This window comes from Hippopotamus amphibius, chromosome 12 (assembly GCF_030028045.1).
Source record: "Hippopotamus amphibius kiboko isolate mHipAmp2 chromosome 12, mHipAmp2.hap2, whole genome shotgun sequence".
Lineage (NCBI taxonomy): Eukaryota > Metazoa > Chordata > Mammalia > Artiodactyla > Hippopotamidae > Hippopotamus > Hippopotamus amphibius.
The window spans coordinates 1,557,767-2,703,552 of record NC_080197.1 but is presented as its reverse complement, the minus strand read 5'-3'; the positions used below and the strand labels follow the sequence as shown (position 1 = coordinate 2,703,552).

Below are 1,145,786 nucleotides of genomic sequence, written 5' to 3'. Positions count from 1 at the left end.
AAAAGTGAGACACAGGTGATGGATGAACACGTGGGCTCAGAGCCCGGCTGCCTCTGCTCCACACGCTCGGAAAGCCAGGCTTGGACCCCTCGGTTTCCCCATCTCTGAAACAGGGATGTGATGGAAGTGCCCTGAAGCTGGTACAGGGACAGGATGAGAAACGCAGGCAGAACAGGGAGAGACAGAGGGGCCACCAGTCGGCATCTGCTGTTTTAATTTTCTCACCGGTGGCTCTGAAACGCTTGGATGAACCAGAAAGGCAGGGGACCGGGGGGCAGTGAGGTCACAGGGCGTTTCCTCATCCGAGCGTGTGGGAGGTAAGGGCAGCCTCCTTCCCGGGCGAGTGTCTGAAGGATGGGGCTGAGGCGGCTGGTGATGGCTTGGTGGCGGCGTGACCCTCAGGGTGGACAGCCCAGCCCCCAACCCCAACGGCTGCCCGTGGGGAGGCCCTGGTGGGGAGCCCAGGGGAGGACCCGTTCGCCCAGAGCTGAGGGCAGTGCCTTCACTGGGCTGTCAGGGGCCTGCCACTCCTACTCCTGGGCAAACGTGGGCGCCTGCAGGACCTCCCCGCGAGGCCTGTTTAGGGGCCCATGGGCGCCCTGCCCTTTGCCTCCCCAGCGCACCCTCCTCCCTAGCAGGACACTCAAGGCACATTACTGTGTTGTTGTAAGTTATCACATGGCCTGGCTTCCCTGCCGCCGTGGGTCCCAAGAGACCAAGGCCCCTGCGTCCACACCCATCCCAGGGTTGAGCCCAGGCCTGGTCAGACCCTCAGGACTGCGGGAGACTCCGACAGAGACAGGCAGGCCCCTCCGCCAGCCCCCAGCCCAGGCATTTGACAGCAGCTCCCTTATAAAATCTGAACAAAGTCTCAATGGGCACCTAAGCCCTGCGGGACAGGCTGTGCCTAGTGAGTAACAGCCACTCAGGATGATGTCAGGGTCTCACGGAAGAGAGTCACAGGTGTGTCCTGGCCCCAGGGGCAGCTCTGTGAGCCCTGGGTGAGCTGGTCTGCATGTGAACAGTCATGGACTTGGCAGGTACAGTCAGATCCCGTCCTCTCCAATGTCTTTTCACTCCTGCCCAACCAACCAGCACCAAGCCATCCCATTCTTGTTTCAGTCTTGAAAATAAGAGAAGGAACACCCACATTTCCTTTCTTCAAAATGAAGACTTGGCCTAATTCAAGGAGTAGACCCTGATTGTGGGGAAAAAAAATCCATACATTTTCTTAAAAAATAAGCTAAAGAAGCAATTGTCAGAGATGCGCCGTCCTCCTCACCCCACAAAGAGGAGCAACAGGGGGAAACTCTTTTCCAAACTCTCCATTGGAAAGGCCATCTGACTATTTGTACGTATAAGCAGGAAGCGACATGACTTTAAAATACACCAGAAATACTTGGAAAATGCTAGATGTTTGTATCTGACCAAGTGGTGATGACCTTATTGACAGGGAGACACGGAGCTGTCAGTTGCAGGTTGGATGATGCTAAATCTGCAGAGAAACACAGAAAAACCTGAGCCGAAGGGATTCCGATATCAGGATGCCATCAGCTGATGCTTCCCAGCCTTCCTGCTGGAAATGTCTAACACAGCATTTTGCCAAGTCTCGTGGGCTGTTCTGTGAAAGCAGGGGGCTGTGGTTAAAAGCATCCGCAGAAAGCAGACACCTGAGTGCCCCTCCCCTCTCAGAGGTTCACGGCACATGGTGAGAGAGTAAAGGCCCTGACAAGTCCTGCAGGAGAGACACGTGCGTTGCTTCATTTAACTCACTTTTCCTGGACTTTTTAGGCCAAGGTGCTTCTTTGGTAAAGACACCTTACAACAACCCCTTGTCACACCAGCCTCATCCTACAGCAGAGGGATGCTCCACTGTGTGCGGAAACCATAAAGGAGGAAACTTTGTCAGCTTTTAAACAATTGGAAAGAAAGACAGAGCATGTGAGCTGAATTTCCGAGATGCAAAAATGTCTAAGACACTGGCAGCCAGATGGCCCGGTTCCGTCCTTCCTTCCCATCCTTCCCTCGGGGGGTGCGGGGCGTGGAGTCTTCCATCAGCCTCGCTGCCGTCTCCGTGGCCCTCAGGGTCTCGGGCTCTGCGCCTTCTGCTCGCCGCTGCCTGTAACAAGCTTGTCTGTGTTCAATGGCGCCCCTTGAACCCCACTTCTGCCAAACTGAGGGCCACATCCACCAAGTGCGTGCATCTCAGATGCAGACTGTCACCCTTTGTTTGAAGACCCTGTCAGAGAACCCTGCCCCTCAGCCTTTGGGATTTTAACAGTAGGGCCTCAGCAGGCCTATTGCAGGAAGCGCTACCATGTGGTCGGGGACAGAGAGCACTCACCTCTCCACCTCCAGTCTTTCCCCAGAGAGGAATCCTCCCCAACCCGACCTATAAAAGGCGTATCCCCAGCGCATCTGCCAGACTCCGCGGCCGTGCTGCTGTCTGATCTTGCATCCACCTCCGAGACCACGGTGTCATTAGGGAGGAGTGCCTCCCCCAGGACACAGACCAGGCCACGCGCTGCCCCAGAGAGAGCCATGGCGGGCGGTGCCATTCCCTCCCTGCCTTGTCTCTGCTCCTTGACCCGAAGGCCCAGGGTAGAAGGCCCAGGCCCGGCTGCCACCCGTTGGTGCGTTCTCGGAGTCTTCCCATTGGCTAGGAAGAAGGATGCCTTGGGGCATACAAGGCAGGCTTTGATGTTCCCACACACAAAGGTCAAACCCCATTAGGATTCTCCCATGGGCACTGGGCTCTCCGAGGCAGGGAGGCTGCAGTTAGAGGGTGTTCTTTCCATAAAGGGATTTGACCCCTCTCAGGGCCTGCTTCTGTGAACACGTATGACCCCTGGAAAGTCATCCCTGAGAAGCACAGCCTCCTGGAATCCCCGGACACCTCACTCCACACCACCCCATCTCCAATGGGATTAACCGGACCAAACAGCGGATACAAATCACCAGGGTTTCCCACTGGGCAGAGAAAGAAGCAGCTTTGTTAGCAAAGCCAGTGCAGAATCGAGGAAGCGTAGACAGTCTCCTGGGGCGCCTGCTTTGTGCCAGGTTCTGCGTCGGGTGGCAGGGGCCATAAGACGTCGTCTCAGGCTCACGGAGCTCCGAGTGTGACTGCGGGGCTGACATGTGCGCACAGCAGCACAGAGTAACCGGAGGTGACGTGTCTTAGGTTCTCCTGTATTTGGGTGTCCTGTTTGCTCGCGGAGGTCGAGGAGCTGGACCCTCAGTTACGCAGCCGCAGGAGCGGAACGCCCTGGGAGGAGGAGGCCAGCTCCACAGGAGCACGTGGGTGGCAGCCTTGGAAAACCCTGTGCAGAGGATGCAGAAAGGCCCTGCTCGGACCCTGACACCCAGAAACTATGCCGTAATAAATGTGTTTTGTTTCAAAGCACTGTGTTTGTGGTCATCGGCAAAGTGACAGTAGGAAACTAATACAGAGCAAGAAGGATCTGATGCGGGCAGGAGGGAGGAATCCTCTGTGATCCTAAAGTAAACTGTCTTCCTGTGCGAGTCAAACCTGAGGCCAAGGGCTGGGAGACGCGCAGGGAACCCTCGCCCCAGGGTAGCCCTCTCGCGGGAAAGCGCCTGCACCCCGTCTACGTTTGCTGATCTAATTGCTGCCCCGAGCACCACCGGGCCCTTCCCACACGGGCTGCTCAGCCCATCTCCAACTCGAATCCATGAAACATTTCCCATCTGCTCCCTTTGTCCCTGACCTCTGCTCCTGCCTGCATTCCCCCTGGGCTCTCGGGGACCCTCCGCCTGGTGCTACCACGAGGCCTCGACGCTCTCCAGAAGAGAGTCATTAAATAGAGTGGACGCGCCCTACTCAATCCTGTACTCAATTATGTTGAATTATGCATTCCCACAAAATCTCTCCCCTTGCTGCATTATTTAAGGAGAAAGAGCTAAAGAAAGAAGACCTCTATTTTTCATTCCTAATTCTCAGATAATTATAAATATACTGACTCTTTTTTCCTTAATCATGGATTAACTTTTATGGAGATGGTGGACTTCCTTTTCACAGAGACTTGATTTTGACTGAAGCCCTCAACTTGTAGGAAAGCTCATGCCTGGTACACCTCCCCGTGTGCGCACAGGAGCATCTCCCCTGGGTATTTCTATGGCAACTATCACAGCCGAGCTCCAGGCCGAGGTGAGCTCGCCGAGAAGCCCGTCGCTATTCCTGAACCATGTGACCCCGAGAAGGCTTCTGAATCCGGGTGGAGCCCCCGTGGGAGACACCCGCATCGTTTTACTCAGAGATTCGCCAGTGCTCGCAGACGGAATGTTTGAAGATTGAGCAACGGTTTTCCCACACACTTACATTTTGTGTCCCCAAATGAGGTTCCACGGGGAGCTGAAAGAGTGTTTGACTTTTCCTTGCTCTGCTTCCTGCCCTAATTGTGATAAACCAACACGAGGAGTGCTCACTCTTCAGAAATCCCCATCAATCAGTGTTTGCATAGAACGAAGACTCTTTTAAGTAATACAAATAATCAGACAATCTAGGGAAAATACAGTAAACTGCCTGAGAGAACAAACTCCAAAGACAGATGCCCAGCACTGCCACAGACTAGCTTTGTGACCTCAGACAAGGGACTCAACCTCTCTGTGCCTCAATTTTCCCATCTTCAAAATGGGATCATAGTAGTACTTGACTTATAGGGTTATTATGAGGATTAAATGAGCTAATATGTTTAAAGCACTTAGAATGGCGCTTGGCTGTGATAAATGTGATATTTAGTATTTTTATTGTCATTTTCTTTATTTTTATAAGATGGATTTCTTTGAATGCCACAGGCAATTTTCTCATTAATTCACTCACCCATTCAGTCACTTATTCACGCCGCGAGTATGACTTCTGTGCTCCCAGGACGGAGCCGGCCACTGTTGTGACTTAGCGATTCATCTTCTGCAGCATTTTCTCATCAGCAGGGAGAAGCTGAGACTCACTCCTCCAGGTTGAGCTGACTTACGTCTGCCAACACTGAGCCTTCTCCAGCGTGTTCCCGCGACCAGAGACTGTGATTGTCTTTCATGGGCTCTGGATGCATCTGCAGAGAAAATGTCACCAAATGAGGTTAGTGGAGAAGACACGCCGGACACACTGGTATGGGTGTGCTGTGGAAGGACTCGTGCCTTCCCTCCCAGCCATCAGCTTTCTTGGGGCTTCGGAATCCTAGCAGTGCCTGGGTTTTGTGAAATACATGAGCAACAGCTTCAGGATGCTTTCATTTCCTTCCAAAGCCTGATTTCAGCACTTTCTGAGCCCACGTGAGATTTCAGTGGCCAATAGCCTGCATGTAGAGGGAACGCCTGCATCTCCATCTCATCCGTGGTGTTAAATCCATTCTGTGGGGCAGAGGTGAACACGCCCAGCTGCTGGGGCCGTGCAGGTCAGCCCAGGCGCGTGCCGAAGACAACAGTCAAGCAGGAAAAAGGTGTAACCAGCCGCCGACTCGGGCAGCATCATTAGTTTCTGTCCCAGCACACGGCCTTCAGCCAGACATCACTGTTGCTTCCTACTCGTGGCAACAGCTCTTCCACGGGAGAGAATGAGATAACCTGCACTACAGCCACTGCCTGCAGATAACCACATCGCGTGTTTTATTTCTTCTTCAAATTCAATCAGGGGCAACATCTGTCTACCCGAGAGGAGGCAGACTTGCCTGACACCACCCTCGAAGCAAAGCTGTCCCCAGCAGCTCACCAAGGGTTTGAGGACCTCAATTAGCTACCCCACCCAGCCTGACCCAACGCCCGTAAACATCAGAGGAATCACACTCAGAGGAAGCACATTGAATGAGAGGAAGGCGAAAGTTTTTAAGAAGTCATTTTTAGACTTTTTTTTAAAGTATATTTATTTATTTATTGATTGGCTGTGTTGGGTCTTTGTTGCTGCACACGGGCTTTTCTCTAGTTGTGGTGAGCAGGGGCTGCTCTTCTTTGTGTTGCGTGGGCTTCTCATTGCGGTGGCTTCTCTTGGCTCAGAGCACGGGCTCCTAGGAGTGCGGGCTTCAGTAGTTGTGGCACGTAGGCTCAATCGTTGTGGCTCGTGGGCTCTAGAGCACAGGCTCAGTAGTTGTGGCACACAGGCTTAGTTGCTCCGCGGCATGTGGGATCTTCCTGGTCCACAGATCAAACCCGTGTCCCCTGCATTGGCAGGTGGATTCTTAAACACTGCCCACCAGGGAAGCGCCATTTTTAGACATTTTGATAACATCTCTTTGTTGGGAAAAGTTATTTAATTAAAAACTAAAAAAAAAAAAAACCCACCCAAATCTCTCATAGCATTTAGAGTTCACTCCTAAATTTGCGATAATTGATACAAGACAGTGGTTCTCCGTCAGGGTCAATTTACCCTGCTGGGGGACGTCTGGCTGTGTTTGGAGATATTTTCGGTTGCTGCTATTGGCATTTAGTGGATGGAGGCCAGGAACACTGCCCTGCCCAAGTGAGCCCCTCACAACAGAGACTTGTCTGCCTGCCAATAGTACTGAGGTCTAGAAACCCTGATACCAGGACAGATGCTCGGATACAACAAGTTTATTTTTATAGACAGAAAAGCATCACTTGCTAGGCTAACTCGTGATGTAGAGATAACTTGAAGAGGAGCGTTTAACAAAGTGACTGGTGAGTACTTGAGTTATCACCTGTCTGACTAGAAATCATTCAACACTTTTCTCCAGACAACACAGCTGCCCTAAATCCTCATTTCATGTCATAAAAATAATCATTATTATAAATATCAAAGCAAATATTTATGGAGCAGTTGTTGCTCTCCATAAAATGGGGACGTCTGCCTCGTTGCCGCGGGGACTGAGGATGGAATGCGTGTGAGGTGCTTGGTACGGGGACCGTCCAGGCAGCAATGCTGCAGGCAAGCGGCAAGTCCCTGAGCAACGCGGGGTGGTCCCAGGCGCTTGTATTGCAATCAAAACCGCTCATCTCCAGCTGCCAGGCTTCCGGGACCCATGAGGTCATCCAGCAGGACGGTGGTGAATGAAGCTGAGGCTCTGGCATGCGTCTTCCCTCCTCATCTCCAATCCACAAAGAGACACTGGGTCAGATCAGCAGTCAGCACAGCCCCCAGAGGAATCCAGGCGGAAGGCGGGAGCGGGCCCGCGGCGGAGCCGGTTAAGTCAACCTGTCTGGGGGGATGCTCGAGTCCACACGGTGGCTGTGCTACTTGCTCACCCCTGGGGGGGTGCAGACCACGCCCACCTGGAGGCAAGCTCCCCTCCGGCCCCAAGGCCCCACAGGCTGTGGACAGGTGCGCAGGTTCGGCCACGTTGAGACGCGTGGTCCTATTTCACTTCCTGGGTCTTCCTGGGAAGATCTGGAGGACTCTGTGCGTCCTTTTGGCCCAGGCTTTGTGCAGGGAGATGGGAGTCAGGTGCAGAGGCAGAGCCGGGCTCACCCCACGGCCAGCCTCAGGGTCCTCCTTCACTGGCTTAGGCTTTTCTGAGTCTCCGAATCCTGCCCCTTTGAGCAAGCCGATCCCACGGCGCCACGTCCCTGCTTCCTCCTCATCTCCTGAAGGGGCCGCGAGACTCAGGGAGGAGAGGATGCAGGGGAAGAGAAGGAACAGGTAGAGTTAGCGACGTCACACCCCCTGTTGCTCTGGACGGCACCCCTGTGACGTCAGGGTGGTTCTCCCCCCGCAGGCAGGAAAGTTGAGGTGCAGAGAGGTTACACAGGTGTCCAGAGTCCTCCCAGACTGTCTGACGGCAGAGCCCAGGCCCTGAGTCACTGGCCAGTGCTGCTCGGAAGCTTCCTAGACTTGTGGCATCAGCATGGCCGCCTGTGCCTATGAGCCTCCGCTTTCAAGTCTGTGGTTCGCAGATGACAATAGTCTGTGCGGATCCCCGGGGCATCACAGGGACAGGGCTCAGCACAGGAAGGACACCCCCCCCCCACAATACTGGTCCAGGCCTCTGAAGACGTGGGCCATACAGAGCCTTGGCACGCAGAGCACAAAAGCCCGGTCCCCAGCCCTGCCTGGAAATGGGCAGAATGGAGCACAGATTGACAGTACAGGCGACACGGCCAGCACTCCCTAGCGAACCTGTTCAGACTGTCTCCTCCGAAAATGTCACCGCACTTCCAGGAGGTTGTACAAACATGCCCCAAATTGCCTGCCCTAATGCATTTATGTAGTTTCCCCCTAGATGGTGTTAAACAAGGCAACCTCTATTTCACACCTGAAGTACGATTCCTCAGCCTTTTAGCTCGACTACAGTTGTGAAAATTGGGGCATGTTATCTGGCCGCCAATAGAATGAGCCAAAGCATCCCTTTTCCACGCGTGGTGAATTCCTATCTAATGTAATAGCAGGGTGACCTGAAGCAGCCTAATTCCTTTAATCATTGTAATTAGCACATAGGGTTTTATCTAAATACCCCAGAAAAAATGTAGTAATGACAGATAGTAGGCAATTAACAACACCAAGGTCTCAGAAAGCTGCAAGTGCTTTTGTTACTTCTTCTTTCTTAAAATAGACTCTGGCCAAATAAAGGGAAGAAAGAAATGTAAACCCGGGTCAAGGCCGACCATCACTGTCAGCCTTTCACCCTGAGATTTATGACCCTCACGCCCATGGATTGGATGCCGTCTTCAGGTTCAGTACAAGGTATCGCCCAGGCCATGACTTTACCCCCCCCAGCTCCAGTCACAAAGAGAATGGTTACAATTAAAGCCAAGCAGGCGTCTGCACCTTGATGGCTGAGGGAGGACGCACCAAACCCCCATTCACTCTGCTATGAGCCACAGCCTCGAGGCCGCTTCCTACACGTGCCAGGCACGGCCTCAGCTCGGAACGCGTGTGGCCTTCTGGTCACATCCGCATAAGAGGATCCTAGGGGGTCACACCCACTTTCCAATCCCAAGTCTCCCAAATTCCACTTTTCTCCTCTAAGAAACATATAGTGATTTTCTTTTCTTTTTCACATTTTTTATGCAAGTTTTTATCATATGGCAATTTTCTTGAAACAAGGGAAAGGAGAGAAGGAGACCAAGTGCCGATTGCACTCATTTCCTTGCTGGGTTTCAGGGGCTGGTGAGTGGGGTGTTTCCTGGGCCAGGCACACTCCACAGTTGGGTCTCACGTGGGCCTTGGCAGTGGCGGGTTCTGCGATTCTGGACACTGAGCCAGGATGCTGAGAGGTGAGAGCAGGAGGGGGCTTCGGAGGCCACCGCCGGGCTCCGTCCACACGGCCTGGGGTCCTCCGTGAGGCAGCCCTTGAGACGTCTCTCTGGAAGCCAGGAGATGCCAGGAGCTTACAGATCCAGGGTCCAGGCGCCCGGGTCTGACAACTGCTCTAAATCCAGTGGCCCCAGCCCTCGCTCAGGCAGAAAGGAGAGACCTGGACCTCCCTGCGTTTGTTCTGAGAGTGGGACGTGGGGATGCGTGTCCAGGGCTTGGCACGTGATGAGCATCCATCGTTAATAATCAAAACCACCCTCAGGACTTTCTCTGGGAAACGTGTTGTCAAAGGGAGAGTCAGACCCTAAAACTATGGACAAAAGTGAAGCCAAACTTAAATAGTCTAAAAATGCGATGTTTGGGGAGAATTGGCAACTTCACAAAGGTCTCAGAACAATAAAACCAAGGTCTGTTGTAGCATCACTCCTGATCATTTAATGGATAAAACATGGAGTAAATAAAAAAGCGTTTCAAGCTGAAAAACCATGCGGCACGTCATTTCCATAATGGTGTGTGCTGTGGGCACCTAAACCCGCTGGTGCCCGGCGCAAAGGCCGCCACGCGGTTGAAGCGTCCTGGGTCAGAGAGTTGGGTGCGCGTGGGTTCTGGCCTCATCAGCCGCTCAGGTGTGTGGGACTGGAGCAGGACACTTCACCTGTCTAAACCTTGTCTTCCCGTCTGTGAGGTGGGGACAATGCGCCCTTGTGAGAATTACTCAGTGAATGACCCCAAAACGGCCCCACACTTACCTGCTAAATACATGCTTCTTCCCCTCTTTGTTGCCAGGAAGTGTCCCTTTGCTGTGCTGGGGTGGGGGAGGGGAGGCAGGGGCGCTGGAGAAGAAACCCTAATAGTTTAACTCAGGGGCTGGTTCTCCTCGCTGCCTGGTTTCCGTTTCTGGGTGAGGCTTTAGAGAAGAATGTCCCCCTTTAGAGGCAAATGTCCATTCTCATCTTGCTCCATCCTTTTTTCCCTCTTTACCATTGAAAATATTAATTCTAGCTTTTAGTTCCCAAGAAGAAAGACTGTGCTATTGCAGTTTCCATGATTTAAGTGGGACTCTCTCCTCTAACTTCGCGTGCTTCTCTGATCGCGCCGCGTGCTTTCCTGGCTTTGATGTGAGTGATGGGACCATTCACAGGGTTTGATTACAGCCGTGGGTGGGTTGGTGAGTGATTCTTCTTTGCTCAGATTTCAATTGCTTTGCAGTAGCAGCAGGTGAATTGGGGGAATGGATAAGGAAAAACAAATATGGGTAAATAAAGGCAGGATAAAAGTACCCAGGAGAGAATATAGGTTATTTATACAGTGACTTTTTTATTTTAGTGCGCCATAAGAAAAAAAAAGCTGCACTTGAGAAAATGGGCTTGAAGGCTTAAACCTCTATGACTAAATAGGAAGGGTATGAAATATGATAAAATGAAGTCACGCCTTGAACGTGTTTGCCGTGTCCAGTGCGCACAGTGCTCTCGCGCTGTGGTCTCCTTCCTCCTAAAAATGGTTTCTGTCTGGTTAACTCTTTCACAGGTGACAGATCTAAAGCTTAAAGAGATGGAAGAATTTTCTCCACAGCCAGGGAGCCGTGCTGGCTGGAAACCAGACATTTTCACCTAAATCCAGTGCCCTTTTTAAGACCCATGGCTGCCCTCCAAATGCCAGACCCATCATTCTCACTCTGCAAGGTTTTAAGACATACCTTAGGTTGGGGGCCTGTCTTGGAAGTACGTGCAGATTGAAAAGGCATAGACCCTCCCTTGGAGGAAGGAGAATATGGCTTCTCTAGAATTATACTTTTTGGCATCTCTGAAAACCTAGTCAGATCAGCTCTTCCCCATTCTCTGTTCCTCGACCTTGGCACTGTTCATCACTGTCTGACGTGGGCCCGGATGACTCTTGGTTGTGCACTGTGGAATGCCTAGCAGCGTGCCTGGTCTCTGTACATGCGATGACAGTACTACCCTGCCCTGTTGTCACCATCGAAAATGTCCCCAGACCTCACCAGATGTCCCCTCTGGGGCAACACGGCCCCTGGTTGGAAACCTTCACCTGATCTCTATTCAGAATACAACTTGTGATTACACATTACTTCTTTTACTATTTAATTATTTGGTTTATTTTATTTTACGAAAAATTGAGAACTTCCTTGCAATCTCTTGAGTCTTCACTCCAAATTCAAAGGAAAAGGAAAACACAAAACTTTTGCAAAATTGGCATGCCAAAAGCAAATAACCATGATGCCATATGGGTTTATGTCTGGGTACAGAATTTTTACAAACATATTTCAGATTCAAATGTCCAAAAATATCTGCCTAATGATATGTAGTTTCAGAGTAAACACTTCATTTTTCTTCTAAATGAGCATTCAGTTTACAGAAATGGAAAACTAATGTATTTTTCTGCTGCCAGAAACCATCTCCATGGTATTCGGAGACCTTTGCTGATTACTTTTTAGCTACATGATGTTTACATTATTCAAACCAAAAATACCAAAATGATGGGTAGAAGGATTATCTTGGATTTGATTCCTGTCTGGCTTCAAAACCCAGTTTCATATCTAATCATAAAATAAAAGAGAGGCATCTTGATAAAGTGGAGAACTGATTGTAGGTATCTTGTGCCACTAACCAAATCCCTATTGAAAGGGACAAAGGGAAACCTATAACAGCACTGAAAAGGGGAATCTCTCTACAGGCCACACAGGTGAGGACTTTCTGCTGGACATAGTGCTCGTGGAAAAACATGAGACCAAGGGCTGGACCACAGCCCAGTATCTAGAGACGGCGGCACAGAGCCCTGGGCAGCGGAAAGAGGTGAGCCTGCTGAGATTATGTGAGATGCAGCAGTTTATTGGTGCCTGAGCTGAAGCACAATATTGCCTGAGAAAGACAGGCCTTTCTAAGAGGAGGGCCCGTGGGGGTTGCAGATGTTCTGCGGGGGATGAGCTGCCTGGATGGTTGGAGGTCAGTCTCCACACTGGAAGAAGGGGAGAGCTGAGTCCTTTCCTGACTCCATAGCGGTCTCCAAGGAGTCTGCATACGTGCTTATGGACCGGGAGTGAAGACCTAACAGACAGAAAATGGCGCACGAAAAGCTGTCTCTGAAAGAACATCGTCAGTAAAACCAGAGAAGCAACAGCGCCCAGAAAGTTTTCTCGTTGAGCTGCCTCTCAGCTTTCTGGATATTTTAGCATGAGCTCAGGAAGCAGAGCCCCAATGGAATCCAGGATGAGAGTGAAAAAATGTGGAGAAATTCACCTATCAGCACTGTTTAGGGGAAAATACCCCAGGCGTGCAAAGAGCACCCCTTACTTACGATGTCTTGACACATAAAGTGAATGTCCTGCTTCTGAATTTCTAGCACTATTCTCTTAGCGTTGTGATGGACACTCCAATCCCTGCAATATTTGATCGACTGACTGGTAGATTGATTTCTGAGATGCCAAGAAAGGCAACTGAAAACAGAGAGAAATAAGAAAGATCCGTGAGATGGGGCCATTCACAATAATATTTACAATGCAACAAGAACCGTTTAAACTTACACGCAAAGCACTGTGCTAAATATTTCACGTACCTCTTTGAATTGAATTCTACTTCTTGCTAGCTGTGAAAACCTATACAAATTTATTTAGACTCTCTGGGTTTGCACATTGTTGATTCCTTGGTACCTGTGAAGACTTGCTTTGCGTCTTAGAAACACACTGGGCGCTTGAAAAGAATGTGCTTACTGGTTGGGTTCACGGATCTCGTTGCCACTAATCGTGATCGACACGTGTCCGCATCCTTCCTGCGTCCGTCCACTGTCTTATCCATCATGCGGTGAAACCTGTGTTGCGTTTACCATAATCACTGCCAATGTGGCATCCTCCTGGTTTGCTGTCAATCTATATTTATTTAAATTCATTTTGAAGCCCTGCTGTCCGGTGCACACACGTTCCGGACTGTGTGTGTGTGTGTGTGTGTGTAGTGTTTCTGGTGAATCATCTCATTTCTCACAATATCATAACCCCTTTATCCCTAATAATCTCTTTTAGTCCAAAGCCCATTGTGTCAGCTTCAGGCATCTACCTGAATTTCTCCTTTTGGTTCGTGTTTGTATGATGTATGTTTTAAACCCTTTTACTTTGAATCTGTGGGGACCTTACATTTTAAATTTATCTTTGGTAAATAGCATATGGTTGGGTTTTTTTTTTAATGCAGTCTGAAAATTTCTTACTTTTAACTAAATAGTAGAATCTATTTTTACTTATTGTGGTTTTTTTTTTTTGGGGGGGGGGTACACCAGGTTCAATCAACTGTTTTTATACACATATCCCCGTATTCCCTCCCTTCCTTGATGCCCCCCCCTCAAGTCCCCCCCACCCCCCCTGCACCAGTCCTCTAAGGCATCTTCCATCCTCGAGTTGGACTCCCTTTGTTATACAACAACTTCCCACTGACTATTTTACAGTTGGTAGTATATATATGTCTGTGCTACTCTCTCGCTTCTTCTCAGTTTCCCCTTCACCCCCCGCCCCCTCCCATACCTCGAGTTCTCCAGTCCATTCTCTGTATCTGCTTCCTTGTTCTTGTCACTGAGTTCATCAGTACCATTTTTAGATTCCATATATGTGAGTTAGCATACAATATTTGTCCTTCTCTTTCTGACTTCCTTCACTATGTATGACAGATTGTAGTTCTATCCACCTCATTATGTATAGCTCCATCTCATCCCTTTTTATAGCTGAGTAATATTCCATTGCATATATATGCCACATCTTCTGTATCCATTCATTTGTTGATGGGCATTTAGGTTGCTTCCATGTCCTGGCTATTGTAAAGAGTGCTGCAATAAACATTATGGTACAAGTTTCTTTTGGGATTATGGTTTTCTTTGGGTATATGCCCAGGAGTGGGATTACTGGATCATATGGTAGCTCTATTTGTAGTTTTTTAAGGACCTCCAAATTGTTTTCCATAGTGGCTGTACCAACTTACAGTCCCACCAACAGTGCAGGAGAGTTCCCTTTTCTCCACACCCTCTCCAACATTTGTGGTTTCCAGACTTTGTGATGATGGCCATTCTGATTGGTGTGAGGTGATACCTCATTGTGGCTTTGACTTGCATTTCTCTGATGATGAGTGATGTTGAGCATCTTTTCATGTGTTTGTTGGCCATCTGTATGTCTTCTTTGGAGAAATGTCTATTTAGGTCTTCTGCCCATTTGTGGATTGGGTTATTTGCTTTTTTGGTATGAAGCTGCATGAGCTGCTTGTATATTTTGGAGGTTAATCCTTTGTCTGTTGTTTCATTGGCAATTATTTTTTCCCATTCTGAGGGTTGCCTTTTAGTCTTGTTTATGGTTTCTTTCGCTGTGCAAAAGCTTTTAAGTTTCATGAGGTCCCATTCGTTTATTCTTGATTTTATTTCCATGATTCTAGGAGGTGGGTCAAAAAGGATGTTGCTTTGATGGATGTCAAAGAGTGTTCTGCCTATGTTTTCCTCTAGGAGTTTTATCGTGTCTGGCCTTACATGGAGGTCTTTAATCCATTTGGAGTTTATTTTTGTGTATGGTGTTAGGAAGTGTTCTAATTTCATTCTTTTACATGTTGCTGTCCAATTTTCCCAGCACCACTTATTGAAGAGGCTGTCTTTTTTCCATTGTATACTCGTGCCTCCTTTGTCAAAGATAAGGTGCTCATATGTGTTTGGGCTTACTTCTGAGTTCTCTATTCTATTCCATTGATCATCCTTTCTATTTTTGTGCCAGTACCATACTGTCTTGATCACTATGGCCTTGTAGTATAGTTTGAAGTCAGGAAGCCTGATTCCACCAACTCCATTTTTCCTTCTCAAGATTGCTTTGGCTATTTGGGGTCTTTTGCGTTTCCATACAAATCGTAAGATTTCTTGCTCTAGTTCTGTGAAAAATGCCATTGGTAATTTGATCGGGATTGCATTGAATCTGTAAATTGCTTTGGGTAGTACAGTCATTTTCACGATGTTGATTCTTCCAATCCAGGAACATGGTATGTCCCTCCATCTGTTTGTGTTGTCTTTGATTTCTTTCATCAATGTCTTAAAGTTTTCTGCATACAGATCTTTTGCCTCCTTAGGCAGGTTTATTCCTAGGTATTTTATTCTTTTTGTTGCAATGGTGAATGGGAGAGTTTCCTTAATTTCTCTTTCTGCTCTTCCGTTGTTAGTGTATAGGAATGCAAGAGATTTCTTTGCATTAATTTTGTATCCTGCTACTTTACTAAACTCATCAATGAGTGCTAGCAGTTTTCTGGTAGAGTCTTTAGGGTTTTCTATATATAATATCATGTCATCTGCAAAGAGTGACAATTTTACTTCTTCTTTTCCAATTTGGATTCCTTTGATTTCTTTTTCTTCTCTGATTGCTGTGGCTAAAACTTCCAAAACTATGTTGAATAACAGTGGTGAGAGTGGACACCCTTGTCTTGTTCCTGTTCTTAGAGGGAATTCTTCCAGCTTTTCTCCATTGAGAACAATGTTGGCTTTTGGTTTGTCATATATGGCTTTTATTATGTTGAGGTAATTTCCTTCTATGCCCATTTTCTGGAGAGCTTTTATCATAAATGGATGTTGAACTTTGTCAAAAGCTTTTTCTGCATCTATTGAGATGATCATATGGTTTTTATCCTTCAATTTGTTGATATGATGTATCACATTGATTGATTTGCATATATTGAAGAATCCTTGTATCCCAGGGATAAACCCCACTTGATCATGGTGTATGATTTTTTTAATGTGCTGTTGCAGTCTGTTAGCTAGTATTTTGTTGAGGATTTTTGCATCTATATTCAACAGTGATATTGGTCTGTAGTTTTCTTTTTTTTGTGACATCTTTGCCTGGTTTTGGTATCAGGGTGATGGTAGCCTCGTAGAATGAGTTTGGGAGTGCTCCGCCTTCTGCAATATTTTGGAAGAGTTTGAGAAGGATAGGTGTTCACTCTTCTCGAAATGTTTGATAGAATTCGCCTGTGAATCCATCTGGTCCTGGGCTTTTGTGTGTTGGGAGATTTTTAATCACAGTCTCAATTTCTGTACTTGTGATTGGTCTGTTCATGGTTTCTATTTCTTCCTGGTTCAGTCTTGGAAGATTGTATTTTTCTAAGAATGTATCCATTTCTTCCAGGTTATCCAATTGATTGGCATATAGTTGCTTGTAGTAGTCTCTCATGATGTTTTGTATTTCTGAGGTGTCCGTTGTGACTTCTCCTTTTTCATTTCTAATTCTGTTGATTTGCATCTTCTCCCTTTTTTTCTTGATGAGTCTGGCTAATGGTTTATCAATTTTGTTAATCTTCTCAAAGAACCAGCTTTTAGTTTTATTTATTTTTCTTATGGTTTCTTTCCTTTCTTTTTCATTTATTTCTGCTCTGATCTTTGTGATTTCTTTCCTTCTGCTCACTTTGGGGTTTCTTTGTTCTTCTTTCTCTAGTTGTTTTAGGTGTAAGGTTAGGTTGTTTATTCGATAATTTTCTTGTTTCTTAAGGTAGGACTGTATTGCTATAAACTTCCCTCTTAGAACTGCTTTTGCTGCATCCCATAGGTTTTGGGTTGTTGTGTTTTCGTTGTCATTTGTTTCTAGATATTTTTTGATTTCCTCTTTGATTTCTGTAGTGATTCCTTGGTTGTTTAAGAGTGAATTGTTTAGCCTCCATGTGTTTGTCTTTTTTGCAGTTTTTTTCCTGTAATTGATATCTAGTCTCATGGCGTTGTGGTCTGAGAAGATGCTTGATATGATTTCAATTTTCTTGAATTTGCTGAGGTTTGATTTGTGACCCAAGATGTGATCTATCCTGGAAAATGTTCCGTGTGCACTTGAGAAGAAAGTGTAGTCTGTCATTTTTGGATGGAATGTCCTATAAATATCAATTAAGTCGCGATGGTCTAATGTGTCATTTAAAGCTTGTGTGTCTTTATTTATTTTCTGTTTGGATGATCTGTCCATTGATGTAAGTGGGGTGTTCAAGTCTCCCACTATAATTGTGTTACTGTCGATGTCCCCTTTTATAGCTGTTAGCATTTGCCTTATGTATTGAGGTGCTCCTATATTGGGGGCATAGATATTTACCATTGTGATATGTTCTTCTTGGATGGATCCCTTGATCATTATGTAGTGCCCTTCCTTGTCTCTTTTAATAGTCTTTACTTTGAAGTCTAATTTGTCTGATATGGGTATTGCTACTCCAGCTTTCTTTTGACTTACATTTGCATAGAATATCCTTTTCCATCCCTTCACTTCCAGTCTATATGTATCCCTTGGTCTGAAGTGGGTTTCTTGTAGGCAGCATATAGAAGGGTCTTGTGTTTGTATCCATTCAGCCAGTCTGTGTCTTTTGGTTGGAGCATTTAATCCATTTACATTTAAAGTGATTATTGACATGTGTGTTCCAATGACCAATTTCTTAATTGTTTTGGGTTTGTATTTGTAGGTGTTTTCCTTTTCTTGTGTTTCCTACTTAGAGAAGTTCCTTTAGCACTTGTTGTAAGGCTGGTTTCGTGGTGCTGAATTCTCTTAACTTTTGCTTGTCTGGAAAGCTTTTGATTTCTCCCTCAAATCTGAATGAGATTCTTGCTGGGTAGAGTATTCTTGGCTGTAGGTTTCTCTCTTTCAGGACTTTCAGTATATCCTGCCATTCCCTTCTGGCCTGCAGAGTTTCTGTAGAAAGGTCAGCTGTTATCCTGATGGGTTTTCCCTTATATGTTGTTTGTTGCTTTTCTCTTGCTGCTTTTAATATTTTTTCTATGTGTTTAATTGTCGTTAGTTTGATTAATATGTGTCTTGGTGTATTTCTCCTTGGGTTTATTCTGTATGGGACTCTCTGTGCTTCTTGGACTTGGTGAATTATTTCCTTTTCCATGTTGGGGAAGTTTTCCACTAGAACCTCTTCAAATATTTTCTCAGACCCTTTCTTGTTTTCTTCTTCTTCTGGGATGCCTATAATTCGAATGTTGGTACGTTTAAGGTTATCACTGAGGTCTCTGAGGCTGTCTTCTAGTCTTTTTATTTTTTTTTCTTTTTCCTGCTCTATGGCATTTATTTCCCCCATTCTATCTTCCAACTCACTTATTCGTTCTTCTGCCTCAGTCATTCTGCTGGTTATAGCATCTAGAGTATTTTTAATTTCAGTTATTTTGTTATCCATTGCTGTTTGTTTTTCTGAGTTCTTATGAACTGTTTCCTGAACTTTCTCTATTTTGTTATCGAGATTTTGTATCATTTTTACTATCATTACTCTAAATTCTTTTTCAGGCATTTTTCCTATTTCCTCCTCATTTATTTGGTCTTGTGGGTTTTTTTCCTGCTCCTTTGCCTGCATGGGGTTTCTTTGTTTCCTCATGGTTGTCCAAGCTTTTGGGGTTGCTTGTCCTGGTGATAGAGGTGTTTATAGAAGACTGTCCAAGCCTCAGACTAATGTCCAAGTATTGGATTAAATGAATATTCAGTCTTGGGTTTTTTTTTTTGCGTTATTCTGTGACCAGCAGAGGTTCCTTTATTGTTCGTCTGTAAGCCTCGGTGTGTGGGGAGGGAGAGGGTACAATAGTGGCTCCTTCTCCTGGGAGTGAGTGAGCAGTGGCGCACTGTTGTTTCAGTCAGGCTTGGAGATGCCTGTTGCAGAGGGCGCTGGTGGCTCAGGCGTACACAGAAAGTCTTAGAGTTGGGCCTCTCTCGGGGTTTTTTCTTTTTGATGCTGGTTTTTTTTTTCTCTCGGCAGCCTCCCTGCTGCTGGCGTTGCAAGGAGTTTTAATCCAGCCCTGCCCGAGTGCCTGAGAGTGCTTGTTATCCCTGAGCGCCTTAGGTGGCCCGCAGGGCGTCTCTCCACTGCCTGTTGCAGAGGCACCGAAAGAGAGGGAGAGGCTATGCACGCGGCTCCTCCCCCCCGCCCGGGAGCCTGCAGCCTCCAGCCGCCATCATGGCCGGGCAGCTCTCAGGGACGGGCACTCCTCTCCGCGGACCTCCTCCCTCCTCTCCTCTCGGTCCGTCACCCTACTGGCAACAATGTTTCTCCCCCTGAACCAGCTCTCCGGTTCCCACGCTCCCGCTCCTGGACCCTCCGTTCAGCCGCGGATCGATGTCTCGGTCCGGGAACGCTGAGCTGCGCTGCGGACCCTCCGTATGTTTCTCACTCCCTCGCATCTGCCATAGCTCCGCCGCTTCACCCTCTTTGAGCCCTCGTAGATGCCTCCCTACCAGCTATGTCGGACTCCCCGCATCCCTTTCTGGTGTCCGAGGCCGTCTGCTGGTGTTCAGCTGGTTCTCTGTGGGAATGACTGCGTCCTTCCGTGCATTCCCAATGCATCTGTGGAGAGGGATGCACTCCACGTCTCTCTACTTCGCCGCCATCTTTTCTCTCTCCTTATTGTGGTTTTTAAAGTATTTGGATGAGTTTATATGATCATAATGTATTAATGACTTTTCTCCTTCCTGTGGTGTGTTTGATGGACTAGCCTTCATTTTCCTTTCTTTTTTTTTTTTTTTTTAACCTTTCAACAGATTTGGAAGTTTCCTTTATTAGTAACCCTTAAGAATTTAACATTAGGTATTTAACTTTCAAAGTTGAAAATTAATCAATGTGTATATTATCCTTTCAAAGAACATGCAGACCTCAGAACTCCTTCACTCTGATCACCCCCTCCTAAAATCTCCCACGTTCTTTTTATTGGCATTTAATTTCCACCTTCTTTATAAGCCACCCAAATTAGACAATTTCCCAGAATGCACTACAGGGATTTATAGAGATGAAAAATAAGAGGCAGACGTTATGAGACCAGGAGGGTAAAATGAGTAGGTTCAAAAATACATCCAGTAGGATTTTCAGCTCTGACATTAAAGAGAATGCAGGAGAAGCAATAAGCAGAAAGAGAATGCTTCAGAAATTTCCAGTTGAAGAACAAGAATCTATACACTGAACAGACTCAGTGAGCTCTGAACAGCATAAATAATATAAATCTCAATTAATCTAATTGTGCGAAGACAGCAGGACACCAAAGAAACTGAGGAAATCTCAAAGGCAATCGTAGGGAAAAACATTTTAAAGGAAATAACAGTTACTACATTTTTTTTCATCAAACACAAGATAAGCTAGAAGAAAAGACAATGAAAGCTTCTGCTTGCTAAATGATAAGTCTCTAGCAAGCTATACTATTATTCAAGAATGATGGTGGATAAAGAAGTTTTCAGAGGTAAAGAAACTATGCGCTTTACACTTGCAGATTCTCACTGAAGGAATGATTGAGGGATTAGATCCTTCAGCATAAGCTCCGTGTTGTTATGGTTACAAATTACCTCTGACATCATAACGCTTTAAAAAATGTTTCTTTTCCTTGCCCCCATTGCACTGGCAAGTGTAAAACCAAAAATACTCATTTTTCTGCTCACATGACTTCTACTGCAGGTGGGGCTGCTCTCACATTCACAGAAGTGAAATTCAAACAAGTTATCTCCAGGTCTATACCCTCCACCTTTTAACACTTGTGCAAGGAGACAGTATACACATAGTCTAGTGTTGCATTTTTTGTAATATAAGATATTGAGCGCGATTTTTAAAAATCAACAAGGAAATGTATACAAATTATGGTCTACAATGGAATACTACAGAGTAGACATCAGCAAACTACCTGTGGCCTGGAAAACCTAAAATTCCTACATTCAATCCCTTTAACGGAAAGTTTGCCAACCCCTGCTTTAGAGCACTAAAGTGAATTGGTGTAAATACATCTGAAAAATATCAAAATTAAAATGAGAGAAAAAGCAAGGTTCAAAAGAATATATACAATCAGATCCACTTTATTTTAGTTACATGTAAAACCTACAGAATAATAATAATACTGTGTGTTGTGGATACGTACACATTTAAAAATAGAAAAAAAGAGTGTAAGGAGGAGAGTGTCTATAAATGTCAGAACTCTTGTTACTTCCGGATAGAGAAGGGAAAGAAACAAGTGCGTGAAGGCAGAGATGTTAGTGACATACATGTCTTGTCCTCCCAGGTCTAAATGTGAGCAGAGGTTAAAACCCTAGGTCTTCGTACATTTGAGCTACTCCACAATTTAGAACTGAAAAATTACAAAATACAGCAGTCATTCAAGAGGAAATGCCCCAGTGGGAAAGCAGGCTGAGGATGTCAGTAAAATCACAGAAATGTGAGAGAAAACCACGTCCTGAATAATAATCAACAACAAATTAATTTTTAAGAGAAGTGTCGTTTTCCTGGGTGAATGACTGCTTAAGATAATACCTCTAAGTGTCAAGGATGTGGGCATATGATGGCCACGACATTCTGTGTGTTGTGTTGTGTTGTAATGTTTCCTTTGGGATCCCCAACCCCCGTTACCACCCATTCAGACTATAAACTCTTTGTGGGCAAGATCTGCATCTTTTGCTATCTTTGTATCTCCAGCACGTGTCACTGTGTCCATGCAGATTGGCTATGTATCATACCTGTGTTGAAATAAAGGCAAGATTCTGTGTTCTCTGTGTTGGGATGAAAATATTGATTTTGAAAAATGTCAGCTGTGCAGAAAAAAAAAATATGCCAACCATCTGGTGCTTTTCATTCCCAAAGTTTAGAACTCCAGTGAACTCTCAAAGGAGGCAGACTTGAGTAGAAGAATAGAAATTAGATCTTCATTTCCCAATATGGGAGCAAGTTTTAGGAGACATTTGAATGGCAAACAGGTCAATCAGGGTATAATTGCCTCTGATAGACTCTCTAGAAATCAGAAACATTCTTTACCTAGAGCTGAGTGCCACTCGAAAAGATGACAGTCTTTCCTGCCTTTGAAAACATCAAAGACAATCAAAGCATCAACTCCCAACCTGATCCTCAAGATCGAACGCCCAGCGGACGAGGCGGGGATGGAGACAGCAGACTCGCCAGGAGAAAAACGACGTACAGGCTGAAGTGCAAGCCACAGAGGAAACAAGTCCCGCTGCACCTCAGCAAGACCGTTGTAGAGACAACTGGCTGGTCCAGCCTTGAGTGGTTGCCTGCAACTCTGGGTTCAGACAGGACAGCGTCGGACAAGGGTGGGTCGGTAGCCAAGGTGGTCTTCTCTATGGGGCATCAAAGAAACGCTTCCCCTTGCTTGTGCTACCACTAAAACTCTCCTTTGAGTTAAGTTTAAACTTTCCAATGAAATGCAAAGAGGAGCTGGGAGAGGTAACCCTTGTCTTCAGATCAAATACTAACACCTAATTTGAATTAATGTTAGTGGTTACTTGGCCCAGAGCAGATTTGAGAAGAAGCAGAACTAACAAGAAAGAATTTTATGTCTCGGTTAGAACTTGTCATCACTTTTAGGGGCGGGTTTTGGAAGGCTCTTCCATGGATGAATGCATATTCGATTCCTGAAAACTAAGCTGATGACTTTGTCTTAACAGTTTGGCTTATCAGTTGTTGTCTGGTAGGAAAATTAGCCATTTCCTTTTAGAAAACAAGTTGCTGATGTATTTGTAATTGACCTTTATTTTGAGATAATTGGGGATCCACCTGCAGTTGTAAGAAGTAATACAGAGAGATCCGGCATACCCTTTGTCCAGCATTCCCTAATGGCAACAAGGAGAAAAACATTTTTTCTCTATCCATCTTGGGTTCATTGGCTGGGACCCTGCAAATTAGAATCATAAAAGATAGATGAACAGACAGAAGCTTATTAACCATGTGCTTGGTGCATACACAGGGGAGTAATTGGTGGTGAGTAACTCAAAAGCGTGCTTAGAACTTGGCTTCTAGAGCACCTTAGCAAAAGGACAATACACTTTGTAAAGAAGTGTCAAGACAAAGGAAAAACGAATTTGAGTTTCTAGGGCAGACAGTTATAGGAAGATAAATACACAGGGTGACGAGGAAGAAAAGGTCTGTGTGGTACCGTTGGTCACACACGTGCCTCTGCGCCATCGCTGGGCCGATAGGGCTCCAGCGCTGTCCCTGCTCACTGCCTTCTGTCCTCCCTGATGGGCGAGGGGCAGCTGTGCAAATTTATGTCCTGCTCTTAGGCAAATAGGAAGAGGACAGACAGCTTCTATTGTATCCACTTCTTGTCAATTGCCTTCAGTTCAAAATAATCCTTATGCCAAAGTGGCTTATTTTGGGGCATCATATTCTGCCGCCCTTCAGTAACATCTGGCAAAACTCTAGTAAAATCTCACCGTCAGAATGTAGGCATTGATACAGTCAAGATACAAGATACCTTTCCATCAGCACAAAAATCTCTCCTTTGTCCTTTCAAACCTCCTCCCCTGCTCCCATCCCCAGAAACCACTAATCCCTTCTCCATTTCTAAATGCTGTGATTTCAAGATCATTATATAAATGGAACTATGGAGTCTATTATCTTTTGGCATTGGCTTTTTTCACGCAACGTGACTCCCTCAAGCCTCCTCTTAATTCTTACGCGCTTCAGCATTCCGAAATGTGCAGGGACCACATTCGTTTAATCAGTCATCCACTGAAAGACATCTCAATTGTTTCCCGTCTTGGCTACTACACATAAAGCTGTTATGAACATTCACGCACAGGACTTTGTGTGAGCATACATTTTCCTTTTTCTGGAGAAAATGTCCAAGAGTGCAGTTGCTGGAGTGTATCGTAGTTGCATGGGCAGTTTTCTAAGAAATTACCAAATAGTTTCCAGAGTGGATGTACCATTTTACATTCCCACAAACAATATTTGTGTGTCAATGTATTTTAAAGGATTGTAAGTCTTCACACTCATTCACCCAGGGAATCTATCCTCGGGTGACAGCTCAAAATATGGAAAAGCAAAAAAATAAATTAATATACTCTACTGTTTTGACTCTGGAAATGCATCGGGCAAGTTAGGTGGTTATTTTGTATTTAAGCCTAGGAGAAATCCAAGTTAAAATTATATTTATGGAAAAGTATAACTGAGTGGAAAAACACATTGGCCTGTGTTTCTCAGGCAACAATGCTTCTAATAAGCTATTTGTTTTGAACATATGGCCGTATTGTTAGCACCACTGTGCCTACATGCTCTCCAGGGAGAAAAGTAAATCTGGAATATCAGGCAAGAAAACTTTAAGCAATAAAAGATTAATTGGCTGGTGAGAAGTAGCAAACTGTTAAGGCCTGGAAAGTTCCTTAGACTGATAGACTGAGGTTAAGGGTCATCGAGAGTTCCTGTGTGTCTGTCAGGGGAAGGGCAGCCGGCGTGGGTGGGAAGGGGGGACCGAGGTAGGAGGACGGCAGGGGGTGGGGGAACCCTTATCCTCTGCAGGCCTAGCACCTCTATGTCCCTCAAGGCAAACACTAAACCAAAACAAAAACCTTTCTCAGAAATCTCATTTTTCAAAAACAGTTTGAAATAATGAGTTGTGTTTTTTTAAAGAGAAAACAGTAACCTAACTAGCTAGCGTCAAGGGGGAAAGAATTTAATAACATTTCCTGTATCTTCAGGGTCTTTGGAGTGTGTTGCTGGGAAACATTCCAGAAACCCAATATACAAAGAGATCAGAGGCAGTAAACACCTGGTCCTGTGTGATGGATCTGGGAACCGTATCGCAGAAATGTCAGTCCCATCAGATCTTAACAGAATTCAGTCCACTGTTTAAAAAAATCACAAATATGAAAGGATGCCTCTGTTAAATCCATTTCCTATGGAAACCGCACCTCCAGTGGAGTCTGGTGTTCATCGGGGGCTGCCGTTTCAGATGCTGGTGGAGGGAGTCAGGGAGATCCCAGAACCTGTAGGACACCCGGAACCTGTGGCCTTTGTACAGGGAGGGAGGGAGACACAAAAGCAGCCAGGTCCTTGGAAACCATTCTAGACATCATGGGAACCTGTTAGACCTGCTGAAATCTTCCCTCCCTAGGTGCAGAAAGGAAAGCTACGAGCTCCTATTTTGGAATTAAATAGACCTGGAAGGAAATCTCGTTACTGCTACAGCCTGCAACTGCAGGGTCTTGGGGAGGTCCCGAGCGAGTTGCGTCACCTTCATGAGCTTTGATTTGCTCACCTGGAAACAAGGACACATACCTGCTCATGTGGCCATCCTGCAGACCAGGTACCGTGGCGACCGTGAACTGTGTCTTACGCTACTTGCTGCTGCTGCATTGGTGGTGTTGATGAGCTGTCTACTTCTCTCTTGTTGCTGGGATTTGTATGTCATTCATGGGCTGACAGTCACATTTTCTTTAGAATTAATTTATTGGCCCAACAGGTGTTTGCTGAAAGCCTACTGGGCACCAGGCAGGGTTCTTAGAGCTCTGGACACAGCACCCAGGTGCGAGGAGGCCAGGTGCTCAGGGAGCTTACATTCTGGGAGAGGTAAACAATGAACCATGCAGGCCAGGCGCGATGGATGCTAAGAATTAAAATAAAGTGGGGCGAAGGGATAGAGCGTGAACGTGTGCGTGGAGAGGATGCTGTGTGTGTTCAAGGTTGGTCAAGAAACACCTCCATGACAAGGTGGTGTTGAAGCAGAGACCTGGAACCAGTGAGGTTCCGCGGGGAATAGTTGTGGCTCTGATGTGATTGGCCAAACACACTTTATTGAAACACTTCCTGGCATGAGTTCTTGATTCTTCCTGTCGATGCAGTGGCATCCACGACTGGTCTGGAAAGACTTTCTGTTCCTTTTTGGGAGTGCCGCGTGGTCTCCTTGTTTGTTTAGAGGGCATCTGCCTGTGTCTCCAGGACCTTTGGGTCCGGCTTCTCCCCGGGGATCACTCATGTGGCCAGGCGTCTCCATCTCCTCTGCCCCCGCTGGCTCACACCTGAGTGAGCGCTGCCGAGGTTCCTCGTCCACCCCTCCGTCTCCACCGAGAAGACCACAGACTGCAGGGTGCGGACTTTTCCATCTTTTTTCCTCCAGTGTCTAGCGTAGCATTGATTTCAGAGCAGAACCGTTTTCAGCCAAAGTTAGGAGAATCACCAAGGAAATAGGAAAACTAAATGTGTTTGACTTTAAAAATGCATATACTGAATTTTTATTCAGCACATCCGCAATAACAGAATTTTTTCTGTTTGTTGATCTAGTTAAGACAGAAATTCACCCTAACTAGTTCAGGAAAAAGGAAGGAAGGTGGTCGAAAGATCAGGAAGTGTCTCCTGCCAGGCCCAGGGACTGTGGAACATCAGGAAGTTTGCCCCTCACCCCCACCCCCCACCGCGCTCTCCCCATGGCCCCAGGTCCCTCCTCTCTGCTTCCATCCCGAAGCCCCCCTCTGCCAATAACCTCCCGCATGTGTGACCTTGCCTGGCCAGGGAAGTGGCTCGAGCCATGCAGCTCTATGACCAGCCTCTTCAAGCCTCTGTGGTCTCTACCTTCCCAGTTTTCCATCCAGGAGGGAGACTTGGCTGGTGCAGGGTCTGGGATCCACCTGGGGCCACTCAGCTGTGGGCATGGCTTGGAGTCTGCAGCCCCAAGGTTTGCCCTTATTCACATTGGGTGATTTTTTTATGTGCTTCTTCTGCTAGTGAGTTCCATGCTGGCAGGGCTTAACGCAGAGGTACCCACCTTGCCTCTCAAAGGATCTAGGGTGAAGTAAAGTCTCAATCTACATTTGTTAAGTGTTGATTTAATGTTGTATGTGGGAGAAAGGCCATGATTAGCATGTCTTCTTTACCATGCATTTTTCTGAGAAATTTAAAGAATGCTTTTGTTTCCTTAACAATTGCCCATTCTGCACATAACTACCTCCACTGGCATGACCCTTCTTTATCCTCTGGATTTCTCCAAGATAACTAACCCCGATTTGGTGCCCCCACATCCGAAACAGCAGAATATTACATTTAGGACTAAAAAGTAATAACTTTTTAAACATGCTCGGTGAAGGGCAGCATTTGTGATTTCCGCATCCTGAGGTGGAATACATTGTGTGTGTGTGTGTCCCTTCACTGAGCCTACTTTTCTTAACTATTCAGTGGAAGTATTATTACTACTACTAATAATAGCAATAATTGGAGCATATACTTCATATGGCTCTTGTGAGGAGTAAAGGAAGTATGTCAACAGAGTGACCAGCATGGCACCTAGAAAAACATTCAGCCCTGAATATTCAGGCGCCTCAAGTTTTATCCACACTGTCAGCATCGGCATCATTGTCATCATCCTCACACACTTCACCATCGTCACCACCATCATTCTCACCCTAACCCTCACCATCACCACCACCATCACCACCACCATTACCACCACCATCACCACCACCATCATCACCACCATCATCACCATCACCATCACCACCACTACCACCATCACCACCACCATCACCACCACCATTACCGCCACCATCACCACCATCACCATCACCATCATCACCATCACCACCATCACCACCACCATCACCACCACTACCATCACCACCACTACCATCATCATCACCACCACCATCACCATCACCACCACTACCATCACCACCACCATCACCACCACTACCATCACCATCACCACCACCACCACCATCACCACCACCATCACCACCACCCCCCTCACCATCACCATCACCACCATCACCACCACCACCGCCACCATCACCACTCTCACCATCACCACCATTACCACCACCACCGCCACCATCACCACCATCACCATCACCATCATCATCGTCACTGTTGAACTTCAGCATCAACATCACCATCAGCAGCAACAGCAGCCGTGACATCAGCATGACCATCATCCCCATCATCACTCCTGCCAAGTAGGTCATGATGATGGACTGGTGCAGGGCCACCATTTGTGGTTTTCTGATACAGACGAGAAGACTCAGCAAGCTCTATTCCTATTTTTTGAGAGGCAATATGAGGAAAGAACAAGCAGAACACAAATCATTTGGAAAAAAGTTTGATTTATGCCTGCAGTGACATACAGTCACTTTTCAACTATGTTCATTAGCTTGTGGAATCTCTTGTAGCCTCAGCTCTTAAGACACGGTCCTGAACCCGGTGAAGGCTTCAGCTCACCTTGGAAATGAAATGTGAAGCATGATCAAGATGAAAGACAGTTTGCGAGATGCCTGGGCATGGACATTGTCTGCAATTTAGCCGTTCTTCATTCTGTGCGATTGGAAGTGCTGGCCCACTTATAAATGACAATCGAATAACGAGTTTTAAACAAGCATTTTCTAGAATGTTGATTTACCGGGGGAGGAAAAAAAAAAAAACTGTTGTATCCTGCCAATTGATTGCAGCACCTATAAAATGTAAGGTCATTTTTTTCTGCAGAAATGTCACAGTGAGAGTTTTAAAATAGATTCCTGGTGCAGTTTTAATAATGTCGAGGTTAGAGATAAGGGGGGAAGTAGTTAACAATGAAAGGGAAGCAAAAATATTGATATTTAGAGTGGATTTTTGGAGTAGCCTTATATTGTGTCTGTGTAAAATGTTACCTTGTCTCCTGTGGATGTTTTTATAATTGTTTTATTCGTAATTAGTAACTATCAGCTCCACAGCTCTGAGCTGATATCCCTGCTCTGACTCTCCTGTCGAGTGTCATGGAATAAGTTGCCGGAGACGTTGGAAGGAGGGAAAGGAAGTGGGGAGTGTATAGAGCCTTCAAAGTACTCAGAATTAAAATCTCAGGATCAGGTCCTCAGCGGACGTTTCTTGGAGTACCCATCCAAACCCTCCTCTCTTGAACTCACACCCATGATTCAAAGCCTCTGGGGGTCAGGATTGTGCTAAGTGACCTGGACCCATCTGTTCCTTAGTCCCTAGACTCTGTGCTGGGAAAAGAGCCAGAGAGATGGACACAGAACATATTCTAAGTACAGGGCCCGATATTTGCTCCTCAATGGAGGTCTCCAGTTGTTCAATGTTACTTGGATTCCATAGATATCCTGGTAACTTTCTAACAAATTATCTTTACCTAAAGAAAACGTATTATTAGTTAGGATGGCTTATCATAAAGAAAACAATCAGTAGAGAGTTTTAGTTCTCCTACTGAAGATGGAAGGAAGGAGAGCGCCCCAGGGTTAGTTGAGGAACTCACTGCAGTCTCTCTAATTCTTTTGGCCTTCCCTTCAGTGTCACAGAATGGCTGCTGAAGCTCCAAAATCACATCCAGAGTTTAGACAAGGATGCAGGAGAAGTACTTCCTCCCTGCCTCCTGCCTCTCTCCTAGGTGTGCCCAGCAGCTTTCCTCCTTGGCCGTTTCTGAATCCTCAAGCGATCTCTAGTTGCACAGAAGGCTGGGAAAGCTTGTGTGTGTGTGTGTGTGTGTGTTTCTCTAATGGAAGGTGTGCAAGAAGGGGGTTGAGAATAGCTGTTGGGTTAGCAGTCAAGAGTGGGGGGCCCTCTGCCTTGAGTAGCTTTGTGTTAGCAACCAAAGAGCCCAAATATGATGCTGTGAGCTGAGGGATGAAGGGGCCTTCAGACTCTAGGTTCACGTCCCAATATTCACTCTACCTAAGCCTACAGGAAGGAGGGATGTGGGGTCTGGCCTCAACCAAACCTTCCCTCTCAGACCCCGTGGGCAGCTCCACATGCTGAGATCCCACACAACTGTACGCATTCGCCCAGGACCCCGGATCTTTACTTCATTTCCCCATTTAGAACCACTATCCCATCCTCCCTCCCCTCAGCCATAAAAAGAAATGAAATTGAGTTATTTGTAGCGAAGTGGATGGACCTAGAGTCTGTCATACACAGCGAAGTAAGCCAGAAAGACAAAAACAAATACTGTATGCTAACTCACATATATATGGAATCTAAAAAAATGGTACTGATGAACCCAGTGACAGGGCAGGGCAAGAATAAAGATGCAGGTGTAGAGAACAGACTTGAGGACACGGGGTGCGGGTGGGGGGGCGAAGGGGAAGCTGGGACAAAGTGAGAGAGTAGCATTGACATATATACACTACCAAATGTAAAATAGCTGATGGGCAGCTGCTGCATAACACAGGGAGATCAACGCGATGATGGGTGATGCCTTAGAGGGGTGGGATAGGGAGGGTGGGAAGGATTCACAGGAGGGAGGGGATACAGGGATCTATGTATGAATACAGCTGATTCACTCTGGTGCACAGCAGAAACCGGCACAACAGTGTAAAGCAATTATATTCCAATAAAGAGCTTAATATATATATATATATATATATATATATATATACACACACACATATATTTGCCATAAACATGTGTTCATAGCAATATACATCTCATTTTATATGATTCTAAAATATTACACAAATGTTATCACATTGCTTATTCGGTCCAGCAGTTTTCTCTTGTTTTTGCTCAGCACTAAGTTCCTGAGATTCATCCACGTCGGCACATGGAGCTCCAGTTCACATTAGCTACTATGTTCTCTTCCAGCGTGTGAATAAATCGTCGTATCTCTCTACTCGTGGACTATTAAATTGTTTCCATTTGATCGTCATTACAAGCAAAGCCTGAAGGTGCATATGTCTCCTTGAGTTCAGGAACAAGCACTGTTCTAGCTCTATGCATCAGAGTTGAAGTTATGAAATACATACATTGATGTACGAGCATCTTGTACCAGATTTCACCAGATTGTTCTCCGCCTCCAGCCACACCCTCACCAGGAGTGGACAGAAGTTCCACTTCTGATAGGTGAGTGAGAAAGGGCATCTCTGTGGTTTTAATTTGCACTTTCTTAATGACTGGTGAGTCTGAGCATCTTGTTCTATGTCTACTGCTCACCTGGGTTTACCCTGCTATGAATTGTCTATTTTTCCATCTGTTGTTTGTTTTGTTCATCTTATGACTCCGTAGGACCTCACTCTGCATACCCGGCTATTCCTCTCTCATCAGTTCCGTGCACTGTCAGCACGTAATCCCAGAGTGCGGCTGTCTTTGTTTTGTTTCAGGCATCTTGTGTTTTACAGATACTCTAAACTTAAATGTGATTAAATGTGGTATCACTTGCTTTGATTGTGGTCTGTGCCTTTGTAGTCCAAATTAAGAAATTTGTCGCCATTCAAAATCATAAAGTAGTCTGTTATAATTTACATTAAGGGCTTTGTTTTGCTTTGTTTGAGATGATTTCAATTTTTCACATTTAAGTTTGTAGTCAACTTTGAGTTTATGTTTGGGTGGGATGAAAAGTAAGGATGAATGGTCCATACATCAGCCAGGCAGGCGAAGATGCGGCCGCCACTTCTCCCCGACTTAGAGGGCACCTGTCTCACGCCAGTGCCCCGCAGGCCCGGGCTCTCTCTGGGCTCTGTATTTTGTTCCAGTGTCCAGTTTGTTTGACCCTGAACTAATCCTTCATGGGTTTTTATTTTTACATAATAAATAATAAGCAGGGAATTTTTCCTTGACATTGACTGTAATCATTTCAAAACAGCCTGACAGATGCTTGTGGTTTTATCATGTTAAGGATATTCCCTTTTATTCCTAATTTGCTTGTTTTTTAAAAGATCATCTTCGGACATTGAATTATGTTACCTAATTGTGTGTATCTATTGATATGCCTGTTCTTTAAAAATGTGTTAGTAAGTGGAATTGCATTCATAGGTTTCTTTATATTAAAATAACAAATGGTACATCAACACCTGTCTTATGATTTAATAGTATGTAGCTGTGTGTGCGTAAGTGTGTGTGTCCATGCACATATGTACAGGCTTTCCGTTTGCTGGTATTTGATCTAGGAATACGTATCTGTGCTCAAGAGGAGGGGAACATATTTCTTGTCAGTGCTATGAATAATTTCATCCTTTCCTTTCAATTCTTCTGTGTTGAGAAGTTGATTGTGGCAGGGGGGTTGTTGCTCCAATCTGAAAATTTCTGTCTTTTCAAAAAGGTTGTGATGTTTTGGTAGGAATATGATGAGGTTTCCTGGGACTTATTTCTACTCTTATTTTTGCTGTTGGTTTTCCTTTTCCAGGCACGACCAGCACCCAGTTTGTGGGGGAGCTGGGGTGTATCCCTTGGGGTGGTGTCCCCTGAAGTCCACTGGGCTCACAGGGGCGAGTCTGTGCCCAGGGCCGCTTCTGCTAAGAACCTTCACATGTGTTTCTGCAAATGTCCGTCAAACAATAGAACTGACCAGCAGCTTAAAGGGAGGCAGGTGTCCTCCTGAAGCTCAAGATGAAATTTACACACTCCAAACTGAGCAGATGGTACATACATTGTAGACTCAGATTTTCAGGCAGGATTTTCAAACACCATACAAAGGAAGAAAATAAATCACCAACGAAGCCTATTAAAATATCCTTAGAAAACACAGCTAAAGTCAAGTCAAAAGATCTAAAAGAAAAGATGGTCTCAGCAACTCTTGTCTCCAGACTGGATAGCCTTCCGGCGATCGTAAAAGTTCTCAGCGATTCCTTAGCCTTGATCATTTGGTAGCGGGAGGCTTATCACGGCAATATTTTGCAAACAGTGCATTAATTTTATTTAAAGTCCAATTCTAGGAGATACATAAGAGACATAGCGAAGTTAGGTATGCAGAAAGAAGCTGAGTCTGGACACTTTGAATAAAAGATGTGCTCTAAAATAATAACACTGATTTGTCTAATGTAATTTATAAAATGGTTCTAAGGATAAAAATGACCTGAAATAGTTGGAAAACATTCCAAGCTAACATTTTTTAAGCCAGCATTACTCATTTTTGTGTGCATTTTGGCAGGATCTTTTTCTAAAAATATATTATTCCATTTCTTTATAATCACATCCTATGACTACAGGCCAACTGAGAAAGTGATCAAAGGGGAATTAAGACATTTCCAGGAAGAATAAAATCTCATTGAAATCTTAGCGCCTATCAGCGTGTACTCTGATGAAAATGCCGATCTGGTTCTGGGAATTATAGATGGTTGAATGATGACCCCAGAAAGATATACCAAAAAGATATATCCACCATGTAATCCCTGGGACCTGTGAATGTTGCCTTATTTGGAAAAGAGATCTTTGCAGATGTAGTTCAGTTTATGCTCTTGAGGTGAGATCACCCTGCATTATCGGAGTGGGCCCCCCATCCAGTGACAAGGCGTCCTTAGAGAAGACAAAATATGAGAAGACGTGGACACAGAGGGAAGAAGAGGAGGAGGAGGAGGCCGCGTGAAGACAGAAGCAGAGCCTGGAGTGATGCGGCCACAAATCGAGGAAACCTGGAGCCCCCGGCAGCTGGGAGTGGTGAGGATGAATTCTCTGGGTCCTTCAGAAGGAGCACAGCCCTGCTGATAGAGGCACTTTGAGCCTCTCCCTCCAGAACAGTGTGAGCGTACGTTCTTGTTTCCATTGTTTGAAGCCATCATGTTCTGGTAATTTGTCACAGCAGCTGCAGGGCACGAACCCAATTCCCACCGTGTTCCGTAGTGTTACCCATCGTTGACCTGAAGCCTAGAAGAGCAGTGAGGACTTTCATGGATAGATCATAAGCTAAAGAAGAAAAAAAAAAAAAAACCCAAACCCAAGCCTGCAGTCTGAATGGTTGGGATGGAGGCTTGGTAAGGGCATGTAGAATTATAACCCAAAGCCCGCATGACAAAGCCACATTTGCACAGGACGAGCAACCCTGAACACCTTTGAGGGTACCTTTGAAGCAAAAGTGATGTGACAGGGTCCACACGAAGGCCAGCATGACCCCCAGGGACTTTGATAGGAGTCTGGCTTCCAGGACCAGGGACACCTGCCCCGCTCTGGCCTCACATGCAGTGCCCCGTCCCCTGATGCTCATGGCCATTCTTCAGGATGGAAACGTGGACACGAGCAGAAAAGGCACCAGGATGGGAAGACGGCTTAAATCCTGCTAAAACAGGGTGTTAACAGATACAAGCAATTCCTCCCGCGTTCCACAAGCCACAGAACGTGTTCACCTCGCCTGGGAGCCGCCAGAGGGAGGTTCAGAGACCCACGAGCCACAACCACCGGGTATCAGGTCAAGGTCCAGATGCCCACCTGTCTCAGCACTGGGCATCCTGGTGGAGACAGAGGGTTCTCCCTGCTGCTGGCGTTTCAGAGGGGGTAGGAAACCATCTGGGGGGGCTGAGGGGTACCCCAGGATAGGAATAACTCAGGGAGGAAAGTGTGGCTTTCCACAGTAAAGGAGAGGGTGTGTGGGGGAGGGGCAGGGAAAGGGGGCGGGGCACCTTAGCATCAGACTCCCGAGGGGCTCCTGAAAACAGAAACCCCGTCTGTCTCCTCACTTTCCTCCACAACAAAGCACTTGGATACTCACTTCATGTTTGTCAAACTGAATCCTGTTAGTACTTGATGTTAGTTTTCTGTACCTGATTATCCTGTAAGGATGCCAGTAAGAAAGGAATATTTTTCACCCCCAGGGAGTAGAAATGTCAGAGCTTCAACTGGGAAATTTTGTGTAATTGGCATGATTCAGGGAAGGATTTTTAAAAATCATTTGACCCGTGTTTCACGTGGAATAGCGCTCCACAGGGATACCATTCACTCATTTATCCACATGTAACAGGTACCCACTGCACACCTGACACAGCGCAGAAACACTCACCTCCACTCGCTGTTGCCGGCGTGGGGGTGGGGTGGTGATCTAAGCGATTGCTATCTGTTTACTGACTTAGCACTCATAACAAGCCTAGGAGGTAGGTCCTTACTTCCATTCTGCAGGTGAGAAGACTGAAACCTGGACATAATGAAATAGTTTGACATAATTAGAACTTATTTGAAATAATGAAATAATTTGAAATAACATGAAACAGTGAAAATTGGAATAATTTGCCCTGAGTATGTGGTGGTGGTGGTGATGGGTGTGGACCAACCCGAGCAGTCTGGCTGCAGCCAGATCCTGGGCTCCTAACCCGGTGTCCACGCTCCTGGGCGTGTGACCATCAGCAGCACGGTCCCCAGGCCGTCCTTGTGTCACTCACTGCCCCCATGGGAGAGAGACCTTACCAAACAACGCAGAAGCAAATATACAATCACACTGGCAATTAGCCCTCGAGAGTGAAGTTCACGGTGCCATGAGAGGTATGAAGAGGAATTTGCTACAGTGGAGTCTGCACAGGCTTTCGGGAAGAACGTGGCACTTAAGCCGACACCCAAGGGATGATTGTAAGCTTGGTCAAGGGGGTCAGGGCTGTTTCAGGCCAAGGGGAGCCATGTGCGCAGACATTAACCTGAGTGTTGTACAAGCTCCAGGCACATCTTGCAGGTCTAGGGGCTTCAGTGTGGACCCTGAGTCAGAAGCTCCAGCACCTCCTGGAAGCTTGTTAGAAAGGTGAGGTTCTGGGCTCCACTGCACAGCTTCTGAGGGAGAAATTCTGGACGTGGGGCCCAGCACACTGTTCTCAGAAGCCCTCCAGGAGATTCTGATGCACACTGGAGTCTGGAAACAGCTGTCCTAGAAGACGCACTGGGGGCGCCCCTCAGAGCCCCTTCCCCAGCGATGTACCCATTCGGTAGCTGCCGTGAGTGTGGGCCACCGACAGCTCACTGCCACTGACTCAGGAATTTCCCTCGGCCTCCTGGGAGCTCCAGTCCACGCGAAGTGCCCCCTGCAGTCAGGTCACGGTCCACTCCCAGCCTTCGTCACGCCGGTGCATCCTTGGCTCTCACCCACAGCCCTTGGGAAGGTACCGTCTCCGTTTCCGATCTCGCCCAGTATGTCTCTCCTAAGTATGCTTGTGCCTCGGTTTCCCGCACTCCCTGCACTTCTCTCTCTCCGTCGCCAGTCACTGAATTTCCAAACATCCTCAGGGCCCAAACCAAATACCTGTTTTCCATAAACTTTCCCCAGATGTCACCCTCCAGCCTCATCAAGAAGCATTAGTTTTCCATGCTCTTTGGCCTCGTGGCACTGACTAAAGGAATGAATTAGTGAAGAATACGTGAATGTATAGAGTGAAGTAAGTCAGAAAGAGAACAACAAATACTGTATGCTAACTCATATATACGGAATCTAAAAAACAAACAAAAAAAATGGTACTGATGAACCCAGTGACAGAGCAAGAATAAGGATGCAGATGCAGAGGATGGACTGGAGGACATGGGGTTGAGGGGGCGGGGGGCGAAGGGAAAGCTGGGACGAAGTGAGAGAGTAGCATAGACATATTTACACTACCAACTGTAACACAGATAGCTAGTGGGAAGTTGCCGTATAACAAAGGGAGATCAACTTGATGATGGGTGATGCCTTAGAGGGCCAGGACAGGGAGGGTGGGAGGGTGTTGCGGGAGGGAGGGCATATGGGGATATATGTATAAACACAGCGGATTCACTTTGGTGTACCTCAAAAGCTGGTGCAAGAGTGTCAAGCAATTATATTCCAATAAAGAACTTTAAAAAAAAAAGAATACGTGAATGGAGTGATCTACTCGTGTGATACGGAGGCTCTTCCTGACCGTGCTTCATCCCCGAAGTTACGTTGAAGTTGTCAATACAAGTTGTCGACTGTGGAATTTACACGTGTTTTAAAATATCGAAGATGTGCCAATTCAAGCAATCTTCCTCTGAAGCAAAATATATTGACAAGTAGCTCTCACTTTAAAATCCTCAGAAACAACATCCGCTTGTCTGTAGCAGCAAGTGGAGAGGACGACGGTGTGGGGTCTGGGCAATTGTCTTTGCATCTCCGAGGGCTTAGCCTCAACCATCGGAATTGTGGGGGACACCTACACGTTCGCCCCACACGGATGCCCCTCCTTCATTCAGAATGAACTTAAGGAAGATTTCATAGCTCAGGAACTGGCGCAAGGGATATTCCTCTCACAAACAACATTACCTCCTAGATAAACGGCATCGGCAGAACAAGGGCACATGTGGGACTGCTTTTTCTAAATGCGTGCGGATTTTTCTGGCCAACAGGAAGTAGAGGCTGGGAGAAATGCAAATCTCAGAACAGAAAACGATGACACCTGTCTTCATGGTTGGATGTGGCGTCCTGAGCCTGCTTAGACCCTGCACCTCTGCCGGCACGGAAGCTGGTGCCTTGAGCTCTGCTTGGCAACGGCACTGTTTCTTTCCCACCCTCTTCTCCTGGAAGCTGAAGGTGCCGAATGGCTGGTGGAAGTAACCAAAGAGCGAGCCTTTCCGATCTGAGCGTCCCTCGAGCTGACCCTGTCAGCCCAGGACTGCACAATGGAGGGTATTGATGGATACGTTTAGGACTCATTTGGGCAGATCCATGAAGCCAATTACTTCATAAGGTGGCATTTCATCACGGCTGTCTTCCACCCACTGCGGCTGGATCATTGATTAGCGTCTGCCAAGGAAAGCGAGTAGAACAGTCTGGGACTCAAAAGTGCTGACAGTTGTGGCCGGATTTTGCGAAGGGCATTTCCAGCAATGTGCCTGTGATTCCCTTGGGCTCGCTGAATTATCCTGCCATTTGATAAGGTCTAGCAATCTGATAGAAAGAGGGGGGAAATCCACGGTAATATTAGGCAGAATCTGTAATTCTTCGCTTCGGTAGGACTCGTCTGGAACGGCCTCCCCATGCCCCCTCCCTTTCTGTTGAAGAATTTGAACATTGAATCTACACACATTCATGCATCGTTTGCTTGGCTTAGAGAAGTCAATTAAATGAAACTTCCAGCTGAAAAAAAAAAGATACATACATTAGCTCTTCCTTTTGACTTTTTTAGCTTAAATACAATGATGTTTTGGTGCGGTTTCATTGCTGTACTGTAGGACTAGGAACAAGAGGAACAATTTGCAAGTGGCAAATGCTGTGTGATTCCAAGCACATGCATAATTGGAAAATTAGGTGCAAATAAAATATTTTTGCAAATGACGTATTTTTGCACAGTTTGCTCTCTTTCATTCTCGTGCAGATGCATAATTGATAGGGTTTTGCGTTCACTCAGCTACCGACTTTTGGAGACTGCCTGCGGGTGTCTTTTCCATCTCAGAGACCCAATGCAGTGTGACACCCAGTGACATTTCCACCACCGGAATGCAGAGTAGTTAATGCTGAGGGAGAAGCTTCTTTTCCGGGAAAAGGAGTCCAACCAGGCGGGAGGCAGTTTCCTCCAGTGCAGGGCTCTGGAAACGTCCTACGGTCACTGCCATGTGGGTGGAAGGCAGGAGACAACCCCAGAGCAGGGAATCAGAGCTGCTGTGACTAGTTTCTTGAAATAAATGTTTTTCTTTTATGCTAAGAGTTCTAGAATTACAGAAAAAAATGGGAAGATGATACACAGTTTCCCCGTGTCCCGCACCCAGTTTCCTCTATTATTTTTAAACATTTTATTGAGACGTAATTCACATGCCACACAACTCACCCATACGTAACACACAGCTCAGTGGTTTTAGTGTATTCAGAGCTGCACAGCCATCCCCACAATCGATAGCAGACATTTTCATCACCGCAGAAAGAAACCCTGTTCCTAATATCAGTCATTCTCTCTTGCCCCCAAGTCCCCCAGCCCTAGGCAACCACCGATCTACTTTCTGTCACTATAGATTTGCCTACTGGGGACATTTTATATAAATGGGGTCATACAACATATGGTTATTGTAACTGTCTTCTTTCACTCAGCATAATGTTTTCAAGGTTCAGCTATGTTTCTTCTTGGAGAATTGATCGCTTTATCATCATATAATGGCTCTATTTATCCCTAACAACCCTCCTACTCTGAACTCTGCTTTGTCTGACATTAATATAGCTGCTCCAGATGTCTTTTATCTGTGTTATCAGGCGCGTCTTTCTCCATCTCTTCATTTTGAATGGACCTGAATATTTACCTCTAAAGTAGGTATCTTATAGACAATGTGTAGTCAGGTCTTGGTTTTTATTTTTTTAATACCCTCTAATAATCTTTTCCTTTTAATTAGTGTATTTAGACCATTTGTATTTGAAATGACTGATCAAGTTGGATTCATATCTACCATATTTGAACGTGTTTTCTTTTTGTTACCATTGTTCCTCATTTCTTTACATCGCCTCTGTTTTTCTTTCTTCTCTGGCTGAATTGAGAATGTTATAGGATTATATTTTATCTTATCTCCTAGAATACCAGTTATACTTCTTTTCAAATTTTTTTCAAAGATATTTAAAGGATTTACAATACGCATGTTTAACTCATCTATGCCTGCCTTCAAATAACACAGTCCTATGTACGGGTGTCTTCTAACACGGGACACCCAGTTTCTCCCTCACATCACTCATGACACTGTTGTCTATTTTGCTATCTATATGCTGTAATCACCCAATATTTTTGTTACTAGTATTAATTTAACATTTAATTTAAGCACAGTTGTCTGTTAGATCAATTTAGAATAAGAAACGTAGTATTTCACTTTCACTGGTATTTTCTCTGAAGCGCTCCACTCTGTATGTGGTCTGAGTTTTGAATCTGCCTCGTTGTCTTCTTCTCGGAGAATTTCTTTTACCATTTCAAGCAGGGAAGGCCTGTTGGCAGTGAATTCCCATAGTTTTTGTTTTTCTGAGAAAGTATCTCTCCTTCACTTATAAAGGATAATTTTGCTGGGTATAGAATTCTCGGTGGGTAGGTATTTTCTGTTAACCTTTAAAATATTTCCCTATGTTCTTATTTCTTGCACGGTTTGTGGGGAGAAATCCACTGTAAAGCCTATCCTTCTTCCTCTAGGGCAGGGGTCCCCAGCCCCCGGGCTGCAGACCAGGACCAGTACCAGTCCGCAGCATGTTAGCAACCGGGCTGCACAGCAGGAGGTGAGCGGTGGGCCAGTGAGCGAAGCTTCATCTGCCCTCCACATCACTCGTGTTACTGCCTGAACCATCCGCCCTCTCCCCACACCCCGTCCATGGAAAACTTGTCTTCCATGAAGCTGGTCCCTGGTGCTAAAAAGGTTGGAGACTGCTGCTCTAGGGAGTAAAACCATTTTCCTCCTTTTGATTTTCCCTTTGCCTTTGGTTTGCTCGCGTTTAAATATGTTATGCACAGCATGGACTTGTTGATAATTATCGTGCTTGGTGTCATCTGAGCTTTCTGGAGCTGCGTTTTGGTGTCTGTCCTTAATTTTGGAAACCTCTCAGTTACTAGTACTTCAAAATTTCTTCTGCTCAGTTCTCTTTCTTCTCCTTCTGGTTTTCCAAATATTCACATTTTACACCTTTTGAAATCATCACAGCGATCTTAGATGTTCCATTCTTGGCCTTGTTCCTATGGTTTCTGTTTCTCTCATTTCAGTCTAGCCTGGGAAGTTTTCTTCTGACATGCCTTCAAGCTCACTGACTCTTCCCTCCACTTCCGCAGGCTGCTTCTGAGCCCATCAAAGGCATTCTTTATTTCTATTTTGGTATTTCTGAGCTCTATCATTTTCTTTAGAGGTTTTCTCAGAGGTTGCCTCTTTCTGCGTACATCACCCATCTATTCGTGCATGCGGTCTATTTTGTCCAACAGATCCCTTGACAGATTAGCTTTAGTTATTTTAAATTCCCAGTTGGATAACTGCAACATTTATGTCATAAGCCGAGTCAGGTTAGCTGTCTGCCACTTCATCAGCATGTCTGGACCCTGTGCTCCAGCTTGGTTAACATTTCCTAAAGTGAACCGAATGGAACGTCAGTCCTAGAAAATGATTTCCCTGGAAAAATAACACATTTGGAAATGACACAAACTACCCATTCTCTTATTAGAGGTTCACACTAAGTATTAGTCTCTTGAAGGACTCATTGAATGCTGAGTTCATTTTAAAGTTCTGCAGTAAAGAAACTAGTGCGAATCTATCCAACAAAAAGATTCCTAAACTTATTTGTGTTAAGCCATTTGTGGACACCTATTAACACTATCTGAATCTTGCTTTCCCTGGGATATGCTTTGGTAAATAATACCATAATCTAAAATGTGTTTCTCTACTTATTTCCATGATGCTCTTCTAGATTTTGTTAGGCCAATATATATATATATATATATATATTTTTTTTTTTTTCAACATCATAGGTTAAAAAAGTTTTCTTGCTAGTCACTATGAAATTCCCTATGTAATCTTCCAGGAGATCTTAGATTATTTAGTGCAAGGAGCCCTTTTGTATCTTGAGCAAAGAAACAAGGCCTGGGGCTTGGGGTGGGGCGAAGGGGTGGGAGCCAGTACTGAGTGCCTGCAGCATCTGCTTCAGGCAGTCTTCACTATTCAGAACTTGTAACTAAAATATTTAAAGACACTGATTTTAAATGCAAGTTATGCAAATTAAAGGGCAAATATTTGCAGATAGTAGGAAAAACCTCTTATTAGTATATTTTTAGTTATTATTTTTTAAAACTTAGGTGGTAAAATAAAAGGTAGGGTATCTTTACCTCGTCAGCACATAGAAAGGCTCTAGTTCCCAAAGAAAACAAATGCCCGACAAATGCGCCTTCGTTCTTCCACACACGAAACGTCCTCAGGTGCCCAAGGTGCCAAACAGAGTGGAGGTCTCTGTTCCAGCAGAGGCAACAAAAGTTCCTGTCTCTGATGAAGCTTACCTTCCAAGTACATGCCTGTGGGGCATGAGCTCTTTCCTGGCAGACACGCAGATAATGACTTTTGCTGTTCCCTTATTTTAAGGCCCATGAGTCATAATTAAGATGTCATGAGAAGGCTCGACAATTCTAATCTTTGTTTAGAACAAGTTCTATTTAAATTAGGAAAAACCAAGTATAAACCTTGGAACGCTAATCCCATAGGCCGTTGACATGTGTAATGCAAACGCATTCCAAGATCAAGCATTCCATAGTGCTTCGTATTTAGGGACACTAAACATCCTTCCTTACTGAAGGCACTTTTATCTCCTTTCATTTGCTGTTGTGTCCGGTGAATGTGTGTGTGTGTGGCTGGTGAGATAGTCACAGACTTTCCCAAACTTGTTTTTCAGGAAGCATCTCATGAATGTGCTTTTTTACAATTCACGTTTGGGAAAATACTTTTCTATTCCCTAAGTACATAAGAAGTACCAGTGGACCCAGATAAGACATTTGTAAATATGCCAATTTTAGACATCGAAAAACTAAGGAAGAAGAAAGGAATCTCAGTGGGAAAAATGTCAAAATAAGAATTCTGAGTGATTTGAAGCTTGCAGATGCTTTGCAGAGTCAAAAAAAAAAGTAAATCAAGAAGGGAAAAAAGAAAAAAACCAACCCCCAAGCTGAAAACAAGCTGAAACAAATGAACCTAATTTTATATCAAAGTGGTGACACAATAGCACAGAGAAAAATTATTCCATGTAATCTCTGAAAACAGCAACCTGAATCTAAATCCTTGGTGATTATAATTCTAAGGATAAAAAGAACTACAGAGAAATCGTAAAATTCACTCTGCTTTTAATAATAATTTTGATATCATAATTTTGACATCATTTAATGTACATTTTAGAATAAATGTTATTATTAGTCAAATGTATACAAATATATATATAAATACATATAAAATTAACAAAGACAAGAAAATTCTGTCATGCTAAATTGGAATAGAAAATGGTAGTAAAAACTCATGATTTAACACACACACAGACATCCTAGCTCTCTCCATTGGGAGGGTTTAGACACAGTAATACCTTGGGGCAATAGCGCACAAGCTCAGATCTTGTTTTATAAACACCATTTCCATTAGAAGGAAGTAGGGTCCAAAGACATATTACCATGTGTCAAAGGCAAGTCCAATGGTTAAATGTGGGATTTTTTGAGCATCCCCCAAAACACATTTTTATTGTAAAATATAGACTATAAAATACATAAGTCCATCATGTTACTAAAATACAAAACAAAGCAGAGCAAACTCAAAATAAAAAACCTAAACAGAGGAGTTGGTGGATGAGGAAGGAGAGGTTATCACCAGATTCTTTTTCAGAAAAGGGGTAGAGACCCCACTGCAGGGACTGACGTCAGCAGAAGGCACCCAGGCGTCAGCTCCCCCAGGACCGCCTGGAGTTCAGGGAGCCACCTGGCTCCTGGTTGTGCTCTGTGGGTGGCAGGAGGGCTGAGTGAGGCAGGGGTATGAAGGTCCAGCCATTTCAACCCAGCTGGGGCGCTGGGGCAGTTCCCGATTCTGAAGGGCCAGGCTGGCGCCAGTCCCTGCATGTCCGCCAAGGCTTCGTCAGCCTGTGCTGTGGTTGAAAGCCTTCCTCTGCCCAGTCCCGCCCCCCTTCCCTTCTCTAATGAGCACCCTGCACCCCAAAGTCCGTCTCAGCATTGGATTGTGGGAAACCCAAATTGTGACGTGACAAAGAAAAAAAAAAACATACCACTATTGAAAGTGAAAATCGCAACCACGTCTTACCCTGAAAATTGGTGCCTAATGGGAAAGAATTAAGCACTTACCCAGAACCAGATTATCCTCAGTTAGTGAGAAGAATGCCTCTTTACGGAACAGGGGCAGGAGATAGATGTGGAGGAATGGTAGAATTAGGAAGTGGCACCTTTGTGGTCCCCGTCACATCATCCCCCCAGCAGTGTCAGGACGGCTGTGATCATTAGGAAGAAGCTTATCGGGGAAATATGGCTCAATTCCAAAGGACCTGCCGAAACTCCCCTTGTTATTTGTGGAAAAGAAATGTACATTCACATGGATAAATCTTGAGGTTACAAGCTTACCCAGGTGGTAAAACTTACCATGACTGTGGGTAGGACGGGCCTCTATCCTACACTTCCTAATGAAAATCAGTAAGAAGTAAACAGCATCACCCGTGAAGTGTTCTTGTTGAAAAAAACATTTAATCTAAAGTTAATCAATACTTTACAGCTGTTAACTTACAGGGAATCCAGGGATAAAGGATTAAGTGTCTCAACAAGAATGAGATCAAATATTCCCCAATGGGGGACGTTCTGTAAGCTGTCTGACACAGTATGAGAAAAGTCATTATGTAAACTTACAGTGAAGGGTTGGGGGAGGGGGCTTTAGAATAAAGGAGACAAATTAAACACAACAGCCTCCAAAACAATGTGTAAACGCTGACTGGTTCCTGGAAACCGGAAAGCCAGCCTAGAACACCAAGTCCCCCTTAAGCTGTAGGCATAACACACCAGAGTTCAACACAGACACCTGCCAAAGGTATGTTTTTCATCCTTATGCCTTGTGCCCAGGGAAGCTGCTGGGACTGGAGATTTCTTAACAACCGTTTCACCACGGTGGCCTGCCCACTGCACCCCTTTCCCTCTTGAGGGTAAGGGGACCTCTGTGTTCCTTTGCTGAACCAACCATCACCCACTCACCAGCCTTAGCTTTGGAAGGAGGGAGACCCAAGTCCAACCCCCAGGATGGTGCTGACTCAGACCTGGCCATGCCAGACTCGTAGTGACTGGACAAGGGTGGTCACAGGACCTAGGGAGCCCGGAACTCTCATTTTTTTTTTTCTTTTGAACTACTGGGGAAAAGTTTTGCTCTTTACCAAACGTTTAGTAAATGAGCAGGCTCTCAACCTGGAGCTGCTCTGCCCAGCCACACCACAACAAGAGGGGGTCCTGCCAGAGAACGATGCAGGCAGAGCCAGAGAAGGAGGAAGACATGAGAACAACATCATTTGGGCCGCTAGATCCAACCATGCCTGAAGGCGACCCCCAGGACTTTCCAGAAATAGGAGCCAGTAAATTCCTTATTTGGCTACAGCTTATTGGATTGTGTTTCTTGCTCTTGAGACTCTGAGGGTGCTGAATAAAACAGATGTAACAGCTAAAAATATGCACAAATTTAGGTGTATGCGTGTGGGGATCTTTTTAAAAAACTTCGTAGGCAAAAGATGTGATATTTTATTTTTAAGTTTTAATTGTGAAACATTTCGAATAAGCATGAAAGTACAGAAGATAATAGAACAGATCATCCACGCACCCACCTCTGAGCAGATATTAACATTTTGTCATATTTGCTTCAGATGTCTCTACTGAAGCATCAGCATGGTTCAAATGCAAGAGAGGAACGAGGAACGTGGCATCCTAGTCCTTTCTATCCCGTCTCCCAGGCACCACGTCCTTTTCCCTAGGGACAGCCAGGACTAACAGTTTTCAGCGTTTGCTCTCAGAAACATTCAAATGCAGACACCGGGAGTGCATTTAATCACAAACATCGACTTATCTTTGCCTTTTCCCACAGAATATGCAATGGAGGTTGTTTCATATCAGCACGTATAAGGCCACCTCATTCCCCGTAAGAGCTGTGAAAGGTTCTGTGGAAGCAGACCTATTGATTTATGTTTAGATTGTGTTCAATATTTTGCGGTGGTGCAGGACGCTGCCACGGATGACCTTGTGTGGAGGTCATTTCACATAGATGTGGCTCTATTTTAGCACACGTTTCTAGGAGTGAGAAGTCTAAGTCAAAGGTTTTGTATAATTGTAATGTTGATAGATTTGCCAAATGTCCAATGTAGAGGTCATATCAATTTGCGCTCCCACTGGTGATTTATGAAAGAATCTAATCCACAAATTCTGGTCGAGTTTGGGTGATCACATTTTTGCCAAAGTGGTCACTAAAAAAAAGTCATTTCAAGGTTGTTTGACGTTGTATTTCATGTTGAGTATCATTTTATACATTTAAGAGCCACTTGTATTTCGTTTTCTGTGAACTCCATGTATTTTGTGTCCATTTTTCCACTGGACTTTTTTTTTAACAGGCCAAAACTATCTATTAGTCTGTCTCTCCCTCTCTCTCTCTGTCACTTTTTTTTTTTTTTTGCACACGGGCTTAGTTGCTCCGCAGCACGTGGGATCTTCCTGGAGCTGGGATCGAACCCGTGACCTCTACATTGGCAGGCGGATTCTTAACCACTGCGCCACCTAGGAAGCCCTTTCTTTCACTTTTTTAAAATGGTCCTTTGTGACTTAAATAGTGTGTTCCACGTTTTCTCATTTGTCTTTTTACTGTTCGTAATGGTGATTTTTATCATGTAGAATTTTTAAAAATTTATTTTCATGTAGTCAAATTTATCAACCTATTTTAGGGTTTGTGCCATTTTAGAAAAGTATTATGGGATGAATTGTATCCTCTTCAGCTTCATATGATGAAGTCTTAACCCCCAGTGCCTCTGAATGCGACTACTTTGAGATAGGGTCTTCAAAGATGTAATTAACGTAAAATGGGGCAGAGGGTTCTTATTCAATATGATGGCTGTCCTTATAAGAAGAGATTAGGACCCAGAAAGACCCAGAGGGAAGACCACGTGGAGACAGAGAGAGAAGACAGCCATCTGCAAGCCAAGGAGAGAGCCTGGGGCAGAACCTACCCTCATGGTCCTCAGAAGAAACCAACACTGCTGACACATTGATCTTGGACGTCCAGCTTCCAGAATGAGAGGAAAGAAATGCCTGCTGTTTAAGCCACCCAATCTGTGGTTTTGCCTTATGGCAGCCTGAGCTGATAAATACAAAAGATTTCTCACAATAGGGAGTTTTTTAAAAAGCAAAGTGTCTCATCTATCTTCTAAACATGTAGGTTATTTTATTGTTAATTTTTCAAATGTATTTCTCCCCTTCCAAATCTTAAAGTTGGTCTCAGAGGGATGTTCCTTTTTCTCAAAGAAGGGCCAGGAGAGGAGGGGCCCGCACTCCCTGAGTGGCTGAATCTCCCTGAGCGCACAGCTCCTGGCCCGTCTGAGCCCCCCGCGTGGAGCGCACTGACCCCTGACAAAGGGCACGGGCAGCATCTACATGAGCACATCGTTTAGCCCAAGAGAAAATAAAGTGGGTGGAGATCTGGCCATTCAGTTGCACATCATAAAAATATGTCCAGTAACCACCATCTCCCAGACATGGCAAAAGAACGCTTTTTCAAACTCTGTTCGGCAGCACATCGGCCGCATCCCAGGGCCGCGGGCCCTCCACCAGACCCCTCCCCGCTGGCCGAGGAGCAGGGGACACTTAGTGGCTTCTCACCACACCGTGCACAGGGTCCCCAGGGAGCAAGCACATTAGAAAAACTCAGCTTGAAGAGAATTGTGTGGACAGCTCCGGCTAGTGTAGCACTGACTTTGTTTTCTAACCAAGCTCCTGGGCTGAATATTTATTCACTTTGCCCTGCTCATAAACTCATCATGTAGCTTTTAAGCGGAGGGAAATGTCCCCGTTCATTGTGAGCTGATACTGAAAGTGTTTGATGAAAGAGCCAATTTGTCCTTTTCCCCATTGGATACAGATTTGAGCTAACAAAAAGTCACCACTGAAGTAGCTGGTCGTACATCAAAGAGTTCAGATCTAATGGGCCTTTGAAGAGATAATGTAAACATGTGGGAATAGCGTTCTAAGGGAGCAATGTTGCTTTAGAATGCCACGGGCCTTTTATGACTATCAACAGTGTTTACATTTTAAATAGTTCTTCAATAAGTTCTTTCAGCTTCTCCCTTTCTCCCCTCTCCCCGCAATTAGACCATAAGTAGGACCAGTCGGGATTGGACAAAGCATGGTTATCATGCTTGGTGTGTGGCACTGCTGGAGGAGGGGGCGAGAACACCTACGTCACTCTCCATGCCAAACCCTGGAGGTCAGATGGACAGGACTCGCCTCTGTGCATTGGCCACAAGGTCCCCCAGCACCCCTCCACGTCTCCGCTCGTGGGGACAGATCGGTGGGGCACGATGATATTTTCTGGATTCATTTCAAATCTGCCCTTAGAAGGTGCTCTGAAACAAAGGTTAGTAGTTAACCCCGGACCCTGGAAGGCTAAGTTCACATGGCAGGACTTCCCTTTCCCTCTCTGGCTCACCTCTCACCAGCCAGCATCTGATGTAGTGCCTGGCCCATAGCAGAACTCAACAGATACTTATTTAACGAATAAAGGAACATTTTTTAAATGGTAGATTAGGTAAAGGCCAACCCTCACAATGAGGACAGCTAGTAAAAGCATACAGCATATAAAAAATTCTCCAAGCGGACAGCAGAAAGCTAACAAGACAGTGAAGAATTAGTGGGATAAGATGAAGGAAAATCAGCTAAAATTAAGAGATGCTTTTCATCTAAGTTCACTGAAGTAAACTAGAAACCAACAGACCGTTACAGCCTCTGCAGATCTGTTTGTCTCAGTCATTGAAATTGGATTGAGGTGATCCCAAACGTAAACTGAATCAAATACGACCTGAGTCATTTACAAACAGTTGCAAATGTACAATGACGGGCACACTGTATAAAATCACCAGGCACCTTGAGATGGCAAGGCAACATGTAGAGAGAGCAGTAGAAAACACAGGTAATAGAAACAAATTCATGTGGGATTCAGGAATGAGAACTGTTGGACGTTAAAAAAAACTGTGATTATCATGTTCAAGGGGTAGAAGCCATTGAAAGTTTCTACAAACAATCTGCAAATTATTAAAAAGAGAATCAGTTGGAAATTATAGAAAAATGCATAAAATTTTAGAACAAGTCAATGAATTTAGCATAGATTGGATGCAGAAAGAATTAGTGGAGTAGGAGATCAGATATCAATATCAATAGTTACTCATCGACTAACAAATTACGGGAAGAACAGAATAGGGTGGAAGAGACCCTGAGGATGCTGAGAGGATGACCACACATGTAACTGGAATCCCAGAAGAGTGAAGAGAGAAAGCTGGACCAAAGCAATATTGCATTTTCAAAACTAATAGAACACTAAACCGACAGATCCAAGAAGTTTTACTAACCCAAATATACTAAATTTTTAAAATTTATGCACTAAGGTATACTATAGTACGACATCTGAAAACTAAGAATGAAGGGAATTTTTTAAATTCTTTAAAAAAGTCAGAAAAAAGAGGCAAGCTTCCTTCAAAAAAAAAAAAAAAACCCAAGTTAACTGAAACTGACAACTTTCTTCTCAATAGTAGAAACAGAAGTCAGGAGACAGTGAGATAAAAAATGTGAAAGGACTAACAGAAAATAACTGCCAAACTAGAATTCTATACCCAGGAAAATAATCACCTTTAGTGATACAGACATGATAAAGGCATCTTCAGGCAAACATAACCTGCACCATTCCATCATCACCAAGCCAGCATTAAAGGAAATTCTGAAGTTGTTCATCAAGCAAAAGAAGCCAGACTCAGAAGATTACAAACTATGCTCCTGCTTGTATCTAAAAACGAAACTGTAATAGATACAGTTGTAGCCTTGTGTGCTCAAACTATAAAGACAAGGAAGAAAGAGATTAGCATAAAGTTGGGAAAGCCAGTTATTTCCTGGGAGTGGGGAGAAACCGATTTGGTGGGGCAGGAGAGGGCTTCTGCAGCAAAGCAATATTCCATTTTTTGGTCTGGATGGTGGTGTCCTGGGTGCACATTTTGTGACCAATCATTAAGATGTATATTTTAAAATGTTACTCTTTTCTGTATGTGTCATATTCATAGCAGCAAAAATGTTTTAAAAATGGAAGAAGTGAAAAAACAAAATATTTGAGTTAAATATCCTTTTAGGCAAATAGCTCCATCAAGAACAGTACTTAGATAAAGACCAAGTGGGTCAAGTATGCATCACCAGAAGGCAGAGCAGAGCACAAGCATCTTAGGACAGTTTCCATCATGCTTCCATGGACAAATTCAAGTTGTGGAATGTTCTGGAAGATGGTGATGTGGAATCCTATTAGATCCTCTTGTAAAGAGAGAGACAGAGATACAGAGAGAGAGAAGGTGATTTTAAATGTATTTGAAAAGCAATATATTTCTGTTTAAAAAAATTTTAAAGGGAATACAGTTTATCAAATGAAAGAGATAAACACTTATAATCCCACTGTTTAGATAGACACCTAACGACATGCTATGCATTTTACATCGCTATATTATGTCAGGATCCTTTATCTAAATCAACATAACGCAAGGCATATAACAGGTGTTCAATAAATGCTATTTCCCTCCTTACCTTCATCACAGGAAGTTACCTTTATTACTCAGTTTGAAACCTACGATTCTGACCCAATGCTATAATACAAAGAAAGAACAAGTCTTCTTTGTATTCTGAAACTTCGACATTGCGGAACTGAATAGCTGCCGCTATCACAGCAGTGCTATTTCCGCGACGTACACAGTTATCGACCACCATCAGCACCCACTGAGGAATGGATGCCACGCTGGATACAGAATGAACAATACTTAAAAGACAGAGACAACCACAGCCACCTGCAGGAGAGGAAGTATTGATATAAAAAGTAACTCGACTTTGCTTGGGAAATGTTTAATTACACGTGGACATATTTGTATATTTTCTTTGTGACATGCTTATTTCAAAAGCAAGGAAAGATATATTAAAGTATTAAAGGCTGGAGGGAAAGTAAGAAATCTAGTTGTTTCCAGTTTAGGGAAAAGAGCAGATACTATTCTCTTCTCTTCCTACCCATCTCTCTCTGCGTCGTCTCCTCTAATCTGGCAGCGATGATAGAAACCTCTGTACTGTTGGTTCCCACATTTCTATCTGCAGGATATCAGTGTTTTGAACTACTAACACTTCTCTCTAACCAGCCACTGGTCATACCTGTCTGGGTGTCCCACAGGAAGTTCAACAGCCTGTGTGGAAACCCAAACCCGTCATCCTCCCCTCCCCCTCCAAAGACAGGATGACAGCACCACCAGCCTTTCCAGCTTGAGTCCTCGGAGAAAACTTTGACTTTCCCCCTTCTCAGCCCACATTGTATGAGTCATCAAGCCTCTTAGCTTACGACCCTGAAGTATATTGATTCCATGTTACCTCCCCCCTTCTTCACCCCTTGACTCAGCCTCTTCCTAAAGGCTTTCATGTTCATTTACTCTTTCCTCTGCAATAGCCATGGCATTACTTTTTTTTTAACACACTGATCGCATCATGTCATATCCAAGATTAAAGTCATTTACAATCCCCCAGTGCCCCCAGGACAATGTCGGATTCCCTAAGCAAGACAGCCACGCCATCTCCTTACCTGCCCCACTCCAGGCTAAACACCAACTGCTCCCTTGTTTGTTGCAAATGTCTCTAACCAGGGGTCCTTATAACCCCCTTTCACACTGTTTAATTTCATGTCTTCCTGTCTTTATTTATGGTGTCCTCATTTGCCTGAAATATACCCCTTTTTCATTTCAGTTATAGCAAACTTCTGTCTGTTCTCTAAGGTCTAACACAAAGTTGATCCGTGGTTTCTGTCCATCCCTGCACAATTAATCACACATTTTCCTGTTACAGTCCTGAGTAGAACCTAGTCTACTTAGTCACCTTCATTTATCATTCTCCCTGCACAATGCTAGTTCATTCTTTCGGTAAGTCACTGAGCGTTGATCGTGTTTGCTATGTCAGGCACTAGGGATAAAAGCTAAAAGATCAGCTGAGTCTGGTCCCTTCAGCGCTTACATTCTATTGGTGGGAAGCAGAACTGAAATAAATATGCAGGATTATTGCAGAAAGTTGTCGTTAGGAAGAAGGTGAAACAAAGTAGTGGGATAGAAATGACCAGAGGGGTCTATTTAGATGGTGTTGCTTGGGACGTCCTCTCTAATGAAATGGCACGTGATAGCGTACCTGAATTACGAGAAGTAACCAGGCATGTGAAGAGAACATAAAGTTTGCTCCAGGGAAAGGAACAGAATTTGGAAACACCTGAGTTAGGAGTTACTTAATGGTGGTATTCACAGGAATTCTTTCTGGAAGACCAGTTCACCTGGGGTTGAACAGCAAAGATACCCGGGCTGTATCACATAGTCTTTATGTTATAACTCTTTTTACTGAAGTCCTACTGGCTGCAATATACACCTTGGATTAGTCACAGTCTACCTTGTAAGAATATTGAATTGCTTCACACATCGTGTAAGAACCTTACAGCTACATAACTTTTGTCATATTTTACTTGTACATATGCTCTAAACCCATGAGAGACTGAGATTCTTTTTACTTTTGGTAATAATAGTCTTTCATACTTACGTTCGCTTTAATGATTTCTGGAGGTTTTCACTCCTTTCTGTACAGCCAAGCATCTGTGCCACATTCCTTTCATGAGAAGAACTTCCTGTAACACATACTTTACTGCAAAATAGCTGGTAATAAACTTTCTAGGTTTTGTTTGTTTGGAAGAAAAATATTTTTTTTCCTTTCATTATGAAAAGATATCTATAATTGGTATGGAACTCTGGTTGACAGTTTTTTCCAGTGCTTTAAAGATTTCATTCTATTATTTTCTGGCTTGCATAGGTTCTTAAGCGAAGTCTTCTGAATTCTCTTTTTTCCCCCCTGTCTATATAATGTGCTTTTTCTTTGGATTTGGTCAAAATTTTCTGTTTCTTCGGGTTTCAGCAGTTTGTGCATGATGTATCCGGGTTCGTTTTTTTGTGATGTTTTCTGGTATTTATCATATTTGGGGTTCTCTGAGCTTCTTGAATCTGTACTTATAGGTATTTCATTATTTTTCTGAAAACCACAGGCATCATCTCTTCAGGTACTTCTTTGATTTTGCCCTTCAGCTCTGAGGTGTTCTGTACTTTTCTTTCCTACTCTTTTTTTCTCTTTGTGTTTCAGTTTACACAATTTCTCTTGATCTGTTTTCAAACTTACTCATTTTCTCCCTCTTGTTTTGAACCTATGGATAAATTTAGCTGAGTTCCTCTCTTTTACCATGATTTTTATTTACCTTTTTATCCTGCCTGCTGAAATTCCCCATCTGTCCCCACATGTTGTCCTTCTTTCCCCTTAAAGCCTTCCACATGTTAGTCACGGTCATCTTAAGTCTCCTGTATGATATTTACAGCATTCCAGGCATCCCTGAGCCTATTTGAGTTGATTGTTCTGTCTCTTGACAGTCTTCTAATCTCATAACTTTTGGCTTATGCCTGAATGCTGCTTACCTGGACTGTCATGCTTAGATGATAGAGATGGAGGTAAGTAGCCCCCACGTGTGCATGTGGCGAGGCCCTCTTCCGCTCGGCTGTTAATGTCGGGGTGCTGAGCCAGTCCGGCCAGGAGCCGAGCTTGTCTGGGGCTTTGTTATTGCTGTGGTCACTGGATTCACGTTCTTTGGGCATCACCTTGTGCTTCAGGTGGGGACTGGCTTGCCAGAGGGCTTTCCTTAGTGCCGCTGCTCTACCTGCAGCTTTAGGACCCCTGGGGTCCTCAGGAAGGGCCCCTCCGTGTGTCTCCCCCGCCTCTGTCTTGCATTGCTGTTGCTTATGTCTCTGTGCTAGCTGGCCTGGGGGCGGAGGGTATTTCTCTGCTGTTCTGATTCAGCAACAGTCTTAGAAAGGCACAGACCTGGCTTTGGGAGCTGGGACTTTCTCAGAAACACTGCCGCTCTTCTAGGATCAGGAGACCTGCCATGTATGGTCTGCACCTGGGATGGAGTCCGGAGGCTTCCCCAGGGCCAAAGTCTGCTTTTTCTCCCTTCCAGCCACAAGTCTCCTCCTGCACTCAGGAGGCACCAGGGTCTGCTTCCCCTCCCTCCGTACCTTAAGATCTTAATTCTTCAGGGGAGGAGAGTTCAGACAGGACTTTGTGCCACCCCGTGTTGTCACATCCACTTCTACAGACCTGCACCACCGAGGAAGGACCCCACCCTCAACTTTCTGCTGAGCTCCTGGTGGAGGTCAGTGGAAAAGAGTCTGCGAGTGGGAGTCCACCCCGTGTCCGCAGCCACGGCTGGCTGTGAGCCCTCAGCCTCTCCCACACTCGGTCTTTAGCAATTCGCCAGACATTGTGGGCTCAGTTCCACATACCTGCTTGTGTGGCAGCCCCTCTGACTCCCGGGCTCCACCGCAGATAAGCCAGCGCTCCTGTTCCACTTCCCTTGGAATTGCTTTCCATGCCCTGGAATTCAGGCTACTCGGTACCCTGCAATTTCAGTTCTCAGAGGGTCTTAAGAGGAGTTTGTGAAGAGTCGTGTCTTTGTAGACAATGGGCAAACGGACAGGTATGGCTGTGTGCCAATAAAACTTTACTCACAAAACTGTCCCTCCTGATCTGGCCCCCAGGCTGTGGAGGTCAGGCCCCTGCCCTGTAGGATTCCTGCCCACCTGCCTCCTTTAGGTTCTGCCTCAGAGGCCCCCATATTTTCCTTTTTCTATCTCGTGGCTTCTGTTTTAGCCCAGACATTCCTAACAGCCCTCTGAAACTTTGTGAAAATGAGTTGAGTCATGTTGGCGCGGCACACCGTCAGATGGACAGAAACCGAATTCCGCTATTAGAGTGCCGTTTGCCGCATTCTGACTCCAGGCCAGGCCCTGCGTGGCCCGGTTTCTGTGTATCCTCTCACCCGATCTCCTGGGGGCCTTGCGTGTGAGCATCACATCCCCCTTGGCAGTGAGAACCGGTCTCAGTGTCACTGCGCTGAGTCACGCTGCGGAGCGGAGCGGCCGTGGGAGAGCACAGTTCGTTCCTTACAGTTCTGTCCGCCACAGCTTGCTTGTTCCTCGGCTCGAGCTAAATGAGTGTCTCCTGAATCCAAGTGAGGTGAACACGTGTGTGTTGACATAAATGACACGGTGCTCTGTCATTCAAAACCAGTCTGTCTCTGGACCTGCCAACCCTGGGGCCAGCGCCCTTGCAGCCCTGCTGCTCCGTCAGACTAGGGACCACACAGCAGAGTGCATTCCTGGGAAGGAAAGCACAGCGCTCTGTGAGGACCTCGGCCAAGGAGTCCATCCACGGACAGGCTCTTATTTTCATACAGAAGATAATTAAGTGGAACACACAAGCCCAACCAGCTTTGAGGTTGAGCCAAATAGTTATAAAATCTCCCGCTGATCCAGTTGCCAATGGTAGAGCCGATCCTATCATGTAGATAAGAAATTAGAGAAATAGTCTTATTTGTCTCTGAAAGGAGATGCACAAACTGTCATCAAATTTCTGAATGGTGTCATGTGGAAATGAGTGAATTTATTCCACGTAATTGCTGGACTGGAGAAGTGTGCCGGTGAGGAGACGTCATTGTTAAGTCACCTTTCCATTCGAAGTCACTCATTTCAAGTTAATAGGGCAAACTGAACATAGGCTGGCCGTGCGGTGGAGTTACGGTTGCCAATATTCTAGGAGATGCAGGTCGACTGCTTGTATTAGTCAGGGGTCTCTAGAGGAACAGAACTGAGAGGGGATGGGTGGATGGATGGATGGATGGATGGATAGATGGATGGATAGATAGATATAGATAGATGACAGATGACAGATGATAGATAATAGATAATGAGGGTATTTATTATTATAGAAATGGCTCACATGATCACGTGGGCTGAGAAGTCCCACCGTTTGCCATCTGCCAGCTGGGGAACCGGGAAAGCTGATGGCGTAACTCAGTCCAAGTCCAAAGGCCCAGGAGTTAGGGTGGGGGATGGGGGGAGAGGCAGGCAGTGATGTAAGTATTGGTCCAAGTCCAAACGTCTGAGAACCAGGGGTTCTGACTTTCAAGGGCAGGAGAAGCGGATATCCCAGCTCAAGCCAAGAGAGCAAACTTGACCTTTGCCTTTTTGTTCTGTTCAGGCCCCCACAGGACTGCATAGCGCCCGCCGCATTGGTGAGTGCCAGCCTCCTTAACTGGCCCACTGATTCCAGGGCTCCTCTCCTCTGGCGACACCCTCACAAACGTGCCTGGAATCAGTGGGTTACCAGCCCTCTGGGCATCCCTCCGCCCGGTCAAGCTGACACAAAATTAACCATCTCGCCGCCCATCCAGGACATTCTAGACACACTCCTGAGGTGCCCGGAGAACACGTCTAGGTTCCTCTAAGTTGCCCTCCTGATATAAGGCTGTAGTATTCTCTTAGCACTGGGATTTCATGCAGAGAAACAGCCTCCATCGGAAAATGCCAGTCGAGGAGGACAGCTGGCAGAGAGAGCCACCTGCCCAATCCTTAGCAGCCCAGCTGTTCCTGCCCCTGGTACCCGGCTCCCTCCGGTGACCTCCGGAACATTTATTTACATCTATACAGTGTTTCTTACTGTTTGTACAAAGCCAGCGTGTCCCGAGAGACGGCTGAGACACGCAGTTCCACCTGTACAAACAGCACGTTTGCTCTCCAAGTCCACTGTGGCATGGTCCTGGCCCTGGCTGGAAGCACCCTGTTTGAAGACACTGGGTTTGTGAACACAGAACCATCCTCACTTTGGCGAGACGGGAGTCTGAGTTCTTAGCAGCAATTGAAGTTGCCTCGTCTAGAGATTGGAAGAGAAGCTGGATGAGAGCCTCTAACTTGTGCAAGGCTTGATTTGCTGACCAGACATTGGATGGGAAAGAATCTTGCGGGAGGAGACAGGCTGGCTCAGGGTGGATGGCAGGGCAAGAGCTCATGGTTCACTTTCATGCCTCTAAGACGGGTATTATCCCATCTACGCTGCTCAGAAAACCAGGGGGAGTTGGGAGGAGAAAATGGCTTTCCTCCCACTGAAGCTCTTGAGAAATCGATTTCTGTGCTACATGTAGGCCCCTGGGGATCTTGTTCCATCCTCCCCACCCAGCCAGTCTTCACAAACGCTTCTCCCACCTCTGGAACAGCAGCAAAACCTTAACCTGCTTTTGGACCCTACTTGGAAGGCAGGCTGATGCACGGTTCTATTGAATAAGGAGTGCTCCACAGAAGAAGGGCGTATGTCTGGGAAGCCTGGAAGCCACTCTTCCTTCTTCTAAATTAGATCTGTGTGATCACTAGCTTTCTGCTGGGCTGGAATTGGTCCCTAAGCAGCTCTGTCCTAAATTGGAAGCAGGATTTGAAAAGGCATATTAATCAGAAGAGTAAAAACATTCTCAAACAGCTGTGATGTGAGGGGTGAATTCATACAGTTTTTAGGGCCGTTGAATAAATATTTATTACGCATGGACCTGTGTTGCTCTTGGGACTTTTCGGAACAGTTTTCATTTCAAACATTCTGTCTCATTGGCCATGTAAGTAAATGCATATATACAAGGGTGACTTTTCTGATGCTGATTTCCGAAATATAATCCCTGCCCATCAAAGGGATACGGAGACTTGAATCCAAGTTCTTGTCCTCAGAAGTGTGCTGTCTGGTTGGAGAAGAGCATGTGAAACACCAACACGAGGGCGTTTACCAGGGCCACGGGAGTGGCCCAGGAGGTGGACCCCGGCAGAGCCCTCAGCGGCTTGTTTGTGATGCTGGGCCTGCGTTGGGGGGCACCTCATCGCATGGAGCAAGAGCACACAGCTAGGCTGGTGACAGCTTGTTGAAGGCCAGTGGGGCGTTGCCCACAGAGCATCCCCATTGTGGACCGGCTTGGATTTCTCTCATTTTACTGGTGCCGTATGGGCATATTACCCTCTTCTTTTATATTCAGTGACCAAGCAAGGTGGGAGTTTGTCCCAAACACTGTAGCTGGAAGACAGATCTGCCTCCTGGAGGACAGCAGTAAAATAGATCCGCGCCCCCTGTCTCCAGCCAGTCTAATTTGGGTAGTGTGAGTGGTGCCTGCATGTGGGGAAGACACGTATGTTAATCCTTTTATCCACTTTCACCGAGAGCTGTGTTCCTGCTTGAATCACATGTCCCTGCCCTACTGCTTACCAAGGACCGTGCCATCTCATTCTGTGGCCTGGGAGGGTTGTCTAAATCCACCTCCGCTGGGGTGGTGTCACCCGCTCCCAGACACCCTGCAGTGTAGGTCCCTCCAAATCGTCCCCTCTCCAGCCTCAGCTGTGCGCCATTCTGCCGCGCCTCGATGCCAGTCACTGAAATGCACAAACCAGCCCGGTGCCTCACCTGCACAGCGCAGCCAGCCCCTCCTCCGCCCACAACAACAACAAGAGATTCTCAAAGTCCTGGGACCACAACCTTCCCTATAATTTCAGGCCGATGTTACTCACCGTTGGTGAAGTGGTCTTCCCTGTTGGCTATGCAGACTTTTTCTACTTAAGCCTCTGTGACTGTGGAGAACGCTGTCCAGAATTGCAAGCTCCTGGAGAGCAAAGACAGCTTCTAAATGAAAACCATCACGGCTTCCATTCACTGTACAGATGCCGGGAACTGCCCCATGCCTTCGCTTCCTCTTACAGGCTTCGTTGTAGCCTGATGGGGGGCGGGGTTTATCTTTACACTCAGCCTGAAGATCAGAGAACGGAACCTCGAGGGCTTGAATCATGCACTTGTGCCGCTCAGGCAGTAGAGACGGAGCTGAGATCGAAGCCCAGGGCTATCCGACTTACACCCCATCCTTCTTACCACCATACAAAACAGTGTCCCATAAGTTTCTCCAGGATAACCTCGGGCCTGATGCGCAAATGCTCTTTATGATACTCCTGTCACAGGCTCGTCACTCCCCTGCTGAAACAATTGTGAAGACGGGAAATTCGTTATCTCCCGAAGCACCAATTGCTTCGTTGGTGAAGTTTTCATCACTCTCCCATTGTGCTTCTTGGACCACTATAGATGCTGTGGGATATTAATATAGGTTCCTATAAAAACATCTGTTAAGTACTCACATATATTTGAACAACACCAAATTAAAGAAAGTTAGATGAATATCCCCATGCAGGACTTCTCAGAGCCTTTAAAATGCTAATGTGGGTTGTAAATCTTCAAGAAGGAGATACGTTGTTCAGAATTTGTCAAGAGCGTTTTAGTTGGACTGTGTGTTTCTGAGGCATCTTGTAGAACTAGAGGAGGTTACACTTTGAAAAAATGCTGCTGCAAGATAAACAAAAGAATATGTAGTTGGCTATTATTATTATTATTATTAGCTGCATTGGTTCATTGTTGCTGCACGTGGGCTTCCTCTAGTTGCGGTGAGCAGGGGCTACTCTTCATTGCAGTACATGGGCTTCTCAGTGTGGTGGCTTCTCTTGTTGCGGAACACGGGCTCCAGGCACTCGGGCTTCAGTAGTTGCAGCATGCATGCTCAGCAGTTGTGCCATGCAGGCTCAGTATTTGTGGTGCACGGGCTTAATTGCTCTGCGACATGTGGGTTCTTCCCGAACCAGGGCTTGAACCCGTGTCCCCTGCACTGGTAGGCGGATTCTTGACCACCGTGCCACCAGGGAAGTCTGGCTTTCATTATTAATAGTGGTAAGTTTCTATAAATTCCCTGCAAACACTGAAGTAGTGAATACTGAACAATTGCTACTACGCAATTATATATAGATAGAATATTCTAGCTCTCTATATTATGTTATCATCTTAAATCTTAAAAACAACTCATCCTGGTACATTCTATTGTCTTTTTTTTGTAAAAGAGGAACAATTTCAGAAGTGTTAAGTGAGTTCCCCACTCACAGGTGTCAGAGGCGGGATTTGAACTTGGACCTCCTGGTCCCTTCTCACTCTCATCCACTCCTCACCCCCCGGTCTCCATCCTCTGGTCAGTGCTCTGAGGGTCTCCTTTCGCTCCACCTCAGCTGTGAACATGCCCTCGAGTGAGTCACATTTTTCTCTGCACACGCCTGTGGATGACTGTCGAGATGCCACAAGTGTTGATTTGGCAGATCACAAATTAAACATAACGAGGAGGCCAGTTCACAAACCCAGAACGTGTGAGTAATGAGGACCAGCTGTAACTCACTGCCCTTCTTCAAGCAACTTCGTTATCGGGCAAAACATCATATATGCATGCGTACCAGTCTCCAAATTAATTTGCTCCAGTTAAGAGAGAAAACATATCAAACAAAGAAATCGGTTCCATTCATTTCAGGGAGAAATATTTTGTTTCAAGGCTTCCAAAAGTCACACTCATTTTTCACATAGATTTTTTTAAGTATGTAAAAGAAACACATGTTATGACTAAAGAAAACATTAGAGTGCATATCTTATTAAAACAGCAATTATTTATGAAAAGCAATTATAGTTACTTGATTTGGTGAAAATAAAAGTTTATGCAACCCAAAATCATTCAGAGGAAAATGACTGGATTTGTCTCTCTCTTCCTCGCCTCTTGAAGAGTTGACTGTGAGAGCCTTCTGACTGTGGAGGTCCACTGACCTCTTGCTGTTTGGGGGCCCCCTCACTGGCCCCCACAAGGGCGAGGACCACCTGCGAGATTCTGCTGTGGCCTGGCCGAGCCTTCTCACATGCCCTTTGCTCAAAGCAGTGCCTTGATCCACACACTTTTCCCAGGAAAGTCTGGGGAGTGAAAGGTGAGTCCACGTTGCTAAGAAAGAAAGGGAGAAGGAAAGAAGTGAAGCTGGACACTCCTCTGATGACTTTGCCTGGCACCTGAGTTCCACGCCAGCTAGCAGTGGCTAGCACGGTGATGGTTTAGAGACGGGGCGAGGGATTAACTGTGCTAGAGGCTGTGGACTGGGGCTAGGCTACCTGAAGCGCTTCCTTAGTGCAGGGCTCTTCAATCCCAGATTAGAAGGAAGTGCCCTACTCAACGTGTGGTCCGAGGAAACCTGCGTCAGCCTCACCTGCCAGCTTGTGATAAACGTACAATCCCAGGCTGCATCCAGGCGGCTGGCTCGGAGTCCATGTTGTACCAGGGCCCCTGTGTGGTTTCCTGGAATAATAAGGACCAGGAAGCACCTGCTGGGGGTGATGCTGAGGGGAAAGCGCTGTCTCCCAGGGGAGCTGTTCAGTGCGCAGTGCAGACCAGGGTTTTGGCTTCTTCTGCATCAGTACAAAAAGCCAATTGTTAAGAACAAAAATCAACATTAATTCTCCTAAGGTGGTATTATACTACCCTATGGAAAAAACCACCACCACCTTATAGGAAAAAAACTGCATTAATGAAGCTGTTCCCTTATCAAGTGACTTCCGTAGGTGTCAGCGCACAGGCATTCCATCTCCTTTCCTCCTGCGGTGGCCACTGCTGGCGGTGCACGTGGGCTCACTCTCAAACACCAGTGCTCAGCAGAGCTTTGAAAAATGCAGATGTCTGGTCCCTACCCAAGAGCAATGCAGTCGGAATCTTCTCGAGTGAGGCCCAAGCACTGGTGTGTTTTTAAAATTCCCCCAAGCGATGCTCAGTTACACGTAGAACTGAGAAGCCCTGGTCAGGATTTGGATTCAGAAGAAAGAGGCTGACTTTCCTAAAACCCTCAAATGGACCACGGTCTTTTCAATTGTGTGGCTTTCATCAGAGTCCTGGACATAATCAGCGATTAGAAGCCACCTAGCCTTTAGAAGTCTCTGTCCTTTATACATATATAAATATATATATACATATACATATAAAACAATCTCAATCTCCACCCCAGCCCTTAACCTATGTTCAATTTAAGGACACAGTACAATTATAGAAGTTGCCTGAACTGGGCCACCCCCAAATTACAATATTCATGACTGATTGCCTGACTGATTCCATTAAAGCATTTTTCTCGAACTCTGTTATGCATGCTTAATTTTAAAACACATGCATATTTAATGTCCTCTTCACTGGGAATGTATTTATAAAAATAATAATAATCAACAGCCTCTGAGGACAGAGAAAAGAAGACAGATGGGCAGGGAAACATCAAATCTATCAGAAGGGAACCCCCTGTTGTGTCTTTATAACCCCCAATCGTGTTTCTCCACCAGAATACAGATGAGACCGTATATCCTCACCAGGAATTTATCAACACTCCAGAATGGTACCTAGCATTTCCAGAATTAGGTGTTTCCCCAGCACACCAGCAGCACCAGTAAACTTCTATAAAATACCAGTGGGGACCCAAGCACAGGGTAATACTGAGTCTGTTGCCATCCGGACAGTGTGTATATATGTATGAGGTGACATGAGGGACAGCAATGGTATAAGAGACAGAAGGAAGGAATTAGGATTATTTTGTTACGATAAGGTACTCACACCACCTGTGAAGCGGTGTAGTGTTATTTGAGAATGAAATCACATAAACCCCTCAATGAAAACCACGAAAGGCAGAAAAAGAGTGAAAGACAAAAATAGGAGCAAACAACCAGGGCAACAGACAGAAAATAGCAAAGATCATGGTACACGTTAACCCCGCTATGTCACGAGTCTCTTTGAATCAGTCCAAACGCACCAGTTCAAAGACAGAGATTGTCAGAGTGGACCAAACACCAACCCAGCTCTACGTTGTCTACAAGAAACCACTTTAAATATAAAGACACATGTAGATTAAAAATTAAGGATTGGAGAAAAAAATACCACGCCAACACAAATCAAGAGAAAGCAGGTGTAGCTACATTAACATCAGACAGAGCAGCCTTCAGAGCAAGGAGAGTTATCAGGGATAAAGAGGGTCCTTACACAATGATAAAGGGGTGGATTCTTACAGGAGGCATAACCGTCCTCAACATGTACTTACCAAGTGACAGGGCATCCATCTACCTGCAGCAAAAACTGATAGAACCGCAAGGAGAAACAGGTGAGTCCACTGTTATAACTGGAGACCTCAACACCCCCCTATTGCAAATGGACAGGTCTAGCTGGCAGAAAATCAGTCAGGACAGCGTTGAACTCAACAGCCCCACAATCAACTGGATGTAATTGACATCTATAGACAACTTCATCCAACAAGGGCAGAATACACATCTTCTCAAGCTCACAAAGACAGACCGCATGCTGGCCATGAAACACACCTTAGCAAATCTAAAAGAATAGAAATCATACCATGTCTGCTGTCAGGCCACAATGAAATTTAAGTAGAAATCACTAACAGAAAGATAACAAGCAAAAAAAATTCCAACATATGTGGAGAAAAAACAACACACTTCTAAAAACAAACAAACAAAAATGACACGGCCCAAAGGAAAAAAAATCAAAAATCTCAAGGGAAATTTTAAAATATTTTGAACTAAATGAAAACAGAAACACAACTTATCAAAAATTTGGGGATGCAGGGAAGGCAGTGCTTAGAGGGAAATTTATAGCATTAAATGCATATATTAGAAAAGAAAAAAGAGCTAAAGTCAACAATCTAAGGTTCACCTTAGCAAACGAGAAAAAGAAGAGCACATTAAATCCAAAGTAAGCAGAAGAAAAGGAATAAGAAGAATTAGAACAGAAATCAATAAAACTGAAAACAGGAAATCAATAGAGAAAACCAACAAAGCCAAAAGCTGGTTCTTGGAAGAGCTCAATGAAATTGATAAACCTCTAGTCCGGCTAGCTAAGCAAAAAGCAGACAAGGAGGGTGGGTGGTTGTTAATTTAGAAACTGCACATTGAGCAAGTCATTTGTGCCAAGGACGGTGCCAGGATGCCCTTGTAAGCAGAGCAGATGCCACTGCTCTGATGGAGCGTGCATTTCAGTGGGGAACATAGATAATTTGAGTAAAACTCGAAATGAGATCATTTCAGGTCAACTGAGTGCAGAAAGGGCAATAAGTCGGGGTGTTATAGAGAATGACAGGGCAAGTGGGGAGCTTCTTTAACTGGAATGGTCAAGGAGGGCTTCTCAGAGGAGGTGATATTTGAGCAGAGCCTGAGTGAACAGGAGGCACCTGGGCAAAAAGCGGACGGCAGCATCTCTGTTAATGGCAGCCAGGGAGCCTAGACGCCCGGGCAGGGACACGTTTAGTGTGTCTGAGACCTGAACTGAGACCCGGCACGGCCGGAGGGTAGTAGGTAGAAGCCCAATCAGGGAGGCGTGGTGGGTGGGCCAGGCTGAGGGGGCTGGGTTTTGTTCCCAGTGCTAAGTGGAGCCATTGGAGGGTTTTAAAGGGGGGTTATGTTTTAAAGGGTCTCCCCAGAAACACCCTAAGGATGGGATTGTAGAACAAGTGGCAGTCAGGGACACCCGTAAGGAGGCTGTCAGAGTTGTCCTGGAGGAGGTGACAGCAGCCCTGACCAGGATGGCAACTTGGAACTGAGGCAAGTGGACAGATGTGCGGGAACGTGTCCCCACTCTTGGTGTAGCCGCCAGGACGCGCCGATGGCTCGGATGTGGGCAGCGAGTGATGGAGAGGGACAGAGGTGCTGCCGAGGCTTTTGGCCCAAGTGAGGGTGGCGGTGGCATCTCCAAATGTGCTGGGGAGGTGCTGGGTGACTTTGCACGTGGGCTGCTCCAGGAGGGAGGGGTCACTAGAAGGGAACCCGGGAGCCACTCCAGGAGAGGCAGGACTGGGAGGTAGGAACTAGATGCAGCCTGTCAACAGTTCCATAGTTGACCACCAATGGTGACACATTCTGTGTGCTAAAGGACCATTTTAATCCTGCCTCACTGCTTGAGGGGCTCAGATCTCCTTGGGCATCTTTTCTGGACGCGGGCCAGCTCTCGCCCTGATTAAAACCCGTGGCCCGGCCCTCCTGGGCTTGGTCCAGCACCCTGCCTCAGCTTTGGGAGCAAGGCCTGCAGGATGTGCATTGGACCCGTGAAAACTAACCTGCTCTTGGAACAGAAATGGGACTCAGACCCGAAGGGAGCACATCTAGAGCTTCCCGAAAGGCCCGGGCAGGACGCTGAGCTCAATTCTAAGGCACATCTGCACCCCCAGACAGTCGGTCTATTGGCAGAGGGAAAGATATTTCGGAAAAAGATAAAGGACGTGTCCTCAAAGTAGTTGAACGAAAGGAAGGTTTATTGGAAAGATACAGGATTGTGTCACTGAAGCCACGGGCTGGATGTGCAGTAGGTGAGGAATAGGAAGGAGCTGGACATCGAGGGCTTTGCTGCCAGGAGGTCTCCTCTGGGCTGCAGGTCTGCACCAGCTTTGGTCCAGGGCTCTGCCTCTGTCTCCCGGCGTCCGTGTACTTCTCTCCCTCTGTTGCTCTGTCTGGGCTCGTGTGTGGGTGTGCAGGCCGCCTCCACATCTCTGCGCAAGCCTGAAAGTCTCTCCCTGTTCTCTGTCTCCATGCACATCTCTGGTCACCTCTTCCACTAGCTGCGTCTGTGTTCTCCCACGTGGCTGAGATGGCCAGCCTACCCGCAGCCTCCCTTCCAGGCTAAGCGTCTGCAGTCTGGAACGGGGAGGGGTTCTCCGTTGATGGGAGGGTTGTGGGCGGGGCAGAAGCTGGGTCCTGCTGGGATGGCACCACAGGATGCAGAGTGACCAGCATGGATGCATGAAGCCCTGCATTCGGTTCTTGGCCACGTGGTTCTCTCTGAGCTGCTGTGTTTGGATGTTGACCCAGCATCTGTGCCAAAGGAGATTTCCCCAAAGGGAAAATCACAGTGGTGGCAGATGCATTAGAATCCTTTCCACTTGCAAATGCTCAGACACATTCTTTCTCCTGTTCCCAAACCACAGGGGACAAAGAGAAAGAAAACAGACAGCCTCGCAGAAGCAGCTCCATCATGAGCCTGCAGGGCCCTGATCACAGCTTCTTCAGACACCAGGGGGAGGGGCGAGGGGGGGGGCGAGGGGGAGGGGGGGCAATGCTCCATGGGGACGCACGCCCGCTCCCACGCGTCCCCCACCACCTTCCCCACCTGACACCCAGGGCTGGGCCGCCGTTGTGTCTCCGGGCTGGTGCTTGCTTGCACGAGCAGATGGCTGGTTCGTGTAAGTGGAAGAAAATATTTTAAAATAATATTTAACAGACGGGGAGAAGGAGGCCTCACTGCCGTCAAGCACCCATCCCATCACTTGAACTCCTCCCTTAGCTTAAAGGCCACCCCCATCCTCTCGTGATGAGCGTGGGGTTCCGTGTGTTCTGCTAACTTGGCAGCGACGAAAGCCTTGGGAGCATCTTGAGAACTCTGGCTCCTGCCGCCCTGGGCCCCTGCCCCACACTCCAACAGGTGACAGGCGCCTTTTCTCCAGAGCCCCCTTCCTCATCCACACACCCCGCTCCCAGCCCTTTTCCTTTCATTTTCACATGTTTTGTCATTCTGCTCTTTGGGCCATTTTCACCTTTGCCTTGCGGTTCTATTTTAAGTAGCTCGTTCTATAGCTGTTTAATTCCTTTGTGTGAGGAATTGTGTAGATCTCATTTATTGCTTAATATGTGCCAAAACGCCTCCTTTCCCTTGTTGAGAATCAGTCCCCCGGTGTCACGAGCTCCCTGCCAGCCCAGCCTCCAGGCCAAGGGAAAAGGCTCAATGGTCAAAGGAATTGTTCCCATGAAAATAAAAGTGGGAGCTCCCAGTGTGTGTCCCGTTCTGCTCACCTTTTCTGAAACAGAAGAAAAAGAAAGTAAAAACTCCCACATAGCACTTGCCCATAATCGGCTACTTATTTCATATTGTTTTTCTTGAAACAAATCACCTTCCTATTCTTGAGAAAAAATTATGTGGACAAGGGACTTTCTGTCATCACCATAAGCGGCAAAGCAGTACCCTTTGCCACGCGGAGAAAACCAGCCCGAAACTCCACCCGATGGACGTGAAGAATTCTACTGACCTCGTTCACGCCCAGCCTGTAAAGAGGCTGGAAAGTCGCCTCCTGCCCCTGGGGCCTCCAGGCTAAAGGACCATTGAGGCCACACACACAGACTGGAAGCTTCTTTCCCAGGAAATCAGCGGTTTCTCCGCTGTGACAGGGCTGATATTTCACGCCATGTCCGTGTACCTCCGAGACCTTCTCTGACCTGCCCTGTCCCTCCGAGACCAGCCCGGAACGGACCCGAATCGTGGATGTTTATTTCTGGAAAGGGCTTCAGCCACCCCCTAATCCCTTCATTTCACGCCTGAAGCAGTGAAGGTGCAGAGAGGTTAAGTGCCTTTTTGAAAGTGTCACAGCTCGTTGGTGGCTGACCTGCACGAGGCCCAGGTTCCTTGACCCTGACATCGTCCTGCGCGAATGGCAGTCAGCCATGCTTTCAGTACAGGGGCTTCCTGAAGCGGCATGTTAGGGTCGAATTTTCAAGGGACGGGGCTTTCAGTACGGCCTGTCAGTCTCGCCCAGGAGGCTGAGTCTGAATTTAAACCCAGGTGAGCTGGACGATGCCTCCCTGGGGAGGTTCAGGTGGCCCCAGGGCTGGGATTTCCTGAGCACGTCCCTCCAGCTTCTCTTCCCTCTTGCAGAGCAGGAAGGCACAGTCGCAGGCTTTGCCTTGGATTCCTGAGTCTTGCCAGCAGCCCTAGGATACTGAAAATGAAAAGTCCGGGAGTCTGTAAACTGTGCAGCTTAACACGGGATCACTGCTTTCGTGAGATCGCGTGGGCTTGAGCAGCAGGAGAAGAAAAGCTGATGGAGGCCAGGGAGGCAGTGAAGACCAGCACTCGTGGGCCCGGCTCCCGGGGCCTGACGTCTGCTTAGTGAGTGGGAAAGCACCGCAGCTGGTCCCAACAGGACAGGACCGGTCAGGATCGCAGCTCACGGAGGCGATGCCCAGCCACGGAATCGGCCGATGTGACAGTGTGGCCGCGAGGACCAATTCGAGGTTTGCTGGCCCGTGAGAGGGCACAGTGTGTCCCTTCGCACCCGCACCCATGGCCCCCACCCGCTCCCCTTTGCTCTCTGTTTCCTCCCCCGAAGCTCCCTTGGCCTGGGTCTGCTTGTGGTAGGGGCGGAGTCAGCACTGTGAGGATGCTCCGTGCAGGGCGCTGAGGAGCCCTGAGCTCCACGGAAGCAGGAGGAGGAGCCAACCCGACTGGCCGGGGCTGCTATTCAAGGCCCTCGGCCTTGAGCACCTTATGTTCCTCTCACGAAGTCCGTTTAGGAGCACACAGTGTCTGCCCAGCACGGGGACGGGGACTCCTACAACCACAGCGCATTTAGTTGAATATATAAGGTAAGTATATACGGAAGATGCAAGAAGAATTGATGCAGGGATGAAGGGATGAATGAACACATTAAATGAAAGAGGGCCTTGTAAGAACTTGGACCAGATGATAATCAGGCACCTTCTGGTCTCTTTGCTGCAGGATTTTGAGGATAGCAGGAAAAGAAATATTTTCAAATCAGCCAGAGGGCCAAGGGGAGAGAGCATCTCACTGTATGAAAGCTCCGTGGGCGGAACTGTCTTCAGTATCTCCCACAAAGCAAACCCCCTCGGGCACCGGGAGGACAAGACTCTCTACCTCAGTCCCAACCCTAATGGCTGGTGGTCCCAGCGTCTAACAATTACTTTTGTTATCTTTTTCTTTTTTCTTTTATTTTTACAGTGATACTTGGAAATTAACCTTTATTGTAGAGAGATTTTTTATGGTGTGTGTGGGTTTGAACAAGGATTAAACGTTGCATCCGTGCTGTACCCTTTTGTCACGTTATAAAACTGCTTCTCCGTTCCCTGATGGCTCAGCAGTCTGAGCCATGTGCTTGGCTTTGCCGTCACCCCAGTGTCATCCTCTCCTGATGAGCACGCGGCCAGGAGCCTCACAGCCCCGGCCCAGGTGGCCTCATCCTGCTAGGTCCCCCCAGGGAGCTGGCATCTTCAGCCCCAAATGGCTGCAGAGGCTGTGGCGTCCCAGCCTGCCCTCTCCTTGGCTGCACTGCATAGCCATGGAATCCCTGCCGCGAGCACACTGAATACTCATGTTTTAGGTAGGGCAGGCTAAAAACTCGTTGACCAAAAGTCTATTCATCATCTCTAAATCTCGTCTTGGTGACTCTGATCACCAAGCGTCTCTCCAATTTCAACATCTCGATAAAAGATCAGTGAATAAAGCAGTTATTCTCAAAGGTAAGGTCAGTTTTTCCAGCTTTTTCCCCACCCCCCAAATTCTAAAAAATAATATATTTGTCTGTGTGTGTGTGTGTGTGTGTGTGTGTAGAAAACGGGTCAATAAATGCTAATCCTGGGGAAAGAAAATGCATGCTACATAATTCATGAAGCCCCACAGGCTTTCTGCAGTCCTGCCATTCTGATACGTGTTAACACACAGAGCAAACGATTTTCAGTGTCATTAAGGGAATGAACTGTGGCAACGGCAGGATTCTGGTCACCAGGCTTCTCTCCAGACTTCTCTTCTCTTGGTGCTGTTTTTATCCTCAGACATAACGCTGGAGGTGGCACGGAGGGGAAGGGAGAAGACAGCCTGGCAGACCCTCAAAGAGTCCAGTGCTTTGAGAAGCTAGATGCATCTCTTCCCTTTTTCTAAAATTTTTATTTCATATTGGCAAATTGTTGATTTATTAGCACACAATGTTGTAGGTGAATCTCTTCTACCTCTAGAAGGAGTGTTCACTGGTTTTTCTTTCTTTCTTTTTGGATGCTTTGTTTGGGTTTCTGGTCATTCGTCATGAAGTCAACAAACCAGCTTCCAGGAAATGGAAAAGCCAATGCATAAGATCTCAGGAGCTTCCATTTTTGACTGGTTCCTTGCTTTGCACATTGGCCATCGTGATATGAAGGTGCATCGGTGGTTTCAGTGCTAATATCGGATGCTGCTGTGGTCTGAATGTTTGTCCCCCCCCCCCCCCGAAATTCACATTAAACTCCTAACTCCCAGACGTGATGGGACGAGCAGGTAGGATCTGGGGAGGTTATTCGGTCATGAGAGTGCAGCCCTCGTGAATAGGGTCAAGTGTCCCACCAAAGAACCCTCGCCCCTTCTGCCAGGTGAGGACACAGGAAGTTTGGGAACCCGGAAGAGGGCGCTCCCCAGCCCATGCGGGCACCCTGACCTTGGACTTCCAGCCGCCAGAACTGTGAGAAAAACTTCTGTTCTTGAGAAGCCTCCTGGTCTGTGGCATTCTCTTAGAGCAGCCCAAGCCACAAAGGCAGATAGGAACTTAGCCGAACGTCGATGCACATTTAGGGGTCTGAGTGCTGCTATAGAAAGAGAGTGCCTCTCTTTTTGAAAATAAGAAACACAGAGAAAGATTCCCACGTGGCATGGTCAGTGCAGCATTTTGGGGAGAGATAAAAATTAGAAATATTTTAGTGGTAATATGAATATATATGTGTATATATATATGAATATATATAGTACATCACTGTTGGTGGATTAATATACTGCAGCTAAAATTAATAAACTAGAGCTGCCAATCTAATTGATAAGTATCAAAAACTTAGTGAGGAGTGAAAGAGACAAGTTTTGAAAGGCTGCATAGGGTAAGACACAACTTACAATTTTTTCTTAAACATAAGATAATTTTACATATATATAATTATATTCATATATAGTTACTGGTCAAATACATATATATGTGTGTGCATGTGTATATACATGTATTATATTCATATACAGTTACTGGTCAAATACATATATATGTGTGTGTATATGCATATATTATATTCATATATAGTTACTAGTCAAATAAATTTTGAGACTATGGTCTAAAGGGTACCACCAAATTTGGGAGATGGAAAGCAGGAGGAACACTTTTTCTGAGATATCTTCAAAAACAATTCTTTTGTTTCTGCACTATTCTATCTCCTTTAAAATATCTGAAGCAAAATGGAAAATGTAATATTTGCTAACTTTTGGTCTCAGGCCCATGGGTCTTTTACCACTATTCTCTGTGCTTTTCTGTGTACTAATCTTTCATGTAAACAATGGGGCAAATTTTTGCCTAAGAAGGGCTCTATGGCCTTCACCTAACTCTCTGGAATAAAAATACAAAGCTAGGCCAGTCTCAAAGAACGTGAACCAGTTCCCATCAATTTCCATCTCAGGTGCCTCATTGCTAAGGTCTAAAGATGATAGGAACGGGGGAAATTTTACACAGAAGGACAGGTTTTGTACATTTAATGCAGTTCTTTTTTGATAATTCACAGGAACTAGGAGCGCAAGTAAATTCTTCTTGGTACTTGCCATTCACTGACCCCTTTACTCACGAGCCCCTCACTCGAACCCTCTCCTGACATGCTGTCGAGCACTGTGGCAAGTCCTCCAGGTGCTGTGGAGTTGATTAGAAAAAATTAGAACAGGTTCTCACCTTCAAAAAACTTTCTGTTGGTGTTAATGCACTTTGATAAAAGGGTAAACCCATTGTGGAAAAAGCAGATTTGTTTGCTCTTAATGTCTAGATTCCTTAGGTAGTTCGTTCAGCGCACATGGGTCCTGCCTTGGTCGTCCTGCCTTAGTCGCGTATGGCTCTGTACCAATTATCCCAAAATGTAGCAGCTTTAAAACAATAAGCATGTATCGTCTTCTAGTCTCTGTGGGCTGGGAATTATAAAGTAGATGAGTTGGCATTTCAGGCCTGGGAGTTGTCAAGATGTGGGTGAGAGCTGCCGTCCTCAGGAGGCTGGACCAGGGCTGGAGACCCTGCCTCCAGGCCACACTCATGGCTGTTGGGCCACAACCACGGGCCTAAGGTTGGACAACACAAGTTTCCCCAGAACCCCCCCACCTCCCAGCATAATTGAAAGAGGCTGGTGTTTGCCAAGAGCACTTCACGGTACTAACACACTTGTAGGGTGATGGTTACAGAAAATTCAGCACTTCTGAAGCCTGGACCAACTGAGGACTCCCACACTGACCAGTCTCTACCCCACAGGAGGCGGGGAGGCAACCCAGCCCACCCCCTCCCTTGTCGAGTCCCCGCCGCCTTGGGAAGAAGCCAACATGTTCCCGACTGGCCATCCAGATCATGAAGGGAACTCAGACCCATCCATTCCGGTGTTGTCTGCGTGGTGGCCACTTGGTCCATGGCAACGTGAGAGACCTTGGCCTCCCTGCAAATAGTGATCCAGGGCTTTGCCTATCAGTGTTGGGGAGAGAGCCGCTCACTTGAGAACCACGGGTCCCTCCCCACAGGTTTTCAGTTCTCATCACCGTGACTTCTGGGGATGGAGGAATCCCGCAGCCCACACGCGGGCGGCCAGTGAAGGCCGAAGGGCCCCAGGCTGTGGATGCCGACCTGCACCTTAGCCATAGGTGGAGCTCCAGCCCGACCCTCGCGGCCTGGGGTCTGTGGTTGTGTCTGGTAGGAAGTAGGCAGAAAGAGGCATCAAACAGGCCACACGTGTGAGAAGAGGCAGCCCTGGGGAGCTGGGGCCTCGGGCCGGGTGGGAGCTTGGATGAGCTCAGGTGCTGAATCGGGTGACATGGAGGGCACTGCGCTCTGAATATATGTGATAGAGACAAGTCAGTGAACGCAGCAAAGGGCTGGCAGTGGTCCTGCAGCATCACATGGGCACTTATGACCCATCAGCCCCTTCCCACTGCTTTAAGAGGACAAAGCTCCCCCTCCGTGTGGCTTGTTCGAGCCCAATGACCTCCTGCCCTCCTCCCATCACACTCCTGCCTCACGCCCGCGTGCCAGACCCCTGACCTGCTCTCAGGGACGTGGTCTCCAGCCACAGGGTGTCCGCACCTGCCGTTCCCTTTGCCTGGGGTGTCTTCCCACTTCCCCACATCCCCAGGTTAGCAGCAAGGGAACCTTTAGACCCGTGGTTCTCTGTCAGGGCATTACCTGCCCTAGGAGACAGCTGGCAGTGTCTGGAGAGGTTTCTGGTCATCAAGGCCAAGCAGCAGGTGCCACCGGTGTCCAGTGGGGAGAAGCAGGGGTGCTGCACAGCGTCCTGCACGCACAGGACAGCCCCGCAGCAAACAACGACCTCCCCCCCAATGCCAGCAATCAGGAAGACGGGAAACCCGGATTCAGATCTCAGCTCCAGTGTCCCTTCCTCCAAGAAGCTGTTTCTGACCTTTCTGACCAATACACCCTTTTACAGTTTCCCAAACTGCTCACGTGTGGCAACTGCTGCCATTGTAATTGTATGTGAAGATGTGATTAGCATCTCTCTCCCCAGCACGGTTCCACAAAGGCAGAGGCTGTGGTTTCCTCCCCACGGTGTGCGGTGCCCGGCCCCACTGCCCAGGCTCAGTACGTATTTGCTGAGAGCAGGAATGAATAAACAGGACTCTAGGTTCTATGGACTTCCATGGGAGCCAATATAAGCTCCCGGCGTTGGGGATGACGGGACGTGTTTTCGATCGAAGGGTGCTTTGTGGCTGCCCAGACTGTGAGCGGAGCCTGGACCTTGTCCAGATGGTGCACTGGGAGGCTCTAGGGCGAGTTAGGATAGGAAGGTGTCCCAGGAGAGGAGAGTGTCACACAGAACACAGGATGAGGGATCCCTGAACGGATGGCAGAGAGGGGCCTGGGGAAGCCCCCTGGATTTAGGCACTTGTGAGACCAGAATGAGTCCTTGCCCCAAAGTCTCACTGACAGTGAGGGAAAGCAGCTCCCCCCCCGTGGGGCTGCCCCGCCGAGCACAGGTGTGCAGGAAGCCTGGACAGTGTCGTCAAGGTCCTCCGTGTCTTTAGAGCCTAACAAAAGCTGTTATCTTTTCCAAGGAGCGTTATTAGAGGGAGTAGCCAGAGATGAGAGAACCAGTAATCAATTGCAGCGACTACCGTGTCATCGTGACATACTGGGGGGTGGATGGAAGGATGCCGCTCTGTCCGCGGGAGACTCCCTGAAGGGTTATCAGTCTTGGTCCTTCCCTGTTTCTTCATGTGACCCACCTCCGCTCAGTACCCGAGAACAGACTTCACCCACAATCTGGTCTAGAATTAAAACATAAAATGCCAAGTACCTCACCCAATTATCAATATCAATTGGAAACATGTTTAGCTATGAGTTAAAGAAATAATAATGAATGGTGGCTAAAATAATCAGGAGTTTGTTGTCTCGCATTATAAGTTGTCAAGAGGTAGTTGGCTGTCAGTTTAAGTCACTGGCTTACTGATGCCACCAAATCCCCAGGCTCATTCTACCTTACGACCCTGTTATTACCCTCCTTGTGGACTGACTTTTGTAACATCTGTTGAACGTTGTCACAAGATGGCTGCCATCACACCACCCATCAAATCCATGTTTAGTGGGAAAGAGGGCAGCATCAACTTTTCTGGAAACCCCCTAACCTACGTTTGCCTTTGTATTTGTCAGAACTTTGTCTTCTGGTCCTCTCTTGTTGTAGCAGCGTGAGAAAATAAATATTTAATATTCAAGTCTTTATGGCATCAAGGGAGAAAGGAGATGGAGATGAATGTTTTATCCGCCAAAGAACATTTTATATGATCCTAGCTGACTTGTTAATTCATACACATGACCACTATTGCCATTTTTTGGCAAATTTTTATTCCCTGAGGGCATGGTAATACCATCCATGCATGCATGCGAGTATCCCTTTATTCATATTACAGACTTTTATTGGTGGCCTTCTACATGTCAAGCCCTGTCCTGGGCAATGAGGACACTACAGCAAACAAGACGCAAGGCCTCCTGCTTGAACTTGGCAGCTGGCCACCTGCAAAGAGTCTGTGGTCAGCCATTTACCAAGGTGATGCGGTCTATGGAGGAGAAAGACAGGTGCTGTGGGCTCCTGGGGGAGCAGGCATGTTAGATTTTCTCAGCACCTCAACACCGCTCAAGGTTAGGCTCAGACCTGTGAAGCAGGAGGTCAGACAGGATGACGTGGAGAGTTCCCTCTGCCCCAGGCCATGGGAAGGACACGTGGATACAAGAAAGCAGGATAATTTCCCAGGACTTGCAGTCCAGCATGGCCCGAGCCCAGGGCCTGAGAGCAGAAGTTGGTGCAGGATGAGGCAGAGGGAAGCTGCTGCAGGAAGCCTTCCCTGTGCCTCCTCCCTCCCTCCCGACATCCCTGCCAAGATGCAGCTAAGGGACTGGCTTCTTAGAGCACTCGAGTCCCCACCACACCCTGTGGGGGAGGCAGGTAGTCAAGCATCCTGAGCTGACTCTTTTCATCCCCAGCTTCTCCTGCAGGAGAGAGAGATCTGTGAGCACCCAGGCTGCCCCCCGGCTTCACCACGTTCCTCTCCTGTGTCCCGCAGAGGATAGATGCCCATGAGTATTTGTGAGCCTGGTTCGAACTGCATGCAACTCCCTTAGAACAGGGTCCCTGGCTTGTTTTCTTACTGATCTCTTATCCTCATGCCTTCGGTTCAGAGCCTTGAGGATGTGGGTGCTGCAAGTGCACTGGGCGGGGACGCATGAATGAAACAGCCCTCCCTCCCCCGCTGGGCAGCCGCCAGAGGCCCAGGAGGGCCATGCAGCCCGTCTCCCCTGAAGCCCATGCTTGTCTGCAGCCGCGTTGTGCTACAGACCCCCCTGAAGGGCCCATTCATTCATCCTGATTAACGAATTCTGTACCACAGGGGGAACCATCCCCCGTGAATGTCAGATTCCGCACCGAAACCCGGCCACACCCGCCAAACTCCAGACTGCAGTTAATGAAAAGGCTATTTCAGGGGCTGCGTTTCTGGCAGCAATATGTTCAGAAGCAAATGACACGTGTACCGGCGCCTCCGCGGTGGTATTTCACACACCCTTATCTCAGACCTGCCGGGGAAGATTTTGGACCTGCGGCAGACTTGCGGCAATCGTGAAGGGTATGCTAGAGGCCTGGGGGAGGGATACAGGGCTGTTGCTCTGCCCCAGTGAGAAGGGAGGGGGCAAGGTCAGCCTGTCTCCTGTCCATCTCCTCTCCCGGCCTCCCTCCCCTGTCCTCCCTCTGACAGGTAGGGAAGTGGATGATAATTTACAATGAGAAATAGATCACAAGAAAACTACTGGAGGCTTTGCAGTCCGGGCCCTTTCTTCTAAGATTCCTCCAGAAGCATGGTGATTCCTGCCTGCCCCCTGGTTCCCACCCCCTACCCCCGGCCAGAACCGTCTGTATCTCCTGCAACTGTCAGCCTCACGGGGGCCCCTGGAAGGACAGGGGACACCTCAGCTCATTGGTTTCAGGCTAATCCTGCTCTGCCGGTCCCTCCCTGGAAGCTGCTCTCCATCATAGGCGATCGTCCTCAGACAGCATCCGGCATCCAGTGACACAGGCAGAGGTCCAGGGCACTCTGCAGGGAGCCTTCAGCCCTCCCTGACCATGTACCACACACACACACACCCCCACGCACCACACACACACACCACACACACCCCCACGCACCACACACACACCACACACCCCCACGTACCACACACACACACCACACGCACCCCCACGCACCACACACACACCACACACACCCCCATGTACCACACACACACACCACACACCCCCACGCACCACACACACACCACACACCCCCACATACCACACACACACCACACACCCCATCCCCATGCACCACACACACCCCCATGTACCACACACACACACCACACACCCCCACATACCACACACACACCACACACACCCCCACGCACCACACACACACCACACACACCCCCATGCACCACACACACACCACACACCCCCATGCACCACACACACACCACACACACCCCCATGCACCACACACACACACCACACACCCCATCCCCATGCACCACACACACACCACACACACCCCCATGTACCACACACACACACCACACACACCCAATGTACCACACACACACCACACACCCCCACGCACCACACACACACACCACACACCCCCACATACCACACACACACACCACACACCCCATCCCCATGCACCACACACACACCACACACCCCCATGCACCACACACACACACCACACAGACACAAGCACACCACACAGACACATACGTACAAAACACAGATCAACACACACACACATCACATACAAGCACACACACAAACACACACCCACACACCACAGACACACCAATACCACACATATATGCACATACACAGACCCCATACACACAGAGACACACCACACACAAACACACACCCATCAGGATGCAATCAAGCCTCCAGATCTAATTTTCAGTTCACAAGTTGGCAGAAAATACAGGGGATGGAGAAACTCTGTTAAATGACACCAAGGGGATTTGATCCACAAAGGAGTGCAGGCAGGGAATTCTACAGAACAAAGACCATTTTCCTCAACAAATAAACGTCAGGAGTGGGGGGCGGGGCACAAGTGAGGAAAAGGGGCTGAGAGAAGGCGTGAGGGAACGCAGCGTGGACAGCATTTGGATCTTGACTGGAACAGATTAGGTGTGAATATACATTTATGAATGTCCAGGAAAGCTGATCACTCGATAAATATTTGATAGTGTTAGGGAGTGGTTAATAGTTTCAGGTGTGATGTTATTACCAGGCTATGTTTAAAAGAGCTGTTATCTTTTAGAAGTACTGACGGAAGGACTGAAGGGTGGAAACACGGTGATGTGTGGATTTAGAGGGTGACCCATCGGGAGGTAGAGGGAGGAAGTGAGGGGACACAGGGCTGCACGTGGGACAAGAGTCATCCCTGCAACGTTGACCCTGGTAGTGGACAGGAGGGTTCCTTGAGTCACTCTCCCTTTGTACCTGCTTGAAAACTTCCATAGCAAAATAAATAAAACCAAGTGAGAGCTGCGGCCTCAGGTCCCCAGAAGCAGATGCTGAGACAAAGGCTCGCCCTCCAGGAACGTGGCCCCAGCAAGCAGGGCTGAGGGACCAGGGAGGGAGTCAGGGACATAGCGCAAGTTGGCTGCCCTGCTGCGGCCTGTGCTCCCTCCTGGGGGGCCTCTTGGGAGCTTAATTACATGTGTCTCACACCTGTTTGCCCAGGAGTCAAAAAGGGGGCATCTGTAGTTCAGCTATAGCCCCATTGGTCAAGGGTGATCCTGGATGGTGACTCCTGGTACTTCTGTCACCGCCGGGTGAGTGCCCGGGGGACCACGGCATCCCACACTGTCGAGGGAGCTCAGAGCAGGAAGCAAGCAGGACGGGTATGGAACCCGGGACGCGTAGGCCACATCTGCATGGAGCTGGGACAGCAGCAGGGTTGGAGGACGACACGGTACAGGGGGACACGGGTGTGCAAAAATGCAGAAGAGGCGTCTGACATGGGGAGGGGGCGGGAAAGTGGCTCCGGAATCAGGGTGTTGATAGTTTTGAACAAGGGATCTGTGGGCACTCTTGGTTTTGTTTTTTATTTTTTTAATTTATGAACTGTTACAGGCTGAACGTTTGTATCATCCCCAAATTCACTTGTTGAAGCCCTAACCCCTGATATGATGGTGTTTGAAGATGAGGCTTTGGGGAGGTAATTAGGTTTAGAGGACCTCATGATGGGATTCGCATCTTTATAAGAAGGGGAGATAAAGAGCTCTTTCCACATCTCTCCACACACTTGCACCAAGGAAAAGCCACGTGAGGACACAGCAAGAAGGTGGTTGTCTACAAGCTGAGAAGCAGGCCCTCCCTAAGAACCAAATCTGCCAGCACCTTGACCCTGGACTTCCCAGATTTCAGAACTATGAGAAATTAATGTCTGTTGCTTTAAGCCACTCAGTCTATTGAATTTGTCATAGCAGCCCAAGCAGGTGACATTCTCCATCTGAGACTATTCAGAAAGCAGTGTCATAGAGAGTTAGATAGTCACCACCAAGGTTAAAAGAGATAAATACTTTTATTTTACCATGTAAGCAAGTATTTAAACAATACAGACTATTGAGCTAAAACCCAGTGTCTGATTCCTTTCCCCCACCTTCTTCCCTGGAAATGACACTCTCCCCCATCCGTGTTCATCCTTGCTTAAATCATGAGGCTGAAGGCACATGGATCCAGCCATTCAAGACACCAACATTGTTTTTTGTGGTTTTTATTATTTTACCTAAGTACAATCATATTCTCCCTTCTGCAAGACACTTGTTTGCACTCAACAGTCTATTTGCTGCTTATTATTGGTGCCTGTTGATATTACTTATTTTCACTGATGGACAGCATTCTACTCTGAATACACCCTAGTTTATTTATACATTCCTTTTCTGAAAGTCAATTTGTTTCTTTACCTTTTTTTGCTACTTCAAATGGTACCTCCATGAACATTCTTGTGCGTTTCTGTGTCTGTGTGTCTCTGAGAGCAGAAGTGGAATTGTGGGTGATCGGGGATGCACACTTTTAATGCTACTCGGTGTTATGGGGTGTTGACAAATTACTCTCAAAGTGACCCCCCTGATGTACAATTCACAGCATCTTCTCATGACCCGAATCCTCTCCAAGCTTGCGTGGTAGTCTGGCTAATGCCCCTACCTCCGAACATCCTGTAAATGTGGACTTTGTGCATGTGACCTGCGTGGCAAAAGGAACTTTGCAGACGTGATTGTTACAGATCTTGAGATCAGGAGGTGACCCTGGGTGATGGATCATCACGAGGGTCCTTGTGAGATGGAGGCAGGAGGTCAGAGAGACGGAGGTGAGATGATGAGGGAGCAGAGGCTGGCTGTGAGAAGGAGGGAGGCCCAGAAACTCAGGCATGTGAGAATGCTGCTCTAACTGCTGGAAAAGCAGGGACCAGGAAGCCTCCCTGGAGCCTCCAGGAGGGCCCAGCCCTACTGACACCTTGACTGTGACCCAGCCAGAGTGATTTCAGACTTCTTGCCCTCCAGGGTTGTAAAATCTTAAAGTGGTGTTGTTTCAAGCTCCTAAGTGTATGGTAATTTGTTACTGCGGCTATAGGAAACTAATACAGCCGGGGATTAACGTTATTCCTTGTGACCAGTCTGGTGGGAAACGTTATGCTAATGTTGTTTTATTTTCCATTTACCTCCTTACTCAAGGCCAAGCATTTTTGTGTTGTATGTTTATTGGACATTTAGGTTTTCTCGCCTATGGATTTCTTATTTAAAACATTTTGGCAGACCTTTTTTCCCCCAGTCACGTTTTTAAAACTATTATTTTCTTATTCCAAATATTCTGTGTATCAAACATGGTCCCTGGTGCACATTACAAATACTTTCTCCCAATTTGCGAAATTGGCTTTCATCATTCAAACATTTAAAATTTTGTTGTCATCAAATTTATCAACCTTTTTTCATCAGAAATTTTTTTTTTACTATTTCGGTGAGATAAAGATATTATCCTATATTTTCTCTTTAAACATTTGCGTTTCACATGTAGGCCTTTAATCCATCTGGAATATATTTTTGTGTAGGGTGTTGTGGAGGGATCTAAATATATCTTTTTCCATATGTCCAGCCAATTGTCTCTGCATCGGTTATTGAAGCGTCCATCTTTCCCCATTGATTCGAGATGCCACTTCTCTTACACACAAACCTCCTACAGCTCTTGTGATTTCTACTGAGGTTAACCCTGCTCAAGTCATTCTCACAATTGTCTTATCCACCTTTGGCCCTTTACCCTGTTATACAGCTTTTAGACTCAGTTGTTAAGCTCCGTTAACTCCTGAGATTTTGTTTGGGATTGTATTGAATCTGTGCACCTGTCTGCGGAGAATTTCCAACTTCCTCGTATCGCCTCACTAGTTTTCCTTTTCCATCTCCTTGGCTAGTTCTTTCTTCTCTCCCTGCGCTGCCCTCTGAGCCTCAGCAGGATCCAAGCCTCTGTGCCCAGAACAGGCATCTCTCCATCCAGGCAGAATCCTGAGAGCAGTGACTCCAGCACCCTTCTGAACCACCCAGAGGCCTCTTAAATGCAGATCACAGGGCCCCACCCATGGAGTTTCTGATTCAGTAGCTCTTAGAAGTCCCCAGATGTCTGGGGTTGGGCCCAAGAATTTGCAATCTAACAAGTTTCCAAGTCCTGCGGGTCCTGGGGCCACTCTTTTAGAATCTAATCTCAGGGAGTCTTTTAAAATACCACCATACATTGAATCCTCAACTTTTATTTTCAGCCTCAACTTCTGTCACTTCCTTCTCAACTGCAGAAGTTCACAAACAACTAACAGTGTGTAATCCAGTTATCACCTGAAACTTGCCAGAATCCAAACCAAACCCCTGGTGCCCTTCCCCCACACCAAGCTTCCATGGTCTTGTCCATTTCAGGCAATGGAGACACTCTCCTTCCAGTGTTTCAGGGCAAAGCCTGGAGTCATCCCTTCCTCTCATACTCCATGTACAATTCATTACCAAATCCCACTGGTTCCACCTTCAACACGTATCCAGAATTTGACCAGTTCTGGCCACCTCCATCACAACGCCCTGGATGCCTGTCACTTGGATTATAGCAGCAGCCCCAAACCTCGATGCAGGTGTCCACCATCACTCCCTTTCAGCTTATTGATGCAAGAAGCTGGAGGAGCCAATGAAACTTTAAGTTAGATCATGACACCTCTTTGTGTGAACATTACCCAATGGATGCCTGTCTCACAGGGGATAAACAAAACCCTTACAATAGCCAACAGGGCCCTGGCCACACTGCACCTGCCTTGAATCGCAGCATTTCCCCCACTACACACCCACATACTCACCACACCTGCTTGTTTTCTTCAATGCGCTGAGCATGCACCTTCATGGGCCTTTAGCACCATTTTATCTTCTGCCTGGAGTAGGTTTCCTCAGATGTCTTCCTGGCACACTCTCTCACGTCCTTCTGAGCTCTGCTCAAATGTTGCCTTATCAGGATTCTTTATCAGAATGTCCTTCCAAGAGCAAATGTTCTCTGTAATAGAGCAACCCCCTCCGTCCCTCCATTCCCAATCTCCTTTACTTTAGCTCCATTTTTCCCTCCATGTGATTTACTGGCATCTGATATACTGTACCTTACATAATAAGCTCCATTTGGTAGGACATTTGTTTGCAATATAGCACCTACCCCTGGAAGTTGTTTGATACATATTTGTTGAATGAATTAAAATACCAAGTCATTTGTCCATGGATATAGTATACCTGACAGTACACCTGAAAGTACACTTGGATTTTCTTTTATTTCTTTCTTAAAATTTTAGTATATTCTCTATCAAGGACCTGTTTGCTTTTGGATAGTTTTATTCTTTTTTTAACCATTTTTAACTGAAGTAGAGTTCATTTACAACATTGTTTTAGTTTCAAGTGTACAGCAAAGTGACTCAGTTATATATATATATAGCTATTCTTTTTCGTATTCGATAGCTTTATTCTTAAATACCTTTTAGGGGTTTTGGTGCTATGAATACATTTTAAAATATGACTATGGTGTAACGTTCTTTTCTTTTTTTTTTTTTATTTATTTTTTATTTTTGGGGGGGTACACCAGGTTCAATCATCTTGTAACGTTATTTTCTACTGTTTAAGAATACGATTTATTTTTCTTAATTGTTCTTGTATCTGCTTCTCTTGTCTAACTTTTTTATTCATTCCCATCGTTTTATGTTTATTCTTTTGGCTTGCTATGTAGACAATCATACCATCTGCCTTTAATGACTTTCTTTCCAATTCCTTTCATTTTTATTTCTTTTCCTCATCTGGCTATGCTGGCTGGGGCATCCACTGTGGTGCTGGGTAGTGCAGTGGTAATCAGCATCCTCGTTCGCTTCTGACTTGCATGTGGGAATTAAAACCCAGATCAACCTGCTGCATGTTAGAATCACCCGGGAGAACTTATTTATGAAGGCTGATGGCTGAGCCCTCTCCATACAGATATTTAATTAACAGGTTTGGAGTAAGACTGGGCACTAATGTGGTTTAAAGTCTCCCCAGATGATTCTAATTTGGAGCTGGCATTATAAGAACCCCCGCCCACAATTACTGGGACCGTCACCCTCCCTCCATCCAACACACAAAGTGCAGGAATGTAGCTTGCTCTTCAGTTCTCTGTCTTTACTGCACCTAGGGATCTTATTTTCTTTCTTGCAAGAGCAGCTGTATATTTAAAAGCATGTTTGTCATATTTTATTTTCTACTTCTCCATTTTGTAGCAGAAGGGTGTGAGATCACCTACGCCATCAGATGTCCCAATCAAAACTCTCTTCAAGAACCGCTTTGCACACTCAGCACCATGGCAGGTAATGCGCTGGGCTGCTGCCCTCTTAAGTGATTTAAAAACTCTCTGGGACACTGTTTAAACCCACAGCAGTGTTTCTCAAACTTCTCTGCGTGTTAGCATCACTCAGAAAATTAAAAAAAAAAAAAAATCCCTTATGCTCAGTTCATACCCCATATCGATTTTATTAGAATCCTTAGATTCTTAGGGCTTAGATATCAGTGTTTTAAAAACTCTCCAGGTGATGCCAATATGTGGCCAAGTTTGAGACCAAAGGTCGCATCCAAGACTCAAACAGAGTCTCCTGGGGAGGGCGCAGAAAATCATTATGTCTTACAAGCATATGGGAAAATAAGTAAAGCTTGGGGCAGCCTCTGCCCTTCCCTGGGTGGCTGTCTCCTTAGCAGTTAGCTGGGAACTAGAATCAGCGTTGCAGAAACAACACACTCTCCTGACAGCTTAAACATGCTGGGTCCTCCTTGGTCGTTTGATCAAACCACCAGAAATCCAGAAATTCATGATTGTAGAGGACCACTTGTTTTTCCTGGGCATCCGCTAGTTCAGCCATTTTTTTTTTAAGCTCTTTATTGGAATATAATTGCTTTACACTGTTGTGCCAGTTTTTGCTATACAGCAAAGTGAATCAGCTATATTTATACATATATCCCCATATCCCCTCCCTCCTGTAACTCCCTCCCACCCTCCCTATCCCACCTAAGTCCTCACCCATCCTTGAGTTGATCTCCTGTGTTATACAGCAGCTTCCCACTAGCTATCTATTTTACGGTTGGTAGTGTATGTATGTCTATGCTACTCTCTCACTTCATCCCAGCTTCCCCTTCACCCCTTACCCCGTGTCCTCAAGTCCGTTCTCTACATCTGCATCTTTATTCTTGCCCTGTCACTGGGTTCATCAGTATCGATTTTTTTAGATTCCATATATATGAGTTAGCATATGGTATTGGTTTTTCTCTTTCTGGCTTACTTTGCTCTGTACAACAGACTCTAGGTCCACCCACCTCACTACAAATAACTCAATTTCATTCCTTTTTATGGCTGAGTAATATGCCATTGTATATATGTGCCACATCCTCTTTATCCAGTCATCTGTTGATGGGCATTTAGGTTGCTTTCATGTCCTGGCTATTGTAAATAGTGCTGCAATGAACATTATGGTACATGTTTCTTTTTGGAGTATGGTTTTCTCTGGGCATATGCCCAGGAGTGGGATTGCTGGATCATACGGTAGTTTTATTTTTAGTTTTTTAAGGAACCTCCATACTGTTCTCCATAGTGGCTGTACCAGCTTACATTCCCACCAGCAGTGCAGAAGGTTCCCTTTTCTCCACACCCATCTCAGCATTTACTGTTTCTAGATGTTCTGATGATGGCCATTCTGCCCAGTGTGAGGTGCCACCTCACTGTGTCAGCCGTCCTTTTCTTCACTGAGCTTTTATGGCGCGCCTCCCATGGGCCGTAATCTGCCCCCTTATTTTGTTGGCAGAGAATTTCGCTCGCTAAGAATGGTCGCATTATTAATGTGTGACTCTCCCCATTTGAAGCCTCCACATCCACCGCAGGAAAAAAAATTGTTCAATTTCAAGTCAAATTGGGAATTTTCAAATATATATAGTAAAAAATAACGTCAGGAACCCATTCCCCTGTTTTCCATGGCGGTGCCTTCTGAGTTTTAATCCAACAAATAAGGCTGTCCTTTCTGCATCTCACTGCCGGCACACAGGGGCAAGATAAAAGATAAGTGGTTCTCATCAGCAGAGTAACAGCCCCCCAGGCAACAGCACGGAGGCTGCTCTGGTATGCAACACCTCATCCTGCACACAACTGTTCTAAGCACTCCGTTTGCAGTGATTGCTCTGCTGGAATCTGACGTTCCCAAAGGGGAACTAAAGCATTCATTTCACCCTTGCAAGTTCCAGTGGATGTGCAGAAATCCACACCCACTGCCCCCTTATCAGAGCCCCACAGAATTATAGAAATTCATAGCCGGTAGGAACCCCGGTGATCATCTCATCCGTCCTCTTCCACTGTGGGGAAAAAGCAGCTGAATCTCAGAGACAGGAAGAAATGTGCTTCACAGCTGAGCCTGGAGCGAGACAGCCTGGTCTCTCTCTCCCCCACCATGAAATATTGAGGAGAGTATCATGCTACCAAGGAGATGATTCATGCAGTTCCTGCCACACCAGCCACTTCAGGTGGACATGGTGAAACTGCAAATACAAGCTGTTTGAGCTCAGCCAGAAAACTTGGCTTGCGAGCAGTGAGAACGCACACCACACGGAGAGGATCATCGCATGATGGGTAGCTTTCAGTACGCGATCCAGTGGAGCTGTTCACAGAGCACTCAAGGCCAACATGCCTATCTCAAGACAGATCACTCGTCACCCACTTTTATTTTTCTCCATTTCCCAAATGTGTATGACAGTATTCCAAAATATATTTAAAAGTGGGGAAATATTGGTTATCCATTTTATTTCCCTACTTTTGTGTTATATTTTGGGAAAAGAATTTGAAAAAGAATAGATACATGTATATGGATAACTGAATCACTTTGTTGTACCTCCTGAAACTAACACATGGTTAACCAACTATACTCCAATATAAGATAAAAAGTTTAAAAAATATAAATAAAATGTGTTGTTGAAAATGAAACAAAAAAACAAAAAGGGTAGGGAAATATTTATATCAGAGAAGGGTGCATCTACCTGTCTGAAATGTCAAAGGATTTACATAAGATATAGGACGGGGAAGACCGATGTGCTAGGTGAATCACCAAAAGCGAAGGAGATGCCTTTTCATGGATGGAGAAGTAGGAGCTGGAACCCCGTGCAGGAAATGGTAGCACAGGTGCTCAGGAAGGCGGGAGGCCCTGGAGGCGGGTCCGGGTGTGAGGAAGTGAAGTCAGCACGAATCCGCAGCTGGCAGGGGTCCCTGTGACCATCTCCTCTGCCCTCTTCAGCTTACAGCTCTCTAGGAGTAGAGTCTCCACTGCCAGGACCATTTCCCCCAGAGTCATCCTCCTCCAAGCAGTGTGCTCACAAGGCTTCTCCCAAGCCTGGCCCGCACCGAGGCTTGATGACGGAACCACAGCTCCTCAGCTCAGCGAACACTCAGCGCGATCCCACCCCGCTTCCAGGGAGGGAGAAAGAGAATAGTCAGCCACAGGCTCTGCTCTCAACATGCTCGTGGCTGGTCAATAAGATGGAGAAACCATGAGGACTATCGTGCCCCACGAGTACCGCCACGATGGGGCAATGTTGGTGTTCACCAGATGGAGGGTCCGCTGTCAGAGGAAGCGGAGTTGGAGGCTGAGAGACCACCCAGCGGAAACGGTCAGCCCTGACACTCCCGCTGCCCTGGGAGTGTGGGAAAGACAGAAAAGTGTTCCCATGCCCTGGGGAGTCACCCACAGAAACTGCTACCCACATCCTAAGATTCTGCGTGTTGTGTCACCCTCACTCCATTCTTTACTGAGCTCGCTTTATCACTAGAAAATCCGATGAGGACGTTTATGGAGACACACACATAATTAATAGGGATAACATTAATTTCCAAGCCAGCTAATCAATAATCAGGTTAATCTACTTAGGCATCTGAAGAACCACGGTGTATCTCTGTTTACATTGCTCTTCACTCTTGTTCCACATCATCAGTTTTTGGGTGGCTATTAAGCTGACAGTGTTGGTCACCACGTAGAAGGCTGATAGATTAATTTCTGCTAACACGATATTCTCCTAGGATACGAACGGCATGTTAATAGCTCACAATCAGATGATGGCATGTCCCATCAGGAGAAAAGATGTATTTCTCTCTATTTCAAAAGCTCTAGTCAATCTTTTTTTTCTCTCTACCTAATTTTCTTGCTTGCTTTATGTTTTTCAAATGTAAGGGGGAAATTACTTGTTTTTTAAATAATTTATTATTATTAAAATAATGTATTATATTATTCTGAGAGTACTAAGAAAAAATCAACAAAGCACAGAGAGAGGTGGCCGGGTATCTCGAGCTTCTGGTGACCGTTGTGTTAGGGACCCTGTGGTTTTAGGGCAGATGCAGCTCCAGTGCCGATGGAAACCACACAAGTAAAGAAATGAGTGAACTGGGCCAGGTGGTCATGGGGCTGATTGGCCAGCACTTGCCTCTTCTCACTGAGGCCACCTCCTTGTGGCTCCGTTGGCCACTGCTTCTAAAGATTTTGAAAGGTTTCCAAGAGAAGCCAAACCTCTATCAGACAGCGTCCCTAGCTGTGGGCGACAGAATGCAATGTAGCCAGTGTGACTGGAAACGAATTTACTAGCAGACCCGAGGTGGCGGACAGCATTTCCCACAAAACCAGGGCGTCAAGCTTGAGTCTGCACAGCCAGGGCAACACCGTGAGCGACTCACCCTCCGAGGGGCTGTGCTAACACGTGCCTCGCTGTCCAGTGACACTAGGGGCTAGATACGGCACATCCCCCACACCCACAACTGTGCTCTCCTCCGTCCTCCAGGACTTGGAGATTGTCTGCTCCCAGCATCTAGGTCACCTGCAGCACCAGCTACAGAAGAATCTGGAAAATGTACGCTTCAGCTGTCCGGGCTCTGCAGTAGGTTGGGAAGCGGTTGAAGTTGCCTGAGTGAACCAACTTCCAGACCAAAAAAAAAAAATTAGGCTGTGATGCTGAAACGACACAGCCCTGTGGACCACAGTTGGCCGCAGATGTGCTGTTCCGTAAATGATTTGCAAGCAGGGATCTTATTTCGCGCATCCCCCTGTCCTTCGCAGCACCCAGCCGGGGGTTGGCGCTCGGAAGGCGCACAGGAGCTCCGAGCAATGCAAAGGTGGCCTGGGTGAAGCAGGTGCTCCCCTGTCCCATCTCCCGCAGACCCTCAGCCCGCCCTCCCCCCAGGCGGTCTGGGCTGCCGGAGGTTCTTGCCCACAGCTGTACCTTGGCACAGACATCGCCTCAAAGCACACAACGCTCTCCACGATCTTTTTTTATCCTACATGAACAAGCTTAAACTGAGCTGACTCATTTTAGTAGCTACTTAGGAAATACTTTTGTTGTTCTTAATGATATGTTTTGCAGCAACTAGAAGCAGGGGTGACCGACATTGTGGGGTATTTGGTCAGGAGAGAGAGTGTCCCAATCATCCAGAGTTTTCCTGTGACCCCCAACCCGGCCTGGATTTTGTTCATCTTTGTAACCCCAGGAAGGATCCCAGGGTCTTGGAAATTCTAGGTGCTCAGGAAATGCTGACAGGTGGATGAAGGAATGAATGAAGAATGACTACAGGGACTCATGGGTGACCCTCAGCCTCCCTCTCATCATCCCACAGCTTCCCCAAGAGGGTCCCTTGGTTTCTCTTCTTCTCAGGTTTAATGAAATAAGAATGCTGCAGGTTGAATTCCTGTCCACAAAAGTCAGGTGTACAAGAAAAGCACCTTGCCTTATTTCTAACTCAATTTCTGTGCCGATCCCTCATTTCTGCAGGAGGCAGAGAGTAAATTCCAGTTGGTTCAGGGTCCCACTCCATCTCCTGACCCACATCTGGTCTGGGTCTTACATGGAACCTCTGAACTCCAAGGCTCAGCTCCCTCTGCACCTCTCAGGGGCGCTGCCACGGCACATTGAGACCCCGATGTTGAGGCCAGCTGGAGTACGATACCCCCAGAAGTGGAGGTAAATGGTCTGCTGCTTCCCACAGCACAGTGGGGACACAGGCATCTAAGGGGCTGCCCGGAGCCCACTGGCCTCAGTCCTGCCCAAGGCCACGTCTGAGCCACCCGGTCAGTGGGAGGTCCTGTGGGGTCATGGCAGTGTCCTAGGGCCCACCCAAAGTTGGTGCAGGTCCTCTGCATTTCATTCCTAAATCTGTTCTGTGATTTCTTTCATCCTCAGCCCAGGGTCATGGTCCAGGGCTTCCTGCCCTTGGGAAAACTCAGTCTCTCCTCTTTCCCAGCTTCCTCTCCATCTCTCCCCCGATCCCAAATGGGTCTCCTGATTATCTGGAGGCAGGAAAGTCTGGTTCCGGCTAATGGTGTATCCTATGTGTCGTTGATTCATTCAACCGCTACATGTAGAAGGGCCACCCTAGATGTGCCCGGTGCCCAGGACACGGAGATTATTATGGTGATGAAATGGGCCAGGGGCCCAGGCTCGTGAGGCCGCAGTCAAATGGAGCTGCAGACACAACATACAGAAAAGACCCGGGAGACACGCCAGACACCTATTGGTTCTGGGCAGAGCGTTTAAATCAGGCCATAGGGTGGTGAAGGCAGGTGGCTGCGTTAGTCTGAGTGTCAAGGGAAGAACTGTCTGCGGAGGAGAAGGATGAGCGAGGAGGGCCCCAGAGCCTGGGTCAGGAGGGGTGGGCCCTGGTAGAAGACGGAGGCGCAGAGCTCTGAGGGGCCCTGCGGATTTCATTTTCAGTGTGAAAAGAGGCCGTTGTAGAGTTTGAGGACCGAGCGTGATGTGGTTTGAATTTCGTAAGAGCGACTTTACTGAGATGTCTTCACATAAGATGAAAGGCGTGGCTCTTAAGAGTGGAGTTTAGTGAGTTCCGGCAAATGTGTGGGCCAGTGTGACTGCGCCTCCCATCACGACAAAGGGAAGCCCATCACTCCAGAATGTCCCCTCACGCCCCTCGGCCGTCAGTATCTGCCCCACAACCTTGGCAACCTTGCTCTGCTTTTATCGCCCGAGATTAGTCTTGCCTGTTCTAGAACTTTCTAGGACTGGAATGATACCGTACGGGTTTTCCTGAGCCCAGCTTCTTCCACCCACCGTCTCTGGTTTTCGTCAAGTCCTCGCACAGTTCAGTGGCCCGTGCTTTTCACAGCTGCCGAGACTCCACAATTGGTTTATCAAACACCTGCTCTTGGCACTTTTCTTCCAGTTTTTTACTATCACCTAAAGCTGTAAATATTTGGGTACAAGTCACGGTGAGGTTACATGTTCTTACGTTTCTTGGTAAATATGAGATTGAATTGCTGAGGCCAAGCATATGTTTAAGTTAAGAAGCTGCCAATCAGCTTTCCCAAGTGGTTGCACCACCTTGGACCTCCACCTGCAAGAGTGAGCCGCTGGGGACCCACCCGCCGGCCCGATTCTGGGTGCTCGGACCCTGGGCCCCATGGCTGTTGGACAGAGCCCCGCCATTCAGGTCCGAGATGACCGCAGAGGATGTTACACTGACCTCGTCCATCAATCCCTCTGAGTCCTCCTCGACCAGTGTCTCCCAAAGTATGGGCCGAGCACTGTCTGCCGACATGATCTTATCTGGTACCGAAAGGGCATGGATGTGAAGGAATCACACCGTGAGGAAGTAACCCCCTTGGAGTTCTTTGTGAGGCTGTGCTGCTCCCTGTAACCCTTGCTAATCTCCTTAAAAATTAAGCTTTTTAGTGAGGTAGGTGTAGATTCACGTGCAGTTGTAAGAACTAACACAAAGAAACCTCATGTACTCTTTACCTGGTTTCCCCCAAAGTGAGCATCTTGCAAAACCATGACACACTCAGAACTGATTTCCTTTTATGAAAAGAGAAAGCGCCAGCCGCAAGCTCAGAGCCTTCACTAGACAGCTAGGATGTAATACGTGGTTTATCTTATTACATTTATTTTAAAGGGTTGCGTTCTACTTACAACAGATGATACTAGCTTTCCATTTACAATAAGGACAAAAGTTTTGTTACTAAGTAAATTGATTTAGGTTTAAAATTGATTTATTTTAAAGAATATGCTACATAAACGATCATGCTAATGGCATGCAGATATGGAAAATCACGAGACTGAATGATATGACTGAAGTTAGGGAAACACTGAAACTGTGCTGGCAAACAGAATTGTCTCGGGAGCCCAGGTGCCCTGCAGTGAGCAAGTCCTGTGACCTAGCACATCCGGAGGAAACCCACCCGTTCATTCACTCGGGTCATACATGCAGCAAAGAGGTGCTCTCCCTTAGAACGTAACTCCCCAGTAGACTGAGGCGACTCGAGAGCAGACATGGGTCTGTCCATCACCATGTCCTCAAGTGATGCTTCATGACAGGTGTGTCCCTGGTGCCTCCAGAACCCACATGTTGGAGCTCTAACCCCGCTGGGGTGGCACTAGGAGGTGGGACCTTTGGGGGGTGAATAGGTTTAGATGAGGTCACCAGGCTGGCACCCCGTGATGGGATTAGTGCCCTTCTAAGAAAAGAAAAGGACACCAGCTTCCCTTCTTCATCATGTGAGGACACAGTGCGGAGGCCAGGAAGTGGGCCCTCACCCAGAATGGAATCTGGAGACTTCCACCCTCCAGAACTATGAAAAGTGAATGTCTGTTCATTCTTCTGTGGCATCTTGTTAGAGCAGCCCGAGCTGATGAAGACAGGAGCTAGTTAATGGGCTGCTGGGTGGCAGGTCCGGGACCCTGTGCCCCTGTACACAGGCGGAACCGGAAACCAGCTGCAAACAGCGAGGACAGGTAGCAAGTCTGCTGGACCCATCGGTATCTCTTACGTCACAAAGCCATGACCTTCTACCACCCCTGATTCCTGGACGTTTCACCAGGCCCAGGCTGGATTGCCAGTGAGTGTTAACAGAGCTTCTGGAAGCAGATGATTTCTTGGTTCATGAGAATGTAAACTATACCATCACATCCCAGTTAATTTTACAAGGATAGGACAACCTTGAAATGCAAACAGGATTAAAATGCAGCAAGAAAAGGAAGATTTAGCTAAATCTCACTTATGAATGAAGATGCAAAATGTATTAATAAAATACCCGTCATTCCATTAAGTATTAAAATGGGTAAAACACACAGCGACCAATAGAATTCATCCCAGAAATGAAATCATACCTACAAGATCTCTACAAGAATCCTGTTAATAGGCTAGAAGAGGGCAGAGCTGATGCCAAAAAAGGACGTGATGAAATTAGACATCCACTCCTGTTGAAGGCATTTAGTAAAACAGCAACAAAAGTAAACTTTTTTTAATGTGTCTAAGACAACTACCTCAAAACATCATCTAGATAGAGTCAGAGTGATTAATGCCAGGAAGTCACAGAGTCCCTAAGTCAACATGTATCACCTTTTCCCAGCGATGTTAATGCCGTAAACTAGAAAAATGTCAGGTGTGTAAATATTGTAGATATGGAGATAAGTTGACTTCATTAGAAAATCAACTTTAATGTAATCATTAAGTACAATTTAGGAAGGTGAGCATGTATAAACATGTGTGTGTGTGTGTGTGTGTGTGCGTGTGTGTGTGTGCACGCATGCCTGGCTGTCCTGGGTGTGCCTGGACAGTCCAAGCCCTGATGGCCTGGCTACCTGGGTAAGTGCTGGTATGACCCCAGCTGCACCTGTGGGAGGAGGGCCCCTGGTCCTCCCTCTGGGACAGCTCCAACTCTGGACACAGGCAGGTCCCAGGTACTGCTCTTACCCACTGGGACCCCCAGACCAAAGAGCCCTGTCTTCTCTGGAAAGATGGGAAAGGGCTCTGTGCCGTGTTCCTGCCTGCCTTTATTTACTTGTTCATTTTTGGCTGTTGTGAGAAGCTGAAATGCTTGTCTCCCTCTAGCCCTGGGAGCTCTCTTTTCCTCCCCCAGGGTCTTGGAGAGAGGAGGAAATGTCAAATTCTGAGTCCGTTCTACACAGATGCTAGGCATCTGTGCCACCTTGTAAAGAGAAGAGGACTTAGTCCAACTCAACTCATGTCCTGGGATCTCACGTCGCCCGGGAATGTGCCAGGGTCCAGCCTGGGTGGTGGACCCTGAGCAGGTGCAATCATATAGGCTACAGCACGGAGCTTGCATCGGTATTACCCATGGGACAGGAAGAGGGAGAGCCGGGGGTGTGGATTCTATCATTAATTCACCATTTTTTTTGTTTCTGTCTCTCTTTACCTCTCATTCTCACCCACATACATGCAACATACAAACACACCGACACCCCACACTTGCTGTCCCCTGGCCTGGAACCCACTTCCCCAAATCTTTAGATGAAGGTCTCCTTTTTAATCACTGAGATTTCAGCTTTAATGCTTCCCCTCAAATAATGTTTCCTAGCCATCTTTCTAGCAGTTTCCCTGACACCACCACAAGCCTCTATCCCAACTCTCCTGCTTCGTGTCTTTTGTAAACCATACCCTCTCTGATGTAGCAGCATCTATTACATCTTCCCTTCTTTCCTGACGGCTTCTTTGCCGCCTGGGCCACAGGCTCTGTCACATCTGCAGAGACACAACTTGTACCTTCAGCACCTAGGACAACGTCGGCGAGGGTGGGTGGTCTGTAAGTACCGGTTGAGTGAATGGACCAGTGAATAAATAGAATAGAACAGACAAATTTATAGATGTATCAATTCTACTCAGCTTGTGCTGGGAAATTTAAAGAACATATAGAACAAATTAGAAGGTTCTTCAGAAAATGTTATTAGAAATCCATACAGCCATTAAAGCAAAAATGCGACCTTACACTGAAGTCCAAATCTTGATTACAAAGCTTCCATTCTCCACCCGGAAGACTGCTTGATGCCCCTCTGTGTGATGGGAAAAGCATGTAGGCGTATATTCATATTTATGGGTAGTATAATTTCCTCCCAAACACATATGAAACTTCGTTTCAAATTTTGCTAAGACATCATACAGTGTGATTCTTGGGAGAAAAGAGCTGAAAATATGATCAAATATAATCATTTGACAAAAGGCAAGGTGACAAATTTTCTTAGGTCACCGGACCGCAGGCCTGTAGGAATAAAATCAAAGCCTAAAATGAAAGCTCCACATTCTAAAGATTACAGCAACAATAATAAAAAGCTGTCATGTACTGAGTACTTACTGTGTCGCACATAGTCTAACTAATACTTCTAGGTATTGATTCATTTAATTTTAATAACAACCAAATAGGTCAATTCTGTTAATAACTGTGCTTTACAGATGAGGAAACTAAAGCACTGAAATGTTCCGTGACTCTTCCCAGGCCCCAAAATTAGCAAGACCTGGACCTGAAATTCAACCCCAGACAGCCTGGCTCCAGAGCTGTCTCAGCTGTAATGCAATAAGGTCCACCAGAGGCTCTGAGGATGGAGCAGGCAAAGGAAGTCATAAGGAATATCTTGAGAGCAGAAAAGTTGTTTGCGCATAGCAAGACAGCTAGTTTTTCTTGCCAAAACTCCTGGATGAAAGGGAAAAGGGAAAGGGGATCCTACCAACCGGACACGACATCGATGTTTATCCTAACACCTATATTTCACGCAGACATGCGTGGCTCTCAGGGGCCATGGAGACAGAGCTCCCAAGGAGAGAGATTCATGAGCCCCACTTTCCTCACCTAGATCTAAAGACAGCCCCCAGAATTAAAGCACGCCGCGCCTGCCATCCCAAGAACATCATCAGGAACGTTAGGGAGTGCCCTTAGGAATCATTTGTAATGTTTAAGGTGTTAGCTTTCTAAATGGAAAATGAATTAAGATTTCTCAGTTTTACAGACATTTTAAAAATTTTGAAAAGCCAGGTGCGGGGGTTGAAATTTGACATGAAAGAAAGAAAACTTGCATGTATAGGAGTTCGATGAGAAATCAATTATTTAACCAGGGAGATGTGCTGCTTCACATGCCTGAGTATCAGTGATGGTCGTGGGACATTTTTACAGACGTCGAGTCTAAAAGCTGGAAGGAATTTGAACATCAAACTGTTCGCCTGGGAGGATCAAACCGATTTCTTCTGACTTTTCACCAAGGTGCCACGGAAATATGATCTATCAGGCTGTCAGTTTTGTGATTTCTGGAAGGCGTTTCAAAACATCCTACAAGGATCCGAATTAATTTTGTAATAATGAGATCATATCAGAATATATTTCTGATATTTTAGATAACACTGCCCAGTGCTTTTGGTTATGCAGTCAGTTTTGGCTGGATATTAGCATACATTAGTAAGATCATAATGTCAGTACATTTCACAGAAACACACATTCTCAGCCCAGCTCCTCCAGCTTGGAATAATTTTCATCTCAGTGGGATACTGGCTATGACTTTAATTCCAAAACAAGTAGTAAAATTGAAACCTATTTCTCTCCCCACCCCCTCCCCCATTATTTATTTCTTTTTTCTTTGCTAAAAAACTGCTTAAATCTTTTCTTTGGAAACACTTTTCCCAAGAGGTCTCATTTACTACTAAGAAAATTTAACTTAGTTTTAGAGCTGAAGGAACTGTCAACACAAGCAAGATTTTAATGACCATCTAGTTGCATTTAACATTCACAAAACGTCTTTTGTTTGAGAAACTCACAATAATTGAAAATATATAGTTTTTAAATTATGCATGTGCTTCCGATGCCGATGCTGCTGGATAAAAGGCATCCACTGAAACGTTCTTCTTCCTGCATTGAAGCTGGAAACATTTGAACTTCTAGACAATCACAGACTGTTGTGCAGAAGCAGGTGTGCTCCAACTGATGGGGCTGGTTCCTCCGTGTGGTGAAAAAGCTCACACATGCTGAGCGTGACCTCCAGAGGGAGGAAGCGTCTCGGGCTCCATTCTGTTAGAAACAGCATCCGAGAAAGTTCCATCCTCTGCCTTAACATCAAACACATGTGCTCATCCTTCCAGCAGGACCAGAGAGGTCAGTGAAAATAAGAAAGTCATTCAAAGTCATCTCAAGCAATGCCTGTGAGACGGGACCACACCAAAATTTCAAAGTAGACTTGTGATCCTAAATCCTGGCTCCAAGGGCCATCCCCAGTCCGCGTTCATGTTCCCATTCTCCGTGAGCCTGCGACTCTTACCTGTAACATGGATGTGACCGCTATTTCACTGAGCTCCGGTGATTGGTGAGATTGCACACGCTTAACCAATTGCCAAGCGTTCTATAATAATAATAAAATAGTAACAATATGGTTATTATAACTACTGACAATAATAAATAATATTTATTATTATTTTATTCACACTTATTGTGTGCCAGCATCTTAGCTCAGGCTGCTAAATCAAAATACCATCAGCTTGGTGGCTTTTAAACCACAGGCATTTATTCCTCACAGCGCTAGGGGCTGGCGGTCTGAGGTCAGTGGGCCAGGGTGGCCAGCTTCAGATGAGGTCTCCTTTCTGGGTTGCAGACTGCTGCCTTCTCCTTTTACCCCCAACTCGTGGAACGAGAAAGTGCTAGCTCTCTGGCCTCTTCCTACAAGGGCATTAATCCCAATCCTGGGGGCTCCACCCTCATGACCTCCCAAGGGCGCCACGTCCAGAAACCATCCCATTGGAGATCAGGTCTCAACACATGGCTCCCAAGGAGACACAAACCTTCCACCCGTAACAGCCCCTGTGCTAAGTGCTTTAACTAGAGTCTCCCGTTCAACCCCACGGGGCCCCAAAGAGGCAGAAACATCCCTTCGGTCTTACAGAAGTGGCAGCTAAGCTAATCTGGATGCGGGAGGGGTCAGCCGTCCAGACCACCCTTCCCAGTAGCTGCTGGAGTGCTGTGGGCAGTGGACCGTCAGCCACCAGCCAGTTCAGGGACCGCCACAGATTCCTCGGTCAAGCACCCCTCCCCACGCAGTGCCATCTGATGACGGATGGATGCAGAGGAATAAAGGCCCAGCCCTCTCAGCGGCATGAGGGGAACTTTAATGGGCTGATTTAGCTCCGGAGCCTTGAGCCGTGGGGCTGTGACCCCACCATAGCAGGGCTCCTTAAATTGCTTAAGTCTTCCTCTCCCCCTCCCTCCTCCTCCCCCTCCTGCACAGGATGGCACCTAAGGGCTCACCCTAATTAGCATCCTGCTGCACCCCAAAATCCATCTCAGCATCCCCTCCTCCAGAACTTGGTCCACGGTTAGGAAACTGGATTAGTGATGGGGCAGGGCTCCGCCCCCGCTCTTCTGGCCCCCATGACACCACTGGCCAACTTCATGACTTTTCCTTTCTCTCCCACCCCTTCTTCCCTAAAACTTCCAGAGAAACAGAAATTCACCTTCACCTCCATTAAACTCACGACTAGTATAATTTTTCTCCAGAATCGCACTGCCACTACACATCTAAATAAATGTTTAGAATTCTTTGAAGAAAAGTATCCATGCAATAAAATTCCACTAAATTAAAAGATCAGTGTTAATTAGTGAAAAACCCCAGATGTAAAATGTTTTTGGACGTGTGTTGTTTTATTCTTCTCGAGTAAATATGTCAAGAAATCGCAACTAAGGAGAGGAACTCAAAATAGAATTCTTATTTGTTCTCTTCAGATTCGTCTGTTTGTGACCGTAACCTTGAAAGCAATTTGCTCTACTACGGAAGCCAACATATACCTTCTATAATCATCCCGGATTCACAATTCATTTGCTAAACAATTTTTAACAAGGAAAAAGGAAACTTCCTTCTGACCCATGTCTGAATGTTCACACATTTCAGGTTAGCAGACTCAGAATTAATGAGCTTTCACCGACTCTCCTTCATTTGCCGTTTTTCTCTTACGTTCTCTTACTTTTCAGCTTCTTCTTTCCTCCACGTTAAAAGAAATAATAATACACCTTTGGTGATATGTCTAGTCGTCATTTCCGCTCAAAGCCCTGGGGATCTGCAGTCGTCCTGGGACAGGAAGGAACCCTGCACCAACCTGCGCTGTGTCAGAGACAGCACGCTGCAGTGTCTTAGGATCGACACCATCAGATCCAACAGAACGGCACCGGTTCTTCACGTTCCAACACTTCCTCTTCAGAATATCATCCAGGTGCCTTAGGGAAAAGCCCACGTGTTCCTAGGGACACGGATAGTCCCCCTGGGAGGTGGCTAAGGAAGAGGCTCAGATCCTCCAGCAAGCTTTTCAGACCTCCTGGACCCTCTCTCACGAGGCAGCTTTGTCCAGAACTCCAGCTCCTCTGTGTTAATCTTATTGATCTCTTTGTATATTAGTTTTAATGGGATGAGTAGAAATTGTAATTCATTATAACGGTGTGTGCTTTCTTTAATGCATATGGAATCCATCTGTGTACCAGTTTGGGTCCGTGGGGAAACAGAAAAGGGCAAGTGATTCAGCATCTCTGGCCCGGGGAGCTCAGAGCGAAGGAGAGTGACGTTTACTGGGCACCTACCCTGTGCCAGTGCAAGTCCACGCGTCCTCTATCTGCTGCCTCAGCACAGCACACACCAATCCTGGGAGAAGGTACCAGATGATGCCCGCTTTACAGATCCGGACACGCGTCACGCATGCGTCACAGATACCGCCAGTGCAAGAACGTAGTAGCTGCTCAGCGGATGGTTGACGAGTGGATGGATGAGGGCGTGAACTTGGGAGACAGTTTTCACAATGGAAAGAGCACAGTTGGAAAGGACGGTCCCGTGTCTGCTGAGCTGCTGTTATGCTCAGCAGCTCATCAAACTCTCTGAGCGTCTGGTAACCTTCCCATGCGTAGTGGGGATCGTGTCCCTCAAAGGTGTACAAAACAGACGCGATGGATGGGAGGAGTTTCCTGGGAGTCATACCTTCACTCAGCAGGTATTTGTTGAGTGCTGACTAGGACCCAAGGTTGAAGGAGGAGCTGGGAACACCGAGGTCCCGCCCTCACAGGGCTTACAGATTTGGCAGTTCAGTGGAACATAGTAGGTGCTCAATAAATGAGCCTCATCCAAGGCCAACTCAGGTGTACTGGGAGGAAGTCCCCTTGGGACTGGGGAATGTGAAGGAGGTAACAGCTGAACTTGACCTTCAAACTGGGCAGCATTTTGACCGAGGGAAATTGGTGTTGAGAGCTTGACAGGAAGAAAACAATGTGAAAGGTGATGTGAGTAGAAACTGTAAGAGCCTGCCTGTATCTAAGGAGTGATGGAAGTGAAGGAGGGAAGGCAGCTTCTGGTCGGCGATGGGGCCCTGGTTCCCCCCAGGGAGTAATTGTATCCCCCGTGTGCACACTGAGGACCCTGAGGGCCTTTCAGTAGTAAAGACATAACTAAAGCTACTTGAGTGCGGAAACTCATCTCTTTTCATCTTTCAGCTCTGCCTTCCCCAGCTTTGCAGCGCTTCTAGGTGTCCTCAGGTGGTAGCCTCAGCAGTTCCAGGTGTATCTCCCAGGAGCTCAGCAAGCTCAGGTGGGGAAGGTACCTTAAACAACTGCTCCAGCAGAAACGTCAGACAAGCTTACAGGGTCCCTGCTTGACCAAGCCCGGTGGCCAAGAGGAGGCAGTGGTCTGGCTGGTCAGGCCTGAGTCATGGGTACACACTCTGAGCGTGGGGAGGGTCAAACTCCCCCTGACCTCATGGACTGAGTCGGGAAGGGTGTCACCGAGAGTAGGGAAAGGTGTCACCAAGAGGGGTGTTACTGGAAGGAAGAGCTGTTGTCAGGACAGGGAGGGTGGTTTCTAAGGAGTGAAGGGTATTGGCCAAAATAACGCAAATAGAAGCCTCCCTGTCCTCCTCTGTGCCAGGCCAGTGCCCTCTCACCTCTCTGACCTACAGGAGCACCAACCTCCACCTCTGATTTTTATTTCGGGCGGGATCCTCTTGCTGATCCTTAAACGCTACGCTGGGGAAGAGGACATGAGCTGTGAGGAGGATCTCAGCGGCCTCTCCCCACACACGACCCAGGCAGGCAGGGAGAGCATCTCCCCGGGGGGCGTCGGAGCCAAGAGGACGAGCCTGCACGCTCTGGGAGGGCAACCAGCCTCGGTTCTCGCCGGCCTCGGGTTGGGCCTCTCCTCTCCACCAGCGCCCAGTCTGCAGTGGGATGCACACACGGGAGGGGGTCGGTCAGAGTCCTGGCCTGTGAGACCTGATCCAGCTTGACCAGAAGTCAGCCCTGCTCACCCTCCCCCAATTGGATACCCTTTCCTTTCGGCCTGTTTATCACCGGAAGTGTCCTGGCTGGAGACGTCTGTGGTTGTGAAACGCCAAGACACTCCTGTCAACCTCACTGTTCTGAGCAGCGGAACCCGCGCATCAGCCAGCGAAGGTCAACGCCGACTGGTCTGCGGAGCGGGGACTGAAAGTCTTCATCCTGTGCAGACGGCCCTAGGTCGCTTCGCGATACCTGGGGGGTGCTCCGTGATGCTTTAGTGACAGGCTCTGGAGTGCAGCGAGGCCCCCGACACCCGCACTGGCCGCCAAGGCCTCCGCCCTCCCCAAGGCTCTGACGATCGCCATCGGGAAACGAACAGCTGTGCTACTCACGCCACGCTTAAACATGGTTGCTTTGGTGAAGCCCTTCCCTAGTCATTTTTTTTTAAACTTCGCTTAACTTTTCCTGAGAGGCCTCCTTTCCTCTGCATGGAGCTTAGACAGGACTCACCTGACACGACGCGGCCCCCCCCAGTGCAGGAGGCTCTACGGACACTGACTATGTGGGTTATTAGGAAAGTGCTAACTGTATTTAATTTTGTCAAGTGCATCTCCCTCCACGCACTGTCCCACTGTTGGTCTTGCCAATAACCTATGGTCATCTACGTTTTAGCTGAGAGGAAAGCGGTGCGTCAGGCACCCTTGGCAGGTAGAACGGGGGCTCAAAACTAAGTCTTTGCTGCGTGCGGCGTGCAGCGTGCAGCAGCAACCAGCAAGCTGAAGAGACGCTTCCGTATCTCAGCAAGTTTATGCGTTAATCCATCCACTTCACACATGCATGAAATAAGTAGGTGTATTAGTTTCTGACTGCTGCTATAACAAATTACTACACGCTCAGTGGCTTTAAACAATACAAATCCATAATCTTACAGTTCTGGAGGCCAGACGTCTGAAATGGGTCTCGTTGGGGTAAAATCAGGGTGTCGGCAGGGGTGCTTTGCTCCTGGAGTGTTTGGGCTTGACTGGGCTGAGGGATGCCCAGTAGCTGGAGGAACCTTCATTCTAGGCGTGTCTGTAGCTAGGTGCGGTCTCCAGAAGAGATGAGCATGTGAATCAGCAGACTGAGTACCCAGAAGGTCCTCCCCAGTGCCGTTGGTGGGACCAATCCACTGAGGGCCTGAGTAGAATAAAAGATGGAGGAAGGGCAAATTGCCTCTCTCTTCTTGAGCTGGGACATCTATCTGCTCTGTCCTCAGACATCAGAGTTCTTGGTTCTCAGGCTTTGGACTCAGACCAGGACTTATGTCATCAGGACCCTGATTCTTGGGGCCTTTGGACTCAGGCTGAGTTGTACCACTGCCTCCCCTGCTTCTCCAGCTCGCAGAGGGCAGATGGTGGGGCTTCTCAGCCTCTGTAGATATATGAGCCAATTCTCTAATAAATCTCTCCTTACATCTATCTATCATCTACCTATCTATCATCTATCATCTACCTATCTACATCTATCTATCATCTATCTATCTATCTATCTATCATCCATCTGTATCTGTGTCTACACACCCTATCAGTTCCATTTCTCTGGGGACCCTTGACTGAACCGCAGTGGTTCTAGGAAGAATCCTGTTCCTTGCCATTTCCAGCGTCTAGAGGCTGCCCACATTTCCCGGACCATGGCTCCCTTCCATCCCAAAGCCAGCAATGGCCTCTCAAGTCTCTTTCACGCTGCGTCACTCTGCCTCTGCACCTTTTGCCTCCCTGTTCTACCCACCTGGGCCCACGTGGATGATCTGGGATAAACCACCCCCCCATCACACCTGAAATTTCCCTTTTCCATGTAAGGTGACATATGCACAGGTTCTGGGGATCAGGGTGTGGACATCTTTCAGGGGCCATTATTCTGCCTACCTCAGTGGCCTTTGGCCCACTAGAAGGGAACTGACCGTCCTGCCATTGCATTGGAATAGAAGACAGTGCCGTGCTGGTGTGGCATCGTCCTGCACACGTGATGAGGGTGATGGAACAAAACCCATCTTGGGAAAGAACCCTGGCCATCCTTGCCGCGTTGCTCAAAGGTTGCCAAGGGTTACAGGTGGAACCATCCCCAGGGCTCTTGCCAGTCCCTGGACAGCCTCCCTCCCACACTGCAGCCCTCGCCCCGACATTAGCCAGTGACTCGCTGGAGCAGGAGGGATAGCTGGTCCACATGAGGGACCCAGCCTCCTCCCACCTTCAGCATCTCACACATCTTGAGCACATTATAAGCACCTCTTGACTCCTTGGAACTTACTTTCTTTATCAATCCTCATGATAAAGAGCATTGCTAAAGGGTAAGAACATTCTGGTTTAATTTTTCATGAGGGCAAACATAAAATATTCAAGCCAATACAACCCGAAGTGAGCACTCAGGACGCCAGCAAGCCCTGACACCTGCCTCTCCAAACAAGCTCCGGTGTTTCCTGAGTCCACCCCCAAAAGCTGCCTTGGCTCTAATTGGAGCCCAGCTGCTTCCGGCCAGCGACCCGGGGGACACGGGGGCGAGGCACACACGTCTCTGCACGAGGGCTGGCAGGTCCGGGCGTTTGTTTGTCAGAAGGCCACTCCTGACAGTTTTAATTTAATGTTTTTTGTTTTCCTTCATGAAAATTTTAAGAACCTCATGTTAAGGGTCAGGTCATGTTAAAGGAGCTCAGACTGAAGAACCACCTGGAACTGCCTTGAGGACCCAGGCACTGTCTGCGGCACTCGTCTCTGCAGGACGGCGGGGGACAGGAGACCCACCGACCCATTTCACCTGCCGAGGGTCCTGCCGATGTCCGGCCACCACCCCCCACACCCCTCCGGCTGCCGAGCCGCTCTGAGCAGGGAGGGTGCCCTGCTCTGCGTGTTTCCATCACAGATCTTGCCAAACGCAGCACTTTCTGATTTCCCTTCCCAGAAAGCCCCTGCCCTTAGGAGCTGCCGCTGCCGCAGCCCCTGAGTGGCGGGGCGGGGCAGTCCCCCTCGGCACACGCAAGTCTTGCTGGGACCCTCACGTGGGAGCCGGCGCCGGCGTGTGTCACGAGGCCGGCCAGCGTGTTGGTTCCACGTGATGAGGCTGAACTGACACCAGACCCATGGGGCTTCAGCCGGACGGTGTTCGAGACGCGCTGGTGGAGGACGGGACAGAGCACCCCGGTGTCTGGAAACCAGAACTCCAGGAGGGGCCTCCCAGGTGACAGCAATAGGTCAGGGGAGACAGCGGCAGAGCGGGGCCAAGGTTGTAGGTGTCAGCGGCTCACCTCCCGCTGATGGGCTCCGAGACGCTGCCTCGTGGCCGTGGTCCCTTCACTGAACTAGGACCGTTCCAGGGGGCCCTGCGCTGGGTGGGGCTCTAGGGACGCAGCCCGGGGAGGACACAGCCCTGACCATCGGGCAGCGCGTCGGAACCCTGCGCTCCGAGCACCAGCGGGATCCTGCTGCGGCACCGCCGCGTGAGGACTCGGGGCCCAGGTGAGGGGCAGCCTCCCGAGGAGGTGACATCCAAGCACAAACCCAGGGGCAGAGGGGCGGCGGCCAGACACAGGGAGCGGGGAGACCGCTCCCGGCAGAGGGAAAGCCGGGCAGAGGCAAGGCGAGTGTCAGCACGGGGGCCTGCAAGGTGGGTACCAGGACAGGGAGCAGGCCACGGGCTGTGCAGACCTGTTAGAGCATCTGCGTCTCTTCTACGAGGAGCTGGGAGCCCTGGAGGAGTTTTGTTTGTTTTTCTTTTCCTTTTTTCTTTTTAAATTGTTTTCACATATGATATAAAGCATCCATTTTAACTGTTCACCTCCCTCAATTTTTAGAAATGTACACACTCACATAACCAGCACCACAATCAATACACAAGGCATTTCCATGGCCCCCAAAGCTCCCCTGTGGCCCATGCATCCATCGCCCCTTCCCCCGCCCCAGGCAATAGCCTCTGCCTCGGTCTCTATAAATTAGATGTGTTTTCTCAAGGACGTCACACGTGGGATACGTCCACCCTCCTGTGACAGGCAGCGTTCCCTCCGCATAAATGTCCAGAGTCATCACACAACTGTGCGTGTTCATTTCTTGGACGTGTGGAAGCCTTCTTCTCCGTCCCCAGGCTTGTGGAGTCTTTCTATTGATGCTATAGTTAGTATGGCTGCTAGGAACACGCGTGTACAAGTCTCTGCGTGGACGTAGGTTTGTCTTTGTGTGGAAGCAGGTCTGTGCTTCTGTTGGGTAAGTACCAGGAGTGGAATGGCTGCTGGAGATGTTGTTCCACTTTGCAAGAAATTAACATCCTGCCTAAGGGCAGCGGAACTGGAGCCTGAGATTGTGCTTCAGAAGTTTTCTGGCTGCAGTGCAGAGGGACGGTGGGTGAGGCGAGAATGCGGAATCAGACAGTGAGGTTGGAGATTGCAGCGTGCTGGCAGGAGGCGTGGTGGGGACCTGGGAGGGGAGGGATGACAGATGGCAGAGACGGGCCAGTGGAGGGGCCCAGAGGAGCTGGAGTTTCAGGGCTGTGCCGCTGGGAGGCAGGGGAGAGAACAACTTAGGGAGCAAGGGTGACTGTGCTGGGGAAAGTGTGGTACACCTGACACCGCCGTGGGAAATCCAGCAATGAGGGGATGTAGCCATGGGAGGCTCTGGGGAGAGCTCCGGACGGGAAGGGCACATTTCCGAGCCACCGGTGCTCAGCAGGCACCGAAGTTGCTGGCACTGGAGTCGCACCCAGTGTACCCCACGTGGAAACACTGCGAGAGCTCTGGGAGAGACAAGAGGCTGATGTGGCAAACCTGCGATGAGGTTGATTCTCTGGAGACCTGACGGGAACGCGGTTAGAATTTGAGAATGACCCTCAGAAGCAAGTTAATTGGCGCACAATTATCAATTAGGAAAGAGAGGCCACTTGCATATATCGATGTGTGATGGAATTAATTTAAAAATCAGACAAAATCCAAACGTGTTCCAATTTTCCTCATTACCACCTCCTGACAGTTGCTGGGGGTGGGTGACACTCATGCACAGCTGGGTATAAAGAAAAGTGTGCCCGGCATCCCAGGAATGTAGAGCACACGGGGCTTTCTTCCCTCTGCTCAGTCAGTTTCTTGGTAACGAGAGGTTTGCTTTTCTCTTGACATCGTTGTTCAGCTCAGAGAATGACCGTCTTATTCCACGGTACTTATCCAAGTCCCCGAGGGAGGAAAAAATCTGTCCGAAGGCTAAGAATGACCCCCCACAAAACAATGGACCTGCACAGCTTCCTAGCAAGCCTGAGGGCAAGTGAGTACCCTAGGTGGGCCAACCCTCTGTTCAGAGAAAGGGGTGAACATGATTTATTCAGTTTAAGGTGTGTGAGAAGGCACATGGCCGAGGTGAAGAAAGGTAAGACTCGCAGGCCTTCGCAGAGGAAACCTGCCAGGGCCAGGGATGCCAACAGCGCATCCATAAGGGCAGAGACCACATGTGTGTCCCCGAGAGGGCTTCCTCTAGGGGCTAGACAATCCCACAGTGAGACCGGGCGTGAAGAGTGAATTAGAGCCGCACACAGGAAAATGCACTTGTGAACAGATTATATCTAAGACCTAACGGACGAGAAAGAGGAGTGACGTAGGAAGTACCTGGGTGCCCACAGCCGACCTACACCCTCACGCACAGCATTTGAAGATACCCGCTGTGTCTGTGACATTTAATAATTCTCGTGAGTATTGAGTAAATGGCAACTTTGGAATTTGCTCTCAGCTTTGCCCCCTTCTGCTGGGTTTTTCTTTCCAGCGCTCACCCCCTCCTCCTCCTCCAGACCCCAGCCAGATCGGAGGTGTGCTGCCCGTGCATTCACACAGGGACCCGTACCAGGTGGGCCCGGTGTATCACTCAGTGCTTTGCTGGCACCATCTTGAAGTTCTTAATGAGTTTTAGACAAGGGCCCCATGCTTTCATCCTGCAGGGAGCCCCCTAAGTTATGTCCTGTCTAGATCCAGGCTCAAATGCCTCCCCCAGCCAACTGAGTCCTCTCTGGCCAAGGATGCCGTCGGTTACGGGTTGAATCGTGTCCCCTTGGAAGAGTTGTGATGCTGGTGCGCGTGGACCCTGGAGGGAAATAACTAAGGAAGCAGGCGGTGGAGGGGAAGCTGGGGATCTCTGGCAGGGAGGGGCTCGAATGACCCACATGGTAAAGGATCAGGGCTGGAGGCATCAGTGTGGACTCACGTCTAGGGTAATGTAAATAAAGATGCCCACGCATAACAGTGTTTATAGATAGGCATGTATACAAGGTTTGTGTACATGCATATATTTCCCTGCTCTGCCAGGTGAGAAGGCCGGTAACAAGGAGCAAGCCCAGGACGTGGTCTTTGTTCCTGCTACCTTTCTCCAATAGAAAGATGGATTGATTGGATGAATGAATGAATGAAACAGACGAGTCTCTCCTGCAGAAGAGTCCCAGGTAGTTTATGGATTCACTCTGCTCTTGAAGTGGATCCTACTTTCTTCTGAAGTGTGGGCTCCACGTAATTATTTCCTTCCAAAGGGCACAGATTATCAGGAGGAAAAAAATAATAAGTTTACAGCACAGAAGCCAAACAGACAAGACCTCAGCCAGAAGATCAGTGTCAACATCAATAATAAGGATGTCATGTTGATAGGATGTACCCTTGATAAGATTTGAGGAAAGTGGTCTTCCTCCCAAAAACCCATGACCCCAGTTGAATCATAAGAAAAACATCAGACAAATCCCAGTTGAGGGACATTCTACAAAAAACCTGACCAGTCCTTCTCAAAATGGTCACTGTCACCAAAAACAAGGAAAGTCATTCTCACGGCCTAGAAGAGCCCAGGGAGAAATGGCATCTGCATATGTTGAGATCCTGACTCCCTGGGTGGCTGTATTTGGAGATGAGGCCTTTATGGAAGTAATTAAGGTTACACGAGGTCAGGAAGGTGGGGCCCTGATCTGATACAATTAGTGTCCTTATAAGAAGAGACAGTAGAGCATGCTCCCTCCCCTGTGAGGACACATCTGCAATCTGGGAAGAAAACCTTCACTAGAAACCAGCCCTGCAGGACCTTGATTTGGGACTTCCAGTCTCCAGAACTGTGAGAAATAAATCCCCAGCCTATAGTATTTTGTTACGGCAGCCCGAGCTGACAGATAGAACATCTGAATGTCATGCGAATACTGCATGGTTTGCTGGGACAGAAAATAGAACATTAAGTAAGAACTAAGGAAATCTGAGACAGTATGGACTTCAGTTAATAATAAGTTCTCAGCAGTGATTATCAATTGTGATAAATGTACCATATTTAATATAGGATATTAAGAACATGGGAGACTGCTTGGAGTGTGTGGGAACCCTCTGTATTAGCTTCATGATTTTTCTGCAAATTTAAAACTGTCTTAAGTTTAAAAAGTTCATTACAGCATAGATTTGTTGTTGAGATATCACTGAAGATGTATAAAATGTCATATTTTGCCAGGGGGGTTAAATAGAGCTAAAATAAAATGTATGGATAGATAACTCCATTTAAAGCCCCAAGCCCTTCTACCATTTGGTGAATCTATATGCTCACTTCTTTAAAGAGATGAGTGAGTGACTTGAAAGCCCTCATCTCTGGAAGTCTTGGAGCCCCCATAGCAGGGCTCAGGGAAACAGCCCCCAAATAAGCATCTGCCCCTCCTCACAGGCCCCCTGCATCCTTGATGCTGCACTTGGCAGACATCACTTCAAGGCTTCCATTTTCACTGTGCACGTCTGAAGCAAAGGTTCTGACCCTCCCCACTTCTTGCTAAGATTCCCAGTTGTCATCTTGATGGTGCCACCTCCGGCTCTCTGAGAGCATTCGCTATGCCTGGAGGGATCTCGTCAAATATTAGAATCTCAGACTGGAATTTTCTGGAACACACCATCTATTTCTTTTGTGTCCCCCCTTCATTCTTTATTTCAGGGCTCCTAAGCCTTCTTGACACTCAGTAAGAATATGCATTTTATCTGATAGGAGCAGGCACTCTGCTGGGTTAGAAACACGAGATCGAGGAGGAAGCGTGTTCCCCTTAAGGACCTCGAGACCCAGTTGGGAAAACAAATGGACATAATTAGCCATCACGCAATAGGATGTGTGCAAAATTCAGGATTTCACGGAGCGCTGCAGGATTGTGGAGAGGTTGGCCTTGAAGCGTGGGAACTCAGCGGCTGTGTGCCGACCTCTACTTGTTGAGCTGGGGGAATGTCTTGTGTTGGATTCATGTGATTCCTCTGAGGCCCTGCTTCTTCCACCATCAGGGTCATCACACCCACCATACCAGCCAATCAGAACATCCTCAGCCCTTGGATTCAGTGACTTGTCCAGGGCTGGACACATGATAAACACGGTCGATCCTGTCCAAACAGGTCAAGTCCTGTTGGGGGATTGATACAGGTCCTGGAAGAGAGATGTTGCTGCTTCTAGAATTGTTAGTGCTCAGCTGCACGGAAGCCCAGAGCGGCCAGGGCCCATCTTTGCTTCTTTTTGGAAACAATCTATGAGACAAGGAAGGAGGACCAAAGGAGAGAGAAACGAATGCCCTGTAGCGGTTGAGCTCCTGGATCCAACCACACCTGAAGTGGGGAATCATTGCTTAAGCTTTCCCAATTAGATGAGTCAATAAACTACATTCTTTGCTTAAGCAACTGCAAGGAAGCAAACGTGTGGGCCAGCCGTCCTAGTCTGTAGAACGGGCTTTCAGCTGACCAATACCTTCCTAGCCCACTTTACTACAGTAAGCTACTAAAGAATTACATAATTATTCAAAATTGTAAAAATGCTCTATAACTCTAAGGAATTGTTAACATACTTGTTTCAAGATTATTGAAAATAATTATATTATTAATTAACCTAAAGAAACATTTAGATTATTGTCACACAAAAAAAGTCAGAGAAATTTTAAGTCTACTGCCTCTAAGAGCTAACTTAACCTTCCCCTTTCACATGCCTTATGATCCCACAGAAATGGAAATACTCATCATTTACCAGAACATGGCCCATTCTTCCTTACCCAGCAGCCTTTGCTCCCTACATTCAAATAGGCTCTCCCACCTGCCTCTGTGTAGCCCACACCACCCTGACTCCCAGGTGAAGTGTGCCCCCCATCCCCACTGTGGACCTTTCCTCTGCATTTCTCCCCTCACGGTGCTACCACCCTTGTGCTGTGTTCGTGCATCCTCTTCTCCACGGAGCTGTGATCATCTCAAGAGCAGGGTTTCAATGCAATCCTGAGTCCTCTTTGCAGTCTTGGAAAACTCTAGAATACTGCCTTGTATTCTGTAGAACTTCAATAAATGACCAATGGATGGAGACGTGAGTAAATGAACAAAAGAATGATTATTTTTGCTGCAGATCAATGACATCCATTGGCCTGATAAGGAAACAGCTTACACCTGTTCCCACCCTCCCTCGTCCCCGTAACCATAGGGAGCGTGAGGACTTCCTTCGCCTCCTTTTTTTTGGAACTAAAGTTGTTACAAGTGTTAAAATTTTCAGCCCAGGCTGCCAGGGGAACGGCGATGTAATCTTTTCAGTGTGGCTGAAGACAGCAGTTGGCTGGTCCTATAGTTTACACCAAACCCGGATGTTTCTGTGATGCGTGGTGGTGATTTGTGTTTTGGACGTGAACGGTGCTTAGCGATGTTGGAGCGTGGCGTGGGGAGGGGTGCAGTCGGGTGTTTCCAGGTCCAGGGTGAGATCCGGGCCTCTGTCAGGAAAGGTTCAGTGGGTTATAACCGGCCGTCTCTGCTCAGCGTCTTCAGGCTCACTCCTGTTTCCTGCGTGTCTCTGGCCCCCCCGTTTCCTCATCTGTAAAATGGGGACAGTCGTCGTGACCCCCACGTAGGGCCTCTTGAGGACTGAGTTAATACCTATAAAGACTTAGCGCAGTGGCTGCACCCAGCACGTGCACGGAAACGGCTGGGCTGATGCTAAGTGCCCAAGTGAGAACCCAGGGCGTCCCACCCGTAGGCGCCCGCTAGCTATTGGCTGAAGGAGAGGGTGTTTGCTGGATAAAAGGAGTGGGGTCTACAGTGGGTGAGGGCCGCGCGGTGGTGGAGGGGCAGTGCCAGGCTGGCTGGGGAGGCCGGTGGACACGCGGCTCCTGGGTCACATCTCCGTCTGTTTGAGGCGGGGCCTGGCTGCAGCCTCCTGGCAGCCCTGCATCCGGCCAGGGCCAGGCTGGCGGGGCCCGCCAAAGGCTGAAAGGGCCCCAGGGACCCTCCTGGCCTCCAAGACCCCTGAGCCCACCGTGGGCTGCTGCGCTTTCAGGGGCCCCTGCTCTTCGTGGCAACAGCCATGAACTTACTATTCAGGCTCGACGACCTTTCTAACTCAGGCTGTGGGCTTGGTGGTCGCCGACTCCACGCCCCCAAACAGAGAAGGCGGCTTTACGAGGTGCAGTAGGGAGGGTCTTGGGGAACAGAGCAGATCGGAGACCACATAAGGGGGGCGTGGTTATTATGAGGACTCGGCACATCTCAGGGGCCCCAACGCCTGGACATGGCTGGGCAGAGCCAGGCCTCTGACAAGGGCCCGACCAGCTCCCGGAAGACCTTGCCCGTCCCTGCCTCTCTCTACACGGTGGCTTCTTTCCTCCCCTGGACACTGGTTCCGGCCAGTATGTCACCTCCTCCCGGGCTCAGACCCGCTCCACGCCTCCCGCTCCACGTTCCCGGTTCCTAGAGGGCCAGACTGTGATTTGTGATTCTGGGTCTTCTAAGCTCCGTTTGTCCCTACGCTTCATCTGCGTCTCCAGCCACCAGGGCTGGGGTTTCACTTCTCAGCAGCATCGTGGAGTCATGAGGCAGAGAGAACTTCACCCCCACCCAAGTCAGGACAAGCTGCTGGAGGCAAACGGTTCCTAAGGAGCAGAGTGTTTCCGCTGGCTGATTTCTATGCCACCTGGAGGGAAACAGGCTCGGAGAAGGCAGAGTCCAAGCCGGCCGTTCCCTTCCGCTGAGCTGATTGGAACAGACAGTACTATCTGATAGAATTTATTGTTTTGCACCCTTGCACCTAAAACTTGGTTTTGTACTTGCACATCTGGACCCCACCATCACATGGCAAAATCCTCCCCCGAAACCTTAAATGGCAACAGGATTAATGAAAAACGACAGTAGCTCACCCCGCTTTGCATTCCCAGCCCACTCAGCGGAGAATGTCAGATTTACAAGCAGGTTCACGCAGATTGGGCCACAGTCTCCTTTGGGCATCACGGTTGGTCCTGCAGTGTGAGCTGGATGGTCAGGGTCGAGCCCGAAGCCCTAAAATTAATTAATTTTCACTGCACGCGACCTACACATTTGGCACTGGTGTTTCTTCAACGCTAGGAAATCTGGTATCGTGAGGGGGGTGTTACAGGTGCACAGATGTAAGTAATGACAGTTTGGAGCTCTGTGTGACTCTGCGATGAGTCGTCATTTATTTCAGAAGATAAGAAACGTGTCTGTTCTCTCTACGAAGTGCCGCCCGGATCCCTTGACTGTGCTGGCTGCAGCCCACACCTCACAGCTGGGTGGTGCTGGCTCAGAGCTCCGTGCTGGGGCGCAGATGCGTGAAGTAAGAGGCTGGTCTGGATGGCTTCTATTTCTTTTGTGGTTTTCTGGGGGTAAAACAAATGACATTGCCATAGAGACTTCATCTTCTATCTATTTTTCAAGAAGTTTCTCAGCAGATTTAGAAACTGGACCGAGATAGAATCAGACACAGGAGCACAATTTAAACCGAGTTCAACAGAGTCTGATTTATAAGCCTGATCCCAAGACTAGAGTGGGTATGAACACACTGCCTCAGGGCCCCTCAGTTCACATCCCCAAGCTTATCCCACGCTGAATCGCCCAACATACATCATGGGACATTAACATTCCCCACGGCTCTCAGGGCTGCAGATTTGCTTTGCAGAGTCGGATAATATCAAGTCGGCTGGCTCATTTCTCAGTGGGCGAAGCCGCAGACACCACACAATGTCTCCGGGCTGAGAAAAACAGCAAGACGTACTGCTGGTTCCCAGGCTGCTACTGGCTCAAGAAACGGCAGGAGTTATCTCGCCTCTTCCCTGCGGCAGCTGCCACCAGCAGCAGTGGCCGTGAGTGGTCGTCTCTGATGTTGCACGTGCGGTTCTCGCGGGGAAGATCGCATCACTTGATGACCTTGTACACAGTAACTTCTGCAATTGCCCAGTGCTATCATTTAGTCTATTTTTTAACAGCTCAGTAAGACAGACAGAAAGGACAATGTTCAATTCCACACAGTCATACAAATGGTCTCAACACGCCCTGTAATGTATCCATTGCCCCACACATCGTTCCTGCTCATGGTGAAGGGGCTGAGATGCGCGTCACAGTGAAGGTGAGAGTCTGCTTGAAGAGGAGGAAACCTTCTATTTCCTCTTTAAATGATTCACTCTTCATTACAGAGATGATTCTGTTAATTGAAATGATCTCGGGGCCAACAGTGCAAGGAGAATCCATTCCTGGTTTCTCACGTAGCACGAGGGTGGCCTTGACTTTCCCGAGCCTCAGTCTTGTCACATGTCGGGTACAGATCATAATAATAAAAACTTTCAAGGGAGGAAGCCTGCCAAGAAGTAGCCTTGACCGTCATGAAAAGTCATCCTCCCAGCTCTCCCTCCTCCGAAAAATGGGCGTGATCTCAAAATAAAAGGCAGTTATTTCACTTGAATATATTTCTGTTAGGATAATCTCACGACATCCTCCAAAACTTTTCATGTTGTGTTTTTTAAAAAAGTTTTTTTGTTTTAGAATAGTTTTAGGTCTGTAGAAATATTGCAAAGATAATACAGAGAATTCCCACACACCACACACCCAGTTTCCTCTGTTCTTAACACCTCACATTAGGATGGAGCTGTGGTCAGTGAGCCAAGGCTGACCCGTTATCATTAGCTGAAGCCCGTGCGGTGTTCGGATCCCCTGAGTGTTCATCGAATGCCTTTCTTCCGTTCTGGGAGCAGATCCAGGACACTGCATCTCCTTTAGCGGTCACATCTTCCTAGGCACCTCTTGGCTGTGGAAGCTTTCCTTGTTTTTGACAGCTTTGAGGAGTACCGGTTAGACATTTTGGGGAATGTCCCTCAAGTGGGGTTTGTCTGATGTTTTTGTCATAGTTGAGCTAACCATGTTTTTGGCTCTGAGGACCCCAGAGGTAAAGTGTTCTTCTCGTCACATCACATCAAGGGTCCAAGCTCTCAACATGACTCATCTCTGATGACCTTGACCTTGATCACCTGGCTTGATGCCATGTTGGTCAAGCTTTCCCCTTTCCATGTTGTACTCTTTGTCCACATGTAGAGTCAGGAGTTATGTTCCATCTCCTTGAGAGTGGATTATCCAGATAAATTATTTGGAATTTTTCTGCATGAGAGATATGTCTGTCCTCTCCCATTTAGTTATTCAACATCTATTTATATGAAGGTGAGTCAAAAATTATCCGCACTTTGGCTGTAAAATTTATTTTAATTAAATTTTAGAAAAGACAAATACACCATTTTTCAAGATAATCTCCTTGCTTTTCAGTACACTTCGTCCATCTGTCAACAAGCTTTCATATTCTCTCATTAAAAATGTTTTTTAGGCTGAGCTGCAAGCCACGAGTGCACCACTGTCTTCACTTCTTCATCAGAAATGAATCTTAGTCCTCGTAGGGCTGCTTTCAGGGGATCAAACAGGTGAAAGTCCAATGGAGCAAGATCAGGACTATAGGGAGGATGCTTTAACAACTCAAAACAAAGTTTTTGCAGAGTGTCGACAGTGTGGCAGAAGTGTGCAGACAGGCATACCCTCAGACCACAGAAAACCACTGCACGTTGCTCTTTCATGCAAAGCACAAGTGGGGCATCCATTTTGGCTCACACCGCAGTTACAAATGAACTGATGTAACACGTTCCCACCTGCACAGTAGTGACTGGGGAGAGAGTAGCCTTGAACAGAATACGATGATAAGACAGTGTAGTCGACAGGAGTTTTAATATAACTGGAGTATGGATAATTTTTGACGCACCCTCGTATCAGTATAGACTCATGGATATTTATTTATATTTTGGGTGTAGTCCCATACTACCATTCTGCTTTATGTATTTACTGTGCCAGCTTTGGCCACTGCTTCGGCCCCTGTGTCTCTTGACACGTCATCACTGAAGGATTATTATTTTATTTGGTTGGTTTGGGGATTTTTAAAAGCGCTTTCTCACTGCCTGAACTTACAAGGCGCTCCAGGCACATCTCGTATACATCTTGCCCCAGCCCCAGGATCAGCCACTTCTCCAAGGAGCCCAGAAATGATTGGAGAGTGGTGTTCGAGTCCAAGTTCTGCCTTACTCTGGGGGAAACCTCACACTTCCCAGCCTTTAGCCCACCCAGCATTTTGGAGGAGAAAGGCACTTTCATTACCCTTGGGCTACAGAAAAGCCTGCGGAGTGGGCTGGTTCAGATCCGACGGAGGCAGGAATGAGACCCAGGTGTGTCACGCTCCCAAACCCATGTTGCTCATCACCCACCCCCCATGACATCCAGATGCCCTCCCTGTGGGGTCCCCTTTGTCACGTCACGTGCTGTCCTCTGTGGATCAGACATTGGGACTAGGAGTTGGACAGTTGTGCGGCTCGGCTGCTGGGCAGTGAAACAGGAAGGACCACTTACAGTCTGACCGGGATCAGAACTCTGAGCCTCTGAGCCCAGACCTTGCTCCTTACTGAAGAGTAAGACTGCATCGACCCTAAACATGTAGCAAAGAAAAACTCCACCTAAAAAATCCTCAGTTAAAGCGTTTCTCCCACTGTATCCCTCAGGCAGGGAAATTCTGGTAACTCAGAGGTCAGACACGAAGAGCTTCAACCAGCGTTTCTAAATCAGTGGCAGAAACTGGCTCCCACCGTGGAGGGTCCCATATCAACTAAAGTCGATGAAATAGAAACTCAGTATCTTACAATCACCTACAAGGGTAAGGACTCTAAAAAAGATTAGATACATATGTACATGTATAACTGAATCACTGTGCTGTACACCTGAACCTAACACAACATTGTGAATCAACCATATTTCAATAAAAAATTTTGAAATGAAGTAATTGTTAATAGAAAAAGAAACTCACGTGTGGGGGCTGCACCTGCTGTTGTTAGGTGCCGCCCTTCAACCCTCGGAGGAAGAGAGGCACCCGTCTATGTTACTATGTTTCAGTTTTTTACATTTTATTAGCACAAGTCGTCTGCCTTTATCTGAGATAAAGTAGAATATACATATATATATATATGTACAGGCAAAAAGAAAGCCACCTACAATCTCAATGTTCAGATATAACCACAGTTAAATATATGGGTCTCTCCCTTCAAGGACTTTTTCTCTGTTTATGTGTGTGTGTGTTTGTGTGTTTTCATAATAACAAGATAACAAGTTACACATTGTTTTGTAATCTGTTATTTTTTTATTCCACCAGGAACTTTTCAGAGCTCTGTCCTGTGTTTCCAGGACAAACTATTGCTATTGCTGGCATACAGCTATTCCTCAGTAACATCTGTGGACTAAACTTGTCTCTGTTAATAAACATAAAGTTCCAGCATCCTCTCCATGACTGTGAAGTGACACGTTGGCTGTTGTCTGATTCAGTAATTCCCAGTGTGTGATATTTTCCTACTGCTGATTTCCAAGGGGATCTTAGGTAGTACGTGGATAAAGATGTGTTTGTCTTAATCATTGTGTATTTTAATTTGTACTTGAAAAAATTATATATTGAGCCAGTGAGTTCATAAAATTTTATTTTTTTAGGATTAGACCTAAGCGCTATTTAAGTTAAAATAAAAAGATTGAAAAAAAATCCTAAGTATATAATAACTCAGGAAGTTCTCAGATTCCACAAAAATGATTTTAAAAATGGTGCCCCAAGCGATGGCATTTTATAATGCAGAGATATAATTAATTTAACCAGCTACATCTTCGTCTACCTTATAGACTCTTGATCATTTGCTTTTTGTTTTTTCTGTTATAAAAACACTGTGAGGAATATCTTCCTACAGATATCTTTATATACCTGCTTGATTATTTCCCAAGGGAAAAAGTGCTAGGAACGGAAATACTGTGTCACGAGGTTTGGAAGTTGTAAAAGCTGTTGGTTTATAACACCAGAAATTGTCCCTGGAATCCAAGCTTTATCCGAGCTTGTATCCGTGCGCTTGCCCTCAGATCTATGCCAGAGGACAAAGTTGTTGTGTATTTTTAGAAGGCTCCGTACCAGGGGAGGGGGAAGGCTTGACAGGTGTGCCCAGGGAGGAGCGGGCAGCGCATGGAGTCTGTGCGCCCCCAGACCCCATCTCTCTCTCCCTCTTGATTTTTCCTCCCTTCCTTTCTACCCCTAGAGAGAGCTGTGCATAAATTTTAAATGTAGAAAACAATGAACTGGTTGATATTTTAATATTTATCATTCAAATTAAAAGACATGTGGGCTGATATTTATATTACTAGTGAGGCTTTTCAAAAAAGGTTTGCCTTTTAGTTTAGAAACCGCCCCTAAGAAGAGGGACCTAAGTGAACCCTCCCCAGGAAACCCCACAGCCGTCCCCTGACAACCAGCATTCACCCTCCCACATCTCCTCCTGGCCCCTCTTCCCTTGTGGATGGCGTCTCCCTGTCCACCTGGGCCGCAACCAGGGGCCTTGTCTCTCACCTTGAGCCCTGGGACCTCTCTGGGGTGAGGACTGAACCCACACTGGGACCGATGGGCTGGTGGCCCCCATGGGAGGTGCTTGCCTTCTGTATCTACAAACCATGTCGTCACTTACTGAACTCTTTCTGACTGAATCTCCTTATCACTTACAACATTTGTTTGAAAAGAAAAACGCATCTATCTAAGTTAAAATTACTATCGCTTGTAGTAAGAAGGTAACCACACAATAAAAAACAATGAAAATAATGTTCTCATGGTCTTGCTTGATGCCAAAGCTGCGGGAGGCCCAAGCCTGCAGCCCTTCTGTCCCAAAGGGGATTAGCAGGGAGGCATGGGGCCTGGTAAAGACACGTTGGTGACCAGGGGTGGCCCCTGCACCCAGCCTGGCACTCCCGGGGCCTCGGTCCCATCACATCTGCTCATCCCGTGACATACCAAGTTGTAGCAACACCTCCCTGACATCCTTTTCCCTCCTCACTCCGCCGCCTGAGTTCAGGTTTCTCTCGCCTAATTTCTATTTAAAGTTGGAGGTTTGACCATAGCCCGTCCCAGGCCTTCTCCCAGCACCAGGATCAGGGCAGATGCTTGGCACAAATACGCTAAAAAATGAGTAAATGAATAAAGTCACATCCATCAGTCTGGGTACGGGCAAGTACTCACAGACCTTGCAGCCACGAGAAATACTAACATCAGTGATCTTTCTGGTTTTTCTTTCTGGAGCTGAATATAAGACCAAGAGGCGGAAATGACCAGGCTTAAGCTAGCTCCTTGATACTCATACATGAATTGCTGATTTTGGCTACACGCAGCCTCATGTGAAGCCCTGGGCTGCCCAGTCCAATTTCTGGGGAACAATTCCAACTCTCCCAGGGTCCCCTTGGATCCTCTGACATCAGGCCCGCCAGGATCTCATCAAGTGATTCATGGGAGCTCCCGGCAGGCAGTCACTGCTTCCCGTGCAAGAGAACCAGCAGACACAGCTTGGAGAGAAAGACATTTGAATATTTCTGTCCATGTATCACGGCTCGAACAGGATGAAGATAAACTCATTTTAATCTACCTCAGGGCAGGCAATAAAGTACCGAAGCATCCGGGTTCATCCTTCAGGGCATGATTAAAAAAAATCAAATTCTGACTCATCCATGTCATTTTTCCATAAAGTGTGCTGCGGAGAAGCCGGGGGGCCCCCGGTGAGCAGATTCCCTGATCTCATGTTCTTGGTCTGGACTGAAATGCTTTCTCCCATCAGCTCATTTTGCCTTGGGAGCAGCCTAAGTGAGAGAGAAGAGCTTCGAAAACAAAGAAACCCACCGCAGGTGGAAAGGGGGAGTTTTCGGTTTTAAGAAGACATGTATTTGTCCTAAACACACATGTGTATGTGTGTGTGTGTGTCACTTAACATGTGTTCTTTGCCTCTCTGTGTAAAGCCATTAAATACTACGTGGGGAGAGGTGAGATGGAAAATGAAAAATAGTAAAGTGACTTCCACTTTATTTTTGTCCTCATGAATATGAAATCCTCCTCTTGATCAAGAGAAAAATAATTAGACGAGGTCTCAGGAGGCCGGGATCCTCAGCCTGGCTCTCTCTTTAAATCGCTGCGTGGCCTGAAGCCAGTCACTCAATTGTTCTGAATTTGCATTACATTGTACAGAACAACTCAACTTATGGACCAAGATAGACTTGTTACTGTTTAACTTAGAATCAAGACACATTTATTGATTCATGTGAAAACCTTATTTTTAGGTTCAGTAGTAAAGAATTTTAGCCAGAAAATCAGTACTGCTCTCTGCACCCTGCAAGGTTAATGTCATCAACACGAAGCTTTCTAACACCTTTTCCTAAAAATGGACTTGGAGCCTCCGTGTCCCTTGGGGGCCACCCATGCCCTGTGTCCTAAGAACGGGATGATCTTCATACCCCTCCCGTTTTAATTCCGCGTCTCTGATTTATCTGTCGGGTGTGGGTCTGTTTGGAAATGTGATGATCGTGTTCCACTTTCAAGTTTTAGAAACATTCTCTGGCTGTCAATAATGCTTCCTTAACTTCAATTTAATGGCACTTAAATTCTCAGCCTGATTCTGGATAACAATGGGTCTGAAACTGAAAGCGGAGAAGTCAAAATATTATTAGTGTGTAGTCATTGCCACACACGCACACGCGCACACGCGCGTGCACACACTCTAAAGGGCAGGTAAAGGATTCAAACCCTCTTCAATATTCCAAACAGAAACCACTGCTTATTCCTCTGTGACCCCGAGACTTTCACTTATTCATCATCTAACATCAGGTAAGGGAGCCTCTCTTCCCAACAACTGCTTGTTTCCAAGAGTTGCAGTAGCCCTGATGCAGACCACTGGGTGTTTGCTTTCTGGGGCCATGAGTCGAAATGAAAGCAAGAGAAAGGGAGAGGCTGATCTCGTGGAATATTTATGTTGCTGGAGATAAACCTCAAGACTCTTGAAAACCCCAGGAAGTGACCCACATTCCGTCCCCGCTTCTGCAAGAAGCAGCAAGAAGATGAGCTGGGGAGGAGAGGAGGCGTGACTAGTGCAGCAAGAAGATGAGCTGGGGAGGAGAGGAGGCGTGACTAGTGCCTCCTGCTTGGAATCAAGGCTACAAAGGAGCTTTATTTCCACACCTCTACTTAAGGCCATGCATCCCTCCTCTCTTCCCTTCTGCCTCCCTCCTGGTTGAAGCCTTGACATTGAAAATTCTGTTTCGTGTTTGATTCCAGGAGAACAGAGTCAAACCTGCAGTCTCACACCAGCTTCCCCCATGTTCTTTACAATTTTATAAGATACAAAATACTGCATGCAAAGTCCCAGGAACTATAATTTCCTTCTGTGAGAGAAAAAAACAACAGAAAAATAAAACAAACTACAAAATCGCACACCAGTCCATCTCGATTTTTTTTATAAGTACGTTTATAGAAAAACATTTGCTGTCTATCTGCGTGTTCATCTGAAAAGAAGTCACTTTTCTAATATCCCCCTGGAATACCAACCTTCTATTTATTATTTTTAGAGCAAAGTCGTGAGCGGCTCCCATATGTTTCCAGGAATCGTTGCTTCCCAAGGGAAGGTATGCGGCAGAAGCAGGTGGTCACCTCGGGGGCTGCTGAAGTTCTTCCCACGTGCGGAGGTGGCTCTGGCCCAGGGAACGTGCGGTGGGGAAGAGCAGGGGTCACGGCTGTGCTGCACGATCTAAACAGGGCTTGTTGGGCAGGTGTGTTACGTGGGCGCCCCTGCTCAGACAGGCATGCAGGCACCTTGAGTTCACCCAGAAGGCATCTCCTGCCCAAACTGGGGCTTTCACGCCTGTTCCTTCATATGGTATTTATTCCCTAATCATCTTTGGAGTGTCTCCCATGTGCTAGGCATTGAGCTAGGCACTGGGCACACAATGGGAGGTCACACGGGGGGATTGGTGCCCAGAAACTCACAGATGGTACAGGGACGGAGGAGGAAAAGGACTGAGAATGGACAGCCTTGGAGTCCCACGATGAGGGGACCTTACAGCAGCAGCCAGCCTGCCTGCACCTCCTCCACGCCTGGCCTGGTCCTGAGGACTTTACCTCTGTTACCTCCCCTGGGACCCACCACCACCCCACGGGCAGGACTGCGTCTGCCCGCGGTAAAGAGGAGGATGCCAAGGACAGGGAGGTTGCAAGGTTTCCCAGATCCACCGAAATCCAGCCAGTTCCTGACACCTGACCTGCCTACTTCACAGAGAAGACGCTTACCCCTGGGCCTTCTTCCCCAGACTTCATGCCGCATTGGGAGGAGAGCAAGGAAGCAGGGGTTGTAACCCTTGTGTTTTTATCTCTGTTAGCAACGTATGCTCATTCTTTTTTTCCTAAAAAAAACATTAATGAAGAGCCTACCAAGAGATAGGTTGTTATGGGCACATGGATATAAAAGTACTCATACTTAAATATACGTGTGATGACTCTAGAGGGAAGAAGACCCCAATGGTGTCCATGAACACTGCAGCTACCAAATAAAAGTTGGGGAGACAGTCACTATTTCACTCTTTTATAGATGTATCTTGAGAAATGGACAGAGTCCAGGCACGTGTGGACGAAGCACAACTCTGTGGTCTAGACCAGTGGTTCTCAATCAGTGGGGGCAGCTTTGTCTTCCAGGAGACATTGCACGTCTGCAGACATTTTTAGTTGTCATGACCGGGGGTGGGGAGAGACCAGAGATGTGGCTAAACGTCCCACAGTGCCCAGAACAGCCCGCACACGACAGGGAACCATTGCATCCAAAATGTCGATGCTGTGTCTTTGGATCTAGGTCATCGAACACAACAGAGCCAAGCTGCAAGCCCACCCCTATGCCGTGTGTGAGGACAGGTTAACCAGACTGACCTGCTCTCTCCAGTTTTGTATTAGATTTTTTTTTCCTTCATCAAACTTGAGATCAAACGAGCAAGTACGCCACTTGTTCCCTCACATTTTAAAGTTTAGAAATCCAACGGACGATTCTTCCAGTGCCCTTAGAAAAGACCTCCTTCCTTCTAAGCCCTAAGCTCCAGGTCCCTGTCCATCGATCCACCGTGAAACAGACACATTCTCCAAAGCACAATTAAAGAGATTGACTGCCTGTTAGTGCAAGTCACCCCGGTATCGGCTAATCTGAAATTAAGTGGGAGATAGCTTGTTAGGGCTGCGTTTTGTTAAGCAAGCAAAATGTAAAAGCTTCCCACCCTTCATGATTGATTAATGACCTTTTAAAGGACCCTGCTAAATGGAACAATTGAAGAATATGGGAGTAATTAAGCAGCTTTTGCACGGCAGTTCACTTATCAAAATGACTTAGACAAGATTTCAGCTGGATCACTGCCCCTTGCACCTTCACCACTGTCAAATCACATCCAACAACCCCAAGAAGACTATTTGAGGCACATCAGCGAAATGCCACCCTGAACTTTTAGCAGCAATTATAGGCGTAACAGATATTGGCCACAGAGAGAGTTGGACTGAACTTCTCCGTGAGCTTCGATCCGCGTGCCCGGTGCCTGGAGAGCCCTTGCCTCCCTCTCGTTACAGGTATTTGCCGGTCCCATTAGCATTTCCCAGATAAGAGGCACTCTCTGGAAAGGGTAAAAGCTTGGCTAGCTCAAACGATGAGACACTTTGTTCCAGGAAGTTTTCCTCTGAAATAGCAATTACTAACCTGCACCAGGTAATTCAGGAAAGCGGAGCTAAAACCATCAGAATGCTTTGAACAGAAATCCCACCCCAAGTATTCTATTACCCTTCCTTTCTCTTCCTCCAGCTTTTCTGTTTGATGCAAACGCACTCTTCAGAGGCCGCCTGGTCCTTTGCTTATGGAGAAGGCCTCTTCTAAGTGCAAAACATCAAGGATGTTTGCTGGGTGTCGGTCCAGGCAGAGCAGGTGTCCCAGGCTCCGGGCTCTCCTTGGACAGAAATATCCTTTTCCTTTCTGGACCTGACCCTGCTCCCTGGCCCACAGCAAAAGAAAGAGACGATTAAACATTCATTCAGACACATTTGCCTTAGAGGTTTGTTTTTAAAAGCACCACATGCCAAGGACATCACGGAATTTGATCTTTCCCCTCGGTATGATAAAAGTGAGTGAACGGACTTCTGATTGCTTGTGATGGCAGGATTTTCATTTTTTAAATTCATGGACAGCTTGGGAGGACTGAGAATTGGGCTGTATTCCAATATTTATCTTCACTGATGGCCTCTGAGTCTGTATCGGTCAGACAGGAACAGTAAACGCCAATCTCCCTTCTTTTGCCCCCAATCCGGGGCTGTCCTTTGCTCCAGATTAAGCAGACGGAGTCCTTCATTGATGTACTGACTTTCTTTCCCAGGAACTTTTCAAGAGCAAAGGCAAACGGTGGGACTCAGAGCCCCCACAGTGCCCGTAGATTGTTTTGACTATTCCTCTTCTCTCATCCACAACTTGCTGGTTCCCCGTGACCCCTTCCCTACATTTTGCGGTTTCCCAAGTCCACTGGATAACTGGTATCTTTAAGAAGTGAGGGGAAGAGCTTCATGACGTTGGTCTTGGCAATGATTTCATGGGCTTGACACCAAAAGCATAGGCAACGAAAGCAAAAATAGATGTGTGACTACATCAGACATGCTTCTGCACAGCAAAAGAAATCATTAACAGAGTGAAAAATTGACATATAGAGTGGGAGAACATATTTGTAAATTACATATCAGATAAGGGATTAATTTATAAAATATATATACAACTCAAAAGCAAGGGTAATAATAGTAATAATTATAACAGGCTAAAGTTTTGAATAGAGATTTCTCCAAAGAAGACATCCAAACAGCCAACAGGTGCATGAAAAGATGCTCAGCGTCATTCACCATCAGGGAAATGCAACTCAAAGTCACTGTGAGATACCTTACACCTATCAGGATGGCTATTATCAAAAAAACCAAGAAAGCAACAAGTATTGGGGAGGATGTGAAGAAATTGGAACCCTGTCCATTGTTGGTGGAAATACAAAATGGTGCCACCACTATGGAAAACAGTATGGAGGTTCTAGAATGCTAAAAATGGAACTACCGTAGGATCCAGCCATTCCATCTCTGGGTATTTATCCAAAAGAGTTGGAATCAGGACCTCAAAGAGATATTAGCACTCCAGTGTTGGTTGCAGTCATATTCACAAAAGCCAACATGTGGTAACAAACTTAATGTCCATCAACAGATAAATGGTACATGCAGGCAATGGAATATTTTCCAGTCTTAAAAGAGAAGGAAATTCTGCCATTTGGATGAACCTGGAGGACATTATGCCGAGTGCAATAAGGCAGACACAGAAGGATAAATACCGTGTGATTCCACTTACATGAGGGATCTAAAATAGCCAAACTTGTAGAGTCAGAGAGTAGAAAGGTGGTTGCCAGGGGCTGAGTGAGAAATGGGAAATAAAGTAACCAACGGGCATAAAGTTTCAGTTGCACAAAATGAATACATTCTAGAGATCTGCTATATAATATTGTGCCTATAGTTGAAGATATTTTAAAATACACTCAAAAATGCGGCAAGAGAGTAACTCTCACGTGAAGTGTTCTCACCACAATATTTTTTTTTAATTTAAATTGGCCTTGGCTTCCTCATTTGTATAATAGTGATAATACTGTTTTCCTCATGCAGTTGTGAGAGTTAAGTAAGATAAAACTGCAGAGGTCTTACCAATAGCTCTGGAATTTCAATGCAGGAATTTGGGGTCAGGAGTCTGGGTGGAGGAAGACAGAGAGGGTGTGAAAGAGAAATTGCTCGAAAGTGGCAACTGCAGAGCAAGTATCTTATTTTATAAGTTTTAAGCTAAACATCTATTAGAATGTCATTGTGTTCTAACGATGCTTTTATTGTACGTACATAAGATTGGAAAACATCACTGTACACATCATAGACTATTACTGTTATTATTATTTGATTCTTTGTAGTAACCAGGAAATAAAGTACGAAAATTATGAGACACCCAGCACCCCCATGTCCCACCCATCACTCTCTGGTGTTGCCTCTGAAAAAGACTTTCTTTTGTTCTCGTTTCAGCTTTGTAGTTCGAAATCATTTCAGATTTACACAAGCATTGCAAACAAAGTACAGAATATACCTTTAGCACACCCCCTCAGACCAGCTCCCCCGAAGGGGCACATCTTCCATAAACCTGGTACATTGCTCAGAACCAAGGAGTCGACATTGATACACACTATTAACTAAGCCACAGACATCATTCAGTTTCCCCAGTTTTTCCATTAATTTCCTCTTTCTGTTCCAGAATCCCTTCCAAGAAAAGTCTTTATGTTTAGTCACCATGTATCCTTAAGTCGTCTCTGGTCTGTGACAGCTTCTCAGTCTTTCCTTATTTATTTATTTTTTGAATCTCAAAATAGGTTTATCTGATGTTTTCTCATGATGAGACCAGGGCTCTATATTTGGCTTTTGCATTTTAATCTAATCTCATGTCCTGTGACCTTTCCAAACTCCATTACTAGTTCCAGGGTTTTGTGGGGGAGGGAGGCGGGGGGTGTCCATTTTTAAGGATTGTCCACAAGGACCATCATGGCACCCATGAGCAGGAACAGTGTTATATCTTCGTTCACAATTTGTACCTACTGTTTCCTTTCCTCCTCTCTCTGCAGGGGCCAGGATTTCCAACACAAGGTTGGATCCTTGTGGTGAGAGTAGGTACCCCTGCCTTACAGGGAAAGTTTCTAGTTTCTAACCATTAAGTATGACATACAGGGAGACAATTCCTTTATTTACGGGTTTGAAGGACGGCTTCTGGCCACCATGATTTCTGATGAAAAATCCCTGTCCTCAAGCTGTTTTCTGGATTTTTTTCTGTGTCTTTATTTTTCAGTACTTTGATAAAGGTGTGTCTGTAAGGTTTGGGGGTTTTGTTTTGTTTTTGTTTGTTTGTTTATATTGTTTGGGTCTTTTTAGTTTCTTTAATCTATAAATTTATGTCTTTCACCAAATTTAAGATATCGTCAGCTATTATTTATTTAATTTTTTTCTGCATCAATCTCTTTCTCCTCTCCTTCTGATACAGGCAAAAAAAAGTTAGAACTTTTGATATCACAGAATAAATGCTGTTCATTTTCATTAAATTTTTTTCTGGGTTCTTCAGATTGGATTTTTTTTCCTGGTCTAGCTTCAAATCCAATAATTCTTTTGGTGTCTGCACTTTAAAATCTCACTCATCCAGTGAGTTTAATTTCAGATGTTAAATATTCACTTCTAAAATTTCCATTTGATTCTTTTTATACCATTTGTTTCCCTCCTGAGAAATTCTGTGTTTCTATTCATTTCAGGTGTGTTTACCTTCACTTTATGGAACATGGTTCGAATAATCGCTGTAATGTCTTTATCTGATCATTTCAGAATTTGACTCCTCTTGGGGCTGGAATCTTGCTCATTAGCTTTTCCTTGACAACTGGTCACATTTCGCTTGGCTTTGTATGTTGGGCCATTTGCGACTGTATTCTGAACATTTTGAATTTTATGCTGTGACTCCTGTCCTCTTGGTAAGCTTTATTGTGGTTTCTGTTGTTTTGCCAGGCAATCAACCCAGTTAGGTTCAGACCACAAGTTCTGCCACATTCTGTAAGTTCTGTAAGAGGTGGTTGCAATGTGAGTTTCGTTTTTGAAGCCTCGCTGTGAGATTTTGGTTCCGCTTCTTGCATGCACCACCTGGGGCTATTCCGGACTTGGGATGACGTGTGTCACCGTTATGCTCTTTGCTGTGCTGCTTCGGGTGTTTGCTGCGGTGTGTTGTTTGAGGGGAAGCCAGAGACTGTGTTGGCTTATCCAGAATCTGGGGAGACCCTTCTCCAGGCCTCTTCTCTGCAAGATGCCCCCTGCACCCTCCAGCCTCGCAGGGATCCTTTTCCCAGCTCTCTGTTGAGGACAACAAAGTTCGTCCAGCGTTTTAACTTCCCGTGTTCCCAACACACAGTTCCACAGCTGTGGCAGGGCTTGAGGCAGTGCTGGGAGAGAAAGAAGAGAAGAAGATAAAAGAGGAATTCACCTATCGCTCCCTGGCCCACTGGGGCCCCTTTTCCTGGTCGTCTGATCAGAACTCTGGGGATTCTTTTCCAGCTTTGGGCGCTCATGTGTGCTGTGCAGTGTATCAGCTGGGCCATCCTGGAATCAACGTGGGGAAGCAAAACAGGAAAAAAGAACAGCAGAAACTCACCTCTGCCTGGGACCCTTTCCACGTTTTCACTCCCCCACCCCCGCAACGTGCCTGTTATTGGCTACTCTTCAGAATCCTCGGATAGCTGTTATTTGTACTTTTTCTAGAGCTTTAAGTTTAAGCGGTGGGAGAGTGGCTGTACTGTGGGCTTACTCTGTGAAACTCTTTCCTTCCTCACTTGGGTCTTTTAAAATATAACACAGAGTTATTTACATACCCCAAGATCTACACCATTAATAGGCTAGTAATCTGCTTCCAGGGTTCAACGTAGTAAAGAAAATTTTATAAATGCAATTGGGTGAGAGCTGAATTTTTAATGCAAACAGAGTAAAAGGGCCATTAGCTGGCTCTGTCTTCTCAAGACGTTCCCACACCCAGATCATGTGCACTTAGGAGACCAGAGGGGAAGATTCATCCCTAAATGTGTCTTCAGGGAAGACTTCTTGGTCACTAGGCATTCCTCCTAGATCTCAATATGACACGTATTAAAGCGAGGATACATACTTAACATGTAAGACGTTGCCCGAGTACTGCCAAAACATCACTCAATTTAAGATATCTTTTCAAAGTGACAAAATTGCCCAGAGGACACGTAAAAGCTAATGTTATAATAAAACATAGTAAACCTGGAAGGGTAAAGAAGGTCGTTGGGCTTTTAACTAGAACAATGGATGTCTCCAATCCCTGATTTGGGGATGTTTAATCGTGGGCAGTGGACCAATTCCTGCTAGAAAAAGCTATGCACATGCATGCACTCACGCACACACGTGCACACATGCACACACAGGCACACACACATTTACACACGCACATGCAAGCACACGCACACACGCCCGCATGCACACGCACACACGAGTCACTCACAAAACCTATGCAGCACAGAACATTTCTAAATAAAATGTTAATAAAAAGCAGAATTCGGCGGATTGCGCACAGAATCATCCCATTCCACAGATAATAAAAAGCAATTAACCGGCAGGGACGACCCACCAATAGCGAACAGAGGATGCTGCCTGGCGTCTCCCATTTCACAGCCAAGGCTGGGACGGGGGACCAGAAAACAGGGCAGACCCCGGCACGTCTGGAACCGGACGACGCAAGCGTCCCTGCCCTGTGGATTCTCCCTGCCCCACTCAGCTTAGACCCCCGAGCCCCACAGAAAGCCCCGGAAATGGCCATGCTCTGGAGACCAAGTGACGAGCCAACCGAAATATTTTCTTGGGATGCTGGAAAAATACAAACGCAACACACATATACCACCCACCATGTAGATCATCATTCCACAGCCAATGTTTAAAAGCTGCCAGTTAAGAAGAAATAAACATCTCCTTTTCTTCTTTCTGAGATTTTAAGGCTTAATTTACCAAATTGTTTTCAAGAAGGTATATGGTCAAACATAGTGGATGCGTTTTGAGAAAATAGGCCCTGAGATCTGAAAGTGAGGCTTGCTGCCCTCTTCGTCTTGATGTCGGGAACCTTTGGGGGAGAAAAGTGTTCTCCTGTGTTAACGCGGGACCCCACTAACAAGCTGCCCCTTGAACAAGCTGATGAAAGTCAAGGGCTGGGCTGAGACCTGAAATCTGTGCAGAGGCAGGTGAGCACAGCAGCTTCAACTCTCTGCCCTTTGAAAGCCTTTCACTGAGGCTGCTCGAAAGAAGAAAAATTACCTAAATTCCCTTTATTCAAACAGCTCATTATTCCAGCAATAAAATTTATACATTACTTAGTAGGCGTCTGGTCCAAGGAATTCAGCAACATCAGAACGAATCCCTGGGCTTGGGGAATCTAACAGGAGAGACGGTTATGAAAAAATAATCGGACAACAATGATCTAGTCATAGTCGTGAGAGGTCACCAGCAAAGAACGCCACCGAATGGGAAGAAAAAGATACTTAACAGGGTTCTGACCCTATTTCAGAGGTCAGGAAGACCTCCTTGAAGAAGCGACAGTTAAGTCAAGAACTAAGGATGTGGTGACGTGATCCAGTGCAGGAGGTGGGAGAAGGCGAGAACGTCCCAGGTACGGAGTGTGGCTCGTGGCAGGGAAGCCAGCACACATGCACGTGAGAGGCCCAAAGGCGGGACATGTTTGGAAGACCATACTGGAGCTTTAAGGAACACCCATGAGAAAAATATTTGCTTTTTGTCATTTATATTAATTAGTTTTTACACCGTTGACCGAGTAACTTCTACTTTCCAGGCATTACTGTGGATCCTACAGTACCCCCCAGCCAGCCATGGTCCTGCTATTTGGGCGTTTGCATTCTAGTTTCAAGTTTTCAAGTGACAAAAGTCCTAGATGAGTAGCTTCCTTGGACAAGTAGAATCTTAAAAGTCAAAGAAAACTCACCAAATTCTTTGTGTGAAGATACCATGAGTCAGAGCTGGTGCATTGCTGTCAGTACAAACCTTCTGCCGTCCTCGCGCCCCACACATGGCTCCCCCAGGCAGGTAACGCCTCCTGCATTTCACGTGTGTCTTTTTGCCCGAGTGTATTCTTGGAGAACGTACGGTGGTATCTTGTCACGTCTCCCTTTCTCGCGTTACCTACTCAGCTCCATGTTAACAGCAAGACAGGCGTGTCCTCTTTAACGGTGGGTGGTGTGCATCCGCCACGTTTCCCTGCCCACTCCTAGAGGTGTCCTGTAGGGAACCTGTGTGTTGTGTGGGAAACACAACCACGAAAGGCATGGCTGGTTGAGAGCATTTTCGTGCCATCTGCTTGAGGAGGTAATGCCTGGCCAGGATCTTTGCCTCAGTAGTTCCTGGTGATGTCAGCCGTTTCCACATCCTTGTCAACACGTGGCATTACCAGATTTAAAAACTCTCCCCCAGCTCGTTCCGTGTGACCTCATTTTATTTTTCATGTATCTAATTACTAACTAATGTGATGTCCTCGTATGCTTGGATGATAGAGACTCATCTTTTGTAAACATCACAAGTCCGTGCTTCTAATGGAGCTCCTTTTTATTTCATGCTCCTTTTAGGAGCTGGTTTTTATTCTACAGAGGAAAAGCCAAGACCCCCCAGTGTCCCACGAGGTTCTGTAGTGTCTGACCACATACCCACCCTCCCTCTGACTCACCCCCAACCACTTTCCCCGCCGGCCCACTTCCTCCCAGTCACCTGTGTGTCTCCCTAAGATGTGAGTCCCAGGAGGATGGAGACCAGCCTCTCCAGGCCGTCAGCAGCACCCACCACGGGACTCTCAGCCCGTCTTTGCGAAGTGAATGCATGGGTGGAAAGCACTGATATATGCCTGGCACGTGGTCAGCACCCAATCAATGTATCCCACATACTTGTTTTCATTTTTCCCATCATCATTGATAAAAAGGAGATTTGGAAAGAGAAAGGAAAGGGTACCATTGGCTCTGTAGGGGGCTGCCTCCCTCCCTTCCTACCCCCCACACACCGTGAAAATATGATATTAATAACCATTGTGCTTTTTCCACAAAGTCGATGCAGGTGGGCGATGCTAAAAGAAAATCTTGAACTAAAGCCTCCATGGGTGTCAAGCCACAGTTCCTTAGCAGGCTACTGACTAAATAATATGTTGGCCCTTAGGCAAATATTCAAACTAAAAATCCTTCAGCAGGAGCCCGTTGTGTTCTCAATCTCATCTTATCTCCAAAGAAGGAATGTTACAATTAGCAATTCAGAAACTCTTTTACATCTTAGTAACCATGCACAGAAATTAATTCAAGCAAAACCTAATTTAGAATAATAATAACATGGCATCCTAATGTTTCCTACATTAATCATGGTTAAGACAGTTACTATAGCAGCACTGTTGGAACTTATTGAAAATAACGTAATTCGCTGCAGCGCAAATTCTCTTCTGAGAATGCTACTGTTTGTTTAAGCAAGAGAGAAAGAAATAGGAAAGCTCCCTGTTTCCTTTGAACTAATTTAAGGTTCAGTAGCCGACACAGACAAAAGTAATAAAGTGCTGTTTGCTCTGAGGGGAGGTGGTGGTGACCTCTGATTTTTATGGTTAGATTAGCTTTAAATGTGTTCTCTCGGTCTCATCATAATTTCCCCCTCGGTCTCATCTTTTTGCTCAAACTCAGGGGAAAAGATATGGGATGGAGGGGTTGAGCTGATGGGGAAGAGACAAAACACATGCTGTGGGGAAGCTACTCCCATGGAGGGGCCGAAATGAAGTCGATTTCACTTCTGTCCCTTGAGATCTTCCAGAGCCCAAACCAGACTTAAAGATGCGTGGTCAGTGGCCAGCAGAAGTCAAGGTCAGAAGTTGGGGAGAAGTCTGTAAAAACGTAAACAGCAAGGGATTATGCAGGAACTGCCCCAGGTATTCAGCTCAAAACTCTTGGATTCTGGTCCCCACGGTGACGACAGCTGGACCCCGCCCCTCTGATATCAGGTGCTTCTGGGAAGCCAACTGTGCAAGATTTTCACCCAGTTGCTGCTGTCGTGGGTCCCACGTGGTGGAACACAGTGAGACAGAGCAGCCCTGCAGACCTGGGCTCGGCTCTCTGCCGTGCTGCAGGCTGGCTGGTCCCCTCTGGCAATGAGCTTGACTTCTCAGCAGCCGTTTCCTCTGCTGTAACAGGTGTCCCAGCGGCAGCACAATTGGCATCAGGGGCTGGATCATTGCCTGTTGTGGGGCCGTCCTGTGCGTGGGGTGGGGGAGGGGAGGGGCTAGAGGCACCCCTGGTCTCTCCCCGTACTAGACGCCAGTAGCACCTCTGTAGTCGTCAGGACAACTGTGTCCAGACATGGCAACGTGTCCCCAGGGGGACAGAATCACCCCCAGTTGAGAACCACTGAACTGGAAAATAAAAATAGAGTAGCTCCTTACTATGAAGATGCAGTGAGGCAAGCTGCCCTGTGGACCGTGAGCCCCACGAGGGCAGACTAGGCGCCGAGGAGCGAGTGAGCCCTGGAAGAGCCCTCGGGCATAGACTCGATCCTCCGTATGGTTATTACAAAAGTTCCTCCTTGACCGATAGAGAAAATTGACTTTTTCCCCAAAATACTTAAACATAAAGATGTCTTAGTTCATAAAATAGAGAAGCTTTGTCTCAGAACACACACCATCATTTTCACGATAAATGAGAGAACTTTGGTCCAGATGATATGAAGGACTATGCTTTAAGTCAAACTCTCTCAATACAAGCAAGACAGTTTATATTTACTCATTTCTGTCAGATTCACCTGGGTCAACACATTGCAAAAGGACTCTTTCCATGAGATATGTTTTCCTTGACTTTATACTCATTTTGGTAGATAGCTTTTTCCACTTTCTTGAACTTCCTTTTTCTTTTTTTTCTCTTTGTAAATCCCAGAACAATTTCAAAAACAGAATTTGCATTCTCCAGTTCACTGAAGACATATTTATTTTAGACCAGCCAGTTGTGCAGATTCTAAATATTGATTGGTCACATGTGAAAACCAAATTAGCTTTCTTCTTGGATTCTGTTACTGAAAACCCTCTGCCTAGTCCAAGTGAGGTTGGGGTTCAAAAATGCTTTCATATCAGCTGTTTAAAATTCCTTATGTCAGTGAATTTTTTTATAATTGAAGTATTGTTAATTTACAATGTTTTAGTTTCAGGTGTTATCAGTGAATTTTAAAGAATTAAATGTCTTATTTTGACATGATTGTAGAGTCTCATGCAGTTTTAAGAAAACACAGAGAGATTCCCTGTTCTTTTTGCCCAGTTTCCCACAATGGTAACATCTTGCAAATCTGTAGTATAATCTCCTGGCAGGACTCTGACATTCTTATCGTCAAGATACAGAGCATTTCCATGACCACAAGAACACCTCGTGTTGTCCTTTTATATCCACACCATCTTCCTGTCTACATCTAACCCCTTCTCAATGCCTGGCAACCACTAATCTGTCCTCCATTTCCATAAACCTTTTGTCATTTCAGGAAGATTCTATACATGGAATCATTTAGAAGATAAACTTTTGAGATTTTTTTTCATTTGTCATAGTTCTCTGGAACTTCGTCTATGTCATTATGTTCAGTAGTTCGATTTTTTTTTTTTTTTGGCAAATAATATTCCATGGTATGGATGCGTTATTCACTCATTAAAACACATGCAGTTTTCCCCAGTTTTTAGCTATTATGACTAAAGCTGTTTTGAGCATTCACATACAGGATTTGTGTGAATGTAAGTTTTTATTTCTTGGGCATAAATGTAACAGCTACAGTATTTATAGTTTTTCAGCATACAAGTCATGTATATGTATTGTTACATTTACACCTATTTATTTCAACAGTTGCGAGTAGTGTTGCAGTTTAATTTGATGTCTATGTGTGCATTGCTAGTCTTGTTTTCTGTTTTTTTTCTTATGGAAATAAAATTATTTTTTTATGTTTATCACATATCCTGCAACCACAATGAACTTATTAGTTTTAGGAGATTTTTTTGAAGATTCCTTTGGGAATTTTTTAAGTAAGCAATCATGTCCTCTGCAAATAGAGGCAATTTAATTTCTTTGTTTCACATATGTATGTGCTCTATTTTCTTTTTTGCCTTATTGTATTGGGGACAACTTCCAGCAATATGTTGAATAAGAGTGGTGAAAGCACAAAGAAATGGAAAGATATGCTGTGTTCATGGGTTGGAAGAATTAACATTGTTAAAATGTCCTAAATGTACATAAAGCAATCTACAGATTAAATGCAATGACTAGCAAAATCCCAAATACATTTCACAGAAATAGAACCAAAAATAATAAATTTTATAATTGAATCACAAAAACCCTGAATAGTCAAAGCAATCCTGAGAAAAAAGAACAAAGCTGAAGGTATCACATCCCTGATTTCAAATTATATTGCAAAGCTATAGTAATCAAAACAGCATGGTATTGGCAGAAAACCAGACACACAGATCAATGGAACAGAACTGAGAGCCCAGAAATAAATCTACACAGATATGGTCAATTTATGATAAAGGAGCAAAGAACATAAAATGGAGAAAGGATAGTCTCTTTCATAAATGGTGCTGGGAAAACTGAATGACCACATGCAAAAGAGTAAAACTAGACCACTATCTTACACAATAATCACACACAAATCAGCTCAAAATGGAGTAAAGACTTGAATGTAAGACCTGAAGCCATGAAACTCCTAGGAGAAAATACAGGCGGTACATTCTTTGACATCTGTCTCAGCAATGTCTTTCTAGATATGTCTCTCCAGGCAAAGGAAGCAAAAGCAAAAATAAACAAATTGGACTACATCGAACTAGAAAGCTTCTGCATGGTGAAGGAAAGCATCAACAAAATGAAAAGAGAGTGTACCAAATTGGAGAAGATGCTTTCAAATCATATCTGATAAGGGGTTACTGTCCAAAACATATAAAGAACTCATACAACTCAACGACAGCAACAACAAAACCCAATTAAAATATGGGCAAAAGAGCTGAATAGACATTTTCCCAAAGGAGACACACAGATGGTCATCAGGCACATGAAAAGATGCTCCACATCATTAATTATTAGAGAAATGCAAATTAAAACCACAAGGAGATATCACTTCACACGTGTTAGAATGGCTACTATCAAAAAGATAAGAATAACCAGTGTTGGTAAGGACGTGGAGGAAAGGGAACACTCCTACACCGTTGGTGGGTTTTTACTCAACTTAGCAGAAGGAATGGGAGCAGTAAATCTACTCCATCTTCCCAGAAGCAGAAGCCTGACTATGTTTCCTCACGTTTACTGAGACAACACAACAAAGATACCCAATCTAAAGACTAGCTCAGCCACGAGCTTGCAAGATAACTATTCTGAGCCTCAGTTTCCACATCTGTGAAAGGAGATACTCACAGAGCCTCCCTCCTGGAATCGGTCATAGGAACAATGCACCTGGTACCCAAATTTGCTCCATTTTGTTGGCCCTGATTCATCACAACCAACATCCTTCCAAATACAGGAAGCATCTTCTCTCTGCTGGGTAAGGTGTTGCTTCCCAGGGGGTTTCTGGGTAGGAAAGGAACTCCTACGGGGTGGGGAGGCTCTCCGTTGGGAGGCACGTTGTGCTCTTACTTGGTTCCAGCACAGTCAAGCTGGTGGACTCAAAGCACAGGTGAGGACAGTGTTCTCGGCATCCCTAGCAAGAAATGCAGAATCTTGGGGTTGGGGGAGGTGCCCACACTGGCCACATCAAAATCTGCATTTTGACAACATCTCCAGCTTTTCTTTTCACCCTGCAATGTGAAAAGGGCTGGTCTAGGGTTCCTAAGAGACTTCATTGAGAGGAGCAGGATTGGCGCTTCCAAGGCTTTCTGGAGACCACAGTCCTCCCCGGAGAGCAGATAGCAGCTCAAGGGTGCGCTTTTGTTTTTGAACACTGGGAAGGTGAAACAGCAAAGGCAGAGGCCCAGAAAGCAGGCAGTGGGAGCAGGGGAGAGATACATGCCAAAACTCAGAGTTCTCTGTGAGTCGGGAAAGGCGGGCGAAGGCCAACGGAGAAACACACAACCTCCCTGCAATCCCCATCCTCGTCTGGTCCCCTGGATCCCTGCTCCTCAGGTTCAAGGACACCCTTGCTCACTGTTTTCTATATGCTGCCTAACGTGGCTTTGTTTGGTAATTAGTGCAGATCCTTTTCCTGCAGCCAAAGCTCATGAGTCACCTTAAGACTTGCCCCATGTCTGCTCTCAGCTTTGATATGAATGTGAAATCAGGGCGTACGAAGAGGTGCCGGGGAAGCAGGAACATCGCTGGGACCCGTGCAGCCAGAGGCCATGTCATTTGCAAACCCCAAGGACCCAGGAGGGGTTGCCCATCAGGTCTGGCTAACCTTGAAAAGAGAGACGGGGAAACAGTCAAAGAGGCTGAGAATCCTCTCTGGCAAAGCATCATAAATAAGTAAAACAGAACACAGTGCCCTCTGACCCACCAGGCGCAGACTTCGCTCCTTCCAAGAGGGAGGTGTTCCTATTCTTTGCACAGAGAAGCCTGCTGGGACCCACCCAGGGAGAGAGGAAATATTCCTTCTTTGTGTGAGGAGGTGTCAGGAAAGCTTAGGAACCTGGAGAACAGCAAGCATCAGTGTTGCTGGCAGCTGGCCCATCCCTGGGCCCGTCCTGATAGACTGTACCCCGAGCCGATGGTGGTGGTGGTGGCAGAGGGCAAAGCGTCTGCAGTGAACTTGTGCTTTCTTACCTGGCTTAAAGCAGCCATCTGTGCAGGGAACAGGATGGAGTTTCCGGACAGGTGCTATCTGAAGCATGGGAATGGCCACTTTCTTTTTTTACAAGGAACATCGATGCCTTGGTTATAAAAGGTAAAAACAAGACATAAAAGAAAAAGCATGGGTAGAAGGGAGGGCTTATAGCTAATTACATGTTTAAATCTGGGAGCCTCCCCACCCCACCCTGTGCCGAATCTTCCCCTCCAGTTATTCAGCAGGGTATTGCAGCCCACAGTTCTGTGCAGCCAAACAAGCACCAGCAATTGACAGCGTCCGAGGAAGCCCTAGAATCCAGGGCAAAATGCTCTGTGTTGCTGAGCTTCCAAGAATCAGGTGCCCAGGGAGGCTCCTTCTGCTTTGCAGACTCAACCTGCTCGATGAGGTTGCCACTGGCTAGAACCATTTGGGAATTTGAGCTACAACTAAAATTGTCAATTAATCATTGAGAACACAGAAAGTTAATATTCAGAGAAAAATAAATCAGCACAGAGTATGGTTCGGAAAAAGATTCCCCTGCATTGGCGTGGACCAGAATTCTGTTCCCTGCTGAGTCCTTTCCAAGGCCCTAAATGCAAAAAGAAATGACAAACAACACAGAAAAGAAATGGGAACCGGGGAGAAAATCTAGGAGGAAAAGAAGGAAATACGCCTCAATGATATCCCTTTCCTTGGCCCGTGTCTCGATTTTATTTTCCTGGTGTCTCCAATTCTTAATATGTGTTTCTAAATAAATGATTAAACAGGGAAATGACGCATATTTTTCCCATTATTTTCCATGTTTTGCTTTATGAGGAGAAGCAGCAAATTGTGGCCGAGTTCTGTTCACAGCTCCTCTTTTTTCTGACTTTGGAAGACGGGTCAGGAATCACTCTTACTGCATCCAGAATGTGAGTTGCTGTGTTTGTGAACTGCAGAGCAATGTATGTAGCATCTCGAGAAACGGCTTCACTCCTTCAGGTGGCTTGGCGATCCATCTGTCCACTTTTTCCCTCTCTGATCTTATAATCCCTGTGTCATTCATTAAAGCAATATCACAACAGCATCGCAGTAATGATTTTCTGTGGCAAAAATGTACATATTGGGTATTTAGCCAGGAGAAAAGAAAACTTACAGGAATAGCCCTGGTCCCAAAGGAAAAAGTGACAGCCTCCACAGAGAGACCGGGGAGGGCGGAGCGGTCAGCTCACACGCTGGCGAGGCCGACAGGCCAGCCGCTGTCCCTGCCGATCGTCAGCAGTGCCAGGGATGCAGCCGGGGCCTTGATCCAAAGGCAGAGCTTTCATCTGTGTCCTCTCCCCAGGACGCCGCACACGTGATTAGAAGCTGACGTTTCCTCGGAGGCTCCAGCTGTGCAGGGAATAGCCGCGTCCACGCACCTCAGCCTTATCTGAGTCATGAGCAAACGAAGTAAACAAGCACCCCCTCAAGAAGTAGACTGCACCCCTCACACCCACGAGGGACGGCCACCATCCCCAGACAGAAAATGAGTGTGGGGAGGAGGCAGAGAGCGGAATTGTGTGCACTGTGGGCGGTGATGGAAAATGGTGCAGCCATCATGGAAAACAGCATGCGGCGTCCTCAAAAAATTAGAAATAAAATAACTGTATGATCCCGCGACCCTGCTTCTGGGTCTATATCCAAAGGAAACGGCAGCTGGGATTCGGGCAGGTATATACACGCCCATGTTCACAGAAGCATAATTCCTAGCAACCAAGAGGTCGAAACAACCCAAATGTCCACTGACAGATGAACGGATAAAGAAATCATGTCATAATCTAAATATTATATAGATTTTAGAAAGGGGGAAATCCTGTCACATCCTGTCACATCGTGCTCAGAAAAATAAAACACTGAAAGTCAAATACTATACAATTCCACTCTGCGGAAGGATCTAAAACTCACCAAAATCATAGAAACCAGAAGTAGAATGGTGGTTGCCCAGGGCTGAGAGGAGGGGAAGGGGGGCCATGTTTAATGGGGACAGAGTCACTTACCGCCCCCTTGGCGGGTGACGAGACCCCCCACTACCTGTGCCCAGAAGCCATGCTGCTCCCTAGCCAGGTTCTGGGATCACGTGACACACCTTTCACGGTGCTAGCAAATGTTCTGTGAAAGGTGACACCTGTGTTATCACACCTTTATTTGCATACTAAAGAAATATTTTGCTGCTCCTTAGTCTTTAAAATAACTGCCTTTCAGATGTTTGCTGAAAAGGTGAACAGTCTGAGATTTACTTAGAGCGTGATACACTACAATTTGAAGTCTGATCTACCAAATCGCCTCTTTCTATTGACAAACTATAATCAGCCTGCAAAATAAATAAGGGCCCACCTGGAACAATGGCATGAGATGCAAAGCCTTCATTTCCCACCACTCGCGGAGAACACAACCTCCCCCAGATATGAATCGTAAAACAGCAGGGCCATTTGAATCTATATTTTTAACTAGGGGGAACGTAGATGAATTTCCATGCAGGAGAGACAACTTCTCCTCTGTTTGCGGGTCCCTTTTCCATTCATGGTGAAAAAAACATTAATAAACAACAGTTTCTGCACTGTGTACACCGAGTTTTGAAGTCTTCCAGAGTCACCTCCCGGGCACACTCTCAGAGGAACGTGGCTGTGAACGGTAGAGGAGCCACACCCACGCTGTCAGGGGGAAGCACGGAGCAGGTGCTGGTCTCTGAGGCCGGAGTGCAGGGGTGGTCCGAGGAGACGAGGAGGTGGGAGGACGCCGCTGCCCTGCTCCATCCGCTGGGAGCTAAAAGGCAGGTGGGGCCTGATCGCCATCCTTCCCTTCCTCTGGACCATTCCCTTTGAGACAAAATGTGAAGAAGCTCATCCTCCAGGACCTGCTATTCCCGCAGGAATTAATCAGGGAATGAGACTGCTCTGCAAATAATCGTGCAAAGAAACTAAGGGCCAATCAGAGAGCCCTGCGGTCAGAGACGGGGCACCCCTTCCCTCCTCCGCACAGCCTGGTAGGGGAAGCGGGGGGTGTGATGTAACCTCGCTGGAAAGTTCGAGACCATATTCAACTTGGTGGTGGTATCGCTGCCGGGGTGAATTAGCACCGGAAAGCCCCTCAGCCCTGATCTTGGTGCGCAGTGGCTGCCCTGTGTCAGCCTCACACGCAGTTCCTTCTGCCACTTCACCCTGGACGAGAACCCATGGGATTCGGGAGGATCTATTTCTCAGGGAAACACTGCCTTCCACTCCAAAGTGGGCCTTCAAAACAAGATACACGGCGTCCACGGCCGCCCATGTGAGCATCAGAGCCCTTTCATGCATTTGCTCTGTAACGTACCCAAATGTTGCTTCCAGTAAGGAAAGGTCACTTGCACATAAACAGTTTATGTACAGCCTGAAATGAAATGAAGGATACGGCCCAGACCGAGATGGACTTTCTGCCGCCGCTTCCCTGCAAGGTAAGGAGAAACATTAAAAATGCATTTGGCCCTGATAGGTTGAATTCATTTTAACTGGCATAAATAGGACAGATGAGCTATTCAGATGTCTGCAGAGCACCATATAATGAAATACTGGTCATTTTCTCATGGCTCCGCCGGCGGGGGGACAGTCATTTGTTTTCTCTAGGCATCAGGATTTGGTGGTGCCAATGGTGGATTCCATATTGTGAGCTCATATCCTGCACCCACTTTTGTTTATACAGCCCAAAGTCTCATGGATCAAAATTTAAAGGGAGAAAAGACACAGTGTTAAATGTGTGATCTTTAATGAACCCTGAATCGATAACACGTACCTGCTTGGGCATAGGCAGTGAAGAAGTCGTTTTTTAAAAGTCTCCTAGGACTACCAGTTGTAACAAATGCTTATTAATAGTCCTTTTTGTTTAATCAGAGGTCTAAGGAAACCAGCTTCTCTTACCATCTGCCTTTCAAATATGAGGTGGAGAGTTTATCCCAGCCTTTGCTGGGGTGACTTTGTAGGTGAATCCTGGTCGGACTAAACTTCAGCAGCTCTTTCTATGGAGGAGACATTGTTGGTGTGGATTTTATTTCATGAAGTTCCTTCAAAAACCCCAATTCAATGGGTTTTTCTTTTACTTTAAAACCAAAGAAAACTCAACCTCAGATGATAGATACTCCAGATCTCTAAGATATAATATGTGGATGTGCTTGGATTTTGTTATTTTCCTCTCCAGACAACTTCGAGGCTCTTCCTCTGTCACTCTGGATTTCCAGTTCATGTCAAAGGGAATTCTCTAATAAAAGGATTGAAATCCCACCCAATGCACCATAATCTCCTCTCCTCTGCAGGCTCCTCTCAGCAGACACCCCTCCCTTGATTCTCCGGGCACGCTCAGAGGGTCCCTCATCCACGTGCATGTCACGCTGGGGTCCCGCGTGAACAGTGGGTCTTAGGTGACATGTGTGTGTGTGGTTCTGGGACTTGCCTCCCACACCAAGCAGGAGAAGACTTCGATCTTGTTTCTCTGATTCTTTTCAAGCGCACAGGTATTCGTCAGAACCCCTGGTTCAATACTGCAAACAGGATCGTCTCAACCTCCAAGGCAGCCCTGTCGGAGATAATCCAGGGAAGGAAAGTGCCAGCTTCATGCCATGTTGTAAGTGTTTCCCTACAAACACAGCACTCCCCACCCAGGACCCACCAGCTACTGACAACCTCAGATTGTTTTCCTCTTAAGAGGCTTTGAGCACGTCCTCGTTCTCTGCATCCTGCTGCTGTCGCAATACCGCCACCAGGCTCCCTCACTCCCACCTTCAACGCCGCACAGAGCCTGAGACCCTGCCCCATCCTTGGTCCTCCAACCTATTCCTTATTCTAACCGGCATCATCTTTTATAAGCATCATCTGATAAAGATAATACCCTATAAATCCTCTCAATGATTTCCCAAAGCTCAAAATTCTTACTGTGACCTGCAGGCTGCCTGTCCGCTTGTCTGTCTGGGCTCCTGTGACACCCTCCTTCAGGGATGGCCTCCCTTCTTCCGGTTCCTCCAACGAGCTATTGGTGTGGTCCCATGGGCCAGGTACCCTATTCTCTGCATCTCCTATCATTCCTGCAACACCCTCACCTCCTCAGTGAGGCAGGGCTTTCCCAAAGCACTTAGCATCCCCTGTCCTAAGCTCCTATAGGTCCCGGAACGCTCCTAAGGACATTTTTACACCCCTGATCAATATTGATTCTTCCCTTTGCATTGGCAATTCCCTGAGGTCAGGTGAACTGTGTGTCTTCTTCAAAGGCGAGTGGTCCACCCACTGCAATGCCAGGCGTGTGCTCAGAGCATTTTTGCCAAAGATAATAAATATACTCACTTTACACTGACCTCTGCCTATTCCAGCTCTAGGGAAACATCCTCGAAAGAACCTAATTGAACATAAATATGTTTTTAGACTTCTGCTCAAATTCTATTGTTGGCCCAAATACATGGTCAAAAATGACTTAAAATCCACAAGAATAATTTTCTTCAAAGAGCTCTATAAACAATAGGTCATCAACTGAAGAGAGAGAGGGTACATAAAAAAGAGAAAATAAAAGATGTTTTCTCACCCAAAGATAACCTACAGATATTTAGAGAAATAGTCTAGTTTGCTAACCGGACACACCGGAGGGCGGTTGAAACTACAGCTGAGGCCCCAGATGTCTGCTTTCAGCTGTCACATGAGGCTCCCTCCAAAGTCCTCGCATGAAACCATCTTGAACACTTTTCGTTCAACTCCCTGAGACTACGTCTTCAGCCAGCACGTGCTCCCAAGCCCCTCGTTCACCCAGGAGGGTAGGTGTTGTCCTGTGACGTGTAGCTCACTGTCTCCCTGGGAGCTTTCTCCTTGGACAGAAAGTGCCACAGGGACCTCGTCATCTGTCCTCTCCAGGTCGGCACTCGCCCCCCGTGGCATCTGATGCTCAGGGCAGCCCTCCAGGACCCCCAACACGACAGATTCCAGAGGAACCAGTGCCAGGGGGAAGGGACAGGTCACAGCAAAAGGAATACTTCAGGCTGGTGGTTTGATGTGTAAGGAAGGGAAGCCCTTTGGAGGAACAGGAGAGGAGAGACTGGGGAGTTTCCACTGGGAGAGGCACCCGGAGGTGCACACAGAACCAAACCTGCAGGGCCCCAAGGCCGTAGAAAGATGTTGAGGTTTTATCCTGGTGTCAATGGGCTTATTGTGACTGTGAGAGAAAAGAGTAGATTTGTTTCAAAAAAGTTGTTTTGAGGGGACTTCCCTGGTGGCGCAGTGGTTGGGAATCTGCCTGCCAGTGCAATGGACGCGGGTTTGAGCCCTGGTCCAGGAAGATCCCACATGCTTCAGAGCAACTAAGCCCTTTTCACCACAACTACTGAGGCCTTGTGCCACAACTACTGAAGCCAGGCATCTAGAGCTGGTGCTCCTCAAGAAAAGAAGCCACCAAAATGAGAAGCCCTCGCACCTCAACAAAGAGTAGCCCCTGCTCTCCACAACTAGAGAAAGTCCACTCGCAGCAACAAAGACCCAATGCAGCCAAAAATAAATAAATAAGTAAATTAAAAAAAAAAAAAAAAGATGATTTGGGTGAAAAGATGAAGAAAGGACTTTGAGAAATGAGGACACATTCCTGGAAACCAGTGCAGAAACCTTTGGAATCACTCATGTGACATCAGGATGCCGGGATGTTAGGCTGGAGAGGTGGTGATGCTGCAAGTGTGGGAAAGGGGCTCCTTCCAGAGACTCCTGAGCAGAGGTGACCAGGGTGGGCGGCTTGTTGATAAAAAGGGCAAGTTTGGTGTTTTACTCTATTTGTTGAACCAAATCCAACGGGTGTTTCTTTCCATGATGACCGGTTTCTACCCACAAGGTGCTTGTGCAGAACAGACGTGATCCTACGGCTGTCCGGGTCCACGTGCACCCCTGTGGGTGGAGACACCTTTTGTCAGGTGTCCACAGTTTTCAGTCCAGAAACAGCCAGCCCTGCTCTTTGTCCTGCAGATGACGTGTTCTGGGGCTCGGCCAGCCTTGCTTCAAGACCGGCTTGGGAGGAAGAGAGTTTGGGCTCTTCTCCCTTCCTCCTGGGAATAGTGGGATGACCACAGTCATGCCCGGGTCAGAAAGGCTGGTGCCTGTGTTTCCCTAACATGACTCACTATTAAGACCATGGGAACCTCCCATGTTCGTAATTACGTGTTTTCTGTTTTCTGTTTAACATTTTACTTGGGCATCGTGAGAGACGATGGAAGTTGGTGAAAGGCTGTCTGAAATTTTAATAGATGGATGAAGCACACGTCACATCCTCCACGTTGTTTTGGTCTTGTTTATGTGAACAAAGGCAGCAGCCATTAATAAAGCATGCAGCCGAGGAGTGACTCAGAAAGGTGATAGTTTGTTTGTTGTAAGGCAAGAGGCAAGCTCCTCCTCTCACGGAAGAATCTCACATCTTTTATTCTTTCTTTATAAAGAGGTTTTCACCAGGTGGGGGACGTGTGTCGGATGTTCCCTGAAAAAAAGGAAAGTTTGCTTATTAAAAAAACATGTGTGCCGCCCAGTTCTTTGACTTGCAATTGAGAACTGGGTCTCTGAGGTGGGGAGCTTGGGGACAGCCCTGCTCTTCCCCACTGCCCTCTGACACATCCTCCCCTGTCACCTGGGGATGTCACCTGTCCCCTAAGTGACCTTTCCATCTCGTGAGAGGGCAAGCTTGGACTGGTATTCAGCCAGAGTCCCAGCAGGTGGCACTGTTCCCTCTGACTTGGTACCAGCCCGGAAGAGGGGTACCGGGGTGGGAGGGAAGCTTAGTGCTGCAGGTCCACCTGCGGTTTTGGGGTCCTGGGCTCCGGCAGCAAAAGGAAAAGGCGTGCAGACTGCAGCAGAGCAGAGAGCTGGAAGCATGACGCACTCACGGCTGTGATTCTTGAAGCCTGGATGACTTTACAGTATCCTCCTTGTGCTGCCAACAAATAAGAGGGGAAACGTTGCCCAAGGGCAAAAAGGGAAGTTTCAACAACTTCTTTGTTTACATCCATGATTTTCTGGAAGGTCATCCTGATTAGAAATTACAGTTACTGTAAAGATTAAAAGAGAGAGCTTCCAGGAAAACGCACATGGTACCCGCCTGACGACAGCACTCGCGTGGCTCTTGTCCTAGTTGTGATTGTACATCCTTCATGCAAACGCCCATCGGTTTGCTACGGGTCAGGCTCTGTGATGGGCACTGGGATCGCAGACACTTCCGACATGGCCTCTAACCTCAGGAAATACACCGATGACTCTTTCGGAAAAGGCAAGTCAACCTAACAAAAAAACATCAAAACGGCACAGAGAAGGTATGAAGGACACAAAGAAAAGACACAGGCACGATTCCCAGAGGGGCTGGGCGGGGAGGGGGTGAGGACCATGAGGAGGACAAGCCGGAGAACTGACCTGAGGCTTGTGGAGAAGTGATAGCTGGGCAGTGACAAAGGCGGGGGTGGGGGGGCAAACCAAAGGAGTGCGGCCAGCGCAGCCCCTCAGACCGGTCAAGGGGGCATTGAGCCAGACCAAGCCTGTGGCTTTTGGGGGACAGGACACTCCCACGGACTTTGGCATCCCCAGCACCCACCTATGTGGGCTTGAGAGCAATAGCACCACCTTCACCCAGGTAGCTCCTCCCTTCTGGACGTTCACCAGGGAAAGCCAACGTCCACCGTTTCACCCAGTCCTGTTGGAGAGGGAGGGGCAGGGGCGGAGGGTCCCATTCCACCGGTAGGTCCCTTTCCACTGCCTGCCGCCTCTCCTGGTGAACCAGCTTCAACTTCTCACGGGTCCAGGGATGGGGAGAAGGGCAGACAGGCAGGAGGAGTGGGAAGCAGGAGACTCCAGAGGCAGGGAGACCCACCGGAGGCCTCCCAGAGATGGGGACTGCCGGAGGGGGAAGAAGAAAGACCCTGGGAAGCGACAAAGCACGAGCGGATACTTGTCCACCGAGGGGCTGAGTCTAAGGCGCAAAGGTCAAGGATGATTCAGAGCGTTTCAACCTGGACCTTCTCAGGAGCATCTGCTTGTGGAGACCTACGCATCCCTTAGATTTCACTACTAAACAATGGCCTCCGACAGCAGTGAGGGCAGGGCCAAAGACACACAGGGTGGCGGGGGGGAGACACTGCCTGCCGTGATGGCATCAGAGCTCCGCGAGACAGTCTCCCCAAGCTGCACCACCCAACATCGTCCTCCTGCCACCACACCAGACAGATGCTTAGCAACGGAAAAATGTTCTGCACATCAACCTTGACTGCACTGACTATGTTTTAAATATTCAATATTTAAAGGTATTTTTTAAATAGCCTTATCTTAATAAACAACATATATAAAATAGTGGATTTGGTAATCATATCCAAAACTGCTTTGCTCACACACAGTGGGTACTGTTTTCTCACGTGCCACCTCTCCTCTCACCAAAAGAAAAGAAAAAGAAAGAAAAAGGACCACTCGTCATCCATACCACAGATACCAGATCCTGGGAGTCCACCTCACACAGACAGGAGCTGGGCTCCATCTCTGCTTTCATTGTTCATCAGGATGAAAGGTCGGGATGTTTACATCGTCACAGAGAATGTAAAGCCTCACTTGTGGTGTCAGCACTTCCAGAGATGCTGCGTACTGTTGTGTTTCGAGGCGAGGACAGCCTGGACTGTCGCAGCTTTGTTTTTCTCCTTGACTTCATCATTCCCAGACATCCCAGGTGCGGAATCCAGGTGACGCAGGATTGCTTTGTCTGGAGCTCCAGAGGGTGGTCCAAGCACCACAGGGGGCATTGTCCGTGGGAAGGGAAACAAGCATCCTTGAGTCCTTGCCTGGAGTACCATCCCCGCCTGGGCCAACACCCACTCTCTCCCACTAACCCCAGAGGAAGTGCCTCCCCTCAAACTAGAAATTGTTTTAAAATAACTTTGGCAGGTAGAATCTCTAGGTGGTGAGAACACAGTTCATCTCAAACAAGCCTTCATTTTACGTTTGAGAGACCTGAGCCCAGGGTGAGCTGCACAGTGAGAGTATTTGATCCCAGCCTCAGTATGGAAGTCACTCTAATTCTGAACAACTAAATTTAAAGCCTATTGTTTTTAAACAGCTCATATTAAAAAAAATAAAATGGTAACTCCCTAATGCTATTAAGGTTGCAGTGAAATGAGTTTACTCCTTCAAGGTAAACACAGAACAAGCCCTTTGGAAAGAAATGGACACTCAAACCAAGGACTCTGAAGATTATCAAGCCCTTGACCCAGAAATCCCAGCCCTCACCAATTATGCTCCATACATAATTCAACAGAACAACAAAAGAGATCTTTACACAAAATAATGAACTGCAGCATTGTCTTTAAAAGTAAAAATTGTAACCAACAGAAATGATTAGGGGTATACCTTCAGAAATTATATCCGTCAAAATGAAAGAATATTACCTAACCATGACCATGCTGATTATGCAAATTATAAAAAAGCAAAATTGCAAGGTGGCCTGTCTATATCGACCGCAGCTCTGGAAACCATGACTCACCGTTTGCAACAGGGTCAGAATTGGAAGCAAAGAGGCTCCAAGAGCAGAGGCTGGGCTCAGTGAGCTCTGATCCACCAGCTGGGTGGGCAAGTAGGCGACCTGGAAGAATGGAAGAGTAATATTGATTGGGCAGTAGTTTTACCACGGATCACTAGTGAGATAAAACAGGGTACAAAACAGTATGTACACCCATGCTCTAAGAAAATGTGTGCACGCGCGCACACACACACACACACACACACACACACACACACACATACACAGATCCAGACTCACAGAGACAGGATCTGCTAACCTGGGTACTTTTTTTCTCATGTGTGCATGTGTGTGTGTGTGTGTGTGTGTCCGTTCCTGCATTCAGTTATCCCTGAATCAAGCCTATGTTGATACAAATGTTATAAAAATCAACTGCCATGAGAAAATTTTGATAGCTGTTTATCTTTTAAAATAAGTATGCACAGAGATCTCCCGTTGGAAATGAAAATATTTGTGCTACTCTAATTTTTTAAATTGGGAAGAGGAGATTTAATATTGCTTCTTAACGTGAATTTGCAATTAAAAATTAAAAATGGATAATATGCATTTTCCCTTCTTGAAAAAAAGCCATACTAGGAGTTCAGATTATGCATAAAGAGTGTATGGGTGTACATGTGAAGTGCAGATCATTTTATTTGAATTAATGTCACTAGGAAGCTTCTTTCACAAGCAGCTATCACACCACAGTGAAAACATTTAGAGCATAAACAGCATAAATAAGCAAAATGAAAAAAACATTATTCAACTGTTTACCAACAGATCCATAATTACAACATAAATTAACCGTGAAATGAAACACTTTGGGTTTTCTGCAATATTGTTATGAGAGATCGGGTGGGTTGTTGTTTTTTTTTTCCAAGTTAATTCTGGGAAAGCTTGAAACTGAAATATTGCAAAGGGCATTATGGTTTCTTTAACCTATCAGCACACATCAGTGCTGTTCAGAGATGCCCGTTTTCATTTCCAAAGTCAAAGCTGCACACGGGGCGGACACTCTGAAGAGGCTGGGCGTGCACTAAGGGGAAGATTTCCAGGAGTGGAAAGTCCCAGCTGTCTGCAGGTGACAGATCAAGGTTTGAAGAGCGACGCTTCCTTTATTCTCCTGTGAAGCCAAGAAGCCTGAGATCTCAGCTCGATTCCATGGAAACAAGAGGAAGAAAGACTGACCTGCCCTCCTTTCAAACAGAGAATCCCAGCGTCCGCCAGGGAGAGCAAGTCCCTCTTAGAAGGGGAGGTGCCCCGGGGGATGTACGACGCAGAGGGAAGGCCCCAGGGCTCTCCGTGTGGGACAGTCTGCACCCCCGGCCCTCCCGTCCCTGTGGCCGTGACATTCTGTCCCAGCAGGAAACTCAGAGTGATTAGGACAGACCTGTCCCCATGGAGAAATGTGGCTCCTTCTCCTTCACGTCTCAGAAGAAAGAACACAAAACACGGTACATGGAGGGGAAATCCAATCTCCTCTCTGAAAACTCACAGTGTGTGCTACACAGTTTTAAGTGTGTGCCACACAGGTTATCATTTGATTCTATTCAGCCATTGGCCCCTTTCTTCTCTTTTCCTCTTAGGTTTCACTTTCCATTTGGTGTTAAGCTTTGGCCTTTACTATGCAGATACTTTTTTTGTAAGCGGATTGTGCAGGACACCCAACTGTACACACTGTTAGGAAGAAAATCAATCCCTGGGTGATGCTCTTATTTACCAAGAGGGCAGGAACCCCACACCTGGAGCCCTCCAGGGAAGCCTCATCCCTTTCAGAAAGGAACTCGCCAGAAGCACAGGAGTCCGTGGAAAACAGCCTGGTGGTCACCACCACTCTTTTCTAAGTGCGTCTCTCTGCCAGGCATTCGGCTAAGTGCCCCCGGAACATCATCTGATTTAACTCTCCAGAAGGCTCAGCCAAGAGGTATCATCTTGCCCTTGCCCTCTCATCAACTCTGCAAGGCACCCTTGCAAGGAGGTTAATCGGAAAATTCAGTTAAAACAGGAACTCACTAAAAATTACATAATCTTTTAAAATGTTTAAGTTGACACACGCAGATGTACATTTACTAGCCAGTCTTCTGAAAAGTCTTCCTTAAGTGTGGTGCCACCGATGACACTTCTTATGTGTTTTTCTTCCATAATCTCTCTGCCTTCGTAATGTGTGGTAATGCTGTCCAACTCCAGTTTCTTTAGAGTAGAAAGATGACTGAAAAGCACTCGCGTGAACAATCCTTCTTTTTAATATATCTCCCCCCACAAATCTTTGACAAGTTCTGCTTCCGTGCTTCATATGACAGCACTTTCTCTTTGGCAGCTCACTTTCTGAAACATTTCCCTTCATTTTCGTAAAAACAACCCTCTTTTTGGACTCTCATTGCGTTGGCTCCTGCAGTATTTAGTCAAATTACATAATTACGATAAGATGTACAATTCCGTAAATTGATTTGGGAACACAAACGAATCTCGTTCAGCAGATGGTTTTGCTGGAGGACCCAGAAGCGCCTGAGTACCTGGGGGGTGGGCTCCAGGCTGTGCGCGTTGAGGGGGAGGGGAAGGTGCTCTGTCCATATGTTTATAGAGAGGAGGAGAGTGGCGGTCACCAAACAAATCATTTCAGTGAAGAGCAGTTTCCCTATTTACAATCAGCATCACTGGGGATGAAATTTTAAGGACCCAGAGCCCGCTGGTACCCCCTGCACCAGGCTCGCTGCACGTGCACCATCGTGCATCACATGTATTCCAGGTCGCCCGAACGCACCATCGGTTCTGAGGTCCCCTTGCTCTTATCACCACAGCACCAAGTGTAGCTTCCAGGGTAGCAAGAGATTTTGAATAACAAGTTGCCTCCCCTGCCAGACCCTTTTCCATGGGCTAAATGGAGTCCCCCCCAAGCCACATGTTGAAGCCCTGCCCCCAGGACCTCAGAATATGACTGTATGTGGAAACGGGACCTACTCAGAGGTAATTAAGTTAAAATGAAGCCATCAGGGTGGGTCCTAATCCAACCTGACTGGTGTGCACATAAGAAGAAGAGAATAGGACACACAGACACCAGGGATGGGAAGGGCCACGTGAGGACACAGCAAGAAGGCGGCCATCTGTAAGTCAAGGAGAGAGACCCCGGCAGAAACCAGACCTGCCGACACCTTGATCTTGGACGTCCAGCCTCCAGAGCTGTGAGGAAGTAAACTTCTGCCGTTGAAGGTGCCCAGACTGTGGCATTTGGTACAGCATCCCCAGCAAGTTCAGACAACCTTCATCACACGCCCCACGTCTAACCACTGTCCTCAGAGGCTGTCACCTTGGTGACAGAGCCCCACCCCTCAGCCGAAAGGTTGCTGACAGCATAGTCCCCAGGACCTCCTGAGTGAGAATAACCCCGGGTGGTGGTTTAAAAATGCACATTCCTGGGCTCCACCTTGACTTCCGGAAATAGAGCTCTAGGACTGAAGCTGGGGAACCTCACTGTTAGCAGCGCCCTGGGGGACTGCTGTAAACATCAAAGAGTGAGAACTGAGGCACATCCTCCGTGCAGGTCACCCCACCTCCAGTCTTACCCCTGGAGTCAGAGCCCGTCACCGCATGGAGCTCACTCACCTTTTGTAAGGAGCCACTGGGACCGGAATGTGAATGGTGGCATCCACCCGCGTAGGGAAGTTAAAGCTGCACAATAAAACACCGTTCAAACCTAAAGCATCCCACTAATTCCAGCTACGGATGACGGTGATTGAAGAGCAGATGTGCTGGTGACAGTCTGCAGGCTGGGGTCCGTCCCAGCTCAGATTCCATTTCTGTAACTTACCAGTCAGGTGACTTTAGTGAGCTTTCTAAGGTCATGCCTCTATTTAAAAAAAAAAAGGATACTCTCAATGTGATGTGAAGATTGGAACTGTAATACATGAGAAGCACCTAGCAGAATGCCTGGCACTTAATAGGTACCTGATAAATAATAGATATGATTAGATTACATGTTATACAAATGCAACCATTACGACCGTTGATACTGGCATAAAGAAAATAGGGTAAGATATAAATAGCTTATAAACCCTAATGTACATGAAAAAGATCTTATTTGATAAAAGTAACTACAAGTCTGTACAGAAAAGAATGGTCTGGAACAAAAGGCTAATTATAGGGGACAAAATGTGACACGTATTCATTTTCACCAAAGGTATTGCAGGTGGAGCCGACAGTAAAGACAGAAAACCATTAGAGAATTTTAGAAATTATGAGGAGTGAAAATATGTTTGGGCCAAAAGAGAATGCCTTGGAGCAGATGAATCCTCTCACTGGGGGCAACTGTAAGTGCTGGATGATAATTTTAAGAGGGAAGGAAGAAAGGAAGGAAGGAAGGAAGGAAGGAAGGAAGGAAGGAAGGAAGGGAGGGAGGGAGGGAGGAAGGAAGGAAGGAAGGAAGGAAGGAAGGAAGGAAGGGAGGAAGGAAGGGAGGAAGGAAGGGAGGGAGGGAGGGGGGAAAGAAAACTCTGGAGGTCACAGTTACAATCAGGACAATCAAGGCTCAAAACACCAAAGTGCCTGGAAGAGCCCGAGGCGGGGTGGCAGGGTGCCCAACACTGGCCTCTTTTGTTTGGAGCATTTGCTGCTGTGGTTTGGGGAACCATGGCCAAGTAGAAGGCAGTGACCTGGGACCTCAGCCTCACACGACTGGGAAGCAGAGGCTGACCTTTAATGTTCCCAAGGCGGCTGAAACTCAAGGGGCCAACATTCTGGAGAAGAAGGAAGTAGAGGAGGGAGCCTAGAGAACTCTGCACACAATTTTCCCTCAAGCCACTTACCAATTCCTTCTAGAAACAGGAGCTGACATACCTGGAAGACAAGCAGAAAGCAGTTCAGAGGCTAAAGAGCTGGGCAGAGTGTGTGATGATCTCACAGCTCTGGGAAGGTGGAAGTACAAGGTCCCCCTGGTTTGGAGATCCTGCTAAACATAGGTAAGACATGTGTGTGATATGTCTATAGATGTATATATGATAAGTGCATGTGTGTGTACACACACAGGCAGATGAAAGCCTGACTAATTCATCTGGTCAAGAAACAGTGAGTCACTTGTAGGTTTAGACAATTCATTACTTAAATAGACAGCAAAGGGAATGTTAGCTGATAGTTTCAGCCCCTGGGGTCTCTATCCCATATTCTAAAACAGATGCCACCAAGAGAAAAGGGGCCAGAAGACTGAGTGTGGGTATCCCAACGTTGATGAAGACTAAGCTAAAAGTCAATAACAAGGAGATAACTAGAAAATGACCAAATATTTGAAAACAATTTTCTAAATAATTTCAATAAGTCATGAGTTCAAGAAGATAACCCAATGGAAGTTATAAAATATTCTGTCCTGAATAATAATGAGAATAGAGCACACCACATCTAAAATGCAACTAAAGCCACACATAAAGGAACATTTATAGCCTTAGATATATGTACTAGAAAAGATAAAAGGCTGAAAATTAAGAATTTAAGTTTCTATCTGAAGACTCTAGGAAAAAAAGGTCAATTTAACGTAAAATAGAAATAGAAAAAGTGAAAATAGGAGTCACTACCAATGAAATAGAAAGCAAAAGTTAGAGAAAATCACTAGAGCCAAAAGTTGGTTATTTGAAAAGAATAATAAAACTGATATATCATTACCAGTTCAAGAAAAAAAATAGAATAATCAGAATTGAAAGATGGGACATCGTTAGAGCATCAATAGACATTAATAAAAATGGCAAGAAGGTTTGAACACTTCTAGATAATAAACTTGAAAACATATACAACAAAAAAATTCTTCGAAAACACATCAAAATTGATGCAAGAAGAAATTCAAAATCCAAATAGTCCTTCATATATTAAATACGTACATCTATCATTTGAAACCCTCCTTAAAAGAATACTGCCTCCAGAACCAAATGTCTCCAGCATTAATTCTTCCAAATAGTTAAGGGAGAAATAGCACAGCCACATATAAATTCTTGATAATTCATCGTGAACCAGGATAAACTTGATACAAAACCTGACAAGAGCATTACAACAAAGGAAAATTACAGACAAAGGAAAACTAGTTAATTTCATGAACATAAAGGCAGCATTGTAAATAATTCATCAGCTCACTGAATCCAGAATTTATCTGACAAATAAAAATGTTGGTTTAACATTCAAAAGTCAATTATTGGGGGGACTTCCCTGGTAGCGCAGTGGTTAAGAATCTGCCTGCCAACACAGGGGACACAGGTTTGATCCCTGGGCGGGGAAGATCCCACATGCCACAGAGCAGCTAAGCCCGTGCGCCACAAATATTGAGCCCATGTGCCACAACTACTGAAGCCCATGAGCCAGGAGCCCATGCTTTGCAACAAGAGAAGCCACGGCAATGAGGAGCCCACGCGTCACAACGAAAAGTAGCCCCCACTCGCCTCAACTTGACAAAGCCTGTGTGCAGCAAAGAAGACCCCAACAGCCAATAAATAAACAAATAAATTTATTTTAAAAAAGTCAATTATTGGAAGAATAAGGGAATACGGGGAGTATGTTTTCATCTCAATAGATGCCAAAAAAGCATTCAAGAAAATGTATTACCCATGCATAACGGAATAGAAGTGAAATTCCTTAGTCCAGTAAATGGTGCCTTTAAAATATACATAAGAATCATATTTGGTGGTGAAACAGCAAAATCAGGAATAAGATAAGAGTATCCGCTAATGTCATCATTACTCACATTGCACTGAAGTTTCTAGCAGTGCAAGAAGGTAAGAGTATAAATTACTACAACCCCATAGAAAACTGAAGTATCTTCAAAAGCTGAACAATGGCCTGCCATTATGGGCTCCTACCCAATGTGACTCAGCGTTTCAACAACAATAAGGATGTATACGAATGTTCAGGGCAGTACTGGTACCATCTACAGAGCTGTCATCAGTGGGAAAGTTCACACAGTGCAGTATATTCATAGATCGTGCAGGGCCAACAAGTTTTTTCTGTAAATGGCCAGAAAATAAATTGTATGTGTGTGTGAACCAAGGTTTTCTGAACCAAGAGGCAAAACCAAGGATGATATAGGTATCAAAATAAGCATTTCATAATACAAAAACCACTCTTTGTTCGTGGGCTGTATGGAAATAGGTGGTGGGCCAGATTTGGCTCCGGGACTTAGTTGGCCAAACCCTGCTACAGAGTAAGGGAAAGGTAGGCTTCCGGGCAACGGTAACATACTTGAGCTGAGTGGTAGTCACACAGGTGTATTCATCGGTACACATTCATCAAAGGGTAAATATAAAGTCTGTGCATATTACTGCATGTGTGTCTTTAACTTCAATTAAGAGGTTCACCAAAGAAATTCTAGGTGAATATTTTTAGCTTGTATATTAGAGGTAGACTTCATAAGCACAGAAGAAAAGAAAGAAGCTATGAAGGGAAAGACCCTCTGTTCTGTTACCAAGTGACCACCAGGGGATATTATCAAAGGTTCTCAGCAGGCTTTACATAAACCGATAATTATTTCAACATCAAATAAAATGCCAAAAATTGGAAGCAACTTAATGTCCCCAAACTTAAGTATTATTAATTTAATGATGGAATGTTAGGCTTCTATTAGAAACAACATTATGAAAATTTAACCAAGTGGGAAAATTCCTACATGTAATGTTAAGTTAAAAAGCAGTATATTAATAAACAAACATGTGCACTTTCACACACACACACACAGACACACACACAGGAGTTGGAAAAACACCGAACTGTCAACCATGTTTATCTCTGAGTTGTAGACTTAGTGATAAGGTAATCTGTCTCTGTTTTCTTCTTTTTAAATTCTCTTGTGTTTTTGCCTAGTTTCTACTATAATATTGCATCTATAATCAGGAAAAAATATATATTTTAAAGAAAAGAGATTAAAGAACACTCAAATAATTACTACAATTCATAGGCTTTACGTTGGGAAAGAAAATGTCTTCATAACCTGAAAGAAAAAAGCAACCATCACAACTTCCTTTCAGAGGAATGAATTTTAAAAATACACTTTAAGCAGCTTTGTAGAGAGAACAACACCTTCTTATCGCCACCCCGCTGTTGGCCAAGAAATGCGCGTCTGCAGAATATCAACAGAGACGTTTAGGGTGAGTAAGATAATTCCGCTGATAATGACTTTTTATAATAGAAATTTTTCTTCAACAAATATTTGCTTAGCACCTATTCTGTGCCTGACACTTGCTGGCAGCGGGTAAATAGGGGACTAAAAACACACAGTCATGTGCCCTGGAGGATGGGACAGACTAGCGGGGAATACGAACATCGTCAGATAATCACACGAATAAAAACACAGCCCCTGCTCTGATACAGGCGGCAAATGAGAAGATCATTCTGGGAGAAGACGCAACAGGCTTGCAGCCATTTACCTAAACCCACAAAGCCGTCTTTGAAGTGGCACGTACACCTGCCGCCTTTCCAGTGAATCGGACACACGTTTCACACCTGGCCAATTCCTGCGTCTGTAGCTCTGCGGGGTCGGGGAAGGGATTTAATCGCTTAGGTCTTAGAACTACTGGAATCCAGACCAGGGCTCTGCCCCTGCCAGGGGCTCACGCGGGATGGACGCTTCCTTTGTTAGAGGAAAACGAGGGCCCGGGGCCAGAATTCAAGAGACTGTCTCCTTCCGTCTGGGAGGCGGGAGGGGTGACCAGGGCTAGAGTGCTGGCCCGAGGGAGGTGATCAGGTGAGAGAACAGCCAGGCCAACCGAGGTTACTGACATCGACTCTGGACCCAGGAAGAAAACGGCTGTATACGTTTGATTTGATACATTTATTAGTTAAAATCTGCCGGACTTAGTGCTGAAATGCAGTTTGCGCACTTCTGGACCTCACCTAGAGGGAAAGGACCCAAGAACCACGGGGTGGTGTGACGTGCAGGTGGGGTGTGCATCTGAGTTGTAGGCACGGGACAAGGCTCCTACGGGGATGTCAGAGTCGGGACAAGGGGTGGGGGGTGGCCTGGAAGAGCAGATGAGGGCCGCCACCACCCACGACTGGACCTGTGCCCGGGAGCCGTGAAAGCAGGCGCGACCAGAGCCCTCTGGGTTTGGGGGGAAGCACAGCTCATCGTGCTCTGTTGTAAGAAGTTTGTGGCCCGGCTTCAAGGAGAAAGGAGGCTGAGTAGCAGGGCGCGTCCCAGGACCCAAGGGAGGGGGAGGCCGTGAGAGGATCAGGGACAGCGTGGGGAGAGAAGCGGGCGGACACCCCCCCTCAGAGGCCGGGCCGGGCCCAGGTCCACCCACTCACACCAAGGTGAAGGTTGCAGTGAGAGACACCCCCCCAGGCGCCTCTTCCCGACTCCCCCCATTTGTAAGAGAACATCCATCTCCCTCCCCCTGCAGGGTCCCAGTCAGGTCCTCTTTTGTGACTTCACGTGGACCGCGCGAGCCACCCACCCACCCTTCCAACTCAAGGGGCCGGAGACTGCCCCTCCCACGCAGCGGGGCCGAGAAGACACCAGAACCAGTGCCCGGGTTTCAGGACTTCCGTGCCAGCAGCTCTGGGCCTGTGTGCACCGCAGAGGGCGCCGCCAGGGCCACGCTCCCAGAATCACCTCCTCTGGTGACGGAGAACACAGGTGACAAAATTGGAGGTAAATTATTCAGTGTCTTCTCTCGGCCTCTGAGAGGGCGTCTGTGCCGCGTGGGAGCGCAGCGCACTTGTCCTGAGTCACTCGCCCCAGGCTGTCACCTCAGCCTGAGTGACAGCCGAGGGACAGCGCCCTGATCTGCGGGAACGGTGGCCCTGAGCCCCGTGTCGACAAGCAGGCTTTGATTCCAATGCAACTCGTGTATTCTGAGCCGCTGCCAAGCACCCGGCCGGGAGGCTTCCCAGGGGGCCAGGGATGCTCCCCGCAGTGCTGCGGAGTTGGGAGCACAGCCCGGCCGGGGGGAAGGCAGTGTGTCTGCAGGGGCATCGCCGGTGGTCCAGCGCTGGGCAACGGCACAGACGAGGACGAGTGCCCTGCGGCCCGAGGACTCCCCAGGCTCCGGCAGCAGCCGAGGCCGAGGGCGGGGGCTCGAGGGAGACCCGGGAACTCTTTGGCTGTTTCTGGTCTGTCGGGGTTCAAGACAACTGCAGAGCACAGCGCCGCCCAAAGCCGCATGGACCAGAACGCCTGAGCCTCTGCACGTTCAGTGCTGAAACCACCTGGCCCGCATCTTCCCTCCCCTCCATCACCCAGGTGAGCTCATCTCAGCCCGGAAACAGGAAGACACCTTCAGTGAAGACAGCACCTCTGAGAGTGAGACGCGACACAGCCCTCGACCCATTTCCTAATAACTGTAACGCTCTCTGCGGCCGGCCACGGCGACACACACGCCTCTGCCCTTGACCGAGGTGCCTCGTGGGAGCAGCAGGTGCCCACGTTCAGGAAAGCAGGTGTGGACACCTGTCAAAGCTGCCAAGATCTTCACTTCAGAGATTGTGTTGTGTAAAAGCTGATGAACTAAAGGGTGGGTGGAAACGACGCGGGACCCTAAATGATGCCCTACGGTACGCGAGAACAACTTGCACGTCACTTTCACCTGGACAAGCAGAAGAAACCCAGAGCCCACCGCCTCGGAGTGGCAGTGGCAACACTGTGTTTTCCTGTACATGCCAGCGACCGGCTCCAGGGAGGCTGGAGGGCTCGTGAGAAGCACAGGTGGCAGGTTGCTGCTACCGGAGCCTGGTTTTTTTCAAATATTCCATTTTTTCCCATAGGATCTCTGCATAAAAACACAAAGGTCCTTGTGGTTAACCTGCCTTCCTGTCTGCCAATCCCTGCTTTGTGTTCTGCCCACTCCAGCCACGGTCAGGGGCTCATTTTCTCTGGAGAGATTGCTATAGAAACCTCAGGGGAAAGTAACTTGGAAGGATTTTCACAGCAAGGAAAGTCACTTTATTTCCCCCCATCAGCTGGGCTCTTGAATTTTCAGAATAGCCCTTGGGCGAAAGCCCAGATGTGTTTGCTTAGGAAGAATAGGTTCTAGAGACAAAAGCGGGATGAGGAGACTGGTGGAGAGGATGACAAGCCTCCAGGTGGCTCCACCTGCCTAAAAGGTGTCCCCTGGGGTCTGTTAGAGCATCTTAATAGTCCCTCTCTGCCTTGCTCATCCTTACCACCCTACCCGCAGCTGATCAATCAGGACCAAACGCAGTTCCAGGCAAAGTACCTCTGAGTTTATTACCTTCTGAATAGAAAGCAGGACTCCTAAAGGACAGGTGAGCTTGTCAGGAGCAGTTTCAGAAGACAGGGGTACCCAGAGGGCAGCCACACTGAACATGAGTCTTATAAAGTCACCGGACCCTCAGTGGAAGAGAACTCTCTGGAAAGCCAGCAAAACAAGCATCCATGGGATCCATGCTCCCCATGTGTGGACGACTTTGGTGGGGCTTGGCATCTGTCACCTCATCTAATCTGCACATGTGTCTACATGTCAGGACCGTTACTGTCTGCACCGTCTAGATAAGGAAACTGACGCTTAGAGAGGTCCAGACCTTGCCCAAGGTCATAGCCAGGAAATGCACGGGACGTCAAAGCCCAGGGTCACACGGCATCACCGTGCCTCTGGAAGCAAGCCGGGCACACCCCCTGGGGAGCACTTAAGATAAATTTCATCAGCCTTGAGTTTATGCAGCCTGGCTGTGAGCTGTAGATGGTTCAGGGCAGCTCTGACCTAGAATGCTCCCCGGCGTTGTCCAACCGGGTGTTCTAATGTTCGGTCTGAAAACCATAAGCAGCGTCAAGCTGTGCCCTGGACCAGTGACTCTTCAACCCAGGAGCTCAGTGCCAACGGAGGGAGCAGAAGGGCCCCGTGTCATCCGAGGTCCCAGACACTCCTTTCCGGAAATGTTATCCTGTGTGCTTTCCACGCCATCATGACAGCTTTATCCTTCTGAGCCTTGAAGACTCTCTGGTATTAAAATCTACCCCATAAAACTGCAGATGTCCCAGAGAAGGGCCACAGCGTGTGCCACGTTGGTTAATACGATCAGTTAAACCTCTTAGGGAGTGACAAAGCCAGGCTCTCCGAAGCCACCGATGTGCCTGCAGTGGATACGGCCACTGACGTGTTATGCTCTGCAGGCCCCGTGTGAGGGCTGCTGCCACTTGACTACCTCCTTCCTTGCGGTATGTGTTAGTTTCCTATGCCTGCTGTCCCTAATTCCCACAGACGTAGTGGCTTAAGCAGCACAAGTTCATGGTCTTACAGTACTGGAGGCCACAAGCCTGCAATGGGTCTCTCTGGCGTACAAGCGAGCGGTTGGCAGGTTTGTTCTCTTCTGGAGGCCCCAGGGAGAATCTGTTTCTTGCCTTTCCAGCTTCTAGAGGTCCCTCACCTGCCTTGCGCCAGGGTCCCCTCGTCCATCTTCAAAGCCAGCAAAGGCAGTTGAGTCCCTCTCACAGCATGTCTTTTGACCTTTTCTTCCACCTGTAAGGACCCTTGTGATGGCCTTGGACCCACCCAGGTCATCCAGGATAATTTTCTTTCTCAAGGTCATTAACTTAACTCTCGAGGTCATCTGCAAAGTCCTTGTTGCCATGTAGGGTAACACACTCACGGGCTCTGGGGATCAGGGTGTGGACACTGGGAGTCTGTTATCTTGCTGCCGGAGAATATTTTGTAGTTTTGTGTGTGTGTGATTGAGGCAGCTAGAGACGACATTCTTTACCTCCTTCTTATTAAAATTTATACAACCTTGGGTTTAGTTGATCTCCTTGTTCTGGACATTAAGGAAAAGCCTTGTGTTCTGAATTACAAGCTTTGGGCCAACAAGTGGGGAGACGCTGGCCCAGAAGGGGACCCTCAGCCCCTGTCAGCCTGTGCTGACATGTCTCCGTAGCAGAGGCCGTGGGTATTAATTGATGCACAAGCTGTGAATTCCACTTGAGGTCTGCAAGTGTGGACTTGAATCTGCAGTTAAGACCCCTCTCTTGCTTATCCTTACCTCTTACTTAACTTGGAGGGGAGAGCTGAGAACTTTCCCAACACTTGTTTAGGAGACGGGTCTGAGATATCGCGTTAATAAGCTCTGTGTCGTGTGTACCCTGGCTGAGGTCACAGCAGATCCTAGATCCTTAAGCAAACGCGGTGGACTCCTATCCCGATGAAGCCATCTGGGAGAATCCAGCCAGGCTGCTAGAAGCCGTCTGGTTCTCCTGAAAAAATATCCTGACGTTTAGCAGGAACCAACAGGGAGAAAACGTAGAATTGGTCCAGGGGGCTGAAAGGAGGGAGGCAGAGGACAGTGGAAGAGGAGAGGGGAGGAAGGTATTTGCACGGGGGAGACCCAAGCAATAATTACATCAGGACTTCACCCTCACAAATCTACCAGCAACTGCTGCCCAAATGCAGTCTTTTATCTGGGGAGTAGGTGGCAGATAAGATGCAGTGACACACTTCTTCCCAGCTCTTCGCCCTTCAACAACCCGACCTCTGGGACTGGGCTCTGCATTGTTTGGGGAAGGTGCTTGGGAAGCATCTGCACACTTCGCCCAGCCAGCCAGCCACTTATTCAGTCAACAACAAACTCTTCCTGAATAACATCTAGGGACAGAAACCGCGCTTGTTGCCCTGGAAATAAACACACAACATAGTCCCTGCTCTCGAGTCACCTGCCAAAATTTTCACTCCTCATCTCACTAAGCATCTCTTTTGGTGTATTTTTATGACACTTATTGTGAGTTAAGGAGTTTCTTTCATGCTCATTTCCCACCATTGTTTTGGGTGTTTTATTGCTTTCATTCTTAAGTGTATTCTTTAAGGTTTCTAGATAGATTGATTATTTAGATCACTGGGGGCTGAGGCGAACAGTAATAAAATAGTTTCTGGCCCTTAAAAGTGTTCTTTTCAAACATTCTCCTTTCTTTATCACGATGAAATGCCGTAGCTTCATAAGGATTAAACACAGACCATCTTGGATGTTGTTAAAAAATTCACATTGAAATCATTAAAATGCAGTTTTTCAATATCAGCCAGCCTTTGAGGATTCCATAATTTGGCTGTTTTTTTTAATTTTTATTGAAGTATAGTTGATTTACAATATTGTGTTAGAAATTTGGCTGTTTAATTCCAAGACCATGAAGAGGAGAGAGGAAGATCTTGCTTTCTCCAGAATAACCACCCCACCCATGTTAGCAGTCCGGGGACTCCTACAAGTCTCGAAATGAAATATTGCTTAAAATATCGCTGATTCAATACACATCCCAACCAACAGGATGCACAATTTCATTCAAATATTCATTTAAAATAACACTTCAGCAAAAGGAAGGCTGATCGGCCATTGGCGTCCAGCTGGCCCTGTCTGAACTTAACAGCAGTCGGACGTGAGGGGCTGGGGCTGGGTGTGAGCCCCGCAGACGCCGGCGTGTGAAGTGGTCTCGAATCCACTCTCCACGACGTCTCTCGAGGGTTCTCTGCGTTATGGGACACCAGCCAGCCTGGCCGGAGGCTGCACGATCGCTGTCTACCTCCCCAGCTAATTTTTAGAAGTGGGTTCTGTGCCTAAGGGGTGCCACCCCTCATCCTCACAATCCCTTTTGTGAAACTGACAGTGTTCTCCACTTCCATCGTCTACGCGTGTTTCACTGTTCCGAAAACGCGTCTCCAGATCCCAGCAATGCGTTTAAAAAGCCAGTTTAAATATTTCAGCAACGACAGTGAGCAGAACGGTGAGCAGGGGCCCAGAGCAAGAACCTCCGTGCTGAGCTTCATTCTAGAAGGAACGCGGGGCTTCTTCCCAGGCCAGGGCTTTCCGCCTGCACGGTCCGCCCCGCCTGTAAAGCAGCGCCCCCCAGCCCCGCCCCGTGCCTGCCCCGGGTGAGGGCTCGCCCTTCAGGCTGCGGCTCCACCGCAGACACGCGGCCCTAATTCGGCGCGGCTCCAGCCCCCGTGTCACCCTTTCAGCCAAGGCCCATGAGCAGCTCCCCCCACCAATTCCAAGGCACCCTTGTGTTCCCTCACGGGGGCTCCTCTTCCTTAGGCCTAGGCAAACCCCACCTTCCTGGTGCCAGGTGGTCTGACATTTCTGGAGAAAGCGATGGAACAGAGCCAGTTGCCTTAACTGTGCGCCCACGCCGCTCAGAGCCCTGTCGGTGTTCTCAGACGCTCTTGCAAACACCTCCGTTTCCATTCCCGGAAGTCACCTCCAGCCTGGGCGTCCGCTGGGTCGGCCCGTGCTGAGTGGCCGAAGAACCACTAAAAAGCTCCTGAAGGATTCCTGGGCCCGAGATTCCCTAAGATCCGGAGATGCTGCTTTGCTCGGTGGGGAGGGAACGGGGGATGCTGGCGGTGCGGCGGCCGGCCCAGCCCACCCCATGGTGGCCGGAGAGTGGTCCTGTGCTGCTCCTCTACCTTCAGTGCAGAAGAGCCGCCTGGGAACCTTGTAAAATGCAGAGTCTGGTTCTGAAAGTCGGGGTGAGCACGAGAGCCTGCATTTGTACCCTTGTCCCAGCTGCTGCTTCTAAGACCTCACTTTGGATACCAGGAGAGTGGATCACTTGGACCTCCTGGTAAACCCCTTTCCTTTCCTCGCCTCCATTTCCACATTTCAATCTACTTACACTGACCCTCGTCAGCCTCTTCCCAAACCTGCTTCTATGGTGGTATTGACTTAACACAGCAGGCTGGTGGTAAAACAGGAGAGGCACCTTTGCCCTCCCACATCCGCACAGGGCACTGCTAACCCCTGGCAGCGCTGTTTCGTGCTGAGCCCAGACAGAGACACGGTCCTCCTGAATGCTCCAGCAGCCCCTCTGATCTCACCAGCCTGCCTCGTGCCTTCCCTTGAGGTGGCATGTGGGCTGTTTTGATCTCTCCGTGACTTTATTCTGCCTTGCGGGTCACCAGTGCCCGTGAAGCTGGACAGTGGGCTGCAACTGCCTCCCCATCCACCCAGCTTTTACCAGCCATGATGGTCAGAACCCTGGCCAGTACTCCAACTCTTCCCCATCTGCCGTTTTTCCTCTGTGTTGGGATGTGCTTTGTGTATACAGCGTCTAAATGAGTCGCGTTGTGTTACAGTGTGTGTGTACATCCGCGGGCTGATATTACAGCATCGTATTTACTCCGATAAGTAAACTTGATGTCAGCCACACTGCCCAGATCCCCCTTCTGTGCCCACTAGCACCCAGGACAGCGCCTGGAATGCAGCCCGCGGAGGGCATGTCCCCATCACAAGCAGCGTCTCTGGCCTGGTCTCGGGATGAGAAAAAACGTAGGTCAGAGCGGCAGCCGCATCACGGCCCTCGCTGATGTGCACCTTCATGGTGTTTGTGGTTATTGTTTCAGGACTGTCTGTTACTGTAGCAAATTAGCTAGTACAACCTTATCCTCCTTAGCACTCAAGAAAAGAGCCAAATCTTTCCACTGCCCAGAAGGAGGTCACAGATTGTTGGGGAAGCCACTTGAGCCAAAGGAGCTGGCAGCTTGCACCTGGAGGCTGCACAGCAAGTAGCCAGAGGGCCTCATACAATGGGACAGAGGGACAGAGGCCAGAGGACAGCGAGCATTGTGATGGGGTGAGTCACATTTGGAACCGGAAGTGGCGTAGGGCAGACGCAGAACAAGCCCAGAAAGCCACAGGGGATCCACCGGGGACCCCGTCCATATCCTCAGGTGTAGAAATTAACCCTAGAAGTGAGGAAGAGAGAAACACCTAAAGGGGCAGTTTATAACCTTGAATGTGACTGCATTTTAAACCTGAATTAACTGAGACATTACATGATCGGAGAGAACCCCTTACAAGCGAATGCATCAATTTTCTGTTATTAGAGGAACATGTGGGCTTATGATAGACTCAAATTGAGTTATGGAAAATGTAATAAAGCTACCATTTTTCACACCCACGTTTTATAAAGTTTTTTTTTTTTTTGGACTGTGAGTAAAACTCATCCCCATGACACACACACACACTGGCGTATTTTCACAAGCCCTTGGTATGAGGTATTTGAAAATTCAAGGGCTACAGAGAAGTGAAGACTCCCCCCGGGAAATTGACACAACAGAGTAGAGATAAAAATCAAAGTGATTCTTCTTTTAGACCGAGCCTCCCCATGAAATAGGTGTGAGCGCTTCCCCTCGGAGGCGCTGGCTACCAGGCAGCTGAAGGTGCTGAAACTCCTGTTCTAGGAGTTACACTGATGCTGACAAATGCTCTTTTCAAATGATTGATTCCCCAACATGTGAGAATCCGAGTTAAGTCTGAACCTCAGAGCACAAGTTCAGAGCTGAGATAAAAAGCTTGCAAGCTCGCCCCGCTTGGCCTTCTGCCCGGCTGGAGAGGCTTCCAGTCTCCGGAGTTGCCTTTGTGGACACAGGGAAGCGGAGGATGGTCTTTCTGGCAGCTCTCACAGTGGCAACGGCCCTGTACCCATCAAGATAAATGATGTTTACAGGCTCTTTTAGCCTCAAGCGCCAGTTTCCAACATGGCAACCCATCCATTCGCGAACAACTCGCTTGGAGGTAGAGTCTGGCCAACAGCTGTAACCAAATGCAGCATCTCACCTGAAGTAAAGGAAGCCCTCAGCGAAGGCTCCAAAGAACCACTTGATTGGCTTAGATCCAAATATTTGCAATGCAAATTTATGATTTAAATGTTTTATTATTTCAGTGATGGCCAACCTTTCCAAGCTCCATTTTTGAAGGAAATCATTCTTTTTTCTTTTAATTGTAGTTAGTTGATTTACAATGTTGTGTTAGTTTCAGATGTACAGCCAAGTGATTCAGTTATACATATGCAAATATTTATTCCTTTTCAGATTCTTTTCCCTTCTAGGTTATTACAAACTATTGAGTGTAGTTTCCTGTGCTCTACAGTAGGTCCTTGTTGTTTATCTATATTATGTGTATTAGTGTGTATGTGTGAATTCTAACCCTGATTGTGTGAAGGAGCTGGAGGGCTCCCTTAAGCACACGCATGTGGTGAGTTTGCTACGATTGCCATAACTCAGAACTGAAAAGATCTGGCCAAGTTCTCCATCTCCCCACCTGTCTTTACTCCTTTTGGATTCTCTGTTTTATAAACCGAGCACAAAAAGCATTAGCAAAAGCAGTGGAAATATTAAATGGAGATTTCAGAGACAGAGAAAAAGAGACAGTTATTCCAGGACTGGTGAAATGACTCGAAGACACCATTGTGAAGTTTTGTTAACATTGATACATCGTAAGGGGACAGAACTGGAAGGGCTTTCTTTAAAGTCTTGGAGAGAGTTGTCACCACCTCAGAATAACCCCCCGGGCTCACCTGAGCTCTATAGACAGACATAGGATCAGCCAAGATAAGTTTGGGGTTATGCCCCATGAGTGTCACGTGGTGCTTCCTGCCGTCTCTTGGGAATTTCTCAGGGAATGAGCAGGTTCCTGGCGAAAACGCCACCTATGGAAGAATACTATAAATGCTATCTCAATACCAGATCATCAGTGAGCCAGCTGGTGTCTTCGACCACAAGGGATAATTTAGGTTGATCCCTCTGCATCCGTGGCTAATATTCCCCACATGCACCTTCAAACATTTTTAGGGTTAGAGAACCTGTAGCCCATAACCTTGAGACAGCGTAGATTCACCCAGAAATCGGGACTCAGCAGCCCCCTGCTCTGACCAGCTCAGATGACCTCACTGAGGACGCACCTGTTCTAGGTGCGTACAGCTGGGAACCAGACTGAGCCGGCCCTGCTGGGGGCTGGAGGGGAGGAGAGAAGGCAGGGACCTGCGTCCTCAGGAGCCTCTACACTTTCGCAGCGAAGAGCACTCCCCGCACCTGGGCTGTGGCTTCCCGGGGCTGCACGGAAGCAGGGGCTCCAGCACAGAGTTGTTACCGAGTCCAAGCTTGTTCTGTTCACCGCACGACAGGCCAATGAATCGGAGACGAGGTGTTGAGGCAAGGAATACGACTTTATTCAGAAAGCCAGCAGACCAAGAAGATGGCAGACTAACGTCTCCTAAAAAAACCATCCTATTGGGCTCTGGATGCCAGTTTGTTTTATAGAATCAGAGAGGGAGGGGCTGTGAGGAAGTGAGGTGAAAGGGCCACCCGTCTTACAAAAGATCTCCGGGAATGAGCAGTCTTGGTGAGGGGATATGTCAGTTTCAGCCATTCACACAGGTGGGCAGGGCAGAGTGTCTGCTGGTGGGCTGAACAGGGGCACTTTAGTTCAACATTCAGGCAGAGGGGCAGGGCTCCCGGAGGCAGGCCGTTGCGTATGATTACAATAACAAAAGCAACAAAAAGCAAAGGTTAAAGTCAAAGAAACAGATCGAACATGGAGTCCAATTTAGCTCTACACAGTGATGGAGTGAGGCTCCAGGTTACTTCAGTGAATGGACCCAAGTCAGAATAAAAGGCAAGGACGGGTCTGCGTCACTGTGATAACCACGTAATAATCCTGCTTCTTGGACAATGGTTGCCGTAATGCAGGCTGGGTGTTACCTCTTAGCTCGGGTCCATCAGCAGGGCCCTTGAGGACCTGGACGTGTCTCACCTGCTCAGGTAGGTGCCCAGGAAGAACAGAGCGAGCAGATGGATGTACCCGTGCCTGCCAGAGAAAGCCCTCCTTCTCAGTAAGACAAATGCTCAGCCTCTCTCAACAGTTCCCACCATCATTAAACAGCATGAGTGTTAGAAAATCCTTCTCTATATCAAACATAAATATAAACCCACAAGAGGCAAAGGATGAACCAATTTCATTTTGTTGACAGAAACTAAGAATTAAGTACTAATGGTAGTGCCGAGTCACAAGTCCTATTCCCGCCAGCCTGCTGCATTTCTCCACTTGGAGGTCCCAAAGGAAAAGGATTATGGGAGAGACTAAAAAAAAAATATCCCCCAGGTCCTATGTGTGCCAGCCACAAGATGGTATATGTTTTTTCCTACTAATGGTAAGAAATATGCAAAAATGCATGTACACCTTTTTGGTTTCCAAGCAAAGTTTGCCAAAGTCACTGCCTTCTTTGGAAGTGAAGCCGTACTTGCGTGGAAGAAAAAACATAACATATAGAAGCCCCTTGCTTTTGTTGGGGAATCTTCCCAGTGCAGCCTAGAGGTCATATGTATTTAAGGAGAGGACTGTGACTTTGTCTGGGGCTAATAGGATCAGCCTAAGATGTTGGCAGGTTGAAATCTAATGTGGGGGCTTCCAAGCCCTGTTGCCTGTTAAAATCACCTAGCACGTCTCAGCTCCAGCGCCAAGGGCTCTTTCCTGCCAGGGTCTGGGCATCTGTGTGCTTCATAGTTTCTCAGGTGATAGGGCAGGGCGGGGGGGCGGCGGTCAGGGCTGAGAGCACCGGTGACGCTGTGAGTTAATCTCGTTTCCAGCATGGCCCTGGGACGTTGTGGGGGGGATGAAGGGCTGGGAACTCACTCAGCAGGAGAACGAGGGTCTCACCCCCTTGTTGATTACCTTGTTCCCGTGAGTGACCCCACTTGGGCTCAGGACCACCTGCAGAGCTAGAGTTCCCACCTTGGCACAGAGGGTGGAGGGCGCGTGGGTAGAATCTGACTCTTATCAGAGGTCCACTTAGAAGGGGTTCAGAGAGGATAGGAAGTCCTTTGTGGTCTTGATGCCCTGACATTTATTGTTGTTAAAGAATTAGAGGGGGGTCTATAGAACAGGGCGGGGGTCATCCCTGATGTGGGTAGAGCCCCAAACTCAAATGAAAACCGAAATGTCTACCCACGTGCTTCCTAGGGTCCGGTAGCACCTGGCTCTCCTCTGGAATTCTCTAGCTCAGCAGCTGGCCCCATGACGCTCCTCCCTGTCCTAGAAGCCAAAGCTAGTGAAGGTAAAGTTAGCTGCTGCCCCATCCTCAACCCACATCCCCTTCTGCATCCCTCCCACCGTGTCCATCAGCCTCCTCCTTGCCTCCTTGCTCCCTGTACTGCCCCGGAGACCATGCCACACAGTAGCTAAAAGTATCTCAGCTGCATCCCTGCCCCCTGAAAATGGTTCCAAACTTTCTAGGTAATGGAAATCCCCCCGGACACTCACTAACAGTCCAAAATCCCCCCGGACACTCACTAACAGTCCAGATCCTTCGGTCTCGACAAAGAAAGGGTGAATCGGAGTCTCCAGGGAAGGTGTCTGGACATCTGATGCATTTTACCCTGCCCCAGGTAATTCTCACATCCACGCGTGGTGTGCAGCTACATGTGAATTACGGGCTGGAGGCGGCTACCCAAGGCCCTCCAGCCCCAAGCCCCCGCCTCCTTCCCTGTGTGACTTCTCACTCTCCCTGGGGTCCCCACACATAACAGGTGTCCAGGTAGACACTTGCTGAATGAAGCGGTTAACGAATCACAATGACTGGTCCAGCAACCCTGACCTATTTATACTTCTCCACATGCATCGTGCTGGTTTTCACCTCCACACTTGTTGTTTCTCACCTGTCATCCACACACTCCTACCAACCATCCGGGATGATTCCTCCTCTGTGCTCTGACGAGACACTGGTGCATGGAGGGGCCTCTGTTCTGACCAGATATACGTTTCTATTTACATGATGTTTCCCATTAAAAAGAGCTTCCTTGGGACGGGAACCTTCTTCCCCACCTCCTCAGCGACTGCACCGTACCCAGCACACAATAGCACGCAAGAATACGGAAACATTTATTCATCGATGTGTGGGTATCCATGGCTCTCCAGAAGAAACTGCCATCCAAACCGCTTAAGTGACTTGCAAAGGTGACACAGCAAAAGAAAAGTATAACCAGTATTCAAAAAAGGTGTGATATTCTGTGCTTTCAAGAATACCCTCAGAATTTTTAGCAGGAAAAAATGCAGAGACAAGTGTGAATATGCTACGATGAAAGGCAGAGGGCCTGCGATGCTGCCAGGGCCCAGAACCAAGGCCAGGCAGGCACGGAGGGGCTCTCTCTCCCTGCAGGTGAGAGATGTCCCAGAAAGCCTTGTCCACCCCAAGCCTGCCCTTGTTACCATGGTCACATCGCCTCTGCTGGAGGCCGGCCCTCCAGAGCCACCGAGCCAGTGCCCACGGACAAGGAGCTCCCACGGCCGGCCCTGCCTGGAAATCAATCAGGCGAGGGGGAGCCCACGAGAAAGGAAAAGGAGACCTTGACTTTCAAAATGTCGCCACAGCATCAATAGTAAAAGAGGCTTAAAATGACAATGCTTGCAATCAAAGCATGGCAGGAAAAGCTGATTAGAACACGCACACACACACAAGTTTAAACGTGCGTATATATACAGAAGCGCAATAAGTAATAAATACCATACATACATATATGCACACATATTAATATCATATATATCAGTATAATATTAAGATCAGTATATATTATCATATTACTTTATATATTAATATATCGATAACATTTATTAAGCACTGACTATGTACCTGGTATCGTAATCAGCACATAGGATCCCTGTTTAATTGGATCATTATAACAATCCCCTCTTGGGGTGGTGTTATATGCCATTTTGATGGAAAAACTGGGGGTCAGAGAGATCAGATGACTTGCCTAAGATCTCACAACTAGTATGTATGAACCTGAGGTTTAAACCTCAATCTGTCAGAGTTCAAAGCCCAAACTCTAAACCAGTGTGATGGTCATGACAGTCATGACAGTGATGATACTGATGGTGGTGATGCTGATGGTGGTGGCGGTGGCAGTGGTGGTGATGGTGATGGTGGTGATGGTGGTGGTGATGGTGACTGGTGGTGGTGGTGGTGATGGCGGTGGTGGTGGTGATGGTGGGGATGGTGGGGATGGTGGTGGGGATGGTGGTGGTGGTGGTCATGGTGGTGGTCATGGTGATGGTGGCAGTGACGGTGGTGATGGTGATGATGGTGGTGGTGATGGTGGGGATGGTGGGGATGATGGTGGTGGTGGTGATGGTGGTGGTGGTGGTGACGGTGGTGGTGGTGGTGACAGTGGTAATGGTGGCAATGGTGGTGGTGGTGGTGGTGATGGTGGTGGTGATGGTGGTGATGGTGGTGGTGGTGGTGGTGGCGGTCATGGTGGTGGTGGGGATGGTGGTGGTGGTGATGGTGGGGATGGTGGTGATGGTGGTGATGACAATATTCATGATGATAATTCTATCTATTAAGCCCTCACTATATACTGGGCACTGTTCTAAGCATTTTAAAAGTAATAGCTCATTCAGTAAGCATAGTGACCTACTTTTGCTCCTATACTAGAGACGAGGAACCTGAGGCACACAGCATATACACCTTGTCGAGTTTACACAGCAGGTGAGTGGCAGAGCAGACACTAAAACCTAGGCTGCCAGCTCCAATGCCTGGTTCAAATATTGAATATGGATTCCTATTACGTAATATCATGTATATAGAGTGGAATATTACACAGCCATGAGAAAGAAGGAAATTCTGCCATCTGTGGCAACATGAACTGACCTTGAAGGCACAACGCTGAGTGAGGTAAGTCAGAAAGAGAAAGACAAGTACTGTGTGTCATCACTCACATGTGGAAACTACAAGAGCTGGACTTGTCGTAACAGAGCCGAGTGGTAGTTACCAGGGCTGAGGGCGGGGGAGGTGGGGAGATGTTGTTTACGGGTCCAAACGCAGAGTGAGAAGATAAGTCCTAGAGATCTAATGCACCATGTAGTCACTATAGCCAGCAAGACTGTATTATAAACTGCACACTTGCCAAGAGACTAGATCTTAATTGTTCTCACCACAGAAAAATGATAATTATGTGACCTGACAGAGGTGTCAGCTAACACCACCAGGGTGGTCATTATATTGCAACATATAAATGCATCAAATCAATACATGGTATGCCTTAAACGTACACGACGCCATTTGTCTATTATATCTCAGTTTTTAAAAACGCTGACAAAACATGAAGGGATGAAACAATGGCTCATTATGAGAGGCAGTTTTCCAAAAACTGAAGGGAGGGTCCGGACTTGGAGAGCACACATCTGGGGGTAGGCACCTTCTGGGAGAGGTTGGAGTCTTCGATGACTGCCTGTGGAAGGACACCCTCAGCTACACGTGGGAGAACTTGGAAAAGCTGTACAGAAGCAAACGGTCTTTCCGCTGCTCCTTCAAAAGTGGCTTTGGAGATAAAGCCCAAGCTGAGGCATCTTCCCCACAGGGCCCCACGCCCGGCCAGCACGTGCTCTGCGGTGACCACGCCCACCCTGTGCTACCAGAGGCGGCGGATGCCCTGGAGCTGCCAGGCTAGCGGCTGGTGCTCCCTGCACCCGCAGAGCCCCAGTCCTCTCGCCCGCTCCAGCCCAAGAGGAGGGGGGAAGGTGAAGCCCCAGGGGACCAGGAGAGAAGAAGGCGGAGAGCGACCGTCGCTGCAGCAGCCATCCTGCCCAGTCACAGTGCTGACGGGGCACCTGCCACATAATTCTCCAGGTGGCAACATGGTGCCTGCGTGGCTTGAACTAGAGGGAGCACTGGTGTGTGCACACGTGTTTGCGTGTGACACGCCTGTGCAACATGCCCTGGCACACACATGAGCAGCTTCCCACAGGGCTTGGTGCAGGGAGCTCTTACGTGGCCTCCAGCCGTGCATAGGTCCACAGAACTCCTTTTATATCCCTGACTAACCTGGGGTTTGAGGGATGGGATGTGAATTTTCTGATTAAAGAATTCCCTTAAGAAATATTTTACATACTCTTGAAAGTTTTCCAGGCTTTTATGGCATTTTAAACAAAGTAAAGTAATAAGTGGTTAATAAACACATTTCAGAAGGACGAAAGAGGCAGAAAAACAATGAAAAGAGAAACTCGTCACCAGCAGCAGAGACCGTGAGAAGGGTGTCAGGTGTTTGGCATTTTCCCTTCCTGTCTATTTTCTGTTCATTTTGGTTTAACAATGGTTGTGATCAGAACGGAGACACGACTTTGCAACAGGCTTCTTTCATTAGCATATTGCAAGCACTTTCTCCGTGTTGTATTCTCCATAAACGTTATTTAAATATATTCTATTATTATGCCCATAATTGCATATTAACTCTAGAGAAAGTAGAAAAATGTTAAGCAAAAGGAAAAAATAAAATTGAATTATAATCCCAACACTTAAAAATAAGCGCTATCATTTTTGCATGTGTTCATTCAGCAGGCAGGGAAGAAGGGCTGACACACAGATGTGGACACATGTCCACAGATGCAGCTGTGGCTCACTTCACCCACCGTGCATATTTGGAAAATAGGCAAAATGGAATCATAACTCATACACCGTATTTACCCTATTAAAATGCCATTAAATGTTGATTTTTGTTTAATGGCTAAGTTCACTTCCATTTGTATCAGGGAAAGACAAAAAAAATGAGTAATTAGGAAGGGGCTCATTTGCTCCATCTCCCCCTTCTATCATCTGTCTATGTATCTATCTATCATCTCTCTATCCATCCACCCACCCACCTATCTATCTGCCTATCTAGCTATCTAAATTCTTTCAGGTTCCAGGGCTTATTTTAAATATCAGCTCTCTTTCTCCTGCTGTGTAGACGCTCCCCTTCAGTGTCTCTGACATATGGGTCCTCCACTTGCACGTTCCCCAGCCCACACCCTGTGAGACAGATGTGAAAACTCAGGTCATAGTTCAGGACCCTGCCCTGGGCCCTGTGATGGGGCAGTGGCCAAACTGGAATTGATTTGGTATAAAAAGGCCCGTTTGGCTTCCAAACCTTGCTTTCCCCCTGAATCCACTCTGCTTCTCCATTTATTCTGCCACTCATCCCCTTTGCTCACTGGGTGAGAGACACACTGAGTGTGTGTTCTGTGTTGCACACGCAGAAGATGTCATACAAGGTACCCGAGCTTCAGCCTCGCCTGTAAGTTATTTGTATCTTTTGGTGAATGAATACTTGATGTTGAAGTTTACAGTACAAGTAACTAACAAAGTATTAATATGGAGACTACAGAGGAAACACTAGTGTATCAGCAAGACAAAGGAAAGAAGACACCTTAGGAAGGGACGAACGCTGGGAACAGCTGGTAAGGATTGGAGAACTGCTCAGACGCACCACTGAGAAAACGGATCTTGAGACGCACAAGGCACCATTTACACCCAATTGTCAGAAATGAAATGTCACACGATGATCGGGGCTACGGAGGAAACTCAGCTGCTGGTGGGAGTGAGCACTGTGGCCCAAGTTTTGGAAAAGAACTGGGAAGTTTCTGGTGACAAAGAGAACATTCCGTCGTCGGACCTAAAATTTCTCTCCTGTAGTTGCTTTCATGGAGAAAGAGAAACTTTCACAGAGACGTAAACAGAAAATAAACTCAAGCATGTCAACCGCAGCATGACTTTGATAGCAGAGATAATCTAAGTGACCACTGGGAGGGGAGTGAATAAATTAAGTGTGGGTGAGCCCGGTAGTGGTATGGATGTGCCCCATCAGTTAAAAGGAAGGACCACGAAGTGCGAGTCCCCACAGCACATCCCCAGGACAGCGGGGGTAAAGACAGGAGGAACTGCATGGAATATACTGCAAAATACGCTTGATGGTGTTTAATACAGGTGATGAAGGAAGAAGGCTGAGATTGCGCACAGAGGATAAAGATATAAAAGCAAATAAAAGCTCATCCTTGGCTGATGGCAGTGTTTTGTCCAGACTGATGAGCATAGTCAATCCAGCTCCGCGTATCTAAGCATCCAGGGGAGGGGACCGATATTTGATCCAAATTTGTTGCATCTTTCCTCGCCTTTAGCCATGAAAGCCCCCGGGGCTTGCACGAGGAGCCTGGTGTCCTAGTCACCACCGGGCTGGGGGGTGAATTCTGCTCAGTTGACATATTTTTCCGCCTCTCTCAACAATCATATTTGAAGTCCCAATCTGACCTATTATGTTTCCGAAAGAACAAAAAAGAAGAAACATGGCAGACGAAATCCCCAGTCGCTCCCCCAACCGATGGTGCCGGGGCGGTCAACGAGAAGACCCTGAGGCATCCACCTGAGAAAAGAGCCGGGCGCTAATGACGATGATTTGATCCTGCCTTTCGCGGGGCCTGCTTATTGGAAGGATTCATCATGCATAGAAATTATTTGTGCTTTAGCTGCAGGCCAAATGCTGTACACTCTGTATCCAGCAAGGAGCCCAGCCGCCATCTCTGCGCATTTACCCAGGACGTACATGACAGCGTTACCGGGACGGATGCAGTCTGTTTGCTGGTTTCCATCTGGTTTTTAAATCACTCAAAGAAAGCTCCAAAGACATGTTTTTATGCTGCATGAAATACACAGTGGAGGAAAAGGGCTTGGGCTTTCGCACATTTGTTATTTCATTATTTGTGTTGCCTCCACAGAAGAAAAATCACAAAGTCGTTTCCCCAATTCTTCTGACCTCCGAACACTCATTGTAACCTCTTAAATTTGATGTCTTCTTCCTAAATGTCCTCTCCGAAATTGCCCGATAATTCACTCTTCAGGCAGCTCTGACAGGGAACGGGAACATTTCTGCTCCCAGCAGCTCAGGGCGGCTGAGGACGGAACTTGTGAAAACATGCATTGAATCAGTTTCGAGAAGGAAATGCAGGGTCCGGGCCCGCACTGCCCGGTCCACTTGGCTCTCTCCTCCGACCAACAGCAGTGACAGCTGCCTCCTTCGCTCTTGCCTCACGTGCCAAATGGCTCCAAGATCCTCGTGCAAGCTCTTCCCCTGAACCCCCTCCTGCTGACTGCCCAGCCCCTCACTGGCCACCCCCGGGGTCACGACCATGAGCCCGTCAACAGGCTTACCAAGTTCTTGCTCGGCATGGAGCCAACATACGGGGGCACGTCTCCAGCTCTGAGCAGAGCAGCCTTCCAGGGCTCTGCTCTCACGTGTTTACCTTTTATAGGGGTGAGAGGCAGAGAAGAACCAAGCAAGTGAATGAACAAGACCGTCAGGAGCAGCAGTACATGCTGTGAAGAGAGTAAAGGAGGCTCTGGGACTCGCTGGCAGAAAAGAACTAAGAACTAGGTGAGGACATTTTTGATCAGTGGTCAGGCAGGAGATATTTAAACTGGAGCTTCAGAGATGAAAGGAAGCCAGACTTGCAAAAACTGTGGGGGAAAGTGGATTCGGGCAGAAGGCACGGCAAGTGCAAAGGCCCTGAGGTGGAGCCAGCTTGGCAGTTTCAAGAAACAAGAAGGCTGAACTGGCAGAAGTGTCCCAAGTCCAGCAGCCCATTTCTGGTCCCCTCTGTGTCCTCCGATGCTCCCATGGCCTGGTTCGCTGAGGAAAATAAAGGCCAGCAGCAGGTGTCGAGCCGCCACCACGTGCCAGACCCCGTGCCCCCAGCACCACCTTCTGATCTAATTCTCACCTTTGCCACCCTGTCCAAGAGGAGCCAACGCCGGGAGATGGACGCCTTCAGCCCACGGGCTTGCCCGGCTAGAAGGGGCTGGAGTCTGGGCGGGAACCCGAGTTTCCCTGACCCCTGAGCCCCTGTGCTTACCTCCTGGGCCGGGTGATGGAAAACCTCCTGAGGGCCCAGGATGAGGAAGGGGCCAGGCGGTTGGGTGGGAGCCCCCAGGGCTGGCGGGGGGCTGGGAAGAACCCATCCACTTGCTGCTCGGCCTGTGTATCTAGGTCACTTGACATCACCTCCTGGTCCAAAGAGTTCATGGCCCATGTGAGGTCAACACTGAGAAACCCTGGGTCCCTGGGCCCTTTGGCTGAACTGGGTGCACATCCTCCAGGGACAAGCCTGCCGCCTTTCATTGGGACCACGGCCAAGCATGTGGCAAAGGCCCCCATGGAAGACTCCATGGGGGCCATTGGTTTCATTTTTCTTTAAAGGGCTGAGTAGTAAACACTTTAGACTTTGCAGGCCACTCAGTGGTCTCCGCTCTGCTCTGGTTTCAGGAAAGCAGCCAGAGACCCTATAAATGAGGGTGTGACAGGGTTCCAGTAACATGTGGTTTGACCCTACAGGCTGCGGGCTGTATTTGGCCCTCAGACCACAGAGTTCCAACCCTGGACCCACAAGAGGCGCTGCCTTGACACAGAAGGACGCTGGACCCCTGAGTTACCCCACCTTCCAAACACCTGCACTGGGAGAAGCCACTTTGCTCAGGATAAGACACTGAGATTCTCTATAGGACATCGTCTGCCCCGACTAGAATTGCTTATTCTTTGATGCCTCTTTTACTGTTTCGTAGCTTATATTTTCCAACACGCGTATATTTTTATGTTATCCCTTGGACCTGGTTGTTTGCTAACCAGTGATTTCCATTTTGAATGGTCACCTTATTAGAAAACCATCAGTTACTGGAACTTTTGAAACAAGAAATGAGCCTCTGCCCTCTCCCGGCCTTAGCTCTTCCACCCCATCAGCTCTCGCCTCTGAAGCTCACCGCATGTTTTCCAGTGTGATTGTGTGAGGCAAATTATTATAATTAGGACCAAAGAGTAAAAAACATTGCTCCAACTTTAATTGAATTCGAATTAAGTGAGTTTGGTTTTTGCTGAGCTGTTCATTTCTGCCAAGGGTTGGGGCGTTTCTGATCCACCAGTCTAATGAGTGCCCGGGGACTCCGCAGGGAAGATCCTTTGACCACGTGGGACCATTTCAACCCCCCGTAAATACGTCTCCTGGCTCAAGAAGTAACTGATAATCCTCAGGGGACTCTCAGAGTGCCTCTGGTAGGAAATGTGCTTCCATAAGCAAACGTCCACCAAACTTCAGAAGATCTATCATATTTCTCATCCTCCAACTCAGCCCCCAGAAGACAGCTGTGCAATTTACACCCGCTCAAATGCCGGGGCGTGGAGGGACCCAAGGAGAAAATGAGAAGCTGGGTGCAGCAAAGCAACGGCGGGCCTTGCAGGAAATCATTCGTGTGTCCTGCCTTCACACTTGGGCTACATGTGGCCTCTGAGCCAGAGCCTTCCAGGTTTACGCTTTTTTCAGCCCCTCCCAACCCATCTCTGCAGAACTGGTGCAGGTACAGCGGGAACCCTACTCCAGCATCCGTACATCAAAGACCTGCAGCTTCTTGTTTTGAGTTATTTTAAGTCTTTTGCAAAGCATACGGCTTTGTCACTGCCACCTACAGTGCACTGAATGATTGCTCCTCCAAAAAGATACATCCACGTCCTAATCTCTGCAACCTGGGAACATCGACTTCTATGGCAAAAGATGTCAGTAAGCCAAAGAGGCTGCCACAAGGATATTATCTCGGTCACATGGGCGGGCCCTAAATGCAGTCATGTGGATCCTTACCAGATAGATGCGTGGAGGAGAAGACAAAGTAAAGAGATAGGCCGAGATCAGAAATGATGCCTCCCCAAACCAGGAACATTGGCAGGCCTGGGAGCTGGAGAAGGCAGGAAGGATCCTCTGCTGGGGCCTCCAGAGGGAGCCCGGCTGTGCTGACACCTTGATGTTGGACGTCTGGCCTCCAGAGCTGGGAGAGAATAAAGCTTTGTTTTGTTTTTTAACATTTATTTATTTATTTATTTATTGGCTGCGTTGGGTCTTCGTTGCTGTGCGTGGGCTTTCTCTAGTTGTGGTGATCTGCGGCTGTTCTTCCTTGCCTTGTGTGGGCTTCTCGTTGTGGTGGCTTCTCTTCTTGCAGAGCACAGGCTCTAGGCAAGCGGGCTCAGTAGTTGTGGCACATGGGCTCGGTAGATGCAGCTTGAAGGCTCTAGAGTGCAGGCTCAGTCTTTGTGGCACACGGGCTTTGTTGCTCCACGGCATGTGGGATCTTCCTGGCCCAGGGCTCGAACCCGTGTCCCCTGCATTGGCAGGCAGATTCCCAACCACTGTGCCACCAGGGAAGCCCCAAGTTTTGTTGTTTTAAGCCCCCAGTTTGTGATAATTTGCTGCCCCAGCCCCAGGAAATGAATGTACTCCTCCAAAAAATGATTAAAAAATCATCATTCAGTCCATAAATGTGTTGACGCCTTCTTTTTAACAAGGCTTCACCCTTCGCCGAGCACTGCCCCATGTCCTGCCACACATGATAGCATTTAGCCCATTCAGTAGAACCACTCCCAACACCCGCACTTCACAGTCAAGGAAACTGAAGCTCAGAAAGTTGGAAGACCCAGCCAGTGGCCGAGTCAGAGCTTGGATTCAGGTTGGCCTGTCTCCAAACCCCCATCTTAACCACATCCCTGGAGCTCTATGTCCCTGCTGGGCTCTAGCGGGTCCCCAGCATGGGGTCAGGAGACCCTGTACCCCACCTGGAGCCGCATCCAGGTCTCTCCTGGGCCCTGTCCCCTCATCCTAGTGTGCACCCTGCTTGGCTCCAAGAGAAATCTGGAGCTGAATGAGACAAGAACACTCTAGAAAGGCCTGCTGTGGATGTGGGAGAGGAGGCTGGAGGAGGCGGTCCACGTCAGTCCACGTCTCCTCCTCCTCTTCCCATGTGTCTTCTGTCTCTTGGGTTTCCTCTTGCCTGGCCAGGAGTCACATTACAGAAAAAGACTCAGCAACTGCTCAGCAACATTGTGGGTGTCTGGAAATTCTGTCAAGGTAGACTTTCAAGGGGGTTCTAGAGCCGCTGGCCCACAGCCCCTTCCTGTGAGCAGGGGTCCCCTGGGGCGTGGTGAGGAAAGGAAGCCGGCACAGACAGGGAGAAGGCAGAGCGGGGCGCCTCCCAGCCCCACCCTCTACTTGGCTATGCAAACTGCTTGACTTTTGTCAGCCTCAACAAAGCGGGAAGAATAATAACATGTGTCATGTGCACCAAGCTACAGTGTACATTTCATGAGAAGACGTGTGAAAATACAAGTGACCCTTGAACAGTACAGTTTGAACTGCATAGATCCACATGTAGGTGGATTTTTTTCACTAAATGCTAATTTCCCTGGAGTCGTACTGCAGTACTATACCGTCTGTGATTTGTTGAATCCAGGAATGTGAAACTGTGCCTACAGAGGCCCAACTGTAAAGTTATACACAAAGTCTTGACCATGAGGAGGTTGGCACCCTGAGCCCTGCGTTGTTCAAGGGTCAACTGGTCTCCACTCAACTGCAGGCACCGTGGGTAGTTAAGAAACATCCGTTTCTTTTCTCTTCTGGGCTTCCAGAGAATCTAAGTAATGTCATTTACCTTTTTATTGAATTTTAAGGGACCTGTATTCATTAAAAAGTAACTAACTCGAATTCCCAAAATAGTGTGTGGGTGATGGGGGAAATCTCAAGGAAACAAACATCCAGTAGTCCCCAGATCACTGATTTTCATCCAGTTGTCATGGCAACCTAGAGCACCGCAGCCCCTTCCAAGGGTGCACTAGCAAACTTGGTGCATATGTAAAATTCTGCAGATGCACTTTTTAGAGCAGTATCTGTTGGGCTAGCACTGAGTTGAGGGTCAGGCTGTATCTGCATAATGATATCCTAATTGCTGTGAGTAAGAGTAATCACAAGAGAACAGTTAAGTTGGTGCCACAGGAAGATCGGACGTGGAAAACTTTGCCTGGTGAGCATATAAAAGAGCACAGTCGGGGCAGTTCGTAACTCTATTAGAAGAGTGATACTGCTGAAGGGCAGGCAGTCTGATACTCAGTGCTGTATAGACAAGGTGAGAGCCCATGATGTTGTGCTTCAGATCCCATGTAATGCTCGCTGACTTCTTCGGTGATGCTTTGAGATTTTAACTTCTTCAACTAAAGGTACCAAAGCTTTCTAGCCCTTAAAAATTGTTCCTGAGAAGAAACCTTTTGAAAATCTCTAGACTGGATTTTGTGTCACCTGAGCTTAGGGAGGTTTTACTCCAGTGATGTGCTGGCAATGGAGATGGAGACACTCAGATCTGCTGTCTGAGGTGGGAACAGAGGTAGCTGATCCACCTAGCAATACTGAGTGTGCTACTTGAATTAAACTTTCATTTTTTCATCCAAAAATAAGGACAGAGTAACTCCTGGCATGGGACGGGGGCCAAAGATGGAGGTTATAAACAAGAGACAAGACAATCACGCTCGGGAAGCCCCTCCAAACCACCCAATTAGAAGGAACTTGACATGCAGGTTGGGAGCATACTTCACATAATGACACAAAGATGAATTCCTTACGAGTTTTGTGTTAGACCAATCTATGTTTTCTAGTTCAGATCACATCTTGAAGAGGATCTTGTCACCTACTCAGAGGGGCTGATGAGGATTAGCAATGAAGGCAAACAATTTAAGTACTATAGAGAGGAAGGCGGAAGTACGCCCAAGGAGCTAGAGCAGTGTCCCATGCGAGAAGAGTAGCAGTGAGTTCTAGAGCACACTAAGTCCATTCACCGCAGTGACTGTTATTGGATGCAGTGATGGTAATTGTGGATGATTATGATGGTGGTCATGGTGATGTAATGATGATGATAGTGATGGTGATGGTGGTGGTGATGGTGATGATGGTGGTGATGGTGGTGATGATGGTGGTGATGGTGGTGGTGGTGGTGGTGGTGATGATGGTGGTGATGGTGGTGATGATGGTGGTGATGGTGGTGATGATGGTGGTGGTGATGGTGGTGATGATGGTGGTGATGGTGGTGATGGTAATGATGGTGGTGATGATGGTGGCGATGGTGGTGGTGATGATGGTGGTGATGGTGGTGATGGTGGTGATGATGGTGGTGATGGTGGTGGTGGTGGTGGTGATGATGGTGGTGATGGTGGTGATGATGGTGGTGATGGTGGTGATGATGATGGTGGTGATGGTGGTGATGGTGGTGATGATGGTGGTGATGGTGGTGATGATGATGGTGGTGATGGTGGTGATGATGATGGTGGTGATGATGGTGGTGATGGTGGTGATGGTAATAATGGTGGTGATGATGGTGGTGATGGTGGTGGTGATGATGGTGATGGTGGTGGTGATGATGGTGGCGATGGTGGTGGTGATGATGGTGGTGATGGTGGTGATGGTGGTGATGATGGTGGTGATGGTGGTGATGATGATGGTGGTGATGGTGGTGATGATGATGGTGGTGATGGTGGTGGTGATGGTGATGATGGTGGTGATGGTGGTAATGATGGTGGTGATGATGGTGGTGATGGTGGTGATGATGGTGGTAATGGTGGTGGTGATGGTGGTGATGATGGTGGTGATGGTGGTGGTGGTGGTGGTGATGATGGTGGTGATGGTGGTGGTGATGATGATGGTGGTGATGGTGGTGATGATGGTGGTGATGGTGGTGGTGATGGTGATGATGGTGGTGATGGTGGTGATGATGGTGGTGATGGTAATGATGGTGGTGATGATGGTGGTGATGGTGGTGGTGATGATGGTGGTGATGGTGGTGATGGTGGTGGTGATGGTGGTGATGATGGTGGTGATGGTGGTGGTGGTGGTGGTGATGATGGTGGTGATGGTGGTGATGATGGTGGTGCTGATGGTGATGATGATGAGGTGATGGTAATAGTGTTATGAAGACGATTATGATGATGATGATGTAAAGAAAGGATGGTGATTATGATGGTATGAAGCTAAAGTCCATGGGAGCTGCCTATAGAGCAGGGGTTGGCAAACTATGGCCCATAGGCCAAATCTGACCCACTTCCTGTCTTTGTAGATAAAGTTTTATTAGCACACAGTCATGCCCATTTGTTTACATATTGTCTTTCGTTGCCTTCACCCTACATATGGCTCACGAAGCCTAAAATATTTACTATTTGGCCCTTTACAGAAGAAGAATGACAACTCCTGCTATAGAAGGAAAGGAGGTTAGACTCCATGGGTTCACCAGCTGTTTACCCCAAGCATTTGTGCACGTAAGAGCCACTTAGGGGCTTCTTATGATTTTACTCGTGGGCAGGTGATTTGTGGACAGTTCATTGATAAACACTTCACAGGGTGCACATTCAGGTCTTTCAAAACCAGGCAGGTGGTTTTAAGACAGCTTAAGTGCCTCTAATCCTCTAGTCTATTAAGGGAGGATTATATTTTATCTGGAGGTGTTGGGAAACTAAACTGATGAAAAGTAGAAGAGCTCTACATTACATAAATTTCAGCAGAACTAAGCCAGTTCAATCCTCCTTAACAAATAAACATCTTCAAGCTTCTCACACAGACCAGTATATAGTTTTTTAAGTTTGTCAGTCGTTAACCAGACCCATTGGAGAAAATTTTACTGTGCCTTTCAGTGATTTATTGCCGTGATTTTGAGGGGCGCTTGAGTACTTACTATTGTCTCAGGGCAGTTAATGCCCCAATTTTGAAATGCATTTTCTCCAAGAATCACTATTTTCAGTTTGCAATTTTTTTCCTGGGATTTTTCTAAGAAGATAGAGCTAAATTAAATTCTTCTCCATAGCATCCAACATGAGTTATGGCCTCAGTCTCATTTAGCAACATTCTCAATTTATCACCATTAAAAATGGTCTAAAAGGGCTTAATTTAGATAACAGATTCCTTTGCTTCAGAATCTGCTCCCCCATGATTTGAACTTCTTCTTCCGGTGCCACAGAAAGAGGTAGGTTCTCCCTGAGACGGATATTACTGATTCCCAAATAATGTTCCAGAAGCGTGAGCCGATTTTCACGAAATGAGACAGATGTGTGGAGACAGTGCTAGCACCTGCGATGGCTTCGGATCAACGTTTTATACAAGAGAAAGCCGTTCCACAGAAATCCTCGGGCATTCTCTGGGAAAGAGGAATTTTGGCCAAGAGGGCTCTACCAATTCCATATTTTTAGGCTCTGTTAGCACCTAATCCACAGGTAAAGGGGAGATACCATTCTTGGATTCGTTGGCTGTAAATGCGGAGATAATGAGACATGCATGAGACCAGAAAAGGCTGGTTTCGATACTTATATCAGAGTTGACAGGTGCTGAAAAACGGCAGACATGCTTGGGAAAAACAGCCCTCGATTTGATAAAGAGCTTTATGGAAAACAACTTCAGTATTTGATAAGGGAGGCACAAGGCAACCTGCAGGAAACAGAATTCCCAGACGGTGCCCTCGCTCTGTTTCCTGATAAAATGCCCACCCGAGTGTCTTGTTGCCTCCGCCCTTTCTAATGGTATTTGGAGATTTATTTTCATTTAAAAGATGTGCCATTTCTGTGTATAAAAATAATGTGTCTTTATTGCAGTGTGTGTGTGTCTGTGTGTGTGTGCGTGTGTTTATTTAGAGAATACAGAAAGTTACAAAAAAGAAAATAGATTCCCCAACTGTGAAACACAGATATAACCACGTGAACATTTCACCTTTTCTATCCATTTTGGCTACTTCCTATGTATGAATAAATATCTAGATGAAGATATACATGAATCATAAAATTAGATCTTCTGCTTCTTAGCAACTAACTTTTATCTGAAAAATGTTTCATGAAAACACGTTCTAATCACCAAGTTTGGATTTTCATGATCATTTTTGAACGTTGACATGATGTCCAATTGTATAAACAAACCCTGATGTATATAATCAATTGCTTACTTGGGACATTTAGGGTGGTCCCTTCACGCATAAAGCTCTGATGGGCCCCCTGATGTGCACCACTCAGACCCTCTGAACCGGTCCTTTTTTTGTTATAAACACACATTGGAGTGAGCTCACTGCTATCTCCACACCTTCCTCCTTCCATCCCACCACTGTGGATGAAGGGTTAAGGTCACACCTTTAACAGGTACAACTGGAATCCAGGGTGTACCAGCTCCTTGCTTGGTTCCCAAACGCCTGCCAAGGTGTGCCTCCTACCGTCTCCATGAAGGAGAGAAGGCCATGTCTGGTGTCAGCCAGGAACCCAAGGCAGCCAGGCAGCCGGGACTCTCCTCCCAGACCACCAGCCTCCGTCCCCTTCCGCACACTCGCTGGTCTCCAAGGCGATGTCATTCTTGATGCTCCAGGAGAGCGATGTGCCCTGATTTTTCGCTTTAGAGACGAACAAGGGAATCATGGCTGGTGATCTAGGCTTTCCACCATGGCAGGAACTCGCATTTAGGGAAAACCCAGAGGCCTCTGGGCAATGCTCTTTGACCTGATTTCAGAAGGCAAATTGAGAACTTTAAAATTAAGTACTTAAAAACCGATTCAAATACAATGACAGGAGCTGGGTAATGGGAACATAGGGATCAGTAAACTCTTCTCTCTACTTTCTGTATATTTGACATTTTCCATAGTAAAAAGTTTACCAAAAAGTAATTCAAATAAACCTAGCTGTGAGAATTCAAGTGTTCTAATGGAGTTAAGCACTATCCTACTAAAAAAAAAAAAAAAAAAACCATACACATTGGATTTCAAATTGCATCTTACAGCATGTGTACCTTAATTTCTGTTCCCTGTTCCATCACAAATTATTTAAACATGTGCTTTGTAAGTTCCATTTTCCTTTTCCTGCTGGAGAACGTCACTCCGTGGGGAAAAGCCCCAAACATCAGTCCAGGGAACTGAGAATTCCCCAGGCAGTCATGTTTCTTGGAGAGGAGGAGAGGAAATACATCTCAGACAAAGCCAGGGAGAGGAGAGAAAGAAAGAAGGGCCAGAAACACAGGTGTCCCCTCCTCGGGATGCCCCAGCAGACTCGCCCACACATCTCTCTTCCCCTGCAAAAGTTGCTCAGGTCATTAAAATGCTCCTGATTTACAGCAAGTTCATGGCAACTTCACTGAGGACCTCACAAGAGTTATTATTGTGATGGTTACAGCAGAGCGAGGGCAGGGGAACCACACAGCCAGGCCTCCCGCAAGCTGTTGCCTCTACCCCAGCTCTCTGCTTCCTGGAAGATGGATCACAGCAGGGCTGCTGTGGTCTCCCAGCACAGTCAGGAGCCGTCCAGGGCGAAGGCGGCCGTGTTCCAGAGCCACGTTGTGAGATAACGCATCAGGCAACTCTCATCATGATTCAGCTGGAAACCAAGAAGGCGGAAGCACAGGGGGTGGCTGGTGGCCCCCAGCCTCTCTCCCTCCTCTGTGCTGATCAACGGCTGAACACAGTCGGCCTCCAACTTTCCCGGGCTGCGTGGTCTGTTCCACTCTCCCCACAGAGGGTCCCTTCCCAGGTTTCACGCTGGACAGATATCGCTGAGCCTGTTTTCCAAAGGTGGGCTTCAATTGCACACCTGCACTGTTGGGGGGAAGGGGGAGGGAGGTGTGCGGGGGGCGGGGGCAGCCCTCCCCCGTGCGCGTGTGAGGCGGCATTTCCATCCAAAAGAAAGATGGATTGTCAACCAGGCACCAGCATCTGACATACAATTATGTCTGTGCACCTGCAGCTCGCCCCATATGCAAAACCCATAGGTGCAAACCTTGAGTCCAAAGACAGCCCTTTAAATCATCCGGCTCCATATACGCCCGTGGTTCCTGCCGGAACAGGAAGGCTGCAGAGAAGAGAAACCGCGGGAGAAGTTCCTTCAGCACTTCTTTCTCACGCTGGGTTGTGCTTTCTTCATCGAGGGAGACCGTGCAGCCTGGAGAAATTACAAGTCCTCCTCTGATCATTTCTGCGGCTCGTGTCCTGTTCTCCTGCCCAGCATGAGTGAGGGGAGGGATGTTTGTTCCGTGGGTGTGGCTTTGAACAGCTAACTCCATGCTGGTTCATCCGTCTTCTCCTGGCATGTCACTTCGACATTCGACCTCCCCTTGTTCCAGCATCCGTCTGCGTCTCCTTTCAGGCACATCACCAAACCATGCCGTTACAAACACAGACATCCCCACCGGAAGCTTCCACCCCTCCAGCACCTGCACTGTCATCATTCTCTCTGTTTTCCAGGGATGAGCTCACATGCGACCCCGCCCTGGAGGGCTACGCCCTCTCTGCCCACCCCCCATCTCTTCTCTCTCCCCTCTTTAAGCCCAGTTGTGCTTTGTTTTCCTTTGTCAGTTTGATCATTTTACACGTGTGACGGAGAGTTGCGTGCTCTCCTCACCCACGTTGATAATGAACAGTGGGTTGAACCGTCAGAGGGGGTGGCTGCGCTCACAGTCCTGCCTGCCTTGCCTAATTCAATTCTCATGAAAACCCAAGTTCTAAGTGCTGTCATGAATCCCATTTTACAGATGAGGAAACCGAGGCTCGGAAAGATTCATTCATTTTAACAAACACTTCTTGACTTCCCACGATAAGCCAGATTCTGTCTCTGGCACTGGAGACACAAAACGTGAACAAAACAGACAGAAACGCCAGCCTCATGGAGCACGTGGCCTGGTTGGAGGAGAAAAGCTGTCAACAAGGAACAAATGACTAAGATACTTTCAGGTGACGGTAAGTGCTATAAAGGAAATAAAAGGCACACACGCAATAGGCGATCCCTGGGTGGAGGCGGCAGGGTCGGGGAAAGGCGGCATTTGAGCTGAGATCTGAAGAGGGGAGGCGTCCTTCAAAGATCTTTAGGAAGAACCTCCAGGAGGAGGGGGGCAGAAGACGAGAAGGGTCTGAGGGTCAGAGAACATGGACGTCCAGGGCGAGGGGAGCAGAGAAAGCCCGAGAGAGGCTGGCCACGGCGGGAGGAGGAGGGGAGCAGGGACCAGATCCCGCAGACCCTTGGGTGGCCCCCGTGCTCACACACGTGACCAGTCCTCACACTCCAGCCCTGTCTGCCTGCCGCCGCAGCGTGGGTGCATCCCCTCATTGTCTCCTAATGGAGCCCAGCGGGATGCGGGCTGACTCCCTGAGCTCCACCCACACTGACACCCGAGTCCTGACAACCCCACATGTTAGTCACCTGCATTTTGTGGGCAGGAACCCAGGGCACAGCAAGGTCACCAGGTGGTCATGGGGACTTGAACACACACGGCCCCGCACCTGACCACGCCTCTGTGGGGTCAGAGCTTGGGTGCACAGGTAACCCTGCCTTGAGTGACCTGTAACCAAGGCCTGTGGGGTGTTCGGGGGCATGTCTTCCACTCTCCACAGCCGGTGACTGCCCTGGAGCAGCGCTTCTGGAAACTCTCTTCTGCAGGGGATGCTGTTTTGGGAACTGAGCACAAGTGGCCCAAGGGTGGGCAGCCCTGACCAAGTGCATGATTTCCTCCCAGAACTCAACCCCTGTGCTCTGGGGCTGAGCGGAGGGGAGCCTCAGCCTCTGCTGGGACCCTGGCGACCTCACCCTGGCCACGTGCTTAGCTCTTGTGAATTGCATAGCGACTCCGTGTCACCCCTGCATTGGCATCACCCGTCCCCAGACAGCCCCAGCTGTCATCGGCCAGAGGTAGCACGGTGTCAGGAGGGGCAAGGGGTGAGACCTCCCAATGTTTTCTACAGATTTTGTTTTCCTGACGCTCTTTGCAAATGAGATGCCCCCGTCACTCCCAACAACAGGAAGATGGAGTGTCACACCATCACTAGATTTTATTCATGAGAGAAGCATCTGAGTTTGCTAGAGCTGTCACTGCGCGGGTGTAAACTGACAGAGGCATCTCCCCATGTCCACTCTGGAGAAGCTGGGCTGGAAAATTAAAGCAACAATGCTTCCATCAGGAATTTAAAAATCGTAATAAAGTGATGGACAGAGAGGACGCTTCCAGCCTCTAACTCCTAGGATCTGTTTTAAATGCTTGAGAAAATACAATCTTATGCATAAAAAAAGAGCCAGGAGGATACACACACACACACACACACACACACACACAACCATGTTAATATTAGCAGCAAGGGATTTTAGGTGGCTATTGCTTTTTTCCTTTTTAAAAAACTAATCTATGCATACTAAAATTCGACATGGTACTTTCCAAAGAATTCATGGTAGGAGCATAAACAGGTACACGTAACACAGACATCCTTGGAGCACATCCGATGGTGTGAAATCCCCTCTATTCCTCCTCCAGGCCATCCTCAGGCCCAGGAAGGGTTGCGGCACACAGGCATTGCCCTGCCTGGAGGCACAGTCATTCCACTGGTGACTGTTCCAGAGGATGTAAAGGGCTGGGTGCTTATTCGGCTGCCTGTCAAGTTTTGGTGACAATGTGCCAAGCCCTCTGAAGCCTCCTGAGTTCACCCGAGTGGGACCATTCTCCAGCTATCCTGCTGTCTTCGGCCGCTGGTCCAGCAAGAGGTCTGAGCTGGGCCAATCACGTGCGCCTGGCCTAGAATCTGAGTTACGAGCAGAGAAACAACGTGACAGCAGAGGTCGGAGCACCTCCATTCCCGCGGGATCTCCTGGACGAGGCAGTGATTGCTTCTGCCAGCAGGACCCTCTGGAAAAGAAGGTCGTGTTCCTCTCCATGTCCTTTCTGAATTCTCGTTTGCTCTTGGAAGTTCCTCTACATCTTCCCAAAGATTTCCTTCCATGCTGATTTGACCTGAATGAGGCGTGTAATGTACAAGCAAAGATCCCTACATGGTACGTTGCCCATGGGTGTGATTTCAGGCTCACAGGGTGTTCCAGAAATAGTACCCTGAGTCCCTTGGACCCCTCCCCCAGTGGAGGCATCGTATATAATTGTAGAACAACATCAGAACCAGGAAACGGACCTTAGTAGAGTATGTTAGCTATATTACAGGCCTTGTCTATTCAACGGTCACCAGTTGTCACGTGAACTCTGATTGGTGTCTTAGTCCTTGCCGTGATCCTGAAGTGAAGGCAGACTCCATTCTATGAACCTCGCTTAGGCACGAAGAATCCCATGCCCCGAAAGCCCAACAAGCAGAGCCAATGATCGGTTTCCTCTGACGGAGGTAAAGATTGCATGTGTCTACGCAGACACCACTGTAGAGAGCGGGAGTCAGGTGGGGGGCCTGCACCACCAAGGGACCTGGCTGGAGAAGACCCCTCCACTGGGCGAGGGGCCTGCAAGAAGCTCCTTCCCAACTCCAGTTCTAGAGACAATGTTCACCTTCCAGCCCTCCGTGCTGATCTGGAGACACTGGCTACAAGCTCTTTGCTTTACAAATGCAAATAATTGATAACATCCCTCGCAATACATTCTGCATATCACCTAGGAGATTGAGACAACGGAAAGTCAGTCTGACAGGTGTCCCAACCCCTGTGGGACCAAGTCACACGCCTGTTTCAGACCCTTGTCTGCACAAGAACAAAGTGGTGTGGATTTGTGCAGCGTCTCTCAGACTTCAGTGCGCTTTCAAATCACCTGGGAGTCTTGTTAAAATGCACACTCTGATCCTGTACGTCTGGGCCGGGGCCTGAGATTCAGCGTTTACACTAAGACGGTGCTGATGCTGCTGGTTCAGGGACCATTCTTTGAGTCACAAAAGCCAGGATCCTATTGTTATAGCTGGCCTCTCTATGAAGGCTTAGTCCGAATGAGCTGAGGATGTTCCAAGTAAGTCGTGAACTAAACAAAGAATCCCTTATCCAATGGGTTTAAAGCAATAAGAATCAAGAAGCTAAGATCCTCATATAACCTTGAACGCGTTACGTCACCTTTCTGGACCTCCTTTTGCTTCCTCATCTACAAACTGGGGATGGTGATAGCATTTTACCTGGTACCGTAATTGTGAGGTTTAAATGGCATCACACACATAACCTCTGCGCAGAAGGTCACACCCAGAACAAGCATGTGGTACCTGCCAGCTGCTCGGGTGACTGTTGATGAGAAAGGTGATGGGGCTGAGGATGAGGATGGTGCTGACGGGTGGTTGATTGGTTGGATGTGATTTCAGCGAGGTCTGTGGTCGGGGTCCCCGCTGCAGCCACCATGACAATGACCCTGCTGCCAGAGCTTCAGAGGCAGAAGGGGATGAGGCTGAGATTTCTCTCCAGAGCTGTTAAGCTTGATTTATTGGTTTGGCTCTTTGAGTACATTTCTTGGAGTTGATTTATTGAAGGTTATTTGTTCTCTTTTGTCATAGAAGTCACCTCCCAGCAAGTCTTCCTTCCAAGTCAGATGGGACATTCCAGGCTTCCCTGCCACATATGACCCTGCAGAAATGATCTTCTTAGAAATCAAGGCATTAAATAACAATAGCAGAGCTGTTTGGGGAGTTCAGCTTCTTTTTGTTCCAACCAAGTACCATTTTGAATTGAAAAATAAATGCATCTCTTTCATGGAAGTGAAAATTAAAGAAATTGCACAAAAATTACAAGAAGACCAAAAACAAACAAACTCTTACCTGCGGGTGACAGCAAAGTGACGTCCATACATATTAAAACTGTTTAATCGCATTGATGGCTAAATACTCCTTGAAACATACACAGCATTGTTTGGAGACAGGAAAAGATGGGAGCACGTCTGTCAGTAGGAAAACGACTGAATTAAAACTCGTCTATTTTTTAATGGAAGACCACAGGCAATTCAAAATGAAAAAAAATCCATCTATTAACGTGGCTAGATCTCTGAACATCACATAGGGTAAAAGGGGGGTGGGGTGCAAGTTGATTCAGATTGATTGAAGTATGTACTTTTCTATAGGAATGTATAGATGTATATAAAGGCATTTTTTAAAGCTTAGAAAAATATACAGAGAGACTTCAGTTTTATTAAGAAGGTTTTCTTTACTTCTTTTTTACAAGAGAATTCCTTCACCTCTTATTCATGTAATTAATTGTTTTAAGTATCCAACTTGAAGCTAAGAGAAATAACCCTTTCAATACCTTGGTTCCTCTTTACGAGTAGTAAGGAGGCACCTTGCCAACTCAAGCACGTGACACGGCTTAGTCACGAGGGTACTTCTGTGAGCTGATCAGACACATTTAGGAGAGAAGTCAGCATCCAGCAAAGAGAAGAACCTAAGAAGCTAGACTTGAGTCAGTTAGAGAAAATGGGAAAACATCTCATGTCTCCACCCCAGCAGAGCCCGCTGGTCCCTGAATCTCTCCTCTCAACTCTCCTCTTGCCCCACCCCCATCCTTCCTGAAGGAACCTTTCCAGTTTTCAATTCTCCGAGAGCTTTGTAGGTGAAATCACAAGCTAAAATATCACTGCCTAATCCAGGAACCTCTTCAGACATGTAATTACATGTTGGTGAAGGATGTATGTTAAGAACTGAACCGTGTATCCCCTCCAAGATTCATATGTTGAAGTCCTATCCTTCGATGTGATTATATATGGAGACATGGCCTTTAAGAAGGTAATTAAAGTTAAATGAGGTCATAGGATGAGGTTCTGATCCAATAGCATTGATGTTCTTATAAGAAAAGAGAGAGACACCAGGGATGCATATTCTTTCTTTCTTCCTGGCTGCATCCGGCCTTAGTTGCAGCATGCAGGACTTCTCTCTAGTTGCGGCATGTGGGTTTTTTTTCTTCTCTAGTTGTGGCGCCCAGGCTCCAGGGCACGTGGGCTCTGTAGCTGTGGCACGTGGGTTCCAGAGCGTGTGGGCTCTGTAGTTTGCAGTATACAGGCTCTCTAGTTGAGGCGCACAAGCTCTGCAGTTGTGGCACTTATGCTTAGTTGCCCTGCAGCATGTGGGATCTTAGTTTCCTGACCAGGGATGGAACCCTCATCCCCTGCATTGGAAGGCGAATTCTTTACCACTGAACCACAAGGGAAATCCCTATGGCAAAGGTTTTGCTGATGGAAAGAATTTTGGAGATGTATGGAGGTAATGGTTTTTACAACAATGTGAATTCACTTAAAGCCACTTAACTGTACATTTTGAAATGGTTAAGATGGTACATTCTATGTTGTATATATTTTATAACAACAAAAACAAAATCGTGTCAAAGGTATCAAGATATATACAGGTCAATAGAACAAGAATCTATTTCAGCATATTAGAATTTAGTTTAACACTTGTGTTAACATAGGAGGCCTCATTGTATTAATGGTGAGGGGATTAACCAAGCATTTAAGAAAAAAGAAAATAATTTGAAAATCTCATCCAAATGTACTAAGATTTTAATGTAAAAAAAAAAGAATGATCAAGGTGAAGACAATTTAGTTGTATGGTATGTAATCTTGGTGAAAGGGGACATTTTCCTGAGCATGATATTAGAAATCCCAAATACGAAATATTGATAGATTTGACAAAGTAAAAGCATTGTATCAACACATACGCGTGCAAAATTGTAAAAGCTAAAAGACAAATTTGTAACACATTTGCATTGTACGTAACAAAGCGTTAATGTCCTTTGAATAGAAAAATGCTAAACGTGTTATCCAATAGAAAAATGGGCAATGAACCCAAACGTTTGTTTTACAAAAGAGGAGATACATTTAAACTATCAATCAAGATTAATCAGGGGAATGTAACTTCAAACAAAATAAGGAAACACTTTTCGTTGTATCAGATTGGACAAACTAAAAATGAATGAAAATAACAAGCTGGCATGCTTCCTCGGACGTGATCTTGTAATATGTTATCAACGTTTTAAAGCATGTGTGTAGGGAAATAATTACACTGTCTGCAGTCATGGAAGTTACAGAAAGAGGTGGAGACTGAGAGACAAATGGAAATGATCAGAAAGAACCTATGGCATTTTTTTAAAATTTTATTTATTTATTTATTATTTTTGTAAGTTTCTCAAGTTCCCGAAGAATTTTGCCGAGAGAAAATTCCTTTTGCTCCGTGTGCTTGTTCTCTCCACACGTGCGTGAGAAGAAACAGAAGAATAAACCTTTCGTGCTGGTTTTGTGGTTTTCCTTTGAGGAATGTAGAATCTCTGGAAGGTTCCCTGTGTACGCACATTCCCAAAGACTGATGTCCATGAAACTAACCCAAGGTACATATTGCAGCAACACTACAGGATTGTCAGAGTAATCTTTCCGTTTCTCTTTCGTTGAGTCTCTCTATCATTTCTCTCTTCTCTACTTCATTTATTTCCACTCTAATCTCTATTATGTCCTTCTGTTTGCTTTGGGGTTCGTTTGCTCTCTTTTTTCTAGTTTCTTAAGGTGAAAGGTGGGGTTATTGACTGAAGATCTTTCTCATACAAAACATACCTGTTTACAAATTGAATTTCCTCCTAAGAACTGCTTTGGCTGTATCCTCTAGCTTTAGCATATTGTGATTTTGTTTTCATTCATTTCAAAGTACTTGATATTCCACTCTTGTAACTTCTTCCTTGACCTATTGATCAAAGAAGTATGTTGTTTAATTCTAACAACATATTTGTGAATTTCCCAAATTTCCCTTTCATTATTAATTTCGTTATTAATGGTCAGAGAACCTATTTTGATACTAATCCTTTAAAATGTATTCAGTCTGCTCTATGACCTGCCAGAAAATTTATCCTGCAGAGGGTTCCATGGGAGCTTGGAAAGAATGTATATTCTGCTTCTGTCCGGTGGGTGCTCTGGAGCTTCATGTGAGGGCTAGTTGGTTTACAGTGTTGAAAAGTCTATTTCCTTACTGATCTTCTGCCTATTTGCTCTACCTGTTATTGAAAGTGGGGTATTGAAGTCTCCAACTATTGTTGGATTGTCTGTTTCTCATTTCAATTCTGTACTTTATGTATTTTGCGGCTCTATTGTTAAATGGATATATGTTCATAATCATTATGTCTTTCAGATAGATTGACCCTTTCAGCTTTAGAAAATAAACCTCTTTGTTTCTAGTAACAATTGTTTGCATTAAAGTGAATTTTGTCTGGTGTTAGTATCACCACTCCAGCTCTCTTTAGATTGTTGTTTGTGTGTTATATAATTTGTCATTCTTTTCTCAATTTTTTCATGTCTTTGGATCTAAAGTATTTCTTGTAGACAGCATATATTAGATCATATTTTTAATAGATTTTATCTGTTCAGCTTTTTAATTTGCATTGGAGTGTTTAATCCATTTAAATTTAATCTAATTACTGATAAAGTAGGATTTACATCTGCCATTTTTTGTTTTCTGTATGTCATGTCTTTTTATTCGGTGTTCTATCATTACTGCCTTCTTCAGTACTAAATACATGTTTTCTAACGTAGTATTTTAATTCCTTTATGATTTCTTCTGGTACATTTTTGAGTTGTTTTCTTAGTGGTTTCCCAGGGGATTACAATGAGCATGTTGGCGTTTGGATTAACATCAAGTTAATTTTAGCAGCACACAGAAACTTTGCTGTGGTATTGTTTCAATCTCTCCGCTTCCTTGTGCTGTTATTGTCACACAAGTTACATTTTTATGCACTATCCCCAGCAACATAGTTTTATAATTTAAACTAGATGGGAGAAGAAAACAGTTACAAAAATGCACATACGTGTTTCATATCCACTTAGTTAACTTTGTAGTGTTTTTTATTTCTTCACATGCATTCAAATTACTGTTGTGTTCTTTCCTTTCAGCCTGAAGGATTCCGTTAGTATTACTTGAACAGCTAATAATAGATTATCTACATTTTTATTCATCTGGGAATGTCTCAATTTATCCTCCACTTTTGAAGGACAATTTTATTAGGTGTAGGATTCTTGGCCGGTAATCCTTCTCTTTCACCAGTGTGATATGCCATCTCACTGCAGTCTGCCCTCCGTGGTTTCTGATGAGAAATCAGCTGTAATAATCTTATCGAGGCTATCTTTTTTTCAATTTTTTTATTGTGGTAAAATGCATAAAACATAAAATTTACCATCTTAGCCATTTTAAGTGTAGAGTTCAGTGGTATTAAATACATAATTTTGTATAACTATCACCAACATCCATCTTAGTAACTTCTTCCATTTGTAAAACTGAAACTCTATACCCATCAGTTGATAACTCCCTAGACCCCTCCACCAAGCCACTGGAAACCCCCATTCTACTTTCTGTCTCTATGCCATTGATTACGCTAAGTATCTCATCTAAATAGAATCTCACTGTGTGCCCTTTTGTGACTAGCTTATTTCACTTAGCATACTGTCTTCAAAGTGTATCCATGTTGTAGCCTGTGTCAGAATTCTCTTCCTTTTTAAGGCTAAATAACACTCTATTGTTTGCATAAATCAAGTTTTCCTTATCCACTCATCCTTCAGTAGTCACCAGTGTTGCTTCTACCTTTTGGCTATTGTGAATAAAGCTGCTATAAACACGGGTGTGCAAATATCTCTTCAAAATCCTGCTTTCAGTTCTTTAGTGTACATATCCAGACTTGGAATTAAAGGATCATAGTAATCCTATTTTTAATTTTTTGAGGAACAGCCATACTGTTTTCCAATCCATTTTACATCCTCACCATAGTGCACAAGGGCTCTACTTTCACTGCATCCTTGCTAACACTTATTATTTTCTGGGTTTTTTAGTAGTGGCCACCCTAGTGGGTGTGAGTGGTATCTTGTTGTAGTTTTGAATTTCATTCTCCTGATAATTAGTGATGCTGAACATCTTTTCATACATTTATTGTCTATTTGTATATCTTCTTTGGAGGAATGTCTATTCAAGTCCTTTGACGATTACTGATAGAGTTGTTGTTCTTGAGCTTTAGGAGTTCTCTGTATATTCTGAATGTTAATCCTCTATCAGGTATATGATTTGTAAGTATTTTCTCCTGTTCTTTGGGTTGATTTTTACTCAGTAGATAGTGTCTTTTGAAGAACATTGTTTTTTCAATTTTCATGAAGCCCAGTTTGCCTATTTTTTCTGTTGTTATCTATTCTTTTGGTGTTGTATCCAAGAAATAATTGCCAACTGTAATGTCATGAAGCTTTAGTCCTGTTTTCTCCTAAGAGTTTTATAGTTTTAGGTCCTACACTTAAGTCTTTGGTCCATTCTGATTTAATTTTTGTATACGGTGTTAGGTAAGGGTCCAGCTTTACTTGTTTGCAAGTGGCTACCCAGTTTTCCTAGCACATTTGTTGAAAAGACTGTCCTTTCCCCATTAAATGGTCTCAGCACCCTTTTCAAAATCCATTTGACCATATATCTGAATGTTTATTTCCGGGCTCTCTATTCTATTCCACTGTCTATTTATCTATCTTTATGCCAATACCACACAGTTTTAATTACTGTGACTTTGTAGTAAGTTTTGAAATCAGGATGTGTGAGTCTTCCAGGATTCTTTTTCAGGATTGTTTTGGCTATTTGGAGTCCTTTGAGATTCCATATGAATTTTAGGATAAGTTTTGCTGTTTCTGCAAAAAAAAAAAAAGTCATTGGAATTTTTATAAGGATTTCATTGAATCTATAGATTTCTTTGGGTAGTATTGACATCTTAAGTCCTCCAATTCGTAAATATGAGATGTATTTCCATTTATGGATGCAATGTTTTGTAGTTTTCACTGTGCAAGCCTTTCATTTCCTTTATTGTGTTAATTCCCAAGTATTTTATTCTTTTTGATGATCTTGTAAGTGAAGTTGTTTTTGTAATTTCCTTTTCAGATTGTTCATTGTTAATGTAGAGAAATGTAACCGATTTTTGAGTGTTGATTTTGTATCCAACTACTTTGTTGAGTTCATGTGTTAGTTCTAACTGTGCGTGTGTGTGTAATCATTAGGGTTTCCTACATATAAGATAGTATTATCTGTGAACAGAGATAATTTTAATTCTTTTCCAATTTGGATGACTTTTATTTCTTTTTCTTGCCTAATTGCTCTGGCTAGAACTTCAAATACTATGTTGAATAGAAGTGGTAAAAGTGGGCCTCTTGGCCTTGTCCCTGACCTTAGAGGAAAATCTTTCAGTCTTTCACCATTAAATATGATGTTTGCTGTGGGTTTCTTCATATATGGCTTGTGTTATGTTGAGGCAGTTTCCTTCTAATCCTAGTTTGTTGGGGGTTTTTAATCACAAAAAGGTGTTAAATTTTTGTCACATTCCTTTTCTGCATCAATATTGATGACCATGTGGGTTTTTTTCAATCATTCTTTTATTGTGTTGTGTTACATCTGTTGATTTTTATATGTTGAACCATCCTTGTATTCTAGGAAAAAATCCCATTTGGTCATGGTGTATAATGTTCTTGATATGCTGCTGAACTAGGTCTCACAGTGTTTTGTTGAGTTTTTTTGCATTGATATCCATGAGGGCATTGATCTGTAGCTTTATTTTCTTGTAGTGTCCTTGCCTGACTTTGATATTAGGGTAATTCTGGTTTTATCGAATGAGTTAAAATGTATTCCCTCATCTTTAATTTTTTTGAGAAGTTTAGATAGTAATTCTTTAAATTTTTGGTACAATTTCATCAGTGAAGCTGTCAGGTTCAGGGCTTTGTTTGTTGAGAGATTTTTGAATACTGATTCAATCTCCTACCTAGTTATAGGTCTATTCAGATTTTCTATTTCTTTGTGGTTCAGTCTTGGTAGGTCTTGTTTTTCTAAAAATTTGTCCATTTCATGTAGGGTATCCAATCTGTTGGCATACCATTGTTCAGTACTCTCTTATAATACTTTTTATTTTGTACAATCAATAGTTATGTCTCCACTTTTATTTATGATTTTAGTAAATTGAGTCTTCTTCTTCTTATGTTAGTCCATCTAGCCAAAGGTTTGTCAATCTTGTTGATTTTTTTTGAAAGAAACAACTTTGGGTTTCATCAACTTTATCATTTTTTATTCTCTATTTTATTTATCTCTTGTCTAATGTTTATAACTTCCTTTCTTCTGCTAGCTTTGGGTTTAGTTTGTTCTTCTTTTTCCACATCCTTAATTTATAAGTTTGTTTTTTTTAATTTGAGATTTCTTGGTTTTTTTTAATGTAAGCATTTACGGCTATAAATAATCCCCCTTAATACTACTTTGCTGCATTTCATAAGTTTCAGTATGTTGTGTTTATATTTCATTTGTTTCTAGGTATTTTATAATTCATCTTGTGATTTTTTTCTTTGGTCAATTGGTTGTTTAAGAGTATGCTGTTTAATTTCCACAAGTTTGTCAGATTTCCACTTTTGCTTCTGTTGTTGACTTCTGACTTGATCCCATTGTGGTCAGAGAAGTATGAAACCTATCTTTGTATGAGACCCATCTTTTCAAGTATATTTAAATTCGATCTGTGGACTAACATACTATCTATCCTGGAGAATGTACTATGTGCACTTGAGAAGAATGTGTATTCTGTTGTTTCTGGGTAGACTGCTCTGTATATGTCTGTTAGATCTAGTTGGTATTGTGTTAAGTCCTCTAGTTATTCATTTATCTTCATCTGGTTGTTTTATCCATTATTGAAAGTACAGTATTGACATCTCCAACTATTACTGTAGAACTGAATATTTCCCCCTTCAATTCTATTAGGTTTTGAGTCATATATTTTGCTGGTCAGTTAGTAGGTGTGCAAGTGTTTATAATTATTATATTTTCTTGATGTATCGAGATGCATTTCACCTGGGTCCCACTGAGACTTGACTTCCCATAGCTGTGCTCTTTCAGACAGGTTACCTGGCTCAGAAAAGTCAGCAATCCAAAAAAATATTACAACCACCACGCAGGACCTGCTCTTTTGGATTTTAAGGGATGAGTCCAGGTCTAGTGCTCTATAGGAAATAGAGACAAAAGTTCAAGAATCTGTCAGAAGCAGTGGGATTGTTTCCACCAACAAAGCATCAGCATACAGCTATTAAAAATGGCTTGTTCACAAGGCACTACAAAATAGCTCTTCATCTACAAAGTCGCCATGGCAAATATCACCCCAGTGAATTAGGTGTTTGTGTGTTTTGCTGAAAACGACATCTTTTCTAAAAGATTGCTACCTAAATAAGAATGCTCTGGAGATCCTAATATGGAAATAAAAGGATGGTTCTGTCAACCTTGGTGTCTCTTTTAAGGAAGAGAAATGTGATGCTCTGTGCTGCCTGCTTCCCCATACATCTCTCTCCCTAGTCCTTTTCTCTCCCTCTCCCTCTCCTCCTCTTTCCCTCTCTCTCACTCATCCTCATTGTTTCCAGTGCTCAAACTGTCAGAAAGTCCTCAAATCTAAGCAATCATCCCAGAGAGCTCCAGGCTGTGCATTCTGCACAGAGACTATGGCATATTTACATATTTTAAGGGGAATGAGCCACAAGTGTTCTCAATGGGGACATGGTAGGGCTTTTAGATTTCTAAGGCAACATCACCTATTCCTGGAAACAATTAGAGTACTTCACAAAAGCCCCCATGCAAACCCAACAGTGACAGGAAAGTGAAAGGAAGCACAACAGTGGCTCTGTAGAAGGCAGCTGCTTGCTCACTGCTGACAGCAAGGGATGGTGGAAAAACCACCACAGTGAACACCTCCAAGGCACTCACCTCAGGGAAGCTGCCAGCCTCTGCTTTTACAAAGAGGGACAGGGCCCTAGGATGGCAATGTTGTGTGATGGGCTTTGTATATTAATTACATGGTGTTGATGAGGCAAGCCAGCTTGACCTGCTACTTCCTGCATAGGCGCTGCACTGAATTCAATGCAGTAGGTTAGGAAACAATGGGGGTTTTGTTTTTGTGTTTGGAGGTAGACACATTGTGTGGGCACTGCCTATGCAATAAAATAAAACTAATATTTCCCTTTTGTGCAGTGCCCAGAGAATGTGACGTATGCTGTGCCTTCAGCAAGATGGTCCGGAGGATTTTGAAGCTGATAACGCCTCCCCAGTTTTCATACTCACCTATGTATGGGGTAGCATCTGTGTGCCAAGCACTGTGCTGGATCCTTTGTGAGCATCATTTTTTGTCCTTTCCACAATCCAACAGTTTAGATGAATGACAGATTTTAAATTGGGACATTAATTGTTAACTGTCTGTTTTTATTACTTTTCCTTTTATTTTTATCTCAAAGCCATACAGCTTGTGAGTGGCAGAGCTGAGACATGAGCCTAGGTCCCCCTGGCTCCAGAGGCTCCTTCCACAATTAAGTGATGTGTCAAGCAGGGGAACCCACCTGCACCCCCATCCCACCACAGACACAGACATCCCGTGGAACCCTGCATCACGCAAGAGCACCCCTTGCCCCATGGATAAACTATGTTACCTCTGTCGGAAACCAAGAACTCAGAGTGGGCTGGAGATCATTGTGCCTTGAGTTTGCATTTTATCTCAGGAGTGAATGCCACTCCTTTGGAAATAGAGAGAAGTTGTCCTTGCACAGCGGTCCAGGCTCTTGGCTCCCTAGGAGTTGTCCAAGGTGCTAAGTGGATGCTGGTGTTAGGAGTGTCCTTTCCATGGAGGTAAAAGAACGTCCCTCTTGCTGAGCTTCTGCTTGCCCTGAATGTAGCCCTTCTGGCTTCACCACCACAAATCCATCCACTCGTGCCCACCTCTGCTCTGCCTGATCTTGACTAATTTTATAAAGTACAGTCTGGGTCCAGCTATCTGCTCCTGCTTTCATTCCAGCTGAGACCCACTCTCCAAACATCATTTTCCTGGCCCTAACTCAGCACCTTATTCAGGCTTTTTTTTTTTTTTTTTCCAAAGAAAGTACAAACCCCACAGGATTCAATGCAAATAATTATTCACACAATGTTCTAATGTATCTGGAAAAGCCTCAACGCTGCAGCCACAAGTGCACTCAACTCAGTGCTGGGTGGATGGCAGTGTGACCAGAAACCTGGATTTCTCCCAGCAAAGAGAAGTCAATACCTACATGGAGATCATCAGAGCAGCCTTTACCAAAGAGGCAACATTTAACCCAACACCAAAAGAATAAAAAGGGAACACGGTGGGTCAGATCCCAGTGGGCAGGTGGAAGAGTGGATGGAGATGAAGCTACAGGTAACGGGGGTGGGGTGGGGGGCGTAAAATGACCATCCCGGGAAGGGAATATACACAGAGAGAGAAGTCCTTATTTTAGCTGAAGACACTAAGTTACTGGTCAGAGAAAGATGTCTAATATTACTATTAAGATATAGAATAATGTCTAGATATTCATTTGCCTATTTGTTTGTTCTCTACCTTTCCCAGGAGACTGCAAGTTCCATGAAGGCAAAGACAGTCTCCTCGTGTACCCACGACACCTAGAGCAGAACTGGAATATGGTCCACCTCGATAAACACTTGTCAAATGGGAAACAAAAAGAGTGAACTATAATGAACATGTACTGAAGACAAAATTACTTCCGGTAAGCAGGTGCATCACAGAAGTAAGCCCTGGGGGCTGATTAGTGGGGGAAATTGCAGGTGGAAGTTTCGGGGAATCACAGTGGGGTAAAATGTCCTATTCAGTTGCGGTCCCTCTTGACTAGGAGGAACAGAATAACCTAATACATAGGATTTCCCTCCTCTTCCCTGCCTCTATGAGATCCTCAATAATTTAGTGCAGTCTTTCTTCTTATCAGTGCAAGTTTTCCATAGCAAAGTCATTATGCTAATAATTTACTGTATTTGGGGGTATAGCACATACTGAATGCCTAATTCTCCTTCCACGGAAACTGTCTGCATACCTATCACTACCACAGGCACTTGGCACAAACCCACACTTGTTCTTTGTCACTCTTTGTGGTCATCCTGTTTACCCATGGGTTGCTTTCACACGTAACGTGCTCTCCCACAGGAAGAATTTGGGGCTATCTTCAACATCTTCTGGTCCCGAGTTCCGGCCTTAGGATATGGTGCCCAACAGAGAATGGATGTTTAATAAACTTTTGATAAATAAAAGAAGGAATGTGTTACTTACATGTTTTTTGCAGGCACTTCGGTAAGCATTGGGACTTTGAAGCCCTCCAAACGGGTAATGATCAGTAGGAGAGGGTAAAACAAATTCCTGCACAAATAAAACACCAGGCAGAATAAGAGAAGTGTCACAAAAAGTCTACAGAGCAGGGCAGTGGCACAGGGCAGTGTCATGACAACCGTGTCTCCTTGTTCTTTGTTCTGCTCTCAGAGCTGGGAAAGCGCGTGGCATGTTTGTAGGCCTACGACAAATGCTAGCTGTGCGAATAATAATGAAAATCATCATTTGTCTGAAAATACTACCTGGCATTAGAGCAGTGTCGATCTTGACTATTTCAAATAGAGAAAAAATTCTTTTTGCATAACAGACTCAGATTTAGGGAAAAACTGAGAGGATGGTACGGAGATTCCCACAAGCCCCATCGCCAGTCTTCTCTGTTATTAACGTCTTATATTACATGCTACACTTGTCACATTTAACGAACCGATATTGATACACCATTAAAGTTCGTGATTTACTCAGATTTCCTGAGATTTTCCCAAATATCTCTTTCTCCCTGGTCCAGGATCCCAGCCAGGGCACCCACTGCACGTACTCCTCACGTCTCCTGATGCTTTTATTGGTTGCGGCGACGTCTCCAGCCTTCCTTGTTTTTGATAGTCTTGGCAGTTTTGAGGAGTATTGGTCAGGTACGTTGTAAGATGTCCCTCAATTGGAATTTGTCTGATGTTTTTCCCTCGTTTATACTGGGTGACGGGTTTTTGGAAGATCACACAGGCCAAGTGCCCTTCTCATTACATCTCGCGAAGGGCACATAAAATCAACAGGACATCTCTATCTATGTTGACCTGGATCACTTGGCTGAGGTCACGTTTGACAGGTTCCTCTGCTGAAAAGTTACTCTTTTCTCCCCATTTCCATCCTGTGCTCTTTGGAAGGAAGTCGCTGTGTGTAGCTGACACCTAAGGAGAGGCGGAGCTATGCTCCTACCCATGAAGGCAGAGTATCTACATAAATTATCTGGAATTCTTCTGCACATATCTGTCTCATTTACTTACTTACTTATTCAATCATGAACTTATATCAGTCTGGGCTGACGGATATTCGTGGTGTAGCTGGTGTTACAACCCAGCATTCCCGTACATGTTGTGTTGCTTACATAGTTGCCACTTTAGCCCCTGTGAGCTTTTCAGTTGGCTCCTGTGCTATTTGACTCACGACCATCAGTGTGATTTTTTTTTTGAGAACTCCCTTTCTATCTGCCACTATGAGATCCTCCAGGCACACCTTGTATGTTACCGACTCCATTCCCAGAAGAAGCCACTTTCCTAAGGAGAACAGTATGGAAACTGAGATCTAGGCACTATGAATGCTCATTTCCACTGGGGCCATTGTTTCCACCCCTTCTCAGCTGACCAACAAGGAAGCGGGAGTATACATACTAACTCGCGTGTAGGGGTGTATCTCTAAATATTTCTAAAAGTATTGCTCTGTATCTATATTAAGTGAAACATGAGTTTTCACTGGTGTGTCTAACTCTAAGCCATGACCATGTGGACCGGTCCAACCTTGCTCATCTGCAATCTCCCACCTTCTCCCAAGCAACCTGGTTCCCATCATCTGATACCCATTTAGGTACATTGTCACATGTTAGTACAGAACTATTTTCTCACACCCCCGTGGGAACCAACTTAATCCACTAGAGTACAGGCTCTTTCAGCCCCACCCCCTTCAGTGAAATTGTTCCCTGCAGCTGTAATAGAGTTACAGTCTCCTGTGACAGTCTGTATTCCTTCCTGGGGTCCTTTAAAATGATTTTTTAAACATTTGCATATTAAGGTTTACTCTTTAAGTTCTACGTCTTTGGACAAATTCAAAATGTCATGTATCCAACATTACAGCATCACACGGCATAGTTTATTCCCCTAAAACACCCTGACTTCATCTCTTCCTTCCTCCTCCTCCTGAACCCCTGGCAACCACTGATGAATATTCTGTCAATATGGTTTTACCTTTTTAAAAAAAATGTCGTGTCATGGGAGCCATGCAGTCTGTAGTCTTTGCAGACTGGTTTCTTCCACTCGGCACTGGCGTTTAAGTTTCCTCCAAGCCTTTTCATGCCTTGATGGCTCATTTCTTTTGATCACTGAATAGCATCCCACTGAATGCCACAGACTATAGTTTATCCATTCATGCATCGAGGGGCATCTTGGCTGCTTCCAGTTTTCAGTGACATAAAAGCTGCTGTAAACATTCATGCACGGGTTTTTCCACTAAAGTGTTTCTCAACATTGGGTAAATAGGAGTGTGGTTGCTGGGTTGCATGGCAAGACTTTCTTTGGCTACCAGACTGTTTTCCAAAGTGGCTGAAGCATTTTGCACCCCCACCAAGAATGAATGAGGGGTTAAGCTAGTCTACATCCTTGACACGTTTGTCACTGTCTGTTAGTTTAGAATTCAGTCATTTTAATAGGCGTGTGGTGGCATCTCACTGTTTTAACGTGTAATTCCCTGATGAAAAATGACGTTGCACATGTCATTTTTATATGCTTATTTGCCATCCATATATCTTTACATGTGAAGTGTCTGTTACAATCCTTTACCCACTTTTAAAAATTGTTATTTTCTTATTGTTGCAAGAGTTTTTATATATTTGGGGTACAAGTTCTTTATCAGATATGTGGTTTGCAGGTGTTTCTCCCAACACGTGGCTTGTCTTCTTATTATCTTAACAATCATTTTCACAGAGCACATGGTTTTAATTTTAAGAAAGTTGTTTCTATGTCAAAAAACTCATTGCCAAATCCAAGGTCACCTAGGTTTTCTCCAATATTTTCTTCCATTTTTTTACATTTTATAACAATCTGTTTTATTTTTATTTTTAACTCACTTTATTTTTAGATCTATGATCCATCTTCAGTTAATTTTTGTGAAGGATATAAGGTCTGCATCGAGATTTATTTATTTATTTATTTAATTTTCACATACAGACACCCAATTGTTCCAGCACCATTTGTTGGATAGACAATCCTTTCTCCATTAATTGCCTTTGCTTCTTTGCGAAAGATCAGTTGACCATACTTCTGTGGGTCTATTTCTGGCCTCTCCTATTCTATTCCATTGACCCCTGCACCTATGCTTTCATCAGTACTACTCTGTCTTGATTACTGTGGCTTTATGGAAAACCTTGAAGTTGGCTACATCAGGTCTCAGCTCTGTTCCTCCTCAGCACTGTGTTGGCTGTTCCAGGTCTTCTGCCTTCTACATAAACTTTAAAATTAGTTTGCCAATTTTTACAAAATATAGAAGTATACATTAATGGTTGAATAAGAAAAGAAAGAAAGAAGGGAAAGAGGAAGAGAGAAGGGAAAGATAAATGTCCAGTGCAGAAGAATTAGGATAGCGGTAGATAGGTAGGTAGATAGATGATTGATAGATAGATATGGATATGGAGACAGGGATATTTCACCCTCAAGTATGTGGAGCCTAACCGCCCTGCCCCCGCCACCCTTTAGGTAAGAGCCATGCTTAGTGACTCTCTTCCAGAGACTATGAAAAGTTGGAGGAAAAGTAATTTTATGATGGAGATACCCAACAAACACTACCTCAGCCAGGTGATCAAGGTTAACATAGATAGTAATATGTCAGGTTGATAGCAGGTACACTTGATAAGATGTGATGAGAATGACAGTTTACCTGTGTGGGCTTCTTTCCCGAAATCCATAAACTCACTCTAACCCTGTGAAAACAAAAGCAACAGACAGACACAAATCTAATGACATTTTGTAAAATACCCGACCAGCACTTCTCACACTGTCAAGTTAATAGACAATGAGTCTGAGAAACCATCTGTCTAGAGGAACTTAAGAAGATATTATGACTAAATGTAATGTGATGTCTTGGATGGGATCCTGAGACAGAAGGAAGGACATTGGGTCAAAACAAAGGAAGTCTAGATAAAACACTGGCTTTCGTTAATAACAAGGCATAACTGCTGGTCCACTAGCTGGGACAAAGAACACCGACTAATATAAGAGGTTAACCAGCTATGGGATGTATGGGAACTTTCTACCACCTTTGTCACTTTTTTGTAAATATAAATGTATCCTAAAATCCCACTACTGGACGTATACCCCAAGAAAACCACAATCCAAAAAGAAACATGTACCACAACGTTCACTGCAGCACTATTTACAATAGCCAGGACATGGAAGCAATGTAAATGCCCATCAACAGATGAATGGATAAAGAAGATGTGGCACATATATACAATGGAATATTAGCCATAAAAAGGAATGAAATTGGGTCATTTGTAGAGATGTGGATGGACCTAGAGTCTGTCATATAGAGCGAAGTAAGCCAGGAAGAGAAAAACCAATACCGTATGCTAACACATATATACAGAATTTTTAAAAAATGGTACTAGTGAACCCAGTGACAGGGCAAGAATAAAGATGCAGATGTAGAGAACGGACTTGAGGAGACGAGGCAGGGGGGTGTGGGGGGCATCAAAGGGGAAGCCTGGACCAAGTGAGAGAGTAGCATTGACATATACACACTACCAAATGTAAAATAGATAGCTCATGGGAAGCTGCTGCATAACACAGGGGATCAACTCGATGATAGGTGATGCCTTAGAGGGGTGAGGTAGAGAGGGTGGGAAGGAGTCGCGGGAGGGAAGGGTACAGGGATCTGTGTATAAATACAGCTGATTCACTTTGCTGTACATCAGAAACTGGCGCAACAGTGTAAAGAGCTTAAAAAAAGACTCTATGGAATAATAAATATGGGAGCAGCCAGGACTCAGTTCTGCTGGGAATTCTAGGAGGCCGTAGAGAACACACCTCAGAATGACATCACCTGAGGGATGAGGAAGCTATGGCATTCATCCTCCAATTCACACCTGTCGTTGGCTGGGGGCTGCCCCAGCACCTCCATTCTGCCCCACTCGGGCTGAGAAGAAACCCCACACGTATGGGAGCTGAGTGTCAGGGGGACGTGGGCAGGGGGTCAACATCTCAGCACACACCTGCCAGGAGAGGGCCTGTGTTCTCTTTCCTATCAAGGGGCAGCTCTGCTATTTCTGAAATCTCTGCAGGGAAGAACTTCCTGAAGATAAAAAAACAAAACAAAAACAAAAAACAAGCAACAGCAACAACAACAACAAAAATTTAAAAACAAAACAAAAAACCCCAGCACATCCACTGAGAAAAGGTGACCCAAATTGCATCTAGGTTTATACCTTGTAGAAACCTTATTGTCACATTAATTTCAAGCCCACATTGCTCAGCTTTCTCCTAGGCATTTAAAATAACTCTGTGCCCCCTTAGGGCCCAACTGATCCTCCCACCCAGCTAAGAGCTTGGAAAGGGACAGCCTTCCAGCACCCTGGCGCTTCCCTGAGAGGGGCTGGGTCCCCCGCCCCTGCGACCACCTGACATATTTACCTGCTCAAGCAAGAGAATCACAGGCTTCCCAGAGCAATTATCACCTGATTCCCAGCAGGCACATAACAACGTGTAGAGCAGCTGAAGTGTCATCCTGCTTTGTTTTACAGGGATAGCACTGACGGGCCTGTTTCAGAGCAAATCTTAGCAAGGCTGTGGTTAAAAGGGCACCTCTCGACTCTTTAGGGAACATCTTTGTGGAGGGAAGAACAGCCTCACTCTCAGGGAAATGTCAAGTGACTATTCTGAAAGCAAAATGGAAGCAAACTTTAATTCTCAGGAAAATGAGAAATTGGGCTTGGAAATGCCATATTCTTCAAAGCAGGTGAGCCTTTCCCTCTGGAATGCCTACGTGATCCACGGGCTGCAGCCACGTGACAGCACACCTGGGCCTCCAGCCACCCGGAGGAGCTGCCTCTCAAACCGTCAATTTCTGACCCCTTTAAAAATTTCTAACTTTATCCCTCTTCTCACATTTGCTTAGAATTTATGCTCCAAGATCCCCAAATCTCTGCTCATGTAGCCCCTCCCACCATCTACCAACCTGCTCTCAAAACTGCATCTTCTTGCTCAAAAAGTTTCAGCTTTGAAACGTTGAACTTTTGGTTGGTGCCTGCGTCCCACTGACACGTCCCATCTGTGTAGGTTTGGTTGTTTGGTCATTTCCTTAATTTCCAGCACTCCAAGAAGCTCCAGGCTCATCTTGAATATTCCCTGTCCTAGTCCTAGAATAACCATTTCTCCCAAGGAATCCTGGTCCCTCTATTGGAGACTAGATTAGAAACCAATCATGGGCCCTGGAGGTGCTCACTGTCACTGAGGTGTCATTGCTTCCAGGCCCCCCGACTCCACCCCGGCTGACTGAGCAAGGAGATTTCTGTGTGTATATGAAACTGTATATATTCACATATCTATAATTATCTCTAAGTGTGACCACCTGCATCTATACCTATACATCCAAACATGAGTTCATACTGATGTCTCCAGCTCTGATCCTTTGCCATGTGGGTCATTCTAGGCCCTCCCCTTGCTCACCTGCAATCTCCCTCCCCAACAGCCAGCCACCTGGCTCCCACCACCTGCCATCCCGCTAGGAAAGCACTCAGTCCCAATGCACAGTGGATTCATGACTGCAAACCGGGACCCACACGCCTGGTTGACGCCTTCCTTCCCTTTCTTACTCATGCTTCCTGGGGTCACCACCATCGCCTCCCAAGTAGCCTGCTCTCTCTCACCCCCTCCTCCTGGGTCTGCTTCTAGAGGGGCCCATCCTAAGACAGCACATCTGCAGACCGGGGATGAATTCTGGGCCGTCGGTTCTCAAGGATGATCGGAAGGGCTCTGTCTGGACCCTCCTCATGATCCTGCCGTTGGTCTCTGCCAGGCAGGCTGGTTGGGGCAGGGCTTCAGGAAGCTTGTTGCTAGATTCCCCGGGGTTCTGACTTGGAAGCTGTCTCTGCTTCCCCCTTGGTGATGCTGCAGGCTCAGGGCAGCATCCTTCAAAGACGCACTTTCTTCCCTTGGACGTGAGCCCTCCAGAATCCCCCAGCGTCACCGCAGCACCACACTCAATCACCCTAACCTGAAGGCTCCTGACTTCCTCACGGTGTTGATTCTTCTCTGAGCTCCCAAGTTATCCCTTATCAGGTCCAGCGTCTCACTGGATTACCTGATCCGTGACACATCCAAACACATCTTCTCCCTCCCTTGGCGACTCTGCTCGCATTAGTCTTCCCCACAGAAAACCCACCATCCCCGCCATCCACAGGCACCTGCCCTTCCTCCAGGTTCAGCTCCATCCTTCCCCAACCAGCCCTCCTCCTCACAGTGACTCAGCCTCCAAGCTTCTGCTGAACTGACCTGGCACCAAAAGTCTTAGTACCCAATGACCTCTAACGTATCCATGTAACCGTGATCCCATGGAGGTACATGCAGGGAGAAGAATCCTGAGATCGCCTTTGAGCTGACTGGTACCAATCAGGTGTCTGCTATTCGTGAGCGGTGGCCCGAGGGCAGGTGTCATTGGTGTCTCTGTTGAAATTGCTTCATATGCCTTTTAATCTTGAGTCTCATTCAGTTATGAACTCCTTAACTTGGTCATTCTGTGATATATATTTTTCTCCTCCTTCAACCTAAACATAGATTCATTAATCTGAACTTAAAGCTGAATTGTGAGGTTCAAATTCACACGTATTTGGGGAGCCCGTGAACCAGGACGGCTGCACACACGTGATCAGCTGAGCACGTGCCTGTCCAGGCTGGCGGCTTGCCGATGGCGGCGAGGGCAACTGGGGACACAGGACTCAAGCCACCTTCCGTTCTGGTCTCTGAACCCTGCTCTCTGGCCCTTCCTCTCCTGCCACATCACATTTTATTATCAACCCTCGAGCCAATTTTCTTTAGAATCACAAAATAAATCAAGAGGGAATGAGTATGTGCACTTGACCCTTTGGGCATATAATTGGAGCTGTTCTGGTAATAGATGAAGTGAACTTATCCTTTGTGCCTTGGACTACATCCAGCAACATCAGTGGTCAATGAGGTTTTATTTTTTGTAATATAGGAGCATAAAATGCAACTGACTCTGTTCTTTATCGAAAGGAAGATTTTTGTGCAAGAAAAATCATTACCGTCACCATCATCTAGCAGATTCTTAAAGCTCCCGTGGCTTATGAAAATGTGATTCATGATGATGTATTAAATATTAAGACCAGTGTATGACTTAATCCAAATTTATAGGGCAGCTTTGCTTAATTTACTGTCTATCGCACAATTTCCTTTACAGATCACTTTATGCGTGCTGCATCAATTATAAAACAGTGTCCACATCTTTCAGTTGTTTGCACCTAGACCAGGATTGAAATTGAACTTGGCAACACTTAATTCTCTCTAGAACCACGTCGCCTTCTCTTCTTTCTTTCTCTGTCCCTTCGACAGGGCTACCTTGTAATTCTGTCATGACTTTATGGATTCCTGTTTGGAAGCTGGAGGCATTTTTCCAGGGTCAGCAGAGTGTTTAACTTGATATTTGACTTGACCTTGAACACTTTCTTGGTGGAAAAAGTGTAAGTACTCATCCAAGGGCACGTTCCGAAAAAGACTCATGGGGAAGATGTCAGGGAAATGAGAATCTGGTCCTTTTCTGAGTCTTTAAGACTCTTGCCTCTATTAATGAATCGAATTGCTACTAAATTCAGTTCCATTTCAAATTTCCGCTGCCCCAGGTCCATCCATCAGGCTCCCAGGTGGGTGAAAGAGAGGAACAGCTCACAGTTGTCTCTGTTGGGGAATTCACTGGCGATGCTCACTTGAAATTGTCCTCTTATTTGGAAGGTTGTGAGAGGCTGGGAGCCAGGGAGTCTCCTTGGCTTGGGTTTTCCAGTAGGATTTTCTCATCAGCCTGGATGACGTGACACGGCTGCTGGGAGACGGTTGCTGGGCGTTGCTGACAGGACTGAGGATTGTGGAACTGTGCCTCCCTGGAAAGGCCTGGGTCCACACGTTGCTGGAGAGTTTCTGGGTAAAAGGGGACATTTCCAGCCGAGGAGGGGCTGCTGGAGTGTGAGGCTGAGGATGGCCTCTGTCTGGTGCGTCTCTGTGTCCTGGGTGCTCAGCAGCCTCCCTGGCAACTGCTAGCCACTGAGTGATGGTTGTCGAGTGGATAAACAGAGGACCAAAGGGGACACAGGAGAGAGACATTCCCTCCTCCTCCCTTGGGTCCCGGAAGGATTGGTACCAAGACAGGGAGAAGGGGAGGAGACTGCAGAAGTCAGAGGCCCCAGCTCGGCCCGCAGCTCCCAGAAAACCTCCTTGGCCTTGCCTGTGACCATCACACCTGGGTCCACCCCAGGCAAGAGAAGTCAGAATCCTCAGAAAAGCTGAGAAAACAAAGCTGGATGGGTAGACTCAGGGCCGTCTCAATGCCAAGAGGCCCCAGGGAGAATAAGGAAGCAGAGTGGAGGCCTCATTCCAGGACTGGAACAGCCCAGGACAGACCAGGAGTCGCCATCCCCTCTGGGCCTGTGCTGGGCCCCCAGGCTGTCCCCAGATCCCAAAGGCAGGGCAGAGGCTGGAAGGTCACCATTGCCCAGTGGACCCCAGGGGAGCCTGGGCTGTCCTGACTGGCATTCATCCCCAAGCTCTCTCCGGTCTGCTCCTTCTCTCATTCACACTGGGAAGCATTTATTGAGCACCTACTGTGTCCTGGCACTGGGATGGATCTGGGACAGGGAAGCAGATACCAAAGATAACAGATAAGTAATGACAATTGATGAGTGTTTCTGGAAAGTGAGCTATAACCGGGCTCAGCCTCCCTATAAACAGCCAGACACCGAAGGGAAGAGAGGGTCACAGGGCCAGGGAGAGGGTTCCAGAAAGAGGGTCCCAGAGAGATGGAGTGGCACCGGGACGGCTTGAGTAGAGCGAGAGGAGATGAGGCGAGGCCCAGAGGGGGCTGAGGGCTCCACAAGGCTGCGGCGGTTGGGGGGTGGGAGTGATGGGGAGGGGGAGAGGGGGGAGAGGGGGGAGGGTCCCAGCCCAGCCTGGGCTCACCTGCGGGTTGCGCGTGGGAGAGGCTGGGTCAGGTGGCTCTGGTGACTCGAGAAAGAGCAGGAACTGGGTGAGGGCGGCCACAGGAAGGAGAAGGGGTGGGGTGGGGGGTGGGAGTTGAGCGCCTCCTCAAGCATCAGGCAGGAGTGAAGCTCAGTCTGGCCCAGAAGCCCCCCACCCCAGCCCGCCCCCAGGGTGGCCTCTGCAGGGGCCAGCACCCAGCACCCCCAGGCCCCTCAGCTCCCGGTCCCTCCTCTGCGTGCTCATCCCCGTCTGCGCTGACCCTGACCATGGCTCAGATGCTCTCAGCATCCCTCCTGAAGCAGGGGCACCCCGGGCCCAGGGTGCTGAGCACAGCCTCGGAGGCTGAAGCAATGGGCCTCCTTCCAGGAACTGAAGATACCACTTGGTTTTGTGTTCGTTTGTTTTGATTCTTGTTTTTGTCCCTCTTACAAAACTGGAGCTGTTCTAGGAACTCGTCTCTTCTTTTTTTTTTTTTTTTTTTGGTATCCTAATCTCCCAATTCATTCCCCCCCAACCCTCCCTGCTTTCCCCACTTGGTGTCCATGTGTTTGTTCTCTACATCTGTGTCTCTATTTCTGCCTTGCATTTCCTCTTTCATTGTTGTTAGCATTTGCCTTATGTAATGAGGTGCCCCTATATTGGGTGCATATATATTTATAACTGTTATCGCCTCTTCTTGGATGGATCCCTTGATCTTTACGTAATGTCCTTTCTTGTCTATTGTAACATTTTTTATTTTAAAGTCTATTTTATCTGATATGAGTATTGCTACTCCAGCTTTCTTTTGATTTTCATTTGTATGGAATATCTTTTTCCATCCCCTCACTTTCCATCTGTATGTGTCCCTAGGTCTGAAGTGGGTCTCTTGTAGACAGCATATATATGGGTCTTGTTTCTGTATCCATTCAGCCAGTCTGTGTCTTTCGGTTGGTGCATTTAGTCCATTTACATTCAAGGTAATTATAGAGATGTATGCTCCTATTACCATTTTCTTAATTGTTTTGTTTTTGTTTTTGTAGGTCCTTTTCTTCTCTTCTGTTTCCCACTTAGAGAAGTTCCTTTAGCATTTTTTGTAGGGCTGGTTTGGTGGTGCTGAATTCTCTTAGCTGTTGCTTGTCTGTAAAGCTTTTGATTTCTCCATCGAATCTGAATGAGATTCTTGCTAGGTAGAGTATTCTTGGTTGTAGGCTCTTCCCTTTCATCACTTTAAATATATCATGCCACTCCCTTCTGGCTTGCAGAGTTTCTGCTGAGAAATTAGTTGTTAACCTGATGGGAGTTCCCTTGTATGTTATTTGTCGTTTTTCCCTTGTTGCTTTTAATAACTTTTCTCTGCCTTTAATTTTTGTCTATTTGACTACTATATGTCTTGGCGTGTTTCTCCTTGGGTTTATCCTGCCTGGGACTCTCTGCGCTTCCCGGACTTGGGTAGCTATTTCCTTTCCCATGTTAGGGACGTTTTCAACTATAATCTCTTCCAGCATTTTCTCAGGTCCTTTCTCTCTCTCTTCTCCTTCTGGGACCCCAGTAATGTGAATGTTGGTGCGTTTAACATTGTCCCAGAGGTCTCTTAGGCTGTCTTCAGTTCTTTTCATTCTTTTTTCTTTATTCTTTTCCACATCAGTGATTATCACCATTCTGTCTTCCAGGTCACTTACTCGCCCTTCTGCCTCAGTTAATCTGCTATTGGTTCCTTCTAGTGTATTTTTCATTTCAGTTATTGTGTTGCATACCTCTGTCTGTTTGCTCTTTAATTCTTCTAGCTCTTTGGTAAACTTTTCGATCTTTGCATCCAGTCTTTTTTCAAAGTCCTGGATCATCTTCACTATCATTATTCCGAATTCTTTTTCTGTGAGGGTGCCTATCTCCTCTTCATTTGGTTGTTTTTCTGGGGCTTTATCCTGTCCCTTCATCTGGTACAAAGTCCTCTGCTTTTTCATTTTCTCTGTCTTTCTGTGGCTGTGGTTTTCAGTTCCACAAGACGAAATACTGCTGATACTGCTTGATACTGCTGTCTGCCCTTTTAGGAACCCTTCTCTTTTTTTCCATCGACAGTGAAGGCCAATGATTGCAGGCACAGCCTCCGGGCCAACCGTCTGGGTCCTAATTCAGCTCTGTGGCTGACCAGCTGTGACCTGGGCGGTGACTCATCTTAAGTCTCCTCCTCCACACCGTGCAATTCCTACTTGAGAAGGGTTTCATGAGAGTTAAAAGCGTGAACCTAAATACACTTGAAAAGCGCCTGATATAAAACCAGCAGGACAGGGGTGTCTGCAGTGGCGGTTTCCATGAGCCCAGCAGACCCAGCTCTGAGGTTTCCACGTCAGTAACTCTGCCTCCAGCTTTGTGCACGCCTGTGTAATGCACGGAGCAGCATGTGTGTGCAAGATGGAGCAGGGCCGAGAGGATGAGACCGCCGTCCCCCAGTATGACTCTCCTGTTAGAGGCAAGGAGGCCGCAGGTGTCTGGACTGGCGGACGCCCCACCGCGCCAGCTTCAGGTCCGGCGGAGGACCCCGTAGAAGCGAACCGGGCACACACAAGTCTCCTTCACAAAGCAAACCACGCTCAGACCCCTTCCGTTTCCCTCCCCTGATCTGCTTTACCACAAACCCCCTTTCCTTCTTCTTAGGACTCATAAGTCTTTCTGCAGCGATGAGATACGCAAGGACGTGGGGGGGCAGTGCTGGGCGGCCGTCTCCGCGCATCCGCACACACAGTATCTGGACCACCTGTAAGCCAACTGCTCGACAAGCTGTTGCTTCGGTTTTGTCTCTAATCAGATTCTACTGCTCGCCTCTGTTCCCCAGAGGACTATGAATCACGAGCTTTCTGGTGGAACAGGGTAATCCTTCTGTGTTGATCCAAATCAGGAAACCAGAGAATAGAGGACTTCTCATGCCCAAGCCAAGATGTCAGGGAAAGAGGAAGCAGTAGGTGCTAGGAGGACGCTGTTAATTGTTGGTACACAGTCCCGGTTGCATGCAGCTCCCACCAGCACCCCGACGGGAGGCTCCACTCCAGTTTCACTACCCTTCCATCCACTCACAGGAATAATAATCTATCCTATCCCTGGAGCCCAGAGCACCTAAGTCCTCAGCATATGTGTGGCTGACCAGACTTTAGGCCCTTCAGGATAGGGACAGATATTTCTTTTCTATGGTCATAAGCATATTCAACATATGGATTTTCAGGGAGATGGCCCTTCCAAGGCCTCTCCCTAATTCTGTACTCATAATTTTGTATTATTTTTCTTAAGTGGTGTCCGCAAACTTGGGGACGACTTGAGTTTCACATCTTCCCCTGTGCATCTCACAGGCGTTCCCACGTCTGGTCGGGGTCATCCAAGGAGCTGTTGAGAACTAAAGATTCACGGTCCCACATCCCCTCCGCCGCCCCAGAGACTCTGACCCCCTAGGTCTGAGCAGAATCGTTTACACCTTGTCCACTGGCTCTGGTGTTGACGGTCACACCGAGTGCCGAGCAAGGAACCCTCGGGGAGCGTGCTTTTGCCGGCATCACGTAAGGGCCTGACAGGTAACAACGCCCACAAACATTCCTGGCATCAGTTTGAAAAGCTGATTGCGCAGCACTGGGGAGGGGACGAGGCAGATCTCTGGAGCAGCTTTTAGGCCTTATCCATCTAAGAGATGCCCACCACGACCCAGGCCCAGTGCAGGGGACCGGGTAGACGGTGGGGGAAGGAGACGCCACCCCCCTTCCCTGACACTTACCCCTCCTGCTGTTCGCCCTGCTACAGAGATTCCACCTGCCTGTGTCTGCGCTCGTGTGGCCGTCACGCTCTGGTTACCGCCTGGGCTGCCACCTCTCCCTCACTGGCTTCTCTCTTTCTTTGGTGGCAGTGCAGCCTGGGGGTCAGAAGCCAGCTGGGGACCCCAGTAGCCCAGACGACACCCAGCCGTGTGGTCACCGGAAGCCAAATAACATCCCTGAGTCTGTGAAACAGAAGCAGTGGAAGCTCTCACCTGGTGGGGAGGTGGTGAACGTCAGGTGACCCCGAAGAGCAGCGGAGCCTAGAAAGAGGCGGGGGTGAGAGGTCCGCCTTGGGCATCACTGCCACCCCGGCCCCTCTCGCTGGGTCCTCAGGCCTCCAGCATTGGACCGTAGTCCTGGGGTCTGAAGGGGCAGATGAACAGGCTGGCATCCCCTCAGTACGGTGTGAGGCCACAAGGAAACAGTGCGAGTCCCTCTGTGGGGCAGGAACGGGTGGTCCTGAACGAGGAGCTGAGCCTGGGGCACGGGCGAGCCTGGCTGAGGACAGCGGGAGGGGCTTCACGGGCCGGTGCGGGGGGCTTGTGCAAAGGCAAAGGAAGGACAAGGACGGGACACATTTGGGGACCTCAGCTACCCACGATGGCTTGGGCACAGGGTGCAAATGGGGGGTGTCAAGAGGGAAGGCCTGAGAGAGTCACCTGGAGAAGCAGGCGGGGTGGAAACCATGGAGACGGCTGTGGTGGGGCAGAGGAGCTCCTCCATGTATTATGCCTAATTTCGTCTCCTCCAAAGCTCACCCCCAATGGGACCATACATGGAGATGGGACCTTTAAGAAGGTAACTCAGGGTAAGTGAGGTCACAAGGGTGGGGCCCTGATCCAATAGCACGGTGTCCTTGTCATCAGAGGAAGTGACGGCAAGGCTGCTCACGCAGAGGAAAGGCCACGTGAGGACACAGCGAGAAGCTGACCGTCTATGCCCCGGAGAGAGAGGCCTCCGAGAAACCAACTTTGTTCACCTTGATTTGGACTTCCAGCCTCTAGAACCGTGAGAGATAACTGTCTGGAGTTTAAGCCTAGTCTGTGGTGTTTTGCTAGGATGGGCGGAGCTGACGGACCGATAAGGGGACCCTTGGAGGACTGTATGCAGAGCAGTGACAGCGTGACACACACTGTGCTACCCTGCACACGGTGATCTTAAGGAGGGGGGTTCTGTGCAGGGAGGACACGGCTGAGGGGCCAGTGAGGAGGCACGCCTGGCGACTCAGGTGAGAACCTCAGAGACATCAGGCCGTGGCAGGTAAGTTAGAAAGACTCCATCCGGGAGATGATCAGACAGGCTGAAGGGTGGACTCTGCCTCACCTTGCTCATCCGTGCAATGGGGTGGCAGTGAGAGCTGCACAGAGTCCGTGCGTGTCCATGTGCTCATCACATGTGGGCTCCTTGACTGCCCACCGGGGGGGACGTGGACCCAGAGAATCCGCGGACCCGTGGCCACAGGGATGAAGGGCAAGAAGCAGAGGGTGAGCAGGCTGGCTGGGATCGAGCCAGCGGTGGCCTCCCCAGAGAGAGACCAGCAGGGCACAGGGTCGCGGAGACTTGTAAGGAGTAGTGAAGGGCGTGGAAGAGGCCAAATGTGGTTCCACTCTCTGCTCCGCAGCATGTGGGATCTTCCCGGACCAGGGATCAAACCCATGTCCCCTGCATTGGCAGGCGGATTCTTAACCACTGCGCCACCAGGGAAGCCCTGGCCGGGTTTCTAGCACTGAGTAGCTCTGCGATCTGGGGCAGATGTCTCAAATCAGAAAGATATTCTTATTTCACACTTGCATAATATTTATAGTCTTCAAGCTGCCTGCACACATCCCAGGTCCCTGGTCATCACTATGACCCTGGGGGTGAACAGAGCGGGAATCACAGCCTCCAGGTACAGGGCAGTCACGTGACCTCGGGCTGGCCGTCTGCGGAGCCGGGGGTCGACCTCCGTCCTCCAACTGCATGTCCAGGGAGCCCACCCTCCCGCGCCTCCTGCTGCTGGCGTGGTCGTGAGGGTCGTGGACAGCCACCCTCAGTACACGAGGGTGCAATTCGTATAAAATTTTGAATATGCCAACAAGAGCAGAGGCAACACCGCAAACCGTGAGGACAAAGCTTTAAAGAAAGGATTCAACCTGAAGACGGGAATGGGGCGCAGGAGCCTCTGCCTCCCTGCCTCCCCCCACAAAGTGCCTCTGCCCTCTCCTGAAAGGCTTCTCCCACTCGCTCTCCTGGACAGAAGCTGCTGGAAATTATATAAACGATCAGCTTGGTGATGACAGAAACGTCTTTGGCATTTGCTTCCCTCCTGAGCTCCCTAAAAGAAATACCTTGAAGCAAGGAGATCCAAATTTGGGTAATTACCCAAGAAGCCAAAGGGGATCCTCCGGCACGTCCACCCCCACTTTCCAAAGAGGCCGAGGAGGAGCCAATCAGGGCCTCTCTATCCCCTTGGAAATGCACCGCTCTGGGCGCCTCTGCATTTCTTGTTGTTTCCAGGACTGGTCCTAATTCAGTTCATTGAGAGCGTAACTCTGAAGGGGCCACAGACAGACAGATGTCTCGATCCTGCGCACAGAGGTTGCTTGGAAGCAAGTCACAACCTCATCGGTCCTGTCCCTCCCCTTTTCTCCTCCCTCCCCCTCCTCCTATGGCATCACCATTCTCCTCAGCAGCCCTTTCGCCATCATCCCCTGTTACTATATTTTTCCTAAGGGCCGTATATGGTCATTCCAATCACCCTTTCTTGTTGATTTAATTGCATCTATTGTTCAGAAGATTGATCTGCTGTTTGGGTCACACAACCACCAAGTAGACGAGTCCAAAGTCACACTTGGTCCCCACACCTACCCAGGTGCCTGATTTTGCAGCTGCTGGGATCCACCCATCGTGACGGGAGAACGTGGCCCTGGGCTGGTCCAAGGAAAGAGAAACAGCTCACAGCACGGCCTGCTGGAGACAGGCATGGTGACACCATCAAGCAGCTTGAACACCATCCCTTTCCAGCTCTTCTGCAATGACTTTGCCAGAGCCCAGCTTCTGTCTCTGTTAGAAACTCCCCAGCCTGCGCCCCAGGCCCAGGAGGCCCAGCACACGCCCTGCCCGGCGCCTTTCCCATGCTAATCCGCGCAAATCCTCTGCTCCAACCAGCCCCTCGCAAGGAGTCTGTCTTAGCAACAGTCCACCAGGGAAGTTCAGACAGCATCCTTACAGCAACGAGACACAGAATAATCCCTCGGAGCTTGTCAGTAACGGATTGGAGACGCAAGCGCTGATGTGAGCACGGACACTCCACGCAGCCCTTAAAAATGAAATGAGGTATCGACATGGGAAGCTCTCCAGGCAAGGTTTAGAAAAAAAAAGAAAAAATAATATATATACGTGCATTTCTAGAAGGCACCACTAAAACAAAGAAAGACACGGTCTTAATGAGAGTCTTACTTAGGGAGAAGCATTTTAGGCAAGAAGGGGGCATGAGCTTTGCGTTTTGTGCCTTATGTGCATTTAGTTTTCCAGCCAAGCATTTCCTTTACTGTGTTGCAGTTGTGACTAGTGGGGCAACGGGATTACGAACTATTTCTCACGTGTTTTCTTCTGTCACAATAAAACAAGAGTAAAATGGCCTAATAAAGTGATTCTCTTCGTTTTGATCTTTAACCAACGCTCATTCTCATTCATAGGCAGTTGGTTTCATCCCAGAGCTGCAGGATTCAGTGGACTGGGCCCCATCTCCCCTAGGCTCTCCCTTCTGTGTATCTGTCTCTCGCTCCAGCCCCTTCCCCACCCCCCAGGCCCTCTGCACGTGCTGACCCTCCCTCCAGGGATGCTCTCTACCTCACGGCCTCCTCTAAACCCTCAGGGGAACCCCGGTGACTTCAGGCAGACTTTCCCTGCCACCCTAACCCCACAGCTGGTCCCTTCCTGGCCATCCCCATCTTCTCCAAGAGGTACCCGCTCCCTTCACAATTTTGACCAGGTGTGTCACTTTGTAGGCACCTGTTTGCTCACCTCTAGTGACTGTTTCCTCCACTACATCGGTGCTGCACCAGGGCTGAGACCATTTTTGTTTCCTTCAGTATCACTTAACCAGCCCCTGGTGCCTGGCACCCAGGAGGTGAACCACGGGTATTCCTTAAATCGATGAGGTAAGGGACAAAAGGAGGAATTCCGAGCACAGATCTGGGGGCTTCTTAAGCTCTGTAGCCTCTCACCGTTCTTGGTCTTCTGACTTCTCATTGCCTTGACTTTGAATTCTAGCAAAGGCACAGACAGGCTGCAAAGCTTTTGTCTAACACCAGAGGCCCCAGGGCTTAGTAGAAAGAGGGCTTGGGTTTCATCACGTGGCAAGCCTGTGTTCAAATGCTGGTGCCACCGCCACTCGTGTGTGTGTGTGTGTGTGTGTGTGTGTGTGTGTGTGTATCACTCCCCGCCCATCACTAGACCCTGAGGTCCGGTTGCTCTCTGTCAGAGGGGTCAGGGTGCATTTTCCTGGCTTGTTATGAACGTAACCTAAGCAGAGCTCCAAGCACTTGCAGGAGAAGAGGGGCAAGACAGACAATACGTTCCTACACTCGAGTCCATAGTACTTCACAAGTAAGCCTGAACTCTCTGATGGGGGACATCTCACACTGTAAAGGAAGAACATGAAAACTAGATTGTCAGCTTAACATTCACGGGGAAGGAAAAGAGGAGGTAAATTTCTAGGTTTGCATAGTCGTGGTCACACGTGTGTGTGCAGAACACTTGAAAGCACCTAGGCAAGCCTGGGGGTCTACAAGGTTCCCACCCAGAGAGGCGTCAGGGGCAAAAGCGTCTAGGACCTCACAGCCCTCACATGGTGACCGGGTGGCGGTGGCGGGGACACAGGTGTGGGCAGAACCGCACAGGCCAGGCGAGTCCGCGAGGTCACCCCCCAGGGACACACGGGAAGCTTGGGAAGACGGGGCTGGGGGCCCTGCCCACTTCTCCTTGGGACTCAGTTCCCAAACACCCCAAGGTCAGAGCCCTCAGGGGCGGCCCTCCCCCCCCACGGAGCAAACACTGGTGAGCGAGTGCGCCACCCCTCCCCCTTCCTGAGACGCCAGAGTCCCCGCGGGACTGAGCTCCGTGGGCCACAGAGGCATCCTGCACGCACGCAGTTAGCTGACGTCCTTCCCTCCCGGCCTCATTTTCCAAGGCCCTTCTGCTCCCTGGGGTCACCCCCCACATCATCACACTGCCCTCAAATTGCCATCCCAGAGTCGGCTTCAGGAAGAGCCCAACCAACAGCTCTTGAGACCTGCTTGTCGACCTAGGAAGCCACTGGGGCCAAGACTCCAGAGTCTCATACCCTGTCCTGGCCTTAATCGACTTATCCGCCTTGCAGGGAGAAGATCGTGGACCGGCCCCCACGTGAGGCAGCCTGGAGGGAGCTGGAAAGGGATGTACTGCCCGCCTGGTGGACGCAGTCCCCACCCCTCCTCCTGCCAGGGCGATGTCATCCACCCAGAGAGGGAGGGGGGAGGTCAGGGGGAGCATCAGGAGCCCCCACGTTGATGTTAAAGTCCGTTATGAGCTCCCTGGCAGCAGGCGGGCAGGCGGGGCGGCCTCCGTGGCCAGCGTCCCTGATCCCAACTCAACAACCGTGTGTGCTGTGGAGAGGTGAGAGCAAGTTGCTGGCATTTTAAAACCTATCAATAGATACTTACTGTGTCACTTTGTGAAACTCACATTTCAAAATGATTCACATTTTAACCATGTCCAGAAGTTTGAGCTAAACCCATTTTCACATTTGTCTTAATGGTCAAGATAATTTTTCAGACAATCTCAGTGTCAATTGCAACATGGACATCTCTGCGAAAGTGAAATGAGGGGAAAAAGTCTTTAACGGAAAAGAACGTTTCAGAGGTGAGCAAAAGAAGGCGGATTACTCAGGAAAGGAAGGTTCACTAATTCCCATTTATCACATCCTCAGAGCTCACCTTCCACAGAGCTTCTCTGCACTTGCCTTGGAAGACGTCTTAGAAATGCACAGTAATTGCTGTCGCTTTGTGTGGGTCCCGCCGAGAGCGGCTGGGATTCTCGAAGGACCGGGAGCGCTCCTTTGTGCTAAGGGCTTGTGCCGCCTCAAAGGCCCTCTCATCATTTAATTGACAGATTAAAACACAGACCCTAAATTAAGTATGCGTTGCAGGCTGGAGACATTAAGAGACTTTTCATAATTGAAAACTGGCCGGATGGCGTGACGTCCAGCGAGGCTTCACTAAACTATTCCAGGGGCTTCTGCTCCAGCGCTGACCTCAAATCAAGGAGAAAGGTTTTCTCCCCTCAGATAAAGCTTGCACATCCCAGTCACACTTGTCAATTCTGAACAGCTTGGTGTGACAAGACGGGGATTTTTGTGCTCAAATTCAAAAAGACGACAGCACAGGTGGATAAGGTACCGGGGTCTGATTTTGCAGGTTTGAAGAGTTTGGATATTTTGGAAAAATACATATAGCTGCAGATGTGTTTCTACTCTGAAGGTGAGCTGACGCCCTGAAGAACCGTCCCCACGACTTGTCTGCTGAAGGCCCAGCCAGAGCGTGATGGGAAAACGGTCTGGACCACGGGATGCTAAGCATCTGATTTCCCAGTAGCCTGTAAGCTCCATGAAGTCAGGAACCTCCCCAACCTGCACATGGGGATCGCCCGTGCGGGGCACACAGGTGCTGCATTATAAATAGGCAGGTAGAGATAGGGATGTGGACTTGATATAGATTCAGATACTGATAAGGGTACAAATACTGACACAGATACAGGTATCGAATATAGATCCAGATGTGGACACGGATGTGAATACAGAGAAGATGCACACAGATATGAAGGAATGAAGGAGACAATGAGTGAGAGTGAGGGAGGGAGTGGGTGGCACTCTTTAGGTCGCAGCTGCTTCCACGCTTCCTCTCAGGTCCGTCCCAGCAGCGGCACCTTGCATGAGAGGCCCACAAGGAAGCCCCCACCTCCTCCTCTCTGAAATGGGGGTGCCGCACCTCTTCAGAGGGCAGATGGCCTGATGAACGAGGTCAGCAGGAAATATGCCAGCTGCTATTACCATTCCCTTGTGGACAAATTCCGTGTTCCCCACACCTGCCAAATCGTGAGAATTCCCAGAAATGTCAAATAAAATGCAGGCTCGAGAGTCCCCCCACCCCCAGACCCACGGAGTCAGACTCTCCAGGGAGGGACCCATGGGTGTGCACGGTTCACCTGCATCCTAAACGGTTCTCATAATAAGGCAAGTTTGGGATACACTGGCCTGGCTCTTCATAGCCCCAAGCCCCTGGGAGGACGGGTTCTGGACCAAGAAACTGCGCGTGATCAGAGTGGTCCGAGAGTCTTCCTGATGCACCCGCCTCAGTGGGCCAGAGGAAAGGAAATAAACAAAAATGAGGACTGCCTGCGGGACAGAAATGACTTGCTCCAAACCTCCTCTTTCTTTCCAATTAAGGCTCTCCACGTGGAGGCTGCCGGATCACCGGCCACTAGAAGGAGACAGAGCAGAAGCAGGCTGCCCGGCAAATTGCTGCCTTCACCGTGGTGATCATACATCCCCTCCAGCCCTAGCTGGCTTAACTGCAAAAATCATTAAATTCAAAATCACTGCACACACACACACGTACACTGTACCTACCGATAGCCACCAGCAGAGCTAATCACATGCACTGCACATTTCATGCAATTTCACACAATCATGAATCCCACAAAGATGCAAATAAAGAGAAAGCCAGGACCCTAGGGGGTGAGTTATGGGGGAGGCATGAGAGGGCAAGGAGGTCTCTGGTTCTCCCTAAGCTCCTTTAAACCACAAGAAGCCTCCCAAAGGCCCTCAGCCATCACCTACCAAGGTGACGTGCGCAACAGAAGAAATCTTTGGGGGGCATTTACAACCGAGTGATCCGGGTTCAGGAAGCATCTTGGAGACAAGGTGGAGCAAAACCCCACCTGGTCCTCAGAGCTTCCAGCAAGGGCCTGCCAGCCCTTCCCCCACCCCACGGGGAGCGTGCACGGAGCTCCTGAGGGGGAGCTAGGTGCTGACTGCTGTCTGAAGCACAGTCAGCAAGTTGCTTCTGCAAAGGGCCAGAGAGTAAATATTTTAGGCTTTGCAGCCAGATGTTTCTGTTTAAAGAACTCCTGCAGGAATGGGCTTGGCCATGTTCCAGTAGAACTTTGTCTGCAAAACAGGTGTCTGGTGGCTTTGATCTGAGGGTCATTGTTTGCTAACCCCTGGCCTAAGGGAGCATTGGATGGTGTTCTAGAAACATGCGAGCACGTTGCTTAGGGGACGTGGGGTCAAGCAGAAAAAACATGGGGTCCCAAAGATGACCTCAGGGGGATCAATGGGGCCAGTTAAAGGAGTCAGACCTGTGTGTGAGGCAAAGGTCACCACATCAGGCTGGACATGGGACAGCCACCAGCCAGCACGGAAACACCCACTTCACAAACGTGGAAGGCCGCACGGAAGGTGCCACATCAGGTAAAGGGCTGGTCCCCAGGAGTGTAGATGTTAGGGGCTCCCCTGGAGGTGAGTTTCAAGAGCCCCAGAAACTGCAGCTCTGCAGTGCTCAGTTGCCATGAGCCTACCATATGTCTGTTTGGTTCACTTCTGTGACCCAGAGTAATTATTCAACTACAGGGCCATAAGCTGGCGTCCAGAGCCGCGAGGTCTGTCTCTGCCTTTCGCGTCTATGGGTCTTAGGAAGCAAAACTTTTGAGGTAACATCAGAGTGGGTGCATGGAGGCCAGGAGCCCAGGGAGCCCAAGGAAGGCAGATACCGTGACTGCAGCACCATAACACCCAAGGGATCCCGTGAACCACGGGACAGGGGAATGGGGTTCCAGCCGTTTTACCAGTGGACCTTAGAGTGAGGGCCAATGTTTTGCTTCATTTAGTGCCCTGCTGTTATATGCTTCTCAGTGGTGCAGCCCAGGTGACCAGCTGGCTTTGAGGGATGCAAACTCAGCCATAGACCAGCCCACACCATCCCACACACAGAGGCTCCCGGGGGACTTGGCCATTGGCTAGACCACGGATTGAGTCTTGACAAATAGATTCTGTTTCCACACCCCGCTTGAAAGCAGCTCTGTTTCTGTTGCAACTAATCAATGCACATATGGATTGCTTGTTCAATAAGAGAAACTAAGTAGGAGATATTTAAGGAACTAGAGAAGTGGCCAAAAATATAAAGGAAAAATGATTTAACTGCGACACATTGGAATGAACTTCTTGAAGCATGCAGTGTAAGGAAAAATTCTACAGTAATTATATCAATGAAAGAGAGTTTCCTGTTAAAGCCTTTTTACTGGCTAAGCCTAGAAAATTGTTCTTCTTTTCTTGGCCAACATCACAAAATTCTTGGTTTGAGCTGATTTCTCTGATGAAATGTTAGACATTTCCTGTTGGAGTGATGCCTGCCTGTTACTAGAAGTCTGACAGGCGGGCACTTCATCCAGCAGGGGTATGTGCTGGGATGAGCCCTGTGACCTCAGCCAGTCATCAGAGAAATGGGCACAGGACTTGGAGAGCGTGGACCTGATCAAACCGAGACCAGTTTCCTGCTTCACGAGACAGCCCCCCCCATCACCTGGCCTCCCCCTTCCTCCCACCAGCAACCCCCCCACCCCCCGACACATGCAGCTTTTGGTGTGAGCCTTCCGCTTGGTCCAGCCTGGTTTCCCCCACCCTGTCTCTCCAACGTGCCTGGCTCACACCTGCCCTCCCCAGCCTGGATTCTCTTTCACCGTCTTCTCTGCCAACCTCCTGTCTACACCCAACTCAAACTCCACCTCCCCGCAGTAGACCCTCATAACCTCTGTAAACCCCCATCTCCTATAGAACTTCTCGCGCGTGCCCACTCTCCATAGTCAGGGTCACAGATTCTGTTTTTAATTCTTTTTCTGAATATACAGCACTTGGCTTTCCAAACCCAACACAGGACCTAGAGGGCAGGAACAGAGTTTTACTCCTATTCAACAAGTGTTGTTTAAGCAACGAACATGAGATTTTCACTGGTAACCTAAATAATACAAAATCAGTTGGTATGATTAAAGCTCTGTCATCTTGTGCACTAATAGCAAGGATCAGATACTCTAAATACCATGCAGAGAATGGAGTTGACAGCGGCCACCATCAGGGTCTTTGTCTGGGGGCTGCCTGCCCCACCTTTCCCATTATCCTGGCAGGAACTGGCTACAGACCTTAATCCAGAATTTCGGAAAAAGTACCAAACGCAGCATTGGGAGGTCACCTTTCTACGTGTCCTCCATCTGTTTCATCAGGATGCGTAATTTTTCTTGTACTCTTTTTCACCATCATAAAATCTTTGGAGACACTTCAATACAGAAGACAAATAGAAGCCAGCAAAACAAAAGTTTAAATGGAAACTCACCTGAGAATATCTACAAAGAGAAAGTAAGCACCCGCGAGACCATCATCATTAGTCACCAGGGAAATGCAAATTAAAAGCACAAGGATACACCACATCCTACTGGAAGGGTCAAGTTATTAAAAGCTGGCAATACTAGATGCTGACGAGAACGTGGAGCAACGGGAACTCTCGTTTTTTGCCAGCGGGATGAAAAAATGGTACAGCCACACTGGACAACAGGTGGGAGCTTCTTATAAACGTGAACTTACCATGCAAACTGCAACCCCAGCCCTAGAAACTTACTAGAGTGAAAATGAAGATGTTTGTTCGGGCAAAATCTGCTTGCAAATATGGATGGAAGTTTTATGTAAAAATCACCCCAAATTGGTAACAACCTAAATGTCCCTTAACTGGGCAATTGATAGACAAACTGATGGAATACTTGTCAGCACTAAAAAGAAAGAATTCCTGATACACTCAACCACACAGACAAATCTCAAATGCATGGTGCTCCCTGGAAGAATCCAGCTTCAAAACACTACAAATGGTGTGATGCAGTTTACATGACCTTCTGGAAGAGGTAAAACAATAGGGACAGAAAATAGATCGGTGGTGGCCAGGGGCTGGGGGAGAGGGTGGAATGTTCTGTATCTTGACTGTGCTGCTTATGTGACTGTAGGCGTTTGTTAAAACTCACAGAACTGCAGACTGAAAAGGGTGCATTTTACTGTATCTAAGTTGTATCTTAAGAAAAAAAATCTTTAAGCCGGCAGCTCTGACGACAGGCCTGAGCTCGTCCTGCCCAGGCGGCCCTGAGCTGCTCCAGGCAGTTTCCAGCAGCCACCAGGGATGTTCGGAGCCCTCAGAACACAGCTGGGGGGCCCCAGGCTGGACCCTCACTGGGCTCTTCCTCACTCTCCAATTCTCTGCCATCTTGTGGGCTCTCAAAGCAGGCGGATGGAGCTGATTCTGGGACATCTTGCTCACAAATATCATTACTTCATCAGCAAAACCGTTTCTAACTGCTTCTGCATCCATCAGCTAACTCCCCACCTGGGGCCGGGCATCCTCCAGGGTGAGATCCCGCTCCAGCTGACCCGCTGGACGGCTGTCCACTGCCAGTCTGAAAGGAAGGGCGTGCACGGTCTTGTCTGCCTCTCGTCCAGGAGGCCACAGCTCCACACACTTCCCAGCCATCACTCTGGTACTGCACTTTCCCTGCAAGTCAGAGCTCAGACATCTTACTCCATTTGGAGTTGCCCTGAAATTAAAAGGAACCCTAGACACACCAATGTTCATTGCAACGCGCTTTACAAGACATGGAAGCTACCTAAATGTTCATCGACAGATGCGTGGATAAAGAAGATGTGGAATATTACTCAGCCATAAAAAGAATGAAATAATGCCATTTGCAGCAACATGGATGGACCTAGAGATGATCATACTAGTAAAGTAAGTCAGACAGAGAAAGATAAATATCATATGATAACACATATGTAGAATCTAAAAAAATCATGCAGGTGAACTTGTTTGTAGACAGAAACAGACTCACAGAGTTAGAGGGTGGGCTTGTTGTAGCCAAGGGGGAAAGGTGCAGGGGAGGGATGAGTTGGGAGGCCGGGACTGGAATACGCACACTACTATATGTAAAATAGATAAACAACAAGGCCCTACTGCAGAGCACAGGGAACTCCAATCACTACTCTGTAATAACCTATATGGGAAAAGAATCTGAAAAAGAATAGATATATGAGCATGTATAACCAACTCACTTTGCTGTACCCCTGAAACTAACACAACATTGTGAATCAACTCTACTCTAATATAAAATAAAAATTTTTTTAAAATGAACCTTAGGCACAAAGCAAAAAGTCCAATGAGTATGACTGCTCGGAATTTGTTTTTTAAAAGATTTTCTTTTCTCTCTAGTAAAGGATGGCTTCGTCATTAAAATCATCAGCTGATACAGCTGAATCACTGCTTTCCAGGCAGCACGCAGAAACACTCCTACCTGAGGAGGGAAGTGGTATCTATGGTAACAGGATGCAGAGGCCTTCAGCAGCCGATGGGCGGATGAGAACCCATGGCTGTAGCTTGCTCCTAAGAGCTTGTGCCTGACTCCAGGGTCCTGGAAGCAGCATTCGCTGGGACCTCGCTCATTCTTGGGAGGAATACAGCACACGGCGATGACCCAGGGACCCAGGGTCTCCGAGGAGACTGTCTGGATTTGACTTCTGACACCTAACCCCATTGAGATGTTCTCTGCAAAGTGTGGATTGCAACACCTACCCCTTCCGTGTGTGGAGATGTTTCCACAAGATGTGAGCTCTGCACTCGGTACCTGCCTGCGTGGCAAGAACCTGGTCAGTGATTGCTATGGTTATCTTGCCTCAGAGCCCACTGGGTCCACCCAAATCCCTGCCCTCTCTGGCCCAGGTGGACTGCAAGCTTCCCTGCCTTTCCCCAACCGCTGTACATGAAGGCACAATTCCTATCAGAGCATTGGGATAAAATTACCTTGCAGGAAAGGGCTAGGCTAGAGGGGCCCATGGTGGGGTCCCAAAGAGCAGCCTAACCCCAGGGAGAGGGAAAGACCCAGGGGGGAAAGAGCAGGCAGGCCCCAGCCCCAGGAATCACCCAGTATAGGTTTACTGAATGAATGAATGAGCTTAAGGGTGCCCATAGCTCTCACCATCAGCTGACTGGTCGACAGCAAATCTAGAAAGTTCAGACACAGAATGTAAGTGGGCAGGTGTCTAGCAGGTAGGGCCAGGCATAGGGCCCTGCACTGCACAACCTTCGGGGCACCATTCATGTAAATACCTCGGTCTGTGTTCCAACTTCCCTTTCTGCAGACCTGACTACCTCCCTTCTGTTCTTCTAGGGCACCTTGGTGAATGGCTTCAGGCTTTGGTTGCTACAAAACTGCTGGGAGAAGCCCCCATCCCAGTGCTGCGTCATTTCAAGATGCTTTATTTTATCACCTGAAATCGCTTTGTTTATAGTCTACCTGTATACTGTCTGTCTTCTGCAACTGGAATGAAAGGCCCATGAAGGTGAGATTTTAAAGCCTGGATTCATCACTGACTCACCAGTACCCAGAACATGCCTGAGACATAGTAAGAACAGACATTGTTCAGGAAGGAAGAAAGAAAGGAAGGAAGGAAGGGAGGCAGGCAGACATGGATGCCTCGATGAATGGATGGATACGTAGATGGATGGGTGGATGAGTGGATGGGTGGATGGATGGATGGATGCTTGGATGGATGGATGGGTGGATGGGTGGATGGATGGATGGATGGGTGGATGGATGGATGGACAGATGGATGGATGGATGGATGGATGGATGGATGGATGGATGGATGGATGGACAGGTGGATAGATGGGTGAGTGGATGGATGGATGGATGGATGGATGGATGGATGGATGGACAGGTGGATGGATGGATGGATGGATGGACAGGTGGATGGATGGATGGATGGACAGGTGGATGGATGGACGGACAGGTGGATGGATGGATGGATGGATGGATGGATGGATTGATGGATGGACAGGTGGATGGATGGGTGGATGGATGGATGGACAGGTGGATGGATGGATGGATGAGCAGATGGATGAGCAGATGGATGAGCAGATGGATAAGTGGATGCTTGCATGTATGAATGGATGGAGGATGGTTTGATAGATGGGTGGATGGAGGGGTGGGTGGCTGGGTGAACGGACTGATAGGTGGATGGGTGGACAGGTGGGTGGATAGACTAATGGTTGAGTTGATGGCTTAGTTGGAAGCAGGCAGATGCTGCTCATCTACAGCCTTTGTCCTCCAGGCAAAATGCCTCAAAGCTGTTAAGCTGCCAGTCATCACCATGGATGCAAATTCACTTTATATCATGTGAAGGGCTTCAGCTTTACCGGGGAGGGGGAAAGGCCACCCTCGGTTTCACTAACAAAGGCCCTCAAGCAGGCTGCCCAGGACCAAGTTCTGCACCTTCAGTTCAATCAGGCCTCGGAGCCTGACAGTGAGGCAAGCAGCCCTGGGCAGTGTGGTCGCTCCTGAGGTCTGCTCTCCGTGCCTGTGTCCCCGAGCTTTCATCCCTGTAATTACACGGGGACACACATCTCATCACAGGCACCGGGAGAAACCACAAGCGAGCACATGGCTGCTTAAGCAAGAAAGAGAGCAGCAGAGGTTGACCTAGTTTGGATAAAATGGGATCTTGCCTGACCCCCCACCCCCAGAGGGAAATCTCACCGCACCAGCGCTCTCCACACTTGGCCCAGACGTATTGTTTTCCTTCCCTCTTTTTGTATGACGATGATCTTTATGAGTTTTGTTCTTTTTTGAATTGAGTAGAATTACAAAGGTTGGAAATAACTGCAAGAGTCTGAATTTCAGCAGGAACAGAGCCTTAGGGATTCAGCACTCTCGGAGCTCGTAAGTGCGGCTTGATATTAACAAATGAGCAACTTCGGAAGAGTTAAGATAAGTGTATGTAAACAACGACGCAGGAGCTGGTGAGGGCTGAGAAAGGGAAGGGAGGGTGAGCCCTGGCCCAGATGGCATCTTCTGGCTGGAGTTGTGGGGACGGTGACCAGTGGGAAGGGAGCAGTGAGGGTAGTGAGACGACAAAACACCAGCAGGAAATATTCACGGAACTGAGCAAAGGGTTCACAGGGCAAGAGTTTGTGCTCCTTTACTTGAAGAGCAATAATGTGGAGGAGAATAGCTCTATGCGACTTCAGAGGATAGAACTCAGACTAAATTGATAACCATTTCATAGAGGGGCAGGTGCTCATGTTTAAAATAAAATCCAACTTTGTCACCACGGCCTGCAAGGCCCCGGCCCTTCCCTCTGACCTCATCTCCCTCCACACCCCTCTTTGTTCCCTCTGCCCAGCTGGCCTTGCAGGACTTCCTCCAGTGGCCACAGGACATTGGTACTTGCTGTCCTCTCTTTCTGAAATGAAATCCCCTTTCCCTTCCTAGGGCTGGATCCACTTTAAACATCATTTACTCGAAGTCTTCCCAGACCACCCCAGCTGACGTGGACCCTCAGAATCACTTTTGCTGTAATAATCACCCAATTTTATCTAATTCCTAGTGCTTATCCGTCTCAAAAAGTAGTTTGTGTATTTGTCTGCAGATAAGGGCTGTGTCTCTCACATCTGCCACCTATGCTCAGCTGCTAGGAGAGCGTCCCTGCACGGGAGGGCTCAGCGCTGCGTTGTCAGGTGAGCGTGTGAGTGTGCGAAGAAGCAAGACCTCCATGGGGTCAGAACCGCTGTCCCCAGAAGGAGAGAGTGAAGGGCCTAGGAGACAACAGAGCACCACCCCCCACTTCCGAGCCCCAGCTGGTCTCCAGTGCACAGGATGCGGGATGCGGAAGCCCTGTGGTGTTCTTTCCAATCACGGCTTTTGTTTTTGAAAATCCTGAGATTTCTAGCAATTTTGTTATTATTTGATGTATCAAACAATCATCAATATCTGTCTTTAGGGCAGTTTTAGCCACGACTATATTTTCACCTATTTTTTTCTCCAAACACACATTTTTCTCTAGACTGAAAATCCATAGTGTTTCTAAATTCACATCTCCCAGGGTCCATGTTTCCAGCACTACAAAGTCTAATTAACCATGAGCGTATAAAGTGATAATTACCCAGCTCACCTTGGGAGGGTCTGAGAAAGTGCGTCTCCAAGGGCTTTGGCTGGTGCCCAGCTGTTCTCAGGGTCACCTGATGGACAAGGCCTGCCCTCTATTTTAATCCAGTGTTGGAGGGAGAACAAAAAAGCTTATTTAAGTAGTGAGTACTTAAAATATTATTTTTGTATTAACACAAACACAGCCTTGTAAATTTGCTAGATTTTTAAAGACAAGGCTTTACTATTTGAGGATGACGCAGGTCCCTTTTACGCTATGTTCCGCTTTCCAGAAATCCACGCAGCTAGGAGTGACCATATGACATGATGTTGGCCAAGGGGTTTTTCTCAGGAATCCAGACCTTAGGAAGGATGTCACTTCTTGAATAAAATGACAAAGCCAGCTCCTGCCTGGAAGACAGGGATGGTGGCCCCACGCATCAGAACAATTTTCCTACCGTGAAGGTAAAATCACACCAGGAGGGAGAGGTGGGAAGACGGAAGGACCCTTGGTCCTGGACCTCAGTGCCTCAACCCACCGGCCCAAGACCTTGCAACTTTGACTTGTTGACGTGAGAGAAGCAAAGCCTTGACCTGTGCTAGCATTTTCCTTAAGGGGAATTTTCCATTACGGAGAGTTGAGTGCAGTCCTAGACGTGAACCCTTGATTCTGCCTCTGTAACAGGAGGGGCAGCAGTGAGGTATCGCTTTCATCCTGTGAACCAACATTTGCATCTGGTTCTGCTAGGAATAGCCAGGGCCCAGGACAGTTGGTGGGTTTTGGCTTTGAGGCAACAAGACCCAATTTCACCTGAGCCCTGTATTCCTGGGAAAGAAACCCCAGCCCTCGTGTTCCAGGAAACTGCTCCCTGTAATGTGACTCACTTAAGACTCATGGACGCCTCCTCATGTACCTGTGACCAGGTCAGGCACAGGCCTTCCAAATTCCTGTTCTTTGCATTCTAAACAATTAGCTGAACTGGCCAATAAGAACAAAGTGCTAACTGACTTGACCACACTGTGGTTAAGCCTCTTTCTTCCCCATGGGGCCCTGGACCCTGCCCCACCCTCAGCCTGACACACCACACAGCCCCTGTGTGACCTCGAGAGACACATTCCTGAACCCGGCTTCCTCTGCCCTGGTCTGCCTGACCTCTGAGATGCCTGCGGAGCTTACAGCCAGAGTATCTTCCTCTTTTTTGCAATTGTCTTTTCAAATCAGACCTCTCCTAACCTAAGTCTAGATTTGTTTTGGTTTGACGGAGGAAACAAACACACGAGGAGAGAACGTGGAATCTTGCCATCTCTGGGCTGTGAGGGTGATCAGAGGTCATCAGAAGGCAGAGGTCCAACTTCTTTACTTGGTTCTGACTGAATTCAGTGCAGCGGAGAGGAAGGAATTTTCCAAGGCTGTGCCGTGATAAGTAATGGTTCCAGGCCAGATCTGACCCCTACTTCCGTGGTCTATTCAGAGCGTCCCGCCTCACGGAGCAATGCTGGGTGAGTCCCGTGCTCATGGCTGATGCAGACACACCCACCCCACCCCATGCACCCAGCGTCACGTATACACACCGGCACAGGAACCTGAGCACACACGTGTCTCCGTCGCCGGGTCAATCGGATCAGCGCTGAGTTTTGCTTTCTTCACACTACCCTGAAGTTCGGTTGACGGATCAAAACGGAAATTAATCAGGAGGTCTCCCAGTGGACATACTCAGCCAGGTGCCAAATCACTGGGCCCTGCAAAGGCCGCCTTTCTGTGTCTCCCCTCCCTGGGGAGTCCTGCTGCCTCCCCACAGCTACTCCCGCCAGAGGCTGCCTTTCTCCTGTGCTGCCGCCCATCAAGGTGATGCCAGAGCTGGTGTCAGTGACCACACAGAGTGTGGTTAAAGCATCTGCTCTTCACCTGGAGTGAGGGGAGGAGAGGGATTTTATTCTGAGAATAGATTTTTTAATGTACACGGTGAAACTCTTCTCCCTTTGAAATTGAAATTAATAAACACTTAATGAAGATTTCCTTTGGGCCAGGTCACATACCAGGTGCCTAAGACATGATTCCACCTTCCAGAACCTCACAGGGAAAGGGTGCAGAAGTAGTAAGAACAGTCATATAAATGTAAACGTGTAATATATGCACATAAACATTGTAAATATATGTAAATATGTACGTAAATAAATATATAAATGTATATAGTATATGTGAAAATATATATGTATTTCCAGGCTTCATCACACAAACGCTTGGAATGGGACTTTTGGTCAGTCCAATCACCGTCTCCTTTTTTACAAATGGGGAAACTAGGCTTAGAGAGGTTCAGTAAGGTAGCTTGAACAGCAGAGTTCATAATCGAATGTCTCAAAATTTAACTCTAGCTGTCTCCTTCCAAAGCCAGAAAAACCAATCACCTCCCGGCACTGAAGACAGACACCTAAGTTGGCAATTCCAACAGAATGGAAATTGTGATGGAGATGTGCATAGATCCTAAATCCAGCCTGAAAAGCTTACTCTCAATTGCAGTGCTGTCATCGAATGACTCCCAGCTGTGGGCCTGGCTAACTCAGCCTTGCTGGAACACTGTGAATTTTGCAATCCCCAGGTGTGAAATTGACAGATAATAGCCTACTGCTCGGTTGATCTTACCCTTTGGGAATCTGATCTAAACAATCAAGCCATAGGTGACTTTGTAGAAAACGTCACATATTGGAGTGGCTTGACTGCTATTCATGGTTTTCAAAGAGATCCTACAGATCTAGAAAGAGACAGCTATGGTCCCAGCTGGCTCAACTCAAAGGCCAGCTTTGGAGCAGGGAATACAGCTTCATAAGAGAGCTCCAACCATCCAAGCATTGGGGTTCCTGCATCTGCTTCAGCACTCAGTTTGTTGTGAGATGTTACTTTGGGGGAAACATATGAAAAAATACAGCGTTACGCAGATATTTAGTTGGAAAAGGGAGATGTACTTTAATCCTCTCTTCAGGTCGTTTTGGACATTCTTTGTACTTTAATCGTCTCTTCAGGTCGTTTTGGACATTCTTTTTTAATGCTACGCCAAAAGTCAGCAAGTGCTAGTTTCCTAAAGGTGAGGTAGAGTGCAAGTCTGAAGTCACAGCAGTGAACTTTCCATATTCTAGTAAACTAAAACCCACTGGTTTATCTTAAATTTTAAGTGACTCTTTTACCAATTAACACATGATTTCGTAACATCATCAAGGTCATCTGGGAGACAATTGTTCCAAGTGTTATACACATTTCCCATTATATGATATCAAAAAAAAATCACATTTGCAAATATCACCAGGTCTCATCAGAAAATTCTTTAAATCTGGGGAGGCTGCCAAGCTCAGGAGTGTAGCTATAAGTTTTCCCAAAATTCTGATTTGAATTTGGAAGCTCAAATGGTTATGATTGGCAACATATACCATCCATTATTTTCCTGGAAGTGACAGATTCACTAGTTTATATTTTTAAATGAGCTTTTTATTTTAGAGGAGCTCTAGATTTATAGAAGAACTGTAAAGAGAATGCAGCGTCCCCTACACTGTACCCAGGGTCCCCTTGTTAGCATCTGACCTCAGATGGTGCATTTGTTACAGTGAATGAACCAGTGTCGATATATTACCATTAAATGCCCTCAGTAAAGTGTGTAATTATATGGGGTGCCCTTAGTTCTTCCCTAATGTCCTTTTTCTGTCCCAAAACACCACCCTCCAGGATCCCACATTGCACTTAGTGCTCCTGTCACCTTGGGCTCCTCCGGGCTACGACAGTTTCTCGAACTTTCCTTGTTTTTGACGGCCTGCACAGTTTTGAGGAACCTGGTCAGGTGTTTTGTAGAAAGTCCTTCAACGGGTGTTTGTCTGATGTTTTCTCCTCATGGTTAGAGGGGTTATGTGATTTGGGGAGGAACCACAGGGTGAAGTACCAAGCCCGTCACATCACTTCCGGGTACCCTGGTCACCGGCCTGCAGTAGCTTCGTCAGCTTCCTCTGCTGTGAAGTCCCTCGTCTTCCCTGTTGCATCCACACTGCACCCGTGAGAAGGCGCTCTCATGCACAGTCCACACTTGGGGAGCAGGGGGTTCCTCTGCCTTCTGGAGGCTGGAGCATCTACACACATTACTTGGAATTTTCTGCACAGGAAATTCGATTTAGTTCGTTTGAGGGGAAGTCTCCACATAATACCCAGGTCTGAATAAGCACTGTTGACCTGTCAGACACTCTTTCAAGGAAAAAATGCTGTTTCTGGAAAAAAAGGAGACAGTTCAGCTGGCAACTCAAACACCCTCAGGAAGCCTTTCCTCAAGACAGACCTCGGCCTCTGGTTTGAGCACAAGCGCTTTGTTCTCCCAAGTCATTTCACAAAATGGTTTTATCAGAGCACCCAGAGGTCATAATTTAATGAAATGAACACTGTCACTGCTTCAGTGAGGACATCCTTACGTGAAACCGGCATTGCTTCATTTCACAGAAGTGCCTGGAGATGAAGAGGCAGCAAATGCCGACACAGCCTCCGTCCCTGCGAAGACGCCAGCACGCTCACCACCGGGGCTTCAACCGTCAGTGCAAACGTCATCCCAAGGGAAGATACACACTGTCTTAGCATGATTGTGAGAATAGTTTTGACTTTGTGGACCCCTTAAAGGAGACTAGGGGGTCCCCCAGAAGTCCATGGAGTTCACCGTAAGTACTGCTGTCATCGAGGACAATCTTAGTTCCCCCCTCCCCAAGTTAATCTTGACCCCCCCAGCTCTCAGGGAGACCCCAGGCCAACCTGCACCCCCATCCCGTCACTCCTGCAGACTCACCACCGTGGCTCTGCTCCAGCTCTTCCCATGTCTGACGCCTCCCTGTCCTGGAAGGATGGTACGTACGGAAGGGTAACTGAGAGAGCCCCGAGGCCACCCCCCAGGTCCCAAGTCGGGAAACCCCACTTCCTCCTCCTGGATTCCTTTTTTATTAATTACCTCCATATCTCAAAAAAGTGTCTGCCTCGCTTCTTATTAACTCATGAAGCATTTATTAAGCACCCTAATGACCTGACCCCTGGGCTACCTATCTTTACTGCCCTCTTCTTCAGAACAGAGAAGATGCACCCAGGCTTCCCAGGCAAACAAAAAATGAACCCTTCCCCCTGAGCCTCAAAAATTTTATTTTCAGCCAGAGTTTATTTATTAGCCTATATAAGGCTAGTTATTAATCACATTATTTCTAATTAAGGAATTTTCCAGGGTCGAGTTTCCAACTGAAGTTGCTAAGCAGTTTGCCCAAGTAAGGACTTCATTAAGAACCAAGGCAAAAATCAAAAGAGTGCAGGGAGCTCACCAGGAGAAGAAACTGCCTGGGGAAGCCAGACCAGCTGCATTTTCTTAATTTAGTCTCTCATCCTTGACTCTGTCTCTCACCCTCTTGGGCCCTGGTTATTGTAGCCAGAGAGGGGCCAGCTCTGAAGATATAGCAATCTTATCTCTCTGGTTCTGCACGTAGAAGCAATTCCAGGAGGTCAGGTGGGGAAGGAGAAAGGGCTGCCTGGTTAGAGAACAGAGGCTTGGTTGTGTGATTCTATCCTTCAAGATATATTTAGTTGTAAGAAACAGAATCACCAGCTAAGAGTCCGTCAGACAGGAAAGACAGAGTTTGGAAGGAGAGAACCTCGGGTATGGTGCAGTGGTCCCTCAGGACCCAGCCACATCCTCTCCTCCTTCTGTGCTGTCTTTGCCATGTGGGCAGTTACTCCGGGCTCACAGCCCTGTGTTTGCACAATCTGGAGAGTTACATCCACCCATAATCATATTCAGGGCAGGAAGAAAGAAGGACCAGCCTCCCACTCTATCTTTCAATCAGGGTGTAAACACCTTTCAAGCTTCCCCAAAAGTCTCTCCCTTGCGTGCCTCTGGTCAGAAATGTTTCCGTGCCCACCCAGCCTGCAGCAAACGGAGGGATGAGACCAGGATGGGGATGCTGCGCTGCTTGAGGCCTGTAGCTGCCTGATCGCGAATGGGGTTTTCTGAAGTGGGAAGGGGAGTGACCATGCCCTTAGGAAGACAGCCAAGGGCACCTTAGGGCTTCTTCGTCTAGGAGCCCATGTATTGGGGCGGCGTGAGACTCTCACCGAGCAGACCGTTATGAGTTGCACCTAAGGGGTCAACAGTCACCCATGTTCCCTGGGAGCAAAAAGCTGCTTTCCATCTAATAGCCAGAGTCCCAGAGAAACAAAAAGACCTTGTCCATCACAAGCCAGATTCAAAGCCAGGTCTTCCTGGAACCAACATCCATGCTCTAGGCCCCTCCTTCCCACTGAGGATGTTACAGGGAAAATGAGAGTCTTGACTACAAGGACATGAGGCTAGAGGTCCCTAAACTGGATGCGTTCCATCCCTGATATATGATGGCTTTAAGCCACCTCTGTGATACAAAAGTAGGAAGCATTTATTCACCGTCATTATTTGGTTACATAAATGGATACGCAGACACAGACGCGCTGGGTATTTTGAAGAGAAATACAATGTAGAACACAGAAGCAAAGACCCTTTACTTATAGGACAAGACAATTTAAACAAATTCACAGCATTTGAGGGGTCAAGGGAAGACACAGCCCACTGTCCAAAAGTTGCAACCTTCCAGCAATATTCAGCGAGGGAGAAAATCTCCCTGCAAAGGAGGAAACATCTCACCGAGGACATCTTTGTATCATAACAGAATGTTTACAAGTTGAAAAGCCCTATCAGCAATGGATTATATTAGATGGATAGAAAGATAGATGGATTGATGGTTAGATAGAGATGCATAGAATATTAACCTCATTATACATTTACCCGCTTACAAAATTGGATAATAACAGCATTCAGGTGGAAAACTGTGCTATCAGGAAACCCGAGAGTATCCAAACTTTTCTAAGGCCCCAAAGCTACTCTCTGTGAGGGTTTTTCACAGGTCAGCTCATTAGTGAGGCTCTTGGTCACTTCTGGTTTTCTCCAGCCAGGTATGAATCACCGAGGACGACAAGATGGAATGTGAGTGAATGTTCTCCTTTGCAAGTGGTAACATAGCTGAAGCTGCTCCGCTTGGGAAACCGCCACTTCTGAAGAAGCCACATCACAGGCTCAGGGTGTCACACGTACATCTCACCACCCGGAGCAGCCTGAGCCCGGAGACAGCCTTTAAGTCTCCAGCTCTTGGGGGAGAAATCAAGACCTCCAGCTTTTTAGTAAATTGCTGCCCAAGAAGGACAGAGAAAAAATAAAATCAGTTGCTTTACTCCCGCGTGGCTTCAGCAGCCACCCAGGAGACTGGGGACTTCCCGGATTATTATCTGATGGATAATTTCTGGGGTCTTGCTTGTGTAGAAAGGATGGAGATGCAGATCACTTCATCTTTTTTCCCTCTTCATGTATTTTTCTTATCAAGTGTTCACAAGTGAAGGATGAATTGATAAATTTGCCTTTGTTGTGTTTTCCTTGTAACACACCCTGGCCCCGCAGTGCCCCGGGTCTCACCTCACTCCCCTCTGAGCTCACAGAGGTGGATTCTATCACTGGTCTGGTCAACTCCAACCCAGGCTCCCAGCTCTGGCTCTGCCCCACAGCGCCGCTGGCCTCTGCTCGGGAAGCGTCCCTCTCTCTGGGCACAAGACAACCAGGCTCCTTGCCTGCAAGTGTGATGGCTAATTTCATGTGTCAACTTGACTGGACCACCGCCGGCCCAGGTAGTTGGTTGAAAGCTGTTTCTTGATGTTTCCAAAAGAGATTAGCCTTTGAGTCTGCAGACTGAGTCAAGCAGATGGCCTTCCGCAGTGGAGAAGGGCTGTATCCTGTCTATCAAAGGCTTGAGTAGAACAAAAAGCTAGAGGAAGGAGGAATTAAGCTTTTGTGCCCGGTTATCTGAACCAGACCTTGGTTTTCTCCTGCCCTTTGACTGAGACTTTCTCATCAGCACGCCTGGTCCTCAGGGCTTCTGACTCAGACAACTTCACCACCGGCTTTCCTGGGTCTCCAGTTGGCAGAGGAGGAGAGTGTAACTTCTCGGCCTCTTTCATTGCATGAGCCAATTCTTCATATATAAATCATAAAAAATCTCTTTATATATAAATCTCGTATATAAAAATCCCTTACATATAATATATACATCCTATATGTATATAGAACTCATATATATTACATAATAAATTTCACTTATATAAAACATGTATTTGCATATAAAATATATTTTCTATTTTAAAATATGCATATATAATCATTTATATTTGATTGTGTTTCTCTGCAGAACCCTGACTGACACAGAAACCCGGGCATCCCCTGCTGCACGTGCTCCACGAGCACCTGTGAGAAGGTGGTGTTTCCCGGGGCCCTCCCCTGCTCTTTCTGCTGGCCTCCCCTTTCCTGGGCATCAAACTCTTGGAACAATTTTATCACCAACCTAACCGATGTTCGCAGCACCTGTCACTCATTGGGGCCGTCATCTGACTGAGGGTGTGCGCAGAATTCTAACACGACCCCCAGGGGTCAGGCCCTTCCCCGGAGTTCAGTAGATAACGAATGTGCTTCCTTATCTGAGCCTCCCAACAGCCACAGCACACAGGCTGCATCCACGTAGCAGCTCTCGGAGTGTGGTCCTCAGACCAGCAGCAGCACCAGGGAGAAATGCAGATTCTCAGGCCCCACCCAGACCCACTGAATCAGAGTCGCTGGGGCCTGTGGTGTGCACTTAAGGAAGCCTCCAGGCGACACTGAGGGATGCCCAGCTTTGAGAACCACTCTTCAAAGTTGCAGGTGATAGGTACCAAACCCAAATTCGCTTGGGCACAAGAAAAAGAATTCATCAGTTTGACTAATGGAAAACCAGAGTGACTGGCTTCAGGCCCAGCTGGATCCAGATGCTCTGTGTTGTTCACTAATTGGCCAGACCAAGGTCAAGAGATTACGAGGTCCCACGAGGACAGAGGGTGGAGGGAGATGGGGTGTATCACAGGACAACCACGGCCAGAAAGAGAAGGGGAGAGCAACTGGAAACAAATAGAATTTGCAGGCACTTCTTCCACAGCTAACAGTGGTACTTGCCATCCCCACTTCTCAGATGAACAAACTGAGGACTTCAGATACTAGGCAATGTTCTGGGGCTCTTCAGCAGCATGTGCAAGCCGGGGCTCCAGCCTGCTCCAGCTCACTCTGCGTCTTGCACAGTCAGTCACCAAAGACGTCCTCTAGAAAAATAGAGCGTGTGCGTGTGTGGGGAGGGGCCTCCGTAGGTCCTGGTCCAGCCCCTTATCATTTAGATGATGAGCTGTAGCTCCTCCCAGGTCCCACCTAATAAGAAATCAGGCCAAGCACCTTTCATATTCAACCAACCCTGGGAGCTTCAGGGGCCACCGAGGACACTTTTCTTGTTGGACTGCGTGTGGTCCAGGTTGCCCACTTCCCCACACGAGTGGGCAAGCTTCTCCACCTGGCACCTGCGGAGCCTGGCACAGAACAGAGCGTCGCTGCCTCTGGCCACAGAGGACGGGGCCCCTTCCGAGGGCAGCGGGTGGAAACAGCAGCAGTAGCCGAGAAACCGACTTTTCCTCTTGAATCAATCACCCGCCCCAGCTCTCATCCATCACCGGAGATTATCGGAGGGTCCATAATGAAGCCAGTGATTTTCATAATAAAGAGGTTCTTGGGAGCAGAGTTGAGGAGAGCGCTCAGAGGAAAGGAAAGAAGTGAGATTTTGGTCGAGTAAGTGAGTAAGGACTGAAGCCAATTACGGCCAGAGCCGCTCAGGGTCTATCACGGGGCCCCAAACCGAAACGTCAGCAGATTCTGTGTAACTTGTTAAAATAAAGGATCTAATTTAAGGCTAGAGAAGAAACTTTTCCTCTTTTGGTCTCATTCTCTACAGAAACAATCATTTTCTCAAAGCCGGGAACAAGGAAAAACATTGTCCTGGGTTCTGCCATCCAAGAAATGCACCCAGTGACTCAAGGATTAAAAAAAAAAAAAAAAAAGACATTTAAAAGAGATAGAAGAAGGAACTTCAAGTATTTTTAGATATTGTGCAATGCTGAGGAAGGGGGAGTGCTGAGAAAAGCAACTGTCTTGTGATCAATCCAACGAAAACACCCTTAAAATAAGAAGTCCGGTAGGAGCCCTGCTGTGAGCAACCAGGCATTAGAACATCTGCAGAAAAGTTGAATTACACTTATTTGCATGTCTTCTTTGGAGAAATGTGTGTTTAGGTCTTTGCTAACAAACACATGGAAAGATACTCAACATCACTAATCATTAGAGAAATGCAAGTCAAAGCCACAATGAGGTATCACCTCACACCAGCCAGAAGAGCCATCATCAAAAAATCTGGAAACAATAAATGTTGGAGAAGGTGTGAAGAAAAGGGAGCTCTCCTGCACTGTTGGTGGGAATGTAAGCTGGTACAGCCACTATGGAAAACAGTTTGGGGGTTCCTTAAAAAACTAAAAATGGAACTACCATATGATCCAGTAATCCCACTGCTGGGCATATACCCAGAGAAAACCATAATCCAAAAAGAAACACGTACCATAATGTTCATTGCAGCACTATTTACAATAGCCAGGACATGGAAGCAACATAAATGCCCATCAACAGAGGAATGGATAAAGAAGATGTGGTACATACATACAATGGAATATTACTCAGCCATAAAAAGGAATGAAATGGAGCTATATGTAATGAGGTGGATAGACCTAGAGACTGTCATACAGAGCGAAGTAAGTCAGAAAGAGAAAAACCAATACCATATGCTAACTCATATATATGGAATCTAAAGAAATGGTACTGATGAACCCAGTGACAGGGTAAGAATAAAGATGCAGATGTAGAGAACGGACTTGAGGACGCGGGGCTGAGGGGCAAGGGGGAAGCTGCGATGAAGTGAGAGAGTAGCATAGACATATATACACTACCAACTGTAAAACAGATAGCTAGTGGGAAGCTGCTGTATAACAAAGGGAGATCAACTCGATGATGGGTGATGCCTTAAAGGGCCAGAACAGGGAGGGTGGGAGGGAGTCGTGGGAGGGAGGGGATATGGGGATATATGTATAAATACAGCTGATTCACTTTGGTGTACCTCATAAGCTGGTACAAGAGTGTAAAGCAATTATATTCCAATAAAGAGCTTAAAAAGAAAAACTTACTTGTAGAGGCAGGTGCAAAAGTTCCATTAGAAAAGTTACTAAGCATCTGATTCAAATGTTAATATGTAAACTTTTCTAGAAAACCCTGGAGCGGTTTTATCCACCTCTTTCTCCCCTCAATTTTTGTGGGGAACATGAAAAATTTCTACCTATTTCTGGCGATGTGCCTGGATTCTGGTCCTCAGAAGAGAGAAAACTACCCTTTACTGAGAAACCTTCTCTGGTGAAGACATATATTACAGAATTAAAATATACCTGCTGCGTTTTCACTGCAAAGCAATGCACACAGATTCCTAAGTACTATCTACCTTGCTGAAAATAAGTCGTGTGGTTTCCAGGTATGTTATGGCCTGCCTTGTGTATGCAGGAGGTTGCTGTTGTGATTTTTAAATGTCAGAATATTTCATAAGAAAAGGCAGCTCCTCTCAACCCAGTTTCAACACACACACACACACACACACACGTGCACACGCACACACGCACAATAGAGTAGTGTGATTACACTATTCTTCTGTCATGATTCTGATTTAAATACAATGTGAGGTGTAGACACTAATGTCTCCAATTTCCCAGGAGTAGTTTTGAAAGTCGCATCTCATTTCAAACAAAAATTACAAAAGGGTCACTTGGCTGCAGTTTTCTGCCCAGTGGTTAATTATCAGAGGAAACCTGGAGAAAATCCTCCTAATCTTTTCCCCGGTTCTCGCGGAAGGATTAGGAGATGCAGCATTTGCTCCTAGAGCTTCAGAAACTGCCTGGCACAGTGTCTCATTACTGCGTTACAGGACCGAGCAGGGTCTTCTTCGGGGAGGCACAGACGTGGCTTCTGCACACGGACCGCGCTAGAAGGTTAAACCGATAATGCTAATTTTCTTTAAAGAGGCATTTACCTTTTACCCATGCAGAGATGCAAGTGAGTCCTGGGGATTTAGAATAATCTCCCTGAGAAACAAAAGCAAATACTGTGCAAACAGAGACAGGTGACACACGCTCTGCAGGCCCGCCTCCAAGCTGCTTGGTTTTTCTCTGACCCCTTTTCATTCTGCAAGAGGATGCCGCCTGGCTCCAGAGCCCATCTGAACGTGGCGGCAGCAGTTTCACTCCAGGGCCACAGCAACGAGTCCTCTGTCTTCTTGTCGGTCTTCTCTGCATTGAAATATTAATACACACTCTCTGAAGGCATCGCCGATGAAGAGCAGACTCTGGAATGAAATGCGTATCACATGTGACTTCAAAGCTGATTGAGCCAACATCACACCTCCCACAAAGATAATCGACTGATCCTGGATCACACCACTACTTACCTATATTAAGGTTTTGTGAAAATAAGTATGAAGACCAATTGAAAATACAGCCCGAGGAAAGAAAGCATGATGACAAATCCCTAAATGAAATCAAAGTGGGATTTCTCAGTGTGGCCAGGTAGCTGTATTTGAAACGTGTGTGATACGGTGGGTGATTTTGTGCAACGGGGGTTTCGGGGGGGAGCTTTTGTGTAAAGGCCTCAATCTGCACATCCAAATATTCTTTATTTAGGTGGAAAGTTCAGTGTGACACTCACTGCTGCTGGTTAATCCCTTTGGTCTTGCAGTGATAGGAACCAGGAATCTTTGGCTCAGGTAGTCCTAGGTGTAGGGATGGAGCCACCTTCAGGTACCACTGGATCCAGGGGTTGCATTGATGACATGCTTTCCCCTCTGCATCTCTCAGCTCATTTCGCCTCCGCTTGCTGTCATTATACCTACAGGCTCCTGGGCTTCCTACGTGTGGGGGACAAAGTGAACAAGAGCAGCCCAAGCCCCATAACCTCCCCCCTTTTGGTTCCAGCAGGAAGGGCAATCTCTGCTTCCAACTGAGGGAAGGTGCCCGCTGAGTGGCCCCCGGCAGGATCTCAAGACCTCTGGGAACATTTGGCATCTTTGGCGTCACAGTAATTGGGGGGTACTGCCAGCATTGGAAGGGGAGTAGGGGGGCTCAGGGATGCCTGGCCTGTGCCATGTGCCAGGGTCCTGGACCACCCTGCCTGCACGTGAAGGGCCTGTGCCCATCCTCCACTGTGTTCACATGTCCAGGCAGACACTCATGGAGGAAGAAGCTTGTTAATTATCTGAGACTCGTGTCTTCGTGCTGGTTTGCAAGGAACACATTTGTAAGACACACTGAATTTTCCAAGAACATAACCTCCACATGAATCTAGGGAAGACTGCAAAATTTTGTGTGGGGTGGGGGGTGGGTTGCTTCCTCAGGAGTTTCTCTCCATTTTGGAGAGTCATGTCTCTGATGGCAACAATGCTGGCGGGTTTGAGTTTGTGAATAACTAGTTTCCATCTGTTCTGCTTTTTCAGATGCTGCATTCACCCACGGGAAGAACCCGCTGACCATTCACAGTGTCTCCCAGGGTAGTCTCTCCTGCACATTTACATTTGAAAATACGTACTTTATTATAAATTGCTTTCCTTTCCCTTGACCTTCATATTACAGTTAGGGCATAAAATTGATGTCTTATTAAATTATATGTGTAGGTAGGTTCTATTCTTTCATTTCAGGAGTAACACTTATACCCTTAACTAATCGCTGTGGGATGCTGCAGACGGGACAGTGGGCGGGAAATCACTGAACCCCATCCCACAACCACAGCGAGTGCAGGGTGTCTGGGTCACCCACAGAAGCAACCCTGGCTGGTAAAAGCAAAAAACAGACACCACATCTACTGCACCTGGTCGGAGCAAAAGTGCGATTGAAAAAAAAAGAAGCCTATGTAGAAATAAATGCGGATTTAAAAATCAATACCTGTGTATTAGTCAGGGTTCTCCAGAGAAACAGAAGCAACAGAATCTGTGCAGAGAGAGATGTATTATAAGCAGTTGCCTCCTGGGATCAGGAGGCTGACAAGCCCCAGGTGTACAGCCAACGAGCTGGGTGCCCAGGAGTGTCAGAGGCGTGGGGCCAGCTGGCTGGACACCCAAGAAGCACTGAGATTTCTGTTCCGCACCCATGGTAGGAAAAGACTGACTTTCTAGTTCAAGGTCAGTCAGGCAAGATGAGTTCCCTTTTCCTTGAAGAAAGGTCAGCCTTTGGTTCTATTCAGACCTTCAACTAATCAGGTGAGGCCCACCCACCCCAGGGAGAGAAATCTGCTTTCCTAGGTCAACGGATTCGAATACTAATCTCATCCAGAAACACCCACACAGACACACCCAGAAGAATGTTGGACCCAATATCTGGGCACCCTGTGACCTGGCCAACCTGAGATAAAGAATTAACACTCACAACATGTAAAACTAAAGTCACAAAATATATAGATGGCAGAGGAGAGCTTCTCCTTACAAGAGTCTGTGCAACTTAACAAGAAATTCAGGGACTTCCCTGGTGGTGCAGTGGTTAAGAATCCACCTGCCAATCAGGGGACACAGGTTCAAGCCCTGGTCCAGGAAGATCCCACACGCTGCAGAGCAGCTAAGCCTGTGTGCCACAACTACTGATCCTGTGCTCTAGAGCCTGTGTACCACAACTACTGAGTCCAAGCACCACAACTACTGAAGCCCACACACCTACAGCCCATGCTCCACAATAAGAAAAGCCACTGCCATGAGATGCCCGTGCACTGCAATGAAGAGTAGCCCCTGCTTGCCACAACTAGAGAAAGCCCGCATGCAGCAACAAAGACCCAACACAGCCAAAAAGTAAATAAAAAATACATTAATAAATAAAAAATAAAAATAAAAATACTTTATTCACAAAACAAAACAAGAAATCCCACTGTTGCATCACCTGGGAACATGGCTCTCCAATCAGGCTTTCCATGAAATTTTCCTGGGGTTTAGGTTTTTCAGTCATAAAGAGAGCCAAGGGAACATTTTCTTACTAAAGTGGTTCTGAAGCCTGAATTTGCTTCAGGATGGATGTTCTCAGAGTCACATCTGCTACTTTGAAAATTAGTGAATTACCGTTAAGCCAGGGTTTCTCCACCTCGGCACCAGTGATGCTCGGCGTTTTCGGTGGCAGGGCTGCCCCGTGCACTGTGAGAGGTGTAGCAGCATCCCTGGCCCCACCCAGTACATCAGCAGGATCCCCTCCCAAGCGTGACAACATAAATGTCTGCAGACACTGACACGTGTCCCCTGGGGGCAGATGTGCTCCTTGCCTACTTGGAGCCAAGTGCTGTGAAGGGAGCCTGACAAACCACACGGTACTGGGTTCTGATATCTTTTCAATGTAGGGAGGACCACGGGCCGTAAGTGGCCTTGGAGACAAGCAGTGAGACTGCGGATACTCTGCCCGAGAGACCCCGAGTTCCGCGCCCCAGAGGCGCTAAGCATCTCTGTGCAGAGAGCCAGGCTAACGCATTCATCCTGCTCATCTCCACGAGGGCAGCAGCATCAGCTCGGCCTTCCCGTGGAGGCAGTGCTGGCTCCACGTGTGAGAAGGAGCAGCGTCTTGAGGACCTGGTCGAGGAGTTCAGCCTCCAGGGCGCGGAGCGGTGCATCTCTTTAGACCCACCTGAAGGCGTTTCCAAGAGCAGGGCTTGACGGATGTTCACACGTTCAATGCGAGACATTTAAGACTCAGGATTGAATCAGATCACATTAAGAGATTAATATAAAATTGGATTCAAAAATAGCTTTAAAGGACCTTTACATTCAAAAGAGTTAGGCAGAGACTTAAAAGCAGAATTTGCTCCAAGGGCAGTAACAGCTCTCCTTTTGTTTCTCCTTGGGCTTGAAGTTCCCACCAAAGGCTGAAAACCTCTGACAAGAACGGACGTCTCCTCCAAGACTTCCAAGACTCCAGTGGACAAAACAGAACAAAGGATGACATTTCCTAAGGGAAAGTGGACGGCTCCCTTGTTAAAAGGTCTGCTCTCTCTGCTAGGCCAGGACACCACGGCTTCCGATGGTCCATCTCTCCTCTGTTTCCTCCTTTCCTCCTACAGCAAGTCATGAAAACTCCTTGAATGGGAGCCCCTTGTTACTGATGATATAGCTTATGGAGGGCTCACTATTTGCCAGGTGCTCAGCCCCAAACGTTATTTAGATGATTTCATTTAATCCTCAGAAGAACCCCACACATTGGGTTTGGTCCTTAACCCAACTCTCCGGATTCAGAAACAGTGAGAGGACAAGCACCGGTCCCAAGGCGAGACAGCCAGTGAGAGGCAGAGGGGGACGTAGACCAGAGCAGTCGGACACCCGACCTTTCTCATCCACCAGGTAACCCACAGCCCCACGCTTCCTCTGTTTCTCGCTCCTTCTTCCTTCTTGTCCAAAGGGCTCCCCAGTACGAGGAGACTCCGCTACCTGCATAAATTTGCCTGGAAAGCACTGCTGCCCTTGGACCAAACCGCAAATCTCACACCCAGTGAATTTCCATATCTCCCCAGATAGATCTGATGTTCACCTTTGGAAGTCCTTAGAGCTGTGTTTCTCCTCCGTCCTTAAAATATAAATCAGATCACAACACAGCCCTGCTCAGAACCCTCCAGCAGCCGAAAATAAAATACAAGCGAGGGATGGAAGCCATGATCTTACTCTCTACCTTCAACGCTAGAAAAAGAACAAATTAAACCCAAAGAAATAAGAAAAAAAGGAGCTATGAAAGGTTAAGAGTGGAAATCGATGAAATCGAAAGCACAGAAACAAAGACGCCAGGAAAGGCAAACAATCCTTTCAAAGGCTAACACAATGAATAAACTCCTAGCTATGCTAAAATTTAAAACTGCCAGCATTAGGAATAAAAGGAAGGCCATCACTAAGATTCTGCAGTCCTGAAATAATGAGAATATTATAAACGAGCTGTCAGTAAATTGTAAACACAGATGAAATTGTACATTCTTAAAACATAGAACCTATCAAAACTTACACAAGAAGAAACATGAAAACTGACTTAAGAGGAAATATAGAATCCAAAAACCCTCTATATTTTTAAAGCAATTGAATCTCTTATTAAAAAGTTTTCCCACAAAGGAAACCCTAGGCTGGGAATGACCTCCCCGTCCCCTGCCACCTGCTAATGCCTCCGCTTCCACTGTGAAAGTGTCTGCGTTCTAATGTTATGCATGTCAGGGGCCATCAGTGCTCTCTCCACCCTTAGCCATGTTGCTCTCACAACCAGCCTGACAGCTGACGACCAGACTTCAAAATCCTACTTTAAAGTCTGCTTGCCGGGAACACTCCCGGTTATCAACTGTCACCAGTAAGCATCCTGGATAGGAGACGCCCAGAAGATGTCCTGGGACGTCCTCTCAGAATGAACAGCTGTGGGAGAGAAAGGGGAGCAGGATTAGACAGAGGGAGGTGGTGAACTTGGACACAGTCACACCAGTGCCTCCGTCGAGCTCAGCAAAGACCTTCCGTACGAACGCAAGGAGATGCCCTCGGGTGCAGGCTGCCCGCGGAGGGAGGGGTCGGCAAGGGAATCAGCTGAGTTTGTGTTAATTAGCGGAAGAGCTGGCTTCACCCAGTGGCCCGTCAGCGGGGAACACGAGCTACAGGTTGTTTTTCTAATCGAACCTCAGCAGGACTCAAAGGAATAGCAGGGAACTTGGAACCTGCAGCCAGCTCTGCTGGCAGCCCGTGGGAGGGCCTCGGGAAGTCACACGCCGTGCCCTCACCCTCCCCAGCTGCCACACAGGGTCTTCGGCTGCACCGGTGTTTTCACACTGTGACCCTTCACGGACCGCCTTTGCCACTTTTAGCTAGTCTGTGTAACAGGTTTATTATTTAACATTCTCCTTTTAATCAACCTTTTTTTAACTTGAATATATCTAGCTTCCTCCGAAGCTGTAATAGGATAAAATTAAGGGTTTGAGTTGTTAATTAAACATTTTTTCTAACATATATTTCAAGAGTTTGATTATTAGGGGAAAAAAAGGTAAATGTTCATTCATGGGCTCCCTGGGAGCATTTTATGTGCCCCCAGTCGTATGGCCCCCGAGAGAGATTGGGCTGAGCGAGGGTGAGCTCTCCCCTTCTGGAAGCTCGTGGAGTCTATACAGTACCTGGACCCACAGAGAACAGCCCCACAGCACCGGCTGCCCTGGGGAAGAGAAACCACCCAGGCAACACCATGCAGGGGCCCTGAGACAGCGTGGTCAGGATGCCCAGGGTCTGCAGAGTGAGGAGGACAGGGTTTCCACAGGAGACGTGGAAGGAGGCAGGAAACCAGTCTGCATGAATTTCCCCCCCAAGACGTGGTCCGGCATGGCTCACCATTTCAGCTGGGAAACGAGCGATGGGAACCTCAGTCTGGGACTTGGCTTTGTACGTTAGCAGTCATCACAGCCCACAGGTATTAACTAAGCTGAAAGTCTAGTGAGGCAAAGACCGTACATGGGAAGCTCCCCTGAACCATCACCGCACAGCTCTGGCTCCGCTTTGTTTAACAAACAGCTTTACTGTCTCTTAAGCCAAAAGCCCGGAGTGATCCCCTTTGCCATCATAGACAAATGCTCCTTCCGGGAGACGCATCCTTGGCCAGAGAATTGTGCACCCCCATTCCAGCCCGTCAGGTCTCCCTGCTGTTTCCTAAACTCTCAGCCATACTGGAGAATAAAGATGATATGATGTGAGGTCAGAGAGATGCGTGCGAGCAGGATTGGTTAAAGTGGGAATTGGCAATCTCTTTCTGTAAAGAGCCAGAAAGTAAATATCTTTGTCTTGTGGGCCATATGGTGTCCATCACTACTACCCAACTCTGTCCTGCAGGACAAGAAAGCAGCCACAGATGGTGTGTAGAAGAGAGGGCACGGTGCGTTCCACTTAAACATTACTTAGAAAAGCCATGTCCCCCGTGGCAGGCGTGGCCGTGTGATGCCAGGCAGTAGTGACACTGGAGCATGCCAAGGGCGGCCACTTCCTGCAGATGGACCTCCCCCTTGCTGATGAGGACACCTGGTCCTCAACGGATTTGCAGGGATGAGGCCTGAACGGAGAGAGGGTAAAACCTTGCCCGTCGAAGATGCTGTGAACATTGGTTTTCTGACATGTGCAGCTGGACCTAACTCAGGCCAGTGCAAACCGTCTCCCACCCAAAAGCAAGAGTTCCTGGGTCACAGAGGCTGTGTCCTACTTCATCTTTGCAGTTTACAACCCTCAGTTTGTAGCCCAGCCTGCCACGAAATTCCGTTACCTCGCAGTGAGGTATGACATCCTTTTCAACCTGCAGGCAAACATTCCAGGGACAGTCTCTTCTTCCTCCACTGTGACCCCCAAATGCAAATCTGGCCACAGCCTCTCTGAACGGTGTCCGTTGCAGGAAGCCCCCTGCAAAGGGATTAACCCAATGACAGCTGCCAGTGGGTAACCTTGTGCTCCACAGAAGTGCTTTTTCAATCTGATTCCCTCAGCTAGCATACAGGAGACTGCCACAGGTGACTTCTGAGACCCTGCTCGCACTTAAACACAGTGATGATGTGTAACCAGTGCACAGATGCTGGGCCCCCCAGGCCTGTGGTCACTTTTCTGAGCCAAAGACCATCAACGCACCCTTGCTTACACCTTTGATTTCTAGCTTTTCAAAAGGTGACTGAAGTGTAGGACAGCTGTCTGTGTTGGAAGTGCGGGCAAACAGAAAGACACGTTTCCAAACGTTTACTACCTTCTCTCCAGCACAATCAGAATCAAATCGCCGCTTTACCAGATCTTTTAAAATTAGAAAAAATAAGGAACTGCTAAAAGACAGATTCGCCATTGGTTCCTTGTTGAAACAAATGCCCTGAAAAGGTGAACAACCGCTTTCAATGTCCGAACAGAGCTCCGACTCACAGGGATGGGAGAAGTTGTCATCCTGTGCCCTCACGTGCCTTTCTCTGTGTCAGCTCAGCCTGGGGCTTTGATCTACCTGCCCTTTCATGACTGAAACGCGTGCTCATGGGCCTGTCTTTTCTAGCAAGTGCATCACTTACACAGAACGCGTGTCAGTGGGGAGACCAATGCGGACGTGACACTGCATTGGGTTCACGGGCAAGGGGGCAGCGGACCACGTGTGCTCACGCCTGAGATGGGAAGAGAACACAGCTCACGACGAACACCTGTTAGGCTCAGAGAGCAGCCCAGCAGAGCCGCGAGGAATCCCAGACATCGGATTGCGGATCTCGGGAGGGCTGTGTGTCTAGGGCGATGCTGAGGCCATTTTCCAGCCAGAATGGTGGTACGCAGATCTGAGAAGTTCCTGTGGAGCTGGCCGAGGAGGGGCGCAGTGAGGTGGGCACGTGAGAACCGATGGTTCTGTCCTGTCTGCCTTCTCGCCTCTGGCCCCGTAGAGCTGACAGCTGGCTTGATGTCCATACCATGGACATTTCTAGAAGTGCTTGAGCAGCTCCCGGATCTTATGCTTCCTTTCTCACCTGCAAACTCATCTCCATGACAAATGTGGACCCTAAGTTCCAGGCCACAGTGAATTCCCACGCCGCCCTGGGACCCACACCCGGACAGAGAGTCCTGCCCTGACGTTACACAGGGACACAGGGTGTGGGGAGGGAAAGGGTCGCCTCCCTTCAGAGACAGCAGCAGCCTGCCGTCCTCAGTGGACAGGCCCCAAATGAATCCTCACGCCATCCGTGGCCTTCGACTGCCCACGTGTCCCTGCCACCTTCTTCCACCTAGGTCCCAGTGGGTGCTGCCCTTGGGCCTCACTTGGCCTCTGTGATTCACCATCTCTTCTGCAGCCCCCAGGGCAGACCCCGTTCTCAGCCCGGCCCCTGGAGCACTGCCAAAGAAGGGTTATCCCAGGACTTTAACAGGAAGTAATCCCAGAAGACTCCCCATCGTTCCCCCTGTCTGACACCAAGATTCCACCAGCCTGCTGCCCTGGGGGCCCGCATCACCCCAGGGAGAGGACTTGGGGAAGAGCTGCCCGATAGGAGGCAGAGCTTCAGAGCTTTGAGGCTGTGACGTCTTTGAGACCCCGCGTGCGGTGCAGCTGAAGCTTTTCAGTTTGGACTTTTCAGTGAGATGAGCCTACAAATTCCTGTAACTCTCTCCTAGTCATCACGGTCACTGGCAACAGAAAGAGCCCTGTCTGGTTCAATCACCAGGAACAGTGCTGCCTTCGGGCCCGGCTGTCCCCAGGTTTGTGTTAAATGGCGTCACCATAGTGGCCTGCCCGCTGTCTGCCCAGGAGAGCAGAGGACGTGGATGTCCGTCTGGACATCTGCACACTTCCTTCACGGGGACAGATGCTGCCCAGGACCTGGGGGCGGGGGACCCCATAGTCCCACCTTGCTCCCGGCCCCAGGACCGGCCGGGATCGCCGGGGTGGGCAGGGATCTGAGCAGAGGGAGAAGGCAGGTGAGGCACCCACTGCAAGCCAACGAGACAGGATCGCTCCCTCACTGGCCCTTCTGCAGCTATTTCCGATGACCCCCTGGGGGCCTGGCAACAATTAGACGCTGCGCAGCCAGATCCAGCCAGAAACCAAGCACCTCCATCATTTTATGAGCAACTGAGGCTGAGTGCAGAAAGCGCAGCCCAGACCACGCAGGCGTGAGCCGTGCACCCAGCCGGCGGCGCTGACACTTCTGCGGCCGGGAAGCCATCCTGACAGCTCCGGCCCTTCCCGCTGCCGGGATGTCTTGTCATGTGGGTCTGTCTAGCTCCCTGCTTCCTGGGATGTCACAGAGAACATCGCACGAGAGGAACGCTATGTTTTATTCATTTTCTGGGAACGTTCTCTGAATGACAGGAACTGCCAAGAGCCGCTCCCCCTCCATTTTTGAAGAGGGAGAGAGAATCACCCCAGACAGCGAAGCAGTGTTGCTGTTTATCTTCCATAAGCCGCTTCACGGGGGTATAGTTTACACATCATCACGCTTACCCAGTTCAAGCGCATGACGATTTTTAGTGACTTCACCGAGGGGTACGGCCGTCACCATAAATCATTACAGACATTTCCGTCCCCCCAGGAAGACCCTCGTGTCTCTGCAATCCACCCCCACCTACCCCTGGCCCCAGGCCACCACTCATCCTCTCTCTGTCTCTATGCATTTGCCTTTTCTGCGCATTTCACATACATTGAATCACATAAGATGCGGTCCTCTGTGGCTGGCTTCTTTCACTTACCATAATGTTGCCAAGTTTCCTGCACGCTGACTCGTATCAACACTTCACTCCTGTTCATGGAAGAAAGAACCCCACTGTATGTGTGGGGACGGGCATTTGAGATGTTTCCAGTGTGGGGTCATTGTAAATTTGTGGGCAAGTCTTTGTGTGGACGTGTGCCTCCGTGTGTCTTGAGCAGATGCCAGAGAGGAATTTCTGGGTCTTACCAAGTGAGGTTGTTTTGCAAACACAAAACCCTTGTACCTAAGGCCTTGACGTTCACAGACAGCACACAACTCTGGGCACAAGCTCTGAGTCTGAATCCTGGCTCGGCCACTAGCAAATGAGTGTCAGTTCAAGCAAGTCAGTTAAGCCTTCCGAACCTCGGTGTCCTCATCTGTAAAATGGGGTGATAGCAGCTTGGCTCCGGTTCCGTGTGGAGAGTGAGCAGATGGAGGGTGACCAGCAGCCGGTGCCTGACCCCACACAAGCACCGTTCTGATGACCAGGCGGGTCAGGGACAGAAGAGGACGGAAGGAGAAGAGAGGGAGGGAGGGAGACGGTGTCTGCCACCTCCTTTGTCACCTGTGGAACCTGCCGCAGGGCTCACAAATCTCACCGCAAAACGTGAGACCACGCGCTGCCAGTAAGTCAGGAAAGGCCGACTTCCCCACCGTGGCTATTTTATTTTATTTTATTTATTTTATTTTATTTTATTTTATTTTATTTTATTTTATTTTATTTTATTTTATGGCTTTATTTCAGTCCTCCAAGTAAGAACGCCCACTCCTGCTTTGTTTGTCATTGATTTGGAGGCTCCTGCGTCTTTGGAGGCCCCCGAGGGCTCGCCCCTCCCTTCCCCCGCATCTCTGCCCCCACTGGGCATCACTCTGGCCACCTCCCCCACTGCCTCTCTTGGGTTCGGCCGCCCGGGGGCTTGAGATTCCTCTTTGTCTGTTTTGTCGGTTGTCATATTGGTGTCATGTCCCATTAATCCCTTTCTCTTTGTTAATATCCCACTTGTGTTCCACGTGATGCATTCCAGAGAAATCTTCATTTTCTTTGCACCCGTTTTCTCTACAGGGGATGCCTGACTTTTTTTTTCTTTTTCTTCTTCTTTTTTTTTTCTTTTTCGTTTTCTTTTTTTTTAATTTTAAGTAACTGAATTTCAGTCTCTACCTAGTGTCAAAACCAATACTGTATAGCAAAGATAAATATACCGAGATCTTAAAATTTAACATTCCAAATACACTTGATGGTGCTGATCCACCGAGGCGAGAAACAAAGAGCCGATAAACAGGAACGCTGATGGAGAACCCTGAATCCTCAGGCCCACAGGACAAGTGTTTGCAGCCTCCAGTTGGTCGGAAGCCGCTCAGATAAACAGCGATGCCCACAACAAAAGCTATTTCCGTGCTTGTACCGCGTGCCCCACACGGTTCTAAGCACCACGTTCATTCCACACTCATCCGATGACGACCCTATGAGACAGGGACTCTCATTATTCCCATTTTACAGATGAAGAAACCAAGGCCCAGAGAGGTTAAGGAACTTGCCTGAAGTGGCAAAGCTTCGTAGTGATGAAACCAGGGCCCAAAGGCCAGCCGTGCCTACCCGGGGCCCACAGCCTCACACTACCCAGGGTTCCCAGCCCCAGGTTCCTCATATGCAGACAGAGGTACAGATCTTTCTGCGGACACTCCAGAAATCTGCTCCTACCAAATGGTTAGTTTTTATCAGAAAGTCATTATCTTACAAAAGTTTTTCACTTAGATTCTAGTTTTGATTAAAAGCCCACGTATAAAATAAATACAACAGAGGCTTCCCTGGTGGCGCAGTGATTAAGAATCTGCCTGCCAATGCAGGGGACACAGGTTCGATCCCTGATCTGGGAAGATCGCACATACCTCGGAGCAACTAAGCCCATGTGCCACAGCTACTGAGCCCACGCACACAACTACTGAAGCCCGCGTGCCTAGAGCCTGTGCTCCACAACAACAGAAGCCACTGCAATGAGGAGCCTGCGTACCACGATGAAGAGTAGCCCCCGCTCACTGCAACTAGAGAAAGCCCGCACGCAGCAATGACGACCCAATGCAGCCAATAAATAAATAAATTTAAAAAATTAAAATTAAAAAATAAAATAAAATAAAAATGACACTGGGCAGACCAAACATCTCGGCACAACACACACGTATCCACTCAGAGAATACAATTTCATGCAGGAATTAATGTCAGGAGGCTGACGGTGAGCAGGGCTCCAGCTCTGATCTGAGTCGCGGGCCGTTTCCCTCCACGTGTCCGGCCCGTTCTTCCGTGAGTCGATGAGAGCAGCAGAGGTTTACTGGAAGCTTTCCAGGAGCCAGGAGCTTCGTAACAGCCTCTACTCCTTACGCCGGCCCCCAGCCCCTTTTATAAAGAGAAAGTGGAAACTCAGTGATGAGTGGAGAGCCTGGGGTTTGAACCAGGAACCTTGGGTCAGAGCCCTTCTCTTCTTTCAGCAGCTGAATTGCCCCATGGGGACATGGCACCTCCTTTATCAACACCTGTTCCTTCAACACACGCTTCTCTGTTTCCCACAGGAGCTGGGCCTGTTGCTGGGGACACAGCAGTGGGCAGGCCAGCGCTTTCCAAGCCTTGTGGACTCCACGTCCGTGCAGGGAAACGGACCGTTTACCTTTATCACAGCACAGCCCTTGTGATGGGAGCTGCATGGTGGTCCTGGTGCGTGAGCAGGTAGCAGGGTCCCGGGAGACCCGCCTGAGGCAGAAACGCCAGTGGGAGCTGATGCTCGAGAGGAAGGAGGCAGAGAGGCTTCCCCGCTGAAGGGCAGCGTCTGCAAGTGCCTGAAACAAGGCGGGATCAGCAAGTGGAAGGAAGAAGCGCTGTGGGAGGGGTCAGGGCTGGAGCCCAGAGAGGGTGGTGGGGAAACCCAGCAGGGTTGCGAGTGGGGGTGGGGTCACACTGGCTGCCTCGGGGAGGATGAGCCGGGGAGCAAGAGTCTTGAAGGAGAGGCCACTTGGGAGGCAGCTGAGCCTTGGGGGAGAGAGGACGGGGGCTCGGAGGCCCCTGGGAGGGGAGGGATGGTGCAACGCAAGGAGCAGGGGGGAAACAGACGTGGCAGGAATTGGGGTTGGTTGAACAGCAAGGAGGGAGTGAAAAGAACTAGACTTGGAAAGACTTGGAGACTTGCAAAAAGGGGGCAAAAACCCTGCCCATTTCTCTTCCAATTATGCCCAAGTTTAATTTCTACCGCCTTGGATTCCAAACACAACTGATCTTCCAAATCCAACCTGTAGCACAGCCCAGAGACCTGGGATGGCACTGAGTTGACCCCCAAAGCCCACGTTCCTTACTTCCAGACCCTCCACACCCTGCCCTCACCCGTGCCGTCTGTCTATCCATCTGTCCCTCCATCTGTCCATCCGTCCATCCCTCCATCCATCCACCGAATACATAGACTATATGTCACATGTCTGCTAAGCACTGGCCACCAACAAGTGGCCTAAACAGACCACTGCTGCTGTATTAATCACACAAACTGATGCACATTTTCAACAGCAGCGAGAGCTGAGGGTGAAGGTGCAGGGTCTTGGCGGTGGGGTGACTGGTGTACAGGCTGTCCCCTGCCACGTCCCTCCTCCCACCCGGGCCCAGGAGAAACTGGGTTCCGTTCTCCCAGACCTTCTACATTTCTCCTCTGTGTTCTGCCCGTGATAACAGGCCTGCTCTCATGCGCTGGTAGATCTTTATTCCCCTGTCTGAAAACCCATCCTCACTGACAGCGTCCATCTCCAAACCCTAGGGGTGGAGCAGTCACGTGTCCAAGACAGGTGACCTTGGGCTAGGAATAGCATCGTCTGAAACTCCATTTCCTTATCTACAAAATGGAAAAAGGAATAGGAACTGCCTCTCTGAGTTGCTGTGATAAAAATTAAAAGCGAGAATGCACGTCCGATAATGCAAGTGCTCGGAAGACAGGAGCTCTTCTTCTTTATTATGAATCTGTGCCTACATAAAGCACAGGGCTGACACCTTCAAAGGTCTGTTTCCTCTGTAGGGCACGTGAAAGCCTGAGAGGCAGGTACAATAAGGGAACCTGGTTCATAAAAGAGGCCGTTATAGACGGAGATGGGGTCCGGAGCTCCGGAAGCAGCCTGTGGGCCACTTTCCCTTCAGAGGTGAGCGATCCCGGGACCCATCACCCTCTTCTCCCAACTCAGGCTCCCATTTACCCAGGGAGAATCACACACTCAATTTATGGAGGGAGAGGGACTCTGTTTTAGTTATGTCTTCTTGTCTTCAGCTGCGGTTGTGACACTTACGCAAGGAGAGCCAGGACCCCTGAATCTGCCCACCCGCCCGGAGGAGTGGGGAGGAGGTTGGCTGCCTCTGCCTCCCCACAGTGGCCCCTCAGCCTCACAAGCACCTGGAGGTTGTGACCAGAGGGGCAGGTCTGCGGCTTAAGTCATGGGTGAGGCTCAGGAGGGGCAGGAACGGAGCAGAAATGGCAGAGGCCACACCTGGGGCCTGGGGCACATCCCACAGAGGACTCCACCACCTCGCAGGCGGTTGTGCTCTGGCAGGGGACCCGGATTAGACGTTGTGCTGGGGCATCTGTGAGGGGGTTTCCCAGGAAGACTAGCATTTGAATCGTGGACTGCACTCGGTAAAGCAGATGGTCTGTCATCCCCAGTGTGTGTGGGCCCCATCCAATCGGTGAGGGCCTAGAAAGACAAAGCAGAGGAAGGGAGACTCAGGCCCTTCTGCCTGACTGTGAGCTGGAAGGAACACCCATCCTCTCCTGCCCTCAGGCTGGAACTTACACCACCAGCTCCCCTGGGTCTCCAGTTCCAGACAGCAGAGCGTGGGACTCAGCCTCTATAACCACGCCGGTCAGTCCTCACCTATCTTTAGGCAGATGATAGACAGGTAGCTATGTAGCTAGGTAGGTAGGTAGGTAGGTAGATGATAAATGATAGATAGATTGATCAATCTATCCTACTTTGTTTCTTTGGAGAGCAAAACTCAATTCACATTCAGCATTCCTTCTACTGATCCATCCATCCATCCACCCATCCATCTGACAAGTAGTCATGGGTGACTGCTGTGTGCTCAGTTCTGCAAGGAGATGCAGAAACGTGGTAAAGAAACACCAGACTCAAGTCCTGTCCTCATCATAGAGCAGATGCTGTAGACTGTGGAGAAAGATGTGGGTCCAACAAGCACAGAGGCAGAGCTACTACGAGAAGGACGCAGGGCCCCGAGGACATACTGTGGACTTGACCTAGTCAGGGAGATCAGGGAGGGCTTCCTGGAGGAAGCGGCATTTGAACAGAGATTTGAAGAATTGGTAGGCATGAAAAGGTTGAAGAAAAGAAAGAAAAACATTCCTAGAGCAGCTTATTCAAAGGCCCCAAGCAGTGGGCTGGAAGGCACACCACAGTCACAGCTGGAAGGTGAGCTTCCTTCTGAAGTGGTGAGCTAGTTACTGGATGCTGCCTCATGTGCTGTGGAGAACAGAGAGCCAGTGAGGGTGGGGAGGACTTGCCGGGCAAGGAGACGCTGTGTTTATTCAGCAAACACGCCAGGCGCTGGAGCTGTGAGCTGTGAGCTTTAGTGGGTCAAGAACCCAGGCTAGAGTTGGTCTGTTTAAACCATCCTAAGAATAGATTAATGTACAGCGGGGTGACCAAAGTCAACGTTTTAAAGCTGCTTAGCGAGTAGATCTCATCACAAGAAAAAAATAATTTGTAGCTATGTGAGGTGATGATGTTAGCTAAACTTACTGTGGCCATCATTTTGAAATATATTCATATATCCAATTATCACGTGGTACCTAAAACTATTCAATACATCAACAATATCTCAATAAAACCTGGGTGGGGGGAGGTAGATTAATTACTGGGCTCATTTTACAGGCAAGGAAACGGAGACTCAGGTTAAGTAACCTGTCCAGGTTTTCACAGATAGAATGTGGCTGACTCCGGGCACAAAGGAGGGCCCCCATTACAGATCGGGTGCCTCCAGCGCTTTGCAAAACCACACCCCTGGGCTCTGCATACAGCAGGTAAAGGTGAGACGATGTTCCTTTACCTGGGCTCCCAGGGCAGCTGTGGAGGCCGAGCAGACGGAGAAGCGGGAGCTTCCATGGTTGAACAGCGTGTCCCTTGGGTCCTATGAAGTGGGGCTGAGACTCAGTCTACGAACAGGATGCAGACAGGCAGGTGGGGTCATCTTTCCTCCGCCTCCTGTCGGGAGGCAGCCGAGGCTGCCCAGGGAAGGCATCCCCCTGACATCAGTCCCTCCCAGCAGGAGGCTGGAAGGAATGTCGGGAGAGGACCAGGCCTCGGATGAGAGGCCCATCTATTAGCCTGCTGCCTGCCGGAGGATTTTTATCTCTAAAATATAGTGTTTCTGTTAGAAGGTACACATTTTCACATCTATTAAATTGCTTTGCATGAAAGTGTACTTTCCTGGTACCATAGCAACTGTGCTTCCTAATCTGATTTAAATTTTTTACCTTGTGCTGCAGAAGCTGATGCCACTTTCTGAAGTCAGTGGCTGTGCTCTGCACATGATGTACAATTTTAGAAAAGAAAAATAATCCTTGGCTAAAAATCACCCCTCTCTGCCCCGTCGGTGGGTGTTCCATCCTCACGGTTACAGACACGGGGACCAGCATCCTCGCCGCTTCCTAGCTGGGAGATTCTGAGGGGCTTATTGAACCTCCTGAAGCTCAGCTTCTTCATCTGGAAATCAGAAATTATAATATTCTATCTCAAAGGGCTGTTGGAAGGATTAAATGACATAAAGCACATAAAGAGCTTAGTTCTCTGTCTGACATTTATTAAGAGCAAAGTAAACATTAACTACGGATCTCGCCTTACACAATCCCACTCCTTTACTAATAGTAATTATAAGTTTGAATCTCCCTGTAGCTGCTGGGATGCAGTCTTTCATTAACTGCTTGTTTTTTTCCCTGGGATGTTCCAAGGAGAGGCTCAGCAGTTCCTGGAGGAAGAGGTGAAAGGCAAGACCGCAGCCCCAAGTCACCCCGGGCTATCTCCATGTGTCAGACAGCGTTTCCCCTCCCCACATCCACCCCCAGGGCTTGGTCCAGCTTCCTTGGCCCAACTCCAGGCTGAACACAGAGGCCGTGGGAGGCACACGCTGTGGCCCTCACTCCCGGGAGAGCAACCCAGTCTTGGGAAACCCTTAGAAACATTAATGAAAAGGAGGATATGATTACTGGAAGGACCAGGCGCACATCATGCCCCATCTCGCAGCTCAGCATTACATCCTTCAGACCCAGAAAGGATGAGCAGCTTCTTAGAGCCACGGCTCTGGGGACAGGGTGGTAGGTTCCACCAAGAGGGGCCGAGAGGAAGACATTGCTGGGGTTCTTAGGCTGGATGGCCCATCAGAGTCAAGGCAAGGCTGGTTACATGCATATCCCAGGTTTCGTGACAGGAATTCTGATTCGGTGGGTTCAGCGTGGGGCCTGGAACCAATATTTTCATCAATTACCCGGAGATTCTCATGCAGACACCTGGCGAAACACTGCTGGGTGTCTGTAGAGCCAAACACTGTTAGAGTTATTTTAGAAAGTGTCCCGTATTTCTGAAGGATTTAAAGGCAAAATATCCTGGTGCCTGTGATGCACCTGGATCCACTGCAGGGGGACAGAGGGACAAGTGACTATGGGAACATATGGTCACTTGGGGACCTTTGTGTGACAATTCATGATGCCATGTTCTCTACTTCTCCGTACACTTGAAATCTTTTCATAAAAATGGATTTTTAATGCTATTGTAAGCTCAAGATCTAAGAAAATTGGGAATTACTCTAATTCTTCTCAGTCGTCAACTCCAGCCAGAAAATCTGCAGTGTGTAAATCTGTGCATTCACCTTCTTTTATACATGAAGAAAATTCCGTTTCTAAGAAACCTTTTCCAATCTGGAGCATCCGTGGAACGGTTCATCTGTCCTTCTCTTTCCTCTCTCTCTGGCTGACACAGTGGGTCTCGTCCCCCAGCGGGATTGCACCTCCTGAGACAAGACCGATGTCACCCGACATCACACACCCTGATGTGGTTCTGCAGCTGAAGCTTCTCAGAGCTTTTATTCCTTCTGTTTCCATAAGCTGTGGCTTCTGTCCTCTCCTGGAGAAGGTGGAGGAGGAGCACAGCTTCCTCTGACTGGCCGGCGAGATGCAGCCGCCGCCCCCACGCAGGATGTACTGGTTCTTGCTCCACCCACACCTGCTTCCAGGTGACTGGCTTAGTGAGAGGCCTCCCGTCGCTTCGGGGCATGGAGGTCCCAGAGGGAGGTACAGATGAGGTTCCCCCACATCTCCGGGTGACCTGAGAGTGCCATCCAGGTGGTGACTAAGCCCCTTCGTAAAGTTCTCTGAATGGAAAGGAAGCATGATTAAGTCTGAGTCCAATGGGTATTCAAATACTGAAACACAAGTTTACATCGCCCAGCCCAAAGCAAGTGTGAAACCCTGGTGGACTGTTCACCACAGCCCCACATGCCTGCAAACCCGCTCCCTTCCAATTTTCTGCGAGCTTCTTTATTCCTAGTGCCTACATCGATGTACTTATGAAGGTAGTCCAGCTACTCACATGATGAAGTAAAGTTCACGGCCTCCCCGTACCAACCCCGTGTCTGTTGTTAATAACCTGCCTGGAAACTCAGAGGCTTAAGTCAAGCACGAGTTTGGCTCCTGTGTTGGCTGGAGCTGGGTATCAGCTAATGCAGACTGGCAGTGAGGGTCCCCTCATCTCCATCCTCGGAGGGCCCAACCAGGCGCGTCCTCCCGCAGGGGCAGAGGAACCTGCAGGCAGACACACCCAGCCCACCACCGCTCCCCACCCCCAGCTTCAGCGCGTGTCCTGTTCACGCACGTCCCAGTGGCCACAGAAAGTCGCACGATGTGTATCCGGGTCAGGCACTGCAAACCGGGACTGACCCATCCGAGGAGGGGAGCTGGGCCACTGGAGGAACGAGGCACGGGGGGCCACCCCATCCTCTCCACGACGCACTGCGAGCTCTCGGCAAAATCTGTGTTGACTTCAGATCTAAATCTTGCATGATCAGACCCACATGCACTCCACTATTTTGGAAAACTCTATCCAGTGGAGCCCTTATTTCCATCTTTAATTGCAATGTAAATGTCTGCCTTCCTCACCACAGCATCCCCTGGAGGGCACGGACTGTGCCTGTCCTGTCCGCGCTCCTTTCTTCCATCAGGAGAGCAAGATGGATAAATACCTACTGGTTGACAAGAGTGACGGGACTCTACCAGGCCTGGAACACCTGCAAGCTTCCCGCATGAGGAACTTTACGCGTAATATCGTTTTTCACCTTTTCATTGTGAAAATTCTAGCAGACACTAAAGAAGAGAGAATGGTGTAATAAAACTCCACATGGCACCTGGATTAAATAATTATTAATTACTATTTGGCCATATTTCTTTCAACTGTTTTTGGCATCAGCACTTTAAAAATGGATTCCTGACATTTCATCTCTGTGTAACACTTCAGTACCAATCTCTTAAAGAAAAAGGCATCTACTCATAAACCACACTACCATTCTTAGGCTTCACAAAAGAAGCACCCTCTTCTAATATCATGTAAGAAGACATCTGTATTTGAATTTCTCCAATTGCCCTAATAACATCTTATAATGGGTGCATTCAAATTAAATCCGGACAACGTGCACTGATCACATTTGGTTGTTACGTCACTTTACGTATCTTTTAATCAAGAAAAATCCATGCTTTTTCATCCCTGCCGTGGTCATGGGCTGTATCTCGTTGTAATCAGCCCTAGGGTGTAACTAATTATCCCCATTTTACAGTGAAGAAACTGAGGCTCAAGGAGTCTTCATAGCTCAAAGCAGCAGCTGATATTCGCAGAGTCACTGGCATTAAAAGGACATGTGTTTTCATCTCAAAACCAAGCTTTTCCTGTCACTTCATCCGTGTGAAGAGAGGAGGAGGAAAGATACGGAAACTTTTTATTTAACTTTTAAAAAGCACCTTTAATATTGATTTTCAACACATTCTGACAGAGCTCGGTTGTTTCTGCAGAAGAAAGGGGATTGGCAGTGGGAACAGTGACAGTGCTACCCTGAGGGATAAGCAGTGATATTTTCACACCTCCGATCTGTGCCAGGCAGGAACTAGCTGGTAAATAAGTAAATAAAACCAAGCTTTTTATCTTCAAAAGTACAGGGGTTTTCAGACTATGCCAAAGACCAAAATCAAAGACCAGCCCACCTTCACTATTTACAAATGTGAACATCTATCTAATAAGTGATTTGCGAAAATGACTGACAGAGCTTCTCAAGGTCCCCTTTGATGTACAAATGTGTGTTTCTGCTTCTCTCCAACCCACTCCTTCAAAAGGGCAAGTGCTGGAGAATCCTTAGTAATACGGGGGAAACATCATGGAAGTTGTCACCAAGTAAATTAAGGTTTGCAGGGGCTAGTTCTTCCTTCCATTTCTTTTAGGCAAGCTTGCTTTGCACAGAGAGATTTTCAGAGTAGTTTCTCTATCAGAGAATGCTGGCTGATAAAAGCTCAATAGCTCTGAGAATTGGGTTACAGTTTCTTTCCGCCTGCACTCACCAAGAGAGTGCGATTAAGTTTTGAAATTCCATTTCTTCCAGATTGCCACGACTTAGGAGTTCACGTCTGAAACTCTGACGCCTGATGAATGAATTTTTAAAATATATGTTCTCAGAATAGCCCTTGGGTATTTAATAGTAGAAACAAAAAAATTCCAAATCTCTGAATGTTTTCTTTTAGATCTGGTGGCCTCTTATCTTGCACTCGATTAGGGCGTCCATGAAGGGACTCTACAGTAGGACAGCTGAAAAGCGGAATGGAAGACCTGTGTACCGGGAGGACAAGGCAGCCTCAGGAGCCTCGTAAATCTGAAGCAGGTCCTGCGGACCCCATAAACGTGGAGTATCACGCCAGCTGAGGAACTGGACAGAGAATTCCAAAATCTCCCTGCTCAAAAGATGTTTTTAAACGAGTCTTCAATTTTTAGTTCAAATTTTCAAAATTCTTCCAATGCAAAAGATTTTTTTTAAGTAGAAAGAAGAGAATGGCGTGAGAATCTGCTAAATAAAAATATGGAGGGGGATAAATGGGAGATTGGGACGGACATATACACATGACTATATACAAAATAGATTACTAATAGGGACCTACTGTACAACACAGGGAACTCTACTCAGTACTCTGCAATGACCTATATGGGAATAGACTCTAAAAAAGAGGGGATATATGCATATGTATAACTCATTCATTTTGCTATACGGCAGAAACAACCACAACATGGTAAATCAACTAGACTCCAATAAAAATTAATTTAAAAAATATAGGAGGTAAGGAAAAATGTATTGGGACCAACAGAAGTCTAACACGTGAGAACAGGTGTGAGGGGACGGTCTGAGGAGCAAAGCAGAGAGAGTTGCCACGGTGATGCATCCCCGTGAAAAGGGAATTTGTTCTGGCTGGTGACGTTGCAACAGTGCACCTGGCAATGACACAAGGAGACCTGGTTTCAACTTCTCCCGTCTCTGTTGAAGGTGGAAGATCTGCTTCACTCTTCTCCAACTTTATACCACAACCCAATTCCAAACAGGATCCAAAGACTAATATTCCAGACCATAGTCTAGAAATTCCAGCCGGGAAATGTTTCCAGGCCAGAATCCTAGAAGACCTGAATTAATTCTTTAGATGCTCTGGGGTGATTCCAGTTCTTCCTGACACCTGATCCACGGCGTACAGAGTGTTTATCTGTTGGAATTTTTCACTGATGGGACCTTGGTTCCGCAACAAGCTAAGTTTAGGCAAAATCAACAATAATTGTGAATACTATGGAAAAAGCATTGTGAATGGTCCTTTGTTGATGTCCACAGACTCCTAACATCAGAGACAAATCATGGCCTTGCTCTCGGCTGGAGCCAGGCTTCTCCACTCCACTCCACTCCACTCCACGCATACCTTCTCCTTTTCCCGACAGTCGCACCAGCAAAATTCAGTCAACGCTGATAGTGACTGTTCTATCCGGAAAAGGGAGGGACCCCTCAAGTCTCCCAAGGTTGGCAAGCCTTCCCTTCGCCCCTCATTCCCGCTCTGAAGAACCATCACTGGAAACGCAGCTTCAAATCTGTCCGTGGGGAAATCGATAGCCAGTTAAGCAGCTATTCACTCAGATTTATTGGCATAACCAAGTGAGGCAGCCAAAAATCGCTGAGAGCGGGCTGTGGATCACAAGTCTGGCGGTGGGAAACCAGCCACCCCTGGGTTTCGTGCTGATGTGATAAATCCACCGGCAGCCGTGGATGGGACAAGTGGTAACTCAGAAGGATGCTTCCTCAAGATGCAAAATCCTATTTCGCTCTGCTTACAGCTTGACGCAGCTAATCAGGCTTCATCTCAGCCTGACTCGGGAGTCCAGGAGAGCCTTCTGGAAAGCACAGGTACGACACTCTTTAGCAACAGGCTCGTAATTTCTGTGTGCTAAAATCCTTCTGGGAATTTTCTTTGAGTTACGTATGGGTTTGGGAAGCAGTTCAGTTTCCGGGATATTTTTTACAGAATCCCCTAATGATGCTTCAGCAGCCTGCATCTGGGTTGCTATCCTTGGCACCCGGGGAGTTTGTTGGAGCTGAGTGATTGCACAGGATTGGCTTTGGGGTTTATACCGTCCTGAATCCTGGAACTGAAAGAAGGCTTTTGACGTGAGCTCACCATATGGTGTCTCTCCAAACGCTAACATTTATTTAAAAACTCAAACATCATGATTTCAAAAAAAAAATAGAATGCAGGGAAATAACAACAATGAAATCATTTTCTTTCCTCAAGAGTCTGTATTCTCTGGCCACAGAATCACACTAGCACTTTGGGTTTTACCATTGAGTTTAGAACAAATGCCTCCTGCTGTGTGGATATTAGCTTTAAATGCCCACATTTTCACTGAGAACAAAGAGCCATCCTGCTAGTCAAAGAGTTCCCATCCCCCAGTCACACTTCCAGCTGCGTTTATGTATTAAAATTGTGAAAATGACTGAGATCAGTCAGACTTAACGCTGATGTGACTCTGAGGACCTCCCTGTCAAAAGCTGTGAATCAGTACACAGGTGCCCATTTCTGGTTCAAGTCCAAATTCTACCAACACAATGCACATTTCAGAGAACAGTCTAAGGAACCTGAATTGTCCTTGATTCCGAGAAAAATAGGTTATAATTCCAAACATCTGCTTCTTACAAATAACACCACTTAAATGAGAAGTGCAGAGTTCATGTTCTGAAGACAAAGTCGGATGTTTTTGCCTAAAATGATTGCTCGACACAGAAGACGGCCTTCGGTGGGCATCACCAATAAGCCTGCAGGTCTTGGGGGGGGGGGAGCGGGGACTACTCCTGGGTACACAGGAGGCCCCAGCGTGACAGTGGCAGACAGCGAGGCCCGTGGCAGACAGTTTGCAAAAGTGATGGTCTCTGCTGGGATGTCACAGCCCCTCCCATGGAGAGGGGAAGCCTGTATCCTCAGCCCTTGAAAGCAGACTGGAATTGCAACTGGCTGAGCCAAAGGGGTTCCACTCTGAAGCTCCTGAACCCTGAGAGACTCTGCTCGCTCTTCTGGAACCTGGCCTGGCCATCAGAGCAAACCTGGCTGGCCTGCTGGAGGAGGAGAGATGGGTGGGGAAGAGCCCAGGTACCACAGGCAACACCAGCCACCCCTAGAGATGGGGTTGCCCAGGCAACTGCAGTGGACCACGGAGGGAAGAGAGCCCAGCTGAGAGCAGGTGAACCTCCCAGCTCAGCCCAGCCCCATGGCTGAGCCTGAGAATCAAGGGTTAACTATTGAGACTATTTAGAGCAACAGACATAGGTGGTAAACCTATAAGGAAAAGAAAGAGAATGGTAGGTAAGTGATGATACTTTGCTGAGAGGGAGGCCATGTGATCAAGAAGGAATTCATGGGGGTGTTGTTGGAGAGCTTCGAAGGGCAATGAAACAAGATCTGAACTTGTAGAAAAACTTCCTACTGTAACCCAGCAGGACCCTATGAGGTCGTCCCAGAATAAACCCCCACTCCACGTCTTCCACCTGCTTTTGTCTGTAGAAAAAACTTCAGTCAAAGGATAAATTTAATCAGAAAAGTGAGAAAATGCAGGAAGGAAAACAGTCAAGTAAAACAAAATAATAATATTTTAGCCATTAAACAAAGTCAAGGATCTTCAGTTCTTCCTCAAGGACTGCAGATAATATTCTCCTTTGAGCTGTTTTGCAGATACTGAAACTCCCACCAGGTGGAAGAAGTTAACTCTATGCTGCCCACAAGCACGCAGACCCAGACAGGTTGGAACTGGGAGGTCGACGATGCTGACTCTCCATTATGTCACTAGTAGCCAATCAGAAGAAGGTCCAGGAGCTGATCACACCCCACAACCCCCCTCCCTCACCCTGTCTTTATAAACCTTTCCCTGAAAGCCTTCGGGGTGTTCAGGTCTTTTCAGCACAAGATGCCCTGAACTCCTTGCTTGACACCCTGCAATAAAGCTCTTCTTTTCTACTTCACCCTGCCCCCTCCCCAAAAAAAAAGAGTTAAATGGTTTTAAGCTTCCGAGGCAATTGTTTTAAGCTACTAAGTTTTAGAGTCGTTGTTACCTGGGAAGAATTGACCAGTGCAGAGCCCCCTCATTCTCTGTCTCCCTCTCATCTCTCTCACCTCCTGTCTCCCATCTCTCTCTCTCCATCACCGTCTCCATCTCCATCTCTCTCCACAGTCTCCTAAATCTGCAGCCGCACCTCCAAGGTAGAGGAGGGGTCCGATCTGGGCGTGGGATTGGAAGACACAGGTTAGATCGTGTTTGTCTAACGCTAGCGTCTCAGAAACTGTTTTCACCCTTAAAAATGAGCAAAAATCCCAAAGCGCTTCTGCTTGTCTATCTATACCTTCCACGTTAGAAAGTAAAGCTGAGCAGATTTTAAAACTCCAGAAAAGGCGATCACACCTTAACCATCAGACTGAGGACGTCACTCCAGTTGTCACGGGCCCTGCAAAACCCCACTGTTCGCTCAAAAAAAAAAATCAGAATGAGGGAGACAAATAACCTTTAGTGTTGTAATGAAAATAAGCCTTTCCTCACAGAACCTGGAGAAACTCTGACCTAAAAGGACCAGCGAGACCAACCTCAAGGACATGCCCAAGATTTCACACTGTTTCCCAACTCTGTCTGCAAGGTTTTGCCTGTGAAGATAATAAGCAGAATATAAACACGAGAAGACTTGCTCATTAGAAAGCTCAGACATTTACGACACAATGGTAAATGCATACAGTTAACAAGCGTTCATATAGAGTAAACACTCCAAAATTATTATAATCATTGCATCTCCATGGTAATATTTATTTAAAATGAATTATATGCTTACAGGGGAATTTATCGAGCTAAGTGGAGAACTAATTATCGGAAGCATATTTAGATCTTAAATGAAGTAGCTCCTGCTTGTTCTAAACGATGAGTGTTTGAAGATCTTCTGCTCTTTTTTTTAAGATCAGGTTGGCGCCCAGGGCTCCCCCTGGGAAACCTCATGTGGCTCCCTTGCTGCTCATCTAGCCCTTGGTACCTGCCTGTCATCCATCACACCCTCCCCCCCGTCACCATCCTTTCAGGTCCAGGTCACCCCCACCCGGTGCATCCTCTGTTCTCAGCGCTTTCCCATGGGTCACAGCCTCGACTCTCCACCAAACTTGTGATTCAGACATTATCCTTCCGGTCGTACAGACGAGGAAACTGGCAGTCAAGGCCACTGAACAGCTTTCTCAAAGCCATGCAACTAGGAAAAAAGAAAAAGAAGACGCGTTTCACTCATTTATTCAAATATTCGATCACCGACCAAAAATGTTTTGTTTGCCTGTTCTTTCAGGTACGGCGCTAATAAGTGGGGGTATAAAGATGAATTAATTATCCGCAAAGCCTGAAATAAAGCTGCTTACAGCCTGGGAGAGGGGGCAGGGCAGGCGAGAAGCCGATACAGGGAGAGACTTCTGCTGGCCTGCGGTGGATGCCGCACAAAGACATGCTCTGGGACTCCCGGGAGCCCCGAGGAGGTGTGGACACTTGGTTGTGGGGGTGAGCAAGGCTTCCTGGAAAAGTGGGGCAGGTGGCCCTTGCCAAAAGCAACTGCAACAATAGCTCCACACGCTCTTCTCTAAGGGGATTTTAAGGGTCCTCCCAGCGAGTAGGAGGGTCTATGTTTCCTCCCTTTAAATCTGGGCAGATTGGTGGCAACAGAGGGAGGGATGCTATGTGACTTCGGAGGCTGGGCCACAGAAGGCAGCTTCCACCCAGGCCTCTGGACAGGCCCCTCTGGAGCCCAGCTGCCATGCTGTGTGGAAGCCCAAGTGGTCCTGGGAGAGCCCAGGGGCGGGTCACCTAGGACAGGGCCTTCACTGAGCACCTGCTCTGTGACCACATCACTGACCATCAACACCATGGTCTGTGGGCAAACAATCTTGAACCAATTTGCGTATTAATAACATTAATAGAGCAGAGGCAAATGCTGAAGTAATTAAAAACCAAGACGCACGTTTGATGGACTTGACTTTGCACTGGGACATTGCCACCTGCTCCCCGGGGACCTTGGGAATTACTCAGCCGCACTGCGCCTCCTTTCCTCCACTGCCAGGTGGTTCTGATGTTACATGAGACTCGTCAGGGACAGCACCCGGTGCGCAGCGAGTGTTTGATAAAGACAGATGCCCACCCTCATCATTGTCCTTAACCATCTGCTCCTGAGAAAACGTATCATATATTTAGGATTCTGTCCGCAGGGAAAAAGTATTGCTCCTGAAATAATAGGAACTCAGGGGCCCTCGCCCCCTCCCTGCCCCCGAGTAACGACCTCTCTAAGACAAAGAATTTGGGCGCAAACCCTCACGGTGAGGGGAATCCATTTTCATGGTGGTTCTATATCCGGGACGAAGGTTCCACAGGTCATTTACTTAGACCCCTAAATAATTTGAAAGTTAGAAATCCATTTCTACCATTAGCTTTTATGGTGGATTTTTATTTTTTTTTCCCCTGGTCCCCATTCCAATTAAGAAATTTCAAGTTTTACAATAGATCGATGGGTGGGTCCCACATCATTAATTTAATGGGAAAGTTTATATGAGCTTTCAATTTCTTTGTCAATTCTCTTTCCTTTAATTTGTAAAATTATTAGGAGAAAAGTAAAATTCAGATAGAGATAGAGCATTTAAAACTACAAAGAATAAGACTATAGAGAATTAAATACACACACACACACACACGCAAAGGAGTGAGTACAGGTAAAACTGGAAAAATCAGAATGAGATTGGTAGATTATATCCATGTTGAGATCTTGTCTGTGATCTTGTACTAGAGTTTTGCAAAATGTTACCACCAGGGAAAGTTGGTGAAGGGCGTGCAGGATCTCTATGTGTTATTTCTTTTAACTGCATATATAAGAATATAAAGGAGTGTACATTTTCTGGCAAAATATCAACTCTTCAATACAATAGGACTAATAATTCTCAAAATTTGGGGAAGATGCAAACATTTTTTTCTCCAATTAACGACATTAGATGGCCACACATTCTAAAAACTACCCTCTACCCTTCAGCTTTCCTTGATTGGATATGTTTATTTCTCATATTACATATTTCTTCCAAGCCTGGGCCCCTAAGCTTGTTTCCTCTTTCTAAAAGGCTCATCCTCCTTTCCAGCCAGAAACCCAAAGGTCACCCCCAACCCTCACCCTCACTCCATCCCCATCGCAAATCCTGAATAAATCCTGAATGCAGGTGTCCCTACGGCACGCCTGACACATGCCCAGCCTCATCCATCACCTCTCACCTGGGCGGCTGCAGGAACTGCTTCCTCCCACCACGAGTTCCTGCGCCCACTCGACCTCCCCAAGCCCCGTCTCTTCTCAGCTGCCAGGATGATCTTTTAAAGAAATAAATCTAACTGCATGCCTTCTGTGCAGAAGCCCTTTCCACCCTCACCCTGCTCTTAAGAACAGAATCTTCACCCAAATCCTGGATGGTCCCAGTCGGCCAGGCTGGCATCCGTTCTCTCCCCCAAACACCGAAGCTTCCCTGGATGGGACTTCAGATCTGCCCCCACCCACCTCTTCAAATTCAGGTCTAACCTTCCTCCACATCTCAGTACAAAGGTCATTTGCTCAGGGAACATAGGGCCAGATTCCTCAGATACAAACTCCCAGAGTCATAGAACGTCCCTGCAGAACCCCCACAAGTGTACATTTATTTGGGTGCCTGTCTTTTTAATTGGGGTATAAATCATGGGTGTTAAAATGCACAGATCTTAAGTGTTCTGTTCAATACGTTTCACAGTTACACACACCTATGAATTGTACACACACACCCTAAACCAGCCCTAGAATGCTCCCATTACCCAGAACACTTCTTCCTGCCTCCTTCCAGACAAGCCCCACCCCTGGAAGCAACGGCTCTTCGGATTTCCATGGACCGGTTTCATCGATTCTCAAATTTCACGCAGGTGGAACCACACAGCCTATATTGTACATCAATGTTCTTGCACGTACCAGCAGACCCTTACTCCTGCGAGCGGCGTCCCTCTGTACAATACAGCAGAATTCACGTTTCCACCTTCTAACCGATGAACGAACGTCAGATGCTCTTAGCTCCTGGATGTTATGAATAAGCCTGCTATAGAAATTGTTGTAAAAGCCATTTTGTGGACTTAGGTTTTCATTCCTCTTGGATAAATATCTCAAAGTGGAATTGCTGGGTGATAGAGATGACGTATATTTAACTTTACAAGAAACTGCCAAACCCTTCTCCCAGGGGCTGTGTTATTTTGCACACCTCCCAGCAGGTAGGAGAATTCCGTTTGCTCCGCATCCTCTCTGACATTTGGCATCACTTTTTTTAACTTTAACCATTGTGATGAACGATGTCCCGTGGTGGCTTTACTTTGCGTTCTCCTGCTGACGGATAACACTGGGTACCCTTCTCTCTGCTCACCAGCCACATACTCACCTTCTACGAAGCAGACGTGAACGTGTCTTGCGCATTTTTATTGGGTTGGTTTTCTTTGACTGTTGATGTGTAAGAATTCTGTATGTAGTCTGGGTACGAGTCCTTTGTCAGGTGGATGTATTGCGAACATTTTTTCTCTTTGTGAATTGCCTATGTACTCTCTTAAGCATACCTTTTGCTAGGCAAATACTTTCTTGATGATGAAACTTTTAAAAATCAAGATTTTCTTTTATGGTCAGTGCTCTTTGTGTCCTGCACACAGAACCTTTGCCCAACCAACGTCCGGGAGATACTCTCCCTTGTTTTCTTCTAGAATCGTGCTGTCCGGCGTGCAGCCGCTGGGCACGTTCAGCGCCAGGGCCCAGAGTCTAGTGGCTTAACACAAGCCTTGCATTTCACACACATCTTTGTAAACCACAAATTCAGGAAGGGCTTCACTGGGCGATTCCTCTCTGATCTACATGGTGTCAGCTCAGATCTCGCTCACATGGTCTCTGGGGGCTCCTGGGCCTCCCTTCACTCCCTCCACAGTGTCACATCCTCCCTGTGGCATCTCCACATGGCACGGGCTTCTCTCAGCATGGCGGCCTCAGAGTGCTTGGATTTTTACATGGTGGCCGGACACCCCCCCGCCACCCCCAGAGAGAGCATTCTTCTCTTAACCCGGCTCCAGATTGTCAAGTCTCTGTCATCTTGTTGGTCAACCAAATCACGAAGACCAGCCCACATTCAAGGGGTGGGCAGCCATAGACTTGACCCCTCAGCGGGGCCATACCCACACACACGGGGAGGAAAGAAATGGATGGGGTCATCTCAGAACGTCCCCATCTTGACCTTGTATCCTGGGACCGCGTGAAATTCGTTCTAGTCTTTATTTTTGTAGACCCCATATTTTTTGAATGTACGCAATGATATCAACTGCGAATAGCAACAGTTATACCTTTTTGTTTTCACTCTGCGAGCATTGAATTTTCTGGTTTGGTTTTGTTTTGATTTGTTTTTTCCTGTTTTGCCTTATTTCATGGGCTAGGACTTCAGGGTGACTTGAATGGAAATGGCAAAGGCCACAGAGTAGCCTGTTCCCATCCGAGAGGGAAAGTGCTCAGTGTTTCACCGCTGGTGTGACCATCTGATTCACGAGTGACTCCACTAGGCTGAACACCTCGTGACTGTAAGAACCATACCAATTCCGGCTCACCTTCACATTTCCAGAGCTTAGCCCAACGCCTGGCCCCAGTAAGCACTCAAAAAACAAATGTGCTAAAAAATAAAATAAAATGAAAGAGAATCACAAATGAAAACAAAACGTGCTAAATAAATGATCTTTTTAAACGACAATTTTTATTTTATGCAGGGCCATAGCCGATTAACGATGTTGTGATAGTTTCAAGTGCACAGCAGAGCAACTCAGCCACACGTATACATGTATCCATCCTCCCCCAGACTCCCCTCCCCTCCAGGCTGCCAATAACACTGAGCAGAGGTCCCTGTGCGCTACAGTAGGTCCTTGCCAGTTGCCCACTTTAAATACAGCGGTGTGTGCGTGTCGATCCCAAACTCCCTAACTACCCCTTCCCTCCAGCTTACACCCCGGTAACCATAAGTTCACTGAATCAATGATCTTGATGTTAATTTAGCCTATCGTTGAATGCTATTCAAGTTATTTAACTCTCCGTTTAAGCTTTCAGGGCGTTTTTGTCTATAAAGTAGGGGATTTGATAGCTTATGTATCTATAGCACAAATTGGAAAAGAAATATACCCATATTCCAAATGTTTTGTTTTGTTTTCCGCTTGAGACATCTAAGAAGTTTTTTCATGCTCTGGCCTACTGCTTTGAGGACAAACACTGCCTCCCATTCCTGCTACATCTAAATACCAACCTCAGAGGAGGTCTCCCATGGTGAAGATAAATGTCTTTATACCTGCCACCGCGTGAGACAAACGCTCATCTTAATAGGTAGGCTTTGCAGGAAATGAGACGTCTCCCTTCATCTACTTGAAGCATAGCCTCAAGTAGGCTCACTCAAGCCCAGTAGCCAAATCAAATGAGGTTTGGAGGATGATGGAGTACTAGGCCTTTTCTCATCACTTTTTTTTTGATGCATTGAAGGTCGAATATGTGAAAATTATATCTGGCTATAGACCCTGAGATGTCTACAGGTGGGCACAAGACCCTCTTGCCCAGGCAGCTTCAGATGTTTGGCCCCGGCTCTGTCCTCAAGAACCACAGCAGGAAGGGGCAGCAAAGTGCAGGAGCCTGAACTACATCTTTCTAAAGTTCTCAGTTTGAACCCCTGCTTCATCAGTTCGCAGTCCGTGTGACTTCAGGCAAGTTAATGAACCTCTCTGAGCCTTCATGTCCTTATCTTAAAATGAGGATATTTATTCCTACTTCAGTGGATTTTTGTACAGATAAAATGGCATTACCTTGGTAAAGAATAAAAAACGAGCAAACAAAAACCATTGATCACAGAGCACACATAGCAGGTACTCAATCTTGCTATTATTGTTATTACTAGTATTAATTACTACTAGGTAAATCTTGAAGCCCCTGCTAGGATTGCATTTTTTTCCTTCTTCCAAAATGTCTTTGATGAGGAGATATTGGCAGTCTGTGCTTTGAAATAGCTCTGAGCATGATTACTCTTACCTTACGTGTATGCACCTCCTTGAACTGTTCAAGACATCTCACCTGCATTTTCTAGTTTGCCCTTCAGGGCTTCTGAGATGGTCAGGACAGGAAACCAAGGGATTCGCCAGGGGAGAAGATTTGCAGATCTGCTGGGCTGAGAAACAGGGAATTGTCCCAAAGCCCGGAGCTTTGGGTTCCTCCTTCCTTCTATCCAATCAGCCCAGCAGGAGAGTGTAATTAGCAAACTTCCCTCCTCTTGTCACCTAGGCTTCTATGTGAGGTGTCCTGCCCTCTCCCGAGAGCCTGCCTCCCTTTTGTAAAACATGGGGTGATAAATGGAAAAGACACATCAGAAGCCCTGAACACAGCCTAGTTGACCAGCCTTCTGCCGTCAAGGCTACGGCTTCCCTTAGAAGGCCTGCTGGGACTGACGGAAACTGGGTGCAGCCCCGGAAGCGTGCCTGTGTCTCCCCTCTGCCCGCGTGATCTCGGGGGGCCTGTGGCACTCGGGGTGAGCAGGGGATTCTCCCCCGTGCCTGCTGCAGGATCCTTGGCCTCTGAGTGTTGCCAGTCAAGGCTCAAAGGCAGCACCCCCAAACCACCCCGTTCCGCTTCCAAACACCCTCTGGGAAGTGAGCGCCACCCGCAGTGAGAACCAAGGGGCAATATTGGTCCCTACGGAGGGCAGACCTGTTCTTCTTTTGGCAGACAGTCCTCATCTTTTGAAAAAATTTTTATTTTCTATTGGACTATAGTTGATGTACAATGTTGTGTTGGTTTCAGGAGTCTAGCATAGTGACTCAGTTATACACATTCATGTATCTATTCTTTTTCAGATTCTTTTCCCATATAGGTTATTACAGAGTAGTGAGTGGAGTTCCCGGTGCTCTACAGGAGGTCCTTGTTGTTTATCTATTTTACGTATAGCGGGTGTGTGTGTGTGTTCATCCCAACCTCCTAATTTCTCTCTCCCCACAACGGTCCTCATCTTAACTAGGCCATTTTTTCTCAGTCTTGTCTTTTGTCTTTCAAGGTGATAATTGACTAATTACTCTATGTGAGCTCTGAAAAAGTGATCAGCCAGCCTTCAAATCACGTGCTGAATCCATTTCCTTGCCCCTAAAACTCTCTCAAGCACCAGCTCTATTCTCGGGGAAGAACATTCAGTTTTAAGTCCTCCTGGCCAGCGTCGAAATACAAGGCAAATGCAAGTCCCCTCGAGGCCCTGGCAGCCGGCGGGAAACCACATGCCCTGCAAAGTCCGGGGACGATGCAAGGCAGGCAGACGGGGAAAGGTCCTGTCGACACCTCGGTGGAACGTGCCTCCTTTCCCCCGCGATGCCCACCGCCACCTCCGCGGCCTGGCATCACCTTCCAGGCAGATCCCCGGTGGCCTCCCATCATGAGCACCTCTAGGAGGGACGCAGGTGCCCTTCCCAGAGCAGGGATTTCTCAGCGGGCCTGCTGTGCGTGGCTGACCCAGGACGCTGGCACGCAGCGGGTACGCGTCCCCACGTGCTCGCGAGCTGTGCGGCCTCCCGCAGCCCCACTCTCCCTCCCCAGCCCTCCGCAGTCCGGCTCCACTACCCCGCGGTGCCCTCCAGAGGCCAGGGCCCCCGCTGCCTCCGGGTCAGCCCAGCAGGAAGCAGAGATTCCCCGAGGCGGAGTCACTTCTGTGAGGGGTTAGAGGTTTGAGTCTCCCCTGAGCTGTGCTCCTGATCAGAGAGACAACCTTGAATCACGTCTGCCTTTTAAATATTTTACGGTCCTGGCAGCCACCAGCCAGATCCCCGCGGAACTTGCTGGCAGCCCTGTGCCCACAGCTCGCTGGCAGACGCCGCCCCGGAAGGATGTGTCCTGAGATGGATCCCGGTCAAAGGATAGGTTTATCGGCCACCGGGCAGCTGCAAAGATGGCCCCAAAGGTAACACGTGAGCCCAGTTTTCTTTGAGGTTATAAGCTATCTCTGCCCCAATCTGTCCTCTTGAGGGTGGTGACGCCGGCTCTAGGGGAACGTCAGAGGGTGGGGGGACGGGGAGGGGAGCGTCTTTGGGAGGAAGCGGCAAACACACCTCCCCAGCCTGACACCTGCCTGGCAGAGCCCCACTCGTCCTCCCGTGGAGGCAGGCTGGCCGGTTCGCGCCTTCACGCACAGGACGCCCAGCGCAGCCTGACTTTCAAGTGACCAGCGAAGACTCCTTCCGTGACCCAGCTGCAGGCCTCCTGGAGCAGAGACCCGAGAATCCTTAAGCAAAACCTGGTGGGTCCACCAGACCATGCCTGACACATCAGCCTCCCAGCTCCCACGTGGAAGGGAGGGGCGGCTTTATTTCTTCTTAGTGTCTAAAGGTATGTGTGATAAGTAGGTACAGTGTAAATAATAATAAGTCATAATATAACACCCTCGGGCACCCCCCCACATTGGGGGAGCCAGTTTTGCTCAAAACCCTCCACAGGCCCATCTGCTCTCAGCCCCCTCCTCCCTCGCGGGAGCACCTCTCTAATTACGAGATGAGACGCTGCCCCAGTCAGGCATCCTTCCATGAAGTCGATTAGATCTTTAAATTTTAAAAAACATAAAAAAATGAAAGTTAAATAAAATTTGTGTTTCTCATTCTCTTCTTTTACTTTTTAACTTTGCCACGTCTGGAAGGAGGTCTCAATGTTCATGTAGCCTCACTGCTATTGAAGGTCCTATTAAAAAACGCGTGTGGTTTCTCTGTGGCTTATCGATGGCCCTCAAGCCTCTCTGGTGGCCGCCACGTGGGGAGTCCAGCTCGGGTCACGCGCACGTCCTGCAGGCACCACTGTGTACCGATTCATTTTGCTGCAGATAAACACCGTCCCATCGTGGTCTCAATGGTCATATTCTCAGTGATGCCCCAGGACAACCACCAAGGTCATCAAGGTCGTCGTGCCTCTCCTGCTACAGGTGCGCAGGTGTCTGTCTTGGCGTCCCCCCAGGAGAGAGCTTTGGGCCCGTGGGGTGGGGCCCCCACCCGTCAGCACCCAACTGTCTGCACAGGGGTCGGTCGCGTCCCGCTGTGAGCACAGCCTGGCCGAGATCACCAGTCACCCTCCTTGTCAGGCAGGAAGAGGAGGCGAAAGTAGATTTCCCTGCCATCCTAGTCTTCATTCCTTTTCATTTTTCAGTAATCGATATTTTTCGGGGCATTTTCCCATGATTTGAGATTTCAGAAAAGATAAAAAATGTTTTCAACTTTGGTCTATGAAGAGATAGCTCAACATTGGTAAAGAAAAACAAAATACAATAAAGTCACTGATGATATTAAGAATTGAACAGGAGACAGAATTAGAACTACCACATACACTTAGAAGATAAAAAGAAAATAATAGAAGGACTCCTCCAACCCAGCTGAGCCCCAAAAGGGCCTGATGACACGGTCGTGGTCCAGATTCCCAGGGTCCTCCTTCCCAGGTTCCCTCTGTGCAGTTCTGAGGCCAGGACGGCAGCTCCTTGCCACTCCTCCATGTCTCCCCAGGGAAGTGAGTCTTCATCTAGTTCCCTCTCCGAGGACGGTGTCTTCCAGGGTCCCACGGGACGGAAGGCTCTCCAGGCTGCCATCTCCCTTCTGTGGGCCAAAATTATCGAAAACACACAATGCTCTGTACCATCCAACTCACTTGACCTGTGTCTTCCTTTCACCTTAACGTGACTGATGTCATTTAATCCTGAAAACAATATTCTAAGGATCCATTACCTCTACAGACGGGGAGACAGGCAGAAAGTAACTCAGACGAAAGATGAGTGCAAAGCCAAACCATCTGCTTAGGGGAGAGTGGACGGCCTGGGTGCCCTGCCTTCCCGGGTCAGCTCTTCTGGACTCGTACGTGTGGGAAGCGAAGGAGGAGACTTCAGGCAACAAAATCGGGCGCTGTCTCAGCAAAGAGGCGGAAGCCGGGCTTTCACAGAAGAGTGGTTTGAGGAGGGTTTTCTCCGTTCCCATGTGAGACCAAATTTGCAGGAGCCAGTGGGCTGCTGTGATGTAAATCTCCCACTCAGGGTGATTCCCGGAGACACCAGCTGGGAAGGTGGCGTCTCAGGCTCGGGACTCGGGGACGCAGCAAACAGAGGACAGGGCAGCGGGCGGGGCCCGCGGGAGAGGGAGGTGAAACCCAGAGCTTTGAAACCCTCCTCTTCCCGCTCTCTGGGTGGCCGGTGGGCATTGAGCCACGTGGCTGGTGGGGATGGACAGTGACAGCAGGAGGGCATTCACCTTCGGCATCCCTCTCTGCCCCACCCCGCCATCTGCAGGATCCCTCGGCCGCGTCAGGTTCTCATCGCTCTTGTACCGACAGCCCACAGCTCTAAAGTGGGATGTTTCAGCAGAGGATCCCCTGGAATTCCATCTCCAAGGCCAAGTGTGAGGCCAAATCCCTCCCAGTTTAACCCGAATGCTCTTCCTGGCTTTGCTGTACAAACCAAGCAAATGCCACGTTACGGGATGGTCGCTTTTCTCAGAAGCCGTGGTTTTCTTCGCTGGAGAACCCTACAACATTCATTTCTCGCTTTCCTTTCCTTTTCCATTTTTAACGTTTAACATTTTTTAACCTTGTTCTCTTAGTGTCCTCGCAAAATCCCATAACAAAGAATTGCAGCTGTATGTCATCCTTTAATCTGCACGTAAGTGCTTTTGCTCTGCCACCTTGGAGGGGCTATTTATCCACCACGAGGCCTCCTTGCGGGAAATACATGCCAAGGAGGTGGACTCTGCCTTCTGGAAGGAGCCCTGCTCCCACCCAACTCCCCGAACCATTTGCACTTTCTTCACCCTTCACTCTGCAGCAAAATGCTATTGCATAAAAATGTTAGCTCTCCACGTTTTCTCTCCTGGGGGAGTACTCATCTTCTGGGCTGCTGGGTACCTCTGTCCCCTGGCTTCAGCCTTGAGAACGCACGGGATGTAATTCCTTTCCCAGCGGCAACAGGGCCGCCCACTACCTCCAGGCCATGAAGAGGACAAGGTGATGGACTTGGTACTCCTGGGCCCCGTCCCAGTTCCTGGAGCTACTGCAGCACGTCTGCGGTGGGGCCGGAACCAGGGTCGTCAGGACCTCTGATGGACACAGTGCCAGGGGTCAGTTGGTCAGCGAATCCATTTGAGAGACTCTTCCCTAAACCCCTCCCAACAGGCGCTTGTCTGGTCTATTTATGTCACTAAAGGAATTCTCTTTTCACCTGCCACTTACTGAATTTCCAACGGTAAACAGTCACTGGGCACCTTTGGGACCCAAGCCCTGGAGACAGTCGTGTGGGTCTGACATGTGAAAGCCTCACACAGCACACCCAGGAACCTTCTCCTCCCTCAAGCCTGGAGCACGACGGACTGGCATCCTTTTAGACTCAGAGCCGACCAGCTGGTCAACCTGATCAACGTGAAAGTTTTAAAATAGTTTATTACATGTAACCCCTCCGATTACCTACACCATTAAACATGTTATAGTCAGACTTTGTGGTGTTTCAGTATTTTGGTTACTGTTGAAATGTTTTACGCCTTGAATAGGAAAAGCCTTTTCACTACCTCCATCATTTGTCTCTTGATGAAAATTTCCAGCCTTTATCTCCTTCTCAAAGGAACATAATTTAAATATGAATAATGAAAAGTATTTCCAGAAACATAAACCCAATAATGCTTTCTGAGGTGCAAACTGCTTAATGTGAAACTTGGATGCAACACAAAAGAACTGAATGTTAGCAAATTATGCTTTCTAACTCTTCCTGGCATAAAATTCTCCAGGGGCTGGGCATCCGGTGGCAGGAGGGTCGGTACAGAGGGAGGAGGTGTGTTTTCAGGCTACTGGTGGAGATAAGCACAGTGAGATGCTCTGGCCAGACCTTGGGCTTAAAATGGAAATTCTAAATACCTTTTAATGACATCTTTTAATATTATACACAAGCTTACTCTTTTGTGGAGATGAATTTTCAGAGAGAACCAATGTGTTAAAAAGTCGAAGTGTAAATTTATTCCTTTGCTATAAAAAAAAAAACTTAACTTGCATATATAAGTTAGTTATGGGGAAAACTCTCTGGTCTTTTACAGCCATGTACAGCACCTCAGATGGCATGTGGAACGTCTTCCAGACTCACTGTGACATTCCCAGTTCCTGGGTACTTTCTCGTTTTCACACTAAAGGTAGAATAAGCTTAGACTGGACCTTGTAAATCCACTGATGAAAATATGTTTGCCATCATTGTCTTCTGAAGTCAAGCAAAGAGAAGAAAACACACGCTCCAAACATGAAGACGCCTGTCCACGGACCTAAATGGTCAAGCAGAAGCTGCTAAGTGCTGTGTCTTAACAAATCTGTGCTCCGACCAGTTCTTTGTCTGTCCCTGGTTATAGCCAATCCTACTGTTTATGTAACAATTATAGTGAGAGGATTTGTTTAGTGCTAAGTGTTTCACACCTTGGGTAAGGCAGTTGGTGTTCAAATTCTGTTTTGGGCTTTATTTATGAATTTGCAGCTTTCAAAGGGTTTGCAGGTAGGAGAGCCAGCTGTGTGCCTCTTTTGAAAGAGGAAAGTCTCTCGTTGACAAGAAAGGTTTATTGAGCTCACACTGATTGACTATTTTCCTTTTGTGTTAAGAGCAGTACAACTAACCACACTGCAGATGTACAATTCCCGCTCCTGGCAACACACACACGTTTTCAGCTGGTGTGACATGCTTGCTCAGAAGATGGATTAATTGTGAGATTTAATGATTGAGTCAAAACAGTTTCAACAAGTTGGGAAAGGAGTCCAATCCCTCCCAGAACAGAAGCCAGGGTTTCTGTTCTGAAAGACGGTGGCTCTGCGGATGGCTGACTCCACCGACTATTAAAACCACTCAGCCAGACACCACTTAGGTGGTGGTAACACTCTGCAATTGCAAACTCAATGTGCACGAAATTTAACTAAATTGAAGCTCAGCCTTTTTGTAGCCTCTCTCCAATCCCCCGGGTCCTTCGAAGATCACAGGGATCCTAAGAAAAGCAAAGAAGTTGGGGAGAACCCCTGGTCTTCAGTCTTTGCTGGCCACGACTGACATGCTCTCTGTCCAAGCCGGGGGATGAAATCCTGGGTACCACTGCTTCTGTGCCCCACAGGGGCACGGGCATGGGAGCATTGGACCAGGACAGGAGGTCACACCCCCCAGAGGTCCAGCTGCCAGTACTGCCCTGGACTTACAGCCCTGTGTCCCCTCCCCAGGGTAAGGTGACTCTGTCTCTCCCTCCCCCTCCAACTTGGTTCTTTCCCTCTGTGTATCTCTCTCCCACCTCCTTCTCCCTTCCTTCCTTCCCCCTCCCCTCAAATCATCCTTCCTCTCCCCTGGTCACTGGGCTCTCCTTGAACCTGATCAAGATGCTCAGACTTTCACGCTACATCACAAGCAAAACTGTCCTCAGACTACTTCTGCTCCAGCTGTGCGCGTGTCCCTGGGTGAGGCTCTCTTCCTGGGCCTCTGGACATGACGTCCCAGTAGCAAGGACCCAGAGAGTACACGTTGGCCCGTCACCTGCTGCAGCGAGGGACACCACACACCCTGGGGACTGGGGACATCTCAGTAAGTAGGTGATGGAAAGAAGCTGGTGGGGCTGGGGGTTTGAGGAGACCCCCTGAGGAAGTGGGGACTCTGGATTGGGGGCAGTCAGTTCTGCGATGGGGGCCCAGGCGGCTGTGTCTGTGGGAGAGAAGCCAGCGCGAGGGCGGAGCAGTGTGTGGAGGGCGGCAGCCGCCCCTTGGTCCCAAGCCTGTGTTCTGTCACCTTCCCCAGAGCGTCCATGTTCACATCTGTGTTTGACAGCAGGACGACGCCACTGGGCTGTGAGCATTACACCAGCTTGTCACAACATTGAGGTCAGATCCATCCGGGACCTCAGCACCTGCTATTTTCCTTTTCCAGATGCAAGAAGGGAAAACTCTAGAAACTGAAACACACACTAAGACCCTACTAAGATATCACACCTTCAGCTCTATTAACTGGTCTGCGTGTTGAAGGCAACAACTCCTCCCCAGTCCCGGTGCTGGTTCTCATGCAGCCGGAATGTTTTAAGAGCAAGAAAATTAAAAGTAGCTCCTTGGCTGAATCTCAGGGCTGCTAAGTAGCCTGCAAGTGGAGAATGTGCAGACAGCCCATGAGCACCTGTGCCCCTGGGACGTCCCAAGTAGCCCAGGACAGTCACCCAGCTGCCCTGGCCGCCTCGGCAAAGGGGCACAAGGACTGATTGTCCTGCTCCAAGCTCTGTTTCTGCATTCTGTTCTTCTGCTCCTCGGACCATCCTGTTTTCAGGCAAAAGCCTGTACAGAGCATTGAGGGCCGGCCCAGCATGTCTCTCCGGCATCCTTGGTCCCCAGTTTCTGCTTTACATCTGTGTCCTTGCTGCCCTGAGACACTTTCCCTTTCTTCACCTGGTTGACTCCCAGTTAATTCAAGGTGTCACCGCCTCTAGGAAGCCCTCCGTAATCCCCAAGTCTCTCAGCGCCTTGTGGTAGGAGGCTGACTCCTGGAGAGCAGAGCAGCACCCTCCCTCCACCAGCAGTGCTCCCGAGGCAGCAGGACTGGGGAGACGCCTGGGTCCTGTAGCTGGGAGATGGGGACACCGCCCTTGCAGAGGAAGGACACCCCCTCCATCCCCTCCACTCCTGTCCTTGCTGTGGGAAAGTGAAGGCAAATGAACAGCGTGTGTAAACTGCAGCAAATGAGCTCATTAAGAGGCACTTGGACACACCCTGGGCTGGTTCCTCCATGACAAAGAGGACAACTTCTGTGAGCCTCCCCAGGACCAGGGCACCTGCATGGGGGTGGCAGGCCAGGGCCTGCCCTCCCAGCCCTCAATCCATCCCACGTGTGTGTCTAACTCAGAGCCCCCTAGGAAAGTCCAGGCTCCTCTCACCTATCCCAGTAACAGACCCCTACTCCATTCCCAGAGAATCACCACCTGGTGGGCTGCCATCAAGCGACCGCCCCACCCCCACACGCAGTGTGAGCGTGGGTACCAGGCAGAACCCTGGCCCCTGCACTGCCACGGCCGCTTCAGTCTGAGACTTCAGGGCCCTATGGTCAGCTTGCAGGGGCCACCAAGGAGAGGGTGCAACAGGCAGAGACCCTAGGTGGCAACCTCTGCCCAGCTGGCCTCTCTCTAGACTTTTCTGCTGAAAATGCCAGTAGGTGCTGAGAAAGAGATTGTGCATCACTCCTTCCTTAAATATTTGGAAGCATTCACCCATGAACCCATCTTTTGGGAAAGTTATTCATTATTGATTCCATTTCTTTCATACATACAGGTCTATTCACATTACCTACCTATCCTCCTGTGAGCTTTGGTGGTTTGGGTCTCTCAAGGAATTGCTCCATTTCATCTTAATTATCACTGTGGGCAGAGGGCTGTTCATAGGGTTGTTTAATTACCCTTTGAATGTCCGTGGGATGAGTAATGTAACGCTTCTCTCGCCCCCGATGTGAGTGTTCTGCAGCTTCTCTGCTTTTATCGTGGCTGCAGCCTGGCTGGAGATTGACCCACTTCATCAGCCTTTTCAAAGAAACAGTTCTGGGTTCTGTTCATTCTCTCTATTGTTTTCCTGTTTGAAATTTTATTAACATCTCACTAGGATCTGCTCTAATGTGCATTTCCTACTTTCTTCTCCTTGTTTTAGGATTAAACTCCTGGTGTTCATTCGAGGACACGGGCCGCTCCATCCAGCACGTGGACAGGCGGCCATTTTCCCAGGACCCCCGCGTCCCCAGGGAGTGCGGCCTCCACCCCCGCCAAGGCTCAGCTCGTGGACCAGCACCTTGACCCCCACAGCTCGGAGACAGTCCTCACCATGCCTCAGTAGCTCGCAGTCCCCTCTCCGGTCAGAGGAGAGAGCAGACACTTGCTCAGACTGACTGCATTTTTCACGTGACAAGCATCCTTTGCTTTTCTTTAAAAACATCCCCCCGGGGGGCCAGGAGGACATAGGTCAGCACGCGGGTCTCCTCTCAGCTCCTCACCACACCCAGGACCCTCCTTTACAGACTCTACCTCTGACCTCCACGGCCTCCCACAGGAAACCAGCCCCTCTGTCCAGGTGCACCCCCCATCGTCTCCACACAGACCCTGCATCCTGCCAGGGAGGCACCTCCATTTCCCTGCGGGTTCTGGGCCCACTGTCCTTTCCCAAGAGTTACAGGACAAATCCAGACGTGCGTGTCATTCTCCAAAGTGACCGTGGCACCCTGGGCTTCTTCAGGACAACACGACCGACGCCTGGGGCAGCGAGAGTCCACCAGCATCAGGTTGGAGTCATCTGTCGAAATCCTGGGACTGAATCATGAGACGGTTTGTTTAAACCTGGCCAGGAAAAAGGCCAGATCAGACTGGATTTATCCCCAACAACAAGACTCTGCAGGAGGCAAGCACGTCTGTATGTGCACATTCCTCCCTGCTGGGCCAGGCCCAGGTCACTAAAGCAAACCAGTATCTGTAAAGAGAACATATATACCCACGCGTGCAAGGAGGAGGCTGAAGCCACTGGGCTCGGCTCCGTCCGAGTTTATCCCACCAGGCTGGCCTCCGCGTCTTGGCTTTCAGACGTCCCCGCAGAGCCCATCGCGGTGCCCGGTGGGGATGTGGGCTTTATTCATCCCCAAAGGGGCCCTATCCATCCTCATGTCACCCAGCCAGGCTGCAGCCTCCCGTGCAGGACCCGCCAGCAGCCCAGACCCACAGTGCGGCAGCCCGTCATGGGGGCTGGAGTCGGTGCAGGGCAGCCCCCTCCCGAGCAGCAGAGCACACCCCGGCTCAGGGCGCCCGCTGCTCTGGAGGTCAGGACGCCGCGAGGCAGAGGCAGGAGGCGGGAAGGGGCCCTATAGCTGGAAAACAGACGGGTCCCGTCAACACACATTATTGTACGTCTAGTGCACCTGAGAACTGCAGGAGTGCGTGAGAACTTCACGCTGACCCTGTTCTATGTGTGACCGAGGACAGCGTCACCCCCCACATGCACACACACCTGAGTGCCATCGCCCCTTGCTGGACCTACCTGGAAATCTTGGTGGCAGGTCCGAATGCGATGATGATTCCTCCGCGAGGGGCTGATCTGTGCTCCCCCCAAGAAATCCACTTGTTGAAGTCTTGCCCCCCAGTACCACAGCGGGTGGTTGCGTTTGGAGCTAGGATCTTCAAACAGGTAACCGAGGTTAGATGAGGTCACTAAGGTGGGCCCGCAGCCCCCATGACTGGTGTCCTCACAGGGAGAGGAGACCAGGGTACACAGAGCTGTCGGGGATGCTGGCACAGAGGGGAAAGCGCGAGAAGACGCGGCAGGAAGACGGCCGCCTGCAAGTAAGGGAGAGAAGCCGCAGCAGGCACCCGCCCTGCTGACACCTTGACCGGGGACGCCCAGCCGCCAGAACAGAAGAAATGTCTGCTGTTTCGGCCACCCGGTCTGTGCCACGCCGCGATGGCGCCGGGCCCAGGAATGCAGGCACTTAGAACACAGCTCAGAGCCTGGTCCAGAACATTCTCTCAGCAGACCACGGCTGTCGGGGTCCTGCTGTGGTCGTGACCACCCACCATGGACAAGGTCACGCGGTCTGTTCTCAAGTCACGGACTGACCCTCTGCGGTGATGGGCGCCTTCGTTTTACTCATTGTTTCTGAGCACCTAGCAGCTGCCCGGCAGCGTCCCAGGCCCCAGGATGCCCACTGCTGAGCAGACACTGGCCAACTGCAGATAGAAGGGACAGGGTCTGGCTGGACCGTCTGCACAGCTGCTCTGGGCTGAAAGGGTGATTTCTGACATTGACCTGCCAGGGCCCTGGCTTTCCGGCCCCCACTGACCCTGGGTGAGTAGGAGAAGCCCTTCTTATCTGAGTTTTGTTCCTGGAATACGTCGTCTCCACAAATGCTTTCTCTCTTCTGAAAACAAAAACTCAGCCCTGCGGCTGCCAGGAAGCTTAGCAGAGCTGCTTCTCTGAACAGGGTGTTCTGTGCAGCTCCGATGCCCTGTGCCCACCCCCCAGCTCTGCTCTATGACAGTTTTTCTCACATTGGGTTTAAGTCACCCTCTCTCCAAGGCCTTTCAGAAATGGATAGGTGTGAACTGGGGAGCCTGCATGCTGGGTCACCCTGTAACGAGGAAGATGCTCGGGACACTGCCTTTCACCCTTCTGGGGAGCTTCTCTGCAGGGTCCCCCGAGACTGATAGATTCAAAGTCTTTCTCCCTGGCCACGATCTTAGGTTGCTTCAAACACGAACTCCCAGCCCTGTCCCTCAGGCCAGTACGAGTTCTGGGGGTGTAGCAGAGGTCCCCTTGCTTCTATGTAAAGCTTGTATGTGATCTGATCAAAAAGCTTGTTCCCAAAAGGCCTATGGAGTGGCAGGCAGTGAGATGGGGGCCGGGAGGGCAGTGAGGAGCCCAGAACCGTCCATGCCCCCAGTGCCTGGAGGAAGGAAAACCAGGGGGCCCAGGAGCAGCCCCCAGCCCCTGTAGGCACAGGCCACCCCTCTCCCAGACCCACAGGTACTGCCACGTGCCCTGAATACTGCTTCTCTGCTCATGTAAGTCATATAACGTGATTAGAAAGCCCTCCCCACTCGAAGGGGTTCCATGGCTCAGTCCTGGATTCCGTTGACATCTTGCAGGAAGTGGGGGGCCGCCCTGCCCCCTCAGAGATGATCGTGGAGGTGGACGTGGATGTGTGAACAGCATGAAGTGCCCAGGAGCCCCCGCCCTGTCTGGCCACTGCCTGGGCTGAAGTGCAATCAGCACGGTCGTAGGAGGGAGTAGAAGCCGCTGTCCAAGCCTGCAGTTCATCCTCCAGCAGCCAAGCCTCCCTGGACCTCCCCAGGCTCCAGCCTCCAGCCTCCAGGGGAGGTTTGCCCTGGCGGAGTCTCCTGCCCGGTCCTGCCCAGGAGCCTCACCTTGACTGGCCAGCTCTCCAGCCCTGCTGTGCTCCCTGTCCTGACTCCCTTCCAGCTTTCTCTCCACCACGCTGCCACGGGGCCTTGCTAATTCCCCCCAGAACCCTCCACAAATACCTGTGCAAAACCATCCCGTGATGCAACAAGCTGGCCCACGTCTAAAGAGGAGAGACCAGGGCGGCAAGGAGACTTGGGTCACATGATGAGAGGGACGGTAGAAGGAACTGGATGTGACCTGCCAGATGCGAGGAAGTCTCTGCAGCAAAAGCAGGGTCAGTCCTCATGGGTCCAGGAGGCAGAGAGGCCTGGACGCGGGGGGCTTCAGGGAAACGGGATTCAGGCTGATGGACAGAAGGAGAACATTAGAGGTATTTGGCCCAGGGGATGTGGGCAAGTGGTGAGCTCCTGGTCACAGCGGGGTTCATCAGAGCTGGGGGGTTGCCAGGAAGGACACAGAAAAGGCGCTTCTACCCTCATGCGTTTGCCCAATAGACTGCCAGCTACAAAGGGCTTGTGCAAACGTGGGCAAGGAAAGGGCTTCTCATGAATGACGTCCCTGGGGACACACTGCACCCCCTCTGCCCTCCCTGGAAGATTTTTGATGCACATGTTGGCTTGAGAAAGGCTCTGGGAAGTCCTGCAGCAAACAGACCTTACTCCCTCAGTTTACCCTTGGTTTATACCAAATGCATTTGACCGAAACATTGTCATTAAGACAGAAGCTTTCTGTCTCACAGGCTGGTGATTGCAGTGTCCACGTGGGATGCAGTGTTTGCAGGGACTGAGTGTGACATTGGAACCAGGATGCTCTTCCTTCTCAAGGTCCAGCAGTCGTCCAGGGTACCAGACCTACCTGCAGCAAAGTGCAGCGTCTCAGCCTCCTGGGGACCTGCATCCAATAACCGCATCTCTCTCCTGCTTGACTGTAAACTGTATGAGGTCAGTGAGCACAGCTAACCCTCAGCCCCAAGCCAAGTGTAGCATTAAAAGATTTGTTTAAGAAAGAACCGAAAGGAGAGGGCAGGATGGGGGGGTGGGGGGTGAAGCACTGTGCTTGCTACTTGAAAGGCTACTATAGTATCAGTTCCCGGGAGGCTGCTTATTCCGAGTGGGGTCCCTGGGAATTGCCCCAAGGAGGATTCCAGAGCCTCGTTTCCATAAAGCAGAATATCCTGGAGAAGAGGCTTCATCGGAGAAGGGAGCTGGTTCTACGTGAATGTTTTTCAACAGAGCTCTGGCTTTCTGTCCCGAGAGACCTTGGCAATTTAAAGAGGCAATTGCTTCTTGGGCTCACCCTGCAAAATTGGAACTAATAGACCCGCCATCTCCATCGAAGTTGCTCTGGGGAACTGGATACAATCCAAGAAAGAGTTATTCTGGACAACATCAATATTTGTCCCATTAAAAACTGTGGTATAAAAATCAGTTACTTTGTTGACAAGCTGTTCAGGTCCTCCCAGGCTAATCCAGTTATGAAAACTGGTCCCTCGCTCCAGCAAAGCGCACCGCAAAGAGCTTTGTGAGGGCCCTGGCCCGTGGTCCTCCGCCGGGGCTCCGTGTACAAGTCCTGAAACGGCAACCTCTCCGGCTGACCCCGTTTCAGCACTTTCTCCCCCCAACGTTATTAAGTCTTCCTAGCACACTCGCCAATGCAAATCATCCACTTACGTTCTCACACAAAATCCAATTGCCAATTTGTCTTTTTATTTCTTACACTTAAAGTGATTTGCTTTCAAATAATCTACAATGAATTGTTCATTTTACTACAACAGGAAGAGATTGGTTCGTCCAGGGAGCCACTAAGTTTGCAATCATCACTAAAGAACTTGCACTTGCCCAGCATGACTATAGGGCCGCCAAGAGACTTCCTGGGCGGCCTGCACACCCAGGCACTGCCCTGGTCCCCGGGTCGCTGCCCCAGGGCCACCACACGTCTCGACCCGGCCAGATCCTCCCTGGCCTCCGGAGGCGGTGAAGGTGAGATTCTGCGCTGGCTTTGAAGGTGCAGTGGGGACGCTGGCTGCTCTCCAGGAAGTCATTAATTAGCTCTAATCGCCCCGCCGGCACTGGCTTTTGGCCACAAGAGAGATGAATTTGGGCTTCATAATCCCTGGTGGGATTAGCTGTGACAGACCCAGGGGAGGGTGGTGGTTTAGGAAACACAAGGCCTTGGATGCAGTTTGGAATATTCTTGCCCCGTCGGCCTCCACTGCACCCATCACCCTTCCACCTCTACCCCTGCTTCTCCGGGAAACTCCCTCCAGCCCTCGCATGGACCTGGGATGGGACCACGGGTACACCCCCTCCTAGGCATCACCTTCCCAGACCTCGGGAACCAATGCTTCTTCATTCACAAAAGATTCACACTTTGCTTTTTTCATGCCTCCATGATCAGAGATTCTCAAGGCTTCAGAAATCAGGAGAGATCCTGGGCTCAGCCCAAGGTGGTGCTGGTCAGGCTCCGGCAGGAAAGAACCCTCCTTCCCAGCTGCTCCTCGGGGGAGCAGGCGGGACAGGCAGCAGCGCTTCCTCCGTGGACTCAGCCATCATTTATCTTCCCAGAAAGCTGCTGCCCTCCCGACAACCACAGCCGCCCCTTCTGGGGGGACGCCAGGCACAGGAGGACGGGAGGGATTTTCGAGGTCGAAATAGTGTGAAAACATCTGGTCAAGGCATGGGCTACTCTTTCACCCGCTGACAGAGATCCCTCAGCCGAGAAGATGTCATATAAAAAGCATACAGTGGAATTTAACTGCCAATTAGAGATGGTGGTTTTCAGCTGGCCATCCTGAGCTCACCTTTCAGGAAGAGAAAATTGATCATAACTCTGGAAGCAGGTGACTTGTGGGGACGGGGCCTGCCGGGAACCTCAGGCCGGAGCCGGCGCGGCCCTCACGTGGCCACGGGAATGCTCAAAAAGCACGATGCATTATTTATTGTCATAAAAGGCAAGACTGAAGTTTTATCATAAAACATATGTCTGCATAAAAGAACCTGACAGGGCAAATCAATAAACAAGGGGATTGCTTGTCTGGAATGGCCTTTTTTATTGTTTTTGTATTTTTATCAAAATAATGCTCAAAAGAAGAACGATGACCCCTTAGAAGGCAGGTCAGGGAAGGTGGCCTAATGTGCTGAAAAGGCAGGGAAAGTGGGTATGGCTTGCCTAAATTAAAAAATAAAAAATAAGGGTTCCACTGTCTCGCAGGGAGAAAGCAAAGGCAGAAGGACCCGCCCCCTTCCTGGCAGGATGGTGGGTCCTGCCAGCAGGTCCCGGAGGTTTATGCGGCCTGCGGACATGCAGCAGACGAGAACCGGCACCCTCAGGAGGTTTGCAAAACAGAAAACAAACAAAACAAAGACCCCCACACACTTTCTTAAGCAACCACCCTGGGCCTGTCCTTGGCTTGCTTCCTGGAATTTTCACATCCTCATTATTTCATTGACTCTTCATAGAAATTCCAGGAGATAATGGCATGACAGCCATTTGACAAATAAGGGAGCTGAGACCACACGTCACCCCAGGAAAACCTCCCCCTCCTCTTGCCTGTGCTGGACAACAGTGGGGACACCCCAGAAACAATCCAGTTCTTCCCCAGGACGTCACGGGACAGGGCAGTTTTGACGGAGAAACCTGGGCCAAGACTGGTGGTCACTCCCAGCGTGGACTTCAGCCTCCTTGCTCCGGAACCTGGCCTCATCCAGTGACCAGCTGGGTTTCTGCCGCCCCAGCCTGTTTCCGATTTAGAGAAAGAAGACACCCTGGTCGGTGAGAGCATGAAGAGAGGTAAAGCAGGGGTCAAGCCTCACAGAGCAGATACTTAGGAACCGCTAAATAAACGCTGGGTCAACTATTTTCTGAGCATCCTTCAGCCTGGGCTGGTCCACTGCTCAGACAGGCCTTTCCTGACCCCCCTGGGCCCCCCCCATGATGTTTTTCACAAATATACCTGTTTTCCATGGTTCACTGGGTATCACTCCAACTTGACTCCGACTTGTGTGAATGAAGGAAACTTACAGGTCAACAACAGGTGTGTTCTACAGCATCTGTGAGTGAATGAGTAGATGAACGAAGGTCTGTCTTGGGTCTGACCACAGGCTGGCCACACAGCTGGAAGGTAAACATTTAAGCCTACAACTGTGGGGTAAGGGACAAAAGGGAATTTCAAGGTCTGGTCAAGTTCACGGGGACAGGAGCTGGAGGAGCCGGCCTTGGGGCTCAGGATGGGGAGCTGGGCTTTGAGAAGCAGCAGGAAGGGCGGGGAGGGAAGGAGGCCACGTGTGGGCAGCAGCTTGGCCAGGCCTGCCCTGCAAGCTGAGTGACAGAGTGGCTGTGGCATCTTTAAGTGAACATGAAGGTTGCCTTCACATCAGCCGGGGTAGGTCACCTGCCTCCCCCGTCACTCCAGCCTCGGCCAGCGAGGACCTCAGCACCACCGAGTAGATCCAGAAACCCTGCGAGGGAGCACGGGACAGGGCGCCAGGTACTTTGACAGCCAGGCAGCATCTTCAGCCCAAGAGGCACCAGCCCAAAGCCTGAGCGTCTGTCACTAGTGATCGTTTATTACTGTTTGGTCTCCGTTGCGTGTATACACACTCCCAGAGTAAATTGCATGTGGTGTTTACATTAGGGAGACTTTCTGTGTTGTAATTGATAGAACTTTAATTTCCATGTGGTTTCCACAGTAAACACACAAATGGCTCTTTTCAGTATTACTGAGCCTTAGTTATTTTTAGGGACGCAAAATGTTTTCCTTTGACCCCTCCCCCGGCCCCGTCTGAAATGGAGGTAGAAGCAAATCCAGATGGGCCAGGATTGGAGAAGCGGTGATGAGGACAGAGTTGGTTGCTTCTCCCTGGATCCCACCTGCTCCCTGGAGCCGTGACCCCACAGCCAAGGCCGAAAGGGGTAGCCTGTGCCTGCCGAGCTGTGCATCTCGGTGTGAGCGTGAGTATCCCCGCTCAATGCGGGATCGCTTACTGGGAACCGATGAGGTTTGTGCCCTGTGGCAGGATGCAAGACCTGCAGCTGTGGGCGGAAGAGGAGGCAGAGGTCTTCCTGACCCTCCGAGCTTGCCCAGCAGGGAGGCACGAAGCGGCGTGAAGCGCAGCTCTGCGTCTGGGCCTGACCCGCGAGTCCCTGCGCTCCGGGCCACGGGGTCGCGACGCTTAGACCCAGTTCTGGAAAGCAGGGGGGTGGGCCTCCCCACAGAACTGCTGAAAGGAAGTGATGTGTGGAGATGTCCAGACCAGTGCTTCCCCCGGGGGACAGGCGGCCCCACCCAGCTGGGGGGGCGCTGGGAGGGGGCGGGGCCAGGGCCGCGGCTCAACGTCCTGCGGCGGGCGGTTCCCACCCCTTTTGGCGCCAGGGACCGGTTTCGTGGAAGACGATTTTTCCACGGACCGGGGTGGGGGTTGCTTCAGGCGGTCATGCGAGCGATGGGGAGGGATGGGGAGGGCAGCGGAAACGTCCCTCTCTCGCCCACGGCTCACCTCCTGCTGTGCAGCCCGGTTCCTAACAGGCCGCAGACGGTACCAGTCCCTGGCCCGGGGGCTGGGGACACCTGTCCTACAGGATGGCCCCCAAAACCCAGGTGTGTCTGGCCCCCAATGTCATTCACGCCGAGGCGGCGAAACCCTGCCCCGGAGAGGCCAGACCACCGACCCCCTCGTTGACCTGCTGGGCCCGTGGTGGCGGGACAGGGCCGGGGCGGCCGGAGCTCCCCCCGGGCTGGTCGCTGTGGCTCCCAGAGGGCTCGTCCTTTCAATTAACTGAGCAAACGAGGGCTGTCCAGGTCACCGTGGGGTACCATGCGGCAATGGGGAGGAGACGGGGAAGCACTGCTCTAGACACAGGAGGCAGGCGAGGACGTTGTCAGCGCCGCAGAGTGCGCTTGCGGGTCACGTGACCGTTACCATTCTCACGGCTGTTATTGCAGGTGGTGGGGCGCTGCCCCAGGCCCTGTGACAGTGACACAGCAGCAGCTGCCACTCATCACCTCCCCTGCCTCCCCCTCATCCCTCGGGGTGAGGACAGTGGCCACCCCTCCCCAGGGGAAACCAGGCCTAGCAAGGCCCCCGCCCTGTCCAGGATCCAAGGACCTGGGCTCTGCGCCTCCGTGTGCACGGGAGCCCCGGGCTCAGCCGCTCTCAGAGCTGCTCTCCGTACAAACCTGAAAGTGTTCCTCCTGCACCCTTCAGATGCAGAAACCAGGGCAGCACCGACTCATGTCCCAGCCACAGGCCATCCCGCACCCCCCCCCCACCCCCGCCCAGCCCCTCACGCTCTCAGACGCCCACAGGGAGACATGGCCAGAGCCCGGGCGTGGCCGGAGCGGAGGGCTCAGGGCACGGCTGAGCGACTTAGAGACTGGACGAGGCAGCAGGGCCAGTGCGGACCCCGCTGGGCTCCTTCCCAGCCAAGCTCTCACCCGGGCACAGCCCACCTGCAGAGTCAGACCCAGACCCCGAAACAGAGGGAAGCTGTCGAGGATGTTTGGGACCCTCAGAGTACCTGCCCAAAGGCCAGGACTGGAGGGACCCAGGGGGACGAGGGACTGTGGGGCTCTCCTCGAGGAGGACGCCTCGGGGGCCCGAGTGGAGCGGCTGCCCCAGGGATGGGGACCTGGCAGCAGAGCATCAGCTTCTGCTGCAGGAGAATTGCGGACACACAGCCAGGCCTTCCACTCTGCAGAGGAGAAGCTCAACCTTCCAGACCGTGGACCACGCTCGACACGAAGACCCGGCGGCAGCAGCTGGTGTCAGATCCGCTAGGGACCAGACGGGACCTCAAATTGTCCAAAAGCCCTGGCTAGCTCAGGGCGTGGGGAGCCAGGGCCTGGGCCTCCAGAAATGGGTGCTGAGCCCCAGGACCATGCTCTCTCCATCAAGCGCCTCACCTGAACGTCTGCTTCTCTCTGCTGTCGGCCTCACTCCCCACCTGCCAGGAGGTCGACCTCCCGGCCAGGTCCTCATCCTTGAATGACCACGAGAGGGGCTGAGCCAGCTGGCCGGGCAGCTCCAATTCACAAAGGACCGCAGAGGCCTCTGAACGAAGCTGCCTGAGGCTGGGCCCAAACGCCGCCGCCCGCGTCCACTCTCAGAACAAGGCACTGACCAAAGGGATCTTGAGAGAGGCCGGGAGACACGAATCCCTAGAGATCTTACGGGAGCAGACCAGGCAGCCCTCTCTTGTCAGCTTCAAAAAGAAAGAAAGGGTGAGGGCAGCTGCTGTCACTCACCTGCGGGCAGGTGGGAGGAGGTGATCCACCTCGCCCCCCACCCACTGGGAGCTCAGAGTTCATTCGGAATCAGCTGTGCTGATCAGTGAGAGCATCACTATTTAAAAACCAGAAGAATCAGGCTTGGGGTCAGACAGACCTAAATCTGGCCTCCTTCTGACTTCCAGATCTTAGAGCTCTCATCTCCGAAGTCTTCACGTTTTCATCAGGCAGTGAAGTTAAGGATGCTGACAGAATTGGGTGACCACACATAAGCTGATCCTTTCCCTTCATAGAAGGGTCAACCCCATTCCCCGACCCAAGAAGCCAGGGAGTTGTGGACAGTGGTGTAAGTGAAGGCAGGCGCACAGTGATGGCGCTGGGTGTCCTGTTTTGTTTTTTTCCCAAAGTCCCTGCACAGGGGGACAGAGTGGTCCAGGAGACATGTCCAAGGGACAGCCAGGCCTCCACCCCACGGCAAACTGGACCGTCTCCCAGGCTGACAGGAAAAGGTAGGGCAGGGGAACAAGGTGGAGTTTGGTGGGACTGCAATGCAATGTGAGACTTTCCCAATAGCCACATCAAAACAGGTGAAAATAAACAGGCAGTACTAGTTTTAATAATGCATTTCCTCTGACCCAATAGACCCAATGCTAGCACTTCAGCAGGCAATCAACACAGAAAATCTCCATGAGATATTTTGCAAGCTATTTTTGCACTGAGTCTTCAAAACCTGGTGGGTGCTTTACACTCACAGCACCTCTCAATCCAGACAAGCCACATCTCAAGGGCCCCCTGGTCACCCGTGGCTACTGGTCACCGTACTGGGCAGCACTGAGGTGCTGAGGCTCTGGATCTGCACGTCAGGAAGGACCCAGGCTGAGCTTGGCGCTGAGGCAGCAGAGCCCCAAGGAGCTGGGCCTCCTGGGGTCGACTCCTGCAGTGTTGGCCTCACGGACAGCCAGGGGGTCCCACCACCAGCGGACACTGTCTCCGTCTGATTTCAGTTTGAGGGAATGTCGGAGGGTTCCATGCCCTTGGTCTACACGCAGAAGTCACATAAAGTGGTTTAAACTTTCTGTAGAACAGTTAACGTTTTTAACATATCTGCAGTGAACTTTAATGGGATTCCATAAAAATTGAACAGACCTCCGGACTAGCTGGAATAGTCAGTGAGTGACCTTGGTGTTTTTAATTAGATCCAAAGTGAAGTTCGAGAACGTGAGAGTTTTACCTGGCCAGCTACGCACCAGGAAGCAGGAGCCCACAAGATGGGACCAGGGAATCAACGGACCTCTCTCCCTGCCCAGCTGAAGCTGGGTGGATCTGGACCAGCTGGCTCCCAGATGTGAGATCAAGTAATTATCCAGTATGGGATGCCCAATCACTGAAAAGCTTTCCAGACGGGCAGGAAGGACTTCTCCTGGATAACTAACTCACATCGACCTTCTGCCCTCACCTAGGAGATCTTGCCTTGTTTGTGCTGGTAAAGACCACATATGTTATTGTAATAATTTGTTAAACCACCTGTACTTCCTGTGGAATGGTGAGCCCAGGTAAGCCAGAGATGTGTGCATTCCTGAGGTGAGGAGTGGGATAGATGCTTAACGTGGGGACCAGCTGGTAGCAAGTTGTCTACCAAATTTTTAAGTGGTCTACTTAAGGCAGAATCCAGCCTGAGTTATAAATCACACTCGGATTCCTTCTTGTAGTACATCCATCTCATCATGCCCCTCCGTCCCAGGAAATGTCCAGAACACTCACGCATTCCCTCATCAGAAGTTAATCAGAACAATTGTTTACAAACCAAACGTGCCCCACCCCCCACCCCAACCAGAAGCCTCTCTGGCCCCCAGGCAGGGATGTGTTCTCAGTTCTTTGAATCCGCTGGCCATCTCTTCCCAATTTTTTCCAACCACTTATCACAAATACTACGTGTTATAATTTAGTGTATACTTGTATTCTCCCCCCTGCTAGATTAGAAGATTTTTAAACATGAGATCTGGTTCCTGTCTCCCAGAAGTGCCCAGCACAGAGGAGAAGCAAAGGAGAAAGTCAGAACCACTTGTTGAAAGAATTCATTGGTGCACTCGACTGTCAATCACTCCTGGCACCGCCCCCAATCCTGTATCTCTTGGGTCTGGTTCTCTCCAGGCTGTGTCCTTTTCTCTCACATTCCTTTTCCCTCTTCTCTTGCTTTGCAAGAACCACCATGGAAAGTCTCAATTAACTGCTGGTCTTGGGCAAGATATTCTCGTTAACTAAATGAATGAATGATTCAAGTTAACTGAAGAGTCCTCAGCAAACGTTTTTCTGGTTGCCATGAAAATCCTCATGGTTGAACACCTTTCTAAGTATAGAAGCGCCCATCTGTCTTGGGAACAGCCATGTAATGAACAGAACTGAGCTTCTCCTTGGTGGTTGAAGGTGGTTATCTGATCATCACTTCTCACAACAGGTGCTTTCCCGGGCCGTCCCTGCCCCCCCCCCTCAGTGCCGTGGATGCTCACCTCCTACAAACTTCTTCTCCTAAAGGACCGTAGGGCTGGCAGGCACTTCTTATCCTAAATCTAAGGCAACAGTCACCTTCCCATTTTAACCCAACGCTCTGCGAGAATGTGGAGTAGGGCATCTCAAATGAAAGGCCAAAATAATTCTATGAAATTTACTTTGTAAAAACCACAAAAGAAATTGGCAGACACCCTGGACCCAATCCTGTCTCCTTGCTTAGGTAGAAAGTAACTATTTTGTTCATGCATCAGGTGACCATTAATTTAGAGGAGTTGGGGACCACACTCCAGCCCTGGCGGTAGGGGAGGGGAATAAATCTTGATTAGTTAAACCAATCCTCTGGACTGTGATCGGTTTCACAGTCCCTGAAACATTGGCATTTGACCACAGGGATTGGCATTGAGGCGTGAAGGACAGCCTGCTGAGGAGCTCCTGGAGAAGGTCTTCTTCCTCTCTTCCTCATCTCTAAGAATGAGATGCTAGGTGCTGTCGCAGCCACCTTGTCACCATGAGGGTGGGTCTGGGAACTAACGCCAACAGGACAGCAGAGAGGAAAGGTGAAAAAATCTTGTCCTTAAGTACATCGGTGATCACCGGATCAGCCATCCTGGAATCTCCAGAATTTCCCATTTTGGTTTAGGATACTTAGTCTTTTGTGACTCAGCCCTGAAATCTTAACTGATGTACAACTCTTACCTTCTAGTCTCCAAGTAGAGGGCAGTGGAAAATAAAGAGAAAAGCACAATCTGGAGAATTAAAGTATTCTAAATGGCCTGGTTCTGGTTAGTTATAATTTATTTGTATTTTTAACATTTTTTTTATTTTCTAGGGGGATTCGCAGCCATGGTTCTACCTACAGGAACTCTCCTACACCACCCCGGGTGTCTGCCTGGCTCCACGGTGTCTCAGCCTGTTATCCTCATCTCTAAACCTCCAAGAGGAAAGCTTCATCTTAGAGCCTCACACCTGGATCCTGAACAAGCACATCTGTCTGCCCAGACCTCCGCTCTCATCACAAGGTGGTAACTCCTCGCTAACTGTAAGCACCTGAACCATCTCAGAGCTGGAGAGACAGCCTCACAGGGTGGTTACAGCTCGTGCATGAGAGGGGCTGCTCCCAGTGTGGGCGTCTCCACTGGTCACTCTGCTTAAATGGAAAGGGTTGAAAGAACTGGAGAATGCCAGTTTAAATTTTTTTTAAATTTGCATACAGTGAAATTCACCTTTTTTGTGTCCAATGCGATGAGCTTTTCCACGTGCCTCGCCCATCACAGTCTGGAAAGGGAGGCAGTCCAGCTCCCTGAGGCCCCATTTGTATTCAGGGCCACCCCTCCTAAACCACGGCGACCTCTTTTTTCCTATAGTTTTGCCATGAAAATGGTGTGACATGGGATGGAGGCTCTGTGGCCTCCGTCATTAACCGCAATGCATTTGAGTTTCATCCCTGCTCTCGTATCAGTCTGACCCTTTCTATCGCTGAGTCACATCCCACCTTCCGGATGCCCCAAAGTGTGTGCATGCTGCCACGGCCCCACTGAAGGCTGTCTGGGCTGTTGCTACAAGCTTGGGGCAACCGTGAATAGTGCGGCTATAAACATCCATGAACAGCTTTTACAGGAACATTAATTTTCATTTGTTCAGAGGGATACCGAGAAGTCGGGGTCCTGGATCAGATGGTCCTTGCACCTGTAGCTTTTCGTGAAACTGCCAAACAGCTTTCCAGAGTGGCTGCCCTGCTCCCACTCCCCCCAGCAAAGAGCGGGTGCTCCTGTGGCCCCAGGCCCTCGGCAGCACTGGCTCCGTCAGGACTTTTCACTGTGCCCATTCAAATAGGTGTCATTAACGATATCTCACCAAGGTTTCAAAGGGTGTTTAGCACCGAGGATTAAAGGAAAGGGTGGCTTCAGGGAGCGGGGCCGGGCACATCACCGTGGTGGTGGCACCGTAATCAGTGCTGTCCCCTCAGAGCCCTTGGACCAGCCTCTTCTGGGTCCTCTCCACCCCACCCCCCTCCAGGTCCCACTGGGAGACACTAGCTTTTCTAGGCCTGGACTCGTCCATGAAATGAAGAGCACCCTTTTTTAAATTTATTTATTTATTTTATTTTTATTTATAGGTTGCGTTGGGTCTTCATTGCTGCACCCGGGCTTTCTCTAGTTGCGGCGAGCGCGGGCTACTCTTCATTGCAGTGTGCGGGCTTCTCATTGTGGTGGCTTCTCTTGCTGCAGAGCACAGGCTCTAGGCACGTGGGCTTCATTAATTGTGGCATGTGGGCTCATTAGTTGTGGCTCATGGGCTCTGGAGTGCAGGCTGAGCAGTTGCAGCGCACGGGCTTCGTTGCTCCACGGCATGTGGGATCTTCCTTGCCCAGGACTTGAACCCGTGTCCCCTGCATTGGCGGGTGGATTCTTAACCACGGTGCCGCCAGGGAAGCCCATGAAGAGCACTCTTAGTAATGACACAAACCAGGCCTGCTCGAGGCACACCTCCTTCTTGGAGGCAGCGCGGTGTTTATACACGTCACTAGATAAACATGCGTCCTTTCTGGGGCCTTGGCAGGCCTTTGAGAAGCTGGCAGGACCCTGAACTCCTGGCTACACACAGAAACGAAGGGACGGGGCAATGAAGCCCTTGCCCACCTCACAGACCCTGGAGGTGGCAGCGCCAGGACGCCAGATCAGATGGCCTGGCTCCAAGTCATTCCTTCTTTCCACGGTGCCAGGGGACACTGGCTGGGGTGGCAGACGAGGCTAGGAGCTGAGGGGAAGAGCCTGGGGCCACCAAGCGCTCGTGAATGATTCCTGGAGCCCAGATGCATTTTGTACTGTCCTTCACGGGCGCTGACCACACTGCCCCCCCACACGTGTGTGCGTGTGCGTAGACACACAGACGACTGCACACATTCACGCGCACGTACACGCGTGCATCCCCACACACGCACACACCCCCCCGCACTCCCAGGGCCACGCCCCGATGCCAAGCTTCCCTACGCGTGCAAGGGAGACGGCGTTTCTCTGCACCGCCCACGCGCCCACAGAGGGGCGTGATTTACCGCCTGTGCCAGCTTCTGTGTACACGGCTGGAGGAAACCGAACGGATGAGAGAATTGTCAGAAATGATTCCGGGTGTGTTGTGGGGTGGATTTTAAAGGCAGATCAAACGGGAAAGAAGCATTTCTTTGAAATAAAATGTTCTCCCATTGTAATGTGTAATATTTCCCCAGGAAATAATCTCCCTAATTTTTCCAGCTGAGTTTTGGGAAATAAATCTCAGTCAGGTGACCAGGCAGTTCTAGGTAAGTAAGATATATCAAGAGGACACATTTCTAATATCAGAGGATGAGAATGTGATGTGAGAGCTCCTGGGAGGGCAAGCCCCTGGCCTCAGAGCATTCCAGTTTGGGGAAAGCAGACGGGTTTGTAAGGCAGCCCGTCTGGCACCGAGGGACTGATTTGATGAATCAGGCGGGGGCACTGTGGACCCACTGCCTGGTGTTCACCCAGGCGCTCCCAGCACCTGACTGCATAGTGAAGGTCAGGTGGATGCAAATAGTGATGGTTCGGGGATGTGTCCAGTGTCTCCGTGGCCTCCTCCACCACAGGGTCTGGTTCAGCAAAGAGCCTCCATCTCTCTGGAGACGGCAGGGTGAGGACCCCAGGTGGGGCTGGCTTCTGGGATGCAGTTCAACCCAGGCAGTCAAAGCCTTCTGGCTGCTTCGAGTCTCCACCAAACGTGCCGGCATCTGCCTCCCACCAGCCATCTTGTCTGCACAGAAACCCTCCTTCCTGATGGCGTGATGGGGCCAAGGAAGCCCAGTCCTTGGATCTTGGGAAAGTGCTCATTTCACATGCACACAATAATTTTATTAAAAATAAAATATGTTTGATCGATGAGAAGATCGTTTGCAGCAGAAGAGCACTGCCGCCAGAGCAGTTCTCACAGCTTAACTACTATCGCCAGAGTGTGGTTTCATGAAGGATCAGGATATCTTGACACGCATTGATCTGCCGTCATGGTCCGAGGCTTTCAGAGATGAATACCCGCCCACCCCCTTTCTAGTCTGCATCGGGACACACCAGAGCCGTCGACATCCAGCCGCCTCGTATTGATAAGCGGGGCAGCTAAAAATGCCCGAGACAGTGTGATTGATCATTGCATATTAACTAAGGTTATTAGAAAAGGAAAATATGATGCTTCCCTCGCCTCTTCACGATGCTTGATTTGACAATCTATCTTCTTCTTGTCCCTGGGTCTCTGCTCCCTCTAGACCTCTTTTCGTCTCTTTTCTTTTTTTTTCATCCTCAATGAATTACAGTCAATTAGACGGTGAACCAAAGGACCTCCCCAGTGTCCCTGAGGACACCTCCTCGTGGGAAGAGCCGTTCCAAAGCGAAACGTAAGCAGGTTCACTTAGGAAAACCTCAGAGGAGGAGCCACAGATGCCCAGCCCCCGCCTGGGGATTCAAACTCTCACTGATTTCCGTGTCTGGACATAGGTGTCCTTTGTGTCCGCTTGGTTTTAGCAAAGACAGGTCTTGAAGCAGGCCCTACGTTCTGCCCGATTCTCTCGGTTTGTGGGACAGAGTTTCCCGGGCCCTGGAGGAAGGACGGGAGGAAGGTCTCCACCCGCTGGGCAGACAGGACGAGAGGCCCAGGTCTTAAGCATCACTGTGTCCCCCGTGCTCTGCTTCGCAGAGATGTAGCTCTGTCCTGTGTTCTGGGAAGACTCCCTAGAAACAAAATCAGGGAACCCCACTGACACCTCACGTTGAACTCATTCTTTCCCTTGGTAAGCATTTAGTGAGCACCTGCTATATGCACAGGGCTGCAGGAGGGGCTGTGGGGAGCAGGGAAGGGGAGGGCCCAGGGGACCTGTTCACTGGACAGAGCAGTGGCTCAGGCTCAGGCGCTGGAAGGACATGTGCTGCCCCGCAGTCCCGGCTCCTGCCCTGTACCGTGGGGACAGGGACATCTGTGCCCCTCGTGGGCACATGCATTTGATAAGATCCTCTGCACGTGGAAAGCCCAGCAGGTGCCTTGCCCACAGCCGTGACCCGGCCACTGAGGAAACAAAGTGGACAGTCAGTGAGGTATCAGCTCGGTTTCTGCCAGCTGGACACCCTGCCACGTGCCATGGAGGGCAGGTGCCCCCAGCTGAGCATCCCTTGACCGTGCTGGAGGTCAGAACACCTGCCCAGAAAGGCCAGAATCCTCTGGAGCAACACCTACTCCTGTGACCTTTGACCAGGTGCATGGCCTCCTGGAGCTTGGATTCAGGCACCAGGGACACAGCAGTGATAAAAGTTGTCTCACAGCCACTGCGGTCAGAATTTAATGAAACTTTATATATACCACATAGCCCAGGGGCCAGAAAAGTTTGCTTTCAACTCAGCCCCTTTGTTCTTGTTTGTTTGTTTTTGTTTTTTGTTTACATAACAATATTTATTTTTTGGAGAAAAAATGTTTTCTCTCCTCTTCTCTTCAATTAAAAACCTCTGTTTACTAGCAACTTTGTGAACTACAGACTCTGTGCTAAGAAAATCACATAGAGGATGGATAATAATATTTACTGCTTCTAGTTAAAAGAAAAATGAATATCCCAAGATATATTTATGTCATTCTAACAGAGAAAACCAAGTTCTAGTTTTGCTTTAATATAGTATTTTAGTAAAGCACTCCTAAGTTTATTTAAATAAGCCTAACAATGTGAGCTATGCAAACTTTGTCAAAATTTTAACACATATCATTGCTTTGTTCCAGACTGATTATTTGAAATTATATGTATGTATAGATATATAGATATAGATATTTATATATATCACAAAAACAAATAGAATTTACTTCCTGGAAGCCGAACCATCTCTATATCATTTGTAGAGATGTGGATGGAGCTAGAGACTGTCATGCAGAGTGAAGTAAGTCAGAAAGAGAAAAACAAATATTATATATTAATATATATATATGTGGAATCTAGACAAATGGTACAGATGAACCTATTTGCAAAGCAGAAATAGATTCACAGAAGTAGAGAACAAACATATGGACACCAAGGGGAGAAAAGGCAGGTGAGATGAATTGGGAGATTGGGACTGACATATATACACTACTATGTATAAAACTGGTAACTAAGGAGAACCTGCTGTATAGCAGAGGGAACTCTACTCAACGCTCTGTGGTGACCTAGGTGGGAAGGAAATCCCAAAAAAGAGGGGATCTGTGTGTCTGTACAGCTGATTGGCTTCGCCCTGCAGCAGAAATTAACACAGCCTTGTAAGGCCCTTTGTTCTTGAAGTAGCAAGCCCACGGGCTGCCAGAATTAAGAGGTGGGAGCTTCTTCCAGGCATCTCGGGAAGGGCTCTTTTGTTGCACTTGTCTGACAAGGAAGAAGAGGAGAAGGAGGAAGAGTCAGAGAGGAGGCATGTACCAGGAGAAGCGAGTCCCCCACGCCGGCAGTGAATGGGGGGCTTGGAGATCCCGCTGGAAACGGTTTTCCGTTACTCAGTGGTGCACCTTACTATCACAGGGGGACACACAGCTGCCGTGCATGTACGTCTGTCCTTGTTTGTTGAACTCAGCGTGTTGTGTCAGCAGCCCCCTGCCTCTCCTCCGATGTGGAGACCTACCCCAGGGCCTGATGCCCTTGTTCTGTCTGTCTGTCTGGAACTCTCTCTCCGATGCCACGTGGCTACACCTTCCTCCAGTCTCTGCTCAGACACTGCCTTGTCTGCGAGGTCCCCCAGGGCCCCACAGCTGCTGGTCCACACCCTATACTGGGCCTGGTTCCCTGGAGCACTTCTCACCTCGGGCATCTCCCATGTTTACTGTGTTCACTGCTTTTCTCCTCTCCCTGGGACGCCAGCTCTGGCGGCCGGGGCTGTGCCTGTCCTGTTGGCTGTGTCTGCATGCGGGCCTTGTGGTGTTTGCTGAGTGATGGAAGATTCGCCATGCCCTCCACCTGCACCTGGTTTTGTCCACGTGGAGCTATACACCATGTTCAGGATGAGGTGCCCACCTCCCTATCATGTGTGTGCCTCTGGGGAGGCAGAGGAGGACAAGGAGGGCTGAGCTGGTCCACAAAGCTCCCATAACTGATGGGTTTGGGCTCTGACTATAACCCTGGTCCAAACCGGCGGCAGGATTCAGCCCCGCAAGTGAGACCTGCAGGACTGGCCCCACCCTTCACGCAACCTGTGTGTGTCCTGGGGCTGCTGTGGCAAATGGACACAGACCAGGGGTTCACACGACAGAAGGGAATTCTCCCACCGTTCCAGAGGATAAACGTCTGAAATCAGGGTGTGGGCAGGGCCGAGCTCTCGGGAAGGATCCTTCCGATCTCTGCCTCTGTCTTCACGGGACCTTCCCTTCTTCCTTGTCTCTCCCCTGTGTCACTTATAAAGACTCCTGTGATTGGATTTAGGGACCCCCCTGGGTAACCCAGGGTGACCTCCTCTCAAAACCCTTAATTAAACCTGCAAAGATCTTTTTTCCAAATAAGGTCACTCTTCAAGTTTCCAGGGGTTAGAATAGGAGCCCACCATCTGAAGGGTCACCATACACTGTCCTGTGTAACCAACACAACTGCTAACATCCAATAGACACGGATGGCTGTGCCCTGCGTGGTGTTTCACACTGTACTTTCATTTACTCGTTTAGTCTGATGACCCCCTTGCCTCCCACCCCACCTCCACACACGCAGGGAGTTGCACTAACTTACAAAGGGAAAAGGAGGTGGCTTTATTCCCATTTCACAGGTAAGGAAACTGAGGGCCAGAGAACATAGGACCGGCCTATGGCAAATCCCAGAATTTAGACCCAGGTCTGGGTGGCTCCTTAGGCCATGTTCCCAAATGTCCTGCCTGAGCTGCTCCTACAGTTGGAGGGATGAGGCCCAGAGGCTCCGTGGCTAGGACGTGGCAGACACAGAGCCGAAATCCCATCACTTCCAGCTCTTCTGACATTGAGCTGCTGCCTTCCCTGGGATGGCAGGTGGGGCAGCCGCAGGGTCAGATGGTACCAAACGCTGGGTTACAGCTCAGCAAATATTCCCTCCCCTCTCCCTTGAGGTCAGCATATCACATGGGCCCGTGGAAGCAAGGCTAAGACTTGCAGATGTTTAGGCTGAGGGAATGTAAGCAGGGACAAGGTGCCATTCCTGAGCCAAGACTGATGGCATCTGGCTCATCCTCATGCCCGGCTGTGCTTCTGCTGTTGCCCCTGGTAACCACGAGCTCAAGGATGGAGGGGCCATGAGCAGAAGTCTGCCCAGGCTGCAGACTAGAGAGCGGAGCCTAGAGCCAGGAGCCAGGAGATGAGTCCAGCCTTCCTCACCCATGGAGTAGGGCAACTGCCAGGCCCACTGGTGGGTGAGAGAGAAACACTTGATGCTTCAAGACTCTGGGTTTTGGGGACGTTTATTACTCAGCATTCTTGCAGCAGCTGCTGATTGATACAAATGGGTCCAAGCTTGGATAGTTAACAGGTATGGAATGTACCTCAAAAATAACATTGGTGGAGCATTCGCTGGTCCAGAAAGAGAGCACAGAGTGAAATCCTAAATAGCTGACTCCATGCTGACTGGAAACCAGTACTCACCCTAGCTCCTCACAGTTTTAAAGGCAAATTTGAATTGGAGACAGGACGAAAGATAGAACAGTCTTTGGATGCAGTCTTTTGAATGAAATACCAGGTGTTAATAAACACACTTACTTCTCAGCTTAACTTTTGAAAGGTTTTTGTGTACATCTAATGCTTGACTGACATTAGACTGTTCGTATCAGTTGAGAATCTGATAGAGTCATTGAAGAATATTCAACTTACATGTAAATCAATTGACAAACACGGTCCTTCCACCCAAGCCAGTCTCCACAGAAAATTTCTTCCCAAATTTACTTCCAATGTGTGGATTAATTTTGTTTATGAGTGACGGCTCATCAGCTTTCTCCTTGTAATAAATAATTAAATTATTTTTGCCCTCCCAGTTGTATTTTTTTTCAAGGTAATCCTTTCATTAAAAGCCATGTAATGTTTTTCTGTTCTGTTATCTGCTATATTTCAACTTTTGTATTTTCTCTGCTCTCCTGTCATGTTTCTCATTAAATTTCCCCTTTTTATTCTCTCGTGATGGCTTTTAATTTTTTTTTCCCCTAACACAAGCTTTGAACTTAAAGCCTGAAAACCATGTTATTTGGAATAAAAGAACCTGGAGTGTCACACATTTGCCAGCTAATGTGTTACTTCTTATGTTTTGTTTTAATTTTTCAGAATGTTTATGAACAAGTTCTTTTGTTTCTTCAAGGTTGGTCTGGTTCTCTGGACCCATCCTTCACAGGAAATGATAACCCTCTGATAACATAATTATCACCATGGCAACCGGAGGCGATGTCTCAAACAGGATTATGACTTCAAGGGCCCAGATTTGCATTTGTGTCCACTCCTGAAGCAGCGGACGTGCACCTCCACAGCCCTGCTCCACAGTGTGTTGTGTGAGAGGCTCCACAAGGCTGCAGGACAGGTTCCCAAGCTGGGAATAGCCAGTCGGGGAAAATCATTGTGAATTCAGAATCTGGTGCTGCAGAACCATCAGCATCAGACATACACACCAAGCAAAACGAACGGCTTTTCAATTTTTTCAAATCTGTGTTTGGCTGTTATTCTGCCTCGGCACCCCCCCCGCCACACACACACACCCTCCCCGAGTGCGGAGCAGCATTGGAAACCCAGGTGAGCGTTTCTTAGGTGACTGGCAGACAGGAGCACAATTCCTGGAGCCATCAGCGCCCTCTTCTAGCTCAGGGTTGGCTGGTCTTTCTAAAGCCAGGGTAGAGCTGGCAGGATGGACTGGTGTACTTACAGGGTGAGAAAAGGACACCACTGCCCCTCCAGCTCCACGGAAGATGGCCTGCAGCATTAAGAGCCCAAACTCTGGTGCTAGACCAACTGGTTCCAACTTCTGCTTTTGAGCTTTAACAAGTTACTTAACTCAGTAGAGTCTCAGTTTTTTACAGTGGTTAAAAAATAATAATAAAGATTGGATTGAACTACTCAGCATATTCAGGATGCCAGCAAAGGAAGCCCAGGGGCAGGGAAGTTGGTACAGGAGGGGTCCGATGCGCATAAGTGCTCAGGAAGGCCACAGATATGGTCCACATTCTCAGAGGCCCTGTCTGTGTCCTCCAGGCATCCCCAGGAGATGAGGCAACTGCCCATTTCACAGATGTTGAAACTGAGGCTTAAGGAGTTTCCACGAGGCTCCAGGTCACAGAGCTAAAAGCAGCAGGGTAGTGGCTCAAACACAGACATCCCCACTCAAGCACTGGGCCCAGTCGGAGCCTCAGAGGACCCTGAAAGCCCACGTAGCTGCAGGGCACAGGACCTAACCACCCTGGCTGAGTGAAGGCAGGCACAAAGGAGATAATTCTCTTTTTCCCACCCTCCTGGTGGCACCTAGACCCCCTCTGCCTCCCCCCATGCATCTTTCTTCTCTTTTCCCTGGGACCTCGGTGGCACAGATGGGGCTGCCAGGCGTGGGAGTCTCTGCACCCCCGCCCACTCACGGAGATGGCTGGGGACTAATTCTCTCCACTCTGTGCAGAATTTGAGAACTATAATTGGATCTGGTTCAAAACAGTAATCCCCAAAGCCTTAAAACATGTGAAATAAAAATAAATTAATCACCCCATCAGCATTTCATGGTGCATGTATAATTTTTTGTTTAAATGTTTAATATCATAAAACAAGGCTGGCATGCAGAGGAAACTGCTGATTTCATCCGAAGAAATTGCTCTCTTTTAAGTGAAAGTAAATACAAGTTCAGGCATCCCAAGAGAGGAAGTAAAGATGAGGAGACGGGTCCCAAGTTGGCCAAGCCAGGCAATTATGCTCTCAAAGACAGCAATGTGTCACAGTGGAGAGTGAGGCTTCCCTCAGGTGATCAGCGAGCCTGATTTGTGGGCAGAAGTCAACACATTGTCCCTCAAAACCCCCCTAGGTTAGCAACTTTCTGGGAGGGAAGAGGAAAGAGGTGGGGAGGGAGGCTCGGGCTCCAGACCAGCGCTGAGAAGGACCCCCTCCCCCTTTCCTCCGGATCCTCTTTTTAGGGGTTCATCCATCCCCACAAGCACCACCTCAGCCTTTGTTCCCCAATTAGCCCTTCAGTCCTGGGGGGCTGGGCTGCCCGTAAGACCCACTGCTCAGACTCTGAAATGAGGGAAATAGAAGCAATTAACATCTCGGCAGCGGGCAGCATTAATCATTCGTGACCATTTTTATTTAACTTCTCCCCCAAACACAAGACCGAAAGACATTTATTAGTTCACACAAAAGGCATCTCTGGACAGCAAACATTCAATTATTTCGATGTTTACTGCTGAGAAAGCTACAAAAGAAAATGTACATCTAATAGACACATTCTGAAAGCTCTTCTAAAAGTGAGGCTCTCCTGCCATTTCTAAGGCACGTCCTATCATTTGCTTGTTTTTTAATCACTGCAACCTCCTGGATTCCATACTAGATTCTGGTCTCTGCTTCTCCAAATTCTCCCAGAAGTCACGGTCTTCTGGGTGAGTAGTTATTTTACACCCATCCTCTCAATGACTTGCCACCCTGTCAAGGAATTGGATAACACCTTAGATCAGGGTAAGGAGAAATGACATGAAATTTGTAGAATATCTTCCAATTCTGAGCCTTTTCTCCCATGAATTCAGTAGCAAAGTGGTTGCCTTAACAGTTCAATTAGTGGCCGCCTTGCACCCCATCCCTTCCTCTGTCCCATAACGGTTCCCTCTGGTTGACTCTGGGCTCAGCTTTGGTCAATAGGAAGTTAGCAACTGTGACTGAAGCAGGGGCTGGAAAAGGCACTCCGGCATTTCCCTTCAGGCTTTGACCCCTGTCACCACCTGGAGAACGTATTCAGGGTAGCTTGGTAGGGAAAAAAGTGTGCATGGAGACTGGTCCAGCAGCTCCCAGCCACCAGCAGCCAACTTCAGAGCAAGCCAGTCCCAGTGAGTCTGCTGAGCCTGGATCAGAGCAGCCCAGTGTCGCAACCCACACACCGGTGGAAAAGGAATGTGTAGTAGTTCCCTTGAGCTGTTAATGCTGGGATGGTTTGTTACACAGCATTGAGGCAGTAGGTAGCTGATACAAACCCAGCACATTTTCTGTTCATTAAGCACCTCTTGTGTGTCTGCCATGGCACCCGGTACTTTACAGGCTCGGCTCTGGCCTGACCATGATGCCAAGATGCAGTTGTCAGTATTCTTATTTGTTCAGATAAGGGTGTGTGCCTTACACACAAGAGTTTGTAAGCAGGAGAAGCTGGGTTTGAACCCAGAGCAGCCTGCCACCAAAGTTCCTCCTCTTCCCCCAAGCCACCTGTCCCCACACTGCCAGGTGCTCCCCGAGCATAAACAAATTGGTCAGTCTCCATCCACTTGACTCCACAGCCTCTGAACCACACCTCTGAATGGCCGGCACACTGTGCTGTGTCCCCTGGAACTTCATACAAGCGGATTGCATCTGAGTGTCTAAAGGTAAACACACGGGCTGGGCGTTGTATCTGCAGCTGCCTGTCAGGGTCTTATCATGTTGGCTTACCTTCCCATGATGCTGGGTAATGGGATCACTCCACACACCCCCACGCAGGAGGCCTAATCCACTGTGCAGCCTCCAGGATTACCGGGTTCCCACCATGGGGAGGGACTGTCATTCTCCCTGGCAAGTCTCCCAGCTGAAATCACTCATCTTGTGTACCGGTGATGCATCAAATTGATCCAGCTCCTCCTGTTCTCAGTAGCCTCCTCGGCAGATTCTGGCCCCTTCTGGCTGAATATGAAGGTGTCTAAATCTGCCGGTTCCCCTGATGAGCCTCTGATTTGACGTGGGTCTTCTCTGTCACCATATCGAGTATGGCAATACGTAGGAAGAGTAAATATTTGTTGATGAATGAATAAAAAAGTGTACATGCAGGGAGATTTTCAAGTGCAAGCTTATTTGTGTATATCAGTGCTTCTTTTTTTTTTTGAGGGGGGGGTACACCAAGTTCAATCATCTGTTTTTATACACATATCCCCGTATTCCCTCCCTCCCTCAACTCCCCCCCACCCTCCCTCGAGTCCCCCCTACCCTCCCCGTCCCAGTCCTCTTAGGCTTCTTGACTTTGGCTGAATATTAGAATCACCTGGGGTGTTCCGAAAAATACGACGATCAGGCCCCCCCCTCCCCGGACAAATTAAACGGAGACTCTGGGAGATGCCTGGGTGAGGCTTTTGTTTTAATACTCTCTGCGTGAGTTGAATGTGCACCCCCTACCCACACACACACACATTTTATTTTAAACACAGTTTCAGCCAGCTCTAGCACTGTGAAGTGATGTTATCTCCCCAGGGAGCTCTTGCAGAGTGTCCCCAGAAGAGGGCCCAGAGACACTTTCTGTGAGTGGAAGTAAGAGTCCATCCTATCCTCTCTCCTGCACAGAGTGACCTTCGGGGTCACCAGGGACCTGGAACCCCTAGCCATGGCTTGAGGAGGGGGCTTTCTGCCCACCTCTCAGCTGGGTACACTCCCCAAGGGGCCGCACACTGACTTGGCTTCTCACCAGCCCCAAAGAGCATCTCATGGTGCCTGGATTGTCAGCTCCAAGCCGGCAGACCCGCTGGTCTCCGAGCAGAGCCACGGCCAGTGGGACTCATCTGCCTCTGACAACACGTTGATGGTGGGCATGGCCCCTTTCAGCCTATTTTGAAGCACCCAAGTGACGCCAGCTTTTATCCGTCAGAAAAACACCAGCAAGAAGGATGGAGTGACCAAGCCAAGCCCTGTTTCGAAGCATGGACTTCATGTAAGTCAGGAAACAGGCTGGGTTTCCCTAGTGCAGACACATCATAGGAAACAAGCCGACCGTCAGCCTCAGCTTCAGGGTCCTTCGTATCCATTCTGGGGCTTGGGGGCAGCGGTTGAGGCACAAGGGTACCCTCTCCCAAGGGGCCAGGGACTTCCGTGGACCCTGGATGGCCAGCCCTGCCTGTGCACAGGCAATCGGGCTGCAGGGGGAGTGTGTCTCCCACATCGTGTGAACTCGTCAACATGAGACCATTTTAAACCACTGACATAGCAACCTCATATGTTCCAGCCTAAACAGGGGCAAGGATTGTCTATTTTATGGGAAACATCTCTCTCTCGAGGATAATGGAGAGATGGTTGGTTCTGGACCCACCTTCACCACTAACAAAGCAGCTGTAGGACCATTTGGCCACTGAAAATCTTTAAATCACGTTAGCCATCTGACCCAGTCTCCTCATCTGTGAAGAGAAGGCATCGGACTGCAAAATAAAAATAGCCCACATTTTCAAGTATCTACCATGTTCTGAGAAATGTGCTAGGTGCTTGGTTATTTAAAGACATTTAACAGCTCTAAGCGATTATCAGCTCTTCACAACAGTGGCAGGTAGGGAACATCCTTACCTCGTCCATCAGATCAGGACGCTGGGTCCAGAGAGATGAGTCATGTCCAAGTGGAGTCTCCAGGACTAGAAGTGGGGGGGCCTGAGGGTCACTGCTCTATTGCCGACCCTGAGATCCTGCTTCCTTCCACAAGCAGAAGCCTCCTTCCAGCTTTGGGACATGACGACACGTCGTTGACCTGTCACCTTACAACCCGTTCACTGTCAGGGGCTCGTCTGCTGTGGCATTTGTAGAAAGAAGCCACAAAGGCCTGCTGGTGATCAGACATGCTGTAGGGATGGCCACTTGTTTGACTAGATTCAGGGTCTCCCTTGTTGCACTGGCTGGTGTTAATTTCCTCCTGCCCACTGATACAGTCAATTGGCACAGAGCATCCACTCACACCTCCTTCTTGAGTGCTTCCTGTCCTGCTGATGTTGACCAGCTGAACCCCTTGGACAGTGAGCTGACACTCGGGTGGCCCCAACAATCCCTTGAGGGTGGCCTCCAGCTGACAGCCTGTGAGGAGCCGAGGTCTCAGTCCCACAGTCCTGGAAGAATGGGCTCTGCCATCAGTTAAATGAGCTTAGAAGCAGGTCCTTCCTCACTTGAGCTTTCAGATGAGACTCCAGTCCTGGCTGACACCTTGATTGCAGTCTCATAAGAAACGCCAAAGCAGAGAACCAAGCCAAACCCACCTGGGCCCCTGACCCACAGAAGCTGTGAGATAATTAGCGTGTGCTCAATTTATGGTAATAGTTAAACAGCAACAGAAGATGAGTGTTTGGTTCTGCTGATTGGATGTTCTGGTTGAGATGTGGATCGCAGGAGGGAAGCATCCTCTGGCTACTCTGGCTGACTTCAGCCAGTCTGCATGAGGTCACCAGCCCACATCCCAGCAGCGGTGGCAGCCAGGATGCAGTGTGAGCATCTTCACAGTTATCACAGCAGCCTAGTGCCCAGCAGGGGGGTCAGAGTCCCACGGGTCCTTGGGATCAATAGTTCAGTGGCGGTCTCCCGATTTCCCACCTTCCTGGTGGTGGATGGGGTGGTAGCCCCCGGGCAGGTCTTTTCTGTAGGACAGGCAGTCTGTGCCTGCTGGCCGGTCTGGGCGTCACTAGCGTCCACTCTTCTACCTGTGCAGCCAGTTCACGAGCTCCTGATTCCCCACATTAAATCACTTTCTCCTTCCACCGCTTCGAGTGGTCTCTGTTTCCTGCCTGAGCCCTACCAGATCCACCTGGCTTCTGGACTGTTTCCTGGAAAGTAAAGAAAGCCCTTCAATTTTCTCCCCATGTACCTGAGTGATTTTTCTCTGTGCGAATTCAAGATACTTTGAATCTTGGCCAAACACGAATTAGACAACATAATCCTACCTCAAGTACACATGGGACGTGGTCGTTTACCAAGCGGTGCTACAGAAATCATGGCCTTCGCATCTCAAAACAGCTCTCTGAAGCAGGTGTACATCCCCCTGGCTGTTTTATAAACAAGGAAACCAAGACTCAGAAGATGTAACTGTGTGGCCAAAGAGCAGGGATGGAGCCAGGACTCTACCCAGATCCTATGGGAGCTGTGGTCCCTTCCTCCCTCGGATGGCGTTTCCTACAATTTATTGTTCTCCTGACCTCCCAAATCTTCCCCAGTCTCTACAAACATGAACCTCAAGGTGAAAATGTCCTTAAGACGCTATTTCCTCAAATCCATCCCGTAACGCTTGCGTGTCCAGTGAGTAAACCCTGCTACCCTGCTGTGTGAGAACCAGCCCGACCATTTGTTAATTTCCAGAACACGAGTGCGTGCTATTGGCAAGATCAGGGCATTGTCCAAAGACCCCGACCATCAGGGTGAACAGGGATGGAAGGTTCCCGCACGTCCTTGGCCCCCTCTTTGCTCTGCACAGAAATGCCTGTAGCTCAGCCCTGCGCCCGCAGGGCTGTGCCCACCCAGAGAAAGGGCCTCTCCTTAGTTCACCCACCCGCACAGACGCTTTTCTCGTCAGCTGGTGTCCAAGCTGGGGAGGCAGGTGTGAACGGGATCTTGGGAGAGCCTCAGAGTGTGTGCCCAGCAGCAGGAAGTCTTCCCAAGGTCACGGAGGTCTCTTCAAGCACTTGAAATGCTCTCACTCCATAGAAAGTTTATTCCCAGACTGTGTGTTATAGCGGCCAGAGTTAAGAGCCGTGAACAGGAATGTCCGGGAGAGAGAGCTGGGGGTGCCTGACTGTTCGGGCTCTCTGCAAAGATGCTTCTCTCACATCAGCAGGGCCCGTGTCTCTGGAGGTGGTGACCTCTGTAGGAAGCAGGGTCTTAGCAAGTGATGCTGTGGGAGTTCCTAGAAGTCCGTCTTCTTTGACCACCAAGATCACCTTTCGGTGCAGTTCAAGTGACCAGCGGGTGGTGAACACTTCCTAAGACAACAACCCTAACCTTCACCCCCAGCCCCTCTGTGACACACGCAACCCACGCTGCTTCAGCAGTGGCCCTGCGCTGCCTCCCCTGCGGCTGGCCTGTGAGAGGAGACAGGTAGGCCAGGAGATATCTTTGTCTTATGAGCAGGCAGGTACTGAATAGCAAAGATGGGAAAGAGATTCATTTTTAAAGTAAACAGCAAGAAGCCGCGTTGGAACATATTGTGAATGTTTCGGAAAAGCTACTGGAATGTAATTGGGTTTTCTAAACACCGTACCATCTGATCCAGACTTGGGAGCAGTGATACAAAGTGGACTTGAAATAAAAATCGCCAGTTGTGTCCTACAGCTCCAGCCCAGTGCCAGCAAAGAAGCCTAATTAGCCGCTGAAGCTAATTGCTCCCATTTGAGCTGGCAGCTAGGACTCTCCACAAAGGACTTGGAAATGAGATGGATCAGAGAGTTGCAGGCCAGACCCAGAGGCCCAGGAAAGCAGGACGCACTCGCGGAAGCAGTGCACAGGCGAGGAAGCTTTTAAAGTCACTTCTCTTTGAGCTGCTCTGTACGATCCAGCCAGAGCGAGAGGGCTGCTTCCTCTGAAGGTGCCGGAAAGACTCAGAAATCTCGTTGAAAGTGGCGATGGGGGGGAGGATGCGGACTCCGGATAACACGATGCACGCACACACTTTGATCTTCATCGAGCGCCCCGCAAGGCGCGTCCTGGTGTCAGGGCTGCGAGGAGCCAACCCCGGGGAGGACAATCCGCTTCAGGAGGGGAGCCCCTCTCCCTCATTCCTGCCCTCCTGCCCACAGATGCCACAGAGGACTCATGTCAAAGGGGCCACGGCTGCCTATCAGCAGGCTCCGGGGTCATGACGAGCATCCCCAAGGGATGCCTGACATGGTGACATCTCCCCTTAGAGACGAGAGCTGGATTCCCGACGCCTGCCTGCTCCTCTGCTTGGTTCCGGGACTCATCTGGGGAGGAGCTGCCTTCACCAGGGTTTGGAATCTTGGAGGCCAATTGGCACATGGTGTTGGGCAAAAGGAAGTCGGTGTCCACTGCAGGACAAATCACCCCACCCCCAGTCAACACTGATGCTCTCCCCTTCTCACCCCACCTCCAACGGATCAGCTAATCTGGCCAGAATCATCTGTGAAATACATGTTCACCATCACTGCCCAGGTCCAGGCCACCATCACCTCGGCTAGGCCAAGAGCCGTCAGAGATGCAGTGGACTTTCAAGGGCCCTAATAGGTTTTGCCGTTATGGTCCATTCTTCTATTATAGCTACCTATCTATCATTTACCTATCTATCTATCTACCTATCTATCCATCTATCACCCATCTGTCTGTCTATCTGTCTATCTATCATCTATCTGTTATTTATCTATCTACCTAATACCTACCTATCTACAGTTTACCCTTCAACGACATGGGTTTGAACTATGCAGGTCCACTTACACAGAGTTTTTTTCAGTAAATACATTTATTACTACAGGATCCATGGTTGGTTGAATCTGCAGATGCGGAACATTGGATACAGGGGACCAGTGATGCAACATGAGCATCCTGGATCTTGGTATCTGTGGCAGGTTCTGGAACCAAACCCCTGAGAGTGGATACCCAGGGACCTCTATATATCTACCTATCTATCCTATTTATATCACATATATAAAAGTCATTAAAATTTTTACATATGGAATATATATAAGTGTATGTCAAACACACGGAAGGCATTTTAATGACTCTTTCCTATGTGATATAGATGTGATACGTATACATGAAAATATCTGCATGTAAAATGCTGAACGACTATGTTGGTATAAAGACAAATACAATCCAGGCCGGAACATGCTCCTGTGTTTCTGCTGATTTTCAAGGAGATTAAACTGTGTCTTGTCTGTAAAGTCCAGTGAGCCCTGGGCCCTAACGGGGAAGCCAGCCTTATGGCCGGGCCGCCTGCCAGGGCACTGGTTCTGCCACGCAGGCCGCAGGGTAGAGCCTCCGTTCGATGGCGCCGCCCTTTGGGGGCATAAGTCCTTTGCTCCAGCCTGTTAACCCTCTGCTCACATCTCACCCGGAGCTCCCAGTGGGCCCCGAGCTGAGCCAGAGTCTCCTCCTGGCCTGCGGGGCCCTGCCCGCCCTGACCCCATGACTGTCCTGGCCCTTCCTCTGTCTCCCCTGAAGCACTGATCCAGCCACGCTCTCCCTCTTGCTGTTTCCAGATGCACCACCCGGCCTCCGACCCCAGGGCCTTTGCACTCCCCACTCTCTCACCGAAAGGTTCCCCACTCGCTGCAGCCACGGCTCTGCTCAGAGAGGCTTGTCTGAGAGTTTCTCCTGGATGCGGACCCAAGAGCTTAGGGCCACCATCACCGCACTGTGCTCCTTCAGAGCACTTGTACCACCCTGTGGGCTTAGGGTCTGTTTTCCCCAACTTGAATTCAGGCTTAGACTGGATCTGTGTATCCCAGATGCCTGGCATGTCAGTGGAGGCTCAGATCTCAGCTGCCATCTCCATCTTTAAGAAATGAAGGCACTGCTAGTGGTTTGAGAGATGATAAATGGGTCAATGACTGGATGGTAGGAATTAACCCTAATGTGTCCATAACTCTCGGACAAGTCACTGACAAGGGCCCAGTTCCTCTTTGAAAGCCTGGGTGCTGACCCTACAAGTCAGGATTTTACGTTCCTGTGGGCAAAGTTACAGAATTAAACTCTGGGTAGTCTCTGGATGTCACGTGAGACACAGAGCTACAGGAGGGACCCCCGAGAAGCCCCAAGAGACCCGTCATGGCCAAAAATGCAGCCCTCGGCGGCTTGTAGAGTCTCACCTGAGGATGTCCACTTGTGATTAGCGATTTCTGTGCCTCATTTTTGGCCTAGGGAAGGCAAAAAATGGCCCAGAGACCTTCATCCTTCTGAAGCAGTGAAGAGGCCTCAAAAACTGAGCCCTGTCTCCTTAAAAAAAACAAACATGAAGGCAGAAGATGAGTAATTCAAGTCGGAAGAAACAATTGTTCCTGAGGACGGCACCCGGTGACCAAGAATCAGACCAGGAAGTGCAAAAATCAGAGCAGAATTTCTAGCCGGAGGGAATTACATCCCTCAAACTCCCCCAAATGGGCACCAGCCAGGGCTGAACAGGAGCTGCTTCAGGCCTCCGAGGACCTCCAGGCGCAGAGACGGCCAGGTCGCAGCAGGGAGCTGGAGGAAAACAGCTGGTGCTGTTGGGACTGGACCGATCCTTTTTGCAGGCACCGTTCAGGGAGCCTGAGGGGGGCAAGGCCCCCGATGGCCTGTTCATTGCTGGGCTTGGTGGGGGTTTCATGTCGCCCTGTTCACAGGCCTCCAGGGAGTCCTGAGGCGGGACTTCCCTTCTGCTTCTGGTGGCCAAGGTTGAAATGGACCATCAGGGGTAAAGCGACGCATTCCCACCCTTTCTTGCCTTCATTTTGCAGCACAAAAGCACAGAGCTGCGCTGTGGAGTTCGAGGATGCACCTGTTCATTTATTTATTTTTAACCTCCTGCCCCCCCCGCCCCCCCCCCGCCCCACCCTGAGCATCACGCCCGCCCCACCCCACACAGAGCTGCTGACGTCTCCAGGCGGCCGCCGGCTGGAAGGGCTCCACGTCCATCGTTTCTGAGTTCTCACCACTCCAGACCTGCTTTGTTGCTTGGTAACAATTTTCACGGCTGCATGAAAAGGAGAGTTCTGAAAAGAGGGTTGCTTAAAGCCTGACAGCAATTACAGGCGAGGCAGTCCACATCTTTCATTTCAGAAACCAATACACAAATGGATCTTCCCATGCAGTTAGTGTTTTATTATTATTTAACCAGCCTTCCCACTCCACTTGAAGCCTGCTCTGTGTCAACATTAATTCCACACCCCTCACTTCTGAGCCTCTTCAGTCACTAAAGAGAGAAGGTTCTTCCTCACCGGCTTTTGACTTCCTCTTGGCTTCGGAGTTTGCATCCTACACTCAGATTGCACCCCCTGCCTGTGCCAAAAGCCACGCCCACAGCCCTTCCTCCTTCTCCATCCTGGTTACAAACAAGCCGCCACCAAACTGCTGGTATACTGGCTCACGCACGAACGTTTGGGGCGAATCTGTGACTCCTAAGGGCAACAACGATGTGTGAGCTGGTTTTTTTCCTCCAGGAAGCCCAAGGGAGTGCTGGGCTCATGAAGGATTCCCAATAAATGCTTCCCGTTTCATGACCCGCTGGTTCTTATACACAGAGGGGGGGGTCACAGCTTTGGCTAATTTCAGCTTGTCGAAAGGGAGGTGTTGGCAATGTCATCAAGCTTGCAGAAAGACTGGGGTCGGCCCAGTTTGATATTAAAACATCCCCCACCCCATTCCCATTTTTTATTTTTTTTTTCAATTAAGCTAAGCTCATTGAAGCTATAATAGAATTATGTTGACGCCCACATCTTTTAGATAGTGTGTGTGTGTGTGTGCGTGTATATATATGTATGTTGTAATTTACACAAAGTGTATTGTACTATAGGAATCTGTATCATGAGCTTTTCAGTAGAGTACTGTTTTTACACCCATCCATGACGCTATACGCAGTCCAGTCTGTTCACATCGACTGCTGTCTGGTAGTCCAGACTTGGCCGCCTCCCGAGGATGAATATTTTGTTTTCCCCACTATTTCCCTCTTACTAACAAACCAGAGTGGACAGCCTCAGGCGTTCTCCAGATGGACAGGCATAAGGCGCAGGTACTAGGTGTGGAATTGCTCAGTATAGGCTCCTGTTTCTCCTGTGTTCCTAGGTGTTCTCAAATTGCAGATTGCTCTCCCAGGAACGAACCCCCCTCTACTGAGTGACTTCCTGCCCCCACCCCATCCTTGCCATCGCGTGGAACTCTCGGACTTTTTTTTTTTGCATTTTGCAAGTCTGATCTGTATGAAATGATATCCACTTCTGTTTTCATTGTATCTCCCTAAATTCCGGTGTACTCAAGTGCTCTGGTGTTCGTTCACAGGTCTTTACATGTCGGTGACATCAACTCTGGCACGTGTGCCAGCCCTCAACCCCTGCCCTCCAAACCCCCCAAGCATGCATCTGACAACTGGGCCAATGTGTCTGCTGACTGTTTTGGATTTTTTCTCCTCTAATAGTGTATTTGAAGGTGATAAAATAATCCTCACTGATGCACCTTTTATATGTTAATATCTGTGTTTGATGCCCAGGTAGTTTACAAAGATACAAGTCTGAAAAATTGAACAAATCCATTCCCACTGCTTCACTTTTGGTTTGGTTCCCTGTTCTTTTATCTGGTGAAAAGGAAAGCTGCAGCAGAGTTGTTTTTTTTTTAACAAAAAAAAAAAAGGGAAGAAATAAAAAATGAATAAAAGAAGGAAAGAAAGGAGAAAAAGGCAAGAAGTAAATTACACTCTGGAGCACAGTGCTGCCACGGTGATGGCCGAGTGCGGGGCAAGCCCAGCTCCCCCATCGCACCTCCTGAAAGAAATACCGCCACCCCACAAGTCCTGTGCGTGATGCAGGGAACTAGGGATCACTGGCAACCGCGACATCTCACACTGACTGAGGGCTCCCGACCTGTTCAGACCTGGAATGACGGGGAAGAACGATGACTCACACCGCTGTTCACCTCCTTCGGGCCAAGGCTGTGCTCCAGCCAGTCACCTGCGTGGTCTCATCTGCCGTCACAGAGCCCTTGGGCGGTGGGCTTCCCGTTCATCAGCTGAGAGGAGGAAGGCTCGCAGAGTTTCACTGACTGGCCAAAGGCCACACTGCTGATGACACCCAGAGATGAAATTCAAGTCGAGGGTTATCTGCAGGCAGGAGCACGTGGGGACCACGGTGGCCAGGGCGGAAGGCTCAGGGCCCTGATGTCTCACCAGCCACCAAGACAGCACTGCTCCCGTCCCCTGAGGCCAGCGACATCCTGAGTGCAAACAGGGAAACTCCTGCTGCTCCGGGGAAGATAGACCCTGCCCCCACCCCAGCCCCTGCTCTTCCCCCCTCATTTCCCTCACTCATCCCACTAAGCTCCGGGGATTTCCAGCCAGTGAAGAAACAGAAGATAACACAGAGACTGCCTTCCACATCATGGCAGGCAGCGGCGAGGTGCACGGGCACCGAGGTCCCCAGTGCCCTGGCTCTTCTGTCTCTAGGGTACAAAACAGCCAACATCCGTGGCCCGTCAGGAAGCGCCCTCTCTGCCCCTTCCAATTTCTTGGCGAGTGAAAGAAAAAGAGACCCCTGGTCTAAAGAAATATTCCAGCAGGAGGATAAATTAACTTCCTCTCCGACTTGTCCAAACTATTTATTGTAAAAGATTCAGTCAATGGAAAGTGACTCCGGCAGCTGGGCGGGAGCTGGCGGCCTCCAGGGTCTGCAGAAGAGTGTGGGATGAAGTTCCTGAAACTCCTCCGGGGGTGTTTTTTCTTCTTTTGAAAGGAAAATATTTCTCCCAGGAAGTTGGTAATACCAATTAAAATATACTGATTCCCTTGTTTGGGGGTCCAAATTTCCCCAAACTTGCACATCCAAGTTGCTAAAGCAGCCCTTGGTCATTGACCAGTGCCTTCTAGAACTTCTGAGAAAAAGAGGCAACTCATAAAGCCGTCAGAGGGCTAAAGAGACCGGACCGGCGTGAGACGTGCTAACGTGATATAAATAACACACTAGGTGCCAGTTACTAGTCCTAGAAGCACAGGGGTCGTCAGAGAGAAACTCAGGGAGCCAGAAGCTGGTCTTCAGAAAGTTCTCCCAAAGCTTATAGTTCCTATTTGAAGGAAAAGTGGCAAAAGATTTACCAGATTTCACAACGATCCAGAATGAGGATATGACGTGAGTGAGAACATTGTGTGACGTGGAGCGAAACTTCCTAATCACACCTAACAGGACAGCCACTTTTGATCAAGCTGAACTAGCTTCGGCAGATCCTTGCATTTCTCTGCCCCTGCGACGACGGCCTTCACCCACCGTGGTGCCTCCCGTGAAGCCTGAACCTGCCGACAGGCCCTGTATCCATGGCGGTTGCTGTCCTCATCGTATCAACACAACCCAGATTACATTCTTTAACTTTCCTTCCAGGGAGAGGTCACCTGGACCAGCCGTCAGCCATAGAGACCCTTCTCCCCAGTTCCTCCAGCCAACTTCCCAAGAACAGGAGGGGCAAACACTTCTGCATTTGGGGGCCCTTTCCTCTGGTCCCATGACCATTTCCCCTAAGCTGAGCAGACTTCAAATATCATCTCTCTGCTGCAGTTTTGTCCGCCTATCCATCCTTTACAAGATATCACTCTTTCCTAGTTCAGATAATTAATTATCTGAAATTGCCAGAAATAGCCTCAAATCTCACATCAGTTACCCATATCCATTAACGAGAAAGTGGCTGCAGCCTCTCTCTGGGATTATTTGTGCTCAGAGGTCAAAGATGGCAAGAGAAATGAAAAGCCTTTTGCTTTGGCAACATTAGTATGCTTTGTAGATAATTATATAATTTTTCAAGTATTCCTGGGGATTCACTTCAGCGGCCCAATCTTCTGAGCGAACTTTGACAAGAGAAAATTGCGGGTAATTTCTGTTTGTTTCTGTACTGTTTCTATAGTAATAAGGATAATTATTAATAAAGGAAGAAAGTTGTACCAGATTTCAGTCAATAAATAATCTAAATTTTTTCCCTTTTTAAAAAATGCTCACAATGCAGATCTAAAGCAGAAAGAAGCAAGGGCATCTCATAGTTTTGCTCTCTCTCTCTCTCTCTCTTTTTTTTTTTTTTTTTTGGCTTATCTTGCAAGTGAGGTAGCACACTCAATTTAATTAAAGTCAGAGGAATAACGGCTACAGGGCTATATTTCTGTCAGGGATCTCAAATGCCAAGGAGCTTGTGAATTGCTCTCAACAAGAGAAGGGTCAAGATCGCACATGTGTTTTAAAGACAAGTGTCCACCTCTCCCCCATCCCCCATGTGGCCCCACCGGTTTGTAAGTCCCGTGAAAAGCTTAACACATCACACATGGCCGTAAAGAGAGAGAGAAGAACAGTGTCTTCAGCAACGACCGTCCATTCTTTCTCTGATAGTCAAATAATTAGGCACATTTGAGCCCCAAACCAGCCCTCCCCCACCCCACCCAGGCCAACCAACATCCTTCTGTTTTCTGGTTGGCTGAACAGTGAAATGAGCACGTGTGCCCTCCTTCATTTGCACTGACTGGAGCTGTGCCGTGTGCCGGGAGGGATGCTCTGGACCAGGGATGCAGCAGTGGGCCTGGCAGGAAGACATCCTGGAGCCCCTAGGAGCTTGCCCACCCAGTGAGTTCAGAGCAGGAACCACAACAGCCTGACGAGGGTCCCTGTCTTCACTTAGGTTCCCCTAGAAGCAGAGCCTGAGGCAAGGATTCAGGGCCAGACGTTTATTTGGGAGGGGGACCCAGGAAATCCCAGCAGGAAGGAAGTCAATCCAGGTGTGTCATTAAGGCAGCTGCCACCATGGGACTTGGAGTGAGTCCCACTGGGACCATGGAATCTGGCAAGGACCCTGAACCTCGGAGCCATCCTTCCCAAGGGCAGAGGCAGCTGGAGTATTTCTACATGGTCTCCTAAGATGGATGGATCGAGGGCCGCACCCGGGTGGCTCTGGTTCTCTGGCACTCAGCCTGCTGGGCACTGAGGCAGAGACTGTGCAGCGCAGGGAGGGCCCTGGACAGAGATGCACAGGCTGGCACAGGTGGCTATAGGCAAGGAGGAAGCGTGGGCACAGGGTCTCCAAGGTGGATGAGAGTTGGGGCACCATGGGGACAGAGCAGGGGCTCCTTCCCTGGCCACTGGACCAGGGGAAGGCTTCCTGGTGAAGGGAAGGGATGTCAGAAGTGAGCCTGGCAGGAGAGCCCCAGAGGAGGAGATGGGGGGATGCTCCACTGCATGGGCCCAGGAGGAATACAAAGGCGGTGCTGTCAGGACGCCACAAGGAACCCAGTCCCCTGGGGCTGAGGTTTCAAGAGGGGGAGAGGAGGGAAAGATGATGATGCTGGGAGGGTACCAAGGCCAGTCCATGAGAGTCCCATCCACTGGGGGCACCAGGAGGAGTTTCAGGAAAGGGAGTGATGTGACCCAAGTTCATGCTTTGAAGGAACCGCCTGCCCGTGGCATGAAGGGCAGTTTGGAGCCAAGGATGCTGACGGGCAGCTTTGCAGCAGCTTGAGGGAGAGCGGGCAGGGGCGCTGGGGCTGCAGAGAGGCGGCTGGGTAGGAGGGAAACTGATCAAGTCCAGCAGCAGCGCCGTTGACAGAGTTGGGGAGACACCGGGCTTGGCCTTTTCAAAGACAGAATCCCAGCACCGTTTTGGAAATGAGGGCTAAGACCAGCCAACCTAGGTGATCAGTTTGGCCAGAACTTCAGGAGCCTCTGGGAAGACCAAATTCACCTGCCTTCTCAGGCCCCCACCCTGTTCCGTGAGAGGAGAGCACAGCAGATGCCACGAGAAGAGACAGAAGGTGTCACTTTCAGTCCTTCCCTAAAGAAACAACCGTCGGATGCCAAGGCACAGCTGCTAATCCGTCTTCCCTGCACGTTCTCTGACTCTGAAAGCCGCCAGCTTGGTCTCCCCCAAACTCACCTCCCAGACATCAATTTTACTCTGGATCCAGCCAGAGACTCTGCTCTGAACGTCACGTCACCTCCTTTCTCTGTGCCCTGCTGCAGAAGTTCAGACCATCCGCCGTCCTGCGCACAGTCTAACTAGACCCTACACCACCCATTCTGACGTGTCTGCTAGAGAATTATCTGCTAGAGATGGATAATTTTTTGAAATGCTTTAAAATGCTTTGGCCAAACATGAGCACCTGGTTTACAACTTGCATGAAATGGTCCCTGAACTGGCTGGAGGGAAACAAAACATGACCCCCGCCACCACCAGTCTGCGACCCCCATGAGATGCCACCAGCCCCGTTGTCACAGCAGTCACACCGTGGGGTTCGTTTTCTACTGGGAGATACAATAAAAAGGCCGTGACATGGTGTGTGACATTCGGGGAGCGGTGGGCTTGGGACAGGCATTTTATGACTGTTTCCAGATCCTAATGATGCTTAGTCAATATCCATCATTCCTTGCAAAGAAACTGATGAGCAGCTATTATGTGCTTAGTGCAGTTTGGATGAAAGGTCTCTGCCACAGGTGCCTTGTTCCAGGTGGGGTTCTCTGGTTGGGATCCAAACCGTAAAACGGAAGCCTCCCGCTATAGCCCAAACATACAGAGAGAGGGATGAAGATTATCAGGAGGCACTGTGATTACACGGAGAGAGAAAGACAAAGGGAAAAGCTGCACCAGGTCCCGTGGACAGAACCCCAAGTGGAGCCAGGGAGCCAGCACTGCTCCAGTGGATGGGTATCCCCGTGTCTTTGCTTCCCGTCAGCAGGGTAGACTCCGCGTCCACACAGGGAGCACGTCCACCTGCATCAGCCTCTCGCACAGTCAACCCGCATCCTCACGCCACTGCAGCCTCTGCTCTGAAGTCAGGTTTGCTCTCCCATTCCTGGGCCAAGCGTGGCGCTCAGCACAGCACAGGCACGAAGGACAGATTTGCAGAATAAAAGATTGAAAAGTTCCCAATCGATTGTGTAGGTTAGAGGTGATGTCACTTCAGCATCACTGCTCTTGGTATTTCGTTGAGGGGGGAAGAAATTTCAAGAGAAAATTGTGTACAGATCCCTCGTCTTCATTTAAAATGAAAAAAAAATAGAAACTTTATTGAACTCCACGGCTGCCATATCTACTTGTAAATTTTGGTTCGTTACATTTTTGTCTAAAGCAGGATTCCATCATCTACAGCCTGCAGGCAAACTTCAAAGCAGCAAACTTGAGCTGCCCTGAAGTTGTATCTGTTTTTGCAGATGGTAACTTTTACTGGAAAGTGGCCATACCCGCCCCTTTACATCCGTGGCTGTTTTCACACTGGATGGCAGAGTGGAGTAGTTGAGACAGACCTCTGGCCTTCAAAACCGAAAATATTTGCTATCTGATCCTTCAGAGAAAACATATGATGTCACTTATATGTGGAATCTTTAAAAAGAGTACAGATGAACTTCTCTACAAAACAGAAAGAGAGTCACAGATGTAGAAAACAAACTTGTGGTTACCAGGGGGTAAGGGCAGGGGAAGGGATACATTGGGAGATTGGGATGGACATACACACACTCCTATATATAAAATAGGTGACTAATAAGGACCTGTTGTATAGCACAGGGAACGCTACTCAGTACTCTGTAATGACCTATATGGGAAAAGAATCTAAAAAAGAGTGGACATACATATACGTATAACTGATTCACTTTGCTGTACACCTGAAACTAATACAACATTGTAAATCAACCATACTCCAAAAAAATTTTTATAAAAAAGATCAACCTCAGCATGTTAAAAAAAAGTGAGAGAAAGAAAATTTTGCTGTAGGTGGACATCCATAGGCCAAGAGCATTGATACACAAAGCTGTGTACTGCATGGCAGCTTCTAAATGACGTAATACCAGGTGCTACTGTGGGCAGATGGGGAGAGCCCTTCCCTTTAGAACCTTGAGACGATGGAAGATGCTCCAGGGAAGATGGGGCACATCTCAACGTGCCCCCAAGGACTGAGGCAGACAATCACACCCCAGGGTCCCCTCCTCCCCATCTCCATGAGGGGACACCCAGCACTAAGACCCCAGACCTTCCCTGAATCCCTGACTTGTCCTACCTGCAACCCCGAGGTCACCACACTCCCCCAAGCCTCAGCGTCCTCATCTGAAAAGCTGGGACATTAATATCTGCCTCTCAGACTGAAGCCAGTGTTGGGATTGAAGGAAACAATTTGTGAGGAGCAAGCACGGTGCCTGCCTTAGCAGGTGTCCAGAATATTAGTTCCATACCTCCTTATAGCTCCAAGGGGGTGTTGGCAAATGTTTAACCACCAGATTTCTGGGGCACAAGAGTTAAGCTCTGACTGGTAGCTTTTGCCAATCACTATGGTGTAAATACCTCTACCATCAAAGTGACCAGCCACCAACGTGACCTCCTGAACTCAGAGAAGAGAGGAGATGCTGATGTCAGATCTCAGCAGGGATTCCAGGCAGCCCAGAACTAGGGCTGGTGGCAGGCCCCCTCATCTTGGAATGAGGCAGTAATTTACACTAAACTTTGGGTATCAGTGTTTAGCATGATGCCTAGGCATGCAAGGTCCTCCCTGTGCTCTCCGGAGGGCGTGAGGGAGAGAGGCCGACACCACACCTTTAGCCCCACTCTTCTGCTCCCCCAGGCCAGAAGTGGCTCTGGTGGGCGTGGTGGGGCTCCTCCCACCTCCCATTAGAACCAGCTGTCACCTCTGGGGACCACGCCTGAGCCGAGGAACTGGCTCCTTTGTGGACCAGGTGGCGTTGACTGTAAAACCCCAAAAGGGAGAAAGCCACCTCCTTGTGCCCCCCATGTTGTGGGCCCAGCTTTCCCACCCAGGGCAAGAGGGCAGGGGCCCAAGAGGGGGGTGTTCAAGCCACACAGACAGGTCAGAGGCAGACCCCGGGGACAGGCTGAGCTGACAACGTCCTCTGCCCCATCACTGCAGGGACCTCGTCACCTGCATCTCTGGGCCGGACGCTTACTCTCCTATTCTCGGCAGACCTGGAAAGAGAGAACGTGAAGAAGTCGTTTATTCCATCAATACCTGCATGAGCCCAGCTCTGCACAGCTGCAGCCCCTCCTCCTGCGGGCATTTTGCTTCTGTCTCACACTCAGCAGCGGCACAGCTGTTCCCAGGGCACTGGGCACCCTGTTCGGGGGTTGTGACTCCTGGAATGTCCCGGGGGAAGCTGAGCCTGGTCCCCTCCCCGAAGCTCATTCCAGGTGAGAGCAGGGAGCTGGTAATGGACCCGCTTGTTTTAATTTTTTTAAGGAATAATAATACCTGGTAGGATACGAATTACACTGTTCTTTTCTCCCCTCTACAACCTGCATTTGCAGCCGTTCTCATCAATTCGAAGCATTCAAATAAAGATCATCTAGCATACCTGGGATAATTACATCTATCAAAGAACACTCAGGGGTGCACAAAGCCCAGGAAATGCAATGCCGACGATTTGTTTGAAGTGCAACCAAGGAGAGGAGTATCTATAGTAACCACAGGCAAGTATTCAAATAACACTGTATTTCCTGATAATGGGTCCATTAATGAAATGGCGGTTTGATTTTCAATCGCCCTTAATGATACCTTCTGTGTGACCAACATCCCTGTGTGCTGACGTGTTCAAAGGGCCGTTGCCGGTGGAGGGACAAGCGGGGGAGGGGAGCAGGGGCCTGGGGGACAGCGTTTTCGGCTCAGTTGGAAGTGAAGCAGCACCATCGCAGCTGGAGCCGTGACGCCCTGGCCGCTGACACTCACATCCGTCCTGTGGGTTTGGAAACCCTAGGGCTGCCGAGGTCTGCACCTTCCACTCTCGCCGTAGATATTTGAGAACAGTGAACTTGGGGACCAGTGGTCGACCAAGGCCAGCACGTCTCAGGTTTCTTGGAGACTCCCATGCGTCATGCCGTTCAGACCTGGGGAGCATAATAGTCTAAAGAGATTAGAGGAGCCGGAGGGGCCAGCTCTGTGGACTTGGCCGTAGGGGACAGAAGCAGCGTGGTCGCCCCACCCAAGAGGATTCCGTCAGCGAGTCCCTGTGTAGGACTCATAACTGAGGCGGAGGGAGAGCCGTCCTTCTGACAGCAGCTCAGTGTGATGGCAGGTAAGGAAGAAAACATGAAGGAAGTTCCACACACTCCCACACACCCAGAGAAGCAAAGGGAAACAGTGGCAAGCGGAAAAGAGAGGCAGAGACCCAGGGTTCCCGAGGGACCCCCTCCTAGCCGTATTCCCTCGTGCGTTCCCGGCATCTTCCGATTCTTGGGTTCCCCGACGTCACCTTCCGTCTTTACTCTAAATTCACCTTTTCCCTGAGCCACTTGCAACGGACCCCAAACAGAAGGGCCCTGTCCTTGTGACATCAGCTGCTTCTCACCAGCCCATCTTGTCCTGGGGAAGCATCCTTCTCACCTCCCAGAAACGGCACCAGTTCTACCAAGATCCTCTGCCCTAGAGGTTCGGGGTCAAGTTCTCCCCGCTATCTCCCTTATCTGACCTCAAGTGGCCAGGGTCCCTCCAGCAGGTCTGCCAGGTGTGGGTGTCACACACGGCAGAGCCAGGCGGCCTGGAGCTGGGCTCACCGCGTGGCAGCTCTGAGAGTCTGCCTCTCCATAATGGCCTTTGAGTGATTTCGCTGTGATTTTCCTGAAACCCCTCTCAGTCTGACCAGCCGGACACACCACAAAGCTGGAAAAGAAAACACTAACATTGTCAATGATGAGGGTTTTACTTTGGATCATCTGTTTTCCTTTCAGCTGGAAATTGATGGTGCCAGTCCTGCTCTATTCTTACATCTCTGAAAAAGCGCCTGTTCATCGGAAGCCAGCACCACGCTCATCCTGTTCAGAGTGCCTGGAATCAAAGGTAGCCTGAGCCTTTCACAAACCCTCTTCTCCTGACCAGCCTCACAGGTGAGCTCAGCCGTGGGCCCAGCCCCACTGAAAGGGGGGTGAGGGTCTACCTGAGCAGGGGGTTTGGCCGAGTTTCCCGGCGCCCAGTCCCAGACACCAGAGGCACAGGCAGTATCACTCCATTTGAAAGACCACTGATTTACCCAAAGGACATGGCCAGGGCCTCAGGTGCAAGGATTGGCATTGCAACAAGGCTAATTACAATGAAAGCGTTCAGAGAGCAGAAACATCCTACAATAGAGATCAGTTGTGAAAAAAAAGAAAAAAGAAATAATGATGCAACAGCCACATGAAGGAACACGACACAATTTGTGAGTCCATTCTCATTCAAGAACACGGGAAACGCTTGTGCTACGTGGATGTAAGAAAAAAAGCAAGAGAGAAATTTGCAAATGAAGGACTGACTCAGTTTTGCATTGTACACACACACATTCCCACACCAATAACCCAAAAGCTGGTGGAGATATTGAAAGGAGGCGCACAGGAATGCTGGGATGACTGGAGACTTCAGTTTTCTTCTCAGTAATTTCCGTTATTTTCCCAAATGTACATAAAAACATGAATTTCTTTTTTAATTAGAATGTCATATTTGTACAAGCAAATAAAAGAAAATGTTGCAAATTCAACACTAAAGGCTGTGCAATGCAAAGACTAGTAACATGCCAGGGAGCTCAGAACAGACGCCTTCTTTGGCCCAAGGGCACCAGATCACATCTTGGAATTCCATGGGCATAAATAACAAATTTCAAACTCAGGTAAAACCTTAGTTCACTGATCATTCCCCAGACCTGCTTTTCACTTTCCCACTACATGTGGTTTCCAGCCTCAGGAGCCATCTTCCCCGCCCCCCACCCCCCAGGGACAGGGCCGTCCGTCCATCTACCCATCCGTCCACGGGCTCCAGGTCCCCTCTCTGCCCCCGAGAGGAGGAACCCAGGCGGCTCCGTCTCCCCCCACCCCACTGGAGGGTTAGGTCAGAGGCTAGAGAACACACTGAAATGACCCCATAGCATGAAGCGACCCGTAACACGCCCTCTTCCCAGAGTCCCCCAATCCCGGGAATGAGGGTCTCCACCCAGTGGATGGAAGGAGGGAGCAGAGGGTCAGAGATGCTCTGAGCTTTTGAAACACATAAACGCTGCTTCTGCCGTTTTCCTCCAGCCTGCAGTATTTCCTCATTATGCCAAATTGATGAAAAAACAGAAAACCAAGAAGGGAGTGAATTTGGAGAAACATTTAAAAACGTGTAATCATGGCACAATGTAAACGGTTTCTCTGACTCCCGCTTAAGAGACGCATCTCTGTTGAGTTCTTACATGTTCAGGTAACTTCTTCATGGAACCACCATCTCATACAAAATTGGGTTCTCCTTGGATTAATATCTTTGAAAATTAAGTTGATTTATAACCAATTTTCTCCTCATTTAAGCAGCGACCTGCAAGGGTCCCTCTGGGGAGCCTGCAGGATCTGAGAAGTGACGGGTTGCCAGGAAAGCTCAGTGAAGCGGAATCTTTGGAGACATGGGCATACGGAGGTGGGTGCTCGCAGGAGCAAAATAATGCACTTCCTCGTTTAAAATCTGGGGTTATACATGCGCTTTCCTGGGGACGGGGAAACACTAATTGGATAATGATAAAACCACCCCGTCCGAGTTACGATTTTCAAAAGTAACCACTGTGTTTGCCTCCACCGTGTCCTCAGCCCACACCAGCCAGGTTGCACCTGGGTCTGTATCTTCAAAACATTGGGGAGATGCCCCCCAACACTGGGGAGCCTGAGACGTGTCACCCCCACCTGAAGCTGTGAAGTGAGGCAAGTGGGTCCCTCCCCTGGAGCCAAGGTCGAGAGGCCGGATGTATTTAGAACGGCCCGCCAGATGCACCCACAGATGCAAAAATAGCAGACTTGGTTAGGTGGTGCCCCCACCCCCGCTGCCGAGAAAACACCACGCTTCGTTACTCTACGATTATTCCAAGCAAAATGCATTGCCTGTGTGCGTGCACATGCGTCTCTGTGGCAGGGACAGAAAACAGGCGCGGTGGCTGTCCCTACAACGGGGTGATAACCAGCTACGCATGAGTGTCCGCGTGTGCAGGGCGTCCGTCATCCCCGCCACCCCTCACGGGACTCCACCAGGCTGTTCCTCCATCACCCCCTTGTTCACAAATAAGGAAACAAGGTCACCTGCTGTAAGGATGCCCCGGGGGAGGGCACCGAGGAAGCCGTTTGGCTCTCCTTTCCACGGGAGCATGGCTTTTTGTGCAACATCCAACATTATCTATATTTCAGTATTCACTCTGATCACTGTCCAAAAGTCCTGTTAAGGCAAGTGAATTTCCTCGCTGCTCACTGGGTGTTGACGGCCCTGGGAGAGAGCAGAGCTCAGTACATGTTTGCTGGATGAAAGGATACACGCATGCTCTTAGCCATCTTCTGCTACCCGATCCAGACGATTCCGGCTCCTGGAACTCTTCCCAAACCAACAAACAACTTTCCAGAAGTATTTCAATCCAGGCTGCCAAGCTTCCGCTGTTTTCAATGGTCACACTGCCCTTAGATTTTCTGCCCTTTAAGATGCTCCTGGGCCTCTTGGTCGCCCTGGCCTTTGCTTGCAGAGCCCCCCAGGAACGCGGCTGGCCCTGCGTGCAGCTCTGCAAGGCTGCTGCATGGGCTGCTAATTGCCCTGGGATCTCCAGAGGGCAGCATCCCTCCCTGCACGTGAGCAGCTCCAGCAAGTGGGGTGCAGTCCAAGAGCAGCCGGAGCCAGATGGCTGGGGCCGCGGATATTGGCAAACACTTCAGGAGGAGCCCATCCACGCTAACGCCTCCAGCATCCCCAGCTCTGGGCTGGAAAACAAAAGGAAAGAGCACTTTGGAAATAGTTTGGGTCCTTGAGATTTTGTTCTTCCTGCAGCTGAAATTCCAAAGACTTTGTTTCAAAACTCATTTGAATAATAATAAAGCAACTGAAAATTAAGATTAATGCTATTATTTGTTGGGTGCCTGGCCCACACCAGGGGCTTTTCCAAGAGCTTCCCCTGGTCTATTGCACCAGAGCCTAACAACCACCTTATGGATTGGCTTCTGCTGTCAGTCTCTTTTTATTTTTATTTTTTTAAGCTCTTTATTGGAATATAATTCCTTTACACTGTTGTGCCAGTTTTTGCTGTACAACAAAATGAATCGGCTATATTTATACATACATCTCCATATCCCCTCCATCCCGCGACTCCCTCCCACCCCCTCTATCCCAGCCCTCTAAGTCATCACGCATCATCGAGCTGATATCCCCGTTGAACAGAGTTTTTCACAGAGCAAAGGCTTTTAATGCTCATGAAATCCAACTTAATATTTCCTTTCACAGATTATGCTCTGGTGTTTATCTAAAAAGTCATTGTCAAACCGAAAGTCACTTAGATGTTTTCCTGTGCTTTCTAGAAGTTTTAAGGTTTACATTTTACGTTTAAGTTTATGGTCCATTTTTTTTAAGCTCTTTATTGGAATATAATTGCTTTACACTCTTGTACCAGTTTTTGAGGTACACCAAAGTCAAACAGCTGTATTTATACACATATCCCCATATTCCCTCCCTCCCGCGACTCCCCCCCACCCTCCCTGTCCCGGCCCTCTAAGGCATCACCCATCATGGAGTTGATCTCCCTTTGTTATGCAGCAACTTCCCGCTGGCTATTTTACAGTTGGTAGTATATATATGTCTATGCTACTGTCAGTCTCTTTTTAAAGGAAAGGAAAGGAAAGTGGGGCTTTGAGAGCCTGAGAAAGCTGCACTTTCTCCCCAAATGTGCTCATGAAATGACTTGTCTGAGACATCTCCACCACCTCCCACCCCGCCTGGCTTCTCCTGTTTGCAGGTGTGAGAAAATCCACTCTACAAACAGACACCTGAATCATTGGGGTCTCACGTGTGGTCCGGCAGTTTCTCCAGGGTTTTGTTTTTGCAGAATGAACTTGGGAGGAAAAACCTACACTCTGGGACCCCAAGAGAGGGAGGAGGCTGTCCCCCAAAACACAGAGGTGAGGGGCTCAGAATGTGCCCCGCTGAGGCACCCAGGCTCACCTGCACCCACCTGCATGACGGGGATGTGGATCGCTTCCAATTAGGGAAAAAGGAAGCCAAGAAAGCAACTGCCTTTTGAAAACTCAAAAGCAATGCACCTGCACTCACAGCCCTGAGGTTCCTTTGTCTCAAATAGGCGGGGGAGGGGGGGAATGGGGTGGACCCCCCCAGCCCTGCCCTAAGCCCAGGAACTTCCTTTCCTGCCAAACAGCAGGAAACCCGTGAAGACTAACAAAACCCAGGCAGGTGATGCTGTGAAAAGTGGAGAAATTACCCATAATGCTCAGAGCTCGGTCCCCTTCCTATTATTCCCGAGGGGACTGGGGCTAATTAAAGGCTAATTTTCTGGAGGCAAAATTGGGAAGGTAATTCTCCAGGCAGAGGACACAGGCTGGGGCCATGGGTCGCCCCCTACTTTAATGCCTCTGTGGACCTGGAACTCACTGCCTAACAAGGCAGGGTGTCCCGTCTGAGGCAATCTCTTCCTTGTGTTAAGTTTACATCTGTAAATTCTACAGTGACGTGTAAGAGGAAGAGGCATAGGTGGAGTTGGAGCCCTGATTCTAGCAACAGCCTGTGGGGGCAAACTTCTGCCAACCATTTATGGAGTTAGACTTTGGGAAGGATACTTGAACTCTCCTCACCATAAAGTGCAGAAGCTGAATGCCACATTGTTTTAGATACTCTATGTGGAGTGGAACAAAAGCAAGGTCTTGGCTTAAAGCAGGTGAGTTTCAGGTCTGGTTTGATCCAGGACATAGATGATGCCATGCCATCACCCGCGGGGCAGGTCACGGTCCCTCACATCACAGCACAGTCTCATCCTGTGGACAGCCCTGGATGATTCCAAAAGGCTCAGTTCTCTCCGAGTGCCTGAAATGGTTTGAATCGTACGCAGGACCTCTGCAATCCCGTGAGAGCTCAGGTGCTAGCCACAGTAATTCACTCCCAGCAGCCTGGCACTTGCTACCCAGGGTGATAATGCATACCTTAAAGAACGCCCTTAATGAAAATGTTTAGGATGTTGGATTCAGCCAGGACACCTGCAGGAAAGCACTTTCCCCAGAGCAGCACATCCCGCTGTCCTGGGCCGTAGGAGTGAGAAGGGGGCGGGTGGGAGCCTGGCTTCCCGGGTTCGGGGGGCACACTGGCACTGTTTTACCGTATTCCTTTTGTTTCATTTTGATCTGGATGCAAGCAAATGACTGACCCGATGTGGCCAAGAGCCTGGGTCCAGCAGAAGTCCTTCACTCCACCAACAAATATCTATTGGGGTTACTCTGTGTCCGCAGGTGTGCCCAAGGCGGGGGTGGGGCACCCTGCACAGAGTGTCTGCGCCCATGGAGCTCCCACGCTTCTGGGAAAGCTGCAGCCCAGCCCCAAACGCCTAGCCCGTCATGTGGCGAAGTGTGCAACTAAGAGTGAGGAAGCCAGTGGGGGAAGAGGATGCTGTCACCCACGAGGGTCACTGCCTGCTGCCCTCTGCCTCCTTGCCCTCAGCCCTAACTCGTCCTGCTGTATTTTTGGAGGGAAGAGCAGACAGGACTGGAGGGAAATGTGGGGAGTACACGCGGAACGCCAGTGTCCATTTCCTGTGCTGCTGTAAGAACTTATAACCAGCCTCCTTAGAACAACACAAACTTACCTGCTCCCAGTTCTGGAAGTCAGAAGCCCCAGATCAAAGTGAGGCAGGCAGGGCTGCATCCTGTTGGAGGCTCCAGGGGAGAATCCTCTTGTGTGCCTCTTCCAGCTTCTAGGGGCACCCCATCCCTCGACTCACAGACGCTTCATCTTAAGGCCAGCACGCAGCATCTTCCCATCTGTCCCTCTGACTCTGACCCTCCTGCCTCCCGCTTATAAAGATCCTAGGATTACATCAAGGCCACCAGATAATCCAGGATCTGCTCCCATCTCAAGGTCCTTAACGTGATCGCCTCTGCAAAGACCCTTTTCCAAGTCAGGTGACATAGCCACAGGTTCCATGAATTTGGACGTGGACATCTTTGGGAACCAATATTCACTGGACCACACTGACCAGAGAGAAGCCTCTGGTCCTCTCCCTGCTTAATGGAGATTCCATCTCTGGGAATATCAAGATGTATAGCTCTCCGTGGCAGGGAGAAGCACATTATTCAGGGAATTTATTGTTTTCCTCACTGAAAGTTTTTTGTTTTTTGTTTCTAATGCAAGGATTTAGGATTTCTTTGTCTTAGCAACCAGGAGAATGAATATCTTGAAACAGTTGTACTCATTTTTGTTTTTTCAGAGGATGGAGAATATTTTGGGGTTTAGAATATCCGCGAGTCTTCTCTCCAGCAAGTTTTCAAAAACAGAAACTGTTAGTAAGCTGCTCAGGACCACCCAATTGGTCGGGAGAAGGCGGATATGAGTTTACTCTGTCCCGCTGCCTCACTGCTTGATCGTGGAGCCTTACCCCCCAGTATGCCACCATGGGAGTGATCACCAGGAAAGCCACTTTGTTTACACCGTCTCCATGGGAACGGCCTGCATGATGGTGGCTTTGAGTCTCTGGAATGCAAAACATTTTCACAAAGCATCATTAACCTGCTCACAATTTGATGCACTGCCATGCGTTGGAAAACAGCGGCTGTGAGCTAAAGGGATGGGAGGAGGGAACCGGGAGATCGGAGGAGGGGACCATTTCCTCTGGATGCTGTCTGGGAACGGGGAGAGGCAGCAGCGCAGGACAGCCTCCAGGGCACGTCCCTCCAGCCCAGGTGTCCCCAGTGACAGCTTTGCAAAGGAAAGCCCGTGGAGGCCACAGGGGCCGGAGAGACACCCCCTCGCTCCAGTGCCCTTGTCAGCGTGGCCTTCCTTCTCTCTCTGGCGCGTGCAGGGCCGAGCGCACGATGACTCAGGCTTCATGGACCGCAGGGAAACTGCGGTGGCTGCCGTGACAGCGCTCACGTCCAGGCTGGCACAGAGACACTCGGCTGACCCTCCCTGGCCCCGGGGACAGAGACGGTGGCAGGACCGCGGCAAAGCTGAGCTCCCTGTCTCTCGCTTGTCAGCCAGGAGACGCGAGCCGAGATGCAAGCAACCCGAGAGGCTGCACCAGCTGCCCTGACCTCAGGCTGGGGGGGTGCGTGGCCCACAGCATTGAAAAGCGGTACCCGGGCCCCCGCCACCCCGTGCACCCACTGGCTGCCTCTCTTCCCTGGCCTTCTCGCCGTGGACCCTCAAACTCCTGTCTGAGTGGGGGGTGGGCTCTTCCTGCAGGGATCACCCCCACGGGTGCCCCGAACTTTGGGAGGGCTGGACAGCTAAGCGTCACTGGCCAAAAAAAAATAAATCCCAGGACCAGCCGAGGCTTTGCTGTTTGTCTACATTTCTCTTTGGTCACCAGGTTCTCAGAGGGTCGGCTTCTCTCTGCAATCCCGTCACCTCTCGCCCCGCAGCCTCCAAAGGTGACCCGTGCTCGTCCCCCGGGACCCCTCTTCTCATCCTTTTGACTTTGGCCCAGACTCTCCCCTATGAGTCACAGGTAGGGATTCAGTCATCATGTAGGTGCAGTGCAGAGAGGGGCACACGGGGACCCTCCAGAAACACGCTGAGCTAAGTCGGGGGCCCCACGTGGCTCCGGGCTCAGCCTCCTCTGCCGCAGCAGCCTGAGACTTGCCGGGCTCCTCGGACGCCTTCCCCAGGAAGCAGAGGAGAGACTCCCCACAGGGTTCTGGCTGCGACCGTGATGTTCAGGGCAGGAGGAAAGAGGGCAATGCTGGCAGAAATTACAGCAGGAACGTGTAGCGGCTCGCGGTGTGTGCGGGCCCGTGAGGGGTGCCTGCTCCAGGCCGCTCCCCCACTTCCTGCTGCTCTGCTGGCATCTTTGCTGTCCTTCCACTTGTACCTGCATCTCCTGGTCCCCCCTGCATCTCCGCGGGGCGTTCCCCCTTCTCCCTGTGTGACACCTCCGCCCAACTCCCCCCCTTTCGATAAGAATATATTGTTTTAGCGTCTACCCTAGTGATGGCATTTTAACTTGATTATCTCTATAAGGACCCTCTCTTCAAATAGAGACACATTCTGTGATCCTAGAGGCGAGGACCCCAACATATGCACTGGGTGGGGGGTAACTCAGTTCAGCTCCCAGCAGTAGACCTCCTTTCAACCTCAAGACCAGAGAGCATTATTTTCCTCCATTTACAGAGATGGAAAGTGAGGCTTCAAAAGATTACATAATGGGCCCCGCGCCACAAGCCTTGTGAATAATGGAACTGGGACGCAGACCCCAGGAAGCTCCCTCACTCAACTCCCCTGCACTCAGAACACTCCGAGTTATCATCAGTGCATTCCTGAAGCAGAGCGGGCATCCCGTCTGCGGCGAGGCTGTGAGTATCTCCTGTCACCCCAGGCTCTTATGGGGAGGCCGAGGTTGGTGTGCCAAGGAAGGAGAAGTAGGAGGGGATCAACCTGGATTTTGGAGAAACCCCTGAAGGGCTGCAGCATCAAGGCCGCGAATCCAGGACTTAAGACTTGGGGTGGTTGAAAAAGAGACTCCGCACATCCCCAGGGAGGACGTCGGAGATGGCAGTGAGTTTCTGAGCGTACTTCAATAACGGATGGAGATTAATTAGGATTTTGTGGTTGCAAGAAATAGGAAACATCTTGAGCTTGCGTAAGCCAGGAGAAGAGAGCTCACGACAAGGCCCCCCGTGTCCCAGAGGGCCCGGGTGCAAGGTGCGGGCGCTGGCGGGGACCACACCATCACCTGCCGCTCTGGGCTCCTGCACACCTAGGTTTGCTCCCGTCTCCTCCCTGCTTCCTGCGCCAATGGCCGTGTGCACAGAAGCCCTGTACCCCGAGGTCCTGTCTGTCTGCCCTGAAGCAGCACCACACAAGAGTCTCTCGAACCCAGGTCAAAATTCCCAGGACACAGAATCTGATTGTCCCCACTCAGGTCATGTGTCCACACCATGGTCCATCCAACTGCAGCCGGGAGTGAGGTTATGACATGCAGGTCTAGCAGCCGGTCCAACCCGGAGGCGAGGGGAGGCTGAAGGGGAGCACGGTACACATTGAGCAAAGACCCCTCCTCCCCGAGCCCTTCCTCTCCCAGGGCTTCCTTCCTGCAACACAAGCATGTCTGGGCTTGGGCTTCATTCTTTGGGGGCTGGATGTAGAAATGAGGGGCCATGATAAGGATCAGAGGCACCTTCTTCATTTAGAAAGCGCCCTGGTGGCTGGGGGTGGAGCTGTGCTCTCCACAAACCAAGCGTTTCAAACCCCCCGGTGAGCAGCATTTCCACCGTCTCCTCTAGATAGGGCTGCTGCTTCTGCACCGTTTCTTAGCAACTAAATACCTGACTAATATTCAATTTTTTCAAGGGCTTTAAGAGCCGCAAGATATTAATTCCAAACAAGACATCTAAATTGTTACTCTGGAAACTTGCGTACGTACCCCTCTGTAGACTAGATGATAAAATGCCACATTAAAAATAGCCCTGATAATTTCACCCTAGCCTTCCCAGAAGCGGGATCAGGAGCCCTGTTGGCAGGTCTGTTCTGCTGGCCGCTGGCGGCTGTGAGGCCCCCACACCCCTCCAGCAGCCACTGCAGGAAAGCAGGCAGCGGGGGCTCATACAGAGCCTGGCTTGAACTCCAGATGACAGCTTGCTGTCCCGGTGACGTTGACGTGTCAGTACCTCACTGAGGCTCGGTTTGCTCCCCTGGAAGGTGGGGGCGTTATTGAGTGCACGCACAGGGTGACTACAGATATTTCACGTGGGGCAGAAAGCAGAGGAAGCCCAGGCGGGGGCGGGGGGGGGGCAGCCACAGACAGGGATGGTCACTCACAGTGAGCAGTAAGTAACAGGCAAAGGGAACGCGGCCCAGCTGGGCCCCCGGGATCTGTCCTGGTGGTGCTCAGAGCCAAAGGTCCAGCTTTACAGGCGTTTACTAGGGGGAAATATTTACAAACAAAGAACTGGCTACTTTCCAGTCCTACATGGAAGGACCTTGGAAGTCACCACTTCACAATAACAAGTGAAAAACTGAACAGACTAAAACACCAACAATTCGACTTGGCTCCTAAAAAAGGGAGACACAGACAAATGCTGCCCCAAGATTGCAGAGGCAGAGGAACAGAGAGTCACAGCACCACGGAGCAGGAGACCCTGAACTGTCACTGATGGGTCGTGGGAGCCCGGCGTGGCCAATGCTGAGTGCTAGAAACCCCAAGGGGGCCCACTCGTGGAGCCCCACAATATCGTGAGATGTACCCCCCAGAGCTCGGTCAGGCTCCCACAGCAAATATCAGAGAAAAATCCCTCAGGCTTCCAGCAGGACGAGGGGAAAGGGAAGCACTCTGTCCTTCTTAACTAGTTTAATGGTAAACTAGTTAACCAGAGCCTCCAGAGCCTAACCTGCTGGGTTATCAGAGCCTAAACGACCCGGAGAAGGTAAATACCCACCTCCAGTCTGTTCTCGTCATCCTGCCCCTTTCCCTCCATAAAGGGGAGAAAAAGCTGAGAAACACTGAAGTTCACAGTCTAGAGACATAAGCTCATGAAAGACAGAGACCCAATCACAATCTACAGGACCCTCCCCCCCACCACTCCTCACCACGTGACTAAAGGTCTATTTACAGCAGTTCTTTTTACCCAGAACATCATGTACGGCTATCAGGAACAAATTACAAGCACACCAAAAGGGAAAAAACACAATTTGAAGAGACCAAGCATCAGCCCAGACAAGGCAAGAATATTGGAATTATCAGACCCAGAATTTCAATCAACTATGGAAACACACTAAGGGCTCTAATGATGAAGTAGATGCCATGCAAGAACACATGGGCTATGTGAGCAGAGAGATGGATAGAGGAATCCTGAGAAAGAACTGAAAAGAAATCCTTGAGATAAAAAATACTAACACAAATGAAGAGTGCCTTTCACAGTCTTATTAGTAGGCTGAACACAACTGAAGAAAGAATCTCTGAGACTGAGGATTTCTCAATAGAAACCTCCAAAACTAAAAAGCAAAAAGAAGAAAGATTGGGGGAAAAGAAACAGAATATCCAAGGACTGTGAGACAACTCCAAAAGGTGTAACATACACATAATGGGAATACCAGAAAGAGAAGCAAGAAAGAAACGAACAGAAGAAATATTCAAATCAATAACAACTGAGAATTTCTTCAAATTAATGTCAGCCCTCAAATCACAGAGCCAGGAAGCTCGGAGAACACCAAGCAGGATAAATACCAGAAAAAACTACACATGGCACAAAATCATCCAACTACAGAAAATCAAAGATTAAGAAAAAATCCTGGGCTTCCTAGGTGGTGCAGTGGTTAAGAATTGCCTGCCAATGCAGGGGACACGGGTTCGAGCCCTGCTCCAGGAAGATCCCACATGCCGCGAGCAACTAAGCCCGTGCACCACAACTATTGAGCCTGCGCTTTATAGCCCGTGAGCCACAACTATTGAGCCCATGTGCTGCAACTACTGAGGCCCACCTGCCTAGAGCCTGTGCCCCGCAACAAGAGAAGCCATGGCAATGAGGAGCCCCGAGCACCACAATGAAGACAAGCCCCCACTCACCGCAACTAAAGAAAGCCCACGCACAGCAAAAAAGACCCAACACAGCCAATAAAATTAATTAATTAATTAATTAAACAAAGAAATTAGAAAAGCAAATGTGCTTTATAAAAAAAAGAAAGAAAGAAAAGAAAAAATCCTGAAGGAGCCAGAGGAAAAAACACCTCACCTATGGAGGATTAAAGATTAGAATTACTTCTGACTTCCCCACAGAAACAATTCAATCAAGAAGAGAATGGAGTGAAATATTTAAAGTGTTGAGAGAAAAATATCCCCACCAGACTAGAATTCTGCAACCTGTGAAATTATTCTTCAAAAGCGAAGGAGAAAGAAAGACTTTCCCAGTCAAACAAAAATTGAGGGCATTTGTGCCAGTAGACCTGCCTTGTAAGAAATATTAAAGAAGTTCTTCAGAGAGAAGGAAAATAATATAGGTCAGAAACTCAAATCTACATAAAGAAAGAAGAGCATTGAAGACGGGATAAGTGAAGGTAAAAGAAAAACTGATTTTTCCAATTCTCCTTTGATCTGAGAGATAACAGATTATTCAAAATAAAAATGGCAAAAATGTATTTGATTATGTTTGCTTATATATATAATACATGGGCATATGTGTGTTTATATATAAGTGAAATGAATAACAGCGTGATACCAAGAATAAGAGAAAGGAATTAGAATTATTTTGTTATCATAAGATACGCTATGCGGGAAGAGGTACAGTGTTCTTTGAAAGTGTACTCTGATTGGTGGTAAATGTACACTGAAAATTCTAGGGCAAGTACAAAAAAATTTTTTTTTAAAAAGATGTATAACTGATATGCTAAGAAATAAGAGAAAATGGAATAATACTAAATGCTCAATTAAGACCACAAAAGGCATGAAAAGAGTAGAAGCAAAAATAGGAACAAACAACCAAGGCAACAAATAGAAAACAGTAATGAATACGGTAGCTATTAATCCAACTATCTCAACAATCACTTTGAATGTCAATGGCCTAAACACACCAATTAAAGACAGAGATTGTCAGAGTGCATCAATAAACAAGCTCCAACTGTAGGCTGTTTACAAGAAATTCACTTCAAATATAAAGACACGCACGTATTAAAAGTGAATGGATGGAGAAAGATATACCACGCCAATACTAATGAAAAGAAAGCAGGAGTCACTACACAATTGCAGACAGAGCAGAGTTCAAAGCAAGAAAAGTTATCAGGGATAAAGAAGGGTCTTACACAATGATAAAGGGGTCAGTTTTCTGGGAAAACATAACCATTTTTAACAAGTACGGGCCTAACAACAGGGCATCAAACTACATGAGGCAAAAGACCGATAGAACTGCAAGGAGAAACAGATAAACCCACTGTCATAATTGGCAACTTCAACACCCCTCTCTTGGAAATGGACAGATCGAACAGGCAGAAAATCAGTGAGGACACAGCTGAGCCCAATAGCACCATCAATCAACTGGATATAATTGACACCTATAGACAACTTCATCCAATGATCAAAGGATACACATTTTTCTGAAGCTCACATAGACATTCACCAAGACAGACCACATTCTGGGCCATAACACACTCCTTAACAAACCTAAAAGAACAGAAATGATACAATGTCTACTTCCAGATTACTACATACTAAACTCAAAATCCATAACAGAAAGATAACTGGAAAATCTCAGAGTATGTGGAAATTAAACAACACGTTTTTAAATAGCACGTGGGTCAAAGAAGAAAACTTAAGAGAAATTTAAAAAAATTTTTTTAGCTAAAGGAAAATATAAACACAACTTACCTAAATTTGTGGAAGTCACCAAAGGCAGTTCTTATAGTGTTGATTGCATATAATAGAAAAAAAAGAAAGATCTAAAATCCAGTAATCAAAGTTTCCACTTTAAGAAACTAAAAAAGAAGGGGAAAAAAGTAAATCCAAAGTAAGCAGAAGAAAAAAAGAATTAGTGCAGAAACCAATGAAATTAAAAACAGGAAACCAACAGAGAAAATCAGTGAAACAAAAAGCTGACACTTTGAAAAGATCAAAAAAAAAAATCAATAAGCCTCTAGTCATACTAAGAAAAAGAGAGAGGACGCAAATTACTAATATCAGAAAAAAGAGAACATCACTGCAGATACCATGGAAATTATAAGGCTAATCAAGGAATATTATCAACAACTCTGTGCCCACAAGTTGGATAACCTAGATGAAATGGACCAATTCCTTGAAAGGTGCCATTTGCTGAAACGCACACAAGAAGAAATGAACTATCTGAATAGAGCTGTATCTACTAAAGAAATTAAATAAATAATAACCTTTCAAAACAGAAAGCACCCAGCCCTGACAGGCTCACTGGTGATTTCTATCAAACGTTTAAGGAAGAAAAAATGCCAAATCTCTATTATCTCTTTCAGACTTTAGAAGCAAAGGGAATGCTTCCTACCTCATTCTATGAGGAAAGCGTTACTATAATACCAAAACTAGACAAAGACTTTACAAGAAAAGAAAACTACAGACCAATATTTCTCAAAAACATACATGCAACAGTCCTCAACAAAATATTAGCTAATAAAATCCAAAAGAGAATAAAAAGAATTATACATGATGTCCAAGTGGGATTTATCCCATGTACGCAAGGCTGGTTCAATATTTCAAATGTCAAAAATGTAATCTGTCACGTCAACAGACCAATGAAGGAAAATCACGTGGTCGTATAAATAGATGCAGAAAAAGCATTCAATGAAATCCAACATCCATTAGTGATAAAAAAGAAAAATCTCAGCAAACTAGAAATAGAGTAGAACTTTCTCAACTTGATAAAGAATATCTACAAAAAAAGCTAATATTGTACTTAATGGTAAGAAAATTGAAGATTTCCCCCAAAGGTCTGATACAAGACAAAGATATCCTCTCCCACCACTTCTTTTCAACATTGTACTGGAAGTCCCTGTTAATGCAATTTCATGCATTTCAAAGAAAAGGAAATAAAACATACACAGATTGGAAAGGAAGACATTAAACTGTCTTTGTTCACAGATGACATGATCATCTATGAAGAAAATCTGAAAGAACTGACCAAAAGCAAAACAAAGCAAACAAAAAAAAAATCTCCTGGAACTAATAAGCAATTAATGCAAGGTTGCAAGATACAAGGTTACCGTACAAAGTCAACTGTTATTCTGCATACCAACATTGAACAAGTAGAACCTGAAATTAAAAACAAAATACCCTTTACATTAACACTCCCCCAAAATGAAATACTTTTGTATAAATCTAGCAAAATATGTATAAGATTTATATAAAGAAAACTACAAAATTATGAGGAATGAAATCAAAGAACTAAATAAGTGGAGAGATATTCCATGTTCATGGACAGGAAGGCTCAATATTGTTACAATGTCAGTCCTTCCCAAGCCATTGCAATCCCCATCAAAATCCTAAGCAAGTTATTTTGAGGATATTGACAAACTGGTTTTAAAATCATATGGAGTTGCAAGAGACCCAGAATAGCCAATTAAATAATGAAGGAGAAGAACGAAGTCGGAGGACTGACTACCCAATTTCAAGACTTACTATAAAGCTAAGTAATCAAGACAGAGTGGTGTTGGTGAAAGAACAGACAAATCGATCAGTGGAAAAGAACAGAGAGCCCAGAAAGAGACCCAGGTCGGTGTAGTAACTATTTCTGACAAGGGAGCAAAAGCGATACCAAAGTGCAAAGATAGTCTCTCTAACAAATGGTGCTGGAACAGCACACCAACAAGGTGTCCTTCTGCTGGTGATGGATAAAGAAACTGTGGTCCATCCAGACAGTGGAGTACTATTCAACCCTGAAAATAAATGAGCTATCAAGACATGAAAAGACACAGAGGAAACATAAATGCATATTACATGTGAAAGAAGCCAATCTGAAAAGGATACAGACTGTGTGATTCCAACTCTGTGACACTCTGGGAAAGGCACAGCTGTGGACACAGTAAAACAAATCAGTGGTTGTCAAGGCGTGGGTGGGAGGTGGGCAGAGGGGTGGTCTGATGGAGCACGGAGACGTTTCAGGGCAGTGAAAATATAATATTATGATGATAGATACAAGTCATCATACATTTGTCCAAGCCCGTAGCATGTGCCGCATGAAGAGCGACCCCGATGTAAACTGTGGACTTAGGGTAACGGTGACTGTGACGTGTCGGTGTAGGAAAAAGCCCCATTTTCTTGCGGGATGTGGGAAAGGGGGAGGCTCTGCCTATGTGGGGGCAGGGGTGTGTGAGAAATCTCTATAACTCCCTCTCCGATGTGTCGCCCTGTGAAACTACAACCTAAAACTACTGTAAAAAATAAACATTTCCTAAAGAGCAAAGAGTTCCACTTGTAACTCAGAAGCTAGGGAACAGCAGGCCTAAAATGCCTGTGCCCTCACTCCTTGCCCAGCCTGTCAGGCACCGTTTCTTTAACCCTTTAACAGTGACAGTCTGAGGTAGGGACTCTGCGCCCCCACGTGTACGGGTGGGAGGCGCGGGGTGGACAAGGGAGCTGCTGGGACCCCTCGCCTGGGCGGAAGGGAGCAGGGGGCCCGTCAGGCAGGGGCCCGGGCCGGCTCCTCCACAACCTCGCTCCAGGCTGCCCCCCGCCCCCCGCCCCCCGCAGGATTCCCACAACAGCCAGAGGATGGGACAGAATTAGTGACTGAAAAAGAAAAGAAATAGTAAAATAGAAAAGCACAAGCTAGAGCCAACCAATACAACACAGGCTGGGGGTGGGGGTGGGAAGTGTCCAAGCTCCGGACCCCCTGCCCCTCCCTCCAACCAGCCTCACGGGGACGCTGCTCCACCCCCACCTGCCACCACCAGCGCAGCCGCTCAGGAGCCGCAGACGCCCCACCAACCACGGACACTTTCCTCAGCCTGCCCCCCTCGGAGCCACCACTTTACCAACCCTAGAAGAAATCATGAAAACAAATGACAAAATAGAAACACCAAGGATAGAACTTTTTTTTTTTTTTGGTATCCTGCTAATTTATTTTATGACTGAGCTAGCCATTCTTGACTAGTTTCTTTTTTTTTTCTTTTATTGAGCTACAATTGACATACAATAAACTGCATATATTTAAAGTGTACAATTTGATTTTTTTTTCTTATTAGTAATGTATATATGGCAATCCCACTCTCCCAGCTCATCCCACTCCCACCGTCCCCACCCCTGCCGCCTTCCCCACTCACACCAAGGATAGAATTGCTCACCAGAATCACAAGAGGTTTATTTTTGAAAAGCAAAATGAGAAGGATACAAGCCTTGGGAACCAGAAGCAGGACCTACTGAAACAAAAGGACTCCCTTTACAGCTCGGGACCTTGGTGGTGAAAACTCCAGGTGGGTGAACCGGCCAGGGGGGTCTCTGCCACCCCTCAGTCCTTGCCCGGGGTTGGCCCAAGGGGTGTCCAAGGTGTCTGAGACCAAGAGGTCACCCGGGAAGGATCAGGTCCCAAGAGCAGGAAGTCAGCAGATGGAAGCTCAAGCGTTGTGGCCATTGGTCCATGCTGGCCTCACTCACTTGGCATTGACTTAACACAGGAAAGATTTGCATCCCAGCAGGCCTGGAGGGTGGGACCCCAAAGGAGCAAGCTTGCTTCCCACTGGAGAAACTTCACAGATAGCACAGAGAGCCGAGGACACGGACCCTCCCTCCCCAAGCCCGTGGGGCTTTGGGAAGAGCCTGGCTTCCACCTGCTGTGTCCTTTGAGCAAGTCCCCCCCATAATTCCCCTCCTGCAGCCTGTCTTCTTATCTGTAAAGTGGATCAATATCTATAAAATGAAAACAATAGTAAAATCATTATTATATTATCACAATATATATTATTATATAGTATGGCAAATAATAGTATACCATCAGAATGGTTCCTGGTACCAGCTGTGCCAGCGCTGGCTAATGTTACTATATGATCTTTTTATATATATATATAAATGTATTTATTTATTTATTTATTGGCTGCGTTGGGTCTTTGCCGCTGCACATGGGCTTTCTGTAGTTGCTGCGAGCGGGGGCTACTCTTCATTGTGGTGCGCAGGCTCCTCATTGTAGTGGCTTCTCTTGTTGTGGAGCACGGGCCCTAGGTGCATGGGCTTCAATAGTTGTGGCTCACGGGCTCAATAGTTGTGGCTCACGGGCCTAGGTGCTCCGCGGCATGTGGAATCCTCCCAGAGCAGGGCTCGAACCTGTATCCCCTGCATTGGCAGGCAGACTCCCAACCACTGTGCCACCTCGGAAGTCCACTATACGATCTTAATTCACCCTCACAGCTACCTTTGTTCGGTGGGTTGTCATCACTGCCCTTATTTACAGGTGAGGAAGCCAAGGCCCAGGGAGGGTGAGAGTTTGCACCTGCAGAGTTTGTGGCCAGCCCTCAGCCGGATTTGTGGCCCAAAGTTCTTGCAGGAGAAAACATGTGGGTTAACAGGCCTTTCTGAGTGCCACGCGCCACGTGCAGTCAAGCCGCTCAATTTGGTGTTCTGTCAACTGGAAATCCTTATTAACTGGCGATCATACCATACAGTGATAATTGATATTCAGAAGAAACTTAATTGAAATTAAGTTTAAAATAGCTTTGGTGTTAAGTGCATTTTATTCTAATTCCTTGAAAATTGGTCATCCGTGTACAGTAGATGAGGTAACAAGAAAACACGTTTAATAAAACCATTCGGCCCTGACCTTCCCAGATGCCCAAGCTCCCCATGAAAGAAAAGGGGTCGGCCAAGGAGGGTCAGCTCCCGCCCAAGTGCTGACCCACTATAGAGGACCCCCACAATACACCCAAGTCCTAACGCCCAGAAGCTGTGAATGTGACCTTATTTGGAAACAGGGCTTTCGCAGGTGCGATGATGTCAAGGATCTTAAGATGAGGTCATCCTGGTCTTAGGGTGGCCCTAAATCCAGTATGAGGAATAGGAAGAGGGGAAGTTGGAGAGAGGCACTCGGACAGGAGCAGGGCCCGTGAGGACGGAGGCTCCAGGGCAGCCTGCCTCTCTCTCTCCATCCTGCCTCTCGCGGCTCCTGGGGCCCCAGGCATCCTTCCTGCCCCTGCCTCCGTCCTCTCACACCTTGGTCTTGGACTCTGGCCTCCAGAAGTGTGAGAGAACAGATTTTGGGGAAGCCCCCAGGTGTGGTTCTCTGTTACTGCATCCACCGGAGACTCTACAGGGTCTCGTGCTTAATCCTCTGTAGATCTCGAGGGGCGTCTCTTCCTTGTCCCACCCAGTCCTGCGAGATGTCAGTCCTCTGGTCACGGCTCCCTGCACAACCACGGTCATTCATCCATCCTTCATTCATTCTTTCATTCAGAACCCGTCGGACGGCACATTCAGTGTCACACATTGGGCCAAGCTCCGGGTACGTGCTTTGAACTTGGCAGAGCTAATTCTTTCCCCAAGACCCTCCTGGAGGGAGCTCCTGACGAAGACAGATGATAAACAGCCCCGAGCGCCAGGGGACCGGGGAAGGACAGGCTCGAGTCCCCTGGGCTGGAACCGCAGCCTCCCTCGGTGGTACCTGGCTCTCAGCCGCACCTGTGCACCCAGACGGTGAGCTCCCGCAGGTGCTCCAGGCTGGATGGGGCAGACAGCAGGGGCCCGGGGGCTTGAAAGCAGAGGTGGAACGGGGAGCGTTCGGGGGCAGAGCCGAAGTCGGTGATGAATCTCAGGCTGCTCTGTCCTTGTGTAGCAGAGACCACTGTCCCGGGCATCCCACTGTGCCCGCCGCAGTCCCAGGCCCAGGCAGGAGCCACCTCCACTCCATCCTTGGTGCAGGCCCTGCGAATGTCGTGGGAGCCCAGAAATTAACATGCAGCTGTGAGTGACGAGCCTGCGTTCCTACAAACACACATGTGAAAGTGAGGTCACATGTTAGCCACCCATGAACTCAATCAAGAACACAGTTCAGAAGAACAGCCTTTCCACGACCTTCAAAGTCAGCAGGAACTAGCGGAAGAGGTTCTGAAGTTTGCAGGGAGGGCAGCCCCAGGCACGGACTCTCCACTGACTCTGGCCTCCCCACCCCAAGGCCCCCTGCACCCACCACCCAGCCCTGCCGGATAACATTGCCTCATCTCATCGAGGACCGTGCAGCGAGATCCAAACCCAGTCAGTCTCAGCATCTTGGAAGCACACATTGAGATCCAATTTGTATATCAAAAATACAGCGGGGCAGGAGGGGAGCATGCTGGCATTTCTCAACTCTGCCAGCGTCATCTTCCCACGGCGGCGGCAAAGACACTTTCCTAATGAAGTAATAAAAATGCGGTGAAATTTAAAGCCGCCCAGGGACATGCTTAAATGACACCCTCTCCCCTTCCTGCAAAGATATTAAGGAAATGGCTTAGATGTTACAGACCACAGTGTGTTCCCCAGGGACCCCACCACCACCGTCCAGATATAAATATTCACATTGATGTCTTATGTCTTGCCAGGTCGCCGCCCCAAACGGCCCCTAAAATGTTCCCTCTGGTAGTGGAATTCCACAGCCTAACTGCCTACGTACCCACAGTGCCCGGTTAACTCCTATTCATTTTAGTTTCCCAAGCAAAAATGCAGATTACTGATATAAAATCTGTGTACGCTCATTCTATCTTTAAGAAAAATGTTTAATTACAATATGTACAACTGTGAAGATAGCCAGGTGCTAGAGGGAGATGTGTCTTTAAACAAAGATGCATCTTCCGTTTACTGTCTCTGGGTGCATATATGTGGATACCATGTGGCCCTTTGTGGGAAACAGCGCCATGTCTGAAGAAGACTCCGTGGATGCCATGTGGAACAGTCTAGAAAACCAGTCCACGTGACTTTCCAGAGCCCAACGCCCTCACTCCCACCCCTCGGGGGAAGGGGAGGGTCCCTGGAGTTGGCCTTGGGAGGAAGCGTTTCCAAACTCTGTGCCTCCAGCCCCTCAGCTCGGGACTCACCCTCCAGTCTCAGGGCACTGCTGGGGACAGACTGGCGAACATGCAGTCTCCCCACCCAACAGAAGCAGATGAGCCCTGGGGAGGGACAGGCTTGTGTCCATCCACACATCTTGCCTTATGCTACACCATCAATGCTTCTTTATTTGTTGTTATGCACTTTTTAAATTATTTTTTTTTAATCTTTATCTTATCTTGGGGTATAGTTGATTTACAATGTTGTGTTAGTTTCAAGTGTACAGCAAAGTGATTCAGTTATACATATACATGTATCTCTTGTTTTTCAAATTCTTTTCCCATTTAGGTTGTTACAGAATATTGAGCAGAGATCCCTGTACCATACAGTAGGTGCTTGGTGTTTATCTATTTTAAATACAGCAGTGTGTACCTGCTGGTCTCAAACTCCCAATCTATCCCTCGTCCCCCATCCCGTAGCCAAGGGTTCGCCCCTGCCTAGTTTATACCTTCCTCGTTCCCGCCTCTCCTTTCACACCGGGCTTGCGTGGCCCTGCTCCTCTGGGCCCTGGAGATGCTCCCCAAGGCCAGGGTCCCAGAGACACCTCACCAGGCACCTCTCGAGAGCAGCCGCCCCCACCCGGGTCACATGGAGGCATGTGACGGCCTCATCTCTTCGGGGTTTCGCTTCCCCGTAGCACTTAGCTGGAAGAAACTTATTTGTTGGCTTATGTGTGTGACGTCTACCGGGAGTCCCCACCAACGCCACGATGGCAGGTCTGCATGGAGTGTGGAGGCGGGGGGGACCATGAAATCTCACTCACCGGCCCCTCTGCCAGCACAGGGCTGAGCACACGAATGGCTCCCTGAACACATACTGAAAGAACAAAGGAACATGGTGACCCTGTTGGGAACCCAGCACAGAAGACAGAGGCCCGCCCCCCCAGAACGATGCGTCACTTGCACCCACCGCTCCAGCAGCTTGCAGAGCATTTTAATTGTCACAGGTGAGAGCAGCACCTTGGCTCACAGGGGGTGACGGATTCGGAGCAGAAGGGGCACTTTATGTCCTGTCGTGACACCAACGGCTCCTGGATGGACTTCTATTCCAGGCAAAGACCATCCACTGAGTTCTCTTAAACGAAGGCACCTGCCTGGGGTGGTGGACCAGGGGACAAGGATGGTCACAGACCCAGAAGTAAGGAGCATTTAAGCATGGGGCTGGGTCTAAAGTGCAACTCAATTTCACACCAGATTCGGAACACTGACTCTTCCAGGCGCTGACCCCGTAACCTCCCTCTCGGGTCACTGCCCTGCTGTCTTTTCTCAGGGGTACCGTTTCTGCACTCCTTCCTCAAAATTAAAGCCAACCTGGTCCCCTTCAGCTCCCTCCTCCCACTTCATTTTACATCTTCATTTATTCCTGCCTCCTTCCACTAGAACATGTGCCCCGGGAGGGCAGGAGGGGATGTGGGGTGGCGGAGGGGTGGGGCGATTTCTTCCCTGTGTCACCTTCAGTGCTGTCGAGGGAGTTTGCCTCTGATGGTGTCTGTTCTTCTCTCTTGTATTTAAAAGGTAAGGCCACAGGCAGAAAATCAAGGTTCAAAAGTCATTGGAGCAAATGGGAGAAATTGTTTCAAGCAGGAAACCTAGAAACACTGCCAGGCAGGGTGAGGGCACAGGGAGAAGCCAGGATTAATAGTGGTACCAGTCTGCATGGCTGGTGGTTTCTCCAGAAATCCATGGTAGCTTGGGCATAAGTACGGAGAAAGCAGACTGTTCCATTGCCCCAGGCACATTCTACAAGGGAAACAGGGTGATGGAGAAAGCCAGGCAAGGGAGGTTGTTTCAGGAAGAAAAGACCATGAAGGTGCAGGAGGAAAGAGATGGCAAGAGGATTTTACCTCCAGACATCGAGGAGGATAAGAATGTGAGGCTTGGGGGTGCTTCGCGGACAGGAGAATAATGGCAGCGCCCCTGATGAGCTGGCGCGGGCACAGGACTCGGTGCCCCGGGGAGGCAGCAGTGAGCTGGATGGAAGGCCCACCTTCCTGGCAGAGCGCGCGTCTCGTCCAGCGGCCCCACATCAGCCACAGTGGCTCCCTTGCTGTGAGACCAAGGCTGCAGGACCCCAAGCTCCCCAGGTGTGTGCTGACCCTGGAAACAAGGCTTAGGCAGCAGGAAGCTGGCCTGCGCTCAAGTCTAGACAACAGCCCTGCAGGATTCCTGTGGTCCTCCTTATTTTAAAGAGAGGGTGACATGATTCCCCCAAGTAATGAATGGGGTGCTTGGAATGCTCTGTGAAGGGCAAATGCGTAGCCTGGAAAAGTCATAACAGCCTGGGAGTGAAGCCAAAAGAGCTCGGATGGTTTGCGCGCCCTGCTGAAGGAGGGATGCACACACTTAGTCTGGGTCTTCATGATGTGCTGGGCACTTGGGCGCTCTCTCCCACTCGATTCCTCAGATAATCCAGTAAAACGGGCATGTGCCTTCCGATTCTGAAGTTCCCCAGGCTGGATTTCCAGGGCTGCAGGTCAACCCTTTCTCTTCCATCCTAAGAATCAAACCCATGAATTAAGAGAAGCTGGAAAGGCAGGTGAAAATGAAGCATGCGTTGAGCAGAGGATCCAGCCAGGCTTCTACCACGTGTACATCCATGGCATGCACCACACCTGGAACTCAAAACACCGGGATGTGAGTTTATTCTCCCAAACTGTTTGGAAATATCTTCAAAGACTGTTGAAACCAGTAGCGACTGGAATTGCTACACATTTTATTAGCAGTTAATAGAAACACATTTAGCACCTAGGTAATGTACCCAACTGATACACTTGCAAATTGATTTCAGTGAAGTGAATTATGTTAGATTTCAGGGATGCGGTCCTGCAGCAAAGCGTTCATTTGGTGAACGGACCACGAGTCAGTTCTGCCAACCAATGTTTTGGGCGCAAAGCTTATTTCCCCCTCAGCCCAGACCCCCTTGAGCACGCTGCCTTCCCCACGGAGCTTGCCCTCTGCTATCTGCAGATGTGTGTGTGTTCCGTTCAGAACCTTGCTCCTTTGGTTCAGCTTCACCAATCCGTGGGCTGGCCACGTGAACAAACGACCCTGCTAAGCATTGTTTCCAATAACTCAGGGTCTAGAAGGATGAGGTCCAGGAGCCAACTCCTCCTACTTTCCCACTGAGATGTGGAACGAGTGCTTCCGCCCCCAAACCACAGCTAGATCCAGCATGGGATGCTGTTTTGCACGCTGTACGGTGTGAACTCGGATCCGCGTTTGGCTGCTGACAGATGTTTTCCCGCCAGAGTTCACAGCCCATTCACCCTCTGTCCCCATACAGATGTGATCTAGGCATCATGAATCAATCACCAGTTCTGGAATATCTGCTAACAGATGTCCCCTTTAGAGATTCTAATGCAAACTGTTAAACCACACATTTCTGTGCCTTTTTTTTTTTTCTTTTTGAGAACTGCCAGTTGTCTGAAAAGATGCCAAATGGCATGACACTGGGCTTACGGCACATCTTCCTTGGACAAAATAAATGCATCTCATGGAACAAACGTGGGGGGAGGGGTGCCCCAGCAGAGCTGGCTGTCACAGATTCCAGCCTGAACTGGGAGTGTCATCGGCGGGAAACAGACGCGCTACAGAGCATCTGAAATTAATCACTGCTGTTGGCATTCTAATAAACAGCTGCTTTTGAAAATGCTTTGGAATGAACAAACAATCCTGACCACCAAATCTTGCAGAAAGAAGATCAGGGGTTATAAAAGCTGCTGCTTTTGAAAGCAAAGAGAGAAGAGACTTAAAAGTCATTCTTAACCAGACTCCTTCAGGAATGAGCCCCTGATACGTGACCCGAAGCAACCTGTCGTGAGATCAGGCCCCAGAGGAAGCACAGAGCCTTGGAAAGTGTGCAGGCATCTAAGCCAGGGCTGCGATGATCCACCCTGTGGTCTGAGGGGCTGTCTCACCTCCTCTTCCGTGAAGTGGGGATGTGGCAGCTCCCCGTCTGGGCTTCTTCACCTGCTTTCCTAGGATAAGACTCCTGTCCTTCTTTGCCACACTCCAATGGTGATAATTCAAAGGTTGGAAATGATTCAAAACCAAAAAAAAAGAGCAGATGGTTTGGCTTCCTCGGGCCTCCTCTGGTTGGGAAGCTCCGTGAATGGACAGACAAGGGCCACACCCTGTAGAGCAGGAATCCAAGCCCACCTCCCCTCCAATCACTATACCTCCCCCCTTTAGAGACCAGTGTTTGTTCCTTGAGGCTGCCACGCTCCCCACAGACAAGAAATAAAAAAAAATTCACCCGAAAGGAAACACAGTCACTGGAGTAATCCCCTCCCAGGTACAAACAAGAAGATGCCTCCGGGAAACCTGGGGGACGGAGGAGCCCTGCTGCTCCAGGTGAGGGGTCGGCTGGGACCAGATGGGCCGGGGGGGGGGCTCCCTCTGCCGCAGCACCGGCTGGAGATGAGACCTCCGCTCTGTGCTGCTAGGGGCTCGGCAGCAGTAGACGTGGAAGTAATTCCACGGCAGGCACGTCACGTGGCTCAGTGACAGGAGGGAGAAACGCCATGGACGCCAGGCTGCTGTGGGTGGCCTGCAGGCCGAGGGTGCCTGTGGGCCCCGAGGGCACCTCGCCTCCCTGCCTGGGCCTGGGACCAACCTCACCCCATCTCCCCTGGGTCTGGGGCAGGTCTGGCCTCAGTGGCTTTGGCTCATCACTCAGACAGAAGGACCACCGTGTCCGTGGAGCTTGTTGCCTCCTGGGCTGGTGAAAACATCTCAGGCCTTGCTAGAGACACGCTGGTCCTCTGTTTCACACCTTTGGCCACATGTCCTTGTCCGTGAGCCCCGGCTCCCTGCAACCACGGCGGGGGATGTAAGACGTGAGTGGGGACAGCTGCTCCCCCCGTGGAGAGCACGGCCCCGTGATTAGAAGGGACCGGCTGACTAATTCAGGGGAGACGCAGTCTAAAGGTACCGACGCTTTAGATGTTTCCTTCCCGTCCATCGACATCTTATTCCTACAGAGAAATTAGTCAGTGGCTTAAAGAGGAATTAAACCAGGGCCCATTAATTAGCTTAAATATGTTTTAAACCATAATGTTCAGCAGGTTGACTTCAGAAGCGAAGAGGCCAAAGAGAAAATAGCAACCGCTGTTTCTCAGGGGCTAAATGTTGATGTTTATAAAAGTCGCAACGGAATCCAGTGTCTGCGACCTGGGAGTGGGTGGGCTGGGTCAGAATGTGGGACCACTGTTGGATCTGGGGGGCGGATGCTGGGTCACTGCCCCATTCTCTCTACTTCCGTGTATGTTAGAAATGTTCGGTAATTAATGCTTTACCAAAAATTCTAGACGAGTACCATGCTCTTAGCTTCTGGTGTTTCTAAAAGTTAAGTGTTAAAAAACAATTTAGAGCCCGCCTTGCTTGTCACTGAGACCAACCGCGTGACTGACTCACGGCTCAAGGGGAGGGAGGCTGCCAGCTTTCCAACCTCGCTGCCAGAAGAGGGTCCAAGGAAGACTCTGCGTCAGGCCTTCCCAGGACCTTGTGGTACACCGGAGGCCTCTTTTCCTGCCCCTCCCAACAGGCCTAGAGTCCCACAGCCTTGCGACTTGAGTGGGGCAGGCCCTTCCTCCAAGTTTTAAAAACGTCCACCATCAATGGCCTGAACCCATCCGTCTCAGGCCATGTGCGGCCACTGCGGGTGCAGGGCTGGGGCGCAGGCCCTGGGGACTGAAGCGGAGGGACTCGACCACCGACGAACCCAGGACAGTTGCCTCATTCCAGGCAGACCGAGGCATCTGGGGACCCTGCCTGTGACCTGAGCTGCCGCAAGCAAGGAGGATCTCGGGAACTTGGTGCAGGCCCTTCCCAGGTGTGGACAGGAGAGTGGCCGGTGCCACGGCAGCCACCTGGAGTCCAAAGGGGGACCAGAGGAGGAGCCCCAGGAAACCACCAGAGGTCCACTCATACCTCAACTGAATCCCACCACCCCCTGCATTTTCCACGCACATCAGCCAACACGCTCTTTCCCTCCAAGCATCTGAGGCTGTGTCTCAGTTCCCTGCCCCAGGCGTGACCTGGAGGCTGGCAGTTCTTCCCCAGGCAAAGTATCTTCCCTCCTGAACGACACAGGTGAGCTTTCTCGGGATGATCCCCCAGGAGTTTGTCTGTATCACTTTGTTCCACAAGAGCCTGGGGTCCTGAGGTCAGCCTCTGACCCTCCGTGTGGGCTCTTTGTCCTCAAGGCTTCCCGACCCTGGTGACTCATTTCCACCAACGCGCAGAGCCCTGGACGAAGCCCTCGGGGTCCCTGTGACAAGGTCTGGTGTTTCTTGACATCGGGACACAGCACCTATTCTAAAGCTTTTGTTTCCAAAGACACATGATTATCATTAGAGGGCTTTGGTAACACGTTTCTGAGCAAAAGTACATGAAATCTCCTCAACTCGTAAATGAGAAGGATTCTCGCCTGGTCCTGGACGTGCTGCTCTGGGCGGCGTCCTCCAGAGCCTGGAGCTGGCTGCGTGACCACAGAGGGGGGATCTGCGTGGGCTTGAGGATCTTGACGTGGGACCTGCATGACCGGCCACCCACGGTCACAATCTGTATCTCTTCTCTTCTGATGGTTTCACGTCAATTCTTGGAGCTGAACGTACACAATGAGACCATGGCATGTGCCCGTCTCGGGGTCAGAGCGGCTAACTCGGTGACACCCGTGGACAGGTGAAGCCTGCGAGCTCCCCAGGGCCACGGTCATACGTAGACAATGGCTGTTTATTTCACTTTCCTCCCCCAAACTGTCTCCGCCAAGGATGTTAGAAGCGGGGCTCAGCTCTCCTCTAGCTGACATCACACAGCACTCCACGTACGGAGGGCCGAGCTGGGGAGAGAGGCTACACGCCCCCAGACGGCCTCTGGGTCGCCAGCACGCTGGGCCCCGAGCACAGCTGCATCCATCTGAGATGCCCGCCTTACCTGGGCACCCTTGCGGCTTCAGTGCCCCCCTTATGAAAGCGCCAATGGCCTCTTTGCTCCGCTTGGACGTTCACCCCCGGTAACAGAGCCCGCTGCACCGTGAGCGTGTGGGGCACGGAGCCCTGCTATTAACACAGCCGCGCAGGGCCCTCAAAGGTGCGGATGAAGAGGAATGGCAAAGGCGGCTTTTCTCCCTGACTCCTTTGAATCCGACTGTTAAAAAAAAAAAAACATCTGGACTTGACTCCCAGCTTGTTCTAGGGGATGGCAAATTAATGAACTGTCCTCATGTCACTAAAGACGTAGCTCAGAACGCGGGTTACCGGGCGGATCGGTTTTTACGCGTCGCCTGACTCGAGGCTCTTTGCGATTCCAGCCTTTCATTGTGGCTGCGGAGGCTGCTGTGTGAAGCTGATGGGTGTTGGCCGCGCCAAGCTTAAGTAGAAGCAGAGACTGAGTGGCGCGTTCCTCCCCATCCCACTCTCCTTCTTCCTCAGTCAAAAGAAGCAGGAAGGCAGAATTCAAGTGAAAACGAAGCAGCGCGTAATTCTCAAACGCTGTCGTTAAATGCCCATACTGAACGCAGCAGCTATTAGACCGGTGCTTTCCACAAAAGCTTCAGATGCTTGTCTTGCCTTTGAAAGGATCTGCTCCTTGAAATCTGACTTAGGGGGGACTCAGTCGGCAGGAATGTCTCCGAGGTTCTTTCCCCGCGAGAGCGCTGCCGGCTCTCTGGAGCAACTCAAGCCGTTGACCGTGTATTTCCGCGGGGGTCCGCGGGGAGACGGCTAGAGGAGGTTCGTTGCGCTCCCTTCAGAGTGCAGTGATGAGGAATCGGAAGAGGTTTTATGAAATGGGAAGAAGGCAGTTTGGCTTCCTGTGAGGCCCTCCACGCTCGAAGCATCCCGACAGCGGAATACTGACGGGGAATAAAGTGCCTGCACTTTGTAAGTGAAGCAGTGGTGTGGCAGCAGCAGGGCTGGAAACGCAAAAAAGACAAAACGCGGCATGAGTCTGAGCCAGGCTTCGCGTGGGTCTCCAGGCACGTGGGAGCCCAGCCGGAGGTGGGCAGAATCTCTTCAAATATTTTAAGTGGCCAACACCAAGCGCTTCCCAAGCTCATTTGGGCGGCAGTAACCCTGCTGCCGAACGCTTCCTTGGGGCACAGTGACCAGATCTGTCATCTGTTCCCAGTTGCTTGTGGGGTCATCATCCCTCTCCTTTACTCACCTTTTTAAATGAATAATTCAAACAAAATGAAACCTACATTCACGTGTTCTTTTCAGTCTTAGTCACTGACATAATGTTGCCACTGCCGTCCTTTCCGGGTTCCCTCCTGGTCCTGACTTATAAGGATAAACCATTACACTCAGTCACGTTGCTGAGTCAGACTGTGCACGGTCACCCCGCAGCCCTGCCGTAATCCGGGCCGCACAGCAGTCTCTGGGGAGATGTGTGTGGGTCCCCCGGGCCCCTCGGGGAAAACAGACATCGGGGGCTGGTTGCTAACTGCTGTTACCTCCTGCCACGTCTTCCTTGGAGTAGGTTCCTGGGGGCTGGATGTCTTGTGTCCGAGGTTGTTGATATTTTTATGTTTATTTTTATATATCGTCAAATTATTTTCCCAAGGAACTAGACCAGTTTACAGTGCCATCAGCAACGTACAACCGCAGCACACGGTATCGCCGGCGGTATTAAAGATGACAGCTTTTTAAATATGTTAGTGTCACAGATTTTTCTGCAGTTCCTTATTATTCTGCACTACGTCAGGGAGGTTGAACACCGCCCCCTCGCTGCCCACGTGACGGCAGCACGTGGACCGTCCGGCCGAGGGCTCCCCCCGCAGCTGTACCCCAGCCCCACCCCAGGGCTGAGCCGTGCGTCGCCCATCCAATGTGTGTCGACTGTGTTAATGATTCAAGGACCTGTTATTTCTTTAGTAATGTCACCTTCAAAGTGTGCTGTAGCCCCGATTTTCCCTCCAGAGCACATCCGGGATGGGAAGCTAAGTGTATTTTCCAACGTGGCCTGTTTGATAAGTTCAATCTGATCTTACAGCCCACCTGATTTGCGGTGGAAAGGTTCCGGGGAAACGGCGCTCCCAGGAACGGGAGGCTCAGGGCCAGGCTCCCTTCCCTGCATCACGGGCCGGTCGATGCCGCCCCTCTGTTCTCGACCAGTCAAGATGCATCGCAGCCCCCGACTGACCCCAGCCTCAGCCAGACGGAGCCTGGGCCCCTGCCTGGTCTCCAAGGGCCCACGTGGCCAGTGGTGCCTGGGGGTTGCAGGGAAAGGCCGAGGACAGAGAGCCCAAGAAACGGGGAGGCGGGGGGCTGTCCCGCCCTCACTCCATCCGACACCCAGACACGGCTCTGTGTACCCAGCATGCCTGCTGGACACCGTGACGCGCCTGTCTGCGCGCCTGTCTTCTCCGTGAGCGTGACGTCCACACGTGGGACTGAGTGTCCCTTCTGGCAGCACAGGTTCAGCGTGCCCTTGGTTCTATGAAGCAAAATCAGCATGCCATGATGATTCTAGGGGACCATATGATCTACCTCCTTTTCCAGGGTGTCAGATGTGAAACACAGACTTGGATGCCGGCCCTTCCTTACTGGATACGTACCTGTGGGTGATCCTTAGCCTACATTTTAAAGAGTCGCCTTCCATTGCCAGAATAGAGTGTTATCATCCTGAACAAGGCCAACCTTCTCAGGATGCCTTTTTTCAGATGGTTCCTGGAAACCCTGGGCCAAGGGGTCAGCTCCTAGGTGAGAAGGTACCTGGGGGGCCAGGAACCCCTGGATTCTACCAGCAGAATCGCATCTCCCAGCTCCACTGGGGCAGCGGGGCTTGTGATCCCAAGGTGCGGGTCTGGACGCCACTGGACTCGTGTCCAGCACCTGTTTGGGGAGGGGCACCACCCCTCAGGAGACGGGAGAGCCACAGGCCCCAGGAATGGGGAGGTCCTTAGGGCTTGACGCCCACGCCCTGGCAGCATCCCAGAGCACAGTCACCTCCAGGGTTGCTGACCCAGCCCCACCATGTGCCTGAACTGGGCTTGGCGGGGCCCAGGCAGGGATGGCGGGCACACCGTAGCCAAGGGTCCAGGTCACTCATCAAACTCCCGGCAATCTGGCTGTGTCTCTAGAACCTGGGGAGCAGTGAACATTTTTGAGGGTTTGATTCTGTCACATGTGTCTTTGAACAGATGACTGTGTGAGCGGATGGGAAGGGGGTGGGTGGGCATGGATGCTTTGGAGCCCGCTGCAGTTGTCCGGGTGACAAACGGTGGCAGCAGTGATGGTGAAAAAAAAAGGAACCTCCCTGGTGGTGCAGTGGTTAAGAATCCACCTACCAATGCAGGGGACACGGGTTCAATCCCTGGTCTGGGAAGATCCCACATGCCACAGAGCAACTAAGCATGCAAGCCACAACTACTGAGCCTGCGCTTTAGAGCCTGCGAGCCACAACTATTGAGCCCAAGCACCACAACTGCTGAAGCCCATGTGCCTAGAGCCTGTGCTCCACAACAAGAGAAGCCACCACAATGAGAAGCCCACGCACTGCAACGAAGAGGAGCTCCCGCTCTCCACAACTAGAGAAAGCCCACACGCAGCAAAGAAGATCCAGTGCAGCAAAAAATAAATAAATAAATAAGTGATGCTGGAGGTGAGAAGAGGGAAGAGGTCTGTGCATGTCAGGGGTCGGGGGTCGGGGTGCAGGGCACAGCCAGAGCAGCAAACCTAGACGGAGAGACGTCTATCCACATATCACACACGGCTTTTGGTCACCTGGCCCCAGCTTTCCCAGGTTAGAGCTCTCGGACTCTACCCTGAAGGTGATGGGAATCCATGACCAGATCTTGAAAAAGACAGTTGGCATGATCAGATTTAAGGCTGAGAAACTTCACCCTCTGTGCTGGGGATGGGGTGAGCTGGGAGGGGAGTGTTTCTGGAGACTTCTATAAAAATAAATGTGTCAAATCAGTTTCTTCATCTTTAAAATGACGCTAAAAATAACTCATTTGGGGCTTAGGGAGCATATAAAATAACCATCGTCACATCTATCATTCATAGTTAGCTTGGGCACCATGCCAAAGGCTTCACCTACAAATCCCATTTAATTTAATCTTCAAAACAATCTACAAGATAGATGCGATGGCCTGCCTTTCATGGATGAGAATATTGTCAGAGAGTTTGAACATTTGCCTAAGATCGTCCAGCTATCAGGACAGAGCAGGGCTTTGAAATCACAACTGTGGAACCAGGGAACATCAGTGTCTTTAACTTCTCAGGTCCTAAGATGCGTGCCAAAAATAGCAGGATCTGTTACTATTTCACGGGTGAGGAACTGAGGCTCAGAGAGAGTAAGCAATTTCCCCAGAAGAGCTCGTTGTAGCACCATACTTGTATAAACCACAAGGTGAGATGCAGATGGTTCGTGTGGCCTCGTCACTAAGATCCTGGCCTCGTCGCTAAGGTCCTGGCTTCATCACTTACTAAGATCCAAGGCCAATGAGTGTCTGCAAATTCACACTGTCACGGAGGCAAGACCCAGAGCGATTTGGAGGAGGGGGAGACATTTTTACTGTAGAACAAAAGGAAGACTCTGGTCACAGAATTCCATCAGAGAGGCCAGGTACCACATCAGAGTGAGAGACAGGGCACGTCTGGGATAGCCGGGAGCAGGGGCCCTGGGCTGTGGAAGGACAGCGAGCTGGGGGCGGGGGGGTGACCAGCTTCTGGAAGGTGATCAGATCTCCGAGTTCCAGGACGGCCCTGCTTGACCCTTCCCTGGTGCTACTGACACCTTTCCATCTTCGGTGATGAGGAGTGAGTGATGCTGGAGGCGGCCACCCTGTGTCCCCCCGAAGTGCCAGGACCAGATAGAGAGGGGACCCTTGGCTCTCGGAAGTGAGTCTTCACAGACAGCTTCCCTCTGACAATCTCCTTGTTCTTGAGACTAAGCTATTTTATACAATTGCTGCTAACAATTATATTTCCAGAAAAGCCGAAGCAACTTACTTGGGAGACGAATGCAAGCCCTTGAACAAACGACATAGAAAACTGTGACCGAGACTAAAATTCAAGAAATGAAATGGCCAGTGGTGTTTTCTAAGTCCGGAGCTCTTTAAGATTCTTTACGATTTTTTAAGCTTCCAGTGGGCAAGGTGACTGGGCCCCAACCTTTGGAATCAGACCCCCGGCAGCCTGGCCCCATCATACCCCCCTTTCACAGAGTAGGGTGACGGGTGGTCCTGGTCTCACCAGAAACAATAAGATCCCAGGTTACTTAACCCTCATCTCACTTGAAGCAGTCACTCCAGTCACAGCAAATAGCAGCACTGCTGGCCAGAAGTCATTACGAAAATGCCTTTCAACTCTTTTGTTAAATTGCTGAGTGGAAGAAAGAAAAAACAAAACTGTTCCTTTCTCCCTCCACTCTTCAACACCGTGAGCTGCAAACCACACATTGTAAATTCAAAACAACTTTCTGGGAGGGAGGGGGCACTATACTGACTGTACTCTTTTTATTTTTGTGACACAGCCTAATTTCTGTAAAATACAAAAAGAAAAATATCGATCTTCGAATTGAACCATAAGGAATTTGCCTACAAGAGCATTGCTTCCACAGTTTCCACTAACATCCTGCTGAAATCTTTAAACAGCCTCAAAGCTTTTGCTTGACTTTTACCTTAATTTAACTTCAGAAAAATGTTTGAGGTAGGAGGAGACGGTGAGAAGGTGCCACTTCTGTTTCACACGTAGTAGCACAGATGCTAAAGTGGGTGATCTGACAGTGTGAGGCACGGCCGGAGTGGGGATCTTCACTCCATAAAAGGCTGGGGGCCTGGGAAGCCGGGGGGACCCAGCCTGGGCGGTTGGTGGGATGGAGAAGAAGGACACGTGGGAGGCAGCTCTGAGGAAGAGTCCAGGGTTGGGCGCCTGCATGAAAATGGGTGGAGGATGCAGGAAAGAAGACAGACATCCATGGCCCAAGGCAGACAGATGTGGCAGAGACAGGACGGATTTGTGAATTTACTACTCACAGGCTGAATGGCCTTATTTCTTCACCTATAAAATGGAGACACCCAAAGTAGACGAATGCCCCCACTGAGTGGGTTGGTGTGAGGGTAGGAATACCATATGTAAAACGCCAGAGCCACCTTTGTGGAAGGTGCCCGGTAAAAGGGGAACCATCACCAACACCCCAACATAGACCAACATCACCCCAACACAGGCCCCCATCACCCCCGCATCCCAACACCGGCCAATATCACCCCAACACCCCAACACAGGCCATCACCCCAACACAGGCTTCCATCACTGCATCACCCCAACACAGGCCTCCATGACCCCAACATCCCAACACAGGCCAACATCAACCCAATACTCCAACACAGGCCTCCATCACCCCAACACCCCAACACAGGCCATCACCCCAACACCCCAACACAGGCCTCCATCACCCCAACACCCCAACACAGGCCAACATCACCCCAACACCCCAACACAGGCCTCCATCACCGCAACACCCCAAAACAGGCCATCACCCAACACCCAAACACAGGTCAACATCGCCCCCACACAGGCCTCCATCACCCCAACACCCCAACACAGGCCAACATCACCCAACATCCCAACACAGGCCTCCAACACCCCAACACAGGCCTCCATGACCCCAACACAGGCCTCCATGACCCCAACACCCCAACACAGGCCTCCAACACACCATCACAGCGTTCCAACATAGGCCAACAGCACCCCAATACAGGCCTCCATCACTGCATCACCCCAACACAGGCCTTCATCACCCCAACACAGGCCAACATCACCCAACACCCCAACACAGGCCCCCATCACCCCCACATCCCAACACAGGCCAATATCACCCCAACACAGGCCAACATCACCCCCACATCCCAACACAGGCCAACATCACCCAACACCCCAACACAGGCCTCCAACACACCATCACAGCATTCCAACATAGGCCAACAGCACCCCAACTGTCCTCTGACACTGGACCTCCAGCTTCCCCACAGCTGCCTCAAATAACCTCTGAGGGACCCCAAGCCCTTGTCTCTCTGCCAGGCCTCCACATTCTGAGCAGAAGCATCTCTCTGACTTTCCTCCAGCTCTAGGTGCGAGCTCGTTCAGCCAGGAGGGGAAGGAGACCCCTCCCCACTCTGACCTCACCCTCTGAAGGGCTGAGACCCCTGCCTTCCTCCTTTTTGGGGTCTGAAGATGTTAAGAGCATCTCTGTGTCTGGAAGCCAAAATGGCAGCCTCATCAGCTAGATTGCACACGACATTTTCCCCGTGGCACGAAGAATTTTTCTACAATGTAATTTTTTATAAATTCCTTGGTACATATTAAATATTTAGACTATTTCTCTTTTTTATTATTTGGTTATTTTAAACAACACTGCAGTGAACATCTGTCTAGTTACTCCTCGGGCACGTCCATGATTATTTCTTTCCTTTTTTTTTTTTAAATTTTATTTATTTATTATTTTTTGGGGGGTACACCAAGTTCAATCATCTGTTTTTAAACACATATCCCCGTATTCCCTCCCTTCCTTGACTCCCCCCCCACCTCAAGTCCCCCCCACCCTCCCCGCGCCAGTCCTCTAAGGCATCTTCCATCCTCGAGTTGGACTCCCTTTGTTATTCAACAACTTCCCACTGACTATCTATTTTACAGCTGGTAGTATATATATGTCTGTGCTACTCTCTCGCTTCATCTCAGCTTCCCCTTCACCACCCGCCCCTCCCCAAACCTCGAGTTCTCCAGTCCATTCTCTGCATCTGCGTCCTTGTTCTTGTCACTGAGTTCATCAGTACCATTTTTAGATTCCGTATATGTGAGTTAGCATACAGTATTTGCCTTTCTCTTACTGACTTACTTCACTCTGTATGACAGACTGTAGTTCTATCCACCTCATTACATATAGCTCCATCTCATCCCTTTTTATAGCTGAGTAATATTCCATTGTATATATATGCCACATCTTCTTTATCCATTCATTTGTTGATGGGCATTTAGGTTGCTTCCATGTCCTGGCTATTGTAAAGAGTGCTGCAATAAACATGATGGTACAAGTTTCTTTTGGGATTATGGTTTTCTTTGGGTATATGCCCAGTAGTGGGATTACTGGATCATATGGTAGTTCTATTTGTAGTTTTTTAAGGAACCTCCAAATTGTTTTCCATAGTGGGTGTACCAACTTACATTCCCACCAACAGTGCAGGAGAGTTCCTTTTTCTCCACATCCTCTCCAACATTTGTTGTTTCCAGATTTTGTGATGATGGCCATTCTAATTGGTGTGAGGTGATACCTCATTGTGGCTTTGACTTGCATTTCTCTGATGATGAGTGATGTTGAGCATCTTTTCATGTGTGTGTTGGCCATCTGTATGTCTCCTTTGGAGAAATGTCTATTTAGGTCTTCTGCCCATTTGTGGATTGGGTTATTTGCTTTTTTGGTATGAAGCTGCATGAGCTGCTTGTATATTTTGGAGGTTAATCCTTTGTCCGTTGTTTCATAGGCAATTATTTTTTCCCATTCTGAGGGTTGCCTTTTAGTCTTGTTTATGGTTTCTTTCACTGTGCAAAAGCTTTTAAGTTTCATGAGGTCCCATTTGTTTATTCTTGATTTTATTTCCATGATTCTAGGAGGTGGGTCAAAAAGGATCTTGCTTTGATGTATGTCATAGAGTGTTCTGCCTATGTTTTCCTCTAGGAGTTGTATAGTGTCTGGCCTTACATGGAGGTCTTTAATTCATTTGGAGTTTATTTTTGTATATGGTGTTAGGAAGTGTTCTAATTTCATTCTTTAACATGTTGCTGTCCAATTTTCTCAGCACCACTTATTGAAGAGGCTGTCTTTTTTCCATTGTATATTTGTGCCTCCTTTGTCAAATATAAGTTGCCCATATGTGTTTGGGCTTACTTCTGAGTTCTCTATTCTATTCCATTGATCTTCCTTTCTATTTTTGTGCCAGTACCATACTGTCTTGATCACTATGGCCTTGTAGTATAGTTTGAAGTCAGGAAGCCTGATTCCACCAACTCCATTTTTCCTTCTCAAGATTGCTTTGGCTATTCGGGGTCTTTTGCATTTCCATACAAATCATAAGATTTCTTGTTCTAGTTCTGTGAAAAATGTCATTAGTAATTTGATCGGGATTGCATTGAATCTGTAAATTGCTTTGGGTAGGACAGTCGTTTTCACGATGTTGATTCTTCCAATCCAGGAACATGGTATGTCCCTCCATCTGTTTGTGTCGTCTTTGATTTCTTTCATCAATGTCTTAAAGTTTTCTGCATACAGATCTTTTGCCTCCTTAGGCAGGTTTATTCCTAGGTATTTTATTCTTTTTGTTGCAATGGTGAATGGGAGAGTTTCCTTAATTTCTCTTTCTGCTCTTCCGTTGTTAGTGTATGGGAATGCAAAAGATTTCTGTGCATTAATTTTGTATCCTGCTACTTTACTAAACTCATCAATGAGTGTTAGCAGTTTTCTGGTAGAGTCTTTAGGGTTTTCTATATATAATATCATGTCATCTGCAAAGAGTGGCAATTTTACTTCTTCTTTTCCAGTTTGGATTCCTTTTATTTCTTTTTCTTCTCTGATTGCTGTGGCTAAAACTTCCAAAACTATGTTGAATAATAATGGTGAGAGTGGACACCCTTGTCTTGTTCCTGTTCTTAGAGGGAATTCTTCCAGTTTTTCCCCATTGAGAATGATGTTGGCTTTTGGTTTTTCATATATGGCTTTTATTATGTTGAGGTAATTTCCTTCTATGCCCATTTTCTGGAGAGCTTTTATCATAAATGGATGTTGAACTTTGTCAAAAGCTTTTTCTGCATCTATTGAGATGATCATATGGTTTTTATCCTTCAATTTGTTGATATGATGTATCACGTTGATTGATTTGCATATATTGAAGAATCCTTGCATCCCAGGGATAAACCCCACTTGATCATGGTGTATGATTTTTTGAATGTGCTGTTGAAGTCTGTTAGCTAGTATTTTGTTGAGGATTTTTGCATCTATATTCATCAGTGATATTGGTCTGTAGTTTTCTTTTTTTGTGACATCTTTGCCTGGTTTTGGTATCAGGGTGATGGTAGCCTCGTAGAATGAGTTTGGGAGTGCTCCGCCTTCTGCAATATTTTGGAAGAGTTTGAGAAGGATAGGTGTTAGCTCTTCTCTAAATGTTTGATGGAATTCGCCCGTGAACCCATCTGGTCCTGGGCTTTTGTGTGTTGGGAGATTTTTAATCACTGCCTCAATTTCCGTACTTGTGATTGGTCTGTTCATGGTTTCTATTTCTTCCTGGTTCAGTCTTGGAAGATTGTATTTTTCTAAGAATGTATCCATTTCTTCCAGGTTATCCAATTCATTGGCATATAGTTGCTTGTAGTAGTCTCTCATGATCTTTTGTATTTCTGAGGTGTCCGTTGTTACTTCTCCTTTTTCATTTCTAATTCTGTTGATTTACATCTTCTCCCTTTTTTTCTTGATGAGTCTGGCTAATGGTTTATCAATTTTGTTAATCTTCTCAAAGAACCAGCTTTTAGTTTTATTTATTTTTGCTATGGTTTCCTTCCTTTCTTTTTCATTTATTTCTGCTCTGATCTTTATGACTTCTTTCCTTCTGCTCACTTTGGGGTTTCTTTGTTCTTCTTTCTCTAGTTGTTTTAAGTGTAAGGTTAGGTTGTTTATTCGATCATTTTCTTGTTTCTTAAGGTAGGACTGTATTGCTATAAACTTCCGTCTTAGAACTGCTTTTTGCTGCATCCCATAGGTTTTGAGTTGTTGTGTTTTCATTGCCGTTTGTTTCTAGATATTTTTTGATTTCCTCTTTGATTTCTTTAGTGATTTCTTGGTTGTTTAAGAGTGAATTGTTTAGCCTCCATGTGTTTATATTTTTTGCAGTTTTTTCCCTGTGATTGACATCTAGTCTCATGGCATTGTGGTCTGAGAAGATGCTTGATATGATTTCAATTTTCTTGAATTTGCTGAGGTTTGATTTGTAACCCAAGATGTGATCTATCCTGGAAAATGTTCCGTGTGCACTTGAGAAGAAAGTGTAGTCTGTCATTTTTGGATGGAATGTCCTATAAATATCAAGTAAGTCAAGATGGTCTAATGTGTCATTTAAAGCTTGTATGTCTTTATTTATTTTCTGTTTGGATGATCTGTCCATTGATGTAAGTGGGGTGTTCAAGTCTCCCACTATAATTGTGTTACTGTTGATGTCCCCTTTTATAGCTGTTAGCATTTGCCTTATGTACTGAGGTGCTCCTATATTGGGGGCGTAGATATTTACCATTGTGATATGTTCTTCTTGGATGGATCCCTTGATCATTATGTAGTGTCCTTCCTTGTCTCTTGTAATAGTCTTTACTTTCAAGTCTAATTTGTCTGATATGAGTATTGCTACTCCAGCTTTCTTTTGACTTCCATTTGCATGGAATATCTTTTTCCATCCTTTCACTTTCAGTCTATATGTATCCCTTGGTCTGAAGTGGGTTTCTTGTAGGCAGCATATAGAAGGGTCTTGTTTTTGTACCCATTCAGCCAGTCTGTGTCTTTTGGTTGGAGCATTTAATCCATTTGCATTTAAAGTGATTATTGACATGTGTGTTCCAATTACCATTTTCTTAATTGTTTTGGGTTTGTATTTGTAGGTGTTTTCCTTTTCTTGTGTTTCCTACTTAGAGAAGTTCCTTTAGCACTTGTTGTAAGGCTGGTTTGGTGATACTGAATTCTCTTAAATTTTGCTTGTCTGGAAAGCTTTTGATTTCTCCCTCAAATCTGAATGAGATTCTTGCTGGGTAGAGTATTCTTGGCTGTAGGTTTCTCTCTTTCAGGACTTTCAGTATATCCTGCCATTCCCTTCTGGCCTGCAGAGTTTCTGTAGAAAGGTCAGCTGTTATCCTGATGGGTTTTCCCTTATATGTTGTTTGTTGCTTTTCTCTTGCTGCTTTTAATATTTTTTCTTTGTGTTTAATTGTCATTAGTTTGATTAATATGTGTCTTGGTATATTTCTCCTTGGGTTTATTCTGTATGGGACTCCCTGTGCTTCTTGGACTTGGTTAATTATTTCCTTTCCCATGTTGGAGAAGTTTTCCACTAGAACCTCTTCAAATATTTTCTCAGACCCTTTCTTGTTTTCTTCTTCATCTGGGATGCCTATAATTCGAATGTTGGTACACTTAATGTTATCACTGATGTCTCTGAGACTGTCTTCTAGTCTTTTTATTCTTTTTTTTTTTTTTCCTGCTCTGTGGCGTTTATTTCCCCCATTCTATCTTCCAACTCACTTATTCGTTCTTCTGCCTCAGTCATTCTGCTGGTTATAGCATCTAGAGTATTTTTAATTTCAGTTATTTTGTTATCCATTGCTGTTTGTTTTTCTGAGTTCTTATGAACTGTTTCTTGTACTTTATTTTGTTATCAAGATTTTGTATCATTTTTACTATCATTACTCTAAATTCTTTTTCAGGCATTTTTCCTATTTCCTCCTCATTTATTTGGTCTTGTGGGTTTTTTTCCTGCTCCTTTGCCTGCATGGTGTTTCTTTGTTTCCTCATGGTTGTCCAAACTTTTGGGGTTGCTTGTCCTGGTGATAGAGGTGTTTATAGAAGACTGTCCAAGCCTCAGACTAATGTCCAAGTATTGGATTAAACAAATATTAAGTCTAGGAAACACATACATGTATAAGACACACAATTACTGAATCCGTTAGGACATAAGGCTCTAGAAAGACCTGACAGAACCCCAGTGTGCTATCAGATATTCAAAGAGAAACCCAACAGAAATTGACAACTGAAACAGAACAAATCAGAGACAAAAGCAAAAGCAAACAAACAAACAAATAACACCTTACACATACAAACATTAATCCAGGGAGATTTTGTAAGCTAGGATCAAATATAGAAAAGAGCCAGAGTACCACCAGAGAGAATGGAGATTCTCAGAATGTAATTAGACAACTGTTCTAAGAACTAAGATAAAGACAAAAACCTAATATTAAATATCAAGGCGGTGCGTCATCTGGAGAATAGAGCAAGGAGTCTGAGCAGATCAATAGTGTTGCTTATAAGTATGTTAAGATAAAATAAACTTAAAATGGCCGGAAGTAAGGGGAACAGAAGAGCGTAGTGTGGTTGGAAATATGCAAATAAAAAGAAAGGAATAGAAATGTATAAAAGATAGCGATGAAAGGAAAGTATGAGAGATATATTGTCCGTACTACCAAACACTTAGCTAGATATAGAAGTATATAAAAAGGCAAAAAAAAAAGAATAAAAAAATCATTAAAAAATTATGTTATAAAACTTGTAGATCCCTTAGGGCTAAGATCATATTTAATAAAGAAAAAAAAAAGAGAGAGAGAGAAAAAGAAAAAAACAATCCAGAACTGATCCCAGAATGGACCAGTTCAATAGGAATTGATACTAATATTTCTGTTTCCTTAGAGTCTCAGCTGTAAGTGTCCTTCTCCTCGCCTTGGGTTTTTTTGCATTATTCTGTGACCAGCAGAGGTTCCTTTATTGTTCGTCTGTAAGCGTAGGTGTGTGGGGAGGGAGAGGGTACAATAGTGACTCCTTCTCCTGGGAGTGAGTGAGCAGTGGCACACTGTTGTTTCAGTCGGGCTTGGAGGTGCCTGTTGCAGAGGGACACTGGTGGCTCAGGCGTAAGCAGAAAGTCTTAGAGTTGGGCCTCTCTCAGGTTTTTTTTGTTGTTGTTGTTTTCTTTTTTCTCTGCAGCCTCCCTGCTGCCAGCGTTCCAAGGGGTCTTAATCTAGCCCCACCCGAGGGCCTGAGGGTGCTTGTTATCCCTGAGCGCCTTAGGTGGCCCACGGGGGTCTCTCCACTGCCTGTTGCAGAGGAGCCGAAAGAGAGAGAGAGGCTACGCGCCTGGCTCCTCCCCCCCGCCCGTGAGCCTGCAGCCTCCAGCCGCCATCATGGCCAGGCAGCTCTCAGGGACAGGCATTCCTCTCCGCGGACCTCCTCCCTCCTGTCCTCTCGGTCCGTCACCCTACCGGCAACAATGTTTCTCCCCCTGAACCAGCTCTCCGGTTCCCACGCTCCTGCTCCCGGACCCTCTGTTCAGCTGTGGATCGACGTCTCGGTCCAGAAACGCTGAGCTGCGGTGCGGACCCTCCGTATGTTTCTCACTCCCTCCCGTCTGCCACAGCTCTGCTGCTTCACCCTCTTTGAGCCATCATAGATGCCTCCCTACTGGTTATGTCGGGCTCCTTGCGGTCCTTTCTGGTGTCCGAGGCCGTCTGCTGGTGTTCAGCTGGTTCTCTGTGGGAATTATTGCGTCCTTCGGTGCATTCCCAATGCATCTGTGGAGAGGGATGCATTCCACGTCCCTCTACTTCGCCGCCATCTTTTTTTCACATGATTATTTCTTTAGGATAAAATTCTCAGAGTTAAATTTCTATATTTATGGTGCTACAAAACCAAAGGGATTTTGTCCTAGATTGCAAACCCTGCATCGTGGACCTGGAGACAGCAGCCAACTTTCTTGTAGCCAACATATATTCACATGAGACATGTGCGTTTACAACTGTACTGCAGCAGCCAAAACAAAAAACAAAAAAAATCTGACATTAAATATCCTGTTTCACACAGCTCCATGGTAGCATTTGAGTTTCTGTGTTCCGTCTTCATTTTGGAGACAGATGTGTAGGAAATTAAAATAATTGCACACTCTAGCATTGGTATCAAGAAGGGTTATGATTTCAATGATATGTGTACTAAATGTCAAAACATTTCTTTTGTGTAGCAAATGCATTTGCCTGGTCTTAGAGTTAGTATTGAAAGCATGTGGTCAAAGTAGGATTTGTCACATTTCTTGTTAGCTTTCCCATGTGGATGGTACAGTCTGAGTTCTAGCCTTCAGACACACACACACACACACACACACACACACACACACACACCCCATTCCCAATTAAAAGATTTCAGATCAAGAATGAGATGTAACACAGACAAAAGTCCCATGCTCACTTTACAGATGCTGGAAGCGGTCAAGTGTCCATGCAATTTCTTTACCGTAAAAATATTCTTTTTCCTTGGTCCCTGTATATATAGTCTCATTGCTTGTAGACAACATCTCCATTTTTGGACCTGACTTTTCAACTCTTACCCAGTGGTTTTCCAGTTAATAAGAGGGTGAGGTGCTGCACAGCCAACACACAGGGACCTCGAAGGGGGAGGTTTTTAATCGATGAAAAAACTCGAACTGAATTAGTATTAGACTTTTCCTTATGTTTAATTAAGTCTAATTAAACAATGCCGACATCTTCCTGGCACCTGTGGTGCGATTATGTTAAATATTTAATGCTTGTGAAGGATTAGGCTGCGCTTCTAATCTATAGCTAACAATCTGTTCCCTCTCTGGAGTATTTTTTATTTAGTTTTGCTTTTGTATAATGAGTTACATTTCAAAGGAAATGGGGAAACCCTCCAGCATGGACGGGCCAAGGCGTCGCCTGGCGAAATGGAGAGAGACGCATCTCGCCAACGTGACTTACATGCGTGGCTGGCTGGCTTCACTGGACCACAGCAGTGGTGTCCCGAGAAGAGAGAAAGGAGAAAGCGAAGGGCGCCGCGTCAGCTTCTGGAGATTTTTTCAGCTTCATGCTGCCAGCGATTAAGGGCTTGGAGCGTGAGGACGCACAGTTCACATTGCACACTGGACACTCTTGTCTGTCTCACAGCTACACTGTCTCCACCCCCATTTCCCCAAGGGCATCAGCTGTCCAGTGAATAAATGCACTTGTGCATTTTTACCCCTCCTCCCCTCCAGGCTCCTAGGACCCTCACATCCATCCTCCCCTGGAAATACAGTCACTCTATAAACCTGAGCTCCTCTTTCAAAGAACTCACTTCAAAGAAAAGGCCATGGTTATTTCTGGAAGCAAAACTATAATTGCTGAGTAAGGGTGTTTGTGGAATGTCTTGCTTCTCCTCCAAAGCAAAACCGGGCCCTCATTATTCATCTTGGCCTGAAATGCTTCTGAGAAAAGAAATTCAGTGTGCTCTTTGCACACGTAACACTTGGTCTAGAGACTCTTGAAACTCGCAGCTTTGTTTCATTCCTCTAATGATTCTTAATATTTTAACATAGTAAGGAATGAAAGACAGACTTCTGTAATGAGTTTTCAGTTGGCGGAATCTGTGTAATCAATTTCTCAGGGTTTTTAAAGATTCTTCCTCCTCAGCAGAGCATGGCAGAAGTAGGTCCTCCTTCCATACAAGCTGGAAAGAAGCTGCAGGAGCCCCATTTGTTGAAGTAAATGGACTTTTTGAAAATCGAATGAGCACCACTGATACAGGTTCTGGTGGTGGATGAATTACTTCGACGTTTGGGGCGGAGCTGCAGATCAGCTTGGCTCCTCCCAACTCAGCGCTAAGGCTTCTGAAAAAGACCTGAGAACCACGCCCTGAAACCTGGCAGGATGAGAGGGAGGGATGGAGCAGAAAGCCAGGCGCATGCTCTGAAAGCCAGCTGTATCCAGGAGATGCTCAGACAGCGGCAGAACCGCAGGTGCTTCTGCAAGCTGCAGCTCCGTTCGTATACGTTGGGCATGCCCAGGTGACATTCTGCTCCCCAGCGGGCCAGCACGGGCGGATTTGAAGTGTCCCTCCGTGGGAAGCACACCCCCCGCCGTAAGAATGTATCCCAAGTGAAAACAGAGCCGTGTCCAGTCCACAGTGGCAAAAATTAGGAAACAGCTCCCTGCCACCTGTTAGGAGGCTGCGTCATGTGTATTCAAGAGCATCATTGGATTTTCAAAAGTAACTTTGCACTTATGTAAAATTAATAGGGTGTTCATTACCAAATCCATGCAGCATCTTATTAAACGCTTCCTGTCACTGGAAGCAGAAGGGAGAGGCTCCTTAAGCTGGGGTTGTGTTGCCCTCTAGTGAAAGAGGTCAGCATTATGCATGCAAAATTATTGTGATTGCTGCATAATTAATGTTTACGAAGGAAGGCAGAGAAGAACCAGCCCCAGCCTGCTCAGGAGGGCTAAGTGTTTACATATATACTCACACACATATATATACACGTGTGTGCCTGGGTCCCCAGCCCCCCCAGACAACTCCCCTGCCCCTTCAACTTGACTTAGCATATGGAAGCCATTTCTTCTTCCCTGTCACTTTTATTTCTTGGCATGGAAGTTTCGTTTTATATGGCTATCAACAGGCAAAGATCCAAGCATAAAGCATAAATCAACAGTGCTGATCGGAGACACAGAGCTTTAATGCATAAGTATATATTTAATGTGTCTGCTGAAAGAATGTCTAATTACCCTGTCATTGAACAAAGCACATGTTCAACTGTGATAAATTATGCTATCCTTTACTTCTGCAAAACATATTGCGATTTAGGAAAGCTGCAGCAAAATCACAAAGCCATCTACTCGGTGGAACAAGCCCAGACCATCTGGGGAGCAGAGGACAGAGCAGGGGCGAGGCCAGGGCCACACCCCAAAGCCTTCATTTGAAGCCCAGGCTGCCCCGCGTGGCGAGAAGCAAGTTCTCCCTGAATCCGGGCCGCTCCTTTCTTGGACTTTTATTGGGTCTCTATTCTGCCCTAATGAGTTCCACGTTGCCGCAGGCTGGATTCCAACGTCCAAACCAGTGAACATTTCAGGGAGAGGAAAGGAAAGCCACACGCTTATTTGTAGTCAAGCCTCTTTCCACGTGAAGCTGCAAGATCCAGACACAGGGTGCTGAGTCCCTACGAACGCAGCCCCCAAAGTGTCGTGGATATAAGATGGCAGCGTGCCCCACTGGCAGCTCGCTGATGTATCTAGGCCATCACGGGCTGGGCTGCGGCTCCGCCGGTAGCACCCAAGGAATGCTCTCGAGACCAGGGGTCCAGGGGCTGTCCCTGAAGTGGAAGCCGAGCAGGTGCTTCCTGCTAATGTCCGTCCAGCATGCACTCATTCCACCAAGGTCGCTCCCACGCAGACCCACCTTTGTCACCCCATCCCACTCCTTTGCTGAGTCTCAGTTCTCACTTTCCTCCCCCAGACGCTGGTCATCACAGGCCCCCAGACTCTCCGAAAGCCCGCGAGGGAGTCCTGGCTGAGCGTCCCAGAATTCAGCGTGTTTATTCTGCAATGTCAGAGCAGAAACCACGCCGTGCTCCCTGAGTTGTGCAGTGCTCGGTGCCAGGGACACAGAAGCACCAGGGTTCTATTTATGTCAGCAAGAGACGTAAGAAACCAGAGAGAGAAAATATGAATTCATCCTGCCTTGGTATCTGTTGCTTTCCTGAGAGGATGCCCAGAGTAGCAGTCTGTTTCCTCAATGGCAATTATATTTCTTATTTCTTTGGTTACCTCTTGTAATAGTAGTCTTTTATTTACCGACATAGAAGAGAAGGCTTTCCCGTGATGTCTCCATCGTGTGTAAAATATAGAGCCAGGAGCATCAGTCCTTTTATTTGCCTTACTGAATTGTGATCTATAGACTGAAGGGCACATGAAAAATAGAGATAAAAAATCTATTTCTGATACCATATTGGCTCTAAAATGTCAAAGTCTTCTTTATTGCTTTGGGAGATTCGTGTGCTTATTTCTCTTTCTCGGTTTATTTTCAAAGGCTGCTGTCTCCGCACCGTTTGATGGGCGGCTGTTTCCATGCATCACCGGGGCCCTTCGCTGCTTTTCAGGGTCTCATCACAGCCACCTAAGGCCGGGGAGAAAGAAAAGCCAGGGGACCCAGGCCAGCTGGAGATGACAGGGCAGAGGCACACACGTGTCACGCGGGCAGCAGTGGGACATGTGCGTGCAGGTTAAGCTCTTTCTAGTAATTTTAGTGAGGACCTAAGAGGCACTGATTCTTTGAATGTTGAGAAAGTGAGAGACACACTCACTACTGTGCTTTTAAAGGAACATTTAGAGCCTGGAGTGACTCGGCCAGAATGGAGTAGCCCAAGCTGGGCTCCACAGTCGTTTGAAATGAAAACGCTCTGAGTTACACAAAATTCCTCTGCTCTGGGAAACAAAATGTACCTTACAGGATAAAGGACTACATGGAATATGTGATCAAACCGTACTTGAAACAAAGGGGAGAGACACTCCCTCTCCTCACCTCTCGTGTCCAGAACGTACCAGCAACCTCAGCTCCACTAAGGAAAGAGAAGACGTCCCACGCAAGAGCCTGCAAGGGCCCGAGGCAGCCACGTGTGGAGGGGAAACTGCTCCCCGGTGGGAAACACACTTCTTTTTTTAATTTTAATTTTTATACAATTTTTAAAGGTTACTTTCCATTTACAGTTATACAAAATATCGGCTACGTTCCCCATGTTGTACGATACATCCTTGAGCCCATCTTACGCCCAGTATTAAGGACCTCCCGCTCCCGCCCCCCGCCCCAATTGCAGCCCACCCCCCACCCGTAAGCACTCGTTTGTTATCTGAATCTGTGAGTCTGCTTGTTTTATGGAAACTTGTTCTCATCGGGTAAAGTCTCGTGTGGGTTCTCAGTCCTGCTCCAGCAGCCGGGCTGGGGTCAGACCGTGCCCTGCCTCCTCCTGGGCCTGGTGCCCATGGAAACACAACGTCCACAGATGCCACACGGCGAGGACGCCTCTCGGAGCCCTGACGGTGGTGTCGGAGGTCACAAGCTACAGCTCGAGAGTCTCCCTTCCTTCCAAGATGGATGAATGGAGATTTAGGAAAATGATACAGTAATGACTCTGGAGAAGCCCACGGGAGCTACCCTGTACCTTCTCCAAAGCTCTCAGTGCTGAACTGGGAGCTTCCTCGTCTGCACCCTGGGCGTTGTGGAACGGGCCCCATCCCGAGCAAACTGACTCAGTGATCGTAGGAGACCGTGGATCACTTTCTTTCTCACTGCCTCTGACCTTCCCTAGAATTTCACCCTCCAGATACAAGCCCACGAGCTCCCCAGAACCTCCCACTAGTTCTAAGCGACAGTTCTTCACTGCACACCCGCACTAAAGCCCTGGGTCCTCAGAGCCGGTGGGGAGGCTCTGCCTGCAGGGTGGGGAGGGTCTGCCTGCAGGATGGAGAGAGAACTTGTGTGTGAAGCCCTGCGCAAAGGGCCTGGCTTGTCTCAGAAACAAAAGAACGGAGAGAAGGGAATAGCCTTATATTGGAGGAACACTAGAGCGTTTTCCACCCTGGCCCATAAATTAGAGCTCTGATACCTGATTGGGGTGACTTCGCCTGCCAGGGGACACCTGGAAACATCTGGAGATGTTTTTGGTTGTCACAACTGGGAGGAGGAGATGGTCCTGGCATTGAGTGGGTAGAGCCCAGGGATGCCCCAAAACAGAGACAGAGCCGCCCAGATGTCCATAGTCAAGGTCGAAAGGCTGAGAATCTGCTCTACAGAGGCCACCCCACAGGTTAGCACTGGCTGCTCTTAACCACTTCCAGTGTCTTGGTTTTGTTTTTTTTTAACCAGACGATCAGCTTCCTAAGAGTCCTCTCCATCACTCAGGATGATATTTCATCTCCTGAGCCCCTGGCGCGATGAGGGGGAGGTGTTATGTCATCCACAAAGACCAGTCTTGCTGGTGCAGAGGTGGCAGAAGCCCAGAGACCTCTCCTTGCCCAGCGAGGCAAGGTCTTGACCTTGGGAGAGCAGAGGAACTGAGAACAACCAAGACAACCACCTCAATGTACTGGAAGAGGTTTTCCTGCAAGTGACTTGTCCCACAGGGCCACCTCCGGTTACCTGAGCCTCGCTGGCCCCCTTGAGATCTGAGGAGCGGAAGCCGCCACGACTTGGGCTCACACTGGGCCACGGCTGCACTGCCACGTCACCAGGGGCAAGAGGGTGCCTCACAGGTCCTAGGATGCCATGTTTGAAAAACGGAGATAAAAACCACCTCTCAGAATATTTTGTAATAACTTACAAGGGAAAAGAATCTGAAAAAGAACATATATGTATCATATACATACACACACACACACACACACACACACAAGAATCACTTCGCTGTACACCTGAAACTAACACAACATTGTAAATCAACTATACTTCAATAAACAATATAATTTAATTTAATTTAAAAGGGAAAAAAACCTTTACTCCAAGTGTAAGTCACAAGTTCTACAAATAGAACATCTCGAAGAGGCCCGGATGTATCTGTATTACCTTTGGGATACTAAGCAGCTTGAATTTGGGGTCCATTCCTTTCTGTTTTAAAAGCTGTTTTGAAAAGCCCTCCCCATATTTCTACTCTCCCTCCTTCCCTCTCCTCCTTTCCATCAATAAACACCTCTCTGCTAGATACTGCTTTAAAAAAAGGAGAAGGAGGAGGAGCTGGGATTCAGGACCCAGTGAATTTAACACGTGTTTAAAGTTCCCATCCCAGGTGCTTCACTCACCTGTACCTGAGCCTCCGCTCTGCAGGTGTCTCAGCCCCTGACTCCAGCTGTGACGTCAGACCAACGGTTCCAAGCTTTCAAAACATTTTTTCGGGCTCTTCCTGCTGGCTGTTTCGGGAAACACCCAGGAGCAGAGCTGTCGTGTGTTCTCACCCGTGGTCACCAGAGAGTCCTCCGCCAGCTGTGGACACGGGACCCTTCGCTGCACAGGAAGTGGAGGATTTCACCACCTATGGCGAAAACAGGGCGTTCAAGTCCTGATTTCCTTCCGTCTCTCTTTTTTAACCTCTATTCTTTGCAGAACGCACCAGTTCTGGCTGGCTCATCCAGCCAATTTCATGATAATTCACTGATGGAGTAGAGCTGGCTGCTGCTGCAGGAGGGTGCTAGTGCCCAGTTCTCACGTCAGACACAGGGGCCACCAGCCCAGCCGTGGGCGGAACTGCGGGCATCCAGCACGTTCGCCTAAGGGAGCTCACCACGCAGCTCAGCCACCAAGATCACGCCTGAGCTTTGCTGCGGTGCCCAACATTTCCTTACTCTCTGAACTATCTTAGCCATCACTGTCCAGCAACACCCTTCAGCCAGGAAACCATAGCCCTCCTGCTGGCAATCAAATACAGCACACTCCTTTCCTCTCACCTCTGCCAGGAGACAGGATAAAATGTCCAGCGTTCTTCAAGAGAAGGATGGTACCCAAATTTCCTAGCAACCGGTCTATTGATAGAACAACTGGACAGGATTTTTAGCCTAGAATAATCACAATAAACTACGCTTGGCATTCTTCACTCATTGAGTAATATTCATAGAATCGCATTTACATTTTCAGGGTAATAAATCAAAGGCGAGATACCATTGTTTCTAATTTATCTTGTAGACTGCTCCAGTGATATCTTGCCACCGTGAATGTTTCTAATATTTCTTAAAAATCCTAAGACAAACGGATTCTGAATGTTGAATGCGGCGGTTATCTTCATCCCCTAACACTTTATTTCAGGAAAGGTGCTTTCTTTTCTTTCCAGTGTCTAAAAGAAGTAATATACAAATTATGTCAAGCGAGCATTAACTGTCAACATTAAAATATTGACGTTGCTCAAACCCTGTCTTACAAAGAGAAAACATTAACAGTTGAGATCGTCAGAAGACCTAGTGCACCAACCGTATGAATTATGAATCGAAAGATAAAAAATGTGTTTTTTTCTTTTCTGCAATAGACGTGGAACAGGATATTACATGCCGAGGGGAAGTGTCTGTGCTCTTGGAGCATTTTACCTGTTTATTCAGCAAGATGAACGCACCCCCATTTGTTCTTTCTCCAAATATGTAGCACACAGAACATCGCCAGCCAGGAGTGACCTCTCAGCTGTTGAAGACAGTTCTAAATGTAGGAAATTGTCGTTAATGTGGGCTCCGCTACTTCAGAATTTGTGATGCAGGCAAGCTTTGGCTTAAAAAATTTCTTTATAATCTTTAGGAGGAAAATTAGATTTAGTAGACAAACTTCAGTACAAATATAATTACTAGGGACAGGCATTACCTACTTAAGGGCACACGCTGATTCAAAGCAGGTAGGGGACATTCGTTTCCCTGTAAATTCTTATTATATACTAATTACAAACTGCATTAACCTGTGTTTAATTTTTATTATGAAATCACATGGCTTCTTATAATAAGAAACTAGTTCCAAAGTATATAAAGGAAAACGTGAAATTTTCTTTGATCACACTTCTCTGCTGGGGAAGACGGATCGCCACTCTCCCCACCTGCTTTTAATAAGTGGATCCCAGTGGGCGATTTCCTGTGGGCTGAATTCAAGGTGAGGTCGGTCTGGAAGTAATAAAGCTGCTTTAAAATGAATAGTCACTAATTCAGAATTTCCAGTGAAAGCGGAACCCAGTCAGCCATCCGAACGTGCCCTTTTATGACATCCCCATTCATCTTGATGATGCCATGGAAGTCTCATGCTCGTGTGAAAGGATGAGACCTTGGGGACTTTGCACTTTCGCCGTCTCTGAGAATGCATGTGTGCCCTTGCCCAAAAGACAGGGCCACGTGGAAAGGCTGCCTGGAGAACACGTGACACCCAGATTGAGGAGAGCTGGGATGCACTGAGGAGTCCTGAGAGGATGAGGAAGAGTTGGTGACTTTGAAGGTGAGGAAGCAGAAGCAGCCAGAGGATGGAGATGAAGATGGAGACTGCAGGTCCTGAGTGGTCAGGGGGGTCCAGGTGCTTCCCTCACACGAGATGTGGCCCCAGGGATGCTCCTCGGGAGTCTGGAGTCCAGGGGTGGACTGAGCTTGGGGTAGGAGTTTCAGAGAGCCCCCCTTCAAGGGACCATGGCCCCTGGACAAGAATGTATGTACAGTGAAGGCCTGGTCAGGAGGTGGCTCCCCCGGTTTTGGACATTGTAGCCCCTGCTCCACACACACACACCTTAGCACGCATCTGGCTCGGGGCTGGGGCTCTGCAGTGATGCCATTGGATTACCCACCTTGGGGGCTTGCGTTTGCCAGGGTTGCCCAGAGAAATAGACCGAGAGGAAGTACACAGACAGAGAAAGCAATTTATCACAGAGAATTGGCCGCCACGATCACGGAGGTTGGAGAATCCCCAGATCTGCCGTCAGCAAGCGGCAGACGCAAGAGGAGCCACAGTTTCTGTTCAAGTCCAGAGGCAGGAAAGGACCGGCATCCCCGCTCAGCAGTCAGGCAGAAGGTGTTCCTCTTGCCGGGCCTCTCCACTTCCTTCATGCCTTCAGCTGATTGGCGAGGCCCACGCATGCTGCGGAGGGCAATCAGCTTTCCTCGGTTCACCCACCCCCGTGTGCCTCGTCCAGAAACACCTTGCAGACCCCCAGAATAACGTGTGACCAAACCTCCGGGCATCCCATCACACGGACACACGAAATTCACCGCTACGAAGCCCATCGATGAGCCCACGTGTCTCACACTACAGGAAGCGCTGCGCGTATCTTACCTGCCCTTGTTTGCAGAGTAGGAGTCGCCCTTTCACAGCAGCAGACGGAGGTTGCCTTCCTCACGTGTCACTGGATGTGGAAGTCGCATCATCCCATCCTCCTGTCCCCGCCTGCCTCCTCCTCCTCCCGTCTGTCCTTTGTGGAGTTAGCTCGCGGGGCTTTACTGCATAAGAAGCAAACCCTAGCCAAAACAGCCCTCTCTGTGCAAATCACCAAGCCAAGGCTGCTACGGGAGCATTTAGCCTGCAGCTAGATGGAGCACTAACGGTAAATCTCACACTCTTTCTAAGCGTCATAAAAGGTGACCTTGGAAGGCGTCGGAACTGCCTGCCCGAGTCCTAGATCACTGCCCGTTGATGACCGTAACTGGCAGGGCGCCGAGCGGCCTCTGACTGTCCAGAGGCTCAGCTTTCACTTCCGGAAGCCCTGCGCCGGCCCCAGGGCTGACCTAGGAAGGAGGTATGTGCCATCGCGCCCAGCCCCCTGCTAAGGAAACCTCTCCCGGCTCAGCCACTATTCACAGTGGTCACGCTTCCGGAGGCGCCTGGCCCTGGGCGAGCGGAACAGAAGCAGAAGTGTCTGGGCCCCTGGCATCGAAGTGATGGCAGTCACCGGGGTCTGTCCCCGCCCATGTGCCCCGTGATACCCCGGCAACTCCTCCAAGTCCAGATGACGGAGTCCGGTCCCGCATCCCTGCAGCAACCCCCGGGGGCCCTCCCCAGCACGTCTGAGAGGCCCCAGGGTCTGGCTTGTGTCCACAGGACTTGTGAGGACTTGGGGGAGCAAGGGCTCCTCGTGGTGCCCTCGGGGCTGAAAGTGCTCCCTGCAAAGGGGATGGCGTCCTGGTTCACAGTCAGAAATCCAAGCAACTGCAAGAAACATCTGGGGTTTGTTCTTGCTGCCAGCACCAAAGGGGGCTTCAGTGTCACCGCCTGCACAACGCCGGAGCTGCCCAGTGTCCACAGAGCTTCGCCCTACCGTGTTCAGCCAAGGAAAAGCGGCACTGCCCAGGCCCGGGCCCCTGCAGCACAGGCTGGCTTCCCGGGTCCACGCCTGCTTCCAGAATGGTCTGCTCGTAGCAAGTCCTGACTGTCAGGCACCCCTGCCCCTTGATCCACCCACCTCACTGCACGGGAGTGGCTGCTGGACTTTCTGCCCCCGATGCTCCTATCTTAGGGGCTTTACCATCCCTGCAGGAGACTGGCCTCAGGTCACTGCACACCATCCCTTTCTGTAACCGGGAAGCTCGGAGGTGACCCTGGGGTCACCTTCCCAGTGGACACATAGGATGCTGATTTCACAAGGTGGAGGCACCAAGGCTGAGACTGTGGGCGTCCTGATGGCCGATGACCACCACGCCCTCTGCCCAGGAGGCCCCGGAGCACGTGGCTGGCCAGACCTGCCCTGAGCAGTGGGGAGCCTGTGAGCACACCCCTCGGGTGCCAAGTGCTGGGGGATGCTTCAGATGCGTCCACTTGTGCAAGAAACATCCTCGTTCAGGGCTTTCCTGCTAAAGGCCAGCTCAGCTCATTTGCAAAACTGTCAGGGATAAAGTTCTTGAGCAGGATGCAAGGAAAGGGAAGCAGCCACACCTAAATACGCACTTTTCCCAAGCCACTGCATCCCTCACTCGAGCCCGGGCCGGGGCCCGGTGCCACGCCTGTCCGCAGACGCTGCGGCGAGAGGAGGCTGCAGCTAGCCAGGACGGTGTGCGCCTCTTCCTGGCTGGCCAAGAGCACAAGCCAAAGTCTAGAGCGTGAACTGGCCTAGCCCTTAGCCAGACGCCTTCAGGCAGGGGTTACTGCCCCACCACGTAGGGAACTCCTGGCTTCCAGGCGGAGCCCTTGCGCCTGCACCGGTCGCTCTTTCCCCCATCACAAATCCCCGCGTCCACTGAGAGGGAGGAAATGAAGCTGTCTCCTTCGCAAACACTGTTTCCTCCGTAATTAAAATGAAGACGTGTCCTGGCTGCCGTCAGAGCAGGTCTAATCACCGGGCTGAGCCGAGGCCCCCGGAGAGCCGGTAAATCACCTGCTGACGGTGATGACCGTCGTTAACCAAAAGGGGTCCTGATTACAGCGTGCACTTTGGCTGGACCAACGTCCAACGTGTCTTAAAATATCCTGCATCTCAGTGACAGAGATGTTCTCGTGCGGGCATCCACCAGGCAGAGGGGGGAGCGCGCCCGGCTCCAGCGCGGCCGGTCGGGGCGAAGCCACTGCCCTTGGGGGCAGAAGAAATGGGGTGTCAAGTTCCACTCCTGGGGACCAGGTCCTTCAGGAGCCATCAGTGGGTCCATCTAGGAGGGGAAGCGCCAGAGTCATGGCCCCCTGGCCATGAGGTCATTTGCCTGAAACCGTCCCCATCAGGCCTGGTCTGTGCGGCTGCCTGCCTCCCGCTGGGGATGGGGGTAACTGGTCTTCCTCTGAGAAACCGCCCTCCCCTCCCTCAGTCCACGTGGTTCAGGCTGGGTTCACCCACCGCCAGCCCCGCCCTACACGCTCGCACACAGATGCACACACTTACACGCTCGTGCACACACGTGTTCTCCCACACAAGCCCACACTCACATGTACACTGGCATGCCCACACTCCACACACCTCCTGCCTCTGTGCTGGTGGGGGTGTTGCTGGACCAACCGGGACAACCAGGGCCCAGGAGCCGCCCTGACAGGTGAGTCTGGGAGTCGTGAGACCCTGAACGTGTCATCCCCGCGCACCTGCGGACCCTCCTCTCCGCAGGCACCTGCCGGGCTCTCGTCAGTTCCTTCTCCAAAGGCCTGAGGGTTCCCTCAGACACCCCAGAGAGGAGGGCGGTGTCCCTCCACAGATATGCCAAGCAGCTGGCCCGAAGTCACATCCCTGATATTGCAGGGCCCTGTCCATTCACTCCGGGCTCCAGGTCTGCCCAGCCCCGTGCCCCAAGCTCCTGCAGTGGGTCCCAGCCGCAGGGCAGTCCTGTGTGGCTGCGGCCCTCTGTGGCAACCTCAGCACTGCAGCTTGTAAATAACAGACACGTGAGCATTTGTGACAGGTGCAAAGGCACCTCCGGAGTGGGCAGAGGAGACGGAAGCACCCAAGACTGGTCACTGGTGTGACGGCCACCTATGTGGGCATCTAGCGCAGGAGCAGGGCACTCGGTCCGTCCTGCTGAAGAGCTTGTGTGGGGTCCCCCAACCCCTGCGCCCCCCCAGGGCAGGCTTCCGGGCATCGTGGGCTGAGCCTCACCTTCTCAGGACTCTGGGCTCCCATCCCCTCCAGCTGGGCCCAGCATGATGTCTGCCTTGTTAAGGGAGGGGCTTCTGCAATCAGACCCCCTCAGGAGCCGATCTTTTTTCTACTGTTTCCCAAGGTTTGCTATTCAAGGAGGACGATCGTCTCCTCACGTCAAGATCCGTAACTTAATCACATCTGCAAAGACCCTTTTCCAAACAGGTCGCAGTCGCAGGTTCCAGGGACTCGGACGTGCACACATCTTTTAGGGGCCACCACACAGCCCCCCACAATGACTTTCTGGCGAGGCCCCCCTTGTCTTTCCAGGTGAGGCAGATGCAGCCTCAGGGTCCCTGCGCCCCAGAGGCCTGGCTGGATGAGGGAAGCTTCTGCCGCCTGAGCCCAGCCCTCCAGGCTGCTCCCGGGAGCCAGAGAGCACACCCGGCAGCTGCATGCCCCGGAGGACAAGGCTGCTTTGCTTAAAAATGTGCCGACTCTGCAAAGTGGAGAGAAACAGAGGGGAGGTGCCTGGAGTCACACCTGGGCCCTCCTGGGTGTGTGCTGCAAGCCAGCTCGGGCAGCCAGGTCCGCCTCCTCCCTCCCCTCCTCAGCTGCTTGGCTGGAAAACAAAAGGGAGCCCAGGAGAGAGGTTACATCATGATGAGGGCTATTACCACCTCTGCTAGTACTACAGAGAGCGCTGGCTGCTGGTCCCGCCTCTGCAGACCCTAACAAGGAAGGCGGGGTTGGGGGGTGGGGTCCAGGGGAACACTGCAACTTCCTTCTAGAAAGAGCCCAGAGCAGTCCTCCACGGGCAGCCTCGCCGGGCACATCTCATGATGGAGCTGGCTTAATATTTCCTCTCAAGCTACTCACTTTCTCCCACAGGGTGTGTTGTAAATGTTGCCTCCTCCCTAGAAGGACCACATATTTTTTTGTCCCTGGTGCTGTAGGTTTTTGGTTGTTTGTGTTTATTACAAAATAATCCAGGTCAGCTGTAATAAATGCAGATCACATTGTCATATATAAAATGAAAGCCCCACAAAAATGCAATACCATCTACGGAGATGACAACAGAAAACTGATGCAGGTGTGGGCTTCCAGACCTGTTCTGTGAGGCACGAGAGCACACACGGGCACACACCTGTATACACACGTGTGCACACGTGCAAGCGCAGAGACACGTGCATGCATGCACAAGAACACACGTACATACGTGCACACACAATGCATATGTGCACACGTGTGCACACACGTGCAATGCACATGTGTACACACATCCGCACACATATGCACTGCACACGTGTGCATGCAGAAAGAGAGGCACACTCTCTCAAATACACAGGAAACAGGTTTCCTACAGTCTAACAAAATTAAGATTCGAGGGTGCACGTCATCCTACAATTTGCTTTTACACCTAACAATACGCTAGGTCCTGCCCCACCCATCTCAGGAGTGCATTATGTTCCACTATAAATGCACCTCAATGCACTCACCTGTTCCTCCACCTCTGCACACTGAGATGGTGACGCAACGATTTCCTGACACAAACGATGCTGCGTGGAATCTTGTTTGTAACACTTCCTTGCACACTCATGCTGATATTTCTGTAGAATAGAACTGATCCATGAACTTAAGGAACAGACTTCCCTGGGTAAGAAAGAGCTTCTGAAAATCATACCATGGGAAAAACAAAGTGTTCTCTTCACTCTAAATCCTTCCAAAGAAATGGGCATGGGATGTCAACGCAGCCATCCACAAGAGTCTACCCAAACGCCCACCCTCAGAACATCTCATTTCCCTGGAACGTTCCCATAGGCTGTCTACATTATTCAGCCTCAACAGATCATTGTTTGCCGAGCTACATGTTGTCATAATGTCTTCGATACTTGGGGAGGAGGTGACACAATATTGTGACAATGTACTGTAACACTTACGAAATTTTAATAACCAATGTATGCCGAAGGTCAGGAATTCCCAGCCAAGCCCAAGCCCCACATCCTGCCGCATCTTTGCCTGAGGCAGATTGCCACTGCTTAGGAGGGGCGGCAGTTCTCAGGAAGACACTGAGTCATGCCACTTCTCACCGTCCTGCTTTTGTGAACAGGATATAACATGTCTCGCCTTTGAAATATCCAATTAGAAATATAGAAAGAGGGGGATTGAAGTGGGGTTTCCCCAAAGCTACATGTTTCTCCCTCCTCTCTTAGAAGAATAAAATATTCCAATTAAGACTTGGTAACTAAATAGTATTGCCTAAGGAACTACATATGAAGTCAAAATGTTCTCTCCCTCGCCCTTGACAACAAAATATACTTTTAACCTTAGCAATGAAAGTCACAGAGACTGTCCTGCAAAGACAAGGTTGCATTTTTTTCCTTCCAGCCCACAGGACTCAGATGCAAACACCAGAAGCTTGATTTACTTTGCAGTGAGTGTCATCCAGAGCCCGAAGTGTTTAAAAATCAGTCATTCCTTCTAATTAGATCTCAGTAGCTCTGAACGTTAGTATTACACCAATCGTGACACTAATGAGCTCCGTGATGCTGGCATTTCGGAGAGAACCGGCTTTGCGGGCTCCAAGGGATCTGGACACTTGGGTGGTTTGGGGGTACGTACAGCATTGCCTCAGCCTCATTTTTGCGACTTGATTCGGGATCCAAGAGCATGTTTTCACAAGACCACCTGCAGCCACGTGCTCTGGTTATTTCGCTTGCTCCATCTGGGGAGGAAAAGGAAAAAATATATATAACCAAGCATGTCTTAACAGAACCAACATGCCATTTACTCAACTTTCCTCAAAACCCCGTGTGTGCAGCATCAACCTCATTAAAAAGCCTCTAAGCAGGATGAGGATCTGGGTCCTGTATATATTAATAAAATCATTGATTTTCACCAAGCCAAGTCTTCACCTGCACCGGGAAACCTGACAACACGGTGTGAAAACATCGCTCATGTCAATTTCCACCGCACACTATTAATATCCAATTTTGAGAGCACACCTTTTATTTGTAAAAGCAAATTGCTAGGAAAAGCAATTGCCACTGGCAGTCTATGTTTCTAGTTCCAGCATGCATCCTCATGGAAAATTTATAGGAAAGAGTTTCTAAGTTTCTCCGTATCCCATGTAGGCCCAGTGTGTATCATACATGTGGATACATACGTAGCTTGATCTTTTGTTTTGAATGATGACCCATATGAATTCGAAATGAGGCTACTGTAGGATGCATACATTAAACAGCTTTTGCTTTGAAGGATTAAAAATAAAAGGCAGAAAGACAAGATTCTGTAGACCTGCTGAAAAACACCAGCTCAAAGGCTCTTGAGCATTTCGTCCGGGTCCCTCTCAAGCAACAGCCGAAAGCCGTAAAGCTGTAACCTCACTAGTTGGAGAGTTAATACGAACGACTCTGGGAATTAAAGCAAGGAAATTAAGGACATTTGTGGCAGAGTTCAGGGAAACCAATTGTGCTCTGGAATTATTGATTGAAGGATAAGTCAAGTAATGTTAGCATCAAGTAGAGAGTGCAGACCAGAGCAGTAAATACAAGAACGATACAGTTTTAAATGCAACTGTTGCGAAGGGCACGAAGCAATCACTCTATTGAATGAACTGCTTGGTGCTGAGCGCATCTGCAGCTCCCAATATGTCTTTGTGTGCGTCTAAAGTATAGCAAAACGGGGGAAAGTGAGTGGAATAATAATGGGAGCAGAACTGAGGACACCTGTCAAATCGGGCCGCAGATAATGATTTGGGGGACAATGCATCGTGAGGCAGCACTGTAAAGCAGGTAACTAGAAGTGCTAATAAAAACAAGGTAAAAATGTGCACGATGAAAGCCATGGTGTCCAGAACAGGTGCTCAGAATAATTAGCCTGTCAAGGATGAGCTCCAAGGAGACGCTCAGATCCAGCCGGACCTCAGGACCGGAGCAGGGACACAGGCTGCAGTGTGTCAGCACCTGTGGCCTGCCGGCCTTCTGTGTTTGGCCTGTGCAAGGCTTTCATTCTGCTTCTTGAATGACCTGCCAATATTTAAGACGTGGGCGATTTCACACAAAGTATCTGGATTCCTGGCTTTGTGATCTGACAGCACTGTGGCTCCCTTCCCACGTGACTGGAAGGTACAAGAGCCACAGGGGTGGGAGAGGGGGGTTTCTCTCTCTCCTCTGCACGCCAAGTGTGTTTTACTTATTTACACATCCTGCCTGACTACGGCAACATTTGATTTTGAGGCCTCTTGTTCAAGAGCACACGTGATGCGAGCTGCATCTTCTTCCCTAATGGACCAGTCAGGCCACTCAGTATCACCTGGTCCAGGAGCTGGGAGCCGTAGGCTGCCCTGGCCTTCATAGGTTTACGCACGGTGGCGTCCCTCTTCATAATAGATCACTGTAGAGATTATATCACAACTACAGGAGTTTGTGAGCTCCCTGTTGTACAGGGAGACAATAAATTTCTTATTCTTCTAAAAGGCTCACCATGCAACTGGAATTTCACGTGAACCAAGTAAACAAAACTGTCATCTAACCTGAATGGGGAAAAGAAGTGTTAGAAAGTCTTTATTGTTCTATTTTCAACTCTCCTGTTATTAAGTTTGACTGATTTTTCCAGGGACAGGATTGTTATGGGACGACTGAACCCAGCAGAAATCACTCTTCAGGGTTTATAATAGAAACATTTTAAAATTTAAATCACCAAAGATTGAAGCCCTGCGGTTTGGAAATGCTAACATTTTTTGGGGGGAGGGGGCACTTATTTTCCATGAGAAGTGCAGCCTGACGCAGGGCCTGCCCCTCAGCCTGGGTCTAACCACGCGGCTAGGGAAGCCATTGAGTGGTGAGCAACTGACCTTGGACTTGCCAAGGTCATGGTAACGAGCTGCCTGTCTCCTGGGTGTAGACCTAGGGTACCACCCTGAGGACGCTGCCGAGAGGGAGAAAAGCTCCTTACACTTGGAGGTGAGGACAGTGTTCCAAGGTGGCCTGGAGCCCGTCTCTGTTACGGGACTCCCTCCGAGGGCTTGTCTGTTCGGCTGGAAGAGCGCAGGCTTCAGAAACCACCTGCTCGGCAGTGGTCCCTCCAGGATGCTGATGTGCCTTATTGCTTGGCAACACCTCTCGAGCACTCAGGGAGCGGTGACAGCACACGTAACAAGCTTAGCACAGAGCCTGGCACACAGCACGTGGTGGGCACGTGCTGGCTCTCAGCGCCCAGGAACTGCTGTTCAAGTGAACGATTCAGGGTGAGGAGTTCAAACCCTGGGCCCCACTCATCGTCGGGAAAGTTGTCCGATTGCTAAGCCTCATCTCTAACATTAAAATCGTAACTCGTACTTGGCAAGAATTCCACGAAGTCACGTGAAAAATGCAGCTCGAGGCAAGCAAATAGATGTTGTGATGATGTGGTGATGAGGACATATGACCTGTGTTTGTCCCGGGACTCATCTTTCAGGAATTGAATGGACATGGCCTAGTTAATTGGGTGGCTATCGGCTCTTGCACCGATAACTCAGAACGACTTTTCTCAAACACCGATTTAGGAAAAGATAAGTGTGCAAAACAGTTCTCATAGCCTGTCTACCACATTGACTGATTCAAAACGTGCATGTGGGGGGACTTCCCAGGTGGGGCAGTGGTTAAGACGCCACACTCCCAATGCAGGGGGCCGGGGTTTGATCCCTGGTCAGGGAACTAGATTCCATGTGTGTGTCACAAGTAAGAGTTCTCACGCCACAACTAAGGAGCCGGCAAGCCACAACTAAGGAACCTGCCTGCTGCAACCAAGACCCAGCACAACCAAATAATTAATTAATCAATTAATTAATTAATTTTAAAAAATGTGCAAGCAGGTGTGCCTGCCAGGGGACAGGAAATCCAAGCCTTGTCCTAGTGGGCACCTGCCACCTGTTACGAGCCAAAGGGGTCACTGCCCTGTCTGAGCTGATGTGCTCTTTGCTCCTGGTAGCTGAAGAGTTTCGTGATTCATGCACTGGTGTAAACTTTTATTTTCTTTCATAGACTTGGCTATTATTACCATTCCTCCTCTCCAGGAAGGAATTGTGGATTTAACACAGTTAACAAAGCCACGTGGAGATAACACCCCCAGGAACCAGGTGGCACCAGGATACGATTAAGGGCGCCTTTATTATCTTGGTGTTTCCCAGCAAGACCCACTGCTGCCACGGCTTCATCAGTGCTTCTGCCCACGAGGTTAACGTGGGCCTGCAGGCTTCTCGGGCAGGCCAGCGATAGCAGCGGAATTGCTGCGAGGGCCGTCGGGATCGTCTTTGGGACAAACTACAGACCATTCACGGAAATGACAAGGGCACCAAATAATCAGAACGTAAGGGGCCCTGGGGCAGGGGCACCAAGCGCTGGATGGCAGCACAGCTCTTCTCAGGCGAAGGCCTGGGGGCTCACAGGTGACGCTGCAGGGGAGGACGAGCTGTGGGTTTCCGGGAGTCGTGCCTTCGCCCTCCAGCAGGAAGCTGAGAGAGTCTCCTACTAAGTGCACGCGTGCGCCTGTGAACACCGGACACACCACCCGCACGTCTAGGAAACACCCGAGCTCGGCACCAGCAGCAGACCGCATCTCATCCTCTCAGTTCCCCACCTTCCCAGCCAGGAGAGGACTGGAGGACCCCTCCGGTCGTTTGGGCCTATGGGATTTGATCCAGTTTTCCAGCTGATGACCTCATCCTTCCAGAGGAAGCACTAACAGCTTGAGCTTCTCTGGAAGGTGCCTGCAGTGGAAAGAGAGAACCTACATGTCATAATAATAAAAGTCCATGTCATGAGTTATGGCTTCCTCAGTGTATTCGAGGGAAACAACCTTTCATTTGAACTCCGGAGTTTTCTCCTGATCAGCAAAGAGTTTCAGGCTTCAGGTGGGCAGCATTCCGGTAACGTGACCCCCTGAGGCCCCCTCCCCTCGGCTCTCTTGCGCCCTATCCCTAGTTTTACAAAGACACACCATCTGCTCCCAGACACGCCAAAAGGATCCTCCATGCTTATGGGGTGTTTATCACATGTTAGCCATTTCTATGCGTGCAGAAATACTTTGAAAACTGCCAAGACGACACGTATGAAAAACGCACTGAGGTTGCTATTTGTCAAGGGACTGCAGGCATTTCCTGCCATTTGTCTCAATTCACGCTCTGACTTCAACACCCAGCTCAGAAATCCACAGCGTGGCTCTAAGTCCTGCGCCCATCCCCTTTCGTCTCGGAACCAAACTATCTCCCGTTTATTTTCTGAACGGGGGAAAGACTTCACTGCATTTGGTTCTCAGCCTATACAAAGAAATGCTGTACCTTGCGGGAGGGGAGCCTAATTTTTACCCGCGTCTGGAGCGCTCTGGCTGTAACCTCAGACGCATAAAATGCAGTCTGCGCTCAGGTTGCTCTTTGTCTTCGGCTCCCCCATCTGAACGCGTGATTGTTATCAGAGTAGTGTAAGTTGAGCCCCGTCACGGAGGTTTGTCCCAATAAAGTATCTGAATGTTCACATTACACCGTGACTACTTCAAGCAAAACTGAGTAGTTGCTTGAAGTATTCATTGGGTGTAATAGCCAAACCTAAATCTACGTGTTTTTTCTTTTTTCTTTTTAGTGGTTCCGGTTTTTTAAATCATAGTTACTTTCATTTTGTTTTCTAATTGGCTAGAAGATTCTGTCTTTAGGTCCATAATAATTGCCTTAGACCCACCTTCCTTGGCAGACAGCAACCAGGAATTCAACTGCAACAAGGCTGGTGTTAGAACAGCTTCTTTCCAAATAGCTCAGAGTCTCCTTGTCACTGAAATCTCAAACTCTACCACTGTAAAAAAAGTAAAATAAGACGGGAACCGGCGTATCCATTTCCATCTGTTTTATGCTTTCATTACACCTTGCTATTTAAAGGGGACCTGATCAAACCACAGGACTTGTACCCGACAGTAATGCTGCAAAAGAAAGTCCCCACCAGAGAAATGGAAAAAAGAAGCTTACTCCTATTAACGTATCAAATTGTATCAATAAAACTGCACGGCCCTTAGGTGTCCCTACCAGCATTAAATGAGTGTTTAAGGGGTTAAGTAGGCTCTAGTGACACCTGTCAGCCAGCGAAAGGGAACCTGGAGCATAGGAGGGGCCCTTCACTCCAAGGTCAGGCCACCCCCGTCTGTCAGGCAAATACAATAGGAATTACTTAATTTAACACCGTTTCAGTTCTAATTGAATTCTATTTTCTAAATCCTGAATAAATACATTACAACTGCCGCTTCGGTCAAACGGAGAAAGAGCCATCTTTTAATGACTCCCCTGTGGATTTAATGCCTATTCTATCTGAGAGAATAATGATTCCAACATCCCTGGAATACATTGACGGGATAATGGTTATTTAAACATGCCAAGTCTTTATAGAGCAGATAAGTATTTGAATTTGCATTTATGAAAATCAAAAAGCGAGCTCGGGCAGCAGGTGCCAGGTGGTGACTTCCCAGGCCACAAACACTGTCGAGCTGGAGGATCAGGAATTGAGGAGGGGGAAGCCTTTCTTTCCCAAAAAGACCTTCCACTGGCCTGTCCCCCCACAGCATTCCTGCAAGTGGTCTTTAAAACGGCACATCTGACGGCCCTCCCGCCTGATGTACACCTTCAGTGGCTCCCATCTCTACCATCAAGACCAGAAGAACCAATGTGGGTGCCGTGGCCAGCTCGGCCCTTGGGCCTCTTCACCACCACAGCCTGGGCACGCTGTCATTTCCTGCCCTTCCTGCTCACTGGTCCCTTGCACCCCAGGACCTTTGCACATGCTCTTTTCTGTCTGTAAAGCACACGCGCGCACACACAATTTGTACTCACCTAATTACTGATGTCATTATTGGATTCTTGTTTACCTCTCCCGATAGGCAGGAAATGAGGGCCCTCATCTAATGTGTTCAGTATCACAACCCCAGTTCCTTTTTCCCCAGCACACAGTATGCTCCCAATAAGCCTCTGATTGAATAAATGAGTCAATCAATCAATCAATACCCTACTTTGCAAATTCTGTTGAGTCTAAAAATAAATAAGTTACTTAGTCAAGTTATTTCCTGATTACTCCTGTAATGCACCTCGTATATTCAGAACGACTGCACGTTCATCAATGTCCATACTCTCCCCTCTAGTCTCCCTGTACTCCAATCCTTACAATTTTCAGAGGGTTTAACCCATCACAATCTACCCCAGAGACGTTGGACTCCTATCCCAGCACTGGACCTAAGCCCCTTCATTTTCTGCGCCCGTGTTTCCTTCCCGGGCTGCTTCCAATGCACCGCAGCCTTGTTTCCCTCCCACGTTCCACATGCAGCACATCCCAGGGAAGGGCCTTCCCGAGACATGGCCCACACGGGCCTCCTTCCTCCTCCGCAGCCCCTGCCTGAGAGGCGTCTGTGACTCCCTGGTGCTCTTTGCAAACGTGGCCGTGGGTTTTACCTGCCTGTCTGAGCTCCAGGGACTCCTGGGGAGATGGCCCACCCGTTCCAAACTGGAAAGCCAGGCTGCTCCTTTCAGCCACCAGCTCGGCTACGCCAGGGGGAGACATGCTGACAGATAGAGCCCGCGGCGGGTGGGGGGCAGGGTGAGGGGGTTGCTGGCAGGTGTTAACCAGCTTTCAGGAGAAAAGGGGGGAAGTCCTGATCTGCAGTGTTCGCCCATTTCCATGATGTAAACACTCTCTTTGTGGTCCGTGGTGGTCAGGGATGTGGCGTCCCAAGCGTGGAGGGGGAAGAGGTGAGCACAGTCAGCTGTGCTGGGCCCCAGGAGCCTCCTGGAACACCCCAGGGACTGCGGGTTCATCAGAGAGGATCAAGGAGCTACAAGGTCTCTGTCCCTTTTCCCAGCGTGGTCCTTCCCCCTCACCCACCCTGAGTCACACCCTTCACAGTGCGGACCCCTCCACCTGCAGTGGCATGTTGGTTTCCCTGTGGTGCTGTAGATGCTCAGGGGAGCAGAGGCCTTGCCCAGCCTCTTGGGAGGAAGCCTGGCCCACGCCCGGCTCCATGTTTGCTTATCACCTCTGTCTTGATTTTCTCCTGGAACAGAAGATGGTTCCCGCCTCCGGCTGCCAGAGCCCACAAGAAGAAATTAGATTGTCTCATTTCTACGTGCTCATGAGCTATTTTCTTCCCCGAGGTCTTTTTGAGTATTTGGAAATGCATCCCGAACTACCCAATGAAATGGATTTTATAAGCCCGTACACCTAATTCAGATATTTCATGGAAGATATCCCCGCAGCTCTAAAAACTTCAATTCAAAACATAAGCAACATTCTAGACTATCCAGATGGAAATGATTTCCTCAAAACAACAATAATGGTAAAATGTGCAAATGTAGACCAGGGGTCAAAACACACGAGAAACCTCAAATCTCAGGTTTCTTTTACTTTGAACCAGAGCCCAGGAAATGCATCCGCTTAGCCTGACTCTCATATTTCCAGTTCCAACCTCTCCCTCTGGTCGTGCCTCCTTCTGGCAGCTAAGGAAACACGTCTCTTCGAATAGAAACCCAAACATTTACATCCTGTGAAACGGGCTTGGGAATCAGACTCCAGAGCCCGGGGCCTCGGCAAAGCCCGACGGCCCCACCTGTGAGCGCGGGAGCCAGATCCCGCACCTGCCTGGAAGAGCAGAAGGAAGAGGCTTGTGGAAGGCGGAAGGAGAGGATCCTGGGCTTGCAAAGGTCACCAGTAAGCGACGTTGTTGTGCATCTGTTCAGGGTGGGGGTGGGCGGTGCATGTCAGAGAGAGACAGAGAGAGGAGAGAGACAGAGAGAGACCGATGGGGGCGGGGGGGCTGGTGATGGATGAGGAAGAGCAGCCTCTTTGCTGATGAGCTGTAATCCAAACGGAGGCAAATAGCAAGGCTGGAAGCACAGCTGCTTATGCAAATGTGCATCTCAGACGTTTGAGCCAGAGGTCGAGTATGGGCAGCAGAATCACGCGGGACGCAGACGAAACAGCCCCCCTGCCAAGAGCCGGCCTCTGGGCGCTGGGGCAGCGGAGGACGCGCCCTTTCCGCAGGACCAGCTGAGGGTCTCCGTCCGCCATCACCTGTGACGCTGGGCACAGGAGCCCCCGCGTGCGCGACGGTGGAGCAGAGGTGGGGCCCCGGCCTGACGGCGTGAGCAGTGGTCTAAAAACAGAACTCAGCTTGACAGTGGTAATTCCTACTTGTCCCTTTACAAATTGGGCTACTTTTTAAAGCCACGATCTCGCCACCTTCCCCTTCTATTCGTGGGTCCCCCGGGATCTGTCCGCCGGCAGCGTGCCCCAGCCGCGGCCCTGCCCTCACCGCTGCGGCCCTGCGGGTCGTGGGAAAGGAGCTCTCACACTGGATGAGGAGAGAGAACATCTTGACGCTGTTCTTTGTTTCTTTTTTTTTTTTTTTTTACTTTGCAGGGCAGTTGGACCCTATCACTTAGAAATTAGAACGTGCATCCCCTTTGACCCAATTCCATTTCCAAATCTATCTACAGAAATAATAGTCTAACTGAACAAAGACACACGTAAATGGATCATGGTCGTGGATAAAACAACCTAACACGTCTCAAGAGCGGGCTGTTTAAGCCGGGGGCACCCGTATGATGGCATGCTCTGGGCAGCGGACACGGGGCTGCAGGTCGAAATATAACGAGGGAAAGATGCCCGCCCAGGATGTTTTAACCATCAGTTTTGTGGAGGTGTAACTGACATGTAACAAACTGCATGTATTTAAAGCGTGTCATCGGATACGTTTTGACTCAGGACAGACTCAGGACACACTCCTGAAACCAGCCCCAATCTGCTTCTATTTTGGACCACAGCCCCATCCCAGACTCCCCGCTGCTCTTCCTCTGCGCGCACGGTCGGCCCCACCGCCCACTCCCGCGCCCGCTCCTCTGCCCGGGCAACACCGACCTGCTCTCTGCCACTCTAGATTAATTTCCATTTTAGCGTTTTCCGTGAGTGGACGCGCACAGGGCGTGTTCAGCTCTGTCTGGCCTCTTTCACGCGCATCCCTGCTTTCAGATCCATCCGTGTTGCTGCTGGGCCCACAGGCTCATCCCTTTTTTATCCCCGAGAAGTTTTCATCCTACACGTGCCCTGCAGCTTATCAGTTCTTCTGTTGACGGACATTTGGGTTGCTTTCGTCTGGGGTCTATTACAAATAAAAGAGCTACGAAGAGTCACGTAGGTGTTTTTGTACAGACGTGTGCTTTCTTTTCTGATAAATACCTAGGAATGGAATATCTAGATCATATGGTAGGTGTAGGTTTGACGCTTTTTAAATGAGGTATAATTGACATAGGACATTATAGCAATCAGTTTTAAGTATACAATAGAATGATTTTATATTTGTATAAGGTTTAACTTTTTAAGAAACTGCCAAACTGCTTTCCAAGGTAGTGCCACATGTATATGCAGATACGTATACATTTATATACATATTTGTTTATATAGCATGAAACACCACAAAAGTTTGTAGATAAACAGATGTAACGTGTGTGTACGTGTTTATCTTCTCATCATGTAGGACAATTCACATCAACCTGTTAACCACACTCACCTCCCTCCACAAGGTACAACTGAGACTTTGAATTTTTACTTGAGTTTTGGAATAGCTTTCCAGCATGTGCTACTTTTATATGTTTTAAAAATTATTTTATAGATAATAGAGTGTGTTTGGGATTGAAAATTTGAATTCATCTCAGCCTTAACCCAGTGAAGGTCCCCATCATCACCAACCTGGGATGTGATCCAACGTGTGCATTTCAACCCACCAGGCCTTCATCTGCACATCCCCGGACACCTGTCCCCACCTGTGGAATGACTGCAGGACCTCCAGGTGAGAGTGTGCAGTCAAGTTCAAAGGTACAGCTCCGCCACCCAGGCACCCTAGATTCTGGGGTCAACAGCCCAGCACTCACAGCCTCAGTGTCCCCTTGACACACATGCGATGTGACTCAGTGATCCCAGACACCTCCTCCAGTGATCAAATCCTTTGCCGTATTTTTTCTTTTGAATGATAATCATGTATCTTACGTAGGTGCTACTCCATGAGATTATTTCACTGATGTTTCTGAGGGCACCTAACCAACCCTTTATAAGATTAAAAAGCAAAAGAAAGACCAGTTTTCAGAAGTCAGGAGGCATCTGTGTTCTGAACAATGGCCGGAGAGCCCCATTTCTCAACAGTATCAGCTCCTGTCTCTTGAACTAACAGCAAACTCTGCATTTCTGAAAGGGCCATTTTGAGCAAAGGCTCAAAAGCCCTGGGGAAAGCTTAACAAACATAGCTCCATATGAGCGACGTGTAGGAGCGGCACCTCTGTCGGGTCCACATCCCAGCTCCCGATGCACCTTGCAGCTTACTGGTCAGGATGCTCGGAGGCAGGGTGACACTCCAGGGGAGTGAGAGGGGTCACAGCCATCGCGCATGAGGACCAGGCAGCCCAGGGCTCCTTCCAGCACGAACAGATTCCAGGAATCTGGGAACCTGTGTTGGGATTCATCACAGCTCTCAGGAAAGAAACACTCCTCTGAGAGCTAGGACCCTGCCGGGGAGGGACCAGAAACTCTTTATCACAGGAGACATCAGTTACAGCCACGGGTCAGGGCAGAAGGCTGATGGAGGGTTACCAGGGTGATCTTCGGGCCCTCTCATGCATCTTGTTAAATATAAATGCTTCAGGGTAGAATTGACTTAAATTACTGCTATATTAGTACTAATTTCCTTTAATTTTTAAAAATCAGTTGTCCCCATTTGGAATATAAAATTGAAACACTATTTTGAGTCAGTTGTATAAACTTCTGTAAGTGGACACACAACTTGCTTCGTGACTTAAATTAGTGAGTATCTCCAGGTCTCCATTTTTCTCATCTGTAAAACAAAGACAATAGCCCCCATCTTGCAGGCTTGGCATGTGTTCAACCACTTAATTAGAAGCAGTACTGGGTGCATGCTGAGGCTGTGGCAGTGCTGACTAGGAAAGTTCATATTATTTCCTTCTGAAGTTGGGTCCCCTTCTCTGCACTGTAAGTCTCCTGTTGTTACTCACTCGTTCCTCCGTTTATGTGGCCAATGTTTTTGAGTGCCTACTCTAAGCTGGTGGCAAGGGCTCAGCTAGTTGCAGTGAATAAAGCAGAACTTAAAACCAGGGAGCAGAGGCAGTGACGTGGAAGTGCAGATGCCATGGGACACATCAAGGGGATCCGCCAGGGACAGTGCTGGGAAACTCGAAGGATGGAAATCAACAAAGTCTTGGAGTGGAGCCATGAGTCCATCTTAGAAAGAACCCTCTGCAGATGGGCTGAGAACCTCTGCAGGGGAAGCCAGTTCACAGGCGGTTGCACGGTTCTGATGGAAGGATGATGGTAGTTTCAGAAGGGAGGCCAGGAAATGTAGAAGAGAGTCAGGAGGATAAGGTTTGGAGACAGACTGAATATGAGAGTGAAGGTAAAAGAAGCGTTAGGAATGGCTCCTAGATTGTGAGCTTCAGTACCAGGGTGGATGGTGGAGATATTGGCTGGAGTGGAGCCACTGTCCCATGGGAAAGAGCTGCAGGGGGTGAAGATGCAGCTGTTCCGGAATAAGAAAGGAGTTGTTGCTTCATGGATGTCTACCAAAGAATCTTTCCCAAAAAGAAATGGACTCAATGCTTTTATTGAGTTTTTCAAATACTGATTGTCTAGGGACATCCCTGGTGGTCCAGTGGTTAAGACTTCGCCTTCCAGTGCAGGGGGCGTGGCTTTGATCCTTGGTCAGGGAGCTAAGATCCCACATGCCTCGCCAAAAAAACAAAACATATTACAGAATCAATATTGTAGCAAATTCAATGAAAACTTCTAAAATGGTCTACATTTTTTAAAAATCTTAAAAAAAAAAAAAACAATGAATACGGATTGTCTAATAGGAGTAACTCTATAGGACAAAACCAAACGGTGACAGCTTAGGTTGTCACTTACATGAAAGGAACAATGCATAATTACACATAATCACCCCACCCAAGAAGACCTAGTGAGGTTAAGAAAATTGACTTTGTCATTCAACTAGAAGTAGTAGAGCACGAATTTGAACCCAGAACTGCCTGATTCTAGGCTTTATTGCCATTCTAAGGGCACCTCGCAGAATTCTTTCCTGGAGGTTAAAAGAAAGAAATCTTGAAAGTAATGAAAAGGTGAGATAACATCTTGCAGATTTCTAGTGTGAGATACAGTTGGTAGGTATTCACGAGCCTTGGCAGGTACTCTGACAATTCCTTGGAAGATGCACCAGCCAGATAGCCAGATAAGATCAAGTTTCTGTAATGGAATATTTGTGCACTGAGAGAGAGTGAAGTACAATTCAAGCAAAGTAGAGTCAAAGACTTCAGATTTTACTTCAATGATGGAGAGACCTGGGAAGATTACTGCTTCCATCTTTATAACAAGTAAAGGAAAGGACTAGATAAACTGCAAGCCACTGACTTTTCTTGAACCACCAAAGAACCTAGGTTGCAGAGCAAACAAAAAAATTCAAAACCTGGAAAGAGACAGATGCTGGTAGAGAAAAAGAAGACCCACACACTTGCTTATGCAGGGCAAATGTTACCTGATAGCGTGCACACTGTAACAAACTTCAGCTTTAAACTGTTAAGTAACTGATAAAGGCCAAGCCTGGGTGAGCATGCGCGTGTAACATGTGTGGCAGCTAGAGGCACGGGCAAGGGTCTGCACCACCTTACAAACACACCAAGTATCATGTTTCTATGTAAAAGTGAAATATACCACAATGTTGGCACAAAGGATGGGAGGGAGGAATTAGGAGCATATTTCTGTAAGTCCCTCATGCTACACATGAAGTGGTGGCGTGAAGGTGAATTTCGATTGTTTACAGAGTATCCACATGCCATAACTAAAGACTGCACATTCTGCAACTAAACATGCTACAACGAACATCCCGTGTGCCACAACCAAGATCCAGCGCAGGACTTCCCTGGTGGCGCAGTGGTTAAGAATCCGCCTGCCAATGCAGGGGACACGGGTTCCATCCCTGGTCCAGGAAGATCCCACCTGCCGTGGAGCAACTAAACCCATGTGCCACAACTACTGAGCCTGCGCTCTAAAGCCCGTGAGCCACAACTACTGGGCCTAAGTGCCACAAATACTGAAGCCCATGCACCTAGAGCCGGTGCTCCACAAGAAGAAAAGGCACCACAATGAGAAGCCCACACATCGCAACACAGAGTAGCCCCTGCTCGCTGAAACTAGAGAAAGCCCGCAGACAGCAATGAAGACCCAACGCAGCCAAACTACACAGTAGAACTTCTTTCACCAGTGCTCACCCTGAGGATGTATTAATTCCCCTAAAGGACAAGAAGACACTTGGCTAATTATTTTCCCAATATGTAAAATGGACACATTACCTGAAAAAGACAAATATTGCCAAACATGGGGGGACACGGGTTCATTCCCTTGTCTGGGAAGATCCCACATGCCACAGAGCAACTAAGCTCATGTGCCACAGCTACTGAGCCTGTGCTCTAGAGTCCACAAGCCACAACTACTGAGCCCACGTGCCACAACTACCAAAGCCTGCATGCCTAGAGCCTGTGCTCTGCAACAAGAGAAGCCACCAAAATGAGAAGCCTGTGCACCACAACAGAGTCCACTCTCTGCAACTAGAGAAACCTGCATGCAGCAACAAGGATGCAACACAGCCAAAAAAATGAAAATAAATAATAAATATTAAAAGAAATTTAAAAAATAAAATTAAAAATTAACAAAAAGAGTATATTGTAGGAACTTCCCTGGTGGTGCAGTGGTTAAGAATCCTCCTGCCAACGCAGGGGACATGGGTTCGACCCCTGCTCTGGGAAGATCCCACATGCCACAGAGCAACAAAGCCCGTGCACCACAACTATTGAGCCTGCGCTTTAGAGCCCTTGAGCCACAACTACTGAAGCCCGCGTGCCTAGAGCCTGTGCTCTGCAACAAAAGGCAATGAGAAGCCCACACACCACAATGAGGAGTAGCCCCCTCTCGCAACAACTAGTGAAAGCCTGTGCACAGCAACAAAGACCCAACACAGCCAATAAGTAAATAAATTTTTTTAAAAAAGAGTATATTGTAAATACTAGGGCAAATATGAAAAGAATTAAGATGTATAAATATGCAATAGAAAAAATAAAATGTAACCATAAAATGGTTAGTTAAACCTAGATAAGGCAGAAAGGAGAAATATTTTTAAAAAGTAAAACAAGCAGAACACAGCAAAGTGGTATGTTTTCATCCAATGTTATCAATAATCATTTTAAATGTGAATGGTCTAAATAAAAGACAGTTAAAAGACAGAGTTTGTCAGGTTGGATTAAAAAAATGGAAGATTCAACCATATGCTGTCTAGACGAAATCCGTTTTAAATGTAAATACATGGATGCAATAAAAGTAGAAGGGTGGAGAGATATACCATGAAAACACAAAAGGACAGAAAGCTGGCGTGACCACATTATTGCATGCAAAGCAGAGGCAGAATTTAGAACAGGAATTTTATCAGAGGTAAAGAGGGATATTACATAAGGATAGAGAGTCAATTATCCAGGGAGAGAGAACACTCTAAAATGTGTATGCAACTAACATCACAGCTTCGGAACCCTTGAAGCAAAAAGCTAATCAATCTGAAAAAAAGAAACAAAAATAATTATGGCTGGAAACGTCAACACTTCTCTCTCAGTAAATGATATAAAAAGCAGGCAAAAATTACTAGCATATGGATAACCTAAACAATACCATCAAGATTTTTGACCTAATTGATATTTATAGAACACTCCACCCAACAACAGCGAAATAGGCACCTTCTCCCAAAGCGTGAATGTCAATTCACCAGGACAGACTGTGCTCCAGACCATGACGCAGACCTTAGTACATTTAAAAGAATAGAAATCATATAGAGGGTACACTCAAAGATTCAATTAAACTAGGAACATCTGTAACAGAAATACTTGTGGAAAAATCTCTAAATATTTGGAAATTAAACAACACGCTTCTCAAAAAGACAGATAAAAAGGGGCTTTCTCTGGGGAAATTAAAATGATTTTTAACTAAATGATGATAAAAATATAACACATCACAATGTGTGGGGTGCAGTCAAAGCAGTGCTTGGAGGACAGTTTATAACATGACATGCTTATATTAGTTAAAAAAAAAAGATTTAAAATCATTAGCCTAAGCTTCCACTTTGAGAAATCAGAGGAGGAATGTCAAATGTTCCTAAAGGGAGCAGAAGGAAGTAAATCATAAAATTAAGGGCAGAAATCAATACAACTGAAAAGAGAAAAACAATAGAGAAAATCGGAGAAACCAAAAGCGGATCCTTAGAAAGTTCAGTAAAATTTACAACCCACTATCCAGGTAGAGCGAGAAAGAGTGAATCACAAATTATCAATATCAAGAACAAAAGAGGTGTGATCATTACTGACCCCCCATATAATAAGAAAAACAAGAAAATTTACAAATAATGTTATGCTGGTGAATTCAACTTAGATGCGCTATACCAGTCCCTTGAAGGACACAGAAACTACAAAAACTCCCTCAGGAAGAAACAGAGAACCTGAATAGACTTACATCTATCAAAGAAATTGAGTTAGTAGTGAAAAACCTTTCAAAACGAAACCTCCAGATCCGGATGGCTTCACTGGCGTATTCAATTAAACAGTTAAGCAAGAAGTATTAACAAATTGGGATTATATCTTCCAAAAATTGTTTTTTAAAAAGAGAACACTACCACTTTTGCCAGCTTCTTGGGGGGGTATATTTGGAACCCTGGGTCCTTCCTGTAATAAATAATATAATCTCCGTTTTAATTCTTAATCACATGTATTTATCAATTTATTAGGTTTACTATTTCTCTTAAACAGACATGATTTTTAATTTAAAAGAAAGAGAATACTACTCAAGTTATTTTATGAGGCCAGCTTTATCCTAATACCAATACCAGACAAAGATATCACCAAGAAGGGGAAGGAAGAGAAAAAAGAAACACATATTCTTATGCTTTAAATATCTAGAAGTAAGACATAAAAAATATTAAAATTCTAGAAGAAAACGTCTTCTAGAGGTTTTCTAGGGAGAAAATCTACCTGACCTGGATTTGGAAATAAGTTTGTAGCTATAACACCAAAAACCTGGTCCTTAAAAGGAAAAGAAAAAAAACCCAGTAAATTGGACTTTTTAAAAACAAGAACTTCTGCTTTGTGAAATATACCGTTAAGAGAATGGAAAGACAAACTACAGACTAGAAAAAATATTTTCAAATCACATACCTAATAAAAGGACTTGTATATATAAAAACCTCTTAAACTTGGCAGCCTAATTAAAAATGGGCAAAGATCTGAACAGACACCTCACCAGATGACGTACGGATGGCCGGCGCAGGAATAAGCACTCAGCATGGTTCGTTACGAGGGAATCGTACAGTAAACTGCAGGGAGGTAGCCGCCCGCCTTGGCAACCGTACGTCTGTTCTCTATGGCTCTGAGTCTGTTTAGAAGCTTTGGTCTTAATTGCCCCAATTTGGAAGCAGTTCGCATACTCATCACCAGGTGAACGGATGCCCAAGCAGTGGTGTGTCTGTAAAATGGAATAACGCCCAGCGGTGTGAAGGAACAGCAACACGGATGACTTAAATGCACTTTGCTAAGCGGGAAACAGGCAAAGCCAAGAGGCAGCACACTCTATGATTCCATTTATATGATGCTTTTTATTTTGTTTTTAATCTTTATTGGAGTATAGTTGATTTAAAATGTTGCATTCGTTTCTGCTGTACAGCAAACTGAATCTGTTACACATACACACGTGTACACGCCTTTTTAGATTCTTTTCCCATATAGGTCACTACAGAGTATGGAGAAGAGCTCTCCGTGCTACCCAGTAGGTCCTTATTGGTTATCTACTTTATACACAGTAGAGTGCCATCTGTACCACATTTTAGAAAAGCAAAACCATAGGGTGGAAAAGAGGCCAGTGATTGCTCCGATCTGGGGCTGGGGAAGGAATTAGGTACAGAAGCCCATGTGGGGCAATACGGCATTTACATGGCCTCCACGTCTCTCTCCCCAAAGTGTTTATTAATTCCTGGAGTGGGTTTAACATATGTCCACACTTTCTTTAATATTCCTCCCTCCAGGAGATGGAGCTTAATTCTCTCCCTTGAGGATGGGCTGGTTTTAGCAATTCACATCTAATGAAGAGAGCAGGGAAAGGGAAAAAGAGTAACTTCACAGTGGAGACTTCTGGGAGACCACCTCATCCGAGTGACTGAGGTTTCCATCACCCATCACAAGTCGTGCCCATAGCAGGTACCCCTGCGTGGTGGGAGGTGACCCCCCTCTGGGGTCGCCTTCTCCCAAATCCATAACCTGGAAGTGAACGTGAGAAAACACCAGACAAACCCAAATCGAGGGACATTCTAGAAAATATCTAACTGATGCCGACCGGGGTTCCTGGCCTTCCCCAATCAATAGAAATTGATTAGACGCCAGACAAGAAATTCAGGCCGGACTTTATTGGCGCTCCTGCTGCAGCAGAGGGGAGTGAAAACAAGTAACAGCTTCCCTTGCTCGCTCCCCAAAGGGGGGTGAACTGGTTCCTCACGCGGGGTGGGGGCAGGGGCAGATCCAGGGGTTGGGCCGAGGGGCGGCTTCGGTGGTCTGCCCCCGCCTTGTGTGGCGTTGAGGGCAGAGGGTATGCACAGTGCCCTGCTTTTGCTCTGCTTTTGCTGCGGGCTCTGCAGAAGTGGCAGCTGGGCTTTTGGTCTTTTCGTATCTTCTCATCCAGAATTTGCCCCAACTGCTTATACACGCAGTTAATTTTAGTCCCTTATAGTTTCTTCGTCTTCTGTTGCTTGAGGAGACATTTGTCCAGGTGCAAGCAATGCAGCAAAGGGTCCCAGGTCCCAGCCTGTCTCATGACCACTACTCTTCCAACATTTCATGGTCAAGAGAGACCAAGAAAGATTGAGAGGTTGTCACAGACTGGAGGGGACGCGGGGGCAGGGAGATTAAATGCCAGGCTGGGCCCTGGATCTGAGTCCGGAACAGGGGAAACCGAGTAACGTCTGGAGTCGAGTGAGCCAGTGTGGCATTAACAGTGCTCACTTCTTCGTTTTGATAAACACCCCATGGTTTTATAAGAGGTCTCCACTGGGGGAAGCTGGGTGACCGATGTGGGGAGATCTCTCTGGACTATCTTTACAACTCTTCCACAGATCTAAAATTATTCCACAACAGAACCTTTAAAAACATACACTGGGAGATTGGGATACCAAATTGTACACTCTAAATATATGCAGCTTATTATATGTTAACTGTATCTCAATAAAAAAAAATACAGAAACTGGACTCAGCACAGTAGAGCGGGCAGGGCGTTTCCCATTTACCACCTCGGTACCTGAGAAGTGCTCCGCAGAAGTCTCCGATCCTCACAAAAGTTAGCATTTGCGGAAACGGGGGTCCCCCCCCGAGACCCTCGCACACCGTCTGCTCTCAGCAAACACCCAGGCAGCCCAGAAGCAGACAGGCCGCAATCGTGGGCAGTACGGAAGACTGGAAACGTAGGTGTAGGAAGGCAGCCGCCTTGCTTCTCAGAGTGTGGTCCACGGACCGGCAGGCTGGGCATTGCCTGAGAGCATGGTAGAAATGCAGGGCCTCGGGCCCCGCCCCGAAGCTACTGCACCAGAGTCTGCATTTCAACAGCAGCCCCAGCTCTTTCTCTGCACCTCTGCGGGGGTGTCCACCCCTCCCACCTGCCATCACAGCCATCCCCTGGGGGATGTCCCTTGTCCTGGATCATGGCCCTCCAGCCACACTTGGCCTCTTTTATTGCTTACAAGATAAAGCTTCTTCTGGCCGGGACACTTTGACCAGAAATGTTCTCCAGGCGCACACTCACAAACTCACACACAGAAGTACAGTCATGTACACGTGGATTCAGGCTACACACACACACACACATATAGTCATGTACACGTGGATTCAGGCTACATACACACACACACACATACAGTTATGTACACGTAGATTCAGGCTACACACACACACACACACACACACACACACTGACGTTCCCTCACTCACACCCTGCACGCACCCCCAGCTCTGTTTCTTTGGGCATCGCACCCATGATTTTGTTTGCTTGTCCACTGTCTGCTGCCTTGGCCGTCACTGTGGTCCAGCTCTGGGAGGCACCTTTGGCTCCATTTCTCTTACCATCTGTTTCCCCAGCACCCAGCACAGATCCTGGCACAGTACAGAGACTCAATAAATACTCGTGTTTGAATAGGATAGGGAGTGAGCCCAGGCCCAAGGGAAAGGGAGAGCCAAGAGGTCAGAGGACACTGCAGATGGGAAAAGGCCCGTCTTTGTTGACCACGCGTGTCATCCTCTGAGTCCTGGAGGCTCCTCTCACACTCGGGCACCACAGTCCCCCACAGGCAGCCTATTACAATAAACCTCCATGGCTTTGATTTAAGAGACAATGCACACCCCCCTTCCCACAAGTTATGGTCTCGTAACCAGCCAACGTGGGTTCTGCTCACGAGTTAAGAATGTGTTTCCATGGTGACCTTCTGGTAGTTAACTCCTTGGAAGGTATCCAAGACGGACCAGCATTCTCCGAAATTCGGCACCACCGGAGGTCCATCCTGCCCAGGGCTACTCATTTTGGAAAATTAACCTGTGTGTTCAGGTTGTGGGAAGGGAAATTTGCTCCCCGAGGAGTGTCATCCATGCTTCCTTGTGCATTCTGCAGAAGAACAGGCTGGTCCAATGGTCTCCGGGAGCTTTATCAGAGGACTCCGGTCTACTGTGAGACCCTGGAGGCAGACCCAGAGGGAGGGGTGGGATGGGCCGTTCCTAAACTTTCCTAATCGTTGGCCTGGCTTTGGAAACGACAAGCAGCACCTTCTAAAAGGCTGTGGAAAGGAACGTGAGTGCCCGGTGGAGGACTGAGCACAGACGTTTGTGTATCATGTGTTCTTGGATGTGTGTTTCTTGCCAATATCTTGAAATGCGTTGTTTAGCCTCCTTATGCTTGAGGCAAAGCACGAGAGACGACGAGAGCCCGTAGCTGAAGCAATGGTGATAAACCCTAAACAGCAATAACCACCCTGGGGCTTGACAAGAGACCTGCGCAGTTAATACTGAGACTTGGCAACTGCACAATCTAAAGAAACAGAGAATTTATCAATTAAGGAAATTTTCGGAATGTTCCATCCTGTGGCCTGGTGTGCGGCATCTTCTGAAAGGAAGCAGAAGCCCACTGCGGATCAAACGCACGGAGCAGGGATTATAAACAGTGGTGCATACAAATCACATCGCCCATTCCCACCTTTCTAACCCCAGTTCCGTGCGTCGCTGAAAGGAATTCTGAAGCATCGGCTGGGAATTCGTGTGCTCGAGGAAACAGGCCTGTTTGCAGTGCAGACCATCAAGCTGTCGCAGTCATCCGCACCACGCATGAGATAAGGCGACTCAGTTCTCCGGAAGATCTGGCACAGACCGTTTTGATCTGGAGAGAAATCTGGGCTGCATCCTAGGAAGCTGAGCAAGGTAACTAACCCAGAGGGCGCAGCGGGCAAAACGTGGAGACACTGACATTCACCTGCTTGGTGCCCTTCGGGGGAGGGTTTAGCCAGCCAGGGAGCCTGGGAGTTAGGTATACGGCTGGAATGAGACCGTCTCCTCCATCCCTCAATGCTCCCACTGATTTGCTTTGAATCTTAACAAGTTTTGTAAACTTTCTGAGCCCCGATCTCCTCGTCCCTGTAACAGCTCCCTCCTGGGGTTGAAGATAAAATGCAGTTAGCAAAGTATCCAGCACATAGCAGGCTCTCAATAAAACTTGGCTCTGACTCTCCGCAGTGCCACTGGGTGCCTGGGTGCACAGTCAAGCATTCGGGTCCTTCTGGAACGAAGCAAAAACAAAAGTAAAAATTCACCTTGAACCTACGTAGTAAGCATGCAATGGGACTTAACTTTCCATTACCAGATTAAAGAGAAATGCCCTAGACGTTCAAACTACCTGGGACCCTGTTCCTGAGCGGCGTGCCAATGGGACGCGAGGGTACCCAAGGAAAAGCTTTAAACACACACACCTGGACACACACACCTTTAGGAAAATTAATTACCCTGAGTCTGTTATTTCATCAGAAGGATGGAGAGGGAAGCCCTTCACGGGGTCAGGGTGTCTGGGGCCCCGGTGATGAGCTGCAGCACGCTGACCCAGCTCCTCCTGCTCCTCTCTGGTCCTCTCCTGGTGACCCGAGTTATTCCAGGAGGCAACAACGCTCCCCTCCACCCCACCCACCCCCAGCCACTAAAAGCAGCTGTTTTATTTCTGATTGACTCTCTTTTGAGCAAATCCTCCAGAATCAAGTTGCGTGAAGGCTGATTGTTCCTGACAAATATCTCGTTTTTTTCCTCTGTGCAGCTGTGGTTATTCAATCTCTGTCACACCATCTATTGACTGGCATATTTATTGCTTGACTTTTTTCCCTCCTTTTTTGTGGTTCTGTGTTGTTTGAGTCTCTTAGTTTGAGGAGGTTATGTTCTATAAGTTTGGTGGGGGGGGGGTTCTGTTTTGCTTTACTGTATTCCTAGTATATAGTATAAGACATGTTTATTTTTAAATTAAAGTATTTTAAATTATCTCATTATAACATCCTAAAATTTTGATAAGTCCATTAACTGACAGGATCTATGTTTCAAGGAGAAACTGACTCCTCTCAGATGTTCAAAGATCACCTCACAAACTCTGGAAGCATGTGTCAGTCAGTTACGTGGAATCCCCCATAGGGATTAGATTTCATACGCACGTGCATATTTCATCCATCACCAAAATGTCTAGGTGGCAGCCACTGGCCTCCTGAAACTGTCCAGGGACAGAAGTTTCGTAAGCTCGGGTGAGTGGTTACAACTCCTGGGGCTTCTACTTCTAGAACATCGTTGTAGGGGAACAGCATCCTCTGAAGGGAAGGGTTTACCGTAAGGAGCCAGGGATCATGTCCTGGAATCAGGACTGCAGCGTGGGGATGGGGTGGAAAGTGGGTACCAGGGATTGCCAGATGAGAAAGTGTTGTCAGGCTTCCTAAGCACCTGGACTGCAGACCCCAAGTCCCCCAGCGGGATGATATTGAATGTACCAAACCACCAGCTCCTGCACCACAGTTCTGTCTGGGAGAATCTGCCTCCACTCAACCCTGAGAGGCCACCACACAACACTGAATCCTCACTCCCACCACTGGTGACGGGACCAGGTGTCAGAAAACGGTGCTTGTATGGGTAAGAGGATGCTGACTAGCCAGAGAGACGTGGGGAGGGGGCACAGAAACGGGCAAAGAGACAAAGAGGGGGCAGAATGGAAAGGAAAGGTGGTGGACCCTTGAGAGACAAGGCCGAGGAAATGGCCATGTTTCCTGAGCTCCCAGGTTCTGCTTTGAGCCTGGGGTCCAGCCGCACAGCACTTGTGTGGTACTCACAGTTCACCACCAGCACTTCTGGGTGTGTCCTCCTGTGAATCATCAAGGCTCACAGTCCGACACCTGTGTCTGCCTGGTTCCGCACTTATGCCCAGGACACTTGGCCTGGCACCAAGTGGCTTCCGGAAGAAACAAAGAGAGAACTTTGGGTCAAGAAAGGGGTCGCAGGTCAACTAGGCACCCATGGCGTGGTGGTCACTGGCACAGGTAAACAATTACAGCGAAATCACAGTGAAACACACAGGTAAACATATTAAAGGCCAAAATCCCTTTTTTAACATTAGAATCAAAAGTGTTTGAAAGAGCTAGTGATGTGCTTATTAAATTGTGAACTCATGTTTTAAACAATAGGTACCTTCCCCATGGGAGTTATACAGGACACTCTGATTCATCCAGGTTTTGATCTTGAATACTTGTCTTCTTAAGAGGGATCAGAGCCCTCAGAGAGCAACTGATCTGACATTCGACAGAAGAATAAAGTCAAGATGGTCCTGGAACATCCTGTTGCCAGAGAGCAAGAATTCTCTCCAAAATGTTTGGAAGTAGTATCAAAAGGACAAATGAATCTAACCCAACAGGCTCCCAATGGACACACTGTGACAATGGGACTATCGCCAAGAAAGGGATAATTGTCAAGAATCAGAACTAAGTCAATTCAGTGAAAAACCATGGGTCCATACTGATACTCAAAACGGAGCAAGTTAGTATGAAGTTTGCAAAGCCTTCTGTGAAAGGCTGATGGGGGTTGGAGACGTGTGAGTGCCAGACTGCAACCCCACAGTTTACTTGCTGGTTTATAGGAGAAAATATAACTACACAAGGCGGGGATCCGGCAGCCCCCTCTTTAAGTCAACAATGAAACTTATTGTCACTCATGGTAAAGTAGCCCGACACGCATGTGTCCACGCTGAGATACAATGTGAAGTACAAATAACTCTGCTGTAATTCAGCCCCTCATTCAGACTTCTCAATTATATGAGCCAATATTTTCCCTTTATTGTTTAAACCAGTTTCTGTTGGATTTTTAGTATAAATCAGATAAGAAGCAGCGCGTAACTTAAAGACGAATGCACGATTTGAGGCTCCTCAGGAAAGCTCCTCCTCCCTGCCTTCGGTCAACAGGGAAAACTCTGAGAACCCAAGTCTCCTGGTTTTGTGACTACCAGCCGCCCGATGGATTCAGAGTGTCTGTGCCTCCATGAAACACCGAGAGGCTTCCTCTGCCTCCTCCTCCCCACGCAGCTTTACCCACAAAGAGTAGGAAACCAGGTTGGTGTGCAGCCATTGTGGTCTTTGGCAGGGTTGCACAGGAAGGCACACTGTTCACCACTGGGTCTTCCTCCTTGGGACTGGGCTTCCAGACAGGTTTCTCATTCTCTGAAATGTGCTTTTGGGGCACATCGAGGATCTCAGTGTCTAAATTCTAAACGCATCTCTTTCTAATTCCCATTAACCCTGCTTCTTAGGGGGTCGCTTCACTTCTCAAATCTCAAAACTGCTGACAGAAAGCGATGCCTGCTTTGGAATGGAACCGTTTTGCAGAGCCAGTAATATCTATAATTATCCTGACCGCATCTGTGATAAATTCCACTGGCCTTCCATCGGAATCATTAGTGGATATCATGGTATTACGTATCTCAGTGTTGAAAAGGTTTTCTCTCTAAAAGGGGGTTTGGAGATGGCAGTCTTCCCATTATTTCATTGACCTCCCAAAACATGTCCAGGTGTACGATACTGAATTTGGTGCAACAGGACAGGCGGGCTGGCACTGAGGTTTTTCTACACTGGTTTGTTCACACACCTTTTTTTTTTTTTTTTTCTGGTATTGAAGCTCCCCTACTCAGTGTTCCTCAGGAGCTGAGTTTTTAACAAAGACTTCCTTCCACAACCTCCACAGCATTCAAGGGACTGAAACATACATGTCAGATATTTTAAGTCATTTACAAAAGTATTGAGATTTCCTAATACTAAATGAGCACAGCGAGGCTGTAGATGGCAAAATTGCCAGTTGCCTACAGTAATTCAGCAGTTGTCTATCACCCATGAGAGACACAGTGGAGAGGAGGCCTGGCTGATTCAGTGACTCAATGGATGCATCCAAAAACACCACTTAGAACTTAGTATTTATTTTCCATAGAAAAGAATAACTGCACTGTTTCCTACTGGGAAATTTACTACGCCTTTCTTCTGTTTAACCAATAACACCTTCTGGGCGCTTGAAAATTACATTCATTTAAAGATCAAACAGTCATCTTCATTTGTCCTGATGGAAAAGCATAAATTGCGGTTGGGTCTACAGAGCCCAGGTTCAGTCGGTGTTTTGTTGGAATAACAACGGCCACCACCAAACTCACTGTCAATCCTCTCACCTTGCTCCTGTCTGGTGCTAACGCTCTGCTCAGGCCACGCCCCTCACCTGGAAGCCACTCCTGGCCTAACCCTACTCTTTCCTCAAGGTCCAGTCTTAGGCTTCCCTTTCCATGAATTTCTTTCCAGATGTGTCTTTACTGACATCTCTCTCTGTGGACCCCCATGGTAGGTGGATTAATCTTCAAAATCCATGCCCTTGCTTTGTAGCTTTCCAGCTTCTCTTACTAAACATTGTTACCACACACCTAAGCTTTGGATTTGGCCGCATGGTTTGTTTGGGCCAATGGACTGTGGATAGAGTGGTGTGTGCTAGTTCTAAGCCTAGGACAGTGATTTGAAACTACCAAGCAGAGCCCAGGCAAGATGGGCAAACCCACCCAGCCAATGCACAGACACATGAAAAATAAAGGCTTATTTCTATAGACAACTGAGATTTTGTGGTTGTTTGTTATACAGCAATACCTGACTGATACAACCTCTTACAGTATATTTTTCAAGTGGTACAATGAATGTGGCAGATATGCAACTCAGCCAGCTGATACACATAATTAATATGACATTTTCTTCATTTTCCAAAATTCAACTGAATCCCCAGACTCCATCTTACTAAAGTGGGAGAAATTTAATCTCAGTCTGTTTTACTCTGCATAATCTCTTTACCCGGTGCCTGTAACTAAGTTCTAAAAGTTTACAAAGTTAGAAGACAGAGAGAAGGCAGTAGCCCCTATGGTCCTTAATGTCAGCCACCTGGACAGCCAACTACTGAGATGTCTGTCAGCTGTGGCCCACTTAGACCACCCTGGAGACATCCTCACTCACACAGGCCCTTCTGACCCAGAGCCCCTCTCTTCCACATCTATCACATGGGGACACTCTGTTGTTCCAACCATGTGTTCAGATCCAAGCTACTCTGTGCAGTGCCCTTGTTCCTTTTTTGACTCATCAGAGCAGCCATGTTCTCCCTCAACTATCCCCGGGAGAAAAGCATTGTTTCCCTCTGTTCTGGGACCTTATAAGCCTCTCTGGGCTTGGCCTCTTTTCCTGGTGCTTAGTCCAGGAAGCAAGGCACAGGGCCAATTTCTACAGTGCCAGCTAGTGACTGTCCCCCTCAGATCATCCCAAACTTTCCATCATCCCAACCTCTCCATTACCACAACCTCTCCAACACCCAAAACTCTCCATTACCCCAAACTCTCCATCATCCCAACCTCTCTATCACCTCAACTTCTTCATGATCCCAAACTCCCCATATTCCCAAGGATGTTCTTCTTGTCCCAAAGGCAGAAAAGTCTGTCCTTTGCTTCCTCCCAAATCTAGTGACTATTCCCTGAATCCTCTTGTTTGCCTAGGGACCTAGACTTTTGAAATACAAAACCCAGGAAGAGATTCCATGTTTCCGTACATTCTGATGTCTGTTTTCCTTTCAGTCAAGAACCACAGACAACAGTAATAAGTGCTTGTCAATTTCGAGGCAGTATAACATTTTGGAGAGGGATGAAGAAATGGTATGTGTTTATGTTTCAACAGAGCTTATTTTTTTGGCTCAACAACAACAACATAACAAATAAAAAAGCAATTAATTAGTTTAATTAGTCAAATTTCACTAAAACTTATCTCCCAATCTCAAATGAAGACTTTCATTAAGAATGTTTTGTGCCATGGTTTTAGTAGAAGTCTCTATAAGACAATTGGTGCTTGGGTTGTTGGTTTGTTCACTTGTCCATCTCAAAGTCATTCAACAATGACAACAGAGCTCCTGACAGATAAATCTTCAGTTCATTGAAAGTTAAAGAAGTACAGAAAACACAGTGATGCAGGGCAAGAAAAGAGCAAATCACCTCTGCATGACCATTTCTGATCCACTAAGCCAGGGTTATGTTATCAGCCTTGGCTCCACTTTAGAAGAAACTGTGAGGAAACTCACAGAAAGAACATCTTGGAGCTTTATACAGAGTCCCCCTTGGATATTCAACTGAGTATTGATTAGCACATACAGGTAAAGGACCTACCTGTGGCTGGAGAGAGAACCACCTGAAAGGATTGGAGAGAATGTTGGCAGGTGTCCACACAGGCCAGGAATAGGATCTCTGTTCCCTGGCCAAGTTGAAGCAACATAATTCATGGGGCAGTTAGCAAAGTATTCAGGAAGCTTTTGTATTAATAGAAGTAAAAAAATTAGCCCTAGATTGGGAACAGCTCTCAAGCCACCTTAGCCATCATAAAAGATCAAAAAAAGGACTAAATTGTCTCCAACTAACTTAATTGCATTTCAGAAAAAAAAAAAAAAAACACTTGAGAATAGAATACAAAAATATGCAGCTCTCAAAAAGGTAAAAACCACACAATGTCTGACATGTAACCGAAGATTACCAGACATACAAAAAGGCAGGAAAACACTACCCATAATGAGAATGATTCATGGAAACCAATCCAGAATTGATGTTAGAATTAGCAGAAAAAGACATTGGTACAGTTGTTATAACTATATTCCATATGTTCAAAACATCATATAGAGGCATGGAAAATGTAGAAGAGACATGAGAAGCTTTTGAAAATACTGCCCCCACACAACTAAATCAAAATCTCCAGGAATGGGGCAAATGTATGAGTGCATTTTTTAAAGTTGAGTTGAGAAACACTGCACTAATAAAAAAACTAAGACCAAAAGTCTCCCAGCTTTGAAGAACTTCTTATTTGCCTTCAGGAAGCCACAGAACACTTGCCAGTTACTAACCATCAAACGAAATTCCTCTAAAAGATAAAGGAAGACTCATGGCCTGTGTGTATCCTCCCCACAAAGTCCCCAACACATCATAAGAAGAATACTTCATACAATGATATTTTCCTACCACAGCAAAATTAAACATAAAGCCAAAGGACAAATCACAGGTTCTGGAAAAATGTATGTGATGACTGTGACCTGTTTCTGTAATGCACATACATTTAGCAATTTCCATAACATCTGACATTATTTTCCAGGTTTCAAAATATCCATAAGTTCAGTCTCTCTTCATTTCTTCCTAGAGAACGTGTAGTGGGACCCAGAGCTGTGTTTCTACTAGGCACTAAAGAAACACGTGCTGAATTTATTAAATGGGGTAATACATGGAGAATTCTCTTGTAAATTGAGCTAAATTACACAAAATTACAGACTTAGAAGATCTGTACACAGTATGGAGCTCTGAAAACATCCTGGTGTCTGGGTTCCACCCCATACCAATGAAATCAGAATGCCTGGGAATGGCTTTAGCGTGAGCATTCTTTAGAAACACTCCATGTGGTTTCAGCAAGCAGCTAAAGGTGCACAGGCAGGCAGTACCAGCTTTAATTTTGTTGCTGCAGGTATGGGTGTTAAATAACAATGAACTTATTCAATCCTTTGACTACTCAGGTAGAAAGCTTCAGTTCAGTATTAGTAAATCTTTAACATGTCTTTAACTACTGTCTTTTCTTGTTGGTTTTTTTTTTTTTTGATTGAAACATATTTGACATATAACAGTGTGTAAATTTAGGGTGTCCATGTTAATTTGATCACTTACATAGTGTAATATAATTGTCATTGTAGCGATAATTGGTACCTCTATCAAGTCCCATAATTATCATCTGTTTAGTGGTTGGAATAATTAAAATCAAGTCTCTTAGTTTGATGATTGTAATACAATATTGTTGTCTGTACTTACTATACCATGCCTAGATCTCTAGGATTTATTTACTACTCCTTTCGAGTCTGTGCCCTTAAGCAATATCTGTACTGTCCCCCATCCCATCCCTGGTAACTACCATTTTACTCTGTTTTTACACATTTAGCTTTTTTAGACTCCACATATATCTTTGTCAACTCACCTCAGTCAAGCTTCATCCATATTACAGATCATGGCAGGATGTCCTTCTTTCTTGTGGCTGAATAATATTCGTGTGTGTGTGTGTGTGTGTACTGCATCTCTTTTATTCATTTAGCTGTTGATGGACACAGGCTGTTTCTATGTCTTGGCTATTGTGAATAATACTCCAATAGTCAGAGTGCATGTACCTCTTTGATATCCTGTTTTCATTTCCTTTAGATATATACCCAGAAGTGGGATGGCTGGATCATATGGCAGTTCTATTTTTAATTTTTTGAGGAATCTCCATGCTGTTTTCCATAGTGGCTGAACCAATTTTCATTCCCACCAACAGTGCACAAGGATTCCTTTCCTCCACTTTCCCACCAACATTTGTTATCTCTTGTATTCTTAACTCTTGTTAATGTGTTCCCTTGACATCTAGATCTCCAACCCAGAGCCTGGGAAGACAACAGTATCTTTTTCAAATTTAATAATGTTTTTCTGGTTCACTCAGGTTCCTAGAGGCTGTTAGACTCACAAACAGGCAGAGCTAAGATTCAAGCCTTGCCCTGTCTGGCACCAAAGATATGGTTATATGAAGATTTTACAGATGTAAAAAGTGATATAATGATATAACTTACAAGGATTTGTGAGTTGTATATTATGTATCCTGAGGAATTAAAGGATTAATTAATTTCTTTAATTAAAGAATCAAAGGAATTCATAAAGGAGACATATTTGAGGTGACTCGATGATGCAAGGGACATATATTTCAAGCAGAGAGATCAGAAAGTAAAATTTCAAAGGATGTTGGGGGAGGAACTTGGTAGGGCAGGAATACAGAGCAGAGGGACAGATCCTAGCAAGAGGTGAGATAGATGAATGATGGAGTTTTCAATAAATGGCGACAAGCAATTGGATTTTCCTGCGGGAAAAAAAGTTATACTTCTAACTCACATCATATGCAAAATCAATTCCATGTGGATTAAAGAATAAATGTAAAAGACAATTCTTTTTGTAGATTGTAAGAAATTGTAGAGGCGAATATGCACAGTCATGATTGACAAGCCAATCAATTGCCTATTAATTGTCATAAACTTGTGAGCAATCTGTCTTTTCTCTCTAGTTGCTTGAAGATTGTGTCCTGTCTTTAGTTTTCAGCAGTTTCCCCAAAATGTGTTTAGAATTGTGGGAGGCTTTAAAAGTTTGTTTATCCTGATTAAGATTAATTGCACTTCCTGAATCTGTGAATTGGTGTCTTTCATCAATTCTGGAAAATTCTATCCATTATATAGTCACATACTGTCCCCATCTTTCAACTTCTTTCCTCTGATTTGGAACTTTGAATACATACACACTGTGTTTTTACCATTCATGTTTCATGTCAGTTTTCCTCTCATATTTTTCCATTTCTCTGTCTACCTGGGCTGCATTTTGGATAATGTTTTCAGATACATATTTCTGTAAGCTAATCAGCTTTTCATCTCTGTGTAATCTGCTGTTAAACCCATCTGCTGAGTTTTAGTTTTGATCCTTTCTACTTTTTCACATTTGTAATCAGTTATTTTCCGTATTTGTTTGGCCATTTTATATTCTCTCACTTTCCCCATATTTGCCATCCTTTCATTTATTTCCATAAAGTAACTAAACATACTCATAACCTGATAACATTAATACTTCTGTTGTTTTGTTGGTCCTTGTTCATGGTGCCTGGTGTCCCTGTGAGTTTACAATTTTTGAATGAGTTCATATTTATTTTGAACTTTATCTATGGCAATTCCTTGTGCTCTGTGTTGAAGGTGAGATTACTTCCTCTTGCTTCTGCAGGTTTTTAAGAACGTTGCCAACTAGGGCTACATTAAACTATGCTTTGCATTTGAGGTTTTACAGATTCGGTATTAATGTAAATTCAGCCAGCAACGCTGAATTCTCAAGTCATCAATTTTGGGATAGATTTTCTTTCTCAAATCTGCCTTGAGGTTTAAAAGGACAGTGACCTTGCAGCCCCTGGAGGTGCATTTGCTTCCATTTCCCCTTATACTGGGTGCATCCCTTTGGGGGCCCAGGTTTATGTGGAAGGAATGCTTGGTCGACTCAGCACCTTGGACAGATCCCGAGCTTTACTTTCTCTTCCCTCACCCGGGAGACTCTAAATGAAGCTCAAATGTGCTTGGTTGTCAGATGCCCTCAAGGAAGAACCAGCTTCCCCGCTCTTATCATCTCTCTGGGTTCCCGGTAATAATCAGTTGCTGGCCTCCAAGTATAATTTACTTTCTTGACGGCACATCATGCATTTTAAAGGTTTGCATTTTTTTAATCCAGCATTTTTGGTTGGTTTCAGTGGAGTTTGTCATATCTAGCCCACCATTCTGCCAGAAGGCATTCTTTGTAATAGCTGCATAAAATTCCATATTATAAATGCCCCACTTTTTAATCATTGATGAATGGATAGTTTGTTTCTGGATTGTGTTGTTTGTTTTTGATGCAAAAAGAGTCCTTATGCATGCATTTTTATGAGTGTGTGCTCTCATTTCTGAAGACTGGTTCAAAATATCGGAATGCCTACATCCATAGGAGTGTTCTGTTTGTAGATACACAGATTCACACACATACCTACAATATCTCACAATGTACACATTTACCTCTTCTTTTGACCCAAATTTTTATTTTGAAAAATAGTTGCAAGACTGGTACAGTGAGCCTGAGCACACACCCACAGACATTGACCCATACACTTACAGTATACATTGTCTTTTGGAACCACTGGAATCATATAGCCATCAGGACACTTTATTACTAAATATATCAACATGTATTTTTAAAAAACAACCGTATAACTACAACACTGTTATCATACATGGGAAATGCAATGTTAGTATCATTTTATTATTTAAAATGCTATCCATATTCAAATTTCTCCAATTTTCCCAACAACACCTTTTATAGATGTTTTATTTTTCAATCCAGGATCAATTAAGGATCACAAATTGCCTTTCACTGCAAATTTCCCTTAATCCCTTTTTAATCTGGAACAGTTCCCTTGGCTTTATTTTTATTTGTGTCTTTCGTGGCATCAATCTTCTGATGAGTCCAGGGTAGTTATTTTACAGAATATCTCGCAAATATATTTATCTGATTATTTGCTCATGATTTGATTCAAGATAATCATTTGTGGTCTGAACACCTCGTGGGAAATGTTTCCTTCCCTGGGCATCACGTCAGGGCATACGTGTCGTCACTGTTTCCCATTATTCACTGTGTTAAGTTTGAGCATTTGGTTAAGGTGGTGTCCACCAGCTTCTCTCCTATTAAGTTATTCTTTGCCCATAGTAACGAATAAGTAACGTATGATACCAGACTTTGATAATTCTTCACCAACAATCTTCCATCTAGTGATTTTTGCATCCATTGATGATTCTTGCCTGAATCAGTAATTATTACGATGGCTGTAAAGTGGTGATTTCCCCTACATTTAGTCATTGATATTTTTCTGTAAAGAAGAGCTTTGCTATGCACCCCAACTTTTAAAATGTTCGTTCATTTGTGTAAGTGTAGACCCATGGATTCTTTGTTTTTTTCTTATTCGAGGTATTATAACCTGTTTCCCAGACCTGGCCATGGGGTCCTTTTCTGTCTCCAATAATTTTTGAGCACTTCCTTAATTTGGGCACAAGCACATGTTTCCATTTCATCATGTTCTTTATCCTCAGTCCCCAAATCCATGGGGTCCCATTGGCCCTGGCTCCTCTTGGAGGGAATACTATGTAGAAGCCAACATCTTGCTGTTAGTTTCTGACACTCTCTTCCCCTTGGTTTTTACAGCTGCACTTCCCCAGACCCATTGCCGCATCTGTGCTTGTTTTGCGGGCTTGTCTTGTACGTGTCTCTCTGCCATTAGTCCTGTCCATGATGCCAGCACAATCTCTTCCAGTCTCTCCATGAATGACTTCACCCGCTCCTCAGGTTTTCATTACAATCTACACACCGTCAACTCCCAAGCCACCATCTCCCATTCCAGCCCGTCTCCTGAGCACTAGTCCACTATTTACAGTGGTACCCTCCACTGCCGCCTCAGCGCCCTGCAGACATTTCCAGCTCACTCGCTCCCCTTTCAATTAAAGGCATCACCACCCACCCAGTCGCCCAGTCTTAAACGTGTCACCCTCTTTCTCTGTCACCCAATTTCCCTATTTAGGAACCAGATTCTGCCAGATCTACCCCAGAAAGGTCTTGTGCGTTTTCCTCTCCAACTTCACTGCTATGTAAATATCAGCTCTCACCTGGATGACTGTCTCTTGTTCTGCAATTGTTGTGACTTGTCTGACTTCCACGCCAGAACCACCTCCTGTGGAATGAAGGTGACGCGTGTGGTGTGCATTTCTTAGCTGCCCCCCTCCCTTCTTAGAAAAACTCCTGATCAGCACACAGACACCTAACCGCCTGGCCATGTCCTCTCTAATGAGACATAAGCAAAAGTGTGATGTGGGATTTGATGAAGGACCCCCTTTCTCCCTGGCTGCTACTCCAGGTAGCAGCAGTCATCTGGACCATCAGCTGATCCAGAAGGTGAAATCCATGTGCTGAGCTGATGGGCAGAAAGATGGAACCCAGAACCCCAGAAGGCACCATGGAACTGTTTTCTACCATATCCCGGACGCCTTCCTCCAAGCTTCTCCTGCAAGCTATCAACTTTGATCTTTTATGAGCCAGTGCTTTGGGGCAGGAGAAGAATATTTCTCTTATGAGCAGCTACCCCAATCCCAGCTGATACTACATGGCATAGTGATAGAGCACATCACCTGGGGAATTAGCCCTTAAAATTAGCAGCAAGGTCTTCATCAAGTGACATAATGACTATAAGACTCACTCGATTCCCCACTAAGCATACCCCTTTCCATTCTTCAGTGGCCAATTTCTATCCACGCTTCAATATCTAAGTTAACTGTCATCTCAAGAGAAGACAGGCCTCTGGGTGCTGGTCATGTTCTGCATCTGGATGGGAATTCACTGAAGAAAGTCACAGCTTTAAGATCTACACATTTTGATCTCTCTCTGCATACAGATGATGTAGGTATAGATGTAGAGGCAAAGGTAGTTGTAGATGTAGGTGTAAGTGTAGATATAGGTGTTGATGTAGGTGTAGATGTAGATGTAGGTATAGGTGTAGACGCAGGTATAGCTGTAGATGTAGGTGTAGGTATAGAGGTAGATGTTATCACCGTCAGCTTAGGGAAGCTGTCCTTGCCACCTCAGACAGGATTAGCACTTTGCTCATATCTCTGACGGTTGACCCGTTTCTTACTTACCTGTAACGTACAGTTTTCTCAGACTGGACAGTAAACCTCTGCATCCCCAGGACCAGCCACACCAGGATGCACACGGAGCTCTCGGCAAATGTTCATAAACACACACGGGTGAACTGAAATCTTTATGTGCAATATGCATTTCAGGCCTTTAAGAAATGACTTCCATGTGCCTGATTCCAAATGCATGAAATCACGCCTCCTTTATTTAGTCTAAGACGATTTTCTTTACATTGCACAGAAATACCTCCTGAAATTGGGAATTGGGATTTGGAAAACAAACTCTCCTCCCTCCCTTCATTCCCTTCATGACGGAATACATTTCATTCACACACCCTGACCTTTCCATTTGGGAAGTGACACATCCTCTGGGCCCGTCTTCTGGGGAAGCCATGGTCTCTGCTCCATCTCAGGGTGACAGCCTTCAGGATTCCCTGAGCCGTGCCGACCAGCCCCACAGATGGCGTCAAGAGGCAGAGACCACCACCTTCCTGGACACCTGGAGAAGAAAGAAGACAAAGCCCCAGCGGGGAAAAGAGGGAAACGTATTGGACTTACGTAATGACCACAGTAAGGATGCCAGATTTAGCACAAAAAATAAAAAATCTAGCTAGTTGAATGTCAATATCAGATAAACAAATATTTTTTCAATATTCTAGAAAATCAGTCCCTGTTCCTCTGAAATTCAAGTGCTTTGGATCGGGGTGAGAACCTGAGATCGTGGTGCATTTACCCAACGTGTACTCGCCAGCAACAAAATGCTGTCCTGGACAATATCATTCTATTCACTCCTCACAAAAGCCCAGTGAGGTGGGCACAGCAAAGGTCACTGGCCGCATTGAATTGAAGATATTTAACAAAAATCACAACATAGGTAGCAAAACTTTTACCAAACGTAGGCCTTCTGGCTTTTATTTTACCCATCTCCATGGCTTCACTGGTGGGACAGATGACCCTTCCCATAGAAGAAGATGACTTGTGCCTGCTTTCCACAGTTTATCATCAGGGCACCATTTTTCCTTCGGGAAGGAGCCTTGCCCCACCCTGAGTCCATGTGTTCAGCTGGGACTGATCCCAGACCCAGGGGAGGAGTCTGTAGAGCCCATACCCCAGCAAAAGTTATCAGCTCATTGACCACACCTAAGACACACCAATGAGACACAGCATTTTGGCTGGAAATTACTGAGAAAGAGGACTCTCTTACCAACTTGGTAAGCCATCACCAAGGAAAGAAAAAAGAGAGAGAGTGAATCTTGACAAAGTAATTTGGTCACCTGGATCCAGCCATACCTGAGGTCTAACGGCCCTGGACCGCTTTTGCACATGAACCCACGCATTTTTTTTTAGATCAACCCAGGTTTGCGCGGATCTCTGCCACTTGCCAACAAAAAGGTCCTGAAGACCTACCTCTGTGTTTAAATGTCAATTATTGAAATCTGCCCTGGCCAGAAACTGGACAATCACTTACGTAGTGCTGGCTGTGTTCCAGGCGCTGTGACGGCACAGAGACCCGGCGTGAGCTACGTGAGCACACCCTTGGCCCTTGCAGAGCCCAGACCCTGAGTTCTCAACACGCCGTGGCCATGCTGTGCTGCTCAGATGGAGAGAGCAAGGCTGTCCTCTGGTCCAGCTGGGCTCCTGCCAAACGTCCAAGTCCCAGGTGGATTAGCACGTCTCTCCCCAGAGAGCAGAGCGCACAGCCGGTGGTTCGTGAGGGAGACCCCACCGCGTCCCCCTGTGCTCCAGTTCAAGCCGACGCCACCCTCCAGCATCACCCGGGCATCTGCCCATTCTCCAGCTGCCAGCTGAGGAATAAACCATCTTGCTAAAACACATAAATGCTGGACTAAGACCCCAGAAGCCCACGAGTCCTACCTATCTCCAGGATTTACATTCCGAGTGTGAAAGTCAATAAAAACTAATTAGAGGTTTACCTCATTTCCTTGGTAATGACCCTTACATGCCACTGATTGTCAAACTGAATCTGTGTACAGGCTCTGCCTCTCCCACGGTCAAGGCTACTTTCTGCATACACAAAGAAACGTCACCGCCGTTATTTATACCTGGGCCCCGCAGGTTCTGTGCAGATGCCGGTAAGCTCATTTCCATAGGAGGAGGAGGCAGAGCCAAGATCTGAGAGCACTGAGCGGGGAATTAGGTATGCAACAACCATTAACAATAATGAGAGTTACGCACCTAATTCCCCAGCATCATTTTAAAATTTGTTTTATTAAATAATGCTGTAATGTTATGTTAAGTAATGCAATGGTAATAACATTGACTTCAGCCTCGTTAAATAATCTCCTTAACTATCATACTGGAAAACTAGGGTCATTAAACAAAGGCGATTTGTCATCAGCCATGATGTAATTGTCACAGAAGATTCCAGGCTAAGGAATTAATAAACAAGGTACCACATATATAATACCAAAAAAGAGGTACCAAAGAGAGAGTGGGCAGGCCTGAAAAACACCTTAGGGGAGAGAGAATTCACAGCCCTCCCAGATCATTAACTCAGAAAGGGGAGAAAACCCCAGCCACCCACTTTGGTCCTGCTCCTTCATGCCTGGCAGAAGGACCAGCGCCCGGGGGAGGTGTTTTCGTGATGCGCTTCTGGGGAAGAGAGGAAACATGACTCAGTTGGTTCGTTTGTCAACCTTCCTCCCTACCAGTAAGACACTGGAGAAACACAATGCAGTTTATCTCAACATTTGCACCTTTGCCGTGTCAGGACGGTTCCTTTTACAATTAAAGCTACGTTGCCGTAAGGTGAAATGCTGAGATTCTTGCCTGCCTTTTACTATCCTCAGTAGCAGTTAGAATGATGCCACCCCTGCAAAGACGTCCACATCCTAAACTCCAAAACCCATGAATATGTTAGGGTGTGTGGCAGAGGGAAATTAAGGTTACAAGTGGAATTCAGATGGCTGATCAGGGGACCTTAAGAAAGGAGGAGGACCCTGGATTACCGCATGGCCTCAGAAGTGGGAGAGGGAGGCAGAAGAGGGAGGTCGGGTCAGAGAGAGCGATGTGCCGATGACAACATCAGAAGCAAGGTCCGAGCCACATGATGGGAGGGCTCAACCCACGTCACTGGCTTTGAAGACAGAGGAAGGGGCCACACGCCGAGGAACAAGGAACGCAGGCGCTTCTGGAAGCCAGGAGGGGCATGGAAACTGATCTCACCAAGAGTCTCCAGAAAGAGAGGCAGTCCTTTTGACACCCGGGTTTTAGCCCAATAAGGCTCGTGTCACACTTCTGACCTACAGAAGGATAAATAGAGCTACACAACGATAAATAGACTTTTAAGCCGCTAAGTTTGCAGTAACGTGTTACAGCAGCAGGAGAAAACAAAAGCCCCCACCATCTGGAACATCTTCCTGCACGTCCCAGGTGCACTTGGACAGGGAGACGCCCTCCACCCATGAGCCAGCTCCTGCGATGGCTGGGGACACTCAGTTGCCCCGCCGTAGACATTTCAGCACAAGAGGGGAGAGACTCAGGAGAGGGAGATGGGCTGACAGGCAAACGGCTCACGTCCATCCGGGCACAGGGAGCGCAGAGAGGCCAACACCCGGGGGGCTGAGCCCGTCAGTCTCCAACCGCTATCAGACCAGCTCCCTTCCCTCACCCAGCCTGGATTATGAGGGTGGACTCGCTTGGCTTTGGAGCTGAGGAAAGAGATACTTAGCTGGTTCAACACAAGTTCAGAGCTCTTCCTAGTAAGAATCTCAAGAGCAGGATTTGAACCTCCTTGATTTTCGGCTCCCAAAGCCAAATCCTGCCCACTGCCCTGCAACACCTAGAGTCCCGACGATTTTCAATAAACTTCCATCAGTTAGAGGTCATTGAAAGGTCAGTCTTCTGTACGGGAAACATCTACCCTCGACTGTGGTTTACTTCTTGCATTGTCCCTGTGAAGGGACCTTACAAAAGGGAAGTTGAATTTATATCAAATTCTCTGGAACAGAAGAATTAACGTTAGGGCACGTTATCCCTCCGCCAGGCATATGGCTGTACGGCTTAACGGGGACAGAATAATGAGGGGACGCTCGGTTACTAAACCAGCCTTGAAATATGCAAACAGAAGTGCAATCTGCTACTTGCCCAGTGGCCAGTGGACATCAGCTCCTTGGGGGTCTTTGGCCAGGTCTTGTGCACACACGTGTGTGCACACGTGCAGAATGAAAAGCATCAGTAGTATGTACGTATGAGAAATCCTCCCCTGCGCTGCCAATCGCCCGTTTTATTACAGGCATGGAAGATAAAAGGGCAAAGATTCAAAGAGACAATAAAAGGGCACGATTGGGAGGGTTGGCTTTTACTGTCCAATAGAACTCTGTGATTCTGGAATGTGCTATATGTGTTCCGTCCAATACGGCAGCCTCTAGCGACAACTGGCTAGTGCAGTGCAACCGAGGAACTGATATAAAAGTTAGGTTTGTTTCAGTTAGTTCAGATTTAAATACCCACCTCTGGCTGGTGGTTCTTGTACTGGACAGCACAGAATCGAAGAAACACGTGTGAACCTAAAATGCGTCCATGACACTGGCCTTGGAATTGGCCATTAGCCATTGGCCTTGGAATGGTCAGCCTTGTGGTCAGGCTCATCCCAACCTCCAGGATCTAGACAGATAATCCTTCCACGAAAAGCTGTACTCCTTCGTCCATCACCTTGTCATTTTTTTAAAAGAAACTTTTAGTCTGCATGTCTTGTATCTATTTCTCTGGCTACTGTGCTTGTCAATTTGCATTACACACTGTACCTTAACTGAAATACCTACCCCCGGGTGGCCCACTCCCGGTGCCTTATCGTTGCACATGTGGAATCACTACGAGGGCTAATTATAGCCATCAATTAAAACGTCGCTCGCAATAAAAAATACCCTTGAACTTTTGGGAGTTAACAAAACCATATGTAGGCAGACGCCTTGCTCATTACATACAGTCCTGAGCGCCGCGACCTGGGCTCTCCTCACCGAGGGGTGGTTTCCCTCCTCTCACTCCTGGAATCCGGCGACAAGCTGTGTAGCCACTGTCCCCCTGGCAGGATAAAGACCATTCCAGACTCACATTTTTCAACTTCACTTTAGCAGTCGCAAATATCTCCTGATGCGCCAGAGCACCCAGACCGTAATCCAGAGTGAATGACATTTTTAAACGAGGAAAACGATATTTATAGATTTACTTGCCAGTTTCAGCGTCTTGATCCTCATACTAAGAACGCTGCGTTTGACAAGTGTTATTCAGGCTGCTGTCTGATTGGGCTTCCCAGGAACATGACAGCCCGAGAGTCTCTGGCCCCGCGACAGGATTGCCGAAACTCTCCACGCCCCTCCCATCAAACTCAGCGGAAGGATATTGTCTTTTCTGCCTGAGAACCCGCCTCCTAGCCCGCACACTTGCTATGAAGTTATTGTATCGATCGCAGGGGCTTGGTGGTCCTACTGAGACGTGATCTCTCAGAGCCAGCCCTGCACCAGCGGGGTGTGCAGCTCTTAAATATTTGCTCAGCTAAGGCTGCGGCTGCTCTTAGACCAGTGAGAGGCCATCGGGTAAATACCGCAAGGCAGTTGCACACTCTCCCAGGCATTCACATGCTCACCTGGGGCCTCCGCGTGGGGAAAGCAGACGGCTTCCTGTGAATCCCGGCAAGAAGAAAACGCTCATCACTCCTAAGGAAAGACAAAGAAGCAAAGACCATCCAGGGCTTTGCCCAGCCTCCTGCATTTAGGTAAATACCAGTTTCCAATGTGTGTTCCTGCAGATACTGCAAGGTTCTTCCTTCACAGGTCAAGAGACTGATTCCGACCATATTAAGGGGAGAAAAGGGATTTAGTTTAGGAGCAGTAGGCTCAGCCCTGGCTCCAAGTTAGAATCACCTGGGAGGATTTCTAAACGCCCATGCCCAGATCACACGAGCCAGTTACGGATACTTTCTAGGGGGCTTAGAGAGCTGTGGGAATCAGTACTTTCTAAAAAATATCCCCAGGGGATTTTAACATGCAGTCAGGTTGGACACGACCCACCGGGGGGTCTGAAACGTCCCCGGTTGGGAAGGCTGCCGGAGAAGCAGGTCTAGACAGGGGGGCTCCCGGAAGCCCTGGGGGTGGTCCCGCAGGCAGGGCCCACCCTCCCTGCCACCCTCAAGCCACAGGCCCAAAGGCCAGAGTTCATGGAGAGCCCGACGGGCTCACACGTGGCCAGGCCCTCTGACGGCCGGGGATGGAGTAAGCAGCCACCCCGTCCCTCTGGCCTCTGGAATGGGAAGCGGGCGCTGGGTCTGTTTCCCGCCACAGCCCCACACGACGGGGGCAAGGGAAGCTCCCCAGAGGGACGCTGCGGTAAGACCAGGAAGGCACGTGGATGCCGGACCCCCCAATGACCCCAGCAGCCATCAACTCTGTTATCAATAGGGTAAAAAGCACGCGTATTAGTCTGTAGGTTACACAAAAGTGATACGACCTCTTTGGATGCAAGAAGAGGATATTCCACAGCTTTCCAAAATATTTTTAATAACCACAAAGCCCCTCTCCCCATGATATGTTTTCAACGTACTGTTTCAATCATTTTAAAGGCAGTGCAGTGGCATCACGTGCAGCATCCCCTCTATGTAGTTCTAGAACTTGTGCCCCTGACTACTATTCGTAGAGTGTGTGGGGCGGGCCAAGCCCTTGAGAAGACACCAGGAGCTCAAGAGGGTGAATCCCAGGCGGCGGGGGGGGGGGGGGGGATGCATCTCAGAGCATCAGTCCATCTCCCGGGGCTGCAGCCGGGACAGTGGCCTTCCCCACCTGGGCTCCTGAGTCTCTTGGGGTTGGTGGGTGGTCGTGTATAACTTTAGATGTTACAGCCCCATGTGTGGGGCACAGCTGAGGTCAGGGTAGGATGTGGGGGACTCATGTCTGCTCTGCCCAGCGACGAGCTTGTAGGTGGGGGAGGGGTGAATCTGGCTGCCCCGGGGTCAGTTCTGCTCACTCGCACACCTGCTGTCTGACTGCAGCCACATTCCAGGCCCCCAGGCCTCAGGTGTCTCATGGAGGAAACAGGGGTACTTCCCAGGTCATGGGCTGGCTGGCAAGTTAATTAAATTAAGGAAGTCACAAGGTGCCAGGAGGTGAGCATGTGTGTCGCGTCCTTCTTCCTAACACGAGGTCTAGCAATTGAGTAAATGCTGAGGAAATATGTGAGAGCGATAAGCCAAATCCCTTCCGTTATCGCGAAGAATTACTTTTTCCTTTTTTTTTCTGCAGCAGTTTAAGTTCTTAAAGCAAAACTATTCATGAATGAGGGTGTGTGTCTGTGCCTCTCTGTGTGTTTGCATGTACGTCTGTGGGTCTGCGTGTGTCTGTACATGTGTGTCTGTATCTGTGTGCGTGTGTGCACGCGCGCACAGGTAAAGAAGACTCATCCCTGCATGTGCGTATGTGTGCAAGAAGGAGAGAGAAGAACCACAGAGGATTATTCTGGGCATTTTCTATGAGTGTCTCTCTCTGCCAGGTCAGTCTTTCCTGAAATCCTTTCACCTTTATACTCCCAGAACCTAGTGCTCCTGGTATAAATCATCACTGGGCAGCCGCAGGTGGAATTCAACATCCTTGAGGTTGGAGGACAGAGAGCAAGAATAGATGTGGCTAAAAGAGGTGGCGCTGAAGGCCATAAAAAAGGATGAAATAATGCCATTTGCAGCAACACAGATGGATCTAGAGATGATCATACTAAGTGAAATAAATCATAAAGAGAAAGACAAACATCATATGACATCACTTACATGTGGAATCTAAAATACGACACAAATGAGCATATCTAAGAAACAGGAACAGACTCACAGACATAGAGAACAGACTCCTGGTTGCTAAGGGGAAGGAGAAGTGGGGGAGGGAAGTTTTGAGAGCTTGGGATTAGCAGATGCAAACTATCATATATAGGATGGATAAACAACCAGACCTTACTGTATAGCACAGGGAACTCTATTCAACATCCTGTGATAAAGCATAATGGAAAAGAATATGAAAAAGAATGTGTATATGTATAACTGAGTCACTTTGCTGTACAGCAGCAGAAATTAACACAACATTGTAAATCAACTGTACTTCAATGAAATAAATTTTAAAAAAGAGGTGTAGCTGAGGACTTGGTTCTCCGCTCATTAGAATCCCCTGGTTTCACCCCGGCCCCAACTGACACTTCCCAGGGGCAAATGCTTCCCACTTAGGGAAACACGGACCTGCCCGTGAACTTCGGCCAGGCTGCCTGCAATCAGTACTACCCAAGCTCTCTCCGCCCACCGCGTCTGCCCCCTTCCCTTCGTGTCAGCATCTCAAGCAGTCTCCACCCTCCCAGGCAAACAGCAGGTCTCGGCTGAAGGAGGGTGTATTTTCCCATCCACACGCCCCCCTGCCCACCATGCGCGGGCTCGCGCTGTCCACGGCTCAGAACACACTCAGGGTCCACACGTCAATTTCACTTTAAAAATCTATCTCACACACGCTCCGAGCAAATTAAATCAGATCAGGCAGAAATGGCTTAAAGGGAGTTAATATTCTGGCGAAATTCCTGCGTAAAGCGGCCACGCCGCACTTAACCTATTACCTGGGTCAGATAAATGAGCGCGTTAGCGGCCCCTTGGATGGGGGGTCTTTTCCAGAGCTGGCCCTGGGAAGGCCCAATCGCCTTGGAGCTCTGGGTTTGGATTCACTGCAGAGGTGAGCTGCCCACCGAGAAGCGGCAGACGGGGAGGGGCTCTGACCGGGTGCATAGGGTCAGGATACTGTCTATTCAGACTGTGGGAAATGTACACGTTGTTTCGGGAGCACTGGACAGAGGCAACAATTTTTACAGCTAGAAATTGGAAAAGTCTCAAAAGCCAGTGGGTGGGGTTAGAGAGGCGGATTTGAGAAGTAAAGCGGAAGTGAGATCACCATCGGAAATGATGGTTGTCAGGCTTGTGCAGACGATCCGGGCAGCTCTGGGCTCTTGTGGTCAGCAGAATAGTGTCCCCCCAGGTATGCCCACATTCCAATGCCCCAAACTTGTGAATATGCTGCCTTCCATGGCCAGAGGGACTTTGCAGCTGTGGTTAAAGTAGTCAACCTTGAGATGCAAGATGGTCCGGGACCATCTGGGTGAACCCAATGTCATGTCCTTGAGAGCAGAGGCCCGTTCCCCTCTGTGGTCAGAGAAAGAGAGAGGCGGTGATGGAAGGGGTGTCAGAGATGGTGTAGAAAGACTCGACTCACTGCTGCTGGGTTGAAGACAGAGGAAGAGGGCCAGGAGACAAGAAATGCGGGCGCCTCCAGAAGCTGGAAAAACCAGGAAACAGATTCTTCTCTGGAGCCTCCAGAGGGACACAGCTGTGTGGACACCTTGACCTTAGCCCCATGAGACCGATTTCAGACTCTGACCTGCAGATAATGCATCTCACTGTTTAAGTCACTCAGTGTGTGGCCATTTGTTCCAGCAGCCAGAGGAAACGACCGCAGCGCTGCAGCCAGGTGGCCCACGCCGGCTCCTGCAACGTGGAGGCGGTGGACAAGCCGACTCCGCGGGACTGCTTAAAGGGTTAGATGAGATGCTGCATGAGGAGGGCTTGCCCCGGGGTGAGTACTGTGTGTGAGTTAAGCCACCGTTTAGGAAGGAATTTAAAAAAACGTAAAAAGTAAGAAATTGTTTAAAGGACTAGAGAAAAAGGGAAGGTGCCATGTGCCATAAATGCAAAGTTGAGAAGTCATGATGGTAGGAAGGCTGTAAGTCCTGTTCGTGGAGATGGCAGGCTCGTAGCAGAGTTATTTTCAATAGTTACGGGTTTGCAGGTGCCTTGTTCCCTTGTGAGCGGAGCTGGTGATGATTTTCTGCCTCTGCCTCTGCACCCCTGGCCTCACTGTGGGGCCCCGGAGCTCCACGCTGGCTGGACCCGCAGGAGACTCGGCCCTTACTGACTTCCATGCAGTGACTCTTTCCAGTTTCCCTGCAGCCGCCGCCCCGAGCAGCTCCTGCCTTCATTTCCTCTGGGAAGCCCTCCTGCTTCCTCCTGACCGGCCTGGGCTGGGGAAGGCCAGGGTCTGTGACTGCTGGTCGGATGATAATGCCGGAACCTCTCACCCTTGCCCGGCATGGCTGCCCCTCGGAACCCAGCCGAGCCGCAGGCAGCACCACGTAGTGGTGAGAGCTCCAGGCACGCCCGGCTGCCAGGCTGGCGAGTTTCCATGACTGGGGGGAGAACACCTTTTCATTGTGTCCCTAGAGCTCTCTGTGGGTCCGAGAGCTATGCTGGCATTCACAGACAGCAGCAAACTATGGATGAAAGAGAATTAAAGCACGTGCATGTGTACGTGTCGATGGGTTGGCAGAACCATATGAAATGATGAAGCGGTTAGCGTCCAGCCTAATATTTGTGAGTGGGAACTGGTGATGCAAAAGTAAGACCCACCTACCTATCTATCTGTCTGTCTGTCTATCTGTCCATCACCTATCCACCTATCTATCATCTATCAATCGATCTATCTTACCTATCTCCACGCACAGATACACATATACACGCAGTCCAGGGAAATACTGATTGTGTATTTAAGGAAAAGTAATAGAGATACACTCACCGGAACTCCTGAACTTAAAGGTGAAGCACTGGACACGGGGTCCCAAATATTTACCGTATTCAGAGCCTAGGTACACGTATTTTTCCATTCAGGGTGCTTTTGTAGGGTGTGCGGTGTAAGTCTGGATGTTGGAAGAGAAACGTAGACCCCGAAGGCTGTGCTTTGGGGAGGGGGGAAATGTCCCTTTGCTGTGGGGACAAGGCCTCACCTCTGTCCCCCCAGCAGCTCCAGAGCCAGATGTCCACGAATGAGGTGCCCTGACCGACCTGGAGGAAGAGAGTCGTGAGTGTGTGGCTGACGGCGGCCAGCGGCCTCTAAGGAGGGGCCGGACCACCTCTTTCCTCCGGTGTTCGCCTTGGGCGTCACACTGGCCGTTTAGGGCAAGACCTTGTTTCTCGTGAATGTCAGACTCCTGCTCTCTGCCTGGCTCTCGTCTGCTTTCTTTGTGGCTCCCCTTGTCCAGATGGAACTGGAATTGCCTGCCCCGTGCCCACCACGTGTCCCCCTGGTTTACAGCCACCAGGTCACGCATGCACGCCGTCTGCTTGGCTGAGGCCAGTGGGGGCTGAATGGAGCTGGTGCACACAGGGTCTCTGGGGAGCAGGTTAGAGCTCAGCGCCTGCCTCACCCACAGCCTCCTCACCTCATAGCAGGGCAGCGTGAACCTCGACCCACAGTGGGGGCGGGGGGCAGGGTGCCCGTCCCAGCTCTCCCCGCAGTGAGAACTCAGCCCTCATCCCTGCCGGGGCAGGTGTCAGCAGGCCACGGGCGGGGGTGAGCCAAGCTGGGCCCCTCGGGATGCAGGCCCCCGGGGCTGCCCGGCACCTGCAGAGTCCAGGAGTGAGGGCTGCCTCACACCTACACCCGGGGCGCCTCCCAGGCCTACCCTGGGCCCAGTCCCCGCTCTTAGTCTTGGACTCATGGCCCTTGGATTCATATCAATCCCAACTGCCCCTGGCACCTCCCTTGCTGCCCCAAAAGTTTCCCCAGGTGTGTTCAGAGAAGGGTGTGTAGCCCCAGAGCAACCCTTCCCAGGAGAAACACCCATCCTCCAAGAAGCCTCAAGGAAGGCTGGGCCTGGAGTGAGCGGTCACATTCAGGCCAAACCAGGCCAAACCCAGGCTGGCCCAGGCCAGTCCAAGCCAAACTCAGGTCAAGCCAGGTCACCCCCAGGCCACACCAGGTCAATTCACTCTGAGTTGCCTTCAACAACTTTGTCACCAAGTGAAGAGGTCACTGAGTTCCAAAGATGGGGGAAACAGAGGGTACAGCCCATTTCTCTCTTGTCTGAGGGTCTCTGCTCATAGAAAGCACACCTTTCTTGATGAAATGCTGCCCATTGAAGGGTCTGACCGAGACTGGCACCCAGTAGTGGCCAAAAGAAAGTCCCTGCCAGGTGCGCGCCCCCAGCTCAGCTGTTGGACAGCACATCCTGCCGTGGCATCAGCGCGCTGCCAGCGACTTGATGTCGCCTTCAAAACACTGTTTTATTTCAGTAATTATAATGCTTTCTGGCCTCTGACAAATAAACGGGAAACCTTCCCGCATGCCGACAGAGCTGGAAAAGGCAATGGTACCTGAGCTGGGCCTCGCCCTCCCGTGTGGTTTCTGTTCTTCCTAATTTGCGTTTGCCCAGAGCAATGGGAAACCCAGAGGCTGGCAGACTTGTTAGTCACTTTCCACCCCCGTCAATCTCGGTGAGGATTTACATGATTGGATATGAGTTTGGGGTGAATTATTCAGGTTTCGTATTTTGATGAATGGGAAAAAAAATGCCCGGAGAGAACACAGAACTGTGTGCGTTTGCATGTTTGGGGAAAACAAACCTCACCTTTGCCAATCCCCACTTCTACCTCCCGTAAAGAATTTTCTGCAGCTCCGCTGTGCTTGGCGCACAGATCCCTGGGCAGGCGGGAGCCCTGTCTGCCCCGAGCTCCCGGGGAGAGACTCTCCCGTCCCTCTGAGCAGCCTTTGACCCCTCATCCGTAAGCAGCAGCAATAGGAATAATAACGCCGCTGCCCTGAACTGTGCGAAGATTACCTACGACGCGTGCCCTCAAGGACCTGGGCAGACGAGCCACCATCCGCCCAGCGGTGGGGCACGAGCCGCCCCTAGCACCGATGGGGAAACAGGGTCGCAATCGTGAATGAGGCTGGAGAGCTTCCCAGACCTCAGGGAGCTGGTGTGTGGCTGTGGACCACCATCAGACCCCCTCCGCCAGGGCTGTGAGAAGCCTTATTTTCACAGGACAGCTGCGGGTCACCAACCTCTCCCACCGTCACCTGGAAGAGATGGCGAGATGTACCCACAGATGCCGTGCCTAAGTGTTTCCACCTGTAAATGAGGGGCGACCTCCTGGGTATAACAGCCTCCTCGGTGAGAAGATGGGGCACCAAGGACCCTCCGAAGCACCGTGATGGAGGGACGCAGTTTTGTTTGATGACTTCCCCTCCTGGATGCACAAGACGCCCCCCTCTTCCTAGTTAGGCAGCCCCCAGGGCGTCCGGGTCCATCATTGAGCGTGGCGGTTGTTAGAAACCTCCCTCTCTTGGACACTGATCTCTGGTCTCCAAGCTTAGCCGGCTTCAGTGCTGTTATTACTACACCTCCTCCACCGCGTGTTATTAATTTCATTTATAGCAGAACCAATAACTCATACATTCAAGGCAGTTTGTCATGCATACCTGTAAATAGATGGAAAGTCTACTGAAGCATGCTGGGTAAACACGAAGCCTGTGTCTGCTCGCCTCCTGGCCCCGCGCCAAGTCCTTTACAGCCAGGCGATACTCTTTATGATGCGTATGAATTTATGCCACCCCCAGCCCCCGCCTCCATCACCCCTGAAGTTCCGTTTAGTCTCAGCGTTTCTGCTCAGACCCGCTCTGTTGGAGCTGCACCCTGTGAAGGTGAGACGTCGCGGCTGTCATTTTCCTATTGATTTAGAAGAGACACCTCCAGGCCCTCCAGCTCCGCTGCTCTCTGTTCACTGACCTGCGCTGAAAGCGCTCCGCTCCGTATGAGGCGAGCACACCCAGGCTGGGCTACCCGGGCAGAGGGGCCAGGGCAGCAGGAGCCGGAGAGCTCAGAGGCGGGGTGCACCCCCTCCACACTGCCCCCACGGTGGCCTGGAGTCACAGTCACCAGGAGGGTCCTCTGTGCAGCAGTCTGAATAATTAAAGTGGCTCTGGCCAGAGAGGCAAGCTGCTTGCTTAAAGCAAATCTTTTATTCATTTATTATTATTTTTTTCTTTCAGGGCTGCATCCAAAAAAAGCACAATGGACAAACAGCAATTTTACAAATATACGGACCTTTTGACAACAGCCCGCTTCCTGAAATTTATCCCGTAGGTATACTCACACATATACTCACAGAGGACACGCTCGTGCAGTACAGGCCGCCCTGGGCTATGAGGGAAGGACCCTAGGCCCAGGCCTGAGTGCTCAGTCTCAGTGTTACTGTTTTGTGTGGGTCTGTGGCTCCTGCCTTCTCAGCATCTGACCCCTTCCCCTGGTAACAGACCCTCAGTGTTCACTGGGGGTAACCTCCCCATCAGTGAGGACAGGTGGACTGACTCCACCCCTGTCTCCAGTGTGGTCACGTGACCCAGACCTGGCCAATCAGAGTGTCGAACCACCCTGGCATGGTGACTAGCTTGGGGAGCTAAGATGACCAGTTTGGTCCAATGAGGCTCATTCCAGGACTGTTGCTGAGATGGTTGAATAAGGTCAGTTCTCCTGCTGCTTGTGTTACTGGTAAGACAGGGTATAAACGTCAAGCTGCTAGTGTAAACATCTTGCTGCTAGAAGGAGAAGGCCTCATTCAGAATGAAGCTATGTGTGCAGCACAGCAGCAGACAAAGCCCAGAGGTCAAGTGAAGTCTATTCAGCACCTGGATCCAGCCATTCCTGAAGCTAATAATGTCTTGGCTTTTGGGTTACCTGAGCCAATATATATTCTTCTATTTTTTTTAAAACATAAGCCAATTTGAGTTGGGAGTCACTCCCTTCTGACTGAAAAACAGCATCCTGATAGTACAACTTAGAGCCCAAGTACCAAGACTCAGAGTTTCCCCATCACTTTGCAATTGTTTAGGTCCCTTGCAACCATGAGAGTCTGATTCAAAGTTAGTGGTAGTTTTTGGATTCCTTCAAGTGCTGTCCTTTGTAAATCCAAACTCTTAGGCTGTCAGAGTGCAAAATGAACAACTTGTATGGAAGAAATGCATCACTTTAAAATGAAAAGGGAAAGCAGGCTTTCTCCATGGTCTTTTCTTTGCAACCGTGTGTCACATATTCCTCTCAGCATTTTCACCCCTGTATCCCCCAAACCATGTTCTCCTGCTTTAGAGGCAACCTGATACTCCCCCAGCCTCCAGAGGGGCTTTAGTCCCAGCTCCCCCAGCTCCTGACCTTGGACTCAGAGAAAAGGGCAGATGACTGTGATCTCTGCCCAGCTGGCTGCCACAGGCTCCCCCCTCCCAACGGAGGGGACACGTGTGGATAATATGAGTGAATACACGTGACTTAAGTTGAACTATTCATTTTACTTTATTTTACGTAGCTGGAGTCAATGGCATCTTGAACACGACAGGAAAGTCTATGTAAATGAGCACACGCAGTTACACAGAAGGCTGTGCAAACACGCCCCCGGATGTGGCAGGGCTGCCACTGAACCTCGTGACACAGGGGGACCCAGTCCTGACTTTGTTCTAACCTCAAAAAAGGAGCTCAGAAAATACTCGGGTTTCTGATTACAACGAAAAACCCTGGCTGGGCTGGAGGCCCATGTCTCTCGTTGAATGGAAGCTTTCCTTGATTCAGATGAGCCTGGGAGACAAGAGGCCATGCCATGTCACGTGAGCAGTTGGAAAACCAGGACTTGGGTTTTTATTTTATGTAAGTGTGGTTTAAACTTTCTGTCCACCTCTGCCATACTTTTAGTGGCTTTCAGGGCAGCCAGCAATATGGCTTTGCAGAGTCTATTGCTGTGGTTGTGCAAGACACAGGGCCAGTCTTTTCTGATGCAGGGATGCTTCTGGGGAGGAGGTCCTGCTGAAAACCCACGTGGACTGTGTCTTGGGTCCTCGGGTCTCAGTTGGATTCCCTGAGAGTAGAGCCTGAAACGGAGACTAAGGTGAAGTTTATTTAAAGAGGATCTCGACTGATTTCTGTATGCTGATTTTTTACCCTGCAGCTTTACTGAATTATTCATCCTAACAGGGTTTGTGTATGTCTGGAATTTTTAGGGTTTCCTACATATAAAATCATGTCTTCTGAAAACAGAGTTAATTTTACTACTTCCTATCCCATTTGTATGCCTTTTATTTCTTTTTCTTGCCCAATTGCTCTGGCTAGGACTTGCAGTGCTGTGTTGAATAGAAGTGGAGAGAGTGGGCATCCTTGCCTTGTTCCTGGTTGTAAAGAGAAAGCTTTTCATTTTTCACTCTTGGGTATGACGTTAGCTGTATGCTTGTCATATGTGGCCTTCATTATGTTGAGAGAGTTTCCTTCTATTCTTAGCTTCTTGGGAATTTTTACCATGAGAGTTTCTTGAATTTTGTCAAACACTTTCTCCAAACCTACTGACATAATCATGTGATTTTCACCCTTATTTCTGCCACTGCAGCATATCACATTAGCTGAGGTTTGTATGTTGAACCATCTTTGTATTCCAGGATAAATCGCACTTGGCCATGATGCGTTATCCTTTAAGTGTATTGTTGCATTCGGTGTGCTAGTATTTTGTTGAGGAATTTTGCATATGTTCCTCAGGGACATTGCCTGATAAAAATACTTTTTTTGTGTCTTTTTCTGGCTTTGGTATAAGGGTATGCTGGCCTCATAAAATGCATTTGGAAGTGTTCTGTCCTCTTTAACTTTTTCAAAAAGTTTGAGAAGGACTGGTGTTAATTTTTCTTTAAAAGTGGAATTCAACCATGAAGCCATCTGCTTCTAGGCTTTTCTTTGTTGGGCAGTTTTTGATTACTGATTCAATCTCCTTAGTCATTCTGGGTCTGTGTCTTCCTGATTCAGTCTTGGTAGGTGATATGTTTCTGGGAATTCACATTTGTTCTAAGTTGTCTAATTTGTTGGTGTACAGTCATCCACAGTAATCTCTCGTGATCCTTTGTGTTTCTGTGGAGTCATTGTAATGTCTCCTCCTTCATTTCTGATTTCATTTATTTGACTTCTCTCTTTTTTTCTTAGTTTTTTTCCTTAGTCTAGCTAAAGTTTTTTTTTAATAAATTTATTTATTTGTTAATTTTTATTGGCTGCGTTGGGTCTTCATTGCTGCTTGTGGGCTTTCTCTAGTCGTGGCAAGCAGGGGCTCCTCTTCATTGTGGTGCACGGGCTCCTTATTGCGGGGGTTTCTCTTACGGAGGAGCACAGGCTCTAGGTGTGTGGGCTTCAGTAGTTGTGGTGCATGGGCTCATTAGTTGTGGCTCGCGGGCGCTAGAGTGCAGCCTCGGTGGTTGTGGCACATGGGCTTAGCTGCTCCGTGGCATGCGGAATCTTCCCAGATCAGGGCTCAAGCCTGCGTCCCCCGCATTAGCAGGCAGATTCTTAACCACTGTGCTACCAGGGAAGCCCAGTTTACCTAAAGTTTTATCAATTCTGTTTATCTTTCCAAAAGAATAACTCTTGGTTCCTTTTATGTTTATTTTTTTAAGTCTTTATTTCATTTATTTCTGCTCTAATCTTTACTATTTCATTCTACCTGCTAACTTTGGACTTAGCTTGTTTTTCTGGTTCCTGGAGGTATAATGCCAGGCTATCTTTTTTTTTTTGAGATCTTTCTTCTCTTTTCATGTAGCCATTTATCATCATAAATTTTCCTCTTAGTACTGCTTTAGCTGCATCCCGTAAGTTTTACATTGTGTTTTTGTTTTCATTTGCCCCAAGACATTTTCTAAAATCCCTTTTAATTTTTCCTTCGACCTCTTGGTTGTTCGAGAGTGTGCTGTTTAATTTCCAAGTATTCGTGAACCTTCCAGTATTCCCTCTGCTGTTTACTTCTAGTTTTATTCAATCACAATCAGAAAAGATACTCGAAATGCTCTCAATCTTCTTAAATTTGTTAAGACTTGTTTTGCAAGCTAATACATAATCTATTTTGTAGACTACTCCACGTGGGCTTGATAAGAACATGTGCACACCACCAGGTTCTTGCAGCATTACCTACAATAGCCAAGAGGAGGAAACAACCTACACGCCCATCCACTGAAAATGTGGTACATACAAACAACAGAATACTCTTCAGCCGTAAAAAAGAAGGAAAACTACTAGATAACAACACCGGTGAACCTGGAGCACATCATGCTGAGGGAAACCAGCCAGACGCAGAGGAACAAATACTGCACAACTCCCCTTACATGAGTTATCGAAAACAGCAAGACTCATAGACACAGAGAATAGAACAGTGGTTTCCAGGGGCTGGGGGGGTAGCGGGGTTATTGTTCCAGGGCTGTAAAGTCTGAATAAGTTCTAGAGATCCGCTGTTCAACATGGAGCCCGTAGTTGCCAATACTGTATTGTGCACTTAAAATTTCTCTAAAACGTAGACCTCATGTTAATTGTTTCACCACAATAAAAAAGTAAATGAGTGAGTGAGTGAAGGAATGAATTTGCATTCATAAAAAAATAAAGATGGTCTCAGGAGCAGGGAGATAGGGGAGGTGGAGGGTGTGATACTGAGCTCGTTACTGGCTGGGCTCCTGGGCTCCAGCTCAGAAAAGTGCTGTTGTCTGTTCGCTATTAAGTGACACATTTGCTCCACACAATTGGACCACTTTGCACTCCGATGACTTGAGAAGCTGTCTTGGCAAAAGATGGGAAGAGCGGGTAGGGGTAGTTATCCACCAAATCCCACCCACCACTGGTTGCAGGTTGCCCCCAGGGAGTGATCTGTACATCGACCTCTGTGCACACACTTTGGGTTCAGCCGTGCAGGCCTGAGGCTCCCTGGAGGCGGAAGAAGGCCCTGCGGGGGCTTGAGCTGGGCGGCTGCCTCTGTTGCTATGTGCATCTCAGGGGTGTGATCCGGCCAAAGCTACACACTGCAGTGCAGGGCCGGCCCCAGGGCTCCTGAGACCTGGCCAGGATCCTGAGGGTGTCTCGACTGTTCCGGGGTCCGGGACTGCATTTGGAAAAGGGCACGTCCCAAACGTCACGTGCAAGGTGAGCTTGCAGAGCAGGGCCAGCGGGGCCACAGCCTGCCGCTGCTGCTTGTGGGACAAACCGCCTCCATGGAGTCACCTTTGGAAGGTGTTGTTCCTTCCTCAGATGTGCAGCTGGATTATGGGGGAGCAAGCCTCACAGAGGCCACCCCTTCAATGCAGGGGTCCCTCAGCAGGGGCTCGGGCCAGCGTCACGGGATCTGGTTTCCAACATCAGGAACACCAGGGAGTTTCAGAATGCTAGAAACACATTCCTGGCTTGGTTCCCACATTTATTGTCTTAGAGACGCTTTACACCCCATTTTCCCCAACAGATTTTCCCCTGGGGGCACATGTCTATGCAGGAGCAATAACAGGAAACTAATGTCCCCAGTTCCCTCTGCCATCGCCCCCAGCTCACCACAGCCGCCTGCATCTCCCAGGCACCCTCCAGCCTCCTCCCAGGCCGTGCAGTCTCTAGGAAAACACCAGGACAGGACGTGTAGGGACACACAGAAGGGACATGGAACCTGTAATTAGTGTCTGGAAATGCATTGTTTCACTCTTTTTTTTTTTTTTTCTTTCCCCTTTTCCTCCCTGTCTCCTTCTGGGGTTGGAGAAAACATGAGTCAAGATGCACAACTCCCATCTTGCTTTTCCCTTGCAAACAAGAGTGTGAGCAGAATAACGCATTCCATACGGGGGGCGGGGGGGCGGGGGGGAGGTGCGTGCTGTGCGGAGGCCTCCTGGGAATGGCTACTTCCTTCCAGCCACGTGAGGGAAGCAAACCTCATTAGGGACACGGTTGGATGTCCAGGGTCCAAGTCCTGTGCTTACAGCAGAATCGACAAGACACTGGGCTAACTCAGCTGTGCGGGGCTGGCTGTTCCCTGCAGGCATGGGAAGAACAGACCCCTCCTCCCTCCCCCACAGCATCAGAGGGCAGTGGGACAGCCTGCAACACCTGCCTCACGGCTCCCAGAAATGAGAGTGTGTTTCCTCCCTGTGTCTCACCCCTAGGAGGCGCTGGAGGCAGCTGGGGTGGGTCTATATCTCCCCTGCTGCTGAGGCAAGTGCATTACAGTTAGTGATTCACTGCTGGGTAACAAATCGCCCACAACTCAGTGTCTTATATCCTCCTCCTCCAATGGTATCTCACAGTTTCACGGGTCAGGATTCGAACAGGAATTCTGCTCCATGTGACACCAGTGAAGGTCCCTCTGAACTACTCAGGTGGCGGGTGGACGGGTCTGGAGGGTCCTAGAGAGCTTCGCTCACGAGGTGGGTATGACTGGAAGGCCCCCTGCACATGGCTTCTCCGGCAAGGTGGCTTCAGGTGGTTAGACTTCTTGCCTAGCAGTTCAGGGGCCCAGGGCAGGTGGGGTGGTGGCGAGGGGCGGGGGGGGCCCAAGAGGCCCCTGGGAGCTACAAGGCTTTTTATGACCTAGCGTCCGAGGGCCCAGAAGTCAGTTCTATCACATTTGCCCAAACAAGTCACAAAGTCCAGCCCCGATTCAGGGGAGGGGAGTCCAGCTTCACGTCTCCCTGGAAAGAGTAACTAAGAACCGGCTGCCATCTCTCACCTCCGACAGGCAGAGGTGCTGCTGCTTCTACGAGCCTCGTTTCTTCCTGAGTAAACGGGGGTCACGATGGACCCACCTTCAGAAAATGGGCAGGAGAGTAAAATGAGGTAATGCGTGGAAAGCACGCGGGCGCACGCGTGGGCTCCGTAGGGGAGGTGGCTCTTCTTTCCTGGTTCCGTCTGGACTGGAAGCTCCGACAGCGGGAGTCGCAGCGGTCGACCAGCGACACCAGCCCTCTCCAGGCTGCACCCTGTCCCTGCACTTCCACGCCGTGCGTCTGCACACTGAACTTCCAGCGCAGTGCCCTGGCTCCTGGGGGGAAGGCCGTGGGGCCCAGGGAAGAGCCTTGTCTCTTAAGAGCAGGGAGCATTTGTTGAGAATGTGCTTTCCCCAGCAGTAATTTACACATGAGAGGTCACTGAAATCCCAAAAAGGAGGCTGTCTATAAACGCAGAGTGCTCCAAGCTCCCGATTCCCAAGTGGGAGAGGGTGAGGGCAGTTCTGTTACCTGGCATCTACAAATCCCTGTGTGAATGGCGCTCAGCAGACGACGGTGTGACCAGCAGGGTCCCTGGCAGGTGACTGGAGGTTACTTAACTGTCCTGGAAGAGATGGGGATGGGAGGGAGGTGTCTGAGCCCCACCCCCACCCCGCCCCACCCCCAAGCTCACGCCAAAGGCTGCGGGAGTAATGCCAACCGTCCGACCCCCTCCTCACCTGGGTTCATAGACGCAAAGGACCAGGGGAGTCAGGGAAGAAGCCATTGGCTTATCTGAAATCTCGTGTTGGGGAAAGAAGAGCCTGTAGTCTTCACTACGTGAAAACCCAGGGGTACTGGAAGCAAACAAGATGTCCTTAAATAGGTGAATGGATAATTAAACTGTGGTACACCCATACTGTGGAGTGACAAAAAGACATGGAGGAAACGTAAACGCAGATGCATATTACTGAGTGAAAGAAGCCAATCTGAAAGAGCTACGTCCTGTGTGGTTCCAGCACCCGTCTCCACCAACCCGCCCAGCACCTGCCTCTTCCTCCTGCAGACGGTGGTCCGTCCTAGGCCATGTTCTACAGCAGGAGCCTTGTTCCTGGGGATCAATTCTACGGCGTTTAGCTTCAGAGTGGGTTGTCTGCTGCATAGACAGGTGACCATGTCTGTACCATCCCCCTCACCTTTCTCTCTTCAGGGCTCTTCTCATTTCACACACAGAGCCCCGCAGCCTTGAGACCCTCCTGGCCTTGAGGCCGCCCTGAGCGTCCGCTGCCCTACCCTACCTGGACAGGCGATGTCCCTGCTGCCTCTGGGCCCCTGGCCGCATTTCCCTCCCTCAAATCAGGCATTCGTTTGCCCAACCCACGGGAGCCCCCTTACAAGAAAGATATCAGCAATGAGGTCACCATAAGCCGTTCAAGATGGAAACATTCAAAAGTGGTGCCTTGCCTCACCCCCCGGCCTGCACCCTAACTCAGCTGGGACGCGGCGAGCACAGTTGCCCACGTCCTACCTGATGTTTGCTATACAGGAATCTCCGGGGCTGGCTGGGGTCCACGCACCCACATTTTAAGACACTTGTCAAGAGGTCCCGTGGCTTAGCTAAAGTTTGAAAATCCCTACTTTATCCCAAAGAAGTGAATCTCTAATGGAGGTCGTGTTTTCTGAGCAGGTGGCTTCGCCCATCTGCCTCTGCATCCTCTTCTCCATTAGAGCTTCAGCCACAGACACACGGAGGGCTTGCTTCTCGAGGACAGGACAGCATTCCTGGACCCTGCACTTAGCAGAGGGCCCCGGCTTAGGCCTCCAAGGCATGTCACACTGCACCTGCACAGAGAGGACCAGGGTTGCCACCCCCGCCAAGGAATCCAGCCGCCTGTCAACAGCCATGGGACTGGCGTTCTAGAGAAGGGGATCAGCGGGAAACCCCCAAAGTTCGATAATAAAACCAGGTTAAATACAACTCGAAAGGATCCAGCCAGTGACTGTAGGTGGAAGTCATTTCCCCCGGGAACCCAGATGGGCTGAGGCCAACAGGACATCATCCAGCTCAGAGAAGCTCCTAATTCCAGGCAGATGTTTTAACTTGTAAAGGCCATTTCCCACTTCCTTTCCATTTTCTTGGTCTCTCTTGTGTTTTATCGCCACTCTCAGTCTACTCATATTTCCAACATCTCCCCCATTTTCTCCTTCCCCTTGAATCTAATATTATCTATTTCACTGTTTAATTGGTTTCCTCTCCTCTGACATTTGTGTTATCATCCTCCTTGTGCTCCCTCCCCCACCCGCCTTCCAGATCCCTTGCTGTCAGTGCCTCCGTGCTGAACCACCTCCTCTGGCCCCAGTTCTCCTTCTTCTGCCCCAGAGTTTATGAGAAGAGAGAAGAAAAACCACCCGTGTTCCTTCTTCCCAGGTGTGGGGCAAGGGTCCGGGTGCAGCATCTCAGGACCCCATCCACTCCTCCAAGGTTGTCCAGGAGATGCTCCATCTCTCCTGGATCCCCCATCATCCACTGAGACGGTCACTTATTCAGACATTTGCCGAGGCTGGGCCGGCACTGTCCCAGGGCTGGGGGAGAGAGCCGTGGGTCAGGCGGAGGTGCCCCTGCCCCACTGCAGACGTTAGACAAACCGAGAATCAAGCGCAAAAGGTCCTGGGTGAGTGGCAGGTGGTTCAAGCCCTCGGCTTGCTCCATGCCTTGGTTTTCTCCTCTGTCTAATGGGGGCATGTAGGAAGGCGCCCAGATGCTCAGGACTGCTGCTGATTCAAGCCAGAATTGTTGTCACTGCTTTATTTTTCCAGTCACTGGGGAGGGGGCCCTAGTCTATACGGGGAGGGGTGACTACACCGGGCCCCTGACCTCTGACTCTCAGAGTTTCGGGGTTAGGGGGGCATACAGAAAACACCTCCAGGACAGAAGGACAGTGGGACAGTGTGAGGAGTGTATGAAGTCGGAGGGCTTGCCCCTGAAGGAAGGCCGACTGGAGAGAGAGAGAGAGGTCACCTCCCACATGAAGGCCGATGGAGTCCCGACAGAGTGCACGGTGGGGATTGACAGAGCGCACGGTGGGGACGCAGGCACAGGAGCCTGGAAGGACACATGCGCTCCTGGTGGGGCCAGAGGTCAGGTTCCTGGAGGGGTGGGGGACGGGGCAGGGCACTGGAGGGGTTGGCGTGACTGAGCCTAAGGTTGGAAAAGGAAGAGGACAGGGAGAGGTTGGGAACAGGGGAAAGACCACCTCCCCTGTACATGAGGATTACACAAGCTAAGGGTTCCAAAGCCCTCCACGCAGGGCCTGGCCCACCCTAAGTATCGAAACTTGTTATGGGAGAGACGATGTTGGTGAAAACAGGAGCAGTAGTGATGGCGGCCGTTTCTCCCCTCCAGCGTCAACCTGCTCCAGGGCGAGAGGCAGTGGAACTGGAGGCAGGGAGCTACTTGTGCGGGCCTGTCCCTCACGTGCTTTTTCCTCTACAGTCGTTCTTCTGGGTTCCATGCGGGGAGGTTTCCTCAAGCAGGTGGCAGCCTGCACTCTTTTCTAGAGCGTCTGAGTACCTTCAACTGTCCCCCAAAATTCTGTTTTATTCTAGGGACACGCCTTTCCCTAACGTCTCCCTGCTTTCTTTACAAAACAGCCTTTGTCTAACACTGAAGTGTCTTCAGAAATGATGATACGTGGAGGAAAGACAAACTAGCCTCAGATGACAAGGCAGGGAAAGGGAGCCCCGGCGCGAGCATCCGGTTTGCTTTCAACGCTGGGTCCCTTCCCACCAGCATCCTCAGCAAGTGGCAGAATGGAGTCTCAGCAAACAGACGCAGGCCCATCACAGTCAGGAGGAGACCATCACTCGCACGCTACCCGCCCCACGGAATTTTCTTCATCTCTCTTAGAAACCAAAGCACGCTCTTCTCCGAGTCTCTTTATCCCGAAGCCTGAGAGGACAGCTCCTCCTCCAGGTGGGCTTAGCCTGCTGGCAATGGCCAGCAGGGCTGGCTGGAGCCCTCCCTCAGGGCAGCTGTGTCTGCAACTCCCAGTTCCACCCGGTGATGTCCAGATGCAGGAGCTCCAGGCCGGGGCCCAGGAAGCAGCATGTATACGGTGCGGTGCTCCCAGGAGCTGCTCATGGCCCGTGGGAGAGGCCAGTGCTTCTACACACCAGCCTGTGTGAACAGCAGCCCAGAGACTGTGAAAAGGCCGGGTCCCAGGCCCCTTCCCCCAAAGTTCCAAGTCAGCGGGTCGCAGGTGGAGCCCAGGAGTCTGCACTCTTCACCAGTCTCCCTAGGATTCTGAAGCAGATCACCTGGGGACAGAGGTGGGCCGGAGGGAGGGTGGGTTCCCACGCAGACTCCCACTCGGTAGGTCTGGGGTGTGGCCTGAGGGTCTGCATTTTCAACCAGCCCCTGCGGGGAGTCGGTGCTGCTGCCCTGAGGACCACCCTCTGGAATCCACTGCCCTGAATTTCCGACCGTCTTTTCCTTCCCCTCAGTGTATCCTCCGCTTCCTTCACAGCAAGTCTGATAAACCATTGCTCTCTACTGGACTTGCATCAGTTACTGCAGTGTTTCTGAAACCATATTCCTGAACGCGTGAGTTCCCATAAGACGTCACATTCAATACACTTGCACGAGGGCTTCTCCAGCAAATGAGTTTGGGAAAAAAATGCTTCCCATGCCAGGCGTGCAGGCCCAGGGTGAGAACGCTGGTCCTGCAGCCTCCGCCTGGCCTCTCCACGCCCCACCCCACCCCGCTCCCGCCCAGGCGAACGATGGGGCTGACAGCAGACCCCACTCTGGAGTCAGGACGGCTCTATGAGTCAGTGCGCACAAAGCCCTCATTTGTGTGCCTCCCTCAAGGCTGCTTAGAGTCAGGATGGATGTACCTGGTCTGCAAGCCACTGCGCACTTCAGCAGACCCACGACTCCGAGACACTCAGCAGTAGGAGACAGGGAGGTGTTTCCTCCACTGTTTGGGCCTCAGGAACCCCCACCCAACACCAATTTTTTAAAATTTAAGTTGGCCCCCATGTTTGAGCAGTTTCAGGAAGCACAGCAGAGCAAGTGCTGGATTCCGGAAGTGTCTCCTGAGAACAATCTCCATCACACTAGGACCTTCTGAAGACAAAGGCAGGTCCCAGTGATGGACATTTCAGAACAATCGCAAGGACCAGGCCGGCCTCTGTGAGCTCCCTGCAGCGATGAAGCACCCTGAGTAAGCGGGGAATCGGAGGGGTCTTTGAGAGGTGTGAGCGCAGGGCTGAGGAGTGGAACTTCCCAGTGTGGATCTTGGGTGGATCTGTCCGTGAAACCTCCCTGGTGACAAAGGATCTGTGCTCACGTCTGAGCATAAAGGTGAGCCATGTACAGGGGCACCCTGGTCCTGTCCCACCAGGCTGGGAATGGACATGGGCAGGCCAGGTGTGGCAGGCTGGCACCAATGCAGTGTCCCCTTTAACTGTCGCACAGCTACTGGGGGAGAAGCCACAAGTTGCCCTGGGTCTCAGATACAGAACTTGCCCCGCCCCTCTCAAGCGGCCTAGACGCTGACTTCCTTTGGTCTAAGGCAGCACCCTAACCAGCAAGCAGTCCAGCCCAGGTGCAAAGGCTCTGGTTGGGAGGGGTAGGGCTGTGCCACAGCCCTCCTGCTCTTCCGCCCACGTTGGCTCTGACCTTGGAGCTCAACATTTCACCCGATCTTCTTCCCCCTCCTCTGCAGTGCATTTCTTAAACCAGAATTAATGTATTCTGGACACAGAGCTCTCCCAACCAAGACAAAGAACATTTGAAATATCTGAGCAAACAAAACCGCTTTTCTTAAAATCTCCAAACCAAAAGGGAACGTGCAGAAATATTTACTCACTTTCCAAGCTGTACATATTTTTCACTTGATGAGCCCTTAAAGAAGTGTCCCCCTAGTTCAGAAATCACCCAAGCAGGGCCGATGGCGCCGCCTAGCCTGGCCTGGCCTGGCCTGCTGAGGCTTCTGACAGCTCTCCTGGGTGGGGGGGAATCTCTGCCTTCCCTTCTTGGGGCCTCTAATTTCTTTCTTGGCTTCTCAGGCCTAGCAGTGTATTCTGATGCACAAACAGGAATTGGTCCCTTCCTTGGTCCTTAAGGGTCCATCACAGCCAGGGCCCAGACCTGGAGCTTCCCAGGCCCTGGGGTCTGTGCAGCCTGCAGGCCCTCTCTCTGCGCTTTCCCAGCTTTGCCAACCGGCTGGTCTTTCGGGGATACCTCCTGAGAGCCCCAAAGCTGTGCAAGGCCAGGAGGTGGGCCTGGGTCAGGAGAGTTAGGGAAGACACCTGAAACATACAGGACAGGTCGGGGAGCCCACCTGCGCTGCCGGTCCTGGCGTGAAGCTGGATTAAGGCAGCAAGGGCTCCCCATCCTACCCATGGTTTGGGGGCCGAGACCACCGTGCCTTGTTCAGACCTCAGCCTTCTCCCCCGCTGGACTTTGCGTTCTCGGCTCCTTCGGCTGACCCGGGTTCCAGATGCCCCGCCCGGGCCGGGCGGCACGGTGGGGCGCGGCGGCTGGGCGGGCACGCGGGGGCGGCGCGGGGGCCGCGGGGGCGGCGCAGGGGGCGCGGCGCCTTTAAGCCCGCGTCAGGCCGAGCGAGCGCAGGGGCCGGGCGGCGGGGCGGGGCCTCGGCTGGGCCGCCGCGCGGCTTCACCTGCAGTTCCGAGCGCGCGGAACAGAGGCGCGGGCAGCTGCGAGGCCGGCGGACGCACCGGCCCGGGGGAGCGCGCCTCCGGCCGGACTTGGCCTCGCTCCCGGAGCCGGGCGGCGGTGGCGGCGGCGCCGCCTGGCTGGAGGCGCGGGGCCCGCCCGAGCGGCGGCGGCGGCGGCGATCGGGGCGGCGCGATCGGGGCGGCGGCGGGGAGCGGGCTCCGGGCGCCGGGCATCGGGCGGGCGCCGGGGCGCGGCGCGGCGGGGAAGATGACCGCGAGCTCCGGCTTGCTCCTCGTGCTGCTCTCGCTCTCCGGCGCGCTCCGGGTAAGTTGCCGCCTCGCGTTCCGGCCGCTCGGAAGCCCAGGCGGCGCTGGGCCGCCCCCGGAGCCGGCGGGGCGCGCACTCGCCCGGCGGGGCTCTCCCGGGCTTCCCCGGCCCGTGCCGGGCGCCGCCGCTGCGCACACCGCTGCATCCAGCCGGCTCCCGCGCTCCGCGAAGCCGCCGGGGCAGCGGGGAGCGGCGGTGCGGCGCGGGGTGGGGGACGCGGGGAGCTCTGCCCGAAGTCGACCCGCCGAGCATCCCTCAGCCACCCCAGGTCCGCGGCCGCGGTCCCGGAGCTCGGCTCGCCCGCGCCGGGGCAGGCTGCCCGCTGGCGGAGCCTGCGCGCCCTCCATCGCCCGCTCGCCGCGCTCCTCCGGAGTTGGCGAGCCCAGCCCGGGCCGGGGCTGCGGACGAGGGGAGCTGGCGGCAGACGGCCGGACACCAGGACGCGGGGGACACCCGGTCCGGCCGCCCCTGCGGGGGGCCGGGTGCCCGCGGCGCGGCGCGGCGCCGCCTCCGCCCTCGTCCTCCGGGTGCTGGCAGGGACCGCCGCTGCGGGCGGGCAGCGGGTGCGGATCGCGGGGCAGGCTCGCCGCGGACCCCCCGCGGCGCTGGCTGCAGCCCGTGTCCGGCGGGGCCCTCGCCTCTCGGAGCGGGCACCGGGAGCCGGGCGCCAGGCAGCGGCAGCGGCAGGCGCACCGGGAGCGCGGCCCGGGCGCCCGCCTTCTCGCTGCGGAGCCCGCGAGCTCTGTCCCCAGCTCCGCGCGGCGTGTGCTGGGTGCGGGGCCCGCGGGCCGCGTGCGGGCTGCGCCGGGCGCCCCGGGGGAAGGCAGCGGGGCCGCGAGAGTTGCAGGCACCCCCTCTCGTGGTCGCTCGGCCTGGCTGCTGCTCCCGAGCCGCGCGGTTGTAACCTCGGAGATAAACAAGTGCCCGCGGCCGGAGGCCCGCTCTGAGGCTCCGGGCGCTCGGGTGCGCCCGACCCACGCCCGGGCGGGTGGAAACTTTGCTGGGCGAGTTAGCTTCCCCGGGCGCCGGTCCTATCTGGGGCTTCGCTCTCGGGTCACGGAGCCGCGGTTTGGAGCTATACCCGCGGAGTGACCCAGCGCCCTGCTCTTCCTGCCCTTTGTGCTTTTTGGTGGGGGCGCCGCGTCCAGGCCGGCGTCAGGGGGCCGGGAGCCCCGGGCCGGGGCAGCCTCCGGAGCCGAGGGCGGGAGGGCGGCGGCGCGCAGGGCTGGAGGAGGCGGGCGGCGGGGAAGCGCGTTCCGCTCGGCGGCCCTGGGAAGGCGCGACTGCGGGGTGCGGGCTGCGCCCCTGCTCCTGCGCTCGCCGGGGAGCCGGGCGCGGTGGCGCTCCTTCTTCTGACGCGGGCTGGCTTCCCGTTGCACGTGCAGTCTCTCCCCCCATTCCCCGTCCCTACACGGCTGACCTCGCTGCCACTCCCCGCAGCCTGGGAGGGGCCCTTCGCCCCCCCCTCCACACACACTTCCCTGCCCTCCTGGCGCCCAGGGTTCTAGACCTCCCACCGGACAGGATAGCCCAAGGTGCTCTAGACCTCCCACCGGACAGGACAGGAGGACACCCACCTTTTTCAGTCAGTTAGGGGAGCCCTCTGGCCTGGTTAGGTTGGAGAGGGGGGCTCCAAGAGTGGGCAAGCGCCCGAGAAGTGGGGGGAAAGGACTGGACGATGGAAACCTTCCCTCCTCCCTGCAGCCTCCCTGAGAGCCAAGCTCTGAGCAGAGTCTTGGAGAATCTCCTTTCTTGCCCTGCATCTCTCCTTCCTCCGTGGCCACCACAGGGAGGAGACAGCCTGCTGGTCCACCTCAGCCAAAGCCTGAGCACCGGGGTGGGAGGGTGACATGGCCTGGCAGGAGGCTGCTCCCTCGGCCTCCCTTCTCTGTGTCTTCATTGGCTGACTCCTGCCTCCTCCTGACGGACAGTTCTCAAACCTTCCCTTCTGCCATGTGTGGGTGAGGCTGGGGAGAGGCCCCCAGCCTCACCATCTCTGCTTTCCCTCCCTGCTGCAGGCCCCCTGTCCCAGGCTAACGAGGAGACCACAGGGGCAGACCCCAGATTATGTCTGGGCAGAGGCTCTGGTGGACCAAGGCTTGTCATAGCTGGAGACCTTGCACGCAGCAGGCCCTACTAAATGTGGGTTGGATGCACTTTCTGTGAACCTGTGTTTTTTTCTAATGTCTCGTTTCTGTTCTCAGGCCCACAATGGGGATCTTACAGCCAGGGAGACCTGCAAGGCTGGATTCTCTGAAGAAGATTACACAGCATTAATCTCCCAGAATATTCTGGAAGGAGAGAAGGTCCTCAAAGGTAAGGCAGACATGGAAATGAAATGGCATACCGTGCTCTGGATTAGGGAAACATTGCCACCCACGGAAAAAGAGGCTGGGCTGGCTTTGAGCCAGGCTGTTTGCAAAATGATGGTGGAGAGGTCAATGCAGATGCAGATCGGTCGACCTAAATGGCCTTTTGCATCACAGGTGAATGATTCAGAATCCCTGTCATTTGTGAGTGAGGTGAATCATTTCCTGGGCAACAAATTGGAATTCGGATGTAGCGTCACCCAAACAATGTGCAGAGAGAGACTTTCTTACCAAGTATTTTTGTGTATGAAATTCAGGATTCTTAAATTATCCCTGCTTTGAAATGCATGATAAAGCAGACGATGTTGTTGGGGATGCGGTAAATAAGCCCACAGACGTTCTGTTCGCAAACGTGGCGTGCGTTTTCACTACTGTCCCACTGACAACAGGGAAACACACATGCAGGAGGGAACTGCCAGTTAGCTTCACCATAATCGCAGGACGATACCCACATCCGTGACGGGGATGTCAGAGGCAGCTTCAGAGCTCAAATGGCAATAGATCATCTTGCATATACATCTGTTTCCCTCTCAAGACAAACTAACTTGTATCTGCATGGGAGGGGAAATAAATCAGTCTTTCTTCCTTGAGGTTTCAAAGTGGCCCCGCGAGCACCTCTGCCGCGTGCCCTGCCTTCCCTCCCCGGATCGGCTTCCCAGAAGTGGCTGAGTTTAGCCTATTTCAAAGTGATGGAGGGAAGGAACTTCAGCGGCAGCATCAAAGCTGAGTCTCAGTATCCACGGCTAAATCACGCTCAGGCTGCTGATTTTCTCCCGAGTCCTCTGCTTTAGGGAATACAGAGTCTCCCCTCCCATGAGCACTGACAGCAGATCCTTCGTGTGTGTTGGGGGCGGGGCACTTGCAGAGTGGGCTGACCCTCAGATGCTCCCGTGGAGACAGCTCGTGCACTTACTGTGGGTGCCCGCTTATAGGAACGAGGGTCTCCTTTTGTACTCGGTCTAACTTTTCTAGCTTATTTGTTATCTGAGTTGACTGTTGAAATAGAGGTGTGATACTATTGACTCTTTCACTGATTATCAAAAAAGCAAAAAACAACAACAAAAAACCCAACCTTTTGGCAGTTGGCCTAGAAGCAGGCTGGGTGTGCTGTGCTGTAGGAGTGGGCGTCTGTGGTAGAGTTTTCAAGAGATGCTCTGTTAATTGCACGGTGCCTGTCACTTGAGAACGTGTAGACCACCTTTCAGGATCTGTGCGTTTATGAGAATTCCAGTGTGCGCACAGAGGAGGCCCGGAACATTCTCTCACACTCAGTGCACGTCAGGAGCGGCTTACTGTGGTCCTGTTGTTGGCATGTCCTGAGGCTGGCATCCTTGCCACCTCCCCGGTATGGAGCTAAACCAGATAAGATCTTGGAGTATCAGATTTACTTAGGAATGTAAGAAAAAGTGCCTCTGTTTTTGTAACAGCAGGTGCTACCTACTGTGGAAGAGAATGACAGATTCTCATACTTTTCATAATAAAATGTGAGATTTCCAGCATCTCCTCTGTCTCCTGGCAGACTGTGGGGGTCCAGGCTGACGTGCCTTCTGCTCCCGGCCCGCGTGGTGGGGAAGCCTTGGTCACTGGCTGGTTGCTGGCCTGCCCCGTCTGCCCCAAGAGTTCATCATCGTAGGTGAACTTGCACCTGTTCATGGGCTTTGTGGATGCAAGACTCACATCCTCCGCACCTACTTACACCCGCGATGAGGGCCAGCCCAGCCCTGGTTGAGGGGAAATCACAGACTGTATGCGTGTGCCACCCCTTCTCTGTCCTCAGGGACAGAGAGGTTTTATATCTTAGAAATAGTTTTACACATGTGGAGGCGAAAGCCACCACTGCATACACTCAAGCCAGGGCAGATGAACATGTCTTTAATGTAGAAAACTTAGCGAACGACAAGGCCACAGTGAAGATAGATGCCTGTGTCGAAAATAAATAAGTGGCACAATATTTCTGTTATCCTAGTAGGAATCAAGTTAAATAGATAATGACTACTTATAATTGAGTTATTCCAGTGGAGAGAGCTTAACCTTAATTTGACAAGCGAAGCTTCACGGAGTCACCGTTTTATTCCAAATGCTCTGTAAGCTGTTTACGACTGCTTTGCAGCTCCTTCTCTGCCCGAGTCAGCTCACCAGCAGCCTCAAACATCCAGACTCCAGAAGGAGAGATTTGTTACACAGTAATTAACTTGTTTATGATAAATGGATGGAAGAAATGTCGTGGCATTTTGTTTTATGTCTAAATGAAAAGCATTTGCATTCGAAAAATTTCATGCTAATTAGGCTTAAAATAGTTTTCCCCAATAGGGCAGCAAATACTATGGTATCGGGAACCTTGTGAATGGCGGGCAGAGCCCTGTGGGGCGTTTGTGGAGCTGCTGTGTAGTTGCTAGATCCTTGCCCCACCCCCACCCCCGCGTTTTGTTTCCCATCTGTGCTCTTTCTGGCGAGCACTCGGATGTAACCGCATACACTCTTACCGGGTAGTTTTGTTTCCAGGATCGTTCACTGATGGCCATCATCACTGATGCACGGTAATATCTAAAATAGGATGGTTAAGGCCTTTTCCTTAGGCTACAGTGGGGCGTTCTCTACACCAGAGTTTAGCACCGGATCGCGGCTAAGCTGATGTCTTTTTCTTGGCTTTGTTAATAATTAACAGTCAGCCCGGCCTGAGGCTGCAGCTGAGGCGCTGACCTGCATTGCTCTCGCATGGCGGGCAGAGTTCTGCGAAACCTAGACCAGCTTCGAGGCAAAAATCCCACAAGGATGGGAGAGTGAGGGGTGGCTCCGCCTGGCATGCCATGCGTGGGTCATATCTGCCCCCACTCCTGGAGAACAGGGCAACGTGTGAGTGAATATGTCGTCTGCCAAGGAAGGGGAGAGTGGGTTCTGGACGTTGCCTCTCGAGTTCAGATGATACAGAAAAAGGAGTTGTGTTTCCGATGACTTCATTTAACGAGACTGCGTCAGAAAAGCCTTCCCTCTCCCGTGTCCCGGTGAGTTTATGACCATCTTGTGCCCTTAACCACACTTTGCTTCCTCAGTGGAGAATTTATATCATCTGGTCCATCACCTCTCTTACTTAAACTGTAAGGTTCATGAGGGCAGCAGCCCTGTCACTCTGGTTTGACATTTAGAATATTCTGGGCCAACAGAATAAACCCAGTTAACAGAATCTGAAATGAATGGGGGTTACTTTTTCTCACGTAACTGTGAAGAGATAGGTGGTCGAGGGCTGGTCAGGTCAGCAGCACCATTTCATGCCTAATCTTTATTCTTGTCATTCTACCATCTTTAGTTTTTCAGTGTATTGCCTCATCATTGCAGACTGGCTGCTGTGGCTCCAGGCATTGCATTTGAGTTTGCAGCAAGCAAGGAAAAGTAGGGAGTAGTAGCACCATCTGCATCTCTTCCCTATAGCAGGAAAGCAGACACTTTCTCAGAATCCTTGCAGAAGTTCCCATTGGTGAGAACTAGGTCACATGCCACTTCCAGTGGAAAGAGGTGGGGAGGGCTGGGAAGCAGAGAATTGCATGGTCTGACTTAGACCTGTTATGATCCATCACCTGGTAGATGAGTAAACTGCTACTTGGAGCAGAATTGGGAGCTTTAGGAAGGAAGAGGGGATGAATGGGTGCCGAGGAGACAAGCATCGGCGTCTGCCACGTAAGGTTTCCCAGCTTCCAGCACCCTCCCCGAAGCAGAGTAACAGGCAGTGCGTTGTAGAGAGAATGACTCATTTGCATACCAAGGCACAGGGTAGAGGAGAGACCAAATGCAAGCAGGTGTCTGGAACTGGCCTCTAAGAATTAGCCACAATGTAACAAGTGTGGCCAGAAGTACTGCTGTCTTCTCTTTACAAGTATGTTGAAAATAGCCTCTTTACCCTCCTCTGTGCAGACAGGTAACTCTGGCCAGGGTGGGAGGCGTCGCTAGAGGCATGGACCAGATGCTGAGCAAGTCTGACTGCACACCCATCACCCAGTGTCATGCCCGCCTTGTGGGGCGGTGGGTGTGCGACCAGCATTGTCAAATGACGTCATGAATGAGCCAGAAAACACTGATGCCGTGGTGCTTCTGAGTCCCCTCCTTCAATTCTCGGACAAGCGGGAGCTGCTCTGAATGTTCAAATAAATGACACGGACGACAAACCCACCACATGTGCTGAGAATCACTGGACACTGTGGTTGTCTGTCCAGTATCCGTTCTCTCCCTCTTCCTTACTAACAGGACCGCTTCTGTTCTGATCCGGTTGGCTTACATTGAGCCCTGTTTAAGATACTCACACCTCAAATAGACTCTTACACCAAGGTGGCAATATGGCCCTCTTCTGGTCAGTGAGATCTAACTAGGTTATTCTATTAGATGAGACTTGTGGGAAAGCTGGGTTTATTTGTTTGTTTGTTTTCTTAATAAAGAGGAACAGACTCAGCTGGCCATGCCTTCTGCCTTTTGCCCTTACCTTTTTCTCCTGCCTGGAATATGGTGTGATGTCCTGGGCAGAGCAACCATCTTGTGACCATGAGGATGGTGGAGTAGGAGCTGGATCTCAGGTGGCATCCTTGAACAACTGCAAACTTCTGGACTCATTGTCCCCTGAGAGATGAGAAAAGTAAGGATAAGACACCACAGTTGAGTTTCTTGTGGTGTGCAGCCGAATACAATCCCTGCCTTTGGGAAAGCAAGAGCTGTGCATGCTAGCAAGTGCCTGTCTTTCCCTCTGGAAGCTCAGAGCACGCTTCATACTTGCCCTGAGCCTCTCCCCATCCTTTGTTCCTCGGGCCTGGCCTTACTCTTGCTCTAGCGGCCCCCTGCTCCTTCGTACCTTAGTATCCACATCCAGAACACTGGGTTGCAGAGAACATGTGTGGGCACTCAGTAAATATTTGTCGAACAGATGAAGTGAACAGTCACCACTTCAAACTCTCTCTTTGGCTGGGATATGACTGAATTGTTACAGCTATTAAGTCAGGGCTGTCTATCTGATCCACCTGTCCCGGAATGTGAACTCTCTGCTGGTTCTCTTGGCCACTCTCTTCCAGGAAGCCAGGAGATTCCACACTGGGAACCTTGGTCTCAGCAAAGAATTGGAGGTGAAGCAGGACTAAGCCCCAGCCGGTGGCTTCCACTGGCTCCAAGCAGGATGTTCCTTGCTCTTGAAGCCTAAGGAGGCTCCTTTGAGCACCCAGACTCCGCTGCCTTTTGTCGGTGGTGCCTCAGGGGACCCTGAAAAGGAGCACCCAGAGCCTGTGGTGGTGGTGGAGACCGCGGTGACCCTCTGGCTGTCTTTGGGGCCAGCCTTGCCTTTTCAGGGGCCCAGGTTGTTTTGGGTTTCTCAGCAGCCTTTCCCTGCTGTAATTTTGCCTGGTTGCAGAGTTAAGAGGTTTAGAAAGGGAAATTTATATACTTAGAAAGTGGCTTCTATCAGATAAGAGGTAAGACCAGCACAGTGATAAACACGAAAAGCCTGCTTTATGCGCGGCCCACAGGCCAAAGCTCATGCTGATGGAGGGTCCTGATAGCCACATTTAAAACCAAAAGCAGGCCAAGGACCGCAGCCCCCGCCCTCGGCCACCACACCGTGTGCGGGCCTGGCCACCGCTCCCCCTGCAGCCTGGAGGGAGGTGCTGGTGCCTGGCCTTCCACGCTGGGTCCCTAAGGCCATGGACAAAGAGTGCCTCCAGCACCCTCTAACCCCTGCCCCCTCTCTAGTCAACTGTCAGTAAATAAAAATCCTCACTGCAGAGGCGCACACACCAGTTAGTTGTGAGGATGACAGACTCGTGCACACTGCAGTTTAAGGATTAAAATTTTTGCATTTCAGAAATACGTATTTCGTGGAGTCTTAGGATGAGGGAACGCGAGGCCTCGTGTGATTATCATGTAACACCGAGTCCCTGCTGGGTCTGTGCCAGCCCCCACACACATCCCGTGCAGTCCCCACAACAGCCTTTCCAGGAGGTAAAGCCACTCCTGTTGTGTGAATTGGAAACCGAGGACCCTGGAGGTGGAGAGATTGGCCTAAATGCAAGCAGTTCGCTCTCTTTTCCCTCCTTGTCCAGACCCATGCTCTTAGCTTGCTCACATCTCCCGCGTAACGTGAATGGAGGTGGTTTCTGGAGCACTCGAGTGACATGCAGACGAGGGGACACCCCAGATGTTCAGGGCCAGTGTCATGGAACCGGCGATTATCAGGCATCCAGACGTGCTCATTGTTTCTCATCCTGGACGTTTGGAACAGACAGAAGCCCAGTGTATCCAGAAGTGCTTAATAGCAGTTGCAGATGTGTGAGGGCCCATCTGAAGCGGGTCCAAACGTGGTGGACACCTTGGGTTGGCACAGTTAGGAGAGCAGGTTTCTGCCGCGCCAGCAGGAGTTTTCGATTCCAGGCATGTGGCAAACAGTCCCAGAGGGGCACTCTCACTTGGCACTCAGCCTCTGCCTGCGCTGGGGACACAGCAGAGAGAGCCGCAAGGAGCCAGCCGTCCTGCACACGTGATGGGAACAGGCTTGAGGCCCAGGATAGCTTCATAGGTTCCTCCCTCCCTCCATCCCTTCTTTTCTTCTTTCCTTTTCTCTGGAGCAGGGTTAAGTAGGGGCCAGAACTAACCACAGACTGAGGGCGAGTGAGGAAGCTGGCACTCATCTTTTCAAAGAATGTTCCTATTATTCCGGAAAGGAGCAATGATTCTTACTCCAGGCGGATGCCACTATACAAGACACCAAAAGCTGCGTGACTGTCTTCCCATCGAGGACAGTAAAGTTTTCCCCAGAGTGCTCTTGTAAAACCTCATGGCACTGCTTTTTCTTTTAGTCTTCGGAGGGCGATGTGCAATGATGTAAGATGGGCTGGTGAAAGCATTCACTTTTTGTTTAAAGACTCGGAATTTTGGTGACTTTTTGCCCAGGCTCTAGGCTGCCCTCTCCTGGTGGCCTCCGGTGCTGTCTCAGGCTGCCTCCTCCCCACCCCCACCCCTTTCTTAAACAAGAGAACAAAACAGAACAAAAACCTACTTTATCTTTGACTAATGTGTGCTACCAAAGGCCCTTTCCCTTCCAGCCTGCATCAGGGGCATGCTGGTGTTTTTTGAGGCCTTATTATATGCTAATATGTGCTCACATTTAATGCCTTCAAGACACCTGTGGGGTCAGACAGTCAGGCCGCGCCCCCAGATCACCAGTCTGTATGATCCCTGGGACTTTCTGCCCCAGCACTGCCTTTTCCAGGAAGGAATCTGCTTAGATTATTGACTGGATTTTTTTCACAGCGTGCTACGAATGTTGCTGCTTACAAGACACATTTATCAGCTTGCTCTTCCGGACATCAGACTCCACCCAACACGGTCCCCGCGCTAAGACCCAGGTGTGGGCAGGCTGGACCCTTCTGGAGGCTCGGGGAGAAATCGTCTCCTGCCTTTGCAGCTTCTAGAGGCCCTCCTGTTTCCTCGGCTCGCGGCCCCTTCTCCACCTCCACACCAGCCCCCGTGCAGCTGCCTGCACGTTCCTCCCAGGGTCACGTGGTCACCTCACCTTCCTGGCCTGCCGCTCCTGCTCACAAGGGCCCTGGGCCCCCCAGATAGCCCAGAGTCACCTCCCATCTCGGGTCCTGGACTTGACCACATCTGCAGAGGCCCTTTTGCCATGAAGGCAACATACTTGCAGGTTTGGGGGTTAGGACGTGGGTGTCCCTGGGGCCTCCCATAGGCCGCCGGGTGCCGAGGACCTGCTGTGTCTCAGGCATTGTGCCGGGCTCTTCGCCGGGCTCCTGTGGACCCTTGGTGGTTCATGTGGGTACCCCGGCCTCATGCGGGGGAAAGCGAGGCCCAGAGCAATTCAGCAGCCCAGTGCGAGTCTCGGGTTAGGGAGGCCTGCTGCCTCCAAAGCAGCAGCCCTGAGCCCTGCCCCACTCCAGGAGCTGCCGCCTGCGGACTCCTGTGTCTGTGGTTAGGACTCTGGTTGACCGCTTCCTCGCGGGTCCTGAGATGGGGGTTTGGCACTTTGGAGACTCTGAAGGGTGAGCCGCGGCCGCAAAACCCGAAGCAGCTTCCCGTCCGGCTGCTCTACCTGCGCCTTGTTTGGCTTCACTGCCAACAGTGTGTGGGGATTTAAGAAGGATTACGATAAGCCTTCAGCAACATAAACATCCTCAGGGCAGGAGAGGAAGCCCCCTGCCTCACCGATAGCAGGATGGTCCTCCCGGAGGTGGGAGCTCACCGGCCCAGGGAGCGGCCCAGAGAGGCCGCAGGCTCTCCTGGCCCGGAACAGGTGCACTTGCCATTTGGAATATAGTTTAATTCAGTTCCGGCCCCAGGGCGGGGCCTCGGACCCCACATCTGTCCAGGAAGGGGCCTCGCTCTCCTTGTCTCTGTGCCACAGGGACAGGACAGCTCGCCTTCCGGACACACCCCCCCGCCCCCCGCAGGAGTGCGCACCCGTGCGTGTGCATCTGACGTGGAGAAATGTCAGTTGCGTTTTGCGTTGGGTTTTGCTGCCCAAGTGTGTTTGCAGACTGTCGACGTCCGTCTGCCTGAAAGGCGGAGCGGGACCCGGGTGTGCACGTGTGCCGAGCCTGCGGTCCCAGCTTCGGCTTCCTGTGCTGCGGGGGCAGGCGTGAGGGTGGGGAGCGCTCCTGGCAGGGGAGATGGGGGGGGGCCCTGGGTCCCCTCCCACACGAACTGTAGTGGGTTGGGTGGTGTCGACTTAAAAAAAAAAGCACAGTGTGAGAGATGTAAGTTCAGGTTCATTTGGGGCAATAAATATAGCCCCCCAAAAACCCATAGCCCGGAAGACAGCATTTCAGAGAGCTCTGAGAAACTGCTCCAAAGAGGCGGGGGGAGGTTAGTACATGCGATTTTGGTGAAAGGGAGTACGTGCAATCGAGCACGTATTTTTTGCAGAAGGTTCTGCTCGTCTCGAGGAGCAGGCGTCACCAGGAAGGACTTTAGTTCTTTGCTAGACATGAGGAGATACCAGAATTGGGCTCATAAAATCAGCTCCTAAAAATCTGTAGCTATCTGAAGACCTGTTCTGCCAGTTTTCCCAGAGCACAGAGGGCCTCATGTCTGCTCTCCACCCTGAACTCCTTTCGGGGGCGTTGAAGGTCAGTGGGTGCAGCAGCACGTGGTTTCATCCTTGTAGAGGCAGAGGGCAAGTGCCCGTGGCGAGGGCCAATTTGTAGTTGACCATGGTGGCCCCAAAAGATACATCAACCCAAGACCTGTAACTGTGACCATGTTTGGAGAAAGGGTCTTTGCGGGTTCAACTAAGTTAAGGATCTTGAGATGAGATCACCCTCGATTATCTAGGGCCCTACATCCAATGACAAGTATCTTTAAGAGTGACAGAAGAGGAGACACACACAATGGAGGCAGAGCCTGGAGGGACGTGGCCACAGGCCAAGGACGCCTGGGGGACCAGGAGCTGGGAGAGGCAGGAAGAACCCTCCCCTGGAGCCTGTGGAGGGAGAGCAGCCCCGCCGACCTGGATTTCAGGCTTCTGGGCTCTAGAACTTCAAGGGCATATGTTGTTTTGTTTTAAGTGTGTGGTCACTTGTTACAGCAGCCCCAGGAAACACACACGCACTGAATCAGAAATCCTGGGGCCTGGCCTGGGACTCTGCCCATTTAATCCATTTCCCAGGGAAGCGGGTGTTCGTTAAAGCCTGAGGGCTTCAGGTCTAGAGGATCCTTAGCTTCAGAATTCCAGCAGTCAGCATCCCTCGTGAGACAGGGTGTTTTCCCTGAGGGGTCGGCCGGGATGTAACCGGCATCTTAAAGTGCCGCTCAGGTGGGCGGTGGGAAGGGTGCTGTGGTTTCCACCTCCCCAGAACAGTAAATGGGGCACTTCGGTATAGAAATGTAGGATCTCGTGTTATAAAGCCTGACTCAGAACAGTTTCATTGGAATTAAAATGTATGTGAACATGTGTTCTCCTCCCATTGTCTTTCCCGGTCAAATGGAACCTTAACAAGGATTATAGCTCAGACGATATTGCATAGATGCACTGTAAATATTCCGTTAATCTAAAGGTCTGGGGTTGGGAATGGATCGTTTAACCAGAGCCACGCTCCCTCTGCCGCTGAGATGTGGAGGCGCGCGGGAAGGAGCGGGCTCTCTGGCAGGAGAGCATTTATAGAACATGCCTCTTCTCTCCCCAAAACTGCTTTACTCTGCAAGTGCGAAAAGGCAGTATTTCTGGCTCCCAGTGTCTGGTTTCTGTGTCTCAAGCAGCCGCGTTTCTGCTGCCTGGCCGCGTAGCTCTCCTGAAAGCAGAGGTGAGCACACCCGCGCAGGAGGGCAGCTGCTCAGCTCCGGTTCCAAGGCCCCGTCCCTGTCCCTGTCCCTCTGAGGCTGCGTTGTAGGTAGCCTCCTGCACACCCTAGATCAGACCTTTGCAAGCCACTATGCCTGCTGGGTCTGCATTGACGGGGAGCCCTGGGCACCCTGGGGGCCCCAGGATTCTCAGGCGACACATCTCCCCACGAGCGCCCCAGGGAAGTGGAGCAGAGAGGGAATACCCTTGGGTTGGAAGGTTCTGGATCAGCTGTGTCCTTGCTTTGTCCTGATGTTTGGTTTGTTTGCGCTCAGTGAGGACTGAAGGAGAAAGACACCCCTTTTCCTTTCTTTCTTGTTTCTTCCATGCAGTGTTTACAGAGGGCCTGGCTGACTCGCTGGAGGGGACGATGTGGACATTGGGTCATGGGCGCTGTAAACCGGGGGGGTTGGGTCGTGCCGCCCCTGCGGTGAGCACCAGGCTCCCACAGGCACCCCGTCCCATGCCTGCGTCTGGTCCCATTTGAGGAACTGGTTGGCCAGCTGTTCTGTTTTCTAGTCTGTGGATCGAACCCTCCTCTGTGCCAGGCACCCGCGCCGGGCACCCTGCTGGTGCCAGCAACCACCCCCCGAGGTGGGCACATCATTAACCCCCTCTCACGAAGCAGGGGACACAGATGCTGGATGATTTGGTGACACTTGTGTAAGTGCGGCAGCCTGCCTCCTGAGGCCTGCCCTTGCCCCGTCCTGTCCATCACCTCGGTCCCAATTTCCCAATTTTGGGGGTGCAGACCAAATGCCCCACCATCGGCTGGGTGGCAGTAGGCACACGCTGTGGGCAGTGTGACCTCTGGGGCTGCTTCCCCAGGAACAGATGACAGTTCACTGCCCAGGCGGTTCTTGAGGGTCCAGTGGGATGGACGTGTGACCTGCGGGAAGCTGAGGCTGGCCTGTGGACGGCAGGCCACTGCCAGCCTGCACCGTAGGTCACTGCTCTTATTAGCAGATGACCCCGACTTCTCCTCCAGAGGCTTGCCCCGAGATGTGATGAGCTGGCCTTTGGAGCAGTCATTTCTCCATTAGATGGCAGCTTGATTTGATATTTTTTATGGTTTTGTTTGGGAACTTTTCCCCTTCTTGACCTTGACATTCTTATGTGTGGCCAGAGACCTTTTGGAAAAAGGCATGTTTTTAAAATTGTATAAATGATGGAGAGGCTTGTTTAAAGCTTTGTGGGCTCATGGTGGAGGGAGGCCGCACACAGATGTAATTTCACTACTGTTATTTATTAATAGGCTGGATATGATTGGATTATGTCATATCACGTTTAATGCTGGGGCGTGATGAGCTATGGAGTCAGTAAGCAATGAGTGTCCAAAGGTAGCCATCACCATCCTGCAGGTCCTCACTGTTTAAAGCCGGATGCTTTTTTCTCAAATTATCTTATTCTTTCCCACCTTCCCTCAGGTACAAAGAAGGGATTAGACCACTTGTCTTATCTAGTTCTTACATTTTAAGATAAAAACAGAATACCAGCAAAGGGCTGAAGGCAATGAAATTGTGATCAAAAGTCCATAAAATTATGGAACTATGTTTTCTTGAGAACAGAGCGGTTTCACAATGACTTTCTTTTTAGGGAGCTGGACAGCTTAAGGATTTATCTGCAGAGAAGTTTAAGATATACTTCCATGTAAGGAAAAAAAAACTGTTACATGCTTGAAAGGTTAATGGCTGGTAAACGTCAATTTTCTACCGTCCTGGCTAATAAAAATAGCTCATAGGACATAAGATGTCATCCTACCAAAATTGCAGCGGCCTTTGAAATCCATTTTGAAGTCTTGGCTCCTTTGGAAATGACGAGGGACAGGGGATACAGCCTGAACCTCCAGTGTCTTTCCTTCCGGCTGAGCAGCGGCACCTTTCCTGGAAGGGAGAATGTCTCCCAGCTGGTGGGAGTGTTTCTCTGGGGGTATTTTTGGTTTCCTAGTCCTTGAAACTGCAGATGCATCTTTATGATGGAAGATCTGTCCCCCTTGATAAACCTGAACTGTCTTTGTGGGTCTATGACCTGGCCACCCCGGGGGGATTTGCATTTGAAATACTCTAAGTATTTTAAAGATTTTTGATTTTAAATATGATGACAGCGACAGACTTTTGTTGCAGCCCCTGGAATTAGAATGGGGTTGTCTCCACTTTTTGGAATTCCAGCACACAGAGATTCTGGAACTTTTCAGAGTTTCACAGGGATAGACTGGGGGATGGGATGGGAGAGCGTCTCCACCTCTCTCCACATGGTGTGTGCTTTACCTGGGATGCAGGTTTGCGTGGGCAGAGCAAATGCCATGCAATTAGAGGAAACTTGTAGGGCCCGGCTTGCAGGATCATCCCTTGGGTGTTAATTTCCCAGTGCCCTTTGGGTCCGGCATCTTCCACTGTATTAAATGCATCCCGTTGACAAGGGCATGCCTTCTTCCTAAGTGATAGAAGACGGGCCTCATGTCCAGCCTCGCTGAATCAGCGCCAGGGAGGGGCCAGGGGCTGCCTTTTTGATTTCTTCACAAGCAGCACTGAATTCCCCGCAGGCTGGCGTGGAGTCACAGGCTTGGGCTCCAGCATCTTACACTGTGAGGCTCCAGCCTGGAGGGTCACGTGTCTGCACTGAAATCCTGAATATCCTCCATGCTGCCCTGATGCAGCATCGGTGTTCTCCCCTGCCAGCCTCGCCTGGTGGGCAAGGCCACGTGAACCTAACATAGGAATTCCATTTTTCTGCACCATCAGCCTGGAGGTTGTGCCTCTCCCCCCCCAGAAAAGGTGCCGCTCGAGCAATAGTTCTGTCGTGACATGAGAGAATCTTGGTTTTGCCTTCTCCCAACTGAAAGATAAAAATGAAGGGTGACAGGCATCCCCTGGATGCGCCCAGGTTTGGTTGCGGGGGGTGGGGAGCTGGTCGGGACTCGGAGCCTGTGTTTAAGTCAGGCAGCTGACTGAGGGTGGGGATGGGAGGGGGGCAGGGCAGAGGGACAGAGACCAGAAGGGAGGGGCCTTGGGAGCAGGAGGCCACGCCAGGACTTGGTTGCTTCTTCCTTTGACATAAAACTGTGTCATGAATGGCCTTTCCTCCCGCACAAAAGAGGCACCAATAAGAGAATCCTTTTCAAGCCAGGCCTCCGTCCTCCTGGCAGCCCCGGCTGCCACTGAGGACTGCAGGAGACGTGCTCCACTGTTGGGTTCTAAAAGGAGGATTCTGGAAGGATATCATTCTGTGACATGCAAATACAAAGTCCCCTGGTGGCTTTCTAAGGTTGCAGCTTCAAGGAGGTACTAATTAATCACTTCCCCCAACCCCAGGGGAGCAGAGGGGCTGCTCCCAAGATCAGGAGGCAGCAGGCCCCCTTCTGTCTATCTGCTTCTCTCTGTAGGCAGAAAATCCCATTGTTTTCTCACTTTGAAAGGTGGTTATTTTATCAGGAAGGCATCCCCTGCTGCAGCTATCTAGGCAGCGTCTTACTGCATTTCTCTCTTTTCAGTTTTGAAATATTAGTTCCTTCTTGCTTAAATGCTGTGCGGGTGAGAACCTCTGTTGCTGGGAAATGGCATCATGGGTGTTGCTTACCTCCGAGGTGCCTGGTCTCTCTCCTGGGTGGTGAATGCTGAGGAATCCCTCCGCGTGTGACTCTGGACACTTGCCTGTGTTTTTCTGTAGGAGCCCTGAGTTCTGAGTGTCAACCGGCAGCTGTGGAGGCAAATGCTTATCTGTTTATTTCCTAACACATTGTGCTGTTAATCTCAACTTGCCGTCTCCCGGTGGAGCTGCTCTTGGTGAAACTGTAGCCTCTCTCCAGGAAGTTATTTGATTTTTGATGTAAGGAAAGGGATTAATGCAGTTGGGTTTTGATAAGGCTGGCCGTCTAGCGTGGCGCAGACAGGCTCATCCCGGCCATATCGCTGACAGTTGGATCGTTATTCGGGAGCACTGCAGAGCGGCGATACGGGACGTGTGGAGATAATTGTAGTTTTGCTATTTAAAAAATAAGTCTAGTGCTTTACAATGTTAAAATGATAAACTGTTTAGGGAAACTCACAGTGCCTGTCTCTTGGCACAGAAAAGCCTCTTCTAGCAGCTTGACTTGGATCCTATTAATCTATTTTTATTTTCCCAAGCATAAATTAAACTCTCATTTCTGTTTGAACTCTTAAGCTAGAACACAGGACCAGAAGTGCGTATATGCAGTTTCGAACTAAACATAATTCCATAGATTTTGTGCCTGTGATGTGTTTATGCTTTTGCTTTTAAATGATCCGAAGGGTTAAGATTAGATGCACTCGGTTAGACTTGTAATAAGTACCTTGATCTACGATGTGGCGTTCTTGATCCAGGTGCCGATCTCAGGGGGACGAGAGGATTAGAGACCACAGTGGGGCAGTAGATCAGTGTGACCCCGTGCTTCTGCCCTCTTCCTGTCCCCACCAGGAAAGTGTTGGGGCTGTGCCCACGATCCCCACGCCCTTGTGCTCAGGTCAGCTGTTTTGGTGATGAGGACATCTGTCCACCTCAGGATGGTGGTCCTGGGCCTGCTGATCTATCACAGAGGCTCTAAGTGGCCACAGGGTCGGGGGGCCAGCAAGGTGCCACACATCACTAATACATCACATTGTTTGTTTTGTCCTTGGTGGTGGTGATTCACTTCATAAACGCTACTGTGGGTCTTTCGATTCCTAGATGTCAGGGTAGCTGTAGCTATCGTTGGCCCCGTATCAGTGGGTCATGGAGAGTGTTAAACCCTTCATGCCACGTTCCCCATGGCTCTTTCCCTTCCCTCCCTATAGCACACCCACCCTGCCAGGCACCAGCACTGAGTCACCTGCCCCGGTAGCTAGACCCTGCCAGCCCTTTCCTGCTTTGTCCCTTTGTTTTGGCCACCTCCCTTCCTGGCTTGCCCCTGCATCCGGGGAATCTTCCAGGGCCTCCTGATTCAAATGTCCTTTCTCCACTGGGCTCTCTTGCTGTCTTCTCCCTTCCCTTCTGCCTGAGCTAAGTGAAATTAATTCCTTCCGCCTCCCTTGTCGCATAGTTTTATTAAAATATACAATAATGTCATGTTTATCATACTCTCCTCTATGTCTGCCCCAATCGTGGTCTTACTCTGAGTGTGTGTGTTTTCTAGGTAACACAGAAGTGAGGGGTGGGTGTGTGTTAGGGGCTGGAGAGAGAAGATAGATGGCCCAGCGCACACCCAGGAAACACCTTCCCTGGAAGAGATCTTTGCAGGAGAAAGGAGATGAGATTTTCCCACCTCTTGGAGGAGGCAGAGGCTGGAATTGACAAGCAAGAAAATATGAAAGCGAGATAATTAGAGAAGGAGGGGCATAAAATGGAAAAGCCAAAGTATTTTTCATTTTGCACCTCTGTGTTAGGGCTCTCTCAGTTTATTTATTAAGCCGTTATCAAAGTAAAGTGAGACAAGTGGGTCTCAGTCTAATGAAATTGCCCCTCTGTGGGCCGTGTTAGCTTCAGGTATCCCGAGCATAATTGGATAACAGTGACAATTATTGCACCGGGAGTTTTAGTGCCGGCCAGCCTCTCCCTTTGTGCTTGTTCTGCATCATGGCTCACAGGCTTCTGATGAAGCTGGGGCAGGGCTGACTGGTCCAGCTCCAGTCCGGACCCGTAACCGCAGAGTGGGTGCCCGTCAGGCCCCTAGACCCTCACATTTCAGCTCCTGGTGCTCTTCTCTGTGTTATAACCGGGGTGAAAAGCACCTCTGCTGTCGCTGGTAAGTTACTCAGTGGGCTGCTCGGCTGGTCTGGGCACCTACAAGGCAGGCGGCTCCCCGCCTGGGGGTCAGTGCTCCAAGGACGCCCACCTACTGACTTCTGCTTTGTTTTTAGAACTGTTTGAGCTATGCCCCCTCCCTGCCACCTCCACCCCTCCTTAGGCAGGCCTGTCTGCCAGTATCATTTCACTGCTGAGAAGCAGGTACCTCTGTAAAATTATATTGACCTGAGGGATTGAAATCTGGAGGTGCCTGTGGGCTTAAATGTGCAGGAATCACGCTGCTTAGCTGATAACATGGTATCGACCCATCTCCTTCCCCTGCTCTGCTGAGCCCAAGGCCTCCCCAGATGAGGCAGCGATGTTCTGGGGCTGTGGTCGTGCAGGGAAGGTCTCGTTCTCGATGCTGAGGTGATGTGTCTGTGACTGGATCTTCATCACAGCACAGCGCGCAGGGACTCCAGGCAGCGGCCCACCTTGGGGGGGGGGGGGGGGGCGGGAAGGGATGCCTTTCCAGCTACCAGAACCAGAGGCCCTATCCTGGGACTCAGCCCCCGGGAAACAGCTCAGGGCTCTCAGTAATTGTTCCAAGAGGAGAACGTTCAAAGCACAAGAGACGTGGAGGCAACTGGGAAGGGAATGTGGGAGGGGGTGGAGGGGGTCTCCAGGGCGTGTCCTGTCTCGTGCGGGGGTGCAGAGTCGAGGCCCTGCTGGGTCAGCCCTCGCTGCTCTGGCTGGTGAGCCTGTGGGATGCGGGGGCTCTGAGGAAGAACGGCGCCCCGGGGGGATTCGAGCCCCGGTGAGCTTCCCTTCTGCAGTGGTGGCTGGCTTAGAGTCCGCCAGCGAGGCTTCTCCCGCGTGGAGACGAGACCCACCTGCGGCCGGCAGGAGCGGGTGCGCGGCCGCTGCTGGAGGCGGTGGAGCTGCTGAGCCGCCCGGTGGGTCTGCGCGTGGTCCCTGCCTCCCCCGTTCGAGGGCCGCCCTCACTCCTGTATCTCGAGGGATGAGAAGCCACGTGGCCGTGCCTGCCCCTCCTGAGAGCGGTCCCCTGCGGAAGCACGGAACCACATCCGGGGACGCGCCGCGCGTTGGGCAGGCGGCCGGGTCCAGGCGCATGGTCCTCCCGCCCGGCCGGCGGCTCAGTCCTCGCAGGGGCCTCGCTGCCTCTCCGCTCTCGCTCTCACAGCCACCCTTTGCCGAAATGCTAGGAGGAGCTGCGCCAGCAGAGCCAGGCGCCCCGAGGCCGTGAGCACTCCGCCTCCCGTCCCCTCGCCGAGCTCCTGGCTAAGCCGCGTGTCCTGTGCTCCTGGTTCCCTTCTCTGCTTCGTCCTTGTCCCAGGGCCTCTGCTCCTGGCAGTGCTTCCTGTCTCAGGCACTTGGCGCCTGTCCCTTTGCTGGGGGGTGTCCCTGTCAGGCCATCGCCCTCCTGGCCGCTCTGTTCCATCCGCCTTGGGGCACCGCGGCTGCCCAGAACCCCGCCCTGCTTCTCTCTCACCCGCCACGCCTCCCTCTGCTGCATCGCGGTTCCGGCATGCGGGCCCTGCTTCTGGCTGTGCCCCAGGGCCTGAGCTGGCTGGGCTCAGAGGGACACTCAGTCCGGGCCTGTCGCCGAGTGGGTGACAGGTCGTGTCCCTGCTCTGCTCTGATTCCCCTGACGTCATCCACAGCCCCGCCTGAGCGGGTTCTCATGACTGTCACCCTCCTTCCCACCCCCCAGTGTGGCTCCCCACCCTCCTCCCACCCCTGTGGCTGGAATTCCTTGGCCCCTCATCCCTTTACTCTCTTTCCTTGGGAAGGTCCTACCTCTCCTCAGCTCAGGCAGCAAGTCCTCTCTGGAGGCCCTGGGGGGCTGGAACCCCCACCTCTCCCCTGCCCCTTGGCGGGCACTGCTGCAGGGGCCATGACGCGTCTCAGCCGCGGGACGGTCCACCCCCGTGCACCTCCTGGGGCCAGTCACCCACGGGTGCTGTCCTCCTGGGCAGGAGGAGGGTCCTGCCCCCAGACCCTGGAACCAGGTGCCCTCGAAGCCCCCAGGGGCCAGGCGGCAGAGGGGAGACAGTCAGGGGTGGTGAAGACTGGGCGCCTGTGAGGGTGGGGCCCTGGCCTGGACACACGGGCCGTCTGGACCTTGATGTGAGATTTCCCAAGCTTGTAACATCCCGTGAGCCAAGTACAGCAGCTCTCTGGGCTGAATCTCAGGCCGACAGTCCGCGACTGCGGGTTCAACTCTGCTCTGCGTCGCGAGGCCAGCACTCGCATGAGCCTGCGACACCGTCTCGAAGCTGCACTGCTGGCGAGGAGGGGATGCCTTAGCCAGGGGCCGCTGGCTGCGAGGAAGAAAACCTCCTTGGGGAGGTGGAGACGGCCCAGCCTGGCATTTTTAGAACAGGGCCCCATGCTGACCGAAGGCCAGAGGAGGCCCTAGTGGACAGCGGTGCCCAGGGCCTCCAAGGCAGGACTGGGGATGCCCTCCCACTGGCCGTGAGCCTTGACCACTGGGGCTGGGTGGGTGAGGTGTGTGGCTCCTCAGGGCTGGGCTCCTGGGCTGGGTGTGGTGCCAGTAAGCAGTGCGGGAGGACAGCTGGTTTTGACCAGAAACTCCCACCAAGGTGGGAAAGCGGGTTTTAACTGCACTGTGTTCAAATAAAGGCTGTCAGCGCCTGAAGACCCCCAAAGCATCAGGCTCTGCAGTGCCTCCCCACGCGCAGGGTCTGTGACGCATCCAGAAGGACCTTCGGGTTCCCGTGTTGCACGCAGCATAGGGAGTGAGAAAGCAACCTCCCTTCACCTTCTCTTCCGACAGCAAGGCCTTAGGTGGGTGCCAGGACGTCCTTATTCTTGCAAATCTCGCTTTTTCACAGAGGCAGCAAGGCCAGGCAAGGAGCAAGACTTCAGTGGAGTTATTCTGCTTTTACTGCGCTTGCCTGCAAGCGTGACGTTAGCCAGCGATGCAGATTCCCTTTTAAGTGCGTGTACTTCCATAAAATCGCAGAGGCCGTTAAGACAAAAGCCTTGGGGTGACGGCGGTCCGGGGACTCCACGGCGTCCGCATGTGCAGTGCGCGCTGGCCACCCTGGTGAAGGCTCTGGGGCCAGGACGACCTCGGCAGCTTCCCCATCATGCCGCTCAGCCTGCAGGAGGGGCGAGGGGCGAGGGGCAGCAGTGCCCAGGTAAGGTCTCACAGCATCACTGCTTCCAGTGTTCCTGACGGTCGCTTCTCTTTGGGGTAAGTGCCACCGGTTTTCCATTTTCCTGGGTGATGAAATGCTTCCTGTGGAAGCCATGAATTTCTTTAGAGAAGTGGGAGGGATGATAGTAGGATGGTCCATAGATGGGGCCGAGAGCCTGGGCTGGGCCAGCTGTGGACAGAGCCGCGCTGGAGTCGGGACAGCCCAGCGTGTGGGCGGGCCTCTCTCGTGATTGAGAGCTGTCGGCACGTTCTGACCCAGAATTTGCTGTGGGCGGGGGTCCCCCTCCCACCCCGGCTCCAGCACCAACATGAGGCCTTGGTGCAGACCCAGGTGCCCCCCTGTGCACCAGGACAGCACCAGAAATCATGGTGGGGGTCCGCAAGGCCAGCACCGAAGCCCAAGGGGACACGTGTGTCTGACCCCCGTCAGGGGACAGAGCCCAGGATGTGCGTCTGTCACGAGGGGCCCAGCATCTCCTTGCCCCCAGCCTGGCTGCTAGCATTAAACAGAAATAAAACACCCTGCACCTGCAGAGCGAGCGAGCCCTGGCCCCATTCTGGATCTGTTTGGATGTTTCTCTAAAAATTCCAGCTGCTGTGGAGAGACCCCCGCAGAGGAGGAAAGCGAACCAGGAAGGGGCCGATCAAGAGGGGACTGTGAGGACGCGGCAAGAGCTGGCCTCTGGGACGTGTGCTAGAGGCAGTGCTGCTTTCTCAAAAGCATCGCTTGCGTCCTCCTCTCTCTCACTTTAATAGGACATTTTGTATTTTTAAAATGCCAAACAACTTACTTTTGAAAACTTAAAAAACTGAGAAACCCCAGAAAGATAAATTAGTATAAGTTTGTCCCCCTCCCCTGAACAACAACCATGAATCACTTGGCATGTCAGGCGTCTGTGTGTGTGTAGGCGTGGTGTTATCATGTGCATACACGTGTAGTCATGTGGGCATGTGTGTTGTATATACCTGTGTGCAAGCATGTGGGTATTGCATGTGTACAAACCACATGTGTACAAACATGCACGTGGCTGGTATGATACTGTGTGATCACGGCTGTGGCATGTGTTCAGGTGCACACACATGCTAGGTGAGTGGCACACAGGTGCATGTAAGCAAACGAGTGTGGTGTGTTCATATGTGCTTGTGCACATGTGCACGTGTAGAACACAAATGCGTGTGTGGTGTACATGCACATGGCACGTATACACATCACATGCATGTGGTGTGCCTGTGGGGTGGAGGGTAGAAGGATGTTTCCAGTTCTTTGCTGCTGAAAGTGATGGATGCTGTGAGGAAAATCTATGTAAATGCATCCGGGGCACCTCTCTCGTTATGTCTTTTTTTTTTTTTTTTAACTCTTTATTGGAATATAATTGCTTTACACTGTTATGCCAGTTTCTGCTGTGCACCAAAGTGAATCAGCTGTATTTACACAGATATCCCCACATCCCCTCCCTCCTGAGCCTCCGTCCCACCCTCCCTATCCCACCCCTCTAGGTCACCACTAGCCATCTGTTTTACACTTGGTGGTGTGCATACGTCAATGCTACTCTCTCACTGCGTTCCCACTTCCCCTCCCCCACCTCGTTATTTCTTTTCGATGAATTGTTAGAGGCAGCATTCACAGTTCCTGGTTCAGGGGCTCTGTCTGTTTGTTATGTGGCCCTGGGTCCGTGTGTCTGAAGGCTGCTTCAGGGAGGTGGTGGCACTTTGTGATCCCAGCCGGGACTTGGGAGATGCCGTGTTCCCAGGCCTCCTGGCCCGAGACCTGTCATACGGCCGTTCTTTTAAAATTGTTTCATAGCCTGCCAGGAACAGGATGGCGTCATTAACCTTGCATTTATTTAATTAGTAATTAGTAGAGTGGTAGGAATTTTTTGAAAATCTGCTTTTCCTGCCCCTTTTTTTCTTTTGCAGTTATATGTCCATGTTTGTGAGCTCTTCTCTCAGGGGTGACTGGAGTGGCCTTGTACGAATGCAGATTCATTTGGGAGAAATCTGGCATCTGTCTTCAATGCACGAACCCGGCTTGGGTTTCTGTTAGCCCTGTCACCACTGAGATCCCTCAGGAAAGCTTTATAACGTCTTCCAAGTAGTTTTGGTGTATTCTCAGAGTTTGCCCCAAGTGCGTAACAGGTGCTGATGTGTAAGCAGTGTGTCTGCAGGGTGGAGGAGCCGCTGAAGTGTGCTTGATGGGACCCCTTTTAACCAGGGACTGATGTTTGCAGGAATAAGTGAAGCCCATGCAGACTGGCAGAAGCCCCAGCACAGGTTCTGTGAAAGGCAACGGGGCTTTCTGAGGGCCTGGAGTCCAGGGGTGAAATCTGAGGCTGCCAAGACAAGGCTGGGGCAAGCCTTTCCTGTAAAGGGCCAGATAACAGTTATTTTAGGCCTTGCAGGATAGGTCTGGTGCGACCTGCTCACCTCTGCCGCACCGCACAAAAGCAGCTGTAGACAGTGCCTCGTGAACGGGTGGCTGTGTGCAGGCAAAGCTTTATTTACAGCAGTAGCTGGGGGCCGGACGTGACCCCACACAGCACGCGTCTTTTCGGCTTCTCTTCCAGAGGCTCCCGTTGTCACTTTCCTATTTTTCTGTGCACGTGGAGGAAAACCGCTCCCGGCTGAGACCCATCGCTCTGAATACGTTCTTCTTGGGCCCTGGCAGTGACACTGTGCAGCTGGGCGTTATGGCCCCATCTGACGGATGACCAAACTGAGGCCAGCGATCTTGGAGGCCACAGCCGAGGTCAGGCAGCTGTTCAGCGGCATGCTGGGCTCTAAACCCACGTCGACCTGCCGATCACAGCGGCCACAGGAGTGCCGTTCAGAGCGGGGCTGGGCACGCGGGTCAGCGGCCACGCGCCCGCCTGGGGGCTGCAGTCCGAGGCCCGAGGGGCCGCGCAGAGGGCGCAGGGGGGGCGAGGGTGAGAGCCCCCCCCAGGACCACGACAGCTGTGCTCACGGCAGATAACGGGGTGGAGGGGCCGGCCCGTGGTGGACGGTGTGAGCCGCCTTCAGAGTCAGGGCTGCACGGAATCGAGCGCCAAGAACGGCCGACTCCTCGGCTCCTTGGCGCTCCCTTCATTCCAGACGCGGGCATGGGAGGATGCCCCGCAGACGAGCCCGGATGTCCGCGTTCTGCCTCGTTAGAGGCGCCACGCTCCCCCGGGCACGCCACCGCTCACCTGCTGGGCCTGGACGGCGGCCCGACCGGGCACGGGTGTGGGCCTCCCGCGGGCGGCCGCGGGGCCTGGCTGTGGGCCGTCCCTCCGGGGGCTGCACGCCCGCGGGCTCCAGGGGCGGCGGCTGCGTCCCCGGGCGCCCGCTGCGTCCCCGGGCGCCCGCACTTCCAGTCCCGCACTTTCCATCCGGGTCCGGGGGTCAGGCGGGGTCAGGCGGGGTCAGCGCGAGCACGGGCCGCCATTTTGAGCCGAGGAGGCGTCCCACCTCCCGCGAAGTCCAGGGCGGACGTCCCCGGCGGTCCCCGGGCAGGAGAGACTGGAAGGGAGCTCGGGGGCTCCGGTGGGGCGAGCGGACCCCAGGGCGTGCGGTCGCCTCCCCTGCGGTGCTCCCGTCAGGGGAGCTGAGGCGGGAAGCCGGACCCGCAGGCGCCCTCCGACCGCCGGGCGCCTGCGGAGGGGGGAGCGCGGGGGAGGCGCCGCGAGCCCGCGCGCTGACCTCCGACCCCCCGACCTCCCGACCCGCGAAGGCGCGCAGCCCGCGGAGAGGCCCTGTGCCCGCGCGCCCCCGCCTCAGGGCAGGTGGGCGCAGACGCGGAGGCCGGCGGAGCGGCCGGGGCCCTGCACACGCCAGCGGCCTCGCGGTCCTCCACGGCCCGCCTGAGCCGAACCGCGGCGCCGGAAGCGGGAACGAACCTGCGAGGACCCAGCCCGCGCCCTCTGCGCGCCGGGCCTCCCGTCGGCCGCCCAAGGTGAGCGCGGCCCGCGGGGTCGGGCTGTCTGGGGGAGAGGGGAGGCGCGGCGCCCCCGGGTGGGTGTCGGGGGCCGCGTCAGGGGGCCGGCCCCGGGCGGAGCCCCGCCGCGCCTGCACGGCCTCCCCGCGCTCGCCTCCCGGCAGGGCAGGCACTTGCCCCCACGCACGGCGCCCCGCGGGAGGGAAGGCTCTGCGGCCCCTCGGGGGCGGGCGAAGGGCCGCCCGGGGGTACGCCTGCCGGCCGGGGCGGAGGCTGGCAGCCTGAGAGGCGACGGCAGCCCGCGGGGCGGGCGGGAGGGCCAGCAGGCCCTGGTTGTGTGCGCCCACACGCGCTCGGGGCGGGAAGCTCTGGCGCGTCCGCGCGTCCGCGGTGTCGTGCCCGCGGATGGAAGGGTGCCTCGGCGGGGTTCCGCGCGACGCTGCCGGAGAAGCCCTCTTCCGTGGCCCGGCCGGCCTCCCGCCGCCGCGCGGGGACGCACTGCCCTGCCTTCTGCTCGGGCCCTGGGGCCGAGCTGCGCAGCCTGTGTGGGCTGCAAACCTCACCTTTGTCGCTGCGTCTTTCCTCTCGTCTGTCACCCTCGAGCGACTCCCGAGCGGCCCGCCCACCGTGCTCGGGGCGGTGGCCGCGGCCTCGCGTGGGGACGGGGCGCCTCTCCCTGGGCGGGGAGGGGCGGGGGCTCGCCTGCCAGGGGCGCCGTCGGCCCCGCGCCCTGGGCCCCGGGAAGGGAGCGGACGCCGGGCAGCACCTGCTGGCGCGTCGGCCTCGGGCCCCGTGGGCTGGCGGCGGGGCCCGGGGCCCCGGGGCCGCTGCAGGTGCGGCCACACCGCCCGCGCCGGCCCTGCGGGGGCAGTTGTGCAGAGGAGGCGGGCGGCCCAGCGGCCAAAATGCAAGCGGTCTGGGCTCTTCTCTGTGGCGGGTGGGTCACGGTGTTTACTCTTCCCCTCCGGGCGGTCGTGGGACTATCACGTTTTGGGGCGGAAGGCACAGACTCGGCCTCCTTGCGGGTACACGGGAGGTAAAAGGAAAGTGGCTTATAGAGGTGCTGTTAGGAAAGGACCAGAAGTCGTTTAAAAAGCTAGGAATTCATTCTTTCTGTCCAGCCATGATAAAGGGAGAGGGGTTTACGTAATGTGCACCTGCTTTAGACGGAGGCAGTTGGTTTTGCTCCCAGACCAAATGGAAAATTCGCAGGTGCTCCTCTGTGGGGTTCCGGGGTGATGGGGCCCTTAGGGAAGGGGTGGATCCACGGCACCCCGCCCTGCTTGGCGAGCACTGTCTGGTCCCAGGGTGGCTGTGCTCAGGGCCCCCTCCCCACCAGCCCGGCTGGGCGCCCACCCCATGGTGCGCATGCCTAGGCTTGGGGGTGCAGTGACCAGCCCAGAGGGACGCCAGGCTCCTCCCCCTACAGCCCGCCCTGTCCTCCAGGGCAGGTCGATCCTGAGCTTTGCTCCTCTGCCTTCCCACAAGTGAGGGCACTGCGCCCTGCCAGCGGACAGCGCTTGGGAGGAGCCTCCCGGGTACCGGCTGGGCAGGAGCTGCCTGGAGAGGATGGTCACAGCCAGCAGCATTCCCAGCCTTTGTGTGAAGCAAGAGTCAGATGCTGGCCAGGTGACCTCGTGTGAAATTGGAAGTGACACCAGAATAGCCCCAGGGCCAGCAGGGGTCCCTGGGTTTAAGTGCCACAGAAACCTGGCTCCGTGAAAGTGGTCGGTGTGGCAGGGACAGTGCTGTGCGTTGACCACACATTCTGATCCTTTCACTGGCGCAGATGCAGAGGGGATGTGGCAGTTAGGAGCTGGGGAGGGAGGGCCCTCCAGGCCGATGGAAGGATGAGAGAATTGCAAGATGGACACAGTGCTGGTCCTTGCATCACGGGAGGAAGTAGACCCAGCCAGCCCACGTGAGCTGGGACACGGGCTGAAGATGCTCTGTTTTTTAAAATGCAATTAAAGCACTCTCCCGCTTTGTGGAAAGAGTTTTAAGTTTGCTGAGGTTGGGCCATGTTTATTGATGTTTTAATGCACGTTTTTCATAGAGACCTGGAGTTACGAATCCCCCAGGGGGCTCTGGAGTCCGACAGCCTGGAGGTACACTGATTAAGTGTGTGGCCTCAGACAGGGCGCCAGGCCTGTCGTCTGCACGGGGTGGGGGGGGGCCATGACATTTGTCCCCATCCCCTCCAAGACTGTGGTGATGATCAGATGCTATCATAAATGCAGATGGAATTTGCAGACGCTGAAACCTTCCGTGAATGTTGCAGAGTGGACCTAATAGCGACAGTCAGAATGTCACATTGGTTTTTAGAATCTGTGATTTACATGCTCGAGCACATGGTACATCAGTACTAATTCTAGGAAGTTATAGCCTCTCAAGTGGCCTTGGGAACCTTTGGGGGTTCTTATATTTACATATGTGAACAGCATATGGCCAAGAGTAAGGAGACAGTGGTCTGGAAGGCCCCTCACCCTCAATCCAGTGCCTCAGGCTGGTGGCCACTGCCGTACCTGACATTCACTCCCCAAGCCTTAGAGCCACAAGCAGTGGTCCTATGGCCCCCATGGGGCAGGAAGGCAGGCTGACTGCCTTTATCCTTAACCTTGGTTATTGTCCTGACCACTTGCTCTGGATTCCCCGCCCCCAACCCAGCCTGTCTGGCTGTGTACCTCACGGGCACACATTGTCTATCTGTCTGGTACACACTCTGCTGTCCATTGTGCACCAGTGCTTGGCTGGACTCAGAAAATAAAGCAGTAAATGGGGCACCTGTTCTCTGAGTCCCTGGAGGAAGCAGACAAACTGAAGGACAGTTGTAGCATGAGAAAGAACTATGGGATTGAATGAGTGGGGGCAGTGGGAACTCATGGGAGGGGGTCCATGCCAGGACATGGGAGGTGGTGGTTGGGAGTTCGGGGGGATCGTGGCTAAGCTGAGACTAAGGGACATGACAGAGTCGTCTGAGAGAAGGAGAGCAGAGTGCAGGCAACAGGTAGACCAGATGACTGGTCTGCTCCAAGCTAAGGGGTCACTGTGCTGGAACTCTCAGTGATCATGTGAGACAACAAGGGGTGGGTATAAGAGAGACCCACTGCCTGCAGACACAGTTCCCAGCTCTGGAGCTATTGTATCTATAGGTAACAAGACAATAAGGGTCCTGTGTTCATGGAACATAGAGTTCTGACAGGGTGGGTTCTGCTAGGCACAGGTTCTCCAAGTTTTTTGACCATGACTCATAGAAAAAATGAATTTTAAAATGTAAGGTAGTAAACACTCCGCATACACACACACAAACGTAAATAAAATCTCACAGAATAGTGTTTGTCTTCCTAGCACAGCCGATATAGTTACCATGGATATTTTCCATTTTGTTGTATTTTGTTTTAGAATGTTCATCACGGCTCACTAGGTTGTTGGCCACAGTTAGAAAAGCTCATTTTGGAGGGCAAGCTCTGGGTGGGTATTTGGGCATCGTTTGGGAAAGAAAAGGTTTGGCCGAAGGTCCCAGAGCTGGACATTTCAAGCCAAGTCAGATGAAAGGATGAGTGGATGGGTGGATGAATTGATGGATGGAGGATGGATAGATACAGAGTCGTGGATGGAGGAATGGATGGATAGAGGATGGATGGGTAGATAGATGCATAGAGTCATGCATGGATGGATGGAGGATGGGTGGGAGGGTGGGTGGGTGTAAGGATGAGTAGAGGGAAAGATGGATGGATTAATTTGAATTTCTTCATAATGGTTATTGCTCAGCACATTTTTTCCTGGAGCAGCTGGTTATTGGCAGGACTTGGGGCTGAGTTAAGTGAGCAGGACCTGGAAAGCTCACCTGAGCTTCCATTGGAGCAGCTCTCTGTTTATCTACAAAGTATTACAGTGTTCCTAACGTGGGTCCCCCTCTTTTTAAAAAACATGGAAAAACACTGGCCTTAAAGCGTGAAGAGCATCTGCATTTAGTATAAAGCAGTGGTGTGGATGGAGGTCTTGCTCGCATCCTTACAAGGTGACTTTCATTGATCTCTTGGTGCCTTTGGGCATGTGCATGTCATCCCACTGACAGGCCAGCTCCGCCAGGAGTCTATCTACTTTGGTCACTGCTCTTCCCAGGGCCAAGGACAGGGCTTGGTGCACCGTAGATGCTTGACTATTTGTCCATTGAATGAAGAGACATACCTTCCTGCCTTGCTGAAAAGGCTGGGTTCTGGAAGGCCATGAGCATGTTTTCCACTCCCCAGGTTTCATGTGTGTAGAGACGTTAGTGCATGTCAGACCCTTTACTGGGGTTTCCCGTTGTTTCAGCCTGTTCCTTTAATCAAGTAAATATGCGCCCTCGGCTGCAGGTTTCTGGCTCTGTGGGGAGACCAGAGAAAATGGATGAGGACGGTGTGGTTTGAATGGCAATCAGGAGGCACTTCTGGGGGCCGTGGAGGCGTCTTCACTGTTGGAAACTGCTCCACCTTCTTCTGGGGGCCCACTCTCCTGTTTCAGGGATCCCAAGATGGCTTAGGCTCTCATGGGGGCAGCAGTTTTAAAACCCTGTTATTCGGGGAGCTCCCTTGGCTGTGGCTTGGAGAAATGAGAGAAGGTGATGCCGTCAGGGTGACCGTCTGGGAACAGGGCTCCTCGCCGGTGTTTGGTGGCCTCCTGACCTTGGACACCAGCAGAGTGTCTCGGTCCTGGGCCACCCTCAGGCATCCTGGCCACTGGCTCTGAACTAGCAGGGAGATCAGTTGAGCCAAGTGCGTATGTCATGAGGATTAGATAGAAGTCCACGGGCTTTATTGATCCGTCATCCTAGACAATCAAGTCCCCTCCGAGCACCAAGGACCCGCAGCCCAGCAAGGCCTGGCTCAGTCTCTCCCCTGCCCCTTCCGCTCGGCATCCCTGCCTTCCTCTCTCCTGGGTTGTGTTTCTAGGACAGTCCACTGGCCAGGTCCTCTTCAGTCCTCCCAGTATTGCAGGATGACACGCCTGCACGCATTGCCACAGACCATCAGAGGATCCGGGTCCTGGTGTTGACATGTCAGCACCACTTCTCCCTAGAAAAATAACACATCATTTGTGACAGACACTCCGAGCCTTCTGGCAACCACAGGACCCTCAAATTCTACTATAATCATCACCCTTTTTTCTTGCCAAAAAAAAAAAAAAAAAAAAAGAACATGTACTAAAGAAAATCATTTCCAAGTCCGACTGCAAAGGAGTCTGAAATCATAGCTGCTAGGAGTCCCCCTTTTGTCATGGGAATGGTGGAAGCCAGTGCAGGTCTGTGTATGTGGTGAACGTAAGGCTTTGTGTAAATTCAGGAGCTAGAAATGCTCTGAGAGGACAGACTTGGTTTTTGAAGACAGTGCAGTTGCAGCCCGAGAGGCAGCATTTTGAATAAGAACATCACTGAATCTTAGGAGTTGAATTGTGTCTCCCAAAAAGGTATGTTGAGGTCCTAACTCCTTGGTACTGTGAGTATGGCTTTATTTGGGGGCGGAGAGGGGGTGGCTAGTTTTTGCAGATGTAATCAAGGGAAGTGGTCACTGGATTAGGGTGGGCCCTAAATCCCATGACTGGTGGCCTTATAAAGGAGGAAGAAGACCTGTAATCCAGTTTTGGGTAGAGTCCCACAGGGGAGGGCGGGGACATTGCAGGCAGGCGGAGAGTAGAGTGATATGTCTGCAGACCAGGCCGCTTGGGAGGGGCAGGAGGCATCCTCCCCGACAGTTTCAGAGGGAGCCTGACCCTGTCCACACCCTGAGGGCGACTTCAGTCCTCCAGACCTCTGAGAGAGAGTCATGTTCTGTTTGTTGTCTGAAGCCCCCCAGATGGGGGAATACGCTGGAGGATGCGGCAGTTGCGAAAGGCCACGAAGAAAACAAGGTGGGACAAAAGTGTGGGTTCAAATGTGTGCTGCTACCCTACCTTCTCAGTGACACCCAGGAGTGACTTTTTAGGGAGGAGCTTCTGCTCTCGGTGCGTTTCCTGTTCCTGGCTCTCTTTAGGATGCAGCGGTGGCGTCACTGCAGAAGTGCAGGGTTGGTATCCAGAGTCTGGGTGTCGTTTTCCTGGTGTCTCAGCACTGCGAGCATCTCTCCTGAAAGCCCTGCAGACACCTGCAGCTCTCCGTCCGCCCTCTCCTTGCCTTCATCCCTCCTCACCCTGTCTTGTGAGTTTCATAAAACTGTATTCTATATGCAGATGATGATGAGGCCTAAAGCCGAAAAAAGCAACCTATAAAAGTGTTAGGGGCCCTTTGAAACCAGCCATAAAAATTGGCCTGCGTCTTCCCCTCAGGGTGTGAGGCTTGCAGCAAGCGTCTGGGCTGGCTGTTCTGCCCCTGTGACCATTTGAGATGAATTTTTAGAAGGAGGAACAAGTGTGGGACCAGTTCTCATAAAGGATCATTAATAAAAATAATATTTTATGGAAGCATATATGTCTTAGTTCATTCAGCAAACAAGCACGGCCTGTCCTGGGTACTGACAGTTTATTGGTGCATAAACAGAAGTTCCTTCCTTGGAGAGGGCATCAAACAGGGAGGGCAGGATTGACAGTTACGTGAATCAGGAGATCCCAGGGGAGGGGCTGGTGGTCCAAAGCCAGACACGGGGGTGAGGTCAGAGATGGAGCAGGGGGCGCCTGTCAGGAGAAGTGACATTAAAGGAGAGGGGAGGAGCAGGCCTTGTGCGGATCTAAGGGGACAGAGCTCTGGGCAGAGGTAGCAGCACGTGCAGAGGCCCTGAGGCAGGGCATGCCCCAGAAACAGAAGCCCAGGGAATCAGAGGAGGAGAGGGGGCAGTCAGAGCCTGTTCTGCAGACCTTGCAGCTGTTGGAGGTCTGAGGCCAGGGCCTTGTCAGGACCAGCTCTCCCTCATTCCACTGCCAGGACCCTAGCTCGCTCCTGCTCCTAAGAGCCTCGGCGGGTAGGCTGATGGGCTGCGGCTGGGCTCCAGGCGCTGTGGGTGGGGGAGTGCCCAGCTCTTACAGGTGCAGGGCTCCCCGGCCTCCGGCTGCCCTTGCCGCCGCCCCCCACTCTCACAGGTCCCCTGCGGGGGGTGACGCAGACTCTCCCACTTCCCATGATGCCGTTTCTTTTAGGTGGAAGAGCCTGGTTTCCTGGCAGGCCCCCCAGGAAGGCAGCGCCCCAGGGAAGCAAACCCCTCTGTCCTTTATTTAGAACGTTCTCAACTGCAGCGTCAGCCTCCACCGCGGGGACTGGTGGCTGGGCCCGCCCACCTGCTCCTGGAAGCCGCTGGGAAGCTGCACGCTTCCTCCCACTCCACCCGCCAAGCTTCCCGGGCTTCCAGAGTGAGGAGGGAGGCGGGCAGCCGACCACGGGGCTTACAGCCTGCGAGGTCTGTGCCAAGGGAGCATCACAGGGTCCACAGCCCCTGCTGTCCGTCCACATTACAGACCGCAGAGCAAGATGTCCCTGTGGCCCCTGGACAGTGAAGGAACAAACCTCGAGCCTGCCTGTCTCTGCGGTTGTTCGCATAACTGCCCCCAGGTCACTGTCATACAGACATGGAGGGGAGTGGGAGCAGCCCATGTACGTTTTCAAGGGCACCCGTGTTGCCACACTTGAAGCACATTAATGTCCCACTTGGGAGAGCAGCCCCGGTGCCTGGAATTGAATTGGGTTTAAATGAAGCGGGGTGTGCCGGTGCTGCCTGCCTGGGGGGTGTCACTGACGTTCGGGGCAGACTTGGCCTGCGGAGTCCACGCTGTCCCCAACACCCCTCGGCTTGGGCAGACGCCCTCCGGGGAGTTCTCCTGCTTCTCTGCTTGCTTCCAGGGTGATTCTCAGGTAATAAACTTCATCTCTAAAAATAGGTCAAATAAAGGCCTTGATGTTTTTTCTCATTAGTGTAAGAATGTATTGAATATACATCATACGTGTTGATCACAGTATTATTAAAATTACTATGAAGACTTTACACATCAAAATATTTCAGACAGTGGGGACAGAGGAAGCCCGATGTCCCTGAGAGTCATGTCTGCATTAGCAAGATAAAGGACAATTTAGGACGATTACAAAAGCGATGATTTAGAGTACAACGTAAAACTCTGCTGAGAACTAATTCGTAATGCCAGCCACTGCTAAGCTTCTTAATCTTCATCTAGTTCAATTAACATCTGAATGTTTGGGATTTCATTAACAACTGGGGGTTTGGAAATTACATGCGGTCTTATACTGTATTCCATTGCTGACGTACAATGTTGGAAGTTTCCCAAAACATCTTCAGGTAGACTTAGGTATAATTAAAACTTAAGTACTTAAAGGATAACACAGAGGTAAGAGAAGATTAGTTTTTCAGTCAGATCCAGTTGACAAGAGTAGGAAACCCCACTAAAAGCAGCGCAACCCTTGTCGGGTAGAGGGAGGTATCGGAGACGGGCTGAGATGCCATCAGAGGCCCTTGGCTACGGGACACTTCAGTTTGAGGTCCAGGTGCCGGTCTGGGTGACTTTGACCATAGGGGTGTGTGTGTGCAGGGGGTGGGTGGGGGTGTACCCTGCCGAGTTCCTGCTTCTGCATCTCATGCCTGGTCCTCACGCTGGTGCACATGGTCTTGCTGTCTGTCAATTCATTATGCATCTTCCAGACTTTGCAAGCAGGTCTTTCTAAAATCAAACCAGCCAGAGCAATGAGTCAGCCTAATTGTAACTTCAGATTAAAAACTAGAAGCAGAAGGAACATTTGGTGTGTGTGTTTTCCCTTGACCTGGGTGTCAAGCTCTGTCGTCATGAACTTTATTCTTCTCCCAAGAATGGGAGGGTCCTGTTGTCCTCCTGCAGAGGATCTGACTGAGGTCGGGGTGGGGGCAGGGAATCTGCATTATTAACTGCCCCCCATGTCATCCTGAGGCAGGTGGTCCCCTCACCAGGCCCGGTGCACCCCTGAGGGAGAGTTTAAGGTTTGGGACACACCTGCTTTCTGGAGCCAACCTGGATACCTGTGTGTGGGGGATGGGGGTCTGAGTGATGGCCCCCAAACATCTCCAGGTCCTGATTCCCAGGACCTGCAAATATGTCGCCTTACATGGCAAAAGGGGGCTTTGTATATGGGATTTGGTTAGGGACACTGAGGTGGGGGGTGATCCACGTGGGACCCCTGTGGCCCTGAGGGCCGTTCTGCAAGGGAGGGAGGAGACGTGACACTGGAAGCAGAGGCTGCAGTGGAAGGGGCCAGGAGCCAAGGGATGAGGGCGCCTCCATAAGCTGGAAAAGGCACAGAAACAGATCCTCCCAGAGCCTCCGGGAGGCGTAGCCCTGCCCACACCATGAGGTCCACCCAGTGAGACCTGCGTCAGGCTTCTGACCTGCCGAACTGCAAGATGATAGGCGTATGTTTTCAGCCACCGGGAACTAAAGCTCTGTGGGGCCTGGAGCAGGCCACTTCCCTTCTGGCCTCACTGTTCTCACCTGGGAATCAGGCATGGGAGCGAGCATGTCAGGGGGCTGAGCGGGGCTCGAATGAGGCTGGGATGCTGAGGGGAGCCTGCCCAGAGCAGGGAGTCCTCCACGGTGCTCTGCTGCTTGGTCAGTGCAGGTGCTGCTTCGAGGGCCCCCGAGGGAGTCGGGGAGGTGGCTGGAGGCGTCCCGCACAGGCTCACGTCCACGGCCTCTCCTTGTCTGTCCTCTCAGCACCTCTGGCTGCCCCTTTGCCCTCCTTTCCCCGGGTTCCAGGGGAGGTGCCTGGAGCAGGAGCAGAAAAAGTGTCCAAGTGAGGCCCTCACCAGTTGCCCTGTGATTTGGGGCCAGTGCCCTGCTCCCCATCTCTCTGGGCAGTGAGGGGGTGGCTGAGCCAGCTCTGCAAAGTGCCCACTCATCTGGGTCCTCCCTGTCTCCTCACTGCTCTCCTTCTGTCCGTTCTTTTCACTTCCAGTCAATTCCCTGCGCTGTATGAGTGAAGGAGCTGGGGGAGGAGGAGCTGGGTGGGCGTCCTCAGGAGCATCCTGGACACACCTGGTGACAGGGAGGCCCCAGGGTGGAAATTCTCAGGGCGCTCAGGGTGCCAGCTAGAAGGAGGCACTTCAGAGGCCGTCCTGAGTCCCACAAGTGCAGGAGGACACGTTGCAGTTTCCATTTTGTTAACGCAGGTGACAGATGAACTTGCTCTTCAGTAGTTCGGAATCGAGTTGGTTGACGCCCTTTCTGAATTTTAAGAGAACCCAGCTGTCCCGTTGACAAAGGGGCAGCATCCTGCGGGGCCCCCCACCCAGGGCTCTGCCCCACGATTCTGAACGTGGGGCTGTGACCCTGTCCGTCACACAGGACACCCGGGAACTTGCGTCCTGCTGTATGAGACGTAGATGCCTGGTGCTGCTTTTCTTAGCTGCTGAATAAGAAATCACCCTACCAGCCTTGTGCTTCCTCTGGGTGTGTTTTGTTTTTACTTCTTTCTCCAGGAATTCTCTGAACCCCTTTCTTGAGGTCGGTATTTTGGGTGGAAGAGAGTGGAGAGCACAGTCCTTCTCTAGGGAGGGTGATCACATGAACAGCCCCCCAGGCAGCAATCGAACTATTCGATATTTGTCATTTCAAATCATCCTGACACTGTGGTTTTCTGTGTCCTCATTTTGTTATCTTATATTTACATCTTTCTGCCTCACTTCTCTCTAAACCATGAGCCGCAGGCCTGTGTGTGCTCTGTGTTGCGTGTGTGTGTGTGTGTGTGTGTGTGTGTGTGTGACAGACACTATGTGGGATATTGAGCTAGACCACCCATGAGTATGTATCACGTGTTTTGCATGTAAACTCTTTTCATTTTGTGTTTTTTTCCCTTTGTCCTGGTGGTGGGAAGTAGGGGGAGAAAAAGAAACATTATGTCTACAGCCTGTGATGATCTTACTCTCTTCATGTTTCTTCTTAATTTCTTCTCAGATTTAATGTGTTGACAAATCATGTCAGAATCCTGTCAAGATAGTGGTTCTGATTCAGAGGATCTGGGCCTGGTCCTAAGGGTCCCAGTGGCTGCTGCCGCTGGACTGGGAACCACAGTTTATGGAGCAAGGGTCATACCCCGCCCTCCCCAAACCTAGAGGGCATTCTGTCAGGCAAGTCTCTGCACCAGCTCCTGAGATTGTAAATAACCCCTTGATGCCTTCCAGTGCTCCTGCCTCCTCCCCTTAGTCTGAGAGTGTCCCAGGGTGTAGACAGACATGAGTTTGCACCTGCTTGGGAGCCTGGCTTGTGGCTCAAGGTGAGGAGGAGCTGCCACCACTTGGCACGTGTCTTCTCCACTACACAGGAGAGGACGTGAGCGATGCCTCCACGTCCCACATGGATTCGGCCAACGTCTCACCAGGGATGTGAGCTCAGGGTCACAGCAGGATGGGGTGTATCTGCATGCGCCGCTTCCACTGTGAAAATCTGGGCCTCAGATTGACCCAATGGAACAATGAATGTCTGTGGCCTCTAGTTGCTCTTGAGCCTGGTAAGCCTTGTGACGGCACCCCTGCTGTTTTCACTCTAGGCCCCTTAATGTTTTTATGAATAATGGCCACAATAACACAGCTCAGAGTCCAGGACGGGAGGGGCTGTGTCTGCTCAGTTCCTGGCTGTCCCTCGTGAAAAGCTGGGAAGTGTCCCCTCTTCCCTTTATTGCTGAGGGCTTTATTTTCATCTGTTGACTTTAGGTGTCTTTCCAAAGTTGTTGGGAAGGATGGTGATTGAGAATCTCGACTCAACGCGTTGCTTTAGGATATCGTAGGCAAAGCATCCTAGGTTCCTTCAAAACTTCAATTTGTGCTACAGGGAGTGGTTGATTGGCTGTGTTGCTGCAATGCTATTAGCTTTGTTTTTTTTCCTTAGGAACTTTTATTGAGATACAGTTAACAGACAATAAACTGCATATATTTAGAGTGTACAATTTGGAATGCCATTAGCTTTTTAAAACCTTTTGATTTTGACCGAAAACCACACACAGAAAAGTCACACGAGCTGTGAGCATCCAGACAGCAAAGCTTCTCAAACTAAGCACATCGCATCACCAGCACCCGCCTTACCACGGGCCACATGGGACCCACACTGCGGGGCCTGCCAGAGGGGTCTGCTTCACGTCCGGTTTTGCCTGACTTTGAACTTTAGGTCAGTGGAACCTGCAGTGTCTACCCTCGTGCACCTGGCTTCTTTGGTTGAGCTCTGTGAGTCATTAGATTCTGGCCTTCCCCAAGGGGTGGTTTCCACCCTTTGTTGCCCTAGAGCTCTCCTTCCTGTGAGTGTCCACAATTTGTTCTTTCAGTCTGTGCTGATGGGTACCTGGGTTTTTCTAATGGTGTCAGACAGTGTCACATGGGGCCCACCAAACAGCCACATGCCAAGCTTCTGCACAGGCCTTTTGGAGCACAGCTCTCCTGTGTTAATGAAAGGACCAGAATTTTCATTTACAATGAAAGCTGGATACGGTGGAGTGTGTCAGGGCTGAACTCAGCACCTGGGGGAAAAATGCAAATATCCCTGCATCTTTTAGTCCGTCCAAGTGAGCCTCTTGGTTCTAAGTGTACGTAGCCTGTTCTCACACGGGTTTGTACCATGCCAGGGGCAATGTGATATTCAAGGGGTCTGCAGACAAGTTCTTTGCTGTTAAACACGTGTGCCTGCACACACTCACCCAGAGCTGTCACAAAACTGCCTTGAGCCGCAGGGTTGGGCGGGTGGCACTGGTTTTGTGCAGATGGAATTAGTGGGATCCAGTGTCTTTTGCGGGGACGGGGAGGCAGGGAGCAGAGAAGTCTAATGACACCCTCCTTCAAGCTGCATTGTGCAGGAAAGCTTCTCAGACAATTAATCTTTGTCCACCTGCAAATCCTGGCAGAAGTCAGGCACGCCAGCAGCCTCTGAGATTTTTCTGCTGAAATGGCTCCTGCTTTTGTTCATTGGAATAATTGCCTGTGCTGGGAGCTGGAGGAAATGAGGGGAGCTGGGCTTGCCGTTTGGCACAAACTGGACAAAATGTGAGGTGCCTCCGGTCCTCCAGTGTGTGGTTCTCCTGTGCTGCTGGGGGCCTGTGCCGGCACACACTCTCCCCCCGCCAGGTCTTGCCTCGTGATTGCAGGTGGAGGGGAGCTGGGCACCACGATCTCTGGGGCTTAGACTTGGCTGCCAGAAACCTGTCTTGGTGCCTGAAATAGCCCCTTCCTGTACATCTGAAGTTGCTCAGAACCCGTTCAAAGGCTGGGCTGTGGGAGCAGGGCTGGCAGCACATGGCTGGTGGGAAGACTGATTCCTAACTGCTGGGTCTAGATTCCAGCAGGGGAGCCTGTGCCCAGACCACTCCCGCCCTGACAGCCCTTGGCCGGGGCAGCGCTGGCTGCAGATTTGTGGGGCCCTGCATTCAAAACTTATGAGGAGTTTCAAGATGGTGACAACAGAGCATCGAGCCAAGCACAGGCCCTTCCAAGTGCCGGTGCCTTGGGACTGCGAGGGTCACAGGCCCTGAGGACAGCCTGCTAAGGGAGAAGCTGGGGCCCAGAAGAGCCTGTGACCTCCTTGGAGCCGTCCTGAGATCAGCTGAGTGTTGGGGCGTGGGAGCCGAGTGGGGCTTCTCATTGTTGGGAGCTCAGGTGAGCCCCTCTCTTGAACCCCCTGGGAAGTAGGGGGGGGGGCTTCCAGCACAGATCATGCCATGTAGGGCTGTCCTCTCCCCTCCAGCTGCCCTGGGCGTGGGCACTGCCCTCTCTCCTCTGGACATTTATCTGAGGTGGCGTGTGTAGGGTTGAGTGGGCTGTTGTGAACAGACAGCAAAGTAACAATAGGAATAACGAACTTAACAGAGGAAGAGAGATGGCTGATAGAGGCCATAAAACCTCCAGAACTATTTTCCTAAGTCATCAGCACCTTTCATGCCACTATTTGAGGGAAACATGTGGCTTCAATTATAATATTTAGTAGAAGATTTGAGCAGTAGAAGGACTGATTTGTAGATTGCCTTCTTCATTCATTCAACAAATACTTCTTGAATGTGTACTAAGTGCTGGGGCCTGGCTATAACAGTGAACAGAACAAAGTCCAAGAAAGGTTTAGGGAGCTTAGTCACCGCGTGTCTTACGTGGGAGTCTTGGAGTTGAGTGTAGCTAACTCTAAACCAGTTTTGAAAAGTCCATTGGACGGAAGAAACATGGGTGTGAAAGCAGTTCCCATGGGGGCTGGCGCAGGGGTTCGGGCCCTGCCTCTCAGCCACCCTCTCCGCGCTGCTCACCCTGCAGGATGACTCTGTCTGCAGGTGGACCTTGCTCTTGGTCACAGAGATGCCACAGTCATTGTCAGGGCTCATGCCTATGGGACAGCTCAGGTTACCTGCCCACCTCTGCCAACCCCCAACTCTGCCCACACAGGGCCGCATGTGGCCGGCTTGGTCTCGAACCAGCCGGGGCCCAGGGTGATGGGCAGGTCCCACACCCCCAGCCAGTGGGGGCTCCTCACTCCAGTGGGCGGGTCCTCGCCTACCAGGCAGGTGGGGAGGGAGAGGCTACCTGGATCCATCTGCTCGGGCACCCATCATGATAAAGGACCACAGGCCAGATAGGCCTAAACCACAGACATTTATTCTCTCCGTTCTGGAGGCTGAAAGTCCAAGGTCAAGGTGTCAGCAGGGCTGGTCTCTGTGTCCTCCCCTGGTCGTTCCTCTGTGCGTGTCTGTGTCCTGATCGCCTCCTCTTATACGGACACCAGCCCTCTTGGATCAGGGCCACTTAATGACCTCGTTTTACCTAAAGTACTTCTTTGGAGGCCATGTCTCCAAATGCAGTCAAGTCCTCAGGTAATGGGGCAGGCACCATTCATCCCATAATACTTTTCCCCAGGGTGCCACTGCTGGGCGCGGAGAGGGCTCCCCAGGTCACGCTGGGCCAGACTCACGCAGAGCAGGGGGAATGAATCCTCCAGAGGCTCAGGGTCGGACCTTCCTGGTGAGCTGAAGGGTTAGTTGAATCCCAGATGGGTCAGTCAGACAAAGTTAGCCCATTACAAGACAAAAACAAAACCAACAAAAACTTGGGGGAATGAGTGTTTATTCAAGCCCTGAATAGTGATGGGAACATGCTTGCTGAACAGAAAAGCAGGAGATGAAATCAGAAAGGAGGAGATGGCTGGATCTGAAAAAAAATATTTTTTAAAAACTTTTACAAAAAAACTTTTTCACAAGAAAAACCAAACAGATTGGGAAAAATCATTGCGATAAATAGGACACAGGATTTCTCACCTTTAAATATAAAGAGGTAATATAGATTAGTGAGAACAGTGCAAATTAGAAAAATAGACCAAACTCTAAAGAGAAAAATTACAGAACAGTAGATATTTACTAAACATAGTGAAAAAAAGCTGTTTCACTAGTAACCAGGGAAATGACCTGAAAACAGTATGTTGCTACTTTTGTCCTCCCAATTCAGAGTTTTCTTTTTAAGTGAGATAGCTCAAAACTGGCCCAAATCTGTTGTTAGCGTTTTTACACTATATCCAGAAATGTTAAATTGAAATAGAAGAGAAATTGACTAAACATGCCAAGAGCCACAGAAATGGCTGTATACTTTTGCTTAGTGATTCTAGACCTGGTCAATCACAAAAAATAAATAAGTAAATAAATAAATAAGAAGGAGAAATCCATGAGGGTAGGGTGGGGTGGGGACCTGCAGGACGCAGCCCCCTGGGTGGGACAGTGGCACCTGCATGGCACCTCGCTTTACTGTGCTCTGCAGAGTCCATGGCAAGCAGTTCTGCTGTGTCTGCTGCCCGCCCCGCCCCAGCCCGCAGGGTCAGGAAGAGTCACGGTCTGGCTGGCTGCACTGTGGCTCCTCCTTCCTCGGCGTTTTCTGCTCTGTGTTCCCCTTCCACTGCCCTGTGAGCTGGGAACCCCGGGAGGCAGGGCCCACGTCTATCTGTCCACCTGTTCCCCATCACACACAGCAGACACGCAGAGAGTCGGTGCTGACCAAGTGGAAGGATTGGCCAAGAGTGGTGGTCAGTTCTGTGCATTGCGTGAGGCCGCCTTCCAGAATGGACCTCAGGTCCCTGCACCTTGGGAGGACATGTAGTGTGGCCGGCACCACCCAGGCCCTCTCCCGTCCCTCCTCTCAACCCAGCAGTTCCTACCCATGTCCTCTGCCTGCTGTCGACCACGCAGTGCAGCGTAAAGAGCTAGACTCTCAGGCCACGTGGGAGCTGACCAGGCCAGCACTGCCCCACCTCATTCGATATTCAGTCAGCACCACCCCCCACCGGCACGCACGGCCTCATTCCCCCGGAGCTGGGGAGAGCGTGCTTTGCTCCCACTGATCCCCTACCCCTCTGCTCCCCAGGGCAGCCCCGCCTCGGGCCTTCCAGGTGAGACGTGGGTTCCTGCACAGTGGACACAGGCTGACAATACAGGGAGGAAGTTCTTATTACAGGCTGGCCCTGATCCAGTATGACTTTCATGTCGTGGCTTATCATGGCCTGGTCGTGTTTAGAATCTGCTCATGCCTTCCTTCCTAATCCCACGTACGACACGGGCCTGGTTTAGCCAAGTGTGGGATGACGGTCCTGCTGAGGTGATGTCCCCACTGGTGCTTTGCTGTGAATCCCCTGCCCCCCGGGCCAGATGTACCAGCTGGGGCCCCGAGGGCAGGGTCAGAGGCCAGGGCCCGGCGGGGGATGGATCTAGGCGAGAGCGACAGGTGGTCCCTGTGAACGCTGCTGGGTTTCTTTCTTGGAGGGCAGACGTCTCTCTGGTTTCTCAGCTCCCACCGGGTGCCCCCGGCACCTTTGTTTTAGGGCAGACAGACCCTGCTGGGGAGCCACAGTCACTTCCCATGGTGCATAGACCTTGGGGAAGTATGTTTTCAGAACCAAACGGAGGAGCTATTAATTTCGTGTGCAAACGAAGGCAGCCTTAGTCGCAGCCTGCGTGAGATGAGCTAGGACTGTCTACCTGTCGGGGCCAGGGCACATCTAAGAAGTGGTTTTGTCTTCATATTTTTTAAGTAGATGAGCCTCTTTCCTTCCTGGTAGAATGGGTGGTGTGTGGTAGCTGACCCCTTGTATGGGAGAAGGGCCCTCCGTCCTGGGGACCCCACAGGACCCTCTTCCAAGCACGGCCATCTCCTGGTCATCTCTGTGATGTAAAGGACCTCAGAGGGAGGAATTAACAGTTACTGCTGCCTGGGGGGCGCAGGCGGCTGTGCCCCAAGAGTGCAGTGAACTTACCTCTTGGACCTCAGGGGATGTGAGGAATGGCTGGGAAGCAGAGGGATGTGGTTTGTGTGTCCCTCACCCATTCAGGGGTCTTTCGAAATAGAGCCTCCATTCGTGTCTAAGGAAACCTCCACGTACTCTGCAGAGGGTCCTCCCAGGCTCAGGGTGCACGGGGGCCACAGGGACCCACCCTCATCGGCAGCACCTCTCTTTTCTGGGGCCATGGTGATTACATGGGGATGGGCTTGTGATCGGCCTGGGCCAGTGAAACATTTGCAGCTTTCTGAATTCCTGGGCAAGAGATACTCTTCCTGGATGCCTGGCAGGAGGCTGGTGTCTAGGAGAGGAGCCTCTGAAAGTGGGGCTTTTGGGGAGCACGGAGCTCAGAGCAGAGGGAGGAAGCTGACCCTGGGGACAGCAATCCCAGCAGGTGAGGGTGTGGTTGGGCTCCAGATTCTCAGCTGCAAAACCACACCAGTCCCAGGCTGGCTTAAGCTAATTGGAGTCAGGTTTTCTGTCTCCTGCTGCAGAAAGAGAACAGATACAGGGCTTGAGAAGGAATGATTCCAAAAACTGCCGGAGCCAGGCGGTGGGGGCCGGGGTGGAGGGAGAGGGTGCTGGACCTCACCCTTAGCGTGCCCTCTGTGTCCTTGGGGTGGGTTGAGGGGAGCAGGTCCAGGGGAAGGTGGGCTTCCTTGAGGCCTGGGAAGGTGGCCTTGGGATGTGGGTAGCGAGGGCCATCCTGGGGGAGGGAAAGGCCAGCCACTTCCCCCACCTACCTGCCTGCATGCTTGTCCTCCGGCCTCCTGGTGCTGGCAGGTTTCTTAGGGTCAGGATTGGTGGGTTTCTGGGAAGCCTGGGACACAGGAAGTGGAAGCTCATTTTCCAGACAGAAGGGTGTTTTCAGATGGGCTTTTCCGTGGATCTGTGTTTTTCAAAGTCTGTTGCATCAGGAGAAGTTAAAGAGAATCTGATTTTCTGGGACATTGGAGATGGAAAAGGCCCAGGTCCTCACAGATGGAGACCGGGCTTAACTAAGTTTGTAATCTGAAGGCTCTGACGAGTTTTCAGAAGTCCCCTTGTCCCCTTAAATCAGGTTCAGGCGGCAAAACCGATGTGTTGTTCCAGCAGAGATGGAATAAACCTTGGACCGGAAGGAAGAATAAAGCCATCGGCTCCCTCTTATCGGGTTTCTGCCTCCTGCCTCTGCCCATCCACCATATGCCACGTCTTCTGAGCGGGAGCACTTTGCCTGTTGCAGGAAAAGTGGTTGCTTTTCAGCGCAGTTAATTTAGTAGCACACAAATGTTGCTGACTGCTGGGAGTAAGGTTTGATCAAACAGATCGGCTAATTGGTCGCGAAGAAATGTTGACCATGTGAAAGAGGATGAAAGTGAAGTTGGACTCAGCTGTCATTAGGGCGGCCTTGCCCCACATTGCATGGGGGGAGGGGTCTCTGAGTGGTTGTCCAGAGCTGGAAACCGGCCACCATTTGTCTTATAATCATTTGTTCAGTGTGACAGTCAGAGCTGAGCTGCGGGCCAGTTGGGGAGGCACCTAGATGTGGGTCCTCCCTCAGGTGGGCATGGCTGCCTCACCTGTTCATTTCCCAGCAGCTGTCAGAGCACGCACCTTGACGTGGAGCTGGAAGTTTCCACCCCCCACCCCATTATTTCTGAAACCGGATAAATGAGGTGCCTGAGCAGCCCAGCCTCTGAGTGCCTGCACTGTAATTCTGTCAAATCACGCTTGAATTGAAGCCCGACCAGGTGACCTGATGGGGGGCGGGGAGGCTGCAGCTGCAGTGACTGCTGAGCCACAGGCAGGGCCGGAGCCCCCTCTGTCTTTGCTCTAGACCGGGCGCTGCTGGCTGAGTCTCTGGGGGGTCTGTCCTGTGCGCTGTAGGATGTCCAGCAGCAGCCCTGGCCTCCAGCCACGCCCTGCCAGCAGCACCCCAGCTGTGACAATCCACAGTGCCCCAGACCATGCCTAGTGTCTCCTTTTTGGCACCAGGGACCGGTTTCGTGGAAGACAGTTTTCCCATGGACTGGGGTCGGTGGGGTTTGGTTTTGGGATGATTCAAGCGCATTGCATTTATTGTGCACTTTATTTCTATTATTATTACATCAGCTCCCCCTCAGAGCATCAGGCCTTATATCCTGGAGGGTTGGGGACCCCTGTCCTAGGAGCAGAATCCCCCCCTGGTCAAGAACCACAGCTCTAGACAAAGGGCTGACGTTGGTTCAAAACCTGGCCCCGCACACAGAGGGCCAGGACAGGCCTAAGAAGGGAGTAGCCACTCCAAGGGGGCAGGTGGCAGATTTAACAAGCAGGGAACTTACGAGGCTTGGCTTGGGCACTTCGGCGCCACGAGAGGCATAGATCTCGGCCCCGCCCACAGGAATCTTAAAGTTATGTGGAGGCCTTAATGGGGTTTGGAGAGTGCACCGTCCACACGGTCTCAGCCGTGTCATTGCATAGGATGCAGCCTTGCCTTGTGTTTGATTTCATCCAGGATCTACTGCTTGGCCTGATAAAAACCTGAGCGTGTAAACATTCCTCAAAATGACGCTCTTTTTCCCTTCCCCTCCCCCGTTCATCTCCTAAAATTAAGGTTGACTGTCTCCTAAAGAAGGCTTGTCCACTCACCAGCTTCGTTATTAGACCGTGACTCGGGACGTTTAGGTGGCCGTGGTGCGGATGCGTCCTCTGCCAGGGCACAGCGAGGCAGGAGAACCGGGTGGCTAGGTCACCCAGCTTCCGCGCTCAGCTCAGCACTGCTCCTGATTAGAGAACCGGGTTCTGTGAGGTCGGGAAGTGTGGGTAGTTGTTGACCGAACGGAAGACCTAGCCTGCTCCTTTCCCCATGCAGTGTTTCTTATTGTCCATTCACTCTGCAAACACCTGCTCGTCCTCTGTGCGCCCGCACTGCCCAGGCACTGGGGCTGGAGGGCTGAGCAGGAGGGCCCTCCCGCGCCTCGGGCTGGTGTCCTTAGCCTTAGCCTCGGCTGGTTCTGCATACAGGTGTGGCCCTGTGTGTAGGGTCAACAGGACGTTTGGTTCTTCCCGGATTGGAGCATTCAGCTGTCAAAGATTTCCTTCCATGTTATACCAGGAGGAAGGGTTGGTTGCGTTTTTCCTGTTGCGGGTTTTAAATCGCCTATATGCGGCCACCCATCCCTGAACACTCGGGTTGTTTCCACATCTTGGCTGTTGTGAATAGTGTCTCAAGAATGTGGGGGTGCAGGTATCTCTTTGAGACACTGACTTCAAGTCTGTGGGGTGCATCCCCAGCAGCGGGCTGGCTGGACAGGTGCTAGGTGGGGGAGGGGAAGGGGGAGGAAGTGTCAGCTGTGCGTGAGCACCTTCCAGAGCTGGCTGCCCATGGTCTGCAGACGGATGCCGGGACAGTTTGTCCAGAGAGCAGTCTCATGGTAAATGCTCCTATTTTCTCAGTGTCTCTGGGGCAGTGTTCACGCCTGGGTTTATCTGGGGCCCCTGTGTTGCTGGTACCACAGCCCCCAAGTGTGTGCAGGGAGCCGTGAGCGAGTCCTCTTGAGCGTCTCAGGTGTGGGCATGTGTGCTTCTGGCTCCCTGTTTCATCTGTTTCTGTCACGGCCATTCATTCATGCAGCCAGCATTTGGGGGCGTCTGCCAGAGGCCGACTGTGTGCAGCACAAGGACTGATTCGGTGGTGCTTGTCCTCAGTGGGCCAGCTGAGCTCAAAGCCGTGTCCGTGGAAGAGAAGGCAGGAGCGGCCGTGGAGACCAGGCGAGCTGGGGCGCACCGGGGGAGGAGGACCCCGACGCGGTGCAGCCTCTGCCTCGGAGTCTCAGCCAGGGCTGGCCTGCCCCTGGGGTTTTGGCAGTGCCAGAGACCTTTACGTTTGCACAGCTGGAGGACGAGGGTGCTGTTCGTGCCTGATGGGTAGAGGCCGGGGGTGCTGTTAACCTCCTACAGCTTATCAGGGCAGTCCCTCAGGACAGGGGATTATCCAGCCAGAATGTTCCTAGTGCCGTGGTTGGGAAAACCTGGCTTCAGCTCAGATCTGAACGGTGAGCAGAGCCAAGCAGATGAAGAGGGAAGAAGGTCGGGGCGGGAGGAGCAAGGGTGAAGAGGAGCCGGGAGAGATGCCAGGGCTGCGGGGCTGGCACAACCTGACTTGAGAAAGGCGCTGGGGGAGGGGCGGGTGCCCAGGGCCTGGCTGCCTCTGTGGGGGTGGGGCGGGCATTGTTCTACTGCCCGGCTCGGGGACATGGCCTGTGGTCTGGCTCCAGCCCCTTAACCACCAGCTCCTCCAGGGTCTTGACACTTGGATCCTCCTTGGGGCAGCGCTGACCTGGCTAGTCTGGCCTTTGGCCAGTGGTCAGAAAAATGAAACCAGCCCCACTGCACATTTCCATTGTGGGTGGGGGAGCCTCCATGGGTCTCATTAGTTGTCGATTGGGGTCAGAGGGCTTCCGCATTTATTTAACCCTGCAAATTAGACCAGTCAATTTCCTGGGAAGTGAATACAGTGGTCTCATTGATCTGGAGAAGGCGGCTTTCACCTCAGGAGCAGAGGGAGGAGGGAGAGGCAGTTTTGTAGATTCTAAAGGTGAGGTCAGCTTTTAACCAGAACACCTTGATCATCTTTGCTTTTTTTAATTTTTCCTACGTCCCCTAAAATGAGGGCCCTGGAATGCTGGTGCTAAGATTTTCCTTAAAAAACATGAGAAGTTGCATGAGCGTGTGTGTGTATGTGTGTAGGGGTGTGTGTGTGCGGGTGTGAGTGTGTGTCACTCAGTGTGTGCGTGTGTGTTGAAAGCAGGCTCCCCTGAGTAAGGCTGGGAGACACTGCGTGTTCTCACCTCCTTCCTGGCTTCACGGCGCCTCTGGCGGAGGCCCTGCGGTAAGCAGAGGCTCTGGGTTTGTCACATGGGGCTGCTGCGTGCTTTGCTGGCAGGCCCCTGCCTGGAGCTGGTGTGCAGAGGTGCCGCTGCTCAGGACGGGCTTCGGCGAGGGGTGTCTCCTCAAAGGTCACACAGTGCTGTGATGAACGGGTGACTTGGTTACCATAACCATAGCAGCATCTGCCACTGAGCTTGCTCCAGACCGGCTACCCACGGTCACCACGGGTCACCCGCTCGGTTCTCTCTGTAACCTGCTGAGGCTGTGTTAGCAGCAGCACGAATCTCCCCATTTTGCAGACAGGGAGACCGAGGCACAGAGACCCCATGTCACATGGCAGGCGGCCAGGGATGGCAAGACTTCTCGCCGTGAGCCCACTGGCCAGGAGCGTTCACCGGGTGTACTCCAGGCGCCAGGCAGCTTGCTGTGAGTTCACGAACATCATCCTTCTTGACGACCCCAACCTGTCAGGACGCGTATCACCTGCGTCTGACAGGTGGGGGGCCCGAGCTCAGGAGCGTCTGTCGCCTCGCGCTCATCCACAGGTGCAGAGCGTGGGAGTTACGGCCAGCTCGCCTGCCCATCGTGCTCTCGCCTCCCCAGAGTCAGTGTCGGTGAGGACAGTGGCAGGAGGGGACCAAGGATGGGGAAGATTCCCCTCAGAGTCCTCTGAGAGTCTCCCCAGCTCCCCCTTCTCCTGTGGGTCCAGAAACGCTCTCTTCCTTGGAGGCGGGTGACCGAATGGATGGCCAGGTCAGCCCCTCCCCCCTGCCTTGAAGGGGTCAGCATCCTTCATTATCCTGATGAGCTGGGAGGGTTGCGAGCCTTTCGTGGAGTGGCCTCTTCGTGGGGTGGCCGCTTTCCTGGAGCCTGCTGGACGGTCTGTCCAGCTGGCGGAGTCCACGCACTGGGAAAGTGATGCATCACACACAACGTAATGCACGGCAGGTTTTGAAGCTGCCTGGGGTCAAAGCCCGTGACCCTTGGCTCGCTGCCATCTTGTCAGTGTTGCCGGGGGCCTCTGACAGCCCGTGTGCCTGACGGTGGTGATCTGCTGAACGGGTCATGACACAGACAGCTTAGTCGCCAACTTCAGTAAAGCAACGGAAGCTCATTCTGGGGTCACTGTGCTGGGATCCAAGTCCCTGAAGGAGGCTTCCGGTGCAAGAAGGGGGTGGTCTGCCCATCATGTGAGGAACAAAACGCCGTGACCTTCAGCACACGTAGCTGTGTCTGTCATAGATCTTCTGGGTGTCTCAAAGAGGCTCGTTGCAATTAATGCCTCCGTTGGGGAAGTAATGTGAACTCAACAGTTTATGATGGTCAGCATGGAAAGAGGAGATCACAGCTGTGACTTACCAGGGACACAGCCTTTATTCCTGAAATCCTGGGAGACTGTTAGCTGTGGTGTCACACACACTGGGAGGTCACAGAGATGATTTCCAACAAGTCGGAACTTTACGTAGCAGTCGTCCCATTTACCTTCGTGTAGAACTCCATCTGTCTGCCCCGTTGGCTGCCAGGTGCCTGTGAGGATGTGCGTGGCGCCAGGAGGGATTCCAGGGTGCTCCCTGGTCTTCAGGTGCGTCAGGAGTACCAGCCCTGGGGGTAGATTTGGGGAGGGCCCCTGACCCTTCGGGAAGCCTGATTTGGGCCAGGGAGTTGGGGATGGTTCTGTGTGTGCTGCAGGTCCAGAAGGCTTCCTGGAGGAGCTTGGATATTAAATTGAAACTGACTGTGTTAGTGTCCTAGGGCTGCCAAGTAACAAATTACCACAGGTCAGGTGGCTTAAATCACTCACAGTTCTGTCTGAAATCAAGGCACCTTGGCAGGGCTGCACGTCCACTGCAGGCTCTTGGGGTGGGGGATCCTTCCTGGCTCTTCCAGCTTCTGGTGGCGGCCAGAGGTCCTGGTGCTCCTTGGCCACCATGCTCATCACTCCAGCATCTGCCTCTGTCATCACATGGCCTCCCCCCCCCCCCCCCCACACCTGAGCTGCCTCCGCGTGCACGTTTCTCTCTCACATGGATACCGGTCACTAGATTAGGGTTCACCCTAATCTAGAATGACATCTTTTTAACTTGATTACATCTGCAAAGACCCTATTTCCAAATAAGGGCACATTCTGAGTTTCCAAGTGGACATGAATTGGCGGGGGAGGGTGCTGTTTAACACAGGACACTGTTCAGCAGTGAATACGAAAGAGGTGCAGAGGGAGAGTTTCTTGCACCCAGGAAGAGTTACGTTTATTCATCCTTAAGGTTGCCAGAAGTGAGCCACTGTGGCTTTCTGTCGGTCTGCATGGTCCCCCGTGTATCGATGAGACCGCAGCAGGCACTTGACCCACGAGAAGAACTCCAGGACTTGGAACTCCCCAGGAGGCGCCAGGCAACGAGGTCCAAGAGAGGCTTCTTAGATCATAATCCAGCTTTTTAGAGCATCACCCAGCTTCCCTCCTAAGCATGGAGGAGATGCCTGCGGACACTCCGGTGTGAATCCTGGCCCCCACCATTCATGAACCGAGAGAAGCTGGGCAGGTTTGCACCCTGCAGCCTCAGCTCTGCCATCACAGCTGCGCTTGCTCTCGGGGCTCCTGTGCAAGTTAAGTGGGACGATGTTCACCAGGTGCTTCACACGGTGCCTGACACAGAGCTGTCCATCAGGAGGGCGTTTCTCTTGGCTTCTGTGTCAGCATTCCTCACTCTCCATGTGGTCACAAGTAAGGGGTTGTTGAAAAAATGTCTTAGCTTTTAAACACTTTCATGTAGAACGTCTCCTGAAGATGTTCTGAGGAACCCAACAGCCCCAAACACTGTCTCCCACAGCCGGGAGGCACATCCAAAATATCCCCTTTCTGGTGTGAGGCTGCTGTTTTAAATTCTGGTGGTGTTTCCTTACCTGTGCAGAGCAGGGCCTCGAATTTTCTCATTTTTCTGACAAAAGGTACAAAGGGAATATGATGTGTCTTTGTTGACGGGTGTCGGGATGGGGAGGTGGGTGTTTGGGAAGCGAGGAGATTTCGGGCAGCAATATACTTCCACGTCATTGGGGCTGGGGGAAGGGTGGGGGAAACAGAGCTCAAATTCCTTGGAGTAAATGCAAAGCCGGGAGCCCTGGTCCAGGTGGAGAGCTTGGCAGTGTGCTCTGTCTGCAGGTGTGTCATGGGTTTATTTCTGTAAAGGGCTTCACGGCTGTCGGCTTTGGAGGGCAGCCTCCAGTGGTTGGGAAGTGAGATGGAAACCTGCACACAGTCTGTGCTCTCATCCCAGATGCTTGGTCCAATGGGCTTGATCACCTCCCGTTGGAACCCGTCCAGTTGGCCTCTCAACACGATGCCCTGTCCCCACACCTCTCCACGTCCCTCCTGATGGAGGCACCACTCCAGGCCCATCAGGAAAGGAGAAACAGCTGTTCCTCGTGCAGATCTGCCTCGACTTAATGGCGGATTGTGTCCAGATAGATCCATTGTAAGCTGAGAACATTCTAAGTGGAAACGCACTGAATACCCCTGACCTGCCCACCTGCCTCACCCACCCTTACTGCACTCAGAACATGGACGTCAGCCCCGACTGGGCCCATCACCCAGCACAAAGCGGGTTTATGACAGAGTGCTGGTATCTTGTGTCATCGACTGAATGTTGTGGTGAAGGTGAAGAAGAGCGTGGTCGTGTGGGTGTGGAGAGCTTGTAAGTGTGTTGGTGTTCACCCTCCTGGTGTGGGGCTGTGGCCTCCGCTGCCCGGCCTCGTGAGAGAGGACAGGACGGCGCACCGCCAGCGCTGGAGAAGGCCATGATTCAAAAGTCTAAGTATGGTTTCTCCTGAACATGTGTCACTCAGCATCAGCCTAAAGTCAAAAACTCATACGTCGAACCATCATACGTTGGGGGCTGTCTGTACACAGGCCGACCCCAGAGAGAAACCGAGTTGAGTGGAACGAGTTGTGACTGTGTTTTCCCTCCTGTTCAGACACTCACCTTAGGTGACAAATGCAGTGAAGGAATAAGGTAGCTCTTCTGAGTTTCCCTCATGAAATCCTTACTTAGGCAGGTGATTAATAGTTACTCTCCACAGACTTCTCCACGTAAGTGATTTGTTTTAGCAAGAGTTTAGCCCAAAGTTGAGTTCACGGTAGGTTTCTGTGAATATATATCGAATGAGCAAATGAATGAGTGACATGTTTTGAACTATATTGTCTCACGGCTGCAGAATTGCGTGCATCACAGGAAGCTTGCTCCGGAAAAAGGGTTTATTCTTCTGAAACACACGATTTTCTCCCCAGTGTGCTGCGTGGCTTCATGATCTCCTGGAATGCACGGCATGTGTGTTGTCCGGCCAGCCTGGAGGATGTGGGATTCTGGCTAATCAGAGGGGCGGGGGCATGAGAGTGTCCCTCTGTGCAGAGGAGCTGACCGTTTTTCAAAGATTCAGTATAAGACGGTGACTAGCATAAATTACGCTTCCTAGATTTCAATTCCTCCCTGACCCAAAAGGCTCACAGGCATCACGGAGGATGCCAGGGGGTCATCGGAGACCCTGTGTTACTGTTGGGGGCCTGATCTGCTGCCTGAGAGTGTTCGGGGTGAGATTCCACAGGACAGAGGCTTTTCTCTCCTAGGTCACATCCATCAGGAGCACAAAATGAGTTGTTTTTCGTTTTCTTGGAGGAGAAATTTATTTGGTTTTCGGTGGCACGAGGGCACAGGTAAATGCAAGACATGTTCCTTCTTATGACTTTTCATCTCGGTAATCCTGAAGCATCTGAAGGACGAGGATATTGCCACTGTGAAGTGCAGTGAGATATATGAAATAACCGTTTCTGCTATTGCCTTCCTATATGTCATTTCCAAATAACTTGTTTGTCGGGTACATTTTTACTGACTATAAGGTTGAAGATTTACCTCCACCAGCGAGATTAGGGCCTCCTCTTCCTCCTTGCCCCTGGAGCAGGTCTGCAGCAAAGGAGAGGAGGGTGTAGCCCTGGAATTCTGTGGGCATCGCCTGAAGTGGTCTGCTGGAAGCAGATAATTGCTTTGAAGTTTCATATTTTACCTGAAAAATTCATGTGCCCAGAAGCCATATAAGAAAAGACAGTTATGTTTGACTGTATAAAAATTAAAGTTCCCGACTGTCAAAAGCATACCATTTAAATTTTATAGGAAAAAATAGAATCCTGGGGAAAATGTTTTTAATATATTGACACTTTTCCTTAATAAATAAAGAGGTTTTTAAAATCAAAGAGACAGAGCTCAGATTGGTAGGGAAGGGGAGCGGGGCTGTTGAACTAAATTATGTGACTTTTTACCTAAATTATGTGAACACGCACTTAATGGGAAAAAAGGATTTTAGATGGTTGAGAAACATCTTGAAGGCACTCCTCACACTCACGTAAATGCAGACTGAAATGCTGACCTACTGTTTCGCCACTCGGATTGGCCAAGGTTATGAAGTTGGTGCACAGGGTTGGGAGGCTGTGGAACTCGGGCCCTCACACAGGTGGTGGTAGGAGACATAGAGTCAATGTATTGAGTGGTCACTTGACCACATCCACAGAAGATAAGATGGACACACTTTTTTTTTTATGAATTATATACTTTTTTATAATTAATTTTTATTGGAGTATAGTAGCTTTACAATGTTGTGTTAGTTTTTACTAATACAGCAAAGTGAATCAGTTATATGGATACATATATCCCCTCTTTTTTTGCATTTCCTTCCCATTTAGGTCACTACAGAGAACTAAGCAGAGTTCCCTGAGCTATACAGCAGGTTCTCATTAGTTATCTATTTTATACATAGTATCAATAGGGTATATGTGTGAACCCCAGTCTCCTATTTCATCCCTCCCCTTCCCTCTTGGTGTCCATATGTCTGTCCTCTACTGGACACCCCTTTGGTGCAGCAGTTCCACTTCTGGAAGCTGCTCTGTGTCTGTCCTCTGAGGTGTGCAGGTGCATTCACTGGGTGCGTTCACTGAAAGGGTGTTTACTATAGGAGACTGGAAACAACACCAGTCTTCATCAGTCAAGCAATGTCTCCAGTACAGAACAGAGCCTGCCAGCCTTTATGAAGGATGAGGTATACATCTATGAATGGCCATGGAACTTTGGTTAATAACTAACCTTCTGTGAAAAACACAAATTTGCAAGATGATACATTAGGACCATGTTTGTAGGAAATAGGGGACTCTATTTGACATTTGTGCTTGTGAGTATCTGTAGAACACTTTTGGAAGGATGTACAGAAAAGGTTACACATCCTTCTAGGGGTGGGAGAGGGGAGCAGGGAGGCAAGGGGCTTTTACTTCCTATTGTGAGTTGTTTATGGTGGACTTGGATTGGTTTTTAATAGAATTGCTAATTTAAACAACAGTTTGTTCAAGGAGGAAGCTTACCTTTTCTATTAGGTGTAGACAATGATCACATTTTCCATTATACATTAAAGTAATGAAAATATTTGCATACACTCTGCATTCTAATTCTCAGTGCAGATTGCAGCGGGGCCTACATGCAGGAGCCTGGTGGCAGGGCTGTCCTTGCTCCAGCATTAATCGTCTCTCACACTCTCCTGCCTTCGGAATGTGTGCTCGCCTCCTGGAAATCATTCCTCACACCCACAGACCCTGGGCAGTCACTCTCCCCTGCTCTGCTGTCACCAGAGTGGCCTGTGCTCTGGCTCAACAAGGTTCAAGCTATAGTCGCGGGTCCTTCAAGAGCGCCTGGTGTCTTGGCCTCAGCCGCCTGCCTCCTAGGCAGTGGTACTGCTGCCTGTGCTGGGATCCTGCGGGTGTCGTACAGCCCCGCTCGCCACCTGCAAGAGCCCCTGTGCACATGGCACAAACTCCAGCAGGACCCCTGCACTCAGCCTGAAAAGGTCTTTACTGATAGGCAGAGGCCAGTCCAGGACAGTAACATGGATGCACGTAGAGGTATGCCCTTCGCACCGATCAGGGACAGGCCAGTCCTTCGGCCCTGTGTGCTCAGTTATCCCCGTCACAGCAGAGCCTGGGCTGTGGGCTTGTCTCAGGGGTCCTTGGAAAGAGCCTGGAGTGTGTAAATCTGTGCCAGAGCAGTGATGGAGAAAGACCCCAGATTTCCTGGGAGGAATAGGTTTCCATCATGGTTTTGGGTTCAGAGCCAGCCAGGTCTAGCTGCGTCCCTGACAAATCCAGGAACCCTCCTGTGATGCGATGCTGGTCTGCAGGGCACAGCTCCTTCCACAGGGATGCTCCCCGCCCTGCCCTGCAAGTGCAAGAGCTCAGAGGCCCCAGACTACCATGTAGGGCCAGACGTTCCTGTCGCCCTGGGAAGAGCACTTTTCCCCAGCCCCGGGGTCTCCTTCCTGTTTCTCACTGGCGATGGGGGGATTCTTGGTGCGTCCCATCCTCCCTGTGTGTCTCAGCTTCCCTGGCCCAGGCTCAGACCCTTTCCTAGCTGCAGGGAATGCTGTGGGCTTCCCTCTGCCCTGGGGGGTGATCCAGCGGTCTGTTAGCTGCGCACAATCTGGTTCTAGGCCAGTTCAGAGACTGACTCTCTGCGGCGCCTCACTTGGGTGAGAGCACCTTGTTTACACTCTTGGCACTTGATGGACATCTTAAGGTAAGAAATCCTTCTCCACGTGCCGACCGTGGCGTCGGCCCTTCCTGGGCCTCACCCTGTGTTCCCAGCTATTTCAGGACAAGGCTGCAATCTTAGGGCTTGTCCCGTGGCTTCCTCTCCACCCCATGGAGGTCTGGCCCCCCTCTCCTCCCCTCCCAGACCCAGGTCCTCTTAGAGCCTCATTCAGAAACAAAGCCAAGCCTTGCCTGCCCCGACATGGACTCTTTATTTTTGGACCAAGCTGGACTTTGTTTGTTTGTAAAGGGCAGTGCTCTTCCCCTCTGAAGAAGCTAGCTGGGCGTCGACTGCCTGCTTGGCCTTTTGAGAGCAAGGAATTATTTTTAGAGGCATTTCAGCAGTTCTCGTAAAAGACAAAACACAGAAGTAGGTGCAATCGATGCTCCAATCACACACACACCTGGGGCGGGGGGAGCCGTCAGGGTTCTCTTTCCTGGACGTTTGGCAAAACTCAACCTGTCATCCTCCATTTCAAGGTCGCAGGGGCGTGGGCTGTAAGGAGGGCTCATGTGCTCTGGTTCAGTGAACCCCCGCAGTGCTGTGTGCTGCACAGGGTGCCTGGTGGCCAGGCCTGCGGGGGACAGCCCAGCCGCTTTCAGTGAAGCGCACTACAGCTCCGAGAAGTACTTTGGTGCAGGGGCCACCGCAGTGGCCAGTATGTCCAGGTGGTGGAGGCTGGAGGAGGCCTGGGGTCCTCAGGGCCCTGCTGTGCTGCAGGAAACCAGGAAGAGCTGCTCCGGGCTGAGCAGTGAGCAGAGCTGCCCTCCATGGCTTCCAAATGCCTGTGTCCAAGTCCCAAGTTGACGTTTCAGGCAAATAATGGAGAGTTTATGGCCCATGTCGCAGAGTGGCTCAAAATCCAGCTCTGGGCTGTCTGGGAGACCTGCTGTGAGACCTTGCAGCTCCTGTGTCACCACTCCGCACGTGGCGCTTCTGAGGCCCAAAGGGGCTTTGTGAGGGGGGTTGGGGAGGCAGGTGGAGGCATCCGGCTAAGTGGGGCTGGGAGGATAACCCCTTTGGGGATAAGAAGGCAGCCCACTGCATCCTGGCCCAGCCCCTCGCTCTGCAGGGAGCTGAGTCTGCGGCCAGACCGGAAGGGGACTCCTTGAGTTCAGCTCGTGGGACCTCACCTGCAGCAGGTGCTTAGGCTGCTTAGTCCATGGTTGGAGTTTTGGGGAGGATTACAAGGGAGCAGGCTTCCCTTGCAAGCGGGAAGTTCTGTCCTTTCCTATTTAAACTCATGCTGTTTCCTTATTCCCTCCTCCTGGGACTCCCCCGCAGCCATCTGCTCTGCAACTGGCCCCTCCTCATCCCTACAAGGGGGTCGGGGCTGCACCTCTAGGCAGGGCGCCTGTCCTTCTCTCTGCCTCCCAGCAGTCACCATGGTTACTGTGTCCTCCCCTTGCCCTAGAGGGTAAGCACTGGGGGCAGCCGCCTTGCCTGCTGTGTTCTGCGGGTGGTCTCAGAGCCCAGAGGCTGCCCAGTGGGAGTTCCGTGGTGAGCGGGTGAGTGTGGAGGTTGGGAAGGGTGGACGGGGTCTGCTCCATTGTTGCCTCGGAATGAGGGACCTTCCACCTCTGGAGGACACAGCCTGCCCAACTTGGCCCCTGGAGCAGCCCAAGGGGTGTAGGGGAGCTCCAGCTGCAGCTTAGAGGTGGGCGGGGAGGGCCAGGGGAAGATGGTGGAGCTCCACGTGCCCCCAAGAGGGGACCTGGCCCAGGAAGCACTCCCGGCCGTGCCCTCTGAGGACCCATCAGAGCCGTTCTCCAGCCAGCCTGGGCTCCCTCCCACCCCTTGAAACCGTGCCCTGTTCCCTGTAAAAGCGCCTCTGATCTGAGAGCAAGGCTTGCGGAGCCCTTGCTGTGTCAGACTGTGCCACACGTTTACTCCCAGGTGAGTCTTGCCAACCCATGAGACAGGCACGGCCACTGACCCCACTTTGCAGGTGAGGATCAGGCTCAGAGAGGTTGAATGCCCGCCCAAGGTCACACAGCAGTGGGTGGTGGAGCAGGATGTGGGCCTGCGTCTGTGTTCCTCCTCTTACGTGGGCAAAGCACTGCCGGTGCTCTTGACCCAGCCCGTACTGGGTATTGCCTTCATTTTTTATAACCTTGGGCTTTCTACCTCAAGCTTCTTGGAGGCCCCGTAATGGACATGGTTGGATTTCCCGAGAAATCCCACCCTCGCCTCCCTCTTTCACTTTATGGCCTGAGTTTTCTGCACAGAACCTTGAAACCTTCCTTTTCCCAGGCCAGTGAGGCTTGCTGTCCAGGGACATTCCCGCAGCCCCAGGTCTGCTCTGTCCAGCGCAAGGCAGGTCAGCACAGGGACCGAGCTCTGCACGCTGAGCTGTGGGTGCAGAAGATGCTGGGGTCCCAAGACTCCGTGTGGAAAAGCCTGCACGACTCCCACTAATAACGTTTTGTGCAGCGTGTGTGTGTGAACAACAGTATTTTGGCTGGATTAGGTTACATAAAACATACTAGGGACTTTCTAACGTGGCCTTAGAGGTTTAGGATCACACACGTGGCTTGCGTTTTCTTCCTACTGGACAGACTGCCCTTCCAGCTCTTTCCTCCTGAGTGGCTTGGACTTGGGTCACTTTTGCTGTGGTCAGTTCCTTGGTGGGGGCAGACTGCCGGCCAGCCACTCCGTTCATGAATGTGACCGTGGATTCCCCACCTGCCTCAGTGGTTGTGAGGGTGAAACTAGCCTAGAGCCTTAAGATGGGTGAACTGCTGGACCTGCTTTCTTGGTCTGTCCCCTGTGGACGCCCACGTGCCTTGACACCTGCTCGGCCCTCCCTGCCTGACACCCAGCCACGTGTCCCCTCAGCCTGTGTCTGCAACCAGGTCTCAGTCTAAATGTCCTAAATGCCCTGGGTTACTTAGGAAGAGGCTTGGTGGACTCGAGGTGATGATCCCTTCACCCAGCAGGTCATGGGGGCAGAGGTGGCTCCTGTGACTTGGGGATGTCCCATGGCCCCAAACATCAGTTTCCTCACCTGAGATAAGATGGGGTCCGACGCCACGTGGTTCCCATGCTTGGCTGTTCTTGACAAGCCAAAGAGCATGGACCCAGGACCCTCGCAGACCCACCGGGTCAGAACTCATCAGGTGGCTCTGGGGATGTACATGTGGATGTGTGCGTGCGTGTGTGTATTATGTGCACAAGTGTGTGTACGCACGCGCATACACACACACAGTCTCCCCGGAGACCTTGTTGTCCCCATTCCCTCAGTTTCCCTCGCACCACAGCAAGCTCTTAACTTCAAAAATGCCTTTGAACTCCACACCCTGGGCTCCTGGTCACTCTAGACCCAAACAGGGTCATCTCCCAGGCGTCTGTGAGTGGGGGTCTGCCCCGCCCACCCCACAGGTGGCAGAGCTGGTCTCCACGCAGACACAGCGCCATGGGGGTAAACCTGGAGTCACCTCGCAGCCCAGCGATCCCCACTCCCCGTATCCGCCTGAGAGGATGAAACCCGCGTCCCACAAAAACGTGCACACGAGTGTTCCTGAAAGCATGACTCCTAATAGTCAACCCGTGGGAACCACCCAAACACCGATCAAGGGGTCAATAAGTGGACAAACAAATGAAATGTGGTGCGTCCACACAAGGCAGTGTGGTATGGTCACAAGAAGGGAGTGGGGGGTGCTGGCACGTGACAGCACGAGCGAGGCCTGCTGAGCGGATGAGGGCGATCAGGATGGACCACCACCTGTCCACAGGGGCAGCAGGTGGGCGAACGGCTGCAGGGCTGGTGTCTGGGGAGGTGGGCAGTGACTGCTAATGGCTGTGGAGTTTCTGTCAGGGGTGGGTGATGAGAATGGTCTGGAATTAGGTCGTGGATGCAAGCTCAGAGAACATACTAAGACCATTGCATTGTGAGCTTTAAGTGGGCAGACTTGCTGGTATATAAATTACGAGGGTGAGTCAAAACTTATCCGCACTCCGGTTATATTAAAACTCCTGTTGGCCGCACTGTCTTATCAGCGCTTTCCATTCAAGGCGACTCTCTCCCCAGGCACTGCTGTGCGGGTGGGAACGTGTTACATCAGTTCATTTGTAACTGCCGTGTGAGCAAAAATGGATGCCCCACTTGTGATTTGCACGAAAGAAGAGCAGCATGCAGTGATTGTTTTTTGTGGTCTGAGGGTGTACCTGGTGCCGTTATTTATTGAAGCCTTGTGTGCAGTACGGAGAAAGTGTTTTGTCGCGAAGAAGTCTATATGAATGGATAGAGAAGTTCAACGAAGGTCGCACAAGTGTTAGCCATCAAGAAGGAGCCGGATTTACTCCTAATGAAGGAGTGAAGACAGCAGTGCATTCGTGGCTTGCAGCTCAGCCTAAAACATTTTTTAATGAGGGAATACAAAAGCTTGTTGACAGATGGACAAAGTGTATTGAAAAACAAGGAGATTATGTTGAGAAATGATGCCTTTGTCTTTTCTAAAAGTTAATTAAAATAAATTCTACAGCCAGAGTGTGGATAAGTTTTGACTCACCCTCATATATTTCAGTTAAGCCAATAGGAAAAAGGCACTGTCTCCTCCCAGCCCTCCCCCACTGCCCTGCCCATCTTGCCCCTTTGTGACCCCCCTGCCCCCCGCAGGGCGTCACCTCACTCCTGCTATTCTGCACGTCCCTGTGTGTCCAGACTCCTTCACGTCTCACAGGCCTCAGTGCCCTCCCGTGACCTCCCGCATCACCTGTCTGGGTACTGGAGGTCTGAAGCCAGTGGTCCTCAGCCCCTCACTCCCTTCTGCTTTCTCCATGCTGTGTTCTTCCTGTGTCTGCACAGCGTTCGCCAGGCTTGAAACTACACTCCTGGTTGGTTGGTTTGTTTTCTGTTTTCCTCCACGATAAAGGATGCTCTGTGGCCAAGGGGCATCTGTTCGCTCGGTGCCTGTGCCTCGTGCATAGCAGGTGCTCAGACCTCACTGGACGAACAGGCCTTGAGCGGAAGCGTCATCCCCTGGGCTGCTCCATCTGGGCTTGTCCGGGTTCTCTGAAGCCCAAAGTGATTATGGGGTGGAGGCCAGCCACAGGGGCTTACTCCGTGCTGTTGGAGGGAGACCTGCCTTCCCAGACACGGTGCAACATCCAACAGAGCACCCCAGCAAGAAGGCGAGGATGTTCCTCCTCACCTGCCGAGGCGAGGCCCCCAGCCGCCCTCCCTGGTTGAAAGGACCCTGAGGAACTGGCAGAGCCTTCAGTCACCGTGAAGATCTCAGAGTCTTCAACAGATGCGAGAGGTACCGCGTGTCTCATGAACAAGCGTGATGGCGGCATTAATGCTGCGGCAGGACGCTAATGAGATAAGACACTGACAACTCCCTGTGACGTGGCGGTTCTGTCGTGTAGACGGGCCGCTCCACAGCCGCGGGGGTGGGGGCAGGGGTGCATGGCTGTGGACAAACGTCGCGTGTTTGCGTCAACTCTCTCCGTACTGGCCCAGCCGCAGTGGGAGAAGGAGCACGGCCCAGGTCAGCGGTTTTCTCTCTTCCACGTAATGGTTAAAGTCGCAGCATTTCTGGTCCAGGAGAGATCGAAGGTAATTATATTCACTTTGTTCAAAAATATATGAATTAGCCATACGTGAAGCCTTTAAAGATTCCAGACACGTGGATCCGATATTTAAAACATTTAATTGCACCGTTTTTGTGACGCGCAAAGTGTGATCATTTCGCCATGGATACAGCACGCCTGGTTTGGACGCCTGCTTGCCAGTTACTCAGCCGGGCGAGGTGGTCTCTCTGCCCAGAGGTGGTCCTGACAGGGCCCTAATTACACCAACGATTGCTCCTGATAAGACAGTAAAGCACACTGAATATCCATGACTCAGATTCCTGTGAAAGAATCTGCAGAAAATCCACACCGAGGTGGGACTCATACATCATGCAGACGCAAGAACTTCCTGCGTGGAGAGCGTCAGAGGTCTCACCCGAGCATCGCCCTTGCCAGGAGCCACAGGGCGGGGTGTGGCCCTGGTGGCTGTAAAGGGTTTTCACCTTCCGACTCGGCTGCTGTGGGTGTTTAGAGAGTGACTTTGGTAAGAGCTGGCTCCCCAAGCCTTGTTTTTCTTATCTATACAGCGGGGTGAGAGCAGTGCCTGCCTCACTTGCGGGTCGTTTTGAGGGTGTGGATGACGTGTGGGTAAAGCATGGCACTGTGCCTGGCACATAGTAAGGGTGTTAACCCCTCCTCCTCCCCATCAACGTTACTGTGGTTCAGCAGGAGAGTTCCGCCAGTTCTACTGGCCTGTTGTCTCCTGGTACCTGTTCCCCAGCACACTGCTTGGTCTTTCTTCAGTCCCTTTCTGTTCCCTTCCAGGAAGGCTTTTTTTTTTTTTTTTCTTTTTTTGTTTTAAAGTTCAGCCCTTCATTTTTATTTATTTTATTTTACTTTATTTCATTTATTTTTTGTCCATGCCATGTGCAGCATGTGCGATCTTAATTCCCCACCCAGGGATTGAACCTGTGCCCCCTGCAGTGGAAGCACAGTCTTTTTTTTTTTTTTTCTTTAAGAAGTTTACTGAGACACAATTGACACACGATACACTGCGTTTATTTAAAGTGTACAATTTGATATTTTCTTTCTTATTAGTAATGTATACATGGCAATCCCAATCTCCCAGTTCTTCCCACCCCAACCCCGCCCCACCCCCCGCTTTCCGCACTTGGTGTCCATATGTTTGTTCTCTACGTCTGTGTCTCTATTTCTGCCTTGCAAACCCGTTGATTTGTACCATTTTTCTATAGTCCGCATATACGCGTTCATATATGATATTTGTTTTTCTCTTTCTGGCTCACTTCATTCTGGAAGCGTAGAGTCTTAACCATTGGACCACCAGGGAAGTCCCCAGGAAGGCTTTTTTGTCAGCCTCTTTCAATCTCCCTTGGTCAGTGCCAATCCTCTGCCCACAGTGGGTCCTCGCTAAGTGTTGGCTGGAAGAAGGAGGTCAGTGCCTCCCGCGTCCAGCCATCCATGCACGTAGGGACCAGTCTCTTTTTAACCAAAAATTGGGGAGATTTTCAGTGTAGACTTGCCAGTCCTCGCTGCAGAGGGCCTCTCTGTCTTGAGAATCAGATAGGAGCCCCTGAGGGCCTGGGGCCTTTCTGTTTGCCCTCCTTTCGAAGCTGGACCTTACAGGGAAGGGTCTCGCTTCCCTCTGTCCCTCTTCTGTAGAAACAATACCCAGTATAGAAACACATCCACTCACACAAAGAGTGGTGAGGACAGACCCTCTGGGTGGAAGTTAGAGTCTGGCCTCCGTCTGGCTGATTGGGTCCTTCTCTCCATGAGGCTCACAACAAGAGCTCAAGAAAAATGGGCCTAGGCTGGCATCCTGGCTCTGCTTCTTGGCCCCAGACACGTTACTGTTACTCTCTGAGTGGCAGGGGCTTTACTGTGAAGTGGGGGCTATTTTCTTGAACGTGGCTGGCAGAGTGCATTGTCAGGTGAGTAGGATGATGATGTAAGTAATGATGAGGAAGAAGAAGATGATGGTGATGATGGTGAGGATGAGGAGAACAATGGCAGCGAGATGATGGAGATGCTGATGATGGAGGTGATGCTGTTAACAGTGATGCTGCTGATGAGAGTGAGGGTAAAGGTGATGAGGATGAAGATGAGGATGAAGATGCAGAGGAGGAGGAGGACACAGATGATGATGGCCCTGAGCAGATACCGCCTGGGTCTAGTCCCTCAGTTTCTCCAGTGTTTACATTCAGGAGTCTAGGTGGTTTGTTTTCAAAGCCTTCTCCCTGAGGGCGTCCACCTCACACATTCACACAGTACTGCCTTGTCCCTCCCCTCCCCGTTTGGAAGTTTTGACATCCCTTCTGTGATCTTTGTCATCTGTAAGATTTCTTTGTCTGTGAGCTGGGATTTTTTCCTTTACTGTGTGTGTGCTTCCTGCTTTCGAAGCCGTGCCGCACCACTGTGAAGACAGAAATGGCGCTTCCTTCCTTCCCCTGGTAATTTTGAAATGTGTGTTTCTGCCCAGGAGATTTTAGTTTTCTCAAACTGCAGGGGGTTAATTAGTTTGGTTATTTCACAATAGCATTTACAGTCTTCTTATTAACTGGGCAGATATCCAAGGCCTCCTACTCCTTCCTCATTGGGGTCTTCTGCAAGGTTTTAGTCCCAGGGCTGGGCAGAAGGATGGGGGCTTGCAGAGAAGCCAGGGACAGGGCGAGATCTGAATCGCTGGGATCATCTCTAGCCATTCCCAAGAACATTGCAGGGCTGGGTTTGCCTTTTTGGTCTGACCCAGGAGAGAAATGTCAGCCATTTTGCAGACCAGGTTCAACTATTCCTTTTCTACAGACTGCTTCAAAACACTTTAAGAAGCGAGTTGTCAAATACTTTAAGAAGAGAGATTGGGGGAAGCTTGAGGAGAAGAAAATCAGGGGTTTAGAACCAGCAAAAAGGCTTTTCCTGCAACTAAAAATTTCAAAGGAGAACATTCTGTCTTGGCAGATTGAGCCGTTGTAAATAAGACTTGGGTGAGAATGGGGGTGGGAGAGTGAGGGAGGCTGGTTTTCTTGCCGTGAAGACTTGTTCCCTGGAGAAGGGGAACCAGAGAGCAGGCAGGCAGGCTGGGCTCCAGGACGGGGCTCTCACCAAGTCTTTTACCCAAGCAATCACCCCTCCTCCCTCTGTCCAGTCCTCTGACCCAGGATTAACTGCCCTGTTCCCAGGGAGTCAAACGTGACCCTCCAACCTCTTTGGTCCCTGATTGACTATTACTGCTTATTTTCAATAATATTTTCAAGCACTTGTCCAGTGTAAAGATTTAAGTTGAAATTGGAAGGGAACTTTGTAATTATACTAATATCTCTCTGGAAAGTGTTTATTTTTTAATTGTTGAACAATCCTTAGGGCCAAGATAACATCATCTTAAAGAATCCTAGAGAGAATCCTGTCCTGTTTTATGCTTGTGGACGTCCTAAAGTGAGTTTGCTGTTTCTGTGTATATCCCCAGAGACATTCGTGAACATGTCCCCACGGAAAATACACAGAAAGTTTACTGTCAAATAGTTTGTGATGACAAAAACAAAGAAAACCAAAATGTCCAATGATAGAAGAGCAGATGTGTGAACTGTGGCATATTCAAACAGTCTAATTCTGTGATAAACTCTTTCTGTATACATATCCCACGGATAAATCTCTAACGTAACGCACACAAAAATTGCAGAGTGATATTGACTAAATAGTAGCATTAATATATTTCAAAATGCCCTCAAATACTGTATTTCATTTTTATACAAAATTTAATACTTTTCGTTAACTGTTTATTCTAATACTGTTTTGTTTTTGTTTTTGTTTTTTTAATTAATTTTTACTGGAGTATAGTTAATTTACAATGTTGTGTTTCTGCTGTGCCGCAAAGTGAATCAATTATAAATATACACATATTCACTCTTCTTTTAGATTCTGTTCCCTTATAGGTCATTACAGAGTTTTGCGTAGGGTTCCCTTTGCTGTACAGTAGGTTCTTAATAGAGATCTATTTTATATACAGTCGTGTGCATGTGTCAATCCCAATCTCCCAACTTATCCCTCCCTCCCCCTTCCCCCCTTGGTAACCACACGTCTGTTTTCTGCATCTGTGACTCTATTTCCCTTTTGTAGATGAGTTCGTTTGTACCGTTTTTGTAGATTCCACCTATAAGGGATATCATATATCTGTCTTTCTCTGTCTGGCTTACTTCACTCAGTGTGACAATCTCTGGGTCTGTGAAAGCATAAAGATGAGGAAAGCAGGCACACAAACCATATTCCAAATAGTGGTCACTGATGTGAAGGAGGAGCTGGGATGGGAGAGGGTGGGCAGTGAGGGCTTCCACAGTAACGAGTGATCCTTCCCGAGGTCAGAAGCAGGTGTGGTGCGTGGTCTTATTGGTTAAATGTAGATGGTGTGTGTGTGATTATTTCTGGCACTTTTTTTGTAGGTTATGAAATATTTCATCGTTAAGTATTTCACTTTGTCATGTTATGGACTTGATGAGATTTTACATAATTATTTTTGAATATCAGAGTCTCTCACAAGAGGTAGAATTCTTGGGTCCAGATAGAATTTGGGGTGTGCTGAATGCTGCAAGAGAGGTTACGGGACTTTGTAGAGGATTCCAAGACAGGTCGTGACATATGTTTTCTGCCTGTACTTTGCCTTTCCCCAGACCTATGACATGGACACGCTGGTGTTTCCTCAAGCTCTGTCCCATCCCAGGCACAGCTGGACATCTTGTGACTTAGACAGGTTTATTATCTGAAGGAGAATTTGAGAAGGGACCCTCCGTGGGCTCAGATCAGAGCAGTGAATTCAGAACCCCATGTAGAGCAACCAATGTAGAACATGTGAAGAGGAAGGCCCTCTGCATTAGTCGCACTTTTAAAGAGTTATTTGCTTGCACATTTTAAATGCCATCGCATTGCTTCTGGGCTCATTTTATGAATATAAAGAGTATTATCGAATTTAAGAAGAGGAGTTAATTAAGAAATCATAATTCCCAGGAAGCTTCTTTGACATAATTTAAAAACCCAGGTAAGTGTAATCCCATCATTTAAAACTTTAAATTGAACTGGAGGCTAGAAAATACTAACTGTACAAGTAATCCCAACAAGAGGGTCGCAGGGTAGGGAAGGAAAGTTGGCAAAAGGACAGAGGTCAGCCATTTGGAGCACAACGGGTGGATGAGGAAGGAGACTTGTTCTGGTCCCGAGGTCACAGAAACCAGCGGGGGCATCGAGGAGATGGTTTCCGTGAACATATGGCTGCATTACCCACGACCAGAGACTTCCAACCATGGGCCGCCGGCCAGCATCCCTCTGTTCGCCACATAAGGGAGTCACCATCTTGGGTGGGTAAACAAAGGCGAGGCGTCCATCTGTCAGGGATCTTGCCGAAGGGATGGTGTTTGGGATTTTCTAGATTGGGTTCTGTGATGACTTATATTAAAGTTATTCATCCTAAAGTGATTGCTGGGCCAAGAATGTAGAGTGTGCTGTAAAACAAATGATCAGTTCTTAGCCCTTTGGGTTTGTGTGTGATTCTGTTTGCCTATAAACCCCTGAATATTGAGGCACAAATCATCACATCTGGCGTTTGCCCAGCAAGGGCCCCATAGGCCAGATGTGTGATCACAGTGTTAGAATGCGAACTCTAAAATGCGTCCTTCTGTCTCCCATGGAACCGAAAGTAACCTTTCCGTTGAAGAGCAGCAGCCCGACTCCTTCCCACATGAGGACGAAACCCCAGACCTTCCCCTGAAAGGCACGACCCTGGGTCCACGGTGGGCTCGCTTGCTGGCTGGAGAGCTGGAAGAAGAGCTCCGGGCAAGGGCATCCCGGCACGTGACCGCTGTTGAGGGTCGTTCTTGGCACCTTCCCACCGTTTCCAAGGCAGGCATCACTGCCCAGGTGTTGCCCTTGGTTGTGGTTCAAGCGGAGGCGAAGTGAGTGCTCAGCACGGAACTCAGCCCACGGCTTGAAGTCAGTAAATGCTCGTCGCTGTTACTGCTTCTGTGGGACTTTTGCTTCAGCTGCGTAAACTCGGGGCAGGAATTAAGGGCTCCAGGGACAAAGCAAATCGTATGGCCTAACGGTGACCAAATTTGGGAGCTGTAAATGGTGACCGAATTTGGGAGTTGTGAAACAGCCCCAACCCAGCAGAAGAGTCGGGAAAAGGTTACATAATGTCATTCACATAACATGTGTATGTCTTTATTCAAGACAGACTGGAGTTGAGGAAGGAGATGTGGGGATGGCGAGTCTCAGCCGTCTTGGAGACTGGCGGTGAGCAGTCTGGTGAATAATGTGATGCCTCAGCCAGCGCTCCTTCTTCTGAGATGGTAAACACCTTTGTTGGTTAATTGCCGCGTGCTGTGAATAGGAAGCTGAGTAATTGGAAGTGACTGGCAGAGGGTCTCGTAGACCCATCTGTTTGTTGCATTTTTATGACTGTTTTCGGTGCAGGTCACGGATGAGAGACCGAGTTGCAGGGCTCTTAGCAGCTGACCCTCGCTTGTTCACTTGCTCGCACCCGGGGAGAAGGAGATCCTAAGGATTAGTGGATGGCAGGGAGCGTGCTGAAGCCTGGTTGTTTAATCCAAGGTCTAGAGCTCATAAAACTCTTTAGAAATGCACAGGCCGCAGTCTGAGAGGCCTGGTGGCCCTGGTGACACGGTGACTGGACACGGGTCACTGCCAGTGCTGCGTTTCGGGTCTGAGGAACGGTCAGCTTTAACCTCCTGGGAGAGCCGATTGCAAAGATTCAGCTCGTGACTTAGACCGTGTGTTGTACTGGGGCAGGGGAAGGTGGGTGGCAAGGGCGGACGCCCCACACCACCACTTCTCTCTCTGGTTCTCTTCTTCTCTCACCCGGGCTGTGGGAGCCGGATTCGGGACAGCAGATGGATTTGTGAATGGAAAGTCTCTGTTTTAAAATTCTGCATGGCAATTCTGACCATACATAAAGGTGCCATCTTAAATGAAACTTACCTGACTCTACACTTAGTAGCACAAGGATTTGAAGAATTCTAAATATTTGAAAGCGTCCAACCATGGCCTAATGCCGTCAAACGTACTTTTCCTCTGACCCTCACAGATGACCTCCCTGATGATTAGGAGAAGGCTGCTCTGCCTGATTTATGGAGGTATTTCTGTATTTGTTAGTCCACAGGACTTTGAGCGTCTCATGGTGTCACCTCTGAACTCTGCTTGCTGGTGAAGGTGGAGGATGCTCTTTGTGCTGTAGGTGGGGAGGCGAGCGTCTGTTTGGACTTCTGTGGAATATGTTATGTTCCTGAAGAGTTTTTCCACTCAACATCCTCATGTGGACCTAAGTAGGTGGATGTCTGTTCTAGGCTAGAAAATGAGACACAAAATGATTATGAATTAAGGTAAAAGAAACCTGAGGTTCACAGTCCTTGCCAAAAAATAATTTCCATTCAGATTATATCAAGAGATTGACTGGGAGCCAAGAACATAAAAAGAGCAATACTTAACTAGAATTTTTGAGCAGTTCTGTGGGGAAATGTGTGTGCAGGCATCTGTGTGTACGTTGTGTATCCATGTGGGAACCCAGACAGAGCTCAGCCTGCACTCAGGATGTGTTCAGGGGACTAGGTTTGTGTGTGTGGGTAAGATCCCAGCAGGAACTTGTGTGTTGTTCTCCTGTCTTGTCTTCCCTCCCCCAAGTTCCAGCCTAAAAGCCTTCGATGGTTCTGGTATCAGTCAGCATCGATAAGTTATGGTTCTGGTAACAAATGACCCCGGGCTTTCAGTGGCTTCTGAAAAGGTTTACATTGTGCTCAAAAAATGTTATCGTGGGTTGGCGTGGTGACTTCTGTATGCCAGAGTCCTGGCTGAAGTTGTGCGTTACTCTTCTGGCACCTGTGCCTTTTCTTTAAGGTGCTCTTCACAGCTCATGTGATAAATGGATGGGCCTTTGATGCAGAATTGTGAGGCTCTCGGGTCCAAGGCGGCATGGGCCATCACGTCAGCGTCGTATAGCAGAGTGCTCACCACTGTGATGTCATCCGGTCACATCCGCTGGACACAGCAGGGCTAAGATAAAAAGCAAATATACAGCAAGAGGCTCCCTGAGAAACTGACTTGACTTAGACCTAAAGGAGTGTATCTCCGTGAAGGATGAAAAGGGCGTATACCAGGAGGAAGAACTCTGGACAAAACCATAGAGACATGACGAATCTTCCGTGTACCAAGGACCTCTGGAAGTTCCCTGGGAGTGTCCGGTGTGAGGCAGAGAAGCCCGAAGGGGAGGGGAGGCAGCTCATGCTGCCTCGCGGGTCAGCGGGACAGTGCTGGCCATTTCCCACGTGGACTCGCTCTTGGTGCACATTGTTGTGCTTTTCCTGGAGGGGACCTGCTGTAAGCCTTTCCTCCCACCAGGGTCACGTGAGCGAGAGGACTCGTGTGCCCTCAGTTTCCGTGTTTGTTCTGGAATTACTTCAGGTTTGGGGATTACTTAGCTACTCTGTTGGGTTTTCCATATTTGTTTGCTTGTCCTTATTCCTCTGTCCACATTCGAAAGGGATTTTAGGTAATTTTCAGTAAAATACCGTATACACTAAGTGTAAGCTGTTCAGTGAGAGAGAGGTAACTCATTGAAACGTCTGTTCCTTTCTTATGGATGACCTCAAGTATTTTTGTTTTCTAGGTTTGCCATTTTTCCCAGTGACAAGGTGGCCAGGGGCCGACCTACCTGTTTATTAAGAAGCAATGAGTTGCTTTTCCCTGGTGCTAATTAACTTACAAAGTTCCATACATTTTGCCATTTCCTGTGTTAATTTTTCATTGTAAATCTTGGCTGAGTCCTTATTTCCCAGTGTCTTCTGTTCAACTTTAATAGTTTAACTTTTTGATGAGAACTGGAATACCAACACAAATTCATAGATACACACTCAAAATAAGACTTTCCTAAGTTTAAAATTGAAAATACGAAGTCACCCTATAAAGGGACAAAAATAATTAGAATTATATAACAGTGAATCACTGGATTTCAAGGTATGGGGTGTATCTCATTTGAGACAAAGTAATCTTATGCTCTAGCCAGTTATCCACAGGATGGGGTCCAGGACCCACTGTGATGCCCAGTTCTGCAGTGTGGTGAGTGGGATTATAGCAAGAGTCTAGGGTGGAACGACTTCTGCTCTGAAAATGTTACGGGCAGAAATGTTTTCACTTTGATTCCTAGCTGTCCCTTCTGGTAAATGATCATATCCTACCAAGAGTCAGCATTCTTCTAACGAGAAGCATGAAGAGATTTGTGTGAGCACTTTGTGCTAGTCCTAATCTGTTTCCCTCATTGTTGACATATTTTTAGATACGTTCATCTATAAAAGTGCTGTTTCTCCCCCAGTGACATGGAGACGGATGGCATGCCATTTCCTCTTTAATTTCTTACCTGGAGTAGCTCTGACACTTCACGTGACACCCCCGAGCAATTATTAGCACAGTGAAATCCAAACCCTCCCGTTCTTAAAAGCAGTGTTAGTCCCTGTAATTAACTAGCCATGTTTCATTGGGAATATAATGTTTCACTGAACAGTCAGTGTTTAATTTTTACTCAGCTTAATGTAGTGTGGGCTGAAAGACGCCCGCACTGGTGGAGGAACCGTGCCTTTGTGGGATGCCTGGGTGTCGGATCTGTGGAACCATGGAAGGCAGCCTAACTGGGGCACTGCTGATAACTTATACATCTTATTCGACTCAGAAAGTGTTGAGTAAACTGTCAGGTTTCCTGTCACCTTTAACTACAATTGGAGAAGAGAGAGTTTGGTAGTTGTCCGTGTGCTTGGGACGTAAGTGGAAGCAGGAAAGGAGGTTTCAGGGGCCATCTACCACCCAGTCCTTAGGAGGGGTTCCTGTGCTTGAATTACAGGCTGTGTGCTGGGCAGGTGGACCATGCTGCTGGTGGGAAAATCGGGAACTGTGCGGGGTGCTGTCCAGTGTACCGTTTCCATGCAGCACACATCTACTGGACACCCGCTTTGCACTCAGTACTTTCCTAGGCATTTCAGCTGTAACTTCTCCTTCCCTCATGGGGATCACGTTCTCGGGAGAGAGGCAGAAACACACAAGGAAGAACTTGAGCGAGGTGATTTCACCTAAGAGGGTGCTATGAGGGAAACAGAACAGGCGGTGTGACGGGAACTGCTTGCTGCCTCGGAGTGAGAGCTGAGGGTGGGTCTCTCGGTGCCAGGAGCAGGCGTGGATTCGATCAAGCCGTGGGCTGTTCCTGGCAAAGGGAACAACAGCAGCAGAGGAACCGAGACGGGCATGGACGGGAAGTCCTAAAGGGACAAGAAGGTCCCTGTGTCCGGGCCACCGTGAGTTGGAGGAAGGAGGCTGCTCGTGGTTGGAGAGGTCGGGGCCACAGCAGGGAGTCTGGGTTCCATCCTGAGTGAGCAGGAGGCGTTGGAGGGTCTCTGCCAGGAGCTGCATGTGGAATGTGGGTTGCAGGAGCAGGAGCAGGAGTGGAGCCGGGTCGGGGGGAGCCAGCATCGCCGCTATGCATCCTGCAGCACGGGGGCCATGGGAAGGGGCCTCAGGACAGGATGCAAGTCCTACTTCTCATGTCCAGGTGGCGGCCAGTCTGTCCCTTCATCTCCATCCCACATCCACAGACAGGGCAGTCCACAGCTTTCCTTGTTCCCTACCAATTGGCATGTGCACCTAGTAAGCCACACGTTAGTGTCTCACACTTGGGTTTCCTCTGTCTCCCTCACCAGCCTGTGGGTTCTTCAAGGTCGGTAACCCTGTTTTACTGTTTTGTCTCCAGGACCCCATGTGAGTCCTGACCTCACAGCAGGATCCCACAGCACCCCTGACTCACTGACTCCGGTTATTAGAACCTGACATTTGTGAAGCCAGTCTCGTGGCTGCATCCCCTGCGTGGCCCCAAGACCTTACCTTTATTTAGAAGAACTATTTCCCTACCCATCCCTGACCTGGCAGGATGCTCCTGGTCTGCGTGTGACGGCCAACCTGTGTTTAGCGGTATGCATGTGATCGTGTTAGAAGAGCCTTCTGCTTTAGATTGTTCTAAATGTTCTTACTTGGATTTCACTTAAAGGAAAATAAATCAACACATTTTTCCTACTTCATACTTTACCAAAGGGAAAAAAATAACAGGATAGGGACCTCCCACGATTCTTCCTGTGGGGACTAAATATAAACATCTATGACAAATCGCAGGAGGAGGAGTCACTAATGGCAGCTGTCTGTGTTATTTAAAATGAATTAGACCTTTCCACCTCCCCTGTAATGAACATCGAGAGAGACGCTGAAGGTTGTTCCCATTCATCACACACCTGGATGTACGCCGTTCCCCTAAGTCAGGCATTGCAGATGCTTATAAAGCAAAATATACCCAGCGTGAGTGTTGGTGAAATGTCAGCTCACCTCCCTTTGTCTTAGATAGACTGTCTTTCCCTTGAGTGGATAGACTGTGTTTTCTTGGTTTGGAACAAGACGCCGGTCTCTCCGACTGCAGCTGATTTGCCTGACTGGGGTGTGAACCGTCGATGTCTCGGGGTGTGTGAAGATCCGTACACAGAATCACTGGATTATCCTGGAGCTGTCAAGTCTTATCCACCAGAGTGAAGAGCGATTTTGTAAAATTAGGGTTATCCCTTTACATGATTAAAGAAAACTCCAGAAACCCACGTATGTGTTTATCAGAGAAAACGTTCTTCTGTGTACAGGTGAGCCTGTAACATGATGACTTCCATTGGGCTATTTTCTCACTGTAATGGTAAAAATGTCTACATTTAAAGTGGAGGAGTCAGGAGACAGTAGGAAATCGTTTGCCCCCTCGACCAAGGAATTATTGCCAACAATTCTCTTTAGCAAAAAGTAGGAAGGCAGAATTCTGCCCAAACTTTCTCTAACCTTGAAACGGAACTTGCAGTGAGAACGTCTTTCTCATCCTCTTCATTTCCTTTTCCTGCCTGTGGTTAAGGAGCCCAGAGGCCACTTATAGTCAGTGTGTCTCCTTGTGATGATCTGGCCCAGCCTCTCCAGTGGCATGGAGCTTACGTCTCCTCACAGGACGGGCAGGGGTGGAGGAGGGAACCGAAGACTTCTGCAGATACAAAGGACTTGTCAGTTCAAAAGTGACTTTCTTCCTGGCTTTGAAGTAAGCAATCCGGTGACAGCTAATAACTGCTTCTCATTTCCTGTAAGGAAGAGAAAACTGTTTGGATCTTTTAAATGTAATAATTAACATATGGTTTCTAGGAACTCATAGTTTTTGCTCTTTGTTTTTGTTTTCAAACAAAATTTCTTTTATTGAAGCATAGTTGATTTAATGTAGCTTTAGTTTCAGGTGTACAGCATCTGTCTATCACCTCTCTAGACGTAGGTATTCTTTTCCAGATGCTTTTCCCATATAGGTTATGACAAGGTACTGAGTAGAGTTCCTTGTGCTCTGCAGCAGGTCCTTGTTGCTTATCCAGTTTATGTATAGTGGTGTGGACGTTACTCTCAACCTCCTGATTCATCCCTCCCCCCACCTTCCCTCTTTGGTAACCAGAGGTTTGTTTTCCACATCTATGAGCCTACTTCTGTTTTGTAAATAAGTTCATTTGTATCATTTTTTTAGATTCCACTTATAAGTGACATCATATGGTGTTTGTCTCTGTCTGACTGACTTCACTGTCATCTCTAGGCCCATCCATGTTGCTGCAGGAGGCACTATTCTTTTCATGGCTGAGTAGTATTCCATTGTATGTATGTACCACATCTTCTTTATCCATTCCTCTGTTGATGGACATTTAGGTTGCTTCCATGTCCTGGCTATTGTAAATAGAGCTGCAATGAACATTGGAGTGCATGAGTCTTTTCTAATTACATTTTTCTCTGGATATATGCCCAGGCGTGGGATTGTTGGATCATATGGTAGCTTGGTTTTTAGTTTTTTAAGGAAATTACATTTGTTGATGAGAAGCACAGGGATGCCCCAGATGCTTCCATCTCCCTGGGAGAACACAGCCCTGGTCCTTTCTTGGCCGTCCAGGGCCCCTGTGCCTGATGAGATGGGGAGAGGAGAGGGCCTTGCGATGTCACAGCCACCCCAGTGTGGACTCCGCTTCCTGTCTTGAGTTATGCTGTGTAGCCCTGGCATCCAGGATTTCATGCTGGGAAGTCACACTCTGTCAGGGGCTATGCAGGACATGGACCAGATCTCTGGAACCCAGCCTGGGGGCTAGAGGAATAGATTGTCATCCTCATGAATGGATGGGCGGGGGCCCACTGTTCTCTCTGGCGCCCCACTCACCCCGACCAATGGCTGCTTTGTACCGGGGGGGTTGGCGGTTCGAGGGAGAAAGCAGAATGGAACCCGGGTTCATCCCACCCATCCCCACTGGGGGTGGGATGTGCCGTGTCTACTCTGGGAGTTACCCTCTTGAGCACTAGCTAATATTTGCTGTGAATTGAATCCTGGGGAAAAAACAGCCACTTGAAGTGTGAGCCAGTTAATTTACAAGGTCAGCGAGGAAAAGCCCTCCAAGCAGCATGGGGGGTGAGCAGAGTGATTTTCCACTGTCTTCCACCTGCTCCGTTGGCTGAGGGGTAGGTGCTGGGTGGGGGCAGGTGCAGGCTCAGTGCAGACACACCTGGTCAGGAGGCTGTTGGGCGAGCAGCTCCCAGAGCCCATCCCCACGTCAGGAGCTCAGGGACGAGCCCCAGTTGTTTTGAAGAATCGTAACAGTTACAGTGATAAACAGCTCAGGCGGGAAAGTCGTGCCCATTTGTCTGCAGAATAGGACCCCTTGGAAACGAAGCCTGAGCTAAGGAGAGGGAGCCCACACCAACAGCACTTTGCCCCAAGGGACCAGACCACGTCCAGGTTGCCTCGGCCCTTCCACGCCCAGGACAGTCTGTGGGGACAGGCACGTAGGAGAGGGAATGGACATGGCCCCAGCCACTAGTGCAGCCAGGAGCTCGTGGTGGAATTAGGCCTCTGACCCCAAATAGCTGTGGCCCCGTTCTTCCCACGCCCGAGGTCAGTGGAGACCTGGGCAGGTGCATGGAGACCAGCGCTGTGGCCGATGCACCTCTGCCCTCCTTCCTGGAGGGGTTGGGGGTCCCCTGCATGTGGCCTCAAGGGGAAGCCTCAGTTTTGAGTGAGGAAACCTTGTGGTCTCATAAGAAAGATGTGGAATTGGGAACCCAAGCTTCCCCTGGAGTTGTTATTCCATGAGCATGCTGCATGTTGCTTTTCTTTATTTTCTAGAGATAATGTTGAAAGGAAACATTGTACAAATCGGGGACTGAATCATGAAAGACACAGAATGTGCCCCAGGCTAAGCAAGTCTCAAGGACACCCCAGGCATATGCGGCATTCCTGAGTGCGGACACACACAATAAGCCCTGTGACCCATCCCCACCCGTGTCACCACAAGAAAGTGTCCTTTCAAGGAGGGGGTGATGATTGGTACCAGGTTCCGGCCTGGGAGGGGCTCCAGTCCCAGAAGGAAGGCAAACGCCACACAGGCCGTGGGCATGGCTTGGTGCCGGCCGGTACCTGCTTCAGTGTGAGATACAGTGAATTCTAAATGAGGCTGAAGTGGCCTGGGTGTGATTTGAATGGGACTCTGAGGTAGGGAAAGCAAACGTTGAATGAAAACTATATTATTCTACAAATTCCCTTCTACCCATTACCTTAAATTTTTAAAAATTACTACACATAAAATTATTACGTGAGCAGCTTCTCAGCATCATAATTTTACCCTTTCTCCCTCTCGTCCACCCCACAAATGATTTGTGAAATGTTGTCATGGTCACAGACAATGCACTGAGTTTCCTGCAAACCCTAAGGCCCCCATTCACCCCTCCTCCCTCGCTCCCCTTGGCAAGATGACCATTGGCCACTTTCCAACGCATTTACATAAATAGATGATGCTATGTAATCCTACACTAGCATAAATGGAATTTATTAGACATATATCTCCGCAACTTGCTTTTTAAACTTCATTTGTATTACAATACATGCCTTATCAGAACACAGAGTTTTCCTGATTAAAAAAAATTGCAGTGTTTCCCATGGGTTCGATGCCCCACTGATTTATTTAACTATTATTGGTGACATTTAGATTGTTCCCGTGTTGTCTTTTATTGCAACAAATGTCCTTCTACATTGTGGTAAACACATCTGAAAATGTGAAAACCACTGCTGGTTTGCCTTTAAAAGTGACTCCCCTGTTCACGTTCCCCAACCCCCAAGGATGCGTGAGCATGCTGTTTGTGGGCAATCCCTCCAGCACTTGGTATTCTCAGCCCTATGAATTTCTGAGCATCTGGTAATTAAGGCATTGTATTTTGTTTTAATTTCTATTTCCCTGATAGCTAGTAGGGTTGAACATTTCATGTTTTATATTGACCATTTATGTTACTACTTGAATATATTCATGAGGGTGGCTTTTTCTTATTGATTCACAGGAGCTCTTTATATATGCTGTATGTTAATTCTTTACCTGTCACACATTATGTGCACTTTCTGGCCATCTGTTGCCTGCCTTTTTTCTGCTCTTCTGAGTTCTTCTGAATAGCACAGCACATAACCTGACATGCTATGAAGATACGACATGCAGAAGGTGAGAAATGGGGCCCATTTTCCATTCTCACCTGGCACAGAAGGTCCGAAAACTCAGGAAACCTTGAACCCTTAGAGCACAACATGCTGAGGTCAATTTATTTTGCCCGTGTCCTGCTGGACTGATGGCCTCGGCTGGAATCAGGCCCCCGGGGACCTGAGAGCTGGCTCTCCTGCTCTCCCACCAATTCAGGGACCGACACCGCTCTTCCTCTGCTCTGGCTTTGAAGACACGAAGAACGAGGTTCTTTGCTCCCCTGGTTCTGACCCCTGACGAGGACCTCACTTGCCTGAGCTCCCCCGACCTTTCTTGCCCCACGTGCCCCACTGTGTGAGTCTGCTCTGCTACCTCACAGGTCTCTGCAGAATTAAACGACGGATTTGCTTCTTCCTCTACTAGAGGCCAAGCTTGATTAGAGGGTGGGGAGTCTCAAGGTCAGGGATGTGGTGCCCGGGGAGCAGAGGCACCAGGCCTGGGACCGTGGCCACTGCACGTCTCTGAAGCAGCCTGTCTCTCGACTAACAATTGCCTCTTCCATTAAAATTAATTTCAGGGTCTCGGGCGGCATGCCACATCAAGGCGCTTGTGTAATGGCCTCGACACTGGCCTGTGAATCCACTTCACCTCCGTTATCTGACCGTTTCCCTCATAAACCATCTTAATGTACTGAGGACCCACAGACTGCGGTCTTCACAGGAAGCCAGATTTTACTCCACAGCCTCGAGTGGACGTCGTTCAAATTAATCACTGCCCCTGTAGCGTTCGTTCAAATTAATCACTGCCCCTGTAGCCTGGCTTTATTTCCAGTTAGTTCTACCTTCTTTGTCTTTTTTTTTTTTTTTTTTTTTTTTTTTTTTTTTTTTTTTTTTTTTTTTTTTTTTTTTGCGCCTGTAAAAGTTGATGAAAGTGCAGTATTTATGATTCGTCCCAATTCACCTTCCAATAGATGGGCACCCCTGCAAGTCAGAGCCTGGGATGTGCCACTTTAGAAACATCTAAAAATGAAACTTGCTCTTTAGCTTGTCTGCGTTAGTGAAATTTATCTCTGGGCACAGTGGAGAGTGGTGGTTTTTCACCCCTATGGTCCTGCCATCTATTTAGAGGACTTACCTCTGGTTTCAGTGTTGGAAGACTTTGTTTTCCTCTTTCTAGATGTGGGGAGGATGTAATTTACAGCAGGGGCGGTGATTCTGAAGATTCTGTGGCACTAGTTTTCAGCTGGGGGTGGTTTTGCTCTCAAGGGACACGGCCGTGTCTGGGGACACTTTTGGTTGTCATGACTGGGAGGATGTGGGTAGAGGCCAGGGACACTGCTCAACAGCCTTTAGTGCCCAGGACAGCGCCCACCCCCAGCAGAGACCTGTGTCCACGGTTCCGAGGTTGAGACTTGATGCCCTACAGAACTGGAATGTTCTTCAGGCTCCACGTGGGCGGGAGGAGCACAGGTTTCACCAGGAGGCACTCTGCTGGACTTGGGGTCCCATACGTGTTGAGTTCCAAGCCTTACCTTTTATTAGCAACGTAACTTCTCTGAATCCCAGTTTCCTGATATGTTCACTAGAGATAAGACCTATCACGAGGACAGTTCACATTTAGAGTTTAGCAAAGTACCTGCAAATGGCAGGCGTCCCGATGGTACTTCCTGCTTCGTTGTTTAACACAAACCGTTGTCCCAGGTTTGATGACCACACCCTGGTCAAACTAGGAGATGGTGAAACTGGCCAGGGATGCACTGGGTGGAGGCTGAGGAGGGGTTCTTGGAGGGATAACAGGCCCCGGGGACCCCTCCCTGGCTGTGCTCAGGCAGCTCCCACACCTAAGGACGCCCTATTAATTAGGAGTTTCAGGCCACGTTGGGAGTTAGGCATTAACATTTTATAGGCCATTTGCTCATAAAGAAAAGCAAAGCCAACTTAATTCTTGCTGGCTTTGAGGTTTTGGCTTCACAGTCAGCACATCCAAGGCAGCCACTACGGGAATAAAACTCCTCAAATGTGGCCATATTCATTGAGCAGGGAGCAAAGCGCTCCATTTCAGTTCCTGTGGCAAAGACCCCCCAGTCCTTTAATGTCCAGGCAGTAAACACTGCACGAACCTTCCCTGGAGAATTGCAGGCCCTGCAAGGAGCAGAAAGCAGAGGCTGAGGGAGGCTGGAGCAGAGGACTTGTCTCCCATTCTGCCTTTGCCACGTAAAAAAGCGTGTGTTTAGATGGGAGTGAGGCGCCGTCATCCAGAGCTTCAAGTGTCTTCGGGGCTCAGCTGGGCTTCGGCAGGACCAAGGGGAGGGTGGGGAGGGGACGCAGTCAGTCTTCCTCTTGTGGAGACTTTCAGATCTAAGGAAACACCAAAAATGAAGCAAAAGGCCTCCTGCATGCAAAATGGAAACCACAGAGTCCATCTGAGATCTTGCACGGGCCTCACCGAGAGACCGTTCTGCTGCACACACGTTCAGCCATCTGGTCTTTTGCTTTAAGAGAAGAAACACAGGGCTAAAGACACACACACTGGGAAATAGTAGCTGGTGGTTAAGACACAGGGAAAATCATGTGGACGTGTGGACGTCTGTGTGTGTGTGTACATGATGTATGCATCTACCTGTGCGTTATATATGTGTGTGTATCTGCCTGTCTTCTGTGTATATCTGTCAGTCTGTCATTCATGCATCTGAGGATCTATCAGCACGCACACACACAGCAGTCACAAGAACTGAAAACCATTAGGAAATTTGGAAAATCCCCTCCCTTCTTCACAGCCCATAAGGTGGGAACTAGATGCTGATGGATTGTTCTGGAAACGATCAGGTTGTCAAGAGAGCATCCCAGGGTTTCAGAAGGCACAAAGCTTATCATGCACTTGCTAAAAGTTTGTTTCCAGAAAGGTTGAATTTTTTTCTTACTATTTTTCATTTCAGGAATTTGTCTTTGTTGATCTGGGCATTCCATTGAAGTGGAATGATCAGATACTGCAGTGACATTCATGGAGTATTCATTGTGTGCCGGGTGGGGAGCTGGGACATGCCGTCTCTCACTGGGGATTGTCATATGCCCACTGAATAGATGAGGAGCCCATCTGTGCAGAGGATCGAGCCCCTTGCCCAGGGTCCTGCAGCTGGAATATGACACAGCTGGTCTCCAACTGACTCTGTTCTCTTCTGGCACCCACATCTCCCACCTGGCAACACAGCCATTCCCCAAGTTGAGAGCCACCGTTTCCCGGGAGATCCTGGGTAAATGAGGTCTTCTGCGTTAACCCCACCCGTTTCAGCCAAGAGCCCCGAAAGTCTTTGTGCCCAATTGTTCATGAGTTAAGCCAAGCGGAGAGATGCCACGGCCCATGCTTGCATTAATCCCCTCTCCATTAATTGTCTGACTACATTTTCTTCAAGAGGTAACAAAGAGTGAAAGCCATGCAGTTGCTTTTCTGTTTAGCTGGTTGTAAATATTCAGCCAGGATTTGATTGGCAGTGCAATATTCTGTTCCCCAAAGCTTGTGCCGTATGTGAATATTTTAATTAGGATTGTAACAAGCTATTGAGAAAGTTTGAGCTAAATTGGTTCAGCTGTTTTTGCATTAGTGAAGCATGAAAAGGAATTTTTTTTTCGTCTATTAGAAAATGGCCCTTTAGAAAAACTAAGCCAAAGCAGCTGAAAATCAGCCAGTTTGGAACAGTTATGTAAAGTCCAGGAGATTGGATTGAGACTGGGATTAACTGGACAGAGTTTAAAAATGTAAAATGAAGTTCAGAGAGGTTATTTCTGTTCAACCCCTTCCCTTTGGGAGCTGCTTGGAAGAAAGAGGTGGTTCTTACAAGGACCCCGTGTTCTAAGGAAGGAAGGAAGCTGCAGGTTTGGATTCCTTGGGGTGTCATCAACCACGAAGGTGGTCTGCTCCCCACGGAGTCCTGCACTGGGTGTCTTGCCCAGCACACGACCTTCACCTTCGCTGGATGGCCCTCCAGACAGTACACCTGCAACGGTGAGGCGTGGCCAGCTCTGTCACCTTGGAGTGCTCTGCTGGAAATGCTGTCCTGCTGGGTGGAAACTTGCCTCCTTGTTCGTGCCTCTCCTTGGACGTAGAGCATCGCTTTTAACTTTGGGAGAGGTCGAGTGAGACGGGAAGAGAAGGACATGGCCGGCCAATAGCTCATGCTAGTCCTGCATGTTGCCACTACCCTGGACTGTCAGGAAACCTCTCAGCTTCTCAGACCCCTAGAAGCCATCCCTCCCTCTCCCAGGTCACGGGAGTGAGGAGCTGTTCTCCGCTCTAGTGGTAGTGACCTCTTCTGACCCATCATGGTCCCATGTTACCATTTCTGCAGGGACCAGATGATCCCCTCGGGGGAACTGGAGAAACTGGGCAGCCCGGGACCCATCATAGGATCACAGCAGCCCTGAATGTGGGCCCAGCATGGCCGAATCTTCACGTTTTTCAGAAGAAGCCAGAAATGTGGAATCAAATGTGAAATCTCCCATTATCAAATGCTGGCAACTAATTCACATGTTTTTAAAACATTATGCAGGCCCCACAAAGCAGACGCCCCTGCTCCAGCAAGGACTGCAAGCCAGTCAGTCCTCTCCCATCTGGATTCAATGATCCCTGAGAGCAGGAACCACGGTTCTCTTATTTTTTTTTCCTAGGTACCTCCTGCAGCATCTACATAACTGGGCACGTGGTGGTTGTTAATAATTTTTTTGAAAAAAACGTTTTTTTGTTATGTTCAACGTTGAGAACAGTTTCACCTGATGTGTAGTGTTTACAGATGTTAGCGCTCTAACCGTTAGTTCCAGCAGGACGTGTTATGTGAGTCAATGGGAATCGCCCTCATTGCCCTCCACCTGGATGTGCCCTGAGAGGTCCCCACAGGCTGAGCCACAGGAGTGCCTCCTGCACGGAGGTCTCAGACCCCTGGCCCGAAATCTCTCCTTGGGCTGTCAGTTTGGGATGGTCAGGGGTGCTGTCTGCTCCCCTCTCCCGCCGCCCAGCAGACCGTGTGCTCAGCAGGGGCTTTATCCTGCTGCCCTCTTGCTCCCCAGAAGCACCAGGCCCTGCACCCAGCACACAGGGCATCGGCCAGACCCTATTCCCACAGCCCAGTGGTACTTCCCGTGATCTGTAAGCTCCACGAGGGCAGGGCCCAGGCCTGGCTGTTTCTCCCCAGACCCCCCTGCCTATCAAAGGGTCCTAGGTGGAGTAAACATTCCGTAAATACTTGTCGATTAAAGGCTGAAAGAACTGTGGGTTTCCCATCATCTCCCTTCCAATTGCTCTGCTGTCCAAACGAGGACATTTTAAATCATCAACCTTATACTGTTAATTGGTAAAACCTGAAGTCCAGCCCCTTGTAAACAGATGGCCCTGTATTTATCTCGGAGAGGGTCAGGTGCATGGCCCTTCCCTATTTCTGTTGCAGACCTTGTGCAGGCGCTGTCTGGGGAGCACATTCACTTCTGTTTTTAAGGGCTGGGTATAGAGGCTGAAGGCAACAGTGAGCCTGGCCTCAGGCCGAAGACAGTAATTCTTACCAAAGGGAACAGTCCCATTAACACAGGAGCTGAAGGAGAGGAAGCCACATAGAACCACATAAAGCCGTACGCCCCACAGGGAGTCGTCCTGCCAAATCCCCGCTGTAAATTTCAGCCCAGCTGAGATGGAGGGGCAGGGCTTGCTCCGTGGTGCGCCCGGCCTCTGGGCACAGGACGCCCCATGCTAGAACACGGCAGGGGAGGGCATCTCTAATCAGAGGGTCCACCACACTGACAGCCTTCACCTGCCAGGGTCAGGCGGGGCTGCCGGGGTGTGGAGAGCACGAGGCAGATAGATGTGCCCAGAGAGCAGCCGGCAAAGGAACACTCCCCGGCAGTCTGAACTCATGAATTCCAGGAGAAGTTTCTGGGTCAGGGACTTATCTTGGCTTTGTTTTCATAAAGAAACAGGAAACTGACACATCACCAGCATGGAAGGGCCCTCTTAAATCCAGTAAGTTACTTACTCTGTGTCCCAGACTCACTTTCACAGGCAGTGAAGGGGGCACATCCCCCCCCCCCCCGAAATTATGTGTGTGCATCCGTGGATGTGTTCTTGTGTGGCTGTGTGCACACGTGTGCGTGTGCTCCCCACCTTCCCTTTCCTGGGAAAACCTGCAGTAAAATGAATATAGATCTAAGTGCCAGGTTCACTCAAGAAACACTCGTCTTTAAAATTCCTGAGTGCCCAGTGCTCAGATGGCCAGTGTGGGGAGGCCGGTTTGTTCTCACCGCACCCCCTGTGGTGGGTTCGAAGGGCTCCAGAGGGCTGGGCTGGGGTCTTTGTTCTGCCCTACAAAGTGGTAAATGAAGCGTGCGGCCTGCGGCCCTGGCACTGGCAGACCCTCGGTGCCTTTCTTTGGGGGTGAGGGGTCTGGAGCCGTCATCTCCTCTCCCACACGCTTTGTCTTTCAGCTTTAGAGAGAAAGGCAGAGGGAAGGGAGGAACCTGAAGGCTTCGTTTTGCACTAACTGCTCCCATCAGAGTCTGCAGCGCGTCCTGATGAAAGCGGTTGTGATGGAGGAGAATCAACAGAGGACGACAGGGAGCCTCCCCCCACCGCCGCCTCCCTGCAAGATGGCACTTTAGAGGGAAAGGCCTTGGAAAGACGTTCTTTATTGAGTAATTAGCCGTAATAAGCTGAGATAAGACAGGAGATCAAACAAATCCTCTGGAAGGAAAGCGAACAGAAACGATGACTTTCTGGAAGGAACAACAAATAACATCCAAAAGCTGAAATCTGGAACTCTTGGCAAGATCCCGGTTCTAAACAGAAGTAAACTGCCACACACACTTTCTCTTCCCATTGAACCTGATTTTTAACCAGAGCCATTAAAATGCGAGCGAGGCCGCCTTGGAGACAGTCTCTCTGTATATTTAGTGTCTTGGGGGAACGAGATTCTGGATTTGTTGGGAAGAGCAAAGACACTACAGTGTGCCCCGTGTGTGTGGTACGAGCCGAACTGCAAGGCAGTGAAGGGATGAGTTCCTTACGCTTGAGGACCTTTCAGAGGGATGAGGGGTACTAGGTGGAGGTGGGAAAGACCTTCAGTGGGAGGAAGCAGAAGAGGCGCGTCCGGGGCTGGTGTGTGCCCCTGGGGGGAGCTGCAGTCAGGGTCTCTGGGTCATTTCCCAGTTGACTCCCTCCTTCCATCAGTCATTCATTCTGGGTGGCTCCCCTTTATTTGTATTTGCTGTGAGCCAGGCTCAGGGCTCTGCCCGGGGCTGCAGAGGGAAGACACCTCCCCACGTCTGTCCAAGAGCTCAGGGTCAAGGGCACCATGGTCAAAGCAGGGTGTGATGAACACAGTGATGAAGGTCCATTCGGGATGTCATCAGAGCAGAAAGAGGCCACCTGGGGAAGGAGTCCAGGAGGAGCAGAGTCAGAAGGACAGAGATATTCCTTAGGGCTCAGTTCTGGACCAGATACTGGTGAGTCGGATACCGGTGGGGCTTTCTGCGTTTGACACAAAATAGGAAAAAAAAAAAAAAAATCTTCACACAGTGTGTTGAAAAGCAGCCAGAAGGATCAAAGGCATATAAACTCAACTTTGGGAAGAACGTTTTGATAAATAAGCACTGTAACATATGTGAACGGATGATTTTAAACCTGCCACCCAAGAAGAATGTAGCCTGGCCGTTCCCACCTTCACAGAATTCTGTCAGAAGAAAGGGAGCTGAAACACAGCAAGAGGAATCCTGAGCGAGGCATCTGAGGATGTAGAAGCCAGGAAGGGAGCATCCTGTGAGCTCTGGTCCAGCCTCAGTAGATGAGAGATTCAGGGAACGTGGGCAAGAGGGTGGCCAGCGTCACAGAGTTTAGGAGCAGCGATGTTGAGGCTGAACCGCTCCTGGGAGCCTGAGGGTGTTTGTCATGCTGAGATTTAGAGAGCAGAGACCACTGAAAGCTTACATCTCCATCCGTGTGGAGCATGGGGCCCACTCAATGCTCTGCAGACCCTTCCAAGGTACTTCTAGACTCCTCTAGAGTCACAAGGGTGGACGCCTCCCTTTGCCAAGAGACATGTGCACACGGGAGCTCGTGCATGGGTCAGGGCAGGGGAGGAAGAGGAGAAGTTCCTTCTTAGCCTTCACGACTGTGTGTGTGAAAAAGAGGAAAGCGGACTTGAGGAGCTGGGAGATGAGAGGAGGCCTTGGCACGTTGTGAGCATTTGTAAATCCCTCCAGGGTGTGATTTTCCCGGGAGGAGGTGCGTGCAGCACTGGTGATCAAAGCAGATGAGTCCCAGACACATTGCTTGGACCTCTCTCTTCTAATCCACGCAGCGTCTGTCTGCTGGCTTTCGGAAAAGAAAAACGCTCTCTTCTTACCTTGGTTTCTGATGATGGCATGTGAAGGAGGCAAGCCCCCACTCCCTCCTTGAATGGACATCTGCTCAGCGGTAGGTGCCAGCCCAGCAGGAGCACAGGGGCCAAGGAGAAAGAGCCAGTGTCCAGCCGGGAGGTAGTGCAGGTGCAGAGTGAGGGGAGAGGGGCTTTGCATCCATCTGTTCTTCTGTGTGTCCGGCTCCAAGCCCTCAGTGTTCAGCGCACCATATCCAGGGCATCTGGGAGGGGTGCTGTGGTGTGGAACTGGGCAGGTCAGCCCAGCGTCCGGCCACCCTTCGTGCACTGTTCCAGGCACCGGGGATTCCAAGCATGGTGTGTGAGTGGGCTCCTGCCTTCATGCAGGTCACAGAGGGGTGACCAGCAAGCAGGCGTCTAGCCTGATGGGAGCAGCTCAGATGCTGGGGGCAGACTCAGCAGTGCTGTGGGCGTCCTTCAGCAGCAGGGTCGGCGAGGACCCCGCCGGGGAAGCGGCTGTTTGGGCCGCGTCCTGAGGCAAGAAAGGGCCAGGCAGGAAGCATCTCAGGAGAAGAGAGGTCTGGACAAGGGCACAGTGTGTGCAAGGGCCTGAGAGGGATGGGGAGGGGGTGCACTGGTCCCGTGGACGGCGGGAGGGAAGCCTTGAGCGTGGTCTGCAGGAAGGGAAACGTGCAGACTCAGGGGAGCTCGGGAAACATCGGGAAAAGGGTAATGGGTGAGCAGAAGCAGCCAAGGGATGCTTCTGCAGGTGAGGGAGTGAGAAACAGATCTGGAAACCCTCAGGTCTGAATTGTCCAGGGCCAGCATTTCCAGGTGTCTTCTACACGCTTACCAGGAATTAACCACAGACCAACATCTCACCTGAAGCGAGGCCTTGGGAAGCTGTGGAGGTGGATTCAGCAGGTCCCTGGCTCTGATTGCACTCTCTCCACCTCCCTCATTGGAGAGTTTCCGATCAGTGGCAGGGCCCCCAGGGACGTGGCCTCCCTAGGGAGGCCACGTGGAAGGTCCCAGAGATGCAGCCTGCGGGATGGGGGCAAGGCGGCAGCATCCTCGCAGCCCTTTGCCTGCCTTCTGCTGAAGCCTCTGAGGCCTCTCCCAGCTTCAGGTGTGGCACACGAACATGCGTGGCCCGGCGCCTGCAGGGAATCCTCCAGCTGCATCTTCAGGGCTCAGCCTGGGCTTGTCTCTGTTCTCCAGTCAGGATGGAGGTCCCAAGGGGAGCGTGGGGCCCATCCAGCCGGGTCATAGCCCGCCGTATTCCTGGATTTCAGGCGTCTGTGGGTACTCGCGTGGTGTACGCGCTCTCCGCAGACAGTGCACGAACTTGCACAAAATGCTTTTATAGAATCTGGGGATGGCAGTCTGACCTATGCCTTGCTTCTAGTCAGTGGACTTTGAAGGAGGGAAACACCTCTGGTTCAAACCCAAGTGATGGTGAGGCTGGTTCTATACGAGAGAATGAGGAGCAAGGAGGTTTACACGATTCCCAGTGGTTCTCAAAGTGGGGTCCCCAGGCCAGCCGTGTCAGCATCACCTGTTAGAAATTCAGATTCTCTGGGGACCTACTGACTCTGAAACTCTTGGTGTGGGGAACAGCACTGTGTTTTAACGAGCCCTCCAGGGGCTGTGATGCTGAGGTCGAGGACCCGCTGCCCTGGACCACATGTACAGACTTGCCCCTTCATCAGCCGAGATGCTTGTAAACAGACTTTCCAGGCTGGATCCAGGGCCAGGCTGGCGATCTTTTCCTCCTTTGTTTTGGTGTGTGTGGTCCTTTTTACTTTAGTTTTTTCCCCCTGAGATAGCTCCTGAACAATATATGAAATATTTAATGCCAACAAGAGTGTCTAAGTATGTTTTAAAGAATGGAAAAGTAAGCTCCCAACATAAAGACAGAACCTCACCCGTCCAGTAGAAGCCCCTGCCTGCCAGTGAACTTTGTGTTCATCATTTCCTGTAACACTCACTGTTTTGTTTTGCTTGTTAATTGAGCTTTATAAAAATGGAAAACCATACCAAATGCTCTCTGATCTGGCTTTTTTCACTCAGTGCTGAGAACCAGCCTACAAAAAGATTAACCATGTAGACTCTGCAGCCAGCCGTTGGGTTCAGGTCCCAGTGCTGCCCCTGTGGTCTGGAGCAAGCCCCCCCCAGCTCCCTGGGCCTCTGCTTCCTCGCCTGGAAAACATACCTCTGGTGTGTTTACAAAGTGCAGTTGTGTGCATCTGGTTGTACCTGCAGCTTTTTAAAATACGTGTTTTATGCAACTGCCTTATGTTGCTGCTGTAGCTGTCATTTGTCCATTGTCACTGCCCCACAACTTGTATGAATACAGTGTCATTTACTCACCTGCCTGTTGATGGACATTTGATTTGTTTCCAGTTGTTTTCCTTTTGTGAATGGTGTTTCTCTGAACTTTCTTACATGTTTCTGGTGTCGACGTATAAGAGTTTCCCTAGTTAACAGACCCACGATGAAATTGCTGGCTTGTAGACTAAGATCTGTTCACTTTCAACTTTAATAAAAACATCACATTGTTTTCCAAAGTGATTGGGAAAATGGACACTCCCACCAGCAGTATATTAAAATTCCTATCGGTCCAAGTACTTTTCAAAGTTTTTGGTCAGATGTTTAAAAGATGTTTGCCTTGTCGTTGGTGATATTTCCATTTCTAAAATTCCTAATGAGGTTGAACATCTTTTCATATGTTTCTTGACCCTTTTATTTCTGTTGTTAAACTTTAGTTTGGATCTTTTACTCACTTTTCTGCTATCATTTTCTTACTGATCTATAGAAGTTTTTAATATACTCTAGATACTAATTCTTTATTAGATTTATATTTGGGAAATATTTTCTCCCTATTGGTATCTTGTCCTTCAACTTTCTTTGTGGTGTCCTTTGGTAAACACAAGTTCTTAATTGAGTGCTGGGGAAGTTATCAGTCATTTTCTGTATATATTGATTTTTTTGTGTGCCTTACTTGGGAAATCATTCCAAGTCATATAAATATTCTGCTACATATGCTTCTAAATTTTTTCTAAAAGTTCTGGTTTAAAAGATATTCTTTATGAGGTTTAAGAAAGTTCTCTTTCATTCTCAGTTTGCTGTGACTTTTTATTGCAATTTTTTCCTTCTGTTGAAATAATCTTGTAATTTTTCTCTTTAATCTGTTCATACAGAAAATTGCATTAATAAATAAATTTGCATTACTGAGATAAACTCTGCTTGGCCGTGGGAGATCACTTGCTGGATTTAGTTTACTGAGTTTTATATCTATGTTGAAGAGGAAGATTGAGTGTAATTTCTCCTTGTACTTTTCCGGCTTGATCTTGGCATTAAGGCTATACCGGCTTTGTGAAACAAAATGGGGAGTGCTCCCTTTTTTCTACTCTAGAGAAATTAGGTAGGATTACAGTCCTCTGTTGATTGTTTGGTAGAACTTACCTGTCCACCCCCCCGGGGGAGGGGCGCTGTGCACACTCACGTGTGTGAATGTGTGTGTGTGTACACGTGTGTGTAGATGTGTGTATGAACACTGCCGGTGACCAGCTTGCTTTCTTGGATGATCAGAGGACCAGTAGGTCCTACGTATCATCCTACTTATTGCTGAGCTGCTGCATCTAGTTCATCGCTAGCAAGTTTCTGCAGGGCGGGGGGCTCATCTTAAGGTGAGGTTCCTGCCTCGGCGTAGTGCCCCCTAAAAAGAGAGCGTGCCACACGGATGGGTGCAAGCGGCTTATTTGGGGGATGAGGTCTGGAAGCTTAGGGAGGGGTGACCGAGCAAGGAGGAAAACCGAAAAAGGGCATATCAATGGGGGTCACGGCCTTGGGCAACTACAGCCCCGTCCCTCTGGGGATCCCCTAGGAGGCCACGTAGGACCCACTGCAAGGAAGGAGGAGGCCAGCCTTCACCCAACACCCCACCCTCCAGTCGCTGGCTGGGGGTGTCCACCTGGCAGGCCCAGTCTGCCTGGACACTGACACACTCGTGCAAGCGTCAGGCTGCCCGTCCCAGCACCTGTCACGCCGCGGCCCAGGGTTGTGGGCAGGGCTCCCGAAGGATCCTCCAAGGTTCCCGTGAACACCTGCTCCCTCAAGCTCGCCAGGTCTGAACACATCTGATGTTTGTCTTTGGTTAACTGCTCGCTCTGTGCCAGGCACGTTCCAGAGCTGAAGGCTCAGCAGTAAATGAGGTTGACGGTAGGACACAGTTAGTAAATAAGGAGGCAGACGCACGCGTCAACCTCAGAATTCCAGCTACTTCTAAGGGAGGCCGATTGGAAGAGCAGTGTGTGCCGCAAGGAAACGTGGTGAAGAGACACAGGACCCAGCCTGCAGGGGCTCCTACTGGCCCCGTCTGGGGACATTTGAGAATCAGAAGTGAATGATGACGGTAGTGGGTTGTAACCTATGGAATAAAGTAAGAATCCTGGGGTCCACACTGACATTAAAAAAAAAGACGGTGGGGAGGGGCAGAGCCTCCTTACATCAGAACATCAGCTAATGAGTGAGAAGTGAGTGACAGAACCAGAAGATCACCGTTGGACAAGCACGTACTGATCATTGATTCCAGCAGGAAGCACCAGTAGGTGCTAAATCTGCTTGGTGAAAGCGAAGGAGCAACAGGGTGTGCATATAATACCTCCCTGAAGATACTGTTTATAAAATAAGCAGTAAGTGCACATGGGAGAACCTGCTAGACACCAGCTCACAAAGGACACAGTGTCATTCTGTGATGTCCTTAAATATCCTGAATTTATTCTGGGGAGACAAACCCAAATTGAGGAACACTCTACAGTAACTGGCCTGTGCTCTTCAAAAATATCCAAGTCATGAAACACAAAAACTGATTAAATTTCCAGGTTAGAGAAAATTTGAGTGGAAACAACAGAGTTCACTGCCCCGTCTGTTTCTGTTTTTGTTTTTTATAAAGGACATTCTTGGGGCAGTTAGTGAGATCTGGGTATGGTCTGTAGATGAGACTATAATATTGAGTCAACATTATCGTCCTGATCTTAATGTTTGAATTGGGATGTGTGAGAGGATGTCCATGTTTCTAGAAAATATACATCAGAGTATTTATCAGAGATAAAGCAAGAGGGATTAAGGAAATCTACGTGAAGGGAATACAGGAATTATTTGTCATATCCTTGTAACTTTTCTGTAAGTCTGAAATTATATTGAAATAAGAGTAAAAAAAAGTAGACGAGCAATGTCAGATTGAGAGAGACGGGATTCAGGGAGCTCTTTAGATGAGATGGTCAGAGAAGACCCCTGCAGAGGCGCCATTCGCGTTGAGACGTGAATGAGGAGAAGGCACCGGCCACACAGATCTGAGAGACCAGAGGCGCAGGTGGCCACAGTGGGAAGCTTTTCAGAGTCCCGGGGACACAAAGAGGCCATGCCTTGGGGCTTTAGTTCAGCAGGAGGGGGGATGGTGGGAGAGGGGCGGGAACAAGAGCATGGGTAGGATGTGGACTCCCTCCTGGCTCTTGGGGAGCCTGGGGGGCGGTGTCTAAGCTGCGCAGTGTCTGGAGCGTCACTTGTCTGCTGCTGATGGGAGAACGGATTGAGGACCAGGTGGGGACTTTGAGCCAGGAAGGCCACTGCTGCCATCCAGGTGGAGCTGCCATCCATGCTGGAGGCCCACGCCTGGTGGAGCGGGGCAGGGAGAGACATGAAGAGGAGCAGACGGTTCTTCTGGAGGTGGAAGCTGGGGGTGCCCCGGGGGGAGGGGAGTCTCAGAGATGAGCCCCGAGTGGAGAGCTGGGCTGGACCCCGAGTCTCCGTGCCTTCAGGGGGCTCCTGGCTCCGAGATGAATGCCAGTGGTGGCCTGTGTGACGCACAGAGGATGGGGAGGAGCTGGTGGCTGGCACGGCGGGTGTGGGGGTGCGTTCTCCAAGGCCAGGGCATCCAGGGGCCTTTGCACCTCCCATGGCCACGCCTCCTCCCTCTGACTGGCAGGTCTCTCCCCTGACCTCACGTGGAACGTGGATCAGTTTTTGCGCTGAGACTGGGGATTTCATCCTTGAAGGTCCAAGGCCGTTTGTTTGTGGGTTGTACGTCCTGGAGAAGGAGTTAGATGCTGCCAGCCCAGGCTTGCGACATGACCACATTACAATAAGATAGATCGTTCCAGCAAGTTGTTTAAATACTGATTACATCTCTCACTTTGTAAATAACTCTGGTAAATTTTTACAATATTGTTTTTACAGAGACTTTAATGAGAAAGCAGTTTTTCCCCGTGTCGACTGGTGGTTAAGCTCTTTAATGAGAATACACGAAATGACCCCATAAAACTTGGTTTGGAGTCAGCCGAGGTGGGGCTCAGTGCTGTGCCCAAGATGTGAGGGGTCCGGTAACTGATGGCAACCCTCTTGTCCGAGCCGGGAAACGGCAGAGTGCCCGCCTTGGTCCTCTCTCTCTGCCCTGCCTGTCCCCTGAGGATGCCAGCTGTGCGGGTGGTGGTCACTTCCTGGGAAAGAGTGGGAACGCACAGCTTGGGGTTTTTTATTTGGGCGCCTGCCTGCTTTTTAATTGGCCTTGCTGTTAATGAATGGATTCGTGCCGTGTGCAGCGAGCGGGGCTGGCGCTGGAGCGTGTAAGCTGACGGCAGCCCGCTGCCCGGGGCCCTGCACAGGCCTCCGGAGCCGCCCTGGTTTGTTTGGCCGCAGGCTGCGCAGGGCCTGGCAGCAGTGGTGCGGGCGGAGGGGGGGGCGCCCTCAGCACCGCCGGGCCTCCACACTGAGTTTGGAGGTCGGGGGCACTTTTGTCATCTTGCAGTATCTCCCAGAGACCTCCATGGGGCCTGTGGTCTTGGGGAGAGGGTGGAGAGACAGAGTCTCTTCCCCAGACAGCCACCCCCCACCCCCACCCCCCGCCGGCATCTAGGAGGCATCAGTAAACTCCCTGTGTCTCACTCGGGAACTGGGCGACTCTGCGGACCTACTTCATCCTGCCAGGCCACAGTCTGGTTGCCCCCAGCCCCCTCCTTGTTTCTCTTTCGGGGGCATCTCAGCCCTTTGGCCCGTTCTGCACTTGAACACTCCCACCCCCCACCCCAGGGCCCAGCAGGCCTTTGTTGCAGGGTGCACACCTCCGCACGATGGAACGTGTGTGCCTCCAGCTTGGTCACTGGATCCTGGCCCTGTGGCGAGGGGGGGGTGGCACTGTGTGTTCCCCTGGGACCCCAGGGTCCTGCCCAGAGCTGCCCTGTGGGAGCCCAGCTAAAGACTCAGGTGCAGGAAGCAGGCTTCCCCAGAGTGTCGGGTGCATCTTGAGGCAGGAATAGAGTCTGGGATCTTCCCCGGCTGTGACATGGCTCCGTCCTCCGCCCCCACCCTGCCAAATATGTGCCATTGTCATGGGGACACATACCCAGCCGGTCTCGTGAAAATGACTCAGAAGTGGAGTTTGGTCCGGTGACGGGTGGGCAGCTTGTGTTTGTGAACCACAGCCCATTTCAGGGTAAAGACCGCGCTCCACGTGAACCCACGCTCCTGCACTGGGGTTCCACATCTGAATTCAGTGCTTTTGTTCCATGTCTATAATCCTGTCTCCCTCCACCTCTGACACTTCGTGCTGGCTGGGAGTTTTGACCCCAGAAGAAGTATGTGGCCAGCTTGGCTGCCCTATCGTCCCCCACGGCCAAATGCCACGTCCTCCCAGGCCCCATCCCTCGTGTCTGACTTGGCCTCTGTCCTGCAGTCACATGGCCGTGGTGTGGCCTGAGTCATATGCAGCTGCGTCAGGACCCAGTACCCCACCCCGCCCTTCCTGCCCAGTGTCTGCATCCAGAGAAAACCAGCAAGGGCAGCACCTCAGGGCATAGGCTGTGTCTGTCTCCCAGTGAACACAGCCTTGCCCAGACCCTATGCTTCGTGGATGCTGTGCTCTGTGGGCGCGGGGTTGCATGGGCGCTGCTCCCGTAGTTTCAGGAAAGCTACTTGCAGGTGCAGTGGCTTCACTTGGGCCAGGAGTGGCAGATTCCTCTCTCAATAAAGTAGGAGCAACCAGGAGCAGTCCCCAACCTGGCTGACCTCTGGCACCTCGGGGACCCTCACAGGCCTGCAGAGATCTTGGTCACCCTGGCACCACTTCTGTGGGACCCCCAGGCCAGGCCTCCCTGCCCCCGCTCCACCAAGCCAGCCAGCTCTCAGTGTTGTCTCAGATGGGGAGGAGAAACCTTGTTCCTCAGGCCTTTGCCTGTTGGAAGGAGGACCAGCTCTTTAGAGTAGGACATGGTCACCGGGTTAGAATATGACATTGCATGTCTAGGATAAGGCCAAAAGTGCACCATGGTTCCTGGAAATGAGATTAAAAGCACTAAACCCGCAGCATAAAGGAGCACTCAGGCCAGATCCCAGGTCCTTCATGTGCCTTGCACAGTGCTTCAGATTTTTGTTCTTTCATTCAGATGTCAACACTAAATCGTATTTTTCATGAAAATCATGATTTTGGCTTGCTTTCTAACACAGCTGAGGCTTTGGCTGCGGGGCCGGTTCCTGCTGGCAGGGTGGCTGGTGGGGGCAGCAGTGGCCCTTGGTCAGGTTCGGTGCCCTGTGTCATCACCGCTCCTGCCTAGCAGCGTCTTCCGGAATAAAGTCGTGTGCCATTGTGCATGCCACACTCAAGACCAGCCAGGTCTGGGGCCCAGGACAATTGCGGCTCCGAGGGGACAGCCGGCGAGGACTGGTGAGCAGGAAGGCCGGCTGCACCACTTTGCTCCAGACGAGTGAGACGGGCTGTGCCCTTTCACCGCGCGTTTTGGATTCTTGGAGACTCCTTCAAAGGCTCCTTTTATTGTTCTAAAAACAGCAATGATATTCTTTGTTCTTTGCAGATAATGCAGCAGAGTCTCTCCTATTACATTTCTTGTAATGAATGTCGTCCTGGGCCTCTCAGGACCATTTGGACTTAATGGAGAAAAAGCAGCAGATAAAACTATAGAAAACCCGTGCTTTCTCTGACCTCCCCGCTAAACAGGATTAGAAACCAGAAACCAGGGGCCATCGGTGCTCGTACCAGGCTCACACCTGAATCGTCCAGTGACCTTGGCCAATTGTGGGGGTTGGGGGTGGGTATCTGGGGCTGTTCTGTCAACTGTGAAATCACAATCCTAATTCTTCCATCTGGATGCTGTTGGGTTGAAAACATCGAGGGCAGCATAAGTGCTCAGTGTGGTTTATTCAAATGCACAGTGGCGTGAAGAAGTGGATATATGCATGTAGGTGTGTAAACTCTTCAGACTCACGTTAAACATGTGGGACCCCCCGGCCTCTGCAGAAATGACGGAAGTGGGCGTGGAGGCTGCTACTCACAGAGCATGGGGTCCCCGGGTGCGGGTGCAGGCGCGTGGGGCTGGGGTGCACACGGTGGGTTTGGGAGAGCTTAGCGCTACGAAGATCGCGGCAGTCCTGACGGTGGGGAGTCAGGCAGCTTTGACAGATGAGCCCGTGTGCGTCTGTGAACTTTTGTCAGACACCTGCTGTGGGTCGGGGTGGAGCGTGCGGCTGCTCGTCCGGCAGTAGGATGGAATGGTCCCTCCTGAGGGGCTCCCGGGCTGATGGGGAGAAAGATTTAGAAAACGAATGCAGTGCCACATGATACAGAGGAGCAGTACGAGCCCTCCATGCACAGGATCCGGGGAGGCTTCTCAGAGGGGGTGATGGCCAGGCTGGGGGGTGGGGGGGCGAGCTGTGAGATCAGCCAGCTGCATGGCATGTCAAGGCACACCAGAGGAGTACCCAGGAGTCCTGAAAAGGGGGGCACTCGGAGTTGGGCTTGAGAGTGCTGACTTGAGTCAGGCTACCTGGACCCCGGCCCTGGCTCCTGCACATACTTCGCCTGTGGCCCCAGGCAAGCTGCTTACATTGTCTGGGTCTCTGTTTCCTCAGCTGTAAATGGGAAACAAATACCCACCTCACAGGGTTTTTATAAGGTTGGTGCTTAAAAGCGTGCTTGGTACCTACTGAGTGCTCAGTAAGGTTAGATGGTGGTGACGGTGGTGGTGATGGCCCTTGTGGTAGAGACAGTGCTAGGTGACGGTGGTGATGGTGGTGGTGGTGACGGTGGTAGTGGTGACCGTAGTACTGGTGGTGACAGAACTGGTTGCGGGATGGCGGTGGCCGTAGTTCATAGTGGAGGTGGTGGTGGTGGTCCTTGTGGTAGAGGTGGGATTGGTACGGATGGTGGTGGTGGCAGGGGTAGAGACTGCGGCCCAGGCGGTGACTGTGGGCGCGTGTTGGTGGTGAACGTGGTGGGAGGGTGGTGAGGCTCTGTTGTCTGCGCCCGCTGGTCGTGGTGAGGCGGGCACAGAATCCGTGCCAAAGCGGCCCCAAGGATGACTCACCCAGCTCTGCGGTGTGGGGTGCGGGCGCTGTGAGGAAAGGTCTGGGGGAAGGGGGCCGGAGTAGCGCAGGTCGTCTTCCTAGGGGGAGCGAGGCTCGGACCAGGCCTGGGAAGGGGAGCCAGCTTTCCCAGGCCGGAAATTGGGGAAGTGGCCCCACTGCAGGGGTGGAGGCAGGACAAGCCTGGGGCCAGGGGAGCAGGAGTGAGGGGAAGGGGTGGGAGCCATGGACTCGGGCCTGGTGAGCATGGAAGACACCTGCCCGGGGCAGAGTTCAGATGAGCTGTGGGGGGAGGGCCAGCCTTGGAACGTCCACTCCTTGTGTGTTCTTGCCTGTGCGGTGGGCGTGGTCCCCCAGGCAAGCCCCGGGAGGGGGTGCTGAGGTTTCCACGTCCCAGGTGACGGACACAGGCTCAGGGGTGTGGCGACACGTCTCTGAGTCACCCAGATTCGTGCCTCCAAGCCAGGCCTGCAGGCGGCGTGAGGCACCCCCACGTCCCCCACAGGCGGTTCCCTTGGTGGGTATCCTGGTCCCACCGGCTTCCTGGGGAGTCCCCAGGGACAGAGTGTTTCCGGAGTCAAAAGCCTGCTTTTCCTGCCTGTAGGGCCGTCTCCTTCGTGCCCACTGCGAGCGCTAGTCAGGCAGGCTTGGAGCTGTGGGACCATCAAAATACTAACATGCCCCCCCCCCGCCACCAGGACGTGCTAGGAGGCTGCTGTCGCTCACGCCTGCGTTGCCAGGGTAACTGGGGATTTGCAAGGGACAGCCAGTGACATATTTTGCAAGCAGCGCTCTGCAATTATTGAAGACTTTGTGCCTCCATCTAAAACGGAGCAGGAAGTGCGGGAGTGTGGCCGTCTCTCGTGGCCTCCTGGCCAAGGAGCTCGGGCTGCTGCTTCCGCTTCCTTTAAAAAATGCCACGGGTGGGGGCTCCTGGGCTCTGGCAGGTCCAGAGGGTCCAGCCCCGTGTGTGTCAGTCGATGGCCGACTTGCTGTGTGGCCTCTACCCTTCCATCCCCTTCTCTCCCAATTCCATTCCTGGTCTCGGTGCAAAACCCTCTAGCACCAAGACTTTGCCAAGTGCCACTTGGATGAAAAGTGATCGTTAAGGTGACCTTGAAGTGTCATTGATGCTAGTGGGTGTTTGAGACACTCTGGAAGGTACTAGGCCCAGGGGTCCTCCCACCCCACCCAGATGGGGACCTTGCTGTTTTAGCCTCCCCAGTGCATTCAGGGACGGAATCCATCCCCGTCCCAAAGCCCAGATGCCCCTGGAGGGTTAGAGCAACACTGACCTTATGCGAATTCTAAGAGCCTTTGCAGCTTCTGTCTGGAATGAAGGGAAGCTAGTCTTTCTCCTCACAGCTCAGATCTGAAATAAAACCACCTACCAATGGCTTTCTGTAGCCACCTGACCACCGTCACTGCCAAACCTTAAAGTCTTTCATCTGGTCCGAAGAGCGTGTACCTAACTCCCAGAAGGAATTCTGCGTTAAGCTCATTTCAAGTCCCTTTCAGAACCAGAAGCATCCGGGCTGCTGTGATGTGGGAATTGCTGTTTAAGGTGTGAGGCAACTCTTGAGTAAGTAGTTCTACCATCCCTCCGCGTCCGAGTTCTTAAGGTGGCGCCCCACGCAGGTCTGGGCCTCGCTGGGTCGGCTCCTATGGCTGTGGCTGAAGAGCGGTCAGCGCAGGCCCCCTTAAGGAGTGGGCAAGCAGGTCGGGGGTCCTCCATGCGTCCCCGCATGTAAGCAGTGCTGTGGCCACTCTGTCCTTTCAGTTCTTAATGCTGTGTTGGTTTTGCTTGATCTGCATGAGCACGTTTGGGGAAAACGGCTCTACAGGTTGCACTGGGATACGGACTTCTTTCCTCTAGATGTTAGGGTGTGCGGTGGCTTGGGCTCCTGTGGCTGCTGTAAGGAGGCATGGGCGGGGTCGTCCCCCCTGCAGGCTCCCTAGGGGGTGGGGGGAGGTCCTTCTTGCTTTTTCCAGCTCCAGTAGCTGTTGCTGTCCTTAGCTCGTGGCTGCATCCCTCCATCTCTGCCTCTGTCTTCACAGGACTTCTCTCCTCTGAGTGTCTCTTACAAGGACACTTGTCACTGGATTTAGGGCCCAACCAGATAACCCAGGATATTCACTTTATGTCAAGATCCTGAATTATGTCTGAAAACTTTCCTTTCCTAAATAAGGTGACATACACAGTTTCCAGGGCTCAACCTGGATGTACCTTTTGGGGGAGGGAACACCATTCAACCCACCGTGTATAGTTTTGGATGGAGGGATGAAAGGATGCTTTAGCATAATTTGTAAACTTTGAAGTAATTATAGATTTATAGGGAAGTTGCAAAGATAGTACAAAAAGGTCCCTTTACCCAATTTCCCCTACCTGTCACCTGTCACATGACTCTAGTACAACATCACAAGCGGGAAATTGACAATTGGTACAGTCCTCATATTGGAGGCACATAATTTTCTTTTGAGAGCTTAATTTCAAGTCAGAGAGATGTGTGCTCACATCCCAGGACCCTGCTTCATAGCTGTGTGACTTTAAGCAAACTTTTCACCATCCTGAGCCCACGGGTTTTTGGGTTTTGTTTTTCTGCTTATGGAAGGGGAGTCTGAGGTGAAGGGTCGGTGGCTGTGAAAACGAGGAGAAGGCACGGATGCCGCACTGGGCATCGCGCCTGCCTGTGGCGTGGCGGAGGCACTTCCTTTTCATAGAGGAGCTTGGAACAGGGTACGTTTCAGGATCTGCTCCTTGGAAGGTCTGGAGATCAGATGTGAAACACGCACGTGGTTTTGGAGGGAGCCCCTTGGCTGGGTCTCGAGGGCTCCAGGAAGAGCTGTGCTCTCTCATCCCCGCCGGGCGAGCCTGCAGGACGGAGCTGCCTTCACCGGCCGTCAGCCATGCGAAGTACTCCTGCACGTCTCCCACGTACCAAGCAGGCGGGTTACTTATCATACATCCATGATGGCTGTCGTTGTCAAAGTTAGTCCAGCGTTCGCACCTGCGTAAGAAGATCCCGAAGGTCATGAAGCAGATGCAGACCCTCATCTCCCCGAGGGGGCAGGCCTGGGTGAGGGTGCTCTTATCACGGCTGTTAAATACCCTGCCCTCCCCCAGGTTTACAGCTTAACTATCCCTCTGTGCAACCTAGGTGGAGGGGAGGGATGTTCCTCCCTTCAGAAAGGATATTCGGATGCCTCATTTAAATGCACTGAGGACCTTTCCGAGGAGCAGCAGGAATACGGCAGGGACACTCTCTCCTGTCCTCGCTGTGGAGCCAGCTCTGCTCGCCGCTTGTGCTGGAACAGCCCTTGTCTCAGTCCCCACTGCAGGCTGCAGAAGTGAGGCGTCACGTCAGGAACAGGAAACAAGGAGAAGCACGTGTAGCAGGTCGCGCTGCATGGAGCCGGCACAGGCCGTACAGAGAAAGCCACACAGGCGGCCTCTGTGTCAGCGGGATTCATGCAGATGAGGATCGATCATGTAGATGCTTTTGTGGCAGACTTTTCTTACGACACAGGTTAAGTTGATATTGTCCCAGGAAGCCAGCCCTTTGAATATTCAACAAAAGCAACAATGTGCCCGGAGAGAAGGTATTAAGAGTATTATTTTTGCATAACTTATGTTTTGTGACAGCCGTCTTCACTTCATCACACGTTTACCAGGAGACTGTTCGATGCTTCCAATCTCATTAAGCTATTTATTGATCGTAATAGACGATTTTAATGTACTGCATGAAGGTTATGCCACACCAAGCTGTTAAAAAAAGCCATCTTGCTGTACACATTTTAATGTTGCAGCTAAATTAATACCTTTATTGCTGCCTCTGTGGTTGAACGGACACCGTGTGGATTAATCACATGCTCTCCCTTGCCTCCCGGTCCTGGGCCACTTCTTCACGGGCCTGAGATCGTCTCACAGGTTCCGTGTCTGTGGACAGGTGCGTTGTCCTTTTTGCATAAACTCAGGCGATTCGGGGGCTCCTCTTTGCAGATGCTCCTTCTCCTGGGCCGCCTCCCACCCACGTACGCCCCTCCCTGGATCACTCAAGATGTTGTTGGCAAGTTGCAAAGACAGGAAGATGCGGTCTTTCTGAAGGATGGAAGGCAGTTCTAATAAAAAGCTGTCATTCACAAATCCAGATCCACTGTCACACGACATGCATTTTAAAGACCACATGAACTGTGAAATGGCTCAATATGGGCATGGTTTTTACAACTTGGAGATTTTTAACAGCGAGGAAAGGGGGCGTGGGGCCTATCACAGATCTGGCCAAGGAGAAGTTTGGGCTCTGCAAAGAAAGATGGCATCTGGGCTCCGTCAGAGCTCTCGCTGCTGCACCTGCTTCAGAAGCCACCAGCAGTGATCACCCAGAGGAGGCAAGGACGTGGGCAGGTGCGTGTGTGATGACAGCACGCTTTAATCTCTGATAACCTAGCAAATATTTGAAAACTACAAGCCACGCTGAGTGACAGCACCACATTCTGAAAGCGGCAGATGGAAATTCAGAATGGTGCTTCGCAAGGGGAAGGTTGGGGGGGGCCTCAGGATGGAGCATCTTAACTGTGGAGGGGGGAGGGGCCTGCTCTCTCAGCCCCCGCACCACCACCCCAGCACCACCACCACCGTATGCGGTCCCGGATGCCTGAGCTCTCCCTCATTTGTCCTTCGCAGGAGCCACGAAGGTTCCGTCCTGAAAGGTCACTAGGACGTTTTTGACTGACACTCGGTACGAGATCCTGCTTGTTTTATAGCTGATATCACCAGGGCCCAATCAGGAACTTAGGCTCTGAAATTTAGGGAGAAAAATACGTTCTTCAGGAGAAAGCAAATGCAGAAAATTGTAGACAATTACTCGGGGCTTGTTTTAGACCGTGCGGAAATAATTCGTCCATCGCACATAACCCAGCAGTTGATGATAAACAAAAACATCCACTTTTTGAGATCTTCTAGTTTCAGACAAGGATAAACGAGGGAAGAGTGTGCTCCCCCCACCCCCGCCTCCCACGAGGGGGCTTGACGCTCAGAACAAAGTGGCATCGTTACTAAGGAGAAATCCAACAGAATCAGCAGGGCCTGGACCTTGGAAAGTCTCACTTTGAAAATTTGAGCCACCCACCAACCCACTCAAAGGAACGTGGGTTATTTACTTCTTTTTTTTTCCCAATCTGATTTTTACATAATCAAGTAACGGTAAAAACCTCAATCAGGAAATATCTTTCAGAGAACTATTTAAAAACACCACCGCTACCAGCAGAAATGTCTGATAGAAGGGATATCCGATACCTCTGGTCAAATCTTTCTTTTAATTGGAGGTTCAAACATAAAAATAAGAAATGAGAACTAAAAACAGATTTCACATGCTGCTCGTTAACTCTCTAGATGCCGAATGGGATTTTCAACCTTGGTGACTCTAACTCACTACGTAAAGACCAGGGTTGGGGCATGGGGTACCTTTTTCATCAGGATGCTAAAAAGGAGAGACGCAGGCTCTGGAGAGGGTGCAGGTGAGCAAACAGAAGACCCTGGTGTGGACGGAGGCAGCCCCGGGCATGGATGTCCCTGTGAGCAGAGTCTCCATTCCCACCCCACTAAAAAGGCAGAGGGCGGGACAGTGGTATTGGTTTCCTGGGGTCATAATGAATTATCACTATGGGATGGCTTACAACAAAAGTGTACCCTCTCACCATTTTGGAGGCCAGAAGTCTGAAACCCAGGTGTCGGCAGGGCCGGGCTTCCTCTAAACGTCTGGGGCAGGGTCCTTCCTGCCTCTTCCAGCTCTGGTGGCCCCAGGCATCCTTGGCATGTGGCCACATCCCTCCAAGCTCTGCCGTTGTTCTCACATGGCCTCTGTGTCCTGTCTCCTGTCTTCTTATAAGGACACTTGTGGCTGGACTTAGGGCCCATCCCACTCAGGATGAGCCTTAGCTCAGTCACACCTGCAGACCCCTTTTCCAAAGTAGGTCACATTCACAGCGTCCAGACATGACTTCTCTTTTGAGGAGACACCATCCCACTAAGTGGCCCAAAGTAGGGACAGCGGGCACTGTGGAGGGATTGTCGGGACTGACACTGGGGCGGAAACATGAAGCTGGAGTCCGGGTCACTCCACAGCGTGGAAGCTGGGTCAGAACTGAGCCCCAAGTGGCCCAGTGGGGCTGCTGTAGAGCTGGCGTCTCATCCAGGCCCCATCCAGGGGTGGACGAGCCCCACGCCCTCGAGGGTCTGGGGGTCAGTGTGCTGCCCTAGATCCCGGAGCCGGCTGGTGAGCTCTGGACGTGCTGCCGCGCGAGTCTCTTGTGAACTCATGTCCAGGCATCTTAAGGCTTCTCCCTCTGTCCCCCAACACTGTGCCTCCTGATGTTCTGTCCGACCCCTTGTCTCTGCACCGCATTCTAAATCACCCCTCCTGCCAGTCTCCAGCTCCCCTTGTCCTCCCACAAGCCCTCCTGCTGCGGTCCCGGCATGCGCCGAGCCCACTCTACAGCTCATGCCTTTGGGGAACAGGGAGGGAGGGAGGGTCTCAGGGTCTCCGATGGGCCGACGAGACAGGGTGGTGCTGTGGAGTCCAAGTGGCCGGGTTTCCCTCGCTCTGCCCTTATGCAGGGGCTCGGATACCTTCTTCCAGCTCTGGAATGTTCTACGCCCCCCCACCCCCTCCCCGCCTGCCCCGGGACAACACGTGTGCTGTCGGAGTCGAGTGAGGGAGTCTTGCCCAACTGCTCACCATGGAGCCTGGCACGTAATGAAGAACTCAAGTCGGGAAACGGTAGTTGCTGACCTTGACATCAGTGTCTTCAGGAGATGGAGTCTTGAACTGCAGGCACCAAAGGGCTTCTTGGAAGAGGTCAAAGCTGGACCTTCCAGGGGGACCAGGCATGGTGAGTGGCACCCAAAGGAGGGAGCGCTGTCCTTCCTGGTGGTCCACCCATGTGACCTTAGGGGGCAGAGCCCACCCGGCCGTCCTGTGACCAGTTTTCCATCCTCTGATTTGAGTGGTATTCTTTTTAAATTTTACCATTTTATTAAAAAGAGTGATAAAAGGACAATATACCCATGGTTAGAAGAAAAAGAAAAACCTTGCAGGTCAGAATGATTGAAAGTGAAAAGTGCGTGTCCCTCTCCCATCTCCAAGCCTGCTAGTGCACCCCGCTGACAGAGCAGACACCCCGTTCTAGCTGATGTGTAAATTGAATTAGGTATACCTTTAAGGTAATCCTGCACTTGGCTCATGGCATATTCTTGTTTTTATAGATTCATTTTTAGTAATAATCCCTGAAGACATGAGCATAGACAGGCATTTGCACCTGCCCTCATGACCCCTCCCCCACGTCCTATCCCCACTCTCACTGCCCTGCCCCCACCTCCCCCGCCAGGGAACCGCTGTCCTAAATCACGCCATCTCTGTTCTTGGTTTGCCTTCTAATACAGTTTTATCACATCTGTATGTTTCACTGAAAAGTATATATTCTTTGGTTTTGGTTAATTTTAATAAATGGGCATCTTTGTACGTAATCTTTGGGCACTGAGTGCTTTTCACTCAAAATTATTTTTGTAAGGGTCAGAAAGTATACCTCTTGACCACCATCTAATGCTCTGTCGTATGAGTCCCGCAATCTGTCCACCCCCAGTATGGGGACAGTAGGGTGTGGTCCACGTCTGCAGTCATGAGCCATGGTCCCCTTTTCCATGGGCACATAGGTGAGTTTCTCTTGCTTGGGTGGAGGCTGCAGAATTCGAATGTTCCACATGTCATGATCATGCCTGATTACTCTCCAAAGTGGAAATAACAAAATATACTCCCAGGAGCCCCAGCCGAGAGAGGCTGGTCATCGCGCCTCCTCCCACTTGTGGTGATGCCGGGCTGCTTCATTTGTGCACTGGAACCTGTCCAGGATGATACCGTGACTTCCGATTTGCATGTTACTAACGGCAAACGTGGTTTACCATCTCCTCGTGTCCTTGGCCGCCTTCCATGTTACTTGTGGCACTCAGTCTACTCATCTGACCATTTTTCTATCTTCTTGTTATTTTTAACACAGAGATTTACTACATCCTGTGCTACAACTTAATTGTTAAATATATTGTGGACAATTGTCATGATGTTGTATATAAACACACACGCACACACAGAGGCAGACGTTTTACACTTTTATGGTCTGCTTTTTCTCATTTAAAAGCATCTCCTGAAGCAGCTTCATAAAAACAAAATATACCAAAACATAACCTTAATTATGCCATTGTGTGAGCACAACATACTATATTTAACTAATCCTTTATATTTGGGCGTGAAAGTTGTTTCAGTTTTTCACAATTATAAATAGCTTTGGGATAAACAGCCTTGAAGTTAAATCTTTTTACATTTGAATTTCTCTGCCCTCAGGAGATATTTTAAGTAGTAGAATTGTGGAGTTGGGGACATACTTTAAAAGCTTTCTGATGTGTGTGGCTAAATGGATGGAGGGTTTTTTGGTGGCGGTGTTTTTTTGTTTTCAGAGAAAGAAAATAACCAAAGGTTGTTCCTGGGGAGGACAGAGTGTGAGCCCTGGCCCCAGCCAGGCTGTGACTGCACTCTTCTGTGGCTTCAGTGAGGAAGACAGAGGGTGGAGGCGGGGCCGGGTCTCCTCTCTCCCCTTCCCTCTGGTTGGCTCCTCCTTGTGGTGCAGCATTGGCTTTTCCACCTTGATCGATGGGGTCTCGCCCCAGACACTCATCCCGTAGCCCCATCTGTGTCCCAGGGAGCACTTGCTAGCACTTAGGGCAACTTGTAAATATCTGTTTGTTCCATTAAAAAAGTGAGCTTATCTTTCCCAGCACAGTGTGTCTCACACCTCATTCCAGTGCCCAGCACATAGTAGGTGCTTCACAGATACCTGCTGGATGAGAATATGATTTGATGAGCGTGTGGAGGGAAGACTGGAAGAGTGCCGGACGCGTGTGAGGGTGGGTGTGTAGAGCAAGACGTCCCCGCTGGGCCCAGGGACACTGGGTCACATCTGGAGACTTTGTCACAAATTGTGGGGGGAGCGGGGAGTTGCTCCTGGCACGTGGGGGTGGGGGCCAGGGATGCTGCTAAACATCCTGCAGGTGCCGGGACAGCCCCGCCGCAGAGAAGGATCCGCCCAGGATGTCGATTGAGCCAAGTTGGAGAAACCACGTCCTAGGGCACGGCACAAGACCATTTCTTCCTTTTCATTGTGTCAGTTTTCCAAAGTCTTTGAAATCATTTTGTAATTAAAAATTGCTTATTAAAGAGGTATTATTAACTGATATGAGCCGGGAGTGAAGCAGCAGGGGGTCTGAGGAGCCTGTGCCCGCGGCCGCCTGCTGGCTGGGTTTGTCCTGTGGGGGACGTCTCTGCACGTGCCCTCAGGCCTCAGAGCCTGGGGAGGCTCGAAGAAGGTTCTAGCAAACTCCCTTGAGATGTGCCCACTCTGACCTGCCACGTACGTAAGCTGAGGAAATCAATAATGTATTCAAACGGACAGAACCAGCATCCTTTAGGGAGGGGGGCCTGGAAGCAGCTGGGCTGGACGGGCCGGGCCAGGTTGCGGGCAGAACACACTCAGCCAACACCTGCAGCATCACTGGTCAGCTGCCCCAGGACCCTGTCCACCCCCTGAACTGCTCTGTTGGGCTAAGGGCCATCTTCAGGGCTGGACAGAGTCCCCATCACTCTAAATGCCATTCTTGCAGCCTCTCGGGAAGGTCCCACCCTGCACCCGGGCACAGGGTGTCTGAGCTGAGACAGCACAGTGTGTTCTACGACCATCCGTGTTGTTTCCTGTGGGAACGTCCCCGGCTCTGGCCTGTTCCTGTGCTTGGGTAGTAAGGCCAGTAGTTCCAGCTTCCTCCTCTCCCTCAGGGGACGTAAGCAGAAAAATCCGTAGGTAAACAATGGGGAAACCATATTTTTGTGCTGCTGGGCTGCCCTCCTTCAGGCCTGGAGTGGAGGACACGGTTGGCCCCGGCATCCGACCCGCCCGCGTCCGGTGGCTCTCCCGGGCCTGGCCCGGGTGTGAAGCCGCAGGCTTTGGGGCCTCACTTCTGCCGCGCGCCTTGCTCTCCCGCATCCAGCAGAAGCTGGTGCGGAGCCGGTGGGGGAGGCGGCCCTTCGTGAGCGGTGCACGGGGGCATCCTGGTAAACAGGGAGGTGAGGAGCGTGGCCCATGCCCCGTCCCCAGGCCTGGTGCGGGGAGGCTGTCCTGGGAGCTCTGCGTCCCTCCTAGGGTCTGAGCACGAGGTCCGGGTGAGCACTGCTTTAAGCTTCACGATGAGCTTTTGAAACATGCCCGGAGACCCTTGCAGAGCACATGTACTTTGGGTGGAGACCCTCGTGCTGCAGGGTGTGACTCGGGGATGCCTTGCAAGGACCACTCTCTGTTCCCAAGCAAGCCTGACATCTGGCCGACGGGGAGCTCAGCAGCAGCTGTCAGCTGGGCTGCGCTCCCGGTGGTTGGTGGTGACAGAGCTGATGTGTCTGTTGAGGGTCCCGCCTCTGGAAGCAGGTGCCCGTCCTGCCGTCTCGAGTCCCCGGCCCCGCTCAGTACGCGCCCTCACGGGGAGCCGCCGGGATGGAACATGCGGGACTCTGACCTTATTTTCCAGAGAACTGAGTTCCCTGAATGTGAAAATTAACTTTTTAATAACAAAAAAGATATAGTCCATTGAAGTAGGGCTGGATTTATCTTGTGACAGTGCCTCTCATGGCCTTGAGTATTTATTGAGTAGTTTTAAAAGTTCATTAAACTCCAGAGATTCCGTGCTGCCCTGAGCAGTGCCCCATAAAGGGGAAATATGGTGCTATGACTTGGTAAAATGTTGTGCTCTGTGGTCAGATCAGCTCCCCTGAGCGCCCATCTTCTGATCCAAAAGACATTTTCCTGTGCTGTTAAATCTGACATTTTCAAAGAACCTGGGACTCTCTCACAGCACTCACCAGAAACTCAATATTACACACTTATTTCATGGTGGGGGCCAGGGATGGAGAAACACTAGCTCCCCAGTGTTTCCTCAGAAATGTCAAATGCATTAGCCCTCACTTCCCCCCTGACTGTCTTCTGTGTCACTCAGCTTGGAAATGACCAGTTGACCAACACAAAGGCTCCCTGATGGGGAGGAAGGTGCAGAGGCCCCGTCCACCCCGGGAGAGGCTCAGGGCCCTGGCTGGGCGTGCCCGTGTCACCCACCAGAGGACCAGCGGGACAGAAAGCATGGGGACAGGGGCATGTTTGCCACCTGGTGGGCCCAGTCTGTGAGTAGTGCTATTTATTTTGCTTCTAATTTCTTTCTGAGTCAGTTCCCGCTGGATCTCTGTAGGAATATTCTTTTTATTATCTTATGTGACCTGAGGGCCTTTGTTTGCTTTCTGCAGCGAGGTCTTGGTGACGTTGACAATGCAGTCTAATTGCTCCTCACAGGAGCCAGCCCGGGGCAGCCGCGTCTCCCTTTCCCCTGATGGGGGACCCCGTGTTCCTCGAGAGAAAAGCCAGAGCAGCGCTTGGCCTCCCATCAGTGTGTGGGGCCGGGGGGCCTTCCTTACCGAGAATCTGACGCAGGGATGAATGACCCCCAGCCCCTCTGATCCGGAGGTCCCCCAGGCACTGGCCAAATGAAACCTAGACGCTTTGGCGGCAGAAAGGGGCATCCAGTGACCAGATGCTCTCACAAAAGTGATTCTGAGTTAGCGCCTGGCCCGGGTCTGTAGCCAGCACATCCATCACCGCGCAGGTGTTTGCTGAAGGACTACTGCAGCCGAGCCCCGTGTTAGGTGTCGGCCCTGTGGCTGTCCCAGAAAGGAGCCCCATGGCCGACTGGAGCCAGCACGAATTTTGGAGGGACTTCCCAGCCGTGTGCCCCGATCCCTCCCGGCCTCCAGCTCCTCCGTCACGTCAGGAGGATGGGAGTGCAGCCTGTGGGCCCTTGTGAGGCTGGTGAGCTAACGCGTGTACGGAGGTGAGCATCACGCCAGGGATAGGTGCTCAGTGATTAACGACGACCGCCACCACCACCAGCAGCCATGCCCGCGTTCCTTAGATCCTTGCCGGCAGTGGCCCAGGCAGCACTTCCCTGTTAGCGCAATCCGTGTTCGGAATATGGTAGATACTCTTGCAGTATACATAACAGAGGAGTGTCGGGCTTAGAGAGGTTAAATGCCTTGCCCGAGGTCACACAGCTAAGAAGCAGCAGTCTGGATTCAGACCTAGGCTGTCTGACCTGAAGACAGCTGCAGTGTCAGCGCCTTCCACGCTCACGGCCAGGGCAGGCCTAGGCTCCGCCTCCAGGGAGCGCACCACCAGGCGGAGGGTGCACTCAGCAAGAGTGAGCTGCCACCGTCCGCGGGGTCGTCTCTCATCATTGTCACGATTGTTACAATCTTACTGCGTTAACGTAGTGTGTGTGCATGTATCACACGTGTCATATCAATATAAAATTCTACCTAAGTGATCGCATGGTTATTACAGTCGTGGCTCTTGTGTTATGAATCTAGCTCTGTGCTGTGTGTTCTGAGATATGTGAGACAGGGGAGAGGTCACCCTCCACCTGGAGGGATTCCCTAGGTGGTATAGGCTTGCATCTCAGGTGAAGCCAGCAATTCCTAGAGAACATCTCTCCTCTCTAACCCACCCCCCATACCATCGACCGCAGGCCTCCTCCATCAGATGTCTCCTCCCTTCCCTGGCATCTTCCCCTTCACTTGTCAAGGCTCAGCTCAAGGATTCACTCCCCACCAGAGGCCGTCCCACCCCCCCCCCCCCCCCACGCCTCTCTTGGGCAGGCGATGGAAGCGGTTCTGGGAATGGCTGTGTCTCCGTGAAGGAAGATTGTGCTCTCCTGGACCTCGAGAGACTTGGCTCGAAAACCCCTTCCTGTTCCCGCTCCGATGGGGACACAGGGGGACGGAAGTGAGACACTGCACCTGAACACTTCTGTGAGGACTGAGTGGAAGGCACCAGGGAGGGGTGAGGACCATGGCAAAGGGTGGATATGCCCCTGTCGGAGCAGTCAGTCCTCCCCATACCTCCCCCCCAGTGGATCCTTGAGCCAGGACCGCCATGTCTACCAACTTCTCCAAAGGAGTCAAATCCAGATTTTTATGTGAAATCTTTCCATTTTAAATGTTGGAAGGTTCATATTAAAAAGCAGAGAAACCGCAACAGCCACCATACGGGCCAAATCAAACACGTGTAGTTTGGAAGCCTCAGGCCTCTGCCTTTGGCTCCCCAACGCTCACCGTCATTCTGCAGCCTCTCCAAGGCCCTCATGAGAACTGCCTCTGCGCGCGGAGCCAAGGGTCCAAACCAGGGGGTCAGCATCTCCCAGAGGATTAGAATTGTCACGTCTCCATCTGAGGCTGGGCTCGCCCCTGGAAGGGCAGCATGTGCCAGGTCAGGGCTGGGCCTTTGGGGAGCCCCTGGGGTCCACCTTCAGCTTCTCAGGCCCTCGCCTCTTCCTAGGCCTGAAATTTCAAGGCTTTGTAAGAAGATGTGCTAGGAGCTCATCACTGGATCAGTGGCTCCCAGGCCCCAGAGAGAAAGATGTGAGCACTTATCCCATATTTGTTAGTTTGTAAATTATCTGCAGCGGTGCCTGAGTTACTGTTATCTAGTAAAAACACACAACATAAGTGGACATGTTAAAGGATGAGGAGGACGGATGTTTCTGTAATTTATTAACAGTAAAAGAAACTTTTGTTTGTATATATATGGCATTGTTAATAATGTTACTGATATTCTAAACACAGCTTTTAAAGGTCTTGCTAACTCAGCTATCAACATGTTATCGCCAGGCGCAGTAAGCACTTAGGGCGAGCTCTGTCACTAATGAGCTAGGGTTAATCCATACTCAATCCAGGTAGTCTCATTAATTTCAGATGTTTGGGGTGATGTCATCAAATCTGTCTTGTTCCACCGTGGCCTTTCACCTCATAATGCAGCTGACAGCTTGGTGTAGGACTAGAAGTAGGGCTGCTCTGTCTGGCCCTCTGCCTGCTTTTTTAAATAAAGTTTTATTGGCACACAGCCTACTTTTTAGGTATCACCTGTGGCTGCTTTTGCACATCAGCAGAGTTGAGTATTTAAAACAGACCACATGGCCCTCCAAGCCTAAAATATCGGCCCTTTCTGGAAAAGTGACAGTCCCCAAAGGTGGGGTGCAGCATGCCTGAACCACCAGGTGCCCCACTGAAGAGCCAGGTCCCACCTCCTCCTTTGCAGATCCCGTAAGCAGGGGCCGGGGTCTGTAATGTAATGAGCTCCTTGGGTCATTGTGGAGAAGAGCAGGCTGGGGAAGAATCTAGAACACACTCTGGTTTCTCGATGACATCCTGTGAGGGTCGTGGCTGCCAAGGGCTGAGGGGCCATCTCTCAAGCCCACCTGACCAGAGTCTTTCCATGTGTCCTCAGACCATCTACGTAGGAACAGTCCAGCTCACCTGGGGTGCTCAGAGCAGGTGCACATCCTGCCCCCACCCCCACCACCTGGTGGGTGATCTGTTGTTTTAACCACGTCTGAGCCACGGACAGGCTGTGTGGCAGGGTTCACGCCAGGCACAGCCTCAGAGCAACCCACCTTGTGTCTGGTCTCTCCCCAGCTCAGCCCTTCTGGTTTCTCAGGCTCTGAGCCCTGAGGGCTGCGCAGAGGCACCAGACGGGTAATTGTTCCCCTTTATCTCTGTGGCTGCCCCACCTGTAACCGCCTATCAGCCCTGGACACAACCCCAGGGGGCCAGATGCCCCAGGACTGGGGAGGGGGCGATAGGGGTCTGGCGGGTTTCTTTTTTTTTTTTTTTCCAAAGCTTTTATTTTTTTTTAATTTTTTTTTTTTTGGGGGGGTACACCAGGTTCAATCATCTGTTTTTATACACATATCCCCGTATTCCCTCCCTTCCTTGACTCCCCCCGCCTCGAGTCCCCCCCACCCTCCCCTCCCCAGTCCTCTAAGGCATCTTCCATCCTCGAGTTGGACTCCCTTTGTTATACAACTTCCCACTGACTATTTTACAGTTGGTAGTATATATATGTCTGTGCTACTCTCTCGCTTCGTCTCAGTTTCCCCTTCACCCCCCGCCCCCTCCCATACCTCGAGTTCTCAGTCCATTCTCTGTATCTACATCCTTGTTCTTGTCACTGAGTTCATCAGTACCATTTTTAGATTCCGTATATGTGAGTTAGCATACAATATTTGTCCTTCTCTTTCTGACTTACTTCACTATGTATGACAGATTGTAGTTCTGTCCACCTCATTACATATAGCTCCATCTCATCCCTTTTTATAGCTGAGTAATATTCCATTGTATATATATATGCCACATCTTCTGTATCCATTCATTTGTTGATGGGCATTTAGGTTGCTTCCATGTCCTGGCTGTTGTAAATAGTGCTGCAATAAACATGATGGTACAAGTTTCTTTTGAGATTATGGTTTTCTTTGGGTATATGCCCAGGAGTGGGATTACTGGATCATATGGTAGTTCTATTTGTAGTTTTTTAAGGAACCTCCAAATTGTTTTCCATAGTGGCTGTACCAACTTACAGTCCCACCAACAGTGCAGGAGAGTTCCCTTTTCTCCACACCCTCTCCAACATTTGTTGTTTCCAGATTTTGTGATGATGGCCATTCTGACTGGTGTGAGGTGATACCTCATTGTGGCTTTGACTTGCATTTCTCTGATGATGAGTGATGTTGAGCATCTTTTCATGTGTGTGTTGGCCATCTGTATGTCTTCTTTGGAGAAATGTCTATTTAGGTCTTCTGCCCATTTGTGGATTGGGTTATTTGGCGGGTTTCTTGATATACTTTTTAATACTACTTAAATCTTAAAACTAGGTGAAAATTATTTTGATAAAAATATTTATTGTAATCAGGCACATCTAGGAAGTCTTTGAAAATGAGGCCTCTTCTGGGGGTGATTCCTCTGGGAGGCGGGAGGCCGGGCGGTTCTAGGAGGCTGTCAGCATCCTTCCCTGATCCTGGTGGGGCTTCCCGGGTGGGTTCACTTTGTGAAAACCCATCAATCGGTACATTAATGACTGCCATGCTTTTCTGTATGTATTATATGCTTTCCTAAACACGTCTTTTTTTTTTTTTTTAATATAGGCTTTTAAAGGTTGGCCCAAGGTGACCTAGAGTCACCTTGATGTGCTGACAGGATTGAACTTGGAAACCTGTGTCCAGTTCCTGGGCAGCCCCTGCATTGCCCTGGGAACTGGTACTTTTTATAGGTCCTGTCATTTTCTTCAGAAAGGCACTGTGTTTTCTTCTTGTTTAACATGTTGATGTATGGAATATAAGCATTTAAATTACACTGCAGTTTTCGTTTGAAAAAGAAATAATTTCTGCCCGAGTAGGGACCCCCATCTGCTGGGCGTCTGTGTGGGCAGTGCCTGCGGGCCCCCTGCACCTGCCTCGGGAAACAGCTATTGCGCAGATGGAGGAAGGAGTGAAGAAGTCCTCTCATGGGTCAAAGTTTACGACCCAGGCCATGAAGACAGTGAGGGCCTGGCTGTGTTGAGGTTACTATTTTTTAAGCACACTGTCCACGGAATGGGTTTTTGTTGTGGGGGGCGGCACTTTGCGATGGAGACCTCGACGCTGAACAGCGGCCAGCTCTGCACACCGTGGCATCGGGAGTGTGAGCTCCGGGTGTTGCTTCCCGCAGGATTCGCCCACTGTTTTCATTTGCAGAGACGCGTGTTCTCACATCAGCATCGAATGAGCCTCCAAGCAGATCAGTCGTGCTTGTTTATCTTGGGATTGATGAGGTACCTCCGAAGATTTTCAGCTTTAAATATTTACAGAGGCTTGATTTTGCATTATGATAGATTTGCATCCTAGAGTCTTACAACTTACGTAGAGAAGTGATGATGTTCCCAAGAGTGCTATTTATAGATGGGGAAGACTAGAATTGTGTTGTTTGAGGGTTACTGGGTGGAGGGAGCAGAGGGACTTTGCATCAGTGGCTTCTCCAGAGAAAGAGAACCGAGAGGGTGTGTACATGTGGAGAGAGAGGTTGATGGTAAGGCTTTGGCTCGTGCGATAATGGGGGAAACCCGCGGAGCAGGCTGGAGCCCGAGGGAGGGGCTGATTCAATGGTGCATTTGCATCCAAAGGCAGAATTTTCTCTTCATTGAGGGACCTCAGTCTCTTCTCTGCTAAGGCATCACCTGATGAGATGAGGCCCACCCGTGCTGCAGGAGCGCCTTCTGCTTTACTCAGAGTCTGCTGGTTTCAGTGACAATCTCATCCCCAGATACCTTCAGCCACCTGCACATGGCGTTGGATGGAACATACGGCCCAAGCTGACCCACAGCATTAACCATCACAGAGCTGCTCTGCTTCACAGGTTCACTGATGGCCGCAGGCGGGGGAACCACCTGCCTCTTGAGAGCACGGGCCGTGTCCTGCATGAGCCGCTGAGACCTGATTTAATGGGAAGAGTGGCGCCCACTGGCGGGCGGGGGCTGTAGCTGCTGTGCAGTGCTGGCAACCGTGTCATCTCTCGCAGACAGGAAGCCAGAGCGATTAGAGGCGGGAGGATGGCTGTCCTCCTCTGCCTGCATCCTCTTGTGAATCATTGCTTTTCACCTCCCAAAGCCTGAGGCCTGGCACCCAGCTCACCCCCCGTGGTGACCCTGGTGGCCTCCTACCTGAGCAGGAGAGGCAGGCCCCCCGGGCTGCACACCTGTGCCTTAGGCAGTAGAGCCCAGCTGAGTGAGGACTGATTTTGACGTATTTCCTGGGCATCGCACATTCTGTCCTGATGTTTCCAGTTGCAGGTCCCAGAGAAGCACTGGATGTGGACACGTTCCAGGCTGCCTTTCTCATTAAGATTCTTACCGAATGGTGTCCTCACTCCTGGAAGAGCTAGGAAAGTGTCCATTTCCTTGCTCCCTTTTCTTGTCATAAACGTGTCGCACAGACGTTTGTTTATAAGAGACCTGGAGCTGTGGCCACAGTTTCCAACCGTGATGGTTTCAGTCGATGAAGCCAACTCCTCCGAGTCACTCAGTGAAGGCTGCTGAGACGGTTTCTCACTTGCTCCGGGTTCCGACCAGACCACCTCAGCTCAGCCCCTGACCCCTCGGCCACGTGGTCCACTCTTGGAAGTCTGTCTACAGCCCCCTCTTCCTTCCACCCACTGGCCTTTCCTCTAGAACAAGGAAGAGGGGCAGCATTTATATTGATCACGATAGCCTTGTAAACACAAGGAGAAGGCTTCCCTCCACTCCATGGCTTTCTCGTTTCTGGGAAAAATATTTTACTTGCATTAGCCATTAGTGTCCCTTTAATCTTAGCACAGATGTAAGCAGGGTACCTGGAACGGAACACCCAGCTTTAGACCCCAGGATAGAACACCCACCTTCAGTGACCATATGGTCCTGAAATCCCACTTCTGGGCATATATCCAGAAAACACTCTGATTCAAAAAGATACATGCACCCCAAAGTTCATTGCAGCATTGTTTATAATAGCCAAGAAACATAAGCAACTTAAATGTCCATTGTCAGATAAATGGATAAAGATTATGTGGTACATATATGCCATGGAATATTAGCCATAAGAAAAGAATGAAATAAGGCCATTTGCCGCAACATGGGTGGATCTAGAGATGGTCGTACTAAGTGAAGTAAGCCAGACAGAGACAAATATCATATGACAAATATCTGTTCTGGGGTCTGGGAGGGGGTGTTCTTTTAATTTTTATTTTTTTAGTGAAGTGTAGTTGATTTATAATGCTGTATTAGTTTCAGGTGTACAGTGAAGTGGTTCAGATATATATGTAAATACATCTATATATGTATATTCTTTTTCAGATTCTTTTCTCTTATAGGTTATTATGAAAGGTAGAAGTGGGGGTGGTGGGGAGGTGGGAGCTCCTTCAGGTCCGTTGGTGGCACAGCCGTGGCTCCTGCAGCATTGATGCAGCCCCACCTCGCAGACGTATCGTGGGGGCAGCACAGGCTGAAGATCTCCCCTAGAACGTCTGCCCTGCTTGTTTAGCTCTTTGGTGCAGAAGGGATTTTTTTTAATAATGAGTATTTGCAAAGAGCTTTGGTCTTAAGGCACATACTTGTCTTACCTGAATGCGTGTTAGCCCAATTTACAATGAGAAAACAGGAAGGTTAAGCAACGTTCTCACAAGTCGCCATGGTGGAGGGTGTTGAACGTCCTTTTTCCCTTTCTTCCTTGTTTACAGAGCCACACATTTATCCAGGACAAATAATCTACCCAGCCAAAAAGCTTGCTTCCCAGTCTCCCTTGTAGCTAGGTGTCAGCATGTGACTAAGTTCTCACCAAAAATATTTCGTGGGATTTCTGGAAGGTTTTTTTTTTTTTTTTTTTTTTTTGAAAATTTTCTTTTATGCCTCTCTGCCTCAACCTTCTTCCTTCCTCCTTTTTTCCTGTGTGGAACATAGAAGTGATGGCTGGAGGTTCAGCAGCCACCTTGGGCCATGAGAGGACTTGGGAGATGGAAACCACGTGTACACAGGGCAGAGAAATAGAGGAGGCTGGGCCTACACCATCCTGCCAGCCACTGTAACCCCCTGGGTTACTGACCTCTGGGCTTCATTTATATGAGCAAATACACCTTTACAAGTTTGAGGGAGTGTCTGTATGTACAGCTGAAGCTAATGCAGCTTTTCCTGCTGTATAATCTTTTATTTTTTTCTGGACATGATGAGTGTTTGGTGGGGGGAGTAGGGTTAGTACTTCAATTGTTGCTTCACTCGTCTTGGGTTGTTGTCATGCTCTGTTGTATGTGGTCACCTCTCTAGAAGTCAGGACACTCTGGAAAGTAACTAGTTTGTACCCCCTCCCCCCCCCCACGGTACAATGACTCCAATCAAATAATCTCAGGGAAGATGTGTAAGCCAGATTCAGAGAACAGGAAGGGGTCCTTCTCCACATCGCCTGTTTCTACCCAATCTCAGGACATCACTTTCTGAATTACTCTCCAGGAGTCTGTGCTTCACTTCACACGTTCCGTGTCTGCATCTTTCTTCCCAAAACTTCTCGGGAAGCCTATGCTCGGGAAGCCTATGCTCTGGTTTTGCATGGGACAGTTTTTCTGCACTGATAATAATAGACCTTAAATTCTCTTTATCACCTAAACCCAGAGGGCAAACGGGAAAGCAACATCTTTGACTGTGGAATAGCTTCCCCTTTTAGCTAAATACAACAGCAAAATGATGGCAGGACACAGCTTATCAGGAAAAATCTAGAAATCGCAGTGTGTGATCTTCAGCTCATGTAAATATCTCCACATGTTATTCTTAATTAATTATATTTTGTTGAAGCAATTAGGTGACTGACAACCTCGGTTAAGGACTAATGAGAGGATCATGTATTTTCACATGCTACTGATCAGAAAGTGCAGCCGGGAGTCCCAGGGGCTGGGTGCCAGGCAGAGAGGGTGGGGAGGGTGCCCAGACACTGCTGGGAAACCAGCAGGCTGGGGCCTGGGACCACAACTCCCACCGTCCCCATCCCACACGTCTTTTTCCTCCTGACTCAGGGAAGGAGGCCCTGCACTTTTCCCTCTCTTTCCTCTGCTCTTTTTCTGTTTGTTTTAATTTCCAGAAACAATGAGGACAGCTGTTGAAGTCCTAAACAATGGCACTTCTCTGGAAAGTTGGGCTAATTTGTCTAATTTTCACACCTTTCACTCTCTTCCACGATGGTAGAGTGGTTCTATGTCAGGGCATCAGATAAATTTCACGCTTCCTTCCTTTTCTGAAATATCCAGTGGCACCAAAAGCACCCAGTGCACCTGGTCCAGACCCGGGGCTTCGAGACTTAATAGTGATTATGGCTCTCAAAGGAGGAGACGTGATTGTTCTCGACATAGCTTAGATTGAAGAAGGGATGTGAGTGGAAATAGCACCCTGTTTTCTTACGGCCAAAATTCCCGTTAATCTGCATCCTTTCCTAAGAGAGATACCAAATATCTGGGTCTTCAGGGATTTGCGATGGGGGAGATCGCGTTCCTCTTAGGAAGAACATTGTTAAGAAAACCATGCATTGTTTTTACTGGTATAATTGATACATCATCTAAACACCTTTCCCAGACTGGTTTTGTTTAGGGGCCTGGTGATCGCATTTAAAGCTGTCTGCCCCGTCTTTTGTACTTACCTCCCCAGGAAGTACAGGAGCTCTGGTCCCACTTCCCAGAAGCCATGCCAACCTCACTCTCCTCCACTGCCCTCCTCCTCGTGCCTGTCCTGTGACCACTGTGCAGCTCCTATACCCATGCCGCGAGGAGACGCCCAGGCTGTATTGAGCGTCCTGGAATCACCCATCCCTGCGGCACTGATGTGTCCCAGCGTGGCCAGAGTTGCGCATTGTAGAGACAGACCTGGGTGCCCACGTAGGACCTCAGAGGCTGGAATCTAGCCCATGATTGAAAGTGAAGAATAAGAAATCAGAGTGGTTGGACCACATACCCGTAGCCACAGCCCCAGTCCCTCATGCTCACATTATTAAAGCAGTTGATATTCTCACATCTGCAGCCGAAGGAGGAGAGACCTGAGGCTGAAATCTAAGTATAATCCAAGGGTCTCGACCCCTGTAGTTGTTCAGATAAGTCGTTTCCAGTGAAGAAGTGGTGAAATTATGGTTAAAAGTCATGATAAAGATGTGGAAGAACTGCACTCTTATTCATGGCCCGTGAACAGTGGTGGAAATCGGTGCAAACACTGTGGACAAGGGTTTGCCAGATTTCCCTAGAGTGAAACAGAGACTTCTTTATGAAATTTCTCTAGAAATTCTAGTCGTGGGTATATTCCCAGGAGAAATGAGTGCATATATCACAACAAAAAACAATTTTTTTAATGTTCAGGAATGTTCCTAGAATCTTTATTCATGGGAGCTCAGCAGTGGGAGCTGTCCAGTGCACACAGAGGAGAGCAGGGAGAAGACCAGGGCACATTCGTACCGTGGCATCCAGCACAGAAACGGAGGGAACTACGCACGTGACGTGACATAGATGAGGGTCACCAGCAGGGTGCTGAGTGAGAGAAGCCAGAGTCCAAAGGGCGCAGGCTGACCATTCCACTTACCTGGCGCTCGTGAACAGGCCAAACGGACTATGCTCGTTTCCAGGCTACTGGAACAGGTCAGCACAGACGTAGTGGCTCAGACACCTGCATGTTTTCTCTTACAGGCCTGGGGGTTAGACATCTAACGGAAGTCAACAGGGTCCTGTTCCTTTGGAGGCTCCAGGGCCCACACTCCGTGGCTGGTGGCCCCACCTCCCTCCGTCCTGAGCTTCCATCATCATGGGTCCTTCTCTGACTCTGATGGCCCACCCAGAATCTGGATAGTTTCCATCTTTAGGGACTTAACTTAATGGCATCTGCAAAGTCCCTTTCGTCATGTAGTCACATCTTTACAGCTTCTGGGGACAAGGACGTGGACCTCTTTGGGGACTATCATTCTGCCTCCCACACTAACTGATAACCATAGAATAGTGAGCTGCCGTGGGGGTGGTGTGGCCTTTGAATGGACAGGACAAAGTGTTCCGGGGCACTGGCCGTGTCCAAGGTCTGCATCACAGGGTTGTTTACACAGCACCTGCGTTTGTGAAACTGATCAGGCTGTCACCTGAAAACTAGTGCATGTTATTACCATATATATGTTACACTTCGGTGTACATTTTTTAAAAAAGAAGAAAGTTAACCTCCTTACTGACACTGCGCGGTCTGTGTGGAGCTGACACCCCCACACTCAGCAGGATAAACGAAGAAAGAGCCCGATTCTGGTGTTCCTCGCCCTGATGGAGCTTGGGGCCTGGAGCCCAGGCTGGGTGGGGCAAAGCCCTGTTTCGTGGGTGCTCTTGGGTTCTGTTTCATTCTGTACACCATGCCTGCAGAAGTCACATGCTTCTGGAGGGTGATAACTCTTATAATGGGGCTCCTGACAGTCCACAGGCTGGGCCTTTTGCAGATGTCTGCGGAACAGAGCTCTTTGTGATCACTGGTGCCGTAGCCCCTTGTGTGTCTTTAAGGAGCCCAGCCGGATGGCTGCCAGGGGAGAAGGTCCCCTGGGTCCAACACACAGAATTGCGTCCCTTTGAAGACATCGACTTCCGCTGGCCTCTTCACTCCTGAGTGTGACATTGAAGCTTCTGCACATTGAGCAGCTTAGAAAACTGCTGGGTAGTTGTGTCCAAAGGAGAGCACCGTGGACATTTGCGAGATGTTTTTGGCTTCCGGAGCCCAGCTTGGGTTGGTATCACCACAGAGGACTTCCAAATCCATCACTGGCGTTGGAACAGCCCACACTGCCCCTGTAGCTGCCACAGGGAGTGTGGCCTTGACCTTGAGCTTCTCCCTCATTTAGTACCAGAGTCAGAACAAGCAAAGAGACATTGAAACAGCTGGGATTCAGAGAGAGACACACCACACCCCCATAACGCTCTTTAAATAACTTCCACATTGAAAGGTGTTCCCTCCCTCCATAAGGAACTAAAATGTGTTTTTCACAGATAAATATTTCAGACCAGACCAACTCTTCTGGATCAAATGTACCTTTTAAAGATGCAAATTGAAAATTAAGCATCAAAACACAAGGGTTCGCTGGGGCCCAAGGAGGGCTCCATGCTCAGCAGAGCTAGCGCATGTTGGAAATCGGGCCCCCAGCCGCCTTCAACCTGAGGTGGAGCTCGATGTGTGCTGTCGCTTCACTTTGTGCATTTTAGAGTTATTTTAAAGAGGAAATAGGGTAAGAACTGCGAAGCATGTCTCAAGCAGGTGAAAGCCACTGTATATGAGAGACGTGAGTCCCAGAAATCATTCTGGAAAGATTTTAGCAACTGTTCTTTAACAGTGCAGTTTCCCTTGGCCCTGAAATGTTTATTTTTTAATGTTCCTAGTTTAGAAACTCTGAAAGGGATCAATCAGAGCTACCAGGGATATAACATTAAGTAGCTAAGGGTGTTCAGGGCTTAGAGCACTAATAACCATTCTTCATGGTGGGCTTACAGACCACAGGCCATCCTTGCCCAGACCTCAGGGTGAGTGTCATTTCACCCTCTTCTCCCAGATGAGAACTCGGAAACTCAGAGAAGTGAAGCAGCCTGCTCAAGGGCATACAGCTTTGTTCTGAGCAGGTATCTCAGCCAGTGAGTCCAGGTCCTGAGGTCAGGCGGCTTCTCCTCCTACACAGGACAGGCTGGCGTTGTAGGGAAGCCTCGTGACGCTTAGTACCTTTCCCATAAGTTATAAAAGAAGAATACCTTGTGACTGTCCATCCGTACATCCACTCAGCTACCCATTTATTTACCCACCCACCCATCCGTCCTCTTATCATCCCCCCATCCCCCACCCCACCTACGCATGCATCCATTCACCATCTGTCCATCCACTTGTCCATCCATCCATCCACCACCCCACCTACCCATGCATCCATCCATCCATCCACCATCTGTCCATCCACTTATCCATCCACCCACCCACCACCCCATCTACCCATACATCCATCCATCCAACCGCCATCCATCCATCTACTTGTCCATCCACTTATCTATCCATCCATCTATCTATTCGCCCACCCACTCACCCATGCATCCACCCCCCATCCATCCATCCACTTATCCATCCATCCACCACCCCACCTACCCATGCATCCATCCATCCACCATCTGTCCATCCACTTATCTATCCATCTATCTACCTGTCTACCCACCCACTCACCCATGCATCCATCTATCCATCCATATGTGCATTCATTCATTCACCCACCCCTGCGTTCATGCCTCCACCCATCCTAGATATTGGGGATTCTGCAATCAATGAGGCTGAGAAAGTCCCTGCTTTCATGAATCTAGTGTCCTTATTTTTCACTCTTCAGCTGCACCACCATCAAAACAAGAGACTGAGTTATGTCCTTACAAGGGTCCCCTGAGCCTCCACCTTCAGGCTCATCTAGGACAAGTCTGATTTCAAAACTGCATTAGTCACTCCCTCGTGCGAGGAAACACTGCCTTTCGAGATGTAAAGACCTCAGCAGAGACTGCGCCTAGATAATTGCCTTGGCACAACTTCAAGTGAGACTCTCTCATCTTCTCTATTTTAGTTTTCACATGGGCAGCTTTCCCACAGGGTCAAATGGCCCAGCTTCCACACGGAGGCTAAGCTGCCGGCGGGGCTCACTGTGTCACCGCTTCAAAGATGCCTCCAGCAGCAGCCGCTCTGATACGGCCTGCCATATGCTCTGCCTCTACACCGGGCGGCTCATTTCATGGAGCTCTCAAGTGCAGAGCAAGTTTCCAGCTAAAAAGTGAGCAGTGAGCACTGGGCCTGGAAGGGAAGTGGCGTGTGGATGGTGGGGCATGTGTGTGGCCCGGGGTGTGTCCACACATGGTGGACCAGAGCAGGCGGCCAGCTGGCATGGGCAGGGTGGACAGAGGCTCAGGCCACGCACTGCTCAGTGCCGTCAGCACACTCACTCCTCAGCATGGTCCAGCAGGGGGACCACGGATGAGGCCACATCTCAGTGCATGAGCACAGGTTCATCCCTTCCCCTCGCTGAACCTCCAGCCTCACCCAGAAAGAGGTGAATGAGATCCTCCCGCCCTTAAAGCAGAAGACCTGGTCCCCCTCCCTGTCATTCTGCTCAGCAGAGCAGATGAAGGACGCTTTGGTCACTGAGACATCTCTCTGTTCGTGTCTGTGTCCTAATCTTTTCTTCTGGTAAGAACATAGTTCTATTGGATTAGGGCCACCCTAGCATCCTCATTTATCCTTAATCAGCTCTTTAAAGACCCTGTCTCCAAATGCAGTCACATTCTGAGGTCCTGGGGGTGAGGACTTCAACATACGATACTTGGAGGGACCCAGTTCAGCCTGTCACACTACCCACCTTGCTGCACACGTGTCACCTAGGGCCCCTGGAGTGAGCACACCCCGAGCCCGGCTCAGCCCTGAGGCCGGCAGTCAGAGGGCAGTGGGGGGTGAGAAGGGTTGACCAGATGCGATTTCCCTGTGTTTGGTCAGCTCCCGCTGCTTGCTATTTGGGCTGTAGTGCGAGACCATCTGGGAAGAGAGGGGAGCCCGAGGGTCCCTGTGTGGGCTGCAGTTCTGAAGCAGAGGCCCGTCCAGCCCACGTTCACGCCAGCTCACCAGCAAGCTCCCAGCAAAGCTGACGCCCAGCATTTCCACGTGATCGACTGTCCTTGTGGCCGTGGTGGTGCTAACAACACCCCCATCTCTCGAGGGCAGCAGAGGGCCAAGCGGCCGTGCGCGGAGGGAGGGTGGGGTTGCTCTGCAGTGGCCAGGGGGCTCTTCATGTCCAGGTCACTTCTCAGAATCAGAATTCCAGTTAGAGCCTCCGTCGGGATGTTTTCCCCGGGTGGGAAAGGACTTTGAGAAGAAGCCTGTTGCTGTCCTCTTGTTAAAGTCAGTTGGTTTCCTGTGAGTCGGGGAGCAGCTGGGCTGGACCTGTTGCCCGCTCAGTAAATGCCAACTGGAGAACAGGGAAGAGGCCCGTTGCGGTGTGTGCACTGCCACCTGCATGCCTCTCACCAGCCAGGATTGGACGATCACAGCCCTGTGTCCCTTCTGGTGGCTCTCAGGCTCAGAGGGAGGATGGGCCCTCCGGGAGTTTCAGAACCACTGGGAAGTGGGTGGTATTTAAAATACCCTCCGGCAGTGGTTCTGAAAGTGGGACCCCCAGTGCCATAAGCATCACCCAGAAAATGTGAGAAACTCACATTCTCAGCCCCACTGGAGACCTGCTGAGTCAGAACCCAGGGGTGGGGCCCGGAGATCTGCGTGAGCCCAGCCTTGCTGCGCTGCCCAGACAGCAGTGACACCAACACACAGCACCATTTTAAATGTCTAGTAGGCACATCAAAAAACTAAAAAGAAACCATTGAAATTGGTTTTTTCATTGTGGTAAATATACATAATATGAAATTTACCACCTTAATGAATTTTAAGGGCACAGGTCAGTGGCATTAGGCACATTTACACTGTGCAGCCATCACTACCATCCATCTCCAGGACATTTGCATCTTCCCAAACTGAAACTGTCCCCATTAGATACCAGCACCCCCCACACACACATTCTCTCTCCCCAGCCCCTGGCAACCACCAGTCTGCTTTCTGTGAGTTTGACTTCTCTGGGGACCTCCTATAAGTGGAATTCGTGACTGGCTTATTTCACGTGGCATAATGTCCTTAAGGTTTGTTCACATTGGGGCAGGTGTCAGAATTTTCTTCCTTTGTAAGGCTGAATGATATTCCATTGTGTGTATACACCACATCTTCTTTACCTGTTCATCTGTTGATGGACACTTAGGTTGCTTCCATATCTTGGCTACCGTAAGTAATTCTGCAGTGGATATGGGAGTGAAGCTATCTTTTCAATAGCCCATTTTCATTTCCTTTGGATAAATTCATTTCCTTTGGATAAATTCCTAGAAGTGGAATTATCAGATCCTATGGTAGTTCTACTTTTGACTTTTTGAAGAACTTCCATACTGTTTTCCATAGTGGCTGCACCAATCACATTCCCACCAACAGTGCACAAGTGTTCCCTCTTCTCCACATCCTCAATAACACTTACTAACGCTTGTCTTTCTGATGATGGCCATTCTAAGAGGTGTGAGGTGGCACCTCATTGTGATTTTGATTTGCATTTCCCTGGTGATTAGTGATGTTGAGCATCTTTTCATGTACCCGTTGGTCATCTATATCTCTTGTTTTGGAAAAATGTCTACTTAGGCCTTCCGCTTATTTTTTAATTAGATTGTTTTTTGTTTGTTTTTGTTTTTTGCTGTTGAGTTCTATGAGTTCCTTATATATTTTGGATATTAACCCCATATCAGATAAATTATGTGTAAATATATTTCCCAGTCCGTGGGTCACCTTTTCATTTTGTTGATTGTTTCCTTTGTTGTGCTGAAGGTTTTTAGCTTGATATAATCCCACTTGTTTATTTTTGCCTTTGTTGTCAAATCCAAAAAAATCATCTCCAAGACTGCTGTCAGGAAGCTTACCTTCTATGTTTTCTTCTAAGAGTTTTATGATTTCGGGTCTATGTTCAAGTCTTTAAGCCATTTTGAGTTAATTTTTGTGGATGGTGTAAGATGGTGTCCAGCTTCATTCTTTTGCATGTGTCTGTCCAATTTTCCCAACACCATTTAAGAGACTGTTCTTTCCCAATTTTATATTCTTGGCTCCTTTGTCGTATATTAATTGGTCACATATGTGTGGGTTTATTTCTGGTGTCTCTAGTCTATTCCACTGGTCTCTGAGCCTAGTTTTACACCAGTAAGTTACTGTTTTGATTACTACAGCTTTGTAATATAGTTCAAAATCAGAAAGTATGATGCCTCCAGCTTTGTTCTTCTTTTTTAAGATGCTTTGGCTATTCAGGGTCTTTTGTGGTTCCACACACATTTTAAGATTGTTTTTCCTATTTCCGTGAAAAACATCATTGGAATTTTGATAGGGATTGTAGTGATTCTGTAGATCACTTTGAGCAGTATGGAAATTTTAACAATATTAAGTATTCTGATTCATGAGCACAGAATATCTTTCCGTTTATTTGTGTCTTCTTCCATTTCTTTCATCAGTATCTTATGGTTTTCAGTGTACAGGTCTTTCACCTCCTTGGTTAAATTTATTCCTAGGTATTTTATTCTTTTTGATGTACTCATATGTGGAATTTCTCTTTCTGACCGCTCATTATTGGTGTATAGAAATGCAAAAGATTTTTGTGTATTGATTTTGTACCCTGCAACTTTACTGAGTTTGTTTATTGGTTCTAACAGCTTTTTGGTAAAGTCTTTACGGTTTTCTATGTGTAATACCATGTCACTCAAAATTGTGATGTTTTACATCTTCCTTTCTGATTCAGACACCTTCTATTTCTTTTTCTTGCTGACTTGCTCTGGCTAGAACTTCAATACTATGTTGAGGAAAAGCGATGAAAGGGAGCACCCTTATCTTGCTCCTGACCTTTCAGCTTTTCACAATTGAGTGTGATGTTTGCTATGGGCTTGTCACGTGTGGCCTTTATTATGTTGAGGTATGTTCCCCCGTGCCCACTTTCTGAAGAGTTTTTGTTGTGAATGGAGGTTGGACACAAAGTTTCTGAGTGTGATTGGGGAGGTGGGTTTATGCGTTTTAATTAAAGGCAGTTTTTCTTTAAGAACTTTTATTGGGATACAATTGACATACAATAAACTGCATAGATTTAAAGTGCACAATTTGATAGTTTTTTTCTTATTAGTAATGTATATATGGCAATCCCAGTCTCCCAGCTCATTCCGCCCCAACCCCCCCAGCTTTCCCCACTTGGTGTCCATATGTTTGTTCTGTACATTTGTGTCTCTGTTTCTGTAAAGGCAGTTTTTTTCGAGGGGTGAAAGTCTGGACTATTTTTTCCTGACTCGCTGCCCTTGGGGAGGATTGGACATCTGCACACAGACATGGGGTGCGTGTCTTGCAGGGTAAGTTTGGACCCAAGGAGAGGCTCAGTTGAGGAGGTGTTTGCAAGCTCTGGCTCGGAACACAGCAGGGCCAGCCCAGCCCTGTGTTACTGCTTCACAGAGAAACTTGTGGCCCGCAGAGCTGCCCAGGGTGCTGTGGGTGAGACCCAGACCCTGCGGCCACTTCCTTCTTCATGAGAAGAGGCCTCTCCTGGAGGCTGTGCCGTCCAGGCCCCTCTCAGTCTGTGTCCTCCCTCCCTCTCCCTCCTCCCCTGGCCAGCTTTCTCCCTCGCCCCCCATCCTTCCCCCTCCCCCTCCCTCTATACCAGCAAGCCTGCTGAGGTCGCCTCTTCCACCTTGAACCAGCCGTGGGATGTGGGACGCACACCGAAGCGCCAGCTGTTTTCTCCAAAAATACCGCGGGCGTGAGCGAGCGCCTCAGGGGTGATGCGTCAGGCCGCCCGCACAGCCGCCTCTGCGCTGCTCGTCGGCAGCACTGTCCACACACAGCCAGCGCGTCTCAGCCACGGCACATCCATGTATCGCTGTATCAGGATGCTGAGGTGGGCCCTGCACCCGGGAGGACACCTCTCGCTGTCCACCTCTCCGAATGTCGGTTTCTCCAAACTTGCGTCATTTGGTTTACTGTTGAAACAGTTCCCGGAGGCCTGGAGACAAGCGCTGTGTGTGCAGTTGGGGCGGGGGGTGGGACACACGCGTGGACGTGATCCCGTCCCTGCGGCGTCTGTTCTGAAGAGGAGACATCGTAAGTCTAGGAAACCACCGAAAGGAACACGGGTGAAGCACATACACAAACTTTTGATCTAAGGAGCCGAACGCCAAAGAGAGCGTTCTGGACGCTTCTGTTGATAGGAAATACTGAACAAGGTCAGACTCTCTATACGGTTAGAAGTCGGGGTAAACGTGTCTCTTTGGGGTGGAGGGTGTTTCATGACTAAAGGGAATTGAGGGGTTTTGGGGGGGGTGGTTACACAAGAGAGTCTGTTGTGAAAATCCATCAGGCCTGTGACTTTCCCTGTTATAGTTTTACATTCTACTTCAAGAAAAAAAAAAAAAAAAAAACAGAGACATTGAACTTGGCTGATGTTCACGGTGGGGATGGAGGATGCCCCTCTGCCTGAGCCTGGGTCTGGGGAGCTGAGTTGGGTCAGGAGGGCAGTGAGGGGGCCGTGGAGCAGACGGGGCGGCCTCGGTCACTACCCCGAGTCAGCCCGTGGAGACTGGGCTTGGGGGGAGTGCGCTCAGTGAAGTGGATTCATGAGTCACTGTCTGGTTTTAACTAAACTCTCCTTCACCAAATAGATGAGTGGCTTTAAAATATTCCTGCAGAGGAACCGCGGGCCGGAGACAGTCCTCGCAGCATCAGTGTTAAGTGAACCAGAGAGCCCCGGAGCTGACACCTCTTCTGGGTGAGGGCCAGGCCCCTCCCAGCCAGAGTCACGGGTGGAAAAGGAAAAACAAACAACAAATGATGATCCCATCACATCTGAGAGAAGTCAGCCCCAAACATGCAGTGTTATCAAGAGGACTTTCCAAAATGTAAATCTGTATGCGCTGTTGCTACAGAAGAAACCTCTCCCAGCCTCCCCCGAAGGGAACCCTGTGCCTTAAACGACTGAGTACTGATCACAGGGTGCACGCCAAAACAGCCCTTCTATCCACAGGGTACCTGAGCACAAAGTCTGTAGACCTCTCATCTAGAACATCTAGAGTCTGGCCACAAAGTCTGAATGACGACAAGGCTGCGGCCGGGCTGCAGGTGGGAGGTGTTGCCCACTGCAGACGCAGTGTCCCCTGCCCTGACCCTCTAAATCAGGTCCCTCCTGTGCCAGCCGTGCCCCGGCCGGGCAGCGAGGGGGATTCTTCTGCCTTGGCTGCACTGGCCTTCGGCAAAGCTTCCACAGCGTCCACAACAGAGACAGGGCATGCGGAGCCCCGGGCTCTTTTCCTCTGGCTCTGGTTTTGTTTAATTTCGCAAATGGACTGAGATGAACTTGGTTCGCATCGACTCAGGTGAAACTTTGAGAGATCACACTTGCGGGAAACTTGGCGGGGGGATTTCTCTGCACACGACTTGCATCAGGCCCCTTCTTTCACTTGGCAGGTACATTTGTCATTTGCTTTCTTTTTTTTTTTTCCATTTCGAGATGTACACACTTAGACCGTCTGATTTCTGCATCATGAATAGTGCTTTACCTGCTCCTTCCCTCGCTCCACATCCAGGCAGCACTCCTGAATGGACGGTCCTACCACAGTGCAGGCGCAACTGCTTCAGCGGCTTCTGGAACCTTCCGCCACTGGCCACTGCCTGCTTCCCCAGCTCGTACCTCATCACTGCTCATGCGCACAGATTAACGTGTGTGCAGGCACACACCACCTGTACCCGCGTGCATACATGCAGGTGTGTAAATGTGTTCATGCACACACCTACAAACAGACACACGTGTGCAGTCACACAGCTGAAACCGGACCCACCACCCCGGAGCCCACAGGGTCTCCACTGCAGGAGAGGAGCCCGCGGCCTCGAGCTGCCACCTGCACAGGTGCATCCAAGGAGGATGTGCAGAGGTGGGCTCTGTGCCGGGCCCTGGGGCACCCGAATCAGACACCCTCCTCCCCGGGAAACAGAGTCTGTGCAGGAGATGGATGTGGCTGTGCAGGGCTGGAGAACCACACTGGGCATCCTGGGGGGCCAGCGCAGGGGCGCAGAGGCTTGGAGGCTGGGAGAAGCCTTGGAAGACCAGCCTCGAAGCTGCATCCTGAGGGCTGAGGTTTACCTGTGAGAGGTGAGGTAAGGGAGATGATGGTGAAGGTGAGGATGCAGAGCAGAAGTTTGGGGTCAGGAAGCCCCAGGGTGTACTCTGGATGGTCCCTCGCTCTCTGGGGGTTTCTCACTGCTGCTCCACCCGCCATCCAGGTGAGGCCCTGGCACACCTGGCACACGGCCCAGCCTGGCCCAGCACATGTGGTCCTTAGCCAGCCTGCAAGCTGCGAGCATCCCCTTTTACAGCCAAGTCTGCACCTGTGCAGCGTGCGGGGCTCACACCAGCCCCTTGGACCACACACCCTCGCTCTCAAGTGCTGCCCTCACCGCAGGAGGGGTGGGGAGGAAGGCTGCCAGGGTGGCAGCTCAGCCCTGAAGTTGGAGCAGCACTTGGGGTGAAACTGGAGGGGGAGTTCCTGCGAGGGAGGCTCAGCAGAGGCCTGGCCAGAGCTCGGGGCTGGGGGCAGGGGTCCTCAGGGAGCCTCAGGACAGGGCGGTGGGCCACTGCCTGCGTTGACCTGGGGGAGGAGGCAGAGCCTGGACCTACAGAGGTATATGCAGGGACGCAGCCCTGAGGTCAAGCCCGGGAGGGACCCTTGAGGATGGAAGACACTGCAGTGATTGCCTGTGAGACGAGGTGAGAGCCTGCGGAAGGCCGTCCAGATGCAGAGACAGGGAGGAAGTGGCACAGAACCCCTGTCACCCTCCCAGTCCCAGACCCCTTAGCACCAGGGCAAGTGGTCTGGTTGACACTGCCCGGGACAGGACCAGGACCACCTGCTGCTGATCACGTCAGTGGCCTTGGACCAAACACGAACCGAAAAGCATGTCCACGTTCTGTGTGTGATAATTCAGGGAAACACACACAGATGTTAGCAACGCGGCCCGCAGGGTGAAGCCCCCAGGGAATTTTACTCCGTGCTCATTGCAATCAAAAACTGATTTTATGAGAAAACAAACAGGACAGAGGAGTGCATAATATGTTTGATAGAGGTTACTAGTTTTCTTTTCTTTACTCTCGCAGTTAAAGGAATAATCGCATTTTTACACAGAGCAGAGAGTTTTAATCCAGCTGATTGTGGTTGAAGTTTTGCTTGGGAAACCCTCTGGCTTCATGTATTAAAGATGAGAAGTACAGGAAAACGTAGGTGTATACAGTGAACAACGTTATGTCCTACGAAATGTTATCTGTGTCTCATCTGACTTAAGTTCCATGAACGTACATTTCCATCACGTTGGCAGTGCTATGGGCTGCCTGCATCCTGATGTGCACGTGGAGAACTGCAGAACCTCAGCATCGTCCCCAGTTCTGAGCTTGCGCGTCTGCAGAGGACGCGTTTGTGTGTTTGCTAATCCGTCCCCACCACCTGCATTTCTGTTGTGTGTGTGAGCGGCTCACAGAGATCCCAATTGTGATCGCTGCGAACGAGGCCGATGACACTGTGATTGTGCCGGGCAGGCGTGGCTCGCCCAAACTGTTCGAGAGCGTGGCGTTACCACACTAACCAAGGTCGCCTGGGGTGTCAGCCACAGCCAGGGTGGCAGAGGCGTTAGCCGGGAGGTTCCCGGGGAGGATCGGGCGGGAGCGCGTGTTTGCTGCCCGGTCTTCCTTCTGGGCTGTCTCAGAAGCACAGGACGTGTGCAGGTATATGTCTGGGGGTTTAGGATTTCAAAATAAAAATACTCTTCTACATGAAGATCTTGCTGGTGACCTTTTACATGAAACCAGCTGTTGGCTCCTGGCTGTTCGTAATTTTTTTAGTAATTTTTCTGTTACTGGTTACCACATTGCTTGTAGGTGGTGTTTTCTTTAATAATGTCCCTGCCACTCATTTATAACCGAAGTGAGCTCCATGCATACGACGGCAACTCCAGGTCTAATTAGGGAGAAGAGAAACCAGAGGAGCGGCGGCTTCACGCACTGGCATCTTTTCGACGAGTAATTAAAACAGTCTTAAAGCCACTGCATAGCTTCCTGCTGCATCTTCAAACACTGAGGTGGAAACACCCTTGTCTTCTCCGCTTTTCCCTGCAGCTCCGTGCTCCCAGCCCTGCAGAGGAGACCTGTGCCCTGCGCTGTGTGAGGAGCCCTGGTTCTGTTCTGCCTAGCTCCGTCTGTTTTGCACGGCTTCACTGATGGGGCTCAGTGGCCCGTTTCTCGGTGAACCAGGAGGGAGGATGTATCTTTCTCCCGGCACAAACAGATCTAAAGGCCAAGGGCGTTAGCAGTTTTCCTGCAGGGGTTTTAGGGACTGTTGCGTGAAATCAGAACATCATCTTCTCTGATTCGCCATTTACATGTCATCCTGCATTAATCAGAGCTATTCTCTAGCCGGGGTTGTCTCTGGACCACCTGGCCTCTTCCAGCCGCTCAGCTCCACCTCATCCTGCACCGTCTGCCCTGCGTGTTCTCCACCTTCCGCAGCTCTGCTTCCAGGGTCCTGGACAGGAGCCTCCACGTGAAGCCTCTGGGCTGCGCAGCCCCTGCTGTGTCTCCTGCCCGGATGCCAGTTCCAGCCCCCACGTTTCAGGACAGGCAAATGGCTACCTGGGTGTTATTTACTTTTCTACCCGCAGCTCTCTCCCACTTGCCCCTCACACCAGACAGTCAGTCCATACGTACCGACTGGGACCTCCAGGTCCAATACAGCCGAATTGCTGGTATCAGCCTAAAGCGCCAAACATCAAAGGCTGCATTAGGTAGGAAGAAAGAAGGAAGGATGGAGGGAGGGAGACTTACTTGAAAGCATCAGAAAACAACCAAGGCATCTAGGACGTGAGGGGCCGGTATCCCAGAGGGAAGAGAACTACAGAGAACGGAGTCGAGCCCCTGTGTGGTGTCTCCCCGGTGGGTGGTGACCTCTAGGCTACACATCCTCGGGTGAGAGAGACGCCAGGCAGAGAGCAGCTGCTCAGCGCTGAAGAATGGAACAGAGTGGGAAGGCCTGTGGTCCAGTGCCTCTCAGGACTAGGAAGGCAGGTTCGTCCAAAGTCCCCCTGAGGGGAACCTGGGATGCTGCCCACCGTGGGCAGCGCCTGCACGCCTGGAGTTCTGACCCACTGTGGGGCGGAGGGGAGCATCACCGAGTCAAGCCATTGGGAAGACCGTCGACAGTAGCTATCAGAGCTGAGTGGGGGACTTCCCTGGTGCTCCAGTGGTTAAGACTTCGTGCCTCCAATGCAGGGGTGCAGGCTCCAAACCTGGTTGGGGAACTAAGATCCCACATGCCACGTGGCGTGCCAAAAAGTTAAAAATTAAAATTTTTTTTAAAAGAAAGTTGAGTGTAAGCATATCCGGCACCCTGGGAATCGCACTGCGGGACGGGTCCCTGACAGAGATGCGTGTGGGTGGGTGTCAGGGACAAGCACAGGATGTTCTCAGCAGCACTGTTTGTGACTTCCCCAAACATCTGAAAGCCCACCCGTAGTAGATGCATCCGGAATGGGGGGACGTCTGTGCCGTGGACCTCTACACAGCATTCACACGTGATGAGCCACTGCCTTCCTTGCAAGGGCGGTGCCCAGACATGGTGTGGGCAGGGGGCAGGGTAGAGGTCACCTTTGCAGGTGGGCACTGGGCTTTGGCTCAGAGGGGCTTCCGTGGTCCCAGCGATGGATGCGCCTAGCACGGTGGGTGTTCACTGTGAAGATCCGTCAGGCTCTACAGTTACAGGTTGTGCTCCTTTCCAGCTGTGTCTTTAGTGTAGAGCTTAGCTACATAGATAGATGACGGGAAGGTAGTGTGGGTGGTGGAGAGAGACCACGCCTGCTGACCGTGTTGCAGGGACAGCTGTGCACACACAGAGCCGTGTCCCCCATGTTCTCAGTATGTCTGTAATCTTCTGCTGCTTCTATAGAAGTTTTATTGTACTTTGCCTTTTCCAGACTCTGGGTTCCTTGTTCACAGGGGTGACAGTAAAGTGATGATGGTAAAGGCAGCTTGTATTTGGCCGCTTTCTCTTCCCGGATACTGTCCCTCGTTTATGAACTCGCTTAACCTTCACACGCAGGTCTTGAGGTCGAGACCATTATAAGCGCTACCTCACAGATCCGAAACTTTGAGCCTCAGAGAGCTTGTTCAGCTTGCCTGAAGTCGCACAGCCGAGCAGTGTCAGAGGTGGCGTTCCAAGCCTCTCAGGCAGCCTCAGCTCCCACACATGCTCTGGACATTAGGCCCTCCGCCCCTCCCATGATGAGGTGGACGAAGTGTCTATTAGTTCAAGGCCAACCGTGGGCTAGAGACACAGAGGGCACAGCACCGCTGAGCCGTCTCATCCCTGTGTCTGCAGCACCAGGCGAGAGATCAGAGCGCGGCATCTGCTGGGTGGGTGGGTCAGTGGCTTGCATTGGTAGATAGATGGGGGCGGGGGTGGAGGGCAGGTGGGTGGGGGGAGGGAGGGATGAATGAATCATGGATGGATAGTGGGTCAGTGAGTGGAGTGAGTGGGTGTGGGTGGAGGGATTGGGTGGGATTGGATTAGTGTGTAGGTGGGTGGGTGGATGGATGAATGGTTGAGGTTTTCAGTGTTTCCTCTGAAGCCTCCCCTGAGCCTGTCTGGCATCTGTGTCTGCAGGTAAGTGATTCCCAAGAAAAGCACCAGAGGCACAGGCGCGCCTGAGAGCCAGGAACAGGGCTTGGAGCTGTGCTGCTCGCGTGCAGGTCCTGTTAAAACAGATCCTGGGGTCCGCCCCCAGAGGTTCTGAGTCAGCAGGCCCCCATGGGTCTTGGGACCTGGATTTCTCATGCGCTCCCGGGAGGAGCTGCTGTGCTTGACCGGGGCCACCCTGGGGAGGCACGGGCGTCACGAGCTCTCCAGCGCCTTTGGGGCCGCGGCGTGCGCAGCAGCGCTTCGTCATGTCTCCCTAGACTCTCTGTTAATTGGACTAAGCAGAGCTAATGAGGGAACGATGTCTAGGGCAAGTCTTAGGGCTCTGCAGCGTGGGTGTGCGCAGGCAGAGAAGGGGGTACGGTTTTCCGGCCGCTCCCCCCACCGCCCCCGCCCTGAACGTGAGTCTGCACTGGGCTTTGAAGCCTGCTCACCAGCTTGCCAGGCGGCCTTCTGCCTCCAGGCCATTTATAGTGCCGGAGCTCGTGAAGCTAAAACAGTTTGCTGTGTAATTGCAGGAGGAAATGGGGAGCCTGCTGAGCATGGCAGGATGTAGTGCCTTATCATCCTTTACGTGCGGTGCCGCGCGACGGAATTGCCGGCAGATCCGCACCATCGACCCCGCGGTGACATTTTTCATGGGCCGCCGTGTTCTGAATCAACACTGCACCGGTGTGATTAGAGGAGGGAAAGGAAGGAGCCGATCGCGGCGCGGCTGCTGACGGATCCGTCGCGAGGCCTGCCTCCCTTCTTATTACCTGCTGTCTGGTGTGATATGCAAAGCAGCTCCTCCAGAAGCATTACACCTTCACGTCACCTGAAAATTGAATTTTATTTGGTGGCCCGCATATAATTTATAATACTTCTCCAATACATTTCAGTTCTCATTTAGCTAAAAGTGTCTTCTTTATTTCCTACCGGCCGGGAGACAGAGAACGGAGCCGCGCGTTCATTTGTACTGACAACCTCCAGGCCCCAGCTTCCCTGCAGAACTGGGTTCTAAACTGTTCATTGACAGGAGATGCCCACGCCCCAAAATGCCCTGAGATGAGATGCCTCCGTCTGAGGAGGGGCCATGGTCCGCGTTAACGGAGGATGTTCTGGAGCTGTGTGTTTCCGCTTGGCTGTCACGTGCCGCTTCCATTTACAGAAGTGAAATGAGACGCCGGCTGGGAATCACCTGCCACCTGCAGCACATCAGTCAGGGGTGGGGTGGACCTCAACTTTCAGGGCTCACTGAGGTGGTTCTCAGCAAGCAAGCAAAACCCCCTCCCCCACTGCTTCAAATCATGAAGTACTGAGTGGGGAAGATCTCTTCTACAAAGCTGAAGTTCCAGCATAGGAGAAAATCTTGCTTGGCCAAAATTACTCTTTTTTTAAAATCAAGCTTACCGACATAAAATTTACATACAATAAACTGTACCCCTTGAAGCGTACATTTCGATGCGTTTTGACAGACGAGTACAGTCGTGAAACCACCACCGTAAGGAAGAGCTTTCCGTTCCCTCCAAAAAGCCCACTCTGCCTCTGAGTCAGCCTCCCCCTGGCATCGCCTGGCAACACTAATCAGCTTAGGGTCCCTGTAGATTAGTTGGCATTTTCTACAGTTTTATAGACATGGAATCATTTGGTGCCTGGCTTCCTTCCCCCAGTTTAACAACCCTGAGACCCGCCCACGTCATTTGCGTGTCTGTTGTTCCGTCCTGCTGCTGGGCAGCACTCCCTGGTGTGGAGACACCCCTTGGTCCTCGAGCACCTGCAGGTGGACGTTGTGGATGGTGTCTAGATTCCTGCTGTTGTGAGTAAACCCGCTGTACGACCCAGTCCCCATGTGCCCGCCGTCTGGGGCGAACCCCTGGGAGTGGGACAGCTGCTGGTAGGGGTGTGTTTACCTTTCCCAACACTTTTCCAAAGTGGTCAGGCCACTTTATACCCCTCCCGCAGCCTGAGCGTTCCACATCCCACCCCACCAGAGGTGTGCTCAGTCCCTTGGATTACGGCCATTGTGGTGAGTGCGTCATGGGATCTCGTGGGGGCTGATTCTCATTTCCCTGGAGATGCATCACGTGGGGCGCCTTGCCATGTCCTCCCTGTCATTTATACATCTTCTGTGAAGCGTCTGCTAAATCTTTTTTTGTTTGTTTTTTGTTTTTGGAAAAGGTATTCTTTTTAATAACTGCTTTTATCACCAGGTTAAGTCATGCAGTTACAACGTAGTTAGAAATTTCTGAAAGGATATTATTGTTAAAAAAAAGAAAAGCTCATTATTAGATTGTACTGTTTTTCTTCTCACGTTATCCAACCAGACTCAGGTCTGCTCTCCTGACATGTGGTCAAGCCAATCTAGTGACACCAGGTCGCCGTGAAGGATAGTGCAGCGTTTACTGCAGGGCCAACCAAGGAGAATGGGCAGCTCATGCTTAAAGGACCCAAACTCCCTGATGGCTTTTAGGGAAGGGTTTTTAAAGAGAAAGTGAGGGCGAGGCTTGCAGGGTGTGTGACCAGTTCCTGCACTATTCTCTGAGCGGTTGATGGTGAGGTGACAGGGTGAGGTTTCTGGAATCTCAGTCATCAGCCTTCGGGTTCCAGCTGGCCTGGGGTCTGCGTGCTTGTGGGCAGCATGCAGCTAACTTCTTCCACCTGGTGGGGGTCTTAGTCTCTGCAAAACAGCTCAAGGACAGGGCTCAGAAAGTTTTCTATAGCCCTTGAGGAGGCACTAAAGGTCCTTGACTTCGTTTTATGACTCAGCTATTATTGTTTTGTCTTGCTTGACTGTTTTCCTTTGTTTCTGAATTTTCTCACTTCTCTGAATAAATCTGCTCCTTGGAACTTGGGGAAGGTCGAGGTGGCTAAAGGTTTGCTACAGACAAGAGGTGGGGGACGTGGGAGGGGTCTGACCCCCGGAAGGCCCCACAGGGTCCTGTTGGTTTCATTATCATTGTGTTGAAGTCACCTTTATACATCTTAGATATAATTTTTGTCTATATACTAAAACATTCTTTGCCATTCAGTGGCTTGCCTTGTTTACTGGGGAGTGTCTTTCAAAGAGCAAATGTTCTCATTTTGATAGAATCCCATTTGTCAGTTTTTCCTTTTGTGGATCACACTTTCTGTGTTCTGAGAACTCTTTTCCTACCCTGAAGTCTCAGCATCTTTTCTCCTGTGCTTTCTTCTACAAGTTTCAGAGTTGTAGCTTCTGCATTCAGATCTGTGATCTGTTTTAGGGTAAACTTTATGTATGGAGTGAGTTAAGGATCAATGTATCTTTTCCATAGGGATATCCAGTCGTTCCAGCACCATGTGTTGGAAAGACCTTCCTTTTCCTATTCGATTACCTTGGCAGTTTTCTCACATACCAGGTGACCCTCTGTGTGTGGCCCTGCCCTTAGACTTTCTGTCCTGTGCATTGTTCTAAAGGACATCTTTCTGCCAATACCACCTGCTTTGATTACGGCACCTTTATAAGAAATTTGGAGATCTGGGACTGTAAGTCATCCAATTTTATTCTTTTCAAAATGTCTTTGGCTCTTCAGGGCCATTTGCATTTTCATACGAATTTCAGAATCTGCTTAAAAAAAAAAACCTACTGGAATTGATTGGGATTGTCAACATCACTCTTGAAAATCATGAAAGTTGACTCTAAAGGGCCACGTGCAAGGCTTTGGGTGTGCCACCCCTAGTGTGGGTTAATCCTCGTCCATGCAGAGATGTGAGAACCAGGGAACTAGGGCAAGGAGATAAAGAAAAGAATGAAGCCGTAGGGCGTCCACGCAGGCCTGTCTGCCCTCCGAGAGCTTTGCTTTCCTAGGAGTGACCGGCAGCTGGATGGAGAGGATTCCATGGCATTCCCGTGGGCGGTCGGCACTGTCTCATCTGTTAGACTCTTCAACTTTACTACAAGTTAAGAGTAGTTAATGTTGAGAGAATGAAATAAAATATGGCATTTTGCAGGTGAGCTGCAGATGTTTGCGGATTTTGATCTAAACCCAGCTTGTGTAGACCCACCTATCATGTGTCCTGGTTGGCATTTCTTCCACAGTGTGGGTTTCTTGTGTCGTGGCTGTCAGTCTCACGACCCCTGGAGGTGCTATGTCTCCTGGGGAGTTACCCTCTACGATGTGTCATTCTTCAGGGATTTCTGTCCCAGAGCGGATGGTACGTAACTATTCTTTGGTCACTTCTACCTGCAAGAATCAGATTTCACATCAGACAGTAGCTCATGGAACTAACATGTGCCCCCTGGATACCTGCCTGGTTAAGAGGTGGCTTGCAGCTCATACCCGCCATGGTTCTGTCGTGTTTCTGAAGATCCTCTTTAGATATGCACGATCTGATTCAGCCCGGTTCTAAGAAGCACTGAACGAGCCCGTGCTCTCACTCTCTGCATGTGAGAGAATAATAGATCCATGGGAGAGTTCATTTGTAACTCTAAGCCCCGAGTTAAAGACGTGTCGGGGGATAAACGTGGGTGATTTGTGGAACAACGCGATGCATTTATGAGATAGATTGCACGTTTGCCGAGCGCAGTGAGACCAGATCAGGTTGCATTAGAGGCGTCGGGCTCTTCCCCACCTAATCCGGCTCTCCTCTGGGGAGAGAAGGCAAGCTTTACAGAGCGCTAAGTGTGGAAACTGCCTCCGTGGCGCCGGTCCTGGGAGCAGGTGCCTGCTTCTAACTCATTTGAGCGCACTGGGGGTCTTGATAAACTCTCACGTGCCTCGCAGGACGCTTGACTTCAAGACCCAGCCCCACCTCCTCCGCCGTCACAAGGAGGGTACCAAAAAGTGCATCTTCTGGGTGTGATGTCTGGAAGGCAGCACCAGGCCCGCGGCAGAGTTGGGACAGCCTGTGTGATCCTGGGAGCTTTTTCCTCAGTGGCCACCCCTCGGTTTGGCCCCCGGTTCCTTTTCCTGCACCTCCCACACCTTCTTTCTAGCGCTCGTCTTGTTAGGGACTCGGGTAATTTAACCACTTGCTTTCTGGACCACACCCCACCCCCCATGACATGAAGTAGTTAAAACAGTGAGCTGGTTTCCTTTTCTTTTTCTTGATGTACAGATGCCATGCAGCCTTTACCCCAGCCCCGCCCACACGTATGAAGTTGGATTAACTGTCTCTGGCTTGAGCCAGATTGTGTAGACAGACGTGGTTTTTCTTCTGAAACCTTGAAGCTGCAGGATTCACGATGATCAGCTTTTGTAGAAACTACGGCTTATTGTGTCTGCACTATCTCTGCGGCCTCCTACAATCTTCAGAATGCCTGGGGGGTGTGGATTCTATCGTGTGCCCTTTTCCAGCAAACCAAGTCTCTGCCCAGGTCAGGCAGGCAGAGTCAGAGGAAGGAGATCTCGAACCTATATTGCGAGACCTGGCCTGTCTCCTGCCCTGAGCAGAGCCCCAGGGACTCACTTCCGACGCCCCTACCTGGGGCTGAGGTCCCCAGGAGGGCTCTGCTGGGTCCCCAGACGCTCTACCCTCCGAGGATGTCCAGTCTGGGCTCATTGCGTACCCCAACCTGGGTACACAGAGGGGTGACGCGGTGAAGGACAGAAAGTGAGGTTTCAAAGACACGAGTGGAAAGGGGGGTTGGACAGAGAGGCCCAGAAGAAGAGAGTAAGAGATGCCAGGAAAGGCTTGCCATTGACACAGGCCCAGGCCAGCTCAGGCGGTGGCTCCCTGAGCCCTCTCACCTCCGAGAGGCCTGGGCTGCTCTTACTGCAAGTGTCAGGTGACGTCCGACACCCAGCAGGCGACAGGACACAGGGCATCTGCTCCCTGGCGGCCCCCCTGACCTCGCTCACTGTCTGTCCCCGGGCTGCCAACCCCACTGTCCTGGTGACTCATGCTTCTGCCCTAGGCAGGGCCTCAGCGCGTCCTTTCAGTGCATTTGCCCCTTTCCTTCTAGAGGCTGGTGCCCAAGGGCGAATTCACAGCCTCAGCAGCCACTGCAGTGAGAGATCACGGGGTCTGTGGGGCCAGGGGAGGGTGCTTCCCAGTTAGTAACGGGGACCGGCCACAGAGGTTGCAGGTCCTGACAGTAGAGGTGAGAGGACCAGGTATGCCGATCTGAGTGTGGGGGAGGGTCTTTCTGGGCCCATGGTGCTGGTAAGGGGGCTCCTAGGGCATGGGGCCTCCTCCTCCCTGACCTGTGGGTCATCTCCTCCCTGACCTGTGGGGTCACCTCCTCCCTGGCCTGTGGTGCGAACTCCTCCCCGACCTGTGGGGTCACCTCCTCCCTGACCTGTGGGGTCACCTCCTCCCAGACCTGTGGGGGTCACCTCCTCCCTGACCTTTGGGAAGCTCTCTCCACTCCAGCCGTACTGTCTCCTCCCAGTCCTGCCACGGGGCCTTTGCACAAGCACTTCCTTCTGCCTGGGGAGCCCTTTCTTGGTCTGGTTAGCCCTGCTCACTGCTCAGATCCCCAGGGAAGCTGCCCTGACCTCTCCTCCGGGCCAGGCCCCCCTGGTCTTTGCTGTGACTCTCCTAGCTCCTCCCTGTTCACACACTGTCACCATCACTGTTCACACAGGTCAGCCCTTCCCACCCCCACTAGGTGTCCTGCAGTCCAGTTCTGACACTGCCCACCCAGCGTTAGCCCAGACTCCACAGGTGAAGGGTAGGTTCCTCCAGAAGACTCCCCCACTTCTGATGCCGGCCACAAGTCTCGAGGGGTCCCCAGGCCATGTGCACTGCTGGCCGATGAGGTATAAATTACAGACTTCCCCTGCCCCCCACCCCCACCCCCCAATTCAGTATTTCGGGAGAAAGGCTGACAGCACTCAGGAAGGCAGCACTTCCGGTTACAGTTTTACTGTGAGGTCTGCATGTGGGCTGAGGTCTGGGAGGCCCAATACCCCTTCCACCCCTGTCCCCTTGGAGTCAGGGCCTCACCCCCCCAGCACATCCCTGTGTTCACCAAGCCCGAAGCTCGCTGAGCTTCTGTGTTCAGAGTTTCTGTTGGGGTCACGACCAGGCGTGGTCGAGTGCATCGCTGGCCATGTGACTGCCCCCCTCCCCAGAGGTCAGGCCAGCTCAGAGCCCCCAGGGATCCAGGCATGCCCTTAATCTTGCTGATGGCCAGCCTCCATCCTGAACTCGGGGCCCACAGCAGTCACCTCATCAGCATAACAAAGACACTCCCATCTCTCAGGAAATCCCCAGGGTTTTAGAAGCTCCCTGCCAGGGACCAGGGACAAAGGCCCAATTCTTACTACACAGCAGCGTGGTTGTTCCATTCTCCTCTGCCGCCCTCACTGAGCTCGGAAAGGGCAGGGCCTTGCCTGTCTTCCCTCTCTGCAGTGTCTTAGCACTCCAGGCAGTGCCCAGAACGTGGGGGCGCCCCCCAGATATGAACACGAGACGCAGGGGGTCCGTCTGAGTGATGGCAGGGAGCGCAGCAGACTCAGAGGGGACGGGAGAAAGACTGTTCACCAAGTGCGCCAGCGTCTTTGCAGACCGGCACGCAGGGCCCGCCCCCACCACGAGCCCCCCACTTCTGTCCCTCGCTCTTTCTGACTGCGCCTCGTGCAGAGAAGACGTCCTAGCCCACGAGAGGAATCTGTTTATTTACCTTGATGCCGATTTTTTTTTCCGTTTTGGTGTGTGATCATTTTCCTCTGGCAAGATCCCTGTTTTCTTTGGAATAGTGCTTAAAATGACAGCATTTACCAGCAGAAAGAGCAGCTCTCCCTCCATCTCCCTGTGACACAGCAGAGACGCCGTGGCCAGCGGAACCGCCTCCTGCTGGACAAGCTCGCGCTGCCAGGCATGATGGCTGAGCCAGGTTTCCGGGCCCCTCGTGTCATCCTGAGCGCAGTGGTCATCAGAGTGTCAGCAGCGCCGACGGTGCTGCGGGGCTGGGGGCAGGGCCGCGGGGAGCATGCTGGTCGGGCTGACGTCTAAAAACGGATCTTCCGAGTGTTCGGGTCACAAAAAAATGAGAGGGTTTTTCTTCCGCTCCCAGTGTCCCTGCCTGGTGGTTCTGACTGGGTGACGCGGGTCCGCTCCGCTGCATTTAAGGGCAGTGCCGTCGTTGGGGGTCCTGTAAGGAGGGCTCTGCCTGGACCCTCGCATCGCGCAGACACACCCCACGAGGCTGATGGGAAAACGCCAGCGGGCCCCTGCTGTCCCCTTGGAAAACGGAGGTCACACTGGGGATTCCAGAGGTCAGCGAACTCGCTCGGTGAAGGCCAGGCGGCAAACGCCCTCTGCCCTGTGACCCCCTCCATCAGGACTGCCCAGCCGGCCTGTGTGGCAGGGAAGCAGCCACCGGCAGGCCGCCTGGACTCAGGAGCACCTGTGCCCGCAGCGGCGCAGGCCCCGCGCGGCGGGCCCGAGTGTGCCGACCCCCGAGCCCGGCTCCTCGACAGTTCTGATTCAGTGTCCCGAGCTAGACAGAACGTGCCGCGCATTCCCCTAATGTATGGGTCAAATTTTACCAATTATGCCTCGAATGAAAGGCCTGGCACTGGAGAAGATTTACTGTGCTTTCAGTTTACACTGTCATAAAAATAAACACACCCACCAGCAGGAGAACACAGCTTCCGTGAAGAACTTGCAGTAGAAAATACAACCCATCCCCCATGTCACGTGGGTGTCATTCTTCTGAAAAGCCAGGAAACCTTTAAGTCCCAGTTTTACAGCATATGTTTTGTTCTCCTACCAAAGACCTCATAAATCAATTGGACACATTTTGCTATAAAAGAAATATTTCCTGTGTGAAGTACTTTCTTCAAGATTTTCTCTTTTATCAGGGGTTTGTAAAAGTGCAAAATGACACATGGATATAATTGGTTGGCCATAGTCCTTAACTGTGGGTGCCTTACATCTCTGCTCACGCAGAATATATTTGAGTGTCAGAACTGTAAGTGGATAAGGTGGGGAAGATGCCCTGAAAATACTGTGTATCTGAAAGAATGTTCTGTGCTTCACAAAACTTTTGGCAAAACTTTGCAACCCTGTTTTGATAGGACGCTGAAGTAACGCACGCAGGCAATAATCCCAGCCCTGTCCTGAAACATGTCCCGGGTAAAAAACAAATCCTGCCATCTTATTAAATCAAGACTATCTCCAGTAACCTGAGAGCAAAAAGCCCATTTCCAGTGCTCCCCCAAAAAATAGTAAAAATTGGTAAGAACACTTAACTCGCTTAAAAACATCAAGAAAACAAATTTCCATTATAATTCACACAGTGGAAACGTGTCGGGGGAAGTGTTTGAACGCTTCTTTTATTTTTCCTCTCAGGGCAGCGTTTGTCTTCTACGTTGACTGTTCTTACTGAATGTATTTTTAACTTTTAAAAGACTCGTCTCTTAACTGGAAAATAGTTTGACTTTTTGTCAAAATGGTCAAAACAATCTCGGTGCTTGAAGTCGTATTATTGAAGACGCGGGCCGTCTATGAAAAGCGAGCACCCAGGGGGAGTGTTGATGTATGAGTTTCGGTTGCCTGTTACTGCAAACGAACCTCCCCCAGACGTGGAGGCCTGAGACGGCCGATTGTTGCTTCCTCCTTGGTTCTGGGGAACCGAGGTCGGGTGTCCATCTGTGGGTGGGCTCGGCTGGACGGTTCATCCTGGGGCCCCCAGGCACCTGCCGTCGGATGGTGATTGTGGCTGGAGTCTCCGCAAGCCTGGACATCCACGATGTTGCACATATGTGGTCATCGCCTGGGAGACTGGCTGGAACTGTGAGCTTGACATAGGTCAGGCTTCTCATAGCTTGGGGCACTAGGTTCTAAGGCAGAGGGTGTCCCAAAAGAGAGCCTTACAGGAGGCCAGGTGGAAGCTGGCTCCTGAACCCGCTCTCCGAACAGGAACATCCCTCGCTCTGCATTGTCAGTCAGCGCGGTCCGTGGCCAGTTCAGATTCAAGGGGGAAGCAGCCTGCACGTACAGAGAAGGGAGGATCGGTGGTGCCCACCTACCAGAGCCCCAGTGTGCGGGTCCTCACACCCTCGCTCACTGTCACCCCCGTTATGAGGCTCTTTGGGGCAGAGAGAGACATCCTTGTACAGACCACTCATGCACTGAACTCCCACGCGGTGCCTCTGCTTATCACTGCCTCGTTGCAGCCCCTTCTTAGGTCAGTCCTAACTGACTGTCCAGTGGTGTAAAAGGCCCGTGATGAGCCACGAATGCAATGGAAACTGGTCGCAAAGTGACAGTGCAAAATAATGCAAAAATGCAGGACTTCACGAAGATGATGAGAGTGTTTTTGGAAAACTGCAAGAATTACATTCACAATTATTGACAAATGAAGAGAAGGTGAAGTTCAACTAGAAAATCACTGAAGAGGTGATGATCAGCTATTTGCCAATGATAGTATATGGTCATCCAGAGAGAATTATTGAAACGTTAAATGATTAAGAGAACACCTTTGGGAAATTAATGAGATTCTAAACTGTTTTATAGAAATCACTCTCTTTATGACTGGGCTCTAAAAGTCGTGTGTAAAAGGGAGTATCCTATAGGGGCTGCCGTGGACTTTTGTTAGCAAGCTACGCCGAAGAAACAGACGCTTAGTGAATTACTCCTTCACTCTAAAAATTAGCAAATTACTTGTTGCAATTATAACTGAAATTTTATTAAATATAAAGTAAAATTGATGTATTTTGAATGTATTTTAATTTTGTTTTTAGATATTAAATATTTGACTTGCATATTTACTATAACATTTGAACCCCTATTTTCAGAGTGTTAAGTGTCTCTCTGAGAGTTCGAGTTGCGTTCTGTGACACGGATTTAAATCCAGGTGACCAGGGTTTGGATTCCAGCTTTGCACTTAGGAATGTTAAGCTCCTTGGAGCAGGTGCTGTTGTAGGCACCCCAGCGGGGGTCCTGGGTCCCAGGTTGCCACATGTTTTGCTGACACAGGGTGAGGAGTGGGAGCGGTCTGGTTCCGTGTCAGGAGATAAAGAGCTGCCCCTGCGGGGGCGTGGTCACAGGGAAGAGCCCAGGCGAGCGCATCTACAGGCAGATCACCCGCAGGAAAGGTGTCACAGCCGTCGGTGCAGACGGGTCTGAGACAGACGTTTCTGTTGAGTTCAGATAGAACTTCAGAGGCATTTCCTTCCTCTGGCTTCACTCTTGGGGTGAAAAAGATAGGGTTCTTGGCACTTTTCAGCGTAGGGAGTGCCTCCTTGCAGCGTGCAGGCCTGTGTTTGTGACTTGAAATGCAGCGTCAGAGCCGAGGCCCTGGTGTGGTCCAGTCCCTCACGGGAGCCAAGCGTCTACCCTCTGGGAAAAGTAAAAAGAGACATAGCTCAATCTTAGGATTGGGGATCTCACAAGGAACAGAAAGCAGAGAGAGCATCCTCACCAGCCCCTTGATTGCAGAGTGAGGCCGGGGGCCCAAGGATGGGGCCAGGACCACGCGAGAGCTGGCCGGAAGTGGGCAAGGCCCTCATGGCCAGTCAGCGGCACCAATCGTAGGGACCCAAACAGAAAAGCCTCCCTCTTGCCACTGCCATTTTATCACCACTTGGTCCATAAAAGACAGGAAGAGTCAGAATTGTTCATTTTGCAAAGTGAGTTGACTCAGGTTTCCTGGCATCTTTCTCAATTAAGAAAACGTGGCTTCCAGGAACGCGAGCCCTGTTCAGACACCATCTTTGTGTATCTGTGTGTCCTTTTGAATGATAGTATGGGGCACGCATGGGACCAGACAGGGGACCACCTAGAAGCAAGCTCAGCCTGGCTTCCAGAAGCAGTTATTACCGTTTCACTGCCGCTAATTAGCAGGATGGATTTTATCAGTCTCTGCTAAATTGAGCCGGTAAACGAAGATTTATTCAAGATGTATTTAAAGGTGTGTTCTTGCACCTTCGGAAAGACCACAGGTGGGGGAAGCTGGCTGGGGCTGCATCAGAGCCTGTGTGTGAGCATGGAAGAGGCTCGTGCCGCTGACCTGGGTCGGGCGTCTCCCTGACGTGAGACCCTCCAAACAGTGCCTTCAGAACACACTGCTAAACAAACATCATCCTTGTCAGGTCGACGAACCCTCCCTTACCCTTTATGCTTATCATCCTGCCGTGAAGATGTGTGTGGAGAACGTAAGAACAGATTTTGAGGACTCCTATAAAATTACTGCAGAACGAACCACCATGTTAAGTACAGTGGCATTTCCGACGGACCCACTCAGGCATTTCAGGGCTTCCCTTTGGGGGGGGGGTGTAACTGCCTTTAAGCGGCCTGCGGTCATGAGTGGGGGTGTACATTCTGGAGAACAAGGTGCGAGACACTGGACATCAACCCGCATGCGTCAGAGCCTCAGCCACGGCTGGTGACTCCCAGACGGACGCAAGGGGGTCCAGGAGGCCTCACGACGTGCAGACGCAGCCCCTTATATAAAATAAGTAACACAGAAGATTTTTAACCACCTTTTCGCTGATGAGAAGAAATACACATTTGTGAGAATGTGTTTCCTGGGTTTGAGCACTGTGGGGCGTCTCAGCTTGGCCCCTGTTGGCACTGGGGGCCGGGTCATCCTGTGCACTGTAGTGTGCTCAGCAGTAGCCCTGGCCCCCGCCCCCAGGTGCCAGTAGCACCCCCCCCCCGCCCTGTCCCCCGGGATGATAATCAAAAATGTCTCCAGACGTTGCCAGATGTCTCCTGGAGACCAAACAGCACCTGATGGAGAACTGCCACAGTGATGTGCCTTTTTTACATGTACTTTATCCTCTGAGCCATGGTCGAAATGCCCCGAGCCCTACCTGTGTGCAGAGTACCTGTGCACACTGAAAGCTCACTTCCCAGGACTCTTGTTTGCCACAAGGGTCGTGAATGCTCTTTAACTGGCACAGGGAATAGTCCCTGTTATGCCAGAGTCATGTAGAAATGAGCTTGGGACGTGGCTGCACTTTTAGGGATCGTGATGTGTCATCTTCTGTTTGGTGTCAAACCCAGAGCTGCCGCTACGGAGCACTGATGAATAGACGGCAGGCTGTCAGCGCCGCGGCGGAGAGACTCCAAGGCGCCATTGTTCTTCTCAATTAAAACATTTACGCGTTGAAATCCAGGGCTGGTTCTGGTGCCTCCTTGTAATCATTCCTTTTGTCTCTGCGCACTTTCTTCTGATCACACAGCTGTCACGCCAGTAGTACCTGGAGTCGGGGCGCGCGACAGCCCTTCCCTGTTAACTGCCATTATTTTTAGAAGGAAAGCTGGGAGCCACTGGAGCAGATACTAATTTCGCGGGAGGACTGCAGCTAAGTTATTAAAATGGATGTATCTGAAGGCTACAACTCACTTCATTTGTGCTACGAGCCAGGCTTGCAGGCCGGGGCCACACGGGGTGTGTGTGCGTGTGTGCGCCCGCGTGCGTGTGTGAGTGTGTGTATGATGTGTGTGTATGTGTGTGTGTGCGCACGTGTGTGTGCGTTCGGGAAGTACTCTGCATTCCCCTCTTGGCCCTGGGACTTTTGTCCCATTCTTTTCTTTCCTTCCACTCCTTCCCTGCTCCTGATTGCAGGAATCACAAGCAACTCTGGTGTCTCTAGCAAACAGAGAAGGTGTGCAGACCATCAGGGGGCTGTGGAAGCAGCAGGGGTTGCCCTGGCCAGTCTGGAGCCTCACGTTGTGCCCTCAACCCTCCCATGAAGAGACCAGTTCGTGTTCCGGACTCCATCTCCGGAGGAAGGGTCTGGCTGGCCAAGCCCAAACTGACTTTGCCAGGTTGCCCCGGGGCCAGCCCCTTCCAAGTGGGCAGCAGGACGACCCTGCACGAGGACCGAACCTAGTGAGGGTCCCTAAACGGAAGGCCAGGGTGCTGATGACAGAGGGGCCAGGATTCTGGAGAGAAGAGTGATGGGCACCCGTATCCTTCTCTCTTCTCCCCTCCCGTCCCTCTTCCTTCCTGCCTCCTACAAGTCGGCAGTAAGCTACGGGACCATGGCGGTGCTACTTTTAGCTCTAAAGATGCGGTTTTCTCACCAACTTCAGATCCACCTGGTTCGTGTTATATTTAGCTTGCTTTCCATTTTAAGAAGTGGGGGAAAGAAAGACACATTGCAGAACTAAACTGCTGCAGAGTGCAGGGGCTCCTCGTGGATTCGCTGTATGTTCCTTGAGTCTGGTGTTCAAGGAGTGATTTCTGGCTTGATTCACTCTTTCGGGATTTGATGTGGAGTCAGGTGGCCAGCCCTACCCCTCGTCTCTGATGGAGGGAGTCTGGGAAAATCCTTGGCATCTTTGTCCTCCAGAAGAGCCCTCACCCCAGCACCTCATTCCCTCCGGCCCCTGGAGATTGGTTACGATGTAGCAGACGGACAGTAAGACTGAAACCAGGGGACCTTGGGCAGCTTATTTACAAGTGCCCAGTCCTAGGGACACTTGAAGAAAGACTGGTAACACTTTAAATATGCACAGTTATATTTGTCAGTTCATCCTTCGTGATTTTTTTAAAATATAAAAGATAACAAAAATTTAAAAACAGTGAAATCCTTATGTCTAAATTAAAAAGAGACAATAAAATGCAAATATATTTAACAAAGTTTGACGCTGCACACTGGACTATAAAAAGAGAGAGAGAAGGAAGGGCAGCTAAAAATGAAAGATGACTAAACTCTCAGACATTTTTAGGGAAATGATACAGTTCATATTCCCCGCTTAAATATGATTACAGTGTAAAGGTTTCTTAAATTGGGAAAGTAGTAATTTTCATAAGCAGAACAATTAATCAGATATTTATGTACAGAACATAGGAACCTGTGATATTATACTCACCCAAATAGATCAGGAAGTGGGTGATTATTTGGAAGAGTGAGTTTTACTGAGATTACCTCGAAACACAATTAGGAAGGAGAGAGCTCGCCACACACCAGGCACCATTGGCCAAAGAGGATTACTTATAAACACTTCCTTAAACCAAATGGCTAACTGCTATTTTTCTAAAAACTAATTCATAAATTTACCTTGGTTTCAATTATATATTTAAAAAGGCATCGGAGAGCAAGATGTAATGTGATGCAAGTAAATATTTGACTAATTGTTTTGTCTATGAAAATCACTTTTCCAATTAAAAAAAACTTTAATCACAGCCATATTTCAAATTAAAGCAATTTTAAGCCACATCAGGAGTTACCCTTTGGAGCAAACATTTTTATTCTGCTTGTCTCACTTGCAACCTTTCTTGTCATCAGACATTCACAGCCCTGTAAATATTGCGTCATGTGGATTTTTCCTGTTTAGCTGATCCAGCTGACACTAAAAAGCTAAAAAGTTAGCTTGTTTCCACTTGTCATTAGGGAGAGTGGCGCTGAAGTGCGGGACACTATGCATGTTTTTCGCGAGCTTCTGATGGTTTCCCTGAGGTTGAGTCCCAGGGCTGAAGGTTTAGAATGTGTTCAGGGATGGTTGCACGTGCTGCTGAGCTGCCCTCAGAAAGCCCAGCAGATGTGAATCTTCACTAACTGTAGGAATCCCAGAGGGGGGGGGCACAGGTGGGATGCATGCGTTTATCCTCATGCATTTAATGAAGATACCATTTTTGTTAGGGGAAGATCTGAGTGTGTTGTTTACATTTTAATGTGCCATTAGTACTGAAGCTGAGCTTTTACTGCCACTCATCTGTTGACCATTTGTTTTTTCCTTGTGAATTAGCTGTCTTTTTGGATTTGCCTACTTATTTTTTCCCACCGAAATACTTACCTTTTCCTGTTTAATCTGTACAAATTCTTCAGTGCTATTCATGAACCTTTCTGCCTCCTTCACCCCCTGCACATATAGCCCCCCGTTTTCCCTTGGTCTTTCAGTGTTATTCGTATTTTCTCACTCAGAGTTTCACTTATTTTGTTGTCACGTCTGTCTGTGTTTTCCCAAGTTCATTTCTCTTACTTGTCCTTTACCATTCAGCCTCTTTAGTTCCCCCCTTTCACTCTCTGATCTGTTTTCTTCCCCCATTCTTCTTACCTTTTGTCACTCTTTTCCCCCTGATGCTCCTCTTCCTTCATTTTTCTTCTCATTTTGCTGACACCAGAGAATAAACTCCCTTTTTGGATCTCACCTGATTTCCCAAGTTTCTGTCACCAGCTCTGCATTCATACCCCTTTCCTGCACCGGGCACTGACTTCCCTACATGACCAATTTAGAAATGGACCTGAAGGATCTTAAAAATGGGTGGTCCAGTGCCAGTGCCGGAGACGTTTGCCCCAATCCCTCCGTGTTCAGGAGTCATGGGCACCGAGGGATGTGTTTCACCTTCTGCTGACTGTAAAGAAGGTGCTTTTATAGTTTCCTTAAGAGATTTTTTATTAAACAAACCTGCACTCTCCCAGGCCGGAAAGGCATGTGTGACCGTTTTATGAGCAGAATGTGGAAACTAACGGAGAAAAGAAAATACGAGAAATTTGGATCGTTTGCCATTGTTTGCCGCTCGCACCCAACGGAACGTGGCTAACCGTACATCACATTGCAGGCTCTCTAATCTCCTCCCGAATGTGTTTCTTATTTCCATTTGTGTTGGGGGTTTGTAAAATAAACACATATTGTGTTCTCTGGGAAGATAAGGACGGAGGCAGCTCTGAGCTGCGATAGGAGCTGCAGGGATGGTCGGGCCTGCATTCGTGCCATGCTGCTGGGGGGATTTGACTTAAATAGACAGAGCCTCGGAAACTGTAATTGTGTGAGACCTTGTTATGGCGAACTTTCCCTGCGTGGATGTGCAGTTCTGTTTAATGAATATATAAATAGGCGCTCCACACACATCCGACCAGTTGTTGGTTTTTTTGTTTTGTTTTTGATGCTCTGAAAAGGCTATTCTGTCTTTTTTTAGGTCAGTCTTCGAGTTTAGTGTTGGAGAAATAGCAATAATAATAACAACAATAGCACACACAAAAACAAAATCAAAAGGCCCTGAAATATTTAAATTTTTATGAGGAAACAGCTGCGGTGACTTGATTGTGCAGCAGGTCACGTGGAGGGGCTGCTGGGTCTTGAATATGCAATGCTTTTCCCTACTGTTTTCTAAAAACCTGGGTTCTCATTAACTCCTGTCACTTCACACACGGCCCCCCGGGAAGCCAGTGGGGACTGGGTGGCGTCTGCCCACCGTGGCATGCAGCCTGGGGGCCGGGGGTCGTCCGGGCTTCATCTTTGCTGCCTTGAGGGGCACCATACCTGTGGCGCTGGCGTTTTTAACCCCGGCCAGGGCTGTCCTTGGAGGCCCGAGTGTGGCACGGTCACCTCCCCTGGGGGAGGACCTGGCCGCGAGGGTCAGTGCGGATGCCGGGCAGGCTGCCACCAGACCCAAGGACGGGGGAAATTAAAGCCATTCATTTCCATATCCTCCAGTTCTTGGTTTTCTCCCAAGCTTTTTGACGAGCTAGTCTTTGCTCTGCTCGTTCCCCGGGTCCCTCTGCTAATAAGGGCCATCTATCCCTGCCTGCTTCATCCCAGGCTCCATCTCACGCAACGTGGCGGATATTTTTTAATTGAACATAAAGCCCATCTTGCTTAAATGAGAATTTTGCAGTTTCCTAATAAGGGCAAAAGAAAGGACTTCAACAGCTTTTATTGCTTCCTAAAAATTATCTTAATAACAATGGATAAGAATTAAGAATGTAAAATCACCATGGATAGTTTGATCTACAAATCAAACGTTATAGCCTTTCTAGCCTTTTTCGTTAAACCTACAAAAGTGAGATTATCCCACATCGTTTTGGTTTGTCCCAACTTACCTGTAGGCTGTGGCTGTTTTTCATGTGACACATAGTTTTCAAGAACTGCGTGGACTCCGTAGTACCCTATAGTAGTTTATGAAGTAATTTCTGTAACCAATTCAGGCTATGCTTTATTCAGCATCCCTGGCTGCGTCAGGAGCTGTGCGGGCTTTGTTTGGGGAGTGGGCAGCTTGCAGAAGGGCTGGTCTCTGCACCTGTGGCTGAGCCACACAATTTTTAAGCTGGAAAACCAGGGGGTTTATCTGCTACCGTGTTGACGATGATGCCATTATGACTGAAAGTGTCTTAGCCGAATCTTGGGAGTCTTCCAGAACGATCCTCCGTGGGCCGTGTTTGTGAATGTTGAACCTAAGTCTGTGAGTCAGGGCTGTCTCTGTATGAACCCCCTTCTTGGGGTCACCTGCCAGGACTGGGCCTTTGAGACCCCAAGCATCAAGCTTCTGAAGCAGTTGGGGATGGGGAACTGGTGGTTCCCAAGGAGGCTAAACAAGACCCAAGCACACATATGCAGGCTGAACCCAGGGCAGCCTCCACTCCCCAGTCATCCCAGGCAGAGGACCGAGCGCTCGGCCTCTCCCACATGCTCTGGGTGCTCATGTAAGTCAGTTTTCCCTGCAGTGGGAGAGTGGTTTACACCACCCCCTAACCTCTGGAACGTGACTTGTGTCAACAAACCCCAGGGCCAATGGCACAGGGTTTACTGAGGGAAACGAGGGAAACTTCAGACACAGAAGGCAGCTCTTACATTGAAATACTCTTCCAGTTTTGAAACAATGGCTGGGAGTGTGTCTACATCTATTACTGTTCATGTCTGGATGTCCTTACCCCTGTCCCACACCTGGAAGGTGTCCGAGCGTGCTCTGATGAAGGACATCAGGCGTTCTGGTCCTGAGCGGAGGCCCTGGGCTGCATAGGCCCTGCCTTCTATTCTGAATGATGCTGTGGGTCGAAGTGTCTCCTCCCTGGTCCAGGTCTCTCCAGCGTCACCCCAGCGTCCTAACTGCCGTGGCTGCCCAGAGGTTCTGGAGGAGCGCTGGTGCTGCGGACCAGCCCCTGGCAGCACTGGATAAGGCAGAATGCCCCGTGTCCGCGTGAAATCCAGCATGGCCCATTTACGAGGAATTCCACGTCTTAGCATCACAGCCGCCCCCACAGAGGGGTCTGGAATGGTCAGGAGACACAGGGGTGGTGTTCTGAATGAAGAGCCTCGTGGCACATCTTCAGAGACTCCCACCCTCCCTCCTTCCCTGGCCCTCTCCCGCCCACCCTGGCATGTTTCTTCAGTACTGTTGGCCATCTGTGCAGAGTGAGCACTGTCTCAGGCTGCGGGGGCCTCTCGGGCATCTGCTCAGCCCCTGCCCGCGGGCGCCGTCTGTGGTGGGGGCAGACATGGCACCTCTCAACCACGTCAGCGCGGCCTACCATCTTTGCCCCACAGTCCCGGCTGTGCATCTGCGTGTGGCCACTTACTGGACCCAAATCACATAATCTCCTTCCTCACCTGCAAAGTAGGTGTCATAACAGTTTCCAGAACGCGGGTGAGGTAACGCATTTAAGTGAGAAGTCGCACCGTGGCAAAGCGGATCCGTGGTGTCTCTCTCCCCGGCCTTCGGGGCGTGGGGGAGCGGGGGGAGGGGGGGTGCTCCTGCTTTCCTGGAGGGAGGACCCAGGGCTCTGTGGTTTGAGCTGGGGTCACGTAGAGGGGAGATGCCCTCGAGCCCTGGAAGGCTGTGTGGACCTCAGCTGGAGAGCGGAGGGCTTCCTGGGGGAAAGATCTGGAAGGTGGGAGGGAGGAGGGCGCTGCGCGGGGCAGGGGCAGGGCAGCACGGGGGGGCGGGGAGATGGGATGTCCCGGTGTTCGAGCACTGCTGCAGGGTTAGGCCCTGTGCCCTGGGCCGCACCCCCTCCCTGCTCTTTGCTGCCCCTTCAGCACTCCCTGTTGCCTGGGTTCAGGGTTCAGGACCACTGGGAGCTTGATGGACGTTCTGCTGGGACTGGCCTTGGTGGGGGGACAACAAGGCCCCGGGTTTGGGGTGAGACCCACCCAGCAGTCAGCCAGCTCCTGGCCCCCGAGACTGTGCTGTCCTCACTGCTGTTTGTCATGTTTATTATAAAGCAGCACGAGAAAACGGTGCCTCCCCACTTGTAGACAGAGTTATAGACAGACCCACAGAGCTTAGTCCCTCGTCATGGCCGATGTAGTAATTGAGGCTGGGACCCATCGGGGTGCAGGAGGCCGTGGACAGAGTCTCATGGGGTTGGCTCAGGGCACAGGGACTGCGGAAGTGCCGGCACCCAGCCTGGACCGCTAGGGACAGCGGTGCATCCTCTGCCTAGACCTGTCCACTTGGACAGGTGAGGTGACAGACAGGAGGTGTAGGGCATGGGGCTGGGAGGCAGGGCAGCGACCGGGAGCTTCCCAGGCCACCGAACAGCAGAGCCGAGCCCGCCTGAGCTGACGCCTTGCTCAGCACATCCTGCAGCACCGGGTAAAGACAGGCACCCACCTTGATGAGCCAGGAGACTTCCCGGCCAGATCGGGGTCCCCCACTGCGTGGAAGTCTGGGAGCTCTGGGCTCTCACTCAGCAGTGCCCCTCAGAGAGGAGGGAGCGAGCACGCGGCGACTCTGTTCTCCCCTCTCCCTGCTGGCCCCCTACCCTGAGCCCGAGGGTCCCTACGGCGTGTCCTGCCTGGGTGTTGCAATTCTCACACACCCCCCCATGCCCCTCACCCTCCCAGCCACCTCCCAGGCCCCTGCTCTCGGGCACAGGGGTCGAGTCCTGGAGGAGGTGGGCGGTGTCAGGACGGGAAGACCCAGAGGACATGGCAAGCGTCGGGGGAGGATTTGGGCTCTTGGAGAAGGGGAGATGCCTCTTGGCCATGGGACCCCCAGGCCTGTCATTAGGAGAGGTAGAAGCCCGGGTTAAACAGCAGCCCCCAAAATGAGGTTGCTCTGCTTCCTCAATAAAAATCAGAACTGACCTGGAACGAGGGCTTTTTGCCCTCTAAACCCGATTCCACGTGATGGGTTGGCGTGGCCGCTGTGTGAAGCATCAGTACCCTCCTCGCCAGTCTGCGGATGGCTCATGAGAGGGTGAGAGGGACGTGCATCTCCCGGCCTAGGGTCCTGCAGCGGGGACGATTCCCAGGCAGGATCTGGCACCGAGCCCACGATGGGGAGCACCCAGCCCCGGCCCGGCCACCTTCAGCCGCCATGCTGGTCTCATCAACAAGACAGCGGCTCCCGGGCCGGGCCCATGTCCAGAGGAGACTTACCCACAGCAAACAGGTCTCCCACTGCAGTTTGTTCCCAGAGCCCCAGTCTGCACAGGCGAATTCAGGGGGTTTCCTCTCCTCCTCCAGCCTCTCCCTCATTTATGGGCACTTAGATGATTTAGGCTAAAACCATTTGAAAATTAATTATCCAGATAAGTGCCCAACACTTAACTTCACTTTATAAAATGTAAACTTGATCGTCAGCCTGACGTAGCCTCCTTTTGCATCCTCCGGAAAACCGCTCTGGCCCCACCCAGCCTGAGGACCAGGTGCCCTTGCACATCTAAAGCTGTTTGTTTGTTTGCTTGTTTGCTTGTTTGTTTGTCTGTCGTGGGTTCAGGCTCCACTTAGAGTTCTGTGGCTGTTGCTAGGTTGTGCCCAGGTTGGGCCCGCAAACCGGTGGGGGATTTATACGGCAAGCTCCAGGCGTCTTTGGAATTAATCTCGTGTGTCAGAAAATTATACGAGATGATGCCTGATTCCGCTGGCCTGTAATGGTTCTTAGTTCCTCATTTAGAGATTCCCTTACACTGTCTGGTGGAGAAGAAAAGTCAAACTTAAGTAGCTTTATGTGTGTCGTTTGATTTCTGAAAAGATTGCTAATCCTAGTGGGAATTTATGTAAAAGCACTCAAACCTTGCAGAGTAGGCCAAGTTTCCATATTTATCAAGCGCAGCTCTTCTTGTGTGAATAATACATCCGGGGGCAGGCTGGGTAAGTTGCCTTGGTTAATGAATTTCACAGGTAGAGATGGTTGTGGAGACACCTTATCTGGGGGACTTGCTGTGCAAGTTTTCTGATGTATTCAGTTTCTAAACTTCAGTGATTGTGGAAGAGTTCTCCACCATTCCACATGGAAGCAAGGCAGGGATAGCGGGAGATGTTGCTTGACAGTTTTTGTTCACAGTTAATCCTCAAGATACATTCTTTGGATACGTGCAGAGGCCTTGCTTGTCGTGCATATGTGTTTCAGAGGTGAAACCTTGAGAAAGCAGACAAGACAGAGGCAGACAGGGCTGCGAGGAAAAGAGAAAAGCATGGGCTGTGTGGTTCCCCTGCTTTCTCCCCGCCACGCAGCCACACCCCAGCCGCCGCTGGGACGCGTCTTCCTCCTGTAATAACACGCAGCAGCAAACGCAGAGCTGGCACTTAGTTTAATCTTGCAGCGTCTTCAAGTTTGAGTCGTGATGTGTCCCCTCCCAAGCTAAGTGTATAGGAAAAGGTTTTATTAAGAAGCAAATGAAGAAATGAAGATCGAACTTCCTGGGAAGTAATTATCCCAGTTTATAATAAGCCATAAGAATTTTGAAAGGAAGGGAGAAAAAAGCAATGAAAGAATATAATGAAAGAATATATTGAAGATATTAAATTAAGTAATTTTAATGTCACCATTTGATATCTAGGAACACGAACAACTTGCAGTTCTCGAAACTGGCAGGTTGAAGCATTCATCTTTTGGAGGTGGGATGGTGGTGTTGGTGGGGCTTAGAGGACCAAGTTCATGGGCAGGGAGCCAGCGGAGCAGCAGTCCGTGGTCTCTGGGTTCACATACCTTCCATGCTGCTGGCCGTGAGGCTCTGGGCAAGTGGCTGGACCCACCCTCGCTCGGTGTCCTGTCTCGATTTGAGGAGGGTGCTCATAGAACTGACTTCACAGGGTGTTGTGTGGGGCCGGGTCCAGGGGCGTGCTCGGCACCTTGGAGGGAAGGTGTGCGGGCTATAGGTTTGTTTGTATTTATTTTAAAACCAAACCTTTTGCCTGTTTCCTTTAATGAGATTACAGGATGCAGTCTGAAACACCGAAAAGTCTATCCAAGTGGGCTGCCTGTGGTCCCATCACTCACGGAATGACCCTGCTTGTGGCTTCAGGCAGGGCCTAACCGGCCAGGCACCAGGTTTCCATCCCAGCCCAGGGCTAGTTACCTTTGCAGAGAAGAATGCATCTAAAGGGCAAGGACTCCCCTGCAGGCCTGGCCTGGACTCCCCACCCTCCCCAGAGCATCAGACATTCGTTCAGAATCACCCTCAAATGTAGGTCAGCTGTGACCCCCTCTCCGGGCCTCTCCCGTTTAGGCACTTCGGCCCACGTGTGGTTGTGAGAGAACAAGCTCTGGGACCCAGGCCCAGAGTTGCTCCCCCATCCGACTGTAAAGTGTCCTTGCCTCAGAGAGGCCCTGACACCCCAAGGAGGCAGGAGCAGAGGGTGGGGGGCCCGGGAGGCCAGGGCACCATTTAGCACTGAAGGCAGCTGCTCTCAGTCCTGGTCATATTTGGGGGTGTTTGTTTTGCATATTTGGGAAAGGCAGATCAGTGATGGGCTCAGGATATACATTGTAGATTTCCCATCATCTTCCCCCAAATAAACTCTCTGTTTATGGCAAGGAGACCTTTTCCCTGAGAGAAGCTGGGCCTCACCTTTCCTCAGGCTCCCCCTGCAGACCCCCAACCCTGTGCTCGCTGGGCAGCCTGCAGGACCTCCCTTCCTCTCTGTCCCATCTGGCACCCTAGAAGCGTTCGGCCCCAGGGCTACCTGACCTTCTCTAATGTTCTGTCCACTCAGACACTATAAAGGAGTGTCCAGCCAAAGACAGCAATACGCCAGAGCCTCAGGAGGTAGAGGAGGTGAGGCGAGGGGCCTGCAGTTTGCCCGGGAGGGTGACAAGGCAAGACGCCTTGGATTGTGGATTCAAGAGCCTTAGGTCGGCACTGCTGTCGGTGATGTAATTCTCCAGCGATGAAGGAAGTTCTGACAGCCCAAAGGACAACCTTCCTTCTGTCTCTGTGGCAATTTCACTCCTGAAGAATTCATTGTAGATTAAAATACTGCAAAACCAGGTGATGTTTACATGTAAAACAAAATTAAGGTGTGGGCTCAAATAATTCGAGACGTACAGCATGCACCAGTGGGCCGTACCACTGTACACAGATGGAAGCTCACACGCTTTTCAGGGTGATTTGGCATCCCCAGCCCTTACCCACAAGCTGCTCATGGCACCCAGACATTGTGACAACCAAGATGTACCCCCTTTATTTTCTAAAACTGCTCCCTGGGGTGGGAGAGCCATCCTCATGAGAGCCACTGTGCTCAACTATGAGTTCGTTCCTCAAGGACGACCCTGAATGTAGTTCTTACATCTTTTCTATACCACGCACCCCAGCAGGTGTGAAGTAACCAGACAGACATGGGTGGATGGATGGAGATAGAGATGAGGGAGGATGGATGGATGGATGGGTGGATGGATGATGAGAGAGAGGGATGGGTGGATGGTGGGTGGATGGATGGATGGAGAGGGGGATGGATGGATGGAGAGGGGGATGGATGGGTGGGTGGGTGGATGGATGGTTAGAGAGAGGGATGGATGGATGGAGAAAGGGATGGATGGGTGGATAGAGAGTTGGATGGATGGATGGATGGATGGATGGAGGGGGGATGTATGGATGGCTGGGTGGGTGGATGGATGGATTGATAGAGGGGTGGATGGATGGATGGATGGATGGATGGAGAGGGGGATGGATGGATGGGTGGGTGGGTGGGTGGATGGATGGATGGAGAAAGGGATGGATGGATGGGTGGGTGAGTGGATGGATGGATGGATGGATGGATGGATGGATGGATGGATGGATGGAGAGAGGGATGGATGGATGGATGGATGGATGGATGGATGGATGGAGAGATGGATGGATGGGTGGGTGGATGGATGGATGGATGGAGAGAGGGATGGATGAATGGATGGAGATAGAGATGAGGGAGGATGGATGGATGGATGATGGGTGGATGGATGGATGGATGAGTGCATGGATGGAGAGAGGGGAGTGGGATGGATGGATGAATGGATGGATGGATGGGTGGGTGGATGGAGAGGGGATGGGATGGGTGGAGGGGTGGGTGGATGGAGGAGGGGTGGGATGGATGGATGGGTGGGTGGATGGATGGTTGGATGGAGGGAGGGAGGGAGGGAGGGAGGGATGGATGGATGGATGGATGGAGAGAGATGGATGGGTGGGTGGGTAGGTGGATGAATGGATGGATAGAGAGATGGATGGGTGGGTGGATGGATGGATGGATGGAGATAGAGATGAGGGAGGATGGATGGATGGATGAAGAGAGAGAGGAATGGATGGATGATGGGTGGATGGATGGATGAGTGCATGGATGGGGAGAGAGGGCAGTGGGATGGATGGATGCGTGGGTGGATGGAGAGGGGATGGGATGGGTGGAGGGGTGGGTGGATGGAGGAGGGGTGGGATGGGTGGATGGGTGGGTGGATGGATGGGTGGGTTGATGGAGCGGGGGTGTGATGGATGGGTGGGTGGATGGGTGGCTTTAACTGTCACTGCACTTGGAAAACCCTTAGGAGCTGCTACGCAGCACGTGTGCTGAGCTCACTGTCTCTGGCCTTTAGGGGTGAGTGGACCTCCCCAGTCCTAAGCAGAATGTGCTGATAACTTGGGTGAAAATCAGCATTTGGCTGTTGTAAAAACACCAAGATATGTAAGAACCTGCGGTTTTCTGTTGGCCAGATTCTAAAGAGCTGATTTTGCCCCCCAGGGATCGTTTAGCAACGCCTGAGAACATTTCTGGTTGTCACAGCTTGGGGGAGGCGCTACTGGCATCTAGTAGGTAGAGACCAGGGATGCTGCTAAACACCCTACGAGCACTAGGCGGCCCCCACCACAAAGAATAGTCCAGCCAGGTGGTCAAGAGTGCCGGGCTGAGAAGCTCTGCTGTTGTTATTTTTTACAGCCACCATAATGTAAATTAATTGACTTTAGAATACTCAAGACAGCCTTGAACAAAATGGACGCACAAAGAGCTTGTGCGTCTGTAGGAGACAGACGTGGGGGAGGCAGCTTCCAAGGTGAGGTCTGTGAGGAAATTTCTGCAGGTGTCTTTAGTGCAAAAAGTGTGCCCTGTATGTTGGATGTACCATTAGTGTGATTATAAATACTTATGTGAAGACACAGTTGTTCTATAAATGCAGAGATGCTTCTGAGAATAATAGGAAAACTTCTCCTGGGGGTGAGCAAGTTAACACCCGGAGAAGGAGAAGCCTGGATTCACAATGGGGTAATAAATGGAAACTCACTGCACAAAGGAAAATCGGTGTTTTAATTTGTCAGAAAATTACTAACTAGCAAGAGGCTCTTTGTACGAGAATTCTCCTTTCAGAGTGTAAATTTTCCTTAAAAGAGAGCAAACCAATGTTTACAGTCTCTGCCAAAACAGAGTCATTTGGAAACAATTGCTCCCTGCGTGGAGCTCGTGGACCAGCCTCCGTGTTGCAGTCACCACCCGGCCCGACTAGAAACAATGAGGCGTCACTGACATCGCCGCCGGGGCTGCTGCAGCCCAGCTTCTCCGCGTACCGACATCTCCCGCTAGTTTCTCTCCTGCCAGGGCTTCACATCGCCCTGTGCTGCCTCTGGGGTGAGGAGGTGGCTTGTTCACCCCCCTTCAAGGAGCTCTGTTAAAGGTAGCACCAGGAGAGAGAGAGCCGGAGACCGTGGAGGGAAGAAGCCACTCTGAGGAAGCTTGGGGGTGGCCATGGTGTGACGATGGAGGTGGCGGTGCTGGTGCTGATGCTGATGACAGCAGCGGCAGCAGTGATGTGACAGTGCAGGTGCCACCTTCACCACCTCTTTGTCTTTGTGGCTGACACTGCCGGATGGGCGGGTTAGGTTCTCTCTGGCCTGCTGCACAATCGCCTTCCTGAGACGGTCAGTCCCTGAGAGCAGGTGGTCACGCTGGGTATCACTGTATCCCAGCTCCTGGTCGGTGGAGGTCAAATGGGAAGTCGCCTCTGAGGACCCCTGGCCCAGAGCTCTCCATGCCCTCGCAGGGTTGCATGAGGTTTTGCGTGGCTGTTAGGTCGGGTCCCACGGGCCCCTCCATGCTGGGTCTCAGGCTCAGGAACCACCACGGTGTGGCGGGTGCATTGCTGGATGGGGAAACCAGGAAACCACCCACGTATCAAGCAGGCGGCAGGTGCTGGGTCCGGGCCATGCTTTGCCAACTGGTGGATGTTCTCTGTTAGTAGGAAGTCAGTGGCGTTTGCTAAATGAACGTGGACAGGTGTAAAACTCAAGAAGAGTGTCGTGAGCGCTTCAGCGCGCAATAAACACTGAATAAGTGCCTGTGCCCGCTGTCACCACCGCCATCACCTGTTGCCGCCTCTGCTCTGTTACGGGAAGGGAGCGCATCATCGGCATCCTGTGGTAACAGAGACAGGGCGCCCGCCCCTTCCGGAGGGCAGGGGTGCCCAGGCCACGGGAGGGGAGACCTACGTCCCTCCCCTGGACCCAGGAGCCCACAGGTTCCCTTGCTGCCTGGCCTTGTTGGACTCACCAGGAGATGTGGGTCCCAGTTTTGCCCTGAAGGGGTGCAGAAGGTAGGGAACTCACCTGCCTTGGGGGCAAACTGGTCTGCATGAGGGGACAGACGCTGCTGGGAGTGCAGAGGCCAGGTGGCCACTGTCCTTTGTAAACAGGTGTCCCCAGGTGCAGGATGGGAGGTGGCCACTGTAGGAAAGGCACATGTTGCGTGGGGGCCCCAGGGACCCCTGAGGGGTGGCAGAGTTGGCTGTCCTGGAGACAGGGGTCACGCCATGGGCAAGGGAGCCCTGGGTGCTGAACTTGGCTTCGAGGGGCAGCAGGCCTCGGGGGCGGGGGGAGGTGGACCAGGTCATCAGTGGGAGTGTCCTGCTGTGTCCGTGGCAGCGGCCACTGTGGCACTGCTACCTGAATGACACCGCCGTCCTTCCTCGGGGGCCCTCCTGGGCAGCTGAAGCTCTGCACTTCAGCAACCCCACCCCATTAGGAGGACCCCTCCACCTGACGCCCCAACAAAAGGTGTCTTGCTCCAGCCTGTCTGCACCTGTCTCCAGGGGAGTTACCTGTGAGAATTCGCGGAGGACCCTATTTCTAACATGGAACCGGGCTGCTTTTGTAGACGCACGTATCTAAATCCGAAATTTAAAAAGTGAATGTTATATCACCCATCCCTCGCTCCCCCCAATTTTATGCAAAACATTTTAGAGGAATATTGGCAATTTTAGAAGCAAATTGGATTAACAAATGCAAAATCCCTCAGTCTGGAATTCTGAGCACATCAGGGAGGAAGACAGCCTTGCATACATCCCCTCTGCTTTTCCTGCAATTAAAACGGGTATTAAGAAAGGCAAAGCTTTTCCAGCACTCTCCCTTAATTGTCAGTTGTGCAGGGTTAATGAACTACATTAGTTCATTGAAAAATAACATATCGACTGTCAGAACTTGACACACGAGCACTGGGACGGAGCCTCCGTAGAATATCTTTGTAGAAAATGAGAAGTGACTTTCCTTCCTCTGGAAGGATGAGACTGAAGGCTGGTGACGAGGCATCTTCCCAGACGGGCTTCTTAGGCGCCCCAGACTCCAGGCAGAGGGGAGACGCTCCGGGGGCTGGTGCAGATGCCTGGGAGACGCAGAGGCCCCAGGTGGGGGGGGAGGCGCTGCAGGGGCTTGATTACTTTCCCCCTAGACTGCTGCTCTCTGGAATTGATGTCTTGTCCTCCTGTGTCATTTCTGTATTTGTGAGGTTGTTCACTTAACCTGCGCGCTGACCTGGAATCGTCCCCGCCGGAGACGCATGCTGTTTGCAGAGGAATCTGATGGGACAAGCACAGACGCTTTACACTTGACTAGCGAGTGATGAGAGAGGGATTATTCTGCGCTTTGCTGCCCAGAGCGCTGGAAGGCTGTGTGTGCTCCCGGGGCCAAGGAGTCATTGTGAAACCTAGTGGTGAAGTCCATGAAGAATTAAGCCGCCATTAAAAATTAAGTTGACAAAGGGTTGCCACTGTCCATACTCGCGGCTCAGGCTCCAGGGGGGCGCTCGCCCACACTGGAGATCATTGAGTGGCAGTGAGGCTTTCTGAAGAGAGAACTGTCAAGCACTCGGTGCTAGCTGGATTAACAAATAAATCCGAAACTAACCCAGGACTCAGAAGTGCCGTGGCTTTGCAAGGCAGGCAGATGAAATGCTCTCCTCCTTCAGCCTTTCAGAAATCTTGTTACGGATTAGAACTTTCGGTTGAGATTCTGCCTTCATTTCCCCTGAGTCCTCGTGAAGACAGAAACACCCTGAGAACTCACTAATTCAGACATTGCTCTCTCTGAATCCTGCAAAGTAACACTCAAAGGCCCTGCCCAGTTGCAAGTGTAACTGGGGTTTCCTTTGCATCCTCTGTGGGGAAGGATTGGTCTTTGAGGGTGGAAGAGACCTGCATGTGTGCCAACAGCTGGATTCTGAGAAAAATTTGTTCTCACCTGTTTGTTAAATCAGAGGACCCAACAGTCCTGATTCTAAGGATTCCCTAATCTTTTTCTGCATCTGTATTATGAAAGTAATGATTCTTTATTTAAAGTAAACCATTATATAGATGTCTTGCCAGGTTGCCAAGCAGATCTAAGTCCCGAGACTCTGCCCCATCTGCCCCTTTCTGAGCCCAAGGCTCCGGGCACCACGCATGTCCCTCTCTCTCCATCGTCTGGCAGCACATCTGGGCACATCCTGGGTCCTCCATCTCTCCCTCCCGTGTCCCATCAGCCCCCCAATCCTGCTGACCATACTTCCCGAAGTGAGCCCCCTGCCTGCCAGGACCCCAGCTTCTGTTTCATGCTAGCCATCCGGCTGACCTTTCACAAACGCAGAGTGGAACAGGTCTCTCCTTTGCTATCATACTGCCCTTGCTCTGTTGAAGCTCCTGATTATTTTTAGTAAAACCACGCCAAAGAGAAGGGAAGTGGACAGTTGGCACCGTAGTGGTGAAGCATGAGTCACAGGGGAGGCCGTCAGAAGAGCGAGGTTCCCCATGGGGACGGGACACGGCAGGGTAACAGTGACAAAGGAGGGAAACCTGAACGAGGTCTGCACAGAAAAAGCACTGCTAAAAAGTGCTGAAAACCTGAAGTCCAACCCAGTGAGACCTCAGTGAGCATCTCCCATGTTCTAAGCCAGTGGTGCTTCTCAAACACAGGTGCCCGAAACTAACCCAGCCCCAGGGGGGTACTCAGAACCCTAAGAAGCAAAACCGTCCCAACCGCGCTTCAGGTGGGCTGCCGTCCAGGCCACCGGACCAGGGGTCAGACTCACCAGTGGATCCCCATCAGTCCGGAGGGGAGACCAAGGCTTCAGAGGTGCAGCCCCGGGGCCCTGGCTGAGAGGTCAGAGGGTCCAATGATGAAGCCCCTCCTACCTGAGTCACGGCGCCAGGACTGCAAAAGAAAATTGCACCAGGAGAGTGAAGCAGGCGAGGGAGACTTTACTGAAGGTTCTTGTAATAGAGGAGAGAGATTTGAACTTGACTCTGCTGGAACAACAGCGGGGGCGGGAGATTTTCAGGGCTGAGCCAGTGGGGAGCCCTGGAGAGCACTGGGGGTAGGTGGTCATTGTGAGCTGACCCCCTGGGTTTGCTAATTGTCACTTATGGAAGTTAGGCTCTTTCCTCCCACAGAGGCCGAGCCGGCCCATCTCCTTCAGTGATTCATTTCAGGTCCCTGATGAAGTGGTTCCTGGTCTGCAAAAGGTGCACCTCCCAGAGGGGCAGAGGGAGAATGTACAGTAACAAGCTTCCTGAAAGCGTTGCTCTAAGAAAACGGACGTCAGGAGCCCATGGTCGGGAAGAAACTTGCCTAGAGTTTGGTCCAGCTGAAGGGAACACTGCTGCCGTCTTGGTCAACGGGGAAGGGGTGGAACAAGGATTTGAACTTGAGCCTTTCTGACATAAGCCCACGGCAGGTGACCCTCCCCTTAGCAATTAATTTTCTGTTCTGATGCCACTACACCCATGATCTTATGGTTAAGGTAACAGAGTTAGTGGATCTCTCAGTTTCTGGGAAACTCAGTGTGTTGGGGCCCTGATTATTGTTGGGGAGAAGGTGCCCGGAGGACAGGGTAAGCCCTACTGCAGTCAGATAGCCAAGCAGTGCTCAGTGAGCTCCAGAATGCCATATTTGTTAAAGTCACAAAAGGTTCGTTTCCAGGTATAATGTAAAGGCTGTGATCTTACTAACTGCCGCTCAGAGTCCAGGTGGAGTGTGAAGAGTGTGTGTTTGCAGCACGTCCAGCCACGTCCCGCTTGCTGGAGAAGGGAGGTCAATGCTGTCCAGTAATTTAGTTAGGAAATGACCGTCCACACTGGGCTGTTGACCAGAACGTGCTGCTTTATTATCACCTCTGGGGCCTGGTCGAGGCCTCGTGTGGCCTGTGCACACAGCATTTTGTCCCTGAGTGGGGAATAGCCCTCCAGAAGGTTAATTGATGTGGGCAGTTGTGGAACCAGCGGCTTCCCTGGATCTCGTCATCGAGGGTAGAGCAGCCAGCTGGACCACAAGGTCTCTGGGATCCGGCTTTATTAACAGTCCGATAACTACCTTGGATGTGCCCACCGTCCCTGGGGTGAGAAGCAGTTCCGTCTTCCCGCTCGCTGAGCCCAGCCCCCTCCAGAGCAGAGTGGACCTGCTTGCCAGTTCCGCCTGTGGTGGAAGGGTGGGGCCCGCCGCTGGCTGTGGACTCAGAGCTGTTACCAAACTAATTTTCACTGAGAACAAAGAAGCCAGCTTCAAATCCAGGAGCCCAGTGAGGAGAATGGCTCTTTTATCCAGGTCATGCATTTTACATTTTCCCTGTTTAATAAGCTAAGAGTCTGAAAATGTCGAATTTGGATCCTTTATTAAGCAGGTCCTGAGAGTGTGCACAGGCTTTCAAACGTGTGTGTGAGTTTCATATGCCTACACATTTAAAGGATGTGTTTGAACATCCCAGGTGACCGTCAGCGGGGACTTTGATCAGGCAGAGAGAAAGCTGGAAGGGGCAACGTACTGTGTGTTTTTCTGTCCCCCTGGGAACGAGGAAGGGGTCTGTCGGAAAATTTGTTGGAGCGTCTGCGTTTTGATTACGTGAGAATAGCTAACCTGCGGCTTTCCAATTTTTATCAGAGCGTTCAGGAAGAGTGGAGTTTCCGTTGGTATTACGCGTTAAAAAGACAACTTCCGGGGACAAGTGACAATGGCGGGGCAGGTGGGTGTCAAACCAGGTTGGTTTCTTTAAACCTCTGCTATGTTCCCCCTGTACAGACACATTCACGGTCTCCCAGCACAGTGCCCTTGCTCACGGTAATGACGTGATCCCTTCGTTGTCTTAAAAATGATGCTACTTGGCATGGGCGGCTGTGCCTGGTGGGTGACACGTGACGCCCTCTGTGACACACACGTGACGCCTCTCTGTGACGCGCACGTGCGTGTTGACGCGACGTAGAGACCGCTCAGTACACCTGAAGGAACTGCCTCTGGGGTGACGTTGTTTTGAACTGTTCTTGATATAAAATGAAATGGCTATACTTTAATTTTGAATATTTACCTCCTGGTCTTTGTTTCTGTCGATTCTCACACTTTTTTTTTTTAATTTTATTTATTTATTTATTATTTTTTGGGGGGTACACCAAGTTCAATCATCTGTTTTTATACACATATCCCCGTATTCCCTCCCTTCCTTGACTCCCCCCCCCCAAGTCCCCCCACTCTCACACGTTTTTAACTTGATTTTCATTGGTGAGCATGTCTCATGCTTGCAAAGGTTCCTTCCTTTCCGTTTTGACCTCAGGGAATTGTTAGAAGCTGCAAATCAGAATCACAGATTCTCAAGTCTGCTGTATTCGTTTATAGGGTATAAAATATGGCCTTTTTTCTTTCCTTTTCTTTTTTCTTTTTGGACGAACGTTGACTTTCCTGTGTTCTCCAGTTTCCAAATGACTTTGCCTGCGTGAGTTCACTGAAGCAGGAAGCATCTTGTTTGGAATGGCGAGGAAATAGGGTCAGATCTCCCCTTGGGACGGTCTTTAATTCTGAGAGTGCATCAAACTTAGCGCAGCATGTGGATGGATGTGACATGCTCCTGTCCACCAAAGGAGACGTGAATCTCCATTTATTTCTCTCCATGGCTACCTCTGTACCACCACAACAGTAGGCTGAAAATGTGAAGATTTAGTCAGAGATTTGCAAAGAACCAAGCAGCGTTTGTATTCGTGTAGGCCCAGACATCAGACGGTTTGATTCAAATGATTTTTTTAAGCTTCTCTCCAGATGTTTGACAATATGTGAACACAGCTGGGTTATCTTTACCAAAATAGTTGATTTTGCTGCAGTCCTATTCGATAACGTTTCCTCCCCATGCTTTTTGTTTTCTTTTAAAACATGGCTACTCCACAGTTATAATAAGAGAGCAAACAAAAAGTGTATCACACAACCGAAAGAAGGAAAGCACAGCAGATGACTCCGTGCCATCCCAGAACCACCATTCAGGCCCGACCAAGTCTGCACCATCCCGGAATAAGACTGCAGCACCCTGACCACAGTGACAGTAAGCTGAGAGTCAGTCCTCTCTGAGACGCAGGGCTCCGACAGCTGATCAAATTGTTGCTTCTTAATAGTTGCTGAAAACATTTCTTCAGGTTTGAAATTCCCATCTCTACCCACTTTTTCCACCAAAGCAACCATATTCCCAGTGATTTTAATAGTATTTGGCATTCAGTGTCTACTCGCTCTGCGCCAGTTTCTTCCATAAGCTGCTGCGGCGTTACGTCTCTTCATTCCCATAAATAACCTTTGAGGAAGCTGGACTCCGCTCTGGTTTGTGGGTGAGGAAACTGGCGTCAAGGGAAGGGTCACGATGTGTGACCAAGGTCAGTTCTCTTAGTTACAGATTCTCAAAACCACCACCAGTTCACCTAAATCAAGCCCAAATCAAACCAATGAAGACCAGTAAAAGATGTCTGACACATTTTAACTCGCTCAGCTAACATTTGTTAAACACTAAGTACTGGGTTTCCGTTTCAATTGGTTCTTTTTGAAAGTTTACATTGTGAGGTCTTGATTTCCATTCATTCGGGGGCTCTGTGGCCAGTTCTCTGAAACATCATCTTGAATAGGGTAAGAACGGGATGGAAAGGCCACCCCTGCCCTCACTGTTGGAGCTGCCAGTGACAACTTCTACCCCAGCCAACCCACTGGGAGGAGGGTGTGTGGAGCCTGTGACTCTCCCCCACCCACGCCTGCCCCCATCAGTCCTATTCATGGTCTGGACACAGGTAGAAGGCTAGGGAGTTAGAGAGGACAGCCCGTGAGACCACCCTCACTTCTGACACCAAGTGCAGAGTTTGGGGGCCCCCCGGGACTACCCTCAAGTTTGATAATTTGCTAGAATGACTCACAGAACTCACTGTTATACTCATGGTTACGGTTTCTAACTTTGAAAGGACAAGATTAAAATCAGCCCAGGGAAGAGGCTTGTGGCAGAGTCTAGGAGGGTACCAAGTGCGAGGTTTCCATTGGTTTCTCCCAGGGGAGGCAGAGCAGTGCTGTTCTCCCAGCATCACTGAGTGGTACACGGAGTATTGTCAGCCCGGGAAGCTGACTCAGTGTCCAGAATCTAGACGTGGGCTCCATCACGTAGGCACAATTGACTGCCCGGTGGCTGACCTCATCCCCAGCCCCCCTGGCAGTGGACTGATAGCACCGACCCAAAGCCCCCACCCTATGTGTATTGCTGCTCTCTGGCTGGTCCAAGGTCCCCAGGCAAAGAGAGGCTGCTATCAGGTAGGACCTTCCAAGGGCTTAGGGGTCACCTCCCAGGAGCCTAAGACAGACTCTCCCTGCGTAAGGTTAGAGCCCTATAACCCAGCTTAACTGTCAGCATTGTTCAAATCCTTTTGTAGTCATGACTTTTTCCCTTCCCAGGAAGCCACCATTATTCACGGAGTTTGTTTTGGTTTGTTCTGTTACATCTACAACGTTTACAGATGAATTTCTTTAGCAAACAATACCGTTGGCTTACATTTCCCAGTAAGCAGAATTGAATACGTGTCTGCTTTGTACTCTAATACGAATCACCTGTTTCCCTTTTGCTAGACAAGAGACCTAACAGTTCCCTACAGAGTTAGATTGCAAAGTAAAAACTTTGTTTTTACTTAATTCTCTTCCGGTTAGAAAGTGTGACATAAAATGGGTGAGCTGTACCCAGTGGTGTGCTGGACAGTGGTTGACGACAGGCCCTGAGCTCTCGGGACGGGAGAGGTGTGAGTGGAGAGTCCTGGCATTTGCCGATAACTGGGGTGTCATTTTGTGGTCTGTTTCAAGCTACAACATGACATCATTGGATGTGGAATTGAGAAGAGATGAAAACAGCACCTCACTGTATGGTATTTCTACCTTTAGACAGAATAGAGTGAAATAACCTCAGTAGCATAGATATTAGTAGAAAATAGTAAAGTTATTAAAAAGTGAGAAATTCTGAGTATTCGTTACCTCTGTTTTTAATATAATATATTAATTGTGAGTTTATATAATTTGATTTTTAACAGTGGCTGTGATTAACAACAGGCTGACAAATTTTCTAGATATTTAACGAGGGGCTCTGTCGTGTCCATAGGAGTCTGCTGCACACAGCTGGCTACGCCCCAACCAGGAGGGCTGTGGCCAGAGAGCTTGTGGGCCCCTCCTGTGAAGAGCCACAGGTCTCCCTGCCTTATTTCAGCCAGCATGTTATTTTCCCCGACCTAAGGCTTTGTTCCTAGAAATAACCTACTTTTGGAGCTCACATTTTAGCCAGTGGGAGCCATAATTTAACTCATAAGCAGGAAGTTGAATTTCTGGTTCATTTAGCAGATTGCTTATAGTTCTCGGTTCTGTGCACTTGTAATAAAATACATTGTGGGAGAAAGTCCGCTGTGTCTGTATGATTTTGTTAAAACAACGTTAATAAGGCAGTGAGCATGGGATCACTAACACAGGCATGCGCGCGCACGCGTGCACACACACACACACACACACACACACACACACACACACACACACACACACACACACACACACCTCTTTCCACATCCGTGTCAGGGCAGAGACAACAGTGATTTGGGGGATGAGCTCTGCGTGCGTAAGGAGGTACTGGTGGGGTTTTTTCTCGCCTCTTTTCGCTGTACGCCAACTCGTGTTTTCATGGTGCTGCTTCTGGACTGTTGTGAAAAGCACCACAGAATGCTGAACCACTCTGGTTCTCTGGAAAGATCCAGGCTGTTTTGCTGAGGGTCATAGAGGATGAGTTTTAAACTTCCTCTGCTTTCTGGGTCTTTAGAGAACAGCCATTCGGTGAGATGTTCTTTTGTAATGGAATAGTACATGATTATTGGTGCCCGTAGATGCAATGAAATGCAGTACCTTCAGGGTTGTAAATGTCAGTGATTCACGGAGGCTGGGAGAGATACAGCAATATTTTTTAAATTATTAAGAAGGCTCCTCTTACCTAAGTTTGGAAGAGAGATGAGTTTTTATAATCATCGTGCCTTGGGTGACTTGGTGAAGCAATCAGACCCTCTCTTTAAGACATAATTATGATTGCTTTCAACACTCTCTATTCTGGAAATATCTTTTCTCTCTCTTTTTCTTTTCTTTTTAACCTTTTTTGATGCTGCCTGGGGCACTTTTATATGTTCTATTAAGAAAATGCCTGCTGTGCCAGATGCTACCAGCAAATACTCCAGACCCGTCTGCTGTTTCTGCCTCGGATGAGATTTCACAGCATCACTGAGCATTTCAGAATGTTATATCAGGAGTGCGAGCTGCAGGGTTTGGTTGTAAACTTAGGGCTTTTCTTTGTCCATTTAGAAACCTGCTTCCTAATATAATTTATTTCCAGCATCTCTGGAAATATTAAAATGCGCAAGGCACATACACCACACGCAGTATCTTCCCACTCACCTTTGATGCATGGCGCTTTTTGATTATAGTGACCCCCACATAACTAACGATGTGCTTTCTCTGAGAAGCCTGCAGTATATAAACCAGCTGCACGTTCACTGCGCAAAGGGGATACGTGTGCTATGAGGTCAGATGTCGCACGGCCACTTCTTTTTCCCGATTACTTTGAGCGCAGGACTAAAAAGCACTCGTGGACATGTAGGTGTGCCTGCTGACTTCACACCTGGAGAGAGAACTCAGCTGAACCACAGGGGTGGAGTTTAGAAGTACCCACTACCTGCACCCCCGAGCTTCCTTCAGACTCAACTGCCTTCCAATGCCCAGACCTGAAATTCCGCTCCACCAAAAACACTGCCTGGAAATGGGGGGGGGGGTTCTGAACGCGAGCCTTCGAAGGCCAGCCCCAGCCCCATCCTCATCCTCTTTCCCTGTAGGATTTGCGTGTCTCCCTCCCTCCGCTTCTCCTGCCCCCACAGCTCTGGGCTCCGAAAGGCTGGACGGAGCTTCACGCCTCAGGACAGCCCTCCCGCTGCCCCTGGGGAGGGGGGCCTCTAAGGGTCTGCGCGTCGCCGTTTCATCAGGGACTGCAGATGAGCACTGCAGATAAGTGCACAAGGGGCGGGTGTGCTGAGTTTGCAGGAAACCTTCCGTCGGCAGTGTGGCTTTCGCACCTGCCTGTGAGTGTGGTGGCCAAAGACGGAACTCCAGGTAGTGTCAGCATCGTGGACCTGGCCTGGGTGTGAGAGAGCTTTAACGACCGGAGGGATGTGGCGTTGTCACCACTGAAACAACAGTACGGACAATGATTAGTGTTACCGGACGGACAACGCTGCTAGTAACAGCAGTGATGATACAAGAACGCTCGGAGGGCACGCGTCATTCTGGTTAACGGTTCTTTGCTGAAATATTACTCAAAGACCAACCACATGGTTTTCACATTAGATGTAATTTTGACTTGAGTTTTAACTTTCTGTCGGCATTTTTTTGAGTTCTTAGTCCACAAATATTTTGTGGGTTTCAGTCCCATGTTGAGCCTTGAAATAGGAAAAATCCCAGGCGTGGGGGTGTGGGGGTGGGGTGGGGTATGAGTCTTGGTTTGTGTCCTTGGGAAAACGGAAATCAGAGTGAAAATTTCCAGAACATTCCCTGCCTGCCCAGCTGACCGAGAAGAATGTGTGTGTTCCAAACAGAGGTGTGTATGCACGTTTGCTAAACAAAGACACAACACGTGTGTGTATACTGATTTATACACATAAAGATGGACAATGAGACACAGGCAGGGAGGGGCTCCTCCCCCACCCGCCCAGCATCAGCTCTGCACAAATGCAGATTTTCGTCGAGGTAGCCAGGTGCCACAGGGTTAAGCGCGGAGAGTCAGAGGGAGCAGGTGCTCGAAGCTAGTGGAAGAGGAGCATCTAGGATGGTGATTGGGGCAGCTGTGCCAGCGACAGGTGTTTGCAAGGACTGGGCTTGAGAAACCGCGGAATGAAGACCAGAGTGGGCAGCGGGGAGGTGTGTGTGTCAGGAACAGTGTCCTCAGACCAGACGAGATGCACCTGATGTAGGGGTAGAGAGGGCCACCCCATTTGCAGAGACAGGGAGAGTGGAGAGAGGCACGGGGGCCCAGGAGGTGAGAGAAGCAGGCCTTACACCCGGCAGAGCCTCTGCCCACCTGCACTCATTTCAGCCCCCAGAGCTTCTCAGGCCCCGGACCTGCTCCACCCGGCATGGGAGCCACTAGCCATACACACGCAGCCACTTAAATTTAAGTGAACTAAAGTGCAGTACGTGAGCGGGCAGTTCCTCGGTCACATGAGCCACATTTCAAGTGCTGAGTCCCACACGTGGCTACTGTATTAGGACAGATACGAAACACTCCCATCATTAAAGAAAGTTCCGCTGGACAGCCCAGCACTGGACCCTGCTCTTTCATTGTTCAAGTGGTTTCGGGAAGAATGAAGCTGCAGGGTAGGCAGTAACATCCAATGCTCTCCACTTGGGAAACAGTTTCTTATATAAAAGCAGGATTTCCAGCAATCACGTGCCTTGGTATTTACCCAAAGCAGTTGAAACTTATGTCCATACAAAAACCTGCACATGGATGTTTATAGCAGCTGTATCATAATCACAGGACCTCAGAAGCATCCATGATGTTTCATTAGATGATGGATAAAAAAACTGTGGTCCATCTAGACAGTGGAATGTCACTCAGCACTGAAGAGAAAGGAGCTATCAAGCCGTGAAAAGACACGCAGGAACCTTAAATGCGCATTAGTGAGTGAGAGAAGCCAATCTGAAAAGGCTGCTGACTGTGTGATTCCAACTCTGTGACGTTCTGGGAAAGGCGCAACTGTAGAGACATTAAAAAAAAAAGACAGGGGTTGCCAGGGGGCGGGGGAGGGAGGGATGAACAGGGGGAGCACAGAGGATGTTTAGGGCAGAGAAGCTTCTCTGTGTGATGCTCTAAATGCAGACACACGTCGTCATACATTTGTCCAAACCCAGAGAAGGTGCAACACAAGAATGAGGCCTGATGGAAACCGTGGTCTTTGGGTGACGAGGACATGTCCACTCAGGTTTGTCACTTGTAACTAATGTACCCTCTGATGCTGGATGTGGATAATGGGGGAGGACAGGGAGTATAGGGGAAACCTCTGTACCTTCAGCTCAGTTTTGCTCTGAACCTAAAACTTCTCTAAAAAATAGTCTGTTAAAAAATAAATAAAAACAAGTTCAGTACTTTTCCAAATTGACCCTCACTTTAAGACTTTTGGATGGAATGTAGGAGAGAGATTTGCATGGGTTGGCACGTGGTACTGTACCTCTTTGTTTTAGCAATCAGTCTTTCCTGAGCGGGTCCCTGTGTTACCTAGCGTTTAACGACTTACCACAGCAGCTATGGGGGAGCTTGATTCTACAGCAGTAACACCCTCCCAGGAGCCACGTTCCCTCCTTCCGGCCCGTTGCTCATAAAGATGGCGTGTCTCTCCCCGAGGGAGAGTGACCCCTGTCCTGGAGCAGGTTACGACCCTGTTGCTGGGGGGAGGCTTTAAGAGGTAGTATTCTCAAGCAGAACCTTTCAATTCTGTAGAAGGTTTCATGCGCTGGGAAGTAATGCCTTTCTCCCAGTCTTATCCACAGACACAGAGCTTTAGTTGTTTAAAATAAAGCATCGACATCGTTTATGAGATGTAAATATAACTCCTGTAAGATGGGGAGCTGAAGCTGTCTGTAATTGTACGAAGAGTGACATTTCCTCCCGTCTACAGGCAGTGATCGGGGCTGCTCAGAGCACAAAAATATGCCTCTAAACTGGGCACTGTAACTGGCACCACAGACAACAGACAAGACTCTCCCAAAGAGTCTGAGTCCAGATATCCAGACACCACGCCCATCGCTGGATCAATGCCTGATGTGCTCAGGAGAGTGCTGCGTGGGAGAAGGGACGCTAGGAGCTGTTGTCTGTGCCAGGGCAGGAGAGTCCAGGTGGTCAGGCCAGGGATGGGCATTCATCCTCCAAACTAGTGACCAAGTGGCCCTTGGTTTGGGGACAGTTGTGGACACAGTGGAGCAGTGGGGATTCTGCTGTTTCTCAAGCATGACATCAGAAGATGTAGTTTCATATGGGTCTTAGTGTATTTGGGCTGCTGTAACAAAATACCATAGATTTGGTGGGGCTGGGGTGGTGGCTCAAACAGCAGACATTTATTTCACACAGGTCTGGAGGCTGGGAAGTCCAAGATCAAGGTGCTGTTAGATTTGGCTCCTGGTGAGGGCCATCTTCCTGGCTTGCAGACGATCACATTCTGGTTGTGTCCTCACATGGCAGAGACAAAAGCTCTGGTGTCCTTCCTCCTCTTATAAGGGCACTAATCTCATCACGGGGGCAGCCCCTCAAGACCTCATCTGAACCTAATGACCTCCCAAAGGCCCACCTCCAAATACCATGACATGAGGGACTAGGACTCAAACGTGGATTTGCGGGGGACACAGTCCCTAATGATCTGATTGGTGGGTACCCAGGGCTGAATCTGGTTGCCAACCAGCAGATGTTCCAGGTGTGACGTAACTTACGTATTATTATTGTCCACCAGGGTGTGCGTGTAGCCTACAACAGGTGTGTGTTAACGCATCGGACGTTGGTTAAGTCTGTCTGGTGTGTGCTGGGCACCATGTTTGTGCTGAGGATGTAAACGGAACGTGTGTTACTTTCCTCTGTCCAGGGGTCAAAGACCAGAGTGTAGCAGACTTGGAAGCAAGAAACTATGGTGATGTAATAAATGCATAAAGAGATAAACTGTGTTTCATTTGCCATTTAAATAGAGGTAAAATTAGAAGCGCTGTCTATTTCCGGTTCCTGGAGCTTGTCATTCCTTTGTGTAGATCCAGACCTCTGTCTGGTGGCGTTTTCCTTCTGTCCAGAGGACCTCCTTTAACATTCATTATGGTGCACGTCTGCTGGTGATGAATTCTTGCAGCTTTTGTATTCTGAGAATGTCTTTATTTTGCCATTTTTGAAAGATATTTTTGCTGGGTATAGAATTCTAGGTTGAAAGTTTTTTGGTTTTTTGTCTTTCAATACTTTCAAAAAATTGCCCCAGGAATTTCTGGCTTACATCATTCCTGACAAGACATCTGCTGTCCTTCTTAACTTTGTTCTAATCTAATGTACATAATGCACCACCACCACCCCCATCACAGACACACACACTAACACACACACACACACAGACTGCTTTTAAGATTTTTCTTTTTGTCAGTGGTTGTAAGCAATTTGAACATAAACTCCCTTGGCCTACTTTTCTTTGTTCTTGGTATTTCTTTTGTTTGGGGTTCTTTTGTTGAGTTTCTTGAATCTTTGTATTTATAGTTTTTATCAAATTTGGAAATTTGTAGTCTTTATTTCTTCAAATATTTTTGTCTGCCTACCCCCATCTCCTTTGGAGATTCTAAGTACATGCCTATCAGGCCACTCAAAGTTGCCCTACAGCTCGCTGATTCTTTGTCCCTTTCTTTTTTTGCTGTATATTTCATTTTGGTTACCTTCTATTAGTAAACCTTCAAGTTCAATATTTTATTTTCTCCTGTCGTGTCCAGTCTGCTATGAATCCCATCCCGGGCGTTGTTCGTCTGCAGAAGTCGGATGTGGGACATTTCTGTGTCTTGACACGCTGTGCCTTCCTCTACCTTCTTGAACATACGGGATAGAGTTCTAATACCCTGTTAATGTCCTGTCCACTAATTCTCTCATTCTTGCCTTTTTTATTGATTGCTTTACTCCTCATTATGGGTCATATTGTCCTGCTTCTTTGTGTGCCTGGTATTTTTTACTGGATGCCAGAGACTGCGAGGTTTGCTTTGGTGGATGTGGGCGTTTCTCTGTACCTGTTAATATTCTTGATCTTTGCGGGTGCACAGGTCAGTTACTTGGAGACCGTTTGATTTTTTGGGATCTTGCTTTTCCTCTGTATGAAGCAGGACCAGAGCAGTGTTCAGCCCAGGGCTAAGTGTGTCCCGCTCCTGAGGCGGGTTTTTTCTGAGTTACTGGCTCCGTGTCCCATGAATCACGAAGCCTGTCGACGTGGGCTGGTGGGAACATGAACCACCGCCTGTCATGTGTGAGTTCCGTGCTTCAGGCGGTTCTTCCAGGCTGGCGTAATCTCTTCACGTGTGTCCCCTGGTCATGTTCAGCTAAGACTGAAGGAGACCCTCTGCTGATCTCTGGGGGTCCCCCCCCTTATTCTGCCGTATTATCTCTAAACCCTTTGCCCCTCCCACACCCTCACCTCTGTTTCCTCAACGCGGGGACCCCTGGGCCTGCCTGGTTCCCCCTTCCAGTGCCCCAGCCTGGAGATGCTTCCCAGTGAACCGGGGCTCCCCACGTGTGTCCCCTCTACCTGGATCACGGCCCCTTGCGCTCTAGCGTCCAGTGTCCGAGCACCACGGTCCGTACACTTTGTTTAGATTTCCTGATCTGAGATGAGTGGCACCTCCCCACCCTCACAGGAAGCCTCCTCCGCCATCTGGACTCCAGGTCCCACCAGGTGGCCTGACAAGCAAATGCAGAATGAATAACATCTGCCGAAGGCCCTCAGAGGGGCCGCTCCCTGCTTTTCCCAGGAGCAAGAAATGCACATAATGGTCACATCTTGGTGGTTGACGGGCGCCAGGGTAACAAAGGTGCAGGAGGCTGAGGCAGAGGCACGGAGGCAGGTAACTTGCGGGGCAGGCGGGGAGATGCCCACCACCCCCACCCCGGACGTCCAGGGGAGGCTGTGGGAACGGAGGAAGATGCCTGCGCCTGACCACCGGACTTCCGTCCCTGCCCCCCTAGGAGGTCAGAGAACTGGGATGCAAGTCCAGGTTTTTGGCTCCTGCACCTGCTTATTTGAATGAAAGGAGGCCGGGCCCCTGCTCTGCGCCTCTGTGTGTTTGGCTGTAGGTTGGGGCTAGTCCTATGCGCTCTGTCCACACATGGGCTCATAGAACAGACAACACAACTCGGATGCTCCTGTTCATTTCAGGTGTGTTCACCCTGAGTTTTCTACTTGATTCTCAGGCAGCTTCATGTCTGTTCCCCAGGTGGACCAGCCCAGGTGCACACGGTCTGAGGAACTTGGCCAGAGTTCACTGCAAGGCAGCGGCCACCTCAGTGTAGGACTCAAGTCTCTCGATGCCAAATCTCTACACCTGTCCTTCTCAACCAAAATCTTGCCTCCCAGGGAACATTTGGTCAGGAGGCCGTTTTGGTTGCCACAGCCATGGTGGGATGGCAGGATGCCACTGGAATCTTGTGGGTGGAGGCCAGGGATGCTGCCCAGGCAGCGCCCACATGGGAGCAGGATGTGGCCCCAGATGTGGAGGAACGGGGTTGGGGTGGAAACTCTTAGTCCACACGTTCCTGTGAAAGTGCTCTGAAAATCATGAAGCATCGTGAAAGTAAAATCTTACGATTCCAGCCCGATTATGCAGCAGTCGTCAAATTCCTGGCTCTGTTCCCCTCATCGCGGCTACAGGAGGTGCATCTTCTTAAACCCCTACTGCCGTCCATGCACTTACACAGGTGAGTTACACTGACGTTCCAGATGTATACAGTAGGCATTTCCTTAGAGGGTGTGCAGAGCTTGAGGAAGTAAAACCACAGCGTCCCATAGAGCACACCTCCTTTCTGAAGCACAACCTAGGCTAAAATATTCTGGCTGCAGGCACCAACAACAGCTTAGAGGACTCATTTGTTGCTAAAAATGCAATAGCAAGTTAAAAGAAGACGTAGTTTGCCTCTTATCCTAGCTCTCTGTGCACGTCTGTGTGTGAAAGAGAGCATCAGCTGCTTATTTCCCTCCCCAGGAACCAAACTGCTTCAGCAAATGCTTTTCAAATACAGTAAAATGCTCATAAATTTTCAGTTATGCAGTGTTCTCATATGATTTTCTGCAGGTCTGTCCGTATCCATGGCTTTCTGTTTCTCTCTCTGTCTCTCTTTCCGTCTCCCCCTCGAGATCCCGCTGGCTGGTCCCGGGCAAAAGGTCTGTGGCTTCATTTTTCAGGAGACCGTGCCCCGTTGCTTTTGAGCCTCTGGGATTCTGTTTCCTTTGGCCCCATCACGCCTGTTTATTCCACTTGCTTGAATTCTCTGCGCTGCCGCCTGTTCTGCAAAATGCAGATTAGCAGAGGAACGGTCCTGTGGGGCCCGAAAATGCCAGGTGCCGTCAGATGGCAGCGGAATGAGGCCGAAATGTACTCACACCAACACGTCTCAAAACATTTGTGTGTGTCTGTCCCCAGTTTGCATTTCTCTTATTCATAAGGCAATGCTCAGGAAGACAATCGGTCCATTTTCTTTTTTATCTGGCTGTGCCGGGTCTTAGTTGCGGCACGCGGGATCTTCGTTGTGACATGCGGGATCTTTAGTTGTCGCGTGTGGAATCGAGTTCCCTGAGCAGGGATTGAACCTGGGTCCCCTGCCTTGGGAGCGCGGCGTCTTAGCCACTGGACCACCAGGGACGTCGTAAATGGTCCATTTTAACCACATGGATGGCAGTCAGAACCCCATTAGTGCCTGCTGGTGGCAGGAGGGGAGGTGGGGCTGATTTCCCCCCCCACCCCCGGGGCTCAGGCCCTCCTCACTGTGGCCTCCCTGGGTTCTCCCCACCCTTCTGCTCACAGGGCCAAGATATCACTCAGCTGACTCCCCCTCCAGCATGGTTGGGTATGGGAAGGTGTACCATGTGACCCAGAGCCAGCCAGTCAGTGTGCGCTGCCCTGACCACGGCTCTCCGCGTGGAGATGGGCCGTGGCCAACGTGGTTGATGTGAAGACACCGACAGCAGTACCAGCCATGGATACGGCACTTAATCCGAGCCAGATGCGCCCCCCACCGTGGCCACCCTGTGAGATCTGCAGTACCAACATCGTCCCTGTTTTACAGAGGAGGAAACGGAGGCACAGGCTTGGACAGCCAGGGAACGGCCGGCCAGTGGCCTCCACACCCGTGCTCCTCACCACCCCACCGAGCTGGCCAGATGGGCCACGCAGCAGCCCCCCTGCATCCTCCTCTCAGATAAAACCTGCCACCACGTTTTATTCCTTCGCTCTAATATTCCCTTCTCAAAATTGTGCACTCTGGTCTTTCCTGAGGTTCTACTAACTCTTAAGACCCACTCAGCCCCTACCTCCTCCTCAGCCCGTCGAAGACCACGGCCCTGGGCAGGTTCTGCTCCTCGGGGCCCTCACACCCACTGTGTCCACGGCGGGGCAGTCCCACCATCCCTGTCCATCAGCACCGTTCATCTTCACTGATTTGTCATCTTGGACTCTTAGCAGCCTCTGGCTTCTGTTTCTCTCATCACCACCACCAGGCGGTAGGCAGCCTGAGAGCCAGGCAGGCTTTGCACGTGGTCCATGCACAGGGGTGCATTTGCTGCATGCACCCCCCGCTGGGCACCCTGCGGAGGCATTGCATCCATTCTCATCAGATCCTTAAGACCAGCCCTGGGAGAGGTGCTGTTACAGCCTGGTTCACCTGAAGCACAGAGAGGTTAAGTCCCTTGCTGAGCAGCACAGCAGGATCCGACCCCCACGTCCTCACAGGGTGGAGTCAGCTCCTAACCACTACTCCACATTGTCTCTTGGCACCTGTTTTATCTCCTCTCTTTTCAGAGCAGATCTTATCTGATCAGAGCATGGAGTTGTCCATGCTTCCTCTGGGGGCTAAGAAAAGACTCCTAGGCAGCGCCCATGAACTTAGCATGAAAAAAAATTTTTTTTTCTTTAAGAACTTTTATTGAGATACAATTGAATTGCAATAAACTGCATGTATTTAAAGTATACAATGTGATTTTTTTTCTTATAGTAACGTATATAAGGCAATCCCAATCTCCCAATTCATCCCCCCCCAAGCCCCGCCCCGCTTTCCCCACTTGGTGTCCATATGTTTGTTCTCTACATCTGTGTCTCTATTTCTGCCTTGCAAACCGGTTGATTTGTACCATTTTTCTATATTCTGCATATATGTGTTAATATACGATATTTGTTTTTCTCTTTCTGACTTACTTCACTCTGTATGACAGTCTCTAGGTCCATCCATGTCTCTACAAAGGTCCCAGTTTCATTCCTTTTTACAGCTGAGTAACATTCCATTGTATATATGTACCATGGCTTCTTTATCAATTCCTCTGTTGATGGACATTTAGGTTGCTTCCATGTCCTGGCTATTGTAAATAGTGCTGCAGTGAACATTGGGGTGCCTGTGTCTTTCTGAATTATGATGTTCTCTGGGTATATGCCCAGGAGTGGGATTGCTGGGTCATATGGTAACTCTATTTGTAGTTTTGCAAGGAACCTCCATACTGTTCTCCATAGTGGCTGTATCAATTTACATTCCCACCAACAGTGCAAAAGCGTTCCCTTTTCTCCACACCCTCTCCAGCATTTACTGTTTGTCAATTTTCTGTTGATGCCCATTCTAACTGGTGTGAGGTGATACCTCATTGTGGTTTTGATTTGCATTTCTCTAATAATTAGTCATGTTGGGCAGCTTTTCATGTGCCCCTTGGCCATCCATATGTCTTCTTTGCAGAAATGCCTATTTAGGTCTTCTGCCCATTTTTTCATTTGGTTGCTTTTTGGTATTGAGCTGCATGAACTGTTTATATATTTTGGAGATTAATCCTTTGTCTGTTGATTCGTTTGCAAATATTTTTTCCCATTCTGAGGGTTGTATTTTTGTCTTGTTTATGGTTTCCTTTGCTGTGCAGAAGCTTTTAAGTTTTGTTAGGTCCCACTTACTTTTGTTTTTATTTCCATTACTCTAGGAGGTGGGTCAAAAAAGATCTTGCTGTGATTTATGTCAAGGAGTGTTCTTCCTGTGTTTTCCTCTAGGAGTTTTATAGTGTCTGGCCTTACATTTAGGTCTTTAATCCATTTTGAGTTTATTTTTGTGTATGGTGTTAGGGAGTGTTCTAATTTCATTCTTTTACATGTAGCTGTCCAGTTTTCCCAGCACCATTTATTGAAGAGGCTGCCTTTTCTCCATCGTATATCCTTGCCTCCTTTGCCATAGATTAGTTGACCGTAGTTTATCTCTGGGCTTTCTATCCTGTTCCATTGATCTATATTTCTGTGTTTGTCCAAGTACCATATTGTCTTGGTTACTGTGGCTTTCTGTAGAGTCTGAAGTCAGGGAGTCTGATTCATCCAGCTCCGTTTTTTTCCCTCAAGATTGCTTTGGCTATTCGGGGTTTTTTGTGTCTCCATACAAATTTTAGGATTTCTTGTTCTAGTTCTGTGAAAAATGCCATTGGTAATTTGATTGGGATTGCATTGAATCTGTAAATTGCTTTGGGTAGTATAGTCATTTTCACAATGTTGATTCTTCCAACCCAAGAACATGGTATGTCCCTCCATCTGTTTGTGTCGTCTTTGATTTCTTTCATGAGTGTCTTATAGTTTTCTGAGGACAGGTCTTTTACCTCCTTGGTTAGGTTTATTCCTAGGTATTTTATTCTTTTTGTTGCAATGGTGAATGGTATTGTTTCCTTAATTTCTCTTTCTGATCTTTCATTGTTAGTGTATAGAAATGCAAGAGATTTCTGTGTGTTAATTTTGTATCCTGTAACTTTACCAAATTCATTGATTAGCTCAAGTAGTTTTCTGGTGGCATCTTTAGGATTTTCTAGGTATAGTGTCATGTCATCTGCAAACAGTGACAGTTTTACTTCTTTTCCAATTTGGATTCCTTTTATTTCTTTTTCTTCTCTGATTGCTGTGGCAAGGACTTCCAAAACTATGTTGAATAGTAGTGGCGAGAGTGGACATCCTTGTCTTGTTCCTGATCTTGGAATGCTTTCAGTTTTTCACCATCAAGAATGATGTTTGCTGTGGTTTTGTCATATATGGCCTTTATTGTGTTGAGGTAGGTTCCCTCTATAGCATGAAAAAATTAATGTGATAGACCAGTTCCTGCTAAGAAATAAGAATTTCATCCCTTTCCAGCAGGCAGTTTCATTTCATGAAATGAACTGGCACACCGCGCTTCATTTTGATGATTTTGGCAAAGGAGTCTGGTTCTTCAGAATTGAAGTCAGCACGCCTGCTTCATTGTGGGATGTGGTTGGCAGGCCTGGGCTTCTAAAGATCTCCCTGATAGAGAATTGTATTCAGTTTGCTTTTTTAATATCATCATAGGGTGACAGGGGAAGCTGCCCAGCTTCTCCTACTCCATCCCCCAAGCTCCCCCTCCTTGGCTGGGTCTTGGGGAGCTCCTGTGGGTCACAGCCCCGCAGTCTTGCCCAGAACATCCCAGGTTGTGAAGGAGGTTGAAGCTAGCACTGCAGACTCCTGCACATTTATGAATCCAACCAACAAATGTGGGCTGAGCCCGTCCCCTCTGCCAGGGTGGTGTTGGGCCTGGGGATGCATGGGTGAGGGCAGCCAACCTCAGGGCACAGGCCTCCACCATACACTGCCAGATGTGCCCAGGTGTGAGCCTGGGGCGTGCAGGGTCCCCGCGGGAGGGCTCATCGGCCACTTCCAAGGCCTCAGTGAAGCTGCTTTATGCGATGGTCAAAGATACCCCTGCCTCTTGCAAAGGGCAGGGTGGCTATGGAATGAATTCTCACTGGCTGCTCACCACTGCCCACCTGGGGCCAGGCAGCTGTGCCCACCTCCATGCCCAGGGTTGGACCCCATTCCTTCTACCAGTGGCCAAGTGCAGGTTTCAGCCAACATCCTCCTGCCCACCGGCTGAGGCTACCGGGAGCAGCCACTGAACTGCTTCCTTGTCTTTCCCAGACTCCGCGTCCCTCTGGGTTCTCCCCTGATCAAGGGAATCGACACAGGGACTCAACAGTTTCCTTTGTCTACACCTTGACCCACAAACCAATGGATGCATCACCACACTCACTCAGATAACTTTCTCTGCGGATTTAGGTGCCAGAAAGCCAGGGTGTGCGTCTTGCAAAGGGCAGTGCCAAGTATTTGCCTCCATGATAATCTATGCTTTTCATTTCTGAGATATCATGAACCAGAAAAATCCACAAAACATAAAAGAAACTCCACTAAAGGCAACACGTCTAATTCTGCTGTGTTCCTTTGCTTTCCCTTCTCCCCTGTATCCTACTATAAAGTTCATATGCCACAGACACTCCACGGAGATGTAAACAGGCTTCTCTGCTCAGCAGCCCTGAGGCCTGAGTCTGGGAGCACCGGGGCGTGGTGGGTCAGTGCCCGCTGCTGGGGCAAGGACTGAGGGTGTTAGATGAGGGCCGAGAGCTCTGGAAGACTCACATTCACTCAACCTCCCCATCCAGTCCCAGGAACAAGTCCCAATGCCCTGCTGGGACCTCCACCTGTGCCCCCTGGTTCCCACAGTGGAGAAGACGTATCAGGCTGCAGCTGGAAGGGTGAATGCAGAACTCATGTTCTCCGATCTATTGCAGACAAAGGCGATCAGGTGGCATCCTGGTGACTTCTGCTGTTGTTAGAAACAAATGACTTGCGCTTCCCTGGTGGTGCAGTGGTTAAGAATCCACCTGCCAGTGCAGGGGACACAGGTTCAATTCCTGGGCCGGGAAGATCCCACATGCCGCAGAGCAACTGAGCCCGTGTTCCATAACTACTGAGCCCACATACCACAACCAGAGAAGCCCGTGCACCTAGAGCCTGTGCTCCACAGCAAGAGAAGGCCTCACCCTGCAAAGAAGAGTAGCCCCCGTTCACCGCAGCTAGACAAAGCCTGCACGCAGCAACAAAGACCCAACACAGCCAAAAAAAGAAAAAGAAACAAACGACTTACATTACCACCTCAGCTGGGAATCTGCTTTCTAAGATGCAGTTTTACTTTCCTGAACGTTGAAGGTGCTTGAAGGGAGTGACCACGTCTTCCCCTCATTTATACGCAGAGGTGCTTGGCACAGTGAGGGGCACTGGCATGTGCTAGACCCGTTCCTTCGTTTCCTCATCCAGCGTATTTACTGAGCACCTGTAGGCCTGGCGCGGAGAACACAGAGTTGAGCAAGAGAGGTGACCCCAGCCTCACGGGGGCCACAGGCAAGGCGGGGAGAGACCACGAGTAAATCACGCGGTGAGTCAATGCACAGACAGATGTGAAAATGTCGTGCAAGAGGGGGCGCTGAGAAAATGTGTAACAGTGAGGGGGCTCGTTTCATTGGGGAGGGGAGGTCTGGAATCCCTCTGTAAGGAAGGGTCTTCTTCAGGAAGGCCCCTAAGGAGGGGGGGTTTGGTGTGTGTTAGAGAACAGGAGACAGGTCTTCTCAAGAGGGAACAGCAGGTGCAAAGGCCCTGAGGCTGGGGCAGGTGTGTTTGGAGAAAGGTTTGAAGCCTGGAGAAGGGTGACAAGGTGGGGAGAGGCTGGGCAGGGGCCACATCCCACGGGGAACAGTGACCTGTGCTAAGGGTCAGGGCTTTGACCTCAGGGTGTGGCCTTTTGAGCCAGGGAGCCACCTGAGTTGCACTGTGGTGTCCACTTAGGTCGTGCTGGATGGAGACCGGTGGGTGGGCTTAAGGCCTGTGTGGAGGTGGAGTTGCCGCATCCTGTCATGGTCCCCGGGGAGAACCCAAGGGGACTCGCTATCTGGCTGTTTGCGCCCAGGAGGTGGTGCCTGCCGGGGGATCAGGACAGGAAAGACGGAGAGTGCGTTTGGGAGCCTGTGAACACTGATGCACCTGTGGGGTCCCCAGGAAGGCTTGTCACAGAGATGTTTGGGTAAAACCCCGGAGCCAGGACTGGGAGTTGGGCTGGAGTGAGGGGCATGGACGCCCACCTGGCCACAGACACAGAGGAAACCAGCTAGGACGCCTGCCTGCCAGGCTTTCCGACATCCCCGGGAAGGGGCGCTTTGGTCCCTCATGGCATGAGGATGGGGGAGGCTGGAGAGTGAGAGGGTTCCCAGGGGTGGGGGTGGGGAGGGAATCTGGGGTGGACGCGCCTGCCTCACACGCACCCTGTGTGTCCGTGACTCTGAGCACGACGGTCAGTGTGTGCACTTCCTTGGCCTCAACGGCGGGGCCCCCATTCCTTCCGCAAGCACCATGAGCTTCGGCTTCCATGTAAACGGGACCAAGATTTCAGGGCAGCAGCCCCAGGGAGCACATGTTTCAACTCGCCCTTTATTTTTTATTTTATATTGGAGTATAATTGATTTACAGTGTTGTGTTAGTTTCATGTGTACAGCAAAGTGATTCAGTTATACATATACATGTATCTATTTTTCAGAGATTTTTCCCATTTATAGTATTACAGGATGTAGAATTCCCTGTGCTATACAGTAGGTCCATGGAGATTAGTTCACATATAGTGCTGTGTGTGTGTTAATCCCACCTGATTTATGCCTCCCCCACCCACTTGCCCTTTAAACAGCTGAGCTTTCAGTGTTTTTCCAACCCTCACTCTTCACCATCCTGCCAGGACAAGCCTCAGAGGGAACTGAGCTGCCGGCTGACCAGCCAGCCCTTCAGCAGGTTAATCTGTCCTGGACCCTTGGTTTTCCAGCCAGAAACCTAACCCGAAACGCTGGTCCTCAGACAGCATCTGTCAAAGCCCAGCATCTGGGTCTCCCGGCTGCCGGGTCTACCCGGTGAGGACGCGTTGGTGTGCTGGTCTGCTTTGTGATTGAAGTACGACTCAAAATGGCTAAGCCCCGTGCACTGGAACCATCCGCGTGTGGTTGCAACCCAGAGCGCAGGCGGCTTTCCCTACAGGAGGACCCAAGGGTGCCGGAGTCCTCGACCACCGTTGGCGTGTCTGCGTCTGCTCCTTGCAACCCGAGTCAGGAGGAAGCGATCCAGCCGGTAACGCTGTGGGGAGAGAGGGGCACGGTTGTTAGTCTGACCCCGTGCAGTTCATTCCCTCCAGGTCCCACAGGCACTCACCGCTGGTCTTCTCCTGGTGCGAGCCAATGCGATTTGGCATTTTTGAGCCGTGGGTCTGCACGTGCCCCCTTCCTGCGGGTCATCCCCTGATCTCCCACAAAGAGCAGGGGGCGAGGCGTAACAGGCCACCATCGCCGAGACTCAGAGCGTGCTAATGGAACAGAGCTGGTTTAATTTCTTTAAAGAGCATTGCAAATTAACTCGTTTGTTGAGTGCCTCTATAAACAAACGCGTGGAGTTCGCACGGGTCCCCCAGTGATCCTTCTAAGTGGCTTTGGCTAAGAGACGTCCTGCAGGGGTGATTGCCCTGCGATTGCTTCTGTTGGCGTGAATTATACTTGCGGTACAATTTGTACTGGGCTGATTTATTTTAAATTGTAGGATAAGTTCTAAAGCTCAAGGAACGTGTGCTCTGTGAGAAGTGTCCTGGGGCCTGACTGGTAGCAGGAGGGTTGACTGAGTGACGAGAGGCCAAACGTAAGAGACGTCAGCTCCCAGGCCGTCGGTATCTGAGGACCCTGTTCCTCACTTTCCTAACTTGTAAGGCTGAAAATGCCTGTGATAACTTTTTAAGACATGGGTGGCCACCCGCCCGCTGGCTGTCCTCTGTTCCTTGAGCGTTCTCGGATGCGTGGTAAACATCTCCACACTCTCACCATCTTAGAGAACACGCACACACAGAGTGGTTGCCTCGGGCAGTGGTGGGCGTTGAAGTGGGCAGCAAGGGGACTTTGGGGGGCAGTGGTGATGCTCAGTGTCGTGACACGGGGCTAACCCTAACCCTCACCTTACACAGGGCTCTGCCTTTGTCACACTTAAGATCTTTGCATTTCAGCCCAAATGCATTTTACATCAAAAGAAAAAACCATAAATGAAATATTGAACTCTTGTTAGTGACGTGTGTGGTAAAATGTTTAAGGGTGAGTTATTCTGAGGTCTGTAGCTTGCGTTGATCTATCCCCGCATAAGCTGGCCTGACGGGGGAGTAGGGGCGATAAAGACGTGATAGAGCAGATAGGGCTGTGGTTCGGGTGAGGTCTGTCCGCCTCTGACGCGGGAGCGGAGGGCTCTCCCCCTCGTGGTGCTGCCCCGCGATGCAGGCTGGTCATTTATGATAACCAGCTTGCGGGAGGTCTGAGGGATGCTCCTGTACCGAGGGGTCGTCATCTGTCGATTCCAGCGGTGGCCGAGATACGGGAGCCCAGTGGGGATTTGAGTTCGCCCTTCATCACTGTGAGGCTGGACTGGAATACAGGGCTGCCTGCCCTCCCCTGGAAGTCTAGACTTTGGCCCGTGGGGGAGTCCCCGGAAGATGGTGGGACCTCTCTGGCATTCTTTCCCAGACCCAAATGGCAGGTAGCGGAGAGAGAGGAGGCAAGTCAGGTGACACTTAGGACCACGGTGTCTAGTTGGCCCAGGGCACTGAAGTGGCCCCAGGCAGCACACCCTGGAAGGGTCCTCTTTTCCTCCTGTCCCAAGTAATTCCTCCTTTTGGGACCAAGTGCTGGTGGTCTGATGAGAGCTGCTGGCATTTCGTAATTGCAGCAGTTATAACCAGTGACAAGGGTCGCTGGAGGGCCCTTTCAGTAGGTCGCTGTGAAGTGGGGGTTACTCGGTAGCGGATTCTCCTGCGCGTGTCGTGTGTTCCTTTTCCTGTCATGTTGTGCACAGGGCTTGCTGCCCCAGCTCACATGGCACACCTGCACCAGGTGAGTGGGCTCCGGTCTCAGTGTGACTTGGGCCCAGGTGACTGTTCTGTGCCCGACTTGCTGTCACTCTTCACTCTCCATGTCCTCTCCGTGTACGAGGTGCGTCTGATATAGGCTCCCTTACCATGACACTTCAGGAGCGCCACGCGAGGGGACACCAGAGGACACTATGTTCCGGGAGACAGGTCCTCAGGAGGAAGGTCTGAGCTTGTCCGAGGAAGGATACGGGGCTTGGCAGTGGCTTAAGCTGTCTGGTCTGAAAGGAGCAGTGTCGGCCGGGGGTCATCTTCTCCCAGAGCTGAGCACCGTGGAAACCCTGGAATGTTTGTTTCCAACACCTTTCTTGGTATCATCACTGTACCTGTTTACATGAATCTCCATATGTTTACATTTGCAGTACAGGGAGATGGGACTTTCTGGGGCTCCTCGACTAAGTGGGCCCCTCCATGCCTGCAGCACAGGCCACATAATTGTCATGGGACGAGCCCACTGCAAGGATCCTAAAATACTCCCTGAATCATTAAAGAAAGATAAAATGACAGTCAGGACAATCAGAGTGCTATCAGGGATGGTTGACTGTACTTTAATTGCCTGACAATGGATAATTCGTGTGCAATTTGTGTGGTCGCATTCGAGGTATATTTGACTAATCAGAAATCCTGCCCTGCACTGGTTAACTGTTTTCCAAACTTCTGCTGCCTTGAACCCTTGGGGATGACGTGCCTTGTAGAAGAACCACATAGAACTTTATCGCCGCCTCCACTGCAGCCCAGCACGTGGCACGTGGTATAACCCACAGCACGTGACCTCAGAGCCTCTTTACACGGGCTCTCCAAGCATGAGCGTATGTGTCGTACGAGAAAGCTCCTGGAAGCCAAGCGTGTGTGTCGTATGAGAAAGCCCAGCTGGAGCACGTTGGCTTCCAGGAGCTTTCTGTGTGACAGGTTGGCCCCAGCCCGCTCAGCCCTGCGTGGGCCACTGTTAGGCCAGACAGCTGACCCTGGTGCTCCCCACTGACACTCCAGGGTGGACCATCCAGGACGCCACCCCAGACCCCCTGCAGGACAGCTGCTCTGAGCACCCTGTGCGCGGCTGTGAAGAGGGACAACCCAGCGTGACACGTGGAGTCACGTGTGCCACGTGGGGCTCCTGGAGCGGCACACATGCTAAAGATGCACAGAAACTGTAGCAGAGAAAGAGCTCCCCTCCGGGGGGTTTTCAGACAAGCCCGCCCTTTTTTCTCTGTCGTTTGGCCCCTTGTACCCGTGTTCCCTCTGTTTTGGTGGTGATGGTGGTGTGTTTATGCATTCCTAGCGGGAGACTCTCGGATGGGCGGGTGGCTGCCCACTGCGTGCCAGGCCCGGGGGCTGGAGAGACCATAGTGAGGTGTCAGATGAGAGCTCGTCCTCTGCAGCTCCGCACAGTCCGGGGAGGGCAGGCATGAAATGCACAATCAACATACAATGACCATAACAGAAAGCAAGAAGCACTAGGTACAGAAGAAAAATGTTAAATATTGGTGCATTGGTGGAGCGTTGAGAGACGGGCTACTTTTTTTTTTTTCAAAAACAGATTTATTGAAGTATAATTGTCCTGAAATATACTGTACATATTTAAAGCATACAATTTGAAACTACATTCAAGATAATGGATATTTTCATCACCCACAAAAGTTTTTATTCTTCTTTTTATGTCTTTATCATTGACGTGTAGTTGATTTACAGTGTTAAGGTCTGCTGTACAGCAAAGTGACTCCGTTATACATATATATGCTCTTCCATATGCTTCTCCATTACGGTTTATGGCTGGATACTGAATATGGTTCCCTGCCCTGCGCGGCAGGACCGTGTTGTTTACTGAGAGGGGCTACTTTAAATGGAACGGCAGGGAAAGGCCTCCTTAGGAGACCACAGTCAAGCCAAAACGTGGTGGATTTGGAACACAGACACAGGGTGCAGCAGCAGGAGGCCGTGTGGGACCAGACTTACCTAGTGCGGGGGGTGGGGACCTGAGAACTGCGGCCGATGGGGGCAAGATCCGAGCATCGTTTCTGGCACTGAGCCCCGGTGCGTGTCAGCCTGGTCACCTGGGGCCTGGATTCTGACCCACGCTGGGGAGAGGCATGGAGCAGGCAGAGCTGGAGCCCCCAGGACTGGATGGAGTAAGTGAAGATATTCTGAGACGTGCAGATCACTCAGACCCACGTAGTGTTAGCCCAGGAGCTTTTGTGGAAATCCACCATCTCTTGACCTTTTTCTAGGAGAGGCCTGGTGCAAGCCCACCCCCACCAGCAGCACACACTTCGTGTGGACCCTCCCAAGCCCATCAGTACCAGAGGGGCTACACCTGCTCAGCGTACAGACCTGTTTTCCCGCTCCCAGGTGATGCTCGGAAGTGACGGGTCAATTCTCTGAATACACTGCTTCTTTGGGAGCAGCCTTCGCTCCGTGGCTCACGGCCTCTCTCTCTCCCCGTAAAAGTGCTGCTGGGCACCAGCTAGAAACCAATGATGAGCAACCATAGGCAGTGCCGCGTGGCTGGGGCCACGGCCCGCTGCTCCTCTTCCCCTGCGCAGGTCGGAGCCCGTGTGGCCTCCCTGCACGGACCTGCTTGCAGGACGGATCCACCACCTAGAGGATGGGTTCCCACTCCATCCTCGGAGCCGGAGCCGGGTGACAGAGAGACCGGGGGTCTGGCCTGGTTGGGTCTTTCCTTCCCTCCCCGCCTCCCTCCACTTTCCTTCCCTCCCTCCCCCTCCCTCCCCCTCCCCCATGAGCCTGTCTCCTTGCCCATCTTCTTGGGGGAGGACAGGCAGGCCAGAGTCAGGATAACCTCCCACCCCACGAGGCTGGCCCCCCCCCAAAAAGAGAGCAGATCCAGTCTGCATTCCTCTAAGTGGGGCCCCACCGCAGTCCTGGGAGCACAGGTCAGGAGGCTGCCCCTCAGATGCCGCTCTGTGGTCCTCTGTGACCCTCAGACTCTCCCTCTGAAGCAAGACTGCCGAGAACCGTGAGGTGAGACTCCAGGGTTTTGTTGCCGAGACAGTTCGCCAGCGGAATTGCCCAGCCGAGGCGTGGGGTGGACTTGCAGCTCGTTACAGGGAGCTCGATCCCGGAGCCCGTTCGCGAGAGCAGCGTCCGTGGGCGGTCCCCGCACCCCGCGAGAGTCCCCCCGTGAGCACCCCCGTGTCCTGGGGGCTACAGCCCAGCTCCTGATTACTTTAGAAATCATAGCTCCTGTTGGTCTTGAAAGTTTAGAGGAGTTTTGCATCAAATGCTGCCTTCATCTTCCTTATTTCTCCTGAACTTGATAACGAAATCTCTGTCTCTGCCCTCACATGCTGTGTGCAAATCACTAAAATCTATAAACCTTGAATAGATTTAGAAAATCATACGCTGCTATGAAAGAAACCCATAAATGAATCTATATTTGAAGTTTTGTCATTTAACAAACGCGTTGTTATCCATTTTCCCTTCTGTACTTAACAAACAACTCATAATGAAATACAGAAAGACGCAACTGGAAGGGCTTTTTTCCCTTCCTTTCTTTCAAAAACAGCTATTTCCTTGCAGGTAGTAATTTTGTTTTAAGAAGAGGGATGCTTCATACTAGGCTTTTTAATAAAATATGTGTGAGAGAATAATTCTTCTAAAACATTCTGTATCTACAAAAATCTACATGTGGGAGAACTTGAATTATTCCCTAATAGATTTTATTACACAGCAGTTAAGAATTTTTCTAAGAGACATCTAGTCAAAGCCATCAATTTCGGGTAACAAAGCACGGGAGAGAAAGGAACTTATTGAAAGCTGGCGTTATTCCCTACTTAGTGAATGCTTAACCCGTTCTCCGGCTACCATTTCTTTAGAGGGTGGAGCTCTTTATACTGTGAGGTTAGCTTGATTAACCACCAATAAGGGGCTGACATTTATTCACATAACCCATGTTCTTTGGACATGTTCCGTCTGCCAGGTGCAGAGTCTGCACTGGGAAACTGAGGCAGGAAGAGGGCTGCCCTCGAGGAGTCCACCTTGAATGGCCGGAGGAACAGACAGAGACCTGAGCTCATGAAGCGAGGAGTGGGGGCCCAGGGTGGGGAGACCCATGGCAGGGGTGCACCGGCCATTTTAATAAATTAGCATGTGATCCTGTACGACCGATCACGTACAGGGGAAGTACAGAGAGAGCGGGCGGTTTGTTTAACTCGAGGTATGGGAGGGGGCGGGGGGTGAAGGGGAAACTGAGACGAAGCGAGAGAGTAGCACAGACATATATATACTACCAACTGTAAAATAGTCAGTGGGAAGTTGTTGTATAACAAAGGGAGTCCAACTCGAGGATGGAAGATGCCTTAGAGGACTGGGGCAGGGAGGGTGGGGGGGACTCAACGGGGGGGAGTCAAGGAAGGGAGGGAATACGGGGATATGTGTATAAAAACAGATGATTGAACCTGGTGTACCCCAAAAAAAATAAAAAAATAAAAAAAACGGATGGTTGCCTATGGGCCAGGCGTGGTTCTGGCCCCAGAGCTGTGAGCAGGAGAAACACGGCCCCAGGCTCCTGGAGACACAAAACACACTCCACCGTTCATTACAAAACATAACGAGAAGCACGGGACTAAAGGGACTCTGGAACCGTGGAGGGAGGAGTCGAGCCTCATCCGAGGGGGCCACCGCGCCCCCGGTTATGCGGCATTGGAGGGGGCGGAAGGTCAGGGGTTGGCCGGGTGTGGCAGGAGGCGGACAGCTGGGTGACATGAAGAAGGTGCGAGGGACGTGCAGGGACCCGGGGCAGAGAGCGAGAGACGGAGGGAAGCTGCCAGGCACCTGCTGCACAGGGGAAGGCGGCGCCAGGAGTTCCTTCCGGGGTTTATGAAACGTTTCAAACTTACAGAAAAGCTGAGCGGTTCACCCACCATGTAAATCCCACACTTCACAAGCTGCCATGTTTCTTCGCCTCACGCCGTCCCCTTTCCATCCGTACATCCGTTTTGCTTCCTACGGATTTCAGAGTGAAAGCGCAGAAAGCAGTACCCTTCCCTCCTCAGCACTCCAGCAGGCGTCTATGAAATAAGGTTCACTGTTTGTTTACACTTTGAGGCAAAAGTTTCATAGAAAGGAAAATGCACACGCTCAAGTGACCAGCACGCCTCTCAAGGTCTAGGGCATCCTCATTTTCCCAGAAGGTCCTCTCCTGCCCCTCTGGCAGCCCATCCCTCCCCCCCAGGGCCAGAGGCAACCCCCGTGCTGCTCTGGCTTTTTCACCATACTCTGCCTGTGGTGTGTCCGCAGGTCATTCCCCTTGTTTAGGATTTGGGGTTTGGTGTGGGTTTTGCCTTTTACCAGTTGAAAGGCTGCAGCCGGTTTGGGGTGGCTGTGAAGAAGGCTGCTACAAGCACTGGTGAGGACTGTCGTGAGCAGGTGCTCTGCCCGTGGCCTGGACGTCCCTCTTCTCAGGTGTTGACGGAGCAGCCCCTGCCGCGCACGTGCACTGCTGCCCTGCGTGTCTTCCAGCATGTCTTCCCGTCTCTGCTTTGCACCCATCTCTGTCTTCAACGGGAGGCTCTTGTGGACAGAGTGTATTCGGATCTTGATTTTTTTTTCTGTCTTTTCTGATAACATCTGTCTGAAATTGGAGTGTTTACTCCCTTTCAGTTTTATGACTGATGTGGTTGAAGCTGGGTCTGTCGCTTGACGTTTGTAGTTTTGTGTCCCTTTGTGATTTCTCTTTCCCTCCTTTGTTATGTTCATCGATGTTTCTAGTATCTCCTTTGGAGTGCTCTGTGGGATCTTTAGCTCTCCCTCCTTGCATTACACTGCAGGCGTGGCTTTGGGGATTCCTAGGGAACCAGAGTCTGTTCCAAGGTTAAGAGGCAGAGTCGAGGCAGCAGCCGTGGGAAGGACAGGCAGGCAGACGAGTCCCGCGTCAGCTGGCGTCGGCCCGCGGAGGTTACCGTTAGCTGAAGAGGGATGTTCAGAAAGTCCCGGCCTGGATGACCCAAAACCTACACTCAGACGCTCACCACCTCATAAGCGTATCAGCCTCTTAATAGTTAACGGGAAGCAAACGCAGGGGCAGCACGTTCGGGCTTTTAGTTGCCTCTTTGAAAATAATTCAATCTAATAACTGCTGAATTTTTAAAACGAGTCTTAACATCATCCCATGGTCATGGGAGGACCTCCCAAAACCCGACACGGTTTCTAACCAGGGTTCTTATTACCCAGCTCTTCTGTAAGGGGAACTCCGCCTGGAGTTAGGGCTCCGGGGGTCTTGACTCCTCTGGAGGACCTCCCCCCCACCGTGGGGGTGGACAGAAGCTGTGGGCCCTGAGCCCAGGAGAGCAGACACGGCACGTGGGTGCAGAGGCTGTGATGTGGGGGCCAAGTCCCCTGGCTGCCCGGAGAAGGCTGCTCAGCTCATCCAGCGACACCAGGAGCGGCCTGGCGGTCTACACCGCACGTGGGAAAGGAGTTACAGGCGGTGCTGTCCCCTGGACACCCCAGTCCCTCAGGAACAACCCTGGACTGTGACTCAGGAGGCGGAGATGCTGTCGTTGTGCTTGGTGTCCCTGAGGTCACCCAGCCAGGAGGTGGCAGAGCCGGAATTTGGGCCTTGACCTGCAGATGTCCTGCAGGCTGGCAGGGCACCCGCCTCCTGGGGGCGGCGGGGTGTGTGTGTACAGGGACCCCGGCATCATGCTTCAGTCTCCTCTCCCTACTCTTCCCGGGGGGAGGGGTATTGAGTGGGACTCTGGGGGCAGCAGCGATGGACCCTCGTGGGCAGGGGCTGTGTGAATTCATCTCGGCCCCGAGTCAGACGCCTCCAATCCGTCCTGGCTCCCCCGGCCCTCAGAGCCTCGTGTGCTCAGCCCCAGATCGTGGGTGACGTCTGTCTGCTCCACGGGGGGTGGGGGGTGTCCATGGGGTAATCTGTACAAATCACTTAGGAGACCACCTGGCCCATCTCAAGTGTCACCAGGTCGTCGCGTGGGTCATTGTAACTATTATTAATTTTATGACCACTCTCGGTGCCATGACCATGGCCATCCGTACGAGGACAGTCACTTTCCTCTCGGGAGCCACCAGGGCGTCCTCGGCGAGCAGGGGGCCGCCCAGCTGGGCAGGGCCTCCTTTGGCTTCAGCGTGGGGGAGGGCCGTCGGTATAGTGTTTGTCAAATAATGACGATATTATTGGCTGCACTCAGAAGTGAAAATTATATTTTTAATAAGCTGTAGAGTTGTAATCGGAAAGGAGGGCCCTTTCGCGATAATTACAAATTATGAAGTCATTACTCACACATGCTTTTGGAACCACGTTGTGAATTAAAACGCTTGTTTGGGATCGGAGTCCGCACACAGTACTTGCTCATTAAAATTCCGCGTTGTCGCGTGGAGAGACGTGAGCGCCCAACTCCCGGTGTGCTCGGCGTCCTCCTTCCCAGGCTTCAGGCTGCATCTCAGGCCGTGACAAAGCCGCCTCGAAGGGGCTTCTGTGACCACGTCCACTAGTGACCGCACTTAGTGATTTGTGTTCTTCGCCCGGAGATGAGGAGAGACCTGCCCCGGTGCTCAAGTGTCGCAAAACAACATTATAATGAAAAGAACAGCTGTTGGACGGCGTCTCTGTAGTGTTAGGTAGAGGCATTTTCTATGCATGCTCACATTTCATCCTTGTAAGTTCTGTCCTCCTAACGTCATGGGCCCGTTGGACCGGTGCGCTACAGCCTCGTGGCCCCGTTCCGAACCAGCCTGGGTGCTCAATTCGTGGGACGAGGCCCTGGACACGGGCAGTGCAGGTGCCCACGTGGACTCCTTGGCTTGGAGGCGGGAAGGCAAACGTTATTTCCAAGGTTCTGCAGGGTCTACTCTCCCTGCAGCACGGGCGTGTCTCCCGGAGGCGCCGTCACTCCCGCATCCACGGCGCTGGGCCACTGACAGTGCTCCCGGTGGTCGGAGGGAAAGAGCCTCCTTCTCCCGGGGAGAGTTCCTGAGCTCCAAGGGCTTTCCGGGTCAGCGCCAGAGCAGTGTCCTCTCTAGAGCCCTGGCCGGGCCAGGCCTGCTTGTGCAGAACCAGGGTCGGGGAGGTGGGCCTACAGCCCAGCATCGTCATCCAAACTGCTTCCCCATATCTGATGTCTAAACCCTCATAGTATCGATGTCCTTGGTGGTCCCCTTAAGCCTGCTGCTTAAGATCATGTGAATAACACATGACTTTATCCGGCTTCTTTGCAAAAGGACAGTTAAAACTGATGGAAGAGAGTTCCCCAGGGAGGTGGAGAGAAAGGGTGACAGCCTCCTTAAGCAATGTCACCGATTGTCCGCATCACCTGGGTACCTGTCCAGACACTGCGTGTCCAGCTAGGAATATTTTAGTGGGGGAGGAGGTGCCATTGGAATGAGGCCTGGCTGAGAGGCCAGGAGCCCCGCTCAGCCGGCTGAATCTCAACACCTTTGAGCCTGTGTCTCTGGGACCCACAGACGCCCACCCTTGCCGCCTGACAGCCGTCATGAGGCCCAGAGAGACACAGAGGAGCGTGTTGTGGAAAGAGTGGCCGGCCGTGCAGCCTGCGGAGGCTGCTGGGGTGCTGTCATGGTGACTGGAGTCCACCTGTGCACACCGGCACGCGCGTGCTGGGCAGGCTCTAGCTCCGCTAATGACCTTTCCTCTTCTCTCCCTCCTAGGTAAGTGATCCCGCGGCTAAGCGCACACACGTGTCCTCACACACCCGCGTCGCCTGTGAGAACCTGTCTCCGCTCCCCGGCTCCTCCACAGGCGCCCAGGGAAGGTGCGAGCCGGGCGGACCGGTGAGAGCGGGCGATGGGGTCACGCTTCCCAGGCTGTGACGGCACTGCCCCGTCCGTCTTGGCAAAACCTGTGCGAGCGGAGACGGGGGCGGGAGGAGAATGAGGTACGCGGGGCACCAGAACAGAGGCAGCGGACGTGGAATCTCCACCTTGAGAAGCCAGCCTGGACAACCGCTCGATGCTCCTCCCACACAGCATTTCAATGTGAACCTCAAAACCTGCTCTCACTGTGAGGCGGTTTCCTGTCCGAACGACCTGGCACTGTGGTTTGCCTTTTTCCGTGAGTCTGACCTGCAAGCGTCCGTCTCTCAATTCTGAACACCCTCTGCGGTCTGCTCTCCCCTCCCAGGCTGTCCCTGGGCTGGCTTCTTAGGAGACGAAGGTTGTTCTTGTGGTTTGTGGCAAATGGCTCAGAGGTGTTTTTGGTTAAAGAAAAGGTTAAAAGTAAATAGCTGAAGGTTTTTCTCTGCTCATGGGAAGGCAGCTTTGGGTGCAGCATGAAGTGTGAGTGGTCAAGAAACGCTCTCTGCCCAAGTCGTGCGTGAAGCTCTCACCTCTAACCCTTAGTACACTCTCTGTGCTTATGTGGAAACTTACTTGTGTTACTGTTTTTAAAAAAAAAAAAAGAGCCGAGCCATTGGCATGCCCACACCTGCGTGACGTATGTTCCTAGTTCCCCACCTTGTGTCGCGAAGGCTGTTAGGAACAGGGAAGAAAAGAGCAAACTGGATACGGGAGGCTGGGGGGGCCAGGTGTAAAGGAGAAACAGGTGAAGGCCCTTCCTCGGCCCCATAGGCTGTCAGCTTCCTGGTGTCCAAAGCACAGAGGAAAACGTAAGCAGTTAAAGTGGTTGCAGACACCGTGAAGGAGAAACACTCATTCTTTCCTTTTTATCCTGGGCAAAAAAATACTCTTACCAGAACAACGTCTCAAAGGATGATCCCTTATCGGGTGGGTCTCTTGCGTTGATAAATGGGATAGACGACACCCTGACGTTTCTGGACAAGACACCACGGAGGGTTCTAGGTGGTAGTTCGACCACTTTATTTAATAAAACAGTAGGAGTAACATTAAAATACAGTGCGTGGAGAGCATTTGCATAGGCCAGGATAATTTGCCCCATGAGTATTCCTCTCATGGCCTGCCCGGGTCCCAGGAGAGCCTCGTGTACCTGGAGAGACAATAGATGCGACAGGTTCTGCGGGCAGCACCCTCCCTGGTGGAACACGGATGAGGATGGACGGGGGCACCTCGCGATCCCCTCGTCCTCCGTGAGACTGGACTGCAAGGGCCGTGGGGTTTGGGTGTGAGTAACAGGACACCCACCATTAGGTGGGTAAGAGTATTTTTTGCCGGAGGAAAGAAAGGGAAAGAATGAGTGTTTCTCCTTCATGACATCTGCAACCACTTTTAACTGTTTACGTTTTCCTTCTCCTTGCAGACCAAGGAGCAGGGTAGGGTGTCTGTCTTGAGCTCTGAGCCGCGGGGAGTCTGAGATCAGGCTCTTCAGGTGCAGACGTAATTGCAAATGTGAAGGACCTTCTTTTCAAAAAGCACAAAGAGAAATAGGAAAAGAAATCATAAGGTGACGACATTGCTAACAGTAAATCTAAAATCTCTTTTGAAAAAGCACTGTTTTCCTGGACGAGCTCACGCTTTGAGCACGAACGTTGGACCCCAGTGTGGTCTAGAAGTTGCATGTGTCCCAGTGGGGTCTACCCCCTGCCCCAAACCTCCCTGAGTCTGTGGAAGGACGTGTCATGGGGCACACGTCATGTGTCATAAGGACACGGCTCATGTCTACCTCGAATCCAGGCGTGGCATTTGGCCACAGGGTGATTGAGTCCAGGGTGTAAGGAGCCACACTCTGAATGGACCGGCTAACTCTTGTTTATTATTTGCTTAGCGTGACTTAACGTCTCGTAAGTCTGTGGATAAAGTGGACATGATTTTTTTAATTGCATTTGAGTATTGGCATTTATTCTCACAAGGAAAAGTGTTTTTACCGTTTGAACTCAGTGTATCTTGGGCTCGCCCCAGAGGGAGAGGAGGTAACTGGACAGGTGGGCCGAGGGCCTTGCGTGCGGCCTGGTCTCTGTGGGACGTCCCCTCGTGCTGCCCACTTGACCTTGACCCTGGGGTTTGGACCTGGGGTTGGGCGCACTCCCCTCCCCACTGGCTGCGGCTGCCACCCTGGGCTACGGTGGCCTCTCTTGTGTCCTAACCGCGGATCGGAGACCTCACTCCTCACCGGTGCCTCGTAGGGCACTCTCCTCCCGGGATCCCAGCGCCCAGTGCCCCGGGTGGCACCAAAGAATGGAGCCTGTCGCAGTGAGAATCTCCGTGGCCGGACACCCGCAGGGGCCGGGACCTACAGTTCTGCCCCGGGTACTTCTCTCTCCGTCTGACCTGATGCTCTCTGGGTCTGGGACTCTGTAAGTCCGTATTCAGTGTCTGATTTCAGACCTTATGTTCTCCCCACTCTCTCCAGAGACACACTGGCTACTGAAGTGATGCTCTGACTTGGTCCTTAAACATTATCATAAGAGGATTTCTACACCCAGGTTATTCGTGGTGACCCCTGGGCCTCCTCGTCCTTTAACTCAGTGGTTCTCCATAGGGTGACTGACCCCCAGGGATGTTTGACAACGTCTGGAGGCGTTTGCGGTTCTCATCATTCTGGGGGTAGACGCGCTACAGCATCTAGTCGGTACCGGTCGGGGACGCTGCTGAACATCCTCCAGTGCGCAGGACGGCCCCTCAGCAGGTGCCCCAAGGTCAGCAGGACCGAGGATGCGAGACCCGGAGTTGACTGATGCCAAAAACTTTAAAACACATTAATGTTGGTGCCATGTGAACATTGGCTTAAGGATGAGGTGCAGACACTCTGTCCATCAGCTCATTTAACTCCTGGCTCGCTGAGGTGCGTGTGGTTCCCACCCTCACCTTGCAGGTGGGGAAACGAGGCCCAGCGGGGTTATGCTGCTGCCCGAGGTCACACAGCACGTCGGGGATGGAGCCGCTAGCTCTGTCCCAGCTGCACAGCCCCTGCTGCATCACTTGGCAGCGCCGTTTCACCCAAACAGGAGTAGGGTTGGTGTGAGAGGGGGCCCTGTCCTCGTCAAGTGCAGACACTGTTCCGAGGACATGAAGTGCCCGCCTCCTGCCCCTGCGTTTAGTAACCCGCTGTGGGTGCATTCCAGCGGCCGCCGCAGCCCTGGTGTCTCTGCCCCGTGTGAGTCTGATTTGTGACCTAAACGGGAACCACAGGCACAGTCACGGTGGTTCTTTCCCGACGGCCGTGGGTGGTGACACTCCCCTCGATCTGGGCACCGAGTGAGGCGGGAGCCCAGGCTCATGACTTTCCCGCTTCCACCCGAGGGCTTGATTTAGAAGAAGTGTCTGATTTAATGGAGGAAAAAAAAGATGAAACAACAGACACAGGCCACTGGGAGCCCTCCGAGTGTAGGGAAGGAGCTTCTCTTTCATTACACAGCTCAGCATTCTTTGTTTCTCGTTTTAACATTTAGCTTAAGATGTAGGGCTGGAGGCTGTGTTTCTCCTGGCAATTATTTTCAGTCCGCATCTGCTTTCATGCACGTCTCGTAAGGAAGGTCTGTGATGGGAGGCGTGTTGGGCAGACTCGATGTGGTGCAGGGCATCCCGCAGTTTACCGCGAGCTGGCGGCTGAGAAGAGCCAAAGGAAGACAAGAGCGGGGAAGACAGGGCCACCCTCCCCCGAGACTTTCTGTTAGGGGCGGTCTAAAGGGGTGGAGGATGAATCCCGGAGCCCCGCCCACGGCTTCTGTACCTTCCTGGCCCGCAAGGAGTGCGCCGATGCCTTGGGGAGCAGGCTGTGGCGGCCAGTCAATAGAAACGGGATGTGAAGTCCGGGGAGGGGAGGGCTCTGCCGGGACCATCTGTTTTGCCTTAGCTTCTTGTGGGTGACGCAGTCCCGTACCCGACTTTGGGCTGTGCAGCTGGCCCCTGACGTTTCACTTGCTCTCACCTGTCCTGTGAAACATGTCAGACGCCCGTGTTCACGAGGGGCGGTGCCGGGGCGCAGGGACATGCTCTGCTGGTGGGGCTGGTTTTGCTTTTCTGTGTGTCACCTGCTCTTGGCATCCTGCCCAGCGCACGACAGGCACTCAGGTAACAATGGTGGAAAAAGAGAGCTGGGAAGAGTGAGCGGTGAGGGCGTCTTCATTCCCGAGGAGCCGAGCCTGGTGTGTTCAGGGGCAGCCCCGTCCTCACGCCGATGGCACGCAGCGAACGCGTCCGCTGCTGCTTCCTCCACAGCATAGCAAGATCCACATGGAGTTTCCGCTTTACTTTTCATTCTGTGTTAAATCTTCCTACGCATAAAGGTGGGAAACTCTATTGATAACTTGAGAGAGAAACTCGTACGCGTGGAAGTGGGCCAGGTCCATGAGAAGTCCAAACGTGGTGTCCAAACGTGGAGTCTGCGTTGGAGACATGCAGTGACAGCTTCGTAATTAACCTTGCACCATGTAGGGCTTGATAGTCATTTGCTCCCGCGCAAGAATTCTGAGTGTGAATAACAGCAAAAATAAAGCAATTTTATTACTAGTGTTAAATATTTGCATAGTTTATGGGAGGGAGTAAACAGAGGATGACACATTGTGATAGAAGTGAGTCTCTTCCAAAATTACGAGTCAGGAAACTTGCACATTTGGTGGAGAGTGAAGCATCTTGTTTTCAGATGTGGTGCAAGCAGGAACCAGAACTGCAGACAGTTCTCTGTCCTTATTAAAATCCAATTACAGTAATAGCTCAGCCTTGAACTTGGAGTATCACGGATGCGATATAAATGTTTAAACAGCTTGGTTGCATGTGACGTTTCTTCACATTTCTCACCACTGGTGATCTCGTTCTCATTTGTAGCTGACTTTTGGGCATTTGTTTGGTAAAAGAAATGTGAGGGAGAAAAATTGCTGCAGTATTAAGCCCTATCTACATTATTTTTCCTTTCTCCCTTTAGGATAAACCCTCCATTTTACTAACGCCATGAGTTAGGCCAAAACATATCAAAGAAATAATTCAATGAACATTTATATGACACCTACCAGGTGCAAAGACTTTTTTCCTGGGCCAGTCTGCAAGATTTGGGGACAGAAAAAGGCTTTGTGGCCTCACCCACATGTGGTGCTAACAGTAGTTCAAGAAAGGCGCTCTGGGGTCCTGAGGTGGGGCGTATGGGTCAGGCCTGCCCTTCCAACTCTCCGTGAGACGAGAGCTGGAGGGGTGGGGTCACAGTGCTGGTTAGGGTTTAAATGGGACATAAAGGAACCTGGGCTGTCGACGCAGAAACCTTCAAAGCCCACCACTCAGACAGGAGGCTGTGCACCCCCCAGGCTGCTGAAAGAATAAAAATCTCTCAACTCAGTGGCTTGTGACAGCCCCAGTTTCCCTAGGATTCAGCTATCGTGAAAATTCGCCCCATCTGAGAGTTTGGGGCTTGCTGATTTTCCTAAGTGAGTTTGCCGCACTTTCTGTGAGATTTTTAGCAGACGGTAGTTTCTTGAGTCAGATGTCACAACTAAAAATAAATATACATATACACACATACACAGACGTTTATAAATACATACACTTTCTCCAAAGGTAATTTTTCTAAAAGCCAGAATAGCTTTTGGTACCACATCTAATTAGGAGATTGTAGAACAACGCAGAACCATCTTGATTATAATAACCGTCTTCAGATAATGCGCTGTTAAATTAGCTCGCTCAACATCTATTTTGTAAGTAGATTCGGTTTATTTTTAGTCCTTGTTTGAAGCCAGGAATCCAAATGGAGGGGAAGGGTTTTCAGTGAGCGTGGAGACCGAGGAGGCTCTCGGCCTGGCGGCTTCTCTGAGAAGTTGGCTTTTTCGGGAGGAAGTTTGAAGAAAAGCCCACAGCAAAGACACAGCCTCCGTGTCTCAGAGACAAGCTTCCGCTCTAGAAAAAACAAGCGGTGGTGCACTTGGAAGTGAAGGCTACGTCCTGCAGAATACCTGGTGGGTAATATCTGCAATGCGTGTATCTGGTAAGGGGTTAATGCCCAAAATATACACATCACTTCCACAATTAGATGGCAAACAAACAAACAAAACAAAGAAACAACTAATAACCTGATTTTTTAAATGGGTTAAGGACTTGAATAGACGTGTCTCCAAAGAAGACGTGCAAATGGTAAACAGGTGTTTATAAAAATGTTCCGTGTCAGTAATTTCAGAGAAATGCAGATCAAAGCCACAATACGATAACACCTCACCGCTGGCAGGCTGGCTGTGATCACGAAAAGGGACAAGTGTTGACGAGGATGTGGAGAAGCTGGAGCGTTTACACACTTGGCGGGAAAGCGACTGCTGCCACCACGACAGAGGACAGGACGGCAGTTCCTCCAGAAATTAAAAGCAGAGCTACCACATAACCATCCGTCCCACTGCTGGGTGTTTATCCAAAAGAATTGAGCTCAGGATCACAAAGAGATGCCTGCTTTCTCAATAGACCATCTCTCCTGCCTCCCAGGCTGCAGCCAGGCCCCATGTCCACAAAGACACAGACACATGATGGGGAAAATAAGATTGCATCGGGGAGGCTGACCATTTCCATCACATAAAGCTAGTTTAGGTAGTGCTTGGACTTTTCCAGTGGGTGGTAATCAACGGCTAAGAAAAAATGATGTTCTTTACAGCAGTAATGGAGCTCGTCATTTAGTTTTTCCCATGTTAGAAATTGACATCAAGGTTTTCCATAAACCACATTTCCATAACCTAAACTTATTAATCCCCAAATATTTCCCTGCGTAGTCACTGGAAAATTCCTAGTCGTGATTGAGTTTCATCTGTATTTCTGATGGTTCAACCTGGGCTGAGTACAACAGAATCTAGAGAAAAAAAACAAAAAAATGAGTACAGTGGGAAAAAAATAAAAAAGCGCTGACTGGTAATCCTCCAACTATCAAGGTCACCAAAAACAAGCAAAGTCTGAGAAACGGTCACAGCCAAACGGAGCCTAAGGAGAGCGATGACTAACTGTCACGTAGGATCCTGGGCAAAAAAAGGACAGTCGGAAAAAACTAAGGAAGTCTGAATAAAGCAGGGACTTCAGCCAATACTAATATATCGATACTGGTTTGTTAACTGTAACAAGTACACCTCTTTGCAGTGAGAGGCTAACAGTAGGGGAGTGTGGACGAGGGCTGTGGCGCTCTCTGTGCTGTCTGTAACTTTTCTGTAAATTTAAAGCTATTCTAAAATAAAGAGCCTGCTTTAAAACGTATAAACAAGATAACTTAGAACACCCACCGTCCCACCAATGGGAAGAAAAATCACTGTCCATATTCCGACGTCCTCTGCTGTTTCTGCGCACAGCGCTTCCCAGGGCGCGAGCACACCGGACCCGAGCATCCGTATCCCGCTTTTCCCTTAATGACGTGGGAATGTAAGCATCATCCCCGTGTCGCTAAAATGATGTGGTCAATCAATATATGAATACATTCAGTCTCAGAGAACATGGCACCCTCCTGAGACGGGGAGTAAACTGGGAAATGATTTCTGCATCACAAGACACTTCCGACCCCAGGCAGCCCAGGGGCCCCACACTGTCGGCCTTCGTGCTCCAAGTTGGAGGCCAAGTTCCAGAGAAGCCACCCTCACCTCCTGGAAGCTCATCGAAGAGGCACCGAGAGCCACAGTGAGAATTCAGCTTGTGTGCAGGGTGGGGGGGAGTAGAGGTCGACTAAGGCTTCCTGGAGGAGGTGGTGTTTGAGGTGGGCCTTGAAGGAGGATGAGGATGTGAGTGACAGATGATGGGAAAATTCCTCCCGAGGGCTGAACAGGGAGGCAGCAGGTGGGGAGAGAAGGGTGTGTGGAGCACGTGGGAGTCATTCTGTGGGGCCAGAGGTAGGAGGGCGGGAACCCAGGTGGGGTGGTGGAATGGGGAGGGGGCTGAGGTTCCGAGCCCCGCTGGACCGCACCAGCCTTGGGTAGCGAAGGGCAACCAGGACCACGTGGGTCTGAGGGAAGGATGCACACGGCCACTCACAGATGCTGATAGACAGCAGGCTTGCTGCTCACAGCTGGTATCAGGATGCTAAGAAGAGAAGCATCGTATTTTAGGGGTAAAAAAGGACGGAGAGAGAAAAAAGGGGTGGGGAGAATCTTTCCATATGGTGAAGGTTCTCATTAAAATCGATTGTAAACTTCACTAATGGCTGGGTTAACGTCATTTGGAAATCATTGTAAATATCAGCTGCATTTATATTCAGCGTCTGAAACGTCCTTACTGAAAGCCTGTATAGCTTTGCCTGTGTTTTTCAGTGGAATGTTATTCATTTAAAGTTGTTTGAAAATCTGATCAGAAAGATCTTCAACCCAGAAATTTAGTGATTTGAAAGATGCTAGTGTCTGTCCTCTGGGGTACTCCTTCTAAGTGATGCTTAGAAAAAGAACATCTGAAAACTGTATCCTTGGGGGAGTTGCCTGGTGGTCCTGTGGTTTGGACTCAGCGCCTCCACTGCTGTGGACCTGGGCTCAGTCCCTGGTTAGGAAACTAAGATCCCACAAGCCGCTCGACACAGCCAAAAAATAAATAAATAAATAACTATAACCTTGGTGTGTGGTATGTGGTCTTGGACAGGCCGTGACTTTGCATTGTGTGAGTTTGGATTTGGCCTTGGGGATGGTGGTTTAAGGCGCGAGGCTGCTCCCTGGGGGAGCTTGGGGCCAGCGTTCACAGTGGGAGCTGAGGCTGAACTGGCCTCTCCCCTTCGCTTCCATCCAAGGGGTGGGGGCACATTGATTATCTCAGTCTGATCTGCCAGATGGGGTGATGACGTCCTCTGAGAAAGAGGGATGCATCCTGCTTAAAATTCCACAGTGATCAGCCGCTGGAGGAACAGCCCGTGGGGTCCAGGGGGTGGCCGGCCACCCCTCCTTGCTCCCTGTCATTGCTTTGTGGTTGCGCGTCCATAGCGGGACTGTCCGGGGGATTACGTGGGTGATAAAAGAGGCAGAAACGTGTGTCCTAAGTTACTTTAGGGGAGGCGGGTCTTAAGTGTGTGAGGCTGAATACACGAGTCAGGCGGACATAGGGCCCACCTAGTGGGACGTGCCCGTGCTGGGCGTGGTCACCTACCTGTGCTGCTGCTGGCTGTGGCGGGGGGCGGTGTGCCTCAGGCTCGCCCGGGGGGCGTCGGAGCCCCCAGCCCCTTCGGATTTCAGAGAGAGAGGCTCGAAATCCACCTCGAAATCCTCCAGGACCACTGGCCTGGAGACATCTTACGTCTTCGTTCATCCCTCCTCACATCCTGCTGATTCCGTGGCTTGTACTATGATTCTCTTGTCCATTTCCTGAAATGGAGAATTCATTTAAAAAACTCTTCCACTAAATCCAATTAGCTTGGATGATACTGTAGACTCAGAAACACGCCCCTCCCCATCCACCAGGAAAGAGTCTGAAAGAAACATTACTTTGACCAGCACTTGCTACTTTCCAACATTTATTGAAAACAATTCATAGCTCTTTACACATCTGCCGTGAATCACGTGAAATAGGTTTCTGCATTAAGTGACGTGGTGACGCTGTGTAGGTGGAGGAAGAAAGGAGGAGAGAGAGGTATGCTTAGCAAGTCCCCGGCAGATGTAAAAGAGCTCTGAGCTTCCTGATCAGAAACAGAGCTAATCACTCCTCCGAGATTGTCACTCTGGATGCTCAGCACTGATTTCCTGCCCCGAAGATATCGATACACTGAATCGTGAGGCTCCTTCTTTTCATGGCTATCCTATAGAGTAAGTATCTGGAAAATTCCTCCACTCCTGATAGGATGCCTGCAGAGAGAGAGAGCGCTCTTTATCTGCTCTTGAGAACTGTGAAGCTCGCCTCCTGGGACACTGACATTTCACAAAGAATACCCTTCAGCGACACTGATGACAAACTTTGTAATCAAGCCCTTTGTGTTTCCCGGGAGGTGAGGGAGGTTGCGGGCTCCAAAGTAGTAAATCAGAGCCAGGCTCCTGTCCTGCAGCCACCCGGTGGTCCGGCCTGCACGTGTTGAATGCCCTCTCTGCTACGTCCCGGGCTCCCCGACGGCCTCTCCAGAGCCCCCATGGTGGTGACCAGGGTGTGCGTGTGTGCGTGACTGCGTGAGCTGCTCTGAAGGCCTCGTGAGTTCTTACAGCGGGTCCCCAAACATCCTGAAACATGAGCCGTGATCATTGAAACTGACCTTTCTCTCCTCTGAGTAGCCTGTTTGCAGATTGAATAATAAGCCTCATCTCGTCTCAGGCCCAGAACGGGAGATTAAATGGCTGAGGCTACGAAAACATACATCACTGCTGCCTCCCGCCCATCCTGACCCAGTTCTCCAAGTGCTGGCTTATGAAAGACCGAAAGTAGGTCATCAGAGGGAGATGAAGTGGGCGAGGGGGGAAAAAAATCATTCCATGAGCAGCCACTTTGAAATGTGCCCGTGTTGGCTTCCAGAGACCAGAGGAGAGGCTGGAGCTGCTTCTCCAGACTCGCCCCTCCTTCCCTGGTGGTCCCTGGCCCGCTGCACGGATGCCCCTCGGAGGCAGGTCGCTGGAGACGTGGAGCCTGCAGATAGCAGGACAGTCCGCCCTCGCCACTCCGTGTAAACGCCCTGGGTTTACGTTCCCGAGAGAGGACTCAGTGTTCACGGGGACAGTGTTGGTTTTGTAACTGAAGTTGGGTTCTTTGTTAGTTTTGTTTTGGCAAATTATAGATTCATTCCATCAAAATCGGACTGTTTTTTCAAAGTAGGATCTGGACACCAGTCCAGTTCTTTTTCCCATGACTAAAGCATATGTGCCCTACAAGGGCGGAGCCCAGGAGGGGAGCCACGCCACCCACCCACGAGGCAGCCTTTGACACCGGGAAGGACCACGTGCCACGCAGCGGGCTTCCTTCCGCTTGAAGAGCCGTGTCTGCCAAGCCGGTAGCACTGTCCTCCTGGAGCTGGCCCCGCCCAGCCTCTTCCTGCCCCTTCGGTCCACCTGTTGTCACTGCCTGGAAGGAGGTCCCCAACTGTGATGCCACAGGGTGCGGGGGTGAGAGGGAAGCAGCACGGTCTCAGTGGGTGGCCGGCACCCAGGCCCCGGGACGGGGCTGCGGCGTCCACTCCTCCGTCAGCTCCGCAGGGACACAGGCAGGTGTGGGCGGGTCCTCAGAGCCTGCTGCTTGTTCTCTCATTCCAGCCCGCAGCCCACAGGCCACGCGCTTGCTGTACCCCTCCCCCCATCTTACTGGGAGGAAACGGAGGCAGGGGAAGCGTGACGTCCCAGACCACGGCGATGCTTCAGCCTGTCGCCACTGTCATGTCCACCTTGCACACGCCTCCTCTCTTCCAGCCAGGTCCCAGCCCTGAAACCCAACCAGTTTTCTTTTCTCTTGAAAACAATGAAAAGAAAATCAGACAACTGCAGGCCTGCATCCTGACGTGGCCATGAGTCCCCATCCTGCCCCTCCCAGCTCTGTAGGCCTGGCCCCCAGTCACGGCCGGCACCCATCCTTTTCTTCTTCACGGGTCCGCGCAAGGGCCGTGGGCATTAACTGAGTGACTGGGTCTTACTGGAGCCAGGACGTGACTGGGCTGAGGTTGGCTGGTGATGTATTGACGTGACCCTCGCAGGGAGCTGAATGGAGAGCGTGAATTTATTTTGCCTCAGGAAGTACAGGTGGGTTTGGCACAAGTATCCATAGTCTCTAGAGCAGCCCTGGAGCTGTGGTCGAGAGGATTTAGATGGTCGTAAATATGATGTTTTCTAGGCGTGGTGACGAGAGGCACTCGCGCAGCCTGGGGGTGGGGTGGGGGGCGGGTCTCTCTTAGGCTTCAACACAATTGACCTTGGGCCTGGACAAAGGCCGGTCACCCCGCTGGGCCTCTGCCCTTCACCTGGAAACAGGCCTGTGTCCACAGCCTCCATTCAAGTGTCCGGTACAGCACAGGCTCATGGGCACCTGTGGATCTGAGAGAAGAAGACACAGGAGTCCTTTTTTAACGTGGAATCAGCTGGCTTTTACATTCTGGCAAATGGCTGAAAAGCTTTAAAGTCTTGCGTGGCCCAGCACCCGAGGCCCGGCCACTGCCCACCTCCGCGTGGGCTCCCAGTTCTGGCGGGGCGGGGGAGGTCACCTCGCGATGTGGGCTGGGAGCCTGCGGGTCCTGGATTGGCACAAAAGGACACTGTGGTCCATGAAGGCCTCTGGCCCGGCCGCAAAGCCAGCTAGTTAGCTGAGATGGTGGTTTTCCAGCGGACAGAGCGAAACCCTCCTAAGACGGCTGCAGGGTGACCTTCGGCCTGAGGTGTTGTCCCTTCCTGCCTGAGCGACACGCTGTGTGTGTGTGTGTGTGTTGGGGGGGGGGGGGGCTGGGTTCCCTCGCTCCCACCCTGGGCTCCTCCCTGGGGACCTCCGCGGGCTGCAGGCTCCGTCGAGTCCAGACATCACCTGCACAGCAAATCCAGGAGCAAATGCACGTGAGTTCCTTGGACTCCGTGCCGCGGGGCTGCCCGCCCACTGTGGGGCGCTGCCTTTCTTGTAGCTGTAACTGGGAAAGGAGACTCTTGTACACAATTATAAATAAGGACACAGTCACTGCCTCTGACTCTGTTGTTCTTCCAGGAAAGCTAATCCGACAGCTGCCCTCCCTGTCCTGTTTCCATCTCTCACTGGCGTGTCCAGTTTTCATGCAGACTGTCCTCTCACATCTCCCATCACTCCTGGGCTCAACATGGGGGCCTCTTCCCCTCATGGGCCAGGCCCCCACCTGCCTCGTGTGACTCCTGCACAAGCCACGTCTGCCCTTGTTCCTTCTCACCGTGCGTCTCACCAGTGTCGGGGAGCGGGGAGGGCTGGACCCTTCTGTCCGACCAGGGCGGAAGTGGACTCGGGGCAGCTGACCACACAGCCCGGTCACGGACGTTCAGTGCTCCTCTCCCCGCCTCCCTCCCTCCCTGCCCTGCCCCACGATTGTTTGGGTGACCACAGCTATCATCATGGAGCCCACGTCGACCCCACCCTGTCCCTTCTCTCCCCTTTCCTCTCCCGCCTGCGAGGTAGAAATGACCTTGGCTTCCACCTTACAGGTGGGGAAACTGAGGCACTGCGGCTGAGCAGCACTGTGGCTGAAGGCGGAATCTGCGTTCTCACCACCCTAAAAACTACATCTGCCTCCACCTGGTCCCTGAGTCATGGCTTCAGGGAAACAATCCACAAGGTCATTTGGGAGAAAGGTCAGCGGCTGGGCTGTTTTAAAGCAAGATATGAGAACCACACAGATGGATTTTAATAACACAGGGCCCCACCCCGGCCTGGGATGAAGTGTGCAACCTTGGTCTCGGCGACAGCGTCCCTGAGAGTAACGGTCGGCGAGAGCCCGTCCGGCGCTCACGTCCGCTCCTCTCTGGGCACTCGGTGCTCTCCGCTCGCCTGTCGGGGCCCCGGGGGGGCACTCGTGCTGCCCTCACCCCTTTAGTGAGCACCCTGGTCCCCAGGCCCGGGGGGCCACGTGGTCTCCACAGCCAGCCTGCAAGGTGGTGGTATGATTCCCAGTTTAAAGCAGAGCAATCTGAGGTGCGGGAAAGAGCCCTAACCACCCCCTAGGCTAACTCTGTTCCCTTGATAGGAAAAGTGCTGTTGGAGGCAGACTGGAATCTGAACAGAAGCAGATTCTCTGTTATGATGGGGCCATTCACCCATCCATCCTCCCATCCATCCATCTAGTCATCCATCCATCCATCCATTCTCCTACCAACCCTCCCATCCATCCATCCATCCATCCACCCATCCGTCCACCCATCCATCTATCCATCCAGCCTCTCATCCATCCTCCCATCTACCCATCTAGTCATCCATCCATTCATCCCTCCATCCATCCTCCCGTCCATCCGTCCGTGGGACACATGCTCCTGGACCCCCGTCATGCTGCCTCCTGCTGGGTTTTCTGTAAGTGGCTGAGCGAGTGTCACCTCTCAAGGAACCAGGACAGTGAACGTGAGGTTCCTTCCTGGAGGTTTACACTGCAGATTTCTGGGCTCTGGGAGTTCCTCAGTGTCCTCGGTCCCTTAATGCTGAATGACATCTGCTTGGCGTGCTCCGCTGCCTCTGAAGGCTGACTCCAGCTGACTCTTATTAACACTTGATGATTTTTGGAAAAACCTGATGTCTCCACTCCGTTCTGGACATAAAGCCGTTGTCTCCCAGCATTCATCACCCCTGTTTCCGGGGCCTTGATTTCATCCCCCGGGTAACAGTCCAGCAGCCAGTGCTAGAAGATGTCATGGTGGGAGCGTGGCTGATCGTTCTCTGAAGAGCCTTTCTGGCCGAGGAGCTGCATTGCTGTCTGTGCTGCTGCTCCTTAAACATCACCTTTCCTTTTCCACAACGGCCTGATGACGCAGTGGCTCACAGCCGTCCTCACGCTCCCTGGGCAGGCGTGGGCTCCATCAGGGCTGCGCAAGGGCGTCTCCAGAGTCCACACAGTTCCCGGTTCCCGTTTTCAGGACGTACGAGCAGTGCCCCCTCGCACCGCTGCCCATCTGCTGAGTCCCACCCGCTTCCCCGGAAGGCCCAGACTGTTGTGTGAGATTCCTCAGGGACCCTGCTGGTGGTTCCCACGCTCTTGAACGCCAAGCATGCACCTCCACGCTCCGTCCACACGTTGCTGCCGAGCATCTTCTCTGGGAGTTACCCTGCCCCATGCCGCAAGCTGGCATCTCCAACAGAAATGCCCGCATGGATGGAGACACGGACACAAGCCTCCTGGCCTTGGTCCCCTGGCCTGTAGAAGGTGGGGTGGCAGTTGGAAGGGACCAGCCTGAGTGAGGATCAAGAGCCCGGCTCCAGAGCCCAGGCCCATCCCCCAGGGCTGTGTGGCCTCAGGGAGGTGCTTTGCCTCTCTGGGCCTCCGTGTCCTCAGCTGTCAAGCGGACTTAGTAATGGTACCTGCCCCGTAGAGTTACCTCCGTGACGTGCTCAGAACAGGGCTAAGCACAGAATGGTGCCACCTACCTGTCACCATGTGACCGTGCTTCCTTGTGAAGTTGGCCGGTGGGCCGCGCCCTCCCGTGGGTCAGGCCCCACATAGGCGTTTGGCCTGCGCGTTCCTCTCCGATCCTCCCAGCAGCCCTTCGGAGGGGGTGCTGATCTTTGCCTCCTTCCCCAGCGCAGGACCCGAGCTGCGGGAGAACACCCCCAGGCTCCCCTCCCAGGTCCCAAGGCCTGCCCACCCTCCCGCCTGTTTAGCGGGAATCACTAACCTCCGGGGGCGTCCAGCCCCTCTGGGGAGATGGGATTAGAAGTATCCAAACTGTGGCAGGAAAGTGAAGGGGGCGAGTCAGTGGTCAGAGGGGCGGTGGGCCTGGCCTGTGCTCCAGGCCAGCGGAGTCTGTGGGGCGCAGCGTCTGAGAGGCAGATGGAATTGAGGGCATACTGGGAACGCAAGGGGGCCTTCCAGGCCAGAGAGGGGCCTGCACCCCTTGTCAGGGTTAAATGTGGACCCCAGCACTTTGGTCTGCTTTGATGTGAAGAACACTTACAAGATGGTTAGTTTCCTTCAAGAGCATTATCAGGAAGGACTTCTGTGCCACCACGGCTTCCTCGTTATGGTCCTGCAAGTGCGTGCGACCACCACAGGTGTCAGGACCACAGGGGGCACCGTGTGTCTCCGCACGTCCAGCTGGACCCCCAGCTCCTGCGGGGCAAGGACAGCCCGGCCCACCCTGTGTCCTCAGCACCGCATGCAGCAGAGGGATGGGAAGCGGCCTCTGAGATGAGGCGGTAAATTGACGGCAAAATAACGCACGATTTTCTAAAACTGGATGAAACGCATCTCTCAGGAAACCCATCTTGGTGGAAGAAATGAGTCCAAAGGGACAGTGACAAGAAGGAGTGGGGGGCTCAGCCTGGCCTCTGCCCTTTGCGGAGGGCGTCATGAGCTGCGTTCCACACAAGTGCATCGCTGCGGAGGCTGGCGGTGAGCACGCAGCGCCTGTCCCCTCATCAATCTTCCAAGGAGCCCGAGAGGATGAGCCATCCCCACTTTACAGAGGGGAGACCCAGGCATAGAAACGTAGGTTCAGTGAGGTCTTGGAAGGGCCAGGACTCGCGCTCTGTCTGCGCCCGGCTCTGAGCCACTTGCTGCCCTGCCTGACGTGGGCTGGATGGGTAGACACTCTCCGTCCCCAGGAAGCCACGTGGAGCTGCAGACCCCGGGGGCCCCAGGTGCATCTCCTACAGGAGCACCGCCAGCGCCCCAGGCCCCCTTAGTGCATCGCAAGAGCTGGGGCCAAGCCCAGCCACGCAGCCCTGACCACCAGAGCTCTCACGCAGTGCCTTCCTAGACCTGGAACACCCGTGGGTGGTCAGGGCCTGAGGGCGGTGCTTCCAGTTGGGGGAGGGAGAGCCAGCCCAGCCGGCAGGGGAGTAGAGCAGATGCCCCTAGACCCCTCCCCGCAGCAGCTGGAAAGTTGCTGCAGGTGGAATTGCAGCCTTGAACTCTGAACATGTAAGCAAGGCGCCGTGCTGTTTCTGACACCCAGTGTCTCATCCATTAAAGTTTAATTTGATCTTTTTTAATATCGATTAAAACTATTCCATCCTGAAAGGAAAGGGTTACAGCAAGCATAAATCTGCCACACACACGCGCTTCATTTATACTAGCTGTTATCTGACTTGGTAAAAGGCAATTCGTTTTTATTAACTGACTCATGTTCCCCCTCCGGTCAGGCCAGCTGTGGCCCCGGGGGGGGCACGCGTGCAGAACCGCTCCCGGCCCGAGCCCAGGCTGCCCCTCCACCTCGCTGCTGGCCGCTGTCTTCCTCGGAAACTTTAACTGACTGCCCAGGTGCCTGTGTGTCTCATTATCCAGTCCAGGGCCTCCCCCTCCCTTCAATTTTTTCTTTTCAGGTTATCCTGGCCAATCGAGTCAGATACTTGCTCCTGCGATGGGCTGAGGCACTTGCCAGTGTTCTGCTCTAAGCGGAGTGGACGAGAGACACACAGCACGCTGACTCACAGGCTCGTCCGGGCAGCTGCGCTGCGTTTGGAATGCGTGTCCTGCAGGCAGGCTGGCCGGCTCCGTCAGCCTCTGGTGCCTCAAAATGAGATGCTTCATAACAAGCAGCCTCGTGTGGCTTCTGTCTGCACTTTCTCTGCCGATGTGTCCTCTGCCCAAGTTACAGTGGCTGAATCCTGCTTCCCCGAGCTGGCTGGCCTTGTCCGTCCACCCACCCGCCATCTCTCTAACCATAAGTTTCCTTGTTTATGCTGGAAACTTTTAGGCATCCTCAGGAAGCTCTGTCCATGGTCACGGCCTGTCGCACCCTCAGGTGAATTCCTGGTTGGGTTGGAGAGTGCTTGGAGAACCGTGTGGTTAACCCAGAGCTCATGTCGGGTCCACCCCTGCCCAGGGTTCTCTTCCGTGGCCTTATGGAGAGGACCTGTTGTAAAATATTTCTCCCTCCAGCAGCCTCGAGGTCAAGAGCCGTCATTTTCTCTAAAATTCACTTTATAAACACCTTGGCTGATTGCAGGTGTCACGTGGTCCTTGGGGCATCTCCAGGGCCACTTGCCTTTGGCACGAACGGCCAGGGCAGGAGTGGGTGTGCACGTTTCTGCTGTCCTTTTGGGAAGGACACCTCATCCATGTGTCTCCCTGACCGTCAGTGTGGATAACTTTGCTTTAATCACCTGTAAGCCAGGAGTTCTCCTCTTCACCAGGAAGTTACGTACCCATTTCCCATATGGAATAAACGTGGTTAATATATATATAATATGTATTCAATGTGGTTAATATTCAGGGGAAATTACGTGTGACAGCTGAGAGCTGTTGATGGATGTGGGCCAGGACAGGCCCGACCACTTTGCTTGGGTATCCTCACGTACAGCAAGCAGATATCTCATTAACGCCGCTCTGCCTACCTACTGAAGGGAGAGGAAGCTACCTCTGGTTTGGATTTCGAGGCGGGCTGTCTCTGTACGGCTGGGGTCTGCATCCTGCGCACTCCTCACTGTATTCTTGATGCGATAGTGCACACGAAAGTGATTGTAAATTTGTAAATACCGAAGCAGTACAGACACGCGGGTCTGTTACCGCTTACCCATGCAAGTATCCCATAATTATAATTCGGACAAATTGTTTTCCATGGTTTCGATGATGACATTTTATATGTGTGTAAGTGCTTTAAACTCTTCTCAGAGCTTTGTCATATGCATTATGTCACTTAATCCAACTAATTGAACTGGAACTGGAACAAAGAAAAACATTGATAAATTAATTAAGTCCCGTCCTTTTAGGCGGGGAGGAGGCGCTGTCTCACAGTTGGTTTGTGGATGCCTATCAAAAATGTGACTTTATGGGAAAAGTGAAAACAAAATAACAGAACTTACATTCCCTTCCTGCTTCACATTATTCAAACGAACAAAAAAAAGGAAAGAAATTCAACTCCTTTTTTAATATCATGAAATACCTATGCATTGTTTTCCTATTCTTTTCTCTGACCCACCACCATAAATAATTTTTGAGAATATTTTTCATTCTCAAACATGCATATTTCTACAACTTCACAATAAGAAGTTTTTATGAGAACCCGTGATGATAAGAAATCTTTGCATAAGAGAGTCAAAGACGTACGTCAGGGTTTCTCACCCTGGACACTGTTGACATTGGGGCTGAACCATCGTCTGTTGTGGGGCGTCCTGTGCCCTGTGGGGGCTCAGCAGCCCCCCCGCCCCCGGCCTCCACCCGCTAGATGCCAGGAGCACCACCTCCCGCCGTTGTGACAACCAGTGATGTCATCGCCCGGTGTCCCTGGGGTGGGAGTGGGCTGGGCCAGTTGCCCCCAGTGGAGAACAGCTCACGAAGCCCCAGTCGTGCTGCAGAGCGTTTGACGGGCCTGCAGAAACAGCCTCCCAGGCAGGGCGCAGCTCCTGCGCGACGGTCTGGGCGCCAGGCACAGCACCTGCTGGACTGGCTCATCCTCGGACCAGAGCGTCGGGCCGTCCCCCGGATCCTGACAGCAGTACCCCCGCATCTCGATCCATCGTCGAGGACTCCTCTGCTTCCATGGGGAAGAACCCGCCGTGGCTCCCAAGGCAGGAGGGAGGCAGGGCTTCCTTTTCCAGAAGTTCACAGCAGCTGAGGAAGAAAACCTGAGTAACATCAAGAGAGCAACGACAGAAAAGACGTCTAGAGATTGCTTCTACTCTCAGAATGTGCTCTGAGGTTCACCTGCCAAGCCTCCCCCACCCACCTCCCCTGTTTTCATGAAGAGGCCGTGTGGCCCCACACCAGGAGCCATGGGCGGGTGAGCCCCCTTCCTGGTGTGTGTGCCCTGTGGGGGGCGGGGGGGCTCGGCCTTCCTTAATCGTGCCGCTTAAGTAAGACGGCTCCTGAGGGGGCAGAGGGTCTGCCCCAGGTGGCACGGAAGCCAGGGCTCCCCTTTCACGGGGTGGGGCGAGGGCAGAGAGCCTTCCCGCGGTGGGTGCTGTAGCCCAGCGAGAGGGAGGCTTCCCCACACGCCTCCCGGGGCAGTCGCGTGCATGTTTCTCTGGGCTGCAGAAAGAGAGTAATCAGAGGAAAAGTTCAGACCACGGAGACGCCTTACCGTTGACCCCGCACCTTGAGCAGCTGCAACAGGAGGCTGAGAATTCTGACCTAGGACGCGGACCAGAGGAAGGACGTGATGGGTTCTGCCTGCACCCCGGGGCCCACGTGACAAAGCAGGTCAGCTACACATTTCCCCAGCACCCTGGTGTGCGAGGGTTATGGACACACACACACACACACGCTTGCACACACATGCACACATGTTGCTCAAATACATGCGCACAGGTACACACAGAGTTCTCTTACACATGAACTCTTTGCTAAATCCTTCAGAGTAGGGACTCATCAAATTTGATGGTGAAAGTGATAAGAGGCGGAAGAGCAGCCCAGGGAGGGGCGCCGCTTTAGCTCACTGCCCAGGAAGACCCCCAGGGCCACCGGCTAAGCTGCTGAGACCTGAGGGAGCAGAAGGGGAGCAGGTGCAGAGCCCTCCCCTCCCACAGGGAGGCTGGTGCAGAGCAGCCCCTCGTGCACACATAGTAAATGATGCTGCTCTGCTTGTTTTCCAGAACCAGCACCAAAGTTTTTGAGGAGCTCGTCTCAGAATAGGGCCGTGTAACCAGAAGCAGATGGGGAGGCAGGAGGGCTGGGCATTGGCGGCTCTACAGGCCACTTGCCTCCTCGCGGGTTCCCACGGCCCTGCCGGGGGCCTCACATGGGGGGCTACGGTTTCCGCCGGGCTGCTCTGTCCCCCAAGTGACAGGGGAGGAGATTGTCTGCTCTTCAGTCATAAACGGCGGGGGCTTCCCTAAAGCCCAGCAACAGTGTATCAAGCCGTCCCTGAACATTTCTGTCCATCATTCTTAGTGCCATTTATTAAAGCCACAAAAAAGCAAACTCACTGAAATTCAATAGCTGCTCTAGTCAGTTGTGCTACTTTGTGTTTACGCTGCTGGAGCTGGAAGAATTTTGCTATCAGACAGCCACGGTCCACTTGGAACGTCTCCCTGTTGGAGGAATATGTTCAGAATAGAGCCCATTAACTACATACGCTTCAAAATGAGGGCACGTGGAAGCTGGTGGATCTGAACGAGGTCTGTGCCGGGGTTCCTCGTACTGTGACACTGTCCTTGCCGTGCTTCTGGGCAAGGACCCCACCGTGTAAAGGTGTCGTCGGGGAGCAGACTCGGGAATTCTGTGCACTGAGTTTGCAACTTCTATGAGTCTTAAACTATTCCAAAATTAAAATTTAAAAAGCCCATATCCACCACTTTCAGTTCTTGTTGGACAATACCGCTGTAGATGGATTTCTTGGGTTGAACAATAAACAAAGTCGCCAGTCTAGCCTTCAGTGAAAAGAAAGCAGAATCTCACACACAAAGGGGACGTCTCTTTACCTCTCCCCACTGTTTAAAATCCATCCTTCTTTCTAATGTGAACATTAAATAGGCATTAACATCGCAAGGCTGCCTCCAGCGCCAGCTTTTTATTCCCAGGTCAGAAACGACTTAGGGCAGGTCATCTTTTGAATGATAGCTCTGTTGTTATTAAGCTCAAATGGTACCTTGGACAGACCTCTCAGGGGGTGAATTCCCCGGTTCATCCTAATGTCCATCTGCTCACTCAGCCCCTGTATAATTTAGCACAGCTGGAAGTTTGTGGTGCCAGGAGACCAGGCTGGGACGGCAGAGGTTTGCACGGGGACTTTGACTGCTTTAGCTGTGGTTTTGAAAGAGCTTTCGTGGGGGTTTTACTGGGAGCGAGAGGGTTACAGGTTCGTTTCTATCGCCCCTTCCTTGGATGTGTGTGGTGCATCCTTGGATAGTTTCCGACCCCCCAGGGGCGGGCACCCCACTTGGGAAGGGCGGCTCTTGCAGATGCCTCTGCAGGACACCGAGGTTGCCTTGGGAGGCGTCTGCAGGCTGTTCAGAAATGGCGGTGACCCCAGCAGGCACATCCTGTGTAGCCAAGATCCTCTTCAGCTGAACCCCCTCCACAGGCAGGAGCCAGAGACCTGCTTAAAGCTAAGAGAGGAGGAGGAAGGTAAAGACGGGTGCCACGCAGCGGCCACGCCTGAGCCTCGCTTCCTCTGCAGGCGTTGCCATGGCCTCGTGACAAGCTGCTGCAGCCGCAACCCCAGCCCCAGGGGTCTGCACGTCCCTCTCGCGCTTGCATCCCAGGGCTCTGCAGATGTGCCCGCCTACCCCACCCAGAAACCAAGACTCGCCCGTCTCACATGTCGGACTTGCTCTGGGTCCCTGCAGTTCTCTCTGTCCAGCTCGTGGAGTTGAGAGAGATTAAGGGTGGATACACATGTGCCTTCAGGGCGGAAGAAAGGGCCATCCTCGCGTGGGCACCTGCCCCCATGGAGGGGCACACGTGCTCAGTGGTTAGCCACCCGGCTTCACACAAAGTTAGCCATTGCACTACCTCCATTTTACAGATGAAGAAACAGACGGTCCAGGAACAGCCACTTTGCCCCAGACCATGTAGCTAAGCCAGGGGAGGGGGCTTGGACCCAGGCTGTCCGCCCAGGGTCCCCGCGCGTCCCGCCTCCCACTCCCTCTTGCCTGCTGGGCACCGACCATGCAGGTGTTTCTGTTCTGACTTTGCAGAAGCCCCCACTGAACATGACACATTCAAAGCAGGGGCCGCTTGTTCTTCCCTTTGCAGGAATGAGCACAGCCACTTAGCACCCGTGTCGCATGTGTCACACGGGCTCAGTGAGGGTTCCCTCGTGAGGCGGGAAGCAGAGACCTCCCTAGAACCCGTGTCCTGTGGTCCAAATTGCCGGGCACTCCTCCACGGCGCGGGTTTGCTGCTGGTGTTCCGAGCACTTCACCAAAGTCCGGAGTTTCCTTCCCTTGTTGGACTCATCTTTTTTAAAGTTTAAATAAAGACCACAACCTCATTTGTTTTTCTTTTTAAGTGTTATGGGGAAAGATGATGTATTCCATGATTCTTAGATATGAATGATGGAGAGAGTGGTTTCCATTTCATTATTGCAGTTGTCGTATTTCAGAACTTCCTAAATATAGCTTTATTTTTTTAAAAAAAGCCTACAGCCTTATATCAAGATAAAAAGGTTTCTGTCAAAATCAAATGACATGTCAATTTTAATGAGCAACTGAAAAATTAACAAATGTAACGTTCTAATCTAATTATGTTCTTCCGGAAAGCTGTTTGAAAATTGACTCAAGTTTGATTGTCAAGGTTCTGCCCCCAAGGCAGCAGCAACAGCGTGTGGGAGACGGGAGTTGGCTTCCTGGGTGCTCCAAGGGGGCTCTTTGCCCATCTCGGCACTTCCAAAACTTTGGGATCATTGGCTAATGTTCTCAAACTGTTCATAAACTGCAGCACATACAGAAAAGTGAACAAATAGTGTTCAGGGTCCCTCTAGATTTTCACAATAGAATGACGGCCACATAACGAGCATCCCAGATGCCTCCCCCATGTTTCTTATAAAAAAAAGAAAAGCTGCTTTTAAAAGCACGGGATCTATGCCCCTCACCCCCAAATTTATTGTATAATTGGTGTACAAAACACTGCACATAATGAATGCATGCAGTTTGGTAAGTGTTGGTGTATGTCTACCCTCACGTTACCATCATCCCATCCAGGTAATGAATGTATCCATCACCTGCAAAATCTTCTGCGTCCCTTTGCTGTGGCTTTTGTTTCTGGTAAGAACACATGACACTTAACAATATTTTAAGAACCTGATACCATTAGCCGCACAGAACTGTGCTGCAAGGCAGACTCTAGAACCCTCCCCTCGTGTACATGGCGACTTAGACCCACTAAACAACTCCTCTGTGCCACTCCCCAGCCCCCGGGAACCCCCATTCATTCTGTTGTCTCCTTCTGTACCTCTGACTGTTTCAGAGGCCTCACATGAGAGGAACCTGGGCTTTTTAAGCGGGGATCTGGGCTCACCCTCCCAGAGGACAGGCGGATGTGTGGTGAGGGACGAGAGTCTGTGTCGTCTGCAAAGCCCTCCCCTGTCCCAGGTCCTGAGCTCCGTGTGTTTCTATGAAAGAGCAGGCAGAGTCCTGCCCCCAGAGAGCTCCCAGGAGCTTTGACAAGAAGGCTTCTTCTGATCTTTGTCCTGCCCACTTGAGCGCCACACCCACAGGTCGTGACATCCCATCGTGGTCACGGAACAAGGCAGAAGCGCATCCCTTAACTGGAAACGGCTCAGCAGACCCTCCCTTGCCTGGTCTCGCGTCTGCCCTTGTTTGCTTTTGGAGAGAGGGATATACGTCTCATGCCATCAGACACGTGGCCAATCTAGGAGTGTGATTCTGAGCTTTAGAGGTAGTGGAGCCTGGAGAGGCCCCTCTTCTTAGCAAGGGAACAAGGCACTTCCTCCAAAAAAAAAGGAGGAGAGAGAGAGAGGAGCTAGGGCAGGAGATGCTAAGCAGCAGATGTGGGAGAGAAGACCAAAACTAAGGGAATTGAGAGGCGGCAGACAGATTATTTAGACAGTCTAGAAATTACCTGAAAACAAAGCTCAGAAACATCATCAGGACGTGGGGTGAGGGAGACGCAGGTGCAGCTGCTCTTCCTCGTCTCCCAGTTCTTGGAAAGGGAGGTGCTGTTGGCTTTGCTTCGTGTGTGCTCTTGGTCCTTGGTTGTTCAAGATTAGGTGTGGTCCACATGCTGCCCTTACTAACGCAGGGAGTTAGACATTTTAGAAAGATTTCCAATAAGAGGCCCAAGCACACAGGGTTTCCTGGTGTCGTGTAGAGTCTTCTACTCCTAATCAAGATTTAAGCCTGCAGACTTTGCACTTCACGTCCACAGGAAGGAATGGCCCTTTTCTTGGCGAGACATTCATATTTGACACCAAAGTCATGTTTTTAACCTTCTCTTGAGATCCTTTCCGATTGTATGAACGTGGGAATTGTGGATATCTTGGTTATCAGGAAGATAAATTTACATAGACGTAAACCATAATTCTTGTTCCTCATGTATTTCGTATTGCATCACTTACATACGCTTTAAATATCCAATGAATTGTAATAAATGGGAACTCGTAATAAAACTGGTAATAAAATGGATTATTCAGGTAATGCTGTTTTATTACAGTCTCATTATGATTATATAATCCTTATTAAAATCTGGATCAAAGATGAATTTCTCACTGGAGGCGCCTCCCAAGTACTTTAATAAATTCTATTTATTGCATGATCCCGGGGTGGATGTTGGTTTTTATAATTTCATACACAGGTGTTGTAATACGACGTGGAGTCCATCTCCGGGAGATCTATAGCCTGATTCCTTGAGAATCTGTGGCTTACTTTCAGAGCTCCCCATTCTTACAACAGACTCTTACTTGAAGAGACGTTTGCTGGATGGAACATGTTCACAGCATGTTTTTCATCTTTGGCTGTTATGGGTGCTGCCCCTAAATGGCTCTTTTCTTAGAGTCTCTTTCCGACAATATCTGGGGTCCTCTTTGTGTTGATGGCGGCCACACGGGGCGGGCGGAGCCGAGCCGCATGGATGCTCAGGGTGATGGAGCCACACAGCCGGGAACACGAAACCTCCCCGACCCGGCCCCTCCAGGAAACTGGACAAGACCCGGAGCAAAGCCGCAGGAACAGTCAAGGAAAGGCGTGGGGCTTCTCCGAAGACGGGCCTGCAGCCAGCATGCCGGCCGGGAGGAGGCTGCGTTGGGAGAGTCTCACCTCACGAAACAGGTGGACCTGCTGCACCAACCGTGGCCATTCGGTCCAGGAGGCAGGCCCGGGAGCCCACGCGCCTCCCTGGTGGTGCGGGGGCCTGCTTTCCGCTCGACCCAGCGGGCAGAGACAATGTTACAAGCCTTTTGCATCTGTTGGACCCATGTCTGCTGGCCCAGTGCTGTCCGCGGAGGTGGTGCTGCTGACATGTTTGAGAGGTGGAGATGCTCTTAATGTTTGTCGGAACAGTTAATACTCATGTCTAGGGATCGAGAGAGAGCGTGGACTGAACAAACTTCACATCGTTGGAACCACTGCCCACAGCTGCCCTCCAAACAGGGAGACCCTGGAGCCAGCCTGCTCTGTCCAAGTTCCCACTCCAGAACTCCCGCTGGGTGGCCCCCTGTTGTCTCAGTCTCCCCATCTGGAAAATGGGCAGAGGGCTCTACCTCAGTGTTGCTACGGGGATTGAATGAATGAATATGAAACTGCTAGAGGGCCTGGCACAAATGATGTGTGTTTTAAACTGTTTCCTAAATTAATTTAAATGAATAGACTTTTTCCGAATGGGGCTCACGGGCCCTCCTTGGCATGGGCTGGTGGAGGGCAGGGGGTCTATCTCATCCACAAGAAGCCGAGGCCCCTCCCAGTTCTCCCAGGCAGCCCGCAGGTGCTGAGTGCAGACAGTGGAGGCAGCGCTGCCCGAGTCCCTGCTCGTGGGGACCAGGTGGGTCTGAGATGAGGTGGGAAGAGGAGCCTCAACCCGGGTGCGGAGCCCGGCGTCGCGCTGTCCGGATGCAGCCTGGAAATGGATGTGGAAGCGCTTCCACCCGCATCAGACGGGGAAGCTCAACTTTAAAAGCAGGATTTAGATAAACCTGCTTATTGGTAAAGTAAGGCTTACAGAGGAGTCTAAGGTTTGCTCTTATCGTCTGTGCTGCTCAGGTGTGGGGACTTCAGGAGATTTGGGCTCCTGGTCGGGGATCTGCCCCTGGAAAAAGCATCAGGCAGCCTCACCGAAGTGGCACCTGTGGCTCCCTGCCACCCTGGGCAGAGATGCTGATAAGCACAGAGCTTGCAAAACCAGAACAAACCGCCGGGTTCCGTTTCTGTGACTGCAGGATACACCCCGCCCCACCTGGATCACCCGCGGAGAACCGACCCCAGAGGGCTCCACAAAGAGCCCAATCCCCAGGTGGGGGATTCTTCTCTCCATCCCCACCTCCAGGCGGGACGGCGCCCAGACCGGATCGCTGTTCTTCCCTGGTCCTAACACACAGAGGGTGTTGCAGATGCTGCGGCGACCAGCCCTGCGCCCTGACGGCCCGAGGGGCGGATGTCGAAATGGAGACACGTCACGTGGACCAAATGTTAGCACGGATCCCAAAGCCTCAGACCTCCCCACCCCTCGAGGCGCATTCTGCCAGCTCATCTGTCGAAAGACCTGCTTCACCTGCAGATCAATACGAAAAATCCTGCAACAGAACTAAAATGGAAAAGTGGGCAAAAGACGCAAATGGGAAAACACAGAAGGAAGTGGTAAACAACATACCTAGAAATGCCTCCCCTGCCTGGAAATCACTTAAAAGCAAACCGAAGTGCCTCACTTGCTAATCTAATTAGCAAAAATCTAGAAGTTTGGTGTCATTGTTGAGAAGGCCCTGGGGAAATGGGGGTCCCCCACAGAGAGCTGTGGCATGTGGGGGCCCAGTATGGGGGCAGGGTCAACAGGTGCACGCGTATTAGTTTTCTATTCTGGGGTCACAGTTTCCGCAAATATGGTGGATTCAAACAAGACCCATTGATGTGCCCCAGGCCTGTGGGTCAGAAGGCCGCCTGGCTCCCCGCGCAGGGTCTCACGTAGTAAGAGCAGAGTTCGGCCGGGGCTGCCGTTCTGTTCTCATCAGGGCCGGGGTCCCCCAGGCTCTCCAGCTGGGGCGGAACTCACTTCCTCTGTTTCCCACGTGGCTTCCTCCGCAAGGAAGGCCACCCAGAGAGGTGGGGTGAGGGGAGAGACTTCCAGGGTGAGTACCCTGGGAGATTGTGAGAAGGGGCCACGAGGAGGAGGCGCAGCCAGGGCGGACAGGGACGAGGTGGGACCCCCAGTGAGGCCGCGCTCAGGGGGAAATGTGTTTTGAGGGGAAGCAGCTGAAAACATCAGGGCAGGCAATGCAGGGCAGGCCTGGGGCCGACGGGTGAGCAAGGCTGCCGCGTGTGCAGACACCCAGGGCAGCCGGTCCACAGGTGCCCTGGACGGAGTGGGTGTGCCCGCTGCTCCCCTCTGTCACTAAGGTGCCGCGTCCCCAAGAGCGTGCAGACCACCCAGCACAGACGGGTTAGCAAGCCGTGCCCTGTGTCCCCCGGGCGTTGGAGGAATCCGTGATCCGAGAGGGCAGCTCGGCGCCAGGGGCCCCGGCCAGCGCGGCCTCTGTTAGAGTCTCCCCGGCCGCCTTTCTCTGCAATTAGAGCTGCTCCCCGTGCAGGGATGTGAACAGGACCGCCTCCTGCTGCATTATTGAGTGGGCGTCTCAAGGGGCCGGAGCGGGCCCTGCAGTCTTCAAAGAGAATAAATAGGGTGAGGACGTGACCGCGGGTGTTAACTGTGGGAGCCCAGGCTCTGCAGACCTCACGTGTGCCAGGCCTAATTACCCTTCTGTGCTGGGGGAGGAGGCGGGAGCCTCACGCGGCTGCTAGACCTGCGGGGATGGAACCTAGGAAGCTCCTGGAAAATTAACCCCACGTCTCCTTGAAGGAGGAGAACAGGCCTCCCCGATTCCCACCCGAGCATCTGGCTTTGCCGTCTTTCCACCCAAAATGTATTTGGGGAGATTTTTCTGCCATCCTTTTGCTTTTCAGACAGGAATCCCCACCTCCTTCTGTTTAGGGAGGCAAATTGACTGAATGCTAACAAATTGTCCTATTAACATATTCAGCGGTCGGCAGGCATGAGATAATATAACTCAATTTCTACCTTAAATCATTGTTTTAATCTCACACTTGAATATCATCATTTAATTTGTACCTCCAGCTGGAAGTATTGATTTTCAGAGGCATTTATTCTGTGCATTATGTAAAGTTCTGTTTGCACTCTGCTATAGAAATATTACTTTGTGGCTTAAAATATTATTGAGATTGTTCAATTTTTTCCCCTCATTTCCCACGTGCTCTTGCGTCTCGTGAGCTGGGGCACCGACTGGCTTCCCTGTGGAGCTGGGAGGGGTCCTTGTGGCTCTGGGTTGGGGTCCGGCTGAAGACACAAAGGGAGAATTCAGGAGCTGCTGGCTTGGTCTCCAGGACCACACGTGTGCCTGGGTGTGTGCCTTCTGTGCTCGGTACAGTTGTTGAAAAGCTGGTCAGCGGTGAAAAGTAGGCTTGAGACTTTACCAGGGCCTGCCTGCCAAGCCCCCGGCCAGCCGCCTGCAGGCACCTGCTCTGGAGACCCCGGAGGCTGTTGTTGGATTGGTCTCGGGGTCTGGGCCTGCAGAAGTGGCCCTCGGTGTCTGCGCTGAGCAGGTTCTGTTTCTTTTGAGGGTTTTCCCCAAACTTGCACCTTGTCTGGTCTCCGAAGGCCTCTCTCATGGGGACGCTGTAGAGAAAGGATGCCACCCCTGGTGGCAGCCTCCGGGGGGCGTGGCGGGCAAGGAAACTTCCTCCAGATTCACTCAGAAGCCCCCCTGCCCGTCTGCAGGGACGATCGGATACGTGAATCCCACGCCCACTTCAGTCACAGTCACAGCCTTCTCTGTACCGAGCGTCTGCCCTTAACTGAGTCTTCCGTCCAAGGGGCATCTCTGGCTTCGTTGAGCTCTCATGACCCTGGCTGGGCGTTTATAGTTATTCCTGTTTCACAGGTGAGGAACTCGAGGCTCAGAAGCAAGAGCTAATGGTTTACTGACTTCCATGGCAGATAAGAAACAGTTAGACAAGGAACAAGTCTGATAGCCTCCCCATGGTCTCCCGCAGCCCCACGGAGGGTGAGCTGGGTCCTATGGGGGCCCCTGGCCATGGGGACGCCCCCGAGGGGCCCACGGGGCTCGACCTTGTGTGTGCAGGTCCCGTCCACAGGCCCAAGAGACGAGACCACGGGCCCGTTTGTTGAAAATGGCTGCTAATACAGAGTGGACAGAACTGGATTTGAAATAATGGTCCTGACACCAGGCTTAGGCAAAAAATCAATTTGTAGTTGTCCAGAAAACCTTTTAAGTAAAACGTTTTTAGAAATAAATTATATGTGGAGAAGGTCAGAACCAGAGCCATAATTTGTGGGGCCCAGGGCAAAATGAAAACACAAGGCCCCTTCTTCAAAAAGTATTAAGCATTTCGAGACGGCAGCGGCTGGGCAGTAAGTGCACTAGGGGCCGTTGGTGTCTAGCTGCAGGAGCCAGAGGTGACTTAGGGAGGCAGGAGGGGCTCTGGCCCTCCCTCCCCTCCCTTCCCCGCTCCGTCCCCTCCGTGAAGCATTTCCAGTGCATCTCCAAGCCCCTCCCCATTTCCCTGCAGAGACTCAGGAGACGCTCCTGGGGAGTAACCAGCTGGGCCTTTCAAAGGGGAGCCTGAAAAAGAGCCTCGCAGAGTGGCTCTCTGGGCTTAGACTTGGAGGAAAGGGTCGCCTCAAGCGGCAGACGTCACAGCACCACGCGAGGGGCGGGCCGGCCAGTCCAGTCCTGTCCGTTCCTGCCCGTCCTCCCTGGCACCCTGGCACCCCCACCAGGTCCTCCGGGCTCACACCAGCCTTGCCACTTTGCTGTGAAGGCCGACTCAGCCCCCTCGTTGGAGAGCAGTGAGCCCCCCACCCCGCGGTTCTCACGGGCTGCCCACCGGGGCTCAGGGGGTGGGGGGAGGTCAGCACCGGTGTGCGGAGAGTCCAAGTGTCAGAGAGACCCCGACGCTGCAGAGCCAGGGAAACGGCAGCTGCAGCTCCCGGCCACCTGTGCACACCCCGATTCCCTGCACGCTTTCCGTGTTCAAGCAGCCTTTTCCCTGGTAGACGGGTGCCCAGTCTCCTCTCCCACGCCTCCGACCCTCAGCTGTGCCTGTCACTCGGGGAGAGACACTCACACACCCCCAGCATTCCCCGCCTCCGCCGGGCAGGCGTGCAGGCACCAGAAGTGGGGCGGTTGGGAGCCGTGGGTTAAGACCACCCCTTGGGCACGACCCCTGGGGGAGAGGCACCCAGGCCGACAGGACATCCGCTTGGGCCCTGGTTCCTCCGGCCCCTCTGTCCTCGTTTGGGGGCACCCGGGCCAGCCCCACCCACCTCTGGGAGGGTGAGTGAGACGCCTGCCTCCTTTGTGTGCAGGAGACCAAAGGCTCTGAGTCTCCGTCCTGAGCCCCAATGAGGACACGCGTTCCCGTCATTTCCAACAGGGCTGATTGGCTTTGCTGAGGCCTGGGCCGAGCTCTGATTGAGGGACACCTGGGTGCAGAGGCAGCGCTTCTAATCGGTCCAACACGCGCTTGCTGAGTCCCTACTCTGGGCCCCCGCACAGCGCTGGACTAAGACCCCGGCAGCCTGGCACACGGGAGGCCCCAAGCTTGCCAGGCTCTGACTCTGCGGCTTCCTGTCCACTTCCAGAGGCTGGAATCTGAGATCTCCTGTCGCAGGGCCGGTGTCTCCCGAGGCCTCTCTCCTGGGCGTGTAGACAGCCATCTCCCCGTGTCTTCACCCGGTCGTCCCTCTGTGCACGTCCTAATTTCTGTGTCCCCATCTCTTCTGTAAGGACACAGCCCTGTTGCATTAGGGCCCCACCCCGGTGACCTCATTTTAATTTAATTACCTCTTTAAAGAGTCTGTTTCCAAATACAGTCACATTCTGAGGTTCTGGGGGTTGGGACTTCATTGTATGAATTTGGGGAGCATAGTTCAGCCCGCAACCTGGGGGGGGGGTCTCTCTTGGGCCGTTGTGGGCCATGAGTTGACTCAGAGTTCCTGTGGCTTTTATCACGTGCACCCAGCCCCCATACAAGTGCGTCCATGACCCTGTGGCAGGACTCAAGGGGGCAGAGCCCACTGGGTCTGCACACATCTCATTGGCTGGAGCTGGTGACGGAGTTACACCTTCCAGGGCCACGAGGACGATTCTCTGAGCGTGGGGACATCACAGGGAACACACAGCGGTGACCAGCTCCACGCCTCCCCTGCGGACCCCAAATCCCGAGCAGCCTTGGCTGAGGTTGGTGACCCACTGGTTTGTGCTCGGCTGTGGACACGAGGGCAGAGGGAGGGCCGGAACAGACTCTGAGCCGGACTTGGGAGCCCCCGCTATGCCTGACACCCAGACGAGACCCCTCGCTGGGCGGGCAGTGAAGGAGCAGCAGTGTGTTTCTTACCCAGCTTTAGAAATCGCAGTGAGGAAGCGTTTGCATGTGGTGGCAGGTTTAAAGAGTTGACTGTATTGAAAGGCAAAAAATTACATGAAAAGACCTACAAAATCCAGCCAAAAACCTATCCATTAACGTGGCTTGTGCTCTGGAAGTTGAGGCCGTGTTGGAAAATACTCCTGAAGCCACCCAGAGCCGTGTTTGAGATGGGAGACCGCAGAACACGGGCACAGGGTCCGCAGATTTTGATGTCTAATTCATGGGACGTTCACTCCCCTGTGACCAGCGGGGCAAGCGCATGGGCTTTCCGTCACATGATGTCAGCTTCTGATCCTGGGGTTTTGGTTCTGTTCATAAGTTCTTGCTAGGGGTGTTTAGTGCATCCTACAAACGCTGGGCGCCATGGGTGCCCACAGGGATAACTGGGGGGAGTCTCCCGTCCCACGGAGCATCTTACACGGCCACCAGTAACGAGAGATGGTTCAAAAGAACCCTCCCATTCGGTAGATGTTTCCTTTTCTTTTTTTTTTCTTTTTTAACTAGTTTCAACGTTGTGTTAGCTTCTGATGTACAGGAAAGAGATTCAGTTATACACATATATATTCTTTTTCAGATTCTTTGCCATTATAGGTTATTACAAGATTCTGAGTTGGTTCCCTGTGCTACACAGTAGGACCTTGTTGTTTATCTATTTTATATATAGTAGTGTGTATCTGTTAATCCCAAGCTCCTAATTTATCCCCCACCCCTACTTTCTCCTTTGGTAACCATAAATTTGTTTTCTATGCCTGTGAATCTGTTTCTTTTCTGTAAATACATTCATTTGTATTGTTTTTTTAGATTACACATATGAGTGATATGATATTTGTGTGTCTCTGTCTGACTTACTTCACTTAGTACGATCATCTCTAGGTCCATCCGTGTTACTGCAAATGGCATTATTTCGTTCTTTTTTATGGTTGAGTAATATTCCATTGTATACATGTACCACATCTTCTTTATCCATTCCTCTGTCGATGGACATTTAGGTTGTTTCTGTGTCTTGGCTGTTGTGAATAGTGCTGCTGTGAACATTGCGGGGGGGTTGTCTTTTCGAATTAAAGTTTTCTCCAGGTGTATGCCCAGGAGTGGATTGCTGGATGATATGGTAGCTCTATTTTTTAGTTTTTTAAGGAACCTCCATACTGCTTTCCATAGTGGCTGCACCAGATGTTTCCATTTCTAATATCTGACTTCGGGATAAACTTTTCCAGAACTTGGATGGACCCACACATCTTCAAGGCCAGAGGCAGTGTCCAGAATCTTCATTCCCATGGCAGCATCTGCTGTGTGGGAGCTCAGTGGCTCCCGGTGACGAAGCTGATCCTGAATTGTCCCGCTAAGGCAGGAGTCAGACGGGCCTCTCGGTTAAACACCCTTCCGGCCCTCTCCAGGCGCAGGACCCCGGCGCTTCCTTGAGTTTCTCTCCCATCCTGTTCTATCACAGTCTGTCAAAAACGGGAGGGCGGGTGGGAGGACAAACTTGACGATTGCTTCCTAAAATAGCTTATCATCTGCCATTTACCCGTGTGCCCAGAAGGTGTCAGGAGGGGAACTGGGTGTCTTCTCCGTGCCTTTCCAGAAAATAGTCAAACACCCCAGTCAGCATTAATTCCGTATGTTTTTGCTCAGGTTTTTAATCAAAACACAGAATTTTCAGTCAGCTGCTGTCACACGACTGGAGTCCATACTTCATGCTTGTGAGTTACTGTGTAGAGAACGTTTGTGAAATTGAACAGGCAGCGGGGCATAAGACGCAGAGAGTTCACACCTCAGAACAGCGATGAAGTTCCGCATGGGGTTCAGCAGCCGGGGTTCAGCCTGGCCTTCCTTCGGCTCTGCCGCCCCTTCCTCTGCGTCGCCACGCGGGATGTGCGTCTCTGTTCTCAGTAACCATGCTGGTTGGTTTTGTATCTGTCCAAAGAGTCAGTATGACATTGAAAAGTGCAGATGACATAACAAACACCGGGATGTCCGCCTTCCAGAATTAACGGGTGTTAATAGATTTTTACAGAAATAAGGCCATTAGAGGAAAGGTGACAGCCCTTCCATCCCCAGAAGCAGCACTTCAGAGTGTGGCATCTCTCTGTCCGCGCTTTCGTGCTTTCTCTCTGTCATGTGCACACAGCGACTAGGCTCGATTTTTATGCCGACTTATTTAAAATGTGTGTACGTGGCATCACACCCTGTCACTCTGAAACTGGCTTGTTTTACGTGGTGTTGCTTTTGAGATCTCCGCGGTGTCCCCCCCGCTCCCTCCAGAGCCCCTGAGACGGTTGCTCCACACCTTGGAGTCGGGGGTAGCCACGCAGCTTGCTTTGGGCACTGAAATGTGAGTGGGATCGCGTGTGTCACACGTGTAACCACCCCCGTGAGGATGTTCAGGGCGTCTTTCTTGTATGGAAATCCTCTGATCAGAGCAGCACAGGGTGCTGACCCAGCGTCCACAGGCAGCTGGTCGGGGGCGCTGCCTAGGCTGGACGTAAACTCCTCATATGGGGTCAGGCTGCTGAGACGTGGGGCTGGCTGTTAGTGTAGCAGAACCAGCCCTGTCCGCACTAACAGCGGCCGTTTCAACTCTGTGTCATCGTGAGCAGTGTGGCAGTGATGGCCCTCATGTGCCTCTCCTGGCCCAAGTGTTCACGTCTCTCACGGGCGGTTACCTGGACTTTCTGGGCCAAAGGACAGTTGCATTTTCAGCTTTCCTGGCGTGGCTGACTCATTCTCCAAAAAGGCTGCACCAGCTCATCCTCCCACCACGCACAAGAGGGGCCTTTCCTCTGAATGACCCCAGCACATCTTAGACATCGCACATTTGCCAGACTGAGTGTGAAGTTCATTCGTTTGCTGCCTTAACTTCCCCAAGAAACCCTCTTTACAGACACAGTGTAAGTCGTGAGCCTCTGAAATATGAGTTTCCCGCGATCGTGAAAGTAACAACCCTGTAATGAACAATAACCCGTACTGTGCACAATATTGGGGATTTTCTATGTTGTCATAAAGGAAAAAGAAGGTCTTACCAGCTGGGCGAACTTTTGGTAACACCTGGGGGATGTTTTATGAGCAGAATGTCTTGAAGGGGTCTTTCTGCTCCTTTTAGTAAATGACTCTTGCGGCAGAAGGGCCACCTGTCAGCACGCGTCCCGTCACTCAGGGTGAGGGCTGAGTGGTGTCGGCCCTTCGGAAGCGACCGACGTGACTCTGCGAGTGAGCTTTCAAGTTCCCGGGATCTGGAAAAGCGACAGTTTCTCGTGTCAGTAGAAGTTTGGATGGCAGGGCTGGGCTGAGCCACAAAAGTGTTGTTAATTCACGGGTGTCACAGCTCTGCTAATTTCACAACCGTAATAGGTTTCATTTGTCACTTGCGACATTGCCAAACCGAGCACTATTTTCTTTCTAACTTCGGTTATAAAAAGTTTTTTAAACCCAAAATGCTGAGGGTGCATCTGAGCTCTGTTGGCGCTGAGACGAGGCTGAGATTGAAGTAAGAAGCCGCACAGCCAGGCGACCACACGCAGCAGGGTGGCTGCAGACATTCACAGTCGCAGCTTTAAGACACTGCTATCCTGACGCCACGTGATGACCGTGATCTCCAGAGTGGCAGGGTGCCTTTTGTAATGTGCCACAGAGCTGGTGCCTTCCTGCCCGAAGGCTGCTAAGAGGCAGGAAAGCTGAAAGCTGTTGGTCCAGGCGGGGCCCCAAGGGAATCCCTTCCCAGTCACCTCACCCGCTCCGGGCTGCAGAAGTGGCTCAGGTGCTGACCCAGGTCTCAGCAAGGATGCCCTTTCAACTGGGCTGAAAGGAATATGGCAGTGACCACGCTGACCTCCTCGCACCCACCGGCCTCGATGAACAGGGACCCAGAGGGGTGAGATCCACCTGCCAGTGGGTCTCTCCAGAGGGCGGCTCTCCCCCTGGGGACGTGGGCAGCATCCAGGGACAGTCTGGGCTGTCACGACCGCTGGGTGCATGCTGCTGGCAGCCAGTGGGTGGGGCCAGGGATGCACACGGGACAGCCCCACGACAGAGAGTCATCCAACCCCAGTGTCACTAGTACCAGGAGGAGAAAACCGCTTTTGTACAGCCTGCCCTTGTGGGAGTGTGGCCTCTGCCGTCAGATCTGTGAACCTTCTGGGATGTGCTGGGAAACAGAGGGCATCCGGGAGTCTTGGGAGGGAAGCCCGTGTGGGATGCACGTCCCTTATTTAGAACAGTCCATGTCATGGGCGGTGACAGTGTCTCTCCATGGTGACAGGGATGGGACGTGGTGGGGGGTGAGCCGGGACCCCCCGCCCCAAACGGCCGCGCCGCTCCCGGCCCCTCCCCCAGCCAGCACCTGACTGCTCTCCGACGGCCTCCCGTGGAGGGCCAGGTGCCCGTTTGGGATCATTTTGGAGGAGAAGCTGGAGGACAACTGGATAAATGCAGCTTGGCCCACGGGCTGGAGTTCCTACCCTGCTGGCCCCTCTGCTGCCCGGGAGGGAGAGTTTCCGTGAACTGTGAACTTGAATGCTACACTTAGGGAAGGGAAATACGGCTGGGACCGTGGAGTCTGGCAGATACAGGTGCTGGGTCAAGTCACATCCAAGAGGAAGGGGTTAAACACGCGATGAACGAGGAGGAGGAATTAGCAGATGCCTCTCGGGCAGGCCCTCTGGGGGCTCTGGGGCTCTAGCCTGGGGCCTCCTGGGGAGGGAGGAGCCGGCTGGTCGCCAGGGCCCGGCCTGGAGGCAGCAGCGTCCCCGGGCCCCTTGCAGAGCCTGGGAGGTGCAGCCAAAGGAGGATGCCCGCGAGGGGCGCGCTTGGCAGGGAGCCTCGGGTCTGGGTGGCGTTGCATGCTCCCACGTGGGCGCAAACACAGCCTTTCTAAGAGGCCAAGCCGACCAGACACGTTAAATCACCTTTAAAATGCCAAGACTGCAGCCATGTCCAGCACGTGTACAGTTGGGAAGTGGTGGGAGGCTCACGCAGGGGCAGTTAACACTATCAAAGGCTGCTGGAAACGTCCTAAAGCTGCAGAGGCCGCCAAGTAAGAGCCTCTTTCCCTGGGAACAGACACACCACTTGTACGTATGGACACACATAGCCATGCCCACGTACACGCGTGAACACACACACTGATGTGCACGTGTGCACATGCACGTTTGTGTTTTATACACCTGTGTGCTCGGTGCCCGCGTGTGCACGTACACACGTGTGCCTCGTGCCTGTGCCTGTTCCCGTGAGACACGTGGAGCAGGGGTCTGGCTGCAGGGGGCGGGGGGGAGGCTCAGCAGGGGTCTGCCGGCCTCTGTGCCCGTGTCGCCCGCTGGGACCTGGGTTGATGACCGCCAAGGCTGCGGGGCTGGCAGTTGACGCCCTCCCCCTGGCTTACCTAGGAGACTCTCAAGGAGGGCTTCCCTGGGGGAGCATCCCGCCAGATGCAGGGAGAGAGGTGCGGGTTGAGAGGCAGCAGTGACAAAAGGGGATGGGCCCCAGGGCGGGAGTCCCACCCATCAGCCGGCCTCCTCAGGGAGCCACGTCCTCAGAGCCCGGGCCGTGAGCCAGGCGGCCTTTGCAGGGTGACCCAGGTGCTGGCCGCCGGTGACGTGGGTTAATACGTGAAAAACCTTTATAAACAGTGCCCGGGCGTGGAGTAAGCTTTGTATAAACGTTGGCAAAATAAATAAAAAATAAAACAGCGTGCCACTTGCGCTCAGGGAGGGGAGCCTCGCTGCCACCTAACCTGCTGTGTCACCGGGCCGGGGAGCCGGCGGGGGGGGGGAGGGGCAAGGCGCGTGCGGGGCCACCCCGTGACACCAGGCGTCCTCGGCCGGGGTTCTGCACCCCGGGGTCTCCATGCCGGCCTGCTCGGTGCCGGTTCCTCCAGTCATTCCCACGCGTGGGTGGAGCTGACCCCCCAGTAGCCAGTGGGCCGACCGCAGCCCGCATGTGGCCGACCACCTGCGGGGAGCGAGGCGTGTGGGGTGTTGTGTGCGCGATCCCCTGACACGGGCGCGGGGGTCTGCGGCACACAGTCCTCTGTTGCTGGAAGGGCCGGGTCCTCCCCGGGAGCTGTACGTGATGAGGCAGGAGAATGGGGGTGTAGAGCAGGGAGGGTCTCCTCCCAGGCCCCAGCGCCTGGCGCCTTTTGCTCTGAAAGGGATGAACTTGGGCACCACGGTTGAGGACCGGGACCCAGCTTGGCTTGGGGATATCTTTGAATGCACGTTGCAGAGAGGGTGGTTCCCTCCATGCCCCCACCCCGATAACAAGCAACGACACTGTCATCCCACCTGACAGGTTCTCCGTCGTCCCCTGGTCCCCTGGTGTCTGCCGCAGTCTCGTCCACATGCCCTGGGGCTCTAATGTCGTCTTTAAAAACAGATCCTTTGAATTCGGATCCAGACGGATCCACACTGTGTGATCAGCTGAGGCGCTTGTAAAATGCCTTTTAACTGACGGATTTGCCTGGTTTTGTCTTTCCGGTTTGTGAGTGAGGAGGCGGTGGTCTACCCTGTAGACCCCCACTCTGGGTTTGCATCTTTACCTCCCACGTAGGGTAACAGGCTCCTCTCCCCCCACATGCCCAGCAGTGGGAGTCGAACCCAGAGGCCCGAGCAGGTTCGTGGCGATTTGTTTTGGGGAAGAGTCCATCTCTTTGAGGCTGCCGGATCTTCCATCAGGGCACGAGGTCCGGGCCCCTATGCGCTTTGGAAGTTAGAGATGATGAGAGATGCAGGGCGATGGAGATGCAGTGGGAGAAACGTCCCAGGACCCACATGACTAACCACTGCCAGACGTGCAGGGGCTCAGACCTGGGTTCGGAGGGTCCGGGGGCCTCCAGGCTCAGGCTCAGGCAGCGGGAGGGGGGCAACAGAGGTAGGGAAAGGGACCGGCCTTGCACACAGTCCTCGAGGAAGTCAGGGGCCGGGGTCGGCCTCAGAGGAGAAGGTGAAGAGAGACTCGGGAACAGGGGACGGAGGAGCAGAGCTGGTGTGTTTGTCTGCGATGTTCGATTAATCCCTCCCCTACAGCTCCAGAATATTTTACATTTTGTGTTTTTAGCTATTGTAGCAAATTCTTGGGGCAACATTTTTATTCAGATGGGTTGCGTTTTCGTGGCTTAAAACGTCTATTAAAAAATTAAAGCGTGTTTACAGAAATTTAAATTCTCACGGTGTAGCAAATAAAGTGCCTCTAAAAGCACCCATTTTTAAGCGATTCAAAGAGAAAAGGCAGAGATTAGTAGCTTCTGATTGTGCAGCCCAACCTCGGAGGATTTTAAGAACAGTTAACGGGTACACCTCGACGCCTATTCTTCTAAAAAGAAATGTCGCCGATTAGGAGATGGAAAAAGGAGGAGTTGGGATATTACAAGAATTGGCAGGTGATTGGAATATTATCATCCAACCAGCGGATAAAGGTGGCTTGTTCGGGAAATGAATTAGGAAGATTATGGAGCTGAAACCTTCAGCGAGAAAGCACTGTGTGTCTGGTTCTATGAAGTCACACGTGGCTTCGGCTTTTCTGGGGAGAGGTGGGTGGACGCCGTGTGGCAGGATGGAGATGACATGGGTAGATTAAGGCCCACAGAAGTTATTCAAGCAGCGTCGTCCGGTCGCGCCAAGTCTAGACTTGGCCGACGCGTCTCCGCCCGGGAGACGCACAGCCGCGTCTGCCCTGCTTTGTAACATCACCGTGAGGAGCCCCCTTCCTGCAGTCTTGAAAAACAGTGCTCCTGACCCCGAGGGTGAGCCAATAGCAACGGATATAAAACACACCATCACAGCCGCCGGTCAGAGCGCCGTGAGTGTCACGGGCAGGATAGCTGGTGACAGATGGAGTATGTCTGGAGCTGCGAGCGCCCCGCTGCCGGGAAGGAGCATCAGGAAGGCTCTTAGAAACCACCCGTGCCATCCTGGTGTCGTCCACAAACAAGATCCAGCTCCGCGATGCTAACGTGAGCGCTGTTTTTAAAAAACGCTGTGGGGTGCTTTAAAGGAAGGGGGCGGGGCAGGCTCTAAGGGGGGTGCTTGTCCACACTTTGCTTTCTGCACGGACAGACGTTTAATTCAGGACTCTCCTCGTGGATGTTAAGGACACGCAGCCCTTTCTGTTCACCCTCATCCTGTTCACTGAAAGGGCGTCGTCCGCGTCCCTCGCACCTTCTTAACGCCGAGAGACACAGTCGCCAAGCCTCTGGGACGCAGAGGGCCGCCCCAGCGACGTGGCCCAGCCTCCCGGCCGGCAAATACTGAGTCACCTCCCGCCACCTAGAGGCAGTAGCCGGAGTGAGGAGGGGAGTGGACTCCCTAGTCGGACAGGACACCGGAATCCGGGTCTGCTGCCCACTCCGGTGAGGTGGGGTTGATGGCTTCACGTTAAATTGGATTCCTCAGTGACAAATGCAGTTACAGATTTATAAAGGTTTCACGAACGGAGGTGTGTGAAACACTGTGGGTGCTGGAGAGTTGTTAGCTAATAAATACGATTGTTATCTTGTGTATTTCAGCACACGGCACGCACTAGGCACTCAAGAGATGTGTGCCGCAGGAGGGAGGCTTCTCCTCCCTGTGTCGTCTGACCCTTCGTCACATCGACTCCGTCTTCTTTGTTTTACCTGGCAAGTTTCCCTGGAGTATAGAATAGTTCAGAAAAGTCCACGGATCCCCGGATGGTCACACAGTGAGTCTGTCCACATAACCAGCTAGTGGATCGAGGGACGGGCCCTTTCCAGCATCCCCAGAAGCCCCTCATGCTCTGGTTCTGTCAGTCCTGGCCCCGGAGGCGGCCGCTGCCCTAACCACTCTCAGCACAGGTGACCTTTGCCGTTCACCAGCCCCGTGTCGGTGGAGCCCCCAGCGCCACCCGTGTTGCATCCACTTCCTTCGCTCACCCTGACGTCTGTGAGGCCCACCCAGCCCGCGGGGAGGCGGAGCCCATCCACCCCCTTCGTGGGACAGGGTCCTCTTGTGGACGCTGGGACTACACTGCTTCCCTGCCCCGCTCCCCTCTGCCTCCAGCACCGGGCCCCACCCCGGAGGGGAGCCGTCCTGCTTCCCGTCTTTCTGATTGTATTCACCTCTGGAGCCATCTGTGCAGGGACTGAAACGGGTTGGATGTGATGAATCACGAAATCGCACGCTTTATTCAAAAGCTCCAGGTAAACAGCAGTTCCGTTTGGGATGAATTGGACCCATGTGAGAGTTGTGGGCTCATTAGAGTGGCGGAGCACCTTCCTTTATCATATTGCGTTTATTTAAATCACACAGAACGTTCATTTTAAGAAACAGTTTGCACCCACCTCAAGGAATCATCAGCATTGCTCCAGGAGGTGCGATTCAGTCCTGTTTTTAACGGGATGCACATGGTTTGCAGTTGTGTGGCAACTAGATTCCATTATGCCTTCCCTGTGCAGACAGCCCATAAAGACTGATCACACGTTGAAGACGGCATTAAAGGAAGAGACAGCCTGCGTCTGCTCCTGCCCGTGGCTCTCAGCAGGGCCCGCGCGCACCCTCGCTCAGGCGCCCCTCCCCCGTGCTGGGACCGCCCCAGCCCCCCCGCCCCAGGGAGGCGTGCACACCCCCCCCCCCGCCTTTCTTCGGAAGAGCCCTCTCTTGTGACCCCGGCGTGTGCTTTGGTGACACGAATGTGCCCTAGGGCATCACTGGGTCCTCAGAGCTCGGGTCTCTTCTAGAAAATACATCCAGGATGACGTGGGCTGACGCAGGCTTGTTCCCCTGCAGGTTCCCAGTGTGTGTGCCCCCGGGACCCAGAAAGGGCTGGGGAACCGCTCAGACATGTTTATGATTGAGAGGAGAGAAACCCCGGGGAGGGAGGCTCTGGCTCTGGGGGTGGCAGCCAGCCCTCTGCACAGAGACTGTGGTCTGAGAACCACCAGGACCCCAGGCGCTCTTCCCACAGCCGCTCATTAAATGCAAAGAGTCCTTCCGGTGAAGTGGCCGGAGTCCAAACGTGAACTTGAATGTTTCTTAACTGAGCCACAGTTGAGAACAAATGGACCACGGGAGCCCCCTGACCCATCGCAGGGAACTGCTGTGCTCTCAGGTGCCCACGTTGGGTGGTGCCCACGTTGGGTGGTGCCCACGTTGGGCAGCGCCCACGTTGGGCAGCACCCCCTCAGAAAGCATGCCTTCCGCAGCTTGCTCACCCGGCAGCACTGTGCACAGACGCCACGGGCGCAAATCCTCCAAGTCCCCAGCCTGCGGGGTCACACGCCCCTGGGGTGCCTGCCCCCGGGCAGGTGTGTGGGGGCTCGGCACTGCCCAGGGATGGCACAGACGAGAGGCACGCAGCGACGGGGCATGCGGCCGCCTGTCCTCCTCCCGTGGTCTGGTCTCTGCCTCGATTTGGGGCCTGATGAATAGAAATGTCACTGGACATTGATTTTCCATTTAATCGAAAGAGAAATGTATTTCTGGGTCTTTCCAAATGTAAGGTCACCTCTTGATGAGTTAGTGAAAATTGTATCAAGTTTTAACCTTGCTGTTGCGTGTTTCTGGGTGCTGTGTTCACGGGTGAGCAGTCACCCTACCAGCCATGAGCAGGTGCCTACGAAGGTCAGAACTGGCCCTTTGGAGACAGAGGACAAGAGAACTGGGCTGGCAGAGCTGCCGCGCCCCCCAGCTCCTCTGTCACCAGGCAGCTCACTCTGGCTTAAAGGGTTCCGTGCAGGGGTCCGGAAGTGTTTTCCGTAAAGGGGCCAGGCGGCAGGTAGTTCAGGCTTTGCAGCCATAGGGCCTCTGCCATCATGTCCACTGCACGGATGGCCCCAAAGCAGCCACGGACAGCGAGTATCCAGATGGGCGTGGCCACCTGCCCACAGAGCTGCTGGCGGAACCAGCCGGGGGTCTGAGGCGGCTCTCGGGACATAGTTGGTTGACTTTTGGTCCAACAGTCCTTTAGTTCTGTGTGACTTGACTAAGACAACACTGGGTGTGCGAAAGCAATTCAATTCCAAGGTTGCCTTCAAGTGGAATTAATTTCATGTATGGCCAGACCTGGACCTGCTTACGATAGATTCTGCTTGTATATTAATTGAGTTTCTCAATGTGATGGCTGTTACCCGATAGCTCAGAGGAACGAGAGGAGATGAAATTCATGAGCAGAATTGCCGCTCGTTTACAGTCTTATTCCGCATCGAGCCTTTGTTTCACCAGAATTGCCGCACTTTTGGATGCGCTTGGATTTCCAGGGTAGAGGGGACCATTGAGCTCTCCTGGATTGTTTGTGAACTTCTCGGATGGGTGGCTCTGCTGGAATCGCAGAGTCTTGTGAACAGCATTAATGTGTAACTACCTGCGTTTTAATCACCCAAAGACAAACTCGGGCCATTCTGTTCTGATGGAGCGTCACTAATACTGGTTACACGCTAACCACCCGACGCTGGGTTTTAGGGATGAGGCCTCCGAGATCCATTCGCGGTGTGTGTGCATTGCTGAATGCATGTTTGTGTTATTATCAAGGTAATTCAGAACAAATTTCAAGCTGTGACAATAAAATGGTTCTTGTAGTTGGTTGGGGTTTGTACAGAAATTGCTAGTTAGAAGAACAGTTATGTTTTCAAGTTGGAATTTTGGTGGGCTAGCTTTACTCACTGATTTTCATTAAATTCTGAACTTTTTTTTTAACCAATGTGATAACAGCGTACTAGGGCAAACTGTGGTTATCGGTTAATAGGGAGATGGTACCTTTTCACCCCGTTCAGCCTGTGGTGGCTTTCGGTATACGATTACACAGTTCTCCTCTACGTCCAGGACGAAGAGGAGTACTCAGGAATTCACACCAGGAATCCTTTCCCCGGGAAGAGTTTGTTCTGAACCCAGGACCCTCCTTTTGAGAGCCCCACGCTGGCTGTGCCTGGTTCTCAAAGCCCTGCTTCTGTTCTCCTTCCCCCTTGTCACCGCAGGCACTGCCCACGGAGAAGTTAAGTTCTGGAGCAGGAGTGTGAGTCATCAGATTTCCTGCTAAGCACTTTCTCTTGTTCTGATGCTGAAGGGATTGGAACAGAGCACTCTTCAGCTGTCTGTGGCTATAGGACCGTCCTCCGTCCCCCGTACCCCACTGTGCCCTCTGCATCTGCCTTCCCTTCCCCCCACAGTCACAGTGTAGTAGATGCTCAGTCAACACGTGTGAAGTGAATGAAGGCCTCGGTGAGAGCACGTCGTGGGGGCCCCTGCGGGCGCCCTGACAGGAGAGGTCAGCAGTCGCCGGTCTGTCCCCTCCCCTCGCCCAGCGTCCACACGCGTCGTCTCCATCACACGCCGCCGCGGGTCGAATGTCCCCGTGATTCCGCGTATCGGGCTACCACACGGGGTCCTCCCTGTGACCTCGTGGGGGCAGACACTGTTCCTGCCCCCCCTTCACAGATGAGGAAGCCGAGGCACAAGGGGGGCAGGCCTCCCGGAAGAAAGTCGCAGTCAGTATTGACTGTGGAAAGGTGGTTGGAGAACCTCATACTGACCTCCGTCCCTACGACCTAGGGGAGGTCCTCACCTCCAGAGCTGCCGGAAGGCGACAGTCCCCGCGGAGGAGGCTGAGGGGCCTCCAGGTGGGCTGCGGGGCCTCATGTTCCCCTCCCGGATGAGTCACCAGCTGTGCTAAGTGGCTTTAAAGACTAAATGGTCGTGCAGACCTGGGGGAAGCTCAACAGGGAAAGAGCACCTCTGCTCGTTGGAGCGAGTGGCCTGTTCGGAGAAGGGAGGGCCCGTGTTTCACCAGTAAGAGCCAGCACGCTGGTGACGGAGGAGAGGCGGTGTCCTCACGCTCAGATCCCACAGTTAAACATCACCCGTAGTGCTCTCCGTGGGTTTCCCCCTCCTTTTTCTCTGTGCCAGGGGTCGTGCCGCTGGCTTCCCAGGGTCCCCTCGCTTGGCCGAGATGGTGCTGATGGAGAGATGCTGGCCCTCTGGGGGCGCCGAGACCCTCAGCAGCACACACGTCAGACGCAAACACCACACACCTGAACCTTTCGTCCACTGACGGCAGCTGGTTCAGCTTTCCAAACACCCGTTCACCCCCCAGCGCTGCCACCAACGCTCAGGTCACCTGAGGCCCTGCAGCGTCTGCAGAGAAGAGGTGAGCCGCGCCTTGCCAGGACGTTTACTGAGATTATCTGGTCGCCGGGGGAAGCGAGACCGCGGCGTGGCTGACGACCTTGGGAACCCACATGACATCAGCGCAACGGACAGCGGCTTCCTCACCCGCGGATGCTTTGATCAAGCCCAGGGTAACAGGTTCTAAGAGCATGTGCCTTTAAATATATATATACGTATATATATATATAATGTTTTGGGAGCAGCTCTTAACTGATTCAGGTTTGTAAGTGCATATGACCACCGTGGTAATGTTCCGTGGACGTTTCCAGGTGTCATTATATCCAAGAGGTTAAGAGTGACGGCTCACCCTGCCTGGGTCCAAGCTGCCAGCCCACCACTTGCTCGCAGGTTATTTAACCCTCCTGTGCGTCCGCTTTCTTATCTAGGGCATGAAGAGGACGGCGCCTCCCACCCTGTAGGACTTGTAGGGACTTGCCTATCCCCTCCCCCAGGTCCCACCTGGATGCGTCTCTGGAAGCACCTGCGCATTTAAGAATGACAGTGTGCCTTTGCTTCTGGACACAACTGACCCTCCAGCCACCCCCACCCCTGAGACCGGTGCGTACGGACTCACGAATGAATCAATATTTCTTTTCAGCCTGACAGTAAAGACAGGAAACTGGATATCAATTCTCTTTCCATCCTCTGGAACCGGCGGCCCTACATAAAACACACCCATGCGGTGGGAACTGAGTGGGGGACTGTGTTAGGGGCTTCTACGGGCTTAGCGCATGTTTGTCCTCTCTGCAGCTGTAAGAGGAACCACACTGTTACCCCATTTTGCAGATGAGAAGCTGAACCACAAGGCAGGTAGTACTTGCTCCGGGCCACACAGCTAGCGGACCGAAGCCTGAACACCCTCCCAGCCCTGCCTCAGCCTGCACCTGTCCGACGGAATTACAGAAGGGACCCCGTTTCTTAGGGATGCCCCATGACAAGCGATGGGGGAGGGTCACCTCCTTTATGCTGAGGGGCCCTGGCAGGGACTGTCTCGGAAGACAGCCTGTCCGTTCGTTTTCTTATTGTTGGTGCTTCTTTCCTGCACTCCCACAGAGCTGAGTCATTGTGATACGGTCCTGGTTGCCCACCAAGCCCAAAATATTTGCTACTGCCCTTCATGGAAAACATCTGCAGGCTCTGCTCTAGTAACGTGGGCAGAAATGAGAAACAAGCACACCACCCACAGTCACTTACGCTTTCGTCCCCGGGCTCACGGATCAGCCCTTCTCCAGGACCCTCGGACTTCTCTCTGGGCAAAGTCAGGGACCAGGATGGCAGCAATGCCAGTCCCATTCCATTTCAGGGAATTTCACGATCCCCTGGAATCTTGAGCCCCTCGGATGCTGGTGCCTCAGTGTGGGGGTGCCCGGTCCTTCCCTGGTTCTCACGCAGTCACCCTCTGGGAGCTGGGGGTCTGGTGGCAGCCGGCCACGGGCATCCCGGCCTGCAGCGTCTGGCAGGGGCAGAGCACAGGGCGGCCCTCGGCAGCCAGGCCTGCAGAGCCGGCAGAGTCGCCGTGGAACGCGGCCGTTTAGAGCTTGAGTAGCAGAAGGGAGGGATCCAGAATCCATCGCTCCTCTCACCCTCCCACAGGAATGGTTCTCTGATTTATTATTTTAATTAGGGGCTTTTAAGCTTTAATTTAAAAAGTTAAATAAGCTGTCTTTCTATGTAAATCATGGCTGAGCGAATTATCACACAGTAACAGATGCAGGCTCTCACCCGACCTGAGATCACTGTCCTGACAGGCCCCCAGGCCCTCATGGGCATCTCTTCCCCCCCGGGGGTGAGGCCAGGCCCCCTGCGTTGATCAGGGCCGTTCCCACCGGCCGCAGGCACAGGCTTTATTGGCCTGTGACACACGGGCATGGACTTGCGGGGACCTTAGCTGGGCCGCGCGCGGCACCGGCTCTGCTTTCTTCCCGCCATCCTCTCGCTGACCCCGGGGAGCAGTGCACAGATAGCCGTTTTCAAAGGCAAGCACTCACTGTGTTACGAGACGGCTTCTGGTTCTGCTCTGGGAAGCGTCTGGGAAGACGGTCCCTGTGGACCGAGAGCGCCAAGGCTGGGATTCCGGGCGCACCCGGTATCTCCCTGCCTCTGCCCGCCACGTCCAGGATCTTGCTGCCAACCTGGAGGAGACATTTGCTCCTGCTTGTTCGCTGCCTTTGGGTCAGCGTGTTTGCGCTCACCCAGGGCTGTGGGCGGGCGGGTCCGCTCTGGGGCTGTCAGGGCGCCATCGCAGTTCATCTTCACAACCATCCCGTGAAGCGGACCCTCCGGCTGCCCCGTGGGGTGTGAGGCTTGGAGGGCCTCAGAACTGGAACCCAGGAAGGCGGGTCTCCCTCAGGGAACCAAACAGCCGCCTTTCCCGGAACGGCCCAGTCCGGCCCTAGAGGAGTGGGCGGTGGACATGGAAAATCTGCAGGTTTGCTCCATGTGCTCTGATGCTGAGCCTCTGAGATGCAGCTGTGGGTCCGCGTCTGCTGTCGTGGGGATGAAGGCGGGCGCCGGGAGCCCACCTGGCCCCCGGCGGGCTTGCCACACCTGCGCCCCCTGCACTGCTGGGCTGTTTTGTCTCCTGCCACTCCTGCGCTGCAGCCCGTGGCTCTCGTGCCTGAGCTGAGCCACAGGCTCCCCTCGGGGAGGCCATGGGGAAGAGCTCTGCCACCTGCCCTTGTCCGTGAGCTGGCGCTTCCTGGCGGCCCGGCCCCTGGAGGCCCGAGTGACTCAAGGGTTAAGGTCCAGTGGCTGCAGGCAGATTCCAGGAGCGGGTGGTGCGAGGTGTCCCCTGTGCAGGGTGGGCCTATCTAGGGCAGCTCCTTGAATTGGGAGAGAGCATGCTTGTCCTGGTCAGGGCAGCTTCCGGGAGCGTGAGGGGGCCCCAAGGTGACTCACATTCAGTCACGGACATCAGGACAGGGTCTGTCCACCTGGACAGGCTTACCGAGCCCCCTTCTTTATCTCAGGCCCTTGCCTCTTTCACCCCATCCTGGGTCTGGGGGCCTCTGGGCCCCCCCAGAGGGGCTTATCACGACATCCCAGCTGCCCTTGTTTCCTGCAGATTTGACCCAGAACCTCTGCTTCAGGGATGGCAAATCGAATTTAGCATTTCGCCTTTCAGTTTTTTTGGCTCTTCCAAAGATTTTGAAGGAAATTGAACAAGTCTTATTTTCTTAGGGATCTTTTTTTAGCTTCTGTACCAACGATGAGGAATTGGATTAAAAATTGACTCTATGGCAGCCAAGTAAACATCCACCTGGTTACCGCGCATGAGGGAACAGTGGCGACGGCCAGGGCAGGTGCGTTGTGAGTTCTTAGCTGCATCTCCTGCCGACGGCCCCTCGCTGAGATGGATGGGACACAGTGTGAGCATGGGCTGGGGGTGGGGGCACTGTTTCTCCAGGTGGGCTGCGAAGGACCCAGTGCCCTCCGGGAGAGGACAACGCGGCCTCAAGGACCCATCCGTGTAACTGAGGATCCCATAAAACGTCAGCGGGGTCCGTGTTTACCCAAAGCTCACTAAGTCACTTTCTCATTTGCCGGTCACTCCTTGAGAGGCTCAGAGATCGAAACACCAGAGAACAGCTGCACGAGGCCAGTTCTATTCAGAGGAAGGGTCTCTGGAACCAGTTACAGCACCCTTTTTTGAAAACTCTCTGGGCCCGCCCAGGCATGGGGAGCTGGGGTTTTACCATAAGTGTCTGCTAAAGCATCCACCCCTTCAGCACCCAGCAGAACAGACTGCGTGTCTCCCGGACCCAAAGCGCACTGAACTATCGCCAGCCCTTGTGCTGCTGGGCTGGGGGCTCTGCCTGCCGCGGGGAGGGGTGAGCACCTACAGTGCCGGCATCTGCAGGGGCCTGAATCCGACCAAATGCTGTCCAGGAGTCGCTGTTCACGTCTCTCTCAAAGCGGCCGTCAGGGTCCCCTTTAAAATGGAAGGAACCTTTCCTGCTGGAACGTAGCCTTGTGGACGTGGCCAGACACGAGGATCCTCTTCCTCCCACAGTCTTTCGGGGGATGTGGTGACAGACCTGTGACCATGCTGGTCTAAAAGATCAAGGTCAGCTTTTCAGGGAAAACATGCGTATCTCTGAGCTGGCGTGTCCCTGTCCGCACGGTGCTGATAGGATGGGGAGGCAGTGGGAAAACGGGCAGTTGACCTAAAACAAGTCCAGCGAATGTTGAAAATACCCAGGCCCTGTCACTCAGGGAGCCTTGTGGAAGGTTCTGGAGGAGGCATTATGAAACCGTAATTCCACTTTAATGATCTGAGCCCCATACAATCTGTGGTTTATATACACACGTGTATACGTGTCTTACTTAAAACTCAGAAGGAGAGTCTTCAGGTGCCAGAATGACTGGTGTGGGGACGTGATACCCGGCGCAGCCGCTTCCCGGGCAAACAGGCAATATTGCCTCAATTACGGGCACGGGGATCTGGCTGCAGAAGTGGGTGGTGGGTCCTGGCAGCCCGAGGCTACTTCAGGCTTGATCTGTGTTGCTCATTTCCAGAAGCGGGATCCCCTGGGACAGCCTTAAAGGCGGGAATGGAAAGGCAGGTGACAGGAGGTGGTCTGCTTTGGGTCTGGGCGTCGTTTCTGAGCGCGGAGCCGGGGAAGGGCAGTGGTCGGCTCCCTCTGTGTGGACGCCTCTGTAATGCAACATCCGAGTTCCGGGGAAGCAACGCCAAATAAAGGGGCTCGGCTAGGGGAAATCAGACGCGGGAGAGGGGCTTCTTGACCCACGGTTTGCAATGATGCTTCTGTAATAAATGCTAATTTCCTTCCCGCCGCACCTGGGGCTGCTGGCATCTCTCCCATCCAAGGTTGTTGTCTGCATGTGTAGTGGCTGTTGAGAAGTTTGACAGCTTCTCCTAGGAAAACATGGAGTCTAGGTGCTTAAGTGCCTGTGTGCTGGTGTGGGCGGCAGGGAGATGTGCATTTTAAGATTCTCCACGTTTGTTTGTGAGGCTGCAAAGCAAGCCTCTCCCCCCACCCCCTACTGCCTCGTGCTTCTCTGAGCACACAGGGTGCTGCGTCGGGACCTGCAGGCTGCAGCCTTTCACTCCGGGGACAGCGCTGGTTTCTACTGCACGAGCATTCTGTGTGGTCCGAATAGGAATTTCAACCCCAGTGCCAGCAGGACCCCAGGCCTTGCCGTCCGCAGCCTCTGTCGGCGCAGTTACTTACCCTGAGCTGAAGGCCGATGGTGTGGGCCTCGTCCACCTTTCATCATGGACTCCCTGACGCCCAGGGAAGAGCGGGGCTCGTCCAGGGTGGGAGCACTGGAGGCTCCCAGGCACCTGGGACAGAGGGTGGGGTGAGTGCAGGCCCAGCGGGGAGCACGGGCCTCCAACTTCAGCGGCCTTGGGACCAGGGCCATTGCCCATTTCCTACGACAGCCCAGAGGTGCAGGCGGGCGTCCCCACTCGACAGGCAGGCCTCCTCCAAACCCTCTGAAGGTGGGTGCAAGGCACTGCCTGCAGGTCTTTCTGCGGGAAAAGGGCCCAGCTGCCAGCTGGGGGCTGGGCCAGTTCACAGGACCCTGGGAGCTCCAGCTGCAGCTGAGGCTTTAGGAGCTGAAACGGAGACAGTTTCACTGCTGCAAGGAACAGGGGGTGCTTTCCCGTCCTCCCCCAGGCCCCCCTGCCCCGGGGACCTTTCAGAGCTGCCCCTCCTACCTGGGGCTGTGCCGCTGTGGGCGCCAGCGTGTCAGCTCCCTGCAGAGGAGGAAATAGGCACAGACTCACAGGGTCTCCCAGCTGGAAGGTGACAGAGCTGGATTCAGCCCTATGGGTGGCTTTGCTCGGAGCCAACCCTAAACGAGTGAAACAAACAGAAACAACCCAGGCTGGAAGCAGCAGGAGTTCTTGTGCTGGGCCGTGGGCTCCAGGAAGCAGGCTTGATTTAAGAAGGAAATGGCATCTTGGACACTCAGATGGAGACCTCCCCTGGGCTTGGGGTCCGTCACATGCGCTCTGAGCCGGGCTGATTTTGCTTAAAAATGGGATTTTCCTATGTCCTTGATACCTGCATGTCCCTTAGATTAATGGTGTATCTGTAACACACGATAGCATGTATGTTATGCCCGTGTGTGTTTAATTCACCACAGCGAAGGTCCGAGTCTCCCCAGGTGGCCTTGCACAGGTGGTGGAAGGGCAGGACACGGGAAGGAGGACTGGCCTGGGTGCAGTTACATGAGTCGTGAGGCCAAGGGGAGGAGGGCGATGATGTGAGCCTGGCAGGAGCCTGGAAGGCTCGGGGGCAGCCGCAGAGACACCCACGTCCTGCCCACCATCCTCAGGAAGCTCACGGATCCGCACAGGAGGGCCGGCTCAGAGCCACGTGCTGGGGACACCCCAGGCCCTGGGACGCTGCCCCCCCCCTCAGGTAGAAGGCCCTTCCTCACGCCTCCGTGCAAGGCTGCTAGGACAGCATTTCTTAGCTTTAAAGGCTCCCTGTGCCCACCATCTTGACTCAGTTTGCATCACACACCGGAGAAGAATCATTTCCGTGCATAGCATGGCAGGTGACCTCGAGGACGGTGACCTTCTCTTCCTCTTCCCAGGGTGGTGTGCTTGGGTTTGTAGCGGCTGTTGAGAAGTTTGATCTTCTTGTGAAGATCCTGCTTAGAAAGCGTGTCTGGTGCTCCGCTGAGAGAGGAGCAGATAAACAGACTGTGCTGCAACACATGACGGAATATTACTCAGCCTTGAAAGGGAAGGGGACTCTGATACCTGCCACAACGCAGATGAACCGTGAGGACATTGTCCCGCCTGAAATGAGCCAGTCACAGAAGGACAAATACTGTGGGATCCCACTCACATGGGATCCCTAGAAGGGTCAAATTCGTAGAGACAGAAAGTAGGAGGGTGGGTGCCCGGGCTGAGGGCGGGGGAGTGGCGGGTCACTGTTCAGTGGGTGTAGTTTCAGTTCTGCAGGATGACAAGGTTCTGGGCCGTGCCGCACAGCGAGGGGCGTGTGGTGAACACTGCTGTTCGCGTAAGCACGGGGAGGATGGTAAATTCTATGCCACGTATTCTCTACACAGTTTTTCCAAAGCCCCTGTTACAGATGGATGGCTGGAGGGCAGGAGCCTATGCTGGATGGGGCTGTGGGGGCTCCCCCTGCAGTCCCGCCTCTGCACAAAATCTGCCTTCAGGGAAGGCGAGCTGACGGGGGAGTGGGTTCCAATTTCAGCCGAGCTCTGAGCCGGGAAATGAGACCCGTCAGGGAGGGAGGTGAAGGAAGCGCCAGCCCAGGAACTGCAGGACGGGAAGGTGGAAGCCCAGTACTGGGCGATCTCTGACCCCGGCCGGTACTCAGGACTCACGTTGGCATTTACCTTGAGATTCTCTCATTTCAGACACAAAGAAAGTTGAGGATGTGGAGATGTTTGTGGAAATGTCACATGGTTTGGCCTTTCGGGAGGTAGGCTGGACGCTGTTGAGCGTGGAACTTAGGTCCGGAGAGCACATCATTGTCCCGGAACGTGGCCTCGACCTCACGGGGTGCCCCGGGAGTTGGTCGTCCCCTGTGGGAGGCTCCCAGGCCCCATGACCCGTTGTGAGCACGCCCAGGGCCACGGGGGCAGCCTCTGTGTCTTCTGGCCACTCAGAGACGCTGGCATACGCTATGCGGGGAACCCCAGCCCCCGGTGCCCATTGAGCCAGGAGTCACCCCCTGCCCGCGCCCTCACTGCTGCGAGTACCACCCTTTCAGTAGCAGCAGAAGAGGAAGCAGCAACGGCCACGTGTCCTGGGTCCTCGCGTGGCAGAATCCCTTCACATCGCAACTGTGGTTGTCCGCGTGAACTGCACGCAGACCCAGTTGTGATAAACTCAGGTCCAGGACAGACGGAAGGGAAAGCTGTGTGCTCATAACATCTTGAGCAGCGCCAGGAACTCAGCGCCCCTCCGCGCGGCCGCTCTGCCTGCAGCCTCGCCCCGCGCCCCCAGCCCCCCACCGAGGAGCAGCAGGCGCGGGTTGTAACTGCTGAAGCGCCTGCGTCCCTCTCGGCCTCCCGGATGACTGCCCAGGGCGCCCGTGGGGGCCCCGTGAAGCCAGTGGCCTGCGGGTGGACATTCCAGCCAATTAGTCCCCCGGCCCTGGGCGGTGCCCCCAGAATCCGTTTCTTGCCGGCGGCCCCGGCTGGCACCCATGGCCTGGGGCCCCTCCCTCACCGAGCTCGGGCTCCCCGTTCCTCCAGCCGTGGCCAAGAAGGCGCCCTCCCCTCCTCCTCGGCTCGGCAGCCCAGCCCATATGTTAGATTCAAAAGAGCATCTCTGCACTCGTAACCCAGCCAAGGTTAATATTTTCACGGGGGATCTTGTGCTGTCGCCATCCGAGCCGGCAGACGCGTGCGTGCTCCAAGCAAGGATGTGCTGGGGAGGAGGCACATGAGCCCCGAGTAGCAAAATGAAATGAAGACGGATGCAGGTTCTTTATGTAATGGGGAAGCCGTGGAGCACAGCGGGAATGGCAGCCACGGCCTTTACCTCGCTGCCGGGAGATAAATGTCACACACAGTCCGTCCTCAGGCTCAGGCTGGCCGCCCCACCTGCCTTTCTCCCCCAGGGGTGAGTGCCTTGGAAATCTTGTGCATCTTATTTAATTATAGAGGAAAAAGTAATTTTCAGTTTGTTAAAAAAAAAAAGAAAAAGATATTTCAGAGCTTCAGCAAATGGTCCAAAATAAGAGAAATAGTAAATTCCGGTCACATGAGCCTGTTCTGACCTGGCAGTCATCTTTCAGGGGGCAGGATGCCTGTGACTGAGCCCCAGCTTTTCCACAAGGGGCGTGTTCACGTCTCTGCTCTAGGGGCTGGTCGTACACTCTTCTTCGTGGGCTCTGGCCTCGCCCCTCGAGGCTTTGGACCAAGTCCTGGATTCTCATAGTTGTGCCGACTGCCATATGCCCCGGTGGTGGCCAGTTAAACGCCCAGGCTTTGTTCCAGCGAGGGGGAGACGAATGTGGCGGAGCCTTTGCTGGGGGAGATCTTCTCAGGATGGAGCAGGGGTAACCTTAGGGTGGCTCAGACACCTAGTGAACTCATGGAGAATTCTGCCACAGTAGAAACGGAGACACTGGAGAAGTGTGGAAATGGGGTCAGAACTCCATGTTTCGTTAATCAAATTCTTCATTTAGGACTCTTTCGACCATAGGTGGCCTCACTGAACTCAAAGTAGCTAACATAGACAAGGTAAGTAGCAGAGGATAAAATCCAGGGGATAACTTCAGGTGTGGCTTGATCCAGGGGCTGACATTGTGATCATCAGGGCCTGGGATCTCTTATTTTTGCCACATCCAGTTTGGCTCCTTTTAATCAAATCCCTCCCTTTGGTGAGACAAGCAGGCAATGGCTGAGCCAACCCTACCTGTTCCCCAGTTTAAGGAAACAGGGAAAGAGAGGAGTTTTTCCTGGCAGTGTTAGCACAACTCCCAGGATACGTGCTTGTGGGTTGCACAGCTCCAGTGCCAGGCTCAGCGCCACACATCTCACAAGCATTTATCAGATGGGCTATCGTGGTGATAAAAAGACACAAAATTGTTCTCGTGGAGTTTAAATCTGTTAATGAAAGACGGTCACTAACCAAATCTTGGAATGAAGAAAGAGCAACAAGAAGAAAGGAACATGAGTCTATAGACCAGAGGTCTGCAAATCACGGCCCTCTGCCTGTTTTTGTAAATAAAGTTTTATTGAAACACAGCTGTGTCCATCATTTTCATCTGTGGCTGCTTTCAGGCTATAACAGCAAAGTTGAATATTTGCAGTAGTGACCATGTGCCCCGCAAACCCTAAAATAGTTCCTCCCTGGTCCTTGACAGAAACTGTTTGCTGACTCCTGCAGAGCATATAATAAAGCAACGTGGCCCCGATGGATGTGTGCTCCCTAGGGAGGCCTGAACTGAGATCTCAGGAGTAAAGAGTATTTAACTTGGCAGAGGTGGGGGCGGGGAGGGAAGGGCTGGGGAGATAGGCAGGGGTTCTGGCTCTAAGACATGGTGCCTCTCCTGGGATTACCTTTTATGAGTGGTGGGAGTGGGGGGAAAGGACCATGGAGGAGGAGATGGAGGACGGGCCCGGAGGGTTTATGCTTCCCCCTCTGAAGCAGCAGGCGTGGGCACTGAGTCAAAGCTACAGGAGGAACTAGAGCACAGCTCCTGGGAGCACGGCTTCTCAGTGTAGGTGGTATCTTGACTTTTATTATGTTTGTGCTGGTGAACATAAAACAAGGCTTCTTCCTGCGGCAAGATGACACTTCAGATGCATCCTCGCTGGGTCGAATGCCAGTGGTGTCAGTAACCCCTTCTTGCCACCGTCCTTATTCCAGCCGATGGTGCTTGTAGTTGGCGGGTCGGGGTCAGGAGAGAGCAGAGAACCCCTTGGTGCTGAGAATACCCAGCTTGAAATAGATTAACCTTCTACCCTAACCCGTGTTCTTGGCTTCACCAGTTCCTGTCTGACCAGCCACACAGCCTAGCTGGCCCACGGGCGCCTGGCCAGCACCACGAGTGGAGGTGGGCTGGCAGAATGACGGCATCTGTGCAGCTACCTCCGCCTCCCCCACCTGAGGCAGACATCACGAGTCAATCCCCGCTGGGCTGGATGGAGCCTGGGGAGCGGCTCAGCTCAGAGCTTAGCAGCCACTGCCACCACTCCGCCCCTGGTCCTGGGAGCTCGAAAACGACGGGTGAATGAAAGAAAGGGGGCTGCTCTGAAGGCGTTCATTTTTCCGTGGCACTAACTGTGCCCCTAAGCAGCTCCTCTGGAAGACTGAAAACGCAGACCCATGATTAGCCCCATTAAGGCTGGCGGCTCTAGGGTCTTGGGAGATTTATTTATTTTTAATGCCGAAGTCATTGCAAGAGCCAGAAAGTGCAGTAGGAAACTAAAAGGCAGCGTCGAAGCCTCAGCTGACGGCTGCAGGAAGCACGAGGCGGCGTCTACCTGTCATCGCGTGGTGTCTTGCGCCTCGGGGACCCGCGCCGTGGAAGGGCTCCATCACGGTCCGCAGCAGCTGAGCTGAGTCTCTCACTCCTCCCCAGACTCATCCTGAGCCTGGGGTCTGGGGCCCGCGGCGGACAGACGGGGCTGGCGGGCTGGCCGCGCAGGGCAGCACAGGTGGAAAGCGGCCTCTCGTTCTCAGAGTTCCGGAAGCCGTGGCTGGTGGGAGGAGGCGGCGCCGCCCCGTTGATGACATCTTGCCCGCAGTGGCCCCGGGCAGCCCCAGGGGGACGCAGGGGAGGCATGTGTCTTCACGTGACTAACGTTTCTGATGGCCGTCCTCCCTCCTCAGAACCGGCTGAGAAGCAAACCAGCCTGAGGCAAAGCTGTGAACAGGCGACGCTTGTCTTCATTTCGCTCCCATCTCCTCCCTTTTAATTTCCTTTCCCTCCTTCAAGCTTCCCTCCTTCTGCGGCCCCTGCGCCCACGCGGCCTCCCCACCGGCCCCCAGGGCGGCACGGGACTCTTCAGGTCCACTCCCTGCAGCGCGGAGGCCCAGTCCAGCCAGATAGAGGGCTGTGCCGATGGCCCACCGGGCACCAGGCAGGCGGGCGGGGTTTGGACCAGGGTGTGAGTTGCGTGGGCCCTGTGGGGCTGAGCAGACCCAGCTCTTTTACATGGTGTCACTTTTCGGTTTTGTCGGAAGGTTCTGTACCGCAACATTCCGTGATTTCACTGCATGTAGCTGCTGACTTAGTCTTCAAATTAATGCGGGAGAACTGGGGGTGTTCTGGCTTCCCACTGGCTGGGCTTGGAGCCGTGAGTGACAGGTCCAGGAAGACCCCTTACTGCTCTGCAAAGGGAAACAAGGTCTGCAGCCCAGCACTCTCCACCCACACCCCGACCTCTCGGGACCGTCCTTGGGGTCGTTCAGGCGGCAGCTCCAGGTGACTGTCTGCCAGGACCCTCTGCGGGTTGGGCCACCTCCCTCTCATCACAGGTCGTCCTCCTACTTGCTGTGCAGTTGAAAGTCTGGGTCGTGAGGGACTCAAAACCAAACTCAGAATCCGTCTGATAAGAGCTCACGTCACCAAAGCATCCTTCCTTCCTTCCTCATCCTTCCATCCTGTCCCTTCTGTGACAGCCTGTTTCCAGTCTTCCCCGTGCCCGGCCCGGGCAGGTTCCATCCTCCTACCTGCAGTAAGGTGCTGTTCCCACCCCACCTGGGGGAGAGAGGGGAACCCCTCCCATGGGTCCCTTGGCCAGGACTGGGTTCCACCTGAACCACTGTGTGGCCGAGGGGCAGGCAACACTGATCATCCCTTTGGGGCCCAAACCTGGCACCGGGGGAGGGGAGCCTCTCCTACTCAAACCCACACCTGAGAATGGAGGTGAGGGGCTTCCCCAAAGAGATGCAGGGTCCCACGTGACAAATACGCATTACACTCACTCCTCCCAGGACTCCTCAGACTGACGTCTGCAAGACCCCATCCCTGTCCACAGGAGCGAGCCGGTGACCTGGGAGGACTTCCCTCTAAATCTCCCCCCTGGGAGCAAGGTCCCAGTTTGGGTCCCATGAAGGCAGAGCCCAGGTCTGGCTCACCTCCCCATCTTCCCCACCACACGATGCGGAGCACAGAGGAGGCCCCTGCGTTCAGCACACCTCCATGCAAAGCCAGGTGGCAGCCACCTTCATGCTGAAAGTCCGGTCAAATTGAGGTGTGAGGCTGGGCTGCCCACTGGGAAGGCTACTGTCTCCCTCCAGTAGAATTATTCAGACGCTCTTGGAGCCAAAATATACCTTTTTCATAAAGTAAAATGGCTAATTAAATTGCACACAATTTCTGAATAAAAAGAAAACAGTAAAATAAACATCTGTGCAGCTGAGGTCCATCCGGCCCCTTCCACGCGTGTGGCATCTTTACCAGCTGGAAAACAGCCCTCTTGCTGAGTCTACCCTTTCTGTTTATAATGCAGCCTGGGGAAAAGGCCTTGATTTACAGAATCTTGTGTTGGTATAAAAAGGGGGGAAATCTGTATAAAGTGAAGGTAAACTATTTTTTTTTAAATGTGTGAGTGCATTTTTGTTACCATTTCGCAAGCGTCTGGGTGGCGTCTGTGCAGCTCAGACCTCTCGTGCCTTAATTAGAAGCACACAGGGCTTATTTCGGCTACGTTGCCCACACGCCAAAGGCAATTCATTGATTTTGAGCTGACTCTCGAGAGGGGAAATCAGTTTCCTGTATGTCTTCTACTGACTGAAGCCGAGATGCCTTGTTGTAGAACACTCTCACGTCTTTGTCTGCAGACCACCGTCTGCGGAAGGTTCAAAGGCAGGAAATGAGACCGTGCAGACCAGTGGACAGTGCGGCTTCACACGTGGGCCGAGACCCTCCCCACCCCCGCTTTGTTTGTGTGAATGGTTAAGCACTAGGGCCTTGACTCCCCCAAGTAGTCGAGGAGACCCTGGACCTCACAGAGACCCCCTGCCCCCTGAAACACAGTCGACAGCAGGAGGCAGCCCGTCTGGGACCCAAGGGCCCGGGGACCCCAGAGTCGCCGAAAGGAGTCTGTCCAGGGCCCGGGTCCCAGGCCTCTTGTCCGTGAGGGCTTATATGCAAACCAGCAGCCAGTGAACACACCCCAAAGTAAACCGGGACCCAGGGACCAGCTGCTCTACGAGAATTAGGGGAGGGGAGGCAGGGGGGTTTTCCTCCCGGGTTTGTCTTGCTCTTTTCTGGCCTGGTTCTCAGAAGAGGCAGAAAGTGTGTGTGTGTGTGCGTGTGCGTGTGTGTGTGTGTGAGAGAGAGAGAGAGAGAGAGAGAGAGAGAGGGTGGGGGGAGCAGGGGAGCCCATGGAAGCTGCCTGCCAGGGCCTGGCTCCCAATATCCGTGAGTGGCCGTGTGGCCATGCGTATCAGCTTCCTCTTGCTGCTGTAACACGTGAACACAGAGGGGCTTAGAATAACACAGGTTTATTATCTTACGGTTCTGGAGGCTGGCCGTCCCGGTGTCAGCAGGGCTGGCTCCTTCAGGGGAAGATCTGCCTCCTGGCCTTTCCCAGCCTTTGGAGGCCCAGGGTCCTGGACTCATGGCCCCTCCTCTGTCTTCACTCGTCACATCCCTCCTCTGACCCGCCCACCTCCCTGTGATGAGGACGCTGTGATGACACTAGGCCCCTGGGGAATCCAGGATCACCTCCTGTCTCAGAGTCCTTAATTAGTCCCATCTGCAAAGTCCCTTTTTGCCATGGAAGGTGACGTCATCACAGCTTCTAGGGATTTGAAGGTGGACATTTGAGGGCTTATTCAGCCCCCACACGATGACTTTCTGTGCTGCCTGGAATCTCTCTTTGATGCGGATGTCTGCGGGCAGCGTCAGGCCCCTCCTGTCACCCTCCCCGGGGGGACTGTCTAAGGGTCCCGGTCACACCAGCATGTGGGCCAGCCTGTCCCGGGGTCCCCTTGTCATTGTCGTGGACGTGACCCTGGTGGTCTTCCCAGCGTTTGTCATTTGAGTCTCAGCAAAAACATACGTACGTAAGCCCCCTCCTCAGGGAAGCCTTCCGGCTGTCCCACGGAAAGGACCAGGCCCCCACCTGGTGTGGGACGTCTGGGCGAGGAGGACAGGAGCAGGCTGGCCTGCGGAGGTGGATGGGTGACCTCTCCTCTCCTCTCCATCCGGGCAGCACGGCCTCTCCCCGTCCTCGCCGCCTTCGGGTTGGCATCACACTTCCCCTCTTTTCAGGTGTAGGGGTTGGGATTCCACTGTGACATCGTATCCCTCGGGGTCTGTGTCTGCTGCTTTATCCCTCAGGGCTTACGAAGCGCCTCTCCTCGCCAGCTCCTCCCCCTCACGCCTGAGCGTGGACAGCGCGTCACAGGCGCGGGCCACGTGACCACACAGGCCTTCCAGATAACAGAGGAGCCTATGTAATAACCTGTGATAAGATCAGGTCGGGATGCCCTGTGCTGCCGTCCTCCCACCGGCTTCATCCCTGCTCTGGGAACAGAATCCCCGCCCCTCAGCCAGCCTGCCCCTGGGCCTGGGACGTTCTCTCCCGGGCTCTGGGTGTCCACAGCAGCGTCCACTCTTGCAGCTGTAGGCCAAGAAGCTCCTTCCACCACAGAGGACTTGCTGACCCTCTTGCAAATCAGAACGCCCCCCCGCCCACCTGCCTGCTCACTCTGTTTTCCTCCAGGCTCTTCTCACACCCTGCAGCTGTCTGTCCAGCAGACGGATTTAGCCTGTTTCTCCCACGAGAAAGCCCACCTGGGGGAGGGACAGCCCCCATCTCGCCCGCTGCTCTGTCCCCAGTGACAGCACGTCCCCTGGCCACGGCAAGGTGACGTTTTGGAGTAGGTTTTCATTCAGATAATAGTAAAATATATGGCAAACCAAGACGTGCCTACGGGGCTGTGTGGGGGTGGGTGCTCGGACGAGGGAGCGCTGCGTGAGTGAGTTGAGGGGAAAAGAGGCCCTGAGGGACGGAAGCCGGGACCCAGGGCCTGCAGAGGCCGCCCGCTCCGGCGGTCCACGCCGTGGGCCGACCGCAGGAGGTGGAAAGCGCAGGGGCACCCGGCCCGGCCTCGAGCTCTCCGGCCCTGGGACGCGACCCTGGGGGTCCTGGTGGGGCACTTGCCTGCCGTCGGGTCCCTGCGAGACCCGCTGGGACGGGCGCGTCAGGAGGACGGAGCTCTCCCGTGAGGAGGGATGGCAGCCGACAGCCCTGCCCCCTCCGTGAGCCTGCGGACAGCCCCTGCTGTGTGCAGCGCTCGCTGTGCCCCCAGCCCTGGGCATCCCCCGCTTCTCCGCCTGCAGAGCACAGATAAGGACAACGGGGCCCAAAGCTCAGGAATCTTGGCTCAGGGTGGCCGGCGCGGTCAGTGGCTGCGCTGGAACCCAGCCACAGGTCTGCTCTGAAACATTCCGACAAAATGAGCCTGCTGGAAGACGCCATCTGCACGGTGGAGTGCTGTGTGGAGCGCCAAGGCTCAGAGCCTGGGGCCTCTGCTCATTTCCAGCCGTCTCCCCTTTGACCTGGTAGAAATGCTCCTCAGCCTGGGTCCTCCCTGCCCCGTCGTGACTCTCCCATCTACTCCTCCTGTCCTGTCAATTCTAAACCCACCAGCAAATCACTTCTATTTATTAGGGTTTTGTTTGGATACAAATCTCTCCTTTGATATGTAGGTATTTGTTTTCCAAAATATATGTTATTTATATGTCATTTCCCCCTTAATGTTCAATCTTCATATTCAGAGGAAGTTTTATCTTTCTGATTAGTTGCCTAAATTCAATTCAATAGGATTTTATTGAATATCTACTGTGGGAGCCTCCTGAAATTTGGTGGAGCATTAGAGATGATGGTGTTGGTGATGGTGGTGGTGATGGTGGTGGTGGTGGTGGTGGTAGTCTTGATGGCGGTGGTGATGGTGGTGGTGGTGGTGGTGGTGATGGCGGTGGTGATGGTGGTGATGGCAGTGGTGATGGCGGTGGTGGTGGTGGTGACGGCGGTGGTGATGGTGGTGATGGTGGTGGTGGTGATGGTGGTGGTGGTGGTGGTGGTGGTGGTGGTGGTGATGATGGCGGTGGTGATGGTGGTGATGGTGGTGATGGTGGTGATGGCAGTGGTGATGGCGGTGGTGGTGGTGATGGTGGTGATGGCGGTGGTGATGGTGGTGATGGTGGTGGTGGTGATGGTGATGGTGGTGGTGGTGGTGGTGATGGTGGTGGTGGTGTTGATGGCGGCGGTGGTGGTGGTGGTGGTGGTGGTGATGGTGGTGATGAAGACTGCAGCTAACACTCTTCAGCACTGATGGAGTCCTTGGCACAGCCCTAAGACCTTCACACACACACTCATTTGATGCTCACACTAGCCTTATGAAGTTCCTTGCAGACAAGGAACGTGAGGCATAGGAAGTTGGAGCAACATCCAGAGTTGCTCAGGCGGTGAGTGGCAGAGCTGCAATCTGAACCCAGGCTGCCTGGGACCACAGGTCCTGCTCTCAACCTCTATCTGACTCACCTTTGGAGAAAACACCAGGTTATGGGAGAGAAGATACACACACACACACACACAAGCACACGTACCTGCATCCTCAAAGCAATTAAATGACAGTTCAAAAATTATCCACTGTGGTTTCATTCATTAATTTATTCATTGAACAAACATCTGAGTGCCTGCTGTGCTCTAGTAAGCCTGGGGGTAAAAGTGTGGACGAAGCCGACGTGGCTTCTGGAGCTTGAGGCAGGAGGGAGACGCTGCCCTCGCGCTGTCCCAGGTGCCCCACAACAGAGGAAGCAGGTGTGGAGGGCAACGCCGTGGGATTCAGGATGTGGGGATGACACAGGCTAGAAGAGGTGGGCACGGCTTCCAGGCATCAGGGTCTTCATCTGACTGCTGTAGGGAGACTGAGAGTCAGAGTGGCCACAGGGGAGGGTGGGGGAAGCGACCCTGCAGAGACCTGGCCTCTGGGCTCCTGGGAGGCGGGAGCAGAAACCCCTGAGAAGGGTGGGGAGGTCCGGCAGCTTGAAGTGGGGCAGGAGACACTGCGATGGAGAAAGACGTCCCCTCCCTGCAACTCGGCCCTTGACTTTCAGCTCACTTCCTCATCCCTAGAGACCCCCACTTGGGTGGCCGGTACAGCATCTCGTCCGCTGGACTTTTATACTGATTTCCAAGTCGGTTTAACCAAGAAAACACTGAGTCTGAGATCTGGGAAGGGGGCTTCCGTCTTCCTGTCCAGGTCTTGTCTTAGCTCACCAAATCAGAAGTGAGTCCTGGGCCGAGAGCGAGGGAGGCGGGGGCCCGTGGAAGAGACGATTCTGTTTCTGACCCGCTGCCCCCTCCTTCCCCAGCCGACCCACCACCAGCAGGGCCACCGGCACCTTGTTCCTGGGGCAGCAGCTGGCACTGCCCAGGTAGTTGGGTGTGGAAGACCCCAGCCCGGGGTGGGGGTGGGGCGGTAACCCGGAGGCTGGTGGCCTCACGGTAGCCCACCCAGTTCTTAGCACCTTTTCTGAAGGAAAACCAAGCAGCAGAAAGCAGCCACTTTCGTGGGTATTTTTTGCTGTAAATTCGTTTTCAGCTGCATGAGTAGCACGTGAGTGATTCCCCGTCGTTGAAAAGTCAAGCCGTACGGTTCGAGGAGCAGCAGCCCCACATTCGACTGATCCTCCCCTGGAGTGACGGGTGCTTCCAGCGTCATGTATTTACTTTCCTGCACAGCTGAAAACACACGTGAAAGTGCACAGATTGGCTTTCCATTTTAGAGACATAAGTGATGTCGTGGGGCTGTTACATAGAACTTGCTTTTCTCGCTTCGGGGATCCTTCCAAGCTGTGTGGCCTGGAAAGTACTTAGCCAGACACCTGCGTGGTGGCCATTTAGAAGCAGCACCTACTATCACTATTACTGTTATTAATACTGTTATTAGCAGCAGGCCAGAGTTGGGATGCAGGCGGAACTGAGGCTTGCAAACTGGGAAAGCTCCAGACTTTTTCAGTTGCCTTCTGAAATGGTTTAACCGAGTTAACACTGAATCCAAGGCCCGGGGAGAGAACCGACTCCTTCCTGTAGCCGCCGGTCTTAGGTCCCGTGGTGAGCCGTGTTGGCCTGTTTGCAGAAGCAGGGGCTGGGCAGGAGCCAGGGCGGTGAGGGCAGCAGAAGACGGTGCTTCTTGCTCTGTTCCATTCGGCTCACCTGGAGGCCAGCCCTGCGCTCCGGGGGTCCCAGGCCCTCTGCAGGGAGAGAGTGCAGAGCGAGGACCCTGAATTCGGTGTGGAGGGGCCAGTCCCAGATGCCAGCGGTCGTGTCTGTACCCGAGCATTGGGACTTTCCCCCGAGGGGAAACTGAGTCGTCCATTTGGACCTGAGGCACAGGTGGCCCTGGGCTTTCTCACCTGGGGGCCCTGCTTTTCCCGCCCGCAGCTGGCCTCCCGCACGGACCCCTGCCCACTCTTAACTCTCCTCTAGCTCAGGGCGCTTGTATCTTTTATTCAACTTTCGTCCGGAAACTCACTTGCCCGTGGTGGTTTTCAGTAATCTGCCCCCCTCTAGGTTCTGCCTTTCGTGGAAAAGCCAACCAACCTTGCACCTCATAAATTTTAACAGCCTTTTCAACTGATGTGTTTCATGTCTGAATTGTTTTATCTGCCTGACTTTGATTCTAGGCCCCGAGGGCTGAGACCTCGTCCTGTTTCATCTTTTGTGCGGTTCGGAGCACACTCTTGGCATCCCGCTCGTAAAAACACACAAGATAAATATATGCAAACACCTATAATTGTTTTATTTAGAGCCGTTTGACAATAGATCAGAGATGTGTGTGTCCCTACACATCTGAGACTTGAACACGACTTCATCTCACGTCTTAATCTGTTCCTTGGGTATTAGTAATTTATAAAGCATGATTTATTTGCTTAGAATTTTTCTTCATAACTTTAAGTGTGTGCGTACTATAAAGGAAAAATTTAATCTCCAATGTCTGATTAACTTTGTTGAACAGGCATCTTAGAATTATGTGTGCTACGTGGAGACTTATAAATAAGACTCAAATCATTTGTCTTTAAAAACACAAGTCTTCCTTCTTCCTTAGCATTAAGTGATGTTAAAACAAAAGGTTCCATTTGGATTTAACACAGATGGAAATTAATCAGAAGTGATTTCTTCTTCATCTGAGTTTTTCAGTGTTTGTGGAAGGGAAATAATTGAGTTGCGCTTGTTTAACCTCTTCATTTAACTTTGTTTCTAATGTATAAACTTTCAGGTTCTTTTTTTCTGCTGGAAAATTTCTGTTAGTGAATACAATATGCCTGTAGCTTATGTAATTCAACAAGTGACATACAGAAACAGGTGAGCCCACAACAGCATCCAAATCTTACCTGATTCTTCCTTTCAAAATGTGTTTGCAGAACACCTGCTGTGTGCCAAGTAAAGTGCTAAATGATGCGAATTCAGCGGTGGGGGGGGTTGTCGGGGTGAAATAGACAAGGTTTCCAGCCTCAGGGACCCCCAGACTTTCAGGGGAGGCCCTCAGGTAAGCAGGTAAACCAGCACCATAAACAGAAACTGTAATTGGCACCACCAGGGGCTCCACAGTGCTGAGAATGGCTCTCCCTGAGAAGCGGCCGCCAGGGGGCGGCTGAGCTTCCTCCTGCAGGAAGGAGAGCTGGGAGAGTGAATCTCGGGCAGGGAAGGGCAGGTGCAAAGGCCCTGGGGTGGGAGAGAACAGGGTGGCTCTACAGACAGAGGCACTGGAGGATTTTACACCAAGAGCGCACTTCATTCGATGAACTTTTGTTCACTCCAGCCACCGTGGGGAGACTCGTGTGGAAGGAGTAGAGGGAAGGGGGAGATGGGTCAGCCACTTTCAAGGAGGTTTGCAGACAGGAGGAGGGATGCGATGGGGCTGGTGTCCGGATTTGGTGACACAGACAGAATCGGCCAGAAGGCCATGCTGAGCTGGGCCCCCCGAAGGCAGTTTAGGTGTGTACTTGATCTTGCACCTTGTTCTTTGCGCTTGATTCCAGGAGCCTCAGTACCCCCTGGGAGTGCAGATGGTTCCCACGCACTGTCCCTGCTGCCCGCAGGGCCTCAGCACCCAGCGGGCAGGAGGCTGCGGGTGTCCGCCTACAGCCTGGGGGCAGGCCTGCACTCTCTCACCCCATCAGCGACCACAGACTCAGGCTCACCCTGACTGTTTGGCAAAACCTTTTTTCTTCATAGAAAATAAATGTTCTCTTTGCACATCTCAGTCCAGAAGAGGGGAAAGATCATTTGAAATCAGTAGGTTTCTGGAATGCCAGGCCAGGAGAGGGGACGGGCAGAGCACGGGGCCTTCCCCCTGCTGTGTTCTGACCATGGGGCAGCCTCTCGGCTCGAGGGTCCACCCAGCTCCTTGGGCCCCAGGCCAGGGGCAGGGGCTGCGGTCAGCACACCATCCCCCATCCTGATGTAGTCCCTCTGGATGTTGGGATACGATTCAAATACATGTGCCTGACTGTTGGGGGGTCCCCAAGTCTCCAGGCCTCACCATCAGGCCTGCACTGCCCTGCGGGACCCGGGAGCAGTCCAGCACAGCGTCCCTCAGGCTCTCAAGGACACGGCTCCTCTGGCCTCCAGGCCACCCCTGCCGGCACCACCTCCCCGGCCCCACTGACCCCCCTGCCCTGCCCCTCGGCCTGCGTTCTCTCCACCTTGCCCGTTCTGTCTGCCACCCTCCCCCGCTCCTAGAACGTAAGCCCCGCTTGTGTGTGCGTGGTGCCTTCTGGTTGCTCGTGTCCGAGAGGGGTGCCCGGCACACAGGAGCTGCTCGCTGAAGACTTGGTCAAGGAGTGAGTGGACCTGGTGGGGCCTCCTGGCTCCTGTGCTGCTGCTGGGGGTTCCCCGTAAACAGCCCTTGTGCCCCACGCCACCACCCCTCCCTGCCCCAGCCTGAAGTCTATGATGGATGTTAAGGAAACGGCTCCACTCTGACTGCGGCGTGCAGAGGTGCTTCGTGCAGGAGAGGGCTACGGCACCCTGGGGGCGCTGCAGAGGGGTCGCCTGGCCTGGGAGGGCGCCCGTGGGAAACAGCATTTAATCTGCAATCAGAAGGAAGAGGAGGCTCTATCCCATGTGGAGGAACTCGCCTGTGGGGTGGAGAGAGCTGGGTGGGGGGCATGTTCCAGGAGCAGAAAGAAACAGAAGGTGGTGGGGAGGGTGCCAGTGCGGAGCAGGCTGGGCCCCCAAGGAGTGGGAGCCTCTGTAGGGCAGGAGGCGGGGTGGGGGGCAGGGGAGAGGGGGCAACGGGGCAGGGGCTTCGTGGGGAGCTGAGCCTGAGCCGACCCTTGTCAGCCAGGGGCCGTCGAGTCCCGGTGTCCAGAGCCGGCCGGGCGGAGCGGCGGGCACCCCTCTGCGGACGTGGCTCCGAGTGCCGGGACCTGGGGCCGGGCCGGAGGGGCGGAGAGGGGCAGCCCCATCCTCCTGTCGGCAGCACTGCGGCCCTGCGGTGTCAGAGCAGGAAAGGGACACCATCAGGGGCTGTTCTAGAAGGACGGCTCTGGCGGCCGCGAGACCAGCTTCCTGAGAGGAGCGCATGAGACTTGACCTCCCCTCGCTGCTTTCCACACGTCCAGACGGCACAGAGCCCGGCCGCAGCCCGCTCCCGCGGAAGCCGCGGTCCCAGACGCCTCTGAGCACGTGGGTGCGTCAGCACGGCCCTTCTCCGGGGGATGAGGAACTTCTCGTCTTCCAAAGGAACGGTTCCGGTTCCGAGGAGGCAGGGAGGTTCCCACCAGGCAGGCTCTGAGGGGGCTGCCTCCTTCCTCAGCAGCGCTTCTGTTTGCGAGTTGTGGGGCTCTTCAGATTTTTATTTATATTTTCATGACATGGTTCTGGTAGGTTGGCTGTTTCTAAGAATATGTCCATTTCTTCTAGGCTCTGCGGTTTGTTAGCACAGCACTGTTCCCAGTGTTCTCCTATAACCCTTTTTATTTCCAGTGGCATCGGTGGTAATGCCCCCTTTCTGATTTCTAATTTTAGATACTCGAGTCTTTTCTTTTTTCTTAGTCTAGCTAAGGATTTGTCACTACAAAAAATCAGCAAAACACAAAAGAAGGCAGCAGGAGAGGAAAGGGGAGACAGAACACACTAAGACATACAGAAAACAGTTAACAAAATGGCAATAGCAAAGCCTTCCCTATCAGTAATTAAATGTAAATGGACTCAACTTCCCTATTAAAAGACTCACGTTGAGTGAATGGATCAAAATAAAATAACGAAATCCAGCCAGATGCTGTCTTGGAGAGACTCCCTTCAGATGTAAGGACACCATAGGCTGTTTTTTTGTAATGTATTTTCACTACCTCCTGGTTTCCCTTTATGTCTATTCTGTTGATATTTTCTTTGTGATTACTACTGCAATTACATAAAATATTGTAAAGTTGTAACAATCTCATAAGAACTGATAAGAACGTATCTTCAATCACATATGAAAGCGCTACTCCTTTACATGTCTGCCCCCCCATTTATGTCATTGTGACACAAATTACGTCTTTCTTATACTGCATGTTTATTCACATAGATTTACAGTTACTTTTCTATGCTTTTTGAAAAAAATTCTACCCTATAATTAAAAGTGGTTTATGCTCCAACATTACAATATTACAGGTTTCTTTACTTGTCTATACATGTGCTTCCACCAGCTGGTTTTATATTTCGTATGATTTTGTGTTGCTGTTGAATGTCTTTTCATTTCAACTTGAAGGACGCCCTTTGGCATTTCTCACAGGGCAGATCTAGTGATGAACTTTCTCAGCTTTAGTATATCTGAGAAAGTCTTAATTTATCTTTCATTTTTGAAAGACAGTTTTGCCAGATACAGTTTTCTTGGTTAGCAGTTTTTTCTTTAGCACTTTGGTATATCACCCCCTCCCTTCTAGTCTGCTTGGTTTCTGCTGAGAATCCACTGATGATCTTACAGGAGCTCCCTTGTGTGACAAGTCGCATTTCTCCTGCTGCTTTTAAAATTCTCTCTGTGTGACTTTTAACGGTTTGATTATAATGTGTCTCTTTAGATTTATCATAGTTGAAGGTCTTTAAGCTTTTTCAATTTGTGTGTTTGTTTTTCTTCTCAGATTTGGGGTGTTTTCGGTGATTGTTTCTTCAAATAGGCTCTCAACCCCTTTCTCTCTCTCTCCTCCTCCTGAGGCTCCCATAATGCGTAAGTGGTTCCACTTGATGCTGTCCTGTACATCCCTCAGGCTCTCTTCACTTTTCTTCATTCTATTTTCTTTTTGTTCCTTTGACTTGATCATTTTGAATACCCTGTCTTTGAGTTCACCAGTCTCTCTTCTGCCTTGTCAAGTTCAAGGTTGAACTCCTCCAGTGAATTTTTCAATTCGATTATTGTGTTCTTCAGCTCCAGAATCACTATTTCTTTCTCCTTTATCATTTCTCTTTGTGGATGTATCATTTTGTTCACGCATCAGCTTCCTGATTTCATTTAGCTGTTCTTCTGGGGCATCTTTTAGTTCATTGCTATGCTTACAATGCTTATGGGGGATTCATTGTATGGTAAATCATATATTTCCATTTCTTTAAAGTTGGAGACTTAATTTATTATTTAATTTATTGGGACGCATTTCCCTGTTTCTCTGTTGGGACTTGCACATTTGGGAAAAATGCCCACCTTTCTCAGTCTTTATAATGTGGCTTTGAATGTGGCAGACCTTCAGCAGTCCCCTGGCTAGAGATTCTGGAGACCGCTCAAGGCTTTCTGGGGATGGTCTTCTCTGGGCTGATGCGTATAATCTCCTATTTGAGAGTTGCCTGTTTCTACTGAGGATTTCTCTCTAGTTTCTGTCTGTGGTACTTCAGCCTCTCTGGTGCTGAATGGCCATGGAGTTTCTTTTGTTTTCAGTGGCCTCCAACCCAGCCCCCGTACCTGTCAGCATTTAGGTTCAGGCAAGGCAGAAACTAGTCTCTCAGCTGTCCCCCTGAAAAGTCAGAATATTGGACCACATTCCATTCTTCTCTTACCTTCCCAAGGGAGAAGCCAGAAGTTGGGAGTTTTTACCAATCATCCTCTTCTGTGCTATGGTGAGTAAATGTCATGAATTTTCCTGCCAGTTTTGATGTGGTTCTTCTTGGTTCATCTCAGATGCAGGAATCTCTTAACTAGTTTCTGGATTTTTCTCAAAGGCAGTTAATCTGTGTATTGTTAAGTAATTGTTACCAGGAGAGAAGAAGGATTGGGGGCTTCCTATCCCATCGTCTTGCTGATGTCACAGTCAAAGAGCTCTGTTTTGAATACTCTATGCTTGAGGGACAAAATCATCTTCTCATGGACCTCCCAGCATCCACACTCACCCCTACCATCAATGCCAGGGTCTGCAAACTTGCCCTGTCCAGGGCCAGATAGTCAATATTTTCAGCTTTGCTGCCTCTGCACAACTACTCAACTACTCAACTCTGCCATAGACAATATGTAAGCAAATGGGCATAGCTGCATTCCAATAAAACTTTATTTACAAAATCAGATGGTGGTGAGCAGGCTGTAGTTTGCTGACCCCTGAACCTTGTTCCACACAGCAGTCTGAGGGATCCTGCCAAAGCCTGAGCCAGGTCCCATCACTGGTCAGTCCCCGGTCCTGCAGAGTCCACTTTTTGCTCAAAGCAGAGTGAGGTCTTTGTGGCAGCCACCCCTCCCGCCACCCACCCTCTCCCGACTCTTGCATCACCCTGTCCCAGCCACCACTGGAGCTGCTGCTTAGACACATGCGCTGTTCCCACTGCAGGGTCTTTGCCATTGCTGTCCCCACTGCCTGGAACGCCCTTCCTCCTTAACTGCTTCACTTCTTCAGACATCGTGTGACTCTCCCAAGTCAGCTTTGGCTGCCAGAACAAAATACTGCAAACTGGGCAGCTTCAATGACAGAAAATGTGGTGTCTCGCAGTTCTGGAGGATGGACGTCCAAGATCAAGGTTTTGTCTTCCCAAGCCTCTCTGCTTGTCTGGAGGATGGCCGTCTTCTCCCTGCATCCTCACATCATCTTTCTTCTGTGTGTGCTATGTCCTGATCTCCTCTTCTTCTAAGGACACCAGTCGTGTTGGATTAGGGCCCACCCACATAACTTCATTTAACCCTAATCACCTCTCTAAAGACCCTGTCTCCAAATACAGTCACATCTTATGGTGCGGGTGGTGGAGGAGGTGGGGGGTTGGGGGGGGGTTAGTACACATTTCACCGCACACACCCCCTCTAAGGTCTGAACTGACTACCCTGCTTGGTCAGCAGCCCGTGTCCTCACTGCCATGCTCCAGATTTCCTCACTCTGCTCCCTCCTCACGTAGCACCACCTCCGCTTACACCCGCACTTCTGTAGTGCTTTGTTCTCTGGGCTCTTCTATATTCTGAAAAATTATTGAAGACCCAACGAGCTTTGTGCATACAGGCAAAATCTTTCCATATTTACCACAGTAAATACTAAAACTAAGACATTTGAAAACTAGTTATTAATTCATTTAAAAATAAGAAAAACAAACCCATTACATGCTAACATAAATAACATATTCTATGAAAACTGACCATATTTTTAAAAAACAAACCCGAATTAGTGAGGAGAATGGCAGTGTTTTACATTTTTGCAGATTTCTTTAATGTCTGTAAAAAGACTGCTATATCTGCTCCTGCATTCACTCTGTGGTATGTTGTTTGGGTTGAAAAATATATGAAAAAATTTGGCCTCACTCAGATGTGTAGATGAAAAGGAAGGAGTATTTTAATCATCTTTTCAAATAATGGTGGTTACTCTTCCTTGATCTTATACCAAAAGTTGATGTGTTAATTTCTTAAAGGTTAGTTGCAACGTGGAAGCTGAAACCGTCTCATTGAACTTTTCATATTCTGTTAAATTAAAACCCGTTGACCTATCCTGTGCTTAGTATGAATTTTTAACTGATGCATAATGTTATAACATCATGGATTAGTCTTTTGAAATTGTTGTTTTTCTGAGTTATGTATAACTTCAATTATACAATATTTTAAAAATCACATTTGTTAATATCACCACCAGTCTCATCTGAAAAGTCTTTAATTGTTGGGACACTTCATGTTCACAATGGCAGGCACAAGTTTTCTGAAAATCTAATTTTTGCTTGAAAAAGCTCTAATTTCATCATTGGCAACAAATGTTGTCAGTTGTTTTCCTTGAAGTGACAGACTCACTTTGTTCATTTTCAAGCAAATGTCTGCCAAACACTTGAATATGACTAACTATGGTTTGCCTGTCAGTTGTTCTTTTAAGTAACAGTAATTTTCCATGAAAAAAAAGTGGCTAGTTCAGCTGGCAACTCAAACAGTCACACAAGTGCTTCACATCAAGACAAACACATTCCTTTGGTATTTACTTCATCTGTACTTTCCCTTTCATCACACTGAATGATAGAAAGAAATGTGTTTGAGTCAAGATTTAATAAAATCTTGCTTGTGCTTCATCTAGGACATTCTTTAGTGAAATATTTTTTTCCCACAGTGAAGGCTTGGTGATGAAAAACATGATGACTAGATTACCCTGGTTTTTGCCAAGACAACCACCATTTTACCATTTTATTATAATAAAATTTACATACCGAAAAATTTACTTTAAAAATGTAAAATCCATAATTTTTAGTGTATTCACGGAGTTGCGCCAATATAACTTTAATATAACTTTAGAACCTTTTCATCACCCGAAATAAACCCCCACACGCATTAGTGATTGCTCCCAATTCCCCATTCTAATCCCACCCCCTGCGCGCGCGCGCACACACACACACACACACACACACACACACACACACCCCCACCCACCCCCTAGACAGCCAGTCAACAGTGTATTTTCTGTCTCTGTACATTTGCCTATTCTGGATGTTTTATGTAAATGGAATCATATAATACGTGGTCTTTGGGGACTGGCTTCTTTCAGTTAGCACAGTTTCAAGGTTCACACATGACAGCATTATGCGTACTTCTTTCTTTTTCATTGCTGAAAAGTTTTTCATAGTATGATGTCATAAACAGAGTAATAGCCCCCGCAAAGAGGTCTCCCTCCTAATCCCGGAACCTGTGAATGGGTCATAATATATCACAAAAGGGACTTTGCAGGTTGATTCAGTTAAGGACCTTGAGATGAGGATATCACCCTGGATCTTCCAGGCAGGTGCAATGTCATCATGAGGGTTCTTGTATAAGAAAGAGGCAGGAGGTCAGAGGCGGAGAAAGAGATGTGACAATAGAGGCAGATGTGGGGCCGTGAGCCGAGGAATGCGGGTGACCTCTAGAAGCTGGAAAAGGCAAGGAAGCAGATTCTCCCCCTGAGCCTCCAGAAGGAACACCGTTCTGATGAACTATTTCAGAGTCCAACCTACAAAATTATAATAAATGTGCGTCGTTTGAAGCCACCAAGTTTGTAGTTACTTGTTACAGCAGCCATAGGAAAATAATGCACGTGGGTCTATCACATTTTATTCCTTCTTCAGTTCATAGACACTTGGATTGCTTCCACCTTTTGGCTGTTATGAATTAGGAATATTTGTGTACACATTTTTTGCGGACATATGTTTTCAATTCTTTGGCGTGTATACCTAGGAGCGAAACTGCTGGGTCATATGGTAACTCCGTGTTTAACATCTTGAAGAATTGCCAAATTATTGTTTTCCAAAGCAGCTGCAGCATTTTCAGCCCAGCAGCAATATATTAGGGTTCTAATTCATCTACCTATTCACCAACACGTGTTATCTTCTGGGCTTTTTAAAATTATTATTACATCCATTCCTAGCAGATGTGAAGTGGCAGCTCATGGTGGTTCTGATTTGCTTTGGTTTTGATTCGTCCGTAATAAGGACGCTGAGCATCTTTTCAGGTACTTATTGACATTTGGATGTCGTCTTCGGAGAAATATCTACTCAAGTCCTTTGCCCGTTTCTAATTGGGTTATTCATCTTTTTACTATTGAGCTGTAAGAGTTCTTTATGCATTCCGGATACAGGTCGCTTATCAGATATGTCATTTGCACATATGTTCTCCCCAGATGCTCAGGCCTCTGATCTGTGAGTGGCGGTTGAGGAAGGGAGTCCCAGACCTCTCAGCCCGGAACAGCCCTTCAGCACCACAGGGCCTGGGTGGGGGGAGATACGCTGAAGCCCTGCGCCGCCCAGGGAGAACCCCCTGCCCTAAACAGGGGGCCGGAGGGAGGGAGCCCCCTCTTCTTGGCCACACCCACGTGGAGTAGACGTTTCCTCACGCTGACCGGGAGGGGCTCAAGCGCCCAGATTCACACCGTTCCTGCTGAGCTTTCGTATGTTTTCCAGGATGAGCGTTTCTCCACTTGCTCTGTGCTCTTAGGACAATTTCCAGGGATGCTAAATGGTTGCTTTTTAAATAATGTTTACCGGTTACGTTTGTTTCACTGGGAATGGGGTCTGTGCAGGTCCTCACGCCTCCATTCCGGAAGTCTCTGGGCAGAACATCTTAATATTCCTCTAGGAGGGGTCGGGCACAGCAGAGCCCCTGAGAGGGTGTCGAGGACAGCTGTGAACTCTCAGCAGACGCTGTGCCCTGTAGCACAGGCCTCCCCCTTCGGAACAGAAGCACCGTGAGGATTTGTATATTGTTTGCTGATGTCTCCCCGCACGCATCAGACATTCGGTATTTACGGAAGGAAGGAACCAAATGTCCAGACGGCCCTTGGAGACGCAGGCTCAGAGGTCGGGAGAGCAGGCTGTGTTGGGGGTGGTTGGGTGGGTCACCTTCGGGGCTGGGCCTGCAGCCCTGGGAGGAGCCGGAACCACAGGCATCTAAGAAGGGACTGAACACGCGGTTCTTCTGCTGTGAGAGTCTAGAATCCATCTCAAGTGACTGCCCTGTCACTACGCCAACAGGAAAGGGGCGTCACCTGTGCCTCGGCTCACGTTCTACAGCAGCAGGAGTGCCCAAAGCGGCACGTTACCTGAGGAGGGAACAGGCTCGGGGACTACCTGGTGCAGCTCAGGGGGGACCCTGAGCCCCTCCCAGCCCGGAACGCCTCCTGCATCCTCGCTCTGGGTGCTAAGGACCGAACACACTCCAGACTCTGCTTGCGTTCATACTTCCAGCAGGAAGAATAAATGAACGTGCTCCTTTAGGAAGGGACCTGGGCGCTGCTGCCAGGTCTCACACACAGCCTGTGCATCCGTGCTGGCCCCGGGGCCGACCGCACGGAGACCTGTGGAGGCTGAGTCACTGTCAGTGAACCACAGACACTGTTCCTTTTCAAGACAGACAACTAGGATAAAGTCAGTAGCCAATATCTGAGGACTTTACATCCATTATCCCACTACATCCTCATCCACCCATCCCTCCATCCACCTGCCCAGTGTTTACTGAGTACTTCCTTTACGTCTGCATCGGCCACTCGCTGAGGACATGACCACGAGCATGGCCCCGCCCGCCATTCGGGAACTGTCATTAGGCCCGTGTTGCACAAAAGAGGAAATGGGCTCAAAGAGGTCAGTAACAGTTTGAGGTCGGCTCCCTATGACCACCCACCCCGTCTCCTTCATGATTAGGGAACCCAGATGCCATTGTCGGCCTAAAAGCACTAAGGGGTTTACCCACCCCGGCTGCCAGCGTCTGGCCATGTCCCCACCTGGCCCCACCTGCCGGGCTCTGCACACGGGAAGGACAGGGTGCTGGGCAGCCTCAGACTCTGTCCTGAGGGTCCAGTGTCATCGAAGCCGCGGGACGTTGCCCCAGCAGCTTCCCTCGTGCGGAGTGTGCAGGCGGGGCCGCCTTTCCAGGGCTCTGTGAGCCGCCTGCGTGAGCTCTGGAGCCCCTCCCCATAAAGAAGCCCGAGAAGGGAGGAGGGGGCTTGTGGTGACCCTGCCGAGTTGTGGGAGCCCCGTTCGTTCCTCCTTGCTGTCCATGGAGCAGACAAGAAGAGCTACACAGGAGTTACCCTTTCTTTATTTTAGGAAAATGTCTTTATCGAGTCTTCTGCAGTGTCTACAGAGCACTCGACGAGCTTCCTTGACACCGTGCAGACTGGAAGAAGCAGGAGCTCGTGGAGCGTCCAGAGACGCCCCGTCTGTCTGCGCTGCGCGGCGCATTGTGCACGGCAGAACTGTGCCCCGTGGGTTAATCCTGTGGGCTGCCTTTCAGGAGCGCATTGGTGGGAAAGATTGAACTTTCGGGGACCGGGCCCTGCCTCTGATTGAGGAGACGAACATGGGCTTGGGTGATGGGCACGTTTCCCGTAATGTTTCCCATAAGACCCTCCCCCACATAACGTTTGCCCATAGAAATTCAATCTCCATTGGCTCGGGGCAGGGAGAGGCCACACATTCCCCACCAAAATGTGTGAGCTTGTAGAGCAGTGGTCCTCCGGGAATACAGGGGCTTTCCGTTACGGTGACAGCCCAGAACACACACAGCCCTCAGTGCCAGGAAAATTTTGACCGGGTTGAGTTGGAAAATCTCTGGAGACCAGAACGGCATGAAGCATGGGATAGAATAGCTCTACTCTCAGCCTCTAAAATGTCCTTCTCACTCCCCCTGCCTGCTTCCCACCACCATTAAACAAAGGAATCCAAGGTATTGATATCAACACGTGAAAGAGGCGTCTCACGGGCGCTCACAGTGGGTTATCGTTAGAGTTTCACCTCTCTTGGCTTGCTGAAAGGGAGGCGTCCTGGTCCAGCCGCTCTCGGGACACCGGCCGCACCAGAAGGGTAACAGCCCTTTGCCGCTGGAAGTCACAAGTCCCAGTGGCTTGGGGGCTGCAGCAGGGTTCTTCCTAAGGGAGCCCAACCTCCTCAGGCGTCCCAGCGTCCCAGTATCCATAGGAAGCACTGGCTGGGAGAGCAGAGGCGGCAGTGGTGCTGACTGTGATGAAACCAGTGGCTGCACTTAATGCAAGTCATCTAACATTTAACTTGAAAACGTTAAAGTCATGCTCTTGGGTCATGAGCGCCCGCTCTGGTCTGGGTCTGGGGACACAGTGGTGAGCTCGACAGACCAGGTCGCGAGAACGCTCACGTCCAGTAGTCACGACGACACGTGACGTTACCGACGGGGTCGCAAGCCCCCGACGGGGCCACCCGGGCTTCCTCGCTTCCTCCGCGCTCTCCCACGCCGGCTCCTGGGCGTCTGGTGCGGAGGCACGTGTGCCCTTGAACGTGCTGGCAGAGCGGCAGAGCTGTGCCACCATCCCCCTTCCCAGAGCCACGGTTCCCAATGCACACCGTGAAATTCTGTGGGTCACAAAGGCAAGCAATTGTATTGGAATGTGGTTCTCAAAAGAGGAAGAGCAAGTCTGTGACACAGACGCGTCTGTTTTTCTTAACCTGCTGAATGACGGCATCCAGGGGTGAGTCTAACACGTTCTGACACCTCCCAGTGGCACTGACCGTCAGCCATCTCTCAGGCCACCCGCAGCTTCCGTGCAGGGCGTGAGACCCGGGCACCGCGCAGGGTGCGCTGCCCACGGGCGTGAAGGAGGGGAGGGCTGGGGTGCAGGGGGTGGTGTGCTCGCTTGTGCTCCACGTTCACGGAGCGCCTGAGCTCCAGGCGCACGCCCCCGGGTCCGGAACCCCTGGCCTAGAAGGCCCTTCCCTCTGCTCCGCCCGTACCTCCGTCCACTCCTCCGTCCGCTGTCCTCTCACTCGGCACTTTCTTGAGCCCCAGCAGCTCCCGCTCTCACCATGTGACTCTCCCACGTCCTCAGCTCACTGCCCTCCCCACTCTGCCTGGATATGCTCCCCACCCCCACCCCGTGCCCTGCTGTCTGGTCCTGGGCAGCCTCTGTAGGAGGTCCTGGGGGCGTCCAGGCAAGCGGAGGGACCGATTACTTTCACTGCAGGAGACGTGAAGGGGATGCGTGGGAAAGCGGGTCCTGCTGAGGACGGAAGGGTCGCAGGAGAGGCCGAGCTGCCGTGGCCATGGGGCCCACGGTGGACGGCGTGAGTGTGGGGGCAGGCAGGGCTCTCACGGGACAGAGACCAGGGTGGCCACACGCGTGTTAAGTGGACAACCCAAGCGAAGCCCCAGCCCCCAACCCGGCAGGGCAGGCACGCAGCCCGGGGGGGTGGAGGGAATGCCTCATTGCAGCCTCACCTGGATTCAGGAACGCCCTGGAAGGAACAGCCGGCCATGCTTTCCCTCTGAGAGGACGGACTCCTGTGAAGCAAGCCCTGAGCCAACAAAAGAGGCTGCGATGGAAAAGCACCAAGACTCTTCTCTGCACCCCCTCCTTGATCACCGTGGCTTGGCCTCCCCTCCCGCTCTCCCCCGCTGTCTCCTCCTGACACGTCCTCTCCCCGATCCTAGTTGAAGCTGAACCCCACTCCCCTGCGCCTTGCATGACACTGGAGCCGACTTTCACCCTGGGCTCATTGCTCAAAAAAAGAGGAAGGAACCCAGCCACAGGGCAGAGCATCAGCCTTTCCGGAGAGACACTGCCAGTGCTGAGTTGAAGGGACAGGCACACGGGTTTAATGACAGAAAGTGTGAAGGCTTTATTATAATCTAGGAGTGCTCTCTCGTTGAACAGACTGTCTGCCTATCTGCAAATGTTTCTCAAACCGGCTGGCTCCCAGAATTCCGCTAACATATGGGGCGGGAGGTTTGGGGTGGGAGGGGTGTAAGAAGAGCCCAGGCGCGGGGTACGCCGTGCCGGAGTGGAAGGGCCATGGCCGTAGGGCGGCAGCTACATGAAGCTGCAAGGGTTATGTCACATCATTTAACTTTTGGCCAAAACGTTGTGAAAGAGGAGGGCAGTGGGGTCGGCAGTCAGTTCCTAGATTCTTTGCTCTCCGAATCATGAGCATGTGGCACTTCCTGGTGCAGGGAGGATGGGAGCCAGCTCTGCAGCTGTGCTGTCTTCAGGCAGCACGCACACATGTGATGGTTGAGGACTCAGACTTCAGTGCCCGGCAGGGTTCTTCTTCTTCTCAGCCAGACAGCCTTGGGCTGAGCTTCCAGTTTTCCCATCTCTGTGGTGGGAACCCCAGTAGTGCCCGTGTCACCAAACTGCTGTGAGACTCTAATGCAGAGTAAGTGCTCAGCCAGAGACACCTATGTTAATTACTTTAATACAACCTCGTGCCCTTTCTTTTTTACCCTGCTCACTTGCTGGTGAACTCCTACTCATCCTTCAACACCTTGCTCATTTGTCCCTCCTTGAGGCAGCACCCCTGACTTCCACTTCTCTCCTGCCCCAAGTTCCCACACACACCTGACCTGTGGCCCTGATGTCTGTCTTGCCCTCCTGAGGCCCAGCACACAGTAGGCGCTCACAGTACAGAAACTTGGGACAGACCCTTGGTTTTGCTCCTCCTGTGGCTAGTTCAGATGCCACTGTCCACCTCCTTGTACCTGCCTAGGTGCCCCCTCACCACCTCTGCCCACATCCAGCCCCGCCAGCTGGGACAGGGGTAGAGGCAGAGGTTGGACCTCTTTGGGGCATCTCTCTGGCAGTAGCTGATGTCCACTGGGTTGGTGCCAATGTTCCATTCTCTGCCATCGAGTTGGTGCAGGAGAAAGTTGAGGCTCCACCTTTCTGCTCAGCTGTGTCCATCCTGGTGCCTGATGGTACCACAGCAGCCACAGCCATTCCTCGGGGTTGGGAAAGTGAAGTATCAGGTCGAGCTGGAAATACAGCTTCACGGAAGACTCAGTCTTAGATGTTAGGTATCGGAGCAGATCATGGTAGAGACGTGGCAGGACGTGCGGCTCCTGGCCTGTCCCCACGGAGCTGCCCAGAGCTGGTGGAAGGCACTGCGCTGCACCTTCTCCAGGTGGTGGAAAGGTCACCAAGCCCTGGTGCTCGGCCGCATGGGTTCTGTGCTCAGCGGTGAGAGTGTTTTCTGGTCGAATGCACTTGACGCAGAGGGGCCCAGGTCAGGGCTCTGGCTTCACGCACCGACTGCAGCTCTCCTGGGGTGGGAAGACACGTGTTGCCGTGGACACACACATCAGGGCACAAGGGGATCCCAGGGCTTGCTTTTGCTGCCTTTCAGTGATGGGTGCACTGCAGCAGCCAGACCCCCTTACCACCAACGGTGCAAAACAGGTGTTTCCACGGGTCTGGAAGCGTCTCGGGCTTGGGATGTTGGGGCCTCAGAAGGCAGCGAGAGTCCTGAGCTCCGAGACAGACAGGCAGGCAGGACAGATGCTGGGGGAACAGGCCGGACCTAAGAGGGAAGAAGAAGCAGCAAAAAAAAATAGCAAAGGTAGTGAAAATAATAGCCACCCCAGTGACGGTAAAACCCACATTGTGAACTTTGTAAGCTCTAGTCTTTGTGGGCTTTTTCTGACCCAGGAGGAATGGAGGGAAGGTTTGGTCCCCTTCTTTAAAATGAAAACCCCCAAGGTGTGCAGGGACCCATTCTCCGTGCTGTTCCCTGCTGTGGAGTTCATACGTTTCTTTAATCAGAACATATTTGGGCTACTGCCCTGTGCCACGTGCTGCGGTGCCAGGCCAGCAGCAGAGCTGGCAGATGATACACGATGCCTGACAGCCACGCCCAGGAGCTGTGGGGTCACTGACTTAGTGAACGGATGTGAAGCCCTTGATGCTCTGAGTGTGGGCCCTGGACGAGCAGCATCCCATCAGCTGGTCCCACCCCACAGGTGCCAAGTCGGGCTCTGTGTTTTAACCAGATCCCAGGTGATTTGTGGGCACAGTAGAGGCCCTGTATCAAGCAGCTGTTGTGCACTGGATGCCGTGGGGGTACAGAGAGTGCAAAAGGGGGCAGCATGGCTCCTGCCCTAGAAGTTCTCCATCTAGGTGAGGGGTAGATAAATTAAAACCTCCGTGTGGGCCACTTCTTCATTCTTTGAGGCAGCAAAACCTGGGTTGAACGCCCCTGTTCCTGGGGCCGGGCAGGGGTGCTGGGACATGGTCATGGACGAGAGCACCTGTCTGCCGTGGGAGGTGATGAAGAAGCCACAGCCTAGAAGCGCTCCCAGTGGGAAATCAGCCCAGGCGATGGGCAGAGAGCCCTGGAGCCAGACAGCCGCTCTGCAGAGGTCAGCAGGACGCCCCGGCCACACGCAGATCTGGGCAAGGATGCGGAAGGAGAAGGGAGCACTGTGGGACATGAAAGCCCACAGGAGGCACGATGGGAGCTGCAGGATCCAAGAGAAGCCCGCACCTGCGGGGGAGACGGTGCAGCAGGGATGGGAGGGGGAGCCCAAGGGACCCTGGGCAGGAAGACCCTCCCAGCACTCACCCCAGGAGGTCCTGTCTCCCGGCCCCCAGGGCAGAATTCCTAGCTGCAGAGTCTGGGGACACGCGTGAGGCTTCCTGGAGGAGGTGGCATTTGCGCTGCCTCAGGAAGCCTGCAGAGGGGTTCTCCAGCCAGAGAAGTCAAGCTTCGATTCCTGTAACCATTTCCAGGGTTAAATAAGACAGCGGATAAGGCAAGCAAAGCCTTAGGTACATAGTAAGCCTCAGGGAGGGTCCGTATATATGTGTGGGTATGCAGCACACACACACACATCCACATGCGTGCACGTGGGCACACGCACACGCGATGGCCACGGTCCTCAGCGCTGGCCCTGACCGGCTCCCGCTTCTCCGCGTCCTCGCAGAGACCACACTGTTCACTGCGTCCAGTGCGCTGATGTCACCGCTTTCTTCCCAATTAACTCTTGTGTCCGAAGTCAAGAATGCAGTGTTTTTAAGCCCCGGAGGAAGAATCATGAGAGAGAGAGAGGCTGAGAGCTTCCACGGAGGATGAGATGCAAACGTGATTACGCGTCGCCCCGCGGCCCTGCGCTCCCGTGTGCAGCTAATGAGCCTTTCTAGGAACTGACGCTGATCTCCGGTGAGTCCTGATACTGGGATGCTGCTCAGAGAATTGCAGGAGAGCACAGGACCCTGAATGGGATCTATCTGGCCACAGAAGAGCTGCTTCTCCGGCCTCTGCGTGGACGTGCTCTCGGGCAGGAGGCCGGCCCGGAGCAGTGAGATCTGCTCCCGGCACGTTCAGGCTTCAAGGCTCAGAAAAGAAGTGGCCTCGCGCTCCACGGTGGAGGACGTGGGGTGGGAGGAGCCCTTCTGCTTGGCGTTTGTTCTTCCTGACGCTCCCCTTCCCTTACACGCGTGCACACGCGCCCCCTGTGCACACATGGGTGGATTTTGTTCATTTTTTTATTACCTTTTGTTGGACAAGGCGTTTGGCAAATGCCTGCTCCCCGACCCGGTGGCTCGCGGTAATGGTCTAATTACGGAGCTCCCAGGGAGCGTCGCTGTGGGCATCACTTCGGGAGAAACAGAACTAAGCAGGGATACCCATTAACTGGGGCAGACGGACCACGGGGAGGGGTCTGGCCCAGGAAGCACAGGTCTCGTGACCCTTGTGATCAGGGCGGGGCTCAGGCTTCCTGTGTCCCAAGTGAGGCTCCAGAGTGTTTTGTGTGAACATGTGGAAGGCTGGGGCGTGCCTGGTGCCTGTTTTCATTTCTCCGTGAAATGCGATACCAGGAAGACCCGCCGTGAGGTCAGGCAATGAGCCTGGAATGATGCGTCCTGCCCGCCCCTGGGCGTGGGTCAGCGGTGAGGGGCTGCCCCTGAGGGGAGTCGCTTTTGATGAGGGAGGGCCTTGGGGACCAAGGGTGACGAGGGCCCCTCCCTGAAGCAGGACAGAGCTTTGTCGCCCTCTGGGTGGTGCGAGGGGGTGTTAATGTGCAGACTCTGTGACGCACATGTGTGTGTGCACACACACATGTGTGTGCACATGCGCACACACCCCTTTCCCTCTCCCTTTCCTCGGACGCCTCTGTCCCAGGGAGCAGGATGCCTTTAGAGCCTATTACCGCAGACTCTGCACACAGGATACAGGTTTTGCACACGAATCAGACATCGTTGCACCACCTTGATGCGATCCCGGTACAGAGAGGGAACAGCACATCACCAAGAGAAAACATGCCTCAGCAGCGGTCAGCGCTGTGAGATAAAGCAGGAAGTGAGGGCACTGGATCTGCCCGCTGGGATGAGGAGGCCCCGGAGGATGTGCCGTGGACCCCGACCCACCGCTTGTAGGGGAGGGGAGTCTGGCCGTGGTGGTCCCGCTGGCCCCAAGGACGGGTGGGCCTGTGAGGCACCTGGGCGCACTGTTTGGCCAGAACTGCCCTCGTGCGAGGTGGAAACGGCTGCCCTCCTGGCGCCTGAGGGCCAGACCGAGATGGAAGATGGCAGAGAGCAGAGCGAAGCTTTGCCTGGCCTCCGTGGCTCAAAGTCCCACCCACTTGGCATGTTATTTACCCCACCCCACCCCCGTCTCCATGGGGGCTGCCTGGAAGGCCCCGCACACCCAAGGGGCAGACAAGGAAACAAGCCCGGGAAACTGAGCAGGCAGAGACCAGACAAACAGTGACCATCACCGTCATGGCCACTCTGCCTGCACGCGCCACCACCTGGCAGTCCGCCAACCGCCTGCTTGCCGTCATTCTCTCAACAACGCTATGAAGGGTGGGGACTACTACATCCCCATCCAATGGAAGAGAGGACAGAGGCACAGAGAGGCTGAGTTACTCTCCCGGAGTCACACAGCTGTGAAAGCCAGGGAGGCAGGATTGGTACCCAGGCCCACCTGGCTCCTGGCTTCCTCTTTGTGGGAACATCTGACACTCTCTCCACAGCTAAGAAAGAACAAGTGTCCTGTCCTCACTGTATGCCTAGGGGTGTCTTCTTTTAATTCTTCTGTGTCTTTTAATGCTTAGTATTGACGAGGAGAGCAGACTGCGTCGGGAAGTGTGTGGACTCGCGGTCTCCTGATGTGGCTTCATCCTCTCCACGGCCTCCCTCCACTCACATCACACACGCATTTGCTGGTGTCCCATGTTACTTCTGGAAGGGAAGTGAATTTCTAATCTGACTCAGTTAAGTGACTCCGGCGACCTTATTTGGAGAGGCCAGTGGGGAACGCTCGGACGCCAGCCCCTCCAGCTTGGCCTCAGGGTCCTTGCTGTGATACCTTGCGGCAGGGAGGGGGATGCCACGGTGTCTAGAAGTGATTTTTCTAACTGGCCCTCGGGAAGCTGGGCCAAAGGTCTGACAGGCAGCTTGAGGCAGGACAGAGAAGGGACGGAGCCGTGGGGCTGGCCATGGCCGGTGGTGGTAATTTGTCCATTTCCTGGTCTGTTAACCTTTACAATCTAGTTTTAACACCGTCGCTGTTTTAATCTGCCTTTGCCACGAGACCTAAAACACAGAGGCTCAGCCGAATACACAAACGTGATGGAAAGCAAACAGCCCTCAGCCGAGGGCCAAATGGATTTCAAGTGCATACGTTCACGGAGGTGAAGTTATCCCCCCGGCCCCAGGATGCACTGACCGAGATAGTTTCCTTTCTAACATTTGTTTGCTTTCTTTCCTTTCGTAAAAGCGCTAACATCATGACCTTCTGGGATGCAAAAAGATTTTTAAAAATCCGAAACGCTTTTTGACTCCATTTAAGAAGAAAAAAGTCCTATTTTGAAGATACATTTGGTGCCCAGCACTCGTTATTTATGATTTTCTCATGAATTATTTTTGTCATCATTTTAAAAAAATGGGCATAAAACCTAACATGAAACCTGACTAACGTGGTCACACAGCAAAGGGGAGATAACACGAAACGTTTGGGAGCCGTGAAATCCACGCCGATGTAATAAGATTAGGGAAAACGCGTGTGACTTTTTAAAGGACTTTTCCACACAGGGGCTCATGAAAACCTCTGTGAGCGCCAGAGGTGGGGAAGACCAGAGCTCTCTTCACCTGCGCCAGGTCGCCCCTGAGACCCATCTAGCTCCTGGCTGGGTTTCCATCTGGGCCCCTCAGGTGGCTCATGGAGATTTTTATTAGGAATAAGAAAGGCAGGTGGTCGGTGCTGTGCGTTTGTCTCATGGCCGGTTTGGGGCCCTGGCTCTGGCCCGAGTCTGACCTACCAGGTCAGCCTCCCTCCGGACCACAGAGCTCAGTCAACACCTGCGCCTTCCTCCTTCCCTCCTGCCTCCCCACGTTCCGAGAACTCTCCACTCGTCAGGTTTCAAGCGCCACCGGTCTCTCCGTCTCCACCCCCAGAGTGGCTGCTGTGTCCTGGGCTGGAAGAGCGGGATCTAGCCCTCTGGGCGCCGCCTGCTGTAACACGGACACCCGGTCCAGCACACACAATTTGGGGAGGGCAGATTTATTTTTAAGCTGCACTGGTTGTCAGGGAGGTGTCCTGATCATGTCTAGAAAGTGCTAACAATAAATGTACCCAATGGGCCCGTCAGATGTGGAGCTGCAGCTGTCATTTTGAGAACAAAGCATGTCGGTGGGTCCCCCAAGCATCCTCCCGGCCAGCAGGCCGGGCTGCTGCTCATCCAAACAGAACAGACGTGAACCGTGCCGTGGTTCCAGGCGCCTAACGCTGCCGCCTGGGGCCGTCAGCACCCTGGACAGAGCTCCCGGGCTGGAGCCCAAGGGTCTCCGTCTCTGGGGCTCCTGTCTGGACTGAGACCACCCCCTCGGCGTGGAGCACAGCCTAGCTCTGGAGTGCTGTTCTGTGCCCTTTCTTCTCACAGTTTTGCTTGGTGATGTGGGAATGTTCAACATGGCCCGTTGCAGCTTTCCTTACTTCCTTTTATTTTATTCGAGGGGTGAGTTCCAGAGACCTGCGTGCTGGACGCTGGCTCTTCACTCTTTGGTCCAGCCGTCTGCACTTAATCACCGTCCCTCGGAGGCTGGCGGTTGTGGCCAGCAGGACGCAGGCGTCACTGCGCATGGTGTCTGGGGGTATTTCCCAATGAAGCCGTCATGCATTCATCCAATCTAGGGACAAGCAGGACCTCCTGGGTCAGAGAGCAGATGTCCCTGTTCCGTGCAGGGCCAGCCTGGCCCCCAGGGCCCGAGGCCATGACTGCAGCATTTGCTCTGCAGCAGCTGCCCGAAGACCTGTCTAGCAGGGCAGGCTGGGCAGCCCCACGCCGCGAGGCAGCACTGGACGTGGAGAGCTAAAGCCCAGACCACTCTGCCCTCTCAGGCTTCAGGGCTACGTGGAGCCCTCAAACATCAAGAGTCCAGAGCATGCAAATATGACTTTTGAAATTAGTCCAATCAAGTCTTTATAGGGAGGAGGCCTCATTCTGTCTTAATTATCACTTTAAAACCAAACGCACATGCATGTTCTTAAAGCTTCTTGTTGCATTCATTAGTACCTACCGACACGGTGGCTTTGGAATCACCTCTAGCATTTTCTCCACTGAGAAACCTTTGCTTGGTGCCTGTACGTGGCTTTGCACTCGGCTCCTGACCTGGGAGATGTAAACCCACCTCTACCCGATGTCTTGAAGGTCTGCAGAGGGCTGTTCTCTGTGTGTTTTGTTTTGTTTGTTTTGTTTTTTATGTTGAGTATTTTGGGGCAGTGCTTTCCAAGTTGAAGCAGACGCGAAAAGAAGAGTTTGGTGGTGGCCCTACCCTGAGAAGACCTACTTTAACGCAGCTGGAGAGGCGGGGAGAGGGCTGAAGGAGAAGAGGTGGAGAGGGGAGAACTCAAGTTCTCGTTCCTGATACACAGAAGTCTCATCCTGTAGAAATCAGTTGCGGAACAAGCAAACCAGTGGCCGCACTTGGGGACCTCTTGTGTTCTCGAATCCAGTGGGCACAGGGGGCCTCTTCTGCTTTGATGAACATTTCTCTGATTTCACGTCTTTTCACATACTTAGCTCCCATTTGACTTATACCGTGTCGGTGAATTCTCCAGTTGTATCCTTTGCGATTTTAAATATGTATGTTGTTCCTACCTTTTCCTCGTGGTTTTGCAGAGGTTTCTTGGGTATCATATGCATCACTGATCTTACAAGGTGGAACGTCTCCAGCGTGGAACTCACGGGATGACGTTGTCAACTGTGGACGTCACTGAGTGGAAGTCCTTTGTTCCAATGCCGTGTTTACACTCTTGGGTCTTATTTCAAGAATCTCTCCCCACAATGCCCGCTCCCCGAGTCACAGCAGCCCCTCCGTTTTCCATTAATGGTACAGTTTTGCGTGCTGCGCTGAGGTCCGTGACCTGCGAGGACGTGGCTTTTGCCTTCGGTGTGAGGCAGGGTTGCACACAAGCATCTGTTTCTGGGCTCTCCTTTCTCTCATTGGTCTGTGTGGTCCTTGGACATCTTTTCTTCTGCAGAGAAATCAGCTCCCTGGAGCCTCTACCGCTCTCTCTCTCATGTTGTATGTGAAGCAGGACGGCCCGCCACACCTCTAGGAGGGCAAGTAAAGGCATGATCACAGGTCCTGCTTGTCCAGGGAGACAGGCTTTTGAGCTAGCGCTTCTCCTGCACCTGCTTAGAGAGGGTTCATCTGTTCTCCCCTCCACGTGCTTCCTTGACAAATACAGGGTTTTTCCTTCTCTCTCTCTCTCTCACTCTGTCTCTCTCTCTCCCCCTACTTTCTGTCTCCGTTTCACCCTCCCAGCCTCATTACCACAGCCCCCAGTCTTCACCCCAGTGCTTCGGAAAGCTCACACACCTTTGGTGGGGCTTAGAAACCCCAGCCGGCTTAGAGAGACACCGCTGCCCTCCAGGCAGAGCCAGCCCGAGGCTGTTACCTGCGTGTCCAGAGAAGCTCCTCTTGAAGTGGCAGGGACCTCCGCCCCCCATTACAGATCCGACCAGACACCCGTTTGTGTGTGTCCGTCAGCGGGACAACCTCAAGTGCAAGGTGGCCAGGTTGTCACTCCTTAATGTTTCCCTAGAAACACGCTTGCCTCTGCGTGAACATGCATTTCCTTTCATCACCTCCACACTGGTGTGGGTGAGAGTCGTTTATAAACTGTCCATCTCTGGGCAGAATCCAGGATGCGACACTAAAAAAACTGAAAAAAGCGCTTCAAAGGAAAAATATATCTAGTGAACTGGATACCTAAACCACCAGGGAAATAATTAATTCCGAAGGATTAAAAGGAGAGGAGCTGCTCGGCTGGGGGGAGTCCAGCCGTGTGCGCCTTTGCCCCTCCTGCCCGAGCGTCTTGGGCTTCCTCTCGGATAAGTGTGGGCGGCCAGCCTGCTCCCGTCCTGTGGGCTCCCGGCCTGTGGGCTCCACGGCCTGTGGGCTCCCGTCCTGTGGGCTCCACGGCCTGTGGGCTCCCGTCCTGTGGGCTCCACGGCCTGTGGGCTCCCATCCTGTGGGCTCCCGTCCTGTGGGCTCCACAGCCTGTGGGCTCCCGTCCTGTGGGCTCCACGGCCTGTGGGCTCCCGTCCTGTGGGCTCCATGGCCTGTGGGCTCCCGTCCTGCGGGCTCCCGTCCTGTGGGCTCCACGGCCTGTGGGCTCCCGTCCTGTGGGCTCCACGGCCTATGGGCTCCTGTCCTGTGGGCTCCCGTCCTGTGGGCTCCACGGTCTGTGGGCTCCCGTCCTGTGGGCTCCACGGTCTGTGGGCTCCCGTCCTGTGGGCTCCACGGCCTGTGGGCTCCCGTCCTGTGGGCTTCCGTCCTGTGGGCTCCACGGCCTGTGGGCTCCCGTCCTGTGGGCTCCACGGCCTGTGGGCTCCCGTCCTGTGGGCTCCCGTCCTGTGGGCTCCCGTCCTATGGGCTCCATGGCCTGTGGGCTCTTTGCAGCTTGTGGCCAACATCCTTGCGGCTCAAATTAGGGGCCGGGTGGGGGGGGGGCTTGTTTGTTTTCCCAACACAGTTGCTGGTACTTGATTTTCCAGATGTACTGCAGCTTAAATGTCTGCGTGTTTGGGGGTCTCTGTGGTGGCTGAGCCGGCGAGTCTTGGGTGCAGCTGACGCGCCCTGCAGAGGCAGGGTGAGCAGGGAGGTGTGGGTGGCTGGGGGGGGGGGGTGGGTGGTAGAATAAGAAATACCTTGGTCCGTGTCCCCACTTCCTGCCCCAGGGCCCCTGAGAGTCTTGGAATCTCCTGAGTGATGGGAGTGCTTTTCGTTCCTCGTAAGGAGCCTTCTCCGTCCCCCGAGGCTACGCTAATGAGCAGACTTAGTGCCGGTCCCTAGAGAGCCTCAGAGGGGCTGGTCACCAGAGAGACCAAGTGGTTAGAGGGCTGGGACTTTCAGCCCCACCTGCCCACCTCCAGGAGGGGAGGGAGGGGGCTGGAGGCTGAGCTCTATAAACACTCTGGAACCGTGAGGTCCCAGGAGCTCCCTGGCTGTGCGGGAAGGGTGGGGAGCTCAGAGACGGCGTGGAAGGTCCGCCCCCACCCACCCCTGTACCTCTCGTCCATGTGGCTGAGCCTGAGAGAGGTCCTGTATCATACATCCCCAAATGTAAGTAAGCTGTTTTGCTGAGTTCTGAGCCGTTGTAGAAAAGTACTGAGTCTGCAACGAGGGTCATGGGAACCCCCAGTTGGTCAGAAGCTCGGGTGGCACCTGGGACCTGTGACTGTGTCTCAAGTGAGGACAGTCTCACCGGACTGAGCCTGAGCCTGTGGGCTCTGCGCTCGCTGCAGGTAACCAGCGTCCAGTGGAACTGAGGGGTTGGACGTCCGTTCTGTTGTCGGGGAATTGGTTGGTGCCAAAGAAAACACTCCGGTGGGTGTGAGCAAAAAACTACAGAGAAACAAACCCTCTTGCTTTGGGAGGTGGCCAGAGAAAACGCCAGTTTCTCGCGTTGCGATGAGCTGTTCCCGCAAACCCCAGCCCAGGTCCTGCCCAGCGCTCCCCCTCCCTGCCCCTCCCTCGCCGTGAGAGCTCCGCACCCCTGTGCTCTGTCTAGGGACAGGTTCAGTAAGACAACGGCAACCCTAACCTCGGCCCGAGCAGGGGGCGCAGGCGCCAGGCGGGCGCCCTCCCCTCGCTGAAAGAGGCCCTTTCGCCATGTTGGAATTCCGTGTACTTGAAATGGATTCACATATTTTGCATGTTTTCATAAGTGAGCAACTTGCCATGATGAAAAACATTTATAATCAGTTAAACCTCCAAGTGCTCAAGTGCGGCTGATTTACGAACTTTTAAGTCTCCGGCATTAATATTCCTAAAGAAAAATAAGTTCATGGACGGCGGGTAGTTGGAAACTTTTATGCTAAAGATACTGCCTGTTGACTCTCTGACGATTCACGCTTGGAGTTTTCTCTTGTCTCTTTGTAGTGTCTTAAGGAAAAAGTATGTGTCTGGGCCCAGCCAGCTCTACGTTTCCCAACAGACCTTGTAATTATTAATGTAGGGATTTGAGAGAGCGCGGAATTGACGATGTCTATAAAAATCAGCATGTACAAAAATGAGGGCAACTGAACCTTTCATTTCCAGACTTAGGATGATGGTGAGGGATGGTTCATCAAGTTGGGGAGCTTTTCCTGCCGCTCTCATGGCTCCTGTCTCCCAGATCTGAGTTGGGAGCCGTCTCCTCTCCTAGATCCAGGAGCACAGGCCCCGAGCGTCTCCATCGGGGAGGAGGGGAGGCATCTGGAGTTGCTGCCCTGGCTACGGCCCCACGTGCAGGGCTCTGTCCGTCCTGTGGGGACTGATCCCCCAGACAGGTGATGAGGAGGGGCCACTGAAGCCCAAGTGCCCGACAGAGGGGTGGGCTGTGTGGCCTGGGAGCCACAGAAGGTTTTGTGCGAAGGAATATCTCAGGTGGAGCCCTGCTGTGGGAAGGTGCATGTGCGGCGAGGCGCTGGGGTAGGACGGCAGGGGAGCACGGAGCCCCTTGACTCCTGGCTTCCTGGGCACTTCCTCTTTTCCGGCATGCCCGGTGGAAAGGGGACTGTGGCTGGTGACGTCTCTAGCCCAAAAGTCAGGAGGAACCAGGTAGGGAATCACAGCTGCTGTCAGTGCTTGTCTTCTGGGCGTCCTTGTGGCTGAATAAGCTCCGAGATGCGGGGTCAGGAGGGCATCCTCATGGGTGTGGATGTATAAAGCTTTGTGCCATGATAGCATTAGAGAAGATGGGTGTGTGGGCGGATAGATGGATGGATGGATGGATGGATAGGTAGATGATAGATAGAAAAATAGATAGATAGATAGATAGATAGATAGATAGATAGATAGATAGATGATAGATAGATGACAGACAGGGAGGAAAGAAGGAAGGAGAGAAAGAAGGGAGGGAAGGACGGAGGGAGGGAAAAGCTGGATGGATGGGTGATGAATAGATGGTTGGATAGTTAGTAAAGAAGGAAAGAAAAAGATGGATGGGTAAATGATATCTAGCAGATGATATATAAATGATAGACAGATACAGGTAGACAGATGAGAGGCATGATGGCTAGATGGATAGATGGATGGACAGGTAGATAGAAAGATCGGTAGATGTGCAGTGTAGCTAGAAGAATAGAGATAGAGGTTGCTCTTTGCCGACATGTCCCATAAAGCATTAGCAAAGATGTTTAAATTATTTTAATTTTAGCCCATTTAATTGAAACCATCTTCCATTTCCCACTGGGCTACCCGAAGAGAGAAGTTTGTTATCTGTTTGCAGAGAGTGGTCTTGTGTGTTGTAAGAGGTCAGATAGAAAACTGAAGCATCCCCTGGGCATGACCACCCCAGCAGTGACAGGAGTTTCAAGCCGGCTTTCCCAGCCCTCTCCCAGTGCGAGCTCTTCTTCCAAGGAGCAAGGTTCAGCTTCCCTGTGTCTCTGGGCTTGTCCCAATTCAGTCTGGTCGCTGTCCATCACCTCTGTGGCTTTATGGAGGTTCCTCTGCTGAGTGTGTTTGTTTCCAAGTGTTCAAAGAATCCTTGGCATCTGTTTCTGTTTCCCAGTCATGCTGTTCATATTTGCTCTCATGCATTTCTTAAAATGGCATCACCAACATTTCTGTGGTCAAAGGTCAGCGCTGAGAACTGGGGTTTCTATAGAAACTCAGCCTTGGGTGAAGCCTCAGTGTAAGAAAGGAACCCTCGAAGGGACCACAATCCCAGACTGGGGTGCTGGCTGCCCGGGGCCCCTGGCGCCCCTCCGCACAGAGCACGGCTCCCGGGTGCGCCTGCCGTCCTGTAACTCTTCCTCAGACAGCAGCCCGTCCCCTCTGCTGACGGGGAGCGTGCCTCAAATGAGAGTTCATTAGTCTATTGAAACATTACAGTTAATTGCAAAGCTAGTCCCCAGAATTGTCAAGTTCGTGTTTCCATCTGTGTCTGAGCACGGTAATAAAGAATTTTTTTGGACAGGTTAATTTGCCTAAAATACCATGCAGTCAATCAGAGTAACAAAGTTGTTGATGCCCACATCTGTCAAGCGGAGTTTTCATCCCTGCTGTCCTCTGGCTGCACACGTTGGCAGAAACACAGCGAGCAAGAGTGGCAGCTGCACAGGGAAATGTGACCCCGACGCGAAACACCCAGCAGCCGGGGGCTGTGCTGGCGCGGAGGGTTTACGGCTCAGGATCCTTTCTGGAAGAAATACGTAGTCACTGAGGAAGAAGATGGCTTTAATGGTTAACTCGGGTTGCTGATGTTATTCACGTGTTAATTTCCTATTTTGCTTAATTCGCCAGCGATGTAAAACCTCTTTGAAAGGAAGTGTGTGTGCTTCTGTCTCAAGATCCCTAACACACACAGGAGTTTAATTTAAAAATAAAAATAGAGGGACGTCCCTGGGGGTCCAGTGGCTAAGGCCCCACGCTCTCGAGGCAGGGGGCCCCGGTTCAACCCCTGGTCAGGGAACTAGATCCCGCATGCCACAACTGAGAGTTCACGTGCCACAACTAAAGATCCCACATGCCGCAACCAAGACCCCACGCAGCCAAATAAATAAATATTTTTTAAAATAAGTAAATAAAAATAAAAACAGATTACGTGTATGCACTGCAATTATTAAAGCCAGCTCCCTGTCAAAACCTGGCCACACAGGAAATCGTGCTTTGCAGGCGGCCAGTAGCCGGCGTTGATCTGCGGTGATGGATGTATCGTCTTGCGGCTGGGTCCTGTCCTCCCAGGGAAAGACCAGCCCTCCAGGACTTGCAGCAGGAGAGGCGGGAAAAGGAAAAGTCTGACTGTGGTACTCTGCGTCCGTAATTTCCCGCAGGAGAGCTGGGAAGAAGTGACGGACGTGCTTGCGCCGTCTCAGTCCCGCGGACTGTAACGAACACCGCCGGCGGCTGGTGAACGACATCATCGACGTCTCCCACTCTGCGGCCGGAAGCCCAAGGTCAGGGTGCCGGCAGGTCGGGCTCCTGGTGAGCACCCTCCCCCTGGCTTCTCGCGGTGTCCTCATGGGGCAGAGGAAGAGGGGAAGAAAGCATCCTCGGGTCCCCGCCGGTGAGGGCACGGATCCCGCCGTGGGGGCTGCACTCTCAGGACCTCGCCACCGCCCACGGGTCCCGCCTCCTGACAGCACCACGCCGGGGCCTGGCGTTTCCGCTCATGCGTTGGGGGCACACACATTCGGTGCGTGACATGATGCATTTGACACGATGCTACGTCCTCTCAGCCCGTGTGTTCATAGAGCAGATACGCTTATGGCGACGCCCTTAAGTTGTCCCCAAAAGTGCGTCCAGACGTTGCCGTTTGTCCCCGTGGGGGCAGAGTCACCCCCGGTTGGGAGTCTTCGCGTTCGAGTTAGAAGTGATGGGAGATGGGAGCAGGCTGCAGGGGGAGAGAGACAAGCACACCGGGGGCTCGGGGAGGGGCTGGGCCACGAGCGGGAGGCCGACCATCACGGGGAAGCCACGTGGGCAGTGGGCTGCGCCTGAGATGTCGCCGTGGGCCGCGATACATTGTCTAATATAATTAATTACGGCACCTGGGGAGGCTCGCCTTTGGGGTAACTGATGTGTAACGTGATGGCACAGACGTCTGGGTTGAGTGGGGACGCAGGGGAGGCAGTGTCAGCTGAGGGCGTGGACTTGGGAGGGGAAGGGGCCTGCGTTCACACTCGGACCCGGCCCCGGGCCCGCTGGTGGCCAGGAGATTATTGAGCGTATTTCCCAGACCCGGTCTCCCCATCTGTAAGACGGAGCTGGGTTGAAGTGAGGGTTCAGTGGGATTGTGTCTCTCGGGGGCTCGCGCGGTGCCCGCCCGTGGTGGAGCACTGAGGACAGGGGACCGCCCTGGGAGAACCCGGGGATTCACCTTTCTCCACACCAGCCGGAGACTCCTTCTCAACTCCCTTTCAGGACAGATATTGCAGGTGCTGATTCCGCGTGTCTCCTTATGTAGATCCCACCTTCTGTCGAAGCATTTAGGAATACCGTTACGGTAGAAGTGATTTCGAGAACAAACTGAACACCTAGAAAAGCATCATTGCTTTTCATTAAAGCACAGAAAGCGAGCCCGATAGGCTCACTGGGAGCCATTTCCAGCAGCCACCCCGTCTGTCCCGTACACAAGCATCACCTGTTGAAAGGGTGTCAGAGCTGGTCTTCAGGGAGGTGCCGCCCTGCCACCATGCAGCCCTGAGGACCAGCCCTCAGCAGGAAAGGCTGTTCTGGTGAGTCGTAGGGTGCGAGGTGTTCTTGCAAACAAAATAGAATTTACTTAGACGCTAAACAGGAAACACAGAGAGACCGCTGTCTCTGGGGAATCTGACTCCGGTGGGACGTACACCGCAGTACAGTCCTTAGAGTAAACGGGCCATGGCGCCTGAAGCAGACGGCTTGCGTGCGGACCTGGGCCGCGTGCTTACTCTGGTCTTGCGGCAAGTAGCTCATCCTTTCTGTTGTTGCATTTCCTGATCTGTAAATGGACGGTGATCATAGTTGGTGTCTTGGAGGGTCTTGGAGGGATGCGAGAAGGTGCCCCAAGCGCCCAGTAAATGTTCCGTGAAGCCGTCCTCCTGGGCCAGAGGACGAGAGGCTGTCCTCGTCGTGGTGATGCCACCTCAGGAAGAGTCCCGTCCCTGTACAGTGTCCAAAGAAAGCAAAGCTGTTATCGTTCTTTCCTAAAACTTGTCCTGAAACCCATACCACCGACTGCTGGACCTGCAGCATCCCGTTAGCCAAGTCCCAGCATCAGGCAGTGCTGCCTTTGGACTTCTTGGCCTCAGATGCCGCCCGGGGAAGTAGACGCAGCCGAGTCGGGGAACCTCGCACTCTCCCTTCCCGACGTCCTAGGAAGGCGGTTCCAGACGAGAAACCACCTTTTTGTCTGAAAAGGACTATGTCCTTCAAGTGGAATCCAAGGCCAGGTGGGTGGACTGTGAGGCCCCCCAGTGGCCAGACCCAGGGGTGAGAGGATAAGGATGCTCGACGTGAAAATAAGGACAAAAAGAAAGGAAAAGACAGTGTCAACTTCGAGGGACAAAAATACTGCCAGGAAGTCACCCGGGTTGGGGGGGTGGGCAGTGGGGGCTTCTCCGGTGAGGAGGAAATGATACAGAGCTAAGAGATGTGTTTGCAGAAGGCGGAGGAGTGGCTGAGGCCTGGGCAAGGGGAGCAGAGGACCGGCTTCCTCCCGGGCTGATCCGGGCGCCCCTGGCCGTGCCGGCTGCAGAACGGCAGCAGAGGAGGCCAAGAGAGGGTCGACCAGTCAGCCAGGCCCACACGGCCAATGAGCTGAGCCTGGCTACTTGTGATTGCAGACCTGTTGTGGGGCTCCACCCAAGAGGCGGTGCTTTGTTTCTGAGTCGTGGGACTGGGGGTCTTCCTGGGCCCTCAGACTGCCTTTGAAGGTGAATGCGTCTGTGATGGGATGTGTAAGAATCTCCACGACAAGACCCACTCGAGCAAGACCAGCGGGCAGTGTCTGTCCCACGCGGTGCCCGGAGCCTCTGAGGGATTCTCCTGATGGTGCCAAGGTCCCCAGAGGCGCCCACACCGGGCAGGAGAACATGGGAGGAGCCATCTTTAACAAGGTGGTTTTTCTCTGGGGATTAATGAATATATTCATTCAACATTCAAATACTGGGTGAGAACGTTTTCCTCCTCCGTGACGTCAGAAATCTCTGCCCTTTGCTGGACCCACGTGGCATCTTTGTTAAGGATTTGTATTCGAGGCGTCCACAGTTTTGAGCAGTCTGTGTGCTAGTGTGTTCCAGAAAGCTTGCGTGGGAGTAGGAAGCAGGGAGAACACAGGGCTCTATTAGGGTCAGAAGTAATCGTCATCTACTTATCATGAGAACCAAACAGCAGCAGATCCACGAAGACAAATCTGAAAGCAGGGAAAACGTCATTTTAAAGAGGGGAAAAAAACAGGGATTTTGTGTGTTTGTTTTTCGGGGGGGGGGGGGTTGTTTGGTTTTGTTTGTTTGTTTTTCTTTTTTTTTTTAGACTTGACTGTCTACACAGACACCCACATGCTCACAGCCTCCGTGCTTAAAAAAGCTGGTGTTGTCACAGACTGCAGAGGGCGTCACCATGCCCATCCTGTAAGCACTGTGCTCGCCCTCCAGCCAGGGCAGTTTGGGTCTCATCACCCCATTTTTCAGATAAGGACATCTGGGGACAGCTCCTGGGCCGCTCAGCTTCCGCCTGCCCCATCAGGGTCCCCGTCCCACCTCCTCCCACAGCACAAGGGCGTTTCATCTCACTCTGGGCCCCGGCGGCTCTCTGGGCCCTGGAGCGGCTGCCTTCCTTCCCGCTTCTCTAGAATTCTCCCACCCCCACCCCCCATCTGCTGTCACTCCCCTAGGTCTGTGCGTCTCTCACATGTGCTGTTTCCCCTCCCCAGCCCCCTGACAACGCCGACAGGTTCTGTGCTCGCTGCAGAGACAGGCACGGCTCACGTCACTGTTTTCCTCCTGCCACCCCTGCACGTCCGGAACTGGGCGCCTTCCCGGACGGACCCCCCTCGGTCACAGCGTCTGGGAGCCGCTCATCAGCGTCCAGCTTCCCCCCAGCCTCCAGGCTCATCAGTTCACTTTTTAGTTCATCCATTTGCCCACGTAACTCAGGCTTCACGAATTCCTATTTTATCTGTACTCATTAAAGGCAGAGTGTGGGCTCGAGTGCTGCCGCCAGGAGCCTGGCGGGTCCTCTGGGTACAGGAGAGACAACGCCGTCCACAGGCCATCGGGGGCCCCAGCCCCACAGACCGTGCGTCCAGGCTGGACGAGGGCAGGGCTGGTTGGTGAGGCTGCCCAGCTTCCCGGGCCCAGCACTGGGCTTTCATACTCAAGTGTGAGACGCGCGGACACAGCGGAGCAGTGAGCACGCTTACTTTTGCATCCAGACCCTCCCGGTGCGGCCACACAACTGCATCCACGGGCGGTTGTGTGCGGTCAGGAGTGGGTGACAGACCCCACTCCCCCTCTCACCTCCCTGTAGGGCAGGAGGGTGTCTCAGACTTTCTTCACCTCTCCATCATGGTTCTGAGCAGTGCACGGCATACAGTGGGGTTCATAAATGCTTAACGAGTGAGTGCCGGCGCGTGTTTATCCACCGAGGCATCTGGCAAACGTGTCTGGGCTCTCTCTACGGGCCCCTCTGCTCCTGATCCGGTGGGCAGGGTCTCAGCTGGGAGCCTGAGGCTTGTCTGCAGATACCCAAGCTGCCCACCTCATCTGCAGCTACGCGGGAGACAGCTAGGGGCTGGAGGGGTGGTCACCCTACTTGCCGCGGGACAGCAGTGGCCGCCGGATGGCGAAGAACTCCCTGGCTGCCGGAGCCCCTCGGGGCAGCTGCCGGTGGGGCTGGAGTCAGGATGCCCTGGGCACTCGGCGATGCCAGAAATGAAATAAACAAAGATAATTCAGAGCATGGGCTCCAGGGTCTCGGGAGTAAATCCCCCAAGACGGAAGGAGCCGTGATCAAAAGCACAGCGGGCCCTTATCTGTCCCCGACACGCGTTGCCACGGTGCTTGCAGTTGGCTTTAATTATTGATAGTTCTTTTTAAGTTAAAGATGAATTTGAGACAGCTACGAACTTGGGAGGTTTATCTTCCAAGTACAGGGAGACCTATTAAGGAATGATCCCTGGAGGCAGCCGCGGGCTTTCCAGCCTTTATCAGAGGTGGCCGAAGCCGTGGGGAAGAACTGGGGGTTGCAGCCTTCCCGAAAACTGCAGTGCTGTCCACCCTGTGCCCTGCCCGCGTGGAGGCGCTGGGCGTCACTCGTGTCCCCGAGTCCCCAGCCTCATCACAGCCAGACGGCCCGAGCCCCTCCGGGGTTCTCCACTGGACAGTCTGCGGTCCTTACACAGGACTGCTTCTCCTGTTGGACAGATGGGTGCACCTTGTGGTGGCCCCAGCATGGGAATCGGGGACACACGGACCCCTGGGACAGGGAGCTCTGTCTCGGCCCAGTGTCCGCCTCTCCCTGGGCTCCAAGGCGGGTGACAGGCTCTGGCAGAGCTCCTGGTGCCAGCGGAGGCCTGGAAGGAGGCAGCCTCAGCCCAGGGCATCCTGCAGAGCAAGCTCTGAGGGCGAATTCACCCCAGACCCTGGAGACCCCAGCCACCATCCCCAGCCTTCCTCACCAGCCCAACCAGGCTTGGCTGCAGTTCTTCTTCATTCACCCATCCTCCTACCCTCCCATCCATCCACCACCCATCCTCTCATCCATCCATCCATCCATCCATCCATCCATCCATCCTCCCATCCATCCGCCCATCCATCTGCCCATCCATCTATCCATCACCCATCCTCCCATCTATCCTCCCATCCATCCACCACCCATCCTCCCATCCATTCATCCATCCATCCTCCCATCCATCCACCACCCATCCATCCTCCCATCCATCCTCCCATCCATCCATCCATCCATCCATCCATCCATCCTCCCATCCATCCTCCCATCCATCCATCCATCCATCCATCCTCCCATCCATCCGCCCATCCATCTGCCCATCCATCTATCCATCACCCATCCTCCCATCTATCCTCCCATCCATCCACCACCCATCCTCCCATCCATTCATCCATCCATCCTCCCATCCATCCACCACCCATCCATCCTCCCATCCATCCTCCCATCCATCCATCCATCCATCCATCCATCCATCCATCCTCCCATCCATCCTCCCATCCATCCATCCATCCATCCATCCTCCCATCCATCCGCCCATCCATCTGCCCATCCATCTATCCATCACCCATCCTCCCATCTATCCTCCCATCCATCCACCACCCATCCTCCCATCCATTCATCCATCCATCCTCCCATCCATCCACCACCCATCCATCCTCCCATCCATCCTCCCATCCATCCATCCATCCATCCATCCATCCATCCTCCCATCCATCCTCCCATCCATCCATCCATCCATCCATCCTCCCATCCATCCATCCATCCATCCACCACTCATCCTCCCATCCATCCATCCATCCATCCACCACCCATCCTCCCATCCATCCATCCATCCATCCTCCCATCCATCCTCCCATCCATCCATCCATCCTCCCATCCATCCATCCATCCTGCCATTCTTCCATCCATCCATCCACCCATCCATCCATCCTCCCATCCATCCACCACCCATCCTCCCATCCATCCATCCATCCATTCTCCCATCCATCCTCCCATCCATCCATCCATCCTGCCATTCTTCCATCCTCCCATCCACCCATCCATCCATCCTCCGATCCATCCACCAACCATCCTCCCATCCATCCCTCCATCCATCCTCCCATCCATCCACCACGCATCCTCCCATCCATCCCTCCATCCATCCTCCCATCCATCCACCACGCATCCTCCCATCCATCCATCCATCCATCCTCCCATCCATCCATCCATCCATCCACCACCCATCCTCCCATCCATCCATCCATCCATCTATTCTCCCATCCATCCTCCCATCCATCCATCCATCCATCCACCACCCATCTTCCCATCCATCCATCCATCCTTCCACCACTCATCCTCCCATCCATCCATCCATCCATCCTCCCATCCATCCATCCATCCATCCACCACCCATCCTCCCATCCATCCATCCATCCTCCCATCCATCCATCCATCCATCCACCACCCATCCTCCCATCCATCCATCCACCACGCATCCTCCCATCCATCCATCCATCCATCCTCCCATCCATCCATCCATCCATCCACCACCCATCCTCCCATCCATCCATCCATCCATCTATTCTCCCATCCATCCTCCCATCCATCCATCCATCCATCCACCACCCATCTTCCCATCCATCCATCCATCCTTCCACCACTCATCCTCCCATCCATCCATCCATCCATCCTCCCATCCATCCATCCATCCATCCACCACCCATCCTCCCATCCATCCATCCATCCTCCCATCCATCCATCCATCCATCCACCACCCATCCTCCCATCCATCCATCCACCACCCATCCTCCCATCCATCCATCCATCCATCCATCCACCCATCCATCCATCCATCCACCCATCCATCCTCCCATCCATCCATCCATCCTGCCATTCTTCCATCCATCCATCCTCCCATCCACCCATCCATCCTGTCATTCTTCCATCCATCCACCACCCATCCTCCCATCCATCCATCCATCCATCCTCCTATCCATCCATCCCTCCATCCATCCTCCCATCCTGCCATTCTTCCATCCATCCATCCTCCCATCCATCCATCCATCCATCCATTCATCCTGCCATTCTTCCATCCATCCATCCTCCCGTCCATCCATCCATCCTCCCATCCATCCATCCATCTTGGTCCCAGTTGCCCAGGAAGGAGATGCTTTGGATCTCCAATGTCATCCCCAATGAGGCTTAACCCTGAGGGAAGCAGCTTTGGAATTCTGGAGGTTGGAACACAAAGAGAAGGTTTCTCCAGTGGCTCCCCAGCTTCATACACACCCAGGACCCCCTTCTTCTGAGTACCCACGAAGGGGTCTGCTTCGCTGCTTGGAGGTGGTGGGGCTTTGGGGGTTCTTCCAGGGACAGGGGAGGGCCTTCTGAGTCCAGAAGCCATGCCCTGTGGTGGGTGTGCGGCCCCCCCCCACCCCGGGCGCACACAGCAGGGCTCGCTGCTCTGCTCCTCAGTGCCGGCTTCGGCCCCTGGGGGGAAACGTGGTGTCACTCCGTTATTTTTCTCTCATCTCATTTCCCACACTAAGAGCGGGCTGCCCTTTGCTTGGATACTCGCGCCGATGGCCACTGTGGACTTCCGCGGGCGTTTGCTCTCTGCTACACACTAGGAAGGGCTCCTGGAGACCCTGAAATGGAATGCGGGGAAATCAAAACCTTCGTCAAAAGGCAAAAAGTAAACTTCTATTTAATCTAGGAGACTTTGGCTCAAACCATTAAAAATGAGAGAAAGAAAAAGTTTCTTTTTAAGAGAGAGACCTGCTAGGGCTCTTATTACATTAATAAGTCAAATGTTTTTAAACTGGGATTTTTGCTTGAATAATTCGTTTTCTCATTTACCAACTGAAATGGAATCTCCGTCTCTGTTGCGCTCATTAGTCTGCTGTGTGGGGCTCTATCAGCTCCAGATCATCTGAACACAACTTTTGTGTCTCTCCCCCTGGAGCCCTTTACGCCACTTTTCACACGGCTTTCAGCCCAGGCTGGAAGGCAGGGGTGCTGGTCACTGGTCCCCACCTGCCGCCACCCTCCCTCCCCCTTCACCACCTCCCCAGGGCCCAAAGCTCCTGACTCTGAGCCCACCCATGACCCCCCCAGACATCTGGGACCCTCAGTCCCTGGACGTGTTTGGGGCCAACAGTCTGGACACGGAGTGTGACAGGCTCAGATGCCCAGGAAGCTTCTTCCAGGCTTTGCTGGAAGAGTCTATGACTGGAGCCCAAGTGGAAGGCGTGTTACCCCAGAGCAGGGACAGGATCCCAGCCGCACCGCGGCCAGCCCGCTGACCTGCCCTGGGTGACCCCTGCACAACCTGGAGGGGCTGGTTTAGATGACTCCCCAGTTCTGACCGGTCCCCGGTTCCCGGCCCTCCAGCCTCAGGTTGCAGGGAGAGCCCCTGGACTCTCGTCCACTGCAGGCTCCTGGGTCCACCCTGGAGGCCGGCTGGGTCCAGTGGCTTTGGGGCTCTGTTTGGTTTTTTGTTTTGCTTTTAGCTTTTGTTTTTCTTTTAATACTTTTCTAACTTTTTTATTTGAAGTGGTTGTAGATTACTGGAAATTTGCAGGGATGGTACAGAGGTCCGTGCACCCCTCCCCCAGCCTTCCCCAGTGACTCCACCCTCCGCGGCTGCGGTGCAGAATCACAGCCCGGAAACTGGCCCGGTTCTCCGCCATCTATCACACGTGTAGATGTGTGCAGCCACCACGGCAATCAGACACAGAGCTGTAGCAGGGGCGCAACAACCTTCCTCTTACTGCCCTTAGAGTCACCCCTGGCGAGGCCGTGGGCCACTCCCTTCCCACAGGATCTCCCGGAGCACCTGCGAGCCCGGCCTCCGGGGGAGGGGGCGGGGCCTAGCGGGCACTGCTGCTCGCGCACCTCGTCACCCGCCGGCCCTGAAGCTGCAGCTCTTCACAGTCACTGGGAACCGTCTTCTCTCACTGCCCTGCGTTGACTGTGAATTCACCGTCCTTTTCTCTTTTTCATCTTGTTTTTCTTCTCTGTGCATTCCTCATGCCTTAACAAGCATCTAAACCTTATAAAAGATAAGCTTTGTTCTCTTTCAGTATAGAGCATCTGTGTCATTAGAAGAAAAATGACATAAACATAAATAGCATGTTGACTATACTTGAATTGTTGCAAAACGAGACCGTCCTGTGCTGGGAGAAACTGGATCCACTTTGGGAGAGTAACCGACCACGAACGGCGGATGGAGAAGCCCGGGAGCTCCTGAGCACGCAGGTGAACCCTGTTTCTCTGGTGCTCTGAACGGCCGCCCTTCCCTTCACAGCCTCTGAACCCCCTGAAATGTGTACATAACGAGATACAGAATCACATTTTCGGGCTGATTTCAGTTAGGTTTGGCTTTGCCCTGCTTGAATTGTGGATGATTTTTCTCACTTAGACCTGGTCTCTCTCGGCCTGGTTGGCACACTGCCTCCCGGCCCTTGGACTCAGAGCCTCACTAAGAATCAGGACTGCGACTCAGCCCTTTCCTTGCTCTCTGTCCCCTGCCATCTCTCAACCGATGGTCTTAAGTGGCTTGTCTGAGGCGCCCCTTTGAAGTGGACCGGGTTGGTTTGCACACCTCTGAATGCTGTGTCAGATTCGCTCTCTAATTGACCCTTGTGTAAGTTCTCGTACCGCAGGGCACAGGGACACTCCGGTGGCCCGTAGAAGGGATCACTTCTCTGGCTGTTGTCAGCCATCGGCTGCCAGTGGAGGTGACGGATGCTCTGGGCTTTGGCCGCACCCTCCGCTCACTATGGAGACGAGATCCTGCCCCCCGCCTGGCCCTTGGGCTGACGTGGCGATCAGGAGGTCCGGTTGCTGCAGACTTGACCGGCTTCATGAACACGCAGCCACGGATCTATCTGATCGTCTGGCTTGCCGCAGGCTGGGCTCATGAAGAGAGGGTTCTGGGACGTTTCCATCCTTCGGGGGCCAGCTTCCCTCTTCCTCCGTCTCCCAACTGCAGGAGCGCGTGTTGGTTTTTCCCAGCCTCCTCCTCTCCTTGGGTGGTGGTCATGCTAGCTGACACTTGGGTCGGACCTTTAAGACATAGGGTCCCGTGCAGCACACCACCCCCCGGAGGCTTCCCTCAGAACGTTGGCACACAGACGCCTGACCTCAGACTGGTGGTGACAAGATTCTGGAAGCCTCCAGAAGAGGGCTCACTGCATCCTGTGGGAATGGTGTGTGTCTGGCTTCTTGGAAAGTGGATTGGAAGCCAGATGACAGGGCAGGAGGCATGTAGGTAAGTGTGCTTACTGCACTCAGACCTTTCAGGAGGGCAGAGTTACCAGGGGGACCCAGGTTGGAGGTGTTGTATGTCTCAATCATTGATGGCCTCAAAGGTCCTTCCATGGAACTCAGAGAGAGACAGTGAAGAGAGGCGTGGATGGATGGCGGGATGATGGATGGATGGATGGATGGATGGATGGATGGATGGATGGATGATGGATGGATGGATGGATGGTTGAATGGATGGACGGACAGATGGATGGATGGATGGACGGATGGATGGATGGGGGATGGATGGATGGACGGATGGATGGATGATGGATGGATGGATGGATGGTTGAATGGATGGACGGACAGATGGATGGATGGATGGGGGATGGATGGATGGACGGATGGAGGTGAAGGAGTGAGGTCAGGGGCTTGAGGCTAGTGGGGGAGTGTTAGGACAGCTGAGGATACAGGAAGAGAAGAGCGTCCGCTCTGGATGGACAAGAGGGCAAGCAGCAGTGCACGTGGACCCCACACTTGAGGCTTGATCTGTGGACCTCCTGCCCCAGACAGACCCTCCTGGTCTCACCGCACCCAGCACCATGCTGAGTGCTCACCCCTCACGGCTCTCTGGAAATTATTGTTGAATAAGTGAGTCATGAAGGGGCTTTCCAAGGAGAGTGTGTCCCGGTGAGCAGGAAGTCCTGTGCTCTGTGGAGCATGCTGGTGGATCGGAATATGGCACATGGGCCTTAGAAGCAAAGGAGAACTACTGGTGTCCTCAGAGACACGGAAGTTGTCTTAAACTCTGGAGGTGCGTTTGGGAGGGAAGTAACAAAGGGAAGGTAGGCTATTGGAGAGCTGGGGAAGGACATCCAGGAGTGACATGAGGTTGTCTGGAAACCAGCGGGGAAAGAAGGGCTCCTGTGGTGTCAGCCGGAGGACCCGGTGCAGCAGAGCTGTCTCACGTTCAGCTGAAGCCACACTGTGCGTGCAGCCTCCTCCGTCTTCCTTCTCTGCCAGGCTTGAGTTCAGTGCTTCCAGCAAGGATCAGTTTAGGGTTTTGCTTTGACGTTTGGAAAGATGTGGCACCAGACAGAGGCGCTCTGTGTGGACGTGGAAGCAGAGGGGACCCTGAAAACTAACCGTCCCTAAAAACTCCAAGATATCAGGGAGGCTTTGGGCTTCCACACTGTGTGTGATGGGGGATGGGGGCCACTTCAGGCCCCAGCAGATGAGACGATACATATGACAGGCCCCACAGGGTGTCATCCCGGGAGTGGCACGCACGACCTCATGTGGAGCGCATTAGTGACGGGCAAGGACGCCGCACATGTGGCTGCGGTGGGACGAGTGCGTGAGGAGGACCGTCCACCTGGATCACGTCTCTGTGCAGCACGGCTGATGGTCCACAGGAGCTGGTGACCGTGCTGAAGCTTGTGCAAGGCGGTGGACGGGGAATGCAAGCGGGGCACGAATTTATAATGTGGGTGCCTGGCCCTGCGTCTACGGCAGCAATCAGCGCAATTACGGCGTGCGCTGCTAAGTGCCCACGGAGCACACGGGCTTCCCCGAGCGCCGTCTCCAGCGTCCTCCTCCCGAGGGGGCGAGCGTCAGACCACCGCCAACGCCCTCCGCCAGCGCGGACGTCCAGCCTGCCGGGTGCCTTTGAGCTGACGCCTTGATCCGACTGGGTCCGGTGCTGCTCTGTCCCTTCCTCTGCGTGCTCCCTAATGTCCGACACTCGCGGTTCCCCACCTGAGAGTGAGCCAGTGACGACACTGATGCGCGCACGACCTCTTCAGAGACACGACGAAGACGTCGGGCAGCGGGTCATCGTGATTAAAACCGGAGTTTAACATGATGCTTGGGGGTCAGGGATCAATCGAGCCTGTGCTTGTCCAACGTCGGCCGTCACCCTGCAACGCTCCGAAGGGAAGGGAGTCGTTTTCCTTAAAGACCCACCTCGGGCTCCTCTGGCGATGTATATTCTTAACGCGGAGCTGAAGGTGCGAGCGTCTCAGGAGCTCCCGGAGCTGTGAGCCGCATCTTTATTTCTTGGTGGACTGGAGGTTAGCTGGCCAATTATTTTATGTCCTTTTTTATATTAGGAGCACCCCTGTGAGCAGAAAATGGGCTGGTTATCTGGCAATGAAAATGCCCGTCTTTGTCATCTTGGAGCCGTTTTGTCAGGCGCTGAACCCAAGAGCAGTTCTGTTTTGTCATAATTGCCTTCTGTTCGGTTTTGAAGTAATTACTTTCTTATAGGAGCTTTTGCTGTTTTATCTTCATGGATGGTTCACTTGGGAGAGCTGATGGGAGAAAGAAAGCCATAGATCTGGCGTCCCTGGGAAACTTTGCAGCTTTTGATGTTCAGTGTAGATTTTGATAGAAAATCCCAGAGAAAATAGCAAGATCTCTCTTTAGCTGGAGGAAGGCATGTGTCCAAAATCGTTTACTTTTCTCGGTCTCTGTGACATCCGGATGGCACAGCCAGGCCAGCCTTCCTGTGTGGAGAGATTCAAAGCCAGCTCGTCAGAGCGCGAGTAATGATTTCAGATGCATCTCTGCCGCCCTGTTCACCACGACCCAAACGGCCCCCCTCCGGTCCCGGTTGCACAGGGCTGGGTCCAGAGGGGACGGTGAGCCTGCACGGGGCAAACGTAAATGCAGCCCCGAAGGCAGCGTGCAGCGGGCCGGTGGTTACCCAGCCGACCGGCCCTGTGCTGCCTGCCAGGCCCACGCCGCAGCTGCCACCGTCCCGTCCAGGGGGCTTGTCGCTCCGTGTGGACAAGCGTAGAAGATAACCTCTAGCTGTGAGTTCCCATCACACCCCGTGGGGAGGAGATGAGGGGCACTTCCCGGGGAGAGGATTTGAGGTGGTTCTTTAGGAGTTGGCAGGAAATTGCTGGCAGAGTCATAGGAGAGCCTTGAATACATACGTGTTTTTCCTACTGATAGAAAATTCTGCTTTCATCACCCAGCAAACTCAGGGAAGATTAATTAAACATGAGACATTGATTAATGTTTGAAGAGTAACGGGAGTTTGGGCTGTGCTGTTGGTCTGTCTTCGGGTGAGTCTTGGTTCCGTATGTGCTAATGACTGCTGAACACTGCAGGTTCAGCTCCGGGTTAGGGGAACGAGGGAGAACCCACGCTGGGCACCAGGTGAGACAGCTGCTCAGGGACCGTTCCGCGCGCACCTCCATCTCCACGGGGAGGTCAGCAGGCGGCCTGGTGTCTGCGCCCCGTGGCTCACAGTTCACACCAGGAGGCCCACGGCAGCGGGCGGGAAGTTCCGTGCTGTCTCCTGCTCCTGCCACGTGCTCGGGCTGCTCTTCTTCCTCATTTTGTGCCGCCGAGGCTGGTGAAAACGCCCTGGGCAGCTGGGATGGAGGAGGCCTTGGAGGGTGGGCGGGTGGGGGGTCCTGCAGCATCGAAAGGGGAGCCTGACCAGGAGGCAGCTTGACCAGGGGAAGGTGCAGCGAGCAGGGCCTCACGGGGGCCTCCACCAGTGGATCTGGGGGCGGTTCCCGGCTTTTCCCCATTTTGCAATTGGTGTTTTCACTTGCTATTGTTGCTGGCAGTGGCCCTTTCTCTCCCACCAGGCAGGCTGCAGGTGTCCAGGTGTGAGCCCACCACTGCCGGGTTTCTGACCACGTTCTCTGACTTTGAACCTGCCCTTCCCCGATCCTCTGCGTTTTTCTCCCTCATTGATGCTGTTCACCGGCATTGTAACACAGTATATTGAGCCCTTGCTATGTTGTAGACGTTAAAGGAAAAAAAAAAACGTTATTCGGACACTCGTTAAAGAAGGCAAGGAAGACTCTATTGGATTCGATTGAAAAAGGGGAGACAAACTGATCTGACCCTGAATACAGCAGGGAGAGTGGGGGCGCGGCCAACGGGCAGCATCGGGGAAATTGCAGAGGAAACTCATGAGATGACAAGGACCGGGGATTCTTGCTAAAGGCCAAAGAGTCAGATATGAAGGGTGGGGGGATTCTCCCGAAACCGGCCGGCGGGATTCTCTGATGGAACCTGGCTCGGCAGGCCAGGGTCTGGGGCGGGTGGAGAAGAGGGCTCAGAGGGCCCCGATGAAAGTCTGGTCAGAGAGGGAGCCCTGGCCCCGGGCGTGCATTTGAGTCCAGAGAGCAGGACTCAACCGTCGTCACGCCTGCAGGTGTGGCGACCCACACAGAGCTATTGGGGTGGGGGAGTGAGGATGCAGTGCCGGCCAGGTGGTCCCAGCACCCGTGCCTCGGCCGGCTCACCGTCCTGCTTGGTCTTCCCCTGTGCCCCGGAAGGGCCAGTCCCAGATCTTGGATTGCATGAAAGGACTGTTGACAAAGAGGGAGACGGCTGGGCATGGCATGAGCTCCAGCAGCAGCAGGAAGGTGAGGTCTCACCCAAGTAGGTTCAGCAGGTGGGGAGGCCCCGCCCAGACCCCACTCACAGCTGGGGAAGCCCTACGCGGGAGCAGATGGAACTGTGTTCCTCGCTCATGTCAGGCCTCTGCCCGTGGCCCCGGTTTCTTGCCCGTTTCTCAGGTGCTCTGTGCACGCAAACAGGCAGCCTCCCACCTTCCAGGAACAGAGAGAGAGCTGACGACTCAAGGTGAAACCAACCTGTCCCGTCCTGAGACGCCTCCAGAAGCAGGCCCTTGAAGCTAGATCCCAAAGGCAAAAGCATTCAGGGAGGACCCCCGAGGCTCGGATGGTGTGGGTGGGAACTCTGCCAGCCGGATTCCAGACGCGTGGCGGACCCGAAGTGCCTGCTGCTTCTTTCACCTCCTCTGGCTTAGGAACCACACCCTCACCCCCGACGAGAGCGCCTTCAGAACAGCGGAGGATTCCCAAGTGGCATAAAAGTGTGCACAGCAGAAGGTGAACGCTAACTCCTTCCAAGTCAACAGAGAGCAGCCCGTGACAGCCACCTCTTCATTAAATCCAGAGGGAGGTGGTGTCAGCGAGGAGGTGTCACGCCGTCAGAGCAGCCTGGAGGCGTTGAGGGTGGATTAACCAGTTGCCTTGTCATGAAGAAACCATGACTGTTCCACCAGCGACGGTCCGGGGAGATTCTGCCTCGATGCCGCAGAAGGGAAGGACAGCTCCTTGGTCCTCAAAGAGCCCCGCGTCCCAGGAAGGGCCCTGTCCATGGGACACCCGTGCCCACATAGTGCTGTGTGTGCCGTGAGAAGGGGGCTCATGAGGGATTCTGCCACCTAAAGCGGGTCCTTTTCCATCAGCTGCACCCCTGGCAACGCCCCTGGCTTCGAGGGTCACCCCCGGTCGTGCTCCTGGCCACACCGCCCTCATCCCCGGCCCCGGCACAGCCCCTTCTACAGAGTGAATCGTTTATTTCAGATGCCCTGCGTCAGCAGAGCGAGGGTTCTGAGAACATGACTCACAGGTAATTGTGCAAAGTCAATCAGAGGTGACTTGCATAACAAAATGAAAACCGACAAACGCCAGAAACGCAGGCTCCGTGTCTTACCACACAGTGATAAAGGCCGTGAACTGGGGAAAGGCGGGCACACACGCGGGTGGCTGGCGTGTCGCAGGGGCCGCTCCGGGCACTGCGGGGATTCGGCCACGCGTTCCTCACCTGCCTGCTGTTCCTGGAGGGGCCTTTGCTCAGGACACGTTGGTGATCTGGCCGGAACCCACGGAAGTGGCCTCGCTGGACAGTGAAACGGCAGCCGTTACCAGGGGTGGGAAACCAAGGCGCCCTGTGCAGGGATGTCCCTGCCACTGTCTTGGCCACATCAGCACTCCTCCCACACGGGGCTGCTGGCACGACCTGCTGAGCCGCGCGGGCGGCAGCACAGGTGAGCCGGCAGGACACCGGCCGTGTCGCCCGAGCCACAGCGGTCGCGCACCCCCGTTAGAACCCACTGTGGCCTGGGTCCCCAGCCGCACCCCACCCGCCCCAGTCGGCCTTCCCTGCACTGGCTCGGGGGGGCGGGGCAGAGGTGCAGCATGCCAGCCGCCTTCACGCCATCGATCAACAACGAGTCGTTCCTGCAACACGGAGAGAGGTGAAGCCTGTTCCCCAGGCGTATTCAGCGTCTGGGTCTCTCTGGTGGACTGGAAGCCGGGGCTGGGGAGGGGGCACACGTCTTCAGATAGGATGCTCTGGGCTTTGGGCCGCAGCCTCTGCTCACTATGGAGATGAGATCCTGCCCCCCGCCTGGCCCTCGGGCCGACGTGGCGATCAGGAGGTCCGGTTGCTGCCCCCACAGCTGCTCACGGGCGTGCGCGAGGCCCCTCCCCCCTGCCAGCTTCTCGGGGTCTGGGGGTGACGGGGCTCCGCTCCCGTGTGCAGAGCCGGGGACGGGGAGCACCCAGCAGGCAGGCTGCTGTGGGAAGGAACTGCCGGAAACCCGCGCCCCCCACGCCTTTCCCCACCTCCTTTAGGGCAGCACCAGGGTAGGGCTGGGGCAGAGGCGTGGGGCCGCGCAGAGGCAGGTGCTGGGGCACCTCCCTGGGCTCAGGTCGAGCCGAGGTCGGCCCACCTCCCGCGTCCCAGTTCCAGCCTGTGCTGAAAGGATGGCGACGGTAGCGGCTCTGAGAGGTGTGTTAACGTGCAAAGCGCTGCAGTCGTGGGAGCAGCATATGCTCTTCGTTGTGTTACCGTCGAAAGGCATGTTGGGACGGCGCTCACCCGCCTCCCTGTGAACACGGCCTGAGTGTGACTGCAGGCACAACCGGGTAAACCTCCCCTGCCGTCGGGATCTGCCTTCCTCTGCTGCTGCGACCAGATCTGGACAAAGCCCACAGGACACGGGGCCTTTTGCATTCAACCGCCGTCCTCTGGTGGGAGGCCAAGGTCAAGGGGAGAGGGCGGGAGGTGAAGTCAAAGACGCGGGCCACCCTCGGCTCTGCTGGGGCCTCACGGGCCAGGTGTGCAGCCTGTATTGTATCCTAAATCCCTTAGCTCTCTTTCCAGCTTCTTTTTTTATTTTAAATCTTCCTCTTGCATGCTGCTTCGTTGAACTCATTTTTGAGGTTCCAGAAGTTATATATCCAGGTCACAGTTTATAAGTTGTCATAGAACTCTGCTTCAGAAGTGAAGACTTGACATCCTGTCTGCAATGGAGACGGGGAATCAAGGAACTCTGCATTAATTACAGTACATTGCTTCCTGCAGGGAGAGCCTGGCAGGCTTGGTCCCTGCCAGGAACGGCTCAGCTCCAGCTCCTGCTGGAGCAGCTGAACGGGGGCTTCGTATTGACGTAGGAAGATGGGCTACCTGGAAACTGTAGGGTAACTTGAAGGAAGCATCCGGGCTTGCGATTAGTTTGCAAGAAAAGCGTAGAAGCCGTCAGCAGCCTGCGTGATCTCTTACTCCCGGGATATTCCCGGGGCCAGGGCCTCGCTTGGCAGTTACGTACGGGGCTGTGACGCCTGGGAGAGGACTGCTTCAGGACCTTTGCTTAGGCTGTCTCACCCCCAGCTTGCTCAGAGATGGCCTGGCCGTGGGAGGGAACACAGCGCCCAGGGAGAGCTTTCTGGCCTTGCTGGCCGTGGTCCAACAGTGACATTCACCGCAGAGGAAGCGGTTTCCTCCTGCCTGGGCAGCGGTGGCTGAGTCTCCCGAGGCTTACTGCCACACTGATAACTACAGGCCTTTAGCGCAGCTAATTCAGGAAGACGTATCCCAGCCTCATTCTCCTGGGTGGCTTGTTCCTTCCCTGGTATCCCAGTCTCACGTGCCACCTCTTCTGACCTTTTCCCGCTTATTCTCCGTGCAGCTGCCTGACCGTCAGTATTTTTATAATAAATATTATATCCGTCACTGCTTCGCTTAGAATCCATCAATAGCTTCCCATCCCGTTTAGAGCGAAGCGGGCCCAGGCCCCTCAGCGTAGCCCCCGGGCCCGCCGTGAGCTGGTGGCTGCACTCGAGGCTGCTTTCACACGTGGTCACCGCGTCTCCAGTTTCCCTGAGCAGGCCAAGTGCTTCCTAACCTCAGCGTCTACGGCTCTTTGCTACCGGAATGCCGTTTCCCCTGCATTCCACCTGGCAAGCTCCTCTCCTGCCTTCAGGAAGGTCACCCCCTCCAAGAAGCCTGCCCTGACCACCACCGTGTAAATTAATCCCCCCGCCCCACCGTGCGCTATTCTCTCACGGCCCTGTCCTTCTCCCTCTGTGCATCTTCCCGTTCGGTGATTGTATATTTATCATTCACGATGAATCTCTTCACCGGACGGTAACCTCCGTGAGGACCAGGACTGTGTTTTACGTACAGCTGAATTCCTAACGCTTGGGACGATGCCTCGCACACACTCAGCAATCAGTATATACTCAGTAAACGAATGCTGCGTTTGCTGTCTATGATGTGACGTGTATGCGTAGCTTTGAGTGTCTATAAGAGCGTCTATGTACTGGATGTCTGGAAACACGGACAGATGCTGCCTGACATTGTCATGAACTAGTTCATCTTAATGTTAGCCAGGAAGCTTTATTATTAAATATGTCATCCTTTTTTTCCCAAAATATATTTTTTGAATATCTACTATATGTCAGCCACAGTGCCAAGCAATGAGATGTAATCTTGATGAGAGAGACCAGTTCTCACCTTTAGAAAAACTACCCTTAGCATCGACCTACGATCACCCACATGCTGCATTTATACTATATTTTAAGAGGTTTATTTCCATACTTAAAGGTAATAATAATTACAGGTCTTCAGTGCTGCTAATTCAGAAATAAGTAGTATTTTGTTCGTTTTTCCAAGAGCTAACAATTAATTTAGTCTCTCTCGCTGGTATGATATTTATTTCATTTAGACGTTAGTGAGGGTTTTAATCAACACATCCGTACGTAGACTGTCTACATGATTATGTTCTTAAATGGCCCTCATATTTAGTCCTACCCAGGACTAACGTCAAACCTTTACTGAAGGCGATTTTAAAACCAGTAACATTCCAGAGAGGACATTTCGGTTCTCCTGTTACGAGTGAGTTAGAACTGTGGTTTTCCATGGCAGTGACTTCTGACTGTGTCTTCGTATTTGGGGAAGGACAGTTGCCTTTCAGTGGGTGTTTCCCAAGCTCACGGGTGTCTAGTCTTGCTTGGGTCTCCCGGGCCTGTGTGCAGGATGCAGACCTCCCAAGAACAGGCGGACGCGCCTGTTACTGCACTGGTTTCCTTTTCGCAGCTTCCCCACCGTGTCACTTATAACCAGCAGCAACTTGTCTCAACAGGAGCCCTCGGTACAGTCAGCCCCTCACCTGGTCAGTGCGTGGGTGTAGACTCGAACCTGGGCCAGAACTCTGGCTTCACCTCATAAGAGCCCTGTGACTTTGGACAGGTTGCCCCACGTCACAGGTAAACTAAGGGCCATCTGGTCAACCCTGCTATGGGGGGCTCCACCAACCTCCTCTAAGTTAGAGAGTATTTTCCAATGGATGAGTGATTTTTGTGCCTCTCTCAGGCTTCTCTCTGTTTCCTTAGCCTTAAACACAATTGTAAAAAGCGGTGTTCCTTTTTTAATTCACTCAACTTTGAGGTTACGGATGGCGGATGTTCAGAGGTGTGTGTGTTCAGGGAAGAGACCTCAGCTCTGGGGTGAGAGACCGGCCCCTGTGGCTATCCTGCTGCCCACGTGATGCTCAGGGGAGAGAGGAGACTCGCATAACAAGAGGCGATGGGTACTGGTGGCAGAAAGCAGCCCATCTCCCACACGTGTACTTAAAGGGTGCCCTTGGTTAGGGCTGCAGCCCGTAATCACGGAAAAGAGAAAAGGCGACTGACTAATACGAGGTTTGTGTCAATGTCAACATTTGTTAAATGTCACCATCTCTTTAACCTTTTTAAAGTACATAATAGACATTCATGGTAGAAAAAGTGAAAAATATGGAAAAAGAAAAAGAAAAATCCTCCATAAGCCCAGTATCCATGCGAAACTCCTTTTCCATAGTTCCTAGAAGGCACGCTCGTATTCTATATATAGAAGAATATATATTCCTTTATGTACGTGTGTTCCTTTACTGCGGTGGGCTCATACTGTCCATATTACATAGCAAGGTGCATGGTTCCTTAATCAACCATGTTATAATTTCACGTCATCATTTAAATGACTGGATTCAGGACTGTGGGGAAACCCTAATATGACCAGTCCTGTGTGACTGGTGTTTATATTACTTCTAACTTTTCAGTATTATAAATAATGTGATGATAAGGACTCAGTCATTCGTTCGTGTGTCTATTATTTCCTTAGGCTGAACTCCTTAAAATAGAATTACTAGGTCACAATGCATGGACGTCTCTAGCGTTTTTATTAAATATCATTGGATTGTCCTTCAGGAAAAACATCGATGGTGTACATCCACACTGTTAGCATTTGGGGAAAATCCATTCAAATCCATGGGATCTTGGAATTTAATTTTACCTGATTATTGTCCCCAAGGTAATGCTTGGGACATCAATTCGTGGGGTGATTTTTCATTTGAAAAAAAAAAAAAAACACCTTTTCACTTCCCATAATTATGCCAAAGAAAGTTCAAGAATTTCATAGAAACTTTCATTGTCAATTAGTTGTGCATTTACATTGTGTGAAAAGTGATGTAATCTTTTTTAAACAGTCATGTGCATAATTATTTGATCTTTTGCCTTGCTCCTTTGTAATTTATTACACAGTTTTATTTATTGGGTACGTCTTAATCCATTGCTGACGTTCACTTGGCATCTGTTACACGGACTAGAAATGTTTACCAAAAATGACATAAAACAGTTACGAAATCAGGTTAAACAGTAAAATCAGGATATAAAATTGTATAGGGAGTGTGACCTCACCAATGAAAACCTTGACTAGAAAGGTCATTGAACCGGAGGACAGAACTCTAGGTGTTCCGGACGGACAGGCGGACCAGATCCACTGTGTGGCTGACCCAGCTGTGGTCTGCGCAAATCGGCTCCCGGCCGTCCGTGGGAACAGGCGACCAGCGTGGGGAGGCAGGCAGGAACCAGCGGCGCTAAGAAGAACTTTTATTTTTATTCCATTTCTTTAAGTTTTGCTTGTTTTCTTAATAAGAACATTTCACCTGCAATTGTATAAAACAGGGTTCACATATGTACGTGTGTACTTATCTGTGTATCAGCATAGGGACGTGGCCGGGAGCAAACATGGAAATACAGGCAAGGGTCCAGTGACGTGGCATGTGGGATGCCGTCCAAAGCGGTGGCTACTGTCCCAGGCAACGCCTGGCCTCCCTGACCAGGCGCCCCTTGTCCAGAGGCCCAAAGGAAAGAGTCGTGTGTGTGTGTGTGTGTGTGTGCGCGCGCGCGCGTGTGTGTGCGCTGCAAAGATGATCGCACTATATATTTCTTCTGTTAAAGGAGTAAAGTATCTATTAAAAAAATTGGAAGGCACACGTGACCATAAAGCCAGAGCTCGGCCCGCCCTCGGTGGAGGGATGGGGCCCACGGGTGAAGGAGGGACTTGGGGGAAACGGCCCCCGTGGGCCCTCTGACCTGCTGGGGTGAGGCACCCACAGCGGGGTCGGCAGCTTTGGAGACAGGGCCGGGCTGGGCGGACGGGGAGGCGGACCAGGGCTGGGGTCCCGCCTCGCTCTCCACAGGCCCGTGGTGCCTGGATGCGGTGAGATTAGCCACTGACTGCTGGCACCCCTTGTTGTTTCTGCCCAGGCTTGGCTGACCATGGCCACCACAGAGACACGCCAGCATCTGGAACATTCTTGGACCAGAGCAGGGCCTGACAGATGTGCGAGGGAATCCAGGTCCAGGGCAAGCCTTTCAGGCACAGGGTGTCCGGCCGGATCCTCCCGTGGGCGGCACTCCCCGGGGCCAGGCCCGGCGGACGCGGGTGCGTCTCTGTCCCCCACCGTGAATGGTTCTTCACTCATGAACACGCAAACCTAACTGCTAACAAAACAAGGCCAGGTCTTCTCTGTGCTCTGAATTAGGAAGAAGGAAGTTCGCATCCCCAAGCAGGCTGCTTCAGAAGAGTCTCAAATAGTAACTGGTGCACATTTCCATGAGTGCATTTCTGAGCGATTTCGAGGGTTTGGGGGTTATAAAGATAAACGCACAAGATGACTTGCAGAGCAGCTTACGAATGCCTATCTGATGCTATTAGTTTTATGTGCTTTTCTCTCGCTTATCAAAAACTGCACTAAAGCACCTCTGATGAGGCAGATAAGTTGTTTTCTAGTTTCCCAGATTAGGAAAATGTAGGGCAGAGGTGTCTGTGACGTGTTCAAGGTCACAGTAAAGGGAAAAATAAACCACTACTGTGGAGAGCGCTCCAGGGGGCTTAGGCATCTGGTCCCTGGCCGTGTGCATTGAGGTCCTGCGTGTTGCTGGAGACGTCAGTCAGAGGGTCTCAAAGTGAAGCTGTCTGCGGAATCTTAACAATGTGAACACGGCTTTCGCCGCGTGGTGAGACGTGGGGCGGCGAGGGGCTTGTGACAGACCAAGTCCCCGCCGGCGAAAGAACCTCAGCCTTTAAAAATACACTGATGTGCCCACCTGAGGGGACCCCAGGCACGTGGCTGTGGGCAGGATGCGTGGGCGGGAGTGGAGGGGGCACCCCCACCTGCCCACGTGGTTCTGACAGTAGGTCTGGGTGAGACCAAAACTGTGCGTCTCACGGCTCCCAGGGGCTGGTGGTCTTGAAGTCGCTTTGAGATGCACGGTCTTAATGAAAGTCGCTCTGTTAGTTGCTGTGAAGAATTAGCGAGACAGCGTGGCGGGGAGCTCTGAGCACGGGGCCTGGCCACGGGGGAGGACAGACTCTCGAACCACACTGGACGAGACGGGTCTTTAAGGGCTGGCCGAGAGGAGCGTGGCCACCTGCCCGCAGAGGGGCGTTTTCCCTGCAGTCAGCTGAGCAGCGAGGTCTCCCTCTCCTGGGGCGCTGGTTCGCGCGGTCACAGTCGTGGGGGTCCAGGGTGGGGGTCAGCTCTCTCAGTACAAAGCCACAAAGCCCCGGGGGTGGGGAGGCCGCTGCGGGTGGAGCTTGCTGAGCCACCATTGGGGGAGGGAGCTCCCGGGGAAGCTGGAAGTGGAGGGGGGGCCACCATCGGGTCAGGAGCAGCGGGGGCTGCGAGGAGGCCAGAGAAGCAGCGTCTTCCCGAGGGAGGACGGGGACGGGGACGAGCTGCAGCGGCTGCTCCTCGGAAACCCTCGAGCGACACATTTTAATTGTTGAAAGAAAAAGCCCACCACCCTGGAATTCCGTATCCAGAAAAAGCGTGCTTCAGAAGTGAAGGAAGATAGAGACTTTCTCAGACAAACAGAAACGGGAGAATGGGTCACCGGTAAGCCTGTCTTGCAAGAAACGTTCTAAGACGTTCTTCCAAGCGAAGGAAGGTGGTGTATGGGTCAGACACTCAGATCAGAGAAGGAACAAATGAAGATAAAGTACAATCTTTTATTTTTCTCATTATGAATTGATCTTATAGAAGACTTTATTCAAAATAACAACAGCAACGAGTCAGCCTTGCCTGCCCGGCAGGGTTTTTTTCCAACCAGCGGCCAGCATTTAAAAATCTCCAGCAACAACCGGCAGGAGGCCACCGTGAGGCCTGGCGGGTCGCCCGGCCTGCGGAGTCTGCGGCCCTGCCCCAGGCCAGCCGCTCGGAGGGTCCTCCATCTTTGTCTCCTCCAAGTTGCCTCTGAGAGTAGATTCTAAACATCTAAAAATGAATTCTGCAAATTCTAAAAGTATTTTTCAGAAGATTGTTGCCCAAAAGAAGGCATGGGTGGAATGGAGCGGAGGAGAGGGGGAGGGGCGGGAGGGACAGAGGGCCAGGCCTGCCTGGACGCGGAACAGCCCCGCTGGCCTGAGACACTGGCCGCGGCCCGGGGAGAGCGGGAGGGAAGCCAGGCTACCCCACACCTGCCGTGGGTCTCACACACAGCCCACATTCTCTCCCGCAGGGGGCAGCTTTCCGGGGCCAGGGCAGCTGGACAGGACGGGAAGGCCCCGTCTCACGAGTCTCGGGCTTCGATCGGGTGTGTGAATGTGAACGCACCAGCAGGCCTCACGACCTGGAGAGAGAAAAGTGTCACCACACAAACCCGATTTCTGTATCAGGACAAAATGACACCCTTTTGTGAAGTCTTTAAATCAGCCTGGTTTCTGAGGTTCTCTGATACCTTCGTAAAGGTCAGTGTTGGGTCTGGAAGGAGATTCTTTTCCAGTAGCCGGAGAAAGGACCAGTGGTTGGCACCACGTGCATCCTGGGTGTGACACACACGGGTCCCCACATCAAGTCCATACTTGAAAATGGTGTCGGGAGCCTCTTGTGTTTGTCACAGAAGCGCTCCAGCCTCAGAACACGCTCCTGCTTCGGGTCTGGACTGGTTGCGTTTGAATATCAGCCAGTGGTTCGAGGAACACAGGTTCAGCTCTGACGACGCGGCTGGGCCTTTGGCTGTATTCATTCCCATTTAGAAGATGTAATTTCTTTGATATTGTGCTGGAGTCTGTCTGAGATCAACTCATAGGAAACCAGGTGATGGGACGTGGGACCTCTCTCTACTATCCTTGCAACTTCCTGCGAATCTGCAGTTGAATTGAAGCTAAAACTCTGTAATCTGTTAAGCCCCAGGTGTGTTGGACCTTCACATCCTACCTGCCTTCCCATGCCAGGTTCCCCTGGGACTTACCTCCAAGAAGCTGCCTCTGTGAATGACCCCCCAGTACACACGTGTGCGTAGAACCCGCTCAGGGCCTCCCCAGTTCCCTGGGCTCCCATCTCTCCTTGCAGAGCCGTGTCCATCTCTCCCTTCCCTGTGTCTCTTGTACCATGACACCCCCTGCCAGGAAGACCCCCAGCCATTTCTACCCTTATCCCAAAGACCACCCTGGGCCTCAGTGGTCCATGCGGGCATGTGGTCGTGGATGGAATCTGCCAGCGTGTCAGCGTCTGGTCTGGGGACAGAGGTCTGGAGGGACGGAGCCTCACGTGGCAGAACCCTGCCCTGAGTGAGACGAGGCAAATCGGGGACCACTGGAGAAAAGTGTGACTCTGTTCCTCTGTAAAGCCCGGAAGACATTGGAGCAAGGCTCCAGGCTGGGAACCATACCCAGAGGGGAAAAGGGATCTTACAGGGTGGCCGACCACCTGTGTACTCAGCAGAGGTGCCCGGTACTGGGTCCTTAGGGGTGCCTGAGTCCTCGGCAGAGGTGCCCGGTACTGGGTCCTTCGGGGAGCCTGAGTCCTCGGCAGAGGTGCCCGGTACTGGGTCCTTCGGGGAGCCTGAGTCCTCGGCAGAGGTGCCCAGCATCCCCATCACCCCCTCCCTCCAAGCCCAGCCCTCCTGTGACTGCCCTCCTGCCAGGGCTTGAGGCAGGTCTGGGAGGGGAGCCTGCATCCCTCTGGGGGATGTGAACACGCCAGCGGGCTTCTTGCAGGGCCCGGGGGTGCACCCCGGAGAGGACCCGCGGCCCCGGGGCCATGGTGATGAATAACTCAGGTTCTCAGAGTCTATAAATAGCCCTCACCACAAATAACAGCAGGCCTCCCGCCCGGGACCGCCTTTGATGTTTCATTCAGGAGGCACCCACTCGGCCCGGGCCCGTTTTAATTTGCTTCGTTCCCCGTGAACACGGACACGAAACGCTGCTCGTTACCGAACCTGAAGAAAGTTACGTTGTGAGCTCTCTTTGGTGTCCTTCTTGGGAAAATTGTTTCCCGGCCGAGCAGCCTCTCCCTCTAGGCTCTGGTGGGGCCGGGACGCCTGGTCAGTGGTGTGGGGCTGCCCGCCTCCACTGCTTCCTAGAGTCGTCAGGGGATGCAGGTGGCGGAACGTCCTACCTGCACGACATCAGACGGGCTCCTGAACACTGTGCTGCCTGCGTTGGCAACCGCAGCCTTGTCCCTGGGCTGCCAGGCACCACGTGTGGCCCCCGCCTCTTCCCACCGCCCTGCCCCTGCACGGGTGTTTGGGGAGCGTCCCAAGAGGGTGAACCACGGGGAGCACGAGAACGGCAGGACATCCAGCACGCCCCACCTGCCAGGACACACGCTGAGGTCCAGATTCCAGGGGTGTCCCCCCAGGGGCACAGGGCGAGCAGAGTGCAGGGACACAGAGGGAAGAGCTTTACAGAGAACGTGTTTGCTTTCTAACGCAAAGGCTCTTCCATCTGTTCTGACCACCTCAAGGAAAACATGCCAGTTCTCAACAAATGTGTCTTTGATACTTCTAATCTCTTTCAAAGAGCAGGAACAGACCTCGGGCACAGAACTGCAGCCAGGAAGTAACCGTCACAGCCACGTTAGTAACACAGCTATGACAGGAACACGTATGTCCTTTAGCAGACACCGTGCTAAGCCCTTTGGGGACAAACCCTTTAGCTTGCAAGACTCGGTGATGTGGGTTCTTCTATTACCTCCATTTCACAGATGATGAACGTGAGACACAGAGAGGTTCAGCAACTTGTCCAAGGTCACACAGCAAAAAAATCTCCAGAGTGGGATTTCGGACAGGCAGTCCAGCCCCGGAGCTCCTGGGTGTAACCCTCACGCTCCCTGCCTCCGAGCACTATCTGGCCAGAATGCAGCAACTTTCCTTTACCTCTTACAACGGCCTGTTCTTTGTAGCAAGTGATGTGAGACTGGATTCCTACCTAAGGAAGGTTTAAAGTGATGGCAAAGGGGGTGTGTGTGAGTGCGTACCTCTACATATGCACACACGTGTGTGTGTGTACACGTGCATGTTTGTGTGCATGTGCATGTGTGTACACACATGTGTGGGGCTGTGCGTGTGTATATGTGTATAGACTGACACACTGAGTCAGTTTTCAGAAAAATAACGTGCAGACGGTGTGGATCCTTTAGCACAGTGCATACTGGGGGTGGTAGGAGAAACCAGAGGCATCTGGGTGGATAGGAAACCTTTCTGGAAATTTCTACGGCCACCTCTGTTCTCAGTGCATTTGGCAGGTGGGCCATCGGGAAAGTAAGTGGACCCCGTCTAAGTGAGTCTCTCCCTGGGCAGGTTGAGAGGGATGTGTGTGCTTGGTTCCCAAGTTATCCCCCCACAAAGCTACCGTCAAGCCTCCCACCGGAGGCTGGGGGTCAGTCCTCTGGGGCCTGGCCTCACGCGGTGGCCACGTGGGCGCCCACACCCGTGTTCTCCGTGAGAGAAGGCTGGCGCCACGTCCAAGATCGCAGAAAGAGCTGCGCGGCACGTGTTACCCAGCCTAACTGGGTGTCTTCCACCCTAAAACTTCTCCATTATTCATCTTTAGGGAAGTTGTAAAAAGAGGGTTCTTCCAAATCAGACCCGATGTAAATCGCACATTTGGAGCGTGGAAACGGCTGGGGGTGGAGGCGGCACCGGGAGCACTCCGGAGCCTGTGCTGGCTTCCCCGAGCTGCACGGAACAGCTCCTGTCAGCGGGTGATTGAAAGTGTCCAGGATGTGCTGTCCAATTAATTACGAAACAATCCGCTGTCAGCGTTGCCAGCATCGAGCGCGGCTGTGCCGTTCGGAACAGACGCGGCTGCGCGGAGACCTGGGAAGAGGAGCAGTAACGCGGCTGAGGCAGGAGGGTGTACGGGAGGGAGGGAGGGAGGGAGGGAGGGTGCGCAGAGTCAGGGCACGGTGGGCAGGGCGGCCTCCATGCTTAGCGTCCATCCAGCCACCAAGTCCACCCGGGGGAGGGATGGGGACACTGTCTGTGGTCAAGGTGCCACCTCCGCCCCCGCGGCTGTCCCAGAGCTCGCCTGGATTCCCAGCGGCCGACTCGGACCTCCTCTCTGAGGTCCCTCACGGGTGGAAACGCCCGCCTCTGTGCGGAGAATCTGCCTGTCCTTTGGGGCCCCCATCCTCCCCACCCCCTGCGCTGCCACAGAACCCGGAACGCAGGTCTTCCGTGCAGGACTCGTGCACCCCGTCCCCGAGACAAACCTGGGGCACAGACAGAAAAGGCTTCCCTCTCGGGGTCCTTCTGTGAGATCCACAGAGGTGTCTGCTGGGCCCAGCCTCACCTCCAACCCTCCGCCCCGTTCCTTTACTCTAGAGAAGTCAGCAGACACCCTAAATGCAGAACCTCTCGTGGCAGCGTCGAGTACTGGATTCCACAATGACAGCTCATTTTTTCCGTGTTTCTTCAGAGGACAAAGGCAGCGGGAATCAAAAGAAGTTTCTTGAAATTAAGTCATCAAAGCCAAACAAAAACAGAAAAGAGGCTTGATAATTGAAATTATTTCTACCAGCCCATTAGTCTTGGGTTGAGTAAATAAAAATCCTTGGTTGCTAAGAGATGGAGATTGCCAGGCAAAGACATCGCCGGCGGTGATAGCTGCTCGCCGATGTCGGGTGGGGGACATGCAGGACAGTCCTGGCCAGGCTGCGTGCCGGGAGGAATGTGTGTGAAGGCCTGGAGGGCACACGCTCTGCTGAGCTGATGAGAAGTCTCGGCCGCACATCACAGATCAGGAGGCAGCAGATACCGCGGTGGGCTTCTGGTGCCTTGGCTTCCAGGCCCACGTAGCTGCCAGCAGGACGTCGCTGGCTGTAATCCGGACACCGTGGCCGGGCGCTGGCCTGGATGGACCGCTCACTCCAAGAATGGCACCCAGAAATCTTTGATCTTTGATCAGTTGAGTGACACTAAAAACAAATCAGTCTGGGTTTTCAGCTGTGGACTTGAGAGAAAAGCCAGTTTACAAGCAGACCAGGTGACTTCACGTTGGGGCTTGGCTTCGCGTATGCAGTGAGTCCCTTCCCCCAGGTTCTGCCTCCTCCGAGATGCAAGATCCCTGCTGGACCCGCTGAGTGAGCCATAAATGCCTCCGAGGGCTTGCGGGTCTGCAAAGGCAGCCAGCGGGGCTGCGGGAGGGCGGCAGAAGTGAGCCGGCGCTCCCGGGCAGGCGCCCGTTGATTCATTTTTGATGAGGTGCGCACAGGCGAGGGCGGCCGAGCTGGCTTGTGATACACAGGGGTCACATGACATCAAATTTATCTCTGACCTTCGAGTGTCTGACGTGCAGGCCGGCGGCTGCCGCGTGCAGTTTGTACAGGGCTCTGGCGTGGACCGCGCGTGCCCCTGGCTGTCTGCGTCTCCTAATGATCTTGGCTGGCGGCAGGGGGCAGAGGAAAGAGCAGGGGGAGTGAGGGCTCCCCGGCAGCCGCGCGTTAAGGTCACGTGCCGGGAGGTTGGTTCATGCAAGTCAGGGCAACAGCCGGGGGGTGGGGGTGGGGAGAGGGGTCCGAGAGCCACCCCCAGCCCAGCCAAGGTGGCCGCTGCGGCCCGGGTACCAAACCATGCAGACGGCAGCCAGAAGCCCTACCCCAGCCTTGGCTGGCCAGCCGGCTTGCAGGCAAGGGGACAGCCCCCTGCTCCCCAGTCAAGCTCTTGACCCCGGCTGCTGAAACGTGGGGCTGTCTTTGCTGCGTGTGGTCAGACGGCCACTGTGCCTCCCCAGAGGAGGCTGTGCAGACGGGAACCACAGACTGGGCTGGGAGCTGGGAGGTCCGCTTCATGGACCACCCTGAACCCACTTTCCTCCCAGGTGCCCCGAAGGGTTCGCGTCTGCCCTTCTTGTGGAATCAGTCCTATTTGTAGCAACAAGCCCTGGTGGTGGGACTTCCCCGAGGACAGCGGGGGCTGCTGCTAAGACGCCTGGTGGGCACAAGGCTCTTGCTGACGCGGTCTGGGGTCCCAGGTGAGACTTGGGGGCGCCTGGCTGTATGTCCCTGCACCCCCTGCTCTCAGCCCACGGGCCTCAACCCCTCAGGTCCTCAGCGCGTTCACTGGCTGAGCAGGTGCTTGAAAGAGCAAGTGACAGAGCAGACGACCGAGTGGGGGTGCACGTCACAGGAGGCAGGCCACGGTGCGAACGTTGTGTTTATTCGGAGCCCACTGGGAGCCACTGAGGGTTCTAGCAGGAGGGTGGGTCTGGATTCTGTTGAACTTGAGTGGCTGCTGTTCTCAAGCCCAGAGGAGCTGGTTGGAAAGCGGCACGAAAGTGAGGAAGGTTGCCCCAACCCCCTCAGAGAGTCACCCAGGCGTAAAGTTCCCAGAGAGAAGCCCTTTCCTGAAATTTGAATCTATCACCGAGCTGAAGAGATGATTTTCCTGTTAACACTCTTCCTTTTGCAGCAAAGGAGGGCCCACCCCTCCCCTCCCCTCAGCCACAAAAGGCTCTAATGAAAATAACTTCTGGCAGCTGTGTTTATAAGACACTGATGCAGGACAGGGTGTGCTTTTTCTTATAAATCAAAGGCATGAAGTGTGCAGGACACAGCTCTGGCCGCAGAACAGGCGGCCCGAGCGGGCTGCAACCCCTCCCCAGGTCGTCCGGAGAGGCCAGCCTCTCAGCTCCGAGCATCGCCCTTTCTAGAAGGAGCTGCTCTAATGACATGGGGTGGGGGGCATGTGGCCCCAGAAGGTGGAGCTGGCGGGGCGGGGGGCGGGCGGCAGAGGCGCAGCTCAGGGCAGCCTGGCAAGCAGGGGGCCTCCCACAGCAGCACCCCGGAAGGCCTGGTTGGGGGAACAGCTGGATCCGGCATTCCGGGGGCCCCCAGGACGCTCTGGCTGCGTCCCCTCAGTTACTCCGTCCTCGGGCAGGTTCCCCCCACACAGGCCGGAGCCCACCTCCTGAGCTCCATCCTTACAGACCAGCCACCCCAGCGTTGAGAGACACTTCCTGCTTCCCGGTAGCTGCAGGCGAACACTGGGAGTGGCTGACACCGTCGGCCTCCGTGAAGCACCGTCCCTGGACCGAGACGGGAAGGGTGGTTTCCTGCACGGCGGCCGAGGTACTGTTCCTGGAAGAGGGGGGCCGACGAGAACATTTATCCAGGAAAAGGGGCAGAGCGCTTGCCTGTGTGCGTGGAGGCCGAGGAAGCAGCTCAGGAGGAGCCGGCTGTGCCCTGGGTCCCTGCCGAGCCAGGCTGCCTCCTCCCACCATGCGGCTCAGGTGGTGGTGCGAGGTCAGGGGCCAAGGAGGGGAGCATGTGACCCGAGGAGGGAAGGGCTCGGGGGAGATGCAGGCTGCGAGGACATGCGGAATGAGGCCACAGATGGCGTGGCAGCCATGAGAGCCGGGGAGCGAAGCAGGTGCAGGTCACCCACCTTGTAGCGGGCAAGGGTCCTCCCAGAGGAGCGTCTGCTTGGAACTAGAAATAACCCGGGTGGCGTCTCGGTATTGCATCCAGACCGAAGTCTCAGACAGTACCTGTGGCAAACAGTGGTCCTCAAAGAGGTCCTGGTCCTGATCTCCAGAGCCTGCGAAGGTGTCACCTGACGTGGCAAAGGGGACTTTGCAGATGGGAGTGAATTAAGGAGATGGATTATCTGGGCGGCCCCTGAAGGTCATCCAGGGGTCCTCATAAGGGAAGGAGCGGGGCAGGAGAATCAGAATCAGAGATGCAGTCATGACCACGGAGGCGGGGGTCAGAGAGAGCCTGGAAGATGCTGGCCTTGAAAGGGAGGCAGGAATGCAGACACCCCTAGAAGCTGGAGGACAGGAAGTGGACCCCTGCCCCCGAGCCTCCAGAGGGAACCAGCCCTGTCCACACCTTGATGTTACCCGTTGAGACCCTCGCCAGGCATCGGACCCCAAGGACGGCGAGAGGACAGGTCGTGTTGTTTTAAGCCACTGCGTTTGTGACCAGAGGTTACAGCAGCCCCTCGGCACCTGGTAGCCACAGGTCTGCAGCTGCAGACAGGATCTCTAACCTTGAAGAAATGAGGACAGACAGCTCAAAACCAGCTTCCTTTTCTCCAGCTGCCTTTTCACTGCATCCTTTTAAAAACTCCATGGTGAGGGTGACCGCAGAGACCCTGATGGCCGCCACGTGAACCTGAGATCTAGCAGTCGGTCTCTGTGCCCCATGTGCCCGGAGGGGAAGGGCCGCTGGGAAGCCCGAGGATCCCACCGCGCGTGAGATCTCGGCTCTGCTGTCCCCGGTGGACGTCTGCATGTGTCAAGGTCACGTGATCTCAGGGGCACGTGGCGGGGGCCCAGCACAGCCGTACCGCCTAGCCTTTACCCATCCGTGCCCAGCAACTCGCCCCTCGAGGGCTGGGGAGGGTCTGTCGTCGGCACCGAGTTCATTAGTGTGATGCTGTCTCGGGTTCACGGTGCTTTCAGGCGACATCATGAAACAAATTCAAAATGGACTGTGGAGATGCCCCCGGGCCAGTAACACACACAGTCACCTCGCGCCGAGGAGGAACTCAGACTCACGTCTCTCGTGTAGACAGCGTGGCGGAGAGAGACGCGAGTCAGGGAGCTTGTCCTTCAAGAAAGTCGGTCCTTGGTTCCATGTCACCTGAAGATCCCCTTCAAACTGGCACCGACAGAGAGATGACATTTTTCAAACGTAACATATGTCTTAATAGAAACAAAAGGAAGACCCCAGAAGAAAGGCTTGAAGAAGAAACAAACCTGCTTTTCATGGCACTTGAGAGGACTGCCCGACGGGGAGGCTGAGTGGATGGGGCCCTCCCTGCAGAGGTGGGAGTTAAATGGAGGCGAATGGGCATAAAGTAGGGCATCGAGGACGGCGGGCAGGCACGGGAGAGCCTGGGACAGATCACGGAGCGGGAGAAGTGGGTCCCCTCCCCCCACCCCCCCCGGGGACGCAGAGGGAGCCCTCCTGAGAGAGCGCCAACCGCGCGTGCACACTGCCTCTGCAGCTGTTCGTTTTCAAGTGGCTACGTTTAAAACACACGTGAAATTAATTTAGTACCATATTCTATTTAGCCCAATGTATCCAAAATAGCCCAGTATATCCCAAATAGTATTTTAATATGCAGTCAATATAAAGGTTATTAATGAGAATTTTTTCATTGTGTTTTTTCACACCTGGTCCTCGAAATCCAGTATGTGTTTTACACTGACTGCCCGGCTCGGCTCAGACCAGCCACGTCTCAAGTGCTGTGTGGCCAGTGGCTGCCGCCCCCGTCCTTGAGCCGGATCCGGCTGTTTCTGTAAATACAGTTTTATTGGCACACAGCCACGCCGTCATTTACCTGTCGTCTGTGACTGCTGTTGCATTTTGATGACCTGGTTGTGTAGTTGGGAAAGAGACCTCATGACCCCCCCAAGCAGAAAGCATGTGCTTTCTGGCCTCGGGAAACACTGCAGACCTTCTCTAGGAGGGGCTGGAGAAGGGTCTTCTTTCTAAGGGTAAACGCAGGGGCCGCGAAGGTCTGTGACGGACTGGAGTCCGTCTGCTGCCACCAGACAAGCTCTGCAGCCTCAGGTGATCACACGCCCCACGTCCCATCAGCATCTCCTTTCCCGATCTGATGCCGTCCTCTGAGGCCTCCACCTTCCCCTGAAAGGACCTGCTTCCAAAGACTTGGAAGGAGGGTGGGCAGGGACGGTGCTGGGTGGGGGTCCCGGGGCTCCCTCGCCCTGGGATGGAGCCCTCAGAGTGGGTGGAGCGGGGGCAGCAGGAGGAAGAACAGCCAGCAGAGGCGTGAGACCACCTGTCTGCAGGGGGGGCTCTGCCGGGAGGCCCTGGGGGGGCTGTGGTTTTGTCTCTGGCGGCTGCTGAGTGTGCCTGGCACTGTTCTAGATCCTTCCACGTACCCTGAGAAAATAAGCGAAACTGTCCCCGGGTGGAGCCGCGTGGCAAGAGGTTTTGCAACGGAAAAAGGAAAGGAGGGAGTCAGGTGAGGCTGGGAGTGGCGGTGGGGCCACAGTTTTTGCTGCAGGGCCAGGGTGGGGGTGGGGGGCAGTGTTGGGGGGCTGGAGCCTCGCCGGAGGGCTGGAACGCTCGCTCTGCGCGTCTTGGGCACCTGGGAGGGGTCACCACCCACCTGCGACGTGACAGGTCCCTCTGGCTGCCAGGGTCGGTGGGGCGGTGAGGGGGGTGCAGAGCTGCCCCCTCCGCCATCGTGGAGGAAGGCCGACTCCTGGTGCAGGTTCAGTTACAGGAAACGGGCCTTCAACCTGCTTAGAAAGACAGTGTGTATCAGATACATTAGCATCGCCGTTCACGTGCAGCAAATGTGCTAAATGCACAGAACCAGGGAAGGTGCCGGGGAAGAAAACAGACCTTCCCTCTCCACTAGGACGCGGCCGGCCACACGCCCACCTGCCGACACCCAGCTCATCTCAGTTAAGCTGCCGTCCTTGGTGTTAATGTATAGACTCGAAAGGGATAGGACTGTTTCCTCCTTTTTTTTAAGGAAGTTCTTTTTGTTGGTGCCAAGTTTTTTTTTTTATAAATTTATTTATTTATTGGCTGTGTTGGGTCTTCGTTGCTGCACACGGGCTTTCTCTAGTTGCTGAGAGCGTGGGCTCCTCATTGTCGTGGCTTCTCTTGTGGAGCACAGGCTCTAAGTGCGTGGGCTTCAATAGTTGCAGAGAGCAGGGGCTACTCTTCATTGTGGCATGTGGGCTCCTCATTGTGGTGGCTTCTCATTGCAGAGCACGGGCTCTAGGCACGTGGGCTTCAGTAGTTTTGGCACACGGGCTCAATTGTTGTGGCACATGGGCTTAGTTTCTCCACAGCATGTGGGACCTTCCCAGAACAGGGATCGAACCCGTGTCCTCTGCATTGGCAGGCGGATTCTTAACCACTGTGCCACCTAGGAAGCCCCGGACTGCTTCTTTCTTTAAGGAAAAATCAACATCACTCAAGACTTTTTCACTAAATCACTCTTCCATCAGGGCCCCCAGCCCCACCAGGTCCACGTTAAGAGGAGTTAGGGTGATGTGATCTAAGGACCAAGAGGAGGTGAAGGGTGGGTGGATGATAGATGATTGATGGATAGATCATAGGTACAGAGATACATAAATAGATGGTATGTAGGTGGGCAGGTAGGTAGGTAGGTAGATAGATGATAGATAGATAGATAGATAGATAGATAGATAGATAGATAGATAGATAGATAGATAGATGATAGTTTTCTGAAGATGTTAACTAGTTAATTAGTTCAGAATCTTGAAGAGTAAGTAAATACTTACAGACCATAGACAATGTAGGTAAGCATTAAGTAACATAAAATTGTGGGGGACGGCTTGGCCTCCAGTAGCCAGAAAAGAGCAGCTCCCCCGAGGAGTTTCAGGGTCTGTCCTGGGCTGCCTGCCACACAGAGTGCTGCGTGCTTCGTGGCCTAAAACAACGTGGGTTCATTCTCTCAAGGTTCTGGAGGCCGGAAGTCTGAAACCCAGGCGTCTTGGGGTGGTTTCTTCTGGGGACCTGGGGGCCTGAGGGCGAGTCTGTCCAGGCCCTTTCCCAGCTTCCGGTGGTGCCGGCCGTCCTCGGCGTCCTGGGCCTGGGGCACACCACCCTGACCCCGACCTCCGTCTTCATGTGGCCGTCTTCTCTCTTCGCGTCTCTGTGTGTCCTCACTGTCTCTCGTGTGGACACGTCCACTGCCTTCAGGGCCACCCTCACCCGGAGTCAGCTCTTCTGGCTCCTTCCCTTCATTATACGCGGGTGAGTCAAAAATTATCCGCACTCTAGGTGTAGAATTTATTTTAATTAACTTTTAGAAAAGACAAAGGCATCATTTTTCAACAATCTCCTTGCTTTCCAATACACTTTGTCTATCTGTCAACAAGCTTTCGTATTCCCTCATTAAAAGATGTTTTAGGCTGAGCTGCGAGCCATGAATGCACCACTGTCTTCACTTCTTCATCAGGAGTGAATCCGGCTCCTTGATGGCTAACACTTGTGCGACCTTCCTTGACCTTCTCTATCCATTCATACACATTTCTCTGCGACAAAACGCTTTCTCCGTACTGCACACAAGTCTTCATTAAATAAGGGCACCAGGTACACCCTCAGACCACAAAAAACAATCACTGCACGCTGCTCTTCTTTCGTGCAAATCGCAAGTGGGGCATCCGCTTTTGCTCGCACGGTAGTTACAAATGAACTGATGTAACACATTCCCACCTGCACAGCAGTGCCTGGGGAGACAGTCGCCTTGAACGGAAAGCACTGATAGGACAGTGCGGGCAACAGGAGTTTTAATATAACCTGAGTGCCGGTAATTTTTGACTCACCCTCGTACCTGCAAAGTCCCTGTTTCCCAAGGTCACGCTCTGAGGTTCCAGGTGGACGTGCATTTGGGGGGACAGTATTGAACCCACGACAGTGCACAGGGAGCAGCTAGAACGCGAGCGGCGTGTTCTGTCCCGTGGGTCTCACAGGCTCTGGTGCCGACTCCCGAGGAGGGGCCCTGGGTGTCTCGTCCCCTCGCACCCGGTCCAGGGTCAGCAGCCCAGGGAGGGGTTCTCGGATGCAGGACCCGCCCGGCGCCTTTGCGGTTCACACCCAGCGTTCTCCTCCCTCTCCTGGCGGTCCTCCGCCCCTCTGGGAAGCACGCCAGGTGACACTAAATGCTGTCACCTGTGCTGCTCACGTCATTCTTCCTCCGCCTCCTTGCGTGTCTGCAGCAGCACAGGGTTTGCAGATTGGAGGGAGTATCAGGGTCCCCAGAGGTCGCATGCTGGTCTGGACCCCGGAGGCTTAGGGTGGGTCCCGGGCGTTTGCACTTCTCTCCGGCTCTCAGGGGTACGGCCGGGAGGGGAGGACAGGAGAGTCTGAGCCCAGGGTGCTACGTGACCAGAGCAGCCTCCGTGTGAGAGGCAGGAGGGGGGAGCACGGAAGGTGGACTCCAGCCCTCAAAGGCTGCACCCCAGGGGAGGGCAGGTAAAATCACTCACACGGTCAGCGTGAGGCTGCGTAGCACCTGGACAGCCTGGTGCCTCCTCCCTGGAGTCCCCCACACCCCACCCTGCCTGGGACGGGGGGAGGCCTCCCCCAGCACAGCCCAGACACGGCCCCCCCCCCGGCCGACTGTCCTCCCTGGCACACAGGACATCAGATGACACAGCAAGAGCCAGAGCTTGACCTGGACTTTGAGGAAGGGTGGTGACCTGGGCAGGGGGTGCAGGGGTGCTGGGGTTGGGGGGGGCACGGGCCAGGCTGAGGGACGTTGACACTAAATGGGGTCGGGAGACCTCCTTCTGTGGGTGACAAGGGGACAGGGCCCCAGCCCCTGCGTCAGAACGAGTCACGGCCTCCTCTCCGTTCTCACCTCCAACCTGAGCAGGTGCACAGGCGAGGGAGGTGAGAAAATAACTGTTCAGGGACCTCTCCCGGGTGTGGGATGCATCAGAAGTGAGTCGCTCACTCTAGGCTGTTGTAACAGACCAGCCAAGGGGGAAATGCCTGCGTGAAGGCAGAGGCCGTAAAATCGGGAGGACCGAGGCCGAGAGGGAGACTGGGAGGGCGGCCACGTGGGGAGCACAGAGAGGCTGACCGTCCACCACCGCCAGCTCACGCTGGTGACGGTCAGGGTGCCAGAAGCGGTGTCGGAATCTCACCTCTGAAGCAACGATTAGATACAAATGTTAAAAGCGCCAACGACCTCCATCTGGATGCGTTCCTGGTGGTGCTGCGGTTCCTGGCTGTCTGGCGAGCCCTGTCTCCCATGACGCGGGCTGGGACGGCGCCTGTGAGGCCCGGGCACCCTCCCTGCCAAGCGTCCTCCGAGGGTCAGCTGGGGGGAGGACACCGCCTGGTCACCGCTCTCCTGGGGGGCGGTCCCTCTCACGCAGACTCGGCAGATGCTCTGAGGGACCGCAGCCCCTGGGAGTGAGGGGGGTGGGCCGCATCCTACCTCCTGCCCTCCCTTCCCGCCCCACTTCTTTGGGAAAACCGTGGGTCACTTTCCAGAAAGAAAAATGCGTTTAAAGCAGAGTGGTCTCTGATACCCACTCAACCTGGGCGTTTATGAACGAATCACTTGGCTGTATGATCAAAGGGAGAGAATTCAGACCCCCTGATATCCTCTAAGGAGCCTTCACAGGGCAGGGAAACCTCCACCCTCACATCCTCGCTGCTTTTTTGCCCCTCTTTCAACCACACGCAGTCAAATTTGAGACATAATTTGATGTGAATTATCTACACATTGCATACAGTACTTCACGCCTAAGTAGCTTTTCACAGGGCCCAGGATGCATTTTCCCTTTTGTCCAAATTGTACAAAATACTCTTTCTGAATTGTTAAGATTTTCTGCCACGCATAAAAATGAGGCTTACATCATACCAAATGTGGCCAAAATGTGACCGACGATTCCTTATAACTGCATATACTTTTTAAGAAATCAGTCCCCACCCTCATTCCGAGGGGTGAGGAGAGGATGGGGCGCTGGCCTGTGCTTGGGAGGAAAGCTGTGGTCCCTCTAGAGACGCCCAGCGTCCTTCCCAAAAGGCACGGAGTCCCAGACATTAGGAACGTCAGGGTGCCCCCCCGCAGGCAGGGGTGGGGTGCATTTGGAGCACCTGCTATGTGGAGCTCTGTGTCTGCTTCGGGAGATGATGTCTTCATTCGCGTGTCTTTGGCTTCCTGGCCGGGGAGCAAGGGGGAGCGTTCTGAAGTCTGTCTTTTGCAGCGTGGGGGGCATGTGTTGTGATGCTGAAGCTGGCCCTGTGAGCCTGCGTGAGCCACCAGGGCCCCAGGGTGACAGGACTGTACGTCCGCGTCCCCGATGGAAGGGGGGGAGGTGCACGTCCCCCGATTCTGCTCAGCTGGTGGGGGCTGAGGACCAGGCCCCCAGACATCCACCAGCACTCACCCCCCCCACACCCACAAGGGGATCAAAAAAAGGTAAACAAAAGACAAGGAGGCAACGCTGAGGTTTAAAAGCATTGGACTAAGGACGCCACAGGTTTGCGAGATGAAGGAACCAGGTGGGTGTCGCCTGATGCGGGGACGTGAGGACCTCGGGCCCCAGCGCCGCAGGGCGTCGGGTCCACCGGGAGGCCTGTTAACACACAGACTCACGGCTCCATCCCTAGAGTTTCCGATTTAGTAGGTCTGAGGTAGAGCCTGAGGATGTTCATTTTTTTAAGTTAGCCTTTATTTCTTAAGCTGGTGGTGGATACACTGCTATTCATCCTATTGTTATTCTTTCTTATTTTTTGGCCACACCATGTGGCGGACGGGATCTTCGTTCCCTGACCAGGGATTGAACCCACGTCGCCTGCAGTGGAGGCACAGAGTCTTAACCCCTGGACCACCAGGGAAGCCCCAGGATTTTCATTTTAAACAAGTCCCACGTGTGTGTGTCTTCTCTGGCTGCTGTAACAAATTACCACAAACTTAGTGGCTTAAGCGGAAAGGATATCTTACAGTTCCGGAGGTCAAACGTATAAAATGGGTCTCATGGGCTGAGATGCAGGTGTTCGCGGGGCCGTGCTCCTTCTGGAGGCTCCAGGGCAGAATTCTCGTCCTGGCTTTTCCAGCTTCCAGAGGCTCCCAGCACCTCCCTCCATCTTCAAAGCCAGAGCATAGCATCAGCCCGTAACATCTCCCTCTGACTCTGGCCTTTTCCTTCCACCTGTAAGAGCCCTGTACCGACAGGGGGTCCACCCTGGTAACCCAGGGTCCTCCCCCACCTCAAGGTCCTCAGCACCATCGCGTCCACTGTGTCCCTTTGCCATGGACGGCGGACAGTACAGGATTGGGGACCAGAACATGGACGTGTTTATGGGACTGTTATTCTGCCAACCCCTCCAACTGGTGCTGGTGCTGGTGCTGTTGGTCTGGGACCAAACTTAGTCCCTGAATCCGAGGAACAAACTCAGTCCCATCTTCCACTGATGTGGTATCAGTCCCATCCCGGTTCCGTGTCTGGCCATCTGTCCTGTCCCCTGGTCAGGCCACCGCGCAGGGGGAGCACCCAGACGGATCCCTGCCCCTCCTCCGAGGCCGGCGTGACGCCCCCTCCCCCAGGAGGAAGTGCGAGGTCGGCCCCTCCCCCCTCTGAAGCAGGGATGCCACACGGGCGGGCCCCGCCCGGCACTCACGCTCTCTCCGCGGCTGTTTTCCTTCACTTTACACACCAAGCAGGTGGCCTTGAGGAGGGAGATGGCGCATCGGGTCAGGTTGCCCAGGCCAGGTCACCGCGAGGTGGTCCTCGGACGAGGCTCTGGGACGTGGCTGTGTTTGTCCGCAGCAGCGGGACAGGACTGTCGGGACAAGGAGGGCGCGGCCCCCCGCCCCGCGCCCCGGCACCCTCTGAGCCACGGCCCCCACACGGCGGGAGGTGAGGGCGGCCGGCAGGGTGGAAGGGTGTCAGTCACGCCCCAGCCCCAGGACTGGGGCGCCTCTCGGTGGCCCCCCCAGCCGCAGCGGGTCCCCGCGCACCCCGGCCCTCCCTGAGTCTCCGTCTGGGCTCCCGGGGCGTCTCCTCAGCAGACCCTGTGTCTGTCCAGCTCAGGCGCCCAATCCCGGAGAGCTGCAGAAATGAGGCACCAGGGCGGTTTCCAAGCAGAGCGTGAGAGGCCCAGTAGGGACGGGGAGGGAGGACATGGCCCAGTGGGCCTCAGCTGCTCCCGCTTTTAGTGCTGCTGCTCAGGACGCAGCCGCTGGGCGTCTGCCCCATCCCGCGTCCTGCCGTCTGGGCAGGTGCCCGCGCTCGTGGCACGGCCTTCCGTGGGCACGAGAGGGTAAGGGGTGGGTGCACACGTGGATGGACGGATGGACGGGATGGGAGGGAGGGGAAGAGGGAGAGGAAGGGAGGGATGCAGGGAGGGAAGGTGGAAGGAAGGAAAGGAGGGGATGGGGGAAGGAGGGAGGAGGGAGGGAGGGAGGAAGGAGGAGGGAGGGATAAATGGAAGGAAGGCAAAGAAGGAAAGAACTGGGCATTAAAGGTTCATTAAGGAAAAAGCAATGGCTGGAGGAAGTGTGGGTTCTGGCCCCCAAGGAGCGCCTGACGTTTCTGGCTGAGTGAAGAGGACCCTTGGAAACATTCCCGTCGACTCTAACCTGTGCGACACTGTGTACTCCTCTCAGGTTTGCAGGTTTCATGGCATTTGTCATGGGAGCCTTTTCCTAATTGCGGGACAATATGCCCATAAACAAATACACTGAAAGTAGGTATTAGCTGCTCACCCAACCAGCATTACCCTTTCTTTGGAAAAATGCGCCGAGTGAAAAGATGTATAAGAACAAACTGTGAATGGCTCTCCCTTGGCTGGCTTTCTAAAAATCCAGCATCTTTTTATATAGCTGGAAATGACAGATGGGAGTCTATTAAAATACACACAAAGTCACCATGCCATTCAGGGCTGGCAACAGGACTCACCTCCTGCGATGCTGATACACTGTTTTCTCCCCGGAATGTGTGTCTGTGAATTCATGTGCTGGGTGTAAATACGTGCAGTGTGCATAAGTACACACAGCTGTATTTTCCACGTCTGTGTGGTGCGGGGCATGTGATAAATCTTGAGACCCGTATGCTAGTCTTGTAAAATCCTGATCTGTGAAAGTAGTGAGCAAGAGACATCAGGACGGCAGAGGGAACGGTGGTCGCAGGAGGGGACACCGGCTCAGAGGCTGCGGCCGCGACAGAGAAGCGGGCTCGGGCAGGACCTCTCTCCCCGGCCCTGAGCGGCGAGCGCCGGCTTTGGGCGAGCTCGCCCCACCCCCGTGTCCTGGCGCCCCCGCACTGCGGGTCCTGGAAGCAGTGGGCCGTGCCCCGGGGAGGGTGGGCCGGGGATGGGTACCTGCCCACCGCAGGCTGGAGGAACGCGCAGACCCCGAGCTCTGTCACCGTCCTGCAGACAGGCCAGCGGGTCGGAACCTTGCTCGTAACTTAGCTGCCAACGTAGTGAAACACATGCCTTATGTAATGACAGTGAACCTTTGAGTCAAACATGAGCATGTGTCTGCTGCGGCTCGGGGTGGGGGGGGGGAACGCTTTCCGGAGGAGCCCGGTCACGTGACGCCAGCCCCGGCTGCAGGCCTCTTGCTCTGAGCTGGGCCCTGTGCTGAGCAGGCGACCCAGACAGACAGCCCTGTTTTCACGAGAGCTTCTCTCGCTTCAGCAGCGCCTCAGGCCTCCCGCGGGTGTGAGCACGCGGGCCTGGCTCCCATCCATGGGGGACACAGACAGGAGGCGTCCCACCCGGCGGGGCGTCTACCGGGGCGGCCGGGGCGGTCCTGCCGGCGGCCGGGGCGGTCCTGCCGGCGGCCAGGGCGGGAGGTGTCCATCCCCTGTTCACGGACCCCTCACCAAGGATGGTGGACACCTGCTGTGTGGCAGGATGCAGAGAGGGTCCTTCCAGACAAGGCCCCCGCCCTCAGACACAGAGCATTCCAGAAACCACCAGACAAAGGAGTGAGACCACTGACGTTGGAAGGATACCGTCAGCAGTGCTGCCGCCGAGGGCGGGGACCGCCTGGGAGAGTCCTCGGAGGGCCCGCCAGCAGAGCCCCGCGGGAGCGGCAGTCACGGAGCTCGTGGCTTTCAGCCTTCTTGTCTTAAAAGCCCACGCCCGTGAAGTAGGTCTGATTTAATGTGTGTCTCAGACCCTTTTACAGAATATACTTTATCACCCTGAAAGGAAAGCCCGCGCCTGCTGCCCGGGCCCGGCAGCCACTGGGCCTCCTGTCTCCCCGTCTCTGGGGCCTCACCTCTTCTGGAGATTTCACCCCAAATGCAGTCGTGCAGCGTGCGGTCCTTTTCCTCCGGCTTCTTTTTCACTTAGCACGATGTTTGTGAACCTATTTTTCAGCTAATATTGTTTCTTAAGAGCCAGACGTAAATTCCCACTGGCTTCAAAATCTGCCCCATCGAAAGCGTCCGCCACCCCGAATGGGGGCGGGGGTGACAGCCTCCCTGCAGACGACAGGGAGTGAATCTGCACCCCAGGCCGTTCCCACCCTGCCTGCCTCTCGGTGGACTTGGTCACGTCAGCTGTCCCGGGGGAGAGCGTCTGCCTTCCCTGGTCCTGCCGCCTGCCCTCGGGGGCGTCCTTCATCCTGCTGGCTGTTCTGATGGTGGTCCCTCCCATCACCTCGCTTCCGGACTGGACACAGCCTGTGCGCTTGGGGTCTCGCTACGGTCATTTCCACCCTTGGACAGCGTGGACGGTCTTCTCCTGTCCTGACTTGGGGCACCCGAGACCCCACCCTCCTAGAGCCCCAGGATCCAGCCCTCCGGGGTAGCCGCTCACCCACATCAGAAGCCTCGACAGCGCCTGGTGTGTGAACCTTCCGCCACTTTGGGCATCGGGACAGCCCACGGGATCCCGGCGGGGTGGCGCCCACAGGCCATTTGACGTTCCAGATGGCAGCATTGTGGGAGAAAAGCTTTTCCTTCCAAACCTTCTCCCTCCTTTTATCAGAGATTTTGCAATTCTTGAAGATTCCGATAAATACTGGAGGTAAAAATAAGACCCATTCTAGCACCATCAGAGTTGGTGGGATTTTTTTTTTCCCAGTGAAAATAGACCAGTGGAGTCTGTACCGATAATTTTACGTATTTTTCTGCCAAGAGAATAAGGGTCTTGCCAGCATTTCCTAAAAGAATCAGAATTTCCGTGAAACTCCTGGAGTTTTACAAACTGTTCGTGAATCTGATGACAGGTGGTTTCCCCGTAGAGCCGTCTCCCCAGCTAGGTGTTTGCCCGTCCGCACATCTGCTCGGCTCAGGAGACCTGCGAGCCTGCTACAGACTCGATGTGTGAATCCTAACCCCCAAGGTGCCATGTTAGGCGGTGGCCTTTAGGAGGTGATGAGGTGGTGAGGATGGGGTCAGCGCCCTTGTAACAGAGGCCCCGTGCACCACCTGTGAACCAGACACCGGCTCCTCAGTTGTGGCCTTCCAGCCTCCGGAGCTGTGAGAAATAAGTTTCCGTTGCTTACAAGCCCCCAGCCAGTGATATTTGGTGACAGCAGCGAGAACAGACGAGGACTCAGAAGCAGAAGCCCTGGTTTGTACACGCCTGTGCAAACACCAGCCGCGGGTGATGCTCTGATTACCCTTTTGAAGCCTGCTGGGGGCTCTGCCCCCCGCTGACAAGCTGTCGCGTGGTCCCACCATCTCACGACCCAAGCGCACAGCGGGCAGGGCCTTCCCCGACGGTGGCCACAGACGGGCGTCCCTGTGCTGGCCAGTCCCGGCCCAGTGTGACTGGCAGAAGTGGTGCTTGTCCAGCTCTCACCGAAGGGAAGCCGCTCCTTTCCGGAGAGACTCAGCGTGACCGTCCCTCCTCCTTGGGCTCCTCTCCCCGTCTGCGTCTCTGACACCAGACAGAATCCACTGGACAGAACCAGACAGAGCCTTTCTTCCCCTCTTCCCCCCGTGGACGTGACTTGTTAACAGTAGTTTCTTGCAAAACCGAGAGTCCCCTGTGCAGGTAACTGTCGGTACTTGGAGGCACTCTGGTGCCAGACAGGATGAAGGCGTGCTCGCCAGACGCTCAGATGCCCCCGAGCAGCCCGCCGGCCCCGCCAGCCCCTCCGTCCGCAGCCGCGGGAGCAGAGCGCGCCTGCTGACTCAGGCAGCCCTGCCATCAGCCAGCGAGCTCTCATTCTACCAAACAGCCGGGGAGTATTTTTAGGAGTAGTTTTAAGCACAAAGAACAACTCTATTTAAAAATAGATTTGACAATGTGAAATAGGCGAGGACTTCTTTTGCAGCGAACAAACTCACTTAAGATTCCTTGAATTCCCAAGTAAATGATTTGGAAATTCTTTCTCCCTTAAAGCCTGCTGAAAGGGACATCTTGACAGGGAGCATGTATCTCAGGGAGCATCTGCTAGTTGGCGAGCACCTGATGAGGCAGCATTTATTTGAAAAATAGAAATGTGGTTTATAGTCACCATGAGTCTAGAGCATGAAAATATTTCTAGGACGAGAGCTTAGCCCAGCTCGTAACCACAGGAGGGGTGTGGGGGCTTTTTGGGTTGGGTTGGATTTTTTAGTGTCCGATCCTTTCTTACAAGGAAATTAACTCCCGTTAGTTAAGGGCTATCTGTTTAGCTACTATTTAGTTTCGATATTGCGGGTATTTCATTTAGGTAATGGTTAAGTTCAGCAGACCAAGGCCTGGACCCAACGCAGGACCTGCTGGCCAAGATGGACCCGGGTCTCAGAAGCCGGGTCTGCAGCCTGGGGGCCTGTCCTCCGGCCCTCGGAGCTCAGAGACCCTCTCCTAAGCTGGACTATCGCCTTAACTCTAGGGGTTGACACAGGGCCTGGAATATTCTTATCCAACAGGTATCTCTCCACCATAATCAGATTAAGCATTCCTGTGCAAACAGTCACCAAATCAAGTCAGACTGACCCACTCTGGTCCTCATCTCCCTCCACCCTCCCTCCTCCCCCATCTCCGTCCCCCTTGCTCTCTCTGCCCCTTCATTTGCACCCCCCACACCCAGCACTCAGTGCTCGGATGAACTTAGTCCTAAGTGACGTTTGTTGAGCACTTGTGGAATAGCCATCACTCTAATAGAGATTAAAATAACAGCACACAGTCTCGCTCGGGCTCGGTGGGCCTTGGCCCCCTGGCAGCACTCTGCCCCCAGCACCGTGGGCAGGGCCTGCGTCCCCTTCCCCATCCTCCCCAGGCTCAGCGCCAGCACCACGCAGGCCCACGGGCTTCAGGCCTGCGTCCTGACACTGCACGCCTCGGCCTCTTCCCAGAAACACCCCCCAAGAGCCTCCACCATGAGCCTAGAACTCAGCGGCACCCACAGGACCGAGCACGTCCAAGGAATCAGTCTTTTGAATTCCGTCTTTTCTGACCACAAATGTAACACGTATGATGCAGGAGACGTTGGAACACGGGCACATGTGGCATCTGTGGGGAACGTCCCAGTAATCTCGGCCACTGGCAGAGCGGCCCTGAGTCAGGTGATGGTCCCCTGAGAGCTTACCTTCTGCACAAAGTAAAACATGCAGATACGATGGACTTGACTCTTTCAAAGTTGAAATCCCTCTGGAGGTACTTTGCAGCTCACTCTTCGACGCCCCAGTGTGACTTGAGCAGGTACCCAGGCTCTGTGTTGGCTGAGTTTCTCCTGCTTGTGGGGCCCACGTGTGGGTGACCACTGCTGGTACCCACAGCCTAATCAGGGCACCAGGTGTCACATGAGCTCCACTGGATGAGAACCAAGGCTGGTGGCTGGGTGACGAGGGGTGAGAGGCCGGGCGTCCGCAGTGACTGATTCCCGGAGGCTTCCAGGAGGTGATGAGGCTGTGTGTGGCCAGGCTGGCGGGGCAGGTCTGTGCACTCGAAGGCTGGTTCCCCGCATGTGGCATCAGCCCCAGGGACGGGGCAGTGGCGGCCGAGGGAGGAGAGGGGACGGTTGCATCCCCCCCGGCTGCCGGTCCTCCTGCCGAGCCTTCTCTCTGCAGGGCTCCGTGGGTCTCCCTGTACCTGCTCCAGATGGCGGGAACTGAGGGGCCTCTCCAGGTGCACTTGGTGCAGGGAGAGAAGAGCCGTGATGACCCCAGGTTGCCGTCCAAGGCTGCCCGCCTTCCGGGACAGACGGCCAGCTGTGGCAGGTGGCCCTGGCATTTGGTGTCAATGAGTCTGGCCTGACAGAGGAGACCTGGAGGTTTTCCAGGTTTTAGGGGCCAGGTGTCCGTGTTGATCCAGATTCTAGGAAGGGACCGTCCCCAGGCCTCGGCCGCGGGCTCCTCAGGGCTGCCGCAGGGGAGCATCCCTCCCAGAGAGGAACCTGCTGGGTGATTCTTAGGCTCACCACCCGCTTCTCCGGGGGAGTGGGGGGTTCCACCTCTAGCAGCAGCAGGAGGAGGAGGGGCCCGCCCCCAGCCCCTGCCCCTGCCTGCCCCCCGGCCAGCAGTTGTGAGTGTGTGTGCACACGCGAGTGCAGGTGTAGATATAAACATATAAATATTTGAGTCCTTAAGATAAATTAGTGTCCACTGCAGCTTTCCTCAAATTTCTAAGTATTGCGTGAGTCTGCAAAGAAATAAAGCCCTTTGTTTCTGCCAAGGAAGGGAAATTCTTCACTTTTTCTTGGTGCAAGGAAATTTCTAGACGCGGGAAATGAAGTCCACTGGAGGATAAAGATGCCTGTAACTTTTAATATTTGTTTTCATTGCCTGTGTCCTCAAGTTTCATCAAGGAATTTAGAAGGAAGACTTCTTTATTTCCAGAAGCATCAAGAAATGTGATTTCCTTTCTGGTCAACATATTCTTAAAAAGGACCTGTTTTAAACAGATAGCCTGACCTCACGCTAATCTCCCTTTAGGCTTAAAAGCGGAAAATAAGATGAGAAAAGGACTCAGCGTCTATCTAAAATCTCATGAATTTGCTTGCTGTGGGCATGTATTAGGCCACGTGTCCTAATAAGCATTTATTTATCAAACCAGGAAATTTTCTCAGATATGCACCCTCACCCGCGATTCCTCCAGCATTGGAGTGTGATGGGGCAGGAGGCAAACTGACAGCGACTTCACACCATCGCACAAACCCACCTGTGCTCCTGAGACTCAGTCTGCAGCCACTTACACACATTTCTGCCGCAATTGATCAGAAAAATTGATTTAGATTCTATTTTAATGGGCTATTTTCTACCAGCAAGAGCGTGTTTTTTTGCTAGATAGGACCTCAGAAATGCCCATCAGATATTGGTCAAAAGTTAGCACATTTTCCCGAACGCCTTTAAACAGACAGCGTCCGGAGGCCTATGGAAGGGGATTTTTTTCAGGTATCCAATTAAAATGATCCACGAGGGCCGCCAGCCCCAGGGAGACGAGGAGCAATGGCGTTCGGGGTACTGAAGGGCCAGATGGGGCCCTAGGGCACCCTGTTAACCCACCCCCAGATCTGCGGGTCGCTCGCTGGGCTCAGCGGAGCACCATGGGGCGGGCTCCCGCGATGGGGGCGGGTTACGCGGCCGCAGGTTCACGTGGTCATTCTTCCGTTTGCACACGCCGTTGCCACCTGCTGTGTGCCGAGAACGCGGCGGGGGGGCCTGGAGAGTGGGCAGGAGGGGCGGCCGCGAGATGGGGCCTGTCCTGCGCCCCGGGGAGGCTTTGGGGGCTGCCTGTGAGGACATGGCTTAGGATCCTTGGCGCGAGGGTAGCGGACAGCCGCGTGCAGCTTCCTCCAGGCCCCTGCGCACAAAGGCGTCAGGTTCATTCTCTGCCCCTCGGAGCCCATGCTCCATGATAGCCCGCCGGCCACGTCGGTCACTTCTGTCCACTCACCCTGCCTCCGTGTGTAGCACGTGTCGCTCCCCGGGATCGTATCACCTTGGGGTGTGCCGCCTCTCCAGCTAGGATGTTGGAGAGGGACAGCCGTGCCGCGTCCGTGTGCGCCCCCACACCTGACCGGACCCGACAGGCAGAAGCTGCCCCGAGGCGTATGTGGCGTCAGACGGTGGTGGTTCCCCCATAACTGCACGTGGATGGCAGGATTCTGCCACGCGTAGCTCCAAGTTACCCTCCAACTGGAGCTACTTCTCAGACACCCAAAATGGCATCCTCTTCTGAACCTGCGAGACAGCAAGACGGGCGGGTTTTGAGGGGAAGGAGTGAGGATCCTCTCATTTGTTTTGCATTTTTGAGGAACCGCGATGCTGTTTTTTACGGTCCTACCGGCCTTCCCCGCACGGAGGTAGAAGAGAAATTTATTTCTCATCTGGGTCAAGGTGAAAATATAGAGAGGGAAATGAGGACGTGCCAACGTTTAAATCATTTTTGCCAGATGAAATGTGATCTGGGATTTCAGATCCGAACATGAACATGCTCTCCTGGAGGCCTTGCTCGCTGGCAGCACCAAGGGCCCCCAAGGCGACAAGCTCACTTGGAGAACGCTGGGGTATAAGTAAGACCCGGACGCAGGGTGCCCCACAGATGTGCACCAGGGCAGAGGCAGACGGCCCTGCGTTTTGCAGCCTCCCAAGTCCCTCAGAGACCACGGTCCACCCCACCCCCACCCGACACTGTGAAGAGGAGATTAGCAAGCGATTCTCTCCTTTGCACAGGAGAATCTCCGCCGTGCACAGCGATGTGCCGGGGATACTGCTGACAGAAGCGAAGTGAAATGTCATACTTGCAGATCCGAGGCACCGCAGACGAGCTGGAGTGGGGCCTGTTGTGCCTTCAGAGACTGACAGCTGAATCTCTCATTCCTTCAGCTCCCAACATATGGCACGAAGTAGGGTGTGAAAGATGGATTTCTTTGGAGAGGTGCAGAAAACATGTGCACCGTTTTCACTGCTTGGCTGCAGAGAAAGATCAAAACAGCCGTGTTTTCTGAGAGCAGAATTGTAATGCTTTGAAGCCATGCCTCATGGTAATGTTGGTTCAGAACTAATACACTACTACTTAGAGTGAGTAGCACTTTGCATGGCGGGCAGGGGTAGCCCAGCAAGGAGACACACGCCTGCCTCGGCCAGAGGTCAGCGGGCCCCGGAGAGACTTCCTTGCCCAGAGGCAGCACCGTCTGGATTTTATCCCGTCCATTGTCCGCGCCGTCCTGGGGATCAGATGTACTCAAGCTGCCCTGCAGACTTGCACCGGGCCCCACATGGAGCTGCTGGAACCACCCTGGGGGTTCATGTCTGGGAGAGATGGATCCCTGACCACCATCCAGCACCCCTCCCGGCAGTTCTCCCACGGGGCCCGAGCGCCACGGATGGGGGTGGTCACGGAGTAACCAAGACCCGCGGTCGGCCCCGGGCCCCACGAGGCGAGGCCTGGTGCTGCTGTGTGTCGGGGGACAAGAAAACGGGGGACACGCGGGATCTCAGAGCAGTGCCCACATGAGGAAAACCACCAGCAAAGCAGCTGCAGCGTCCGAGCGAGGAGCGTCGGCGTGGAAACAACTGGCCCGACACCTGGCTGAGCCCTGAAAGCCCTCCTCCTCAGCCTTCGCCCTGACCTTGCTCCTCGAGTCCTCCTCCTCCCACCGGAGGACCACGGGGTTCCCCTTGCTTCCTGGGCATCAGCCCTGGGGTTTTCTCAAACACACTACGAGGGTTTCCCAGCCTCGGTGCCCGACTCACGGGGCAGGTGCCTCCGGTTGTGGGGCTGCCCTGGGCATCACGGGACATGTAGCAGGGTCCCTGGCCTTTACCCGTTCGACGCCACTAGGTCCACCCCCAGCTGTGACACCCCAAAACACCCCAGAGCTGAGAATTACGGCCCTGGGATAGCCGTTAGGAGAAGGGGACCAAACGTTAGGTGCGCGAGCCTGTGGTTCCCCGGGCGGCTGGTCCGCGCTGGAGCCGTGTGCTCAGCGTCTGTGATGATTTGTTAGCTGACAGCCAACCGAGGCGGGATCGAGCAGCCGCTCCGATAGCACATCCTTGGAGGGTTAGAGCATCCCGGGGCCTCGGGGGCCACGTCCCACTAAACTCCCCACCCCTTCACATTATACTAGCATGGCCTCCGAGCCGCACTGTGGGACGTGTGTGTACGTGGTCTTTACCTGCAGGAAGATGACTCTTCCCTCCTCACGGCACCCTCGGCCACGGGCGTGATTTATCAGAACCTCAGCTGGAAATTCGCCCTGGCTCATAGATGCTCTGACCTTCTCCGCATCCCCGCGTTTAATTGCCTGGTCACCCATCCTCCCGTAAAGGTCACCGTGGCTGTAAGTGCACGTGGGGGACAACTGATAGGGTTGGAGCAAAGAGGCCGGTCCCTGAGGTTCACACGCCGCCCCCGCCATCAACCCGATTCCCGACAACCCCCGGGGCGGGGTGGCGTGCGACCCCCGAGGGCTGCGGGGGACGGGGCTCATCCACCCCCTGGACCAAGCGGCAGCCCCTCGTGCTGGGTGCTGCCGTCAACTCAGAAGTCACCATTTTCAGCAGATTAGGTGTCACCAGTGCGCTTGCCGAGTTGTTTTTTCCAGGCCCGATGAGATGCAGCCGCACCCAACCTGTGCTGCCCCTCCACCCCGCGGCCTTCGTGCTTGTCTCACGAGGTCACCGTGTCATCAGGCATTAAAGTGCCATCAGAGCTGGCGACCCGTCAGGGTGAGAGAGGAGGCCTGGGGAGACGGGCTGGTGGGGAGTGAGCAGAAAGCCTGGGGGCTCCTGAGGCTTCGTGCGTCCTCTGCGGCCTGTGGCCCACGCTCCTTCCCGTGTCCTCAGAGCCGGCGGTTAGCAGGGCAGGGCTGCTGGTCGCTGTGTGAGTCCTCGTAGGAACCAAGAGCCTGAGAAGAGGGGCTTCCGTGGGGGCCGTGGTGAGCTCTGCATGAAACCCCAGGCTGTCAGGAGCTGGGGGGCCAGAAACAGATGTCAGGCCGCGAGTCCGACACTGACCACCCCGGCCAGCGTCCGCACGCCGCCAGCCGCTGCCTGGACTGCACTCAGCAGCCGCTGTGCAGCTCCAGACGCAGAGCCGCGTGGACGTGGGGATGCTGTGGCATGACCGCCAGGCACGCGGGTGCAGCGTTTGTGCCACCAGACCACGCGGGGGCCGGGGCTGCACGCAGTTGCCCACAGACGCTGACTGCTTCCTTCAGGGCCAAGAAACATCCGTCTTGGCAGCGTCCGAAGGCTCAGTCCTGCAGCCCCCAGGCTGCTGAGTGGTCGTCATCAGCCAGCACGGACGTGCTCCCGCCTGGGTCTGCTGGAAGACTCCGTGTCACCCGTGTTCCTGCTGAGCTTGGTGGTGGGGATCATTCTCTGGGCTTTTAATTCTCAGTAACTCCAGGCAGGTGCCCGGCTGGGTCCCTCACGAGGTCACCAAATCCACGCGTGAGGAACACGAGCATCTCTGAGAGCATCCCAGGGGGCGGGCTCAGGCCACCTCCCCGCGGGAGGAGCCCATGAACTTTGGAAGCCCCGGGACTGCCTTTGGGTGAGGCGCTCGCCCTCAGACCTGCGGTTCCCCCACACAGGTGCAAATTCTGAGCCCGGTGGATAATCACCCTCCTTCCCCGGGGAGAGGGAAGGGGCCTTTTGGCAAAAGGATGTGAGGGCCTTGCTTCTCCAGGCCCCCAGGGGCCATGTTAGATCCGAGCCGTCGTCGGGTTGTCCTCCCAGACGTGACCACCGGGCTGTGCCAGCCGCGGAGCCTGATTCGGTGTTGCGTGCCGTCGTGCCTGCCCGCTGGCAGACGGATGTGCGCACTCTATGCGTCAGGAAGGCAGCCACAGCCGCAAGGAGGCAGTTTCCCATGGGCGGTGACACTCACTGCCCAGGACACCCTCCTGGCCTGTCCTCAGGGCTCCTCCTAGACTCTCGGGGCAGGCCTTCCCTGGATCAGGGGTGTAGATCTTTACTCCCGTTCTGTGCAGAAACTCCTGGCTGGACTGCAAGCTGGTGAGGCCTCAGGGCTGTCCGCCAGGGCAGGCTTGCCGCGTGGAGAGGGGCTCGGCCGGGACCCCTCCACTCGGGTGGGGTCTCAGCTGTCGCCTTCATGGTTGTGTCCCCTGCAGGTAGCACGGAGCTGGGCACACGGCAGGGGCTCGGGGCATGCGGTGCACGCGTCTTTTTAAAGCTGGAGTCTGTTATCTCGATAGGGAACCAATGCCTTCCTCAGAGTGAATTTCAGCTCCCTTTTTTTGTAAAACACTTTCAAAGGGTGTACTAGTTTCCTGGAGCTGCTGTAACAGTGTTCCACCAATGGGGCAGCTTATACAACAGAAATAGGTCTCATGGCTGTGGAGGGAGACGTCCGAAATCAAGGTGCCCGCAGGGTTGGTTCCTTGTCAGGCCGGAGGGCGGATCTGCTCTCCTTGGCGTGCAGACGGCTGTCTTCTCCGGAGACTCCTCGTTTTCGTCTTCCCTCTGTGCACACCTGTCTGTGCCCAAACGCCCCCTTTTTGTAAGGACAGCAGTCATCTGAGGTCAGGGGCCCACCTTACTGCACTGGGACCTTGTCTCAATGAACTACATTTGCAGAGACCCAATTCCAAACAAGGTCACCTCCTGAGGTGCTGGGGGCTGGACTCCAGTGTATGAATTCGGGGGGACACAATTCAGCCCAGAACAAGGGGTTCCGGCTGCGTCCCTCCCTGGGGAGTCCCAGCACTGACCCGCTGCGGGGCTCTAGTTCCAACAGGTCCACGTGGACATGCGAGTGCAGCTGGGCATTGCCATGACCTCGGCGTGATGACCAGAGGACGCCCCTCGGCCACGGCAGTATGGACCAGCCCCGAAGGCATCGCAGTCCCGGGAGAGTCACGTGGGTGGTGAGCTCCGTTCCAGCTGCGGGAAGTTGGATGAAAACAGACGCCGTCACACCGGCCGGCTCTTCAGCACACAGATCTGGGGTCAGGCCAGCAGTGGGCGAGACATTTCCAGATCTGGAAAATCCAGGTGGTCCCGGAAGGGGGTCGTCCTCGGTCCAAGGAAGGCCGTCTCCCTTCTCGTGCTGCTAGCACGATGTTACCACGACGGAGGGGAGCTGCCCCCACAGAGCGGACGTTCACTCGGCGCAGCCGTGCCCTTTCTCCCGTTCCGACGGCGGTGAGCCCGCAGCCAGAGGCAGAGGCGGGCTCCGGGAGGTCTGGAGAAGCCCTGTCATCACGGGACGGAGGCGAATTCTGCTGGACAGAGCGTCAGATGACGGGAAGAAAGCGTCACTTTATTTCACCGGCGTTTCCACCGTCCCCTCGGCTCAGCCCGGCCGCCGCCGAGCGGAGAGCCAGCCGAGGAGCAGGCAGCAGGGGTCTGTTCCTCCCCCGTCGTAGAGCCCCGCGGCCTGCCTGCAGGGCCAGTCCTAGGAAGCGGGTTTTATCGAGAACCACGCGAAGATGGCAGAGGCAGAGCGGCGTGCCATTACCCGCTTTGCGATCCTGGCGGACTCGGGTGGCCTGGGCGGGAGCGGAACTCGGGTGAGCGAGGCAGCAGCCTCCAGCCGAGCCCTGTGCCCCCAGAACACGCCACACCAAACCCCGCAGAACCTCGCTTTGTGAAGGAAAGCGGGGCCGTCCTCCCGGCGCAGCCAGCGTGGCCAGCGCGGGCGCGGGTGTCTGTGCGTTTCGTGCGCCGCTGTGAGTCCTCGCACCTGTTTCAGGGATGCCGTGAGGCTTCCGCCAATGGATCAAAGTTAAAGCCGCGCGAGACGGCTGCTTGTGCTTAAACACTTTTTATTTAGCTGAGCGTGCAGCTCAGAAGCACAAGGGCTGTTTGTGCCTGAGCCACAGCGTCCCGAGTGCCCCGTGGAGTCGGGGACGGGCAGCGTGGCCTGGAGAAGGCCCAGGGCGCGTGTGCCTGCCAGCCTCAGCGTGGCATCTCTAGCGAAGGACTTTGAAGGATTTTGCATTGAACCTGCTGTTCCATTTGGTGGAAATTTGGAGTTCTTGATCTACGTCTGTCACTTTCCTCCAAAGCAAATAGGGCCTGGTTTTCCCCGACGACCTGCTCATGACACGAGGAAGTCCCCTAGGTGTGTCCCAGGCGGGAAAGCGTGTGCGCACGCGTGTGCCGCCCAGAGGGCATTCAGCCTCTTCCTCTGCAAATGCCATGTGTCGTGCTCTGTGTGCCGGGGTCAGTACCGTACACTGGGGGAGAGCAGTGATCGCGGTAGGTGACCCCCCTCGTGCCGAGGGTACGGGCTGGGCAGGTGGAGCAGAGGGCTCACAGAACTACCAGGGCCACTGGACGCAGCACATGCCACGCAGACCAGGCTGACAATCATCGTGGTCCCGTCTTCTCCTTCCTTCAGCTTGTCGGGCCCCTGCTTCGTGCCGGGGCTGGTCCACATGCAGGAACCCTGACGTCATGGGCTTTCTTCCTAGTTTGAGGAGACAGGTGAAAAACACACACACGCGGGCAAAATGGAAGGCGGTGGTAAGTGCTACGGGGAAAGCGGGCCTGGTGAGGACGGACGTGGGTGACGTCTGAACATAGATGAAGGTGTCTGCGGAGTGGAATTTCCGTAGAGGAGGAACTGAGCGGGCAGCGTGGCTGGGGATGGGGTGGGACGTGACCTCGCGTGTGCAGAGTACTTAACCCAATCTTGAAAAGGTGCATTTGTCGGTGCCCACGCGTCAGTGGGGAAAAGAGGAACCCCAGCCTCTAAATCCTCCCCTGTGCCCCCCGCTCCTCCTGACGTCTCCGTGGCCCTAAGGGAGCAGGCCGCTGTGGCCATCCGGTCCCCCACGTGGGTCTCGGTGGCCCCTCTGGGCCCTGGGCTGGGACATTCCCACCAGACCCTGTGCCCTGGTTGGCCTCCCTCCCGCCATCTTGTCCTTTCTGTTTTGATTTTAAGCACATCGGATTGGGTGTGGACTTAAACACTCTTTACTCAGAGCTGCTCTACCTTGTGTTTTCCATTTGGAAATATTAATTGTGACCCTTCAGAACTCCCAATTAAACTTTTCCAATAAAATGAAAAGGCCAAACAGGCATGAGCGGGGGCAGGGCAGATTTGTGCCGTGGGGGTGCTGTCCACAGAGCCCTTGCCCCTGGGGTGGCCAGGCAGGCGGCCACGCCCATGAGGTCTGGGAAACCTGGTCTCTGTCCCGAGTGGGGAGAAAGGCTGAGTCCTGAGACCCGTCCTGCCAGCCTCCTCCAAGGCCAGGCTGTGAGCTCGTCAGAAGCGGCGGAAGGAATCAGCTGAGGATCAGGAGTCAGGGGCTGAAATTGATCTCCCAAGGTCACTGACATCCCAGCCGTTTCACGTGTGCATCGGAGCCTCTGGTTCTCCCTGTGTGGCCACCGAGTGCCCAGTGTCCGCATTTGCCAGGAGGGACATGAACGCTACAGAACCCTGACCTCCTGTGCAGCAGGGATACTGGCGGGAACGGCTTCCTCCCTCCGCGGGGTTCAGGACCAGCCTTCGCGGTGGAGAAAGAACGCGGGCGCTCATTTGGGTGGCCTGGAACGAAAGAGGCCCGGCCGGTCGGCCAGCAACGGGGGCTGCATTTGCTGACGCGCGGCGTGCTTTGGGGCGACTCTCGCCTTGCTGCCGGGGCGGCGCCTGCCCTTCTGGGCACCCAGCCTCGTCCTTGAGGGAGGGGACAGCGGCTGCCCCCGCGCACGCCCGGCCTGAGGCTCAGCCGCGGGCACCTGGAGTCCAGCGGCTTCAGGGTCGGGGCCGGTGAGGTCAGCCGGGAGGTGGGCGGCAGGGGCAGCGGGACGGGACGGAAGGGGGGTGCCTCTTGGTGGCTGGGGTCACGTCCCGCCTCCAGCTGGTGGCCGCCGCAGAGCGGCCTGGGTGTTGCCAGATCTTTGGAATTTTCCGGACAAGCTGAAAGCCTGGATATTTTTTGAGCGCGACGTTTGCCAGCGTCTGATCCCCACCGTCTCAGTGCTGCTGCCTGTGAGCCAGCTGTCCTCTGAGGGGCCATCCTGCACCTCGAAGGACGCTTCCCTGCTGCCCGGGCCCCCACCCGCTGGACACCAGTAACACACTCCCCAGCTGTGACCGCCACGATGTCTCCAGACACGACCAGTGACCCCTGGGGGCCAAAGTCACCCCCGGTGAGAACCAGGGATTTAGACCGTGAGCCTTCCTTTTGCGAATTCTGTAACGGACAGCCCAGAAGACCGTATCCGAGCTCACAGGCAGCCGAGCCCAGAGACGCACAGGCGGCTCAGAGTGCCCAGGCGAGCCCGGCCAGTCACTGCCCCCCCCCCCCCGCCAGCCCCGGCCCCTCTGCCGGGTGACACCTCAACCCCACAGCATCCTTCCCCCGCTCAGCACCGCACGGGCCTCATACCTAAACCAGGCTGCAGGCAAACCCACCACGAGCTCTGGGGTGTTGCTTCCTACAGAAACGCGTGTTCCCAACCTCTTCCCAGGCTCCCTCCGGATCCTCGGTTCCGTGAAATGAGCAGGCTCTTGTGCAGCCGCCTGGGGAGGCCGTGCCCCTTCCAACCCGCGGGCGGCGTGGTGGGCAACAGCTGGTCTGTGGGACCAGGCTCACCCACCCCACGTGAACATCGGCCCTTCCGCTGCAGCTTGCGCGCTTTGGTTTACGTGTGCAGTACTGTCCTGCCCCTGCGCCGGCCTCACAGAGCAGCAGGGGGTGCAGCGCTCAGAGGACCATCCCCAGCAGCATCCCCATCAGTCTTGGAGCCTGTGGCCGACCGCCGTCCACAGAAGCAGCAGCTGTGTCCTCTCCCGCCACTTCAAGGGACCCTCCATCTGGAGACCCACCTGCATGGGGCTGGCTCTGACCCTTGCGGATCCGGACAGGGCGTAAATAACAGGCGGATTAATGGTGGTGTCGCCTGGCAGCTCACCCTGCCCGGGCTTGCGAGCCAGCATCTGGTGGTCTCCAACAGCAGACGCGTCCGTGAAGTTTTAAATTAGGCAGACGCCCGCAGAGGGGCCGAAAGGCTCCATTTGCAAGGCTTTCGCTGGGCTCTTCTGCACACATTTGTGTCAACAATGAAAAACGGCATCACTAATGGCCAAATCAAACACCCCAGTTGCGTCAAGATTCCCCAGATGTGACGTGCAGAGCTCGGAGCCCCTTGTAAATTCCACGTTGCTTCCTCCTCTTACAGGCGCCAGGAGATTTCTCCATCACGGCACTGGCTCAGCCGAGTCCCTCTCTTCCCCTCCGGGCAGAGAGCAGGTCCTCCCACTCCCTGTGCTCACAGCTGGGGGGGCAGAGGGAGCAGCCCCCCTTGGCTGCCACTCTTCTCCGGAAAACCTCAGGTGAGCGGGTCCCCCGGCTCCGCAGTGCGGGTCCCGGGACCCCTCCTCAGAGCTGGGCAGCATCCGTCCGGCCTTTAGGTTTCATGCTGATTGGAGGAGGGTCTGGAGGAACAAGGGGGCATCCCAGGCACCACCCATGAAGCTCTGACAATCGGCAAAAAGCTGCAGGCGGCCTCTCTTGTGGGAGACCCACGTCTCTCGAGAGGGATGCGTGTGGACAGTTTTCATGATATTCAACACGATGAGGGCGGCAAAGGCATACGATGATGCTGGGTTCTCAGGAGCAGAGAATGTTTAGCCTCTCCCAGCGTGGGCGCCAGAAGAAGACGGACAGACAGCGAGACTGGCCAAACTGGGAGCTGGGTTTCCAAAGCCAAGGACATAGACTGTTGCGTCTGCGGGAGGAGGTGTGAGCTGACCCGGCAGAGCCCGGTTTCCCTCCAGGTCCACGTAAAACGCACCCGCGCCCTGACTGCTGTGCTCACAGGTCAGATGAACAGTGAGCTTTAGCAGAGCAGGGTCGGGCAGAAGCGAGTGGTGGGGCTCAGCCCCCGGATGACATCATTTGGCTGTCAGCTCCGGACTTTCCCTTGAACTGCACGACCCAGTGTGGACTTTGCCTCATAAAGGGACCCGCACCTTTTATAAAGACAAAGGACATCTGAACCCAGGACACTTGGCCACCACAAGGCTTTGAATGTCATGTACTCTGCCCCGCCTCCACCTGTCTCCTACTCTTGCTGGGTGAATATGAGATGCGGGAATATGGAGCACATGGCATCCTGTCCTGATGGGCAGTGAGAACGTTGCCCCATGAAAGAGGGAAGTGAAGCAAGGGGTGGTGAGTATCCTTCGTGTGCTCATTCTGGGGAATCATGAGGCTCAGAGGGGTTAGGACCCTGGATTTCAAAGCAGACGGAGCTGGGCTCGAGGTCCAGTTGCAGCTAGGCGGTGCAGGGCTGGGGGCTTTGCAGAAGCAGCCCAGCTCTCTGAGCCTCTGTGTCCTCATCTGGAGAAGGGATGGAGCCCCTCCTGGGAGGCTATCGGGAGCTTTCACTGAAGCGTCTGCACCTGGGCTGAGAATCCAACCACCCCTCCAGGCCCAGGTGGAGGGTCAAGTGTCCCCTCAGAAGCACCAGACTCAGCCACTGCGGCCCGTGGAGAGGAAGCCGGGCCTGTGTGCGTTTCCTCCCAAGGAGGCAGACTCGGGGGATTCAGAATCAGCGCCACTCGGCACATTATGGAGCCTTTCCACACCCGCACCCGCCTGCAGCCTGGCTGTGCTCAGAGGGGGAGGTCCGCTCAGAGACCCACTCCCCGGGGGCCCAGGACAGCTTGGTGAGGAGGGTGGCCCCGGTCAAGCCCGCCTCCTAGGTGTCCAGCTCTGCTGGCCGCATGCAGCGGACGTCCCGTGATTGTTCTGTGCTACTGTTTGTTCCTGCCCCATGGGTGCGCATACAAGGCCCCCAAGAGGTATTTGTTAGCTGGGGTGCCGTGGGAAGGGGCCCCAAGAGATGGCCTGCCTCTGCAGCCCTTACAGAGCTCCTCCTGACGGGCGGGCCCTGTCTGTGCAGGGACACATGAGCAGGTGTGGTCTCTGCCCTGGCCCTCTTTTATGGGAGAGTCAGAGGCTAAATGTAATTCTGAGGATGCAGAACGCTGGGGAAAAAGGCAAATCCAGTGAAAATGAAATAGATATTGATGGTCCTAACTGTGTGTGGAACGGAACACTGTGCTCTTGCATAAAAGAAGTGCATAGCAATGCTGATGTCATGCGTTGGTGGAACTAATTCTCACTAAAATGTTAGTGGTTGATAGGTTGAATGTATTATTTCTGCAGGAGTCATTTTTAATGGATAACAACTAATACATCATTTCCTTACGTCAGAGGATCTGTTCACAGCCATGAGATTCCAGGTGGTTCTGTTTGGTAGTGGCCAGCATTTGTGTTCAGACGCTGGGGACCTGGGGTGAGAGAGGAGGGGTTGCTGCAATGCGGACAGCCCAGTGCCCTGGCCGCAGGGGGTATTCTGTGAAGGGGAGAAGGGCTGGGAGTCAGGAAGGGGTCAGGCCAAAGGGGCGGCCTCCATCGAGGGGCGGGGCTGGGAGGTGGTGAGACCAGCAAGAGAGAGAAGCCTGGCCTGGGCTGGGCTGTGCCAGCCCTGCCCGGTGGGACACATCCCCTTCTTCTTCCGAGTGGCCGGTGGCCGGGTGTGTCCGGGGCTCCCTCCCAGCGGCCCCCCTCCCAGCCCCTCGCTCCCTCACTCTGCTGTCTCCCAGCACGCCCAGCTCTGGCAACTTTCCAGGTGTTTGTTTTCCCTGAAACACGGATGGAAACTATTTAAACAGAAGCGTTTTAGGGAGAGAAGCTGAGAAGGGGCTGCCATGCCTTCTCCTTGGAAGACAGGGCTGCCGTGGGCTCCAGGATGGTCAGGGGTAATGCTGGGCCGGGAAGCTCCCCCGACGCTGCCCACGGGTGCCGGACAAGGAGGGGAGGGGTGAGCCTGTCAGCTGCCTTTCTGGGACAAGTCTGGCATGTCACGCCCTCCCAAGGGCAGCGGAGCCCTCTGGGCAAGGCTGTTCCACAGACCCTTCCGTGCCACCCGTGGCGTGCCAGGCCCAGAGCACAGCCCGCGGGAACCTGCCCCAGACGCCCGGGCTGGTTCACGGCCACCACTGCCCGGCCACGGGCAGGCTGTCGGGGTGGAGGAGGATGGCAGGTCCTGGGCCGGGGAGGGGACCTTGCCCGTCTCTTACGGGGAGCCCAAGCCGTCTCAGGCAGCAAGTCCAGCTTCCCACAGGGAGTGGCCGTACGGGACCACCGTGTTGTCAGTAACAAGAGTGACAAGTCCCCCAGTTTAGTGGCTTCCGGCACACTAACCATGGGTCACCTCACAGCTCCGCGGCTCGTGGAAGCAGGAGTGGCCGGCCGGGCAGCTCTGGGCAGAGTCCCCATGCGCTGGCCGTCAAGGGTCACTCCTGACACGGGTGACCGCACGGCTGTCGGCGCGAGGCCTCAGTCCCGAGCCACGGGGACAGTCCGCGGGGCTGCCTAGGCGTCCTGTCCTGGCGGCGTGGCGGCTGCTTCCCCAGAGGAGCGGGGTGGAGGCACGGCGCGCTCCCGGCCCAGCCTTGGAGTCCCGTGTGGTCGCGTCTGTCACGTCTCCAGCGCCCTGGTCAGTGTGGGAGGGGGTCCCCCAGGACTGGTCGCCCTCTCAGGCCCGGCTGAGGGTGGTGCTGGGGCTGGTACGGTGGGGGATCCTCCTCTGCTCTCACGCCTCCTCCAGGGGTCCTGTCCTTGCCCCGCAGTCCCCCCACCCCAGCGCCCCGGCCCCTGTGCCAGGGCACCCCCGCGTGCCCCGATCTCAGTTCAGGGACATGTTTGCTGGGCTTGTTCCCACTACGGTGGCCCCTGACGTGACACAGCAGGGAGCCTGGGGAGGGACCACAGCACGTAAGCCCTCATCCAGGTGAGGGCCTGGCTGGGGCCTGCGCGGGCTGCTGCCCTGGGGAGCGGGCGTGTCCGGGCCGGAGCCTGAGCACTTGCTGACCTGACCTGGGCTCCACTGGGTGTCACCTGTACACAGCCAAGGCTTCAGGGCGGCCGTCGGGGGAGAGGACCCAGCTGGGAGGGGCTGCCATGCACACATGAGCTTAGTGTGGCCACGAGGCATGGGCACTCTTTATAAGGACTTTATCTTTTCAGAGAAGTTTTGAGTGAAAGGTACAGAGGTTTCCCACACACACCCCTGCCCCCACACGCACAGCCTCCCGCACCATCCACATCCCCCACCAGACGATACATTTGTCACAACTGATGAACGTACACTCACCCATTATCATCACCCAAAGTCTATCGTTTCCATGAGGCCTCACTCTTGTGGCGTTTGCACAAACGTGTGATGACCTGTGTCCACGCTTACAGCATCACACAGAGGAGTTCCTCTGCCCTAAGCATCCTCTGTGCTCCCCCTGTTCATCCCTCCCTCCCCCGGCCCCTGGCAACCCCTGGTCTTTTCACTGTCTCCATAGTTCTGCCTCTTCCAGGATGTCACAGAGCCTGTAGTTTTCTCAGATCGGCTTCTTTCACTAATAATACGCATTTCAGTTTCCCCACGTCTTTTTGTGACTTGAGAGCTCCTTTGTTTTTAGGGCTGAATAATATCCCACTCTCTGGATGGACCACAGTCTATTTATCCATCGCCTGCTGACAAACAGCTTAGTTTCTTCTAAGTTTTGGCAACTGTGACTAAAGCAGCTTTAAACATCTGTGTGCAGGCTTTTGGGTGGACATGAGTTTTCAACTTTTGGGGGTAAATACTAAGGAGCACAATTACTGGATCGTGTGGTAAGAGTGTGTTTAGCTTTGCTAGAAACCTCCAAACTGTCTTCCTGAGGGGCTGCACCGTTTCATCCCCACCAGCGATGAATGAGATTTCCCGTTGCTCCACATCCCCGCCAGCATGTGGCGGTGGCGGTGTTCTGGATTTTGGGCTTTCTCATAGACGTGGAGTGGTATCTCGTTGTTGTCTTAATTTGCATTTCCCTGGTAACATATGATGTGACGCATGTTTTCACATGCTTATTTGGTTTCTGTATACCTTCTTTGGTGAGGTGTATGTTAAGGTATTTTGCCCATTTTTTAGTTGGGTTATTTTCTTATTGTTGAGTTTTCAGCATTCTTTGTGTATTTTAGATAATAGGCCTTTATCAGATGTGTCTTTTGCAAATATATTCTCCTAGTCTGTGGTTTGTCTTCTGATTCTTTTAGTATGGTCTTTCTCAGAGGAGCAGTTTTTTACTTTAATGAAGTCCTACTCATCCACCATTTCCTTCATGGATGGTGCCCTTGGTGTTGTATCTAGAAGTCATCACCATACCCAAGGTCACCTAGATTTTCTTCTATGTTACCTTCTAGGAGTTCTAGGATGTTGCATTTCACATTTAGGTGTGTGACTCATTTTGAGTTAATTCCCGTGAAGGGTGTGAGGTCTGCGTCTAGATTCATCTTTTGCTTGCGGAAGGTGTCCAGTGGTTCCAATACCTTTTGTTGAAAAGACTGTCTTTGCTCCATTGTGTTGCTTTTGCTGTTTTGTCAAAGGTCAGTCGACGTATTTTCAGGTGTCTATCTCTGGGCTCTCTGTTCTGCTCCACTGACCTGTTGTCTAGTCTTTCACCTGCACACGCTGTCTTGATTACTGTGGCTTTATAGTATGTCTTGGAGCTCGGTCGTCAGTCCTCTGCCTGTGGTCTTCACTGTTGTGTTGGCTATTCTGGGTCTTTTGCCTCCTCCCCATGTAAACCTTCTCATCAACTTGTCAATATCCACAAAGTAACTCGTTGGGATTTTGGTCGAGATTGCAATGAATCTATAAATCAAGTTGGGAGGAAATGACATTGTTGTTCAACAGTATTGAATCTTCCTATCCATGAATATGGAATATCTCTCTCTGTTTACTCAGTCCTTCTCTGAGTTTGCTCATCAGAGTTGTGCAGTTTTCCTCATATAGATCTTCAACATGTTTTGTTAGATTTAGTATTTTATTTTAGGGGTTGCTAATATAAATGACATTGTTTTTAATTTCAAATTCCGCTTATTCCTCTCTGGTATGTGGGAAAGTGATAAACTTGTGCATATTAATCTTATAGCCTGTAACTTTGCTCTCATCACTTATTAATTCCAGTTTACAAACAAAAACAGTTTTATGTCTTCTTTCCCATTCAGTGTACCTTTTATTTCCTTTCCATTAGCAAGGACTTCCGGTATGATGCTGAAAAGCAGCAATGAGATGGGGCATTTGCTTTGTACCTGATCTTAGCAGGAGAGCTTTGAGTTTCTCATCATTAGGTATGTTTGCTGTGGTTTTTTTGAGACAGTCTTTATTAAGTTGAGAAAGATACCCTCTATACCCAGTTCACAGAGTTTTTATCATGAAATCGGTGTCAGGTTTTCGTCAGATGTTTTTTCTGCATCTGTTGATGTGATCATGTGCTGCTTCTTTTTTAGTCTGTTGATGTGATGCTACATTAATTGATTTCTGAACACTGCACCAGCCATGCATACATGGGACAGCCCCACTTAGTCATGGTGTATACTTTTCATGCGTTGTTGGATGTGATTTGCTAATGTTTTCTGAGGATTTTTGAATCTATGTTTGGAAAACCAGGAGTGCTGGACACGCATCTGCTCGAGACTGCCCTTCCCAATGCCCGGTCCGCTGGCAGGTCAGTCCCCTCTGCCTCCTAGTCAGGTGACAATGCTACTGCCCTCTTTTCTCTGCCTTGGCCTGGGCGGAAGCCACCATTGTCCCTTACTAGGTGTTGGCAGCATCTGCCATCCCGCCACAGCCAAGGGGCCTATCTCCCTGCGACACCTGGCTCCTCCCCTGGACACCTCCTGTCCCTGCCCCCACTCCAGCCTCGCATGGCCCTCGCAGGCCCTTCTTTGCCGGCGACCCACTGCTTCCCAGGTGTCTGCAGCCCGCCCCTTCCCATCCTATGGTCTCAGTGAAATGTTGCCTCCTCCAGGAAGCCACCTGGAATCCCCCAGCTGAGGCTCTGTTGTTCTTCCCCTGGGTGCCTGGCTCTGTTCACCCCACCCTCACGTGGGACAGTGCCACCTTCGCTGTGGGCACTTCCCAGAGTGGGATCACAGACAGACACTGGCCTCAGGATGTTCATTGCAGATCAGGACGAGATAACACAGAAATCAAGAGTGAGCACTTAGGAACCTGCAGCAGCACCCACAGTCTTTCCCTCGTGGATCACCTTTACTGGACTGTACAAACGTATCAGCAGGTGATGCAGACGGAATTAGAAAACAAAACACTGGGCCTCCAGCACGAGGGACTAGGCAGTGGGGAGTGGGCTTTGCCCTGGGAGGCAGGCCCAGGATGCCTGCGAACACGTGGAGGAGACAGGCCTGAGTTAGCAGATAACCCTGGAGCCCCGGGACCTGCCGTCCATCACCCCTGCACCCGGACCCCGTGGCCGGCTTCCCGCACGGTGAGCCCGGGCGCACCTGCCCCTCTCTCCAGGGAATGTGAGCGAGTGTCAGAGGCTGCGGCCAAGCCCGGCCACTTCCCGGACAGCCGCTGTCCGCAGACTCAATCAGGGTCGTCAGGAATGTCAACTTCTTCCTTCCTAAGGACAAGTTGTTATTGCCAGCTCATCACATGGTGGGAGAGGAGGGTGCAGAGCTGGTCCGACAGTTTCTTGAGTGAACAAGGGCCGGAGGGCGCCGTGAGTTGAAGCGTTTGGGGCGATGCCCCCCACACGCTCTCGGCATCTTCACGGGCCCCAAGGAGCGGGTGCCGTGGGGAGGGAGGCTCGTCTCTTTCTCCTTTTTCCACAGATGGCACAAGCTAATTATTCTCATTTGTGTAGCACCTTACACCTCTGTCAGCTTTTCTCAGAATGTTGGGAAACAGATGATCGCGTCTGTTTTTGTAGTCGTGTGAGAGCTTTTCCATTAACAGGATCGAGCAGGACCATCTGCGTCTTTAGTGGAAAGTTTGCCACCAGCAGCGTGTTTAAAACTTTGAAACAAGGGCTGAGCGGGATGGTTCTCACCTGTGCGCGGGCTGCCTGGGAGGGGCCGCGACGCAGAGTCCAGGAGGCCGGGGGTGGGGGCGCCCCCCCAAGGCCCTCAGTGCTTCTCGCCAGCTCACCTTGCCTGCGCCGATGACAACCAAGCCAGAGAACGTTCCAGAAAAAACAGTGACCGGAAGTCCCTCTACTGCCAGCTGGTCCTCAGACAAGTGAGCTCACCTCTCTGAGCCTCAGCGTCCAGGAGAAGTTGCAGCCGACGGGCTCACAGGGCTCCGGGTGCTGGGAAGAGAGGATGAGGGCATCTCGGCCCGACCTGACGGAAGGTTCTGGAGGATGAACGGCAGCACAGGAAATCTGCAGCCACTCCCGGCCCTCATCTCTGTGCAGCTCCTGAGTCCTCTCTCCTGTGCAGAGCCCCTCTCCCGGCCAGCTTCAAGTGCATATTTACACAATTTGTCATTAAAGCAACGCAGATCAGCGAGCAGAGATGTCGCCAAGTGAACCCACAGCCCACCCGCCTCTGGGGCCCTCGGGCTGCAAGGGTGGCAGCCTCAGGAGGGCTGATGGGCCGTGGCGAGGAGGGGAGGGGGCCTGGGTGGAGCCAGTGTGGACAGAGCCGCATTCGTCCCACACACGTTTACACGGGGCTGCAGAGGCGAGGTGAGCTGATTGGTTCAGGCCAGCAGGGCAGCGGACGCTCACTCATTCACTCAACAAAAGTTTGCTGAGGCCCACTCCATGCTGGGCCCTGTGCTTGGGTGTGGAGACGTGGAGGCCAGGACGACGGGCCTGCCCGGGGGAGCGTGCGTCAGATTCCTGTGGCCGCGGTTACCACGCACCACAAACACGGCGGCTTAAAACCACATCAGTGTATCACCTGACAGCTGTGAGGTCGCGAGTCCGAAATGGGGCTTCAGTCCCTGTGCCAGCAGAGCTGGTTCCTTCTGGAGGCTCCGCGGTGGGGGGCCAAGTCCTTGCTCTGCCTTTTCCAGCTTCTAGAGGCCATGCCTTGGCTCACAGCCCCTCCTCCGTCTTCAGAACCAGCAGCTCAGCATCTTCCTATCTCTCTCTCACCTGCTTCCCTCATCATATGTCCTTCAACTCTGACCTCCTGTCGCCCTCTCATTAGGACCTTGTGATGACATTCAGGGCCACCTGGATGACCCAGCGTCATCTCCCATCTCAAGATCCTTAACTGAATCACATCCGAAAAGTCCCTTTGGCCCTGGAAGGTGAGGTACTTGCAAGTTCTGGGATTAGGACATGGACCTCTTCAAGGGGCTGTTATTCTGCCAACCATGGAAGGAAAGGAGTGGCCACTCTTGCAGACACAGCCCTGCCGGCCCATCCCTGGCCCTACAGGAGCGTCCACTCCCAGGGACAGGCCCATAACCACAAGGCAGGCTCTGAGTGGTCAGAGGGGCAGCAAGAGTGGGGGGGGGGGGGACCAGAGTAAGGGAGGACGTCTGGCTGCGTGCTGGGCCCCACTCCCAGATGCTGGCCCAGCGCCCCTGCACCCGGACCCTGGCCGCCAGGAGAGCGAGCCTCTCAGTTTCCAGCTGGTGCTGGTGGCCAGGATGCCGAGTTGAATAGGCAGGAAGTCATATTTTTTTAACGTTAATGAGCTAATGAAAACAAAGAGCAGAACCATCCCTGACTCACCAGGGATGGCCCTGGAACTTGTGACTGAGCGATTAAGGACCGAGAGAGGGATGCTGGAAGGTTCTGTGCCACTGGGTCAGCTGAACAGAGTCCTGCTGTCACGCAGCAGCCCTGCCTCATTTCCTCATCCCGACACCTCAGAACAGCCTCATCTCTCCTCCATCTCAGCCGACGCACAAGGTATGCCCGAGAAAGGATGCTTTTAAAAGGTACCCTGCACAGCCTGACGAAACACCTGCACCACGTTCCCGGACCTTTGCTGGTTCGAGGGCTGTGTAAGGTGCGGTTTGGCGACACATCTTAGAACGCAGAGCCGGGGGAGGCCGCCAAGTCACAGGGAAGGAAGGTTGAGTCCTGTGCTGAGCGGAGGGTCCTGCTGGCTTCTTGGGGGATGGGGGTGCAGGAGAGAAGAGCCTACGCTGCCTGGGGCCCAGCAGACCTGTTCTGGGGAGACACAAACCTGCCCCTTCCCCGAATCCCTCGCCCCGTCCTGTGTCTGTTCTTCCCGGCCCGGTGGGACCCCAGGAACCTGGGCCCCCTGGACACTTGAGGAGACAGCTCAGGTCTCACAAACGGAAGGCTCCCCTGGGGGTCAAGCACCAGACACAGAAAGAGGAGCAGCTTGGACCCTCCGCTGGGGCAGTGCCCGGACGGCCCCGCCCGCGTCCTGGGCTGCACCATGATGCCCACGCTCCCAGGATAGAGGCGCCGCTGTGTTACCTGCACAGGTGTCGCCAGCTGACCCAGGACCTCAGTAAAATATTCACGTTAATCCAAGCAAGAGCAGGGTGCCCGGCCCTGTGCGACCTGCTTGCCTCATTCAGACAGACGGGGGTGGACGCTGGAGCCGGCCTCAGGTCCACAAGCCTGCTGCGGGCCTGCTCTCCAGGCGGCGCCTGCGGAGGCTGGATTTCATCGTCTGCTGAGTTTCCAAGTAAGCAGGGCAGCGGGTGAAGTGGGGGCCGCCCCTGGAACTGTCACGGTTCTGTCTGGGCCCTGCCCCACGTGACCCCCGAGTTCCGCAGCTGCGAGTGGCTGTCCCTGAGATGAAGCCACACGTGGAGAACGGCCTTCTGATAGGAAGGGTGCCAAAATCAGCGGTCAGCATCCACGTCCTCAGGGTCACCTGAAGCCAAACGGGGAGCTCCGGTGGGTTCCAATCGGAGGCTGTTTTGAGTCTTGGCCGCTTTTGTGCATTGCCAACTCGCGGAAGGATGCAGCTCGCTCTTTGGTGCCTGAACATAAGAGAACAACTCCAGGCTGTAGCCTCCGTGCAGAATCTTCCAAGGTACAAGTCAGCCACGAGGCCTGTTAGGTTTCTATTCCTTGCTCTCAAAAACACAAGCTGTTTCTCCCCCGGAAGAGCCTGTAATGTGCGAAAACATTAGGGATATTGCAAAATGGTTGCGTGAAATAACTGTGGAAATATTTCACCAAAGCATTACCCTTCGCTTGCCGCCCTCCCCTCCCAACCCAAGGAGAGAGAATTTCCCCGAGTCTTTATCGCGTGCCTCTATATAATTGCTGCTTTAAATCACAAAAGCCTTTAGAGTGACGAACGCAGAATGCACAGAGCTGTATTTAGACCGCGCTCACCTACAAAGCCGCCCCCGCCGGTGCCCCCCCCCAGAAGAGCAACAGTGGGGAACGGGCGGGACAGCAGCGGCCTCGCCCCCGGAGCGCTTGTGAACATCTGCGGAAATGTTGTACGACAAGGGGGGCTTGTGTCTTCCTGTCGGGGCTCTTTGTTCTTTCTTTCTGAAGAATGGATAATTCCTGGGAGTTTGTGTTTCCCTCATAATTGTTTTTTAAATTAAGATACACTTTGCAGCCCTCACTGCTGAGATAAAGACAGGGCTGGTGGGGGAGCACCTTGCTTTTGTTAAAAGGAAGAAAGGTGATAAGATATTGCGCTCTAGTTACTTGCAGAGCTTAGAAATCAAAGCTGCCCCTTTGCATCTTGCTGTAAAAACCATTGTCTCATTCTTGCATCTTCCTTGGTTTCTCGCTCACAGGAGGGGAAGCTGGGGGTGGAGAGCAGACCCTGGGGGCGTGGGGAGAGATGCACCGGAGTCTTCTCCAGCTTCCTTCTGCCTCCAGGCACATTGTGCTGGGCCGGTTCTGTGCATCACCTCACTGAATTATGGCAAAAACCCTTCAAGGCAGAGAATGTTGTTTCAGCATGGCATCTCCTGTGTTGCAGTGAGTCCATACACCTGACTGTGGGCTCCAGGCTCGTGCCTCGCGGTTTGAGGGTGACTGTGCCAGGTCAGATGTGAAAGTCAGAGAGGTTTAGTGAGCACTCCAAGGCCACACAGCTCGTGCCACTGGCTCCCAGGCCTTCGCTCTCAGCAAGGCAGCTCGCCTCACTCTTTTGCACCTGCCACAGTCAATGCACACAGTAGGTGCTGATCACATAGTGGGGACTTGGTGAGATGAGGTGCAGCCTCCAGCACATGACGTTCTCTTCTCAGCAGCCAGAGGCGTCTAGTCTGAAGGCTGCCTTTCTCTGAGAGACTCCTTGTCTTTCCAAGGAAAATCCTGAACCTTCTTTCACCGTCCTCGACTGTGCATTCGGCAGGAGCGAGGCCCACCGGGGAGAAATCCGCCTTGGGGCTGGGGCGGTGGGCCGGGAGGGGGGGCGGGCGGGACAGCCCTCTGCAGGCAGAGGCTGGGCAGGAGCAGCTGATGGCAGGGGTTCGCCCTCTGCCTCCGCTCTTCCCAGTTCCCATTGCCTAAATCATCGGAAAAAAATCATTCCTGGTTCATTGACCTTTCTGCAAATTTTAATTTACACTCAGAAGTGAAATGTCACATAATTTTTATGCATTTGGCTGAGTTTCTCTGCCGCTAAGTTAGAAAACAATCCTTCATCAAGCTTTCACATCAAACTTGCTCAAGGGATAATCACCCCAGGATAAACGCTGCATTTGCATAAAGCTCAGTGGGCAGGGCCCTGGAAGTACGCTTTGGGAGGTCTGGGGAACCGGGGCCAGGACCACGCGCAGCCAAGATCCCTCACCTCTGAAAGGACTTCGTTAACGGGCCGTTTCTCCGGCTGGGGTTAAGCCACCGCGGCGTAGCTCAGGTGGCCGGGAACCTGCAGGAACATTTCCCCGCAAGACCCGGCCCAGCACAAGGCACGCGCTCTGCTGGCTTCAGGATTTAACGGCCAACACTATCCACTGGCCTCCATCAGAGAAACAGGGTGCGGAAGAGTGGGCGAGGGCCCCCTGGACCCCACGTCTCTGCTCAAGGTGAGCAAAGTAGCAGGGTCACAGCCCCGCCCCCAGGAATCTTACAGTCTCAACCGAGAGAAGAACAAACTGCGGAGGCCCGCACAGAGCTGCACGGCCCGGCTGAGACAAAACAGCGGTGGTTTGGGAGGCATGTATGAAAGCTGTTTCCTCGGGTGCAGGGCGCGCTTTGGGCGTTTCTCTCTGTCCCTGCCGTTTTATGTACAGTAGAAGAGAAGTCACAGGTGGAGATGTGGTGGCAGGTCTGTGCAGCAACAATGGTGTCACTCGAGCCGCCGTCGCTACCTTGGTTGCTACATATGTGTTAACGTGTTATTGATAGGGTCCACCCTTCCTCCTTCAGACACAGGGTAGGGTGTTGCTTCCTCACTCCTGGGTGGTCAAGACTGGCCACACGCTCTGCTTTGGCCAGTGAACCGGGAGCAAGGGCAAGGGGCATCCCTCCCAGGAGGAAACCAAGGAGCCAGTGACTCCCGTTTCTCAGCAGCAGGTGCTCCTGGCTTGGCGATCATGGGAACAGAAGAAACCTCTCAGGAGTCCACAGCGCCGAGTTGGGGGCAGGTCAGGTGCTTTGGGAGCTGCTTGTTACTTCAGCTTAACCCAGCCTCATGCTGACTGATACACCCTGAATTCCCAATATACATCTCTTCCAATGGTAATAGAAATGGTCTGGGTCCAATAATTTAAGGTTATGCAGTCCCCTGGCCCTCATAGGACTTCCCGGAGCCCCTGTGTCTCTAAGGAAGATTTCCGAGAGGGAGCTACAGTGTGCACCATGGCCACATACGTGAAACCGTGTTCCTGCCCCTCCCCCACACTGGCCCTGGACCTGTGGCCCTCAGCATTCTTTGGACAGTGATGTTATAACCCATGCTCTTCAGAAGCAGGATTAGGACCAGAGACAGAAAAACAGGTGTTTTGGGTCTTTGCTTCCTTTGGGATGGTCCCTGGCCAAGGTAGGGGATGCTTTGGCAGACAGTTAACAGGAAGAATCGTGTTCTTTCTTTCTGCATCCGGGTACATTTCACCCTTCACCACCAAGCATTCCTTGTCACAAGCCTGGTGAATGTGTCCCCAGGTCCCGACCCTCAGAGCCCAAAGTGTGTCGGAGGGAGGCCCAGCCTGGAAAGCACTGAGAGGGCACTGCATGTGGCCCCATCCTTTCTGAAGAACTGCTCTGGGGTGCCCTGCAGGGCCTCATGGAGCCCAGCCGAGCCCGGGCAGGGTCCGTGGCCCCAGGTCTCTGTCGCTCCTGCTGCCCTTCAGCCCCTGCCCAGGCCTCACCACCATCAGGACCCCTCCTGGGCTCCCCAGCACCTCATCCCCTGCAAGCTGCCCCTGCCCGCGTGCCCGGCTACATTTGCTCAAGATGCGCCCGGCCCCTGAGGATGTTTCCATCCTTGGTTTTCAGGCACCTCAAGGGTCTGCTCGTCTCAAGGGGGTCCCCAACTATCTCAAAGTCAAGTGTGGCATGAATGCATCCAGGACGAGAAAGCTTTGATGCGGGAAGACCCAGGGGAGGTTCCCGGCGGTTGGTGTGGTTGGAAAGGGGGAGGAAATGTGTTTGAGCTTCCTGAGTTCTTCTTATGTACTTTAGAAAAATGTTTGGCCCCAATCCGCACGTGTTTGCAGAGAGAGCAGCTGGTAAAGTTCAGGGTCGGGTTTGGATTTGGCCCCAACAAACGGAGACTGAAGTTTTGCTGGCCAGTGGGGTCTTCAGGTGCCAGGGGCCCCGAAGCAGGTGCAGGAGGGCGGCCCACGGGCTCTACGCCGTTTCGGGCTGTCCCTCCCACCCACAGGGAGTGTCCCCGTCCCAGGGTGACAAGTGTGCCCCCACTTGGGGCACTGGTGGCCTCAGGTCGGGGCCAGAGCAGCCGGGCAGCAGCCTGGGTTCAGACCCCACATCCTGCCTGGACTCCTAGAGGCCGCTCCCTGGGAACCCTGGGCGACTCTGGAATGTGTGAGCTCAGAGAAACTAGGAGGCAGCCTCAGGCTTCCGGGCTCTGGGCGCCCCTCCAGGCCTGTGAAATCCGCAGCTGTTTGCCTGCCTGCAGCCTCAGAATCACAATGTTTCCAAATCCCAGTCAGTGGTGGTTTCTATCCAAGCGAAGGCCCCTGCTGCAGAGACATTGCAGGTCCCTCCCAATCGCAAGCGAAAAGCAGAGCGGTCAGACCCGTGCCGTGGGCACACCGGCCGGGGGTAAGCGGCCCAGAGGAAAGGCCCCTTCAGCGCCTCGCTGGAGTATGGACGAGTCACCGTGTGATCTGTGTGCTCATTTGTGCGCCGTGGAGTAGCCTGTCTGCGCCCACCGCCTGGGCTGTCCCCAGAGAGCACACGCCTGCCCGCGTGCACACAGCGCTCCCTGCCGTGCGTGTGCCCCTGCGTGTCCCTCTGCCCATCCCGCCCTCCTCCACGCACCGCAGAGAGCCCCTTCTGACGTCGCCGTGTCCCAGGGCCTTCCTCGCCCCTCCGTGCCCGGTCTTCCTGGCTGCTCTCCGAGCTCGGAACCGTCTAAACCACCCCGTGACACCCGCCCGTCGGGCTCCCTCCGCGGGAACAGCAGCCCCGCAGGCGCCGGGCTTGGCTCTGCCCACGGTGTCTCCCCTCTTTGGAGCCCAGGCCTCCCCGAGGACGTGGGGGGTGTGCCTAGCAGAGAGCAGCGTGCGAGGGGTGAGCCCAGCCAGTCAGTACGTGGATGGACAGATGGACAGATGGGCGGATGCGGATCTTGTATCTGTTTCTTTCTTCTCCAGCTGCCGGGCGTGCTGTCCCGGCGTGAGGTGCCCCCTCGCCCCGGGGCTTGGAGGGGCCGCCGCGGGGAGGCTGATCCCGCCTCTCGGAGCTGCAGTCGCCCTGCCGGCCACGGTCCCTGTGCCACGCGGAGCCGCCCTCCCGAACCTTCGCCCAGCCTCAGGTAGCGCGTCCTCCCCAGGGGCTCGGGCCAGCCCCGGGAGAGCTCTGAGCGCAGAGAGACGCGCGGATGGATGAGGCAGCCCGAGCGGGGACACTTAAAATACAGAGAGCAAGACAGGCCCGAGCTGCCCTTTGGGTAAAATGAAGTAAAATCATAAACCAGGTCTGGGGGGTCCTCCGGAGTCACCCCTTCCTCTTGCCGGCGCCCCCACAGAGGGGAGAGGGAAGGAAAAGGAAGTGGGGGAGGGGGAAGGTGGAAGGAGGAGGGGGAGGAGGGAAAGGGGGAGGGGAGGTGGCCTCTGGGGACGGGAAAGAGCCGTCTCCACCTGGGCCTTAATTGCAAATGATTTCATTAGCTCCGTCCTGAGGCACAAGAGCTGATGAGAGAGAGGCTGGTGGGTCTAAAAATAGCCGGTCCTGCTCCTCATGTTGTAAGGGGTCCCCCCAGGGCCTGCCCCCCGGCCTGCCGTCAGCCCCCGCAGCCGCCTCACCACCTCACGCCCAGGTTCAGAAGGGGTAGGAGCCCGACAGGGGACGGGAGGCCGGCCCCAGGCCGCCGAAGCTGGGCCCTGCAGAAGGAGAGGCTCGTGGCCGGAAGGGGCCGTGGAGGGCACTGCAGACCCACCCTGTTCTTGTGGCAACAGGCCTGTCTGGGGTGACCGGGCGCTGGGGAGGCGCCACGAAGGAGACTAAGGCAGAAGAGCCGCCAGGAGCTCCTGGGGTGGGACCAGGCAAGCTGTCCCCCCAGCCCCGCCGGGGACGTGTCCACCCGGCAGTGGCCTTGCCCTGTTTCCTCTCAGGACCCCCCGTCCCTGACACTCCCCGAACAGAGAGCCCACTTTGGGGGTTGCCGTCCCTGCTCTATGTCTCAGTGCCCTCAGGTGAAACGGGTGACAGCTGTCCCTGCCCAAGTGGCGTGGCGTGTGGCCCAGGGCCCGGCAGGTGCTAAGACCTGTGTAAGCAAGCGCAGCCGTTACTATGACAAAGGCCACCACTGTTACCTGCCACCAGGGCCCCGAGGGACGCGGTAGCCTGCACTTGCCCAGCTTAGAGATGGGCACTGGCCGCCAGCAACACCGGTGGCAGTGACATTCCCACAGCCGGGGACAGTGCAGGAGCCCCTGGGCGCAGCAGCTGCAGCAGAGCCCCGTCAGAGCCAGCCCGCCGTGTTTTCCCTGCGGCCCAGGGATCGCCCAGGCCTTATCCTTTCTCTTCCTGAGCACCATCCTCGGGAGAGCAGGAGGGTCTGCCCAGGCCAGCGCCACCCTCTCCAGAGTGTACGGAATCACAGCCACAAACCTGACCCGCCCTCGTGGATTCTCCAGACGGTCGGTACACGTGCGGCTACGTTTCTCGTGGTGGCTTAACGTGTAGGCGTGACCGTCTGTTTGTGAATGGACACCTGGGTGTGGCCGTTAATACATCAAGTTCTTGGTGGCAAAAGCTGGTGGAACGAATAAGAGGGCCTCGGAAATAACATAGCTGCTGGGAGGAGTGATGTTGTTTAAATAATGCACGTGATTCCCTCAGCCTGGTCCGTGTCCCTGGGGAAGGGCTTCAGGGCAGGGACGACCATGGTCACATGCGCAACCAGAAGGACGCGGCGCTTCTGGCACCAGACCGGGGGCCAGGGAACCTGCCCCGACCAGCACTGGCTCTGCCACTCGCTGGCCGTGGACCTCGGGGGGCCGGTTAAGCTTTCTGAGGCTCAGTTTCCTCTTCTAGACAATGGGGAGCCCAGGAGCCGGGCAGGCGTGGGAGCTTCAGCACAACCACGTCCTCCAGGTGCCTCGCAGGACACGAGGGACAGCTGTCAGGAGGGGACGAAGGAAAACTCACAGCATGTTCGTTAGCTCATGAAATGTTAGGCTAGGTCTTCAATAAGATCACAGACCTCTCTTCTCAACAGTCAAAACCACCCCCGTTTTTCCCCAGAATCAAATGGACTCCTGGAATCTTGGATGAGAGAGTAAAGGTCCGGGCGGGGCCGCCCCCTCCAGGGCCTCAAGGAACCCCCAGTTCCTGGAGCCCCCCCCCGCCACATGCTTGGCAGTTAGCACGGCTCCCACATCCTCGAGATGGAGCTGTGGACCAGGGGGCCCCTCCTCCCTCCAGTGACGCTGGGCCCCAGCCCATCTCTCTAGGCCTGGGAATGACACGTGCGTGGTCAGCCCCTCACCACGCCATCCCCCGTGCGTGACCTGGGCACTCCTCCCCCGGCCCAGATGTCTCTGCAAGTTGGTGGGTCTGCAGCTGGATTTGCCACCTCACCCCTGCTGGCCTCCCTGGGAGTGCAGGTGAGAGGGCTTCATCAGAGGTGCCACCAACCTAAGAGCCACGAGCTCCGTTCTGATGGGGTGTCCGTGGGATTTACTAACGAGGAGCTCAGCCCTCGGTTCTGACCTCCACTCAGGAAAGAAGTTTTGCATAAACAACCGTCCTCAGATCTGGGACCGCGGCCTCTCCCACCACCCCCTTCCCGTGTCTCCCGGGACACCTGCACCTCTGGTTTCCTCAACAAAGCACTGTTAATTCGTCCCAGAACCTAGAGAAATCCCTCTCCTCACGTGGGCTCAGAACCGTTCTGAGATTGAAGCCTCGTGACGCAGTCCCGGCCGGGGAGGGGGTGAGTAGGGACAAGCTCTGCGTCTCCCATCAGCATCCCTGTCTTCATAGGGTGTGTGAATGTTAAATTAGGACCCCGGGAGCAATACTGGGGGGGAGGGGGTCACACTGGAAAACACAAGTCGCTCAGTCCAGGGTGCTTGGGGGTTGCCACTCCGGCTGGTGTTTCCTGGATAGGACAGTGGGTGTGAACTCGGGGTGCTGGATCCCAGCACTGGATTCATCACGAGGGAAGCCCAGAGGGAGCGGCAGGTTTCACGCTCCCTGCCGTAGACGAGATGGCACGAGAGCGGTTTCAACGTCTTGCTTTAAAATGGGCTTTTAACATTTCTGAGAAAGAGAGTTTTCTCTGGAGAAGATGCGTGTCATGGATAGAGAATATCTGTTTTTTAATAGACTTTATATTTGAGAGGGTTTCAGATTTACAGAAAAATTGAGTAGAAAGTACAGAGAGTTCCCCTGGTATTAACATCTTGCATTGTTACAGTCAGTGCAGGACATTGTTACTGTCAGTGCAGGAGATTCACTGTTACAATCGAACCTGCGTTGACACCCGCAGCATCACCAAAGTCCATAGTCTACCTTAGGCTTCCCTCCTGGTGTTGGATGTTCTACGGGTTTGGACAAATTTGTAATGATATGTACCTATTATTACAGCATCACACAGAGTATTTCCACCACCCTAAATATCCTCTGTGCTCCACCTGTTCATCCCTCCCTCCCCCCCAACCCCCGGCAACCCCTGGTCTTTTTACCGTCTCCATAATCCTGCCTTTTCCAGAACGTCATGTAGTTGGACTCACACAGCCTGTAGCCTTTTCAGATTAGCTTCTCTCACTAGTAACATGCATTTACGTTCCCTCCATGTCTTGTCATGACCTGGTGGCTCCTTGGGTACCCAGTTGTGAAGCTAAGGAAATAGAAGTCTGTGCATTTATCCTGCTAGCCTTTCTCAAGCACCTCCTGGGTGCCAGAGGCCCCCATGGTAGGTGCTGGAACCCACAGTGAGGAGGGCTGGCCCAGTGCCTGGTGGCCCAGCTCACTTGGCAGGGGTGGTTGGAGCCATGTGAGCAGGGTGGTGGCCTTAGGGGCACATCCTGGGGGAAAGGGGGCCCTGAAGGGGGGCAGGGCCGGGCAGGGGAGAGCGTTCCCGCACACAGAGTGGAGGGGAGCGAGCAGATGCAGGACAGGATGGAACAGGCCTGGGTGCCTGAGCCACGGACCGCAAGGCGGGGGACCCCTGGGCAGCTCAGGTGGCTGCCGTGGAGACACATGCACCACACAGGACACCTCAGAGTCTGTGCCCCACTTCAGCAGGACTCCTGAAGGGCCCACTTCCTCCCACGAAGTCAGAGACGCTCCCACGCGGCTGGAGGCAAACGCAGACCACGCGTACTGGGTGCACGGGAGACTTGGGTATGATTGAGAGGATGTGGAAAATGCACCGAACCAAATGGGAAGGAATTGGCTCCACTTTGCGCCCCCATCACCGTGGCAGGAGTCTGGAGAAGAGGTGCAGAGGAAAGGGGGAGGGGAGAGGGCCTCTCCTCGTGGTCTGAGGCCCTGGTTCTTGCTGGAACCTTCCACGTTGGGTCGTGAGTGGACACGGGTGAAGGGGCATGTGGCTCCCACTGTTCTCGGCTGAAGGCAGGGCCTCTTTGGGAAGGAAGGGTCACAGCATGGTTTGGACACACATTAATTTTGTTTTGAAGGCCCAGCTGTGATTCCAACAATGCTCTTCCTCGTGGACCCATCCTCTGAGAGGCAGCCCCCCTACCCCGTCCTCGTGGGCAACAGGGGAAGGGGGGGAGCCTCGTGCCCGCAACACCAGGACACCTGCTGCAGCAGAGCAAGCCCACCCTGAGCACTGGCGCGCAGGTCCACGGCCAGGCGCCCGCCGCATGGTGGCGGGGGCCACTGTCCCCCTCCCTCCCTCACACCATGGGGGGCTTGGCACAGGTGTCCTGCTCGTGGAGAAGGTCACCAGTGCCCCCACACTTTGCTGGAAATGGCACTTTTCCAACGTGTGTGAACTCACGGCCGCCTCGGGAATCTGTGCTGAGCAAAGTGATGGCAGAAGAAAATAAGAAAGTGCAACCGGCCACGGTCTCGGGGGCCCGTGCTGGCCCCCGGGGCACCTTTCCCAGGGCCAGGCACACCCTCGGCATCTGCCAGTGACCGTGCGCAGGCGGGGTGCTCCAGGGGTCTGCCTGTGAGTAGACCCCTCCCGGGTCTGGGAGATTCAGGGTCCCTGTCCGCAACGGGCTCTCTCTGACTCCACAGGCAGGAGCGGTGGGGCTGACGCCCATGTGCAGTCGGGGGAGACGTCGGACTCGGATTAAGTGGAAAAGAGGCAAACATAGCAACCTTTTATGTTTAAAATATGCATGTCAGGAAAGAGTCTGGAAGGACAGCCAAGGATACCAGTTACCTAGGGCTCCAGTGGTGCCCCATCGGTCCCGAGGCTGCGGGGGGCGCCGCAGCGGGGGGCCTGTGACAGCCCCTCCTCAGGGGAGTCCGCTCAAGCATGACCCCCACGCCTGCCCCACATTAGTAAAACCCATGAGCCTCCGTCTGCCTGTTATCATCATGGTGCACTCGCAGTTCTAAACAATGTCCACCCTGCCCCTGGACACGCTGGAGTGAATAAAGCTCTGGGGAGAGAGGTGTCAGCAGCTGGGATAAATCCAGGAAGGCTTTTCGGAGGAGGCGCACGCGTGGTGAAGGGCATTGCAGAGCATTTCAGGCATGAGGAAGTGAGTGCCAAGGCTTAGTGCTCGGAGCATTTGGGCAACGGGAAGCGTGTGAGCTCTGGGGGAGCGAGGGGGCAAGTGAGCTTGGGGGGCGAGGTGGGGTGACTCCTCTCAGGGCGCCTGGAGCAGGTGGGCCTTGGGGCCACACGGCCCTGCATTCAAGCTCTGCCTCTGTCACCTTCGGTTGGGAGGCTGGGGGCCAGGGATGACCTCCCCCGCCGGCCTGCCTGTCAGTAGAACAGAGGGTAAAGGTGGTCTCCTCCCGGGGGGGTGGGCTGTGAGGGTGAATCTGAGGATGCAGGGCAGCCAAAGGCTGAGCTGCGAGTAGGGCTCTCGGCGGCCACTTGACCCGTTCTCCCCGCCGCCTTAGGTCCAGTCTGGGGAAGGGGGAGGCATCACGGGCTGGGGGCCCACCTCCCCGGAGCCTCGGTCCCTGCCGGGACAGGCCCTGCTTTGGAGAATTGGTGGGAGAAGGGGCGTCCCTGGGGGCACTATGCCCAGAGCGACCCCCACCGTGGCCCTGCCCAAGGCCTCCTCTCCAGCCTTGACCGTTACCTGAAGCATGTGCTGCCCCGGGGGCTGCCCTGACCTCCCCTGCCTGCCCAGCACCTGGACGGTGCCTGGAGCGTGGAGACGCAGTGAGTGTGGGATGATGGATGGAAGGATGGAAGGACGGAGGGAGGGAGGAGGGGAGGAAAAGAGGAAGGGAAAAGGAAGCAAAGGAGAGAGGGAAGCTGACTGGCTGGCAAACGTATTTCCTCCTCAGCACATTCCCAGCTACAAGCTCACCTCTGGCTCATCTGATCTTTTTCAACTCAACTAACAAGGAAAATAATTAAAACAAAAAAAACACAACGGGAGTTTCATATCCACGGCGCGCGTCTGCAGCGCGCCAGCCTCGGGGAGGCGCGGCCGCTGCCCCCGTAAAGGTCAGCGGGCAGCCGCCGGTGCAGACGCAGGCCCGCGTGTCCCTCACGCCTGTTTCCAGCACGCTGTCCCCTCGTCCCTCTCACGGAGCCAGCAGTTAAAGGGGCTGGGGGTAGAGGGTGAAAGGTACGCCCTCCTGGTGGGGGGCGCCCGCGCCTGCCGCGGAGAAGCGGCGGGGCCCACGCTGCGGATGAGCCTGGCGGCGCCCGCCTGCTGGAGGCCGGGAGCCCGCGAGGCGCGCGCGGGGCAGAGCGCGCTTTCCGAGGGAGGGTGCCCACCGTCCCGGGGAAGCCGAGAGCCGGGGTCCGCCGCTCGGCCCGGGGCCCAGCTGTGGCGCCGCGCACGCGCATCGGCGTGATCTCCAGCCGCCGGGACCCCACGCCGCACAGTCCCGCGCGTGGGAGGCAGGGTTCTCACCCGTGAGAGGCGCGGCAGCTACAGATGTTACGAATGCACAAAAATCTAAGGGAAGCGGTCTTGCTGCACACTTTGCGTTTTGGGCATCGATGACCTATGAACAGATACGGAAAGTGCGCAGGGCCGCGTCGGGGAGTGCTGGCGTCTGTGACGCCTCCCGGCCTGCGTCTCGCAGGGGCTCCTCGGTGACGATCTGTGCAAGTACTCGCGCGCACGAGTGCGTTCCCGTGTCGTCTTCTCCCAGCAAGTTCAATGTGCCTGTTGGTAAAAGCAGGCGCCTTCCGGGTGTGCCGTGCTAGCTCCCCAGGAGACGCCGGAGCCACAGCGGAGCCGCTGCGGGCGCTCCGTGCGGGGCGGTGCCCGGCGGCACGCAGCCTGCTTCTAGGGTGGCCGCTCAGACGCCCCCCGCTCTTCCTGAGGCCTTCATCTCACCACCCCCCGGCTCTCCCCACTTTTTCTCCGACGTCAGCATCTCCCCGGCTCCTTGACCAGCGCTTGGGCTGCGAGGGGAGAGGTCGTGGGGAGGGGAGAGGCCGTGGGGAGGGGAGCTGGGGCCGTGGATCACGGCTGTTTACAGGCAGGCTTTGTGAAGCTCTGGGCTCGCGCGGCCTGGGGGCCGGGGTTCTGGAGGGGCAGGAAGCAGAGGCCACCCTTCTCCCTGTCCTGCCAGCAGCCTGGAGGCGGGGACTCAGGGAGGCCCTGGAAGCTGCTTCAGAGTAACATTCACATACCATGAACCTCACCGTTTGAAGGAACAAAAATCCAGTGGCATTTAGTACCTTCACGTGTTGAGCAGCCGTCAGCTCCCTCTGGCCCCAAAACTTCTCAGCACCCCACCGCAGACCCCGTACTCATCAGCCGTCGCCCCCCAGCCCCCGGCCACCGCCCTGCTCATCTGTCTCCGTTGGCTGCAGCGCCAGCCCTCCCCGACGGGCAAGGGCCTTGGGGATGGTCACCAGGAGGCCCCGCGGTCCGCAGGCAGCACCCGCGGGGGATAAAGGGACACACCCACAGGGACGCAGCCACGCCCAGTGCATGACCCACCAGAGGCTCCCTCGGGGCCTCACGGCCAGGTGGGGGGCGGGGGAGCTGAGGTTGTGCGGGCACTGCCTTCCCTCGTCCCCCCACCCCACCGGGTGTCCCTGCACTGTCTCCCTGGGATGCCACGTTGCCAGGTGGGTGGATGAATTACCTACTTGAGGAGCCCCCCCCCCGCCCCCCTGGATTCCTCACTCTCTTTTTCTTCCTTTTCTCCTTCTTTTCCTGGCTCTTGAATTTCCCTCTCACCAGCAGATGTGTCTGAAGTGTGTGGGGGGGAGGTACTGTGATCCACTGTAGCTAAATTTTGAGGATGTACTTCTGAAGTCAGGGCGGTGGACCCTAACTCAGTTCACTGGGTGTTTTATGGCTGGAAAAGGCTATGATCCTCTCTGAGCATGGCCCCGAAGAGAGGGTGTCACACCCACTCAGGACAGCCCCTCAGCCCCAGAGGCTGCTGGACCTCCCTAGAAACCCCCGGAATGGCACAGAGACTGCTCCCCGCGTGGGGCTTTCCCTAACCCTGCCGGTCCCTTGGAACCTGCCCGTCACCTCATTGGCTGAGGACCTTCCTGTGCACTTGTCTTGACACTTGTTGGTCCCCAGCAGCCCGGCTCCCGTCACACCGGCTCTCAGTGCTTGAAACCCCACGCTTCCTCTGCACAGGACCTTTGCACATGCTGCCGTGTGGCCTGGGGAGGTCTCCCCTGCCCAGGCCTCAGAGGAACCTTTCATCCCTCGGCGCTCAGCAGAAGCACCAGGTCCTCATCCTCGGGGAAGCCCTGGTGTCTGGGTCGGGGTCTCTCAGCATCGGGCTCCTTCCTTCACGCAGAGCACCCCCCACCCCGCGCCTGGGAGCCACATCCCCAGGGCAACAACCCGCCCCCACCGTGAGCTTTATCTGGCGGTGGCTGTGCTGTTGTGCTGACTGTTGTAAATCAACACGAGTGGACGGATGGTGGCGCCCCGGGAGGTCTGCGTGTGCAGCTGGAAAGGTGCGCAGCCCTTCCCGACGATGTGTCCTGCTGGACGGCTTCGTGCGCGTGGGTTTCTCGCGTGCGCTTCTCCAGTAGCCATCCACAGTGCTGACGCTGCTCCCATTCCAGGAGCAGGCGGACGCGGGCGGGGGACTGTTCTTCTCCGGGCAGCTTCTCGGAATGAGCAGGGCTTGGAAATGGAATCCGTCCTTTCTGAAGGGAGAGGCGGGCTGGGGGGGCCAGGCCTGGGCTGGGGAGGGGGGAGCAGGCCCCCAGTCGTGTGAGAGGGTCCGAATGCCAAGGGCTGGCTGACCCCACACATCCCGCAGGGCTCCCCATCCCGGCCCCTCTTGGTGACTCCGTAGATACCTGTGTGGTTCCACCACCCACTCTGCCATTTCCCAGTCACCTCCCACCAGGAGCCTCTGCTCTGTGTTCCAGGTAGCTCCCCAGAGCCAGGCACCAGAGGGCCCATAAATATGTCTGTGGAGTGAACGACCTCGTGTGACCTTGGCCCAGCACCTCTGCTCCCTGACTCCTTAGATGAGTAACGTGCGTACCAGCCAGGGCGCGAGACAAGCTGGGTTCATCCAGCCTCTCCCTGCGCCGGCCTCGTTCATCCTTTGCTGTTGCCCCCAGAGACCTGTGCTCCGAGGGGCCGCTGCGTGTCAGGTCACACACCTGGGGTCCCAGCCCCATCCCGAAGGGGCCTGCCCGTGTGGGTGTGGCTGCTGCACACACCTCCACGTGACACTCACACACAGAGCTCACACTCGCCCTCCCCACCGTGCACCCTGGCACGGTGCACACATCTCCCCACCCTCCCCGGGCCCTGTCCTCGGGCAAGTGTGCTGAGTCCCGCCCCCAGGGCCCACCCAGCCTCCCCCAGCCTCCCCCAGCGCCTGCGGCCACCACACCTCCGCAGGGACAGAGGCAGCAGGGGCTGTGATTGTGTGCATGTTCAAACAATTGGACCTAACGTCTCTCCGGAATCCTTGTGTCTCTTGTCAAGTTTGTTTAAAACTAATGGAAGTAATTAGCAAGCAGCAGAGAGAGATGCGCGGCAGGTCTGGGCTGTGGGTAGCCAGCGCCCAGTGGGTCCCTCGTCCCGGCCTCGGAGGGAAGGAAGTGCTGCCTCCCCTCCAAGCAGATGTCCTCCACTGGAGCCTGGATGAGGTTGTGACCCTGGTGTCTGCGCTTCCAAGCAGGCGTTTTCTTCCCACAAAGGGTGGAGGACGTTCTCAGACCCTTGTGCTGGGGCCACAGGAGCTCGTGGGCATGCAACAGCCCAGCAGCACTCTGGCCCCTGGAAGAGGAGGACGTTTACCCTGCAGAGATAGAAACAGACTCCGAAAATAAACAGGAAGCAAGAGTGGGTTGGAGAGGAAACAGAATGTTGGGCAGAACATGCTGAGGTTAGTAAACGCCTCAGCACTGCTAGGTCCAAGCTACCGCATTGTCTCTGAGCTTCCCGGTGGCCAGAGCAAAGAGGGAAACCACCTTGGGGCAGTTCGCCAGGAAAAGGCAAATGGCCTTCTGGATGACAGGAGCCATGGTTCCTGCCCCAAGACCTCAGATATTTCTCCTGAGAAACTCTTTCCATTTTTATGGCAAGACGCCGTGTTGGTAACCTTCTGAGCAGTGTTAGCATGTTGAGAAATTTAAACCCACATTTCTCAGGGTTTCCAATGGGAGATCACTTATTCAGAGCTAATGCCATGAACACCCCTGCTCTCTCAGAAGAACAAACCCTCCTGATCTTTCCCTTTGAGAGAGAGATGCAGCCCAGCCGCACACAGGAAGGTGCGGTTCTGAATTCCCTTCCTTCTTGAAAGCTGGCTCCCCAGCAGTGCAGGCGCTCAGAACAGCCCCCGATCTTCATGCAGGCACGTTCCAGCCCCTGCCTCCTCGTTGATGAGGGCTCAGCGTCTCAGACACGACGGTGAAACCAGCCTGTTGGGTTGAGCCGACCGGCCCAGCCTTGGTTACTGTGAAGCCAGAGGCCGGTTCCATGTGGTCCCAAAGCCCCCGTGCCTCCTCAGATGGGAGGGTCCGAGTCAGACCCAGGCTGGAAAGATCTTAAGAGCCGCCACGCGCAGAGAGGCCCAGCTTTATCATGGCAGTCATGTCTGGTGGTCCCACCTTTAATGTCCTGCGGGCTCGCGTCCACTGAGCACGTCCGTCCCCTGCAAGGCCGCAGGCTCCTGCGGACGGTTCCCCGACCTTCCTGTTGGGGCAGCTCCTACGTGGTGGTTTTTCCTCGGACAGCAGCGTCCACACGTTCCTCAAATGCCACCAAAGCGCTGTACCTATTTTTTTAAAAAACTACAACTACACGGTGACTTAATCCTGAAGCAACGCAAACCCTCCTCCCACTGCTGTCCAATCCCATTCATGTTACGAGGAATTTGCTTTCGGAGAACAAAGGGCTTATTTATGCACTTTGTGCTAATCTCCCCGCAGTCACAGAACTGTCATTTTTATCTCTGTGCTTGACAATCGGGTGTCAGAAGTGATGGATCCTCTCAGTTTGTTGCTGATTTTAATGTTTACTGTTGGGGGGGGGCAGGGGCGGGACTATAAAAGCAGTTTGGAATTTTCCCATCACTTGAAGAAGAATGCGATTGTTCCCTCCCTGGGGGATATTTCCCTGCAGCCACAGCCCACTGCGCACCTCTCTTGCCCTAGTCCACCCAAGGGCCTCTGTCTGTGAGCTCTGGAGTCTGCACCCACGAGGAAGTGGCTGGTTTCATCACACTTAAAAGCATTCTTATATTAAACCCACACGTGGGAGGTGCCGGGGACAGGGAGATGTCTGGAGAGAAGGATTTGAAAGGAGGGAACGTTGTGGTATTTATTATTTCAAGGCGGCCAACAATAAAAGGTGAACGCAGGGGCAAACACTTTATCAAGCCTAACAGCGAGGAGCTTTTTCTAGCCTGTAGAATAAACAGTAATTAAATCATGTACGCTGTGACAGTGCAATTGCTTAAAAAACCAATCCTCCCACCATAATTGCTGAGATACCCACCCTTTTATAAACACTAGGTAACTTCATCTGCCGCTTCCATCAGCAGAATGTGACACTGGCTGTTGGTGTCTCATACTTTTCCGCGCATTAGGCGGCAGCTGCGAGAGCACGTGTGTGCGAGAGGCACTCCTGTGATCCCGGGGAACGTGCGGCTTCCGCGATGTCTCTGCCCTCAGGGGGGTTGCAAACGGTCCGGGAGACGGAGGCCTCGGGAGGGGCGGCGATGCGGTGCCTGACTACCGTCCGGGAAGCAGAGCAACGCGCCCACCCCGCGGAGTCAGCACACCCGCCGCCTCCCATGCCCGCTCCCAGGTCACCGGGAAAGCACGTGTCTGCCCCAGGGTCACCAGGGAATCGGTGGCGGGGAGAGCGACCCCTGCCTGCGCGCAGCTCAGACTCGGGTGGAACCAGAGGTGACAGGCACAGGGAGCGGCGTTTGCAGGAATGACGGCAGCTGTGTTTCAGAGAAAATGAAGGGCGTTCGCTGCTTTTGGCTGATGTTCCTTTTCCCAAGGCCTCGGCTAATTCCCTAGGGGGCAGAGAGAAAACCCAACACCTGAAGGTGGAAAGCCGCTTAAATCACCACTTTCTCGAAGCGCGTTAGAGACGGCGCCTCTGCTGCAGGAAGCACGCTGTGCGCGGGCGCCCGCCGGGCCGGTCCCCACCGCCCTGACCCTCTCCCCCTCCTCTTGCAGTCAAGTTCAGCAGCTGCCTGGGGACCAAGGGGACGCACTATGAGACCGACAGCATGGACTTCAAAGTCGGGGCCGACGGGACGGTCTTCGCCACCCGGGAGCTGCAGATCCCCTCCGAGCAGGTGGCCTTCACCGTGACCGCGTGGGACCGCCAGACGGCCGAGCGCTGGGACGCCGCCGTGCGCCTGCTGGTGGCCCGGACCTCGGCCGCTCACTCGGGCCGCAAGGTAAGGCGTGGCCCACGCGCGGAGGGGCTGGGCGGGCGGTGCCGCCCCCTGACCTCGCACGTGCCCAGGCGGGGCTGCCCGCAGGCCCCGCCCCCTCCCGGTTTAGGGCGCAGCTGTCACCACCCTTTTGTGCACAAGGACCCCGCAGCTCCATTTCTCGCCGGGCACCCCTCCTGCCTGAGGCTTGCAGCCCGCCCGCCCGCCCCGGGGGCTTCCAAGGCCTCAAGGGAGGCGAAGTAAGAGAGAGGCCACACGGCTGGCCTTGAGGCTGCCAGAGTAGCTGGTGAGACTGATTCAGAGACAGAGAGCGGGGAGGGAGAGGGGGAGGAGTGGGGGAGGGGGAGAAAGGGAGGAGGGACGGCACACACGTCGCACAGACAAACACCAGCCACTGTCACCGGCCTCCGCAGCCCTCCCTCCAACTTCACCTCTAACCCTGATGCGTGGCTGAGTTGATAGGATGGGAGGGGTGAACTCACCTTCTCTGGTCCTGCAAGGCCCCTCAGCCCCACAAGCTCCAAATCCAGGACCAGCCCCCTCCGCCCCCAGAATCCTCCCCTGAGCTTTGTCTGAGGGGGACCAGGTCTGCTCACCTCTGCCGGTCGGGTGATTTGGCAGCTGCGTGGGCCTCAGGTGTGGGGGGTCCCAGGTCAGCAGTGAGGTCGCAGCCCAGCTGACCTGCCTGACGGGTCCAGCTACATGTCCACCTATGTGAAGCGTGGACCTGTGGGGAGGGAGGCTCCCCTAACAGGCAAGGGGCCACCCCGGGGTCAGGGGTGTTGTGATGTGTGCGTGGTTCACCAGCGGAGGAAACACACTGGTTACAGCAGGACAGGCCGGCGCGGACAGCCTTTGCGGGTGTTCCCTCGGGACGGGGCCCGCGGGAAGTGGAGGGTTAGACCAAGTTGACCAGATCCCTTTCTGTAGATCTGCCCAGAACCTCACAGGACGAAAGGGCTCGCTGAACCTCGGTGGGAGACAGTCTGCAAGTTTCCCCAAACCTGTTTGACCAAGGAACCTTCTTTATGGGACATCTTGCAAGGCAGGTGTTCCAAAGAACCCACTTTGGAAAACAGAGGCTATGTTTCATTTTGTCTTGTTAAACAATGTAGAGGTGGTTTAGGTGAGAAAAGAGAAAGCAGTGACTCAGTGAATAGGCTTATCTTGGTGGTGAGCTGACCCCATTGGGAAGGAAGTCCTGAGAGCCCTCGTGGGCATGCTGAACCAGGCATTGAAACACACTTCTAACAGGGGTGCCCCCCAGATGGTGAGCCTCACCTTGGGGAGGTTGAAAACCCTGAGACAGACAGATGTGGTTTTCCACTCCTTCCCGCGTGATCGTGGCAAGCCACACCGTGGTGCGATGGCAACAGGGCCCACACGGGGGCCCCCTCAGTCAGCAGTGGGGCCAGGGGCAGCAGTGGGAAAGTTTACATCCCTGACTGTGTTGGAGAAACTGTACCTCATGGGCAAGGAGTAGGGCTCCCTAAAGCCCGTGGACGGTCTCAGATAAAAGGCACTGATTAAAAATATAGGAACTTCCCTGGTGGTCCATGGTTGAGACTTTGCCTTTCAGTGCAGGGTGTGTGGGTTTGATCCCTGGTCTAGGGACAGCTGAGCCCAGCGTCATAACAGAGCCTGCCTGCCCTGGATGTCAGTTTGAATCAAGGCTTCTCCAGCTTACTGGCTGATGTTCTGGGACAAGCATACAACCTCTCTGAGGTTTACTGCTCTGCAAAATGGGACAGCAATGCTAGCTATATCCTACCCAAGGATTGTTGAGAGGATTATGTGAGGTCAGGCAGGGTGCAGGCTCTGAGAGGTGGAAAATAGTAGCTCTTATTGCTGTCATTGGCATGGCCCCAGCCCTCTGAGTCCTGAGCTCATCACGGCCGCTGGGGCCTCACTGGGGTGGTGCCTGGGGCACAGGGAGGAGGGTCTGTGGGGGACACTGAGTCACTCAGTTGATGCACCCTCACAGAGACCAGTGCCAACCTTTGAATAATGTCACTGTGTACATGGGTTAAGGTGCTGCCAGATTGCTGGTGTCCTTAGTCACCTGCCAGAAGCAAATGTAGATCTTCTCTAGTGGGAGGTATCCTCCCAGACCTCAAAGTATCAATATCTCCTTTTATATGCAATGTCTAGCACTCAGCTGAAAATCACCGGAGGGACAAAACGAGATACGTAAAAAGCAAGAGGAGGAGCAGATGATAATCAAAGACCCACAGGGCTCCAGGCAATGGAGTCATCACACATAGATTTTATTACAATGATGCTTACTATTTTTAAGCACATTAAATGCAAGATTTTGACAGAGGATTGGAAGGTTAAAAAAGAATTAATTGGGCAAATTAGGATTGAAAAATATAACAAACAAAATTAAGAGCTCAATGGATAGCTATATCTGCAGATGAGACACCGCTGAAGACAGAATTAATGAAGCAAAAAACATCCAGAGAAATATTCAGGCCAAAGCATAGAGATATCCAGATGGAAAACACGAAGGAAAGAGTAAAAGATATTGAGAAAATGGTAAGACGTTCTCACACGAATATGTTTGGAATAAGAGGAGGAGAGATAAAATGGAGCAAAAGTAATATATGAAAAAATAATGGCAGAAAATATTCCAAAACTGGCAACAGACATCCAGGCATAGACTCAAAAAGCCCTATGAACTCTAAGCAGGATAAATATAAAGAAAACTGCCCTTAGGCACTGTCTTAGTCCATTCAATCAGCTCTAACAAAATGCCATGGACTGGGGGCTTACAAACAACAGAAATTTATTTCTCACTCTTCTGGAGGCTGGAGGTCTGGATCCGAGTGACACAGGGTCAAGTTTCCATGAGGGCCCTCTTCCAGACTGCTGCCTTCAGACTTACATCCTCACATGGCAGAGAGCAGAGACAGGAGGCCAGCTCGCTCACAACTCCCGTAAGGACACTGATCCCATTATGGGGGCTCCAACCTCATGACCTCCCCTAATCCTAATCACCCCCAAAGGCCTCACCTCATAATAGCATCCCATTGGGAGGTTTGGTTTCAACAAATGAATTTTGGGAGGACCCAGTCCACAATAGGCATTTTAAGGTAAAATAGCTGAAAACCAAAGTCAAGGAGAAAATCTTGGAAGCAAATAGAAAAAAGGACAGAGTTTCTTTGAAAGTGTAATAATTAGATGTGAAACTGACTTCTCAACAGGAACTGTGGAGGTTAGAAGACAATGGAATGATATTTTTAAAGTGCTAAAGAAAATAGAATTCTATTATTCAATAAAATGTCCTTCAAGGAGTAAAGGTGAATAAAGACATTTTTAAACAAACAAAAACTGAAAGAATCTGTCACGAGTTGTTTTCCTCAGGAAAAAATAAAGTGATTTGAAGTAGAAAAACTACAATGAGATGATTAAGTAGATGGGAAAATTATTACATAATTTTTACATATTGCATAATTGCATAATTACAAAATTATTACATATGCATAATTACAGGGTAATGTTCTGTGGGATGTAGAGTAGATAACTCAAATTCATGGCAAGAATGGCATAGGTTTTGAGAAGGGATACGTGGAGTCAGTGGAATCTAGGATGCTTATGTTGTCCTGGAAGGTGACAGATACTTGGAGGAGACACATCACAAAATCCATAGTGCTGGATACGTTCTTCTAAGGTGCACATGAAGCACTGACCACGATAGACTATAGTCTAGGACTAAAAGTAAGTCTTAACTTCAGGAGTTACCTACAGTCTACATAGCACTAAATTGATAAAAATATATCTCTTATAATAACAGATATTTATTTCTTTTGGAATTTTCGTACAACTCTAACACTTGTATATGAAGACATTATGCTATAGCTGGATAATTTAATATTAGTAACACAGCACGAGGCAGGGGACAGCTAAATTCTCCCTCCATTCTAGATGTATTTCTTGTTTAAATATTCTTGCCTTTTTTAGTCTTCATATTTAGGCAGTATTTTTTTAAAAAGCCTTAGATAATATAATTTATTTTCCTTGGTAATCAAAGTGAGTTTTCAAATAAACATTCTTTCTTAAACAAACAAACAAAAAAAGAGTCATAGGATTAAGTTCTAACATAATAGATGGAAAGTAGAATAATAAAACTTATCAACCCAAAAAATGCAAGGAAGGAAAAGTAAAATGATAGAATAAATGAGATATTTCTCTCTGAGTAAGAAGGTAGATTTACAAATATATTATTAATTATAATGAATGAAAATAGATTATTGTAATTAAAAGAAAAACTGACAGATGTTTTAAAAACTATACTCTATGCAGCTTACAAAAGATACATCTAAAAAGTATAAGTATAGAGAAAAATTGAAAGTAAACACATAGGAAGGGGAAATACCATGCAAATACTCATCAAAAGAACGTTGATGGGGGCTCTGTTACCATACGAATCAAATCTCCGTGCACTTGGTAATATGACTTCAAAATATTTGAGCAAAAATTGATGGAACTATAAGGAGAAATAAACAAACATACAATCAATGGTACATTTTAACAAACATCTCTGAGAAATAATAGAACAAGCAGAGAGAATATCAGTAATGAAATAGAAGATTAGGAGCCCAGAATTAAGACGTCTGACCTTAGTGAGATGTTTATAAAACACAGAAACCAACTGCTGTAAATACAGATTCTTTTCAAGTATACTCAGAACATTGACCAAATTTAGCCAGAGGCTGAGCCTTCAAGCAAATTTCAGCATACTTCAAAAGTTTAGAGTCAAACATAATTTGTTCTTACCTCAGAGCAATTAAGCTAGAAATCAATAACAAAGAAAATAACTGAAAAATCCCCATAGATTTGGAAGTTAAGTAAATGCCTTCTTATTAACCCTTGGGTAGAAAAGAAATCACATGGAAATGAGAGAATATTTTGAACTGAGTAATAAAACTAGTGAGATGTAGCTGAAGTCATGCCAGATGGAAATGTTTAGCCTTAAATACGTATATTAGAAGATAAAGAAGGCAGAAAATCAGCAACGTTAACATTCATCTCAAGAAATTATAAAAAGAACAGGAAATGAAACACAAACAACATAGAAAGAAGGAACCAATAAAACCAAGAGGAGAAAATAATAAAACAGAAAATAATAGAACCAACAAAGACAAAAGTAGGTTCTTTAAGCTACTAGACTATAGACTAAAAGAGAAACCTGCAAGCAATCCCTATCTGGAATGAAAAGAGGACATTATGACCAATTGCAAAGACTATTAGAAAGATCATTTGAGCATATTATGTACAATTTATACCAATATATTTGAAAACAGACATGGAATGGATAACATTCTAGAATATACAATTTACCAAAACTAACATGAAAGGAAAATCTGAACTATTCTATTATTGTAAGCAAAATTTTAATTCAAATTTTTATCACAAAAAAATGCCATGATGGCACCACTTGTCCGTTGTACCCAAGCTATAAGGAGTTAAAACTCATCTTACAAGAGGGATTGCTTCCCCAACCAAACGGGCACCATGTTGAAACCAGCAAGAACTTTGCCCAAAGCCAGCAAGAACCTTGAAAGAACAGTGAGAGAGAAGGTCGTTACATGCCAGTCCACTCATAAATAGGTGGGGAAAAAAAGCCTAAGCAAAATATTAAAACACTCAAATCCAGCCATGTTTACCTGGGACAAATAATTGCCACATTCGTCTGTTCCAAGAATGCAAGATTTGGTTTAACACTTAAAAGTTAATCCAAGTACTTCAACACAGAATTAAAGGATAAACATCACATAATCTTCTGAATAGTGATTGTTAAACTTAACTTCCATTCATGATGAAAATATTCAAAAAATTAGGAAAAGAAGAGACTATTCTTCATCTCACAAAGTGTGCTTACAACGGACATCCAGTCTACAGCTGGAATACTCACAGCCTTCCTTGATATCAGAAATAGGACAGAGACACTCTTATGTTACACACCAGAGCTTCAAGCCAGTGAGGTCAGGCAAGAAAAAGAAATCAGAATAAACAGAACTAGCACTGTGTGTAGCTTATATAATCGTGAATGTAGACAATCTGAAATAATCTGTAGATTACTTGCTGGAATTAATGAATGATGTTGGCAAGTTTGCTGGATGTAAGAGAAATTGCTCCTCTATGGACCAGGAATAAACAGTCAGAAAATAAGATCTGAACCAGATACCAATTATAATAGCATTAAAAATTATAGTTACAAACCTTACAAAAGGTTACAAGACACTTACATATTACTGAGAACAATTTAAAAAGATCTTTAAAAATAGAGGGACAGGGGCTTCGCTGGTGGCGCAGTGGTCAAGAATCCGCCTGCCAATGCAGGGGACACGGGTTCGATCCCTGGGCCCGGAAGATCCCACATGCCGCGGAGCAACTAAGTCCATGTGCCACAACTACTGAGGCCATGCACTGCAACTACTGAAGCCCGCGTGCCTAGAGCCCGTGCTCTGCAACAAGAGAAGCCACCGCAATGAGAAGCCCGCACACTGCAGTGAAGAGTAGCCCCCGCTCACCGTGTGCCACGACTAGAGAAAGCCCGAGCACAGCAACGAAGACCCAATGCAGCCAAAAATAAAATAAATAAATAATAAAATAAATCTTAAAAAAAAGAGGGGTAGGCCCTGCTCATAACACAAGAGGCTTAATCAACATTAATTAGTGCTGTCAATTCTACCCAAAGGTTTCTATAGATTCAGTACGATCCCAACAAAAATCCCAGCATGTTTTTTATTTACTTGTCTATGGAAGGGTTAAGAGCCAACATTAAATTTTTACATAGAAATACAAAGTGCTAAGAATAACCTAGAACGACACAGAGATGGGAGGACCTGGTGTTTCAGACATCAAGACTGCTAGTAAACCACGCCAGTTTCTCAGCCTCACCACTGCTGGTGTTTGGGGCCCGGCCATTCTCCAACGTGGGGCCGTCCTGTGCACTGTAGGATGTTTAACAGCATCCCTGGCCTCTACCCTCTAGATGCCAGCAGCACCCCCACCACCCCTGCTCGCAGCCAAAGCTGTCTCCAGTCATTGCCAGATGCTCTCCGGGGGCAACATTGCCCCATCTGAGAACCACTGAGCTACAGTAAGTAAATGGTGTCGTTTGAGAGCAAAACAAACGGAACAGAATAGCAAGCCCAGAAAAAATATTTAATGTTTTAAAAACTCATCTTCATGGAGGTTTAACTTTTATACAGCACAGTTCACTCGCTTCACATTGCACGACTTGAGGAACCCGTCAGGCGCACGTGGTGCCCAGGCTTGATTTTCGTGAGTCACCCTGGATGGCAGAGACCAGCAGGCTACAGGCCTCAGGTCACGTCCGACCTGCCACCTGCCTTTTGATGGCCTGAAAGCTGAGAACGGTTTCTGTATTTTTAAATGGTTGTACAAGTGCCTATGTTAATATCCTCGCCTCTGCTTCTTGGCCTACAAAGCCTGAAGTATTTCCTATGTGACCCTTTAACTAAAAGCTTGCCGAGCTCTACTGAGAATAGTGGACAAGGACTATCTTTTCCATAAGTGATGCTGGGCCTGTGGGGTACTCTTAAGGGGAAAAAGTGACGTGACCCCTACCCCACGCCACACCCCAGATCAATTCCAGGTGAATTGCAAATCTGAGTGTACCGGACAAACCAGACAAATGGAAGAGAACGTGGGGAGTGATGTGCGGGGAAAGCTTTCTTATATGCAACCCATGAAGCATGAAGTATATGGGACAGGTCGATGATTGGACTTGGTTAAAAATAAGAATCTACTCATCAGAGCACGTACTTAAGAAAGTGAAAAGGTAAGCCAGAGCCCGAGAGAGGGTATTTGTGACACTTAATGACTGACAAAGGAGGCACGTCCAGAACATAGAGAGAGCCTCAAATCACTACGTAATTACAGTTAACCTATTGGTTAAAAACAAGAAAAAAAAAATACGGGCTGGCCGCCAAAGAGAAGAGCCAGGTGGTGGGTCAGTGTGGGCACGTGTCAACCTCAGCAGACAACGCAGATTAGAGCCGGGCATCTACCAGAATGGCTAACCTTAGAAAGACTGCTGATACCAAATCCTGGTGAGAACGTGGAGATGCTGGCATTTCCATGAGAAGTTCCTCTTCTCATACCTCTGGCACGAAAGGTGTAGGTTTTCCACCCCAGCCAGTTCTCTGACAGCCAGTTCTCTGACTTTCCGTGGACACCAACTGGGTGTTCTCTAATTTAATTCAGCCCGACACTCGCAGCCCAGGGTAGCACAGACCCTGAAGGCTCAGGGCTCGGGCCCTCCATCCCTCGGGCCCACGCCCGTTCAGGTGTCCGTCACGAGTGGTGGGTCCCCAGGTTACTCGCTTCTGTCCGACCTGGTTCCCATGACCCCTACCTCGGTTCAGTCATTTGCTACGATGGTTCACAGAACTCAGGGCAACGCTCGCTTACTATCCTGGTTTATCATGAAAGATACTGTAAAGGACACAGAGGCGCGCCCAGACGAAGCGCTGTGTTGGGCACGGCCTGGAAGGGTCCCAAGTGCAGGGGCTCCTGGCCCCCTGGCGATAAGAGTGCACCCGCGTCCTGGCACGCGGACGTGTTCACCAACCCAGAGTTCAGGGATTTTTACAGAAGTTTCATCACGTAGGCATGACCGGTAAACTTGACCTCCAGCCCCTCCCCGCTCCCAGAGGACTGGGGGGTGGTGCTGACGGCTCCAAGCTTGTAATCACGGCTTCGGCTTTCTGGTGACCAGCCCCTCCAGGAGCCCACCCGAAGTAACCCCATTAGAGCAAAAGGCGCTCTCTCGCCCAGGAAATCGCTAGGGACTCAGGAGCTCGGGGTAAAATACTCCTGTCAGCTCATCACTGCGGAAATTACGGGGGTTGCGAGAGCTCTGTGTCAGGAATGGAGGGCAGAGACCACATGTGTATTTTTTATTATGCTGCTGGTTTTAGGTACAAGCCCAACAGAAGCGTGTGCACATTCTTACCAAGAGCTCTGCACCAGAATTTGATAAACATGGAAAGAACCCAAACACTCATCAGCATTAGGCTGGATACATACCTGCGGTAGGTTCGTGCGGTGAAATCCTACACCGCAGCAAAAGTGCACAGGGCGGCAGGATGGGTGAATCTCACGACACATGTCGAGGGCACGAGGGCGGGCATACGGGCAGGAACGTGCAGACTGCGAGTCCAGACGTGGGCAGCTCGGCGTGTGCACACAGCCGCACAGAGGCCCTCTGTGGGCGGCAGGTGGAGGTGGGGCTGGTGGGGGCCTGAGGGACGTGGGGGCCCGTGTTCATTCTGTGGTCATCCGTGTGTTTGTTCACTGATGTAACAAGCGCTGTGCCACATGTCATTTATAATTCACAATTGTAAAACATTTTTAACGCATACAGAGGCTTCCTGGCTGGGCTTGGAAAGGTGGGGAGTTCAACAGGAACGCCGTGAGCGGGAGTTCTGCTGGCAGAAGGTTCTAGAAAGACAAAGGGCCTCCTTCAAAGGAACCATTTGCAGCTTAAAAGTCCCCAGAAGTTCTTACCAAAAGGAGCCTTGAAGCAAATCCCTGGAGGAGGGCACGAGGGGACCCCCTAATTTCCCGGTTCCATAAATTCCATCTCTCTCGTGTCAAGGTCCCGTCAAGTGCAGTCTCCCTTGTCCGTTATTCCAGCGACTCTGTGGAGCCAGCAAAACTGACAGCTTCACAGTTAGGTGAACCATAAAAATTTGGCAGCTTCTCCCCCTTTTCCTTTCCTCTCTTAGCAACAATTTAAAGGCGGTCTTTTTGTGGGTAATACAAGCAGGGCGAGAATCTGCAGGAACTTTCTCTGTGTGCAGTCTTGCAGGAGAGCTGATAGCAATTCAATTAGAAAATGCAAATGAGGTCACACATTTCCCACGGGAGCGCTGAATTGCCCCCAAGGAATCAGAGCAATATTCCGGCCTAACAGTAAACACTGAAGATAAAGTTCCGCACCGTTGTCATCTGACTGGCTGCGGTAGCACTTGGAAGTGCCAATGGGACCTGTGGGTATAGTTTGCAAAAAAGAAACTGTTGTTTATGAAACTCATATTGGGTCTTAGAGTGTGTCAGCATCTATGAAAGATAAACTCAGCTGAGCGTTACCCACAGCCAGACCAGGCCCAGACGCTGAAGTACCATCTTTCCTTGGGGTCTCTGCCTCCCCTGGGAGATGGGCGGAACTTTGCCCCCCAAAGTTCCTATGCTGAAGTCCGAACCCACAGAACCTCAGAATGAGACTGGGTTTTCAGATGTGATTAGCTCAGGTGAGGTCCTTAGGACAGACGGACCCTAATCCAAAATGACTGGTGAATTTATTGAAAGGGGAAGTTTGGACGCAGACACGGCCATGGGCAGAACTTTGTGTGCAGATGAAGACAGGGATTGAGGTGATGCTTCTGGCAAGCCAAGGAATGCCGAGGATTGCCAGCCACCACCAGAACCTAGGAGAGAGGCTGGGACACATCCTCCCGAACGGAGGATGGCCCTGCCACACCAGGGTCCTGACCTCTAGCCTCCAGAACTGAGACATGAATGTCTGCTGTAGAAGCCCCCCAGCCTGTGGTGCTTTCATTCAGTGGCCCCAGGACACTCAGTCATCAGGGGTGTGGCCAGTGCTTCTAGCCGATGTGGACACGTAACCCTGGGGGTGTGCAGACAGACCCCATGCAGCCTCCCAAAGGCAGGATGTGAGTCTGGAGCCGGGCATCCATGCAGCACTCCTGATACCTCAAGTCCTCTTCTCACAGCTGCCTGGGTCTTCAGTACCGGCAAGGACAAGTCTTGCCAAGGCCCCAGTTCTTTAAGCCCCCGGGATCCATCACCCTATCCCCATGGTCTGCCCCCTGTGAGTAGGTGGAGCCCATCTTGGTATCATGGATGCCCAGATTGGTTACAAGACAATGCAATGGAGAGGGCCTGGTTGGGGAGCAATTCCTACGACCCCCTGGCAGTGTGGCCCCTAAGGAAAGGCTGGCCCCAAGCGGCCCTGCATCCCAGCTTCAGCCGCCTTCCCTGAGTGCGGTGCCCGTGTCTAAACCCTTCCTCCGCCAACTCGGGAGTTTTAACCAAAGGGGGCTGATGGGGCTTTCCACGTGAGGTGTCACCTTGGGAAAGAAGCTGAAGGTCATTAGGTGGAGCCCAGGTAATGAAGTGTGTACCTGAAGAAAGTGGCAAGACAGTTCTTTTATGCTTTTCCAAAAGATGGCCTCAGTGTAACTGAGAAACAGTTGCTCCCAAAAAACAACAGTGTGGTCCGCGAGCTTGCAGACAGTCATCCACGCAGTAGTTTCCCTCGGGAGGACGGCGGCTGTGCTCATGAGTGACAATGACCTCCGAGCTCCTGCAAGTTCAGACGGTGCCGCCCACGTGGCCCTGCTTCAGGCACAGGCTTGACTGCCTGGGGGACGGAGTGTTTACTTCTCCACGTCAAAGACCCCACACGCGCTGCCGGGAAGGAGGCTGTCCCCTTCCCAGAGCCTGTGCTTGTGGCCACAGCCCGGGAGACCCGCCCCGGCGATGGGGGATCAGTATTAGATCTCAGTGGGTGCGCAGGGCTCCCCCAGAAAACTTCAGCTTTTAACTCTGCCGGTGTAAAGGCACGAGTGGTTTCTAATTGCTGGAAGGTGCATCTTCCACAGTTCTGGAGAGCCACCCTCGGGCGGGGCTGCCGGCTGCCCTGGGGTCGGCACGAGTTACACGGTGGAGAAGGTCCAGCTCGGATGGTGTTTCAGGCTGCAGGTGGCCTTGAACGACGGTCAGGGTCAGCCCCCCACCCTGCAGAGGAGAGGTGTCCAGGGTCCAGGCCCAGGGAGGAGAGCATCCCCATCATGAGCCACTTCCCCGGGCCTGTCCCTGGTGGGGCTGGGAGTCACAGAGACTTGAAGAGGGACGAGGAAGGGAGGGCCAGGGCTGGCTCGCTAAGACTCCCATGGCCAGGCGGGGGGCAGAGGGCAGGAGAAAGGGGGGCCACTGCAGGGAAGCCTCGGGCCACGTGAGCCCAGGGAGAGGAGTGGGCTGCACGGAGCCTGCTCTGTCTCAGAACCGTGGACCAAGGAGCGTGACCACGAGGGGCGAGGGAGCGGCAGGGTGTGCGGGGAGGACCCCGGGCCCGTGAGTCAGAAAGATCCCAAGTGGCTCCCTTGGTCACTGGGTGAGTGAAGACTGTTTGCATGTCCCCACCAGACACTTCCTAATGTTCTAAGAGGCAGCGACACCACTGGGAACAGCCCCATGAGGGTGCCACCAGACGTGAGCACGGAGCTGCAGCCACAGGGTGGACGAGGGTGGGGGTGCCCAGCAGGGGGCGGGGCCGGGAGAGGGCCGAGGCTGCTGATCCGTCCTGGGCGACAGGCGGGTGACATCTGAGTCGAGTCCTGAAATGTGAGACGCCAGCGTCCCCCCAGCGGGAGCACCCGCAGGCTGAGGGAGGTGGCCGGGCAGGCCCCGGGCCAGGCAGCCCATGGTGAGGTGTTAGTGTCTATTTTAGGGTGTGTCAGGGCCCCAGGGAGAGCTGACAGCAGGGGAGGGAGGGCGAGGCTCCTTTCGCCGCAGCCGAAGGTCGACCAGCACAGCGCCCGGCCCGCTTCCTGCTGCGTGTCTGCTGTGGGACGGAGGCCCCAGGGCCCAGCCCGGCTCCGTCTGCTGCCTCATGGGGTGCATCACCCCTCCCCCCGCGCTGTGCTCCGGCCGCTGTCCCGTCTCTGCTCTGGGAGGTCCCACAACCCAGTACCCACTGCCTGGATCCTAGCATCTCCCCTCTCTCAGATTCTCCTTTTCCTGAAAAAATAAAAGCCTCAGAGGGCAGGAGGCCATCCCCACCCCAGCAAATCCACCGCTTCGCCCCCATGGTCGTATCAGGGTGAAGTCCTGCCACTTCTGCAGGACCCGCGCCCTGCATTTCTCCTCTCCTTTCCTGCAGCAGTGCATGCGCTGCGACGTGAGTATGAAAAGGAGAGAGACCTTCCCTCACTGCCCATCAAACACTTACCTTCATCCTGACCGAAGCCTTCCAGAATCATCCGCACCGACAAAACCGACCATTTTTCTCACTCATTGACACCAACGTGAGCAATGCCACTCCGTCTCACTGCTAACAACTCGGGGGGAAAAGTCATCCATTTTGGCTTCACTGGCGAATGTAATTTATTTATTTTTACTGTGATTGTATTTTTTTCTGTACACGGAAGAGTCGTTTCATGTACGTTGCTGCGGGCAAAATATGATGGTCTCGAGTCTCTAGAGCAAGTGCCCAGCCAGGGCGCTGGGGGCAGGCGGCCGCAGACAGCAGCAGGGGGAGGTGGGCGCTCCTGGCATCAAGCAGCTGGGGTGGGCATGCTGTCCAGCACCCTACAGACGCACAGGACGCCCCGCCCCCCGCCCCCGCCCCCCGCCAGAGGAGGCGATGGCTCTGCGCGGCGGCAGCGCGGAGACCCCGCTCGTGGGGAGCTGCTAGGGCGCTGGGGGTCCGTGCTGTGCTGGGGGGCGAGGATGGCCAAGCGACCTGTAGGGAACACACACACACACACACGGGGGTGTGGGGGGCTTGTGTGAACGTTCTGGCTTCCCCCCCCCCCCCCCCCCAATTTTCTCACCATGGCCCGTAGAGCGGAGATGGGGTCCCGTCCGCTACGGCTGCATCCTGCCCGCTCGCGGGGCTGCGCGGTTGGGTGCATTGTCTTGTGTCCTCATTTTGGGGGGCCGCAAGGCTGAAGAGGGCAAGGAGGTGTGGTCTGAGCATCTGTTGTAAGAAACGCGGTTTTGCCGCTACTTGAGACCAGGAAGCCTTCCCGCAGGTGGATGGCCGTGGATACGAGATGCCCGAAGAACGACGTCTCAGCGGTCCCCCCGGGGCTGCTCCCGCCCGCAGCGTCCCCGGCCCATCTGCCCAGGACACGGTAGCAGTGGGTGTCGGGACCGCAGAGCACGGGCGACGTCCACCCGCCCTGTCAGGGCTCCCCCTTCCGAGCGAGGAGCAGGGAGGGGCCGAGGGACGCGGCCTGAGTTCAGACCCCAGCCCGGTCACAGCCCCGCGAGCCCGGCCAGTCCCTGGGCCTCTGCCCAGGCGAGAGGAGCCCCTTCCTTCCCAGGCTGTCGTGGGCACCAGGGAGCGAGGTGGGAGGGGACAGCCTCCCTCCGCCTCCCCAGCCCCCGCACGCAGCGGGCAGCGTGTCCAGAAGTGTTAGCCTGAGACGTTCCTTCCAAATAGATACACAAGGAAATAATCATGCTATTTCATTCGGGACACCTTTCTTTGTGTGATTTTATGGGTATTTTCGAAATAATCTCCCCTTCTTAGAAGAGATCGGAAGTAAGAAATGCCGTAGTGCTTTGGGGGGCAGAGATAGGGCGTTTGTCTTCCCCACAGTGTCCTGGAGGTAAAAAAAAAAATCCACTAAGTGCCTTTTCAGAACCAAACTCATGCAAATGTTTATGTAGAATGGCTCCCGTGCTCTATTTGTTAAAGATCGGAGATATCTTTCTGTTGTTTTATTTTGTGTTTGTTAAATACCATTTTATTCGGTCGGTCCTTAGCTGCCATGGAAACCGGCCAGAAGGCTGCAGACAGAACCCTAGTTAAATATTTTAAATATACATGCTTGCAGGCAAACAGAAAGTACCATTTTTCAAATGTATATTGAAAGGGAAGTCGAAGATAGAGGAATGAAATATCTGTAGATTTTGGTGCCTCTTTTTTTTTTTTTTATGAAATCTAATTATCCTCCGTGAAAATCAGTACCAGGTTTGACATTGGGAGAGCTGAGGAGTGGGGAGGATGCTGTTTCCTTTACTGGCGTGTGTTTAACCCAAAGCTATAAGGAAGCACTGAACACAGGAAGGCTGGTGAATCCGAGAGAGGGCAGTGGCGTGAACAGCACTGGTGCTCGGGGACGAAGCTCCTCCACCCTGGTTCCGGCACGCGCAGTGTTAGTCCACCGCGCAGACACGGCGTGTCCTTCCCCGGGTGTTTCATTCTGAGTGCAGACCCACGAAGTACGTAACCTGGGGGCACCCAGCCCCGCATCTGTCGTGTTTCTGTGGCTGGGGGGAGCCACCTCCTTCCCCCATCAGGGCCACGGAGGGGGTCGGGTGTGACTGTGTGAGGGGGTCTTGGTCACGCTACACGTGAGAAAGCACAGGAGCCTGCAGAGCTGGACGCTGGATGCTGGTTGAGAGGAAAGGGGTGCCGGGGGGTGCCCCAGTGACGCTGAGTGCCTTGAGACAGGCGGGCTGGCTGACCTTCACAGGGAAAAGAAAGCAGCCCCGGCCTCATCAGGGCTCCATCCTGCGGGCTTCCCCTCCCCGCGTCTCAGGAAGCTCCGTGCGGGTGCGGGTCCCAGACCCCCATTCCTCAGCCGGGCGTCCACGGCCCAGAGAGGGGCGGGACGCATTGCTCCCGGGCACGCGGCCCCGTCTGGAGACCAGAGAGCGGGGAAGACCAGGGAGGTTAAAACACACAACTCCTCCCTGCCTGCCTCTTCCTTCCTTATTATCTGCTTGTGCAAATTGCAGCCACAGGCTCCCGCCTCCAAAGAAGCCTTGTCTCTCAGCATTAAGGGTCCGCGGGGCTGCCCTGCCAATCAGGGGACGTGGCTCACACGGGGCGCCTTCCCAGCGAGGCACTGCCCTGGGTCCTGAGAGCCATCTGGGGGCGACCGGCAGTCCTCGTGCACGTGGGCGGGCACCTCGCCTGCTTGGCACATCCCACGGGAACTAACTTGAAATTTTTCCCATAAATTTAGCTTTGGTTGAATCGGGCGGACTTGTGCTCATGCTGTTTTCTCAACAGTGGGGGGAATTTAAGGTGCCGAGGAAGGGCAGCCCAGGACCTGATGGCTGCGTGGGCCGGCCTGGGGGGGGCCGTAGGCTGTCCTCCGTGACGCCACCTTCAAAGGTCAGGGCTGCTGCACGCGCCTCTGAAACGCACTGGGATCTGGGAGTTTTGAAGCCGTTTTCATAAACACGGCGCCCATTGCGGGCAGTGGCTTCTGCTGAGCCACCTTCTCTGGAGCAGAGTGGAGCTCATCGCATTTTGCAGAAGCGGCCGGGCGTCCACGTGGTTCCTTGTACGGGGTGAGGGTAGGGGTGTGTCCAGTGCTCGGCCGTAGGGTGGCTCAGGTGGCTTGCCCACGGCTTAGGTGGGGGTGTGTGCAGGGGACGTGTGCAGGGGACGTGTGCAGGGGACGTGCACAGGGCTCCGCTTCTGCTCCTGACCCCCTGCCTTTGCTCCCGGCTCTTCAGAAGTAGCAGTTGGGTTTTGGGACTTTTTCTATCTTGTCCATAATTTGCCCCAACTGCACATGCAGGCAGCTGTTTTCAGTCCCTTATAGTTTCTTTGTATTTTGCTGCTCGAGGAGACTTTTGTCCAGGTGCAAGCACTGCAGCAAAGGGTCCCGGGTCCCAGGTCCCCACCTGTCTCACAGTGGGACCCATCACCCCCCACGCCCGTCGCCTGGAGAGGGGAACACTGTGTCCCTTATTCACTGCTGCCCCACGGTCAGCCCACCGAGGCTGGGAAGGGCGTTAGAGCGTTTCTGCCCTGAAGGCAGAGTCTGGACTGTTTGTATTCCCGGCTCAGAGTCTCCTGAGTGTTTAATGAGTCCCCTATTTGCTTATACTTGGCTTTTCCTAATTCTGTGTTCCTGCCAGGCGAGTGGTTGGGTAATAGAGAAATAGACGAATTATAACTTTTTGCATGTAGATCGGAGTGCCTATGACTAGCGTCCTCCTCTGACACTTTCTCTCTCTCTCTCCTACTTTTTCAAAAAAAGAAAGAAAAAAGAGACGATAATTTTAAACCTGCCCCAGGTCAGTTTTGCATTATTCATCTTTCTCTTGTGAATGACGATGGAAGGGAAATGACCCTGCTTCTCCCCAAGGCCAGGGAGTCCCCGCAGACCTCACCTAGAAGTCACGCTCGATTACACTCACGTCAGACACAGAGCAGCCCTCCTCACAGGGAGAGCAGGCCCGGGCGGGCACAGGGCTGCTGGGAGCTTGACAAAGTAAGACAGTGTGCCTGCTGAGGAGCTGGCAGGCGGAAGCCGCCTCGGGAGGGCAGGCGGGCGGGTCACGGCTGGGCTCCAGGTTTGGGCTGGGCACCGGGAGAGGGTGGAAAATGATGATGGGGAGCCATGCATCGCGCAGCTTGCCCGTGAATTTGGGGCCTCAGCGCTCCCGTGAGAATGGAAGACGGTCCTTGCCCTCATTCCTCCCTTTTTCTCTTGAGTGCATTTAACTGTGTTCCTGAGCGTGAGGGCCTTGTCACGTCATCCCTGGAGAGAGGATGCCGACACCGGAGACGGGTCCAGAAAACCTGCTAGGAGAGAAACGCCAAGCCCAGAGACGAGGTGACCTGGAAGGCTCTCAGACCCCCGCGTGCTATAAACAGAGTGAGGTACCCACCCCTCGGGGGCACCAGCCCGGGCCGTCCCCCAAGCGCGGGATGTTGTTGTCTTTACAAAGTACGCGTCTGCTGAGGTGCTGACTCCGTGGTTCACCTGCATTGCTCAGGAGCGAGACCACCGAACCTCCCCGGCATGGGACGGGAAGGCCCACTCCACCCCGCTTCCTGCCCACACCCCAGCTGCCCTCGAAGCACAGCCCCTGGAGGGGAGACCTAGGCCCAGAGGCAGTAAAAGGTTCCTCCAGGTCCCAGGCCCGGCGCTAGGACCCCAGCCCGGGGGAGCCCCTCCCTGGAAAATCACCATCTCAGGGCATCGGCAGCAGAACGAATCCAGCGCTAAGCCCGGCTGATTAAGGCTCGGGGGGAGCGGCCGTCTGAGATGGGAAACACTTCGTAAATAAAAGCTGATTAAGAAGCAGACAGATTTAGGGCTTCACAAATGAGCGTCTGGCCTCTGCCTGGTCTGTACCTGGGGGCCGTGGCCCCCGCCCTTCCTCTGCGCCCTTTGGAAAAGGCCTGTCTGTGGGTGAGATGGGGCGGACGTGTGTCCTGAGCAGTCCTGGCCCCTCAAGATGCCCGTGTAGGAGCCCATCTGCCACCCCTTCCTGGGGACAGGGCTCCAAGGGTCCCCAGGGCCGGCAGACCCCACCCAGACTCACCTCAGCAGGACAGAGGTGCGGCGGGATTGTGTACGGACGTACAAGGGAACCGCATCAGGGCCCAAACGCTGCCACCCCCACAGTACACCATCCCCGCTCAGCGGCCGCTGGTGGAGCACTGACTGCTCGCGGGGGCTGGGCTGGGCTGAGGCTGAGCAGAGGGCCAGGCAATTTCCTCAGTGCTCACCATCCTGCAAACCTGCAGGTACGAGCTTGGTTGAAGCCAAGGCCCCGACCCGCACCAGTTACAAGACCTCTGATTTGGTCTGAGCTGTCTGTGAGGAGCCTGTCAGGGCCAGGCTGCTGGTTTTGAGAAAATTGTGACACATTATACACAGGGAGAGAGAGAGACATATGAAACACACACGTGTACATGTATGCATGTGTGTATGGTACATAAACACACGCGTGTGCACATGTAACGTGTGTGCGTGCACACATGTGTGCACGTCCATGCATGCGTGTGCCTGTACAGGTCTGTATGTGAACATGCCACGTGTATCAGGACCGAAGAGGCCACGTGCGTGTTCTCACCTAACACCCACCATCGTCGGCTCAGAAACGCGTGACCAGGCGCAGCGCGGCGTCGGCAGCTGTCGGCTGTCCGGAGGCACCGTCGAGAGTGGCCGGAAGCGTTACTTACGATTCTTACGATTATGCGTCAGGCTTGCGAGCTGACCGGGCTGAGGTCATCGCGGGTCCAGAAGCGCGTGCGCGCTCCCTCGGGTGACGCCTCGTCCTTGTCACCGGCGACGCCCCTCCCCCAGGGAAGCGGGCGTGTCTTCCCGGCCGATGCGAGCTCAGGTCTGGCGTTGATCTTCGCCAGATTTTGTTATTACATTTGTCTCACAGCTTTAAAATAGTACCAAATATGTGCAATTTATTTAAACATCACCAGGGAAATTAACGCCACACAAGCTCAGCCTCAGCAAATGAAGACAAAGCAGGTTTTTTTTTTTTTTTTCTTTTAATTTTATTGAAGTATTGTTGATTTACAATGTTGTGTTAATTTCTGTTGTACAGCAAAGTGATTCAGTTATACATATATATTCTTTTTCATATTCTTTTCCATTAAGGTTTATCAGAGGATATTGAATATGGTTCCTTGTGCTATACAATAGGACCTTGTTGTTTATCCATTCTATATATAATAGTTTGCATCTGCTAATCCCAAACTCCCAATCCTTCCCTCCCCCCACTCTGCCTCCCCCTTGGCAACCACAAGTCTGTTCTCTTTGTCTATGAGTTTGTTTCTGTTTCGTAGATATGTTAATTTGTCGTATTTTAGATTCCACATATAAGTAATATCATATGGTATTTGTCTTTTTCTTACTTACTTTGCTGAGTATGATAATCTCTAGGTCCATCCGTGTTCAAAGCAGGTTTTTAAGAGGAGAGCAGCTCGGTGGGAAATCCTGAGTCTGAGATTCAGAGGCTCAGGTGAGCTTCTGCAGGTGCGCAGGCATCAGCGGGTGAGGCCGACCCGCGTTCTCTGCGCCGCACACGGGAGACGTGGGGGCACCCGCGCCAGTCTGCCCCGCCTCCCAGAGGCGGTGCTTGTGGCTGGGGCCCCCGCCCAGCGCCCTCCACCCCGCTCCCGCACGCAATGCGCTCAGAGCAAACGCCAAGCAGGTCCCCTCTCCCGAGACAGGCGCCTGGGCCAGGCGACCCTCATTTCCTGAGCGGGGAGGAGGCCCCGGCAAGGCCGCGTGTCTGTCTGTGGAGCGTGGCGGTCCCCGGAGGCCTCCCTGAACACACAGGGGGTGAGTACGCGTGGGAATCTCACACTTCGCGTTTCTAACCTGGAAGCTGACGCTGCGGGAACTCAGAGGTGCCTCTCCCGCTCTGAGGGTTTTCACCGACGTCCTTGGGCCTCTTCAGTGGGAATGTCCACGTCTGCCCACCACACGCTGACAGGAGGACCCGGAGGGGGTGCGACCTCACAGGCAGAGATGCCCTGGAAAGGACGGAGGTGCTTCGCCCTGGGGCCCGACCCCCAGCACGCAGATCCTACCTCTGCCTAAAGAGCTGTGTGGCCCTCAGAAGTTACTTGGCCTCTCTGAGCCCCCCGGTCGCCTCCCTGGTAGGAGGGGGGTGACCATCCTGCAGCCCTGGCGGTAGGGAGGACGCAGGCGGGGACGGTGCGGACCGCTCCGTGCCCACGAGGCATTGGCTGCCCCGGGTACACGCAGAGCAGCTGTCTGCGTCCTGGCTGCAGGCGGGGTGCACGGCCAGGAGTGTCCCGGTCGGTCCGTGACGCTCATCAAGGAGCCTAGAGAGCACCCCGCCCCTGTCACCGCGAGAGACGCGGGGCTGGTCACAAGGCAGCATCTGTTAGTGTGACTTGAACAGACGCTGAGAGAATGTCATGTTGCCACAGGAATCGAGGACACTGGGGATGCACGCGCCTCGCGTGGATCCTTCTGATGAAGGATGGGAAGCGACCTTGGGAAGCCTTTCGGTTTTCAATTGCTTCAGACTCTTAGATGCAGGAGCTCAACACGAAAGGCAGCCGGGCCCCTGGGGGAAGAGTCCCAGAGGGGTCTCACTGGCGTGTGACTCGTCCAGATGAGCTTTTCCGTTGACGTGGCATTGAGTTTGGGTGCTCAGGACTGATAGCAGTTTTGTCTTGTTTTTTTTAATCAATTAGTTTTGTCTACATGTGTCAAACTTATTTCTGTGTAACTTTTTTGCAACGTTACAAGGTTCTCTAGAAAGGGGAAGGTCCTCTGTCCACAGCGGGCAATGCCAAGACCAACGGGTTCTCACTGGGTCGGAACTCAGCTGAGGGTGGGGACCCTGCCGTGACTGGACAGGGGCCGCCTAGGGCCAGGCGCCTCCAGCCAGCTTTGTCCTCTCTGCCTTGGGCTGTGCTGGCCCGAGGTCCGTCTCCACCAGGGGAGCTCTCATGTGCTACTGGCTCCGAGACTCGGAGTAAAATGAACATCAACCATGAAAAGGGTGCTGAGGCCGCCACACGGGGCGCCTGGGAAATAAATATGGAGGCAACGTAGGTGTGGGTGCCTTGTGTGCACGTGGGCTCTGTTGGTTCTTTTAATTATACAGTTTCATGTACAGTATAACATTCAGAAATACAGAAATGTAAGAAGTAAAGTAAAATAAAAACTCACTGGTGACCAGAGAAAACCAGAGTTTACATTTCTACATATTTCCTTTCAGTCTTTTCTCTATTCTTCTAAAAAATGTGGGAACTTATGGGACTTCCCTGATGGCCCAGTAGTAAAGAATCTGCCTTCCAATGCAGGGGACGTGGGTTTGATCCCTGGTCAGGGAACTAAGATCCCACATGCTGCGAGGCAACTAAGCCCTTGCACCACAACTGCTGAACCCATGCGCCACAACTACTGAACCCATGCACCACAAGTACTGAGCTCATGTGCCACAACTAGAAAGAAGCCTACACGCTCAACAAAAGATCATCCTGCTGCCACAAGTAAGACCCAACACAGCCAAAAAAAATAAAGAAAATAAATATTTATTAAAAAAAACAACGTGGGGACTTATGCTGCCTGTGTACTTTGGTGCCGTTTCTCCACTTACTATTATTGTATGGTATTTCTCCGTGTCTTCAAAGAATAACTTCTAATGACATGTAGTATCCCAAGATATGGACATAGTGTAATACATTTAACTATCATTTACTACTGTTGGACTTCCAGAATTTTGTGTTGATATTTTTGTGATTTTACATGTCCATAGCATCATTATAGAGACAGCTACAATGAGCATCTTCATTTGGAGGGCTCTGCCCACACACAGTTTCGCTGGGACAGATTTCCAGCTGTGGAGTTATGGGGTCGTAAGCGAGGACCGTCACTGAGACTCTTGATAGTCGTTGGCAAAATGCTGGTCCCGGTAGCAAGGGGCCCCATCGACGTCAGAGCAGCCGACCTCCAGTCCCGCTGGTTCCCGCCAGGCATGGGCCCTTATCACTCTAGTTTCCATAGTAACCCTCTGAATTCAGTGCTGTTATTATCAAGCCCATCTTATAAAAGAAGTAGCTGGAGCTTAGGGAGATGAAGGGACTTGCCCAGGTCACATGAATCTTTGGATGCAGGTAAACATAAGACACCGGGTCTGTCTAACACCAAGTGCCACACCCTCAACCATCTGCTGACTCACAACACACTCCTCCGCCAAGGATTCGTTTTGTTTACTCTTGTGAGTTTGATGGGTAAGGAGGATATATTGCTTAACGTGCATTGTTTGAGAACTGGAAGACGTGAACATTTTTCATGAGTTTATTGATTCTTTGTATTTATTTTGCTGTTAATTATCTATTCGTTCCTTTTTCCTGTTATAATGAAGTTCCATTTTTTTTCTTATTGATTTGTAAGAACTCTTTATATAGTGAAGCTCTTAACCCTTTGTCAGATTTGTTGTAAATTCACCAGTTGCTTTTAGGGTATGCTTTCATAAACAAGGGTTTTAAATTAAGATGCATGAGTATTTTCCTTTGTAATTTTTTTTTCCATTGTTTCGGGCTTAAAAAGCCCTGATCTACTGCTTAAATAGTCAGTTATATCTTTTCTTTGTTTATGGTTTCTTTACCCCCATGTAATCTGCCCATTTCTTTGCAGAGATGAGGGTCTTGCTGAATTTTTTTCCCTAACGCGTCCCCACTTTTCCCAACACCACCAGTTTTTCCCTGGATCTAGAAGAGTACAGATTCTAACAGATGCCTTTTCCTCTGCAAAACCTAACCAGGCTTCTTTGCCTCTTCTCTCCCTTCCGAATAACGCTGCAGAGAGGAAAGAAGAGCACAGCCCTGGACCCCGTCCAGCCTCCAAACGACGTGCTGTTGCCATGGCCGCAGCGTCAGAGCTCCAATGGGCTGAGGCGGCAGAAACGGGACTGGGTCATCCCGCCCATCAACGTGCCAGAAAACTCGCGCGGGCCCTTCCCGCAGCAGCTGGTGAGGGTGAGTGCAGACCCTTCTGCCGGTGGGTGGGGAAGCTCTCAGCGTTAGCCCCGGCCTCTCCTCCCGGGATCCTGCGAATGGAGTCTGATGGGCTTGTTCCTGGAGCCTGGACCAGCTCCACACTGGGTGTCTAAGAAGGTCAAGGTTTCGCCTTTTCAGTAAGAAGATCAGCATTACAGAGAACAGAGAAAGACCAGAAGGGCAGTTGCGTCCTCCAGGGTGGACGGGCTGCTCACATTGGGTCCTCTCTCTGGTTACTGTCCAGTGACTGCTCTGGTGTGTGGAAGGAGGTGGGATGGGGACTTGGGTTGTGGCCTTTGACCTCTGACACCTTCCTTCGGTCTACCCATTCGCACTTGTTCCCGATTATGACTAAGGTACTAAATGGAGAATGATGGTTTGCCTGTGATGACGATGGTCTTGGTGAAGCCAGGGGCGTGGACCCTGAGGCTGCGGTGCCGGGGGCAGTTCTGTGTCCCTTCCCTTAGGGTCACCTGCCCCCAGCAGCCCCCACGAGGCTGCTTTTCCTGAAGGAGGGAAGGACTCATTGTACAGATTTGTATTTCAATCATCAAGGCCATCAGCCAGCATTTTCTTCTTCCCTTTGAAGGGAAATTGCAACCCAATCTGAGAAACAATTTGATAACATGGTGGTGAGACCCCATGAAATAATCCCGTCCGTGGGAGCACCTCACCCCACCTGCGCAGGGACGGCCCTCTCCTGTTACTCAGGCTTAGGCTTCGTTCCTCGGCCCGATGGGTGTGTTTTGTTTCCTGCATTTTTGACACAAAAAGTGGGTGGTGGGGGGGTGGGGGGTTAAAAAGTGGAGATGCAGCAGAAACCTCGCAGGGCCCCCCAGGTGAGACTCCCACCACACACACCACAGCCACGGTGACGTGTTGTGAATATCACCCTGCCTTCACCTCATGTGATACTGTGACTTAAATAAGAAATGTACCGTTTGGCCCTCATCCCTGTTTCTGGCCAGAACTCCTAAAACCTGTGCAGTTTCCTAAATGATAAGAGTGAAAAAGACGTCCTCAGACATCATAGTAAACCCGTCCTAGCACACCTGACTTTATGCGCACGAGGGCACGTTTGGAAAGTCCCAAGGGAACCTAAGGCCAGGCTGGCCTCCAGGTAACCAACCCTGTGACCGCAGGGCTGGGACCTTCCTTTCCCCTCCCCCCACAAAGTCCCCCTCCAAGGGAGGAGGGGCTGGAGGTGGAATCGGTCGCCAGCGGCCCACGATTTAATCAATCGTGCCCGTGTAATGAAGCCTCCAGACAAACCCAAAAGGATGGGGTTTGGAGAGCTTCCGGGGGCGGCGAACACGTGGCGATACGGAGAGAATGGCGCTGGGTGGAGGCTCCGAGCCCCTTCCCTACCTCACCCTACGCCTCTTCCGTCTGACCCTTCCCGAGTCGTACCCTTTACAGTGAACCAATAACCTAGTGCGTGGACAGGGTTTCTGAATTCTGTGAGCTGCTCTAGCAAATTAATCGAACCCGGGGAGGGGTTGTGGGAACCTCAGTCGATCAGAAGCGCAGGTGACAACCTGGACTTGGCAGTTGGCGTCTGCAGTGGGGGTGTCTTGGGGGACCGAGCCCTTCACCTGTGAGATGGATGCCCTCTCCAGGTAGACGGTGTCAGAGCTGAGTTAAATCATAGGGCGCCCAGCTGCTGTCGCCCAGACTTGCCGGGTGCGGTGACATCTCTGGCGTCGGAGGTGCTGAGTGTGGCCGTCGTGGATTAAAGGAGGAACAGGAGGGTGTGTCCAGCTCAGCGCATCACCCAACACACGTTCGCTTGGCTGGCCCAGAGTGGGCCCAAACGAACCGAACCGTCGGAGTTTGGGGCCGAGAAGTGTTTGCTGCGGGGCTCGCAGGAGGACAGGCGGTTCGTGCGCAAAACCCCAAACTCCCCGACGGTTTTCGAGGAGAAGTTTCTATAGGCAAAACTTGGGGTGAGGGCTGCAGGGCATGGAACAGGGCAGGGCCCCAGGAATGCTGTGCTCAGCCTGAAGCAGCCTTCCTGCACCCGGGTGGGGGCCTCAGTTCCCGCAGAGGACCTGAAAGAGGCTGTCCTGTATACCCTGTGCGCAGGAGCCGGGACCCTGCGTAAACGGCTGCGCTCAGTCTGACTGCTCCTCCTTCATTTCTGCATTCCCTCACTTCCCTGCTTAGCAAGGCTTTGAATCTGCTCTTTGGTACTCAGGCCGGTCTAGGAGGCGGAAGCCTTTTCCCTGCAAAGGAGAAACAGGGGACACAGAAAGGCTTTCGTGCCCAGGAGGGCTCCGTAGGGTCCTACTCAGTTTCAGTCACAGAAAGTCACCTTCCTGCCTCAATCCCCTGAGATGGGAGTTCGTTTCCAGGGCAGTCACCCGCCCTTGCGCCGGCTGCCCGGGATGGAAAGGTCATGGTGAAACAGAGGTGAGGACTGGTGGGGGGAGGGGGCGCTCAAGGATCAACCCCGGAGCCCGGGCGCGGTTTCCCAGACTCAGCATCCGGTGGCGGCCGGGCCAGGCCCAGTGCACCACCCACGCCCAGGGGGGTGCCGGCGGCTTGGCTCTGGGGCCCCCACCGGCCTTCAAGGCTCTCGCCAGGTCCAACTGTCACTTGTCATTTGCTTAAGATTTTCTCTAGTGGTTCATTTTTAGTAGGAATAAATTTATTCTAAAAGGAGACTCTATCAGCGCGCAGTCGGAACGCCGGTGTTGTTTGTTACGATGGACGTTGTGTCAAACAAGTGTAAAGCAGAGAGAGCAGTGTGCGTCTGGCCGCGTGACTGTCTGTCCACACTCAGAGCCTGAGGGCTGCCCTGAGTGTGTTGGGGCGGGGCACGCACGTGTTGAAGAGTCTTAGGTACACACCGAGCCAGAAGCTTCCTCTCACACGTCACCAGGATTAAAGCAAACTGGAAGGGAGCGAGGCTTTCGTTGTGCGGGCAGTTTTATTGAAGGCCTTGGGCTGTGCGCCCCAAAAGTCAGTTCCGGTAGAAGTTCATTGATTTGCAAAGGCCCAGATAGTAAGTGTTTTTGGCTTTGTGGCTTAACTGGCCTCTGTTGAAACGATTCAGCTCTGCCTCTGTAGCATGAAAGCTGCCCTAGGCCATATGTAAACCAACGGCCACGGCTGGGTTCCAATAAAACTTTATGTACAAAAGCAGGCAGTGGGCCCGATTTGACCCGTGGGCCCGATCCACTTCACGTCCCCGCCTCCGGGAGAGTCTGCCCCCGTGGTCCTCACCGCCACGCGGCAGGAACCTTGCAGGGACGAGTGCGTTGGTAATGAGTCCCGAGGGCGCGTCTGCACGCGCGTGGGTCTGTGCACGCGTGCGCACACGCACACACACGCGCGCGTCTGGCAGGCATCCTGGCACAGCTGGAGAGCCTGTCGTCCCGGCTCTCAGAGCTCCTCAGGCTGATGTCAGCACCGGCAGGTGGGATTTCGCCCCTCCGCGCCCAGCCGTGCCCGGGCCTGTGCAAGGGGAGGAGGCCGCTGTGGGCAGCACCTGTGTCCTGCAGGGCCCTTGTCCCGGGATCGGCTGGGTCTGGTGGTCCTGCCGCGCCTGTCCTCTGCTGGACAATGGGGGAAAAGACATGCGTGCTTTCTGCCTGACCACCTCCGGGGGTCCCGGAGGCAGAGAAGTTGGGGCTGGCGACGGGGAAGGGGAGGGCCGGCTGCTCCCAACCGCAGGGGCTCGCCTCCCCAGGGCCCGTGGGCGTGTGGATGGGGGACCATCTCCTCCTGAGACCGCACGTCTGCTCTGGTGGGGACATGCGCAGCTCTGAGGCAGGCAAACGAGCCCCTCCCCGCTTAACACAAACCTTGCAAATCCAGCAGGAAGGCAGCGGGCGGCCGGAGCTCTCGGGCCCCTGCACTCGCATACAGGCTCCTGAGGCTTCTCCTTGCGGCGACATTTCTGAGCGGGAGCCGTGGGGACGGGAGACACGGGCGTGGCGTCAGGCGTGAGATGTGCGGAGCTGTGCACTCCACGTGCCGGGAGCCAGCGCCGCAGCGCAGCCTCGCGAGGGGCAGCCTCTCCTGCTTCCTAGTCTGCAGCGTCGCCGTGGTGTGTCGAGAACGTGTCGTCTGCTCCGCGGGCCCCCGACGCGTCCACAGCCCCCGGAGGGAGGCTGCCTCCCAGTGGGACGTCTGCTCCCACGCGGACTGCAGGTAGGGAAGGGCGGGGTCGGGGTGGGCTGGGGCTGTGCCGGGCATTTCCACAATTTCAGAAACTTAACATAACAGAGGCTCTTTTCTTGCTCGTGGGAAGGTCACTTGGGGGCGGTCGCTCGGGGCCCAGAGCGAGGAGCACGGGATCGGCTGGGCCTGGACACAGCAAACACCAATCCCGCCTGAACCCCACTGGCCAAATCCCAGGGGCCGCAGGGGACGCAGCCCAGCTCTGCCCCCAGGAGGAGGGGTACGTTTGCAGGACCGCTGGGCGCTGCCCCAGCAGGTTTCCCCAGACGAGAACAGTGCGTGTCCTTTCCTCTCTAAGGGCCCCGCTGCGCCAAGGAGTGGGTGGCCTGGGTGAGCGATCAGACCTGACTTACCTGCCCTCCTCCAAGCCTGGCCTGTCTTTACCTCACTGTCCTGCGGCACTTCCTCCATAGCGCTTAGTACCACCTGACATCATACTTGCTATTTATTCACCTAAGGACAGGCCTCCTGAAGGCAGGGGCCCTGCCGGTGTCTCTGTGCTGTGACAGTAGGCACTGTGTGTGCTGAGTGAGTGAGAGAGTGAGTGAGCCATTGAAGCAAGCCGCCTGGCCAACACTGCCCTGGGTGCCCGTCGGCTCACATGCCGTGGTGGCCATGGCGCGTGGCACTTCCAGGGCATCCTGGCACTGCTGGTCTTGTCTCTCAGAGGCGTCAGACTGCTGCCACCGGAGTCGGTATCCAAGCTGAGCTGATCCTTTGGGGAGATGTTTCTTCAGCGAATGGAAAATGGAACCTCCATTACAGTTTCAGTAGAAGATTTGTTTCTGATGGACTGCAGGTCGTTACGGAAGAACTCAGCCTGGAAACTCATGCACTCAACGGCACACACGCGTGTGCACACAGCCCTCCCACTTCACATGCACCGTGCACCCACACTCTCATGTACTCACGGTCTGCCTCCCCCCCGCTCCTCCTCCCCCTTTTCTCCCTTAAACTCTTCTGTAGCACAGACAAGGGTTTGGGGTGCTTTTCTGCCCCATATCTGTCTACAGGAAGTCGATGAGTTTCCTGTCAGTTTTTTTTTTGGGGGGGGGGGCCTGCTCCTGAAAGAAGCCCCAGTCACAGCACACATGAATACAGCTTGATGGGAGCAGGGAGCCAAGTGCGGAGCACTGCAGGTTCAGCTGGGATCAGCTGCAATCCCGTGCTCATTAAGGCATTTCATTCTGATAAAATATGTTAAATGAAAAAGTGGGAGGGAGAGGAGCCGGCAGAATGTTCTTCCCAAAAAACCTCTGTTAATTACAGGCTTTTTCCTTGGAAAGAATATCACGTCTCTTCATAAGCCTTCGCTCTGCCGTGCAGGGAGAATAGATAGTAGATGCGCGTCGGCCGCGCCGTGCAGAGGGGAGTCCTGCACAGGGAGAGGGCGGCTGTGACTGGGGGGGCTGCATGGAACCGCTCCGGGTGCTGTGCCCACCGGAATCAGACTGCGGGCTACATGGAGAGGTGAGCGAGGAGATGCAGCCGCTTCACGGAGATACCACCCAGAAGGGAGGAGGAAGCCACTCACCATCATTAAGCTGATCCCCTAGGAAGCCGGAGAGAGGCTCTTCAATACGGGACATCATGGAAAATGGCAGGAGGGGACACCCGGGGAAGGTTAACAGGAGACCCTGCTGCTCCCCAGTTCCAGCTCTGAGCTCTGGGCGGGACGGTCTGGGGCCACATGTGGGTGCCCAGCGTTGTGCAAGCACTGGAGAGTCAGAGGGGAGAGAACACAGAGTCCCTCTGTGGCCTCAAGAGTCACCAGGCATCAGCTTTCTGCTTGTCATCCAGAATTTGGTCCCTTCGCTGCCTCGGCTAGGATGCCTTCACATGTAGATTAGAGGAGGGTTTTGAAAAGACACTTGCTTTTCTAGCATGGATGTTAGGTTTGACTTCTGGCAAGATTCAGAGTGAGGATAAAATCAAACTTGTAAAGACAGGATGCATTTCTTAGCGGAGTCTGATAAAAATTCAGAATTTGTTAGCTTGAGAGGTTGTCCAGGGCAACTAGGAGTCTGCTCAAGATGATGAGGGGGAAGGCAGTCTGCTCTTGGGAGACGGGTCCTGTAACTTTGGAAGTTGACATTTTAACAGACAAGAAGTCATGCAAACCGTCCTCCAGGGCCCTGCCAGAGAGCAGGCCTGGAAAGGGAGCTCTGAATAGAAGGCTCCGGAAGGAAGTCCTTGCATTATTGCTTGGTGTGAAAGACGGCCGTGTGGAGAAGGCAAGCAGGAGCCCGTCTCTAGAGCAGGGAGCGTGAGAGCTCAGCCGCAGGTGGCGTGGAAAGGGTCGTGAACATCAGCCCCTCACATCTGACAACCCAAATGAGCTTGAACCCATTGAAGTCAAAGGTTTTCTTCACATTTTCTTGACAATCTGGTTCCCGTTTTTTGCACACACACCACACAGCCTCACGTCCAACCACAAATATTTATTGAGCTTTTGTGTAAACAGAAGGATGACTGGGGTTTGGGGCAAGAGTTCAGGAGGTAATTTTGCAATGAAATGTGCCCTGGGCTGGGGTCCGCCTTACGAAATGTGTGACAGGGAGATGGCGAGTGACCCCATATCGGGCCCAGGGTAGACTCTCCATAAATGTTCATCGGATGTATGAATACATGTGATGGAGCTGGCTGAATTTTAGCTCAGTGTTATCCTACAGAATGTTTGCTGGGTGACCTAGCAGTGTAATTGTCACCAAGCCCACCTAGAAACCTATTTTCTGGTGCTCTGAAGGTGTCCATCCATGAACGAATGACTGATATGGTCATTATGCACCTTCTCTTGGGAACAAGGGGACCTTTCAAAGCGCGATGTGCGTGTGTTCTTCCTCTTCCATCGTTTCCCCGTTGTCCCCAGGAGAAAACCTAACCCCGGAGCACATCCCAAGGAACCCCGTGATCTGACCCTGCCCATTGGCGCACCAAACTCCAGCCATGCTGGGCTCCTTGCAGCTTCCAGTCCTGATCACACCTTGGTTACCTGGAGTCCTGTGTTTTCCCCCTGTACCTGACACCCCCCAACCCAGCTACTTCCTGCCTCCTCTAAGAATGCCCCACTTCTCAGGACCAACACAGGCCCTCCCCCATGGCCTGCCACTGTTGGCAGAGTTTTTGACACTGTTTATTCAGTGGTTATCGGTCTGTCTCCCCAGTTAACATAAAGGTCCTTGAGGGAGAGTTCACCTGTCAATCACATCAGTGGGGACAGAGTAGATGTCGTTAAGTATTTATTGAGTGAATGAATGCTACAACCGTCGTGCCCACCTCTACGAGTCTGCCTTTCATGATCCTTTTGAAGATTGTTAGGTTAGATAAACAATACTTGACAATAATGAAATTGGAAGTTCTGTTTCTGGTAATGGTGGAGTAGTTTATATCAGACTAACACTCCTCAAATAACAATTATAAACCCTGGAGGAAATTCTTTGTTAAAAATGATTTGAAGTTACTTGAGAGTGATCAGTAGTGGGGAGAAACTGTAGGGAACTCCACCCTTGAAAGGAAAACAGCACTGGGTGAGACCTGTGTTTGTTTGGCTTTCCCTTTGAGAACACTTCCCAATCTCTCCTTGCATCAAAGTGTGGCTAGATCTCACGCAGAAAACCAGTCTTACTGGCCAGAGGAATTGGAAGATGGGGTTTAGAACTGACAAAGCAGCTGGAATGTGAGGGGATAAATCCTATAAAATATGTAGTCACGCGTAGAGACCCCCAGTTACTCTTATAAGCTCTGTCTGGCTCCTTGGCTACCTCTTTGAACCGTGCATGCACAAGGAAGTCTCCAAAGAACCTGGAGAAAAGCAACAGCTAGAAGATTGAAAGAACCAAGAAGAGACTTACCAGGCAAGGTAAACAGACTTCGATTTCAGTCCAGCCCCAGTTAACACCATTTAGAGAAAGGTAGCAGAGCCAGCTGCTCTACAGTGTATCATCTACAATGATTGCATTGATCAGCATACAAACAAAAATTACTATATATGTGGAAAATTAAACAAAAGGAAAATGTGACCCATAATTAGGCAGAAACTGCTCATAGAATCTAACCCCGAGGTTACCCAAATACTGGAATTAACAGCAAGGCCTTTAAAATATCACTTATAAATATGCTCAAGGACTTAAAGGAAAATATGGTCAGAATGAATGAATGCATGGAGAATCACAGCATAAAAATGGAAACTCCAAAAATACAACCAAATGGAAATGGTAAAATGGAAGAGTATGATACCTCTAATGGCAAACTCACTGGATGGGCTTATAGGTAGATTGCAGGAGGCAGCAGAAAGGTCAGTGTATCAGTCAGTAAAGATCATTCCGTCTGCAGAATGGCAGGAGAGAGGACTGAAACACACTTGTTCAATGGGACAGGATCAAGTGGCCTCATGTGTGTAACTGGAGTCCCAAAGGAAGAGGAGAGAGGAATAAAGTAGGAAAAATGCTTGAAATTTCCCCAAATTTGGTGGAGAAACAAACTTACAGACCCAAGAAATTCAGCGACTCTTGAGTAGGATAAATGCAAACAAAGACATACCTGGGTTATAGCCAAGCTGCTGAAGCTCTAAAGCCAGAGAGGAAACCTTGAAAGCAGAGGGAAAATGCAGCACAGACAAAGGACCACAGCGGGAACAAGGGCTGGCTTCTCTTTAGACGTGATAGAGGTCTCTGGGCAATGACGTCTTCAAACTGCTGAATGGGAAGAAACTATCAACCAAGGATTCCATATCCAGAAAAAAGAAATCCATCAAAATTGAAGGTGAAATAAAGGCATTTCTGACAGACAAACTTGAGGAACTCGTTACCAGCAGGCCCACATTAAGTGGTAAAGGATGTCCTTTCAGCTGAAAAGAAATGGCACCAGTTGGAAATTTAGGACTACAGGAGGAGGTGGAGAACACCGGAAAGGATACATGTGTGGGTTAACATAAAAGACTGTGTTTGTTCTCTTAACTTATTTAAAATACAGCTGACTACTTAGAGCACAAACATAGCGCTGTGTTGTGGGGCTTACGAGGCTTGCTTGACGGCGGGGGGTGTTGACTGATGCATACGGCAGTGTGACTGGGGTTCGCCCCTCTCGCTGTACACTCCCCCAGGTGCACAGGGCCCGCCCCCAGGTGGATGTTGCCTCCTCAAGTTCAGCGTACGTCCCTTTCAAGCAGTCACCTGGGAGCAGGTCTTGGGCAGATGTGGCTGCTTTCTAAGAGGCAGTGGCTTCAGATGCTCCAACTCCTAACCTCTCTAGTGCATCTTTAAGGCCTGTTCTTCAAAGCCAGAAACACATGTGGGTGAGGGAAGAAGTGGATTTTCTCAGACTGAAGCCTCTGGGAAGAAACTGAGAGCAGGGGCTGCTCCGGGCATTTGCTCGTGTCTGGGTTTTCTCCCCCAAGGCTGCAGAAATGTCACCTCTGCCTTCACCACACCGTCCACTGTGTTGAGGGTCTCTGGAACAGAAGGAGGAAGGAACAATTGACGAAGAGATTCCCGGGGCACCAGCTCCTCCCCGCCAGGAGCCGTACCTCCTGAGGAAGTGCTCAAGCATCTGGAGTAACATTTTCGTAGAAACGGCAGGACTCCTTCGCCAGTGAGGCAGCAGGGGTGCCCGTCACCTGCAGTGCGGGGTCGCCGCCTGCCCAGACCCCTGTGGGGAGGGTCCAGCACCGTCTGCCCCGTGTCGTGTCGGTTCTGAAAGTGCAGCCCCACAGGAACGCACCGTCGGGGCTCTCCCGCGGCAGCCGCCAGGCCTCCCTGCAATTGCACACCCAGCCGAGACCTGAGACCTGCGGGGAGTGCGTGCTGTCCTCTCAAAGCCAGAGGGACACGAAGAGAGCGCCACTGAATGACTCGGCCGCCTTGGGTTCTGTGATTTAATCAACCATGCGGAAGAAACGCGCAGATCCTTTGTGTTTACCGCTTCCTCATCTGAGCAGAAAACGTCCCCTTTCTTGAATTGCTTTAATGGCTCTAGTTATGCAGCTGAAAGTTCCCTAAGAAATGAAAGTAAAATCAAATTGCTGCAAATGCTCAGATAATTTATCGGAGAATATTCAGTTAGAATATATTAATATTTTAGATTTCCATCATTAATTTAATATTCAGAAGTTTAATTTAGTCGCTGAATCACCGTAGCACCCTGGGTGGTTGGGGTTTAGGGTGAGGCTCTGAGCACCTGCAGAGAATGGGCAGCTCCCAGGGGGCTCCCCCCGCCCGTCTCCCACCAGCCAGGCTTCTGCCGTGGCCCCGGGACCTCGTGTGTGTGTGTGGTTGGGACTCACTGTCAAGACCAGGGAGGAGGTCAGGCTGATCAGGGCTCGGAATATTCCAGAACTTGGGGGGCAGTGCCCAATAATTGAGGGAGGAGGTGGCCCTGAGGGTGAAGCCTGCTTCCTCCCCAGCCTCTGGCCGACAGGACTAGTTCATCATTCCTTTATTCCTAACGCACCTCCAGACAATGTGGACATTACCGAGGAGACCGACCTCTGTCCCCTCAGGTTCCCACAGTGACGGCTGGGGTCCCAGGGCTGCTGTGGGGCGGGCTGTGGATAAACTTCAGAGGATGTAGAGACTTCGGGGTAAACCTCCTGGAAGGGGCACCCTTCGTGCCGAGCTGTGGCCGTCTTCTCGTATGAAATGATGACACAAGGTCATGGTGAAGGTCATCTGTGCATTGTCACATGTTCGTTAAGTATGTACATACATATGGGCACCCCCTTGCTGTTCCAGGCGCAGAGGATGCACACAGACACATATGAGACAGAGAGCGCCCCGCCCTCCCAGAGTTTATGTTCAGGGAGGGAGATAAGTAAACTGATGATGACCCACTGGAGACCAGGGGGTGTGCGTGCAGGTGGAGTTCCCATCACACACGTGGCCCAGAAAGTCACCTCTGGTGCAAGAGCGAATGCAGTGGCAGAAGAACTGTGGTGATACAGAGGGGAAGAGCATTCCAGGCAGAGGGAACAGCAGATGCAACAGCTCAGAGTCTTGGAGGAAGAGCCAGAAGGTCAGAGTGGCTGAGTGGAGATGGGCAGAGAGGGTGAGGGTGATAAGGTGGGGGAGTGTTGGCACCAGGTCAGAGGTGCTTGCCTTTCAGGGGCATGAGCTCCAGGTGGCCACAGCACCCACCACCCCTGAGGCCTCCCTCTGCCTGCATCACTCACTGGCCATCCTGACTGGCCCGGTGGGCATGTGGGCTGTGTCTGCACTTTGGGCTGCACTGAGCAGCTCTAAGAGAAACAAGCGCACAGACACCTCCCAGCACGTTCCTGCAAAAGACAGGACGTGCTCCTGGGCACAGATCGTCAGGCGAGGGTGCGAGTGGAACATGGGGGCAGGGGCCTCGGACCTGTCCGGTGGGCTTGTCAGGGTGAGGGCCCGGTTAGGGCGCTTGGGTTCTATTTCAACTTCTCAGGAAGGCTGTGGGCCTTTCACGTAGATATGTCAGCAGGTGTGCCAGGGCCTGTGGCAGGAGAAACACCCCCAAATCTCAGTGCTAACTGCATGGTGGGCTGCTGGCCCTCCCGCCCTCCTTCCTCTGGGCAGAACTTTGCGGTCCAGGCTGCTCCCACCTTCCAGCTCCTCCAGGGCAGGGAACAGTCTGCCAGGGAGGTGAGCACCAGCCTTTAATGCAGCCACCTGGAAGTGATGTCACTGCCGTGCCACGTCATTTGTCCACACAGGTCACGTAGCGTGACGCGGCTTCCAGAGGGAGGGTGAGCATCTCTGAGTGTGGAAAATTGTGACGTGAGCTGGCGTGGGGGGGCGGTGGCGGCAGGCCGCAGGAGTGAGGCGGGACGTGCTTCAGGTGTCAGGGGAGGGAAGGAAGGGAGGGACGAGGGGCCCCTTGGGGCTCTGCTCCTGGGTGGACCGGACAAGAGTGGGACCAGAGCTAGCTGCCCTGCAAGGCCTCCTTGCGGTGTGGGGTCTGCTAGTTTCCACAGAGCCACTCGGGCCACCCTGGGGGAAGACGAGAGGCCGTGTCTGCTCCTGCGTTGGCACTGCTTCGGGGCGTCTGCCGTGGGATGACCCGACGATCGTGACCCTCGGGGAGCGAGGGGCTCCCTGTGGTTGCTCTGAGTCCACCCCGTGACCAGGGGCCCTGGAGCTTCTGATTCTCAGTGCGCGCGCGATACGAGAAGCAGCTGCCCGGCGACCACCAGAAGGACACACCGCCCTGGGGTGGTCATGGACGGGGGTCCCCGCAGGGACCGAGCGGGCAGAATGCACAGAGCAGCTCTCTTGTCCAAGAAGCCGCCAGGTTTGGGAGGGAACTGACAGCAGAGGGGTCACCACTGCAAACACAGCACGTCCCTCGGGGGTCGTCCAGGTGCCCACAGCAGGTGCGCCCTGGACCCGAGGAGGAGAAGCCCACCGGCCATCTGCCTTCCTGGGATGGTGACAAGAAACCCCCTCGGGGCACCGCAGTCCCGCAGGAGACCCAGTCATGTCTCTGATATTTGGTGTTTCCTGTTAATTACGTCCAAACCTCAGACATTTATTTTGAAGACTCTTTTCTTCCGAATTGTACAGAACCAGGTGGGGATGCGGGGATGCGGGGAGCTCTCTGCTTGAGGACCCGACTTCCACTCACTGAAACAAGGGCACAGAGACGCCGGCTCAAAAGCAAAGCCACTCAAAACAGACAATGTCCAGGGAGGGTCATGTTTGGGAGCTCAGGCTGCCTCTGAGCTACAGAAGTCAGCGGCCAGCAGTGCGGTGGTTTCAGCCTCACCGGTGACACCGGAGCCATCAGACTTCCATCTCCAAAGTTATTCTTTAAAATGACGCCCAAGAGACAGACTGTGTCGATGGCCCAGCTTGTGACCAGACTGCTCTGTGCTTTGCTTGCTTCTGGCTACAATCCTGTCCGACAGTGGCTGGGTCTCAGGCCACAGCAGCCCCAGGCTCAGGGCCTTCTCTGTATCAACCGTCAGGAAACAGCCTCAGTGCTGGCCCTCATTTTAATCAAGCCCGAGAGGCCTAAAGAGGCATTTGCACCTGCCCGGAGGCTTTCAGCTTCCCGGGCTGCTTGGCGATTGAGTTATGTGTTTGATTTGGGCTTTGGGGCATCATGAGCTGTAAATGCTCATTTAAGTCAAGAAGCTGATTTCATTTTCCCAAAAAGTGGGGCAATAAAAACAAGAAAAACCGTGGAGCCTCCATGTCTGATTGTTAAAAGCAAAATTAAGCAGACAACTAAGCAGCGTTTCGAAGAGGCCCGGGCCCTCCTAGGCCCCCCAGGTCCCCCAGGCTCGGGGAGGGTGTGCCCCGAGGACAAGGAGCCCGCAGCCTCCCCCATCCGCATGCCGCTCATCTGTCTCTGTGCAGCACACCACGAGGATGAAGCGGGGGCTCTTACCTGACTCGTGGCTTCAGGAATGGTCTACACACACGAAACAAATTAGGGAAGAGGACACCATTGATGTGTCCTGTGTTTCGGCAGAAATCGGCTCTCTGTGCCGTGCGGGGCTCTGCAGCTGCCAGCGTCCCCTGCACGTCAGCGACTCGGCACAGGTGCAGGAGCCACGTGTAGGTCGGAGCAGGCAGGGGTCGGAAGCCCAGCATTTTCAGCTCACCGGCTGCCTCTGGGAGGCGGAACCGATGGAGGAGAGAAAGGAGGAGAGGCTTGTCCTCTGTGGCCAAAGGGGAAGGGTCCAGCCCTGGGCACAGTCTCTGGAAATCAGTGTCCAGATTGAGACTTAGGTTTCCTGTTAAAAAGAAAAGAATCCAAAGGTAAACTAGGCTGCAAACTTAGCCTGTAGATTTGGGCAGGGTTGATGCAAATTCATAATAATCAGTCTGAGACTGGAGGGTGAAGAATGACGGGGTGGGGTGTGCCTAGTACATCCATAACCTGTTAGGCCAGCATTCGTCCATCTGTCCACCCAGCCAGGCATCCGTCCCTGCACTCATCAGTCTGTCTGTCCATCCACCCCTCTGTCCATCACCCATCTATCTGCTCGTCCACCCATCATCTGTCCATCCATCCTTCTGGCTATTCCAGCACTCTCGTCCTCTCGGCACCTCCGTGCTCTGACAGCAGTGTGAGTCTAGGGGAGAACTCTGGTATAACCACCCCCCCAGCCACACACACACACACAACCACAGCAACACACACACAGCGACACACACACACACACAACCACAGCAACACACACACACACACAACCACAGCAACACACACACAGCGACACACACACACACACAACCACAGCAACACACACCACACTCCTGGTGCTTTTTCGAAACTTCTAAGGCCTTTGAAGTAAAGGACAAGCTGAAGAGGCCAAACACCCACATCATTAGTTGGCATCCTTAAAATCCTTTCAGCATGTAAAGATTCCCAGTTGAGGACACAGGTAACATGTTTTTGACGGTGGTGGGAAATTCTTCCCGGGGTTTGGGAGAAAGCCATCCCATTTGGCTTAACTATGAACACGACAAAACTATTTGACTTCACGATGATGCAGTCCCTGGGGAAGTTTTTAGGAAGAGAGAAGACTTCTTTCCTCAAATCATCAACAGCAAAAATTACGTAGGCTTATAAAAAAGAAGGGTGTTTGTTCCTCCAGATTTCTCCTAAGAGGAAATTTTAGTTTTTTAGAGGAAAGTCCAGGTTGGGCTGAAAGGAAATAGTGACCTACCTGGTCATTGAGAAGGGAAATATCCAGGGACTTCCCTGCTGGCATGGTGGCTAAGATTCTGCACTCCCGATACAGGGAGCCGGGGCGCCATCCCTGGTCAGGGAACTAGATCCCACACGCTGTAACTAAAGGAACCCGCGTGCCACAACTAAGATCCAGCCCGGCCAAATAATTTTTTTTTAAAAAAAGACATTTATCCAGTGTTGACTCTCTGGTCAGTATTAAGGGTCAGCAGTGCCCCGTAGTTGTGGTCCCGTCCTGTCTTTGAGAGCTGGCACACTGATGGTGCAGACAGACAGGTGGAGAGGAGAGGGTCAGAACACAGAAGGAATCATGAGAAAACCAAACCCAGGGATGAGACCAGCAGGGTTGGGCTGGTTGGGTCCAGAACAGGTGCTGCAGGTGGGCGTGTGGCTGAAGCCTCTCCAAGGAGCCACTGCTGAGCCCCTGCGGGACTAGAAGCCGAGTCTGCAAAGATCAGGCAGCAAGAACAGCAAGTGCAAAGGCCCTGGGGCATGAACGAGCCTGGTGCACCCGAGGAGTGAACGTCTGTGCAGTAAGAACGTGGCACGAGGGAGAGGTGGTAGGAAGGCAGAACGGGGAGGAGGGCAGGACCCAGCTCACGTGGGCCTCGGGTTGGGCGGCAGGTCCGGGCGTTGCCCCGCAAGAACGCCATCTGATTTGTCCTCCATGAGGTGCCTTCAGCTGTGGGCTGCCATGTGGGGAGTGGAAGATTAAGGCCAAGCGCTGCACCTGAGCTCCAAGAAGGAGGGAGTCAGCCCAGAGTAGCAGTGACGTGGGCCTGGCAGGACAGAAGGGGAGTCAGAGGAGGAGAGGGGCAGCAGGGGAGCCCAGATGGGCTGGAAGGAGGGTCAACAGGACTCATCTGGGGGGTGGGAGGTGGAGAGGGAGACATCGAGGCTGGTTTTGGGTTTTTCAGCCTGAACCATTCTAGTGGACCCCAGTCGCGTGGGGCGTGTGTTAAAATGCAGATTCTCCGGCCCTGCTGTCCTACCTGGGTTGCCGAGGCCTCTGCATTCCTGCCAACGTCTGGCCGAGTCCTGTGCGGCCAGCCCGACCTCGGCCGCGAGGACTGGCACTTAGACAGACCCAGACCAGGGACCGGGTGGGCTCCTCGGTCTCCAGCACCACCAGCTGGGTGAGGAGGCCCCAAGGCTCTGAGTGGACAGCCGTGGGGCCCCCAGGATGCCCAAATGGTGATGGATTCCCTAGTCCCGCTGTAGCTCGGTCCGCGCTGGGCCCTGGTGGAGTGCCCCGGGCATGTCCTGGCTCCCAGCGGCCATTGGCCTGATGTGAGCTGGCGTCCGGGCCTCCTCCCCTCCCCCTATCAGATGAAAGGCCTGAGGTAGAACTGGCTGCTGGCGTGAATGGTGACTGCCACAGGATGGGATGCCCCCAACCCCGCCCAGCCTGGCTCCCACCTGCTCCTCCGGACTCCATGCCCAGGCCTCCCCAAGCCCAGCAAAGCCATGCACACACACACACACACACGTGCACACACACACACGTGCACACACACACCTAGATCTCCACTTTGGCCCAGGGGACGCTGTTTACCATACGATCCTCAGCCTGCACGATAAGGGGTGATACCATTTTATTCCCACAGACAGGGACCGAGGCTCAGAGAGGTTGAGTGACTCGTCCAAGGTCACACAGCCAGGAAACAGCAGAGCAGGACGCCCGCCCAGCCCTGCCCAGTGCAGGGGACCTACCTGATCAAAGCCTTTCCTCCTGACCTGTGGGCAGCGCCCTGTCGGAGGCCCAGCCGACTTCCACCAGACGATCTGTGTACAGCCCTGGCGACGCTGCACTGGCGAACCCAGCTCAGGGTGTCCCCTTGGCTCTGCGTCCTGCAGCCCCCCGGCCCACCCCAGACTCCCACCTCCCATTCCCCAGAAGGAAATCCTACAGAAACAGACAAGTTCCCACTCACTTTCTTCCTGGGCCCCCGCAGACCCTGCGTAGGGAGGGGATGACGAAAGGGAGGAGGCGGTGGGAGCCCTTCCTTCGCCTCCCGTCGGTCAGACCCGCAGCCATACTTACAGGCTGGGCCTCGGGCGCCCCGGGACCCTCAGCCTGCAGCTCACCCTGCTGGTGCTGGTGCGTGAGAAGGAGAGAGGGACCAGAAAGCAGAACCGCCGGGCAGGAGCTGTTTGCAGGGGCTTCTGCTAACGTGGAAAATCTCCCGCTTCATCAAGAGATTATTTAAGTTTCACGCCCCGTCCTGACGGCGACGGGGCATCTGCTGGGTGTGCGGGGAACGCCACATGGCCCTCAACTCCACGCGTGTCCCCAAGCGGGGGGCGGGGAGGGGCGGCGCAGGCACGAGGTGCCCTCCCTCCCGGCTGCCCGGGGCCGGGGGGCATGCTGCGCTCTGCAGGCCAGTGACCGGGGGCCAGGGCCGGAGCCACACGGGTCCCTCCTCTCTGCCGAGCGCTGAAGGCACGCTGATGTCACCACCGGTTAGAAGGGTTCACGCCGTCCTGTCTTTTTGTGTGTGTGTGTGAAACACAGAAGAGCCCCGGGCGGGAAATGGCCACGAAAGAGGCTAAAACATCACAGCAGAAAGGTAGACATGTCGCCGCAGAACGTGCTTCTCCACAGCCCAGGTTTTACATCAGGCAAGTGCTGGCATACGTGGAGCTGTGATCGTCTTTAGAAATAAGAATAATAATAATACGCCTGCGAGCTGACAAAAGTGCCGGTGCCAGGCCTCTCCGAGCCCTGGGTTCCGAGTGAGAAGGTCGGGCGGGGTCCAGGGCGAGCTGCCAGGTGGGAGGGCTGTGGACCAGGAGGCAGACCTGCCCGCGGGCCAGCGGTGCGCCCACAGTCCTCGCCCTCAGGACGGTGTTCACTAAGAAAACCAGAGGAGAGCGCAGCTCCGGGGTCGGGGAAGCCAGTAACAGTGAGCCCAGCTGACCCGTCTCACTCAGAACCAGAGGCCGTGGGGCAGCGGCTGCTTCATCGCAGTCGAGGGCGCCCGGAGATCGCCCGGAGATCGCGCTGAGCTCTCACCCCTCTCGATGCAAATCTTAAAAGCTTTTAATGTATGTTAAATACCTAGCAGCTGCTTGTCAGAGCTGTGGTTACTGGGGATTAATTTTATAGCTGCTACATTTCTGATCAACTGTTACTTATAATTAGCCCCTATAAACATTTCTAAATACTCAGGTAATATTTGAATAGTTTAAATAAACTAAATCACTGTCATTGCCTCTATCAGGAAATCACACGTGAACGGGGAACTTCACAGAGGCGGGTCCGTGTGTCTGGCTGGTGTAAGTGTGGAGTTGGTTGACACCCAGCTGTTACACTCCAGGGGAAAAACGGTTAAATATGTTTCAGAAAGTAAGAGGGTTATTTTAAATATTCCCGTGAGTACCAGGAGAATTCGAGCAAGCCCGAAGGTCCTGAGTGAAAACCCTCTGAAGGCTTGCCGGGGCTTCGCGGGCTGAGGCCCATCCGAACGCTCAGCGTTCGCAGGGAGCGCTTGTGCCGGGGAGCCCGGCCCGAGGCTCCAGTTTGTTGAGTGTGGCCCCTCGGGGTTTCGGAGGGCAGAGGCCGGCAGCCTCCACGAGATACGTGTGAGCCCCACCCCCAGCCGGGACGAGGATGCCCAGTCTGGGGGTCCTGCGGGGGGCCGGCGGGTGGGGCTTCTGCAAACGTGGCTGGTGAGCTGAGCGAGAAGGTTCTCCCAACACTGTCTCCCGGGTCCCTCAGGCGCCCTCTCCCTCCAGCCGCTCTCTCCATCCGGGGGCATCCTGGAGGGATGGGGAGACCCATCACGGTGGCCGTGGACGTCCCCACGCTGCCCTGCCCCCACCCCTCTGCCGGCCCTCAGGGTGGGGAGCACTGCGCCCCATGCCCCCACTCCCTGCAAGCCTGGAACAGCCTACTGTCTCTTCTTGCGTGTCCCAGGGCCAGGTTCCCTTTGAAGCCCCCAGCAACGCTGATTCCTCCCCACGAGAGCCAGCGGCCTGCAGCCAGCAAGGCCCCCTCAAAGTGTTTTGGAGCCCCCAGACCCAAAGTCTTGAGCAGGCCCAGGGCCCTGACCCTGCGAGTAGAAAAGATGCCACAGCCTGAGAGCAGGGCTGCTTCTGTCCGGGAAGATGCACAGCTCGGTGCCCAAGAGAGTGGACAGGACCACGCAGATCAAAGAGGCCTTTCTGGGGGTCTCGAGCTGCTGGCAGTGGGGGCGGGGTTGTTGGGGGTGTCTGCGCGAGGGGCTGCCGCCCAGGGATATTCATATACCGAGTAGAGAGGGGTCCTGGAGAGATCTGTCTGAGCATCCTGTGTTCAGAGGGCCAGTGAGCCTGTCAGGTCAGGGATGTCCCAGGTAAACCCATCTTCACCCACGTGGCCTGGTCCAGAGCATCTGGTCCGTGGCTGGATCCCGTGGAGATTCTCCCCCATGGAGATTCTCCTGGGGCACTTGGGAGTCGGCCTCGGGATCTGACCCAGCTCTGACCCGTCCCCGTCATGTCTCGGGGTGGGAGCCTGGCCTCCCTGCGCCTCAGTGTCCCCTGTACAGCAGGCCCCTCCGTGAGTCAGCGACAGTCCGTGTGAACTCTTGGTGCTGGTCCGGCACCTCCAAGTGGGAGGAGTGCTGGGCCCCACGTCTTCCCTCGCCCTCTGCAGCTCGGAGAGAATCCTGGCTTTTCCCGCTTCTGGAGGCACCTGCGTTCCTCGGCGCGTGGCGCCTCCTCCATCTCCAAGACCAGCAGCGCAGCACCTGCCCTCGCGGCCCCCTCCTCTGCTGTGTAAGGACCCGTGGGGCCTGCCTGGCTAACCCAGGACCGTGCCCCAGCCCGAGAGCCTGAGTGTCCTCACCTCTGCAAACTCTGCTTTGTCCCGTAGGGTGACATACACGGGTTCCAGGGATTAGGACCTGGACATCTTTGACTAGGACACCTGGTCCTGTTCAGCTGGTCAAAGGCCCAAAGCAGGGTGCTGGGGGACCCCGGTCGGTGGAGGGTGAAGGAGGTTCTGTCTGGTCTCTGACCCTTGTCTGCGATGCTCTTTCACCTGCTCTCCCAGAAACAAGGTTGCTCACAACAGCTCACCTTTACCAGCCTCCCTGGGATCCGAACCCGTGCGATGCCAGCCCTGCTCCATTCAGCCCAGAGCCCCAGAGAGGCACGTGCTTTGACCAGCTGCCGTTCCCAGCAGAAGCAACAGGCCCGGAGAGGCCAAGGTTCTCACTGGAGGTCACACAGCCGGAAGCACCGCGCTGGGCTTTGAACCCACAACGTCTATCTGAGGAGCTCCCCGTGTCGTGCCTGGCAACGTGTGTGGCGCACAGAGCGCCCAGGTCGGGGCAGGGGGTTGGTCCGTCATCCCTGTTTTCACCGTCTCAGAGTTAGCAGCAAAGAAATGCATTTCCTCTGCAGAACGTTTCTTTGAAGGAAAACACCTGGGGAAAGAAAAACAAGCTTCTCTGCTGGAGGGAATAAGAAACGGGAATCTGTGCTTGTGTTTTTCACTTGCTGCTTCAAGCTGATCAGCCGTACCAGCTCCAGGGCGGCTGCGAACAAGACAGTGACTGAGGAACAGCAAAGCGGGGTCCGTGGAGACACCTCGCACCCCCGGGGCGGCGAGGGGCTGAGGACCTGCTGAGCAGGGAGGCTGCCATGGGTCTGGCTGGGCAGGGGACCTGAGGGGCCTGCCCTCCTGTGGCCCCCAGCTTCGTTACTGGGGCGTCCGGGGAGGGGGGCCCCCCATGTGCTTCAGCCACGTCCTCCGTCGGGGTGGGTCCGGCGTCCTCGCACGTGGACAGGTGGGGAGGCAGGGTCCGTGTCTGCGCTGTCACTGCTGGAATCTGACTTGCTCTGGACGGCAAGGAGCCTCCTCTTGTCTTCAGGTCCCCCGCCTTTGCCCACGCCCCCCCACGCTTCACGCAACCATCCGCTAACTAACCACCTGTCCACGCGTCTTCCTGTCTCTTCAGTGAGGTGTCTGACAGTGTCCACCTGGCCCGTGTGTCTGTGGACTGCTACGGGGTCCCCTCTGGGGGGCCCCGACAGGCTCCGGCCTCCCGATGCTTTTGGACCAGCAAGGAGCTCGATCGTGGGTACTTGGCATGCCGGTGGCCTGCCGGCAATTACCGGTGCCACCGGGAGACACACAGCCAAAGAGTCTGTCCAAACCAATTTCCCCGGCTGGTTATTGCAACGTCTGAAAATCTCTAACTCTGGGAGGCAGGCGGTACTTGAATTTAAGCCCGGTTCCCAGATGAGACCTTTGTGTGCGCCTGTTCGAGGTTACTTGGAAATACGAAGCGGTAATTTGATTACACGTTGAGGTAGCTTTGGCTGGGGGACAGTAGCTGTGATCTCTGCTCCTCTGAGCTCTTCCCGCAGGGGTGGAGTCCACCCGATTCAGGAACCTGGTGCTGCTGCCGCTGCTGGAAACGCGTGGGCCAGGCTGGGCCCAGGCCTTCCCCAGGCAGGGCATCCTGGGGCAACCCGGTCTCACAGCGTGTCACCTGCGGTCCTAGGCGGGGGACACGCCAGCTCCTTGCTTGGCCACAAAGGAAGGGCCGTCTGTAGGAGTCTTAGTCTTGTACTTCCCAGCCTCCCGTCAAGTCACTGGATTATTCAACTGTCCAAATGAAAATCCGTCATCAGAGATGCTGTCACTTCCGGAGGTTCTGCAGCTTAGAACGCCCAAAGCTGAGAAAACGCAACCCCTCGGAGGAGAAGGGCCACGGGCAAAAGAGCAGCCCCCAAGCCACACCGCATAGTGCCCGTCCCTCTGTCCGTCCTGTGGTCCCAAGAGGCACAGCAGAAGCCGTAGAGTTAATAGATTATAAGCGCGTTACACTTTCTGTTTATTACATGCGTCTCTTATGGGGGAAGTTGCCAAACCTGAGAATTATCTTGCCAAGAAAGAGGTGCCTGTTCTCCAGATAGGTTTGTTTTCTGTAGGGGGAGTGGGGAGGATAGAAAACAGATATCGAGCTGAGGAGACGTTGTTCAGGCGGTGAAAACCACAGCTCGCAAAATGACCAGCCTGCTGTTTAGGTGGTCTGAGAGCTGCCCACGTGGCTGTGCTGAGGACGGGACAGAATTCGGTATTTCGTGGAGCCCCAGCTGGAGGCCGGCTCTGCAGAGATGCCTCCCGTGAGCCGTCCATCTTGTCCGGGCTGCCCTGTGCACGTGAGGAAGCTGGACAGGGCAGGCAGAGAGAACAAAGCGTAGAGGGTTCCTGCAGGCTCACCCCACCCTCTGCACGCTGGCCTCCGTTCCGCCTCCAGCCTCACCCCTGCCGGCCGACTCCGCTGGAGGCACCAGTAGCCGAGAAGTGAGTTGCACCCAGTGGGCAGCTCCCCCTTCTCCTCCTGAAAGTGCCCGGCCCTCCTTCCTTCCTGAAGCCCCAGACCCTGCCTCTCCTGACATGTGTGTCGTAGGCTAGCCTCCCTCCCATCTCTGGCGTGGACCCACCCGCCTCTCCCCTGGAGGCCGGTTCTGCTCTGGTGTGTCGGGCTTGTGCTGGGGGCTCAGAGTGGGGACCCAGCAGGTGACCAGAGGCATCAGACTCAGGAGCGCAGGGAGAGTCCTGAGCAGGGGGTGCCAGTGTAGAAGCCACCGCCACCTACGTGCGAAACCACGAGGGCAGAGGTCCAGAGGAGAAGGGTCAGGACTCTGCCTGCAGGTGGCAGAGGCCACCTCTCAGAGGCGGGCTTTAGGGAGAAGTAAGTGAAACATGCCGAGGTGGGTCAGCTTCAGGCACGGCAGGATCTAGGAGTTCAGGCGATGTCCATGTCTTCAGGCAGCTTTCTCCTCATCCCCTGCATCTGCCGTCCTTGACGTTAACTCATCTCGGCAGAGCCGCCGACCCCAGGCCTGAGCAGCACAGGGCCACACCCCCAACCCTGGTTCTGTGGAAGGAGAGGGTGTCGCCTCCCTGCCCTTCCAGCAAGTTCTCAGGAGCAACTCATGTCTCTGATTGGCGGGAAGACACAAGAAAGCCCCTGGGCGGAGGGACCCGCTGCTCCGGACAAGCCAATAGAGGGCGCATGTGCTGGGGGGGGCACCACAGGGGGAAGGGGGCAGCAGGGTCGGAAGTGAGGCCAAGGGGGTGGGGCTGGACCCCACAGGGTCAGGCCATTTTAAGGAGCTGCCGCTGGATCCTAGAAGCATCAGGGAGGCCGGTGGGCAGCCCGGGCGGAAATGCACCTGACCCGCCGGAGGCTCTGCCTGCCCTGGCCTCAGGGCAGCCGGAGCCCTGGGGAGTGTTTTAAACTTATTTATTTATTTGTTTGTTTGTTTGTTTGTTTGTTTACTGGCTCTGTTGGGTCTTCGTTGCTGCACACAGGCTTTCTCTAGTTGCGGAGAGGGGGGCTACTCTTCATTGTGGTGCGCGGGCTCCTCATTGCCGTGGCTTCTCTTGTTGTGGAGCACGGGCCCTAGGCACATGGACTTCAGTAGCTGCGGCACACAGGCTCAATAGTTGTGGCTCACGGGCTCTAAAGCACAGGCTCAGTAGTTGTGGCACACGGGCTTCGTGGCTCCGCGGCATGTGGGATCGTCTCAGACCAGGGATGGAACCCGTGTCCCCTGCACTGGCAGGCAGATTCTTCACCACTGCGCCCCCAGGGAAGCCCCCTGGGGATTTTTAGAAGCTGCTCCGCTGACTCTGGTGCGTGGCCGGGGCTGCCCCAGAACACGCAGGCTGAGCCGTGTCCCCACGGTAAGACATGGGTGCTGGGCGAGCGCCCCGCCACCTCGACCTGCCGTCATCCTGACAGAGGCAGCGTTCCCATCGGCGGGTGCGGTTTTCATGAACAGGTGCAGTGCGGGGCCGTGGCCAGACCCCCTGGGGTGTGCAGGACCCACTTCATGGGAGGAGAGGACTCGCCCGCGGGAAACCCGCAGGGCTCCAGTGGGGACTCTGAGCCATTTGGTTTGTGACTCACATTGGAAAAGAAAAGCTGACAATCGTTTCTTTTTTAAAGGAATATCTATTTTACTTTATGTTTTTATTATTTTTGGCTGCGTTGGGCCTTCATTGCTGCACACAGGCTTTCTCTAGTTGTGGTGAGCGGGGCTCCTCTTCATTGCGGTGCTTGGGCTTCTCAGGGCAGTGGCTTCTCTTATTGTGGAACATGGGCTCTAGACGCATGGGCTTCAGTAGTTGTGGCACACAGTCTCAGTAGTTGTGGCACATGGGCTTCGTTGCGCTGCGGCATGTGGGATCTTGGCCCAGGGATCAAACCCGTGTCCCCTGCATTGGCAGGCGGATTCTCAACCACTGCGCCACCAGGGAAGTCCAAGGCTGACAATCCTTGACAGTGTTTTTCTAGGAAGCAGCCGTTCAGTAAATGAAGGGAAAGGCCTCGCAGGACAGAGCTCCATGTACCATCCCCGCTGTCCTCAGCTCCGGGCACCAGAAGGTGGACGGCGACAGGAGGCTCCGTGTGCAGGGCGCCCGCCCAGGACCGCACAGTGCAGGGCTGTCTCCAGAGGTGACTGCGCGTGGTCTTTCAAAGACCCCAGAAAGGGGGCCACCCTCGCTCCCTTCCCAGGGCTGAGGAGTGCGTCCGAGGTCTCCCGCCCAGGATGGAGACCAGGCTCCACCTCGGCCCACGGTTTAGAAAAGGGTGAGGACGGGCTGCCCCCTTGGTGTCGGACACCAGAACCCACACCATGTGCACCTGCACCCTGAGCACGGAGGAGGGGCTCTGCTGCCGTGGGAACCACAGGGCAGGCGAGGGGGCGATTCCACACCATCTGAGGGCCTGAGCCTTCCCCAGAGACGTTCACACGCGCGCACGCCCTCGCACACACGCATGCACACGTGCACACACGCGCACACGTGCATGCACGCGTGCACTTGCACACGCATCGTGCACACACATGCACACGCATCACACACACACATGCACACGCGCGCACACGCGCACACACGCGGGCACCAGCCATGGCGCACACAGGATGCCCTGCGGGGGTTGTGGCGGCCGGAGCAGCGTCTGGACGCAGGTCAGCCCGGGGGTGGGGGCTGCTGGAGAAACACGGCAGCGCCTTTCACTCTGGCGGCCGTTTCACTTCTGGGGTAAGCGTCGAGGGAATGGAGGCGGGACCTTCATCCCAGCCACAGGGCTGCGGGGGTGCCCACCTCAGCCACACGCGTGTGCGGCGCCTCTCTGCGCCGGGGCCCTCGAGGCCAGGCAGGGCGGTGGCGGGGAGCGGCCGTCTGCCACCCGCGCCCGCCCCTGAGAGTAGCACAGGGCCGCTGGGCCCCGGGGGCGTGGTTCAGTGCCATCTTCCGTCAGGTGACACGCCGTGCCCGGTACAGAGAGAATCTGGGCTTCTCGAAACCAGAACCACACTTTCGAGAGAGGTAGATCTTACGGTAACGACCAAGAAGCCTTCTAATAATGGGTTGCTAAGAAACCACCACAGCAGATGGTTTTGAAAATGGAGGAGACGTTCGTTCCTGATCTGTGAGTTTCCAGAGCCGTGGAAACACCACACACACACACACACACACACACACACACACACACACACACACACACACACACACACACACACACACACATACACGTCCCAGCTGAAGCACTGCTGGGGGCGGGGGTGGTTCTGGGAGGGTCCAGGAGGTGCCTGGTGGGATCTCCAGGCTGAGGAGTGCCTGGCGGGGAGAAGACGCCTTGGGGAAGAAAGCGGTGAAGTGGGAAGAAACGGCGGGTGTTGTCAAGCCCAGAGTCGCTGTACTCCACAACCGCAGGGCTGGCCAGGCTTGCTCTGCCCCACTGGTGTCTTTTGCCGGGGCAATGGGGCTGGGTGGGGTTTTAGAACAGTGAGGATGTTGACAAGGGCGGTCTGTGCTGTGGCCTGGTCTCTGAGCCCCTGATACAGGGTGTGGGATACCTACCATGTCTGAGTTCAAGGCCATTCAGGCTACATCGATTTGATCCAGAAACTCCCTTCCCGTCGGCAGCCTCTGCTCCCCGCAGGGGGCCCGTGGTCCCTGGGTCCCTGCCTGAGCTCTGGCAGCTTTGCCATCAGGGAGGCAAGGCAGCCACAGGCGGGTCCTGAGTGCTGTGATAATTTGTGTGAAGCAGCCACACAGTAAGGACCTAAATAGCATTTGGGAAAATAAACAGAAGCAAGAGGACAAGACAAGCTGAGAAATTACTGACAGCTCTTCAGGCTCAAACAACACGATGGAGCAAACCGGGAAACTGTCTTGAATCAAGAGGACGACCGGGTATCGCGGGATTTTGCACGTAGCGCTTTATCCACCCCCAGAATGTCTGGAATTGCTCAGCAAAGCCAGAAAACTCATCTGTCATTACATTAAATAACACCCACCCAGTGGAGGGCTGGTGGGTGTGGCTGGGATGCAGGCACGGGGTGCTCCAGAACCGTGGTGGGTGCACCGGCTGCGCTGGGCTGGGCACGACCCCAGGGTGAAAAAGGCCGGTCAGCCAGCATGCTGCGATCCGAACAGAAGTGCGCCCAAGACTGAGACAAAGGCGTGAGACGTACTCCTGCCGTGTTTAAGGCACCTGGAAGTCGTCTGTGGCCACACGTTGGTCGTGGCTGCAGTGGCTTGGGAACCTTCCCCAGACGGACGAGGGGACAGGTGCCACCGTGGGGGCAGGGCTGCAAGGGCTCTCACCCCACCGAGCCCTGAGTCAAGAAATGCTGTGTCTCTGCTGGTCACCCAGGAGCCTGCACTTCCAGAATCGCAACTCAGATTTCTAACCTAATGGGTACATCTGTTTTCTTGGCCTTGTTTCAAATGCAGCAATGCCAGCTGCAAAAAATACAGCTAAGAGTCCGTGCAAAGACACATTTATAACCACTGTACCCTGTAGTCAGAAAAAAAGCCTCCATTTAGACCTCATTTTGAGACCGTGGGCACATTAAGGACCAGCTCTAGATCTTAATGACGTGTGGTGTTTTCTCCCTCCTAGAGCTCACTCGTCTCAGAACATTAAGGGGATACACGCAGAATTCGTTCCTAATGTGATCTGAAACAGGAGAGCAACCGGCACCTCAGAGCAGCTTCTCCATCATCACTCCTCCCGAGCATGCCTCTCGGCGCATGAGCCGGCGTCCTACGGCTTCCCTGTTTACTGACCCAGCGCGGTCGGCGGGGTCTAGCCGGCTGGGGCGAGTCTTTCACGACCCCACCTTCACACGTTCCACTTTTGGTTGGATACCACATATGCTGTTTCCCTGATGGTGTTATTTAAATCAGCTCACTTTTTATATGAAATAAGTTTATTTCATTGCCTAATGAAAAGCCCCCATCGCTGGGCCTAAGGAGGACAGTTCCCCCAAAATGCAGCAAAATGATGCTCTTGTTTAAAGGCAGTGTTTGTCCAGCCACCGCCGAAAACCGTCTCCAGCCCTAGCGGGAGGCACCCGCCACCATTTGGGAGATGCCAGGGTCAGTGACGGCAGCCCTGTGGTGAGGGTCCCGTGGGCGCGAGACCTTTAGCTCGGAATTCATATATGTGATCAATCCCACCAAGTGAGGCTTCTCCCTTTTCTGCTGCTGCTCAGCAGACATGTTTCTAAGAACGACGTGCTGTCGTAACCACCCTGTTTGTCCAGGGATGGCCGGCTGGACGAACTACGGGTGTGATATGTCAGCACAGCTCAGAAATCAAATTCATCTCAGGTCTTCGATGTTGTGGCGAATTGTAAATGACACCCAGGAAGACACACTTACTTGTCATCCTCACCGTTTACATAACGAAGGCGGATCCCCAGTTCGGAGGTACCTGGAAACCAGGGACCTCTTGTTAGAGATCTAGGTGCCCCCGTGCCGGTGACTGCGTGTAATCCTATCCGCGTGTCCATGACACCAGGACTAATTAGCGTCTGTGCGGAGGAGGGAGGCAGGAGCTGGCACACGCGGGGGTGTAGCCCGATCCCATCGGAGGGGACGGATGAGGAGACCAGAGCCGGAACTTATGTTTAACGTGTGAGCACTCGCGACAGAAAGCAGGCATTCCCTGACCAGGCGGTGGTCTTCGTGGCTGGGTTCCCAGGGGACAAAGGCAGAACCTTGAATACATTACAACCAACACACAAGACAGACGGGCGTCCGGGGGGCAAGAGGCCATGGGGGAGGGGCGCGGACGTCATCCCACGTCGCATGGGGGCTGCGCTGCGGGGGTTTATGGGGGAGGAAGATGACCGCGGTGCCTCTGGCTGCAGGAGTCCTGCATGACCGGGGGTTGTTGCCTGTGCCCAGGGGCTTGGCCGGAGTGGGGCCGAGCAGACGGGCCCCCGTCCTCCAGCAGGAGCCAGACTGACTCTCCAGACAGAAGCAGAGAAGCAGGCGGGTGGCCAAGGCCAGTCACGAAGGGCCCAGACCAAGCAAGCCGCGGGCTGACCGCAGGAGGGAGGGAGGACGGTGGATGCAGGGCCATGGGGGAGGGTTCAGGCAGGGCTGACGTCCCCCCCCGCCCCCCGTCGTCACGGAGCTGCAGCGGAGGGGGTGATGTAGCCGCTATTACGGTACTAGCGTTCTGGCCCCTACGTGTGCTGTAGTGGTTTTACTTGCAGTTCCCAGTGTTCTTTCCAGCAAAAAATCACTCCGTTCAAGGGCCGGGGGGGGGGGGCGTACTTCGTGTTTAATGGGTACAGAGTTTCAGTTTTGCGAGATGGGAAAGTTCTAGAAATCTATTGCACAACAGTGCAAATGTGCTTAGCAGTACTGAACTGTACATGTAAAAATGGTTAAGATGGTAGATTTAATGTGTTTCTGACCACAATAAGAAACAGTTGCTGTGCAAAGCTATAAAATAAAATGAAATCTAAAAACCCCTTTGTTTAAAAAAGAAAGAATTTATCTTTAAATAGAAAGCACTGAGGCAAACTCGAAGCTTCCCCTGTAACGTGCGAGTTTTTCTAGAATATATTTCACCGTAACTCTGAACTGTAGTGACAGTGTGACATTATGTTCCTACTTCCACTCAAAACCCATTTTTTGAATGAAATTAAATGACGCCCCCACAACCCCACTACTCGAGGTCATAATCAACTAGAAATTGAATACAGCCCTCCCCAGGGCGGGTGCCTGGCCCGGGTTTTCACACCCAAATTGTGACCCCCGGGGCTCAGCCCTCTGTTCACTCAGTGAGAGCGTATCAGGAATCACGACAACTGAGCCACCCCCGCTGGAGATCAGAGTCTGCGTGTGTCCCCCCGGGTTCCCTTCCCCTCCCCCGTTCTCCTGCGCCTCCGCCAAACCCCCTCCTGAGGCCCCTGCCAAGCCCAGAGCAACCCCAAATGCTGTACACGCGCCTGACGCTGAAGTCATCGGTGCTTTGCAGAACCGAGCCGGGGCCACGGTCCCGGACACCCTCCCGCCCCCGCACGCCTGGGTCACCCCCCGGGTCTCTTCTCAGCAGAGCTGCTGCCCTGCCTCCACGCCTCCCGGGGTGGGTCCCGCGGAAGCGCGCGGCCTCTGCGCTTTCTAGGCTGGGCTTGCTGGGGGCAGGGAGAGCCTGACATCCTCCTGCTCTGCAAACTGTGCCGCATGTGTCACGGGATTTGTAACGGGAGCTGGAAAGGAGTCCATCAGCGGAGCTCACGCGCTGCATCCCTGCACAACCGGCGGTGATGTGCTGACAGCTGCTTCATCGGCAGCCCGGCGCCTGCCTGTCAGGCACACTGCTCCTCAGGAACACAGCAGAGAGCGCATTTCTAAAGCCCACAAACATCCCCAAAGCCAGGCGGAGAAACAGACAACCTCTGCTGAGGGTGTGATCCAGGCGGAAGTGAAAAGTTGCTGGAGGAAAGATCCGAGCAACTCGGGCTTCAGACACGAGGTTTTCCTGAGACGCTGGACCCGCACACCGGCATCTCAGGGTGGCCTTAGTCAGGGCTGTGAGTAAATGCGTGTGCTTGACGCGCACAGGGTCACCCAGAAGGGAGAGCCGTGACCAGTATTTGTCTGTAATAAAGATAAACCTTTGGACCACCTGAAGCCAAGAGAAACCAATCAACAGCTTTTGAGCCTTTGCGAAGAGAAAAGGACGCTCTCTGTACAGCAGTGAGCCAAGCAGATGGGATCAGCTAGTTGAAAATGGAAAAGCAGGTCGGAAAATGGTTGTTGCCCAGTCCGCGAGGTCCCGGGATTCCTGGGACCTGGGCCTCGCCACCGTCCTATCAACAAGGCCAGCAGCTGCCCACGTGGGCGTCCCTCCCCGGCAGCCCGCAGCCAGGCCATCTGTCCTCAAGGCTTTGAACCTGGGCTTTGCACTGAAGCCCTGGTGGTTCTGCCGTCCACCCCACCTTCGTGTCTTTGGCGGTCTCTGCCCCGGCGGCTTTGCTGGGTTCAGCTGCCCTCGAGGGTGGCTGCTGCCACTTGGCTGGGGCCTCCTGGAAGTAGAACTGAGGCCGGGATTCGGGTGCATGTCATGGGGTGGGGGGGCGTCACCAGGAGAAGAGGCGAGGCAGCAGGGTGGGCTGGGGAGGCAGCCGAGGGGGAGGATGCGGTCTCAGCTGGAGGCCAGCCTCAGCCTGGTCCCGGGAGCCCAGGAGGGGAGCCGCCCCCAGCCCTGCCCACCCTCGTGCCCCGCGGCAGGCACGGCCGTGGCTGCCTGGGTGGGGAGCAGTAGCTTCCTGCGGGAGGGGCTCCGTTGGCCAAGGGTGGCTCCCAGCCCCCACTCCCAGCAGCTGGAGGAGGGGCCGCTGCCCAGGGAGGTGCGTCTGGTCAGAGCACCGGCCGCATGGGCATCTGCCTCTCTCTTCAGTGTGTTTTCCACCGCCCTGAGAGGATTTCTTCTCCCCTGTGTGGCCTAGATCTTAAGTTAAACCATCTCAAACCTAGCATTGAGATTTGATGAGAACATTCCCTACCCTTGGTGCACAATTCAGTCACCAACCGACAGGTGTTCTTTGTATTTATGTAGAAGACGGTCTGTTACCGACCTGAGCCCTTCGGGGGAGTCCAGGGAGTTAGGACTCGGACACGTGCGTTTTCCAGGGTTTGCACTGTGTGTGTGCAGGATGCCGGCGGCCTCCTCCGCCTCCCCTCCTCCTGCGTCCCAGATGTGTTAGAGGAGAGCTTCGCTTCCAAGCATCTGCTCTGAGCCCCAGGCTGCCATGGCAGAGGAGGGCCTCTTCAGGCAGGTCAACTACACGGCAGAAACAGACCGGGGGAAACCACCGCCTCCTGGTAACACACAGGACCTAAGGTGCCGACCAGCGGGACGGCTCTGAGGGCCCAAACCGCGAGTCGGGCTGCCGCTGAGGCCGCGGTGCCTGGATTCCGGGGGCTGCAGGCGCTGCGTGGACGAGACGCTGCCCCAGATTCACGTGTGCTGCCTTCTCTCCCTGACAGAAAGCGTGCCGGCTTAAATTATTGCTGCTGCAGATTTCAAACAGAATTTCTAACGTCCTTGGCAAACCCCTTCAGTTTTGAGACTTAACAGAGTAAACAGGTTTGCCAGTGGAATGTTTAAAACGTGCTTCGAGCTCCCTCCAGCCCTTCAGGGGCCCCCAGCCTCGTTCCCGTCGATCCGCTAAGGAACCCAGGTTCTCATCCATCCGCCCAAGCCCCGCGCCCTCGGGAATCCACACGGCTCCTCACTCGGTCAAGGAGTTTTCTTGGCGATAACGGTGCCCTCTTGTTGGGGTGCTTGGGGGCCCAGTGCTGTGCCTCGCCTGTGCCTCTAAGCTGTGCCCCTGTCTCCCAAGGTCAGATAGAGTGAGCATCTCCACGAGGACTGTGATCCTTCTCTCTTCACAGATGAGGAAACTGAGGGTCAGAGAGGCTAAGTCACTTGCCCAGGGTCACACAGCTGGAAGGTAGCAGCTTCGGATCCAGGCCTGTCTGCTTCCAAAGCCCTAGTGTGAACATTGTATCAAGAGTGCCTGGTGGGGATGTCCCTGGCAGTCCAGGGGTTAAGAATCTGCCTTCCAATGCAGGGGTTGCAAGTTCGAATCCTGGTGGGGGAACTAAGATCTCATACGCCACAGAGCAACTAAGCCCGTGCACCACAACTACAGAACTCACAAGCTGCAATTATTGAGCCCGTGCCCCACAGCTAGAGAGAGAAGCCTGCACGCTGCAATAAAAGATTCCTTATGCTGCAAGGAAGATCCCGTATGCTGCAACGAAGACCCAACGCAGCCAAAATAAATAAAGAAATAAATAAATATTTTTAAAAAAGCGTGCCTGGCGCCCTCGCCCAGCAGCTGGGCCAGAGGAGCTGCTGGGGCTGCCTGCCGCGTCCCCCCGACCCCGGCCACCACAGTGGCAGTGATGGCACGTGGCCTCCAGGCTCTTCCCAGCCTGTGTTTCGCCCCCTCCACCCAGTGGTGTGACCCCTTCCCTGGGGACCTCCCCCCCGGCCGCCTGTCCTCTCCAACGTGGCGGGTGACGGCTGCGCCGCCGCCCCACCACGGCCCCCCGGGCTCACACACGGACACGTGCCCCTGGGGAGGGCTCAGCCTCTGGGGCCAGGGCTCTGGGCTCACGTCAGGCCCCTCCAGCATGTGCCTGTGGGCCGCCCGCCTGCCCCTCTGGGCCCACTTCCTCACCTGAACTGTAGGGATGGTAAGGGCCCCTCATAGACATGGCAGGGACTGATGCCCTCCAAAGTCCCAGGATTTATCTCCTCTCATCCGCACCCTGTCACCCCAGCTCATAGACAAGCAAAGAGAGGCACAGAGACTGAAGCAGGCTGCCTGAGGTCACACAGCCGGGACGCAGGGGCAGGGCTGGTGCCCAGGCCAGCTGAGCAACCCTGGGGACCCCGCCCAGGGGCCCAAGGTGGCCGATCTGCCCTGAGATCCATTTGGTTTCTGCCGCCTCCAGCCTGTGAGCTGGTGCGCTCCGCCCTCTCACGGCTGAGCTGGAGGCTCCCAGAATAACTGGCAGGAAACTCCCTCGTGCAAGAGACCCAAGGCGGAGCCCGCGTTCCGAGAGCGCGTTGGCAGTGTGCGGTGAAGCCCCGCCCTGCGGTGATAGGAAAGTGAGCCCCCACCCCGCCCCCCACTAAACGTATCTCCAGACGTGGGCGTGCCTGTAAGTGGCCCCTCCTGAGTCCCGGGTCCCCGCATCCCGGCACTCGAGCGTCTTCCGCATCGGTGCTGAGCACGCCGTGGGCAGCGTCTGCGGGCCCTCCAGGCACCCGCTCCCTCCCACGTGAGCACTCGGAAAGAAGCACCTTCTCACCCTGGGGCCCCGCCGTGGCTGGGCCGGTTTAACGCTGACACTTCTCTGCACAAAGCACCCCCAGTGGAGGTCGGTGTTCTTCTATGCCCCCCACTTCCCCGCAGGGCCCTCCCTGCCTAGTGGCCCAGCACGTGGCTTTCTGATGCCTGTGTGAGCGCCGGTGTGGGCGTTGGGAGGGCAGCTCCTGAAACTGAATGATTTCCGGTCCCTAAGCCGAGGGTCCCTGCCTGCTTTTGCAGCACCCCGGGACCTCTGAAATAACCGATCGGATGCCGGAAAAGTCCACAGCCTGGGCGCACTGAGTTCCCAGGAATGTGTGAGCTGGACATAGCACGTGCCCCGGGCCGCGGGGCAGAGAAGGATGAGAGGCAGAAAGGACTCGTGCCACGTGACCCAAGAAGTCCTTCTGACCCGAAACCACAGTTCCCGGCTTGATGCCTCCACCAGGAGAGGCCATGACGAGGGCACGGCGCCGCGGCACCCAGGTCACCACCCCCGAGGCGTGAGACCGCACGCCCTGCACACCACACGGACCGTGGGGTGTGTGTCCAGGCCCAGGAGTAGCCCCTGCAGTAATTCCAGCAGTTTCTGTCCTTGTTAGCTGGGAGGGTGGCCCACTGCTGCTTCCAGAACAATCTGAGTTCCTGACCTGATCTTCACCCCTGACCCCCCCAGTCCGGGAAGGCTCTGCGATGCGATGGAGGTCAGCCTCACTCTTGGACCTCTGGAGGGCAAACCGTCTGAAATCAAACTCCTGAGTACTCGGGAGCCCCGAAGACCCCCGGAGAACCCCCCAGAGTGGGATCTATCTTTGCAGCAAAGGGGTGGGGATGGGGGGAGCTCATAAAACCTGAGAGATGATGTTCCTAGGCCCCGGAGGCCGCAACTAGGGGACTTCCAAGCTAGAGTGAAAATAAACCGAACGAACACTGGTTTTCTGATTCTAAATCTTTGAAACTGTTAATCCTAGATTGTCGAATGCAAAATACGCCCCGGACAGAAATGGGAGGCTCGCAGCAGGGGAGGTTTGGAGCCGGGAACCGGGCTGTCCTTGGGTCTCCCTGCTGCCTCACATGCCCGTGCTGGGTTTTTGAACCCCCACTTCTCTCATCTGCAAAGAGGTTTAAGGAAGCAATTTCTCTTGGCCTCAGCACAGAGGCACATGAAGTCACCTAAAACCTGGGGACGCAGGCGCCTCCGTTTGGGGAGCAGACGGGGGCTTCCCAGGGCGGACCCCTGGGGGTCCCCCCGGAGGCTGCGAGGCTTCACTCTGGAGCCAACTTCCCACCGAAGGGCGGTCAGGGGCCCGAGGTGTGCTCCGGAAGCTTGTCCTGCAGCAGCCTTGGGAGGAAGGAGACTAGAGGACGGGGACGGTACCGAGGGAGGGGCGACCACGTCCCCAACCTGAAAATCCACGCGACGTGTTTGTTCGCTTCCAGCGTCATTCACCCAAGGACAGTATCTCCCTAAGGTTCATGGGGGTAAAATGTGCAGCAGAGTAAACAGCTTTCTCAGCTGCCCCCTCATTTTCTAAATACAAAAGTGGCGATTCTGGTGGCAGCGTTCGGCTGAGATTCTCAGGGGAAAAGGATGGAAAATTCTATTTTCCACCTCCTTAAACACCAAATGTATTTTCTTTCATCCTATGAGATGTTAATTTTTATAATAACAGAGGCCATGTTTTTACCAACCGGAGACATAGAAAGTAGCAGCTATTGTAGATGGGAACCATGCCCGCAGCCTCTCGGGACTCATGCAAATGCCACTTAAACCCAAATGTGACCTCTCGGCTTCCTGCAGTCGTGAGCCGCTGGTGAAAGACGAAATCTGTCCCCCGGTGGCGGGGAGCTGGTGCACTGGAAGAACTGTGGGGCTAATCCTGGTTGTCGCAGTTCAACAACAGGCAGAAGGTCTCCTAACAGACAGCGGTGCGGTCACTCCCGGAGGCACGGCCATGACCTCGCCGGCGGGCCCCTCCCCCACAGGCTGCCCTCTGGTTCCCCACCCCCTCCGTTCCCACCATGGCGTCTGGGCTCATTCGTAACTCCATCTCTGCCACCCGCACTTGTTTCCACAAGTGACTTCAACATCATAGCAGCCGCTTGTGCAGGGAAGGCCCCAGAGATGCCCCGGGGCAGGTCCTGCGTGGGCCTCGGAGCGTTTCAGACCCTGGGGGTGTCTCCTGGGGACCCAAGACCGGTAGGTGCCCAGACCCCCGGTAATCCAAGCAGAAGCCTTGCATGTCACCCTAATTAACAGCACAGGTGGCCCTGGGTTCCTGTAAGCGTCCCCTGCTCACGGCCTTTGCTGGTGGGGCTGCTTAGGAGGAGCAAGGTAGAGCCGTTGGGGGGCATCCAGAACTTCCTGAGGTTGGCGTTGCAGCAGGAGCCCCCCGCCACCTTCTCCTGCCTCGATGGGCCTCTGGGTTCCCTCCTGCATCCTCAGCCCACCCCTGAGGTCCGGGCTCTTTGGACCTGCAAGGACTTCATCTCCACTTCCCATCAGGACCTTCCCTTGGAGAGCATCTTGACCAGGCCCGATAGGGACAGAGATGAGCGAACGTGAAGGCGTGTCAGAGGCAACTGCGGGAAAACAGCATTGGCCTTGAACTGTCCCCTTCTGAAAGGCGGCCCAGAGAGAGAGACCAGGAGTGTATCGGTATTTGCAACCACTGTTTATTTCTCAGATGCATTAAAACACATCCTCCTTCCCACCGAGGAAGATTCCAAACGCGTGTGTGTCCTGCAGACCCTCAGCTCTGCGGCTGACCACGTCTCCTCCAAACACACCGTCAAGAGGGCCATCGTGCTTCCGAAGGCGGCCGAGCTGGAGCGCGACTCTCACTCTACGATGAGCCCCCGTCGCCGTGTCCCCCGCACTGTTTGGCCAGGATGTGGTACTTTTAGGAGAAAGCGCCACTTTCATCCCCGCGTGGGGTTTCTCCCCTCCGCTGCTGGTTGGTATGATTTATGTACAGCGCTGGGCCCCCCGCCGGGCAAGGACCACTCGTGATACACACATAATCACCAAGCTTCTCCGCAGCTTCGTGTGCTCTGAGGGGGAAAGACATTTCTAAAGGAACTATTTTAGTTGCACTGATGAAATGCATATTCATGTACAGGGCGGGGGGGAGGGGTGGGGGGGGCCTGGTTATTTAGCTAGTATTGCAAGGCATGCTGGGTTCTCGGGGGTGGGACTGCCAGGATGGGGACACGCGTTACCGATGTGACTCTGTGACCTTGAGCCTTTTCAGACCTGCTTTGAAAGGCCATGGGGCCAAATGCCTCAGGCACCAGCTCCTGGAATCTGGGGTCCCCTTTCTCCTACAAGATCTGCTGGTTTTCTCTGGGGACCATCTCTGACCTCCCTTCTCCTCCCTCCATCCCCTTGGCTGCACCTTGTTTCAGACTCAGGGTCCCCATCTCCCCCCGACTCCATCCAGTCTTCACATTCACCCCCCCAAGCCTTGCCTTCCCCAGAGAAGCCCAAGGTCATTTAGGGTCGCACGGGCACTGGGCCTTAGGAATAGACGCCATTTCTTGGGGGCCCCCATGTGCCGGGCGCTGGGCGCATGTGCAAACGCATTTCATTCTAGGGTTTGTAGGGCGGTAACTGTTGTGAAAGAACCAGAACCCACCCCCCCAAGCCCCTCCTCCTCCTGCCTCTGTGACCCCGAGATTCGGCCCCACTCGTGTGCTTCCTGGGATCCTTAGGATGGGTTTGAGTTTAGAAAGAGCAAAGGAAGAAAATCTTATAATTCAGTTCAATTTTGCAAACATTTAATGGGCCCCTCCATGACCTGGGCACAGTGTACCTGAGAGAGACACACGTAAGGAAACATCACCCAAACCCGAAGAAATGGGCAGGAATCCAGGAACCGCGGCATCGCGGGGCTGTGGGGAGAGACGCGGGATGTGGGGGCGGACGCCCTCCCTCGGGACCTCACACTCCAGAGACAACTTGCAAGCCTCGCGTGTAACTCACATCCTCTACCAGCCACCGTTAAGAGAGTAAAAAGGAAGATGTGAAATTAACACTTTATTGTGGTCAAAGACACATGACATAAAGTTTTAGGTCATAGCCATTTTTAAGTGCACCGTTCAGTGGTTTTTAAACACATTTATAACGTTGTGCAACCACCACCTCCCTCCATCTCCAGAACCATTCTCATCTGGCAAACCTGAAACTCTGTCCCCAGCAAACACTACCTCCCAGCCCCCAGCCGCTGGCAGCCTCCTCTTCTGCTTTGTGTCTCTGTGAACTTGACTCCTCTAGAGACCTCATAGAAGTGGAATCACATAGGATTTGTCTTTTCATGACTGGTTTATTTCACCTCGCATAATCTCCTCAAGGTTCATCCATTGTAGTACGTGTCAGAATTCCTTCCCTTTCTAAGGCTGACTAGTGGTCCCCTGTCGGGATCGACCACACTTTTTTTATCCATCACCCGCGATGGACACTTGGCTCGTGTCCGCCTTTTGGCTTCTGTGAGCGGCACTGCTGTGAGCATGGGTGTGAAATTAAATGTAATAGCCTGTTTTATTTAACTCAACATCTCCCAAAATGTTATATCAAGTTGAAATCAATATAAAAAAAATTGGCTGAGATATTATAGAGTCTTTTTTTCTGGTACCAAGTCTTTGAAATCGAGTGTTTCCTCCACTGTCCGCAGCCTGCGTGCAGCCCCATCGCACTTCCAGTGGAGGCAAGGGCTCGGCCACCTCACTGGAGGCCAGGGCTCGGCCAACGGGGGCTTTAATGACTGAGGGAGAGGATGCTGAAACCAGGATCTGGGGTTACAGTCAGGCCCAAGCTCACCTTGTCGTGGTCCCAAGGCGAAGCCTCACCTCCTCCCTGAGGGGCCACTGTCCCTCTGCCGTCCCCCCACGGTGTCACCACAGACGGCAGGTAATACCCCGGCCTGAGTACCCACATGGGTCAGAGGCAGTGGCCCTGCCTCCAGGACGGCAGAGAGGAGAAAGGCGAGGTCACAAAGCACAGGTGCCTGGACGGTGCCTGGTCCCAAGGAAGACAAGGGGGCTCGGCTGGGCCGGGGGGGGGATGGTCTCCGCCCAGCCGAGGGGACGAGAAAGCCACCCCACCTGGGACCATGCGAGCCACACGTCGTAATGCACCTAAAACAGACCCACACATCCCGACTCCCGTGCCCGTTAGCTTTGCCTGAACCAGAGGAGGCCTGATATTATCACTCTGCACGGAGTGCACGTGGGGGTCCAAACAGCTGCCCAAAGGCACAGGGTCCTGATCTGCGTGCAGACGAGGGAGGCGTACGCGGTCCCCTCAAGGTCACATGATGCCCTTCAGCCTGGGAGGGTGACCCACTGGCAGCGTTATCAGCAAAGCGGTCAGGTTTTTTTTTTTTAAATATGTGGCATTTCTTAGTTTTCTTAAATACAGAGAAATAAAATAAGAACAAGAAAATAGCTTCTACCCCCACTCAGATCACCATCACTGACCTTCTATTTTATTTTATTTTATTTTTAATTTTTTTTAATTTATTTATTTATTGGCTGTGTTGGGTCTTCACTGCTGCGCACGGGTTTTCTCTGGTTGTGGTGAGCAGGGGCTACGCTTCATTGCGGTGCGCAGGCTTCTCGTTGCACGTGGGCTTCAGTAGTCGTGGATTCTTAACCACTGCTCCACCAGGGAAGTCCAACCTTCTATTTTAAATAGAAGTAGTATGTGAACATGCTTAGAAAGTTCTTATGAATTTCTAGAAAGTAACCAAATAGGAAGTAGAGGTCTCCTCCCTTTCTTCCTCCCTCCACTTTCCAGTAGCCTTTCCTAGTTTCTTCCACAAAAGTCAGCTGATTTGAATACACACGCACATAGACGTGTGAGGGCGAGATGAGAAACTGCGTCTGTGAGCACCGCTCTCTGAGGCCCCTGCCACCACTGTGCTGTGATGTGCGTGAGGGCAGGGACAGCTGGGCTGTCTGGTGTCAGGGCCCCTGGGAGGGGTCCCGCAGAGTTGCCTTTGCTAGCCAGTGGGGTTGGCCAGAGACTGCAGGTGAGACAGCTCAGTCCTCAGCCAGCTTAGGCATTAGAGGACACCCCAGGCCCCCAAGTCTGAGCACCGTGGTCCTATAGCACCGGGGTGTTTGTCTTGAGTCCAGCACCCAGGACGAGAACAGACTTCTCACTTCCCAGCTTGTGCCAATCAAGTCCTCTTCTTCCATTCCGCAGAGACTGGGTGAAGGTGGCGGGGGGTCCTCCAAGCACAGGGACCCTTGTCAGACTTGGAAGCAGTCCATGTGCTTGGCCAGCCAGCCCCTGCTTCCCTCTGAGAGCCCTCTGCCTCATGGCAAGAACACCCAGCTCCTCCCTGCACCCCTGAGGCCATTTTTTCATGCAAGGAACAGAGCACCCAACCTACAGTGGCCTGGACACTGTCTTTATTTCATGTTAGGAGAAGGCAAGAGAGTTGGTGCCAGTTCATGGGCTCAAAGAGTCAAACCCTCTATTTCCTGATTCCACCACCCTTAGCTGTTGGCTTTGTGTCCTCATGGTTGCAAGAGGGCTGCCAGTGCTCCTGCCATGTTCTCCAAAAAATAGCAGTAGTAACTATCTTTTCTTGCTTGCTGTCAGGAAAGCAAAAGTATCCCAAGATTTCCCCTCCAGACTTTCCCTCATGTCTCATCCTTCAGATACTAGTCACAGACCACCTTGGGCTGCAAAGGAGGCTATGACAGCAAACGGTGGCAAAATTTCAGCCTCTGTGGTGGGAGGCGGGGAGGAGAATGGAGCCCACAAACTGGGATCAGCTGCCCTCCCACACATGTTTTAGAGCATGTTCTGTACCGCCGGCACAGCCAGCTCCTCTGGCTTGAAGAATTACTAGGGATTTTTTTCCTTCTTTATGGAGGAAGGTGGGGCTTTGCAATTTTATTTTTAGATGTCATCTCATTAATAATTTACTTATTTGCCGTGACTATGCCTTCAGACTCCAAGGCCAGTGGTCTAATGTGCTGGTGACTGATGTGTTCATTACACAAGTACAGCAGAAAGAGCATCTTGATGCCTAGAAAAATCACTCATGTAATAAAAACCTTTGTCGTTTATTCATTTTAATACAATAACCATCTTGCCTCGTGTTGTGAGTGTTATTACGGCAGCTCTGATGATGGCAGTAACATGAGGAGACGGTCGTTTTTATAGAGCAGAGTTATTGCCGTGTTTAGATGATCAGAAATTTTATTACGGTGCTAAAATGAAAATTGATAAAGGAAAAAAGCAGACTGACACACCTGTCATTCCCAGGGTCCACCTCAGAGGTGCAACTCAGCCATCAGTCACCAAGGTATGCAGTGGTGCCTCCTCTGTGCACGGCCCAAGGGCAGAGCTGGTGGATGGAGACATCTCTGAGGAGGCACTAGAGGGCGTATCCCCTCAAAGCCCCTACTGTCCCCCACAGGGGATTTCACTGGGCTTCACGGAGTTTCAAGCACGGCCAAGCAAAGGCCCCTGCGCTGTCAAAATGGCCAGCTGCCCCCTTGCCCTCCTCCCTGACGGAGGAGGGCCGCCTGCCCCCAGCTGGACCCCGGACGTAACAGAGGCTGCAATCCCCCCATGATCTTTGAACATAAAAGTACCAGAGCAGCAGGTTGAAGATCACGCGTCCCCCACCCGGCAGCCGGCCCCACCACGCGGTCTGCCCATCTCTGCGGTGGACAGAGAAGGCGGTGTGTTATCCAGACGTCTTCAGAGAAACGAGGCCAATAGGCTGGGTGGACATAAAGGAAGAGACCGTTGTAATGTAAGGAGACGGCTCACATCGAAATCAGCCGTGCGGGCTCACAGCCTGGGACTCAGGCGCGCTGGCCGTGTGGACGCAGTCTGAGGCCGTCTGCTGGAGGAGCCCCCTTGCTTGGGGAAGCCTGGTCCTTTCCTCTGTGCAGGCCTTCAGCTGACTGAAGGAGGCCCCCCCCCACTTCAGGGAGGGCGATTTGCGTTCCTCACCGTCCAGGGATTTCATGGTCGTCTCAGCCAAATACGCCCTCACAGAAACACCCCAAAGGATGTTTGTCCAAATATCTGGACACCCCCCGCACCCCGCCCCGCCGTGGCCCAGACACGTTAACTCATCAGAGTAACGGTCAGGGTGGGGTTCCGAGTCCCAGGCTGCGGGAGGCTGGCTCCAGTCTGCCGGCCCCTCGCCCTTGCTGGGACGCCCTGCCTTCTCTCCACCACCACCACAGGCTGAGGGGTCTTTCTCCACAACACGGGTGGAGATACGGCAGGACCGGCTGAGTTAAATCCGGGCAACGCCACGGGACGGTCACTCCCGGTTACACGGTCACCAGGACACCGGGAGAGGTAAAGCAGGTCTGGAAACATCCTGCTTCAGAAACACGCACGTGCTGCTGAGATGCATCCTTTCTTTTTTCCCTGAATTGGCATTTTGTTTCATCGTGAGAGCAGGATTTAGAGGCCGGAGAGACACGTATAAGAGTCGCGCCAAACCCTCACTTTACAGACAAGGAAATAAAGGGTCAGGAAGGTGGGGGACTTGCCCAGGTCACCCAGCAGGTGCCGCAGGTGAGCATCCCAGCCTTGGGTCCTCACCCCCACAGCCTCGTGCTAGTTCCGAGGACACTTTCTCAGGGTCTTTGTCACTTATACGAGGCCCTCATCAAGGTGAGCAGAGATGCCAGCCCTCCGTCCCGTGTCCCAGCCCCACTGGCTGAACCCACCACCTAAACACCTAGGGCACGCTTCCTCTGCACCAGCTGGCACTCTCCTAGCTGCAAACACGCTGGCCTCAAGGTACCAAACGCAGAAAATTCTAATTCATCAGAGGAAGGTTACACATCTGCCACTTGTGATACTGGACACAATGTCTAGAATCCTTCTCGAGAAGCACAAAGTTTCACGCTGTGAAAACACTCAGATGCTCTGTTCTTTTGCCCCCAAGCCCTCTTGGATAAGCCTGGGGGATATATCTCTGAGGCTCATTGGTTTTCAGGCTGGTCAGGTGGCTCACACACTGCATGTCGTGCTCTCCCTCCTTTGGGGCGGATGAGCCCCTGGTACCGTGATGATGGTGGTGCCGCTGCCGAGGACAGTGATGGTGAGGGTGGCAGTGGTGGTGGCGGTGGTGCTGGTGCTTCTGGGGATGCGGATGCTGAACTTGATGATGATGGTGTTGGTGGGGATGACCCTGGTCATGAAGGTGGATGCTGATGTGAGGGGGGGGAGGTGATGATGGCAGTGATGGAGGTGGAAGAGGAGAAAGAAGTCGCAACCGCCATATCTTGAGCACTTTCTATGAGTCTTCTGAATCACAGACTTCTCTCTTTTAATCCCCTTGACAGTTTTGATGTGGGAGGCACCATCATCCCTTTATAGACGAAGAGACTAAGACAAAGATCAAAGCTGTCCCCGTGGCACTAACAAGCAGAGTGAGGATTTGAACCCAGGACTCCTTGCATCCTAAACCAATGCTTGTCGTTGCTGATATAATATCTTCACCATGAATGTGTGTGTTTCGTACACAGCTGAATTGCTAACTCCTTTGATGTCCACCTAAATATTTGGCAGCAAGAGAATAAATACACATTTATGTTGCCAGTTCATGTAAAGTCTTAAGAAAACAAGACATGCTCTTCTCCGTGAAGTAAATTTACATCAAGGCAAGGCTCAATCAGTAAATACTCCGCAGTGGAGCCATGTACTGGGGCGGCTTTCTTAGGTGGAAAAGGTGTGTTTTATTGGAAAGATTGGAGAAGACAGGGTCTTTAGGGTAGGGAAGCCACCGCTGGAGGAAGCGGGTCTCTAAGGACCGTCCCTCTGCCACAGTTGCACACATCAGCTTGTTCTCCTTTTCGTTACAATTTTCCAGCCGATGTCTGGAGTCACGGGTCCCCGGGGAGACATCCCGTGGTCCTCCGCGGCTCTCAGATCCGGGCTCTGTTTCATGCCATCTTCCTGCTGGACCTCAGGGTGGTCTCACCATGCATCCAAAGGCACCTCCGCTGCTGCCTTGCCAAGTGTGGGGTGCTGGTGGGTAGCTGGATCCACAGATAACCGGTATGTCTCGAAGTGAGTGGTGGCTCCGGAAACTCATAGAGATGGATGAGGATACAGAAAACATGCGTGCCCTCCTCCGCCCCCCGAGATGTGAATTAAGTGAATTGATGATGGTAGAGAGGCAGGAAGGAGTTAAAACACAGAGACCCGTGGGGAGTGTCATTACAGGGTCACGGGTCTTACCTAAGGAGGCGAAATTCCCATCATTTTCTTCCCTGTGCCGAGCTGCTGCCTCTGTTGGGAGAGTCTGTGTGCACGTGTTTGTATTTCTAATACTGACCGCATTCATTTATTTGGAATTAACCAGCGTGAAAACTTCTGCGAAAAGAGTTCTTGATAAGAAATAGTAAGCCAGTGCCAAACAAGAGATCCAGGTCAAGTTTAATCCAATTGTGGGGATATTTAGACCCGGGCGGGGGCAGTGGGAAGAACCCTTTTATTTGAAGGCTTTCTTCATCAACAGCCTTCTTCCCACTGCTTCTAAAAAGGAACCATTAAATTGTATAATAACATTGGGGCCATGTGCATTATAAGAGCACGCTTAACCCTCCTAAGATTACAAGATGAAGCTACATTTTCTGACTGTTGGCAGATTAAACGCGAGGTTTCTTCAAGAAGGATGTTTAAAGGTTGGGTCTCTCTAAACACCACACTTCTCCTGGGACCCAATGGCCATTTTTTTATCTCAGAGCCACAGTTAAAATGTTTGAGTTTACAGCATAGAGTCAATTTTTCTCACTTGACTTGTAGATCCTAGATTTGGAGGATTTTTTTCTTTCTTCCCTCATTTTTTCCTTTCCTCGCTCATCCATCTATGTGATGACACCAAAATAAAAGTTTTCATAGATATAGCCTCTGGCTCTCGCCTCACCACAAGGCTCACTCATAACAATTTTATTGAGCACTTACTATGTACAAAATCCTGTCCAAGTGCTTCACCTACAAAATCTTATTCAAAATTCACCCAAACTTTGGAGCTAGGAACCATTTGTATCTCTATTTTACCCTAAGGCAGAGAGAAATTTAAGTAACTTGTCCAAGATCACAAGGGAGAAAATAGCAGGCCCAGGATTTGAGCCCAGGCTGTCTGGACCCAGAGTTGACTCTGATCAACCTCACTCTGTGGCATCTCTGTTACACTGTCAACTGCCCACTTGATTTTCAAACTTACCATCACCGTCACCACCAGCATCACCACCATCACCACCATCACCATGACCACCACCACCAGCATCACCACCACCATCACCACCACCACTGTCACCACCACCACCACCATCACCACCATCATCACCACCACCACCATCACCATCACCACCACCACCACCATCATCACCACCATCATCACCATCACCACCATCACCACCACCATCACCACCACCACCACCATCATCACCATCATCACCATGACCACCACCACCACCAGCACCAGTACTACCACCAGCACCACCAGCACCATGACCACCATCACCACCACCATCACCACCATCACCATGACCACCACCAGCACCACCATCACTACCACCAGCACCACCATCACCATCACCACATCATCGTCACCACAACCATCACCACCATCACTGCCACCATCACCACCACCACCGTCACCACCAGCATCATCACCACCAGCATCACCACCATCACCACCACTACCATCACCATGACCACCACCACCAGCATCACCACCACCAGCATCACCATCACCACCACCATCACCACCATCACCACCACCACCATCATCACCATCACCACCACCATCATCACTATCACCACCACCATCACCACCATTACCACCACCATCACCACCACCATCACCACCACCACCACCACCATCACCACCATCACCACCACCACCACCACCATCACCACCACCACCACCATCACCATCACCATCACCACCATCACCACCATCATCAGCACCACCATCACCATTGTCACCACCATCACCACCATCACCATCACCAATAATAAACAGGAGAAATAAGACACCATTTCTGTGACTCTTCTCCTCACCATCTGGAGGAAAAGGAATTGGTCTATGTCTCTATTTTATACACAGCTGCCAACACAATGCTTCAGTTTTTTAAAATAGCTTATGCAAAACAGCAGTACAAGCAGTTCTCAGTTATTTGGGAGAATCGGATAACTATAAAATATGAATAAGGAGAAACACAGGTACATTTGATTTAGAACCGCATTGTGCTGATTTTTAATAGACTATTTTTTATGAAAGGTTATTTCATAAATGCTTTCCCCAAACTGTGTCCCACGGAGCCACCATGGTATCACAGTGACCATTGTGGCAGGGGTGAGGGGGGGACTGAAGTGTCCAGCAGTCAGATTGCTTTGGCAGATGCCAGATTAACTGAGGTACAGCAGACTTCTCAGGGCCTTTAGCGCGCTCCCACCTAGGGTGCTTCTCTGAGACTTTTTGTGATAGGCAACATTTACCAAACATTTGTCTGTGGAACCCTTCCCATGCCAATAGAACTCTTAGGACCAGAATAGACTAGACTGACATTGTGGTTATTTATTTCGTTGTCCCGTGGCCCCTGCAAGTTTCATGTAGTCTCACAACCAGTGGCCATTTAGCCCTTTCTCTGTGCCAGGCAGACTGCCCTCCCAGGACTCTCACTCTCAGGAAAGACAAATATCAGCCAAATAATCAAATAAAGACAAAATGGAAACTGTGACAAATGCTACCAAGGAGAAGGGCACTATGGAAGTTGACGCGATCCAGGCTGGCAGGGGTGGGTGGAGGTAACACTGATGCAGGAACGGGAGTTAACTCAGAAAAGGAGCCGCCTGTGCAAAGGTCCTGAGGCAGGGGCAGACTCCGTGCGTCTAAGGAGCTGCAGGAAGGCCAGCGTGGCTGGGGAGGAGGAACGGGGGAGCGTGGTAAAAGCCGAGGCTGGAGGGCCTGCTTGGGCATCAGCAGAGGATGGGGAACAGAGTCCCACGGTGCAGGCTGGGCAGTGAGTCCTGCCAGGAGCCCAGAGAACAGCCGCACACAGCCCATCGGCTGTGCTCCCTGACTCGGGACACTTGGCTGGGCAATGGCTCTTTCCATTTAGGGGTCCATGTGGGTCCCTCCACTCATCTGTGCATCAAGCGCCCCCCCAAGTGTCTATGGACTCAATGGTCGTAACCAGTCCTCTAGGGTCATTTGGGGCCATTACCAGCAGCCCTGTCACTGACCCACAGGCAACACTCCGGGTCCCCCAACGGACAGTGCAGGCTTGGCCGGTGCCGAGGTCATCAGCAGAGCCGTCACTGCCTGGAGCCCCTGGCAGCTCCCGGGAAGGATCCCACAGAAGGTTGCGAGGAGGGGGGCCCTGGGGGCAGGGCGCTGAGCAGTGAGCCCTGCGAGCCCCAGCCCCCCAGGGGGGACTTGTGTGCTGAGACCATCCCCTCCCCAGGGAGGCGGGGAGGCGGGGAGGCTGGGAGACGGGGAGGCAGGGAGGCAGGGAGGCGGGGAGGCAGGGAGGCGGGGAGGCGGGGAGGCTGGGAGACGGGGAGGCTGGCATCAACTAGATATATGCGTTTCTTGGACCTGGGCAAATGAAACCCTCCCTCGACGGGTGAGTGGGAAGACACGTAAGGGGCCGTGTCTAGTTCTGAATGAGGCGTTTGCGGGAAGACGGGCTGCCAGGACACGGAGCTTGTGGGCCGGGAGAAGGAGAAGGGAAACCGCTGCAACAGTGACAGTGACGCGGCCGGAGTCTGGTGAGACCTGCTCGCCAGGGACGCTGTCCATGCCCCGCTGCCCAGGACGGCCCCTCATGACAGAGAACGGTCAGTGCAGAGCATCGACAGTGCCGAGGCTGACACGCTCGGGCCTAAAGGGGAGGTTTCGCGGGATTCTCGGGGCGCCCGTGGGTGTGTCGTGCAGCCCTCGGGGGATGAGGACACATCTGCTCCTTTTTCCTTACATCGCGAGATCTTGAGCCAGAATCTGGGTCCCCGTCACCATCATGTCGGGTCCTCACAGCCAGCGGCGTGGCAGGTCCACTGGACCGTGCCACTTCCCGGTCCTTAGCAAGCCACCCGGGGGTCTCCAGAGTGAAGGATGGGGACACCCCGCTTCCCAGCAGGGCGCCTCCCCGTGCTGCTCACGGGCCACCTGTATCCAGAAGTTTGGGGACCTGGACATTGATCAGGGGGCTGTGTTGTGACAGCCTCAGTGGGACTCCCCCGCTCCTGCTTTTTTTATTTTGGTAAAAATACACACAACATAAGATGTACGCTTAGTGACATTTAGGACATTCACAACCATCTAGTTCCAGAACATTTTCATCCCCCAAAAAGGAGACCCCCTACCCTTTAGGCACTCACTTCCCATCCTCCTCCCCCAGCCCCTGGCAACCATGACTCTGCTTTCTGTCTCCGGGCATTTGCCTGTTCCGGACGTTTCTGGAATCATACAATATGTGGGCTTCGGCGTCTGGCTTCTCTCACTGAGCGTGTGTGTGAGGTCTGTGCACGCTGTGGCCTGCGTCAGGGCTTCGTTCCTTTTTATAGCTGAATAATGTTCCATTGCGGCACCGGACCGCATCCCGTTACTCTTTTCATCAGTTGACAGTTGACAGACGTGGGCTGTTTCCACCTTTCGGCTGCTGTGAACGCTCACGTACAAGTCCTTCTTTGACCACGTGTTTTCAGTCCTCTGGGCCGGACGCCCGGTGGCATTGCTGGGTCCCACGGCGGCTCTAGGAACTGCCAGCCTGGCACCACGTGGTCCGTGGGCCTCCTGTCCAGGGGGGCTGGGGAGCGGGTGCTCCCCCACCCGGCATTCACTACGGAGGAGCCACTGGGGTGGGACGTGCCCTCAGGGCTGACGGCTTGGCAGGACACGCGGCTGGATGAGGGCCACCTTGCTCTTGCCACGAGAGCGGCCACGTTCATGCGGGTTCGTGGCCAATGGCTCTGCCTCTTGGTGACGCGGGCAGCCCTCCCCCTCCACCCAGGTCCCGCCTGGGGTGGGAGACAAGGCTCCCGGGGGCTGCCTGGCTGGAGTGCCGTGGGTTAGGCGGTTGGGTATGTTCAGCAAACAGATGAAAAGCATGGGGACCCTGAGTCCTTGACCACTCCAGCGTCTCTCCTGCTCACGCAGAGCCGGGGGGACAACTCGGCACCTGACTCTCCTGCCACGTTGGCGAGAGTCAGCGGAGTCGGGGCACACGGTGCAGGGAAATGGGTACGAAGACGCCAGAGGCATGGGCCTGGCTGGCAGTATGAGTCGGGGCTCGGGGCTGTGTTCCCTGGCCCTGAGAGGGAGACCTCGGGGAGGCACTGGGACAAGTGACATCCCCGGTCCCAAGCAACAGCTGTTCACCACCTCCTCCCTGAGAATGTGTGAGGACGGGGGTGTCTTTGCTCTTCGATGGAGACTCTGGGGCTACTGGGGGCCTCCTTCTAGCAGGAAGGGCGGTGCTGCGGGAAGATTCGGCGGTGGGCTTCTCCGGGCCCAGAACTGCTTGTGTCACTCTCTCTCTCTGGCCACCATCCCCCGGGGAGGCCCCTCAGGTTCCTCACTGTCGCTCCTGCCGTCACAGCTCCAGGGAACCGATGCTGAGAAGGAGATGCAGCCCCTCAGCTCTGCCTCCTCCAGGAAGCCTTCTCAGTTTTCCCAAGACCAGGCATTGGTGCTTCCCTGGCTTTGTGGCCATTCCTCCCTGTGCCCCAGAGAGCCTGGGGTGTCGAGTGGGGACCACGCAGAGAGGGGTTCTGGACTCACACCTGGCTCCACCTCCCTGACCCTCAGTCTCTTCATCTAAAGTGGGCCAGTACCACCTCTCTCAGGGCTGTTGTAGGAGTCGGTGAGACAAGGCTCCGCACAGGGCCCGATGTAGAGCAGTCACCCCAGGTGCTCCTGAGAAAGGAGGGAAACTGAGAGCAAACAGGGGGCCTGACGAAGACCTGATGCGTCACCTGGGGACAGGCGCCTGTTCTCTGCTCCACGGAGCGGGGTCTCTGCAGCAGCCCTGCTCCGTCACGCCACACCTCCCCGGGGATCTGGGAACACGCGGAGAGTCAGGCAGCCAGTGGAGGGGGAACAGGCAGTAAATAAGCCAGCACACACCCCAGGCTGAAACGCGTTTAAAGGCGATTTGGAAAGAGGCGACTGAAGAGAGTAACTTGCTGGCAGGGCGGTCGGAGGCACTGCTTGAGGAGGCGGCCTTTGAGCTGATCTGAGGCTGCGAAGCTCGGGGAGGGGGACGTCCTTCGGGAGGAGGGTCGGGTCTCACACTTCCTAGAGGAGCCGGCGCTCTCAGATCTTATGGGGCCCCTCCGCGGATGGAGTTTGCTTAAAGTCCATCTTCCCTGGTCCCCCAAAGGGGCCTCACACGTGTGGCCCCTGGGGCATCACTGGATAAGCCTGTCCGCCTGCCGGCCAGCCACTCCTTTCCTGTGGCTCCAGAGCCCCCGGACCCGGAGGGGTGTACGAGCCCTTCCATGACCGAGGATAATCGGACGTGAGGTTCGGTTAGGATGAATCTCGCAGCGACAGTGGAGAGCCAGCCTCCATTTGGAATTTGGGGACTGAATTCTGACTGAGAAGCAGCCATTTCATTTAAAGGTCGACAGGTCTTGACGGGCAGTAAAAACTCGGGTGAAGAGTCCTGCTGAGTTCTGTTCTCAACGCCTCTGCTCAGATCCTGTCTGCGAGCTGACAGCAGCAACCCTGCAAGGTTGCCTAAGCAACTCCTTTCGAATGAGGACAATCAAACAAGGGGCTGAGGGTCTTGGCCAAGGTGGAGAGCTGGAGAGGAGACCGGCGCCTCTCCTGGGTCCCTGGGCAGACACGGGAGGACCTTCCCAGCAGGTGCAGGATGACCAGAGTAAGGCGGAGACGGTCCCCCCACCCCGAAAGGAGTCACTCCCACTGGCCCAGCGTGGGTCACGTGCCCTCCCTGAGCCAGTCCCAGGGCCAGGGAGGTGCGTCTGTGCCCCAGGCAGGGTCCTCCCCGCGGGTCCACACAGAGCAGGGTGGGTCTCTGCAGACGTGCCCCGCCTCAGCCTGCATCCAGCCTCACACCCCCTCGCCGTCCCCCAGGTAGCCTCATTCCCCCACACACACTGTTCCTCTCCTTGGGGGTCTGGAGGTGGGTCTCCGTCCTCCCGCCCGGACAACCATCAGGCTCCGACTGGGCCGCTCCCCATCCCAGCTGTGGTCTGGCTGCTGCAGCCTCCGTCCCCGAGGCCTGGATCCCGCCTGGGGTCATCCCTTGTCAGAGACCGTGCGCACAGGCCTTCCGGGGACGGGCAGGGACACACGTTACCTGTTCATGCAGCAGCGTTCCGGACGAGACGCTTGGCTCTCCGTTTGGGGGACCAGGGAGGGCAACAGGCAGGGCGTGGACAACAGAGCTGACGGTGAACCCCAGCCCCCGAGAGCCATGCCCCCCCGGATCCCTGACTCCGTGGGTCTGAGGCCGTGAGGGCCCCCAGCCTCCGCCCGCCGTGGACTCCGCTCCCTGACAGACAGGGATATGCCCAGCCTGGGGCCTTGGAAGGAAGGCTGCGCCCGCCCTGGCTTCTGTGCCGCCACAGCCCTTGTTAGCTGTCAAGTTCAGGCAGCTCCTGGAAGCCGCCGGCCTGCCCAGGCTTCTGCGCAGAGTGCTCGACCTTCCGGGGGGCTGTCCAGGTACCGGGTGTCGGCTGAACACCACCCGAGGCCGGGTCCTGTGTGGGTTAAACTTTGCTGCAGGCCAGGTACCCGCCTCTCCTGAGCGTCTCCTGAGCATCGCAGTGGGGGAGACAGAAAGAAAGCAGTCAGCAAAAACATAAGCAAGAAAAGGCTGCCGATGGAAGGGCCGGGGCGGGGAGGTTAGGTGGGCACAGAGGTGCTGATGTCGCCCAGATCCCCGGGAGCCGCCGCTCTAAACCTCAGCAGAGGACCGACCCCTCCTCACCCTGGGCCGGCCCACGGAGGCCACCGCTTCGCCCCGAGGCTCCCGGGGGATGGGGCTGAAGCCAGACCCCAGCCCAGCCCGCCTCTCTCCTTCCTGCCCCTGCTCCTCCGGGCTCTGCCCAGGTGACCACTCACCCAAGACTCCCATCTCCATCTCTGCGTGTAAGGAACCCCACCCCACACCGGGATGGAGCGGTCGGGTGGGCCTCCGTGGGGAGGTGGCATGGGGGGGGGTATGGGGACCACGGGGACACTGCCCCTGGTTAGCGCTCCCCTGCCTGGCACGGCATTAAGGGCCCCTCAGACTACGTGTGGGTCAGGCGGAGGTTTGACTTAACGCAACGGGAGAACCCACGGCAGCCACCCCTCCCCACACAGAGGGGACGGTGCCAGGAGGGGCCCGGCTGCCCACGGACTGGACGGGAAGGCCGGCCAGCAGGTGGCCCCGGGGCTCTGGGTCTTGACAGGGAGGCGGCCCTGCAGTGGAGGGGCGCCAGCCGTGTTTCCCACCCCCCACCCTTCCGTGACTCAGCATCCACAGTTGAGAGAGAGAGGCCTACTGGCCGGGCTCGACTTGTGGGCCTGCCTGTTGGCCTGGGGGCAGTGCATCTTGCCCGAGTGCCCCGCCAAGACCACTCATGGTGGGGAACAGTGATTCCCCCAGGAGGAAATCAGGCCTCTGTTGCCAGCAGAGCCGGGAGTGGACTCTGCCCTGTTCCCACTGTCGGCAGTCACGTTTTCTGCCATCCCGTACCCAAAGTTAAGTAGCGCCCTGTCTTTGTTAATTTGATACAACCTGAGGGCACTTTGGGGAGGCATCTGGCCCGCCCTTCCCCACCAGGCACATTTTGTAAGAATATATCCGTGGCTTTCATTAATACTCATACTTTGAGGATTTTTTTCATGATTTATAAAACTCAAAGTAATTGTGAATGGTAACGTATAATAGTGTCAGTGTCACACAACAAGTGCCTTTTCCTATCACATTCTGGGTTTTTCAGCTCATTACAAGAACCTAACTGAAAATAATTGAAAGCCGAATTTCATCGTGCATGGGAAGCATTTCGTAAAACTCAGGAAATGCAAACATCGTCCAGCCTCTTAACGTTCAAGAATCGAGGGAGAGCTGGGGAGGGACGCGCGGATCCTGACTCACCCTGGGCCCCGGGGTTGTCCCAGCCACTCGGTGAAATCAGTTTTGTCCTGGCCGCATCTCGCCGCTTGCCCGGCGCTGGGCTTTTAAATTAAACTTTGCTGCGAGCTAGAAGTGCCTCACGCAGGACTCAGTTACAGTTTTGTGATTTATTGCTTTCAAAAGCAATTAAAGTGAGGTCCTAGTCCCAGGCCTCGGAGCCACGGTGACTTTTTACGACACGGAACTTCAGCAATGCCTGCGTATTCGTAGGACGGGCTGGAGTGAGAGCGACACCCGGGGGTTGAGCCTCTGGTAGGGGCCGCGTGACCCTGGGGAGACACAGAGACCTCCTGGGCCCCGTCTCCCATCTGCACAAGTGGGCGTGGCTTCCTCGGCCTCCCTCTCTGCTCCTCGGAGGTTCCTAGGGAGGCAGCGTGGCCGAGACAGGCCCTGGGAGCTCTGCTCTGATCCTCCTCTGCTCGTGAAAACTTCGTCCAACCCTTAGCCCCTCTGGGCCTCAGTCTCCCGTCTGCAGGAGGGGCATCCTGGGACTTTTCTTAAACGGTCCCTTAAGGAGTTGCAGGGGTGTGGGGTAGAGATCCCTGGGACCCTCCTCTTCACAGGGAAGCTCTGTGCCAGCTTCAGGCTTTCGAGACATAGAAAGCACACATAAGGAGGGACACCCTAACTGGAAAGGAGCCCGAGATGAGCACAGTGAGGAGCAGGCTGAGGGTGGGCCGTCCCGCTGTCGGTCCCATCAGCTCAGCTGTCCTGGGGGCCAGCCCCTCCCCAAGCTTCCTTCCTCTCCTGCCAGAGGCCCGGGGACCAGGGGACACCACGGCCCTTGGGTTCCCGCTGCGTCTCTAGAGCAGAAGCATTCTGACTCCCTCGTCAGCCCCCCAGGGTCCCCAGACGTCTCTGCAGGCACCTGGGGGTGGTCCTCCCCCCTTCTCTTGCTCGGGGTGACCACCTCTCTTCTCTCCCGACTGCCCCACCCCCATTTTTCTCCCCCTCCCCACCTCCTTGCTGTTTCTTTGCCCTCAGACAGCAGCCGTGGGGCTGGGCGCACCTTCCCTCTCCCACCTGGGATCTTAGACCCTTGCCCCCGCCTCATGCCCCCTTGGGCCCCCGCTTCCCTCCACACTTGCTGTCTCCTCCCTCGGGGCTTGGAAAGAGGGCCTCCTGCCCACTGCGGCCTCAGGTCTCCCGGAGCACCTAGCCCTGCCCCTGGCCGACTGCTTGCACGTCTACCCGCACCCCCGGGCCGTGTGTCCTTGTTTCACGCGCTCACTCAGTGAGTATTGAGCACCCGCTGTGTGCATGGTGCCAGGCCTGCAACTGCCATCCTTGGGGACAGACCGCATGTTTGTGTTCCCAGGGCCCGGGGGGGGGCGTGGGGCAGCATTAGTGGTCAGTGGCGGGGGTCGTCCCCGCAAACCACACAAGACGACAGACGACACAGCCTGAGAAAACCCGGACTCTCTGCCCGCGTGAAAACCAAGACGTCCCTGCGTCCAGAGCCGACGTGAGGACCCCTGAGACCGCGGGGAGGTGGCAGATGCATTTAGGTGAAACAGTGCTCTTACCGCTGGCTCTGGTGGGAGTCCGATTTTGAAAGACAGTTGCCTCCCCTGGCCGGCCTCAGTCGCGGCCGAGTGTAAATTTGCCTGCCTGCGTCCTGCCGAGTCCGGGGTGGGCGGGGGCGGTGCGTCTGCTGTCACGATTCGGAGCTTTTCACGCTGCCGCCGGCGACTCAAAACTCCCCACAGGTAACGAAACGAGTTCGCAACCTGTTTTCCTGGGACGATCTCTGGGTTTAATATCATACGAGGAGAAAGAGCTAAAATACTTCCCCGGAGAATTACATTCTCATGGAAGAGCTTGATCCTAAGGGCTTCGAGAGCATCTTTTAAAACACGGGGACAGAGTCGGGGAGGCCTTACTAGTGGCGTGGCAGAGCCATTAAGATGCAGAACAGCCATCGCCTTCCAAGAGGCTTAGGGCAGAACGGAGGGGCGATCCAGTCGTGTGCATGTATGTGTGTGTGTGTGTGTGTGTGTGTGTTGTGTGTGCGTGTTTCTGTGTGTGTGTACATGCACGCATGCTCAGGAATCACGCACCGCAGTGGACGAGACCAAACACGCAATTTTAACCTGACTTTCTTGGAGATTCTCTTTGCCTCCCAGTCCTTCCATCGGGGCCTCTCACAGATGCTGTTCTGTCCCCATTTTATAATGATCTCTTTTTAATTCTGCCCTGAGAGGCTATCACTTTTTTTAGATCTAATCCCTCTGGTCCGTGAACCATGTGAGGGCAGGGCTGTGTCTGTCTAGCGTGGGGCCTGGTGCATGGAACTGGCCCCGTGGCCAAGTGAACACATGGCTGAAACGGCCTTGGGGGGCCAGGGGCCAGGGGCCCAGTCTGCACTGAGGGTCCCCTGAGCTGACCGGGTCTCTGCTGAGTCCAGTGGAATTCTCCTCCCCTTCAGTTCTTTGGGAGTAAACCTCCAAGGGGTTTGCAATTCAAAACCACGCAGGGTGGCTTTTCTCCAGTTTCACGTTCATTTGCAGTTAGGCAAATACCTCCTCCTTGGGGGAGATTCTGCCAGAACCCTGCATTTCACGCAGGCTTTCCTAAGGACAGAGCCCGCCCTCCGAGCGAGGTCCCTGGGCGAACACGGTGGCCGGGCACCATACGTTATTTTAATGTAGACATCACTTTAAACTAACCTTTTACCATCTGTTCCGTCCTTTAATAACAAATGCAAAAGAGCACAGTCCTCGGTGGCATCACGAACGTGAGACGGGTGCTGGCCGTGCCGCCTCCGCTCTTTGTTCCCGGCCCTCCTGGACGCCGCTGCGATGTGTTTCTCATCTTCCAGACACAAATCAGGGGAAACTGCTCTCCCCTGACCTGGTGGGTTCATTCGCGCAGTATTTCTTCTTGCTATAGTAACCGTGGGAGACTTCAAGGCAACCTGAGAGCCCTGGACGCACACGGGGCGTATTTCAGAAGGCGCCGCTGCACGGCACCTGGAGCATGAAGGGAACGCGGCCCGGCGGCCAGGATATAATGACATTTCTTTGCAAAAAATAAAATCTTTAAATGTGTGGCGGGTTCTTTTCAGCAGTTTCATAATTCATTTCCCTGTGAAGGGTGGGTCCGCCTGGCCTGGAGAATTGGTGGCGGGGGGGAGGCACAGTGGATGGGCTGCGTCTCCGCCTCCTGTGTCTGCAGGACTGTGGGGGCTCGCACGCCCCCTTCAATCCAGTTCCGCTCAGCCGATGTCCTTTGGGAGCCAGGGAGCCAGGCGGAGGGCGGGGCCAGGACCCACGTCCCTCTGCAGCCAGGAGGTGGGCCGGCGCGGGCTAAGGGGAGCCCATCAGAGGCGGGCGGTGCCCCGGGCCAGGGGCACACGGGGTGGGGGGCATCTAGCCCAGCCATTCTCAGTGGTCTTGCTCAGGGCAGACAAGGAACAGGAGGGCCCGACCTGATGGTGGGAGAGGAAGGCGGGCAGAGCAGGGGAAGCCGGAGCAAAGATGTCGGTCACGGACAGTGCGTGCACGTGTGTGCGTGCGTGTGAGCACGTGAGCGTGTACGTGCCTGCTCCGCTGGAGGCCGCGGTCAGCCCCCAAGCAGCCCAGGTCATGCTGACCTCCACGATGCCCGTGTGATAAAAGTGTCGCCTCCTTTGTACCATTCCTTCCTGACATTTTCTCCTTCCTGTCCTATCACCTAGGAGGGAGGGGGTCGCTGTCATGGGCAGGGTGGCTGGTGTCCCTGCCCCGAGCTCATGCCCTGGTGAGGTCGGCTCTGGTACGTAAAGAGTAAATGCTCGTTTAGGAAAGGTGTCCTCTATTGGGCTGAACTTTCTCAGCAGTGGCGTCTTCCGGGGCACGGCTTGTCCTTCTGGTCACGTTCAGCCGGAAAGGACGTTCACTGCCAAATCTCTTTGGAGCCTCCGTAGAGACCATCCTATGGTGGTTATTGTGCTACAGAAATAAGTTGCCCAAGAAAAAGCCATCCTTAGTTTCTGAGATAAATCCCACTTAGGCATGTAGGGGAGGAAAAGTAAATTTCCCTCTCCCCGTCTGAGTTCCTGGCTGAGACCCCTGTAATAAAACACAGATTAACAAGAGAAGAACAAACAGAAGTTTATTAACATGTGTGCTTCATGTACACGTGGGGGACCCAGGGAAAAATGAGTAGCTCCCCAAGATGGCTTAGAATTCAGGTTTAAGAGGAAAAGGGGAGGGGAACGTGGGCCTCTGGGTGGGGGGAGGAAGCGACTTGTAGGAGTGATGACGGGGCCCTTGGAGGAGGGCTGCACGTGTGTTTGTGTAACAGGTCTGCCTGGGGGTGCCGCTCTCCTCCAGCCCCCCTCCCGGGACTAGAGGCGATAGTCTTCCTCGGGTAATGCGACACCTGAGCCCCTTGGAGGCTCCGTCTCCAGGCAGACGAGGAGAAAGCCCCTCTTGCACCTGCTGGTTCTCAGGGGCCTGCAGCTCAAAACAGTCACCACACCTGGCGGAGGCACATTTGGGGGCGGCGTGTCCCACCGGCCTTTGATGCGCCCCCAGGCAGGCCTGCGGCATAGAAGCGCATCCCCCTGAACCTGTCTCTCAGTCCTGAGGAGAAGTCAGCTCAGTAAACAGTGGTCTCATTTCAGGGGGCAGGGCTGCAGGCAGGCTTGAAAGGATGCAAACCATCAGGTGTGTCATATGAGGCGTTTCTGTGGACGCAAAAGGAAAACAAAGCTAACGGGCGGAGCAGGCTCTAAACCTGTTTCCGAGTCCAGTGGGCAGCCAGTGGAGAAGATTTCTGGATGGTGAGCTCTCACGTCCCCTGCGATCCGGATGCCCGAGGAACCTTCTGAGTGGTCGGCATGGCAACGGGCAGGCTGTCTGTACGTGAGCAGTTCCGGGGGCTTCCCTGAAGTTTCTACCCAGTCATCCAGCCTCCGTGTGCAGGGCTTTGGGAAAAGGACAGTTTTGCTCTTAGTGATTCCAAGTCAGAAGGGCAGGAGAACATTGGAAATGTTGGTTTGGAGAAATGCAGCCAGATAGTTGAGGAAACTAGAAGAATTCGGATCCAGTCCAGTTACAGGTATAAAAGCCTCAAAGACAATGAACAAGACTAGAATCTCCAGGCACAGCTTTCTACCGGAACCTAACTTTTCTCTCTAAAATCACCCCCATTTCTACCAAAGATAATCACGGTGAGAGCGATGTGTTTGCAAAAAAGCCTGGTCTCATTTAACGTGGCCTGACCATTTGTGAGTGCAGCAGAGACAGTGAGGACCATACAGGCTCTTTGGAGGTTGCCCTGCTGGAGCTTCTAACAAGGACGCACTCTCAAGTCCCACCTGTGCCCTCCCGTTTGGATGTGAGGACGGCAGCTCCAGTGCAGGTTGAACCCCACCGCTGATATTTCTGTTCTGGCTGTCACACCTCCCTCTGTGCGGGGGATTGGTTTGCAGTTACCTTATTTGGTGCTCTCAGGAGGAGAATGGTATCCTAGGAGGATCTGTAAAACCAGGGGGATTGTTTTTTTCTCTTGTGTCCTCTTCTCTGGAACACTTTCACCCACCTCCTCGGTAAGCTCCCCTGACCCTGGAGCGCTTTGTGGAAGAATTTCCTGAAGAAATGGCAGAGTCTCTTCACCTCCGCGCTTCCTTCTAGCCCAGTTTAAAATTTTATATTTTCTCAAAAAACAATCTGTTCCATCAGGATTTTCGACGCGGCTAGAGTAAAATATGAACAATAAAATGTTTGTTTAAAGCCTTATTTTTTTTCTCTTAGAGTTGCCAAAGGTACATCTGTTTTCTTATGGATTTTCCCCAAAGTCCAGCTCTAGAATCTATTGATCAAGTCTCCCAGTGTTTCTGTTTTCGGATTCAGAAATTTCTGCATTCGTGTTAACCGGTTACTCAGGTGTTTGCCGCGTCCTGCGCTGTCATCCCTCCTTCTGGAGCTAAACTCTCAGCTCACTCACTGTAACTCTGCTCTAATGATGAAAACACTCCAAGTTAAGGGTGTGCTTTGATTCAGTCTCTGGCCACCTTGTTTGGGTGTGGCTCTGTAATCATCTTTTTGTCGTTACTATTTTTTAAATCGCCTCTAAATGTAGTTTTGATTCCTGAACCTGTGGTTACTTCAGAATGTTCTTAAATTTTCTAAAGTGTCTCTTTAAAATTATCATTACATTTTAATTGCATTATTCTAATAAGAGGTCATGGTCAATTTTGCTTTGTGGAACTTCTGTGAGGTTTTCATCGTGGTCCATTTCATTGTCCAATGTTGCCGTGGTCCCCTGGGCTTCGATTTCAATTGTGTTTTCTAAAGGTGTGTTCAAAGTTTTCTGCCAATCTTAATTCGACTTAACCAGTGATACCTTTCACACTCCTGTGGCTGATTTACAGTTTCCCACCATCGGAGAAGCACGTCACCTTCCAGGGTGTCTGTGCCAATCACCTGCCCCTTACGTGATGGGAGCCTTTGCTTCATCTGGAGTGAAAGGCGTACATCTTGGGTTCAATTCTACTGGTGTCCTTCCTGTTTCCCAAAGGCGTGTGTTTATCGAATGACCTGGCCAAAAGTGAAATGCTGTCTCTGCACAGCCTGAGCCCACCCACGGAAAATGGAATCGAGCGTTTTTCTCTTCTCTTTCCATTTCTTCACCCAACACTCAGGCTTTGCTAACTTACCTTGCATTTGGGACCCAGAGAACCATTGTTCATTTTTTTTCAACAATATAGTTTCTGTAGAAACTCTTTTTGTGCTTGTACTCAGCTCTGTGACCACGTTGACAACTTTCAGAGTTAAGTTTCTGTGTTTAAGTACGGGTCACGAGCCGTTTCTGTCGCCGCCCCGTTCTGACATCCTTGCTTAGACCCACCTCTCAGGGCCTCTGTCAAAGGAGCAAGAACAGGGGACATTGTCTGCATCTCTGTGCATCCGGAAACGTCTGTCCCCTCCTACACGAGTGGCAGCACGGGGGCACGAGCGTATTCGGCCCCAACCTTCTTCCCTTGTGACTCCGTGGCGTGTCCGGTTTCCGGGCCTCATCCTTCCCGAGTCTGACCTGTGGGCACTGGGTCCTCGGCCATCTGAGACCATCACTGGCAGACTCTCCCGTTGGTGTCGTCGTCCCTGCCGTGCTCCCTGAAGACCCTGTCCTCTTGAAATATCGTGTCCTGTCCTCCCCTGTCATCTGATGGGCCACCAGACATGCAGTGGTGGCTCTCAGTGGACCCCTGACCGCCACCTGTCTTCGGTCCCCGGAGTGGACGAAGCACTGGCCGTGGCCCCAGACGCGCCTGGGAGCGGCCACGTGCGAGGCCGTCGGGTGGGACGCACCTGACCCCACCCCCCGCCCGTCTGCTCCCCCTTCCAGATCCGGTCCGACAAGGACAACGACATTCCCATCCGGTACAGCGTCACGGGCGTGGGCGCCGACCAGCCCCCCATGGAGGTCTTCAGCATCGACTCCATGTCCGGGAGGATGTACGTCACGCGGCCCATGGACCGGGAGGAGCGCGCCTCCTACCATGTGAGTCTCCACGGCCTCGGGTTCCTAAGGGTGGCAGGGGGGCGCTGGGGGGGAGTGCAGACCCCAGTCTGTTGCAGGGAAGCCCACTGGCGTCCAGGGTGCCGCCCTGCGGTGTCTATTTCACGGGACGGGGAAGCCGAGAATGTGTAACACGTTCCGGGGGTCAGGGAGGGTCTGGAGAACCACGGGGCCGCTGGGAGCTCTGATGATGGAGGCGTCGCACGGCCGCTGGGTCACCCTGGCGTCTCCAGGCCCCGGACGTGCATCCCACAGCCCCGCTGTCTCTGCCTCTCTGGGGGCAGCAGGGCAGCTCTGAAGCCGGTGCTGCTGTCTCCGTGTCAGAGCTGTGCGTGCAGAGGGAGAGAGGATGAGAAAGTGGGCGCTTCGGGGTTCCGCTGAGAGGGGCCGTCCACCCCTTCCCTCCTTGGCCTCGCGGCCGGGTGGCCCGTGGCAGGGGCCCTGCAGCGCGGTGGGGGCACGGCTCGCACACGCCCGCCCTGGACGCCGGGCCCCCCCCCCCTCCCCGGGCCCTGCCTCCCCGTCCGCAGGAGGCGCACTTGCACCTGCAGGAGGTGCGCAGGCGGGGGAGACCCGGGCACTTACCTCTCCGTCCTCAGTGGTCTGTCCGGGGCGGGGTGGGGGGGGGTCTGGAGGCCTCAATGTGTTGTGTTCCAAGGCCTCAGGGGTGACCAGGCGTGAGGCGTTCGGGATGGAGCCCAGCCCGCCGCAAGGCCGCCTCTGGGCGTATTGTCATGATGTCGGAACTCCCACCCCTGGGCTGTAATTCAGAAGCCCAGACCTTCACGTGAGAGGATGGACGTCACAGCCTCTGCCCGGCAGCATCTCGAGGACCGGCTCCGACCTCGCTTGGCTGCAGCCCGTGGCGCTGAATGTGGCCACTGCTCCTAGCGTTCGGGGTTAATTGTCCACCCCCTGCGGGCAGGGAGCGGTCAGGCCGGTCCACACCTCCCCCCTCCCCCCCAGCCAAGGACAGCGCCCCGCCCCCGGGGGACCCTCACAAACCATCTGAGAAGGGAGGGAGCCGGCGGCAGGAGGCTGATTCTGTCGTTGGCCACCGCAGCCTCCCTGAGGGCCCCTGATGCCCCGCCAGAAGCAGGGGCACCTGGGCGAGCCCACGCGGGGGGCGGGCAGGCCCCTCTGAGCCACGGGGGTTTCCTGTCTCCACTGTGTTCGGGACGGCCACGGAATCTCCAGCCCCAGCTCATTTTCTGTGGGCCAGGCACCCGGTGGGCCCTCGGGGTTTCGCAGGTGGAAGTCAAGGTGTCGGCCCACCTGGGCGCCAACCGGAAGCTCGGGGGCGAGTCCGCTTTCTGCTCCTTCGGCTCCCAGTTATTCGCTGCCTGTGGGCCGGGCGGGGGCCGCTCCCACCCCCTGACCGCCCCGCAGGTCCTGACTCCCTTACCTGCCGCCGGCCAGAGAAAGCGCTCTGATTTTAGGGGCCACGAGGTACCTCTGTCCACCCAGACAGGCTCCCTGCCACTAAGGTCAGGCCCACCACAAGACATGACCCAATCACGGGGTGACCCCCGTTGCCGTCACATCTGGAACCAGCACCCCACATGCTTGGAGCATGGAGCCCTTCTGGAATCCTCTCTGCTCCCCCCAACCCGAGTTCTGCCAGCACCTTCGGCTGTCGAGGGGGTAGGATGACGTCTTCCACCCGAGCGCGAGTGGACAAACCATGGACATGGGTCACTGTGAGACGACACGTGGAGGCCTGAGAACACGAGACAGACGAGCCGTCACTGCTCGGCAAGATGGTTCTCCAGGATGTCCTCTCAAGGATTCCTTAAGAAGCTTGCTGTTGGGGCCTCCCACATACTGTCCTCTCGGGCGAGTTCCCTACTCTTCCTGAGCCTGCGTTTTCCCGCCTGTGAAATAGGGACCGGACAGCACCCATCTCACGGTTTCTTGTGAACAGTGAGGTGAGGCAGTGCAGGGAGTTTTCGGGGCACCCCCAGCCCCAGGCAGCACCCAGGGGGAGCTGGTACCGGTGCTGAGGGAAGACAGTCTCCAGAGTCCATGTGAGGCGACTTCCAGGGCCTGCGTGGAATGTTCCGGGTCCCATGCCCCAGGAGGAAACCGAAGGCCCACGATGAAGACAGAGCAGGCACCTGGAAAGGGAGAGAACGGGGTCCCGCACGCGGTCTGCAGGCACGCGCAGTGCATCATGGGAAATTCCCTTGGCATGTGATGCTCGGGTTTGCAAGTTCCAGGATATTTCTTGTCTCCAGCACCAAGACCGACCCTCCTCCCCAAACCCACAGCCCTGCGCCCAGCCTGAGAGATGAATGGGGCCAGGGTGGGCTCTTTCCTTAGAGATTTCCAACAGAATCTATCAACGTTATTTAAACTTTGCTGGGTGGGGGAAACGAGAAGAACCCCGCCAGCCACTTTCCGTCGTCAGCTCCACTTGGGCTGCTCCTGCTGCTGCAGATAGCGGCCGAACTGGCGGTGCCACTTTAGTTAGAAGGCAATAACTTTCATTTTAGCTCAGAATTACTTTTTTTCAAAGCCTTCCCAATCTTCGGCTTGGTGCCTTAATTGCCCGGCTGCGCCTGACAGGGTGAAGGATGGCCTGGTCGCCGCGGGAAGGACTTCCGCAGCAGGGCAGGTGCAGTCTGGGGCTCTGGGAACAGGGACCGCCGGCGGCTGGTGAAAACCAGCACACGGCATCCCAAGGTGTCTAAATACGATACTGCAAGCCGACCTGGAGGGGCAGCCACGCGGCGCTGTGGGCTGCGGGTCCCGGGGATCAGCGCGCATTTGTCGCCTGTGATGACGTGGAACGGCTCCTGCGTGAAGCCAGCCTCGAGCTCCCCACCAAACACACCGTTTCAAGGGTAAAATTGCACCCGGGGCTGTCGGGCCGAGGCTGGCACGGCTGCAGTTAGCACGAGGCCCCTCCTGCAGGCGCGGACGGGCACGGCCTCCTCTCTCCTGAGGCCGGCAGAGCGGCAGGTCACGGGGCCCCGAGGGGGTGGCGAGGACCACTGTGCGGGGCCCCAGCTCAGAGACCCCTCCTCCCGGAGGCCTGGCGCTCAGGCTCTTCTGGGCACCCTGGGCTTGGTGTGTCTTGGTGCCAGGACCCGGAGGTCCGGTGTGTCGGGCTTGGAGGGCGACATGGTTTCCACAGGGAGATGTGGGCCAGGACACAGCTGGGTGACCGTCACAGCTTTGGCCTGCAGAGACCCCGGGCAGCTCCCTTCCACTGTCCAAGCCTCGGCTTTCCCGTCTAAATCGCAGGTCCCCGGTGGCCCCGTTCCAGCCCCTCAGCTGCCCCCTCTGGGTCCTCCAGGGAGGCCTGCCCACCTGCCGTCCTCTTGGCCACGCGTCCAGGACTCCACTCCGACGCCGCCTCCTCTGAGAGGCCTGCCTGGCCTTGCCCACCCCCGCAGGTCGCTGCGGTCGCACACACTGTCTGCGGTTCCCTTGCCTGTCAGGGCCCGTCTCCTGTCCGTGCCAGAAGCCCCAGGGCAGCCCGTGTGTCCCTGAGCCACAGTCCAGGCAGCAGGCCCCCCCAGCCTTTTCGGCACCAGGGACAGGTTTTGAGGAAACCAGTTTTTCCACAAACGGTGTGGGGGGGGTGGAGAGTGGGGGCGGGGGCGGGAGGAGGGGGTGCTTCAGGTAGCGATGGGGGCAGCACACCCACTGCTCCCCTCCTGCCGTGCAGCCCGGTTCCTAACAGGCCGCGGGCCAGCACCGTCCCGTGGCCCGGGCGGGGGGACCCCTGGGCTCGGGGGCAGCCCGGTGCCTGGCACGGGTGGGCCCTCGACAGGGATCGCCTGAGCGAATGACTGGTGAGTACAGGAACGGGCAAGCGTGAAGGGCGAGGCCGAGCGGCCCCCGCGGACCCTCCAGCCGGGGCCGAGGGTGCCTTCCCTTTCCCTGTGACGTCTTTCCCAGATGGAGCTCCCTGGAGCCCCTTCCCCAGCAGAGCAGGCAGCTTCCACCCCAGGGCCCCCAGCCCCGCTTCCCCTTTGCTACCACAAGAACAGAGGAGCCGGGGCGTGGACGCCCACGTTCAAGGCCCCCATTGTCTCCTCCCGGGTCTCCCCGGGGCCTGAGCTCTCCGCAGCAGGAGTCTAAGCGCCCAGCCCCGTTGGCACAAGTGGCCTTTCTGCAGCTGTGGACACGAGCCCTCGTCGTCAGTGGTGTGAGGACCGTCTGTGTGGGTCCTGTTTGGGCATCAGTGTGGAGCCTCGGGCCGGCTGCCAGCTCCTGTGGTCGTCCGTCCCGTCTCTCCCTCTCAGGACCCTTCCCCATGCGCACAGACGAGAGAACCAAGGCTCATGACGTGTCCCAAGCCCACCCCGCCCTCCCCAGGCTGGCCCTTGAGGGGCCCAGAGCTGTCACGTCGCCCCCGCCCCAGTGCCGCGGGTCCGAGGAAGCTGCTCTCGGCTGTTCCCGAGGCGGCCGGTCGGCACATCCCCACCGAGGGCGGCCGCGGCCCTGACGGCGTGTGTCGCCCTCCAGCTCCGAGCCCACGCCGTGGACATGAACGGCAACAAGGTGGAGAACCCCATCGACCTGTACATCTACGTCATCGACATGAACGACAACCGCCCCGAGTTCTTCAACCAGGTGTACAACGGCTCCGTGGACGAAGGCTCCAAGCCAGGTGAGCCCCGGGCCCCGGGGGCAGGCAGGGCCCACTCCTGGGGGGGGCCGTGCTGCCCCCGCCGCTGCCGTGGAGCCGTGGGACCCATCGTTGATGCGTTTACTTTAGCGGGTGTTTACGAGCACCTACTGCATGCACTGGGGAGCAGGGTCCCTGCTCCACAGACCTCACGGTCCAGAGAGGGCACAGACAAAGGAGCTAAACAAGGGAATGGAGCCACTGCAATGACGATGAGGTGTGGAAGGAAACCCGTGGGTGCTGAGAGCCGTGGGGGCGGCCGTAGGTCAGGGAAGGCCCCTCCGCAGAGCTGACCTGCAGGCCGAGAGCTGACCTGCAGGCCGGGGGCTGACACGTGAGGAGGAACAGACTCAGAGAAGGGCTGGTGGGGAGCCTGGGGGAGGAAAGAGCATGTGCAAAGGTCCTGGGGCAGGTCCGCGAGGAGGCTGGCCACCTGAGGCCTCCTGGGCACACGTGGGTTTGATTCCAAGCACAGCAGGAAGCCCGTGAGAGGGCCGATGCCCCCAGCCCGAGGAGGTGCGCCGCGCGGCTGACGCCGCGGTTCCCCTCAGAGCTGACCATCTCCCCATGGACTCCTGTCCAGCGCAAATGATGATGGCCACTATACTGTCTGGTCTCTGGATCCCATAACACCCGAGAAGTGCACGCCGCCCTCTCCCCTGTAGCTCAGGTGAGACTCAAGGCCTGAGGAGGCGGAGGAAGCAGCCCCGACCTCTCGGTGTGGACGTGGGCGGAAATCCCCGGGCGATGCCGGAGCCCCACCCGGGGGCCCACAGCGTCACGCGGGAGCACCACACAAGTGCCTCGCTCGTGGCCACACCTGCCGATTCAGGCGCTCTGCGGTGGGGTCCCCGGTCTGGGCAGACGAGCCCCCAGGCGATTCTGCACTTGCTGACGTTTGAGAAGCACAGCCCCGCTGTCTCCTGATGGCGGGGGGCGGGGAGTCATCCTTGGGACACGTGCTCGGCTTGGGTCGGGTCAGGGTAGCTGAACTAAGCACCACTGCTGAGGCCCCTGCTGAGGCAGCTGCCCCTAAATACAGGAGTCCAGTTACACTTGAACTTCAGAGAAGCAGGGCTCGCTTGCACGCATGAGTAGTGGGAACATACTTGAGTAAAAGCTATCAAACGTCACCAGGTGTCCTGCATCTTAGAGGCTGCCCCTCCCTGGCGGGCGCCCATTCTGGAAGGACTTCCCGGCTTTGGGGAAGCTCTGCGGTGCTGGGTGGCCTGAGCCCAGCTTCCCGGGCCTCTGAGGAGGGGTCAGCGGGCGTCTGGCTTGGAGGGTGGGCCGCAAAAGCAAACATTTATCATCCCTTCTCCACCGGAGGCGGTTGTCATAGCTCTGTCTCAGGGGGCCGCTGCTTCAACAAGGTGAATTGCATTTACGATTGATTGTCTCTCAGAATTGGGAGGCTCGGGCCAGCCTGGTGTCAGCAAAGGGAACGGGATGTGACATTATTTCTGCAAGAACCCTGGGCGGCTGGGCCCTCCAGGCCCCCGAGGGGCAGGGGCAGGCGGTGGGCGGCCAAATTAGCTACAAGCAGTCAGAGAAAATGAACGAGGGCTGCCAACAGCCAGCGCTTCAAGGAGCCGGGGTGGGGGGCTGGGTGTCGGGCTTGGGGAGGGAGCTTTCCTGTTAACAGAAGCAGCCAGTCCTCTCTCCCCAAGACCCAGGACGCTCTGTAAAGCTGCCTGGACATCACCAATCGTGCCTCCCACATCTTACATTCAAACAAATCAATAGAGACAGTTTTCCCAAATGTGTAACTGCCTTTGCTCATTAGGATGACAAAAGCAGCAAATTGCTTTGTCTTCCCCTCAAAATCCCGATAAGCCTTTAAGCCTGGAGCTTGGAGCATCCTTAGATCGCTGGGTGTGGCCTGGGCCCGCTGAAGGCTGGTGTCGACCCCACTGGCTTTTTGCTCCCCCGACACTCGGTGTCTCTCCAGGACTGTTTGCCCTAAATGCTGGCTGACTTTCGGAGCCCCTGGGGGCCCCCAGCTCCATCTCTGGTCCCGGGACAACCCTCAGAGGGGACCGGTGACACCACCTCTTTGTGCAAAGCCGGGGTTGGAGCCGCGCAGTGCCCCGTTGGACCCAGAAGGATGCCCTCACTCACTCTGGACCAGGGACACTCTGGACAAAGCAGGCACCGCATCCTCGAGGCAGGAGACGCCCCGGGACTTGGAAATAGTCTCTCCAATTTCTTCCCTTGCACCAGGAAATTAAAATAATAGAAGGGTTTTACACAGTGCCTTTGTGGGATAAGGAAAAACTACCGCCAGAAATTAGTCATTATTCTCTGGAATGGTAGGCTAATGAAGGGTTTCGGATGTTCGTTCTGATAGAGAACAAATGGAAAGATGTGTTCAATATTGACTCAGCTGAAGAGGAACCATCTAAGGTTTGGGCGTTCACGTGGGGCCGTCAGCGTGCCGACTGGGGCCGGATCCCGGGCCGATCCCGTGTCCCCCACGTCCTTCTCCCAGCCCCAGGCCCCTCAGTCGTATGAAATCCTCTCTGGCTTTGCTGGGTCGAACGGGCCCACACACAGCTGTGGCTCGTACAACTGAGAAGCTGGATTTCTCGTTGTATTTAATAGAAACAGCCACGTGTGGGTGGTAGCTGCTGCGTTGGGTCCCCACCCAGACGGGGCCACCTGCAGCAGGTGGTCACAGCAGCCGTCCCTCCCCACCCGTGGGAGCCTCTCTCCCCTCCTGGCCATTGTCCCAGATCCAAGCCCCTCGGAGACTCCACGCGATATCCAGACAAGAGCAGAAGGGGGAGCGTGTCCGCTGGGCACCCTTCGAAGGTCCCACTGTGGGAGCTTTGCTCGGGTGGGTGCCCGCCGCTCACCCCGTGCATACGCCACCCTGTCTTTCCAGACTCCGCCCTTTCTGCAGAGCCCACCGTGATCCCCACCCTGCTCTGTGTCCCCTGAACCTGCCGTGCCCACCCCCTCAAGGGGACCGTCTCACACCCCAGGCAAAGGCTGCGCCTGCAGGGGCGGCAGCGTTTTGCACGCAGGACGAGCACGTTCGCCGTCTCCGTGAGCGCCCGCTGCTGTGGCAGGAGGACAACTGATGTCCATCTCTGTCCAGCACAACGGGTCCTAAGTAAGCAGTCGTTTCCACCAAGGCCTCTCTCCCTGGCTTTGAAATTGACCCTGAGCTCATGAGTTCAGATTAGTAACAACTAACAAGAATTATGTGTCTGTAATAGAGATGTTTTCCATAAAGAAATGGAGTTTCATTGATTTCAAGCTCACCAGAAATTAGGGGTCCCAAGAAAAAGGTCGAACTGAAGTGAGATGGGAGGCGGCCCGAGAGGATTGTGACCCTGTGCCCACTGGGCCCGGGGTCCATAGGGGTGTCTCTGGCCTCTGCGTGGGCAGGAAGCAGGGTGTCTGGGCTTTGTACAACCTTGAACCCCCCACCCAAGCACTGCTACTCCATCTAGCTCTTAAATGTGCTTCCCATAGGGTCTTATTGGAAGAAATGTCTATTTAAGAAATTGTTCACATAACTGTGGATACACATGCAGTTGTAAGAAATAATACAGAGACACCCACAGACCCTTCAGCCAGTTTCCCCTGGTGCTAACATCTTGCAGAGCTGCCGTGCAGGGTCACACCAGGCTGTGACATTGGTGTGAGCCCCGGCCCTCACTCAGACCTCAGCAGGCTTGCCTGCGTGTGTGTGCGTGTGTGTATCCCTGCAGTGTTACCACATGTGCAGATTCGCGTGACCTCCACGGTCAAGACGCTCATGGTTCCGTCACGAGGACCCTCAAGCTGCCCTTTTAGGGCCACAGCCATCTCCCTGGCCACCCACCATCCCTAACCCTTGCAACCATTGATCTGTTTTCTGCCTCTGTGATTTTGTCATTTTAAGACTTCCATATACATGGAATCATAACAGCATGTTACCTTTGGGGACTGGCTTTTTTCACTCAGCATAATATCCATCCAAGTTGGGGGCATCCGAAGCCCATCTCTTTCCACTGCCGAGACGTCTGCAGTACGGATGCTCCACCCCTGTTCACCCTTTGAAGGGCATTTGGACCGTTCCCGGTTTGGGGCCATGATAAAGCTGCCGAGAACTTTCACTCACATACAGACTTTCACGTGAACGTAACTTTTCATTTCTCTGGGAGAAATGCCCAAGAACACAGCGACTGAGTGGTACAGGGAACAGGTGTTTGGCTCTTCAAGGAACCACCACGCGCTTTTCTGGAGTGACGGTACCATCTTCTGTCCCACCACGTGAGTGATCCGGTGTCCCCGTGTCCTTGCAGCGTTTGGTGGTGTCGTGGCCGTTCAGATGGGTGTGCAGTGATATCTGACGGTGGTTTGCATTTCTGTCTCCCTCACGGCTAATGATGTTGGAGATCTCTTCCTACATTTACCATCTGCACATCCTCCTCACCGAGATGACTCTTCATGTCTTCTGTCCATTTTCCAATTAGGTTCCTTTTTTAATCACTGAGTTTTGAGAATTCTACTTTAGATACAAGCCCTCTGTCAGATGTGTGGTTTGTGGATATTTTCTCCTGCTCTGGGACTTGTGTTTTCATCCTCTTCGTGGCGTCTTTTGGGAGCAGGAGTTGTTCATTTTGATGAAGTCCAATTTTTCACTTTCCTTTGATGAGTCGGGCTTGGGTATCCAAGCACCCTTCCCAAGCCCTGGATCCTGAAGATGTTCTAGGCTTTGTTCTAAAAGTTTTATAGTTTCACATTTTACATTTTGTCCATGGTTCATTCCAAGTTACTTTCTGTGTAATCTTTATATAAGGCATGAGTTCCTGCATCGTTTGTTGCAAAGGCTACCTTTCACTGAGTTGCTTTTGTACCTTTGTCCAAACCAGTTGGGCCTGTTTGTGGCTTTGTTCCCGGGTTCTCTTCTCCAATCCACTGATCTGCGTGTCTGTCCCTCTGCCAGCCCCACGCTGCCCGGTGACTGCGGCTCTGTAGGAAGCCGCGATGTGGGGTGGAGGCCCAGGCTGTTGGGACGGCGCATGAGTATGCAGACCCTGGCTGTCCCCTGTGTCCTCCCCGGGTGGGACCTTGCATTTGGCAGGTGGTGCCACAAGGTGCTCAGAGTCCAGGTGGCTGGCCACCATGTGGCCAGTGTGGGACGTGGCGTGACGTCGGCCAGCGACTCGATGTCTCATCGTTTATGGGAAGTCACGGTAGTGCCCACCTTGTGGAGGCAGCTGGGGGCGCCCACCGGGGGCTCCCGACACCCGTGCTACTATGGTGTTACTACTATTCGTGGGTATTAACTTATTAACATTGTTAAACGTTCTTACTCAAAATATTAGTTCACTTTCCCTACTCCAGCAAGTACATTGTCAGATTGAACCTCAGACTGAACTATAAGACTCGCTTAAAACCAGCTGTCCTTCACATCACGTCCCAGCATCCCCGGGGCCACCCTGCTGGTCTCCCTGGCGGTGGAGCTGGATCTCAGACCCGCCTTCTTCTGAGTTATCACAAACTCCCCGTTGGCCACGTCTGAACGATGGCGGTATCCCAGCCTGGGCTGGGCCCGCGGGGGCCCAGCTGAGGTCCGGTTCCCAGAGCTGATGGGGAGGATTGGGTACAGGTGCTTCTCCCAGGAAGCGCCTGGGAGGCGGAAGGGAGGATGCGTGGGAGAGGGGAGGGGGCGGGCCCGACCTAGGACGAGGCCCCACCTGGGCCTGGCCAGTCAGCACCCAGCAGCGAGCGGCTGCGGAGGAGGAGGTGGGGCCCCCAGGCGCAGGGGAGCCCCGGAGGTGCCGGCTTCAAGCCCAGCTGGCTTCCCCATCAGGCGCCCACCAACCTGAGTCCTGTTCCCAGAGCTGCTTCCAGGGGCGGCATGGCAGGCTGGACGCTGAGGCTCTGCCCCGGGCCGGCTGTTTTCTACATCGGAAGCAAATGCACTCCTGCCCCGCCGGGTGAGCCCCCGGGGTGCAAGCACATCTTTAAAAGGCCACGTCCTGCTCCTCTGAACCTGGCCTCTTTGAGAAGAAGAAATGACATTAAAAACAGCCGCTCGGCTCCCTGACCTGCAGCTCGTGAGCCCCGGCCGCCCTGTCCTCCCGCAGCGGGCGGGGGGCGGCGCCGTCTCCGCACGAGGCCTCGGGCTCCCCCGAAGGGGCGCACCGCCCGCCGTCGCCTTATCACGCGGCCGTCGCCGAAGCAGCACGGCCGAGGGCCGCCGGGGGCTGGGCGCTGTCCTCAGGCCGCCCGACAGGATGGCCGGCGGAGACCGGACAGCCCTGTGACACAGCACTTTGGAGACAGGGAATGAAGGTGCAGAACAGGTGAGGACACAGCCCGTGGCCGGTGTCACAGGACCACACTCGGGCCGCTCACCCACGCCGTACGACCAACCTCCTGACACCCAGCTGTGGGGAAGGAAAGCGCAGGTTTAGAGAAACGGGGAGGAGAACAGGTGGCTGGCGCTCAGAACACCCAAACTCCCCAAGGGTTTCAGCAGGGCAGCTTTAAAGGCCAGGCGAGGGACGGGTCCCAGGGTGTGTGGCCAGCTCGTGCACAGTTCCTCCTCTGATTGGCTGGTGGCCGGGTCACAGGGGTCCGCATCCGCCTCAGGATCCGGGGCGTCTGGGGCCACGTGGGCAAGATCATCAGGTAGTTAATTTCTTCCCTTTGGCGGTGGTTTTAGCGTGTGTAAGACAGCTCAGGAAATCTGTGTTAAATACTGTTATCCAGGCGCTTCAGACAGGGGCTAAAGCAGAGGATGTGGGGCCGGGGTTTGTCCTGGGAAGGCCCCAGAGGGTCCTGCTTGGTTCCAGGTGGAGGCAGGATTTAAACTCAGGTGTTGTGTCTCATGCGCTACAGTTCTAACTATGGCGTTAACCTGCCTCCCCTTGCCAGCCAGGGTCAGGAATGCACTTGGACACAGTCACAGAAAAGCCAGCTGAAACAAGTAGGGTTTTGGGTGAGAGCATGAAGCCAGCAGGGCCAGCATCTCTGTGCCCTTTGCCTCCCTGTCTGATTTCTCACCACAAGGTCACAAGGTGGCTGCGGCACCTCCAAGCATCACATCCACTGTCAGGGGAGAAGGGCCGTGTGTACCCTGGGAACTTCCCCTCTGAAAAAGCACACGCTGTGTGTGAGTATGCCTTTCTCCAGGGTGGGAAAATGTGAACCCCACTTCAGGGAGCCCATTGTCCAGTTGAGGAACCAAGAAAAAGCTGTGCTAGCTACGTGCCAACAAACAGTATGTGATGCACATCTGGGCAAAGGCAGAAAAGCCAATGTCCCAGGCCACTGAGGACGGAGGGAGTCTTTCCTGCCTCAGGACCTTTGCACGTGCTGTGCCCTCAGGTGGCCATCCTCCCCCTAATCCCTGGGATGCTGGCCCCTCCTCCATCAGCCTACCTATCGCTTCTCCAAAGCGGTCCTCCCTGCCCGCTCTCACAAGCAGGCCCCTCCCCACCCTCGGAGTCCCCGGTAACACCTCATTCCTCGTTCAGCTAGTTTATCATCACCACTGCTTTGCCACCCTGCGAGGCAGGGACCTCATCTGTTTCTGTCACCATGGTGTACCTGAGCAAGGGTGGGATTCAGTGTCAGCCTAGCCTCCGCCCGAGCCCGCGGGGAGCTTCGGGGGTGGGGACCACACCTCAGCGCAGCCGGCCCCGCTTCCCAGGATGCCCGGCGATCAGTCCTGCAGAGGCCTCCTGGAGGGTCTGCACCTGTGTGGAGGGAGGCGGAGTCGGCCAGGCCCGCGGCAGAGCACCAGCGTCCGGCAGTGCCTGAGGCCGCCTGGCTCAGCCCCGGGCAGGACCACAGGCCGCACTCGTCCTGCCGACCCCCGGATCACACACTTGCCGCCACAGTGCACAGCCCCGCCTTCCCCACGGGTCCACACCCTTCCCGACAGGCTTCTCCAGCTGGAAATCAGGGTCGCCCTGTGGCCGCCTGCCCGGAGGCAGCCTGACTGGTCTCGTGGCATCTCGAGCCTCCCAAGAAAAGATGCCTCCGTATTGACTGTTTTTTAACTGAACAGGCTGTAATTGGAATTTCTGCTTTCCCTAACCACTTGTATCTGCTGAGGGCCTATATTATAAATTTTGAAATTAACGTCGCTTTAAAATATTAAGTAGCAGAGAAATCTACATGCTGCAAATGAAGTCAAAGAAACCTTCATGTATATAAAGCAGAGTTTTTGCTTAAATAGATTATTCTGTTTATTTATTTATTTCATCTCTGTGCCAGCGGAGGCCCCCCCGAGACGAACGCCCGGACTAACGCACAGAGGGCACAAGATACTTAAAGTCACCTGAATATTAAGGATTGAAATCTATAGCCGCAGTGATTTGAGCAGAAAGCCAATTATGGGGCTGAATTAGTTTTCAAATTAAACCGCGATTTAAGGCTTGTGAAATTAATCCTTTAAGGCGCATGGCAGCGTTTGTACATGAACTCCTCGGAAGAACCAAGCCTCTGCCTTCTCCCCCTTTTCCTGCCGGTGCGATTAAGAAAGAGATGTCCAGCGTCTCGGGCAGCAGACCGCGCGTGCCCCCTTAGAGGAAAATACAGGGCGACGTGTAGTTTCGTTTGTCAAGAAAAATTCAAGCCTTTCTACTGGGGGGGGAGGCCCGAGGAGGCCTCCAGAGAAAGCCCTAGAAGGATGACTGCCTCCTTGTTCCCACAGCCCAGGTGGTGGAGGGAGACGTAGCTCCCAGGTCACTACGGATGCTGCTGCAGTGAGTGGTTCCCAGCAGAGCACAGAGCCAGGTACCACGGCCGAATCGCTCCCTCCGGTGGGTGGCCCAGGCTGCCTCTGCAAGTACACCGTGGCATCGGGGCTGCTGGGCGCGCGCGGCTGCCTGTGGACCAGACGCGCCCTGCCGGAGAAAGCGAGACAGCGGGGACCTTGATGGCAGGGACATGCTTTCCCAGACACTCAGGCTGGCCCTGCTCACGACCGGAGACATGATGTGGCCACTGAACACTTGCTGGAGGGTTCAGGAAGGGGCAGGGGGGGCAAGGGGGCAGAGGCAGGGTGCCACCCAGGGCAGGGCCTGGCCCCCAGGTCAGCAGGCATCTCCAAGTGCCCACTTTGGAGGGGGGGAGGGGGAAGGGGGATAAGTGCCCAGACAGAGAGCAGAGGCCGCCTCCCCCAGGCAGCGCTCCAGGTCTCAAAAAGCAGTTCCTTCTGCCTCCGCCCCGCTGTCTTCTTCTAGGAAGGAAATGAAAATCACGGAGCCCTTGCTCGGTTCCAGGGCCCTGAACACTTATAGTTCATCAGAGTTTGTTTCCATGGCAACCCTGCCCGTTGGCCTTTGGGCTCAGAGCACTTGGGTCTGCACGGGTCACCTGATCATGGAGTGCTGGCTGTAGACCAGCCAGGTTTTCAGAATCTTTTCTGAAAGAAACCAAATCTGCTTAGGGCTGGAAAAAAAAAAAAAGTCCCACCAGCTGCCTTATTTCTCTTTTTAAGTAACATTTTACCTTCTGATAATCAAGCGATAATCTTTGGAGGAAACTTGGGAGGTACAATTACAAAAAGAAAAACCTCAATCTCCCATCTTGCCTGCCACGCAGAGATTGCCGTGAGCACGTGTGACAAGGACCCCTCTGGTCTTCTCCCCCTGCACGAACACGCTGTTATATTAAAGAACACAGTTTAGAAACCAGATTGTTTTCTGTTTTGCTGTATATCATGAGCATTTCAAGGGTCACAAAATATTCTGCTCTGAACGACTCCGCCGTGGGAGTATACTTACTCAGACAACACCCGGTGGTCGGACGTTCGGCGTCATTTACTGTGGGCCGCACGCCTCGCTGGCACCGCGAGACGTAAGCCTCACGGGCCGGGGGCTTTTTGCTTTGAGGGCGTTGTTGATCCACACGCTTGTGCAGCAGAAGAGGGAGAGAGCCCCTCGTCCAGTTTCCCCGACAGTAACGTAGAAATAAGCCGAGGGGAGCCAGCAGAGGCCGTGTGTTCAGGGCAGGGGGGGCCCCGGCCAGCGTCACAGGCAGAGACTGGAAAGCAGGCAGAGGGCCGGGGAGCTTCCTGGCGGAGAAGGGGGCTCGCTGTGCCCTGGTGGGGGCGGGGGGGTCGTCCCATGTGACTTCCTGGGGGGGTGCCATGGCTCTCCCGGCTGACTGTTTTTAATCTGCATCTGAGGGCTCTGTTATCAGAACCTCCCCAGGTCTGGTCCTGGTAGGTTCTTTCCCTCTGTCTTCAGGCAGGTTTTGTCTTCTTGTGTGCCTGGTTCATTACGTGCTGTGCCTTGTGTGTGGAAGTTGTAGAGGTGACTTGAGGGTGTGCAAGATGCTACCTTTCTCTGTGGAGGACATCCTTTCCCTCCTGGCGGGGGACTCTGGTAATGTCAGGTGTCGTAACCTAAGTCACCTTCGCCAGAGCTGCGCTCCTGTCTGCTGGGACCGTGTCCCTCCCAGTCACCTTCACTCCCAGCGCACTGCCCTTCCAGGTCCGGCCCAGAAACTCGAGGGTTTTCCAGCCCCTCCCTGTGGTGAGCCCTAAGCTCAGTGTTTTACCCCCGTTCCCAACAGCCTGTTTAAAGCTCCACGTAGCTCTAAAGCTGTCAGAAGCCGATTAGGAATCAGCAACTGTCTTTTTTTTTTTTAATAGTTACTTATTTACTTATTTGGCTGCGCCGGGTCTTCATTGCCTCACAGGGGATCTGTTGCGGTGTGTGGGATCTTTAGTTGCAGCACGTATGTAGGATCTAGTTCCCTGACCAGGGATCAAGCCTGGGCCCCCTGCACTGGGAGCGCAGGGTCTTAACCACTGGACTCCCAGGGAAGCCCCCGGAATCAGCAAATGTCTTGAGATAAAAGTTGGCCCCGGTCCCAGGTTCTCCCCTCTGGCCAGCCCCCGCCCCCGCCCCCACCCCGGGTCTGTGCCACTGGTATCTCTCTAGTGGCCTTAATGAGGTGTTTTTATTTCACATTGGGTCCAACTTTTCTAGTTTTCCTCAGGAGGAAGATTGGTTTAAAATAATATCCACCATTTGCTAAAAGCAGAACTTCCTAGATTTCTCTTATTTATTTTTTTTTATAAATTTATTTATTTTATTAGCTGTGTTGGGTGTTTTTTTTGCTGTGTGCGGGCTTTCTTTTTAGTTGCGGTGAGTGGGGGCTACTCTTTGTTGTGGTGCACAGGCTCCTCATTGCCGTGGCTTCTCTTGTTGTGGAGCGTGGGCTCTAGGCACGTGGGCTTCAGTAGTTGCAGCACACGGGCTCAATAGTTGCGGCTCACGGGCTTAGTTACTCTGCGGCATGTGGGATCTTCCTGGAGCAGGGATCAAATCCGTGTCCCCTGCATTGGCAGGCGGATTCTTAACCACTGCGCCACCTAGGAAGCCCCCTAGATTTCTTTTAAATACTTAATGCCTCTGGGGAAATTCTACTGATAATTAAACTCATTAAAATTGGGTTTATGCAAAATTTTTTGAGAGTAGCCATTGCATGAAGTTAGATGGGTGTAGTTGATGAATTTTTTTCCTAGGGCTCTCAAAACGCAGACGTTCCGTATTTTCCCCTAGAAGACACTTAACAGAGACACGTTGAATGAAGAGGTGTCCTAGTGGGTTTGCAGCCTCTTGGTCTAATTGCACCCAATTCTCCACGAAATCCGGTGAATGAGTTACACTCTCACTGCCCACCCTCGCCCTGCACACTCCTGGCCGCCTGCAGACTGTGCTCTGAGTGTCTTCAAAATGGAAATTTGACCCACTCTCCTGATGAAAAGACTTCCCTGCGATCTCAGAATAAAGTCCAGAATCCCCGCCGTGCGCCCAGCCCACCTGCAGACCCATCACGTGCCCGTTCCTCTCTGTTCCTCGAGCACTCAGATGTCTGCTCTGCCCCGGGGCCTTTGCCCCCTGCCCAGAGTCCCCCCCCCCGTCCCCTCCACACCCCACCACCCTCATCGCTCAGCCTGCCCTGCTCCACCCCCCGACCTCGTTACCCTGCGTGTCCATTCGTGCGTGCGTTTCTCCCCCTCCGCAGTGCTCCACACAGCGGGCGATGGTCTGTGTCTCCGGCGTGTCAGGGGTGGGACCATGTCTGCCAGTTTTCGGCATCCTGAGCACAGAGCATGGTGTCTGCACAGGGCACGTGCTCACTCAGTAATTGTGGGGTGAGTGTCTCCACACACTGGAACGTTATTCACCCGTAAAAAGGAATGACGCTTGAAAACGTTAGGCTCCGTGAAAGACACCAGACACAAAGGACACGTAGTATGTGATTCCATTTATAAGCCATGTTCAGAGGAGGCCGGTCCGGAGACAGAAGGTAGATGAGCGTTGCCAGGGGCTGGGGAGGAGGATGGGGGGGGAAAACTCTTCTTTTTTTTTTACTATTTATTTATTCGTTTGTTTGTTTATGCGTGCATGCTGGGCTGGGTCTTCGTGGCAGCGTGCAGGGTCTAATTCCCAGACCGATCAGGGATCGAACCCAGGCCCCCTGCACTGGGTGATAGGAGTGTTACCTACCAGACCACCAGGGACATCCCAGGAGCAGCTCTTAACAGATACAAATTTCTTTGCGGGTGGCGGAATGTTCCGGAGTTAGACGCACTCTATTAACAACTTGGTGAATATACTAAAACGCACTGACTTGTGCACTTTAAAAGGGTGAATTTTCTGATGCGTGAATTACATTTTGATAAAAACTATATAAATCTGTGGATTAAACAACAGCGGGTTGGCAGGGGGGGTGTGGCGCTGCCGGCCAGGCTGGGACTTCCCATCCTTGAGTGTGACAAGTCAGTTCCTGAGCCTATTCCTCTCTGGTCAGCAGGCGAGCAAAGAAAACCTTTGCTCTATAAACAGATTCACCCTTCCTCTCTCTGTTTGCTTTGCTTTCAGTTTTCATGAAATGCATTTGCTTTGATAAGTTTTTATTCAGTAAAAGCTGAAAGCTAAAGCGGATTCCCAGTCAGGCCCTTGCTGCGCGCGGCGGGGTTGGACGCGGGAGGCGGGAGGACCTGCTTTGCGCACGTCTGCGCAGCGAGAAGCACGGGTAGGATTCGGGAAAGACTCCGTGCCTGGACCAGAAAGGTGTCTCCACCACTGTCTGCCCAACTCCCAGGGCGGTGCCGGCCCAGGGCAGGTGCCCGGTGCGCTCCTGATAACAAAGCCCGCCAGCCGTCACCGCCTTGGGTCCCAGCAGGCCTGGAGGCCCAGCTGCACAGCCAAGCCCCGAGCCCAGCTCAGCCCCCACTCAGCCAGCACCTCCCAGAAAGGGCCCCGTGGAGGGGGTGCCCACACTCCCTGACCCCCGTGGGCCCTGGACAGCACGTTGTTCCAACCTGGGGACGAGGAGCTCGGCTAACGCGCAGCTCAGGGCAGGGGCCCCAGGCCCCAGACTCCAGGCGCAGGTACAGGCCAGGACCCCGTGCCAGTCAGAACTCTGGGTTACAAGCCACGGAAACTCAGACTAAGGGGACTATATTGGTTCAGGTGTACAAAGAGTCTGTAAGATTCCTTCCCCTCAATTTTGCTTGAACCTAAAACTGCTTTATTAAAAAAAAAAAAGTCTTAATCTTTTTAAGTATAGCGATAACAGCTTCAGGTGCCCCTTGACCCAGGGGCTGCCTGGTAAGAGCTTGTCACTTGAGCCCCTCTTGGCTTTGTTTCCTCCAAGATGGCCCTGTCCTTCAGTTTCCCTCTTTGTGGCCACAAAGTGACCGCCGCCCCAACCTCACACGCTGACGCAACCAAATCCAGCGGCAGGGACAGTACGTGGGTTTCCCAGTGACCCCAGCAAGTGCCTCCTCCTTGGTCACGGGCTCTGATTGGGTAGGATGCCCGCCGCTAACCAGGTCGCTGTGGCCAGGGGAGGGGTGTGCTGTCCAACCAGGGCCTCCCGCGGTGGGAAGGGTGGACGCCAACATGACCCCACGTGCGGCTCTCAGGAGGCGGGGGACTGTGCCGCGGTGTGCCCTGCAGACCCCACCCCGGCACATGGATGGGAAACGGGCACCGAGCTGAGGAGGGCGTGGGCGGCTCAGCAGCCCTGGGCTCGGCAACGCGGGGGATACGCATCCCACGTGCTCCCCGCGTGTGCTCCCCCACCCCTGCCCGCCGTGTGCACAGCTCCCCCCGAGGCGGCTCTCCTCAGCCTCCTCAGGTGCCTGTCACGCACCTGCTGTGACCCAGCCCTATTTCTTTACCGCGTGCCGAGGCCCCGCCACGCCGCCCTCCACGGGGCAGCCGGGGGCCGGGCGGCTCAGGAGGGAGAGCGCTGGGGTTTGAGTGCGGGCTCCGCTGTCCCCAGGTGGCTCCTCCTCCTCCCCACCCCCCACCCTCCGACTGATGAAGTCGGAGCAGATGACCTCAGAGCAGCCTTGAGCCCGGGGAGAAACCCTCCGGCGGTCCTGCAGGAGTGTGCGGGGCCGGGAGGGACAGGTGCGCTCCCCCGGGCCTGGCAGGCCTCCAGGGAGACGTGAGGGCGGGTGGCATCTGCCGTGCGTGCGGGGAGCGGGGCGGGTGTGGCAGGCGAATCCCACGTGCGCTGCCGTCTCTGCCCCAGGCACCTACGTGATGACCGTCACGGCCAACGACGCCGACGACAGCACCACAGCCAACGGGATGGTGCGCTACCGGATCCTGACCCAGAGCCCGCAGAGCCCCTCCCAGAACATGTTCACCATCAACAGTGAGACGGGGGACATCGTGACGGTGGCGGCCGGCCTGGACCGAGAGGTGAGCGGGCGCCGTGGGCGCAGGGGCGTGGGAGGGGGACCTTGCCCGCTGGGTACAGGGCGTTTTCAGGCACTGGGCCACGTGGTCCCACCTGGACAGGTGGTGCGTCCCCGCCGGCCTCAACCTCGGGGTCCAGGAGACCCCACCTCGATCTGAGGGCCTCCTTGCTGGGGGTTGCTCTTCAGGGCAGAGGCTACAAGGGGATGACAGGTTGTCCCTTCCAGACTGAGTGTCCACATCCAGTGATGCTGGCTAGTTTGGGGAGCTGTGGACCTCGGACTCAGCTCAGCTGCCAGGACTTGTGTTGCCAGGTTGTCCCCCCACCCACCCCCAAGCAGTAAACGCCAGGCTGTAGTCTGGAACGTGCCGCCCGCCCCCGTCTCTGGGAAGCACATGAGGTGCCCCTCTTGGAATTCCTGGGTTGTTCCGAGGCTGCGCTCGGGTGATCTGGTGGGACGGAGAAGCCACGGGAAAGGCAGCTCGTTCAGCTGTGGCTCAGAGAAAGCAGGGTGGCCCCAGGGTCCACACAGGCTTGGGCTCGGCTGAGGGGGCCCTGGCCAGCTGTGTGGCCGTGGGCGCGTCTGGGGACACCTCTGAATGCCGGCCGCAGCGTCTCTGTCTGTGAAGTGGGCTCGTGCAGGGTGGGAGGCACGCTGGGTGAGGCCTGGCAGAGACAGTGCCCGGCAGGGCTGAAGTTGCACAGTGTAAATACATTGTCTTGGACCAACGTCAGTGGAGTTGTGCGATGGGGGCGGTGGGCCAGATCCCCCGGGGCTCGGAGCAGGTCTCGGGCAGACCCGGCCCCTCCATCTCCTGCACCAGAGGGTCCAGCAAGGCCCCAGGACCCTGCCGGGACCATGATGGGTGCCTACTCGGCACGGACGCGGCCCTGCAGCTGGCCCTTGGGATGAGGAGCTGCTCCGTCCAGCTTCTGGAAACCTGCTGCCCTTAGCTGGGGAGGTGGTCCCTCGGGGGAAATAGTGACGCCATGTAGGGTGGGCCGTCAGGGAGGTGAACCATCCCCCGTCTCTCCCCACCTGGGGTCCCCGACCTGCCCCAGGAGAGAGGGCATCCCTATTGCCCCCAGGCGACTGTACCACAGTATTTCTCCAGGCCGAAGCCTCAGCCAGGGTGTCTTCACACCTTTCAGGAGAGCAGCACGGTACGCCGGGGCCTGGGCATGACTGCACACGCTCACACACGCTCTCGCACATCCATGCACGTGTCCTCCTCCATGGTCAGCTCTGAAAGCATTCTTCTGAGGAAATTCCTGCCTGAGGTCCAGGCTCAAGGCTGAGCTGAGGCAGTGACCCCTGAACACGAGCAGGTGCCCCGTGTGCTCCTTCCTCACTTAGCAAATGTGGACAGAAGTGCGGTGTGAGGCCCGGCGGATGTGGAGCTGGTTAGACGGGTGGCTGCCCCCCCTGGGCCAGGGGTGGGGAGCAGAACCAAAGTGGTTACTCTGCAGTGGGTCATGTGTGTATGCAGTGGGTCATGTGTGTAGGCAGTGGATCACATGTGTAGGCAGTGAATCGTGTGTGTGTGTGTGTGTGCAGTAGATCACATGTATATGCAGTGGGTCACGTGTGTAGGCAGTGGGTCACATGTGTGTGCAGTGGGTCACGTGTGTAAGCAGTGGGTCATGTGTGTATGCAGTGGGTCACATGTGCAAGCAGTGGGTCACGTGTGTATGCAGTGGGTCACGTGTGTAGGCAGTGGATTGCGTGTGTAGGCAGTGGGCCATGTGTGTATATGCAGTAGATCACATGTATATGCAGTGCGTCATGTGTGTGTGCAGTGGGTCACGTGTGTAGACAGTGGATTGTGTCCACAAGGTGTCGCTGTGAGCGGATGAGATGAAACTAACTATGGAGAAATCAGGGGAGGCTTCTCAGAAGAGGTGGCCTTGTTTTGAGCTTTGTAGGCTCATAGAATCAGTATTTCCTCCTCTTTGGGACTAAGGACCCGCTTTTCCTGAACGCTGCACACGTGTCTAGCTGGTTCCAAGCCATCACAGGTCCCACTCTGCAGGCTCCTCCTTTCGATCAAAACCCCTCACTGAGCACCACCTCTGTGGTGGAAACTGCGGAGGGTGCTGGGCAGACAGCGGTGAGCGATGCGGGTGGTGTCCCTGGTCGCGTGGGGCTTGCTTTGCAGGAGGGAGAAACAGGCAGGAGGGAAGAGTCCTCACAAGACAAATGAATTCAGGCGGTGGTGGGGTGATGAGGAAATAGCATCGTGTGCCGTCCACAGAGGGCTGGGTCGGTGTGGAACGTCCAAGGAGGCCCCGTCCCTGTCCCGGGAAGGACGTGTCCCAGGGCTGAGGTAACAAAGGAGCACAGCCGGGGCCCCGAGCACAAGAGGTGTATCCTCTCACAGCTCTGGAGACCAGACGTCCAAGACCCCAGCAGCCTCGGGCCCCAGCCCGGCGGCAGAGGGGCCCGTCCGCCTCCCGGGGGCAGGTCCCACTGCCCAGCACGGCCTCGCCAGCCTCCGCCACCTCTAAAGGGCTTCGGGTCACTGCTGGATGAGCGTGGCACGCAGGGGCAGGGGGCGCGGGCGGGGAGCGGGCGGCTGAGCTGCCCGCCGCTCCCTCCCGGAGACTCAGCGAGCCGCCCCTGCGGCGTCGGCGTCGGGCCTGGAAGAGGCGTGTCCGGGGCCTGTGTCTAGAGCAGCAGTCCCCAACCTCTTGGCACCAGGGACCGGTTTCGAGGAAGACAGTTCTTCCACGGACGGGCAGGGATGGCTGGGGCGGTAACGCGCAATGGGGAGCGATGGGGAGGGCAGGGGGAGCGCTACTCTCGCCGTGGCTCACCCCCTGCTGTGCGGCCTGGTTCCTAACAGGCCTCAGAGCCCGAGCCGTCAGCAGCCCGGTGACTGGGGACCCCTGGCCTAGAGGACAAAGGGCCGGGCCCTGGAGGACCCTTCTGGAAGTCTGTACGGGAGGGAGAGGCCCCCCTGGGCAAGCTCAGGGAAGCTGCTGGTTCCCCCGCGCCCCTGCTTCCCCGCGCAGGGAGGACGGAGCTGCTCCTGGTTTGCATTTATTTACGAACAAGTAGGCAGATGTGGCGGGAGGGACAGGCAGGGACAGGCCGGCCAGCAGCAGCAGGCGGCGGAGACACCCGCCAGCAGTTCACGCGCGTTTCTGCTACTCGTTTCCGTTCTTCTGTAAGCACGTGCCGAGCTCCCGCCGTGGGCAGAGGCTGCTGGAGACACCGGGGCGCCCCAGGGACCCCACAGAAGGCAGTGCGGGCGGGCACCGTGTGCTGCATGTCAGCACATCTTAGTCCTCGGAACCTCCCTGGGGGAGAGTTCCAGCAGCGGCATTTCTTTCCAGATGAGAAAGGCGAGGCTGCAGGGGCTCTTCGCTGCCAGGGTCGCAGGGGCCCGGAGCTAGAGGCGGGCCCCCAGGGGCCCAGGCAGGCCCTGCCCCCATGCCAGGGCTGGAAACGCCGGATGCCGACAGGGGCCAGAATGCATGCCTGGGAGTGGGGGGTGGGGGGTGGGTGGAGAGGCCGGAGGAGGCTCTGCCCCATCAGGGCCGCAGCGGAGCGGACGGCAGGGAAGGCCTCAGGTGGACATTTTTAAAACTCCTGTGCAAGGCAAACGGCACACATCTGTGGGCCTCAGGCAGCCCTGCGGACCCCGTGGGCACCCCGGCTCCTCCCGTAACGGTCACTGCTATCTGCCACGAGGAAGCTTCGTTTTCCTCACCTCAGAAATGGGAACGTGAGTGCACCTGGGTGGGGTGTGCAGCCTGAGGCTGGGGGAAGGCCTCCCTGAGGTGCGTCTGTTAACCCCCTGCCTGCCCCCCCAGCCTGGATTCCTGGCCTTCTCCAGGAGGCTTCACCTGCCAGGTGAGACACAGGCCGCCCGGCTGGATCTGAGCTGCAGACGGACACAGCTCGTGGTCCCCGTACGTGTGTCCCAAATGTTGCCTGGGACACACGCGGACCAAACGTTGTCAGTTGTGGGTCTGAAGTTCGCATTTAACGGACTGGTCCCCGGTTTGTTCGCTCTGCCTGGCAACCTACCTGCGGCAGCCACCCACGCCGGGCCCAGGTCGGGGCAGGGGCACCTCTCGGAGAGCCCGGTGTGCGCGACACCTGACGGGGAGGGACAGCGGCGACCGGGCCCCCGAGAGCCACCCTGCAGGTCCGGGGAGGCGGAGCAGGTGGGGGCACGTGTGTGAGGCCTCCGTGCGACAGGCGCCCCGCACAACCCGCCCTGGAGCAGGAGCCCCCTCCCCCCCGTCAAGGCCCAGCCTCCCCGACCTGGTCCCTCACTTGGAGCAGACCAGGACGTCCAGAGCCACCACTTCCTCAGGCTCTTGGTCCTGCAGAATCGCTCCAGCGTGAGAGTGGCCAGGGACCCTCCCGTCCCATCCTCACCTTCGCGGCACCTGGCTGCCCGGCACAGGACGGACCGGCAGGCGCTGGGACCAGCCCGGCCTCGCGTCCTCGGCCCCCGCCCGGCTCAGTGCCACCCCAGAGGCCTGCCCCCGCCTTCGGGGCAGCTGCCGGGTCAGTCACAGGCCCCTCGCCAGCTCCCCACCCACCTCCCCGCCCGGAGCAGGTGCTGCTGCGTCTCAAGCAGGTGAAGTGAAATAAACACACGCCATCTGCACAAATGAGCGCACCCGCGGGCCAGGGTGACACAGCCACGGGCCGCTCCTCCCGCCGCGCTCCCCGCAGGTGGCCAGGCCTTGGGTTGGGGGGGCCGCGTGGGGACGGCCCAGCCCGGGAAGGGGCAGTGCCCGGGCAGAGGGAGCAAGGGAGGGTGTGGACGCGCGCGCCTCGGCACCCACGGCCCCGCCTCCCCGTGGCCTGCCCACCCCAGCACCTCACAGGCGTCTGCCTCCTGTCTGGTTCTTCCTGTTTTCTCACCAGACGTCACCTCCTTAGGGAGGCCTCCCTGACGCCCTCCTCTCTCACTGAACCGGCCCGGTTCCTGCAGAGTCCAGCGTGGGAGAGACACCATGTGGACGTGTCTCCTCTGCTGGGGGTCCCTTCCTGCCACAAGCTGCCCAGGCCATCGCTGCCATGAGGGCCCTGCTCCAGAGGGCCAGCGCTGCTTGTCCCAAATCTGGACATCTGCCCCGAGGCCTCCGCCCCCCTCGGCCGGCTGCCTCGCCCCTTTCTGCTCAGGAATCCAGGCGCTGCAGTGTAGGCTCTGTTTCTGGATAAGACAAGGCACAGAGAAGGAAGTAACTTGCCCGAAGTCACACAGCAGGGAAGGGAAGGCTGACATTTGAATGCAGGCAGCTCCCAGGGCTCAGCCTGTGCTGGGCTGTCCCTTGGCTGGGGGCGGGGGGCAGGGTATGTGAGATGTCCCCCCGCCTGCGTGTCCTTTGCGAGATCTGCGCCCTAGGCCTTCCCACCCCCTCCCTTCTCCCCACCTGATTCTGCACTCTCAATCTCAAAAAGGAAGATTAACCTCCTGTAACACGGGCCCAGAATTGAAGAGGGAGCCACCTCCTGCTGTGGGCCAGTCTGACATCGCCTCGTGGATGTACCCCCAAAACTGTCCCAAGTACCACGGGGCTTCCGTGTCCAGGCTTTGGGAATCTCAGACCCTCCCTGGACCCTGGAGTAGCCAGTGGGAAGGAGACCCGGCCGCTGAGCGTGCACGTGACACTCTCCTGGGGACCGAAGCACCCTCCTGTGGGCCCGCTTGGCCCGTATCACATGTGTGGACCTCTCTCCCAGCACCCCTGCCTCCCGCCATCAGGGCAGCATCCTCACAAGGACGCATGTGATCCAAAGGGGGTGGCCGGTGTCCCTAGTCCAGTGAGGGGGCCGAGAGACAGCTCAGTCCCCAGGCCGAGGTCAGACGAGGTTAAGATGAGGACACAGTGTGGACGGGGCAGCTGGAGGTTTGGTGGCCCAGAGGGAGTGGCCACACCCAGCCTGTCTAGGGCCACGCAGGGACCTGGGACCAGAGGGAGCTGGGACCACAGGGATGGTGGCCTGGGCTTGGAGCCAAGCAGTGGGACGGAAGGGAGGATGCATGCTGGGGGCTCGCTCTGAGCCTGCCGGAGGAGATGCTCGTCCACGTGGGCAGTGGGAGAGGGCAAGAGTGAGAAGGTGTTTATTGAGCACCTACTGTGTGCCACGCACCCGCATTACTAACTGCACTAAAGGCAAGCCCTCCGGGGCAGCCCGTGCCCAGATGGCAGGGACACCGTCCACTACATTGTCCTCTTTCTGTCCTGAGCTGCTCCCGTGGGCAGGACGTTGGGCCCCCTGGCTGGTGGTGGCCAGTGTGTCTAGACTCGGAAGCAGGCGTTGCTGGGCCTTGGCTGCGTGTTTGGGAATGAGGCCACGCTGGGCGCCCTGAAGGCTCCTCGTGAGCTGGTACCCAGCCTGCCACGTCCTCCCCATGTGGCCCCCCACGTGCCCCCCCCCACGTGTCACGTGGCCCGGCTTCTGTGGCTTGGCTGGCCATCCACGCATTCTGACCCACAAAGGGCCGCGGGCAGCGCCGCTCTTCTCTTTGAAGGACGCTGATTCCCGCCCCTGTGAACAGACACGTCTTTGGGGGGGAAACACTGCAGGCGCTTCTTTCAGAACCAGCTTCCTGTTTGGCAGAGTTAGTCATCTTCAGGAAGGGGGAAATCCACAAACATAATTGCCGCCGTGTCTAATTAGGCAGCGCTGTGTACATTGAGCGTTTCTACATGATTAAAATGTCAGGAGAGCCTGGGATGACACGGGAGCGCTGAGTGTCTCTTGCGTCCCTGGTCGGAGGCGCCCTCCCTCCCCCTGCTCACCTGCCTGCTTCCTAATTAGAATATTTATGGCCCGACAGGACGGAGGCAGCACTCCGGAGGGGAGGGGGTTTCTGTGCTGGTCGCCCGCTTCTGAGTGGTCCTGCGTGACGCTCGCCCACCCACGGGAGGAGGCCGTCCCGCTCCGTCCCCGTGCCCGCTGGCCGCGGGCTGCACACCTTCTTGAAACGTCTCCCAGACACGGTGGGCCGAATTCACAATCTCATGGTTCACAAGACTTCTAAGAAAGCAAAGCCAACCCCTTTCTATATTTTTCGAGAGTTTCCACCCTACAAGCTCATCGGATGGAAAGATTTCACAGAGCGTGATGTGTGGTGAAGACAGCTCTGTTCCAGGGCCGATGACTCTCGTGGCCACTGGTGACTTTAGTGCATTTACTCACGTGACACAGCTCAGGTAGGAAATGGTCCTTGGGTGACAAGACAAGCATTACCCCTCGCTTCACGAGACGCGTCACGACAGGCCCCGTGGGAAATTCCAAAAATGTGTTTTCCTAGAAAACGAGCTCTTTGTAGGACTGTAGCAGGGGGTGGGGGGGCAGTGATGGTCTCGGAGCCAATTCTTGAATCATTTTTATTGAACACTGTTTTTAAGACACCAAATGTGTCTTTGTGGTCTCAGAAAAAAATTACCGGTTGAAGCAAATATGCCACTGACGCACCTCATACTGGGTTTTCACCCCTGAAGTCACCGCTCTCCCCAAAAAAGAGAATAGAGGGAAGGAGAAAAGTGACCCGAGGAGGCTCTCTGGGCTCCAACTTCCCTCCAGAACTGACCTCGCCTGGCTGTCTGAGGGTCTCCTGACTCACAGGACGGTCTCGCATACCCAGAGTCCTGAGCGCCAGGGGCAGGACGTTGACAGAAAAACCCCACTGGGATCTTCTCTTGGCATCTTTCAGGGAGAGTTTTAAGCACTGAGATGGTGCGGGGCAGTGTCTCAGGTGACCAGGGTGTGGGGGCCGGGGCTGCACCTGCGCCGAGGATGCCGCCCCGCAGAGGCGCAAGTGTCCAGGGCACGTGCGGGCACTGGCTGTGGGGTTCTTCTCACATCTGGCTCCCAGCCACTTCCAGGGCGTTCCAGGCGCCATCTCCCTGCCGGCCTCTACTTAATGTTATCACAGGAAGAAATAAGCCCCAGAGAAAGCAGAAGACAGCATTTCCTTTAAAGAAAGATGAAAAATGCAAACTAAAAGGCCCTGTCTGTGCTGAGTTCCTGGTTGGACTCTTTCCACACAGGACAGAGCCACCAAAGCCACGCACGCAGCCCATGGAGCATGCAGCCCACGGGACACACCCGGGAGTGGCTCAGGCCGTCAGCCCCGTGCCTGCTTTCCAGGGCCTCCCAGCACACGGTGTGTCTGCAGGAGGTGCTTTCCCAGCCACACCTGTTCACGGAGCCGGGCTGGGACCCACATCTGTCCTCCAGCCTCAGCTCAGGGCTGTGGCATCCGCGGTGGGGAAGCGGGCCTGCGCTGTCCCCGGGCGCTCACCGTTCCAGGCTGCAGAGGGACCCTGCGGGCGGGTCCAGGGCTGGGCCTCCCGTGGGCGTAGCTGGGGGCTGCCCCCAGGGGATGGCGGCACGGGAGCCCTGGCCAGACCACCCGGGCCTCGCCCGCCTTGCCTCGGCTTCTCCCCAGCCCCAGCCACACCTGCCCGCCTCCTCCAGGAAGGCTCCGCTGCTTCCTCGCCCCTTTGCCTCTTCCTCAGAGGCCTGGCTGCAGGGCAGGGGCTCAGGGAGGCCACCCCCTCACTGTACGTTTGTGGGGGGTGAGGGCTGATGCAGACGGAGCAGGGCTCAGGCACCTGTGCAGCAGGAAGGTGAGGGCGTGTCGAGTGGGGATGGTGCAGCCACAGGGGACAGCAAGGCAGACGGCATCAACTCTGACCCCTGACGTGGGCAGGAGCGAGGGGTGTGCGGGGTCCTGCAGGCGGGGGTCCCTGCGCGGGGGTCTGACCCCTCCTGGCTCCGGAGGTGGGCAGAGGTCGGAGCAGTGCTGGCCGGGGGTTGGCCACATCTGAGTGGCAGCTGTTTTTGTACATGAAGCTTTATTCCTACAGGGCCACACCCACTCATTGACACACGTGGCTGCTTTCCTGATGCAGCTGTGGACACCGCGTGGCGATACCGTGGTGGCTGGTTCCTTAGGAAGGAGGGGCAGGGATGTCACCCGTGCCTTTGGCATGTCCTTGTCGGCCAGACCCAGGGTCTCAGCCGGCAGCCTGGACACAGATTCAGCCTCAGGTGTGTTTTCTTATTGGCTTTTTGTTGTGGTTGTTTAAACTTGGCCACCGTGTAAGCAGCAGAGTTTTGTATACAGATCCCGATTTCTGGATTCTCTCAGCGTTCAGAGGCTCTGGATGCCGGGCCAGATTTACCCGAGGTGGCAAGAGGCTGGCCTGTGCCTGGCGGTGCCCCCGGCCCATCCACCTGGCAGCTCCGGACTCCAGGCCCTGGGCCGGCTGCTGCTTCTCTTAGAAGCCACTGTCAGGAGTGGGAAACGAGAGAGCAGGGCCACGCGTCTCGAGGAGAGGAGCACGTGTACCTCCTGGCGGAAGGACGGGCACTCCAATGCCCTCACTCTGCCAACGACGCGTGTAGGACCCGGCAGGCGGCCTGCTTCCCTGGGACCCCCACCCGCCAGCCTGTCCACAAACTCACCCGGCTGGCCCAGCGAGGTCCCCTGCTTTTTCCTTTTTTCACATCTCACCCCTGCCCTGGCACTGGGCTGAAGCGGCCACCACTTCCTGCTGAGACCCTGACGGCCCCTGCCCAGGTGGTCTCCCCGCCCCGCCCTACAGTCTGTGCTCAGTCAGCAGCAGGCAGTCCTGTCCACACGCAAGTCCAGTCACCGCGGCCTTCCCATCCGCCCAGAGCGGAGCCCACGAGGCTCCTGCTGCCCCGCCCCCACCACGCGCTGGCCTCCTCCTGGCCTCAGAGAGCACCTGCCCCAGGGCCTCTGCACAGCCTTCCCTCTGCCTGTGACATCCCTCCCCCAGATACCCCCCGGCTCGCTGACCGAGGGTGCCCTTGGCTGGGAAGCCCGCCTGGCATCCTGTAAGCTGACGCCCCCGCCACCCTCTGCCTTAGGTTCCTGCACAGCCTCTGTCACCACCTGACGTGACACGTTTTGCTTGTTTATTGGCTGTCTCCTCCCCTGGAGCTGTGGTTCTCAACCAGGGTGATTTCTCCGCAGGGACACTGGCCGTGTCTGGGGACAGTCGGGGCTGTCAGAGCTGTGACTGGGGGCGCTTCTGGTGGGTGGGCGCCAGGGATGCTCACAGCACCCCGCAGTGTGCAGGAACCCCCCCACATCCACGCAGACACACACGCACACGGGGTGCCCCAGGCCCCACGGGGCCCCTGGCTTCCAGAACCAGGGGGCGTGGCCCCTCCGTGGCCAGATGTGAGGTGTGTGCGTGCGCCCACGGCTGCCTCGCCCCCGCAGTGCGGGTGTGTGTGTCTGTGACCTGCAGTGGGTGGTCAGGCGGGGCCCTGAGGAGAAACCGAGGTGGCCGCATCTCCCTGGATCAGGTGGAACCTCCCATGTCTCCCCACCCCCCCATGCCTCTCCCCACTCATCATAAAATCCTCAGGGGTCATCCTGCGGGCGCAGCGGCCCTCCGTGTCCAGGAGAGGGAGAGGGAGAGCAGGGAAGGAGGAGGGAGGAAAAGGGAGGGGGAAGAGACAGACAGACAGCAAGGCGGGCCGCGCCCGCTGGGTGCGCCGCGCCAGGGTGGGCTGTGGCGTGCGGGGCCCCCGCGGCAGTGGTGCGGCACCTGTGGCGGAGCTGTCATTCGGGGGCCGGGAAGCGCACCCGTTCACGGGGCGGTCGGCTCCTTCGGGCACCTCCCCCGCTGTCTACTCCAGGGCGTTCCCATCCCCCAGGCCCGGCCCCCTCTCCCTGCCCTCCTGGGCCGGGGGATGCTCTGGGCGCTTCCGTCGACCTGGGGCCCTTGCGGCCTGGCCGCGTGCGCTGAGCACCGTGCGTCGGGGGCGCGCCGGCGCTGTAGGCGGGCTCCGCGCGGCACTGCCGCCTGCGGCTGCGTCACACGGCGCTGCGCAGACAGGCCGCGCTGTGCTCAGTCCCTCGTCTGCCGGCGGACGTCGGGGCTGCCTCCCCTGTGACAGGCGCTGCGGTGAACGCAGGTACAGCACCTGCCCGCGCGCCGGTTCCCGTCCTCCCCGGGGGCGCGCCTAGCCGTGGACTTGCGTCCGTCACGTGTGACTGCTCGGGACCGGCAGCCAGGTCCCCACGGCGGCCACACCCCCCACGCCTTTTGGGACGCGTTCCGATGCACAAGGTCATCAGCCTTGTGGCTCCTCCGCCCCCAGGGCCTGTCTCATGGGTCCCCAGTCGCGTCCTCAGGCCCTGAGCAGATACAGGCAGAAGGCCCGGCCCTCGGTGTGCTCCGTCTCCCAGCAGTGACCCGCGCGCGGCACCGGGGACAGGCCGGCCACGCAGCAGGGACGGTGGGTCCGAGTTGCACTGTTGGCCGCGCCTTCCCGGCGGGCCCCGCGTGGGGAGGGCCCAGCGCTTGAAGGGCAGGTATCTTTGATGCTTTTCTAGGGCAGGCCGGCCGGCTGCATTATTGATGGGTGTTCTGCAAAATTTAAATGCTGAGCTACCGGGAGGTGAGCAAACACCCCAGGGACACCCGCTTGCGGTTTTCTTCCCTCCTCTTGAATTTGAAAATGGCCAAATCACGTTTTAATGAATTCACTGCGGCACCACTGCTGCCCGGCTCCAGGGGCTCTGCACCCGGCAGGCAGGGGCACTGCTGGGCAGCGGCCGGGCTGGCCGGGGGGGGCACCTGCTCGCCACCCTCACAGGTGGCGAGTGGCTGTCACCAACCGTCCTCCGCGGCCGCCCACGCCCCCCTCCGCCCCACTTCCCGCTCCGCTGGGGTGGGCGAACCCACAGGGAGGAGGAACGCCGGCCGGTCGGTCGGGAGCCGGGCCCAGGCTCATCTCTCAGTCCCAGGAGGGCCCAGGAAGCGGGTTGCTGGGATCGAGCCTCCAACCACCGGCCCCAGGCACACGGCTACCAGCCCGGACCCCCGAAGACTCAGGCTGATCACCTGCAAAATGGGGAGGGTGTGGCACCCCTACTACCCCAGGGCGGGCGGGCGGGCGGCTGGGGATGCTGAGTGTGGTCTGTGACGTCACCAGGAGGCGGCGCTAGGGCAGCACGGCCTCGGCGCCCCCTCTCCTGGCCGCCCCCTCACCTGGCCGCACGTAAACAAGCCCCGGAGGAAGGCTTTTTAAATAAAAATATCAAAACTCTTAACCACGCTAGACCCCCCGCTAAGTAAAGATGTGAGGGTGTCCCTGTCCAGGGATGCTTCCCCAGGGTGCACGTGGGCCCTGCCCACCCACCTCGGCCTCCAATAACCGCCCCACAAGGGGATGTGGTGAAAGAGGAAACAGTGACTGTTACTAAATCTGAAAAGTATACTTTCTGAAACAAGAGCCACAGCGGAGCCTGGCCCTGCAGCCCCCTGGTGCTCCCGGGACCCCCAACCCCCTGCCGGCTGAGCTGCCTGGATGTCAGAGGCCCCCCGGGGAGGCGCTGGGTCCTGGCCCCTGTTCCTCCTTCTCCGTGGATTTCCTGCCCGCCCCGCCCCCCACCCATGGCCAGGAAGGACCCCCCACACACCCAGCTCCCAGAAGCGGGGTCGGTACGCCCTGTAGTGGTGGCTGTCTGTACCCACGCACACACGTACACACGTGCGCACATTCACAGGCGTGTGCACACGGGGATTCACACACACACGCAGGTGTCCCCGCGTCTCCGAGGTGGTTTCTCTTCCATGTCTTCTGAGGTCCTGTGTAGAGGCTGTGATTCCGTGATTAAGGAGATAAGAAAGCTCGGAGGAGTGACTTGCAGTGAGTCACTTGGCAACAGTGACACTTTTCTTCCTCTTCTCGGGTTAAGTGCCTCCCTTTGCCATGGGCCTGAGTCCTCCCGTGTCTCCTGCTCGGCCCCTGCAGTGGCGGCTGCTCCCAGGAGGCGAGGTTGGGGGGAGGCCCCTCCTCCCCGCCGGGCGGTCAGACGGGCAGAGCCCGGACGGTGGGGCCACAGGGTCTCAGGGGACGCCTCTCCGAGCGGGAGCTCACCGACTGCTTGGAGCAAGGCCAGTGTGAGGCTGGGGTATTTCAGATGCCTCCAGCGGCCTGAAGGGACGAGCCTGAGGCCATTACAGGGTTCTGGGGGTGACCACGCACTGGTCACCATCGGACCACAGAATCGCATCTTCTCCCAGCTCTGGAGGCCAGAGGCCCGATACCGAGGTGTGGGCCGTGCCGGTTCCTTCTGGAGGGTCGTGGGACGCCTCCTGTGCCTCTGCCAGCTTCTGGTCGCGGCCGCAGGCCTTGGCCTCTGCCCCATCTCGCGTGGCCGCCTCCTCCCTGTGTCCTCTCCCCTCGTCTTCTGTCACCAGGGCACCCGTCACTGGATTGGGGCCACCCCAACCCGGGTGGTCCTGTCTCGATCCTTACTTTCCCCTTACCTGCTAAGGCCCTGTTTCCATGTTCTGAGGCTCCCAGTGGATTGGATTTGGGTTTGTCCATCAGCCTCGTCTTCACTGTCCCCAAAGAATAACCTCTGATCCCTGCTGGCCGACAGGACCGGGCTGGGAACAGAGGGGCGGCTGAGGCCCCAGCAGCCAAGCGCCGTCCGTCTCAGGCCCGTCTGCCATGGCCCCTGCGTGACCCTGAGTGCAAAGCTGCCCACACGGGACAGCGGGCTCCTGAGCTGTGATCCGTGTGTTTTCCTCCCCCACGACAGCCCGTGCAAAGCAGGGCCTGGGCAGCAAAGGTGAACCTGTGGTCAGATGGGAGGCCCAGCAGCTCCCTCCGGCTCCCACCTCCGGAGCCCCTGGGGCAGCCGGAGCCTTCCACGCCGGGGCTGGCAGAGCCCTGCGGGTGCCCCGCAGTGGGACGCTGGACGCCGCAGCCCTGCAAGGTCAGCCAGCCCTGAGGTGGTCTCCCTTCAGCGCTGACCCCCGGGAGCCCACTCCCCCATCCTGCCGCTGTGGTTTGTGTTGTAGGAGCTCTGGAAACATCCCTGCAGCCTGCCCTGTGGTGTGGGTCAGCCCGGGGGGCGTCCCCAGTGCCCACCCCCATCCCGTGCCCGGCTCCTCTGGAGCCATGCCCACACACAGTCACCGCCGGTGCCCAGGGAGGGCGGCATCGTCCCCACCACCCATGGACAGCACACGGGCCTGTTCTAGACGCCAGAGGGCGAGCTCTGAGCCTGAAGCCCTGGGCTCTGGAGCCCTGCTCGTGGGGCAGGAGCAGGCGGAGGGCAGCCGTGCCAATGCTGGGAGGAGGAGCAGAGTCTCGGGGAGAGCACCCGGCAGGGGGAGCAGGCGTGGGGCGGGGTTTGTGTTTTACCCGAGGGGGCGGGCAAGGCCGTGCCGATGGGAGGGAGCAGAGTGGGGGGGCAGGTGGAACTGCCCTGCACCAGCCCTGGGGGGACGCGCGCTTGAGATGCAGCGAGGAGGCCCCGCGGGCGGTGGGGGAGGAGAGAGAGGCCGGGGAGGCCCTGCCTGCTCCTGGGCCCGGTGGCCTCTAGGCCCCTCTTCTGCCCCAGGGAGCAGAGCCGGGCGGGCTTTAGCAGAGGAGCCTGCGACCCGCTCCGGGTTAACCTTGGGCCCCGCTGGGCGCCTGCACGCCTGCGCCTCTCAGCCTCCATGTCTCTGCGTAACAAGAGGTGATGGGGAGACCGCTGTAGGGGCGCGTCTCCTGGCTCCGTCGGCCTGGGTCCCACCATGTGCTTCATAGGCTGGGCCTAGACGTTCACAGATGGACCTTTATATACATACAGTCGTGTTTAGGTCTAATTTCTATTTACAGAAGGTGATGGTGGTTTGCCGTTTATATAGCAGCACCATAAACTGCTTAAATGTTTACCGAAGTTCAAGAAAGCCTCAGCTGTAAGACAGAACCGGGCGGAGGGCGCGGTGTGTGTCCACACTGTGGGGGTGACGGTGGCAAGGCTGGATGGGGGATCCCGGCCACGACAGTCGGGCCCTGAGTCTGCCCTCGGGCCCCATCAGTGCCCCAGAGGTCGGGGGCAGTGGTGCTGGGAAAACGTCAGCAGAATCCTATGCTCTTCCTGCGTCAGGCGCCCGGTCACCCCACTGTTCTTTCTGTGATAAAGTCCCTTACAACATGAATGACAGTGGTAGGTGGGACAGTCAGACCCCGTCTGTGGCAGAGGACAGAAACCAGCTCCCACTGAATCAGACAAAAAAGAGGAATTACTGGCTCGTGTAATTGAACACAAAGGGCGCCTTCAGGCCTAGCTGAATCCAGGATGCTCTGGGCAGGACCCTCGCCAGGGGTGGCTGGGGACCTGAGGTTTGGGTTTGGTCTGCTGGCCTCCCCACACTGGGGCTGGCACTGTCCCCAGCCTGTTGCGTCTGTGTCCCAGCTGAGGCAGGAGTGACCAGAGATGACCAGCCCCCTTTGCTGGGCAAGAGGGAGGGGCGCTTTCTCTCTGCTGGGATCTGAAGGCACGGAAGCCGTGGAGGAGGGACCCCTGCCCTGGGCGAGGTCCTCATGTCAGGGGCCTGATGGATTTCTGAGCGAACACCTGCCCACACACGCGGAGGTGGATCCTGACTGTGTGGCTGTCGGGGGGAGCGGGTTAAGGGTGGCGCTGTCATGCTCTTGGGTACCTCCTGTCCCGTGTTCAGAAAGAGACCTACGAGCATCTTGGCCAACGTCACTGCCTGGGCAACACAGAGCCGTCTGCGTTCAACCCTTACAGAGGCCCGAGGGCATCGACCAGCGTCAGGAACCCCGGTGACCACTGCAGCAGCCCCTGGTTTGCTGTGTGGCACTGGGGGCATCGTGAGTCTCGGCGTCCCCACCCGGGAGAGGGGGCTGGGCCACGCCATTGAAATAGCAAAAGAAAAGTGCTTCCCAGCCCAGCACAGTCTGCACACCTCCCCTCACCCACCCCAACACCAGCCTCAACCCTGGGGACCCACCTCGTGCGGGGCCCCTGTTCCCGCTGCCAAGAACTGGCTCTGCTGGTGTCTCCAGGGGAAGCCTCTCCCCGCTCCCTGAGTTCCCTTATCCTGTGAACAGATGAGAGGACCTCAGCCACCTCATTGGGTGGTTGTGATCCACCTGATGTGGGGGGGGGGGGGTTCTATAAATGAAGGATGGAAGGATGATGGGCAGATGAATGACTGGAGGATGGATGGATGGATGGACCGACAGACGGATGAAGGGTAGATGGATGAAGGATGGATGGATGGATGGATGGATGGATGGATGGATGGATGAAGGGTGGATAAATGGATCAAGGGTGGGTGGATGGATGGATGGATGAAGGGTGGATGGGTGGATGAAGGCAGATAGATGGATGAAGGATGGATGGATGGATGAGTAGTTGGGCAGGTGGATGGATGAGGGAGGGAGTAAGAAAGGAAGGAGGCAAGAGTTAATCATTTGTGAGAAAACTTTCAAAGAATGACAGCGCTCAAGCAATTGTAAGCTATTTGATTTTTTTCATGTCTCCTTGTGTGCAAGTTCCACCACGTTCACACAACGAGCACGGACTGAGTGCCTTCTGTGTACCGGTTCCAGGCTGGGCTTCCAGGGACCCAGCCTGAGTGTGAGGCCGACCTCGGGATGCTCCCCATCTCCCAGGAGAGTCAGACCAACATTTGTTGAGTGACTGTCCGAGGGGTCGATTGCAAGGACTGTGGGGTTGTGAGGAAGGCGGGTCTGTTTTGTGGGGTTTCGGGGGGGTGAGGCAGGGGGCTTCCCCTGGAGACGCCATCACAGCTGGTTCTTGGCAGCGGAACAGGGGCCCGGCATAAGGTGGGTCCCCAGGGTCGGGCCCGTGTCGGGGCGGGTGAGGGGGACGAGTAGTGACGGTCCTGGTCTGGAACCACTTTCCCGCTATTTCAGTGACGTGGCCCCAGCCCCATCTCCCAGGCGGGGACGCTGACTCCAGTGTGGCACTGAAGCCCCTGTGCCCCACCTCGGGCCCTCCCCTCCCACCCATCCTCCGTTGCCCGGCCCTGAGGTGCTCTCCTCACTCCTCCTCCAGTAATTAATCCCTCGAAGGGGCGCCCCAGGCGTGCGCTGAGGAGCTGTTTCCTGCTCCTCCCAGAGGCCCCCGACCCCTGCCTCCTGCAGGAGGCCTCTCGGAAGGACAGCCAGGGCGAAGGGGGATGGGCAGGGTCAACACCCCCCTCCCCCCCAGCCCAGCATGCCAGCCCTGGGCTCTTGGACTGCAGTCCTGACAGAGGTAGAGGCCGGGCACCCACCTGGGTGGGAGACAGTGTGAGCCGCCCAAACCCCACGCGCGTCCCCACCTCCCAGGTCTGGTCCACACCCTCCACTCTGCCCTCACTCACCCTGTCCCCTCCGGGCAGCACAGCCACTGCCTCCTGGAAGCCTCCCTTGGTTTCCCCGGCCCTCACTCCCTGAGAAGTTTGTGGCATCACCACCAGGCCTGTCCGAGAGGTACCTGGCCTATGCTGCCTGATGTTGGATCCCAGGTCCACCAGACTTTTTTTTTAATTGAAGTACACTTGATTTACAAGGTTGTGTCAGTTTCAGGTGTACCACAAAGTGATTCAGTTACACACACACATATATACATTGTTTTTCATATTCTTTCCCATTATGGTTTGTTACAGGGTATCGAATATAGTTCCCTGAACTATACAGTAGGTCCTTGTTGTGAATCTGTTAATCCCAATCTCCTAATTTGTCCCTCCCCTCCCTTTTCCCCTTTGCTAACCAAAAGTTTGTTTTCTATGTCTGTGAGTCTGTTTCTGTTTTGTAAATAAGTTCATTTATACCTTTTTTTTAGATTCCACATATAAGTAGTATCATATGAAATTTGTCTCTGTCTGACTTACTTCACTTAGTATGATCATCTCTAGGTCCATCCATGTTGCTGCAAATGGCATCATTTCATTCTTTTGTTACGGCTGAGTACTATTCCATTGTACATACGGACCACGTCTTCTTTATCCATTCATCTGTCGTTGGACATTTAGGTTGCTCCCATGTCTTGGCTGTTGTAAGTAGTGCTGCTGTGAACACTGGGGTGTGTGTGTCTTTTAGGATTATGGTTTTCTCCGGGTATATGCCCAGGAGTGGGAGTGCTAGGTCATACGGTAACTCTATTTTTAGTTTTTTTAAAGGAATCTCCATACTGTTCTCCATCATGGTTGTACCAATTTACATTTTCACCAGCACTGTAGGAGGGTTCCCTTTTCTCCACACCGTCTCCAGCATTTGTTTTTTTATAGATTTTTTTATGATGGCAACCCTGACTGGTGTGAGGTGATACCTCGTTGTAATTTTGATTTGTATTTCTCTCATAATTCGTGATGTTGAGCATCTTTTCATGTGCCTGTTGGCCGTCTGTATGTCTTCTTTGGAGAAATGTCTATTCAGATCTTCTGTGTATTTTTTGATTGGGTTGTTTTGGGTTTTTTGTTATTGAGTTGTATAAGCTGTTTGTATATTTTGGAAATTAAGCCCTTGTTGGTTGCATCATTTGCAAATATTTTCTCCCAAGTCTGCAGGTTGTCTTTTCATTTTGCTTATAGTTTCCTTTGCTGTGCAAAAGCTCATGTTTATTTCTGTTTTTATTTCTATTGCCCTGGGAGACTGACCTAAGAAAACATTGCTACAATTTATGTCAGAGAAATGTTTTGCCTATGTTCTCTTCTAGAAGTTTTATGGTGTCATGTCTTATATTTAAGTCTTTAAGCCATTATTTTTGTGTATGGTGTGAGGGAGTGTTCTAATTTCATTGATTTACACGTGGTTGTCTAGCTTTCCCAATACCACTTGCTGAAGAGACTCAAACATCTTCTGAAAAGGGCCAGATCGCAAATATTTTAGGCTTTGCGAGTCATGTGATCTCATCACAGCCACTCAACTCAGCTGTTGTGCAAAATCAGCCACAAAGTGTAAATGAATGGACACGGCTGTGTGCCAATAAAACTTGTAAAAAAAACAGGCAGTGGCGGCAGATTTGACCCATTGTACACACTCGATGGGTCCCTCAAAGCCCCCTCAATGACTCTCCACTGCCCACAGAGGTACAGACACCTTACCAGGGACTCATGGACTTACCCACTGTCGCTCAGGACCTCTGTGGCCACCACAGTTCACTGAGCACCTACTCTGTGCAGGCACCGTGTTCAACCCTCAGGACAGGCGGTGAGTAAGGCCGCGTGATGCCCAGAGCTCTGCTTGCAGAGGGCCACAGACAGCGGTCAGACGAGGAATGTCACAGTAAATGTAAAACCAGTGCTGTGGAAGGAGCCACGGGTGCAGAGCGGGAGATGGGGACCCGGCTTGTCCGAGGCTCGGGGAGGGACGTTTGAGCAAAGGCCTGAAAGAAGAGCAGCATTAACCAGAGGAGAAGGAAAAGCATCCCACGGAGGGAAGAGTGTATGCAGAGGCGCCGGGGCAGGAGGATGTCGGGCAGGTCTAGGGAAGGAGGCTGTGGGGAGCCCGGCTGGAGGTGAGGCTGCAGAGGTGTCCGCACATGGAGCCTCCTGGACTTGGGTGTGAGTCAGTTAGCTTCTGCTGCATAACAAACACCCCAAGCTTAGCCTAAAACAACGTGCATTTGTTTCCATTTATTTAGCTCTCAATTCCGCAGACTGTCAGCTGGAGCTGGCTCAGCCAGGACACGCTCTGGCCTTGGCTGGGCTGGTTCGTGCATCTGTCCTCAGCTGCCATGTCGGCTTGGGCTGCAGGTCTGGGAGGGAGGGAGGGAGAGGTGAAGGTGGAGGAGTGGAGGGAGGAAAGGAAAGAGAGTGACAGTTTGTGACCGTCCACTGTTCATAATTCCTTCTGGAGCCCCTCAGGGATCCCAAGTGCGTTGCCCTGGGTCGCAGGGCTGAGAAGCAGGCTCTTCCCTGAGCCTCTGAGGGGAGCAGGACTTGGGAGCATTCATTCCTTGGAGGCATTTCAGAAGGTCCCTCCCTAATGGTGCCGGTGAGAGGGGGCTGTGGTCCCAGCAGAGAGCTGCCCTCCAGGCTCATCCTCGCCTGTCCCAGCGGAAACACCTGCGGCCTCTGCTCAGAACACGGGTGTGGAACGGCCCCTCTGCTGACTCGGGGCTGCTGCTCTGGTGGAGAAGGGCCAGGAGGCTCCTTCAGTGCCCAGTGAAATCCACTGTCCCCATCAAGACTGTGTTCAGACGCAGTGTGGCGTCTGTGCACCTGCAGGTACAGGGGAGAGGCTTGACTTCCCTTCTGTTTGAATTTCTGGCCTGAGGCTGAACTTGCACTGAGGATGCTCAAGAAATGAGGTGCCTGCAGAAACACGTCTGGGGGTCGCCCCTCTCTGCAAACTGTCTACCCCGGTTTGGCAAACCCAGTACTGTGTGGTCCAGGCCCCCTTTTCCTTCTCTCTACCCCCATCCACACCTGTGGAAGCTGGGCACCAAGATGAAGGCAGAGACCTCACCACCCACTGCGAGTGAGAGCTTTCTTTCGCCAGGTCACCCACCGAGCGCCCTGCAGGCAGGAAGGGGACCCAGCTGCAGCTGAGTCCATCTGGGGAATATATTTCTTTGATGAAAGTATAAACAGCCTGTAAACTAAAACCCAAACTGATGCTCTGTTCCTCCCCCCATCCCCTTCTAGAAAGTTCAGCAGTACACAGTCATCGTTCAGGCCACAGACATGGAAGGAAACCTGAACTACGGCCTCTCGAACACGGCCACGGCCATCATCACGGTGACAGATGTAAACGACAACCCGCCAGAGTTCACGGCCAGCACAGTGAGTGCACGTCCCCGTGGAGACAGTTCCCGGGCGAGCGGGTTGCTTCTCTCTCTGCTGCCGCCTGACGGAAGGGGCTGTAACAAGGACCCCCGCAGGAGAGGGCCAAGCAGGGGAGGGGCTCCAGGTGTTTGCAGGCCCTGCCCAGGAGCTGGCCTGCAGGCCGGGGACTCCAATCCCACACAGCAACTCTGACGCCCCGATGCTGAGCACTGGCAGATGGCTGGACAGGCTCCCAGGGCAGAGAGAGCCGGACACGCCTCCTGAATCCAGAGGAGCTGACCAGTGGGGCTTGGGCTGTGGGAGAGGCTGAAGTGTCAGCCACTTTGGGGTGTGCACATGGCTGTGTGCGCAGAGGGACTAGCTGGGGGATGCCCGGAGACAGGGCAGGTCCGTGGCCAGCCCTCCGGGGCCCACCATCAGCAGGAGGGCAGCAAGGTGTGGGGACACACTGTGCGTCCTGCCCCTTCAGGCACGGCCGGCGGGCTGCGACCAGGCCATGTGCCAAGTTGCCCGGAGCCTTAGTGACGGCAGGAATGCCCCAGTGGCAGAGCCGTGGGACCACAGAGCCTGGCTCACAGGCTCCCCGTTCCTCTGGACCCCAAAGGAGCTGCACCTCTTATGCCAGCCCCCTGGGGTGGGGGTGCTGACAGGATAGGACCATGTACCCACCCTGCGGGTGCCCATCCAGAAATACAGCAGGTGCAAGGGGCTAGATGGGCAGAGGGGAGGGTGCGCAAGGGCTCCCAGGGCACTGCTGGGGGGCTGAGGCCGTGCCCGCCCCAGGATCTCAGGGGTGCCTCCTCCAAGCCGCCCCTGCCCACCCCCACCCCGGGGCACCGAAGGGATGAGGGAGGAACAGTAATGACAGCAGCAAAAGAGCTGGCACACAAGCCAAGCTGGGGAGCCCCCGCCCACCAGGCACTGGCCTGAGCGTCCTGTCAGCCTCCGGCCCCAGCTACGGAGGGGGATGCTGAGGCTCAGAGAGGCTAAGTCACTTGCCCAGAGCCACGCAGCCCATGAGTGGAGCAGCTGGGGTTGGGCCCCAGAAGCCACACTCTCGTGCCGCAGTAAAGGGCGGGTGCTAGGGGAGGGAGGTAGGGGGACAGAGAGGAGACCCTCCTCCTCCGGGCGGATGGGTCCGCTTGCCGTGAAGGCACCTGCCAGGCCAGACCTCTCGCAACAAGCCCCACCACAGCATCCCCGCACCCCGCTTCCCCACGTCCACACCCCTGCAATCCCACGTCCCCGGCTCTGCATCGGGCTGGACCAGGCGGGAGGAGGGCGGCCTCAGCCGTGAGGGCACAGCGCCACCTGGTGGGCAGTGGCTGGAAGGGCTCAGGGGCAGCGTCCCAGGGAGACTCTGGACACGAGGGAAGCAGCTGACCTGCCCACGTTACAGTATGAGGCACAGATCTTCAGTGAAACCTTCCCCCCACCACCATCCCCACCGGCCAGCAGCAACCCGGGCCCATCCCCCAAGGCAGCCCCGACTCCGACGTCCATCATCCAAGGGGAGCTTACCTGTTCTAGGACGTCTCTAAATGGAATCACATGGATCCCTGGAGCCTCCCAGCCAGTGGCGTGAGCCTCTGGGGCCTTCCTTCTTGTACCACATCAGTCGGGTGGCTAGGCCCCCACCCTTCTGAGTTTTTTCCGTTCTCAGCTTGGATCCTTCAGAACTTTCAGAAACAAATTTTCATTGCATCACCCTACTTCATTTAATCATTACCTCTTTTTTTTTTAATTAACTTGAGTTTTTGGCGAGGTAATCCACACACAGTACAGCAACTTAAAAGTTATAAAATGACTTTGAGGAGGAGCCCCTTGTGTTTTCATTCTGTCCCCTGAGTTGTTTTTGGGTTTTCCGCTTAGGCTCTGTCTTGCAGACCTTTCCATATCCACAGATTCTGAACGGCCTTGACATTTTTTTCAACACGTGTTTAGAAATAATTTCAAGCTCACAGAAAAGCTGCAAGAATAGGAAAATGGGGAAAATAGCCACACAGAGGGGAGAAGAGGTGGAGTAGGAGACCTTGAGCTCACCTCCTCCCACAAAAACACCAGAGTCACAACTAACTGCTCAACCGTCGTCCATAAAAAAGACTGGAACCTGCCAAAAAAGATATTCTACATCCAAGGATATAAAGACAAAACCACAGCAAGATGGCAGGAGGTAGGGGGGCACACTCACAACGTAACCAAACCCCATACCCCTGGGTGGGCAGTTCACAAGCTGAGAATAATTAAAGCACAGAAGCTCGCCCACAGGAGTGAGAACTCGGACCCCCAGAGCATCTGGATTTGAAGGCCAGCAGGGCTTGACTACAGGAGCCCCACAGGACTAGGGGAAGCAGAGACTCCACTCTTGGAGGGTGCACACAAGGTATCACAGGAGCTGGGTCCCAGGGCAAAGGCAGTGATGTCATAGGACACTGGGTGGACCGACCTGCTGGTCTTGATGGGTCTCCTGGGGAGATGAGGGGTGGCTGTGGCTCTCCTTGGGATGTAGATGCTGCTGGTGGGGATTCTGGGGAGTGTGCAGCTACGTGAACTCTCAAGGAGGCAGGCATCTTGCTTGGGTCACCAGCACCAAGACCTGGCCCCACCCCACAGCCTGCAGGCTCCAGCACTGGGATGCCTCAGGCCAAACAACCAACAGGGCAGGAACACAGCCCCATCCATCAACAGACAGGCTGCTTAAAAGCTTCCTGAGCCCACAGCCACCTCTAGACACACCCCTTGGCATGGCCCTGCCCACCCACCAGTGGGCAGACACCAGAAGCAAGAGAAAGCACAACCCTGCAGCCTGTGGAACCGAAACAGCAATCACAGAATGTCAGATAAAATGAGACATCAGAGGAATATGTCCCAGATGAAGGAACAAGATAAAACACCAGAACGACACCTAAGTGAAGTGGAGACAGGCAGTCTACCAGAGAAAGACTTCAGAGTAACGATCGTGAAGATGGTCCAAGACCTCGGAAAGAGAATGGATGCACGGTGTGAGAAGATTCAAGAAATTTTTTTTTTTTTTTTTTTTTTGGCACACGGGCTTAGTTGCTCTGTGGCATGTGGGATCTTCCTGGAGCAGGGATCAAACCTGTGTCCCCTGCATTGGCAGGCAGATTCTTAACCACTGCACCACCTAGGAAGCCCAATACAAGAAATTTTTAACAAAGAATCAGAAAATATAAAGAACAACCAGAGTTGAAGAATACAGTAACTGAAATGAAAAATACACTAGGAGGAATCTAAAGCAGAATAAATGAGGCAGAAGACAGGATAAGTGAGCTGGAAGACAGAATGGGGAAAATCACTGCTGCAGAACAGAATAAAGAAAAAAGAATGAAAAGAAATGCAGACAGTTTAAGAGACCTCCAGGACACACTTAAATGCACCAACATTTGCATTTTAGGGGTCTCAGAAGGAGAAGAGAGAGGGAGAGGACCTGAGAAAATATTTGAAGAGATAATAGCTGAAAACTTTCCTAACATGGGAAGGGAAACAGTCACCCGAGTCCAGGAAGCACAGAGTGTCCAATACAGGATAAACCCAAGAGGAACACACCAAAACACATAGAAATCAAACTGACAAAAATTAAAGACAAAAGAGAATATACTAAAAGCAACCAGGGAAAAGCAACAAATAACATACAAAGGAATCCCCATAAGGTTATCAGCTGATTTTTCATCAGAGACTCTGCAGGGCAGAAGGGAGTGGCAAGATCTATTTAAAGTGATGAAAGGAAAAAACCTACAACCAAGAATACTCTACCCAGCAAGGCTATCATTCAGATTTGATAGAGAAATCAAAAGCTTTATAGACAAGCAAAAGCTAAAAGAATTCAGCACCACCAAACCAGCTTTACAACAGATGCTAAAAGAACTTCTCTAAGTGGAAAAGGCCACAACTAGAAATAAGAAAATTATGAAATGGGAAAGCTCTGTGGTAAAGGCAAAAATACAGTAAGGGTGGGAAATCATCCACACACAAGTATGATATCAAAACCAGCAGTCATGAGAAGAGGAGAGTACAAAAGCAGGATACTGGAAGTGTGTTTGAAGTTAAGAGATCAGCAATTTAAAACAATCATGTATTTCTATAGACTGCTATATCAAAACCTCATGGTAACCACAAACCAGAAATCTATAATAGATACACACACGAAAAAGGAAAAAGAATCCAAACATAACACCAAAGATAGTCATCAACTCACAAGAAAAGAGGACAAAAGAGGAGAGGAAGAAAAAAAGACCTATAAATAAAAATCCAAAACAATTAACAAAATGGCAATAAGAACATACATATCAATAATTACCTTACATGTAAACAGATTAAATGCTCCAACCGAAAGACACAGACTGGCTGAATGGATACAAAAACAAGACCCATTTATATATTGTCTACAAGACACCACTTCAGATTTAGAGACACATACAGACTGAAAGGGGATGGAGAAAGATATTCCAAGCAAATGGAAAGCAAAAGAAAGCTGGAGTAGCAATACTCATATCAGACAAAATAGACTTTAAAATAAAGACTGTTACAAGAGACAAGGAAGGATACTTGTAACAATATCAAGGGATCAATCCAAGAAGTAGATATAACAATTGTAAACACATATGCACCCAACACAGGAGCACCTCAATATATAAGGCAAATGTTAACAGATACAAAAGGAGAAATTTACAGTAGGTAAATAATAGGGATTTTAACACCCCACTTACATCAATGGACAGATCATCCAGAGAGAAAATCAATAAGGAAATACAAGCCTTACATGACACATTAGACCAGATGGACTTAATTGATATCTGCAGAGCATTCTGTCTGAAAGCAGCAGAATACACACTCTTTTCAAGTGCACACAGAACATCCTCCAGGACAGACCACATGCTGGGCACAAAGCCAGCCTCAGTAAATTTAGGAAAATTTTCCAACCACAACATTATGAGATTAGAAATCAACTACAAGAAAAAAAATTGCAAAAAAAAAACACAAACATGTGGAGGCTAAACAATATGCTAGTGAACAACCAATGGATCACTAAAGAAATGAAAGAGGAAATCAAAAACTACCTAAAGACAAATGAAAATGAAAATGTGATGATCCAAAAGCTATGGAATGCAACAAAAGCAGTTCTAAGAGGGAAGTTTATAGCAATACAAGCTTACTTCAGGAAACATGAAAAATCTCAAACAACCTAACCTTAAATTAAAGCAACTAGAGAAAGAAGAACAAACAAAACCCAAAGTTGGTAGAATGAAAGAACTCATAAAGATCAGAGCAGAAATAAATGAAATAGAAACAAAGCAAACAATAGCAAAGCTCAATAAAACTAAAAGCTGATTCTCTAAGAAGATAAACAAAACTGATAAACCTTTAAGCAAGACTCATGAAGAAAAAAAGGGAGAGGGCCCAAATCAATAAAATTAGAAATGAAAAAGGAGACATAACAACCAAAACCAGAGAAATACAAAGGACCATAAGTGACTACTACAGGCAACTATATGGCAATAAATTGAACAACCTAGAAGAAATGGACAAATTCTTAGAAAGTACCATCTCCCAAAACTGAACCAGGAAGAAACAGAAAATATGAAAAGACCAATTGCAAGTACTGAAATTGAATCTGTGATTTTAAAACTCCCAACAAACAAAAGTCTAGGACCACATGGTTTCACAGGCGAATTCTATTAAACATTTAGAAAAGAGTTAACACCTATCCTTCTGAAACTGTTTCAAAAAACTGCAGAGGAAGGAATATTTCCAAACTCATTCTATGAGGCCACCATCACCCTGATACCAAAACCAGACAAAGATACTACAAAAAAAGAAAATTACAGGCCAATATCGCTGAAGAACATAGACACAAAAATCCTCAACAAAACACTAGCAAACTAAATCCAACAACACATTAAAAGGATCATACACCATGACCAAGTGGGATTCATCCCAGGGATGCAAGGATCTTTCAATATCTGCAAATCAATTAGTGTGATACACCACAGTAACAAATTTAAGATAAAAACCATATGATTGCTTCAATAGATGCAGAAAAAACTTTTGATAAAATTCAACACCCATTTATGATTAAAAAAAACTGTCCAGAAGTGGGCATAGAGGGAACCTACCTCAACATAATAAAGGCTATATATGACAAACCCACAGCTAACATCATACTCAATGGTGAACAGCTGAAAGCATTTCCTCTAAGATCAAGAACAAGACAAGGATGTCCACTCTCAGCACTTTTATTCAACACAGTTTTGCAAGTCCTAGCCACAGCAATTGGAAAAGTAAAAGAAATAAAAGGGATCCAAATTGGAAAAGAAAAACTGTCACTGTTTGCAGATGACATGATACTATACATTGAGAATCCTAAAAATGCTACCAGAAAACTACTAGAGCTCATCAATGAATTTGGTAAAGTTGCAGGATACAAAATTAATACAGAGAAATCTGTTGCATTTCTATACACTAACAACAAAAGATCTGAAAGGGAAATTAAGGAAACAATCCCATTTACCATCACATCAAAAAGAAAAAAATACCTAGGAATAAACCTACCTAAAGGAGACAAAAGACCTGTACTCCAAAAACTATAAGATGCTGATGAAAGAAACTGAAGATGACACAAACAGATGGAGACATATACCAAGTTCTTGGATTGGGAGAATCAATATTGTCAAAATGTCTGTACTATCCAAGGTAATCTAGAGAGTCAATGAAATCCCTATCAAATTACCAATGGCATTTTTCACAGAACTAGAACAAAAAGTTTTAAAATTTGTATGAAAACACAAAAGACCCCGAATAGCCAAAGCAATCTTGAGAAAGAAAAACGGAGCTGGAGGAATCAGGCTCCCTAACTTCAGACTATACTACAAAGCTACAGTAATGAAAACAGTATGGTACTGGCACAAAAACAAAAACACAGATCAATGGAACAGGATAGAAAGCCCAGAAATAAACCCACACACCTATGGTGAATTAATCTACAACAACGGAGGCAAGAATATACAATGGAGAAAAGACAGTCTCTTCAATAAGTGGTCATGGGGAGACTGGACAGCTACATGTAAAAGAATGAAACTAGAACATTCTCTAATGCCTTACAAAAAATAAAATCAAAATGGATTAAAGACCAGTTACTATAAAACCGCTCGAGGAAAACATAGGGAGGACACTCTTTGACATATTGCAGCAGTGTATCTTAGGCTCCATCTTCCAGAGTAATGAAAATAAAAACAAAAATAAACAAGTGGGACCTAATTAAACTTAAGAGCTTTTGCCCAGCAAAGGAAACCATAAACAAAACAAAAGGACACCTAATTAAACTTAAGAGCTTTTGCCCAGCAAAGGAAACCATAAACAAAACAAAAGGACAATAGAATGGGAGAAAATATTTGCAAATGAAGAAACTAACAAAGGATTAATCTCCAAAATATACAAACAGCTCATACATCTCAATATCAAAAAAAAAAAAAAAAACCCAATCAAAAAGTGGGCAGAAGACAAACAGAAGTGTCTCCAAAGAAGACATACGGATGGCCAAAAAGCACAAGAAAAGATGCTCAACATCACTATTAGAGAAATGCAAATCAAAACTACAATGAGGTATCACCTCACACCAGTCATAATGGCCATTATCAAAAAATCTAGAAACAATAAATGCTGGAGAGGGTGTGGAGAAAAAGGAACCCTCCTACACTGTTGGTGGGAATGTAAATTGGTGCAGCCACTGTGGAGAACAGTATGGAGGTTAGTTAAAAAACTGAATATAGAGCTACCATATGACCCAGCAATCCCACTCCTGGGCATATATCTGCAGAAAACCATCATTCAAAAAGACACATGCACCCCAATGTTCACTGCAGCACTACTTACAATAGCCAGGATATGGAAGCAACCTCAATGTCCATTAACAGATGAATGGATAAAGAAGATGTGGTCCATATATACAATGGAATATTACTCAACCGTAACAAAAGAATGAAATAATGCCATTTGCAGCAACATGGATGGACCTAGAGATGATGATACTACGTGAAGTAAGTCAGAGGAGAAAGAGATCATATGATATCACTCATATGTAGCATCTAAAACATTGATACAAATGAACTTATTTACAGTACAGAAACAGACTCACAGACTTAGAAAACAAACTTATGGTTACCAAAGGGGAAAGCGGGGGAAGGGATAAATTAGGAGTTTGGGATCAACAGATACGCACGCCTATATATAAGACAGGTAGCCAACAAGGACCTACTGTCATGCTCAGGGAGCTCTACCCAGTATTTTTTAATATATATATGGGGAAACATATACATATATATGTATAACTGAATCACATTGCTGTGCACCCGCAAATCAACTATACTTCAATTAAAACAACAAAAAAAGAACAGCCGCACACGTCGAGCCCGTCGACGCCACCCCGCGTGCTGGCGGCTCCCTGTAGGTGTACCCACAGGTTCTTCCTGAACTGCTGGAGAAGCAGTCGTATGCGTGACGCCCTCTTGTCTAAATGCTTCTGCGTGTATTTCCTAAGAAGAGGGTTTTCTCTGCCAGGAAAACAGCTGCCACCCCTTTTCCCACCAGAGACAACAGAGGCCCAGAGGGTTCATGCCGGGCTGCCCAAGGTCACAAATGAGACAGAGTCCAACCCACATCTGCTCCCTTGGGCCCACCTTCCTACCACACCCCCGTCCTTCAAGAGCCCAAAGGGGTCTCTATCCCCTCCTGAGAGGGAGCATCCCTGCCTTCCCAGCTCCCGCCCCCACCGCCACCCCAGCTTCCCCGACTCCCGCAGCTCCAGAGAGGGGCCCCACGGCTGCCCCACGCCTGCGCTCCTGCAGGGCAGGCCCACGGGGGACCCCTTCTGCCCACTGTCCCGAGCCCTGGTCTGACCCCCACGTGGCTCTTCCTGCTTCTAGCCTGAACCTCGTCTGCCCCGCACGCCAGCCTCACTGGAAACACCCACGGATCCCCCAGAAAGGCCAGGTCCAGGATGGCCCGTGAGGAAAGGATGGGGCGGGGGGCGGGGAGGGAACCTTCCTGATCGCGTGTCCACGCTGGGGCGTCTGCATGAGGGGCGGGGAAAGGGTCCACAAGCGACCCCTGGGTCCACATACACGTCTGAAAACCGGGCAGCCCAGGAGTTGCACTGAGACCCAGGACAGAGTGTGCACGTGACCCAAGGAGGTGGCTTGGAGCACATCGCAGGGGAGGGTTCCTGCCTCCGTGCCCAGATGAAGGAAAGGTGGGCACAGCCTGGTTCCCGGGACGGTTCATCAGAAGGACCCGCCTCTGGGCTTTCTGAACGGTTGTGCCTCTTCCCAGAGACGCCCCTGCCCCTCCTCCACCCCAGTCGGCCTCAGGTAGGCGGGCCCTGCAGGCCAGGAGAGCAGGTAGAGGCCGGCCTCCTTACAGTCAGGGCTGGGGGGTGGGGGTGCCTGTGTATGCGCCTGGGTGGGTGGCTAATGTCCCAGGGTCACACGTGACACGTCCCCTCGGGATGGGTGGCAGGCAGGGCTCCGGATACGGTCTGCTGGGCTCAGCGGGGGTGGGCGGGTGAAGGCCCAGGGCTGCCCCCCTCCCCCCACCCCCCACACTCAGACCAGCTGTTTGTATCAAGCTTAATCAAGAACAATCAGCAGAAGCCGAAGAGATGGGGCGGGGGCGGGGGGGGGGGGGGCGTGATCCGATTCCTATTCTTAAATGTTAATTACAAGTCATTTCCCTTTGCCTGCTCCGCGCCTGCGCCACGCTTGCCGCCACTGCAAGGCTGGCCTGCCGTCAGAGGGGCCCTGAGCTCAGCACCCCTGAAGGGTGAGGCGGGTCCGCTGGGGCAGGGCCGAGGCCCCCAGGACACAGCCTCAGAGCCGGCCCCGGGGGCCTCCCGCTGCCTCTTCCTCAGGTCCTGGAGCAAAGCCCCGAGACCCAGCCCCTCACCACCCCCACACACACAGGCCCACAGGAGGGTCTCCTGGAGTCAGGAAGCCCCATTCTACCCTCCGGGGTCCCTCCTAGCTGTGTGGCCTTGGGCTGATAGCTGGACCTCTCTGAGCATCAGAATGTTTTCCCCTCTTTACACCTAAGCGTTACACGGTGAAACCAGGAGCACCTGCTGATCTACAGGGACGTGTGTTCCCTGCCGTAAAGACGCCGCGGGTGGTAGCTGGCCTCCATCGCAGGGCAGCTGAGCAGACAGGGTCCCAGCTCTGCCGTCAGTGGGTGAGCGGTTCTCAGCGGAGATGCCAAAACGTTCATTCCAAGTCCAGTTTCCTCATCTGTTAAGAAAGAGAGGATGGGAGTCCTTAAGGCGCATCGTTTACGACCAAACCTGATAGGACATTTTTTTTTTCTGCATATTTGACTGGATGACCTAGTCCCCATTCCAGAGCTAGCATGAATAAAATTAGGCTATTTAAAGAGGAGGAATGAGCTCATGGTGGGTCCCCTCCCAGGGTTCCCAGAAGACGGAAGAGGATAAGTGCCCAGTAACCCTTCTTTCTGGAAAGGGAGTGATCAAGCCTGTCTATGAACCAAAAAGCCAGGCGGTTTAGCTGAAGAGCCGGGTCCTCCCTGAGCTGGCGTCCCCAGGGGCCCGTCCGCGGCGTCACGCACCTGCTCTCACAGCAGCACCGCCAGGCGGGGCCGCGGCTGCAGAGCCCCCACCCGGCCTGGGCCCCGGGCTCCGCCCTGTGGGTGGAGGAGGGTGGACGTCAGCCCCAGGTCCCCCGCCACCCCGGTTACGAGCCACGGGCCCCGCCCGTCAGATTCTGATCCTAAGCTCAGAAGCCAACAGAAATCGCCACTGTTTTACTGGAGAGGAAACTAAATTTCAAAAGTTAAAATATCTGGAACGTTGTGCCGCCGCCACCTCCCGACGCCCCCCACCAGCCGCCCCGACGCTCTGGTCGCATCCCTGGGCCGGGACCTTCCTCCCTCCAGAGCCCCCAGGCCCTGCGGTGCGGAAAAGTGACAAGAGAGGAGCTCGGAAACGCCAGGCGGGGAGGAGAGAAGGAGGGGACACTTGGAAACTCTGGCTGCAGATAAAAAACTAAAAACTAAAATTAACATCATCGAAATGTCAGAGGAAAATGCACACTTTCCAATGGAAGCCAATGCAGCCCCGCAGGCTCCAAGGCGGGCAGGGCCTCAACCACGTGCTGGCTGGACAGGGCTTCCAGGGCAGATCCCTGAGCTCCCAGCTCGGGAGGGGACCAGGCGGGGTCACGCCCCTCGCAGTTAACCCCCTTGGCCACACCAGGGTCCAGGGTCCAGGGTCCAGGGCCCAGGGAGGAGGCAGCTGCAGGAGGGGCAGGTCCTCAGGCCTGAGCCGCAGTAGGACCAGCCACGGTTCGAATACTGGGGACAGAAACAAAAGCACCATCTCAGGGGGCTCGGCGTCCCCCATGGGGTGGGTGCCCTGAGGGTCCCCAGGTCTGTGGGGACAGGTCTGCCATTCTCAGGCCTCTCATCCCGGCAGAGGGGTCTTCCCTGAATCCTGGCTGGGCTTCACGGTCCCCACTCAAATCCTCCGCTCTGCTAATCTGACCCTCCCCTGGGAGCCACTCGGATTTCTTCGAGGAGCTGGGATTGTGCTGGAAGGCCCAGGCGCCAATAGGAAATCCGCCCTGCCTCTCGGCAGGGGGTATGTGTGAATTCTGGATTACCAGCTAGGGGAGAAATTCCACTCCCGACACGCTTCAAATTCTTCCTTTCCCAAGTATCTGCCTTTGCATCCCCTGGGGCATGGGAGAGGCTTTCCCTGTGCCTGAAAACCCCCCAAAATTAAAAACTCACTATGGCTAGGGGAAGGTTAATAAGAAAATCCTAAACCAGACTTACCAGCTTAAGGCCCTTCTTTGTGAACCTTTATTAAATTTGCATGAATTAAAAAAGACATTTCCAATAAACTTCACCCAGAAGTCTGGAAGCAATCGGTCTCTGGGACACAGCTCTCCCTGTGCCCTGAAACCACAGGACCAGAGCAGAGTGGGTGGAGGCGCCCAGCAGGGCCCCGCCGGGTGCATCTGAAACCCAGCTCTTGGGCTGGGGGGGCCGTCAGGTGACAGCAGCAGAATCCACCCTGATCACTTCAGCAGAGACCGAAGCCGCCACAGCACATGAATGGCCACAAAACCTGAGGGCCAGGGGCATCAGGCTGGGGGGCTCGTCCAGGAACACCCCCACCTACTGCCACCACAGGACACGTAGACCGAGGCTCCCATCTCCATCGCTGGACACCCACCCGCCTCCTGCCGCCTCAGGCGCCAAAGCACAAGGTCCCTCTGCCTCTCTTCTGAATCAGAGTCACGCAGGTGTGTCCCGCTGGCAGGTTCTAGATCACCTGACCAGGTCGTGGCTGTAGAGGAGGATGAGAAAGCACGTTTCTGGAAAACGAGGAAGGGAATTCAGAAGGTGCTGGAGAGCCAGGCAGCCTACTGATGTCCACTACCTGACCCTGGCAACTTACCCAAGAAGAGAATCTCTTCGTGTCACAGAAGCTGCGCTGTCTTCAGGCATGGCTGGATCCAGGCTCCAGCAGTCACTAGGAGGTTTCCCTGAGCTGTGCTTCCTCTGGGCTGTGCCAAGCTCTCTTAATCTCTCTTGCTTCTGTTTCTTCATCCGTAAAATGGGGATAAGAATGGGGTTATCCTGAGGAACCAGCAGAATAACACACGGGCAGCGCCTGGCACAAGTGGCCACGTGGTAACTGTCATCAGGGCTGCACTGCTGTGAACACAACTGGAAATCCCTGGATATTTGCCCAAACTTTGTCTCCAGGTTTGTGGCTCAAAAGCACACCGAACAGTGACATGATCATGAATTATGAAGAATTTCAAGACTGACAGCAGAGCAGTAAACTGAGCTCAGCCTCCTCTGAACTGGGCCACCTCTGCACAATAGTCATTCCCGCCTGGTGAGAGGTGCTCAGATTTCTACCCCCACCTCAACCCCAACCCCAGCAGCACTCCCCCCCACCCCCACACACACAGTCTCTGCCTGCCCGTAACGACCGCTGCCACGGGACCCACACTCACTGATGGGCGTGGCTTGCAGCCCTCACTGTGCCGCGGCGGCAGGAAAGGAAGGGCGGAGGCTCGGTGTTTGGTCCTCTGCAGATGCTGAACCCAGGCCCCGGGCCCGTGTCGGGAACCACAGGGATGGCAGGAGCCCAAAGACGACGGAGCTCAGGAGGCCTTTGCAGCTGCCTCCCCACTCCTGTTCATTTCCCACTCTGCAAGCACACTTTGAGTCTCTCGCAGGCCGCGGGTATCTGCGTCGGTCCCCTGGCTGCACGTGGGGAGAGCTGGTGTGCGCGCCTGCACAGGCAGGGCTTAGCGGCAGGTAGATACGTGCAGAGGAGCCTCAGGCCTCAGCTGGAGGAAGCGGAGCCCTCTCTAGACGCCACCGGTCGATGGGCCGAGCCGTGGGAATCACTGTGTCTGGGGGCTGCTGGAGGCAGAGCCCCCCGGGGTGAGCAGAGACCCTCCGGCCCCCCCAGCCTCCACGCCGCTTGCTAACGTGGTCTCCTCTTACACTTCGCAGTACGCGGGGGAGGTCCCCGAAGGCCGGGTGGAGACGGTGGTCGCGAACCTCACTGTGATGGACCGAGATCAGCCCCACTCCCCAAACTGGAACGCCGTCTACCGCGTCATCAGCGGGGACCCCTCGGGCCACTTCAGCATCCGCACGGACCCCGTCACCAACGAGGGCATGGTCACCGTGGTGAAGGTGGGTGCTCGCCTCACGTCCTGCCCGGCAGCCCGCGCTCTGCCCCTGCCACGTGCCCTGAGAGAAATGTGACAGAAATGTTGGGGTCCAGCGCACACCACACCACCATTCAGGGCAAAGGACTGCGCCCAACCTGCCGGGGGCGGGGCAGCCTCGCCAGGACCCGTCCTGTCACCCCCAGGGACTCTGCAGGCCTGACCTGCCACCCACCCCCCAAAAGATACCTCTCCCGTCTTCTCCCTCACACCTGGCCCTCAGCTTCTGAGGCTCAAAAGCCAAGAATCAGCCTCTTTTGCTTCCCGCTGGGTGGCGACAAGGCTTGCCTGAGGCAGTGAGCAAGCTGGGACCCCGGTACCCCAAGGAGGGTCAGGGTGGCGGGAACACTGGGAAGCACGCCCGTTTGGGGGTCGCGGGTCCCCTGCGTGCACGGGTGCCCCCCCAGCCCTGCCCCTCAGAGCGCAGACCCAGCCCCGGGGCACAGGGTCGGGGCCACATCTGCGGGAGGCAGCCTAGCAGAGACCCGTGAGTCTGGCCTCTAATTGAAACTGTTGGAGCAAATTACCTATTGATTTCTCCATTACAAATATGTTTTATTTCACCTCCTATGCACTTTTATTGGCCATAATCGTCTTTCTGGAAGGCATCCTCGCTCACACGGGTGACAGAGCCTTTAATGCATGACACGCAGCATCATTCCCTGTCCTCCAGGGACACGAGCCGGTACACAGGGGAGGAAGATCACGTCCTTCAGTGCCTTGTTCACAGACAAATCCCCCATGATTTTATGAAACAGTATATTGAAGCAGAGTCACCCCCATCCCCGGCCAGCTCTCGGGGGGCCGTGTGGGAGGGTCCGGAGGCTCGGCAGCTGCTTAGTTCTTGGGGGGCGGGAGGCGACCTCAGCCATGAAAAGGCAAGCGCCAAGGAGGGACGTGGCATCTCCCCAGGGGTCTGCAGAGGACACCCCTTCCTTCAGCAGAAGAGGAGGCCCTGCCTGCAGAGGAAGGGGGTACCCCAAGGCCACCGGGGGGCTGTGAGGGGACAGTGAGGAGGAGGAGGAGGGTGTCGGGCCCAGAACCCCGATCTCCGCTGCCGCCTCCAGGCCCCCGTCGGGCAGGCCCTGCACTTTGGGGACCCGCCCAGCGCTATCACTTCATAAACGCCTCCTTCTAGTGCTCGGTTCCTTATCAGCAACAGGAGCCGAGACGGCACGGGTTTGACGCGCCAGGCGTACGACTGTACATACAAAACATCAAGGCTGAGCTGCGGCGGGAGCCCGGCCACAGGCAGGGCTGGACCAGGTCAGCTGCGGCGCCTCTCGCCGGGCACGCAGCAGGCCCGCCCCCAGCACCCCCAGGACCACCGGTCCCACGAGGCGCTCAGTTCCCCGCTAAGCAGAAGTGTGTCACGCTACGCATCACGGACGTTTCCAGGCACACCTGCAGAGAGACGGGTGCACCCTCACCTGCCGCGGCACTCGCAGGCAGCAGCGTGTCGCCATGCCACTCTGTCCCCGTTGGCTGCAGGGTGTTCCTAACTCCTGGACCTCTGCGCACCTAACACATGCCCTCATGGTGCCTGACAGCCAAGCACGTCTCCACCGTGGTCTCCCACAGGGGTCTGCGTGGCGTTTCCCTTAGTTTCCCTACAACTGTCTCTTTGTGGGACGGGTTTCAAGTTGGGGTCCAAACAGGGCCCCCACATTGCATGCAGCTGTACCATCTCCTGAACCTCAGAATCTAGAACGTTCCCCCACCTCTGACCTGCCACAGACGCAGGGTCCATGGTGCCGAGCCTGTCCGACCGCTTCCTCGTGGTGTACCTGGTCCCTTGCTCTCTGCCTTTCCTGTAACCAGGGCTGCAGACCTGAAAGGCCCACCCGTCCACCATGCGGAGCCCGGCCGTCCCGCACACAGCCACCCGAGCCTGAGCCGCGGGCTCCGGTGCTGGCACCTGCTCCCGTCGCCGCGGAGCTGACTCTTCCCCCTTACGACCAGCAAGCAGTCTGCAAAACACAGCTCTCCACCAACCTCCACCTGTTGGATTTACCACCTGCTGATGGTCATGTCCAAGTTAATGTCTTCATTAGGAGCATAAAATGGTGCTTTACATCTGATCATTCCTTGTACCGTCCTTGGCCGGAATGCTTGTGTTCAAAACAGCCCTGAGGTGATGCTGAGGTGCGGGCCGCAGTTGTCAGAATGACACCCTCCCCCCCGAGATGCCCACCCAGGTCCCAGTCCCCCAAATCTGTGCATATGTAGCAAAGGGACTTTGTGCATATGATTAAGTATAAAGGATCTTGGGATGGGAGGTTGCCCTGGATAAGCCGGGGGCCCGTGTAATCACGGGGTCCTTACAGGAGGACACGTGAGGATGCAGCGGAGGTCGGAAATAGACTGCAAGAGGCTGAGTTGCCACTCTGAAGATGGGGGGAGGGGCTGAGAACACAGGCGTCTCTGGGACAAGCTGGAAAAGGCGTCCAGGAGCCTCGGGAGGGAAGCAGCCCTGCCTGCACCCCGACCTCAGCCCAGCGGCCCAGATGTTTACTTCTGGCCTCCAGAGCTGCAACACGCCTGTGTTGTTTTAAGCCACTAAATAGGACCACGAGACTAATACAGTTCAACAGAAGAGAAGAGAAGAGAATGAGGCTTCACTCTCCACCTTTACTTCCGGTTCTGGGAGCAGAGCTGGTGCGCCTGCAACGGGCCACAACACGGCCTCGGCCCAGTGGCCGCCGTAACAATCACCTAACACGACACGTTTACCCTCGCTCGCCTCTGGCGGTCAGGAGTCCAAACTCAGTTTCACGGGGCTGAAATCAAGGCTCCAGAAAGGCGGGGTCCCTGCGGACTCTGGGGGATTCCTTTTGCACGCTTTCCCTTGGGGGCACTGCCTTTCTGGGATTCTGGCCCCTTCCTTCACCTTCAAAGCCAGAACCACCTATGCCCCCGTTCCCACACCGCCTCTTATAACAACGCTGCGATGGCATGCAGGGCCCACAGGCAGTCCAGGACCGCCTCCCAGCTCAAGATCCTAAACTTCATGGTGCCTGCAAAGTCCACTTTGCCAGGGAAAGTGACTCTTCCCAGACCCCAGCGGTGAGGACCTGGATACACCCCAAAGCCGTCACTGACACTGCATTCCTTGTTTTCTCACCCTGGCTGGGGTGCCTGCACTGTTTCCACACTGCGTGCGCTCTGGCCAGCTGCAGTCATTACTGGTCTTGAGCTCTGGCTAGGGCACCTCCCCCGGCTGGTTCTGGGCGCCTCCGCCACGTCCTCGCGTTGGGACCCAAGTGGACAACCCGGGTTCGTCTTGCTGATTTCCCGCCTCACGTCTGAGGAGTGGTATTTAGAAACCCACATGTGGACACCAGAGGTGCTCACTCCTGCTACCACCGCTGCTGCGGGGCCCTGTCAGGGCGGGGCGTGTGCTCGCCACCATCTCAGATTTACTGCCCCGAGTCACGTGATCATTTCATCCACACTGAACCTCGGAGAGTTTTACTTAACTTTGTGGATTTTATACTTCACCTCATTTCTCTTACCCTGAAAATCTTGGTCTCTAACAATGTTAACAAAACTGCTTATTTACTTTAACCTACAACATACAGTCGATATACAGACGGCCCTCGGCATCCGTGGGGGGTTGGTTCCAGGACCCCCCCCCCCCAGGTAGACACCAAAACCCACAGATGCTCAAGTCCCTGATATCAAATGGCCGTCTGCACACAACCCACACATGTGCTCGCGTGCACCTTAACCTGTAATACCTGACACAACGTCAGTGCTGTGTAAATAGCTGCCCGTATGCAGCAAATTCAGGTTTTACTGTTTGGACATTTCTGGAATTTTTTCAAATGTTTTCAATCTGTGGTTGGTTAAATTCATGGATGCGGAAGCCATGGATATGGAGGGCCAACTGTACCTGAAAAGCCTAAAAAATAACAAATCCAAAATCACTACCAACAGCAAGAAGACCAAATGAATTTAAGATTTCTTTGCAGTAATTGTTGTCCTTAGAATAAACCCCATGAAGGACTTACCATCTAAAACCACTGTTTTCTTGGAAGTTACATTACCTTTGATATACAGTTAGTTTAATATAATTCAGTTTCTCTCTAGTTTTCAGAGATTGCTTCACATACAGTTTTACGCGTAATACCTGAAACGTGAGCCTGTAAGATTTTACATGGCTCCAAACCCAAAGCTATGTGGCAAAACACACGCAGCAAACTCACACCCCAGGTGTTGCCTCCACCCCATCCCTTTTCTGTGCTCATGGGTGACCGTCTGTGGTCTACCCTCTCAGCATCCCTCTCTGCAAACGTGAGCAGACACACGTGCACGTTCACGCTCCTCCTCCGCACACAGGAGGCAGCGTGTGGTGGACGTTGCCCCTTCTGCTCACCCGTCCCCCCGGGGATCCCCCCTGTTTCCCCGTGTACCTTCCTGCTTCTTTCTGAGCTGCAAACGTCCCCAGGGTGTGTATCCCCTCAGGCAGCCAGCGCCGTGGGCGCTGGGGCCGACACCAGCGTGCGTCCTCTGTGCACGGCACAGGTGACGCTGCTGTGAGCAGTCTCGGGCACGTGGCACTTCCAAGGGTCTAAGCAGAATTATTCAAATGCGACTGCCGTGTGCCGTGTGGCTCGTTTTCCAGCGAGACTGTTGCACGCTTTGCCACAAATACTTACGCATCTCGGGGCCCCAGGTGCTTCCGTGCAGCTTCCGTCCCTCCTCAAAATGTGAAAAATACCCCGCAGACCGATCACACCCCGCAGACTGTAGCACTGCAGACAACAGAACCACACCAGCATCTATCGGTCGGGGTCCTGACACCCCCAAAGTGTGCGTTAACGGGAAAGAGTGTGCAGGCAGGGGTGACACACAGAGGTGAAGACCTGTGAGACCTGCTGCGCTGGCGACCTGGGGCTGCCGTAACAAGCTCCCCGGACCCAGGGGGTCACAGCTGAAGGATGTTTTCTCTCGGTGCTGGAGGCCAAACATGGAAAAGCAAAGCACTGGCGGGGCGGGGCTCCCCGAGGCTGGAGGGGGGAGGGGAAGGGAGGGGGGGCGGGGGGCGGGGCCCTCCCACCTGTCGGCTTCTGGCAGCCTGCGGCCAACCCCAGTGCCCTTGGCTAGAGCTGCGTCACCCCAGCCTCCACTTCTGTCTTCACCTGGCCCCCCCCGTGTCTCAAGCCCCCTCCCCCAACTCACAGGGCACCCGAGCTTGGATTGAGGGCCCCTCAACCCAGGGCAACTCCCTCTCAAGACCTTTACCTTCATTACATCTTCAAAAAGACCCTATTTGCCAAAGGTCACATTCACAGGCTCTAGATGGGCGTATCCTTGGGGGCCAACCCTCCACCCACCAAACCTGGTGAGGCACCGGACAGACCACAGCCAGGGTCTCGACCCGCTAGGCCGCGGGCAGCAGGGCGGGGCTCGGCACCCCCAGCGCCCCGTGAGAGCCGGAGCCGTGGGGGCAGGGTGTCCCAGAAGCTGTGGCCCCGGAGGAGCCCAGCTGCTGCCACGCCACGAAGCGGGACAGAGGGCGAGGTGTGGCGTCCTTTACTCCAAACGCTCTCCTCCCACTGGCCTAAGAGCAGGAAGCCCAGGACCGAAGCTGGGGGACAGCGTCCCTCGGGACCAGCCTCCGGGGCCCAGCGCGGGGCAGTGCAGACCACGCAGCTGCGGGCACCACGCCCTGCCGGCCCCGCGGGCACCACCCCAGGTCCCCTCTGTGTGCCTCTCGTTGCAGGCAGTCGACTACGAGCTGAACAGAGCATTCATGCTGACAGTGATGGTGTCCAACCAGGCGCCCCTGGCCAGCGGGATCCAGATGTCCTTCCAGTCCACGGCGGGGGTGACCATCTCGGTCATGGACATCAACGAGGCCCCTTACTTCCCCTCGAACCACAAGCTGATCCGCCTGGAGGAGGGTGTGCCCACCGGAACCGTGCTGACCACGTTTTCGGCCGTGGACCCCGACCGGTTCATGCAGCAGGCCGTGAGGTGGGCCACACAGCCCCCTTGGACCCCAGGAGAGGGGCCCCATTTTCCCTAGAGAAGAGTCCCGCCACGCCCAGGGAAACCTGCAACCCAAAACGCCCCGGGGGGTGCTTGGGGTGTCCCAGTCCAGGGACAGCTGGGCTCACCGGCCGCCGGGTGCCCCGACGTGGGATGGTGGAAAAAGCTGGAAGGACATTCAGCCACGTCTAGGCAGCCGGGTCCTGACCCCCTTGGCGAGTCACCAGCCCTCGCTGCTCCTCCGTCTCCCCGCCTGTAGAGGGGGCGACGGGAGGATGTGCCTCCCAGGGTGCTTGTGAGGTTCAGTGGCCCGTCCTCCTCAGGGACTTCCAGCCACTGTTGCCACCGTCCCGCGTGGAAGGACCCAGTGTGGGCTGGGGGGGGGGGGGCGGGACCGCGAGCTCTAGGCAGGCGGCCAGGAGGGGCTCCCCCCGCCCCCCGTCTCACCCCTCCCTCTCCCCCCGCAGATACTCAAAGCTGTCGGACCCAGCAAACTGGCTGCACATTAACGCCACCAACGGCCAGATCAGCACGGCGGCCGTCCTCGACCGCGAGTCTCTCTACATCAAAAACCACGTCTACGAGGCTACCTTCCTGGCGGCGGACAACGGTGCACCTGGGGGCGGGGAGACGGAGGGGGGCCCGCGGCGCAGGGCGAGGTGCTAGGTGGGGGGCGCCAGCGCAGAGCCGTGAGCTGGGCCCCCTCGGTCACCAGGGCCCCAGGAGCCCCTCCCTCTCCCATTCGAAGCCCTGTGCTCCGCGGTTCACTGGCACAGGTGCCGAGGTCATTCGCTCTCGCGTGGGCGCCAGGGGAGCTGGGCACTGTTACCACTGCTGTTACGACTCCCTGGACTCCTGCCGTGTGCCAGGCACTACCCGTCAGCGAGCAGAACAGACGAGAGCCCCCTCCTTTGCGTGGCCAACACTCCAGAGGCCAGTGTGTCAGCCAGAACCAGGTTTGGCTGCATAGTGATGATGGCAATCCCAACAAGATGGAGCTTTACTTTCTCCCACATGAAAGAGGCTGGGAGCAGGCAGCCCTGGGTCGGGTGTGAGAAACCAGGCTCACTCTGGCCACTCCCGTGTCCTTGGTGAGCTGGAGCATGGCCCAGAATGGCTGCTGGTGCTCCAGCCATCATGACCACACTCTGGCAAACAGGAGGAGAGGGAAGGTCAAGGACACATCCAGCCCTTCTAAAGACTTCCACTCACAGCTCATGAAGGCCAGAACTCAGTCATGAAGCCACATCTCACTGCAAGGGATGCTGAGAAATGTGGTCTTCTGGTTGGGCAGTGATGAGCGCAGGTAGTTTGGGGTTCCAGTTCTTTCATTAATAGGAACAACGGGGAAATGGGTATGAGGGGCGCCTGAGCAGTCTGTGCCCCAGGGAGATGGGTGTGAAACAAGTCAGCCAAGTGATTCCAGGGACCAGGAGATGCTGAAAGAAAACAAAATGGGGGATGGGAGAGTGACCAGAGCCTCCTGCTGCACTACTGGCTACGGGTGACTGGCTGTGGGGCCAAGACCTGCAGGACCAGAAGGAACAAGCCAGGGGACGGGGCAGGGAGTCCCAGAGTCAGGAAGCGGCACATGCAAAGGCCCTGTGGCAGGCCAATGCCAACTGGGTTCTGGGAACAGCTGTGTAAATAAAGCTTCAGGAGCTAGAGTAGCCACGGCACAAAGGCTTGGTCAACAGCAGATGAAAGCTGGGACCTGGTGACCATCCCAGCAGCCCCACCCACCTGCCGCAATGAGCACCAGGCCCTAGTCGGGGAAAGCTGCTCTGAGCAGCAGCTGGAGCACTGAGATTAGATGAGAAGGTGATTTTAATGAACCCATGGCCAGAGCGGTGGGAAACACGTGGAAGACACCAGGAGCGGAGCGCAAGTCCCACCCCACTAATAGAATCCGTCTGTCCTCCTCCTGACTGAGCTGTGTCATCGTCCACCTGTCACAGCAGTTCTCAAAGGCAGGCGCCGAGCTGCATCACCTCAAACGTGTTCTGACGCATTCCTGGGCGAGCACAGGGACGCGCTGTGGGTGCATGTTCTACGTGCTCGCCTACCTCCGCCAAAAACACGGTTTTTAATGTCGGGGTTGGAGTTGCCATGAAAGGGCAGTACCACGGTCACAACACGGAGGACAGACAGGGAGTCTCTGCCCATCCAGCACCCTTCTACCCACACTGTGGACCTGGGCCGAGGCAGGGGTGGGACGGCGGGTGGGGGACGTGGCTTCGGGATGGGGATGGCCACACGTCTGCAGGCGTGTGCTGTTCAAACGTGTGTGCAGCTGAATGGCTGCCTGTGTCGTATAGCAATGTCGGTGTGCATGTGAGGATGTGGTCACCTGGAGATCTGGCCTGGGTGGGGCTGTGGTCTGGCCTGGTAGAGGCTGTGGTCTGGCCTGGGTGGGACTGTGATCTGGCCTGGGTGGGGCTGGAGGTCTGGCCTGGGTGGGGCTGTGGCCTGGGTGGGGCTGTGGTCTGTCCTGGTAGAGGCTGTGGTCTGGCCTGGGTGGGGCTGTGATCTGGCCTGGGTGGGGCTGGGGGTGGTCCCATACACACCATGGGCCTGTGGTCATGGGGCCCAGGAGTGACACATGCGATCACCCGTGTCGGGCCCACAGGGATCCCTCCGGCCAGCGGCACCGGGACCCTCCAGATCTATCTCATCGACATCAATGACAACGCACCCGAGCTGCTGCCCAAGGAAGCACAGATCTGCGAGAAGCCCGGCCTGAACGCCATCAACATCACGGCAGCCGACGCCGACGTGGACCCCAACATTGGCCCCTACGTCTTCGAGCTGCCCTTCGTCCCGGCGAGCGTGCGGAAGAACTGGACCATCTCCCGCCTCAATGGTGAGCCTGCCCCAGGCACCCATCCACTAGCGGCCGGGCCACGGGGAAAACTGGACTGAGTCTGGGGTGCAGCCCCCAAGGGGCCTGTCACCCCTTCCCGAGGCGGGGGCGGGGGGCTGTCTGCTCCAAGGCTTGGCCACCAAGGAGGCCTCCAGGGCAGGCTGAGATCTCACCATTTTAAGGAGCTCAGCCTTGAGCATCCCTGAGTAAGTGCGCACAGACAGACCACTTCCTGTGCTGGTCACCAAATGAGGGGACGCCCACCAACAAGTTTCCTAGCCATGGCCTTGGTAGAGAAGGCATCCCAGTTCCGAGGTTCTGATACCATTTGCCTGTTCCCCAAGCCCTTACCAACACTGAATATTATTGTTTTAAAAAGCATTTTCCCAATCTTTTAGTCAAAATCAGTTTCCACTTGCATTTTCTGATCACCAGTGTACATTTTTTCATATATCTGTCGGCCGTTTTTAGTTTCTGTGAATTATCTGTTCAGTGTCCTTGCCTATTTTTCTTTGAGGGTTTTTTCCCCCTTTGGCCTTTTTCCTTTGGCCATGCCGCACAGCTTGCGGGATCTTAGTTCCCCAGCAAGGGACCAAACTCGTGCCCCCTGCAGTGAAAGTGCAGAGTCCTAACCACTGGACCATCAGGGACGTCCCAGGTTTTTTCTTCTAATTGATTTGGTAGAACTCTTTATATATTAAGGAAATGATTCCTCCATCCTACGTGCTGCAATTGCTCTGCTCTTAAATTGCCAACATCTCTTAACCTTGCGGCACCACGTAGCGTGTGTGCGCGTCTGTGTGCGTCTTCGTCCCGCGCAGAAAGGAGGGCCGGCCGCTCACTGAGCGGAACCCATCCTGTGCCTCCCGCCAGGTGACTACGCCCAGCTCAGCCTGCGCCTCCTGTACCTGGAGGCCGGGGTGTACGACGTCCCCATCATCGTCACGGACTCCGGGAACCCGCCCCTGTCCAACACGTCCGTCATCAAGGTCAAGGTGTGCCCGTGCGACGAGAACGGCGACTGCACCACGGTGGGCGCAGTGGCGGCGGCCGGGCTGGGCACGGGCGCCATCGTGGCCATCCTCCTCTGCATCGTCATCCTGCTCAGTGAGTGCCGCTCGGCCGGGCGCCGGGGGCGGGGGGTGGCGGCGGGCAGGTCTGCGCACGCGCGCCGGCTCACGGGCCCCGCCCCACAGCCATGGTCCTGCTGTTCGTCGTGTGGGTGAAGCGTCGGGAGAAGGAGCGCCACACCAAGCAGCTGCTCATCGACCCCGAGGACGACGTGCGCGACAACATCCTCAAGTACGACGAGGAAGGGGGCGGCGAGGAGGACCAGGTGAGGCCCACGGCACGGACCCCCCGCCAGGGCCGGCCTGCACCCAAGGCTCGGGGAGGGTGGACCTGGGAGCTGCCCGCTGCCCTCTGGGTCCCCCACGGGTCATGGGGACGCGGGGCGAGCCTCGCCCCAGAAAGGCTTGATGACCCCCGTGAAGAGGGGGAAACAGCAGCCTCAGGTGCGGCTGTTCCGAGGAACAAACGAGGAAGGTAGCGGCAGCCGAGCAGATGGGCCGGGGGGAGGCAGCTGGGGGCACAGACCCCACGTGTGCTTGAGGCCGGGCAGGATCTGGATGAGCAGAGGCGGTGTGAGCACTTCAGGGAGGACAGACCAGGGGACGGAACAGGGCGGGGATGTGCTCCGAGCCCAGTCAGAGAACAGGAGTGGACGTGGCCTCCCTGGCCTCTCTGCCTGGCCCCGCCCCCACCGCCTGCCCTGATGGCTCCGCCCCCCGCAGGACTACGACCTCAGCCAGCTGCAGCAGCCGGAGGCCGTGGAGCACGTGCTGAGCAAGGCCCCCGGCGTGCGGCGCGTGGACGAGCGGCCGGTGGGCGCCGAGCCCCAGTACCCGGTCAGGCCTGTGGTGCCCCACCCGGGAGACATCGGCGACTTCATCAATGAGGTGGGTTCCCCGCGGCGGGGAGGGGGGGTGCGTACATCCGTTAACATGGACAAAGAAAGCCCCCTTCTCTGGGGGGCCTGCTGTGGGGGTCAGGAGGCAGATTCCCGCTGGGTTCCAGCCGGCCCTGCTCCTGCCAGCGGGGGGCCCTGGGCCAAGCCCCTCCCTCGGGGTCCTGACTAACCTACCCCCACCCCGCCCCCTGCCTCGGGTGAGGATGAACACGCAGGGCTTAGGAAGACTGTGGGAACTTGAGGCCACAGTCGTGGCAGGAACAGAAAGGGGACCGGCGAGGTGGCTCTAACCCCAGCCTCCAGTCTGCAGCCACTGGGAGAGGCCTCCATGGTGTCCACTCAACCCCAACACCCAGACACACAGGCCGCCCCCCGCCCCACCCCCAACACACACACACGCACGGGGCTCTGGGAATGACCTGGGAGGTGGGCGTCCTTCCCCAGCTGCCAGCTGACCTCGCGCCCATGGCAGCCACTCTGACGTCTGGGGTCTGAAGACAACATAGCTTCAAAGCCCCAGCCAACAACGTCCCAGCCTTTGATCATCCCCTTTACAAGATACGCTGACCCACCTCTTAAAGCTGAGCCCGAGATGCCCAACTGACAGGTCCAAGGGCGTCAAGGGTGCACCTCCCGCCTTTGCGTCCACCTTCCTTTGCGGGAAAGCAGAGGGACAGTGCGAGCCGGGCACGTGGCCACACCCCAGATGCTCTCCCCCACCAGCCGCGTCCCGGGTGGTCAAGACCTCTGCGCCCACCGTGGCTCCCACAGACGGGCGTGCCCCCCCGTGCCCCGTGTAACCGGCATGGGCGCTGCAGGTTTACCACCTGTATCTAACACGGCTCTATTTTGAGAGGAGCTGACAACACTTCTTTCTCCACCTATGTCAGAACCTAACTTTAAAAGGATTTACTGAAAGAGTAGAACCCCCAGAATGGCTGGACAGAGATACAAAGAGATTTCTCAGAACATTCCCCGAAACACATCCTGTCCCAGGCCGCAAATGAAACTTCTACAACTGCCCAAAAGCCAATTCAGCTTAGACAACATTTACCGTCTACCGTGTAAAAGTATATTTTAAACTCCAAAACCTACATTCTCCCCAATCGACAATCAAAAGCCCACTTTTAAACGACTTAGAGGAAAGCCAAAATGGAAACTACAAACCGTTCGGCACTGAATAATGGAGAAGTACCCCTCCCCAACCACGGGCCATCCTGCTGGGACTCCCGCAGCTGGCGGGGACCCTCAGGGCTGTCCCACCTGTGGCAAGGATCATGGACTCAAGAACCTTTCCGTCTGCGCCTGCGGAGGCCGACCTCTCACACGAGCCCCGCCCGGCCCTCCCGACTCCCGACTCCCGCTGTGTGCCGCCCCCAGGCCTCTTCCACGGCCCATTCTGTAAACCCGAGCCCCTACTCGGGTCTCTGAGCCGCCTTAACCTGACACAGGGGTGCACTTATTGAGCACCTACTGTATGCAAGGCCCCATAACGGCGCCTCCCGACCCACCTCCCCAGCTCCCTCCCTGTTCCGTCGCCCCCCCAGCCCCCTAACCCCGTGTCTGTGTCTCCGCGGCCCCCAGGGTCTCCGCGCGGCCGACAACGACCCCACGGCGCCGCCCTACGACTCACTGCTGGTCTTCGACTACGAGGGCAGCGGCTCCACCGCAGGCTCCGTCAGCTCCCTCAACTCGTCCAGCTCTGGGGACCAGGACTACGGCTACCTGAACGACTGGGGGCCCAGGTTCAAGAAGCTGGCGGACATGTACGGAGGCGGCGAGGAGGACTAACCGGTGCGGACGGACGGACAGACGGACGGGAGGGAGGCACAGGACTGGAGGAGGCAGCGGGCCTTCCCGACTCCCTGCGGCCGTGTCGCTTGGTGTATGAGGGGCGCCTGGCTCCGCCGCCCCATTGAGCTGTCTGGCATGGACTCTTGTCGACCCTCAGCCGTGCCCAGCACGGTAGCTGACTCGGCACTAAGGAGAGCGAGAGGCACTGTCTTAACTTGAATTTCTTAGGACAGAAGCACTGTTGAAAAAAAAAATGAAAGTGCCTTTTGGTACACGTATCAGATTCCCTCAAACTCAGGAGCGACTAGAAGTAAGCAGACAGACCACGTCCCCTACCCGGTCCTGAGCCCCCAACCCTAGCTCGTCCCAGCTCGGAAGGCACTAATTAAGAAATTGGGGAGAAGGTATCCTTTTTTTCCATCTTTTATCAAGAAAAAAAAAGTGGGTGACTTGCTTGACAAAATTGACAAAAAAAAAAAAAACTTGGGGTCCAAGCCCTTCTGAATCCTCATGCTTTGCTGTACACAGCCAGGGTCTCCTGGGCCCCTTGGGGGTCCCCTAGGCAGGTGGGAGGCCGGAGACCCCACCTTCAGCTCCCCAGCAGCGAGTCCCCCTGGGGCGGGCTGAGCGCCTGGACCGAAGGCCCACGGTGCCGTCTGGCTTTCGCAGAGTCATCTCCTGCCCCAGCTCCCAGATGCTGGAAATGGCTGTTGGGGGAGGGTGCCCGGGGCTGTCCCTGACGCTCCCCATCTCTGCCCTTGGCCATCCCCAGGGCGCCCTAGTCAACCATTAGGCTTCCCCTGGGACCCACTGTGACCCTGAACGCCACCCAGGTCCCCACTGCCTTTGATTCAAGAGAGTACAGTGTCCCAAGAAACCACAACCAAAACCAGCCAGCATCTCACCAAACCCAGGCATGAGCCCTCCACCCCTCTCGATCAGACTCCCGAGGGACTGCATCAAAGGCCCGGCGAACACTTACCAGTCCAAACCCCCAGTGGCTCTGGACACCTCTGGCCACCGGCAGGTCTGTGCAGACTACAGGGAGAGCCGATTCTCACCTGGGTTCCAGGGGGCTGGAAACGACCAGAGGGAGACTCCGGCAGTCTCCTCCCCTGCCCTGCTCCTCTGGACCGGAGTTTCTGATGCTTGTGAGCTGACGTGGATGGCAAGGGTCTGCTCCAAATGCCGGGATGGCCCCATCATCGACGTGCCATCTGTCCCGCAAATGCGTCTGGACCACGCCCGCCAGAAACAGTCTCCTGTCCTTTGGACCCACGTCAGCACCAGCAGCTACTGGGCCAGTCAGTTAGCTGCTCAAGCTCTCAGAGCTGGAGGCGCCCTCTTGAGGGGCAGCCAGACTCCAGAGTCAGTTCTGCAGGACAGCGAAAGGGGCTGTGTCCCCGCTGCTGTGTTTGTCTGCTGGGTGAGAAAAGGCCCCGGGGCAACTCTTCCCCAGGTGTCTCCCAGTGACAGCCATTCTGGGTTCAAAGGCGTCTCCTGGGGGAATCCTTGTCTGCTCTCAGCTCTTGGGCTCCCCAGGAAAGGGGCCTAAGGTCCCACTGGCCTGGGCAGGCCTGGGCACACCTGCTCCTGGGGTCGGGGAGGCCTCCAGAGGGCCTGGGGCAGGGCGCACATGCTCCCATGCTCTCCACGGGGGTCTCTGGTCCAGCCCACACCGTATCCCAGTGCCATGCTTCAGCCTCAAAGATGAACCTGCGTGTTCACGTGTATATGCCGCGCGCGTGGGTGTGTCCCCGCTGGACATCAGGGTTCTTCCCCAAACCAAACTCATCACGGACTCTGTCCAGTCTCCCGGAGCGGAGCTGGGGAGACGGGCTCGGGCTTGTGGCCTGAGGGAGGCCCGTGCTGGGCTCCGTCCATCCCGACCCTGTCCGTGACTGCCGGGGAGGGACGGGTGGACAGGCAGATGGAGGCGGCGGGCGCCCACGCACCCAGGCAGACAGATGTGTGGGGGCCTGCAGAGGGGAGAGGACGCCCCCCTCTGAAGCCGTGCTATGCAAATCACGCAGGGTCAGGCAGCCAACCAGGACTGTCCTGGCATCTGGGGGCATGGCCATTCAGGATTGCTGGTGGTGTCAGGGTTGGTGAGATGTAAGCTAGAATCTTCTGTTTTTGTTTGATTTTGGAAAGTTCATCCTCCAGTTGACGTTCTAAGTGTGGATGTGGTGGGGGGCCCGGACAGCTGTGGGCCCTCTTCACTGGGCTCCTGAGGCCTCCTCGGTGCCCAGGCTCTGGGCTCGGCCTAGCGTAGTTGTGCCAGCCCCCCGCCCGGGACTGGGCATCCGGCACACCAGCCCACGGGCCCCTGGGGCACCCGGCACCCCGCCTGCCTCGGCCCAGGAGAGCCGGACACAGCCATCCGTCTCACCGCCTCCCTTCCCCCTCACCTCTCATCCCTGCCAGGCCCCCTGCATTTTGCCTACATCACAGGGCAGCCGGCTGGGGGCATGCCAACAGAGGGGGGCTTCTCATGCCCATCCCTGCTTCCAGGCAGCTGGAGAGCTGCCCCTGGAGGCTCCCACCCCCTCCCAGATGCATCCTGGAACTCCTTCCCAACCAACAAGTTAGCGTTAGCTAAACACACAATCAGTGTCAAATGTCTCTCTTCCGTAGCTTGTAGAAGCGGCGGGTCTGATCAGGGGACACGGCCAGGGGAGGCCTGGACTCGGCGCTGGCGAAGTGCTAGGGCAGGTTCAGTGCTTGTAGCGAATTTTTGTTCTTGTGAACAGGAGACACGTGCAAGAACACCCTGGCCTCGGGCAACGGGCACCCCCAGCCCGGGGCCCCCGTGCCTGTCAGGCCTCAGCACCCCTACTCCTGGCCCAGCGGGCCTTCCCTTTCCTGTGTCTTTCAGAACATCCCAGGTGCCAGGCCTCCCACCACCCAAGTGTCAGGGTACCGGCCAGTCGTCAGGCCTCCGAGACGCGCCGGCTTCCCTGCTGCGAGCACCTTCAACACACACAGGCCTTTGAGATGACAACTCTGTTCTCTCCAAGGGAAAAGTCAGGGAGGGGAGTCTCGATTTTTGCCAAGGCTAAAAGGAATAACACCAAAAAAGCAAACACCATCTCCCACACCAGAGCATCCTGTGAAACGGCTCTGCGACGTGGTGTACATAAGACAGGCCCCACGCGAAGGGGAGATCCCGTGGGGGAACCACCTCTGTGTATAATTGGAACGCGTTTCACTTTTCCTTTCTCTCCTTTTCCCATTCTGATTTTTTTTTTTTTTTTTGCATGTTTCTTTTTGAAAACGGACAAAATGTGTAGCAGCCCGCATGACTGTGGTTGTTCTGGGGAAAGATACTGGAGTATGACGTATTCACACTGCAACTCTGAGCATCGCGCAGTTAGACAAACGTTCCAACTTTTTTTGTAATCGTCAACAGCACAACTATTTTGTATTGTTGTTTGTATCATTTTGTACCAAAAAAAAAAAAAAAAAAAGGAAAAAAGGGAAGAGTGTTGATGTTTTCAATGTGTTTTCAGTGCCGGGCGGTCTTGGCTGCACACCAAGCAGCAGCCTGTAGTGTGCGGAAGGGACTCGGCCCTGCCGCGCTGCTCCAGGGCAGTAAATAAAGTCCCCCCTTTTAAGTAGTCGGCCTCACCCTGGCTGGTTTTTCTCCGAGTATTCGCATCCGCTCAGGGACGGCAGACGGGTGAGCACGGGGGCTCGAGAGTGGGATGTGTTTGCTCAGCAAACAGCTGAGCACCTGCTGTGTCTCAGGCTCTGTTCTGGGCTCTGAGGGCACGGAAGGCAGCAGAACCAGGCCCACTCCTCGCATGTGTGAGGCCCCGGGGAAGTGTACAGATGAAGACCCACGGGCCATATGTCTAACTATGCCAACGTTCTTACAAGCTATAAACCAAGCTAACAAACTGCTAAGCAAGGTGGGTGGGTGTGTTCCCCCTCCTACCTCAGCAACACACCTTCCTAGCACTGTGAAAGGTGTGGGTCGGCTTCGGATCCTCCGGCCCCGCCTCCTCGCCGCCTCCGGGGGCTCTTCCTTCCAGCCTGAGCTGCAGTGCCACCCCCATGCCTGCGGAAACCCAAAGGCGGGCGGGGCCCGTCCTCAGACGCTCTGGTCATGGGCCCCAGCCTGCCCTAGACTGCTGGCCTGCGTCTGAGCACAGCAGCTCCCACCTCCCCGGTCACAAAGCCGCACAGGGGAGCCCCGGGTGCAGAGCCAGCCGCGCTGGGGCGCTGCCCGCCTCAGGCAAACAGCTCAGAAAGGCTGCGGGGCGCCCAGCTCACCCCCGAAGTGGCGCAGTCAGACCAGAGCCCCGGGGACCCACCCTTCAGTCCAGGCTCCCAGCCTCGCCCCCCAGCCCCAGGCAGAGCTGGGTCTCTGACTCCCCTCCCCCACCCCTCCGAGGCCTTCCTCGGGTCCGGCTCCACACCCACGACAACTTGCAGGACAGAAAGTCACTCAGTTAACGACAGGCACAGCTGACAGCTGCAGGCGTGGTTCGCACTTGCTAGTTCTGAGGGTGACAGCTAATAACATTCACAATCAGGCCACTGCTGTGGGCCTGGGCAGGCCGTTGTGAGTGGGCACAAGCTCCTTGTAATCAGACCCCCGTGGCCAGGACCGGGGGGGGCAGTCTGCTTAAGGTCACCCCCCCACCCACCCACAGCAGAGGACTGGCTGTCCCTGAGGCAGGGGCCTGGCCTAAATAACCATGAAGTCCAGCTTGGGGCCTCTGGAAAGCCAGGCAGCCCCTCCCCTGAGACCCAGGGGCCCTCCCTTGCGTCATCTCACCAGAGAGAGGGCACATCCCTCCCCTACACGTGGACAGCAGGCCCAGGAGGGTGTTCAGAGCGCTCGATTCACAGGTGCCCTGGCTGCTCCAAGGCGGCCGGGTCCAGCCAGCAGCAGGGGCGGGGTGGACTGGGGGACGGACGTGCTGGGAGATGGGCAGCTGTCCAGGTGCACACGTGAGGCCCCTGGGGGGCAGGGTACAGAGCGGCCCTCCGTGGGCCACGGGACACTGAGCCCGCCTTCTCCCCCAGACGGCTGGTTTTCTGATTAAAAGCACCGTTTTCCACTTCTACCAACAAGCGGGGGTCCCTCTCAACCCTCCCAACTGCAGCTTTAAGCAGCCTCGACGGAGGGGAAGCGGCCTCTTCTGGTCCCTGGGTCCGTGGGTGGGGGCAGGGGAAGTGCTCCAGTCAGCCCCTTCGTGGGTGGAACCAAGGCCCCGAGGCTCCCAGAGAGGGCCGAGGGAGGGCCGGCCCTGGAGCGAGAGGGCCTGTCCGGCACGCCTGAAGACCACCCCACGCTCCCCTGCACCGGCTGCCCCGGCCAGCGGCCTCCTGGAGGCCTGGGTGCCAGTAACCTCGTCCTGACTCTGGCCTTCAGAGGTTGTATCGGAGTGCGGGGCACTCCGCAGGCTGAGGGCCTCATAAGCACTGACTCCTCTGGACAGCATTAGGCCTCACAAAAAAAGGACCCTCCAGGTTGACACTGAGGAAGCACGAGGCTCCGGACACCCGCTGAAGGGCCAAAGGAGTGGGGTGTGGTCCGTGCCAAGGGTCACTCGCCCGCGGCCTGAGTCTGGTAGGACACTCCCTCCACCCTCCCTCCCAACCCACCACCTCCACCACATCCTCCCCAAATGCCCACCGACCTCGGCCCCAAGCCACGCCCCCGCCACGCCCCCCGCCGCACTGGCGCAGGCTCAGGCGCGCACGCGCACCACGCGTAGCTGTCCCGACTCGCGCGTAGCCGCAGGGTGCTGACCGCGGTGCTGAATTCCCGCCGCCCGGCCTTGCTCCCGTGTGGCCTCGGGAACTTCTGCCTGTTCGGGAATAAATCACCTGCTTGGAAATTTACTTCAAAGGCAAGAACGGAGACACGCGGGTGAGGTCCGGGCCTGAGGAGCCCCTGCCAAGGGGATGTCACTTCTCCCGGCCCGTCCCTGCTGGGCCGCGCAGTGGGGAGGGCGCCCAGGCAGCCAGGGCTCCACGGGAGCAGCCCCACCGCCCCTGCGAGGCCCGGAAGGCCCTCGGGGCCCTGAGCCCTCAGCCCTCTCCGTGGGGAAAGCGTCCCCCCGGCCCGCCCTGCGGTCCTCACTGCCTCTCCTCCTCGTCAGATTCCTTAAACAACTTCATTATTTCACGTTCACGTGTTTTACTTCGGGCTTTTCCTCTGGCCTGTCTCCACACCTCGGAAGGGAAGCGACCTCCCTGGCTGTCCCCACTGTGCTCCCAGTGTCCAGGATGGCCCGACCAGGAGGGGCTCGCCTCCCAGCTGATAAGACACACTCACCGAGCCCCCAGCCTCCCTGGGGCAGCAGCGAGCGTGTCCCAGAGCCTGACCAGAGTCAGAACCCGGGCTTGAGCCCACCTCTGCTCCCCCTGGGGCTCCTGACTTTGGACAAGTCCCCTAAAGTCTCCGAGCCAACACCACCTGCCTGGTGGGTGGCTGGGAAGATGAACTGAGATAAGATGAAGGCCAAGTGCCTAGGAGCACTCAGGGTGGCCCAGGGGTGCGTGGGCAGCCCCCCAAGGGCATGTGCTGTGGTCAACAAGCGTGCAGTGTGTGTGCACAGGATGTGGGTGTGTGTGTTCACAGAACACGCACCACCTCCCTCCACCATACACCCGGGCAGCTGGTGGGCACTTCACTCCACGTCCCATTGGCTCAGATCTCCGCCCACCACCGAACACCAAGGAAAGACTCTGGGGTGACTTAGGGAGGCAAAGAAACTTCCAGAAGTATGCTGGCCCCAGTGGCCCGGTGGGGGGTGAGGGGCGAGCACTCTGCACCTGGAGCCAGGAGTGGATCTGTGCTTGCAGCCTGGCCTTTTCCTTCCTTTTAAACTTCTGGAATGGTTGCCATGGAAACCCTGAGGCGGGCAGTCAGGAGCAGCTGAGGAGGAGGCAGCGGTCAGCTGGGCCTGCTGGGTGGGCCAGGCAGGGCCCGTCACCCACCTCCCTCCCCAGCTCTCCACCACCACCAGGAGGAAAACCTGGGTTCAGGGCCTCTCTTGGGAAGTGGCAGGATTTCCCTCTGGGCCAGAAGTCAGGGCTACGGATGTGGAGGAATCTGTGCAAGGATGCCAGGCGTGAAGGGCCAGTGACCACGCCTGGAGGAGTGTGATGGGTCTCTGCACCCTCATGGGCACGTGCCCTCTGCAGGAAGGCGGGCGCCGACCCGTGCCCCACCTCATCGTCTGTTAGCAAGAAGGGGGTCCCTGGTGACCCAGGAGGCCAGGGAGCTACTAGCAGTGGACAGAGATGGGCCAGGCCATTTCGGGGCCTGAGGACACCCGTCTCCGGGCACATCTTTCTGCCCGCTGGGCTTAGGCCAACCCAGGACTCTCCGCACAGGGACCCGGGAGGCCCGTGGGAAGAACCTTTGTGGGGTTCCAGGGCCTTTTCCCTTCACAGCTTCTGCCTGGAGGTGCTGGTGATGAAATAAAAATTCGTATTTTCAGGCAAGCAGGATAAACTTGAAGTTTTTTCCCTGCCCTCTGGCCTCCTCCCTCCCCCCTGGGGTACATTATGCAGTAACCAGACCCCCCAACAGCAGATATACCTGCTCAACCATAAAGATCAATTCTTCCTCTTCTGGCACCAGCCACGTAATTCCCTAGAAGATAACATTCCTCTCTTAGCTCTGTAAGGGGCCCCGATGACCCACTACCACTCGTCTCGTATGTGCAATGTCTCTGGTGGACTTTATGGACAAGGCCAGTATCTCATTTCTCTTAAAGCTAACAACCAGTGCAGAAGAAACTAATTACATGACCCAGGGAGATCCTGGGCTGCTCCCAATGGAAGTTCTTAGCTTCAGTACTTACTTAGGATCTTGTTATGTCACTAGCTATATCACCTGCATCTGTACTCCACGAAATATATTTTACAAGACTGTTGGTTCTTGCATTACCAAATGTGTGACTGAGCCTCCGATAAAACGACTAGGCGACTTGAAACCACTGACCAAACATACAGTCGTATGAGATCAGTGACTGTGGTAGTGTAAAAGTCTAGATGTGGGAGGAAGCCACAAGAGGGAAGTGCTTCCTGGACCCAGACAGACTGTAGGACACACGGCCCGGAAGCGTGGCTACTATTAACAGGGCCTCGTCCGGTAACAGCACATGGAGTGACCCATCCATGAAACCCTCACCTGACCCGGGAGTGAGCATTCCTAGCGCTGTGGGACAAATTGGTCGTGAGATGCCTCCCAAACCTGGGTAGAAATTAAGACCGAAAGGGAGGGGACTGTACCAGAGAGACTGCTGCCCACCCTCCAGTTCCACAAGAACCAAGTCGACGGCCACTGCCGCTGCTGACCAACTGCACATCCCGAAAGGAATTCAGGGCAAAGATCAGGACCAGGCACTTCGAGCTCTGGGAAAACTGGCAGAACTGGCCCTCAAGTAGACAGATATTTTTAGGAGAACATTTTATAAGCCCAGTTTCTTGCCTCTTTCCATACTTAGAAAAGCACTAAAACCATGAACTAAGAGATTTGTTCGCGGACAACAGCGGAGACCTTCTACCAAACTGTGTGCTTGGCTGCATGCAACCGTCGTCAGAACCACGTATATAAACACATATGCTGACCTCCCCTCACCCCTTCCCAACGGTCCGCAGAGCCCTCTGAGAGGCGGTCTCTTGGGTTATAACCCTCAGGTTGGCACCAATAAAACTTTCCGTTTCTTTTTTAGAGACACTGATTAGTGTTTTCACACACACAGCTGCACGCCCATGCTTTTTAATAGCATTTTGGCAGCTTCGCTGGGGCGTCCTAGGTGCACAGGCACATCCCCCACTCCCACCAGACCTGGGGAGCCGGGGGCACAGCTGCCCCTGGGGAATCAGCTTAGTAAGGGAGCCTCTGGGCCCTAAACCCGGGGGCACCGGCCAGGTGTCTGCCCCTCCCCACCCCCCAGAGGTGACGACGAAGCCGCAGTCAGGGCAGGTGGGCTCTGCGCCCAGCGGGGGGCAGTGAGGGGTCCCATCCGCCAAGGACCTGAGTGACGCGCACCCTGGCGACCCGCCTCTGGTCCCTCCACCCACGTGCACCCAGCCCACAGGCTCAAGTGCCCCCCATCACGTGCCCCGCCCCCACCCCAACCTGCGCCCCAGCCCCGTGCGAGCCGAGTCGGGGGCGCATCCCAGTCCCGGTCCCGGTCCCGGTCCCGCGGCCCCGCACTGCCATCTGGCAGCACGGCCTGCCACACGCGGGTTTGGTCCCGGCGTGGCCCCCAGGACGCTCCCAGCTCCTGCCTCCCTCAAAGTCCGCAGGGCGGTGGCCCTGTGCGAGCCTGTTCTCCCTCCGGCCTACTTCCCGGCCTGACGGTCAGTGGTCATGGTCTCTGACACAGCCTCGCCCCAGCACTGGGAGGGGTCCCAGAGAGCGCCCCAGAGACCTTCGCCTGCCCGCCACTGGGCTGTGCACTCAGAGGAATCCGCATCTCTGATCCCTCCGGCCCAGGGCTGCAATGAGGGATCTCGGGTCCTCTCTCAGCCGTGCTGGGGTGGGGGGGTTGGGGGGCGTGCGGGGGGGATGCTACTACTGTCCCCACTTCAGAGACGAGGAAACGGAGGCCCAGAGGGTGAAAAGGCTGTGTGCATCCAGAGGAGGGGGCGTGAGCCCGGACTCCGCGCGGGGGGCCCTGGCCAGCCTTGCCAAGAACCCAGCAAGGGGGGACAAGGCCTGGGGACCCCACCCCTCCTGCTGGTGCCCAAACGAGGGGCCCCCCCTGGTGGTGCCACCCCCCCACCCCCGACCTCCTTCCCCGCAAGTCTCTCTTCTTCCAGAAATCCCCGACACGCCCTCACCCTGAGCTGGCAGAGGCCCCTCCCAGGAGACAGCCCCTCCCCTCCTGTCTGGTGGGGGTCCTTGGCCCAGCCAGGCTTGGGGGCTGCACCTGGCGTCCTGGCTGAGCGTGCCCTGAGGAGGGGGAAGGGGAGGGGGGAGGGGGAGCCAGTACTTGGACAGGCTGTTTCCCAGGTGTAGTCAATGTTGGGGGGTCTTCGGTCCTTCCCCAAACTCCTGGCAGCCAGTTCTCAGGGCTGGGCTGGATCTGCAGGTGAAATCCTTGTCACCACTCTGCCGTCACACCTCCAAAAAAGGCTCACTGCTGGGGCTTCAGGCATGGCTGGAGCAGGCGCTCCAAGAACACCACCCTTTGCCTCTCTACTGGCCTCATTTTCAGCCAAGCTCTCAAGCAGCAGGAGCCAAGGTGGCCCCAGGCAGAAAAGCTGACCTCCTACCGGCCCCCAAACACGGAGAGGTCCCGTCTGCGGAGCGCCCGCTCCGCTCCCCCCCCTCCTTCCCTGCCCACCGCCTTCCTCAGCACACCCCACCCTGCCACCTCCTCCACCACCTGCCCCCAGGGGGTAAACATGCTGCAGCCTCTCCCATCTTTAAAAGCCCTCTCTCAACTGCCCATCCCCCGCAGCGGGCCGCCCCACCGCCCCTTCCCACATGGCCTGAGCCCCACCCCATCCTCTCCCCCCCACTCGGCAGGATCCCAGCTGCAGGGGCCCCCGGTTTCCTCGGGCAGCTGCTCACCCCTCTCCGGACCTCCCTGTCCCTGGCCCGACGATCCGCCGTGTCCTGGCCCCGACCCCTCCACGCAGCACCCCAGGGACGCTGCAGCCACACAAACTCTGCCACGAGCCCCTGCCCTGGGCGTCACTCCCAGATGCTGCGGGACTCCCCACCTCGGCCCCAGCCCCCGCCTCCATTCGCAGCGCTAACGCCTGAACTGGGGTCCCCCCCTCCCCACCCCACGTCCCCACATCCATCCAGCACCACGACACATCCATGTCCCTCCCCACCGCAGCCACCTACACCTTCCTCCTGGCCACACCCGCCCAGCCAGCTTTATTCTTTCTTCTTATTCACTTCTTTTTGCATCTTTATTGAGATATTTTTACTGCACAGTAAACTGCACATATTTCCAGCGTGCAAAGTTGTGACAGTTTTACACACCTGTGAAACCACCACCACCATCGAGATCACAAACAACCCAGGACCCCAAAAATTCCTCTTTGCAAAACTCTCCCCTGCCCCCAGGCCACCCCAAGGCTCCACATGAATGGACCCACGGGGCCCTCCCCTCTGGCCAGGCTGCCTCCCCTCACGATCACCCCAAGAATCCTCGTGGCACCAAGGGGCCCCTCCCTGTAGGAACAGGCCCGCACACCCATCCACCTGTAGAGGGACAGTTAGTGTTTCTCCAGTTTTCAGCTATTTGGATGAAACGTGCGTACAGTCTTTACACAGACGGACCCTCCACTTCTCTTCAGCAGTGCCCAGAAGTGCGCTGGTGGGGTGCGGGCGTGGACATCTCCCTACTGAAGACACTGCCCCAGGCCACGCCTCCTGCGGCCCCGCAGCGCCAGGGTCCTCGTCCTCCTGGCACGTGGCACGGCTCTTGGCCTGATGGTGTGTTGCCGGCATCTCACTGTGCTTCTGAGTTCTGAACAAGCACACGCAGCGGCTCCCGCCTTCCTTCCCGGCTGCACCCGCAGGAGGAGCCCCAGCCCCGCCAGCGCACGCATGCACACCTCTGCCCAGGCTGCGGCCTCCGCTGAGCCCTGCCTCCCCCCAGCCTCCCCCCAGCCTCAGGTGGACTCCTGGCCACCTCTTCCAGCCCAAGTCCGACCCTTCCTGTGACGGCGCCTGGCCCTCTCGCTGGCACTTGCTGAACACACATTTTAGGAAAAAACAGATCTATGCAGCTCTGTTCTCCTCAAAAACAGAGATTCTGGCAGTTGGGCTTAAAGCCTGACAAAACAGCCTCAATAAGCAGCTAAATTCATCTGTAAGTAGGAATGTCACTTGTTTCCCCTGCAAGTCTCTTAAGGAAACAGGGTACGTCCCCTTGGGCTGGTCCTTCCCGGGCCAGGTGACCCGGGTGAGGCCTGTCGCTGGGGCAGGAGGGCTCGGAGAGGCTGCTCACGGACTGGGGCTAAGAGCATAGCTCCACTGTGAGAGCATGCACTGTTTGAGCACTTGCTGTACACAAGCCACGAAGGTTATGCAGGCCTCACAGTGGTCCCCAAAGCTGCCCAGGTCGACAGAACACGAGACCAGAACAGCTGCCTTGAGGCCTCGGCTGCCAGGACCCCGAGGGCAGGGCTGAGGAAGGCTGGGTGGACTTTTTTTCTTTTAGATAAAGTTTACATTTGGAGACCACAGTCTGATAGAAGGGTAATGAGTGAACAGTTAACTAGTTAACCAGGGACCGGCAATGGTCACAAGGTTTGTCTTGATGACAACACTCCCAGAAGACCACAAGCTGTGGCCGACTAGGCACACCCATCCCAACACCTGCGTGGCACCAGGTCACCTGCCCAGGTGGAGCCGAGGTCCCGCCCAGGGCGTCAGACGCTTCGCTCTGGAGTCTCCCCACCACGCTCTCCTGAGGTACCCTTTACACACATTAAAACACACAGATCTCACCTGTCAGCCTAACCTTGCACGTGTTCACACCCACGTGAGCACCACTCAGATCCAGACAGCACCTCCATCAGCCCAGAGGGCCCCGGGCCCCTCCCGCCAGGGCCACACGCGCGGACGCCTGTCACCCGGGAGTCCTGCCCATTCTCGAGCTACAGGCGAACGCACGCATCCGGGCTGCGGGCATTCTCGCATCTGGCTTCTCCCAGCGTAATTCTCAGCAGACTCCAGTCCATTCTCACCGCAGCACCAGTTCATTCCTTTTACTGCCGGGTAGCATCTCACTGAACACATACACTCAGTCTGTCTACCTTTTGACGGACACGCAGGCCGTCCCCACTTTATCCCATCAACAAGCAGAGCCTCGGTGAATATCCTCTACAGTCTCTTGGGAGAAATGAGAGACTGACTCCTCTCATTTCTCAGAATAGGTACGTAGGGGTGGAACTGTGGGGTCATGTATGTTTATACCAGGTGTGACACGTTACACACTGTCAGCGTGTATGGAGTTCCAGTGGCTCAGTGCCGCCTCCTCCACCTTTATAACCTGAGACAACGCAGGCGTGTAGTGGGTCGCACCGTGGTTTTAATCTGCCACCCCTCCACGTGCTACGTCTCACCGGCTCATCTGTAAAGTACCTGCTCAAGGGTCTCACGCGCTCTTCACTGAGTTGTCTCTTCACTGCTGCGTCGTGTACTCTGTATATTCTGGACACGAGTCCTTTGTCAGGTGTATCCATCACAGGTATTTTCTGTAAGTCTCTGGCTCACCCTCCCACTGCCATAAGGGGATCTTTGATGAGCGGAAGTTTGTAACTTTAAAGTCCAACTGTCCCGTGTTTCATCTGTGGTGTGTGCTTTCTATGCCCTTAAAAACCTCGGCCCACCCCCACATCACAACAATCTCCCATGTTTTCTTCCAGAAGCTTTGTGGTTTAGTCTTCAGGTCTGTGATCACCTCGAAGTGACGTGTACGGTGTAAGGGTGGAGTCAAAGTTCACGTCCCCCCATAAGGCCTCCGGTCACACCAGCAAAAACCTAGTGACCACAACACATGGGTCCATCTCTGGACTATTTCGTTCACAGATCGTGTCCATCGTTAGGCCAATACCATGCTGTCCTGACTACTGCAGCTCTGCAGGAAGTCATGAAATCCAGGGGTGGAAAAATTCCAATTTTGTTCTAGATTCTCTTGGCTATTCTAAGTCCTCTGCAGATTCATGTAGGTTTCTGTCTGGAATCAAACTGTCAGTTTCTATGAAAATTGCTGGGATTCTGATGGAGACGGCACTGAATCAGTTTGGACAGAACTGCTATCTTCACAATACTGGGTCACCTCCATGGGTACAGTGTACTTCTCCATTCAGGTCTTCTTTCATCTCTCGAATTTCAGTGTGAAGATCTTAGACGTCCTTAACTGTATGTATTCCTTGGTATCCCAATTTTTGGGGGGGAGTTTTTAATGCTATTTTTCTTACTTTCTAGCTTTTTGCTGCTGGCATGCAGAATTACGTTTGATTTTGGATACTGACCTTGTACTCTGAAATCGTACAAAGTGCACAGCTCAGTTCCAGCAACGTGTGTGTAGATTCTCTGGGGGATTCCGTGCACACGATCGTGTCGCCTCAGTCACGTGTTCACCTTCCTCCTCTCCAAACCTCACAGCTCATTTCTCCCTCTTGCCTTGCTGGCCGACTGGGAATGCAGTTCCCTGGGGAATGAACATGGCGAGAGCAGACAAGCCTTGTCGCGGTCCCGGGCCGTCCCCACAGCCCTCTACCCCGAGCCCACACAGGTACGTGAGTCGGGGACTTCTGACAACTGATAACGCGCTGTGCTGAGACACTGAAGGGCGCCCGGCACTCTCAGGAGGGAGAAACGACAGACAAATGTGCGCCTCGAGGCTGCCAGCCACCCTCCTGCGGGGACCGTCCTCAGTGAGCGTCAGTCTGTGCCTCGGCGAGGCCCCCGGCACAGCCACTGCCCTGCAGGCCGTGCAGAGAAGCTGGAACTAAAACAATCACACCTGCAGAACCCCAAATACTGCCGCCCTTTATGGACTGACCTAGTTGATTTCAGGCCAAGAACTTGGTGAAAACAAAGTGTTAGTTGCGGCAGAAAGCCCTAGCATGACCCAATTAATCAACCGCCTCGGGTGTTTTCCTGCAGAGGGAAGACTGGGAGCTGCGCCCCTGGTGCTTCCTGCTAATAAGGCTCTAAAAAGGCAGATTTTGTTTCTGTCATCATCCAGGATCACAGGTGTTATGAGTTGAACAGTGCCCCCACCAAAAAAAGATTATGTTGGGGTCCTAACGCCCTAGGACCTCAGAACGTGACCTCATTTGACAAAGGGTCTTCACAGAGGTCATCAAGTTCACATGAGGTCGCTAGGGTGGGCCCTCATCCAAACAGCAGGCGTCCTATGAAAAGGAGAAATTTGGACATAAAGATGCGCACACGGAGAAAACGCCACAGGAAGGTGAAGGCGCGACGCTTCCACCAGGAACGTCCAAGGTGCCCGCAACCACCAGAGGCCGAGGGGCCAGGGCACATCCTCCATCGCGGGGCTCGGGACTGACCCCACCCACACCTGGGTCTCGACTTCAGCCTCCAGAACTGAGACGAGCAGCGTCTGTGGTCTCAGCCGTCCAGTCTGTGGTGCTTCGTCACGGCAGCCCCATGAGACTGACGTCAGGTACCGGAATGAGACCGTTAACTCGTAAATAAGCCCACGGATCGTGGGAGACCCCACAGACTAATCACAATTAACGTGAAAGCCAGACGCTAACTCCAACCACGCCAACGATGGGGCTGCATGCAGTGCGGCCCTCAGGAGCTACGGTTCATTGAGCCAACCTGTCACACTCACCGCCAGATGGGGCGGGGCCTCCGGAAACCCCGCCCTCCCCGCCCAGTGGGTCCACATCAGAGCTGGGACCGGACCCCCCGACCCCCTCCCTCCGCCTTACCTTCCCTCTCCCAGGGGTGCCCCGTGCCTCTGCATGGACAGGAGCCCGGTGTCCACACTGCACAAGTCCATCTGTTTCCGAGGTGGGGTGGCCCAGGCTGAGAGCAAGGCTTCTGGGCCTCAGATGTGACGCACCGGGTCTTACTCTGGAGCGCAGGTCCTGTCCTTGGAGGTGAGGCTATTTCTAGCAGATTCACGGGGTTTTAGACACTGATTCTAACAAGTAGCTCATAAGTACACACCTCAGTGGAACCAGAGTTGAGCCTCTGGCAGCAGAGTCTACAACTGGAAAACTGGGAAAAACAGGCAAAACAAATACAGATAAATTTGTTTTTAATAAAGGAGTTAATTTTCTTTCAATCCTATATAAAACAATAGCAATTAAAAACTTCATTTTTGAAAGTAAAATATTTACATATGAACAAGTAACTGTGCAAAATTTACATGAAAAAATGGAAAGACAGGGATTTCCTAAAAGACAAAATAAAAGGTGTAACAGTTTTCAGGTGTTGATAAAAAATACTGATCAGCATTCAGTCCACACGCGCGAACAGTCTAACGTGAGAACTCACACGAGAAGCCAGAGTATTTACAGTCATAAAAGTACTATCAATAGACAATTTAATACAATAACCTCTGAAAATATAAAGAACCAATTAGTATATTTGTAATAAAAAAATAGGTACAAAGAAGGGGCTTTTGCTCTGGACGTCTGTAAAGTGAGTCCACAGCTTCTGCAATACAGTCTCTTAGCAAAATAATTATAATTCCATAGCCATCTTCATGTTATGTGCCAAAAATTATGTACAATTACTGACAAAATACACCAACCATTTTTCAACACTTGATTCACACTGAGAAACAGTCTTTTGATGATTCTTCTCAACTTTGATTTTATTTCATCTAAGTTTTCACTTTTAGCTAAAAAACACAGTGCAAGTAAAATAGATTTATGCTGAAAAGGTTTTCATTTCTTTTAACTTTACAGCTTTACAAACGATAGCAAATAAAATGCATTTGTACAGATGCTGACCACACATTCAGGAAGAGCCGCGTCCCCGGCCCCGCGAAGCAGAGGGACGGACCCCGAGGCGCAGGCGCACGGTGAGCTGCCCGCTCCTCGAGGAGCCGAGTGGGGGGGCGGGGGAGGGAGGGAGATAAATAGTCTAAAAAATCAGTTTGCTTTGCCAACTGACTAATACAAAAATAAAATAAACGAAACGAGGTCACTGGCTGTAGACACACACCTCCGTAGTAGGTTGGGTTGAACTAAACCAAATGCACAAACGATGTAGAAACTGCTATGAGGTGACAGAGGGCAGCGAGTTATTTGCTAAACGATCCCATCAGTTTTTATATATGGCTTGTTTGGCAAGAAGGCCACTCAATCAAAGATGAGTTAAGATTTCACGGTCCGTTAAGAGCGCCCACGGGCCTCTGTGTTCTCTGTTACAGAAACGTGTTTCCTCCATACTGAAGAGTTGACTTAGAAACAGGAATATAAAACTGCTCCATTGTAAAGAGGTGGTTGTTTTTTAAACAATATCCCATTTGCTTGTTACAAAAAGGCGTAATCTGCAAATATATAAAAAGTCCCCAGCGTCTCCATCTAAGAGGCCGCGTCCGCGCTACTTAAGGAACGCTTTGTAGAGCAGCAGGGAATGGCTTGTCTCGCGTTCATTTTCTAAACAAAATATGAGGTCCCTGAGGTTGACCCGCGTGATCCTTTGCCGCGTGAACTGTCTGGGGGTTCCGACGCCGGAACTGCCTGGGACCGCCGAGCCTGGGCCCGAGCCCTGGTGATGAGAAAGGAGAAGACAGCCGGGTTAGTGGCGCGCAGAGGTGGACGGGGCCCTCGGCGCTGGAAGGCGGGGGCAAGGCCAGGCGCCGCCCCAGGACCACATGCCTGGGGCAACTCACACTTCCCTACAGGTGTCCCAAGGAACCCTGGTCCTGGAGGAAGCCAGGCCTGGGACAGGCTCCTTCCCGCAGGCCTACTGCTGGAGGTGAAGTGCTTTACGAGTCCCTAACGGGGAGGGGTCAGAGCAGGGGGCACAGAGCCCCGTGCCGACCTCCAGGACTGGTGCCCTCAGACACACGCTCGAGAACACTAACCCCGAGATTCCCCACAGAGCTCAGCCTCTGGCCCCTGGGGCACGAGGAAGGAAAAGGTGGCGACTCCTGCCCCGAGGGGACGGCAGAACAGCTCCGGGGCTTGTGGCTGGCGTCCCGGACCTCCATGCATCCAGGGACTCAAGTGCGCTGACGCTGCACCGCGCCCGTGTATCATCCCCACTCCGGCGACAAAGGCACCTTCCTGAGGCCGCAGGTCTAGACGCCTGGGCTGCGCGGGCCGGTGGTTGGCTGGCTTGGCCGCAGGACTCCTTGGTCACCACGCTGTCCGTGACCTGGAGGGGGCTCACCGCTCCCCTGGGCTGACAGCGGCGGTTCGGCCGGCCTGCGCCACTAGGTGCCCAGAGGGGCGTGCCTGCGGGGGGCGGGGGGAGCGACCGACGGTCTGAGCTCTGACGCCTGCCTGCTTGCGGAGATGGGGCTCCGGGCGCTCTCCTGCCGCGTGGCTGCCCCTCAGCCGCAGCGTCCAAGGTTTCAGCACGTCACCACCTCCATCCGACACTCGTGGCACAAACCACACAGCTGGACGGTTCTCGTGTTTCCGTTCGGAACGAACTCTAAGTGTCTGTATTCTGATGGTTAAAGTTGCTCATGTATATTTCAAGTGCAAACCTTACAATGGTATTTTTACAGCGTTTTCTCAATCAGAGTTTAAGGTGGGAAGCAATGAGTCCTGTGATGCTGGAGGAGGCCGCAGTGCAGCAAGCGGCCAGCAGGTGGCAGGCGAGGCCGGTCCCGCTGGGCATCTCAGGGCACACACGCATCTTCCACCGAAACTACGTGTTCTTTATGGCCCCTGCAGACACCCTTAACCACCGGGGTCCCTCCTCCAGACCAGTCCTCTGGCGACTACTTTTCCGTGTTTGAAACAACTATTTAGGTTTTCTTGGCAGTTTCCCCTGAGTCTCCACAACAGCCCTAAATTTAGGAGCATTTTGAGTACAAGACAGACAGCACCCCTGAAAAGGTGGTGATGAGAACACAGTTTCGAGGAGCCAGGGAGAAAACGGGGTTCCGTCTCCGCAGCCGGAGAGTAGAGCCAGTGACTGGAGAGACAGCTAGGGAGGGGCGGGCAGGCTCTCCCCCCCACCTCCAGGACAGACAGGGTGGCGCCTGACCTCGGGGCTCACAGAGAACAAAGCGCTACCTAAACCATGGGCCAGGCGTCTTCTGTGACACTCACTGCCAATTCTGAACCGTGTGTGATGTCACAATACTTCAATGGCCGAAACCAGCTGGGACAAGGGTGAGGGCTCACTTCAGGCACAAAATTTAAAAGATGCTGAAACTCAGAAATCCAGGTAAGTGACATTTCAATGAAATCTTTTTAGAAGTCAAAAGTGGGTCCAAACAATGCGGACAGGCACACATCAGCTCAGCCCACAGTCCGGGCCGGGCCACACTCCTCACGTCTCAGGCTCTGAAGGTCAAGGAGCTGCCACATGTCACTGTTCTATGGACTTTAATAAGAAGCCTATGCCCAAAGGCATCCTACTTGACACTCAAATGACTTCTGCTGATTTCAGGGGTGAGTGCCGTCCTTGGATCGTACTGCCCTGGGGTGTCCTGGCCACAGAAGGCGGTCACAGGAACCTGGCACCCAGCCTACGGGCGCAAGGACCGGTCCAGCCCAGAGCCCCGTGCGGGAAGCCCGGGGACGCGGCCCTCGGGCTCGGCAGCCGAGTGACCAGCAGTGACCTCAGACGACAGAAAACTGCAGGGCAGGTGCCGGTGTCCACCTTCGGCAACATTTACACTCAAGCGAGGAAGCTGACTCGGTCGCTTTGTTTTGTTTTGTATTTGCAGGCACTGGGGTTGAAGCAAAGCGCCTCTGGACCCACGGTTTACACTCTCCTGGAGGCCAGCTTCCGCCCTGAAAGGGCTGTGTGTGAACATTCATCTTGTCCTGTCACAGGACCGCTGAGAGGATTAATGAAAGGAGGCTGGTGTCTCCTTTGAAGGCAATCTTTCCACTGTCAAAAACGCCACAACCAACCTGACAGGCAACAAACACTCAGTGTAAAAACCAAATGGAAACAATCACCTCCGTCCCAATCCCGCCTGGCTCGTGCTGTCACTTCACTCTGGCCCCCAGGGCCGTGCACAACCGGCGGTGGCAGCCGGTGCAGCTGCAGACCTGCCGTGGCCGCACGTCAAGCTCACCGAGAGTGCCAGGCCCTCGGGGACTGTCTCGGGGGAACGCGCTCCACGGGGGCCTCACTGCCGCTGCCCCCAGAGCCCCTCGACAACAGCGAGAGGTCTGCACCCACGAGAGGGCGTCTCTAACCTGCGTGAGGTCCCTGTGCCCTAGGTGGCAAGTAACGTGGGTCAAAGCGCCAACAGCACAGGCCCCCACCGGCTCACTCTGCTCCTCTTCGTGCCACCGTGGTTCCCAAACTTGTCCACAAAACAGCACCCACGCACGAGCACAGGCAGCTGGAGGGTGTTGTGAAAAACAGCAGCGACAGAGCCCCTCAGGCACTCAGCTTAGAACAAAGGCGGGAGGCTGAAGACCAGGTCACCCCAATACCTCTCGCCGTCTCCCCAAGAATCGTCCAGAACAGGAAGGGAAACACAGACCCACCCGGGGCACCGCATCCGCACATGAGGACGGCGCCCAGACTCCGCGAGGACAGACGCTCCCGGGGGGCTCCACTGCGCCCCCACGAGGCCGAGCAGCAGAGACAGAGCAGGGAGAGGGCGAGCGGCTCCCGCCAGAGCAGGCCCAGCGGGCCTACGAGATGAGTCCTCTGAAACTGGGCGGCGGCGGCGGGGGAAAGAGCAGGGGAACGCAGGGCCTGCGGGCGCAGGGCCTCGCCACCAGAGGACACCCGCGAAGCCACCGGCCTCTGCAGGACCGTCAGGAGAGGGCGCCGTGAGGCCACGAGGCTTGTGAACACCCGACGGACAGACGTGAACCCGAGGAAGGTGAGCAAGAGAAGCGCTGCAGAGTCAGAAATGAAACTCCACATGCGCCCGAGAGAAACTCGGTCTGGAAAAACAAGAAAAGGGTAAGGCAACACTTCCAACAAAAAATACACTTAAATAAACGTGTGAAGATATGAAAATCACCTTGAATCAAAATCTCAAACCTTAGGGGGGAAATGGATTAAAAACCAGAAAGAAAAGAGAGTTGACTGACTCAAGAAAGAAATGAAAAAAAAGACACAACTATCCCAGAAGTGAATATAAATTGTAAGGTGCTCAGGGGAGAAAAGACTCAAATAAAAATGTAGTAAGAGGCAAAGAAGAAAGGCAGAGAAACAAGAGAATAAAGCTGAGACAAAGAAAAAAATTGAAGGGCCAGGAAAAAACCGGGGAAAAGGAAGACAAGCAAAGGAGGACGTGCACCCAAAGGTCAGCGCCTCCAGGGAAGGACGACAGAGGTGTGCACAGAAGTCTCACTCAAACTATGACCCAAGGAGATCTTCGAGAAACAGAAGAAAACAAACCTACACACTGAAAGGGCAAATGGACACCTGGGAAAATTATCCCATAAAAATCCACTCTGACAAAGTCTCATAAAACGGTCAGCTTTCCAAGATAAGGAGAAGCCTCCAGGTAAAAAGAGAAAATAAACTACAGAGGCAAGAGAATTAACCTGGCATCAGGCTTTCCCAAACCAACGCAGAGAGCAAAGGAACAGCATGAAGAAAATCACTGAAAGCAAGTGTGAACCCACATTTTTATATCCAGCCTTACTGTCCTTTGCATCAAGGCCACAGAAAAACCATTTCAACTTGCAAAATGTCAGGGGACTGTGCGCCTGAGCTTCGTGAGGGCTCAGCCACAGGCTGGGGTCGTCCCAGTGAAAGAGAGTGGGGAAACCACAGAAAAGGGCAGAAATAAGCATTTATAATCTATAAACATGCAGCTGGTACCACAGCAAAGGTAAGGAAGAGGCTGTCATGTGCTGTGACACAGTAGAAACCACATAATAACTAAAGTGCGAAAGGGAGAGGGACAGGGACCCAGCACCCGCTCCGGATGCCACGTGGCCACCGGGGAGCCACGGAGAAGGCCGACGCACGCCAGACAGGAGACACGTGAAAACCTGCGGCTAGAGGCACCCACAATGCTACGTACAAAAGTAATCCCTTCAGCACAGTTACAAACCTTCCTCAACACAAACAAAAATCTTAATTAAGGAGCAAAGACTACACGTCTCACCCAAAAACACAGCGACTGTAAAAAACACACGTAGTCATAAAATACTGTGACAGAGCAAGAACCCGCCACGTCAGCTACGCTGATACAGACGACAGGCCATACTCGCCCGTGACAGGAAAAGGACAGAAAGCAGGACCCCGCCACGCGTGCCAAACACGAGACACACCTGCAGGAAGGGCTCCCATCCAGCAGGACGGAGCTTTTCCAGGCCGATGGAGACAGGGGAGCGGGGCAACAGCCCTGACTGAGGACAGAGGGCACATCAAGCCCACTGGGCAAAGAAAGACACTTTCTGATGCTAAAAGTCTCAACTCATGATGACGATATAATACGTATGGATATTTATGTACCACGTAACACAGCAACGCCCACACACAGCAAAAACTGCAGGCAATGCGAGGAGATGACGAGAAACACACCAACAACGGAAGACTCTGGGACACCACATCCAGCACAAAACACATCAAGTGGACAAAAGTAAGAAAGAGACTGCTGGCATCGTCGGTCAGGTGCCTCCTACGTAAACCCAGCAAGTCTCACACCCCATCCTGAGATACGCCTTGTTCTCAAGCACCCACAGCACAGCCACCAAACTGAGCACCCTGTGGCCCAGCTGACCAGCACCCCCTCACGTGCTGTGAGGCTGCGGGAAGGCAGGCCCTCTCCTTCACCACGGGGCGGGGTGGGGGATCCTCCCGAGGAGGGCTTGGCCACTCCCAATGAAACAACCAACCACTTACCTCCGCCCCCACAAGACACCCCCAGGAATACAGCACCGTCCACGCACAAGGGCGGGCTCTGCCAAGGCACACGGGTGCAGCAAAGCACCCCGCTTGCTGTGAAGAGGGGGGAGCATCGCCACACAGTGGCACGGAGCGCGCTCCAGACACGCTAGGTGACCACGGCGAACGGCAAGAGGGCGCCGGCACGCTGCTCCCCCGCTAAAGAAAGAGGCGGAGATAAGAACACATGTTCGTGCCTGAGCGGAGGAGACGGCACGGCTGGGCGCACACTGTCTGCACAGCTCTGAACTGAGAACCCCAACAATAAGCAATTAAAAGCAACCAGGTCGTGCGGGGGTGGAGTCCAAGCTGGGACAGAAACAGCAACGCAAGAACCTAACTGCACGGCATGGGGAACACAGCCTGCTCAGAGGACGGCGAGAAAAGAGCTCATCTAGGTGACGCTGGGATGCAGGATGCCGGGGGCGCTGGAGGGCGACACACAGAAAGAATCGGGCAGAAAGTCTCTGCTCTGGAGAGTCAGTCACTCCCCCTCGCAGCGCTAAGCAGAGCCTTTACCTGTGAATCAGGGTGGAACAAAGAGCAACCCTACCATGATGAGGACAGCCAGGCTTCTCACGTAGGAGCACGGACGGCTCGGAGGGGCCCTGTCACGTCAGGTTGGAGGCTGAGGTCTAAGCGTCTACCCACTGCCCTCATACAGACACAGAAAACACAGGTGTACGTGCCCCCGAGGGGCCGGAGCAAGACACCCAGGGGCCTGCACCCGCATCCCAACAAATGGTACCACGGCTCCACGGAGGAACCGTCGGCTCCACAGTTTCGGCAGGAAAATGTAAGTAAGCCTGGAACATTTGTGGTGTGAGACAGTAAGAAACCTTCAGAAGGTGACAGGTTACGTGACGAGGACAGAAGGGGCTCCCAAGGACCAGGCGGGGCTGTGACAGCAAAGGAAACACCCACAGCGACGTAAGCAAACAGGGACGGAACGGGGCGCGTGAGGTGGCAGAACTCCAACCAGCAAACGGGGACGCAGGAGGAGGGGAGCCCGGCAGCCTGCCGTCACGGAGCACGGGCAGCAGCGGTGACGAGAAACGGGGGCAGGTCCCCCAGCATCTCCCGCGAGACACTGCCAGCGCAGACGCCTGCAACTCCACCTGAACCAAGCGTTCAACGTTACCACCAGCAGCGGGACACACAGACGCCACGCGCCTCATGACGCGACACACTGAGGAGGACACAGTGTCGCTGGTGCGACGTTCCAGCCGAATTACACAACCTGGATTCCATCGTGAGGAAACATCAGATGAGCCCAAATGAAGAAAAACACCTTCTAGCCAACAACTGGACACACTCTTCAAAGTGTCACGATCAGGAAAGACTAAGGACCCATCACAGACCAGCAGGGGCTCCAGAGACACGTGACCAAAGGCCAGGAGGAGCCCTGGATGGGACCCCGCAACCTCAGAGAACAATAACCATCAAATACAGAGAAAACATTTGCAAAAGACACAGCCGGTGAAAAAACAAACTCATCCAAACTACGCAGAGAACTCTGAACACTCAGTAACAAGAAAACAAACAAGCCGATTTAAAAATGGGCCGAAAAACGTAGCAGGCCCCTCGCCAAAGGGGATACACAGACGGCAAATGAGCACATGAAGAGGCGCTGCCCATCATGTGTCATCGGGGAAATGCAGATCACAGCAATGCGATGCCACCACACACCTGTCAGAGAGGCCAGAACCCAGAACACCGACACCACCACATGCTGGCGCGGGTGTGGAGCGACGGGAACTCCCATGCGTCGCTGGTGGGGCTGGGAAATGGCGCAGCCCCTCAGGAAGACAGTTTGGCAGTTTCTCACAAAACTGAACATCCTCTTGTCGTAGGATTCAGCAGTCATGCTCCATGCTATTCACCCAAAGGAGCTGAAAACTCGTGTCCACACAGAGACCTAAGCACAGATGTTTACAGCAGCTGCTTGCACAGTCGCCAACACTCAGAAACAACCAGGACATCCTTCAGCAGGTGATGGATAAACTGATGTCCATCCAGACAGTGGAATGTTACTCAGCACTGACTGAAACGAGCTATGAAGCCACGAAAAGACACGGAGGAACCTTCGATGCCTTTAACTAAGTGAAAGAAGCCAATCTGAAAAAGCTACAGGCTGTGTGATTCCAACTCTATGACATCCTGGAAGAGGCAGAACTATGGAGACAGTGAAAAGACCAGGGGTTGCCAGGGGCCGGGGGAGGGAGGGATGAACAGGGGGAGCACAGAGGATGCTTAGGGCAGAGAAACTCCTCTGTGTGATGCTGTAAAGGCCGACACACGTCATCACTGGTCCAAACCCATAGAAGGTGTGACACAAGAGGGAGCCCTGATGGAAACTGCGGACCCTGAGTGATGACGACGTGGCCGTGCAGGTGCGTCGGTCGTAACAAACGCAGCACCTGGTGGGGGCTACGGAAAATGGGGGGCTGTGCACATGCGAGGGGTTGGGGGAGCATATGAGAAATCTCTGTACTTTCCACTCAATTTGGCTGTGAACCTAAAATTGCTCTAAAATATAAAGTTTATTAATTTAAAATTAAATTCTGAGAGACAAAATCAAATAAGGTCTTTAGTTAGTATCACACCAATGACACGTTAGGGGAAGCTGAATGAGGGATATACAGAAACTCTCTCTACTCTGTAACTTTTCTGCACATCTAAAATTAGTTCATAATAAGAAGTATTTTTTAAGACACACCCTAAGAAAATAATCCTAAACTGAAAAAAGAAAAAGAGAAAGTAAACCTTAGCTCTGAAGAAGAAAGGCATATGAAGGACTTTCTAAATTCCAGATTTCACGTTAACTACCACACACATAACTCACCAGTATCCCTAACGACCAAACTCAGGCACAACCGGCGACGCATGAAGCCGCGCCCCCGGGACCTGTGGTGACGTGCGTCCCTCCCCTGCCTCCTCCAGGTGCTCTGTCTGTCTGTCCCCCCACGCTCCACACTCCCAACACCCACGCCCTCCTGTCAGTCTGGAAACACACACTCCTTCTCTATTCTTTGGATGCGTCTGTGCCTAAGACAGGAGTTCATCAGCGTGCCTTCCCCACGTGCCTTCCCTCCCAGCACAGGGACCCCACGGCCAGAGTGGCTGGGGGATTGGTTACATTGAGCGGAAATATATACATACATACGTGTGTGTATATACATGTGTGCATGCGTGCATGTATGTACGTATGTATGTATACACTGAGAGTAACAGGAACTCAATTTCTGTCTGTCGTGAAGGGACTCGTAGGTAGGGAAAGGGAGAAGCCAGCAGCCCTGAGATCCTGGACAGTATCACCTGGAACTTCTGCACAGGCTCGTTCCAGATGCAGAAAGGGGCACGTACACACACGCGCACGCACACCTGTACACACACGTTCCGGGCTCTGACTGCAGGGGGCCTGGAGCAGGGAACCCCGGAGCAACTAGCACACACGGTGCTTGGCTCTGGTCTCTAAACACCGTCCTCCACTTCAAGGAAGCAGGCTGCAGGGCGCCCCACAGGCGAGGGCGGGGGGAGCACAGAGGCTCCGGGCACCGCTCACACTTACAGGACAAGGGCAACGTTTCAAAAGGATATAGGAACCAGCTTGAAGAAGCTTCCACTGACCAAATCTAGAAATAACGAGAGCACTGATTACAACCCTCTGAAAACAGCAGGAATCCACACGTCCATACACGGTGATGGATGAATGAATGGGGGGGAGGGAGGCTCTTCTTCACAGGAGAAGGCGACCGGGAAAGGCGGAAGGCGTGATGGACACAGAGCATCGTGACCTGGCCCCGTCCTGGTGGGCCTGTCGCAGCGGGAGTCGTGCGGTGCAGAGACGGGCGAGGTGTGACGGGGAGCAGAGTACCTGCGTGGTCCTGGTATTCCTCCTTACCCAACACCAATAAACACGGAGGGGCCACCTGACCACACAGTGGAGAGAGCTGCTTTCTTAACCAGGCGATCAAGGCTAAGATCACCAGGGGTAAGGAGGTCCGTACTGCGGGCCTAGCAACATCTTCCTACAGAACAAGAGGCCTGTCCTCTCTAACACTGTCAGGAGCGGGGAGACTGGGAAGCGGCTCACGCCACATGCTAGCTGACACCGCACACGCCTGGACCAAAGAGAAACCAGGACAGGTGGGGAAGTGGGGGCAGGTCTGGGGACCCTGGGGCATCAGGGCTGATTTCCTGATTGGAGGGGGTGGGGTGCAGCAGTAACAGCAGAGAATGTCCACCGTGACCAGCATTTAGGGTGATGGGACAGCCCATCGGGAAGAAGTCTTATACATATTATATATAACACACAGACGCACATACACATGCACGCGTGTGTGTAAAGAGCGGGTGATGAATAACCATGGTAAAATGTCCAGAACTGAGAATCTGAATGGAGTTTTTATACTGTTCTTACGACTTTTCTACAGGTTTGAAACTAAGTTAGATTAAAAGAAAAACAGTTTGAAAAACATGAATCAATACATTCTGGGAAGAAGGTGCCAGAGGCATCTAAGTGTTTACATCCTCCCAGAGGCCATATAAACACAGAGCAACCAGAAAGCACACGCACACGCCAGCAGATGGTACCCACAACACAGCCAGCGAAGATGCGGTGCCACAGCCGCAGCCCGGGGAGCAGCTCGAAACCCAGCAGCAAGAGCAGCTGCACACCCGCGGGGCCCAAAAACCCCAGGAGCTGCTCGTGAGCAGCAGCGAACCCAGGAGGGGTTCTCTGCACTTGAACAGCAGCCTTGCCACTAGGAACGCTGCCTCCAACCTGCTGCGGCCCCACAGCTCAGGCCTCACACAGAAGAGACTCTGTGGAATCAAAGCTGAGCAGGACAGGGACACTGCAGACAAAAGGCCCCGTAAGAGTCAGGGAGGAGCAGAGCCAGGAAACCGCAGGCAGCAAGCATGTCACCACCTGGAAACAACGTACGTGGAGCTCAGTGACACTGGCAAACCCTGGAACCACCTCCTCCCAAAGGTTCAAGGCAGCAAAATTCACGCAAAAATGAAGCAGAGAAAGGTCAGACCCCAGGCACGCCACCCTAAGAGAGAAAGAGAACATGGAGCAGGATCACGTGCCTCCAGATGGTGAGAGACACCAAACAGACGTCAAAAAGAGAGCAGAACCGCTGTGCGCTGTTTCCAAACAAGCCAAAAGCCACTGAGAAAGTGAGAGAAAGCATGGAAGAACAGCATAAATCAGAATTAGCAAAACTTAGAAATGAGGAGACAAAGTCGAGGGAAAATTAGAAACAAAAGAAAATTTCGCTTGAGGAACGGAGAGGACACTAAAAGGACCACAAGAGCAAATGAACGCAACAAATAATACCTCAGGGAGGAATTAAGAGGGTGAGAGGGTATAAAGTGTACAACTTTTAAAAGAGAGATTAGAAGGATTAAAGAGAAAAGAACAAACACTGATGGCAGATACAAAAGATACAGCATGTGACTAACAGGACACGCTGAAGGGGAAAACAAACACACAAAAAGCATTAAAAAAAAATTGTTCCTGAATACAAGAGGTTTACACTGTGTGCTGAAAGAGCACAACCTCCCCCTGAGAACAACAACCCAAAACAGTCAGTTCCAAGTAAAACACTAAGCTTTAAGGGAAAAGAAGTCTGTGGGCATCTCTGGGCAGAAAAAACACATGAGGGACAGAAGAGAAATAAAATTAGACCAGCATCAGGCTGACAGCAACCTTTTTATACCAGGAAAAAAAATACCTAGTGTAACTACTCAAGGAGGACTCTCAAGGAAAGAAAACGTGAGCCACAGATTTTAAAGCTATCAAACCCGTCACTGGCACGCACAAAGTCGGGGAACGTGGCCCCCATGAAACATTCCAAAACAATCCAACAGAGAGTGAGATTCAGAAAACCAAACGACCGAACAGACATCCACACAGACTAGTCACTGGCATTGAACATAACGTCACTTGCGGAACTGAGATGCAGAGTCTGGGGAGCGAGGATAGCAGCAGACAGCCACGTGACGTAACCAGAACACAGGCACGCGCTGCAGCCCTCGCTGGAGCGCGGTCCCCGACACTCTCCCACCCGGCATCCAGCCACGATGCCAAAGGCCTTTCTCTAGAAGGAAGGCTCACACCCTAAGTAAGACCCACCCTGACCTGCACAGGTGAGCCCCGTTGGGTGAGGGGCTCAGAAACATCGTGGGATTTCCACAGACCCTACTGAACACCAAAGTGAGACACAAAACACACAAGTTGAAGATGAGCAGCCAGTAGCTGAACTAAAACAAGAGTAGACACTCTTCAGACGACGGTAAGACGTCACCCACAACATCCAGCAACCAAGACAGAATGACTAGGCAGGCAGAGGGGCAGGAAACCGTGAGCACAGTCGAGCGGAACAGCAGCAGAGGTCGAATCAAGATGCCCCAGACACTGGACTTGACAGAACCATCAGGGCGGCATCCACAAAGAGGTTCAAAGAAGGACGGGAAAATGTGGCCTCCGTGCGTGAGCAGACAGGGAGATCTCAGCAAAGCACCAGCAACCACAAAAAGACCGCGGTGGAGCCGCACAGCTGCAGATGCATCAGCAAGTGAGAACATCGCTGGACAGACTGCACAGCTGACCGGAGATGACAGGGGATCGGAAGACAGGGCAGCAGACATCATCCAGTCTGACTCAGAGACCCACAGGGCGACCTCAAAAGATCTGAGAGAGGTAAAGCCGGGAATCCCAACAGAAAAAGACTGAAACAGAAAGTTCTGAAGAAATAAAAGCCAAAGTGTTGCAAATGTGAGGAAAAATACTGACCAGCAGATCCAGGAAGCTCAGAGAAGCCCAAGGAGGGTGACTAACAAGAGAGCCAAGTCTGAACACAGCACAGATTTCTCAGAAGTAGGATGATCATCTCGAAACAGCCAGAGAAGCAACACACGTGACAGGAGGTAAACAAGGGTCGAAATCACAGAGGGGCCCTGAATACGACGGAACATCTTCAAGGACAAAGATGGTCACACGTTTATGGCTGTTTTCAGGTCCAAGGATAAGAGCTCTGCAATTCTGCAAAACACACTGGGAAATCGCCCATCTTTTTTGTGATCTGGAACAAGATAACACAGCTAAATGAGAATAGGGGTTTCCTTGGAAAAGGGAAAGAGACCAGCAGTACGACAGGATTCAAGGAACAGAGGAAAAGCATAAAGGATGGCTAAAACCTGAGAGTCACGTATCCCTCTCAGTCTGTCATTCTACAAAATTGGATGATATATACCTGGATTTGCTTGGCTTATTCAAGAATGTGAGAGAAATTAACCTCAAGTTAAAAAAAATAGAGCTGGAAGGAAAAAACAAAGTGTCAATATTCAGGGAAAATTTCATTCAACATTCTGAGGGTGAATGCAACCACTTCCAAGTAAACAAAAGCTGAAAGAATCCATCACCAGCAGACCGCACTGCAAGGAACACTAAATGCCGTCCTTCAAGCCAAAGGGAACTACTGCTGATGGAAACCTGGAACTTGGGGAAGGACCAAAAAACACCAGAAATGGTAAATAAGCAGGTAAATATAAAAAAAGGATGTTTTCTTTCTTCCTGTTATGTACTTATAAAACAACTGGCAGTTTAAAGAAGAAATAACGACACCTTAAAGTTGCGTTTGCAATTGTATATAAAGATATGACAGCAAACAAAACAAAAAACTAACAAAATTAGGACAGACAGAACAGGAGACAGCTTTCCTTCACGCTAGGAATGCCCTGTGCTCCTGAGGGCTCACCTCACTCCCACTGCTCAGTGAGAACAGCCACCCCCACCAAGCTCACTGTTCTGACGGAATTTCCCCACATCCTCTTCGAAGCCCGTCTAAATCTCATTATATTAAGCTACGGTGATCAAACGTCCTTACGCAAAGAACTCCTGGCTCATGTGACACCCACACACAGGTTGATCTGAATATAAAGTATCGAATGTATTGATCAAACAAATATTCCAAGGGTGGTGAGACAACATGTAAATGGTACGAATGCCCATTCTCGCGTGTATGTCTGACTCCCTGAAGAGGTGAGCGGCAGGCAGGTGCCCGGGGCCCTTCCAGCCCCCGTCCCTGGTCCGTGCGGTACCTCTGCTCCCGATCCCGGGCCCGGAGAGTCCACTTTCCTCTTTTTCCTGGGCCCGATGGCGGCTAGTGCTGTGAGGTTGGCATCTCGCTGCCTCATCTGTGCCAGCTCTTGTTGCTGCATCTTTGTTGTGAAAAGGAAACAGGGACGGTCATTTCATGCACATTTTACACCAAAGCGTTTTCTAAATTTTTCTAAATTAAAATTTCTCTCATCTGACTTTTTTTACACAAGTAAGCACACTCTGCAACCAGGAACACAGTGAAGCAGCAGACGCTCGCCTTAAAAAGCTCAGCAAATATGTGCGAATTTTGAAAGTAGAGAGATTTCAAAAGTTTGAAAGCACCTCTGCAAACATGGTAAGTCACTGCATGAAGGCCTAACGTGCAGAAACAGCATCCCTTTCTCAGCCTTTCTCTCTCCTGCTAGACGCTGAGGCTGAACACAGACGCTCTCAAGAATGCAGTGCAGATTCCGCGATGAAAAGCTTACCTCCTTTGCCTTCTGTTTTAACCGTAACTGTTCTGGATCTTCTTGTCTGGATCGAGACTATTTTTCAAACAGGTTAAAAAGAAAAATAAGTTATGACCTAAGCCTTTAGATAATCTGACAAATACGCTATCTTATTCGTGATATGATATCTAAGTCATACAAAAGAATGCACTAAATTTTTTACATGTCTATAGCCAAAAGATGAAAATTTATCATCATGAAAAACTAGCAGTATTCTTAAGAAAATCAATGCGGTTTTGACATAAGCACCATGCTGAGATCCACGGCGTGTCTGCGGCAGCAGGATCTGCTCTGATGCGCCATGAGGACGCTGGGCCGGGACGGCCGCAGGGCTCTGGGCTCAGCCAGGGGACCCGCCCCCAGGCTGGGAGACTGCGGAGGTCCAGGGGCTTCCCGCCCAGCTCTGCTGCAACCCCGTGCACGCATCAGCAGGGCCAGCTCCCAGAAATCCGAGGGTGCCTGCACGCCCGTGGAGGGGGAGGTAAGCCCGGGGTGGACCCCGCACGCGCTTGCCTTTGCCGCCCGCATCAGGATCTCCCTCTCCTGCTCGTCCTTCCTCTGCTTCTCAATCTGGTCGAGCTGTTCAAAAAACTTGAGCTGAGCCCGGACGTCACTTGCCTGCTCGTACCTGTCATCGTCCTACAGAAGAGTGAAAAGACCGTCCGCATACACCTGGGAACCCAGCTGGCCAGTCTGCGTGCGCGTCCCGCCCCCTCGGCCTGGTCCCCATGCGGGCGCAGACCCACGCCCCTCATCTCCCACCAACTCTGTGTCTGAAACGCTCGCACACTCACACACCGTGTCAGGTGAGTCACCTTGAGGATCATGGGAAGTTTTCAGTTTACATACTTCGGTATCATTTGACTTTTTCTAAGCGATGTTTAAAATTTTTTTATAACAACATAAAAAATATTTTTAAAGCAAAATGGCTACATGCTTTTATTTCAAATGCTGCTCTGAAGGCAGGGCCTGGCAGGGCTCCTGGCTGTTCCACGGTGCCCTCAGGAAGGGGGTTTGCATGACTGAAGAGGAAGGTGGACTCTGAGGCCGGGGCTCTGGTGCAGGTGACCCCCCACAACACGACGCAGGGCACCGCTCCGAGACACAGGAACACAGGTGGGCCGAAGCCCCTCGCGTCTGCAGACGCAGCTCAGGCCACGGGCACTGGGAACCTCTGGCTGGAAAAGGGCGGAAGACGCCACCACCTCCAGAGCTGAAGAGACTGCTTGCCCGGAACTAGACGGGTGGCTCCATAACCCGGAGATCAGATGCCCTGGCATCCTCCTTCCCCAGCCTGGTGGACACCACCCAGGAGCACCATGGGGCTTAAAGAAGTGGCATCTTCCCAAAATCTAGTTCTGGGAAAAATTCAAAACAAGCTCGACACGTGGCCACCTCCCCTGTGCCCTCCAGACGGCACAAGACCCGGGGAGGGGCGACAGAGCGTCCCCCTTCCAGGAAGACGGAAGATTACCTTATAAGAGAAGTTCTTTTGCTGAGCCGTTTCTGATATCTTTTCTACAAGGTTCTGCAGCCTCTGTTGCGTGGCATGTGACACGTAACTCACCACGTCTGGGTGTAACTCCGTTATGCCGTGTTTCTTACCTGGGGGGCACGTGATATCTTACAATCACTGAAGCTCTTTTCTTTCTTTCGCTGTTTTTCTCTTATCCCCCAGTTACCGCTTTGTGCAACCTGAGGGCAGTGCAGGCGGGCTGCAAGGTGGGGGAGGGTCTACACCTGCTCCAACGAGCTAAGAATGTCACCATCAACCCCACGGAAAGCACAACCCTGGCAAAACCGGTGACAAGGGACAAGGAGTGTCCCCCCAAGACAGCTCCGCGCTGAGCACCGCGGCCGCGGTCCACACCAAGCCCAGGCGTGGAGGCCGGACGTCCCAGGGACCAGCAGGAGACCCGGCCGTACCTATTTCTAATATTCTTCTCTGTAGAGGCGCCGGGAGGAGGAAGGTTTCATCTTTGCAGGACCGCGTCAGGGTGCCCACTAACTCGGAGTTCGTGGCCAATATTCTCGCACTTTCTTCTGACAGGTTCACCCCGGCCATGGACGCCACGTCATTGATGTCATCATCATCCCTGCAGGAGAGCAGCAGAGGTGAGTCCAACTGAACGAGGACCGCCAAGGAGGCACGTGCGGGCAGGCCCGGCTCAGCGGGAACGAGGTGGCTACTGTCTCCTCCAGGCTCCCCCGACGCCGCTGTCACCTGAGCGCCTAGGTGGGCGCCTGGACGTGAGCCTGCTCTTCTAAAGGAAAGCCCCCCCAGGGGTAGCAGAATGGGAGTCTTTGCACACAGATGCCAACGCCACGTTCAGAGAGAGCGCCTACTCACTGCTTCAAGGAGTTTGTTCCACGAAACCTTTTTTAAACAATCTCACAGCATTAATTTATGTTTTAAACAATCACAAACTCTCAGAAAAGGTGGAGTACAGTATAAGGGACTCTTTTTCCCTGAATCACTTGAGGGTGAGCGGCTGACCTGACACCCGCCCCCGGGACACTGCAGTGTGGTTCCCTGTGGACGAGGGCACCCGCTACAGAACCGCCACCAGCCATGCTCACACGCCCAGGTCTGGCTGACTGTCCGGGTAGCACCTCCCACAGCAGAGGGTCCCGTTCAGAACCAGGAGCTGCGTTCCGCTGTCGCGTCTCCGCAGCCCCTTCCTGACGCTCATGCCCTTGACCCCGGGAAGGTCACAGGCCAGGTGTTCTGCAGCACATCCTCGCTTTCCCCGTGACTGACGTCCCCTCGTGATGAGTCACGTGGCCTTGCTCCCCCTGCACGAGGAGCTCTAGCCCGGGGGGGCCCTGCCCGGCGTCCCCGCCGTCGGGGCGCCCCTCCCTCCCTGTGCAGCGATGAGGACCCGGGGGGAGCTGCTCTGAGACGGTGCGAAACCCGTTCCCCATGAACCACCCATTTACTCGTTTCCAGGGGCTCGGGTTCCTGTCTTATCCGGCAGGATACAAGATCACTACAGGTGCGGCCAGCGCTTGGGGGCTTCTGGGGACTCTGGCCCTTGAGCGCTGCTTTCTGACTAAACAAGGTGCACTAACTCATCCTGCGCCCTCCTGACGCCAGCCTGGAATCAGTCACCTCCCAAGGTGCCCTGGTCACTGTGGAGGACACGGTTTAGGCAAGACCTGGGCGCGGGGTGTGCTCCTGCCCTCGTGCTGTCACCAATCCCGGCCTTCCGGGGGCAGAGCCGGCAGAGGGCTCACACCTGCACGTCCCACCCGGACCCGAACCCCCGGGCTCGCCTGAGTTTACTCCTCTCTGTATTTCCAACTCCCCCACCCGCCAAGAAGAAGCCACAGCCTCTGGGAGCCTTCACTCCTTTACTCTCTGACCAGCAGGTGGACGTGTCTCCCATCTCCACCACCCGCCTCTCCCTCGTGGGCGTCCCCCCACCCCCCCAGGCCCCCATCCTCCGTGCCGGGCTGTGCAGGCAGCCACGGCCTCGCCCTGCCCGGAGGCCAACCCTGGCCAATACCAGCCCTGCTCCCCAGCAGCTGTAGGGACCAGCCATCTGGGAAGGGCGGGACCGCCGCACCCCCTGACGCGCGCACTTTGCTACTGCGGGGTCCGAGACAATGCAGCCACTGCAGCCCTTCCTGTGGCGAGGCTCGGACAAGCTGCTCGTCCAGAGACCGAGGCACTGCACCCCTGAAGGTGTGAGGCTGCAAGGAGGACACGGAAAGCGTCCTCTGTTGTGACCAGGACGCGCTCTGAGCCATGGGATCACAGAGACACATCTGCTGCTGGTTCGCAGAGAAAATCAGCTGGTCTGCTTTCCCGTCCTGTGTCTGCAGCAAACCTCCCCAAGCTGCTTTGTGGGAAACCAAGCCAACAAAGGTCAGAATCGAGCGCAGAGGGAGCGCAGTCTCTCCCAGCACCCACGGCCACCGGCGAGGCCCCTCTCGGGCACGGGCAGCACCGTGCGGCCCTCCCCTCCGGACGCTTCCTGAGGGGCGGGCTCGCTCCTTACCTAAACGAGCCTCCTCCAGGCTCCTTGAGTTTATTTTTCTGTGCAGCAGCTGCTTGTGCCGAGATAGCAGAAAGAGCTTTGGTTCCAGGTACCACAGCAGGTTTCACCACAGGGACTGCAAAACAAGCAACAAGGGTGGGACCCCCGCGCACACACGCGAGACAGAGATGCCGCCGTCCCCATGTGACGGGAGCTGCTTGCTCCGGTGCCGGGGGAGCCGAGGAAGGGCCGTCACCCCCAACCCACCACGAGGAAGTTTTCTAAAACATCGGAAACGTCGGATTACTAACTCTAAGTTAGAGTAAAAGTATAAGCAGCATGTCTCAAGTATCTGTCTTCCTGTAGCTCATCCAGCTGTCTGAAGTGCAGGAATGACGACTGGTAAAGAACCCAGTCCTGAATGTGTAACTGTCAAAATCACGCGGACGGGGTGAGGACCGCACCACACAGTGAGCGTAACTAACGCCACTGCACTGTACATGTGCACACCTGTGCACACGCCGGGAGCAGCCGCTTTCTGTTACGTGAGTCCCACCACAGTTACGGGGAGGCGGCTGGGTGCGCGGCCCTCACCTGGCTGCAGCGGGTTCAGCTGGATCTGCTGGGGCGCGGTGAGGACGATCCGGCTGTGGGGCTGCCGGAGCGCCACCATGGGCGTCTGCGTCAGCGTCACCTGCGGCGGCCGGATCAGTGCTCCAGGCTTGGGTGGCGGCTGGATCACCTGGGGCAGAGCCCACAGGGTGCGTGAGCAAGCCCCTCCCACCGGAGGGGGCTCCCGCGCCCATCCCCAGCCCAGGGGTCCCTGGCCTTCCTGCAGGACCAGGAGGGTCAGACGAGGCACCGCGTCAGGCGCCACCACGCGAGCCCCTGCGGGCAGATCCCCTGCTCAGAAACCGCAGAGGGGCCCTGAGGTCTGCGCCCGGAGCACAGTGTTTGCTGAGCTTGTGAACCAGCACAGAAGAGACGACTCCTTCCCAAACGTGAGCACAGGCGCCAGGGCCCCTCATTTCCCTTCCAGAGCCTCAGGGCCTTGCCAGAACCTCTGGGGTTGGGTGCCCAGAATCCAGCTCCTGGATTTTACACAGGTGACCTAGCGGGCACACCCTATGTTACCGCGCGCCCGTGGAGGGATGGGTGGTGCCCTGGGCCACCCTATTTCTGCAACAAAACCTATGCAAATTCACACTGTCCGGGATGAGCAGACACAGACCACCTCCAGGAGGAGCAGGCCAAGCTCCGCTGCACACGCAGGGTGAAGCCCACAGGTCCCCCGTCCCGACAGGCTCACAGGACAGCAGGCGTGCGGACGGCGCTGCCCGACTGCCGCCTCCAGCTCCTGCCGCGGGGAAGCAAGCGCGAGGCAGAGCTCCCCGCCTCCGGCGAGGGCCGCGCCAGGGGGCCCTCAGCCCGCGCCTGCACCTCGGCCTGGGGCGCACACCCAGCGCCAGCCTCTGCCCGCAGACCCTCCCCGCCTCCCGTGGGGGCCTACCTTCCTCAGCACTGTTCACGGCACAGACAAACGCAGGTTTTAACTTGGGCAGAGGAGAGACCAGCACCTCCCTCATGACGCTGCTCGCCCACGCGGTTACCACATGAGTTATCACAAAATACACCCTACAGCCTACGGACGTGATGCAAGGACCTGCGTTGTTTTAATTTTTTTAACTGTCTGCATAGGAACAAAATTCCTTTGAAATTGAAAAAAAAAAACAGCAACTGCCTTTCCACGCTTGGTGAACCCCACCTGCCTGCAAGAACACCTTCAAACCAACTCTTCCCAGCAGAGACCCCTCCTTCTCCAGCTGCACAACCAGAACCCTGGGCCCGAACCACAGGAAAATCCACCGTCGGTAGCTGCACCCCCCGAGGGTCTCCGGGCCCCAGACTGTGGCTGCAGAGCTGGTCCCAGACCGCGAGACCTGACGTGTCCAACCCCCAGCACTCAGCAGCTGCTTCACGTACTTGGGCCGTCGCTCCCAATCAAAGACAACGTCCAGCTAAAAGGTCCACTGCAAACACACCGAGTCCACTTAACCCAGGGCACCCCGCACAGGAAAGATACTGGGCGTGCCAGAGGGTAAAAGCCAGCAGGGCCTTGGCCTCTCGCTGACACTTCAGTATGTCAGATGACGGCCCGGGCTCTCCCTGGCAGGTTTCTCTGAGCCGGGGCGGACGGGCGGGGCATGGGGTGAGGCCCTGGCCTGCGTACCAGCGGCGGGGGCTGCCCCTGCTTGCCGACGCCCACCTGTGTGGGCTGCGCGAGGCTGATGACAGGGGGCTGGAGGGCGCTGGTCACGGCGGCCGCCGTCTTCCCGGCCGTGCGCTGCACCGAGCCGCTGAGCACCACGGCCGTGAGCGCGGTGGTGGCCTGCGAGGCCGGCGGCAGCTGCTGCTGGCTCTGCTGGATGAAGGCCGCGGAGTCGGGGGTCAGCTGTCGCAAGGCGGGCAAGCTCCTCTGGGCGGAAAGACAGACACAGCGTCGGCTCCTTCCTCCGACTCAGAAACATGCAACCCTGAGAACACGGCCTCAGCTCAACAGCGCCGGTGCGGGGCCCTTGAGGAAACACCCCTGGACGCGGTGTCAGCACCCTACACTGCCGGCCCCCCACTGCTGCTGAGCAGGTCACCCTCAGTGAGAACTGGCTGCAGTTTGTTTAAAAAACAAACCAGAAGTGGCACTTCTGAAACACTGTTAAGCGCATTAAGGCAGCAGAGGCATCTGAGCGACACCCTCATCCCAGCGGTGCACCCCCCCCTCTGCAGGGAGAGGGCCCCTCTTGGACCCCAGTTGCAACATGACATTGTGGCCACAGTGGCAGGGATCTCATGACTTAAAGAAAAGCCTCGAAAGAGAAAACTTAACATTCTGTCTCAGGGGGCTGGAAACCTGCGAACACACCGGTGACACCCGGGCAAGCCCACCCCTCCCCGGGACATGCCCACACCCCACCCAACACTGGGCGCTCACAGGGGGCCTCAAATTACCTTCAGGAAAGGCACAAGGTAAGGTTGAGGTGAAGAATTAAGTTCTCGGTATAACCTACTAGTGAAATCTTCTGCTTCGATTTTTCCATCCTTAAAGATAAAATTCACATTGTAATTTTTCCACAAAGACAAGCTCATCACACGTATCTTTATTTCTGCATTTATGACTGCATTTATGACTGCATCTCTGGTCTCGCATTTTACAAGCGGCTCTTCCTCCCGCCAGGTCCCGCGTGGGACAGAGGTGCAGGGAGGGCCCGGGCGCTGCGTGTGCAGCCAACGTGGTTTCCCAGGTGTGGACGGACACGCCCAGCCTCCCCGGCCTCTGCCCGCTGGGCTCACTGGTGCACTCCACCAGCTTCTTACTCCAGCACCCACAGGACATCCCCACCTGCTGCGTGCCAGGCATGGCCAGAAGACAGACCAGCCTCAAAGTACCCTCGTGACCAAAGTCGGAGGGTAACTGGACCAGGGACACCCTCACCCAGAGAGACCACCCCTACGCTGAGACCCAGGGCAGTTGGGGCGCCGGCAGGCAGAAGCGAGCACCCAGACCCCGCTCTGGAAACCAAAGCGAGCCGGGGTGAGGAGGGGGACGGCTCGGCACGGGCACCTGGACGGGGGAGCACCGTCCCAGCCGGCTCTGCCGACACCTGGGAACCATACGAGGCACACTGCCCACCTGCACCCTCTCACGTGGGGTCCCCTGCCACCAGCAGCCAAGCACGGGGCGGCCTGGGCCCAATCCAACGAGGGAGTGGCCAGGGCAGCAGAGAGGTCACGTAACAAGGGCGGAACGGGGGCCCCGGCACCCCGGCAAGGACGCGGCATAAGGGGGACAGGGCTGGGCTTGTCTGGGGAGCGGGAGAGGTGGCAAGATGAGCCCGTGCTCCCAGCACCGGAAGGGACCACAGACAAGGGGCTGTGGGAAGAAAGCGAACGGCATTTATTTAATTAGAAATTTTCATTTGAAGGTAAGATCGTTATAATTAAAATTTTAAAAGCTGGGAGTTCTTATTCCTCACGGGACGTGAGATTATTTTTCAATCGCTGAGCTTCCTGAAAAAATGTAAGGAGCATCTGAAGCGATCACCTTTGCTTGTGGGCGTGTGCCTTCGTTCCCTTCTAGCCCCAGACCCACGCGTCTGCAGAGACCGCGCAGAGCCAGCCCCCAGCCCCCGGCGCGGAAGGGAGGCTGCGAGTGGAGGCTCTGAGCCTGCAGACCCCCCAGCAGGAGCACGGAAACGCCCGACGGCCCGTCTGCAAGACCACCAGGTTTCCTCCACAGAGAAGCCGAGAGGAACGCGAAAGAGCGGGGAAGAGGCGACCCCAGGTTAACGGCGACACAGGTGGACCCGACCGAGCCGGACCGAGCCCCAGAGGCAACACTGGACGCGGCCTCCTGTGCTTGCAGGTTACGTCCAGGCGTCCGTGCTGAAATATTTATGAGACTGGGGGGGCTGTGGGTGGCAACGGGCACGCAGCAGATGCAAAGGCAGGTACGAACTCATGACCAATGAGCCTGCAGGGGGCCCAAAGGGGCTTGTCACTCTGCTTTCCACGTCTGTATCACTTAAAATCCTGCATGAGAAAGGCAGAGGAGCGAGAGAAAGCCTTTAACACACTCTCTGTTCGGTGAATTTAAATCACTCCTGTGCAGCCAACGTGCCGCGCGACTGACGTGGAAAAGGAGATTCTGGAGGAGCCATCCTGCTGCGAGGCTCTGAGAAGCAGGGCGGGCAGAGGGGGCCCAGACTCCAGCCACACCCCCGATGGCCAAGTACAGCACTCGGAGGCAGAGGGGCCGGCATACGGGGCTCTTACCAGCAGATTCTGTACCAGTTCTTTCACGTTAGCGGCTGTCTCTGTAGACTGTTTACCAGATGAAGCCAGTTTTATTAACGTAGATAAAAAATTTTTACATTTCTTCACGTTTTCCATAGTTTCCTGGAAAGAAGTTTAAAGAGGTACAGGTGAAAAACTCTTAAGAGGCAGATTTCCATCAGAGCTTTTGGTTTAACTAAGATATGTGTATCATATAAGAAATGTGTATTTCTTCTCTTAAACTTCTTTCAAGAAAATGCAGTAACTCTCACGGCCTGATGATGGGAGTATAAAGCAGGACATGTGCTCTGAAGGCCCAGACCCAAGTGTACAGCTCACTCAGCCCCGCAACTCTACTTCCAGAAATGCAACCAATACCCAACAGATGTAAAACAGATGCTCTAGGAGACGTTCACTGTGATGTTACTTATCATACAGAAAAACCGACACCTATCTCAGCACACAATAAACTGAGTCATGACACAGCCACTGAAAGTGATGAGAAACACTCAGCAGAGAAACATGAAGAAGTCAGTCATAAACAACGCACAGTCCCGCCGTTGAAAGATTCACACACGTGCAGGAGAACTACCGGAAATAAACACTGAGAGGGCGGCGCCACCACTCGACAGACCGCAGCTGCTGCGCAGCCCCCGGGCCACCCCTCTGGGTGCACCTGGTCTGGGCTTCATCACACACACGCCGCCACGGCCCGAAAGCCTCGTGCAGGATGGTGGCCCCTTCTTGCAGCTCTGCAGAGGCTACTGCCCTCAGACCCCCCCATGGGGCCATGGAGACCCCAGCGCACCCCTGGGCCCACAGCTGTGGCTCCCCGGGCCGGCCAGCTCTGAGGCAGGGTGACCACACACGGCTCCGCTCGGCTCCCAGGAGGCAGCACTCACTGTGGCAGCTGTGGAGGTGGTGGTGGCCCCTGGGACTGTTCGCTGAGGTGTCCCCGTCTGAACAGCTGTCGCCGTCCCGAGTGAGGTTGTCTGGGCAGCACCACCCAGAACAAGCTGAGGCTACGAGAAGCCAAAACACAAGGTAAGTAGAGGCTACAGGGAGACGGCCTTCATGAGACTCCCTGCAGCAGGCGTGGCCCCGCGGGACATGCAACCTCCAGGGACCATGCCAGCCCCACAGCATACTGCATCCCCGAGGGTCACCTTCCTGAGCACCGAGGAAGCAGCACGTTGCACCTGCAGCAGAAATGAAGCCAATGGCCGGAGAGAACCTGGTTGTCAGAAGTCGATCCTAGAAGTCACATGGTGACTAGTACAAATAATCTTTCAATAACCAAACCAGATCCCATCTCAGAAATGAAAAGAACAAAAAAGGGAAACCAATTGAGAAGCCCATCGCCTGGCTGGTGCAGGGAGACTGGACACAAGGAAGCCAGAATGTCAAACACACAGGGGCAGGCCCCCCGCAGGGGTGACACCAAGACCCACCGGGGTCCCCGGCTCCCCCTCCACCGCCAGGCCAACCTCTTTGCTCCCCCAAACCGAGGCACATCCAGAAACATCCTAGAAAGGGGGTTTTCAGAGCAGGCAGAACTTGACGTAGTTGGTGCTGGGAGGGAGGGGCTACTTTGCTAAACAAATATATATAAGCAAACGAACAGCTACACATCAAACAACTGACCTCAGTCAAATTCCCGAGACATCCACTCTACGTGAACAACTATGATGCAAATATTCACTGTTGGGGTTTTTTCTTAGCACTTTTCCAATGTAAAAATCAAGTCATCTCCAATATTTTACACTTCCTTGCGACCTGGGAAGGTAGGGGGCAGTGTAGCCCCGAGCACGCCGCGCGGGCGGCTCTTCTGAGCACCAAGTCCCACCCGCCCAGCGAGGGGATCTGACAGCACTGCCAATACGGCGGCGGCTGTCTGCACCCCCAGGCTGTGGACACTGGCAGCTGGAAGAGAGGATGGGCTTTTTCTTTATCATCTGTGTATCCTTTTACTTGTAACATTAAGCATGTGTTACTTTTGTAACTACAAAATGGCAAATAAAAAACTTCCATGAGAAAAGTAAAAAAAGCGACCAACAGCGTTTCTGTGCAGCAAAGCGGGGGAGAGCGGAGCTGCTCTGGACATCCAGAAACAGCCAGGCACTTCCGGTTCCTGGGGGGTTCCTTTACACCCAAATGCATTCTTCACACTTGCTTCTACTGGTCCGATGAATGCATATTTCACCTGGATGATTTGGGGACTGTGGGAACCTATTTTGATAAACTTCTTTTCCACTAAATCTGAGGCAAAAGCTGACCATGAGCTTCACCTCCTTCTCAGAAAAGGCTCCTTTCAGTATAACTGAAGTTCAGACGCGTCCGTCAGACTGAACTTGGGCCAGAAGACCCGTGCCTGCCTGGGCCGCTCCTGTCGCGGGAGGAGACCGCTGAGCTCAGTTACTTGGGGCCCAACTGCTCCTCCAGCTGTGGCGAAAGCACCGTCACGGACGCAGATGCCAAAAGGACAAGAGCAGGGAGAGTGGAGAGAGCGCCGGCAGAGGCTGCGGTGCCAGGAGGCCACCCAGATCCCCTCACGCCGCCCGCGCCCACCAGGGAGGGCTGCCGTGGGGACTGCACACGTGAACACACGTGCACAGTGAGGCCGCGTCCTCCCCGGGGCAGGAAGAGGTCACGCACGCGCACGCGCACACACACACACTCCGCGCTCTGGATCTTCTCCACTTCAGAGACGCCACACCGTGCACTAATAAGGTGCCGTTTTGAATTGTGCTTCACGTCCGGCACGGGGGGAAGCTTTTAAACGTGCTGCTGCTGTTAAACTCTACGTGGCGTTCAAGAGAAGGAGCTCTGACCTCCGCTGTGCTGGCAGAGAAGAAGCACTTTCTTCAGAAGAGCCTTCCCCCCCAAACTCTGAAACTTAGCACCCAGCAGCCAAAGCCGCGAGGCCTGAGCCGTGCGCCGTGGGCTCACCTGGACGCCGGGCGAGCGCTGCAGCGCGGTGCTGGGCTGCACCGTCGTCTGGGCCTGAGACACTTGCTTGATGATGGTCGTTGGGGTCACCTGCCGTGCAATAATGGGGGTCCCAGGTGCCTGAAAAATAAGGAGCAGTCGCCTAAAAGGAGAGACAAGCGGGAGTAACCCCCGGCACCAGTGCCCCCAACAATCCAGGCCTTAGTGAAGAGCAACGCACTCAAGGGCGCCCACGTCCCGTCACCGTCCTCCACGAAGCTGCCCCAATGCTAAACTTTCCTTAATGAGTAAAAGTGTATGACTCGAATCTTCACATAAATGATAATACACTCTTTAACCAAGTCTCCGACATGGTCTTTAAGGAATGCACGTATCTAGGAAATCAATACTTGTGTGGATTTCTTGTCGTCTTGGTCACAAGCACTAAACAAGCAGCAAAGGCAGTAAGAAGCATATGTTCCCTGGGCCTAAAGACTGGTCACTGTGCTGCAGAAAAGGAAGTAAAGGACACACGGGTCCAAGTGTCCCACTGACACCTTAACAATGGATGGAAAGCCAGCTCAAGTCCTGAGCAAGGTGACACTGAAGCTGCTATAAAAGCAAAACTACTGACGGTCTGATGGTGAACTACAACACCCTACACCTGCCTACCGAGCAGCCCGCCACAGACCGCGCAAACCTCTCTGGGCTGTTTTGGATGTTCAGTAAGGGGAGAGCCCTCGTGAGTCCCCAAGCACGTGCACACCCTCTGTCTACAGTGCAGGGGCATCAACTCCAGAGGAACGGGCTGAAATCACAGGAGAAGAGAGTTTTCAAGGTCCTTCTAATCCCCACATTAGTCTCCAACCAGCCAACCAGCTCGGAACAGCAGAGCGGCAGCACAAGCTAGAAAGGCACGAGCAGGCAGAGCAGGACGCGGTGATGGGAAGGCATCGACCCAACGCACACTGAGAGGCAGGCCCTGGGGCGAGGGGCGAGGGGCGAGTCCCCGGCACTGGGCTTCACCCATCCAAACCCGTCCTCCCTCCCGCCACCACCGCAGGGGTCGGGGCAGCAACCCCCAAAGCCTTCAGTGTCTGTGGGGGAGGGGCGCGGTCTAACATGGTCCTGTAAAGCTGCCTGCGCCTCCCTGCTGACAGCAGCTGGCGCCCTCCGCGTTCTCTCTGCTCCACTACTCTTGGCGCTTGACTGCCTTAACTCGGCCCTGCAGCCCGAGGAGAGCAGGCCCGGTAGGACCTGCAGGCGGCGCAGAGGAGGAACGGCGCCCAGGCAGGTGGAGTCACAGGGCAGGCCCAGCGCGACTCACCTGCACGGTGGAGATCTGCACAGGAGGGGCACTTGTGGGCGTGGCCGGGCGGGGCGCCATGGTGGTCTGCGGCTGGGCCTGGGCATGGGCCTGGGCCTGCATCTGGGCCAGGGCCTGCTGAGGAATCATTAGCAACTGCCCATTCTCGCTCCGCACAAGGACCATACCTGGGGGAGGAAAGCCGGCGTCAGGAAAGGCAGTCCAGGGCCCGGACTCTACAGCGGAGCCCGGCAGCTCTGAGGAGGAAAATGAGAAGTTGCAAAACACAGTCGCTGAACTCTAAACTCACCTGCCAATAAAGAGGGTACACGGCATGACAGAGACGTAAAAGGGTTTTTTCACGGCTCCAAACAGCAACAATCAGCAGGCAGCAGAGCTCCTTGCGCCACTGCCGGCCCCACAGCCACCCGGCGCCAGCTTGCAGGTCAGGGGGCCGGGAAGCCGAGGGCCTGGTATGAGTCTCCTCGGCCACACGTGCTCCCAACACGGGCTGCCTGGCACAGCCAAGTTCACAAGGCAGCAGGTGTCTGGCGAGAGGCCATGGCCAGAGCCTCCGACCCCGAGCCCCGCCCTGAAGCAGGTCCCCCCGCTGCCCATCTCTGGAGGAGGCAGCTTGGCCTCTTCTCCCCTCCCGGTCCCCATCCCCGTGGGCTGGGCCGGGCCCTGGGAGACAGCGCTCCCCACAGCCCACATGCCCGGGGCTCCCTGCCTGCTGTCCTGTGAAGCCCCAAACTCTCCTTACAGGAACAGGGCTCCTCTGGGGTGCAGGGCAGTCCCGAGCCCACGGCGACCTGGAATGCCCACCACAGAGACACAGAGGACCACTCATACTTCATGGGGCCTCAGCTACATCACTGGAAACCAAATCTTAGCGGGCAGGTTTGGCAATCATTTTGGCTTCCAAAACCAGCAACCAGTTATATCCTAGGTTCCACTAGAAACAGTAGCACAACTTGCACACTTAATTTCCCATGACGGATTAGTGATGGAGCTGCAAGGGGAGACCTAAAAACACCATCAACACCGAGCACCGGGGTGTCGCCCAAGGAGCCTGCTGCATGGGGCAGCTGACAACGGCACTCTCAGGCCCAAGAACCTCCCGCCAGCAACACAACGGGTGACATCAGGCTCTCCCTGCTGAACCACACAGGCGTTCGATCCGACTCAGAAATCTGGGAAGTCTCTGAAGCTGCTGGGCCCCGGCTCCCTCAACACCCGTGATGACATCGGTAGATAACAGGCCCTTCCCTGGGGCCACATCTGCAGCTCTTGATCCAAAAGAACCGCCCGTATGCCCATTACAAGAGCTTCCCTCCAAAACATCCCTTTTAAAATAAGCCATGCTGCAGCAAAGGAAACCATAAACAAGACAAGACAACCCACGGGAGGAGATATTTACAAAAGACACAACTAGGAGAGATGCATCTCCAAAATATACAAACAGCTCATGCAGCTCAATATCAAAAAAACAAAAAACCCAATCAAATAATGGGCAGAAGACCTAAACAGATCTTTCTCCAAAGAAGACATACGGATGGCCAAGAGGCGCATGAAACGACGCTCAACATCGTTAACTGTTAGAGAAATGCAGGTCAAAGCTACACAGAGGTACCACCTCACACCAGTCGGAATGCCATCATCAAAAAGTCTACAAACAATAAATGCTGGAGAGGGTGTGGAGAAAAGGGAACCCTCCCACACTGCTGGAGGGCAGGTAAGTTGGTGCAGCCACTGTGGAGAACAGTATGGAGGTTCCTTTAAAAACTAAAAACAGAATTGCTATATGACCCAGCAATCCCACTCCTGGGCACATATCTGGAGAAAACCATACTTCGAAAAGGCACATGCACCCCAATGTTCACTGCAGCACTACTTACAACAGCCAGGACATGACGCAACCTAATGTCCACCAACAGATGAGTGGATAAAGAACATGTGGCACATGTCTACAATGGAACATTAGCCGTAAAAAAAGAATGAAATAATGCCATTTGCAGCAACATGGATGAACCTAGAGAAGATCATACTAAGTGAAGTAAGTCAGACAGAGAAAGACAAATACCGTATGACATCACTTATATGTGGAATCTAAAAAAATGATCCAAATGAACTTATTTACAAAACAGAAACAGATTCATGGACTTAGAAAACAAACTTTTGGTTATCAAAGGGGAAAGGTGGTGGGGGGGGTGGTGTAAAACAGATCACCCACAAGGTCCTATTGCAGAGCACAGGGAACTCCACTCGATATTCTGTGACAACCTCTATGGGAAAACAATTTGAAAAAGAACAAACACATGCATATGTATAACTGAACTGCCCTGCTGTACACCTGAAACTAACACACTGTGAATCAGCTACACAGCATTAGAAAATAAAAAATAAAAATAAATTTTAAAATAAAGCTGAAAAATAAAATAAGCCATGCTAAAAATTTTTTAATTTTAAAAATTTTAAAAAACAAGCAAGAAAAAAAACACCAGCTGCTGCTAATAATTCACTCTTTTGAAATCTCCAAAACCTGGGAGCTTGTTCAAGCACTGAGGAGAGAAAGGCCTGGAAGGATGATGGCCAGAACTGATGTCCATGCCCTAAGAGGCTTGCACCATGCTCAGGACAGGCTTGGTGGGCCAGGGGCAGCTCCAGGGGCCACAGGAGTCGGGGCTGGGCCATCAGCAGGGGTAGGGGGCTGCACAGCCACCCGCCCTGGCCCATGCTCGTGCTGGAGCCCCACAAGAGGGGTCTCGGTGCCCACCCAGCCATTCCGTCACCAGCTCACTCAGACACCCGCCCAGAGACCCCCGCTCCATCCTCGCAGGAATTCTAGGGAGCGGGCCACGAGCAGGCCACGAGCAGGCCCCTGGTCCCCACAGCTGGATGCCCCAATCTCAAACTCGCTGACGGGGCAGCTGATGTCTACACTTTGATTATCCAATGTTTATTTGCTTAAAAAAATCATGTCTGCAGGAACACAAAGGCATATTTAAACAATATGAATGAAAAGCAACAGAATTAATATGGCAATGAAGTGACAGTGGACTTCTGGACACAAAAGTCTAAGGCAGTGGACACTGGGGCCATGCGATGTGCCTCCGGTGAGAGCGAAAGCTGGACACAGAAGCAAAGTCCCGCCAAGAAGTGACCGTGGGGCCCTTGCAATGATGGGGCCTCTCTGCTGCACTGAAAACGTCTCGAGTGCGTGTAGACGCGGGAGAGCGAGAAGCGGGACGGCTGCCTCGAGCATGAGGGCCACGTGGCTGCCCCGGCCAGGCCAGCAGCTCCACGGACACGAGTGGCAGAGACACGTGTCACCTTCCCTGGGCACCACGTGCAGTCACGGATTCTGCCTAACGTGGAGTCAGACGTGCGTGCCACGCCCGGGGAGAATCTGAACGCCGGCCCCGCCGCAGACGCCCCGTGGTGACGCCACTACCCATGCTCCGGACCTTGTAAACTCTGGTTATGACCCTCACGTCAGCCAGACAACACGCAGCATCCCTTCAAAGGCAAAGAAACACAACTCTGCCTCAAAATGTCACTTGAATGGATTTTAGATAAAAGGTCACGGAAGAGCAATGCCCTGCGTTCTCAACAGGCAGCACCCCGGCCTGGGACACCCACCAGCCGGGCCTCACCCGGCCGCACCGGCGCCAGGAGGCCGCCTGCCGCCACGCCTCTGCCTGTGCGAGGCCAGCTCTGGGAGCGGCTCAGGGAAGCAAGGGCCTCACGGACGGGGCCCCCGAGGCCCGCAGGGCAGCGACTTCCCGGGAGCCCCGAGGCGGCCACCCACGCAGCACGGCGCTGCCCCCCAGGACCCCCTCCCCCAAACACCCAGGCAGTTTGGCTTTAACAGTGACCCAGAGGAGGGCCATATGCGTGAGCCATGTTCATCCCGCCCCTACATCGGGGAGGAAGTCAGACCTGTCGCGCGGAACACAACTTCCATTTCACCGGGCCCTGCAGAGCAGGCAAGGCCAGGCCCCCGCCTGCACCCCTCACCCCTGCGCTCAGGACGCTCTGGAGCCCACACCAGCCCGCGGGCATGAGCGACCATCACGACACGGCGCGCTCAGGAGCCAGAAAGATACTCGGGTTTTCTTTCTAAATAATTCTAACATCTTTCTTGTACAGAGATAAGCCGTCGTGAGAGAAGAGCCGAGGGACGCAGAGACGCACACGGAGGGCGGAAATCTCTTGAAACCCTACCTCCTTTGGCTACTAGACTGTGTATTTCTTTCCACTCTCTGTCCTATATGCACATGTATAGCATGTGTGTTTTGATAACCGTAAAGAAAATTGGGATAATTTTGTTGATATTCAGCTTGGTATTTTCTTTTCAAAACCATAATTTTCAGGGGTTACATGATACTTCATCCAAAATGTACTTATAATTTCTTTATTGATGAAGACAGGCGATTTTCTATTTTTTGTTACTGTGAGAGCTCAGGTTTTCGACACTACATCGTGCAGCGTAAACCCACTCCAACCGTGTCAAGGCCACGCTGCTTGGTCATGACCCAGCCCCCGCGTGCTCACTCCTCAGACAGACATGACACGGCCTGCCTGGAGGGCCGGGCGCCCACGCGGCCGCAGGGCAGCGTGAGCTCTGTGGGGGTGGGGCCAGGTCCCCCAGCGAGGCCAGAGCACAGCCAACGGCCCCAAGGACTGAATGAATCCCACCCTCCCTCAAGCACCAGAGTTCAAGATCAACTCGCGTGTTCTCACCCAATGTGACAGTTTTTCTGATCCCTTTCATACCAACATTTTTCACTGTATTTTTAACCAAAATGTAGGTCAGCCAGAGCTACACTACAAATTAAACAGGCATTTTCCGCCGCGCCTGGGAACCTCCACCTGGAAGACAACACTTCTGGGGAAATGTTCTTCAGCACAGCCTTCGGGGGGCTGCAGCCGTGACACACGCGTGTCCTTCCACCTCGGCTCGGGGGCTTCCAGGCCCAGGAAACAGCCCCGGCCACACTGACACAAGCAAGGAGCAGCAGCCAGGTCAGAGGGAGCAGACCCCTCGCCACCCTCACCCACCCCCAACGAGGGTCCCTAACACAGTCGCCTGCTGGGCCACGCGGAGAGTCTGAAGAGACAGTAATGCAAAAGGCAGACCCTCCACAACAAGATGTGCAAAATAAAACGGCCCCCAAACCCCAACGTGGACACTTTAAAAAGCCAGAATCGGGACAGGAGCAGAGGAACCCGTGCCTGGCATGACACAGCCGGAAAACTCATTCCTGAGAGCCGAGCCACCTTTCCTGAGTGGGGGGGGGGGGGGGGGGGGCGGGGGGGGGAATCCCAGGACCATCCCATCCAGACCCCCGGCCGCAGCAGCGGAAACAGGAGCCTGGACCTCATGGAGCATCCCTGAGACCCAACAGCCCAGGAGAACAGCCACCGGCCAGCGTGTGACGGTGGCCCTCCTGCCACACCACCCCCCCCCCACCCCTGGCCGGGGCACCCCTCCAACAGGTCCCCATGGGACGGGGTCTCCCAACTACTCCAACAGAAGCAGACTCGGCAAGACGCCAACACAGTCACTGATTTAAATTACAGCCTCAGTGTTCCTTTCACACTTGTGGCTGTTTGCCTTTCAAATCACCTAAAAGAAAGTGCTTAAACCCGCAGAGCTGTGACTCCAGGAAGGCTGGAGGGGGGGTTAACACGTGTGTGAGAGGGGCTCCCACGTCCTGGCCTCAACCTCACAAACCCTACGCACGGAGGGCAGAGCACAGCAACCACACCAAGCTGTGTGCTGCCCTGGTGCCGCCCACGAGGGAGGCCGGCTCACGGCCAGTTCACGTGGGGGACCCGGCCCCGGACGCTGGCCTTTAAGAGCAGCCAGTCAGCGCCTCGACCTCCCCACACTCTGGGGACACGGCACCCACCTGGCCCAGGACACCACGTGATTCTCACCATCGCTCCCCAAAACGCTCACCCTTGGCCCTGAAGTGCCCCAGATGTGGTGCAGGACCCGCCAGCAAGTGAGACACGCGCTCAGGTGTGAAGAAGTCGACCTGCACCTGGCGCTCTGTTCCCCTCTAAGGCTGGTCTTACCTCTTCAGGGGGCCCCTGTGTTGCAGCGGCAGGCGCACAGGGCACATTGCTTCTGAGACCGGGTTCCCCCTAAGCCAGCGTTCCTCGCCGTCACTGCGGGGCCGCTGAGGCTCAGAGCAGGAGCCGCACAGGAGGAAACGCTGCTGCCAAGCTGCTGAGAGCACTGGCGATCCTGCACTTCTGAATATTTAGCTAAAGGCTAAGCTTCTGACCCAATTCAAGGTCCAGCATCTGCAGCAACCTGCACCCCTCAAATATCGCTGTAAAATCGCACACTTTAATTCGTACATTGAAGACTACAAAACACTGCTAAGGGAAATTAAGGAAGACCTAAATACACGAAGGGATTGACCATCCCTCGTTCACGGGTCAGGAAACTCAGAACTGTCAAGCCCTCAGCGCTCCCCAAACTAACCTGCAGGTGCAACGCAATCAAGCCATCAAAGCCCCGCAGCCTCATGTGCGGAGACAGACAAGCCAGTTCTAAATTCACATGGAAATGCAAAGGTCCTAGGGCGACCAAAAAACTACAAAAAAGAACACAGTCAGAGGACCAACACTACCTGCTTCAAAGATGTATTAGAAAGCTACGCGAATCGGGAGAATATAGACCCTGCTGCGCACGCGCACACAGCCTCCACCGGAACCATCCTCCTTCCCGGCTGCCTCCTAAACCCCCAGTCATCGCAGACCCCTCCTCACAGTCTTGGGTTCCATGTGCCCTGCTCCTGCAGTTGGGGCCCCCTGAAGGGCTGGACCCAGCACCCTGGACTCCAGCACAGGGCCTGCTCTGGCCTCCCGCATCTGCTAAGTGGAAGCTCAGAGCAACTGACGGGGGACAGAACCACAGGGGTTCCAGCCCTCGTCTCACCAGGGCCGCTTTGGGCCCCCATACACCCCGCAAATGTCACCTCCTTAAATTCTCTTTAAGTACAAGTTAACTTTAAATGATTAACATACTTTGATAAGATTAAGAAATGGCTGCTGTGTGGATGTGTTTACATGTAACACACGGCCTGTGGGCTCTATTGAGCCAGTGCACGCTGGGAGCCGACCCCTCTTACAGACTGTAACCTAAAGCTGCCAACGTCCACCCACAGACATCCCTCCCCACGGTGACTGCACGTCACCTGCTTCACCTAACGAGTCCAACAATACGCACCAAAGGCACAGCCTTGCACCCCCATGTCAGCAAGAGCTTAAATCCCTTTGATAAAACTGTCAGGAACAGGTAAATCTAGAGGGAGAGTACACAGGTCTTCACTGTATTAGTCTTTTCTGTAAGTTTTAAATTTTTCACAACAAAAACTGGAGGTGGGAAATGCTTTGCCACGTAGAGATGCAGCCACAGCGGACATGAGCTTGGTTGAGGGAGGGAAGAGGGGAGGGGAGGGCAAGGTAAACAGGTGCGATCCTATAACCCTATCTGCACAGGAGCTCAGGTCCAAGCCTGCGGTAGCAGGAACACTGATATCTGCCTGCGGCACCCAGCACCCACAGTCCCCGTGCACGCACCCCGGCCTCCACGCACAGACGGTCCAGTAAGTCCAGGGGCAGAAACCAGATGACCTACAGTGGCCAGGGGCTGACCTGGGGGCTGGACAGAAGGGAGAAGAGCGCTCTGTGGGGCACAGCCACATCAAGGTGAAGTGCGTGTGGAGCCGGCCAGACCACCACGGACAGCGCACACAGCGGCACCAGGAGGGCCAGAGAGCAGGGCGCGGGCCAGGGCCCAGGAGAGGAGTGAGGAGCCGGGCGGGCCAGGAGAACGGCCTGTGTGCCAGTCAGCACATCCTCAGGCCCAAGTTTCAAGTCCTTCCAACCCAACAGATGCAGAAAAGGGCACTGATGCCACAGATGTTATGTCCCCAAACTGTAGAGCACAGCTTTTTACATAAAAGTCTAATACTAACTTGGATCTGCTCATGGTGCGAGCAGACACGTGACTGAAGACAGCCCTAAAACGTTAAAATGGCTTTCCAGTCATTTAATAATGCCTGATAAACACCCCCCACCCCACCCCCCGCCCCCAGCATGCATTCCGCCTTCTTCCTAGAATCTGCACCTGCAGCCCTTTTCTGCCCTGGCTCCACGTGGGGCCGTCTGCTCTCGCCTGGGGGCTGTGCGCACGGCCGACTTAATGCAGAAGCACCAAAACCCGTCCATAGCCTAACTCCTTTTATCTGACGTCCAGAGAAGAGAAAATTGTTTCAAACCACACCCCTCAGGCCAGCTGCAAACAAGACCAAGCAAGGTAAGGGCAACAGCCCTGAAACACAGAGCAAGTGGCTGCTGTCACCCCCGCTGCTGCGCATATAAAGAAGTGTTTGCCTGCATGGTCAGGGCTTTCAAAGGGAAAGGCTTGGAAAGACACCTGAAACGTCTGATCAAAGCAGCCACCACCACCCACCCACCCCTACCCCGGCAGGCAGACCCCTCTCGCCTCCTCCTGCCTCCTGGTCAGGTTTCCCACCCCCCGCAAAGCATCCCCCACACAAACACCCTCCGTGGGTCGAGGCAGAGCACGGCGGAGACTCAGGACCCCACACGTTACTTTTACTTCCCTTCACTCCACACAGTGACTTTCAGCTTCCGGGTGAAACTGAGCAATGGTTTTAAGTGAGGCAAGGCGTGCCCTGGAGCTCCTCTGACGCAGTGTTTAGGAACCTCACGACCAAACACACAAGCAAGGTCATCATCTGCAAGTCAGGAACAGGGAGGAGAGAGAGAGCTGTTCAATAATTACCTACAAGAATGGAATGTAAACTAAATTCGGAACGTGTTCAGCAGCTCGGGTGCAGCTGCTCAGCTCTTCAATAGGGGAAGAGTTGATTCCACCTGTGCTTTAGGTTTTCTCAAACGAAGTCAGATGAGGAGGAGAGGAACAAGTGAACTGACGGCTCCATGCAAAGAGGTAACTACTTGATGGACCAAGAAGCAACCGCGAGAAGAGGGCAGTCTCGTGCACAGGCCCTCGCACAGTCAGAAGACAGGAAGGCCATATGCTGGAGACCTGAAAGGTGTGGAAAACTTGTTTTGAGTCTTAGAGGGAGTGATCAGGAAAGATAAAAGATGATGCTCAGAGAATGACATTTTAGGTACCGAATTATGGAAAGAGTACAGAATGCAGGTACAGTCATGGCAATTAAGTGGCTGAGGCGGGGTGGACAAGAACACGGATGGTGGTGTAATTGAGAAGATAAATATGACATGCTCCTATCACTCCCGTATTTACACTATTCTGATTTCAATAAACAGTTCAATTTTATTAAAAACAAAAAAAGAACCTTACTACTGTGCAGACGCATGCGCACAGGCATGCGCCCCGCAGAGCTGTCCCCACAGGACGGGGTGGGAGGCGGGGGTCTTTCCCACATCAAGCATGTGCATATGGGCTGGAATTCTGTAATGCACCTGCCTAGAGTATAATTTCTGAAAACAAAATTTTGCTCCAAACTTGACTAAGTTGCCGGTAACCGCAACTGTCTTATCTACTGTAAAAACTGACCATAAAAATGTCTATCAAACAGTTCCCAAGAGCAACACAGAGGGCCAAAGAGCAGATGCTGAGCCTCACTGATGAGCAAGCAGAGGCAGGTTTCAGGCGACGAGCTGCACCCTGCATCACCCCCCCAGCCCCGGCGCGGGCAGGCACAGGGCGCACACAACGTCCCCACGAGGGTCTCCCAGGCCCGGCGCGCGCAGTTCCAGATCCCTGTGTGGCGGGACACTCGCCTCCAGGGGCCAAGTGGCCGCGTCTCTGCTGTACTCACACATGCCCACACGCAGTCCACCCGGGTGCTGGCAGGGACACGCACTCTTGACGTGTGACATAAGACAACGGCAGAACGACACACGTGGCTGGCTCATGTAAAGCTCACGTGTGCACAGATATGTACTTGAGAGACGAAAAACCACAGTCAAGATACACCCCAGGGGGGCCTTCCCTGGCGGTCCAGCAGGTAAGACTCTGCGCTTCCACTGCAGGGGGCACAGGCTGGATCCCTGGTCGGGAAACTAAGACCCCACGTGCTGCGCAGCGCAGCCAAGAAACAAACGAGGAAAGAAGATACACCTAAGGGTGCTGACCTCTCAGGAGGAGACACGTGTTCACAGTTCTTTACGTCAGCTCCAGGATCACTCTGCCACTTAAATGAAACCACAAAAAGAAAAGCAGCACCAAGAAGTGCTGGGGTGATGGGCTGTGGCGGGGAGGGGGTCACACCCCATAGGCCCCGGGGTCCCCTCAGCCTTGGGGTTGCCTCCACCTCCCTCTTCCCCAAGGTCCACCACCAAGGGTGCCCCCCGTGCGGCTCGGCTGCCAGTGCTGCTCCGTGGCCCACGTGCTGTCCCACCCCCGTCTCAGACACTCCATCCTGCCTCCTGTGTCCCGGCAGCTGGGGCCTCGTGAGTGCAGGCCTCTGGGGCTTCAAGTGCCTTGTCATCTCACGCCCTTTCTGGGTGGTAGAGGGAAAACCACGTTCCCCCAAAAGGACGCGTCTGGAGCCCCTGACAACACAGCACGATGGAGGGACGGTCTCCCTCCTCCAACCTCACCACTGACACAGGCCTCACCCCTGACGAGAGATGCGCAGCCCTTTACTTTCCGGTGTCCGTGCATCTGCCTAACTAAGCGCATCTGGCCAAACGCCCTCACCCCTGCTTGTACATGTGCGGCGAACGTGGAATGACTGCGTGAGCCTGCAGGTCTCTCCCGGCACCTGGTGGAACGCCTCCGGGCAGGACGCTTCCAGCCCGGAACCCACCTCTGCCATCTCTTCCGTCCTCACTTTAATCAGCCAACAGTGGGCTCTCAGTCCCTGACATTTTCAAAATCCCTGAAATCCATGGGCCTCAGAGGCTTCCCCATGTTCCCCCTTTGGGGGCCCTGGACCCACAGCCGAGGTGGCCGAGTGAGGTTTCGGGGTATCCAAACCCCACCCTCCCAGCACCAGAGCCGGTGCCCAGAGCCTGCGAATCAGCTGCCAGGGCAGCCCTGTGAAGACATCCGTGCCCCGCGGGCCTGGGTGAGCCCGCCTGGGTGAGCCCGCCCTCAGCCCTCCTGAGCTCCTGGCAGGAAGCCTGAGCGCATTTCACTGTGTGCCTGCGTCCAAAGCTCTAAACATTCCGCACTAACGGAGACCATGCATCCAGGCACAATGTTATTGCATTCTCTCATCGGCAGATTCTGAACTCCGTTCCAACAGTGCTTTGCTCCTTTTGCTTTGACTGCAGAAGCCAATCCGTGCCCCTGGCCTCCCCACACACACACAGCAACTGACAGAGCCCCGAGGGGGTACTTCCCCACTCAACCCATTTCATCCTATCTTCCCTTTATCTTCTCTTTCCCCTGACTTTCTCTTAACTTTATCTTCTATTATTTTTATTATTCACCTTAGGCTCTTTCCAGGGTAAGAACGTGTGTAAATAAACAAAAGGAGAACAAGTAGATGCTCCTACTAAAACCTACAGGACGCAGCCAAGAGACAGGGGCCTGAAGCACCCACCTCCCTCGGCAAGCCTGTGCGCGTGTCAAGAGCAGCTCCGGAAACAGGACAGGTGGAGAATACACAGGATGCTCTGGAGGAACATTCCAGGCCCTTCTCAAGATCAGTAAGCAAAGGGAAAAGAACCCTCCCTTCAGAGTCACCCGCAGGGCATTCAACTCCGCAAGCTCTGATTCCACAGGTGGGCCAGTACCAGCCTCTCTTACCCAAACTCCACAGGTCTGTCCAGACTGAGACAAACTTCTCGACCCTCTCACGTGTTCAACCATTTAGTAAATAGGCCTTTAGCCAAAGAGGCCAGAGCAGAGGGGCTGATCTGAGAGCCAAAGGCGGGAAATGTGGCCCATGGTCCCAGACAGACCTGCCCTCGCAGGGCGTGCGTCCGCGGCAGCCAGCGGAACTCCACGTGGGTGTGTGCTTGTTGGGAACACATATGAACAGTGCAAACCCCACACACAGTTTCCAGGGAACTAAGGTCAGGTGGCAGACCATACACACGTCACAGGATTTACAGCAAACTTCAGCTACCTGGCCGCCTCACGTGTCACAACACCCAAGAAGAAGAAGCAAACCAAGGGACTTAACTACATTCATTCGTCTCCTAAGGGGGCCAGCCAGCTGGCCAGCCCTCACTGAGGACCTACGACGTGGCAGGCTGTGCAGGGCCCGACAAAACCCAGACTCACACACCAGCTGGGGGCCTCCTGCCAGGTGGGGAAGGCAGGCCCTAGCCAGCAGCCCACCACCCCCATCCACACGCCCGGGAATCGAGCGACCGGTCAGCACCACAGCCAGGGCCATGAAGGGGAGGCGCCCAGCGCGCTGCACAACCAGGGCACGTTCTTGCTCCCGTCTGAGGGCCTGACTGGCTTCCCGGAGGAAGCAACACCAGAACGACCCAGGAAGGAGGGGCGGGGGCCAGCGTTCCCGAGGGGCAAGGGAGAGAGCCCCACGCCCCAGCAAGGCAGGCAAGACCACCTGAGGGACACGCTGAGGAGCGAGCCCAGGGGACCCCAGGGCTGAGATCCAAGACCCCGCAGCCACCAGGCAGGAGGGGTGTGGGCCCAGCCCCGGTCGCGGTGCCCAGCTGCTGGCTTCAGCGCTCTCCAGGGAGCCTAGGGTGGCCGGAGAGGCCAGAGGACCAGGATGGGGAGGAGCTGACCAGCAACACTGCTGGGTTTTAAATAACTGAAGGAATCCCACAGCAGCAGAGCAGGCGTTTGATAAACTCAAAATCCACTGGAGTAAAAAATGTGTCCTCCGCCAAGAAAAGCAAACACCTTTAGAGAATGAGGAATGCTTGGGGACGTCCCTGGTGGTGCAGTGGTTAAGAGTCTGCCTGCCAATGTAGGGGACATGGGTTTGATTCCTGCCCCAGGAAGATCCCACATGCCGCGGCGCAACAAAGCCCGTAAGCCACAACTATTGACCCCATGTGCTGCAACTACTGAATCCCTCACACCTAGAGCCCGTGCTCTGCAACAAGAGAAGCCACCACAATGAGCAGCCCGCACACCACAATGAAGAGCAGCCCCCGCTCACCACAACTAGAGAAAGAAAGCCCGTGTGCAGCAACAAGACCCAAAGCAACCAATAAATAAATAAATTTACTAAGAAAACAAGAAAAGAAAATGAGGAAGGGCAAGGAACTTCCTTAACTTGATGAAATGAATCTACAAGCTCCTGTCTCCAATGGTAAATCATTAAAAGCCTTTCCTTTGATACCAGAAACAATTCAAGGGTGCCAGTCTGCAGCCCTTCTACCCAAAACCATACCAGAGATCCCAGCAAGCCCCCTAAACCAGAGGGCAGGTTGAGAAGTGGGAACAGGAGGACTGGAATGAAATAAAACTGTCATTAACTACATAGGATTCTCTACATTTAACACCCCGCCCCCAAAAAAACATGCACCTACATTTTTAAACAAAAGTGCCTGATAACATCGCTAGATTTAAAATCAACATCCAAAATTCAACTACAATTCAACATTTCATCAACAAAGAATTAGAAAATGCAATTTTAAAAAACTGCTATTTACAATAACAGGAATAAACTTAGAATGAATCTAACAAAATATGTGCAAGACCTGTATGGGAAAAAATGTATAAAGCTCGACTGAAAGATACTACAGAAGATCTAAGCAGAGTGAGAGGCCGTATTCATGAATACATAAGCACTGTATCGTGGGTGGTAATCCTCCCCAAAGCGACCCACAGATCTGATCAAAATAACCTGGGCCTCAAAGAGTTGACTCAAAAATTTATAAGATCAAAATACTAAGACTAGTACAGACAATTCTCAGGAGGAACCCAGTGGGATACTGGCCCCAGCAGACACCAAGAGTCAGCACGAAGCTACACTATTTATGGACATGATGGGACTGATGAAAAGACAAATAAACCAAGAGAAAACTACTGCCAGCGCAGAAACAGACCCCTACCTAAAATGAAACTTGAAACAGTACAGAAGGGACATGCAGATCAGTGAGACAAGGAGGGTCGTTCAAATAAACAGTGCCAGCACAACTGTTTATCCAAATGGAAGAAAACTGCAAACGGAGCTCTAACACACCATACGCATGTCTGACTCCAGGAGGATCAAAGACAGAGAAGCGGAAGCAAACACTAAACTTTTAGAAGAAAATATAGGAGACCATTCCTATGACCCTGGGGTTAGAAAGAGCTTCTTAAATATGATGGAAAAAGGTACTTGCCATAAAGAAAATGACAGATTCCACTACATTAAAATCAAGAACTCCTATTCATCAGAAGATACCATAAAGAAAGTGAAAAGACTGGCCATAAACTGAAAGAAGACACCAGTCAAAGCCGTGATCTATAAAGGAATTGTAAGCAGAATATAGACAGAATTCCTAAAAATTAACAAGGAAATTCAAAAGAAAACTGGGCAAAAAGACATGAACAGACATTTCACAGGATACCCACAAACAGCAGTAAGTGCACAAAATGAGGTCAACTTCCTCAATATTGAAGGAAAAGGAAATGAAAACTAAAACAATACTGTGACAGCATTTCACACACACTAGGTTTGAAGAACTGAAAAGTCTGACAATACCAAGTGCTGTCAGGGGTGTAGACAGGCAGAGCTCTGCGTGCAGGCAGGTAAACTGCTGTGACCAGCACCACCAAGAACCAAAGCCAGACAGCAATACTGCAAGAAGACACCACCAACACACTCACACAAAAGCTTCAGCAAGTCAAATATAACAGTATATGAAACGGTGCGACGTCACGGCCAAGTGGGGTTTATCCTAGGAATGCACCGTGACTTAATATTCAAAATCAAATCCATGTAACACCGTACTAACAGACTAAAAAAAGGAAATCCACGAGAGCATCTCAATACGTGAAGAAAGGCATTTGACAACTTAAACATCCATTCAAAACTTCTCACCAAACTAGGAATAGAAGGGAATCCCTCAACCCAGTAAAGGACATCTATGAAAATCCTACAGCTAATATCATACATTTAACGGAAAAAAGTCTGAATACAATCCCCCCCAAATCAGAAACAAGGCAAAAATGTCCCTTCCTACTGCTTCTATTCAGCATTATACTAGAGGTCCCAGCTGATGCAATATAGCGAGAAAAAAACAAAGGTGTGCACATCAGAAAGGAAGAAGGAAGCCTCTCTCTGTTGCAGACAATACGGCTGTCTTTGTAGGAAGTTCTAAGAAAGCTACAAAATTGCTAGAAGAACTAATATATGAGATAGGCGCAGTCACAGGATATAAAGTCAACACTTAAAAAGTGACTGTATTTCTTTTTGTTTTTAATAAATGTATTTATTTATTTATTTATTTCATTGGCCATGTTGGGTTTTTTTTTTTTGCTGTGTGCAGGCTTCCTCTAGTTGCCGTGAGTGGGGGGCTACTCTTCATTGTGGTGTGCGGACTCCTCATTGCCGTGGCTTCTCTTGTTGCAGAGCACGGGTTCTAGGCATGTGGGCTTCAGTAGTTGTGGCACATGGGCTCAATAGTTGTGGCTCACAGGCTCTAAAGCACAGATTCAATAGCTGTGGCACACGGGCTTAGTTGCTCCACGGCATGTGGGATCTTCCTCGAGCAAGGATCGAGCCCATGTCCCCTGCATTGCCAGGCGGATTCTTAACCACTGTGCCACCTAGGAAGCCCTGTATTTCTAAATACTAGTAACAAATAACTGGAAATTGCAATTTTTTTAAAGTATCACTTATATAGCATAAAAATATGAATACGTAAAGATATGTTTGTTTAACAAAATATGTTAAAGACATAAACACTGAAAACTATAAAACAACTCTGAGAGAAATGTTGAAAGACCTAAATAAATGGAAAGGCATACCATGTTCATAGATCAGAACCCAATGTTTTTGTTTTGTTTAAAGATTTTATTTTTCTTTAATGTGGACCATTTTTAAATTTGTTACAATACAGCTTCTGTTTTATGGGGTTTTTTCTGTTTTTTTGGCCATGAGGCATGTGAGATCTTAGCTCCCCAGCCAGGGATTGAACCCACAGCCCCTGCATTGGGAGGCCAAGTCTTAACTACTGAACCACCAGGGAAGTCCCAACAATGTTTCTAAGATGTCAATTATCATAAATCTGGTTTTCAGATTCAATACAATCCCAGGCAAGATATCAGAAGACTTTTTTGTGGAAACTAACAAGCTGATTCTAAAATGTATGTGGAAATGCAAAAGACCCAAGTAGCCCCAAACATTTTTGAAAAACAGCAGTCAGAGGATTCCAACTACCTGAGTTCAAGATGTACTATGATGGAGCTGCACTAGTCAAGCACTGCTATACTGCTCAGGTAAATAAACGGGACAGAACACAAGCCACACACATGGTCAACTGATTTTCAATAAAAGTGACAGGATAAGTCAACAGACAAAGGAAGATCTTTTCATCAAATAGGACTGGTATAACTGGATATTCTCTGGGGAAAAAACTAATCTCAACCCCCTACCTTACAACTATCCCAAAATGAACGTGAATTGGATCGAGTAAAAGCTAAAATCATAAAAACCCTATAAGAATACATGGGAGAAAATCCTTGTGTCCTAGGTCAAGCAAAAATTTCTTTGATAAGACATAATGTGAAAGACGAAAGAAATTGATAAGCTGGGCTTCATTAAAATTGAAAACTTGCTCTTTGCAATATATTGTTAGATAAATGAAAAGGCAAACACAAACTAAGAAAAATATTTATAAAATAATTCTATATAATAAAGGACTTGTATCTATGTTTTAAAACTCTCACCGAACCAAATCAAACAAAGCAAACAACCCAATAAAAAAAAACAGGTGAAAGATTTGAACAGACGCTTCAGGAAAGATATGCAAATGAAAAATAAGCACATGAAAAGATGCGCACCAACATTAGTCATTAGGGAAACAAATTAAAACCATAATGAGACAGCATTACACACCCACGAAATCGGCTGAAATTCAAAATACTGACCATATTAACGACAAGGATTTGAAACAACCATTACACACTGCTGGTGGGAATGTAAAACACTACAGCCACTCTGGAAAATAGCTTGGCAGATTAAAAAGTTGAATATTCATTCACCACATCCAACAATTCTACTCCTATGTATCTGCCCAAGAGAAATTAAAACTTATGTCCATACAAAGACTTATAGGGAAAGTTTATAGAAGCAATATTCCTTTTTTTTTAATTTAACTATAGTTGATTTACAATATTGTGTTAGTTTCAGTTACACACCTTCATGGGAGCACTATTCTTAATAATCAAACGCTGGAAACAACCCAAATATCCACCAACTGGTAACTAGATGAATAATGCAGTATATACATCCACAGCGTGGAGTACTACCCTACAACAAAAAGGCAGGTACTGATGCATGCAACAACTTGGGAAGTTTCAGAAGTCTTCTGCTAAGTCAAAGAAGCTAGACTAAAAAGACTACTATCGCATAGTTTCATTTATATAAAATTCTAGAAAAGGCAAAATCACAGAGACACGGCCCATCACTGGTGGCCGGGGGCGGGGGCTAACTGCCAGGGGGTGAGAGGAAAGACTTCAGGCTCTGGGATGAGTCTGTGTCTCGACTGTGGTGATGGTTACATCATTTAGGCTTCCTAAAACTCACAAAATGATACCCCAAAAGGCGTAAATTTTACTGTATGAAAACTGTGCCTCCATAAAAGAGACTTTAAAAAATAAACACGAGATACCACTGCACACCCACGGGGATGGTGAAAATGAAATGGCCTCCCCACGCCAAGTGCGGGCGGGGACGCGGGGCATCAGACGCTTCTGGTGCCGCAGGCCAGCCCCTCAGGAAAGCGTGGGGTGGCTTCTGACGGCTCAACATACGCTTTCCACACGACTCAGCACCTCTACTCCTAACATCTACCAAGAGGAAAGCACGTCCACACCAAGCCTGTGCAGTAACGTTCACAGAAGCGTCCGTCACCGCAGCCAGAAATGGAAAGCAACCCACTGCCCGCCCACCGGTGAGTGGATTAACGTGCGGCGTGTGCGCGAACACGCAGCGCTGCCTGCTGGCACACGCAGCCACGCGGGTGAGTCCAAACCACACGCGAGGGAAGAGCGCTAGACACCAGAAAGCACAGGATGTATGATTCCCTACAAATGAAATTTTAGGAAGGCAAAACCAAACAGCAGTGACAGAGACGCAAAAAGAGCATTTGCTTGGGCCCAGGGTGCACGAGGGATGAACAAGCATCCCGTGTCTTGGCTGTCATGGTGGACAGACAGGACACCCACTCCTCAAAACTCAATCAGTGTGCTCAAAGCGGGTCCACTTTGTTCTATGGAAAGCACACCCCCAAAAAGGTTTTGTGTGTGCTGACAAGTATTCAAAGATAAGCCCCTCAACCCTCAGACACCACGGACCTGGCTTCCCCGGAAAGCTGAGACCCCCGTTCCAAGCGCACAGCAGACTGGCCCGGAACCACAGGGGCTTCACCTTCACCAGCAGGACCACCCACCGCCTCCAGCCCAGAGTTCGATGGCATAGCTGAATTGTGCTGGTGGATGCTTTTGACCATGCAGGGGAAAGTAAAATGTCTTTTTGAAACATTCCCTTCCAAAACTACTTATTGTTTTAGTGTTTGAACTATACAGGAAGGTGTCACTACTAAAAGTAATTTATTCTCAGAGTGTACTACACATAAAACTTAGTTTTTCAATTAAAATAAAATGCCACTGGAAGATGATCTCCAGGTTATACTGTTAAAAAAAAAAAAATCAAGGTTCAAGTCAATGTACATGCCACCTTTGGTGTAAGAAAAAAGAAGAAAAAGAATATATCTCCATATGCACATACTTATTTTTACAAAAAGACATACTTGGGGCTTCCTAGGTGGCACAGTGGTTGAGAATCTGCCTGCCAATGCAGGGGACACGGGTTCGATCCCTGCTCCAGGAAGATCCCACATGCCGTGGAGCAACTAAGCCTGCGCGCCACAACTATTGAGCCTGAGCTCTAGAGCCCGTGAGCCACAACCATTGAGCCCATGTGCCGCAACTACTGAAGCCCACATGCCTAGAGCCTGTGCTCCACAACAAGAGAAGCCACGGCAATGAGGAGTCCGCGCACCACAATGAAGAATAGCCCCCGCTCACCACAACTAAAGAAAGCCTGCACACAGCAACAAAGACCCAACACAGCCAGTAAATTAATTAATTAATTTTTAAAAAAAGACATGCTTGAAACGATGGCCCACAAACTAATGAAAATTAAAATTTTTTACATTAGCCCTCTAGGGGAAGGGAAGAAAGTGGGACTAGAGATGAAAGTGCTTCTACAAAGTTCTACATTCTACCATGAAAATGTTTCACACATTCAAAATACAAAATTACAACAAACAAAAAAACAGAGTAAAGTTAAAACAAAAAATAAACGAAACCATGTATCAAATTGGCAGCACAACACACATTATTTCAATGGAGTCTTGAACACACAGAGAACTACAAAGAAACCTTAAACTTTACAAGTAATAAATATGTTTATATAAGCAGGATTCAAGATGCTCTGTGCGAGAGAAGAGATACAAATATAACTTCAAAGACTTTATGGGGGGAACCTGCTATGCTGGAAACACTGACGGAAGCGCCCTTCCCTCAGACCGCAGAACAGCTGACAGAACACAGCGACCCGGCCCCAGCCCTTGGTTTTTCCAGAGCCATTTTCATCTAAAGACCATTCCCAGGCTCGCTGGGAAAAGTCCATGTCCAGGCCTGGGACCCAGGGAGCACAGGACACAGCGCCCAGCAGGACAGAGCAGGGGGCCACCCCCACCCCCAACCCAGCCCACGGCCCTCAGTGCAGAGACGGGAGGCGACAAAAAAGAGGCACCTCCAGAAACACCACGTGGTTCACGCACCTTACGGCACACAGAGCTTAATCCCAGATGCAGTCAAGACGGCGAGGAAACACACGCGAAGATACAGGTGAGCACCTGGGTAACTCAGGCACCGAGGGCCCGCCAGGCCACCCTCCGCCGCTCACTCCACTCGTGCTCACGGCCACCATGGCCACCACGGCCACCACGGCACATCCCCCTTCCAGCAGGGTCCCTGTCGCGCACAACAGGCCTGGCACACAGGTGGCACTAGACTAGTGCTGAGGAATGAATGAATGTTAACTTAGGTTCACGGCCATGGAAATCAGGTTCACCAGAGAACAGGTAAGGACCCGGGAGATTCTGGAAATTAGGAAACTACATGTCAGAGAGCACTATAATCACCTCCTGGTGACAGAAATACAGATTATCAACCATTCCTTTCCCATACTTTTTTGTGTTTATCAAATTTTAAAAGATAGGTATGTATTTAGAGACCAGACGTTATCTTGTTGGTTTGTAAGTATAGATGAGGTAAGTTGTACCTTACAATGGCCACTTCTGAAACAGGCAGGCCCGCAGGAAAACTCAACCCATCTGTGCGTGGAATGCACGGCCAACCCCCTGACAGACACTCAACTTTCTCTAATGGAGACTAGACGGGGACTTTCCTGGTGGTCCAGCAGTTAAGACTCCACACTTCCAATGCAGGGGGCCGGGGTTTGATCCCTGGTCAGGGAACTTGATCCTGCATGCCGCAACTAAAGATCCCGCAGGCCACAACTAAGACCCAGCATAGCCAAAAAAATAAATATTTAATTTTAAAAACACTAGACGGATGCTTCCGCTTAAACAAAAGCAAGATGCAAGCAACGCAGGTGGTCCCTTCAGTCCCTGACACATCACTGGCTCCAGGCATACAGTAACTCCTCACAGGCACAGCTCACCAACATCTCCTTAGCTCAGGCCAAGGGTTTCCAAGTGCTCCAGCTCTCTATTTTAAAAATAAGAAAAGCAAGATTATGTAGCCAGTATCAGACCTAAAGGGCAATCTCAAAGAAGCCCCTGGACACCCGTCTGAACACTTCTTGCTCTGCTGCACCCCTGTTTTAGGAGCGGGCAGAAAGGTATTCTACACAAATAAACAAGAACACAAACTATAACTCCAACTACAATCAATTGCCTTTCTTTCTCCCGGAACATCATGCAACAGCAAGGCAGGAAGAAAAGGTGACACCGTGAGCTTTTTTGTACAGCTGTACTGAAACACAGTGTACAAGGAACAAAATACATCCATTTAAAGTGTACAGTCTGGTGAATTGGGACAAATGCATACAGCTGTGTACACACAATCATAATCAAGATTTAAAATATTTCCATCAACTTAGAAAGTCTCCGGGCAGCACACAACCATCACCCGAAACCACGCAACTGCTGTTTTACAGCTTAGCTTTGGCTGGACTCTCACATAAATGGAACCGTATCGCAGACGGTCCTGTGCCTGCTTCTCACACTTGGGGACAGCTCTGAGATCCCTCCAAATTGTGGCCCACGTGTGCTCCGTTCCTCTGTATCCTAAGTCATGTCCCACCACGTGGACAGACCACGTGTACCGCTCACCACCTGGCAGACACTCAGGTCACTTCCACCGTGGGCTGTGATAAACAGGGCTGCTGCCAACGTCACCAGAGTCCCGAGTGGACGTACGCCTCACTCCTCCTGGAGGGGTGCTGGACACCACGCGTACACGCTGCCTTTTTCAAGCAGGTGCCAAGCTGTCCCCTCCTGCCTGGCTGTCCCCATGGGCACTCACCCCACAGGGCTCCACGACCTCCACATCCACCAACAGGAGGTAGGGGCGGTCCTTCTCGTTCCACCTGCGTCAGTGGGGGGTGGAAGGGGCCATTCCTCTGATGACTTTCCATGGCCATTTTTATAACTTCTCTTGCGTCTATTCCACACTTCTGCCCATTCTGAACAGAGCCGTCTTCTTACTACTGAGCTGTATTCCGGACACAAGCTCATCTCATTTCACAGCCTGCCTTCCATTTTCTTAACAATGTCTGTCAACTAGTAAAAGTTCTCCTTTAATTCTCAAGTCCAGTTTACTGATCTTTACTTGGATGGTTCCGCCACTTGTGTCCCAGGAAATCTTTTCCTAACCTGCAGGCATAAAGATCACCACCTGCTTTCTACATTTACTCTTTGCTTTTAGGACCGTGACTTCAGGGTCACTGCGAGTGGGACGCACTTGCACTTCCGGGGCCTCTGCAGCCAGTGTCTGCCATCCCACGGCGGGCGGCCAGGTGCCCTGTCTCCTAGGAGGCCGTCCAGCAGCCTGTGCTCCAGCCCCGAGATGTCACCTTCTCTGGAGAGGAGCCCTCCCCCACGTGTGAGCAGGCACTGAGGGCGCGGACTTCTCCTAAAGCTAATGAATGTTCACACTCCTTCCCAGCAGGGCTGAGAGTCTAGAGACTGCAGGGAAGACCCACTGTGTTCGCCTTACTCTCCTGCCCCTAAATCAGGAACCCGAAACATAAAAGGGAAATTGTAAGTTCACGTGCAAGGGAAGAGAAGACCCTAACCACGCAAAACAGGACAATGTCTCCGGCAGATTCCTGGTCTGAAACTACGCTCCGGGAGACCTTCGCAGGCACAGCCGCATTTTAAAGAGCCTGACTTACGAGCGGGGGTGGTGAAATCCGACGAAAGGGAAGGGACACCTGCCCACGATGCTGAGACACCATGCCCTCCTCCTCTCTGCTGTAAAGGCAGCACTCACACCATCCCACCCCAAAGTGCTTCAACCTGATTTGGAACAAGTCGGGCTTTGCCACATGGGAAGTCACCCCTGGTTTCCGTGGTAAGAGCATGGGGACCATATTCCAATCATATGGAAAGTGACACGGTCAAGGGAAACAGAGACCCACCATCGCAATGCGGCACCTGGAACCCGTCACCAGGACATTCAGACATGGAGCTGTCTGATGAACAAGCATCGCGCATGCCACTCTTCCCTGGGGAGCCCCCAGACCCATCCTTCCTCCTACCCCACACCCCTCCTCCACAGCTCGGCCCCCACCGCCAGCCCCACAGCAGCCCAGCAGGCACTTTCCTCCTCACCACCCATGGCATGTGGCCACCAGCCCATCCTCTCCCCAGAGTAGGGCGCCCTGGTTGGGGAGGGTCGCTTTCCAACGCAAGCACCAAAAATCATCCCTGAAAGTCCCAAAAGGCCCCAGGGGCTCGGGCAGGGCCAGTTCCCTCAGGCAGCAACACTGGTGTTTGTCACCTGAACCCCAGACCAAGGAGGGGGCTTGCCCTTGGGGGGTCTGGCGCTCCAGAAATGCTCTTCTCAGAACCCTGGACTCACTCGGGACCAAGAAGAGTGACAGTCCATCCCGAGGCCTGGACAGGGCAGGAGTCTCCCTCAGGCCCTCCCTGCCGGGATCACGGCCCCAACCTCCCATGGAGGCTGCTCCCCGACAGCACTTCCCCAAATACCCCCATTTGCGATAAAAACTCTCAATGACGGAACAGAGCTGAACTTCCTCAACATGATAACCTACAAAAAACCAACAGCTGACATCATACTCAACAGTGAGAAACGCAAAGCTTTCCCACCAAGATCTGCTACAAGGCAAGAATGTCCCCTCTCATCACTGCTTTCAACTAGAAGTCCTGACCAAGGCAATAAAAGAAAAGGAAATAAAAGGTACGCAGATTGGAAAGGAAGAAATAAAGCTGTCTTTGTTCACAAACCATATGATCATCTATGCAGAAAACCCAAAAGAACTGACAAAAACCAGACAGACAACTCCTGAAACTAGTAAACGGTTACAGCAAGCTTGCAGGATACAAGGTTAATACAGAAAATTCAATTGCAGGACTTCCCTGGTAGTCTACTGGTTAAGACTCCGCACTTCCACCGCAAGGGGCATGGGTTCTATCCCTGGTTGAGGAACTAAATTCCCACATGGGGACTTCCCTGGTGGCGCAGTGGTTAAGAATCCACCTGCCAATGCAGGGGACACAAGTTCGATCCCTGGTCCGGGAAGATCCCACATGCAACTAAGTCCATACGCCATAAGTCCATACGCCACAACTATTAAGCCCGCGTGCCACAACTACTGAAGTCCACACACCCTAGAGCCCGTGCTCCACAACAAGAGAAGCCACTGTAATGAGGAGCCCACGCACCACAACAAAGAGCAGCCCCTGCTTGCCGCAACTACAGAAAGCCCACGTGCAACAGCAAAAACCCAACACAGCCAAAAAAATTAATAAAAATTTTTTAAATAAATAAATAATAAAGTTCACACAAAGAGGAGGCAAAAGACACAGAACAGCCACCACAACACTGAAGGAGAAGAACAAAGTCGGAGGACTGACTCCCCGACTTCAAGGCTTACTAAAAGCTACAGTAATGAAGACAGTGTGGTGTTGGGGAGAGAACAGACACACAGATCAATGGACCAGAACAGAGAGCCCAGAAAGAGACCCACGTAAACACAGTCAACTGATCTTGGACAAAGGGGCAAAAGCAATGCAATGGAGAAAAGACAGTCTCTTCGACAAATGGTGCTGGAACCACTGGACACCTTCCGCAAGCAACAGATGCATCTAGACACAGACCTCACACCCTTCGCGGGAATTAACTCAAAATGCATCACAGACCTAAATGCAAAGTGCAAACACCTAGAAGATAACATAGGAGAAAACCTAGATGACTTGGGCATGGTGATGCCTTGTTAGATACAACACCAAAGGCACGTAAAAGAGAACACTGATAGGCTGAACTTCATTAAAACTAAAAACACCTGTTCTACAAAAGACACCATCAAGAGAATGAGAAGACAGGCCAGAGACTCGGAGAAAATATTTGCAAAAGACACATCTGATAAACTGTTATCCAAGATACACAAAGAACTCTTAAAACTCAGTAAGAAAACAAACAACCCAATTAGAACCGGGCCAAAGACCTAAGCAGGTAACTCAGCAAAGAAGATATACAGGTGGCAAATAAGCACATGAAAAGATGCCTCCCGCAACATGTCATCGGGGAAATGCAGATCACAGCAATGAGATGCCACCACACACCTGTCAGAAAGGCCAGAACCCAGAACACTGACACCAGCACATGCTGGCGCGGGTGTGGAGCGACAGGAACTCTCATTCGTCGCTGGTGGGGCTGGGAAATGGCGCAGCCCCTCAGGAAGACAGTTTGACAGTTTCTCACAAAATGAATCACACTCTTCCCATATGATGCAGCGACTCTGCTCCTTGGTATTTACCCAAAGGAGCTGAAAACGTACGTCCACACAAAGACTTGCACGTGAATGTTTACAGCAGCTGTATTCATAACGGTCAAAACTTGGAAGCAAGAAGATGCCCTTCAGCAGGTGATGGATAAAGTGCGGTCCATCCAGACAGCAGAATATTATTCAGCCCTGAAAAGAAATGAATTATCACGCCGTGAAAAGACATGGTGGAACCATAAGTGTATATTGCTACGTGAAAGAAGCCAATCAGAAAAAACGACACTACCATATGATTCCAGCTATACGACGGTCAGGAAAAGACAAAACTACGGAGGTAGAGAAAAGATGAGGGTTGCCAGAGGTTGAGGAAGAGGGATGAACAGGTGAAGCACAGAGGACTCTGACGGTAGTAGAAATACTCTGGACGATACTGTAACGGTGGACACACATCGTCATACGTGTGTCCAAATGCACAGCACGCACAGCACCGAGCGAAGCCTGATGTAAACCACGGGCCCTGAGTAGTGATGCTGTGTCAATGCAGGTTCAACAAACGCATCATCGGGGGGGGGCGGGGATAATGGGGGAGGCTGTGAACGTGGGGGCGGGCGAGGGGAATGTGTGAAATCTCTACACTTTCCTCTGGATTTGCTGTGAAACTAAAAATGCTCTTTAAAACGTGTCTTTAAAAAAAATCTGCTTTTGCTAGTACTTGGAGAGTCCAGGGAGGTGCCCCCAACCCCCCCGAGAAGCTGCCTCTGGCTGGCTGGCTGGCCAGTAGAACAATCTCCTCCCCCACCAAGACCCACTAAGCCAAGAGTAAAGGAACCTAAGTGGTACCAAGCCCCCAAGAGAAGGAGAGAAGAGACGGGGAGGAGATTCCGGGAATTCCCTGGCAGTCCAGTAGTTAGGATGCAGGTTTTCACCGCTGTAGACCCGGGTTCCATCCCGGGTCAGGGAATTAAGATCCTATAAGCAACTCAGTGCAGCCAAAAAAAGAAAAAAGAAAAAAAAAAGGAGATCCCAACCAAGGAATGAAGGAGGAAAAGCAGCCTCCAGGCGGAGGAGCAGGAGACAGGTCTGCCCAGCACCCCCAAGGGCTCAGCGAGGGATGCGCCTGCCACAGGGACCACAGACGGGGGGGGGGGGGGGGGGGCAGACAGGACCATCCGGGCAGCACACAGCAGCCATGTGTCCAGGCTTTCGGCACAAGAACTCATGGCTGGATGATCCTTTCCTAAAACACAGACGACGTTCTGGCATCAAGAGGTCCCACCTAGTCCCACCCAACCACCCAGGGATAAGGGACACCCAGGCACGACCTCACCCTGTTCAAGCCCAGACAAGCCAGGACCACCAGACATGTCAAGAGAGGCTCCTACCGGCGGGCGTGCACAGCTGCTCCGGGCCACAAGCCCTCCCGCATGCCGAGGGTCAGAGGGCTTCCTTTCTCCCGGAGCAACTCCAGAGCTGGGGAGACGGGCGCCCACCACCGGGGAGGACGCACAACACAAACGGCCCAGACCAGAGACGCCGCTCCCGACAAGCTAAAGGAGCCCCAGGGAGAGCAGAGGCGGCAGACGACTGAGATGGGAGGACGTGACACACAGACCCCAGCACGCTGTCCTCACCCTGGAGAACCGGGGCGACCTGGGGCCCAGGCTCGACGGCAGGGCCGGGGGCACCTGCCCCGGGAGACCCGAGTGGACAGGTCCTCCGACCGGGACGGGCTGAAGGCCCAGGTCTGCGGTGAGCCTGGGACCCGTGCATGTCAGACCCCCGGGCAGAGTTGCCACAGCCTCCTCCGGAAGCTCCCAGACAACAGCTCCAGCCGGACATCAGCCCCGGGAGGCAAGGCGGGGTGGGCGCAGGGACCCCGCACGCCGGCCAGCGTGGCCTCCTCCAGCGGCGGGCTGCACCCTCCACCCCTCGGGGCCGGCCTGCTGCAGCAATCGCTTGTCTGAGCTCCGCTATCCAGTGTCCTCCTTTCACTCTCAAAACAGTTGCTGCTGCGCAATTGCTGGTCCGTCATCCTCATGTGAACAGTCTAACATGGCCCCGCGGCCAACTCCGATGGACTCTTGCTCTCCAACCGCCCGCTTTCTCACGGTGACACAGTGCTTTGTGGTAGGCAGGCCACAGTGCACCCCGTCCCCCTCCCCGCCCCTCCCAGGGAAGGAGGCAGGAGAGCCCACCACCTCTGTCTGCAAGTGCCCCCTCCCCACCCCCCATCTGGCCACCCAACTGCCTCCCACAGCCCTCCCCCCCAACACCTCTCCCCACTCCATCCACTGCAGATGGGGCTCAGCCACTTGAGCTCCTCTCCCTCCCTCATCCCGAAGGCTGGCTCCACAGGGTCCTCAGCCTGGCAGACACTGCCGCCCTCTGGCTCAGCATCCCTCCCCCAGCGACCCCCTCCTTCCCCGCAGCCTACCAGCGGCTCTGGCCCCTCCACACTCCCAGTCCCCAGGTACACGTCCACGAGCCCCAGGCAGCCTCCCAGCACTGAGCAAGCTGTGCTGAGCCCACAGCCACAGCCGCGACGGCTCAGGGTGATCTGAACATGGGTGAGGGACCAACGTGGATATAGTGGGTTAAAGGACGTTACAATTAATTCCATCTTTGTCTACACTCCTGTTTTTTGTACTTCAGTGCTACTAGAAACTTCAAATTTTACATGTGGCTCACATCACACTTCTACTGGAGAGCTCCGCTCTAGGACCTCCAATCGTTAAGAAACAAGCCCAGAAACAACCAGAGACTGAGACTCCTGAGACTCCACTCTCACATCTCCAACCCCGCCCCCCACAGTCCCCAAGCACCAAGTGCAGTCCTAACACCCCAAGGGCCCTTCCTCACCTTCCCCTCAGGCTGGCCCGTTCCAGTCACCAGCCTCCAGGGGCCCAACCCAAGGGCAGCTCCACCTTCGCCTCCCCGACAGGTGAAGACACTCACCTCCCTGACACGCTCCTGACCCCATGACTGCCCCCACCCCGTGGGCCCCTGCCTCCCTCTCTCCTCCAGCATCCTTTGCTTGTTCCACCTCGAAGTGTCAGAGGGTCTCAGAGCACATCTCTTTTCTCCCTGGCTAGCCTCCCCAGCCCTGAACCCACCTCTGCATTTGACTCACGTCTCAACTGTCCCCGATACTCACTGGGTATCTGGTGGACAACCCGAACCCAAATGTCTGAACCAAGTGCGTGAGTTTTCGTGAGCAAGTAACTGACCTGCTCTCAGGACCGCCCCAGGTTGCTGGGGAGGGGCAACGCTTCCTAGGCTGACGATTCCTCCCAGGACAGGACTCTGGCCCCTGCTCCCCTACTGGAGACCCGGGCAAGGTGAGCAGGGCTGAAGAAGCTGTGGGATCCCCACAAGACAAAGTACCACCCGCCCTACAGGAGGAGGACCCCTGTACCATGACACGCAAGGGGCCAAGGTCCCAGAAGATGGCCCACAGCATGGCTCTCTCTACAAAGTTACAGCAAAATCAAACACATGGTTCAGCAACTTTGAGGAAGACGCCACAAGCAGGAAGGACGGGTAAACGAGGGCATGGTGACCACGCGTGGGGGCAATGGCTGCCGCAGCAGGGGAGCTGGGGGCCAGTCACGTGGGCGGCGGGCAGGGACCCAGCTCTCCTGCCGGGGCGTCACAAATGCTTACTAACCTGCCAAGTGACCAGGGACTGTGACCAATCCAACTCTAACGCATCTCAGATGCAAGCACACTTGTCCTGTCCTCCACTGGCCTCCGTCTCAACCCATGGCTTCCTGAAGCCTCAGCCTGTTGGCTGAGTGGACAAACCACAAATGCCCCCAGGCCTCCTCGACTCAGCCGCAAGCACCGCCATACGAGTGCCATGCTGATGCCGTGGTCCAAGAGGAGCGAGGCACAGGCCATGCCCCTGCCCGCAGGTGCCCCTGCCTGGCTGACGAGACCACAGTCAAAACCCACAGGTAACCAACAGGAAGCCTCACCTGTACGGGCTCAGAGCCACCTGCCCCGCTGCTGCAACCCATGGAGACAGGCCTCAGTGAGAGAGACGCGGTCCTGGGGAAGGGCCTGCTCCGCCCTGGGGGCCACAGAAGCCAGGGTCCAAGAGCACCGTGGCAGGGGGAGCTGACAACTGCAGAAGTGTCCAGAGAGTGACGTTCTCAGCAAAGGGGAGAGTGCCACGACGTGCGGCTGCGGCCTGGGCTTGACCCATGAGGAAGACAGCAGGCGTGCGCGGGAGCCGGGTGGTGGGGGCCTACGACCCCCGCGGGCAGGCCCACGCCTCATCCCGAAGCAGCGAGAATCCATGGAGGTCCTTACGTGAAATGGTCCCAAGCAGAGGGCACCTGAGTGACCGCGACCACGCCCTCCCACGCCTGGAGCTCCACAAGACACCGTCCGCGACCCCACACGGAGCAGCCACTCGTGATCACATCCAAGAGTTGGCTGGGAAAGTTTTAAAATACACATGATTATAAGAATAAACATTCTAGGGATATACCACCCAGAACAAACGACTGTTAATCATTGTTATGACGGCCCTGGGTCTCTTTAAGAAAACTCAAATGGCACAGATAAAGGCAAAGGCCCCCTGCCCAGGGGTAGACCCGTACCGCATCCCACCCCCCAGCAGCCACCTCCGGGGTTCCATCCATCCTCGGGACGACCGCCCACATGTGAAGGAACACACGACACACACAAGCGTCCACGGACAGCCACGAAAGTGGGCTCCCACCGGGCTCCGCGCCGCCTACGCACGCTGTGCTCCTGCCGTCTGGCCCTGCTGGCCCGGAGAACGGAGCCCAGGGCTCCGCCAGCTCCGCCCGTGTCCACACATCCTTGCACACGCCTGCCTCACCCCGCCAAGGCTGGGCCAGGGACACAGCCCTTTTCTCTAGGGAGGCAGGTCCCCAGCAAGTCAGCAGCCCCACTCATGCCAGGAGACTCTGCTGACGGCCCCAAGGTCGCCAAGCCAACACCCTCGCCAAGTGTGGCCTGAGAGACCCCCACGGAGGTGTGTTTGTGAAACCCCCACCGTTCCAGGACCAGGACCAGGACCCGAGACAGCACCCAGTGGTGGTTCCCCAGCTGCTCAGCGTGGAAGGAACGCAGGGATCGGTCCGCGAGGGCCCGAGGCCAGGCGCCGAGGCCCAGAGCGCCCGGGAGCCTTGTCTGGACCTGCACACTCACCAAGGAGCTCAGGTTCAGGGATCTCTCCCCGCCTCCCCACGGCCCAGCTGCAGGCTGTACACATCACCCTGGGACTTTAACAGCGGACCTTCTGAGCTGAGTTTAACTGCTAAACACACAGCTAATGGCACCAAACCTGACTTGTCATCTAATCAGTCTAGAGCAGCAGAAAAAACTCTGGAGCGTCCAGAGCTGAACATAACAGACAGAACTCGTATTTTGAGAAATTACACCAGGGGAGGGGGTGACCAATGACACTGCATCTCACAAATGTCACACTCGCCCCATCCCCGCCCGCACACACTGACCTACGGCAGTTCAGCAACGCGACCGCATCAGAAAGGCACTCCCTGAGGACAGGACCATCCTGCTTCAGCGCAAGGTTGGACTTGAACCTGGTGCTCAGTTAATACTTGCTGACCAACCAGTGACCAAGCTCTCGACCACAAGGCCACGAGCAGGGCTGCTGACTGTCCACAAGACTGCCCCCAGGCACAAGCTGAAGGAGCCCGCGGCCTCTGCCATCAGGAGAAACGTCCTAGGCCTCGAGGCCAGGGTGCCTCCTGACTGTTTACTCCTCCCGGCCAGGAGGGTGGCCTCGACCAGAGCACCTACGGCCAGTGCAGAGAAAAGCCCGCAGGTGCCGTGAGGGGCCTTTAAAAGCCGGGACCGCTGAGCACAGTTCCTGCCTCACCAATAAGCCTGCGGCCAGGGCACTCCACGCCCTCCTGCACCTGGGTCTCCAGACTGGCAGCAGGCACACTCGCCCGGGACAGCTCTCGCCACGCGAATTTTTCCCTGTGAAAACCCTGGTCCCTGTGCAGCAGCTGCTCCTAGTCAGCACAGCCGGGAGGGGTGCACAAGAAGGAGGGGGGTGCCCTGGAGGCCCAGCCCCTTGGTAAGGGGCCACTGGGTCCCTGAAGAGCCGCTCACCTCCACAGTCTCAACATCTTCATCAAGGGAGGTCATCTTCATGGGACTGTCCAGCTCCGGAAACCTACACAACTCTGCATCTATCCATCTGCACGGGGCACAAAGTGGAGGGCTGCAAACCACCTGAGCTCATCAAGGAGCACGTCGGAAGTAATGAAGTTCATTGTAAGCTATTTTCGTAAACAAAGAGGCCAACAGGCCAGGGGATAGTGCTCCCTCCATGACAACAGCCGACATCATAAAACACTCTTCAAACTAGTGCCCCACGTCTTTCTTCCCTAAAGACCCGGCAGCATTCAGGGCCACCCCTCCCTCCTGACCCTCTGCCCTCCCCGCTGTGCCCCAGCAGGGGGCTGCCCACGCCCCACCTTCTCCCAGGAGGTGGCCCTCACTGGCTGGGTCTGCACTGAGACTCCCTTGGGGGTGACCCCCCATGACCAATACTTCCACTCAATGCCATGACTCCCAAATTATGACCTCTTCCAACCTCTCTCACAAGCTCCTGCCTTATATTCAACTACCTCTGACGTTTCCTCTGGAAATAGGCACCTCAAACTTCACGTGTCCAAACAAGCACCTGGGTCCCCACCCCTAGTGCCCACCCAGGGAATGTTCCACCTTCTTCCGTGTCACCATGGTCACAAATCTCAGTCCCGCCAGGATGCCCTGTCCTCGCCTCTTGTCTCGAACCTATCAGCAAGTCCACAGCACTCCACCTCCACACCAGCACCCCAGGCCCGCTACCTGCCCTCGCCTGGACGCTGCCGTGGCCACCAGCACCCCCTGCTGCCCATTCTGCCCCTGACCACCTCACCTCTGCATCCCATGGTCCACAGACACAAAGTGCTCTCAAAACACAGTTCGGGACTTCCCTGGTGGTGCAGTGGTTAAGAATCTGCCTGCCAATGCAGGGGACACAGGTTTGATCCCTGCCCCAGGAAGATCCCACATGCCGTGAAACAACTAAGCCTGTGCGCCGCAACTATTGAGCCTGTGCTCTAGAGCCCGTGAGCCACAACTATTGAGCCCATATGCCACAACTACTGAAGCCCACGTGCCTAGAGCCCATGCTCCACAACAAGAGAAGCCACGGCAATGAGGAGCCCCCGCTCACCACAACTAGAGAAAGCCCGTGTGCAGCAACGAAGACCCAACACAGCCAATAAAATTAATTAATTTAAATAAAAAAACCGAACCACCACAGTTCGGATTCTACCGCTGCCTCCTGAAAACCTTTCAAAGCCTTCCCAACGCACCAGGAATAAACGCAAACCCCCAGCACACCTGGATACACAGCTCGGTGACCAGCCGGCCCCTACCTGTGCCCCGTGGGACCCACACTCGCCCACTGCAGCCCGGGCCCTTCTCCCTGACCTGCCCTTGGGCCCTGCACTGGCTCCTCCTCTGCCTGAACCCAGGTTCCGGGTAGCACATGGCTCCCTTCTCATCTCCCAGGTCTCACTCGCCCGCTTGGAAGGCCTTCCCAGTGCGGTGCCTTCTGGTCTCTCGTCCTCTCCTCCATCAACTTAAGGCAAGAAACCACTGTCTGCTGCCCTGCACCACAAAGCTCCCTGACAGCAGGGGCTCTGTGGGTCTGGGGGCCCCCAGCCCGCACCCCGGCACCCACAGCAGCCTGGTTCACTGGCTCGGTCACACCTCGAAAGCCGTGTGCGATCAGGCTGCCACCTTCATCAACCAAGGGGTTCAATTAACCTCACGTGGTTGAAAACATGCAACGTAAAACTAGATACAACTTTCTAAAGATAATCGTTAGAACGCTATCGACTTCTAAAAAGTTGTATTTTGCCCACGTTTTGTGGTTTCAAAAGTGTAAATGGTCAAGACCTCCAGAAGACAACCTGTACCAAAGGCTTGAAGATGCTCACCCCAGCCGATGCGCACAGAGTGGACACAGGACAGCCACCTAAGGGTCATTCACGACAGACCAGTGGACATCAGCACAGCAGCCTGTCACGGGGGCCTGTGACGAAGCGTCAGCCCAAGGCAGTGGGAGACCAAGCGGGCGCAGGGAACGTCACAGATCACTGAGGGGGGAGCTGCACTGAAAACTCAGGCAGGAGGAGGCGGCACAGAGCGCGGCCCCCATGACCCCGATTTCGTAAAAGTCAGAAGTACTTCTGCACCCAACACAGGCTGAGGCAACGCCGCCAAAACGGAACCATCTGACAAGGTGAGCTTACAAGTGATCTGTTTTCTTCCTTATACTTTTCTTTCCAAACCTCCTATGAGGGGTAAAACTAATTTTATGATCAGAAAAAAACAGGTGGGAAAAGAAATCATTTTCTTGTGACTATCAATTTTTATAACAGTTACATTTTAAAAATCAATCAAGAAAGCTCTCCTTTTTAATTCTTCAAATAACTGTGATACTTAAAATGCTACTACTTTATAGTATCTTTACAAGATCGAACAGGCACAAAGCAGGCCTGTCTCTCCTGTGCTGAGCGCACGAACGCCTGGCGTCCGTCCGCATAAACCTATGAGCTCCCCTGTGAGAGGTGTAAAAACTCCTTTAAACACTTTTCCTGAGCCGTCGTCCACGCACTTGAGCACAGAGTCTAGGAGCGGAAAAGCTGCCTCCCCCCCTCCTCCCCACGATGCTGAGACGCAGCCGCGTGCACGGTCCGCACCATCCCCTTCCTTCCCCAAGGCTCCCCGTCTCCTCGCTGACCCCACAGGCCTCTCTGCCCTCTGTGGAGTGTTCAGCCAACACCTGCCACTTGGACCGGTGGGCACATACCTGGCAGGCCACGCCCAGCACTGGGGAGGAGGGCTTAGGTCTCCTGGCTACTAGAGTCCTGTCCTGTCCACTCAGTGTCCACTCAGACCACGGACCCCTCTCCCAACACAAGTCACTTGAAAGCTAGAACCACTTGCCCCATAAGTTCTAAAATCTGACACCCAATTTGATATGCTCATAAGGATCGTTTTAGGATTTCCCAACCTCTGGAGCTGGAAAGTATTTGGAAAAAAGCCCTCGAGGACACAAGTTCCCCAGTGTCAGCAACCATATTCCACACCCCTCCTCTTCACCTGGTCACGCGCCTCACGAGTTTGGGTCTCAAAATCAGTGTGCGTCCCTTCCTCCTAGGCCATGTGGAAGAGGAAGAAAGTTCCCATCCAGGCTCTGACTTCAGGAGGGCAGGACAAAAGTCCCACTCGGCTTCACAGGCCTGCAGGGCTGCAGAGGGGCTCTGAGCTCACACGCCCTGCACCACGCCCGGCTCACGATGCCCACGCCGGAGGGTGGGGAGCTCCCCGGCCTCCATCCCCAGCCTCCACCCACTCCCGTGCAGCAGCGCGGACAGGCAGGCAGCCAAACAAGGAAGCCGCACAAACGGGTGGCATCTACGCACGTCTCAAATTGGGGGCAGGGGAGGAGTCTAAATTGTGGACAATTTTTACATCTCTTTAAGGTTTTAATCCCTTGGTGCAGCTATCCGAGGATATGTAAAATTCAACATTTTTAACTCAAAGCGTGCATGCCCTACCCTAGAAATGTAAAGCTTCCAATTTTCAAGCATAACTTTATAGCACTTGATGTACTTCACGGGGTGTTAAAGAGCAATTATTCTAAGTAAGAAGTTCTGAAGTGCACGTGTTTGTAATTTACAGGCCAGGAGCCACCGTCCCCTCAGCCCCAGCAGGAAACAGCAGTTCAGTCACCTGCCGGCCGCACAGCACCCAGGACCGAGGGTCCTGCTGCAAACGGCTCCCCTCTCCTGTGGTTTTCCTACTTAGTCGGCCTGTTTTCTTACCATCGAAGGCCTGAGTAAACGAAGCGTCGCCGACCTGCAGCCTGAGACACATCTCAGAGGTGAGAGCCCCCAGCAGTCACTGCGTCAGCCGAGGCCGCTGGGCGAACCTGCGTCCTGCTTGCTACCGTCAGGAGAACAGGGAACGCTGCTTTCAAGAACTACGCAAAGGACCCCACGTCTCAGGCAAGCTGCTCCAGAGTCCTTCCAAGTCTCTGCTTCAAGATTTTCAAAAACCGTTTTAATTATGTTTGATCAACTCACGTATGACTAGTGATTTATAAAAAAAGCTTTCTTCAAACGTATCATTTAAGATGAGGAGAGCGTACATTCACACGCTGAAACGGGCTCCGGAAGCGGATCACGGACCACGTCACCTTACTACGGTTTCAAGGAACAGGTGCGCCCCTGCCGCCCACTCCCGCTGGGCCGCTTCCTCCGAGGGCAGGGTCTGAACCCAGCCGGTCCTGTTCTGACCACACACCACTGCTGGGGGGCCCAGCTCCCACCTGTCAGAAACTCTACAGGTATCTAAGGAGCCCAGGCTCCACCCCCTCAGTCCAGGAGACAAGACAGCCGCCCACTGGCCAGGAGACCACTTTCCTCATCGCTTCCGTCCAGAGCCCTAACAGATAAGGGCCTACCCCTCATTAAGAGTACTCAGAAAGGGGCTTCCTAGGTGGCACAGTGGTTAAGAATCTGCCTGCCAATGCAGGGGACACAGGTTCGATCCCTGCTCCAGGAAGATCCCACATGCTGTGGAGCAACTGAGCCCGTGCGCCACAACTATTGAGCCCATGCGCCTAGAGCCCGTGCTCCACAACAAGAGAAGCCACGGCAATGAGGAGCCCGCGCGCCACAATGAAGAGTAGCCCCCACTCACTGCAACTAAAAGAAAGCCCGCGCACAGCCAAAAAAAAGACCCAACACAGACAATAAAATAAATAAATAAATAAATTTACAAAATACATGCAGTGCAATAAAAATTTTTAAAAAAGTACTCAGAAAGTTGTCTCTTCAAACTCTGATGATCCCACCACAAGGGTGGGGCTCCATGCACAGTGAGAACAGACACCCCGAAGGGCCTAAGGGACCCCCTGCCCGGCTGTCGCCAGAACATGAGGATCATCAGCTCCAAAAGACACCCACATGTGCCTGAAACATCACCCTAGTCCATGTCGCCAAGACGGCTATGTCCGCCCTGAAGGCGGTGGGGCAGCCAGAACCGAAGCTGGGACGGGGAGCGAAGAAGAGTGACCAGGTGCTCGCCCACCGAGGGACTCCCCTCCCAGTTGGCGGCGTGGAAGCAAACTCAGAGACGCTACCTCTGTGCTATGCTAAGCAGACCTCCCAGTGCTGGCCGGGGACAGCTCCCCCAAAGTTACTTTCTTCTTTTCAAATGCCACTGTTATCTAAGCATATCAAGAGGAAAACTCGGTCAAGGCCTTTGGCCTGTCCCCTGCCCAGGTCCACTCTCTCCACAGACAGCTGCACCCTCTTGTCCCCCATGTCTTCCAGGACATGTCTCCCAGGTCTACGGCCCACCTGTGACAACCTCAGAAACTTTCTCACTTACAGAACCAGAGTTAGCCACCATGCCAGACTCCCCGGCCACTGAGAACCTGTCCAATCTGGGCATGGTTTTGATGGAAACAAAACTGTCTTTTAGACTTGGAAACCAGTTAGAAACGTAACTGAGCTGAGACAGCGTCTGAATAAACGCTACTTGAAGGTAGTGTGTACCATGCATCCCAATGCAATTTCACAGCAATTCACAAAATGCTCAAGCTCACTTTCCACCTGAGGAAACTGAGGCTCCAAGGAAACATACATTCTGTCCCAGGTCAAGAGTGCCTTCAAGGAACAAAATCTAAACTCCTAAGAACATCCCTTGTGCCACAGCACTTCTGCCAAAGTCAGCCCCCAGACGTCCAGTGCCCAAAACTCTGGGCCGCCACCCAGCTCGGGGCAGCCCTCCTGGAACTCAACCCGGTCCACACAGCACAGTTGGCTACCCTGGACTCTCCTTTCTCTTTCCCCACCACCCAATAACTCCATTCACCAAGGATGGGAGCCCCTGCCCCAGACCTCTGTCTTCCCAAGCACAGCAGCCTCAGGGGTGTTCATTTTAAGTCAACCCCGTGCAAATGTTCCCGAAGCTGAGGTATCGAGAAAAGGTGTTCTGTCAGGGAACGAGACCCTGCACTTCAGCCAAATCTTAGAGCCCCGGGAGGACAAATTCTCTGTGAAAGCAGAACAAACAGACACACACTACTGAAAATGCAAGTGTGCCAAAAGATAACCTTTAGAAATAAGCATCTCTAACATAACACTTATCTGAAAAGATCTCTTAAAACCGTTTGTGCACATGCTAATTTTGGTGTCATATCACTTTTCTTTTCTTTCAACTATAATCATAATATTCCTTGGATGTTATGACTATTCTAAGCTGTACAGAACTAACTAGTGCTTTTCACTATCCTTGGGACCACTACCTTTACTGCAACAATCTCTCAGAAGACTTACATGTTCCTAATATTCCCCACAGCAGATAAAGCTGAGACTCCGATACCTTTAAATGAGTAAGTTAATTACAATAACATAAACACCTGTTTACAAAACTGTCGCGACAAGGAATACCAAGACTGAGTTTCCTGACACCAAGTTCAAGACGCGCTCCCGGTGGGCTGTGGGGATGCAGTATGCCAGGCCTGACTGGCCCTCAAGGACTCAGTGAAACCTCTGTCCCTGTTTCCCCCCTCGGACTCTGACCTACCTACGGGAAGGGAAAGCACTGGGAGGAGCAGGCTTCTCTCACCCACGTGCCAACTGCCAACAGTCTGCTATTTCACCTGACACCCATGTGCAGCTTTGAAAACTCTGCCCACCCCTAATCCCTCAGTACTAGCAAGAATGAGTTATCAACTGAGCAATAGTTATTTTTACAAGTTTGTTTCACCTCCGCTTTATACATTTTGATGATGAAAGAGTTTAAGGACGAGGAGACATCAAGTAGAATTTAATATTTTCTGATCGATCAATTATGAGGTAGTTAGAATATTCATAATCTGTCACTTTGACTTACAAAATTAATTTGTACTATTTAAGAGAAAGTACTTTGTTGTGGGGCACTAGTAGTAGTTTTAACTATACTTTTTATACTTCTGTTATTAAAATGAAGGAACAGAATTAATCAGAGCTCTGAATCAGCAGATTTACTGTGGGGGGATGGGAGCATGAGGAGATAGTGTGAATCTTTTATTTTCTAGAAAGCATTTGGCCCCTTTAAAGCACAGCTCTCAGCATTTGTCACCCAAATGTCACCATGAGCTGTTCTCTGCTCTCACACACGGGACTAATGCAAAGATTCGTGAGAACTTGCGCAAAGAGTCAGCACCTTTGCAGTTTTCTTCAAGGAGTCACCTACAGGTCACATGCAGACATCCCTAACACTGGCCGCTAGATCTACAACAGCAGATGAACGTGAGTCCCGGGTCAACCATGACAAAGATGACAGAGGTGCCCTTTCTGAACCACAGCTTCCTCCCCCCAGAAGAGACAAGGTAGCTAAGAAGGCTTCACCCACGCAGAGGCTCAGACCAAAGGGATCCAGTCAACCCCGACCTACCACACCTACAGGCATCACCGGGGCACGAGGGGCGGGGGACTCCTCCCCGCCCTGGGAGCCAGGCACAGCGCCAGCCTCACAAACTTTAATGAGTCACAAACTTTACAGAGGAGTTCACACCAGTTTTCAATAACAAAAGTGCAGGGCAGGGAACCGTCCTTGCTAAGAGTAAGACAAGGGCTGAGGACCACTGAGGAGGTGCTCTAACAACTAGCTAAAAAGTATTCTGACATTTTACATAATGTTCTACAACCACGAATTCCCTGTTTTTAACCTCACTGAAGATCAAACACATTTTCCACGAAAAGGTCAAACACACACAGTGAGCAAAATAAAACCTTTAATAAAACCGTCCTACAAACTCAAAAACAAACGAAATGTGTCGTAAAGGGGCACCTGGCACCTCGCAGGAAACTGAGTTCACATCACCTCCTCCTCAGAGCAGGGCTGCCCCCGCGACCACCCCAAACACACCGCTCTTGTCCCGAAGCTCCCCCCCGGCGGCCCCTGTGACATCAGAGCCCTGCCAGCGTCCCGCGCTCCGCACCCCACGGCACGGACAGCGAAACCTGCCTTGCAAGACGCTGAAAGCCTCTCAAGGTGACCAACAGCTTTGCAGCCAGCACGAGGGGCACAGACGCAGGAGGAGCTGTTTCCACCGCTCCCGCCGCCGCACACGCTACTAACCGGCGGGGGAGGAGCTCGGGTCCACGCAGGAGGCGGCGGCGACGGAGCGGAGCCGGGGCGGCAAGCCCGGAACAAAGCCGGGGACACCGAGGGCCGCGGGGGCCTCTCGGGGGCCAGCCTGAAGAGCCCCAGAGGGCTGCCGCCAGGAAGGGAGATGGAGCGCGGACGGAGGAGGCTCCCTGTCCCCCTGACCCGGCTCTACCTCCGCGGGACCCGCCGATCGGAGAGCACGTGCCCACCGCTGACTTCACGGGTGATCATCAGAGAAAGCGGGCGTCCTCCCAGGGAGGACACCGCGCGGAGCGACTCGGTGACCACGGGAAGTGCTGAAACACGGCCGCAGGCAGGCACGCAGCAAGATCTCGGACAGGAAGAGCGTGCGCCCCAGGGCTCCTCCAGCCTCACCTGGGAACTCTGCCATCCTGGTGGCAGCGGGGGAGCGAAAGCTTTCCACGCGGCCTTGCCCAGCCTCATGGAAGGGGCGTCCCTCCGCTGACCTCACCGGGAAGGGGGGGGGTCCCCAGCCCACTGCCAGGGGACACCAAGCACAGCCCAAAATAGTACGGGAGCAGGAGAGTTCAGTGAGGACACAGACCACGCGCCTGATCCCAGAAACCAGAGAGAGAAGCGCGCAGCATTGGGAAGCCACGGGCCCAGACCGAACAACCCAGTCCGTCGTCCCCGGAGCGCCGGCTGCTACCGCTCGGCGCCGTGGGGGGACCGGCAGGGGCCCCCAGGGCCAGGAAGGCAGGAGGGACCCACTCGCCGGACCGGGAGCCCCGGCAGAGTGGCTCTGCCGCGCGGAGGGAGACCTGAAGCCCGGCACCGCGCGAAGCAGGAGACCCCGCTGCCACATCACACACATTGCCGCACACACGCTCGCACGCCCGGGACCCGGGACCGTCCCGCGCCGGGGCACGGGCGCACCCCCCGCTCGCGGCCGGCCCGCGCAGGGCCCGCGGCCTCGGCGTCCCGCCAGCCCGGCAACTTCCTGGACGCCCGGCTGCGGAGCGCACGCCCCCCCGCCCCGCGGCGCGGCCACTCACCTGGGGGCAGCTGGAAGTTCTGGATGTTGGTCGGGTTCTGCGGCGGCTGCGGCAGGCGTGGGGCGAGGACCGTGGGCGTCAGCGTGGCCCGGATCCCGCCGGCGGCGGCCGAGGGCGTCCTGGGCAGGCTCTGGGTCACCGCGCTGGCCGAGCCCTTGGGCAGCCCGGTGGGGGTGCCTGGGGCCGGCGGCGGGAGGCCGGCGGCAGCGGCGGGGGGCAGCGCCCCTTGCATAGTTGGCCCGAGGATCATGCCGGCCCCCGCGCCGGCCGGGCAGCTGGCCGCCAGGGTCTGCGGCGGCGGCGGCGGCGGCGGCGGCGGCGGGGGCGCCGGCTGCAGCGCGGTCTTGGGCGAGTCGGCCTTGGCCACCTGCGCGGGCGCGGCGGCGGGCCCGGGCTGACTGTTGGTGGCGGGCGCCGGGGCGGGCGCGGGGGCCGGGGCGGGCGCGGGGGCGGGCGCGGGGCCGGCGCTGCCGCCGTTCTGCGCGGCCGCCGGGGGTCCGGCCGGGGGGCCGGGCGGCCGGGCCAGGCTGGCGGCGGCCGGCGGCGGCGGCGGCGGCGGCGGGGCGGCGGCGGGCGCGGGGGGCGCGGGGGTTGCGGCGGGCGCAGGGGGCGAGGGGGCGCGGGGCGCGGGCGCGGCGGGGGCGCCGAGGAAGGGCGGCGTCTGGATGACAGTGGCGGCGGCGGGCTTGGGCGGCGGCGGCGCGGGCGCGGGCCCGTTGTGGAGCAGGCTGACAGCAGGTGCGGCGGCGGCGCGGAGCGAGTTCCCCAGCGCGGCGCTCCCATTCAAAGTTTGCGCGGCGCCGGGGCCGCCGGGCGGGCCGTTGCGGGCGGCGGGCTTGGCGGCGGGCTCGGGCGCGGCCGCGGCCCCCGGCGCGCAGGCCCCGGCCGCGGCGCCCGCCCCGGCCCCGGCGCCGGCCGCGGCGGCCGCGCCGGCCTCGAGCGCGCTCAGCTTCACGACGGGCCCTGCGGGGACAAGCGGGGCGGCGCGGTGAGGACGCGGGCCCGGCCGGCGGCCGCCCGCGCTCAGGCCGCGCCGCGCTCTACCTGCGGGGGGCGGCTCCGGCGCCGCTGCGGGCGCGCCCTCGGCCGGCACGGCTCCGGCTCCGACATGGTTCCCGAGCGCGCCGGCGGCCGCGGCCCGCGCCTCGGGCGCGCGGGGCGCGAGGTGGTGGTGGTGGGCCGCGCTGGCCGCCAGCTGCGACTCGAGCGAGCCCACCAGGTCGCTCACCACTTTCTCGTCCACCTCGCTGTTGAAGAAGACCTCGTCCAGCAGATCCGAGCCCGCCGCCATCTTTCCTCCTCGGCCCGCCGCCGCCGCCGCTCGGCCGGCGCTGGGCGGGGAGGAGGCTCCGCGCGGGCGGGCGGGCGGGCGGGCGGGCGGGCGGCCGCGGGGGCGGGCGGGGGGCGGCGCGCGCCGGGCGGGGCGGGGGCGGCGGCCGGGCGGGGGGCGCGGGCGGCCGGGCGGGGGGGAGGGCGGTGGCGGCGCGCTGCGCAGGCGCGGCGGCGCGCCCACCCCCGCCCGCCGCCCGGCGCCTCGCCATTGGCCGCGGCGCCCCCCGCCCGGCCGCCCGGCGCCTCGCGATTGGCCGCGGCGCGCGCCTAAAAGGCGCGGCCAATGGCCGTGAGCGGCAGAGGCCGGTGCGCAGGAGGGCGGCTGGGGCTCGGCGGGCGGGCTGGCCGCGGGTAGCGGGCCCGGCGCCGTCGGACCGGCGGGGGTTGGGGGGTCCGGGCTGCCGGACGGGCCGGGGGCCGGCGGCCGGGAGGGCGAGACGGGCGGGGTCCGTGGTCGGGGCCTGGGTGGGGGGGGCGGGGGCGCGGCGGCGGTGACTGGCTCTTTGTCTCGGCTCGCTCCAAAATGGCTGCGGCCGGAGCTGACAGGAGAGCCGGGCGGGCGGGCGGGCGGGCGAGAGAGCGGGGACGCCGTGCTCCCGGCACCCCGACGCCCCTCAGTGGAGCCGCCGCCGCCGCCCGCGGCCCCCCGGCGGCCCGGGCGGCTGCGGGCCGGGGCAGGGAGGCGGCCTGGGCGTCAGCGCCATTGCTCCCCGGCGGGCGCGGGCCCTGGAGCTCGGCGCACCGGGCGGGGCGAGCGCGGGCCTGCCCCTCGCCCCGGCGCCTCGGTCCGCCCGAGACTCGGCGTTTCGCGCCGCGAGGGCCGCTGCTCGGGCGGCGGGGCGGGGCGGGGGTCGGCGCCCGGGGCCGCGCCGGGGTGACTCATCTCCGCCGGCGGCGCGGCCCCAGGACGCGAGCGTGTGTAAGTGGCGGCGCGGGCTGGGAGCAGCGGCGGCCGCGGGGAGCGTGCAGCCTGGAGGCCTTCCTCGGGTGCTTGTCTCGCGTCCTGTCGTTTGGACGAAGTAAGTTATCTGAGATGACTCTGCGAGCACCTGTGTAGGAAGAGGTCCCGTCAACTTCTCTGCTGCGTTTTTTGTTTTTATCCACCAAAAGATGGTATCCTGGGACATGCCTAGTGGTTCTCTTTTCTCCCCTTTTTTTTGGAGGGGGGGACCCGGAGAAGTGCCCCTGGCCTCCGGCCTCGCTCCCGCTGAAGAGGCCGCGCCGCAGGCACACGGGCGGCAGCTGTGACACGTGAACGACCTTTTCCACCCGCCCAGCAAAAGAGCCCGCCGGCGCCCCGAGCCCAGCTCGCCCGGCGAGTGTGGACCCTTGAGCGCGGGGCTTGGCGCCTGGAAAGGGGCCTCCGCGGGCCGCAGTGTCGGGGGGAACCCTGCAAAGAGAGAGCTGGGATTTTGCGCCTGAACTCGAGTGCCCAAAAGGCAGGAAGGGAAAGGGGGGGAACAAACCTGGGGTGGGGGGCCTTGAACCCGGGGTAGCTAGGCCCATCCCCACCGCCCCTTGAGCCCAGCGGGGGCGGACGGTCTGGTTTTCGAGCACGAGCAAAAATGTGGAATTACGTGTGAAAATCTCATCGTCTTTAATGCTGACAACTCATCAGAAGACGTTTAGGTGGGCCAACAAAAGCATCACCAGGCTGACTTCAGCCCCGGGTGCGACCTCCGTAGTGGGAAACAGGTGTACAGCGTAGTCTGTGCTCAAAACGCTCGGATGGGAGTCGGGGTAGAAGAGCAGCAACCGTGCTACGGGGCAGAGCACTGGCTGCCGCCAGGCAGTGACCCCCGGCTTCTGAGGCCCAGGGGACGGGCTCCCCTCACGTTCGCCCCTGTAGTCACTGGGGTCTTCAGTGAAGGGAGCAGGTGGTGCGGTCTCGGGGGCTTCCTGCGTTCTCCAAAGGCCCGCCAGGATTCCTCCCACCCTGTGCCTCCCCCCCCCCCCCCCCCCCCGGTCCCGCACGCCGCATCGGTGCTGACATCACCCCCAGAGTCCTCCGGGGCGCCCTCCGGTCCAGCAGGAAGTGTGGGAGGTGAAGCGTCCGCGCGCGCTCCGCCTCCCCATCCCGCTGCGCCCGGACTCCCCTTCCAGAGGGGTCTGTGTGCCCCCAGGGAAGGTGAGAGCTACCGACAGCTCAGGCAGCTCTCCGGCATCTGGCGCCCTCCGGAGCACTGCCCACCTGGAGAGTGAGAGGGCGTGGGGGGTGGCAGCCACGTGGCTCCTCCCCTCCTCCCGATGGAGGGCGGGGAGATGCTGCCAAATTGTTAACCTTGGCCACCCTGGGGACTTGGGGCGTTTTCTTTGACTATCTCTTGAATGTCTTAATTTGTTTCTACTAGCAGCTTCCGGATGACTTCTGTAGCTTGAAACAAAAATCCCAGCTACCATGAAAAGAACAAAGGGCCTGAAAACGAGTGTAAATATAAACACCAGGTTTAAACATGGAAAAACGTTTGCTGTTAAGTGAGAAGGGCAGAATCCAAAACAGTACATGCTGGCCACCTACATCGGTGCAAACGTGCATGGCCATGAGCAAATAAGCAGCCTCCCAGGCTGGCAGCTGTGTGGGACTTTCAGGTTTATTAAGTGGTATATTGTCTTTTCAATAAAATAGATAAAGCATCAGACACGCTCTCTTAAATATAAGAATAAACATAACCACGAGTCAATAATTTCAGCGTTGCTCTGGCTGTGTGAAAGATAGGCAGTGTTTGTTATATTACCTATGCTTTTGTTGTCTGTTTGAAATACAGCACAATAAAACAATATTTTTTTAAAAAAGACATGCAGCTAGGTGGCAGCTGGTGGCTCAACCTTATTCCCAGAGTGGTCTTGTTCACCTGACGCCCCTGCCCCAGCTGGCAGCACTCAGCACCACAGACTCAGCGGGCTGTGCCACGGTCAAGAATGGATCGTCGTCCCAGGGGCAAGCTCATGAGCACATAAGTGATTGTAAATACAGGCGCACTCATTTCTTAGGGCCGTTGTAACATTATCACAAGCTTGGGGGCTTAAAACAACAGAAACTCATTCTCATGCTTCTGGAAACCAGAAGTCCAAACTCAAGGTGTCAGCAGGGTCACATTCCCTCTGGAGGCTCTGGGAGGATCCTTCCTGCCTCTTCCAGCCTCTGGTGGCCCCAGGCATTGTTGGCATGCAGCAGCATCACCAAATACCTTGATATAAAACTAACAAAATAGCTCAAGACCTATAGACAAAAAAGTGTAAAGCATGATTGAGAGAAATTACAGAAAAAAATAATTACATGGAAGGATATAACAGGTTCAAGAATTGGAAGACTTAATACTGCAAAAATGTCTTTTCTCCCCAACATAATCTACAGATTTGATGCAAATGGATTTTGAGATCCCAGGTGGGATCTTTTCACAGAAATGGACAAGCTAGGCTTCTATTTCCAGTATGTAAACTCCTGTTGAACTAACTTCCCACAGACAGCACTAGGAACTCTGGACAAAATACAAACTAACACTTACCTGGAGTTGCCAGAGTGAGCACAGGCAGATACTGCAGGGGAGTCAGCACTAGGAAGAAGAGAACAGCCAGGTGAGCTGCCTGTTTTCACAGCTTCTAGCCTGAGGGTAGCCATGCCAGGCAGAGCAGATAAACACCAGTCCTGCTGGCCTGAGAGCCAGGAGATAGAGTTGGGGCAATGACACCCTCTGGAAGGTATTTGGGTACATCCCAGAAAGGAAGGAGCAAGAGAAGGGGGGACCCAAATTCTGTTTAATCTGGGCCTAACTCTCCAGGTGACATTGGGACACAGGCATAGGGCAGACTCCAAGCATCTTGGCTAAGAGTAAAAGAACTGAGATGAGATCTGAGCTGCTGTCCAAGGGGCAGCATTTGCTATCTGAGCCCAACCAAGGCATCTGCCATTTGCTAGCACAAGCACAGAAACAATAAAATCAATGTTTTTTGAGTCAATATATGAGAATCCAAGGTCAACACAATATAATACAATATCCAGGACACAATCCAAAGTTACTAAATAAAGAAAATGAGATATTAGCCATTCTCAAAAAAAAAAAAGTAATGGCAGTTGATCCCTGATAAGGTACAGATGATGGAATTAGCAAAAGAAAATTTTAGAGTAACTGTTATAATCACTCACATCAAAAAAATATACTTTTAACAAGTGAAAGATTTTTAAAAATCACAACAGAGTTGGGACTTCCCTAGCGGTACAGTGTTTAAAGACTCAGAGCTTCCACTGCAGGGGGCATGGATTCAATCCCTAGTCAGGGAACTAGGATGCTGCATGCCACTAGGCACAGCCAAAAATATAAATAAATATAAAAATCACAAGAGAGAATTGGAAAATATATTTTTAAAAGGAAATTCTAGGACTGAAAGTTAAAATTTCCTAAACATAAAGTTAACTGAATGGGCCAAACAGAAGAGTGGAATGACAGAGGAAAAAAATCAGTAGAGCATAAGGGATCTCTAGAGTAGTATCAAAATGTCAACATCTGTGCAATTAAAATCACAAAAAGGGAGCAAAGAATAGGGCAGGAAAGAGTATTTGAAGAAATAATTTCCAGAATTTTCTATACTTGGTGAAAGGCATAAATTTACATACTTGAAAAATTCCACAATCCCCAACGAAGACAAACTCGAAGAAAACCATGCACAGGCACAGCATCATCAAACTTCTGGAAGCTGGGTTTAAAGAGAAAAATCTTAGAAGTAGCCACAGGAAAACAACACATCTCATGCAGGGAACAATGAAATGACACTGCTGACTTGTCATCCGAAACTATGGAGGCCAGAAGAAAGTAGACCAACACCTTTAAGTACTGAAAGAAAGCCCGTGAACCCTTTTGTAGAATGTCAAACTTTCAAACTATCTGTCCAGAATGAGGATAAAGATATTTTACTATATAAGAAAATTAAGAGAATTCATCACCAACAGACCTGAACTAGAAGAAATGCTAAAGGAAATTCTTCAGACTGAAGGAAAATGATACCAGATAGAAACTTGGTCATCAGGAAAGAATGAAGAGCATCAGAAATGGTAAATATCTGAATAAATATAAAATAATATTCTTCCTCTTCATTTCTCTAAAATACATAACTATTTAAAGCAAAATTATAACATTGAATTGTGGGGTTTTTACTGCGTTTAAATATACTATAAAAAGCTATAGCAAAAAATGGACCTGTGACATTGAAAGGGTTCTACATTTTATTTGACTGGGTACAATGTTAACTCAAAGAAGAGTGTGAAAAGTTAAGGATATGTATTGTAATCCCTAAAGCAACCACTAAGAAAATCAACACAAAGAGGCATAGCTAAAAATCCAATCCATAAACCAAAATAGAATGTTGAAAAATATTGAGATACCCAGAAGAAAACAGAGGACATTTTAGAAGGAACAAACATAAAACAAATAGATGATAGATCTAAATCTCACCCATTTCATGATCATATTAAATGTTAAACATTAAGCATTTCAATTAAAAGGATAGAAAAGCAAGACTCTGCCACGTGCTATTTTCCAGAGGCACTTCAAACACATCTATCGTGCAAGCAGTAAGCTTAACAAGGCTGGAGAGGCTGTATTAGCACCAGATAAAATGGACCTCAGCACAGTGCTTGTCAGAGATAAAAATGAAACATGGTTAACTCATCAAGAAGACAAAAACCAGGGACTTCCCTGGTGGTGCAATGGTTAAGAATCCACCTGCCATATATTATGCACCAAGCAATTGATGTTTTCCCTGACCAATAAAAATTACTTACTTAATTAATTAAGAATCCGCCTGCCAATGAAGGGGACACAGTTTCGCTTCCTGCCCCAGGAAGATCCCACATGCCGTGGAGCAACTGAGTCCCTGTGCCGCAGCTACTGAGCCTGTGCTCTAGAGCCCATGAGCCACAACTACTGAGCCCGTGTGCCACAACTACTGAAACAACAAAGACCCAATGCAGCCAAAAATTAAATTAAATTAAAAACGAAGTTAATAAATTAATTTTTTTAAAAAAGAAAAGAAGACAAAAACCATAACTTGGCGTGTGCCTCGTAGCTTCAAACTATGCAAAGCAAAAATTGACAGAAACAGAAAAATAGATAAATCAACAATCATTGTTGCAGATTTTAACACCCATCAAAGAAATGGACAAAAATCTCAGGATGGACACAAGTGATCTGAATGACATTGTGAGCTGTCTTGATCTGGTATTTATCAAACACTACACCCACATAGTACACTCAGCAAGATAAACAAATTGCAACAAATTTAAAAAGATTGAAATCATGTAGAATATGTTCTCTATTTATATGGGAATTCAAATCAATAACCAAACAATGAAAACCCCAAATATTTGGAAATGACTAAGTAACCCATGAGTCAAAAAAATCACAAGGGAAATTTGAGAATACTTTGAACTGAATGTTACTGAAAATACAGCATATCAAAACGTGTGGGCTGCAAGTAAAGAAAGCAGTGCATAGAGGGAATTTGGTTTATAATGCTTATTTTAGAAATGCTAATACCAAAATTCTTATGGAAATGCAAACGGTCAATACAGCCTAGGTAACCTAGTAGAACAACAACTCTGGAGGACCTTCACTCCCAGATATCATGACCATGATAGTAATTAAGACAGTGAAGTACTGGTGCAAGGACAAATAAAGAGGCCAGATGAATAGAGTCCTGAAAAAAACTTATCTATTTACAGTCAACCTGTTCATGACACAAGGGACAATGCCTTGCAGTGGGGAAAGATGGTCTTTTCTTTTTTTTAAATTAATCTATTTATTTATTTATTTATTGGCTGCCTTGGATCTTTGCTGCTGCACACGGGCTTTAGTCACGACAAGCAGGGGCTACTCTTTGTTGTGGTGTTCTGGCTTCTCTTGTTGCAGAGCACAGGCTCTAGGCGCGTGGGCTTGAATAGTTGCATCATGTGGGCTCAGTAGCTGTGGCTTGCAGGCTTAGTTGCTCCGCAGCATGTGGGATCTTCCTGGACCAGGGACAGGACCTGTGTCCCCTACATTGGCAGGTGGATTCTTAACCATTGTGCCAGTAGGGAAGTCCCAAGGCTGGTCTTTTCAGTCATTGGCTCTGGGTCAATGGCTACCCGTAAGGCGGAAAAATAAATCTTGACCCAAACCTCACACCATTCAGAAACATCAATTCCAGCTGAATTGAAGAGCTAGATGTGAAGGGTAAAATAATACAACTTGTAGAAGGAAACATGTTTATAATCTTGGAGCAGGTAAAGTTTGTTTGTTTGTTTGTTGGTTGACCATGCTGTGCGGCTTAGTTCCCCGGCCAGGTATTGAACCCAGGCCATGGCAGTGAAAGCACCAAGTCCTAAACACTGGACTGCCAGGGAATTCCCTTTTTTTTGAAGATTTTAAAAATAAGCGCAAAAAGTACTAAACACTATAAAGAAAAAAAGTTGATAATTGGACCACATTAAGAGCGTCTCATAAACAGACACCATTAAAAGAATGGAGAGGCAGCCCACAGAGTGGGAGAAGTTATGTGCATTATAGCAAAATGGGCACATCACTTTTGATGGATAGAGAGGATGACTGGGATGTAAAAGGTGCCCAGCCTCATCAGTCACCAAGGAGATGCAAACCAAACCTGCCAGAGACACCAAACTAGAGAGGACCAACACTTCCTAGCTGGTGAGGGGAAAGAGCATCTGCTGGTGAGAGTAGGAATTGGTTCAGCCACGTTGGCAATTGTTTGGCAATTGTTTGCCTAAGCCGTGCAGCCGCTCAGCCTGGCGCCCAGTAATTCTCCTCCGCATGCACCCAATAGATGCAAGCCCTGTGCACCCCGAGGAAGTGCCAGAATGGTCCGAGCAGCACTGTTTGGACTCGCCCCAAGCTGGAATCAACCCAGATTTCCATTCCCAGTGAAATGGAGAAACAAATGGAGATCCATTCATTCAGTGGCATTAAATGGTGTGTTTGGTTTGAGAGAATGTGTTGATGTGTGTAGCTTTTTTGTAAATGTCACACTTGAGTGAATGTCAATGAGGAAATGTGTCCGGCTTTGTGCCTACTCAGCTTTCTGAGCTGGGAAGCCTTAAACATACCCCTCATTCTCTGAGAGAAGGAAACCAGAGCCCAGCAAAAGCAACTGACTAGCCTAAGGCCACCAGGAAACGGGAGATGTGGACCAAACCCCAGGCTTCCTGAATTCTGGGCCAGGGGTCTCCCCAGTAAGGCAATCCACTCACATCAGATCCTTTTCTTTTTCTGGTTGTGGTAAACAACACGTAACATAAGATGTACCATCTTAACCACTTCTAGGTGTGCAGTTCAGCCCCGTTAGCATCTGTACCGCCCACACATCTCCAGAATGTTTTCGTTTTTTTCGAGCTGAAACTGTGTCCCATTAAACCACTCCCACTCCCGCTCCCCCAGTTTCTGGGAACCAACATTCTTCTTTCTGTTTCTGTGGTTTTGATGACTTCAGAGACTTCCTATGAGTGGAATCACACAGTGCTTGTCTTCTTCCGTCCGGCTTATGTCGTTGGTCATAACATCCTCCGGGTCCCTCCACGCTGCAGCGTATGGCAGGGTTGCCTTCCTCCTGGAGGCTGAATAACAGTCCAGAGAGTGGCTGCATCACCTTCTCTTTATCTGTTCGGCTGTCGATGGACACCTGGGCTGTGTCCACCTCCCGGCTACAGTGAGTGATGGTGCGACAACCGTGGGTGTGCAGATGCCTCCTCAAGCCCCTGCCTTCCGCTCCTTTGGATAAATACCCAGAAGTGGGGGCTTCCCTGGTGGCGCAGTGGTTGAGAACCCACCTGCCAATGCAGGGCACACGGGTTCAAGCCCTGCTCTGGGAAGGTCCCACATGCCTCGGAGCAACTAAGCCCGTGCACCACAACTATTGAGCCTGTGCTCTAGGGCCCGTGAACCACAACTATTGAGCCCACATGCTGCAACTGTTGAAGCCCACGCGTGCCTAAGAGCCTGTGCTCCACAACAAGAGAAGCCACCACAATGAGGTGCCAGCTCACTGCAATGAAGAGTAGCCCCGCTCTCCGCAGCTAGAGAAAGCCCGCGCGCAGCACTGAAGACCCAACACAGCCAATTAATGAATTAATTAATTAATTAAAAAAAATACCCAGAAGTGGTCTCATCAACATTCTCAAGTTATCTATACTTGTAGGTTTTACCACCTCAACTAAACAGAAGGTCCGAGAAGTCAGGGGTCAATCATCCATTTCAGTGTTGGTGAGTGTTTCATCACCGTCTTCCTAAGCAGAGGGAGCCCCTGATCTGTGGCCACTGCCAGCATCCTTGGTGTACGTACAGACCAAGGAGATGCCTGGTGCTAGAAACCGAGCTCTGCTTGAAAGTGTCCAGAGCAGTGGGACCCTGAGTGGCCACCCCTGCCTCACATGGCCAAGCAACACTCCCCCCAACCCTGAAGAACTGAAGCTGAAGACACCCCAGACTCAGGGGCAGGAGCCCAGTAAGGTTGGGGGGGTGGACTGGGTGAAACTCTCCACTGAAGAAGGTCCCCTGCTTGGAGGTGCTGGTTATACTCTACTTCTTAGCTTGGATGATGGGGACACGGGCACTCACCTTCTTCCTGTTAGTTAAAAGATGCATTCAGATATACACACTCTCTCATATGCATGAGACGTTTAGGATTTTAAAGGTGAAACACAAACACTCGCCCACACAGACTCACGTGGTGCACCCACACACCTGCACGAGTGTGCATTCAGGTGTACCCAGCACCTCTCTCTGGGAGGTCTGTCCCCAGGTGTGCGTGGGACCCAGTCACCTGCACTCTGAAAAGATCATTTGTAAAATTTTTATTTTATTTTTTAATTTATTTTTATATTTTTTCATTTTTGGCTGCCCTGGGTCTTCACTGCTGCGCACAGGCTTTCTCTAGTTGTGGCAAGTGGGGGCTACTCTTCGTTGCGATGCACAGGCTTCTCCGTGTGGTGGCTTCCCTCGTTGTGGAGCATGGGCTCTAGGTTCACAGGCTCAGGAGTTGCAACACACGGGCTCTAGAGCGCAGGCTCAGTAGTTGTGGCCCGTGGGCTTAGTTGCTCCGCAGCCTGTGGGATCTTCCCCGACCAGGGATCGAACTTGTGTCCCCCGCAACAGCAGGCGGATTCTTAACCACTGCGCCACCGGGGAAGTCCCTGAAAAGATCATTTAAATAACTGCCTCGCCCACTAAAGTTGAGACCCACTGCTGTCATACAGGAGTTGTCCGTGCTGCCAGGCTTCTCCCACAGGTTCCCTGAAACGGGGAAATGATTGAAACGAGTCACTTGCTCTTTTCCGGGGAAGCTGGGGTGAGTGGCATGTGCAGAACGAGGCCGGCAGTCGCGACCAAGCCTTGAATCTCGTCTTTCGGGAGGGCTCACACACTAAAACCTTTCCCAAACTCATGCCACTGTGCATCTTGACGGTCACATTTTATCAAAATGGGCTGTGTCGTTCGGAACCTGTTTGCAACACGAACATCCTGCCCCCAAGAACACACATGCTATGTTTCTTTAAGTTTCTAAAGCAGAAAGATAGCCCAGCTCTAGAGTGGAAAAGCTCAGATCTTCTCATTTGGAGTCTGACACCCCACCCGCTGGCTCTCTGGGATGAAAGTGAGTGGCCTAAGAAAGAAGCAAAGCATGAACTTGAAACAGAAAAGGCCTGGCCTGGGGGCCGGGAGGGAAGGCACGCTCGGGCTCTGGACTCAGAGCTCACCAGGACCAAGTCGACTTGACCCATTGCCAGAAACTGTAGAGCACTGGTTTTCACCAGCTTCAGGCCTCAGTCCTGGCTGCTGGGCCCAGGGCTCTCCAGGAAAAGACTGGAAAGGCAACGCAGGGGGGAGGCGGGGTGCACCAGAGGCCTCGGGGTTTCCTTCTCGTCTGTGCTTTTTCTGCAATTACCTTTCCTGACTGTGTGTGAAAGAGCGAAGCATGGCTTGAGTTTTCATCTTTTAACTTGTTCTCGATGGAAAATACACACACTGAAAAGTGCACAACTCAGTGAATTTTCGCACGCTAAACACACCCATGTCACCAGCACCAGATGTGCCAGCACCCCAGAGCCCTCCCGCCCCGGCCACCCCCGCCCAAAGTGACCAGTGACCACCATCTGACTGCTCATAGGATGCATTCCTCTAGCCAGGTTCAGGACTAGAGGTAGGTGGAATTGCACAGACGTCTCTCTTTTTTCCCCCAATGTTCTATTTTGTGTGGGGGGTTTAATTTTTTTTATTGTGGTAAAATTCACATAACATAAAAGTCACTATTTCAACCTTGTTGCAGTGTATGATTTAGTGGCATTCAGCATATTCACAAGGTTGTGCAACCATCAGGCTTACCTAGTTCCAGAACATTTTTGTCACCCGAAAGGAAACCTGAACAGTCAGTCCCTACCCGCCTATTCCCTCAGCCCCTGGCAACCACCAGTGCACATTCTGTCCCTGTGGATTTACCACAAATTCACATAAATGGGGTCATACAATATGTCTTCCCTTTGTGTCTGTCTTCCTTCACTCAGCATCTTTTTTTAAAATTTAATTTTATTTATTAATTTTTCAGCTGCGCCAGGTGGCATGCAGGATCCTAGTTCCCCGGCCAGGGATTGAGCCCACACCCCCTGCAGTGGAAGCAGGGAGTCTTGACCAGTGGACTGCCAGGGAAGTCCCTACTCAGCATCTGGTTTTTGAGGTTCACCCAAATGGTAGCCCGCGTCAGTGCTTCATCCCCTCTTGTGACTGAATAATATTCCATCGTGTGGATGGATCACATTTTGTTTATCCATCTACCCATTGACGGACAGTTGGGTTGTTTCCACTTTTGGAATAGTGCTGCTATGAAGATCGTGTAAAAGGTTTTGTGTGGACATATGTTTTCGTTTCTCTTGGGCATATTCCTTAGAGCAGAATTGCTGGGTCATGTGGTGACTCTATGTTTAACTTACAGAGGAACCGGGTTCTTTTGTGTGGGGGATTCTCTCCCTCAGCGGTAGGCGAGGCCCACCTGCGTCATGGCCTTCCTGCAGAGCGTCCACGCTCACTTCTGCAGGATCCCTGGCTAAACACACCCGGCCATGTATCCACGCTTCATATGGTGGGCGCTGGGGGCTCCAGTTTGGGGCTGTTATGAAGAGTGCAGCTCTGACTATTCCATACGTGACTTTTGGTGACACAAACACATACATTTCTTTGGGAACACAGCTAACAGTGGACTGGGCTGACAGGCAAGAAAATGAAAGAAAAGACATCCAGATTGGAAAGGAAGAAGGAAAACTATCTCTATTTGCAGGTTATGTGATTTTTTTTTTAATTTATAAAGAAATACATCTTTTTAAAAAATTCATTCATTCATTCATTCATTCATTGGCTGCTTTGGGTCTTCGTTGCTGCTGCACACGGGCTTTCTGTAGTTGTGGTGAGCAGGGGCTACTCTTCATTGTGGTGCGTGGGCTCCTCATTGCAGCGGCTTCCCTTGATGTGGAGCACACGCTCTAGGCACGCAAGTTTCAGTAGTTGTGGCACATGAGCTCAATAGTTGTGGCTCGCAGGCTCTAGAGCACAGGCTCAGTAGTTGTGGCACATGGGCTTAGTTGCTCCGTGGCATGTAGGATCGTCGTGGGGCAGGGATAGAACCCGTGTCCCTTGCATTGGCAGGCAAATTCTTAACCACTGCACCACCTAGGAAGTCCCACAGATGATGTGACCTTGTATATAGAAACTTCTAAAGACACCACTAGAAAACTATTAGAACTAATAATAAACAAGTTCAGCAAGGTTGCAGGACAAGAGCAATATACAAACATCCACTCTATTTTTACATGGAAGCAACGAACAAAACAAAAATGAAACTAAGTAAGCAATCCTATGAATATTTATGAGTAAATTAACAAAAGAAGTGCAAAACATATATTCTGAAAACTACAATACATTGTTGAAAAACATTAAAGAAGACCTAAAATAAATGCAAAAATATCCCATGTTCAGTGATTAGAAGACTGAAAATCATTAAGGTGGTGATACTCCCCAAATTGATTTTTATTTGCATTTCCCTGATACCATTGGTATATCGGATTCAATACAATCCTTATCAAACTCCTAGGTGGCTTCTTTGCAGAAATTGACAAACAAATCCTTAAATTCATATGGAAATTCAAGAGATTCAGAATAGCCAAAACAATTTTGAAAAAGAACAAAGTTGGAGGACTCACACTTCCCAGTTTCAAACTTACTACAAAACTACAGTAATCAAACAGAGCAGAATTGCCACATGGAGAGTTACATAGATCAGTGGAGTAGAATAGACGACCCAGAAATACACCCTCACGTGTGTGGCCAAATGATTTTTCAGAAGGGAGCCATGATGATTCAATGAGGAAAGAACAGGTTTTTCAACAAATCATGCTGGGAAAACTGATACCCGCATGCAAAGGAATGAAGCTAGATCCCTCTCTCACACTAGACACAAAAATGAACTCAAAATTGATCACAGACCTAAATGTGAGAACAAAAACTGTAAAACTTTTAGAAGAAAATATACAGATAGACCTTGGATTAGGTGATGGATGGCTCTTTTGCCGTGACACCAAAAACACAAACAGCAAAAAAGATAAGTTTGACATCCTCAAAATTTAAAACTTTTTAAAGACGGGCGAAGGATATGAGAAGACGTTTCTCCAGCGGAGCTGTACGGACGACTGATGAGAACATGAAAAGATGCTCAGTATCTGGGTGGGGCCCAGCTTCACAGAAAAGGGCCAGGACCACGTCCGTCTCCCGGAGAGAGTGTGTTACTTTTGGCCAAACGGCCCATGGTGATAATGCTGAGGGCTTTCCGCAGAAAGGGATGGATTCCACACATGCCGACACCCTCTCTGTGCAGGTGCGGAGATGTGCTGCTCACAGCCCCCCTGGGAAAGGACCACTGCCCAGCTGCAAGGAGCAGGGTGAACTGGGAGCCTCCAGCCATTAGCTTCAAGCCCTGGTCACACCCTTCTTGGGTGGTCCCAGCCACTGACAGCAAGGCGGTAGGTGGGATGGGACAGCTGTTTCTGCTCAGCCTGGGACCCTCCATTGGCAGCTGCTCCTGAGCGGCCCACTGGGCTGGCACGTCACGGTCCGTGGTCCCTCCTGCCCAATGCTGCTGCCTCCCTTTTCCCCCTTGAGGGTGTTTCTTCCCAAGAAACCTGTGCATTCCCAACTCCGCCTCAGCATCTACTCCCTGGAGAACACGTTGGGACTCCGGGTGGAGCAGTCCAGGGGAGCAGGCAGCAGGATGGATTTGCGGGCCGGACCACTCACCACCAGGGCGGTGAGGAGAAGCCCATCCCTGGCCCAGTGCCTGACCACTAACACGGTCCCTGGGGATGACTTGGGGCAAGGAGCTGGCGGAGGGGCTGGCGGCAGGGGCTGCGCTGGCTGCACTGGCCGGTGGCAGGGTCCGCCCAGTGTCATGGTCCAAACCATTCGGTTGTTTGACAAGTAGAGGAGGGAGGAGAAAATGGACCCGGGGCGGGGGGGGGGGGGGGGGGGGTCGTTAACTAAGTTGCCCTGACTTAGAGACGGTAATGACAAGCTGGGGGCAGTTAAACAACGGAGAACCAGGTGTGAGAGCCAACAGTCTCATTAGCAACTTCAAAGAAACCTCAGGCGGTAAGGCAGAAAAAATTCAAGTTCAGACACCATGGCCAGAGTAGCTGAACGTCACAGATGGTTGAGTGCTCAGCCAAGGCAGGACTGTTATGCCAGCGTAGAGACCCTGGTTGGGATCCCCTCCCCCGCCGGGACCCCCAGCGAGGGGATGGGACCTGAGTGTGTGCCTGCAGAATTTGATTCCTCATAGGCTTTTGTCACCCGAGCCTGCAGGCGTGGCCCCCCGCCCCGGCAAGAGCCAGCCACCCCCGGGAGAGACGATGTGGAATTAGACCCCCTACAAGGCAACAGGTGGCTGTCCCCACACCCTCTCTGGGCCACCAGGCCGGTCAGAATTAAGTCACAGTGTAGCTGGGACAATCCTGGAGGAATGGGGCTGCGAGGCTCGGCCAAGCACGTATTGCCAAGCCCGGCGGGGCTGGGTTCTCAGGGTGCTCCTGGCACCGTGGTGACTCTTACCGTGAACAGATGGAGCAGCACCCCTGCCAGAGAGGGTACAGTCCCCAGGAGCTCAGATCCTCAGGAGTGAGGGGGTGGGTCACACTCCCAGGAAGGCCCCCAAGACCTGCAGAGGTGACAGGGAGGAGGGTGGAGGCTGGAGAGTGGAGGCAGGAGGGGCTGAGCCCCAGCTGAGGCCCCAGAACCAGCTGCAGCAGGGGCTCACCCACCTCCCTCCCTCTTCTATGTCTCCCCCAGGAAGTTGCTGGGGTACTCCTGGAGGAGCCCCCCACGTGTGAGGGAGGGAACTTGTGGGCACAAGGGGTGGGCCGTGGTCACACAGATCTCCCTTCAAAGGAGACTCACTGCCAAGCACAGGAGCGGCCAGCGGACTGCCCGGCTGCCACGAGAGGCTCAGGGTCTGCCTTGGATTTCACGGAGGTTGTGCCCTTCTCAGGGTGGCTCCAAGGCAGCCCCTGAGCAAGGCTGTGTTCCTAGGGCCTGGCCATTTCTGCCCACGTGGGACTCCTCACCTGGGCTCCAGAGCTCCTGCTCAGCAGGCAGGCTTCATCAGGTTCCAGCCCAACGTCCTCTTTCCGACTGCCTCTACTTTCCCCCTCACAGGTGCCCCCCCACCATAAACCCTTCTTACACTCACTCGTCTCAGTATCTGCTTCCTGGAGACCCTCCCACTTGGACTTTATGTGATGCCAAGCGCGACAGCCAGGGAGGACTGCTTTATCTGCTCAGCAAGTATGTTGGGAGGATGTGTACTAGCATGCTGGAGGCCAGGGCGTCCCCAACCTGCATCTGCACCTGGCTCTGCTAGGACGGTAGGTGCATTCCTTAACTGCCTCACCCTCGTTCTCCTGTCTGCAACATGGGAAGATTACATAGCCCCATCCAGAGCACTGCTTCAAACATCAGATGTGTACGTGCAAAAGGCTTAGCACGATGCCCAGAACACACTGTGAACTTCAGATGCGGTTCTTTTTCTCTGAGCACTCCTTCAAGGTGTTTGCTGCATGGGCCTTATTTTTCTCTGCAGAAATCAGAACGCACAGTCTGCGTTCTACAAGCATACCCTGTTTATTATGCTTTCCTTTATCGCTCTTCGCAGATATTGCACTTTTCAGGAACTGAAGTTTCGTGGGAATCCTGCGTTTAGCACATCTATCAGCACCATTTCGCCAACAGCATTATTTTAAAATTAAAGCATGCACATTGTTTTTTAGACATAATCCTATCACACACTTAACAGACTACAGTGTAAATGTAACTTTTATATGCACTGGGGAACCAAAACCAGTCACGACTCTCTTTATGGTGACATCTGCTTTATTGTGGTGGTCTGGAAGGGAACCCACACGATCTCTGAGGTCCGCCTGTATCAGGGCAGGGATGGTGACCACAGGCCTGAAGACCAGGAGCTGTAAGGTGTGGGGACTCGGGGCTAAAGGGCTGCGTCTCCTAAAAGGCGGGCTGCGCACACAGCCACCCCAGCGCAGCTTTCCCAGGAGCGGGTGGCCAGTCCCCTCCCAAGGCCTGTCATAAAAGAAAACCTCTATCTGCCCCGTTCATCTGAGCACGGAAGTCTGCCCCTTGGGCAACTGCTGACGGAGCACGCGGACACCTGGTGCTGAGGTGCTCATCTGAGCAGGGCAACGCCTTTCAGCCCCGAATGAAGGCACAGCCCCGCTGGGACATGGACACCCTGTCCCCAGATAGCATCCAGTGAGGACTGGCTCGCCTCACATGCTGGTGTGGGAATATAAAGATGTGCAGCCACTTTGGAAAACCGTCTGGTGGTTTCTCACGATGTTAAACATAGACTCACCATACGAGCAGGCAATTCTACTCCAAGGTACATACCAGGGGGATGAAAACAGACGTCCACACAGAGGCTCGTACAGTGTTTACAGAAGCTTTATTCATAGCAGCTGAAGGTGGAAACAACCCAAACGCCCATCGACTGACGTACTTGTAAGCACCAGCACACAACCCGAGATTACTCAGCTGCTGAAAGGAACGAAGTACTCGCACCTGCTGCAACCTGGGTGAGCCTTGAGAACAGTTATAAACGTGTGCACAGCAGAGAAGCCAGTCACGGGAGACCACACAGTGTCTCCTGGGTGGGAAATGTCCAGAACGGTCAAAGCCACAGTGTCTGCCTGGGCCTTGGGGGACAGGGCAGTGGGGAGTGACCACTAATGGCTATCGGGTTTGGGGCTGTGGTTGGAATGTTCTGGAATTACACAGTGGTGACGGCTGCACAACTCTGTGACAATACTACACACCACTGAACCGAACACCGTAAATGGGTGAATATTATGGTATGTAAATAACACCTCAATTATGTTGCTAAACAAATAAATGAATGAATAAGCGTGAGTTCAGTCCCACCCAGCATGGAGAGAGATCAGACTCCGGACGGCTGGCCCCGAGGTTCCAGGGAGTGTGGTACACACCATTTGTGAAAACACTTCCCCGAGCCCAGGGAGACTCCCAAGGCAAATGTGGTTCCCGTGTTTGCTGCTTGGGAAAGACAAACACACGCTCGTGGACGTCTGCGAGTGCTTGTGCGAGCGACATGGGCCGTGGGAGTGGGGTTCTGGCGCCGTCCGCCCCATCCAACTGCTGGAACCTCCTGGAAAATCTGGAAGCCGCTCTGGACTGAGGCGTCTTCCTGGAGGAGAGCCCCCGGCTCACACACAGCCCCTTCCGCCACACACGCCCCCACCAGCCCCGGGTCCTCGCAGCACGGCAAGTGTCTGCCTCGGTGCCCAGGCTCCCGTGACTTCTTGCCCCCGAGGCGTTGCATTCAGCGGGGTCAGGACAGCCACGGGAGGGAAGGCACACGGGGTTCCCAGGGTGGACCTTCACACGAGGGAAAACACCCACATGCCCGGCAGGATGCTTTGCATCCCCATGCCAGCCTCTGCCAGGTGAGAACGTCAGCACGCAGATGAGCGGCCCTCACGGTGCCTCCCGAGCACTGCCAAGTGACCGCAGGCTTTGGGAGTGCTGGACTGTCTCCACCACTTAAATACTCATTTCTTTGGCTGCACCACATCTTCATTGCCGCATGCGGGCTCCTAGTTGCGACATGCAGGCTCTAGTTCCCTGACCAGGGATTGAACCCGGGCTCCCTGCATGGGAGCGTGGAGTCGTAACCACTGGACCACCAGAGAAGTCCCCCACTTCTTTATTTACACGACTTCATTCCTGGGGCCGTGGCTCTGCTAGGCCGGTGCTCGTGTACCATCAGGCAGGTGCAAAGACAAGTGCCCAGCCCTGGAGCTGACCCGGAGTTCACATCCTAGGACGCCCCCCAGGCAGGCCTTTGGTTACTGGGGCAACTCCCTGGGATGCATCCTGCATCCTCTGCGTGGGGTCAAGAGAGCACAAGATGAAGGAGCTCTCCCCTGAGGGCCCAGCCTGCACCTGGGGCGCCTGCACACCGTGCCTTCCTTGAGTGAGGAAACGGCACCTGGTCTCTCCCCCGGAGCTAAGCAGGAAGCACCATGAGGCAGGATGTCCCGGTCAGTGGCCTGAGACTCAGACTGGAATCCCAGGTTGGCCACTCACTGGCCGTGTGACCCTGGCCGAGGCCGGTCTCCTCACCATTAGGCCCTGGCGGGGGGCAGGGGGGCGCGCCACCCTGACCGCTAACAGCCTGTGTGCGTCGTGGGGGCCTGTGCCTCTGTGCAGGGCATCTGTTCTCTGTGTCTCTCGGCCTGTCTGTGTGGCCACAGTCCACCCAGGCTGACCCAAGCCCCTGCTGGAGGCCAAGGGTTGCGGGGTCCCCAGCTCTGCTGCACACATGCTCCAGCGCGTGTCCGCTGGCCCTCAGAGCTGCCTTCTGTTCCTAAATATAAGCAGCCCTGGCTGTGCGGGAGGTGTGCTCAGGGGACACAGGGGACCCTACAGTCCCCTTCCCACTGCCCACACCCTTCTTCCGACCTCCCCTCGGGAACCACCAGGAGGCACGGGGAGGGCGGCTGGCTTGGAGTGCTGGCCGCCCCGCCGCAGGCTCTCTCACAGCACCCTTCCAGCTGAGCCAAACGAAGACGATGGGTTCTAGCACGGAGGCTGGTGCAGAAGCTCTCAGGCTGCGGGGGCAGGTCACCCTGAGATGCTGGCCTCCCCGTCACCATGGCTGTTGGTACCCTGCCCCAGAAGAAGCTGGGCAGGAGGAGACACCCAGGGCACACAGCAGGCGTGCGGCAGGAGGAACCAGGCGGGGCCCCCACCTGCTCTGCCTCTGGGCAGTTTCCTTCCCCTCTTTGAAATCTGTCTTCCTCCCACCCCTGCTTTCAGCAGCACCGCTGCCGGCCTGGGTGGGGGGAGCAGAACCCTCACCACTCACCCTCCGGCCTGGACAGCTCTCCTCCCCTAAATGAGGCGGCGAGGGAGCCCAGGCAGAAGGAAGGGGGGGCGTTGTGGGATGGGTGAAGGTGGGCCCAGCTGGTGATGCCGAGGGCCTGGGGACCTCAGCCCTCCCTGCGTGTGTGGCGGGCCCTGGTCCCTGGCCACCTTTCTGTTACCCTGTACATGCCAGCAAACGGTGGTGACCCAGGATCAGGTGTCACCAGGGTCCCTCCCGCGTGCCGGCCCGGCGCCAAGAGCTTCACTTACACTTTCCACCCTCACCGCATGAGGTGCAAGCTGGTCCCCATTTTTCCTGCTAGAAAGCTGAAGTCAGGGAGGTTAGGAGAGGCACAGCCAGGAGGCTCTGGGGCCAGGATCCCAGCCAGGTCTGCCTGACCGGACCCGCGTGGTGAGGGTGGCTGTGGGGTCCCAGGAATGTGCCCCCGAACCTGTTCCTGAGCTCTTGAAACCCTCAGTATTGAGAGGCTTAACTGTCACCAGGAGAGGAAAGCCAACCAGCCTGGTCATCTTCCCATTTGCAGGACGTTTTCTAAGCGTTTTCTCTCTGTATTTCGGAAGTGCCGCCACGTTAGGATCCGACACTAGCGGACCGAACATCCGGGGCTGCCAGACTCCCATCAGCTCTGCTCACCTCTCCCACCCAGCTGGACTTGGAAAGGCGGGCCAAGGCTGCTCAGCTGGGTCTGCGTCCTAACACACTGCTGTTTACTCCCCACAGCACACCTCATCCCCAGAAGGCTCAGGTGGGTGGGTGGGTGACCGGCGGGGGAGAGGAAAGGAGGGGGGAGGGGGACGAGAGGGAGATGGAAGAGGAAAAAGAGGTGAAGGGAAAGGGGGGGGGGTCCAAAGATGCATGAACCTCAACCCACTGATGCTCACGGAGCCTCCAGGGAAACAGCCCTGCAGGCACCAGGGAAGGGGATGGATTCCCACTGGATTCACAGAGCGCACAGATCTCAGGGCGGTGGGGGGGCATTCCTGGCTGCGCAGGACCAATCCTGCTCTTGTCTTTACTCCCTGACCGCAGAGGCCCTGAACACACCTACCCTGGGCCTCCCAGCCCCTTGACCTGCCTGGAAGGCTCCTAGTATGAGTCACCTTCAAAGCCAGCCCTGTCCTCATCATCCAGCCTAACTGTAAGCCCTCAGCTCCCTCCTGGCTTCTCGTTCTCTCTGGGCAGGGCTCCCTCCCAGTGGATTGGACATCTGCCCCCTTGTGCGGCAGGTCCTGAAGGAGAGGAGGGACACAGCCCCTGCATCAGACCCCAGACTCGATTTCTGCTTTATCTGTGACCACCAATCTATTACTGACGTCTTTGAATCAACTCACCTGTTTTGTTTTGCTCCTACGAAGCAACGATACCTGTGAGATCAGTGGCCGGGCCCATCATTCTTTCTCAGGTGCACATCAGAGTCACAAAGTGGCTTTCCATGACAACGTTCCCCTCACCTGCTGCAGGAATATGCCCCTTCACACCCGTCCTTAATGAAAGACGCTGTTCTCCAAACACACAGGGTTTAGTACATAGCTCGTGGGTGCAGTGGAAACCTGGCCAGCTGCTTCTGTGATCCTCTGCAGGGCCCCCTGTCTCCCATGCACTGGCCCCCAGGGCCTCTCGAAAGCTCATCACAGGCATTCTCTCCTGGGGTCCTCGCATCCACCAGTGAAATAGGCAGGACAGCTGTCCTCTCATTCTGGCAAAAGAAGAAACTGAGGCAGGGAGTCCAACCTGCCCAGGGTTTTCCAGCTTCTCAGCTCCTCTCTACATCCGCGTGCTCAGGAATCTAAGGCTTGGTGATGACTGAGCGGGTGGGCACTGCAGACAGCTGTTTAGGGTGGAGGTGCTGGAGGCGTGTGTCCTTGCCTGGAAAAGAGACCCCACTAATGGACTCCCAGACCAAGTTTAGGCCCCACACAACTGCTCCCCCTCCCAGACCTTTCGCAAGCGCCCTCCACGTTGGGCAGGACACCAAGGAATGAATAGCAGGGCCAGCCTTCCTGGACCCGTGCACCACGTATATTTTTAGCCTCTGTCCTGCCCAGTCATTTGCAGTGACCGCTGCCCTCAGGGAACTACCCAGCTGAACACCTGGGGGCCTGGTGGCTCTCAGAGGTCTCCGGGAACTGCCCCCTGCCCTGATCCTGGAGCTCAGGATCCAGCTCCCCCCCTCCAAGGTAGAATCAGCTCCTGTTGGTGAGAACGCATCCCCACCTGCAGCACGCACGGAAGATTGTGGTGAGAGGTGTGAGGCACAGAGCCTGTGACCTTGGGCAAGTCACGTTCCGGTACCTGGGAAGTGGGGGGAGGAGGACCTCAGCTGGGCAGGGGGACCACCCGGCCAGATGGTCGCTGAGGTGCTCAGGAGACCCGGGGTGGCGCCCACTTTGCACAAGTGCACCCTGGGGGAGGCCATGTTGTGCGAAGGGAGAGTCCTGTCTCAGGTCTAAGGGCAGGATGCCCCCATGCCTGGAGGCCTCTCTTACTGGAGCTGGGCTAACCCTGGGGCCGCACTGTCCACCATCTCCTCACCCGTGCAATTCTCCAGGAGCAGAGAAGCACAGGGAAATCTTGGCATATAAATTTTGAAGACTTCTCCATCTTCTCTTTTGCTTCTTCTGTGCTCCCTTTTCTCCAACCCAGTACTCATTCTCTTACTGTTGCCGGGTGCTGGTGGCACTGGGCGGGGAGGCTCGCAAAGAGCAGGAGTCTGCGGGGTCTGCAACTTGCCTGCGGGGCAACTGTCCTGTGCTGGGTCTCCGTGCCCTCAGTGCCCTGCGTAAAGCGGGGAGTCAGAGTCTGCGTGCACGTCGTGGTAAGGCATTCTCTGCAGCAGCTTTCACTTTTTCATCTGGCACTTATGGCAAGAAACACCCTTCACATCTTGATCAAGTGCCCACCTACATGCGCCTAAGTGAAATAAACGCTTCACTCCCGCTGTGTGAGACGCTCGCTGTCTCCTTCTGATTCATTTTTAGAAAATGCTGGTACGTCGTTTTCAGGACCCAGTACTGGTCCCTGATCTGAGGTCGAGAGAGGGACACACAAAGCACACGGGACCATAACCACCAATCGAGCAGAGGGCTGGGCCGGGAAGAGGGGTCCGGCGAGCAGGAGGGGCGGCCCGCCCCTCCCCTCCGCGGCGAGGCGGCGAGCGGGCCGGGTGGGGCGCGGCTCCAGGCCCTGCCTGCGGGCTGGGGTTTATCTGAGGGGGCGGAGCGCCGCCGCGGTGGGGGGGCCGGAGCAAAGCAGCAGACGCGCCCAGCACCGGACACTCGGCGGCCGACGCGCCGGAAGCGCTCGGCACCGGCTGTCACCGCGGCGCCCGGCGCGCGGCGGGCGGCCCCGCCTTCCCCCCCGGCCCCGCCTGCGCCCCGCGGGCAGGGACCCCGGCCCCCCCCGCCGCTGCCCCGGGGAGGGACCCTCCCCCAGCCCTCGCCCCCGGGGAAGGGAGGAGGTGGGGCACACCCCGGCCTTCCGGCCCAGAGCCGGGGAAGAGCCGGCGGGCACGCGGCTGCAAAGGGGACACCGAGACCGCGGATCGCGGCCCACAGGCTCCCCGCCCCCGGGTCGCTACACAGCCGGCACGCGCGGCGGGCGGAGCCTGGCGCCCCGCCCCCTGCCCCACACGTGCGCCCCTCCCCTCCCGCGCACGCGCGCTCCCCCCCGGCCGATTCCCACCCCTCCCTAGGCCCGCCCGCCGGGTCTCGTGCTCCCACCCCGCGCGGGGCCCGCCGGGAGTCAGCCGAGAAGTGGGGCGGAGAGCCGGGGAGAGCGGCGGCGCCCGCTGCGCAGGCGCGGGGCGCGGGCCCTCCCCCAGGCCGGCGGCGCGGCCATATTTAAAGGGTGGCCGGCGAGGCGAGCCAATGGGCGGCGAGCGTGCGGGGGCGGGGCGTGGCGGCACAAGCCCCGGATGTGGCTGCTGCGGCCCCTCCTCCCCCGCGCTCCCCTCGCAGCCCCCGGCCGCGCGCCGCCGCTCGCTCGCTGGTCCCCGCGCAGGCCCTCCGGCGGCGGCGAGGCGGCGCCGAGGCGGAGGAGCGGGCGGCGAGGCGACCGCGCGGAGGCGAGCGGGCGAGGCCCGGCCGGGTGGCCGCCGCCATGAGCGGCTCCTCGGGCACCCCGTACCTGGGCAGCAAGATCAGCCTCATCTCCAAGGCGCAGATCCGCTACGAGGGCATCCTCTACACCATCGACACGGACAACTCCACCGTGGCGCTCGCCAAAGGTAGCGCCCCGCGGCCGCCGCCCAGCCCCGGGGCGCCGCCACCGCCGGCCCGCGCCCCCCGCGGCGTCCCGGGCCTCCGCGCCGCTCCCGCCGCCGCGCTCCGGGGCCCGGCCTGCACAATGGGCCCCGCGGGCGCCGGCGGCGGCGTGGCTGTGCGCGGCCGGCCCGCCCGGGGTGGGGGTGGGGGGGGCGGGTCCCGCTCCCGCGGCGGCCCCCCCCCCCCCGTGGCGCTCCCCCCCGGTGGCCTAGCCCCCCTCGGCCGGTGGGGGGTCGGCGTAGCTGGGCGGTCTCCCCCCCACCTGCCCGCGGGCGGAGGGGCAGCTGGCGCCCAGAACCCGGTCCCTGCGGGGGAGGGCTGGGGCCGGGGGGCGAGAAAACGCGACTCCTGCAAGCCCTTCTGGAACCTATTAAGCAGCTGGGGCCTCGAGCCTGAACAAACACCACGTCTTAATGGCTCCTCCTGCCAGGGCAGGGGCGTCGGTGGGCGGCTCGGTGCCCCCATTTAAAGCGTCTGGCGACGCTTAATTCAGCCGCTCGGCCTGCGGGTTCCCCCTTTTGCGCCAGACCCCTCCCTGCGGGCGCTGGAACCACACCGAGTCCCCGCGAGGCTGAGGGAGAGGCGGCGGTGCTGCGGCTCTGCCGGAGCCCAGCGTCTCTGCGGGGCGTGTGGAGGCCGGAGGTGCCCCGAAGTTTCTTTGTCTGCATCCTCCAGGAAGATGGCTGGTGTCCTTCCCCTGCCTCTTAGCAGCGCTGAGTGCAGCCAGTCTGCAGAAACCCAGTCTCTTTGATTGGTCGTGTTAGGCTGGAGACAGTGCGCTGGGCTTTTAGGGGTCAAGGCACAGCTTACATGCTCCTGTGTTAGAGGAAGCCCCCGGTCCCCAGGTCGCAGTCAGTTCCCAGCTCTGGGAATAGCTGCTTTTAAAGCCTGGTATTGAAGTTTTCGGGTAGAGGCGTTGCTCCGGGAGATGGTTTAGAAGTACTATAAGATTATGTGGCCACTTGTCCTCTTGGCTTTTGACTACACTTGGCCTGAGACCCTGGTGGGAAAAACTGAGGCCCAGAGGAGTCCATGGTCCTCAGCAGTAGTTGTGCTCAGATTAGATGGAGGCTACCTCGACTCAGCTCTGCCTCGGAGACCTAGGAAGGAGACACTTGCTTTGGCTTCTTGAACCCTGCCGGTGGGGGTTCATACCCTAGGAAATCCCTCCGGGAGACACAGCCGCTCGTGGTGTAGGTCCACGTTCTGAGCCCCCTTCTCCTTTTGTTTCTTTACCAGCTCATCCCAGGCTGACTGTGGGCAGAAGGGTGGGGATAACACCCAACCTGCTGGCTTTTCTCAGAAGAAAACAGACTCCCCCGGGGTGACGTGTTGTAAGGTTTCTGTCAAAAAGCAGCTTTGGGGCTGGTTAATCTGCTAAGTCAGATGTGAACAGGGGGTTGTGCAAAGCCAGTGTTGTTGCGCGAGAGCGCGGGTCTTCTGTGTTTGGAAGTGAGGATGCTGAGCTTCATGAGACTGTCAGGCTCTGAGTCGTTCGTTGCTGTCTTTGTGACCTAGAACTTTTTGGAGCTTTGCCAGCTGGGGTCTTGTAGGTATTGTCCATTAATGGGCGGGATGTGGAGACCAGGTGCTGCGGATGGCTCCTACAAGGGGAGTGATTGGACGCACTTGGTTGAGGACGACCACTTAACCCTTCTTTTTCTCAACCCCTAAGTGAGGTCCTTTGGTACTGAAGACCGTCCCACAGATAGGCCTGCCCCCCCTAGAGAGGAGATTTATGAGTACATCATCTTCCGGGGAAGTGATATCAAAGATATTACTGTGTGTGAACCTCCGAAAGCTCAGCACGCGCTCCCGCAGGACCCTGCTATCGTTCAAGTAAGTGCTCCGCTCCGTTGCTGCCGTGGGCCTTGTTTCTTAAGGGGCTGGTTTCCAAATGGAACTTGGTGTCGTCTGGCCAGAGTGCTCAACTCGAGGAATAGCCTTTTCACGAAAAGTAGTTTAATTTTTGTGTAGGCTGTTGGCATTCAGTAGGAGGTCTTAACTCCTGCAGCGTGCATAGGCTGTGCGGTAGAGTGAGGCTGGCCCAGTGTGTTTGGGCGGGGAGGGGTAGCGTTGCCTGCACCTGGGGTGCTTGGGGAATGGGCTTTGTCCTTGGTGTTGGGTGGAGTGAGCCTGTAGCCCCACTGGCATGCTGTGAGTGGGAAAGGTGCTAGTAGGGACTTGGGACAGCAGGGCTTGTTCTCCCAACACTGTCCAGATGTTAAATGCTGTGCTGTGGGACGCTGAACTTGCAGGTCTCCCGCCACGTGCCTGTCTGCTGTGTTGTGGTGTATTTTGCCCAGGATTACTAGGGAGCCCAGGGTAATATCTTCTGGACCTGGAAATTTCAGTGTCCACTGGCTCTCCTCGGGTTCACACTGCAGGAGGCTCTGGGACTGAGCCTGCTCCCTGAGAGGTGGGAGCGTGCGCGCCGGGCTGTGGGGGCCCGCGGAGAAGCCCCAGGCCAGACTTCTGAAGGTTTGGAGTGAGGGGCTTTAGGAGCTTCAGAAGAGGAAAGTGCCTGTGCCAGGCCTTGAGGGGCAGAGGGGCCTTGAGGGAGCACAGGCGCCAGGTGTTGAAGGTGCGGAGCCGGGGAGAAGACGCGTGGAGCTAGTTCCTCAGCTGCACCGCTGTGCCCTGCGTGGTGGGGGCAGGGCCAAGTCGAGGATGCCATCCTGGCCCCCTGACAGAGCCTGGACTCCCTGAGGGCGGGCGGTGGGGGGCCATAGAGGGGTTCATTGGGTTAAAATTGCCTGGACTGGTGGAGCTGGGGATGAAATGTGGAAAAGGCAGCTTTGAGCTCCCGCAGGCCATCCTGGCAGCCCGTGGGCCCCTCGTGCCGCCTCAGCCTCCGGCCTCCCCCGTCTGCACGGTGCTCTCCAGGCAGGTGACAGGAGGGCCTTGCACTGCTCTCACCTGTGTGTCTCCTTGCTCAGTCTTCCCTGGGCTCGGGCTCGGCCTCCTCCTTCCAGCCACACGTGCCTTACAGCCCCTTCCGAGGGATGCCGCCCTACAGCCAGCTGGCCGCCAGCTCCCTGCTTAGCCAGCAGTATGCCGCTTCCTTGGGTTTAGGTGAGTAACCTTTTTCTACCTGGTAAGCTGCCTGTGCTGTGACATCCAGGAGGCGGGGCCACAGACCCTGGTGGTGCGGATGCTGTGTTCTTGCCCTGTTCAGCCTGTAGGGCACACCGAGTACCTGCCTCAGTGTGCCTTCAACTAGTTAGAATGCTTAGTAATTCCTCAGTTGAGGGAAAGAGGCACCACTATGAGTTTTGGAACAGATGAATCAAATGAAAATTCATTTAAGACATCAGCCTGTGTCTGGGTGGAAGTTGTGGTATGTCTGCTTCAAATAAGAAATAAGTGATGTGTAATTACAGATGAGTTCTAACTGCTTGCACGTTTGTCAGCCTATAAATATAAAAGTTAAATGCAACACCCACCTGTTCTTTCCTTTTACCATTCTCCTGTCAGTGCTTTGCTCAAACATTACGTTTCCCCCAAGGGTGAGTAAGATTCTCCTACATGTGTAGAGTGAGAGTCACCCTGGCCATAGGTTTGCCGTGTACTCAGATAACCACGGAGTTAGCTCATATGCGTCACGTGCTCCTAATAGAAGAACCCTGATATCTTGATTGCTGTTCCTGGGGTGCAGGAGCCCTTCTCAGCCTGGCTTCCCAATTCTAGATGAGGCTTGTGTGAGCAAAGTATCCTATGAGAAATGGCTTGGCTCTTTCCAAGCCTGCTATACACAAGACGAGTTTCTCGTTACTTATTGGTATGCTTTCTTTTTTGCTCTTTTCTCCTTTATCTTCTTTTAGAAAAGTTGGTAAGCCCTCCAGCCTCAGCCGCGGCTTCCAGCCCTAGTTCTTCTCCATCTCCACAACCTGTTTCAGAGCTTGACATGTCCTCAGAGCCACATCAGCTCACTTCCAAGGGTAACAGCAGTTTTGGAGAACTGCATGCTGTCTTGCGAGCCATCCTGAGAGCGAGGGGTAAACCAGTAGACCAGAGGGACAGCAGCTGTAGCAGATAATTTGCCGAGCCTACGGATCAGTTACACCGCTACTGTGTGGTTCTGCACGTAGTCCTGAACTGGGGGAGTTATGAACTCCCCCGTTTTAAAGAGGGGGTTAGAAAGAACCAGCAACACACTCTGCTCACTCTTCCTGGGTCCAAGCTCTGTTTTGACCTGTACTGTGATTAGCACGCATGGGAAACGTCCCTCTGCCCAGAAGGCCACTTCCTGGGGTTTCTGCTGGTCCTAGACGCACTGTAGGTTGCTGGGTGAGACGGCAGGCCAGTCCCCCAGGTAACAGGCATGCTGCTGGAGGATCTGTGTGGCACTTCCTCACCATCCAGGGCGTTCAGAATCGGGGGCCTCGGGTGTCTTTCTAAAATGAAGCACCATGAAAACTGGGTGGCTAGCCCGAGCTGTCGCCCAGGTGAGCAGTGGGCCTGATGACCGGCTTAGTGATGCTGGTTTGTCCCACCTGTCTGCCGGGCGCCCGCAGCTGTGGGGGGGCTCTTGCCCTCTGCGGGCCTTCTCCTTTCACCGGAAGTCTGTGTGCGCTGTGTGCACCGCGATGACCCCTGGCTCACAGCTCCTGTCAGTCTGTTACTTTGCATGTGCTGCTTTCCTGCATGGACGCCAGCGGATCTGAGTTACAGCAGTAGTGATGGCTTTTCCCCACTTAAACGTTGCACAGGATACTTCATTGTTCTTAGGACCGTTTACATAAAACTGCTTTTAGGGCAAGATAGTTTAACAGGTATGTTTTTATGAAAAGAAGATGAGCCCAAGGTTCTCGCCCAATCCAGTTAGAGTGTGCAGGAAGCAGCTGTGTCTTGCTCAAGGAAGGCCACAGACCAGAGAGAGTGGTCTGGGTTAATTAATGCCCATCAAAGAGGACACTTAGAAGTACCAGTGTGGGGACTTTGTTGATGGTCCAGCACTTAAGACTCCGTGCTTCCAGTGCAGGAAGTGCGGGTTTGATCCCTGGTCGGGAAACGAAGATCCTGCATGCTGTGCAGCCGAAAAAAAAAAAAAAATACCAGTATGTAGGGCCTACCCTCTGAGGACTTTTGATCTGGGTATGAGGAGTTTGTCACAGTAGTTTCTGTTCTGTCTTTTTAAAAAAAGGTAGAATATCCAGTTTTCACTTGTGTTGGGCTGCTCCTCTGGTAATAGTTACTCCATGGTTAGGGCTCATTTTTTCTGTCTCAAAAGTCTGTGCACCTCCACCCAGTCTGAAGTTGTCCTGTTGAACCAGTGCCCACAGGAGCGAGGGAGGGGAGGAGACAGCCTGACGCGTGTGGCACATCCTTTGCTGTCCTCACCTCGCAGCAGAGGCGCATCTCGTGAGCGGGGACCTCCACGTGGCGAGGCTGGATTCTGGGCTCTCTCTGCTGTGCTCAGGCCCAGGGGTGCCGTGTGGTGGGAACAGACTCAGTGCAGTGCCGTCTCTGAGGGCAGCCTGGGAACCCTTCTTTCTCAGGATGAGCCCTCACCCAGAGGAGTGCAGGCCATTGTATCTCTGTAGTCAGCGCTCATCACGTCATCCTTTTCGGTTTTATTGTGCCTTAAGCAAAAACGACAGTGTTCTAGAATTTTAACTTCAAAGGCTGACCACTGCCTTTTGTGGACGATGCCAGCCTGGGATGGTTCTTGTCCAGCATGGCCCAGAGCGAAACACATTCTCAGACCGTGAACTCACCGGCGTCTCGGGACTGTCGCGCCCCCTCGGGGTTAGAGCTTGTGTGGTTTTGGGGAAGCTTCTCCTAACTGCTTGAGAGGTGCTGCCCCGTGCTGGGTGTTTTTCCCTCCTCAGGACGCCCTAACTGGGGAGCCTGCTGGCTTTTTTGCTGCCTGGGCTAGACGCAGAGGGGCTGGTGCCGGGTGGGGGGCTTTGCCTGGGTTTGGCAGACTCTCTAGGCGGTGGCCTTCCTCTCCTGCCTCACGCGCCCGCTGGAAGAGAAGTGTGGGGGGTGGGGAGGGGGCTGAGCCTCTCTCCTTTACTCCATTTTTAAACCTCCTTCTCCTCAACTCAGGAGCTGTCTTTCCATCTGTCTCAGTCGGCAAGAGCCCCATGGTGGAGCAGGCCGTCCAGACTGGTTCTCTTGATAACCTGAACACCAAGAAGCTGTTACCTGGCAAGAGCACTGTGGGGATGCAGCTTAATGGGCGCCCGGCCCCACCGGGCAGCAAGACCGCCAGCGGTACTTAAACACTCAGTCCCTGGGGTTTGTTCGTGTTCTCCGTGTCACAGCGCTTCCCGGGGTTCTTTTTTTCTTTTTCTTCTTCTTCTTTAATTAGATGCCCCCGCCCCCTTGCAAGCCCTGTAGGCTCTTGCAGGGCAGGCTCTTGTCGCATGTCCCCCTGGTGGCACCGCCCCCCTCCCATCGCTGGGCTTGGCTTTTGCAGGCGGCTTGCCTTACTCTTCCCTTTTGCGCCTTAGATGTCGTTCAGCCGGCAGCTGTGCAAACTCAAGGGCAGGTGAATGACGAGAACAGAAGACCTCAGAGGCGGCGATCAGGTAACAGCTGCTGCCGCTTGAGTTCTGGGGAGCTGAGAACCTCGCAGGCGCTCTCTGCTTACCGCTGCTGCCTGCTTCTCCGTGGGTGGCGGTCTCAGGGACTGGGCTCGGTGGCGGCTTCGGCGTGCTCTGTCCCCGCTTCCGTCTTCTGTCTCACGCTGAGTACTGTCGGGCTAGGGCCTTACCAGCCAGGGCATCCTCTTCTCCTCACAGGGAACAGACGAACAAGGAATCGCTCCAGAGGGCAGAGCCGTCCAACTAACGTCAAGGAAAACACAATCAAGTTTGAAGGCGACTTTGATTTTGAGAGTGCAAACGCCCAGTTCAACCGAGAGGAGCTGGACAAAGAATTTAAGAAGAAACTGAATTTTAAAGGTCTGAAAATTTGCCCCACCCAGGAGAGTCGATAGAGGGGGCCAAGGAAAGACAGCTGGGGGTGCGGGCGGCAGGGATGGTGGTCCGTGGGGAAACCGTGCCGTCCAAGGAATTCCCAGAATGGAGAGGAGACTGGGGGGAGGACTGTGCTCCTTTGGGGGATGAGGAGCAGAGTGCAGGGCCCAGGGGTGGACGAGGCCAGCCGTGCGGAGTGAGAAGAGCTTTCCACTGGGCACAGAACACTCGTGGGCATTTCCCCGAGGCCTGAAGACACCGCTGTGTGGCCCAGTGAGGACCTGGCGTGGTGGAAGTGCTTTGTTTGCCCCTTGGCATCTCAGTGCCCTGCTTCTGTGCAGATGACAAAGCTGAGAAAGGGGAGGACAAGGACCTGGCGGTGGTGACCCAGAGTGACGAGGCCCCTGCAGAGGAGGACCACCTGGGACCCAACTGCTATTACGACAAATCCAAGTCCTTCTTTGACAACATCTCCTCTGAACTCAAGACCAGGTCAGGGGGCTGAGGGGCTGGGCAAGGCCCTGGGGGAGCTGGTGGGAAGATATTTTGCCGCAAACCCTGAGATTGGGGTGTGCTCTCTTGGAGACCAAACCCAGACCTTAAGTTCAAGGCGAATCTCTTGGGCTCCTATTCACATTTTTACCACAACAGATACATGCATCCCAGTGGCACCAGCAGTAGGTGGTGGTGTGGGAAGCCCTGACAGTCACAGGCACCTGAGGGGTCTGACCCAGGCCCAGGCCCCTCTGTGTTCAGCTACCCCTTCCTCATCGAGGTGGGGCTGGACCGCCCTCCCCCACTGGTACAGAATTGAGCGCGTTGATGTTGTGTACCACCTTGCCTGGGCCTGCATGTTGGTTTGACCCTGGTGGCCTGAGGCCCTTGCTACCTGATGCAGTTGGAGGGAGTGTCCATGGTATCCTCTCACCTGACTGCTTGAGGCCCGGGACGCTGTCACGAGCTTTGTTTTGAGCACTCAACAGCTGGTCCCCAGATGTTGCCCAGGAACAAGCTAGGCAGTGAAGGACGTGTGCAGGACGGGCCTGGGGCGGAGACTCGGATCGGTTCATTCTCGAGCGGAGTAGCAGACGTGCTGCAGGGCACTGGGGGTGCAGCGGAAAGCAAGCCAGCCAGCCCCTCCGCCCCTGCCCTTTACACCCTGGCAGGGGAAGAGACCGGGAAAAAAATACACGCAGGAGATAAAACCCAGTGGTGAGGTGGGCGGGGCGCCTGGAGCGCAGTCTCGGGTGGGGTCGGGAGCCAGTGTGTGGGTGCACGCGGGCCGGTGCACATGGGCGGCGGCGGTGGAGCCAGTGTGGGGGTCGGGGTCGGGGAGGAGTGATGGAGACGGGACGGTCCCTGCTGGCTTTGCAGGTCACCGTGATGACTGGCTTTTATTCTGAGCACCGTCGGGAGAGCAGTGCTTTCTGGGGTTTTATGGCTGCTTTGTGGGCAGAGGTGGGGCAGGTGTGGAAGCCAAGTGGTCGTGTTAGAGGTTTTAGGGTAGCGGGTGGTGATGGAGCAGGAGGACAGAGGCTTGGCTTCTGACCTGCCTTAAAGGTGGGCTGACGGGCTGTCGCCCGGGCAGCTGAAGAGTGCAGCTGCTGCTGCTTTGAGCGAGGAGGCCTGTGGGGGCAGCAGAGCAGGGCGCTGGGCTGGGTGTGTTGCGTGTGAGCTGCCTGTAAACAGCCCCATGGCTGCTCCGGGCACACGGCTGGACACGGGGTGGGGTGTCCTTGCTTGGGGAGCCTGCTCTGTGTAGCCTCGCCCCCTTCCCCATCTTGTGGAGACTTGTCTGGAGGGGTCCGTGATCTGCTCCAGGTCTCAGAGCCTGCACAGGCACTGGCCTAGCAAGCAGGGAGGGCTTCCTTTGTGGCTGGCTGGTGTCGCGTGCTGGCCATAGATGCCGCAGGTGTGAGACGTGTGTACTGATGAGCTCAGTCCACTGGGAGGCTGGGCTGGAGCCCCTGCAGTGTGGAGTCTCAGGCTCCAGGGTCCTGACTGGATTGCCCCCTTAAGGCTCCAGCAGTAAGTCACCATCCGTCTGTCCTCTCTCCCCCCCCAGGCTGTGTGAGGCTGGGGCCTGGCTCGGAAAGCCGTGAGGCAGTGCCCGCCACTGTTGGTGTCATGCTCCTTGTCTGTGGTTCAGTTCCAGGCGGACAACGTGGGCTGAAGAGAGGAAGCTCAACACGGAGACCTTTGGGGTGTCGGGAAGGTTTCTTCGTGGCCGTAGTTTCCGGGGTGGATTTCGAGGGGGCAGGGGCAACGGTGCAACCCGTCGTAACCCGACTTCCCACAGAGCTGGGACTGGAAGGGTGTAAGGAGGCGGCCGAAGGTGAGTGAGGGGAACCTCGGGATCCTTTAGTGGGAGGGCGTGCGGACGGGGCTCCCAGCTAGGAGAGGCCTCTTGAGGAAGAGTTTAGGAGCCGGTGAGCATCGGTATTGAGGCCCCTGACCCTGAGTGAGTCACCCAGGGGGCTCTCAGGGATGGAGGGACCCAGGCCCCGGGGTCGTCAGAGTGAGGGTCCGGGTGCAGGAGGGCTGGGTGCTTCCTACTCGGGTGTGGTCAGCGAGGAGAGGTGGTTACAACCGGGTCACGGCCCCAGCCTGGCCCGGCGCTGACCGCGAGTCTGCATGTTTAACTAGGTCGATGGTGACATGTGTGCCCCTTAGGGTCTGGGAGGGGAGTGGGCTGCAGGTGGGCCCTGGAGCTGCCTCCCACCCCCCCCCCCCACCCCCATGTGAACAAAAACGGGGACTTGGGTGCTGACAGGAAAGTCTGGGCAGCCCTGGCCTGCCGGCGAGGGGAGCAGCCCGTTCTTCTCTGGAGGCTGTGGTGCTGGGCCTGGGCTGGGGTGCTGCCTGGCGAGACGTGCCGGGTGCTCACCTGGGTCGTATCTTCTCGTAGGCTCTTGCCGGAGCAGTGCAGACGCCAGGCTGTGTCTACGAGGATGTTGGAAAACGCTGCACTTACTGGGGAGACGTGGTCACTTTGTTTACTGAGTTTGGAGAATTCCCATGCTACTACTTACGTTTGGGACTGAACTGAACTAGGGCGTGGTCGGAGTTACAACCACTTGTTTGGGGGAAGTGTGTATGGGAAACCTCTTTGAGGTATTTGGCCTATTTTTCCTTTTTAGTTGTACACAGCCTGATTTGAAGGTTTTGGTATTTCGCAGAAAGGTTTCTAGAACGAAAGCGTGATCCTCATGTTGTGACCTTTAAGGACAGCTTTGACTTTAGAGTGGAACCAAACCTCATTTGGCAAGTGTGCAGCCAAGCGTGTCTGTGTAACTTGCCTGGCTGCCGGCCTGGCACCCCCACTGTTGCGGGTGGGACCTGGGAGCCAGGTTTGGCCAGCACAGGGGCATGTGGGGGCAGGGGGTCTCAGGGCAGGGAAAGTGGGGTGTCCCATGGATCATGACATAGAAGCAAACCAGATGACCCTGACACCCCAAGCGACGACGTCAAGGTAGCAGGCTGGCGGGGGGGGGGGTGTCCTGGCGGTGCAGGAAGGGGGCCTGAACGGGAGCTGGGAGCTGTCGCTCGGAGTGTGGCTTCCACAGGAACTGCCGTTGGGGGTGAGCGCCCAGGACCAGCCCCTCTGAGGCGTCCCTGCCCTGCCAGTCCCTGCCCGGGCCAGTCAGTGTTGGAATCTGGCCGAACACCGTTTGGTGTTTCATCCACTTGGAAATGAGCCAGTCTTTTTTTTTTTTTTTTTGGCGAGGTCAGCTGACCGAGAGCATATTTCCTCTCAATTGTGAATAGTTCTGTTTTTGTTTTACTGGTGGGTGGAGGGAGGGTGGGGAATATAAATTTGTTGCATGAGCACATGGGTCAGACCTTCAGTAGCAGCATGCGGCCCTCTGCCTGACAGGGCATTGTGGTGAACATAAGCACCTTGGTAACTAAACCCCTTTCAATAGGTATAAAGGTTTTAGTTCTGTATTGATTAAGTTACTGTAAAAGCTTAGGTTTATTTTTGTAGGACTTAATGGCTAAGAATTAGAACATAGCAATGGGGCTGCTCTGTTGGAGTAATGGAAACTTGTAATTATAAATAAACAAGCAAACCTTTAAAAGTCTCCTCTGCTCTGAAAATAGTCCTGTTGACTCTGTTGCCCGAATTACATCACAGCTGACGAGCCTGGCCCAAGGTAGGCACCATGAGCTGCCCTCCTCACCGTAGGATGAGTGCTACTGCTTTCCGGATACTTTGCACACTAGTTTAAACCACCTGCTTCAGAAGTGGCCCCTTTGCTGCCTTAATGCTGCTTCCAAACTCCTCAGAACTTTCATGTTGTTGATGCCTTAGAACCTGTTACAGGGCTGGACCCTGGGACCACAGAGAAAAGCAAAGACATGGCTGGTTGCAGATGGAAAGCATCTCATTTCACTGTAATGGGTTTCCAGGTGATTTTTAAAAGCAATCTCAGGACTAAGGCACAGCTGGTCACCTGTGAGAGATTCAGGCTGAGAGCAGGACCAGGCACCAGGGTGAGCTGGCCTGTGACAGCTGACCCAGCCGTGTGTTCCTGCCAGCTTCCCTTTCCAGGCAGTCTACCACTGCCGCACAGATCCTGAGCACTGGTGGTAATTTCAGAATTTGAACAAATTCTTGGCAACCTTCCATTTTTTGGGTGACTAGCATCTTTGACCAATTAAAAATAAAAACGTTCCATAGCTGACCTGCTGGATGTAACTAGCCTTAGCACGAATTCTAAACTAGGTAGGTGACTCAGCACTCAGCTAAACAGGTACTTCTCTGCTGGAGGTTCTAAATATAGTTACATCACAGTTTACCACCTATGACTAACCGTGATGTTAAAATTTTACCCTGACAATCATGACAATTAGACACTTTAGACTGAGTTGAAAATGTACCTGGGCCTCTTCACTCTTTATTTCAGCTGTGCTGCGTGGCTTACGGGATCTTACTACCCAGACCCTTAGTGAAAGTGCACAGTCCTAACCACTGGCCCACCAGGGAATTCCCTTTACTGCTCTTCAGAAGCCTGGCCTATCTGTGCCATTGAGAGAGCACCCAGTACAGCAGAAGCTACAGACATGGAAGAGCAGAGCCCTGGAGTCCTGCCAGCGCAGCCAGAAGAGACAAGCAGCCCAAGGACTCAGGAAGCCCATAGTGGGTCCTCCCAGGCCCAGGAAGCCGAGAGCAATGCCGTCACTAGGGCGGGCGGCCGGGCTGTGCAGCTGAAGGGAGTGATTAGGATTTTCTGCAACGGCAGTGCTTAGGACCACGACTTACCCTACTGTGGACTGGAAGCTAAAAGAAGGGTAACCTTTCTGGCTAAAAAGTGAGACAGGGCAGGAAACAGCCAGCACGATAAGTCTGAAGGTAGAAAACAGGACTGTTGACTTGATCTACTAAAATCAGAAACTGAAGACAAGTTCCAGAGCTACTGCTGTGCAAATAAGTTCAAGGTGTAAACTGAGCACTGCTTGTCCTCGTGTCCTGACGTCACACATTCACTGGGGACTTGGACAAAGGTGTAAGAAGGAACAGTCATTCTGTTTAAAACCTCCAAAGGGAAGAAACCCCGAGTTTCCGCATCCACGGCACCTCTGTCCACAGCAGTGTGGACCCTGTGAAGCCTCTCCACAACCCCCAAGGCAGGAGCCCCACTCAGCCACCACCTTGCCTTAGAGCCTGGTGAGGAGAGGCTGAAAGGAATGCTCCACAGACCCAAGTGAGCACGTTTTCTAAAGAGCTCTCAACACGCCTCAAAAATACATTTGCCTCTAAAAGAAAGGTTAAAAAACAGGGAAGTTTATTGTAGGACGCTTGGCCAATATATGGATAAATGGAATGGAGATGCCTACACGTCCTTCTGAAAACCAGCCATGATTTGAATTTAAAAATTGCTACAAGCAAAGTTTCACTCGTCATGATGCTTTCTTTTGTTTCTTCTTTTCATTTTCTTCTTTTTCTTTTTCAATCTCAGCAACGTATTTCTCAATTTCCTCAGGATTTAAAATCTACCAAAGGAACAGTGTATGGTTAGCCACACAAGGTGCCCCCGAACATAAGCCCCAGATGCCCGTGGTAGCTGCTTCTACAGGAAAGCAAGGCCACGTGTGCCTGACCCAGGGAACAAGTTGGAACTGATGTGTAGGTGATTATTAGAAAGCAGCAGCACACGCGCACAGCTGAGGTTTTCAGCACGCCACGAGATCAACAACGGGAATGCTTTGTTTTCGCCTCATTTGTGGGGATCCCGGGAAAGAACCTTTCTCGGCGCTAAAGCCACATCAGAATGGTCCTGGATGTGCACTGCCCCTGCCCTGACCATTGCGGATACTCCACAGGTAAGTGCAGCAAACCAACTTGATGATTACCTTGAGGGGCTGATCTCGCCTCATAACAGCAAGTTCTATGTTTTTGCCGCCTGACTGAACCACCTTGGAAGAGAGAGAAGAGTGTTAAGATACCTCACCCACCTCAAGACCAAACAGCACCCTTATGTGCCCTGTGAACCGAAACCCAGCACTGCCACACAAGGGGAGGGGGTGGGGCACGGGGGTCCCAGCACCCAAAGCGTGTGTCCTAGCTGCACGCTGATGTGCAGAGGCCTCTGGGATACCTGCACCCCCTCTCCTGGCAGTTGGATTTGGTCAAGGTTGTGGTCCCTCCTCCTGCACTGCAGGTGTGCTCACGGCCCTCTCATCTACTTGCAGCCTTTGGCACCACTAAGCCCTGACATCTGGACCCCAGCCCGGCCTTAAACCCATGAGGCCCTCTGCCTCTGGCTTCACCCCCTAGCACCTCCAAGGTCTTGACAAAGTCCAAAGCCTCGTGGCTGCCATCCATTATTCCCAGTTCTTCTAATTTCCTGACTCTAGTAGTGGCTTGAGCATCAGAAAGACTGAGCTCTTGCCAAGCAACTTAGCCTCTTGGTACTCGGACTCCCCAGACATATGAGGAGCTGATAAAGCACCAGAGCGGTGCCTGATGGTACTGCTGGTGCCCTCGCCGCCTCCTTGTTGCCCATACATCAGCTGCTGCGTTCTGTGCCATCCATCCCGCCCAGCCCAAGCACCACCCCCACGGCCTGGGGGTCTTCACCATCTTGTCCAGGTTTCAAACACAAACTTACTTCCAGAAGGGCCTTGATAACCAGCTTAATAGTCAGATCATCTGTTTCGATGGCTTCGTCGGTGTAATTCTTCTCTAGAAATTCACGCACTGACTTGGCACCCCGGCCTATAGCATTGGCCTGAAACAGGGCTGTGTGTTATACGGCGCACAGCGTGACAGCCCAGAGCCAGCCCAAGAACACGCCCGTGCCCCACCCCCACGCAGGCCAGCCCGCGCCACTCTGCTCCTGTGCACTGTGGTGAGGCAGCCTGGCGGGAGGGGGGCCTGTACTCCAGGCCTGCCACCTCACTTCTTTTTGCAAAGGGGTATTTGGAGTCTGTGCTAACTCCTACCAAGAACAGCATCCTATTGAAAGATACATGGGCAACTTGACTTCCCCGCGTATCCTTACACCTTGCTGTCCTTTTCTCTCCAACAGCAACGCTTAACGACTCCTCAGCTCCCAAGTCACAAGTGCTGTGAACACAACGTGTACACACCTGTCTGTAGGACTAGGCCAGCTCAAGTTCCCAATGGCCTCCAAAGCTGCTTCTACTGGCAAGATGGCCCCAAGCCCCTCTGTTTTGTCAGGGACTCACCTTCCAGGCATGGTACGTGCCGGAGGGATCAGTCTGGTAGAGCCGGGGGGTGCCATCAAAGTCAAAACCCACAATAAGAGCAGAGATGCCAAATGGCCTGCGCCCGTTGCTCTGTGTGTAGCGCTAGCAGAAAAAGAGACTCAGTGACACCGTTGCCTCGGCACGACGGCCCCCCAGAACCCCCCGTGAATAAAATACACACAACGTTTCAAACACAGCTTTCCATGAAGGGATGGAAATAAATGAAGCCCACGTCCAGGTTATTTGTGGTCTTCCACGTTCCTCCTTCCCTGGCTGCATTTTCACTCCTAGAAACACCAGAACCACCTCATGGAGCACGGCTGGGGCTACTTGGAACTATTTTGACAGCAGATGCAATCTGCCTACACATTTGGTTCCCAGGTGGCTAAGACTTCACCAGAGTGGGGGTGGCTTTCACCCCTCCCAACTGCTTCGTGACTGGTCACTCAGAACAACAACCAAAACGATACCGTTTCCCTCTGGAGACGTGAACCTGGACTGCCCCCTGCCACTCAACACAACACGACCGTGACAGATGACACCAGAAAGGCTAAATGACGGTAAAGTCACACATGGAGACGTCATGGCCAGGAATGCGTGTGTGAAACAAGTACAGCTTCCTGATTTCCCCATGCTGACGTGTGCAGCCACATGAGGTATTGCGGCAGGACACTCCACGCAAAGCACTGAGTGCTCATAGCCAGAGCCAAGCCGCCGTAGGCAGACACGCACCTGCTTCAGACTGGCGATGTACCGCGTGATGTACTCCACGGTGACCGGGTCCTCCACGGTCAGCCGGTGGCTCTGGCATTCCACCCGGGCCCTGTTGATGACTATCCTCGCGTCAGCAGTCAAGCCTGCAAAGACCACAAAGACAACTCCCCCTGAGCCACGCCTCGTCCGGTCCATCATGGAGGGCAGCGCAGATCCCACGAGTGGACAGCAGTTAACCTTGGGCAAAGATTCTAAAACCGGTCCTCTGATACCCAGCACCAAGGTCATTCTGAGTGCTCGACAGTGGAACCAGGGGCCTCTGTGAGCAGCTTGGAGAAGGTTGTGTGTACGAGGAGCTCTATGTCAGGCTATAAAAACACTAATTTTTTTGACAAAGCAAGTCAATCTCTAGTTTAAGTAAACTGGGATCTTCCTGCCGAGAAAGGAAATGAATGAAACCACAGGGATGCAAGAACACACTGCACATCCCAAGAGCAGGCTGCTGTCCAGCTCTCCCCACTTCACAGGTGCAGTTAGCTGTGGACAGCTGACTCTTCTCCTGCCAGCAGCAATGAAAGTGACAGCACAGCCCCTTACCCTGCGGGTGTTTATTCACTTAGCCCCTAGGCTTCAGCTTCCTGGGGAAGACACCCCCCGCCCCGTGGCCAGCCCTTTTCTTAAAGGCAAATCTTTCTTTTAAATGATTTCAGTCTTCCCAACTTACACATCTCTCAAAAGCCCTTCCACCAGGTTAACCTCCAGAGCACTGTTCTTCTAGGAGACTAAGGAATACAGCACTGACCCCAGACTCACCCGCAAATGCCATGCAGACATTGTCATCCAGAGCACAGATCTTCCGCACTGTCCTTTCATCCTGCAGTTTGGCCACTGACTTCTTCTCCACACCAAGAACAACTATGTCTTTTCCTCGAACACCAACCTTCAATAAACATCAACAGGGCACTTAAAATTATACCAAAACCCTCCCGCGCACACACTTTTTTTTTTTTTTTTTGGGCCATGCTGCAAGGCTGGCAGGATCCTAGTTACCCAACCAGGGATTGAACCCGGGCCACGGCAGTGAAAGCACCCAGTCCCAATCACTGGACCGCCGGGGAATGCCACCTCCTGCACTCTTGAAACCAATGTGCACAGTGGTGGGGAAGTGCTTGACATGGTATCAGGTGGACAACGTATCAACTATTACAGGGAGGCCCATGGCTTTCTGTCTATGGCTGACACTGTAGCAGGGAAAAAGATGTATCAAAAAAGTGGGGGGAGAAAATCAACCACTGCCAGTTAAACTCCCCAATTGAAGCAGAAGCAGGCACAAATGAGAGACAATCACTTGAAAAGGAACCTCTTCACCAGCTAATTCTTCAACGTGAGGGGCTGTCCCCAGGCACAGTGGGCTGTTTGGCATCACCCTGGAAGTCTCCACGTGGGTTGCAGAGAAGCACTGGCTGGCAGGGTCTGGATTTCAACGAGCTTTCGCGTGAACTGTCTTCCCTGGTCTTCAAAGTTCCCAAGGGACAGAAGGCCAGGCCCAGAGGCAGTGGTCAAGTTAAGCAAACATAGCCACCCTGGCTGGCCCACGGTAGTGTGTGTGTGTGGAGGGGGGTGTCAGATGAGGTAGGTCACAGGATGGATTGCGGCCTTAATTTCCAAAGAGATTCAAGAAATGAAAAATACTTCAAAATTTACAGTACCGCATGTGTTTTCTCTCTGCCCGCTCAAACCTCTGCAACCAGGCGATAAAAGAAAACCCATCACCCCGTTTGACCGGTGATGAAACTGACGTGCGTCCTGAAAACAGCACGTGCTTACACCTGAAGCAGGGGTCTACACGAGACGCGCTCAGGTGCCAGGCGGCACGGGTCGGGAGCAGTGTCCAGGCGGGGGAGGACTCAGCAGTCGGACCCAAGAGGGAGCCTGCCCGCCGCGCCAGCGGCCCGGGAACGGCAGGGCTGATGCTGACACCGGCCGCCCTTTGTTCTCCAGGCGGAGCCGTACCTCGAGGGCGCCTGCTCTCCGGGGGGAGCGGGGGCGGGGGCAGGCTACTGGGGGCCGTCCAGACAGCTCCCCCGAGCCGCTCACTCCGGGAGCGAGGCGTGCGGCGCGCGCACGGGGCGGGGCCTGCCTCCCGCAGCCCCGCGCCCCCCACCCCCGGGACCCCGCCAAGATGGCGGCGGCGGAGACGGGCGCGCGCACGGCCCGGACACGGACGCGCGCCCCGAAGGCGGCGGCCTGCAGAGCGCCCGCCGAGCCGCGAGCAGCCCCGCGCGCCCGTCCGCGGAAGCCGGCGCCCGCAGAGCCGCCCCACCCGCCCTCGCGAGTCCCGCCCGCGGCTCGCGACGCCCCTTCCCTGAGGCGACGCCCCCGCCACGGCTCCCGCGTGCGCCCCGCACCCCCGCGCCGCCCCGAGCCCCGAGCCGCGGGGCCTCCGCCTGGCCCCGCGCCCGCCTCCCCGCTCACCGCGGTCGAGCCCTTCTTCACGGCCTCCTGCGCGTACTCTACTTGGAAGAGGTGGCCGTCGGGCGAGAAGACGGTGATGGCGCGGTCGTAGCTCATGCCGGCGGGGCGACGCGGCCGGGGCCGGGAAAAGCGCAAACTCACGGCCGCGCAGCCCGCGCCTCACGACGTCGCCGCGCCCGCGCCCCCGCCCCCGGCGTCCGCGGGCGTCAGGCAGCGTCCGCGGGCGTCGGGCGGGGCCGGACGGGGCGCGCGCGCGCCGGGGCGGGGCCGGGCCGAACCACCGGCGGCCGGGCGCGGGGGGCGGCGCGGCGGCGGCGGCGGGCCGGGTGCGGGCCGCGGGGCGGCTGCCCGGGGCGCCGTGCGGGGCTCGGTCTCGGGCTGCGGCGGGGCGCGGGGGCGCGGCGCGGCGGGCCCGGGGGCGACGCGGCGGCGGAGGGGCGGGCGGGCCCACGGCGCGGCGTCCCCTGCGCCCCCCGCCCCCCCGGCGACGGCGGAGAATGAGCGCCTGGGGCGGCCGAGAGCAGCCGGAGAATAAGCCCCGGTGATCTCGGGCCGATCCCGCACCCGCGACCATGTCGGTGGCCTTCGCGTCCGCCCGGCCGAGAGGCAAAGGGGAGGTCACGCAGCAGACTATCCAGAAGGTGGGCTGGGGGTCGGGGGGCCGCGGGGTGCGGGCGGGTGCGGGGCCGGGTCGAGGGCAGCCGGCGGGCGCGGGGCGCGAACAAAGCCGGGGCGCAGCCGGCCGCCGCGACCCCGCCGTGGCCCCGCGCGCGCTCCGCGGCCCGCGTGCGCCCGCTGGGGCGGGGGCGCGCGGGGGCCGTGGGCAGAGGCGGGGGGCGGCCCGCGGGGCGGTGTCGGCGCGGCCAAGCCGGGAAGACCCGGGGCCGCGCCGGGCACAGTGGGGACCCGCCGCTTTCGGGGCCAGAGGCTGCGGGCAGGAGCGCGGGGCGGCGGGACCCGGCGCCCGAGAGCCGGTGTCCGAGGGATGCCGCCCGCGGGGTGCTGTCCGTGGAGCCAGGCCGAGAACGACCCGGGGCCTCGCCGGGCGCGGTGGTGACTCGCGGTCCTTGGGGCCGCGGGCAGGGGCGCAGGGCGGCGGGACCGGGCGCCCGGAGAGTGATGTCCGCCGGCCACCCCCTGCGCAGAGGGGACCCGCCTGGCTGGCGAAAGCAGGGGTGCCGCGCGGTGGGCGGCCCCGGCCCCTGCGCGCACCCTGACTGGTGGAGGGGCCACGGGGCGCACGCGCCGACGGGGACCCGTCCCGGCAGCGGGCCACGCCCGCCGCCGTAGGTGCTGGCACTGCGGGGCGCACACGGGCCCATCCCCAGTGTGGGACGCCGTTGCAGCAGCCCCGCAGCCCTTTAAGCAGCGCGCGACACCTCGGGGCCGACCTGCGGGCCGAGCTTAGCCGCCCTCATTCGCGTGTCAGATTGTTCTTCGGCGAGACGCCCGCCTCGTCACCTGACATAAACTTTACAGATTCGCTTTACAGCCTTGCCCGTGTTCTGTAAGTTTCTGGAGATAACCTTCTCGTGGGTTTGGGGGCGCCTTTAACAAAGCCTTAAGTTTTGAAATTGAGAGTTGAATTTTTCTGTTTCCCTTTGGAAGATAAGCTCAGGAGAAACGAGGTGTGAGTCATTTCCAGTTGAGTTTTCTCAGTGTCTTGGTGGCGACGTTGCTTTCTATTCTAACCGGGCGTCCTTGGCAGTATTCCTTCGTTTCCGTGTGCCTCTTTTTCCCCCAAGGGATTCCCTTCTGTGGTCGTGGCCCTGCTTCCTGGATGTTGTGCGGGGATCTGGTAGACTTGTCTTCAGCCTCTTGACTATTTTGAGGCTAATTTTGCTTGACTGGTTGTGACAAATGAGGAGCCTCAGTATGTGCTAGATAGGAAAGAGGTGACTTGAGAAACAGGAAAAATAGAGGTTTAAAAGTGGGGCATTTTTATTTGTTCAGCCAACACTTGTGGAGTGCTTACTGTATACCAGCCCTTATTCTAAGCGCTCTGCAGGTCTCAGTTCATTGGCTTTCACCTGGTGGTTACTGTCATCCCCCTTTTATCCACCAGGGACCAGGCATAAGGGAGCTAAGTGCCCGCCCCCTGGTAAGTGGTGCACCAGGAGTCGAACCCACACAGCGTCTCTAGGGGGCGCCCTGTCTGGGGACCCTGGCTTTTTGGAGCTTTAAGTGTTATGAGTATAGTCTCTGTTCCTGAAGGGGCCTTGGCATCAACATTCACCCAGTTATTTGCGCTTTGCACCCACCCCTTATCAAAGCTCTCCAAAGTCTCCAGGCGAAAGTGTGTCGGAGCGCTGCTCCCAAACAGCAGATCGGAAAGACTGCATCCCAGGCAGCAGATCTGCCTGCTGACCATCGGAGATGCATCTTCAGCTTAGGCTGTCATCTGGTTTGATCTGATAGGGGTAAAGTCTGTGTACTCACCTTGGTGTTTTGTCAGTGTGTGTGTGTACCCAGGGCTCTTCTGCTGGTGTTCTGAGAGGGCTGAGAGGGGCGTGGTCTGCACTCACGTGAGCTGTGCCCACAGCACAAGTTGGTGCTCGGAGCACTGAGAAAAGCCAGGGCTTCCTTGGAAGCCTGCTTGGTAGAGAGAGAGCAGGAAGTATGTTCTTGTCCTTAGAGTATATTTGGATAGGAGCCTGCCTGGCAAACTCCTACTCAACCTTCAAGGCCCCCCAGAATGTTCCCTCCTCCCGCCCCCTTTGCAGTCCTGTAGTGAGTGCAGCACTTTGACACATCACTTGGGCTCCCAGGTTTTCATGTTGCTGACCTGTTCTTCTTGTGTCCCCAGGTAGGCACAGTGTCTGGCACAGTCAGTGCTGAGTACATGCTGGAGCGTCTGTGACACTGGTTCCGTCAGTGCACGTGTTTGGGACAGGCAGTGGGATTCGCTTCCTGTGGCTGCCGTGACAGATTACCACAAATGGGGTGGTTTAAAACGGCAGAAATTGATTTTCTTACAGTTCCAGGGGCCAGAGTCCAAAGTCATGGTGTTGGCAGGGTTGGTCACTTTCTGGGGTTCTGAGGAGGATCTGTTCCAGGCCTTCCTCTGAGTTTCTGAGGGTTGCTGGCAGTCCTCGGAGCTCCTGGGCTTATAGACGCATCACCCCGATCTCTGTCTGCATCTTCGCATGGCCTCCTTCCTGTGTGTGTCTCTGCATCCAATTTCCCTCTTCTCATAAGGACACCAGTCATAGGATTTAGGCCCACCCTAATCCACGTGGCCTCAAATGTAAGTCAATTACGTTTGCAAAGACCATATTTCCAAATAAGACTATGGTCACAGGTGCCGGGAGTTGGGACTTGAACGTATTATTTTGAGGAACACAGTTCAACTCATAAAAGAGGATATTTGGGGGAGGGGTGTACCAGACAAGAACCAAGGAGCAGGGGTAGGAAGGGTCTCAAAGATTAAGGGAGTCATGGGTGGTCCTACCTGTGGCCTGCAGGAAGCAGTTACAGGCACCCAAACTGGCAGGGCTGGGAGAGCCAGCCTGATCTGGGGTGCCTGGGCTGCGTGCTCAGGTGGCTTTGCTTGTGGTGACCAAGCATAGTGTTTGTGCAGGTGCGACACAGGTGAGAACCACAGGGGGCATAACTTTGCCGGAGGTCCTGAGGTGGACGCGGGCAGTGGGCCCTGTACCTGGCCAGCTGGTCTGCAGGCCGGGACCTGCCCTGAGCTGCTGTCCCTGGTTTGGGACACCACTTGTGGGGGCGGAGGGCCGTGTGGCTGGGCGGAGGCACATTGGAGGGGCCCCGGGGCGTGTGCCTCGGCTGGCGTGGGGGGCCTGTTTGTCACTTGGCACACAGTAGTTGCTTAATAAATGTCACGTTTGTCCTTAATGTCCGCATCGGTGTCCTTGGCCGGGGAGCGGCCGTGGTGTCTTGTCCCTCTGTGCCCGCAGCACCTCGTACAGGGGGACCGGCTCCACGGGGGCTGCTGGACGGGGGGCAGCCGGCGTGTTTGCTGGTGCGGGGCTGGTCAGGGAGGGTGAGACCAGCAGGGTGGCTGCCTGGCCCTGTGTCCTCTGTGCCCAGGGGCAGGGGTGGGGACACTGGGGTAAGGGCTGGCCATCTGGTTGGGGGGGATGCCCTGTGTTCTCTCAGACCTGGAACTTCTCTTAAAGAACCTGGGCGAATTCATGAGGGAGGTGAATGGGCCATGTCACAACGTCGAGCTGTCTCCACAGCGAGGATGGCCTGGGGACTCCAGACCTCCACAGCTTGGCCATCTGATTGTTTCTGAAAGTGCTTTCTTCCCCGTGGGCAGAGGCCTGGGAAGGGTCTCTGGGAAGGGGAGTGGTGGTGTCCCCTCACTCTGGTCCTTGGGGCCAGTGCTGGGGAGGGGCGGGGATGGGGCCTGGGCCAGGGTGCTGCCTCTGAATGCACTTGAACCTGTGCTGTGGAGGTCTGCGTGCAGCCCCTGCCGATGGGGAAGTGTGTTCTCCGGGAGGGAACAGCCACCGCCAGGCCTCTGTCCTCTCTGCCCCGTGAAACCTGGTGTTGAGCCCTCCTGCAGGCCCCCCTCCCCCACAGGTGTTGTCCTGGGGGCCCTCTGGTGGAAGATGGAAGCATCTGGATAATGTCCACCCCCCACCCCGCACCCCAGGCAGTCGCCTGCCCTCCTCCAGGGCTGCCTGTCTTCCAGAGTCTGGAGGCAGATAGAGGGGGCGGCAGCCTGGGGTCCTGTGACACTCACAGGTGTCCCCGCTGCCCAGCCCTCTGCCCCAGCCTGTTCCCTGGGCTGGTGGGTCAGGGCCTGGGCTCCGGCCTCTGTGCTGGGAGTCAGAGGGCAGTGGCCCTGTGATCCGCGGGCTGCGCGTAGCAGCTGCCATCCCACCCCGGAGTGGGGGAGCCCAGCATTGATGTCCCCAAGTCACAGGACTGCCCGATCTGTGGCGGGCACCACGACGGCGCCCCCTGCCGTGTGGATGGGATAGGACGCAGAGGCTCCGGGAGAAGGTGCTGGATGTTTGTGCAGTGAAGGCTCCTGAAACGTGGTCCCACCCCCTACCCCCCTCCTCGGCCAGCACAGCTCCTGAGCAGATAGCGATCGCACCAGGGCTGCTCCCTGTTCTTCTCGGCACGGGGGTGGGTGGTGGGCGGTGGGCCCTGGGGTGGGGGTGAGGGTGGAGTCCCGGGGAGCTGGGGGTGGTTTCCTGGGTTCCGATTCTCGTTCAGCTGTGACAGCGCACAGCCCTGCCCCGCTGGGCCTCGGGTTCCTTCTTTTAAGGAGGATGACATCGTCGGGTCCTCACAGCTGCGCTCGTGGTTAAACGTGATCGCCCGGCACAGGAAGGCGCGCGACCTTGTCGGTGACAGTCTCAGCCCTTTGATCGGAATCTTGACCGGAAGCGATGAGTGGGTTCTGAAGGGGCAGTGGTTCCAAACCGCAGGAAACCACCGAGTCCGGCCTCGTCGTGTGAAGAGGCAAAGGGAGCCACGTTCGGTGACTGAAGACAGGAAGTGACCCCGCGTCGCCTGAGGAAGATGGACGTGTGTTTGCAGTTGTGTCCACGTTAATGTGTCTTACTGTGTCCTTGGCATCTTTGGAGATTGAACGTGTGTGTTGGACACAGAGGTAGGATCACGAGGCGGGGGCCAGCCCCTCCCAGGGACACCGTGGGAGGAAGGTTTGGCCTTTTTTGAAACCCACACACATGATTCGTGGATCTGCAATCAGGTGAACATCGGAAGGGGTCCCGTCAGCATCCAGCAGCAGAGTCTGTGGCGCCGGTGCAGCTCGTGCATCCTCTGGGGCGGTGGCGGCCGTGTGCTCAGGAGAAGCAGCCCTGACCCATCAGCACTGTCTGCCCCGAGAGCTGCGGCGGGAAGGGAGGTCCAGGCACCTGGTGCCGCTCACCCCAGGCTCGTCCCTCTCACACGTCCCAGGAATGACCTCACCCGGTGTCGGGGGGCGTGCACTGCGGCCTCGTTTGTAGCTGCAGAAGCCAGAGACCGACTGAGTGCTATGTCTCTGTTCCGTGGAATTCTCTGGAGCTTAGGAAACGAGGGGGGATCTTCGTGGCTGATACAGGACAGTTTCCAAGACATCAGGGAGGATGGGAGACCAGCAGGATGGGAATGCTCCATGTGTACGCACAGCGAGGGGGTGGGGGATGCTTCCAGAACCAGGCAGGGTTGGCTGGAGTGGCAGCCATGGGTGGGAGGTGCGAGGCCCACCCTTACCTTGGGGCCTCCGGGACTTTAGCACGTCCGTGAACCTCTTCCCATTTAAAGGGAGGCAACCTTTGTTCATTACAAAAACAGCCACAAGGACATCGTGAAGGGTCTTTCTGACCATTGTGGGGTGACCTGAGCCCCCCTCGGCAGCAAGCCTCAGGGCTTCCAGGCCTCTCTCAGGGCTTCTGTGGCCCCTATTCTAGGGTTGTCATGGGGGGGCCACTTCCCTCTTCAGAGATCCTCAACCAGGGTTCCCCCGGTAGCCTCAGCCCCTGTGCCCCACTCTCTCTGTGGGCTCTAGGACCCCCTAGTCCCTCCCCTTCCCAGTTCCCTGTTATCCTCACTCCCTCACTTGCCCAGGCAGGACCCCATTTGTGGTGTCCACAGCCCCAGACTCGTCCTCTGAGCCCAGCCCTGCCTCCTCACCTGCGCCTCCTCACAGCCAGTGGAGCCCCCACACGACTCAGCAGTTCCCTTGCGGCTGAGTCCAGTCCCTCGTAAAGCCTGTGGTCCATTGTCACGGAGACAGCAGCCGAGGAAGGACACTCCCCGGCTCTGGGCCCTTGTTCCCACCCCAGCAGAGACACTGGGCTTAGTGTCAAGATGCTCTGACTGCCAAGACGTCAGCCAGCGCCCAGAGGCTTCACGAGGCCTGTGCTTCTGGGTGCCCTCCCGAGCCCAGAGGCCACCAGGACGGCCACATGCAGAAGGAGGCCCCAACCTCACCCCCCCACGTGAGACCCTCAGCAGACCCGCCCTGAGGCTCAGAATCATGAGAACTAAGAAACTTGTTTTCACCACTGTGCGAGGGGATGTTTGTGACGCAGCCGCAGGTGACAGATGCGCCCGTGTGTGTCATGACCTTGGTCCCATAGGCCTCTGCGGGCAGCCCAGGCTGTGGTGCAGAAAGCCACCCTCTCTGCCGGGCACAGGACTCCCTGTCCCCCAGCTGCCCCACCGTTGCCTGTCTCTGACCTGCCACAGTCTCTGCTCCAGGTTCGTGGAACTTTTGTCTCCATTTTTGGACACGCCTCGCTGTGCGGGCCTTTGCCTGTGCTGTCCCCTGCACCTGGGCTGCCCTTCCTCCATCTCCACCTGTGCGTCCCAGTCAGCTTCCCTGCCCCAGCTCAGACATCATCCCTGGGTGCCTCCCCCCCGCCCCCACCCCTATTCCCACTGCCAAGATCATGACCGGCACGCTGCCGCCTTGTGGCACCGAGCAGACGTGTGCCCACCGCCATCTCTCCCTGACTGCAGCTGACTGCCGCCTGTGCTACCGTGAGCAAGGGTGGGGTCTGGCCACCTCCTCGTCCTGCTTGCCTGGGCCTAGGACGGGCTTTCAGAGACAGGGATCTCACCACCACTCGGCAGCCGACACCCTCAACACTGAGCTCCAGCTTTTCCACCTTCTCTACTCTCTGCCCCAGCATCCTCGCCTCTGGAGACCTGGGCCACGTTGGGCACTTGGGTTTCAGCCTTCATACCTTAAGAGTCTCCAGATCCTTTCTCTGTGACATCTCCTGTCAACCCTGAACCTGTAGAAAATCAGACTTCCCGAGAGGGTAGAGAGTGAGGGTACTGCCTTCTGGTGCAGGAATACACAGAACCACCTGTGAGAAAGCTCAGGAGACAGCATTGAGTACGCGAAGAGGTAGATTGTTAATCCTCCCATCAGTGTAAGTGGTGTCTTTATTTTTCAGCTATGTAGTGTGGATACACAGTTTTAGACACACACCAGGTAGAGAGAGGAGTAGGTGAGCCCCTGGACCCGCCCAGCCCTGGCAATCCCAGACTCTGTAAAATCACCTGTTTAACAACATTGTAAGTCAACTGTGCTCCAACATGAAAGAAGAAAAAAAATTAAGTAAAAAAATTGAAAAGATCAAAAGAAGAAACTTTAAAAAATAATAAAAATAAAATCACCTTTTAAACGGTAACTAACAAATGCCTGTTTTAGAAATTTCAATGAACACAAATACATAAATAAAGTCTATATTTGTAATCTCCAATCTGGAGAGAGCCAGGTTTTCCCTCCTGTCACTTATTTCTTGTTTTTAGGTTAGATTTTGTACTCATCAAAACCATGCCTGCACATAAAGAATCAAATAGCATTGTGGGGCTTATGTTAAACTTTGGGGGTCACTCTTCCACCCCTGTTCTGTTTCCCACCTCCCAGCAGTACCCTCTTGCTCTCGTCATTGCTAAACCAACGGCTACTTGAATGATTTTAGTTTTAGGCATTGTATGTTCACTGAGTCTGCTTGGGCCCTTATAACAGAATACCATGGATATTCATTTGTCACAGCCTCCCTTGGAGGCTGGAAATCTGAGAGCAAGATGTGGCAGGTTTGGTTCCCAGCAAGGACCTGCTCCCTGGCTTGCAGATGGCTGGCTGCCGTCACTCTGTCTTCACATGGTGGATGCAGGAGCTCTGGTGTTGTCTTCTTCTCACAAGGGCAGTGATCTCATGATGAGGGCTCTACCCCCATGACCTCATCTAAACCTAATTACCTCCCAAAGGTACCACCTCTAGATGCCCTCACATGGGGAGTTAGGTCTTCAACATAGGAGTTTGGGGGAAACAGCAAATATTTAGTCCGTAACATTTATAGATCTCACATGATGACGATAGAAAAGGGGGACTTGGCTCATTTGCATGCCCCTCCCCCACCACACACCTGTGCTCCCCGGGATGGCTTCCTGGTGGCTGGGATTAGATCCACCTCTGGTTGTGCTGATATAACTGCTGTTCCATACAGGATTATAGGATCATTTCTCCTGCCCAGTCTTGTCTTTTCCCTGGAGTTGGCAGTCTCACTTTCTTTTTAATCACTTCTCACTAGTTTACCGCAGACTCTTCCAGCCATGGATGCCTCCTCAGCTCAGGTTGTCAGATTTATGGTCTCAGGGCTGCTCTTGGGCTTCCATGGGACTCCCTCCACCATGATCCCCGTTCTTTAGGTTTCTGTGTTGGTCTGAAGTCTTCCCCTTTTGGCATTTGCCCCCTTGTTTTAGGGGAGCACATCATTTTATAGATTCCTGAGAAAAGGTGTATGGGACATGAACCTTTAAAAGAATTCCCATATTCTCTTCACCCTGATTCACCAAGTTAACATGTTGCCTCACTTGGTCTCTGCTCCTCTCCCTGCCCCCCCCCCCCCATGCCCTGTGTATAAATATTATTTTTGCCGGAATTGTTTGAGAGTAAGTTGCAGACACGATACCCTTTTACTCCAAAGTGTCCAAGTATCACTTTCCTAAAAACAAAGACATAACCACAGAACAGAGATTGGGATGTGGGCGCTAGCATGGACGCAGGACTGTTATCTGATCTTCAGACCTAATTCTGATTCCCCATTTAGCCCAGTAATGTGCTTGATAGAATAAAATCCCAAGTCACATACATTCAGTTCCACAGTAAGGAATTGTTCATCCATCTTTTCTGTCTTTAAAACCTTGACATTTTTCAAGATTGTGGGTCAGTTATTGCACTCATTTGGTTGGAAGATGCATTTTCCTTTTCATGTTAGGGAAGTGTGTTCATTCTACCTGCATACTTGGTGTTTGGCTGGTTAAGACGGGGAGAGAACTCTCCCTTGGGATCAGGTTATTGCTCAGGATATCTCCCTAGCGATTGCCTCATTTTTACTCAGAAAGTGCCCACTCAGGATCCAGTTACTTCTCCTACAGAAGATGCCCCCCGGGACCAGGTCATTACTCCTCTGGCAGTCACTGTCAGAATTAGGTCATCACCTCTATAAGTCTCCCATGCAATTGGTCATGTCTCTCAGAAAGTCTCCCTAAGGATCAGGTAACCCCTCTCACAAAGTATACCTCAGGAACTGGGTCATTCCTCCTCTGACAGTCTCTCTCAGGATCCTGTCATCTCCCTCAGATAGTATCCCTCAGGATCAGGTCTTCACGCCTCAGGAAGTTTCCCTCAAGGTGGGCTAATCCCTCCTAAGAGTGTCTGCCTCAGGATCGGGTCATCCCTCCTTAGAAAGACTCATCAGCTCATCTCTTCTGCAAAGTCTCCCTAAGGGTCAAGTCATTCTCCTCAGAAGGTCGCCCTCAGGACCCAGTCATCCCTACTCACTAAATCTCCTGCAGGATTGCATCTTTTCTCTTCCGGAGGTCTCGCTAGGGATCGGATCATCTTTCTGCCAAAGCCTCCCTCAGGGTCAGGTCATTCTCTTTAGAAAGTCTCCGTCGGGATCAGTCATCTCCCCTCAGGAAGTCTTCCCCAGGATCAGGTCGTCCCAGCTCATAAAGTCTTTCTAGGAATCAGGTCATCTCTCCTCTGAAAGCCTCCCTTGGGATTGGGTCATTCCTCCTCAGAATACCTCCATCAGAATTGGCTCATCTCACCTTAGGAATTCTCTCCCAGGGTCAGGTCATCCCTCCTCAGAAGGTCTCCCACAGGATCAGATGGTCCCTTCTCTGAAAGTCTCCCTAAGGATCAGGTCATCTCTCCTCAAAGAGCCTCCCTCAGGGTCACATCATTCTCTTTAGAACGTCTCTCTCAGGATTGGGTTATCCTTCCTCAGAAAATCTAAATATTAAGTCATCCCACCTTAGGAAGTCTCTCTCAGGATCAGGTCATCCAACTCAGAAAGTCTTTCTAGGGATCAGGTCGTCTCTCCTCAGGAAATCTCCCTCAGGATTGGGTTAGTCCTCCTCAGAAAGTCTCTAAGGATCAGTCATCTTTCCTCCGAAAGTCTCCCTGAGGATCAGGTCATTCCTCCTCGCAAAGTCTCCCTAAGGATCAGTTCATTCCACCTCCAAAATTTTCCCTCAGGATCGGGTCATCCTTCTGCAGAAAGTCTCCCTCAGGATCATGTCATCTCCACTCTGAAGGATTCCCTCAGGGTCAAGTTTTCCCTCCTCAGGAAGTCTCCCTTTGGATGGGCTCATCCCTTCTCACAGTGTCTCCCTCAGGATCGAGTCATCTCCCCTCTGAAAGTCTTCTTCAGGGTCAGGTCATTCTCTTCAGAAAGTCTCCCTCAGGGACTGGGTTATCCCTCCTCTGAAATCTTTCTGAGGATTGGGTCATCCCACCTTAAAGTGCCTCCCTCAGGATCAGGTCATCCCTCCTTAGAAAATCTCCCTCATGTTGGGTCATCTCTCCTAATGAAGTCTGCCTCAGGAATCCGTTATCCCTCCTCAGAAACTCTCCTTCAGGATCAGGTCATTCGTCCTCAGAGTGTCTCTCTCAGGATCCCCTCAATCCTCCTCAGAAAGTCTCCTTCAAGAACAGGTTATCCCTGGGACTTCCCTGGTGGTCCAGTGGGTAAAGACTCTGTGCTCCCAATGCAGGGGGCCCAGGTTTGATACCTGGTTGGGGAACTAGATCCCACATGCCGCAACTAAGAGTCCGCATGCCACAACTAAGACCCAGCGCAGCCAAAATAAATAAATAAATAAATAATTTTTTTTTTTAAGGAACAGGTTATTCCTCCTCAGAAAGTCTCCCTCATGGTCTGGCCATTCTTCTCAACTTCTCTCTCCGGTGGTCATCTCCCCTCAGGAAATCTCCATCACAATTAAGGTCTTTCCTCCTCAGAAAGTCTTATGTTGCATCATCTCTCCTCTCAAAGTCTCTCTCAGGATTGGGTCGTCCCTCCTCAGAAAGTCTCCCTCATGATCAGTTTAGTCCCTCCTCTGAAAGTCTCCATCAGGTTATTCTTTTCAGAAAGAGTCTCCCTCAGGATCAGCTAATCCTCAGGAAATCTCTCTCAGGATCAGGTCATCCCTCCTCAGAAAATCTTCCTCAGGGTGGGTCATCTCCCTTTCGGAAGTCATCTTCAGGATCAGGTCATCTTTCCTCAGGAAGTCTCTCTCAGGATTGGGTCATCCCTCCTCAGATTGTCCCCTCAGGATCCCATCAATCCTTCTCAGAAAGTCTCCTTTAGGATCAGGTCATCCCTCCTCAGAAATTCTCCTTCACAATCTGTCCCTCTCCCTCAGAGTCTCCTCCAAGATTGGTTTATCCCTCCTCAGAAAGTCCCCTCAGATTTGCACCATCCCTCCTCAAGAGTCTCTCTCAGGATCAGGTCATCCCTCCTCAGAAAATCTTCCTCAGGGTGGGTCATCTCCCTTTCGGAAGTCATCTTCAAGATCAGGTCATCTTTCCTCAGGAAGTCTCTCTCAGGATTGGGTCATCCCTCCTCAGATTGTCCCCTCAGGATCCCATCAATCCTTCTCAGAAAGTCTCCTTTAGGATTAGGTCATCCCTCCTCAGAAATTCTCCTTCACAATCTGTCCCTCTCCCTCAGAGTCTCCTCCAAGATTGGTTTATCCCTCCTCAGAAAGTCCCCTCAGATTTGCACCATCCCTCCTCAAGAGTCTCTCTCAGGATCAGGTCATCCCTCCTCAAAATATCTCTATCAGAATTGGGTCATCCCACCTCAGGAAGTCTCTCCCAGGGTCTGAATTATTCTCCTCAGAAAGTCTCCTTTGGGATCAGGTCATCCCTTCTCTAAAAATCTCTTTCAGAGGTCTACGGATTGGGTCACCTCTCCTCAAAAAGGCTCCCTCAGGGTCACATCATTCTCTTCAGAAAGTCTCTTGCAGGATTGGGTTATCCCTTCTCAGAAAATCTAAGTATTGGGTCATCCCACCTTAGGAAGTTTTGCTTGGGGTTGGGTCATCCCTCCTCAGAAAGTCTCTAAGGATCAGTGATCTTTCCTCTGAAATTCTCCCTCAGGATTAAGTCACCCCTCCTCACAGATCCCTAAGGATCAGGTCATTCCTCCTCCAGAATTTTCTCCTAGGATCGGGTCATCCCTCCTCAGAAAGTCTCCCTCAGGTGACATCATCTCCCCTCAAGAAGTCTCCCTCAGAATCAGATCATCCCACCTCCGAAAGTCTCCCTTAGGATCTGGCCATTCTCCTAAGAAAGTCTCCCTCAGATCCGGTTATCCCTACCCAGAAAGTCTTTCTAAGGATCGAGTAATTCCTCCCTCTTTTTTGGGCCATCCCTCCTCAGGCAGTCTTTCTCAGGATTAGGTCATCACTCCTCAGAAACCATCCCTCAGGATCGGGTTATCTCCCCTCAGAAATTCTCCCTCAGGATCGGGTCATTCCACCTAAAGGAAGTCTCCCTCAGGGTCTGGCCATTCTCAGAAAGTCTCCCTGAGGATTTGGTCATCCCTCCTCAGAAAGAGGGAGACAGTCTGAGGAGGGATGACCCAATCCTGAGCGACAGTTCCTAAGGAGGGATGACCTGATCTTGGAGACACTCTGAGGAGAGGTGACCACATTCTGAGGGAGACTTCCTAGGGAGGGACAACCAGGTCCTTAGACATTCTGAGCAGGGATAACCCAGTCACAAGGGAGGCTTTCTGAAGAGAATAACCTGACCCTGAGAGAGACTTCCTGAGGAGGGATGGCCTGAATCTGAGGGAGACTTTCTGAAGCGGGATGACCCAATTCTGAGGGAGACTTCTGGGGAGAGATGACTGAACCTGAGGCCAACTTCTGAGGGGGCGTGACTCCAGTCCTGATGGAGAGGTTCTAAGGAGGGATGACCTGATCCTGAGGGAGACACTCTGAGGAGGGTGACCCGATCCTTAGAAAGACCTGAGGAGGAATAACGCAATCCCAAGGGAGACTTTCTGAAGAGAATGACTTGACCTTGAGGGAGACTTCCTGGGGGGAGATGACCCAATCCTGAGGGGGACTTTCAGAGGAGGGATCCCATCAGTTCTCCTTGGAAAGTCTCATTCAGGATTAGGACATCCCTCCTCAGAAGGTCTCCCTGAGGATCGGGTCATTTCTCCTAGAATTGTCTCCTTCAGAATCCCAACAATCTTCCTTAGAAGGTCTCCCTCAGGATTAGGTTAGCCCTCCTCTGAAAGTCTCCCTCAGGATCAGGTCATCTCTCCTTGGAAACGCTCCCTCAGGGTCACATCATTGTCTTCAGAAAGTCTCTCTCAGGTTTGGGTTATCCCTCCTCAGAAAATCCTTCTAAGGCTTGGGTCATTTTCCTCAGACAGTCTCACTCAGGATTAGGTCATCCAACTCAGAAAGTCTTTCTAAGGATCAGGTCATCTCTCCTCAGGAAGTCTCCTTCAGGATCGGGTCATCCCTCCTCACAAAGTACCTCAGGAACAGGTCATCTCCACTCAGAAAGACTCCCTCAGGATCAAGTTATCCCACCCCAGGTAGTCTCCCTTGGGATGGGCTCATCCCCCTTCACAGTGTCTCCCTCAGGATCGAGTTATCCCTCCTCTGAAAGTCTTCCTCAGGGTCAGGTCATTCTCTTCAGAAAGCCTCCCTCAGGGATTAGGTTATCCCTCCTCAGAAGGTCTTTCTAAGGATTGGGTCATCCCACCTCAGGGTGTCTCCTGCAGGATCGTAATCTCTTCTCAGGAAGTCTCCCTCAGGGTCTGGCCATTCTTCTCAGAAATTCTCTCTCAGGTCAGGTCATCTCCCCGGAGAAAATCTCCATCACAATTAAAGTCATCCCTTCTCAGAAAGTCTCTGTCACGTTAGGTCATCTCTTTTCTCAAAGTCTCTCTCAAGATCGGGTCATCACTCCTGTTCCCTTCAGGGTCAGGTCATCTCCCCTCAGGAAGTTTCCCTCAGATTGTCCCCTCAGGATCCTGTCAGTCCTCCTCAGGAAGTCTCCCTCAGGTTATTATTTTCAGAAAGTCCCCCTCAGAATTGGCTAATCCTTCCTCAGGAAATCTCTCTTAGGATTGGATCATCCCTCCTCAGAAAGTCCTCCTCAGAAAGTCCCCCTCAGAATGGATCATCTCCCCTCAGGAAGTCATCTTCAGGATCAGGTCATCTTTGAAGTCTCTCTCGGGATCAGGTTATCTTTCCTCAGAAACTTGTCTCTCAGGATCAGGTCATCACTCCTCAGAATTTCTCCCACAGGATCGGGTCATGATTTTCCGAAAGTCTCCCTCAGGGTTAGGCCATTCTCTTCAGAAAGTCTCCCTGGGGGTTGAGTAATCCCTCTCAGAAAGTCTTTCCAAGGATACAGTTGTCCCTCCTTAGGAAGTCTCTGTCTGATTTGGGCCATCCCTCTTCAGGAAGCCTCCCTCAGGACTGGAACATTCTTCCTCAGAAAGTCTCCTTCAGGATCAGGTCATCTCTCTGTGGAAGTCTCCGTTAGTATCGGTTTATACATCCTCAGAAAGTCCTCTCAGGTTTGCACCATCCCTCCTCAAGAGTCTCTCTCAGGATCAGGTCATCCCTCTTTAGAAAGTCTCACTCACTTGGATTAGGTCATCCCTTCTCAGAAAGTCTTTCTAAGTAGCAGGTCATTTTGTTTCTGAAAGTCTACCTCAGGTTCAGGTCATTCTCAGAAAGTCTTTAAGAACTTTTATTGACATACAATAAACTGCATATATCCAAAGTGTACAATTTGATATTTTTTTATTAGTAATGTATGTATGGCAATCCCAATCTCCCAATTCATCCTCCCCCAACCCCCCCTCCCACCCCACTTTCCCCACTTGGTGTCCATATGCTTGTTCTCCACATCTGTGTCTCTATTTCTGCCTTGCAAACTGGTTGATTTGTACCATTTTTCTATATACTCAGAAAATCTTTCTAAGGATCGTTCATCTTTCTTCCGAAAGTCTCTCTCAGGATCGGGTCATCCCTCCTCAGATTGTCCCCTTGGGATCCCAACAGTCCTCTTCAGAAAGCCATCAGGATCAGATCACCCCTTCTCAGGATGTCTCTCTCAGGATCAGGTCATCACTCCTCTGAAATTCTCCCTCAGGATTGGGGTATCTCCACTCAGGAAGTCTCCCTCAAGGTCTGTCATCCCTCCTCAGACAGTCTCCCTCAGGATGGGGTCATACCTCCTCAGTATCTCTCTTAGGTTCCTGTCAGCCCTCTTCTGGAAGTCTCTCAAAGATTTGGTCATCACTCAGGATTTCCTGCTTTTGATCTGGTCATCACTCCTATAGATTCTTCCTCGGAATCGGGTCATTGCTCCTTTGCTGCCTGAAGTGTCTGTCTGCCCCAGTGTGTTTGTCAAGCTGGACCCTTTGAGAACATTTCCACCTGGACATTCTCATGCTTCAAGTTCTGAGGAAAAGTCTTTTTTTAAAAAAATAATAAATTTATTTATTTATTGGCTGTGTTGAGTCTTCGTTGCTGTGCATGGGCTTTTCTCTAGTTGTGGCGAGCAGGGGCTACTCTTTGTTGTGGTGTGTGGGCTTCTCATTGCGGTGGCTTCTCTTGTTGCAGAGCACGGGCTCTAGACGTGCAGGCTCAGTAGTTGCAGCTTGAGGGCTCTAGAGCACAGGCTTAGTAGTTGTGCACAGACTTAGCTGCTCCTCGGCATGTGGGATCTTCCCGGATGAGGGATAAAACCTGTGTCCCCTGCATTGGCAGGCGGATTCTTAACCATTGTGCCACCAGGGAAGTCCCAGAGCGGGGAAAAGTCTTGAACAATTATTTTTGGATGACTTTCTCCCTTTCTGTCTTTTTTTTTTTTTTTTTAATATTTATTTATTTTTGGCTGCGTTGGGTCTTAGTTGCAACATGCAGGATCTTTTCGTTGAGGTGTGCTGTGGGATCTTGGCTCCCCAACCAGGGATTGAATTCACATCCCCTGCATTGGAAGACGGATTCTTAACCACTGAATCACCAGGGAAGTCCCCTTTCTGTCTGTCTAAAAGTCCTGGAAGAATTGCTTTTGGCCGTTTGGATTGTTCTTCAATTTCATTACCCTTTCTGTTTCTTACTTTGGTCTTTGCACTGCTGTCTAGGAGTTTTCTACTACTTCATGTTCCAACCCTTCTGTCGATTTTTTTTTGCTGTGGTCGATATATTTTAAATACCCCAGAGCCCTTTTTGTTCTTTCTCTGTTGTGTTTAATAGCACCTTAAAAAAAAAAAAAAAAAGATCAAATAAGTTCTTTTGTCTTTGAGGATGTTAATAATCGTTGGGGTTTTCTTTCTTTTTGTATTTTGTGTCCTTCTTGCATAATCTTCGTCTCCCCCAGCTTTTGGCTTCTGTAGCCGGTTTTGTTTGATCTAATTTACAGGTTTCCTTAAACACTTGTGCAGGTCACCCATTTGAGGTCTTGACTGGAGGTGTCCCCCTGCTGTCATTATCTGGCACTTTCCTCCTGGGCTGGTCATTTTCCCTGACTCCCCCTCAGGGTCTCCTGCCAGGTCGCTGTGGGGAAGGTCCCCCGAGTCTCAACCCTCCCAAGGCTGGTGGGTCCCCAGTGCGGGTCTGTATCACATCCGGCGCACTGGGTTCTGCTAATTCAGTTCTTGCTCTTCCAAACTGAATTCTTTGAAGCTCAGCCCACACCCAGCCCGCCATCCTCCCCCTGACGTGTCCTAGTCTTTTTTTCATAACTTCACTGATACTGATAGTACAGTACCTGGCTTTTAAAAAAAAGTCCTAGGAGACTTCCCTGGTGGCGCAGAGGTTGAGAATCCGCCTGCCAGTGCAGGGGACACGGGGTTCAACCCCTGGTCCGGGAAGATCCCACATGCTGCGGAGCAGCTAAGCCCATGCGCCACAACTACTGAGCCTGCGCTCTAGAGCCTGCGAGCCACAGCAAGAGAAGCCACTGCAGTGAGAAGCGCGCACTGCAACGAAGATTTGCCCCTGCTCCCGGCAACTAGAGAAAGCCCACAGGCAGCAACGAAGACCCAGTGCAACCAAAAAAAAGAAAAAAAATCCTAGCACCGTAATATTTTTCATGCTTATAAAAACTACAGAAATGTTCCTAATGGCTGGTTAACATCTCCTCCTGTGGTTTTCCTGTCATCCCGCCACTGAGCATTAAGTGTACCCCTTTTTCGAGCTGATACAAGTGACACTGAAATGGGCATCCCATGCATGCCATGTGGCCTTGGGAGAGAATTCCCGCCTGGCATCATGAGTCCAGGAGGTAGAGCCCGTGGAGCTTCCAAAGGTGGCTCTGAGAGGGAGAGGACACAGCCTTTTGTGGTTGTTTTCCTTTCTTGATTAATCTGAGAAACTCTTCCTGGGAAAACGGCCAGGGTGCCCAGTGCTCATGGGTTTCATTGCCTGCCTACGGGCGCGCACCCTCGGGAGCCCCGGCCCAGAGCGCCCCCTGGTGGTTCCTCATCTTGGGCCGGCTCCTCGGCCTACGGTGGGAATGGCTGAACTTGGGGCACTTCTCCACCGTGGGGAGAAAACAGTCAAGTGTAGAGCAGGAGGTGGTAACTAAAAAATCCCAAGAGAAACCAGCCCTGAGGCTCAGAGGCTGAGCGGGGAGGGAGAGGCGAGTGGTGGTGGGGCAGGCCCTCAGCACTTGGTCCCCCCACCCCCACCCCACGTCCAAGGGGACTGTCTACGCGGGACCTCCTGGCTGACCACCTGCGGCCGCACCCACACTCCCAGGAGACCTACCTTCCTTCCTCTCCTGTGGCCTCAGTCCCCTCCTAGTCTCTGGGGGCCACCCAGGTGCCGTCCCCACATGGCTGTCCTGGAGGCAGCTTCGTGGGTCTCAGAGATGCTCGCAGGGGTGCAGGCTGCCTCCCCCAGGAGTCCCGCTGTGTGATGGTGATTTGCGGGCCTCACGCTCTCCAGACTCCGGATTCACCCTCGCTTGACAGATGCACCAGGGTCAAGGGCCCTAGAAAACGCGTCCTGCAGGCTACGGGTTTTCCTCTGCGGAGTAAGAACCTGGATAGGGTCGGGGGGTGGACGCAGGTGCCTGCAGGGCTGCGTGCTTGGCACAGGGATGTGGAAAGTGCTCGGCCCTGCTGGCTGGGGCCGTGGGGGGCAGTTCTGCTGACGGGCACCGCTGGGCCTCATGAGCCGTGAGCCCGCGCTCCGAGCCCCGCAGCGGGCCACCCGCAGATGCGCCATGTTCCCGCACTCACGTGTGCTTCTCCTTCAGATGCTGGATGAGAACCACCACCTGATCCAGTGCATCCTCGACTATCAGAGCAAGGGCAAGACGGCTGAGTGCACCCAGTGAGTGGCCGCGGCCGCCCTGCCCCTCCCAGCTGCCTCTGCGGCTCCGTGGCCTGAGCAAGTGGGGCCACAGGGTCTGCTAACCTGCTGGGCCAGCTCCCCCCGGGTGCTCTCCAAGGAGAGATGGGCGGCTTTGGAGGGAAATGGGAGTGTGGGGGAGAATGGCCCGCTGAGGGGCCCAGGCTGGCTGCACCAGGCGGCAGCAAGCTCCTCCAGGCGGGGCCTCGTGTGGCTCAGGGCTGGGCGCCGAGTGGGCGCGTGAGCTGCCGTCACTGGTGCTGGTGCCTCTCCGGGGCCTGGGGTGTCAAGTTAGCCCTATACCGGGGTCCACCTGTGGAGGCTCGTCCCCTGGCAGCCCCTCCTGTGTCCCCCTGGGTCCCACCTCCCCCTGAACCACCCCCAACCCCATTCTCTGAACAGACCCGGTAGCACCTCCCCAGCCCCCCACAGTCCATCCTGGATCACAGGGCGCTGTGCTGCCTGCCCCCCACCCCCACCCCGGGACTTGCCTGCAGGGCAGGGCAGCCTCCTCCCCTCACCTGCGCCCTTGCCTGCAGGTACCAGCAGATCTTGCACCGGAACCTCGTCTACCTGGCCACAATCGCGGATTCTAACCAGAACATGCAGTCCCTGCTGCCCGCCGTGAGTGCCCGCCAAGGGGTGGGGGGTGCCCAGGTGTAGACAGCCTTGGTCCAAACCTTCGGGGCTGCTGTTGGGTCCAGATCTGGGAGATGAGGGTGCTGGGGGGTCATTGGTAAGCTCCTTGTCCCGTCTACATCTCGTGATCACAGAGGTGGGCTTGGGGTGGGGGGCGGATACCCTGGGAGCCTGGTGCTGAGGCACAGGACAGGCTGTGCCAGGGCCCTGGGGCACAGCGGGTGTGAGGGACAGAGACGGCCGGGCAGCCGAGACCAAGGGGGTGGGGAGGGGTGTGGGGCAGGGCGAGATGGACGCACGCAGTTGCCTGAGTTCCAGGACAGAGGGCACCAGCTCTGAACCTCCGGGTGTGAGTTATAAGCTCGGGGAGCACGTGGTGTATCATTTCCATCTCGGCCCGGGGTGTCCGGCCTGGAGGTCGGCATCGTCCAGCTGTGTGAGGGTGGTGGTCCATCTGGGAGGCGTTCGCCAGGTAGCTGTGAAGTGTGGCTGTGCGTCTTGGGCCGCTGAGTCCCCGGAGTGGCTTCTGGTGGCTGTTCTCCACCTTGACCCTCCTCTCGTAACCTTCCCGTTGCCACAGCCGCCCACCCAGAGCCTGACGCTGGGCCCCGGAGGGCTGTCCCAGAGTGGCTCGGGCCAGGGCCTGCACGCGCAGGGCAGCCTCAGCGACGCCATTGGAGCGGGCCTGCCGCCCTCCTCCCTCATGCAGGCCCAGATCGGCAACGGTGAGCCGCCCCGGCGCGTCGGGCTCGGGGTTCCTCCCGGAGGACAACGGGCTCCCCAGCCGGGCTCCGGGGGGCCGGTGCTGCGGTGGGGACCCTGTCCTCCCGGAGGCCCTGCCGCAGGCGCATGTGCGCGGGGCGACACGCGGAGGGAGAAAGCCCTTATTCCAGGTCCCCTCTCGGCTGCGACACTGGGGACCACATCACCTCAGAGCGCGGGCTTCCGTGCGGGGGTCCCGTGCTGGGGCTGAGAGCCGTTCCTAGCCGTCAGGAACCGTTGATGAACTAGCAGGGAGCAGGCGGCCTCTGCGCTCTCAGCACGTGGGTGCGTGTCTTGGTCGCGTGCCCGAGTCTTCGCTCATCGCGCCCTTGACCGTGGTCAGCCTCCTTCCCCGCCGTCGCTTGAAGGAACCTGGGGTGGGGGGGCTAGCGTGGGGCCGGGGCCGCCGTCAGAGGTGGCCTTCGGTGGGTTTCAGCACCCCGCCCGCCCCCCGGCAGGTCCGAACCACGTGTCCCTGCAGCAGACGGCGCAGAGCACGCTGCCCACCACCTCTATGAGCATGTCCGGCAGCGGCCACGGCTCGGGGCCCGGCTACAGCCACTCGGGCCCGGCCTCGCAGACCATCCCCCTGCAGGGCCAGGGCGCCATCAGCAACTACGTGTCCCGGGCCAACATCAACATGCCGTCCAACCCAGGTACGCCCTGCGGGGCCCGCGGGCCCCAGGGCCGCCCTCCTCCGTCAGCTCCCCGTCGGGCACGGGGCGGGCCCGGCGGGTGGGGGGCTGGGCCGCTCCCACGCTGGCTTCAGGGGAGGCTGTGAGGAGGGCGGCGGGCGCCCCACGGGAGGACAGGGTGGGGCCCACGCGGGCGGGGACAGCGTGGCCAGCGCGTGGGAGCGGGAGGCACGCGGGGCAGGCGGAGGGGCCGGTGGGAGCCCCGCGGGAGCCCCGCGCACCTGAGGGGCGTCGGGTCCAAACTGGGGTTTCCTACGCGTGTCAGACACACCCGGTTTCGAAGGCTGAGAACGGAAAACGAGGATGTGAGGTAGCTCCGTATTCCTTGTTACGTTAATTACACATTCACAGCAACCCATTTTGGATATATTGAGTCAAATAAAATGTTACTGAAGTAGATTCACCTGTTTCTTTTCGTTCCCTGACGTGGCTCACGTCCCCATGTGCTGGACGGCGCTGCCCTGGAGAAGGGGCGGCAGGGAAGGACAGGCAGGCAGAGCCTCCAGCGGGGCCCTTGAGTCTGGTGGGGGGCGGGGGGCGGCGAGAGGCTCCTCTAGGACCAGCCTTGGGGAGCTGGGGGCGTGGGGGCCGGCATTTCCCATCTTATGAGTTGCCCAGAGGCGCGTTGGCCGGCAGAACAGGCAGGGTGATGTGGCCTCCCGGCTGGCCTCCTAGGGGCCGCAGGAGAACTGCCCAGCCCCGGCCCAGCCAGCGAGGAGGGCGCGGGCAGGTCTGGGGGGTGCCGCCTGGGAGCGTCTCGGGTTACGTGGGGTCTGTCGTGTCCCCCAGTGTCCATGATGCACCAGCAGGCGGCCTCGTCCCACTACAGCACGGCGCAGGGCGGGAGCCAGCACTACCAGGGCCAGTCCATGGCCATGATGGGCCAGACCGGGCAGGGGGGCAGCGTGATGGGGCAGCGGCCCCTGGCGCCCTACCGGCCCTCCCAGCAAGGTGAGGCCCCGCCCTCGGTGCAGGGAGCCAGTGGGCGAGGGGCGGCGTGCACGGGCCGGGGTCCTGGGGGCTGGACGTGGGGCAGGACGCCCAGTGTCCCCTGGGCACGGCTGGTGGGGTGTCTCCTGACAGGGTGCCCGTCGGGGAGGTGACATCCAGCGCTGTCCCCTAGGCTCGTCCCAGCAGTACCTGGGCCAGGAGGAGTACTACACCGGCGAGCAGTACGGCCACGGCCAGGCCGCCTCAGAGCCCATGAGCCAGCAGTACTACCCCGACGGTGAGGCCACAGCGGCTTCTGCCTGCTGCCCCCCGGTTGTTCCCAGTGCAGACCCCGGCACCCAGACACCCGCCAGCAAAGCACCCAGAGTCGCCTTTGGGGGTGGGGGGACTGGTCACTGCTGAGAGACGCTTCCAGCACTGGCCCCCCAGGGCTGGGTGTGCAGTCATCTGAGGACATGAGCTCACTGTGAGACGCCTTCAGGGAGGTGACAGACGTGAGCCGACGGTCTGTCTCCTGACACTGCCTCCCAGCTGCTCAGGTACAGCTTCTGCCGGTTATCTTCCTCTTCCATGTCACCTTTCGGGCATCCTTAAATAGCCCCAGGGTTTGTGGAGGTGGCGTTTAACGTGGCCGCAGAGGACGGGTAGGATTTGGGGAGGACCCCCCAGGCAGGGCAACAGGTGGCTGAGACCAGGGCCGGGCAAGCCGTGGCCCCTCCGTGCAACGGTGACCGGGCCTCACGAGGGGTCACGCGCTCCAACGGGAGCCGGCAGCGGTGGGATGGTGACTGTGTAGCGACATTAAGAGCTCACGGCCACGTGTGGTCACACATCGGGCACCGAGGGCGCCTGTAAACCGCAGCATGCCGGTCCTCATGCTGCCTCGAGGAGCAGGTGGCCGCCTGCGCCTTGAAGTAAGGGAACCGTGGCTGCCAGACGTCAGGAAGCACTTCCGTGGGCTCCGTCTAGGGAAACTGGACCCGCGCCTGGCGCCAGGCTCTCCTGACTGACGGCTGAGTTCACGGGGTCTCTCCCGGGCCCGGGCAGCCAGGGTCTCCGCTGACTGCAGGGCGCCTGTTTGCTTGCAGGACATGGCGATTACGCCTACCAGCCGGCGTCCTACACGGAGCAGAGCTACGACCGGTCGTTCGAGGAGTCCACGCAGCACTACTACGAGGGCGGTAAGGCGGCCGGGCCTCAGGTTCCGGGCCTGGTGGGTGCAGGGCCTGTGGAAACGGGGGACAGGGGCTGATGACGCCGCCAAGGTGGCGTCACCAAACACGGATTTATGAAGAAACAGGCACGTTATCGGTTCTCAGGCAGGTGCCAGCTGGCCCCGGGCCCTTGGGTGGAGGGACTTCCCGCAGCCCCCGGGGACCTGAGAGGGCAGGAGCCGCTTGGCTCACAGGTGACCCGGGTCCCCTGGTCTGGGCGTCAGGAGTGGGGACGGCGTCAGCGCTGCCAGGGGCCCCGGGGAGGAAAAGATGGATGATACGTACAGAACGGGTGACTGGAAAACATGACTTTTCGGGTGACTTTTTTAAGTTGTAAAAACATAAATTTACCATTTTAACCATTTTTAAGCACACAGCTCAGTGGTATATTCACATTGTTGTGCAACCACCACCACCACATCATCTCCAGAACCTTCTCCTCTTCCCAGTCTGTAGCCAATAAAACTAACTCCCCACGTCCCCTCCCACAGCCCTGCTCCCCTCCCCCTCTGGGGAAGCGGGCCCAGCCTCCTCCACGGGACACAGGGTGTGGGGGCCCTCTGGGCCCTCCCACCTCCCGCCTTCCACACTGCCGGCCAGAATGAGCTTGTGGAAGTCCTCATGTTGGGTCACGCATGCCTGCCTTCCACCTCGATGAGGGCTTTGCTGGAACATTCCAGCTTCTTTTAAGGCATATGTGGCACGTGGTTTCCTCCTGGATCTAGAAGTGTTTCGTTCCATCTTCTTAATGACTCCCACATGGGACCACACACGTTACACGGTACTGGCCATCCCTCTGTGGGTGGCCTGCCAGGTCTTGTTTAGGGTGAGAGGTGGGGGTTGCTTTGAGAGGACTGGGGGCACACATGGCCTGTGGCCCCGAGAAGCACAGGGGTGCTGAGTGGGAGTGATGGGGGCAGCCTGAAGCGACATAAAGAACTTCCCAGTAATTAGATTTGCCCCCCAGCGGGATGAGGAACCTTGAGGGGCACAGGTTGTCCACAGGAGGTGGTATCTGGCGAGCACCCTGTGAGGTCCCTGGAACGAGGGGACCAGTGCCAGGGAGAGGCCAGGGCACAGCCGACCCAGCTGGATCGGGTGAGGGGATGTGGGGCCGGCCAAGCTGAGCGGGACACTGTTGCTGTTGGGGCCACTGCAGAGCCCTCCGTGGAAGCCTTGAAGTCCCGATGACATTTCCTCTCTGCGAGGTTTGCAAGACAGAGCCAGTGTCCACTGGGCGCTACTGTGGCAGGTTCCCTGGGTCATGCCAGGTGTACAGGACCAAGATGTCTGGGTGCTGCCTTCTGTGTAAAAACAAAGTGAGCTAAGAGCACACACACAGTAAACACACTCTGGAGAAATGCCCGAGACAGGGGTGGGGGTGATGGCGAGGTGGCGCAGGCCTGGCCTTCTTCCCTGGACCTGTTGGAGGCGGGCTTGGTTTGTTTTTATGTTTCCAAATTGCCCATTTTGAAGTCAAACTTTAAAATATTAAATATTACTGGCTGTCACTGAAAATCAAAGCACTAACGCTGTGGCCGCCCAGACCCGCCCACACCCCCCCAGTCCTGGGGTCACAGAGCCACCGTTTGGGGCGTTTCTCCACGTTTCTCCCGATGGCAGTGATGACTGTGAGTGGGCATCGAGGACAGTGGGGACGGCTTTGCCCCAGACGCTGCCTCTTCCTTGCTTGACAGCGAAGTTTTATAGCCAGGTCGGTCATCACCCTCGTGTGTTTGTGCCTCTGGCTGTTCTGCAGCCACGTTCCTGCCGCATTTAATGACAACACCAGCCTCTTCTTTCACAAATAAGTGGTTCCTTTTTTCACGGCCACATCGCAGAATGTTGCAAGATTCTTAAAGAAAGAAACAAATGAGAAGGAGAAGAAGAACAAGAGAAGTCTTTGTATTTGCTGGTGGTGGAGGGACGGCCCTGCAGCCACTGTCGCCGTCCCAGGCGGTTCTGGGAAGAGCAGTCCGGGCTCCCCAGCTCTGCTGCTCCCGCTAAACCCTCCGGGGCGTCGCTCAGGCTCGTTCAAAGAAGTCCTGCCTCTTTCCTTTCAGAGCTGTCCACACAGGCCTGTCTTCTGCTGGGATCTGGGCCCGGGTTGAGGGTGCGTCCTGAGTGCGTCAGAGCTCATCGGGTTCTCAATCATTGCACACCTGCTGTATCCAGGCCTCAGTGGCCACCGCTGTGAGTTAGCTCCTTTACCTGTTATCACAGAAAGAGAAGAGGGGCTGTGAGACATGAGAATGTGCACACTGACCCCAGAACTCTCTGAAGCCCTGGAGGAAACCTGCCAAGTCTCCAGTGCATTTCTCGGGAGACACAGGACAGTCAGCCCGGGTCTGCCCTGGTCACTGATGCCTCCTCAGCCATTGGCTGTCCCATCGGCCATCGTTGCTGGGACCGGTCATGGTTGTGAGGAGGGAGCAGAGGTCAAGGTGTTTCCTTAGATGGTGACCAATCAGAAAGACCCAGCAGGTTCCTCGGGGCCACCTTGGAGAGGAGCTGGCCCGTGTCGTAGAGCATGTGTTCCTTCGTTGTTCTGCACAGCTGGAAAGTGAACTTCCTTGTGGGGTTTTAAGGCTTTCTATGTGAATTCACTCTCAATAGAGCTGTTAATTTTTTTTAAATAAATAAATTTATTTATTTATTTATTTATTGGCTGTGTTGGATCTTTGTTGCTGCACGCAGGCTTTCTCTAGTTGTGGCGAGGGGGGCTACTCTTCTTTGTGGTGCATGGGCACCTCACTGCAGTGGCTTTTCTTGTTGTGGAGCACAGGCTCTAGGTGCGTGGGCTTCAGTAGTTGCAGCACACGTGCTCAGTAGTTGTGGCTCACGGGCTCTAGAGCACAGGCTCAGTAGTTGTGGCACACAGGCTTAGTTGCTCCACGGCATGTGGGATCTTCCCGGACCAGGGATCGCACCCGTGTCCCCTGCATTGGCAGGTGGATTCTTAACCACTGCGCCACCTAGGAAGTCTAGAGCTATTTTAAAATGTATGTTATCAGGGACTTCCCTGGTGGTGCAGTGGTTAAGAATCCGCCTGCCAATGCAGGGGACACGGGTGCAATCCCTGGTCCGGGAAGATCCCACATGCCGTGGAGCAACTAAGCCTGTGCGCCACAACTACTGAGCTCACGTGCCACAACTACTGAAGCCTGCGAGCCTACAGCCCGTGTTCTGCAACAGGAGAAGCCACCACACTGAGAAGCCCTCGCACCACAACAAAGAGTAGCTCCCGCTTGCTGCAACTAGAGAAAGCCTGTTCACAGCAATGAAGACCCAATGCAGCCAATAAATAAATAAATAAAATGTATGTTATCAGGATCCCAGTTTTAAAATACTTACATTTTACTGCTCCCAGAAAAGGGAAGTTATTTACAGCTGGAAAAATAAAGTAAAAACAATGGGTCCTTTGGGTACCAGTGTTTATAACCAGGCCTCTTATCACTGTGCCTTGTTTCTTGCTTCCGGAACATGTTTTGATTAAAGAAAAGAACAACAAGAAAGCAACAAACAGTGCTCCTTTTCTGGCTGGGCTGTTCATTGGCTGTCTGCTGCCACAGAGGGGTAAACACTCCTGGGTCCCCTTGGCCCCTACCTGCTCCTGCTCGAGGATGGGGTCTCACGTAGAGTAGGACCCAACACACTGCAGATTAAAGGCCAGGCACTGTGGTTTTGAAGAGCAAAGCCTTATTTGAAAGAAAACAATGAAACTAGACTTAAATTGATCTTTTTATAAAGGTGTTTTGAAAACTGAATGGAGTTTAATCTCTACACCAATCAAAAACTCTTGAGAACTGCATTAGGAAGACTGTAGAAAGATTTTTATTTTTATTTATTTACTTTTAAACTTTCATTTAAAGTTGATTTACAATGTTGTGTTTCAAGTATACAGCAGTGATTCAGTTATAAATGTGTATATATATACATATATGTACGTGTGTATATATATATATTCTCTTTTTAGGTTCTTTTCCAGTACAGGTGTAGAAGGAGTTTTAAATGGTTGTTAATACCCCCCTTAACTGTTGGTAATTATTTGGTAATACGTTTACTACTTTCCCAAATTATTTTTCTTACCATGAGCTTTCTTCCAAAATGAGGCTTTTAGCTCGGGTGTTGGCTGGCTAGTAAAAGTTTTGAAAATGAGAATTAAGGCATTTTCTCTGGGGGGAAGAAAAAAGTGAACCTAAAACATCTCTGGGACTTTACCCACATATAGAGGCAGAACACAGAGGCAGGTTTCTGCCTCTTTTCATCCATCAAATCAAAGGAGAAACACATGACAGGTCTGAGCTGGAACCCTGGCTTGCACTCTGCCAAGAAAACGAGGGTGTCCCGAAACTTCTGGGGTCACATGGCCTTTCCCTGTGTCTGCAGCCAGATCTCCTGCTTCTCATGATCAGCCAGTGGATTAGGGCCCCCCCTTAATTAAGGTCATCGACAAAGACCCTATTTCCAAATAAGGCCACAGGTTCCTGGGGTCAGGACGTCAACAGCTCTTCTGGGGGACACGGTTTTCTCACAGCACAGCTGTTGCTATTTGTCTGCATTGCATTAACCTTCTCCTCTCGGCTGCACGTTTGCGTTTCTATGAGAGAGAAAGTAGGGTGTTGGCCATAAAGTTCCTTCCGTTTCCCCATAAGCTGGCTCTAGTAGCACACAGTTGTCTTCAACTTCATTCGAAACACTTTTGTGAGACTGTATTGTGACAGCTGTCATATCCGTGTGCATTTAAAATAAACTTATAATTGGTGGATTTTTGTGTAGCCATTTTAACGTTGAAGATGGAAGAAAAAAGCAACATTTTCAGCATGTGATGCTTTATTATTTCAAGAAAGGTAAAGACGCAACTGAAATGCAAAAAAAAGGATTTGTGCAGTGTGTGGCGAAGGTGCTGTGGCTGATGGAATGTGTCAAAAGTGGTTTGTGAAGTTTCCTGCCGGAGATTTCTCGCTGGACAACACTCCACGGTCGGGCAGACCAGTAGAAGATGACAGCAATCAGATCGAGACATTAACTGAGAACAGTCAACATTACACCACACGGGAGAGGCCGACACACTCAAAATCCCCAGATCAGGCTGAAAATCATTTGCACCAGCTTAGTTACGTTCCTCGCTCTGATGTTTGGGTTCCACTAAGTTAAGCAAAAAAACCTCCTTGACCATATTTCCACATGCGATTCTCTACTGAAATGTAATGAAAACGGTCCATTTTTAAAACAAATTGTGACAGACGATGGAAAGTGGGTCCTATACAACCATGTGGAACGGAAGAGATCGTGGGGCAAGGGAAATGAACCACCACCAACCACACCAGAGGCCAGTCTTCATCCACAGAAGGTGATGTTGTATATGTGGTGGGGTTGGAAGGGAGTCCTCTACTATGAGCTCCTTCCGGAAAACCAAACGATTAATTCCAGCAAGTACTGCTCCCAATTAGACCAAGTGAAAGCGGCGCTCTATGAAAAGTGTCCGGAATTAGTCAACAGAAAACGCATAATCTTCCATCAGGATAACGCAAGACCACGTGTTTCTTTGATGATCAGGCAGTTCTGATTCATCTGCCATATTCACCAGACATTGCACCTTCAGATTTCCATTTATTTCGATCTTTACAAAATTCTCTTAATGGAAAAAATTTCAATTCCCTGGAAGACTGTAAAAGGCACCTGGAACTGTTCTTTGCTCCAAAAGGTAAAAAGTTTTGGGAAGATGGAATCATGAAGTTGCCTGAAAAATGGCAGAAGGTAGAGGAACAAAACGCTGACTACATTGTTCAATAAAGTTCTTGGTGAAAATGAAAAAGGTGTCTTTTATGTTTACTTTAAAAGTGAAGGCACTTTTTGGCCAACCCAATATAATAAAATAATTCGAATTTTTGTGGCGAAGAGGTACTGGAGCAGTGGACTTGGTCTAGGCCACCCAAAGCTGCCCGTGCCTCGAAGGACGACGGAGCTGCCATTGCTCTCTGGAAATGCGCTCGTGTCTCCTTCCCTCTGCAGGAAACTCGCAGTACAGCCAGCAGCAGGCGGGGTACCAGCAGGGCACGGCCCAGCAGCAGACGTACTCCCAGCAGCAGTACCCCAGCCAGCAGGGCTACCCCGGGCAGCAGCAAGGCTATGGTAAGAGAGGCAAGGGGGTCACAGCACGCGGTCATCCAGCGGGCGCCCGGCACGCTTCTTGTTCTGCAACGGTTGTGGGTTTCTGGAATAGCTGCGAGGAGAGCTGAGAGTCCCTTGTGGTTAACCTTGTCTGTTACTGCGGCCCCGTGGTCACAGCTAAGAAACCAGTGTTGGTGCATGGCCGTGGACTGAACCCAATTTCTTTGGATCTCACTGGCTTTCCCGCATGCCCTTCTCTGTCTAGGATCCCACAAGACATCAGCCCCACGGCTCCTTGGGCTGCGACAGTTCCTCTGACTTTCCCTATCTCTCTTGACCTTGGCACTTTGGAGGCGGGCCGGGCAGGCACTTGGCAGACCCCCCCTCAGGTTGGGCTCATCTGGCGTGGGTTCTGGGTGTTGGAAAGAAGACCACGGTGGGGAAGTGCCTTTGCACCCGCCCCCGTGGGCATGCCTTGCCTCTGCTGAGGCTGCCTTGGGTCCCATGGTCAAGGGCATCTGCAGGCCTCCCCACCGTCGAGCTCCCTTCCCTCTCCTCCCCCAGACCCTGGTGTCACTGGGTCCAGCCCCACTTGAGGGGGCACTGTCTGCATAGATTGTCTGGAATTCTTCTGTAGGGAAGATGGGTCTCTTATCCCACATTGACTTAGTTACTGATCGTTTATTTATATTGGTAGGTGCTCACTGGTATTGATTTTACACAGCGGGTTACAATCCAAACTTCTTAATTTTATTGTTCAAACCATCACAGCCCTGCCTCTCGGGAGCTCAGGTTGTGCCTGTGCCCTGTCCTTTCAGTTTTGAGCACTTTCTTCTTTCTGGGACTGCAGTGTTCCCCCTGCCCCAGCCCTAGAAACAGCCAGTTTTGGAAAAACCACTCATCCTTTGTCAATTCCTCCTAAACCATCCACTAAAGCTCCGGAGGCACGATTACTGTCTCGCGCGTGTTTTCACCATTTGCTGTGTGTTAAAGTCTCGTGTTTACAGTGACCACCGGGACTGGTGTAAACTGGTCCCAGGAAACAGGCCCTGACGGGTGGGGGGCGGGCACAGCCGTGGGCCACACGGGGCTCGGGGCAGCCGCCAGCTGTGGTGCTTTCACCGCACCGGTTTAATGTGGAGGAAGAACGGGCGCCAGCGTCTTGGGGGCTGGGGAGGTCGGGGGGCGTGGGTGGTCTCACGGCTCCCGCATCTATTCCAGGGCCTGCCCAAGGCGCCCCCTCGCAGTACTCCAGCTACCAGCAGGGACAAGGCCAGCAGTACGGAAGCTACCGAGCGTCTCAGACGGGCCCGTCAGCCCAGCAGCAGCGGCCGTACGGCTACGAGCAGGCAAGGCTCCTGCCCATTTCCAGACTCGCAGCCCCGTGTGCATCAGACGTGACCAAGGCTTCCCCTGTGGTCACGAGGAATAAATAATAAGACAGGGTGAACGGGCTCCCAGGGTCCCTGCAGGATGTTAATTCTCTGAGCCTGCAACGTTTTTAAAAATCACCTCTTCGGTCAGACACAGCTGGCTCTTTTGTGTCACACCTCGGATGCTTCCCGTGTGCCTGGCAGCGTCGGGCGTCCGCTACGTGTTTGGGGCCACGGCGACGGGGTAGATGCTAGAGCTTGCATCTCGCCTGGCACAGCCAGACACTGTCTGGGCCCAGGCTGGGGCAGCAGCAGGTAGTTCTGGGAAGAGGACCAGGGAGCAAAGGCACAGAGCGACAGGTGGCAGGGCTGGCCTAGACCAGGTCGGGGAGGCCCTCTCTAAGGCGACAGCGAGGGCCTCAGACCTGAGCAGAGCCGCTCAGGCTCCCAGGGCGGCCCAGCTGACCCGGATCTGCCCTGCGTGGGGTGGGGCCCTGGAGGCCATCGGGGCTTCGGTGACAGCACAGTGGCTGCTGGAGAGAGCTGAGAGGCCGGGGGACTCCAGGTGCCTTCCGAGGTGGTGTCAGCAGGGTTTGCTGGTAGATTGGGTGTGGGGTGTGCCAGAGAGGCAGGTCGGGGTGACCCCAGGGATTGCAGCCTCGGCTGCTGCAGGCAGTTGCCATTTCTCAGGGTGCGGAGGGCTGTGGAGAGAAAATCAGGCAAAATTTCAGATGCCTCTCAGACTCCTACCTGGAGGCGATACATGATGGACGTTGGCCCCTCCTGGTGGGAGAGAGACCCACGAGGGGTGAGTGTAAGTGTTCAGGGGCCTCCCGGCGGAGGTGCCGTGGGGCCAGGATGTGAGGGTGAGAGGGAGCTGGCCACGGGAGGCAGCCAGGCGTGTCACGTGCGAGTTGGCGAGTTGGTGAGGAGGGGCACGGTGTCTGCAGCTTGGGGCAGGAGCAGGGCAGTGGGCGGGAGGACACTTACCCCTGGGCGTCTCTGGAGCCTCCTTTGGAGAGAGCCCTTTGCGAAGGGTGATTGTCGGTCGGTGGCTTTCAGTGCTGGGTCAGAGGCACCGCAGACTGTTACACGGCTAATGAAATCTCAGTGCACCATGTGGATTACGGATATTTTCTCAGGTACCTGATAGGTAAGGTCTTGTGTTTTATTTTTTAAATGCTTCTCAGTCTGCTCCCCGAAGAAGATGAAGGATGAACCAGTTATACTTAGACAATGAATTTTCAACATGTAGGAAACAAGCCCAGGGCAGGGTAATTAGGGCCGCAAACCTTGTTGGCCTTTAGGAAAGCAGTTTGGAATGGTCCTATGAGCGTGTCGGAAGTGGTGCCAAGGTCGTTGGTGCCTGGGGTAGCCCGTCGCAGACCTGTCAGGGTGGGGACGTGACGTGAGGCACCTGGACCGGGCCCCGCGCAGGGAGCTGCTGTGTGACGGTGTGAACCCGCATCTTCCACCCTCTGACCAAAATCAATACTGGCCAGCGGCTTCTGGGGAGCCAGTTACCTGCCTGCCTCATGGAAACGGGCAGAGGCTGTTTGGTCACCTGCCTTTTATGCTCCCTCGACCTCTCGTCCTGGGTGTTGGCTGGGGTGGGGGTCTGTCTTACCCTTGGGCGTGGACCCTCTTACACAGGAGGGTTGGGGTGCAACCCGTGTCTTGGTCTCTTGCAGGGCCAGTACGGAAATTACCAGCAGTAAAGGATGAGCAACCTTGTCGAGACTTGTGGCAGCATGTCCGTCTGGGATGGACAGGCCGGTGACAGTTCTGATGAGCTGCGGCCCGCAGGCTACCCCTGCGCCCCACGCAGCGTCTGCATGTGAAACGTGCACATTTGACGTGGGGTAGGACACCGAGCGTGCACCGCTGGTGCGAGACAGCGCTTCGATGGTGTGACATATTTGGTGCTGTGTATAGTATTGTATGTCCATGCAACGGAGAGGTGGTCCCTTTTTGTCCCCTGCCCCCAATGTTTCTAGCTAGCTTTAGGGGTCCTTCTGTCATCAGAGTGTTCTGTGTCCAGCGATGGGACACACCTACAAGAGGCCATAGTCCACGCACGCGTATAAGCAGACCTTAGGTCTGACTCTTCTCACGCACCTGTCGTACTGTGGGCTGTAAACTTGTCATTCACTGGCCGCACTGCAGCTGGACACGTGTACGCAGCCCCTGGGTGGCAGCCTCTTCCTGCACCTCGAGGAGGGGAGGGGCGGGAGGCATCGTCTGTGATTTGCGTCAGTTTCTGTTACACGCTGGAAAGGATAAATAAGCTTCATTTGGAGAGGCTGTGAACCGTTATTTCCAGAGCTCACTCGTTACCTGTGTCTCTCACCAATTCTGTTTATCCAAAAAGTTATACGTTTTTGTATTAAAAAGTAAAGAGGTATCAATGACTATGTTCCAAGTAAATAAGAATCCACGAAGGCAACGTGTGATTAGCCTGCCCCAGTAAGAGTGGCATTGCTGAAGGGAAGAAAGGGTAGCTCTCTGGAATTACTTTGGCTTTGCCCCTTGTTTATCTGATGGTCATTTCTGGAATTTTAATATTTAATATGCCCAATTCTAAATTTATAATTTAAAATCCTGACACCAAATTTTCCAAACAGTTGGCAAGTTGTTTATTTTATACTACTTCTTTCAGGACCTACTTATTCAGATCTCCAAGCAAGCGTTCCTTTTCTTTTAGGCACATCTGAAATTCACATCTAATTTTTTAAAAGAACACCACTGATTTTACTATGTTCTTCCTAATGAGAAGGAAAGCTCTTAGGTAGAGAAATTTGAATAACTTTTACGTTCCTAGGACGTTAAATACCTTTTAACTTCTGTGCAGACATTAAGGACAGCTTGTGTGGAAAAAGTCAGGTCAGAGGAAAAATTCTACATTTCACTAGTAAGTCGTATGAACATTTTAACAACCTTTACTTGGATAAAAATATCTGTATTTATGATGACCCCTTTGAAAACATCTTTGGGTAAATGCTGACATATTTCCAAGACAACCAAGAAAATTTTTTAAAAATCTAATTCTTCATATATCAGGTCTACTGAAGGTGATATTTTAATTTTTGTTTTAAAAATTTAAAGTAGTTCTTTATCCAGAATTGAATGCTCTACAGTTTACAAGGCACGTTTAATGTGTTTTTACTGGAATGAATTCCTACAGTCCATACCGGGAACAGGGCAGCAATTACTGTTGCTGTGTTCCAGACGAAGCACCAGGGCTCAGAGGAAAGAAAGGGCGGGTCGAGTACAAGTCCTGTCCTAAGACCTTCTCCCCTCTCTGTGGAGACAGCCACACGTATATTGGGATGGAAGTGTTTATTTTGTAGACTATGGGTTTTAGAAACCCTTCACAGTGGTAAGGGCGTAAAAATACATCTCTGTATTAAATTACTGAGAGTCCTTCATTGCTAAATGACACATTCAGGAAGTCATTTCCCTTGATTTTGTTCTGTTCTTTCCAGACAATTTTCATAGAACTGATTTGCAAACTCAATTGGGGATTAAAATTTCCCGTTGAAAATGTTAAATATTTCAGAGAACTGTGAAAATAGTGTTTTATTCCTTACCAGTCTAGGAATATGCCTTTTATTTATTTTTTAAGTGCTGTGTTAACACTTTTTGAAGGAAAAGGACACAAAAACACTTACGCCGAAACTTCAATCTGAAATGTCTTACATTAAGAACTTCTTGAATGTTGTGTATATATTTTAAAAAGCACTTTGTGAGATCGTTTGTACATTTATTTCCTAATTTATACATGACTGTTGGTGTTGATATATCTAATGATTAATAACAGAATGTTTATTTAACGTGCTGTCCACTTTTATGTGCTGTCGCGGGGAAGGCGATGCCAGCCACTCTTCCCCTCAGCGCGGCGTCTCCTCCCCGGTGACACGACCGTCGGCGCCGCGCTGTTTCCACGGCCGCGGCGCGGGGCTCCCGGCGGGGCGGGGCCGGACCGGAGCGCTCCGCCGAGCCCTTCCCGCGTGCCTCTGCGGCCGCGGCTGCGCAGGTCCCGGCGTCCCGCTCGCGAGCACGGCCCGTTCTCGGACCACCGTCCTCGTCCGCCCGTTTCCCTCCTCAGTCGGACTGTGGCGTCTCCGTTGTTTATGCCTTTGGTGTGATTAATAAACTGGCTCTTCGATGAACCGTCCTGGAGACTGAGTGTCCGTGAGGTGATGGGGCAGCGGAAGCCCCGGCGCGGCGAGCGCGGCCGGGCCCGGGTCGCTGCGTCCCGAGGAGCCCCCGCCCCCGTGCCGGAGACCCCGCTCGGCTCGGCTCGTCCCGGCTCGGCTCGTCCCGGCTCGGCTCGTCCCGGCTCGGCTCGTCCCGGCTCGGCTCGTCCCGGCTCGGCTCGTCCCGGCTCGGCTCGTCCCGGCTCGGCTCGTCCCGGCTCGGCTCGTCCCGGCTCGGACGCGGGCAGCGCCCCCCCCACCCCTTCCGCACATGCGCGCCGGGAGCCCTCCGCAGGCGGGGCCGGCCCCGGCAGTGATCCCCGGAGGCGGCCTCGTCCCGGAAGTGACTGCACCCGGGCGGTGAGTGCGGGCGGCGTCTCGGGACCCCGGGGTAGGGGGCGCGGAGCCGGGCGCACCCTCGGGGCCCCGGCCCGGGCTTCCTGCCTCTCCTCCGCCCGCGTGGTCGCGCTCGGGTGGCCCGGAGACGGCCTCGGGCCGAGGTCCTGCGTGAGCAGCGCTTCCTCGCGGAGTGGCTCCCCGCTTGCTGCGGCGCGCGGTGGCCAGAGGCGCGTGCGCGCGTGAGAGGCGGCTCCGGGCGGGCCGGGCCGGGTCCGTCCTGCTCGCGGACCTGTCGGGGGAGCGGGCTTCCTTCTGTGGCCGCCCCTTCTCACGACGCGAGCGGAAAGGAGGTCACGCCTTCAAATGCAAGGCAGGTCTCAGGCAGATGTTTCAGCAGAGGAAACGTGTCCAAAGTGAAGGAGCACAGAACGGATTCTTTTCAAACGACCAGCGCCTCGGTTCCCTTGGGGGGCGGTCGTATCTGCATCCTTCGCTTGAAGAGTCTTGCTGTGAAATACGGGCACTGAGGACACTGTGACTTGGGCAGGTGGCAGCCCGAGCCTCAGCCTCCGCTGCTTTAAAACGGGCATACAGGGGCTTCCCTGGCGGTCCCGTGGTTACGGCTGGGCGCTTCCACTGCAGGGGGCGCGGGTTCGATCCCTGGTCGGGGAACTGAGATCCCGCGTGCCACGCAGCATGGGGGGGGGGGGCGGTTATAAAAAATGTAATGATCGGGAATTATGGCACCATCACTTTAGGATAATTTAAGGAGGCTTCGTAAAGGTTTTGTTTAAAGGGTAGTGTGCAGGGAAGCATCAGAGTTGGTGTTTTTATCTGGAGCTGGTGACAGCGGAGTTGCTTCTGCTCCTGGACACCCACAGGATAAGGGGAGGGGCAGTTACAGGACCAGGAGAGAGCTGTATAGACAGGGCTTCCTGGGCTGGAGCTACAGCCTTCCGTCAGGATCCAGCCCTCCTGCTCTTCCCTCCAGTCTGCCCTGCTGCAAGGTAGCTGAGGGTGGTATGCAGGCTAGGCTCTCGAGGCAGAGCAGGGTGGAAAGGGGGTCTAGAAAAGCAATGGAAAAAACCTAGCCTGCAGTATTACCGCCCCCCCCCCATAGGGTTGTTGTAAGGAATCCTTTTTTTTTTTTTTTTGGCTGCACAGCTTAAGGGTAATCTTAGTTCCCTGACCAGGGACTGAACCTGGGCCCTTGGCAGTGAGAGCACTGAGTCCTGACCACTGGACCGCTGGGGAACGCCCATGGAATGCATTTCAAGATTTCCATAGAAGGAACTTAGAGGGGGCTCCTGGCAAATTATAACGTGTACGGACCAGTAGGACTGATGTTCACACTTTACGGGACAAAGTGGAGCCCTTGCTGTGTATTGAGCGCCTTCCCAGCATTTTTAAAAGCCCCCGTCCTGTAATCATGAAGGCTTATTGACTCTGGGCCCTCGGCTTTCACCACGGTTGCACCTTTTGTATTCTGCTCCACTGGGTGCAGGAAGGAGATGCTTCTAGGAGGAATCTGAGTTTGCACCGCACAATATGGACCAGTGCTGTCCAGTAGAACGTTCTGTAATGGTGGAAGTGTTCTAGTGGGTGCTATCCAGTGTGGTACCCACAGGCCACACGTGGCTGTGAACACTTGAAATGTGGCTTGTGTGGCTGAGAGACTGAATTTTTAAGTTTAAATTTTTTTTAGTTAATGTAAACTTAGTAGCCACGTGGGGCTATTGGCCAGAGAAGGTAAAGCGTTAGAAGGAAAACAAAGGCCAAATAGTCGTGTGAAACCAAAGTGAACTTGTTCACCTGGCAAGGGAGAGCCACGGTGTGCATTTAGGAGGTTTTTCCAAGCAAATACAAAAGGCAGAAAGGAGGACTACTCCAAATTAGGCAAGGTTCAGGGTTCAGGTTCTGGTTGGCTTTCCGGTTGATCACCTCTTCCATTGATCTCCTTCAGGTTTCCTGTTACCAGTGCCGAGAAGCTTGGTTTTCACCCCGGCCGGAACGCCTGGCGTAGCTCTCCAGCAGGCTTGGCTGTGGCCGTGCTTCTTTGAGGATCAGGTGGTTGTCTTTGCCCCCTGACGACGTCACCCTCTGCTCCTGCTCCTCCCATCTGAGAGATCCGTGACCTTGGGTGAGTCACTTCATCTCTCTCGCCTCAGAGTCCTCACCTGTACTTTCTTTACAAGGTTATTGTTAGAGCTTAATGCATTAATCCCCCCAAAATACTTAGAACAGTATCTTGCCAGTAGTGAGGTAGAGGTCTTAAATGTTTACTGTTGAATTTATTTCTAGATGCTTTTGTAATTGGTGTCGCAATAAATGGGATTGTTCTCTTAACTTCATTTTACAGTTTGCTGCTAGTGTAGAACACATTAATTTTTGCAAATTAACCTTGTAACCTATAACCTTGCTTCTTTGTATATTAATTCTAACCTTTGTTTTGTGGATTTCCCTGGGATTTGCTGTGGAGGCGATCATATTGTTTGCAGTTTTAGCTCTCCTTTTTTATTTTTTTAATTGCTTATTGCAGTGTCTGAAGGACAGGGTTCTGTAGATGTGGTGAACATGGACACCCTTGCCTTTTGCGCCGTCTCGGGGTGACAGTTCTGTCTCCAGTCTGTATGGTGTTAGCTGTAGGCCTTCTGTAGATGCCTTTTATCAAGTAAAGATGTCACCTTCCGTTCCTAGTTTGCTGTGTCGTTTCGTTTTCCTAACCATGAATGGTGATGACCTTTTGTCAGGTGTCTGTGGTTGTCACCATGAGGTGAGTGAGGAGGTCTGATTGCTGGTGAAGCCTTAGGCTCCAGAAATCAGCCTCCTTGGTCCTGGTCTGTGACCCTTTCTCTACTGCTGGGCACAGTTGGACACTTTGTTAAGGATTCTTTGCTTCTTATTCATGAGAGGTGTTGGGCTGTCATTTTCTTTTCATAATGTCAGGTTTTGGTGCTGGGCTTTTGCTGGCCTCAGCAAATGAGTTGGATAGTGATCTCACTTCCTGTATTTTCTGAAAAAATTTTTGTAAGTTTGCTGTTATTTCTTTCTTGAATGTTTGATAGAATTTACCAGTAAAACCGTCTGAGTCTGGAGTCCTCCTTCTGGGAATGTTCTTTTATAACAAATTTAACTTCTTTAGTAGATATGAGGCTGTTGGGACTCTCTGTTTTTGTTGTTTATTTGGTAGTTGTGTTTTTCAAAAAATTTGTCCATTTCACATCAGTTGTTGAATTTGTTGACAAAAAGTTGTTCGTGGTGTTCTTTTACTCTTTCAGTGCCTGTAGGGTTTGTACCGATGACCCCGGACCTTGGCGATTTGTGTTCTCTGTTCATCAGTCTAGCTGGAGGTTTGTCTGTCCTGTTTATTTTTTCACTGAGCCAGTTTTTAAGCTGTGGTATTTTTAAGTTCTCAGTTTTCAATTTCATTTATTTCTGCTCTTTATTATTTCCTTCTTTCCACTCACTTTGTTCTTCTCTCTGGTTTCTTTCTTTCTTTTAATATTTATTTATTTATTTGGCTGTGCCGGGTCTTAGTAGTGGCATGCAGGGTCTTTCATTGCAACATGCAGGCTGTTAGTTGGGGCATGCGTGTGGGATCTAGTTCCCTGACCAGGGATCGAACCTGGGCCCCCTACATTGGGAACGTGGAGTCTTAGGCACTGGACCACCAGGGAAGTCTCCTCTCTCTGGTTTCTTGATTTGAAACCTTAAGTCACTGATTTTAGATTTTTCTTCTTTTTACTAACAGAAGCATTTAGAGCTAAAAGTTCCCCTCTAACCACTACTTTAGCTGCATCCCATGAGTTTCAGTATGGTGTACTTTCATTCAGTTCAAAATATTTTTTGATTTCTTCTTTTGCTTATCAGATTATATTTATTGACTTCAATTCTGTTGTGTTTAGAGAATATACTTAATATGATTTCTATCCTTTTAAGTTTATTTTTAAAGGTTTTTTTTTTTAAGGACTGTGAACGCCTTTCATTCATTCATTCATTCATTCATTCATTTAGGCTGTGTTGGGTCTTTGTTGCTGCGCGCGGGCTTTCTCTACTTGTGGAGAGCAGGGGCTACTCTTTGTTGTGGTGCACGGGCTCCTCATTGTGGTGGCTTCTCTTGTTGCAGAGCACAGGCTCTAGGCACACGTGCTTCAGTAGTTGTGGCTTGCAGGCTCTAGAGCGCAGGCTCAGTAGTTGTGGTGCACGGGCTTAGTTGCTCCGCAGTATGTGGGATCTTCCTGGACCAGGGATCGCACCTGTGTCCCCTGCATTGGCAGGCGGATTTTTAACCACTGAACCATCTGGGAAGCCCTGATGGGGACCATTTTTAATGTTTTTAAAAAACATATATTTCTTTGTCTGCGTCAGGTCTTAGTTGCAGCATGTGGGATTTCTTGTGGCATGCAGGCTTCTCTCTAGTTGTGGCACGTGGGCTCAATAGTTACGGCACACAGGTTTAGTTGCCCAATAGCATGTGGGATCTTAGCTCCCCAACCGGGGATCAAACCCACGTCCCCTGCGCTGGAAGGCGGAGTCCTAACCACCGGACCGCCAGGAAGTCCCGCTGCTTTTGAGTTTACTGAGACCCCTCCTGTGCCCCGCGGTGCTGTCTGTCCTGGTGACTGTCACATGCAGCTGCACACAGCATGTATGCTGTAGTTGCTGGAGGTACATTCTATAAATGTCAGCTAGTCCGTGTTGTTGAAAGCACCGTTCGGATTTTCTGGCTCTTTACGGTTTCTGATTGTTTGTTTTGTTTTTCAGCTACTCGTTTCATCACTTCCTGAGAGAGCGGCGTTAAGCTTTGCTGCTGTCGTTGTGGAATGCTGTGTTTCTCCCTTTGGTTCTGTCCAGGGCTGCTGTCTGTACCGCGCCTCTCGTATTAGGCTCTTGCGCGTTTTTAACCGTCAGGCCTCCCCGACGACGGATCCTTTTGTCACTATCAAGCCTGTCTTTGTTCCTCGCAGGTAAGGCTGTGTTTCTGGAAGTCTGTTTTGTCTGAGCTGCACTTATGGTCAGGGTTAGGGGTACCTTTTGTTTTTTGTTTTCTCTTTGTTCCTCCTGTTTGTCTGCTGCCCCCTTTCTTTTGAGTGATTGGAACGGCTTTTAGCAGTCCACTTCCTCTGCTTACTGGCTTGTGGATGGGTCTCTGAGGTGTGCTTTAGGGGTTGCTCTGCAGATGACAGGCACACACGTCAGCTTTCGTGGTCCACTTAGACTGAAGACTGTGCCACTTCACAGCACTGTGGGAACCCTGCGAGCACTGCTGCGTGCATGGGAAACCCACTGGGCAGTGTTACAGGTAATCGTTTCTTCCTACAGTCATACATATTTTAAAACTCTCACAAGGGAGAAAGTATTTTTTTATACTTACCATCCCTGTTGCTCTCTCCTCACTCCTAAAGGTCGGGGTTTTCCTCAAGTGTTGTTTTCTTTCTGGGGTGCTGCTTGTGGAGACACAGCTTCCTGGTCTCCTACCACCTGGCATGTCTTACTTCACCTCCCCCCGAAGGGTGTTTTCACTGGCTGTGTAATAATGCTCGTGGACTTTTTTTTCTTTTAGCACTTTAAAAATACCTTTTTTGATGGCTTAATGCAGTGTGGGATCCTGGAGCAGAAAAAGGGATATTCATGGGGAGACGTGAAATCTGAATGCCATCTTGAGTTTAATTAATAATAACACAGCAGGGTTGATTTCTTAGTTTTGACACATGTACTCCCATCATGTAAGATGCTAGTATTAGGGGAAACTGGGTAAGATGTCTGTGGGAATATCACCTTTTCTGTAAATCTAAAATCATTTCAAAATAAAGGTTTATTTAGAAGAGTACATTTACAGGAAGCTGGCAAGAGGAGGGCGTCCCTGTGGCAGGTGGCCCAGAGGAAGGGGGGAGCGTGAAGGTAGGAGGTGAGAGTTGGTTACTGTGGGGGTCGAGCAAGTAAACAAGTGTCCTGAGGATAATGGAGCCAGGATTCTGAAGGTCAGAGGACGGACTTGCAAAGACAGAAAGAGGAAACCAGACAGAACCGTGTGGTGGTAAACTGGAATTGGGAGTATAGCTGTGGACGCATGGTTTTCAAAAGACACTGGTGCGGAACCGTGGGCGGATTCGTGTGGCAGTGACTCCAGATGTGGGTGTTAGGTGCAGATGTGTTTACTTCTTCTGCTCTGTCCGCTGGGAGGAACCACGAGCAGTCCCACCCGGGGCCCCTGAGCACCCCCAGCACATAGGTGGGCTTCCAAATACCACCCTCCACTAAAAGGAACCAGGGCTCCTTGCAGTAAAGGCTGATTTCAGGGTCAACCAGGGAAAGTACCAGGTGAGCCTGGAACATTTTGTGCCAGGAAGCAGGGAGGTGCTCACAGGTTGACGGGCGCGTGTCAGAAGGACACCAAAGCCAGCGGGATGGGCTGCCACTGCCCAGACCAGAGACAGTTTGAGCGTCAAAGTAAATGATAGTAAGGGAGTAGCTAACTGAATAAAACAGGAACCCGAGCCCCTGGAAACGAGTAAATGGGTGGTTCATGGGGAACGGGTTTCGCACCGTCTCAGAGCAGCTCCCCCCGGGTCCTCATCGCTGCACAGGGAGGGAGGGGCGCCCCGACGGCGGGGACACCGGGCAGGGCCCCCCCGGGCTAGAGCTCCTCGTGCAGGGGGAGCAAGGCCACGTGACGCATCACGAGGGGACGTCAGTCACGGGGAAAGCGAGGACGTGCTGCAGAACACCTGGCCTGTGACCTTCCTGGGGTCAAGGGCACGAGCGTCAGAGAGGGGCTGCGGAGACGGGACAGCAGAACGCAGCTCCTGGTTCTGAACGGGACCCTCTGCTGTGGGAGGTGCTACCCGGACAGTCAGCCAGACCTGGGCGTGTGAGCGTGGCTGGTGGCGTGGTTTCAGAGGTCCCCCCGGTTCTGTAGCGGGTGCCCTCGTCCACAGGGAACCACACTGCAGTGTCCCGGGGGCGGGTGTCAGGTCGGCCGCTCACCCTCAAGTGATTCAGGGAAACTTTGCTTTGTACTGTTCTTCCAAGTTTTCTATAACTGAGTGTTTCCAGACAGAAAGTACAGCTTTTCAGTGTGGAGGGAATCACTCTCACCAAGAAAGTATCTCCTTTTCAGGAGGGGCGGGGGGTATGGAGCAGGAGGTGCACAGGAGGGGCTTCAAGGGAAGAGGCAAATTCTGTTTCCTCACCTGCTGTGTTATGCACACGGTGGCTTTATAATTATTTTTAAAATTGTACGTGGACATTGATATTCCTTCTGTATGTCCAGTTCATACTTAACAACGGGAGGAAAGTCTCATCTGCTTCCTTTTACGTGCACGGGGTGCCCGTAGCACGGGGACATCTGGCAGTGGGTAGGTGTTCGGAACAGCAGAGTAGGGGGTGGCTGCCACCTCCTGGAGGGCCGGTCTGAGACTCCCCGTGTTGCCCCTCAGCACCGCAAGGTGCAGAACTGTCACAAGCTCTAACGAACACGCGATGGTGTACACGCTTCTTCGTTAATGAAAAGTAGCTCACAGCGACCGAGTTCTCATGTGGGCCAGGCACGTCCTCTCCTCCCTGCCCAGTCCGTCCTCCAGATGAGTGCACTGTCCTGGCTTACGCTGGGGAAGGGGCAGAGGCTGGGGGTGGCCCACTGCACCCCCAGGAAATATCCCGCTGTATTCCAGGTGGACCGTTTTAAACTGCGCAGGATATACAATAGCATCTGAGGAAGTGGGTGTCGTTAGTTTTAAGAAGTTTTGATTTGAGGCTCACATTTCCTTTTTAATATTTTCATTTAGCAGATATTTGGTATTCTGTAGGGGGGTACATCCAGAGTTGCAGGAGATTTATTGATTTAAATCCTCTGTACACAAGTCTTTCCCCCAAGTAGCATATAGACTAAGGAGACTTTTTTTGGCCACGCTGCACTGCGTGGCTGGTGGGATCTCAGTTCCCTGACCGGGGATGGAACCCGGGACCCCGGCAGTGAAAGCCCAGAGTCCTAACCGCTAGGCCATAGCGAGTGCCCTCCAAGTAGCACGTAGGCTAATAGGGTGTGACTCAGGTGGAAGGTGGTGAGTGAAGTAAGAGAGTCGTTCATTGGTTGATTTATTTGTTTCAGAAACGCACATCAGGACTCCTGTGCTGGGCGCTTGCACTTCTTTAGCTGCGGTTTCGCATCCTATTTTGCCAACTTGACTTTTGTTAAAGAGTCATGATACCATCAAAGCTTTTCTCAGCGAGATGCCAGGCAGTGTTGGAGGGCGTGGGGTGCTGGATGCCACGTGGGGTGCTGGAGAAGCACACTTCTCCCAGGCTGCTCTCGGTCGGCTGTGTGGACTGCACCAAGCGCCAGGAACCCCCCGGGAAGAAACTGCTCTCGGAGAAAAAACTGGTGAGACTTCTGCCTTGAAGGAATTTGTCTGCAGTTTCCCCGTCCAAAGGCGCAGGGCGTCATCGTCCTGAGCTCTCGTTATCTTGTCTTCTTTTGTCCTTGAAAATGAGGATGTGAGATGAAGGCCTGCGGGTACCAAATACTGTGCTGGCCTGAAATTGTGGCGGCTCTGGGCGGTGCCCAGTGGGCAGAAGTGAGGACCTTGCTCGCTCCCTTGGCCGGGAGGGTGCTTGGGGCTTATGTCTCGTTAGCTTGTGTGTCTGAGATATGTGCTGTGTGTACTCTTAGATGTGCGTGAATAGTTCTTCATTTATAACATGGGGGGGTGGACATACACCTTTATAGTTCGCAAAGTCTTACATGTTTTGTTATTCTGCTTACCAAAACCTATTTAGAACAGAATGATATTTAATTACATTCAAGAGTACACATGTTTATGGTCCTTTGTTTCCTCCTAAGTGGGGATCCCAAGTAAGGCTCATTAGGGCAGAGGGTCCTTCCTGTGTAGGAATCACTTTGGCAGTCGGCACGTGTGCTCGAGCATACCACGTCCGCAGGAGGTTTTGTCTGCTCCCCAGAAGGCGGCCGTTGGCTCTGAGACGCTCATCAGCTGTGTTTTTCCCCATCGGGTTGGTTTCTGTTATGTTCAAAATTATACATTGTGATTTGGAAACAGTAATTCATGGTTTTTCCATGTGGTGGTGCCAAGCACCGTAAGATACGTCTGTGTTCCCTTTAAAAAAAGAGACCTGCTTGTGGAGGAGTGCACGGGAATGCAGATGCCCTGGTCCCCATGGAGGGGCCTTGTGGGCGGCCACGCAGCCTGTGCGCTCCTGCGGGAAGCAGGCAGCTCCTGGGGCAGGACGGCTGGGCTGGGGGTGGTGTCCCCGACACTGCACCCTGGCGCTGCGGGCGGCTGCACGTCTTACCTCGTGAGTGACTGTTTGTTAAATGTTAACCTGGTCGGGGGGCTTCCCTGGTGGTCTGCTGGTGAAGGCTCCGTGCTCCCAAGACCAGGGGCCCGGGTTCAGTCCCTGGTCAGGGAACCTGATCCCACGTGATCCCACATGCTGCAGCTAAGACCAGAGCAGCCAAATAAATATAATTTTTTTAATTTAGCCTGGTTAGTTAGTTGTGATTCTTTAGGGGGCTGTGTCTCCCTTAGGGACCTGGAGAAGAACCTGCTCTCAGTTAAGGGCCCTGTTTGCATCCCCACATCTAAAAGAGGAGCCATCGTATTCAGTCAGCCCCAGGAGACTTCCGCTCTTAGTTGGGAGCCTGACAGTGGCCTGGGGACTGTCACTCTCATTGCCCCGTTCTGAGGAACGGAACTTCCCATTAGGAAAGACCTGTGATTTCAATCCTGTGTTTCTACTTGAGAAAGCTGGGAAGACGCTTTATTTAAGGAAGATCTCCTAAAACCCAGCTTGTTGAGGTGGTTCGTGTGGAGTTCGTTACTGGGCTGTGTATTCCACAGTGACCACTTTTTACATCTGCGTTGCTGATCTACATTTGCCTACAAATAGCCGTGACTTGTGGGAACTCTTTCTTGTATTTGCATTTTAGGAGCGATTAGTGATATTCGTATCATTAGCTTTTACTTTTAAAGCCTGTCATAGGTGGAAAAGGTACATTTCAAATGGCTGCTTGGACCCCCGGAAGGACTGCAGAGTTAAGAATGCCCAGGGTGTTTTGTGCTCTCTGCAGAAGAGGCACTTTGTGGACCATCGCCGAGTGCTTGTGCAAGGGGGACGCGGAGGCGACGGGGCGAGCTGCTTCCACAGTGAGCCCCGGAAGGAGTTTGGAGGCCCCGATGGTGGCGACGGGGGCAACGGCGGCCACGTCATCCTGAGAGGCAGGTGCCCGGAGGGGTGTCTGGGGGAAGCTCGCTGTGTCTGCGCACCTCTGGGGTGGGGTGTTTTCTCCTTCTCCTAATAGGAATTTGAATTCAAAAATTGACCATGGACATCATTTGATTAACTTATGTGGGTGTTCACATTTCCATAATCCACCCAAAACCAATTTTGATGTTTTTTTTTATTTTTTTTTATTTCAGGAACACAAAGACAGTTTACTGTCAGGGAATCTAACATTCTGATACAACGTGTCAAAGGGTTAAATCTGTTACTGTCTCTGTCCGAGGCTAAAGGGGTATTGACCACCCAGCACACAGGGAGCACAAGTGCTTAGCAGACTGGTCCACTCAGTAAGCGTTCACCACAGCAGCATAAGTACAGCTGTTTTCAAGTTGATGATGACATGATGGGAAATTTTGAATTTGGGGGAAATTGTATTTTTTGAAAGAAATTAAGAATTTAGCTTTTTCAAAAAATCACATTGCTAGTTTAGTAACTTTTGCCATAACTTCGTTCCACATTCCCACGTGCATCCTTGATATTTTTAATCTGAACAGTAGACGCTTAACAACGTGAGACGGGTCTGCCTTTAACATGGAGGTGACACTCCTCTCTCTTACTTGCAGTTGACCAGCAGGTCAGGTCCCTGTCCTCCGTCCTGTCTCGGTACCGGGGGTCTGACGGAGAAGCCGGCGGCAAGAAGAACTGCTTCGGGCGAAGCGGTGCGGTCCTCTACATCCGGGTAGGCCGGGCTGCCTAGCCCACTGTCCCCATCTGGGCCACCAAGCCCCCAGGTCCTGCTGGGAGGTCCAGAGGGACCCCGTCCTCCACGAAGCGGGCCCAGACGGGGACTCTGTGCGGATTTCATATCATGTGAGACGAGTATTGTTTACAGTGAGGGGCCCTCAGGTCTGCCTCCCTGTCTCCAGCCCCGCGAGCCACCCCCGCCTAGCCTCTCGAGCACCTCCCTGGGAGCAGAGAGTGTGCTCTCAGCAGCTCTCTCATGTTCCAGAGGCTTCTGTCCACCGATGCTTTCGAAGTGCTGTCGGAAAAGCCATGTATGCAGTTTGCCTGCAGTGCAGCAGCCCCTCAAGAACCCTGTAGGCTGGCCCTTTCCAGGCGCGCAGCCCCTGCTGCTGCGGTCCTGTAAACACTGTGTTGTGTTTCAGGTCCCCGTGGGCACTTTGGTGAAGGAGGGGAGTGAAGTACTGGCTGACCTCTCGCGCCCGGGCGACGAGTTCATCGCGGCGCTGGGCGGGGCAGGCGGGAAGGGCAACCGCTTCTTCCTGGCCAACGACAACCGTGCGCCCGTAACGTGCACCCCTGGACAGCCGGGTCAGGAACGTGTCCTCTTCCTGGAGCTCAAGACAGTGGCGCACGCTGGGCTGGTGGGTGTCACCTGAGGCTCCGGCGGGAGGACGCCCACCGTCCCTGGTGGGGGACTCGCCTGGAAGAGTGGCATCCGGGCCGCTCGCTTTCTCCTGCCCGATCCCGCTGGCTGCGTCAGAAGCCCTGCTCTCACTTGTCCCCGTGCCCGACCTCGGCCGGGCACAGACCCGGTGGTGACGGTGCGTCGTCACTCTCTTCCAGGTTGGGTTCCCCAACACGGGCAAGTCCTCGCTTCTCCGGGCCATCTCGAACGCGAGGCCCGCTGTGGCTTCCTACCCTTTCACGACCCTGAAGCCCCACGTGGGGGTTGTCCACTATGAGGACCACCAGCAGGTAGCAGGTAGGACGCCAGGATCTCTCAGAGGCTCAGGTGGTGATGGGCTTCAGAGCAAAGCTTATGTAACTCTTACACGTAGCATTGTTTTCTCATTTAAAAATTGTAGTTCTCCATCAAAATCAGGCTTTAGATTTGCTTCCCACCCCCTCCCCCAGGCATCTGTTAGTGGCAGTTCAGGAGTTTGACTTTAAATTCCAAACCTGAGGACATTACCGCTTCTCGCCGCCTCTGTTCTCTCTCATTTATGGGGAGCTCGGCAACATCAGTCATGTGGACAGCATGTGACTTAAAAGCTTTCCCTGTACCATTTTGAGAGAAGAAAACTTTTTCCAGAAGATAATGTACCCATTAAAAATAGTAAGCCTGCTGGCGATGTGATTTGTATAGCACTTTATATTTGCAGAGGACTCCGTCATAATTTCTATTGGTGATCAAATTATTAATAGATTACAGGAAGCTGTTCTCCCCCTTTTGGAATCATTTTTGAAGCCAGGAGGACTGGAATGTGTTACGCAGTTCTTATTAGATTGATCTGTCATCACGCCTGTCACCCAAACATTTCAAAGCGTTAGCAAAGCTAAAAGCTGAAACGCCTCGGATGGCGATTGGCCTGATGGATCACCAAGGCGGTAAATTGAACAGCTTCACTTGCAAGGTGTTCCTTGGAAGGAGAGTCTCAGAACTCAGAGGGCCCGGGTTTCCCCCACCCCGACCATGCTCTCCTCTCGTCCGCAGTGGCCGACATCCCCGGCATCATCCGCGGTGCCCACCAGAACAGGGGCCTGGGCTTGGCCTTCCTCAGGCACGTCGAGCGCTGCCCCTTCCTCCTGTTCGTGCTGGACCTCTCGGTGCCAGAGCCATGGACGCAGCTGGACGACCTGAAGTACGAGCTGGAGCAGTACGAGGCAGGCCTGTCCCAGAGACCCCACGCCATCGTGGCCAACAAGGTTGACCTCCCTCAGGCCAGAGCCCGGCTGCCCCAGCTGCAGGCCCATCTGGGCCGGGAGGCCATCGCCCTGTCGGCGGCCACTGGGGAGAACCTGGAGGAGCTGCTGCTGCGTCTGAAGGAGCTGTACGACGACCACGTGGCCTCAGAGCTGGAACTTGGCCGCCAGCCGCTCCGCTGGTAGCGGGCGTGGTAGCGCTCGGGCAGGCTGACGGCGCCTGGAGATGAGGAAGAGCCCGCAGAATAGGAGGGCTTGGTGCGGCAGCCTTCCCGCCAGCTCGGGGCCCCGCACCAACATGCCGCCTGTCCTCGGCCTAGGACCCCTCGATGGCGGACGCTCATGCATCCGCCAGGCTGTCCCCAGTACTTCCCGCCCGCCTGCATGTGGCTGACATGCTGCGATGGGCTCGCCTGTGGTAATCGGCCCTTAATTAGCAGGGCCCACGCTCTGGCTGCCGTCACCAAATGCTGCCGAGGGCACTTGGCAGACGGGAGCCAGCGTGGCCCGCTGCCCTGCAGGTGGTGGCAGCTGTCGCCGAGGTGGGCCTTTGATTCCACAGCTGTCGACACACCCCACCAAGCGCAGCTTTGCAGGGTTGCTGTGTCTGTTGTGTGAGGGCCGGGGAAGAGGAGGCATGTGCGGGCGCCCGGCAGCGGAGGAGCAGGCGCGATGCTGTTCTCAGATGCCGCCGTCTGAGGGAAGCGACAAGGATGACACCCGCCCTGTTGTCCCAGACGGTGCTGTGCTCTGTGAGCCGGGCTTCATGACTGAATGCTCCCAATATCCGACCCAGGGCCGCGCGGCTCTGACCCGCTGGCTCAGTACCCGCGTGGGTTATTAACTGCGGGCGGGCGGGGCGGGGCAGCGCCGTCCCCCAGGGCAGCTCGCGGCTCAGGTTTGTGCGTCCAGGTGGCAGTGGGAGCCGCACCCACCCCCCGGCATCCCCAGGCTGCAGGTGCCGCGTGAGGACGGTGCAGCTGCTCGTAACCCACTCTTCAGCAAAACGCTCTAGAACTTTTGTTTCCCCCAAATAAAGGCTGATGCCTCTGACGTGGTCCCTGAGGCTCTAAAGGATGAGGTGAGGAAGGGGCCTGGGGCCCGAGGCAGCCAGGTCGCTGAGCAGGCTCAAGCCAGAGTCTCTTCCGCACATGGGGGCTGGGCAAGCCTCGAATAATCAGCCAGCGCCTGGGCTTTCAGGAGCAATTCTGTTTTGATCTGACATCAGATCTGCAACTAGACAGGAGTTCTTCACCTGAAGCTTTGTTTTAACGTCTTGTCATTTCAGAGGCCCTTGTGTTCTGGAGACCAGAGATGGGTTTGCAACTGTTTGCTCGCTCTCTTTGGCCACCGCAAAGAGTAAAGCCAGGGCTGAGGACTGTTCATTACCCGTGGCCTTTCATCTTGCCCGCTGGCCGCCGCCACGTGCGCTCTTCAGAGGGGGACACTCACGTTGCCTCCTGTGGCTGGGACGGCAGGGGCGCCCCAGAGGGTGGGGGCTCTGTCCTGTTCTTGGCTGTGTCCCCGGCAGCCTCAGGACCTGACCCTGAGGGGCACGGGTGCATATCTGTGGGACGAGCGCGTGCACGGTGGCCCGTGTTAGGTGCATTCAGGTTTCTCTTGGCATGAAGAGTGTTTAAAATACAGAGCGGGTGCCGAGCAAGAGCCCCCGGCCCGCCCGGCCCCCCGTCCTGGCCCGTCTGCCGCGGGTCCAGCCACGGCCAGGCCCGTCTCTCCTGGCCGTTTCCACTGAGCAGTCCGCTCCGAGACCTGC

General features: G+C 52.4%; 6 protein-coding genes across 19 annotated transcripts; 4 read left to right on the top strand and 2 right to left on the bottom strand.

Moving 5' to 3' along the window:
* The first annotated feature begins 446,115 nt into the window (after positions 1 to 446,115).
* On the top strand, positions 446,116 to 971,586 carry CDH4 (cadherin 4). Of its 2 annotated transcripts, XM_057703945.1 has the most exons (17): positions 446,302 to 446,427; positions 448,635 to 448,746; positions 818,833 to 819,059; positions 826,517 to 826,522; positions 841,912 to 842,085; positions 901,615 to 901,770; positions 906,268 to 906,412; positions 920,954 to 921,126; positions 941,567 to 941,704; positions 955,271 to 955,456; positions 961,220 to 961,473; positions 961,956 to 962,098; positions 964,118 to 964,351; positions 965,225 to 965,458; positions 965,548 to 965,687; positions 966,145 to 966,309; positions 967,905 to 971,586. In XM_057703945.1, exons 1-17 carry the CDS (start codon positions 446,371 to 446,373, stop codon positions 968,109 to 968,111), a joined length of 2,751 nt encoding a protein of 916 aa, XP_057559928.1. In that variant the 5' UTR covers positions 446,302 to 446,370; the 3' UTR covers positions 968,112 to 971,586. The 2 variants fall into 2 exon arrangements, with proteins under 2 accessions (XP_057559925.1, XP_057559928.1); XM_057703942.1 differs by lacking the exon at positions 826,517 to 826,522 and having other exon boundaries at positions 446,116 to 446,427.
* Positions 971,587 to 983,852: 12,266 nt separating this feature from the next.
* TAF4 (TATA-box binding protein associated factor 4) lies at positions 983,853 to 1,054,101 on the bottom strand. The gene is made up of 15 exons (XM_057702811.1): positions 1,052,744 to 1,054,101; positions 1,012,312 to 1,012,478; positions 1,011,006 to 1,011,125; positions 1,008,959 to 1,009,078; positions 1,008,057 to 1,008,179; positions 1,006,233 to 1,006,322; positions 1,005,457 to 1,005,702; positions 1,003,821 to 1,003,968; positions 1,003,248 to 1,003,362; positions 1,001,170 to 1,001,339; positions 1,000,718 to 1,000,848; positions 999,757 to 999,882; positions 999,223 to 999,279; positions 998,734 to 998,853; positions 983,853 to 985,332 (listed from the first exon to the last, which is right to left on the bottom strand). The coding sequence occupies exons 1-15, from the start codon at positions 1,054,032 to 1,054,034 to the stop codon at positions 985,165 to 985,167; spliced, it is 3,192 nt and encodes a 1,063-aa protein (XP_057558794.1). The 5' UTR covers positions 1,054,035 to 1,054,101; the 3' UTR covers positions 983,853 to 985,164.
* A 23,377-nt stretch (positions 1,054,102 to 1,077,478) lies between these two features.
* On the top strand, positions 1,077,479 to 1,088,848 carry LSM14B (LSM family member 14B). 6 transcript variants are annotated; one of them, XM_057703217.1, is made up of 10 exons: positions 1,077,485 to 1,077,797; positions 1,079,510 to 1,079,673; positions 1,080,774 to 1,080,909; positions 1,081,659 to 1,081,775; positions 1,083,913 to 1,084,056; positions 1,084,296 to 1,084,373; positions 1,084,587 to 1,084,748; positions 1,085,105 to 1,085,255; positions 1,086,913 to 1,087,098; positions 1,087,672 to 1,088,848. In XM_057703217.1, the coding sequence occupies exons 1-9, from the start codon at positions 1,077,671 to 1,077,673 to the stop codon at positions 1,087,082 to 1,087,084; spliced, it is 1,251 nt and encodes a 416-aa protein (XP_057559200.1). In that variant the 5' UTR covers positions 1,077,485 to 1,077,670; the 3' UTR covers positions 1,087,085 to 1,087,098; positions 1,087,672 to 1,088,848. The 6 variants fall into 6 exon arrangements, with proteins under 6 accessions (XP_057559204.1, XP_057559200.1, XP_057559199.1 ...); XM_057703216.1 differs by having other exon boundaries at positions 1,077,486 to 1,077,797; positions 1,083,889 to 1,084,056; XM_057703221.1 differs by lacking the exon at positions 1,087,672 to 1,088,848 and having other exon boundaries at positions 1,077,479 to 1,077,797; positions 1,083,889 to 1,084,056; positions 1,086,829 to 1,086,957.
* Positions 1,088,849 to 1,090,530: 1,682 nt separating this feature from the next.
* Positions 1,090,531 to 1,095,873, bottom strand: PSMA7 (proteasome 20S subunit alpha 7). The gene is made up of 7 exons (XM_057703532.1): positions 1,095,669 to 1,095,873; positions 1,094,007 to 1,094,133; positions 1,093,212 to 1,093,336; positions 1,092,459 to 1,092,581; positions 1,091,879 to 1,091,998; positions 1,091,121 to 1,091,183; positions 1,090,531 to 1,090,760 (listed from the first exon to the last, which is right to left on the bottom strand). Exons 1-7 carry the CDS (start codon positions 1,095,762 to 1,095,764, stop codon positions 1,090,668 to 1,090,670), a joined length of 747 nt encoding a protein of 248 aa, XP_057559515.1. The 5' UTR covers positions 1,095,765 to 1,095,873; the 3' UTR covers positions 1,090,531 to 1,090,667.
* Positions 1,095,874 to 1,096,066: 193 nt separating this feature from the next.
* On the top strand, positions 1,096,067 to 1,130,384 carry SS18L1 (SS18L1 subunit of BAF chromatin remodeling complex). 2 transcript variants are annotated; one of them, XM_057701481.1, is made up of 11 exons: positions 1,096,067 to 1,096,309; positions 1,114,723 to 1,114,799; positions 1,115,357 to 1,115,441; positions 1,116,037 to 1,116,181; positions 1,116,677 to 1,116,874; positions 1,117,703 to 1,117,864; positions 1,118,037 to 1,118,141; positions 1,118,953 to 1,119,045; positions 1,125,094 to 1,125,213; positions 1,126,414 to 1,126,541; positions 1,128,257 to 1,130,384. In XM_057701481.1, the coding sequence occupies exons 1-11, from the start codon at positions 1,096,241 to 1,096,243 to the stop codon at positions 1,128,281 to 1,128,283; spliced, it is 1,209 nt and encodes a 402-aa protein (XP_057557464.1). In that variant the 5' UTR covers positions 1,096,067 to 1,096,240; the 3' UTR covers positions 1,128,284 to 1,130,384. The 2 variants fall into 2 exon arrangements, with proteins under 2 accessions (XP_057557464.1, XP_057557463.1); XM_057701480.1 differs by lacking the exon at positions 1,128,257 to 1,130,384 and having other exon boundaries at positions 1,126,414 to 1,128,237.
* A 401-nt stretch (positions 1,130,385 to 1,130,785) lies between these two features.
* MTG2 (mitochondrial ribosome associated GTPase 2) lies at positions 1,130,786 to 1,145,279 on the top strand. Of its 7 annotated transcripts, none has more exons than XM_057701482.1 (10): positions 1,130,786 to 1,131,124; positions 1,133,067 to 1,133,243; positions 1,135,868 to 1,136,070; positions 1,136,321 to 1,136,405; positions 1,139,214 to 1,139,486; positions 1,141,096 to 1,141,341; positions 1,141,969 to 1,142,084; positions 1,142,512 to 1,142,730; positions 1,142,933 to 1,143,071; positions 1,143,804 to 1,145,275. In XM_057701482.1, the coding sequence occupies exons 5-10, from the start codon at positions 1,139,336 to 1,139,338 to the stop codon at positions 1,144,196 to 1,144,198; spliced, it is 1,266 nt and encodes a 421-aa protein (XP_057557465.1). In that variant the 5' UTR covers positions 1,130,786 to 1,131,124; positions 1,133,067 to 1,133,243; positions 1,135,868 to 1,136,070; positions 1,136,321 to 1,136,405; positions 1,139,214 to 1,139,335; the 3' UTR covers positions 1,144,199 to 1,145,275. The 7 variants fall into 7 exon arrangements, with proteins under 7 accessions (XP_057557465.1, XP_057557468.1, XP_057557470.1 ...); XM_057701485.1 differs by having other exon boundaries at positions 1,141,194 to 1,141,341; positions 1,143,804 to 1,145,272; XM_057701483.1 differs by lacking the exon at positions 1,130,786 to 1,131,124 and adding an exon at positions 1,131,632 to 1,131,650.
* The last annotated feature ends 507 nt before the right edge of the window (positions 1,145,280 to 1,145,786 follow it).

Coding starts and splice junctions, on each gene's coding strand:
- CDH4 (XM_057703945.1), top strand. CDS start 446,371: ATGACCGCGAGCTCCGGCTTGCTCCTCGTGCTGCTCTCGCTCTCCGGC. Junction 906,413..920,953: donor GGACGAAGGCTCCAAGCCAG/GTGAGCCCCGGG, acceptor TCTCTGCCCCAG/GCACCTACGTGATGACCGTC. Junction 965,459..965,547: donor CTGCATCGTCATCCTGCTCA/GTGAGTGCCGCT, acceptor CCCGCCCCACAG/CCATGGTCCTGCTGTTCGTC.
- TAF4 (XM_057702811.1), bottom strand. CDS start 1,054,034: ATGGCGGCGGGCTCGGATCTGCTGGACGAGGTCTTCTTCAACAGCGAG. Junction 1,012,479..1,052,743: donor GAACTTCCAGCTGCCCCCAG/GTGAGTGGCCGC, acceptor TTCCTCCCCCAG/GTATGGTCCTTGTGCGGAGC. Junction 1,006,323..1,008,056: donor AACTGGTACAGAATCTGCTG/GTAAGAGCCCCG, acceptor TTTATCTTTAAG/GATGGAAAAATCGAAGCAGA.
- LSM14B (XM_057703216.1), top strand. CDS start 1,077,671: ATGAGCGGCTCCTCGGGCACCCCGTACCTGGGCAGCAAGATCAGCCTC. Junction 1,079,674..1,080,773: donor AGGACCCTGCTATCGTTCAA/GTAAGTGCTCCG, acceptor CTCCTTGCTCAG/TCTTCCCTGGGCTCGGGCTC. Junction 1,080,910..1,081,658: donor TGCCGCTTCCTTGGGTTTAG/GTGAGTAACCTT, acceptor ATCTTCTTTTAG/AAAAGTTGGTAAGCCCTCCA.
- PSMA7 (XM_057703532.1), bottom strand. CDS start 1,095,764: ATGAGCTACGACCGCGCCATCACCGTCTTCTCGCCCGACGGCCACCTC. Junction 1,091,999..1,092,458: donor GCACGTACCATGCCTGGAAG/GTGAGTCCCTGA, acceptor GCCCTGTTTCAG/GCCAATGCTATAGGCCGGGG. Junction 1,090,761..1,091,120: donor GGCGAGATCAGCCCCTCAAG/GTAATCATCAAG, acceptor TTCCTTTGGTAG/ATTTTAAATCCTGAGGAAAT.
- SS18L1 (XM_057701480.1), top strand. CDS start 1,096,241: ATGTCGGTGGCCTTCGCGTCCGCCCGGCCGAGAGGCAAAGGGGAGGTC. Junction 1,096,310..1,114,722: donor CGCAGCAGACTATCCAGAAG/GTGGGCTGGGGG, acceptor CTTCTCCTTCAG/ATGCTGGATGAGAACCACCA. Junction 1,118,142..1,118,952: donor CCAGCAGTACTACCCCGACG/GTGAGGCCACAG, acceptor GTTTGCTTGCAG/GACATGGCGATTACGCCTAC.
- MTG2 (XM_057701482.1), top strand. CDS start 1,139,336: ATGCCAGGCAGTGTTGGAGGGCGTGGGGTGCTGGATGCCACGTGGGGT. Junction 1,142,085..1,142,511: donor GTGCGGTCCTCTACATCCGG/GTAGGCCGGGCT, acceptor GTTGTGTTTCAG/GTCCCCGTGGGCACTTTGGT. Junction 1,143,072..1,143,803: donor GGACCACCAGCAGGTAGCAG/GTAGGACGCCAG, acceptor TCTCGTCCGCAG/TGGCCGACATCCCCGGCATC.